At 43.9% G+C, this 1,153,433-nt stretch overlaps 7 protein-coding genes and 2 long non-coding RNA genes across 12 annotated transcripts; 4 read left to right on the top strand and 5 right to left on the bottom strand.

The window, feature by feature from the left end:
• Positions 1-71,939: 71,939 nt before the first annotated feature.
• On the bottom strand, positions 71,940-80,820 carry CHST12 (carbohydrate sulfotransferase 12). Its single transcript, XM_069734335.1, has 2 exons — positions 80,664-80,820; positions 71,940-73,595 (listed from the first exon to the last, which is right to left on the bottom strand). Exon 2 carries the CDS (start codon positions 73,509-73,511, stop codon positions 72,243-72,245), a length of 1,269 nt encoding a protein of 422 aa, XP_069590436.1. The 5' UTR covers positions 73,512-73,595; positions 80,664-80,820; the 3' UTR covers positions 71,940-72,242.
• Positions 80,821-86,537: 5,717 nt separating this feature from the next.
• On the bottom strand, positions 86,538-136,714 carry LOC138645954 (kinesin-like protein KIF19). The gene is made up of 20 exons (XM_069735430.1): positions 136,304-136,714; positions 135,796-135,876; positions 132,088-132,195; positions 131,866-131,953; positions 127,033-127,169; positions 124,833-124,958; positions 119,885-120,079; positions 119,101-119,253; positions 117,473-117,595; positions 116,543-116,705; positions 116,145-116,313; positions 113,030-113,204; positions 108,986-109,256; positions 104,291-104,412; positions 103,686-103,843; positions 102,020-102,122; positions 100,648-101,070; positions 98,483-98,702; positions 97,710-97,817; positions 86,538-86,727 (listed from the first exon to the last, which is right to left on the bottom strand). The coding sequence occupies exons 1-20, from the start codon at positions 136,343-136,345 to the stop codon at positions 86,618-86,620; spliced, it is 3,075 nt and encodes a 1,024-aa protein (XP_069591531.1). The 5' UTR covers positions 136,346-136,714; the 3' UTR covers positions 86,538-86,617.
• Positions 136,715-166,370: 29,656 nt separating this feature from the next.
• EIF3B (eukaryotic translation initiation factor 3 subunit B) lies at positions 166,371-189,114 on the bottom strand. Its single transcript, XM_069734334.1, has 19 exons — positions 188,828-189,114; positions 183,519-183,711; positions 182,989-183,108; positions 182,856-182,913; positions 182,544-182,672; positions 181,726-181,883; positions 181,213-181,344; positions 181,055-181,121; positions 179,248-179,294; positions 178,927-179,137; positions 178,778-178,850; positions 177,477-177,599; positions 177,286-177,364; positions 170,496-170,634; positions 169,986-170,111; positions 169,810-169,887; positions 168,773-168,881; positions 168,112-168,223; positions 166,371-166,855 (listed from the first exon to the last, which is right to left on the bottom strand). Exons 1-18 carry the CDS (start codon positions 188,949-188,951, stop codon positions 168,126-168,128), a joined length of 2,064 nt encoding a protein of 687 aa, XP_069590435.1. The 5' UTR covers positions 188,952-189,114; the 3' UTR covers positions 166,371-166,855; positions 168,112-168,125.
• A 6,951-nt stretch (positions 189,115-196,065) lies between these two features.
• On the top strand, positions 196,066-222,134 carry SNX8 (sorting nexin 8). 3 transcript variants are annotated; one of them, XM_069734332.1, is made up of 11 exons: positions 196,066-196,159; positions 201,549-201,718; positions 202,982-203,099; positions 207,663-207,784; positions 208,026-208,106; positions 208,664-208,824; positions 209,179-209,305; positions 220,549-220,617; positions 220,692-220,841; positions 221,387-221,536; positions 221,796-222,134. In XM_069734332.1, the coding sequence occupies exons 2-11, from the start codon at positions 201,578-201,580 to the stop codon at positions 221,907-221,909; spliced, it is 1,233 nt and encodes a 410-aa protein (XP_069590433.1). In that variant the 5' UTR covers positions 196,066-196,159; positions 201,549-201,577; the 3' UTR covers positions 221,910-222,134. The 3 variants fall into 3 exon arrangements, with proteins under 3 accessions (XP_069590433.1, XP_069590432.1, XP_069590431.1); XM_069734331.1 differs by having other exon boundaries at positions 196,085-196,175; positions 221,796-222,133; XM_069734330.1 differs by having other exon boundaries at positions 196,093-196,230; positions 221,796-222,133.
• A 4,201-nt stretch (positions 222,135-226,335) lies between these two features.
• NUDT1 (nudix hydrolase 1) lies at positions 226,336-232,050 on the bottom strand. The gene is made up of 4 exons (XM_069734329.1): positions 231,938-232,050; positions 227,979-228,135; positions 227,615-227,760; positions 226,336-227,426 (listed from the first exon to the last, which is right to left on the bottom strand). The coding sequence occupies exons 2-4, from the start codon at positions 228,128-228,130 to the stop codon at positions 227,254-227,256; spliced, it is 471 nt and encodes a 156-aa protein (XP_069590430.1). The 5' UTR covers positions 228,131-228,135; positions 231,938-232,050; the 3' UTR covers positions 226,336-227,253.
• Positions 232,051-232,245: 195 nt separating this feature from the next.
• Positions 232,246-245,486, top strand: MRM2 (mitochondrial rRNA methyltransferase 2). The gene is made up of 3 exons (XM_069734328.1): positions 232,246-232,298; positions 241,442-241,719; positions 244,968-245,486. Exons 1-3 carry the CDS (start codon positions 232,255-232,257, stop codon positions 245,402-245,404), a joined length of 759 nt encoding a protein of 252 aa, XP_069590429.1. The 5' UTR covers positions 232,246-232,254; the 3' UTR covers positions 245,405-245,486.
• An 11,536-nt stretch (positions 245,487-257,022) lies between these two features.
• Positions 257,023-260,848, top strand: LOC138645213 (uncharacterized). The gene is made up of 2 exons (XR_011314717.1): positions 257,023-257,134; positions 259,665-260,848. It is a non-coding gene; the product is annotated as an uncharacterized lncRNA (long non-coding RNA).
• Positions 260,849-267,341: 6,493 nt separating this feature from the next.
• Positions 267,342-1,007,565, top strand: MAD1L1 (mitotic arrest deficient 1 like 1). 2 transcript variants are annotated; one of them, XM_069734326.1, is made up of 18 exons: positions 267,342-267,443; positions 270,137-270,310; positions 272,238-272,378; positions 273,615-273,794; positions 274,322-274,446; positions 275,304-275,385; positions 276,260-276,390; positions 278,386-278,500; positions 279,455-279,516; positions 340,014-340,100; positions 444,314-444,458; positions 516,618-516,758; positions 567,436-567,492; positions 643,220-643,308; positions 655,370-655,460; positions 711,626-711,836; positions 811,139-811,329; positions 1,005,959-1,007,565. In XM_069734326.1, the coding sequence occupies exons 2-18, from the start codon at positions 270,158-270,160 to the stop codon at positions 1,006,115-1,006,117; spliced, it is 2,160 nt and encodes a 719-aa protein (XP_069590427.1). In that variant the 5' UTR covers positions 267,342-267,443; positions 270,137-270,157; the 3' UTR covers positions 1,006,118-1,007,565. The 2 variants fall into 2 exon arrangements, with proteins under 2 accessions (XP_069590427.1, XP_069590428.1); XM_069734327.1 differs by lacking the exons at positions 267,342-267,443; positions 270,137-270,310; positions 272,238-272,378; ... (10 more) ...; positions 643,220-643,308; positions 655,370-655,460 and adding an exon at positions 695,686-695,796 and having other exon boundaries at positions 1,005,959-1,006,276.
• On the bottom strand, positions 762,309-778,347 carry LOC138645953 (uncharacterized). Its single transcript, XR_011314814.1, has 6 exons — positions 778,156-778,347; positions 777,941-778,060; positions 773,514-773,610; positions 773,050-773,167; positions 762,844-763,016; positions 762,309-762,693 (listed from the first exon to the last, which is right to left on the bottom strand). It is a non-coding gene; the product is annotated as an uncharacterized lncRNA (long non-coding RNA).
• Positions 1,007,566-1,153,433: the final 145,868 nt, after the last annotated feature.

Here is a 1,153,433-nt window from a genome sequence, read left to right as displayed (position 1 = left end):
GAGCGTCTGCAGTGAGTACGGGTGTAAGGAGTGTGCGTCTGCAGTGTATATGGGTGTAAGGAGTGTGCGTCTGCAGTGAGTATGGGTGTAAGGAGTGAGCGTCTGCAGTGAGTATGGGTGTAAGGAGTGTGCGTCTGCAGTGTATATGGGTGTAAGGAGTGAGCGTCTGCAGTCAGTACGGGTGTAAGGAGTGAGCGTCTGCAGTGAGTACGAGTATAAGGATTGTGCGTTTGCAGTGAGTACGGGTGTAAGGAGTGTGCGTCTGCAGTGAGTATGGGTGTAAGGATTGTGTGTTTGCAGTGAGCATGGGTGTAAGGAGTGAGCGTCTGCAGTGAGTACGGGTGTAAGGAGTGTGCGTCTGCAGTGTATATGGGTGTAAGGAGTGAGCGTCTGCAGTGAGTACGGGTGTAAGGAGTGTGCATCTGCAGTGAGTATGGGTGTAAGGAGTGAGCGTCTGCAGTGAGTATGGGTGTAAGGAGTGTGCGTCTGCAGTGTATATGGGTGTAAGGAGTGAGCGTCTGCAGTCAGTACGGGTGTAAGGAGTGAGCGTCTGCAGTGAGTACGAGTATAAGGACTGTGCGTCTGCAGTGAGTACGGGTGTAAGGAGTGTGCGTCTCCAGTGAGTACGGGTGTAAGGATTGTGCAGCTGCAGTGAGTACAGGTGTAAGGAGTGTGCGTCTGCAGTGTATACGGGTGTAAGGAGTGTGCGTCAGCAGTGTATACGGGAGTAAGGAGTGTGCGTCAGCAGTGTATACTGGTGTAAGGAGTGTGTGTCTGCAGTGAGTACGGGTGTAAGGAGTGTGCGTCTGCAGTGAGTACGGGTGTAAGGAGTGTGCGTCAGCAGTGAGTACGGGTGTAAGGAGTGTGCGTCTGCAGTGAGTACGGGTGTAAGGAGTGTGCGTCTGCAGTGAGTACGGGTGTAAGGAGTGTGCGTCAGCAGTGAGTACGGGTGTAAGGAGTGTGCGTCTCAGTGTATACGGGTGTAAGGAGTGAGCGTCTGCAGTGTATACAGGTGTAAGGAGTGAACGTCTGCAGTGTATACGGGTGTAAGGAGTGTGTGTCCGCAGTGAGTACGGGTGTAAGGAGTGTGCGTCAGCAGTGTATACGGGTGTAAGGAGTGTGTGTCTGCAGTGAGTACGGGTGTAAGGAGTGTGCGTCTGCAGTGAGTACGGGTGTAAGGAGTGTGCGTCTGCAGTGAGTACGGGTGTAAGGAGTGTGCGTCAGCAGTGAGTACGGGTGTAAGGAGTGTGCGTCTCAGTGTATACGGGTGTAAGGAGTGAGCGTCTGCAGTGTATACAGGTGTAAGGAGTGAACGTCTGCAGTGTATACGGGTGTAAGGAGTGTGTGTCTGCAGTGAGTACGGGTGTAAGGAGTGTGCGTCTGCAGTGAGTACGGGTGTAAGGAATGTGTGTTTGCAGTGAGTATGGGTGTAAGGAGTGAGCGTCTGCAGTGAGTACGGGTGTAAGGAGTGAGCGTCTGCAGTGAGTACGGGTGTAAGGAGCGTGCATCTGCAGTGAGTATGGGTTTAAGGAGTGTGTGTCGGCAGTGAGTACGGGTGTAAGGAGCGTGCGTCTGCAGTGAGTACGGGTGTAAGGAGCGTGCGTCTCCAGTGAGTACGGGTGTAAGGAGCGTGCGTCTGCAGTGAGTATGGGTGTAAGGATTGTGCAGCTGCAGTGAGTATGGGTGTAAGGAGTGTGCGTCTGCAGTGAGTATGGGTTTAAGGAGTGTGCGTCTGTAGTGTGGGCAGTTTTTATGTAAGTGTGTACAGTTGTGCAGAATGTCTGTATATGGTTAATATATATTTGAACAAATGAAGATTGAATAGTTATCATCTCTTCGGCCGACTCTCATTTTCCTTTGTTGGTTTGTACATGAGAACAGTTAGAGGAAGTTTCATTGGTAATTGCTACATGAACTTTAAAGGTGTTATTAAAGGGACTCTGTCACCTGAATTTGGCGGGCTCTCTGTCCGGTCCGATGGGCGGTGATTTCTCTCCTTTCATTCACCCCTTCCTTTCTCGCTGGCCACAATATTATCTTGAATATGAGTCTGTTTCCTCCGTAGTTCATGCGTGCGCAATGCAATCTTGCCTAGCGCACGCGCAGTATGCTTTGCCCAACTGCGGGCAAAGCTGAAAAGAATTAGTGCGCATGCGCAGCCGCACTATGTCGAGGAACACAGCAAAATACTTCCGGGACATAGTGTGGCTGCGCATGCGCGATAATGCTTTTCAGCTTTGCCCGCAGTTGGGCAAAGCATACTGCGCGTGCGAAAGGCAAGATTGCATTGCGCACGCATGAACTACGGAGAAAACAGACTCATATTCAACATAATATTGTGGCAAGCGAGAAAGGAAGGGGTGAATGAAAGGAGAGAAAACACCGCCCATCGAACCGGACAGAGAGCCCGCCAAATTCAGGTGACAGAGTCCCTGTAACCGCTAAACACTTGCAAACCACAGCAATCTGTATGTCAGCGCCGAAGGAAACGTAAAGGGAGAAAGAACAAAGGAAATATACAGGACTAAAGAATTATGAAAACATAGAGAGATGAAGAATGAAGAAAAAGTAGAGAGATGAAGACTGAAAGAATAGTAGAGAGATGAAGAATGAAGGTAAAGAAAAGGGTTGAAGATTAAGAATAAAGAAAAGGTAGAGGAAAGAAGAAGGAATAATGAAGAAAATGTACAGGGATGAAAAATGAATGGAAACTTGAGGGACGAAGAATGAAAGAAAAGAAAAGGGATAAAGACTGAGGCAAAACAAGAGGGATGAAGACTGAAGGAAATTAAAAGGGGTGAAGACTAAAGGAAAAGATCAGGGATGAAGAATGAAGGAAAAGAAGAGGGATGAATAATGCAGGAAAAGCAGATAGATGAAGAATGAAAGAAATTAAAAGGAATGAAGAATGAAGGAAATGTAGAAGGAGGAAGGAAACATAAAGGGAGGAAGAATGAAGGAAATATACAGGGCTAAAGAATTATGAAAACATAGCGGGATGAAGAATAAAGAAAAAGTAGAGAGATGAAAACTGAAAGAAAAGTAGAGAAAAGAAGAATAAAGGTAAAGAAAAGGGTTGAAGATTAAGAATAAAGAAAAGGTAGAGGAAAGAAGAATGAATAATGAAGAAAATATACAGGGATGAAAAATGAATGAAAAGTAGAGGGACGAAGAATGAAGAAAAAGTAGAGTGATTACTAATGAAGGAAATGAAGAATGGATGAAAAATAAAGGAAAAGTAGCAGGTAACTTTGACATAGTGGGAATAACCGAGACATGGTTAGATGAAAGCTATGACTGGGCAGTTAACTTACAGGGTTACAGTCTGTTTAGAAAGGATCGTAAAAATCGGAGAGGAGGAGGGGTTTGTCTCTATGTAAAGTCTTGTCTAAAGTCCACTTTAAGGGAGGATATTAGCGAAGGAAATGAGGATGTCGAGTCCATATGGGTCGAAATTCATGGAGGGAAAAATGGTAACAAAATTCTCATTGGGGTCTGTTACAAACCCCCAAATATAACAGAAACCATGGAAAGTCTACTTCTAAAGCAGATAGATGAAGCTGCAACCCATAATGAGGTCCTGGTTATGGGGGACTTTAACTACCCGGATATTAACTGGGAAACAGAAACCTGTGAAACCCATAAAGGCAACAGGTTTCTGCTAATAACCAAGAAAAATTATCTTTCACAATTGGTGCAGAATCCAACCAGAGGAGCAGCACTTTTAGACCTAATACTATCTAATAGACCTGACAGAATAACAAATCTGCAGGTGGTCGGGCATCTAGGAAATAGCGACCACAATATTGTACAGTTTCACCTGTCTTTCACCAGGGGGACTTGTCAGGGAGTCACAAAAACACTGAACTTTAGGAAGGCAAAGTTTGACCAGCTTAGAGATGCCCTTAATCTGGTAGACTGGGACAATATCCTCAGAAATGAGAATACAGATAATAAATGGGAAATGTTTAAGAACATCCTAAATAGGCAGTGTAAGCGGTTTATACCTTGTGGGAATAAAAGGACTAGAAATAGGAAAAACCCAATGTGGCTAAACAAAGAAGTAAGACAGGCAATTAACAGTAAAAAGAAAGCATTTGCACTACTAAAGCAGGATGGCACCATTGAAGCTCTAAAAAACTATAGGGAGAAAAATACTTTATCTAAAAAACTAATTAAAGCTGCCAAAAAGGAAACAGAGAAGCACATTGCTAAGGAGAGTAAAACTAATCCCAAACTGTTCTTCAACTATATCAATAGTAAAAGAATAAAAACTGAAAATGTAGGCCCCTTAAAAAATAGTGAGGAAAGAATGGTTGTAGATGACGAGGAAAAAGCTAACATATTAAACACCTTCTTCTCCATGGTATTCACGGTGGAAAATGAAATGCTAGGTGAAATCCCAAGAAACAATGAAAACCCTATATTAAGGGTCACCAATCTAACCCAAGAAGAGGTGCGAAACCGGCTAAATAAGATTAAAACAGATAAATCTCCGGGTCCGGATGGCATACACCCACGAGTACTAAGAGAACTAAGTAATGTAATAGATAAACCATTATTTCTTATTTTTAGGGACTCTATAGCGACAGGGTCTGTTCCGCAGGATTGGCGCATAGCAAATGTGGTGCCAATATTCAAAAAGGGCTCTAAAAGTGAACCTGGAAATTATAGGCCAGTAAGTCTAACCTCTATTGTTGGTAAAATATTTGAAGGGTTTCTGAGGGATGTTATTCTGGATTATCTCAATGAGAATAACTGTTTAACTCCATATCAGCATGGGTTTATGAGAAATCGCTCCTGTCAAACCAATCTAATCAGTTTTTATGAAGAGGTAAGCTATAGGCTGGACCACGGTGAGTCATTGGACGTGGTATATCTCGATTTTTCCAAAGCGTTTGATACCGTGCCGCACAAGAGGTTGGTACACAAAATGAGAATGCTTGGTCTGGGGGAAAATGTGTGTAAATGGGTTAGTAACTGGCTTAGTGATAGAAAGCAGAGGGTGGCTATAAATGGTATAGTCTCTAACTGGGTCGCTGTGACCAGTGGGGTACCGCAGGGGTCAGTATTGGGACCTGTTCTCTTCAACATATTCATTAATGATCTGGTAGAAGGTTTACACAGTAAAATATCGATATTTGCAGATGATACAAAACTATGTAAAGCAGTTAATACAAGAGAAGATAGTATTCTGCTACAGATGGATCTGGATAAGTTGGAAACTTGGGCTGAAAGGTGGCAGATGAGGTTTAACAATGATAAATGTAAGGTTATACACATGGGAAGAAGGAATCAATGTCACCATTACACACTGAATGGGAAACCACTGGGTAAATCTGACAGGGAGAAGGACTTGGGGATCCTAGTTAATGATAAACTTACCTGGAACAGCCAGTGCCAGGCAGCAGCTGCCAAGGCAAACAGGATCATGGGGTGCATTAAAAGAGGTCTGGATACACATGATGAGAGCATTATACTGCCTCTGTACAAATCCCTAGTTAGACCGCACATGGAGCACTGTGTCCAGTTTTGGGCACCGGTGCTCAGGAAGGATATAATGGAACTAGAGAGAGTACAAAGGAGGGCAACAAAATTAATAAAGGGGATGGGAGAACTACAATACCCAGATAGATTAGCGAAATTAGGATTATTTAGTCTAGAAAAAAGACGACTGAGGGGCGATCTAATAACCATGTATAAGTATATAAGGGGACAATACAAATATCTCGCTGAGGATCTGTTTATACCAAGGAAGGTGACGGGCACAAGGGGGCATTCTTTGCGTCTGGAGGAGAGAAGGTTTTTCTACCAACATAGAAGAGGATTCTTTACTGTTAGGGCAGTGAGAATCTGGAATTGCTTGCCTGAGGAGGTGGTGATGGCGAACTCAGTCGAGGGGTTCAAGAGAGGCCTGGATGTCTTCCTGGAGCAGAACAATATTGTATCATACAATTATTAGGTTCTGTAGAAGGATGTAGATCTGGGGATTTATTATGATGGAATATAGGCTGAACTGGATGGACAAATGTCTTTTTTCGGCCTTACTAACTATGTTACTATGTTACTATGTTACTATGAAGGAAATATAGAGGGATGAAGAATGAAAGACCAGTAGATTAATCATGAATAAGGAAAAGTACAGGGATGAAAGAAACGTTAAGCGATGAAGAATGAAGGAAAAGTAGAAGGATAGAGGAAAAGTAGCAAGATGAAGGAAATGTAGAGAGAAGAAGAATGAAGGAAAAGTAGAAAGATAGAGGAAAAGTAGAGGAAAAAAGCAGGAAAGAAATATATAGGGCAGAAAACTTAGAGGAATGAAGAATGAAGGAACAGTAGAGAGATGAAGAATGATAAAAGGTAGAGGAGATGAAGAATGAAAGAAAAATATAACCGAGCTGTGGAAATAGAATAGAAGTAAAAAGCTCAGAAAATAATTTAGTTGTTTTCCAATTTTTCTTCAAAGTAATGAAAAAGATGATGGAGTGTCTAAAGTTCACACACATTGACATTCGTCTTTTAGCGCAATCGGAAGAATGCGACCTGGGTCCAACTCAATTTACAGGCACAGAAATCATTAAAACATAAGTTTCAAAACCATTCCCTGGACATGAGCTGAGCACTTGGCACAAACTTTTCGATCCCAGGTATAGTAGAGAAACGGAGGCTGCACCTTTGCATGACAATGATTTATTGCCATCTACCACATTACACTATAGGGGCGCATGTGGTGTTGGGGTAAAGTTCATAATACCTGGAAAACAAAAAATATCCAGGTAAAGGCTGTAATTCTGTCTGCAACCACTAGGGGAGCTCTCTACATATGATTTTCATTGATTTGATTGAAAGCTGTAAAAAATCTCTAAGCATTGAGCATTGGGAATTAAAATGAGGAAATCAGGGGCTTTGGACCACCCACCTTTTCTAAAAATGCTGGACCTCTTTATTAATTATAAATGTTTTGGCCAAAACTTCCACTAACTCCTTCACTGTCTTAAACAATATAAGAGTACGATACAAAAAAAAATAGAATTTGAATCAATATTTGTTAACTACTAACAGATCATGGTCCTCACAAGATATTAGATACAACACATAACCACTATATATAAAAATGAACCACTTCTTTATCCTTCTAAGAATAAAGTAGAGACGGTTAACCACAACATCACTCCAGAGTGGTCAATGGATCGCGAGGTCAGGGATCAACAATAACTGAAATTAGCAGGACTCATCAACAAGTAGCAAGCACCTAATGGTGAATAGACCAATCAAAAAAGTAACCAGATGGTATGTAGACTAATCATCAAACAATAGAAACTCAGAAACTGGGTAGACGTATGAACACACAACAGGAATCCAATTATTGACAGACCTATCAGCACTTAATAGTAAGTCTACTTGGCTGGGCTCATCAGAAAATACAAGTCATTCATGGGTGGACAAATCAACCCACAACAGGAGTCCAATGATGGGCAAATCAATCAATTCTTAAAAGTAAGTAAATTTGGCTGAACTCATCAACAAGTAGAATTAATTGGTGGCTAGACCAGTTGTCACGAGGATACAACAACAAAAAGGGGCCAGAACACCATAGTGTCAGTTTTCACATACTCTGCTCTGGTTAGAAGTACTTCACCATCGTATTAAACAGTGCAGTTTTTTCCCTTGCTAGCAATGCAAAGGTTAACCTGTTCAGTTGGAGCTCCTGGAGCTTTGCTACTTGGATTGTCTCAGCTGTTCTGTGTTGGCCATTCCCCTCTACTATATATGCTCGCCTCTGGCAATTAGGGATTGCCAGTGTTAGTTCTTACTGCCTGGTTCTGGAGTTTGAAGTGCAGTTTTTGGTTGGAGTTAGTGTCTTGGAGATTGGTCTGGAGATTGTTGCTTGGAGCTTTGTCTGTGTGCACATCTTCATCTTCTCCTATTTGGTTTCTCCTTCCTTTAACTCCCCTGTTTCCCACTTTGTTGTTTGGTGTGTGTATTTTGTATAGTTGCTTTTTTTCATTTATCCCTGTCCACCTTCCCTTGTTTATCTGGTTAGTGTTATCCTATACACTTCAGCTTTCATCTTCCCTGTGTGGGGGAGGGGACAGATCAGGGTGGAAATAGAGACCTAGCAAGGAACAAGAACCTGACGTCTCCACCTTTAGGAGTAATCCAGAGGACAGGGATAGACTAGGGAGTGCCTAGTTTTAAGTACCTGGTCAGTGCCCAAAGTCCCAACACCAACGTGACACCAGTCAAACAAAAGTAACATTATAGTAGGTAGATGAAACAATAGCAACTCAAACATGGGAGAATCCATCAACATGCAATAAGGAAGAGAATATTAAATGTAAAAGTAAGAAAAGTAACATAATATTTAGTATAGCCTTCACTAAGCATTACGAACTCAATAGTAAGTGAACCCATCAAAACGCAACAGTAATACTATGGGTAATTACAAATCAAATATAACTCAAAGCTGTTTGGACTCATCAGTAAGTGACAAGAACTGTCACTGTGATACCATGACAGAAAGGGGCCAGAAGACCACGATGTATGGTTTTACGGACTTCTACACTGGTTAAAAGTACTTCACCATGATATTAAACAAGCAGTGTTGGCTCTCCCTTCTGCTATATATGCTCACCTCTGGCACTTAGGGATTGCCAGTGTTAGTTCTTACTGCCTGGTTATGGAATTGGAGGTGTAGTTCGTGGTTGAAATAGGCGTTTGCAGATTGTTCAGGAGATTGTTGCTTGAAGTTTTGTCTGTGTGTACATTGTTATCCTCTCCTATTTGGTTTCTCCTTCCTTTAACTTCTGTGACTCAGTGTGCTGTTTGGTGTGTGAATTTTGTATAGTTGGTGTGACGACACAGCATTTTATCTTAATTAACCAGACAACTATTTTCAGCAAGCCAGGAGGAATAGACTGTTATCTATATGTTTACTTTTGAATTTATGTGTTTCTTTCTGGTTGGTCAAGAAAACACAGACTTTTGTTAGTGTAACCCTGTAATAATGACTTGTAAGTGGACAGTTTGATGTAACATATTGTTCTGTTATCCTGGATGACTAGAGATGCAGGATAATTAAACAATGATGTTTGCTGATATGTTGATTACACTGTCCAGGCCAGCTAGTCTGTTGACTGGCTAAACAGAGGAGGGAAAACTATGCAAATGGATTACATAATCAAACAAAGCAAGTTGATCTTGTCACCATTCTTCCCTTTTACCTGTGACTGCTGGCTTGCAGGACAGTTGTTAACTATAAGTAGGATATATGCCTCAGTAACATGAGACATGTATACAACCATACATGCAGAGATCCAAAGAACCAGAGACTCTTTACAAGACAGCAGCCAAGACATCATGGCTCCATCACGATGGACAGAGATTTGACATTCTATAGCCCCAGCTAAAAAGAATACAGATCTGCTCCATTGACCATCACTGAACCATGGTTACGTTTGGGGTAGTCAGGATTTGGACCCACTGGTCACCTGAGTCCCATGAATACGTTTGTGAAAGCCAGGAATGGGACCCACCGTTTACCTGACTCCCATGGATACGTTTGTCAAAGCCAGGAATGGGACCCACCGGTCACATGTCTTCATGGAGATGTTCTGAGAAACCAGGTTGTGACCCTCTGGTCAACTGGACTTGAAATTCAGTGGACTGTCATCTTCCTAAGCTTGTTGCTACCTCCTCTCTGTGTGTGTCACGGGTGGGGTAGTCGGCCCTGGAAGCTGTGAAGTAACAGATACTCTTATCCTGGTGAATCAGTGGAAGGGTGAGACTGTCATTTGCACCATCTTGGGCATCTTGTGTTATTTGCCTGTTTTGTGGTTCAATAAAGTATTGCTGTTTTTCTCTCACTCTATGTTGTCTGAGTAGTATTATGCACACAGTAAAAGGAGAGCGGACGTTCGGTGGGATGCTCCCTGGTCCAAGCGGTTTTGGCTGGCGGACTAGGGCACCCACTGACTCCTGTGTCTCTGCAGTTGGAATATTTAATTATCTCTGTCCGCCTTCCCTTGTTTGTCTTGTTAGAGTGTTCCTATACACCTCAGCTTCCCACTACACTGGGCTGGGGAGGGGACAGATAAGGGTTGATATAGGAGCATAACGAGGCACGTGAATCCAGCATCTCCACCTTCAGGAGTAATCCGTTGGACAGGGATAGACTACGGCACCCCTAATTTTAGGGACCTGGTTAGAACCCATAGTCCCAACATCATTGTGACATTAAAGGAGCATAGCAAGGCATGTGATCCCAGCATCTCCACCTTCAGGAGTAATCCGGGGACAGGGATAGACTAGGCTGTCTATTATTCTTAGTTTGTTTGCTGTAAGTGATATCTGTAGTTTGTATGTAACCCCTTCTCATGTACAGCACCATGGAATCAATGGTGATATACAAATGAATAATAATATATGGATGCGAAACATGGATGATAAATAAACAAGACAGAAGAATCAACGCTTTTGAAATGTGGTGCTGAACAAAGAGGTTGACAATTTCATGGATGGCAAGATCAAACAAATCAATTTTGGAATATTTTGACATATTACTCACATCAAAGATCATCAAGGTACGAATTGCCTACTTTGGACACATCAAACAACAAAAGCAATCACTGGAGAAGGAGATCATGGTAGGAAGAATACAAGGAGCCAGGCTGTTATGGATTGTCCTGGGTTGGAGTAGTGGTATTACAACCACTAGGGGCAGCATCGGCAGGTAGCATAGTCAGGAATAGCCAGAGGTCGGTACATGGGAGCAGCAGTATAGTTGAAGGATCAGCAGGTTGCGTAGTCAGGAATAGCCAAAGGTCAGTACACAGTAGCAGCAGTATAGTCTTGAGGATAAGCAGTAGGTGGAAAGAGAGCTTGACTAAAAGTTTGGAGCTCAATAATCTCACAAGGAAGGAAGTGCAATGCCAGGTTTAAGTAGGATGTTCAATCAGGAACAACACAGGTACTAGTATCTGGGTTAACAAGGAACTGTCCTGCAAGGTGAATAGCTCAGAGGGAAGAGCTGCCACCTGGTGCACAAGAGTCCTGACAAAGTCGAAGAGAAAGACCAGCAACCTGATTGCTTGGAACTACCAAAATAATGGTAGAGTTGACTCTGAAGGACTGATCTAGGCTTGCTCCATCTTCCTACAGAGCATTCATCCATCAAGTTGCCATGGTTCAAGGAGTCAAGATCAAGTTGAAGGCCGTTAAAAAATAAAATGCTACCCCTTTGTCCACTAGGTTAGTAGAGTAGTAATAAAAGTGCAGTTTTCCTGACTATGTGGGTCAGTGGCATTGTTAATTTACATATAGCTCATGGTACATTGTTCTAGGCAATAAATCAGTGTAATAAAAATAGTTCAAAAGTGTATATTTCTAGACGATATGATGCCACACACCAGGAGACTGGGAGAATGAGTTGGCACAGTCTCCATTGTACAAATGGCTCTTCGATTTACAAGCCACATTCTCACTATCAGCTTTCCCCACATTTCTTCACATCACAGGATGTAATCCAATAAAACCTCCCCACTCAGCCATAAACCTGCAGGAGATAAGTGATATAAAGGGGATAATAATGTGCTGGCACTTGAGAGACTCACTCATGATAAAAGCCTTGGAGAAAGTTTGCCGGTCTCAGCAAACCATACTGCCATAGAAGAGATTACGGACAACTCTTTGTAAAGAGCCTACTTTGATTTTGCCTTAAAACTTGACCCCATTCAAGTGCTGCCAACTTGCTTATTGAACATATGGTCCATTTTATTTCTTTAGTTGCTCCAAGTCTTACGGATTTAAGGATCATTTGTCACTGTTTAGCTTAGGTTTTATTATATTCGCATAAAAGATTTATATACTTTTGGAAGGGCATGAATTGTCCCAATTCAGATGGAAATATTAAAAAATCAACTTAATCTTGATTGCAATTATCTTGCCGTTTTGAGCATGCAGCTCATATGCACAGCTATGTTTCTCCGTTTCTCTGCAGTTGTTTCTCCTATCTCTCCCGCTTTGAGTGTCTGGAGATTTGCAAGAAGACACAACTGCAGGGGATGACTACACATCGTAGTCTGTAACCATGAGAGGACATAGGACTGCATAGGAGCTGTATTCACAAAACGATAGGCAATTTTTTTTTATTTGCAACGTTGCCACATTTTGACATGAACGTGTTCACGTAACATTATAGAGAAAACGTGGATAATTAAATTAATTGCAAATACTTTCTGTGCGGTGGTGACGTCAAAAGTAAGTAATATTCACATAGGTAAAAATATAGATCATTTATTGGGACCTCAGCACAAAGGGGATGATGAGTCTGACAAACAAACACATTTATGCTTTCTCTTTGTTGCGTTTCAATTAATATTAATAATTTCCAGCTGTCAGCATGTTGGTGGATGAAGCCTTAAGTAGCTGCGTCTAAGTGGGACCATATGGTTATGTTTAATGCAAATGCACATGTGCACCTGCGTCACTCACCTACTTATTAGCTAAACTTTCCTTCTTCAGAGTCGGGTTGTATCTCAGGATTAATAACAGATATCAAAACAGACACCATTTCCCATAGGTGACATTAAATCAATGTAAAGACATTGGCCTTTTTTATTCTTCCAAAATATGGGCCAAAAACATGATCTTAAAGATTTTAAGGTGATGATCATTCATAGACCAAAGGACAAGAATGAACATTTTTAATAAGTTCCATCTCATTTTCCATCATGTACGAGACAACGTGAGATAGAATAAAATGGAGGCATCATACTGTATTGGGGGCTTTGGGGGTCATTATACTAATTGTTGGGTGCTCCTGTGGCATCATACTGTGTGAAGGAAGACTGTGGGGGCATCACACCGTGTGGGGGGGGGGGGGGGGGGGCTATGGAGACATCATACTGTGGAGGGGTATGTGGGGGCATCATACTGTGTCAGTGTTTGGGGACATTATACTAAGTGTGGGTGTTGTTGGGGCATCATACTATGTGAAAGGGGCAGTGACGACATCATATTGTGTGGGCGGGAGCTATACTGGGCCATCATACTGTGAGGGGATTATACTGTGGGGGGGGGTTCACTGTGGGAACATCATACTATAAGGGGGTCACTGTAGGCAATTACAGTTTGGGGAAAACTGTAGGGACATCATACTATAAGGGCGTCACTGTAGGCAATTACAGTTTGGGGAAAACTGTAGGGACATCATACTATGATGGGGCTTTATATTTTGCGGGTAGCACTCTGGGGTCATCATACTGTGCGTGTGGGGGTACTGTGGGGGAAAATTGTGTAGGGGATTTCACCGAGGGGCATCATACTGCATTTTGGGCGTAATCATACTCTAAAAGGGCAATAAAAGGGGTATGGTAGTGAGTGAAAACACTAATGGGCTTGGGTACAGTCACAATTACTATGTACATCCTGCAACACATGTCCTTCTTTTTGTCTATAAAAAGTGTGAAGTATGTCCTTCAGTGACTGCACGTATGCACTGTGACCCCACCTACTCTATATTGCTGGCCAGCTCTGCCTTAGACTCTGTGACAAATGCAGCTCCGCTGTGTAACTGTGCCTTGTCTCTATAACAAACCCAGCTATGCTACAGCGCAGCTCAAATTTCCTACCACTGGTCAATTCTGCCTGAATTGTATGACAATCCTAGTTCTGTTATAGCACTGGTAACCATGCCTAATGTCTATACCATGGCTGGATTTTACTCTGTGACAAACTGAGCTTTCCTATTTCACCGAGTTGCCTCAGAATCTCCTGTGACAGCTCTCCTCCTCCGGTTCTCTGCCCCTGAATCTGCTACATTGCTTTCCAACGCTGCCCCATCAGACTTCTACTTTGCTTCATCATTTCCCGTGGTTCCAATTGAGCTTCTCCAGTTGCCGTTCTGCTGCATCAGCCTCCGAAGTTCTGGATTAACCTCCTGCACCAATACCACCTGTCTGTACTGCATTAGAACTGCGGATCCGGACTAAGGATGAGACATGACACTGATAACACAGTAGTAGAAATTACTCATAAGAACAGGTCCATCAAAGGTGAAGACACGTCTTGTAGATAAACCCCACACTCCTAGTCTTCCTATATCAATAATGCAGAGTAAATTGAAAGCGACGGTGCTTCCAGATTCAATTAGTAAGGATTGCTTAAATCCTTACTTTCGAACATTCCCTACCTTTTGATTACATTTGGTAAAATCCTAGCAACCCTCTTTAAGATCAGATGTCCCCCTTTAAAGGATCAATGCGCCAACATAATATCTATCTGTTTATATTTGGGTTATTGAAACGGGAAGACGGCAGCAATATCCATCTAATAGCTTCTTCTATAAATTTAGAGCATTCTGCTGCCAGTTTAATAAACTGCCATAATGAAAGTGACAATAATTTCTTTAGCCCCATGCCAAGAGAAACGTCTGCCAATTCCATCCTCTCGGGCAGAGGAAGAAAATATCAATCGACTCCTGCAGCCAACTAATAGATTTCAAATGTTATGTTATGCCTTCGTCAGGATTTATATGTCCTGCAGGTTAAGATGGAAAATAGATAACAATTTTGTCAAAAATAATGAAGTGTAAACTTTCCATTTGCAGCAATAAATAAAATTCAGAATGAGGGTCTGAAATGTGGCATTGGTCATCATAACATGAGGAGGAAGCAAATAATGGCAAATCACTAGGTCCCACCCTTACTGGAGTGAGTATGCGCGACTGATCCAAAAATAAAGTTTCAAGTCCAAAAAGTCGCAAGGGACCGGCTTCATTTGGTGAGCTCACAATAAAACTGATGGACTTGGTGCAAAACGCATTACAAATAGTGCACAACTTTTATAAATTTGTCTAAGGCCACGTTCAGTATTTTATCAGTATTTTACATCACTTATTTGTAAGGCTACTTTCACACTAGCGTTTTTTTTAAATCCGTCGCAATCTGCCGTTTGGGGCAAAAAAACGGAGCCTGCAAATGTGCTCGCAGGATGCGTTTTTTGCCCATAGACTTGTATTAGCGACGGAACGCGACGGGTGGCCACACGTTGCGTTCGTCGTGCAACGGATCCGTTGTCACAAAAAAATGTTCAATGTAACGTTTTTTCGTACGTCGCGTGCGCCATTTTCTACCGCGCATGCGCGGCCGGAATGAATCCCCTTCCTCCCCGGACTTCGGAATGGGCAGCGGATGCGTTGAAAAACTGCATCCGCTGCCCACATCGTGCATAAATTTCACAACGTGCGTCGGTACGTCGGCCCGACGCTTAGCGACGGACCCGTACTGACGCAAGTGTGAAAGTAGCCTTAGCTGAAATCAGGAAAGGAACAATCAGTGGAAAAGCATAATAGAAACACGTCACCACTTCTGTATTTATCACCCACCCCTGGTTTTGGCTTACAAATACTGATGTGATATGCTGACCAAATATTGAATGTGTGAATGTGGCTTTAAAGTAAAAATGACACAAAATATTGGGAAAAAAACATACACCAAACAAATCATTAATGCAAATGATTAGTTCATTAGTGCTCCCCCCATAGACTGTATGATGCCCCACAGCACCACACACACACACAGTATGATGCCCCCACAGCACCTCACACAGACAGTATGATGCCCCCACAGGCCCCCACACACAGTTTGATGCCACTACAACCCCCCACATACAGTATGAATCCCCATAACCCTTCAAATAGTATAATGCTCCCCAATCACTCACACACATTGTTATATACTGCACAGCCCCCCCCCCCCCCCGACACACAGAAAGATGCCCCACAGGCCTCCATACAGTATAATGTCCCCTTTGTCACTCACGCTCATTATTATAGACCACACAGGCTCCCCCATACATAGTATGATGCTCCCACTGACCCCCCCCAAACAGAATGATGTTCCTACAGGCCCCCACATACAATGTGATGTCCCCACAGAAACCCACATACTGTATGATCCCCCACAGTCCCCCACATAGTATAGTGATCCCCATTCACTCACACTGTGAAGAGGCGTCTAGGTCGTGTTAGGTACGCTCCACGGCTATTTCTAGTTGTGTGATAGGATTAGGGGTTGCGGTCAGCAGAGCTCCCACTTCCCAGAGCTTGTCCTGTGTGAATTTAACCATCAGGTTGTTCCGGGTGCTCCTAACCACCAGGTCCATAACACTGCGGTCTGCAGAATACAGAGTAGAACGAAAGCGAGAATACGTCCCCCTGCTCAACTCTAGAGTTTCACTGTATGGGCTGCTGTGCACACCGATACAATTAACAGTGGCGGTCGCTCTATTATCCCCCCTCTATCTATCGCTCCGCTACTGATGGGCACCATATTTTAAGGAATAAGAGTGGTCATTATCTGAACATACATACTATAGAGGACACTAACCAACCTGCAGGCGGACCTGCCTTCAGAAGATATAAGCATTGTCACCTATACAGCCGATCCAGCAAAAAATTCTATGAGGAAAAAGGGTGAAAAAAGTAGCCGTATGAAAAGTTATGGAAAAGTAGGACATTTTTAATGCTAGGATATGAAAAAATGTATCTAAACCACAGGGCCAGAGCCAAGTGTAATCACAAGACCTCCGCCTGGACTGAGACCCGAAGTAATTGTTCCAAATTTATTAGGTTCTGTGTCAGCAAATCCAAAGGCAATTAATCACTCCAAATGTACTAACGCTGCTGGCACCAGATCTTATATTAGAGCAAATGTCTAAGAAATAAAGAACCTCTCAGCCAGAGCAAATAACTGCGTGAATGTTTTATGAACAGGACCGTGTCCTGCTGACATAATATATATATAGATCTACGATTGCATTAATAGACACCGAGAAAGATGGATGGATGGATGGATGGATGGATGGACGGACAATGGGTAGATACTTTAATTTGCATTAAAGTGATATTATGTATAATGATGAAATAAAGAATATCAAACAGCACTTAAGGGAAACCTGACAGATGATACATGCTGCCCGATTCACGGGCAGCATGTATCAGACTGTGGCTGTATAATTTTAGCCAAATATGTTTAACTCCGAAACTTTCATTCTGTGAGGGGGCTACGGGGGCATCAAACTGTGTGTGAGGGGATTGTGGGGACATCATATTGTGAGATGGTTATGGGGACATCATACTGTGAGGGGACATAATATTGTGTGTGGGGGCTGTGGGGACATCATACTGTGAGGGGGCTGTGATGGCATCATACTGTGTGTGAGGGGGCTGTGGGGACATCATATTGTGAGATGGTTGAGGGGACATCATACTGTGAAGGGGCATCATATTGTGTGGGGGCTGTAGTGAAATCATACTGTGAGATGGGTGTGGGGGCATCATACTGTATGTGGGGGATTGTGAGGACATCATACTATGAGGGGGTTGTGGGGGCATTATACTGTGTGTGGGGGGATGTGGAGACATCATACTGTGAGGGGGCATCATATTGTGTGTGAGGGGGCTGTGGGGAAATCATATTGTGTGGGGGGGGATGTGGGGACATCATACTGTGAGGGGGCATCATACTGTGCGTGAGGGGGCTGTGGGGAAATCATACTGTGTAGGTGGCTGTGGAGACATCATACTGTGAGGGGTTGTAGGGGCATCATACTGTGTGTGGGGGGATGTGGGGACATCATACTGTGAGGGGGCTGTGGTGGCATCATACTGTGTGTGAGGGGGCTGTGGGACATCATACTGTGAGATGGCTGTGGGGGCATCATACGGTATGTGGGGGACTGTGGGGACATCATACTATGAGGGGGCTGTGGGGGCATCATACTGTGTGTGGGGGATGTGGGGACATCATACTGTGAGGGGACATCGTACTGTGTGTGAGGGGGCTGTGGGAACATATTGTGAGGACTATGGGGACATCATAACGTGAGTTGGCTTTGTTGAAATTATGTTCTGTGTGGGGAGCTGTGGAGATATCATAATGTGTGGGGCTGTGAGGACATTATACTGTGTGTGAGGGTAATGTGGGGACATCATACTGTAAGGGGGCTGTTGAGGCATCATATTGTCATATTGAGTGTGTGGGGGCTGTGGGGAATAATACTGTGTGGAGGCATTTTTCTGTGTCTGGGGGGCTGTGGGAGCATCATATTGTGTGTAAGGGGCTGTGAGGAATCATACTGTGTGGGGAGCTGTGGAAACATCATACTGTGTTGAGGGCTGTAGGGATATCTTACTGTGTGGGATGCTGTGGTGACGTCATACTGTGTGGGGGCTGTAGGTGCCATCATATTGTGTTATATAATTTTCCAAGGTCCATCTGTACTATTAAATTTAATTTAAATAGCAGGACCAGTTTGATTTATAAACTCTCTAAAAAGCAATAAATAATATCATTTTGATTAGCTGCGGCCTGCTACAGGTAAAAATACTTAATTCTGCTCAATATTAAGTGATTAAATTAATGTTAATATAAAATAATAATAAGTTAATAATAATATTTATATTGAGCCACTCTGGAAAATGAAATTCTCATCCCTGCTCTAGAGGAAGGAAAATAATTTGATTGTGCAAAAGTAAGGCAAGTATTTCTTGTTCACCACTTATTAAACTTTATGTTTGTTATATAAGGCACCTTGGATTGGATGCCCAGACTGTGGCTACAGTAATCTCTTCCCTTTTATGAGGCAGATACCTCACGGAGTTTATTTGATCCTCTCTTTTCTATCAATATTTCTGAGATATCCAAGGTTGTGCAGCGGAACAATGAAGTTTGTATTTGATTCCATATAAGAACACTTTGGTTAGTCTGTACCTTGTAAGTGCCCATTGTATGAGATGTGGAGCAGAGGTGCGCTGACAACTTGCCTGCAGCTATCACCCCTGATAATACATTAGTAATTAATACTCTGAATAGGTATCAAGTACTTTATTTTTCTTTTTGTGACCAAGACAAGACAACACAAAGAAAGGACCTCATGTCTGCCCCATTCTCCATAATGTGTATTGTAGACTGCGAGATGAGCAGAAAAAAGTTAAAGGAAGGCTAAGCCCCCACCATTAATACATTACAGTAGGGATGGGGAAAATTTTGCTGGTCCTCCTTTTACAATGCCACCTTTTGCAAAAGATGATGGACAATATTGCTCATCACTAAAGTCAGAAATGTTGTCTATCAAGCAGATTGCATTAGAAATGTAGACATCAACTGTCGGACTGGCCCACCGGTGTAGCAGGGTTTCTTCTGGTGGGCCCATGCTCAGACAGAATAATGGGCTCAAATACGCAACAGAGAGAAACAATAACCTTAAAAGACACACCTAAAGAAGATTTGCTCATGCTCTGTATTGGTGGCGGACAGCCTTTCAGAGTCCGATGCCGACTAGAGATTAGAAAATGACTCTATAAATAATTAAATTTGTGTCGAATTTTATGAAATTCACATGTCCCAGTGATTTTGAACAATTTCAGATTCAATTTGAGCTGCAAAATTAATTTTCGGGAAAAATTGTTGTTGTGGACCCTCAAAATCATTTCCTCTCATTGGACTTTATTTAACACTATATATACCCACCCTAACCTTACAAATGATGATGATCTGTTTTTTTTCAATGAGAGGCTGAGCTAAAACATGAGAAAGGCACGGTTCATTTGTAGCGAACTTTCGCTAATCCAAACTTATTTCAATGGAAAATGTTCACTTATTGATTACCATCTTGATTCTCAGGATTAGTAGGGGGCTACGACAGCCAGTACTCAACCAATACATATTCGTTGCCATCTCCTTACTAAAAAAAAATGGGGAATAAAACTTTTAAATCTCAGAATCAATGAGGTGCTACTACAGCTAGCATTCCTCCAATCATACTTTCATGATACTGATGAACAATCCCTTTAAATACTATAAAGAGCTGCATTGTATATGTATCTTGTTTTAAAAAGAACATGTCAGGAGCTTTTAGGTCATGAAACTATGGTAATTATATTACTTAGTGAGGTATTAAAAGTGTTACACGCCTGTCCCTAGCCTGGGCTCTGCTCCATCTTCCCCGGTCCATTGAACTCTCTTGTGCTCCACGTTGGGTTTTTCAGGTGGCCTGTGTGCTTCCATGTGATGGACTGCCTAGGCCTATTTCGGGGCTTCTAACATACACACCGGGGCTTTGGTATTGAATCTGAGTCTGGCTTGCAGATTGTATGTGCATAGTAGCCTGGCTGCGAGCTGCAGGACGTCACCTGTAGAACAGCAGCTTCTCGTTACTCTACCTACTTCTACCCTCATCTTGTGACTCCGGGGATCTGACCCTGGGTCTTCTGGACCTCTTCTCTGTGTCTGCCTGCAGTTTCCAAGACATCTTCCTTGCTGTGTAAAGACTCCTTGGTTGCTGACTTTCCCGTTACTCTGGAGTGTTTTTTGCTATCTACCTATGGTTTCCTGCATTCCATCTGCTCGCCTGCGGTTTCCTGATGTCCACCTGTCTATCTACAGTTTCCAGGCCCTCCACTTACCAACCTGCTGCACCGACGCCCGTGGTCCATGTGTCCATCTGGATCTTGGGTTTAGAGGATCCAACTCACCCGGTGAGCTGCTTGAACGTCTCGTAACAAAAAGCCAAGTTCTAACATTACTTCATGGCCACAAATGGATTTTCCATCACTGAGAAAAACAGTAACTGAGGGTGTAAGAGCACCAAGGTTGGTCTGGCTCCTGTTGTTGCCTGCGCAGTACACTACTTTCTGCTGGCAAAGGTGTTAGGAGAGAGGGTGTTGCAATGACCCAAGTCAGGAACCCACAGTACTTGTGTGAGATTTCACAAGTAATCTAAGTGATTGGGTAGCACAGGAGAAATGTCAATCAAGCACATGAGGCTGGCGGGAAACAATATGAAAGGTCGGCATATTAGCTGTGAATTGGCCCACCTTTGGTGCACACATTTAGTCTCATCTAAATAAAGTTGATTTTCTTGTTATGAAATATCCGCTTGATTGAACTTGGTTTGGTGACCCCAATGCTTCTGACGAGAGCCATTAAAAAAACACAGATAAGTCACAGAAAACCATGGAAGACGTCTAAGCTTGAAAGCTGTCCTTGTCATCCAGGCCCGAGAGGCTTGAACCTTGTGATCCATATATTATACAACTTAATTTATCTTTAATCGTAATGTCTAGTACTTTCCGTCTCGCTTCTACGGCCGGGAGATGGCGGCTCCGTCATTAATCTCGCACATAAAATCTGTTCAAGGTCAGATATTAGAATTTATTAGCGGTATTACTGTAACTGGGATTTGTTGCATAGGTCCTTTCATGTATTTGTCATCGTGAGGACTCCTGTGACAAATGATTTAAGGTCCTCTATGGTCACATTATTGCATCAGCATAAACGAATTTCTCATTGCTATACAATTTCTTTTACTGTGGGATGATTTACGGTGCAGAATGATCGCCCACACGTTCACTTAGGGTTTAAAGTGGACATTCATATTTATCTATCTTCTGAGACCGATGCAAAAAAAGAGCGGTCTGGGTATGTGGGCAATAAAGGTCATTGGCCCCTTACCAACTATTGTAAGAAAAATTTTGTTGTTTGTTTTTTGTTTTTAAAGTTTTGCATTTTTCAGCCCTGGGAAACTGTCAAAGCAAAGGCACTCACTGAGCATTCACCATAGTCTTTACCAAGCAGTAACCAAGTGAAGGAACTGACTTGCCATTCTCCATATTCTTTACCAAGCAGCAACCAATATCATTATGGCATGCCCCAGCTTTCATGGGACCCCATCGGCGCCTCTCAATCACGACATAGTGGGCGAATGGAACGATTAAAACCCCAAACTCCTTTAATGATGCAAAAGCTCAGCTCTATATTTGCGTATGCGCTGGGTGAGTCCCACTCCTGCTTAGTATCTGAGCAGAAGAGGATGCAGCTGGACCGCCACTGCCTTGCTTCTTAATGACGAGGCTACAGTGTCCGTCCAAAGTTTACCGATAGGCAACCAGGAGCCTTCTACTTCGCAGTTAAGGCGAAATATGGTCAGAAATATTAGAGTGTGGCACCCCAGGAGTCCGGTTGCCACAATGGCATTGCCTCCCTCACATGGGGTGATGCCATGCCTGGAAGCAAGAAGGAATCCCCTTAGCAGGTAACATTAGCATTTAACACTTTCCTGACTCCAGACCAGAAGGGGGAACTCTAAACCAAGTTTCAAGGGAGCTACCGTATAAGTTCTGGTCTGGAGGCGGGGTTAGTTAGTCTGAGTACGAGGGATGGAGAGTGAGGATGCAGACAGTGAAGGAAGAGGAAGCATGAGGGGAAAGCCTGGGACTGGAGCTGCGATTGATCTCACTCCAGGACTGAGTTCAAAAGGCCGGACACCGGAGTCTGTGGTTGTATGGGGACTGCAGGCCCTGCAACTGAATCCGGAGGACAGGAGATTGCAGGTCTCCTGGCCACAACTGAGACCTGATGGCACAGCAGCAAACTAGAGCCCGGAGTCACCACGAGAGAGAGTGACACCTGGAAAAGGCTCGAGCTGGCTGCCATGCGGGTAGTGTTCCACTTAGGATATGTGTCCACATTCAGGATTGCATCAGGATTTGGTCAGGATTTTATGCAGGTAAAATCTGCACCAAATCTGCACCTGAGGTCATTGGCAAGTCACCTGCGTTTTTCATGCATTGTTTGAGCATTGCAAGGACATGCTGCATTCTGAAAAGACGCGCCGCATGTCCGTTTACGCGGGTCTGCCACATGCGTCGTTTAATGCATAGTGGAGACAGGATTTCAGGAAATCCCCTCCACTATGCTGTAACATCTGGACGCTGCGTGTTTGACGCTGCGGCTCTACGCAGCATCAAACACGCAGCGTTTCCTGAACGTGGAAACATACCCTTAAAGGACAGAGAGAGAGAGGGACTTGAATAGAGCATAAAGCATCAAGAACCTTGAAAATAGCACAGTAAGGAAGGCCTCCAAATCTACCTGGCTAGGGGGATTCTGAATTGTTTCCAGGCTGCCCGGACCGCCAACACAACCTGTCACCAGTGCCCCGGACAGCACCTACAATTAAAGGTAAAGAAACTACAGTCCCTGTGTCTTCCGATTATTCCTGCAACCCAACATCCACAACCCCTCATAGACTGTACTGGTAGCCCTGGGGCCTCCGCTCCACCTGTGGGGAGCAAAACCATCTAAGCTGCATCACCATCAGCCCTAAGCGGATCTCTTTAAGCAGCGTCGACCATCCCTAGCCGAGTACCACAGGTGGCGTCACGAACAATCCCCTGTAACTATTTCCCTCATCCCTTTCATTGGACGCCCAGGGCCACGGACCGGGTCACTGCTGCCATGACACATTCCCTTTAAGAACCTGCCCGGTACCGAGTAACTCCATGGCCCTGGCGGGCGCTCCAAGATCCTTTAAGGAAACATTTTAATAAAGTGGTGAACCTCTTTATGCTCGACATACAGATATTTGCTTAGAACCCTCTTTTGTACATTGGTACTGGGATCACTGGGCGATGGGGTCACTAAATGGTAGGGCGCCTTTTTTGGTTATGGTATTATACAGCCTCCATGAAAAAAAGTGGCTTAAAACTAAAAACTAAAGGACCTGTTCATTATTGCATTTGTTCCTTTTTTTTTTTTACTAGTTTTTGGCGTTTTGCGCTTTTTTGTTATTTGCCCCATATTCATATTTCCATTTCATCTTGTTTTGTTTTTTGTTTACCCCTGTGCTCAAAGTTTAGGGTTTTACAAATGTTACCGCCTGATTCATTTTTCCAACTTTTCGAAAAGTCACAAAATTTGTCACAATACTCTGTTCCCCCCACCCTGGAATGATTTAATGCATAGTATTTTTTTGGGTGCAATTTGCGAAACGTGGAACTTTTGGTGTTGAAAAGTTGCAAAACAGACAAAAATAAAGACCATTTTTTACTTTGCACAAAGCTTATGAAGCGCATGCTCCATTTTGGCACAAAAAACAGTGACTATTTACATAAGATAAAAAAAGAAAATTAAGTTTAAAAAAAATGGTGGATCGGGGGTCTAAATTGTCACAAAATTTGAAGAACAAGCAAGAGCAAGATTGATTGCATGCATGACCAAACCCTACTGAGCACCATGCTGGGTCTATAATCATGTCATCAAGGCATACAACATGGTCGAGTAATCCATATACTGGCCTCATTAAACCCATATGTACACCTAATCACTATACGTATGCATATATATGTATATGCATAGCAATTCCCCTATTTGAATAGCGCTGATGATTGTGACTTTTCTTCTGCCTGCTAATCTCCCGTGGGGCTAAATAGCCAAAATCAGGCAAATTATATGCAGACTTGTCGTTTTCAACCTCCATGAAATAAAGATTAGGAGCATTTATATGGCGGAATCCAGAAATTGAGCTAATTTTTCTTTATTACGACCATCATGATCACTTTATAGGATTAACCTCTTTACTCTCTTATTTTACTGCTGCCATAAAGCAAGTTGCATAGAAGAAAGCTGAGAAATGTCTGAACATGGAGATGCGGAGACATTTCGGAAGCACTTAACCCCCTGTCCTCGAGATTTAGCCGCCATTTAATACCTGCCATTATAATTGTAGAAATGGGAAGTATACAATGATTAAAAAAAGTGAGTAGGGCAGGAGGTGTCACCCGGTCTCCTCTTCCATTATCGGAATCATTTCATCTGACAGATTCATAATTAAAAACAGAAATTCTAGCGGCTCCAGTTTACAACGCGAATTTTGCTCAAACTAAATGTATTTGACTTTGAAAAATAACTTTTGCATCTGCCTCGAGTCACATAACACTGATTTGGGCACAATCAAAGCTCCCGCCTGGCTTATCACTAGAACTGAGCGAATTTTTCAAAATTTGGTTCCGATTACGATCGTCGGCGAATATTGGTTTTGCAATATCCGCTGAACACAGCCAGACATCATTGAGGTCAATGGAGGTAGAAATGATCAAATATGTTCGGAATCGATCGTCAAACATAAATTTGGCACCAAAATGGCCCGAATATGGCAAATTCAGATTCGGTGACCGTATCCGAACATATTCGCTCAACTATAGTTATCACCCAACTTAGCCAAGGGCTAAGGACTGGTAGACAGCCAGTTTATAGAGACCCCAGGGTAAAATTCATACTTGACAATTTCAGCATGCTCGTGGAAAGAAAAGCGAGACTTTAAGAATTTTGCTCCTTATGTCCTCATTGTTGCAGATTTCAGCTTTCAGCAGAATGATTCAGCACACAGACAACATAGGAGAATGGACTGTGTTATTTGGGACTTACAGGAACAGTGATCTTCAGCATCACTACATGGACAATTACAGGGGAGAGCTGTAATTGTCCATGTAGTGATGCTGAATATAACAGAACAGAGAGGTCATGCAGTACAGTATTAGGAAACTCTACCAATTAATGGGGTTGTCCTCTACTCTGACGATCCGTTCTCAATCCGTATTTCCCCTTTTTAAAAGAACAATGCTTATACTCACTTCCGGTGCCGGCGCCATTCCTGTAGTTTTCGCACTGTCTCTTCCAGGGATCGTGTAACAATACGACATCACACGAAACCTTCAGCCAGTCAGTGGCATCTTCAATCTCCGTGTCTTCGGATGTATCACATACATCCAGAGGAAGAAGGATAGCAGGAGCCCTCAATTCTGCTGAAGGAGGGGAGAGTGAAGCGGCCGCCGATTGGCCACAGGGTTCGTGTGATGGCGTACTGCTATGTGATCGCCGGAAGAGAACATCGCTGTAATGGCGCTGGCACTGGAGATGAGTATAAGTAATGTTATTTTATAAGAGGGGAACATACAGTTTCAGAAGTTGTTGTCAGTGTAGTGGATAACCCATTTATTACAACAATTTGCTTAGCACAGTAAGCTTTAAAGAGGAAATAACCAAAACACAACATTTACCTTTTTTTGTCTTCAGAATAACACTAAAAAATGCAATTTGAGATTGAAACCTAGTATGTGCCCCAAAAATTATATTTAGTTTTGAACTTATGTTCAAAACTAGAACCTGTAGTGCAAAAAAATAAGCCCTCACGTGTCTGCGTCAGTGCAAAACAGAAAAAAAGTTACGTCTATTAGAAAAAAAATGGAGGCGAAGAAAATGAAAACGCAAAAATGAAAATTTGCAGCATAGGGAAGGGGTTAAATAACCGATATCTGGCAAACGTTGCATCGGCAAGTGTAAATGCACCTTTAGGCCTCATTCACATGACTGATTCTCTTGCACGAAGGCTATCTGTTTTTTTTCACGTATAACACTCGTACCTATGATATTCTATGGCGATGTGCACATGTCCAATTTTTTTCCTCGGATCGAGAGCTTCATGCAAAATATTGGAGACATGATCTAAGCGTCGGATCAAAATCAGCAATGCAAGTCTATGGGTCCATGAAAAAAATAGAAAAATCGGACAGGACTTGGATGACATCAAACTGTGGACCGATTTTCACAGACTGTCAGAAAGGAGAAGGTAGAGAAACTTTTTTATTTCCCCACCTACGAAAAAACTGAAACCAAACTCTGGCCAAAGTCTGATCAAAATAATCTGTCCGTTTTTCTTGTGAGAAAAATGGACGCCTGAATGAGGTCTTAGGCCTCCTTCACATGTCTGTGTTTCCAGATGCCACACGTACCTATTATAATATATTATGTTTTCACATGTCCGTGTTTTTCATTGCCTGTATGCCCATGAAAAACATACAGAGATATGTCCATTTTTTTCTGGCAGCATGGATGACAAGGACGGCTAAAAGTCTATGGCTCCTTGAAAAACACATAAAAAAAAATGAATAGCATCCGTGTGCCTTCCGCATGCCGTCCGTGTGCTGTCTGTGTACCATCCACGTGCCATCCATGTGCTCTCCGTGTGAAGTCCGCATGCCGTCTGTGCGCTGTACTTGTGCCATCCGTGTGCCACTAATATGCCATCCACGTGCCATCCGTGTGCTATCCGTGTTCCATTCTTGTGCCGTCCGTGTGCTATCCACATGCCGTCTGTGTGCTGTCCATGTGCCATCTGCATGCTATTCACGTGCTATCCGTGTTCCATCCTTGTGCCATCTGCATGTCATCCGTGTGCCATCTGTAGTGCCATCTGTGTTCCATCCATGTGCCATCCACATGCCGTCTGTGTGCTGCCCGTGTGCCATCCACGTGCCATCCGCATGCTATCCACGTGCTATCCGTGTTCCATCCTTGTGCCATCTGCATGTCATCTGTGTGCCATCTGTAGTGCCATCTGTGTCCTATCCGTGTGCCATCCACATGCCGTCTGTGTGCTGCCCGTGTGCCATCCACGTGCCATCCACATGCCATACGCATGCTATCCACATGCTATCTGTGTTCCATCCTTGTGCCATCTGCATGTCATCCGTGTGCCATCTGTGTCCCATCCGTGTGCCATCCACATGCCGTCTGTGGGCTATCCGTTTGCCGCTTGTGTGCCATCCACGTGCCATCCGCGTGCAATCCACGTGCTATCCGTGTTCCATCCTTGTGCCGTCTGTGTGTCACCTGCATGCTATCAATGTGCCGTCCTTGTGCCATCTTTGTGCTGTCAGTGTGCCATCCTCATGTCATCCGCGTGCAAGCTCAGGCTGGCCCATAGGTTAAAAGGGGAATCCTCCGGTGGGCTTCTGGGCAGATCTGGGCCCCCAGCCCCACTGTATGGGCAGTACTTGGCATAATTCACTTGATTCATTCTGTACAGAAAAAAGCAGCCTCTCATCATTCATTAACCACGCTACCCAGTTTATTATTATATAGCGATATAGGTAAATTTGTGAACAAAGGTAGTATAATATTTGCATGCAGGTAAAAAGTGGGGCCCCCCAAAGTCAATGTTATTGGTGGGCCCTTGTCATCCCAGTCCGACACTGTCCGCGTGCTATCAGTTTGCATCCATCTGCCATCCACGTGCCATCCTCATGCCATCCGTGTGCCACCCGTGTTTATCATTGCAAAGTATAAGAGAATCTTTGTAATTTCTTTTTCAATATCAGAAAAACACCGATATCACTAATGATAAAAACGGTCACACGGATGACACACTGGTGCCACACTGATGGAACACACTGATGACACCGGTACTGGTTTTTCACATACGTGTTTATATGATCTTGTGAAGGAGGCCTAAGGCCACGTTCACACATTCAGTATTCGTTTCAGTATCTATAAGCCAAAACCAGGAGTGGAACAAGCAGAGGAAAAGTCTAATAGAAACACGTCACCACTTCTGTATTTATCACCCACTCCTGGTTTTGGCTTTCAAATACTGACGTAAAATACTGACCAAATACTGACCGTGTGAACAGGGCCTTACACTGAGAGGATAAGGACGGAACTAGGAGCCGTCAGAACCAGGATCTGAGCTCTGCCGGATTTGTACCAGTTTTGCAGATCATTACGTAAAGGAAGAACATTTTTAATGAAGACTATTTAGAAAGTTGTCTAGTTTTGTATTTGAGAAGCAAATGAACAATAAAAATAAATTCTGTGTGAATGTGTTCACGACATTTCAGATAATTACTTTGTTTGATATGTGTCTCAGAGCTGCCAAAAAAATGAGAGACAGTGACTCATGGCAGAACGTCAGTACCGCGCCAGTTATAGGGGATGAAATCTCGCACGCTGCAGGCGGTAACACACAGAGGATCCTATCCAGCAGCTTATTCGTGATAATTATGCTCATTACCGCACACCTCCCATCAGCGGCTCCCAAAGAGCAAGGAAATATTTTCCTCCTTTTACTAAACAGTCCGTGTCAGAACAATTAGGGATTGCTACACAGCGGAGAATCACAGAGCCGCATCTACCGTTGTATGAATTATAATGACCAATTAAGAAAAGCAGCGGCTAATTCAGGAATGCAATTTATTGTTATGAATTAACTGCAATTTGATTAGTCTTCTATAATAGTGATATGTGAGATATTAATAAACAATGTTATCGAATGGTAAAGAGACGTATGGCTAAGAAAATGCTAGGTGTCAGGGGAAGGCACCGGCTACCGCTCTGCCGTGGCCAAGCTGTTTACACATAGCACTGAGGCAGAAAAGGGAATCTTTACCCAAAGTTAAAGGAAACCTGCCAGCAAGTTTTCTCCTGAACTATCGCCATCGTGCTGCAATTTTCTTCAAGCTGAAGCCCAGCGCATGTGGCTAGGACACTTTTCGTTGTGGGCATGGGCAGGGCTTCTGCTCAACAACGATAGGACAACTGATTACATCCACATCAGTCAGAAGCATAGGGGGTACAGAGGATGGTATTGGCTCACAGGAGGTGCAGAGGATGGCCTAGGCTCACAGGAGGTGCAGAGGATAGCCTGGGCTCCCAGGAGGTGCAGAGGATGGTCTGGAATCACAGGAGGTGCAGAGGATAGTCTGGAATCACAGGAGGTGCAGAGGATAGTCTGGAATCACAAGAGGTGCAGAGGATAGTCTGGAATCACAGGAGGCACAGAGGAAGGTCCAGACTCACAGGAGGCACAGAGGATGATCTGGACTTACAGGATGTGCAGAGGATGGTTTGAGCTTACATGAGGTGCAGAGGATGATCTGAACTTACACGAGGTGCAGAGGATGGTCTGGACTCATAAGAAGTGAAGAGGATGGTTTGAGCTCACAGGAGGCGCAGAGGGTGGTCTGGACTTTCTAGAAGTGCAGATGATGGTTTGTGAGCTCACAGAAGGTGCAGAGGATGATCTAGACTTACAGGAGGTGCAGAGGATGGTCTGGACTCTTAAGAGGTGCAGAAGATGGTTTGAGCTCACAGGAGACACAGAGGATGGTCTGGACTTTCTGGAAGTGCAGAGGATGGTTTGAGTTCACTCTAGGTGCAGAGGATGGTCTAGACTTTCAGGAGGTGCACAAGACGGTCTGCACTCACAGGAGGAGCAGAGGATGATCTGGACTTACAGTTAACTCCATATATATTTGGACAGAGACAACATTTTTCTAATTTTGGTTAAAGACATTACCACAATGAATTTTAAACATAACAATTCAGATGCAGTTGAAGTTCAGACTTTCAACTTTCATTTGAGGGTATCCACATTAAAATTGGATGAAGGGTTTAGGAGTTCCAGCTCCTTAACATGTGCCACCCTGTTTTTAAAGGGACTAAAAGTAATTGGACAGATTCAATCATTTAGATAAAATGTTCATTTTTAGTACTTGGTTAAAAACCGTTTGTTGCCAATGACTGCCTGAAGTCTTGAACTCATGGACATCACCAGACGCTGTGCTTCCTCCATTTTGATGCTCTGCCAGGCCTTCACTGCAGTGGTTTTCAGTTGCTGTCTGTTTGTGGGCCTTTCTGTCTGAAGTTTAGTCTTTAAAGGGAACCTGTCACCTGAATTTGGCGGGACTGGTTTTGGGTCATATGGGCGGAGTTTTCGGTTGTTTGATTCACCCTTTCCTTACCCGCTGGCTGCATGCTGGCTGCAATATTGGATTGAAGTTAATTCTCTGTCCTCCGTAGTACACGCCTGCGCAAAGTAATCTTACCTTGCGCAGGCGTGTACTATGGAACACAGAGAATGAACTTCAATCCAATATTTCGGCCAGTATGCAGCCAGCAGGTAAGGAAAGGGTGAATCAAACACCCGAAAACTCCGCCCATATGACCCAAAACTGGTCCCGCCAAATTCAGGTGACAGGTTCCCTTTAACAAGTGAAATGCATGGTCAATTGGGTTGAGATCAGGTGACTGACTTGGCCATTCAAGAATATTCCACTTCTTTGCTTTAATAAACTCCTGGGTTGCTTTGGCTTTATGTTTTGGGTCATTGTCCATCTGTAGTATGAAACGACGACCAATCAGTTTGGCTGCATTTGGCTGGATCTGAGCACACAGTATGTCTCTGAATACCTCAGAATTCATTCGGCTGCTTCTGTCCTGTGTCACATCATCAATAACCACTAGTGACCCAGTGCCACTGGCAGCCATGCATGCCCAAGTCATCACACTGCCTCCGCCGTGTTTTACAGATGATGTGGTATGCTTTGGATCATGAGCTGGACCACGCCTTCACCATACTTTTCTCTTTCCATCATTCTGGAAGAGGTTGATCTTGGTTTCATCTGTCCAAAGAATGTTCTTCCAGAACTGTGCTGGCTTTTTTAGATGTTTTTTAGCCTTCTTATTCTTGATGCTTATGAGTGGCTTGCACCGTGCAGTGAACCCTCTGTAGTTACTTTCATGCAGTCTTCTCTTTATGGTAGATTTGGATATAGATACGCCGACCTCCTGGAGAGTGTTGTTCACTTGGTCGGCTGTTGTGAAGGGGTTTCTCTTCACCCTGGAGATTATTCTGCGATCATCCACCACTGTTGTCTTCCGTGGGCGCCCAGGTCTTTTTGCATTGATGAGTTCACCAGTGCTTTCTTTCTTTCTCAGGATGTAACAAACTGTAGATTTTGCCACTCCTAATATTGTAGCAATTTCTCGGATGGGTTTTTTCTGTTTTCGCAGCTTTAGGATGGCTTGTTTCACCTGCATAGAGAGCTCCTTTGACCACATGTTTACTTCACAGCAAAACCTTCCAAATGAAAGCACCACACCTCAAATCAACTCCAGGCCTTTTATCTGCTTAATTGAGAATGACATAACGAAGGGATTGCCCACACCTGTCCATGAAATAGCCTTGGAGTCAATTGTCCAATTACTTTTGGTCCCTTTAAAAACAGGGTGGCACATGTTAAGGAGCTGAAACTCCTAAACCCTTCATCCAATTTTAATGTGGATACCCTCAAATGAAAGGTGAAAGTCTGAACTTCAACTGCATCTGAATTGTTTTGTTTAAAATTCATTGTGGTAATGTCTATAACTAAAATTAAAAAAATGTTGTCTCTGTCCAAATATATATGGACTTAACTGTATGTAGGATGCTCGCAGTTGTGAAGGATGCAGTGACACACAGGAGGCAGAGCAAGGGTTAACAGGTTCTATATATATAGGAACAGTAATGGTACAAGCAGGGGGGTGAAGGATGTGATTGGAGGATAGGGGGAAAGTCAAATGCAATAGAATATAACTGATTAACTTATCAGTCTCTGTGCGCTGGAGGAAGATGGCTGGAAGATCCCTCGGCAGCGCCGCACACAGCGCGAGATGTCTCCGATCCGGTCCCGCAGATGAGCAATGCATTTTCTCTTTGCAATGACGAATCCTCCGGATTTTTCATCACGTGATCTCCTGATCCCTGCACACGGTGGAGTAGAGGTGATGGTCGGCGGCACAGAAGAAGCAGAAAGTTCAGTAGGCAAGGCCGCAGTAGAAGCACACAGTCCAGCGGACACAGGCACGGGCCGGTCCTTAGCAGACACCGCAAGGATCGGACTAAGAGGTGCCTCCGCTGTGGTGAGCGGAGCCAAGGTCCGTACTCTATCCTGGTCACTACCCGGTGCGGAAGTCTCTCTGGGCTGAGGGTAGGATGTGTTGCAGTCTGGCTAGCTGGGGGTATAGGCACAGCTAGCGGGCATGGGTCCGTGGAGAGGGAGTTATCTGTCTCACTAATCACAAGCTCGTTCCCCGCCAAGTTGTAAGGGGGAGAAACTAACCAAATTTGCCTCATCCGTAGTGGGTCCAGAACCGTCGGGTCTGTCACCTAGGATACAGGGGGGAGAGCTTGGGGTGTCCCTGTGCTCGAGAGAAGGGGGCATGGCTAACCAGACAGTTAATGCGTGTGCAGAAATTAAAACAGTTCAGGCGGGAACGGTGTGCGCAGGAGTCCTGTCACAAAAGATCAGCCGTGAGGTGACGGCGGGGCTGTACTGGAGCCAGGGACGAGAGGATGCGCTGACAGGAAACGACCGACGGGGTCCCGCTGGCACACCACAGATAACGCTGTCCTCACTAACACCGCTGTCCCAGCTTACATCGCGGACCTTTAAGAGACTGCTGACTCAGCCGACGACACTGACAAGACCCCCCGGCCGGGAGTACTGACCGTGAGAGGCAAGGTCTGTGTATGGGATACAGGAGCTCATCGGTACGGCACAGAGGACCGAGCTGGCCATTATAGAGTGTGTCGGTACAGTGTCACAGGGTCCGGCAGTGTGGGGACTCTCACCGCTGAGGGAAGAGACTATTCCTCCTTCCTCCCTTCATCCATTGGGGCCAGTGCCCGTGATAATACCACAGACTATCACCGCCATCACCAGGTTCACCAGAGGACACCGCCATCATCAGGACCACAGGAGAACACGGTTAATGCCAGGGAGTTTCCCCCATTGTTTTCACAGAACTGTGACAGATCCTTTTTTTCGTCATGTAATCTAAACATCCTCAGTCATGGGCAGGAACAGACCCGTGGCTGATGCCCAAAGTTTAGGAGTATTATTTGTATTATTCTCCCCTGTTCGTTAAAAAGCCTTCCCCCCTATTAGTTCTCTCTGTATTAGGTATAACCTTGCTCCTTGTGTACATATCTCCCCTGCGAGGAGTAACTACTGTTTATTAAACCTCTTGTTAACCCTTGGTCTGCCTCTTGTCCGTCACTGCATCCCGCAACCTGCTTATAAAGCTTATAAAACTTCCCGCTCAAAGTGCTATTTATGTTGGACCCGACCCCATCAGTCAGGTGCCCTGAACTACTCCGGTCCACAATCTCTTCCCCCTGAAACACTGGTCACAGCCCCGTTGGTTCCGGCACAGATACGCAGGAGAGAACGCTAGCTTGTCTCTCCACCCTACACTTACAGTATGTGCAGAGGATGGTCTGGACTCACAGGAGGTGCAGAGAATGGTCCGGAGTCACAGGAGGTGCAGAGAATGGTCCGGACTCACAGGAGGTGCAGAGGATGGTCTGGACTCACAGGAGGTGCAGAGGATGGTCTAGACTCACAGGAGGTGCAGAGGATGGTCTAGACTCACAGGAGGTGCAGAGAATGGTCCGGAGTCACAGGAGGTGCAGAGGATAGTCTGGACTCACAGGAGGTGCAGAGGATGGTCTAGACTCACAGGAGGTGCAGAGGATGGTCTAGACTCACAGGAGGTGCAGAGAATGGTCCGGAGTCACAGGAGGTGCAGAGGATAGTCTGGACTCACAGGAGGTGCAGAGGATGGTCTGGACTCACAGGAGGTGCAGAGGATGGTCTAGACTCACAAGAGGTGCAGAGGATAGTCTGGACTCACAGGAGGTGCAGAGGATGGTCTGGACTGACAGGCGGTGCAGAGGATGGTCTGGACTCACAGGAGATGCAGAGGATGGTCTGGACTCACAGGAGGTGCAGAGGATGGTCCGGACTTACAGGAGGTGCAGAGGATGGTTTGGACTAACAGGAGGTGCAGAGGATGGTCTGGACTGACAGGAGGTGCAGAGGATGGTCTGGACTCACAGGAGGTGCAGAGGATGGTCTGGACTCACAGGAGGTGCAGAGGATGGTCCGGACTCACAGGAGGTGCAGAGGATGGTCTGGACTCACAGGAGGTGCAGAGGATGGTCTGGACTCACAGGAGGTGCAGAGGATGGTCTGGACTCACAGGAGGTGCAGATGATGGTCTAGACTCATAAGAGGTGCAGAGGATGGTCTGGACTGACAGGAGGTGCAGAGGATGGTCCGGACTCACAGGAGGTGCAGAGGATGGTCTGGATTCACAGGAGGTGCAGAGGATGGTCTAGACTCACAAGAGGTGCAGAGGATGGTCTGGACTGACAGGAGGTGCAGAGGATGGTCTGGACTGACAGGAGGTGCAGAGGATGGTCCGGACTCACAGGAGGTGCAGAGGATGGTCTGGACTCACAGGAGGTGCAGAGGATGGTCTACACTTTCAGGTGGTGCAGAGGATGGTCTAGACTTTCAGGAGGTGCAGAGGATGGTCTAGACTTTCAGGTGGTGCAGAGGATGGTCTAGACTTTCAGGAGGTGCAGAGGATGGTCTGGAGTCACACAATGTGCAGTGGATGGTTAGTGATCACAGGAGATGCAGATGACATTCTGAGCCAGCCCATCGGACCATTGGGCACTGATTTCCATTTCAGATATAGCAGCCTGCAGGTGTAAAATAGACACACAATTAGAAAGCTCTTTAGAGGACCATTTTCCCTTTGACAACAGCTTATAATGGAGCAACCTGAAGACCGGGCTCATATACTGATGATGTTCTGTATGAATTTTTTTAGGAAGAAAATCCTTAGAGCGTTACATTACCAGAAAAGTGGATGAAGTAGACTTGTGCAATCTGCTGGTCATTATGCAGATTACTACCAACCAGAAGTCCAAAAGAACATCCTTTTGGTCTCTATCTGTCGAATGTGGACCTATGGGAATATTAGCTTAAAGGGTCATTCCCAAAATATTAAGGTATCCATTGGACAGAGTGTAACTTACTGATTGATGGGGGTCCGACTGCTGAGTTCAAAGCTCTGGAACTTGGAGCTGCTTGAATGGCGTGAGGGTTTGCATCTTTGACCTATACTCCATTCATTGTCTATGGGACTGCCGAAGAAAGCTGCAGCAGTCCCATAGACAATGAATAGAGCGGAAGTTGAGCATACGAACTTTTGCTCCATTCAAGATGGTGCTCAGCACAGCCCAGGGTCTAGAGCCCCAATCTTGGCATTGCAGTGACTCCCATCAGTCAGACCCCCAGTAAGTTATCCCCCTTCCTATGAATAGGGAATAATTTACATTTATGGGAATAACCCTTTAAATGACAGCAAACAGTCCAGGAGTAGAGGCCGGCAGCATCAATTATAAGCTTATAAGCCATATGTGCTTGCCACTGCCAAAGAGCCTGTTTACCTTCATCATGTTGGTTAATTCTCTGTTATCAACCATTTCCGTTTTGGTAAAGGTGGATCAAATGTACAGCGACTGGGAAAATAAAAACCTTGGAAATCTCTGCTTCCATGACCGCTGCCTTATTTCTCCTGTGCTGAGACCCTCTGGCTGCATATGTGTGGCAGACCGCAGCGCTTACTACCAGCTGTGCTGTGTGAGGTTTGCACTGTGGGGTTAGTGGCCCTTTAAATTAGAGGAAAGAGAAGGAATAATTTATGGCTGAAATATCTGCAATGGATCTGTCCTTATAGATGTGGACACAGGAGGGAACATCAGAGATGTATGTTCTCCGGAGGAAGAAGAGCTGGCGGCCATACAAGAGTGACAGAGACAAAAATAAAAAATATCTCCTGGTGGATATCTTCACGGCGAAGAAAGAAGCAATGAAAAGGCCTTGAAAAGTGTCATAAAGGGAGATAAATATATTTTGACATTCATTTTTTGTTTCATGCCTGGGGCCACCAAAGGATATGTGATGACTTATTAATCATGAGGGTCTGACCTCCGGGGTCAGGCGCCCGCACTTCCTTTGCATTCTAGGGATAAAAATTCTCTGTTCTACCGATCACTGAGGGTCCCGGCAGCTGGACTTGGGTGATAACTTGTATTCACTAGAAAACATTATTTAATCTGATTAAAGGGAATCAGATGTATAAAAATCACAGCATACACATACACATTTTAACTGAATGTTTATAATTAGTGATGATGAGCGAATATACTCGTTACTCGAGATTTCCAGAGCACGCTCGGGTGTCCGAGTATTTTTTAGTGCTCGGAGATTTCGTTTTTCTTTGCCGCAGCTGAATGATTTACATCTGTTAGCCAGCATAAGTACATGTGGGGGTTGCCTGGTTGCTAGGGAATCCCCACATGTACTTATGCTGGCTAACAGATGTAAATCATTCAGCTGTGGCAAGAAAAGCTAAATTTCCAAGCACTAAAAAATACTCGGAGGTCTGAAAATCTCGAGTAACGAGTATATTCGCTCATCACTATTTATAATTAAATACTGCCATATAGTAAGAAAATAAAATCGTTATACAGTGCCCAAATAATATATCCATGCAATGCCCACACAATACTGCCATACAGTGCCCAAATAATATATCCATACAATGCCCACACAATACTGCCATACAGTGCCTAAATAATATATCCATGCAATGCCAACACAATACTGCCATACAGTGTCCAAATAATATATCCATGCAATGCCCACGCAATACTGCCATACAGTGCCCAAATAATATATCCATATAATGCACACACAATACTGCCATACAGTGCCCAAATAATATATCCATATAATGCACACACAATACTGCCATACAGTGTCCAAACAGCACTGCCATACAGTGCTCAAATAATAGAGCCATGCAATGCCCACACAATACTGTCATACAGTGCCTAAATAATATATCCATATAATGCCCACACAATACTGCCATACAATGCCCAAACAGCACTATCCTACAGTGCCCAAATAATATATCCATACAATGCCCAAACAATACTGCCATACAGTGCTCAAATAATATATCCATGCAATGCCCACACAATACTGCTATACAGTGCCCAAATAATATATCTCTATAATGCCCACACAATATTGCCATACAATGCCCAAACAGCACTGCCATACAGTGCTCAAATAATATATCCATACAATGCACACACAATACTGCCATACAGTGTCCAAACAGCACTGCCATACAGTGCTCAAATAATATATCCATATAATGCACATACAATACTGCCATACAGTGCTCAAATAATTTATCCATACAATGCACACACAATACTGCCATACAGTGTCCAAACAGCACTGCCATACAGTGCTCAAATAATTTATCCATATAATGCACATACAATACTGCCATACAGTGTCCAAACAGCACTGCCATACAGTGCTCAAATAATATATCCATATAATGCACATACAATACTGCCATACAGTGTCCAAACAGCACTGCCATACAGTGCTCAAATAATATATCCATATAATGCACATACAATACTGCCATACAGTGTCCAAACAGCACTGCCATACAGTGCTCAAATAATTTATCCATATAATGCACATACAATACTGCCATACAGTGTCCAAACAGCACTGCCATACAGTGCCCAAATAATATATCCATATAATGCACATACAATACTGCCATACAGTGTCCAAACAGCACTGCCATACAGTGCCCAAATAATATATCCATATAATGCACATACAATACTGCCATACAGTGTCCAAACAGCACTGCCATACAGTGCTCAAATAATATATCCATATAATGCACATACAATACTGCCATACAGTGTCCAAACAGCACTGCCATACAGTGCTCAAATAATTTATCCATATAATGCACATACAATACTGCCATACAGTGTCCAAACAGCACTGCCATACAGTGCCCAAATAATATATCCATATAATGCACATACAATACTGCCATACAGTGTCCAAACAGCACTGCCATACAGTGCCCAAATAATATATCCATATAATGCACACACAATACTGCCATACAGTGTCCAAACAGCACTGCAATACAGTGCCCAAATAATATATCCATATAATGCACACACAATACTGCCATACAGTGCTCAAATAATATATCCATATAATGCACACACAATACTGCCATACAGTGCTCAAATAATATATCCATATAATGCACACACAATACTGCCATACAGTGTCCAAACAGGACTGCCATACAGTGCTCAAATAATATATCCATATAATGCCCACACAATACTGCCATACAGTGCTCAAATAATTTATCCATATAATGCACACACAATACTGCCATACAGTGCTCAAATAATATATCCATATAATGCACACACAATACTGCCATACAGTGTCCAAACAGCACTGCCATACAGTGCCCAAATAATATATCCATATAATGCACACACAATACTGCCATACAGTGTCCAAACAGCACTGCCATACAGTGCCCAAATAATATATACATGCAATGCCCACACAATACTGCTATACAGTGCCAAATAATATATCCATGCAATGCCAAATAGTATATCCTTATAATGCCAATCCCAGCAGTTGGACTTGGGTGATATCTTTTCTTTGCTGTAGAACTCATTTTAATAAAAAGTACCATATATAAATCCATACACATGCACTTTTTGACTGAATGTTTATTATTAAATACTGCCATACAGAACCAAATAATATCCTTATACAGTCCCAACACAATACTGCCATGCAACACAAAATTGTATATGTAATGCCCACACAATAGTATATTGTACAAATACTATATGTATACAATGACTACACAATACAATGCTAAATAATAAATACATACCGTGGCCACACAATGCTGTAATAATATGGCAACTGATATCTTGGTATAATGCTCATAAAATATCGTCGAACAGTGGCAACTAATGTACCTGTTCAATGGTCCCGCAGAACTGCCACAAATGCCAAACAATATCTCCATACAATACATACACAATTTTGTTATACATGCTTATTGCCATGTTGTGTCAAATATTAATGCTCACACAATGCCGCCATACAGTGCCAAATAATATCTTGGTGTAATCCGACACAACACTGCTATTAAGTACCCAAATAAGATACAAACACAATAATGCCAACACACCACTGCTAGACATTTCCCACATTAGTAATATTTAACGCTCACATAAAACTGCAATTCAACATTAAAATAATCCTGCCATACAGTGTCGTGGCCAAACATTTTGAGACGGACACAAATTTGGGCTTTCACACACTTTGCTGCCTCAGCGTTTGTAGATCGGATGTTTCTGTGTTACTGATGTACAATAATCTGAGTTTCATAAGTTTTGAAACTTTTATTGACAAATGCCTGAAGTTTATGTAAACACTCAATATTTACAGTGTTGTCCCTTAGTTTACAAAACTTCTGCCCTTCACCCTCTGGCAGCTGGAAATCGACTTCTGGGCTCCTTATATGCTGGGGGAAATAAAACCGTCACTAGTCAAAGCAGCTAATGGTCAGGGAATTTCCATTTTACACTGATACATTTGCTATATGAATATGATTAGTAAAGCTGACAAGTCACCGACAGCCGCTATTCTTCGAGAAATATAAAGGACTGAATGAGAAAATCAGCCATTATTATAAGTAGCCATTTTTCCTAGTGAAGCACTGCCCCCTTGTGGCAGCTTTTAGATCACACTATAATAAGGCAGAAAATTCTGTTATTACATAGGGACTACTGGTCTATAATGCAGATGATAAACATTCACATACAGATAAGAGTAGTAATCCGTACATTCAAGAATATGCCTGTGAAGAAGCCTTGAATGTACGGATTACTACTCTCATCTGTATGTGAATGTTTATCATCTGCATTATAGACTAGTAGTCCCTATGTAATAACAGAATTTTGCAACAGCAAAGTGACAACCCCTTTAAGGCTGTTCCTATATCTAAGGGGGTAACAAATGAACATGACATGATATTAAAGAGAATTTTCTCACCCCCCTGCTTTACACTGCAGCTCTGCCTACATGCGAGTGCTGTCCGATTTTTAGGCGCCGGTGTCCTATGAGAAGCCGGCAATTCATGTGCCGCATACAGTAACATCACACTGACAGGTTAGAATAGAATAGATAGAGTACATATGGAGCGCCCCCATGGGGTACTCGGTACCGGGTCCTTCGGTTCATAGGGGGGATGTCACGGTGGCTGACCCGGTCCGTGGCCCTGGGACGTCCATATTAAAGGGAAAGGTCTTTAAGGGGAATGTTCGTGACGCCACCTGTGGTATTCGGTCAGGGTGACTGACGCTGCTTTAAGGATTCCGCTGGGGTGATGTTATGGCAGCTAGATGGTGTACCTTCCCACAGGTGAAGTGTGTCCCCAGGGCTTCCCAGTGTATAGATGGTGGATGGTGACAGGCACAGTGAAGAACGAGGACACAATGGGTGCAGTCTCTTTACCTTTACTGAAGACTTCAGCATCCACAGTCCAGGGCACCGGATCACAGGGCAGGCAGAGTCCGGTTGGTTTGGAGGCAAATCCAGAGTCCCCTTGTCCAGGTGGAAATCAGTAGCCTTCCTCTAGCACCGTGGTGTTGTAGTTCCTTACTGCCTAAGGCTTCACATAAGGTCCTCACAGATGTAATGTCTCTCTCTCTCTGTCCCCCAAATAGGATAGGACAAACCCGTATGACTGGTGGCTAGAGGCTGTTTATAGGGTCTCTATCATGCCCCAGCCTCTAAGGCAGAGGTCCCCAACTCCAGGCCTCGAGGGCCGCCAACAGTGCAGGTTTTCAGGATTTCTTTAGTATTGCATCGGTGGTAATGTGATCATCTGCACAGGTGATGATTCCAACCCCTGTGCAATACTAAGGAAATCCTGAAAACCTGCACTGTTGGCGGCCCTCGAGGCCTGGAGTTGGGGACCACTGCTCTAAGGGGTGCCACCGTGCCTCCTGCGTGTAGGGCGGACAGGTAACGTGAAATTAGCAAGATTGCCTTGCACAGGCGTGTACTACGGAGGACATAGAATGAACTTCAATCCAATATTGCGGCCAGCATGCAGCCAGCGGGTAAGGAAAGGGTGAATCAAACACCCGAAAACTCCGCCCATATGACCCAAAACCGCTCCCGCCAAATTCAGGTGACAGGTTCCCTTTAAGTATATAATTCTACATGTGTTAATTCATTGTTTTGATGCCTTCAGTGTGAATGTACAATTTTTATAGTCATGAAAATACAAGAAAATCTTTAAATGAGAAGGTGTGTCCAAACTTTTGGTCGGTACTGTATGTATTTATATTACATAGATAAATAGAAGAATAGCTGATAATTCATCTGCCATGTTCTGTAAAATCACTGCAGGAGCCGACAGGATAGAAGAGATGGATTACATACAGAAAATACATATAGAATATGTAGATATATAGATGTAGATATAGAATACAATTAGTGCAGTGTGTGCAGCTTACAGTACATGTATTTAATTAATAAAAGGTAATTGTTTTGAAAAAATGACATTTTCTTAACCAGTAGAGGGAAAGCCAACGGCTGGGGGCTGATGTTTATAGCCTTGGAAGGGGCCAACACCCATGGAGCTTCCCAGGCTATTAATATCTGCTCACAATTGTATACTTAGCCTTTGCTGGCTATTAAAATGGAGGACACTAAAAAAATGATGTAGGGTCCTCCTATAATTAACCAGCAAAGGCTATGCAGACAGCTGTGGGCTGATATTAATAGCCTAGGAAGGGGCCATGGATACAGCTCCCCCAGCTAAAAATATCAGCTCTCAGCCACCCCAGAAATGGTGCATCTTTAAGATGTGCCAATTCTGGCACTTTGCCCAGCTTTTCCCACTTGCCCTGTGGCGGTGACAAATGGTGTGATGGTTTGGGGAGTTGATGTCACCTTTGTATTGTCAGTTGACATCATGCCCAGAGGTTAGTAATGGAGAGGTGTCAATAAAACGCCCCCCTTACTAACCCCATTGTATGAAAACACAGACATCCAGAAAAAAGTTATTTGATTGAAAGGATGACACAGACTCCTTTAATTTATCTTAATGAAACCATACTTACGACCTCGCCGATTCCACCGACACCATTGTCTACTGCAAAAGAGTTAAAAAAAAGCAAACAACAATATTCCTCACCTTTCCGCAGAGATGATGATAATCCATTTGTCGCATGACAAGTCTAGCTCTGCTACATCTAGATGGGCAGGCTGCATGGTTGCACAATGCGACCATACAGCCTGACATCCAGTAGACACTGAGCACCACTGAGAACTGCTATTCCCTGTCTGAGGGCACCGCGAGCGTGAGAACGTTTTCCTGTTCGCGGTCCTTGGAGTTCACAGCCAATGAAAGCTGGAAAATGAAATGAAAAATGAAGCCAGCACCAGTATTACAGATTTAAGATAATTGTTCCACCCCCATGCTTTACACTGCAGCTCTGCTTACTCATATTATCCGCTGAATGTAATCACACCATTGCTGCATGTATTTTATTTACACGTAATGATAGAATAAAAGAACTAACAGTATCATAAAAAAATGATAATTGCTGCACATATTCCATGCCAAATAGGCTCACATATATTAAAGTGTCATATACGTCAGTGTTGCAAAGTGGCAATTTATGGGGGGGTCTCCGGGAGCACAGAGGACACATTAGTAAGTGAACCCTGTATTATTTTAGCCTGTCATCTCCAGTTTCCCCTAACGGGAATCATCTGATATAGGGCTAGAAGATAATCACAATTTATTTGACTTTCTTGCCAAGGCGAGCGTCTTCTGTAATATCTCATCATTAAGATATTTACAGCTGAAGTTTCCATCAGTGACATATTCTGTGTTCTATCCAGTCACGCACGCACGTAATAATGGCTTCTCTTAAAGTCACAACCTCATCTCAGAAATCTAATCTGCCTCAACTCGTGACTGTCCCTGGTGGCCAAAAATAGAAATGCAAGAGATCAAGGCCCATGCCATAATGATCGTGACTGCCCCTTGTGGCCAAAGACAGAAATGCAAGAGATCAAGGCCCGGGCCATAATGATCGTGACTGCCCCTGGTGGCCAATGACAGAAATGCAAGAGATCAAGGCCCGGGACATAATGATCGTGACTGCCCCTGGTGGCCAATGACAGAAATGCAAGAGATCAAGGCCCATGCCATAATGATCGTGACTGCCCCTGGTGGCCAATAACAGAAATGCAAGAGATCAAGGCCCATGCCATAATGATCGTGACTGCCCCTGGTGGCCAATGACAGAAATGCAAGAGATTAAGGCCCATGCCATAATGATCGTGACTGCCCCTGGTGGCAAATAATAGAAATGCAAGAGATCAAGGCCGGGGCCATAATGATCGTGACTGCCCCTGGTGGCAAATAATAGAAATGCAAGAGATCAAGGCCTGACCATAATGATCGTGACTGCCCTTGGTGGCTAATAAAAGAAATGCAAGAGATCAAGGTCCGGGCCATAATGATCGTGACTGCCCCTGGTGAAAAAATGACAAAAATGCAAGAGATCAAGGCCCGGGCCATAATGATCGTGACTGCCCCTGGTGGCCAATGACAGAAAGGCAAGAGATCAAGGCTTGGGCAATAATGATTGTGACTGCCCCTGGTGGCCAATGACAAAAAGGCAAGAGATCAAGGCCTGGGCCATAATGATCGTGACTGCCCCTGGTGGCCAAAGACAGAAATGCAAGAGATCAAGGCCCGGGCCATAATGATCGTGACTGCCCCTGGTGGCCAAAGACAGAAATGCAAGAGATCAAGGCCCGGGCCATAATGATCGTGACTGCCCCTGGTGGCCAATGACAGAAATGCAAGAGATCAAGGCCCATGCCATAATGATCGTGACTGCCCCTGGTGGCCAATGACAGAAATGCAAGAGATCAAGGCCCATGCCATAATGATCGTGACTGCCCCTGGTGGCCAATGACAGAAATGCAAGAGATCAAGGCCGGGGCCATAATGATCATGACTGCCCCTGGTGGCCAATGACAGAAATGCAAGAGATCAAGGCCCATGCCATAATGATCTTGACTGCCCCTGGTGGCAAATAATAGAAATGCAAGAGATCAAGGCCTGACCATAATGATCGTGACTGCCCCTGGTGGCTAATAAAAGAAATGCAAGAGATCAAGGTCCGGGCCATAATGATCGTGACTGCCCCTGGTGAAAAAAATGACAAAAATGCAAGAGATCAAGGCCCGGGCAATAATGATTGTGACTGCCCCTGGTGGCCAATGACAAAAATGCAAGAGATCAAGGCCCGGGCAATAATGATTGTGACTGCCCCTGGTGGCCAATGACAAAAAGGCAAGCAATCAAGGCCTGGGCCATAATGGTCGTGACTGCCCCTGGTGGCAAATAATAGAAATGCAAGAGATCAAGGCTTGGGCAATAATGATTGTGACTGCCCCTGGTGGCCAATGACAAAAAGGCAAGAGATCAAGGCCCATGCCATAATGATCTTGACTGCCCCTGGTGGCAAATAATAGAAATGCAAGAGATCAAGGCCGGGGCCATAATGATCGTGACTGCCCCTGGTGGCTAATAATAGAAATGCAAGAGATCAAGGTCCGGGCAGTAATGATTGTGACTGCCCCTGGTGGCCAATGACATAAACGCAAGGGATCAAGGCCTGACCATAATGATCGTGACTGCCCCTGGTGGCCAATGACAGAAAGGCAAGAGATCAAGACCCAGGCCATAATGATTGTGATTGCCCCTGGTGGAAAATAATAGAAATGCAAGAGATCAAGGCCGGGGCCATAATGATTATAAAAATGTAGATTTAAAGGATGTGCACAGATATAGTTTGTAGGTGGTGTAAACAGTTTACATACTGGACTAATGACCTAATGAGTACAATACCAGACCCCAATAGACTTTAACTTGCGCCCCTTTTATAGAGGTGCATGGAAGATCAGATATTAAAAAGGAATTACTATCGTAAAGTGATATTATACATGAAATACATATTATCACTTTTCCATTGAATATGATACAACTCTTAGATCCGTGAGGGTCTCACCAATCACTAGAACAGGGGACACTTCAAGACAGTGCCCAGGAGGAGCAGGACGGCACCACTTACCGTTGCACCCTTTAAGAAGGAAGAAAAAATGGATCGCCTATCCATTCCTTTCCAGTTCCCAATGCAGGGACCCCCCAGCAATTGCCTTTACGGGGGGGGGGACTTGTGTCTCCTGCGCTGGCCAGGAGACGTTGAATGGAGCAGAAGGTTGGGTGGTGCTTGGTTATCTTCATTGTCATAGACTTCAATGGAGCGGCGGTTGGTGGCCTTGGACTACTAACGTGGCCGCTGGTTCGAGGGTCCTATGAATGTTTTTGATCATCTGTAGTATGCATACTTGTGCAACCAATGTTTTCCATTGCTTCCAAATACCTCCAAATAAACCAACTTTGCTTAAGGACTTTAGTAAAAAATCTGCCGTTTTATGTTTACAGCTCTCATGCAGACCTATGGGGGTCACAAGATCCTAGGAACAAAGCTGCAGATTATAAATATAATCAATATAAATTGCATAGATGTTTTATTCAATGCTTTGGAGCAAAAAAAAAAGTCATAATAATGATTGCAAAAGTATACACAAAAATAAAAAAAAAAGTATGGCAGATGACGGCATTTCAGGTTTGCCTGCACAGAACCCCAGCGGGTGTAGGCGTGAGACACATATTTTAAGACTGTAATTCCAGTTTTATACCTGACCTCCAGGGGCTGCACGTCCCCACACCAAGGATTACACCCTGTGATCTCACATACAGGAGGATAATACTGGACTATTTAAGAGCACTCTGAGAAATTCGTCTTAAGGAGCTTGCACTGCACCGTGGGGTTTATTTATCCCATTACCTTCAAAGCAAAATGCACTATCCCTTTAAGAATGGAGGAAAAAAAAAATATTAAAACAGATGCACCCAGAAATCCTGCAAGAAAATAGAAGCAACATGTGCTGTGCGAATCCAAAGACAACAGAGTTTATATAAATATATTTTTAAAAAAAAAATGTGCCGCTGACGAGTTGATCCCGGAGTTCATTAACGTCTCTGGCGCGGAGCAGGAACACATGTTTTGGATGAATTACACACTGCAAAGAATAGAAGAGACTTTGGCTTTCAGAACTCAGGAAATGATGGGATGCCGATCCCTCCACATAGCACAATGCCTCCGGGAGGCGCGGGACGAGACTGTGCAGCGGTCGCCGTGACACGTCGCCATATCGTCGCAGGTTTCAACTCTTAACACCGCGTACCACATTTCCACAGCTAATATTATAGATAGCGGTGATTTTATCAGATGCCGATCAAAATAATAAATGAAATTTGGATTTAAAAAGTTTTGTACGAGAGGGAATGAGGAATATAATTCATGTTGCCCCGGACTAGTCCAACGTGGCAGCCCGTCCTCACTTCTAGTCCCTGCATCCCGGTCTCCGACAGAAGACAGGCTGCCATGGAAAACCAAAGGGCAAAGCGTATCGCTATAAAATAGCTTCCCCAATATAGTCTACTGCCATATGGTGCACGCACACCGTACAGTGCTTGTGACACTGTGCCCAAATAACAGCGCCGAGAACCAAGTACGAGCCAAGTATTGTGACGTTTGCGACCTACGTCCAAGGCCCTGTTCACACTGTGCTTCTGCTGGAGTACCATCAAGAACGGGAATCGGACGGACCCCCGAGAAGGCCACCGGCTCCGGTGACACTGGCCGAGTTCCAATAAACTCAGTTTGTGCTCTTTCTGAATGTGTCACTGAAACATAGTCTGCTACTCCGCATATACCATCACGTGTTTCTGCACATACATAAGTATGAATGCTATACTGATAAAACTCTTAATCACTGAATTCATTCAGTCCCATTGCCCACGGTGTATAACCTCCGGCACCTCGCTCCCAGTGTATAACCTCCAGCACTGTGCTCCCAGTATATAACCTCCAGCACTGTGCTCCCAGTATATAACCTCCAGCACCTCGCTCCCAGTATATAACCTCCAGCACCTCGCTCCCAGTATATAACCTCCAGCACTGTGCTCCCAGTATATAAACCCGACACCTCATCCCCAGTATATAACCTCCAGCACTGTGCTCCCAGTATATAACCTCCAGCACCTCGCTCCCAGTATATAACCTCCAGCACTGTGCTCCCAGTATATAAACCCGACACCTCATCCCCAGTATATAACCTCCAGCACTGTGCTCCCAGTATATAACCTCCAGCACCTCGCTCCCAGTATATAACCTCCAGCACTGTGCTCCCAGTATATAAACCCGACACCTCATCCCCAGTATATAACCTCCAGCACTGTGCTCCCAGTATATAACCTCCAGCACCTCGCTCCCAGTATATAAACCCGACACCTCATCCCCAGTATATAACCTCCAGCACTGTGCTCCCAGTGTATAAACCCGACACCTCATCCCCAGTATATAAACCCGACACCTCATCCCCAGTATATAACCTCCAGCACTGTGCTCCCAGTATATAACCTCCAGCACCTCGCTCCCAGTATATAACCTCCAGCACTGTGCTCCCAGTATATAACCTCCAGCACCTCGCTCCCAGTATATAACCTCCAGCACTGTGCTCCCAGTATATAACCTCCAGCACTGTGCTCCCAGTATATAAACCCGACACCTCATCCCCAGTATATAACCTCCAGCACTGTGCTCCCAGTATATAACCTCCAGCACTGTGCTCCCAGTATATAACCTCCAGCACCTCGCTCCCAGTATATAACCTCCAGCACTGTGCTCCCAGTATATAACCTCCAGCACCTCGCTCCCAGTATATAACCTCCAGCACCTCGCTCCCAGTATATAACCTCCAGCACTGTGCTCCCAGTATATAAACCCGACACCTCATCCCCAGTATATAACCTCCAGCACTGTGCTCCCAGTATATAACCTCCAGCACTGTGCTCCCAGTATATAAACCCGACACCTCATCCCCAGTATATAACCTCCAGCACTGTGCTCCCAGTATATAACCTCCAGCACCTCGCTCCCAGTATATAACCTCCAGCACTGTGCTCCCAGTATATAAACCCGACACCTCATCCCCAGTATATAACCTCCAGCACTGTGCTCCCAGTATATAACCTCCAGCACCTCGCTCCCAGTATATAAACCCGACACCTCATCCCCAGTATATAACCTCCAGCACTGTGCTCCCAGTGTATAAACCCGACACCTCATCCCCAGTATATAAACCCGACACCTCATCCCCAGTATATAACCTCCAGCACTGTGCTCCCAGTATATAACCTCCAGCACCTCGCTCCCAGTATATAACCTCCAGCACTGTGCTCCCAGTATATAACCTCCAGCACCTCGCTCCCAGTATATAACCTCCAGCACTGTGCTCCCAGTATATAACCTCCAGCACTGTGCTCCCAGTATATAAACCCGACACCTCATCCCCAGTATATAACCTCCAGCACTGTGCTCCCAGTATATAACCTCCAGCACTGTGCTCCCAGTATATAACCTCCAGCACCTCGCTCCCAGTATATAACCTCCAGCACTGTGCTCCCAGTATATAACCTCCAGCACCTCGCTCCCAGTATATAACCTCCAGCACCTCGCTCCCAGTATATAACCTCCAGCACTGTGCTCCCAGTATATAAACCCGACACCTCATCCCCAGTATATAACCTCCAGCACTGTGCTCCCAGTATATAACCTCCAGCACCTCGCTCCCAGTATATAACCTCCAGCACTGTGCTCCCAGTATATAACCTCCAGCACCTCGCTCCCAGTATATAAACCCGACACCTCATCCCCAGTATATAACCTCCAGCACTGTGCTCCCAGTATATAACCTCCAGCACCTCACTCCCAGTATATAAACCCGACACCTCATCCCCAGTATATAACCTCCAGCACTGTGCTCCCAGTATATAAACCCGACACCACATCCCCAGTGTATAACCTCCAGCACTGTGCTCCCAGTATATAAACCCGACACCACATCCCCAGTGTATAACCTCCAGCACTGTGCTCCCAGTATATAACCTCCAGCACCTCGCTCCCAGTATATAACCTCCAGCACCTCGCTCCCAGTATATAAACCCGACACCTCATCCCCAGTATATAACCTCCAGCACATCGCTCCCAGTATATAAACCCGACACCTCATCCCCAGTATATAACCTCCAGCACTGTGCTCCCAGTATATAACCTCCGGCACCTCGCTCCCAGTGTATAACCTCCAGCACTGTGCTCCCAGTATATAACCTCCAGCACTGTGCTCCCAGTATATAACCTCCAGCACCTCGCTCCCAGTATATAACCTCCAGCACTGTGCTCCCAGTATATAAACCCGACACCTCATCCCCAGTATATAACCTCCAGCACTGTGCTCCCAGTATATAACCTCCAGCACCTCGCTCCCAGTATATAAACCCGACACCTCATCCCCAGTATATAACCTCCAGCACTGTGCTCCCAGTATATAACCTCCAGCACCTCGCTCCCAGTATATAAACCCGACACCTCATCCCCAGTATATAACCTCCAGCACTGTGCTCCCAGTATATAACCTCCAGCACCTCGCTCCCAGTATATAACCTCCAGCACCTCGCTCCCAGTATATAAACCCGACACCTCATCCCCAGTATATAACCTCCAGCACTGTGCTCCCAGTATATAACCTCCAGCACCTCGCTCCCAGTATATAAACCCGACACCTCATCCCCAGTATATAACCTCCAGCACATCGCTCCCAGTATATAAACCCGACACCACATCCCCAGTGTATAACCTCCAGCACTGTGCTCCCAGTATATAACCTCCAGCACCTCGCTCCCAGTATATAAACCTGACACCTCATCCCCAGTATATAACCTTCGGCAACTCGCTCCCAGTGTATAACCTCCAGCACTGTGCTCCCATTATATAACCTCCAGCACTGTGCTCCCAGTATATAACCTCCAGCACCTCGCTCCCAGTATATAACCTCCAGCACCTCGCTCCCAGTATATAACCTCCAACACCTCGCTCCCAGTATATAAACCTGACACCTCATCCCCAGTATATAACCTCCAGCACCTCGCTTCCAGTATATAAACCCAACACCTCATTCTCAGTGTATAAACCCGACACCACATCCTCAGTGTATAAACTCCGGTACCTCGCTCCCAGTATATAAACACGACAGCTCATCCCCAGTGTATAAACTCCGGCACTGTGCTCCCAGTATATAACCTCCAGCACCTCGCTCCCAGTATATAAACCCGACACCTCATCCCCAGTGTATAACCTCTAGCACCTTGCCTTAGCACCAACAATCAGGTCCTTGCCACCAGCTGCCTGGTGCCATTTGTCACAGATACAGATAGCTTACAGACCGCTCCTGCCGGCGATTCAGCTGCCTCTGCTGACGTCACATTGACAGCAGTGGCTTCTTTTCCACCCTGCTCTGTTGCCATGGCAGGATTGCCAACATCATTCTGATTGACAGCTGGATTCCTGCTGCCTAACTGGGAAAGCCGACTGTCAATCTGTATGACGTCAGAAGTCACACCATATCATCATATCAGGGTGGAAAATAAGCCACCGCTCTGTTGACATGACATCACCAGAAGCAGCTGAATTGCTGGCAAGAGCAGTCTGTGACAGAACGGCGCCAGACATAACAGGCAGGTAGGTAGCAACTACCTGTCTGTTAGTGGTTAGGTACATGTTTTGCTTTTCACAAAATCCCAGATGTCCCCTTTAAGGTCTGCTTAGACACAACTGAAATCTCTTAGTCTTTTCAATTTTCATGTGTCTTGGACTAGCCATGATCCAGTTCCTTCAGCTGCATATTTTGAGACCTGCTGGTTAACCCATTGTTTACTGTAAGCATCACAAACGGTTAAGTAATGTTGCAATCTGCTGTGTATTCTACAACTTGCATCTACTGCTTCTTTGACCTGCTGGTTAACCCATTGTTTTCTCTAAGCATCACAAATGGTTTACAAAATGTTGCAATCTGCTGTGAATTCTACAACTTGCATCTAATGTTTCTCAGATTTGATTTACCTATCATTTGTTGTAGCAAAATGTTATTAGAAACTGGTCACATTTGGCTGCAAGATTCCTGTGCTTTCTACAACCTGCTTCAGATTTGCTATTTTCCTCATGTGTCCTCTTGGTTCTGCTGTTTCCGCTGTGCCGTGCTTGTTTGTCTACCATCCAGCATTGCCTTTTGTACAGGTCTTCGTTGTTCCATGTGATGTCCAGCTTGGTTAAAATAAAAAACTTATACTCGCCTCACGTGCCGGTGCCATTCCAGTAGTGTAAGTGGCGCGCCCACCAAGGCTGCGGGGTACTCGGTACCGGGTCCGGTCTTAAAGGGGATGTCACGGTGGTGCGACCCGGTCCCTTCCCCACCGTTGCAAAATAACATTAACATAACTTTTTCTTTTACAAGTACACACAGGTTAAAGTGCAAACTTTGAAATGAACAAGGCGCTTTGACCAATCCTGGTCTCTGCTGCGCCAGGTAGTTTGGCTCCAGCCCTGAATAGCAAAACAGGTACACATACATATTCAGTCCTGCTCACGCTACCAGCGTGCGGCTATATCAAAGAGAAAGGGCACCGGAACAGGGGCCAAACTATTTAGAAAACAGTTTCCAGGGAACATCTGTCCATATATACTGCAAAGAAAAATATCAAGATAACATATTTACAGTAGTTCTTTCACGAGGGTGAATATCTTTTACTTCTGCTTCTTCCAGGGCAGGTCCGGGCGTGTACAGCTTCCTGACTGGGGAAGTTCATTAACACAGAGGTCAGTAGGCGTCTCCGTAAGAAAGTGTTCATATTCCAACGTTTGTGTAGCCCGGGTTTGCTGTTCACTCACAATGGCTACATGGTCACAAGCATGTTGAATTGGGCACCTTTTTACATGTAGGGCATAATATCCCCTTTCTCCATGGTGCTGGGTATAGGTCACTTTGTCACCAGGGTACAAGTCACGGTCAGGGTGTCCCCTTAAGAGGTGCGATTCCACATCCTTGCGGTTGACAAACAGCTCTCTGTGTCCTAACAGTTTCTGTTCTATAGGTCCTCTGGCTACGGGTTTAGCTGTGCGGGACTGGGCTTTAGCTAGCAGGTTCTTTTACTCCATAGCTTCCCACCTAGTTTTGCGGGTTTTCTCTACCGCTGCTAATTTTAATATTTGTTGCTTGCAATAGTCCTCTTTATCAATCAATTGCACTCCATTAGCTGCTGCTAAGCCTCTATTGGGAATCCCATAAGGTCTGTCTGGGGATGCTTCCATTGAACAGTCTCTTTGGGCCTGCATGCCTTCAGGGGCGATGGCACAGGGGTCATTGGCTCAGTAAGTGTGTCACATGCATCAGTCATGCGATCCCAAGTTATGGCAGTAGTTATTTGTCTAAGCACTAAGGTTGGCGGGGGTGCTAATGGTCCCACTAAGGTGTCTTCAGCTACTGGGGCATTTAGCATACCTGTCTCGCCGGTGCCGGTATTCTGTTCCGTCTCCACTGGGGTCTGGATCACGGGTTGCTGCGCCTGGTCCGCGGGCTGCAGGGCGGGGACAGTGAAACCAGCACTGATTGGGCATAGAGCTCACATGACGTAACAACCTCATGTGAGCAATCGGAAAGCAAGTGCAGACACCGCTGGTCCTGCGCAGGTGCGGGAGGTTAGTATAGATGTTTTTATTTGAACATTTGCAAAGATTCAGATTGAGAAGGGGTTGTCCTAGAAGTGGATAAATCTTTAAGAATAGAGTAACGTGTAGTAAATTCTAATCCGGTAACCACTACCTTTTGGCTGGGTTGTTGTAATATACTGCTATTTTGCAGCATAATGCAAGTGAATGGGGTCACTTTGGGACCCGTAAGGTACCTCAACAAGCAAGTAGTAAAAAATTCAAATAGTTCTGATTTTTTGTGACCTGTCTAAGTACCTTGCGGGTTGCAGTACAAGCCCATTAATTTGGCCAAAATTGCTATGTTACACCAGCCTTGTTGCTACTCTCTCCCATGTGTGTCCTTTATACGGTATGGAGTACAGAGGTATCAGTTTCACCCAGGACCCCAGTGCCTTTCATACCAGTGCTTCACATATGGGTACGGGTTCAGCAGAGGTTATCCTACTCTTTTAAAATAAGCCCCAAGTATTTTTCTCTGCAAGCCCTCCAGAAAAAGAAGACATGGCATCTGTCGAAGTATTTGGGTGTCAGTACAAGCCTGGCTTTGTATGTCAATCATAATCTAGGTAACCGGTAAGCAGAGAGAAATGTCTAGGCAACGCAGAAAACTTTTCCATCTCATCGAGCTTTTTAAAAAAAATTTAAGGCAAAAACTGGAAGAAAAGAGTTAAACCCGCAGCGTGTTGATGCATATTACTCCGAGAACCTGACTGTAGTTTTCCATGAATTCCTGAGTTCGGTATCAAAGCCAGAGCAGTCTGCAGCATTACAAACACTAGACGCCTTTCACGGGGGATTTTCTCACAAGTTGTAACGAAGAGAGACATCCTTCGTGAATATCCAAAGGCTTTCATTGTGAGGCACGGCCCGCACAAGACATGTCAGCTTAAGACGTGGAAATAACTTATTCCTTGCCGGAGACTTAAAAACACACCGCTTCACGGCCTAGTGGTCATCAGAGGCCTCTATTCATTAAGTGGCTTAAAGGGGAACCACTCGAGGCCTCCAATCTTGGTTCACATGTGGTTCACCTTTAAGAGGGAATTAGTAGCAACACAGCAATTAGGATTAATTGCTTCTTAATAAGAGCCGGTCTCGTGAATACTTCGCCTGTCAGTAAGATAAACACATTTGTCAACTAGTCTTGAAGCCTCATTTACAGGCCAGCGCTCATTTGCAACCAAAGGATCCATTATCGTCTACTAGGTCTTGATATTCCACGATCAGGCCTGACTAATCAATGTCAAAAAGGTTATGATGTGCATTTGCATCTATTTTGTTTTCTACTTTTAAGAGCAAATTAATACAAGTATGATTGTCTAGATTGATTTTTTTTTTTGTCTGATGATCAACGATTACCGGCAGCAATAGCATGTGTTCAAGTAATGAAAGACCGGCAGGAAGCACTGGAGCTAAGGGATTAATAGGCAAGTAATATTTAATTATCTTATCACCCACTCTCATATTGGCTTATGGTTTTTTTCTTGATCCCAGACAACCCCTTTCATTTTATCAATTAATTACAGTAGTAAAGATTATTCCTCAAACCCCAGTTCAGACTTCTAGTAAGGTACACGTTTATTCATTTGCGCCAGTGTAACTCAATTTTACATTTTCCCACGTTTTGCACATATCACCTCCTAAAATAATGCCCGCCCATGCACTATTTACCATTGGAACCATCCTGCTGTAGCTCCAGTGCCCATTGTCTATCACGTGCGGCTCAGTTTCTTTCTGCCGGCTTCCTGACAGAACAGCTCTGCTCTGGATTTCAAATAGTTGTTTCTGTAAGGAATGATATCACAGGAAAGGGCAAAACCTACTTCATTACAGAGGATAAAGCTCATACCAGGAAGCAGAAGTATGCCGGTAACCAAGTGGAGCGATGTACTGCAGGATGGGGCTGTGTACAGAGGCTGTAAAGAGTAATATAATTGCAGGATGGAGCTATGGATAAAGGTGCTATGACAAGTGAGTGATATACTGCAGGATGGGGCTGTAAATACAGGGGCTGAGAGGAGGGATATACTGCAGGATGGGGCTGTGTACAGAGGCTGTAAAGAGTGATAATGCAGGAAGGGGCTGTGTATAAAGGTGCTGAGACAAGAGATATTCTGCAGGATTGGAATGGATATAGGGGACGGAGAGGAGTGATATACTGCTGGACAGGGCTGTAAATACAGGGGCTTAGAGAAGTGATATACTGCTGGACAGGGCGGTAAATACAGGGGTTGAGAAGAGTGATATACTGCAGGATAGGGCTGTAAATACAGGGGCTGAGAGTAATGTGATACTGCTGGACAGGGCTGTACATACAAGGGCTGAGTTTAGTGATTTGCTACAGGATAGAGCTGTATAGAGTGTCTGAGAGAAGTGTTCTAGATTGAAGGTTAAAATTTTTAGCAAATGGCCCAGACTTGAGATCTAATGAGATAAAAAATATAAGTAGCTAGGAATCGGGTAGAATGGTAAAAACAGAAAAATTATACAAACTGCTTTGACTGAATTTATTAGTGGGAATAAATTGTTTGGACAATTTTGAAGAGGTCTTCTCCTGAAGATTGACAGTCTTGTTCAGCGGCAGCTTTGGATCAATGCTTGCAGTGGTCTATTGAAAAAAGCTCGTAAGCACGGAGAATGCTCTGCCAAGCCAAAAGACTGCAGAGGTAGCCGGTAACCTAAGCAACCAGCTTTAACCAATAGAATTAAAAGTCCATCTGTTCTTGTAAACGGAGAGGTGTTTTAATAAGATTAAAATTGCAAAGTTGGTTGATTTCACATGCACTTTGCAATTTCAGCCAATTGTTGACTTGCATGGTTTGCGCTTAGAGAATAAACACAAGGTTAAGGAATCTTCACAATCCTTGCCTAAAGCTACCACAAATCGCTTGATCGCTTTCAGATCAGTTGTGAGGGCGTGAATAGGCGCACACAGGGATGCAGGTATAGGGGGTGCAAACTGAACCAAACGCCTGGGGAGGAAGAGGGAGACATAAGAAGACACCATTATTAACGCCACGTGTCATCAGAGGGACCCTGCACTAAGACCCTGGAACTGCAAATTACCCTTCTGGGAGCTCAGACATGTTCATTTTTTGGATTTTCTCAGATTATCAATATGTCATTTGGGACTGGTAAAAATCTACTCATGGAAATACAGCATATAAAGTGCAATGCGCCCGAGTCCCGGACAGAAAGCAATCAGAGCAAACTCATTGATTTACGGATCAATGCGTTCTGCACAAACATGACATTTCTCCCTGCAGCTGTACAGGACTGGTTTTAGTAGAAATCACGCACAAGAAGAAACATGAGCGGTCACATAAATGTCAGTGGAGTGTGAGAACAGGGGTGTGATAGACTATTCTGCATGGCCATGTTACTCCACACCGCCATCACCTAGTCGGCCGATGTGTACGCACAGAATGTCCGGGCCGCTCTCGGGGAAAAAAAGGGGAGACTTTCTGGATTCCCAAAAGAAATGGCGATTCTCCTGGTGGCTGTCAACACCTCCAGGAAGTTTTCAGCCAATCAGGAGTCGGGAATAAAGCCATAGAGGGGCAAAAAAAAAAAGAAATATAAAAGTATAAAGCAAAAATTGAGCATGGAAGACTACAATACATAGTAACATAGTTAGTAAGGCCGAAAAAAGACATTTGTCCATCCAGTTCAGCCTATATTCCATCATAATAAATCCCCAGATCTACGTCCTTCTACAGAACCTAATAATTGTATGATACAATATTGTTCTGCTCCAGGAAGACATCCAGGCCTCTCTTGAACCCCTCGACTGAGTTCGCCATCACCACCTCCTCAGGCAAGCAATTCCAGATTCTCACTGCCCTAACAGTAAAGAATCCTCTTCTATGTTGGTGGAAAAACCTTCTCTCCTCCAGACGCAAAGAATGCCCCCTTGTGCCCGTCACCTTCCTTGGTATAAACAGATCCTCAGCGAGATATTTGTATTGTCCCCTTATATACTTACACATGGTTATTAGATCGCCCCTCAGTCGTCTTTTTTCTAGACTAAATAATCCTAATTTCGCTAATCTATCTGGGTATTGTAGTTCTCCCATCCCCTTTATTAATTTTGTTGCCCTCCTTTGTACTCTCTCTAGTTCCATTATATCCTTCCTGAGCACCGGTGCCCAAAACTGGACACAGTACTCCATGTGCGGTCTAACTAGGGATTTGTACAGAGGCAGTATAATGCTCTCATCATGTGTATCCAGACCTCTTTTAATGCACCCCATGATCCTGTTTGCCTTGGCAGCTGCTGCCTGGCACTGGCTGCCCCAGGTAAGTTTATCATTAACTAGGATCCCCAAGTCCTTCAATACAAATGTCACCAACATGTTTCTCACGGCGCTCTAGCTTCAAAAGTTGGCAAGTGTGAGCCAATGGTTATAATCATTTACCAACTTTGAAGGAGTCCTTGGTGAAACCAAAAAAATAGACATTAGGAAACAGTTATAGCATTGTCACTATATGGGGGTGTAACATTTTTTGGGTCATCATGCAAAAATCAGTAACAAGTTTCAGCCAACATGTGAAGTTTCGGCTACCAATAGTATGAACCCACCTGTAAGGACCAGGTTTAGTTGCAGCCCTCTGTACTTACACCCCTCAAGTCCTGGAATGGTGAAGCATAATTTTTTTTTCAACCACCTTTGGCTCTATCTCGAGCCAAGGTGACTTGATGGATGAACTCCCTGTAGGAAGATCGATTTTGTGCAAGCCTAGATAGGTCCACCAGGGTCTTCACCATTATCTTGACTGTATCAAGCCATCAGCTTGCTGATCTTCCACTTCGCTTCGTTTCTTCTAGTCTTCCGACCATGATGTCCTTCTCCAGTGATCGCTCTCTTCGTATGTGTCCAAAGTAGACAAGTCGTAGTTTGGTGATCCTTGCTTCGAGTGACGGCTTGATTTAGGGAGCCGATACATGTGCTAAAATGATCACATTTGTCAGCAACTCCTGAAATTCCTCAGAATAGATCAGGTTCCCGCAGCAAGAACCTCACCCCAATACTATACCAGCTAAAGGGCGATGGATAATGGAAGAAGGTTATGATCGCCATCTCTTAGGCGAGAACGGTTACACAGGACGTAGCGGGTCTGAATTACACACGCAACACGTTTATCCATTCTAATTATGTGGGACGCTTGATTTTTTTTTCCTGTGGTGCTGCTGCAGGTAGAAGGAAAAAAATGCCAGGTTTTCCTGGTCAAGAAGATCGAGCAAGAAGATACTTTGACCCCGCTTCATCATTTGAAGAGGTTTTTATTTTTTTTACTTTTTCTTTTATGGTATTCGCTGTTTTTTTTTAGTTAAATTCTTGATCGCAGAATTTTGCTCAAAATTAGAAATGCTCTTTTGTTTTGTCTTTTTACCTTTTTTTTTGTTTTGCACTTTTCTGGAGCAAAAAAAGTCATATAATCCTATAAAATATCACAACGCAGACATTATCTGAGATTTTATAATCCACCTTTGTGACATTTCGAAAGGTCAAAAATTGGGATTAAAAAAAAATCTGGATAAGGAAAAGACAAAACCAAAGTAAAAGTTAACAAAAAAAAAAAGGCGCATATTTAATAATGAATTAAAAACGCAAATTAAAAAGAAAAAAAAAATCAGATTTAAACAATTTTCTGGAGTAAAAATGGTCCTAACGATGATGAATCGGGGCCACGGTGTCCCTTTAAATTTCACAAACCATTTACACAGTACTTTCTAGTTCCGCATTCTTTCCTCTTTTTTACCATTGTCACTTTCTAGTAGAAGCTTGGATTTCTGACTGTAATTAAATTTAACGAAGACCACAAACCCATGTTCTCCGCCCTAAGTTTGTCATTAGTACAACATTCTATGATTTACGGGAGCAAACAATGAAATAGCGTTCCCTATAATCATTGCTGTTAGATATTAAATGCAAGGCAAACTATTGTTATCTGTTATCAGCCACATACCCCTTTCCCAGGGTTAATCACATGAACTTCTCTCTTAGGATTCAGGGTTCACTGTTCCTTTAAATGCTTAACTTTTGTTTTTTTTCTATGATTTATTGGGAGCGGATTTAAGTCATCTTTTGGCCGCAATTTCAGAGCAGCCGTCCCATGTATGAGATTCCTGATGCTTTACAGATGCAGATTTTTGGCTCCGATCATTGCAGATTCTGGCTCTTATTACTTTTTGCTTTTTTTTTTTAGCCTTTCTACGCGTAAGGGCTACAATTTAATCTCTCCTACACAAAAACAATCCCAAAAAGTATTGTCTTCTTTAGTCAATTTTGAGCCCATTTTTATTTTTTATTGGGGTGGGGGGAACTTTAATGATTATATCCCTTTTTAAAAATTAAAACATCTCTATGGGAGGGAAAAACCACTTTCTGGACACTATATGATTTGCATCTTGCCCTTTTCAGCAGTTTTCCACCCCCATTTTTCTCTCGGGCTCCATCTCTAATTTTCAGCTGCCCCTGAGCTAGTTGGTGGCTCCATCTCTAATTTTCAGCTGCCCCTGAGCTAGTTGGTGGCTCCATCTCTAATTTTCAGCTGCCTCTGAGCTAGTTGGTGGCTCCATCTCTAATTTTCAGCTGCCTCTGAGCTAGTTGGTGGCTCCATCTCTAATTTTCAGCTGCCCCTGAGCTAGTTGGTGGCTCCATCTCTAATTTCCAGCTGCCCCTGAGCTAGTTGGTGGCTCCATCTCTAATTTCCAGCTGCCTCTGAGCTAGTTGGTGGCTCCATCTCTAATTTTCAGCTGCCCCTGAGCTAGTTGGTGGCTCCATCTCTAATTTCCAGCTGCCTCTGAGCTAGTTGGTGGCTCCATCTCTAATTTTCAGCTGCCCCTGAGCTAGTTGGTGGCTCCATCTCTAATTTTCAGCTGCCTCTGAGCTAGTGGGTGGAGACTAGCAACTGTGATTTTCTCCCATACCCTGCGCACACACAGACTTGAGGGATTCCTACTCTGCTGTGTCTATGCTCAGAAGCAGCAACTGCATGGTGGACATTATACATCAGCACTGAGCAGTGTAGCTGTGAATCTAGCAATGGAGTGAGGGGGAAAAAAAACCCACTAAGTTCATGCGTTACATTTTTGCTGCATTTTTTTTTTTTCTGCAGGCAAAACCTGCTCTGTTAGCAGTAAAGGAGCTGCTTGCAAACGCAGGTTTGCTGCAGATTGTGTGTGTCATTTGTCAACAGTAATAAAGTTATTTTAATTTTTTACAAAAAAAACAGCAAAAAACACAGGGCTGTGTTTTTTTGTGCTCTCACTGCTTTCTATGGTGAAAACAATGAAAGAATCGACATGCCGAACATTAAAAAGAAAAAAAAAATACAATTTTCCAATTCAGTCAGTAAAAAAAAAAAAAAATGTACATGAGATTTCTGAAAATCTCAGTTTTTCTTGTCCTTTAAAAAAAGCAGCTTTTAATTTGCATAAAAAATAAGCAAAAACACAACACGTGAACATGGCCTTAGGGTATATTCACACGTTCAGTATTTGCAGCAGAAAAATCTGCAAGTACTGATGTGTTTTCAGGAAAAAACAGCACAAAATACATGCTTTTTTTTTTTTTTTTTTTCCCACTCATTATTATGGGTGAAATCTGCAAAAAAAAAAAAAAAAAGTTAAAAGAATTGACATGCTGCAGATTTAAATCTGCAAGGAAAAAATAAGCATCGCGTTCACGAGACTTCAGGAATCTCTGAGCAGAAAAAGAATGGCGAAAAAATACACGTAAATAGACGTAAAAGCAACAGCACTGAGTTCGTCTCTCGGCCTTTCTCCCTCTCTACACTTCTATAGGCAGCTGTAAACTGACTCCTCAGTGACGGATCACTTGTCTCTTCTTTGAACAGGCCAGGTATATCAGAAGGGGGAGAAGTGGCTCATAAGTGGAGAAAGATGTAGATTTCTCCCATATATATTCATGATTTTGTTACAAGCAAGTGCTTGCATTAATGTAAAGTTTGTTGACCAGTTTATGCCATAATTTATGTCTTGTAGGTCCAGCTGCAAATAAAGTAGGCCACCTTCCATCACAGTCCTAGACAATGTCCTATTTTTTTTTTTTTTTTTTTCAAAAACAGCGCCACTCTTTTCTGCAGGTTGCATGTGTTATTGCAGGTCTTTTTTAACCCTATATATCTCCTATAAAAGTATTATTCCTGATTACCCAGGAGTAGATTAGGAGCAGCAGCTAATTTGTGTATGGAACACGTGATCAAATAATCGCATAAACAAGTCCCCAGATAAGAAAAAAAATATTATATAAAAATGTAATAAAACATTTTATAAATAAATGTATCCCTGAATTGTTGGTGGGGTATCCAATTGCAGTATTCCCCCTACGAAAAAAAAAAAAAAAAAAGTATGATCAAAATGTATGTACCCCAAAAAACTACCAATAAAAACTATAGCTCAGCACACAAAAAGTAAACCCTCGTACCTGTGGACAGGTGTGATGATTGAAAAATAAAACGATGATAAGTTTTGATTCTCAGAAATTGGAAACACAAAAAAATAATTGATCTGGACAGAGCGTCACGTTACAGGGTCAATTTGCCAACACACTATGTCGTAAAAACAAAACTAAAAAAAAAACAAAAAAAAAACGTAAAATTGTTTTATTCGCAAGCCACTTGGAATTTTGTCCCCCAAAAATTATCATATGATAAAGCGGGCGGCACCACTCAAAATTACAACTTGTGCTATAGAAAAACTCTTTCTAAGGCTAGGTTGTTGGTGAGAAAAAAAAATTATATGGCTCTAGGAAAAACAGGAGGAAAAAACAAAGATGCAAAAGTGATAATTTTTGGGCACAAAGGGTTTAATAACTAAATATTTCAATAGAATTTCATTACTACTGAAAAGCTTGAATGTAACATGCTCATTTATCATACTTAACAAGACATCAATATAATTAAAGGCGAGACCTATAGAGCGCCAATTTTATAGCTGTGTCTACGCGCCAAAGAATAATCAGTATCTGACCCACCCACCATGTATAAAGTGGAAAAAAAGGGTCTAAAAATTATACCAACAATTGGAAAGAAAAAATGTGCATTATTGTATAGAGAATAAAAGACTTGTCAGCAGGACAAGAGAGACATCTGGAAGCCGGGCTCTGAAAAGAGAGCGCGCCATCAGCCGCCATAGCTTCAGGCACAACCGTGCAGCTCTCTGCACCTCTGAGGATTGCGGAGCGGAAACATGGAAGTAGAGGCTTATGAAAACAGGGATAAGAGGATTTACTGAAGACGGTGGATACAAACCGCCAGATGTGTTACACGGCCCCAGAATATTAGGTTTTCTTCTAACAAAGACCTGCACCAGAAAGTACACATATGTATAACACAATAGACATATGGTGTGCATTTACCAAACTATCAAACCTATAATATAATGCACAACTCATGAAAATATAAAGAATATAATTTTATTAATCATACAAAATCACAAGACATATGATAAATAAAAGGGAAAAAACAAAATAAGTGGAAAAAAGGTACGGGGTAACACTAGGACCAAAGTAACATAAATAGTATAATCAAAATGAAGACAAAGAATATCCACATAAATGAGAATAATAATTACAACACTGGTATCCATGGGATGTAAAATTAGCAATATAGTCTATAACAGAAATACCAACTATCATAGGTCATATAGATGACAGTAATGTCACAGGGTATACCATTCAAAAAAAAAAAAAAAAAAACTCGGTAATACCAGAATATTAGTGCATATGGACAGAATTATAAGTAAAAAATCATATACCCATCATAGGCCATGTGCCCACATTATTATAGCAGCAAAATGCAAATTATTTAGGTAGCAGCATAGCATAGATATTGCACATTAAGTCCATCTGGCAATGAATAGAAAGCCCCCTGCACAGCAATAGTGGTACAGTGTAATCACTAATAGACTAACACAGTGTGCTCTCAATTTGTCTAAAGCCCGCAGCCCAGACAAAAAAGAAGATGTAAAAACAATGGAATACTCAACTGTCTAAGTGGTCCTGTGGTGGCCCGCACCCGCCCGACGCGCGTTTCGCCTGAGCTTTGACGAGGGGCGAAACGCGCGTCGGGCGGGTGCGGGCCACCACAGGACCACTTAGACAGTTGAGTATTCCATTGTTTTTACATCTTCTTTTTTGTCTGGGCTGCGGGCTTTAGACAAATTGAGAGCACACTGTGTTAGTCTATTAGTGATTACACTGTACCACTATTGCTGTGCAGGGGGCTTTCTATTCATTGCCAGATGGACTTAATGTGCAATATCTATGCTATGCTGCTACCTAAATAATTTGCATTTTGCTGCTATAATAATGTGGGCACATAGCCTATGATGGGTATATGATTTTTTACTTATAATTCTGTCCATATGCACTAATATTCTGGTATTACCGAGTTTTTTTTTTTTGTTTTTTTTGAATGGTATACCCTGTGACATTACTGTCATCTATATGACCTATGATAGTTGGTATTTCTGTTATAGACTATATTGCTAATTTTACATCCCGTGGATACCAGTGTTGTAATTATTATTCTCATTTATGTGGATATTCTTTGTCTTCATTTTGATTATACTATATATGTTACTTTGGTCCTAGTGTTACCCCGTACCTTTTTTCCACTTATTTTGTTTTTTCCCTTTTATTTATCATATGTCTTGTGATTTTGTATGATTAATAAAATTATATTCTTTATATTTTCATGAGTTGTGCATTATATTATAGGTTTGAAAGACCTGCACCAGGTCAAAAGCGACCGTCTTTCACGATTATTTTATTCCCACCGATCCCCTGAGAATTCCATTTTTGCTTTTTTTTTTTTTTTTTTTAAATCTGCCATACAGTTCTGGACTATTGGGCCTTTTTATTGTTCCCACCAATGGGGTGTGGTTTATAGCATAATACAATGCAGCCTAAAGACACGCCCCTGAGGATCCTGTGAGCCACACCCCATTGGTAAAGACTTTAAAAATTAGCATTAAATCAAATGTGGCCATCTCTCTGGCATCGTATGGCGGATTATCAAAAGAATGATTACTCAGGGACGCAGTGGGAATAAAAGAAAAGCATAAACTGCCCACTTTTGATCAGGTAACCGGACCTATTTCATCCTCTTCAAAGATGCATAGTCATACCATACGCCCATTCAACTCTGATGTGGTCTGTGGTCAGAAATTGGCTAAGTTGAGCTTCTAAGAGGGGGGAAAAAAGGCATAAAGGAGTAAGGAGACTCTTCCATTGGATTATCATATTGGGCTCACTGTTGGCTTCTCAGTTCACTCATTCCGCAGCCAGACGCTATAGAAAAAGGGGCAAAATGTTTCATTAAACCACTTGCAAAGATGATTTTTTTTTTTTATGCAAAAAAAAAAAAAATGCATGCACTTACATACCAAGAAAAAAAATAATAGCCATCAAAAGTGTGAGAGGCCCTATAAGAACAGGACGTAATGACTTCAGGTGGGTCCTGTGGACAGTGATGATACAGTGTCCTCGGAGCGACATGAACTGGTGAGGTTCATCTGTTGTGATGATTCTTGGATTTGGCCAGTTTGGGGTTTGGACAACGGCTGTTGTGAATTCTGTGGCTGAATTCACTCCTGTGGTCACAAGTGGTACTGCAGCTTCTGAGCTTCCTCCCTCAGGTGTTCTGGTGAGCTCGTTAACTGCTTCATTACTTAACTCCGCCTGATGCTGCTATCCTTGCTCCTTGTCAATGTTTCAGTGTTGGATCTGAGCTTCTCCTGATTGTTCCTGTGACCTGCTGCTCTGTATAGCTAAGTGCCTTTTGCTTTTTTGTTGCTTTTTTTCTGTCCAGCTTGTCTTTTGTTTTGCTGGAAGCTCTGAGACGCAAAGGGTGTACCGCCGTGCCGTTAGTTCGGCACGGTGGGTTTTTTTTGCCCCCTTTGCGTGGTTTTGCTTTAGGGTTTTTTGTAGACTGCAAAGTTCGCTTTACTGTCCTCGCTCTGTCCTAGAATATCGGGTCCCACTTTGCTGAATCTATTTCATCCCTACGTTTTGTCTTTTCATCTTACTCACAGTCATTATATGTGGGGGGCTGCCTTTTCCTTTGGGGAATTTCTCTGGGGCAAGTCAGGCCTATTTTTCTATCTTCAGGCTAGCTAGTTTCTTAGGCTGTGCCGAGTTGCCTAGGTAGTTGTTAGGCGCAATCCACAGCCGCTTTTAGTTGTGTTTAGGATAGGATCAGGTGTGCAGTCTACAGAGTTTCCACGTCTCAGAGCTCGTTCTTGTATTTTTGGGTATTTGTCAGATCACTGTGTGCGCTCTGATCGCTAAGCACACTGTGTTTCTGGATTGCCTTCATAACACCTGTCATTAGCAATCATAACAGTACAAGGAGCCCAAACTAATGATTCTCAATAGAGGGAAAGAAAAAGTTCTGACATCATTTTTTTTTTTTTTCTGCTCTGTGTTCACTTTTTTTTTTTCCCCTAGACATTTGGGTGATTCTGGACACAGGTGTGGACATGGATATTCAGGGTCTGTGCTCTTCAATGGATAATCTCGTTATAAATGTACAAAAAATTCAAGATACTATTGATCAGAAATCTATGTTAGAACCAAGAATTCCTATTCCTGATTTGTTTTTTGGAGATAGAACTAAGTTTCTAAGTTTCAAAAATAATTGTAAGCTATTTCTGGCCTTGAAACCTCATTCTTCTGGTAATCCTATTCAACAGGTTTTGATTATTATTTCTTTTTTGCGCGGCGACCCTCAAGACTGGGCATTTTCTCTTGCGCCAGGAGACCCTGCATTGAGTAGTGTCGATGCGTTTTTCCTGGCGCTCGGATTGCTGTACGATGAGCCTAATTCAGTGGATCAGGCTGAGAAAAATTTGCTGGCTTTGTGCCAGGGTCAGGATGATATAGAAGTATATTGTCAGAAATTTAGGAAATGGTCAGTACTCACTCAGTGGAATGAATCTGCGCTGGCAGCTTTGTTCAGAAAGGGTCTCTCTGAGGCTCTTAAGGATGTCATGGTGGGATTTCCTATGCCTGCTGGTTTGAATGAGTCTTTGTCTTTGGCCATTCAGATCGGTCGACGCTTGCGCGAGCGTAAATCTGTGCACCATTTGGCGGTACTGCCTGAGGTTAAACCTGAGCCTATGCAGTGCGATAGGACTATGACTAGAGTTGAACGGCAGGAATGCAGACGTCTGAATGGTCTGTGTTTCTACTGTGGTGATTCCACTCATGCTATTTCTGATTGTCCTAAGCGCACTAAGCGGTCCGCTAGGTCTGCCGTCATTGGTACTGTACAGTCCAAATTCCTTCTGTCAATTACCTTGATATGCTCTTTGTCGTCGTTTTCTGTCATGGCGTTTGTGGATTCGGGCGCTGCCCTGAATCTGATGGATTTGGTATATGCTAAACGTTGTGGGTTTTTCTTGGAGCCTTTGCGGTGTCCTATTCCATTGAGAGGAATTGATGCTACACCTTTGGCCAAGAATAAACCTCAATACTGGGCCCAGCTGACCATGTGCATGGCTCCTGCACATCAGGAAGTTATTCGCTTTCTGGTGCTACATAATCTGCATGATGTGGTCGTGTTGGGGTTGCCATGGCTACAAACCCATAATCCAGTATTGGATTGGAATTCCATGTCGGTATCCAGCTGGGGTTGTCAGGGGGTACATGGTGATGTTCCATTTTTGTCAATTTCGTCATCCACCCCTTCTGAGGTCCCAGAGTTCTTGTCTGATTATCAGGATGTATTTGAAGAGCCCAAGTCCGATGCTCTACCTCCGCATAGGGATTGTGATTGTGCTATCAATTTGATTCCTGGTAGTAAATTCCCTAAAGGTCGATTATTTAATTTATCCGTGCCCGAACACGCCGCTATGCGCAGTTATGTGAAGGAATCCCTGGAGAAGGGACATATTCGCCCATCGTCATCACCACTGGGAGCAGGGTTCTTCTTTGTAGCCAAGAAGGATGGTTCGCTGAGACCGTGTATTGATTACCGCCTTCTTAATAAGATCACTGTTAAATTTCAGTATCCCTTGCCATTGTTATCTGACTTGTTTGCTCGGATTAAGGGGGCTAGTTGGTTCACTAAGATAGATCTTCGTGGTGCGTATAATCTGGTGAGAATCAGGCAAGGAGATGAATGGAAAACTGCATTCAATACGCCCGAGGGTCATTTTGAGTATCTAGTGATGCCGTTCGGACTTGCCAATGCTCTGTGTTTCAGTCTTTTATGCATGACATCTTCCGTGAGTATCTGGATAAATTCCTGATTGTTTACTTGGATGACATTTTGATCTTCTCAGATGATTGGGAGTCTCATGTGAAGCAGGTCAGAATGGTTTTTCAGGTCCTGCGTGCTAACTCTTTGTTTGTGAAGGGATCAAAGTGTCTCTTCGGTGTGCAGAAAGTTTCATTTTTGGGGTTCATCTTTACCCCTTCTACTATCGAGATGGATCCAGTTAAAGGTCCAAGCCATCCAGGATTGGATTCAGCCGACATCTCTGAAAAGTCTGCAAAAGTTCCTGGGCTTTGCTAATTTTTATCGTCGCTTCATCTGTAATTTTTCTAGCATTGCCAAACCATTGACCGATTTGACCAAGAAGGGTGCTGATTTGGTTAATTGGTCTTCTGCTGCTGTGGAAGCTTTTCAGGAGTTGAAGCGTCGTTTTTGTTCTGCCCCTGTGTTGTGTCAGCCAGATGTTTCTCTTCCGTTCCAGGTCGAGGTTGATGCTTCTGAGATTGGAGCAGGGGCGGTTTTGTCACAGAGAGGTTCTGATTGCTCAGTGATGAAACCATGTGCTTTCTTTTCCAGGAAGTTTTCGCCCGCTGAGCGTAATTATGATGTGGGCAATCGAGAGTTGCTGGCCATGAAGTGGGCATTCGAGGAGTGGCGTCATTGGCTTGAAGGAGCTAAGCATCGCGTGGTGGTATTGACTGATCATAAGAACTTGACTTATCTCGAGTCTGCCAAGCGCTTGAATCCTAGACAGGCCCGTTGGTCGTTATTTTTTGCCCGCTTCGACTTTGTGATTTCGTACCTTCCGGGCTCTAAAAATGTGAAGGCGGATGCTCTGTCTAGGAGTTTTGTGCCCGACTCTCCGGGTTTATCTGAGCCAGCGGGTATCCTCAAGGAAGGAGTCATTGTGTCTGCCATCTCCCCTGATTTGCGGCGGGTGCTGCAAAAATTTCAGGCGAATAAACCTGATCGTTGTCCAGCAGAGAAACTGTTCGTCCCTGATAGGTGGACTAATAAACTTATCTCTGAACTTCATTGTTCGGTGTTGGCTGGTCATCCTGGAATCTTTGGTACCAGAGAGTTAGTGGCTAGATCCTTCTGGTGGCCATCTCTGTCATGGGATGTACGTACTTTTGTGCAGTCCTGTGGGATTTGTGCTAGGGCTAAGCCCTGCTGTTCTCGTGCCAGTGGGTTGCTTTTGCCCTTGCCTGTCCCAAAGAGGCCTTGGACACATATTTCGATGGATTTCATTTCTGACCTTCCCGTTTCTCAAAAGATGTCAGTCATTTGGGTGGTCTGTGATCGCTTTTCTAAAATGGTCCATCTGGAGCCCTTGGCTAAATTGCCTTCCTCCTCTGATTTGGTACCTTTGTTCTTTCAGCATGTGGTTCGGTTGCATGGCATTCCTGAGAATATTGTTTCTGACAGAGGTTCCCAGTTTGTTTCAAGGTTCTGGCGAGCCTTTTGTGGTAGGATGGGCATTGACCTATCCTTTTCCTCGGCTTTCCATCCTCAGACTAATGGCCAGACCGAACGAACCAATCAGACCTTGGAAACATATCTGAGATGTTTTGTTTCTGCAGACCAGGATGATTGGGTGTCCTTTTTGCCGTTGGCTGAGTTCGCCCTTAATAATCGGGCCAGCTCGGCTACCTTGGTTTCTCCATTTTTTTGCAATTCTGGGTTCCATCCTCGTTTCTCTTCAGGACAGGTTGAGTCTTCGGACTGTCCTGGTGTGGATTCTGTGGTGGATAGGTTGCAGCAGATCTGGACTCAGGTAGTGGACAATTTGATTTTGACCCTCCCAGACTCCTTTTCCATACATAATGTATTCCATAGGTCGTTGTTGCGGAGATACGTGGCACCTATGGTTCCATCTGTTGAGCCTCCTGCCCCGGTTTTGGTGGAGGGGGAATTGGAGTATATTGTGGAGAAGATTTTGGATTCTCGTGTTTCTAGACGGAAACTCCAGTATCTGGTTAAATGGAAGGGTTATGCTCAGGAAGATAATTCCTGGGTTTTTGCCTCTGATGTTCATGCTTCCGATCTTGTTCGTGCCTTTCATGCGGCTCATCCTGGTCGGCCTGGGGGCTCTGGTGAGGGTTCGGTGAACCCTCCTCAAGGGGGGGGTACTGTTGTGAATTCTGTGGCTGAATTCACTCCTGTGGTCACAAGTGGTACTGCAGCTTCTGAGCTTCCTCCCTCAGGTGTTCTGGTGAGCTCGTTAACTGCTTCATTACTTAACTCCGCCTGATGCTGCTATCCTTGCTCCTTGTCAATGTTTCAGTGTTATATCTGAGCTTCTCCTGATTGTTCCTGTGACCTGCTGCTCTGTATAGCTAAGTGCTTTTTGCTTTTTTGTTGCTTTTTTTCTGTCCAGCTTGTCTTTTGTTTTGCTGGAAGCTCTGAGACGCAAAGGGTGTACCGCCGTGCCGTTAGTTCGGGACGGTGGGTTTTTTTGCCCCCTTTGCGTGGTTTTGCTTTAGGGTTTTTTGTAGACTGCAAAGTTCGCTTTACTGTCCTCGCTCTGTCCTAGAATATCGGGTCCCACTTTGCTGAATCTATTTCATCCCTACGTTTTGTCTTTTCATCTTACTCACAGTCATTATATGTGGGGGGCTGCCTTTTCCTTTGGGGAATTTCTCTGGGGCAAGTCAGGCCTATTTTTCTATCTCCAGGCTAGCTAGTTTCTTAGGCTGTGCCGAGTTGCCTAGGTAGTTGTTAGGCGCAATCCACAGCCGCTTTTAGTTGTGTTTAGGATAGGATCAGGTGTGCAGTCTACAGAGTTTCCACGTCTCAGAGCTCGTTCTTGTATTTTTGGGTATTTGTCAGATCACTGTATGCGCTCTGATCGCTAAGCACACTGTTTCTGGATTGCCTTCATAACACCTGTCATTAGCAATCATAACAAACGGCCCTTTAAAAGCAGCAGATAATGAAAACTACATTGCAAAGATTAAATGTATCTCCGTTGAAAAACAAGTTATGAAAAAATTACACAGTTGTGACAAAACATAAGATCTGCAGATGATACAGAGGCTATGCTGAAACTTAACGGCTTCTGTGATCGCTCCTTAGGTAATCTTCTCTGGAAAACCTCAGATAACACTTCGCGCAATGAGCTGCAGCGCTGCTTCATCTACACACAACATTGCAAGACTACACTGTGGTATGTAAAGGGTTAACCCCTATCCACCCGATAGGACATTACTTGCTGATGCATTATCAGTGACACCAGTTCGAGGGCTCGGTTAAGTCCCTGCTCCACTGAGCATGTGCCAGTTTTCAATTCTGACACATGCTCAATATGAGCTACATGCTTACAGTGCTATAATTCCTTTGAATGCACAGTGACAGTGCGCTCCCTCTTCGACTCTTATGAGAAGTGAGGAGTCCGCAGGAGAGTGCACTGTCACTGTGCATTGAAAGGAGGGACCAGCCCCACCACAAAACAAACACCACTAATAACGCTTTGTTTCATGGTGGTTACACCAGTTGTGGCAGTGATGGCACCCACTGTTCCCTGATGACATTCATTTGAGCACCCCTCGTGCAAACAAAATGTCATCAAAACAGGAAAAAAAAACAAAAAAAAAACAGTAAGAAGATAGTGAATTTGTAATTAGACTATATTACATAGACATTTAGGATTAACTTGGTTTTCAGACCAGCCCTTAAGTTGCCTTCATGACTCATTAGTGAACGTGGAAATAAGTGAGCTGCACTGATTAGCTCACAAAATCCCCAAATTATGGGACAAATCTGTGATCAGTAAAGAGATTGTTACATTACTGATATATGAGACACAGTTGGTGCTTTTAAGATTCAATGGAGAGAGGAGGTGCTAGACGCAGAGGCATTCTGCAAAAATGTCTCCTTGCACAGTAACCGTTCTCCATCGAGCTTTATAAGCACCAACTGTCATCTAGAGAACTTTAACTGTGCAAAGAGAAGTTGCAGCCGAACGTCCACCTCCAGCTCTTCCTCTCTCCATAGAACCTTATAAGCACCAACTGTGATCTATCACAACAATGGGAAAGATCTGTCTTCACTGAACAGATGTTACCCATGAATTGAGAGTAAAAGACTAATCTAGGAGGAGAAAGTTCCTCCAATATAGATGACAAAATTTCTTATTTTCATGAAATAAATATTAAAACAACAGTGACTTTAAAATGTTAAACTCCTAGATTTCGGTAGTCCCCACTAGGGGGAGCTTTTTGTATACTGTTTACACATTAAAAGCTATAAGAAATCAGTGCGCAGCATGCTCCTTCTAGTGGTAGCTCCAGGAATTTATCACTTAAAAGGTCATTAAAAACACACATAAAAGCTTTTGAATGGGATAATATGTCTGAAGTGTTGATCGACAGGTAAGGAGGGGGGAATAAAAATAATTCAGTGTTTCAGGTGCATTCTTCTAAGAGTCGAAGGAGTAGTGTTCAGATTCACAGAACGTCTACCACCTTCATTTTAGTAAAAATGGAGGTACTATTCGATCAAAACGTCAGACACTGAATTTTTTGGCCTATAAAAAAAAGGTTGAATTAGCTTATGGGCACCATACAATGACTCATTTATCACAAGGGCACCCCCATTAACTCGGGGGATTGCCCAAGCTAGCCATATTATGATAAAAGCTAAAAAAACAAAAGAACACTTTAGAAGCCCAGCCTTCATTAGGTCAAGTTTTCAGACACTTTATTAAATAGTTAAATATATTAAATTATAAAATAACAGTAAAAAGCATTTCTGGGAACTCCTCCTGAGAAAGTAGAATTGGAAAGACTTTTTTCTTTTTTTTAAATTTACTCTTTAAAAATGGGATAAAAAACAAAAACAAAAAAAAAATTATCCCTCTCAATAGAACACATCCAACAAGAAATGGAATACAGAAAGGAGTAGAAAATGTGTACCATTCCGGGAAAGGCAGCAAATAAGGGATAATTTTTTGGTATTGTAAGTTAGTTTTTTTTTTTTTTTCAAACATTTAGAATGTTTTCGGGTTTGGGGTACCCAAATAGAACAAAATCGGGCTCGTATAATTTGTAGAGTTTTTGCCTCCATTCTAGAGGGATCTTGGAAAACCAGTCCTCCTCCCAGCTACTCCCAGTCCTGTTCCTGTAACTGGGAGGAAACTGGAAGAGTGAATCTAGATTTAATTGCCTTAGAAGCTCAGAGGTGTCCTCATCCAGGGTCTCCAACTTCCCTACAAAGTCGTAATCGATCTGACACGGGTGGCAGAGGCGATACACTTGACGCCAGTGCTCGTTGAAAGGTTTCTGTTCTTCGGTCCGGGCATCTAGAAGGTACTGTATAAATTGAGAAAACGATGGCTTTGGCCCAGACGAGAAGGCTTCTCCTGCAGATGGGGGAGCGTTTGTCCAGTTGGAATAACGGGTCAATATGGGTATAGCGAAAGTCTTATAAAAGTCTTCATTTTCCAGCTCAAACTTACTCCGGAAAGCAGAGATGAGACGGACGAAAGGATCTCGGACGAAGATGAATTTGGTGTACTTTTTTAACTTAATTTTCATCATGTGCCTGGAGAACTTTCCGTACCTTCTCCAGAACTTGTTAAAGGTGAGATGACTGCTCGTATTGTGAACGTCCTCACGGGGGATCTCCAGAGGGTCCTGATACGGGACACCTTTTTTATCCAAAAGGCTCTCGCTCAACACGATCATGACTCGTTTCCAATTGGTGCAAGCCACTTTCGGGACGTAGCAGTAAATGATTCCGTGCCGGTCGTCCACTATGAGATGATCCAGCTCCTTGTTTGGAATGTCATCGAAATCCAAGTCCTTGGTGGGAAAATTAAAACTGGAGTTGGCACAGAATTTACGTAAATTCAACCTTCTTTCCTCCTGGATTAATTCCTGATCGAAAAGACCTTCCTCCAATTTGGTCCTGGAGGACCAGTCGTAGCCTCGTACGTTTTCTTCGAAACTATTAGTTCCTCCTCGTTGGGCCAGTTTTGCCCCCTTTGTGCTCGGCACCTCATTCTTTGTGGTATCGACGTTAAGAAAACTATCTAAAAACCTGTCCACGTCTGAAACGTCATCGTTTTCTGAAGTTGAGAAGGAAGAAGGGCGCTCGGCATCTAAAAGATGAGTTGGAGAAGACTTGGAGAAGGATGTGTGGTGATTAAAATGTGCTGGGCCAACATTGTCCCAATAAACGATGATGTAAAGGACCATAAAAGCTGAGCCGAGGACCAACAGCAAGCAGAAGAGCCGTGACTTGGTCATTCTTCTCCGAATTATCTAAAAGCTTCTCAAAGACACCTTATACATTGGCTCCCCCAACGCCATGCTGACTCAGCTTGGACAATCCTAAAACAAAGCAAAAAAAACAATTGAGGAACTTAGGTTGGGTTTCGTCAAAGGGTTTTCTATACTGTAAATGGAGGTGAAATAACAAAACTCACTTCCTACAACAGGAAGCCATGGTTGGGAGGAGGTGTTCTTAAAGAATAACTATCACTATTTTTTTTTTCCATAAATCATAATAAAATAGGAAACTTTGTAATATACCTTATAAGAGAAATCTGCTTCTAATCAATACAAGGGTAACATGAGATGACAGTTGGTGCTTATAAGAGACGATGGTAAGGGGAGGATGAGGCAGACATAGGGACCCCTGATGTTACCCTTGTATTGATCACAATTCCCCTGAAATTAACAGTTGGTACCTATAAGATTCTATGGAGAAGGAAGTAGGCGGGGCTTGAGACAGTCATTCTGCTGCACTTTCCATTGAACGCACAGTTACAGTTGTTGGTAGAACTTTATGAGCACCGACACTGTGGTTTCGGGGGGGATTATTCAGTGAATATAGATTTTTCCCATTACTGAGATAGCAGATGGCACTTAGTGCTTTTAAAAGTCTATGGAGGGGGGGGAGCTCGAGGCACATACAGGCATCCCCTAAAACCACAAAGTTCTATGGACAACTAAATGTGGATTCAACGGAACATGCAGCAGAAGATCTGTATCGGCCTCCAGTCCCTTCCCTCTCCATAGAATCTTATACGCACCAACAGTCATCTATCTCCGTAATGGGAAAATCTGCATTTGCTCAAGCAGGATCAGTACAGGGGGAGAAAGAAAACTGTACATTTAAGTAAATCATCACCCTGCTAATGAGGCGAGTTCTAACACACAGATAATGTTCAATTAGTGCAAACAATGCCGGACTGAGGAAGGGGGCACAGTATTAACAGAGGCGAATGGTGCTGCCCCTCACGTACATTTCCAAGGGAGAAAAAAAAAATCAAAGTTCTAAGAAAATGTTTCCGAATACTTTTTCATTGGGATTCACTAGAAAGACATTACTTATTGTAATGCACGAAAAAGGCGGAAACAGAGCGATCAGGGCAAGAAAGATAAAAAGGAACTGTGGAGAGGGTGAAGCGGAACCAACGATTAGGTCACCGAGATAAGTCTACATGTTAAAAACGGATCATACAATAAGGGGCTATATCCTTAGGATATAATGTTAAGACCTCCAGAAGGGAAGTTGTAAGTTTTCCTTAGAAAAAAAAGAAAAAAAAAAAAAAAGTGTTCAAGAAGTTGAGGAATTAGAAGCACAGCCCCTCACGTGCACCCCCCGGGGATCCACACTCATTCATGTGAAATTGGTCCTAGCTGCAATACCAGGCACCGTCCAAGGAGGAGAGTGGCGCCATTTCTGGCAGAAAGCAGCCACCCTTCTCTTATTTCCCATAACCCCTGGGGAGCTTTCCCAAGTGACAATTCTAGTGAAGCGTCTTGTAAGATTCCTTGGATAATTAAACTGTTTGAGAAGAGGGAAAAGAAATTAAAATTCTCACGTAAACTTTCCAGATCAAGACCCCCCCATGAAGTAGAGGGGTCTCTATCCGGTGAAAGCGAAATTGCAGACATGCATTATATTTCTGGGGGGCTCGTGAGGATCTGAACCAGGGAGAGCAATCATGTCCGTGGAGGCGGGATGGAAAGACGTACAATTTTGGTTCCACGATTAGGCGCTTCCAGAGGCGCTTGGCTGTGCCCCACTCCCTTCTCCCCATGTAGATGGCAGCGGAGGCGTAGTTCGTGGGAGGAAAGGCTGATGGCCAAATTACCACTTCTTAGGCTATGTGCACACATTCAGGATTTCTCGCAGAAAATTCCTGAGAAAAACCTGAAATTTTCTGCAAGAAATCCGCAAGAAATGTGCATGCGTTTTTGCCGCGTTTTTTCCGGACATTTCCCAAGGCATTTTGTAGTGGGAAATCCGCAAAAAAAAAAAAAAAAAAAAATTCGCAAAATTAATGAACATGCTGCGGTTTTTTCGCGGAAAAAAAACGCATCATGTGCACAAAACATGCGGAATTCATTCTACATGATGGGATGCTTATTGTATGCGTTTTTTTTGGCGGTTTCATAGTGTTTTTATCGGGAAAACCTGCGAAAAAAACGCAACGTGTGCACACAGCCTAAGAGTTTGCAACTGGCGCCAAAGCTAATCCCCCATTATGTACTTGGGTATTTTTCAGTTGGGTACAGATGGGCGACAACAATAGATCCCTCCCTGAAGAAAAAAAAAAAAAAAGGCCCCCAGAACAAGAAGACACAGACGCTGTGATCTGCTATTGTTTCCACTTAACATCTGAAAAAGGAAGACTGACGTCAGAGGAACCGGGAAGGAGAACGCCAAGAGGCCGGGGGCTCGGACTTAAAACCGAAACACATGTCCACGGCTCGTGGCTTCTGCAGTTATTAGTAAGTTCACAGATAAACGGGAGCCACATGTTAGAGAGCGACAGCATTTCACACGTACAGAAGTCGGGGACCTCCAAAGATCTGCGAGCCATCCGGCCATATCACTAGCCAGCAACAAGGTCCAGGACCACAAAACTGAAGGTCTCCCTATTAGTCAAAACAGATCTCGCCTTAGTAAATGACGCAATGATCCCCCCTTTTCATCCAAAGTAGTAAAACCTGTGTCCTGCGCTCTCCTGCCAATTCTCCCAGACGTCAGAACGCAACCCCAACTCCTACTTCCCCAGTAGTCACAGCACCACATTCGCACCAGAAACTAATACCGTGTCCATCCCCCGAGGAGTCACACCGTAGCCCAGGCCTCTTCCCCACGTGTAGGCCAAACCCGTGGCCCAAGCCTCTTCCCCATGTGTTGGCCAAACCTGTGGATAAGTGCTGACCATGTCCTTCACTCAGTCACTTATCCACCAACTACAAGGCCTTATCTCTGCCAATCACAGCTTCAGACATACACTCACAGATAAGCCAACAAACAGAGGGTTAATGATTGACAGACATTCTATACACTATGTATATACCCTGTGTGTACAACAAGATAAAGCCTTTACAACCAGTAATCTCATCAGCCACTGGTGACAATGAGGAATTCAAGAGGTCACAGACATGATTCAACACTCTCTATAGTGCCCCATATACAGTCACTAGTACACAGCGCACCCCCCATATACAGTCACTAGTACACAGCGCACCCCCAATATACAGTCACTAGTACACAGCGCACCCCCCATATACAGTCACTAGTACACAGCGCACCCCCCATATACAGTCACTAGTACACAGCGCACCCCCCATATACAGTCACTAGTACACAGCGCACCCCCCATATACAGTCACTAGAACACAGCGCACCCCCCATATACAGTCACTAGTACACAGCGCACCCCCCATATACAGTCCCTAGGATACGCATTGCACCCCCCACACACAGTCACACGCCAGTATACACAGTGCCCCCACCCACAGTCACACGCCAGTATACACAGTGCCCCCACCCACAGTCACACGCCAGTATACACAGTGCCCCCCCACACAGTCACACGCCAGTATACAGTGCCCCCACCCACACAGTCACACGCCAGTATACACAGTGCCCCCACCCACAGTCACACGCCAGTATACACAGTGCCCCCCCACACAGTCACACGCCAGTATACAGTGCCCCCCCACAGTCACACGCCAGTATACACAGTGCCCCCCCACAGTCACACGCCAGTATACACAGTGCCCCCCCACAGTCACACGCCAGTATACACAGTGCCCCCCCCACACAGTCACACGCCAGTATACACAGTGCCCCCCACACAGTCCCACGCCAGTATACACAGTGCCCCCCCACAGTCACACGCCAGTATACACAGTGCCCCCCCCACACAGTCACACGCCAGTATACACAGTGCCCCCACCCACACAGTCACACGCCAGTATACACAGTGCCCCCACCCACACAGTCACACGCCAGTATACACAGTGCCCCCACCCACAGTCACACGCCAGTATACACAGTGCCCCCCCACACAGTCACACGCCAGTATACAGTGCCCCCCCACAGTCACACGCCAGTATACAGTGCCCCCCCACAGTCACACGCCAGTATACACAGTGCCCCCCCACAGTCACACGCCAGTATACACAGTGCCCCCCCACAGTCACACGCCAGTATACACAGTGCCCCCCCCACACAGTCACACGCCAGTATACACAGTGCCCCCCCACACAGTCACACGCCAGTATACACAGTGCCCCCCCCACACAGTCACACGCCAGTATACACAGTGCCCCCCACACAGTCACACGCCAGTATACACAGTGCCCCCCCACAGTCACACGCCAGTATACACAGTGCCCCCCCACAGTCACACGCCAGTATACACAGTGCCCCCCCACAGTCACACGCCAGTATACACAGTGCCCCCCCACAGTCACACGCCAGTATACACAGTGCCCCCCCACAGTCACACGCCAGTATACACAGTGCCCCCCCACAGTCACACGCCAGTATACACAGTGCCCCCCCACAGTCACACGCCAGTATACACAGTGCCCCCCCACAGTCACACGCCAGTATACACAGTGCCCCCCCACAGTCACACGCCAGTATACACAGTGCCCCCCCACAGTCACACGCCAGTATACACAGTGCCCCCCCCACAGTCACACGCCAGTATACACAGTGCCCCCCACACAGTCCCACGCCAGTATACACAGTGCCCCCCACACAGTCCCACGCCAGTATACACAGTGCCCCCCACACAGTCCCACGCCAGTATACACAGTGCCCCCCCACAGTCACACGCCAGTATACACAGTGCCCCCACCCACACAGTCACACGCCAGTATACACAGTGCCCCCACCCACAGTCACACGCCAGTATACACAGTGCCCCCCCACACAGTCACACGCCAGTATACAGTGCCCCCCCACAGTCACACGCCAGTATACACAGTGCCCCCACCCACAGTCACACGCCAGTATACACAGTGCCCCCACACACAGTCACACGCCAGTATACACAGTGCCCCCCACACACAGTCACACGCCAGTATACACAGTGCCCCCCCACACAGTCACACGCCAGTATACACAGTGCCCCCCCACACAGTCACACGCCAGTATACACAGTGCCCCTGGAATAAGGACCGCTAGCAATGAGCCAGCCTCCCCGTGCCCCTGGAATAAGGACCGCTAGCAATGAGCCAGCCTCTCCGTGCCCAGGCCCCTGGAATAAGGACCGCTAGCAATGAGCCAGCCTCCCCGTGCCCGGGCCCCTGGAATAAGGACCGCTAGCAATGAGCCAGCCTCCCCGTGCCCAGGCCCCTGGAATAAGGACCGCTAGCAATGAGCCAGCCTCCCCGTGCCCCTGGAATAAGGACCGCTAGCAATGAGCCAGCCTCCCCGGGCCCCTGGAATAAGGACCGCTAGCAATGAGCCAGCCTCCCCGGGCCCCTGGAATAAGGACCGCTAGCAATGAGCCAGCCTCCCCGTGCCCGGGCCCCTGGAATAAGGACCGCTAGCAATGAGCCAGCCTCCCCGTGCCCCTGGAATAAAGACCGCTAGCAATGAGCCAGCCTCCCCGGGCCCCTGGAATAAGGACCGCTAGCAATGAGCCAGCCTCCCCGTGCCCGGGCCCCTGGAATAAGGACCGCTAGCAATGAGCCAGCCTCCCCGGGCCCGGGCCCCTGGAATAAGGGCCGCTAGCAATGAGCCAGCCTCCCCGGGCCCCTGGAATAAGGACCGCTAGCAATGAGCCAGCCTCCCCGGGCCCCTGGAATAAGGACCGCTAGCAATGAGCCAGCCTCCCCGGGCCCCTGGAATAAGGACCGCTAGCAATGAGCCAGCCTCCCCGTGCCCCTGGAATAAGGACCGCTAGCAATGAGCCAGCCTCCCCGTGCCCCTGGAATAAGGACCGCTAGCAATGAGCCAGCCTCCCCGTGCCCCTGGAATAAGGACCGCTAGCAATGAGCCAGCCTCCCCGTGCCCCTGGAATAAGGACCGCTAGCAATGAGCCAGCCTCCCCGTGCCCCTGGAATAAGGACCGCTAGCAATGAGCCAGCCTCCCCGTGCCCCTGGAATAAGGACCGCTAGCAATGAGCCAGCCTCCCCGTGCCCCTGGAATAAGGACCGCTAGCAATGAGCCAGCCTCCCCGTGCCCCTGGAATAAGGACCGCTAGCAATGAGCCAGCCTCCCCGTGCCCCTGGAATAAGGACCGCTAGCAATGAGCCAGCCTCCCCGTGCCCGGGCCCCTGGAATAAGGACCGCTAGCAATGAGCCAGCCTCCCCGTGCCCCTGGAATAAGGACCGCTAGCAATGAGCCAGCCTCCCCGTGCCCCTGGAATAAGGACCGCTAGCAATGAGCCAGCCTCCCCGTGCCCCTGGAATAAGGACCGCTAGCAATGAGCCAGCCTCCCCGTGCCCCTGGAATAAGGACCGCTAGCAATGAGCCAGCCTCCCCGTGCCCCTGGAATAAGGACCGCTAGCAATGAGCCAGCCTCCCCGGGCCCCTGGAATAAGGACCGCTAGCAATGAGCCAGCCTCCCCGTGCCCCTGGAATAAGGACCGCTAGCAATGAGCCAGCCTCCCCGTGCCCCTGGAATAAGGACCGCTAGCAATGAGCCAGCCTCCCCGTGCCCCTGGAATAAGGACCGCTAGCAATGAGCCAGCCTCCCCGTGCCCCTGGAATAAGGACCGCTAGCAATGAGCCAGCCTCCCCGTGCCCCTGGAATAAGGACCGCTAGCAATGAGCCAGCCTCCCCGTGCCCCTAGAATAAGGACCGCTAGCAATGAGCCAGCCTCCCCGGGCCCCTGGAATAAGGACCGCTAGCAATGAGCCAGCCTCCCCGTGCCCCTGGAATAAGGACCGCTAGCAATGAGCCAGCCTCCCCGTGCCCCTGGAATAAGGACCGCTAGCAATGAGCCAGCCTCCCCGTGCCCCTGGAATAAGGACCGCTAGCAATGAGCCAGCCTCCCCGGGCCCCTGGAATAAGGACCGCTAGCAATGAGCCAGCCTCCCCGTGCCCGGGCCCCTGGAATAAGGACGGGGGGGGCTTTAATAGCAGCCATTGATAGAACAGCCGGCATCAGTCCCGTTATACCGCACCTAAGCGCCCAGTAGAATGTCCTTCTGTCGCGACACACGCTCCATGTTATCTTCCTGCCACACTTCGCTGCCGACAGGAGGCCACAAAACGAAACATCCAGCTGGACAGCCAGCTCAGCCCGGAGTCAGCCCCGGCCCTCTGCTCACAGCAGCCTCCCATCTGCGGATGGGGCCCCGCCCACAGCCCCGAGCAGGAGAAGAGGTGCTCACGTGACGCGGCAGGGGCCGCCATGATTCTTGTGGTCACTGAGGGCAAATCTTACACTGCTCAATAGTGAAGACGGCACCAAGATGGAAAAGCCAATATATGAATGATGAACAAATGGAAGCAACAGGTTCAAAACATCTCAGGTTATTTAGTATGGAGTATGAGCGCAACATGCACAAATCCCATTATTTACAGCCTTGGCGACTATCAATGGGTTCTTTTATGGTTATCTGAGGACTGCTCCATGGCGCTGAACGCATTTTATAAAATCATCAAGAGCCACTGCTGGCAGCTGCTTTGTAATTGCTGACAAGTGATGTCACAGCTGTGCTAAATGGGAGACAAGTCTGGACGCGCAGAGCCATGGGAGCACGCATTGGTCATGCGGGCGGCTCACAGTAGTACGAGCAATACACGGCCTGAGGGTATGTTAAAAAAAAGGCTACAGGGAGACTTTGGAGAAATAGCCATACCACTGGTCCCACCACCAAAACAACAACAACAAGCCGATCTGTCAGTGTAACTGGTGAGAAGGCTAGAGGGGGTCTGTTCACCGTACAGCGTAACACCCCCACCATAATCCTGGGAATGGGACTGGTGTGACGTTCCCTTTTTAATGGTGTTCCCCACGTGGTCTCCAGACCTCTCTCTGGCTACCATTGAGTCCGAGACAAAAGTCGGACTCATCACTGAAGAGGACAGACCTCCATTGCAGCCTTCCTCTGCACCATGATCGCTTTTGAGACTGATAGCGTGAGGTCAATGAAGGGGCCTTTACTGGGGAACGTCACTCCAGGGAACGTCACATGGGGGATCGTCACACCGTGGATCGTTACTCAGGGGAACGTCACACCAGGGAATGTCACTCAGGGAAACGTTACAACGGGGATCGTCACTCCGGAGAATGTCATATCAGAGAATGTCACTCTGGGGAACGTCACTTCGGGGAACATCACTCAGGGGAACGTCACTCCGGGGATCGTCACTCCGGAGATCGTCACTCAGGGGAACGTCACTCCGGGGATCATCACACCGGGGCACATCACTCCGGGGATTGTCACTCAGGGGAACATCACACCGGGGATCGTCACTCAGGGAACGTCACTCCGGGGAACGTCACTCAGGGGAACGTCACTCCGGGGAATGTCACTCAGGGAAACGTCACACCGGGGAACGTCAATCCGGGGAATGTCACTCAGGGAAACGTTACATCGGGGATCGTCACTCCGGAGAATGTCATATCAGAGAATGTTACTCTGGGGAACGTCACTTCGGGGAACATCACTCAGAGGAACGTCACTCCGGGGATCGTCACTCAAGGGAGCGTCACTCCGGGGATCATCACACCGGGGAACGTCACTCCAGGGATCGTCACTCAGGGGAACATCACACCGGGGATCGTCACTCAGGGGAACGTCACACCAGGGAACGTCACTCAGGGGAACATCACTCCGGGGAACGTCACTCAGGGAAACGTTACATCGGGGATCGTCACTCCGGAGAATGTCATATCAGAGAATGTCACTCTGGGGAACGTCACTTCGGGGAACATCACTCAGGTGAACGTCACTCCGGGGATCGTCACTCAGGGGAGCGTCACTCCGGGGATCATCACACCGGGGATCATCACACCGGGGAACGTCAGTCCGGGGATCGTCACTCGGGAACATCACACCAGGGATCGTCACTCAGGGGAACGTCACACCAGGGAACGTCACTCAGGGGAACGTCACTCCGGGGAACGTCACACCGGGGATCGTCACTCCGGGGAACGTCACTCCGGGGAACGTCACTCAGGGAAACGTTACATCGGGGATCGTCACTCCGGAGAATGTCATATCAGAGAATGTCACTCTGGGGAACGTCACTTCGGGGAACATCACTCAGCGGAACGTCACTCCGGGGATCGTCACTCAGGGGAGTGTCACTCCGGGGATCATCACACCGGGGATCATCACACCGGGGAACGTCACTCCGGGTATCGTCACTCAGGGGAACATCACACCGGGGATCGTCACTCAGGGGAACGTCACACCAGGGAACGTCACTCCGGGGAACGTCACTCAGGGGACCGTCACACCGGGGATCGTCACTCCGGGGAACGTCACTCCGGGGAACGTCACTCCGGGGAATGTCGCTCAGGGAAACGTTACATCGGGGATCGTCACTCCAGAGAATGTCATATCAGAGAATGTCACTCTGGGGAACGTCACTTCGGGGAACATCACTCAGGGGAACGTCACTCCGGGGATCGTCACTCAGGGGAACGTCACTCCGGGGATCGTCACTCCGGGGATCATCACACCGGGGATCATCACATCGGGGAACGTCACTCCGGGGATCGTCACTCAGGGGAACATCACACCGGGGATTGTCACTCAGGGGAACGTCACACCAGGGAACGTCACTCAGGGGAACATCACACCGGGGATCGTCACTCATGGGAACGTCACACCAGGGAACGTCACTCAGGGGAACGTCACTCCTGGGAACGTCACTCAGGGGAACGTCACACCGGGGATCGTCACTCCGGGGAACGTCACTCTGGGGAACGTCACTCTGGGGAATGTCACTCAGGGAAATGTTACATCGGGGATCGTCACTCCGGAGAATGTCATATCAGAGAATGTCACTCTGGGGAACGTCACTTCGGGGAACATCACTCAGGGGAACGTCACTCCAGGGATCGTCACTCAGGGGAACGTCACTCCGGGGATCGTCACTCAGGGGAACGTCACTCCGGGGATCATCACACCGGGGATCATCACACCGGGGAACGTCACTCCGGGGATCGTCACTCAGGGGAACGTCACACCGGGGATCGTCACTCCGGGGAACGTCACTCCGGGGAATGTCGCTCAGGGAAACGTTACATCGGGGATCGTCACTCCGGAGAATGTCATATCAGAGAATGTCACTCTGGGGAACGTCACTTCGGGGAACATCACTCAGGGGAACGTCACTCCGGGGATCGTCACTCATGGGAACGTCACTCCGGGGATCGTCACTCAGGGGAACGTCACTCCGGGGATCATCACACCGGGGATCATCACACCGGGGAACGTCACTCAGGGGAACATCACACCGGGGATCGTCACTCAGGGGAACGTCACACCAGGGAACGTCACTCAGGGGAACGTCACTCCGTGGAACGCCACTCCGGGGAACGTCACTCCGGGGAATGTCACTCAGGGAAATGTTACATCGGGGATCGTCACTCCGGAGAATGTCATATCAGAGAATGTCACTCTGGGGAACGTCACTCTGGGGAACGTCACTTCGGGGAACATCACTCCGGGGATCATCACACCGGGGATCATCACACCGGGGAACGTCACTCCGGGGATCGTCACTCAGGGGAACATCACACCGGGGATCGTCACTCAGGGGAACGTTACACCAGGGAACGTCACTCAGGGGAACGTCACTCCGGGGAACGTCACTCCGGGGAACGTCACTCAGGGGAACGTCACTCTGGGGAACGTCACTCCGGGGAATGTCACTCAGGGAAACGTTACATCGGGGATCGTCACTCCGGAGAATGTCATATCAGAGAATGTCACTCTGGGGAACGTCACACCGGGGATAGTCACTCAGGGGAACGTCACACCAGGGAACGTCACTCGGGAACGTCACACCGGGGATCGTCACTCAGGGGAACGTTACACCAGGGAACGTCACTCAGGGGAACGTCACTCCGGGGAACGTCACTCCGGGGAACGTCACTCAGGGGAACGTCACTCTGGGGAACGTCACTCCGGGGAATGTCACTCAGGGAAACGTTACATCGGGGATCGTCACTCCGGAGAATGTCATATCAGAGAATGTCACTCTGGGGAACGTCACACCGGGGATAGTCACTCCGGGGAACGTCACTCAGGGGAACGTCACTCTGGGGAACGTCACTCCGGGGAATGTCACTCAGGGAAACGTTACATCGGGGATCGTCACTCCGGAGAATGTCATATCAGAGAATGTCACTCTGGGGAACGTCACACCGGGGATAGTCACTCAGGGGAACGTCACACCAGGGAACGTCACTCAGGGGAACGTCACACCGGGGATCGTCACTCAGGGGAACGTCACTCCGGGGATCATCACACCGGGGAACGTCACTCCGGGGATCGTCACTCAGGGGAACATCACACCGGGGATCGTCACTCAGGGGAACGTCACTCCGGGGATCGTCACTCAGGGGAACGTCACTCCAGGGATCATCACACCGGGGAACGTCACTCCGGGGATCGTCACTCAGGGGAACATCACACCGGGGATCGTCACTCAGGGGAACGTCACACCAGGGAACGTCACTCAGGGGAACGTCACTCCGGGGAACGTCACTCAGGGGAACGTCACACCGGGGATCGTTACTCCGGGGAACGTCACTCCGGGGAACATCACTCCGGGGAATGTCACTCAGGGAAACGTTACATCGGGGATCATCACTCCGGAGAATGTCATATCAGAGAATGTCACTCAGGGGAACGTCACTTCGGGGAACATCACTCAGGGGAACGTCACTCCGGGGATCGTCACTCAGGGGAACGTCACTCCGGGGATCATCACACCGGGGATCATCACACCGGGGAACGTCACTCCGGGGATCGTCACTCAGGGGAACATCACACCGGGGATTGTCACTCAGGGGAACGTTACACCAGGGAACGTCACTCAGGTGAACGTCACTCCGGGGAACGTCACTCAGGGGAACGTCACACCGGGGATCGTCACTCCGGGAAACGTCACTCTGGGGAACGTCACTCCGGGGAATGTCACTCAGGGAAACGTTACATCGGGGATCGTCACTCCGGAGAATGTCATATCAGAGAATGTCACTCTGGGGAACGTCACACCGGGGATAGTCACTCAGGGGAACGTCACACCAGGGAACGTCACATCGGGGAACGTCACTCAGGGGAACGTTACTCCGAGAAACGTCACACCGGGGAACGTCACTCCAGGGAACGTCACTCCGGGGAACGTCACTCCGGGGAACGTCACTCCGGGACTACTCCCAAGATACAAGTTCAAAACATCTTATCTAACCCAAAATGGTATCAATAAAAACCACAGCTCACAACACAAGAAAAGCAAGTCCTCACACAACTCTACTCATAGAAAAATAAAAAAAAAGTCACAAGTCTTGGAAAATGGCAACACTAATCATTTATTTTTGTTTTTAAAAAGTAAAAAAAAAATTAGACACTAAGAAAAAAAAGCCTTATTTAATCAACGATACTGACCTGTAAAGTCATATTGGTAGGTCATTTTCACTGGACAATCAATGTCAAAAACAAAAACCCATAAGAATAATTGCAGAATGGTGGAGTTTTTTTTAACTTTTTAATCTGACTTGGGTTTTTATTTTCCTGTTTTTCAGTACATTATATGATAAAATGAATGGAGTCACCTAAAACTACAGCTTGTCCTGCAAAAAAAATGGCCTCATAAATAATAATAATAAAAATGTTAAAAAAACGTCATACAACAATATCAATGGAAAGTAATAATAATAATAATAATAATATTAAAATGTGATCCTGGGAAAAGTGAAGGGAAAGCATTGATAGCGAGCGGAGAGCTTGAAAATGTTGACAAAAAATTGGAGCACAGTGTTTAGGAAATTTCCCACATCATATCCAATGGTAAAATAGACTCTGTACATCTCATGTTTTTAGGTTTTATTTTATGAGACATTTCAGTTTTACATCATTCACAGATTCTTGGCGGTTTTGTTACAGTCCGGTCATTTTCTCCATTTCTCGGGTCTTGATGGGTTTTTACCGGCGGTGCTTGTGTGCTGGCGATTTCCAGGAAATGCTGTTCTAGTTTTGGCAGGTGTGATTTCTCCTGGACCTATGAAATGACGAAAAAAGCCTATATAAGTATAATGCAAGACATATTACAGACAACGGGGGGTTATCTGACAATCAGAACCCAATCTAAAGGTACCTTCACACTAGACGATATCGTTAACGATAACGTTGCTTTTTGTGACGTAGCAACGATATCGTTAAGGAAATCGTTCTGTGTGACAGCGACCAACGATCAGGCCCCTGCTGGGAGATCGTTGGTCGCTGAACAAAGTCCAGAACTTTATTTCGTCGCTGGATCTCCCGTGGACATCGCTGGATCGGCGTGTGTGACACCGATCCAGCGATGTCTTCACTGGTAACCAGGGTAAACATCGGGTTACTAAGCGCAGGGCCGCGCTTAGTAACCCGATGTTTACCCTGGTTACCAGCGTAAAAGTAAAAAAAAACAAACAGTACATACTTACCTACCGCTGTCTGTCCCCGGCGCTCTGCTCTGCACTCCTCCTGCACTGGCTGTGAGCGTCGGTCAGCCGGAAAGCAGAGCGGTGACGTCACCGCTCTGCTTTCCGGCCGCTGTGCTCACAGCCAGTACAGGAGGAGAGCAGAGAAGCAGAGCGCAGGGGACAGACAGCGGTAGGTAAGTATGTACTGTTTGTTTTTTTTTTACTTTTACGCTGGTAACCAGGGTAAACATCGGGTTACTAAGCGCGGCCCTGCCCTTAGTAACCCGATGTTTACTCTGGTTACCCGGGGACCTCGGGATCGTTGGTCGCTGGAGAGCTGTCTGTGTGACAGCTCTCCAGCGACCAAACAGCGACGCTGCAGAGATCCGGATCGTTGTCGGTATCGCTGCAGCGTCGCTTAATGTGAAGGGGCCTTTAGGTCCGAGGGTCTTGTGATCATTAAAGGCTTATTCCCGCCTCATGGTATAAATGTCTGATGAATGCGAGAGACCCCCCTATATAATATGTTCAGCACTGATATATTAGTGCAGCACTAAATAAGCGTAAATCAATCGCATGCAGGCGGCGCTAGATGTGGAATAATGCAGAGGATCGGTCCACCAGGGCTCGTTCACATGAGGAAGTAAGTACACCGGCCTCATGAGGACTAAGAGATCAATTTAACACCTTAGACCTCCATGACGGATATCCTTTATAGAATAGTTCGGGGAATACAACGCGGTCTCAGGAGGTGATAGTGGTTGTGATATACAGTCAACAACAGCAGCGATCAGACTCGGATCTGATTTCTGCCGTTAACCCCTTAGAGTGGAGCTGTCAATCACTGACAGCAGCATTTAAGCAATGCGATTCTGACCCACAGTCTCAATCCGGGCACCCATCACCTTCCTGCCATGGTGGCAGATGAAAGACCCCCATGGACACCATCTTGGTTCTCCTGTGATTAGGACTATATTAATACAATATTAAAGTTGTAGTATTTAAGCCAAGTGGTCAAACAATTGCAAGTTCAAGCCGCCTGTGAGGACTAAAAATATTTAAAAAAATGTAAAAAAAAAATAGAAAAAAAAAATCATATTCATTTGCCTTTTTTCCCTAGTTAAAAATAATAATAATGGGGAAAAAAATAAAGCATACTCGGCTTTACTGATCCATGAACATTAAAATGGTTTAGTGTAAAAAAAATGTTTATCGTAAAAACTTTTTTTTTTTACATTTTTTCAACCCATTTGGATTTTTTTCCCAATTTTACAGTAAATTGTATGGTACGGAGTCATTAAAATCTTCAAAACACAGGTCCGCATATGTTTATGGGAAGGAAAAAACTTAAGATTGAAGGTGGGGGAGGGAGATTGTCTTGTCGTTAAAGGGTTATAACGTATACAGTTTATATGGTGGAATAAAAATGAATGGTTTCTTGATCGTTTCCTAGGACTTTTTGCCCACGTCAGTTCTTCAGGAGTATATCGTATGCATTACATAATGATAATAGTCATGAGAAAGACTTTTAAGCCACTTAACGCTGGAAACATCTGTGAGCTTCATAATAACTCCTGGGACGGCTCTACCTGTGTTATAAAATATTCACAGCCCCAGTTGTTCTTTTCTGGGGTTTTTATATTGATTGACGTCACAGATCTATTAGGAGATTAACATTATAGAGAAAGCTTATGTGTTCTGTGCCGAGGCGGATTTACACGTCCGGTACCCATTGTGTCATGATCCTAATTAATATTTAAAGAGTATCCGTCGTTTTATATTTTTAAAAACAAATTAAGAATATAAATTTTATAATATAACTTATCAGAGAAATCCATCAACAGCAGAGAAGAAGAAAATATGCGGCACTCACCCCAGGATAACTGTGAAGATTGTGGTCTTTATTGGAGAAAAATGCAAGTTACATCCATCAGGACATCAGGTATATACGAGGGTGCGGTATAGGAGCTCGGACGACGGCCGTTTCGCACACACAGGTGCTTCGACAGGTCCGGACCTGTCGAAGCACCTGTGTGTGCGAAACGGCCGTCGTCCGAGCTCCTACACCGCACCCTCGTATATACCTGATGTCCTGATGGATGTAACTTGCATTTTTCTCCAATAAAGACCACAATCTTCACAGTTATCCTGGGGTGAGTGCCGCATATTTTCTTCTTCTCTGCTGTTGATGGATTTCTTGTTGGATATTTATGCAGAGCACCGGTTCCCATACTGATTGTGGCGCCTGTATACACAGCTGTCTGCTAATAGTCCTGACTGCTTGGAGACGTTCTACTCTAGTGCCGTTCTACTCTCTGTATTTTCATAACTTATCAGAGAAATCCACTTCTTTCTCCTGCTGGACTGATCATCCATTCTCAATTCATGGGTAACGTGTATTCAGTGAAACCAGATTTTCCCATTATTGAGATAGGAGATGGCAGTTGATTATAAGATTGAAGAATGGAGGAGCTAGAGGAACACAGACATTCTTCTGCAAGTTTTCTTGAAACTAGTCACACTTTAAATGAGTTGTCCCGCTTTAGGGATAATCTTCCAATCACTTTCTTTTCTTAGGGTACCGTCACACTATTCCATTTCGATCGCTACGACGGTACGATTCGTGACCTTCCAGCGATATCGTTACGATATCGCTGTGTCTGACACGCAGCAGCGATCAGGGATCCTGCTGAGAATCGTACGTCGTAGCAGATCGTTTAGAACTTTCTTTCATCGCTGGATCTCCCGCTGTCATCGCTAGATCGGTGTGTGTGACACCGATCTAGCGATCTAGCGATGCGATCCAGCGATGCGTTCGCTTGTAACCAGGGTAAACATTGGGTTACTAAGCGCAGGGCCGCGCTTAGTAACCCGATGTTTACCCTGGTTACAAGCGTAAAACTAAAAAAAAACAAACAGCACATACTTACATTCCGGTGTCCGTCAGGTCCCTTGCCGTCTGCTTCCCGCACTGTGACTGCCGGCCGTAAAGTGAAAGCAGAGCACAGCGGCTGTGCTTTCACTTTCACTTTACGGCCGGCAGTCAGTGAGTGCGGGAAGCAGACGGCAAGGGACCTGACGGACACCAGAATGTAAGTATGTGCTGGTTTTTTTTTTAGTTTTACGCTTGTAACCAGGGTAAACATCGGGTTACTAAGCGCGGTCCTGCGCTTAGTTACCCGATGTTTACCCTGGTTACCCAGGGACCTCGGCATCGTTGGTCGCTGGAGAGCTGTCTGTGTGACAGCTCCCCAGCGACCACACTACGATTTACCTACGATCACGGCCAGGTCATATCGCTGGTCGTGATCGTAGGTAAATCGTATAGTGTGACGGTACCCTTACTGAAATGGACGTGTGAAGATACCAGATTATATCTTATTTACCCAGACGACTATGTTTAGCAAACCAAGAAGAATTGACTTTTTATCTGTATGTTGGCTTTTGGATTTAACTGTACTTTTCTGGTTGGTCAAAAAAACAGACCATTGTTTGTGTAAGCCTGGAATATTGACTTGAAAGCTGATATTTGACATAACATACTGTGCTCTTATCCTTGAAGAATAGTGAGGTCACTGATACGCTAATTAAGCATTGTGTGAAGCAGTGACCCATGTCACAGGTAGGGGTCGCTGTTTGTGCTCCCCAGGATGAGCATGGAGGCGTATGAAGTCCATAGGTGTGTATGGCAGTCACGAGCGTAGCAGTGACTGCAATGCAGAGAAGAAATAATAGAAATAAATGTAGTCTTGGACATGCTATTGTTCAAGACAGATGTAGGGAAAACCGGCTCTGGCTTTTGTATTTTGAAACAGACTGCAGTATGTTAGTGGTGCAGTCCGTTTCATGTCTGGTCTGGGTTTTCCATGTGGCAGGAAGCCACAGGTTTGTTTGTTAAAAGCCCTGCAGTAGAGAGTTTGTGTGTGTCAGGGCCAGAGTGAGTTGGTGTTTGTTACTGTGCAGAGCAGTTGGTGTTGCGGAGCATGGCCTGTGAGTGGAGCTAACAGGACTGGCACCCGCAGCGTGCATGGTAACTGGTCGCGGAGGTGGATGTCCTGTGCCCGGAAGTGAACCGGAGGTGGCTGTCCTGTGCCCGGAGGTGGATGTCCTGTGCCTGAAGTAGGACTGGCGTGTGTAACGAGTGCAAAACAGGTGGATATGGTGCCTGGCTGCAATCCATAGGATATCCTGGACTGTGTACGGGTGTGAGTAAAGAGACTGTGATACAGAGGTGCAGAATATGCACAGGAACTAGTCAGGGGAGGACTGGCATGTGTAATGTCTGCAACATGTAAAGCTGTGTGTAAGAGACACGGTGTGCGGTCGCCCAGGGAAACTGGACAAAGGCAATCTTGCCTTGTGCAGGCATGTACTACGGAGTACAGAGAATGAACTTCAATCCAATATTGCAGCCAACATGTAGCCAGCGGGTAAGGAAAAGGTGAATCAAACACCCAAAAACCCCGCCCCTATGGCTGAAGATTGTTCCCTCCAAATTCAGGTGACAGAGTCCCTTTAAAGAGACTTTGTATTGGAACTTTGTGGGTCACTGCCTCTTCACTGCATACTGTGCTACCGCAGCACTACAATTGTCTAACCCAGATAGTTGTTGTTTTTTTGGACGTAGGAGGAAGATCTGTGCAAATAGATTGCGAAGTCAAACAAGGCAACTTGGTCATCACCATTCTTCCCCTTGTCTGTGGGGGTAGACTAAGGGACTCTGGGTAAATCTAGAGACAGGTGACAGGACTCTGTATAAAGAGACTCATAGACTGAAACTAAGGGTACCGTCACACTATACGATTTACCTACGATCACGACCAGCGATATGACCTGGCCGTGATCGTAGGTAAATCGTAGTGTGGTCGCTGGGGAGCTGTCACACAGACAGCTCTCCAGCAACCAACGATGCCGAGGTCCCTGGGTAACCAGGGTAAACATCGGGTAACTAAGCGCAGGACCGCGCTTAGTTACCCGATGTTTACCCTGGTTACAAGCGTTAAACTAAAAAAAAAAAAACAGCACATACTTACATTCTGGTGTCCGTCAGATCCCTTGCCGTCTGCTTCCCGCACTCACTGACTGCCGGCCGTAAAGTGAAAGTGAAAGCACAGCCGCTGTGCTCTGCTTTCACTTTACGGCCGGCAGTCACAGTGCGGGAAGCAGACGGCAAGGGACCTGACGGACCCCAGAATGTAAGTATGTGCTGTTTGGTTTTTTTTAGTTTAACGCTTGTAACCAGGGTAAACATCGGGTAACTAAGCGCGGTCCTGCGCTTAGTTACCCGATGTTTACCCTGGTTACAAGCGAACGCATCGCTGGATCGCATCGCTAGATCGCTAAATCGGTGTCACACACACCGATCTAGCGATGACAGCGGGAGATCCAGCGATGAAAGAAAGTTCTAAACGATCTGCTACGACGTACGATTCTCAGCAGGATCCCTGATCGCTGCTGCGTGTCAGACACAGCGATATCGTAACGATATCGCTGGAAGGTCACGAATCGTACCGTCGTAGCGATCAAAATGTTATAGTGTGACGGTACCCTAAGGGTATGTGCACACATTGCGGATTTACTGCGGATCCACAGCGTTTTTTCTGCACAGAATCGCTGCAGAACTGCAAGTAATTTACAGTACAATGTAAATCAATGGGAAAATAAAAATGCTGTGCTAAAGGTGCGGAAAATTCCGCCCAGAATCAGCAGCGGATTAAAAAAAGGACCATCTCAATTCTTTTTGCGGATCTGCAGGGTCTCTGCACCCTTTCCATTACAGGAAAACGCAGGGGTAAAAACGCATGAAATTTGCACAGAATCCGCAGTAAAAACGCACAAAATCCACATAAAAACGCACAGATTTTGACCTGCATTTTCTGCCAAGAGATGCAGAACCCGCACAGAAAATTCCACAGGCAAATCCGCAACGTGTGCACATTGCACTAGGCTGCTTTCACACATCATTTTTTTGCTATCAGTCACAATCCGTGGAATTAAAAAAAAAAAAGGATCCGGCGCAGATTGTGAAAAACTGATCCAACTAGCTGATCCTGCTAATTGGATCCTATAAAAATCGGAGCATGCTCAGTTAAAAAAAACAGATTCCTTCGCCGGATTCAGTCATTTGACGGATCCGGCGCCATAGGCTTCCATTCTAGCAAACGACAGACGGCGATGGATCTGTCGCTGTCCGTTTTTTCAATGGACACAAAAACCGTTACTATGTCCGTTTTTTCCAGCCGCCGGATAAACAATTTTCGACGGATCCGGGGAAAAACGGATGAAACGTGAGGCCATACGTCGCTAATACAAGTCTATGAGAAAAAAAACCTGATCCGGCAGCAACTTTTGCCGGATACATTTTTTTTTTCAATATTCGCCGGATTGTGACTGATGTGTGAAAGGGTCCTAAGAGAGAGCAACACAGCCGGACATTCTGCAAAACACCCAACGGACGAGAGACAGGACTGCAGCCAATCCATCATGGCACCATCATGAGGGACGCGGCTCTATCATTCTATAGGAAACAACCTAGGGGTTTTCGGCTCCAGTTGGAAGGACACAGATCTGCTCCATTGACCATCGCTGAACCATGGATATGTTTGGAGAAAGCCAGGTTTGGGACTCGCTGATCGCCTGGTTCCATGGAGATGGTCAGATAAGCCAAGTGGTGACTCTCGTATCAACCGGCTTTGGACCTTGTATGGACTCTATGCACTGTCATCTTCCTATGATTGTCGTTACCTCCTCTCTGCGTGCGTACCACAGGTGAGGTAGCCGACCCATGGGAGCTCTGACGTAACATCTGCCATTATCCCGGGGGGTCAATGGAAGGGTGAAGCTCTGTATGTATTATCTGCCTATTTTGTTCTTCAACAAAGCATTGCCACAGTTTTACCCTCACCCTGCGTTGTCTGAGTAGCGTTATAACCACGTTAACGGGAGAGCGGGAGTTAGGCAGGATGATCCCAGGTCCATGTGGTCCTGGCTAGCGGACTTGTTGCCCGCCGAACACCGAACCCCCCCCCCGTTTCCCCACAGCACGTAATTGAAGCCACAAGTCATTTTTGATATTGGTTTCACAAAATTTTTTGCACAATTTGATTTGTACGGGATGTTTGTTTTTCTGCACATTAAACTTTGATGTGGTGATGTAACTTTGATGTGGTGATGTGCTCTCCAGTGCTGCTGCTCTCCTCAGCTTTGTCTCTCCCACGATGCTCCTCTCCTGTGCTTTGTCTTTCCAATGCTACTGCTCTTCTCAGCTTTGCCTCTCCAGCACTGCTGCTCTCCTCAGCTTTGTCTCTCCAGCGCTGCTTCTCTCCTCAGCTTTGTCTCTCCAGTGCTGCTGCTCTCCTCAGCTTTGTCTCTTCAGCGCTTCTGCTCTCCTCAGCTTTGTCTCTCCAGCGCTGCTGCTCTCCTGTGCTTTGTCTCTTCAGCGCTGCTGCTTTCCTCAGCTTTGTCTCTCCAGCGCTGCTGCTCTCCTCAGCTTTGTCTCTCCAGCGCTGCTGCTCTCCTGTGCTTTGTCTTTCCAATGCTGCTGCTCTCCTCAGCTTTGTCTCTCCAGCGCTGCTGCTCTCCTCAGCTTTGTCTCTCCAGTGCTGCTGCTCTCCTCAGCTTTGTCTCTCCAGCATTGCTGCTCTCCTCAGCTTTGTCTCTCCAGCGCTGCTGCTCTCCTCAGCTTTGTCTCTCCACCGTTGCTACTCTCTTGTACCTTGTCTCTCTAGCGCTGCTGCCCTCCTCAGCTTTGTCTCTCCAGCGCTGCTGCTCTCCTCAGCTTTGTCTCTCCACCGCTGCTACTCTCTTGTACTTTGTCTCTCCACCGCTGCTACTCTCTTGTACTTTGTCTCTCCAGTGCTGTTGCTCTCCTCAGCTTTGTCTCTCCAGCGCTGCTGCTCTCTTGTACGTTGTCTCTCCAGCGCTGCTGCTCTCCTCAGCTTTGTCTCTCCAGCGCTGCTGCTCTCTTGTACTTTGTCTCTCCAGTGCTGATGCTTTCCTGTGCTCAGTGTCTCCTGTGCTGCTGCTCTCCTATGCTTTGTCTCTCCAGCGCTGCTGCTCTCCTTTGCTCTGTGTCTCCAGCGCTGCTGCTCTCCTGTGCTTTGTCTCTCCAGCGCTGCTGCTCTCCTCAGCTTTGTCTCTCCAGCGCTGCTGCTCTCCTCAGCTTTGTCTCTCCAGCGCTGCTGCTCTCCTCAGCTTTGTCTCTCCACCGCTGCTACTCTCTTGTACTTTGTCTCTCCACCGCTGCTACTCTCTTGTACTTTGTCTCTCCAGCGCTGTTGCTCTCCTCAGCTTTGTCTCTCCAGCGCTGCTGCTCTCTTGTACGTTGTCTCTCCAGCGCTGCTGCTCTCCTCAGCTTTGTCTCTCCAGCGCTGCTGCTCTCTTGTACTTTGTCTCTCCAGTGCTGATGCTTTCCTGTGCTCAGTGTCTCCTGTGCTGCTGCTCTCCTATGCTTTGTCTCTCCAGCGCTGCTGCTCTCCTTTGCTCTGTGTCTCCAGCGCTGCTGCTCTCCTGTGCTTTGTCTTACCAGCACTGCTGTTCTCATTACTCTGGCACTCCAGCGTTGCTGCTTTTCTGTGCACTGTTACTCTCCTGTCCTCAGACTCACCAGCGCTGCTGCTCTCCTGTGCTCTAGCTCTCCAGCAATACTCCTCTTCTGTGCTCTGGCTCTCCTGCACTGCTCCTCACCTGCACATCGGCTCTCCACCACTACTCCTCTCCTTTTCTCCGGCTCTCCGGCACTGCTCCCCTCCCTTGTTCAGACTCTCCAGCGCTATTGCTCTCCTATGCTCCGGCTCTCCAGCACTGCTCCCCTTCTGTGTTTAGACTCTCCAGCGCTGTTTCTCTCCTATGCTCCAACTCTCCAGCACTGCTAACCTCCTGTGTTCAGACTCTCCAGCACTGTTGCTCTCCTGTGCTCAGACTCGCTAGAGCTTCTGCTCTCCTGTGCTACAGCTCTCCAGCGCTGCTGCTCTCCTGTGCTCTAGCTCTCCAGCACTACTCATCTGTGCTCTGGCTCTCTAGTGGTGCTCCTCGCCTGTGCGCCGGCTTTCTACCACTACTCCTATCCTTTGCTCCGGCTCTCCAGCACTTTTCCCCTCCCATGTTCAGACTCTCCAGTACTATTCCTCTCCTATGCTCCGGCTCTTCAGCACTGCTCCTCTCCTGTGCTCCAGCTCTCCAGCACTACTCCTCTTCTGTGCTCTGGCTCTCTAGTGCTGCTCCTGGCCTGTGCGTCAGCTTTCTACCACTACTCCTATCCTTTGCTCCGGCTCTCCAGCACTTTTCCCCTCCCATGTTCAGACTCTCCAGTACTATTCCTCTCCTATGCTCTGGCTCTTCAGCACTGCTCCTCTCCTGTGCTCCAGCTCTCCAGCACTACTCCTCTTCTGTGCTCTGGCTCTCTAGTGCTGCTCCTGGCCTGTGCGTCAGCTTTCTACCACTACTCCTATCCTTTGCTCCGGCTCTTCAGCACTGCTCCTCTCCTGTGCTCCAGCTCTCCAGCACTACTCCTCTTCTGTGCTCTGGCTCTCTAGTGCTGCTCCTCGCCTGTGCGCCGGCTTTCTACCGCTACTCCTCTCGTTTGTTCCGGCTCTCCAGCACTGTTCCTCTCCCATGTTCAGACTCTCCAGTACTATTCCTCTCCTATGCTCCGGCTCTTCAGCACTGCTCCTCTCCTGTGCTCCAGCTCTCCAGCACTACTCCTCTTCTGTGCTCTGGCTCTCTAGTGCTGCTCCTGGCCTGTGCGTCAGCTTTCTACCACTACTCCTATCCTTTGCTCCGGCTCTTCAGCACTGCTCCTCTCCTGTGCTCCAGCTCTCCAGCACTACTCCTCTTCTGTGCTCTAGCTCTCTAGTGCTGCTCCTCGCCTGTACGCCGGCTTTCTACCGCTACTCCTCTCGTTTGTTCCGGCTCTCCAGCACTGTTCCTCTCCCATGTTCAGACTCTCCAGCGCTATTGCTCTCCTATGCTCCGGCTCTTCAGCACTGCTCCTCTCCTGTGCTCCAGCTCTCCAATGCTGTTACTCTCCTGCGTTCCGGCTTTCAACCGCTGCTGCTTTTCTGTGCTCCAGCACTCCAGTAGCAGGATGGGACGCGGCAACTACAGATTTTTCATCATGGGCCCACACAAATCTCACCTCTGGAGAACACGCTAAACATGGCTGCGGCTTTCTCCATAGGCGTTTACTTTTTCCCCTCTATGATGAGGCTGTGTTTTAATTGGCCAGCGTCATAGAGGAGTTCCTCTGGTAAACGCCTAGTTGATTGCTGGTTACATTTTCTAATTACCAGATGGCATAACTTTGGAACGGAGGGGCATATTAAAAAAAAAAAAGAAATCAGTGGTACCCAGTTTAAATGAGAAAAAAATGCTAGTGATGGGTCCTTCATACACTAAGAAGATCTACAAATTATATAACAGGTGATTTTTGTTTTTCTTATGTTTTCAGATCACATGCATGCTCGGGCAATCTGAGCGTCCATGTGTTTTCGGGAAAGATAGCTGCCGACCAAATGAGCAAATTTACTAGAAGCAAATACGGTCAATCAGAACATGTAGTGAAGGATAACGGCTCTCTGACCTTTCACTCTCTTGTGTAGCACTTGCCCTCTCTCTGGTCCGGCATTGATCTGCTGGATCATACTGGGAGGTGTCCGGCTGACCTGAAGAACTTGAATAGGGCCTTCCTCTGAGAAGATAAATAAATCATATATTTATGTATTTGTTCACAGTTTCTTGTAGAAATCTGATGAAATTACATCTACAGCATTTCTAGGAGCTAGTGGCTCATCCAAACCATACATTATCGCGACGTGCTAGAAAAACCCTCGACAGGCAGCAATTCACACCATAAACACTGGATGGCCACAGATAGACACATATAGCACAAACATCTCCCAACAGCTACTGCAAAATTATATTATTTATTTTATTTTTTTTTTTAAAGCCGATCATCTCAGGATATGAGGAGCTAAGAGGAAAGGTGGGGAATGACACATATGTAGATTTTTTTTTACTTAAATGCAAGTATCTGGGGCTAAAAATAAAAAGGTCCATAGAGCTGATTTAGAGGTAGTACTACGATGCACTTAAGTAGCAGCCAAGCACCGGAAGCAATAGAGATGTCACTAATGCTGTGACACATTGGGGCCCTATTCCACATTCTGCTGTGGGGCCCGGAGCTATATCCTATACCATTGGCCGCACCACACTATGTATGGCCAGCTCTATGTAACATAGGCATCGCAGGATGAAATAAAGACCCCTGGCTGGCTCACACAGCCCCCCTATAGCTACGCTCTTCATATACAGTCTATCATGTGCCTGATTACAGACCAGAAGGAATGAACAGACCGGACTGATGATCTCTGTTCTCCTGCATCCGGGTAGGTGGTGGCACCATGTCTGGAACACTCTTCTTCACCTTGGGCCTCACATAGGTCTTAGTACTTAGCACGGCCTTGTCTTTAGAGGTAGTCATTGTTGGTTTGGTTGGAAAACCAGAAGACGGCGATGTCCAGTGACTTCTATCAGGGTTTACTCTGCGTATACTGTGCGGCTGTACGTGCGTCATCTGAAAGAAAGTTTCAGAACTATGTATTCTGCAAGATCAAAACCCACAGAGAGGTGGTCACGAGAAGCGATCAGGCATTATATATGGGTCATTTCTAGAAAGTTCTTAGGGAAAAGCCCACCTCTGAAACCTGTAAGATCAACAGGACAAAGGGGCAGCAATGTTCATAGATAGATAGATAGATAGATAACAAATAGAAGATTGATAGATAGATAGATAGATAGATAGATAGATAGATAGATAGATAGATAGATAGATAGATAGATAGATAATAGATAGATGATGGATAACAGATATATGATAGATAGATAGATAATAGATAATAGATAGATAGATAGATAAATGATAGATAGATAGATAGATAAATGATAGATAGATAGATAATAGATGATAGATAATAGATAGATAGATAGATAGATAGATAATTGATAGATGATAGATAATAGATAGATAGATAGATAGATAGATAGAGATGATAAATAGATAAATAGATAGATAATAGATATATAATAGATAGATAATACATAGATGATAGATAAATAGATAGATAGAGGATAGATAGATAATAGATAGATCTTAGATAAATAATAAATAATAGATAAATAGATAGATAATAGATAGATTATAAAGAGATAATAGATAGATAGATACTGCCCTCGCGGGCAGGGTCCTCTCTCCTTCTGTACCAGTTGTGACTTGTATTGTTCAAGATTATTGTACCTGTTTTTATTATGTATACCCCTCCTCACATGTAAAGCGCCATGGAATAAATTGCGCTATAATAATAAATAATAATAATAATAGATAGATCTTAGATAATAGATAGATAGATAATAGGTAGATAATAGATAGATAATAGATAGATGATAGATAGATGATAGATAAATAGATATATAATAGATAGATGATTGATAGATAATAGATATATGATAGATAGATAGATAGATAGATAGATAGATAGATAGATAGATAGATAGATAATAGATAGATATATAATAGATAGATAATAAATAGATAGATAATAGATATATGATAGATGATAGGTAGATAGATAGATAGAAAAATGATAGATAGATAATAGATAGATGATAGATAGATAATAGATAGATGATAGATAGATAATAGATAGATAGATAATAGATAGATAGATAGATAATAGATAGATAGATAATAGATAGATAGATAGATAGATAGATAGATAGATAGATAGATAGATAGATGCAAGATACATAGAGTAAAGACTTAACAATAAAAATACAGATAATAAAATCCCTTACAAAAAAAACAACTCTTATAAAAAGAAGAACCTTCCTCCCTGATGGATGGATGGAAAGCTTTGTGGCAACGTTTGTCCTTGTGGAAAGTGCACATCAGTGTAGAGAGACCTATAGGCCATGCATGCTGCTCTGGGAATTTTTAATATGCAAATATCCTCTTTAGAGGGGAAGCGAACTGGTGACTTGGCACTCTCTACAAGAAGAAACTTCACCCCTTAGATCCTCTGTCAGTGGCTTCTCACCCAGCCTCAGACCTCCAGCTTTGCACTGATGAGGGACATAGGCCCCAAAACAGGAGTTTGAAAATGGGAGTTTCTGGTTTGGCTTGTTATCCAGATGAGAATTATAAATGGAGATCTTTACACCTTTGCTCCACTCTGGTGCCGCTTATCTAAGAGGAATAAATACATTTTCTAATGTTTTCTTGACAGTACCTGCGACCTCTTAGTGCGGGGTAAGTAATTAATAGGGCACTTCGGCTACAATGTTCCTAAACTGCTACCAGGAGTTTTTTTCCAAGGTTGACCCTATTATTAAAGGGGTTGTCTAGGAATTTGATAGCGATGGCCTATTCTTAGTATAGGTTATAAATATTAGATTGATGGGGGTCTGAAATTTCTGGACATCCCCTTTAAGCTCACAGTTGCTGTACACTTTAGTGTATTTACCTGTGAAGAGGCAGCTTCCAAGGAACGTGACCTTTTTCCCCAAAACCTTTTTTTGATATGGAGTCTCTTGGGGCTGGTTAATGAGAGAAGCTTGGAGTCCTCATCTTTCCTTGGAGCGATTGCGGTCAGGCTCTCGGTGCTCGCAGCCTTCCTGACCGGTGGGCGAAGCACAATCCTTGGGGTCTGAAGCACATTCAGCGAGGGGCGGGCGATCTCTTTCTTTAGGATGAATGAAGACTCGGTGCTGGCAACTTTTGATCGTCTTTTCGCCGCAACCAGAGAAATACTTTTAGTTCCGGCTGCAATTTCTTCGAGGGCGTCAGGGCTGAGGGGCAGGACTGACAGCGAGCGTCTACGCTCAGTTTCAAAGGGATTTGGGAACGCCATGGTCACTGGGCTTTCTTTAAAAGGATGGCTAACTGACTAATGGAAGAACAGGAAAAAAAATAGGAAAAATAATAGACCAGTATTTTGTCATCTGCAAAACCGTGCAATAAGGCAGAATTAATATATGCTGTTCCTGGGACCCCCAAAACAAATTAAAAAAAATGTTCCCCATCCTGGTGCTCAACCAGTTCATCAGTGGATAGGGAGATACTTGTCCAACTGTTCCTGCATCAGTTCTTCTCTTACCCCATTTGCTTATGTTGCATTGCTGCAATGCCATACCAGTGCTGGATTCACAGTTACATTGCTCATATAGACAAAAAGTGATCTCCGTGCTGCTGCTTCTCAACATTTATTACGTAAAGACAGTGAAGCGGAAATCTCTAACTAACATGGCAGATGGTTTTCACCCACAAACTCAAGAGACAAATAAGCTGTTTAGCTGACGCCAGTGCTGAATTCACAGTTACATTGCTCAGTACAGGCAAAAAGTGATCTCTCTGCAGCTGCATCTGAACTTGTACTACATAGAGATAGGAGAGCAGGAATCCCTCATGTCTGGGTGTGCTGACATGACGGCTAGTTTTTACCTTCAAGCTCAGAGACAAAATGTCTGTTTTGCTCACTCCAGTGCTGGATTCACAGTTACATTGCTCAGTACTGGCAAAAAGTGACCTCCATGTTGCTATAACTGATCATGTGCTACATAAAAACTGGAGAGAAGGAATCCCTCATGACTGTATGTGCTGACATGGCAGCAAGTCTTCACTCACAATCTCAGGGATAAATAAGTTGGTCATAATACACCTAAGTAATTGCTCATTTTCACAGGCTATAACACAGAAATGGTTACAGGGGTAACCTGCATGTCATCTATGACCTCGGATGCTCTCACCTAGCTCCTAGGCACTATATACACCAATATGGATCCCAACAAATACTTATTTCAACGTTCTTATCCAAGATAAACCGCCCTATAACTGACCGGATGTATTGGGGTCCTCAAATGGTGAAAAGGTGTCAGGCTCAAGGAAGAATTCTGTCTCGTGGGCTTTAATCCAGGTGTCGATTTTGACGTCCTACAGTCACTGGAGTAAAAATATAGACATGGTAACTTTTCATGTTGCTTTCCAGTAGAAGGGACTTCTGCACTTGGTCATCACCTAAAAACACTGCAGTTGTAGTTATCTTTCAAGATGATGAGGGATAAATATGTGATAAAGGGGCAATAATCTCCTGGTTATATTATGGCACTACAGACCTTCAAAAAGATCAAGATGATGTTTCTGATAGTTAAAGGAATTATCATGGATTGGAAACACATTTCTGCATTACTCCAAAAACAGCACCACTCTCACACACAGGTTGGATGTGGTATTACACTTCAAAATCATTGCACTGATCAGGACTGGACACATATGCTGCTTTTTTCCTTAAAAGAAAGCATCCATATACAACTAGATATCCAACATCTGCTAAATGGGGGACATGGATTGTACAGTAAATGGACACTGAAGACACAGTATGAAAAAACTATGACTTGATAAATTATTAAATTGAATGTGCTCATCTGAAATATGGTACAATACAGTATATGATCATAAGTATTGGCACCAACCACATTACACCTGACCTCCCATTCTACCATGATAGACATTAATATGGAGTCGGTCCATTCGCAGATATAACAGCTTTCGCTCTCCTGGAAGGATTTCTATAAGATTTTGGAGGTGTCTGTAGATATTATTGCCCATTCATCCAGACCCTGATAGTGGAGGAGAGGTCCCGCTCACAATCTCCTCTATTTCAACCCAAGGGTGTTGGATGGGGTCCGGGTTCTGTAGAGCCGGTCATGTTCTTCCACCACTGCCCCAACCATGTCTTTATGGACCATAGTCCTGGGGAGCAGTAAAGGGCCTTCTGCAAACTGTTCCCACAAAGTCGGAAACTACAGTTGTCCATAATGTCTTGTATTAAAATTTTATTTCACTGGATTTTACTAAGATGCCAAGGCCAACCCCTGAGGAACAACTCAAAGCATAATCCCTCCTCCACCAAACTGTACAATGGGCACAGTGCAGTCAGACAGGTAACGTTCTCCCGGAATCACCAAACTCAGACTCCTCCATCAGATGCAGACAGAGAAGCTTGATCTGTCACCCCATAGAACACATTTTTCCAGTGGAGCAGGCCTTACATCACTGCAGTCAATGCTTGGCATTGTGCTTGGCGGTGTAAGGCTGGCTTCCACCTCTCAATAATACCACTCACAAGTGATAGTGGAATATTTACATGTGCCAGTGAGATTTGTCATCTCTTCTGGGAGACTGCGAGACATCCCCTTTTTCCGGTAGCCATCTTGACATTTCAAAGCAGTTGGCAAGTATTGGTCCACCAGAGGATACTAAGCCACAAAGGTTCCACAGATGACCCGATTTTTGCAATTTTTGGAGACAATCAAATGCTACTAGGGTCTTCTCAGAACATTCACAAATAACCTATTAAACCTTACGGATGACATAAGCTGCTTACAGACTGCTCATTGGGACCAGTGGATTCACAGATCCACCTCGACAGGTGAGATAAAATGAAGCTATAACAGGTGGTGCACATGGTAAAATCCTAAACAAGGAGAATGATAAGTGTCTTACCTTTCTGAGTCCATGGTATAAGGAGACAGGTTGTATCTTGTGCGGTTATCGCCACTCTTCTTCTGGTCACTGACTGATCTTCCCGGCTGTTCTATATCCAGGTGCAGAAGTGACCCCCCATAAATCTCTGGGTCAACCCCATTTTGCATAGAATCATCCTGTAAAATAAAAACACAGCTATCGGATATGTTATCAATAGCCAGGGACTAGAGTTGGCATCAGGTGGCACAAGACGTGTCCCATTGGGCTTGTTGGGCGTAACTATAGTGGGTACAGGGATTGTGGTCGTACTCAGGATTCAGAGCCTTGGGGGACCCTAATGTCCCTTTTGCCCATAAGAGAAGACCAATATTATTAATGACCTAAGATGGTTTGGAGGACCTGTTGGTGATTTGTTCTTGCAGCCCAGAAGCTTCAAGTTACTCCACTACATGGACATCTACGAAAACTTGTCAAGCTGAGTGTATGATGTCAGGGGCCACAATCACCGGGAGGTGGCCCGAAACTGGGTGATTGATAGATCAGACACCCTAAAATGGGTAGGAATAATGGATAATAAAGAACCTGATACACAAGACACAGTGTTCGGGATGATAATGATATACCTCCAGTCTGCCTGATAACAGAGAGTGCAGCTGCTCCAGCCGGCTCATCGTCCCGTGCTCCATCTCCTTGGAGTATAAGTGATGAAGCTTCTCCAGCAGCTCCGGCCCATGAACCCTATCATCTATAGGTATGAAAAAGGTAAAAAAAAATCAGAGTTTTTTTTTTCATGTTACAGAGGAAAATCCATACAATGGGTCAAAGAAGATGAGATATTTGGAGTTGTTTGATGGGATTCCCTCAATGGGCTTGTCCATGTCCAGTGAAAACAAATTATCACCTAAGCAAGAACTTACTGATCGGTGGGGGCCGACAGGTGGGACTCGCACCAATTGGCAGATCGGGAACATTTTACCTCTCTTACAAAATAGAGGGACAGATCAGATGTCTAACTACTGTGACATTCATTACCTATAGACCTGCCGCAAAAAGCCGAGCACTGCAGTCAGCAGACCCATAGACAATGAGTGGAGTGGCGGTCTCGTATGTACTGTGCTGCTCCATTCTAATGAGGATTAAAGTGCACCGTTCTGCCAAAAGGTGCAGGTCTTGGACTCCCACCAATCAGTAAGATATCCCTATTCCACCCTGTGTCATCACCTATCCTGTGGTATCACCTATCCTGTGGTATCAGCTATCCTGTGGTATCAGCTATCCTGTGGCATCACCTATCCCGTGGCATCACCTACCCTGTGGTATCACTTATCCTGTGGTATCACCTATCCTGTGGTATCAGCTATCCTGTGGCATCACCTATCCTGTGGTATCACCTATCCCGTGGCATCACCTACCCTGTGGTATCACCTATCCTGTGGTATCACCTATCCCGTGGCATCACCTATCCTGTGGTATCACCTATCCCGTGGCATCACCTATCCTGTGGTATCACCTATCCTGTGTCATCACCAATCCTGTGGTATCACCTATCCTGTGGTATCAGCTATCCTGTGGTATCAGCTATCATGTGGCATCACCTATCCCGTGGCATCACCTACCCTGTGGTATCAACTATCCTGTGGTATCACCTATCCTGTGGTATCACCTATCCCGTGGCATCACCTATCCTGTGGTATCACCTATCCCGTGGCATCACCTATCCTGTGGTATCACCTATCCTGTGTCATCACCTATCCTGTGTCATCACCTATCCTGTGGTATCAGCTATCCTGTGGCATCAGCTATCCTGTGGTATCACCTATCCTGTGGTATCACCTATCCTGTGGTATCACCTATCCTGTGGTATCACCTATCCTGTGGCATCAGCTATCCTGTGGTTTCAGCCATCCTATGGCATCACATATCCTGTGGCATCAGCTATCCTGTGGTATCAGCTATCCTGTGATATCACCTATCCTGTGGTATCAGCTATCCTGTGGCATCACCTATCCTGTGGTATCACCTATCCCGTGGCATCACCTACCCTGTGGTATCACCTATCCTGTGGTATCACCTATCCCGTGGCATCACCTATCCTGTGGTATCACCTATCCCGTGGCATCACCTATCCTGTGGTATCACCTATCCTGTGTCATCACCAATCCTGTGGTATCACCTATCCTGTGGTATCAGCTATCCTGTGGTATCAGCTATCATGTGGCATCACCTATCCCGTGGCATCACCTACCCTGTGGTATCAACTATCCTGTGGTATCACCTATCCTGTGGTATCACCTATCCCGTGGCATCACCTATCCTGTGGTATCACCTATCCCGTGGCATCACCTATCCTGTGGTATCACGTATCCTGTGTCATCACCTATCCTGTGTCATCACCTATCCTGTGGATAGGAGTGGAGTGGCGGTCTCGTATGTACTGTGCTGCTCCATTCTAATGAGGATTAAAGTGCACCGTTCTGCCAAAAGGTGCAGGTCTTGGACTCCCACCAATCAGTAAGATATCCCTATTCCACCCTGTGTCATCACCTATCCTGTGGTATCACCTATCCTGTGGTATCAGCTATCCTGTGGTATCAGCTATCCTGTGGCATCACCTATCCCGTGGCATCACCTACCCTGTGGTATCACTTATCCTGTGGTATCACCTATCCTGTGGTATCAGCTATCCTGTGGCATCACCTATCCTGTGGTATCACCTATCCCGTGGCATCACCTACCCTGTGGTATCACCTATCCTGTGGTATCACCTATCCCGTGGCATCACCTATCCTGTGGTATCACCTATCCCGTGGCATCACCTATCCTGTGGTATCACCTATCCTGTGTCATCACCAATCCTGTGGTATCACCTATCCTGTGGTATCAGCTATCCTGTGGTATCAGTTATCATGTGGCATCACCTATCCCGTGGCATCACCTATCCTGTGGTATCACCTATCCCGTGGCATCACCTATCCTGTGATCACCTATCCTGTGTCATCACCTATCCTGTGTCATCACCTATCCTGTGGTATCAGCTATCCTGTGGCATCAGCTATCCTGTGGTATCAGCTATCCTGTGGTATCACCTATCCTGTGGTATCACCTATCCTGTGGTATCACCTATCCTGTGGCATCAGCTATCTTGTGGTTTCAGCCATCCTGTGGCATCACCTATCCTGTGGCATCAGCTATCCTGTGGTATCAGCTATCCTGTGGTATCACCTATCCTGTGGTATCAGCTATCCTGTGGTATCAGCTATCCTGTGGTATCACCTATCCTGTGGCATCAGCTATCCTGTGGCATCAGCTATCCTGTGGTATCAGCTATCCTGTGGTATCACCTATCCCGTGGTATCACCCATCCTGTGGCATCAGCTATCCTATGGTATCACCTATCCTGTGGCATCACCTATATTGTGGCATCACCTATCCCGTGGCATCACCTATCCTGTGGTATCACCTACCCTGTGGTATCAGCTATCCTGTGGCATCACCTATCCTGTGGTATCAGCTATCCTGTGGCATCACCTATCCTGTGGTATCAGCTATCCTGTGGTATCACCTATCCTGTGTCATCACCTATCTCGTGGCATCACCTATCCTGTGGTATCAGCTATCCCGTGGCATCAGCTATCCTGTGGTATCAGCTATCCTGTGGTATCACCTGTCCTGTGGTATCACCTGTCCTGTGGTATCAGCTATCCTGTGGTATCAGCTATCCTGTGGTATCATCTGTAATGTGTATCACCTATCCTGTGGCATCACCTATCCCGTGGCATCACCTATCCCGTGGCATCACCTATCCTGTGGTATCAGCTATCCCGTGGCATCACCTATCCTGTGGTATCACCTATCCTGTGGCATCACCTATCCGTGGCATCACCTATCCTGTGGTATCAGCTATCCTGTGGTATCACCTATCCTGTGTCATCACCTATCCTGTGGTATCAGCTATCCTGTGGTATCACCTATCCTGTGTCATCACCTATCTCGTGGCATCACCTATCCTGTGGTATCAGCTATCCCGTGGCATCAGCTATCCTGTGGTATCAGCTATCCTGTGGTATCACCTGTCCTGTGTATCACCTATCCTGTGGTATCAGCTATCCTGTGGCATCACCTATCCTGTGGTATCACCTATCCTGTGTCATCACCTATCTCGTGGCATCACCTATCCTGTGGTATCAGCTATCCCGTGGCATCAGCTATCCTGTGGTATCAGCTATCCCGTGGCATCAGCTATCCTGTGGTATCAGCTATCCTGTGGTATCAGCTATCCTGTGGTATCACCTGTCCTGTGGTATCAGCTATCCTGTGGTATCAGCTATCCTGTGGCATCACCTATCCTGTGGCATCACCTATCCTGTGGCATCACCTATCCTGTGGCATCACCTATCCCGTGGCATCACCTATCCTGTGGTATCAGCTATCCCGTGGCATCACCTATCCTGTGGTATCAGCTATCCCATGGCATCACCTATCCTGTGTCATCACCTATCTCGTGGCATCACCTATCCTGTGGTATCAGCTATCCCGTGGCATCAGCTATCCTGTGGTATCACCTGTCCTGTGGCATCACCTATCCCGTGGCATCACCTATCCCGTGGTATCAGCTATCCTGTGGTATCAGCTATCCTGTGGTATCACCTATCCTGTGTCATCACCTATCTCGTGGCATTCACTCTCCTGTGGTATCAGCTATCCCGTGGCATCAGCTATCCTGTGGTATCACATATCCTGTGGTATCACCTATCCTGTGTATCACCTATCCTGTGGCATCAGCTATCCTGTGGTATCACATATCCTGTGGTATCACCTATCCTGTGTATCACCTATCCTGTGGCATCAGCTATCCTGTGGTATCACATATCCTGTGGTATCACCTATCCTGTGTATCACCTATCCTGTGGCATCAGCTATCCCGTGGCATCACCTATCCCGTGGCATCACCTATCCTGTGGCATCAGCTATCCCGTGGCATCACCTATCCTGTGGTATCAGCTATCCTGTGGCATCACCTATCCCGTGGCATCACCTATCCTGTGGTATCAGCTATCCTGTGTATCACCTATCTTCCCCCTTTCAGTTGACCATTACAGTGTGTCCTATATTCTCGGGATCTGTGGAGTTCACACAGGTCGCTTTCCCTCTGATTGTAAAGTGATGGTATATCCTGGCGATATGAGCGAATCCCTGTAATTTTCTGTTATGTGGTCTGATCTCCCCATCATACCAGTGGCGTGTGGCCAGCATTAGCCGGTCTTCTCCTACCATTTATTATTGTATGTGGGTTTAAGTTCCTGATCATTAGTTATCACCTTCTATCAGCGCCTTTTGCAGATGGATGATTTTCTCACATAAGGACCTGTACTGCTGATAGCTCAGGATCACAAAGTTCTTCTGGTACAGGACGCTATTGTCCTTGCAGTCACTCTGGGCCCGAAGTTCTGTATTCGAGACCTGCAACTCATGAAGTTTGTGCAGCAACCTAAAGACCTCGCGCTGCTCAGTAGTAAGCTGATCCGGGATCATCTGCTCTAACTGAGACGTTCTCATCTTAGCTCTTGCCCAATGTTCTTCCAGTTTTTCCTAGGGATAGAGAATAGTCTACATCATGGCAATATCACAGTGATATCAATGGAAAATTATTTTATTGGTCTCCATTTTTGGCTTAAAAAAAAGATGCTCTCTCACACTAGTGTAAATTGCGCCTAACAACATTGGTAGCAGAAAGGGCCAAGCTTACATTTCCCAAAATCTGTTCTTCATGAGTTGTGTGAACCACAAGGCTCCAGATGGAAGGCAGAGACCAACATGAAGGTCAAGTCGGAAGGGAGGATGAGCCAGTGCTTTGATCTCCTGACAAGGGATGGAGGAGGGAAGAGGGTCCTGTCGTGATGAGGCCATCACACCTATAAGGTGGCCCTTTGGGCAGGTTTGCCAGGTCTATTACCTCATGGCATGGCACACATATGGCTATGACATTGGGAACCAGATAGTCCTCCTCTCTATGTAGACACAAGAGGTCTAAAATGCCATCATTCATGGTCATTACTTGACCAGTTCTTGGTGCTATGTGGAGTGCACCAGTTTAACCCCAATGTTATATCATCCATATCTTCTAAACCAGTGGTTCTCCCAACACACATACCACAGGGAATTTCATGCCACAGCTTTAAGCGGTACGTGCAGGAACTGAAAAAAAAACCTAAATCTCCTTTCTCTCCCTGGGAACCAGCAAGGTAAGAGTATTGAAGACAGATAAAGCACCGCCGCCGATTCAGCTCCAAAAGCCCATCCTCCTGTGGCACCGTACCTCTGCATTTTGGGGCACTGACTACACAGAGGGCATGTGTGCTGGGGTGAGATGGGCATTCAAGGCTGGTGGATACAGCCACTAGGGTGAGATGGAGGTGAGATGGGCTTTCAAGGCTGGTAGATATAGCCACTTGGGTGAGATGGAGGGGAGAAGGGAATTCCAGGCTGGTAGATACAGCCACTTGGGTGAGATGGAGGTGAGAGGGGCTTTCAAGGCTGGTAGATACAGCCACTTGGGTGAGATGGGCTTTCAAGGCTGGTAGATACAGCCCATTGGGTGAGATGGAGGTGAGAGGGGCATTCGAGGCTGGTAGATACAGCCACTTGGGTGAGATGGAGGGGAGAGGGGCATTTGAGGCTGGTAGATACAGCCCATTGGGTGAGATGGAGGTGAGAGGGGCTTTCAAGGCTGGTAGATACAGCCACTTGGGTGAGATGGAGGTGAGATGGGCTTTCAAGGCTGGTAGATACAGCCCATTGGGTGAGATGGAGGTGAGAGGGGCATTCGAGGCTGGTAGATACAGCCACTTGGGTGAGATGGAGGGGAGAGGGGAATTCGAGGCTGGTAGATACAGCCACTTGGGTGAGATGGAGGTGAGAGGGGCTTTCAAGGCTGGTAGATACAGCCACTAGGGTGAGATGGAGGTGAGAGGGGCATTCGAGGCTGGTAGATACAGCCACTTGGGTGAGAGGGAGGTGAGAGGGGCATTCGAGGCTGGTAGATACAGCCACTTGGGTGAGATGGAGGTGAGAGGGGCATTTGAGGCTGGTAGATACAGCCACTTGGGTGAGATGGAGGTGAGAGGGGCATTCGAAGCTGGTAGATACAGCCCGTCGGGTGAGATGGAGGTTAGAGGGGCATTCGAGGCTGGTAGATACAGCCCGTTGGGTGAGATGGAGGTGAGAGGGGCATTTGAGGCTGGTAGATACAGCCACTTGGGTGAGATGGAGGTGAGAGGGGCATTCGAGGCTGGTAGATACAGCCACTTGGGTGAGATGGAGGGGAGAGGGGAATTCGAGGCTGGTAGATACAGCCACTTGGGTGAGATGGAGGGGAGAGGGGAATTCGAGGCTGGTAGAGACAGCCACTTGGGTGCGATGGAGGTGAGAGGGGCTTTCAAGGCTGGTAGATACAGCCACTTGGGTGAGATGGAGGTGAGAGGGGCATTCGAGGCTGGTAGATACAGCCACTAGGGTGAGATGGAGGTGAGAGGGGCATTCGAGGCTGGTAGATATAGCCACTTAGGTGAGATGGAGGGGAGAGGGGCATTTGAGGCTGGTAGATACAGCCACTTGGGTGAGATGGAGGTGAGAGGGGCTTTCAAGGCTGGTAGATACAGCCACTTGGGTGAGATGGAGGTGAGATGGGCTTTCAAGGCTGGTAGATACAGCCCATTGGGTGAGATGGAGGTGAGAGGGGCATTCGAGGCTGGTAGATACAGCCACTTGGGTGAGATGGAGGGGAGAGGGGCATTTGAGGCTGGTAGATACAGCCCATTGGGTGAGATGGAGGTGAGAGGGGCTTTCAAGGCTGGTAGATACAGCCACTTGGGTGAGATGGAGGTGAGATGGGCTTTCAAGGCTGGTAGATACAGCCCATTGGGTGAGATGGAGGTGAGAGGGGCATTCGAGGCTGGTAGATACAGCCACTTGGGTGAGAGGGAGGTGAGAGGGGCATTCGAGGCTGGTAGATACAGCCACTTGGGTGAGATGGAGGTGAGAGGGGCATTTGAGGCTGGTAGATACAGCCACTTGGGTGAGATGGAGGTGAGAGGGGCATTCGAGGCTGGTAGATACAGCCACTTAGGTGAGATGGAGGGGAGAGGGGCATTTGAGGCTGGTAGATACAGCCACTTGGGTGAGATGGAGGTGAGAGGGGCTTTCAAGGCTGGTAGATACAGCCCGTTGGGTGAGATGGAGGTTAGAGGGGAATTCGAGGCTGGTAGATACAGCCACTTGGGTGACATGGAGGTGAGAGGGGCATTTGAGTCGAGACTGGTAGTTGCAGTCACTTTGGTGAGAAATTCTGTCCTGGGGAGAGGAGCAATTTGGATTTGCGGATATTGTAAACCCATGTAGGGCTGCTCAATATCGTTCATGTGACAAGGGCCTTGCACTGCTTGGGGGGGAAACAATGGGCAGTGGTTATACTGCGAGGGTCCATTTTCTTGGTGGAGAATTGGGGAAGGTGGTGGTTACAGTTAATGCAGTCAGGGCCTGTGCGGTGGAGGTCGGATGGCCATGGTGGTATCAGTATAAAGCGGAATCTGGCCTGGAGCTCATATTTATTTATGAGGTCAACTGAGAGGTCTCTATCCATTCTAGGGTCTACATGTACTGTGTGTGAACCAAAAACACATGGGCCACCTGCATAGCGAACAAGTCTATAGAAACCTGTTCACACCACCAAAGAACTTGAAAACACAAAAGCGCAGAGAGAGGTCAAAAAATACTCTGTTGTAAAAGGGTCACAGTAAATAAGCAAGTGACCCTTGCTTATACAAAAAAAAGTTGGTGGAGCAGCTTAACATACTTTTTTTTGCAAAAAAACGTATTAACTAAATACCCTGTATTTTTTCATTTCTTGACTAGCACTTGCTTATTTACTATGACCCTTTTACAACAGAGTATTTTTTTACCTCTCTGTGCGCTTTTGTGTTTTCATGTACTGTGTGTGAGAGTGTAATTTAGGGTCAAGTCCTAAATAAATGGTCAGAGTTCACAAAAAGATTTTCTGTGGGGTGCTACAAACTCCCCTTTTCTCAACAAAACCGTGACACACAACAGGTGCCAATGGCGCCCCCATATTTATAATGGGGCTTATTGAGGGGCCAATATGGTGTCCATAATTTTGATGGGAAGAATAATACTCCGTGCTGCACTCGGATCACAGCTCCCTGCTGACGGAGGAGTCAAACAACCTCTGATCTGAGCATTGCCTATATTTTGTTAACATTTATAGCCAATGGGAGGGGTGCTTGATTGGAATGTCACAACATTAGGGGGTACTTGGCTAAAAAAGGTTGAAGATCACTGTTTCATACCATCATAGATGAAGTTTTCTTCTGCTCAGCAAGAAGTGTATTAATTTCTTTTCTGGCCAGCATGATTTCGGGAGGCTCAGCTACATCCGCCTCACTATCATCCTCTTCATCCTCTGAACCTATCACTATGTCCCTTTTCCGTCTTGTAGATTCCAAAACTTTCTCCTTTTCCCAGCTGTATCATACAGGTACAAAAGAAGGGACAATATGTCTAATAAGGTATATACGGTATATCTACAGTGGGGCAAAAAAGTATTTAGTCAGTCAGCAATAGTGCAAGTTCCACCACTTAAAAAGATGAGAGGCGTCTGTAATTTACATCATAGGTAGACCTCAACTATGGGAGACAAACTGAGAAAAAAAATCCAGAAAATCACATTGTCTGTTTTTTTTAACAATTTATTTGCATATTATGGTGGAAAATAAGTATTTGGTCAGAAACAAACAATCAAGATTTCTGGCTCTCACAGACCTGTAACTTCTTCTTTAAGAGTCTCCTCTTTCCTCCACTCATTACCTGTAGTAATGGCACCTGTTTAAAATTGTTATCAGTATAAAAAGACACCTGTGCACACCCTCAAACAGTCTGACTCCAAACTCCACTATGGTGAAGACCAAAGAGCTGTCAAAGGACACCAGAAACAAAATTGTAGCCCTGCACCAGGCTGGGAAGACTGAATCTGCAATAGCCAACCAGCTTGGAGTGAAGAAATCAACAGTGGGAGCAATAATTAGAAAATGGAAGACATACAAGACCACTGATAATCTCCCTCGATCTGGGGCTCCACGCAAAATCCCACCCCGTGGGGTCAGAATGATCACAAGAACGGTGAGCAAAAATTCCAGAACCACGCGGGGGGACCTAGTGAATGAACTGCAGAGAGCTGGGACCAATGTAACAAGGCCTACCATAAGTAACACACTATGCCACCATGGACTCAGATCCTGCAGTGCCAGACGTGTCCCACTGCTTAAGCCAGTACATGTCCGGGCCCGTCTGAAGTTTGCTAGAGAGCATTTGGATGATCCAGAGGAGTTTTGGGAGAATGTCCTATGGTCTGATGAAACCAAACTGGAACTGTTTGGTAGAAACACAACTTGTCGTGTTTGGAGGAAAAAGAATACTGAGTTGCATCCATCAAACACCATACCTACTGTAAAGCATGGTGGTGGAAACATCATGCTTTGGGGCTGTTTCTCTGCAAAGGGGCCAGGACGACTAATCCGGGTACATGAAAGAATGAATGGGGCCATGTATCGTGAGATTTTCAGTGCAAACCTCCTTCCATCAGCAAGGGCATTGAAGATGAAACGTGGCTGGGTCTTTCAACATGACAATGATCCAAAGCACACCGCCAGGGCAACGAAGGAGTGGCTTCGTAAGAAGTATTTCAAGGTCCTGGAGTGGCCTAGCCAGTCTCCAGATCTCAACCCTATAGAAAACCTTTGGAGGGAGTTGAAAGTCCGTGTTGCCAAGCGAAAAGCCAAAAACATCACAGCTCTAGAGGAGATCTGCATGGAGGAATGGGCCAACATACCAACAACAGTGTGTGGCAACCTTGTGAAGACTTACAGAAAACGTTTGACCTCTGTCATTGCCAACAAAGGATATATTACAAAGTATTGAGATGAAATTTTGTTTCTGACCAAATACTTATTTTCCACCATAATATGCAAATAAATTGTTAAAAAAAAACAGACAATGATTTTCTGGATTTTTTTTTCTCAGTTTGTCTCCCATAGTTGAGGTCTACCTATGATGTAAATTACAGACGCCTCTCATCTTTTTAAGTGGTGGAACTTGCACTATTGCTGACTGACTAAATACTTTTTTGCCCCACTGTATATCTATCTATCTATCTATCTATCTATCTATCTATATATATATATCTATCGAGCACAAGAGTAAAAAAAAGCAAAAACCGAGGCAGCATTCCAGTGGACAAAGGTGAAGAACAGAGAATTTACTCACCAGAGATGCAACGTATTGGTAATTATACAATTAATGAATAAAGGGGTTATCCAAATACTCGGACAACCCTTCTTAAGTGCTAAGTTCCCCAGTAAAAATTTAAAAATAACAGATACCTCCGGCCCCTGCTCTCTCCCAGCGATGTGGGCACCGGGTCTGGGTGCTGCAGACAATTATCTATTATCACCTATCCTGATAATCTAAATTCCATAATCAAAGTGAAATGGGCAAAATAATCTTAAAAAATATGAAAGGTAGGGTGCTCATCAAAGAGTATAGAGACATGAGATCATGTGTAGATGGCGTCCTGTAGTAAAAAAAATAGGAGCAAACAACACTTCCTCTCTTTAGGAAGTATACAGTAGAAGGGAAAATAGACGAAAGGAAGGAGGGAGATTCTGCTGCAGTTTTCTTCTCTAGTTTATTGCACCTCTACTTTATTGCATGTCTACTTTATTGCACCTCTACTTTATTGCATGTCTACTTTATTGCACCTCTACTTTATTGCATGTCTACTTTATTGCACCTCTACTTTTTTGCACCTTTACTTTATAGCGCCTCTCATTTATTGCACCTTTACTTTATAGTGCCTCTCATTTATTGCACCTCTACTTTATTGCACCTCTACTTTATTGCATGTCTACTTTTTTCCACCTTTACTATATAGCGCCTCTCATTTATTGCACCTCTACTTTATTGCACCTTTACTTTATTGCACCTCTACTTTATTGCACTTCTACTTTATTGCACCTCTACTTTTTTACACCTCTACTTTATTGCATGACTACTTTTTTGCAGCTTTACTTTATAGCGCCTCTCATTTATTGCACCTCTACTTTATTGCACCTTTACTTTATTGCACCTCTTCCTTTATTGCACCTCTACTTTATTGCACTTCTACTTTATTGCACCTCTACTTTTTTGCACCTCTACTTTATTGCATGTCTACTTTTTTGCACCTTTACTATATAGCGCCTCTACTTTATAGCGCCTCTACTTTATAGCACCTCTACTTTATTGAACCTCAACTTTATTGCACTTCTACTTTACAGCGCCTCTACTTTATTGCACCTCTATTACCAGGCTCCTATATGTAACTATATGTGAACTGTATAATACCCACTAAAACAGAAAACTACTCACTCAGCAATTGTAGCCAGATGTCTGACAGCATCCATGCGCATCTCCATATCAGCATTGTTCAGCTGCAGGAGGCTGCGTCTCACTTCGATGTGCTCCTGAAAGGCATTGATGAGATGGTCTTCTAAACTGATATGATCTTGATCCGAGAAGTCATTCTGATGCCTATGCTCTGTGAAACATAGTAAATCACATGTATCTGGAATTGTTCCATACAATCTGTATATTTATGGCTCTAAAGCTTTTTCCCGTTATTTTTTTTTATCATTCCTGGGGAACTTATTCAAGGTAATATGAAGATGACACATAAGAGCATGTAAACAACACATTGTCAAATGGCGCACGGTGTAGAAAATACATCCCGTATGCCCAATAAAACTGAGTTTTACTGGTGAGAATACCTTGCCTATCTTGGATCTTTAGTCCTATGTCTTTGAGCTGTCTCAGCTCTCGCTCGTGTTGTCTGATGCTGCTCTGCATCTGATGAATCTCTCGGTGAAGGTTGGAGATTAATCCACCGTAGTGAGTAATGTGCTGTGTGACGCTCTCGTAGTTTCTCTTCATCTGGAGGATGGAGGTTTCAGCAAAGATTTATGTATAGGAAGGCATAAAAAAAACACGGTATAATGATGTCTAAGCCTACGGAATATATATAAGGTCATAACAATGTGATCTTACCCCGAGAAACCGGATTTTTGTCTTATTGCAGTCTCCAACAGGCAAGTGATAACTAGTGGCCGACTAGTAATATCCAATATCCCATAAAAAAATATTGAACTTTGGTCATATCACAGTAAAGTTATCCTTTTTATGCTTACAAGCTATGTGCAAATTTCCAACAATTTTTTTCACGCCTTGATTAAAAATCTATTTCGTGTACACAGCTCCTATGCAAAACTATGTCCACCCCGTTGATGCAACGATGCCTCGATTCCCTGGCTACAAATAATCCCTGTGTGTATACTGATCATACAATCATGTGTGACTCCCTTGCTTCTTGCAAATTTCCTCCTATGTATTGTAGAGGTTCCTGAGATCCCACCACATCAGAGTTTTTAACATGTGGCTTATTGCATATTCTTTTTTTCACAAAAATCATACTTTACACAGCCATGTCAGTGCAAAAGAGGGAAAAAGAAGAGAATATATGAGTTTATAGGTTTTAGCATTCAGAGAAGTGAAAAAGGAGAAAACCAACTGAGCCCTGAACTTGCAGCTCCACAAGCAGCTATGTCAAACAAGGCAGTAAAATATTTTTTTTTCCCATGAAAAAGGTGAACATACCCTTTAACATAAGATCCTCTATCCCTTCATTGGTCGATATGGCTTACCCTTGTCTTGATGTTCTTAGCCCTGCTGGCGTAGATCAGTGTGATGCGGGATTCCTCAAACGCGGCAGCTGCGGGGCTGATGTGCACGATCATGACTGTCCTGCTGTTCCCACCTAGCGCATCCTGTGACAGAGAAAGCATTCGCTGCCATTAGCATTTGTAATGAGAATTTTACAGATCTACATTGTATCTCCCATTTAATTAAAAATCCATAATTGTTATAAATTGGTCCCGGCTGGGAGATTTTCATGGATTATTAATAAAGATTTGTTTTACGGTCTTAATAGCATCAATGATCTGTAATGAGCCAACCGTGTGTTATAGGAACTTGTAGAAATGTATTCATGTGCATCTGCAGCTTGTGGGCCATCAATGGTTGGGAAACTACAACTCCCAGCAGGCCCTAATAGCCACAAGACATAAAGTAATAAAGTAATAATGGAAAAAGTCCTCTTAACATAAATGCTAGACAAGTGGGGATCTGACCACTGGGACTCCTCCTACTGCCAAAATAGGGGACACTGGTTCTCCTATTGGGGACACCACGGCTAGGAGAATGTGCTCGCCTATTGTTGTAAGTGGCACAGACTCAGAAGAGCACATGCTCTATCAGTGCACCATTCAAAGTCTCCCTAGCCTTGATCTGGAGGCCTGGGGATCTGGTGGACTCCCACAAATTTAGCATTTGGCTGATAGTGGGAGAGGCTCACTGAGCTCTGAACTTGCAGCTGCACAAGCTCCTCCACCATCATCGCTGAAACCCCCAAACCAGCCCCTTTGGTTCAAAAAATTTGCATAAACCATTCCCCTGGGTGATTGTTATGCAGTATGCCAATTTCCATAAGTGGCTGAGACTTAGAAGGGCAAATGTTCTATCAGTGCATCATTCAAAGTCTGGGGACCTGGAGGACTCCCACCAATTTAGCATTTGGCTGATAGTGGGAGCGGCTCACTGAGCTCTGAACTTGCAGCTTCACAAGCTCCTCCACCATCATCTCTGAAACCCCCAAACCAGCCCCTTTGGTTCAAAAATTTGCATAAACCATTCCCCTGGGTGATTGTTATCCAGTATGCCTATTTCTGTAAGTGGCAGAGACTTAGAAGGGCAAATGTTCTATCAGTGCACCATTCAAAGTCTGGGGACCTGGATGACTCCCACCAATTTAGCATTTGGCTGATAGTGGGAGAGGCTCACTGAGCTCTGAACTTGCAGCTGCACAAGCTCCTCCACCATCATCTCTGAAACCTGGAAACCAGCCCCTTTGGTACATAAATTTGCATAAACCATTACCCTGAGTGAGTTTTATTAAGTATGCCAAGTTTAGCGGTAAGACCAGCAATACTGGTTGGCATGCTTATTATCCGGAAAGAGATATGTTTAGAAACTTAAAGGGGTATTCTTGTCAAAAGCATTTATCATCTATTACTGGCATGAATGTCCCATGCTAAGTTCTCATGTAAGTTGTCACTTTTATTTCCTAGACACCCTAAATAACTAATGGTGGAATCAGGACTTCGGGAAAGCTAGTTGTCAATCAATGTGGGAAATATAATGTTGGTTACATAAGTTTATCAATATGTCGAGTAGACACGTTATTGGTAGACCCTCTGACACCAGAGAATTTTACCTTTAAGAGTCGAGTCAGTTTGCTATCTCGGTAGTTGATGTGATGAGTATGACTTCCGCCTCGCTCGCTCAGGGCCGTTATGCAATTTCCAAGTGCAAGCAGGGAGCGGTTAATGTGCGCCCCTTCCTTCATCCTCTGGCCTTTGTTTTGAGTCTGGGATGATAGTACCAAAAAAGAAAATAAGTAAGAAAGTAAAAATCCGGAAAAGAACTAATAGAAAATAATAGATACAATATATTATGGCCATTACAATGATTTAGGGTGATGATAAGTAATCATTCTGGGTTTTTTACAATTATATGACCAGTAGATGGCACTGTTTAATTGTGTGGGGATATTGTAATTTAAAAGGGGATCTACCGCCATGATTATTGCCACAATCAATTGTGTCGGTGTCCCCCACCTCCCCTTGTAATGAATGACGTCCCAGGTATCTTAAAGGGGTGATGGCATAGCCACAATTAACTACATTAGTGTTGACATATAGGGACGATTTAGCATGTCCCCACCTAAGCCACCCATTTCTTTTGGTAAAAGTTATCCATTTCTGTTCAGGACACCCCCCTCCCTAAAAAAATAATAGGATCTTTTACAAAAAAAGGTTCCCTGTGCAAGAACAGTACATGAACTCTTTGGGGTGGAGTGAACCCCTTACCACTGGATCCCTTGGTGGCACCAATGGCAGGTCCATGTGATGACAGCACTTGGACCAAAAATAATGTCTGTGTGAACGTAGCCATGATACAGTCCATTGGAGTCTTTTTCGAATACAATGTGCACATACCTGGGCTGCTCTCTCCGACCCGGCGAGATCTATCATAAACAGCTTTCCAGTTCTCAGTTCATCATGGACCTTTTGTGATTTACTCCTGTGTTTCACAATGACTTGCAACACTGCGTGGGATCGGGAGGACGTCTTGTTGGCGGCAGTAGGTTCTTGTGTCCGATGTCTATTTCCCTTTTTTAACAAGACTATGGCCTAGGAAAGAAAAAGTCATATCACGGTAAGTGCACGATCACAATGAAAGACAACACTCTGTAACAAAGCTGGAGGTCGATAGGGCCGGGATCTCACCAAAAACACTCAATGGTTAAAAAAATCTAAGACTGCATCATTTTAGGATGAATTCTGAGAAGTAACTTCTTGTATTACTAATACATTTTGCTAATATACCTAATTTAATTACCGTACTAATCCAATGAGAATGGTATGTCCGTCATTGATGGTATCACCAGTCTTACAGTTTGGCTCCCAATAATGGCACGTATATAGATAAGTGAGAATTATCCCATTGCAGCCCAGTGGTGCATTATGAAGATTTGGTACATTTTACAACCAAGGATTTTATTATCACGTTCCAGACAATGAGACAGTGAGGGTGATCAAGGTGGTGAGTTCTCCTCCAATGAAAGTCTTCAAACAGAGGCTGGACAGACATCTGTCGGAGATGGTTTAGTGACTCCTGCATTGAGCAGGGGGTTGGACACGGTGACCCTGGAGGTCCCTTCCAACTATAACATTCTATGATTCTATGATCTGTGTAGCTAATCATTAATCCTGAAATTATCCTAACATTGTGTTAGACCTTTAGAAGCGTATGATCACACTTGTACAACCTCAGATTTGTGGCCCCCATGCAAAAATCACCAATGTTTATATATTTTTTATGGGGCTCAAGTCAGTTAAGTGTGACAGCCTCACCACTATGCTTCACCAAAGACATCAACAAGTCAGGGCCATGCTTTACCAAAGACATCACAGAGCCACTGCCATGCTTCACCATAGGCATCACCGTGGCATCATGGACATACCACCCTACTTCACTCTAGGCATCACTGAACTACCGCCATGCCTTACTGTAGGCAGGGTGTTCTTTTTTATAATATGCTTCATTTTAACTCCTACAAATATACCACTGATCCATTGGCACAAAAAGCTTGATGGGCACAAATGTTCAATGGTCTTGAGGATATTGGAGCCAACTTTTCTTGTACTTTTTTTGTGACATCTGGGAGCTCATGCATGGAGACCTTGAATATGCTCTTTACTATGCAAACTGAAACCTCTGTTCTCCTGCTGCCACCAAATCTTTCTGCAAGTGTTTTTCAGTCAGTTGAGAGTTTTTGACCATCTGCTTCCTCAGGAATCTGTGGCAGTCGATGACCGCTTCCTCTTCCTGTCACATCCAGGTAGCTAAGGGTGTTCTCATAACTTTAAACTTGAGATCTCTTCCATTCGAATCTCTATGAGCATTCAATGCCTTTGTATATTTCATTGCCCTTTCCTTTGTTTGCGCAAGGCAGTGATCACTTAACTTTTTGGATAGAGAGTTGGATCATTCTGAGACTGCAGTAGCCATTAGTGTTATATGTGATGAATGGGAAGAAATGACTTAGTAGCTTGTAACATATTTAGAATTGAGAGTCTTCATTGGTTGATACCCTTTAAAGGCTAGCTGAAAAGATGGTAACAAACTGCAAGCTTTCCAGACTACTCAGGCCTCTTCGTCAGGCATAGACTAAAAGAAGTTCTGGAGAATCACATATTTATGCACAACGTATCACAGAAAAAAAAAAACACGGATAAGACATGTGACATGAAGCAGAACTACCATGAGTGATAAACAGTTATGTCCATAAATATTGGACCAGTTCTTAGATAAGGAATGTTTTATTGTCCACTGATTGGGGTCAATTAAGAGGACAAGAGGACAATAAAATATTCCCTATCTAAGCAATGGTCCAATATTAATGGACATAACTGTTTATCACTTATGGTAATTCTGCTTCATGTCACCTGTCTTATCCAAGTTTTTTTTCATTTTTTTTTTCTGTGCTATGTTGTGCATAAATATGTGATTCTCCAGAATTTCTTTTAGTCTTTGCCTGATGAAGAGACCTAAGTAGTCTCGAAAGCTTGCAATTTGTTACCATCTTTTCAGTTAGCCATTAAAAGGTATCAACCACCGAGGACTCTCAATTCTAAATATTTTTCTATCTACTGGCTAAGTACCAAGATATATATCTTTCCTGTAGCTTGTAACATACGTTTTCATCACAGGTCACTGCAGTGTGTGTATTACATCCGTCTGTAACACCAGACGCCGGAGTGAGATCCGATTATCCGAGCTGTAATACAATAACTGACAGCGGATTATTAAACTGACAGTAACTGACGAGGGAATTTAAACTGAAAATAACTGATGGTGGAATTTAAATTGTTAATAACTGACAGCGGAATTTTAACTGACGGCAGAATTTAAATTCACAATAACTGATAATAACTGACGGCGGAATTTAAACTGATAATAACTGACAGCGGAATTTAAACTGATAATAACTGATGGCGGAATTTAAACTGATAATAACTGATGGCAGAATTTAAACTGATAATAACTGACAGCGGAATTTAAACTGATAATAACTGATGGCGGAATTTAAACTCACAATAACTGACAGCGGAATTAAAAACTCACAATAACTGACAGCGGAATTTAAACTCACAATAACTGACAGCGGAATTTAAACTCACAATAACTGACGGCGGAATTTAAACTCACAATAACTGACAGCAGAATTTTAACTGATGGCAGAATTTAAACTCACAATAACTGACGGCAGAATTTAAACTGATAATAACTGACGGCAGAATTTAAACTGATAATAACTGATGGCGGAATTTAAACTGATAATAACTGATAGCGGAATTTAAACTCACAATAACTGACGGCAGAATTTAAACTGATAATAACTGATGGCAGAATTTAAACTGATAATAACTGATGGCAGAATTTAAACTGATAATAACTGACGGTAGAATTTAAACTGATAATAACTGAAGCCAGAATTTAAATAGTTAATAACTGACGGCGGAATTTAAACTCACAATAACTGACAGCGGAATTTAAACTCACAATAACTGACAGCGGAATTTAAACTCACAATAACTGACAGCGGAATTTAAACTCACAATAACTGACGGCGGAATTTAAACTCACAATAACTGACAGCGGAATTTTAACTGATGGCAGAATTTAAACTCACAATAACTGACGGCAGAATTTAAACTGATAATAACTGATGGCGGAATTTAAACTGATAATAACTGATGGCAGAATTTAAACTCACAATAACTAACGGCGGAATTTAAACTCACAATTACTGATGGCAGAATTTAAACTGATAATAACTGATGGCGGAATTTAACCTGATAATAACTAACAGCAGAATTTAAACTGATAATAACAGATGGCAGAATTTAAACTGATAATACCTGAAGGCAGAATTTAAATAGTTAATAACTGACGGCGGAATTTAAACTAACAACAACTGACAGCAGACTTTAAACTGACAATTACTGATGGTGAAATTTAAATTGTCAATAATGGAAAACGGAATTTAAACTGATAATATCTGACAGCAGAATTTAAGCTGACAATAACTGACGGCGGAATTTAAACTGACAGCAAAATTTAAATTGTTAACAACGGACGGTGAAATTTTAACTAACAATAACTGACGGCAGAATTTAAACAGAACAGGTGACAGTGAGTTGCACTTGCTCCCTTCAGCCCCACGACTGATTGCAGGGAGTCACCAGGTTACCATGGCAGGTGAGGTCCTGCTGAAGGCCCCATGGTTGCCATCTTAGTCCTACTGTGAAGCTCTGACAATTATTACACTACGTATAGTATAAGTGATCAAACGATCATAGGTTCAATTTCCCAAGAGGAACTAAAAAATAAGAAAAAATTGAAAAAAATTGAAAAAATATACCAAAGTTTAAATGGCTACTCTTTTTCTCATCCCCCTATCAATATGTCAGAAAAAGTCCAATCTAACAAAATATAACAATTTAAAACATACAATAAACACTGAAAAGGAAATAAAAAAAAGAAAAATAACAATATTTTCTTTTTGCAGTCATTGCACCAATATTTTATGTACCCCAAAATGGTGTTGATAAAAACTAAAGCTTTAGCACCCAAAAAAGCCAAACCCTCACGCAGCACCATGGAAAAATAAAAAATCAACATCTCTCAAAAAAATATATAACCACTATAAAAAAAAAATCCAATGAGTTTGGTATCGCAGTAATAGTGCTGACCTGAAAAATCATTTTGTCATGTCATTTTATCGCACAATGAATGCTGTATAAAAAACAATAATGGTGGAATTGTGAATTTTATTCATTTTGATATTTTTCCCATTTTTCAGTACATTGCACGATAACATGAAGCATGACGTGTGCTGTTCAAAACTACAATTTGTCCTCTGAAAAAAAGGCCCTAATATGTATGGCTATGTTGATTGAGAAAATACCAAAAAAAAGTTATGACTCTTGGAACAAAGGGAGAAAAAAAATCAAACTGCAAAAACAAAAAATGCCTGGGTCCTTAAAGTATTAAATTGTTCTTGTTTGATTTGTTCATTGCAAATATCAGAAAGTTTGTAAGTTTTGTGAATATGCCGAATTTGCAATTGAAGGGTGAGGGGAGTGTGAATAATTCTTATGCAGTTGTATATCAAGTACATGTTTTAGATCAATGATCGACTACCACTTTCAGAATGATGGGAGTTGTGCTTTGGGCAGCAGCTGGAGATACACAGGTAATAGACCACAGCTTCACATTCAGTACTCCTCACGTTTTCTTTGCACACAGCGCCAACTGCTGGATAAATATGAACATGAAATGCTTTTTCAGTAAATTTGCTTTTCTAGTGATACTCACATCCGCCGCACTGTAAGTGTAGAATTCAGTAATGCCGGCAATTTGTACATTTCCTTTCGCGTCTTCTCTAAGTTCCAAAAACCCAGAGGAAGGGTTTAACAGGTCACGGATTAATTCATTGTAGATCTGAAAATTAGAAGACGCTGCATCAGTCTAGTACCATCTACATGCTTTATGCTAATGACATCCAATTATACATCTCTTCTCCAGGTCACACCCTTGCTACACTAGAAAATACCCGTAACCTACCTATACCCGATATTGCCATTTCCATGTGTGGTTCTACTATAACATATCCAGAATCTGCCGTTTTCTCGCCTTCAAAACTGCAAAAACTCTTACTGTGGCTTTGATTCATTCTCAAACTGACTTCTGCAGCTCACTACTAATTGGTCTCCCACTTACTAAACTATCCTCTCTCCGATCTATCCTGAATGCAGCAGTCAGAGTCATATTTCTGTCCAGCCACTACACAGATGCCTCCTCCCTGTGCCAGTCATTGCACTGGTTGCTTGTCTGTCTACAGAGTACAAAATAAAAGACCAAACTCACCAACAAATCTCTCCACAGTGCTAAATCTCCTCCGCATCTCTGTCTACCACCTGACCCATGCTCTCTGCTCTGCTAATGATCTAAGACTAAAGGTACCGTCACACATAACGATATCGTTAACGATATCGTTGCTTTTTGTGACCTTGCAACGATATCGTTAAGGAAATCGTTATGTGTGACAGCGACCAACGATCAGGCCCCTGCTGGGAGATCGTTGGTCGCTGAGGAAAGTCCAGAACTTTGTTTCGTCGCTGGACTCCAGCTGACATCGCTGGATCGGCGTGTGTGACACCGATCCAGCGATGTCTTCACTGGTAACCAGGGTAAACATCGGGTTACTAAGCGCAGGGCCGCGCTTAGTAACCCGATGTTTACCCTGGTTACCAGCGTAAACGTTAAAAAAACAAACACTACATACTTACCTTCAGCTGTCTGTCCCCGGCGCTCTGCTTCTCTGCACTCCTCCTGCATCCTGTGTCAGCGTCGGCCAGCCGGAAAGCACAGCGGTGACGTCACCGCTCTGCTTTCCGGCTGACCAGCGCTGACAGTGCAGAGGAAAGCACAGCGCCGGTGACAGACAGATGAAGGTAAGTATGTAGTGTTTGTTTTTTTAACGTTTACGCTGGTAACCAGGGTAAACATCGGGTTACTAAGCGCGGCCCTGCGCTTAGTAACCCAATGTTTACCCTGGTTACCGGGGACCTCGGGATCGTTGGTCGCTGGAGAGCTGTCTGTGTGACAGCTCTCCAGCGACCAAACAGCGACGCTGCAGCGATCGACATCGTTGTCGGTATCGCTGCAGCGTCGCTTAGTGTGACGGTACCTTAACATCCTCAATAATCCCAAGACCCTCTTCTATCTCCAAGGCTTTTCTTGTGCTGCCTCAGTTCTCTGGAATGCGCTAGTCCTGACAAGCTGGTTAATTCCGAGGGTCTACAGTTTCAAACATGCCCTAAAAACAATTTTTTAGGAAGACCTATAAAATCACTTATCTAATTTAATTTTCATCAGATCTCCCTTTTGATCCCTTGTTTCATCTGATCCCGCACCCTCCCCTCCATGCACCCAGTAGCACCTTTTATCTGGACACATACAGATACTGGCTGGTGACCAAGTTCATGCAGATTTACATAAATACTTTTATTATAAAAATGGAATGGACCCTAGAAAACAAACACTTTTTACCTTTTCTGTCACCCCTATATCCTCATAGCTTGTAAGCTCTTGTGATCAGGGCCCTCACTCCTCTTGTGATATATGTCACTTTGTAATGTCTAATATTGTCTATACATGTCCTTCCTGTATTGTAAAGTGCTATGGAATATGTTGGTGCTATATAAATAAAATATATTATTGTGCTATTAGATTGTTACACCAGGACATTCCATTTTTATTTTGGGATTTCACCCCACTTGGATTTTTTTCCCCAGTTTCCAGTATATTATGTGACAAAATGAATGGTGTACTTCAAAACTAGAAATCGTCCGGCAAAGAAAAAGAAAAACCACCTATACGGCTATGTCGACTGAACATTCTAAAAGTTATGGCTCCTGGAAGAAAAGGAGGAAACAAAGAAAGAGCAAAAATTAAAAATCGCCGGTGATGAAGCCTCAAATTGGCGTATATATCAGGTAATGTGGTATATTACCTCAAGGTAGGACATTGATACAGAGTAGTCCGTGCTGTCGCTGATCTCCTCGATGGTCCTGAACAGATCATTCAGAGTCCGGATAAATATTCCCGGCTCGCCATCCATTCCCAGCATTGTGTATGTCTTACCTGTGCCTGATGTATACAGTATATAACAGGTATTACACGCATAGAAGAGGAAGGAACGTCCAAGAAGGTTACTGTGACTGCTCTTGAACAATGGAGCATACAAGGAGATAAAAAAAAAACCTGTTCACATCACATTTTTGCCCTACGGTTAGCGAGTAGAGAACAACCGACATATCCGCTAGTTGTGTCCATAAAGCTCGTGTTAGACAGCGGCCAAATATCTGTTCTCAAAGGCTAAGAAAAAGTCCAGCTTTTTGGCCTCCTTTTCACTTAGATATAGGAACAAGATAGGAACAAATAAAAGAATACAGCCACCTCTGTGAAAGCTATGATATGCAAGCAATGAATATATGAAATTTGGACGGAATTACTGCTATATACAGTTAGGTCCATATATATTTGGACAGAGACAACATTTTTCTAATTTTGGTTATAGACATTATCACAATGAATTTTAAACAAAACAATTCAGATGCAGTTGAAGTTCAGACTTTCAGCTTTCATTTGAGGGTATCCACATTAAAATTGGATGAAGGGTTTAGGAGTTTCAGCTCCTTAACATGTGCCACAATATTTTTAAAGGGACCAAAAGTAATTGGACAATTGACTCCAAGGCTATTTCATGGACAGGTGTGGGCAATCCCTTCGTTATGTCATTCTCAATTAAGCAGATAAAAGGCCTGGAGTTGATTTGAGGTGTGGTGCTTGCATTTGGAAGGTTTTGCTGTGAAGTAAACATGCAGTCAAAGGAGCTCTCCATGCAGGTGAAACAAGCCATCCTTAAGCTGCGAAAACAGAAAAAACCCATCCGAGAAATTGCTACAATATTAGGAGTGGCAAAATCTACAGTTTGGTACATCCTGAGAAAGAAAGAAAGCACTGGTGAACTCATCAATGCAAAAAGACCTGGGCCCCCACGGAAGACAACAGTGGTGGATGATCGCAGAATAATCTCCATGGTGAAGAGAAACCCCTTCACAACAGCCAACCAAGTGAACAACACTCTCCAGGAGGTCGGCGTATCAATATCCAAATCTACCATAAAGAGAAGACTGCATGAAAGTAACTACAGAGGGTTCACTGCACGGTGCAAGCCACTCATAAGCATCAAGAATAAGAAGGCTAAAAAACATCTAAAAAAGCCAGCACAGTTCTGGAAGAACATTCTATGGACAGATGAAACCAAGATCAACCTCTACCAGAATGATGGAAAGAGAAAAGTATGGCGAAGGCGTGGTATAGCTCATGATCCAAAGCATACCACATCATCTGTAAAACACGGCGGAGGCAGTGTGATGGCTTGGGCATGCATGGCTGCCAGTGGCACTGGTCACTAGTGTTTATTGATGATGTGACACAGGACAGAAGCAGCCGAATGAATTCTGAGGTATTCAGAGCCATACTGTGTGCTCAGATCCAGCCAAATGCAGCCAAACTGATTGGTCGTCGTCTCATACTACAGATGGACAATGACCCAAAACATAAAGCCAAAGCAACCCAGGAGTTTATTAAAGCAAAGAAGTGGAATATTCTTGAATGGCCAAGTCAGTCACCTGACCTCAACCCAATTGAGCATGCATTTCACTTGTTAAAGACTAAACTTCAGACAGAAAGGCCACAAACAAACAGCAACTGAAAACCACCGCAGTGAAGGCCTGGCCGAGCATCAAAATGGAGGAAACACAGCGTCTGGTGATGTCCATGAGGTCAAGACTTCAGGCAGTCATTGCCAACAAAGGGTTTTCAACCAAGCACTAAAAATGAACATTTTATTTAAAATTATTGAATCTGTCCAATTACTTTTAGTCCCTTTAAAAGCAGGGTGACACATGTTAAGGAGCTGAAACTCCTAAACCCTTCATCCAATTTTAATGTGGATACCCTCAAATGAAAGCTGAAAGTCTGAACTTCAACTGCATCTGATTTGATTTGTTTAAAATTCATTGTGGTAATGTCTGTAACCAAAATTAGAAAAATGTTGTCTCTGTCCAAATATATGTGGACCTAACTGTAGAATATACTATAAAAATTAAGGAACTTAATCACCAGCCGTGACAAGGCGTTCCTTTCTTTGCATACATCTTAATGCCTACAGAGGTGGCTGTCTTCTTGTTTGTATATTGTGCAGTCACAGCAGCTTGCACCTGTTCACACTTGCCTTATTCTGTTCGGAGGGGCTGGTCAGAGATTGGACCCTAAGGGTATGTTCACACGTTCCTGATTTCCATCCTTTTTTTTTCAGGACTGTTTTTTAAAAAACTGCAGCTCTTGGCAGAAAACGCAGGTCCTTTTTTTGTCCTTTTTTGATGCGTTTTTTTATCCTTTTTTTGATCCTTTTTTTTATGCAGTTTTCTATGCAGAGTCTGTGTGTTTTCTAGGAAGTTTTTTAGGGTTAAAATGGCTGAAAATACCCTAACCCTACCCCTAACCCTACCCCTAACCCTACCCCTAACCCTAACCCTATTCTAACCTTAGTGGAAAAAAGAAAAAAAAAATTCTTAATTTTTTTATTGTCCCTACCTATGGGGGTGACAAAGGGGGGGGGGGGTGTCATTTACTATTTTTTTATTTTGATCACTGAGATAGGTTATATCTCAGTGATCAAAATGCACTTTGGAACGAATCTGCCGGCCGGCAGATTCGGCGGGCGCACTGCGCATGCGCCCGCCATTTTGCAAGATGGCGGCGCCCAGGGAGAAGACGGCCGGACGGACACCGGGACGCCGGGTAAGTATAAGGGGGGGAGATTAGGGCACGGGGGGGGGCATCGGAGCACTGGGGGGGGCATCGGAGCACGGGGCGGTGGGATTGGAGCACGGGGGGGCGGGATCGGAGCACGGGGGGGCAGCCACACTCCGCCCACGCACTTCCGCCCGCTTCCCCGCACTTCCTGCTGCAGCGGTTCTGCACCACAATCCGCAGTAAAACCCGCAGATATTTTTTTCATCTGCGGGTTTTACTGCGGGTTTGACCTCACAATGGAGGTCAATGGGTGCAGAACCGCTGCGGCTCCGAAAAAAGAAGTGACATGGTACTTCTTTTTTCCCGCAGCTATTCAGCGCGGCTTTTTTTTTGATTTTCCGCATTGTGGGCACAGCAGTTCCTGTTTTCCATAGGGTACAATGTAATGTACCCTGCATGGAAAACAGCTGCGGACCCGCAGCGGGAAAATCGCGGCAATTCCGCATGAAAAAAAGGATCGTGTGAACATGGCCTAACACCTTTCAAATAAATCCAATGTGCAAGAATAGTTGTGTCCAGCGAGCACAGGAGATATGATTCCTAAAACTTGATGTTTATTTATCATCATGTTAAAAGCACAGATATGCAGATATGAACAATCCCAGTGCAAGGAATCCATGACTAAGACTGTGTAGGCTGAAACATGTAGGATTCATTCCTTGCACTGGGATTGCTCATATCTGCATATCTCTGCTTTTTAACATGATGATACATTTACGTCAAGTTTTAAGAATCATATCTCCTGTGGTCGCTGGAGACAACTTTTCTTGTGCATTGGATTTCCATACCGCTGGGACCAGGGCAGCTCCATGCGCCGATGACCAGCCAAGGAACCTGGACATAACAGGGTGAGCTGAATATTTTCCTTTTTATATAACACCTTTCAAATAAAGGTACATCTTGTTGTGACTGGTGGGCACATGCGAATTGGCCAATGTATGAGCTAAGTACCTTCATTTTCTAAACATATTCTATATAGCATTAATGCAGTTTATATTTCATATATTCAATGATTGCATATCTCCTGGTATGGGAGTGAAGGAGGGTAGGAAGCAAGGGATTAAAGAGAAGGGGAGGAAGGAAGGAAGGGAGGGAGAGAAGGAAGGGATGAAAGGGAAGAGGAGGAAGAAGGGGAGGAATAAAGGGAGGAAGGAAGGGAGGGAGGGAGGGAGGGAGAGAAGGAAGGGATGAAAGGGAAGGAGAGGAAGGAAGGAAGGGAAGGAGGGAAGGAAGGAAAGGAGGGAGAGGAGGGAGGGAGAGAAGGAAGGGATAAAAGGGAAGGGAAGGAAGAAGGGGAGGAAGAAAGGGAGGAAGGAAGGGAGGGAGGGAGAGAAGGAAGAGATGAAAGGGAAGGAGAAGAAGGAAGGAAGGGAAGGAGGGAAGGAAGGAAAGGAGGGAGAGGAGGGAGGGAGAGAAGGAAGGGATGAAAGAGAAGGGGAGGAAGAAGGGGAGGAAAAAGGGAGGAAGGGAGGGAGGGAGAGAAGGAAGGGATGAAAGGGAAGGGGAGGAAGGAAGGAAAGGAGGGAGAGAAGGGAGGGAAGGAAGGATGGATAACAGAATGGATGGAAGGAATGATGGATGGATGGATGAAAGATGGAAGGGAGTAAACAAGTAAGAAAGGAAGGAAGGGTGCATTGATGGGTGGATGGGAGAAAGGAAGGAAGGAAGGATAAAAAAATGGATGGAAGGAGGGGAGGATGAAAGGATGGAAGGAATGATGGATGGATGGAATAAAGGAAAGATAAAAGAATTGATGGAAGGAAGGGTGGAATGAAGGAAGGAAGGGTGGAATGAAGGGAACAAGGAAGGAAGGGCGGAAGGGAAAAGGGGGGAGAGAGGAAGGGAAATGGGGGGGGAGGAAGGATATAGTGGATAATAGATCGATTTTGCCTGGAATGCTGCTTATCTTGGAAGATTTAGATTGATCAAATAGATAAAAGTGAGATACACAGAAGATTACCTGTAGGACCATAAGCAAACACAGTGGCATTGTACCCAGATACAATTCCTTCCACCAGGCTTTTTGTAGTGGACTCATACACACAGTCCTGTAAAGGAGACCGGTTCATTAGCTCCATAGCACTAATTACATTGCACAGTTTTTGATGGAAGCAGCAGCGACATGAACATTGGGGATGTGGTGGTTGGATCGTTACATAGTGCAGGTCTCTTCTAAAGTTACCTGGGACGCGCACTGGTCCAACACCTCATCAAATATGAAGGTCCTCTGCCTGGCACGACTCGCTCTCCAGTCATCTGCGTCTTCATTTGGATCCTTCAGCAGTAACATCTGAAATAGAAAGACCCAGGTGACATCCGGCCATTTATACATTATTCCCATCCATCCTCAGCAGTACGATATACTCACCCAATCACAGCGATTTGTCACTAATTAGTAATATTATGACATATTAGGGATCACTTTAATTTCAGGTCAAGCTGAACACAGAAAAGAAATTAGAGAGTAAGGAGAACCAATGCAAAATGTAAGCGGGGCATGGACACAACCAAAGCCAAAGCAACTACGGCAGGGCCCTGAGGCTTCAAGGATCCGCTCAGGGAACAAAAACCCTGTGCAGCCAGGTCTCTGGATCTACTATGTTGGTTTACTCAGAATGCTTTGTTACATACAGTATGTTTCCTGATTTCTTTAGCTGCTGTGGTTAGTTCTCCAACGGCCTGTAGTCACAAAAATCTTCTGCAAGCACTCAACATGTGCACATAGCCATAATGTCTCCATACACATTGGGCTAATATTAGCTAAACCAGCTGATATCGACGGGTTCGGCCAACAGATGGTTGAGGGGAGGCGTCAATCAAACAAGTCCGATTTGAGACTGCTGATCACATTGTTCTCCTTGATTTTAAGCCACCAGTTGAGCGAGCGCTCCCGTATAGGGAAGAGCCAGTTGAGATGGCTGTCGATCGAATGATCAGTCGAAGCATCGTTTGGCCAAAAGCCAGATAATGTGTTTGGCCAGCCTAAGAGAGGTTATCCCGACCCATATAACCCCTTTAAAGGATTTATCCCACCCATAAAATGTATCACCTTTCCAAAGGATACATGATACATATAAAATTGATTGGGGTCTGATCTCAAGGACTCCTGCAGATAACCTGAAAAGAGGGTCCCATATTAACCAAGTAAATGGAGAGATAACCCACATGAGTAACCATTGCTTTATTCACTTCTATGGGTCTATGGAAATAGTAGTGCACAAATCCAACCCATGGGGCTGCAGGAGTGGTAGTGCACAAATCTGACCCCTCTATTTACTTCTATGGGGCTGCAGGAGTGGTAGTGCACAAATCCGACCCCTCCATTTACTTCTATGGGGCTGCAGGAGAGGTAGTTCACAAATCCGACCCCTCCATTTACTTCTATGGGACTGCAGGAGTGGTATCACAAATCCGACCCCTCCATTTACTTCTATGGGGCTCCAGGAGTGGTAGTGCACAAATCCGACCCCTCCATTTACTTCTATGGGGCTCCAGGAGTGGTAGGAGAGGTAGTTCACAAATCCGACCCCTCCATTTACTTCTATGGGGCTCCAGGAGTGGTAGTGCACAAATCCGACCCCTCCATTTACTTCTATGGGGCTGCAGGAGTGGTAGTGCACAAATCCGACCCCTCCATTTACTTCTATGGGGCTGCTGGAGAGGTAGTGCACAAATTCGATCCCTCCATTTACTTCTATGGGGCTGCAGGAGTGGTAGTGCACAAATCCGACCCCTCCATTTACTTCTATGGGGCTGCAGGAGTGGTAGTGCACAAATTCGACCCCTCCATTTACTTCTATGGGGCTGCAGGAGTGGTAGTGCACAAATCCAACCTCTCCATTTACTTCTATGGGGCTGCAGGAGTGGTAGTGCACAAATCCGACCCCTCCATTTACTTCTATTGGGTTGCAGGAGTGGTAGTGCACAAATCTGACTCCTCCATTTACTTCTATGGGGCTGCAGGAGAGGTAGTGCACAAATCCGACCCTTCCATTTACTTCCATGGGGCTGCAGGAGTGGTAGTGCACAAATCCGACACCTCCATTTACTTCTATGGGGCTGCAGGAGTGGTAGTGCACAAATCCGACCCCTTCATTTACTTCTATGGGGCTGCAGGAGAGGTAGTGCACAAATCCGACCCCTCCATTTACTTCTATGGGGCTGCAGGAGTGGTAGTGCACAAATCCGACCCCTCCATTTACTTCTATGGGGCTGCAGGAGAGGTAGTGCACAAATCCGACCCCTCCATTTACTTCTATGGGGTTGCAGGAGTGGTAGTGCACAAATCCGACCCCTCCATTTACTTATATGGGGCTGCAGGAGAGGTAGTGCACAAATCCAACCCCTCCATTTACTTATATGGGGCTGCAGGAGAGGTAGTGCACAAATCCAACCCCTCCATTTACTTATATGGGGCTGCAGGAGAGGTAGTGCACAAATCCAACCCCTCCATTTACTTATATGGGGCTGCAGGAGAGGTAGTGCACAAATCCGACCCCTCCATTTACTTATATGGGGCTGCAGGAGAGGTAGTGCACAAATCCAACCCCTCCATTTACTTATATGGGGCTGCAGGAGAGGTAGTGCACAAATCCAACCCCTCCATTTACTTTCTGGCTACAGTAGTGGTAATGCACATGTATGACCATCGCTCCCATGGACGTAAAGGAGATGGGGTCACTCATGTGCACTACTGCTCTGTTCTCATGGGGAACTGTCACTATCTTAACCATATATATCTAAGCTACTGCAATGCCCTGCACATGGGGTAAGCTACATAGTTTATCTGAAGAACTATACTACATTTCTAATTGGAGGTATTTGGTAATATTATTATTATTATTACATCTACTACATATTGGGATAGGATCTTGCAGATGGCAAAGTGATCCAATTCCCCAGCATGTAATTGACCTTGTGTCTTATGTGGGATGTAATATGTTACTTTCAGATAAGGAAAGTGACAAAACTAATGTGAGGACTAATCCGCTCCATAGGGAAGCAGCGAGCAGTACAGCACGAACGTTCTCTCCAGGGAATAGACACTTTTCAGAAATTGTCGCTGTCATTGGCTGGAGAAAGACACGTCTTATATTATCACTAGGAACAAACGAGCCCAAGGGGACTTTCATCAGTACACCATGCCTGAGTATGTGAGCGTCCCGGTGTCATGAACACAAGGCGCAAGAAGCAATTACATAAGAAATCGTCTGCTGTAATGAAATTGTACCCGCTCATTATAAAATGCATTAAAAAATAGCAACGTTTATGTCTAAAGGAAAACTAAACCTAAAAATAAGTGAACAATCACGCAAGAGTTTGATTTGCCCGATCCTTCAGGCGGTAGGATTGTTTTTGCATTTTCCCCAAATATAAAATCTCATAGAAATACTACAAAGAACACAAGGGAGGAGATCCGGGTGCGGCAATAGAAGCAGGGTGAGTGATAGCAGCGTCTCCCCACAGTTTCCATAATAAGCCCTCAAGCGAATTATTCATCAGAGGGCGGCAGAGTAATAGATGCTGCAGAGAAGTGAGTGCAGCCCCATGCTTTTTGATTGAATATTATGCAGCCAGAGAAGCTTGCACCTTTGCACACCTGCTTTATTCTGTTCAGACAGGCAGGGTCAGGTTTTTTTTTTAAGTTTCGGTAGATTAGATAGATATACAGTAGAAGAAGGTGTTATCTGAGCATGCTCGTGTACTAACCGAGTGACTTGCCTTTTTGTTAGTCAATCCCTGCATGTGTTGCAGCTGTCAAACATGCAACCGCGGGGACTCAAACATAGTTTTCGAGCACGCCGAAGACATTCGGTTAGCACATGAGCATGCTCAGATAACACCTTATCCCAGCACGCTCGCACATCACTAATAGACAGACTTTCCTTACTTGTTCTCCAAGTTTGTACGTTATACTTTGCATCCCCTCCTCCATTTCCGCCTGATTCAGCGGTCGAATACGCACAGCGACCTGTAAACGTACAGCAAAAACACTAACATCATACTCTGAAAAATGCACCAACCCCAAAAAAGGAATTAAAAAAAATGACGATAGTACTATTTAACCCCTTAATTTTATGCTTCACATTGGAAAATTTAATGGGGCCCATTATAACAAGGGGGTCTCAGTTGCAGATCGGTCATGGCTATAGTAGAAATGTGACCAGAGCCTAAACGAGGTGTAAAGTCTACATTCTGCAGACGATATGGCAGTAGATGACAGCCGACACTCGTAGATGGGGGATCTCATAACTAGAGATACTGACTACAGGGGTAAGGATTTTTCTGGACTTTCGATCAGCCATCGTATTAAAGAATGCTACATTTAGGTCAGCGTGGCTGATAACAGGGAACAGCAGCTTGCACCTAGAGCGCAGATCCTATGGGAATGCACTTACTGTGATCGGACGGTGCTGACACTCATCTTTTGCGTTCTTCATGGTCCCAAATTGTGCAGTGAGTGGTGCAGTGATCTGCGCTCGGAGCGGGGATCAGCTGCGGATCCTCCTACACGGCACAGTCAGGTAGCGACGCAGATGAAAGCAGAAGGTCCCATGGCGGCATGACATCAACACCTTAGTCCTCGGGGAAACTGACAGCGCGGCGCAGGCACGCGACAGCGGGATCACAGTTATGGGTTAATCCTGTGCAGCATTTCTCAGGGTTTCTTATTCCTCTATCTGGTGCCAGTAACAGCAGGATTTGAGAAGGTGAATGAAGAAATGATTATACCGTCGCCCAGAAACAGGGAGGCCGACACGCGGCACCTGCCGTCTGCCACCACGACAGTTGGCAGAGCAACTGCCACTACAGGCAAGAAAATGCAGCAGGACGTGGTGATCTGTTCAACCTCCTGCCATCATCATGTCGCATTAAAGTCCAAAATTCTGCATTTTTTGTTATATAACACTGGTCTACAAAAAAAAAATTCTGGCATGGACTTTAAGAACATTTTAAGACTAATTTAAGGGTGCTGAATTCAAATCTGATCTTATAATTTCTCTATCACATCACGTTTTGGCGCTATAGGTCTATAGCCCATTTTCATGAATTCCATGATAAATATACAGTTAGGGCCAGAAATATTTGGACAGTGACACAAGTTTTGTTATTTTAGCTGTTTACAAAAACATGTTCAGAAATACAATTATATATATAATATGGGCTGAAAGTGCACACTCCCAGCTGCAATATGATAGTTTCCACATCCAAATCGGAGAAAGGGTTTAGGAATCATAGCTCTGTAATGCATAGCGTCCTCTTTTTCAAGGGACCAAAAGTAATTGGACAATGGACTCTAAGGGCTGCAATTAACTCTGAAGGCGTCTCCCTCGTTAACCTGTAATCAATGAAGTAGTTAAAAGGTCAGGGGTGGATTCCAGGTGTGTGGTTTTGCATTTGGAAGCTGTTGCTGTGAGCAGACAACATGCGGTCAAAGGAACTCTCAATTGAGGTGAAGCAGAACATCCTGAGGCTGAAAAAATCCATCAGAGAGATAGCAGACATGCTTGGAGTAGCAAAATCAACAGTTGGGTACATTCTGAGAAAAAAGGAATTGACTGGTGAGCTTGGGAACTCAAAAAGGCCTGGGCGTCCACGGATGACAACAGTGGTGGATGATCGCCGCATACTTAATTTGGTGAAGAAGAACCCATTCACAACATCAACTGAAGTCCAGAACACTCTCAGTGAAGTAGGTGTATCTGTCTCTAAGTCAACAGTAAAGAGAAGACTCCATGACAGTAAATACAAAGGGTTCACATCTAGATGCAAACCATTCATCAATACCAAAAATAGACAGGCCAGAGTTAAATTTGCAGAAAAACACCTCAAGAAGCCAGCTCAGTTCTGGAAAAGTATTCTATGGACAGATGAGACAAAGATCAACCTGTATCAGAATGATGGGAAGAAAAAAGTTTGGAGAAGAAAGGGAACGGCACATGATCCAAGGCACACCACATCCTCTGTAAAACATGGTGGAGGCAACGTGATGGCATGGGCATGCATGGCTTTCAATGGCACTGGGTAACTTGTGTTTATTGATGACATAAGAGCAGACAAGAGTAGCCGGATGAATTCTGAAGTGTACCGGGATATACTTTCAGCCCAGATTCAGCCAAATGCTGCAAAGTTGATTGGACGGCGCTTCATAGTACAGATGGACAATGACCCCAAGCATACAGCCAAAGCTACCCAGGAGTTCATGAGTGCCAAAAAGTGGAACATTCTGCAATGGCCAAGTCAATCTCCAGATCTAAACCCAATTGAGCATGCATTTCACTTGCTCAAATCCAGACTTAAGACGCAAAGACTCACAAACAAGCAAGACCTGAAGGCTGCGGCTGTAAAGGCCTGGCAAAGCATTAAGAAGGAGGAAACCCAGCGTTTGGTGATGTCCATGGGTTCCAGACTTAAGGCAGTGATTGCCTCCAAAGGAATTGCAACAAAATATTGAAAATAAAAATATTTTGTTTGGGTTATGTTTATTTGTCCAATTACTTTTGACCTCCTAAAATGTGGAGTGTTTGTAAAGAAATGTGTACAATTCCTACATTTTCTTTCAGATATTTTTGTTCAACCCTTCAAATTAAACGTTACAATCTGCACTTGAATTCTGTTGTAGAGGTTTCATTTCAAATCCAATGTGGTGGCATGCAGAGCCCAACTCGCGAAAATTGTGTCACTGTCCAAATATTTCTGGCCCTAACTATAAGTAGTGTATGAAAAGTGCCGGTGTTACGGTTCACTAAGGTGAATTTAGTTTTCATTTAGTCTCCCAATAAATGTGAGAATATCTTTGTTTTCTTTGAACATGCATAATTCCCATTTGTTATGATAACACCCTTGTTTTCTGTGCTACTGGGACAGTAGAGCTACAGCAGAGCATTGGGTGAAAACTGAATCTCCTCAGCGACAGAGTTTGGCATCTGGCGATAAGAATGTCATCCATGATCCTCTAGTGGATAGGAAGGACATTGTCTTTCCTCCCTTACACAAAAAGCTTGGATTGATGAAGCAGTTCATCAGAGCTCTCAATCACAGTGGAGAATGCTTTAACTATATATGTTCAACTTTTCCTGGTCTAAGGCTAGTTTCACATTTGCGTTAAAAAACGCAGCGTTTTTAACGCAATCGCATGTGGTGCAAAAAACGCATGTAAACGCGTTCAAACGCTGCGTTTTTTAGACGCATGCGTTTTTGTATGTGGTAAAAAAAACACGGCGTTTTGACGTGTTTACATGCGTTTTTTTCCTGCGTTTGCGTTTTTGAAACGCATGATGAGAAGTGTATGACAGATGCCAATCATCAAAATCAACTAGAAAACCCACTATAAACAGAAATAGCTAGGGTTAGGGTTAGGATCCCTAGGGTTAGGGTTAAGGTTAGGTTTAGGATCCCTAGTAACCCCAGGGATCCTAACCCTAACCCTAGGGATCCTAACCCTTAGGGTTAGGATCCTAACCCTTAGGGTTAGGATCCCTAGGGTTACTAGGGATCCTAACCCTAACCCTAGGGTTAGGATCCCTAGGGTTAGGGTTGGGGGGTGGCTTATCAGTGTGTATTCTTGTGTTTTTCTATTGAAAAGAATGCATTTAAAAACGGATGCAAACGCATGTGCTTAAAAACGCATGCGTTTACATAGACAGCAATACGTTTTTTGCGGCAAAAAAACGCTGCTAGAAATTACTACAGGTTGCATTTCCGCAACAAAACGCAAGCATAGAAAAGACGCATGCATCGGCAAAACGCGGCAAAACGCATGCAAAAAAACGCAAATGTGAAACCAGCCTTAGTGAAGAGAAGAAATTTGGACTTTTTTCCAGAGAACCTTGGGGATGTGAGCGAGGAACAAGGGGAGCGTTTTCATCAGGACATTAAAACAATGGAAGAACGGTATCAAGGCCGGTGGGACTCACATATGATGGCCGACTATTGCTGGAGCTTGATGAGAGACAACCCAGAAGCCGTACATCACAGATCAGCCAAGAAAAGAAAGTTCCAATAACGGCCATTTGCCATTCATCTGTGTGCCGTATATATGTGTTTTATATTTTGTAGTTTAATTCTGTAAGCATATTTGATTTGCTGTACATAAACTTTGTAATCTTTGTTATTCCTTGATTAAAAATATACAAAATGTAGTACCGAAAATCATGTGTTTTTATCATAAAACATTAAGTCATTTTCATCAAAAATTGAAAATATCTCAAAATCCTGATGTGATAGCCAAAAACGGAGTTCATATTCATAATCAGCAGCCAAAATTGACTTAAAATGTTTTAAAACCTTTTGCCAGAAAAATTGCGTTGACCAGTGTAATAATAGATGTTGAGATTTTTTGGGGGTTCCAAATTTCCCTGGATAAACCTAAAATTACATGAAAAACCGCTACCTCCCTGCAGCCACCACTAGGTGGAGCTCATGAGCTTCTATTGTGCCAGCAGTAAGTAGCTTTGCTTCCCCTAGTGGTGGACAAAATATCACGAATTTAACCCCTTGATGATGCACCATAAATATACCGCAGATGTGCCCCATCACTGTATGGAGTGGCACACATTTCATACAGGCGACATCCAATTGCAATAGTTTAATCACTAATCAGTAGTGGCAGAAGCATATATTTTACATGAATTAAGACAGAACCTATGGAGGCGATCAGCCTGTGGTACTGCTGAGAGGTTATGGAAGCCCAGGTTGCTTTGATAGCAGCCTTCAGCTCGTCTGCATTGTTGGGTCTGGTGTCTCTCATCTTCCTCTTGACAATACTCCATAGATTCTCTATGGGGTTAAGGTCAGGCGAGTTTGCGGCCAATCAAGCCCAGTGATACTGTTGCATATAAACCAGGTATTGGTACTTTTGGCCGTGTGTACAGGTGCCAAGTCCTGCTGGAGAATGACATTTCCATCTCCAAAAAGCTTGTCGGCAGAGGGAAGCATGAAGTGCTCTACAGTTTCCTGGTAGACGGCTGCGCTGACTTTGGTCTTGATAAAACACAGTGGACCTACACCAGCAGATGACATGGCTCCCCAAACCATCACTGATTGTGGAGACTTCACACTGGACCTCCAGCAGCTTGGATTGTAGCATCTCCACTCTTCCTCCAGACTCTGGGACCTTGATTTCCAAATGAAATGCAAAATTTACTAATCTGAAAACAAAACCTTGGACCACTGACAACAGTCCGGTTCTTTTTCTCCTTGGCCCAGGTAAGATGCTTCTGGCGTTGTCTATTGCTCATGAGTGGCCTGACACAAGGAATGCGACACTTGTAGCCCATGTCCTGGATACGTCTGTGTGTGGTGACTCTTGAAGCAATGACTCCAGCAGCAGTCCACTCATCGTGAATCTCCCCCAAATTTTTGAATGGCCTTTTCATAACAATCCTTTCCAGGCTACGGTTATCACTGTTGCTTGTGCACCTTTTTCTACCACACTTTTTCCTTCCACTCAACTTTCCATTAATATTCGTGGATACAGCACTCTGTGAACAGCCGGCTTCTTTAGCAATGACCTTTTGTGGCTTACCTCCCTAGTGGAATGTGTCAATGACTGCAGTCTGGACATCTGACAAGTCAGCAGTCTTCCCCATGATTGTGAAACAGACTAAGGGACCTTTTTAAATGTTTAGGAAGCCTATGTAGGTGTTTTTATTAATTATTCTAATTTACTGAGATAATGACTTTTGGGTTTTCATTGGCTGTAAGCCATAATCATCAACATTAACAGAAATAAACACTTGAAATAGATCACTGTTTGTAATGACTCTATATATGAGTTTCACTTTTGCTATTGAAGAACTACATATATACATAACTACTGACATAATACCTGAAGAAGACTCATGACTAGTGTTGAGCGATACCTTCCGATATCGGAAAGTATCGGTATCGGTTTGGATCGGCCGATATTCAAAAAATATCGGATATCGCCGATACCGATACCCGATCCCAATGCAAGTCAATGGGACCAAAATATCGGAATTAAAATAAACCCTTTCTTTCCTTGTAGGTTCATTCTACCTGAAGGAAAACAACTAAGAATAATGTAGGATGTATGGGGGAGGTGGCGGAGACATTAAAGGCAATGAGGATTAGTCCAATCAAATAGAATAGCATGTTTTTTTTTTTTTTTTAAAGAAGTTCGGATTGAAAAAGATATTGAGTATGTAAATTTTTTTTATTTTGTCAGATATTGATGTTTCACTATTCCACGCCCTTCCCCTTCTTTTTTTTCTTTTTTTTTTTTTTCTTTTCCCACACTTTCATCTTCATCATCATCAGCATCCTTGACATCAACTTCTTCACCTTATTCATCTTCTTCTTCATCTTCTACCTATTTTTTTTTTTATTACATTCTTCATATTCATTTTCTTCAACTATTATTATTCTTCCTATTCTACATATTCTTTTTATTCCACTGTTATTATTCTTCCTATTCTACTTCTTCATCATATTCTCATTTGTGACAGGCATTCCCGTAGTTGTTATCTATAAAAGTTGGAAGATTACACCTTCCGTTCTGCCAGTCACAAAAGTTACATTTGTCCGCGTTCAGTTTGGCCTGCAGCATCAGGCTTTATCCAGGGGCACCACGAGGAGGAACGGACTCACCCCCATACACTGCTTAGTCTTCTTCTGCATATAATTTAGATAATATCTTTTGCTCTGATATTAAGTCTTATGCTTAATGTTCTTCTGCTCTTTGTTCTGCAGCCTCTTGTTCTTCTGCTTCTCGGTCTTCCATGTTGTCGTCTCCAGGGTCTTCGTCTCCAGTGTCGTCATCTCCGCCGTCGTCGTCTCAGCCGTCGTCGTCTCCGCCGTCGTCGTCGTCGTCGTCATCGGGGTGGTCTTCCGGGTCGTCGTCATCGGGGTGGTCTTCCGGGTTGTCGACGTTAGGGTCTTCAACTTGGAAATGTAGCAGAAGGTACAAGAAGGCTGAGAAAATGCCAAGAACCAGCTGATGGAACTGGAACTCGGATGGCTACCCGAAGGTTCAAGAGCCTATGGAACTACCGAGGACCAGCTGACGTTACTGGAACCCGGTTACTAAGCAGGAGGTACCCGTGCTAAAAAGCACTACCAAGGACCGCCTGACGTTGGCGGAACTCGGATACCCAGAAGGAGGCACCTAAGCCAAAGGCTCTGCCCGGAACCAGATGACGTTACTGGAACCAGGATGGGGAGCAGAAGGTACAAGAGCAAAAGACACTGCCGAGAACCAGCTGACGGTACTGGAACCCGGATGGGTAGCCGAATGTCCAAGAGCCAATGGAACTACCAAGGACCAGCTGACGTTACTGGAACCCGGTTACTAAGCAGGAGGTACCCGTGCCTGAAAGCACTACCAAGGACCACCTGACATTGGTGGAACTTGGATACCCAGAAGGAGGCACCTAAGCCAAAGGCTCTGCCCGGAACCAGCTGACGGTACTGGAACCAGGATGGGGAGCAGAAGGTACAAGAGCAAAAGACACTGCCGAGAACCAGCTGACGGTGCTGGAACCAGGTGGTGGACCCGAAGGCCCACAGGAGAGGAGAGAACAGCTAGGCCGCGAGGCAGCCGCAGTTACCGAACCCCAACAGTCCTACAGGGGGAGCTGGGCCTACTGGCACTACAGAACCAGCCTTGACTACCAGTTCACGCAGCCCACATAGGAAGCTCCTAAACTGGAGGAACCCTGGAGTTGGCTAACTCGACCGCCCCACGACGGGGCAAGCATAGGCGTCTCAGTGAAGTTGACACAACCCGGAAACAGCTGACGGTGCTGAAACCAGGCTTGGCACGAGGGAGTACCTGTGACAAGAACACTGCCGAGAACCAGCTGGCGGTGCTGGAACTCGGATGCGTTGCCCCAGTGTGCAAGAGCCAATGGCACGACCGAGGACCAGCTGACGGTGCTGGAACCCGGTTACTAAGCTGTAGGTGCCCGCGCTTAAAAGCACTACCAAGGACCGCCTGGCGTTGGCGGAACTCGGATACCCAGGAGGAGGCACCTTAGCCAAAGGCTCGGCCCGGAACCAGCTGACGGTGCTGGAACCAGGTGGTGGACCCGAAGGCCCACAGGAGAGGAGAGAACAGCTAGGCCGCGAGGCAGCCGCAGTTACCGAACCCCAACAGTCCTACAGGGGGAGCTGGGCCTACTGGCACTACAGAACCAGCCTTGACTACCAGTTCACGCAGCCCACATAGGAAGCTCCTAAACTGGAGGCACCCTGGAGTTGGCTAACTCGACCGCCCCACGACGGGGCAAGCATAGGCGTCTCAGTGAAGTTGACACAACCCGGAAACAGCTGACGGTGCTGAAACCAGGCTTGGCACGAGGGAGTACCTGTGACAAGAACACTGCCGAGAACCAGCTGGCGGTGCTGGAACCCGGATGCGTTGCCCCAGTGTGCAAGAGCCAATGGCACGACCGAGGACCAGCTGACGGTGCTGGAACCCGGTTACTAAGCTGTAGGTGCCCGCGCTTAAAAGCACTACCAAGGACCGCCTGGCGTTGGCGGAACTCGGATACCCAGGAGGAGGCACCTTAGCCAAAGGCTCGGCCCGGAACCAGCTGACGGTGCTGGAACCAGGTGGTGGACCCCAAGGCCCACAGGAGAGGAGAGAACAGCTAGGCCGCGAGGCAGCCGCAGTTACCGAACCCCAACAGTCCTACAGGGGGAGCTGGGCCTACTGGCACTACAGAACCAGCCTTGACTACCAGTTCACGCAGCCCACATAGGAAGCTCCTAAACTGGAGGCACCCTGGAGTTGGCTAACTCGACCGCCCCACGACGGGGCAAGCATAGGCGTCTCAGTGAAGTTGACACAACCCGGAAACAGCTGACGGTGCTGAAACCAGGCTTGGCACGAGGGAGTACCTGTGACAAGAACACTGCCGAGAACCAGCTGGCGGTGCTGGAACCCGGATGCGTTGCCCCAGTGTGCAAGAGCCAATGGCACGACCGAGGACCAGCTGACGGTGCTGGAACCCGGTTACTAAGCTGCAGGTGCCCGCGCTTAAAAGCACTACCAAGGACCGCCTGGCGTTGGCGGAACTCGGATACCCAGGAGGAGGCACCTTAGCCAAAGGCTCGGCCCGGAACCAGCTGACGGTGCTGGAACCAGGTGGTGGACCCCAAGGCCCACAGGAGAGGAGAGAACAGCTAGGCCGCGAGGCAGCCGCAGTTACCGAACCCCAACAGTCCTACAGGGGGAGCTGGGCCTACTGGCACTACAGAACCAGCCTTGACTACCAGTTCACGCAGCCCACATAGGAAGCTCCTAAACTGGAGGCACCCTGGAGTTGGCTAACTCGACCGCCCCACGACGGGGCAAGCATAGGCGTCTCAGTGAAGTTGACACAACCCGGAAACAGCTGACGGTGCTGAAACCAGGCTTGGCACGAGGGAGTACCTGTGACAAGAACACTGCCGAGAACCAGCTGGCGGTGCTGGAACCCGGATGCGTTGCCCCAGTGTGCAAGAGCCAATGGCACGACCGAGGACCAGCTGACGGTGCTGGAACCCGGTTACTAAGCTGTAGGTGCCCGCGCTTAAAAGCACTACCAAGGACCGCCTGGCGTTGGCGGAACTCGGATACCCAGGAGGAGGCACCTTAGCCAAAGGCTCGGCCCGGAACCAGCTGACGGTGCTGGAACCAGGTGGTGGACCCCAAGGCCCACAGGAGAGGAGAGAACAGCTAGGCCGCGAGGCAGCCGCAGTTACCGAACCCCAACAGTCCTACAGGGGGAGCTGGGCCTACTGGCACTACAGAACCAGCCTTGACTACCAGTTCACGCAGCCCACATAGGAAGCTCCTAAACTGGAGGCACCCTGGAGTTGGCTAACTCGACCGCCCCACGACGGGGCAAGCATAGGCGTCTCAGTGAAGTTGACACAACCCGGAAACAGCTGACGGTGCTGAAACCAGGCTTGGCACGAGGGAGTACCTGTGACAAGAACACTGCCGAGAACCAGCTGGCGGTGCTGGAACTCGGATGCGTTGCCCCAGTGTGCAAGAGCCAATGGCACGACCGAGGACCAGCTGACGGTGCTGGAACCCGGTTACTAAGCTGTAGGTGCCCGCGCTTAAAAGCACTACCAAGGACCGCCTGGCGTTGGCGGAACTCGGATACCCAGGAGGAGGCACCTTAGCCAAAGGCTCGGCCCGGAACCAGCTGACGGTGCTGGAACCAGGTGGTGGACCCGAAGGCCCACAGGAGAGGAGAGAACAGCTAGGCCGCGAGGCAGCCGCAGTTACCGAACCCCAACAGTCCTACAGGGGGAGCTGGGCCTACTGGCACTACAGAACCAGCCTTGACTACCAGTTCACGCAGCCCACATAGGAAGCTCCTAAACTGGAGGCACCCTGGAGTTGGCTAACTCGACCGCCCCACGACGGGGCAAGCATAGGCGTCTCAGTGAAGTTGACACAACCCGGAAACAGCTGACGGTGCTGAAACCAGGCTTGGCACGAGGGAGTACCTGTGACAAGAACACTGCCGAGAACCAGCTGGCGGTGCTGGAACTCGGATGCGTTGCCCCAGTGTGCAAGAGCCAATGGCACGACCGAGGACCAGCTGACGGTGCTGGAACCCGGTTACTAAGCTGTAGGTGCCCGCGCTTAAAAGCACTACCAAGGACCGCCTGGCGTTGGCGGAACTCGGATACCCAGGAGGAGGCACCTTAGCCAAAGGCTCGGCCCGGAACCAGCTGACGGTGCTGGAACCAGGTGGTGGACCCGAAGGCCCACAGGAGAGGAGAGAACAGCTAGGCCGCGAGGCAGCCGCAGTTACCGAACCCCAACAGTCCTACAGGGGGAGCTGGGCCTACTGGCACTACAGAACCAGCCTTGACTACCAGTTCACGCAGCCCACATAGGAAGCTCCTAAACTGGAGGCACCCTGGAGTTGGCTAACTCGACCGCCCCACGACGGGGCAAGCATAGGCGTCTCAGTGAAGTTGACACAACCCGGAAACAGCTGACGGTGCTGAAACCAGGCTTGGCACGAGGGAGTACCTGTGACAAGAACACTGCCGAGAACCAGCTGGCGGTGCTGGAACTCGGATGCGTTGCCCCAGTGTGCAAGAGCCAATGGCACGACCGAGGACCAGCTGACGGTGCTGGAACCCGGTTACTAAGCTGTAGGTGCCCGCGCTTAAAAGCACTACCAAGGACCGCCTGGCGTTGGCGGAACTCGGATACCCAGGAGGAGGCACCTTAGCCAAAGGCTCGGCCCGGAACCAGCTGACGGTGCTGGAACCAGGTGGTGGACCCGAAGGCCCACAGGAGAGGAGAGAACAGCTAGGCCGCGAGGCAGCCGCAGTTACCGAACCCCAACAGTCCTACAGGGGGAGCTGGGCCTACTGGCACTACAGAACCAGCCTTGACTACCAGTTCACGCAGCCCACATAGGAAGCTCCTAAACTGGAGGCACCCTGGAGTTGGCTAACTCGACCGCCCCACGACGGGGCAAGCATAGGCGTCTCAGTGAAGTTGACACAACCCGGAAACAGCTGACGGTGCTGAAACCAGGCTTGGCACGAGGGAGTACCTGTGACAAGAACACTGCCGAGAACCAGCTGGCGGTGCTGGAACTCGGATGCGTTGCCCCAGTGTGCAAGAGCCAATGGCACGACCGAGGACCAGCTGACGGTGCTGGAACCCGGTTACTAAGCTGTAGGTGCCCGCGCTTAAAAGCACTACCAAGGACCGCCTGGCGTTGGCGGAACTCGGATACCCAGGAGGAGGCACCTTAGCCAAAGGCTCGGCCCGGAACCAGCTGACGGTGCTGGAACCAGGTGGTGGACCCCAAGGCCCACAGGAGAGGAGAGAACAGCTAGGCCGCGAGGCAGCCGCAGTTACCGAACCCCAACAGTCCTACAGGGGGAGCTGGGCCTACTGGCACTACAGAACCAGCCTTGACTACCAGTTCACGCAGCCCACATGGGAAGCTCCTAAACTGGAGGCACCCTGGAGTTGGCTAACTCGACCGCCCCACGACGGGGCAAGCATAGGCGTCTCAGTGAAGTTGACACAACCCGGAAACAGCTGACGGTGCTGAAACCAGGCTTGGCACGAGGGAGTACCTGTGACAAGAACACTGCCGAGAACCAGCTGGCGGTGCTGGAACCCGGATGCGTTGCCTTGCCTATTAAAGATTGTCTTCCTAGAGCCCCAACTAGCGGTGTTGGAGCAAAGGGTAAGCAGGGGGAGATGAGTGTAGGCCGAAGCCTGCACTGGAGGCAGCTTTGTGTCTGCGTTGCGTTTGCAGGACACTTTGCCGGCTACACACTGGGGGAACAGCTGGCGTTGCTGAACCCCACTAACACAATGGCGTGTGTTTTTATCTGTGCAGCTAGCACTTGCGGGCAAAAACTTGCGATGTTAGAGCCCGTGTTGAAGCAGGAGGAGGAGGAGAGGAGCAGAGTGTAGGCCGAAGCCTAGTTGAACCAATTTCAAAGGAAACCTTTAACCCCCCCCTCAGGTGTTACAAAGTACAAGAGACACACCTTGTGCAGTATTAATGCTGCACAAGTGAAAGGTTGCTCTATTAATTTGTCTACTTGCACACGCTGAATGAAAGACATACACAATTTACCCCATTCTACAGTAAAACTGTAGTGGATGCGTGACTTGGTTTTTTGATGAGACGCAGCACAGGTGTCCAAAATAACGCCTTGGTGCTTGGCGCAGCTTCCTGAGCGTTGTTATTTGCTGTACAGGAGTCTGCGCTCTTGTGTTATCCCTTGGCAATGCCCTGTTAGCGCTGCCCATCTTATGACCTCATTTCATGTTGGCCGGTGCGGTTAACGATGGCCATAAATCCCAGACCCACAGTGTCTTTTCATAAAGCCACACTGCGGTGCTGGGATTCGTGGCCTTGAGCAGTAAATATTTTGGCCGCTCACACACGTCCTTACACCTGCTTCAGACTGGGCGGCCTCTGCTGATCCCTTCTCGCATGCCGCGGCCATGAGGCTGCACAGTCTGAAGAAGGCGGAAGGAGATGAGTTAAGACAGGCGAAGATATGCACTGCTCGTGCCCATCAATCACACCCTCGCAGTCAAAATAATTAAGACAACGAGGAGCATTTTATTCAGGCAGGGCGGACGAACAGGCGCAAGTAGCCAACCAATGATGTCAGAAGACGGGAAGCGCTACCAAGGGGGGTGCTGCGTATCATTAGAAAGGAAAGTCACACCTCAGGGACAGTGGAATGGTCTCAAAGAGACACATTTTGTACGTGTTGAGTTCCACGTGGGCAAGGAGAAAACGTCAGCCACCTTGTACAAATGCAGCAGTACTGCTGTACAAGGTGGCTGTTATACATAGAAACACCTGGGGGTGGTGGCCAGGCTCCCTTCAATTTCAGTTCATGTGCCTGCGTGGCGTTTGCAGGTCACGTTGCAAGCTACACAGCAGGGGAACAGCTGGCGTTGCTGAACCCCACTGACACATTGACTGGTGTTTTTCTCTGTGCAGCTAGCATGTCCGGGCAGAAACTGGCGTTGTTTGAGCCCAGGGTCAGCAGGAGGAGGAGAGGAGCAAAGTGTAGGCCGAAGCCTGCACTGGTGGCAGCTTTTGGTCGGTTGTGCCAGCGTGGCTTGTGCTGGACACGATGCCGGCTACACAGCGGGGGAACAGCTGGCGGTGCTGAACCACACTAACACATTGGCTGGTGTTTTTCTCTGTGCAGCTAGCATGTCCGGGCAGAAACTGGCGTTGTTTGAGCCCAGGGTCAGCAGGAGGAGGAGAGGAGCAAAGTGTAGGCCGAAGCCTGCACTGGTGGCAGCTTTTGTTCTGTTGTGCCAGCGTGGCTTGTGCTGGACACGTTGCCGACTACACAGCAGGGGAACAGCTGGCGGTGCTGAACCCCACTAACACATTGGCTGGTGTTTTTCTCTGTGCAGCTAGCATTTCCGGGCAAAAACTAGCGGTGTTTGAGCCCAGGGTCAGCAGGAGGAGTAGAGGAGCAGAGTGTAGGCCGAAGCCTAGTTGAACCAATTTCAAAGGTTACCTTTAACCCCCCCCTCAGGTGTTGCAAGGTACAAGAGCCACACCTTGAACAGCATTAATGATGCACAAGTCAAAGGTTGCTCTATTTAATTTTGCTCCTTGCACACGCTGAATTAAACACGTACACTATTTAGCCCATTATACTGTCAAACAGTTGTGGAGGCGTGACTTGTCTTTTTAACGAGACGCAGCACAGGTGTCAAAATTTGCACCTAGGTACTGGGCGCAGATTCCTGAGCGTTGTTATTTGCTGTACAGGAGTCTGCGCTCTTGTGTTATCCCTTGGCAATACCCTGTTAGTGCAGGCCGTCTCATGACCTCATTTCATGTCGGCCGGTGCGGTTAACGATGGCCATAAATCCCAGACCCACAGTGGCTTTTCCTAAAGTCACACTGCGGTGCTGGGATTCGTGGCCTTGTGCAGTAAATATGTTCGCCGCTCACACATGTCCTTACACCTGCTTCAGACTGGGCGGCCTCAGCTGATCCCTTATCGCATGCCGCGGCCATGAGGCCGCACAGTCAGAAGAAGGCGGAAGGAGGGGAGTGAAAACAGGGGAACATATGCACTGCTCGTGCCCATCAATCACACCCTCGCAGTCAAAATATATGAGACAACGGGGGGCGTTGTGTCGGGCAGGGGGGACGCACAGGCACAGCCAGCCAACCAATGATGTCAGGAGACGGGCAGCGCTAACAATGGGGGTGCTGCGTGTCATTACAAAGGAAAGTCACACCTCAGGGACATTGTAATGGTCTCTAATGAGACACATTTTGTACGTGTTGAGTTCCACGTGGGCAAGGAGAAAAAGTCAGCCACCTCGTACAAATGCAGCAGTACTGCTGTACAAGGTGGCTGATATACATAGAAACACCTGTGGGTGGGGGGCAGGCTCCCTTCAATTTCAGTTCATGTGCCTGCGTGGCGTTTGCAGGTCACGTTGCAAGCTACACAGCAGGGGAACAGCTGGCGTTGCTGAACCCCACTAACACATTGGCTGGTGTTTTTCTCTGTGCAGCTAGCATGTCCGGGCAGAAACTGGCGTTGTTTGAGCCCAGGGTCAGCAGGAGGAGGAGAGGAGCAAAGTGTAGGCCGAAGCCTGCACTGGTGGCAGCTTTTGGTCGGTTGTGCCAGCGTGGCTTGTGCTGGACACGATGCCGGCTACACAGCGGGGGAACAGCAGGCGGTGCTGAACCCCACTAACACATTGGCTGGTGTTTTTCTCTGTGCAGCTAGCATGTCCGGGCAGAAACTGGCGTTGTTTGAGCCCAGGGTCAGCAGGAGGAGGAGAGGAGCAAAGTGTAGGCCGAAGCCTGCACTGGTGGCAGCTTTTGGTCGGTTGTGCCAGCGTGGCTTGTGCTGGACACGTTGCCGACTACACAGCAGGGGAACAGCTGGCGGTGCTAAACCCCACTAACACATTGGCTGGTGTTTTTCTCTGTGCAGCTAGCATTTCCGGGCAAAAACTAGCGGTGTTTGAGCCCAGGGTCAGCAGGAGGAGTAGAGGAGCAGAGTGTAGGCCGAAGCCTAGTTGAACCAATTTCAAAGGTTACCTTTAACCCCCCCCTCAGGTGTTGCAAGGTACAAGAGCCACACCTTGTGCAGCATTAATGCTGCACAAGTAAAAGGTTGCTCTATTTGTTTTGCTCCTTGCACACGCTGACTAAAACACGTACACTATTTAGCCCATTATACTGTCAAACAGTTGTGGAGGCGTGACTTGTCTTTTTAACGAGACGCAGCACAGGTGTCAAAATTTGCACCTAGGTACTGGGCGCAGATTCCTGAGCGTTGTTATTTGCTGTACAGGAGTCTGCGCTATTGTGATCCCTTGGCCATGCGCTGTGAGCGCTTCCTGTCTTCTGACCTCATTTCATGTCGGCCGTTGCGGTTAGCGATGGACATGAATCCCAGACCCACAGTGTGTTTTTAAAAAATCACACTGCGGTGCTGGGATTCGTGCCCTGGTGCACTAAATATGTTTGCCGCTCACACATGTCCTTACACCTGCTTCAGACTGGGCGGCCTCATCTGATCCCTTATCGCCTGCCGCGGCCATGAGGACACCCAGTCTGAAGAAGGCGGAAGGAGATGAGTGAACACAGGCAAACATATGCACTGCACATGCCCATCAATCACACCCTCGCTGTCCAAAAAAATAAGACACCGAGGGCCGTTGTTTCGAGCAGGGGAGATGCACAGGCGCAGCCAGCTAACCAATGATGTCAAAAGACGGGCAGCGCTAACAAGGGTGGTGCTGCGTGTCATTACAAAGGAAAGTCACACCTCAGGGACATTGTAATGGTCTCTAATGAGACACATTTTGTACGTGTTGAGTTCCACGTGGGCAAGGAGAAAAAGTCAGCCACCTCGTACAAATGCAGCAGTACTGCTGTACAAGGTGGCTGATATACATAGAAACACCTGTGGGTGGGGGGCAGGCTCCCTTCAATTTCAGTTCATGTGCCTGCGTGGCGTTTGCAGGTCACGTTGCAAGCTACACAGCAGGGGAACAGCTGGCGTTGCTGAACCCCACTGACACATTGACTGGTGTTTTTCTCTGTGCAGATTGCATGTCCGGGCAAAAACTAGCGGTGTTAGAGCCCAGGGTCAGCAGGAGGAGGAGGAGAGGAGCAAAGTGTAGGCCGAAGCCTGCACTGGTGGCAGCTTTTGGTCGGTTGTGCCAGCGTGGCTTGTGCTGGACACGATGCCGGCTACACAGCGGGGGAACAGCAGGCGGTGCTGAACCCCACTAACACATTGGCTGGTGTTTTTCTCTGTGCAGCTAGCATGTCCGGGCAGAAACTGGCGTTGTTTGAGCCCAGGGTCAGCAGGAGGAGGAGAGGAGCAAAGTGTAGGCCGAAGCCTGCACTGGTGGCAGCTTTTGGTCGGTTGTGCCAGCGTGGCTTGTGCTGGACACGTTGCCGACTACACAGCAGGGGAACAGCTGGCGGTGCTGAACCCCACTAACACATTGGCTGGTGTTTTTCTCTGTGCAGCTAGCATTTCCGGGCAAAAACTAGCGGTGTTTGAGCCCAGGGTCAGCAGGAGGAGTAGAGGAGCAGAGTGTAGGCCGAAGCCTAGTTGAACCAATTTCAAAGGTTACCTTTAACCCCCCCCTCAGGTGTTGCAAGGTACAAGAGCCACACCTTGTGCAGCATTAATGCTGCACAAGTAAAAGGTTGCTCTATTTGTTTTGCTCCTTGCACACGCTGACTAAAACACGTACACTATTTAGCCCATTATACTGTCAAACAGTTGTGGAGGCGTGACTTGTCTTTTTAACGAGACGCAGCACAGGTGTCAAAATTTGCACCTAGGTACTGGGCGCAGATTCCTGAGCGTTGTTATTTGCTGTACAGGAGTCTGCGCTATTGTGATCCCTTGGCCATGCGCTGTGAGCGCTTCCTGTCTTCTGACCTCATTTCATGTCGGCCGTTGCGGTTAGCGATGGACATGAATCCCAGACCCACAGTGTGTTTTCAAAAAATCACACTGCGTGGCTGGGATTCGTGGCCTTGTGCAGTAAATAGGTTTGCCGCTTACACATGTCCTTACACCTGCTCCAGACTGGGCGGCCTCAGCTGATCCCTTATCGCCTACCACGGCCAGGAGGCCGCACAGTCTGAAGAAGGCGGAAGGAGATGAGTTAAGACAGGCGAACATATGCACTGCTCGTGCCCATAAACCACACCCTCGCTGACAAAATAAATATGACAACGAGGGGCGTTGTTTCTAGCAGGGCGGATGCACAGGCGCAGCCAGCTAACCATGATGACAAAAGACGGGAAACGCTACCAAGGGGGGTGCTGCGTATCATTACAAAGGAAAGTCACACCTCAGGGACAGTGGAATGGTCTCAATGAGACACATTTTGTACGTGTTGAGTTCCACGTGGGCAAGGAGAAAAAGTCAGCCACCTTGTACAAATGCAGCAGTACTGCTGTACTAGGTGGCTGTTATACATAGAAACACCTGGGGGGGTGGGGCCAGGTTCCCTTTTAATTTCAGTTCCTGTGCCTGCATGGCGTTTGCAGGTCACGTTGCCGGCTACACAGCAGGGGAACAGCTGGCGTTGCTGAACCCCACTAACACATTGGCTGGTGTTTTTCTCTGTGCAGCTAGCACTTCCGGGCAAAAACTAGCGGTGTTTGAGCCCAGGGTCAGCAGGAGGAGGAGAGGAGCAGAGTGTAGGCCGAAGCCTGCACTGGTGGCAGCTTTTGTTCTGTTGTGCCAGCGTGGCTTGTGCTGGACACGTTGCCGACTACACAGCAGGGGAACAGCTGGCGGTGCTGAACCCCACTGACACATCACCTAGTGTTTTTTTCTGTGTAGACAACACTTCCAGGTGGCAACTGACAGTGTTGAAACCCAGGGAATCAAAGAGGAGCAGAGTGTAGGCCGAAGCCTGCAGTGGAGCAAGTTGAAAGGGAACCTTTAACCCCCCACCCCAGGCATTTGTTGCTGAAAGAGCCATCTTGTACAGCAGTAATACTGCACATGGAAAATGGTGGCTCCGAAAATTATGCTCCTTGCAAACGCTGAAGTACACACTCATATAATGTGTCCCCTCACACCGTCAAACCATCCCGGAAGTGGGACTTTCCTTTGTAATGTGACACAGCACAGCCGTCATTCCAACCCCCTTGGTGCCGGGCACCACCTCCTCAACGTTGTTTGGTTCTGTCACGGAGCCCGCACTGTAATGTTATCCCTTGGCCATGCACAGTTAGCGGTGCCCGTCTTCTGACATCATGTAGGTGTCAGGCTGGCAGTGCCTGTGCGTCCAAGCGGCCCGAGATCCAACCTTGCAGTGTCATCTAATGTAGTCCCACTGCGGGCCAGGGATCCATGGGCATGCGCAGTGCATATCATCGCCTCTCACTCACCTCCTTCCTGCTTCTTCAGACTGTGCGGCGTCACGGCCGTGGCATGCTATTAGGGATCAGCTGACGCCGCCTAGTCTGAAGAAGCGTGAAGAAGGGGAGTGAGAGGCTAGTATATGCACTGCGCATGGCCATGGATACCAGGCCCACTGTGGGATCACATTAGACGACACTGCGAGGTGTGATTTCGGGCAGCGTGGACGCACAGGCGCAGCCAGGACGACAACAAATGATGTCAGAGGACGGGCAGCGCAAACTGTGCATGGCCAAGGGATAACATAACAGCGCAGGGTCCATGACGGAATCAAACAACGCTAAGGAGGCAGCGCACGGTGCCAAGGGGGTAGCAATGACGGCTGTGCTGCGTCACATTACAAAGGAAAGTCCCACCTCCAGGACGGTTGGACGGTGTGAGGGGACACATTACATGAGTGTGTAGTTCAGCGTTTGCAAGGAGCATAATTTCAAGAGCGACCTTTCCCTTGTGCAGTATTAGTGCTGCACATGGTGGCTCTTTCAGTAACAAACGCCTAGGGGGGGGGGGGGACAGGTCCCCTTACATTTTAGTTGTGCCAGCGTGGCGGTCGCATGACACGTTGCCGGATACACAACTGGGGATCAGCTGACGTTACTGAACCCCAATAACAGAGGAGCGACTGTTGACTGTGCACACAGCACTTCCAGGCACCAACTGGCGGTGTTAGAGCCCAGGGACAGCAGGAGGAGCACATTGGAGGTATTGCCGCACACACAGCTGGGGATCAGCTGACGTTACTGAACCCCAATAACAGAGGAGCGACTGTTGACTGTGCACACAGCACTTCCAGGCACCAACTGGCGGTGTTAGAGCCCAGGGACAGCAGGAGGAGCAGATTGGAGGTATTGCCGCACACACAGCTGGGGATCAGCTGACGTTACTGAACCCCAATAACAGAGGAGCGACTGTTGACTGTGCACACAGCACTTCCAGGCACCAACTGGCGGTGTTAGAGCCCAGGGACAGCAGGAGGAGCAGAGGAACAGAGTGTAGGCCGAAGCCTGATTGGAGCAAGTTGAAAGGAAACCTTTAACCCCCCCCCCAAGACGTTTGTAGCTGAAAGAGCCATGTTGTGCAGCACTAAGGATGCAAAAGGAAAAGGTTGCTCTTTTAATTATGCTCCTTGCAAACACCGAAGTAAACACTAAAAATGTGTCCCTTTATACCGTTAAACCGTTCCGGAGGTGCGAATTTCCTTCGTAATGGGACACAGCACAGCTGTCATTCCTATCCCCTTGATGCCGTGCGCTGCCTCCTCAGCGTTGTTTTAAGCTGCCACGGAGCCTGCGCTGTTCTGTTAGCCCTTGGCCATGCCCAATTAGCGCTGCCTGTCTTCTGACATAATTTGGTGTCAGGCTGTCAGTGCCTGTGCGTCCACGCTGCTCCAGATCCCACCTCGCAGTCTCATCTAACGTAATCCCACTGCGGGCCTTGGAACCATGGGCATGCACAGTGCATAACCTCGACTCTCACTCCCCTCCTTCCCTCTTCTTCAGACTGTGCGGTGTCACGGCCGTGGCATGCTAGGGATCAGCTGACGGCGCACAGTCTAAAGAAGGCGGAGGGAAATGAGCGAGAGCCCGAGGGGAAGATATGCACTGCGCATGCCCATGGATCCCAGGCCCGCAGTGTGACTCAATCAGAAGACACTGCGAGGCGGGATCTCGGGCACCGCGGCCGCACAGGCGCAGCCAGCCTGACACCAAATTATGTCAGAAGACAGGCAGCGCAAATAGGGCATGCCCAAGGGATAACAGAACAGCGCAGGCTCCGTGACAGCTTAAAACAACGCTGAGGAGGCAGCGCATGGCACCAAGGGGGTAGGAATGACGGCTGTGCTGCGTCACATTACGAAGGAAAGTCCCAGCTCCGGGACGGTATAACGGTATCAGTGAACACATTTTATAAGTGTTAAGTTCTGCGTGTGCAAAGAGCTAAAAAAAAAGAGCTACCTTTTCCTTGTGCAGCATTACTGCTGCACAAGATGGCTCTTTCAGTAACAAACGACGGGGGGGGGGGGGGACAGGTTCCCTTACATTTAGGTTGTTGTGCCAGCGTGGCGGTCGCAGGACACATTGCCGGCTACACAGCTGGGGATCAGCTGACGTTACTGAAACCCAATAACACTGGGTCGTATGTTTTTACTGTGCAGCCTGCACTTCTGAGCCGCAACTGGCGGTGTTGGAGCCCAGGAATAGCAGTTCAGGTGGTAGAAAGATGAACACAGCAGGAGACCTGGATGACACCCAATTACTTAATCAGGCAGAGGAGTGGCAAATTCCTGCGAGATCCAGGCCTGGTTCATTTTCAGGAAAGTAAGCCGGTCAACGTTATCGGAGGATAGTCGCATGCGACGGTCTGTTAGTACACCACCTGCGGCACTAAAGACACGTTCCGATAAGACACTAGCCGCAGGGCAAGCCAGCACCTCCAATGCATACTGGCTTAGCTCTGGCCATGTATCCAGCTTAGAGACCCAAAACTTGAACGGGGAAGAGCCGTCTGGGAGTACAGTAAGAGGGCAAGCCATGTAGTCTGTCACCATCTGACGGAACCGTTGCCTCCTGCTGACTGGAGCCGCCGGTGATGGTGTAGACATTTGGGGCGGGCACACAAAAGTGTGCCAGAGTTGTGCCATACTGGGCTTGCCTTGGGCAGAGGCACTGCTTCTGCTCCCTCTTTGGGCAGAGCCTCCCCCACTGCCTCGACGCACTGAGCTGCTTTGTAAAGCACTAGCAGCACTCCTCTCAGTTGGACAGGAGAAGATGATGGAATTCACCAGTGTGTCGTGGTACTCCCGCAATTTACGCTCCCGGGTCAACGCAGGGATGAGGTTTTGGACGTTGTCCCGGTAGCGAGGATCGAGGAGGGTGAACACCCAATAATCAGGCATGTTGAGAATGTGGTCGATGCGGCGGTCGTTTCTCAGGCACTGCAGCATGAAATCCACCATGTGCTGCAGAGTGCCAACCGGCCCAGAGACGCTGTCCCCTGCTTGAGACATGATCTCTGCCCGCTCGTCATCACCCCACCCTCGCTGTACACACTGACCACTGGACAATTGTGTCGCTCCCTCCTCTGGACGGAGCTCTTCCTCCTCCATTGACTCCTCCTCATCCTCCTCACAAATTGGCCCCTGCGTACCCCTTTGTGAGGAACCACGTGGCGCTGACTCTCCAGAAGCTGATGGAAAAGGTGACTCCTCATCCTCCACCTCTTCCACCACATCATCCCTTAACCCTTGCAAAGTTTGCTGAAGCAGGCAGATAAGGGGGACAGTCATGCTGACTAGTGCATCATCTGCACTTGCCATCCGCGTGGAATAATCAAAAGGACGCAAAACCTGGCAGACGTCCTTCATAGTGGCCCACTCTGTGGTTGTGAAGTCTGATCGGCGCTGACTGCGACTTCTTTGCGCCTGATGCAGCTGGTACTCCATAACTGCTTGCTGCTGCTCACACAACCGCTCCAACATATGTAACGTGGAATTCCACCGGGTAGGTAGGTCACATATGATGCGGTGTTCCGGAAGGCGGAATCGGCGCTGCAGAGCAGCAATGCGGGATCTGGCCAAGCTGGAACGCCGCAAGTGAGCACACTCTAGGCGGACCTTGTGCAGCAGGGCATCAAGATCCGGATAGTCCCTCAGAAAACTCTGCACAACCAAATTGAGCACATGTGCCAGACATGGGATGTGAGTGAGGTTGCCAAGGGCCAAAGCTGCCACCAGATTTCGGCCATTGTCACACACTACCATGCCTGGCTGGAGATTCGCTGGCAGTAACCACACATCGCTCTCCTGCTTTATAGCATTCCAGAGCTCCTGCGCTGTGTGGCTTCGATGCCCCAATGAAACTAGTTTCAAGACGGCCTGCTGACGTTTGGCCACGGCTGTGCTCATGTCGGTCATAGGTAAACGTTCACGGGTCCATGTGGGGGTGGACTGTGACGGATCCTGCAGAGAGGAATCAGAGGAACTGGTGTAAGAGGAGGAGTCGATGCGTACAGACTGGATTCCTGCAATCCTTGGAGTGGGCAGGACACGTCCTGCGCCACTCGCACGATCTGTACCTGGCTCAACAACATTAACCCAATGGGCAGTGAGGGAAACATATCGCCCCTGTCCATGCTGACTGGTCCACGCATCGGTGGTGAGGTGGACCTTGCTACTGACGGCGTTCAGTAGCGCATGTTTTATGTTTGCCTCAACATGCCTGTGCAGGGCAGGGACAGCCTGCCTGCTGAAGTAAAAGCGGCTGGGCACCTTGTACTGTGGGACTGCCAATGCCATCAAGTCACGGAAGCTGTCAGTCTCCACCAGCCTGAACGAGAGCATTTCCAGGGACAACAGTTTGGCAATGCCTGCATTCATAGCCTGTGCTCGGGGGTGGTTGGCCGAGAATGCCCGCCTTTTCTCCCATGCCTGTACTACCGATGGCTGTAGAGTAGACTGGGAGTGTGAGGATGACTGGGAAGGTGGTGCTGTGGGTGGAATTACACAAGGTCTCTGGGAGGAAGCCAAACCAGCTGTGCGTGAGCTGGAGGAAGAGGCAACACGAGCTGAAGAGGTGGTAGCTGCCGCTGTTGGTTGGCCTACATCTTCAGTGTGTTTCTGTAACTCCACCGCGTGCCTGGTCCGCACATGTTTCCACATATTTGTGGTATTGAGGTTGCTGACATTTTTCCCTCTTTTTACTTTATGATGACACAGCTTGCATTTGACAAAACAAATGTCATCTGCAACTGTGTCAAAAAAGGACCAGGCACTGCAAGTCTTGGGAGCGCCCTTTTTGGCTTTGGAAAGAGACAGGCTCCTAACGGGTGCCAAAGTGGAGGCTACAGGCTCCGCAGTCTTCCCCCTCCCTCTCCCTCTTTGGCCCGTAAGAGGAAGCTCTTCCTCTGAGCTGCTCCCACCACCTTCCTGTTCCTCACGCCACGATGGGTCAAGGACCTCATCATCTCCACTACCCTCTGCCACCAACTGCTCCTCCTGGGTAGTCTCAGCAGCACAGTACGCACGAGAAAGCGGCACCTGAGTTTCATCATCAGATGCGTACTGCGCTGTGGTCACCGGAGGCACTGGCCCACCTGCCTCTTCAGAGTCAGAGAGAAAAAGGTGTTGGGCATCACTGCACACTGCCTCTTCTTCCATTTCTCCAATGCTGCTTGGCTGGCCCCCTGTTTCCAAGCCAAGAGATTCAGAGAACAGAAGTAGAGACGGCTCCTGTCCTGGGCTCTCTGACTGCCTGGCCAATTTGGCAGGTGGTGAAGAGACAGATGGCTGCTCTCCAGTGCTCTGTGCCTGAGAGGATGTGGCACTAACTGAAGTCGATGCCGAGGCGTTAGCTGCCATCCACCCGACAACGGCTTCAATTTGGTCTTCACGCAGCAGCGGTGCACGGCGCTCTCCGACAAAGCTGCGCATGAAGGACTGTTCCCTGCTGAAACTGAGTGACGACGAGTCACCGGCGCCCGCAGCAGGCACAGAATCACCACGTCCTCTCCCTGCTCCTCTCCCTGCTCCGCGCCCACGCCCACGTGCCTTACTCCCTGCCCTCTTCATCTTGGTTGACAGATAAAGATAAGCAGAAAAGTACTAAGGCCTTAGTGTGCTTATTCCTGTAATGCTCCTCCTAACAGGTGTAAGAAACACTAATGTTGTAAATTGTGGACTAAACTTTATTATTTTTCAAATGTGGCCTACACAAGTGTAAGTTGTGTTTGGTGAACTTAACCTTTTTTTTGGTGCAGATCGGGCTACAGAGCTAGTTTAAATCACACGGAGACCGTGCAGACAGCCGTAAACGGCGCAGCAAGGCCAAGAAACCCTCCTCTCGGTTATCCTATATAGTGTTTTTCCACTATTTAGCTGGATACGAGTGGAAAGACACTAATAGGAATTTTTTTTTTCAAATTTTAAACTGGCTGCACTATTTGAAAAAAAGGAAATTGTTTTTCAAGGTATGAGGCAGTAACGCACCCTGAGCTGAATCCAACCGGCTATGGCTGCACACAGACTACAGGGCGAGCTGCGCTCACACAGAGACCGTGCAGACAGCCGTAAACGGCGCTGCAAGGCCAAAAAACCCTCCTCTAGGTTATCCTATATAGTGTTTTTCCACTATTTAGCTGGATACGAGTGGAAAGACACTAATAGGAATTTTTTTTTTCAAATTTTAAACAGGCTGCACTATTTGAAAAAAAGGAAAATTTTTCTCAAGGTATGAGCCAGTAACGAACCCTGAGCTGAATCCAACCGGCTATGGCTGCACACAGACTACAGGGCGAGCTGGGCTCACACGGAGACCGTGCAGACAGCCGTAAACGGCGCTGCAAGGCCAAAAAACCCTCCTCTCGGTTATCCTATATAGTGTTTTTCCACTATTTAGCTGGATACGAGTGGAAAGACACTAATAGGAATTTTTTTTTTCAGATTTTAAACAGGCTGCACTATTTGAAAAAAAGGAAAATTTTTCTCAAGGTATGAGCCAGTAACGAACCCTGAGCTGAATCCAACCGGCTATGGCTGCACACAGACTACAGGGCGAGCTGGGCTCACACGGAGACCGTGCAGACAGCCGTAAACGGCGCTGCAAGGCCAAAAAACCCTCCTCTCGGTTATCCTATATAGTGTTTTTCCACTATTTAGCTGGATACGAGTGGAAAGACACTAATAGGAATTTTTTTTTTCAAATTTTAAACAGGCTGCACTATTTGAAAAAAAGGAAAATTTTTCTCAAGGTATGAGCCAGTAACGAACCCTGAGCTGAATCCAACCGGCTATGGCTGCACACAGACTACAGGGCGAGCTGGGCTCACACGGAGACCGTGCAGACAGCCGTAAACGGCGCTGCAAGGCCAAAAAACCCTCCTCTCGGTTATCCTATATAGTGTTTTTCCACTATTTAGCTGGATACGAGTGGAAAGACACTAATAGGAATTTTTTTTTTCAAATTTTAAACAGGCTGCACTATTTGAAAAAAAGGAAAATTTTTCTCAAGGTATGAGCCAGTAACGAACCCTGAGCTGAATCCAACCGGCTATGGCTGCACACAGACTACAGGGCGAGCTGGGCTCACACGGAGACCGTGCAGACAGCCGTAAACGGCGCTGCAAGGCCAAAAAACCCTCCTCTCGGTTATCCTATATAGTGTTTTTCCACTATTTAGCTGGATACGAGTGGAAAGACACTAATAGGAATTTTTTTTTTCAAATTTTAAACAGGCTGCACTATTTGAAAAAAAGGAAAATTTTTCTCAAGGTATGAGCCAGTAACGAACCCTGAGCTGAATCCAACCGGCTATGGCTGCACACAGACTACAGGGCGAGCTGGGCTCACACGGAGACCGTGCAGACAGCCGTAAACGGCGCTGCAAGGCCCAAAAACCCCCCTCTAGGTTATCCTATGTAGTGTTTTTCCACAATAGAGCTGGAGACTGGTGGAAAAACACTAATAGGAAATTTGAGAAAAAATGTGCAGCAGGCTGCACTAAGAGCAAAAAAGAACAACTGTGTGAGGCAGTGTGAACCCCCCCTGAGCTGAATACAACCGGGTATATGGCTGCACACAGACTACAGAGTGAGCTGCACACACACACACACACAGAGACCTTGCAGAACGCTGTTAAAACAGCGCTGCAAGGCAAGAGCAAGGTGAACAGTGAAGAACACACAGCGTTTTGCTAAATTAGCCTTTGGAAAGGAAAATAAAGCAATTAGCTAGCTCGACTGGCCCTCAGTTAGAACACAGCGTCCTGTCCCTAACTGAAATCACAGCAGAGTGAGCGCAAAATGGCGGCAGCGCTTTTTTATAGTGCAGAGTGACATCATTTCAGCAGCCAATCCCAGCCTTGCCAGTACTTACATGCCCACCATGCTAAACAGGATGTGCCCACACTTTCATTCATTCCTCATTGGCTGCTGCGTTCAATTTGAATTCTGGGAACTTCCGATTCCGGTATCCGATACGCGGGAAGTATCGGAATTCAGTATCGGAATTCCGATACCGCAAATATCGGCCGATACCCGATACTTGCGGTATCGGAATGCTCAACACTACTCATGACCATGAGAGTTGAAACGTGTTGTATGCTGTACTAATAAAACTTGGTTTTGGAATATATCATCGTATCTCACCCACTGTGATCCGGGAGAGCACACTACCTGTAGAAGAACTACACATACAACTCTGCCCTTCACCTCTCCAAACAAACCTGTTTTAACACCCTCATCACCTCGCTGCTGTGCAATAACCCTAAACGTCGCTTTCACACTTTTCATTCCCTACTCCAGAGGTCCCCAACTCCAGTCCTCAAGGCCCACCAACAGGTCATGTTTTCAGGATTTCCTTTGCATTGCACAGGTGATGCAATTATTTCCTGGGCAAGACTAAGGAAATCCTGAAAACATGACCTGTTGGTGGGCCTTGAGGACTGGAGTTGGGGACCCCTGCCCTACTCAACCCAAGAGTGCAGGCCCCAACCACGGATCTCCGCGCTGACGATCTGGCCAATTACTTCAAAGAAAAAATTGACCATATCCGACAGGAAATTATCTCCCAATCCCTTCATACCATGCACTGTCCTCCCTCCCCCATTGCATCTAGTTCACGCTCTGACTTTGAACCAGTTACAGAAGAAGTAATCAGGCTCCTTGCATCTTTTCGCCCAACCGCTTGCACCAGTGACCCCATTACGTCACATCTCCTCCAGTCCCTTTCCCCGGCTGTCACCTCTCACCTAACAAAAATGTTCAACCTTTTTCTCTCTTCTGGTATCTTTCCCTCTTCATTTAAGCATGCCATCATACATCCATTACTTAAAAAACCATTCCTCGATCAAAACTGTGCTGCTAACTATAGACCTGTCTCTAATCTTCCCTTCATCTCTAAACTCTTCAAACGCCTGGTCCACTCCCATCTTACCCGCTCTCTCTCGGATAACTCTCTTCTCGATCCTCTTCTATCTGGTTTCCGCTCTTTACACTCTACTAAAACTGCCCTCACTAAAGTCTCTAATGACCTACTAACAGCTAAATCTAATGGTCACTACTCCATGCTAATTCTCTTGGATCTCTCCGCAGCATTCGACACTGTGGATCATCAGCTCCTCCTCACTATGCTCTGCTCCATTGGCCTCAAGGACACCGTTCTCTCTTGGTTCTCCTCCTATCTCTCTGACAGCTCCTTCACTGTATCCTTTGCTAGTTCCTCCTCCTCTCACCTTCCCCTTACTGTTGGGGTTCCTCAAGGATCAGTCCTAGGCCCCCCTCCTCTTCTCTTTGTATACCGCCCCTATTGGACAAACAATCAGTAGATTTGGTTTCCAGTACCATCTCTATGCTGACGACACCCAATTATACACCTCTTGTCCTGTTATCACGCCGACCTTTTTAGAAAACACCAGTGATTGTCTTACCGCTGTCTCTAACATCATGTCCTCCCTCTATCTGAAACTGAACCTGTCAAAAACTGAACTCATGTTCTCTCCCTCTATTAACCTTCCTTTGCCTGACATTACCATCACAGTGTGTGGTTCCACCATTACTCACAAGCAACATGCCCGCTGCCTTGGGGTCATACTTGATTCCGAGCTTTCATTTCACCCCCACATCCGATCACTGGCTCGCTCTTCTTATCTGCATCTCAAAAACATTTCTAGAATTCGCCTTTTTCTTACTTTCGACTCTGCAAAAACTCTCACTGTTTCACTCATTCATTCTTGTCTGGACTATTGTAACTCTACTAACCGGCCTCCCTCTTACCGAACTCCCAGCTCCAATCTGTCCAGAATACTGCAGCCAGGATCATATTCCTCACCAACCGTTACACCGATGCCTCTACCTTGTGCCAGTCATTACACTGGTTACCCATCCACTCCAGAATCCAGTACAAAACTACTACCCTCATCCACAAAGCAATCCATGGCTCAGCACCACCCTACATCTCCTCCCTGGTCTCAGTCTACCACCCTACCTATGCTCTCCGTTCTTCTAATGACCTCAGGTTAACATCCTCAATAATCAGAACCTCCCACTCCCGTCTCCAAGACTTTTCACGTGCTACGCCGATTCTTTGGAATGCACTATCCAGGTTAATACGATTAATCCCCACAGTTTTAAGCGTGCCCTAAAAACTCATTTGTTCAGAGTGGCCTACCGCCTCAACACATTAACCTAACTATCCCTGTGTGGCCCATTCAAAAACCTTAATCAGGTTCCTCACATCATGTTCTCACTTTATGCAGTTAATAACCCTCTGTGTCTGTACTGCTACATACTTAGGCAGTTAACTGGTTCATGCAGCTTTACATGAACACCTGAGCCTTACACTATGGCTGGTCCGAACAACGAAAGCAATTGTTACCATCCACCTCTCGTGTCTCCCCTTTTTCCTCATAGTCTGTAAGATTGCGAGCAGCAGGGCCCTCACTCCTCTTGGTATGTTTTGAACAGTGATTGTTATGCTGTATTGTCTATACAAATCCCCCCTATAATTTGTAAAGCGCTGCGGAATATGTTGGCGCTATATAAATAAAATGTTATTATTCCTATTGTGCTGCAAATCGTGAACAGGGGGAACAACAACTAATCCACCCAGTGGAATTATAGACAAGTTTATAGACATCAAAAAGGTGAGTGCAAAATAGCACTTGTTTAACATACATTGGAATATAGCTGCTGCACTTAGGGGAGACCGCGCAGATTCTCTTTCCATTGTTTTTTTTATATCCAATTGTATTGAAGAACTGAAATAAATTAACTTTTCATGATATTCTAATTTTGCGAGAAGCACCTGCATGCACACACACACAGTATGTATCTCCAGTCCAAACACCGTAGATTCAGACTAAAGGCAGCAAAAACACAAGGGAACACATGTGAAACAAACCAGAATGTTACACCTCATATCACTCAATTTGCTGTTTCTGAGGTAACTGATGAACTTATCCTCTGCAGCAGGGGTCACTCTTGATCTTCCGTTTCTGCGGCCATCCTCATGTGATCCAGTTTCATTGTAGGGACTGATGGTTTTTATGACTGCACTTGAAGATACCTTCAAGATTCTGAAATTACTGACCGTCAGGTTTTAATTTGATGATGAACTGAGGTTTCCATTTACTCAGTTGAGCCGTTCTTGCCATATTCTGTCTTAGGACATTGCAGAATTGGGCTGAGCACTGTATGGAGCAGTGTACCAACACTGTCTTTGCAAAACACACTTAATGGTGGCAAACCCTTTCTGAAGACCGGTCATTCCAAAAATGAGTTCTTGACGAGGCCTACCTGTGCATCGGAAGCCATTAAAGGTGACAACCTGATGATGCTTGCGCGTGTGTAAAGTAAGAGCGGGGTACTTTGAAGAATCCTAGGTTTAATACATTTGTACCCTTAACGTTTTGTTGCCTTCTGCTTAATCTACAATGTGCACATTTGAAAATGGGGTACTGTGACGGTCTATATACCAGAATTGTGAGCTTGAAATTGTCAAATATGAAACCGCTGTACAGACTAAACCAAAAATAAAACCAGAGACAATTTGTATTAAGGTTAAATTCCATCTTTAATCCCACAGCGTTGCAATCTGAATGGAGGAGGATACAGTCCACTGTAGTGCTGGTTCAGCACACTAAAACCTGGACCGAGTACAAGAGTATCTTTACTAATCATCCGCCAGTAGGAACTGCTGACTGTCCATTCAGTATGGAAGTAGAAAAGGCCCTTTGCGAGCTGAACCCACGTGCATTGAGGAGGCAAAGTCATGGCGAGGCAGAGAGGCTCTTGTCGTACAAGCAGCGGAGCAGGAGTTCCCTTTGCTTGGATAAGGATGGAATTGGTGGTACGGGAAATTAAGAGATTAAAAAGTAGCGCTCTTTAAAAGATCCTCCGGTGAAGGCTAAAGGCACAACTTCAGACAAGAATGATGTAATGTCCATTCACGGTCGCAGGAGGAGGATTAAGACAGAACTTTTGGAGTTTCGGATTTTGGTAGAGGAGAATTGTTGATGCTGGATAGGATAACGCTGTACAAAGAAAGAAGAAAACCTCGGTCAGCGGACTGAACCCCGACACATTTCACAGTGAAGATTTACCTTTGCAATTACGAAACGGTGGTCAACTTTTGCCATCCCAAACATTCTCTAAAAAGTAGGAATTCCTAGATTGATGTAAAGCCAAGTTCACATTATGTCAGGTCTTCTGTCTGAATCCCAGTAAGTTTACATTACAACAGGAAGCAGGCAGAACCTGTGGACATTGTCTGGCCTACGTCGGGACTGTATTTATGGTTTGCCAAGTCCATAAAAGATTAATACAGCCTGGGCAGATACCAGTGTCCTCTATAATTATGGGCTTCATTCAGGGGGCTGGCTCTGCTGTACACGGTTTCTTGCAGATTCCTTGATGTAGTGCTCTGCAGAAAGTGCAGTATTAATGTGAACTTAGCCTAAACCAAACCAAGAACACAGGTAACATCCACATTCCCATTAAGATGGCTAATTCATACAATCGCTTTGTGGCCTTAATTTCGGAAGCCCAATACACCAGACCACAGGTCTCGTGAGCCATACTAATGGCATCACAGGCATAGAAGATGCATTTAGCTTGAGCCACGAGATCCCAGGTCGACAAAGATTTGTTGCCATAAACTATGCCCCTTAAACGGTCGTACGGAGGAGCCTTTAGGCGAAGCTTCATTTCTAACAGTCGGACTATACTGACTAAAGAGGAATTCAATACAAGCTTTTGTAATATTTTTCACATACTTTGGGGGGGAAAATAACTCACAATACTAATACTACAGCATATTGATAAATAGACCCACACTGTGTAGTCTTTCTCCAAAATGCAGCAAACTGGGTATGGAGTTTATATTTTTTACTAAGACTTCATGGAACTTGGAAAATTCGGATTTACAAAAAAAAATATCATAAATTTCGATCTTGTTTTGACAAGTATTTAAAAGCCATCATCACAAAAGAGACCGGTTAGCATCCCAAAGACTGATGCATCCCAAGTCAGAGTGCAGTCTTGCATGCATATTTACCAAAGGAGAAGGACTGGACCCTAAAGAAATCGAAAAAATGTACTTTGGTGAACCAAGAATCGAACACGGCTCCCCCATCAGTCCCATTCATTCGAATACGAGCGTTGCCCGATGTACAAAGTAAGCAAGGAACAGAGCCATTACAGAAGAGAAGCGGTCTTTATTCATCTGATCTGTGGAAGTGCAAGGAATCAGACTCAGACTGACCATATTTTTAACCAAAATCCAACTCACACAATGCTAGCGGACTACTCCTCCAGTGGGATAATTTCTTCAGTGACAAAGAATTCAATTGTCTCCTCTTCCCAGTCCTCCACGTTGCTGTCGAGTTCATCTGTATCAACTCCTGGTACAAAAATAAGCCAAAAAATAAGCTGAAATTTAAGGAATGAACACTAAATGGAAATACATCTGTTATGTTTCTCGTCACTGTTAAGGTCCTATAAAACTAACATCTGGGAAGTCCCATGTAACAGGCCTAGAACTACATGTGGCTCCTGTACAGGAGGCTCAGTATCCGGGCTGATCTGTCTAAAGGGGGTCATAACTATTAACCAACCCCTTCTTACCAGAAGAGACCCTTCAAAATAAGATGATTAGAGTTAGAGTGGAGGGAATATGTTCGACTCGGTCGTTAAATCTGAATTTGCCATATTGGTACCCTATTCCTGGAGAATTCATGTTTGACGGTCAATTCCGAACATATTTGGTCATTTATACTCCAATCGATTCCAATGACGTTCGGCAAATATATTCGCCGGCGATCGTAATCGGAAAAGAAGTTTGAAAAATTTGCTCAACTCTATAGATGATCAGAGTGCTTCATGCTACTAGCTACTAATAAGGTTATGCAAAACTGGACAACCCCTTTAATGCCGCAGGTTATGTGACTTACCACCTCTAAGCTCCAAGCGAGCATTTTTCTGCTCCAAATACAGTTTCTGCGCCATCTCTCTGTATTTTTTGTATTCTTCCATCATGGTTCTTCTGCGCTCAACCAGTTCCTTTAAATATGAAAAAAAAACCCACACATTTAAGACATCTTGGCAACAAATAAATAAATCAAAATGGTATATGTATTGAGAAGCGTGTTCCCTTTCAATAAATCAGGTGAATATTTGCTCTAGAGAACCAAAACTATTGAAGCCATGAGCTGGCAAAGACACAATACAGTCTGTGTCATTTTCAGAGATAAACTTTTAGTAAATGCGTCAGAAACTGGGAAGCCCGAGACCCTTCTACTACACTCTGCCCCCACTTTGTCAAAAAGTGTCGTGAGAGTTGGAAAAAGTTAGAAGCTGATGACCCAAAGCCACAGCTTCATATATAGCTTTCTTGTAGGCGAGTTTGGGTCAGGAGACCCTCGGCCGGTCTAGAAATTATGGACCACCCAGACTGTGAAACTGGCTTTACTCAGAAAAGGCTTTATTCACAGAGTCTTACACAAATTTCAATATTTAAATATTATTTTCATCTTATTTCCCTTGTAACTGGGGTTGGTAGATTAGCTCAAGTTACAGGGGAAATGTAGCTTCCTGGTTGCATAGAAGAGTCGTCTGGGTCTCATTTTAGTAAGAGCCGGACCGCCGGGACGGATAAAACTTATTGGTGGTCCAGCAGCGATTAATTTACAATGGAACTCATAATCCATGACATTTACCTATACAGTGATATACAATGCTTTAAATTACGACACATATGCCAGACAATTTTTGGAAGGCTAAAAACAACATAAAAAAAAAAAATGAGGAAAAGTCATGACAAACAAATACACAAATGAGAATAATCTAATATGTAAAATAAAAATACTAATCTATATTTATATAATAATATGATATAAATATGTATATAATAAATACCAATATATAAATATGTATAAAATTATTAAATATTTGCATTATAACAAACACCACTGATCGTGTACATTTTTACCTTTGAAGCCTTGGATTGGCTTAAACGATCTTTCTGCTCAAATATTTTGGAGTACTTCTTCAGATCTTTCCTGATTTGCTATAATGAAGAAACAAAACAAAGGGTTTTACAGCTGTTCCTCCTAAAAAGACAAAAAAAAACCCCAAACAAATAACGAAAATACATTCTCCGCGGACCTTTATCTCATCTTGACTTAGCAACGTTGGCGGTCTTGGCCTCCACAACAGCTGGCAAAACCTGTCCTTGTTGTTCTTTTGGAGAAGTCGGCCTTGGAAAGTCCACAGCCAGTATGCATTGTCCACCTAGGAATAATAATAAAAAACAAATATATAATATGAAAATATCTAAAACATTGAGAAACAAAAGAAGAAAAAAAAAAAAAGTTTTCATCCGGGAATAAAAAATTAGATTTCATCATCAATTAAACTTGTGGGACTAGCAATGCGTTTTTCTACAGAGCTTGCAAGCGCTGCTCTGAAAATGACTGGATCTGACTACTCCAAGACCCCCTGTAATACTGCAGAGGCAAAGACGTGTCTGCTTGTGTCTATCTGACATTTGTACCATATACAATAAATGACTCAGGAATATTCCTTTATGGGATTTAATAGTTTTTAACACCGTCAGGGCACAAAGCCTAGCACGTGCACTGCACAAAGGAGAATAAGACGTGGTAAGCCTCTTACTTTGTGGCTCCACCAGGACACTGAAGTGACGACGTAACGGCCCGTCGGATCCCATTCCACGTCGGACGCTGTATAATGCTCGGCAATGTTCATTATGGTGCAATCTGAAGTGTCCACAAAGGCAAGGGCTCCGTTCATGCTGCAAGCACAAAGTCAATGAGAAAAAACCGCAGTCGGGAACCGTGCAAAACCTCATTCACACTACTCCATTTTGTGTCAAAAGAGGGAGAAAACAGGATTTTTGGTTGCTTACCGTAAAATCTGTTTCTTGGAGCCTCCATTGGGGGACACAGGAACCATGGGTGTATGCTGCTGCCACTAGGAGGCTGACACTATGCAAATAAAAAAATTAGCTCCTCCTCTGCAGTGTACACCCCACCGACTGGCATTAAACTCTTCAGTTAGTGAGAAAGCAGTAGGAGAAAGAACAAGGTTGAAAAACCATAACCACAAACTTGAGAACTGTAAACGTGAGAACAGTCAGAGAACATATAACAAAAACATTGGGAGGGTGCTGTGTCCCCCAATGGAGGCTCCAAGAAACAGATTTTACGGTAAGCAACCAAAAATCCTGTTTTCTTTATCGCCTCTCATTGGGGGACACAGGAACCATGGGACGTCCCAAAGCAGTCCCAAGGGCGGGAAAACAGACTTCCATCAGGTCAGAGGACTCACCACTGCCGTCTGCAGGATCCTTCTGCCTAGGCTGGCGTCCGCCGATGCGTAGGTATGGACCTTGTAAAATTTGGCGAACGTGTGGATGGAAGACCAAGTTGCCGCTTTGCAAAGCTGTAGGGCGGAAGCCCTGTGGTGCACCGCCCAGGAGGCGCCGACTGCCCGGGTAGAGTGAGCCTTAATCCCAGGAGGGGGCACTCTGTTCTTGACCCGGTAAGCCTCCAAAATTGCCGTTCTGATCCAGCGAGCAATAGTCGCTTTAGAAGCCGGCTGGCCTCTGCGCGTGCCATCAGGAATGACGAAAAATGAATCCGTCTTCCGGAAAGAGGATGTTCTATCCAGATAAATCCTCACTGCCCTGACTAGGTCCAGCTTGTTCAACGATCGCTCCAGAGGATGAGTCGGAGCTGGACAAAAGGAAGGTAGAACGATGTCCTCGTTGAGGTGGAAGGTGGAAACCACCTTAGGAAGAAAAGAAGGTGGAGGTCGGAAGACCACCTTGTCCTGGTGAATGACCAAAAACGGAGGGCGGCAAGACAGTGCCGCCAGCTCGGAAACGCGGCGAATGGACGTGATGGCCACAAGAAAGGCCACCTTCCAAGATAAAACTGATAGAGGAATCTCCCTAAGAGGTTCAAAGGGAGAAACCTTCAGAACGTCCAGTACCAGGTTTAGGTCCCATGCCTCCACAGGGGCCCTGTACGGCGGGACGGCGTGGGCTACCCCCTGAAAGAAGGTCTTAACCTGTGGCCGAGAGGCCAAGGTCTTCTGAAAGAGGATGGAAAGCGCAGAGACCTGACCCTTCAGGGAACTAAGAGCCAGGCCCGAATCCAGTCCTGCCTGAAGGAAGGCCAAAAGAGAAGGCAGGGAAAAAACCATAGGCGGCACGCGGTTGGACTCGCACCAACGGAAGTAGGCCTTCCAGGTGCGGTAGTAGATCCTGGAAGACGAAGGCTTCCGAGCCTGAATCATGGTGTGAATGACCCGGTCCGAAAGGCCGGACGCTCTTAGAACCGCGGTCTCAACAGCCACGCCGTTAAACTGAGCGACCGAGAATTCGGGTGGCAGATAGGACCCTGGGACAGCAGATCGGGCCTGTCTGGAAGGCGCCAGGGAGCGTCCGCGAGAAGGTTGACGAGCTCCGCGAACCAAGCTCTCCTGGGCCAATCCGGGGCGATCAGGATGACCGGCACCCCTTCCGCTTTGATCTTCTTCAACAGTTTGGGAAGTAATGGAAGGGGTGGGAACAGATAGGGCATCTCGAACTGTGACCAAGGAATGGCCAGAGCATCGACGCCCACTGCGAGAGGATCGCGTGACCTGGAGACGAATTGTGGAACCTTCCTGTTGATCCGAGACGCCGTGAGATCCACATCCGGAGTTCCCCATCGAAGACAAATCTGATGGAAGACCTCCGGATGCAGGGACCATTCCCCCGCCGCGAGACCCTCGCGGCTGAGGAAGTCGGCGGCCCAGTTTTCTACGCCGGGGATATGCACCGCGGATATCACCGGAACCGTTGCCTCTGCCCAAAGGAGGATCTTGGACACCTCGGCAAGGGCCAAGGAGCTCCGAGTCCCCCCCTGATGGTTGACATATGCCACAGCCGTGGCATTGTCCGTCTGGATCCGGACTGGAAGGCCCCTGAGAATCCTTTCCCAATGGCGGAGGGACAGAAAGATGGCCCGAATTTCGAGGACGTTGATCGGCAGCGCGGACTCCTGTAGCGACCAACGGCCCTGAACCGTCAGGTGGCGAAAAACCGCACCCCAGCCGATCAGGCTGGCATCCGTTGTCACCACCTGCCAGTGAACCGGAAGGAAGGACCTGCCCTGGGAGATGAGAGGAGACGTCAGCCACCAGTTGAGAGACCGCTTGACCCGAAAGGAGAGTCTGATCGGCCGATCCAGGGAGAAGACCGACCTGTCCCACTGAGACAGAATGGCTTGCTGAAGGGGTCGAGAATGGAATTGGGCGAAGGGAATCGCTTCCAAGGTAGCTACCATCCTCCCCAGAACCTTCATGGCCGATCGGAGGGAGGGAGGCCGAGGACCCTGGAGCAAGAGAATGTCCCGACAAAGGGTGGATCTCTTGTCCTTGGGAAGGAAGACTCTGGACTGACGAGTGTCGAAGAGCATGCCCAGAAAGATGATGCGCTGAGAAGGAATAAGGCAGGACTTCTTCCGGTTGACCAGCCATCCGAAACGGGATAAGGTGTCGAGAACAATGGACAAGCTTTCGTGGGCCTGAGCAAAGGACGGAGCCTTGATGAGGATGTCGTCGAGGTATGGAAACAGAACCAAGCCTCTGACTCTCAAAATGGCCATCAGCGCCGCCATGATTTTCGTGAACACCCTTGGCGCGGTTGCGAGACCGAACGGCAGGGCGACGAACTGAAAATGATCTTGTTGCACTGCGAAGCGCAGGAAACGGTGATGTCCGGGAAATATTGGAACATGTAGGTAGGCGTCCTGGATATCTATAGAGCATAGAAATTCCTGAGCCTCCATGGAAGCAATTACTGAACGAAGGGATTCCATCCTGAAGTGTCTCAGGCGAACCCTCCTGTTCAACAATTTTAGGTCCAGAATGGGACGAACCTTGCCGTCTTTTTTCGGTACCACAAAGAGGTTCGAGTAGAAACCCGTGTACCGTTCCTTTTCTGGGACGGGAACGATTACCCCGGATTTGAGCAGAGAAGCGATGGCTGCGAAGAAGCCCGGAACCAAAGCGGGATCTTTTGGAGGACGAGATTGGAAGAAATGATCTCTGGGTCGGGAGGCGAACTCTATTTTGTATCCCGAAGACACAACTTCCCTGACCCATGCATCCTCTACTGCGGAAATCCAGACGTCCCTGAAACGGAGAAGACGGCCCCCCAACCTGGGAGTTGGGCTGGAGTCTTGCCGAGAGTCATGCGGAAGTGGATCTTCCAGTCCTGGGCCTGGACGATCTACCCTGGGAATAGCGAGGACGCCAGGACGGAGTGGGCCTGAAGGACACCGCCTTCTTCTCTTGACGTGCCTGTGGCCTCTGTTGCTGCTGGGAAAAGGAGTTTGACGCAGCGAAGCGACGAAAAGGCCGGAACGAGCGAAACTGCCGTCTAGGAGGAGGGCGACGAGGTTTAGCCTGGGGGAGAAGGGAACTTGTGCCCCCAGTGGCGTCCTTAATGATCTGGTCCAGCTGGGAACCAAAGAGACGAGAGCCCTGGAAGGGCAGACTAGTGAGGGACTTTTTGGAGGACAAGTCCGCCTGCCAGGCCTTGAGCCAAACGGTCCGGCGGATGGCAACGGCATTGCTGGAAGCCTGAGCCGCACAAGACGCGACATCCAGGGAGGCGGAAACCAGGTATTCACCAGCGTGGGAAATCTGGTTGGCAAGTTCCGCTAATTGCGCGGAAGGAGCCCCGTCCAGGATACCTCGCCGCAGATCCTTGGCCCATTTTGAGATGGATTTTGAGGCCCAAGTGGAAGCAAAGGCCGGGCATAGCGCTGCTGAAGCCGCTTCGAAGGCAGATTTTGCGAAGGATTCTATAACTCTGTCGTTAGAGTCCTTCAGAGACGCTCCGCCGGACAGTGGGAGCACCGTGTTGGTGGACAGCCTGGACACAGGTGGATCCACCGAGGGAGAGACCGTCCAATTGGCGGTAAGATCTGGTGAAAAAGGATATAACACCCCCAGGCGTTTTCCCCTCTGAAAACGTCTGGTCGGATTCTCTCTCTCTCTAGTCAGGATTTCCTCGAATTCAGGATGAGGGGCAAAAAATCTTGAAGGTGGTTTGGCCCGTCTAAACGAAACCGCCTGATCTGCGGGTTCCGTAGAGGGATCCTTAATGCCGCAGGTTTGGTTTATAGCCCGAATGAGGTTCTGGACCGACTCACTCATGGTGGCGATTTGGCTAGGATCCAACTCCGACATCTCCTCTGAGGGCGCATCAGATAAAGCCTCGCCTGACTCAGGGGAGGAGGAACGGTGCGACACCAACCGCGGGGGAGGGCCGTGCGGCGAGATGGAACGCGAAGAGGACTCAGACCGACGTTGCTGTCTGGACCTTTTGTGGCTAATCAAGGAGGGCTCAGGCGGCGGTTCCTGCGACCCGCTGGCCACTGCAGGGGTCTGCAGGGGTAACCGATCCAGCGCGGACACCAGGGTTTGAGACACCCGTGTTAAATTGGCCACCGATTCTGACAGAGAAGCGGCCCAGCCTGGGATGGGGGGATCACTCTCGGGCGCAACAGCCGGGGGATCCTGGGCGGTGGGAACAATCGGGTTGCTGCAGGACTGACACAGCGGGGAGGACTGACCTGAGGGAAGTTTGCTGTTACAGGACGAACATGCAAAGTACGTGACTAAGGCAGAAGATGAAGAGGTAGGGGGACGAGAGCGGCCCCCTTTAGAGGTAGACATTTTTAGGGACCCTGAAGATGCCAGTGGGTTAGGGGACAGTGGGCAGAGGGGGGTGTCAGTCTGCAGTGCAGCTACTCACGGACCCGGTCCTGGAAGATGTCCCACTTGTCCTCGGCGGAGAACTTCCCTGAGGTGCTGATTCTGCGATGCTGAGCCACAGAAGATGCGAGTGCTGCTGCTGTGAGAAGCGGTGCACACCGGCCGAGGGACCCACGAGGAAGGGGGTGGAGCCAGACGCAGAGGCGCCGGTGGGCAGGGCGCAGTATGTCGGGCGGGAAAGAAGCCTGCCCGCAGAACCGGAAGTGAGGAGCCGAGAAACCGGAAGTAGGCCCCGGCGTAAGCCGGGACCTAAATTAGAGACCGGCGCCGCCGGAGAAGGGAACCGCGGCGCCGGAGCAGCGCGCCGCAGAGTCCGAGAAGAGCGGCAGTCCGCCAAGGCTGCCCGAACGGAACCGGCGGGGCCGCGGCGCCAGAGGCAGGCCCCGGCAGAAGCCGGGACCCAAACTAGAGGCCGGCGCCGGAGAATCGCGGCGCCGGAGCGTCGCCAGAGGATCGCGGCGCCGGAGCGCCGCCTGAGAATAGCGGCGCCGGAGCGCCGCTGGAGAGTGGCGGCGTCGGAGCGCCGCAGAAAGCAAGCGGCACGGCACCCTGCCAAGGACGCCGTGCAGACACAGGACACACCGCGGCCGCCGAGAAGCGAGACCGCAAGGGGGAGCGGCGCGGCAGCCCGCCAGGCCGAGACTCCACAAGGGAGACACCGTGGCTGTGCGGCCGCCAATGAAGGAGAGCCCCGGAGGAAAATGAGCCACAGCCCCCGTGGCAGTCCCTGGGATCCCCCCCAAAACAAACGCCATGAGGGAGGACCGGGGGACATCTGGAGAAAGGATCCCGGGGGAATGGAGAGCCCGCCAGGGGAAATACTCACCTAAACATCCCACGCCGTTACTAACCTGAGGGGAATGAGACGTCCACGGAGCTGTGATGGACGTCCTCGTCTCCTCCGACCGACAGGCTCTGGTAGGCGAGTGGGTGGGGGACGGAGCCAGGACCGGACTTCTGAGCACGCTTCTGTGCTAGGATCTTGGTCCTGGAGAGGGATCTATGAGGATACGGGGTGGCAGTACACGCCGTACTCATAGTCCGTATTGTGGGACTACAGGCGTGACTGCTCACCCTGTATCCCTCCGGAAAACCTGAAAAGAAACGACGCACATTGAGGTAGATAAGGGTCTAATGAAAGACCCGTGTCCACCTCCTACTGACACTAAGCTAAACTGAAGAGTTTAATGCCAGTCGGTGGGGTGTACACTGCAGAGGAGGAGCTAATTTTTTTATTTGCATAGTGTCAGCCTCCTAGTGGCAGCAGCATACACCCATGGTTCCTGTGTCCCCCAATGAGAGGCGATAAAGAAAGGTGATCTGTCCTTCAGACGAAAAGTTTTACAGTTTTCTCCAAAATGTTACACACACACACACACACACACACTACACAAAAAATATGGATCTTGCAAAGATGATGAATTCAGAGATGGTCACCATCAAGGGAATAAACTAGTGCTTTTATTATCAGCTTGGGCAGATTATACAATTTACTCATGACATGTGCTAATATGACAGCCTAAGTTTTTTCAAGAGACCGAGACCAGTTAAAGAAACCTTTAAACAAAAAAAATCAGAACACACAGCAATGAATTACACACATTCTCACCTTCGTAAACCTGCAAGGACCAAGAACTGACCCTGTGGACTCCAGAAGATCGTATTAGCTTGCTGCTTGTCATACATCTCTGAAAAGAAAAAATGAAGAATAAATAAGAATGTAGTACAGGTGATAAAAATCAGATAAAAAAATGTGTTTTATTTTATCAATAAACACTGCAAGTAATGATGTGAACTCACTTATCAATTCAATTTTTCCATTGTTCTTGACATGGTAGAATGAGACCGATATCCGAGGAACTTCTCCATGAAGCACAGCAAACTTGCTCCCATTGGGCTCCCAAGCAAAGGCGATGATTCCATCTGCAGAATAGAAGATGTGTACATTTATATGCACGAGATCACAGCTACTGCTGCACAAAGCCATAATGCTTATTTACAGCACTGCCCTCATATTGGGAAAACTCACAGTGACTATTAACAGACCAAACTCGGCCGAACCTGCAAATACAGGCCGTCGGTCTAATGTGTATTGGGACCTCCCGAATCTCCCCATATGACGGTGAGAGAGATTCGGCATTGCTGATTTCCAAGAGCCATCGACAGCGGGCCACCGATCAGTCATTTGGCCAACAGCTAACTAATGTTTATGGGGGCTCTACTATCGCCAGCTTTGGACAACTACTAAAAAAGCTACAAATCCATCCAGGTATAAAGGAGTGTTCATCTCGATCACGTATTGCACATCCACACAAGCGATACCTGAGGGCCGCACCAAGGGGACCTGAATCTAAAAATGGCAAAAGGGGTCCTGCCTGCCACGGTCATCTATGTAAAGAAGGAGCAACATGCCATTTCTACATGCGGTTCAATGGGAAATGCTATAAATATGAGAATACCCCGTGGACGCTGTCTTTGCAGCTTTTCAGTATTACTTTGCAGATGTCCAAAATTGGGCTCTGTTCATCGCCTACGTCGGAGGTATATCTTATTCCTTCGGTGGATGGCTGCACTGTATACCACTGTACGGGCATATAGTGGAATAAATCACCCATATATTACCATTGCAAAAAAGTCCTGCTATGCACGTTTATAATTTTCCTAATTAAGCCCAAAACTGGCACTGTTTTGACCTCTGTGCCCCGACACTTAACAACTCCCACGCAAGTGAATGGAGCTGGAGGAAGCAACATATTAGAAGCCTTTTCATCAGAGGTGTCAAACTGCATTCCTCGAGGGCTGCAAACAGGTCATGTTTTCAGGATTTCCTTAGTATTGCACAGGTGATGGAATCATTCTGTGCAGGTGATTAAATTATCACTTGTGCAACACAAGGAAATCCTGAAAACATGACCTGTTTGCGGCCCTCGAGGAATGCAGTTTGACACCTCTGCTTTTCATCATTCAAGTGGCCAAGACATGACAAATGTCTACGATGGGAATAGCCCTTTAAAGACTCTGGTCTGAGCCAATACAAGCAATAAAAACTCTCGTGACACCATTAGGCAGCACAAGAACTTATTTCCAAGGGGATGGCTTACCTTTCATTTCAACTACGTCGACTGGAACTTGCTTCTCTCTCATTCTGAAGATCTCAAAATTGGTCACAACACCCTATGTGCGAGATAAAGACTACTAAGCAGTGTCACAAAACTACTCGTTAGCAGCGCACGCCCAGACAGGAGCCTACCTGCGTGCCCTTAGGAGTCCGGTCCACCTTCACACACAGATAGTCGCCATTCTTCTGCCAATGCAACTTGCAGTCGACCACATTGAACAAGTTTCTGACTCGGATCTCCTGTCTGGATGGCAGCTGCATTAGCGTCACTCTGGCTGGGATGTCTTTATCTTCAGGGACCCAGAATGCTATGATGTTACCGCCCGGGGACCATGAGAAGTCTCTGAACAGAGAAAAGGAACTGTAAGGGCATGTACACATAACGCCTTTTTTTCAGGCCGATACATTCTGTAAACCCCACAAAGCTGACCGAAGTAACAGCTTTTCACTCACTTTATCCCTGTAATCTTCAGACTCTTCTTATCCAAAAGGCCCATGGACTAAAAGGAAGAAAGAAAAAAAGATGTCAAAGCATAAAAGACCCATTGAATTGGTCATCATTATCTTACTGGTGCAGATCCACCACCCCAAAGATCGGCATTGGCAGCACCGACGGTATCAGAACGGCTGCTGCCGGATACAGGAGATCAGCTATTATCCTCCATTAATTCAGTAATATCCAAAGCTGCTGTACTATCAAACCCCTCCTGCTGCTCCGCGCAAGTCACTGCTTACTTCCTACAGAGGTCACGTGATGTACCGCTGCAGCCAATCATTGCAGGAAATAGAGACTATATCTCTGTAGAAACAGGGGATTGAGTGAAGACCTAGCATTATCCTTTAGGCTTTTTGAAGTATGTTTAAAATATAAGCCCTACTCCAAAAATAAGCCGTAGTTGTGATTCAATAAGAATATGTCCAAGTAGCTAAAAAAAAAAAGTTAAAGCATGCAGGAGGATCCTTCAGAGAAAACAGACAGCCCCTAAAGAATCGCACTCACCAGACCCCAAACAATTTAGAGTTGACAAGTGCCCATGGTGGATGGACTCTCGCACAGAGATCTGCGTCACTGTCAGGTCCCTCACCGTTCCAGCTGATTGCACTACAGCTCCCATACACAGATCGGATACCAGTATGACTCCGCTCTGCTAACGCGCGTTGTTTGTGCATCCGGTCACTAGGGGGAGCCACCTGCTATCAGGGGGACCCGACAGTGACACTAACCCCTTTAAAACCCTACCATAAATGTTTGGGGTCTAGTGAGTGCGAGTCTTTTGGGGGGGGGGGGGGGGTAAATCGATTTTAGCAGTCAGTCCAAATACATAGAGCGTAATAATTGTAGATTTAAGTAGGTAATTTAATCCATAATAAATACGGTATGTACCCACCACTATGAGACTGGTATATGTGGTTTTGCACCACGAGAACAACAGAGCAGATAAGAAGATATACAACTGAATCAGTCATAGGATTAACACAAAATTTTGCTTAAATTACAATTTATGGAAAAATGCAAATTAAAATATAAATATATTAAGTAGATGGACCCACATAAATAATAAAGACCTACAGTTTCCAAAAGGAATTGATACCACATCTATTTGTCATATACATGTTAGGTAAAATTATTTCTCGAATTTGTAGGTCTCATTTGATGACTACTCCACTGTTACTACAGTCATTTATATTTCCATACTTTCCCTATTTATTTGTTATGTGGCGCCATCTACTGGCTAATTAATATATTTAGATTTTAAATTAGCATTTTTCAATAAATTGTATTTCAACTAAATTTTGTTAATATATTTCTTTTGGGGATCGTTGCTTGTGAAATACAAGCCATCCCCTGACAATAAGCCCTAGCGCATCTTTCAGAGCAAACAATAATTATATATGATCCAGTCTTGTTTTTGAAGAAACACTGTATGTAGTTTTTCTTTATATCCATCTTTCTTATTTGCAAAGGATATCTAACCTATGAGGGTTTGCAACACTTCATCATAAACATATATAGAAGTTAGGAATAGTGCAGTCTGTATGGAGACATCCAGCAAAAGAAGTATACATTTCCCCTTTCTTTAACATAAGAGTCAACCCCATGCCAACACAGAGGCATATTCGGGGGAAATCCTCCCAAAGTATATTGCAACACAGTGTGAATTGACCCTAAGTGAAGAAGCATTTTCCTAACACTCTCTACAGATCGCCTTCTATGCTCTAACAAATATATTAATGAATGAAAAATCACAGAAATACTTACAGGAGTTTCATAAATACTGAGCGTGTCTGGAGTCATTCTAGCGAAGAACTTGCCATCGTGACTCCACCTGCAGAAAGGTGAAAGATGCTCAGGAACGTGCAACAAGTCAATGGTAGGATAAAAAAAAAAAAAAAAACATATAGGATTACTTCACATACTTAAAGATTGGCCAGTGCGCTGAGCTCTCACAGTGGAATCCTCTCTTCTTCTGTCCAGTCAATGTGTCCCAGATGATAATGGCTTGAGGGTCGTCCTTAGTGTCCATAAGAGGGCTAAATGTAACAAGATACCTACGAGAAAATAAAGGAACATTTTAGCTATAAAAAAAATAAATAAAAAAACATGAACAGGACAATTCAATAGTTTGTGGAGCCGCAACATAAACAACGATGAGACTGCAATGTCATGGCCTTTCCAAACAGATCGGCTGAAGGCCAAACATCTAATATTTGGTTTCCTGTGTCCCCCAATAAAGAACCATTTTATAAAGCGAACCTGTCAGATGATGCAAGGATAAGACACTGGCTGCGCAATTGCAGCATAAGTTAATTTGCGCACAGCAATGTTTTAGAAAAATCAGACCTGATTGCAATCGCAAAGCCAATGTCCCATTTATGCTGCCCGTAGTTTAATGACAGGTTCCCCTTTAAACTAATACCAAACATACCTACCTTTCACATGGAGAAAAGTCAATGAGCTGTACTCCTTGATGGCTGAACCTCTGGATCTGCTTGAATTTCTCCCCACCCCAAAGGGCAATTCCTCTCTGATGGAAAGTGGCCAGGTAAGTGCCTCTTGGAGACCAACGCACATATGTTTCAGTCCATCGCTAAAAACAAAAGAAAAAAACAAAAGATCTCAACCTTAATTTTTATCTAAAAAGAATAAATAGCCAAACAGGAGACTAAATATTGTGCTTGGTGCACCCTCAGTGTGGCCAAACGGTTCAGCGCACCTTCCCACCTACTTGTTCTTCATCTATCTCTGTCCTTTTCAGTCTTAGAGCTGTTAAACAAAAGGATGGCAGAGATAATTAAGAAAACAAGTAGGTGGGGAGGTACACACTGAACTATATTGACTATACCAAAGGTGCAGAGTGCCTGTGCTTGGTTTGAACAGTTTGCGCTGACAGACTCCTCTCAAACTAACAAGAGCCGTCCGTGTCTGGTTTCAAAAAGTTGTCCGTCTGTTGAGATGGTTTACTAATACATATTAGGATGTAGATAAGACCAATAACAACGTATCTGTTGCAACTAAATTTGGGTTGAAAATTATGTAAATGAGTTTGTTTCTGTATCAAAAGCATGGACTTTTTTCCAAATCCCATCCAGATTAATAAAAAAAGTCACAAGTGTCTGCAACAAATCTGAATATACTGCAGAGAAAACAGGGGGCTACATGCAGAATTAAAAGGATGTGAGCGAGCCAGAGCACTACGGCTCCACTGCCAGAGCACTACGGCTCCCCATGATGCCACTGAACCACGTACAGCTCTCTCCTCCACTGGAACTGGCTCTTTCACATCGTTCCAGAAGATAGTCGTCCTATCACCTGACTCGAATATAACACTGAACTGATCCCTGCAGTCTGCATCTTCAAGCCAAGATCGGAGGTTACCCTAGAAGAGAAAAAAGAACAAGCTAGGCAAGACATGCAATTATAGTGGCGTAGACACACGCACAAAACTCAGCCCATATCATTCACGCTGCCAACGTCAAACTCTTACGTAATAACAGGCAGCGTTACACCCATAAAGAAAGCCATGTACTTGTCCCTCCAGGAAAACATGATATACACTTACAAAGTCTTTAAATGGCTGCTTTTCAGGGACTTCCCATTCATCACCAATGATCATATATCTGTAAAAGCGTAAACAGGTTAGTTATGTCTTCCTACTGCAAAGAAAGCGTCGTATCACATCTGATTGAACTTACTTGTCAAAATCTGTAAAGATGTTCACTCGAAAAGTGTGCTGTTTGTCCAGCTTGTATCCATCCGCGTTCTTCACGGCGTCCTGAGCGTGAGCTGGTAGTGCGTACTCCAGGAAAATGTACCTAGGGTGCAGCAAAAACAAAAGAGAAGATGAACTTCTGGAAGCTACTGATGTCTGGAAACCAAGCGCAACAACTTATCTTCAGGCACCGGACTGCAAAGAACATCTCCGTTAAAAGGAGTGACAGCACAAAATGACTGTTCAAACCAAGCATAGGCGCTCGGTGCACCACTAACAGCTCAGTGCAGCTTTCCATCTTCTTGATCTCCACACTTATTGCGCTCTTGTACGGCCAAAGCTGTCAATCAAGGAAAAGGCGAGTGGGAAGATGCACTTAACCGTTCAGCCACATCAAGGGTGAACCGAGTGTCTGAGCTTGGTTTGATCAGTTGTTTAGTTCTAACAGACTCCCATTATGTGGATTCCTCCAGCATGGCCATTTTTTTTTTTTTTTTGGACACCGATACGCACCCTTTAGTAGTCCCATCCACGTCTGGATAATACTCGTTGGTAATTTTCCCAAACTTGGAGAAAATTTTATTGATCACATTTTTCAGTTTCTCCAGGCGGTCGGGTCCAACCTGTGGTACGTTATCCACTACGACCACGGAGTCGATACCGTCTGCTTCCTGAGGGCGATCTTTTAGGATATCATCGAGTAATTCTAGGGAAATAACGATTAAAAAAAAACAAATTACTTCCATATGTCAGAAAGCGATTACCTAAAAGGATCCATCCCTCATCTCTATGTGCAACGGAAGAAAAAGGGACAGGCCTAGTCACTGACAGAGGTGGTAAAATGCAGCCTGTCCGAGCGATTCCTGCTCCCTTGACATAATGCAGACGAGGGTCTTACAGCCTCTTTGGTTATATAGAAAAACAACTACATTTATTTACCCCCCCCCCCCTTTTATGCATGGCACAGAAAATGCTCACTGCCAGTGAAATAAACAGTGTTGCAAAGCTTCATGGATTATTAATAGGAAATATCATAAGGTTATTCCGGAGTGGTCACACTGCAAAGTAAACAGCAGTGACCTCTCTGGCCTTTCTCCAGCACAGTGGCCTTTCTCCAGCACAGTAGCACTGCCAACCTGGCAGCCCATTCACATGAACATAGCAGAATTGCAATATCAGACTAACTGGTCATGAGGGGACGCAGCCCCCAGTGCCATCAGCTGATAATACTGAGTCACGCTGCCGGCAAACAGCCAGATAAAGGACATATCACATTACATGTCAGTCATGCAGAGGACGGCGGAGCCCAGCAGGACGGGACCCGGTACAGCCTGACATATACACAAACTCTGGAATTATAATGTCTCCCGGCATCAGACGTAACAGTCTCTGTATAGAACGAGCTGTATTTATATGGAGGGCATGTTACACCGCCTCTGTGCTGTAATCTGCACCCGCTGGGAACACGCACATATGTGCTGCGCTGGCAAACCAAGGTTATCATCAACACACAGCCCTCTCCGGTGGTCCCCGGCGGCAGCTGCAGGTCCTGAGGTACTACAAAGCCCATCATCCCTCAGTACATTGGAGGGAGAGAGGGTCGCGTTACAAGCCCTGGTGGATGATTAGCTTTGTAGTAGTTACTAGACTTCCGCAAGAGCCGGTTATCAGTATTCTCGGCTGTCCTTCAGGGTGTATCCACCATATGGCAAAGCCACAGAAGAACCGCCCGATCTACACATGTGGCTTTGTTTCAATCTACAGCTACTACTGCACGTATTGAAAAACTATTGACATGTCAGACATTCTGATCAATGGGAGTGTGTATGCAGAGAGCCCCAAAAACAAGGGGTAGACGCACTCCGCTCCCTCCATAATCTTCTACAACAGTAACATTTAGTGAAGAACAAAGGGAATCTCATATTGGGTCCATGAGGATCCATCTTTGCACATCTGCTTGGCAGTGTGACTGCAAATTTGTGAACTCTCGCACCGCATGCACTGCACACTGTCAGGATTCTCCTGTGTCCGCACTAGGAATGACAGTCACATGACCGTACACATGCAATATGCATACTCCCAGCCACAATCCAACTACATCGCATGGAGCGAGGCTGTATCCATCCAGCAGAGCGTATACATATCGATAACTGTGGTCACGTGACCTTTGCCCCTAGCACGGACAGAGGAGAATCCTGACAAGTGTGCAGTGCACGCGCTGTGAGAACTCACGAGTCTGCAGTCACTTAGGATATGCGACAAGTGATCACAGGTTCAAAGCTCCCCATGTGGACAAAAAAAAAAATAAAAAAGGAGAGAAAAAAAAGGGTATATAGATAGAATCAACCCTCTTCTCCCCATCCGTGAACCAACGCATCTCACAAAACAAACCTTCCCTTGGCTCCATTAATGTAGAAAAATATATATATGGGGACAAGATTTTTCTTCACTATTACGCCACGTTCGAACGTTGCAGTTTTTCACTGGCTGCTGCGAGTTGGATGCAGCACAATTACGCAGCGTCCAACCCGCTTCGTTTACCGACTGTCTGCACCTACTCTTGATGTTGTAGATTTTCTGTGTCTGTTAAGTAGATTAGGTTACGAGCATTTTCCAGGTTTTTTTTAACCCCTTAATGACCTGAGCTTTTTTCCAGTGTTGCGTTTTTCGCTCCCCTCCTTCCCAGAGCCATAACTTTTTTAGTTTTCCGTCAATATGGCCATGTGAGGGCTTATTTTTGGCGGGACGAGTTGTACTTCTGAACAACACCATTGGTTTTACCATGTCGTGTGGTCGAAAACGAGAGAAAAAAAATCCAAGTGCGGTGAAATTGCAAAAAAAGTGCAATCCCACAGTGTTGGGTGAGGGCTTATTTTTTGCGCGCCGAGCTGACGTTTTTAATGATACGACTTTTGTGCAGATGTGTTCTTTTGATCGCACGCTATTGCATTTTAATGCAATGTCGGCGGCCAAAAAAAAAGGTAATTCTGGCGTTTCTAATTTTTTTTTCTCGCTACGCCGTTTAGCGATCAGGTTAATCCACTTTTTTTATTGATAGATCGGGCGATTCTGAACACGGCAATACCAAATATCTGTATAAATGTGTGCAACCTGTAAAGCGCTGCGGAATATGTTGGCGCTATATAAAAATAAAGATTATTTTTATATTTTTTTTATTTGATTTTTTTTGCTTGTTTTATTTTGAACTAGATGGTGGCCCGATTCTAATGCATCGGGTATTCTAGAATATGCATGCCCACGCTGTATACTGCACAGCCCACGCTGTATACTGCACAGCCCACGCTGTATACTGCACAGCCCACGCTGTATACTGCACAGCCCACGCTGTATACTGCACAGCCCACGCTGTATACTGCACAGCCCACGCTGTATACTGCACAGCCCACGCTGTATACTGCACAGCCCACGCTGTATACTGCACAGCCCACGCTGTATACTGCACAGCCCACGCTGTATACTGCACAGCCCACGCTGTATACTGCACAGCCCACGCTGTATACTGCACAGCCCACGCTGTATACTGCACAGCCCACGCTGTATACTGCACAGCCCACGCTGTATACTGCACAGCCCACGCTGTATACTGCACAGCCCACGCTGTATACTGCACAGCCCACGCTGTATACTGCACAGCCCACGCAGTCTATAGCACTGTGGGCACCATATCCCTGTTAAAAAAAAGAATTAAAATTAAAAACAGTTATATACTCTCCCTCCGGTGGCCCCCCCGGATCGAAGCGGTTACCGATGCTCCTCGCGCGCTACGGTCTGAAGAGTGCATTGCGGTCTCGCGAGATGATGACGTAACGGTCTCACGAGACTGCAATGCATGGAGCGGTCACCGGGGCGTCACGAGGAGCGTCGGTAACCGCTTCGATCCGGGAGGCCACCGGAGGGAGAGTATATAACTATTTTTAATTTTTTTTAAATTATTTTTAACATTAGATCTTTTTACTATTCATGCTGCATAGGCAGCATGAATAGTAAAAAGTTGGTCACACAGGGTCAATAGCAGCGTTAACCGAGTGCGTAAGGCTACGTTCACATTAGCGTCGCGTCGCTGTTGCGTCGGCGACGCAGCGGCGACGCGCCCCTATGTTTAACATAGGGGACGCGTGCGTCTTTTTGCACGCGTTTTCCGACACGTGCGTCGTTTTAGACGCTAGCGTCGGACGCAAGTAAACGCTACAAGTTGCATTTTTCTTGCGTCCAATTTCGGCAAAAAACGACGCACGCGTCGCAAAACGCGCGCGTTTTTGCGCGCGTTTTTCCGTGCGTCGCGCGTTGCGTCGCCGACGCAGGGCAGCGCAACGCTAGTGTGAACGTAGCCTTACACCGCAGTCAACGCTGCCATTAACCCTGTGTGAGCGCTGACCGGAGGGGAGTATGCGGGCGCCGGGCACTGACTGCGGGTAGGAAGGAGCGGCCATTTTCTTCCAGACTCTGGCCGTCGCTGATTGGTCGTGGCAGCCATGACAGGCAGCTGGCGCGACTTGGATTCCATGACAGACAGAGGCCTCGACCAATGAATATCCGTGACAGAAAGAAGGACAGACGGAAGTGACCCTTAGACAATTATATAGTAGATTGGGCGAAAGGGGGGTGATTTAAACTTATATTCTTTAAAACATTTTTACTTGTGCCATGCTTCAATAGTCTCCATGAGAGGTTAGAAGCTGGCACAACTCGATCGCCTCTGCTACATAGAGGCGTTGCTCAGATCGCCCCTATGTAGTAGAATTACAGCATTGCTATGAGTGCGGACCACAGGGTGGTGCTCACAGCAATCCGGCATCAACAACCATAGAGGTCTGCAGGAGACCTCTAGTTGTTATGCCGACGCACCGATGACCCACAATCACGTGACAGGGGTCACCGGTGCGCACATTTCCAGCCACATGGCCGGAAGCACTTGTTAAATGCCGCTGTCAGTTTGTCAGCGGCATTAAACTAGTTAATAGGCGCGGGCGGATCGCGATTCCACCTGCGCCTATTGAGGGCACAAGCCAGCTGTTCAAAACAGCTGACATGTCCCGGCTTTGATGCGGGCTCACCGCCGGATTCTGCCCTCGGACGTACTATCCCGTCCTCCGTTGGCAGGAAGGGGTTAAACACGTTTTTTGCCATTGCTGTTTGGGTGCCTTGCTTTAAATAAAGCTGCTTTGTTTTTGATACTTTCTGATATTTGGCCTTGACAAAACTTTATTGATACAGTCAAAATCAGCAGACTTGTAAGAGAAATGGACACGCTGCGGATTTGAAACTCGCATCGCAGGTCAGTTTACGCTGCATAAAAAAAAAAAAAAGCGACTGCAAGATTTCTATAAATGCCGTCCATTGCGCTGGATCTGCAGAACTCCGTGTGCACACAGCCTTACAGGAGGGGGAAAAAAAATAAAAAACACACCGCAATCGTACAGACCTGGACACTCATATTTCCAGATCACAGCGACCCCCGTAAAAATCCTAAAAAAATAAAAACAAAAAAACAATGCCAGATTTTTATTATTATTTTTTTTTCCGTATTTTCCATATGGTGAAATGAATGGCGCCATTCACAACTACAACTCGTCTGGCAAAAAAATAAATAAAATAAAAAAAGTGTTACACCTGGGGGGGAGGGAGCAATAAATAAAAGTGCAAGACATAAGGGGTTAAACAATAGAAGACAGATTCCTATTGGTCTGTCTAGGCTGCAAGTGCATGCTGGGAATTGTAGTTCCCCAGTAGCTGGAGGGCCTAGCACAAAGAGGAGCGCCCCCAGCACACAGAGAGCCCCCCAGCCTCACTGCCCTCCTCACCCTCCTCCGTGATGTCGTCCACGAAGTCCTCCGGGTCACTGAACGACATCTCCTCCTCGGTGGCCTCCTCCTCCTCCTCCATGTCTGGCTCGGGCCCGTCTAGCGCGTTATCCGCCCGGTGCATTGCCCGCTCTCTCCGCTCTGCTGCTGCTCGGAGTCTCCGTGGTGCTGGACGAAGTGACCGGTGACCGCCTTCGGTGCTTTGCCGTCGTCTGGAAGAGAAGCTCCTGGCTTCGCGGTACTACCAGGCCATGTGCACAGGACCCGGCGCCGGGCGGAAAAGGAGCGAACCAACCCGGCGCAGAGGGGAGGACACCTCCCTAGTCATGGCGCACCTTCACCACCTAAACTGTGAAACTGATGGATATCACGGGTGTAATAAATAGTCATATGATTCAAACTCCTGATAATGTTCTAACCAGTCACTTATCTCTTAATTTAAAAATATTGTTAGCGCCACTGTAAGAAATGCCTCCCCCTACGAGCAAGAAGTGGGTTCATCCAAGATGGCGGCCGTTCGGTTGCGTTCTTGCTGACGCCTCAGTGCAGTGTGCGCGGGCGGTTCCGTGGTGTCGTCGCTGTCGCGTCTTGTTCGTGACTGATTAAAGTTTAATAAAATGCTATTAAAATCACTCGGTTAATAAAACTGATGTCAAACAACTCGCAATGAAGCGAAAAGTGTCATGTCCTGTTTCTGGGGGAAAGCTAGTCGGCTTCTAGCTCTTCAGTGCCTGTTACCCAGCTCTCCCATTATCCTGAGAGGAAATAAGTAATTATGTTCATTATATTGCAAAGTGGATGGCGTCATTCAAAATGGCCCAAAAAAAAATAGCTCCGTACGGCAATGGCGGCGGAAAACGAGCGCTGAAAAGTGACAAATTGACATAATTCTGCCAAACTGGATTATCGGACGTAGAAATGGTTGTCAAGGCGACAGCGGCGTAATACTGGGGGCATTTTTACGCCCCTTTTCTAACCGTGTGTATATAGACGCAGTCACTTCTGGTTATTACTCCTTTCTAGTGATGAGCAATTGTGCTGGGATGAGGCGTTATCTGAGCATGCTCGGGTGCTAACTGAGTGACTTCGGCGTGCTCGAAAATCATGTTCGAGCCAACATGGCTGCATGTCTCGCGGCTGTTCGACAGGTATAACACGTGCAGGGATTGTCTGTTTGTTAGGGAGTCCCTGCATATGTTTCAGCTGTTGAACAGCCGCGAGACGTGCAGCCACGGGGGTCTCATAGTATTCCAGCACGCCGAAGTCACTCGGCTAGCACCCGAGCATGCTCGGACTGAGACTGAGGTTCAGCCCTGGCATTTGGGAGCCCACAGGCCTGCTGTGCGGTTAATATGAAATATGTTGGTGCATTTGTGGTTATGACTGATCGTGGTGAAACTTCTGCAGCAAATGCCGAGGGCCCACCAGTAACATTGACTTTGGGGGGTCTCACTTTTCACTTGCATACAAATATTACACTACCCTCATTAACAAATTTACCTTTATCTCTATATAATAATAAACTGGGCAGTGTAGTTAATGAATGATGAGAGGTTGCTTTTTCCTGTACAGAGTGAATCAGGTGAATTATGCCAAGTACTGCCCATACAGTGGGGTTGGGGGCCCATACAGTGGGGTTGGGGGCCCAGATCAGGGGCCCAGTGGGGGATTCCCCTGTTCCCCTATGGACCAGCCGGAGCCTGCCCTTATAGGTTACTATGTTCACTGTGCATCTATTGCTTCTGATTAATATATACACCAGGAAATACAATATACAGGGTGGGCCATGTATATGGATACACCTAAATAAAATGGGAAACTTCCTGTTTGTGGCCCATTAGTATATGGGAGGGGGAAAACTTTTCAAGATGGGTGGTGACCATGGCGGCCATTTTGAAGTCGGCCATTTTGGATCCAACTTTATAAATGGCCCACCCAGGTGTATCCATATAAATGGCCCACCCTGTATATTAATAGATACCTGTAAGATACAGTGACAGGCATCATCCATAGGTTCCATTGTAAAAAAAGAAGAATATGTTTAACATGTACTGATGTATACTGCGATACAGTGGCCGCAGGACACACTTTTGGCTAAGTTCACACTAGCCATTTTTGCAGCGTTTTATTACGCTTTTTGCGTTGCGGATATTGCTGCGGATCTGCAGCTGTTTTCCATGCGTTGTAAGGTACCATGTAAACGTATGAAAAAAAAAATCCGCAGTGTACATGCTGCAGAAAAAAACGCGCGGAAACGCAGTGTTGTTTTTTCCGCAGCATGTCAATTCTTTGTGCGGATTCCGCAGCGGTTTACACCTGCTCCTCAATAGGAATCCGCAGGTGTAAAACCGCAGGTGGAATCCGCACAAAAACCGTGGTAAATCCGCAGTGCAGTTTACCTGCGGATTTTGCAAAAACAGTGCGGAAAAATCCTCACACCAATCCGCAATGTGTGCACATAGCCTTAGACCACCAGGTGATGATCTGGGGATGATTCAGCAAGGCTGGAATTGGGCAGGTTGTTCTTATGACGTATGAATCCAGCCGCATACAAGGTTATCCTGGAAAAACAGTTGATTCCGTCTGCTCAGGCCATGCTCCCCAACTCTGAGGACTGGTTTTTCCAGCAGGACAATGCGCCATGACACACAGCTAAGTCAACCAAGGTGTGGATGAAGGACCACCATATCAAATCCCTATCATGGCCGCCCAATCTCCAGACCTGAACCCCATTGGAAACCTCTGGAATGTAATCAAGAGAAAGATGGATAGTCACAAGCCATCAAAGAAGAACTGCTGACATTATTGTACCAGGAGCAGTGTGAAAGACTGGTGGAAAGCAAGACGCATGAAAGCTGTGATAACAAATCATGGTTATTCCACAAAATATTGATTTCTGAACTCTTCCTGAGTTAAAACATTAGCATTATTGTTTCTAAATGATTCTGAACTTGTTTTCTTTGCATTATTTGAGATCTAAAAGCACTGATTTTTTTTTTGTTATTTTGATCATTTCTCATTTTTTAAAAAAATAAATACAAAATGTATTGCTTGGAACTTCGGAGACATGTTGTCAGAAGTTTATAGAATAAAAGAACAATTTACATTTTACTCAAAAATATACCTATAAAAAGAAAAATCAGACAAACTGAACATTTTGCAGTGGTCTCTTAATTTTTGCTAGAGCTGTATATGGGCCCTTTTGTCAGCAGGACTCTGCATCACAGGGTTAATAGACTTAAAGGGAACCTGTCACCCCGTTTTTTTAGATTGAGCTATAAATACTGTTAAATAGGGCCTGCGCTGTGTGTTCCTATAGTGTATGTAGTGTACCCCGATTCCCCATGTATGCTGAGAAATAACTTACCAAAGTCGCCGTTTTCGCCTGTCAATCAGGCTGGTCAGGTCGGGAGGGCGTGGTGACATCGGTGGTTCTTCCTCAGCTTTACGTTGGTGGCGTAGTGGCGTAGTGGTGAACAAGCAGCGCGCGATCTGCGCTGTAATCCCTTGCATCGGTGGGGGCGGCCATCTTCCTGGGGCCGCGCATGCGCAGATCGAGTGCTCTGCTGCACAGGGCTTCAGGAAAATGGCCGCGGGATGCCGCGCGTGCGCATTAGAGATCGCGGCGGCCATTTTCCCAAAGCCGAGATGCAAACTCGGCTTTGGGAAAATGGCCGCCGCGATCTCTAATGCGCACGCGCGGCATCCCGCGGCCATTTTCCTGAAGCCCCGTGCAGCAGAGCACTCGATCTGCGCACGCGCGGCCCCAGGAAGATGGCCGCCCCCACCGACGAAAGGGATGACAGCGCAGATCGCGCGCTGTGTCTTCACCACTACGCCACTACGCCACCAACGTAAAGCTGAGGAAGAACCAGCGATGTCACCACGCCCTCCCGACCTGACCAGCCTGATTGACAGGCGAAAACGGCGACTTTGGTAAGTTATTTCTCAGCATACATAGGGAATCGGGGTACACTACATACACTATAGGAACACACAGCGCAGGCCCTATTTAACAGTATTTATAGCTCAATCTCAAAAAACGGGGTGACAGGTTCCCTTTAAAGGGGCTGTTCATCCTCTGATTTGTGGGAGGGACTGGTATTCTATATTTCTATCAGAGCGAAGCAAAGACAGTAAGTACAATCTGCTCCTCAGTCCTTAGAACTGCTATTTCCGGCCGGCTCTTGCTGGGCTGGCTTCATAGTTACTGATGATTCTGGCTGACGGTGTCAGTGAAGTCGCCGATGCTTCCTGCCTCCTTCATCACCACAAATGTGAATAAGAGGAAAAGGAGATCGAATGGTAGAGCAGATGGAGGTAGGACACAGTGATCGAGTCGATCTCTGTGCAACGGCACAGATCGAAATAAGAAATCACTTCAGAGACTTGTGGAGTGCTTCCCACTGCCAGTACAGGCCCACCTGGCACTTGCCAGAAATGTCAGCTGGCCAGTCCGGCCCTCATGCTCGGATAGCGCCTTATCCGACCACGTTTGCTCAACACTACTCCTTTCTCGCCATGGCCATGTTTAGTTTTTACATTTTGGTTTTTTACTCCTCCAGACCCATAACTTTTTTGATTTCCTCTCCATAGCCATATGTGAGTTTTATTTGTTTTTTTTTTTTTTGCAGGACGAGTTGCAGTTTTGAATGACACCATTCACTTTACCATAAAATGTACAGAAAATCAGGGACTGTGTATAATGATGGGGAAAAAAATCCATTACACCCTTTTTTTTACGGCATCAGTACTAATGAAGATGATATCTTATACTGTTTATATATATATATATATATATATATATATATATATATATATATATATATATATATATTGTGTTTGTGTCGCCATTTTTTGTACATTTGACTCTTCCACCAATGGCCCTGTGTGGCAGCTTGTTTGGCAAAAGCCAAGGATATACCAATAGTAGGTGCAGGAGTTGCACCGGGGCCCTGGAGCCTAGGAAGTGTCCAACGGTACCAAAGTCATAGTTCTGCTAATTACTGATATATTTTTTGCAGTTCATCACCATTTCTAATATCTCTGCATGCTGCCAGTGAATGGAAACATTTTTGGTTTATATCCCGACCTGTTTTGCCTGTCCCAGCTCCTATAACTAAAGTTGTGATTCATCATTCGTGATTTTTTTTTTTAACTCACTTTTCTTTTTTTTTTCTATTCACTGATGTTTTTGCCCCAATTTATTTGAAATAGCCCACATGGTTCATCAATTTGTTGCAGAATATTTTTTTGTGTGTGTGTTTGACTGTTCTAGTGACTTTTTAGGGTATGTGCACACGTATTTTGGAGCTCTGCGGATTTTTCCGCAGCTGAATTGAGAAATCCGCAGGTAAAAGGCACTGTGTTTTGCCTGCGGATTTACCACGGATTTTGAGCGGATTCCACCTGCGGTTTACACCTGCGGATTCCTATTGTGGAGCAGGTGTAAACCGCAGCGGAATCCGCGCAAAGAATTGACATCATATGTGAGCGATCACAGCAGGTCTCCCCCCCAGGTGTGGACCCCCGGCCGAGAGCGCTGATCCATAGTGTAACAGTCACAGAAAAGAAGAAGAGATCGAAACACAAAGTTACAGAACTTGTAGGTGTATATGCACATGGGCTGCATGAGGATTTTTCTACATGCTGGGGATATCCAGGTGGACAATATGTTGCTTAATACAGTGGCAGTATTGTCGAAAAGACTTCATAAAATCTCATCCCCAGGCTGCAAAAAAAATCTGCACCATAACCATGGCTATGAATATAAAATCCAAAGCAGGTAAATTTATGCTGTGGATAGATTGCACCTTTTGCCATGAAACTGGTGAAGTTTTCAATAATCTATACTGAATTTGCAGCAGACAATATTTTTGTTGACTGTGTAGTTGAAAAAAAAAAATGAAATGTTGCATTTATCTTACTGACCACTAGATGTCAGTATAACACTCCGTGATGATAGATAGATAGATAGATAGATAGATAGATAGATAGATAGATAGATAGATAATAGATAGATAGATAGGTAGGTAGATAGATAGATAGATAGATAGATAGATAGATAGATAATAGATAGATAGATAGATAGATAGATAGGTAGGTAGGTAATATCTTAGATGAGATAGATAATAGATAGGATACATAGATAGATAATAGATAGATAATAGATGCTAGATAATAGATACTAGATAGATAGATAATAGCTAGATAGATAATAGCTAGAGAGATAATAGTTGATAGATAATAGATAGATAATAAACATAGATTAAAATGGCAACACAAAGAAAGAAAAGTTGTGAAATTCTGGAAATCTCAGGATCTGATGAAAAATGGAAACAAAATAATCAAAACATCTGGATTTATTTGGTATGGAGTATGAGCCATGTGCGGAAATCCCGGCACCTCCAGCCTCGGCTGCTATCAATGAGGTTATTAATGGTCGTCTGAGCAGCGTTCTGTCACGTTTGCACTTGGGCAAATAATCAAGATCCGCTGCTGGCAGCTGCTTTGTAATTGGCAATCAGTGACACCCCAGATGTGAAGTTCGGGGACGCTGCTGCTGCACTGGGAGTCCGTGTAGGTCACGCAGGCTGCTCACAGTAACGCGCGGCGTGAGGTTGCCGGTTGTCGTGATGCTACACGTCTCCTGTTGATGAGAACAGTGAAGGGGCTGCTGTGATCTGCGCTCCCCCATTGTACATGTGCACACTGACTGCTGGGACACTGGAGAAATGGCCGCACCACGGACTCCGCGCTTTATCCGTGCTGCGCCTCATACGTCAGCGTCTACACTAAGCACCAGAAGCTGCCTGCAGCACATCTCGTGCCCCCTGCGTGCCCCCCTAGTGACGGAGCAGGAGCCGATAGATCAGAGGTTTTTGAAGCTGATCAGTTCCGAAATCATCATAAAAATCTGCTTCTAACCACAACCAAACACCAGGCGTCTTTTACAAGCGTTTTTAGAGGCGGATTTTCCAGCCTGAAAAATTTACATTGAAAAACTCTTTGTGAGCCCAAATTGTTAGAAATATACAGGACTTTCCTCAGTGTGACACATATACTCCACTTATTCATCCCAAACCACACACCCCTTCAAGGCGACGTCCACAACTACACTGCGCATGTGTACACGTACGTCATGACGTCACTGACGCCGATAACTCCTGGCAAAAAGCCTCTTCCGCCACATCTACGAGCCTGTTTGGGCCGTTACTAAGGAAAGGAAGTCACGCGGTACAGAGGGGGCGGGGCGACAGCGCATCACATGACGGGGCCCGGAGCGCGATGCCAGTACAGAGGGTCGAGCTGCGAGGGAGACACTGACTGCAGGTGAAGCCCCCCGAAGGTAGAAGGCGCCGGCCGTGACGTCACTCTGCGCATTAACCTCTTCATTGCCGGTTGTAAGTGTGCGATTAGATGGGGTTCTGTCTAGTAATATGTCACGTGATCCCGGGAAGGAGATCTATAGCAGTAATGGGGGTACGCGGCGATCTGACTGTGAAGGGGTCGTTCTGTCTGTGAGGAGGGGTCGGTTGTGATCGTTATTGATGACATTTAGTCTTTCTTGAGATATTCTTGAGCAGTAATGGCGGTGATTGATCCGTGCAATGTTGTGACGATCATCCATCTCTCCGGGTCACGGTAGGTACTGCGATGTGTATGTCCCTTTAAGGATCAGTGGACTCTGACTCATTTGCATGTTTTGATTAAATGGGACCGGGGTTCCCCAAATCTCCCTTTACTCACCCATGTACTGCTGCCACTCCTGTGCTTGGCCCATGACCGCTGCAGCCAATCACAGGCTGCTACAGTCACCTCCCCATGTCATTGCTGGAGCAAAGGATACAGACACCGGCGTGGGATCAAAGGGCCGCACTCCCCATGGCGCCATTAAAGGGGCTCTCCAGGAATAGAAAAATAGAATTAAGGATTTCTAAATCTGTTTAGTTAGCAAATCGTATTCTTCTTGTTCAGGGAGACGATCACTGTAATTATAATACATTAAATGGCCACCATCTTGTTATACTCAGAAACCATCCTAGACTGTTAGGTCTGGTGCAGTAGGGAGCTCCGAGGTATGACCTGGACAGAACCAGTACCTTTCAGATGGGGGGGGGGCAATAGTGTGAGCAGCCTCTTCTTACCTCAGCACTCCTGGTACCTCCAGTATTAGATCAGATAGACAGTGTGGACAGCAGTGTGAGCAGTCTCTTCTTACCTCATCACTCCTGGTATCTCCAGTACTAGATCAGATAGACAGTGTGGACAGCAGTGTGAGCAGCCTCTTCTTACCTCATCACTCCTGGTATCTCCAGTACTAGATCAGATAGACAGTGTGGACAGCAGTGTGAGCAGCCTCTTCTTACCTCATCACTCCTGGTATCTCCAGTACTAGATCAGATAGACATGGTGGACAGCAGTGTGAGCAGCCTCTTCTTTCCTCAGCACCCTAGTATCTCCAGTATTAGATCAGATAGAAAAGGTGGACAGCAGTGTGAGCAGCCTCTTCATTCCTCAGCACCCTAGTATCTCCAGTATTAGATCAGATAGACATGGTGGACAGCAGTGTGAGCAGTCTCTTCATTCCTCAGCACCCTAGTATCTCCAGTATTAGATCAGATACACAGGGTGGACAGCAGTGTGAGCAGTCTCTTCATTCCTCAGCACCCTAGTATCTCCAGTATTAGATCAGATACACAGGGTGGACAGCAGTGTGAGCAGCATCTTCTTACCTCAGCTCTCCTGGTACCTCCAGTATTAGATCAGATAGACAAGGTGGACAGCAGTGTGAGCAGCCTCTTCTTACCTCATCACTCCTGGTATCTCCAGTATTAGATCAGATAGACAGGGTGGACAGCAGTGTGAGCAGCCTCTTCTTACCTCAGCACCCTAGTAACTCCAGTATTAGATCAGATAGACATGGTGGACAGCAGTGTGAGCAGCATCTTCTTACCTCATCACTCCTGGTACCTCCAGTATTAGATCAGATAGACAGGGTGGACAGCAGTGTGAGCAGCCTCTTCTTACCTCAGCACCCTAGTAACTCCAGTATTAGATCAGATAGACATGGTGGACAGCAGTGTGAGCAGCATCTTCTTACCTCAGCACCCCTGGTACCTCCAGTATTAGATCAGATAGACAGGGTGGACAGCAGTGTGAGCAGCCTCATCTTACCTCAGCTCCCCTGGTATCTCCAGTATTAGATCAAATAGACAGGGTGGACAGCAGTGTGAGCAGCCTCTTCTTACCTCAGCACCCTGGTACCTCCAATATTAGATCAGATAAACAGGGTGGACAGCAGTGTGAGCAGGCTCTTCTTACCTCAGCACCCCTGGTATCTCCAGTATTAGATCAGATAGGGTGGACAGCAGTGTGAGCAGCCTCTTCTTACCTCATCACTCCTGGTATCTCCAGTATTAGATCAGATAGACATGGTGGACAGCAGTGTGAGCAGCCTCTTCTTACCTCAGCACCCTAGTATCTCCAGTATTAGATCAGATAAACAGGGTGGACAGCAGTATGAGCAGCCTCTTCTTACCTCATCACTCCTGGTATCTCCAGTATTAGATCAGATAGGGTGGACAGCAGTGTGAGCAGCCTCTTCTTACCTCAGCACCCTAGTATCTCCAGTATTAGATCAGATAGACAGGGTGGACAGCAGTGTGAGCAGCCTCTTCTTACCTCAGCACCCCTGGTATCTCCAGTATTAGATCAGATAGACAGGGTGGACAGCAGTGTGAGCAGCTTCTTCTTACCTCATCACTCCTGGTATCTCCAGTATTAGATCAGGTAGGGTGGACAGCAGTGTGAGCAGCCTCTTCTTACCTCAGCACCCTGGTACCTCCAGTATTAGATCAGATAAACAGGGTGGACAGCAGTGTGAGCAGCCTCTTCTTAACCACTTCGGAAAACCCCTACCTGCGATTTGCTAAATAAAACAAAAAAACTTTTCTTCACTCCCCCTCCCCAGGTCCATTGCTGAGTCTCTATTTCTCCGATGTCTGTTGGGGTATGTGCACACGTTCAGTAACCGGCAGCACATGTCTGCTGCCGGTTTTTGAACACAGGTGATTCCATATGTGTTCCGTGAACTGTGCGGGATCACTGTGTCCAATACATTGTACGGGTGAGATTTATTTTGCGGACACTCATGTCTCCGCAAGATTAATTGACATGCTGCGGTCTGCAAAGACGCGCCACCTGTCTGTCTCCGCTGGTGATCCATGGGCGTCTGTGCACACATAGAGGGCATCCACTATGCTGTAACATCTGGACGATGCCGGTTGGACGCTGCACAAGTACGCAGCGTCCAACCCGCAGCGTTTACTGATCGTCTGCACCTACCCTTATTGTCTGTAATCTGACGTCCCGTCGACCATGCAGCAGCAAATCGGTGAGTTCAGCATCTCTGCCCAAGTTTTTGGCACAGAGCGGGTGATCTCAGTTATTACTGGAATCCATATGACATCAGCGCCGCAGACAATCAGGCATTTGGAGCAGCGGTGGAGGGTGAGTAATGGCCAATTTGTCTTTTTTTTTTTTTAAATTTTTTTTAATTTTTTTAGCATGCAGGAGTTTTCCGAAACTATACAACCCCTTTAATTACACCCAAAATGTGATTGGGGAATCTAATCCCTCTTCTCACCCCAGTATTGCTCTATATCGGGGTCTCGCTTTTTCCTTCGGTATTTATAGATTTCTTGGTCTGCCGTGGAGATTTATGAGCTCGGCTCCTCGCTCCCTCCCTGACCCGCCTATATGAAAAGAAGCCTTGTTAGAGTGCGGCGGTAAAGTCTGTATAAATATAGAGCCGCGTTCTCGGGGGTCCTCCGCCCACGGTGGGGGGTCTGGCAGAGAGGAGTAAGACAGGTGAAGGATGTCGCTCCCATCACCCGCTGTGATTGAGGCTGGGGGGGACGTTATTTTCTGGACTGATGGAGAATCCAGCAGCTCGTACTGTTCGGCTGAAGCTGCTGCGATCTGCTGAGGACCATCGCCCCCTCTACTGTGACCTATTCGGAGGGCTCATGGCTCAGACCAGGGAGACTAGGAAGCCATTATTAGCCGATCAGTTTGTATTCGCCAACAATCGATCGAGCCGCCATCGGCGATCACCAACTGTCCATGTCGGTCACATTTCATCTACTTTATGTAACGTGAATGTCTAAGAATTTTTTGTTTCCTTGTTTTTATGAAAGGGAATCTGAGAGCAGCGTAATACAGGGGCAGGGACCCTGATTCCAGTGATGTGTCACTTACTAGGCTGCATGGTGTAGTTTTTGATCAAATCCTTGTTTTCTCTGCTGCAGATCTAGCAGTGCTCTGAATGCTGAGCTCTGTATAACCCACACCACTGATTGGCAGTGTACATAGAAAGCAGCCAATTAGTGCTGGTGGCGGGGTTGGACTACCTGGCTGCCAGTTCACTAGGCCTTTATTGATTATTTCCTGCTGCTAAAACCGTGATTTTTATCAAAAGTTCAGCAAGCAGCCCAGTAAGTGATGCATCACTGGAATCATGGTCTCTGGCTCTACATTCTGCTGCTCTCAGATTACATAGTAAATACCTGGTGGCAAACTCCCTGTAATCATCCCTTAAAGCCACGGTAATTTGTGCCTCATCCTCTTACACAATGTACAGGCTAGTCCTGTGGCGAGCAGGTCTGTAGGGTCTCGGTTAATAAATGTCTCCCACTGTAGAAGGTTTACTCATCCGTGTCTGCTCTCATCTGTGGACTCTGTCACCTCGGTGCACACTGGAGGGATCAGCGGGTGGGTGTGAATATGTCTGTAATCTGCGGAAGTTTCCGGCTTTCATGATGAGATTCTCGGTAATTTGGATGACAAGTCCCAACATTTACTTTCTTCTTACTCAGAGGTTTTAATTTAGGCCTGTAGCATTGAGGACCTCCATAACTGGACTCCACTGTGACTTTCTGGGGGCGTGGCAATAAGATATCATAGGGTTGAAAAATACGTAGCATTTAATGAGGGACCAAAGTGTAAGAAGTCCGGACCCCTAGATGGACAATCATTCTTGAGGCCCCTGTAATAAAAAAAAAAAAAAAAAAAAAAAAAGAAAATTAGACCTTTATGGTCTTTGATAAGATACTATAGTCCTGCACCTCCAGTATGGGGACCTTCTGCCTGGTGATGGCGACTGGTTGCGGGATATATGGGGGTCCGGGCGTCCATCGGGAGAGAGAGCCATCTACTGACCTCTATCTCATATATAAATGACTCTTGCAGAAACTTTCGCTTCCTTTTTACTTCTTTAAAAAAAAAAAAAAAAAAAGAAACTCCCTAAGATTCATGTAAATTTTTAATTCCAAATAACTTATGTTCATCCATTTTCTGACTTGTCAGCAGGAATCCAACCCTCCAATCTATTTATATGCTCAAGTCCAGCAGTCCGTTCCTCTGTTACTGAAAAAATCAGCATATGAATGAATATGCAAATGAGGCTGAAGAGCTCTGGCAGATCTGAAGCCTGTGTCACTCCAGCTCTATTCCTCTTTCCTGTGCCTGATGTCACACAGCATATAGGCTGTGAGTCAAGCAGGAGGCGGGGGATAGAGCTGGAGGGACGGAGGCTTCAGATCTACCATAGCTCTTCAGCCTCATTTGCATATTAATTTCTCTGGAACGGACTGGACCTGTCGGGTAATGACGGGATGCTGGAGAGGGTAACTGGACGGGTGTCTTTTTCGTCTTGCAGGTGTGAAGAGCGGTCCTGAATGCTGCACAATGGAGGCGACCCCCGGACGTCCTCTGATGCTGCCGCACACTTTACAGGAGCTGCTGGGACATGATACCGTGCAGGTGGAGCTCATCCCCGAGAAGAAAGGCTTGTTCCTTAAGCACGTGGAGTATGAGGTGTCCAGCCAGGTGAGGACGCTCCTGCTCCGCGCCCAGGAGGGGATTATATTTGCATCCAAATCCTCCAAAATATTTGATTTCAAACTTTCATATTCATCTCATTGTTGTAATGTTTAGTTTTCGTTTCACTTTACTGTAATTTAAAGGGGTATTCCAATCACTAAGAGTTGCCATCACTGGTTGGTGTCTGACCTTTAGTTCCACAATTATCTTAAAGGGAACCCGGCGGCTCCCAGCGCACTTTACAAGACTAGTTAGCTCCCCTAGTGGTGGATATGAGCAAGCGCACCGTGGTTTGTGTGGGCTTTGGTCGTTCTGAAAATCAGTGGTGGTCTCAGACTTAATCATTGGGGTCATCCCACGTATATCTATGACAAATGATGATGACTGGTGTTTATGGTCTGACTGGTAAAGGGATCACCCAAAATGAGGAAGCGTCATTGATCTAAATTTTCTACCTAAAACCGCGCTCCCTTATGTCGTAGAATGAGTTAGTCCCATTCATTTGAAGAGACCTGGACTGCAGTACTAAACATGGCCTATGGGCAAAAATGGCGCTGTTTTGGTATCCTAGAAACGCCTTTTTAAAGGGGGTTGTCCAAGATTAAGGTATTGATGAGCCATCGTTAGGAGAGGGTATCGATAACACATTGGTGGGGGTCTGACATCCACAACCCCCACCACTTAGCAGAAACTCGGAGCCGCGGTCGCCGGATGATCACAGTGTATGTAGCAGGAGCACCACAGTGCCACACACCGTGTAGTGGCCGCTCCCAGGTACTGCAGCTCAGCTCCTATGGAAGTGAATGGGAGCTGATCTGTAGTGCTTGCCCCACATGCCCCCAGCGTCTGCTTCTGACACCGTATATCGGTGTCAAGTAAACCGCACAAATTTTGTGTCGCTGTAGTCGCAATGACCTACGGAATCAAGTTCTTACGTCATTTTTACTGTACAATGAACGTCAAAATCCAATGGTGGAATTTCGTGACGATTGTTTTTCTTTTTTTCTACCATTTCACAACATGTAGATTCCCCCCCCTTCCGGTGCATTATATTGGTAAAGTGAATAGTGTCAATCAAAACTAAAATTAGTCCCGCAAAAAAAAAACAAAAAATCAAGCCCTCCTGCGGCCATGTGTGCATAAAAATAAAAAGTTGTGGGCCTTCAAAGAAAGGGAGGAAAAAAATGGACGTCTCCAAAATGAAACTTGTCTCCAGCAGGAAGGGGTTAAGCATTATTTTTGGATTATTTTTGTGCTTTGTTTTTGCAGTTCTTTAAATCCTCCGTGTACAGAAGATACAACGACTTTGTCGTGTTCCAGGAGATGTTGTTGCAGAAGTATCCGTACCGGGTGGTACCGGCGCTGCCGCCCAAAAGAATGATTGGAGGTATCGCTATTCTGCGTGTTTTCCTAGCCCCTCATTCAGTCAATTCTTGTTTTTCTTTTTGTCCCAAGGGGCCGGTGATATCCTGTATGTTCAGGCCTGGTTCCCAAAAAAAAAGCCCCTTATGCAAATATTGCTGTGGTTCACCGATACGCCACATTTTTTTTTTTTCCTTGCTAGGGGATTCCAAAAAAATGTTTAAGGCTTTGCAGGAAAAAAAAATAGAATTTCACAAGCACGGAAATGTGTTGCTTTCTTGTGGATGCCCGGGACACGCCGGACTGAGCATACGGCCCACTGACTATACCCCGCCATCATACACGGCACTATGTGTCGTCTGTATATGATAATGTGCAGATTTACCATAGGACGTGGATGGGTAGAGCTCAGTGTGGCAGCGCAGGGTCACCAGGTAGGTGTGTAGTGGTATGGGAGCAAGGGAGTGACTGTTAACCATTTACCCAATTACACATACAGCTGTAGGAGTAGATGGTGGTCTCAAAATGGGTTTTATCAGACGAAAACATGCTCTTAGATTTAGCAAAAAAATTAAAGGCAGCCAAGGGATAAAAGTGGCGCTGTAATGGACCTGAGCTGCAATACCAGACATAGCCCAGGGATAAAAGTGGCGCTGTAAGGGTATGTGCACACGTCAGGATTTTTTCCTGACAAAATCCTGAGATTTCTGCCAGAAATCCGCGTTTTTTTTGCGCGGATTTCTCGCGGAAATTGCGCGGATTTTTTGCGGAATTTTTGCGGTGTGTGTTTTTTTTTTTTTTTTTTTTTTTCTCCCCGAAATGTCATTTTGGCTTAGAAATCCGGAAAAAGATAGAGCATGTCCGGATTTTTAGCGGTAAGCGTTTTTTTTTGCTGAAAAAAACGCTTACATCTGCACAAAAAATCCAGAATGCATTCTAAATGATAGGATGCATAATTTTAGCGTTTTTAATGCAGAATTATAGCGTTTTTATAGCGAAATTCCGCAAAAAAAATGCTAAAAATCCTGACGTGTGCACATACCCTCATGGAGCTGAGCTGCAATACCAGACATAGCCCAGGGATAAAAGTGGCGCTGTAATGGAGCTGAGCTGCAATACTGGACATAGCCCAGGGATAAAAGTGCCGCTGAGCTGCAATACCAGACATAGCCCAGGGATAAAAGTGCCGCTGAGCTGCAATACCAGACATAGCCCAGGGATAAAAGTGGCGCTATAATGGTGCTGAGCTGCAATACCGGACATAGCCCAGGGATAAAAGTGGCGCTGTAATGGAGCTGAGCTGCAATACCAGACATAGCCCAGGGATAAAAGTGGCGCTGTAATGGAGCTGAGCTGCAATACTGGACATAGCCCAGGGGTAAAAGTGCAGCTGAGCTGCAATACCAGACATAGCCCAAGGATAAAAGTGCAGGTGAGCTGCAATACCGGACATAGCCTAGGGATAAAAGTGGCGCTGTAATGGAGCTGAGCTGCAATACCGGACATAGCCCGGGGATAAAAGTGGCGCTGTAATGGAGCTGAGCTGCAATACCGGACATAGCCCAGGGATAAAAGTGGCGCTGTAATGGAGCTGAGCTGCAATACCGGACATAGCCCGGGGATAAAAGTGGCGCTGTAATGGAGCTGAGCTGCAATACCGGACATAGCCCAGGGATTTTTGAAGCCGAACATAGACTTGTATATATTACTATGACTGTCAAAGATTTTGGTTTTGATAGTGGTTAAAAAAAAAAAAAGTCAATCGCAGACTAAAAATACTTATTTTTTTTCCCCCCCAATGGAGCGCGTGGAACGACATGGCGTCAAATCCGTGCAGATCTGCGTTCCTCTCAATGAGATGATGAGTTATTTTTGGTCCTTTTTATGAAACGGCATAGATTTTGTTAGGAAGGATGTGCGGCCGGTATTACCAGTCGGGTGACGGATGACGGGATTGTCACAGTCCCTGCTCCTCGTCCTTTGATCACGGCTGATGTGACGGCAGATAGTTGTAAAAATGCTAAATTACAGAGAACTGCCACTTCAAGGGAGAGAGGCAAATTCTTAGATGACTCCTTTTCTGAGGATCACAGAGCCTTTAATTAGCGGAAATGAGATTTAACCCTTTGCGCTGTCTTCAAACATCGCGGCGCAGTGTGATCTTTGGCTGCGGGACGCTTGTCAGACATGAGGATAAGGCCGTCTTCACGGTCAGACTATGGCCCGACCGCGGTGTATGGCCCGACCGCGGTGTATGGCCTGACCACAGGTATCCTGATGTCCGACACACATCCTGTAACCAAACATCACACGTCGTGGTGCAACGTAGAAGCCGCGGCAAAGTAAATGAACGCCGCCCACTGCACCGAGGGTTTGTGCTTGTATTACGTTGCGAGGTAGCTTCAGCCTTAGACACAACACTATATAATAATTGTTTTTCAAATTACATTTACACAACTTTTCTTGGTAAAATGATCAAAATGGGGGAAAAAATACCAAACTCTGAATTTGGGGGAAAAAAATGTTATTCTGCTGATGACTTCTGGGTTTTAGTTTTACGATCGTCACTTTGGGGTAAAAAAAATGATCTGGTAACTGTATTATATGACTCGGTACTGATAGTGACTCTTGTTTTTTTAATTTCCTTGTTTTTAATAATTTAAAAAAAAAATCTTTCATTAACAATATTTCTGAGAGCTATTTTTTTTTTTTTTTTACGTACAATACACATGTATGATAGTATCATTTGTGACGTGAGCTATAGATATTGTATCTTATTTATTTTTCCTTTTGGATAAATATTTTTGTCTTATACTTCATTAGTTTAAACAGTTCGGCACAGAGCATTAGCTTTATTTAAGGGAGAGGCTGTTTAAAAAATGTTTTATAAGGGGGATATATATATATCTCTCTCCAAAACAGAAGAGAAAAGAGGCAGCACTCACCGATCTTCGATCTTCCGAGACAGGTAAATTTATTACTCACAATAAAATCTTCACGGCCGGGGGTGCTCAAATACTGAGTGTGGCAAGCCTGACGACGGCCGTTTCGTGCCTGACAGGCGCTTCTACGGGTCAGGCGCGAAACGGCCGTCGTCAGGCTTGCCACATTCAGTATTTGAGCTCCCCCGGCCGTGAAGATTTTATTGTGAGTAATAAAATTACCTGTCTCCTCGGAAGATCGGTGAGTGCTGCCTCTTTTCTCTTCTGTTTTGGATTACTTCATTTGTCTATTCGGCTACAGCACCCGGAATCTGAGGACTACACCTCCACTGCAGGTGAGCAGTGCCAGCTAATTGACAGAGGCGTTGGTGCGGTCTAAAACTTTTGTTGTGTGTATATATATATATATATATATATATATATATATATATATATATATATATATATATATATCACATAAAAAATCTTTATAGATATATCAAGAATATACTGTATATTAAGAATATATAAAATTTGAGTTAGCATATATATTTATCATTATTTACTTTATTAGAAAATGCTCATCTGGAAATTCGATACACCGCAAAATTATGCAGTATTGCAGCGTATTAGTAAATCCTCCAATGTAGCCCCTGTATAATAACAGCTGGCAAATGCACAGTATGGAGGACACTAGGCAAAAATGATACTTGTATATTTAAATAAATAAACCTAGAAATCCCCCAAAACTACATCTTATAACCTCCAAGGGGGATTTTATAATTTTATATTCAGAAAAAGAAATTGACAAAAAGGGGAACTTCCTAAGTGGGTATTTTTGTGGTGAAGATCTAGACCTTTAATAAAGTCCTCAACATTAAAATGACAACTCCTAGAAGGAAAAGTTGTGGAATTCTGTAAATCACAGGATGGAGACATAATGAAATGCAAATTGAAATTCAATATTCTAAATGTCTGAAGTACGAGCACCACGTCCAGAAATCCCAGAACCTCCAGCCTCGGCTGCCATCAGTGAGATTATTAATGGTCGTCTGAAGAACGTTTTGCTGTTGAATTCACTTTAGCAAATCATCAAGATCCACTGCTGGCAGCTCCTGTGTAATCACCGACCAATGATGTCCTAGATGCCACAGTAGCACGTTAAGGCCACACAGGCAGAGGCTGTTCACGGTAACACGACCAACATGTGGCCTGGCGTTGTTGCCTTCAAAAACGGCTCCTGGGGGACTGTGGAGAAATGGCCGTGGCTTTGTGCTAGCATGAATATGCATTTTCTCTTTAGTGAATGTTGTTGTTACCGTCCGTTCTGATAGTGGATGTGGGTCACACCATATGGCTGATACCAATATGACTTGTAGAAAAAGAGAAGATTTTATACAACCAAAGTCACATGATGCTTCAAAATTGCCGGATTTCCAAAATTCACAACTTTCATTCCCGAGTACCCACCCAGTTAAAAATTAAAAGGTGCATGTATGAAAATATCCAAAGTATTAAAAACTGATTTAAAAATAATAATAATAATATATATACTCACTGTCTGGAATTATTATAATATAGGGCAGAAGTTAAACAAGAGACGAGTCCTCCTCAATTACCATTGATGCGTAGAATATTTATTAACATATATATTTTCTATTTTCCAGCTGACCGGGAATTTATTGAATCCCGAAGACGGGCATTAAAGAGGTTTATCAATTTAGTTGCCAGGCATCCTTCTTTCTGGGATGACATCCTTGTGAATATATTCCTGTCCTATAATGGTCAGGTGAGTACAATTACAATTTTGTTACAAAAAAAAAAAAAAGTATCAATGATTTGTATGAAGGGGGCTGGCTTCTTTCATTAGCAAAGGGTGGGGGGAAGATGAGATTTATTTTTCTTATATTGAGTAATCTTTTTTTTGTTTTTCAGCCAGAAAACCCCTGCCATATGGCAGCAATAAACTGTCCCACTGCTGCGACATTTGTGTATATTTCTTGGTAACATTAATTTGTTTATCTCATCAGGATGTCCAAAATAGAATGCGGGAATCCATCCGTGGGATTGGAGACGAATATATGACAACTACATTTGCTGCACAGGCCAAGGTACTTGTTTATCATTATTGGGGTATAGTCCGTGCCCATGGCAGTCCCATTTAGTGTCGGCATCTTTTAGAGGTGATATCTAGTTCAGTAAGTGGCTGTGTTCTGGATCATATAACAGTGCTGAAACAACTTCCTTTAGAGCTCTATTGTGCAGAAGACACCTACATGGGGTGTGCTCATCTGTCTTCCCGCTTGCCAGGGATGGTGGCCTCCTGAAGACTGACAGTTCAGGCTGGTGGCATGGAAAAGGCAAACCCATATGAAATTGGGTTTTCTGAAAATATCCAAGCCTCTCTTGTTTCACATTGACATGAGACATCCAATAGATGTGGATTCCACCTATTTTGATAATGGGGCCATAAATGGCCCCAATCTCCATTATGTGGCGGGCACCTGCAATGTGTGATTCATAAGGATTGGCCTTTCACCATCAATTTCCATTTTCAAACCAGACTTCAGCCATGTAGAGTATAACTTGCAGCAGAGGCCGTGAAACTGTGGATGTGTTTTTATGACTTGTACATCTCCTAGTTTCCTGTGTTTTCTGCTTCGCTCAGGATTTCCTCCCCGCTGATATCCAGGTTCAGTTTGCTGCCAGCAGAGAACTGATCAGGAATATCTTCAACAGCTTCTACAAACTGCGGGATCGTTTAGAGAGGATGGCCACACGGGCTATTGATAATGCTACCGATCTACTAGGCTTTGGAAAGGAGCTAAGGTAAGGCAGTGAAAAGTGTCACAATGTGCGGCTCAGGTCAGTGGCCAGAGGCAGGGAAGTGGGTGAGGACTGAGGCTAAACTACTGCTTCTTCATCAACTGCTGTCACCACTAGAGGGAGCTCACTGCATACAGATGTACAGAATGATCATCGGATACAACACTGTCCATTGATGTGTACTGAGCTCCCCCTAGTGGTGACTGCACACAGCCAGAATTATCATTTCTCATGATGAAAACCATATTCCTATATAGGAATATGATCAAAATGAATGATAGAAATAGCTGTTGTAAGAGGCATCTCTTGGTGTACTGTAATATCTGTGATAACTATCAGTCTTCTCCTCCTGTACAGTGCCTTGGGCTCGGACACTACTCCTCTGCCTCCCTGGGCGGCTCACAGCTCTTGGGGAGCATTAAAGCAGGCTCTTAAAGGGCTGTCTGTAGAGTTTACCATACTCGCGGATAAGGCGGCACAACAGGTAACTATAACCCATCTCTGTAAACTGTTGTGATAGGACCTAATTTAGTTAAAGGTAATGAGCCATCAGAAAATGGCCTTTTGTTAAAATTGGTGTTTTATTCTTAATGCAGGTTGTCAGATACATTTTTTGGTAAATTTTCACTATTCTGTTATTATGATTATAATAAAATATATATTAAAAATCTGAAATCATGCCATTTTCACATTAGCCACTAGGCTTATTACTAAATTCATACTTCCTGCTATTCATAGGTGACTGTCAGCACTATCATCACATACAGGATTACAATGAAAAACACCTCTATATACAGTAAACAGGATCCACCATTCACAATAGGTGATGTCACAGCTCACCTCCTCCTCCTGTACAATGACTGATAACACCTCTATATACCGTAGATAACACAGGATCCACCATTCACAATAGGTGATGTGATGGGACCTAATTTAGTTAAAGGTAATGAGCCATCAGAAAATGGCCTTTTGTTAAAATTGGTGTTTTATTCTTAATGCAGGTTGTCAGATACATTTTTTGGTAAATTTTCACTATTCTGTTATTATGATTATAATAAAATATATATTAAAAATCTGAAATCATGCCATTTTCACATTAGCCACTAGGCTTATTACTAAATTCATACTTCCTGCTATTCATAGGTGACTGTCAGCACTATCATCACATACAGGATTACAATGAAAAACACCTCTATATACAGTAAACAGGATCCACCATTCACAATAGGTGAGGTCACAGCTCACCTCCTCCTCCTGTACAATGACTGATAACACCTCTATATACCGTAGATAACACAGGATCCACCATTCACAATAGGTGATGTCACAGCTCACCTCCCCCTCCTGTACAATGGCTGATAACACCTCTATATACAGTAGATAACACATGATCCATCATTCACCATAGGTGATGTCACAGCTCACCTCCTCCTCCTGTACAATGACTGATAACACCTCTATATACAGTAGATAACACATGATCCATCATTCACCATAGGTGATGTCACAGCTCGCCTCCTCTATTATTTGCAATGACCTTTGCCCAGATTTCTGCATGCTCAAGATATCTGTTCTAATACAAGCAAATTGGGTCTGAGTCAATCCATTGCTGCTAATGTGCGTGTTACCAACAGGAAGTAGGAGGAGTCTAATATTGGGCTCAATGTTAATGTGAAAATTGGAATTTTTATATTTTTAATCTGATTTTTAGATGAACCTTTTTGTTTAAAAAAAAATAGAAGGGAAATTCCCTTCTAAGTACTTTGTGGCTACTAATATACTGCGCCTTGTGGCCATGCATCATAAGATCGTGATGTGCTGGTGCCATGATTCCTAGTAACAGTAGTGACTGTAGACAGAGATTCAGCACGGTTGGATCACCATCATTACGATCTGTAGTCTACACGGCGACTTTAGGTCAGGAGTAACAAGTGACAGCAAAAAGTATAGCCAAGAAGCAACGAAGAGTGGTGGTGGTGGGAGACTCACTGCTGAGAGGCACAGAAGCGGCCATCTGCAGACCGGACATAACCGCAAGAGAAGTATGCTGCCTTCCAGGTGCGATGATCAAGGATGTGACCGATAGGATACCAAAGCTCTTCAGCTCCAAGGACGTCCACCCATTTCTTCTGATACATGTTGGCACCAATGACACGGCAAGGAAGGACCTACCGACAATCTGCAAGGACTTTGAAGAGTTGGGAAAGAAAGTAAAGGAACTGGATGCACAGGTAGTTTTTTTTCTTCTGTCCTTCCAGTAGACGGGCATGGCACCAGGAGATGGAACAGGATCCTTGATGCAAACAACTGGCTAAGACGATGGTGCAGACAACAAGGATTCGGATTCCTGGACCACGGTGTGAATTACTGGTACGATGGACTCCTCGCCAGAGACGGACTACACCTCAACAAACCTGGGAAACACACATTCGCCAGAAGACTCGCTACACTCATCAGGAGGGCGTTAAACTAGAAGAAGAGGGGACGGGAAGAAAAACATTAGACTTGAACAAAGAAGATCCAGGAAAACATACTCAGAAGGGAGGTAAGAACATTTCTAAAACAATCCACAGCGAGGAGATTGGAACAAAACAAAATCCTCTAAACTGCATGCTCGCAAACGCCAGAAGCCTGACAAACAAGATGGAAGAACTAGAAGCAGAAATATCTACAGGTAACTTTGACATAGTGGGAATAACCGAGACATGGTTAGATGAAAGCTATGACTGGGCAGTTAACTTACAGGGTTACAGTCTGTTTAGAAAGGATCGTAAAAATCGGAGAGGAGGAGGGGTTTGTCTCTATGTAAAGTCTTGTCTAAAGTCCACTTTAAGGGAGGATATTAGCGAAGATAATGAGGATGTCGAGTCCATATGGGTCGAAATTCATGGAGGGAAAAATGGTAACAAAATTCTCATTGGGGTCTGTTACAAACCCCCAAATATAACAGAAACCATGGAAAGTCTACTTCTAAAGCAGATAGATGAAGCTGCAACCCATAATGAGGTCCTGGTTATGGAGGACTTTAACTACCCGGATATTAACTGGGAAACAGAAACCTGTGAAACCCATAAAGGCAACAGGTTTCTGCTAATAACCAAGAAAAATTATCTTTCACAATTGGTGCAGAATCCAACCAGAGGAGCAGCACTTTTAGACCTAATACTATCTAATAGACCTGACAGAATAACAAATCTGCAGGTGGTCGGGCATCTAGGAAATAGCGACCACAATATTGTACAGTTTCACCTGTCTTTCACTAGGGGGACTTGTCAGGGAGTCACAAAAACATTGAACTTTAGGAAGGCAAAGTTTGACCAGCTTAGAGATGCCCTTAATCTGGTAGACTGGGACAATATCCTCAGAAATAAGAATACAGATAATAAATGGGAAATGTTTAAGAACATCCTAAATAGGCAGTGTAAGCGGTTTATACCTTGTGGGAATAAAAGGACTAGAAATAGGAAAAACCCAATGTGGCTAAACAAAGAAGTAAGACAGGCAATTAACAGTAAAAAGAAAGCATTTGCACTACTAAAGCAGGATGGCACCATTGAAGCTCTAAAAAACTATAGGGAGAAAAATACTTTATCTAAAAAACTAATTAAAGCTGCCAAAAAGGAAACAGAGAAGCACATTGCTAAGGAGAGTAAAACTAATCCCAAACTGTTCTTCAACTATATCAATAGTAAAAGAATAAAAACCGAAAATGTAGGCCCCTTAAAAAATAGTGAGGAAAGAATGGTTGTAGATGACGAGGAAAAAGCTAACATATTAAACACCTTCTTCTCCACGGTATTCACGGTGGAAAATGAAATGCTAGGTGAAATCCCAAGAAACAATGAAAACCCTATATTAAGGGTCACCAATCTAACCCAAGAAGAGGTGCGAAACCGGCTAAATAAGATTAAAATAGATAAATCTCCGGGTCCGGATGGCATACACCCACGAGTACTAAGAGAACTAAGTAATGTAATAGATAAACCATTATTTCTTATTTTTAGGGACTCTATAGCGACAGGGTCTGTTCCGCAGGATTGGCGCATAGCAAATGTGGTGCCAATATTCAAAAAGGGCTCTAAAAGTGAACCTGGAAATTATAGGCCAGTAAGTCTAACCTCTATTGTTGGTAAAATATTTGAAGGGTTTCTGAGGGATGTTATTCTGGATTATCTCAATGAGAATAACTGTTTAACTCCATATCAGCATGGGTTTATGAGAAATCGCTCCTGTCAAACCAATCTAATCAGTTTTTATGAAGAGGTAAGCTATAGGCTGGACCACGGTGAGTCATTGGACGTGGTATATCTCGATTTTTCCAAAGCGTTTGATACCGTGCCGCACAAGAGGTTGGTACACAAAATGAGAATGCTTGGTCTGGGGGAAAATGTGTGTAAATGGGTTAGTAACTGGCTTAGTGATAGAAAGCAGAGGGTGGTTATAAATGGTATAGTCTCTAACTGGGTCGCTGTGACCAGTGGGGTACCGCAGGGGTCGGTATTGGGACCTGTTCTCTTCAACACATTCATTAATGATCTGGTAGAAGGTTTACACAGTAAAATATCGATATTTGCAGATGATACAAAACTATGTAAAGCAGTTAATACAAGAGAAGATAGTATTCTGCTACAGATGGATCTGGATAAGTTGGAAACTTGGGCTGAAAGGTGGCAGATGAGGTTTAACGATGATAAATGTAAGGTTATACACATGGGAAGAAGGAATCAATATCACCATTACACACTGAACGGGAAACCACTGGGTAAATCTGACAGGGAGAAGGACTTGGGGATCCTAGTTAATGATAAACTTACCTGGAGCAGCCAGTGCCAGGCAGCAGCTGCCAAGGCAAACAGGATCATGGGGGTGCATTAAAAGAGGTCTGGATACACATGATGAGAGCATTATACTGCCTCTGTACAAATCCCTAGTTAGACCGCACATGGAGTACTGTGTCCAGTTTTGGGCACCGGTGCTCAGGAAGGATATAATGGAACTAGAGAGAGTACAAAGGAGGGCAACAAAATTAATAAAGGGGATGGGAGAACTACAATACCCAGATAGATTAGCGAAATTAGGATTATTTAGTCTAGAAAAAAGACGACTGAGGGGCGATCTAATAACCATGTATAAGTATATAAGGGGACAATACAAATATCTCGCTGAGGATCTGTTTATACCAAGGAAGGTGACGGGCACAAGGGGGCATTCTTTGCGTCTGGAGGAGAGAAGGTTTTTCCACCAACATAGAAGAGGATTCTTTACTGTTAGGGCAGTGAGAATCTGGAATTGCTTGCCTGAGGAGGTGGTGATGGCGAACTCAGTCGAGGGGTTCAAGAGAGGCCTGGATGTCTTCCTGGAGCAGAACAATATTGTATCATACAATTAGGTTCTGTAGAAGGACGTAGATCTGGGGATTTATTATGATGGAATATAGGCTGAACTGGATGGACAAATGTCTTTTTTCGGCCTTACTAACTATGTTACTATGTTACTATGAGTATTAAAGGGGCGGCCTTCTACCAGCCTGGATGTGGCTTAACCCGGATAAAGCCATAAACTCCTGTAACCAGCAAAGAACCTGTTTAATTGTATTGGTTTGTTGTTGGGTGGTGGGGATATAACTTTCTCCTTCGCCTCATTGGGGGACACAGGACCATGGGTTATGCTGCTGTCACTAGGAGGCTGACACTAAGCTGAGACAAAAAAAAGGTTAGCTCCTCCCCTGCAGTATACACCCTCATGCTGGCTTCCAGAGACACCTAGTTCAAGCTTAGTGTCCGTAGGAGGCACACTGATTTTTGATCTCACGATTTTTTCCTTTTTAACTTTCCTATTCCGGACGAAGGGGGCGACGGATTCTTTCAAGGTCCGATCTCCCCCGAAACAGCAACAGGCGAGCACGGGAGTTTCACCTCACCGTATCCTCTCCTGCGACGCGGGAGCCACTGCCTGAGCTGACCTTTTTTTGGGCGACGGTCTTTTCCCTAAAAGGGCGCCGATCTCCCCACTTTATAAAGACGAGCACTGGGTTTTACCTCCAGTATCCTCCTCTCCAGCCAGGCTTTTTATTGCCGGACATCTGCCCTGTCCACCAGGTTTTACCCTCGGCTGTACAGAGGCTCTATTTCTGTGGCGTCCGTGCAGACCACACTGCATCACCAATGCTCTTTGTGATTCAGGTGGTGGACGGTTCCTCTCCACCCCCCTGTCTGGGGCTGGTGGATAGAGGCTTCCCAACCTCTGCACCGTCCCTGACATCCTAAGGCACCTCTCACCTCCATGGGGTAAGTGTCTCGTGGGGGATGGGGGGGGATCGCCGGTTTTTCGGTCGGAGGGCTCCTCCTGGGTAGCGCACATCGTGGGCTGAAGCATTCCCCTTTTTTTGGCACTTTGCGGCCGCGCACCGGACCGAAGCCGCAAATTTAGCCCCCGGCTTCGGCCTAGCGGCTGGACGCTGCCGATAGGCTCCGCCCCCCCCCGCGCGTCATCGGCGGCGCCGCCCCCCGGTCCTGGCGCTTCTCGCAGCCTCCGAGATCTCTCTCCTGATCTCGGCGGCCATCTTGGTCCCTCACTGCACGCCGCAGCTCAGCTCTGCCGCAGCGTCTAGGTGTCACAGCGCCCACGTGCAGCCGGTTTCATCTCAGGCAACACAGTTTGCCTTCTCAGGACAACGGGACACAGGACCAGGGTAAGGAGACCTCGTCAGCCTCTCCTCTGCAGCGTCGCCCTCTGCTTCCCTACATTATAGACCCTGTGATCTATTTTTTTGCATTAGAATCATGTCCCAGTCAAGGTCCAAAAAATCCTCTAAGGTGCACACGACCTTTTTTTCTGCGTGTACCACCTGCCAGGCCCCACTTCCTAGGCCTCAAAGTTCTCCCCTCTGCTCTGCCTGCGATGCTCCATGTGCCCAGGAGCCCTCCACCGCCACCGACTCCGGCGTACCTAGTCCCCCCCGTGGGTCGCCTCACTTTCATAGTCCGTGGATTTTTTAGCCAACGCCATCCCGGGGAACGGGGCAATCCGTTACAGGTGTTAAGAGATCCCTCCATAGCAGGGGAATCGTCGGCCAGCAGGGGCCGCTCTCCCCATAAAGAGGCACGGTCATCCAGAAAACGGATCCGCACTACCTCTCCTGAGCGCTCACCTCGCCACTCAGACTGTGGCAGCTCCACCTCTCGCTCACCCTCTTTGGGGGCTCGCAGCGTTCACGACTCTGAACATGAGTCCGAGGTATCATTGGACCCGGAGGCTCCGGAGTTCAGAGCCACGATTGACTCCCTCATTGTAGCAGTCAATCACGCGCTTAAGGTGGATGATGACTCTAATTCCGCTCCGGAACACGCGGTCTCTTTTACCAGAACTAAGCGTTCCCACAAATCTTTTGCCTCTCACCCAGCTTTTCTGGACATAGTCAGGCGACACAGGGAGCGTCCAGATAAGCGTTTCTCGGGTAAGAAGGACCTGGTATCAAAGTATCCCTTCTCAGCAGATCTCGTGAAAGACTGGACGGATCCCCCTATAGTAGATCCTCCGGTCTCGCGCCTGGCTTCTAAAATGCTTCTCTCAGTCCCGGACGGCGCTTCAATTAAGAGCCCCACTGAACGCCAGCTAGACTCTCTAGCTCGCTCAGTGTATGAGGCCTCAGGCTCTTCCCTGTCCCCCTCCTTCGCCGCGGCTTGGGTGACCAAGGCAATGGTTTCCTGAGCGGATGCTCTAGCGAAATCCATTCATGAACAGGACCTCCCGTCTGAGATGGCGGACCTGGCTAAGCAGTTAGCCATGGCTAGTGATTATGTGATGTACGCATCCCTCGACGCGGCGAATTGCGCAGCATCGGCGGCTTCTAACGCCATCGCTATCAGAAGGGCTCTTTGGCTCAGAGAGTGGCGCGCAGATTCCTCCTCTAAAAAATCTCTGATCTCTCTCTCTTTTCAAAGCGGGCGCCTTTTCGGCGAAAAGCTTGACCAGCTTATTTCCGACGCCACAGGGGGAAAGAGCAAGTTCCTTCCCAAACAGAGGCCCAAGGCGGCTTTCCAGCGCCAGCCTTACTTTCGCTTTCGGCCTTTTCGTACCAGCCCAGCCTGGTCCAATCCTACCGGTCTTCCCAGATCGGACCGATCCGCTCGCACAGACAGAGACGCTCGACCCTCCTTCAGGCCGAATCCTTCCTGGCGCGGAAAACCGAGGCAGTCCAGAACCCGAGGTTCCAGACCCCCCAGATTCCCGTCTCAATGACTCGGGAACGGCGCCAGTCGATACCATCAGAGTAGGCGGACGTCTACTCCTTTTTCAGCAAGCCTGGCTCTCCGTCGTTTCCGACGAATGGGTCAGGGATCTGGTATCGTCTGGCTACAAGATAGTTCTCCTCTCCTCCTCCAACTCGGTTTTTCCCCTCTCTTCTCCCCAGTTCGGGAGCTCAGTCTCACGCCCTTTGCGCCATTCACGCTCTCCGCCAGAGCGGGGTCATCATTCCGGTCCCGGAACACGAGAGGTTCAAAGGTTTCTACTCAAACCTCTTCGTCGTGCCAAAGAAGGACGGAAAAGTGCGCCCCATTTTGGATCTGAAACTTCTGAACAAGTGCGTAAGAGTCCGGCACTTCAGGATGGAATCGCTCAGATCGGTCATCTCTTCGATGGAAAGAGGGGAATTCTTGGCCTCGATAGACATCAAGGATGCCTATCTTCACATCCCGATTTTCCCGCCTCATCAAAGGTTTCTCCGCTTTGCCGTTCTGGAGGACCACTTCCAGTTCACGGCCTTACCCTTCGGTCTTGCCACGGCGCCCAGGGTATTCACCAAGGTCATGGCGGCTGTCATGGCCATCCTTCATTCTCGAGGAGTCGTCGTGTTACCTTACTTAGACGATCTCCTCATAAAGGGTCCGTCTTTTCAGGCCTGCGAGGCAAGCGTCCACATTACCCTGGATTCTCTTTCGCGCCTGGGCTGGTTGATCAACTTGGACAAGTCCTCTCCCGTTCCTGCCCGTCGGATCTCCTTTCTGGGAATGATCCTGGACACTTCGAGGGGGCTGGTCTTGCTTCCTCGGTCCAAGGCCCAAGCGCTTCAACAGGGAGTCCGAACGCTATGCCATCCTCGTCCGCGAACCATTCGGTTCGCCATGAAGATCCTGGGAAAAATGGTTGCAGCTATCGAAGCGGTTCCCTTTGCTCAACTCCATCTCCGTCCCTTGCAACAGGCTTTGCTGGACAACTGGGACAGGAGTCTCTCATCTCTCGACCGCCCTTGCCCCCTGTCCACGCGGGTCAGACAATCTCTCGTATGGTGGACCCTGGGCCCATCGCTTCTCCAGGGGAAGTCCTTCCTCCCGATCCGCTGGTTAGTGGTAACCACCGATGCCAGTCTTCTCGGCTGGGGGGCGGTGTTTCTTCACCACTCTGCCCAGGGCCGTTGGACAGTTCGGGAATCCAGACTCCCCATCAACATCCTGGAGATTCGTGCTATCAGACTGGCTCTGAGTCGTTTTCACGCCCTGCTCGCGGGTCACCCAATACGAGTCCAATCGGACAACGTCACGGCGGTGGCTTACATCAACCACCAGGGGGGTACCCGCAGCAGGGCGGCGATGCAGGAAGTCTCTCTCATCCTTCGTTGGGCCGAAACCAACCATTCCATTATCTCTGCGGTGCACATTCCGGGAGTCGAGAACTGGGCGGCGGACTTCCTGAGCCGCCAGGGCCTTGCCTCGGGGGAGTGGGAACTCCACCCAGAGGTATTTCATCAGATCTGTCTTCGCTGGGGGACCCCGGACGTGGATCTGATGGCGTCCAGATTGAACGCCAAGGTCCACAGCTTCATTGCACGTTCTCGGGATCCCCAGGCCATAGGAGTAGACGCGCTGATTTCTCCATGGCATCCGTTTCAGCTCTTACGTGTTTCCTCCCCTTCCCTTACTGCCGAAGGTGATCCGAAAGATCAAGACGGAGGGAGTTCCGGTCATTCTGGTCGCCCCAGACTGGCCTCGTCGCGCTTGGTACGCGGAACTCGTTCAGCTCGTAGCCGACGTTCCCTTGCGGTTACCAGACCGCCCAGACCTGCTTCGCCAAGGTCCGATCTACCACCAGAGCTCAGGGGCCCTACGTTTAACGGCGTGGCTGTTGAAACCTGGATTCTAACTCGTGCCGGTTTCTCTCAGCAGGTCATTCCCACCATGTTAAGTGCTCGCAAGGCGTCTTCCGCCCCTATTTACCACCGCGTCTGGAAAACTTTCTTCTCATGGTGCAGGCTACGAGGGCACCCTCCGCTCGCTTTCTCTATCCCGCGCATCCTGAATTTCCTTCAGTCTGGTCTGGACTCCGGCTTGGCCCTGAGTTCCCTCAAGGGTCAGATCTCAGCGTTATCCGTGCTGTTCCAGCGTAGGATCGCCGCCAACCTTCAGGTCAAGACCTTCATTCAGGGAGTCTCCCATGTGGTTCCTCCCTACAGGATGCCGTTAGAGACCTGGGATCTCAACTTGGTCTTGGGGGTTCTTTAGGAACCTCCGTTCGAACCCCTTCAAGACGTTCCGCTCTCTGTCCTCTCATGGAAGGTTGCCTTCCTGGTTGCGGTGACGTCCATCAGAAGGGTTTCAGAGCTCGCCGCCTTATCCTGCCGGGCACCTTTCCTTGCCTTTCATCAGGACAAAGTAGTCCTACGTCCTTCCACGGCGTTTCTTCCGAAGGTGGTCTCATCTTTCCACCTTAACGAGGACATCATTCTTCCCTCCTTTTGCCCGCAGCCCAAACATAGGGTCGAGAAGGCTCTCCATACTCTGGACGTGGTACGGGCTCTCAGGAGGTACATTTCCAGAACGGCTCATTTCAGAAAATCGGACGCCCTTTTCGTGCTTCCGGAGGGTCACAGAAAGGGTTTGGCTGCGTCTAAATCCACGATAGCCAGATGGATCCAATCCGCTATCCAGGAATCCTATCGGGTCAGGGGCAGTTCTATCCCGGCGGGGATTAGAGCTCATTCCACTCGGTCGATGGGTGCTTCCTGGGCCATCCGGCACCAGGCAACAGCGGAGCAGGTTTGCAAGGCCGCAACGTGGTCCAACCTGCATACTTTCACAAAGCATTACAATGTCCACATTCACTCCTCTGCGGACGCGGCCCTTGGCAGGCGTATCCTGCAGGCGGCCGTTGCGCATTTGTAGTCAGATGGTACACGGAGTTATTTGGTTGTGTTGTTTCCCACCCAGGGACTGCTTTGGGACGTCCCATGGTCCTGTGTCCCCCAATGAGGCGAAGGAGAAATAGGGATTTTTGTGTGTACTCACCGTAAAATCCTTTTCTCCGAGCCACTCATTGGGGGACACAGCACCCACCCTGGTAGCCTTACGGCTCGTTACCTTTTTTTGGTCTTTGACTGTTTGTTTGACATGTTATATTCTAATGTTACTTGATATATTGTTGTTATTATCCTACTGCTTTTGCACTGAACTGGGTGTCTCTGGAAGCCAGCATGAGGGTGTATACTGCAGGGGAGGAGCTAACCTTTTTTTTGTCTCAGCTTAGTGTCAGCCTCCTAGTGACAGCAGCATAACCCATGGTCCTGTGTCCCCCAATGAGTGGCTCGGAGAAAAGGATTTTACGGTGAGTACACACAAAAATCCCTATTTTTCATTATTTTTTTTTTTATTATATGAATGAGCGTTCTCATAAATCTCGAGCACCCCTTTAACTGACTTATTTAGTATTTTTTTTATTTATTTCCATTTCTAGGGTAAACTTGAAGAAATTGACGTGGTAGAAAAGTTGAATCTATTCCTGGATCTTCTTCAGTCCTACAAGGTTAGTGACCCCCCCGTGCAGGACAGGATTGCTGCGTTCCTCGTGGCGGTATATAACACGTGTGATGTGTGCAGGACCTGTGTGAGCGGCACGAGAAGGGCGTGCTGCACAAGCACCAGAAGGCCTTACACAAGTACAGTCTGATGAAGAGGCAGATGATCAGCGCCGCCGTGCAGAATAAGGAGGCCGAGTCCGTGGAGCAGCTGGAGTCGCGCATTGTGGAGGTCAGCGTCCAGAAAGCGACCCCTGTAACACATAGAAAGAGCTTCTCATTGTCGCCCCCTGCTGACTAATCCACTTGGTAACATTTGAATAACATGGAGCAAATATCCCAGCACTGATTACTCCATTACTGCCCCCTAGTGGCCAGAATATGGAATTGGTTTTTTTTTTTCACTTTAAGGGAATGTCTGCATAAACGATTTGGAATCTATATAGTCTTATCAGTCTATACATGCAGACATCATATTTTTCTATAGATGGCAAATTAAAACAAAAAAAAAATAGCAAAATAAAATCCTTAAACAATTGGTCAATTTCTGATTACATATTCCCTTTAATTGCAGCTTTCTGCATAATGATTGTTACATTTTTTTTTCCATGGGTCTTTTTACAGTTGCTTCTTTTACATCCAAACATGTGTATATTTGTGTGACTGATAGAGATCTTATAATTTGTATTAATATATACTATTATATTATTATTAATACTACTATTATTATTATATACGATTATAATTTGTATTACTATATACTTCTTTATCTTCCAGCAAGAGAACGCCATCATGGTCATGGAGTTAAGGAATTACTTTTCCTTGTTTTGTTTGCACCAAGAAACCCAGCTAATCCATATCTACCTGCCCCTCACCTCCCACATCCTGGGGGCTTTTGTCAATTCACAGATTCAGGGACACAAAGAGGTTCGTTTTATAGTAATATACCGTAATATTCATCAAAATAACAAAAAAAAAAAACACCATGGTTTCCTTCTTTCAGAACCTGCTCCACATCTGCCCACGTTGTGTCTGATATTGCAGCTCTGCTCCCTTGACGTGGGTGCAATACCACATGCAGCCTGTGGACAGCGATGGCGCTGTTATGAAATAAATCCGCTTTCCCCTAGTACATTACATTGCACAGTGAATATGTTGAACATTACTCACTTTTGCTTCTTTGCAGATGAACCAAGTCTGGAATGAACTGAAGCCGAAGCTGAATTGTCTGTTTGTGGGATCTTCCAGCCTGGCGACTCCACCATTGTCCCCAGACGAGAGGCATTTCTTCTCTCGCTAGGATCATTTCCTCTGTGATTCATGTATGAATGGGATTTTAAGCCCTGGATGAGTCTGTCCTAAGGCAACTCTATGGATTAGATGTTGCACGCACACATATTAGATATAGACCCCAGCAGAGTGTGAGGGCTTAGCAGTAGACCACCCCTTTCAGGGCAATGCTTGCCTCCAGGGGGAACAAATAGTTAAAATAATAAATTAGATATCCAAATGGTGCAAAATTGTTAAAAAAAAAAAAAAAAAAATAAATAAATATATATATATATATATATATATAATGGCCATTGTTAAGCTACATTTTTATATCGTTGAAGCAGTTGTTTTGGGGTCATTACCTGGTACACAGCTGCCTTCCTTATGGGGAGGGGACACCAAATATTGGTAATGACCAAATGTAATCCATTTCTGTTTGGCCACCAGGAATGGTTATGGGATTAGTACCAGGAGGGAGATGAGATCTTCCATGACTCCTGGGCAGAGGGCGATATAATGAATCTTAATGGGGGTTATTATCGGGCAGGGGGCCACATGCCAAAATTTGAGCGTGCCAAAGTGGCTGTATAGCCCCGGCCTTAATGGAGCTGTATAGCGCCAGCCTTAACGGGGTTATACAGGATTTGACAAACATGGCTTCAGTCTTTTAATAAAATGACACTAGTTTGTGTGTGGTACTGCAGCTCAGGCCCATTCACTTCAATGGGACGCTATTCTTTATCCTGTACATCCACGTTATATCTTAAAATCCAACATTTTCATCATGCCTTTTACTGCTTCAGTATTCGCTTGATGTGTGTCCTTCCGTAGGTTAAGCAGCTTCATTGAACAAATGCACAATCTAAAGGGTGTTTAAACTTCTGCAACTTTGTGTGTGTGATCAATTACTAAGTAGCCGCAAATCAAAACTATCTAACATTAGTTTACCTCTATATCTCAATGGGTAAACTGCTAAGAACGTGAATCTGAGCCTGCTACTCTCTCCCATCAGGACGACACTCCTTACCAATCTGACTACAAAAGGTTTGTTTGTAGTCTGTAACCATGGAGACATTGCTTTGCATAGGAGCTCTAGACACAATGTTGGTATTTTTTTATTTATTTCATACTGACTGCAAAATCTGTGCTGTATGTTATTATAGCAATAACTGTTACAAAAGTGTACACACCCTTCTGGTGATTGATCCTTTAAAATTCTTCTCTTGAACCTGATTTCTGTGTATCGTGGATATAAATATGCTAAAATTACCAGTGTAAAACTGACGAGAGGGCACGAAAGACTAAGTATTAAATAAATCAGTGTTAGTGTCTCTTTAAGAGACTGTAGCATAATAAGTAGTGTTATAGAGGCAGCGCTTCTTCCCAGCTAATGCCTTTTTTAGAATTATGGGTTTCATAAAGAAAAGAAAAAGTCAACCCTGTCTTTTGAAGCTTGCATGTATCCTCACGCATTACATGCTGCTTAGTCCTGATCAGTTAATTTGTGAGGTTTAACCCCTATACGGTCATCCTCAACTGGAATCTAAGCTGCAATCATAACAACTAAGGCTACTTTCACACTAGCGTCGGATTCGGCCCGTCGCATTGCGTCGGGCCGAGATTCCGACGCTAGCGTTTGATGCGCCGCACAACGGGTGCAGCGGATGCATTTCTCCGGCACATCCGCTACCCCATTGTGAGGTGCGGGTGGAGTTCCGGCCACGCATGCGCGGTCGGAAAAAGCGGTCCGTCGGCAGCAAAAATAGTTACATTTAACGTTTTATTGCTCCCGGCGGTCCGCCACAACCGTCGCGCGACGTGTGACAATACATCGCAATGCGTCGCTAATGTTACTCTATGGGGCAAAAACGCATCCTGCAAACAACTTTGCAGGATGCGTTTTTTTCCCCTAAACGACGCATTGCGACATATTAAAAAAAAAAAACCGCTAGTGTGAAAGTAGCCTAAACTAAGCGTAAATTACTAGCAATATCCACTATGTAATCGTTAAGGAGAGCAGAGAAAGCTGAGCAGCCTGCAATGTAAGAGAAAACTGCTGAAAATGTAACAAAACTCAATTACAAAAGTGATTAGTCACAAATCGCACTATTTTTTTTTTTACCTGTAGGCTGCTTCTCGTACTGCAGCTTATCCCCAGTGAAGCGACTACTGCAATACTAGACACGACCAAAGGCCAACAGTGGTGCTGTTCTTCGTAAAATAGATGTTTTAATGGGGGTTGTTCAATTTTTAGAATACTTCTGTTTGCTGACCAGGGATGGCAAGTAAAGGGCAGATCTTATTTTATAAAATATTGAGCCTGCAGGCAAGTTTTCTAAAAGAAAAAAAACCAAAAAAAAAAACAGAACTCTTCTGAAAAAAATAATTTTTTTTTTTTGGCTGGAAGATTTATAAATATTACATATTGAAGTAAACAAAATATGCACAAGGAGAACAAAATATTATGTTATCAGGGACTATATATAAAATAGAAAAATATATATATAATCTACAGTATTTCCATATTTAAAGAGACTTTCTATACCAGAAGTGTGCCTTTTTATAGTGCTATGACAAGCACACTGGCAGAGATTATTATAGGACGGATTCTAAGCATTTCCAGAAGTGGCAGAGGATCTGCCGACCGCTGCACAATATACGGAATGTTTTTTCCCTTCTTACATTTGCTAGATTCAGTTTGGTTGTTGCATTCCAAAGAGAGGGAAAAAAAAAATCTAAAACTGCCAGGCTTATATAAGCTAATGAAATATTCATGTGTATAAAATATTTGTAAGAAATGCATATATAAAGGATATTTAATAAAATATGAAAACTCTGAATTGTTTCGGTCTTTATTTTTCAGAAAGGTGAAATGTCCAGATTTATTCCTTTTTGATCCTATCTCAGAATGAATGCCTGATATATTCTGGTTAATACTGCACTATATGGTTAATAATTTAAAGGGGTATTCCAGCCAACAAACATTTATTTGATGGGTGATGTTTTAAACTGGCGTGGGTCCTACAATGATCGCCAGATCCAGGAGACTTGTGTCCTTCTGTGTCCCCGGCCTGGATGTGAACGCGCTCCATCCATTCAAAGTCTATGGACAAGGATGAAGACGCTGTAACTGAGCAATGTGATTGTTGTGGGTCATTATCTATGGGAGTGATAATAGCCAGCCAATGTCAAGTTTTTTTTTTTTTTTTTTTGTTTAAGACTAGAATACCCCTTTAATTCGTTCTTTATGCAGGTCAGGTCTTTCTTATAGTGAATTTAACACCATGGTTTTTAGTTTGGACCATTAAAAAAAATAAACGGATGCAATAGTATTTACGTAGAATTGAATAGGAAAAACATATTTGAAAAAATGTTTTTATTCTATTTTTACGGGATGCAAAAAACTGCTGTGCTTTTACATCCTTAGAAAATATATATATATATATATTTTTTTTTAATAAATGTGTGATGCATACATTCTGTTTTTTTTATTTTTATTTGCAACCGAAAAACAAACAAGTCATATAACCCTTCCCCCACCGCATGTCATTTTGGATTTTTTTTTTTTAAATAAAAAAAACCATGGTTGCTTACGTTTTAAAGCATCTATTAGAAAAAAATAAAAAGATAATCGAAACACAGGGAGAAACACACAGAGGGTGCTGGCAGTTGAAACCACAGACCAGGCTGTAAACTGACACAGATTTCAGCGATGTATCCCTTACTGGGCTGCTAGCTATAGTTTTGATAAAATCCGTGTTTTAATAGCAGGAGATTATCACTGGAGGACTAGTGAACCTGCTGTCATATAGTCCTCCATATTCATGAGCTCTGCCAATCCGTACTGGGGACGGGTTTATACAGCTTACTTTGTACACTGTGCATAGGCAATAAGTGGGGTGGCGGGGTTATTCAGGGCTCAGCAGTCAGAGAACTGAGAGATCTGTAGCAGAGTAAAATGATTTGATCAAAATTACAGTAAGCAGCCCAGTAAATGACATCGCTGGAATCGGGTTCCCTACCACTACATTGATTCTCTCATATGGGGGAGCAGGAGCCTGATGCCAAATCCCCTGTAATGTTATCTGAATGGTACAGATGCCCTGTGGATTTGTGCATATAAGGCTAGGCTTACAGGACTTCTTAGGAGGATCTGCTCTAAAAACGCCTGCAAATACTCGTTGTTGTGGATCTTTGAAGCAGATCTGCGACAAAATCCACGCTTTAAAAAAAAAACACACAAAAACTTGGTGTGAACACAGGCTTACAGAACCAGCAAAGTGACTGAGATGCAGCGCACGTGTGATCACTAGCGCTGCGGTCATGCATGCGCATTCCCACTTTCCCATTCATATGGGGGCAGCCTTGTCGCCATTGGTGGGGGTCCCATTAGTCTGACAGCAGGTCATAAATGTTATAGGATAATAGCCACAAGACAATAAGAGAACCACACAGAGAGATCACATCAGTTTATTGTAGTCAACCGTAGAACGGTAGACAGAAGCAGATTATACAGATGACTTATCTAAAATAAAAAACGGTAGAGGATTGTAATCAATCAGTGATCACGGCCTGATACAAAATGGGAGAATTCTCAAAAATGGTCTAAAGGGAAAAGAAGCCGGTTGCCCCTAGGAACCAATCAGATTACAGCTCTTATTTTTCAAGGGCTCTTTTGAAAATTAAAGGAGTAATCTGATTGGTTGCTATAGGCAAGTGCTTCACCACTAGGATTATCTAGTACAGAGCTACTCATAAAATGGATTCTAGACTATGGCCTGCTCCACGTGTAAAACGGGCACATTTTTTGGCTATTGGTTTATACTAAACGCCTTGTAGATCCCTACGGTGCTCTATAAGGGTTGTTCCATAGGGTAGGCAATGACTTATTGATCAGGAGGGATCCGACTGCTGGGACTCGCACCGATTGGCAGAATGAATGCACATGAATGACCGCTGCACTATTCATTCCCTATGGTGCTGCACTCGGCTTTTTTTTGGCAGGCCCATATGGGATGAGTGGAGCATGAGCATCTACACATTGCATCTCATATAGCCGCAATACTATGCACAGCCTGGAGACCGGAGTGGCGCTGTTTGTAGAAGAAGGCAATCACGGGATAAGGCGCTGATCCACGGAACTAGTCCGATTGCCATACGTGGCATTGGAATGTGTCCACTAATATGGGGCAATTAACAAAAAGACCCCATCAGGCAGATGCTTGAAAATAGGTTGAACACAATGGCCTTCAAAACTAAGAAACCATCTTGGACAACCTCCTTAAGCCGGTGGTCGGGCCAATAACGCGACCATATTACTCATCGAAACTAACCTAATAGTGCAAAAGAAAAAAGCCTACAAAACCTCCCGATCAAACCTCATCTACTTCCTCCAGGTTATAGTCCAGAATTTTATCATGTCCCTCAAACTTGAAATAAGCCAAGAATTTCTTCTTCTGCAACAACAGGGGCAACCATATGTAGTCATCTGGCCACATGCCGTCATAAGGGATCTGGTCTAACGAGAACCACTCGGGACGCATTTCTAAAAAACAAAATTTAGAGGGGTTATATACAATTATAGAAATGGCGCCACTCTTATTTATAGGCGGTGCCTGGTATTGCAATTCAGCCACTTTAACAGAAATTGGAGGGGGCAGGTATCCGAGGAACCCGCCAGATTGGAGTTGGCATTGGGAAGGGCGTATAATGCAGCCGACCTCTTGTATTCACCTTCACTTTCAGTTGGTTCTCCTCTAAACTCATCTGCTCGGAAGATATGGACGTCCAACAACTCGGTGCTGCCGACAAACTCAAATTTGATGTTGCCGATTTTCTGAAGGGTGTCTGTTGTCAGGCCGCTTTCTTCCCAGAGTTCCCTGCACAGAGAAATAAGATGAAAATCCATTATAACATGGAGTTTGCAATAGAGAATTATAAATTATCTCAGAAAAAAAAATAAAAATCTACCAGACCTTTATGACCCCTAATTCCACATGGATGAGCTACTCCCGACCCCCGGTTGTCCCATCCAACCCATTCATTTCAATTGACGCTGTAGATGGGCAAGTATTGGTTATCCAGACCCTAAATTCACCTTTTTGCAGCTTCTTCGATTGTTTCTCCTTGCTGTACTTTACCGCCAAACCCATTCCACCGACCGACACCAAAGCCTCGCTTCTTCATGCCCAGCAGGATTCTTTGCGGCTGGACCACCAGGACCAGAGTGAGCAGCTTAGATGAGAACATGGCTTCTGCTGAGACATGCAGAGGAGTTATGAACGAGACGAGATGGTGCACACCCTGCACAATTCACCAGGTTAGGCCTCATACACACCGTTAAATTAACGGACCTGTCCCCACGCTATACTTCCATACATGCAGCAGCACGATTAGATCGGATCGGCGTTAAATTCAGCTGCCTCTGCTGACGTCACGTCGACAGAGCAAAGGCTTATTTTCCGCCCTGCTCTGTTGACAGGCCATGACTGCCGATGTCATGCTGATTGACAGCAGGCTCCCCCAGTTAGGTAGCAGGGATCTGACTGTCAATCAGCATGACGTCAGCACTCTCGACCTGTCAACGCATGTCCAGCAGAACGGAAAAGAACCTGCTGCTCTGTCAACATGATGTCAGCAGAGACAGCGGAATCGCTGGCAGGAGCGGTTTGTGCCGGAGAAGAATGGGCAGGGGGATACCAACTACATGCCTAATAGTGTTTTGGCACTTTTTTTTTTTTTACGAAGTCCTGGAATCCCCTTTCATTTCTCCATCTTCTCCATTCTGTGTCCACGGTGATCAGACTGCACTCGTATGATAGACTTGTATGAGTGCACATGATTTGATTATCAGATGCACTAGCAGCAGCCTTAGAGACCGCAGCAGGGAGCGGTATGGGACTGCGCTCATGACAGCAACTGAGAGTGGATAAAGTATCTATAGTCTCAGAGAAGGTAGAGCAGACAAAATTAACACTGCAGATAAGGAGGAAAGCACATGAAGAGGAAATAAGTGCAGGATAGAAGATGTGCTGATATGTGAGCTAAAGAAGCCAGCAGCACTCTGGATACACAGAGACCTCACATCCAGCCTATATTAGGCTGCCGTCACACTAGCCGTATTTGGTCAGTATTTTACATCAGTATTTGTAAGCCAAAGCCAAGAGTGGAACAATTAGAGGAAAAGTATGATAGAAACATATGCACCACTTCAGCATTTATCACCCACTCCTGGTTTTGGCTTACAAATACTGACGTAAAATACTGACCAAATACTGCTAGCGTGACGGCAGCCTTACTGGGAGGGACAGTCCCACTAGAGAAAAATCTGAAACTTGGATCAGGCTGCACATTGCATATCAGGGGTTCTCAAAATGAAAAGGAAGGAAATTATGGACTGAAACTTAGTGCGATTTTTTTTTTTCAATGAAAGATAACCACTAACATATGTGAAAATGATTATTTCTATCACATCAGTGCCCATAGCATCCAAAGCCTCTTCATTTCCACATTAGAGACACAGAGACACCTCAGGAGGTATCGTGCACGCACATTGCACAGTCAGGATTCTCCGGTGTGACTGCAGACGGCACGCACATTGCACACTGTCAGGATTCTCCAGTGTGATGTGACTGCAGACGGCACGCACATTGTCGGGATTCTCCGGTGTGACTGCAGACTGCACATTGCGCACTGTCAGGATTCTTTGGTGTGACTGCAGACGGCACGCACATTGCACACTGTCAGGATTCTTTGGTGTGACTGCAGACGGCACGCACATTGCATACTGTGAGGATTCTCCAGTGTGACTGCAGGTATGCGATATGCACATTGCACAGTCAGGATTCTCTGGTGTGACTGCAGACGGCACACACATTGCACACGGTCAGGATTCTCCAGTGTGATGTGACTGCAGACGGCACGCACATTGTCGGGATTCTCCGGTGTGACTGCAGACGGCATGCACATTGCACACGGTCAGGATTCTCCGGTGTGACTGCAGACGGCACGCACATTGCACACGGTCAGGATTCTCCAGTGTGATGTGACTGCAGACGGCACGTACATTGTCGGGATTCTCCGGTGTGACTGCAGACGGCATGCACATTGCACACGGTCAGGATTCTCCGGTGTGACTGCAGACGGCACGCACATTGCACACTGTCAGGATTCTTTGGTGTGACTGCAGACGGCATGCACATTGCACACTGTCAGGATTCTCCAGTGTGATGTGACTGCAGACGGCACGCACATTGTCGGGATTCTCCGGTGTGACTGCAGACGGCACGCACATTGCACACTGTCAGGATTCTCCGGTGTGACTGCAGGCATATTGTCGGGATTCTCCGGTGTGACTGCAGACGGCACGCACATTGCACACTGTCAGGATTCTCCAGTGTGACTGCAGGTATGCGATATGCACATTGCACAGTCAGGATTCTCCAGTGTGACTGCAGACGGCATGCACATTGCACATGGTCAGGATTCTCCAGTGTGACTGCAGACGGCACGCACATTGCACTGTCAGGATTCTCTGGTGTGACTGCAGACGGCACGCACATTGCACACTGTCAGGATTCTCCAGTGTGATGTGACTGCAGACGGCACGCACATTGCACACTGTCAGGATTTTTTGGTGTGACTGCAGACGGCACGCACATTGCACACTGTCAGGATTCTCCGGTGTGACTGCAGACGGCACACACATTGCACACTGTCAGGATTCTCCAGTATGACTTCAGACGGCACGCACATTGTCAGGATTCTCCGGTGTGACTGCAGACGGCACGCACATTGTCGGGATTCTCCGGTGTGACTGCAGACGGCACGCACATTGCACAGTGTCAGGATTCTCCGGTGTGACTGCAGGTATGCGATATGCGCACTCCTAGCCACATTCAGACTAGACGTCATAGAGAGACCGCTATCGTGTCTACTGTTTAACCATTTAAATGCTGCCATGAATCCAACGGAGCATTTAATAGGCCAATTTATGTGGCACAATCATTCGGGCTCCCAGCACCGCCAGTATCTGGGCGTCAGAGGGAGAGCGGATATATATCTATATATAATTGTCTAAGGATTTTTCCGTCTGTCTGTCTGTCTGTCCTGGCGGCCTCGACAATCAGAGACCGGCACAGCATCGACGTAGAAATCCCGCGTCTCTGATTGGTCGAGGCCACCAGGCCTCGACCAATCAGCAACGGGCACAGCGACGACGATGTCATAAAGGACGTAGACATCTCACGTTTCTGATTCAGCGACGGGCACAGTATCGACGATGATGTCATAATGGTTGCCATGGCGACGATGATGTCATAAAGGTTGCCTCGACCAATCAGCGACGGGCACAGTCTGCCGCGAATTCTGGAATCATCATTGTCCATATACTACGGGGACATGCATATTCTAGAATACCCGATGCGTTAGAATCGGGCCACAATCTAGTATATATATATATATACTGCAGTACTACAGCAATGAAGGATCGCAGATTCACCTGGAGGGACTAAGATAGAAAGTAAAATGAAGACAAATATTTGTAAAAAAAAAAAAAATAGTAAAAAAGATAAATGTATAAAAGTAGATATCTCCCCCCTTACACCAGTTTTAAAAAATACTTATCTAGAAAAATGCGATTTATTAGACCCGTCCGCTAATTCTGGAGCTTTTTTTCTGCTACAGAATTTGTCAGTCGCCGCCGTCCATCTCCCCCAAAAATGCAATAAAAAGTGATCAAAATCTGATAAGCGCTAAAAAACCGCATCAATTAAAACAGATCGCGGCGCAAAAGTAAAAAGAAGAACGATGGCGGAATTACAATCTTTTTCCCCCAGTTTTCATTCAATCATTCAAAATTACAACTCATATAAAGAAACCCTCAAACTGCTGCGGGGCGAAAAAGGGAATGATAAAAAAAATGCAATAAAATAAAATAAAATAAAATCAGTAATTGCCCAGTTGTGAAGGGGTTAACCCAAAGCTGCCACACAGCGCGTGCCGTGGAGACAGGACTCCGTGCGACCCCCACATACCGCGCAGGACTGGACGTTTTACCTCTGCTGTATGTCCTGTGTGAACAGGTTCGGACCCTCACGTGAGCTTCACCGGCGGGAACTGAGAGGCCGCTCACGTGACCCGGCAGTCTTCATCCCCGGCCGCCATGTTAGGTGAGGGCAGCCGCTTCCCCCGTCTGAATTATTATATATACTAATCTAAATATAAACTATCTAACATTTATAGCGCGGAAATGCAAGAATAATTATATGTTACAACCTAGGACTGAGGTACGGCTTTTAGTGTGTTTTTAACTGTTTTCGTTTCCCTTTACAAATATGGCGGACGCGGCTTCAGCTAACGTTTGGCCCTGTAGAATGTATTGGGTAGTTAATATGGCGGCGGCGGCGGCGGCGGCCCGGTGAGTATAAGGAGCTGGGTGTTGCTAGACGGACACAGAGCTGTGGGAGTTTCTCAGGCACGTAACACAGTGTCCTAGTACCACCATTAGTCTCCAGATAAGGAGCATTCACACTGACCGTAACGTGCCAGTAGTAACATGGGTGCGTTTAATGCACAGATGGTACACACAATGCCCACAAAGGGCCGTCCATACCGTGACCATCCATACAGAACGACTGCAAAACCCAGAGTGCCAGACATTGCCCTCCTAGTGTTAAAAGCGAGTGCCACACTGTGCCAGGGCTAATGATGTACGGTGAGTGCCACAGTGTGCCCAGGGTAATGATGTACGGTGAGTGCCACACTGTGCTCAGGGCTAATGATGTACGGTGAGTGCCACACTGTGCCCAGGGCTAATGATGTATGGTGAGTGCCACACTGTGCCCAGGGCTAATGATGTACGGTGAGTGCCACAGTGTGCCCAGGGTAATGATGTACGGTGAGTGCCACAGTGTGCTCAGGGCTAATGATGTACGGTGAGTGCCTCACTGTGTCCAGGGCTAATGATGTACGGTGAGTGCCACACTGTGCCCAGGGCTAATGATGTACGGTGAGTGCCACAGTGTGCCCAGGGCTAATGATGTACAGTGAATGCCACACTGGGCCTAGGGTAATGATGTACGGTGAGTGTCACAGTGTGCCCAGGGCTAATGATGTGCGGTGAGTGCCACACTGTGCCTAGGGTAATGATGTACAGTGAGTGCCACAGTGTGCCCAGGGTAATGATGTACGGTGAGTGCCACACTGTGTCCAGGGCTAATGATGTACGGTGAGTGCTACACTGTGTCCAGGGCTAATGATGTACGGTGAGTGCCACACTGTGCCCAGGGCTAATGACGTACGGTGAGTGCCACAGTGTGCCCAGGGCTAATGACGTATGGTGTTCCACAGTGTGCCCAGGGTAATGATGTACGGTGAGTGCCACACTGTGCCCAGGGTAATGATGTACGGTGAGTGCCACACTGTGCCCAGGGCTAATGATGTACGGTGAGTGCCACACTGTGCCCAGGGCTGATGATGTACGGTGAGTGCCACAGTGTTCCCAGGGCTAATGATGTACGGTGAGTGCCACACTGTGCCCAGGGATAATGATGTACAGTGAGTGCCACACTGTGCCCAGGGCTAATGATGTGCGGTGAGTGCCACAGTGTGCCCAGGGCTAATGATGTACGGTGAGTGCCACAGTGTGCCCAGGGCTAATGATGTACGGTGTGAGTGCCACAGTGTGCCCAGGGTTAATGATGTACGGTGACTGCCACACTGTGCCCAGGACTAATGATGTACGGTGAGGGCCACACTGCCCAGGAGTAATGATGTTCGGTGAGTGCCACACTGCCCAGGGTAATGTTTGGTGAGTGCCACACTGCCCAGGGTAAAGATGTGCTGTGAGTGCCACACTGTACCAGGGCTAGTGATGTTCGGTGAGTGCCACACTGCCCAGGGGTAATGATGTTCGGTGAGTGCCACACTGCCCAGGGTAATGATGTTCAGCGAGTGCCACACTGCCCAGGGGTAATGATGTTCGGTGAGTGCCACACTGCCCAGGGTAAAGATGTGCTGTGAGTTCCACACTGTACCAGGGCTAATGATGTTCGGTGAGTGCCACACTGCCCAGGGGTAATGATGTTAGGTGAGTGCCACACTGCCCAGGGGTAATGATGTTTGGTGAGTGCCACACTGCCCAGGGTTATGATGTTCAGTGAGTGCCACACTGCCCAGGGTAATGTGCGGTGAGTGCCACACTGCCCAGCGTAATGATATGCTGTGAGTGCCACACTGTATCAGGGGTAATGATGTGCAGTAATTTTTTAAATTTATTTTATACCATTTTGGTTCCCATACGACATCCTGATCTTTTTTTTTAACTCCATTTTTGGGGAGATGAAGGGCCCCAAAAACCCACTGATTCTGCCATTTTTTTCTGTTTTGGTGTTAACTCTATGGGATACATATATTATTTTATTAGTCTGGACATTGATGCCCGAAGTGATATTAAATTGTTTTCTTTAGGTCATTTTTTTTAGATTTCAGTAACATTTTGGGAAAAGGATAGGAACATATATATATATATATTTTTTTTCATTGTTGTCATTATTATTATTTATTATTATAGCACCATTTATTCCATGGTGCTTTACATGTGAGGAGGGGTATACATAATAAAAACAAGTACAATAATGTTGAACAATACAAGTCACAACTGGTACAGGAGGAGAGAGGACCCTGCCCGCGAGGGCTCACAATCTACAAGGGATGGGTGAGGGTAGAGCTGGTCCTGCAGCGGTTTGGTCGATCGGTGGTCACTGCAGGTTGTAGGCTTGTCGGAAGAGGTGGGTCTTCAGGTTCTTTTTGAAGGTTTCCATGGTAGGCGAGAGTCTGATGTGTTGGGGTAGAGGGTTCCAGAGTAGGGGGGATGCGCAAGAGAAATCTTGTATACGATTGTGGGAAGAGGAGATAAGAGGGGAGTAAAGAAGGAGATCTTGTGAGAATCGGAGGTTGCGTGTAGGTAAGTACCGGGAGACGAGGTCACAGATGTATGGAGGAGACAGGTTGTAGATGGCTTTGTATGTCATGGTTAGGCTTTTTTACTGGAGTCTCTGGGTAATGGGGAGCCAGTGAAGGGATTGACAGAGGGGAGAGGCCGGGGAATAGCGGGGGGACAGGTGGGTTAGTCGGGCAGCAGAGTTTAGAATAGATTGGAGGGGTGCAAGAGTGTTAGAGGGGAGGCCACAGAGCAGGAGGTTACAGTAGTCCAGGCGGGAATTGATGAGGGCATGGACTAGGGTTTTTGCAGATTCTGGGTTTAGGAACGTACGGATCCGTGAAATATTTTTGAGTTGAAGTCGGCAGGAAGTGGAAAGGGCTTGGATATGAGATTTGAAGGAGAGATCAGTGTCAAGGATTACCCCGAGGCAGCGAGCTTGTGGGACTGGGGAGAGTGGGCAGCCATTTACTGCAATGGATAGCTTTGTTGGGGGGTCGCGTGAGATGGGGGAAAGATGATGAATTCTGTTTTGTCCACGTTAAGGTTTAGAAATCTAGCGGAGAGGAAGGATGAAATAGTGGACAGACATTGAGGGATTCTGGTTAGTAGGAAGGTGATATCTGGTCCAGAGATGTAGATCTGTGTCATCAGCATAGAGATGATACTGAGAACCATGAGATTCTATGAGCTGTCCCAGGCCAAAAGTGTAAATGGAGAAGAGCAGGGGCCCTAGGACTGAACCTTGCGGGACTCCGACAGATAGGGGTCGAGGTGAGGAGGTGGTGTGTGAGTGGGAGACGCTGAATGTCCGGTCTGCTAGGTATGATGAGATCCAGGATAGGGCCAAGTCTGTGATGCCAAGGGATGAGAGGGTCATCTGTAGTAATAGGGAATGGTCCACTGTGTCAGAGGCAGAGGACAGGTCCAGGAGGAGGAGGACAGAGTAGTGTCGCTTGCTCTTGGCGGTTAATAGGTTATTGGTGACCTTAGTTAGGGCAGTTTCAGTGGAGTGATGTGACCGGAAGCCAGATTGTAAGCGATCGAAGAAGGAGCAGGAAGATAGATGGGAGAACAGTTCAAGATGGACGTGTTGTTCCAGTAGTTTGGAAGCATAAGGGAGAAGTGATATAGGGCGATAGCTAGATACAGAGGATGGGTCAAGAGAGGGCTTTTTGAGGATAGGTGTGATGGAGGCATGTTTAAAGCTTGAGGGGAAAACACCAGTTGTTAGTGATAGGTTGAAGAGATGGGTTAGAGTTGGGATGAAGACTGTGGTGAGGTTTGGGATGAAGTGGGATGGGATCGGGTCAAGTGCACAGGTGGTGAGATGTGATCTTGAGAGTAGAGTGGAGAGTCGATCTTCTGTAATAGTGGAGAAGTTGGTTTTGGAGGTGGAGGGCTGGGAAGTCGGGAGGAAGGGCTCTGGGGGTTGTCGACTAAAATTGTCTCTGATGTTATCATTGACGTTGTCATTGTTTCATTACATTTTTTATTAGTGGAATCCCTGATACCCCGGACAGTACACTGTAATTTGGCAATCTTTTGTAAAATTGCCGTTCTATAAAGCCCAGGCGTAGATACACGCCAGGCGTCATAGGTGTACAGACATGGCAAGCACAAGAGAAAGGAGTCCATCACCCTGTCAATGGTGAAAGTTGCAATATTTTTATTTTTACAGTGCTAGAACACACGTGGGGTGTGAGATACGGACAGGGAACAGACAAACAAAAGGACGTTTTGACCGATCCCAGGTCTTTGTCGCTGAGTCCACACTACCAGCGCTGTTGCTGCAGCTGTTTATGCTCCTCTCCGTGTGTTCCCATCCATTCTCTTTCACTTTGCAGCAATATCGCGCTGCCCCCTGCTGGGAGCAGCTGGTAAAATTGGTAATATCTCGTTACTAATTTTACTGACTTTACGGTTCTTTCCAGCTGCTGAGATCATTCGGGATTGGGGAGAGGAAACCAGTAAAGTTGGGCAAACCTGTATCGTAAAGCATCGGGCTGAAAGTCTGCGCACTGTTTACACCGAATTTCCGCTTTATTTTTTTTCAGACGATTGTTCGTCAGTTAACAAGTTATGGTGCCTGCTATGCTTGTTTAAAAAAAAAAAAAAAAAAAACTGGTCTAATTGTGTTTGTAAATCTCCTGCAAATATTGGAGAATATTCATGGCATAAGATGAAATATTTGTGAGCGCAGACTGATCTGACAGCCACAATGGGGCCTCGGAGGCCGTTCGTCAGCACGTAAAGAGCTGCCGGCGCCTGGATTACCTGCGATTTAAAGCCGCCATAAATGTGCAATAATGTTTTTATGGGGAACTGTCCCAGTGGGAAAAAGAATAATTCTCGATTTTTCTCCTCTGGAAGTCCTCGTCTCATGACTACCCCGATGTTCAGCTGTGCAGCCGTAGTGCCGAGTCTCAGATCTAGGCCCTCACTGCTAGAACTTCTCTGATCCAAATCTGTCAGCGCTCCCCCTCCCTACGGTTCTTCTTGCCCTCCTTACTGCTCTCTGCTCGCCCTCCGTACGGCTCTCTGCTCCCCCTCCTTACGGCTCTCTGCTCCCCCTCCTTACGGCTCTCTGCTCGCCCTCCTTACGGCTCTCTGCTCCCCCTCCTTACGGCTCTCTCCTCCCCCTCCTTAGGGCTCTCTGCTCCCCTTCCTTACGGCTCTCTGCTCCCCCTCCTTACGGCTCTCTGCTCCCCCTCCTTACGGCTCTCTGCTCCCCCTCCTTACGGCTCTCTGCTCCCCCTCCTTACGGCTCTCTGATCCCCCTCCTTACGGCTCTCTGCTCCCCCTCCTTACGGCTCTCTGCTCCCCCTCCTTACGGCTCTCTGCTCCCCCTCCTTACGGCTCTCTGCTCCCCCTCCTTACGGCTCTCTGATCCCCCTCCTTACGGCTCTCTGCTCCCCCTCCTTACGGCTCTCTGCTCCCCCTCCTTACGGCTCTCTGCTCCCCCTCCTTACGGCTCTCTGCTCCCCCTCCTTACGGCTCTATGCTTCCCCTCCTTACGGCTCTCTGCTCCCCCTCCTTACGGCTCTCTGCTCCCCCTCCTTACGGCTCTCTGCTCCCCCTCCTTACGGCTCTCTGCTCCCCCTCCTTACGGCTCTCTGCTCCCCTTCCTTACGGCTCTCTGCTCCCCCTCCTTACGGCTCTCTGCTCCCCCTCCTTACGGCTCTCTGCTCCCCCTCCTTACGGCTCTCTGCTCCCCTTCCTTACGGCTGTCTCCTCCCCCTCCTTAGGGCTCTCTGCTCCCCCTCCTTACGGCTCTCTGCTCCCCCGCCTTACGGCTCTCTGCTCCCCCGCCTTACGGCTCTCTGCTCCCCCTCCTTACGGCTCTCTGCTCCCCTTCCTTACGGCTCTCTCCTCCCCCTCCTTAGGGCTCTCTGCTCCCCCTCCTTACGGCTCTCTGCTCCCCCTCCTTACGGCTCTCTGCTCCCCCTCCTTACGGCTCTCTGCTCCTCATCCTTACGGCTCTCTGCTCCTCATCCTTACGGCTCTCTGCTCCCCCTCCTTACGGCTCTCTGCTCCCCCTCCTTACGTCTCTCTCCTCTCCCTCCTTAGGGCTCTCTGCTCCCCCTCCTTACGGCTCTCTGCTCCCCCTCCTTACGGCTCTCTGCTCCCCCTCCTTACGGCTCTCTGCTCCCCCTCCTTACGGCTCTCTGCTCCCCCTCCTTACGGCTCTCTGCTCCCCCTCCTTACGGCTCTCTGCTCCCCCTCCTTACGGCTCTCTGCTCCCCCTCTTACGGCTCTCTGCTCCTCCTCCTTACGGCTCTCTGCTCCCCCTCATTACGGCTCTCTGCTCCTCCTCCTTACGGCTCTCTGCTCCCCCTCCTTACGGCTCTCTGCTCCTCCTCCTTACGGCTCTCTGCTCGCCCTTCTTATGGATCTCTGCTCCTCATCCTTACGGCTCTCTGCTCCCCCTTCTTACGGCTCTCTGCTTGCCCTTCTTACGGATCTCTGCTCCTCATCCTTACGGCTCTCTGCTCCCCCTCCTTACGGCTCTCTGCTCGCCCTTCTTACGGATCTCTGCTCCTCATCCTTACGGCTCTCTGCTCCTCATCCTTACGGCTCTCTGCTCCTCATCCTTACGGCTCTCTGCTCCTCATCCTTACGGCTCTCTGCTCCTCATCCTTACGGCTCTCTGCTCCTCATCCTTACGGCTCTCTGCTCCTCATCCTTACGGCTCTCTGCTCCTCATCCTTACGGCTCTCTTCATCCTTACGGCTCTCTGCTCCTCATCCTTACGGCTCTCTGCTCCTCATCCTTACGGCTCTCTGCTCGCCCTTCTTACGGCTCTCTGCTCCCCCTCCTTACGGCTCTCTGCTCGCCCTTCTTACGGATCTCTGCTCCTCATCCTTACGGCTCTCTGCTCCCCCTTCTTACGGCTCTCTGCTCCTCATTCTTACGGCTCTCTGCTCCTCATCCTTACGGCTCTCTGCTCCTCATCCTTACGGCTCTCTGCTCCTCATCCTTACGGCTCTCTGCTCCCCCTCCTTACGGCTCTCTGCTCCCCCTCCTTATGGCTCTCTGCTCGCCCTCCTTAGGGCTCTCTGCTCGCCCTCCTTAGGGCTCTCTGCTCCCCCTCCTTATGGCTCTCTGCTCCTCATCCTTACGGCTCTCTGCTCGCCCTCCTTACGGCTCTCTGCTCCTCATCCTTACGGCTCTCTGCTCCCCCTCCTTACGGCTCTCTGTTCCTCATCCTTACGGCTCTCTGCTCGCCCTCCTTACGGCTCTCTGCTCCTCATCCTTACGGCTCTCTGTTCCTCCTCCTTACGGCTCTCTGCTCCTCATCCTTACGGCTCTCTGTTCCTCCTCCTTACGGCTCTCTGCTCTCCCTCCTTACGGCTCTCTGCTCCTCATCCTTACGGCTCTCTGTTCCTCCTCCTTACGGCTCTCTGCTCCCCCTCCTTACGGCTCTCTGCTCCTCCATTTCATGGCTCTGCTCGCCCTCCTTACGGCTCTCTGCTCTCCCTCCTTATGGCTCTCTGCTCCTCCATTTCATGGCTCTGCTCGCCCTCCTTACGGCTCTCTGCTCTCCCTCCTTACAGCTCTCTGCGCCTCCATTTCATGGCTCTGCTCGCCCTCCTCATGGCTCTCTGCTCCTCATCCTTACTGCTCTCTGCTCGCCCTCCGTACAGCTCTCTGCTCCTCCATTTCATGGCTTTGCTCGCCCTCCGTACAGCTCTCTGCTCCTCCATTTCATGGCTTTGCTCGCCCTCCTCATGGCTCTCTGCGCCCTCATCCCTTCTCTCAGTGTTAGGCCTCATTCAGACGTCTGATTTCATGATCGAATGCTGTCTGTGGTTTTCACGGATAGCATTCGTACCTATGTTATTCTGTTGGTTCACTCACGTGTCTGTGATTTTGGGAAAAACGGTAAGACATGTCCAATTTTGATCCGAGGGTTGGATCAAAATTGCCAATGCAAGTATAAATGTCCATGAAAAAATGTGACTGCACTCTGCTGTCCAAATGTGGTCTGATTTTCACAGACTTTCATATAGGAGAAGGTGGATAAACTTTTTTTTTTCTCCACGGATGACGATAGGACCAAACTCTGATCAACCACTGATCAAAGTAATCGGTCCATTTTTCTTGTACATGAGAAAAACTGACGTGTGAATGAGACCCTAGGCTACACTGACACATCCCTGTGCCATGTCCTGGTGCGGTTTGTTTGTTTCTCGAGCAGCACATTGACCCATAAAGTTTACTTGATCAAAACTCACATCAGTTTTAAAAACTGGTCCGTGTCTGCAGATCCGGTCCTATTGTCATCTGTGTTGTGGATCAGACTCGGACATTAAAATCCATGGGGGTCCGTGAGACCCGGATGGAAGGAGGAAGACAGACTTTGTATTTCTGAGTTCCCTCAAAGCTTCATCTGTTTTTGAGTCATTGTTAACATTCAATGGATAAATGAAAGTTCAGACAATTAAAAACAAAAGCAACAAGGATGACGCCTGACAAACAAATCGGTCCATTTCTCGGATGGTAACACATGGATGTGTGAATGTAGCATCAGAGATAGCATTATGGAGGGGTATCTTAGGGAGGGCACAGAAAACATGCTATAGAGAAGGCTAGCACATGGAGAGTTAATAAGTGCAGGATAGAAGCAGTGCTGACATGAGCCAATGGAGAACGCAACGTCGTGGATACTTACAGATCTTACATACAGCCTATATTACTGTGAGAAACACTCCGACGTCTTGGATACTTACAGATCTTACATACAGCCTATATTACTGTGAGAAACACTCCCACGTCTTGGATACTTACAGATCTTACATACAGCCTATATTACTGGGAGAAACACTCCCACAAGAAAAACAATCAAACTGCAGTCAGGCTGCAAACTGCAATTCAAGGTCTGAAAATAAATGAATGGAGCTAAAGAGAATTCCTAATATGTAAAAGAAAAATGTTTTTTTTTCCATGTCAAAGGAAGTGCTAAATTTTGACTGTCACTTTTTTTGGGCACTTTGTCTGTCTCGTTAATAGGCGTCAATACGAGGCTTATTCTATCATGGCACGCTTTGGCGGTGACTGGCATTAGGGCACTTTGGCAATCTGCAATCTTATCACATACGGTACATTATATTTTCCAGCCTTTGGCGGATACCGCAGTGCCGCAGCCTGCACATCTCTCCAGGGATGCGGAAGGCCAAGACGGGGGCAGAGCAGATATGGCTTGCCAGGCAGCGGAGGGATCCCTATGTAAAGGCAGCACATGCCCAAAATTACCGTTGTCGCAGCGCCTTCAAGCTGCTGGAGATGGACAAGCAGCAGAAAATCCTGGAGCCGGGGCATCACGTTGTAGATTGCGGTGCGGCCCCAGGGGCCTGGAGTCAGGTGCTGGTGGACAAAGTAAATTCCTTGGGAAAAGGTAAGAACATATTACTTTCCCACTTTTTAATATTGTATTAGGGGATCGTTTAACCAGGTATTTCCCAGTATAATTTTATTATGGAAACTGATCTAATAATTGCCGACCATTGCCCACAGGTGCCCACAGGCTCCGATCACGGGCAGCGCAGCAGTCTCTTTTTTTTGTACTGCACCAATGGTGATGCCAACAGGGGAATTGCTTATTGGGTAATTCCCTAAAGTAATACTGAGGCTTGAAGACAAGGGTTTCTGGTGTATGGTATTGGAGAAAGGGTTCTTTTTTATATATATTCCTTTCCAAAAATAGCGTTGAGCCTCTATAGTGTCTGATTACAACTCAATCTCATTCACATGAATGGGGCTGAGCTGCAATACTAGAGTTGGCCAGCGGACATGAATGGCGCTGTTACTGAAAACAGTTTAGTTCATTAATATATGTTCATCTATACTATAACGGTAGGAGCGTCACTCTGTCCGAAGCCTTTATAGACTGCGCAAGCGCGACGCTCCAAGCATTAGATTATAGACACAGTGTCCGTAGTCAAGAAAAAATGGCGCCGGAAAACGCAGACTGCGCTGTCGCCGAAATCTGTGTCACAATCCCGCCCATATCACTTAGTTTCCACCCCCACTGTCCCCACGCCCCCTGATTCCGGCCCATAAATGTCCCCCTGCTTCCAGAATCAGGGGACGTGGGGACACGGTGGAAACGATCCCGCCATCATGACATTGCAGCAGATCATGCCACAGCAATTACTTACGCCCCCCGATTCCGGCGTATGAATGTCCCCCTGCTCCCGGAATCGGCGCCTGCGCAGTCCGCGCTTTCCGGCGCCATTTTCATGAATATATACTACACTGTGTCTTCACGAAATGGCGCCGGAAAGCGCGGACTGCGCATGCGCCGATTCCGGGAGCAGGGGGACATTTATGAGCCGGAATCAGGGGGCGTGGGGACACGGTGGACTCGATCCCGCCCTCATGACGTTGTGGCAGTTCATGCCACAGCAATTACTTACTTAGGCCCCCTGATTCCAGGGCATGAATGTCGCCCTGCTCCCGGAATCGGCGCCTGCGCAGTCCGCGCTTTCTGGCGCCATTTTCTTGGATACTGCACAGTGTGTCTTCAAGAAAATGGTGCCGGAAAGCACGGACTGCGCAGGCGCCGATTCAGGGAGCAGGGGGACATTTATGGGCTGAAATCAGGGGCCGTGGGGACTCGGTGGACACGATCCCGCCCTCATGACGTTACTTACATACATCTGAAGAGACACTGCAGCGCGGACTGCGCAGGCGCCGATTACTGCGTCACAATCCCGCCCTCTCATAATGTCGTGGCATTTCCGCCCACATTATTGATTTTGTTACAGATACCAGGAGCATGTGGAAGAATATCTACACTATACAATACGTCAGCAAAGCTACCAAGAATATATAACACACGTCTGTGGAGCAAGGCAGCCACTTTCGACTCAATACCGCCACAGTGTCTGTTGCCATCACTGATTAAAACGAGGGCCCAGGATGGGAGCAGCACATGACAGGATGGGGACCATATACCAATATAAATGCTCGCCACCTGGGCGTAGAACGGGTTCAATAGCTAGTTATTGCATAACAAGGCATGCAGGTGATGTACAGTCAGAATTATTCACCTCCCATTGCAAGAAATTTATTAACAAGATTGTTATTAGCAAACTTTCTAAAGTTTGCAATAACCCAGTGAAACAAGATCCATGGAAATAGGTCAATACAACTAATATAACAAGTGGTTCCTCCAGATTTAGCAGAAAATGTCTCTTTTACTGACTACTGCAGTCTCAGGATTATTCACCCCTTTATGACAAGTGTTTTTAATACTTAGTTGAGCCCTGCTGGCTGTTATGCTCTGCTTGCAAACATGATGCATAGCCAAACACAAGCTTTTGTCAGCGATCCTGAGGAATCTTAGCCCATTCCTCGTGGGCAATGGTCTCCAGTTTCACTAATAATCTGGGGTTGCCTAAAATATTGGTCCAGAAAGTTAGGAGAAGAAATCAGTGCCTTACGCAGACAAGGAAATGGATTGGGAAAAAATACAAAGGCATTGGATGTTCTCAGAGATACAGATGGAAGCAGGGTTCATAAGATCACAGTTATAGGAACACCAGCTACACTATCTGGACATGGCTGAGGGAGGAAGCTGACACCAGATTTCTGAGGAGGCAAAAACAACCCCTAGTGCGATTCCAAAAAGCCTTCAGCAAAATTAGGTGGTTTCAGACACTGACGCTAAAGGTCTCGATTCCCGAGTTCAAAGACAAACCCCTCTAATGATTCACAAAAGCACAAGAAAATGGGCCCCAGTACACTCAATACAGCATATGCTGTTCCGTGAATCATGGCTGTTGCTTGGTGATGCCTGCAGTAAAGCATGGCGGTGGCTCAGTGATGCCTGCGGTGAAGCATAGTGATGAGAGGTTGATGTCTATATTGAAGTATGGATGGGTATGGTTGTGAAAGCTTTATGCCTACAGTGAGACATGGTGGTGGCTCAGTGATGTCAACAGAGAAGCATGGCGGTGGCTCGGAGATGCCTACAATGAAGCATGGTGGTGGCTCACTGATGCCTACAGTGAAGCATGGTAGTGGCTCAGTGATGCATGACAGTGGCTCGGTGATGCCTACAGTAAAGCATAGTGGCCGCTCAGCGATGTCTACAGTGAAGCATGGTAGTGGCTCAGTGATGTTCTGGGGCTGCTTTGCTCCCCCTGGCACTGGAAACCTGCTGTATGTACAGGGCAAGATAGATTCAATTAAGTATCAAGAAGTCCTTGGAGAAGACATCATGCCATCTGTGAGGAAGATGAAGCTTTGGCGTCATTGGATCTTCCAACAGCGATCTCAAGCATACCTCAATATCCACTAAGGCCAACACTATCACCTGACATGAACCAAATAGAAAATCTTTAGTGGGGTTTGAATAAGATGGTTGCAGCACACAAAGCCAAGAATATTAGTTAACTGGAGGTCATTGTCCATGAGGTCTGGGCTAAGATTCCTCAAGAACTCTACAGAAGCTGGTATCTGGCTATGCATCAGGTTTGCAGCAGATCATAACAGCCAGAAGGGCTCTACTAAGTACTTACGATGCTTGTCAAAGTTTGTACATTTTAGCAACAAATCTAATTTGCAATGGGGGGGTTTTAATATATTTTCATGTATATCTGTTCCTCTTCCATTCATTTAATTCTGTTTTTGCTCTAGACCCTGCAGCCGGTGTCGGGTTTGTTCTGGGAGTTGATCTTCTTCACATAAATCCACTGGAAGGAGCAGTTTTCCTCCCTAAGTGTGACCTTACAGATCCTGCCACCCATAAGAAAATCACTGCGCTCCTCCCTTCTGGACAGGCAGATGTCATCTTAAGTGACATGGCCCCCAATGCAAGTGGCATAAGAGAACTGGATCACCAGAGACTTGTCATCATGTGTCTGTCCCTCCTGGACTTGTCCGATATGGTTCTGAGGCCTGGCGGGAGCTTCTTGTGTAAGATCTGGGATGGAGGAGAAAGCAACCTAATAAGAGACAAGCTACGGCAGAGATTTCAGAACGTAAAGACTGTGAAACCTAAGGCCAGCAGGATGGAGTCCACCGAGATATATCTGCTGGGAAAATCACACAAAAATAGCAAAGCTGCAAACTGATGCTACCTGTAGCCACTACTATTTATTACAGGCCTGCAGATGGACTCTGTATGATCCAAATTTTAATAAATATTGAAAGTTGTGTTGTGTATCTATTTTATTGTTCAGCTCATAGAGTTAAAGAGTAATTGAGATCATATTCCTAATTTTACCTGCAGATCATTGAGGGTCCGAGTCCTGAGCCACCACCTGTTGCAGAATAGACTCCTGAGAAGATCGCACCACAGCAGACAGGAGAGCGCACCACAGCAGACAGGAGAGCGCACCACAGCATACAGGAGAGCGCGCCTCAGCAGACAGGAGAGCGCGCCTCAGCAGACAGGAGAGCACACGTCAGCTCCCTCTCAGCCTTCCTATATACAGTCACAGTCCCTTTCCTACAGTATCTCTCCCTCTCAGCCTTCCTATATACAGTCACAGTCCCTCTCCTGCAATATATCTCCCTCTCAGCCTTCCTATATTATTATTTATTTATATAGCACCATTGATTCCATGGTGCTTTACATGAGGAGTTACATACAAGTTACAGATATCACTTACAGTACACAAACTAACAATGACAGACTGATACAGAAGGGCGAGGACCCTGCTTTTGCGTGCTTACATTCTTAAGGATTATGGGGAAGGAGACAGTAGGTTGAGGGTTGCAGGAGCTCCGGTGTTGGTGAGGCGGTAGCTTCGGTAGTGGTTAAGCGGCAGCGGGGTCAGTGCAGGCTGTAAGCTTTATACAGTCACAGTCCCTCTCCTGCAGTATCTCTCTCAGCCTTCCTATATACAGTCACAGTCCCTCTCCTGCAGTATCTCTCTCTCTCAGCCTTCCTATATACAGTCACAGTCCCTCTCCTGCAGTCTCTCTCTCTCTCTCAGCCTTCCTATATACAGTCACAGTCCCTCTCCTGCAGTATCTCTCTCTCTCAGCCTTCCTATATACAGTCACAGTCCCTCTCCTGCAGTATCTCTCCTTTGATCCTCCCTATATACAGTCACAGCCCTCCACCTGCAGAATCTCTCATCTCAGCCTCCCTATACAGTGGGGCAAAAAAGTATTTAGTCAGTCAGCAATAGTGCAAGTTCCAACACTTAAAAAGATGAGAGGCGTCTGTAATTTACATCATAGGTAGACCTCAACTATGGGAGACAAACTGAGAAAAAAAAATCCAGAAAATCACATTGTCTGTTTTTTTTAACATTTTATTTGCATATTATGGTGGAAAATAAGTATTTGGTCAGAAACAAAATTTCATCTCAATACTTTGTAATATATCCTTTGTTGGCAATGACAGAGGTCAAACGTTTTCTGCAAGTCTTCACAAGGTTGCCACACACTGTTGTTGGTATGTTGGCCCATTCCTCCATGCAGATCTCCTCTAGAGCAGTGATGTTTTTGGCTTTTCGCTTGGCAACACGGACTTTCAACTCCCTCCAAAGGTTTTCTATAGGGTTGAGATCTGGAGACTGGCTAGGCCACTCCAGGACCTTGAAATGCTTCTTACGAAGCCACTCCTTTGTTGCCCTGGCGGTGTGCTTTGGATCATTGTAATGTTGAAAGACCCAGCCACGTTTCATCTTCAATGCCCTTGCTGATGGAAGGAGGTTTGCACTCAAAATCTCACGATACATGGCCCCATTCATTCTTTCATGTACCCGGATCAGTCGTCCTGGCCCCTTTGCAGAGAAACAGCCCCAAAGCATGATGTTTCCACCACCATGCTTTACAGTAGGTATGGTGTTTGATGGATGCAACTCAGTATTCTTTTTCCTCCAAACACGACAAGTTGTGTTTCTACCAAACAGTTCCAGTTTGGTTTCATCAGACCATAGGACATTCTCCCAAAACTCCTCTGGATCATCCAAATGCTCTCTAGCAAACTTCAGACGGGCCCGGACATGTACTGGCTTAAGCAGTGGGACACGTCTGGCACTGCAGGATCTGAGTCCATGGTGGCGTAGTGTGTTACTTATGGTAGGCCTTGTTACATTGGTCCCAGCTCTCTGCAGTTCATTCACTAGGTCCCCCCGCGTGGTTCTGGGATTTTTGCTCACCGTTCTTGTGATCATTCTGACCCCACGGGGCGGGATTTTGCGTGGAGCCCCAGATCGAGGGAGATTATCAGTGGTCTTGTATGTCTTCCATTTTCTAATTATTGCTCCCACTGTTGATTTCTTCACTCCAAGCTGGTTGGCTATTGCAGATTCAGTCTTCCCAGCCTGGTGCAGGGCTACAATTTTGTTTCTGGTGTCCTTTGACAGCTCTTTGGTCTTCACCATAGTGGAGTTTGGAGTCAGACTGTTTGAGGGTGTGCACAGGTGTCTTTTTATACTGATAACAAGTTTAAACAGGTGCCATTACTACAGGTAATGAGTGGAGGAAAGAGGAGACTCTTAAAGAAGAAGTTACAGGTCTGTGAGAGCCAGAAATCTTGATTGTTTGTTTCTGACCAAATACTTATTTTCCACCATAATATGCAAATAAAATGTTAAAAAAACAGACAATGTGATTTTCTGGATTTTTTTTTCTCAGTTTGTCTCCCATAGTTGAGGTCTACCTATGATGTAAATTACAGACGCCTCTCATCTTTTTAAGTGTTGGAACTTGCACTATTGCTGACTGACTAAATACTTTTTTGCCCCACTGTATACAGTCACAGCCCTCCTCCTGCAGTATCTCTCAGCCTCCCTATATAATCACAGGCCTCCTGCAGTATTTCTCCTCTCAGCCTCCCTATCTACAATCACAGCCCCCCTCCTGCAGTACCTCTCCTCACTCTCCCTATCTACAATCACAGCCCCCCTCCTGCAGTATCTCTCCTCACAGCCTCCCTATATAGTCACAGCCCCCCTCCTGCAGTATCTCTCATCTCAGCCCCCCTATATATAGTCACAGCCCCCCTACTGCAGTATTTCTCCTCTCAGCCTCCATATATACAGTCACAGCCCCCCTCCTGCAGTATCTGTCCTCTCAGCCTCCCTATATACAGTCACAGCCCTTGTCCGGCAGTATCTCTCCTCTCAGCCTCCCTATACAGTTAAGTCCATATATATTTGGACAGAGACAACATTTTTATAATTTTGGTTATAGATATTCCCAGAATGAATTTTAAACAAAACAATTCAGATGCAGTTGAAGTTCAGACTCTCAGCTTTCATTTAAGGGTATCTGCATTAAAATTGGATGAAGGGTTTAGTAGTTTCAGCTCCTTAACAAGTGCCACCCTGTTTTGTTTTTAAAGGGACCAAAAGTAATTGGACAGATTAAATAATTTTAAATAAAATGTTCATTTCTAGTACTTGGTTGAAAACCCTTTGTTGGCAATGACTGCCTGAAGTCTTGAACTCATGGACATCACCAGACGCCGTTTCCTCCTTTTTGATGCTCTGCCAGGCCTTCACTGCGGTGGTTTTCAGTTGCTGTTTGTTTCTGGGCCTTTCTGTCTGAAGTTTAGTCTTTGACTAGTGAAATGCTGCTCAATTGGGTTGAGATCAGGTGACTGACTTGGCCATTCAAGAATATTCCACTTCTTTGCTTTAATAAACTCCTGGGTTGCTTTGGCTTTATGTTTTGGGACATTGGTCGTCGTCTCATACTACAGATGGACAATCAGTTTGGCTGCATTTGGCTGGATCTGAGCACACAGTATGGCGGCTCTGAATACCTCAGAATTCATTCGGCTGCTTCTGTCCTGTGTCACATCTACTATATAATTGTCTAAGGGTCACTTCCGTCTGTCTGTCACGGATATTCATTGGTCGCGGCCTCTGTCTGTTATGGAAATCCAAGTCGCTGATTGGTCGCGGCAAAACAGCCACGACCAATCAGCGACGGGTACAGTCCGGAAGAAAATGGCCGCTCCTTACTCCCCGCAGTCACTGCCCGGCGCCCGCATACTCCCCTCCGGTCACCGCTCACACAGGGTTAATGCCGGCGGTAACGGACCGCGTTATGCCACGGGTAACGCACTCCGTTACCGCCACTATTAACCCTGTGTCCCCAACTTTTTACTATTGATGCTGCCTATGCGACATCAATAGTAAAAAAATGTAATGTTAAAAATAATAAAAAAACAAAAAACCTGCTATACTCACCCTCAGTTTTCTGACGATCCGCTCACGCCTGCCGCCATCTTCCGTTCCCAGCGATGCATTTCGAAATTACTTGCAAGACCGCCAAGTCATCTGGGTAATTTCACAATGCATCCTGGGAACGGAAGATGGCGGCATCCGCGCACCTATCGCCGGAGCTTCCGTGGATCCTAGGGGGTGAGTATATAACTATTTTTTATTTTAATTATTTTTTTAACCCCTTTACCCCCAAGGGTGGTTTGCACGTTAATGACCGGGCCAATTTTTACAATTCTGACCACTGTCCCTTTATGAGGTTATAACTCTGGAACGCTTCAATGGATCCTGGTGATTCTGACATTGTTTTCTCGTGACATATTGTTCTTCATGACAATGGTAAAAATTATTTGATAGTACCTGCGTTTATTTGTGAAAAAAACGGAAATTTGGCGAAAATTATGAAAATTTCGCAATTTTCCAACTTTGAATTTTTATGCAATTAAATCACAGAGATATGTCACACAAAATACTTAATAAGTAACATTTCCCACATGTCTACTTTACATCAGCACAATTTTGGAACCAAAATTTTTTTTTGTTAGGGAGTTATAAGGGTTAAAAGTTGACCAGCAATTTCTCATTTCTACAACACCATTTTATTTTAGGGACCACATCTCATTTGAAGTCATTTTGAGGGGTCTATATGATAGAAAATACCCAAGTGTGACACCATTCTAAAAACTACACCCCTCAAGGTGCTCAAAACCATATTCAAGAAGTTTATTAACCCTTCTGGTGCTTCACAGGAATTTTTTGAATGTTTAAATAAAAATGAACATTTAACTTTTTTTCACAAAAAATGTAATTCAGCTCCAATTTGTTTTATTTTACCAAGGGTAACAGGAGAAAATGGACCCCAAACATTGTTGTACAATTTGTCCTGAGTATGCCAATACCCCACATGTGGGGGTAAACCACTGTTTGGGCGCATGGCAGAGCTCGGAAGCGAAGGAGTGCCATTTGACTTTTCAATGCAAAATTGACTGGAATTGAGATGGGACGCCATGTTTCGTTTGGAGAGCCCCTGATGTGGCTAAACATTGAAACCCCCCACAAGTGACACCATTTTGGAAAGTAGACCCCCTAAGGAACTTATCTAGAGGTGTGGTGAGCACTTTGACCCAACAAGTGCTTCACAGAAGTTTATAATGTAGAACCGTAAAAATAAAAAATCATATTTTTTCACAAAAATTATCTTTTCGCCCCCAATTTTTTATTTTCCCAAGGGTAAGAGAAGAAATTGGACCCCAAAAGTTGTTGTACAATTTGTCCTGAGTACGCTGATAGCCCATATGTGGGGGTAAACCACTGTTTGGGCGGATGGGAGAGCTCGGAAGGGAAGGAGCGCCGTTTGACTTTTCAATGCAAAATTGACAGGAATTGAGATGGGACGTCATGTTGCGTTTGAAGAGCCACTGATGTGCCTAAACATTGAAACCCCCCACAAGTGACACCATTTTGGAAAGTAGACCCCCTAAGGAATTTATCTAGAGGTGTGGTGAGCACTTTGACCCACCAAGTGCTTCACAGAAGTTTATAATGTAGAACCGTAAAAATAAAAAATCATATTTTTTCACAAAAATTATCTTTTCGCCCCCAATTTTTTATTTTCCCAAGGGTAAGAGAAGAAATTGGACCCCAAAAGTTGTTGTACAATTTGTCCTGAGTACGCGGATACCCCATATGTGGGGGTAAACCACTGTTTGGGTGGATGGGAGAGCTCGGAAGGGAAGGAGCGCCGTTTGACTGTTCAAAGCAAAATTGACAGGAATTGAGATGGGACGCCATGTTGCGTTTGAAGAGCCACTGATGTGCCTAAACATTGAAACCCCCCACAAATGACACCATTTTGGAAAGTAGACCCCCTAAGGAACTTATCTAGAGGTGTGGTGAGCACTTTGACCCACCAAGTGCTTCACAGAAGTTTATAATGCAGAGCCGTAAAAATAAAACAAAATTTTTTTCCCACAAAAATTATTTTTTTAGCCCCCAGTTTTGTATTTTCCTGAGGGTAACAGGAGAAATTGGACCCCAAAATTTGTTGCCCAATTTGTCCTGAGTGCGATGATACACCATATGTGGGGGGAACCACTGTTTGGGCACATGGGAGGGCTCAGAAGGGAAGGAGTGCCATTTGAATGCAGACTTAGATGGAATGGTCTGCAGGTGTCACATTGCGTTTGCAGAGCCCCTAATGTACCTAAACAGTAGAAACCCCCCACAAGTGACACCATTTTGGAAAGTAGACCCCCTTAGGAACTTATCTAGATGTGTGCTGAGCGCTTTGACCCACCAAGGGCTTCACAGAAGTTTATAATGGAGAGCCGTAAAAATAAAACAAAAATTTTTTCCCACAAAAATTATTTTTTAGCCCCCAGTTTTGTATTTTTCCGAGGGTAAAAGGAGAAATTCGACCCCACAATTTGTTGTCCAATTTGTCCTGAGTGCGCTGATACCCCATATGTGGGGGGGAACCACTGTTTGGGCGCATGGGAGGGCTCGGAAGGGAAGGAGCTCCATTTGGAATGAGGACTTAGATGGAATGGTCTGCAGGTGTCACATTGCATTTGCAGAGCCCCTAATGTACCTAAACAGTAGAAACCTCCCACAAGTGACACCATTTTGGAAACTAGACCCCCTAAGGAACTCATCTAGATGTGTTGTGATAGCTTTGAACCCCCAAGTGTTTCACTACAGTTTGTAACGCAGAGCCGTGAAAATTAAAAAAAAAAATCTTTCCCCCCAAAATTATTTTTTAGCCCCCAGTTTTGTATTTTCCCGAGGGTAAGAGGAGAAATTCGACCCCAAAAGTTGTTGTCCAATTTGTCCTGAGTACGCTGATACCCCGTATGTTGGGGGAAACCAACGTTTGAGCGCATGGCAGAGCTCGGAAGGGAAGGAGCGCCATTTGGAATGCAGACTTAGATGGAATGGTCTGCAGACGTCACATTGCGTTTGCAGAACCCCTAATGTACCTAAACAGTAGAAACCCCCCACAAGTGACCCCATATTGGAAACTAGACCCCCCAGGGAACTAATCTAGATGTGTTGTGAGAACTTTGAACCCCCAAGTGTTTCACTACAGTTTATAACGCAGAGCCGTGAAAATAAAAAATCTTTTTTTTTCCCACAAAAAATATGTTTTAGCCCCGAGTTTTGTATTTTCCCAAGGGTAGCAGGAGAAATTGGACCCCAAAAGTTGTTGTCCTATTTGTCCTGAGTACGCTGATACCCCATATGTTGGGGTAAACCCCTGCTTGGGCACACGGGAGAGCTCGGAAGGGAAGAAGCACTGTTTTACTTTTTCAACGCAGAATTGGCTGGAATTGAGATCGGACGCCATGTCGCGTTTGGAGAGCCCCTGATGTGCCTAAACAGTGGAAACCCCCCAATTATAACTGAAACCCTAATCCAAACACATCCCTAACCCTAATCCCAATGGTAACCCTAACCACACCTCTAACCCTGACACACCCCTAACCCTAATCCCAACCCTATTCCCAACCGTAAATGTAATCTAAACCCTAACTGTAACTTTAGCCCCAACCCAAACTGTAGCCCTAGCCCTAACCCTAGCCCTAACCCTAGCCCTAACCCTAACCCTAGCCCTAACCCTAGCCCTAACCCTAACCCTAGCCCTAACCCTAACCCTAGCCCTAACCCTAGCCCTAACCTTAGCCCTAACCCTAGCCCTAACCCTAGCCCTAACCCTAGCCCTAACCCTAGCCCTAACCCTAGCCCTAACCCTAGCCCTAGCCCTAATGGGAAAATGGAAATAAATACATTTTTTTAATTTTTCCCTAACTAAGGGGGTGATGAAGGGGGGTTTGATTTACTTTTATAGCGGGTTTTTTAGCGGATTTTTATGATTGGCAGCCGTCACACACTGAAAGACGCTTTTTATTGCAAAAAATATTTTTTGCGTTACCACATTTTGAGAGCTATAATTTTTCTATATTCTGGTCCACAGAGTCATGTGAGGTCTTGGTTTTTGCGGGACGAGTTGATGTTTTTATTGGTAACATTTTCGGGCACGAGACATTTTTTGATCGCTTTTTATTCCGATTTTTGTGAGGAAGAATGACCAAAAACCAGCTATTCATGAATTTCTTTTGGGGGAGGCGTTTATACCGTTCCGCGTTTGGTAAAATTGATGAAGCAGTTTTATTCTTCGGGTCAGTACGATTACAGCGACACCTCATTTATATCATTTTTTTATGTTTTGGCGCTTTTATACGATAAAAACTATTTTATAGAAAAAATAATTATTTTTGCATCGCTTTATTCTCAGGACTATAACTTTTTTATTTTTTTGCTGATGATGCTGTATGGCGGCTCGTTTTTTGCGGGACAAGATGACGTTTTCAGCGGTACCATGGTTAGTTATATCTGTCTTTTTGATCGCGTGTTATTCCACTTTTTGTTCGGCGGTATGATTATCAAGCGTTGTTTTTTGCCTCGTTTTTTTTTTTTTTTTCTTACGGTGTTTACTGAAGGGGTTAACTAGTGGGCCAGTTTTATAGGTCGGGCCGTTACGGACGCGGCGATACTAAATATGTGTACTTTTATTGTTTTGTTTTTTTTATTTAGATAAAGAAATGTATTTATGGGAATAATATTTTTATTTTTTTTTTCATTATTTTGGAATATTTTTTTTTATTTTTTTTTTACACATTTGAAATTTTTTTTTTTACTTTTTTACTTTGTCCCAGGGGGGGACATCACAGATCAGTGATCTGACAGTTTGCACAGCACTCTGTCAGATCACTGATCTGATAGGAGTGCAGGCTGCTTCACAGTGCCTGCTCTGAGCAGGCTCTGTGAAGCCACCTCCCTCCCTGCAGGACCCGGATCCGCGGCCATCTTGGATCCGGGGCTGGAGGGAGCAGGGAGGGAGGTGAGACCCTCGCAGCAACGCGATCACATCGCGTTGCTGCGGGGGGCTCAGGGAAGCCCGCAGGGAGCCCCCTCCCTGCGCGGTGCTTCCCTGTACCGCCGGCACATCGCGATCATCTTTGATCGCGGTGTGCCGGGGGTTAATGTGCCGGGGGCGGTCCGTGACCGCTCCTGGCACATAGTGCCGGATGTCAGCTGCGATAGGCAGCTGACACCCAGCCGCGATCGGCGGCACTTCCCCCGTGAGCGCTGCCGATCGCATATGACGTACTATTGCGTCCTTGGGAAGTAAAGCCCACCCCACATGGACGCAATAGTACGTCTAATGGCAGAAAGGGGTTAACAGGGATATGGTGCCCACACTGCTGTATACTACATGTGCTGTTAGATACCGCGTGGCTCTGTGCTGTATACTACATAGGCAGTGTTATATACTATGTGGGCTGTGTGATATACTCCGTGGGCTGTGCTAGATATTACTTGGCCACTGTTATATACTGTGTGGGCAGTGTTATATACTACGTGACTGGACAATATACTACGTGGCTCTGTGCTGTATACTACATCGCTGGGCAATATACTACGTGGCTCTGTGCTGTATACGTCGCTGGGCAATATACTACGTGGCTCTGTGCTGTATACCACGTCGCTGGGCAACATACTACGTGACTGGGCAATATACTACGTGTCTGTGCTGTATACTATGTGGCTGAACAATATACTACGTGGCTGGGCAATATACTACGTGGACATGCATATTCTAGAATACCCAATGCGTTAGAATCGGGCCACCATCTAGTCATAAATAAACACTAGTGACCCAGTATCACTGGCAGCCATGCATGCCCAAGCCATCACACTGCCTCCGCCGTGTTTTACAGATGATGTGGTATGCTTTGGATCATGAGCTGTACCACGCCTTCGCCATACTTTTCTCTTTCCATCATTCTGGTAGAGGTTGATCTTGGTTTCATCTGTCCAAAGAATGTTCTTCCAGAACTGTGCTGGCTTTTTTCTCAGCCTCCCTATATACAGACACAGCCTCCTCCTGCAGTATCTCTCCTCTCAGAAACCCTATATAGTCACAGCCCTCCTCCTGCAGTATCTCTCCTCTCAGCCTCCCTATATAGTCACAGCCCCCCTCCTGCATTATCTCTCCTCTCAATCCCTATATAGTCACAGCCCCCCTCCTGCATTACCTCTCCTCCTGCAGTATCTCTCCTCTCAGCCTCCCTATATAGTCACAGCCCCCCTCCTGCAGTACCTCTCCTCTCAGCCTCCTCCTGCAGTATCTCTCCTCTCAGCCTCCCTATATAGCAACAGCCCTCCTGCAGTATCTCTCCTCTCAGCCTCCCTATATAGTTACAGCCCCCTCCTGCAGTATCTCTCCTCTCAGCCTCCCTATATAGTCACAGCCCCCCTCCTGCAGTATCTCTCCTCTCAGCCTCCCTATATAGTCACAGCCCCCCTCCTGCAGTATCTCTCCTCTCAGCCTCCCTATATAGTCACAGCCCTCCTCCTGCAGTATCTCTCCTCTCAGCCTCCCTATATACAGTCACAGCCCCCCTCCTGCAGTATCTCTCCTCTCAGCCTCCGTGAGTCACAGCCCCCCTCCTGCAGTACCTCTCTTCTCACTCTCCCTATATACAGTCACAGCCCCCTTCCTGCAGTATCTCTCCTCTCAGCCTCCCTATATAGTCACAGCCCCCCTCCTGCAGTCTCTCCTCTCACTCTTCCTATATACAGTCACAGCCCCCCTCCTGCAGTATCTCTCCTCTGTCTCCCTATATAGTCACAGCCCCCCTCCTGCAGTATCTCTCCTCTCAGTCTCCCTATATACAATCACAGCCCCCCTCCTGCAGTATCTCTCTCAGCCTCCCTATATAGTCACAGCCCCCCTCCTGCAGTCTCTCCTCTCACTCTTCCTATATACAGTCACAGCCCCCCTCCTGCAGTATCTCTCCTCTGTCTCCCTATATAGTCACAGCCCCCCTCCTGCAGTATCTCTCTTCTCAGTCTCCCTATATACAGTCACAGCCCCCCTCCTGCAGTATCTCTCTCAGCCTCCCTATATAGTCACAGCCCCCCTCCTGCAGTCTCTCCTCTCACTCTTCCTATATACAGTCACAGCCCCCCTCCTGCAGTATCTCTCCTCTGTCTCCCTATATAGTCACAGCCCCCCTCCTGCAGTATCTCTCTCAGCCTCCCTATATAGTCACAGCCCTCCTCCTGCAGTATCTCTCCTCTCAGCCTCCCTATATACAGTCACAGCCCCCCTCCTGCAGTATCTCTCCTCTCAGCCTCCGTGAGCCACAGCCCCCCTCCTGCAGTACCTCTCTTCTCACTCTCCCTATATACAGTCACAGCCCCCCTCCTGCAGTACCTCTCCTCACTCTCCCTATATACAGTCACAGCCCCCTTCCTGCAGTATCTCTCCTCTCAGCCTCCCTATATAGTCACAGCCCCCCTCTTGCAGTATCTCTCCTCTCAGAATCCCTATATACAGTCACAACCCCCCTCCTGCAGTATCTCTCCTCCAAGTTGCCAGTTGCCACTTCCTGGTAGGTAAATGCTAGAGTGTATGGGCTCCTTCCATGTGTGACGTCATTTCCGGGGGGCGTGTCCTATTGGGAAGGGGCGTGTTTTCAGTCACATCATGAAGGCGGCAAAGCAAAGCAGCATGATTCTAGCTTGTGGACGCCATGGCACATGGAGGTTAGTGGTTTCAGGGTGAAAAAATGCTACTTGCTGCTCGCTATTGGGGGGAGGCTCTGTGGTGGGCGACCTGCTTGTCTGTGTGGGGGGCACCGCTGCTGCTGTGGGGGACCCCCGTGGTGGGCTTTGTGGGGGGGGCACCGCTGCTGCTGTGGGGGACCCCCGTGGTGGGCTTTGTGGGGGGGGGCACCGCTGCTGCTGTGGGGGACCCCCGTGGTGGGCTTTGTGGGGGGGGTACCGCTGCTGCTGTGGGGGACCCCCATGGTGGGCTTTGTGGGGGGGCACCGCTGCTGCTGTGGGGGACCCCTGTGGTGGGCTTTGTGGGGGGGCACCGCTGCTGCCGGCTGTTGTGGGGGACCCCCGTGGTGGTGGGGGGCACCGCTGCTGCTGTGGGGGACCCCCGTGGTGGTGGGGGGCACCGCTGCTGCTGTGGGGGACCCCCGTGGTGGGGGGGGCACCGCTGCTGCTGTGGGGGACCCCCGTGGTGGGGGGGCACCGCTGCTGCTGTGGGGGACCCCCGTGGTGGGCTTTGTGGGGGGGGGGGGGCACCGCTGCTGCTGTCGGGGACCCCTGTGGTGGGGGGGCACCGCTGCTGCTGTGGGGAATCCCCGTGGTGGGCTTTGTGGGGGGGGGCACCGCTGCTGCTGTGGGGGACCCCCATGGTGGGCTTTGTGGGGGGGCACCGCTGCTGCTTTGGGGGACCCCTGTGGTGGGCTTTGTGGGGGGGGGGCACCGCTGCTGCTGTGGGGGACCTCTGTGGTAGGCTTTGTGGGGGGGCACCGTTGCTGCTGTGGGGGACCCCCGTGGTGGGCTTTGTGGGGGGGGCACCGCTGCTGTTGTGGGGGATCCCCGTGGTGGGCTCTTGGGGGGGGCACCGCTGCTGCTGGCTGTTGTGGGGGACCCCCGTCGTGGGCTTTTTGGGGGGGCACCGCTGCTGCTGGATGTTGTGGGGGACCCCTGTGGTGGGATGTTGTGGGGGGACCCCTGTGGTGAGATTTGGGGGGGCACCTACTGCTGCTGGCTGTTGTGGGGGGCACCTGCTGCTGCTGGCTATTGTGGTGGGACCCCTGTGGTGGGATTTTGGGGGGCACCTGCTGCTGCTGACTATTGTGGGGGACCCCTGTGGTTGGATTTTGGGGGGCACCTGCTGGCTGTTGGGGGGGACCCCTGTGGTGGGGTTTGGAGGTGACCTGCTTACGGGGTGGACCCCTTTTAGTGGGGGACCCCTGTTGTGGGATTTGAGGGCTATCTGCTTGTGGGATGTGGGGGGAGACCTGCTGCAGGCTATTGGGGGACCCCTGTGGTGGGACGTGGGGAGGCGACCTGCCTGTGATGGGACGTGGGGAGGCGACCTGCCTGTGGTGGGACGTGGGGAGGCGACCTGCCTGTGGTGGGACGTGGGGAGGCGACCTGCCTGTGGTGGGACGTGGGGAGGCGACCTGCCTGTGGTGGGACGTGGGGAGGCGACCTGCCTGTGGTGGGACGTGGGGAGGCGACCTGCCTGTGGTGGGACGTGGGGAGGCGACCTGCCTGTGGTGGGACGTGGGGAGGCGACCTGCCTGTGGGGAGGCGACCTGCCTGTGGGGAGGCGACCTGCCTGTGGGGAGGCGACCTGCCTGTGGGGAGGCGACCTGCCTGTGGGGAGGCGACCTGCCTGTGGGGAGGCGACCTGCCTGTGGGGAGGCGACCTGCCTGTGGGGAGGCGACCTGCCTGTGGGGAGGCGACCTGCCTGTGGTGGGACGTGGGGAGGCGACCTGCCGCTTACGGAGGGATCCCCTTTATTGGGGGGCGACCTGCTTATTTATGGGTTGGGTTTGGGGGGCTGATGAGGGCTTAGGCTGGGTGGAGTGGACGTCCGATAAGAGTTTAGGCTGGGTCGGGGGTGGACGTCCGATGGGGGGTTTGTGCTGGGTGGGGTGTCCGCGTCTGATGGGGGTGTGTGCTGGATGGGGGGGTCCACATCCTGTGGGGGTTTGGCCGTCCGGTGGGGGTTTATTATTGGGTGGGCGTGGTGTGCGATGGGAGTAATGCTTGGAGGAGGGGTGGACGTCCGATGGGGGTTTATGCTGGGGGGTTAAGCTGGGGTGGCATCCGATTGGGGGGGTGTCTGATGGGATTTATGGTTGGGGGCAGGGGGCGTCATATGGGGATTTACGCTTGTGGGAGGGAATGTCTGGTGGGCTTTGGGTTTATCCTGTGGGGTCCGCTGGTTAATGTGAGGTGGAGGTTTCTGACTGGAGGAGTGAGGTTATGCTGTGTGGCCTTCTGGTTGATGTGGGGGAGCTAATGCTTCATTGGGGTACACAAAAAAAAAAATGGGTGTATGCTGCTTATGCTATGCAAAAAAAAAATTTAGGTATTTCCTGTAGAGGAGGGTACACCACCAACTAGCACGAAGCTAATCTGTTTTAACTTAATGTCAGTAGGAGGAAGACATGGGTCTGGACCGCCCAGCCCAGTTTAGGCCTTAGGTTTTGGGAGGTTTTTTTATTAACGATTTTTCTTTTTAATTTTTTTTTTTCTTCCCAGATATGGCTTTTGAGGGCGACAGTGGAATTGTCACTCTAATCTCCCACCTAGAATTGTCACTACCATATCATCTGTGGTCTACGAGGCAAGGCCCTAACACATCAAGAGTGCTTGGGGTTCCCCGGAGGACCGTTCATGCCACGAATCGCCCTACCCTCTCGCCTCTCTGCGTCCAGGTTATTCCATGCCCATCTTCATCATCGCCCTGCGAAAAAGGATTTGTGATCTTAAGGACTGGTATATCCTACGAGGCAGTAAGGGGGCTACTTTAAAAAAAAAAAAAAAACACAGGACAAATATGTCCTAGTTTTCCCCTGAGCAATGTGGACGTCTCCTGAGGAAACCTTCCTATTCATGCAGCCTCCACGTTTTCCAGAGGCTCCAGTGACCTTGCTCTTAAAATATCCAGGCTTTGGTCTAGGCCTTCTCTGGTGGCCGGTCCACACCGCCAGCGCCCTGAACAATCATGCACGCCAACTTTCTAGTGCGTCCTACTCTGCGCCTATCAGTTTAAGAGTACTTCGCTTCTGCAACAGAGGACTAAAGTCTGCCTCCCAAGAGATCTGTTCAAATTTGGTTGTTTTGGAAATGTTCTGTCCAAAAAAAAAAAAACGACGGGACAACTTCCTGACCCGCCAGGAAAAGACGAGACCTTCCTTTAGGCCAGCTCCCTCCTGGCATCCATGAACCCACCAGTACTGGTCTGCTAGGCCTGGATCTAGCAGACTCTCTTCGACATGATGGGGCATTCCCACCTTGGATGTTTCTCAGGATCGGCTGCCGTGTCCTTCACAATTCAAGGCCGGTATTATGATCTCAGGTCCGGGACACCGAAATCTCAGACACCGGAGGCAGGCCTGAGGGGGGGGGGGGGCTTCAGAGCCGCATACCCTACCGACAGTCCTGCCCGCATGCACCAACAGCATATTACATTTTTACAATACTTTAGAAATGCATAAAATGAAACAAGCAAAGGCATAAAATGAAACAAGGAAAGGCATAAAGTTTTTCTATGCAAAAAAAGGCAGTTTTATAAAATTAGAAATATTTCTATATCTATTGTTAAAATGATATTTATCCAGTATTTCTATAAGTAAAAGTCTGAGATTTCTGTGAGAAATGGTAATTGTTTACCTCTTAAACCAGTTCTGAATGTAAATAAAACATTGCTCTGATTAAGTCTCCACATTGTATTTGTCTTTCATTTCATGCGTAGGGCGGGACAAGCCCATGATGTATCTGTGTAAAGCTAGGTTCACATTGCGTTAATGGGTTAACGCTAACGGACTGCGTTGCACGGCGAAAATGTCGAAATTAACGCCGTGCAACGGGTCCGTTAGCGCACCCATGGACAGCAATGTTACTTTTAGCTGAAGCGCATCACTAGCGCATGCCATTTTCGGCACGCGCTAGCGATGTACCGTTCTTTTGAGGCCCGTTCCTCGCTACCGCAGATCAGGGATCTGCGCTAGCGGGGAGGGTGAACGCCGACCCTCTAGAAACATTGCGTTAGCGCAATCCGCTAGCGCTATGCGCTTAACGGATTGCACTAACGCAATGTGAACCTAGCGTAAGACGTAAGGTGCTATAATAACAGCCTTGGGCTGGTTTAACACCAGCATTCGGCAGGGCTGCGGATGGCAGCCTTCTTCCTCCGTTAAGCCCCGCCCAATGCCGCACCTCTTCCTTCAGTTCCGCCTACGTCTGCATGCGTCCTGCATCTGCATGCGTCCTGCATACCCTATCTTTAACATTGGGTACGCAGGCCAAGCGGATGCCTCTGCATGCGTTGTTTTAATGCTGCGCCGACCGCAACAAAATGCAACATGTTGCGTTCGACGCAGTTCAGTGCATCGTCAAAACGACACGTGCCTGTGTACCCAATGTTAAAGATAGGGGATGCATGCAGACGTAGGCGGAGCTTAAAGAGGTGTAGCAGTGGGTGGGGCTTAACGGAGGAAGAAGGCTGCCGAACGCTGGTGTGAAACCAGTCTTAGACAGGTAAACCACTTTTGAAACAATGTTCACTTGTACAAGCATTTAACCCCTCAGTGACGGGGCCAATTTTTTAAAATCTGACCAGTGTCACTTTATGTAGTAATAACTCTGGAATGCTTCAACATATTCCATTGATTTTGAGGTTGTTTTTTTTCCTGACATATTAGACTTTATGATAATGGTAAACTTGGGCTAATGATAAACTTGGGTTAATGTTTTGCTTTATTTTGTAAAAATATCAGAAATTTTAAAAAATTGAAATTTTCAAATTTTGAATGATTTTCCCTTTAAGGCCGGAGTCACACTAGAGAGGAATACGGACGAGTGCTATGCGAGAAAAAAAAATTGCATAGCACTCGGACCAATGTTAATCTGTTGGGCAGCTCCCATCACTTTTTTTTTTTCACGGTCGTATTATATGTGCGAGTGAAATTGCACTATGCTGCGATTTGCACCGTATATCAGCCGAGAATCCCCAATGAAAGTCTGTTTATGCAAGAAAAACTCATACTACACAGGCCATCAGTTTGACTTGCGAGAAATACGCAATGGTGTCCTTTTAAAGGCTTGCAATTCAGGTGCAGTGTACAGTAAAATCACACTGACAGCTTATAATATTTACAAATAGTTAATTTGTCGGCTTCTGTCAAATCATTGCAGGATAGGAGACATGGTTTACATACAGTAAACCATTGCAGAACGGTTACATTTATATAGGTCAGTGACTAATACGGTTAGTAGTGTGTGTGTGTGTAAAATTTGGGACCTGTATGTATTTAATAAAAATGTTTTCACTGAAAAAACTGGCATGGGCTCCCACACAATTTTCTGTGCCACAGAGGGAAAGTCAGTGACTGAGGACAGATATTATAGCCTAGAGAGGGACCATGGTTATTGCCACCCCAGAAAAGGTGCATCTGTAAGATGCGCCAATTCTGGCACTCAGCCTCTGTTCTCACTGCCCTGTAGCGGTGGCATATGGGGTAATAAGGGGTTAATGTCACCTTTTGTATTGTAAGGTGACAGTAGGCCAGCTTACTTATGGAGAGGTGTCTGATAGATGCCTCTCCATTACTTACCTGTGGGCTTGATGTTACTTGACAATAAAATGGTGACATCAACCCCACAAATCTGAGCCCCACTGCTACAGGGCAAGTGGGAAGAGCGAGGCTAAGTACCAGAATTGGCAGATCTATAAGATGCGCCATTTCTGGGATGGCTGAGAGCTGATGGTTTTTAGCCTCTGGGGCTGCCAATATCCATGGCCTCTTCACAGACTATTAATATCAGCCTACAGCTTTTATAGGGGGACCCCATGTCAATATTTTGTGTCCCACTGTAAAATAGCCAGTAAAGGCTAAGCAAACAGCTGTGAGCTGATATTAATAGCCTGGGAACCTTTATGGTTATTGGCTCCTTTCCAGAATATTAACATCAGCTGTCAGCTTTCCCTCTGCTGGTTATGAAAATTATGCCGTGCTAGATATAGACACTGACATTCACAGCAGCGCGTCCGCCCCGATGCTCTTTTCTGACTCCTTTCTCAGGCCCCCAAAAAAGTGTTAACTAAGTACCCTTTATTTTCTTGCACTGTAGCCGTTCACTTACTACAGGGTATTCAAACATTGTTTCTGCGCCGCCCCCCCCCCCCCCACATAAAGTACGACCACTATCTATATGCCTTTATATACAGCATTCTAGAATGCTGTGTATATATAGTAGGCCCACTGCCTGTATACCCTTATATACAGCATTTTATAAAGCACAACCACTATCTGTATGCCCTTAAGACTTGCCTAGCCCCATACAATGGGCTTTGCTAGTCTTAATCCAGGGCCTTCTCCTCTTCTATCACCGTCCTTCTTTCTTTGAGTCGATGACGCGTCCTATGTCATCCACACGGTGTCTTCCATCGTGCTCCTGTGCATCGCACTTCTTTCTGCCCGTTGCAGTACTTTGCTTTGTGCTCGGCAGAGAAGTGTTCCTGCACAGAAGCGTGATGAGGGAGGTTGTGTGGATGATGTAGAACACATCATCCACGGGAAGGACTGTGCCGGATGAAGACCAGCGCCAAACATAACACCGGACCGCCCCGTAGGTGAGTATAAGAAGTTATTTACATTATGCACGTTGGCTTAGGGACATACCGTATATACTCGAGTAGAAGCTGACCACCCCCCCCCCCCCCCCCTAATTTTGCCACAAAAAACTGGGAAAACTTAATGACTCGAGTATAAGCCTTAGGGTGGAAAATGCAGCAGCTACTGGTAAATGTCAAAAATAAAAATAGATACCAATAAAAGTAAAATTAATTGAGACATCAGTAGGTTAAGTGTTTTTGAATATCCATATTGAATGAGGAGCCCCATATAATGCTCCATAAAGTTTATGATGGCCCCATAAGATGCTCCATATTAAAATATGCCCCATATAATGCTGCACAAATGTTAATAATGGCCCCATAAGATGCTTCATAGAAACTTTTGCCCCATACAATGCTGCATAAAGGTTGATGGCCCCATAAGATGCTCCATAGATTTTACTCCATAGATTATGCCCCATGAGATGCTCCACACATTATGCCCCATTTGCTGTTGCTGCGAATAAAATAAAAAAAAAACACATACTCGCCTCTCTTCGCTCAGGCCCCCGGCACTTTCCACTGCTGCGCGCTGCTCTGTCTTCCATCCTCTGCACTGACTGTTCAGGCAGAGGGCAGCGCGCACACTAACTACGTCATCGTGCCCTCTGACCTAAACAGTCACAGCCAGAGGACAGAGCGGCCCGCAGCGGTGGAAAGGGGAGAGGTGAATATCGCGCAATGCTCACCTCCCCCGTCATACTCACCTGCCCCCGACGCGGTCCCTGGCAGCTTCTCACTGTCAGATGGTCTCCGGGAGTCGGCAGCGTCTTCCTATGTTCAGCTGTCACGGACAGCTCATTAAAGTAATGAATATGCATCCATATTCATTAATGAGCGGTTCCACGTGACCGTTGAACAAAGGAAGAGCTGCCCGGAGACCATCGGACATGCAGGGACCGCGCCGGGAGCAGGTGAGTATGTGACAGCCGCCGCTCCCCCTCCCTCGCCGACAATGACTTGAGTATAAGCCGAGAGGGTCACTTTCAGCCCAAAAAAGTGGGCTGAAAATCTCGGCTTATGCTCGAGTATATACGGTATGTACGGTACAGCACTGTAGAAGGGTGTGTATAAGGGCATATAGGTTCTGGTGGTACAATATATGGGGAAAACCTGGTGACAGGTTCCCTTTAAGAAACCTATGGAACTAGGTAAAAAATAGCATTTTTTGGATGGTGAAAAACTTGTAATTTAAATATTGATGAAGGCTGAGCTGCAGGTGGTCTGTGTCTTCATAAGTTTAAGGCCGGGGTCACACTAGCGTAGAATACGGACGAGCGCTATGTGAGAAAACATCGCATGGCACTCGGACCAGTGTTAATCTATGGGGCAGATCACATCTGTGATTATTTTTTCATGCCGAATCGGCATACGAGAACAATCGCAGCATATATGCCTGACAGGGGCCCATACATTCTGATATCATCAGTAATATATACCTGACAGGGGCCCATACATTCTGATATCATCACTAATATATACCTGACAGGGGCCCATACATTCTGATATCATCACTAATATATACCTGACAGGGGCCCATACATTCTGATATCATCACTAATATATACCTGACAGGAGTCCGTACAGTCTGTATCTACAATAATATATACCTGACAGGGGCCCGTACATTCTGATATCATCAGTAATATATACCTGACAGGGGCCCATACATTCTGATATCATCAGTAATATATACCTGACAGGGGCCCATACATTCTGATATCATCACTAATATATACCTGACAGGGGCCCATACATTCTGATATCATCAGTAATATATACCTGACAGTCTATATCTACAATAATACATACCTGACAGGAGCCCGTACAGTCTGTATCTACCATACTATATACCTGACAGGAGCCCGTACAGTCTGTATCTACCATACTATATACCTGACAGGAGCCCATACAGTCTAGTGTCTTCACCAGTGAGCTGACTAGACTGTATGGGCTGCAGTCAGGACCTGGCAGGAGCCCATATATTCTGCTGGTTTTAATAATTTATACCTTGAAGGAGCACATACAGTCTAGTGTCATGTATTTACTGCAGTCAGGGCCAGGCAGCCGCCCATAAAGTCTGCTATCTTCAGGAATATATACCTGACTGCAGCCCATACACTCTAGCATCTTCAGTAGTGAGCCTGCTACACTGTATGGGCTGCAGTCAGGCACCTGGAAGGAGCCCATACAGTTTAGCATCTTCAGTAGATCACAAGAGCCACCAGAATATCAAGGAATCACCTGCTACATTACAAAACTAAAGAAGAAAATAACCGGGTACCTCTAGTGGTTACCTACAACCCAAATCTGGAGGTGCTAAGGGGAGCTGCACGGAAATTACAACCTTTACTGCAAAAAGATGCCCGATTACAATCCATTTTTCCAGACCCCCCACTACTGTGTTTTAGGCAGCCCCCAAATCTAAGAAGCATCATTGTCAGGAGCTCCCTGTCCTCTCCAACAGCTGCAGGAACCTTTCCTTGCAACCAGAAAAAATGTAAAACCTGTCCATTTATAATGACCACAGACAAGATAAAGATCCCCAATTCACATCAGGACTACAAGATCCCAGGTACTTTCAGCTGCGTCACTTCTAATGTGGTGTACCTAATTATATGTACTAAATGTCCAACTGGGGGTCTGTATGTGGGGGAGACAGGGCAGAAGCTTAGAACAAGAATGAACTCCCATCGCCATACAATAAGAGAAAAAAGAATGGATCTACCGGTGGCAATACATTTCTGTCTCCCAAATCATAACATTATGGACATGAAATTACTTGTATTGAAAGGAAACTTCAAATCGCAGAAAGACAGGAGAGTCTGGGAATATAAACTGATGACGACCTTTGACACTCTTAATGCAGGAATGAATGTGTCACATGGATTTATGTCTTTTTACATCAACTAAGGAACTTGCCCCTCAGACCATGAAGGGTCATTAAAACAGAGACCCTAATCACAGGACAATAAAACAATCCTTATCTAAGAATTGGCCCAATATTTATGGACGTAACTGTTTATCACCCATGGTAATTCTGCTTCATGTCACCTGGCTTATCCATGGTTTTTTTTTTTTTTTTTTTTTTCCTATACTATGTTGTGCATAAATATGTGATTCTTCAGAATTTGTTTTAGTCTTTGCCTGATGAAGAGACCTGTGTAGTCTCGAAAGCTTGCAATTTGTTACCATCTTTTCAGTTAGCCATTAAAAGGTATCAACCACTGAGGACTCTCAATTCTAAATATTTTTTTGCATCTTCAGTACTGAGCCAGCTACAATGTATGGGCTGCAGTCAGGACCTGGAAGGAGCCCATACACTCTAGCATCTTCACAGTGAGCCGGCTAGAGTGTATGGGCTGCAGTCAGGAAACCAGGAAGGAGCCCATACACTCTAGCATCTTCACCAGTGAGCCGGCTAGAGTGTATGGGCTGCAGTCAGGACCTGGAAGGAGCCCATACACTCTAGGCTCAACCCTTCCTGGTTTGGTCTTTACAGTGTAGTGTTGAGGCTCCGCCCTTTCCGGTGACGTCACCTTCCTCAGGAGCAGCTCCGTTCTAGTCCCGACGTCTTCAGCGGCTGCTCGCTTTGGTTCCGGCTGCGGTTTCCCGCCGGGCAGTGTGAGGAGGAGGCGGTGGTGAGTGGCAGCGTTATGTCTACCTGCCTAATATTTCGGAATAACGGCAGAATGATGGCAGTAGTTGTTCCTTTGAGAGTGAGACACACGAGTGCGCAGTGTGTGATGTTAATGTGGAGCTGTAACGGTCAGCTGGTGATATAAGGCAAGGAATGCTGAGACTTGTAGTGCCACAGCTGGGTCACGTGTTCCAACACTGGTTGGCACTGCTATAGACAGACATTGTCTAGAGTGTGAGCTCTTGGGCCCAGGAGGAGCGCTGCTGCCCTCTCTGTGGGTCTAGTATGAGGGTAACGAATTACTATGGGTGCGGATTCCATAAATGACCAATAAAACCTGCCCTCGTTCTGTGTACGCAGCTCCACCGCCACGGCGTGAAATGTTCTGCCACTTTCATTTTGCAGAATTTCTAAGATTTCTTCTTGCTGTCTGTGAATGGAAGCACCTTCATCTACATAACAAGGCTGAGAATCTAAAGACCTGAGAATCGGAAACGATTGTATCCGGTGTCTGCTGTAACTGGAGAGGTCGCCTGCGCTGATACATTGTACCAAAACAGGAGATAAGGTTCTGCTGCTTATAGATAAGGTCTGTTTAGATGAGCTGTGAACGTGCGACCATTGATCACGTCAGCGATCGCTCGTCCATCCGGTGATTGGGTCATCCGTGCTGGCACGAAGTCGTCGTCCTGTGTGAGGCCTCATTCAGACGCCCGTTTTATTCTCATACATTAGCATTTTTTTTTTTTTTAATTTATTTAATCCCCTTTTCCATTTTTATCATAAGTGAATTTCATGGGGGGGGAATAAATAAATTCCTGGATTGACTGTGAGTCTCCGGACCTTAGTAGTATTGATCACTTGGTGTTCGGCTACGTTCACAAAGATACTCTCCTATGTATCTCTTCAGTAAACGTTTTCTATGGCTGACGACCGTGTGACATTTTAGAGGATCATGTGATTTGTAATGTGAAAAAAAGCAGATCTGAATTAGTGCAAAACTCATCAAGCAGGGCAAAAAAACAGGACACAAAAATAACCTTAAAAACGAAGACCTGATGAATCGGGGCCAAGAAATCCACTGAGGTTTAGTGGTGAAATTCACATCAGACCATAGCATGGTGTGACCAGGGGCTGTGAGCCTTGTGGGTTTACTATTCTGGACACGGAATAAAACTTTTGTTTCTGTATTGTTACATATTACCGACACATGGTGCATCTGGACTAAAACGTTGTGGTCAGCCGGATACTTACCGTGCTGTGCTCTAAATATGAAATGTTTCCTTTCACTGACAGCAAACGGAAAACGTTGAGAGTTTTTGTTCCTCTTACTGTTGTGATGAGCAGAGCGTGGTCGCCATGCCTGATACTTTGAGTTTTGGTCACTGACATATGTCTATTTTATGCAAAGCACACAGCAGCTGCTATCGAACCAGGTTTTGGGGGGGTCCAACATCTGGAACCCCTACTATTCTCGATGCTCTGTACTCAGTCTCCAGCAGATCCATAGAAAATGAATGGAATGGAGGGGCACATATTTGACTGTTCTCAGGATCAGTGGGGGTCTCAGCTTTCGGAACCCACAGGAACAGGGGATAATTAATATACTTTAAGGCCACGTTCACTTATTCAGTATTTGGTCAGTTTTTTACATTAGTATTTGTAAGCCAAAGCCAGGAGTGGGTGATAGAAACACATCACCACTTCTGTATTTATTAGGGTATATTCCCACTGTCAGTAAAAGACATCGACGCCCGCTGATCACCCGCAGAGACTGACATGTGGCGCGTCTTTCCAGACCGCAGCATGTCAATTTATCTTGCGGCAACGTGAGTCTCCGCAAGATAAACCTCACCCTTACAATATATTGGACACGATCATTCCGCCCGGTTCAATGAACATATGCGGAATCATCTGCGTTCAATAGCCGGCAGCGGATATGTGCTGCGTCTAAAGCACTGCCAATTACTGACCGTGTGCACTTACCTTTATACTTACCTTACCTCTGATTGGTTCACTCCTGGTTTTGGCTATCAAATACTGACCAAATACTGAACATGGGAACGTGGCCTAAAGCTTTGGTTCAGGTCAGGTTCCATGATGATGTTTTGTGAAATCCTGCGCCAAACAACTAGATTCTTACAGAGATGACAATGTCTATTATTGAGTATATTCGGCCTATCTACGTGATCTTTCCCCCCCAACAGTCAGACATCTGGAATTTCTTAGTGGTAAAAACTTAGGCTGCTCTATCAAGATGATTGTTGGGTTTTTCAAGTTATGGAGGATAGGAAATGCTAAGGCTGTGTTCACATTGGATTTTTTTGGTGGGTGTTTTTGGAGGTGTTATCTGAGCATGCTTGGGGTACTAATCAAGTGACTTCGGTGTGCTCTAAAAATGAGTCAACAAACACAATACATGCAGGGATTTCCGATTTTATTAGACAATCTCTGCCTGTGTTGCGGTTGTCTCACACTGTGAGACATTCAGCCTCACGGCCTCGAACATATTTTTCGAGCCCTCCGAAGTCACTAGGTTAGCACCCGAGCATGCTCAGATAACACCTTATCCCTGTACGCCCGCTGATCACTAGTAAGGATCTCCATTTAAGATGTATATGTATGTGTTATACATATATTCGTGTGTTTGTATGTACAATATATGTATATTTTTTGCCCTATTTCTATTTACAGGTATTTTTGGAAACCGTCAAGATGGATGAAATGGAAGATAACACCACTGTTCTTTCCACTCTCCGGTCTTTTAATAAATTCCTCTCCCAGCCATTTGAGAATACCCCCCCCAATGCCAACACCTCCGACTCCATCGGGGCTTCTTTACAGATGCAGTTTCAGCAAAGGTTTCTGGTAAATGTCTTGTACTTTATTTAGTGCTGGTTTGCTTCAGTGTTTCAGAAATCACACAGTATAATACCTAACTTCTTCCGCTCTCACATCCGCTTTTGGCACGTGCACTGTCCACCACTTTTGTGGATCGATCATGGACCCGTTACAACCATGTGAAAAAATGTGTACAATGTCCTGTATGTCTGCAATCTCTCTTGGAGCTAGGTGGGACCTCGTTTTTTGCATAGCGAGCTGAAGGTTTTATTGATAGTACCTTGCGTTACTTAAGATGTCTTGACCATTTATTATTGAATTTTTTTTTACTGAAAATCTGCTATTTTGTCATTTTGATTTATTTTCTCATCGCGACCTTCATTGTGCAGGTTAACTTATTTTATATTTTGGTAGGGCGGACTTTTAAATATGCGGTAATAGCAAATATGTTTCTTTTGTGGTGAGCGGCGATCCTTTCATATATTACATTTTTCTTCTTAACCTTTTTTTTTATCGCCATGGCGGACCTCTGATCGCTAATACGATATATATTGCAATTTGACAGTACTGCAGTATAAAGTGTAAATTATGGTCTCCTATGACGCTCTTCATGTGGCATGGCTTCACAGGAGTACCATGTTGGCATTCATGGTGACCTATAGCAGGTAATGGTGACCCATCAGTCCACCACAGTCCTGTCTTGGGGAGCTTATTGTTGGTGTGAGCGTTGACAGCCGCACCAGCGGTTTTTTGTTTTTGCCTCGCTGGGGTGGTGCTTCTAATGTAAGGTCCGTGTCCCCAGTCTTATACTCGTCCACCAACATCTTCATCTTTTTTCGGCGCTGCTCCAGTCACGTGTCTCCATCTTTTGACTGCAATTCCTGACTGGCCGGAAGTCGAGCTCTCGATGCAAGTCTGAGAGCCAGAACGATGCTGTCATACACTTACACTGAAGAGGGACCTCTGGAATACTCCATGGAGCGATCCGGTAGGCCACACACAACGACTGGAGCGGCGGTGATAAAAGATGAAGCTGGCGGCATGGGAGAGTAAGAGTACGAGATTAGAAGCTTCACTCAAGCGGTAAAGTGAAAAAAAAATCCAAAATGCTCGAGTGGCGGTGTAAATACCGCAGCATCTCTATGCTTTATGGCAGCGATCTTGAGCTCAACTCTGATCGCTGCTGTTAGAGCAGTGTTCCCCAACTCTGGTCCTCAAGAGCCACCAACAGGTCATGTTTTCAGGATTTCCTAAGGCTAGGTTCACATTGCGTTAGTGGGTGTCCGCTAACGGAATCCGTTACATGGCGCAATTGTCGCAATTAACGCTATGTAACGGATTCATTAGCGCACCCATTGACCGCAATGTGCTAACGGATCGCTAACGCATCGCTAACGTATGCCATTTTTTGCATGCGTCAGCGATGTCCCGTTATTTTCAGACGGCCCTCGAACGCTGCTTGCAGCGTTCAGGGTCCGTTCTTCGCTAGCGCAGATCGGGCATCTGTGCTAGCGGGATCGCCAAACGCGATCACTTTTTGGACATTGCGTTAGCGCAATCCATTTAGCGCATTCCCTAACGCAATGTGAACCTAGCCTTAGTATTGCACAGGTGATTGAATGCTTGCCTGTCCAGGTGATGCAATTCTCACCTGTGCAATGCTAAGGAAGTACTGAAAACATGACCTGTTGGTGGCTCTTGAGGACCGGAGTTGGGGAACACTGTGTTAGAGGCTTATACCGGCTTTGTAAAATATCCAGCATCTGCCCTGTGTGGAGCAAGCTGAGCTCCTGAGCCCTCTCCACACAACCTCACCCGCTGAATGACATGTATACCATCCTGTGGTTATAAGAATATTACTAATGCTACCTACATATGCACAATAAATACACATTTCACATAAGAAAAAAAAAAGCTTTTTTTTTTTTTAAATCTTTTACTTCTTTTCTTCCAGCTGGAGGACAAAGCTGCACAGATCCGCTCAAAATCGCACCTTATTCAGGTGGAACGAGAAAAGATCCAGATGGACCTGAGCCACAAGCGGGCTCGTATCGAGCTGGAAAAAGAAGCCAGTACCAATGCCTGGAACTATGAGGTGGGATATCTGCTGGGAAACAATCGGGGTCATGGCTTCTCTATGTGACCAATACCGTTGGGTGGGGATATTACTCAGAAATGCTTTCATCTTGGGAACATTTTTCAGAACGGAAACCTTTCTAGTAGTTTCAGGGGGTAGGTCGGTTCCCTAATTCGATGCTTATCCGTACACTGGTTGCACTCGGCTTTCTGCTGTATTCCGAGAGCAGAGCGCAAACGAGCACAACTCTCTCTGCAGAGCCGGACCCCCAGCGATCACAACATTATCCCTTATCCTGTGGAAAGGGGATTACTTAGAATCTTGGGAAAAACCGTATAAAGCGTTTATGGTGTATCCACATAATATGTCATAAATGTATAGGAGACTCGACCAATGGGATTTGCATCTGTCTTGGAGAATGAGGTGCCATCAAGTGCTGCTTTCAGTGGAGAGTTTGTCAGACTTCCCATACAAATAAATGTATATACCTGTATAGAATATAAATTCACACCATCCTTTACATGACCAGGAGAGTATATTGGAGATGTATTGATGCTGATACCAAGGCTATATTAGCACCAAGGCTATATTAGCGCCAAGTCATTTGCCTTCATCTTAACAGATAAAATTCATACAAAGGATATCTAAATAAAGAGCCTTTTCTTTGAGCTAGACTCTTTCCCTTTCTATTAGAATGGGGCTACAAGTTTTCTGGTCTGGCGCTCAGTGGTGTTACCGGCAGTGGGGCGTTCACCAATTTCGAAGTTAGTCTGTTAGCACAGATTGACTGTTCAAACCAAGCACAGGCGCTCAGTGCACCCAAGGTGTGGCCAAACAGTTCAGTTCACTTTCCCACCTATTTGGTTTTTTTTTTATCTATCTCCTCCCCCTGTCTCTTTTTTTTTATTGACAGCTCTGGCTTTATTGAGCCAGAGAAGTGCGGCATTAGATGGGAACCAGGTAGGTGAGAAGGTGCAATGAACTGCCTGGCCGCACCAAGGGTGCACCGAGCGCCTGTGTATTTTTTATTTTTTTTCAAAGCTCAATGTTAAATTCTTGTTGAACTCTCCTTCCTTTAGTCTATGTTGTAATATAGCATAATCAAACAATGTTTTCAGGCGGTCAGCACATAATCAGACAGTAATTACCCTCCATTTACTAATTACTTAGCCCCGGATTGCAAAATTAAAGGATTATGAACTTTTATTGGGGGGGAAAAAATGTTGTTATGGAAAGTGTCATTTTTCTTTCCAGCGGGAAGCAGACAAGAACCAAGAGCTTCTTACTCGCATCAAAACTTTAGAGGAGAAGGAAATGGATTTTCAGAGTAAACTCCAGGAACAGTTTGAAATGAACAAGTCCTATAAGAAGACGATGGAATCGCAGAGCAAGAGGCTGGTGGAAAAAGAGGACAAACTGGCGGAGGCTAACGAGGTAACAGGGAAATCCATAGTGGAGTTAGTGTTCCCCGATTTCTCGGAGCGAGGGTCACGGCTGTGCTCCGCGGCTTCATTCATTTTCTGTTGGGCTGTAAATAATCATTGTTGGACATATTGACATATTGACTTCATGTAGAAGAGAAGTAAATGAGCCTCGGCCATACTCCTCACATTTTGCTGCTATTTTGACCTGACGATTTCTGTAGGACTTGGCAACCATTTAATGCTCCTCAAGGGCAGAGGTTGGTAACATAAGGAACTGAATGGATTTCGGTTCTCCTATTCTTTCCATCCGATGTTTGGATCACACTCGACCGTGCAAATTACTGAGTCCATGGAAACGTCAGACTGCACTCCGATGTATGTTTTCTCTCGTATGCAAAAATAAAAAAACCTGACCTCTGAATAAGGCCATAGGGACCCTCCTGTATGGATAGATACTGCTGTCAATAATGAAGTCTTGTCCGTTGTCGCTTGCCCTCCAGTGTACTCCAATATATATATTTTAACATATTTATTTAGGCCATCTCGGTGTTAAAGGGGAAAATGTCTGAACTCCAGTTAAAGACCATGAATCTAGAAATGCAGCTAAAAACCCAGGAGTCCGAGAAGCAGGAGCTTAGCGAACACCTAGAAATTCAGCGCAAGTAAGTGTCGACTGCACGAGGGCTATACAATTGATGTATGTTTGTGTGTGAACACATCCCAAGCCTAAAATAAGCCGGACAAGGTGCTTCCACGTCTGGAAAGTTCTAGGAAGTTGAAACTCGCAACAAGAAAAAATTCCACTGCCATAGGATATAATCTCTACTACCATAGTGATATAGCAAGTTTAATATAGAACGTATATACCTTTAGCCGGGTGCTTACCCATTTTGTATAGGTTGATGTCCCAGAGGACCTGGCTTAGTCCCGACGTGCGTTTTTAGTTGAAAAACTTGCGCAGCCCCCTTTAAGGCTCATTCAGACTTTTGTATATCACATACATGTTATACCCGTGTTTTTCACATATAGAATACGTACACATTATGGAGATGTCCTCATGTCATTACAAGTCTATATATCCATGAAAATTAGACTGTACAAGGATGCCATCCGTGTACTGTCCGTTTTTATTTTTGTCTTTTTTTTTTTTTTTTTTATAACATGCGAGGAAATCATTGATGATAAAAATGCACACTGACATAAATGTCATCTGTTTTTATTTTCACATATGAGGGAAAAAGGCCTTATAGTTTTGCATAAAAATGCTTAGCATTGGGTTTGTAAAAAAAACAAAACACAAAATTGTGGCAAGGTAAGCGCAACAGAATGTAGGTAACCAGGGCTGTGAATGCACCTTCATACTTATTATTCCATTTTACTACTCTGCATTCATAATATAAATGGAAAACTTGCATAGATGTAATTGGGGAATAAATCTATGGCTGGATAAATGACTGATGATGATGATTATAATAATAATAATAATATCACTGTTCATGTGTACTTGTATGTATTGCAGGAAGCTGCAGGACGGCAGTCAGACCACACAGGCTTTGCAGGAACTTCAGGCGTTAAATGCAGACTATGAATTAAAGATAAAGGTAGGTAAATTACAGATAATTGTAAGGCCGAGGTCCAGACAGGTTTATGTAAAATCCTGCATTTTTCATCCACATTGTCTTCCTTACTCCTGTCCGTGATTTAATGCATCAACGTTTGAAACAATTTTTCAAGACCAAATACAGTTTCTTATGTGGAAGCACCACTCCAGCGAGTTTTTTTTATTTTACACTGGAGTGCTGCTTCAAATCTAAGTCCCCAGCCCTTACCTTCATACTTTCCTTCTGGCGTCTTCTCCTTCTATTGCCGCCTCTCCGGTCGGTCTCCAGTGTTTGCTGGAGCGAGCCGGGGGTCACTTTATAATGTAGGTCTATGAGGACCTCGTTCTGGCTCGCATAGACTTGCATTGAAAGCTTGTGATGTAACTTCTGACTTCCGGCCAGTCAGAAGCTGCTGTCAGAAGATGATGCCGGGGACTGAAGCTGCACCAAAAAATGGGGAAGAAGTCATAATGTGAGTATGAGACGGGGCAGGGGCTTAGATTTAAAGCGCCACTCCAACAGTGAAAAAAACCCAAAATACTGGAGTGGTGCTTTACTAACAAGAATTGGTTTGTTATACATTAAATTGACATAAGGGGTGGTGTCTGTATGTCGTTTTGTTTATTCTAGTGGTCAAGCCACATCCAAAAGATAGATTTGGGTAAAGCTTGCTGCATCTGGACTACTCCATTCTCTTGGATTGGTCTGTGTTCTGTGGGAATGGTCCATCTGATCAAAAATGACTTAACGGTTTACCCCATGTCATAGCACAAGTAGCTGTCCCAACGTAGGACACATGATTTCTTGAAGACATTGGGGTTTATCCAAAGATAAAAACAGGTTGACAATAACTTGCTCGTTTTACCATGCACAGACCTTGGAGCAGAAGCTGACATCTCAGGAGCAGGATGCCACCATTGTGAAGAGCATGAAGTCTGACCTGGACAAACTACCGAAGATGGAGAGGGAACTACAGCAGCTGAGGGAAGAGAATTCGTACCACAGGTAAATCATTGGGGGTTGTCTCTCTAACTGCGCCCCCTGGTGGCAGCGAGTCAATGACATTCTAATTAAGGGCAATGCCTAAGGATGGTGGATTTAATGGAATTGACTGGGTATCTGACAACTTGTACCTCCATAGATCAACTTTATTATTTTATTTTTCTTGGCTTCGGTGCCAGACAGATGAGCGCAGCTCCATTCACAGTGTAGCAGCCGCTGCGGCCATGTACTTTTGAATAGATGATGTGCTCCAGTACCTTGCAGCGTCCACTACGATTTAATTGGACCTGCGCTCAGCAGCTCCATCCAAAACATCTACATCTAAACGCCGTACACAAAAAAACCCAAACAAACAGCTGATCTGTGCTGGTTCTGGTTGACTGCCCTCCATCGATCTACTGTCTTGTAGATAGGTCATCAAATACCTGTGCACAGGCAACCGGCTTAATAAAAAAATAAATAAATACAAAAAGCAGCACAAAAATATTGTTAGTGTAAGGCCATGTTCACACAGTGCATTTTTTACTGCGGAACCGCAGCGTTTTTGCCGCTGCGGTTCCGCAGCTGTTTTCCATGCAGGGTACAGTACAATTTACCCTATGGAAAACAGGAACCGCTGTGCACATGATCCTGAATTAAAAAAAAAAAGCCGCGCTGAATAGCTGCGGGAAAAAAGGAGCATGTCACTTCTTTTTTCGGAGCCGCAGCGGTTCTGCACCCATAGACCTCCATTGTGAGGTCAAACCCGCAGTAAAACCCGCAGATCAAAAATATATCTGCGGGTTTTATTGCGGTTTGTGGTGCCGAACCGCTGCAGCAGGAAGTGCGGGGAAGCGGGCGGAAGTGCGTGGGCGGAGTGTGGCTGCCCCGATCCCACCCCCCCATGCTCCGATGCCCCCTCCCCGTGCTCCGATGCCCCCCCCCCGTGCCCTAATATCCCCCCCTTATACTTACCCGGCCTCCCGGTGTCCGTCCGGCCGTCTTCTCCCTGGGCGCCGCCATCTTGCAAAATGGCGGGCGCATGCGCAGTGCGCCCGCCGAATCTGCCGGCCGGCAGATTCGTTCCAAAGTGCATTTTGATCACTGAGATATAACCTATCTCAGTGATCAAAATAAAAAAATAGTAAATGACACCCCCCCCTTTGTCACCCCCATAGGTAGGGACAATAAAAAAATTAAGAATTTTTTTTTTTTTTTTTCCACTAGGGTTAGGGGTAGGGGTAGGGTTAGGGTATTTTCAGCCATTTTAACCCTAAAAAACTTCCTAGAAAACACACAGACTCTGCATAGAAAACTGCATAAAAAAAAGGATCAAAAAAGCACAAAAAAAGGACCAAAAAAAGGACCTGCGTTTTCTGCCAAGAGCTGCGGTTTCAGTCCTGAAAAAAAAAGGATGGAAATCAGGAACGTGTGAACATACCCTAATGGTTCATAAGAATTTAGCACAATTATGGTGCCTCATTTATTCAAGAACCCAGGGCTTCTCCTGCCTTCTCTCCACCAATGATTTACAGACACTAATATGTTTTCTCCTGTACTTATATTAGCTGGATAGAGTGTTGGGGGCTTTGGTGTAAGTACCCCATACCCATTTGCATAGGACTCCGTCAATGGAAGAAGCCAATCTTGCCGTTATCTAATTGTCCTGGCCCCACTGGCAAAAATATGGGGTGTCTGTGGGAAGCCATGGCCGCCTCGGGAAACGTTATATTACATGGAGGCCAGTGACTGGAGCAGATGTCTGTTCTGGCTCATAGCAGGACGTCCTGAGCAGGTCACAGCTCGTTTGTGTAGCAGACCAAAAACAGGAAAGTTCCCCATTATAATCAGATTCTGGGTCATTTTTTTTTCCTCACTAGTTTTGAGAAATCTGTAATTTTTTTTTTACCACCGTCGGGCTTTTAAAAAAGCTAACGAATATCACATTACTAGATGGAAAACTACTAACGATTATTGCTTTAGATGAGTATATATTTAATTTTCTTCCGCTTTATTCAGGGAAATGAGAGAAAATAATGCGCTGCTGAAAGAAGAGGTGGAGTCGCTGCGCAGAGCAGCTGAGCGCTATGACCAGATGAAGGAAAAGCTGGTGACCCTAGAGCTGGACAAAGAGGTAAGTAGTTGCCAAATAATCCTAACAATCCTTTTCAGTGTGCTCCATTTGCCATGTTGATAACATAAGGTGGAGACTCTCGATGAGCCCAGAGGGTAGAGCCTCTAATAAGCAGTGTCTAGTTTAGGCCTAGTTGTGCTACATTTCACTTGCTTTTCACTACTTTTCCAGGCCACCCATAGACAATAAACATCCTGGTGGTCCACAGTATACTTTGCAGTGACATTTTAAAACGTCACTACAAAGTATAGCAGCTCCTGGAGCAAGTAGATAATTGTCAGACACAGCCAGACTCTCCATATAGAAAGCAGGAAGGATTTATTATAGTCTCTGCCTTCCTGATCAGTGTATACAAAGGGCTGAACACTTTGTATACAGAATAGGAAGCACTGACAGTGCTTCCTCCTCAGGACTCGTCGGCCATTGGAAGGGAACAGGTGCTGCAGAGTCCTGGGAGACCCAGTCAGTCCCAATTATAGAGGTAGTTAAATGTTAAAATGCTTCCGAAAGGTCTTTTATGAATTTATGGATAGATGGCACACATATGAAATAAACACAAAAAAATAAAAAGGAGGGGAAAAATCCAAAAAATTCTTACGAATTTTGCCCTCGTAATAAAAAGTCTTGTATATAAATTAATTGACTGCAGGCAAGTTTCAGCGCTATAATTCAGCCAACGCCTTCTGTGTATGGAGCGTGCCCAGCTCCTGAGTCCGCTCCATTCACAGAAAGGATGTTCCATGTTTTTACGGGAAGGTGCTGTAGAAACATGTGGATTCAGAGTTTTCTTCTCAAAAATGCCTCAATGAAAGTGTTTGTGAATTCCGTTTTTATGTTAGTCAATAAATGCTTATTCCTATGTTATACATTCTACCGATTTAAAAAAAAAAAAAAAAAAGAAATCTGCTTGTCTGCGGAGAAATATTTTCTGAGTGTAATTTTTGTATTATATAGAAAATACTTAAGAAGTTAAAGGGCTGGGAAAGCATGGAGCAAATGACTGGTCTCAGCATCAAGTAAGTGCCTAATGTATGATCCTGTGGGGTATGACTCTGTACATAGGCCGAAATCTACACTGACGTCCGCGGGATAACCTGACCCGCTGTACTTTACTAATCGATTAACTCTGGATTGCTTCTTCCTATCCAAGTGATTCTCAGATTTTCTTTTTCGTGACCAATTGTACTTTGTCAGTTCCATATTTGTGGGGGGTTTTTTGTGTGAAAATTTCCAAAAATTTGAAAATTTTAAACTTTCTAATTTTTATGCCCTTAAATGAGATTGCCATATGATATAAAATAGTTAAATTGTATTTATTATGTCAGCATCATCTTTCCAAGAGGGATTAGCACGAACTGATGACCTGATGAGGTCCGGTCTATGTCCGAGGTCCTCTGTACCACAGTCTCTTCCAGACCAGGATTGAGACACTCTAAGCCTTGCCATCTCGGACTGCTGTCCATTTCTGCAGCCTCCCGAAAATAAATTTTTCAGCTTCCGGCTGTCTTTCCGAGGGTCTTCTCACAGAGATCTGCTTCATCATCCTGTGTCTCGGGATAGAGCCACTATGGAGCAAGATTGTGCCCCGTCCAAAGTCCTGGGGAACACCTGTCGGAGTCCGAGTGGATGCTAAGCTGGATTCGGACCTTTAATCACAAAGTCAAACACATCCTCCATGTTAAGGGCGAGTTTGTTTCCCTTACCAAAAGGACATGTCATTCGATGGCAAAAAGGGTGTTTTCATAATCATAGGAACTCTGATGATTTGGACCCCAAAGGAATGAGAGCTTCCCGACACTCATGCCTCCTTGATATAAGTGATATGCGGGGCCCGTACTCCGCTTGTATCTCTCTTCTCGCAGAGCAGATTTCTGTGGATCCGTGTGGGACACCCACCGATCTCATATTGATAATCTATCCCAAGGAAAGGTCATCAGTAGATCGGTCCCTGACAAACCCTGTAAGGTGAAACATTTACCTCCAGTATTTGTCATTCTGTAAGATCCAGGGGTGGTGCTTCCCGATAGGGTGGACCGTATTAAGGGGACTAAAGCTTGAGTAATTTTGGTATGCAAGTGTCTCCTAACAGAAGATGTTAGGAGGGGTCCTCCGCTGTAGACTTACCACTATAAACTAGACTGAGGCAGGTGATTGGCTGCAGTGGTCACATGAATGATGTAATTGACGCAGGACCAGCGGGGACCACCGTGGCAATACAGGATTGAACAGGTAAGTAATAGTTAACGCCTTTCCAGCTGTTCAAGCTTTTAGTAATCCCTTTCAGCACAAAATGACTGTTCAAACCAAGCACAAAGGCTTTGTGTGGCCAAACATTTCAGCGCATCTTCCCACCAGCTCGATTTCCATCTATCTCAGCCTTTCTCTTCTTTAATTTACGCCTTTGGCTCCACAGGAGCTAGAGGAGGGCACAGATGGATGGAAAGCACCCTAAACTGTTTGGCCACACTAAGGGTGCACTGAGCCTTTGTGCTTGGTTTGAACAGTCATTTTGTGTTGGCAAACTCTCTTTTCAATGGGGTTGTCCAGAATTTTTAAAAACAAGGTTAGAGCAATAAAATAACAAGGACGCACTGAGCGCTTGTGCTTGGTCTGAACAGTTTGTGCTGACAGATTACTTGTAAATGCATCGTGCACTTCCTCGAAATGTCACGAGATGGCAAAACCGAACGTGGTATCTGCTTGTTCAGTGTCTGCACAGACTTTGTGAGAATCGTCACCTTTACGCCACGCACTGTACAGGACGGCGTCGCTGCTTTACAAGAGCTTCGCTCTGATTTTAATGACGTGAATTTAAATGGCAACCAGCAGAATTGTGAATGCAGCTCTGGAGTATAATGTCAGTGATACAGATCGCAGCAGATGGGAACGTTCCCTAGAATGTAAGGTGCTAAACTGCTAACTGATCCGCAGTCATTTTACAGCCTATGAAGAATAAAGGAAGGGTTTTATTTTACGGGAATAATAGCATCTTTCCTCCATTACTTACTTCTTTCTAAATGGGGATATGAAGAGCCGGTGATTTACCAGTAAATTACTTTTTGCCTCCTTCTGCTCATAAAGAAATCCAATTATAATGGATCCATATGTGTTGACGATCGTCCTCGTAATCACCAGCATCTGTCACTCCAGCCCTCCCCCCGACCCTTCCTGCGTGCGGCGAGGCGCCCCTTCTGACGGATGCTGGCGCCAGTACGCCGCCCGTCCTCCCCTCGCCGCTGTCCTTCCCCTGGTATTCCACCTAAGTGACTTTCTGGTTGGTGGAAAGAAAAAAAAAAAAAGCTTTTACTTACTTCAAGCTGTTCGTGTTTAATGAAGTAATTTAGCAGCGGGAGACAAATGAAAATGAGTGACAAGGTTTTTAATTTTTAATTTTTTTTTTCTGTTGCTCCAGACTAATAACATCTTCATTTAAAATGAGACCATTCGGAGGAAGCGGCGCGATTCTGATTAAGCCACGTTACACCGAGAGCGAATATGTATTTATTAAGGAACGGTGGGGAAAGATATCGGGGGGAGGGGATATGATTGTGCCCAAGGAGATAATTTATGGCCACGCTTTAATAATTAGCTTTAGGCAGGTTTCATACTGTTTCCAATTAAAAAAAAATATATATAAAAAAAAATAATGGAAGGTTGGGGGGATGCAGTGATTGATGTGGTGTCTGTTGTGAATTCTGTGGCTGAATTCACTTCTGTGGTCACAGGTGGTATTGCAGTCTCTGGGCTTCCTCCCTCAGGTGTTTTGGTGAGCTCGTTGGCTGCCTTGCTATTTAGCTCCACCTGAGTCTGTCTTCCTTGCTCCTTGTCAATGTTCCAGTGTTGGATCTGAGCTACTGCATCTTTCCTTGGGCCTGCTGCTCTGCTAGATAAGTGCTTCTAGTTTGTTTTCTGTTTTTTCTGTCCAGCTTGCTATTAACTTTTGCTGGAAGCTCTGAGAAGCAAACGAGTGCACCGCCGTGCTGTTAGTTCGGCACGGTGGGTCTTTTTGCCCCTTTGCGTGGTTTTCGTTTTAGGGTTTTTTGTAGACTGCATAGTTCTCTTTGCTATCCTCGCTCTGTCTAGAATATCGGGCCTCACTTTGCTGAATCTATTTCATTCCTACGTTTGTCTTTTCATCTTGCTAACAGTCATTATATGTGGGGGGCTGCCTATTCCTTTGGGGTATTTCTCTGAGGTAAGTCAGGCTTGTATTTCTATCTTCAGGCTAGTCAGCTCCTCAGGCAGTGTCGAGTTGCATAGGTAGTGATAGGCGCAATCCACTGCTGCTTATAGTTGTGTGAGGATAGATCAGGTACTGCAGTCTACAGAGATTCCACGTCTCAGAGCTCGTCCTATTGTTTTTGGTTATTGCCAGATCTCTGTATGTGCGCTGATTACTGCACGCTGTGTTGCCTGATTGCCAGCCATAACAGTACAAGGAGCCAAACCAATGATTCCCAATAGAGGGAAAAAAGAAATCCTGACAGCATTTTTTTTTCTTAGCTCTGTCTTCAGTCTTTTTTTTCCCCTAGACATTAGAGTGCTTCAGGACACAGCTGTGGACATGGATATTCAGGCTCTGTGCTCCTCAATGGATAATCTCGTTGTAAATGTACAAAAGATTCAAGATACTATTGATCAGAAATCGATGCTAGAACCAAGAATTCCGATTCCTGATTTGTTTTTTGGTGACAGAACTAAGTTCCTGAGCTTCAGAAATAATTGTAAGCTATTTTTGGCCTTGAAACCTCATTCTTCTGGTAATCCTATTCAACAGGTTTTGATTATTATTTCTTTTTTGCGCGGCGACCCACAGGACTGGGCGTTTTCTCTTGCACCAGGAGATTCTGCATTGAGTAATGTTGATGCATTTTTCCAGGCGCTGGGATTGCTTTACGATGAGCCTAATTCAGTGGATCATGCTGAGAAAAATCTGCTGGCTTTATGCCAGGGTCAGGATGATGTAGAAGTATATTGTCAGAAATTTAGGAAGTGGTCAGTACTCACTCTGTGGAATGAATCTGCACTAGCGGCTTTGTTCAGAAAGGGTCTCTCTGAAGCTCTTAAGGATGTAATGGTGGGATTTCCTATGCCTGCTGGTTTGAATGAGTCTATGTCCTTGGCCATTCAGATCGGTCGTCGCTTGCGCGAGCGTAAATCTGTGCACCATCTGGCGGTATTGTCTGAGAGTAAACCTGAGCCTATGCAGTGCGACAGGACTATGACTAAAGTAGAACGGCAAGAATACAGACGTCTGAACAGACTGTGTTTCTATTGTGGTGATTCTACTCATGCTATTTCTAATTGTCCTAAACGCACTAGGCGGTTCGATAGCTCTGCCGTTATTGGTACTGTACAGTCCAAATTCCTTTTGTCCATTACCTTAATGTGCTCTTTGTCATCGTATTCTGTCATGGCGTTTGTGGATTCAGGCGCTGCCCTGAATCTGATGGATTTGGATTATGCTAAACGTTGTGGATTTTTCTTGGAGCCTTTGCGGTGTCCTATTCCGTTGAGAGGAATTGATGCTACACCTTTGGCCAAGAATAAGCCTCAGTACTGGGCCCAGCTGACCATGTGCATTGCTCCTGCACATCAGGAAGTTATTCGCTTTCTGGTACTGCATAATTTGCATGATGTGGTCGTGTTGGGGTTGCCATGGCTACAAACCCATAATCCAGTATTGGATTGGAACTCTATGTCGGTAACCAGCTGGGGTTGTCAGGGAGTACATGGTGATGTTCCATTTTTGTCTATTTCGTCATCCATTCCTTCTGACATCCCAGAGTTCTTGTCGGACTTTCAGGATGTATTTGAAGAGTCCAAGTCTGATGCCCTACCTCCGCATAGGAATTGTGATTGTGCTATCGATTTGATTCCTGGTAGTAAATTCCCTAAGGGTCGTTTATTTAATTTGTCCGTACCTGAACACACCGCTATGCGCAGTTATGTGAAGGAGTCCCTGGAGAAGGGACATATTCGCCCATCGTCGTCACCATTGGGAGCAGGGTTCTTCTTTGTAGCCAAGAAGGATGGTTCGCTAAGACCGTGTATTGATTACCGCCTTCTTAATAAGATCACTGTTAAGTTTCAGTATCCCTTGCCATTGATTTCTGACTTGTTTGCTCGGATTAAGGGGGCTAGTTGGTTTACTAAGATTGATCTTCGTGGTGCGTATAATCTGGTGAGAATCAGGCAGGGAGATGAATGGAAAACGGCATTTAATACGCCCGAGGGTCATTTTGAGTATCTGGTGATGCCGTTCGGACTTGCCAATGCTCCATCTGTTTTTCAGTCTTTTATGCATGACATTTTCCGTGAGTATCTGGATAAATTCTTGATTGTTTACTTGGATGACATTTTGATCTTCTCGGATGATTGGGAGTCTCATGTGAAGCAAGTCAGAATGGTTTTCCAGGTACTGCGTGCTAATTCCTTGTTCGTGAAGGGATCAAAGTGTCTCTTCGGTGTGCAGAAAGTTTCATTTTTGGGGTTCATCTTTTCCCCTTCTACTATCGAGATGGATCCGGTTAAGGTTCAGGCCATCCAGGATTGGACTCAGCCGACATCTCTAAAAAGTCTGCAGAAATTCCTGGGCTTTGCTAATTTTTATCGTCGCTTCATCTGTAATTTTTCTAGCATTGCCAGACCATTGACCGATTTGACCAAGAAGGGTGCTGATTTGGTTAATTGGTCTTCTGCTGCCGTGGAAGCTTTTCAGGAGTTGAAGCGTCGTTTTTGCTGTGCCCCTGTGTTGTGTCAACCTGATGTTTCTCTTCCGTTCCAGGTCGAGGTTGATGCTTCTGAGATTGGTGCAGGGGCGGTTTTGTCACAGAGAGGTTCTGGTTGCTCAGTGTTCAAACCATGTGCTTTCTTTTCCAGGAAATTTTCTGCTGCTGAGCGTAATTATGATGTGGGCAACCGAGAGTTGCTGGCCATGAAGTGGGCATTCGAGGAGTGGCGTCATTGGCTTGAGGGTGCTAAGCATCGCGTGGTGGTTTTGACTGATCATAAGAACCTTACTTATCTTGAGTCTGCCAAGCGCTTGAATCCTAGACAGGCCCGTTGGTCGTTATTTTTTGCTCGTTTTGATTTTGTGATTTCATACCTTCCGGGCTCTAAAAATGTGAAGGCGGATGCTCTGTCTAGGAGTTTTGTGCCCGACTCTCCGGGGTTATCTGAGCCGGCGAGTATCCTCAAGGAAGGAGTCATTGTGTCTGCCATCTCCCCTGATTTGCGGAGAGTGTTGCAGAAATTTCAGGCTAATAAACCTGATCGTTGTCCGGCCGAGAAACTGTTCGTCCCTGATAGGTGGACTAGTAAAGTTATCTCTGAACTTCATTGTTCGGTGCTGGCCGGTCATCCAGGAATCTTTGGTACCAGGGAGTTGGTTGCTAGATCCTTCTGGTGGCCATCTCTGTCGCGGGATGTGCGTGCTTTTGTGCAGTCCTGTGGAATTTGTGCTAGGGCTAAGCCCTGCTGTTCACGTGCCAGGGGGTTGCTTTTGCCCTTGCCGGTCCCGAAGAGGCCTTGGACACATATTTCGATGGATTTCATTTCTGACCTTCCCGTTTCTCAAAAAATGTCGGTCATTTGGGTGGTCTGTGATCGCTTTTCTAAAATGGTCCATCTGGTGCCCTTGGTTAAATTGCCTTCCTCCTCTGATTTGGTGCCTTTGTTCTTCCAGCATGTGGTTCGTTTACATGGCATTCCTGAGAATATTGTTTCTGACAGAGGTTCCCAGTTTGTCTCGAGGTTCTGGCGAGCCTTTTGTGGTAGGATGGGTATTGACCTGTCTTTCTCCTCGGCCTTCCATCCTCAGACTAATGGCCAGACCGAACGAACCAATCAGACCTTGGAAACATATCTGAGATGTTTTGTTTCCGCTGACCAGGATGATTGGGTGTCATTTTTGCCGTTGGCTGAGTTCGCCCTTAATAATCGGGCCAGCTCGGCTACCTTGGTCTCTCCATTTTTCTGCAATTCTGGGTTCCATCCTCGTTTCTCTTCAGGACAGGTTGAGTCTTCGGACTGTCCTGGTGTGGATTCTGTGGTGGACAGGTTGCAGCAGATCTGGACTCAGGTAGTGGACAATTTGACCTTGTCCCAGGAGAAGGCTCAGCTTTTCGCTAATCGCAGACGCCGTGTGGGACCCCGACTTCGTGTTGGGGATCTGGTTTGGTTATCTTCTCGTCATATTCCTATGAAGGTTTCCTCTCCTAAATTTAAACCTCGTTTTATTGGTCCGTATAGGATTTCTGAGATTCTCAATCCGGTGTCTTTTCGTCTGATCCTCCCAGACTCCTTTTCCATACATAATGTATTCCATAGGTCGTTGTTGAGGAGATACGTGGCACCTATGGTTCCATCTGTGGAGCCTCCTGCCCCTGTTTTGGTGGAGGGGGAATTGGAGTATATTGTGGAGAAGATTTTGGATTCTCGTGTCTCTAGACGGAAACTCCAGTATCTGGTCAAATGGAAGGGTTATGCTCAGGAAGATAATTCCTGGGTTTTTGCCTCTGATGTCCATGCCCCAGATCTTGTTCGTGCCTTTCATGTGGCTCATCCTGGTCGGCCTGGGGGTTCTGGTGAGGGTTCGGTGACCCCTCCTCAAGGGGGGGGTACTGTTGTGAATTCTGTGGCTGAATTCACTTCTGTGGTCACAGGTGGTATTGCAGTCTCTGGGCTTCCTCCCTCAGGTGTTTTGGTGAGCTCGTTGGCTGCCTTGCTATTTAGCTCCACCTGAGTCTGTCTTCCTTGCTCCTTGTCAATGTTCCAGTGTTGGATCTGAGCTACTGCATCTTTCCTTGGGCCTGCTGCTCTGCTAGATAAGTGCTTCTAGTTTGTTTTCTGTTTTTTCTGTCCAGCTTGCTATTAACTTTTGCTGGAAGCTCTGAGAAGCAAAGGAGTGCACCGCCGTGCTGTTAGTTCGGCACGGTGGGTCTTTTTGCCCCTTTGCGTGGTTTTCGTTTTAGGGTTTTTTGTAGACTGCATAGTTCTCTTTGCTATCCTCGCTCTGTCTAGAATATCGGGCCTCACTTTGCTGAATCTTTCATTCCTACGTTTGTCTTTTCATCTTGCTAACAGTCATTATATGTGGGGGGCTGCCTATTCCTTTGGGGTATTTCTCTGAGGTAAGTCAGGCTTGTATTTCTATCTTCAGGCTAGTCAGCTCCTCAGGCAGTGTCGAGTTGCATAGGTAGTGATAGGCGCAATCCACTGCTGCTTATAGTTGTGTGAGGATAGATCAGGTACTGCAGTCTACAGAGATTCCACGTCTCAGAGCTCGTCCTATTGTTTTTGGTTATTGCCAGATCTCTGTATGTGCGCTGATTACTGCACGCTGTGTTGCCTGATTGCCAGCCATAACAGGTGTCATCATCGGTGAAATGGAGGAATCGTTGTAGTGATCTACTATATAATATATACTAAGGGTCACTTCCGTCTTTCTGTCCTTCTGTCTGTCCTTCTGTCTTTCTGTCACGGATATTCATTGGTCGCGGCCTCTGTCTGTCATGGAAATCCAAGTCGCTGATTGGTCGTTGCAAAACACCCACGACCATTGCCAGGACCAATCAGCGACGGGCACAGTCCGGCGGCAACATGGCCGCTCCTTCCTCCCCGCAGTCAGTGCCCGCTCCATACTCCCCTCCAGTCAGCGCTCACACAGGGTTAATGGCAGCGCTAATGGATCGTGTTATGCCGCGGTGTAACGCTGCTATTAACCCTGTGTGACCAACTTTTTTACTATTGATGCTGTGTATGCAGCATCAATAGTAAGAAGATCTAATGGTAAAAATAATAAAAAAATCATCATATACTCAATAGTAAAAAGATCTAATGTTAAAAATAATAAAAAAAATAAAAAATCATCATATACTCACCCTCCGGCGCCTTTGCCGCTGCTCGCGACGCTCCGGTGACCGGTCCATGCATTGCGATCTCGCGAGAGGATGACGTAACGGTCTCACGAGACCGCTACGTCATCCTCTCGCGAGACCGCAATGCACTCTTGAGACCGGAGCGCGCGAGGAGCGTCGGTAAACGATTTCTGGATCCAAGGGCCAACGGAAGGTGAGTATATAACTATTTTTTATTTGAATTCTTTTTTTTTTTTTAACAGTGATATGATGCCCACATTGCTATATTCTACGTGGGCTGTGCAATGTACTACGCGGGCTGTGCAATGTACTACGCGGGCTGTGCAATGTACTACGCGGGCTGTGCAATGTACTACGCGGGCTGTGCAATGTACTACGCGGGCTGTGCAATGTACTACGCGGGCTGTGCAATGTACTACGCGGGCTGTGCAATGTACTACGCGGGCTGTGCAATGTACTACGCGGGCTGTGCAATGTACTACGCGGGCTGTGCAATGTACTACGCGGGCTGTGCAATGTACTACGCGGGCTGTGCAATATACTACGCGGGCTGTGCAATATACTACGTGGCTGGGCAATATACTACGTGGGCTGGGCAATATACTACGTGGGCTGTGCAATGTACTACGTGGGCTGTGCAATGTACTACGTGGGCTGTGCAATGTACTACGTGACTGGGCAATATACTGCGTAGCTGGGCAATATACTATGACTGGGCAATATACTACGTGGGCTGTGCAATATACTACGTGACTGGGCAATATTTAACGTGGGCTGGGCAATATACCACGTGGGCTGTGCAATGTACTACGTGGGCTGTGCAATATACTACGTGACTGGGCAATATACTACGTGGGCTGTGCAATGTACTACGTGGGCTGTGCAATATACTACGTCACTGGGCAATATAGTACGTGGGCTGTGCAATATACTACGTGACTGGGCAATATACTACGTGGGCTGTGCAATATACTACGTGACTAGGCAATATACTACGCGGGCTGTGCAATATACTACGCGGGCTGTGCAATATATTACGTGGGCTGTGCAATATACTACGTGACTGGGCAATATACTACGTGGGCTGTGCAATGTACTACGCGGGCTGTGCAATGTACTGCGCGGGCTGTGCAGTGTACTGCGCGGGCTGTGCAGTGTACTGCGCGGGCTGTGCAGTGTACTGCGCGGGCTGTGCAGTGTACTGCGCGGGCTGTGCAGTGTACTGCGCGGGCTGTGCAGTGTACTGCGCGGGCTGTGCAGTGTACTGCGCGGGCTGTGCAGTGTACTGCGCGGGCTGTGCAACCAAGCACAATGCCGAGTGTCGGATGGAGTGGTGTAAAGCCGACACTACTGGATTCTGAATTAAACATGTTCTGTTCAGTGATGGATCACACTTCTTTGGCGTCTGATGGAGGAGTCTGGGTTTGGTGATTCCAGGAGAACGTTGCCCCCTGACTGCATTGTGCCCGCCGTCCAGATGTGCTCAATATTACGTTGAGATGAGCAAAAAAAAAATAAGTCACCATTCTCATCCATTCACTTTCCGTAGCGGTCTTCATCAGTCCAATAGATTCCTAATAGAGCATGAACACCACTTCTTCATCCACATATGGGCCTTGAGGACCCCCATTCTCTTGATGCGTTAGAATCGGGCTACCATCTAGTCTACTAAATAATTGTCTAAGGGTCACTTCCGTCTTTCTGTCTGTCCTTCTGTCTGTCTGTCACGGAAATCCCAAGTCGCTGATTGGTCGCGGCAAAACAGCCACGACCAATCAGCGACCGACTATACTACGTGGCTGTGCAATATACTGCGTGGGATGGGCAATATACTACGTGGCTGTGCAATATACTACTTGGCTGTGTTATACACTACATGGGCTGTTATACACTACGTGGGCTGTGTTATATACTACGTGGGCTGTGTTATACACTACGTGGGCTGTGTTATACACTACGTGGGCTGTGTTATACACTACGTGGGCTGTGTGATATACTGCGTGCGTGGGCTGTGTGATATACTGCGTGCGTGAGCTGTCATACACTACGTGGGCTGCTATAAACAACGTGGCTGTGTTCTACGCTATGTAGGCTGTTATACACTCCGTGGGCTGTGTTATATACTCCGTGGGCTGTGCTATATACTCCGTGGGCTGTGCGATACACTACGTGGGCTGTGCGATATACTCCGTGGGCTGTGCTATATGTTAGGGCATGTTAGGTTAGGCTATGGGTTGAACTAGATGGACTTAAAGTCTTCCTTCAACCTTAATAACTATGTTATATACTATGTTATGTTATATACTACCTGGCTGTGCTATATACTACGTGTCTGTGCTATGTACTACGTGGCTGTGCTATTTACTACGTGGGCTTTTATACACTACGTGGCCGGCAGCAAACAATCAGCGACAGGCGCGGTCGGGCCGCGAATTGGCGCGGGATTTGAACCACGCTTCGCTAATTGGTCGCAGTTGGCCGAATCCTGTATATTCAATGTATTATTCTAAAATATTCATAAATAAACTACTTACATATTCTAGAATACCCTATGCGTTAGAATCAGTCTACCATCTAGTGTAGTATAGTTCTTCTGATTAGCCCACGTGCAGGGCTTTGCAGTAGCTTAGGTATCCATGGTTACAACCACTAACTGTCACTGAGTGATCATAACCATGGATACCTGAGCTACTGCAGTACCCTGCACATGGGGTAAGCAGCATTGTAAATCAGAGGAACTATGCTACATTTCTAATTGGAGGTGTTTGCTAATATTCTTTTTACATCTACTCCCTAATGGACATGGGGATACCCCGTTTTCCTTATGGAAAACAATTTTGATGACTTCTTTGTATGGTAAGACCCCAATTCATCAAATAGCTTGCTCCACAAAATAAAAATAGGTGGAAAAATGTTTGCGTAAATTGTAGTTGCACAAATAATGTTGACCCTTTTGATGATTTTCTTTTTTTTGCGTCTTTTTTTTTTTTTCTTGGATGGTGCTGACCTTTGTTCCCTTTGAGCTATGTCTGTTCCTTCATTTCGGATTATTAGTCTTGTTCTGGACTCAATCAATGTGTAAAAAGTCCAGCGTTCAGTGCAAGAAAAGTTCCTTAAATTATCCACCAGATGGCGCCAGCTCTTCTGATTAATACAGAATTTTGGGAGGTTCTGATGCTTCCATTTCATATTCTATTGATACTCCATTGATTTGTGATTATAGGGCGCCTGATTTCTTAAAGACGCAGCATTGATTCCGCACTTTCTCTTCTTTCCATGCAAAGCAGTGCCTGGTCCGCTTGGCTTTTTAGGGAATTTTCACTGAACCAGTACTGTGACTCCTTTATTCTAAAAATGGGTGGGTGTTCCAGTGATTTGACCCCTTGCTAATCATAAAGTGATCACATATCCTAATGATACAAGATTAATTTTTGTAACGTGACTGCCCCTTTAAGTAACCTTCCAAAATTTTGGGTGGCCCATTTGTCAAGGCATTTTACGACATAGTTAAATTGTCGCACTTTTTTGCACAACTCCTAAGTTTTGCATCTTTTTTTTTTTTTTTTTTTATCCAACTCTTTAAACTTTTTAAAAAGTTGGCATAGCTTAGCGCGGCCCGACAGATCTACCATGGTGTACACCACAAAAGTGGCGTCACTTTACAATAGAAACGTCCCCAGTCCGTTGCACAGGCAACTGAAAGGGGCGACAAATTAATCAAGAATTTGGTACAACTTACCCCAGCACAGTGTGGATGAAGACTAATGTATAAAATAACCATTTGTGACAAATTCCCAATGTGTGTCTGCTGCTCATTAGCACATTGTCTTGCTGTCTGTGAATAGAAACATTTCTTTTTTTACTTTCACGGGCTGAAATCCGCTGCCATTTAGGACGATCTTTCCGCCTCTGGGTATAAATCAGATAGTTTTCATTCACTGACAACAAGCAAAACTCCATTAAATTAGTATGATATTTTCAGCACAAAGTCTTTTTTCTCATACATGGATTAGACAGCGACAGTCGCACCTTTCTGTGATTAACCATGAGCCGGCGATGACGCCTCCTGTCCATTTGTCTCCATTAATGAGATGACACAGATTTGATGCGTCTATTCTGTTCATCAAGAGCAGGGCCAGACATACATCTCCGCAATGTCTTCTATGGCCGCCTGCACAGGCCATTGCCAGAGGCATCTGGCTTCTCGGAGGAGATTTGTGGATGATATCCAAATGTCTAACGCGGACTAACACTCGCCTCCTGCCAACTTTCCAGTAATGTGGCTTTCTCAGATAATTGCAGCGCAGCTCATTACAAGCCTTAGCTGAATTAAATCATCCTTCTCAAAAGAATATTTTCCTTTTCTGTTGATTGGCATCATTGTCTTTTTTTTTTTTTCTTCCCTTTTTAATGGGTAACATATAATGTAATAAGCCCCTGGTCTCCACCAAATTTACAGGCGATCGGGGCTATTTTTTTATAACCTAACTCGCTTTTACTCTTCTCCACAACTTTATCTCTGACCTGTCTGATGTGTTCATTGGCTTTACTCTTCTCCACAACTTTATCCCTGACCTGTCTGGTGTGTTCATTGTCTTTACTCTTCTCCACAACTTTATCCCTGACCTGTCTGGTGTGTTCCTTGTCTTTACTCTTCTCCACAACTTTATCCCTGACCTGTCTAGTGTGTTCCTTGGCTTTACTCTTCTCCATAACTTTATCCCTGACCAGTCTGGTGTGTTCCTTGGCTTTATTCTTCTCCACAACTTTATCCCTGACCTGTATGGTGTTTTCCTTGGTTTTCATGATGCGGTTTGATCCCTAATATTCTCAAACAAACCTCTGAGGCCTTCACAGAACAGCTGTAGTTATACTGAGAGTAAATTAAATCCAGGAGGACTCGATCCACTAATTATGTGACTTGTGAAGACAATTGGCCACTCGGGATTTTATTTAGGGGTATCATACTACGGTAGCTGAATACATATGCATGTTACAATTTTTAGTTTTATAGTTGTAAACAAAATGTACAAAACCTTCTATCATTTCCTTTACACTTCAGAAATACTTGCTGCTTATTTTTGTGACATATTTCAGAAAATCCAAATAAAACACATTTATGTTTTTGGGCGTAGCATGAAAAAATGTGGAAACGTTCACGGGGTATGAATACATTTTCAAGGTTGTGTGACTATAAAAAAGTTTACATCCAAGAGTTGCATAAAAAGTGTCCCCCCAAACTTCTCCACATGCACTATTACAGTACATGAGTATCATGGAAGGTGGCACCCGCTTGGGAACCACTTCTTGGGAATGGAGAGTTGCTGTGCATGACTTATGAATGGCCGCCCATGTACTAGACTTTTTCTGCAGCCGGTATTATGCTGGGACTGGCTGAAATTTCTCACTGGATTATCAGTTGTTTGCTGGGGTACCAGAAGTAGAACCTGGGATGATCATCTGATCACTGCCAAGGCTGTCTTCCAAAAACTGCGGTCTTTTAAGAGACAACTCCCTTTTTTTTTTTTACCGCGAGTCATGCACTCGAGTTTGCATCTGGAGCTCGGGTACGCACCGAGTATCGCGGGTGCTTGAGCAACACGCTCAAGTCCCTGCACCCGCATTTGTCGCCGCTTTTAGACAGCAAAAAAAAATGCGGGATTGCCAGTATATGGCAGACAATTCTTGCATGTTTTTGGCTAACAGCCGCAATGCATGCGGGGCGCGGACGTGAGCACCCGCGATACTAGGTGTGCGCCCGATGTAAACTCCAGTAATGATCATTTTCACTCATCACTAGACCTGTACCACATATCCACCCTAAATGGCCTGGTAGATGCTGGTCCTACCTCTAGATCTTGCGCCCACCTCTAGAATGTGGGTCCCTTTTAATGTTCTAATCTAGAAATGGGTGACTATGCGCACACCGTTAATTTTAGGATAAAGCAGTGTAGGAAGGGATTTCATTACTGCTGCCTCTTACTCTCTCTATGGAGAGGGGTAACGAGAAGGAGTGAGACAGAAATACAATAACTTGATTCTTCCATTAAAGAATGAAAACAATTGCAAACATTCTGTGTCGGTGGAAAGAACTTTTTTAGGTGTGCCACTGAGGATCATGCAGGCTTGGAGAGATGGCGGCTGAGAACAAGCTTCCACTCTCCTGTAACCTGTCAGACAACGGGTCTGAAGCATAAATGGCCGAGCTTTCACCTGGAAGGTGTGAGGATGGGAGAGCTGTGTCCGCGCTGTGTGACATACGTGTGTCGCTCGCATGGATCATCCTCTGGCTGCTCTGTCTTCTGGGGCTCTCCTTTTCTTACAAGATCCTTATATCTCCCTGGGATGGATTCTGTTCCCGTGTCTCTGATCCTCGCCAGATGACACTGTGCGACTGCCCTACTGCCTGCGGCTACGCAGATCAAGCTTGCGCCTGCTGATTTTGCTCGGCACAGTGAAGGCGAAACGGGGACAGGACCGGCCTATTCTTAGAATTGTCTCCCTCCTTTCCCTTCCTTCTTTTCACTAGCTGATGACCTAGGCGACCTGAAGATTACAGGCCGAAGGTTCGTTTAAAGGCTTCTCTCAGAAGAAAGCTGCGCTTAGGACAGTTTTTCTTTTACTCTTTTAAAGTACATATTTTTTTTGCATACTTTGAGTTAATGGAAAAATCTGATTATTATAAAAAAAATATATTCCCGCACGTTGTGCTTTCTAATGGGGTGTTTTCGTGGTGACCTCCACCCCACCAGACACTCGCTTAGATATTTTATGTCTAACCTGCATATTTTGGAACTTATAATATATACCCTTTTCAGAACTTGTGTAAATGTATTACTTTTCCTGGTGTGACGTTTGCCTTTGTACGGTGTAGTTACCTGCCACCCACACAGTCCACTCTGCTGTGTCTAACTCTCTGGGCCAATCGGATGCCCCCTAGTGTCTGCTCCACTTCCAGTCACTACATGCAGCCTCACCTCCTGCAGCTTCATCCCCCTCCTCCATATCTATTACTGTAGTGTGGCAGACTCAGCGGTTTACAATGCTAGCGGACATATATTCGTGTATTGTTCTATGTGGGTTTTTTTTTTTTATATGTGACGTATTCAGAACTTTTCCATTACAAGTGTTTAAAGGGAACCTAACCGGTAATGCATGCCGACCCAAGCCACTGTGAGACGCTGGCTGCATGATCTCAGCCGGGTACGTTCGAAACGCTGCAGAGTTCAGAGAAAATCATGATTTAATAACCACTGGTGACCAAGCCACGTGACAGGCCAGTCGGACAGGCAGGTCCTTACCGGGGACCGAGCCACATGACAGACCAGTCGGACAGGCGAGTCTCTGCTGGGGACCGAGCTACATGACGGACTAGTCGGACAGGCAGTTCCTTACCAGGGACCGAGCTACTTGACAGACCAGTCAGACAGGCGAGTCTCTGCCAGGGACCGAGCCATATGATAGACCAGTCGGACAGGCGAGTCTCTGCCAGGGACCAAGCCATATGATAGACCAGTCGGACAGGCGGGTCCTTACCGGGGACTGAGCCACATGACAGACCAGTCGGACAGGCGAGTCTCTGCTGGGGTCCGAGCCACATGATAGACCGGTCAGACAGGCGGGTCCTTACCGGGGACTGAGCCACATGACAGACCAGTCGGACAGGCGAGTCTCTGCCAGGGGCCGAGCCATATGATAGACCAGTCGGACAGGCGGGTCGTTACCAGGGACCGAGCCACATGATAGACCAGTTGGACAGGCGAGTCTCTGCTGGAGACCGAGCTACATGACAGACCAGTCGGACAGGCGGGTCCTTACCGGGGACCGAGCCACATGATAGACCAGTCGGACAGGCGGGTCCTTACCGGGGACCGAGCCACATGATAGACCAGTCGGACAGGCGAGTCTCTGCTGGGGACCGAGCTACATGACAGACCAGTCGGACAGGCGGGTCCTTACCGGGGACCGAGCCACATGATAGACCAGTTGGACAGGTGGGTCCTTACCAGGGACCAAGCCACATGATAGACCAGTCGGACAGGCGGGTCCTTACCCGGGACCGAGCCACATGATAGACCAGTTGGACAGGTGGGTCCTTACCAGGGACCGAGCCACATGATAGACCAGTCGGACAGGCGGGTCCTTACCCGGGACCGAGCCATATGGCAGACTAGTCGGACAGGCGAGTCTCTGCCGGGGACCGAGCCACATGACAGACCAGTTGGACAGGTGAGTCCTTACCGGGGACCGAGCCACATGATAGACCAGTCGGACAGGCGGGTCCTTACCGGGGACCGAGCCACATGACAGACCCGTCGGACAGGCGAGTCTCTGCTGGGGACCGAGCTACATGACAGACCAGTTGGACAGGCGGGTCCTTACCGACGACCGAGCCACATGATAGACCAGTCAGACAGGTGGGTCCTTACCGGGGACCGAGCCACATGATAGACCAGTCGGACAGGCGGGTCCTTACCCAGGACCGAACCATATGGCAGACTAGTCGGACAGGTGAGTCTCTGCCGGGGACCGAGCCACATGATAGACCAGTCAGACAGGAGGGTCCTCGACTGCTTGTCTGCACGCACTGCCCTGTATTGACTTATCAAGTTGTGTGCTGTTGTTTACTTACAGTGAAAGTTTTATCACCATAGTCTGGACTACAGCTCCTGTGACTTCTAGTCCAGCTCCGCCCCCTCCTTTGATAAGCAGCTCACTGTCAATAGACAATGTAAATACAGAGCCTGGTGTGGGCGGGGTTAGCTTTCTCAGCTCTGCTGCATGCTAAAATCTGTCAGAATAGCTGCACCCAGTAAACTAAGTGATGCATCGTTGGATTCAGGGTTTCTTTGACTACATCATGCTGCTTTCAGATCAGGTAGCAAAAACCTGCTGACAGATTCCCTTTAAAGATTTCCAGCACCATTTATGCCCTGAGTTGGTAGTTGGACAAATGGGTCCAAGAATGCGATATTGATGACCTGTTTATAGGATAGGTCCTCAATGTCCTGATCGGTGAGGATCTGACACCCTGCACCTCCACTGATCAGCTGTCGCCAGCTCTGGTGGCAGCCGATTGTCCACAGTACACAGTTGTGTAGTGGTCGCTGCCGAGAACTGCAGTTCAGGACATCGTCCAGGAGATGCTTCACTTTTACCATTCTGCTTAGATTCAGCAAATAAGAAAAAAAAAATGTAATCAAAGGCAGCAAATCTGCGGAACACAACGTAGAGTCTTCTGGGGTGGACAGGTATTCCAGTGCAGACGCTTCTGCCTTCAGGGTTGTGCTTTGCTAACGTCTTATCAATAGATGCGATCACGGCAATTTGCCGGCACTTTCTAGCCTTGATTGCTCGGTTAACAAAAGCGAGTTTAAGACATAAAAGGAGAGGAGAACCTGTGAAGATCGCGGGGAAGAGGGGTAATGATTTTTTTCTTCTATGGACTGTAGACGGAAAAGAAGTTGTTTAAGGTCAGCCGTGCCAGGAGATAAGGAAAATATATGCGAGTAATATAAAATTACCCTATTAATATCTTCTCTCCACACTTCAAAGAGTCGGCGTCTCACACCGGAAACCACCACGGCCACAATAATTACACATTGTTTACCGAGGGCTTTATTAATGAGAATTTTAATACTTTATGAAGCAGTTTAACCAATAATTTCTAAAGCCGGGTTCTATCCATTGTTTGATATTCACAAGGCAATGATTTTATCTTTCTCCTTTACGGAGACCTTTAGAAAATGGGTGAAGAGATGTGATCGTTTGTCTCCATATGTGTTATGCCCGCCTGCCCCCATCTAGGTTAGATTGTTATAATTAACGATGAGCGAATCTGCACGGATAAGGTGTTATCTGAGCATGCTCGTGTGTTAATAGACTGCCTGCAGCTTGCTCGATTACTATGTTCAAGTGCCTGCAGTTGTATGTCTCACTGCTGTTCGACAGCCGCAACACATGCAGGGATTGCCTGTTTGTAGATCAGGAGCAGACTGTCAGTCATTACATGTCTCACTGGTAACCAGGACTGTGGAGTCAGTAAGCCAAACCTCCGACTCCTCAATTTCCATGACACCGACTCTGACTTTGACTCCACAGCTCTGCTAGTAACGCCCCCTTTCATTTAAATTAATCTCTGGAGGCAGACTCTCGGGGAGATCTATGTCCGGCCCATAGATCTTAACAGCTCATTTACATATTAAGAAAAATGTGGATTTCTCAGGAATAAAACATCGAATCACCGATATATCAAGGTGTCATTTTATTCAACCTCCTATGTCCTACATGGCCATATAGGCTTAGAAGGGTTGATCCTACTGACCTATTCCCTTTAACTTGGAACCCTGATTCTAAATAATAGAATATGATACTTTCCCTTTAATAATTAAGTCCAAAAGGTACTCCAGCCCCAAACATTTGTCATCAGAGGTGGTAAACACTAGAACAGTGGGATCCGACTTCTGTAAACCCCACAGATAGTCGGAACATTTCTCAGTGGTAAATCGCAAGAGAAACTTGCTACGGTAAATAGATGGATTTTTCATATATACTTTTTTATTTTTTATTTATTTATTTTTTATAGAATTTCATTGTGAAGGGTAAAATGCACAATGAATGATTGGATTTTCAAATTTTAAAAAGTAAAAATCAATGCAAATCTGCAGCAATCCCAGCGCACGACGTCCTGTGCGCCAATCTAAGATGTCGGTGAAGCTTCTCCTATCATTCTGAAATCCATCCCGAGCAGCCGCACATTACGGGGCACATTACACACGCCACTTCTTCACTTAAAAATGTTTACACATTTCCAGATGCCGCTTCATTAGCTCATATTACCAGTATTAGATGTTAATGGAAAGTAACGTTGGCATATCGGATAACATTAAAAAAAATGCCCATGGTATGGAAAGACGAGGAAGGACCCGACAATGCTGCCAATGGGTTTAGTGCCGCAGTCTCCTAATTTACATATGCTAAATTGTGTCATAAACATCCAATGTCGTATCAAGGATGACAGCTCCGTTGCGTCTAATTTTTCGCACAACTGGTGACTAAAAACATTACATTAATTCTGCAAAACTGACCACGGAGCAAATTCCATCCTGTTAAAAAAATAAAATAAAATAAATAGTAATAATAACTAAATCCTCAGTTAAAAGCTGATCACAGGGTTTCCTTCTTCTATAAAGCCACTTCTTTCCCCAAATGATCAGCTTGTGACCTGTAAAGAAAACGATCACGAAGTGTTACATTCTGTTGCAGTGCCTCTGCAGGGGAAATTGGGTATTACACGCATCTTATTGAAAGGGGATCTGTCAGCAGGATTTTCCACCCCACAATATTTACAGTATATGCGCATGTAGCTCTTTCAAAGACCAGTCCAGCAATACCTTTACATGGCCTGTCTGTTCCTCCGATGCTGAGTAATCGGTGTTTGAATTGATATGCAGTATTTAATTGGTGGAGATAGGTTGAACTTGATGTACCCAGGTCTTTTTTTGTTTTTTCAACCTATGTAAATAAAGCTAAAGAGCTATTGGTAGATCTGAAGCTTCTGCCACTCCAGCTCTATTCCCCGCCTCCTGCTTGAGTGTCTGCTGCTTTGCCTGACGTCACTCTCAGAAAAAAATGTACCGTATATGGAGTAGAAACTGTAAATTGCTCACAGAAAAAAAAAAAAACCCTACTTGCTCTATAAAATCTAATTCTTTATTAAATGCAAAATACTGGTGCCCTAAACAATGCCATCACCAAAAAATACAACAATATTTAAAATAGAAAAGGCCCAGGATGGTGCCTTTACCCCTACTTCTAGGCCTTAGAACATCCCTGCCTGACAGCGGAGGTTGGCACACTATATCCTGCGCAGTGGCGCCCCCGCTCCACGTTGGCTCACCCTTCTCAACCCTATGTGCCCTGCAGGGAGTGGGGAGAAAGCACCTTAATAGAACGTGGGATTGTTAGGGAAGGGAACAGGATTGATAATTGTCAGAAATTGATAGCGGGCCTTAACCTATTAAAAAAAATCCCTAGCCTGTCCCTGCCTGACAGCGGAGGTTGGCACCCTAATAGATATAAACGCTAGTGGCGCCCCCGCTCCTCATCGTCTGTCCCAGACAAAACCCTAACACAGTAATGGGCAAATATGTGGATGAAGCAAAGAATTGAAAATGCTGGAAAAGTATGATCCCTCAAAAATATATATATACAGGTTCATCACAAAATCATTTATATACCATGTTGGAGCCCGACCCCAAGAGCTCCTTTTCATCAATGCGATTTGTCCAGAAAACAGTCTCTACAATAAGAGTATACTGGGGGATCATACTTTGCCAGCATTTTCAATTCTTTGCTTCATCCACATATTTGCCCATTGCTATGTTAGGGTTTTGTCTGGGACAGACGATGAGGAGCGGGGGCGCCACTAGCGTTTATATCTAATAGGGTGCCAACCTCCGCTGCCAGGCAGGGACAGGATAGGGATTTTTTTTAATAGATTAAGGCCCGCTATCAATTTCTGACAATTATCAATCCCGTTCCCTTCCCTAACAATCCCACGTTCTAATAAGGTGCTTTCTCCCCACTCCCTGCAGGGCACATAGGGTTGAGAAGGGTGAGCCAACGTGGAGCGGGGGCACCACTGTGCAGGATATAGGGTGCCAACCTCCGCTGTCAGGCAGGGATGTTTTGAGGCCTAGAAGTAAGGTAAGGCACCATCCTGGGCCTTTTCTATTTTAAATATTGTCGTATTTTTTGGTGATGGTATTGTTTAGTGCATTGGTATTTCGTATTTAATAAAGAATTAGATTTTATAGAGCAAGTAGGGTTTTTTTCTGTGAGCAATTTGCCTGAAGTCACACAGCATAGAGACAGTCGGTCAAGCAGGAGGCGGCACAGGGTTGGGAATAGAAGTGTAGTGACAGAGGCTTCAGATCTACACCTTCTTACGTATCAATTCAAAAGCTTTCTCAGTAATAGAGGAACTTCAGGCAAAGGAGCCATTAGTGAAGCAGTGGTAGTTGATACTGGGTGGGAATAGAGCTGGAGTGACAGAGGCTTCAGATCTATCATAGCTCTTCTGCTCATATATGTAGTTTGGGGTGTAAAATCCTGCTGACAGATTCCCTTTACGGATCTTAGCACTGATTTCACAGAGGTCATCCACTCTGGTAAACAGATAAGGGTCATAAAACAGACAAGCTTCATTTAAGTAAACTTTTTGCATTTTCCAAAAAAGAAGCCCAAAATATAGAACACTATAGTTTAACTTTCTTTTTCTTTCTGTTTGGGAAAAAAAAAAAAATAAAGTCCTAAATTAAAGGGACGCTGCGTCTTAGTTCTTCTCTTTTCCAGCTATCCGCCTAGTGTTTGGGGAAAACCAGTTGTGACTATGACAGGTGTAAGGCAGAATGTAGCGGTGGAGGCCTCTGAGCAATAATCAGACATCACTAGGACGCGGTTACAGAAGACCCGGTCAGCACTTTGTGAGCTGGGACTAATTGTCATCGGGCGTTTGCCTTTACATGTGTTAAGAGCCACCAGAGCCTCATCAGTAGCCGTCCTTTCTTTCCGGGAAGAAATCTTAGCTCAATATCTAAGGCTCATTTCCCCCAAATGGCCCAGTTCTGTCGACATTAATTTGAGCTGGTTACCCCAGGCAACGTTTCTTTCGCCTTCATCTGCTGCTCTTTTAAATAATCCTCGGAGAAGGTAAGGCACGCCGGCCCGACAATCTTTTTCTGAACATGAAGTTTCTAGACAGCTAATCAACTAAGACATGTTACTTCTATGTTTTTTTTTCTTTTTCCCCCGTTTTTAATATTCTTTCAAGTAAAGCTTCGCCAGAGGTGTATATAAAATTCTTCTACTTTCTCTAGAAGAAATTTAAAGGAACACTAAACCTAAAAATAAAACTAGTTTTTTATTATTTTCTTAAATCAATAGTACACCTGATGATAAGAAACTTCATAATATATCTCTTCAGAGATACCTGCTTCTTTCTTCTCCTGGAGTGATCGTTCATTCTCAATTCACATATAAAATCCGTCTTCTGCGAACAGACACTTCTCTATTACTGAGATAAGAGGTGACAGTTGGTGCTCGTAACGTTCTATGGAGGGGAAGAGGAGCTAGGGGAAGACAGACATTCTGCTGCAAGTTTTCCTGAAAATATATAAGGCGTTATCGTTTAGTACTAGTTTTAAAAGTAGTTTCCCTGTATCTTTAAAGGGAACCTGTCACCCCCAAAATTGATGATGACCTAAGCCCACCAGCATCAGGGGCTTATCTACAGCATTCTGGAATGCCCCCGATGTATCCTGAAAGATGAGAAAAAGAGATTAGATTATACTCACCCAGGGGCGGTCCCGCTGCGGTCCGGTCCGATGGGTGTCGCGGTCCGGTCCGATGGGTGTCGCGGTCCGGTCCGTGGCCTCCCATCTTCTTACGATGACGTCCTCTTCTTGTCTTCATGCTCCGGCGCAGGCGTACTTTGTCTGCAGTTATATTGCCAGTGGCTGATGGAGGGGAAATTATATATTATCCTTATCCTTGTGATACACGACCAAATGAATCTAACAGAACTGCAGGCTTTCCCTGTTTCGGTTTATAGATAGGGGTCCCGAGTTGAAGACCCCCAACTATGACGTACATATGCCTTAATAGGAAATGCTGAAACGCTTTTTACTGACATGAGAATATATGTATCACGGAGGAATGGAATTACCGTATATACTCGAGTATAAGCCGACCCCCCTAATTTTGCCCAAAAAAACTGGGAAAACTTAATGACTCGAGTATAAGCCTTAGGGTGGAAAATGCAGCAGCTACCGGTAAATGTCAAAAATAAAAATAGATACCAATAAAAGTAAAATTAATTGAGACATCAATAGGTTAAGTGTTTTTGAATATCCATATTGAATCAGGAGCCCAATATAATGCTCCATACAGTTCATGATGGGCACCATAAGATGCTCCATACTAAATACACCTCATATAATGCTCCATATTAAAATATGCCCCATATAATGCTGCACAAAGGTTAATAATGGCCCCATAAGTGCTCCATAGAAACATTTGCCCCATACAATGCTGCATAAAGGTTGATGGCCCCATAAGATGTTCCACACATTATGCCCCATAAGATGCTCCATACATTATTCCCCATATGATGCTCCATACATTGTGGCCCCATATGATGCTCCATACATTGTGGCCCCATACGATGCTCCATACATTGTGGCCCCATACGATGCTCCATACATTGTGGCCTCATACGATGCTCCATACATTGTGGCCCCATACGATGCTCCATAAATTGTGGCCCCATACGATGCTCCATACATTGTGGTCCCATACGATGCTCCATACATTGTGGCCCCATACGATGCTCCACACATTTGCCCCATTTACTGTTGCGATTAAAATAAAAAAAAAAACAACAGTGTCAAAAGCTGCAGAGAGGTCGAGAAGAATGAGCAGAGAGTGGTCACCTTTATGTTTTGCTGTCAGAAGGTCATTGGTTACTTTGATGGGTGCAGTTTCTGACGAATGTAGGGGGCGGAAGCAGGACTGTGAAGAGGTAACCGCTAAGGCTACTTTCACACTAGCGTCGGCACGTCGCAGTGCGTCGGTCTGACGTACCGACGCATCCTGTGTCAACGCAGCATAACGGGGGCAGCGGATGCATTATTACAACGCATCCGCTGCCCCATTGTAAGTTGCGGGGAGGAGGGGGCGGAGTTCCGGCCGCGCATGCACGGTCGGAAATGGCAGACACAACGCACCAAAAAATGTTACAAGCAACGTTTTTTGGTGCCGACGGTCCGCCACAAGACGACGCAACCGTCGCACGATGGTTGCGACGTGTGGCAAAGTGTCGCTAATACAAGCCTATGGAGAAAAAACGCATCCTGCAAACAACTTTGCAGGATGCGTTTTTTCTGCGAAGTGACGCATTGCGACGTGCGTCGTACGACGCTAGTGTGAAAGTAGCCTAAGGCGGGAGTAGATCAGACTTTCCAAGAGTTTAGAGATGAAGGAGAGATGAGACTGGAGACTGGTCTACTGTTTTGTGCAGTATGGATCGAGAGAGGGTTTTTTTTTTTTTTTAAATAATGGAGTAATGATAGTGTTTTCAGGAGAAGGGGAAAATACCAGAGGAGATGAAGAGATTAAAGATTGTAGTTAAGTGAGTGCTGATAACCGGAGAGAGAGACTGGAGAAGATGTGAGAGAATGGGGTCAGTACTGCATGTAGTCGGATAAGAAGGAGTGGAACCTGTAGACTTCTTCTGTGATGGGGTCAAATGTCTAAGTGTGAGGCCAGATCATCAGCACAGATGTCTGTGATAGGGGTTTCTGCTTTCGGACTGAGGAGGGAGTGAAAAGATGTCAGTTTTTTGGGTTGCTGGATAGTGAGGAGATCAGGATGGTGAAGTAGGTCTGTTTGAGGTGAAGGGCAGAGATATAGGTCATTTAAAGGGACACTGTCACCTGAATTTGGAGGGAACAATCTTCAGCCATGGAGGCGGGGTTTTGGGGTTTTTGATTCACCCTTTCCTTACCCGCTGGCTGCATGCTGGCTGCAATATTGGATTGAAGTTCATTCTCTGTCCTCCGTAGTACACGCCTGCACTAGGTGCAATCTTGCCTTGCGCAGGTGTGTACTATGGAGGACAGAGAATGAACTTCAATCCAATATTGCAGCCAGCATGCAGCCAGCGGGTAAGGAAAGGGTGAATCAAAAACCCCAAAACCCCACCTCCATGGCTGAAGATTGTTCCCTCCAAATTCAGGTGACAGTGTCCCTTTAACATAAATTTGTAGTGGATGAAGTTTTCCTCCATAGACGTTCAGCATCACCGGAGAAATCGAGTTTGTGATGTGAGCCAGCGCTGTCTTACTCTGTTTGGAGATTGAGAGGGTGAGGGGCGCTACTTGGTCCAGGGTGCTTTTTAGAGTGTCATTGTAGTGATTTACAGCCAGATAAGGACAGGAAAGAGAGGAGATTGGGGACAGTGATAAGTGTAGGGAGTCTGAAAGTGTATGAGGGTTAACGGCTTGTAGATTTCTGCATGTGTGGTAGGTAGGAGTGTGCTGGAGTGGGTGAGGATTTGTGAGCTTGAAGGAGAGGCTATTGTGGTCAGAGAGGGGAAGAGGTGAGTTATCAAGGTAGGAAATTGAACAGAGCCGAACCAAGACCAGATCAAGTGTGTTACCATCTGTGTGTCTCAGAGGTTGAGAGCTGTGAGAGGCCAATAAAGGAGATAGTTAGTGATATAATCTGGGATGTAGATGTGGAAGTGGGGCCGTTTATGGGGATGTTGAAGTCTCCCAGGATAAGGGTTGGTAATTCTAAGGACATAAAGTGTGGCAGCCAGGCAGAAAAATGGTCAAGGAACTGGGCGGGTGAGCCTGGGGACCGGTATATGACCCCTACTCTGAGGGAGAAGAGATGGAAAAGCCTGATGGTGTTAAACTCAAAAGATGGGAAAGAGAATGACGGAACTGGAGGGGGATGACCTGGAACGTGCACTGTGGCGACATGAGTATGCCTACTCCACCACCAAGTCTGTTTTCGGGTCTCGGGGAATGGGAGAATTGTAAGCCACCATGGAAAATGGCAGCAGGGGAGACAGGTATCAGAATCCTGAATCCAGGTTTCAGTGAGGGCCAACACATTGAGAGTTGTGAAGAAAGCAGTTGTGTAGGAAAGAAAGCTTATTGCATATAGACTGTGGATTCCAGAGTGCACAATTTAAAGGAGATGGAGTGCAACTAATATTAATAAGGTTAGTAAGGTTTCGCTGGGAGGTTGAACTTGGCGGAGGACCGGGGTTGGGAGAGAGATCCGCTGAAATAAGTAGCCGTAAAGAGACAGAGACCAAATGGTTCTTGGATTTGTGACATGGTTTATTGTGCAATAGCTTTGGACAAGATAAACGGAGATTTTTCAGGAATGTGAAAAGTGCATGGGAGCTGTACATAGGAGAGGGAAGGAGAGAGGGGCTGATGTGGATGAGTGGTGATGGAGGGGGGGGATGGGGCTGTGAATGTGGATGAGAAGGGCACACAGGAGGATAGAAATAAAGCTCATGGTTAAAGGGGAGTACAAAGTGTGGGTTCCCGAACTCCTGCCCTAACTACTGCCATTGAATTAACTTCCGCTTCTGGATACTTCGCAACGAGGATACTTTGTTGAAGGGAACACGTGCATACACCCCACATGCGTGCACCCCTCACTATGCCTGACTCCATCTACCAGGTTTAACACCTTTCACCTCTTGGAATGTGCCAAGGAGCATGACTTGGGCTATGTTCACACTTGCGTACCGAGGCTTTGCTGACGGCTGCGTACGTCCTCCCTGAAGCTCCGCCCACTTCTGCACTTCTTCCGTTTAGGTCCTCCTACTTCTGCATGAGTGCTGCATACCATCTTTAACATTGGGTATGCATGACATGCGGATACATCATTTTGACGCACCTGCCAACCGCACGGGACCACAACTTTCACAGAAGAAGTGGGCAAAGCCCCGGTATGCAAGTGTGAACATAGCCTTACACAGTTCCTTGGGGGCATGTCTCTAGGAAATTCTCCAGTATAATCCTGTGAGCCACGCCCCCTTGGCAAAGTCCAAAAATTACCATTTAATAAATAGGAACCGAATGGCGGATAGCCTTCTGTAAGTTGTAGGTATTTTGGATGTAACCTTGTGCTTGCGTTCTCCTCCATAACCCCGAGATTGCAGCTGCTGGGCTCGATCTTAAAGCATTATTTATTCCTTCACGCAGTGGTACAATACAGAGTTTAGTACTCATAAATATTATATATGTGTTCTTAAATCAGGGCCGTGTCTGAGGCACGTAAACCTAATTGTGCTCATTAATGTCTGTTCGCTAATCTTTTCATTATGAAATATTGTGGCTGCAATTTTTTTCCGCTGAGGCGCTCTGATTTAGGGCCTAGTGTGTGTGTGTGTTTATTTTTTTGCCTTTTGTATTACTGAGAATATTAACTGAATAATTTGGTAAATCTAATATATAAAGCTGAATGTGTGTGTGTATGTGTGTGTGTCTGGGATTGGCATCTGCACCGTCGCAGCTACAGCCACAAAATTTTGCACAGTCACACGTCTGGACCCCGTGAGCATCATAGGCTATGTTGTGAGGCGAAATTTAAACCCCGCGCGTTCCAATTCACCAAACAATTTTTCCCCTATCTACATAATGGGGAAAAAGGGAAAGGAAAAGTGTTGGACGCAAATTGACAGCTGCCAGATGTGAACAAGGGGGACTTAAAGAATGAGAGCGATGGCGTCAAAGAGTATATACCGTACAGTTGCTAAGGTGGGGCCCCAACATGGGATACTCGCCACACATGGGGATATGAACACACACACAAAATGCGCCACACACTACCACGTGCTTGAACATATATACCACCCTCAGCACACATACACCAACCTCACCACATAAAAGTCGAAACACAAAAGTCACCGCTCAAAACTCGCCACGTGCAAAACTCACCACACGTGCAAAACTCACCTCATGGAAAACTCGCCACACGCAAAACTTGCACACATGGAAAAATTGCCACATGCACAAAAGTTGCAACACGTGCAAAAGTTGCCTCACACAAAACTTGCACATACTCAAAACGCACCACACATAAAACTCGCCACGCGCAAAACTCGCCATGTGCAAAACTTGCTGCACACAACTTGCTACACTAACCTGTCACATGCAACTCAACACACAAAAAGTTGCTACACGCATGTCGCCACACAAAACTCATCTCACAAAAGTTGCTACATGCATGTCGCCACATGCAACTCAACACACACAACTTGACACATGAAACTCGCCCTAAAACACACACAAGTCTGGTATTATCCTTAAAAATTAAAAATCTGATTAATAAGCAGACAAACTACAAGAGCAACAAATGTACCATGTTGGAAATACGGCAGCTGTCAGTCACATGACCTGTTTATTATGTGTATGTGTGAGCTAATATATACTGCCAGGGGGAGGGCTTCCTGTTGGCTGGGGATTTATCAGGCTGCCAATTTAGCTTACAAATACTGAGGTAAAAATACTGAGCAAATAACATGTGAACGAGGTCTAATACAGGAGGAGATGACATACAGATATCTATATATATAATTGTCTAAGGGTTTTTCCGTCTGTCTGTCTTTCTGTCTGTCTGTCTGTCCTGGAAATCCCGCATCTCTGATTGGTCGAGGCCGCTAGGCCTCGACCAATCAGAGACCGGCACAGCATCGACGTAGAAATCCCGCGTCTCTGATTGGTCGAGGCCGCCAGGCCTCGACCAATCAGCAACGGGCACAGCGACGATGATGTCATAAAGGACGTAGACATCCCGCGTCTCTGATTCAGCGACGGGCACAGTATCGACGTAGATGTCATAATGGTTGCCATGGAGACGATGATGTCATAAAGGTTGCCTCGACCAATCAGCGACGAGCACAGTCTGCCGCGAATCCTGGAATCATCATTGTCCATATACTACGGGGACATGCATATTCTAGAATACCCGATGCTTTAGAATCGGGCCACAATCTAGTATACTATATACAGGGGAGATGACACACAGATATATACTATATACAGGGGAGATGACACATGCATATACTATATACAGGAGGAGATGACACACAGGTATATACTATATACAGGAGGAGATGACACACAGGTATATACTATATACAGGAGGAGATGACACACACATATATACTATATACAGGGGAGATGACATACAGGTATACACTATACACAGGAGGACATGACACACAGGTATATACTATATACAGGAGGAAATTACATACAGGTATATACTATATACAGGAGAGATGACACACAGGTATATACTATATACAGGAGATGACATCCAGATGTATACTATATATAAGGGAGATGACAAGCATGTATATACTGAGGGGAAAATGAGAGGTGTGAGGTGAAAATGAGGGGTGTGAGATGAAAATGAAAAAGTGTGAGTTCAAAATGAGAGGAGTGAGGGAAAATAGTGGAGTGATTAGAAAATGACAGATGTGAGGTCGAAATGACAAGTGTTAGGGGGGAATGAGAGGAGTGAGGGGGAAAATGAGAGGTGTGAGGGGGAAAATAAGAGAAGTGAGGTACCATAACTAACCACAGATTTTTACTATGCCCAGGCAACGCCGGGCTCTTCAGCTAGTAGAACTATAAAACTCTTTAGAGAATGAATGGACAAAACCCCTTTAGAGGGGGAGAACCTGCACTGATCGGTGTCCCCCGCATGGCTCTGCGGCCCCTGCACCACTCAGCCGCTTCTCTGAGTACCTGGAACTTGTAGTTCTCCAAATATCAAAGCACAGTTGTGTGTATCGAAGCCTCCTGGGCTTCTAACCTTGGCATGCACTGATATGCACAAGGGTCATTGTGAACACGGGGGGGGGGAGGGGGGAGGAATGAGCTGTGACATTACCTATTATTAATGTTGGATCCTGTGTTATCTGTAGTTATACAGGTGGGAGAAGAGGTGAGTTGTGACACCTCGTATAATTAATAGTGTAGCCTGTGACATTTACTGTATATAGAGGTGTTATTAGTCATTGTACAGGAGGAGGTGAGCTGTGATATCACCTATTGTGAATGGTGGATCCTGTGTTATCTACTGTATATAGAGGTGTCATCAGTCATTGTACAGGAGGAGGAGGTGAGCTGTGACATCACCTATTGTGAATGGTGGATCCTGTTATCTACTGTATATAGAGGTGTCATCAGTCATTGTACAGGAGGAGGAGGTGAGCTGTGACATCACCTATTGTGAATGGTGGATCCTGTTATCTACTGTATATAGAGGTGTCATCAGTCATTGTACAGGAGGAGGAGGTGAGCTGTGACATCGCCTATTGTGAATTGTGGATCCTGTATTAGCTACTGCATATAGAGGTGATAACTTTCATTATAATCCTTCCGAGACTGCTAAAAATGCTTCTGTACAGAACGTGTGTGTCTAGTATAAAGCCTAGAAACCAGTGTGCAAATTGCAAGATTTCCTTTTAAGTACTATCTGTGATATGGAAAAAGGAAAAACACTATCTGAAATAAAAGGAAAACAAAATACATGTAGCATTAAAACCTAATTAATACCATAGGTCATTTTTTCCGGTGACACGTTCCTTTTCAATGTCAAAGTTGCCGAAAGCACGAGCGCTGTCCATCTGATTAGCCACTGCTATATATATGATAATTATGCTACCAACAGACTGTGCAAACATCTACATTCATCCCTGTTACTTTATACAAACCCTTAAGTATGTGAACGTCCCTTTTTTTTTTTTTTTTTAAAGCAGAAATAAACAGGGCTTTTTGCGTATTTTCTTCTATTTATTAAAGTTTCCAACATCAATAAAAAGAGGGAATTAATGAACAAAATCCTAATTTATGAAATCTCTCATCTAAATTCCTCATTTTGGCTTTTCAAAAGTTTCAAGGACTTTTTTTTTTTTTTTTTTAATACAGTTTCTTAATAAAACCCACAAGTGTTGATCGGCGTGTGCTGATCGGAGGATTCTACGCTTTTTATTTTTTCTTTGCTATAATTTGTGATGTTTTTATTTATTTATTTTTTGACAATTACGTATTGAAAACAAATTGTGAAAATCCTGAGCAGTGAAGCATGAACAGACCTGTAGATTGATAATGCATTTTTTTTTCTCCCTTTCCAATTTGTGCAGGCCTTATTTCTTCTCTTCATTAGCGAGAAATATGCAGGATTTGGTGTAGTTATTTCTGAGCTGTGTAAATGAACATTTCTCTGTATTCCTCTGAGATTTCTGTAAAATAAAATAAAATAAATAAAATCTTTTTTTTTTGCTTTGGAAACTGAATGCCGTTCTTAGATTCACTACAAGTTACATCTAGGGCATTCTGAGTCAGATCTCAGCCCAGCTCTATGCAGGACATCCGGGGATCTCTACACTCGGTGTACAATATAAAGCTGGGAGAGTCTATACTATTCAGTGATAGTGTCGGTATCCATTCTAATACAGATTCCCACGTTTCATCCTCTTAACGACCCAGCTCTCCTTCCCATTTAGGCCTCGCGCCAATCAGATATTCTAATAGGTGAGTGTGAAGCAGATCCTTATATAAAGATGAAATGGCTCCCCTCGTTGTCCCCACTCCACAGATGTAGTCTAATACTAAGTTGTTTTGAATTTTGAAACAATCCCCCTCATTCTGGGCCACAAACGCATGCCGTACTTGTGCATATTGGAACCCCCCATATGCCTTAAAGACCATATTCCGACTGTAGGTGGAAAAACGATTTCAACTCCCGTCGCTCTAAAATCTGACGGGCATACCGGATCCCCCTGGCTTGCCATTCTGGTATTTGTCCCATCGCCAAAACTCCGGTAGATTATTATTAAACCACAGCGGAGAAAACCTGGTCAGACACCGATCTTTCGAATATATGTTCCGAACGGCATAATATGGCTTTCCGACCTGTTTTGCGTATTTTTGTTTTTATCCCAGAAATCATCACATATATTGTTGAGGTCTCCAATAATTAAAAGCGGCATCGGATCTCCCCGTCCAATCAATTCCAACATTTCTCTAAATTTTTGTTTTCGAATAAGGGGGAGGAATGTACATAGCCACCACACACATCAAAATACCAAGCATTCTGCATTTCACTTCCACATACTGTCCATCCACATCAGCATACACCTTCAGCTCTTCATAGCGCACCCCTGCTGGGACCAATACCGATACTCGAGTATTTAGAGAAGGTGGAATGATACGTTTTTTGCAGCCACCGCCTACGTAAGACGTCCACCCTCTCACGAACCAAGTGTGTCTCCAGCAGACATATCAGTGAGGCCTTCTGGTCTCGTGCGTATTGTAGCACCGCCGCTCGTCTAGTTTTGTCCGCCAGGCCTCTAACGTTCCAACTCCGTATTTTAATACGGTCCCCCAACCACATCTCTTTACATTAATTATTAACAGTACAGAACAAACAGTGAAGTAAAGAGAGTAAAAAAAAAAACCCCCCAAAAAGCAAAACACATCGTTTGCAGTGCACCCCATTAACAATCCCCACCCCTCATGTTCCAGCACAACTCTAACTGGCGTAATGGTTAAACCCGGCCATATTACCCTCCTTCAAAAGTGAGAGAGACACAAGTATTAGGGTATGTGTCCACAGGCCGTATTACATCCGGAATAGCTGCGGATTGAACGCTGCGTAGAGCCGCAGCATCCAGATGTTACAGCATAGTGGAGGGGATTTTATGAAATCCCGTCTCCACTATGCGTGCGAACACGCACCCGGCGGCCCTGCGTTTCCGGACATGCGGCACGTCTTGTTAGAACGCAGCATGTCCGTTTACCTTGCGGCGACGCTGCGCCGCCGCAAGGTAAAGCACAGGGCCCTATGTGTGGGGTGCGATGACTCCGGATGTGTGCAATGAACACATCCGGAATCATCACGTCTACAGAAGGGGGCGGCGCTTTGGGCGGAACGAGTTTTCCGCTCCGTCCAAAGCGCCGGCCATCCTGAAGACATACTCTTTAGGCCTCCTTCACACTTCAGTTGTTTGGCGTCAGTCTAAAACCGCCATTTTTCTCAAATAATGGATCCGTCTTTTTTTTTTTGACGGATCCGTTATTTTCCCATAGACTTGCATTAGCGACGGATTGTGACGGATGGCCGTCCGTTCCATCTGCCATGCGACGGATCCGTCGAAATTTGGCGGACGTCATCTAGACTTAGACGGACATTATAACGTTTTTTGTCAACGCCGAAATGGCGGATTGCGACGGATCCGTCGCGTCCGCCATTCCATAGAATGGCCGCCTATGGGCGACGGATCCGTCGCGACCGTCATTTCGGCGGATCCGTCGCCCCAATCCGCTTTTTCAATTACGCATGCTCAAAAAGTAGATTCTTTTCCCAGACAACCCCCAAGTAACGGATCCGTCAAAAAAACCGGATCCGTTAGAACCGTTTTCTCAACAATTGTGACGGAACCGTCGATCCGTCACTATGTCGGAAGTGACTGACGCCAAACAACTGAAGTGTGAAAGAGGCCTAAGTGGAAACAAGTAGCAACCCAGTTCTCTCAGTAAAAATTATTAAAAAAAATAAATAAATAAATAAATAAAAAGCTTAGTTAACCTTTAAAAAGGTTAAGCCCCGGCCAAATTTTTTTGTTAAATAACAATCACAAGTTAGTTTTCTAAAATTGTATTTTTTGTTAGTACATACAATTTGGAAATTTGTTTTTCTTTTTCTTTTCTTTTTTTTTTTCCATTTCATCAGATAATTTTGCATCTTTTTTTTTTCTATGATAAATTGGGCTGTATTTTTAAGTCATCCTGCCCCCCGCCCCCCCCCCCCCCCCCCCCCCCCCCCCAGCTATATAGTAGGACCAGAGAGGCAGAGGGCAGTCACTTTGGTGGATACTAGTGATGAGTGAGTGTGCTTGGATAAGGTGTTATCTGAGCATGCTCGGGTGCTAACCGAGTATCTTCGGTGTGCTCTAATAATATGTTTGAGTCCCCGCGGCTGCATGTCTCCCAGCTATTCGACAGGCGCAGCACAGACAGGGATTTCCTGACCAACAGGCATCCATCCCTGAGAATTTTGATGCCCCTTTTCCTTTTCTTAACCTTACATCTATCTTATCTCTTTGCTTACAGTCAAATGACTAGGCAAACAGGATTACTGGATTTCATCTACGCTCTTCCAAACTCATTGAAGTTAATAACCTGTGAGTTTATGTGAAAATAAACAGCATAATTACATGCAAAAATATGTCCACCAGACGCACGCTAAATCTAAAATGTGCACTCATACGCATGACGCCGCTGAGGCACGCCGCAGGGAGCCATTTACAGCCTCCCAATAACTAGCTGAGAGGTGCACAGCAGCAAGGTTACATCCAATGTCATTGTACCTGAAGGCTCCACTTTCTCAACTATCTTACAAGTTATGACGTCTGGACACATTCCTACTAGACATGTCAATTCGCTTGCATTGAGCCAGGTCAAGCACGTCTAGTCGGCATGTGACTGCATGTATGCTAATTGCATAATTGAGGTCACGCGTCTGGGCCGAAGAATCCTTACATCGTGTCCATTGTGCGCTGTGAGGATTCACAACTCTGCAGGCACATAGAGTAACTGCAGAACCTCATCCTGGACAACCCCTTTACCCTTCACTCAGCATCTTATATAATTTTTTATACAAACAGTGTCAGTTTCATGAGGGAACATAATACAGGTCCTACAGGATTACGGCAAGGAGTGGCATAATGTAGAGTAGCCATTCCCCTTTAGTCTTCATAGTCTGCACAGTGACACCATCTGCAGCAAGTTGATGCTGCAGCTCTCTGGAGGTGGTCTGAGGATTGTCCTTGACTGATCTCACCATTCTTCTTCTCTGCCTTTCTGATGTTTTTCTTGGCCTGCCACTTCTGGCCTTAACAAGAACTGTACCTGTGTTCTTCCCTTTCCTTACTATGTTCCTCACAGTGGAAATTGACAGGTTAAATCTCTGAGACAGCTTTTTGTATCCTTCCCCTGAACAACTATGTTGAATAATCTTTGTTTTCAGATCATTAGACAGTTTTTTTGAGGAGCCCATGATGCCACTCTTCAGAGGAGATTCAAACAGGAGAACAACTTGCAAGTGGCCACTTTAAGTAGCTTTTCTCATGATTACATACACCTGGCTATGAAGTTCAAAGCTCAATGAGGTTAGAAAACCAAAAAAAGTGCTTTATTAAGTCAGTAAAAAGTAGGTAGGAGTATTTAAAACAAGAAAATGATAAGGGTGCCCATACTTATGCACCTGTCAAATTTTGTTTGAATGCAGATTGCACATTTTCTGTTAGTACAATAAACCTCATTTCAAGGCAGAAACATTAGTGTCCAACAGTTATTAGATATATGAAACTGAAATAGCTGTTGCAAAAAAACCAATTTTTATAAAACATTAAGCTTAAGATTAATAGGGGTGCCCAAACTTTTTCATATAACTCTGCATACCCTCAAAAACAGGTAGATGTCAAGATTTCTGAACGGTGAACAGTGAAGGCCTGCATATGGGAGAAAATAGATCAGTCCAAGGAGTTATATCTGTAACAAGGGAGAGTGTTGGTAATTGGTGAAGGTCAGGAGGTTCCCGCACCCTGACGCATGTTTCGCCTCTAGCTTCCTTCAGGGGCTTCCTTGTTATTTGAATTGTAAAGCACTATTGAATATGTTGGCGCTATATAAATATAGATTATTATTATTGCTATTTACATACTTACATATGTATTCTCGTGCATTTACATTTAGGGTTGATGATTATGCTATCCATAACTGAGATAAACCTTTGGGTTTTCATTAGCTGTAAGCCATAATCCTCCACATTAACAGACATAACCACTTGAAATAGATCGCTCTGTTTGTAATGACTCTATGTGAGTTTCACTTTTTGATGATATTCTAATTTAGTGAGAAGCACTTGTAATTTTGAAAAAAATAGAATAAAGACCATTCTCTCTATCAAAACTTTTGTCTTTGAGGCTGTTCGTTTTTGTTGCGAGGTGTGCAGGTAGCATATCACAGACATCTGTGTGAATTAGCCCTAAGCAAGACTTGGCAAAACCAAAGATGTAGGTTATTGAAATGCAAAGTAAATGAGAAAGTTGCAAAATTGGCATAAATCGTGCCTTTTCTGTTACATTTGTACAATTCTTTTTTTTTGGGGAACGGACTCAAAAATCTAATTGGCTTCTACTATTCAGACCCCGTATTTCCCTTGCTGTATTTTACATCAGAAGGGTCAGTGATAGTCTTTTGTCTGTGATATTTTGGGCATTTATCCTCCATTGTCTCGCTTGACGTGAAATCCATCCCTGCCTTCTGTATCCATTCTTCGCCTTCTCCTTTCTGACCGCAGACCGGAGCTTGGCCGGGACTGAATAGCGCTAATTCCCTGCCCTCCTAACAATAAGCCTTCTATCTGTTTAGAAAATAATGAACACATTTTTTTTTTGCTCATCCTCGGCATTGCTCCGACTGGAGCTCTTCCATTTGCAGGCAAACCCCTTTGCCAAATTAATTTTATTTAATTATCTCCCAGGGCTAAGCTTGAATACATCTTGTGTTTAATTCGCCGTTCCCCCCCACCCCCATCTCCTCTACGAAGTGGACTTAATATCCTTGTTAAAATCTGATTAGAAGTAAAATTGAGTTTTTTGAAGTCTGATTATCCCATGAAATGGAATTTTTAAACCTAATTAGGAGCAGATTTGCATATATATTTTTCCCCCACTGCCATTGAAAAGAAAGTTTGAAATTTTATTAATGGAATCTTCTTACACGGCATTTGCTGGTGACAAATGAGACCCCATGATGCCACGTATTCCACACGTCACCTCCATCATACACCTGTACCACCGCCTCCACCGCCACGGTCCTCATTCATTCATTCATTCATTCTAGAATTAAGCTTTAAATTATCTCTGTCTCCTCTTCCCCTTTTTATTCCGCCGCTGAATCAATTTGGATAATTGATGTCTTTTCATATGCTTGCGGTATAGAGCCGAGCGCTTCCTCAGATATTCATAGTTTTCACACGTATATATCTGTATTCCTCCAGGAGGCTCTGGGAATTAATGGATATTTTGCCGATTGGAACAAGGAAAAAAAGTTTACGATTGTTCAGATTGCTGCTCTTTGTCTTCTCTTTTCCCAAGACCCAGCTAAAGCTTAAGTTTCCTGCAAGGTTATAGGAAAAAAGAAAAGAAATGCCAGGAAAGGCATTGGGAGGTCCATGCAATGCTCAGGCCTCAAGGTTAGGTGATGTAGGTAAAATGCCGGTGCGTTCAGTAATATTGGGAACTTCCATTGAAATTAATGGACAATATTGCGCATGCGCAGTCATCTTCCCCATTCTTGGTGCTGTAATAGGGCCCCATAAATGCACGTCCCTGTGGTGGATGTGCGGAAAATATCTAAAGGACTGTTCAAACCAAGCACCAGGCGCTCTGTAGCCAAACAGTTTAGCGCATCTTCCCATTTATTTGTTTTCCATATGTCTCAGAGCTGTCAATCAAGGATGTACGGTATGTATGTGTGTAAGCAGGGTGCGTGATGCAGTGACGGACAGCAGGCAGACCAAGGGATAGCAAGAGGTTTAATAAACAGTAGTTTCTCCTCACAGGGAGATGTATACACAAGGAGCAAGGTTATACCTAATACAGAGAGAACTAATGGGGGGAAGGTTTTTTAACCAACAGGGGAGAATAATACAAATAATAATCTTAACACTTTGGGCATCAGCCACGTGTGTGCTTCTGCCCGTGACTGAGGATGTTTAGATTACGTGACAAAAAAGGGATCTGTCACAGTTCTGTGAAAAAATGGGGGGAACTTCCCTGGCGTTAAGTGTCTTCTTGTGGTCTTGATGATGGCGGTGTCTTCTGGTGGTCCTGGCGGTGGCGATGTCCTTTGGTGAACCTGGTGATGCCAATGATAGTCTGTGGTATTATCACGGACACTGGCCCCAATGGATGAAGGGGGGGAGGAGGAATAGTCTCTTCCCTCAGCGGTCAGAGTCCCTACACTGCCGGACCTTGTGACACTGTCCCGACACACTCTATGATGGCCAGCTCGGTCCGATGTGCCGTACCGATGAGCGCCTGTATCCCATACACAGACTTTGCCTCTCACAGTCAGTACTCCCGGCCGGGGGGTCTTGTCAGCGTCATCGGCTGAGTCAGCAGTCTCTTAAAGGTCCGCGAGTTTAGCGATGTTAGCGAGGACAGCATTATCTTTGGTGTCAGCGGGAACCCGTCGGTCGTTTACTGTCAGCGCGTCCTCTCGTCCCCAGCTCTCGTCAGCGCCTCCCCGTCGCCTCACAGCTGATCTTCTCTGACAGGACTCTCGCACGCACTGTTCCCGCCTGAACTGTTTGAATTTCTTCACGCGCATTAACTGTCTGCTTAGCCATGCCCCCGACTCTTGAGCACAGGGACACCCCAAGCTCTCCCCCTGTATCCTAGGTGACAGACCCGACGGTTCCGGACCCGTTACGGATGAGGCAAACCTGGTTAGTTTCTCCCCCTTACATGGAGAGCAAGGAATCATTGGATCCCTCGTTCTTCATTCAGTCTAGGATAGGCCATCAATATGTGATCGGTGGGTGTGTGATACACGGCACTCTCTCTGATCAGCTGTTACCTCCCGTGGCTGGACGTTCTTGGATGCTTTTGGGCCATAGCAGCTCCTCAATTTCTATCGTGGCCGTGGCCACTAAATGGATAAGGGGCAGATGTGTAGCACCTGGCTGTAGCTACTTACGTTTTGACAGCACTCGAGAACATCTGGCTGGTGCCGGTAAAAGGTGATCTGCGGGAGTGCCTTTTGTCACACCCCCACTGATTAGATATTGATGGCCTATCCCAAAGGTTAAGCAATCCATTAAATAAAAAGTTGTGTCCAACCTCTTAAATATATAATACTATGCCAAATACAGTTTTCCATGTTAATAATTGAAGTGGATCCTTAAAAAAACATTACATAAGTAAGATAACTGCAGCAGGGACCTCTCCCCTCTGCTCTTTCTGTAGATCGACCCTTATATTTTCTTTATGCTCTTTTTAGGAATATGCCTAAATTTATACAGACTTTCAAGCAGAATACTTTTTAGAATTTCTCTTACGATTAGTGTAGCGCTGTAGGTCTCCATTAGATGCACCGGAATTGCTTTAACTAACCAGGGCCTGTGTTCAATTGAGATGTCGGTGTACTGGATGAAGATGAGTCAAGTGTGCTGCTGGTGAATGACCAGCCAACATGTGAGCTGTAACTGCGAGAGAGACGTGTCAGGGTCTATCTCTGAATGGAGACTGCATTGGTCAGCTAGGAAAGCTGAGCAGTTTGTGTGTTGGAGCTGCGAGCACCGTGTGGAAGCTCCAGCCTGTTCAGTGTGAACTATGCCTAGAGTTGAACACTTCTGTTTGGTGCAGGAGCACAAGCTAAAATTTGTAAAAAGTTTGCTCTGAAAGCAGGTGAGCCTGCACTGACATATGTGCTCTGCTAAATGAACTGCTGTGATACCTTTGTGCCCAGAAGAGACTGTTTTTGGTCTTGAATCCCTCAAAATTTTATGAAAGCAATAAAACTTCACTTGTTTAAACCAAACTGCTTTGATTGTGTGAACGCTACTTAATGCCTACCTAAGAGCGTGAAGCCATGCAGTATCTTGTAAAGCATTGATATTTCTCTTAGCACTAGGATATGGTAAAAGGATTGATGTCACTCTTTGCAGTATTTTAGTCTGAAGCAAATTGAATTTCAACACATTGTGATCTAATAACTACAAAACTGCATTATCTGGTCCTGCCGATATTCTCTAGTAGAACCCGAACTGATGGCCGGACAAGTAGCGGCAGTGCTGCCTTCTGGGCGTACATGTTATTGAGCGGTAAAATTGTCCCGACTCTGGAGATTACATCCGACGCCATTCCTCAGGCTCTCATCCTCCTATGTGAATTTATCAAACCATTCAGACCATGCATCTTCCCTTATCAAATGTGCCATCTCAAGGAAAAACATCTTTCCTTCACAGCTGAGTGAGCCGCCTCCGCATCGAGAAGCGTCTTTAAACAGCATGTTGTCCAAAGTTGTACATTTGCAATCGGAGATGTTTAATGTACAGATCTAATGTGCAATGAAGTTTGTTTTGTTCTTTTACATTTTTCTTTCCTTTTATCCCGCAGCTCAGTTTTTATTGCTCTTAAATTCAAGTTTGCTAGATTTTGAGAAAATTACATTTTAAGTTTTGGAGATGTAACAACAAAATTATTGCAGTTTTCACTTTTTTTTTTTTTTTTTACATAAAATGCATCTGTCTGTAGGAATATCCGGTTTACCAATAAAGATGTTCTGTATTTTTCGGACTATAAGACGCACCGGACCATAAGACGCACCCCAAATTTTGGGTGAAAATAGCAGAAAAAAAGATTTTTATAAGGTGTGGGTCCGTCTTATTGTCCGAATTTAAGGTATCTTACCTGAGGGCTGGCAGTGGTACAGCAGGGTCACAGGAGGCATGGTGGCGGCAGAGGTGCGGCGATGCTGAGGGGCGGTACGGCGTGCACCTGAGCAGGGTCCATTCCTCAGGTGAGGTGACGCCGCGGCCCGGTATCCAAGGCGAGCAGCAGAGCCGGGGTTAATCACCGGTTTCTGGGTGGCGGCTGCCATCTTCCTGAGGCCGCGTGTGCGATCAGCCTCCGCGATCTCAATCTATGCACGCGTGGCCTCCCGCGGCCATTTTCCTGAAGCCCCGGGAAGCAGAGAGCTCAATCTGCGCATGCTCGGCCTCAGGAAGATGGCGACCGCCACCGAGAAACCCGTGATTCACCCGGCTCTGCTGCTCACCTTGGATACCGGGCCGTGGCGTCACCTCACCTGTGGAAGGGACCCTGCTCAGGTCCACGCTATACCGCTCACCGTGCCTCAGTATCACCGCACCTCTGCCACCACCACACCACTGCCGCAACCAACCGGTAAGCCTGCGTTCAAACTATAAGATGCACCCCCCTCCCCCCATTTTCCTCACAATTTTTTGGGGAAAAAAGTGCTTCTTATAGTCCGAAAAATACAGTAGTTATAGCAGTATGTGTAGAGGGGCTGGCTACTGCAAAGTACTGGGCTCAGCAGGTTTGCCTACTTTGCATCACTGCTGTGATCAGTGATTGACTGCAGCGGTCATATGCTTCCAACCTAATGTAACTGTTGCAGCCATGTCGACAACAGTCATCTAAGAAGCAGAGAGTCAGCATCATAGCAGCAATGGGTAAGCAATCACTATTATTATTATTTTTTTAAACGATCAAGTTGGGTACATTTGCAATGAAGACACTTTATAATTTTCTTCTTACTTAAATTTTGCCCTGTTATCCTCAAATGTTTAATTTTTTAATTTTATTGATTATCGCTAATTTTCAAGGGGACAACTTCAGTTCTGTTGCGCTTCTGATACCGCAGACGCATTGTGAGCAAATTGTTTGGACCACTAGCGCGAATATGCTACTGACATGAACTGTCAATCAACCAGGAGCACCTTCCTTCCAGCAATCAGGAAGACAGGAGGCTAGGGAGTTATGTGCTCTTGAAAAGCGATGGGATACGTTTTTTAAAGGGATTGTCCACTACTCCGACAACCCTTCTCAATCATTATATTTTATCCAAGTAAAATAAGAACGCCTATACTCGCCTCCAGTGCCCACACCTTTCCAGTTGTGTGGAGAAACTGGCTCTCCGGGGCTCCCTTGACATTGTCACGTGATGCCTGTGGCTAATCAAGGAGCCTATTAACTCTCCCTTCCTTTTAACATTATTGACATCTTCAGAAAGTGAGAGAGCAGCTCTCCAGATGTCTGATTTGCCCGAAGGAGGGTAGAGTGAAGCAGCCACTCACTGCAAGGAAAAAATAAGCAACAAGTGCATGAGATGTCAGAAATCTAATGCTGTCAAACACTGTTTTTTCGTGGCAAAAAGGTCCTTTCCCGTACTGCAGTATCTAAACTATCTGGTGGTTTGCTGATCCAAACTCAACAGTCTCATAAGTATATATGGACTGGGAGAGTTTGCGTAAGTGGTTATGTGACCAGTCCGGATATTGCACTCCATTGTTAGGTTGTGAATGGTGAAAGTGTGAAACAGTCCCTTACACATGGACATTGGGTGAGCATGCATGCTCTCATAATAGAGGAGAATAAGCTGCTGTCAGACACCACTGGCGACTCCTCTGTTTAAATCAAAGGACCTGGCATGTTGAAATCTTTCTTGGCTAATTCATATATATTTTTCCCCCCAAAATCTGCAGTCTTAGGAAACCCACAATGACATTACGATGACTGTCAGGGCACAACAATATCAGCAGGCGTTGCTAACATTTGTCCGTGTATGGCCAGCTTAAAGCACTGGCATTCCACGTGATTTACACAGGCATGTTGGGCAAACTACGACGTGTCTTTAGAACCTTTTCTGACCCATGGTCGCTGCCACCAGTATGAATCAAGCCACAGTAGATCTGTCCAGGTTACGTTCTAGTTGTTCAAATTCTTTAGGTCCATATATTGGGGCACTGAGTTGAGAGACTGGGGAGATGATGTATGAAACTCCACAAATATTAAAGGGAATCTATCACCTCATTTTTTGCATATAAGCTGTGGCCACCACCATTAGGGGCTTAACTACAGCATTCTGTAATGCTGTAGTTAAGCTCCCGATGTAACCTGAAAGATTAAAAAAAACAAGTTAGATTATACTCACCCAGGGGCGGTCCGGGTCTGGCGCCTTCCATCTACATATGAGGTCGTCATCCTCCTCGCTTCGTGTCGCGGCTCCTGCGCAGTCGTACTGATTTGCCCTGTATAAAAAATATGGGGGGTATACTGTTAACTAAACTTTTAAATACTTTTTAGGAAGCCATTAAATCACATTCATTACCTAAAGCCATGCAAGAAGCCATTATGGTAGTGATACCTAAACAAAATAAGGATCCCCTACAACCAAATTCATATAGGCCCATTTCCCTTTTCAATATGGATGTAAAGATCATGGCTAAGGTTCTGGCCAATAGACTTAACAGGGTTATTTCTTCTGTTGTTCATCAAGATTAGTCGGGGTTTATGCCAGGAAGGTTGACGGCAACTAACATAAGACGTCTATAATTGAATCTGCAGATGCCGGTTGATAACTCAGGGGACAGAGTCATTTGCCCCTTAGACGCGGCCAAAGCTTTTGACAGCATGCAGTGGGGATTCCTTTGGTCAGTTTTACAAGAATTTGGATTGGGGGCAGAATTTATAAATTCTATAAATATCTTATACTGTATACCAATCCTACAGTCAGGATACGGGTGAATGGTTCCTTATCAGAAGCATTGGCATTGGGGAGAGGTAATAGACAAAGTTGTCCTTTGTCACCTCTGGTTTTCGCATTGGTGGTTGAGCCCTTGGTGATTCCTCTACGGAAACATTCTGGGGTTTAGAAGAGGGGGGTTGGATGATAAAATTGCAATTTACGCGGATTACATTTTATTCTTTCTAGCTAAAGAATCAAAGTCTCTGCCGACAGCAATGGAGGTGATCCAGTCTTTTAGGACCTACTCTGGGCTGGTAATAAACTGGTCTAAATAGGTGTTGATGCCATTAGATGATGGGGAGGGGGGGGTGTCAGGTTGTCAATCCACGTAGCTCTGGACTACAACAGGTATCAGTATAAATACTTGGGAGTGATGGTCTCACCTAGCCCGCTAGATTATGACAAACTAAATTTAGCCCCAATCTTCACTAAGTTTACGCGGAAAAGGGATGCATGGTCTAAACTTCCTTTATCAGTTGTGGGGAGAGTCAATTTAATTAAAATGATGCCCCAGCTGCTGTATCTTCTTCACAATTCACCGATATGGATCCCTTTTAGGTTCTTTCGAGCTATTGGAATGGTGTTTAGATCTCTGCTTTGGAGGGGTGAAACGGGTGGAACTAAATTGGAAACTCTGCAGAGAGACAAACACAAAGACAGACGTGGGGTTAGCGGTTCCTAACCCGTGGATCTATTTCTTGGCAACCCATGCTCAATATTTTAGAGGATTGGAGGATACAGGTAAACATTTGTTAAATGATCTCTTGCAGTGGGGGGTAAATAGTCCATCTTTATATGAAGCACTAGGGGTAACAAATTCAAATCTTCTCCCAAAAAAACCTTCCCACATTATCGTTAATGCATAAAATATGGTGGAAAATACGAGATCTGCAACAAATAGAGAGTTGCTCACAATTTACATCAATATGGGACACCCCACATGGTTAGTTAATCTGAGAAGTTTGGTGGGTTTTGGGAAGTGGAGGGAGAGGGGGTGGCAGGGTATCCCAGCTGCTATTAGATAATGTCCTCAAATGTTATTCACAATTACAGGAGGAGTTTGATCTCAATCCAAAGGACTTTTATAAGTACCTCCAGCTGCGTCATGCGTTCAATGAGGACTTTACGGAGAGTGGCTTGAAAGTCTATGTACCAAATTCTGTTATACAGTTAATTAGTAGATCAAATAGTTCATCTGGGATAATATCGCGGCTACATACACTGCTCAAAAAAATAAAGGGAACACTAAAATTCTACATCCTAGATATCACTGAATGAAATATTCCAGTTGTAAATCTTTATTCATTACATAGTGGAATGTGTTGAGAACAATAAATCCTAAAAATGATCAATGTAAATCACCACCAATATCCCACAGAGGTCTGGAGTTAGAATGATGCTCAAAATCAAAGTGGAAAATGAAGTTACAGGCTGATGCAACTTCAGTGGAAATGCCTCAAGACAAGGAATTGTAAGATGTCTTGCAGAGGGATGCAGCAGTCTTGAAATTGCCAAACTTTTGAAGCGTGATCACCGAACTATCAAGCGTTTCATGGCAAACAGCCAGCAGGGTTGCAAGAAGCGTGTTGGGCTAAAAAGGCGCAAAATAACCACCCATGAATTGAGGGAAATCAAGCATGAAGCTGCCAAGATGCCATTTGCCACCAGTTTTGCCATATTTCAGAGGTGCAACGTTACTGGAGTAACACAAAGCACAAGGTGTGCGATACTTGGGGACATGGCCAAGGTAAGGAAGGCTGAAAAACGACCACCTTTGAAAAAGAAACATAAGATAAAACGTCAAGACTGGGCCAAGAAATATCTTAAGACTGACTTTTCAAAGGTTTTATGGACTGATGAAATGAGAGCAACTCTTGATGGGCCAGATGGATGGGCCAGAGGCTGGATTCTCCATTCCAGAGGCAGAGAGCTCCATTCCGACTCAGACGCCAGCAAGGTGGAGGTGGGGTACTGGTATGGGCTGGTATCATCAAAGATGACCTTGTGGGACCTTTTTGGGTTGAGGATGGAGTGAAGCTCAACTCCCAAACCTACTGCCAGTTTCTGGAAGACAACTTCTTCAAGCAGTGGTGCAGGAAGAAGTCGGTATCGTTCAAGAAAAACCTGATTTTCATGCAGGACAATGCTCCATCACATGCCTCCAACTACTCCACAGCGTGGCTGGCCAGTAAAGGTCTCAAAGAAGAAAAAATAATGACATGGCCCCCTTGTTCACCTGATCTGAACCCCGTAGAGAACATGTGGTCCTTCATAAAATGTGAGATCTACAGGGAGGGAAGACAGTCCACCTCTCGGAACAGTGTCTGGAGGCTGTGGTGGCTGCTGCACGCAATGTTGGTCGTAAACAGATCAAGCAACTGACAGAATCTATGGATGGAGGCTGCTGAGTGTCATCATAAAGAAAGGGGGCTATATTGGTCACTAATTTTGGGGGGTTTTGTTTTTGCATGTCAGAAATGTTTATTTCTAAGTTTTGTGCAGTTATTTTGGTTTGGTGAAAATAAACAAGTCAGATGGGAATATATTTGGTTTTTATTAAGTTGCCTAATAATTTTGCACAGTGATAGTTACCTGCACAAACCGTTATCCTCCTAAGATGGCCAAATCTAAAAAAACCAACTCCAACTTCCAAAAATAATAAGCTTTGTTCATTATGAGTCCTTTGGGTTGATTGAGAACATAGTTGTTGATCAATAATAAAAAATAATCCTCTAAAATACAACGTGCCTAATAATTCTGCACACAGTGTATCTTTCCTGTATCTAAGTGGACAGTTTGATTTCACAGAAGTTTGATTTACTTGGAGTTACATTCTGTTGTTTGTGTTCCCTTTATTTTCTCCTTCGCCTCATTGGGGGACACATACCGTAGGTGTATGCTGCTGCCAATAGGAGGCTGACACTAAGTGATACAAAAAAAGTGATCTCCTCCCCTGCAGTATACACCCTCCTGCTGGCTCTCAGCTCCTCCCCTGCAGTATACACCCTCCTGCTGGCTCTCAGCTCCTCCCCTGCAGTATACACCCTCCTGCTGGCTCTCAGCTCCTCCCCTGCAGTATACACCCTCCTGCTGGCTCTCAGCTCCTCCCCTGCAGTATACACCCTCCTGCTGGCTCTCGGCTCCTCCCCTGCAGTATACACCCTCCTGCTGGCTCTCGGCTCCTCCCCTGCAGTATACACCCTCCTGCTGGCTCTCGGCTCCTCCCCTGCAGTATAAACCCTCCTGCTGGCTCTCGGCTCCTCCCCTGCAGTATAAACCCTCCTGCTGGCTCTCGGCTCCTCCCCTGCAGTATACACCCTCCTGCTGGCTCTCGGCTCCTCCCCTGCAGTATAAACCCTCCTGCTGGCTCTCGGCTCCTCCCCTGCAGTATACACCCTCCTGCTGGCTCTCGGCTCCTCCCCTGCAGTATACACCCTCCTGCTGGCTCTCGGCTCCTCCCCTGCAGTATACACCCTCCTGCTGGCTCTCGGCTCCTCCCCTGCAGTATACACCCTCCTGCTGGCTCTCGGCTCCTCCCCTGCAGTATACACCCTCCTGCTGGCTCTCGGCTCCTCCCCTGCAGTATAAACCCTCCTGCTGGCTCTCGGCTCCTCCCCTGCAGTATACACCCTCCTGCTGGCTCTCGGCTCCTCCCCTGCAGTATACACCCTCCTGCTGGCTCTCGGCTCCTCCCCTGCAGTATACACCCTCCTGCTGGCTCTCGGCTCCTCCCCTGCAGTATACACCCTCCTGCTGGCTCTCGGCTCCTCCCCTGCAGTACACACCCTCCTGCTGGCTCTCGGCTCCTCCCCTGCAGTATAAACCCTCCTGCTGGCTCTCGGCTCCTCCCCTGCAGTATAAACCCTCCTGCTGGCTCTCGGCTCCTCCCCTGCAGTATACACCCTCCTGCTGGCTCTCGGCTCCTCCCCTGCAGTATAAACCCTCCTGCTGGCTCTCGGCTCCTCCCCTGCAGTATACACCCTCCTGCTGGCTCTCGGCTCCTCCCCTGCAGTATACACCCTCCTGCTGGCTCTCGGCTCCTCCCCTGCAGTATACACCCTCCTGCTGGCTCTCGGCTCCTCCCCTGCAGTACACACCCTCCTGCTGGCTCTCGGCTCCTCCCCTGCAGTACACACCCTCCTGCTGGCTCTCGGCTCCTCCCCTGCAGTACACACCTTCCTGCTGGCTCTCGGCTCCTCCCCTGCAGTATACACCCTCCTGCTGGCTCTCGGCTCCTCCCCTGCAGTACACACCTTCCTGCTGGCTCTCGGCTCCTCCCCTGCAGTATACACCCTCCTGCTGGCTCTCGGCTCCTCCCCTGCAGTATACACCCTCCTGCTGGCTCTCGGCTCCTCCCCTGCAGTATACACCCTCCTGCTGGCTCTCAGCTCCTCCCCTGCAGTATACACCCTCTGCTGGCTCTCATCTCCTCCCCTGCAGTATACACCCTCCTGCTGGCTCTCATCTCCTCCCCTGCAGTATACACCCTCTGCTGGCTCTCATCTCCTCCCCTGCAGTATACACCCTCCTGCTGGCTCTCGGCTCCTCCCCTGCAGTATACACCCTCCTGCTGGCTCTCAGCTCCTCCCCTGCAGTATACACCCTCCTGCTGGCTCTCGGCTCCTCCCCTGCAGTATACACCCTCCTGCTGGCTCTCAGCTAACCAGTTCTTGCTTAGTGTCTGTAGGAGGCACATGGGTCTGTTTCAGACCCCAACGTTTTTATTTTATTGTTTACTTTTCTGTAAATTTTTATTTTTTAATTAACGGAGTGAAGGGGGCGACGGTTCCTTTCAAGGTTCCGATCTCCCCCGAACCATCAACAGGCGAGCACGGCGAGTATACCTCCCCGTACCCTCTCCAGCGATGTGGGAAGCCATGCCTGAGCTCACTTCAGGGGCGACGGTTCCTTCACGGTCCCGATCTCCCCACACCAGCAGCAGGCGACCACATGGAGTGTCGCCTCCATGTATCCTCTCCTGGAGCCAGGCCTAATGCCGGACAACTGGCCCTGTCCACCCGGACTGAGCTCCGTGGCTGTACAGAGGCCCCTCTCTATGGCGTCCGAGCAGCCCCCACTGTCCCACCACTGTGAAAGCGGATGGCACAAGGAGGCGGACGGTTCCTCTCCACCTCCCTAACAAACGGATGATGGATTGAGGTTTATCCCTGCACCGTCCACGCTGCACAGAACAGCGCTGAAACCCACATCCGCGGCGGCTCCATGCCGGGACGCGCATCAATGGTGAGTGGATCCATCTTCAGTGGGATATTCACATGCTGACAGGCAGCCTCAGCCACTTCCCTGTGGCCCACCTCTCTGAGGTAACGCTCTGGATGGCTGCAAAAATTTAGCCCCTGGCTTCAGCCGATTTGTAGGCCACATCCTGGAAGTCTTGCCTGGAACGACCCACTGGTGACTTCCGCCGGCTACAGAAATTTAGGCCCCGGCTTAGGCCTATTCAACATCGTGTCTGTGGCTCCGCCCCCCAAATTGGCGCTTCTCGCTCTCTGCGAGATTTTATCAACTCTGCAGCTCCCAGTGGCCACCTTGGTCCACCCGGCCAGCTCACACTGGGGTGACAGTATTTTTGCATTAAAGGGGCACATCGATTCTACATCAGTACCCGGGTAAGGAAATACCTGGTCTTAAAGGCACATGACCAGTATTTCCTGGTCTTAAAGGCACATGACCAGTATTCCCTGGTCTTAAAGGCACATGACCAGTATTCCCTGGTCTTAAAGGCATGTGGCCAGGATTCCCAGTCTTAAAGGCGCATGACCAGTATTCCCTGGTCTTAAAGGCGCATGACCAGTATTCCCTGGTCTTACAGGTGCATGACCAGTATTCCCTGGTCTTAAAGGCACATGACCAGTATTTCCTGGTCTTAAAGGCGCATGACCAGTATTTCCTGGTCTTAAAGGCGCATGACCAGTATTCCCTGGTCTTAAAGGCGCATAACCAGTATTCTCTGGTCTTAAAGGTGCATGACCAGTATTCTCTGGTCTTAAAGGCGCATGACCAGTATTCCCTGGTCTTAAAGGCGCATGACCAGTATTTCCTGGTCTTAAAGGCGCATGACCAGTATTCCCTGGTCTTAAAGGCGCTTGATCAGTCCGAGGAGCCCTCCGCCACCGACCTTAGCTTTATCCTCTAGTTCCCCTCAGTGGACTTCTTCACTGACCAATCCATGGTTCTCGGACCAAGAGATTGAATCCCTCTGTGTACCCTCTGTGTTTGGAGTGCTCGCAGGACCAATATACATGGTCCCTATCCTACATGGGAGCCGTCGGCTAGCAGGGGCCGCAAGTATTCTAGAAACCTGCAGGCGTCTAGAAACATACAGGCATCTAGAAAATGGAAGTTTTTCGTTTCCTGCTCCCTCACCAATGATTTGATGACAACAAGGCTCTGAATATGGATTGGATATTGCCTGAGCTTGCCAGAGCTTCAGAGACTAAACTTCGTCGAGAGCATTTGCCATTCAATTCGGATAAGCGATTTACTGGACAGAAGCCTCTACGTGGGATGCCATGCCTGGCCTGTTTTTTAAGGGCGACTGGTCCTTTAAAGGGCACCGATCTCCCCACACCATCAACAGACGAGCACACGGCGTGTCGTCTCCATGTTTCCTCTTCTGCATCCAGGCCTAACGCCAGACAACCTGTCCTGTCCACCTGGAGACCTGAACTCTGTGGACATATAGAGGCACCCTTTTTGGCGTACGAGCTCCCCCCTCTGCATCACCACTATTTAGTGGATGATGCAAGAGGGCGGACAATTCCTCTCCACTTCCCTGTTAAGAGGTTGATGGATCGAGGGTTCCTAATTTTTATCTCTGCACCGTGAAAAGAGGAGATGGCAAGAGACTATGACCTGCTGGATGCAGCCGCACATTCTGCCATTGGGCAGTTTAACCAGGTAGAATCTCCTGTGGTATACCTACCAGTATCCCTACCTGATGGGTCATCAATTAAAAATACCACGGACTGTCAGATAGCAAATCTGGTTCGTTCCGTCTTGCGGCTTCGGGTCCAGCGCTCTATCCTCCCTAGCGGCCGCATGGATTGCTAGAGCAATGGTCTCCTGGCTGGAGACCTTAACTGCCTTGATTCACACCAGCAACAACTGGCCAATCAAATCTTTTGAGCGGGAGACTGACAATGGATTGTATAAGGATTGTCCAACACAGTCTAGATCTAAGGGATCTTGGTTCCAAACAGGGGAACGAAAAGTAAGATCGACCCTGGACCTCAAACTTCTAACAACCTTTGACATGGTCCTCCTTCTTTGGATGGAGTCCCTCCGCTCAGCCATTACTTCAACAGAAAAAGGTGCAGTTTCCGGCATCCATCGACATTCGGGTTGCTTGCCATCTGCAAAAATTCCTTCGCCTTTCCATTCGTCAACAGCATTTTCAAGTCACAACCTTGTCCTTCGGCCTTGCTTCCGCACCCAGAGTGTTCGCTCGGGTCATGGCGGATGTCATGTTTCTCTTGCACTCTAGAGGCGTGCTCGTCCTGCCCTGTTTGGTCTGTCTAGCCGCCCTTCCAGGACTACGCTGAGTCGTCTATATCTCTTGCGATACCTTCTCTCCTGGGCTGGCAGCTACACTTAGACAAGTTCTCCTCATTTCCAGCCCAGCAGATATCCTTTTTGAGGATGATCCTGCACACTTCTAGAAGGATGGTAATTCTTCCTCGAGACAAGGTCATGGCCCTTCAACAGGGAGCTCGCGCAAGGAGAGTTCTGAGGACTTGATTACTCACCCCCTCATTTCATTCGATTTGCTAAGAGAGTTCTGAGCAAAAATGGTGACGACAATGGAAGCGGTTTCCTTCGCTCCGCTCGGTTTCAGCAAGTCAAGCAGACTTTCAGACAATAGTCTCTGAGCTCCTTCTTCATCCAGGGCCTTTCTCCCACTTCAATGGTTATTAGTAACTTCCAATGCCAGTCTTCTTCTCCCCATCATTGTTCTGGAGATCCGAACGGTAGTCTTACAGCAGGTCCACTGCCTTCTGGCGGGTCTCCCTATCCGAATTCAATTGGATAATGCCACGGCGGTGCCTTACGTCAGTCATCTAGCAGGTACCCACGGTCAGGCGCCATGACCGAGGTACCTCACTTTCTCTGATGGGCCGAAGTCTATTATTCGGTGATCTCGGCAGTATATATCCCAGAAGTAGAACTCCGAACGGCAAACAAATTCAGCCGTCAGAGTTCCACCTCAAGTCAGTGGGAACTTCACCCCGAAGTCTTCCATCAGATCTGTCCTTACTGGAGCTCTCCAGTTGTAGGTGGGATGACATCCAGACTGAATGCCAATGTACTTGAGTTCGTGGTTCGGCCTCGAGATCCAAGAGCCATCGCTCTCCATGCTCTGGTTCTGCCGTGGTACCAGTTTCCATAACTCCCCTTCCACTGCTTCCACTGCTGAGTGATCCTCAGAGATCCGCACTGACCACGTCCGTTTTTTTGTTTGCGGAGCTAGTATCTTCTCGCCTTATCGCAGCACAACCGCAAGTAGGGACTTTTTCACAGGGAGTTTTCACACGAAGTTCTTCCCTATCGCATACCGTTAGATCATTGGGACCTTATTATTCCTAGGAGCCGTACAGTAGGCTCCTTTTTCATCCGGGCAGACTTTACTATCAGGGAAAGTCGTCCCGTTCTCCTCTGCGATATTCTCACTCTGACGAGTCTTCGGAGCTAGCTTCTCTGCTCTTTCAGACTTTTTTCCCTTATTACCTTCGAGGCAAGGTTGTCCTCAGGCCATCTCCATCCCTTGTTACCAAGGTGGGTACTGTATTACCACTGTTATGAGGGCATAGTTCTTCCCTCATCTCTTTTGGCTCCAGTCCACAAAATGGAATAAGATCCCCCATATTCTGGACGAAGTGAGTGCTCTGAGTAGGTACGTCTTGAGGACGGCGTCCTTCTGAAGGTTAGACGTTTTATTTGGGCTTCCTGACGGTAGAGGAAGGCTTCCTGACATTTTCAGGAAGGGTTTAGCCGTTTCATCGACCATGATAACATGGTGAATTCTTTTCACCATCCAGGAGTCCTTCCGTGCTAGATGTCAGCCTATCTCCCTATCTATCAAGGGTTCTAGGCACCAGGCGTCAGCAAGGCACGCCTACAAGCTTGCGGATTCGTCCAGTCCGCATGCATTCTTGAAGCACTATAATTCCCACACTTCCACAGATGTGAGTCTGGGCAGGCGGACTCTGGAGGCCGCGGTGGCGCACTTGTAAGTAGCGGTTACACAGGGCCTGATCTGTTGTTGTCCCCACCCAGGGACTGCTTTGTGACGTCCCACGGTCTGTGTCCCCCAATGAGGCGAAGGAGAAATAGGGATTTTTGTGTACTCACCGTAAAATCCTTTTCTCCGAGCCATTCATTGGGGGACACAGCTCCCACCCTGTTATTAGCTTATGATTGTTTTTTTATAATCTGACATGCTATACTCTCATATATAATATGACATGCTATACGCTCATATATTGTTATTGATCTCCTACTGATTTTGCACCGAACTGGTTAGCTGAGAGCCAGCAGGAGGGTTTATACTGCAGGGGAGGAGCTAACTTTTTTTGTATCACTTATTGTCAGCCTCCTATTGGCAGCAGCATACACCCACGGTCTGTGTCCCCCAATGAATGGCTCGGAGAAAAGGATTTTACGGTGAGTACACAAAAATCCCTATGTTTTGAGCAGTGTAGATCTTTATTAACATTAGTGAAAAGCAAACACCCAATTCATAGTAAAGAGATGGGAGCCAGAGATCCAAATATAAATGAAATATACCATAGAGACGGTACTGTTGTAGGGTGCGGCCAGACAAAATCTTTTTGGATACTGGGAGCCAGAGATCGTCCCAATAGAAGAAGGTCAATGGATAGAGATATTGGAAAGGGTGCCTCAACTGGTTTATACGTTTTGAAAAAGGGCTGTACAAAAAAAGGGGCAATATTAATAAATGTGAACAGCATAGGGTTGCCTGGATGGATGAACCAGGGCTCCCGTCGAGGGAATTAGTGAGATATAGATTGGGCTTGATTTAATAAAGAGGGTTACGAGATTTATGATCCATGTTTATCCCATGAGCAATAATAATGATTGCACGGCTAGAAGCTCCAAAAGGAGATGTTTCCTTTCTAGGCATTACAGTGGTGATGACTGTTTTGTCCTTTTTTTTTTTTTTTTATTTGTTTGTAGAATGGGAATTTTTGTTTTTAATTTAATTTGGTATTTTCCTTTCCATGTCCCCTAGCCCCCCTTTCCAGTTGTTCTTAATTTTCTGTCTTTACCCGAAGCAGGTTGTATGTTCGTGTTAAAATTGTTGGAAAACTTCAATAAAGATACTTTATTAAAAAAATATCCTCCAGGTCCTTTGTAGCCCATATATACTTAGATGACAACTACGTACATGGTCCAGTTTGCTAGTTTTCTTATTTTACTCACGTATACACCCTGGAATCTGTGCACCGACCACAAGCCAACGTATTGGAGAGAAATTCTTCTTTTAATCTTGCTAAAAGTTCCTGGTGGTCTAATAATGGTTTCCTTGATGAGGGATCTGCGTCCAATTTTTTTTTTTTTTTTTTTTTTTTTAAAGGCGTAGCATGTACCATTTAATAAATGACTGCACTGGGCATTGGAAATGGAGGTATAGTAAGTCAGCTGCATCCAGAAGTGCTGCCCGGAAACACACACGGGACGCGCTCAATAAACCATCTGGTCCATTTGGTATATTTTCAGAAAACAGAGCCACAGAAATGATTTTCTTGTAGCAGGAGGGAGACATTTGTCAATCAAGGGGACATTTAGAAGACTAACTGCTTTATGTTCATGACTTTTATTTTGTGTTTGCTGCCTGTACAAGTATTAGGCGAAGAGTAGATTAATAGGATATCATAGGTTCTGAATAGTGATGAGCGAACGTGCTCGGATAAGGTGTTATCAGAGCATGCTCGGGTGCTAATCGCCTGTTTTCGGCGTGCTGTAAACATATGTTCGAGTCCCCGCGGCTGCATGTCTCGCGGCTGTTCAACAGCTGGACCACATGCAAGGATTGCCTAACAAACAGGAAATCGATGCATGTGTCGCGTCCGTCGAACTGTTGCGAGACATGCAGCCGCTTGGATTCGAACATATTTTTCGAGGATGTCGAGATTCGAACATATTTTTCGAGGATGTCGAAGACACTCGGTTAGCACATTATCCGAACACTTTCGCTCATCACTAGTTCTGAAGCAATATCTCACCGTGGACTGATTCCTGTAGGCAGCCCAACTATTTCCACAACTTGGACATGTCTTTTGAAGACGTAAAGTTTTAGGGAATCCATCATGTGGCCCATCACAAGACGAGGCTTGAGAAGCAGAGTTAACAATATGGCGCCCATGACCTAGATGGCATTACATCCTCTAATTCATATATATGCTCTAGTACTCTTCCAACGTTAGCCAAGATAGGACAGGATGAGACCAGCTGAATGGCACCAATTTTTTTTTTTTTAAAGGAGCATGGTGTATGAAATAAGTTGTATACATTTTTAGACACTCCATCATTCATTGGCCAAATTATTCTGAAACAAAGCCCAGATCCCCTGCATAGATATTGATTTAAATGGTTACTCTGATGCCCCTCACTTCCGCCTAGAGGGGTTTATCGGGTAGGTATTCGCTATATTGCTATTTTATTGTGCCCTCAATTTTTTAAAATTTCCTAGATAACCAATTTAACTTTATAATGGTGTAAAATGAGACTTAAGAATCATTAGGAAAGAAAAAATAGCACCATTGTAATTAGTTGAAGATGAGCATGGAATAATGAATGTATCAGATTGCTTATTAATATGGATTTCACACGAAATCTATTACAGGTAACCACAGGTGAGTTAACTCCATAAACCAAAGGGTTAGTCTCTTGATTAATCTTCTGAAATCGCTTTGTTGGCACTGGACTAAAATTCGAGATAAGTAGACTAATAATAACCAAATAAAATATACAAACAAAATAGGGAAATATAAAAAAATATATATATATATAGCAAATTAGTCCAGCTGTAGGAAGCTCGTTTTTATGTCTCTATTCCAAGTTTATGAAGTATAAAATTTCAAAGACTGGAAACGTTGGTTCCCTTGGGTCGTCACATTTTTCTAATTGGAGATATGATTTCTTTGATGTCATTTTTAATGTATGAGGTTTCAAGGCAGTGAGAAAGTGTGCGTGTATATTATTACTGTGCATATATGTATGTACAGTCAAATAACTTTCATCTGGAAGTAATGATACTTGATGTTGGATTATCAACTATTCTGATCTATCAGAATGGGGTTAAATGGGTTCTCCGGCCTGAGGCTACAAGTCTGTAGTCAGTCTATGTGACTGCAGACTTGTGAATCCTCACATCGTGCACAGTGCGCACTGTCGGGGTTCTCTGGTGCTTGGAACGGATGGTCATGTGACTGCAAGTAAGCAATTGGCATACTTCCAGCCACATTCAGACTATAATTGTCCGTCTTTGCTGAATTCACTTGTATTGAGGTTGCGCCCATCTAGTCAGCACGTAACCACGTGTATGCTAGACGCATACTTGCGTTCACTTATCGGAGAATCTGGAGAGGATTCACAAATTTGCAGACACATGGATTGACTGTAGACTTGTAGCCCACGGCTGGACAACCCCTTTAATTGCAAGGCTTAAGAAAGTAAGATATGATGTCTGTGTATCTCCCTTGCTCATGATATCTAGATATTGGGCCTTTCTCACAAGATTTCTGTTTAAGCATGCCATACACATGAGAAGGCTGTCAGCCGAAACATGCTTCGACCGGTCGTTCCATTGGCAGCCCTCTCTCCCATACACAGGAGCACTTGTTTGGCCGGTCTTTTCATCAGCAACCCTCTCTCCCATACACAGGAGCACTTATTTGGCCTGTCTTTTCATCAGCAGCCCTCTCCCATGCACAGGAGCACTTGTCCGGCCGGTCGTTCCATTGGCAGCCCTCCCTCCCATACACAGGAGCACTTATTCAGCCGGTCGTTTGGTGAGCAGCCCTCTCTCCCATACACAGGAGCACTTGTTTGGCAGGTGTTTTCATCGGCAGCCCTCTCTCCCATACACAGGAGAACTTGTTCGGCCGGTCTTTTCATTGGCAGCCTTCTCTCCCATACACAAGAGCACTTGTTTGGCTGTTTTTTTTCTTTGGCAGCCCTCTCTCCCATACACGAGCACTTGTTCTGCCGATTGTTCCGTCGGCAGCCTTCTCTCCCATACACAGGAGCACTTGTTCTGCCGGTTGTTCCGTCGGCAGCCTTCTCTCCCATACACAGGAGCACTTGTTCTGCCGGTTGTTCCATCGGCAGCCCTCTCTCCCATACACAGGAGCACTTGTTCTGCCGGTTGTTCCGTCGGCAGCCCTCTCTCCCATACACAGTAGCACTTGTTCGGCTGGTCGTTTTGTGAAGAGCCCTCTCTCCCATACAGAGGAGCACTTGTTTGGCTGGTTGTTCCGTTGGCAGCCCTCTCTCCCATACACAAGAGCACTTGTTTGGCTGGTTGTTCCGTCGGCAGCCCTCTCTCCCATACACAGGAGCACTTGTTCTGCCGGTTGTTCCGTCGGCAGCCCTCTCTCCCATACACAGGAGCACTTGTTCTGCCGGTTGTTCCGTCGGCAGCCCTCTCTCCCATACACAGTAGCACTTGTTCGGCTGGTCGTTTTGTGAACAGCCCTCTCTCCCATACAGAGGAGCACTTGTTTGGCTGGTTGTTCCGTTGGCAGCCCTCTCTCCCATACACAAGAGCACTAGTTTGGCTGGTTGTTCTGTCGGCAGCCCTCTCTCCCATACACAGGAGAACTTGTTCGTCCTGTGTTTTCGTCGGCAGCCCTCTCTCCCATACACAGGAGCACTTGTTCTGCCGGTTGTTCCGTCGGCAGCCCTCTCTCCCATACACAGGAGAACTTGTTCGTCCTGTGTTTTCGTCGGCAGACCTCTCTCCCATACACAGGAGCACTTGATCGGACAGTCTTTTTGTCGGCAGCCCTCTCTCCCATACACAGGAGCACTTGTTCGGCTGGTCGTCTTTTCATTGGCAGCCCTCTCTCCCATACAGAGGAGCACTTGTTCGTCCTGTGTTTTCGTCGGCAGACCTCTCTCCCGTACACATGAGAACTTGTTCGGCCGGTCTTTTTGTTGGTAGCCCTCTCTCCCATACACAGGATCACTTGTTCGGCTGGTCGTCTTTTCATCGGCAGCCCTCTCTCCCATACACAGGAGCACTTGTTCAGCCAAGCGCTCCTGTGTTGTCTGAGTAACCTCCAACGGTCATCTCTGCCATCTTGCTTCATTTTGGGATGTTGGATGCCAGCGCCGTAGTCGATCATTGGTCTTTAAATTGGGTCACAGACTAGTGAGAGACACTTTGGAACATCGGCGATTTTACTAAAAGAAAAATGTCCAGTTTACTATTTACAGCATCTATTATTGACTTAATTGGTCAACCATAATTGACAGTATTGGTATATCCCTTTTTGTTTTTTCACAATGGTGTGAGATTATCGAGAGGTGGGTTTCTCAGAGGCGGGACCCGCATCTATCAGACATCCTGTAGATACGACATAAATGCTTACCCCCTTTAAGTTTTATCTACTATAATTCTCAGATGGTCAAAAAACACATTGCACAAAGTGGAAAGAAATGAATAATACCTTCTTTTATTTCCACATCACGGCAATTCCCTAAAGAAGGTTTTTACACTGTCTTTTATTTATTCGTCGCTCGCAGATGGAGCATTCTCTTTATTTTGTGTCTATACAGAAGACCTCTCATTACAGGCTTTCCTGTATGGGAGCGAAGTAATTCAGATTTTCTGCACTGGTTTTTGTTTCTAATACTTTAGTGAAGTTAACATTTTGGTTTTGTAAAATATATCTCAACAAGTAGATCTCATATTCTCACTATTTGTATCAGTGATAAAATCCTCGAGAAACCTTTCTGCTCCAGTCGCAAAAGCAATATACGTAGAAGGTATATGGCCGAGGACCTAATGGTCACCATGAGACTCCCACTTCTAAAATCTAATTTTGAGGGAAATGACAATCAGTTGAGGTGGAGGGACATACACAAAAGTGAGTACACTCCTCACATTTTTGTAAATATTTTATTATATCTTTTCATGGGACAATGCTGAGGATCTGACACTGTGATACAATGTACAACAGTCATTGTACAGTTTGTATAACAGTGTAAATGTGGTGTGTCCTCTAAATAACTCAACACAAAACCATTAATGTCTAAACCGCTGGCAACAAAAGTGAGTACACCCCAAAGTGCAAATGGCCAAATTGGGCCCAATTAGCCATTTCCCCTCCCCGGTGTCATGTTGCTCATAAGCGTTGCAAGGTCTCAGGTGTGCGTGGGGAGGAGGTTTCGTAAATTTGGTGATATCGCTCTTACTGGTCACTGGAAGTTCAACATGACACCTCATGGCAATCAACTCTGAGGATCTGAAAAAAATAATTGTTGCTCTACATAAAATGCTTTAGGCTATAATAAGATTGCCAACACCTTGACACTGAGCTGCAGCACGGTGGCCAAGACCATACAGGGGTTTAACAAGACAGGTTCCACTCAGAACAGGCCTCGCCATGGTTGACCACAGAAGTTGAGTGTACGTACTCTGCGTCAGATCCAGAGATTGTCTATTCAAAATAAGAAGAATGAGGTTACAGGGGTAGTGGTGGTGTGGGGGTCATTTCTTTGGTCTGGAGATCTGATGAGATTCGTTCTCTTGGTTTTTTAAATTGACATCGGGCAAATTTATTTAAAAAAAAAAATCTGTTCTAAAGCCAAAAAATTAAACACCATGTAAATAATTTATGGGAACCTTCGCTACTTGGCTCATGTTTTAACAAATTAATTGCAAAATGAATTTCCCCCTGTTGCCTTTGTGGCAGGGAAACAATGATCTGTTGAAAAATTTAGGACAGAACATATGTTTTTGTCTCGTCCTCCCCATTGGCGCCTTAACGAGCCTCCTATTCTAATTACCCTTCATCTTATTCTTGTGTTCCGTGAATAATTTTCAATTCCAAGGTGTTCATTCTGGGATTTTCATTCATGGGATGTCGCTAAAGTGGGAAATATACCAATGCGACCCCTCTCTGATCACTAGAAGAAGGTGGTAGTAATGCTAGTTAGGTGCCGAGCCTCTACGTGTCTCTGTTGGCCATGCTTGGCTTTCTCTGGAGACTGCCTGGTTGGCGCTAACCATAGAAAACTTGGATAATCCACTAGGAATGTGCCATCGTCATATCAACATTTTTTTTTTTATTTCTACCCCATTTACAGGATATTTTTTTCTTTTTTTGGTCTATTACTTATAACCAAACCTCTTCTATATGAACCAGTGACCATCAGGCGTAGCATATCTCAGACAACATTCAGTTGATGGAAGAATCTATATTCATATTGTCTCTTAGCAAAGATCTCGTGTATTTGTGACCATCTGTCATTAATCCTAATAAATTTCCAATATCTAGACTGCTTACTGTAGCTGAGTGGTTACTTTCCTCTTATTCTCATCTTTTAATTAATTAAATATGTATTCTTTAACTGATGAAAATGGACATTTATAGAGTTTTCCATAATGTAATTTTCATTTTTTTCCCCCAGAACTCCAGATGATCTCTCTAGACAGATACTTTCCATACAGCAGCGGGAGATTAAGCTGAAAGAGGAGAACCTTTGCATCAGTAACAGGTAGGGGACTGCATATTTCAGTTTTATATTTTAACTCTCGTAATGTGATTATTGTCAAATATTCCAAAACTGTTGCCATAATTTAGTACCCCCCTCCTTTATGGATGGGTTTTATTTTTGACCATCTGTATCTATTTATATTCCCCATTGGCGATATAAATCAGATTTTGCAGATCTCAGACTCGCTTACATGCACACTCATTCGCACGCTTATGTGCTCATTCAACGGCCAGTTTAATAGGAAACCAAGTAAAATATCTCTGTTTTTAGATGAGTAAAAGGTTGGGGTCATATTTGCGCGCCAGTGCAGCACTCTTGGATGATATGCTGCCTCATCTTCTGGTCTTAGAGTATCTGCCCTTTTTTTTGGACTGCCCTTTGCAGGTTCTACAAGTTTTTGTACAAGCCTCATGTTAAGGATTTCATGGTGCTTGATATTTAACAGACCGAGTAGATACATGATGACAGAGAAACGTTGAAGCATACCTGTTGTTTTGGTCTAAAGCTGTAGAAAGTGTGGTGTTCCTGCCATCATCCCCCACAAGTTAATTCTTATACTCTGCCCTTTCTCTGGCCAAAAAATCCTACTTCACCACCCTCATTACCTCACTATCCAACAACCCAAAATGACTTTTTGAAACCTTAAACTCCCTCCTGAAACCTAAAGTACAGGCCCCCATCTCCAATCTCAGTGGTGAGGATCTGGCCACTTATTTCCTAGAAAAAAATCAACCACATCCATCAGGATATCTCAGCCCAATCTCCTCAGTGCCTGGATCCCCTTCCCTGCCGCACCTCAAGCTCACTAGACATCTTTGAGCCTGTTTCAGAAGAAGAAGTTTCCAAGCTCCTCGCTTCTGCTCGGCCTAAAACCTGCAATATTGACCCCATTCCTTCACCTCTCCTGCAGTGTCTCTCACCAGTGGTCACCACTCACCTGACTAAAATGTTTAACCTCTCTCTTTCTTCAGGTATCTTTCCCTCCTCATTTAAACATACCATCATAACCCCTTTACTTAAAAAGCCATCCCTGGACCAGAACTGCACGGCTAACTACAGACCTGTCTCTAACCTTTCCTTCATCTCTAAAGTCCTGGAACGCTTGGTCCACTCCCGTCTAATCCGCTATCTCTCGGATAACTCTCTTCTTGACCCCTTACAATCTGGTTTCCGCTCTTTACACTCCACTGAAACTGCCCTCACTAAAGTCTCTAATGATCTAATAACAGCTAAATCCAAAGGTAATTGCTCTCTGCTGATTCTCCTGGATCTATCTGCCGCATTGGATACTGTGGATCACCAGCTCCTTCTCACCATGCTCCGCTCCATAGGCCTCAAGGACACAGCCCTCTCCTGGTTCTCCTCCTACCTCTCTGACCGCTCCTTCACTGTATCTTTTGCCAGCTCCTCTTCCTCTCCTCGTCCCCTTACTATCGGGAATCCGCAGGGCTCAGTCCTGGGCCCCCTCCTCTTCTCTCTATACACTGCCCCTATTGGACAAACAATCAGCAGATTTGGGTTCCAGTACCATCTCTATGCTGACGACACCCAATTATACACTTCTTCCCCCGACATCACCCCTACCCTAATTCAAAATACCAAAGATTGTCTGTCTGCTGTTTCTAACATCATGTCCTCCCTCTATCTGAAACTAAATCTCTCCAAAACTGAACTACTTGTGTTTCTCCCTTCTACTAACCTCACTCTACCCAACATCAAAATTACCCTGGAGGGTTCAACCATAACTCCCAAACAGCATGCCCGCTGTCTTGGGGTCATATTCGACACCGAACTTTCCTTTACTCCCTATATCCGATCACTCATTCGCTCCTGTCACCTGCATCTTAAAAACATCTCCAGAATCCGACCTTTTCTCACCTTTGAAACTGCTAAGACTCTTACTGTCGCTCTTATTCATTCTCGTCTGGACTACTGCAACTCTCTTCTGATCGGTCTCCCTCTTTCCAAACTTTCTCCTCTCCAATCCATCTTGAATGCGGCAGCCAGGGTCATATTTCTGTCCAGCCGCTTCACCGATGCCTCCATCTTGTGCCAGTCATTACACTGGCTACCCATTCGCTACAGGGTCCAGTATAAACTCATCTCTCTCACCCACAAAGCTCTCCACAGTTCTGCACCGCCTTATATCTCCTCTCTCATCTCCGTCTATCGCCCTACACGTGCCCTCCGTTCTACAAATGACCTAAGACTAACATCCCCCGTAATCCGAACCTCGCACCTCCGTCTCCAAGACTTCTCTCGTGCTGCGCCAGCTCTCTGGAATGCACTTCCCCAGACGATCAGACTGATGCCTAGCCCCGACCTATTCAAGCGCGCTTTAAAAACCCAACTCTTCAAACAAGCCTACCACATCAACTACTCAGTAAACTAACTTTGTCCTGTTCCCTCCTTCCAAATATTATCTGCATGTGAATCTGCACCCTACTATTCATCTGTCTCCACACCCTCCATGCACATGATAACTGCACTTGATACTTGCACTTAAACACATGGGCTGATGACCGGATCATGCAGCTTTATATGAAAATCCCTATTTATTCTAATTGCCAGACCTGAAATAACAAGCACTTTTCACCTATTGTGTCCCCCCATTTCCTTGTAGATTGTAATCTTGCGAGCAGGGACCTCACCCCTAATGTCACTGTTTTAATTGTCTTAACTTGTACTGAATTTATTGTCTGTACATGTCCCCGCTTAATTGTAAAGTGCTGCGGAATTTGTTGGCGCTATATGAATAAAAATTATTATTATAATTATTATTCTCCATTTTCTAGTAGACTGTATGCCCTGACCTTAAAGCCTGTGCTCTCTGTTATCCTTTTGTGTAGTTTGACAGACAGGAGTGCAGGAGCTGAGAGTTTAAAGGCCACACCGCGCTTCAGGTTCAGGTTGAGAGACTGAGAATCGGACTTCCTGCGTCCTGTTGGGAAACTGAGGCCTGGCTTTCTGGCGAGAGACTTAAAGGCCCGCTGCCTCCGTTCCTTTCTAGAGACTGTGGCCCCCCTCCTTGCGTCTGGTAATGAGACTGAGGTCTGGCCCTCCTGCTTCCTGTCTAGAGACCGAGGCCATGCCCCCCTATACCTACCGAAAGACTGAGCCCTGGCCCCCCTGCTGTTTACCAAGGGACTGAGGCCCGACCTCCCCCTCGCTGTTCACAGAGAGACTGATTTACGGTCCTCTACACTGTTTACCGAAAGACTGAGGCCCAGCTCCCTGTCCTGCTACCGAGAGACTGAGGCCTGAACCCCGCTCTCCCTACTGTGAGACTGGGACCTGATACCTACTTTCCCTACCGAGAAATTGGGCCCCACCCCTGCCCTTCCTGTAGTCTGACTTGTGGTCTCTGGTGTTATAGAGAGGTGACACTTGATTAGTCAGTGAACACATGGAAGACGCCTAGTAGCCCTCACTCTGAAGTGTTTTTTTTTTTTCGAGAGTGTAAGACAACATTCTTATCTAGTGTTTTGCAGATTCTCGGGCAGCTCAGTGGTTAGCACAGCAGCCTTGCAGCGCTGGAGTCCTGGGTTAAAATCCCACCAAGGACAACATCTGCAAGAAGTTTGTATGTTCTCCCCGTGTTTGCATGGGTTTCCTCCAGGTTCTCCGGTTTCCTCCCACATTCTAAAGACATACCAATTTTTAGAATTTTAGATTGTGAGCCCCATTGGGGACAGCGATGATATGTGCAAACTGTAAACGCTGTGGAATAGCTTAGCACTATATAACATTAAAAGATCATTATTATTATTATTCTCTATCACAATATGTATCACATGAGATCAAGCTGTTATTACAGTGACCATTAAAATGGGAAAACTAATGCAAAGCGAGTGAAATCTGGTCACTTAGGGTTATTACACCATTTTTTTTCACCCTTTTTTTTTTTTATAAATTGTTCCTGAAACTATATAAATCCCACTCCTTATTTACCACTCAAAGGTTCCTTCCTAATCATTTATGTGATAATGTGGCATTCTGTAATGCTTTCTGTAGAGCTTTGTCCTCCATTCTCAGCGTGTGAAGACTCGTGTCTTACACCTCGGGGCTGAGTGGCGCAGTTGGTTAAACACTTGCTGCTTCTCTTGACATTTCAGTGACTTCTGAGCCCCTGAGAATTGCAAAAATAGTTTTTGGCATCGCCAATAGCTACAGTAAAGTGCACTCTAGTGCTAAAATGACTGATCTTTTACATACTTGAGTCATCTTCAGTGGTTAAGAATGAGGGGAAAAATCTATTTGATGAGCATTTGTTTGATTTGTAAATGTCAAGTGAAGCTTTCCCCTTCATCCATAGCGATGTCATTGCTGGAGCCTTTCAGATAGGTCATTTAAGGGTCGTGCTGATGAGAAATGTATGTTGTTGTTTTTCTTACTTTTGCTGTATGCACCGCTATATAGAAAAGTTACCTTGATCTTTTAAGGTAGGGGTGGGGAATCTTTTTTTTCTGCCAAGGGCCATTTGGATATTTACACCGTCCTTTGGGGGCCGTACAAACTCCACCCACAAAGTACATCCCGGCTCTGGCACTGCTTTCAGGATGTAATCTTTGATTGCATGCCCTTCAGTGTTCAGTAGTGAACACTGTGTTTGTGCGCTAACAGAGCAAGAAGAAATTAATGAGCTGCTTGTAATCAAAATACACCTCCCTGCCCAAGCACTGCGGTCCCTGAGAATCTGCTCGGGGGCCTGATGAAAGATCGAGGGCTGTAAATGGCCCTGAGGCCTAAGGTTCCCCGCCCCTGTTTCAAGGTGTTGTCCACTTTGGAAAATTGAAGGTGTTAACCCTCCAATTGAAAAAAGTTAAATACAATTCTGGAGTAATACACAATATTATTTTAACCATATCAATGGAAGAAAAAAAACAAAACAAAAAAACACCGTCTCTGTTCAGTGTAACTTTTACCACTTTTGGCCTCCTTGCTCGCTGTTTTGCTGCTTGGTCTCTTCATTTTTTGAGGCCAAATGGTTCATGTATCGTTTGTGCATGTGCCCTTCTCCCCTTCTTTGTCCTTTTCCCATCCCTTGTTTGAACTTGATGGACATATGTCAATTTTTTCCAAACGTATTAACAGTGTTAAGCCGGTCATACGCATTAGATGGCTGTTGGCCGAATGATGGCCACCTTCTCAGCCGACTCTCCCATACATAGGAGCACTTGTTTGGCCAAGCGCTCCTGCGTTCTCTATGCAAAGACCTCTGTCTGCCACGTCGGCCTGCTATTTATCTTCGGGAGAACTATTCGATCAACATATCTCTAGTTCAGATGACCTCTTACCCATCTGTTAGAGGGATCAGCCAACATTAGTCTGGTTATGAGGGCCTTTCCTTTCTGTGGGTGGGCAGCATCTTCTCCCATGTGCCCAATAAGCAGCAAAATCCCCAAAGATTGCATTGCAGCCCCCTTCCCCACAGAAAAAATAATCCCTTACACATGTTCCTACCAATCCCATGAATACTGAAGGTCCTGTCTATCTATCTATTTTAGGGGTTCACACTTTTTGTTTGCCGCTGAGGTCCACACAGGCACGAATTTACGTGTCGAACAGGATAAAGTTTTTTATTTTCTGACATAAACTTTCAGCATAAAGTAAGCCGCTTTTCTTCAGTCAAAATATTCAATAGCAAAAACAGTTGTTTCCCAGGGTAGGCACAATAATGTAGCGCGGTCTCATCCAAAAAGCAGTTGGGGGTTAACATTTATCCTTGGGCACAGTCTGTCCACTACTAAGGATATTTTCCTTTCCAGTACTGCAGACTACATCTGAGACAACCCGGCTGACTTTTATCAGACCTGCAAGCCATTGACTGGAATGCACGGGAGTGAACTTTCCCACTTAAACTCTTTTGGTCGCTCCTAAATCCTGGACCAAAAATCCAGTCCAATAAAATTTTTCTCATTAACTTATTGTTACCGGAGCATTCTTTTCTGGAGCCTGAATCAACAAGGCCAGTAACCTTTGTGACATATAACTTTCATCCAAGACCTTACCTCCTGCTCTTCTCGTCCTATCCATCCATCCATCCATCCATCCATCCATCCTTCTATATCCTCTCTTTCTCCTAATTCTATTATCCTCTTCACTGACAGATCCCTATGCTGCCGTAGTATGGAAGCTTCACTTCAGCCACTAGAGAAAATTGAGCGGGCACTATTACAAATGACAATGTAATCGACCCATAAAATTGTATACTATTTTTAATGGATGCGTATTCCATATACACTTCTTTTGACATGCTCTATCGAGTTTTGAACAATATTTTTCATTGGGATAACTCCTTTTAATGACTGTATTTTAGAACGTTTCCCCTTAGAGATGTAGGTAATCTGTGGCCATTAGATGGGAACCCTGTGAACCTCTTCTGCTAGGAGACCTGCTTGATCTTTTGATTTGTCAGCCTGGCACGATGTAACTTGTCTGTTCGGGAAATCAAAAGAAGAACTGGAGATACTGTCAGGTTAGGGGTGGATTGCAGGGCTGCCATCCAGTATCCACAAATTGCTGATGTGGTTGCTGGACCGAGTCCTGCAAATTGATTTTCTCAATCTCTAGTTCCTCTGACTATTTTTTTGATCACATTGTGACCTGTTTTTGGAGCTTTTTGCATAACCTGTAATCTTTAGGTAAACCCAGACAGAACTTGAATTTTCCTTCTCCGCCACCACATTAGACTTGACTCATAACACAATTTCCATTGAATCCATTTGCAAGGCACAAGCCAGTTCCTCCAGACTAACAGACACTCCTTGTATCTTCTCTTTACTTCGGCTATTTAATGAGGTTCCCGAAATGGGGTTCCCTCCCTATTTTTTAGGGATTATCTGGTTCTGTAAAATTAATGGCCTATCCTTAGGACAAACATCAGTATTGGATCAGTGAAGGTATAATTATTGATGCCTCCGACCATCGGCAGTTTAAAGGCTTCTGTTAGTATAACTCTGTCTCATATATTTTCTTTACACAGCTGATAGGATAGATGGGAAGTGTCAGCCATTCCATTAGTCTAATCTCGATTACCTACACATACATGACAATATTAAAAACATTTATATTCATTACATGACTTGTAGCCTGCATTTCTTTCCAGTTTTCTCCTCTGCTGGCTCTAATCTCTAATTTTCAGTTGTCTCTGAGCTAGTGGGTGGTGACTAGCTGCTAATGTCTCCCACAGGCAGCACACAGACATATAAGGTATTCTTGCTTTCCTGCCTTTAATTTGCATATGTGCATTAGCAGCTTGGAGTATATTATACAGCAGTACTGTATACAGGATTTTTGTGGATATTGTCCACGCTGCTGAACAAATGGAAATCCGGACGTATTAATGAAAAGGAATGGTGGTTTGAATAAAACCGCCATTCCTTTTAAACAATACGTCCGGATTTCCATTTGTTCAGCAGTGCGGACAATATCCACAAAAATCCTTTATGTGGTTCCTGATATGGTCAATCCTTGACTTGTGGATCTGCGGCAGCTGACGTTTATATGCCCTATCAAAGGGGCACCAGGTGATCAGTTTTCTGAATAACAGATTCTGAAATTGTTGGATAAGACCCTATATGCACTTTTTTTTTTCTCCTATAGTTTTTTTTTTTGTTTGATACAGCAGTACTGAGCATTGTAAGTTTGAATCCAGTTCTGGGGTTTCAGAAAACATTTACTAGAATGCAAGTGCATAAACTGTTTGTGACTGCCACTCTGCTCTCCCCACTCACCTTAAACTTTTAATGGTTATTCTCAAGTTATTAAATTAGGTTAATTAGTTAGACAGCATGACAATAAGCAAGTTTGCAATTTATTTGAGTCTGTCATTCTCCTGCGTGAGAGCTTTTATATTTCATAGTGTACAGCCTGTTTTACTGGAGCCCTGTCACTAGGTCCAGGAAAAGAGTTAACTCCTAACATACCAGTCATTTTCTGCAGCCCGCTGATTTTTTTTTTTATACAGTTATCGGCTCACCTCCCTCCCTTTTCCTCTGTGCTCATTCAGGGCTCTTATCACTCTTGTATAATTAAAAAAAAAAAAAAAAAAACTCACCTGGAACCCAGCACCACAGCTCACTGTCCTGAGTGTGTGTGCTTGTTCAGATGTCCTATTATTAGTGATGAGCGAATGTACTCGTTACTCGAGATTTCTCGAGCACGCTCGGGTGTCCTCCGAGCTGAATATTTTACATCTGTTAGCCAGCTTAAGTACATGTGGGGGTTGCCTGTTGCTAGGGAATCCCCACATGTAATCAAGCAGGCTAACGGTACGTTCACATTTGCGTTGTGCGCTGCTGCGTCGGCGATGCAATGCACAACACAAACAAGAACGCATGCAAAACGCATAGTTTTGCGACGCATGCGTCCTTTTTTCCCGGATTTTGGACGCAAAAAAAAATGCATGCATCGCGGCAAAAAAGATGCATGCATCGCAATACGCATGCAAACGCATGTCCATGCGCCCCCATGTTAAATATAGGGGCGCATGCGTCGCCGCGGCTGCGCCCGACGCAGCCCGGCAGAACGCAAATGTGAAAGTAGCCTAACAGATGTAAATAATTCAGCTGCTACTTGGAGGACACCCGAATGTGCTCGGGAAATCTCGAGTACCGAGTATATTCGCTCATCACTACCTATTATATCTGTGTAAATACAGTGATAACAGTATAGGCGTCAGAGCAAATTATTGATAGCCCAGTTTGTTACAACAGAACTTGTGTTGAGCTTTATACTGTAGTTCTACTAAGGCTACGTTCACATTTGCGTTGTGCGATGTTGCGTCGGAGACGCAACGCAAACAAAAACGCAACAAAACGCACGCTAAAACGCAGCGTTTTGCAACGCATGCGTCCTTTTTTGCCGAAATTTGGAAGCAAAAAAAAAATGCAACTTGGTGCGTTTTCTGCGCCCAACGCTTGCGGCAAAAAACCCCGCATGCGTCGCAAAACGTAGCACAACGCATGTCCATGCGCCCCCCATGTTAAATATAGGGGCGCATGACGCATGCGTCGCCGCTGCTGCGCCCGACGCAACCACGCAAAACGCTAATGTGAGCGTAGCCTTATACTACAGTTCTGCTACTTACCAGAACTGTCACTCATGGAGCAGAGCCCGCCCTGCCAGAAAGCGGGAAGTATGGAGACCACAGGTTTGTGAGCTGCTCAAGAGACAGCTTGAGAATAACCTTTCATAGGTGGCTACAATCTGATCTCTTGGAGAGCTGACTATCCTTCTTGTTTTGACCATATTTTATCTATAGAGTGAAGCATGATTTCAGGGGGCACGGGAAGGGTCAGAAGTGGAGAAAGAAGCAGATGTTTCTGATAAGATCTATAACAAAGTTAGAATGTTGGTTGAAATGACAGCAACCATTTTTGAAAAACTTTTATAATTACCGGTATGTGATTAAACTTTATTTACAAGACGTTTATCTGCCCCTTTAGTTACAAAAGCATTGACCGTAACAGAATATGACCCCTCCCTCCATAGTTTTACTTTAGCAAAGTTTTCTGAATTAGCGGCTAAGCGTCTCATGGCGGTAGATGGGAAGGATTAATTACATCTCTGAAATAGACAAGATTGGAATTGGCCCCAGTCAATTTGTTTTGCATGCTGCCTCGATGTGCTCCACTCCCAGGAACCAGCGATTCTGGCTGCAACATGATCAAGCTTCATTAATATGAATTCCCCTGCTTCATACAGCGCGGAGGAACTCTCTATGAATCCGATCTCAGATTGATTTCTATGAAATGTGAAAAGACACTTTGCCAAGTCTTTCTTGCAGCACACTCGAGAAAATCAAGAAGCTTTTGCTATTGTTTAATTACATTTCCCTGTACTTTTTTAATCTTATCCTCTTATGGAAAGTTCCATGTATGAGCCTGATGGCGACCTGCTGTTCAGTTCTGGATTAGGAAGAACCGATGTCGGAAGGGAAACTCTTTATGATGCAGTTTGCTAATATTTTATGCGCTGATTTAACACGGATTGTCCCCAGGGTAGGCCAGTGGTTTTTGAAGTCCTGGAAAATCATTTTCATTTTTCCTACCATTTGAAGAAACGCTGACCATGTTCGTTTTTTAAAAAAAAAAATTTTTAAGCCACTCTCCCATAGCCCACAATAAACTTTTTCAGCTCGTAAAGGGTTTTTTCGCTTCGTATAAATTTTGTTAGTAACATACTTTTACAAGAAGCGATTCACAAAGTTTCCACCTTCTAGAACCCAAATGATAAGGTGTGATCCTAAAAGGAACTTCTGTCCACAAAACAAGTGTGGGACTGAACTTTGTTTGCAATTTCACCACAATTGAAAATTTGTTCCCGTTTTCTAGTGCACAACATGGTAAAACCAATAGCGCGTTCAAAAATACAACTCGTCCCGCAAAAAACAAGCCCTCACATGGCCATATTGACAGAAAAATGAAAAAGTTATGGCTCTGGGAAAGAGGGGAGCGAAAAACGAAAACGCAAAACCGAAAAAAGCTCCGGGGGTTAAAAGTCAATTTGCATATTTAATATAAATGTGCATTACTCTGGAGTAAAACATCGGTTCGCGGAGATCAATATATCATTTTATTCAACTTTCTTTGACCTACATGCCCATATAGACGGCTCAGGAAGGTTGACCCTACTGGTAAATTGCCCTTTTAAGTGTACTCTTAATAAACCAGGTGATTAGGAGTAGTGACCTGTGCCCTGACAATGAGGCACGGGAAATGGTCACAGTCTGATTGAACTCAAAAATATATTAAAAATGGAAAAAAAATGTACCAAAAGCATACCGGTAAGTGGGGAAAAAAAAAAAAACGTTCAGTGGGTTCACAATGAGAAGGGTTGTCCTTGTTACAACTATTTGGTGGATTGCTATTGGAAACCTAAAGCTCGGAGTTCAGTGTTTTATACTTTGTCTAATGAGCGGTATTGGTACTATGGAGGTTCATCAATTATTTTATGGAGCGGAGAAAATATCACCGTGCTCCAAACATGTCACGTAGGAGAACCAAATCCTTACAGGGTTATGAGCCACAATTGGAACTGTGCAGAATACGATCACCATCAGTCATGTAATAACCTTCTTATCTCATGAGATGCTGACACTCCTGTTCCTCTTGAATTGTTCTCAATATTCCAGATGTATAAATATTATTACCCCAATGTCTATTTTAGTTTTGGGATTGCCATTTTCATTTTTAAGTATATACTCAGGAAGAGAAGAATATCTGTGTGATACACCGCCATAGGTAGTCAAGTCTTGTGAGCCAACAAAGTGTTTACAGCTTAAGTATAACAAGTCTGGATTTATATTTAATTTAAGAAAAAAAACCTTTCACTAAAAATTTGCCATAATTATGCTGCCAAGATTGTAAGATTCAAAGGCTGTTTACACACAAACAAGCTTTGAAATGTTGAAATATGATTTATTTTTCCCTTTAATCTTTCTTCCGTGCTGGCAGTTTTCGTGCTCACCTTAGTTTTTTTTCTTACTTGTAAGACTTTGTGCCAGTGAGCCTATGGGGAAAAAAAAAAACCTTCAGAAAGGAGGACAAGTATATTCTGGATGGGAGCAAAATTTTACAGATTTTATAAGCACAATGGGAAATGAGAAAAAAAAAACTTTGGGTTTTTGGAAAATAATGCAAGAATTGCTGTAATACACCCTGAGGAACCATGATTAAAGCTATTGGAATTGTGAGTGGTCAAATGTTGGAAAGTGGGGCCGTGCTAACATGAGCCCATGTTGGAACAGTGGCGCCACGGCAGCAGGTGCCCATGGTGGACCATTGGAGCCGTGGCTGCAGGTGCCGATGATGGAACAGAGGAGCCTTGGCAGCAGGTGCCCATGTTGGAACATTGGAGTCATGGCAGCAGGTGCTCATGATGGAACAGTGGAGCCATAGCGCAGATGCTCATGTTGGAACAGTGGAGCCGTGGCAGCAGGTGCCCACGTTGGAACAGTGCGACCGTCTCAACAGTGCTCATGTTAGAGCAGTTGGGCCATGGCAGCAGATGCCCATGTTGGAACAGTGGGGCCATGTCATCAGGTGCCCATGTTGGAACAGTGTGGCCCATGGCATCTGGTGCCTCTGTTGGAACAGTGGGGCCCATGGCATCTGTTGCCTCTGTTGGAACAGTGGGGCCATGTCATCAGGTGCCCATGTTGGAACAGTGGGGCCCATGGCATCTGGTGCCTCTGTTGGAACAGTGGGGCCATGGCATCAGGTGCCCATGTTGGAACAGTGGGGCCATGGCAGCAGGTGCCCATGTTGGAACAGCGGGGCCTTGGCAGCAGGTGCCCATGTTGGAACAGCGGGGCCTTGGCAGCAGGTGCCCATGTTGGAACAGCGGGACCTTGGCAGCAGGTGCCCATGTTAGGACAGCGGGGCCTTGGCAGCAGGTGCCCATGTTAGGACTTTGGGGCCATGGCCGCAGTGCCCATCATTGAACAGCACAGTGTTGCAGAAGTTGGTGCAATGATAGTTCAGTGGAGTCTTTGCTGCAGGTGCCCATGCTATAATTGTTGGGCCATGGGTGCAGGTGCCCATGAGGGGACAGTGGGTAAATTCTACAGTGGTGTATTAGTAGTAGCATGGCAGCAGATCTGCTTGCTGCAACAATTGGGCCATGACTGCAAATGGTCAAGGTGGAACTATGAGGCCACAGCAGCAGGTGTCTGTTTTAGAACAGTGGGGCCACTGCTGACATTACATGTGGTGGAACAGTGGAGCCATGGCTTCAGGTGACTATGGCAAAGCAAACATTGGAGCCATATCTTTTGAACATACTGATAACAAAGATGTTTTTTTTGCATATATTAAAGTGTGAGGGATAAAGTGAGATATTAATAGTTGTCTCATTAAAAGAGCTCCTGAAAATAGCAAGACTGGTTGGAGAAAGAACCAGAACAGAGGGCAGCCAAGTAACCACTTGTGCTCTAGCATGTGGATATCACAGCGATGGGGCTCTTTTATGTTGCCCATGTGTCCTAATAAGCTAGAAGGACAGGGGTTGCTTTGATGGGAAGATTCACAAATTTTGATGCAAATGTTCTGCTACCAGTCTTGGATTCTTATCCATCATGTCCAACCATTTGAGGCTCTGGTTCGTCAGAATAAACAGCCCAATCTGGAATAGAACTGTGCGTGACTGACTTTAAGACTGATGAGAACAGAATGGTTGTGCACCTTATTATTTTCTGTAGATATTTGAACTTTGTTGACGATCGATATAGGGAATTTCGTGTTGAATGAGATCCAGACCAGTAACGTTCGCCCTTCTCTGGTGCATCCTCTTACCTGGTGCATCCTCTTACCTGGTGCATCCTCTTACCTGGTGCATCCTCTTACCTGGTGCATCCTCTTACCTGGTGTATCCTCTTACCTGGCGTATCTTCTTACCTGGTGCATCCTCTTACCTGGCGTATCTTCTTTTTTAATGTCTGCGTCTTGTCCTTTGATTTCCGTCCTCTGACAGGTAGTGAAGAAACACTTGATGTTCCACTGGAGAGCTGACCACAGGGTTTCCACCATTTTCCTGTAGACCAATCTAATGGCAATAAAAAATGTTCTATTTCTATTACGTTATGTGAAAGAAAGCGGTTTCTTTATGGGGCAGGATGAAATTTTCTTACCAGCGTGCACTTTATCTTTGCAACTCGCTCAAAATAATAAATTGTGATTTGGATAAAGGCGAGGTGCAGAGCTAATTATGGGAAATTTTATAGAAAGCGCTGATATTGGAGGTGGCTTCATGATGGCTTTTATGGGAAGGGACCTACCTGCACGGCAGCGCTCAGGAAATTGGCCACACTTGAAAGCCACATGTAGGTAATGAAAGAATAAGCCTAATGACTAGTCCTTTCTAACTGCTGTTATTAGTCCCAGGCTTATTTTAATCTCCCTTCTAAATGCAGAGTTAATTTCCTCTAAACCTATTTTGCGTTCCTGGGTGTCCATTTCATCAGCCGAGCCTGGCATGTAGACTGACTGCTGCTTCTGCTCCGCACCGCTCTGTTTTTCAGAGATTGTGTCTTTTAGGATAATAACCCAGATTCATTTACCTCTGTGTTTAATACAGGCATGTACTATGGAAAAAGAGATCCTTCATTCTAGACATCTGTATGGAAAGTTGGCTTTGTTTTTTTCCGAGCTTTGGTTTGCATTGGCCACAGTAAGTCTATTAATACTTATTGCAAAACTGCAGTGAAACATTTTAATGGGGCATAGCCACACTCACTCCACACGCCAACAACCGTCCACAGGGCCCACGTTGTTAGCGCACACGGGCAAAGACACATTCACCTCGAATGCCACCCTGAAAAACCCACCGGCTGCCACGTCCCAGCCGCTGAGAGCTACAATCAGGGCCGCGGCCTTCAGAGTATCCGTGCGTGGCAGACACAGGCCACATCTAGCTCCGCCGTGTCTAGGATGGAGTTACTCCTGTGAGGCATGACGATAAGGAAACTGCCAATATCTGAGGTAATGTAATCTGATATATGAGGCAACATCCGATATATGAGGTAATACAAACCCATATATGGGGAAATAGCCAGTATATGAGGTAATATAATCTGATATATGAGGCAACATCCGATATATGAGGTAATATAAACCCATATATGGGGAAATAGCCAGTATATGAGGTAATATAGTCTGATGTATGAGGTGAGATTCAATATATGAGGTAATATCCCATATATGAGGAAAAAGCCAGTATATGAGGTAATATAATCTGATATATGAGGCAACATCCGATATATGAGGTAATATAAACCCATATATGGGGAAATAGCCAGTATATGAGGTAATATAGTCTGATGTATGAGGTGAGATTCAATATATGAGGTAATATCCCATATATGAGGAAAAAGCCAGTATATGAGGTAATATAATCTGATATATGAGGCAACATCCGATATATGAGGTAATATAAACCCATATATGGGGGAACAAGCCAGTATATGAGGTAATATAATCTGATATATGAGGCAACATCCGATATATGAGGTAATATAAACCCATATATGGGGAAATAGCCAGTATATGAGGTAATATAATCTGATGTATGAGGTGAGATCCAATATGAGGTAATATCCCATATATTAGGAAATAATCAATATATGAGGTAATATAATCCCATATATTGGGAAATAGTCAATATATGAGGTAATATAATCCCATATATTAGGAAATAGCCAATATATGAGGTAATATAATCTGATATATGATGTGAGAGCCAATATATGAGGTAATATAAACCCATATATGGGGAAATAGCCAATATATGAGGTAATATAATCTGATGTGAGAGGTGAGATTCGATATGAGGTAATATCCCATACATGAGGTAATATAATCTCAAAGATGAAGAAATTGCCAATATATGAGGTTATGTAATCTTATGAGGCGAGATCCCTTATATGAGGTAATATAACTCCATATATCAGGAAATAGTCAATATATGAGGTAATATAATCTGATATATACGATGTGATATCTGAGATAATATAATCCCATTTATGAGGCGATATATAAGGTAATATCCAATGTGAGGTAATATCTGTTGCACGGGGTAATATAATCTCCGTATATGAGGCAATATAAGTTTATATGAGATAATATTATCCAATATATTAGGTAATATCTGTTAAAAGAAGTACCGTAACATAATCCCCAAATGATGCAATGTAATCCGATGTACAAGGTAATATCCAATATATAAGGTAATACAATCCCATATATGAGGTAATATTATTCAATTCGAGGTAATATTCAATATATGATTTAATATCCAATATATGAGGTAATATAATCAGATATGTGAGGAACTATCCAATATATGAAGTAATATAATCCGAGATATGAGGTAATACAAACATATATAAAGTAATATTTGATATGAGGTGAAATAATCCTATGTTAAATAATATAATATGATGTGATATAATCCAATATGTGATGTAATATAATCTGCTATCTGATATGAGGTGGTATAATCCCATTTATGAGGCAATATCACATACATGAGGCAATATAATCTGATATATGACAAAATATCCAATATGAGGCAATATCTGTTGCATGAGGTAATATAATCCGAGATATGAGGTAATAAAAACATATATAAAGTAATATTTGATATGAGGTGAAATAATCCTATGTTAAATAATATAATATGATGTGTTATAATCCAATATGTGATGTAATATAATCTGCTATCTGATATGAGGTGGTTTAATCCCATTTATGAGGCAATATCACATACATGAGGCAATACAATCTGATATATGACAAAATATCCAATATGAGGCAATATCTGTTGCATGAGGTAATATAATCCCCATATATCAAGCAATATAACCCTATGTGATAAAATATAATACAATATATGAGGTAATATCTGGTAGGGCTCTTTCAGATGTCCATGTCACCGGTATGTGTGGTGACCCTTTTCACACGTACCGGAGACATTTGCACACTTAGACCCATTCAAGTGAATTGGTCTGTGCACACGTCCGTGTGTTTCCACAGACCGGGGCAGTAGGAACTATTGCACTGTAAAGAGCTCACATACACATTAGACACAAAATTAGCAAATAATCCTATGACTACTAATATGGAAAACCACATGTTAGTTTATTGAAATTCTAACTGTGTTTGTGGCATCTTTTTTCGTACGTGGAACATTGTTCATAGACTTGAGTTATTCTGGGATCTGAATGTGCCTATTAGGTGGACTTTGTCCAAATCTGCCACTTTCGCACATGACCCGCCTGACCATCTAATATGTATAGGGGTGTACTGACAATCCACCGACCGCCGTTCTCGGAGAAAGAAAATTTTGTCTTTATTTTAATTCAAGCAAACTCTGCATATTGTTGGGGGCGGCCGAGTTCCACACGAAGTAGTCATTCTGATCTCTGCTTGTGTTCATTTACTCTATTTGTATTAAAAAAAAAACTTGTATATGGGTTATGTCAGTGTTTCCTCTAGTAACTGCTACTGGGTAATTGTAGTATTGCATGCAGCCATAAATCACTGCCCATGTAATGCATGGATCTACAGAGTCCTCCAGGGCCTTGCTAACTATTCAAGCTAGCTCAAAGAGTCAGAGACCTTGTGCTGCCGCCTCCCTATATTATGCCAGCTGGGCTGCCATAATAGTAGTTGATCTGTATGACATATATATGTGCACAGGATGAATGAGCTCTGGGGGTCCCACATCTGGTCTGCTCACAAATCAGCAGGGGTCCCAAGCCTCCTTTACTTCTCGACTCTAGCTAAAAGTAGTTTGAATGGAACTGCAGTCGACCCCGCTCCCTGCCTCTCCTTCAAAGTCTGTAGTGGTGCTGGAAGCAGCTGGTCGGGTTGCTGGAAGCAGCTGGTCGGGTTGCTGGAAGCAGCTGGTCGGGTTGCTGGAAGCAGCTGGTCGGGTTGCTGGAAGCAGCTGGTCGGGTTGCTGGAAGCAGCTGGTCGGGTTGCTGGAAGCAGCTGGTCGGGTTGCTGGAAGCAGCTGGTTGGGGTGCTGGAAGCAGCTGGTCGGGTTGCTGGAAGCAGCTGGGCGGGTTGCTGGAAGCAGCTGGTCGGGTTGCTGGAAGCAGCTGGTCGGGTTGCTGGAAGCAGCTGGTGGGGTTGCTGGAAGCAGCTGGTGGGGTTGCTGGAAGCAGCTGGTGGGGTTGCTGGAAGCAGCTGGTGGGGTTGCTGGAAGCAGCTGGTGGGTTTGCTGGAAGCAGCTGGTGGGGTTGCTGGAAGCAGCTGGTGGGGTTGCTGGAAGCAGCTGGTGGGGTTGCTGGAAGCAGCTGGTGGGGTTGCTGGAAGCAGCTGGTGGGGTTGCTGGAAGCAGCTGGTGGGTTTGCTGGAAGCAGCTGGTGGGGTTGCTGGAAGCAGCTGGTGGGGTTGCTGGAAGCAGCTGGTGGGGTTGCTGGAAGCAGCTGGTGGGGTTGCTGGAAGCAGCTGGTGGGGTTGCTGGAAGCAGCTGGTGGGGTTGCTGGAAGCAGCTGGTGGGGTTGCTGGAAGCAGCTGGTGGGGTTGCTGGAAGCAGCTGGTGGGGTTGCTGGAAGCAGCTGGTGGGGTTGCTGGAAGCAGCTGGTGGGGTTGCTGGAAGCAGCTGGTGGGGTTGCTGGAAGCAGCTGGTGGGGTTGCTGGAAGCAGCTGGGCGGGGTGCTGGAAGCAGCTGGTCGGGGTGCTGGAAGCAGCTGGTCGTGGTGCTGGAAGCAGCTGGTCGGGTTGCTGGAAGCAGCTGGGCGGGTTGCTGGAAGCAGCTGGGCGCGGTGCTGGAAGCAGCTGGGCGCGGTGCTGGAAGCAGCTGGGCGCTGTATTTGACTTGTTTCCAACACCCAAAAAAGGTATTAGACTGAGAAGCAGGGCCCAGGCTACCATGCCGTTCCATTGACACTACTTTTGCTCAAGCAGTGAGAAGCAACCCTCCCTTCACAGTTGTAATTAGTTGGGGTCTTCCCGGAAGTGTCCTTTCTATCCATCCCCTCCAGCAATCCTCCTCATACAATAATTCCCCCTGTTCTTTGGTACAGATGATAAATGTCTATTGTGGGAAACAAATATCCCACTAAGTTCAAGCCATATACTTGTAGCGGAGCGTAGTTGCGTATCTTGGCACCTGTTGGTCCCATTAATTGCAGCATATGGTTGCCATTCTGGGCGCAGTGTAATTATATAATAGTGAATTGTGGTCTTTAAGAGTTACCGTAGTTGATGAAAGCAGTTTTTTCCCCCCTGTTTTTAATTCTTGTCTGCTTTTGACTGTAAGTGACGATCTCAGATTGCCATCAGTGATTCACCTACTTAATGCATATTAATTCCATTAATTGGAATAAAATGGAATCCCGCTGCCGATGCATCTATTGAAGTGAAGTCATTCACTGTAGGGGCTCTCACACACTTACAGGGGTTTTTGCTCCTAAACACGCATACAGTAACTCTTATTACGAGCTCGTCATCCTTCACGTCGGCCACATCTCAATATTCGCAGATGTGGGTTTCTCTTGCCAGAACGAACGTCTTGCATACCGAAGGGCCAGTCCATCCCAACGATTACTGTGATGCCAAGCCATGAGCGTCCCCTCGGGCTGGCGAGCGTGTCATCTGCATAATTATGTAACCAGACTCCGGCCAATGTTCATTTCTTGCCGCTTTCATGATTTGCAGCCCTCATCCCGCCGCCGGCTAATGGTGGGAATTTCACTGTGCACCTGACTCCCCCCTTCTTTTTTTTTTTTAATTGACTGTATGGGGGGTGATATTTTTTTTTCACCTCTTATTCGTATTACTTTATAGTACATGGAGGAAGCTGCTAATTGCTTTTTTAGCTCATGTTTTATATGTAGACATAAGCACACTGGTTTTCACAACTTTATATTAAAATTACTCTTTTATTCTTTTCTGTAAATCGTTTTCATAAGTAACAATTTTTTACATTGCTTTAGTAACACTGCAAAAATAAAAAACCTCGCCGGATGTCTCCCACAAAACTCCCTTCCCTTTTATTCATTTCAAAGTTGCAATTTTGCAGTAAAAAACAAACAAAAAAACTGAGGTTCTTTATCTGCGAGTCACAATTCATTTGCTTTTGCTTTGGGGTCCATGGGGGGGACTGTGCGTTACTAGCTATCCCCGAGTCCAGCGCTGAGTCTCTGCTGCTACCCCCAGTATATGCTGATTGGCTGCAGCGCTGCCGATGTGGCGTCACTACTGCAGAGAATAGTGGACCCCGTAGTAGTGACCCTCACCAAACACAGAATGGGGAAGACAAATATATACAAAAAATCACAGTCACATACCCCTATATGGAGATAGGGTAGACAAACCATTAAGGCTAATGGCAACCCTCAGTAACTGCAAGCAGTGGTGCTCATATATAGCCAATAAAGTAAGGTCTGTATGTATGACTTGGATCATAGAGCTAAAATAACCCAAAGTACTTTCTTAATATGTCATGAGTATGCTCTATATTGATCCAATGCCGCTAGATATAGGTCCTGTATATTATATATAATGGTGATTATCTCATTAATATACCATTAATAACAGAGCACATCAGCCAAAACAAACACGAAGGCTACAATGTGACCTAGAGCATGTACCAAGCTCATTCAAAGCGGCAGTGACACATATACTGTGCGTCATATGTGACTGTCAAATAACATGGCAGCGTATCGGAGGCATGTGAGCAAAAAATGACCATACAAAGTGTTTAGAAAACCAACATCAGAACGGGACCATGCTGCCCCATGAAACTGATCATGAGCATCCCTCTGTGTGTATCAATACACTTCTGGTTCTTATGGAGAAATAACCTTTGTTGTCCGACACATTAGTGTCAATCTCCATATGGCTCAAAAAATGATGGATGGATCTCACCCAATGTTGGAGAGCCTGATCCTAACTCTCAAAGGGTGAGAGTGCCTCCGCTAGACCGTCGCGTCTCCCGACGCGTTTCGTCCAGATGGACTCATCAGGGGAGTATAAAGAACTGTAGCTGCTGCTTACCGAGCTCCCCGCTACTGTGCCATACAAATACTCCAAGCGTGTAAGCGCTCCCAGGAGACTCCGCCCCTGGCGTGTGACGCGCTTCCCATGCTTCTTTCCATACTTTCCGGTATTACGGAGCTCCACAAAGCAGACAGCGCCGGGCGCCATGGAAACGGGACGCCAAGCCGTTCCCCTCCACGGACCACCCGGCATCATCCGAATTGAGACTCATGTAGCTGCGCACCGGAATGTGTATAGTGTAGGATCCAACAAGGGATCTTATATATTATATGCGAGTGAATTATATTCCATGTCAAGAAGGACAAATGGCCAGACAACATACACCGCATATAAAAAGATGGACAATATATTATCATAGCAGTCACATCTACCCTATGATATGGTCCAGTATTCTACAGGCTCCTTTATTTCAAACAGTATTTTAAAGGCCCACAGAGGCCAAACACGATCTCCAATACAAGAAACGATCCTAGTAAAGAAAAAGATGATGAAGGACTTAGTGAATATACCGAACTCGGTATGCTCAACCCAAGGCAAAGGTTACCGGGGGAGATAATGAACCAGACTAATTCGTCCCTGAGGGCCCAAAGGGCACATATACTTGAGAGATGAGGCAATAAGAAAGAGGAGAGAGACACCCCATATATAGACTGCAAAAAAGTAAAAAAATAAAGATAAGAAAAATGCGAGACACCACCGAACAATGAGCCAAAAAGAGATGAAGGAAGGCCCCCTATTGTACCCCTATATGACTCCTTATCTCACTGTACCCTACCTGTCGCGGAGGTTGGCACCCTAAAAAGACCCTGCGCAAATGGCGCCCCCACTCAACGTAGGCTGACCCTGCCTACCTGACCCTATTTACCCTAATACAGATAGACAGGGGTGAAAATAATGGCCATGTGCTCCTGGGATGTAAGTATATATATAATATACGGGGCAAAAAGGTAATGTGCCTAAGTAGTTGTAAACACGCTTATAAACCTGCCTATCGCGGGGGTTGGCACCCTAAAACCTGACGCCTTGGCGCCCCCACTCCTCGACGGCTCTCCCTCCCTAAATGTCCCTAAGGCATCATAAAAGACATAAAAAAATGTGTTGAAGGGGGAGCAAATAGGGTACTTGACAGAAACTCTATAAGAAGCAGCTGTAGGGTTGTAACTCATTAAGTCCTAATGGTTAGACCGTTTTTAAGTAGAAGATCCATCTGCTTTCTTTTTGCAAGATTAATTTGTCCCAGTCTCCTCCTCTCGCAGGTGGCTGAATTTTATCTATTCCCACAAACATGATTTTTTTGGTGTCGCCCTGATGGAAAGAGTTCATATGGGTTGCCACTGGGGTTTCTCTCTTATTAACAATGTCTCGGAGGTGCTCTCCCACCCTCTTACGAAACTCTCTTTTGGTTTTACCCACATACTCCAAACCACACTCGCACTTTGCTTTATAGATAACGCCTTTTGTGCGGCAATTAATTAAGTGCCTAATGGAGTATGTGGTGCCCGTTACATTACTCGAGAATTCCTTTGCATTCTGGATAGAGGAACAAGCCTTACAGCTGCCACATCTAAAACAGCCTATAGTATGGCCAAAGTATGGAGTCAAATTACTTTTAGGGTCGTAATGGCTGTGAACCAACCTATCCCCCAAAGATTTTCCTTTGCTGTAGGTAATTTGTGGATATGGGGCCACATGTTCCCTGATGTCCTTATCCATTAGGAGGATTGGCCAATGTTTCTGAAAAATGTCCCTGATGTCGCTTGCCCCATTACAATACCTCGTGATAAAACGAATAGTCGTATCATTATCCGATTTTACTCTAGTTGTTAAGAGATCTTTCCTGTCTTTTGCAATGGTATCATTGTAGGCTTTTTTTAATACTCCCTCGGGGTAACCCCTATTCAAGAATCTGCCTCGAAGATCCTTGGCCTGTTTATGAAAAGAGACCGGATCAGAGCAATTCCTCCGAATTCTCAAATATTGGCCTTTGGGAATCCCTCTTTTAAGTGGGGCCGGGTGATTACTTTCCCACCGAAGGAGGGAATTGGTCGCTGTATCTTTCCTATGTGTTTTAGTTGAAATAGCACCGTTCCTACCTCTTTCAATACAGATGTCCAGGAAAGCCAATTTTGTTGGACTGGCCTCGTAAGTAAAATGTAGGCCAATATTGTTCTTGTCCAAACACTTTACGAATGTACCAAAATCATCAAGGCACCCCCTCCAGATGACCAGCACATCATCAATGTACCTTAACCATAATATTATCCTCTCATCTGGACCGGAGGCATGTTCTCCAAAAACCACTGTTTCCTCCCTCCAGCCCAGGAGCAGATTTGCATACGAAGGTGCACAAGGGCTCCCCATCGCGGTGCCCCTGAGCTGGTGGAAGTACTTGCGGTCGAACAAGAACACATTCTTGGTGAGACAGAACTCCAGGGCCTGCAATACAAACTTGTTGTGTCTCTCATATTGTGTACCCCTTGTGCCAAGGTAATGGTTCACAGCCAACAGACCTTTGTCATGCGGTATTGAAGAGTATAACGCTTCTACATCTATGCTGGCTAGTATCATATCATCTTCCAGATAGATACCATCTAATTTGCCCTAAAGATCGGTGGTGTCTCGCACATAGGAGTTCAAAGCATTCACAAAGGGTTTTAAGATTTTGTCCACATATATTCCCAGTCTCTCTCTGAGGCTGTTGTTGCCTGAGACTATCGGTCTCCCTTTTAGGGGGGTTGTACCCTTATGTATCTTGGGGAGACAATAAAAAGTGGGGATGACCGGATTTTTTGGTATAAGAAAATCTCTCTCCTCCTTCCCCACCACCCCATCAATATGGCCCCCCTCAACAATGGCAATCAACTCCGATAGGAAGGAGCCTGTTGGATTTTGACCCAAGACTTTATATTCATCTTTCCTGTTCAGTAGTGAAAGGCACATGTCTCGGTAATCATTGGTGTTCATGATTACCACATTGCCCCCTTTGTCAGAGGGCTTTATTGTAATGCTGTGATCCTTTTCAAGTTTACACAGGCTCGCCATTTCACTCTTGGACAAGTTGAATTGTCTTTTTCTCCTATACTCCGGTAACTTCATAATTTCTTCAGTGACCAAATTCAAAAAAATATCGATGGATCCGAGATCGCCCATCGGTGGTGGCATCCTAGAGCTCTTATTCCTAAGATCTGTGAAAGGGCCCGTACCATCTTGATTGGGAATAGGGTCACTCAGATGAAACAGGAGTTGCACGTCTTGGAGCAATTCATCCGAAATGCCCAATTCCATACACTGTCGTCTGTCTTCTCTGAGAAAGAATTTTTTCCATTTCAGCCGTCTCACAAATAAATTAAGGTCTTTAATGACCTCAAAAGTGTCCATGTCCGAAGTGGGAACAAATGATAGACCCTTACTCAAAAGACACATTTCTTCTGTGTTAAGAGGCCTAGATGATAAATTAATAACTTGTAGGTTTACGTCGGGGGATTTGTACGGCTCCTGAGCGGGTAGCTTAGTTCTAAAAAACTGCTTTTTGGAGGAGATCTTTTGTGACTACCCCGCCCCCAACTGCTACCTCTACCTCTGCCTTTACCCCTTCCTCTTTGTACACTTGGACGTGTATCACTATCCGAAAACTCGGCCTCCGATGAAGAGACGTCTGTTTCTGCTCTTCGGGCAAATCTAGTTGTAGAAAAGGAATACGCTTTATTTTCCCTAAAGTCTTGGAGATCTCTAATGAAAAATTTATGTTTCTTATCTTTCAGACGGTACTGGAACCTTTCCAGTGAATTATGTAACGCTATCTCTTTTTTTTTGGGAACTCAGGTTCCGAAGCGAATTTTTTGGTGATTTCTATCTGTTCCTTTAAGGAGTTATTCAAGATATTCAGGTTTAATCTCTCCTCCTCTAATAATAATTTCATTAACCTCACCGAACTGTCAGTTGCCTCCTTTTCCCACTTTGTCAGAAAGGCTGGACTTTTATATCGATACCCCGGTGTTAGTGTAATTCTGAGGTGCCGAGGAACAATCCCAGATTTGATGTAATTGTCTAAACTCTGCACCTCCCACCAAGATGTTATCTGATCTTTATATGTTTTTGTCAATTCTTTAAATGCTCCATTCAAGGAGGGGACATACCTCCGGTCCAGATGAGAGGATAATATTATGGTTAAGGTACATTGATAATGTGCTGGTCATCTGGAGGGGGGTGCCTTGATGATTTTGGTACATTCGTAAAGGGTTTGAACAAGAACAATATTGGCCTACATTTTACTTACGAGGCCAGTCCAACAAAATTGGCTTTCCTGGACATCTGTATTGAAAGAGGTAGGAACGGTGCTATTTCAACTAAAACACATAGGAAAGATACAGCGACCAATTCCCTCCTTCGGTGGGAAAGTAATCACCCGGCCCCACTTAAAAGAGGGATTCCCAAAGGCCAATATTTGAGAATTCGGAGGGATTGCTCTGATCCGGTCTCTTTTCATAAACAGGCCAAGGATCTTCGAGGCAGATTCTTGAATAGGGGTTACCCCGAGGGAGTATTAAAAAAAGCCTACATTGATACCATTGCAAAAGACAGGAAAGATCTCTTAACAACTAGAGTAAAATCGGATAATGATACGACTATTCGTTTTATCACGAGGTATTGTAATGGGGCAAGCGACATCAGGGACATTTTTCAGAAACATTGGCCAATCCTCCTAATGGATAAGGACATCAGGGAACATGTGGCCCCATATCCACAAATTACCTACAGCAAAGGAAAATCTTTGGGGGATAGGTTGGTTCACAGCCATTACGACCCTAAAAGTAATTTGACTCCATACTTTGGCCATACTATAGGCTGTTTTAGATGTGGCCGCTGTAAGGCTTGTTCCTCTATCCAGACTGCAAAGGAATTCTCGAGTAATGTAACGGGCACCACATACTCCATTAGGCACTTAATTAATTGCCGCACAAAAGGCGTTATCTATAAAGCAAAGTGCGAGTGTGGTTTGGAGTATGTGGGTAAAACCAAAAGAGAGTTTCGTAAGAGGGTGGGAGAGCACCTCCGAGACATTGTTAATAAGAGAGAAACCCCAGTGGCAACCCATATGAACTCTTTCCATCAGGGTGACACCAAAAAAATCATGTTTGTGGGAATAGATAAAATTCAGCCACCTGCGAGAGGAGGAGACTGGGACAAATTAATCTTGCAAAAAGAAAGCAGATGGATCTTCTACTTAAAAACGGTCTAACCATTAGGACTTAATGAGTTACAACCCTACAGCTGCTTCTAAGGCCATGTTCACACAGTGCGTTTATTACTGCGGAACCGCAGCGGTATTGCCGCTGCGGTTCCGCAGCAGTTTTCCATGCAGGGTACTTAACAATGTAACCCTATGGAAAACAGTCACTGCTGTGCACATGGTCCGTAATTTCGTTTAAAAAGCCGCGCAGAATAGCTGCGGCAAAAAAGGAGCATGTCACTTCTTTTTCCTGAACCGCAGCGGTTCTGCACCCATAGACCGCCATTGTGAGGTCAAAATCGCAGTAAAACCCGCAGATCAAAAATATATCTGCGGGTTTTACTGCGATTTGATGTGCAGAACCGCTGCAGCAGGAAGTGCGGGGGAGCGGGCGGAAGTGCGTGGGCGGAGTGTGGCTGCCCCCCCGTGCTCCGATCCCGCCCCCGTGCTCCGATGCCCCCCCCCCCCCCGTGCTCCGATGCCCCCCCCCAGTGCTCCGATGCCCCCCCCGTGCCCTAATCTTCCCCCCTTATACTTACCCGGCGTCCCGGTGTCCGTCCGGCCGTCTTCTCCCTGGGCGCCGCCATCTTGCAAAATGGCGGGCGCATGCGCAGTGCGCCCGCCGAATCTGCCGGCCGGCAGATTCGCTCCAAAGTGCATTTTGATCACTGAGATATAACCTATCTCAGTGATCAAAATAAAAAAATAGTAAATGACACCCCCCCCACTTTGTCACCCCCATTGGTAGGGACAATAAAAAAATTAAGAATTTTTTTTTTTTTTTTTTCACTAAGGTTAGAATAGGGGTAGGGTTAGGGGTAGGGTTAGGGTATTTTCAGCCATTTTAGCCCTAAAAAGCTTCCTAGGAAACACACAGTCTCTGTATAGAAAACTGCATAAAAAAAGGATAAAAAAACGCATCAAAAAACGCATCAAAAAAGGACAAAAAAAGGACCTGCGTTTTCTGCCAAGAGCTGCAGTTTTTTAAAAAAACTGTCCTGAAAAAAAAAAGGATGGAAATCCTGAACGTGTGAACATACCCTTATAGAGTTTCTGTCAAGTACCCTATTTGCTCCCCCTTCAACACATTTTTTTATGTCTTTTATGATGCCTTAGGGACATTTAGGGAGGGAGAGCCGTCGAGGAGTGGGGGCGCCAAGGCGTCAGGTTTTAGGGTGCCAACCCCCGCGATAGGCAGGTTTATAAGCGTGTTTACAACTACTTAGGCACATTACCTTTTTGCCCCGTATATTATATATATACTTACATCCCAGGAGCACATGGCCATTTTTTTCACCCCTGTCTATCTGTATTAGGGTAAATAGGGTCAGGTAGGCAGGGTCAGCCTACGTTGAGTGGGGGCGCCATTTGCGCAGGGTCTTTTTAGGGTGCCAACCTCCGTGACAGGTAGGGTACAGTGAGATAAGGAGTCATATAGGGGTACAATAGGGGGCCTTCCTTCATCTCTTTTTGGCTCATTGTTCGGTGGTGTCTCGCATTTTTCTTATCTTTATTTTTTTACTTTTTTGCAGTCTATATATGGGGTGTCTCTCTCCTCTTTCTTATTGCCTCATCTCTCAAGTATATGTGCCCTTTGGGCCCTCAGGGACGAATTAGTCTGGTTCATTATCTCCCCCGGTAACCTTTGCCTTGGGTTGAGCATACCGAGTTCGGTATATTCACTAAGTCCTTCATCATCTTTTTCTTTACTAGGATCGTTTCTTGTATTGGAGATCGTGTTTGGCCTCTGTGGGCCTTTAAAATACTGTTTGAAATAAAGGAGCCTGTAGAATACTGGACCATATCATAGGGTAGATGTGACTGCTATGATAAGATATTGTCCATCTTTTTATATGCGGTGTATGTTGTCTGGCCATTTGTCCTTCTTGACATGGAATATAATTCACTCGCATATAATATATAAGATCCCTTGTTGGATCCTACACTGTACACATTCCGGTGCGCAGCTACATGAGTCTCAATTCGGATGATGCCGGGTGGTCCGTGGAGGGGAACGGCTTGGCGTCCCGTTTCCATGGCGCCCGGCGCTGTCTGCTTTGTGGAGCTCCGTAATACCGGAAGTATGGAACGAAGCATGGGAAGCGCGTCACACGCCAGGGGCGGAGTCTCCTGGGAGCGCTTACACGCTTGGAGTATTTGTATGGCACAGTAGCGGGGAGCTCGGTAAGCAGCAGCTACAGTTCTTTATACTCCCCTGATGAGTCCATCTGGACGAAACGCGTCGGGAGACGCGACGGTCTAGCGGAGGCACTCTCACCCTTTGAGAGTTAGGATCAGGCTCTCCAACATTGGGTGAGATCCATCCATCATTTTTTGAGCCATATGGAGATTGACACTAATGTGTCGGACAACAAAGGTTATTTCTCCATAAGAACCAGAAGTGTATTGATACACACAGAGGGATGCTCATGATCAGTTTCATGGGGCAGCATGGTCCCGTTCTGATGTTGGTTTTCTAAACACTTTGTATGGTCATTTTTTGCTCACATGCCTCCGATACGCTGCCATGTTATTTGACAGTCACATATGACGCACAGTATATGTGTCACTGCCGCTTTGAATGAGCTTGGTACATGCTCTAGGTCACATTGTAGCCTTCGTGTTTGTTTTGGCTGATGTGCTCTGTTATTAATGGTATATTAATGAGATAATCACCATTATATATAATATACAGGACCTATATCTAGCGGCATTGGATCAATATAGAGCATACTCATGACATATTAAGAAAGTACTTTGGGTTATTTTAGCTCTATGATCCAAGTCATACATACAGACCTTACTTTATTGGCTATATATGAGCACCACTGCTTGCAGTTACTGAGGGTTGCCATTAGCCTTAATGGTTTGTCTACCCTATCTCCATATAGGGGTATGTGACTGTGATTTTTTGTATATATTTGTCTTCCCCATTCTGTGTTTGGTGAGGGTCACATTGGCACTTGGTTTCTTTTCCCCATTGTTTTAGTTTATTTGATCTTCAGATTTTATATGTAAGACCTAATAAAGGTTACGTTTTATCCAATTGCTATTCTATATAATTTTCCTCTTGGATTTGGTACCCAGCTGCAATACACGACCCTGTAGTAGTGGTAGAGGCTCATCACTGGATCCGGGGAGGGTGAGTACAGCGCAGTTTCCTCATTTAAGTAGATACCACTAAACAAAACTTTCTTTTTGTGGGGCTCTTTGTAATCGTTTTTTTTTTTTTTTTTTGCAGAGTTTTGATTGGACAGTGCCCTGTTTGGAGCAGATTCCATCAGGATCACTTTCAAATAAGTGGCTTGCACAGTTTTCTTTTCTAACAGGTGTCTTTAAAAAAAAGAAAAAAAAAATCCTTCATGAAAAAAAAAACTTTCATACTGCTACACAGGCACATGACTTCTTTTTCAGGCTGAAACCGCCTGAAAAAAAAAGTATCAAAAAAGTTCAAAAGAATGAACCTATGCATCTCTGTATAAAACCCCTTGCTTTGCACATGTTTGCACGTCTTTTCATCCCTTTGAGGTTCTAAAAGCGGCAAGCGGTTGAAAGTGACCGATCTGTTCTTCTGGAAATTTGTGTCCAAAAAATGCTCTGCACATTACAATGCAAGTCAATGGGAAAACTCCGAAGTTGCCCGGAACACGACTGGACTTTTTTTGGAGTGTTTTGCCATAGCCTTTACTTTAAAAAAAAAAAAAAAAGAAATCAATTTAATGGAGTGAAAAAAATGGTGGAAAAACGATAGTGAAAAAGACTTCACATAAGCCTTCCAATTAATTCCAGAAAATCTCTCATGAAATGACCAAAAAAAGACACAAAAAATGCATCTGGGGAAAAAAACCTCCAGTTTCCCGATGCATCGTCCGCTTTAAAAACTTATTGAAAAGTCGTAATGTGTACATAGCCTTAGAAAAGCAAAGTGGATTTCTCTACATAAATGATTGGGAAAAGTTTTTCCAAGTGTTTTTAAATCTGTTTTTGATCTGAATTTGGAAGTGGATCGGTCTTCGGCGTGCTCGAAAAGTATATTTTAGTCCCCGCGGCTGTTCAGTCCCCGCGGCTGTTCAGTCCCCGCGGCTGTTCAGTCCCCGCGGCTGTTCAGTCCCCGCGGCTGTTCAGTCCCCGCCGCTATTCGACAGCCGCAACACATGCAGGGATTGTTTGCTAGACCTGTGGGCCGATGTTTTACAGCAGTCTTTAGCATAGACTCCAATTAAATAGCAGCCACTGCCTGACATTTTAATATCTTACTATATCACGTCCATTTAAAAAAAAAAAAAATCCGCTATTACTTGCTACTCTTCTGTTTTATGATTGCAAGCGTTTTCTCATTAGCCATTTACCTAATTAGTTTTTCATCCTAAACTGTTATCACCCCGTCTTTCATCAACTTGCATCCTCTCTTGTAGTACCTCTCTTACTCCAGAAGATGGCGCCTGCGGCATAGCTACATACAATCTTCACCTGTTTGGCGTTTTAGTAAACTGCGCAACACTTAAGATTTTTTTTTCCTGAAGTCCAATCGGCCATGTGTTAGTATAATATAGTGTGTCACCGTTCCTACAAGCTTCACTGTTGCATTCCTTAAAAACCGTGCATTCATCTTCCGTTATAAGATATTTTTTTTTAGTTTTTTTATTTCTTCAATCCTGCACTCTGGTTATTTCTGTTTTGTTTAGAAATGAATAAAATAATAGACTTTCCCTTGTGGATTTCTCTTGATTCTGTTTATACTATTAAAGTGTTCCAGAGATGGATTTCTTTCACTTGAGATACAGCAGAGCTGAGTTTTCATGAATCTAGTGAAATATCAGATGTTTTTCTAGATAAGAACTACCAGTCCTGTGACCATTACTAATTGCTAGTTTTAATTGTAATTAGTGTCTGACAGCTTCTGTCCTTACTGTCAAAATAGAGAACAATGCAACCGATCGGCGCAGTGTTCATGTGACATAATAATGTAGGAGAGGTCAGAGGAGCGACTCTGGTCCCAAGGTTAAATACCACCTGTCACTTACTAAAAAAAAATGTTGAATAACTTGTAAAAATCCCGGAGTTCTCCTGATTCTGCAGCTCTTTTCCATTTTGCGCTGTGTCGCTCTTTTTCAAAGATATTCACATTTGTTGCTTTCAGAGCACAGTGTGTGAAATCTCTGCTTGTAGTTCAACTGGACGATTCCTCTGGGATTCCTCCTTTTACTATCCACTCCCTGATGCTACCAATGCAATGCTATGATTTGCAGCATTTGGTAGGGAGAGATGAAAGCTCACGTTCCCAGAGAAGACTCTTAAAAAAGCCCAGTTGAACTCCAAGCAGAGATTTCACATACTGCGCTCCAGCAGAAACTGATCTGAATATTATGTGGCAGTTTCCCCTCGTAGACGTTGGCGCAGGAGGTACGCTATTATACAGCGAATCTTTCTTTGTGTTTAATGCTGTGATGATGCAAGGTCGTGGCGGGAGTGATTTTTAACATACGCGCCTTTTAAGAAGGGTTTTTCGAATGGCGCACAACTAGTTTGAGACAACCCCTTTAAATATGAATGTCTGCCCTGACACGGCTTCTTGCCTGGAAGCTACGCATCCTTTTTTTGGGGGGCTCTCTTGGGGATAATTGGACCCCCTGTGGGCGCACACTTTGTAGACCTAGCGCTTGTGGGATTTATATCCAAATCGTTTCCCTGTGGTCTACTTTGTCAGGAGCTAATTAGTCTGTCTTGGCGAATAAGCTTTAGTTCTACTGCGTTTACCTGATCAGCACTTGAACTATGTTTTTCCTAACCAGCTTCAATCAGAGGTACAGATGTGGGAAATGCCGTCTATAGAAGACTATAGTGATGTGTACTATAAAGACTTCACCCTGCAGTGATGTGCACTGGCTTCCCAAAAAGAATAGCAATTTATTATTGCCACATTTTTGCCATCTAATCTGAGAGCTGCATAATGTAGGGACAGAGACCCTGATTCCAACAATGTACTTTATAACTTACTGGGTTGCTTCTGCTGTTAAAAGTGATTTTATCACTAGAAAGCTTGTAATCCCGCCCCGACCACTGATTGGCCGCTTCCTGCCTGTGCGCAGGCTACACTGAAAGTAGCCAATCGATGGTGTGGGCGGGGTTATGCAGAGCTCAGGATTCATACAACTGGTCGCTCTGCAGCAGAGAAGCAAAACAGTCAGTTTATCAAAACTGCAGCAAGTAGCCTAGTAAGTGACACATCGCTGTAGTTAGGGTCTCTGCCCCTACATCATGCTGCTATCAGATCAGGCAGCTAAAACCCGATGACAACTTAACTTTAATTATATAGATGAGTTAGTGAAAAGTAGCTCATACCAGAGACCCATATGTAGACAGCTGTTTTGGGGTTCTTGCCCCTCATCAGTACAGAGCAGGGCACTGATTGGCTAAATGAAGCCTTTAGAGGCAGCTCTGATTGATGTGTCCCAACTCGGTATGCAGACTTCATTTTAATGCAATGCTTAATAGAAAAAAAAATATGCAAGGAGTTCATACCATCCAAGACAGTACTGTCTCTGGGTTCTTTTCCCCTCATTAGTACAGGACAGGAGACAATGAGAACCAGCAATAACCCCGAGCTATGATTTTAAGGGAATATGTCAGCAGGTTTTTGCTGTGTAATCTTATAGCAGCATGATAGAGTGGCAGAGACCCTGATTTCAGTGATGTATCACTTACTTTACTTGGTGTAAGAGTAATGATAAAATGTTAGTGTTCTCTGCTGGAGATCCAGCAGATCTCAGAATACTGAGCTCTGTATAACTCTGCCCACACCACTGATTGTCTGTCTGATTTCTGTGTATAATGTGTATTGGCATAAAGCTGCTAATCAGGGATGTGGTCGTTGTTGAACCAGGAGGCACAAGATGCCTAGTCCTCTAGTAATAATGTTCTGCTGATAAAACATTGATTGTATTGAAACAGCAAAACGTAGCGTAGTAAGTGAAACATTGCTGGAATCAGGGTATCTGCCCCCTACATCATTATGCTGCCAGATTACATAGTAAAACCAGCTCACGTATTCACTTTATTGCATAAAAAAGCTACGTTGTAAGGAGGTATCAAACCCATTTAACTACTGGGCCTCTATACTACTATTCACCTTGCACATGATGTTTAACCCCTGATTTTACCTATTCTATTATTGAAATGATTAATGGATTGATTAGTAACTTTTGGTCCATAAAGGGATTGTACAGGATTAAAAAACAAACAAACACGGCTTCTGTTTTCTAAAAACAGCGCCACACCTGTGTACAGGTTGTATGTGGTATTGCAGCCCAGCTCCACACAGATTAAGGCTTGGTTTACACAAGCATATATCACGGTCCGTATACAGTCCGCATTGCCTAGTCTGGCAACTTGAGCTCTGGTGTGGAGATCCGCCACCAGTTACGGTCCGTGAAATGCGTTAGTGTGAACCCTGCCTTATAGAAATAAACTGTAATACTACACACGACCTGTAGACAGATGTGGCGCTGTTTCCGGGATTAAAAAAATAGCTTAAGGGGGTATGTATAGGGCTTTTTCTAGCCCTATACATCCCCTTTAAACTCTGCTGATCAATTGTTTTCAATTTCCTGTTCTTCAAGAAAACTTTTGCGATCATTGAGCTGGTTCTGGTGAGTAAGTGTCGCTTCCTCTACTCATCTACACATAAGTGGTTTGTGAAGGAACCGCTGGATGATCTATGTTCCTTTTATTCTTCGTGTCTTCACCCACTTCTAAATGTATTCGACTGCAGTCGTCCAAGTTCTTTTTTTTTTTCTTTCTTTTTTCCCCAGTAATGACTTTTTATACAGGGATGCTACATCTGCTGGTACCACCTTATGGCACATAGTTATTATCTGGGCCGTGAGGTTTTCTGTTTTTGTTGTCTTTTAAAAGGAATGTAGCATTAGAAAATCATCTATTCTATTGTTTTTAAAACAGATTGTGTTTTTAAATGTATTTTTTTTTTTTTTTTTTTTTATATCACGATCTTTATAAAAAATATAATTAGTAACTGTAATTATCTCAGGTGATTTTAGACTTGTACTATATTCCCATAATGAGCTTTTTGGTGAGTTTTTATGCTGATTTTTTTGCAGCATTTCTGCACCCATTGGGTAAGAGAGATTACTTGCATGTTTAAAAAAAAAAATGCAGCGTCAAAAACTCATCATGGAAATGTAGCCTTATACGACCCGATTCATGAAGGTGAATTTTACCAGAATACTGGCCTAAAACACCTTCAAATGTTACATTTTAGCTTTGCGCAAGACAAAGTTGCTCAAAAAGTTCGGAGTTTTGCCATTTTTTAACCAGTTTCGACTGGTTTCACCAAAGTGGGCAGAGCTAGAATGCGATGTGACAAAGCCCCCCTGATTAATTCATCAAAAGTTGTGGTGTAACTTAAGCCTGAAGTCTAAGGGGTAATGTTTTTCGTTAGTCTAAGGGGTATCGTTACCCTTTAGACCCCAATCAGAGGCCTCTCCTATAGCCAGATCAGATCTAATGCTTTGCACGGAGGATGGGCATTACCTCCACACACGTGTCTGCAAATTGAGATTCTGCTTTGACTTTAAACTCAAGTCATGTGACAAGACTCGTTAAAGGGTCGATACTGACTTTTAGGATTGCTACTTCCTATAAGTGGCAATAGAGTTCAAGTGCTCTTTCTCTCTGAAAATGTAATTTTACATATGTAAGCCAGAAATATTACTCTAGCCCATGACCTGAGTAACATTTCTGGCAAGGCTCAACAAAGTTCATGTGTGTAATACAATGTGTCTAATTCATAAAGTGACATGTTTTTTCTTATGAATTAGAGTCATTTTACCTCTGTACGCCTCTCATTAAGATTGGTGTTCGAAATGCCAGTCTTAATGAATCAGGCTAATGCTTCCTGTAATTTCAGGAAGAGTTTTTAGCAGGCTCCTAAGGATCTCGGCTTTTAGTGGAGTTGAATCTGTGCTGCACTTTTTGTACATGCTCAGTAGCAAGGCAATGCTGTGAAGTCGTAGTTGAGATGCATCTGTGCTGCACTTTATGTATATTCTCAGTAGTGACCAGCGCTGTGGAGTCATAGTGGAGATGAATTTGTGCTGCTCTTTATGTACATGCCCAGTAGTGACCAGTGCTGTGGAGTCATAGTGGAGATGAATCTATGCTGCTCTTTATGTACATTCTCAGTAGTGACCAGCACCGTGGAGTCATAGTGGAGATGAATCTGTGCTGCACTTTATGTATATTCTCAGTAGTGACCAGCACTGTGGAGTCATAGTGGAGATGAATCTGTGCTGCTCTGTATGTACATGCTCAATAGTGACCAGCACAGTGGAGTCATAGTTGAGATGAATCTGTGCTGCACTTCATCTACATTCTCAATAGTGACCAGCACAGTGGAGTCATAGTGGAGATGAATCTGTGCTGCTCTTTATGTACATGCTCAGTAGTGACCAGCACAGTGGAGTCATAGTGGAGATGAATCTGTGCTGCACTTTATGTACATGCTCAGTAGTGACCAGCACTGTGGAGTCATAGTGGGGATGAATCTGTGCTGCTCTTTATGTACATGCTCAATAGTGACCAGCACAGTGGAGTCATAGTGGAGATGAATCTGTGCTGCACTTCATGTACATGCTCAGTAGTGATCAGCACAGTGGAGTCATAGTGGAGATGAATCTGTGCTGCACTTCATGTACATGCTCAGTAGCAAGACAGTGCTGTGAAGTCGTAGTTGAGATGAATCTGTGCTGCACTTCATGTATATTCTCAGTAGTGACCAGCACAGTGGAGTCATAGTGGAGATGAATCTGTGCTGCACTTTATGTATATTCTCAGTAGTGACCAGCACAGTGGCGTCATAGTGGAGATGAATCTGTGCTGCTCTTTATGTACATGCTCAGTAGTGACCAGCACAGTGGAGTCATAGTGGAGATGAATCTGTGCTGCTCTTTATGTACATGCTCAGTAGTGACCAGCGCTGTGGAGTCATAGTGGGGATGAATCTGTGCTGCACTTTATGTACATTCTCAATAGTGACCAGCACAGTGGAGTCATAGTTGAGATGAATCTGTGCTGCACTTCATCTACATTCTCAATAGTGACCAGCACAGTGGAGTCATAGTGGAGATGAATCTGTGCTGCTCTTTATGTACATGCTCAGTAGTGACCAGCACAGTGGAGTCATAGTGGAGATGAATCTGTGCTGCACTTTATGTATATTCTCAGTAGTGACCAGCACAGTGGAGTCATAGTGGAGATGAATCTGTGCTGCTCTTTATGTACATGCTCAATAGTGACCAGCACAGTGGAGTCATAGTGGAGATGAATCTGTGCTGCACTTCATGTACATGCTCAGTAGTGATCAGCACAGTGGAGTCATAGTGGAGATGAATCTGTGCTGCACTTCATGTACATGCTCAGTAGCAAGACAGTGCTGTGAAGTCGTAGTTGAGATGAATCTGTGCTGCACTTCATGTATATTCTCAGTAGTGACCAGCACAGTGGAGTCATAGTGGGGATGAATCTGTGCTGCACTTTATGTATATTCTCAGTAGTGACCAGCACAGTGGAGTCATAGTGGAGATGAATCTGTGCTGCTCTTTATGTACATGCTCAATAGTGACCAGCACAGTGGAGTCATAGTGGAGATGAATCTGTGCTGCACTTTATGTATATTCTCAGTAGTGACCAGCACAGTGGAGTCATAGTGGAGATGAATCTGTGCTGCTCTTTATGTACATGCTCAGTAGTGATCAGTGCTGTGGACTCTTAGTTTTGACTTACCGACTCCACAGCCCTTGATGCATGTAAAGAAGCTGCGGAGACACCATCACGTGTTTCTCGACGCAAGCAGTGAATAGCCAGGCCTTTCCCCGGGAAGGAACAACCACGGGAAGGGCAGCATCCTATGAAGGAAAGCCACCTATGCCAAGCATGGTATCCATCCACAGACAGCTGTTTCAGGGTTTTTGCCCCTCATCAGTGTGGAGTAGGAATCTGGCTATTAGGAGCAGTGCCTAGTGAAAAGGCTATAAAGGCACAGATGATTGGCCTCGGGGAGACCAAAACATCCAACACCGCGGAGACACCATCACGTGTTTCTCAACGCAGTGATTCCAGAACACTGCCCCCATCCCTTGTTTTGGTCTCCCCGAGGCCAATCATCTGTGCCTCCACAGCCCTTGATGTCATAGCTCTCCAGCCTCCCGCAATTTGTAATCACCTGTGCTCACGCACATAAAGCCTTAGCACATAAAATAGTGTCAGTTGTTCATTGATGCTAATGGATTTCCTGAAACAGGAAGTCATTGTCTAAAAAAAAAAAAATCCAATGTGAAATTCCTGTGTACAATCATTGGTGTGGGCGGTATTACACAGCGCTCAGCATTTATAGCACTGCTACATCTACATCAGAGAAAACAGGGATTTTAACAGCTGCATAAAGTATCTCAGTAAGTGATATATTGCCAGAATCAGGGTCTCTGTCCCTTCATCATGCTGCTATCAGATTACATAGCAAAAAATCTTCTGACAGATTCCCTTTAAAAAAAAGTTGTAGCCATTAGACTAGGGATTCTGACTTTTACAAATGTCTTGTAACTATGCTGGCAGATAAGAAGTGACACAGCTTAGCAGCCATCACATCATGCCGTTTCCAACCTCACCCTGCCACCATTTATCAGATTTGTCATAACCCAACTGATAAATGTATTTTTTTTTTCTTTTTTTAAAAACTGTAAAACTACTTTGACCTTCAGTAAAATTTCCATCAATGCGATTCCCGCGCTTTACAGGTATTAGGGCGGCTTTAGGCTAAATGACTCAAATGTGAAAACGAAGAGGTTATTTCTTTCCGCCGTATGATCCTAGAGTTTTAACAAGGCAGAACATCTCCAGAATAAAACATTATGCTTGGCAGAATACGCCACACAGATCTTGATGAGCCGAGGTCAAGATTACACAAAGAATATTACCATAATGTAAACAGTAATCGCTTACGAGGCGAGATTATGCTTCTGTCATTGACCATCAGAGTACATGACACACACGGCATTCTGTCCGGCCTCATGATGTTAAGGCCAGCAAGACAACTGATGTAGAAGGTGAGGCTGGTGGGGTGAACAATATGACCAATCTTAATACAGCCGTTCCCTGCTTCAATGATGATGTACATTCACTAAAAACAAAAGCCCCATACTGACTGCAGATGCTCTCTATATTCAGGCGTCCTAGGAACATGGCTATGTAGGCGAAGGTGAGGGGAGCTTCTGACTTTTTAATATTAGTTTGTGCCATAAGGGGAACCTAAATTGCCAAACATATGGAGTTGAATCCTAAAGAAACAAGACAGAAGAAGAATCTATGGATTGGAAATGTGGTGCTGGAGAAGGATGTTCTCGATACCATGGATGGCAAGAAGAACAAATAAATCAATTTTGGAACAAATAAAGCCAGACTTGTCACTCGAAGAAAGAATCATCAAGTTATGACTAATTTGGACACATCATACGAAGAGAGCGATCATTGGAGAAGGACATCATATTCGGAAGAATACAAGGCAATGAGGAAGATCAGCAACCCGATAGCTTCATACTATCAAGATAATGGCGGCGAAAGCCTTGGTGTATCCATCTAGACTTACACAAGATTGATCTTCCTACAAGAGCGTTCATCCATCAAGTCGCCATGGCTCAAAACCGAGCCAAAGGCAGATAATAATAATAATAATAATAATAATGATAGAAATTCGTGTAGCCGTCCTCCTGAAAGTAGAATGCTTATTTCTGGATGCCAAGAAGATAATGTTTGCAATGGAAGAATTGGAGAAAATATTACAGGTTAGTTGGTCTCAAAGGGGTTATCTCTTAAACAACTTTTCTTACATTTCCCTAGGATAGATATCAAATGTATGATTTCTGGAGGCCGAGCTGATGAGACCCACTAATATCAGCAGCCTGCAGCCGACCATAACAAGCGCATCTATTAGATGCTCCACTTCTGGCACTTTGCCCAGCTCTTCCCACTTGCCCTGTAGCTGTGTCAAGTGAGGTTCATATTTGTGGGCTTGATGTCACCTTTGTATTGTCCGGTGACATCAAGCCCGTGTCTTAGTAATGGAGAGACACCTAGACACCATTATCCCAGTAATGGATAAGACACCTATCCATTGCTAATCCTATAGTTATATTGTAAATAAACACACAGCAAAAATAAAGTCCTTTATTTGAAAGAATGATGGTCTCCTTTAATGATTCTAAATTGAACCATACTCACGTCCTCGCCCATTCCACTGAAGCCATAGTCTCCTGTAATAAAACAAAAATAAAAAACAACCATATCCCTCACCTGTCGATCGTTCTGTTCCACGCCGTAATCCATGTCTGGGGATAAACGATTTTCAACCTGGACGGTGCCAAGATGTGACTGTCCAGGCTGAGAACCACTGGTGAATGAGCTGCTACGAATGCATCATCGGTGACTAGTGGTGACGTCATCGAGGATACCGCCGGTCACTGAGACTGTGTTCCCAGCCGAGCCCCTGAATTGTGGTGACCTCGGAGAGATCACCGCTCGCTCAATGAGAAAATGCCTCATGGTGCAGCGGTGAATTCACTGCAGTTCACCAGGAGAGATTAGCAGCAGGCGAGACTGATGGGAGCAGTAATCTCATCAACCGACGCTAATGACCGGAGGTAAACTTTTTTCTTCTGATCACAGCTGCACGCTCGCGCTGTCATTTGACAGCTTCGGAATCGTTGTTTTCTGACCGGCGGTAATGACTTCACTGCCAATCACCTATTCAAGTGCTTGAGTCCAAGTACTGTTCTGATACCGAACCCAAACTTTTTTTTTTTAACGGTTTAGCCGAACCTGCTGGACCCGAACATCCAGGGGTCCATCCTCTAATTATGATTAAAACTTTTTTTCTTTGGATGAAGGGGGTATCCCCATATGCTATATGTATTGAAAGGCAGCAATATCTAAGTCTATCATTCTAAGGATACAAAGATCGACATACTCGGGCTGTGCTCGGCTACGGACTTTGGATGGAGAGTTAAAGTGCGTCATTTTACAATATATAGATACACATTCGCACTCTGTTTTTCTGAGCTTGTGTGCGTTAGTAAAAGGGATAGGAAATCAGCCGCTGCCAAAATCTTCTGGCAGTGGCTTATCTCCTGTGAGATCAAATGATCAAGCATGTTGAAATTGAACATGCACTATCATTCTATTACCCTTCATTTTTTTTTTTTTTTTTTAGACAACTGGGTGTGGTCATCAACTGTTGTATACGGGGGTTTTATTGATGATTAGCCCCAGTTGGTTAAATGGACTAGATTTATAAGCAGGGAAGAAGGGGCCATATCTAAGGATCGGAGAGGAGCAGGAAAAAAGAGAAATAGCACCAGAATCACGACAATAAAAGCATTTACCGCCAGGTTAAAAAAAAAAAAAGTACGTATTTATAAGACTTCAAAATCCTTTCTATCCGTATAGCATTGCCATCATGTAGCGTGACAACATGATTGCTGGTTTTGTTGGTTCGGCAGTGCGTTATCTGGGTTAGATTAAAAAATAAATAAAAAATCAGAAAAGATATGAGAATGATGGCAGAAACATTAAGCAGGAGGGGGACATAAATGTATCTGGAGCAGTTCTTGTACTCCGTAGTAGCCGGATTTGCCTCCGTCCACAGCGTGTAAGGCCAGGCATCATCTGTAGAGAGGAAGCCTCTGGGCGCTATTTCTTGGGAGCTGCGTGTCTGTACGTTGGCAGTGTCGTATATTTTGGCACCGTGGACACGCTGGACCAGGGGGTGAGAGTGGCCGTAAGACTCCATCTCTTTACATGGCCATTAGTGTGCATCCTGTCCATCACCGAACGCCAACATGTATACCAAGGGCTCGTGCACAGGCAGAACTATATTCAACCCCATTTCTCCCATTACTTGTTCTTCTGAGATCTGATTTTATGCCATGCAGCGACCTATGCCTCCATGCCATAGTACTGCTGTACGAGGGGACATCATTATGCATGGCCCCATGGATATAGATGAACTGTCTTTTGAGATTCTTTCCAAGCAAAAATAAACTGACCCCAGACAGAATGGTGTGCATCAGCCCTCACTATTACTGACGGAGAAATGGGAGAAATGTTTCATTAAACCCCACAAACTGGCCATCCAGTTGCAGATATAGGGTTAATCTGCAGTTAAATAGCGTTTATATGCTATGAGGCAGGGAGCCATTATACACATTGAGCGCGCTGTAATCACTCCCCTGTGCTCTGACTGACATCCTGCTCTGCACACCACTTCTGCGGAGCAGGCTGTCAGTCAAAGTGCCGGAGAGTAATTATGGCCACACTCACTGTATAGTAAGTGGTGACCGTAAGCGCTCCCTGCACCTCTCCAATGACTGAAAGCCAGCAGCTCTTGGTAAAATAAAACTTTTTCTCCCTGTACCTGATCTCCTGTAATCTGGAAAGACTGGATTTAAATGCCATTTACCTAGAGATTATTACTATATTTGCAAGTAAATGGCGTTCTTGGCCATGAGAGGTATCCTTTAAGATGGACGGCATCTTCTGAACTCCTCTAGTAAGAGCAGAATCGAGCAAGCTGAAATGTAACACTTACTGATCATGTCGATTGCAGAGGTACCGTTACTGTTTCCATGCAATAAGATTCAGGGTGAGCCCTGTAATGCTCCCACACTGAACGCAGAGACCTAAGAAAGCTCTGATTGCTGCTAATAAGTTGTGGACAGCTTTGACATGGAAAATGACCAATAAATATCAGCAATCTTCATTCATGATTTTTTCAGACACACTAGTATGCAATTTGCCTTCAGATCTAAGTTTCACTTTTTTTCTTATGGGAGTGTCTCTCCCAGTAATATATGCTGGATCGGAGATCTGTGTGTATCCAGGGTACTGAGGCCTTCACTTTCTGTAGTATATGTTAAAATACACTTGCTTTCATGTATCAGCACAGCTCGAATACTGCGCTTTCCTCTCCCTGTGATTCACTCCCAGTCGATGGCCTGTTTTCTGTTCCTCCCCTGAAATACTTCTTCCCCTCTCCATTGCAGATCTATATACAATCCCATCCTCTATTTTAAGGATATTATTTGCAGAGGTATACACATCCTTCAACAATCGTCACCATAAACGTGAACGCTTGGCTGTTTTTGCTCTGGCAACAGCATAGATTGAGCAGATCCTTTCTTGACATCTTCGTTTAGGAATCCATCATCAGTCCCCATTCACATTAGATTCTCGATCCCACCAATCGCAGCCGTTTTGGCTACTTTTCTCCCATGGGTATGGCCATCCTTAGAGAAGTCGGAAGACTGCCATGCCCATGCCTTTACTCATTTTCTTCAGTGCAAAGTGCACACAACGTCTTTGTTCCAAAGAAGGAGCCACCAAGTTATTTTATGTGCAGCTGGCATGATAACATCAAAATGCGTAAAATTGTGACTTTTCAAATCTAAGCCACTTTTTTGGTGTAAAAGCTTTGATGAATCTGCACCACTTTTTTTCCTTTTAGCTAAAGCCCAATAAAATGACCAAAACTTCCTTATGAATGTAAAAGTATCTTGCCAAGTAAGAAGCAACTTGTGCCTTATTATGTCCGGTCTAATGAGTCAGAGTATGATACCGTGGTAAGCGGATCCTCGGAAATCTCCCTCATTTTTCACTATAATTGCTTTACCACATGAGGAATGCTTCATAAATAGGAACCGCTGCTTTTAAAAAAGAACAGGATTTTTTTTCTTCTTCCCATACAGTGTGATCTTAAAAAAAAATTGGGTTATTCTGGTAAAAGTTGGGACATATTCACAAACAATAAATATATTGTGGATTTTCCTCCACAAAATTTCTCGTGTCAAAAACTGGAGTATACAGCCAAATCAGATCTCTTGCTTTGCACTGAGGAGAGGCAACAACCCGAAACACCATTTCTGAAAATAACAAATTTAATCTGGCTTTGATCCTAAAGGTACCTTCACACATAACGATATCGTCAACGATATCGTTGCTTTTTGTGACGTAGCAACAATATCGTTAAGGAAATTGTTCTGTGTGACAGCGACCAACGATCAGGCCCCTGCTGGGAGATCGTTGGTCGCTGAGGAAAGTCCAGAACTTTATTTCGTCGCTGGACTCCCTGCAGACATCGCTGAATCGGCGTGTGTGACACCGATCCAGCGATGTCTTCACTGGTAACCAGGGTAAACATCGGGTTACTAAGCGCAGGGCCGCGCTTAGTAACCCGATGTTTACCCTGGTTACCCGGGGACCTCGGGATCGTTGGTCGCTGGAGAGCTGTCTGTGTGACGGCTCTCCAGCGACCAAACAGCGACGCTGCAGCGATCGACATCGTTGTCGGTATCGCTGCAGCGTCGCTGAGTGTGAAGGTACCTTAAGCCGTGCGGCAAGGCTCGTCAGAGGGTTGATATTGACTTTTAGGATTGCTATTTACAATAGGTAGCAGTAGAGTACAAGTCCTCTTGCTTTCCGAAGCACAGAGGAGCCTTACGTGGCCTGTAGGTCTCCTTACATGATCACCCTCCACAAAGAGAGACGTTACCCCTTAGAACCCAATGCATAGAATGAAGTCAGAATCAAAATCTACCTGTGACGTCCGCAGATTTTGAAAGTTTGCAGCATGTTTGAGTCAGCCTTCAAAATTGAGAGCCACACGTTTATGGCTAGCCACCTATTTCCCCTTTCTGGTTGGACATATTATCTGTTAAGGGAGTACGGATGATGGCGATGGCCATTGTGTAAGAGTTGGAAGCGTTGGGGCGCACTCGTCTCGTTCACCCCCTGCTCCATCTCTCTCACCAAAGAGAGATACGTAAACCCCATAACCGTTTCATTGCCTTCTCCCGGGGCCGGGACGTGCGTGGCTGAATATTAGAGCCACTTTTGTCTACGGTGTTTACTCTATATTAAGCAAATTGATTATGTTCAGGTACAAGCGAGCTTTTAATTTCTGATCTTTAACTGCCCGTCGCAAATGGAAGAGCTCTGAAGAATCGGACTTCATTTTTTATTTTCCGCAAATGGTAAACATTGTTGATTGCCCAAGAGCAAGTAAATTGCTTGATTGATCGGCAACGTACAGAGTTATAGAACCAGGGATTTTCTAATTGATCTCTGGATCTACTAGTACCCCCGTTCCTAATATTCCTAATTGCCTTTTAGCAGATGATATTGAATCATTTACCGAACGGCTGAGCATTACTAACTTCACAGCCTTTCCCTAAACCAATTTGTCTTCTATTGAATTCATAGTTAATGTTACCATTGACATTGTCACAATCTATACAAAATCAAGGGCTTTGGATCTTAATTAAAACTCACAAATCTTTTCCAACTTTATATATTACTTCCTAGCGTAGATTGCTGTTGAATTGTTGCACACTTTCTGTGGATCGGATAAATAACCGTTTCCGCATGTATTTGACCTTTAATCCATCAGTGGTTCCATGGTCTTTTTCCTGCTGGTTTCGCCGTCATTGTTTGCGGCACCATCTTTTTTTCCTAAACAAAGCCGCCTGAAGAATGAACATGTTGGGGGTTTGGGCACACAGTGTCATTGTGACGCTGGTGCATCCACAGAAGTTTTCTTAGGCAAACCCTTCGGGAACGAAACGGGTGGTTTATCCTTTATTTTTGCCGAGGTTCTGCCTCCAGCATTCTCTTTTTTCTGTAATTTAATCTATAACTAGCCAGCAGAGTTTTAGAGGAAGGGTCTGTAAAATGAGCATGATAATTCTTTTAACCGCAATTTCCAAACCCTGAAACTGGTAAAAGCATTGATATGTGCACAATAATGTCGATTTTTACATTGCTGTGCCTTTATGTTAATTTTTTGTAGCGCTTTTTCAGGAGGGTTGCAGGCTGAATCCCCCTGAAAATGCCTTTGTCTATAATCCAAGCTTTACATGAGACTTTTCTTGGATATGTTAGTATGTTCTTACTTTTGTACTTCTGGAAGTGCTTTCATTTAGGCACTTGCATTGAGTCGCTTCTGTAAGGTTATTTCCCCATCTTTTGAACCCCTGCACTGGACGAATTGTAGAATCGTTTTGGTCTCTTCATGTAGTGTTATCTCTAAATCCCGAATATTAAAACTAACCTGGCCTTAGTGATGATGAAAATCACAACCATTGCTTGTTCTTACCATATACTTAAAACGTTGGTTTTAGGAAGTTCAGGAGACCAGATGGTCCTCAAGGGCGTAAAGGACTCAAGAAGCACCGACGCTGATGCTAAAGAGAATGGCATTGATCATAGTTTATAAAATATTTAATATCTACTACGAATATGAATGCTCGTGCTTTGGAGGCCTGAATGATGAGATCTACGTTCAAAGATGCCCAGAAGGCCTGAACTTTCAACAAGTTCCCGTTGGCCAAGATTTTTGGTATTTTAGACCTTCAGGTGCCACCCTATGAGATACTATGCTTGGCACTGTTCGTCATTGCGTTATAGACATTGGGAACAAGTATGATGAGCAAATATGTTATGTACGCTATGGATCGAATGAAAAACACTTGTTTTTCTGTATTTACTCATGTGTAGCGGTATTGACATTTATCTTTTTTTTTCTTTCCCTTCTTCTATCACTATTTTATTATTGCGCCCATGGGGTGCACACTTATTCCCCCCGAGAGAAGAGGGTTAAACAGTCATTTGACCTGTAGGCGGTAACTGTAATTGGAAATATCTTTGAGTTCTGGACCATTAAAGGTCGCCTAGGATTGAGTTCTGGCATCTTATTCGCTTCCCATGTATAAAATGTCATGCACAACATTTCTATATATTGTCAGATACTGTCAGACGCCCCGGAGAGCTTTCTTAAGATAAAATACATTACCCAGGCTCTGTGATTGTTTTTTTTTTTCCCCGCTACTGTCAATATATTTTTACGACCATGTTCAGTAAAATTGACTTTCCAAACTTGTGCCTCGACTTTCCAAGCTTATATTTAGCCTTTGATTTTCTGAGACTTTACACCGGATCGGTGTGGTTCACTCGGCTGAATCCCCATGATTTCCACATCGAGGATCTATCGGACTTATTAGACGTATGTATGCAGCACTAGGCTTGAAGGGCGGCTTCTGTCATTTTACCCAAAACATTTACCGTATATGGTTTTTGGTGCTTCAAACCCCAACAACAAGGTATAACTGCACTTGGTGCACAAACCAGTCTAATCTCCTGGAGCTGTCAAAATTATCATGTTTAGGTAACTTGCTTTATTTTTAAGTTAGCAGTTCATCTTTTATTGGCATTCTGCCAACACTATAGGAGCTAGAACTTTCTTTTCCACTCTTCCCATCATTTTCCCTGTACAGTTGCCTTCCGGCCACCTGGATGTGCCGTAAACTGTTACCAGTCTTAAGTAATCTAAAGGGTTAAAGTTTGCAGTCACTCTGTTATTGCAGACTTGTGACTCCTCACAACGTGCGCACTACACAGCGTGAGGATTCTCCGGAGCCTGCGCCGGGACCGGACGGTCATGTGACTACAAGTCTGTAATTTGCATACATCTGGCCATATTCCAACTAGACTTATCCAGCCTCGCTCAATACACTTGCATTGAGCGAGGCCGTTCTCGTCTATTCTGCATTTGATCACATGTATTTCACGTTCCTGGCACAAAAGACAAGGTCAGAAGAGTCCAGGTTTGGCTTTTTATATTCCTGATGTTCCCCGAAGTGTTTTTTTTATTTTTTTATTTTTGTAATTTGATTTTTTTTTTTTAAATATGCATTATGGTTTTGGAGATATGGACTAATTTTTATGGTATTTACATGGATCCTCTAGGGCGTGTTCTTAGGCTGCTCTGCAGCATTACCCATAAGCACCGACCCCTTGGTAAAGACCATAAAAATCAGCCCTAAATATAAGGGTCCATATTTCGGTAACCATATAGTGGATTTAAAAAACAAGATGGAGTATGAGTACTCTGGAGGCGCGGAAATAAAATAAAAGCAAAAACTGATCACTTTTTGACCTGTAGACGGGTTCTCTTTAAATTAACACATTTCACATTGAGTTGATTTTTTTCATGTAATTTTTGAAATGGCTGGCTGGTTTAGTAAAGCCATTTTCAAGTCAACTAATTCTCATGTCTTTGCTCTACAGGACCTGGCATGCCGGGTATTACATGGACAGCCCATTAATTTCAGTGAGAAGAGTGTAATGTTCTGTAGATTACAGGTGATCGCTGAGGGGTCTTAACAGCAAGACGCCCAGCGATAGTCTGATCACACATCGGGGGACCTGTTTATATGAGAACGGTGTCTCTCCAGCTACAGAAAGAGATGGCCGCGTAAATAAAGCATGTTCCATTCCCTGCCGATGACACTTTATAAGATTCTTCCATTTCTCCTTGAAAGGCGACAGGAGAAGTAAACATCCGGACTAAAATCTCCGTAAAAATGCGAACAAACTTTGGGGATTAAATCACGTCTGTTCCCGTGAGGATTTCTGACCACTTTAATCCCAACTTTCAAAGATGAGCTCATTAACATATTCCTCTTAATTGGCGTTTCATCCCTGCATTGTATCTCTGAAACTAACAAGGTATAATTATGTAAAAGAGACATGTTTTTATTTATTTTTTTTCCTGTCTCCTCCATCCTCCTCCCATCGGTCTCATTCACTTCCCACCAAAATAGACACAGATGTTCCTCCGCGCCAAGAACATAACGAGCCAACTTTATATTACGCTCGCCCCCATCCCGAACAAAACATCCAACAGGGAACAGACTTTTTTTTTTTCTTAACTTTACAGTACAGAGGATTTTTTTTTTTTTTTTTGCTTTTTCATCTGATGACAAATATTTCAGATCTCAAAGCCGGAATGGTTGATTTTGATCCCCCCTCAGTCCCTTTTACACTATAGTTTCCCTTTCAAATGAGCAGCTGTGTTGAATCCAACCGTCTTTGTTTAAGCCTACAGAGCCCGGAAGGGGATTGAACAAAGCGGCACTCTGTAAACACTTGATTACGAAGAGAACGATGGTGTTTCTGAAAGCGAGAAATGTAGAGGGGGCATCGGGGGTCTTAATTTTTTTCCCTCTATTTATATTACAGATAGAAAAAAAAAAAAAAAAGGAAAGTTGCAATAATAATAAAGTAAATCTGAATCTCGGCGATCAAAGAGCGTTTATATATCCAGCTGAACACGGTTTACTCTCTTCTGAGGAAGAGAACGTAAATTCAGGTCACACTTTGTGAATTAAAAGTGAGAGCGTCTCGCACTGAATAGTTACTAGGAAGTGCACTCATTGAAGAAAAAAACATCAATTCAGCTTTGTATCTGGCCGATAGATTATCTGAGTTCACCAAAATTATTTATCCGATTTCCTCACTCTCGGAGATCTGCAATTAAAAATATTTTTGCCGTATACATTAGATAGAGGCTGTGATCGATCAAAGTAAAGGGGTTGTCAGAGTAGTGGATTCCTTACTGTTTCACCCCTGTAAAATAATAACACCTGTGGTGCCTGCACCATTCCAGTGGTCAAGTCTTGTCAAAGATTCTCAATGCTATCTGGACTGTGCCTTTAACAGGTTTTCCTTCAGGATGTCCCTGTATTTAGCTGTATCTATCTTCCCATCAACTCTAAACAGCTTCCCTGGACACCTGCTTAAGAAAAGCCTCCCCACACCATGATACTGCCACCACCATGTTTCACAGTGGGGATGGTGTTTTCAGAGTGATGTCCAATGTTCGTTTTCCACCTCACATAGTGTTTTGCATTTAGCCCAAACAGTTCTAGTTTGGTCTCATCTGACCAGAGCACTTTCTTCCACATGGATTTTTGCAATTGCAAACAGGACTTCTTTTGGCTTGCTTTTAAAAAAGGCTTTCTTCTTGTCACTATTCCATAAAGGCCAGATTTGTGGAGTATACAACGAATAGTTGTCCTGTGGGCAGTTTCTCTCTTCTGAGTTTAGGATCTCTGCAGCTCCTCCAGAGTGACCACAGACGTCTTGGCTGCTTCTTTAGTTAGTGCTTCCCTTACTTACGATGCTAGATTGGGTGGACGGTCATGTCTTGGTAGGTTTGCAGTTGTTGCCACAGTCCATTCCACTTTTGGATGATAGGTTATACAGAGCTCATTGAGATGTCCAGAGCTTGGGCTATTTTTCTGCTTTCCTCTTCTCCACAACTTTATCTTTGACCTGTCTGGTGTGTTCCTTGATTCTGCCAATGCTGTTTGATCCGTAATGTTCTCGAACAAACCCCTTGAGACCGTCACGTAACAGCTGTAGTTATACTGAAAATAATCTACACACAGGTAGACTCCGTTTACTAATTATGTCTAATTATGTGACTACTGGGGGTAATTGGTCACTCAGAATTTTATTTAAGGGTATTAGACAACAGAAGGATTGAGTGCAAATGTACATCACAATTTTCAGATTATTTTTTTTAGATAGAAAATCATGTATCATTTCCTTTACACTTCACAAATGCTTTCTACTTTGTGTTGATATATCAAATAGAATAAATTTAAGTTTACAGGTGTAACGTGGAAAAAATGTTGAAAAGTTCATAGGGTATGAATACTTTTAAGGCACTGTATGGTGTGAAAATGTTAGGGGTATTAATGCTAGTTAGCGAGCTAGAGACTTCACCATGATCTTTATGTGTGGTTAAATACATGTAGGTCCAATGGCTGAGTGCCAAAGCTTCTGCTTTGGTCAGACCTTAAATATTGAGGGTCGAGTAATATTTAGATTTCAGTTAAACCTACTTTTTAATTGGCTCTATAGCAAAGTTGTTTCATTTTCCACATTAAATATATTCTGTCAATAACAATATTGCCTCTATATTAGGATTGCCTCTGTATTAGTTGGCCAACCCATTACATTTTTAGTGTATAATGCTTTATTTTACCTGTGGGGGCACTGTAGGGAAATATCAACGATTGCTTGCGGTGCCAACAATAGAACATCCTGTATCCAGCCCATATTTATGGGACACCTGCAAGAAACATGGGTTCTAATAAGTAGATAACCCCTTAAGGGTGCCTGATTTTTATTTTTTTTTCTCCTCCACGGACCTGTTAGTTAAAGAAGATCGCTTTGATGAGGCAGGAACATGTCTGTACGAACGCCTTAGAAAGTTGTTACGTTTCCTTCAAATGTCGTCTCGGGAAAGTTTTATCCCTTACATTTCAGCTGTTCTCTTTTTAGATCATGAAATAACTTTTCTTAAACGTATGTGACGGGAATAACGGAGCCACTGGAACAATTCGGAATCATCCGGTCATTTTCTGGCTTTTCAGAGTAATGGCTTCTGAAGGAAGAAATGATTGTCTTTTATTGTGGCAGAGGTTCTCTATTCCCCTGATCAAAGGTTGGGGGTAATTTTCACTTCTCCTTATGGGCCAGCATGTCCTTTCTTTCTTTTTTTTTTTTTGCTCATGTCACCCCTGAAGATTTCACTCCAGCCTCTCGGAACTTGTGATAAACTGTGTGGACACCGCTTGTAAGAGATCCCTCTCTTCGTTGACTTGATGAGATTGTTACATCTGAACGCGCTCCTATTCTTTCTCATCTTTTTATGCCGTTCGTGGCTCTTTTAATTTCTACTGTCAATAAATCTTTCAGCAACCCCCGAATATCAGAAGCTGGAGACGTCTCCGATGTCTCATCCAATTTAGAATTGTTGCCAGATCCTGTAGAATGAGTTTTCTTCAAGTGTTCCTTGTCCAATACCATTTCGAGAAACTTGATATTTGGAAAGGCGGTGTCGGAATGCCTTGGTTCTGTATCTATTGATCTTAGGCATTACTTTTGTCTGCTTTTTATCAAACTTTGTGTTACTTCTAGCTTGAGGTTAGACGTTGATGTGACCTATCAGCTCATTTTTCGTGCTTTAATTGGGCTGCTTATTACACAATTGCTATTGTATTTTTTTAATTTTGTGATCACCAACGTAGGACTTATTCACACACTCCTTGTTTTTCCCCTTTGGAAAAAAAACAGCTTTTTACAGTATCAGCAAAGTGAATAAGATTTCTTAAATATCATGCACACGCTGCTTATTTTCTTCTTGCGGATTTGAACTACCAAAGAGTTTTTTTTTTTTTTCCAGCATGTCAGTTCTTTCAGAGTTTTTTACTCCTTCGAATGAATGGAGGAAAAAACTAAAGTGAAAAAAATGTGTATTTTATGCAGCCTGATTTTTGCTGCAAAATACCGTAATCAGCGTGTGCACATAGCCATAATGTTACTATCGAGATATGTAAAAAACTTAAATCGATGGATCCGTGAGCCAAGACCCCGGCCAGCCGCTCAAACAAAGGATCAGAAGTGCTCCGTTCTTCTCCAAGACTTACTCAATAGAAATCTGGTGGTACAAGAGGAGTCGTCCAGCACAGTAATGTTTTTTGCAAAATTCTTAGTGTCTTTTCTTGCATTGAGACATGCACAGAAAACTTGTCTGACACAGTTAACTTTTGAGCTAACAGTTTTATTTTGCCATATACACATGTGGTGGACCAACCTCTTGGCCGAGTGCTTTACTCCTTTCTTTTTTTTATGATCAGAAGGGGTCTTGGCTCCTGGACTCCAAGCAGTCTAATTCCATTCCTCCTGGCTGTACTTTGATGCTTACCTCTAATTAATAACTAATTTTTCCACTTTTGCCTTAAGTTGTGATAACACTTGGGATTTTTGTTTATTTTCTTTATACATTTTTTCCCTTTTTTTTCCCCGTCCATTAAGCTGTCTTCAGTAAAAAGGCATTTACAGTCATGGCCAAAAGTATTGACACCCCTGCAATTCTGTCAGATAATACTCATTTTCTTCCTGAAAATGATTGCAAACACAAATTATTTGGTATTATCTTCATTTAATTTGTCTTAAATGAAAAAACACAAAAAGAATTGTCCTAAAGCCAAATTGGATATAATTCCACACCAAACATAAAAAAGGGGGTGGACAAAAGTATTGGCACTGTTCGAAAAATCATGTGATGCTTCTCTGATTTGTGTAATTAACAGCACCTGTAACTTACAGTGGGGCAAAAAAGTATTTATTTAGTCAGTCAGCAATAGTGCAAGTTCCACCACTTAAAAAGATGAGAGGCGTCTGTAATTTACATCATAGGTAGACCTCAACTATGGGAGACAAACTGAGAAAAAAAAATCCAGAAAATCACATTGTCTGTTTTTTTAACATTTTATTTGCATATTATGGTGGAAAATAAGTATTTGGTCAGAAACAAACAATCAAGATTTCTGGCTCTCACAGACCTGTAACTTCTTCTTTAAGAGTCTCCACTTTCCTCCACTCATTACCTGTAGTAATGGCACCTGTTTAAACTTGTTATCAGTATAAAAAGACACCTGTGCACACCCTCAAATAGTCTGACTCCAAACTCCACTATGGTGAAGACCAAAGAGCTGTCAAAGGACACCAGAAACAAAATTGTAGCCCTGCACCAGGCTGGGAAGACTGAATCTGCAATAGCCAACCAGCTTGGAGTGAAGAAATCAACAGTGGGAGCAATAATTAGAAAATGGAAGACATACAAGACCACTGATAATCTCCCTCGATCTGGGGCTCCACGCAAAATCCCACCCCGTGGGGTCAGAATGATCACAAGAACGGTGAGCAAAAATCCCAGAACCACGCGGGGGGACCTAGTGAATGAACTGCAGAGAGCTGGCACCAATGTAACAAGGCCTACCATAAGTAACACACTACGCCACCATGGACTCAGATCCTGCAGTGCCAGACGTGTCCCACTGCTTAAGCCAGTACATGTCCGGGCCCGTCTGAAGTTTGCTAGAGAGCATTTGGATGATCCAGAGGAGTTTTGGGAGAATGTCCTATGGTCTGATGAAACCAAACTGGAACTGTTTGGTAGAAACACAACTTGTCGTGTTTGGAGGAAAAAGAATACTGAGTTGCATCCATCAAACACCATACCTACTGTAAAGCATGGTGGTGGAAACATCATGCTTTGGGGCTGTTTCTCTGCAAAGGGGCCAGGACGACTGATCCGGGTGCATGAAAGAATGAATGGGGCCATGTATCGTGAGATTTTGAGTGCAAACCTCCTTCCATCAGCAAGGGCATTGAAGATGAAACGTGGCTGGGTCTTTCAACATGACAATGATCCAAAGCACACCGCCAGGGCAACGAAGGAGTGGCTTCGTAAGAAGCATTTCAAGGTCCTGGAGTGGCCTAGCCAGTCTCCAGATCTTAACCCTATAGAAAACCTTTGGAGGGAGTTGAATGTCCGTGTTGCCAAGCGAAAAGCCAAAAACATCACTGCTCTAGAGGAGATCTGCATGGAGGAATGGGCCAACATACCAACAACAGTGTGTGGCAACCTTGTGAAGACTTACAGAAAACGTTTGACCTCTGTCATTGCCAACAAAGGATATATGACAAAGTATTGAGATGAAATTTTGTTTCTGACCAAATACTTATTTTCCACCATAATATGCAAATAAAATGTTAAAAAACAGACAATGTGATTTTCTGGATTTTTTTTTCTCAGTTTGTCTCCCACAGTTGAGGTCTACCTATGATGTAAATTACAGACGCCTCTCATCTTTTTAAGTGGTGGAACTTGCACTATTGCTGACTGACTAAATACTTTTTTGCCCCACTGTACCTGTGGCACCTAACAGGTGTTGGCTGTTGGCAATAACTAAATCACACTTGCAGCCAGTTGACATGGATTAAAGTTGACTCAACCTCTGTCCTGTGTCCTTGTGTGTACCACATTGAGCATGGAGAAAAGAAAGAAGAACAAAGAACTGTCTGAGGACTTGAGAAACCAAATTGTGAGGAAGCATGAGCAGTCTCAAGGCTACAAGTCCATCTCCAAAAACCTGAATGTTCCTGTGTCTACCGTGCACAGTGTCATCAAATAGTTTAAAGCCCATGGCACTGTGGCTAACCTCGCTAGATGTGGATGGAAATGAAAAGTTGACAAGAGATTTCAACACAAGATTGTTCGGATGTTGGATAAAGAACCTCGACTAACATCCAAACAAGTTCAAGCTGCCCTGCAGTCCGAGGGTACAACAGTGTCAACCCGTACTATCCGTCGGCGTCTGAATGAAATGGGACTGTATGGTAGGAGACCCAGGAAGACCCCACTTCTTACCCCGAGACATAAAAAAGCCAGGCTGGAGTTTGCCAAAACTTACCTGAAAAAGCCTAAAACATTTTGGAAGAATGTTCTCTGGTCAGATGAGACAAAAGTAGAGCTTTTTGGGCAAAGGCATCAACATAGAGTTTAAAGGAGAAAAAAAAAGAGGCATTCAAAGAAAAGAACACGGTCCCTACAGTCAAACATGGCGGAGGTTCCCTGATGTTTTAGGGTTGCTTTGCTGCCTCTGGCACTGCACTGCTTGACCGTGTGCATGGCATTATGAAGTCTGAAGACTACCAACAAATTTTGCAGCATAATGTAGGGCCCAGTGTGAGAAAGCTGGGTCTCCCTCAGAGGTCATGGGTCTTCCAGCAGGACAATGACCCAAAACACACTTCAAAAAGCACTAGAAAATGGTTTGAGAGAAAGCACTGGAGACTTCTAAGGTGGCCAGCAATGAGTCCAGACCTGAATCCCATAGAACACCTGTGGAGAGATCTAGAAATGGCAGTTTGGAGAAGGCGCCCTTCAAATATCAGGGACCTGGAGCAGTTTGCCAAAGAAGAAAGGTCTAAAATTCCAGCAGAGCATTGTAAGAAACTCATTGATGGTTACCGGAAGCGGTTGCTCGCAGTTATTTTGGCTAAAGGTTGTGCAACCAAGTATTAGGCCGAGGGTGCCAATACTTTTGTCGGGCCCATTTTTGGAGTTTTGTGTGAAATGATCAATGTTTTGCTTTTTGCTTCATTCTCTTTTGTGTTTTTTTCATTTAAGACAAATTAAATGAAGATGATAATACCAAATAATTTGTGTTTGCAATCATTTTCAGGAAGAAAATGAGTATTATCTGACAGAATTGCAGGGGTGTCAATACTTTTGGCCATGACTGTACATGAGACCTTTTAGGTGAAGCCTTGTGTATGTAGCCCAGAATGTATCGGTTGGCTGCTCTTAACTTTTGCTCATGTGGGGTCCTGAGTGGATGAATCCTCCTTTACAACTTGCATATGTCAACATTCAAAAGGTTTTTTTTTCCCTAGTAATAACCCTTCCTTTACAAGGAATCAATGTTGAAGATTTTAAACTGATGATTAAACTGAAGTCCATTGCTTTTCTGCTTCTTTTATCTACAGTCCTACACTTAGGGTACCGTCACACAGTGGCACTTTGATCGCTAGGACGGCACGATCCGTGACGTTCCAGCGATATCGTTATGATCTCGCTGTGTCTGACACGCTACTGCGATTAGGGACCCCGCTGAGAATCGTACGTCGTAGCAGATCATTTGAAAATTTATTTCGTCGCTGGATCTCCCCCTGACATCGCTGAATCAGCGTGTGTGACGCCGATTCAGCGATGTCTTCGCTGGTAACCAGGGTAAACATCGGGTTACTAAGCGCAGGGCCGCGCTTAGTAACCCGATGTTTACCCTGGTTGCCAGCGTAAACGTAAAAAAACAAACACTACATACTTACCTTCCGTGTCTGTCCTCCGGCGCTGTGCTTCTCTGCACTGGCTGTGAGCACCGGGCAGCCGGAAAGCACAGCGGTGACGTCACTGCTCTGCTTTCCGGCTGACTGGCGCTGACAGTGCAGTGAAGCAGAGCGCCGGAGGACAGACACGGAATGTAAGTATGCAGTGTTTGTTTTTTTTACGTTTATGCTGGTAACCAGGGTAAACATCGGGTTACTAAGCGCGGCCCTGCGCTTAGTAACCCGATGTTTACCCTGGTTACTGGGGACCTCGGGATCGTTGGTCGCTGGAGAGCTGTCTGTGTGACAGCTCTCCAGCGACCAAACAGCGACGCTGCAGCGATCGACATCGTTGTCGTATCGCTGCAGCGTCGTTTCAGTGTGACGGTACCCTTAGACTGCTGACTTTTTGCCCCTTTAAAGCCATCTTGCCATTCTACTTTCTGGTCATTACTAAACTCGGACACATCTTTAAAATGGCTTGTGCCCCTCTCCCCTCCTCCATCCACAAAGTAGTTTCAATTGCATAATGCTGCTTATTTGTTTCAGCCCAGGACGGTGGTTACCAAACATCAGGGACTTTAATAACAGATATTGCCTGCTGAGCGGTGCATTTGTGCTGCGGTGCTATGATCATTACTTATCTAGCAGGACGCGCATAGCTGGAGGCGGCCGGCAAGATAGATTCCCATCTTTATCTTGTGCTTTCAAGATGCTGACTGCATAAGTCGCTGCCCTGCAATTATTTCCTAGAGGAGCGTCTCCCCAACACTTTTTGGGAGCATCTGTACTGACCCCGTCTGCATTAAATGTGTTTAAATTTAACTTTTCTATATATATATTTTTTTTAATATGCACAAACTATCAATATGTTACTTAAAAAGGTGGTTGCCAAGAGGTAGAAAAATGCAGAAACCGCACTATGCCTGTCCCCTCCTTTAAAGTGACTGTAGCTGAACTGCAATACCACATACAACCTGTGTACAGGGGTGGCGCTGATTCTTGTATAAAGTGTTAGTTTTGGTACTCTGTTCAATCCCGTTATGTCTTGCGTGTTGTCATATGGCTTCTATAACACAAAAGGAGCCACATGTTACATAGTTATTAAGGTTGAAGGAAGACTTTAAGTCCATCTAGTTCAACCCATAGCCTAACCTAACATGCCCTAACATGTTGATCCAGAGGAAGGCAAAAAAAACCCATGTGGCAAAGAGTAAGCTCCACATTGGGGAAAAAAATCCTTCCCGACTCCACATACAGCAATCAGACTAGTTCCCTGGATCAACGCCCTATCAAGGAATCTAGTGTATATACCCTGTAACATTATACTTTTCAAGAACGGTATCCAGTCCCCTCTTAAATTTAAGTAATGAATCACTCATTACAACATCATACGGCAGAGAGTTCCATAGTCTCACTGCTCTTACAGTAAAGAATCCGCGCCTGTTATTATGCTTAAACCTTCTTTCCTCCAGACGTAGAGGATGCCCCCTTGTCCCTGTCTCAGGTCTATGATTAAAAAGATCATCAGAAAGGTCTTTGTACTGTCCCCTCATATATTTATACATTAACATAAGATCACCCCTTAGCCTTCTTTTTTCCAAACTAAATAGCCCCAAGTGTAATAACCTATCTTGGTATTGCAGACCCCCCAGTCCTCTAATAACCTTGGTCGCTCTTCTCTGCACCCGCTCCAGTTCAGCTATGTCTTTCTTATACACCGGAGACCAGAACTGTGCACAGTATTCTAAGTGTGGTCGAACTAGTGACTTGTATAGAGGTAAAATTATGTTCTCCTCATGAGCATCTATGCCTCTTTTAATGCATTCCATAATTTTATTTGCTTTTGTAGCAGCTGCCTGACACTGGCCACTGAATATGAGTTTGTCATCCACCCATACACCCAGGTCTTTTTCATTGACTGTTTTGCCCAAAGTTTTAGAATTAAGCACATAATTATACATCTTATTACTTCTACCCAAGTGCATGACCTTACATTTATCCCCATTAAAGCTCATTTGCCATTTGTCAGCCCAAGCTTCTAGTTTACATAAATCATCCTGTAATATAAAATTGTCCTCCTCTGTATTGATTACCCTGCAGAGTTTAGTGTCATCTGCAAATATTGAAATTCTGCTCTGAATGCCCCCTACAAGGTCATTAATAAATATGTTAAAGTGAAGAGGGCCCAATACTGACCCCTGTGGTACCCCACTGCTAACCGCTACCCAGTCCGAGTGTGCTCCATTAATAACCACCCTTTGTTTCCTATCCCTGAGCCAGCTCTTAACCCACTTACACATATTTTCCCCTATCCATTATTTTCATTTTATGTATCAACCTTTTGTGTGGCACCGTATCAAAAGCTTTTGAAAAGTCCATATACACTACATCCACTGGGTTCCCTTGGTCCAATCCGGAACTTACCTCTTCATAGAAACTTATCAAATTAGTCTAACATGAACGGTCTCTAGTAAACCCGTGCTGATACTGGGTCATGAGGTTATTCCTCTTCAGATACGCCAGTATAGCATCCCTTAGAATGCCCTCCAGGATTTTACCCACAGTAGAGGTTAAGCTTACTGGCCTATAATTTCCGAGTTCAGTTTTTGTTGTAAAACATTTTTATTTTTTAGTTAATGATTGATTGTAATAGCCTCAGGGTTGCAGCATTTCTGCCCAGTGTGTCTTCTTAACTGCACTGTGTGCATCCAAGACCCCCTTTTACAACATTTAAAGGGGTTGTCCATATTGCTGTTCCAGTGATGTTTGTCCTGGTGTACCTGGAAAAGACACAACGCTGTTGTGTCTGTGCCGGCTGCAGCCGATGAACGGCCACTCATCAATTGCAGCTCATAAATATTCCATCACATTGACCATGGAAAATGGTTCCGACATCATTGGAATGGCGCCACTGCAGGACATAAGCATCCACTGCTTTTTTTTTTTTTTTCCTTTGGGTCCTGGGGTTGTCCAGTAGTGGACAACCCCTTTAAACCACAAAGAAAGGAATTAAGATAAGATCCACTTGAGTTTAAAGAGAAAATAAACCCTGCCCTTTGTGAATATAACTTAAAGGATTTATTTTGGCAGTCTACGGATAGAAAGCCAAATTACATGAACATCTTCCTGGATTGGTTATGTCTTGCCACTTCGTTGAATACCCTTGTAGATGCCAGAAGGTGAAGGGGTTTTCTCTGGCTGCCATTCTCCCTCTGGCTACCGCGCTCCCTCTGGCTGCAGTGCTCCGTGGCCGTTTTAGCTCCGTGGCCTTTTTTTTTTTTAGCTGTGTGGCCTTTTTAGCTACGTGGCCTTTTTAGCTGCGTGACCTTTGTAGGCAGTCATTCATCACTGGAATCTTGCCAATGAATACGCTTGTTAGCGTCCAGTAAAGGTCCCATTTTATACCGGGACAGCTCCCGTCTTCTTGATATTTAAACAGTTGACCAGACAGAGCTCTCCACATCCACCATAAACGGCCAGGACTGAGAGCTAAGCCCGACTAACATTACATAGTATTCATATAAATAACAATACAATAGTAGAAAATAAACATGAAATATTTTCAGATCTGGGAGATAAACATTGGTCAACTAAGTGACACGTGATTTCAAATGATCAGTAATTACGGCAATGTTACAATCACACCTTTGGGAAAAAGCTAAATTAAGTCATAAACATAAATATAAAGAATGGAAAGTGTAACGTATTGTTGGAGTCTTCTCAATTTTGCATGATTTCAGCAGGTTGGCAGCACGCTCTCTTTAAGTCAATAAGTCTTTTATTGACCAATTCTTCATGGTTGAAAAGTCAGCCATGGATTTTGCGTCTAAAAAGGTTATCCAGTTGTGTACATTGAACTGGTGATCTTCTTTCTATTACTATGGTTTCAGTTACACAGTGATATGCTTTTACCATGACTGATTGTGCAGCTGCAGGTTCAGAGCTCAGTGGGCCTTCCCTGTAAAGGATGATTTTCATCCTTGTCTTAGGCTACTTTCACACTAGTGTCGGGCCGACGTACCGACGCATCCTGTGCCAACGCAGCACAACGGGGGCAGCGGATGCATTATTACAATGTATCCGCTGCCCCATTGTGAGTTGCGTGGAGGAGGGGGCGGAGTTCCGGCCGCACATGCGCGGTCGGAAATGGCGGACACAACACACCAAAAAACCTTAGAAGCAACGTTTTTTGGTGCCGACGGTCCGCCACAACACGATGCAACCGTCGCACGACGGTTGCAAAGTCGCAATGCGTTGCTAATACAAGCCTATGGAGCAAAAAACGCATCCTGTAAACAACTTTGCAGGATGCGTTTTTTCTTGCGACGTGCGTCGTACGACGCTAGTGTGAAAGTAGCCTTACCGCTCCACCCTTTGTGTTTGTCTCCTTTTCCCTGATTTACAAATGGTGTGGTTTTATGATAAAAACAGACCTTAAGTCTTTTTTGTCTCAAAAACGGGAGAAAACGGGAGTTTTTATTTTCTACTTTACATGAATTGATGTGCTAACAAAAAATATGGCTAAAAGTGCATTTAAGGTTTTTGCCCTATGGGATGTGCTTCTTGCTATACCTACACATTGCTTTATAAAGTCAGATTTCACCGTCACAATGATATACCGTACGGGGAATCCTCCATTCCTGCATAGCAGAAGTAGAGGATTTATGAAAAGGGAGAACCCTAACTGAACGCCGATCTCGTAAAGAAGGCGCCTGAAGCTCCTACACTCCTTTGTAAAACAAAAAATTAAATTACACTATCAGAAGAACAATTTACTGCCGCTCACAATATAAGAACTTCTCTGGGCAGGGATCCTTCATCCTTGTATCATTCACCCCATTTTTTTTATATATACAGTGGGATGATGGTTATTTGGGAAGGTTATTGTGTTGATGGACATGGCTAAGTAATGTCTGTTCACACGCGTGGTTGCGGTATAAATAGTTTGACTGTTGTGTTTTGTATTCTTTTGTTGGATTCGGCTAGGAGCTTTGTTGTAAAATTGAGATTTATGGAGTGGGAGGGATATTCAGCTGCTGGATATTGTGGATTAGTTTCCCTTTTTTTTTTTTAAATGTTTTCAATGCATGCAGTTGGCTGCAATGTAAACTCTCATAAATACAAGCCTGGGTTGTTATGTCAGTGTTTTTGCCTAGGATGGCAGATGCCATCCTCTTCTATCCTATAGGCACTTGTGGAGCAGTCGGCTATGCAGGGGAAGGGATTTTATTTTAAATGTACCTTTTTAATTTATAGAAATTTTTAACTTTTAACTAATTTTAGTAGATGATTTAGTTGGGTTTAGTTGGGATTAAAAGCATTGGCAATGTACAAAGACATTGCTAGAAACAAAAAATTGTTATATAGAGCGCTATCATATTCCACAGCGCTTAACATGCATCACTGTCCCCATTGGGGCTCACAATCTAAATTCCCTATCAGTATGTCTTTGGAGTGTGGAAGGAGACTGGAGAACCTGGAGGAAATCCATGCAAGAACATACAGGAGAACATTACAAACTCCTTGCAGATGTTGTTCTTGATGGGGGTGGTTTTATACCCAGGACCCCAAAGTTGCAAAGCAACTTCTTTGTTTTGTTACCCTCCATAAATCTCTTTCAAGCATGTGACCACAATAGCTAAAGTTGGGCCAAAAGATTTGCAAGTCCCTTGTTCGTTGGCCATGTCAGTACCATGGTTTCCGGTACAGAGCCCTACAGTCTGCCTCCTAGCTATGGAACCCCCCTTCTGATTAGTAAGGGTGATTTTACCCCTTCACTTTGTTCCACATTTGTTGGTCCCACCAGGGACCCCCCACCCCAAAAAAAAAAAAACAAAAAAAAAAAAAAAGAAAAAAAAAACTAGTTTCGCATATGCGCCAACCTGGCCATTGACAACAAAGATGCAGACAGTCAATATGTGCTCTGCTGTGCATCATTTTCGGGCATATACACATACTGGAGGCAGAAACTCAGTCTGCTACATCTCCATTAGTCGTATACCCCGAAAATGATGCATGACAGAGCACACGCCTGTCAGGACAATTATCGTCAATAGCCTCCGGGTGGGGGTTACAAAGGCCCTGACGGGACCAACGAACGTGGGACAAAGTGCAGTGTAAAAGCTCCCTAAGCCTGCCTTGTATCATGACGCAGTTATGACGTATATGGCATTGGGCCTACTAATGAGAAAGGCAATAGGATTTCAAGAGACAGGAGGCGGCTCTGGCAACTACAGGCTACCAACGCAGCTGCCTCACCGTGTGTGTGTTTATATTGTATACCATGCATGTTTATGTATGTGTGTGTGTGTGTACGTACATGTGTGTGTGTATGTATAATGTGTGTGTGTGTGTGTATATCTATATATCTATATCTATATCCATATATATATATATATATATATATCTATATATATATATATATATATATATATATATATCTATATATATATATATAGATATATATATATATATATATATATCTATATATATATATAGATATATCTATATATATATATATCTATATATATATATATATATATATAGATATATATATATATATCTATATAGATATCTATATCTATATAGATATCTATATATATATAGATATCTATATATATATAGATATATATCTATATATATCTATATATATCTATATATATATATATATATATATATATAGATATAGATATAGATATAGATATAGATATAGATAGATATATATATATATATATATATATATATAGATAGATAGATATAGATATATATATATATATATATATATATATATATATATATATATATATAGATAGATAGATAGATAGATAGATAGATATATATAGATATATATATAGATATATATATAGATATATATATATATATATATATATATATATACACATCACATCTCACACACACACACACACACACACACACACACACACTGTATGCAGCACTCTGTGGGGCCATTATGCTGTATGGAGCACTATGTGGGCCGTTATGCTATATGGAGCACTATGTGGGGCTTTTATACTGCATGTAGCACTATCTGTGGCCATTATACTGCATGGAGCACTATGTGGGGCCATTATTCTGTATGGACACTGTGGAGCTATTATACAAAATGGAACACTATGTGGGGCCATAATACTATATGAAGCACTATGTGGGGCCATGACACTGTATGGAGCACTATGTGGGGCCATGGCACTGTATGGAGCACTGTGTGTGGCCATTATACTGTATATAACACGATGTGTGGCCATTATACTGTATAGAGGGCTGTGTAGGGATTACAGTTGGACAATCATACGTTGATGGGGTCACCATTCTTTGAGGGAGGAGGATACAGTACGGTCATCATACCGTGCTTTTTGAGGATACTGTGGAGGAATATACTGTGTTTAGGGGCACGTTTGTTTGCATCATACTTTATCTGTGTTAGGCTGGTTTCACACTTGCGTTGGGCAGAGCTGCGGAGTGCTGCATAGTTCCTCTGTTAAGCCCCGCCCACTGCCTCACCTCTTCATTCAGCTCCGCATGCGTCCTGTGTACCTTTCTTTAACATTGGGTAATCACATGTGTCGTTTTGACGTGCTGAACTGCGTCAAATGCAACATGTTGCATTTTGTTGAATTCGGCGCAGCGTCAAAACGACTCATGCGGAGGCATCCGTATAAATTCGCATGGCCTGCATGCCCAATGTTAAAGATAGGTACGCAGGACGCATGCTGACATAGGCGGAGCTGAATGGAAGACGTGTGGCAGCGGGCAGGGTTTAACGGAGGAACTACACAGCTCTGCCCAACGCAAGTGTGAAACAAACCTTATTCAAGTTTTTTTTTATTCTTTTGTTATTACTTTTTTAAATTAGGAAATTGGGTCACATGTGTGATGCTGAGTCACTTCTCACGAGCAAGTCGAGAGTCCGGGTAGTCAAAGAGACTTTGGCCATGTTATGGTCCGAGGTCAGAATACCAGGAGGAAAGCAGATCAGAGAAAAGGGAGCAGGCAAAACGGATTGTCAGAACAAGGTCAGGCAGCAAAAAAATCCACAAGCAGAACAAAAGGCACAGAGACAAACCATACAGAGCTGAATGTACGTTTGACAAGAGATCTGGGACTGACATCCCAGCTAAATAGCTGTGCAATCACCTGGGACAGGGGACACCTGAAGGCAGCCCAGAACCTCCCAGTCTCAGATTGGCCTGCCCAGTTGTCAATAAGAAAAAACAACATCTTTTCATGCCCCTGCGCCAGACTGGATGACTGAGCTGTCAGTCAAAGTAAATATCAAGGTTGGACGCGACTTTGTCCAAGCTTTTAATTTTGGCCCTGTGCGTATTTCAGTTTGACATTCCTGAATTATAATGGAAAGCGGATATTGTCTTTTAAGTCTTTCCCAGTGAGATTAAAGAGCTTTGTGCTGTACAGTGACTTGACTAATATGATTGGCACCGCTTGCTTTAATAGCGCGCTCCGCTGTATGCCAGTACATCCAGCCTGGTTTTCTGCGGCACAGTGGTGGCCCACATCAGCATCCTCGCTAGTGAGTGATTTGTGTCCTCTGGAAACTGCAACAGAAGGTTTAATGACGAGGCCATTTGTAGCATTAAGTAGTCGGCCCGTGTCAGCAGCCAAAGCCGCCCGCTCTATTATATCTCACATCAACCCAGTGGGCAAACTGCATTACCGCTAGAACAGGCTCTTCACGCTGCCTATAGCTGGTTTTATTATAATAGCGCATGGAAAAATGATGCCGAGCCCGACGTTCGAGCGAGCGAAAAGTTAAACTTTTTTTTTTCTTCTCCTTGAAGTCAGAATTAAACAGCTCAGTGCAAGGTGGCATATTCCAAGCCTCTGATTTGTAAGGCACAGAAAAAGACAAGCTAACCCGAGCACCATCAAACGCTTTGTGACTTCGTAATTTGCTGCATAATAACCACCACGCCACCTTTTGCGGTTCCCGTTTTAAGCGTCTAACAGCCTGTGTCAACCATCTGTTCTCACTTCACCCGAGATCCTCAATGTTTTCCGCCTGATGTGTCTTAAATTTTCACAGCACCTCTTCAATTAAAACGAAAACCTTTCCTCGCTCAGTCTGCTTATATGCAAAGAGGGGAGAAAAAAATGTTTATCTACATAAAACTCCCTGGAGGGCTGGGGGGGCTTTTAAATACGCCATGAAATTTCACACTGTTTTAATGCCTTCTACCTCTGGGTCTCTATTATGGTTTACTTGCTGACTAAATACCAATATGAATTTATATTTTCTGCCACTTGAAGGTAAATTGCATTTTTTTAAATATACTGTTTGCATAATTTCATACGTGCATGCATTCACAGTGATGGCCATTTATCCTTCGTTGGGTTGGAGGCGGGAAGCTGTTACTTGGATTGCGTGTCATATGAGTTCAGTTTGCGGGAATTAAAAATTGAGTAAAGCTTCACAGGGTGTGAATACTTTTTCAAGGTACTATGTATGTATCTTGCCTAGAGTTGAAAACACAAAAAAGCACAGTAAAACCAAAAACACACTGTTGCAAAAAAATCACAGTGGACAGCAAGTGCTAGTAAAAAGATGGAAAAAACAGGGTATTTGGTTGATACGTTTTTTGCAAAAAATGTATATTAAGCCGCTCTACCAAACGTCAAGGTATACCCATATCAGAGCAGTCCTAACTAATGTATGTAATCCCTATCTGATGTATTTAAAACCTGGTCATATGTACAATACCTGTATGAGCAGGATTCAGAAAAGGAATGTCCATGTGGACACGCTGGACAGAACAACTCCTTTTTTTGCAACAGTGTGTTTTTGGTTTTACTGTGCTTTTTTGTGTTTTCAAGTCTCTTGGTGGTGTGAACATGTCTCTACGGGCTTGTTCACTGTGCGCGCAGCTCATGTGTTCTGGTTTCATATAATTGTTTTCTTGTGTCCACAAGACTGGGGAGGCCTCCACCCCTCTTTTTTTGAGCTGTGCGCACAGGAGCCGTTCTGTCCAGCGTGTCCACATGGACATTCCTTTTCTGAATCCTGCTCATACAGGTATTGTACATATGACCAGGTTTTAAATACATCAGATAGGGATTACATACATTAGTTAGGACTGCTCTGATATGGGTATACCTTGACGTTTGGTAGAGCGGCTTAATATACATTTTTTGCAAAAAACGTATCAACCAAATACCCTGTTTTTTCCATCTTTTTACTAGCACTTGCTGTCCACTGTGATTTTTTTGCAACAGTGTGTTTTTGGTTTTACTGTGCTTTTTTGTGTTTTCAAGTCTCTTGGTGGTGTGAACATGTCTCTACGGGCTTGTTCACTGTGCGCGCAGCTCATGTGTTCTGGTTTCATAATCTTGCCTAGAGTGTAGACATACACCATGTTCCAGATTATTATGCAAATTACATTTTTCTCGGATTTTCCTAAATGGTCGGTGCAAATGACAGTCAGTCTAATAAGTCATCACCCGTTAGAGTATACATCAAATTTTATTGAAGAAACCTCCCAATGATAACAGTATGATCTCCCAAATGAATAAAAACTCACAATGCACTGTTCCAAATTGTTAGGCACAGTAGAATTTCTAAACATTTTATATGTTTTAATTAACTGAAAATGCTCATTTGTGGAATTTGCAGCATTAGGAGGTCACACTCACTGAACAAAAAAGCTATTTAACTCCAAAATATCCTAACGGGTCAAGTTACATGTTAACATAGGACCCTTCTCTGATATCACCTTCACAATTCTTGCATCCATTTAACTTGTGAGTTTTTGGAGAGTTTCTGATTGTATTTCTTTGCCTCCCAGAGCTGCTGTTTTGATGTGAACTGCCTCCCACCCTATAGGGTTGAGGTCAGGGGAACATGGTGGCCACACCATGAGTTTACCTCCTTTTATGCCCATAGCAGCCAATGACTCAGAGGTATTCTTTGCAACATGAGATGGTGCATTGTCATGCATGAAGATGATTTTGCTCCTGAAGGCACGTTTCTGCTTTTTAGACCACAGAAGAAACTTGTCAGTCAGAAACTCTATATACTTTGCAGAGTTCATTTTCACGCCTTCAGGAACCTTAAAGGGGCCTACCAACTGTTTCCCCATGATTCCGGCCAAAAACATGACTCCTCCACCTCCTTGCTGACGTTGCAGCCTTGTTGGGACATCGTGGCCATCCACCAACCATCCACTACTCCATCCATCTGGACCATCCAGGGTTGCTCGACACTCATCAGTAAACAAGACTTGTTTGAAAATTAGTCTTCATGTATGTCTGGGCCCACTGCAACTGTTTCTGCTTGTGAACACTGTTTAGGGTTGGCCGAATAGTAGGTTTATGAACCAGAGCAAGCCTTTGAAGGATCCTACACCTTGAGGTTCGAGGGACTCCAGAGGCACCAGCAGCTTCAAATATCTGTTTGCTGATTTGTAATGCTTTTCAGCAGTTGCTCTCTTAATCCAATGAACTTGCCTGGCAGAAACCTTCCTCATTATGCCTTTATCAGCACAAACACGTCTGTGCTCAGATTCAGACAGCCATAAATCTCTTAACATTACTTGACCAAGGCATTGCACTATTTGATGCAGAGACATCCTTTTTCTTTCCCATGTTACTTGAAACCTGTGGCCTGCTTCTTCTTTTAATTAGAATCACCTGAAAAACAAATGATCACGTGTTTAAGATGGATTTCAGTGATCCATTGAGCCCTGAGACACAATACCATCCACAAGTTTATTTCAAAAGCAAAACAATTAAATTTTTGACACTTAAATCCAATTTGCATTATAATTTGGAACACAGTGTATACAGTACCTTGAAAAATATTCATTTCCTGTGAGTTTTTCCACATTTTTTTCCCCCATGTTACGCCCACAATTTTTTTTTTTTTATTGGGATTTTTATGCAATATTCCAACATAAAGTAGCAAGTATTTGTGAAGTGTAAAGAAAATGATACAATCTGAAAATTGTGACATGCATTTGTATTCAGTTCCTCTGTAGTCTTGATACTTCTAAATAAAATGCTTAGTGACCAATTGCCCCCACAAGTCACATAATTAGTAAGTTGAATCCGCCTGGGTGTAGTTTAATCTTTGTATAACTACAGCTGTTCTGTTCTGTGACATCAGAGGTTTGTTATATAACATTAGGAATCAAACAGCATCGTGAAAGCCATGGAGCACACCAGACAGGTCAAGGATAAAGTTGTAGAGAAGAGTAAAGCAGGTTTAGATTATAAAAAAAATATAGCCCCAATCTCTGAAGATATCATGGAGCACTGTTCAATGAATCATCCTAAAATGGAAGTAGTATAGCACAACTACAAACCTACCAAGACATGGCCGTCCACCTAAACTGACATCCCAAGCAAGGAGAGCACTAATTAGAGGATCGGTCAAGAGGCTCATAGTCACTATGGAGGAGCTGCAGAGATCCAAGTAGGAGAATCTGTCCACAGGACAACTGTTAGTTGTACAATCTACAAATCTGGCCTTTTTGGAAGATTGGCAAGAAGACCTTTTTTGAAAGCAAGTTATAAGAAGTCTTGTTTGCAGTTTGCAAAAAACCATATAGATGACACAGCTAGCACGTGGAAGAAGGTGCTCTGGTCAGATGAGACCAAAGTAGAACTTTTCGTGCTAAATTCAATATGCTATGCGTGGTGGAAAATGAACACTGCACATCACCATGAAAACTGCATCCCCACTGTCAAACATGGTGGCAGCATCATGTTTTGGGGAGTCTTTACTTCAGCAGGGTTAAGGAATCTGGTTAGAGTTGATGGGAAGATGGATGTAGCTAAATACAGAGCAATCCTGGAGAAAAACCTGTTAAAGGCTGCAAAAGACTTGAGACTGGGGTGTAGGCTCACTTTCCAGCAGGACAACACCCCTAAACATACTGTCAGAGCTACAATGGATGGTTTAGATCAAAGCATATTCATTTGTGTGAATGGTCCAGTCACAGCACAGGCTTAAATCCCATTGCGAATCTGTGGCAAGACTGGAAAATTACTTTTCACAGACATCTCCATCCAAGATGGGGCAAAGATTTCAGCCTCCTAGATGATGTGCAAAGCTGGTATAGACAGACTACAGAAGACTTTCAGCAGTAATTTTAGCAAAAGGTGGTCCTACAAAGTATTGACTCGGGGGGCTGAATACAAATGCATGTCACGATTCCAGTTTTATATTTTTTAAATATTTAGAAAATAATGAATAATTTCCTTTACACTTCACACATTATAGCAACTCTGTTGGTATATCACATAATATCTCAATAAAATACATTTATGTTTGTAGGTGTAAGGTGGAAAAGTGATGGGTGTGAATACTTTTCAAGTCTCTGTATGTATGTGTGTAATGTCAGCCAAATCCATCAGTATCACTCTGACCTCCCTTTCTTTACCATCTGACCATCATGGCAGCGTGGTTTCCTTTTATCATGAGGTCTAGTCGTCTTCCATCATATTCTTCAAGACTGGAAGCAGAAATGCTGTCCTCAACCAAAAATAAGAAACACAAAAATGTTATGGAAGAAAAGTATGTGCCGACTCCAGGGTTAATGTACCCTCCGCCAAGCTGTGCCCGGCGCTGACCGAACAAATACTTGGAGAAGAAAAGAAGCCGCTCGATCCAGCAGCTGACACTCCGTTATCCCCCCATGACCTCTCTTTTTACCTCATCTTCTATAAATCATAATTATAGCGCATTATCTCCCATTCGTCTCCTGTTGAGACAAGTGTTAGCTGCTATTTAAAAATTGCAGGATATCAGAATTTCAGTCTATTGTACATGTACTAGATTCACAGCCATGCTGGAAGACGGCGGACATTGCTTGTTTTATTGGATTGTTAGGCTTCAGACGATTAGGAAATGTTGCCTGGTAACATGTTACATTGCTGAAAATCATAGAAGACAATAGAAATAAAAGTTTAGTACAAATTTAACAGTTTGTCCTGAGAGCTTCAGTCGCCTATTTTTTTTTTTTTTTAAAGTGGATCCAAGGAGCAGCACTTGTGCCTTCTCCAAGGTCCAAGGAGCAGCACTTGTGCCTTCTCCAAGGTCCAAGGAGCAGCACTTGTGCCTTCTCCAAGGTCCAAGGAGCAGCACTTGTGCCTTCTCCAAGGTCCAAGGAGCAGCGCTTGTGCCTTCTCCAAGGTCCAAGGAGCAGCGCTGGTGCCTTCTCCAAGGTCCAAGGAGCAGCACTGGTGCCTTCTCCAAGGTCCAAGGAGCTGCGCTTGTGCCTTCTCCAAGGTCCAAGGAGCAGCGCTGGTGCCTTCTCCAAGGTCCAAGGAGCAGCACTGGTGCCTTCTCCAAGGTCCAAGGAGCAGCACTGGTGCCTTCTCCAAGGTCCAAGGAGGGGCACTGGAGCCGTGTCCAAGGGGCTGCGATTGTGCCTTCTCCGAAGTCCAAGGAGCGGTGCTGGTGCTTTGTCCAAGGTCCATTGGGCTGCGCTGGTGCCTTGTGCAAGGGGCTACACTCTTGCCTTTTTCAAGGTCAAAGAGGCTGCGCTTGTGCCTTCTCCAAGGTCCAAGGAGCAGCGCTTGTGCCTTCTCCATGGTCCAACAGTAAAACAAACTCAATTGAATTTTGGATCCTTCAAGATAATTTTTGAGCTCTTCAGTTTCTTTTTGTCTGAATGATGGCTTTTAGATGCAACTATTGCCCTGATGAATTTAATATTACTGTGTTTTTAAAGGGGTCAGACACGTTCCAAATTCTCTGCTTCACTTACACAACCATAGAATTAAACGGAACATGTCAGCAGCAAAAACTTTTTAAATGGCTTTTTACTTATTCCTGGCTTGTTCCCTGGACAAATGGCTACCAGGAAAAATAAAGTTACATTCTCCCTGCAGCCACTTGCTTCTAATCATTTGGGCGGAGCACTGAAACGGTCATGGCTCCGTACACAGTGAGTGATCCGATGTCACTCCCCCTGCAGCTTTATTGACAGACTAAACTGAAGGCTGTCAAAGTGCCAGGGAGTGAATACAGCCGTTATTGTAGTGAGGGGTGACTGTATCTGTTCCTGTAACCCCCCTCCGATTACTAGACGCCAGCAGCAGGGAGGATATAATTTTGTTTTCTCCATGTAGCCGCACTTTAAGCAAACACACACACACAGAGACAATGCAGAAGATGGATAAATTAAATTTTTTCTTCTCAGCACTTGTACTGCTTTCGCACTAAGGAGACTCTTGTAACAGAGAGTTTGAGCGAAGCATGATTGAGACGATTCTCTTGCATGAGAGATTTGACGGCCGTGTGACCCCGGCCTGAAGATAAAAATTGTGACATTGACATTGTGCAGCTAACACTGGGGGATCTCATTGCATACAGATTGATAATTCTCTCACTTGTAAGCAGCATGATGTAAGGGCAAAGATCCTGATTCCAGCGATATTACACTTAGTTTACTGGGTGCAGCATTTATAATAGAATCACAGTTTTCTCTTCTGCGGATCTAGCAGAGCTCAGAATGCTGAGCTCTGTAGAACTCCGCCCACACCACTGATTGGCAGCTTTCTGTATACACTGTGCATTAATAGAAAGCTACCAATCAGTGGTGGTTGTGTGTTTGGACCAGGAGGCACAAGACACCTCGTTTTCTAGTAATTAATTCTCTTGCTGATAAAACACTGATATTATTGAAACAGCAACATACAACCTAGTAAGTGACACATCGTTGGAATCTGGTCTCTACCCCAATTGATAAAAGACCATAAGCGTTAGTCCTAAATAAAAATGTTTCTCTGGGACCGCAAAAAAACAAAACAAAAAAAAAATGTGAACTCAAGGGAGCAATGGTAATAAAATCTTTAAAGGGCAGATTCAGACATCCCATCCATGTGCCTGATCCAGACCCCCCTCTGTTAGCGGCTTTCTGCCCTAGTCATACACAGATCCGGATCCCCCTCTGTAGCCACTTTCTGCTCTGGTCATACACATCGGCTTGCTTTTTGGTGGACGGCTCTAGTCATCCACAAACCTCATGGTTGCCCATCCACCTGAATCACAATTCCTACTGGCGACGGTGGACTTGCGTAGAATATTTCTTGTTTTGTACACAGAGCGTTGGAGCGTGAATGGCGCATTGGTTGTGTTCGTCTTGTTTCCCCGTCTGCCGTGCCCGATGATTCTCTCCATTTCTGTTTAGTTTGTAACTAACCATGCGTCTCTTTTGGGACAGCCATGATGCCGCGAATGCTTCGGAGGGATGTTTCTACGCCACATATTCATTAAACCAAGCTTTGGATCATTTGATCAAACATGCAGCGTTGTCTGTGCGCTTTTTGTTTATTTGTGAATTTCCTACATTAAGGGTGAGGCTAACAAAAACGCTCGACAGCTGCTGCAAACACTGAACACCTGTCCCAACCTTCTGCTCAGTGTATAGTGGCCAGCCTCACGTTAGGACACGTTATCTGGCTGCAAGATTACAAAATCCACATAAATCAGTGTAAACCCAGTAATAAAGACCATCAGTTTATGTAAAACTGTCTCCAGAACGCTTGCGAACTCCCGAAATTCTTTGCTGTGCCTTTGATATTCTTTGTACATTTGAAAATGAACCATAAGTCGTTTGTGGTCGTTCACTCTTGAAACATATAATATGTGGGATAGTCAGATAGTAAAGGGATTGTCCACTTTGGAAAACCCATTTACAGAACTACTCACTTTTAGTAGAGAATATATATGGAATACAGCTCTGCTTGTTTCACCATATGGCGACACACAGTGTCTGCAGCTTTCAAGTAGGGAACCCCTTCAATTTTATGTGCCTCCTGGACACCGCTTCACCTATTGACACTATATTTTGCAGTGTAAGTCATAGGCTTCTTATTTTGACATCTGTTTTGCAACTAGGACCCTATAGAAATGTTTGACATAAGCGCCATCTAGAGTGCATAAAACCAAACTTCTGTGGTTTAAAAGGCTTTTCCAGTTTCAGAGTAGCATAACCGAAAGGCTAGAATTATTTTTCCTCTATCACTCCAGCACCGCCTCTATCTGCCTCCTGCTTGACTGATGGATTCTTTGCCTGAGGTCACACAACATAGAGGCTGTCAGTGACGAAGGAGGCGGTAGCATTGGAAAGGGAACAGAGCTAGAGTGACAGAGGCTTCAAATCTAGCATAACCGAAAGGCTAGTTCAGAATTATTCCTCCTCTACCACTCCAGCACCACCTCTATCTGCCTCCTGCTAGACTGATGGCTCCTTTGCCTGCAGTCACATAACATAGAGGCTGTCAGTGAAGGAGGCGGTGGCATTGGATGGGGAATAGAGCTTGAGTGACAGAGGCTTCGGATCTACCATAGCTCTTCATCCTCATTTGCATATCAAATAAAACGCTTAGCTCTCAGGAATAGAGGAATCGACAGACCATTTAAAGGTATAGCCGAACTTGTCTTTGAAAGAGCCACATGCATATAAATTGATGAGGGGTGAGATCCTGTTGACGGATCCCCTTTCAGGGTACAAGTAATGCTCATACTCTTGTTCTTTATCACTTAAAGACTTTTTTGGTTGTCCTTCAATGTTTAATTGTCAAAGGGTCTTCTTTATTAAAGCATATAGAGGCTTTTTTTTTGTTTTATTCTAAAAGCGCCGTCCATTGTTTTTTGTTTTTTTTTTATGTACGTTCTCCAACTTGTGCTGCTCCACTGAAACTGTTTTTCTTCTGCGCCACTCCGTTCCAAAGTTATGCCCTCTGGTAATAATGTTGCAAGTTTTCCTTTTAGCCAACTGGGCGTATATCACAGAATATCTTTGAAAGCGTTTGCTTGTTTTCTTCTGACACTAGCCAGTAAAAACACGGCCACGCCCACGAACGTTCTGTAGTATCCGCCCAGTTGGTTGAAGGGAAAATTTTCATCTTAATCAGAGGGCATAACTTTGGAATGGAGGGACACAGAAGAAAATGGAAAACTGTTTCAGAATCAGTGGAGCTACATCAATAAGATAAAGTACTGTTTAAAAAAAAAAATCCAATGAAAGGATCTCTTAAAATGCTTTTGTTTTTGGCTATAAATATGTTTTGAAATTGAGTTTCATTAAAAATTTTGCACCCTTTGGTTTTTACTGTCTTTTTTCCCTGCACATTTCTAGGTGCAGAATGAGTAAACAACGAACCTGTCAGTGAACTCTTTCTTTTCCAGAGAAAAATCATCAAGCCTCCAGTGAATAATCTTTCAGTGTAAATGCGACTTACGGTAATTTATTTTGCAGCCAGCAATGGGCAGGAAAGCAAAGAGCTGGTGAATTTTTCTTTTTAATGAAGCCTAATTGCAAAAAAAAAAAAAACAAACAATTATCCTACAATACATGCATTTAAAATAAAGATTTCCTAGGAGGATGTGTCCATATACTTTAAGGATAGATCATCAGTGTTTAAGCCCCGTAAACAAATACTGAAATGAGAAGGTAAATGGACGACAAGGGGTGAATTCTAGTTCAATGCAGAATAGTTTTTCTCTTCGGTTTTCTTTGTGTCCTTCAGTTTGCTCATCACACGTTCCTCCTTCTGGTGAGAACGGCTACAATTAAGAACTTGAGATTGATCTCTCATGAAAGATCCACCTGGGAGACTCATGAAAGGAATTGAAGTTTAGGCAGGAGGTTCAGTGGATTAGGCTGCCTCTCTCCCTCCTTATTTTCTGTAGTTTATCTGACGAAGGATTTATCTGGAGTTTAAACTAGGTTATTGAAATTATGTCTTTACTTTTATTCAAGTTATGTATTATGCCCTTCAATATGGTTCGCAGCCCATATGACAGTGGTGAGTATCACCAGCTGGGAAGTGAGATTTAAAGGGTTATTCTCAAGTCTGAAAGTTATACTCTATCTATCGGATACAAGTCCTGCCATGTTGCATCACTTGTGCGGCCAGGGTTGTTCTCTGTTTGCTCGATCCTTCCTTCCAGTGCGCACTGACAGTGCGCTCCCTTGCTAGCTCATCACTTCTCATGAGAGACGGCGAGGGAGTGCGCTGTCACTGTGCTTATTGCACAATGAGAAAATCATACTGAGCATATGTCGGAATTAACAAGCTTACAGTGTGCACTGACACTTTGCTATCCTGCTAGCACATTACTTCTCATCAGAGCTGGTGAGGGAGTGCACTGTCACTGTGCATGTTGCACAGTGAGAAAATCATACTGAGCATATGTCGGAATTGACAACCTTGCATTGCACGCTCATAGTTTGCGGTCTTGCTTGGCTCATCACTTCTCATCAGAGTCAGCTAGGGAGTGCACTGTCACTGTGCATATTGCAGTGAAAAAATACTGAGCATATGTTGGAATTGACAACCTTAAAGTGCACACTGACACTTTTTCTGTCTCGCTAGCACTTTACTTCTCATCAGAGCCAGCGAGCGAGTGCACTGTCACTGTGTGTATGGCACAGTGAGAAAATCATAGTGAGCTTATGTCGGAATTGACTATCAGCATTCTCAGTAGAGCAGAAACTAGCCCAGTCCCTGAAATGGACGTCACTGATGACACTTCGTTTCAGGTTGGGGACAGAGGCTTTGGCAGTGACTTGATGACTGCTCGTTTGAGTATCCCAGAATGCACTGGGTATTTTCAATCAAAGAGTCATCAAGCAGGAAGTAGGTAAAAAAAAATAAGCAGATCAGAGAGGGAGCGTTAGGGATTTTTTAATTAAAGTTTTTTAGAAAAGCGATTAGATTATTACAATTAATAGATTGGCATTTAGGATTAAAATCATTTGTTTCGGACCACCCCTTAAAGACCCAGTTTGGATGGCTAGATATGAGCTAGGTGATTAGATGGATCAATAGATATCCGTACATTAGATAGATGGGCAGACGTCTGTTCGCAGTGCGCTCCGCTCCACACCACTATTTCCTCTTGTTAGGTGTTTAAACAAACATCAGGTTTCAATAGAAAAAAAAAACACAAAAAGCCGCAGAAGATTGTTTTTGATTATGAAATAAATGATTCAGCCTCTCTTGTGTGTAACATAATAGGGGGCTGAATAAGCACAAATTGCCTCTTTGCGCCGCCCGTCCATAACCCCTGCCTTTTTAAAGGTCAGCCGTGTTGCAGCTAGTTTTTTTTAAAGTTCAGCTACACATAAACTACTCCCGAGTGACATTTCTCAAGTTATGTCAGCTCTTAAAAAGAAAACAAAAACCTTGGGCAACTGGAGCAATAAACTTGTAAACTTGTTTGTTTTTTTTTTCTCTAAAAATGTCTGTACGCAGTGCAAACTTTCTTTTCCCCAACTTCACTTTGTTCTGCATATTTAATTATTAGTTTTTGTCTCTCACAAGGAACTCTGAATTGTACAGTAGTCATTTTTGGAATTGTAGTGATTGTTTACCCACTATGGATCATTGCAAAGAGAAGTAACCCAAGAACAGCAGAGTATATGACAAATATATATATTTTTTTTTTTTTGGGGGGGGGGACCAATTTTTGTGATGGGTATTAGCAATGTAGTTGTTTAACCCCTTCAAGTCGCGGCCCTTTTTCATTTTTGCGTGTTCGTTTTTCGCTTCCCTCCTTCCCAGAGCCATAACTTTTTTATTTTTCCGTCAATATGGCCATGTGAGGGCTTATTTTTTGCGGGACAAGTTGTACTTTTGAACGACACCATTGGTTTTACCATGTCTTTTACTAGAAAACGGGAAAAAATTCCAAGTGCGGTGGAATTGCAAAAAAAGTGCAATCCCACACTTGTTTTTTGTTTGGCTTTTTTGCTAGGTTCACTAAATGCTAAAACTGACCTGCCAATTATGATTCTCTAGGTCATTACGAGTTCATAGACACCTAACATGACTACGTTATTTTTTATCTAAGTGGTGAAAAAAAATTCCAAACTTTGCTAAAAAAAAAAAAAGAAAAAAAAAAAGTGCCATTTTCCGATACCCGTAGCGTCTCCATTTTTCGTGATCTGGGGTCGGGTGAGGGCTTATTTTTTCCGTGCCGATCTGATGTTTTTAATGATACCATTTTTGTGCAGATACGTTCTTTTGATCGCCCGTTATTGCATTTTAATGCAATGTCGCGGCGACCAAAAAAAGTAATTCTGGCGTTTCGGATTTTTTTCTCGCTACGCCGTTTAGCGATCAGGTTAATGTTTTTTTTTAATTGATAGATCGGGCGATTCTGAACACGGCGATACCAAATACGTGTACGTTTGGTTTTTTTTTTTATTGTTTTATTTAGGATGGGGCGAAAGGGGGGTGATTTAAACTTTTTTATATTTTTTATATTTTTTTCATATTTTTAAAAACATTTTTTTTTTTTACTTGTGCCATGCTTCAATAGCCTCCATGGGAGGCTAGAAGCTGGCATAGCCTGATCGGCTCTGCTACATAGCAGCGATCATCAGATCGCTGCTATGTAGCAGAAATGCAGGTGTGCTGTGAGCGCCGACCACAGGGGGGCGCTCACAGCAGACCTGCATCAGTAACCATAGAGGTCTCAAGGACCTCTATGGTTACCTTCCTGATGCATCGCCGACCCCCGATCATGTGACGGGGGTCGGCGATGACGTCATATCCGGCCGCCCGGCCGGATGCGGTAGTTAAATGCCGCTGTCTGTGTTTGACAGCGGCATTTAACAGGTTAATAGCGGCGGGTGAATAGCAATTTCACCCGCCGCTATTGCGCGCACATGTCAGCTGTACAAAACAGCTGACATGTCGCGACTTTGATGTGAGCTCACCGCCGGAGCCCACATCAAAGTGGGATTCACGGCATGCGCAGTAGATGTACGGCGCATGTCGTGAAGGGGTTAAGGGAGTTGGTCAGCAGGTTTTTACTATGTATTCTGAGAGCAACATAATAAGAGCAAGAGAGCCTGTTTCCAGCGATGTGTCACTTACTGGGCTGCTTGGTGTAGTTTTGATAGAATCCATGTTTTATCTGATGTAAATATAGCTGTGCTCAGAATGCGGAGCTGTGTATAACCACGCCCACACCATTGATTGGCAGGTTCCTGTGTACATTGTCAGCAACCTGCCAATCAGTGATGGGGTGGGGTTACACAGATTATCCTGACTGCTGTGCAGGTGAGACCTAGTCCTCTAGTGATAATCTCCTGCTGATAAAACACTGATTATATTGAAACTACAACACACAGCTTAATAAGTGATACATTGCTGGAGTCAGGCTTTTTTTTTGCCTGATGATATGCTACTCTTGGATTAAATATCAAAGACCTGGGGACAGATACCTTTTAAATTTTAGCTTGGGGCATCTGAGTTTCAGACCTTCTCTACCACTTAGTAGATGTGTTTGCTCATCTTGATCTGCCATTCGATGTGCTCGTTAATGGGCTGTAATCGGTCCGCTCCAGATGGACCTTTTAAAAAGTTTTTGTTGCAAGTTCAGGACCTCAGTTCACACCGAAATTATACTGGAAACTCAAATGGGAAAGCTACACAAGTAATCCAAATAAAATAGTTTACTGGGATTTCCACCTTTTGAGGACACTTTTTTTTTGGTTACATTCATGTATTTTGGGCTAAAAAATAATTTTTTTGATTTCACTATAAATTCTGTTTTGCTTTTACAGACTTAGTTTCCCTGCCTGATCAACTTTGAAGTAGTCCGTGATCATAAACCAGCTAAAAGGAGCTCAGAAAAAGACCAATAACAGTTACAAACTCTCTTGTCAGATTAGAACAAGCTTACTGATGAATCCTCAGTTGGCTCAATCTGCAGTCAGCAACACAGAGTCTAAAGAAAGCAAAATTTTTTAAAGAAAACGCCTTCAAAAAAGTAATTTTAGCCCTAAATACTTGCATTTAGGTTACAGAAAAAAGGAAAATGTCCCCAAAGGTGGATAACCTCGTTAAGCAATTTCCTTTTTTTATTTGGTAAAGGGACTGCTGTATTGTTATCTACGGTCAGATGTTGGAGCACATTTGTGTTCAGAGATCTGATATACAGTACAGACCAAAAGTTTGGACACACCTTCTCATTTAACCCCTTAATGACAGCCAATACGCCTTTTAACTGACCTTACATATAAGAGAATAGCCTCCCCATACAGTTAACAATCAAGCATCTGTCGCTTGTGCACTATAGCTGACAACTTTCTGCATCCGCCACGATCAGTGTGTGCACCATCCAAATCTTCTTAACCCCTTAGATGCTGCTGTAAATAGTGATAACTTCATTATAAATGGTTATTATATCATATCAGGATCACAGGTGATAAACTGTGATCCAAGAAGTGCCATAAGGATATATTTAAAAACAGAGTACTTTTATTTATAAATCTTAAAATACAAATACACACATATAAACACAAAAAGGTGCCTCAAAACAACCAAAAATTGCGGTCAGCAGAAGTAGGACACTATAGCAATGGAGCAAGGTAAGTACATAAGGAGTGTGGTAATTAGAACATATATGGAGTCATACTCCTAATACCCTGGAATACAGTCAGACTATTGTGACAAATCAGGAACACAAATAGTTAAGTAAAGGGCATATTAACCATCATAACATCCTACTCTAAGAACTGCTGGAGACTAGGCTGCAACTACCGCCACATAACTGATACTTCCAATCTATGCTTTCCAACTATGGCATAATAAGCGGTGCGCCCCGTCCCCCACACATATTACCTGCTCTGTGCCTGTCTCTTAGCGTGCTAGGCCCAGTGGCGTGCTGTGTCCGCAAACCCCGACGCGCGTTTCGCGTGACACACCCCCAGGAAGAAGCATCACGCGAAACACGCGTCGGGGTTTGCAGACACAGCACGCCACTGGGCCTAGCACGCTAAGAAAAAATGAAAAATTGCTGCTATATTTTTAAACCTCCTAAAATGCTAAAAAAAATAAAATAACATTTTACAAATGATACTGATGTAAAGCAGACATGTGGGAAATGTTATTTATTAATGGTTTGCTGTGGTATGACCATCTGGATTAAAGGAATAATCATTCAAATCTTGAAAATTGCTAATTTTTTAACATTTTTCTAAAATTTTTTATATTTTTTTATAAATAAACACAAAACATATTGACCTAAATTTACCATTATCATAAAGTATAATGTGTCACGAAAAAACAGTCTCAATATCACTGGGATTTGTTGAAGCGTTGCAAAGTTACCACATAAAGTGACACTGGTCAGATTTCAAAAATTTGGCTCCGTCACTAAGAGGTTAAAGATTTTTCTGTATTTTCATGACTATGAAAATTGTACATTCACATTGAAGGCATCAAAACTATGAATTACCACATGTGAAATTATATACTTAACAAAAAAGTGTGAAACAACTGAAAATATGTCTTATATTCTAGGTTCTTCAAAGTAGCCACCTTTTGTTTTAATGACTGCTTTGCACACTCTTGGCATTCTCTTGATGAGCTTCAAGAGGTAGTCACCGGGAATGGTCTTCCAACAATCTTGAAGGAGTTCCCAGAGATGCTTAGCACTTGGCCCTTTTGCCTTCACTCTGCGGTCCAGCTCACCCCAAACCATCTCGATTGGGTTCAGGTCTGGTGACTGGAGGCCAGGTCATCTGGCGTATCACCCCATCACTCTCCTTCTTGGTCAAATAGCCCTTTCACAGCCTGGAGGTGTGTTTGAGGTCATTGTCCTGTTGAAAAATAAATGATGGTCCAACTAAATGCAAACCGGATGCAATAGCATGCCGCTGCAAGATGCTGTGGTAGCCATGCTGGTTCAGTATGCCTTCAATTTTGAATAAATCCCCAACAGTGTCACCAGTAAAGCACCCCCACACCATCACACCTCCTCCTCCATGCTTCACGGTGGGAACCAGGCATGTAGAGTCCATCCGTTCACCTTTTCTGCGTCGCACAAAGACACGGTGGTTGGAACCAAAGATCTAAAATTTGGACTCATCAGACCAAAGCACAGATTTCCAATGGTCTAATGTCCATTCCTTGTGTTCTTTTGCCCAAACAAGTCTCTTCTGCTTGTTGCCTGTCCTTAGCAGTGGTTTCCTAGCAGCTATTTTACCATGAAGGCCTGCTGCATAAAGTCTCCTCTTAACAGTTGTTGTAGAGATGTGTCTGATGCTAGAACTCCGTGTGGCATTGGCCTGGTCTCTAATCTGAGCTGCTGTTAAACTGCGATTTCTGAGGCTGGTGACTCGGATAAACTTATCCTCAGAAGCAGAGGTGACTCTTGGTCTTTCTTTCCTCGGGCTGTCCTCATGTGAGCCAGTTTCTTTGTAGCGCTTGATGGTTTTTGCTACTGCACTTGGGGACACTTTCAAAGTTTGCCCAATTTTTCGAACTAAATGACCTTCATTTCTTAAAGTAATGATGGCCTCTCATTTTTCTTAGCTGCTTTTTTCTTGCCATAATACACATTCTAGCAGTCTATTCAGTAGTACTATCAGCTGTGTATGCACCAGACTTCTGCTCAACACAACTGATGGTCCCAACCCCATTTATAAGGCAAGAAATCCCACTTATTAAACCTGACAGGGCACACCTGTGAAGCGAAAACCATTCCCGGTGACTACCTCTTGAAGCTCATCAAGAGAATGCCAAGAGTGTGCAAGCAGTCATCAAAGCAAAAGGTGGCTACTTTGAAGGACCTAGAATATAAGACATAATTTCAGTTGTTTCATACTTTTTTGTTAAGTATATAATTCCACATGTGTTAATTCATAGTTTTGATGCCTTCAGTGTGAATGTACAATTTTCATAGTCATGAAAATACAGAAAAATCTTTAAATGACAAGGTATGTTCAAACTTTTGGTCTGTACTGTACATCGCTGGCTTTCGAGTATAGTCAGTTTTTGGGCTATGTGCACACTTTGATCTTAGTTTTTATCTGCATTTTTCTGAAAATTCTGTCACTATGTAAGCACAAATCACAGCAAAAAAATTCTGAAATATAATAGCAACGTGCAAACTTACACTTAGAGGTGACTCATGTTGTGGTCATTTCTCAATTTTTTCCATAAATTCCACAAAAAATGATGGTAAAAATATGCAATATAGCCATGAAGTTTAAGTAGAGACTCGGGGGTAGTGATTCTGGGGGTTTTAAGTGTGCTATCGGGGCTATCTTTATGGCATTTTCTAAATTCTTGACCTGGTGGGACGAACTTGAGAGGTAGAGAAAACTTTGTAAAGGACTAAAAATAAAGGACCCAAAGGATTAAAGATAACGGACCTAAAGGATTACAGATCTGCCACCACTTTTTGGCATTGTACGACTCTCACAATTACATAGAGGTTTCCTCAGTGATGGGTAATTACAGACATCAGATGACCTTCCAGACCATCCAATGACTTCAATTTTCTGTTAGCCGTCTTTGCACATCTCTTTTTAATCAAATTTTTCCACTTGCGTTTTTTTTTTTCCCGCCACTTCTTCATTGTCAGGGAAACCTCCTCCAGCTTCTTCCTTATTGCCTTTTTATTATATTACTTTTTATCAGCAGTGTTTCACGGTAGCACAGCAGCACTACTCTGTATAATATATATATATATATATATATATATATATATATATATATATATATATATATATATATATATATATAATTTTTTTTATTTTTTTTTTGCTGGCAGAGAAAAATTCATTAGAAGATAGAAGAATAGAAAGCGTGCTGCTCCGGAAAATGTTCATTTCACGCCATGAACTGTAATGCAACTTTTGGAAATGACGTCTAATTGAGAAAGATCAATTGGGAGGCAGCACTGGTTGACTCAAAGGGATGTTAAATGGGGCAGCAACAATTCGCTGTACTATTTGTGGCTCTGGATTGCAAAAAGTGCAGGGAAACTTAGCAAGTGATGCAATGCTACACAAGTACTGCGTCCCCTTCATTTTCAGGTTCCCTAAGGTTGGATCGTGTCTCTCAGTAATATAGGTTATCTTAATTAGCTCATATATCAGCACAGCTTCTATTCTGCACTGATTTCCTATTTTTGTGCGTTCTTCATTTTTTTTAGTCTGTTTTCTTTGCCCATCCTGAGACTGTTGATGCTTTCCCCTTTCTCCACTGCAGATATTTGCACCTACTCTTCCCTGCTGCTATCTGGAACATTGATATGTGCATGACTTTTTTTGGAGGATGTTATTCACCTCCCTACAAAGATGAGTGTTTTTACCTGCATATGTCGGGAATAAATGTGACTGTTTGGGGTAGCGCAATATAGAGTACTAATGCAGCAAAAAAAAAAACTCTTAGAAATGCAAATGGCAGGTTGGAATTATATTGGTCATGTTAACGAAATTTGCCTGAAACCCTTGACAGAACGGATAGCATGTGTAGTGCCGTGATGTTGCTATGGTCAGGTAATCACAAGGGATACCATGTAAGTTCACACTGCCCTGGATCGGCTGCCCCAGGCTACTGACATAGATGCCAGACCGGGTTCCCGTTATTTTTTTTTTTTTTTCATCAACTCTAGAGATTAGGGTGGAGCATTACTATAGAGAGGTGCAAAAACCCTGAATGGACAACAAAGGTGCAAGTCCAAAATATTAGGGTAAATTTACTTTAAAGGGAATGTGTCAGTAGGATTAACCCTGCTAAGCAGTCTATATGGAAATGTCGGTCATTGGAAGCTGGAAAAATGATACCTTAAAGGGGTTGTCCAGTCCAAACCAATAAGTCTGCAGTCACTCCCACTGGCCGGGAGTATGTATACCGGTAACTCACACAGAGCCTCTGATCTCGACTCCGGCGAATCCCTGCAGCCCACAGTGCATGCGTTGGGGGGATGCATGAGTCTGCAGTCACCCTATGTGGATTCTGCCGGACAACTTCTTTAATATCTGCAATTCGATGTCTTATTCCTGAGAAGTTCATGTTTTTCTTAAAATATAAGTGAGCTAAGATCTATGGGCCTAACATAGATCTCCCCAAGAATCTGCCTCCAGAGCTGGTTTTAAATTAAAGCGTGATTTACCAGTGTGAGACGTGTAGATCAGGAGAGCAGACCGTCAGTCGTTAAATGTCTCACACTGATAGTGCCCCCTTTCATTTACCATAAGCTCTGGAGGCAGATTCGCAGGGATATATATATATATATATATATATATATATATATATATATATATATATATATATATATATATGTATATATATATATATGTATATATATATATATATGTATATATATATATATATATATATATATATATATATATCCTGCTCATAGATCTTAACAGCTCATTGACATACTATGATTTCTTTGGAATAAGACATCGGTTCGAAGGTATTAATGTGTCATTTTATTCATCTCCCTACGACCAACATGTCCATAAAGATAAAGATCCTACTGATTGTTTCTCTTCAATTGAATGGCTTCATCTATCTTGTGAGACCCCTTTGTAATGGTGTAATTACCGATGCGATATATGAACTTCATTCTTGTCTGGTCAGTAATGTGTCATTAGCTATATAAATCCATCGTTTTATCCGGGAAGATTACCTATTAGAATTGCCGCATAGGAGAAAGGACTTGGCGGCTGTGTGGGCACCTGTATATTTGGAGGCAGATAATCTTTAGTTTGCGCGTCCCCCTCCCTTCTCTTCCCTTCCCTCCGGAGCTGGAGGTGCCGGTGTCTTTCGAGCTGAGTTCTGGTGACAGGCCGGTAACCGCGAGGACAAATGTGACTCTTCATTACTACTCAGATTGAATTAAACTTGAGTGTAATTTTCTTCAAGGTCACAATGAAGTGTTTTACTGTTTGCCTTCTGTTTATTTGAGAATGCAAATTGAATTTGGTGATTCAAATTGAAGGAAAGGCTGGAAATATAAAACTCATCAAAGACGACGTGTAGAGAGATGGCTGGCTCCGCGTGGATGCCGCGCTTCAGCTGCCCGTGCCAGTCTTCTCCTGTGATTACTAATTATTTATGTCTATTGTTTTTCTCATTTGCGGCTTTAAAAATCAATATTATTTGTTTTGATGAACACTGAACTATAAGCAAGCAATTAGACCGTGTAAGATGGATTTCTTCCGCGACACCTGATTTTCAGCTTTATTTTTTTTATTTATTTATTTATTTATTTTTTTTTGGTTTGCTAATGTTTGTGTCATTGCCATTATAGCTAAGGTTTTGTTATCAGTAGAAGAAATTAAAGGAACGCTTCACACAAAAACTAATACTTTGTAGGGGATGAGGCATGACATTGCATCTATATTTAAGCGTCGCCACTCAGGGCCTCCATTAGCCATAACACTGGGATGTGGGGAGGTATTAAGTAAAATGTACGAGAATTCTGCGCATGTTGCCTCAAAGACAATCTGTTAGTAGGATCAACCTAACTCCCCTACCTGATCTTCCGAACTCCGCTACCTGATCTGCCAATCTCCCCTATCTGATCTATCACATTTAATGACACCAGGCTTTCTGCGGCCTTGGAGGTCCGCTGCCTCATGGTAACCCTTGAATCTGCCCTGTCCTTCAAACATCACTTCCACGCTTTTCCAAATCCGTCCTTTCCTCAACCCTAAATCTACTAAAATGTTATTGCATGTCCTCATCATCTCCCGCCTCAACTACTGCAATATCCTCCTCTGTGACTTTCCAGCTAACACTCTCGCACCTCTCTAGCCCGTCCTTAACTCTGCTGCCCGACTAATCCACCGCTCTTCTTGCTATGCCTCCACTTCTCCCCTCTGTAAATCCCTTCACTGGCTCCCAATTTCCCAACGTATCCAGTTCAAACTGCTCACACTGACCTATAAAGCCACTCATAAACTGTCTCTTCCATATATCTCCGAACTAATCTCCCAGTATCTCACAACACGCAACCTCCGGCCTTCCCAAGACCTCCTTCTCTCCTCCACATGTACACTCCTCATCCAATCATTTACCAAAACTTCTCCCAAATATCCCCCATTCTCTGGAATTCTGTGCCCCAACACATCCGATTATCTGTCACACTCGGAACTTTCAGACAGAACTTGAACATCCATCTCTTCACGAAAGCTTACAACCAACAATGACCCCCTTTGACCTGTGTGTTGAGCTCGCCATCCATGTGCTGTGACCATGACACAGCCATGACACATGCAGCTGCGACGCCGTTATAGCTTGCCGAATAAGCAGGGACCCGATCAAATTCGCTCAACTGTACTCACCACCACCGGCGCTACCACGACCGTCCAACCTACTGTTCCCTCTCCCATTATACTGTAGAATACAAGTCCGTAAAGGCAGGGCCCTCACCTTTCTGTACTAGTCTGTCATTGTTGGTTTGTTCACTGAATATTATCTTGTATGTAATCAATGGTGCTGTAGAAATAAATATTGATACTAAAAATTAACCCTCCTAAGCCGTGTATATGAAATGTAGGTAACAGAAAGCAGAATTAGATGACACCTTGATATCTACGATCCAGTGTCCTATTGCAGAATAATCCACATTTTCTTAGTATGCAAATAAACTATTAAGATCTATGGGCCGGACATAGATCTCCCTGAGAATCTGCCTCCAGGGCTTACTTTAAATGAAAAGGGGCATTACCAGTGTTAAGGTACCGTTACACATAACGATATCGTTAACAATATCGTTGCTTTTTGTGACGTAGCAACGATATCGTTAAATAAATCGTTGTGTGTGACAGCGACCAACGATCAGGCCCCTGTAGGGAGATCGTTGGTCGCTGGGGAAAGTCCAGAACTTTATTTTGTTGCTGGATCTCCCGCTGACATCGCTGGATCGGCGTGTGTGACGCCGATCCAGCGATGTCTTCACTGGTAACCAGGGTAAATATTGGGTTACTAAGCGCAGGGCCGCGCTTAGTAACCCGATGTTTACCCTGGTTACCGTTGTAAATGTAAAAAAAAAAAAACACTACATACTTACATTCTTGGTGTCTGGTCAGGTCCCTCGCCGTCAGCTTCCCGCACTGACTGGTGAGCGCCGGCCAGCCATAAAGCACAGCACAGCGGTGATGTCACCGCTGTACTTTACGGCCGGCGCTCAGTCAGTGCGGGAAGCTGAAGGCGAGGGACATGACCAGACACTGGGAATGTAAGTATGTAGTGTTTGTTTTTTTACATTTACAACGGTAACCAGGGTAAACATCGGGTTACTAAGCGCTGCCCTGCGCTTAGTAACCCGATGTTTACCCTGGTTACCCGGGGACCTTGGGATCGTTGGTCGCTGGAGAGCTGTCTGTGTGACAGCTCTCCAGCGACCAAACAGCAACGCTGCAGCGATCGACATCGTTGTCGGTATCGCTGCAGCGTCGCTTAGTGTGACGGTACCTTTAGACATGTAATGACTGACAGTCTGCTCTCCTCATCTACGTGTCTCACACTAGTAATGTTTCCTCTCATTTAAAATAAGCTCTGGAGGCAGATTCTCAGGGAGATTATGTCCGGCCCACAGCTCTTAAAGGGAACCTGTCACCCCGAAAATCGCGGGTGAGGTAATCCCACCGGCATCAGGGGCTTATCTGCAGCATTCTGTAATGCTGTAGATAAGCCCCCGATGTTACCTGAAAAAGGAGAAAAAGACGTTAGATTATACTCACCCAGGGGCGGTCCCGCTGCTGGTCAGGTCGGATGGGCGTCTCCGGTCCGCTGCGGCGCCTCACATCTTCATTACAAGACGTCCTCTTCTGATCTTCAGCCACGGCTCCGGTCTGTTGAGGGCAGACAAAGTACTGCAGTGCGCAGGCGCCGGGCCTCTGACCTTTCCGGCGCCTGCGCACTGCAGTACTATCCTCTGCCCTCAAGAGGGCAGAGCAAAGTACGCCTGCGCCGGAGCCGTGGCTGAAGATCAGACGAGGACGTCATGGAAAGAAGATAGGAGGCGCCGGAGCGGACCAAAGACGCCCATCCGACCTGACCAGCAGCGGGACCGCCCCTGGGTGAGTATAATATAACGTCTTTTTCTCCTTTTTCAGGTAACATCGGGGGCTTATCTACAGCATTACAGAATGCTGCAGATAAGCCCCTGATGCCGGTGGGATTACCTCACCCGCGATTTTCGGGGTGACAGGTTCCCTTTAACAGATAGTGTATATAGTGTAATCATAACGCCCAAACCCATAACCCCAAAGGGGGAGTGGGCAACACTTCATATAACTCTAAAACATACTAGGAGAACAGAAAATTAACTGTGATCCAAGAAGTGCAGCAAAAATATATTTAAAACACAATCTTTTTATTTACAAATTAATTAAAATACAAACATACATATACATAAACAATGAGGTGCCACTATACAACCAAAAAAGCGGTCAGCTAGAGCAAGACACTGATTTTAGGAGCAGAGACCTAGTAGTATAGCTATTTAAAGTAATGTCAAGTCATGTACATAATTCCCTCAATTCAACCACTACCATGTGTCCATAATACAAGAAACCGGTGTGACTGGATCCTAAATTATCGAGTCATGAATATAATCCATTATAGTTTGAACATTGCATGTGTCCCAGTCACATAAACCAGTTGCGGGTACATGACTTGCAAAGTATATAGCACACAACTCTCAGTACTTATCAGGGTTCACCTGCAACCACCGCCATTTAATAACTACTCTAATTTGTACTCCGATGCAATCCAGATATATTGCGTGGTGTGCCCCCTGCCCCACACATATTACCTGCTCCGTGTCTTCTCTCAAAAATGCTCAGCCAAAGTGGCGTGCTGTATCCGCCTGCCCCGACGCGCGTTTCGCGTGATGTTTCTTCCCAGAAGAAATTGCATCGGAGTACAAATTAGAGTAGTTATTACATGGCGGTGGTTGCAGGTGAACCCTGTGAATCAAAAATATTGGGGGACAATGGTAATACCGGATTTCCTTCCTTGTGATCGAAAAAAATCAAACCCGCTGTCAGAGAGGGAGATTGGGACTGCAAGATAATCCAGCATAAGTCTCACTGGATCTTCTGGTTGGAATCTCTTAGCCCTAAAGAGCTGAATGAACAGATGAGCTTCTCTAGCTTTATTTAACAATATGGCCTCCGACAGGTCCAGCATGCTTTGTTATATATAGGCTCAGTTTGAGCTATTATTATGGGAATCATTGTAACTATTATGCTTGGTGTATTAATTATTCTTGATTGATTGCACTTTACACACTTTCATATGGTTTATGCACTTTTTATGTCTTGGTGTTTCATGTTTATTGGGAGACTATTGTAATTTACCATAACTTCTTACTCGTTGTTATGTCACCTTTAGTCCGTTCATCAGATCACTCTTGGTACAGTGTTGTGTTTGATACTGTGGGGAAAAAAAAAAGAAAATATTCTGATAACCAAAGCTTCCATTATCAAATCAATATGCGCCCCATTATTTTCCCAATTATTAGAGGGGCTGTTATTATTTTTCGCCAGTATGTTGTCAGTACTTTAACCGAACATTTTGGACAAAATCGAAATACTGCGCATTATTATGTATTGTCCGAACTCGGGAACTCCACCGCTCCTGAGAATTAAGAGGTTGCCTTCCTTCACACCCTTCACTGTTTTCCTGTAGGCAGGGTATCCACTGTGCAGGGGACCTGCAACACAGTTGGGACAAAAGTGCTACACCACCCTTGATTCTCGGGGACCCAGAAATTAAACTTTCTGCTATCACTTGCTACACCTGCTATCACTTTATAGGATGGGAGTTAAGTGGTTTCCTCCCTACAAAAGCCTCACTGGTTTTTCCTGCACGCGGGGTATCCACTGTGCAGGGGACCTGCAACTCAGTTGGGCCAACAGTGCTACACCACCCCTGATTCTCGGGAATCAGTGGCGGACCCAGAAATTAAACTTTCTGCTATCAGTTGCGAAACCTGCTATCACTTTATAGGATGGAAATTAAGGGGTTGCCTCCCCACATAACCCTCGCTGATATTTCCTGCACACAAGGTATCCACTGTGCAGGGGACCTGCAACACCGTTCGGACAGCAGCTTAGAAGGGACATCAGTGCTACACCATCCTTGATTCTCGGAATCAGTGGCGGACCCAGGAATTAAACCTGCACTAATGCAATAAGCTATCGCTTTATAAAATGGGAATTACCCTTTAACATTCACCAGGTGTTTGCATGTGGAAGCGCTGGAAGGTTTATCTGCTTCTGCAAGCAATCAAGAGGTGACGGCTCCTGATATTACAGGCCGTCTGGTTCCTAGATTGGTCTAGAAGTAATTTAGCTTTTATAATGGGGTGTTGCTACATATTGATAGTTACACTTGGAGATCACCGGTCACGTCTTCTATAGGGTTGCGAAACGCAGGCAGCCAGTGGGTCGCAGGTAATCAATAGGACCAGAAACATCTCCGTCTATTTCTACCTCCATTACCTTGAATTGTAACTGTAATGTTTATAGTTAATCATATCTGAAATGTTTTTTTTTTTCTTTCTGAAATGGATACGCGTACCCCCTATTCCCCTCAAGGCATGCAAAAAGACGGCTTATTCGCAGCAAGCCTCTTTGTTCGCGCAATATCTAATCAATGGCGTAGCCCTATTATTTTGCCTCTGGCTGTTCCCAGTGATGCTTGCTGGAAAATAGTCTTCACTGGAGTCTGATAAATGACAACTATCACCGAGATTAAGGCCCAAAGCGGCAGTGGAAATTGTGTAATGTTTGAGATTCCAATCTCCAATCGAACGTTTTTTTTTTTTTTTAGTCCGGTCTCTTCGGAGAATGTCTTGAAACGCGATGTATCAGAAATGTAACCACTTAGAATATCTGTATGACACTACATGATTATCTGAATCATTGGAATATGTGGGGCTCAGACATCAGGAGATGGAAATATAGCAGGTTATTTGTTAACAGACTGCATAAATTGATGACAAGACACGTTTTAAGAGGGCTCGCGATTAAAATTCTAATTATGTTAAAAAAAACAAATGTATGTTTTGTTGTGAAACATAACTTAAACATATTTCTTCTGATGTGAAGCCTGTCTCCACGTCCCCCCGGCTTTACATTCTTTTTCATGTCTATAAACGGGGGGTCGAGTTTTCCCCACGTTGATCCTCTCCTTGGCATGTAAATAAAAAATGAACATGGCGTCCAGTCAGTTTGAGGAGCGATCAGTGGGACGGCACGGGGAATGGAACATAACATTTACTTCTGAGGATGATTTGTTTTGAAATATAAGAGCTTTGAAAATGCCACTGTGCTCGAGGAGCGAGCCGGCCCAGGTTTACTGCGCTGCGAGGGGAGACGGCGTAGTGGCTGCTATTTATATGCTCTGCCTTGTTTACTTCTGACTGTTATTTGTAAAAAACCCGGAATTTAGTAATATAGTAAAAAAAAAAAAAATGTTCTGCTCATCTGAAGCCGACCACATCTATAGTAGCGCAGTATGATCTCTTACATTGAAATGTAATGTACCGTATTTATTATAAGAAAAAAACCCATTATTCAAATTGGCAAACTCGTGTGTGCCCACCGGCCATGACAACCTTCTCCATCAGTTATTGTTCAACAGGGTTGACCTTGATTGGCTGATGGGCCCACACAAGATGGACAGTTTGCCCAATAGCTCAGTTGCATAAGTATTATCTGCATAGCAGTAATGCAGGTCAATAATCCTATATTCATAACGAACCCAAACGCACCTCCAAGACCACCACTGCCCTTACAAAAGAAGCTGAGGGTAAAGGTGCTGGAGCGGCCATACAGGTCGCAAGACCGAAACCCTATTGAGCATCTGTGAGGCGTCCTCAAGTGGAAGCGGGAGGAACGCAAGATGTCCACCAGCTCTGTGATGTTGTCATGGAGGAGGGAAGAGGATCCTAGTGGCCACCGGTGAAGTGTTGGTGACCTCCATGTCCAGCAGAGTTAAGGAGTGCTTGAAAATAATGGTGGCCACAAAAAATGTTCACACTTTGCACACAGTTTGGCCATTTTCACTTAGGGGTGTATTCACTTTTGTTACCAGTGGTTTAGACATTAAAGGGAACCTGTCACCCCCAAAATGGAAGGTGAGCTAAGCCCACCGGCATCAGGGGCTTATCTACAGCATTCTGTAATGCTGTAGATAAGCCCCCGAAGTATCCTGAAAGATGAGAAAAAGAGGTTAGATTATACTCACCCAGGGGCGGTCCGGTCCGATGGGCGTCGCAGTTCGGGGCCTCCCATCTTCTTACGATGACGTCCTCTTCTTGTCTTCACGCCGCAGCTCCGGCGCAGGTGTACTTTGTCTGCCCTGTTGAGGGTGGAGCAAAGTACTGCAGTGCGCAGGCGCCGGGAAAGGTCAGAGAGGCCCAGCGCCTGCGCACTGCAGTACTTTGCTCTGCCCTCAACAGGGCAGACAAAGTACACCTGCGCCGGAGCGTGAAGACAAGAAGAGGACGTCATCCTATGAAGATGGGAGTCCCCAGACTGGACCGCGACGCCTATCGGATCGGACCGCCCGCCCAGGTGAGTATAATATAACCTCTTTATCTCATCTTTCAGGATACATCGGGGGCTTATCTACAGCATTCCAGAATGCTGTAGATAATCCCCTGATGCTGGTGGGCTTAGCTCACCTTCGATTTTGGGGGTGACAGGTTCCCTTTAATGGCTGTGTTGTTATTTAGAGGACACACCACATTTACACTGTTACACAAGCTGCATACTGACTGTGTTACATTGTATCACAGTGTCAGATCCTCAGTGTTCTCCCATGAAAAGATATAATGGAATATTTACAGAAATGTGAGGGGTGTACTCAATTTTGTGATAAAGTGTATAGAAAGATATGGAGTAGATAAAGTAGATGATAGATAGATAGATAGATAGATAGATAGATAGATAGATAGATAGATAGATAGATAGATAGATAGATAGATAGATAGATAGATAAAAAAAACAAAAAAAAAAACAACCAGCACTCCTAATGTGAACACGTGCAAGCTGCATCATATAGATAAAGAAGAACACAGCAGCATATGTACATGAATCTAGGCCATGGGAAAACACAGACAAATATTCAATACAAATTATATTTCTCAAAAATATTTTTTCCTAAAAAAATTTTTTCAAAAAATTTTTTTCGTCATAAAACTTAGTTATAGATAAAATGAAGATTCTTAGCGCATAAATTGGCCAATTCATGTGTGCAAGGACCACCTGCAAGGTCAATGGGAGGAGTGCAAAGATCAGTCGGGATGCAGCCGCATCCATACATCAAATGGAGAAGGAAAAAAAAAACAACCAGAGCTCCAAACCTATTTCAACACCCTCATCACTTCACTGTCCAATAACCCTAAACGTCTCTTTGACACTTTTCATTCCCTACTCAACCCAAGAGAGCAGGCCCCAACCACGGATCTCCGCGCTGACAATTTGGCCGATTACATCAAAGAAAAAATTGACCACATTCAACAGAAAATCATCTCCCAATCTCTTCATACCGTGCACTGTCCTCCCTCCCTCACTGCATCTAGTTCACTCTCTGATTTTGAACCAGTTACAGAAGAAGTAATCAGGCTCCTTGCATCTTCTCGCCCAACCACTTGCACCAGTGACCCCATTCCGTCACATCTCCTCCAGTCCCTTTCCCCGGCTGTCACCTCTCACCTAACAAAAATATTCAACCTTTTTCTCACTTCCGGTATTTTTCCCTCCTCATTTAAGCATGCCATCATACATCCATTACTTAAAAAACCATCCCTCGATCAAAACTGTGCCGCTAATTATAGACCTGTCTCTAATCTTCCCTTCATCTCTAAACTCCTCGAACGCCTGGTCCACTCCTGTCTTACCCACTATCTCTCAGATAACTCTCTTCTCGACCCTCTTCAATCTGGTTTCCGCTCTTTACACTCTACTGAAACTGCCCTCACTAAAGTCTCTAATGACCTACTAACAGCTAAATCTAATGGTCACTACTCCATGCTAATTCTCTTGGATCTCTCTGCAGCATTCAATACTGTGGATCATCAGCTCCTCCTCACTATGCTCCGCTCCATCGGCCTCAAGGACACCGTTCTCTCCTGGTTCTCCTCCTATCTCTCTGACCACTCCTTCACTGTATCTTTTGCTGGTTCCTCCTCCTCTCACCTTCCCCTTACTGTTGGGGTTCCTCAAGGATCAGTCCTAGGCACCCTCCTCTTCTCTTTGTATTCTGCCCCTATTGGACAAACAATCAGTAGATTTGGTTTCCAGTACCATCTCTATGCTGACGACACCCAACTATACACTTCTTCTCCTGTAATCACGCCGACCTTTTTAGTAAACACCAGTGATTGTCTTACCGCTGTCTCTAACATCATGTCCTCCCTCTATCTGAAACTGAACCTGTCAAAAACTGAACTCCTCGTGTTCTCTCCCACTACTAACCTACCTTTGCCTGACATTGCCATCTCCGTGTGCGGTTCCACCATTACTCCCAAGCAACATGCCCGCTGCCTTGGGGTCATACTTGATTCCGAGCTTTCATTCACCCCCCACATCCTATCACTGGCTCGCTCTTCTTATCTGCATCTCAACAACATTTCTAGAATTCGCCCTTTTCTTACTTTCGACTCTGCAAAAACTCTTACTGTTTCACTTATTCATTCTCGTCTAGACTATTGTAACTCTCTACTAATCGGCCTCCCTCCTACAAAACTCTCCCCGCTCCAATCTGTCCTGAATGCTGCAGCCAGGATCATATTCCTCACCAACCGTTACACCGATGCCTCTACCTTGTGCCAGTCATTACACTGGTTACCCATCCACTCCAGAATCCAGTAAAAAAACTACTACCCTCATCCACAAAGCACTCCATGGCTCAGCACCACCCTACATCTCCTCTCTGGTCTCAGTCTACCACCCTACCCGTGCCCTCCGCTCATGACCTCAGGTTAGCATCCTCAATAATCAGAACCTCCCATTCCCGTCTCCAAGACTTTACACATGCTGCGCCGATTCTTTGGAATGCACTACCTAGGTTAATACGATTAATCCCCAATCCCCACAGTTTTAAGCGTGCCCTAAAAACTAATTTGTTCAGGTTGGCCTACCACATCAACGCATTAACCTAACTATCCCTATGTGGCCCATTCAAAAAAAAAAAAAACATAATCAGGTTCCTTGCAACATGTTCTCATACACTTTATGCAGTTAATAGCCCTCTGTGTCTGTACTGCTACATACTTAGGCAGTTAACTGGTTCATGCAGCTTTACATGCACACCTGAGCCTTACACTATGGCTGGTCCGAATAACTAAAGCAATTGTTACCATCCACCTCTCCTGTCTCCCCTTTTCCTCATAGTTTGTAAGCTTGCGAACAGCAGGGCCCTCACTCCTCTTGGTATCTATTTTGAACTGTGATTTCTGTTATGCTGTAATGTCTATTGTCTGTACAAGTCCCCTCTATAATTTGTAAAGCGCTGCGGAATATGTTGGCGCTATATAAATAAAATTATTATTATTAATGTGAACACATGCAAGCTGCATCAAATAGATAAAGAAGAACACATCAGCACATGTACATGAATCTAGGCCATGTGAAAACAGACAAATATTCAATACAAATTATATTTCTCAATATTTTTTAATAAAAATTTTTTTTTTCATAAAACTTAGTTGTAGATAAAATGAAGATTCTTAGTGCATAAATTGGCCAATTCATGTATGCCCATCAACCACGGCAAGGTGATCTCCCTCTGATGGGTCCTACACTACCATACTTGCCACTTTTGGGCCACCAGCCTACAACTCTAAACAAAACATGTCACTCTGGGCTAAATCCACAATTTATGGGCAGATAGTTTTTTTTTTTTCCTATTTGATGTATGGATTCGGCGGCATCCTGACTGATCTTTGCACGCCTCCCATTGACTTTGCAGGTGGTGGTAATCATCTCTACCTGCACCTAAATTGTGGGTTTAGCCCAGAGTGACATGTTTTGTCCAGAGTTGTAGGCTGATGGCCCAAAAGTGGCATGTATGGTAGTGTAGGACCCATCAGAGGGAGATCACCTTGCCATGGTTGATGGGCACACATGAATTGGCCAATTTATGCGCTAAGAATCTTCATTTTATCTATAACTGTAAATTTTATGAAATTTTTTTTTATGAAAAAATATTTTTGAGAAATATAATTTGTATTGAATATTTGTCTGTTTTCACATGGCCTAGATTGGTGTACATGTGCTGCTGTGTTCTTTAGATAGATAGATAATAGATACATAGATGCATGTGTTGCTGTGTTCTTCTTTAGATAGATAGATAATAGATACATAGATGATAGATAATCTATATATATATATACATACATATATATATATATATATATATATAATTGTTTAACCCCTTCATGACCCAGCCTATTTTGACCTTAAAGACCTTGCCGTTTTTTGCAATTCTGACCAGTGTCGCTTTATGAGGTAATAACTCAGGAACGCTTCAATGGATCCTAGCGGTTCTGAGATTGTTTTTTCGTGACATATTGGGCTTCATGTTAGTGGTAAATTTAGGTCAATAAATTCTGTGTGTGTTTGTGATAAAAACGGAAATTTGGCGAAAATTTTGAAAATTGCGCAATTTTCACATTTTGAATTTTTATTCTGTTAAACCAGAGAGGTATGTGACACAAAATAGTTAATAAATAACATTTCCCACACGTCTACTTTACATCAGCACAATTTTGGAAACAAATTTTTTTTTTTGCTAGGATGTTATAAGGGTTAAAATTTGACCAGCGATTTCTCATTTTTACAACGAAATTTACAAAACCATTTTTTTTAGGGACCACCTCACATTTGAAGTCAGTTTGAGGGGTCTATATGGCTGAAAATACCCAAAAGTGACACCATTCTAAAAACTGAACTCCTCAAGGTGCACAAAACCACATTCCAGAAGTTTATTAACCCTTCAGGTGCTTCACAGCAGCAGAAGCAACATGGAAGGAAAAAATTGGAGAGCCCCCGTGTGCCTAAAAATTGGAGCTCCCCCACAAGTGACCCCATTTTGGAAACTAGACGCCCCAAGGAACTTATCTAGATGCATAGTGAGCCCTTTAAACCCCCAGGTGCTTCACAAATTGATTCGTAAAAATGAAAAATTACTATTTTTTCACAACAAAAATTCTTTTAGCCTCAATTTTTTCATTTTCACATGGACAACAGGATAAAATGGATCCTAAAATTTGTTTGGCAATTTCTCCTGAGTACACCGATACCTCACATGTGGGGGTAAACCACTGTTTGGGCACATGGTAAGGCTCGGAAGGGAAGGAGCGCCATTTGACTTTTTGAATGAAAAATTGGCTGCACTCTTTAGCGGACACCATGTCGCGTTTGGAGAGACCCTGTGTGCTTAAACATTGGAGCTCCCCCACAAGTGACCCCATTTTGGAAACTGGACCACCCAAGGAACTTATCTAGATGCCTAGTGAGCACTTTAAACCCTCAGGTGCTTCACAAATTGATCCGTAAAAATGAAAAAGTACTTTTTTTTCACAAAAAATTTCTTTTCGCCTCAATATTTTCATTTTCACATGGGCAATAGGATAAAATGGATCCTAAATTTTGTTGAGCAATTTCTCCCGAGTACGCCGATACCTCATATGTGGGGGTAAACCACTGTTTGGGCACACGGCAGGGCTCGGAAGGGAAGGCGCGCCTTTTGACTTTTTGAATGGAAAATTTGCTCCAATTGTTAGCGGACACCATGTCGCATTTGGAGAGTCCCTGTGTGCCTAAACATTGGAGATCCCCCACAAATGACCCCATTTTGGAAACTAGACCCCCAAAGGAACTAATCTAGATGTGTGGTGAGGACTTTGAACCCCCAAGTGCTTCACAGAAGTTTATAACGCAGAGCCATGAAAAAAAAATAAAATTCTTTTCTCAAAAATGATTTTTTAGCCCGCAATTTTTTATTTTCCCAAGGGTAACAGGAGAAATTTGACCCCAAAAGTTGTTGTCCAGTTTCTCCTGAGTACGCTGATACCCCATATGTGGGGGTAAACCACTGTTTAGGCACATGCTGCGGCTCGGAAGTGAAGTAGTGACGTTTTGAAATGCAGACTTTGATGGAATGCTCTGCGGGCGTCACGTTGCGTTTGCAGAGCCCCTGGTGTGCCTAAACAGTAGAAACCCCCCACAAGTGACCCCATTTTGGAAACTAGACCCCCAAAGGAACTTATCTAGATATGTGGTGAGCACTTTCAACCCCCAAGTGCTTTACAGAAGTTTATAACGCAGAGCCGTGAAAATAATAAATATGTTTTCTTTCCTCAAAAATAATTTTTTAGCCCAGAATTTTTTATTTTCCCAAGGGTTACAGGAGAAATTGGACCCCAAAAGTTGTTGTCCAGTTTCTCCTGAGTACGCTGATACCCCATGTGTGGGGGTAAACCACTGTTTGGGCACACGTCGGGGCTCAGAAGGGAAGTAGTGACTTTTGAAATGCAGACTTTGATGGAATGGTCTGCGGACGTCATGTTGCGTTTGCAGAGCCCCTGGTGCGCTTAAACAGTAGAAACCCCTCACAAGTGACCCCATTTTGGAAACTAGACCCCCCAAGGAACTTATCTAGAGATGTGGTGAGCACTTTGAACCCCCAAGTGCTTCACAGTCGTTTACAACGCAGAGCCGTGAAAATAAAAAATCATTTTTCTTTCCTCAAAAGTGATGTTTTAGCAAGCAATTTTTTATTTTCCCAAGGGTAACAGGAGAAATTGGACCCCAGTAATTGTTGCGCAGTTTGTCCTGAGTATGCTGGTACCCCATATGTGGGGGTAAACCACTGTTTGGGCACACGTCGGGGCTCGGAAGTGAGGGAGCACCATTTGACTTTTTGAATACAAGATTGGCTGGAATCAATGGTGGCGCCATGTTGCGTTTGGAGACCCCCTGATGTGCCTAAACAGTGGTAACCCCTCAATTCTACCTCCAACACTAACCCCCCCACACCCCTAACCCTAATCCCAACTGTAGCCGTAACCCTAATTCCAACCCTAACCCTAAGGCTATGTGCCAACGTTGCGGATTCGTATGAGATTTTTCAGCACCATTTTTGAAAAATCCGCGGGTAAAAGGCACTGCGTTTTACCTGCGGATTTACCGCGGATTGCCAGTGTTTTTTGTGCGGATTTCACCTGCGGATTCCTATTGAGGAACAGGTGTAAAACGCTGCGGAATCCGCACAAAGAATTGACATGCTGCGGATAATACAACGCAGCGTTCCCGCGCGGTATTTTCCGCACCACGGGCACAGCGGATTTGGCTTTCCATATGTTTACATGGTACTGTAAACCTGATGGAACACTGCTGCGAATCCGCAGCGGCCAATCCGCTGCGGATCCGCAGCCAAATCCGCACCGTGTGCACATAGCCTAATTCTAAAGGTATGTGCACACGCTGCGGAAAACGCTGCGGATCCGCAGCAGTTACCCATGAGCTTACGGTTCAATGTAAACCTATGGGAAACAAAAATCGCTGTACACATGCTGCGGAAAAACTGCACGGAAACGCAGCGGTTTACATTCCGCAGCATGTCACTTCTTTCTGCGGATTCCGCAGCGGTTTTACAACTGCTCCAATAGAAAATCGCAGTTGTAAAACCGCTGTGAAATGCTCAGAAAAAACATGGTAAATCCGCCATAAATCCGCAGCGGTTTAGCACTGCGGATTTATCAAATCCTCTGCGTAAAAATCCGCATAGGACCAGAATACGTGTGCACATTCTGAACCCTAACCCTAACCCTAACACTACCCCTAACCCTACCCCTAACCCTAACCCTAGTTCTTACCCCAACCTTAGTGGAAAAAAAAAATATTTTCTTTTTTATTGTCCCTACCTATGGGGGTGACAAAGGGGGGGGGGGGGGGGGAGTCATTTACTTTTTCTTTTATTTTGATCACTGAGATAGGTTATATCTCAGTGATCAAAATTAACTCTGGAACGAATCTGCCGGCCGGCAGATTCGGCGGGCGCACTGCACATGCGCCCGCCATTTTGGAAGATGGCGGCGCCCAGGAAAGAAGACGGACGGACCCCGGGAGGCCGGGTAAGTATAAGGGGGGGGGGGGGAGAGATCAGGGCACGCGGGGGGGGGGGGGGGGGGGGGTCGGCGGAGCATGGGGGGGTGGATCGGAGCACGGGGGGATCGCTGTGCGGGGGGGAAGATCGGAGTGCGGGGGGGTTTGATTGGAGCACGGGGGTGTGATTGGAGCACGGGGGGAGCGGACAGGAGGACGGGGGAGCGGAGCACAGGACGGAGGGGAGCGGACCACAGATCGGGGGGCTGGGGGGGCGATCTGTGGGGTGGGGGCACATTAGTGTTTCCAGCCATGGCCGATGATATTGCAGCATCGGCCATGGCTGGATTGTAATATTTCACCATTTTTTTAGGTGAAATATTACAAATCGCTCTGATTGGCAGTTTCACTTTCAACAGCCAATCAGAGCGATCGTAGCCACGGGGGGTGAAGCCACCCCCCCTGGGCTAAACTACCACTCCCCCTGTCCCTGCAGATCGGGCGAAATGGAGTTAACCCTTTCACCCGATCTGCAGGGACGCGATCTTTCCATGACGCATATGCTGCGTCATGGGTCGGAATGGCACCGACTTTCATGACGCAGCGTATGCGTCAAAGGACGGGAAGGGGTTAAGGGGTACTTCCGTCTGTTTGTCTGTAACTGACTTCTGTAACGGAATTCCCTCGTCGCTGATTGGTCGCAGCCGGCTGGGCGCGACCAATCAGCGACAGGCTTAATCCGGCTGCGAATTGGCCCCTCCCTATTTTCATCAAGTCAGTGCCACTGTGTCGCCCCATTTCGGACCAACTTTTTACTATTGATGCTTCCTATGCAGCATCAATAGTAAAAAGACATAATGTTAAAAAAAAAAAAAAAAAAAAAAAAAGTGCTATTTTCACCTTCCGACATCCACCGATGCGTGCGATGCTGCCGCCAGCTTCCGTTCCCAGTGATGCATTGTGAAATTACCCAGATGACTTAGCGGTCTCACGAGTCATCTGGATAATTTCGCAATGCATCACTGGGAACGGAAGCTGGCGGCAGCATCACGCGCATCAGGTCAGCTTCGGTGGACGCTGGAGGGTGAGTATATAACTATTTTTTATTTTATTTTTTAATATGAATATGGTGCCCACACTGCTATATACTGCATGGGCTGTGTTATATACTGCGTGGGCTGTGTTATATACTGCGTGGGCTGTGTTATATACTGCATGACCTGTGTTATATACTGCGTGGGCTGTGTGTTATACTGCGTGGGCTGTGTTATATACTGCCTGGCTGCTATATACTACCTGGGCAGTGTTTTATACTGCGTGGGCTGTGCTATATATTACGTGGTCTGTGCTATATATTACGTGGGCTGTGCTATATATTATGTGGCTGCTCTATACTACGTGGCTGTGCTATATACTACGTGGCTGTGGTATATACTACGTGGCTGTGCTATATACTACGTGGCTGTGCTATATACTACGTGGCTGTGTTATATACTACGTTGCTGTGTTATATACTACGTTGCTGTGTTATATACTACGTGGCTGTGCTATATATTATGTGGCTGTGCTAAGCGCCACATGCGTACGTACATACATACATACATACATACATACATACATACATACATATTCTAGAATACCATATGCGTTAGAATCGGGCCACCATCTAGTAGATACGATGATGATAGATAATAGATTATAGATATATATGAAGTAGATATGAGAAAGGGAGATGAGATTGAAGATGTCGATTCCTTGTAATTTTTGTTTGTGTTTTTTTCCCATCAATGTGTGTGTGTGTGTGTGCGTATATATATATATATATATATATATATATATATATATATATATATATATATATATATATATATATATATATATATATATATACGCACACACACACACACACACACACACACACACAAACACACACACACATATATGTAAACCAGATAAGTTCAAAAAAATTACAGATAGAAAAAAAAGAGGAAGCTGCATAAACAAATACAGGAAACCGGTACACATGGGCTACTTGCACAGTGAACAAGTCTGTAGGAACATGCTCACACCACCAAGAAACTTGAAGACACAAAAGAGCATAGTAGAACCAAAAACACTCGGTTTCAAAACAATCACAGTAATCCGCAAGTGCTAGTAAAAAGATGTAAAAACATCAAACCAAAACGTTTGGTGGAGCAGCTTAGTATACATTTTTAGCAAAAAATATATCAACCAAATACCGTACACTGCACAGATTTTTGGAATATTTCCTCGTTAATATTTTATATTTGTGGGTGGGTAAATTATTTCAAATGGATTTTTGTATCCGGCACCCACAGAATTTCTCTGGGCTGCCTCAGCTTTTCTTTTTTTCCCTTCTTTAATTCTTTTGTTTTTCTTTTTTCATTTATTTTTTTCATTTTTTTTTCATCTTTTTTTTCTTTTTCTTTCTTCCCTTTTCTATTTCTTTTCTTCCCTTTTCTTTTGTTCTTTCTTTTGCTTTTTCCTTCTTTCCTTCTTTCTTTTTAACATTCCCTCTCTTTATTTCTCTCCTTTCTTTTTCATTCTTCTACCTTTTCTTTTTCTCTTTCTTTCTTTTTCATCCTTTCTTTTTCTTTCTATTCTTTCTTTCTTTCTATTCTTTCTTTCTTTCCTTTTCTTTCTCTCCTTTTATTTATTCTTTCCTTTTTTCTCTCCTCTTTCTCTCCTCTCTCTCTCCTCTCTTTCTCTCCTCTTTCCTCTCTTTCGCTCCTCTTTCTCTCCTCTCTCTCTTTCTGTCTTTCTAACCTTTCTTTCTCCTTTTTCTCTCCTCTGTTTTCTTTCCCTCCTTTTTCTCTTTCTCCCTTTCTCTCCTTTCTTTCTCTCCTTTCTTTCTCTCCTTTCTTTCTCTCCTTTCTTTCTCTCCTTTCTTTCTCTCCTTTCTTTCTCTCCTTTCTTTCTCTCCTTTCTTTCTCTCCTTTCTTTCTCTCCTTTCTTTCTCTCCTTTCTTTCTCTCCTTTCTTTCTCTCCTTTCTTTCTCTCCTTTCTTTCTCTCCTCTCTCTCTCCTCTTTCTCTCCTCTCTTTCTCTCCTCTTTCTCTCCTCTCTTTCTCCTCTCTTTCTCTCCTCTTTCTCTCCTCCCTCTCTCTCCTCCCTCTCTCTCCTCCCTTTCTCTCCTCCCTTTCTCTCCTTTCTTTCTCTCCTTTCTTTCTCTCCTTTCTTTCTCTCCTTTCTTTCTCTCCTTTCTTTCTCTCCTTTCTTTCTCTCCTTTCTTTCTCTCCTTTCTTTCTCTCCTTTCTTTCTCTCCTCTCTCTCCTTTCTTTCTCTCCTTTCTTTTTCTCTCCTTTCTTTCTCTCCTCTTTCTCTCCTCCCTTTCTCTCCTCCCTTTCTCTCCTTTCTTTCTCTCCTTTCTTTCTCTCCTCTTTCTCTCCTCTTTCTCACCTTTCTTTCTCTCCTCCCTTTCTCTCCTTTCTTTCTCTCCTTTCTTTCTCTCCTTTCTTTCTCTCCTTTCTTTCTCTCCTTTCTTTCTCTCCTTTCTTTCTCTCCTTTCTCTTCTTTCTTTCTCTCGCTCTCTCTCATTTTGAGGTGTTTCAGATTTCCAGCTTGGTGATATATAGGATGCAGGATGCTGACACAGTATTGAAGCGTCATCTGTGACTGTAACAAAACCTTCTTCTTGTTGATATCACTGTGGGTTCAGGTCCTTTCATGAGAAATTCATCTGAATGAATGTGTCTCTCACCTCTTATGTGTTCAATTTGCAAGTGAATGATGGAGCTCAGATTGATCTGCCTTTGTAAAATATGACCGTTCCACCAGGGATTTTTTTTTAATGTAAGCTAATTAAAGTCGTGAGCAGAAGCATTGATGGACCTTCTGCAATTAAATGACATGTTTTTGGCGGTAAGGTATAGAGCCAGAACAGTGAACCTTCCCTCCTGAATGTGCCGCAGAAAAGATTCGATTTCACAGCTGCTGATTATAACATTGAGCTATAGAGAGTTCGCCATTAACCTGTATCTCAAAAAAGCTTTTTAATTTCTATACAGTAACACGTTGTTGGTTTACCTTTGTACTTTTTAATCACTTTTACCCGGCGGTTGGGTCGGGCAGTAATGAATGCAGAAGTAGAATTGTGTTCTAAATTCCATATGAAGATGTCTTACAGCATCATTTAAAGAGGCGGTCAACTACCTGGACAACCCTTTTATAAATGAAGTAGTCCTTATTCTGCAATAAAAGTAATAATCTTTCCTCCCGTTCAGCCGGCATTCCAGCGATGTCCGCTGGGATTCACGTGGCATTATTATGTCACGTGAGCCCTGCAGCCAATCATCAGCCACAGTATTTGCGTTGCATGACAAACCTTGGCCGAGCAGGCAATGACATCACTGGAACTGCAACGGTGGACGGGTAGTTGACAACCCCTTTAAATTGGATCTGTCACTAGATTTTACAATACAAACTGCATACCTTATTAAGTAGATCCCTTAGACCCGATGAGGCTGGTGTACTTACTATACAAAGCCACGTCAGAATGACTCTGTACTATTAAAATGCAAAATGTATGGTAACATCGGCCAGGAAAACTTTCATAAAAGTTTTAATACAGCCGTTAAGATATGGATTTTTCAAAGAAAGTGCACAAGCCTCATCTGGTCCAATGTATGCCTGAGGTGTGGAATATGGTGACAGATCTGCTGTAAAGGTCTGTTCTGTATTCGTTTTGCTGGTAAGCAAAGCCTACATTGCAATATTAAACATCTTGGACCCAGTGAGTCTGGTGTACTTACGATGCAAAGCCTTGCTATATTATCTGTAATTTTTATCATGCTAATTTTCTTTTTACATTTCTTGTAAATAAAGCCTGCATTGTTTTTTTTTTTCCCTTCAATGTACGATTCTCACTTAGGTTTTTCAATGTAGTCAGCAACTGAATCACTTTGCTTTCTTCTAGCACCCGGATGCTGGAGAACGCCCGGCAGAAGCTGCAGGATGAGCTGCTGAAAACGCAGAACAATTACCTCGAGGAGAAGAAGAAGAGAGAGCAGATCGATGCGTTGGTGAGACGTCTGCAAAAGAGAGTACTGCTACTCAGCAAGGTAAAGTGCCATGCTCCAGGAGGCAGTGCGGGAAGCTGGGGGAATCGGTGACGTTTTATTTCTGTAACCAAAAGCTATTCAAATCTTTTTTTTTTTTTTTGTTGTTGAAGATCTTACTCTTGAAGTGAGTGATTAAAAGAAGCTGGAATTTTTTGTATATACCATATTTTTTGGACTATAAGATGCACTGGACCATAAGACTCACCCCAAGTTTAGAGGAGGAAAAAGGAGTGAAAAAGAAATTTTAGTGTGAAAATGGGTGTGAGTGATATAGTCCAAAATTGCCTATGCAGGCGGTGGAGCAGGGTCACTACTGCAGGAAGCCGGCGGCTGGATTGGGGCGATTCTGCGGGCCCTGGGCTGGGAGGAGAAGGCAGTGCGACGCAGGAGCCATTGATCTCTCATCGGTGGGTGTCAGATAAATGTTGGCTGTGGATGAAAGGGGCAGAGTTTCCACTGCGCACATTGATCGATGGGCCTCAGGAATACAGGGTGTATGCACAGATGGAAATCGTGACTCATCATTGAGCTGATACCTAAATTTGCGCATGCCTTGACACCATTTTCCTGAAGTCCACTACTGGGAGATCAAAACGCGCATCGGGGACTCGGCTTCTGCGTCACACTGCCAACATCTTCCTGAAGCCCACCACCGAGAGATCAATGACCCTGTGTTGCAACCCCCTCACCTCCCAGCCCAGGGCCCACTGCATCTCTCCACTCCTGCCGCCATCGGTTAGCTATATTTGGGAGTATAAGACTCATCATCCTATTTTTTCCCCCCAAATTTGGGAGGGAAGCAGTGCGTCTTATAGTCCGAAAAAGACGCACTTCTCACTTGCTAGTCTGTTTCCTATCATTTTCAAACGGTCACAGTTTTCTCTGCTGCAGATCTAGCAGTTCTCTGAATGCTGAGCTGTGTATATCCCCCCACACAGTACTAATTGGCAGCTTTCTGTGTACACTGTGTTACAGAAGAAGAAGTATGCAGGCTCCTTGCATCTTCTCGCCCGACCACTTGCACCAGTGACCCCATTCCATCACATCTCCTCCAGTCCCTTTCCCCGGCTGTCACCTCTCACCTAACAAAAATATTCAACCTTTCCCTCACTTCCGGTATTTTTCCCTCCTCATTTAAGCATGCCATCATACATCCATTACTTAAAAAACCATCCCTCGATCAAAACTGTTCCGCTAATTATAGACCTGTCTCTAATCTTCCCTTCATCTCTAAACTCCTCGAATGCCTGGTCCACTCCCGTCCTACCCGCTATCTCTCAGATAACTCTCTTCTCGACCCTCTTCAATCTGGCTTCCGCTCTTTACACTCTACTGAAACTGCCCTCACTAAAGTCTCCAATGACCTACTAACAGCTAAATCTAATGGTCACTACTCCATGCTAATTCTCTTGGATCTCTCTGCAGCATTCGACACTGTGGATCATCAGCTCCTCCTCACTATGCTCCGCTCCATCGGCCTCAAGGACACCGTTCTCTCCTGGTTCTCCTCCTATCTCTCTGACCGATCCTTCACTGTATGTTTTGCTGGTTCCTCCTCCTCTCACCTTCCCCTTACGGTTGGGGTTCCTCAAGGATCAGTCCTAGGCCCCCTCCTCTTCTCTTTGTATACTGCCCCTATTGGACAAACAATCAGTAGATTTGGTTTCCAGTACCATCTCTATGCTGACGACACCCAATTATACACTTCTGCTCCTGATATCACACCGACCTTTTTAGAAAACACCAGTGATTGTCTTACCGCTGTCTCTAACATCATGTCCTCCCTCTACCTGAAACTAAACCTGTCAAAAACTGAACTCCTCGTGTTCTCTCCCTCTACTAACCTACCTTTTCCTGACATTGCCATCTCCGTGTGCGGTTCCACCATTACTCCAAAGCAACATGCCCGCTGCCTTGGGGTCATCCTTGATTCTGACCTTTCATTCACCCCCTACATCCGATCACTGGCTCGCTCTTCTTACCTGCATCTCAAAAACATTTCTAGAATTCGCCCTTTTCTTACTTTCGACTCTGCAAAAACTCTGACTGTTTCACTTATTCATTCTCGTCTGGACTATTGTAACTCTCTATTAATCGGCCTCCCTCTTGCAAAACTCTCCCCGCTCCAATCTGTCCTGAATGCTGCAGCCAGGATCATATTCCTCACCAACCGTTACACCGATGCCTCTACCCTGTGCCAGTCATTACACTGGCTACCCATCCACTCCAGAATCCAGTACAAAACTACTACCCTCATCCACAAAGCACTCCATGGCTCAGCACCACCCTACATCTCCTCCCTGGTATCAGTCTACCACCCTACCCGTGCCCTCCGCTCCGCTAATGACCTCAGGTTAGCATCCTCAATAATCAGAACCTCCCACTCCCGTCTCCAAGACTTTACACGTGCTGCGCCGATTCTTTGGAATGCACTACCTAGGTTAATACGATTAATCCCCAATCCCCACAGTTTTAAGCGTGCCCTAAAAACTCATTTGTTCAGACTGGCCTACCGCCTCAATGCATTAACCTAACGATCCCTGTGTGGCCTATTTATAATAAAAAAAAAAAAAAAAAAAAAAAAAAAAAAAAAAGGTTCCTCGCATCATGTTCTCATACACTTTATGCAGTATTAGCCCTCTGTGTCTGTACTGCTACATACTTAGGCAGTGAACTGGTTCATGCAGCTTTACATGAACACCTGAGCCTTACACTATGGCTGGTCCGAATAACTAAAGCAATTGTTACCATCCACCTCTCGTGTCTCCCCTTTTCCCCATAGTTTGTAAGCTTGCGAGCAGGGCCCTCACTCCTCCTGGTATCTGTTTTGAACTGTATTTCTGTTATGCTGTAATGTCTATTGTCTGTACAAGTCCCCTCTATAATTTGTAAAGCGCTGCGGAATATGTTGGCGCTATATAAATAAAAATTATTATTATTATTACACTGTGCATAGGCAGAAAACTGCTAATCAGTGGTTAGTTATCCACAAGTTTTGCTCAATAATATCTACTACTACCCAAAAGGGGGACACTGTATCATAAACTTAATTATCTCACATAGGCGTGATCTAAGAATAAACTGACCTCGACCATGGTACAATATAAAACCAATATTTTATTAGAAAAAGTTTTTATCCTAAAAACAACATATGTCTACTTTTGCAAGAAAGGGTACTGGAACCACAAAAGAGGGACAACTCTGCCATAGGCTTATCCAAAACATTGGACTGACATACATATATGCATATTACTTATCAATATATAGCCTTGTGAATCCATAAATGTTATAATAACAGAGGGAAAAACATGTCTGCCAAAATACATACACATAAAAATAGCTTGTCGCTAATCCTCCTTATGGTATGGCAGTCAATCCACCCTCATGCAATGGCATATATATATAAATATATGTAAAAGTATACCTTGACGCCTCCTTAAGAAGCAGTGTGAAACGCGCGTCGGGGCAGAGGGACGCCGAGGGTCATCCCCATGTGGTTTGACCGTAAGGTATACTTTTACATATATTTATATATATGCCATTGCATGAGAGTGTTGTGAAAAAACTCCGGCACACTATTAGATACTCAGAAAGTCTCTTATTATTAATTTTATTTAAAAAATAACGGTGAATTTCCAACAAAGATATCATCATATTTCAAAATGGTGAATTTCCATATATCCTCATGCTTCAAAAAGGACGTGGGTTATATTTCCATCATCAGATATTCATCTCTTACACTCTGTATGGACACAATAATAAATCCTTTTAGTCTCTCAACTTTTCGGCTGTGAAGCCTTTTTCAAGAGAAAAAAAATCCTTTTGCACAATGTGGAGCGCCGGATAAAGAAAACCCACTTAATATATGGTGACTGCCATAGAGGTGCTGCTGCGACCGCAAGGAAAACCGCTGACGGGAGGCAGTGGACTGACTGCATGAGGGTGGACTGACTGCCATACCATAAGGAGGATTCTCTCTGTCTCTATCTAACTCTTTGTCTCTGTTCCCCTCTCTTTTTCTCCGTCTTTCTTTGTCTTTCTCCCTCTTTCTCTTTTTTTTCTATCTTTCTCTGTCGCTATCTCTCTTTCTCCCTCCCTCTTTAGCTGTCTTTTTTCTCTTTTGTCTTCTCTCTACTTTTCTCTGAATATATCTCCATTTTCAAATTCTTTTTTTCCCCCCTCTGTCTGTGTCTTTTTCATTTTGTCTCTCTCTATCTCTCTTTCCGTGTGTATCTCCCTTTCTCCCTTTTCTTTCTGTCACTCTTGCTTTCTCACTTTTCCTCTGTGTTTCTAATTCTCTCATAGTCTCTTTTTTTTAATGTGTCTTCTCTTTTCTTTCTCTCTTTTTGCCTGTCTTTGTCTCTCAGTCACTATCTTTTTCTATCCATCTCTCTCATTCCCTTTCTCAGTGTGTCTGTCTCTCCATCTTTACCTACAATCCTATATTTACATTCTTCAAAGATTTCTTTGGTCCGTAATGGGTGAGACCAAAAAATGCCTGACATGTCTGATCTCCGTCCCTGCGCCATGTAATCGGGAGTCTCTGGCTATCTCAACCGAGACGTTTTCTGCTCACGTAATCGTCCACATATCGCAGATATTCTGCTGATGGGAGAAAATAATGAATGATCAGACTTTCTTAGTTAGCTGCAGAGATTCATCACACATATGCTTCTCCGCGCTTCCTTTGTGTGCAGGTGTCAGAGCCGCCATAACAAATGATAACTTTTGTTTAGGGTTAAGAAGAATAGATCAGATCTAGAATCCCACGCCAGTGATTCTTCACAGTACGCACGGCCCCATGGATTTTAGGGGAAGCGAGGTTTACGAGCGAGACTCTTCCACCAAGGCCGACTGCGCCCGAGTGATGGATCTCCGATTATGGAGTGGGAAGTGTATTACATTTGTCATTCTCTTCCATGGACGAGGTCTGCTGTAAGATTGTCACTGCGGAGAGATTGTGGCTTGTCACTAGTTATTAGTGATATATGGGATAACGGACCCCCTGTGAATACGAGGCGGCTGGCAGTGACAGCCACAGGCGGTGATATCAGACACCTTTCTATAATGACTTTTCTTTGGGGTCGGTGGGGGACATATTTTACCATAATTGTTTCTCTTCTGCATTAGTAGCTTTATGGGAAATAAGTGAACGCACATCAGTGTATGGATGAACTCTACTGTCCTTACACAGTGTAATCGGGACATCTATTCTGGGGACCTGTAATCGTGCAATGTCGTAGGAAGGCTTGTGAAAGCCTACGTGCAGTGCTGTCATGGTACAATGGGGTCCCTTCCTACAAGGAAATTGGACTAATGTTCTCTTCTTCATCCCATGGGCCGATGTGAAACTAGAACTCACGGTGTACCCTGTTCAGGCACCCAAACCTGTCAATTTCAGCAGAATCAACCTACCATCTAATGTGTATGGTGGCTTCATGACTCTCCTTCGACAGACGTGTGGGAGAAGGTGAGGATCTGTTGAATTTCAACTCACAAAACGGAGGAGTCTGACAGCGGGTTTCTCACACAGAACCCAGGAGCGCTCTGCCGAGCCGGACATGCCTGTATATCGAAGAGTCAGGAGAGATGACTGTCAGCCGAATCATCGTTGACGGACACCTGTCTAATGTACATGAAAGCCTTTAGGGAACTGTAGCTTCCCAACAGCAAGAGAGATGTATGGAGCCTTATCAACTTCTAAAGTATAAAAGAGGGACTCGCGAACTTGCAAATGTTCCAGGTAGAGTCGAGTGAATATGTTCGGAATCTGTCTCCGAATATATGTTCGTGCCATATTGGTGCCCTGTTCCTGCCAAATGTATGTTTGACGATTGATTCCGAACAGATTCGGTCATTTCTACTCTAATTGACTCCAATGACGTTTGCAAATACAATATTCGCCGCTGATAGTCATCGTAACCAAATTTTGAAAAATTTGCTCAACTCTAGACCCAGGCACTGTACAATCCTCCTGGAAAGCACTCTCTTCTGTATATATTTTGGGTGTGATGGAGGACATGTACGGACAAATTCTGGAAGGCGAAAGAAAAGTTTGATAGCAGTTCATTTTGTACCTGTACAGCTTCCCACTGCCTAGAGTTTACGACAACTCTTCGTCCTTCTGGAGGAGAGCTAATTTGCATAATTTTTCCAATGCAAAATTACCTGTATGTAAAGGCTGGTCATCAGATAGCAGGAATCGTATTAATGATCACTGTGGGCATTATGGAGTGTTGTCGGTGTGTCTAACCAGGCTTTATTATAAGACCTCCAATTGGTGCTGACACTCTTAGTTCACATAGACCATTCGAGAGAAACGGACTGATCTTTTTCTCAGGTGTCACACTAGTTGCTTCCTTTTTGTTCTCTTCCTTTTTTCATTGAAATAATGAAAAAAATCCCATGGACACTAAACACAAGGGTGGATGGAGCTTTTCGGTCTCATTCAGACGTCCGCTACATTTTTGTACATATAAAATGGTCTTGAATTTCATCAGGTTGATCCATGTCTCAGTATTTAACAATGGAGTTTGGTCAGAATTTGATCAGTTTTTCTCAGATGAAAAATGAAAAAAGATTTCTCAATTTTCTCTTATGAAAAAGTCCAAGGAAAACAGACAGCACACAGATGACGTCCATGTGCTGTTCAGTTTTTTCACGGACACATAGATTTGCATGAGGGAGCTTTATCCAAGACTCCGTAGCCCAGGCTGTGTGTTGTCTTCACTCTGTATTACCATTTGATCTTGGAACACAAAAGCTCAAAATAATGCCCCTATTTTTCTTCCCTTCTCGTATTTTTTTGGATGAAGATCTTACAGTTATCTGTGATTTTGTGCCGACGACTCAGTCCACAAAGATACACGGAGGTGTAAACAGCCCCATAGACAATAATGGGTACAAGATTTATTTGTGAGAAACACAGAACAAGTACATGAAAAACTGATGTCTGGATGAACCCTTAGGTCTGCATGTACCAGCTAGATCTCTCCTAGAGAGCCAGTACCCCGCCGGGAGATTTGCTGCCCGTGTATTTGGCTCTCGGAGAATTGACATGTCTTACTTCAATGTAAATGTAGATTTGATTTCAGGTTGTACTGTCTCCTTTAAATCCTGGATTTAAATTTTTTTTTTTTCCTGCGGGGTCTTGAGATGGCGAATTAGGTGAACATTGATTAAAGTAGACTGATTGTTTGAAACGATTGTATTTCTAAGGTGTCTTTGAGACAATCAATACTAATCATATAAGTGACTTGCTGCGGCCCGAAGCGGCAGAGCTCCCTGCAAGGAAACGCTCCGTGATTAAACTGTTTTGTGAATGTCAGACACACACATCTCATGATGTCTCCTCCTCACACCGGGCTGACGAGCTCCGCAGCCTTCTGTCTCCTAATAAGCTGACACCTTCCCGTTTCCTCATTCACCGTATGATCAATATATGATGCCGGCTACTAGATTTCTGTGAAAGAGTGAAGATCTGGGTAAATTATCAGAGCCATAAATATCAGTTTATCTACTAATGACGAGATACTCGGTTATTTTTATAATCCCTCATACAGCCACTCTACGAATTTTGTTTATGGTGTCTGAAACTTTGGAAAACTAAACTTTATTTGTGATCTTAGGTTCACTTTGTTCTAGGGACTAGTGGGGTTCACAGCACTGATCCTACTGATAAGCCATCAATATCTTTAAGTAGACAACTTAGTTAAGGTTAACCTTAGGACAGGTCATCGATATCATTAAGTAGACAACCCAGTTAAGGTTAACCTTAGAACAAGTCATCGATATCATTAGGTAGACAATCCAGTTAAGGTTAACCTTAGGATAGGTCATCAATATTAAATCTGTGGAGATCCAACACTCGAGATCCCCACCGATCAGCTGTTGCCAGCTCCGGTAGCAGCCGGATGTAAATAGTTATACGGCGTGGAACACGACCTGGGTACCCCAGATCAGCATCTTATCTAAATTAAAAGCCGATCTGTGGGGGTGCTGTGTGTCGGACCCCCAACTATCTAATATTGATGACCTATCTTATCGGTGGTTTATCATTGACATAGTAGTGGATTACTAAAAAATAATGGTGACCTGCTGTGATCAGGTATTCAGTACTCCACCACTTTTTTTTCCAGTAGAAAACAAATATATAATATGAAATTACGGTCTACAAACTGCTTATTTGATTCAATAACTGTTTTGGGATTTTTGACACAAAAATCCATCTAGAGCACTGTCTGGTATATCGTAGCCCGTTGGGACACCCTTCTAAAGGGAATCTGTCAGCAGAATTCCCCCCCCCCCCCCACACACACACCAAACTATTTATATGCTCATATAGCTCTTTGAAAGACAAGCCCAGCAATACCTTCATGTGGCCAGTCCCTTCCTCAGTTACTGAGAAACTGTGGTTAAATCAATATTCAAATGAGGATGTCAATCTGAAGCCTCTGTCACTCCAGCTCTATTTTCCTCGTAATGTAGCCTTCTCCTTCTTGACTGACTGCCAGCCTCTATGCTGTGTGACGTCAAGAAGCAGAGCTGTGGATCATGCAAGATGAGGTAGTGTTGGGCAAGGAATAGAGCTGGAGTGACAGAGGCTTCGGATCTACCATTGCTTTTCAGTTTCATTTGCATATCAATTCAAACACTGATTTCTCAGTAATGGATAAACTTCAGGCAAAGGAGACAGTTAAGCAGGGGTATGCGGCACTGGGCAGGGAATAGAGCTGGAGCGGCAGAGGCTTCAGGTCTATCATAGCTCTTCAGCCTCGTTTGCATATTAATTCAATGCTGATTTCTCATGGACTGTCCATGAAAAGATATTGCTAGAATTTTCTTTGTAATACTTAAATGCACGTATAACTAGTTTGGGGTGTAAAATCCTGCTGATAATTTGTTTATGCGCAGTGGAGTTTGTGGCTGTCATGACTGTAATTAATGGAAGCCATGATGGTAGCATGAAGAAAGCTTTTGGTGAGATCGGACTATGCGGCTGAATTCACACAGATATATATGTGATGGAAAATGGCTATAGAAATTTTGCAGACAACCTTGTGACCATTGGCCATCACCAGTTAATATGGCTTGGCCGTCTACGTTCAGTGGCACTTAGGGCGAATGCTTATGGTGATGCTGGTGTTCATTCGAGTCACGAGCCCCAAGGTCAGGACAGAACTTGTGGACGTGAAATGAACGAGAAAATACAATTGTGTTTGGCCCTTAGAACACCAATCATAATATTAAAACCAATTTTGCTAATTTTGGGCTTTTCAGATGACTTTTTTTTGTTCACGGACTGAATATGCAAGTGAACAAAAATCACAGCAAGCGCTAGTTTCTTCCATGTTCTAATCTTTGGGCTCACAAAAATAAATTGGGTCCCATACGAATCATCTGTGTAGCATCTAGCTTTTACGGATACGTTGCCATTATTAACATAGTAAACTCTATTTGATCATGTACATGTTGATGCATAATAACTGGTATCACATTGACGTAAAAAAAACGATGACAATATGAATGAAAATCATCTGAGTTTTCGGGGTGAAAATTGGACAATTTTTTTTTTACAAACTTTTTTTTTTTTTTTTTTTTATAACGATGTCCAACTTAGACAAGGGCTAGCCCCTTTCATCAAGTCAGCGTTACCCAGAAAATCTTTGCCGTTATGGAACATCACAACTTACGGAAAAAGCTCCACTTTTAAAACCTCACGACGGGAACTGAAATTGAGCCTCCAGAATAAAAGAACTGATCTGTACTCGTACGTTTTATTAGTTTACATTTGTGAATCACTAAAGGACCATTTTCGAAAATCACAAACTCTTTTAAGCCTTTTTTTTTCCTTAAGACTCACAATAGGCAATAGCAGATCCTTAGATGATTAGGGGTATGACTTCTATGACTTTCTCCCCTTCTCCCCACTGTTTGCCAAAAACAAAGACCCGTTTCACTTTGTCTCTTTTTCGAATCCGCTAACTTTTCTCTAGCGGCTGCATGAAGACAAAACCTTTTAAATGCTCCACTTTTATTTTTACTTTCACCTATGACAGGGAAGCGTCTGCTTTTTTTTACCATTTCTTTTATGTATTGTTTAGAGATTACCGAATACAAATCTCAAATTTATCTTAATCTTATCAAGAAGAGAGACGAGATCTGAAATCAAACACTTTTTCTCTTAAAAGAATGGAAACTGTCTCACCGCGCACTCGGAGAGCCAAGACTTCCCGAGGAGCGATATTGTTTTTTTGAATGTGAATACCAGGGTAAAGAACAAAAGATTAATACAAAAATCGCTGTCTTTTTTTTACCCCCCCCCCCCTTCCGTTTGTGCTCAGAATGGAGCCGCTGCGCCTCTCCTCACACTTCTAATATTGGTTTTCTTTTCGTGACAGATAAAACCGTAGGTTTACAAAAGCAATTTTTACAGTAATAAGAAACTGGAATCATTATACATCACGGCTGACCCCGGAGTTAATAGTCTGTGTCAACTTTCAACAAGTTTGAAATTAGAATACCTTCTTGTCATTTCTTAATTTGACTTTTTTTTTTTTTCTTGAGAAAATGGTAAAAAGAAATGTCTTGTTGGTTACACTGAGCTAAGGGAGTGCTGCAGTCCTTCATCAATATCTAGCTAAGGAGAAGACAAAAGCACCAATGTGGGTGCAAAAATCCAGATACACCGACAATCAGATACCAAAATACAAGTAGCTAAAAGGGAAACAACACGTCCTTCAATAAAATCTTCAAAAAATTATTTGTTTTATGCCCAGGTTTCGGCTCTCACACTGAAGCTTTCTCCTTCTTCTTGAAGGATGTGCTGCCTCCATTTTTTGTGACTTGTGTCAATTCATCCATCTATCCCCAGTATTTGTCTACCTGTCCATTTATTCATCTAGCTCATGTCTGTCTGTCTGTCTACCCATTCATCTACAGCATCTTTTCATCCATTCGTCCACCTTTCGGCCCGTCCATCTTTATATGAACATCATATCTGTTATTCACTTTTAGAGCACCTTTGATTTCATCTTAGAAGCCACTCCGTTACTAAGCCGTGGGCTTGATGTCACTAGGCAATACAAAGGTGACATCAACCCCACTAATATGAACCCCACTTGCCACCACCACAGGGCAAGTGGGAAGAGTCGGGTAAAGTGCCAAAATTGGCACATCTAATAGATGGGCCTTTTGTAAGGTGGCTGTGGGCTGCCATTTTTATGCTGGGGAGAGCGAATATCAATGGCCTCTTACCAGCCTGAGAATACCTGCCCCAAGTTGTCTGATTTAGCTTAACTGGTTGTCAAAAATGTGGAGCACCCCACTCCAGTTTTTTAAATTATTTATTTAAATATATATTCTTTAAAATGGCTTAGGGGCCCCTCTATTCTTGATAACCAGCCTTGCTGAAGCTGACAGCTGAGGGTTCCAGCCCAGAGCGGTCAGTTTTGTTTGGCTGGCTATCAAAAATACAGTGGAACCCGCCCTGTGTTTTTTTTTAAATTATGTATTTACAGTGCAGGCGCCAGCAGATGAATACTCACATCAGCTGCCGCCTGCTTTCAGTGTAATTAGTGGCAGCAGGCGCAGGCTTATGGGAATAGTAGTCCCATCAACTGACACCAGTGACCGGAGGTAATTTTTTTTTTTTTTTTTACCTCTGATCACAGCTGCGGGCACACGCTGTCGTTTGACGGTGTGAGAACGGTGGCTCTCTGTCCCACGTTAATGATTTTACTTCCAATCAGAGGCAGTGTTTGCCACCCTGCACCTGATCGTGAATGGGGTTGGGGTACTGTTCTGGTACCCAAACCAAACTTTTTTTTAAACTGTTCGGTCTGATCCAAACATCCAGGGGTTCACCCATCACTAGTGACGAGGAGGTAATGGCTGATAGATATTCTGGGATTTTGGACAGCAGAGAGTTGATGTCTTGGAACAGAGAGGAAGATGAGTGTCATCAGCATGTTGGAGGCTCTGGAAGTCATAGGACTTGTCTCTGGCCACAGTTATAGATGGAGAAGAGTAGTGGTCTCCGGAATGAGACTTGAGGAACAATAGCAGAGAGGGTGGGATGAAGAGGTAGTTTGGGAATGGGAGATGCTAAATATGTAATTAAGGAAGTATGAGGAAATCCAGGAGAGAGCAAGGTCTTTGACGCTAAGGGAAGAGATAATTTGTAGTTTGGGGGAGTGGTTGACTCTGTCCCAGTCTACACAGTAAAGCTGACAAGTGAGCTGGAGAGAAATGGGAAATGTTAACCAATTGTGTGTTTGTTTAGTGACCATTGTGAAGATGAAATATTTAATGTTTTTAGTTTTGTATATTTAGTTTGACTTTGTAAGAAAGCGGAATGAAATAATCTTCTCTTTTTCTGATCATTCCTTGCCTCCAGTTTACTATTGGAATTTGCCTTTTGTCATACAGAACAATCCTCTGCTGTATTTGATCCATACATTCGATGACTGTAATATTTGCTTAATGAAGTAATTGTCTAAGAGCGCTCCACAGTCTGAAACGCACAACCTTAAATGCGCCTTCAATTGCATTGTGTCTCACGCTCTCAAAGAGGACAATTAAAAATATCGCGGTTATATTAAGCAAATGGAAATTGCTCGCTGTAACGGTTTCCTTGCTCTTATCCTCCAGTACAAATTGCAAGTAGTTTTTCTGGTTTTTCAAGTGTCTGAAATGCAAATATTGGAAAGAAAATGATAGCGCACTTTACAATCAAAGTGAATGGGATCTCCACTTGAGTTGTTTTTGTTGAGATGCATTGATCTCGTTTCGCCGAGTCGGGCACAAGTCGTGATTACATACATATCCTCGGGCTTCTGTAAAATAAACAAGACGTTTCTAGAAAGAAAAAAAAAAATCTTTCTTGTAAATTTATTATAACACAATGGAAAATGCTCAAGTGATTATTATTTTCTCTCTGCAAACTCATCACTTGGGGGAAGAAAAGGAGAGAACCGTCTCCGTGTGGAGAAATAGGAGATGGGCAATGCTGCAGCAACGATGCGAAACGCACCTGATAACTCAGGCTGTTATGGTCACGATAATGTAGGAAATGAAATTACAGGGGCTGTCTCATCTTTATTCAGATAGTCAAAATACTGCAAAAATAAGTCGGGTCAACCAACTGCAAATTACTGACTGTTTCCATGTACCTCGAATCGATTGATTTTAGCATTAATAAAAGGTAGTATGAGCATAATCAACAGACAATAATATATATATATATATATATATATATATATATATATATATATATATATATATATATATATATGTATATATATTGTAATTTTTTTTGTACATTTTTTTAAGATGTGAAGGACTCTGTCTTCGAGTTTTTGCATAGTGTAGGGACACAGACACTGATTCCAGGGATGTGTTGCAGTTTTTGATCAGCATGAGATTGTCACATGAGGAAACCTGCTGCCATCTAGTCCTCCATATTTGAGCTCTGTATAGCCCCGCCCCACCACTGATTCACAGCTTTCTGCCTATGCACAGTGCACAGAAAACTGCCAATAAGTGGTGTGGGTGGGGATATACAGGGCTCAGCATTCAGAGAACTGCTTATAAAACATGGATTTAAGCAAACTTACAGCAATCAGTCCAGGAAGTGATACATCGCTGGAATCGGGCTCCCTGCCCCTACACCATGCTGCTTTCAGATAAAGTAGCAAAGCCTGGTGACAAATTCACTTTAAAGGAGCTTATCAAGACGTTCCTTTTGATCACGTATCCTTAGAATAGGTCATCAATATGCGCATTGGAGTCGCCCTCCCCCCCATTAATTTGCTTATTGAAGGGGCCGGTAGTAGAACAGATCCAGTATATTGTGTAGTGTGTGTTGAATAGTTCTTTAGGTGTTCTCCCATATAAGTGAATAGTAGAGAGATTGCAGTACCAATCATGGCCACTGCACAGCCTGCGGTGCTGTTCCTCTTCCTCGCCCCTTTAATAAGCTATTGGGGTCTTATATTAGTTTTCATTATTAAAGTCCTGGTAACACCTATTAAGCATATTCAGTAAATTTCACTGTAACATGCCACATGTTGTCTTATCGCATTGACTAGTGTGTAACCAGAAGGTATAGGGACATACAGTTGCTGTTTTCCTTAAAGGAACAGTCCAGGCAAAGCTGATACATAGCATAGGACCTAGTGCAGGGACTCAGGGGAGTCAAATGCAAGAAAAAACAAAAAACAAAACTTAAAAAACTCCAAAGAGAGGATCCAAACCATCTGCCCCAAAGTAGTAAAGTGAGTGGTGGTCATTTTCGCCTCATTCATTGTCTATAGTACTGAAAAAAAAATCCCTGAATGAAATGGGAGGACACGTGACCATCCCTCATCTCAACTCCTTCTCACTACAATCATGCAATTGGGAGGAATGGAGCATTCGGGACCTCTGTCCAGTAAGGAGACAGTGAAAAATTCACATTACATCTGCCAATTAAATTATATTTTTTTCACCCTAAACTTGTTGCTTGACTTATGTGATTTAACACCCCATCCCCCACCTTGGGAGAATGGGGTTAACCCCCCCAACCTGTAGGTGATGTGTTCGCCCGATCAGGAGTCTGGCATTGGGTCTTCTGGTCTTCGCCTCTTACATTTCGCGAGGCTGACATTATTTTTGTGTCATGTTTTTCCCGGCTCAGGTTTCCACATACGGGGCGGAGAATTGACCTTTTTCTGAAATTATTAGCACGCTGACCTTGTCAGAGATATCAGTGCATTAACGGGAGTCTTGGCAGCGAGCGCCGTGCATGTATGAGCAGCAACATCTGAAAAAGCAATTTCAGAAAATGTAATGAAATCAAAACAAAAAAAAAATGTCTTTTTTTCTTTTCTGACAGGAAGATGTTTATTAAGATAGGCTTCATGTAAGTGTTCTGTGGAGTAAGTAACACATACTTATACTGGTGACGTTAGTAACCCCACTGATGCCCCCGCCGTTCTCCACATTAGATGATGGGGGCCTTTTAGGTCGCGTACGACCATTATGTAACTATGGAGTAAGGAATACTTTGCAAGTTTAGGATTACTGTTATTTACACTAGACAGCCGTAAAATTACAGTATCTGATGCTGGATGATACATTTGGGGCAATTTTGACCTTTATTTTACTTTTATACCAAAAATTAGCGAGTATGCACCTTATTCTCTGTTTTTCAGCACTTTTAAAGTTTTTGTAATTTTAATTTTTCCTGAAGAACTTTGCTAATCCAGATGTTTTTAACTTGTAATTTTTGCTAAATTTTGCAATCTTTTTTTTTTTTTTTGGTGAATCTAACTCCAGTCCCTGCCTGGAATAAGGTTTCTGGAGAAGTTTTCAAATTGGCAATTTTTTTTTTTTTTTCCAAAATGTAATGTTCTTTATGTAAATCTGGTCTTGTTACTAAGAAGATACTCATAGGAGCACACCCTTTTGGCTAATAAGTCCATAGAGTTATATATATATAGGGGAAAGTAGGCCATATCTCTGGAACGGAGGGGCGCAGAAGCAAAAGAAAAATAGCGCCGAATTCAGGAGAACAGCGCCATGTTAAACAAGTAACCAATGACATATTTATTGCAAGTGACAGATTCTTCTTTTTAGTAGAATCAATGTATCCTTGAGAAAATGAAGCTTCAATTCCAGTATTTTATACGAGGCCGGACGAGTCTCAATGTTTGGGATCTTATGTGTATCACTTCGTAGAAGGCATCTTGCCCCGTTTGCTATGTTTTACCTACTTGAATATGTAATCTGTAGTTACCGCAAAATTACTTTCCGCCCAGTGACTATATTTTGATTTAACAAGTGTTTTCTGTTTTTTTTTTTTTTTGTTTGTTTTTATGTCCGGCATAAATTATCCAGTCTGGTTACAACATGAGTTCAGTATTTTTCTGTTACCCTTTCTGTATGGCGGTCTATCCCTCCCACTCACCGTTCTGGTCTGGTGGGCAACCGGAGGCAGCATTTAGAGACCTCCTAAGAAGATCCTGTGTACCGTGCCATCCTAGCAGATGCCTCATGGATTTGCAAAGGATTAAAGTTAATTAAAGAACTGTTCTTTTTCTTTTATTTGCCACTATCTGTCAGCTATTTACATGCTAATGTTCGGCCTGCCATGGAGAACAAGAGAGGTGTCAGCTACGGGCATATTATCATACCAGGAGACAGCGGAAAATAATGAGATGAGCAATTTATATCAGGGTGGAAGAAATGGGAATATAAAAAAAAAAAAAAAAAAATCTCAATTGAAAGTCTGTTGCTCGGTAGTTTGTGTGTTTTTTGTTGTGTGTGATCCAAGTGAAAATAATTCACTCCATTAAGGCTGAGTAATAAACTGCGCGGAGTAATGCATTATACGCTGACAAATCACAGCCGAGCCCAGGAAGGCTGTATACACACAGGGTATGAAATAATAATGCACAGGGGACGGGAGAGCCGCTTCTGATTGTAATTCTGCAGTAAATAAAGTCACATCTCTTATTTATATGTGCACGGGTCACGACTGATCCAGTGCAGTGGACTAGCAGAGATACCCGCCGCTTATAATCTCATCCCGTGGTCAACTGATTGGACCTGTACCGTTCATGGAAGTTTCCATTACTATCCCAGTTATTTAAATACTTAAAGTTGTAAACATTTTTTTTTGTTTGTTTTTTGCATAAATTGATAGTACTCGTGAAAATAAATAACTTTGTAATATGTCTTATCAGAAAAACCTGCTTATTTTTCCCCCAGGACTGATTATTCACCATGAAAATTCCCAGTTTGCGTGTAAAATGTGTTCTCAGAGAAGACACATTCTTACATTCCTGAGATAGGAGATGACGGTTAGTGCTCATAAAGTTCTATGTAGATGGGAATGGGAGTAGCTCTGCCTCTAGCTCCTCCCTCTCCCTCTAGATAGAAGATGACCGTTGGTGCTCATAAAGTTCTGTCTAGAGGGAGGGGAGGGGCTAGTGGCAGAGCTCCTCCCCCTCACTGTAGATAGAACTTTATGAGCACCAACTGTCATCTATCCACAGTGAGGGGGAGGAGCTCTGCTTCTAGCTCCTCCCCTCCCTCTGGATAGAACTTTATGAGCATCAACTGTCATCTTCTATCTAGAGGGAGGGGGAGTAGCTCTGGGTCTAGCTCCTCCCCTCCTTCTAGATAGAAGATGACAGTTGGTGCTCATAATGTTCTATCTAGAGGGAGGGGAGAAGCTAGAGGCAGAGCTCCTCCCCATCACTGTAGATAGATGACAGTTGGTGCTCATAAAGTTCTATGTAGATGAGAAGGGGAAGAGTTCTGCCTTTAGCTCCTCCCTGTACATAGATCACTGTTGGTGCTCATAAAGTTCAAACTAGAGGTAAGGGAGGAGCTAGAGGCAAGGCCCCTCCGCCTCCCATCTACATACTTTATGAGCACCAACTGTTCTCTCCTATCTCAGTAATGTAAAAATGTGTCTTTACTGAAGACAAATATTATCTGTAAATTGAGTTTTTTTTAGAATGAATGATCACTGCTAATGGAAAAAGAAGCAAATTTAGATATTTTATAAAGTTTCTTTTGTACTATTGATTTATGAATCGATGGTTACTCTTTTTAACCAATCGTGTCATATGTTTTGTTTCTATTTGATAAAGTTGCTGATGGCCTAAACTTAAATGGGTTTACCAGTGAAAGCTTACTGATCACTGGAGGTCCGAAGGTCCGACAGTAGGGTCCATCACCGATCAGTAGAAAATAGAATGTTTATCTCCAGCTTGGTACTTTCATCCTTGTTACAAAATAGAGAAGCGGGTCAGATGCCACACCGCTGCTTCAATCATCTGCCGGAAAAAGCTGCTCAAGGCGCTAGTCTGCCTCTCCGTTCTAATGGGGATACAAATTCCCGTTCTGATCGGCGCGGATCCTAGTAATTGGACCTACTCTCCACTACACCTTGTTCTCACTGGCAAACATCTTTATACTTTAAGATCAATTTGTATACAGATTCTTGTCATTAATGAGCTATAATCTGTGCAAGACCCAATGCCCACTGAGGACAGAACAATCTTTAATACAAGTGTTCTGTCCCCATACAGTTTACAGATTTTCTCAGTACATGCCCTGTTTACCACGGGAAGATGTGCTGCTGACAACGATGATATAATGGTGTGTGTAAATCAACTGATGGCTCGTTCACCGATTATTGTCCCTTCTGAAAAGGCCATCAACATTACACCGTATTCCAAATTATTCTGCAAATTGGATTTAAGTGTCCTAAAGATGTAAGTTTTAGTTTTTCAACTAAACTCATGGATGGTATTCTGACTTTGGGCTCTTTGGATCACTAAAATCAATCGCTGAAAGTCAATTGGTTTGCCAAGTGATCCCAATGAAAAGAAAACTACTTTAGAAGGACATTCCACATTATTCAGCAACCACAGGTTCCAAGAAATATGTGAAAGAAAATGGATCTCTCCTTGCCGAAAAAGTCAGATATTGCAGTGCCTTGGACAAAGTATGAAAACACTAGCTATTTCATGAAAACTTAAGCGTGACCATCCTATTGTGAATAAATTTGTGTTTGATACAGAGCACAAGACTGGTTCGTGCAGATAAAGGCATAATGAGGAAGGTTTCTGATAGACAAGTTCATTGGATTAAGAGAGCAGCTAAAATACCATTACAATACTGCAAAGAGGTATTTGAAGCTGCTCGTGTTTCTGGAGACCCACGGACCTCAAGGTGTAGGATCCTCCAGAAACTTGCTGTTGTACAGAAACCTACTATTCAACCAGTTCACATCAAAATTGCACCTCTGGGAGGCTATCCTGACATCCTGCAAAGAAATTAAAGCAGAAAGTATCCAAAACCTCCCAAGGTCAATGGATGTAAGAATTGTGAAGATGATATCAAAGGAGGAGTCATATTTCATCATGTAACTTGGCCTGTTGAGATGTCTTTTGATTGAAAAAGCTTTTGATTTCGGGAAATGTGACTTCTTAATGCTGGAAATTCAGCAAATGACCATTTTCAGTTCCTTACAACTTATAAAATGTTTGGATCTGGGTCTATCTATTGGTTCTTCTCAATGATCAGCTTTTTAAAGGGGTTTCTTGGCGCTCATGCGACTCCTGTAGGAACCTTAAAATTTACATTATTGCCATGTTTTACTGCCTTGCATGGTATTATTGCAGCAATGTCATATTGAGGTGAATAGGACAATATTGCACCTTCCCTGCTAAGTAGTAAGACGTCGCACAAACCTCCCGGTCAGCATCGGTCTAGACATGCAAAGCATTTAGGCTGCACTGTTTGTAGCTTAGTTTCTTGTAGCTCTTTTATGTTAATATTTATTTTTTTTCCTATGTCCTCAGAAAAGTACATGAGCAACCTTTTTGCCCGCAGCCAAATCAGATCATGTCTAGAAGTTGAACACCGGATGGTTCACACATTGCAGGCCGTCGACTCGTCAAACAGCCAAACCGAGAGCAGTTTGGTGTCACTGACACAAATGTAATTAATTTTTCATGTTCCTGTAAAAAAAGAAAAAAAGAACCTCGACTAGTAATGGCTTCTCTATCCAGGAAGATCTAAATGATAGAACCTCATGTTTTCTTTTTTTTTTTTTTGTTATTGCGACAAGCTGAGAAGAAGAATAAGATGTTGGGTCACCAGACGCTGAAAGTTGATGAACGTTTCACTACGTTTTTTGGGTTGCGCTGAAATCCATGTCGTCCCTTCATTCTGTCAAATCGAGGACGGCTTGTAGAAGGTTATTGCGGTTTACTGCGGCACCACAAGAACCCTGGAGGGTATTTTCTGACCATGAAATGTGATGTTCGCGGGATCGGAGGGCAGGGCAGACAGCTTACCAAAGGTATTGTTACTGTGGGCCCGGAGTGAGTTGTGCGACGTCTGCACGGAGATTAATGGCTTGTTCTTTGCTGACCGACGGTAGTGATCTCCAAAGGGAATACTAACACTGCGTAGAACAATATCTGCCACCCATGATCACTACCTCACATTTGCTGTTTATTTTTTTTTTTTTTAAAGTGGATTAGCTCAAGTTTTGCCCTGGTAGGACCCCCTCTTACTGTGAGACGCTAAAAAAACTCAATCTAACAATGTATTCGGATTCACCATCCAGAAATATCTCTGCATGACACATTAATTTCACTTTTAAGTGCTCATTTAGTCTTTACCTACGATACAGTTTTTCAGAATTGCATTTGATGTTTTTTCTATTTTACTTTTTTTTTATTTAATCTTTGCATGAGTCATTTTATTTTTGCACTCAACGAATATTTCATTGTGCAATGTTTTTTTTTTCTTAGCGTTCCTATTGTTTTATCTTTTACTACTCTGATGGGATATTGACGGCTGCAGACGATCAGTTGAGTTGCCGCCGATTGACTGCAGTGATCCCGTGCCATTGTTTGTCACATGACTGCGGTGCACAGGCTCGATAAAAAGTCTACAAACCCCTGCTCCACTCTTTCTATTGAGCCTGTCCACTGGCCTGTGTGTGCACAGTGCCTACAAGCTCTTTTCTGTTGAGCTTGTAAGCACTGGACTGAAGCTGGACAGGATTGCTGGAGCAATTGCAGGATTGTCAATCAAGCAGTAGTTCCTTATTAAGGGCTTCTGAGTTAGTACATGTTACAGAACCCCCAGCACCAAGAATATGTTATGCAGTATATATTATGTATAATAGGTTCCATGTGAAATGCATCAGTCCACAGGCTGCGCCCCTGGTCAGAGGCGACAAGATATTCTCCTTCTGACATCCCCCACCTTTGTAATTCCCACAGTAAATATCAGCAGGCTCCGGCCCCCTGCGGCTATTGTAATGTATGTCTGGCCTGCTTTTTCTATTGGCCTGCCCTGTGTATCTGTGTTATATATTCTGTGTGCTGTGAATAAAGTGTGTTCTTTTAGACTGGAAATACGTGGAGTAGCAGTCAGCTTTTATATGCTCTCACGTAATCAAGGAATTCCAGCCAGGGTCCTTCATTCAGAATCCAGCAAAAGCAGAGTGGACCTCCTGAAACACGGAGTGGTACTGAAAGAGGTACTGCAGCACAGTAGACCCCGTTACAGTACAATTAGTCACTTGTAACTTGATTTCTCTGGACATCCTCTTTATCACTTAATCCTGGCCAGTGTAGGTCTGAACTCTAGGACCCGCACCGATCAGCCGAATCGGGAACTTTTAGCCCCATTATAAAGGAGCAGCAGTTAACCATTCATATCCTATGGGACTGCTGATGGCTGCACTTGGCTTTATGCTGCCGCCCCACGGAGAATAAATGGAGCGGTAGTCGGGGACCCGTCCTGCCGTTCCGTCTTGCAATGCTTTTTAAAGTTCCGTCAGGTATAAACATTCCCCAACCTGTCAATCACGGTGGGTCCTGTCAGTCGGACACCCACTGATCAGCAATTTATCACCTATCTTGTGTATAGGGAATGAAGGATTTTGGAAAGGAGTCACTTGCTGTCAACGTTCCCACAAATTACGGCGGACGTTTTCGGTGGTCCCAGCAGCAGGACATCCTATTACCAGCTTTTTTTGCTTGGGGAATTTTTATTTAATAAGAAGGTACATCCAAACTGGACTAAATAACCCTTTACATAACCTTTTTCTGTATCACGCACTATGTAAATGTTTGCAGGCCTTTTTTTTCTAAGCTACAGACTCTTCTGTCAGCTAAGATAGATTTGACGTAGAGTCTCAGTTCTTCTTTGCTGGGTCTATTACTCGTCTTTTTTTTTTTTTTTTTCTCTTTGCTCTTCACAAATAATTTTCCCTTGTACAAAAAAAAGTCCGCCACAATTCTCTTGCCTCAATCGGCATCTGTACCCTTCCGATTGCCTGCACAGAGGGGTAATGGACCTACGACCTTGTCAGGCCCCCGTCGGAGCCATGTTGGATCCAATTTCGTGCTGCTGATATTTGTCGGGATTCTTTAGCTATAATAGTAGGTTATCAGGACAGTCTGTCAGCCGTTTCCATCCATCACCCGCATATGACAATGTGCTTTGTGCGGACGATGTGAGAGGCGTTGAATGCCTCCTGATTGAATCCCATCACCTTTTTCAATAGCTTCTAGGAGCTGAAAATGGAGGCGAACACTGCCAACAAGTGCGGCGTGTCTGTTCTGCGGTAACCCTGTGACTTGTTCTCATTGACAGACTCGCTACAACACCTGGCAAGTTCTCTGCCAGCTTTCGGGAGCTAATGATACCTTTCCCTTTTATCTTCTCTTCTGCATATCCAATCCGGTCACGAATAATTCATTTTCTTCTGTACTTGGAGATATTTTCATACCCCATGCTCGAGCTCACAGGAGGTGCCGGCCTGTGATGGGCATCTTTTGTTTTATTTTTCACTTTTTTTTTTTTTTTTTTTTTTTTACAAATAATTGGAAATTTTCCAGTGCTGTAAAATGCAAATGACTGTAATACCAGGAATCAGGCTGCTGTTGACTTTATTTTATGTCAAATTGTTATACATGCCGGACATGTTCTCTTGCCTACTATGAAAGTTTTGCTTTTTGCTATTGTAGTAGAGCCGATTTAGCAAAATTTACACTAATGCTTCTACACTAGTAGCGCATCCTTACATGGGAATGTAGATAGGTCTGCTGCACAGAAGACTAAGCCTAGGCAAGTTATAGGACATCTGTCAGTAGGATCAACCCTCCTGAGCCATCTATATGGACATGAAGGTCATAGAAAGTTGAATAAAATGATACCTTGATATCTGTTATCCGAGGTCTTATGCCAGAGAAATCTGCATTTTTCTTAACATGTAAATAAGCTGTTAGGATCTATAGGCCGGACATTGATCTCCCCGAGAGTCTGCCTTATTATAAATGAAAAGGTAGTTACCAGTGTGAGACATGTAATGACTGACAGTCTGCTCGCCTGATCTACATGTCTCATACTGGTAATGTCCCCTTTCATTACAAATATGTTCTGGAGGTGGATTCTTCGTAACATCGTCTGGCCCATAGATCTTAACAGCTCATATCCAAAATATGGATTCCTCTAGAAGCTTCCTATGATCCTCATGTCCTTTTAGACGTGTTATTAGTATTGATCCTACTGACAGATTCACTATAATCTTTGATGAATTGAGATGTAAAACTGGTGTGATGCACGTGACTGTATTAGGTAATCGTTTTTCACATATCCAGAATAGCATGTAAAAGGGACAATCCCGAATATGTGCCTTGTGGCCCCCTACTGTGTGTGTATAAATATATATGTGTATGCATATCGTAGAGGCGCCAGACTGGAAAGCCCGACAACTGAAGCAGCTTTCACCCTGTCGGACTTGCACTATCCTTGTTTACATGGAAGATGGAAGTTACATCTCACATCTAACAAAATCATGTTTTGCAGAGGTCATAGAATCATAGAATGTTAGAGTTGGAAGAGCCCTCCAGGGTCATCGTATCCAACCCCCTGCTCAATGCAGGAGTCACTAAACTATCTCAGACAGATGTCTGTCCAACCTCTGGTTGAAGACTTCCATTGAAGGAGAACTCGCCACCTCTCAGGGCAGCTTGTTCCAGTCATTGGTCTTGGCAGCCAGGCCCACCATGACACATTGAATTGGACCATTCTAAAAAAAATATATTGATCTTTAGAGGTTTATAGCAAGTCTGTTGAAATACTTGCTTTGCTCAAAGCTATTCTTCTCGCACTACAGTGTTGGCAGTGTGGTTCCATATTAGGCGCCATATCTTCTCCCAAAATGCTCATTGCCTTACACATGATATTCCCTATTATTAAGGGTTTTTTTTCCCCACATTTGAGATTTATAACCTATCCACATGATGCATGCTAAAATGTCTGGCTGATTAGGTTCCCGAACTCTGGGTCCCTCACTCAGAACCTTTGAGGTCTTGAGATAGTTGAGAATACGCGGTGGCGCTCTATACTGTGTTTATGGGAATGACAAAAATAAGAGTAGAATGCGCAGATATTTCAGCCTGGTAGACATTGAATGCAGCGGCACTGTTCTTGCTCGACTGCCCCTTCATCCATGCTCATCCCCGTTGTGGTCATACAGCGACCAGAATCGGGTCTTAGGCCTCCTGTTCTACTGGAAGGTGGGTGCTCCACCAATCTGTCCGGTGACACCGCATTCTAAAAGACTTAGAATTTCTAAAGATGATCATGAGTTTGCCTCGCACTAAGCAGTTAAACGTCTTGTGTAGTCTCGCACAATGTCAGGTCTCCTTTTGTGCACTGGGATGATGCTTCCGCACTTATAAGGGATTAGTCAGTCATAGTGTGGTTTTTTTTTTGTACTCTTCCCCCTTAATCGTGTTTTAATGAGATGTTGGGAATTGCTCTGCCTGTGTAGTAAATTATCTGTTTAAATTGTGATTTTTAAATTAATGGAATTAAGTAAATCTACTGTATGCCAGTCACTTCAAATTGGATGTTTTCATCTGTGACAAAACTATCAAAGCAGATTTGCGTTTTCGTGTTCTTCTCACTCTTCTGTAAAGGATTTGTTTACTCGAGATATTCGGTAACGCCCTTGTCACCAAAGGATCTGGCACCAACTGCTTAAGTGACTGCAATGATCGTCATAACTCAAAAGGTGCTTCGTACTGCGCCAAGACAGTCTGTAAACTGTTTAAAGGGAAGCTGTCACTTGGTTCATGCTGTCCGCACCACTGGCGGCATGAATCATAGCCTGACCGCCCATTGCAGCAAGGCACTGCATCACTGAAATGCTGCAGAGTTTCAGAGAAAGCTTTTTAGGAAGGTTGCAGAAGACTATAGGGGGAGACCTTATTATTCAGATGACGTCACCTGCTGGCTTCTCCCCACCCCGCACCAGTTGATTGACAGGTCTCTCCTTGTACATCAAGTTGGAATGAACTGTCAATAAACTAGAGCGTGGTGTGAAGAAGCCGGCCAGGAGCGAAACAAACCAGTCAGGTCTCTTTGTATAGTTCCCAGCCAACCTTTCAAGCTATGTTTTCTCTGACTCATAAGACATACTTGGCTGCTATCACACAGCAGCCCTCTGATTAATGCTGCCCATGGTTCGTGCAGCATGAATTTTGTGACAGGTTCTCTTTAAGGAGTGTTATTGACATCTGTCTTGATCCTTAGAGGTTGAATTAGTTTTTCTGACATAAGACATTTGGGAAGAATCTTCCGGTCATGCATATACCCTGTCACTCATTGTCTATGGTGCTGAGATATCTGAGCTCAGTGTTGATACTTATTATTATTATTATTATTCATTTTTATAGCGCCATTTATTCCATGGCGCTTTACACGGTGAAGGGGCAATAATAGGCAAGTACAATAAACATGAGTAAAACAAGGCACACACAAGTACAGAGGGAGAGAGGACCCTGCCCGCGAGGGCTCACAGTCTATAGGGGATGGGCGAGGATACAGTAGGAGAGGGTAGAGCTGGTTGTGCGTCAGTTCAGCAGACTAAGGAGCACTGCAGGTTGTAGGCTTGTTGGAAAAGGTGGGCCTTGAGGTTCTTTTTGAAGGTTTCCGTGGTAGGCGAGAGTCTGATATGTTGTGGTAGAGAGTTCCAGAGTATGGGGGAAGCACGGGAGAAGTCTTGGATGCGGTTGTGGGAAAAAGGGATAAGAGAGGAGTAGAGAAGGAGATCTTGAGAGGATCGAAGGTTGCGTGAGGGTAAGTACCGGGAGACCATGTCACAGATGTGTGGAGGAGACAGGTTGTGGATGTCTTTGTATGTCATAGTTAGGGTTTTGTACTGGAGCCTCTGGACAATAGGAAGCCAGTTAAGGTCTTGGCAGAGAGGGGAGGCTGGGGAATAACGGGGAGACAGGTGGATTAATTGGGCAGCAGAGTGTAGGATGGATTGGAGTGTTGCCAGAGTTCTAGAGGGGAGGCCAGAGAGTAGGAGGTTGCAGCAGTCGAGGTGGGAGATAAGGGCATGCACTAGCGTTTTTGTGTTTTCATGCTCAAGGAATGCACGGATCCGGGCAATATTTTTGAGTTGGAGTCAGCAGGAGGAGGCAAGGGCTTGGATATGTGGCTTGAAAGAGAGGGCAGAGTCGACGATCAACCCGAGGCACCGAGCATGCAGGACTGGGGAAAGTGAGCAGCACTATACTATAAGGCCTTATTCAGACATCAGTATTTTTGTTCATTATGTCATCGGTATTTGTAAGCTAAAATCAGAAGTGGGTCAAAAACCCAGAAGAGCTTTGAATCTTTGATTACTTATACTACTCATTTTGGCTTAAAAATACTGATGACAAATACAGATGTGTGAATAAGTCCTAGGGCTGATGTGTGACTAACCACTCCATCCAATGATTCCTGAATCTTGTGTCATCAGAGAACAGCGGTAATAAGTCCATTGTTATGGTGATTGTTGGGGTCCTAGCAGTGAGACACACACCGATCTATCAGTTATGACCTATCCTGTGGCTTGGTGGTACGTTTTGGAGATTAGAACACCTTTTTACAGTATGGATTACACGTAGAGTTAATTAAAAAGATTTGGTCCTTTGTGACCCGATCAGGGTCCTGCGAACTTTCTCGGGCAGCAGCCAAATACTAACATCTTTGGGGCCTCTTGCGATGTCATGATGTGCGCGACACCACATCATTATGTCGCTGGGGCCTGGTAATCACAAGATTTGCCCAGGTTGCCGGCATTCGAATGTCCACCAGAGGTAAGTAGTAGGATCTTGGTCTAACCATCCCATTGTACTGATGTGAATGCCTGGGTCCTGCAAATCGTTTGCTCAACTCTACTTATGGAGTATTCTAATAGAAAACATCTTCTATTCCCTGGATCGGTGATAAATGGCAGATTGTTTTAGTCTGGTAGGATCCCCACCATTCGCAAGAATGGCTAAACCTGTCTCTCCAACCAATACAATCAGAGGAAGGTGGAGCTGCTATGGGGCGACGATCCTCACTCATATTTTTGCATAACTTCCATACAGTTGGTATGGTGCGAAGTTTCGCATGCTTGATCTGGTGCTCCATGCAAATTCTTCTGATCTTCCGTCCTACAAGTGGGAAATGGGACTCTGCTCTGGATATCAATTCTTCACTAAATTGTGGGGGAATAACATTTTATTGCAGTTTTTCTATCCTTTGGATATTTACATAGATGGTAGTTTTCCACAAACCTCTCCATATATTGAGCTATCAAGAAATTTTGGATTTCAGCAGGCAATAACATATCGTACCAACACTTTAGCATCAGTACAAAATAAAGTATTTATAGAGTTAAGTGGCTTTTGTTTTTCGATTCATAAACTAGTACAAAGGTAAATACGGTAGTTAATTTTTACATGGCAGAGATTGGCCCACATTTAGGCCTCTGCTCTAAGCCAGAGAAGAAACTACCAAGTGGCGACTCTGGTGACCTTTGTCCATCCGTGCAATGGGCAGTCTTTTTTTTTTGTATGGATGCATGTAATACCGCCTTTCTCCTGTAGTGGTCACTTCAGAGCAGATGAGCAGCAAGCAGCCAATGGCAACCTCCCTACTTTCTAATGATCGACCAATCATATTAAAGGATTTGTTCCTTTAAGAAACATCCGGTATGCAGACTATTCTTGGGAACTTATAATTACTTTTCTGACCGTGTAAGTCTGTTTTCCAATTCTCTGAATGCAGACACAGGTATATATACCTATTTTCATCACAGCTACAGCCTGTACAGCAATCTATAATCGTAACTTACCTCCGGACCAGTTTGAAAACTCTCGACTTCTTGAATCATACATCCCCCTCCCTTTTATTTTTTCTCTTTTTTTTATTTTTACAGTTTTTTACGTAATGAAGGCATTTTCACCCATAATCAAATTTTAATTTTTAATAAACTTTGCACCATGCCGGAGTTAAGTCTTATCTCGCAGGACAGATTTCATGCGGCACCATGGTGAACTGATTTAGAAGAATGCTAGAATGTGCTGCTGGAAATGGGATATTTCTGCTTGACTTGCTGCAGAGTCTGGAAAACTTGTCACCATAACAGTGGTTATTCGAGAATAGAATTAGCTCTTGCATTTTCTCATCTCCTTTGTGGACTTGCCAGGAAGAGCTGTCGTCATTTCTATTTTATTTATTTTTTTTTAGGCTGGGGTTGCAGACTTTTTTAGGTAGCTTAAAAGAAACTTGAGCAATAAACAGGAAAGTTTTACCTTTGCCTTAATGAAAATTGGCTGATCATCTCATGTAGGTCAGGCGGCGCTCACTTGATGACCTTGACTATAGTTGCCCACATAACAGCCGACCTTAGGGGAATCTTGCACTATGAAGCTTTAAGGCATGTGGCATTTGGGGGCCCCAGGATAATCATTGATGACTGTTTAGAAACTGTTATTGAGACACAGTTGTCCCAGAATATGTTTCTTAGACCCCAGAAAAAAACACAGTAAAACATGGAGATAGAGACCAGAACCACAGCCCATGCCTACATTGGTGCAAGGGGAGGATTTAGACAAAGGAGCTCATTTGCAGTCTTCTATAAAGTTCACTAAGTTGTCATGGAAGATGAATTAGACTTTTCTTTTTTTCTGGAGCTATTAATAATTATCTATCAAATTCAAGAATAATCTTTTCTCCTTTGGTGTAAGTTGGACATGATTAACATACTTTTGTTCATTTTCCACAAAGTAATAAATTCTCTTTTAATTTGGTCTATATAATTTAACTCTGGCGTGAATATATCTATGAATGCCTTTAAATAATGGCTTCATATAGGTTGGACATACATTATCGCTTTTGATAATTGGAGAGTTTTGTCACTTAATTATCACTTGTGAATTAGATAATCTTTATCTTTGCAAAATCCAAGGATATTACATGTGATATTTGGGTAATTTTTACAAGACCTTCATCAGCTGTCTCATTGGAGGTGGATTGGTGGTATGTCGGTGAAGAAGAATGGTGGGTATACCACCAGAGCGCCTGTACTCCTTGCCAGTATATACCTATCAGCCCACATGCCCAAATCCATCTATAATCTGACGTCTGATTTAAGGTCAGATAGGCAAAACATCATGTCATATCCTTGGATTGTGCTCAATAAACTGATAATTGAATGTCAAGATCTTTCTTTTGGGTTTGAATAGATTGGTGTTGAAAGTGATTGGGACCCTGCTCAACAGCAGAACTTTTTTACCAGAGTGCTTTGTCTTCTCTATTCGAAGAGTTTTTCCCCCAATGTCTACAATTCCCTACAATGTAACAATGGATCACCAGCCTGTCACTCAGCGTCCTCCTACCTCAATGGTGAGAAGGGGGTCACCAGGACTGCACCCCTGTTACAGCATGGGGCATACTGCAGTGTCCCTGGAAGAAGCACTGCAAAAAAAAAATCCTTCCTGTGTCTAATCATAGACTGAAGGGAGCGAGTAGGGAGTGATTATGTTCCATCCAGGGCTGTGGAGTCGTAGTCATGGAGTCGGAGCCCATTTTGATGGAGTCGGTGTCATGGAAATTGAGGAGTCGCAGTTGGAGGTTTGGCTTAGGCTACGTTCACATTAGCGTTCTGCCGGGCTGCGTCGGGCGCAGCCGCGGCGACGCATGCGCCATACGCCCCTATATTTAACATGGGGGGGCGCATGTACATGCGTTGTGCTGCATTTTGCGACGCATGCGTTTTTTTGCCGCAAGCGTAGGGCGCAGAGGACGCAGCAAGTTGCATTTTTTTTGCGTCCAAAATTCGGCAAAAAAGGACGCATGCGTCGCAAAACGCTGCGTTTTAGCGTGCGTTTTGTTGCGTTTTTGTTTGCGTTGTGCATTGCGTCTCCGACGCAACATCGCACAACGCAAATGTGAACGTAGCCTTACTACACAGCCCTGGTTCCATCACCCTTCACCGATGACCACCACCAATAATATCCTCAGTAGATGGTCCAGTACTTCCGACGAATGCCGCAAGTGACAAATAGTCCCCCCCCCAAAATATTGTTTTCCATTGAAACTTTCCATCCCTTAGTTTAAGAATGGCCGAGGCGTCCAGTTAATGGAAACGTTTAGTTTAGGAATGTCAGTGCCAGTGGCGTCAGATAATGGAAAAAGCGACAGGTTGGTTATACATTGTAACACGGAGAGGAACGCACAGGCATTAGTTCACGGATGGCAGTGACGTCCTGATAATGGAAGAGAACAAAAAAAATAAGCAAATCGTCAATTAAATGTCAGAAGCAGCAAAATGTCAACATAAAAGATGGCTAATCAGTTCTGCACTGAAAGAAAATAGCAACTAATTATCACTAATTAGGACTAATTATAGATACAGCCTTTTTTCACCCCACTGCTTCCCTCTTTAGGGACAAGTAAACCTGTTACCCTGAACAGACACCAGGATCTTCATCCAAGCGAAGTGACTAAGTGATGCAGATTCAACTTGTTTTATAAACTTTGCTTTTTGCAGAAACCAAGCTTCATTATCTTGTATCTCCCACTCATGGAGGTAAGAAATGTATCCCCGAGCTTCCAGGTGACTCTTGGAATTAATCATATTTGCGAGCGACAAGAGGGCTTCACAATGGAAATATACTCTTCAGAATCTTCTATTCACATTTTTCTTTTATCCAGGGAACAAGTCATTATTAATTATTTAATATAAAGTTTTTAAATGTTGCCGTTTCTAACTATCCAAGTGAATGTTATGAAACGTATATTTCATATTGGCCAGTAGATGTCACTATAGAGGGGGAAACCAGGTGGAAGATTCTTTTTACAACCTGCTGTGATTGTGTAATTTTTTTTAATGCACTTTTTATAGTTGTCACCGTTGCTTTGAATCAGGAGTTTAGTGCAATGAACATCATTATAAGCATTGCTTTATGCTGCACAAATCAGAGGAAGAGTGAACCTTCTATTTGTGTTATATCAAGATATTTCATTTTGTCCAAAGGCACAAAATTCCACTAAGAACCTTTCTTTGGATTGTCTGATTTCTTCTTTCTATTTCCTCATTCTCAGTCTATAATTTTATCTCTTTTTTGGGGGGGGGGGGGTGGGAGGCATCATACTACTTGGAGGGCTACTTGGCACCATCATACTATTTGGGGGTCTGCTTAGAGGGATCATAACACTTGGGAGACCTTCATACTATTTGTAATGCTACTTGGGAGACCATCATACTAGTTGGGGGTCATTATACTATTTAGATAGCTACTTGGAGGGGGGTCATCATACTGTGTGGAGGACTACGAGGGCCATTATATTATTTGTAGAGCTGTGAGAGCTAATTATACTATTTGGAGACCTACTGTATGTGGGGGACATTATATTTGCAGGACTATGTGGGTGACATTATATTTAGATGGGCGTGTGGAGACCACTATACTTTTCGGAGGACGGTGTGGGAGACAATTATACTGTTTACAATGGGTGATGTTACAATGTGTGTAGGCCATTATTCCGTGTAGAGGGTTGTGGGGGCCACCATAATGTATGGAGGGCTATGTAGGGACCATCATTATGTGGAGGGCTATATTGGGGCCATTTGTGCGTGTGGTATTCTATGGCTGTTGTCATACTGTGCGTGTGGAGGAATTCACTGTGCAAATTTGTTAGCATCATACTTTATAGGGGCCATGAGAGAGGTACCGTAGTGTGTGGGAACCCTAAGGGGAGTTCAATAGGGGCAAAATTACTTTGTAAGGACTGCAGAGTTGTGAGAGATGTTTTTTTATGATCTCCCAAAAATTATGTAGAGATTTTTTTTTTGCATGGGGGAGGGGCCAAATTAAACTTCTGCTATTGGGCCCCATGATTATTATGCATGTTCTTGCCTTTCTCTCTTTGCCTCTCTTTCTCCTCTCTGTGCCTCTTTCTCTATGCCACTCTCTTTCTCTGCACCTTTTTTTCTCTGTTCCTCTTTCTGTGCCTCTTTCTCATTGCCACTTTCTCTGTGCCTCTTTCTCTCTGTTACTCTGTCTCTCTCTGCCTCTTTCTCTCTGCCTCTTTCTCTCTGCCTCTTTCTCTCTGCCTCTTTCTCTCTGCCTCTTTCTGTGCCTTTCTTTCTCTGTGCCTCTTTTTCTCTCTCTGTGCCTCTTTTTCTCTCTGTGCCTCTTTTTCTCTCTCTGTGCCTCTTTCTCTGTGTGCCTCTTTCTCTCTGTGCCTTCTTCTGTGCCTGTGCCTTTCTTTCTCTGTGCCTCTTTCTCTGTGCTTCGTTTTTCTCTGTGCTTCGTTTTTCTCTGTGCCACTTTTTTCTCTGCCTCTTTTTCTCTCTGTGCCTCTTTTTCTCTCTCTGTGCCTCTTTCTCTGTGTGCCTCTTTTTCTCTGTGCCTTTTTCTCTCTGTGCCTTCTTCTGTGCCTTTCTTTCTCTGTGCCTCTTTCTCTGTGCTTCGTTTTTCTCTGTGCCACTTTTTTCTCTGCCTTTCTCTGTGCCTCTTTCTCTCTGCCTCTTTCTCTCTGTGCCTCTTTCTGTCTGTGCCTCTCTTTCTCTGTGCCTTTCACACCTCTCTCTCTGTGCCTCTCTCTGTACCTCTTTCTGTCTCTATGCCTCTTTCTCTCTGTGCCTTTTTCTCTTTGTGACTCTTTTTCTTTCCCTCTCTGTGCTCCTCTTTCTCTCTGTGCCTCTTTCTCTGTCTGTGCCTCTCTCTCTTTGTGCCTATCTCTCTCTGTGCCTATCTCTCTCTGTGCCTATCTCTCTCTGTGCCTCTTTCTCTGTGCCTCTTTCTCTGTGCCTCTCTTTTTCTGTGCCTCTTTCTTTTTTTTTTCGTCTGGTAGATACAGGGTCTCTTTAAATCTTCAACTGGTGCATTAAATATGTATATTGCATAAACCAGTGCAAAGTTCGCAAAAAAAAAAAAAAACACAGCCTTTCTGGCTTAACCAGAAAGCAAAACATAGCATATGGCACATCCTGTGTGACCATGGGGACCCACCCGCTCAGGAAACACAAGGATCAGCTCTGGAGATCTCATCTACAGAAACTTGGAACTCTGAATATTCTTTGTATTTACTTTCTGGACTCCACCCTGGGGTGGAGATATGGTGAACAGCCTCCCACCCACTTTTTAGCTGTTCTCTTAACCTATCCCTTAATATGGCCGATTAAACCTTCTCAGCACTTAGTGTGCTGGAGCATTTTCCTAGGTTCGTATCACTGAATCTACCTTAATTAGCTCAGTGACACACATCTCCCCTCCAGTACTTTGCCAGTGACATTTTCACAGTAAATACTGTAATTTTTCTGGATTTAGTTTTTGTCTTATGTGCATGGACCTGTTTTTTTAGAATATGAGGGTGTACTGTCTCTTAGCACAAGGCTTTCAGTAATTGTACGGTCTAATTTTTCAGGGCATGTGACTATATATTCAGCGGTATATGGCACTTAGTGTCACAGGATTCATAAAACTTGTCACAAAAATAAATTTTCTATTTAATTGGTGACATTCTCTAGTTGTGTATGCAAAATCTATGGCTCTGTAAGTAAATCCTCTGCCTACTTGTCTGTAATTTGCTGTGCTTGAGGTCTTTATAGTTCTTGGAAAAGGAAGTGCAAGAAAGAACATTTATTCCGTCAGGGTTACACCACTTACTCACAGTATGATATTCGGTTAATTTCTTCTCCGGCTATTTAGTCACAATTTGCGTGTTTTACAGTCGCACCTCCTGCCTGTTCCAATTTCTATTTAGAAATCTGCCTACAATGGTTTACATGTTAAAAATTCTGCGCGGGTCACCTCTCTCTCCATCTTTTTATTCTGCCTGTATTCAGAAAGGTGCATATTTGAAATCAGAGAAAATCACCTCTGATCCTGCCTGTCTGTGCGGAAGAAGGTAATTTATCAGGCAAAACTATCCTACAGTTCGTGCTAAATACATATGTCCTTATGATAAAAAAAAAAAAATGTTATCCGTACTTGCCACAATATTGTTTGATAAAATTGGTAGGATGAAAGAATTATCTGCTACTAAAAAAAAAACAACAAAAAAAAAAAACAATTTTAATTTTAATCAAAATATTCCCATGGTGCTTTAAAAAAAACAAGATAAAATATTCACCTATTAGATCCTCTCCAGTCCTCAATACAGCTGCTGGTTTTGCCTGTCCGCCTCCTGGTTGTCTCTGGTGGAGGCAACCACTTATTGCTGCAGACCTTCCATCTGAACGACATGAAACAGTCTCCGTGGCTCTGTGACCCCACTTCTGTGTGGACCTGGAAATGCCCTAATCTTCTAGTATTGTTTCTGATATTTCGGTAGAGACCTGGCAAATTTGGATTTGTCAGCAACTTTACCTTGTCCTGTATTCTGGTAAGAGAGGGGTGGGCGCGGAGAGGTAACCTCTGAGAGGTAGCCTCTGAGAGGGAGACTCTGAAAGGTAGACTTTGAGAGGTTGGCTCTGAGAGGTAGGCTCTGAGAGGTAGGTTCTGAGAGGTAGGCTCTGAGAGGTAGGCTCTGAGAGGTAGGCTCTGAGAGGTAGGCTCTGAGAGGGAGGCTCTGAGAGGTAGGCTCTGAGAGGTAGGCTCTGAGAGGTAGGCTCTGAGAGGTAGGCTCTGAGAGGTAGGCTCTGAGAGGGAGGCTCTGAGAGGTAGGCTCTGAGAGGTAGGCTCTGAGAGGGAGGCTCTGAGAGGGAGGCTCTGAGAGGGAGGCTCTGAGAGGGAGGCTCTGAGAGGTAGGCTCTGAGAGGGAGGCTCTGAGAGGGAGGCTCTGAGAGGGAGGCTCTGAGAGGGAGGCTCTGAGAGGGAGGCTCTGAGAGGGAGACTCTGAGAGGGAGGCTCTGAGAGGTAGGCTCTGAGAGGTAGGCTCTGAGAGGTAGGCTCTGAGAGGTAGGCTCTGAGAGGTAGGCTCTGAGAGGTAGGCTCTGAGAGGGAGGCTCTGAGAGGTAGGCTCTGAGAGGGAGGCTCTGAGAGGGAGGCTCTGAGAGGGAGGCTCTGAGAGGTAGGCTCTGAGAGGTAGGCTCTGAGAGGTAGGCTCTGAGAGGGAGACTCTGAGAGGGAGAGCTAGAGAGGCAGACTCAGAGAGGCAGGTGCAGAGGGGCAGACACAGGGGGAAAGATTATTATAAATTGGGCTGTAGCCAAGACACTATAACATACAAACTTGTATTTAAAGCAAGGCATCAGCCTTATTGGCCTAATGTTTCACAAGTATGGACATGTCTTGGAGGGCTGTATGAGAGTCCATTGACAATTCATGGACAATGGTATTGCTTTTTGTAAATGAAATCTAACAGCCCACTATCTGGTGTGTGTCCAGACGTCAGGTAATCGAGGCTCCTGGGATATAGTGCCATATGTATAGTAATCCCACCCATCTACTGTTTGCCATGTAGAATATTAATTTGGAGTGATGTAGTAGAGGGGCCTCAAGCACCGCCGTGGGATGCGACTACTATCTCACCAACCCCTATATCTGCATCCCAATAATGAAACCTTTGTATAATTTCGGCCCATATATTCAAAGAAACAAGGAGATATAAGACTTACAAGTAAAGGCAGCTGTTGCATCTCCTGTATAATTCATAGCTGCTACAAATCTCTCTCCGGGAAGTTTTTTTCAGGTCTGTTTCCTACTGCAGATCAATCTGGAGAACACAATACAGTACACCTGCTTCACTAGGTATGATCACAGAACATGAGAAGATGCACCGGGGTGCTCTCCGGATGAGGGGAGTCGTATCATGAGTGGAATAATGTGCTAATAATTAGCATTGCACTTTGGCGCTACAGAAGTTCAGTCTTTAATCATGTTGTTACCTACTTTAATTTGAGCAAGCCATCTGTCCTCGACGCCTCGCTCTTTTTTACAATGGCTGATCTCTTCTTTACGAACGTCTCTAGATCTGCATGGAAACATTACGAGGAATAGTAGCCCAGGTAATGTTTTTAGTCTAATGATATAGATATTTATGTTTTATGTGAAGGGATGAGTTTTGATTTTATATTTCAGTAGCCTAAAGAATTTACTTTTTTTTTTTTTAAATCCTCATTGTATGCTTCGGGCCAATCCAGCTCTGTCTCTGCGGCACCCCGCTGGTGCTTATTGACATACAGTAACTGCAGCACTGTCATCATCTCTACTGCATGTGACCGCTGCAGCCGATCACTGGGCTCATCCTTGTTTCGTGCTCCTGGGCATGGCCTCTGAGCCCAGTGATTAGCTGCAGCGGTCTTGTGGTTTAGAAGTGACCTCAAGGTTAGAATCCATGTCCGGAAGCAGCAGAGAGGCAGCGTTGGTGTGATAGCGGGTAAGTAATGATGATTTAGCTATTTTTAAAGTGTCAAATTCAATCACTAACAAAATTGCAAAATATTTAATGTAGTCAATGGTTTTAGCTTTAAACACACTCCAAATCGGTGGTCTCTTTTCTGTCTAACTTACTGTCCAGTGCAGGGAAACAATGGGCTAAAGTGAGTGATGTGCAGGAAAGTGTGTTCCAGCACTTATAGTGCTGGCAGAATGCTAATGAAAAGAAACCATCCAATCATAAACAGTGGATGACAAGTTACAGAAGATAGTTGAAGCAGTTTTTAGATATATTAGACTGAAATACGTTTAACTTAATAAAGGTGATGAGGGCAGCAAGACCGTGATTTTTCACAGGTTTTGTTGTAGTACAAGTAATTTATTTTCTTCCTAATTATGGACAACCCCCTTAAGATTTACTTTTACATAATATTTGCCCTTTAAAGTTAAGAAGTTGATTATTTGCACAGGAAACTTCCCATTCACCGTGAATAGATGTATAATTTTGTCTCCGTTAATTAACTACTCGCATAGATTGCTTCAGTCTCTAGTGGGTTTTCATTTCCACAGCGAAGTATTGATTACTCTAATATTTAAGTGCTTGTACTTTTTAAAAAGTCATTTTTTATTCTCCGTGGAACCAAGTTACCCGTTATTGCGCTGAGTAGAGCGCACCGGCACTGCTCTCTTAATGATTTCAAAGCCGGATTTCGGGGCACTTGCCAGAAAATTGTACTCTTTTATAACGTTTCTTTGTAGAGCCTAAAACTTGAGTTTTTCGTGAAATACATTAATCAGTGGTGATTAAAAGATTATGATTAGTGATGACTGATGAGCGATTGGGTGCTAACAGAGTGTCTTTTGCGTGCTTGAAAAATAGGTTCGGCTGTCGACCAGCCGCGAGACATGCAGTCACGGGGACTCTAATGTATTTTTCAAGCACGCCTAAGACTCTCTTGTTAGCACCCGGGGCATGATCTGGTAACGCCTTATCTGAGCACGTTCGCTCATCTCTATTGGAGAGGCAGCTGTGGGGACGTGACCATATTTTTCAAGCACGCCGAAGACACTCTGATAACATCTTTTCCCAGCACGTTCGCTCATCACTGCTGGAGATCTCCTCTCCAGACACACCAAGCACTGAATGACTCCAACGGCTCCACATTTACCTTCTGGACCACACCTTGGGGTGGAGATATAGTGAACGGCCTCCTACCCACTTTTCAGCTGTTCACCATATCTCCACCCCAACATGTGGTCCAGAAGGTAAATGTGGACCACACCTTGGGGTGGAGATATGGTGAACAGGCCAATTAACCCCTCTCGGCACTTATTATGCTGGAGCAATTTTTCCAGGATCATATCACTAAGGCTGGGGTCACACTAGCATATAATACGGATGAGTGCTATGCGAGAAAACATTAGATAGCACTCGGACCAGTGTTAATCTATGGGGCAGCTCACATCACCATATTTTTCCTCAGGCGAACAGGTGAAATGCTGCGATTTCACGTGCATATCGCCCCAGCCTATGGGTGTGAGAAAAACTCGAACACCACACAGCCCATCCGTGTGACTTGCGAGAAATACGCACACATTTTCCTCATTTCAGCCCATTGAGCCATTAAATTCAATGGGGAAAAGCAGCGAGAAATGTAAAGCCATACGTATGTTATATGTATGTCATATGGATACATAGGTGCGAGAAAATGGCATCATCGCATTGTAAACACATCACACATGGATGACCATACGGAGAACACTTGTGCGACTCTCGGCAGGGAGACTGGGACTGATTTTCCATACGGTAAGTGAGACCCCGGCCTAAGGCTAAAATCCTGAGAGACGCACATATCCCCACCAGTATTTTTTACTAGTGACTTTCTCAATATAATATATATATATATATATATATATATATATATATATATATATATATATATATATACATATATATATATATATATACAGTGGGGCAAAAAAGTATTTAGTCAGTCAGCAATAGTGCAAGTTCCTTCACTTAAAAAGATGAGGCGTCTGTAATTTACATCATAGGTAGACCTCAACTATGGGAGACAAACTGAGAAAAAAAAATCCAGAAAATCACATTGTCTGTTTTTTTATCATTTTATTTGCATATTATGGTGGAAAATAAGTATTTGGTCAGAAACAAACAGTCAAGATTTCTGGCTCTCACAGACCTGTAACTTCTTCTTTAAGAGTCTCCTCTTTCCTCCACTCATTACCTGTAGTAATGGCACCTGTTTAAACTTGTTATCAGTATAAAAAGACACCTGTGCACACCCTCAAACAGTCTGACTCCAAACTCCACTATGGTGAAGACCAAAGAGCTGTCAAAGGACACCAGAAACAAAATTGTAGCCCTGCACCAGGCTGGGAAGACTGAATTTGCAATAGCCAACCAGCTTGGAGTGAAGAAATCAACAGTGGGAGCAATAATTAGAAAATGGAAGACATACAAGACCACTGATAATCTCCCTCGATCTGGGGCTCCACGCAAAATCCCACCCTGTGGGTTCAGAATGATCACAAGAACGGTGAGCAAAAATCCCAGAACCACGCGGGGGGACGTAGTGAATGAACTGCAGAGAGCTGGGACCAATGTAACAAGGCCTACCATAGGTAACACACTACGCCACCATGGACTCAGATCCTGCAGTGCCAGACGTGTCCCACTGCTTAAGCCAGTACATGTCCGGGCCCGTCTGAAGTTTGCTAGAGAGCATTTGGATGATCCAGAGGAGTTTTGGGAGAATGTCCTATGGTCTGATGAAACCAAACTGGAACTGTTTGGTAGAAACACAACTTGTCGTGTTTGGAGGAAAAAGAATACTGAGTTGCGTCCATCAAACACCATACCTACTGTAAAGCATGGTGGTGGAAACATCATGCTTTGGGGCTGTTTCTCTGCAAAGGGGCCAGGACGACTGATCCGGGTACATGAAAGAATGAATGGGGCCATGTATCGTGAGATTTTGAGTGCAAACCTCCTTCCATCAGCAAGGGCATTGAAGAGGAAACTTGGCTGGGTCTTTCAACATGACAATGATCCAAAGCACACCGCCAGGGCAACGAAGGAGTGGCTTCGTAAGAAGCATTTCAAGGTCCTGGAGTGGCCTAGCCAGTCTCCAGATCTCAACCCTATAGAAAACCTTTGGAGGGAGTTGAAAGTCCGTGTTGCCAAGCGAAAAGCCAAAAACATCACTGCTCTAGAGGAGATCTGCATGGAGGAATGGGCCAACATACCAACAACAGTGTGTGGCAACCTTGTGAAGACTTACAGAAAACGTTTGACCTCTGTCATTGCCAACAAAGGATATATTACAAAGTATTGAGATGAAATTTTATTTCTGACCAAATACTTATTTTCCACCATAATATGCAAATAAAATGTTAAAAAAAACAGACAATGTGATTTTCTGGATTTTTTTTTCTCAGTTTGTCTCCCATAGTTGAGGTCTACCTATGATGTAAATTACAGATGCCTCTCATCTTTTTAAGTGGTGGAACTTGCACTATTGCTGACTGACTGAATACTTTTTTGCCCCACTGTGTATATATATATATATATATATATATATATATATATATATATATATATATATATATATATATATATATATATATTATGACATTCTTATAAAAAAATTATTGTATATAATTATGGAGGCTGCCATTTTGCAGCAGTTCTGGTTTATGGAGCTATTCATCAACTATTATAAGAAAGTGTTGTCTGTGTGCTCTCTGACCTGTGCAGAGGTATCTGTACAGAGGGTTAGGAAGGGAGTATAAATTCCTATTTGTTCTCCTTTCTTTCTTTGCTCTCTTAATTTCTATTATCTTTTTATTTCTTTCCCTCTGTTCGCTTCCATTTCTTTGTGCCTCTTATTTTGCTCACTTTTCTGTTTTTTTCCTTTTCTCTCTTCTTAATTCTTTCTATGCCTACCCCTTCATGTTTCATCCCCTTTTGTCATTTGCTTTCCTTTTTGTCCTTTGCCTTCCTTTTTGTCCTTTGCCTTCCTTTTGTTCTTTGCCTTCCTTTTGTTCTTTGCCTTCCTTTTGTTCTTTGCCTTCCTTTTGTTCTTTGCCTTCCTTTTGTTCTTTGCCTTCCCTTTGCCCCTCTGCCTTCCCTTTGCCCCTCTGCTTTCCCTTTGCCCCTCTGCCTTCCCTTTGCCCCTCTGCCTTCCCTTTGCCCCTCTGCCTTCCCTTTGCCCCTCTGCCTTCCCTTTGCCCCTCTGCCTTCCCTTTGCCCCTCTGCCTTCCCTTTGCCCCTCTGCCTTCCCTTTGCCCCTCTGCCTTCCCTTTGCCCCTCTGCCTTCCCTTTGCCCCTCTGCCTTCCCTTTGCCCCTCTGCCTTCCCTTTGCCCCTCTGCCTTCTCTTTGCCCCTCTGCCTTCCCTTTGCCCCTCTGCCTTCCTTTTGCCCCTCTGCCTTCCCTTTGCCCCTCTGCCTTCCCTTTGCCCCTCTGCCTTCACTTTGCCCCTCTGCCTTCCCTTTGCCCCTCTGCCTTCCCTTTGCCCCTCTGCCTTCCCTTTGCCCCTCTGCCTTCCCTTTGCCCCTCTGCCTTCCCTTTGCCCCTCTGCCTTCCCTTTGCCCCTCTGCCTTCCCTTTGCCCCTCTGCCTTCCCTTTGCCCCTCTGCCTTCCCTTTGCCCCTCTGCCTTCCCTTTGCCCCTCTGCCTTCCCTTTGCCCCTCTGCCTTCCCTTTGCCCCTCTGCCTTCCCTTTGCCCCTCTGCCTTCCCTTTGCCCCTCTGCCTTCCCTTTGCCCCTCAGCTTTCCATTTGCCGTACCTTTACCCTTTGACTCCGTTTACGTCCTTTTTCTTTTCACGCACTTTTTTTCTTTGCTCCCTACTTTTTCTTCACTTACTTTTTTCTTTACTCCCTTTTCTCCCTTTTTTTCCCTTGGCTCCCTTTTTTCCCTTGGCACCCTTTTTTCCCTTGGCTCCCTTTTTTTCCTTGGCTCCCTTTTTTCCCTTGGCTCCCTTTTTTTCCTTGGCTCCCTTTTTTTCCCTTGGCTCCCTTTTTTTCCCTTGGCTCCCTTTTTTTCCCCTTGGCTCCCTTTTTTTCCCCTTGACTCCCTTTTTTCCCTTGGCTCCCCTTTTTTCCCTTGGCTCCACTCCTCCCCATCTTTGCCTTCCTCCACCCTCCTCTCACTTTTGCTTTGTTAACCTGACTACCTCTCCACCACAAACTAACATCACTGGGGATTTTCTATAGTATTTTCTATTGAAGAAATATGTTAGGCAATGAGCAAGTCTGTCACTCTTCTCTGCCTTGTATTTGAGTCTAGCAAACTCAATTGTACTCCACTATAGAAGAATTGGTGGGTGTTAGAGTTGTGACTAAGAACTGACATTTTGTGGTCGGTTATTACATTTATTTAGAATCCTTTTTTGTTCAGTATTACAGAGACTGAAAATGATCAACGGCTGAGAGAGATGCTGCCAACGTCTCAGACATGATATGAATGTGTAGGAAGAGGATATTGACTTTGTTAGAGGCAAATTAGCAACATACATCCCACACATTCAAATGTTTTCACCAATTTTGGCAGTTGTCAATGTTGGCCGTGATGGTAGCAAATCATCAATTTTAGCACTCTCGTTTTCTTGTTTTAGCGACGCACTGACACCAGGATGTCTGGTGAAAGCATACATATATTTTTCCAAGAAATCAATAGTACACATGGTAATAATGTGTACTGTCATTGACTCTCTGTAAATGTTCAAAATACTCTTTTGTCTCCAACCAATGCATCTAGTTTACAACAGTAAATTAACTGGAAGAATGGGGAGGAAGGGGATGAAGCTGCAGTTTCTTAGGGTTTCTCATTAAGTTCTCTGGAGGAAAACATCTTTTTGGGTTAGAGCACCTAGCTCAGCTGAAATCGGAATAATCTCTGATCGTGTTACATTCCGATGGGTGTCTTCTGTATAACGCAGCTGGTAAACACTGTGTATGGAGCGGGCTCCGTTCCTGAGCCTGCGCATATACTACCTGTCCAGGTGTGTTACAGTATACGTCACTAGCATTTTGGCATTTCCCAGAAACAAATATAGATGTTTCCCAATGTTTTCTTTTGTTCATAGATGTTATTTATTTTTAAGGGAACCTACCTGCTTTTTTTTTTTTTGCCTCTTAGCCACCCATTTTCCATGCATCGTAAAGCAAATATGTTTTTAATCTTCCTTGGTAGGTAAAAAGGGTGGTAGTCACATGGTCCTTAAAATTGTATCTAAACAAACCAACCACAAGACAAAAATGAGGGGTCTCTTGATCCAAACAAGAGCGCCTCGTATATGCTTACGAGTTTATCAGGTTCAGGTCATGAGCTTGTGGCCGGTCCTTATATATGAATTGTGAAACCCAGATGTGAGAATCTGACCTAAGTCTAAATCTGGTGAAGCTCAACCTCAGAAATCACTTATTAAAATGCATCTCTCTGTATGTAAAGGAGTCATTTTAGGCTATGACTAGATCATGAAGTGCTATACGGTTTTCCTTTCAACACCATCCTCTTTGGCTTGATTGGCATCTTCCTGGTCTTTGGTCATTGCCAGCAGTCTCTACCAAATCTGGCAACAATGCCATTGACTTGTACTACTAATTCATTTCCAGTAGATCTGCTACTAACAGTGCACCTTGCGGCTTCACACATCCTCTGGTTGCTCATGGCTTCGCTCATCCTCTGGTTTCTCATGGTTTCGTGCATCCTTTGATTGCTCATGGCTTCGCGCATCCTCTGATTGCTCATGGCTTCACGCATCCTCTTATTGCTCATGGCTTCACGCATTCTCTGTTTACTCATGGCTTCACATATCCTCTGGTTGCTCATTTCTTCATGCATCCTCTGGTTGCTCATGGCTTAACGCATCTTCTGGTTGCTCATGGCTTCATGCATCCTCTGGTCACTCATGGCTTCAAACATCCTCAGGGGAGGCTCGTTTCTTGATGCATCCTTGGGGGTCGCTCGTAGCTTGATGCATCCTCGGGGGTTGCTAATGGCTTGATGCATCCTCGGGGGTCGCTCATGGAGTGACGCATCCTCGGGGTCGCCCATGGTTTGATGCATCCTCGGTGGTCGCTCATGGCTTGATGCATCCTCGGAGGTCGCTCATGGAGTGACAAATCCTTGGGGGTCGCTCATGGCTTTACGCATCCTTGGGGGTCGCTCATGGCTTGATGCATCCTTGGGGGTCACTCATAGCTTGATGCATCCTTGGGGGTCACTCATAGCTTGATGCATCCTCGGGGGTCGCTCATGGCTTGACGCATCCTCGGGGTCGCTCATGGCTTGACGCATCCTCAGGGGTCGCTCATGGCTTGACGCATCCTCGGGGGTCGCTCATGGCTTGACGCATCCTCGGGGGTCGCTCATGGCTTGACGCATCCTCGGGGGTCGCTCATGGCTTGACACATCCTCGAGGTTCGCTCATGACTTCACGCATCCTTGAGTCATAGCGCATGAGTGAGATTTGGTGGAGGCTGATGGTACAGCGACATGGGAATGACTGTTGGCAAACTGAAAGAAACAGCGCAAGATAGAACTCCCTGGCGGGCGAAGATCAATAGAACGACGGAGAGTAATTCTTGACTGAATGGATAGGAGGAGAGGAGGATGGTGGTCTACAGAGACTGGCAGGAGGGGGATTTCAATGAAGCAAACAGGAGCAGAGTTTGAGCTAGGATTTCATGACTTTTCATGATCTTGGACATTGCCCAGATGACTCTTTAATGGTAATTTACGTATAGTATTTTTTCTAATCTGTACCGTTTGGCTTCACTGAACATTGCATGAATATGCCATGTTTGAAAACATCAGCATGTCATGTAAATGAGCATGGTGACGATTCAGGAGGAAAGAAGGAGCTTACAAGCCACCTTTAAATACTTATCTATTTTGGAATGAAATGTGTAATTTTCAAATGAAGGTTTCAGTATTCTGAGGGGGCCACGAAAAGCCGAAATCATCCAGGCTTGAGCCTCTGTAGATTGGAGAGGAGATAGTGGGCTGCTTGTGCATTCCAGAGCAGACTGCTCTTCATCAGAAAGATTTCTACCGCTGTCCATAATGAAGCAATTATTATTGGAGCAGAACGCTTCGATAAATACTAATAAATATGTATTATATGCGAGGGTGCTTGTTTTAGCAGAGTTAACCAAGCAGCATAATTGAATGGAGAGTGCTTTTCTTCTTGGCGAGCCTATAAAGTTAGTGGCATGTTCTGGACAGCTGTATGGAGGATGGCTGATAAGCTGGATGTGTTATTATAGCATGGCGGAAGAGTGATCATTAATGCGGAGATGATGCTGCAGAAAGAACTCGTAGAAAAATTAATCTTCCAAACTCCTACCTGGTTTTAGAGGATTTCAGACTGCCCAAGGCCCCAGTGTTCTGTAATAGAAACGATTGGTGTAAACTAAAACCACCCATTTATTTAGTAGTGTTTTGTGTATGTGTAATGTATGTGCAATATATGTGTAATATATGTGTGAGCTACAGGTCAATGTTATGTGAGCTACAGGTCAGTGTTATGTGAGCTACAGGTCAGTGTTGTGTGTGAGCTACAGGTCAGTGTTGTGTGTGAGCTACAGGTCAGTGTTATGTGAGCTACAGGTCAGTGTTGTGTGAGCTACAGGTCAGTGTTGTGTGAGCTACAGGTCAGTGTTATGTGAGCTACAGGTCAGTGTTGTGTGAGCTTACAGGTCAGTGTTGTGTGTGAGCTACAGGTCAGTGTTGTGTGTGAGCTACAGGTCAGTGTTATGTGTGAGCTACAGGTCAGTGTTGTGTGTGAGCTACAGGTCAGTGTTGTGTGTGAGCTACAGGTCAGTGTTATGTGAGCTACAGGTCAGTGTTGTGTGTGAGCTACAGGTCAGTGTTATGTGAGCTACAGGTCAGTGTTGTGTGTGAGCTACAGGTCAGTGTTATGTGAGCTACAGGTCAGTGTTATGTGAGCTACAGGTCAGTGTTGTGTGTGAGCTACAGGTCAGTGTTGTGTGTGAGCTACAGGTCAGTGTTATGTGTGAGCTACAGGTCAGTGTTATGTGAGCTACAGGTCAGTGTTGTGTGTGAGCTACAGGTCAGTGTTGTGTGTGAGCTACAGGTCAGTGTTGTGTGTGAGCTACAGGTCAGTGTTGTGTGTGAGCTACAGGTCAGTGTTATGTGAGCTACAGGTCAGTGTTGTGTGTGAGCTACAGGTCAGTGTTATGTGAGCTACAGGTCAGTGTTGTGTGTGAGCTACAGGTCAGTGTTGTGTGTGAGCTACAGGTCAGTGTTGTGTGTGAGCTACAGGTCAGTGTTGTGTGTGAGCTACAGGTCAGTGTTGTGTGTGAGCTACAGGTCAGTGTTGTGTGTGAGCTACAGGTCAGTGTTGTGTGTGAGCTACAGGTCAGTGTTGTGTGTGAGCTACAGGTCAGTGTTGTGTGTGAGCTACAGGTCAGTGTTATGTGTGAGCTACAGGTCAGTGTTGTGTGTGAGCTACAGGTCAGTGTTGTGTGTGAGCTACAGGTCAGTGTTGTGTGTGAGCTGCATGTGTGTATTATGTATGAGCTACAGGTTAGTGTTATGGGGGATTAGGTTGCTTGATGTTTTATGGCATCTTAATAAATAATAATAATTTTTATTTTTACATAGCACCAACATATTCCGCAGCGCTTTACCATTTACCAGCGCCATTATCATCGCTGTCCCCGATAAGGAATTTAGATTGTGAACCCCATCATTATATATTTTTTGGAATGTGGGAGAAAACCAGAGAACCTGGAGGAAACCCACGCAAACACGGGGAGAACATACAAACTCCTTGCCGATGTTGTCCTTGGTGGGATTTGAACCCAGGACTCCAACGCTGCAAGGCTGCTGTGCTAACCACTGCGCCACCGTGCTGCACTTTAAAACTTAAAGTGGTTAAAAGGCGCACAAATAATAGACTAAAACCTATGAAGAGCAAGTTGTTTTTAAATAGAAATGCACATGTTTATCCTTTTTGAGGGCCTTTTCAAACATTTTTCGGAGTGGACTTGCCAGAAAAAGATTGTGTGCACATACCCCTAAAGGGGTTGTCCACTGGTTTATCAATGATGGCCTATCCATAGGATAGATCATTAATGTCTGATCGTTAGGGGGGTGCGACCACCAGCAGTCCTGCTGTTATCGGTGTTAGCGGCCCCCGGAGCTGCACAACTCTGTTTAACCCCTTTCTGCCATTAGACGTACTATTGCGTCCATGTGGGGTGGGCTTTACTTCCCAAGGACGCAATAGTACGTCATATGCGATCGGCAGCGCTCACGGGGGGAGCGCCGCCGATCGCGGCCGGGTGTCAGCTGCCTATCGCAGCTGACATCCGGCACTATGTGCCAGGAGCGGTCAAAGACCGCCCCCGGCACATTAACCCCCGGCACACCGCGATCAAAGATGATCGCGATGTGCCGGCGGTGCAGGGAAGCACCGCGCAGGGAGGGGGCTCCCTGCGGGCTTCCCTGAGCCCCCCGCAGCAACGCGATGTGATCGCGTTGCTGCGAGGGTCTTACCTCCCTCCCTCCCTGCTCCAGGCCCGGATCCAAGATGGCCGCGGATCCGGGTCCTGCAGGGAGGGAGGTGGCTTCACAGAGCCTGCTCAGAGCAGGCACTGTGAAGCAGCCTGCACTCCTATCAGATCGGTGATCTGACAGAGTGCTGTGCAAACTGTCAGATCACCGATCTGTGATGTCCCCCCCTGGGACAAAGTAAAAAAGTTAAAAAAAAATTTTTCAAATGTGTAAAAAAAAATTAAAAAAAATATTCCAAAATAATGAAAAAAAAAATATTATTCCCATAAATACATTTCTTTATCTAAATAAAAAAAAAAAAAAAACAATAAAAGTACACATATTTAGTATCGCCGCGTCCGTAACGGCCCGACCTATAAAACTGGCCCACTGGTTAACCCCTTCAGTAAACACCGTAAGAAAAAACGAGGCAAAAAACAACGCTTTATTATCATACCGCCAAACAAAAAGTGGAATAACACGCGATCAAAAAGATGGATATAAATAACCATGATACCGCTGAAAGCGTCATCTTGTCCCGCAAAAAACGAGCCGCCATACAGCATCATCAGCAAAAACATAAAAAAGTTATAGTCCTGAGAATAAAGCGATGCAAAAATAATTATTTTTTCCGTAAAATAGTTTTTATCGTATAAAAGCGCCAAAACATAAAAAAATGATATAAATGAGGTGTCGCTGTAATCGTACTGACCCGAAGAATAAAACTGCTTTATCAATTTTACCAAATGCGGAACGGTATAAACGCCTCCCCCAAAAGAAATTCATGAATAGCTGTTTTTTGGTCATTCTTCCTCACAAAAATCGGAGTAAAAAGCGATCAAAAAATGTCACGTGCCTGAAAATGTTACCAATAAAATCGTCAACTCGTCCCGCAAAAAACAAGACCTCACATGACTCTGTGGACCAAAATATGGAAAAATTATAGCTCTCAAAATGTGGTAACGCAAAAAATATTTTTTGCAATAAAAAGCGTCTTTCAGTGTGTGACGGCTGCCAATCATAAAAATCCGCTAAAAAACCCGCTATAAAAGTAAATCAAACCCCCCTTCATCACCCCCTTAGTTAGGGAAAAATTAAAAAAATGTATTTATATCCATTTTCCCGTTAGGGCTAGGGTTAGGGCTAGGGTTAGGGCTAGGGCTAGGGCTAGGGTTAGGGTTGGGGCTAGGGTTAGGGTTAGGGTTGGGGCTAGAGTTAGGGTTGGGGCTAGAGTTAGGGTTGGGGCTACAGTTAGGGTTGGGGCTAAAGTTAGGGTTAGGGTTTAGATTACATTTACAGTTGGGAATAGGGTTGGGATTAGGGGTGTGTCAGGGTTAGGGGTGTGGTTAGGGTTACCGTTGGAATTAGGGTTAGGGGTGTGTTTGGATTAGGGCTTCAGTTATAATTGGAGGGTTTCAACTGTTTAGGCACATCAGGGGCTCTCCAAACACGACATGGCGTCCGATCTCAATTCCAGCCAATTCTGCGTTGAAAAAGTAAAACAGTGCTCCTTCCCTTCCGAGCTCTCCCGTGTGCCCAAACAGGGGTTTGCCCCAACATATGGGGTATCAGCGTACTCAGGACAAATAGGACAACAACTTTTGGGGTCCAATTTCTCCTGTTACCCTTGGGAAAAAACAAACTAGGGGCTAAAAAATAATTTTTGTGGGAAAAAAAAAAAGATTTTTTATTTTCACGGCTCTGCGTTATAAACTGTAGTGAAACACTTGGGGGTTCAAAGTTCTCCAAACACATCTAGATGAGTTCCCTGGGGGGTCTAGTTTCCAATATGGGGTCACTTGTGGGGGGTTTCTACTGTTTAGGTACATTAGGGGCTCTGCAAACGCAATGTGACGCATGCAGACTATTCCATCTAAGTCTGCATTCCAAATGGCACTCCTTCCCTTCCGAGCCCTCCCATGCACCCAAACGGTGGTTCCCTCCACATATGGGGTATCAGCGTACTCAGGACAAATTGGACAACAACTTTTGGGGTCGAATTTCTCCTCTTAACCTCGGGAAAATACAAAACTGGGGGCTAAAAAATAATTTTTGTGGGAAAAAATTTTTGTTTTATTTTTACGGCTCTGCATTATAAACTTCTGTGAAGCCCTTGGTGGGTCAAAGCGCTCACCACACATCTAGATAAGTTCCTTAGGGGGTCTACTTTCCAAAATGGTGTCACTTGTGGGGGGTTTCTACTGTTTAGGTACATTAGGGGCTCTGCAAACGCAATGTGACACCTGCAGACCATTCCATCTAAGTCTGCATTCCAAATGGAGCTCCTTCCCTTCCGAGCCCTCCCATGCGCCCAAACAGTGGTTCCCCCCCACTTATGGGGTATCAGCGCACTCACGACAAATTGGACAACAAATTTTGGGGTCCAATTTCTCCTGTTACCCTCGGGAAAATACAAAACTGGGGGCTAAAAAATAATTTTTGTGGGAAAAAATGTTTTTTTTTTTTTACGGCTCTGCATTATAAACTTCTGTGAAGCCCTTGGTGGGTCAAAGCGCTCACCACACATCTAGATAAGTTCCTTAGGGGGTCTACTTTCCAAAATGGTGTCACTTGTGGGGGGTTTCAATGTTTAGGCACATCAGTGGCTCTCCAAACGCAACATGGCGTCCCATCTCAATTCCTGTCAATTTTGCATTGAAAAGTCAAACGGCGCTCCTTCCCTTCCGAGCTCTCCCATGCGCCCAAACAGTGGTTTACCCCCACATATGGGGTATCAGCGTACTCAGGACAAATTGTACAACAACTTTTGGGGTCCAATTTCTTCTCTTACCCTTGGGAAAATAAAAAATTGGGGGCGAAAAGATAATTTTTGTGAAAAAATATGATTTTTTATTTTTACGGTTCTGCATTATAAAGTTCTGTGAAGCACTTGGTGGGTCAAAGTGCTCACCACACCTCTAGATAAGTTCCTTAGGGGGTCTACTTTCCAAAATGTTGTCCCTTGTGGGGGGTTTCAATGTTTAGGCACATCAGGGGCTCTCCAAACGCAACATGGTGTCCCATCTCGATTCCAGTCAATTTTGCATTGAAATGTCAAATGGCGCTCCTTCGCTTCCGAGCTCTGTCATGCGCCCAAACAGTGGTTTACCCCCACATATGGGGTATCGGTGTACTCAGGACAAATTGTACAACAACTTTTGCGGTCCATTTTCTCCTGTTACCCTTGGTAAAATAAAACAAATTGGAGCTGAATTAAATTTTTTGTGAAAAAAAGTTAAATGTTCATTTTTATTTAAACATTCCAAAAATTCCTGTGAAGCACCAGAAGGGTTGATAAACTTCTTGAATATGGTTTTGAGCACCATGAGGGGTGCAGTTTTTAAAATGGTGTCACACTTGGGTATTTTCTATCATATAGACCCCTCAAAATGACTTCAAATGAGATGTGGTCCCTAAAAAAAAATGGTGTTGTAAAAATGAGAAATTGCTGGTCAATTTTTAACCCTTATAACTCCCTAACAAAAAAAAAATTTGGTTCCAAAATTGTGCTGATGTAAAGTAAACATGTGGGAAATGTTACTTATTAAGTATTTTGTGGGACATATATCTGTGATTTAATTGTATAAAAATTCAAAGTTGGAAAATTGCGAAATTTTCATAATTTTCGCCAAATTTCTGTTTTTTTCACAAATAAACGCAAGTACTATCAAAGAATTTTTACCATTGTCATGAAGTACAATATGTCACGAGAAAACAATGTCAGAATCACTGGAATCCATTGAAGCGTTCCAGAGTTATAACCTCATAAAGGGACAGTGGTCAGAATTGTAAAAATTGGCCCGGTCATTAACGTGCAAACCACCCTTGGGGGTAAAGGGGTTAATGGCCACTGCCGGGTACTGCACATCCGTCCCATAAATCAGTAGAAGGCCGATGTGCAGTACTCATCCGCCGCCACTATACAGTAGACGGAGCTGTGGAGCTCCATAACTGGTCAGTACTGGCCGCTGCCTACACTTAGACCCGTGATCGTCAGGTTTGCCAGGTGTCACCTCCAAACAGACATTGATGCCCTATCCTAAGGATAGGCCATCAGTGTTAGTAGTTGACAATCTCTGTAAGTTATGGGATTTTTTTTTCTGAAAATGCTGCAATATTTTAGAATAAAACATACATTTTTGCTCTTAGGGAGCCGTTCTCTGTTTCATGCCGCTTACGATTGGGACTATATTAGAGGTTCTCTCTAATCTGGGATCTATGATTCCAATCTAGTCTCTTCCATAGAAGGAAACGCAAAGTACAATAATAAAACTTCTTTTAAGTATTTGGCATGAAAGTGAAGTCGATGTTAGTTTTTTTTTTCTTCTTTCTTTACACCCAGTCTCATTGTCCAACATTTCTCCTCTCCCGTTTTTGGTCTCTACATAAGTAGCAGCGCCGGATAGCGGGTCTCTGAGATTAGATCAATTGGTTTCAATAAGGAAAGCGTTTCTCAGAAGAATATCGTGTTCACAAGTGCCGAGACGGCACCTTTTTATTTTTCTATTTTTATTTTTGGGCCTTTTCTATTGTGCTTTTTTTTTCTCTCCAAGTAATTATTGTAGTGGAGTAAGCACAGAATAGAGAATAATGGCTGATTGATATAAAAGTCACATCTGGTGCAAACACTTCCCGCACACCCTCCCTCTCTGCCATACAGCCTAATACGTCTATTTTCCTTTTATTAATTATCAGAGCTTTCGGAGCCTAATGAGAGAAAAAGTTGATATTTCAAGCATTGCGGAGAATTCATTAAAATTGACTGCCAGCATTGATTAATAATTTCTGACGCTCGTCATTGCCGGGGCATAAGAAAAGGTTTTTTTTTTAATGTTTCCCCCAAAAGTTTGAGACAAAGCTAAGATAGAGAGATATTTGATGGGTTCATCATATTTAAGATCAGCTTTAAGCTCGTTATGTATGGTCCCTATGCCTGCTCTGGGGGTCGTTAGTGATTTTCCTTCCTTATGTATGATCTTCGCAGGGTCGTGAACTAGAACGTATTGATTGGATGGGTTGACATTAACCTTTTTTCTCGTTTTGAGATGAGCTGGAACAACTTATCAACCTTCATAAGTGGAATCACGGAAAATAGAATGTTTCACGTGGTAAAATCACAATGATACACTATGAAGCTATTCAGACATGTGTACTGCAGGTACTGTGGTTGGAAAACACCTTTTAAATAAAGATCTTTATTATCTCAGCTAGACTATAAACTATAACTATAAATGAGGTATTGGAGAAGATACCTACTAACCCATTACAGAAAGAGGACTTCCATATGGTGACAGGACAGCACTATCTGCTGCTTGTTTTAGGAGGGAAGAAAGAGAACAACCTATTGAAATGTAAAGACGAATTGCTGTTCTCATTTATTTGCACCTTAAGTCATTGTAAATAGACTTGAGCTTCTGCAGCACAGCTTTTCAACCTCTAAAACTGTCCATAGACTTAAAAGGAATCTAAACTATAAGACCATCCACCAAAACTTTATATATGGCATGCAGGTCTTTGAAATGTAAATCCATTGACTCCTTTACATCTTCTAACTGTTGCTGCTCTCCTGAGGATTTAACATTTTAACTCCTAAGCAAATGAGGCATAGACTTAAAGGGAATCCGTCCATGTGATCAACCTCCCTTTGAATTGTAAACTAGAAATTGACTTCTTTACATCTTCTAACTCTTGTTGCATTTCGGAGAATTTATCATTTTTAATTAATTTGAAAAAGAGACACTGCTCATACTTCTGCCTCCCTCCCAACCCAAGCTTGTTCTACCGCCCATCATTAGCTTCTTTAGCTTTATTAAACGCTCACCCTCAGTGTGATGTCAGGTGCCGCAAAAGGATGTCCATGAGCTATCAATAATGCTAAAGAGAGGCAGTGTCTTGGGAAGTACTCTTTCACATCCACAGCACTTCACATTTCCTTAGCATATTAATTAAAATGCTGAATTCTGAAATGCAGCAACAGTTATAAGATGTAAAGGTGTCGATAGATTTACATTTTAAAGACATTCATGCCGTGTATTCAGTTTGGGTAGTTGATCTTACGAACGGATTCCCTTTAAGTCTATGACCAGTTTTTGATGTTGTAAGCTGTGCTGCAGTAGCTGAGGCTTATTTACAATCACTTTAGGAGCAAATAAATCAGAACGGCAACTTTTCTTTGCATTTAAACAGAAAATGTGCTTCCCTTCCCTCCTAAATAAACAAACCAAAAATCCATTACAAGAAGCAGATTGTGCTGTCCTGTCGCCATACGGACTAATCACAAAACAATTCTTTTGTGTTTTTTTTTTTTTTTTTCTCATTTATTTAGTCTTACCACCCCCACCCTACCTCCCCACCCCACCCTACCAGCCTTGAATACAGAGCAGTGGACTGAATGAAGCACAGTGCCTGTGAATGGAGGCACTTTGGAGATTTATTGATCAATAAAGCAGGCAATTACAGCTTGTTTAGAGGACTGGGTAGAGCGAAGCCCTCTTCCTCTTGTCCCTCAGAGCAGCATCCAGCCTCCAATAATGATAACCCTCGTATCTCGCTTGAAACCATAAAAGTCAATAGCAAGATATAGGATTTCAATAAAATTATGACACTAGATAAACTTTACCCCAGGAACGGATTCTCACCAGGGATCACGCCAGGCTTCACTTAGATTTGTAACTTTAATTTTTCCCTTATTGATTTTGCACGCTTTTCTCCGCTTTGCTGCTAATTAGCCGGATTCTTTAAGCAAAGGAAAGGGAGTCGTACGTCTCAGAAAGACACTTACGCAACAATTAAATACCCCATTGAAGCAGCTGTATTTCTGCAGACGGGCCTGGAGAATGGGAGCAGCCAACAATCCCCATTGTATGTAATTGCTTTTCAGGCACGTTTTCAAGAGTTTGTATTATTAAGATTGGACCGTGTGTAACCTTTAATCCGGCGCTGGTCTGCAGATCATCCCAGGGCTCCCCTTAAAGGAGAAACGAGTCTATGTTTAGCCTTATAGAAGGAGGGTAAATGTACTAAAGCAGAACTAAGTGTTCTATGTGGAACAGCGCTCCTTTATATAGTAGTCTGGACTCTTACAATTATTATTCTAACCCATTTAAATTATTGAAAAATTTGATTGTAGGAACCCAATGGTAGTTCACTTTAAGGCTTCATTCAGACGTCTGATTTTTGCATATAAGTGATATTTGTGGTTATCACCGATAGCATGTGATGGACATTTGGGCCATTTACATGTTAGTGATTTTTCACGGACTGAGCGGTTCGCGGAAAATTGCAGAGACGTGTCCCAATTTGATCTAAATTGGCAATCCAACTTCATGGGTCCATTAAAAAATCTTACCCCACTCGGATGCCAAGTTGGAGAAACTTTTTTTTTTTTTTCCACATGTTGACCACAGTTTGATCAGAATAATTAGTCTGTTTTTTTTCTCGTACATGAGAAATACTGACATCTGAGGCTGAAATCGTATCCGAATTGGATGAAACACTAAACCCTATTTGTTGCCAGGAAAAAATTAGGCACCGTCAATGTTGCCTTATATGTCTATCTCTAGTAGTGGATAATTTTTGGACTCCAAGTCAAATCCCATGAAAACATGTTTCCTTTAGAGCCAGAAGAACTGTGTCTGTTCACATTAACTCTGAGTCCACTGCATCTGTCCTACACGTACTCAGTATCAATACCCCTAGTGAAATATCTGTGCCGCCCGCCTGTTTGTCGAATACTGTTTTTAAGAAGTTTCGCTAGATCCTGTGCTTCCCTGTCTCAGCCGAGGCACAGTGAGAGGCGAGTCTTTCCCATTAGGGTCCCGTGCCCTTTATAGATGGCTCACATACCTTGTGGGAATAAAAGGACTAGAAATAGGAAAAACCCAATGTGGCTAAACAAAGAAGTAAGACAGGCAATTAACAGTAAAAAGAAAGCATTTGCACTACTAAAGCAGGATGGCACCATTGAAGCTCTAAAAAACTATAGGGAGAAAAATACTTTATCTAAAAAACTAATTAAAGCTGCCAAAAAGGAAACAGAGAAGCACATTGCTAAGGAGAGTAAAACTAATCCCAAACTGTTCTTCAACTATATCAATAGTAAAAGAATAAAAACTGAAAATGTAGGCCCCTTAAAAAATAGTGAGGAAAGAATGGTTGTAGATGACGAGGAAAAAGCTAACATATTAAACACCTTCTTCTCCACGGTATTCACGGTGGAAAATGAAATGCTAGGTGAAATCCCAAGAAACAATGAAAACCCTATATTAAGGGTCACCAATCTAACCCAAGAAGAGGTGCGAAACCGGCTAAATAAGATTAAAATAGATAAATCTCCGGGGCCGGATGGCATACACCCACGAGTACTAAGAGAACTAAGTAATGTACTAGATAAACCATTATTTCTTATTTTTAGGGACTCTATAGCGACAGGGTCTGTTCCGCAGGACTGGCGCATAGCAAATGTGGTGCCAATATTCAAAAAGGGCTCTAAAAGTGAACCTGGAAATTATAGGCCAGTAAGTCTAACCTCTATTGTTGGTAAAATATTTGAAGGGTTTCTGAGGGATGTTATTCTGGATTATCTCAATGAGAATAACTGTTTAACTCCATATCAGCATGGGTTTATGAGAAATCGCTCCTGTCAAACCAATCTAATCAGTTTTTATGAAGAGGTAAGCTATAGGCTGGACCACGGTGAGTCATTGGACGTGGTATATCTCGATTTTTCCAAAGCGTTTGATACCGTGCCGCACAAGAGGTTGGTACACAAAATGAGAATGCTTGGTCTGGGGGAAAATGTGTGTAAATGGGTTAGTAACTGGCTTAGTGATAGAAAGCAGAGGGTGGTTATAAATGGTATAGTCTCTAACTGGGTCGCTGTGACCAGTGGGGTACCACAGGGGTCAGTATTGGGACCTGTTCTCTTCAACATATTCATTAATGATCTGGTAGAAGGTTTACACAGTAAAATATCGATATTTGCAGATGATACAAAACTATGTAAAGCAGTTAATACAAGAGAAGATAGTATTCTGCTACAGATGGATCTGGATAAGTTGGAAACTTGGGCTGAAAGGTGGCAGATGAGGTTTAACAATGATAAATGTAAGGTTATACACATGGGAAGAGGGAATCAATATCACCATTACACACTGAACGGGAAACCACTGGGTAAATCTGACAGGGAGAAGGACTTGGGGATCCTAGTTAATGATAAACTTACCTGGAGCAGCCAGTGCCAGGCAGCAGCTGCCAAGGCAAACAGGATCATGGGGTGCATTAAAAGAGGTCTGGATACACATGATGAGAGCATTATACTGCCTCTGTACAAATCCCTAGTTAGACCGCACATGGAGTACTGTGTCCAGTTTTGGGCACCGGTGCTCAGGAAGGATATAATGGAACTAGAGAGAGTACAAAGGAGGGCAACAAAATTAATAAAGGGGATGGGAGAACTACAATACCCAGATAGATTAGCGAAATTAGGATTATTTAGTCTAGAAAAAAGACGACTGAGGGGCGATCTAATAACCATGTATAAGTATATAAGGGGACAATACAAATATCTCGCTGAGGATCTGTTTATACCAAGGAAGGTGACGGGCACAAGGGGGCATTCTTTGCGTCTGGAGGAGAGAAGGTTTTTCCACCAACATAGAAGAGGATTCTTTACTGTTAGGGCAGTGAGAATCTGGAATTGCTTGCCTGAGGAGGTGGTGATGGCGAACTCAGTCGAGGGGTTCAAGAGAGGCCTGGATGTCTTCCTGGAGCAGAACAATATTGTATCATACAATTATTAGGTTCTGTAGAAGGACGTAGATCTGGGTATTTATTATAATGGAATATAGGCTGAACTGGATGGACAAATGTCTTTTTTCGGCCTTACTAACTATGTTACTATGTTACTATGTTACATACTTTGATCAGTGTTGAGGAGTGTAGTGCTGTGACAGGTCATTCATCAGTGTACTCTTTTTTGGGAAAAAAAAAACAATCCAAATCTTCCCCTTTTTCAGCCACGTCTTTCACCAGCGTCCTGACATATAAGCCTGCCGTTTACGTATGTGAGATAATGGATTTTTGCATTTCGGGTTCAGTTTAATGTGGATTGGCAATTGGCGCGTTAGAACAGTCTGCTTTATATTCTCTATAGGCCGAGCTTCCCCTCCTTCTCCCACCCAAGTCCCTCTCTAAAGCCACTTCAATTAAAATACATCTATGATTTCCGTTCTCACTTTCATTACGCGCTGCCCCTTTGCTCTTGTTCGTGCTCACTCATTTTTTTTTGCTTTCTCCATCTCTGTCCTAATGCTGTACTTGCTATGCATTGTCCCTCACCCAGAGCCTGGAGTGTCACTACTGATTATTAGGGGACTTGGTGACCTCATTATAGTAAAGCAACGTCTTATAGCCGAGTCGTGCAGCTACAGATGCTGTTTTTCTGCCGTTATAATAATAATAATTTTTATTTCTGTGGCCCCAACATATTCCGCAGCACTTTACTTTTCAAGGGGACTTGTACAGACAATAAAGACAAAGCAGCGTAGCACATAACATAAATATTGTGAATTGTGGATCCTGTGTTATCTACTGGAGATAGAGGTGTTATCAGTCATTGTACAGGAGGAGGAGGTGAGCTGTGACATCACCTATTGTGAATGGTGGATCCTGTGTTATCTACTGTATATAGAGGTGTTATCAGTCATTGTACAGGAGGAGGAGGTGAGTTGTGACATCACCTATTGTGAATGGTGGATCCTGTGTTACCTACTGTATATAGCGGTGTTATAAGTCATTGTACAGGAGGAGGAGGTGAGCTGTGATATCACCTATTGTGAATGATGGATCCTGTGTTATCTACTGTATACAGAGGTGTTATCAGTCATTGTACAGGAGGAGGAGGTGAGTTGTGACATCACCTATTGTGAATGGTGGATCCTGTGTTATCTACTTTATATAGAGGTGTTATCAGTCATTGTACAGGAGGAGGAGGAGGTGAGCTGTGACATCACCTATTGTGAATGGTGGATCCTTTGTTATCTACTTTATATAGAGGTGTTATCAGTCATTGTACAGGAGGAGGAGGAGGTGAGCTGTGACATCACCTATTGTGAATGATGGATCCTGTGTTATCTACTGTATATGGAGGTATTATCAGTCATTGCACAGGAGGAGGAGGTGAGCTGTGACATCATCTATTGTGAATGATGGATCCTGTGTTATCTACTGTATATGGAGGTATTTTCAGTCATTGTACAGGAGGAGGTGAGTTGTGATATCACCTATTGTGAATGATGGATCCTGTGTTATCTACTGTATATAGAGGTGATATCAGTCATTGTACAGGAGGAGCTGAGCTGTGACTTGACCTATTGTGAATGATGGATCCTGTGTTATCTACTGTATATGGCGGTGTTATCAGTCATTGCACAGGAGGAGGAGGTGAGCTGTGACATCATCTATTGTGAATGATGGATCCTGTGTTATCTACTGTATATGGAGGTATTTTCAGTCATTGTACAGGAGGAGGTGAGTTGTGATATCACCTATTGTGAATGATGGATCCTGTGTTATCTACTGTATATAGAGGTATTATCAGTCATTGTACAGGAGGAGGAGGAGGTGAGCTGTGACATCACCTATTGTGAATGGTGGATCCTGTGTTATCTACTGTATATAGAGGTATTATCAGTCATTGTACAGGAGGAGGAGGAGGTGAGCTGTGACATCACCTATTGTGAATGATGGATCCTGTGTTATCTACTGTATATGGAGGTATTATCAGTCAGTGTACTGGAGGAGGAGGAGGTGAGCTGTGACATCACCTATTGTGAATGGTGGATCCTGTGTTATCTACTGTATGTAGAGGTGTTATCAGTCATTGTACAGGAGGAGGTGAGCTGTGATATGACCTATTGTGAATGGTGGATCCTGTGTTATCTACTGTATATAGAAGTGTTATCAGTCATTGTACAGGAGGAGGAGGTGAGCTGTGACAGCAGCTATTGTGAATGGTGGATCCTGTGTTATCTACTGTATATAGAAGTGTTATCAGTCATTGTACAGGAGGAGGAGGTGAGCTGTGACATCACCTATTGTGAATGATGGATCCTGTGTTATCTACTGTATATAGAGGTATTAGTCATTGTACAGGAGGAGGAGGAGGTGAGCTGTGACATCAACTATTGTGAATGATGGATCCTGTGTTATCTACTGTATATAGAGGTATTAGTCATTGTACAGGAGGAGGAGGAGGTGAGCTGTGACATCACCTATTGTGAATGATGGATCCTGTGTTATCTACTGTATATGGAGGTATTTTCAGTCATTGTACAGGAGGAGGTGAGTTGTGATATCACCTATTGTGGATGATGGATCCTGTGTTATCTACTGTATATAGAGGTATTAGTCATTGTACAGGAGGAGGAGGAGGTGAGCTGTGATATCACCTATTGTGAATGGTGGATCCTGTGTTATCCACTGTATATAGAGGTGTTATCAGTCATTGTACAGGAGGAGGAGGTGAGCTGTGATATGACCTATTTGAATGGTGGATCCTGTGTTATCTACTGCATATAGAGGTGTTATCAGTCATTGTAAAGGGAGGGGTGAGCTGTGACATCAAATATTGTGATTTGTGGATCCTGTGTTACCTACTGTATATAGAGATGTTATCAGTCATTGTACAGGAGGAGGAGGTGAGCTGTGACATCATCTATTGTGAATGGTGGATCCTGTGGTATTTACTGTATATAGGTGTGTTATCAGTCATTGTACAGGAGGAGGAGGTGAGCTGTGACATCATCTATTGTGAATGGTGGATCCTGTGGTATCTACTGTATATAGATGTGTTATCAGTCATTGTACAGGAGGAGGTGGTGAGCTGTGATATCACCTATTGTGAATGGTGGATCCTGTGTTATCCACTGTATATAGAGGTGTTATCAGTCATTGTACAGGAGGAGGAGGTGAGCTGTGATATGACCTATTTGAATGGTGGATCCTGTGTTATCTACTGCATATAGAGGTGTTATCAGTCATTGTACAGGAGGAGGAGGTGAGCTGTGATATGACCTATTTGAATGGTGGATCCTGTGTTATCTACTGCATATAGAGGTGTTATCAGTCATTGTAAAGGGAGGGGTGAGCTGTTACATCACCTATTGTGAGTCATGGATGCTGTGTTACCTACTGTATATAGAGATGTTATCAGTCATTGTACAGGAGGAACTGAGCGGTGACATCTATTGTGAATGATGGATCCTGTGTTATCTACTGTATATAGAGGTGTTATCAGTCATTGTACAGGAGGAGGAGGTGAGCTGTGACATCACCTACTGTGGATGGTGGATCCTGTGGTATCTACTGTATATAGAGGTGTTATCAGTCATTGTACAGGAGGAGGAGGTGAGCTGTGATATCACCTATTGTGAATGGTGGATCCTGTGTTATCCACTGTATATAGAGGTGTTATCAGTCATTGTATAGGAGGAGGAGGTGAGCTGTGATATGACCTATTTGAATGGTGGATCCTGTGTTATCTACTGCATATAGAGGTGTTATCAGTCATTGTAAAGGGAGGGGTGAGCTGTTACATCACCTATTGTGAGTCATGGATGCTGTGTTACCTACTGTATATGGAGGTGTTATCAGTCATTGTACAGGAGGAACTGAGCGGTGACATCTATTGTGAATGATGGATCCTGTGTTATCTACTGTATATAGAGGTGTTATCAGTCATTGTACAGGAGGAGGAGGTGAGCTGTGACATCACCTACTGTGGATGGTGGATCCTGTGGTATCTACTGTATATAGAGGTGTTATCAGTCATTGTACAGGAGGAGGAGGTGAGCTGTGATATCACCTATTGTGAATGGTGGATCTTGGAAAATTGTGGGGGAAAAAAATCAACAATTTTATACAATTGATTTAACATACGGTAGCTCCCTGATTTTAGCAGTAGGGCATCTTCTGATGACACATGCCCTGTAAGGGGACTAAACACTTTCGGCTGAGTTCTTTTTTCACCCAGCGTCTTTTTATAAAATATATATTTTATGTATTTATTATTTTATTATTGCCATTTCTATCCATTGGTAGAGAAAAGAACTCCCAGCTTCTCTACAGCTCATGTTGTCATCCAGATTTCCCCGTGTTCCTGGGGGCAAAGTTAGTTCAAGTTCCTGCTTAGTAGTATTGTCCACAGTCTAGCGCTGGGCAGCAATAATGGGGAGTTTTGTGATTTTTAGATGGAAATATTTTTCTGTCTCTTTAGACCAGATGCAGGAGAAATCTCTGCTTGGAATGATAATTTGTCCCTCGTAGCTCGGCGCACCAGTGTCGTAAACATCAAAGCCAACGCTCACTGTCCAAAATAACCATCCTCTCATCCCCTGAGCCTTTCCAAGCCAACAGATATTTCTGGAGAAATGTACAAAATGTTTACTACATTTGCCAGAGAAATATCATATTTGTAGAATGAAAAAATGTCCGATCCTAAATGTACAATGCTGCTGTCTTCCTGTTAGCTCTCAGGCTTTTATCTGCCTCTTGGCTCCTGCTGTGATACATTGTCGGATATTGGGGTATGTTGCATTTATACTGTGCAGATTAAGATTTTTCTATGATTATTTGGGATAGCAATGCAGAGTTGTCTATTAGTGATGATCATGCTCAGGTGCTAACCGAGTGTTTTCGGCGTGCTCGAATAATATGTTCTAGTCCCCGCAGTTGCATGTCTCGCACCTGTTTGGCGGCAAAACACATGCAGGGATCGCCTAACAAACCGGCGATCCATGCATGCGTTGCTGCTGTCGAACATCCGTGAGACATGCAGCCGCGGGGAATCGGACATATTATTCAAGCACGCTGAAGTCACTTGGTTAGAACCCGATCATGCTCAGATAACGCCTTATCTCGACACGTTCGCTCATCACTATTGTCTATCCCTCCATCCCATTTCTCATCTGTTTTCTATATACATACACGCCTCAATATTAAAATTACAACACCAGGAAGGAAAAGTCTTGGAATCAACCAGGATCACTAGGCATGTTAATGGTACGCAAGTGGTAAAAGAAAAATAGAAACACAATTTTCAATATAGGTTATTAATGGTCATGTGATGAATGTTCTGCCATGCTGAATGCACTTGGGTAAGTCTGTAAGATCCACTGCTGGCAGCTGCCTCTGCTTTTGCTGACCAATGCCATCCTAGATGTACTGATGGGAGTCTGGAGATGCTGTAGGTTACGGTAGCACATTTAGGTCACGCGGGCTGGTAATAGTCGCATGATAAACATGCAGCCTGGCATTGTCGTGCTGATAAATGGCTCCCAGGACACATTCATGTTCCCTTGTGAAGACCTCTTCATAGTCTCCAGACCAATCTTTAATCATCATTGGCCAATTCAAAAATAGGACTTATCTCTGATGAGAATAGGCCTCCTTTCCAGCCTCCATTACTGTCTTGCTGTGCACCATGGTTGTTTTTGAGAACGGAGTGAGGTCAGTGGAGCACCTGTATCGTACCTGGTACGGCTGTTTCTCCAAAGGGTCCCATGACCCATTTTTCAACATCACATCAACCCACATGTTGCTAGTGCTACTATGAGCAGCCTGCAGGTCTTAAATGTGCTCTCATAGCCTGCAGAGTCTCCAGACTGGTATCTCGTCTAGCAGGTCACTGGTTGCCAACTACACAGGAGCTGCCAGCAGTGGGTTTTGATTTGCTGAAGTGCTTTCAGCCGCAGAACATCCCTCAGACGACAATTAATAACTTCACTGATGGCAGCCAAGGCTGCAATTGCCGGGATTTCAGCATGTGGCGCTCATACTCGATGCTAAATAAATTGTGATGTTTTGATTTTTTTTTTCAGCATTTGCATATCAGTGACATGTCTCTCCATCCTGTCATTTCCATAATTCCACAGCTTTTCCTTCTTGTTCTGCTATTTCAATGTTAAGATGTGAAACCTGTGTATATGTATATACAGTATGTGTTGGTGTATGTACAGTGTGTGTATGTACAGTGTGTGTACAGTATGTGTATATGTATGTACAGTGTGTATAGTATGTGTACAGTGTATGTGCAGTATGTGTTTGTGTACAGCGTGCATGTATATAAATATATATACCTCGTGTGTGTGTGTGAGATACATGTATATATGTGTACTAGATGGTGGCCCGATTCTAACGCATCGGGTATTCTAGAATATGTATGTAGTTTATTTATGAAGTTTTCAGAATAATGCAATTTATACACAGGATTCGGCCGGCCGCGACCAATTAGCGAAGCGTGATTCAAATTCCGCGCCAATTCGCGGGCGGACTGTGCCTGTCGCTGATTGTTCGCGGCCGGGCGTGACCAATCAGTGAAGCCAGGGCTGGCTCCAGGTTTTTGAGGGTCCCGGGCAAAAGAAGTATGTGGGCCCCCCTCTCTAACACATACCAATCAGCGACGCAGGATTTCCGGGACAGACAGAAAGACAGACAGACAGAAAGACTGAAGTGACCCTTAGACAATTATATAGTAGATATTATATGTACGGTGTGTCTGTATGTACAGTATATGTGTATAGTGTGTGTACAGTGTGTGTATATAAATATATATACCGTAAATGTGTGTCTGAGATATATGTATAAATGTGTATATTATGTGGTGTCTGTATGTACAGTATGTGTGTACAGTGTGTAGTGTGTACAATGTGTATGTATATAAATATTTATACCGTAAATATGTGAAAAGTATGTATCTGTGTGTGTATATATAGTGTTTGCGTGTGTGTATATATGTATGTATGTGTATATATGTATGTATGTGTATATATATATATATATATATATATATATATATATATATATATATATATATATATATATAATATTTATCACTAAGTATTACAGGAAACTGTTATGTGTGTGTGTATTTAAGGTAGAATGATTGCTTGAGCAGCATTCCCGACCTTGCCCCGTTGGCGGTATGTTCTGAATGTAAAGTCATCGCCTCCCGTGCCCATTCCCCCGGCTGCCGTGCCTGTGTGTGAATAATGGCAGTCCACTTTATACATTCAGTTTATTTCTATGATACATTTGCTTTTTCTATGTTCCCTTTGCCTTGAAGGGGCGTTTTACCACACAGTAAATAATAACTATTTATTTTACGAGGTCTTAAGACTACGCTAACTGTGAATACTCCGGTAGCTCAGAGCCTCGGGATCCAGGAGATTAGACTCTACAGTAGGGTCAAGTCGTGTGTAAATGTGACCGCTTGACCCCTGCAGAATAATAGGAGCAATGCGTACAATGTGCCTGGTGGTTAAGAGCAGCACAGGCCATTGACTTTTTAGTACGGGCCATGTTCTGTGCACGGCTGGTTAACTTCCGCTACATTGTCCAAAGTATCTTGTTTTCTTTGCCCTTGTTATAAATTATTAGTTAATTCCAGCCTGGATGGTGTACAGTACGCGCAGTTGACTGATGCAATGATACACGTAGGGTCAGATTTATCTTTATGTTGAATTTATGTCATCCATGACTTCAGTTTTGAAGGGCAAGTCTATCTGCCCCTCTCTTGAAGCGGGTTTGATAATATGTCATAAGTTAAAGGGGTTCTATGGATTAAAAATAATTACAGAGGGGTGTTCCCTGTTCAAGACCCCTGTCTATCCACCAGTGCAGAAAACTCCTCCAGGATGAGGGTAAAACAGTGTGGCAATTTATTGAACCACCATCATACAATAGCATATCGAACAGTCCCACAGTCAGGATTAGAGCAGCTGCAACTGTGGGGCTCCCAGGGCCAACTACCCCCACCAGTTTTAGTATTTAATTAATCTGCATAGTTTGTGCTTCATTATTTTGCAGGCAAACAAGCTGTATGGACTTATAAAATACATAATCAACATATTAGCAAACATCTATTGTTCAATGACCTTCCGATCCTTTCTCCAAATATAGCAACACAATAAACTGTAGGAGCTGTTATAATAGGTTAACAGCAGCCATTCAGTAATTCACAAACATCTATTCAAGAGTCAACATTCAGACTCATATGAACAGTAGTGCATGTCTCTTGATCCACCAAAGAATAACACATCAATTTAAGAGTCAATGCTCAGACTCCTATGAACATTAGTCTGTCTCCTGGCCTTCTGAAAATATATGTCTGTCATAATTAAGATTAAATGCTGTGTTGTCACATTCCTCTAGAGATTACAACTGATGACTGGGATCCATTGGGACCACCAGTGAGCAGACACTTTTTTTTCTGTCTGAAGAATCCATCTAAAATATTGCTTCTAAAAAGAAGAAAAAAGCATTTTGCACATTTTTGTATGAACATTTGAGTTTTGATTCAGATTTGATGCACTTTTTTACATGTTTTTACTGCGTTGGTCCTGATGCATTTTATTTTTTATTTTTTTAGGTGTCACAATAGGATATGTTTTTGATTAATTTTACCAGCAAAATCTTGGCAAAAAGCATTAAAGGAAATCTATTATCAGGTCTTTGCCACATAATCTGAGTGTAGCATAATGTAGAGCGAGAGACCATCAATATGTTATTTACTAGGCTGCTTGCTGTAGATTTTATAAATTCACTGTTTTATCAGAAGGAGATTATCACTAGAAGACTAGTAAACCTGTTGCCATATAGTCCCCCATATTCATGAGCTCTTTATAACCCCGCCCCCAGCACTGATTGGCAGCTTTATACATATGCACAGAGTACCCAGAAAGTTGCCAATCAGTTGTGTGGCCAGGGTTATACAGAGCTCAGCATTCACAGAACTGGTAGATCTGCAGCAGATAAAACTGTGATGTTATTAAAACTGCTGAAACAGTTGAAAGAAATGATGAGACAGGAAGTGTCGGCTCACGCTTTCCCCCAACATTCTCCCTCAACATCTGACGTCGGCACCATGTAGTGACTTCATCGCACGCGCTACGCTGAGATGTGCTCGTGCTTCAGAATGCTTGCTGCAAAGACCGGAGAACTGGGGACACGAGGAGGAGAGGTGAGTATTGTATTTTTATTTTTTTTTAATCAGTGAGTGTTGTGGTGGCTATAATACTGTATGGAGGACTATGGGGAGTGCATTATACTATATGGAGGCCTGTGGGGAGTGCATTATACTATATGGAGTACTATGGGGAGTGCATTGTACTGTATGGAGGACTATGGGGGTGCATTATACTAAATGGAGGACTATGGGGAGTGCATTTTACTATATGGAGGCCTATGGGGTGTGCATTATACTATATGGAGGCCTATGGGGAGTGCATTATACTATATGGAGGACTATGGGGAGTGCATTGTACTGTATGGAGGACTATGGGGGGTGCATTATACTATATGGAGGACTATGGGGAGTGCATTATACTGTATGGAGGACTATGGAAAGTGCATTATACTATATGGAGTGCATTATACTGTATGGAGGACTATGGGGAGTACATTGTACTACATGGAGTACTATGTGAAGTGCATTATACTGTATGGTGTACTATGGAGAGTGCAATATAATATATGCAATACTATGGGGAGTGCATTATACTATATGGAATACTATTGGGAGTGCATTATACTGTATGGAGTACTATGGGGAGTACGTTATACTATATGGAATACTATGGGACGTACACTAAACTATATGGAGTACTATGGTGAGTGCATTATACTATATGAAAAACCATGGGGAGTGCAATATAATATATAGAGTACTATGGTGAGTGCATTATACTATATGAAAAACCATGGGGAGTGCAATATAATATATAGAGTACTATGGTGAGTGCATTATACTGTATGGAAAACTATGGGTACTGCATTACCCTATATGGAGGACTATAGGGAGTGCAGTGTACTGTGTGGAGGACTATGGGGGTGCATCATACTGTATGGAGGACTATGGGGAGTGCATTATTTATGGAGGACTATGGACCCTATTATACTATGTGGGGGGCTTTATAGTGTATGCAAGGTCCTTCATACTGTGTGTGGGGGCCATTATGCTGTTTGGACAGCCGTATAGGGGGCATTATACTGTTTGGAGGGCTAGTGGAAGCCATGATAGTGTGGTGAAGTCTTCGGCGAGTATACTGTATGTAAACCCATTATTCTGCATGGAGGGTTCTGTGTGGGTTACACTTGGGAGATCCTACTGTGTTGGGGCCACCATGCTTTGCTGGGGGAGTTGAGGTGGGGTATAGTAGGGTCCTCATACTATGCATGTAAGGCTACGTTCAGACTAGCGTTGTGCGCCGCTGCGTCGGCGACGCAACGCACAACGCATGCAAAAACGCAGCAAAACGCTGCGTTTTGCGACGCGTGCGTCGTTTTTTGCCGAAAATCGGACGCAAGAAAAATGCAACTTGTTGCGTTTTCTTGGTCCGACGCTTGCGGCAAAAAAGACGCATGCGTCGCAAAACGCAACAAACAAAAGCGCATGCGTCCCCCATGTTAAACATAGGGGCGCATGACGCGTGCGTCGCCGCTGCGTTGCCCGACGCTAACCCGACGCACACTAGCACAACGCTAGTCTGAACGTAGCCTAATGGGTACTGTGGAAGAATTCACATCATTCAGTGTTTGTGGGGCACTTTTGCTGGCAGTATACTTTATGGGTGCAATGAAAGCAGAATCTAGGGCTTCGGCAGGAAGAAAATTACTCTGAAAGGATTGCAAAGTTGTGACATACGGTATGTTCTTCTGTGATCCCGCCAAATATTTTTTTGTTCTTGTTTGTGGTACAGGCCCAATGATAACTTCTGCTATGGACCCCCTATGATTTCTATGTGCGCCCCTGACAGATTCCCTTTAAAAAATGCCGCAAAAACCTGAAACTTAAACACAGAATATGCACCTAAGAACAACCTTTTAAAAGGGGAAAAGTCAAATGATCAGGTAGGGGTTAAAGGTGGACATGATAAGGTTTTGAGAAATTGTAGTATTTTATTCCCCATCAGATATATTTTGGGGATGATCGGATGTGGAGTTAGAGGTCAATCGGAACTTTTCCTATAACACTTTTTTTTTTTTTTAAATTAAATTCTTCCACCCGACAGTAAATGATCACCCGTGAAAAATAAAAATCCTAAGCCCCTGTATTGGTAGCAGGAGATCCACCGGGAAAGAGGCGCCGCGACCGGGAGTGCAGCGCGACGCCTCGAAAGTGTAAACAGGTTTGATAATGTCTCTTATCTGACAGCTTTCTCCGAGCTTAGATCTTCCGAGTCATCACTAACCACAGACAGGCCGGAGCTATCTTTTTGGCAGTGTCTCCTACTTGGCAGCACATGGAGAATTTCCTTCAGCCCTGTTGATGCAGCAGAACCTGTACAATGTGTGTATTTTTTCTTTTTTTTTTGTAGTAGAAAGCTAAGCGCCCCATTTATCATGATGATAACTTGTTTAGATTACTGCTGTAGGCTCCTTTCCGTCCAGCATTCTGCTAAGATGGTTGATAGGGTCTCTGTCACGCCGGCTCTAAGTAGCGGCACAGGTGCCCAGTTTTTCACAGATTAAGTTGCGGAGATCTCATTTGGCAGCGGCCACGGTGCAGTGCAGATTAAAGGAATGCAGGAGACGTTTGGTGGAATTCCAGATCCGCAGCTTTAGCACATGACAGATTGTTAAAGCCAAGTAACGGTAAAATGTTAGTAGGGCTCATTTGTTAAATAGGCCCAATCTAGAGCTAATCTATTGCCAGCGTGATATTCGGGAGCTGTAAAACAGGCGGTGTCTGGACGGAGGCCAAGAAGTGTCTCATAATGTAGGACGAGGGCTGGAGGAATAATAGATCCTGCGCCTACGATCTCCGGGCTGAGTCCAAACAGCAACAAGGTTCGTACGTTGTGTCTGCGCTAAATTACAGTGACATTCTGCTCGGCACTTGGTGATGGCCATGTGTAACACCTGACAATGCAAATTTAAGGGCTTCGTACTGATTACGCTGAAAGCGATAGCCGGACGAACCAAGACTGGAGGGAATCGGTGACGGTATAACACATGGAACGGCGAAATTCTGCTCTGTGCCCACAGACGTTCATCAGGAGGGCAAGTGCAGCCTTGGGGAGCGAGGTACGCCCCTAGTTACGCCCCTGCATTGGGAGGGATAGTGTCCGCCTCAGAGGACCGGTTGGCTCTCCTGACTTGACTGTTTCAGTACGTGTTCTAAATAAAATATAATCTTGCTGCAGACCTCTGCATTGTGCTGTTCCTCAGCTATTCTTCCTGGAAATTGATAAATAAATTGGTAATTGGGTGTTAGACTTCCTATTGTGATTGAGTCGTCACAGATTGGAAAAGTGTCAGAATTTTTTTTTTTTCACATTAATATTTCCAAAAATATATTTAGCAGTTTTTCCAATTTCTACTAGGCCAAATACTTGACCCATACGTCCTGTTCTTCACATGGACATTGATAGATTTATTTATATAGAAGCAAAGATCATTGTGGATGGTGGATCCTGTGTTATTTGCTGTATATAGAGGTGTTATCAGTCATTGTACAGGAGGAGGAGGTGAGCTGTGACATCACCTATTGTGAATGGTGGATCCTGTGTTATCTACTGTATATAGAGGTGTTATCAGTCATTGTACAGGAGGAGGAGGTGAGCTGTGACATCACCTATTGTGAATGGTGGATCCTGTGTTATCTACTGTATATAGAGGTGTTATCAGTCATTGTACAGGAGGAGGAGGTGAGCTGTGACATCACCTATTGTGAATGGTGGATCCTGTGTTATCTACTGTATATAGAGGAGTTATCAGTCTTTGTACAGGAGGAGGAGGTGAGCTGTGACATCACCTATTGTGAATGGTGGATCCTGTGTTATCTACTGTATATAGAGGTGTTATCAGTCATTGTACAGGGGAGGGGTGAGCTGTGACATCACCTATTGTGAATAGTGGATCCTGTGTTATCTACTGCAGGGGTCCCCAACTCCAGTCCTCAAGGCCCACCAACAGGTCATGTTTTCAGGATTTCCTTTGCATTGCACAGGTGATGCAATTATTACCTGGGCAAGACTAAGGAGATCCTGAAAACATGACCTGTTGGTGGGCCTTGAGGACTGGAGTTGGGGACCCCTGATCTACTGTATATAGAGGTGTTATCAGTCATTGTACAGGAGGAGGAGGTGAGCTGTGACATCACCTATTGTGAATGGTGGATCCTGTGTTATCTATATAGAGGTGTTATCAGTCATTTTACAAGAGGGAGAGAAAGTGAGCTGTGACATCTACTGTGATGGATCCGACTATCTACTATATTATAGCTGTTACCTATAATTACAATCTTGTCTGTGGTGATAATGAAACTATTGAAAAGTCTTAAGTTAATAACGGGAATTATGAGTTGTGTGTGTGAAAATTGCAAGATTTCTGGGGGGTTTTATGATCGGGAAAACTGAATAACAGTTTGAAAAATTTGGAAAATTAAATGTTTTACATTTTAAATTTGATATAAGCAAATAATTTTTGTCATTTCTTAGTATAAAAAATAATATTTTTGTTAAGCATGAAACATGACTATCTGAATGATAAGGCGTTGACAAGTTTAGGATGGTAAGAGTGGGCAAATAAGTCACAATATTTCTGAACTACAGCTGGGAACTATACTGGCAGAAGTGCAGTATACGAGAACGAATGGCCCGAACAATAGGGGCGATGGTCCTGACTTTGGCGGCAGAGTCTGGTTGCGGTTCACCCTCCTGGGTAGCTACATCACCCCTCGGCAGCGCTCTCATGGTGATATCCATTACTGGTTACATGGGTAGCTACGTCACCCCTCGGCAGCGCTCTCATGGTGATATCCATTACTGGTTACATGGGTAGCTACATCACCCCTCGGCAGCGCTCTCATGGTGATATCCATTACTGGTTACATGGGTAGCTACGTCACCCCTCGGCAGCGCTCTCATGGTGATATCCATTACTGGTTACATGGGTAGCTACATCACCCCTCGGCAGCACTCTCATGGTGATATCCATTACTGGTTACATGGGTAGCTACATCACCCCTCGGCAGCGCTCTCATGGAGATATCCATTACTGGTTACATGGGTAGCTACATCACCCCTGGCAGCACTCTCATGGTGATATCCGTTACTGGTTACATGGGTAGCTACATCACCCCTCGGCAGCACTCTCATGGAGATATCCATTACTGGTTACATGGGTAGCTACATCACCCCTCGGCAGCACTCTCATGGTGATATCCATTATTGGTTACATGGGTAGCTACATCACCCCTCGGCAGCACTCTCATGGTGATATCCATTACAGGTTACATGGGTAGCTACATCACCCCTCGGCAGCACTCTCATGGAGATATCCATTACTGTTTACATGGGTAGCTACATCACCCCTCGGCAGCACTCTCATGGTGATATCCATTACTGGTTACATGGGTAGCTACATCACCCCTCGGCAGCGCTCTCATGGAGATATCCATTACTGGTTACATGGGTAGCTACATCACCCCTCGGCAGCACTCTCATGGAGATATCCATTACTGGTGACATGGGTAGCTACATCACCCCTCGGCAGCACTCTCATGGTGATATCCATTACTGGTTACATGGGTAGCTACATCACCCCTCGGCAGCGCTCTCATGGAGATATCCATTACTGGTTACATGGGTAGCTACATCACCCCTCGGCAGCGCTCTCATGGAGATATCCATTACTGGTTACATGAGTAGCTACATCACCCCTCGGCAGCACTCTCATGGTGATATCCATTATTGGTTACATGGGTAGCTACATCACCCCTCGGCAGCACTCTCATGGTGATATCCATTACTGGTTACATGGGTAGCTACATCACCCCTCGGCAGCACTCTCATGGTGATATCCATTACTGGTTACATGGGTAGCTACATCACCCCTCGGCAGCGCTCTCATGGAGATATCCATTACTGGTTACATGAGTAGCTACATCACCCCTCGGCAGCACTCTCATGGAGATATCCATTACTGGTTACATGGGTAGCTACATCACCCCTCGGCAGCACTCTCTTGTTGATACCCATTACTGGTTACATGGGTAGCTACATCACCCCTCGGCAGCACTCTCATGGTGATATCCATTACTGGTTACTTGTTCGCTGACTCCATCTCCCACCAGTGTAGATGAGCGGGTGCTGGTTCCGCCTCTTTACCGCTAACAGAGTAGTAAATACAGACCCCTTGCCGCCATAATGATAACGAGTGTTTCCTATCAAGCCATTTCATTGGTCGCTGAGGTGGAACACGAGTTACCGGAATCCCCAGCACTGACCTAAAGTCACAATCTGAGAAACATCTGTATTGAATCACATGATGGAAAACAATATTATTTTTGCTTTTTGACTATATGCATTATTTCATTTTTTTTTCCCTCTCCTTTTCTTTCTTTGCATGGTATTCCGGACAGGAGCGAGATGGAATGAGGGCGATCCTGGATTCATACGACAGTGAGCTGACCCCATCGGAGCACACTCCTCAGCTGACTCGCCGTCTTCGCGATGCCGAAGAGAATCTGCAGAAAATCCATGCGCAGAACGCGGAGATGGAGGTAATTCCTGGTGTACAGGCCGGGGTGGGGTGGGAATACAAGGACAGCCATGACCCCAGACAGACTGGATGATGTTGAGATCAGGGCTTTGTGGGGCCATTTCTTCACTTCCAGGACTCCTTGTTCTTCTTGACCCCGTAGATAGTTTTTGATGACATTGGCTGAATGTTTGGGGTCATTGTCAGCAGAATACATTTGGATCAAATCAGACGCCTACCTGATTCATGAAAGCTGAATGAAATCATGATTCATGAAATCGGCATGTATTTTCCAGAATTGAGGACATCATTCATCCTGACTTCAAATTTAATTTACAGAAATGCAGCCCAAATTTTTCAAGGAGCCTCCACCATGCTTCACTGTTCCTGCAGCTAACAAACTGCCTTCTTTTACAATCATACATTTCACATTTTGACTCATTAGTCCATAGCACCTGCTGCCATTTTTCTGCACCCCAGTTACTATGTTTTTGTGCGTAGTTCAGTTGCTTGGTGTTATTGCCATATCACAGGTATGGCTTTTTGGCTTCAGTTCTTTCATGAAGATCACTTCTGGCGAGACTTTACAAACAGTAAATGGGTGTAGCTGGTCCCACTGGTTGCTGCCAGTTCTGAGTAGATGGCACTGCAGGACACCTTCAGAGTTTTAAAGGGAAGTAACCATGATGTGTCTTTCACCTGTTGCAATTTTTCCTTGGCCGACCACTACAGCTATGGTCCTCTACATTGCTTTCTTGCTGCTGCTTCAAAGGAGCTTGAGCAGCACATCTCGAAACCCAAGTGCTTTGAAATCTTTGTCTTGGAGAGAGATTGTCTTGTTGTTGAGCTCAGTCTTTCCATGGTGTATGACCTGTGACATGAATGTCTTCCACAACCTCACCTGTATAGCAGAGTTTCTGTTCCTCACCCAGTTTTAACCCTCCAGCCACCGCTGGAAATGATGATCATTACCACCAGTTACTTACTGGTTACTTATACTCCTGACTGTAATCCTTCAAAATCCCTGACTTTGTGCAGGTGGACCTCTTAGACTTGATGCTGTGGATTTCTGCCTCCTATCATGCACTTATGTTCCTGGGCTTTGTCCTTTAATCTCCAGTTGTTTCCAACATGCCATGCACAGTGGCAGAGCGTTAATATTCGGTTTAGCCCCATCTGCGTGGATGGCGAAGCCTTCCTAAACAACAACATTAAAAGCCATTTTATTACAACTCATTTGGCTCCATGTAAAATGTTAATGAATGGAGAGACGCCGGGAGGACGCGCTGACACATTCACTATTTCCCGGCGTTTTTCAGTGATTTAGTGTGACGGAGATCACCATATGTATCCTAATCAGTTCATTCGGAGGCAGATGATGTTGGCACATCGGTGCCCATATGTTCTCACATTGTTTGCCAGTTAGACCAAAGGCTAAAATGGAAACCTGTTAACCCCTTGACCAACAATTATCACCTTACCCGATCAGCCATATTCTTCTTGTTTTCACAGATAATTGCAACTATTGGCCAAATACTCATTGAGAAAAGGTTTGTGTGCCCGGGAGTCTTGTGTGCCCGGGAGTCTTGTGTGCCCGGGAGTCTTGTGTGCCCGGTTGTCTTGTGTGCCCGGGAGTCTTGTGTGCCCGGTTGTCTTGTGTGCCCGGTTGTCTTGTGTGCCCGGGAGTCTTGTGTGCCCGGGAGTCTTGTGAGCCCGGGAGTCTTGTGGGCCCGGGAGTCTTGTGGGCCCGGGAGTCTTGTGGGCCCAGGAGTCTTGTGGGCCCCGGAGGCTCGTGCGCCCCGGAGGCTCGTGAGGAAAGCGGTGGTCTTCTCCAACTTTTGGCACCTTGCTGACACTTATATAGGAGTGTCACCACGTTGGCACAAAGAAGGGCACCACTTTGATGGTATAACTTTGTGATATTGAGAAATTCCTTTTCCTCTTGATTTCCCAGCGCGGTACCTTTTTTTTTCCGTCTGATCTTTTCTCTTTGGGTTCTTCCGGGCATATGGTCTTGTCTATCAGCGCTGCTTCTATGGGACGTTACTTCTACTTCTTCCATGCCAGATAGCTGCCAGTCTACAACGCTGGTTTCATTGTACTGTCACCCATGTCAGCGAGCCCGGCTGGTGTACAGGGAAGATAGATCGCTTAACCCCGGCTCTAGTCTGGGACGTAGAGAGCGCAGCACAAAAATAAGATTTTGTATTGTCAATACCGGTCACATCAGCTGAGTGTCACATCAAAGCGCTCCACCCCTGCTGATTTATCGCAGCCTGATGGAGTGCAGCATTTTATTATCCCCTTTTATCTCCTATTACTATTAAAAACTAATATATATATATATATATATATATATATATATATATATATATATATATATATATATATATATATATATAGTTTAGTTTCCTATTTGAAGAGGTTAGTAAAATATATATGTTTAGTGTAAACCTAACGTTACTTAACACAGGTAAGATGCAACTTCTGGTTGTTGCACCTGGACTGTCCACAAGGTGGCGGCAAATATTGAGTTTCAGCATCACGTAGCTTTATGTATTAACTGTTTCATATAAATCTACGGCCAAAAGTGATTTAAGACTTATCGGGGTGCACATTAGACATTCAGTATGAAAGGTCTTGTTCTTTTTACCTACTTAGCAGGTGGCAAATGACCTGATGGCATCCTGGATTGTAAGCTGCCAGCAGTTCTGAATTTGTACAGTACATGAGAATAATCAAGTTAGATAACGGGAATTCACAAAATAGCGATTATCGACGCAAACCGCATTAAGCAAAATGCTCATTGGTCATATTCCTGCATAGGAAGTTTACAACTTGGTCCACAGACTTCCCCCTAAAGTATCTTGATCTACCGTTTAGAGTCACAGGCAATGACTATCCAGTGTTTTTACGATTTATTTTAATAACCCACATCACAATATTTGTAATCCCCCATAACTAGGCAGCACGTTCAGTTTGGCAGTTTTACTTTCAAGCACTGGAAGCCGCCGGGGCATCTGTAATTAGGTTATATGTTCTCCCCATGCAGTCAATTATGACATACTGTTTGCATCTAACACTCGGCGTGTGCATCATGGAGGTGTAACCGCTCTGCTTGTGTGCCTCACAGAAGTGTAACCGCTCTGCTTGTGTGCCTCACAGAAGTGTAACCGCTCTGCTTGTGTGCCTCACAGAAGTGTAACCGCTCTGCTTGTGTGCCTCACAGAAGTGTAACCGCTCTGCTTGTGTGCCTCACAGAAGTGTAACCGCTCTGCTTGTGTGCCTCACAGAAGTGTAACCGCTCTGCTTGTGTGCCTCACAGAAGTGTAACCGCTCTGCTTGTGTGCCTCACGGAAGTGTAGCTGCTCTGCTTGTGTGCCTCACGGAAGTGTAGCTGCTCTGCTTGTGTGCCTCACAGCAGTGTAGCCGCTCTGCTTGTGTGCCTCACGGCAGTGTAGCCGCTCTGCTTGTGTGCCTCACAGCAGTGTAACCGCTCTGCTTGTGTGCCTCATGGAAGTGTAACCGTTCTGCTTGTGTGCCTCATGACAGTGTAACCACTCCGCTTGTGTGCCTCACGGCAGTGTAACCGCTCTGCTTGTGTGCCTCACGGCAGTGTAACCGCTCCGCTTGTGTGCCTCACGGCAGTGTAACCGCTCTGCTTGTGTGCCTCACGGCAGTGTAACCGCTCTGCTTGTGTGCCTCACGGCAGTGTAACTGCTCTGCTTGTGTGCCTCACGGCAGTGTAACCGCTCTGCTTGTGTGCCTCACGGCAGTGTAACCGTTCTGCTTGTTTGCCTCACTGCAGTGTAACCACTCTGCTTGTGTGCCTCACAGAAGTGTAACTGCTCTGCTTGTGTGCCTCACGGCAGTGTAACCGCTCTACTTGTGTGCCTCACGGCAGTGTAACCGCTCTGCTTGTGTGCCTCACGGCAGTGTAACCGCTCTGCTTGTGTGCCTCATGTAAGTGTAACCGCTGTGGTTGTCCGCCTCACGGCAGTGTAACCGCTCTGCTTGTGTGCCTCATGTAAGTGTAACCGCTCTGCTTGTGTGCCTCACGGCAGTGTAACCGCTCTGCTTGTGTGCCTTATGGAAGTGTAACCGCTCTGCTTGTGTGCCTCACGGCAGTGTAACCGCTCTGCTTGTGTGCCTCATGGCAGTGTAACCGCTCTGCTTGTGTGCCTCATGTAAGTGTAACCGCTCTGCTTGTGTGCCTCACGGCAGTGTAACCGCTCTGCTTGTGTGCCTTATGGAAGTGTAACCGCTCTGCTTGTGTGCCTCATGGCAGTGTAACCGCTCTGCTTGTGTGCCTCACGGCAGTGTAACCGCTCTGCTTGTGTGCCTCATGTAAGTGTAACCGCTCTGTTTGTGTGCCTCACGGCAGTGTAACCGCTCTGCTTGTGTGCCTCATGTAAGTGTAACCGCTCTGCTTGTGTGCCTCATGGCAGTGTAACCGCTCTGCTTGTGTGCCTCATGTAAGTGTAACCGCTCTGCTTGTGTGCCTCATGTAAGTGTAACCGCTCTGCTTGTGTGCCTCACGGCAGTGTAACCGCTCTGCTTGTGTGCCTCATGGCAGTGTAACCGCTCTGCTTGTGTGCCTCACGGCGGTGTAGCCGCTCTGCTTGTGTGCCTCACGGCGGTGTAGCCGCTCTGCTTGTGTGCCTCATGGCAGTGTAACCGCTCTGCTTGTGTGCCTCATGTAAGTGTAACCGCTCTGCTTGTGTGCCTCATGTAAGTGTAACCGCTCTGCTTGTGTGCCTCATGGCAGTGTAACCGCTCTGCTTGTGTGCCTCATGTAAGTGTAACCGCTCTGCTTGTGTGCCTCACGGCAGTGTAACCGCTCTGCTTGTGTGCCTCACGGCAGTGTAACCGCTCTGCTTGTGTGCCTCACGGCAGTGCAACCGCTCTGCTTGTGTGCCTCACGGCGGTGTAGCCGCTCTGCTTGTGTGCCTCACGGCGGTGTAGCCGCTCTGCTTGTGTGCCTCACGGCGTTGTAACCGCTGTCATAGTGAATACCCCCGACATATAAAGCTTTTCATGGTTCCCTATGGACGGCATGTTGCTGTCGCGGTGACAATCACACCTTGATGACTCTGATAACGTGCTGTTCTCTAGTCCCAGCTTCAGTCCCTTTACATTATAAATAAAATCCTCCAGCGTGAAACCTGCTGATGTCGGCCCTTCTGCCCACTCCTTGTTGTCTCTGCATCATCCCAGTGTACCGACTCCTCGCTGCCCGGCGGAGGACACAAGACGTGGGCTGTTGACATCAGCATAATGTTGCTGAATCTGGATCTTTTCTTGTACTGTGTCTACTTTGCGCTGGTGTTATATCTTATGGGCAGCGCGTGCCCTTTTGCACGACTCGTACTTCTGTGGGATAAGCCGTTACCTTTCTGTTCTGTTTATTTTTCTGCATGCCTTCTCTACGAGAACACCGTGTTTGCTGAGATTCCCCCGGATTCTGCCGTCTCCACCCTTATATTGATAGATTAGACTTCCTGGGCCATCTATTTGGCGTCGGCTTTAGTCGTGCATAGCGTTGCGCACGCCCTTTTATTTATCTCCGATAAAGCTCTCTCCCTCGGTCTGCTCCGAACCGACATCTTCCTCATTAATCTCCTTTGCAGCCATATTTTAATTGCCAAGATCGGGGACGGGTGGCAACTTTGCATCTCCGCTAGTGATCAGCGAGCCTATGGTGTTATCGGAGCATGCTCGTGTGCTAGCCGAGTGTCTTCGGCGTGCTCGAATGCTATGTTCGAGTCCCTGCGGCTGCATGTCTGGTGACTGTTCGACAGCAGGCAATACCCGCTTGTTAGGCAATCCCTGCATGTGTTGCAGTTCTCGAATAGCCAAGAGACATGCAGCTGCGGGGACTCGAACATGGTATTCAAGCACGCTGAAAATACTCTGTGAGCACCCGAGCATGCTCAGATAACACCTTACCCGAGGAGCTTGCTCATCACTAATCTCCGCCAGTTAGGATCCACGTCCGCTGCAGAGCGGTATTGCTCTCACATCCCTTCGGGGGTTAATACAAAGCAGAATATGGCAGCACTTGTCTCATACAGCGGACCTTGATTGCATTGCACTGGGTCTGTTTCCTACAAAGCAGCTGATTGGCACAAAACAAAATTGAAATTACACCTGTATTGATCAGTTGATATGTGATCCTGTTACCATGCGTCTGCTTCAGAAAAGATTGCACTTCTACTCTCCGTCCTGCCCTTTACTAATGCCGTAATGTCTCCTGACACGTGTGTGGGATTGATATAGGATGCAGGACTCTTGATCTGCAATGGACTGAATCCTTAAGGTGAGTGTAGGCCTGGGAACTCCGATATTAAGAAAAGTTTAGACTTATTTAAAAAAAAAAAAAAAAAGTCATTTAAAGCGGTGACCGGTCACTTGTTTTTTCCCGATAAAGCTTCAAATCCCCTGCATAGACATTGAGATATGTGATAGCGTTTGTTGTGCCTGTTGCCACCACCAGAGGGAGTTAACGACATCGTGTTATACATAATACTCAGTCTGCAGTAGGGTCCTAAGCGCCCTCTAGTGGTGGCAGCAGGAAGCCAAAATGTTATCCTGTAACTCTGTGGCTCACATTTATGGAAACTGCCATCAATTTAGCCGGTCTCTAAATTAAAGCTGTGCTAATGGATTGTGTAGTGTTGTAAAAAAATTATTGTCATTAATAGTGATGAGCGGAAGTGCTCGTTACTCAAGTTTGCCGAGGATGTTCGCTCATGAACCGAGTATCATGGGTGACATGTAAGAGTGCCAGCGCCCGCATGTTTCGTGGCTATCAGACAGCCACAAGACATGTGGAGACTGCCTGACATACACAAGTTAGCTTTGGGGGGTGGTCGGGTGTAAACATTTAAAGGATCTACACGGCTCTGTTCAATTTGAAGCAGCCGCTGCCTATTCAAGAAAATAGCTGATGTGACCGGACGACTATATTGAACAGACCAGAGAATAAACTAATTACACGATAGGTAAAAGGCAGCAAATGAGAGCGGCGCTGTGTGTGTCTTGATGTAGCTGAGCCGTGCGTGTATATACAGCAGTGCTGAGTTCTTGATGTAGCTGAGATGTGCGTGTATATACAGCAGTGCTGAGTTCTTGATGTAGCTGAGCCGTGCGTGTATATACAGCAGTGCTGAGTTCTTGATGTAGCTGAGATGTGCGTGTATATACAGCAGTGCTGAGTTCTTGATGTAGCTGAGATGTGCGTGTATATACAGCAGTGCTGAGTTCTTGATGTAGCTGAGATGTGCGTGTATATACAGCAGTGCTGAGTTCTTGATGTAGCTGAGCCGTGCGCGTATATACAGCAGTGCTGAGTTCTTGATGTAGCTGAGCCGTGCGCGTATATACAGCAGTGCTGAGTTCTTGATGTAGCTGAGCCGTGCGTGTATATACAGCAGTGCTGAGTTCTTGATGTAGCTGAGCCGTGCGTGTATATACAGCAGTGCTGAGTTCCTGATGTAGCTGAGCCGTGCGTGTATATACAGCAGTGCTGAGTTCTTGATGTAGCTGAGCCGTGCGTGTATATACAGCAGTGCTGAGTTCTTGATGTAGCTGAGCCGTGCGTGTATATACAGCAGTGCTGAGTTCTTGATGTAGCTGAGCCGTGCGTCTATGTACAGCAGTGCTGAGTTCTTGATGTAGCTGAGCCGTGCGCGTATATACAGCAGTGCTGAGTTCTTGATGTAGCTGAGCCGTGCGTGTATATACAGCAGTGCTGAGTTCTTGATGTAGCTGAGCCGTGCGTGTATATACAGCAGTGCTGAGTTCCTGATGTAGCTGAGCCGTGCGTGTATATACAGCAGTGCTGAGTTCTTGATGTAGCTGAGATGTGCGTGTATATACAGCAGTGCTGAGTTCTTGATGTAGCTGAGCCGTGCGTGTATATACAGCAGTGCTGAGTTCTTGATGTAGCTGAGCCGTGCGTCTATGTACAGCAGTGCTGAGTGTGCATGAACTGTGCAGTGTTGTGTATATACACTGTGTGCAAAATTATTAGGCAAGTTGTATTTTAGAGGATTATTTTTATTATTGATCAACAACTATGTTCTCAATCAACCCAAAAGACCCATAAATTACAAAGCTTAATATTTTTGGAAGTTGTAGTGTTTTTTTTTTTTTTTTTTTTTAGATTTGGCTATCTCAGGAGGATATCTGTTTGTTTTGTGCAGGTAACTATTACTGTGCAGAATTATTAGGCAACTTAATAAAAACCAAATACCGTATATTCCCATTTTACTTGTTTATTTTCACCAGGTAAACAAATATAACTGTACAAAATTTAGAAATAAACATTTGACATGCAAAAACAACCCCCCCCCCCAAAAAAAACCTAGTGACTAATATAGCCATTTCTTTATGATGACACTCAGCAGCCTCCATCCATAGATTCTGTCAGTTGCTTGAGCTGTTTATGACCAACATTGCGTGCAGCAGCCACCCTGTTTTCCCTCCCTGTAGATCTCACATTTTATGAGGGACCACAGGTTCTCTATGGGGTTCAGATCAGGTGGACAAGGCGGCCATGTCATTATTTGTTCTTCTTTGAGACCTTTACTGGCCAGCCACGCTGTGGAGTAGTTGGAGGCATGTGATGGAGCATTGTCCTGCATGAAAATCATGTTTTTCTTGAACGATCCTGACTTATTCCTGCACCACTGCTAGAAGAAGTTGTCTTCCAGAAACTGGCAGAAGGTCTGGGAGTTGATCCTCACTCCATCCTCAAACCGAAAAGGTCCCACAAGTTCATCTTTGATGATACCAGCCCATACCAGTCCCCCACCTCCACCTTGCTGGCGTCTGAGTCGGAGTGGAGCTCTCTGCCCTTTACTGATCCAGCCTCTGGCCCATCCATCTGGCCCATCAAGAGTCACTCTCATTTCATCAGTCCATAAAACCTTTAAAAAGTCAGTCTTAAGACATTTCTTGGCCCAGTCTTGACATTTTAGCTTATGTTTCTAGTTCAAAGGAGGTCGTTTTCAGCCTTCCTTACCTTGGCCATGTCCCTGAGTATCGCACACCTTGTGCTTTTTATTACCGTATTTTCTGGCGTATAAGACGACTGGGCGTATAAGACGACCCCCAACTTTCCCATATAGAATATGGAATTTGGGATATGCCCGCCGTATAAGACGGGGATCATCTTATACGCCCAGTCATCTTATACGGCGTGTGGTTCCCAGGGTCTGGATGAGAGGAGACTCTCCTTCAGGCCCTGGGATCCATATTCATGTAAAAAATTAAGAATAAAAATAAAAAACATGGATATACTCACCCTCGGACGGGCCCTGGATCAAAGCGCTGCAAGTGTCTCCCTCTGTTCCTTAGAATGCGGTGAGTGAAGGACCTTCGATGACGTCGCGGTCACATGACGTCGCGGTCACCTGACCGCTCATGTGACCGCGACGTCATCGAAGGTCCTTCACTCACCGCATTCTAAGGAACAGAGGGAGACGCTTGCAGCGCTGTGATCCAGGGCCCGTCCGAGGGTGAGTATATCCATGTTTTTTATTTTTATTCTTTATTTTTTACATGAATATGGATCCCAGGGCCTGAAGGAGAGTCTCCTCTCCTCCAGACCCTGGGAACCACACGCCAAAATGCTGGATCGCTCCCTGCACACGCCGTGCCTGGCGTATAAGACGACCCCCGACTTTTGGGACAATTTTTTGTGGTCAAAAAGTCATCTTATACGCCGGGAAATACGGTACTCCAGTAACATTGCAGCTCTGAAATGTGGCAAAACTGGTGGCAAATGGCATCTTGGTAGCTTCACGCTTGATTTTCCTCAATTCATGGGCAGTTATTTTGCGCCTTTTTTTCCCAACACGCTTCTTGCGACCCTATTGGCTATTTGCCATGAAACGCTTGATTGTTCGGTGATCACGCTTCAAAAGTTTGGCAATTTCAAGAGTGCTGCATCTCTCTGCAAGACATCTCACAATTTTGGACTTTTCAGAGCCCGTCAAATCTCTCTTCTGACCCATTTTGCCAAAGGAAAGGAAGTTGCCTAATAATTAAGCACACCTTCTAAAGGTTTTGATGTCATTAGACAACACCCCTCCTCATTACAGAGATGCAAATCACCTGATTTACTTAATTGGTAGTTGGCTCTCAAGCCTGAACAGCTTCGAGTAGGACAACAAGTATAAAAAATATCATGTGATCCAAAAAACAACTTGCCTAATAATTCTGCACGCAGTGTACAGGTGTGCTTCAGAGTGTACATAATGTGCGTGCTGTAGATCTATATGTGCATAATGTACACTACAGAGAAACTAACGATAGATCTATTACCGCCTTATTCTACCATAGGACATTAACGTCTCATTCCAGCAGGTTTCTTGTTGTTTTTTATTTTTTTTATTTTTATTTCATTAGTTCTCACCTATCTCTAATGTATACTCAGCGTGTGCACTGAAATACTCGTCGCTGTCTCCTGCCGTTTCCAGCGCTGCTCCGCTCCCTCTTCTGCGTCGTGTGACCTCAGCTCTTTCTTGCCGGTTCGTACTGTTGAGTTTTAGTTCCTCTTAATGTAAATCTTTGAGAGGCTTCTTCTTAGTGTCATAGATTTGCGTTGAGAAAACAAATTCCGGTCCGCAGAGAAGACGCTGTACTGAGCCAGCTAGTCACAACTGCGGTCACATTGTCCGGGAGAGGAGCGGAGCTGAGCAGGAAACGGCAGATGACAGTGAGCGGTAGTTGTTTGAATGCATGCACATAGCAGATAGCCAATGGATAGCGTAAAAAGGTAGATGTCCCACATGTGTAAGGAAGCCTCCATGTCCAACGTATTTATAGTCCATTTCGTCAGATTTCCATTGAGTTGCTGGATTAGATCGCACCTCCACCTGTCTTTAACCCGCATTTCTACCAACACGTCTCCGTTTCCATTTGCAAGGTAGCTGATGCCTAATGTCACTGTATACTTGTTACTAATGAGATTAAGAAAAATAGATTAGATCTGCAAATAAGCCAAGGCTTCTATGGTCTGTGACTTTTCTCTAATTATTGTTTGAACATCTGCTTAAATGGCCAGGAACAAGGCATTAGTTGCTTGGTTAATGAGACTTGCCCAGGTAACACAGCTCGTGTGCAAACTCCACTATAAGAACCAGGGAACTTTTACAAAGACATCAGTATTTGCAGCGTATTTCCATGTTAGATATTTACACACGGCTAATAGACAGGCCCCACTTTTCGTACCAACACTGAGATCGATCCCCACTGTGACTTGAGGGGTTGCTGCTCATGCCTGGATTCCAACATCTGCTCCTGTAGTTTGGAAAAAAATACAAAGCGAATACTGCTATTTTTTTGAAACTCCCATAGAAGTGAATGGACGGAGCAACACATGTTCAACCACCTTTCCATTCATAATTATCGCTAGGAAGGGTCAGAACCCAACTTTATACTGTAGATAAGGTGGCAACACGCATCTATGTTTCCGATGCACGGACCGGCCAAGGGTCTGTTGACATTGCATTCTACATCCTTACAGGCTGTCTGGTAAAGGGCAGGAGGCCAGGATCTACATGTGCTATCAGAGCCAGCATGGCAGAGAGATGTGTTGGATCTTCATGGAGATCAGTCCAGGTGTAGTTGGGACTTATCTGGCATTGTGTTGGACTTTACTCCCTTTGGCACATGGTATGGAAATAGACACCCATAGCATATTTGTCTCCCTGGGTTTCGGCACCATTTATTCATGCATCAAGTGCTGAACAGTGTCAAAGACGTTGCGTCCTCACCTACCCCCCTGGGACGTGTTCATGACTGGCAGGTACGTATCCTGTTAATTCAACCCTACCAATCGTGCACCCATCCTGGGCGGTGTGTGAGGACGTGATGTCACCGATGCATAACTTTACAGCTCCCTAATTGTTCTCTCTTTGTCTTTACCTAGGGATCTGCCCGTGTCTTCAGCAGGGTTCTTCAGACCATAATTAGAGTTACCTTAAAGGGAACCTGTCGTTGGGATTTTAAACCTTTAAATAAATCCATACCTTTATTGTAAATATCAGTGTTGTAGTTTATAAGAAATCTAGCATTGAAATTGTCTGCAAATAATCTGCAAGTGGTTAAGTGCTTCAGGGTGTGGCATTGCACTTGCAGCTCTCCCGCTGGCTGCCTCACTCCTGTTTCAGTGACTCTGTTTCCTTAACAAGACCTCTCGCCAGCACAGTCAGTGCCTGTAAGATCCACCTGTCATCACTACACCTATTGTGTTGATCCGCACATGCGCCGCCCCAGGCACTGACTCTCTGTCCTTCTGAATAACAAAGTGGGGGCAGGTCTACTTTTCTGTGTTCCTTCACTACAGGCAGACATAACAGAGAAGCAAGCTTTTATTTTGGGGCAGTCAAGCCATTAGCTGGAGCAGTGCATACGATTAAGTGACTGAAAGTTCCAGCACTTATTATGCTGGTAGATTGCTTAAGCCATTGAGCCATTCACTGACAAAAGATAGGATAGCAAGATAGAGCAGGGGAATCAAACTGCATTCCTCGAGGGCCGCAAACCATGCGTGTTTTCAAGATTTCCTTAGCATTGCACAAGTTGCTGCAATCATTATGTGTGTAGGTGATTAAATTATCGTCTGTGCAGTACAAGGAAATCCTGAAAACATGACCTGTTTGCAGCCCTCGAGGAATGCAGTTTGACACCCCTGAGATAGAGCATGAGAATCTGAACAGGTCTTGCACATATTGGATCGGTATGTGACCAAAAGCGGTTTTAACTTGTGCACGAGGACAGCTAGACCATGCTTTTCTTTAGGGTTTGTATAAAAGTACAGGTATGCTGTCAGTTCCTAAATATAATTGTGGTGGTGGCAATGGACCTTTAAAATACTGTAAGACATATTGTCTCTGTTGCATGACCCAGAGGCCGTAGCTGTGAGTTTCTCTCGATTTCCTTCCTCCAGTCGCCTCATTTACACTAAAGCTCCACTGAAATTTCTCCCATCATATCTGTTAAATTACTGCGTGTGATTTATAAGGGAATTATGGAGGCAGTTACCAGTTGCGCGGCCAGCTTACAAATGCTGCGTTCTTTAACATCCAGCTATGTAATATCACCTAAGGTAGACACCATCGTTTCCAGCATATTAAGAAGCGATTGAAAACCAAATGCTAAATGAAACCCTGGCGCGCGTTTCTGATCTCACCGTTTTGTTTTATAACCCCACTCTGTTTTGGAATCAACGCTTTTATGGATTTCAATACTACCGTCCTGCCAGTAATTCGGGAGATATACTCGTGTGATTTCTCCCATGTTAGGAGTAGGGAGGACTGTATGAACTTTTAAACTTTTAAGCCCATCCTTCTTTTTTTTCATTTTCGGATTCTTTTTCTTCTCCTTTTTTCTTTTCCAAGAGTCAAAACTATGTCGACATTGTTTTGTTTTTTTGTTTTTTTTTGCTGGATGGGATTTAATTTTTAATGACATCCTTCACTTCATGTACTTAAAAAATGGGAGAAAAAAAAATCATTAGTGTTTTGAAATGGCGGGAAAAAAAAAGTCCTGTCAAAAATGCCACTCCGGTCCTACTCCCAGGATTTTAATGTAGGGTAGCCAGCCCGCTTTAATCCTCTTTCCAGGTGCACTAACAGCTTAGTGTTAGATTGATTTAGTGCTGGAACCAGTGGTGCGGCCATTTCTCTAAGGTGGCCCAGTAGCTGTTTCCAACACGAAAATATGAGGTTGCTTGTGCTACTGAGAGTGGCCTACATGTGCTACCATGGCTGCAGCATCTCCAGACTTGTCTCCCATTGAGCAGATCTGTGGCGCCATCGGTCGTCAATTGTAAAAGGAGCTGCCAGCAGTGGATCTTGATGATTTTCCCAAAGCGCACAGACCATTACTAACCTCTCTGATAGCAGCCAATGCTGTAAGTATGGGGATTTCTGGATGCAGCACTCATACTGGATACTGAATAAATAGAGATGTTTTGAAAATTCAGTTTACAATTTTTTTTCTCATCATTTGCATAGCTGTAACATGTTTATCCATTCTGTGATTTCCATCATTCCACGACTTTTCCTTCTTGTTATTTTAATTGATTTCCATGACACAACGGTGGGAGGGGGGGGGGGGTCTTTATGGCAACCCATCAGAACTCTGCCATCACACCGCCGAGGGGCCAATGGGCACCCGAATTGGCATGTCACCAGGATCATGACAATTAAATGCTCAATCATAGGCCTCTTTTCCACTTGCGAGAAACACGTCCGTGTCTCGCATGTGGAAACGAAGCTCTAGCGCCGGCACTCTGGAGCGGAGCGTGCGGCTGCATGTGTTCCTATGCGGCCGCACGCTCCGCTCCGAAGTGCCGGCACCAGAGCTTCATTTCCACATGCGAGACACGGACGTGTTTCTCGCAAATGGAAACAAGCCCATAGATTGATTGGTTAAAAAGCAGTAATCGGAGCTCCATTCGCTTCTGTTAGCAGGTGCTGGCTGTACAACACAGCCATTGCGTGCCGTGTATGGTGCACACTCATTTCCATGCACCCGCACTTAGCACATGCCGTTCATATACAATGGATTTTTGTAAGGGGTTGAGGTTTTATTGTGAAAGTTGTTAATCCCACAGAAACACCCATAGCAAAGCGGTGCACAACATCTGAATGAAATGGGTTTCAGTGGTTGAGCAGCGACACAGAAAAACCATCATGTACAATGCCGAGCGTTGGATGCTGCGGTGTAGTCAGCCGGCAGCGGGAACTTGTTCTTTGGAGTGATGAATCGCCTCTCGCTATCTGGCAGGGTGATGGATCAATCAGATTTTGTCCGATGCCTGGAGATTTCTGCCTACTAGAGTGCATAGCCCCCATGTAAGAAGTGGTGAAGGAGGAGGCATAATCAGATGGGTCTTGAGCTTCCTTTAATTTGATGTCTCAGCCTCATATTTCTTTATTTACTTGCTAATTTAATTGATAAATAACAGATCCACCGCACTGTGGTCATTGTATAGTGACAGTCTGTTCCATCGGTCCTCCTGCAGTATGGCTGCTGTGGCCTACAATCATCTCTGGAGTGATGCGATCTTTTTTTTTTTCTTACGCGATGCAATGTCCTATGTAGCAGTCAACACTCTATAGGAAGTGAGAAACATTTCCTGTAGAGGATCTGTATCTGCATGCTTCATGAAATAGATTGCCTGGTCCTGAGGAGGATTGTGTACTTATTTGCAAATCCATCCGAGTTTGACTCCTATAAGTATTTTTTGGATGCTCAGCATTTTATGAGTCCGGCTATACGTTGCCAAGTGTATCCAGACTGTAACTCTATCTCCACCTACCTAGCTTTGATTGACCAACTCTGTTTTCTGTCCTCCTGTCCACTGCTGACTTCCTGCACACGCTCATAGGAAGCTGCTAACATCCTATGCATGCTCAGTGGAAGCTAATTACATCCTGCACATGCTCAGTGGAAGCTGCTGACATCCTGCACATGCTCATTGTAAGCTGACTACATCCTGCACATGCTCATTGGAAGCTGCTGACATCCTGCACATGCTCAGTGGAAGCTAATTACATCCTGCACATGCTCAACGGAAGCTGCTGACATCCTGCACATGCTCAACGGAAGCTGCTGACATCCTGCACATGCTCAACGGAAGCTGCTGACATCCTGCACATGCTCAGTGGAAGCTGCTGACATCCTGCACATGCTTATTGGAAGCTGCTGACATCCTGCACATGCTCAGTGGAAGCTGCTGACATCCTGTACATGCTCATTGGAAGCTGCTGACATCCTGCACATGCTCAGTGGAAGCTGCTGACATCCTGTACATGCTCATTGGAAGCTGCTGACATCCTGCTCATGCTCAATGGAAGCTGCTGACATCCTGCACTTGCTCAGTATAGAAGCTGCTAACATCCTGCACATGCTCATCAGAAGCTGCTGACGTCCTGCACATGCTCATCAGAAGCTGCTGAGATCCTGCACATGCTCAGCAGAAGCTGCTGACCTGCACATGCTAAGTTGCAGCTGCTGACATCCTGCACATGCTCAATGGAATCTGCTGACTTTCTGCACATGCTCAATGGAATCTGCTGACTTTCTGCACATGCTCAGGGGAAGCTGCCGATCCCCTCAGTAATGGCTCATTCACATGTCTAGTTTTTCCACATACGAGAAAAACTGACAGATGATTCTGATCAGAATGAGGACCAAGTGCCATCTGGTTTTGTCCTACGTTGAGAAATAAATCAAAAAGTTTCTACGTCTTCTCCATTCTACCAGTCTGTGAAAATTGGAATTCACTCTGATGTTATCTGAATGTGTCCGGTACTTTCGCCGACCCATTGACGTGCATTGCCAATTTTGATACAACTTTAATATCAAAATCTGACGTGTCTCCGATATTTTCCGCAGACTGCTCCGAAAAAAATCAGACATGCACTGCGCAATAGAATATCATAGGTATGATTGTGATCTGTGAAAATAGACATGTGAATGAGCCCTAACTCTGCATGTATGTCCATTATGTACTGTATATGGTTTAACATGGAAGATTTGCCTATACTTCAGGTAGGTCTTGGCTGTCAATCACAGGGCTGGAGGCGGGAGGGAGGAGATGAAACTGACCAGCGATGAAGCACCAACCTGCGAAACCTCCCCTGTAACACGATTGACATATTTGCAGGGAAAGCGAGAATAATTTTTTTTATTGCGCAGAGCGAGTCTAAAAACGCCCCAATAAGTGCTGTGAGTATTGTTATTTGGGGGATCTCCTAGAACATTTCCTCCAGATCGTACTGCCTGTGCTCGCTATATGGGAGAAAGTTGGTTGCTCGACAAAATAAAAAAGCTTTTTTTTTTTTTTTTCCAGATTTTATGTTTTCTCAGCTAAACTTTCTGATTAGTTTGTATGCAGTGAAATACCTGAAAGTTTTCTTCGGCAGTGACTTATTTTACCTTTAAGCCGCAGATGTTCCACAATAATAACATTTTCATGTGCAAGTATTAGTTTCAGATTTGTGCGGCTGTTGAAGAGAATAATAGATCCTTAGGAAACGTCTCGCTTTTACTCGCCAGCCATGTTTTGACGTTTTTGTTTTTTTCCTCTTCCCTCCCACACCCAATCAGACTTCACTTGTTTACTCTGTTCAGCTTCATAAAATTGGTCTGGATGTTGGAAGAAATGTACCAGACGGAAAATAAAATTGTCTGAATCTAGAGAGGTTTGTGTGGAGCGCTCCCCGTGCGAGATCTGCTCACATTGCAACCATGAGTTGTATTTTCTGTATTAACTCTTGATTGCACATCGTGCAGTCCCTTACAGGAGGGCCGTGCTTGTTCTCGGGCCATTTAATAACGTTATTTAGCATTTATTTGTCTAAACCATTTTACTATTTATACATGTTCCTCATATTCTATTCTATTAGAGCAGCATTCACTATTCTGCTAGTTGTCAGACTTTCCTCTTACGTTTGCTGAGCACCTATGTAACTTTGAGACTGGGTTATTTGGCTTTAGGAGATTAATCAAAATCTCCAGAGCAAATGTTGTGCATCTAGCATGCAGTGCTCTGAAGCCTGCCAAATTGGAATACCTACTTTCTAAAGATTTGGGTTTTGATGTTTCTATACAATCAGTGTTTTAACAGCAGGAGATTATGACTACAGAACTAGGTGTCTTGGCCTCCTGGTCAAACCATGCCTCCTCCACTGATTAACAGCTTTCTGTCAAACATACTATAGCCCCCCGCAATCCCTAAGATCGACTGAAGCCATGCAGTCCAGTCTTGGATGGATGGAAGATGCCAATGCTCAACCTCTAATCCATTCATTGTGTTTGCCAGTGCTGGAGAATGGCAAGCCCAGTACTCAACAATTTCTGACCGCCCCATAGACGATGAATGGAGCAGAGGTCAAGCAAGCCCACCCGTGCTCCATTCCCAAAGTGGCTGCAGCTCTGCATTATGAGATGTCCAGATCCCTGATCTCTGGATCAATGAGGGTCCCAGCGGTCTCACCACCAGTCAACTACAAGTTGTGATTTTAGGCCTTACCCTTTAATCCTTTACAGAACACCAATCATTGCTATATCATCTGCCCCCCCCTCCCACCATTCTCCCCCAGATATACATAGTGCTAGATGCAGTGCAATCAGCGTTCAAGTCTAACAGGTTTTGTATGCCTTGCCTTGTATAAATTCATACTCCTGTTTACCAAGATACTCCGGTACCAAGATATAATTCTTTCCTGTACTCCTGTTTAGTGAGACAGGTTCTTTGTGATGTGATACTAGCTCTGAGCTAACATTTCTCCTCACTGCAGCAGCATCTCCCTCCTGTTCCTCCTTGTCTTACAGTACTGGCAAACATTTAGACACACTTGTTCTTGCAATGGTTTTCCTTGATCATATTGGAATGTGCACATTTTAGATTCAGACTGAAGGCAGCAAAACAGAGTATAGAAACACGTGTGAATCCAGCCAGAACATGTACTCTTTTACTCTGAGAGAATATCAAGGGGGTGTAAAACTGTCAGCATTTGCTTCTTCCGGTCACCAACCGGAATGTCTTTGAACAGGAATGAACATCAAGAGCTCAAATGTTGACTTGCCTATTAGCAGCTATCAGTTGTGTTTTGTAGAGGCAGTGCTAGTACGCAGCTCCATACAGATATGAGCCCTATTCCACAATGATCCTCAGTTACAATATGGCAAGAACCACTCAGCTAAATAATGAGGCATGACTGTCCATCATTACTTTAAAATATGAAGGTCTGTCAGTTCAGAAAATTGGTAGAACCTTGAAGATATCCTTAAGTACATTCATGAAAATCATCAATCCCTATGATGAAACTGGCTCTCATGAAGACTGCCCCTGGAAAGGAAGACTGAGAATTACCTCTGCTGCAGAGGATAAGTTCATCAGAGTTGCCATCCTCACAAAAGCCACAAATTCACGGCACCTCCGATTACTGCCCTCATAAATGAACAAAAGCATATACGGTATGTAGCTGTTGAATTCAGGTCAGGAGACTCTGTTGATCCAGAAATTGAGGTCCATACACAGAACGCTAAACTCTGATATGAAACTGTCTTTCAAAGAGAGTCAACATCTACTGACTGCTTAAAGTTGCTACTCTTCCTGTGAAGATGGATCACAATGATTTACCGTATGTACCACTGATTTATGTATCACAAAATATGCTACATTATAAAATGATTGACCCATCTTATACCTCAAGTTTTGTAAATGGAGGCTACATTACAGGTAAACATTTCAGCCCTCACAATTTTCTGGCTTTTTCTATTTTTCCTTTTCCACCAGCTGCAAAATTCATTTTATCTGCAGGTGCACCTAGGTGCAAAGTTGATTGAGAATCCTTCCTAATTAGACAAGGATCCTTCTGCAGTTGGTGTGGTTTTTTTTTTCCTGTTATGCCGATGACTCTGCTTTGAAGAGTCAAACCACCGAAATATCATAAAACAAGTCGCAGTGAGCCGGATTTCCCTTGAGATGACCTTCAGCGCTGCTGGCGGGTTTTTTTATTTTATTTTTCCAAGTTGGAAATTGATAAGACCAATAAATGATCGTCTTATTTTTTCCATGAAATACCGGAGACATAAACCTCACTGCCGTGATGGAGAAGCCTTGTTCTGTTCAGATTCCATCTAAGGAACATGACACGCAGTAAATGCATGGTCAGTGAGGAAGTATAGGGTAGACGCTAAATTTCACTATTCCACATGACGTGACCGCCACGAGAATCCCAAATCTGCTGAAGTTGTTGTTGCAAGCTACGATTTAATAGATTTCCTATGGAATCCCTACATATGTTGCGGCTGTCGAACAGCTGTAAGACATTGAGCCGCTGCGACTCAAGCTTTTTTTTTTGAGTACTTAATTAGGACACGAGCATGCTCAGATAACATCTTATCCCAGCACGCTCGGTCATCACTAAGATTTGTTTTCTTGGTCTGTTATGTGTCACAAAACCGAAACTCCAAGCAATTTGCAATCACTTTTCACCCAAAATTAGTCGTGCAGCTCCAAGGGTTGACATCTCATAAACCCAAAGGAAATTTTCTTAGGCTTCATTCACACATCGATTTTTGTGTTGCATATATTATTTTTAAATGAATAGCACAGACACATTGTAGTTTTTGGTTTTGTTCATGTCTTGAGTTTGATCCAATTTGCGCCAATGCAAAAATATAGACACCATTGTACCGAATACGCCCAGACTTAAAGGGTTAGTTCAATGTTTTTATTCAGGAGCACACTACTCTCCAGCCCCCTGACTGCTCCCGATATAGTTCTCTCCATGAGGCAGCTTTGAAGGTGCAGCATTGGCACTGAAGTTGGCCAGGATCGGGAGAGAACAGCGCTCTCCTGAAATCTCGTCTCAGTGCAGCGCTTACAAGCTCTATGCAAGAACTTGTAAGCAATGAACATGTGCAGCCTCTTGTACTGAACACTTTTTACACTTCTTGCACTTTTTAGCACTTAGCATTGCATGGTGAAATGCAAAAATGTGGAGAACAGGGCAACATTTTAATAGCAAGTAAAGTTGCTTCTTTATGTCACTTATTTACCAATGTACCCTTCTTAGAGGATGGGCTTAAACACAAACGTTCCTATTTCCTTGCAAAGCAGAGATCTTTAGCATTTGGAATTGTAACACAACACAGTAAATTATAATGTTGCACATTTTGAAAAGCAAGAAAAAAGTAGTATGCAAATGCCGGAGGGTCACTTATAAAATATCTAATTTTACCCCTGAGGAAGCCACAGATTCAGTGGCGATACTCGTGAGGTCCTTTCTTCTCATCCTATTAATGCCTTACTTTACAGGCCCGTTCAGTTTCATACCTATTATGATTGTTTACTTTTCAGTCTAAGGATTATTGTGCAAATAATTTGGTTTAATTATCATTTTTGCCATTTATATTCATTTGTTCTAACATTATTCTTTGGATCTGTACAAGTTCCCCATTTCCATTTACGTATGTTAGTCTATAATATTAAGTAAACTGTAAACGTTCAATATTTAGGCGTATGAGGAGAGACCTGTTGTGAACAGGTAATTCAGAACCACAATGGACCTTGAAGTTCAGAGCACACAAAGTGACCTGACATTTACCAAAAACATAGGACAAGCTCTGAGACGTGGAAACTCTGCTGACCGCAATCCCTAATCCTATCACACCACACTAGAGGTAGCCGTGGATTGCGCCTAACGCTCCCTATGCAACTCGGCACAGCCTGAGAAACTAACTAGCCCTGAAGATAGAAAAACAAGCCTACCTTGCCTCAGAGAAATTCCCCAAAGGAAAAGGCAGCCCCCCACATATAATGACTGTGAGTAAAGATGAAAATACAAACACAGAGATGAAATAGATTTAGCAAAGTGAGGCCCGACTTACTGAATAGACCGAGGATAGGAAAGATAGCTTTGCGGTCAACACAAAAACCTACAAACAACCACGCAGAGGGGCAAAAAGACCCTCCGCACCGACTAACGGTACGGAGGTGCTCCCTCTGCGTCTCAGAGCTTCCAGCAAGCAAGAAAAACCAATAAAGTAAGCTGGACAGAAAATATAGCAAACAAAAATAACACAAGCAGAACTTAGCTTATGCAGGATAGAAAGGCCACAGGAACGATCCAGGAGGAAGCAAGACCAATACTAGAACATTGACTGGAGGCCAGGATCAAAGCACCAGGTGGAGTTAAATAGAGCAGCACCTAACGACTTAACCTCATCACCTAACGACTTAACCTCATCACCTGAAGAAGGAAACTCAGAAGCCGCAGTACCACTCTCATCCACCAAAGGAAGCTCATAGACAGAACCAGCCGAAGTACCACTCACGACCACAGGAGGGAGCTTGGCCACAGAATTCATAACAGTACCCCCCCCCCTTGAGGAGGGGTCACCGAACCCTCACAAGAGCCCCCAGGCCGACCAGAATGAGCCACATGAAAGGCACGAACCAGATCGGCAGCATGGACATCAGAGGCAAAGACCCAGGAATTATCTTCCTGACCATAACCTTTCCACTTAGCCAGATACTGGAGTTTCCGTCTCGAAACACGAGAATCCAAAATCTTCTCCACTATATACTCCAATTCCCCTTCAACCAAAACCGGAGCAGGAGGATCAATAGATGGAACCACAGGTGCCACGTATCTCCGCAACAATGACCTATGGAACACGTTATGAATGGAAAAAGAAGCCGAAAGAGTCAAACGAAAAGACACAGGATTAAGAACCTCAGAAATCCTATATGGACCAATGAAGCGAGGCTTAAATTTAGGAGAGGAAACCTTCATAGGAATATAACGAGATGACAACCAAACCAAATCCCCAACACGAAGTCGGGGACCCACACAGCGCCTGCGGTTAGCGAAACGTTGAGCCTTCTCCTGGGACAAAGTCAAATTGTCCACTACATGAGTCCAAATCTGCTGCAACCTATCCACCACAGTATCCACACCAGGACAGTCCGAAGACTCAACCTGCCCTGAAGAGAAACGAGGGTGGAACCCAGAATTGCAGAAAAACGGCGAAACCAAAGTAGCCGAGCTGGCCCGATTATTAAGGGCGAACTCAGCCAAAGGCAAAAAGGACACCCAATCATCCTGATCAGCGGAAACCAAACATCTAAGATATGTTTCCAAGGTCTGATTGGTTCGTTCAGTCTGGTCATTTGTCTGAGGATGGAAAGCCGAGGAAAAAGACAAATCAATGCCCATCCTAGCACAAAAGGCTCGCCAAAACCTCGAAACAAACTGGGAACCTCTGTCAGAAACGATGTTCTCTGGAATGCCATGTAAACGAACCACATGCTGGAAAAACAATGGCACCAAATCAGAGGAGGAAGGCAATTTAGACAAGGGCACCAAATGGACCATCTTAGAGAAGCAATCACAAACCAGCCAAATGACCGACATTCTTTGAGAGACGGGGAGATCCGAAATAAAATCCATAGAGATATGTGTCCAAGGCCTCTTCGGGACCGGCAAGGGCAAAAGCAACCCACTGGCACGAGAACAGCAGGGCTTAGCCCGAGCACAAATCCCACAGGACTGCACAAAAGAACGCACATCCCGCGACAGAGATGGCCACCAAAAGGATCTAGCCACTAACTCTCTGGTACCAAAGATTCCAGGATGACCGGCCAACACCGAACAATGAACCTCAGAGATAACTTTATTCGTCCACCTATCAGGGACAAACAGTTTCTCCGCTGGGCAACGGTCAGGTCTATTAGCCTGAAATTTTTGCAGCACCCGCCGCAAATCAGGGGAGATGGCAGACAAAATTACCCCCTCTTTGAGAATACCCGCCGGCTCAGGCAAACCCGGAGAATCGGGCACAAAACTCCTAGACAGGGCATCCGCCTTCACATTTTTAGAGCCCGGAAGGTACGAAACCACAAAGTCAAAACGGGAGAAAAACAGCGACCAACGAGCCTGTCTAGGATTCAACCGTTTGGCAGACTCGAGATAAGTCAAGTTCTTGTGATCAGTCAAGACCACCATGCGATGCTTAGCTCCTTCAAGCCAATGACGCCACTCCTCGAATGCCCACTTCATGGCTAGCAACTCTCGATTGCCAACATCATAATTTCGCTCAGCAGGCGAAAATTTCCTGGAAAAGAAGGCGCATGGTTTCATCACCGAGCAATCAGAACTTCTCTGCAACAAAACAGCCCCTGCTCCAATTTCAGAAGCATCAACCTCGACCTGGAATGGAAGCAAAACATCTGGTTGGCACAACACAGGGGCAGAAGAAAAACGACGCTTCAACTCCTGAAAAGCTTCCACAGCAGCAGAAGACCAATTGACCACATCAGCACCCTTCTTGGTTAAATCAGTCAACGGTTTAGCAATACTAGAAAAATTATTGATGAAGCGACGATAAAAATTAGCAAAGCCCAGGAACTTCTGCAGACTCTTCAGGGATGTTGGCTGAGTCCAATCATAAATGGCCTGAACTTTAACAGGGTCCATCTCAATAGTAGAAGGAGAAAAAATGAACCCCAAAAATGAAACCTTCTGAACACCAAAGAGACACTTTGACCCCTTCACAAACAAAGAATTAGCACGCAGGACCTGGAACACCATTCTGACCTGCTTCACATGAGACTCCCAATCATCCGAGAAGACCAAAATATCATCCAAGTATACAATCAGGAATTTATCCAGGTACTCTCGGAAGATGTCATGCATAAAGGATTGAAACACTGATGGAGCATTAGAAAGCCCGAATGGCATAACCAGATACTCAAAATGGCCTTCGGGCGTATTAAATGCTGTTTTCCATTCATCGCCCCGTTTAATACGCACAAGATTATACGCACCACAAAGATCTATCTTGGTGAACCAACTAGCCCCCTTAATCCGAGCAAACAAATCAGACAGCAGCGGCAAGGGGTACTGAAATTTGACCGTAATTTTATTTAGAAGGCGGTAATCAATACAAGGTCTCAGCGAACCATCCTTCTTGGCCACAAAAAAGAAACCCGCTCCCAATGGCGACGATGACGGGCGAATATGACCCTTCTCCAAAGACTCCCTCATGTAACTCCGCATAGCGGCGTGCTCAGGTACAGATAAATTAAACAGTCGACCCTTAGGAAACTTACTACCAGGAATCAAATCGATAGCACAATCACAATCCCTATGCGGAGGTAGGGCATTGGACTTGGGCTCATCGAATACATCCCGGTAATCAGACAAGAACTCTGGGACCTCAGAATGGGTGGATGATGAGATATACAAAAATGGAACATCACCATGTACCCCCTGACAACCCCAGCTGGACACAGACATTGATTTCCAATCTAATACTGGGTTATGGACTTGTAGCCATGGCAACCCCAACACGACCACATCATGCAGATTATGCAACACCAGAAAGCGAATATCCTCCTGGTGCGCAGGAGCCATGCACATGGTCAGTTGGGTCCAATACTGAGGCTTATTCTTGGCCAAAGGCGTAGCATCAATTCCTCTCAATGGAATAAGACACTGCAAGGGCTCCAAGACAAACCCACAGCGCCTAGCAAACTCCAAGTCCATCAAATTCAGGGCAGCGCCTGAATCCACAAATGCCATGACAGAATAGGAAGACAAAGAGCAGATCAAAGTAACGGACAAAAGAAATTTCGACTGTACCGTACCAATGGTGGCGGACCTAGCGAACCGCTTAGTTCGCTTAGGACAATCGGAGATAGCATGAGTGGAATCACCACAGTAGAAACACAGCCCATTCTGACGTCTGTGTTCTTGCCTTTCAGCTCTGGTCAAAGTCCTATCGCACTGCATAGGCTCAGGTTTATGCTCAGATAATACCGCCAAATGGTGCACAGATTTACGCTCACGCAAGTGTCGACCGATCTGAATGGCCAAAGACATAGACTCATTCAGACCAGCAGGCATAGCAAATCCCACCATGACATCCTTAAGGGCTTCAGAGAGACCCTTTCTGAAAATAGCTGCCAGCGCACATTCATTCCATTGAGTGAGCACGGACCACTTTCTAAACTTCTGACAATAAATCTCTATCTCATCCTGACCCTGACACAGAGCCAGCAAATTTTTCTCTGCCTGATCCACTGAATTAGGTTCGTCGTACAGCAATCCGAGCTCCAGAAAAAACGCATCAGTATTACATAATGCAGGATCTCCTGGCACAAGGGAAAATGCCCAGTCTTGAGGGTCGCCACGTAATAAAGAAATAATGATCTTAACTTGTTGAACTGGGTCACCAGAGGAGCGGGGTTTCAAAACCAGAAATAGTTTACAATTATTTTTAAAATTCAAAAACTTAGTTCTATCTCCAGAAAATAACTCAGGAATAGGAATTTTAGGTTCTAACATAGGATTCTGAACCACTAAATCTTGAATGTTCTGTACTCTTATAGTGAGATTATCCATCAAAGAGGACAGACCCTGAATGTCCATGTCCACACCTGTGTTCTGAACCACCCTGATGTAAAGGGGAAAAGAAAGACCGAACACAGTGCAAAGAAAAAAAAATGGTCTCAGAACTTCTCTTTTCCCTCTATTGAGAAGCATTAGTACTTTGGTCCTCCAGTACTGTTGTGAACAGGTAATTCAGAACCACAATGGACCTTGAAGTTCAGAGCACACAAAGTGACCTGACATTTACCAAAAAAATAGGACAAGATCTGAGACGTGGAAACTCTGCTGACCGCAATCCCTAATCCTATCACACCACACTAGAGGTAGCCGTGGATTGCGCCTAACGCTCCCTATGCAACTCGGCACAGCCTGAGAAACTAACTAGCCCTGAAGATAGAAAAACAAGCCTACCTTGCCTCAGAGAAATTCCCCAAAGGAAAAGGCAGCCCCCCACATATAATGACTGTGAGTAAAGATGAAAATACAAACACAGAGATGAAATAGATTTAGCAAAGTGAGGCCCGACTTACTGAATAGACCGAGGATAGGAAAGATAGCTTTGCGGTCAACACAAAAACCTACAAACAACCACGCAGAGGGGCAAAAAGACCCTCCGCACCGACTAACGGTACGGAGGTGCTCCCTCTGCGTCTCAGAGCTTCCAGCAAACAAGAAAAACCAATAAAGCAAGCTGGACAGAAAATATAGCAAACAAAAATAACACAAGCAGAACTTAGCTTATGCAGGATAGAAAGGCCACAGGAACGATCCAGGAGGAAGCAAGACCAATACTAGAACATTGACTGGAGGCCAGGATCAAAGCACCAGGTGGAGTTAAATAGAGCATCACCTAACGACTTAACCTCATCACCTGAAGAAGGAAACTCAGAAGCCGCAGTACCACTCTCATCCACCAAAGGAAGCTCATAGACAGAACCAGCCGAAGTACCACTCACGACCACAGGAGGGAGCTTGGCCACATAATTCACAACAGAGACCACTGTCTTATTGTGGACGCGCATAATGTGTGTATACAGCTTATTAATTATTTTCCATTTTTTTACTGTTTTCAGATCACCAATAAAAATAGATTTTATAGGTAATACCTATGCATTTGCATACTTAATTTCTCTTTTTTTTTTCCTTTGGAAGTATGTGCAAGGTTGATCCCAATTTATTTGGTTGTGATTCCATTTCTTTTTACTTGAATCTTGCACATTTGGGCAGCTCCATGATTGTGCAGTGATTTCACTATTTGGTATGTTAAAAACAAAAAACAAACCCCTTATGTTCTGTGTTATACCCTATGCATGGGCGGTTGATGACTCCTGCCTTTGGCCACTGAGACACCCTTTGCCCTGGCAGGGGGCGGTTCATGACTCCGGGTTTTCGTGGCCATTGAGTCACGCTCCACCCCTGCAGGAGGCGGTGAGTGCATGACTCCTGACTTTGATGGTCATTGAGTCACGCTTTAACCCTTTCAGGGGCAGTGCATGACTCCTGACTTTGGTGGCCACTGAGGCACTCTCTGCCCCTGCAGGGAGGCGGTGCATGACTCCTGATTTTCGTGGCCATTGAGTCACACTCCGCCCCGGCAGGCGGCGGTGCATGACTCCTTCCTTTGGTGGCCATTGAGTCACACTTCGCCCCTGCAGGGGGAGGTGCATGTCTCCTGCCTTTGGTGGCCATTGAGTCACGCTCTGCCCCTGCAGGGGGTGGTGCATGACTTCTTCCTTTGGTGGCCATTGATCCATGCTCCACTCTTGCAGGGGTGGTGCATAACTCCTTCCTTTGGTGGCCATTGATCCACGCTCCACTCTTGCAGGGGGCGGTGCATGACTCCTTCCTTTGGTGGCCATTGAGTTACACTCTGCCCCTGCAGGGGGTGGTGCATAACTCCTTCCTTTGGTGGCCATTGATCCACGCTCCACTCTTGCAGGGGGCGGTGCATGACTTCTTCCTTTGGTGGCCATTGAGTCACACTTCACCCCTGCAGGGGGAGGTGCATGTCTCCTGCCTTTGGTGGCCATTGAGTCACGCTCTGCCCCTGCAGGGGGTGGTGCATGACTTCTTCCTTTGGTGGCCATTGATCCATGCTCCACTCTTGCAGGGGTGGTGCATAACTCCTTCCTTTGGTGGCCATTGATCCACGCTCCACTCTTGCAGGGGGCGGTGCATGACTCCTTCCTTTGGTGGTCATTGAGTCACACTCTGCCCCTGCAGGGGGTGGTGCATAACTCCTTCCTTTGGTGGCCATTGATCCACGCTCCACTCTTGCAGGGGGCGGTGCATGACTCCTTCCTTTGGTGGCCATTGAGTCACACTCTGCCCCTGCAGGGGGTGGTGCATGACTCCTTCCTTTGGTGGCCATTGAGTCACACTCTGCCCCTGCAGGGGGTGGTGCATGACTCCTTCCTTTGGTGGCCATTGAGTCACTCTCTGCCCCTGCAGGGGATGGTGCATGACTCCTTCCTTTGGTGGCCATTGAGTCACACTCTGCCCCTGCAGGGGGTGGTGCATGACTCCTTCCTTTGGTGGCCATTGAGTCACTCTCTGCCCCTGCAGGGGATGGTGCATGACTTCTTCCTTTGGTGGCCATTGAGTCACACTTCGCCCCTGCAGGGGGAGGTGCATGTCTCCTGCCTTTGGTGGCCATTGAGTCACGCTCTGCCCCTGCAGGGGGTGGTGCATGACTTCTTCCTTTGGTGGCCATTGATCCACGCTCCACTCTTGCAGGGGGCGGTGCATGACTCCTTCCTTTGGTGGCCATTGAGTCACACTCTGCCCCTGCAGGGGGTGGTGCATGACTCCTTCCTTTGGTGGCCATTGAGTCACACTCTGCCCCTGCAGGGGGTGGTGCATGACTCCTTCCTTTGGTGGCCATTGAGTCACACTCTGCCCCTGCAGGGGATGGTGCATGACTCCTTCCTTTGGTGGCCATTGAGTCACACTCTGCCCCTGCAGGGAGTGGTGCATGACTCCTTCCTTTGGTGGCCATTGAGTCACTCTCTGCCCCTGCAGGGGGCGGTGCATGACTCCTTCCTTTGGTGGCCATTGAGTCACACTCTGCCCCTGCAGGGGGTGGTGCATGACTCCTTCCTTTGGTGGCCATTGAGTCACTCTCTGCCCCTGCAGGGGGTGGTGCATGACTCCTTCCTTTGGTGGCCATTGAGTCGCACTCTGCCCCTGCATAAAACATTACACTGTATAGTTTTTTCTCTCTACGTTGTTTCTTTAAGATTTCAGCTTGTTGGTTGTTAGTGGCCGCACATTTTCTAATGGGTGATAATCATCCTCACACCTCACGGGATGTATATACTGCCGTCATAAAGCGGTAGAAGCCGCGATATACCCTTCCGAATGATCACAGGGCTCCTTGATTAGCTCCGCTGTCAAGTCTCCACTGAACATCACATTGATTGGTGCGGAAACTTGAAAATGAAAAGTTTTGCGGTTTTGTTTGATCTGTGCACTCGTACGGCTGTAAGTGATGTTTTATGATTAAGACAATGTCTCTTGCTAATTATATCATAACCTTTTACTGTACGGCTGATTAATGAGATGCAAATGAATCATACCGGAGTCAGTAAATAGAAAATGTGCTGCTTTATGCTCTCCGAGATGCATTAAGTATCTCTCCCCCCTTTAAATATGAATTCATCTTCATTTATATGGATGTTTTGTAACTTCATCTTCCTACAAAGAGACAGAAGGGCATAAATCTTTACTGCACAAAGTGCCTGAATATGAATGGGACCACATAGTGCTGTGTGTGGACCTCAGTGGGGACAGCGCCCCTTGTGGCTATTCTGTAACTACACGTCGGATAATTAAAGGAGACTGGTGTTGGATTAAAGGGGATCTGCCACCAGGTTTTTGCCATCTCTTCTGAGAGCAGCGTGATGTAGGGGCTGAGATCCTGATTCCAGCGATGTGTCACTCTGTTTACTGGGTGTAGCAGTTGTGATACAACCAGAGTTATCTGTGATGTAGATGTAGCAGTGCTCTGAAAGCTACCCCTTGTATAACCCCACCCACACCATTGTTTTCTATGTACATTGAATATTGACGTAAGGTGCCAATCAGCGCTGGGGACAATGGTTGGACCAGTAGGCACGAGACACCTAGTCCTGCAGTAATAATATCCTGCTGATAAAACACTGATCGTACAGAAACTATAACACACAACTTAGTAAGTTATAGATTGCTGAAATCAATGTCTCAGCCTCATGGTACCCTCAGATTACATAGCAAGAACATGCTGACAGAAACGCTGAGATTATATGCAATTTTTACATACCGGTACTTTTGTTTTCAAGATGCGCTAAAAAGCCTAGAGTGAAAAAAAAAAAAAAGGGCACCGAAGAACGCAAAGTTGTCCAGCTTCCAGCATGGATTTCTGGGAACTGTAGTTCACATCTGCTGTTATCTAATGCGCAAAAGTGATTATTAAACTACAACTGACAGCAATCATTGCGAGAACTGTCGGCTTTCCTCAGATTCTGTAGTATTTCTAGGCGGGAAACGCTCCTGAGGGTGAATGATGACAGGCAGTTCTCTCCTTGTGGTGAATGGTGCTGATATTAATGGTTTCTGAGGTAAATGTCACCTTTATTGGTCTTTATTCGTGTAATCTGCCTTCAAATGTGAAAACACAACTGATATCATATGTTATACCTGTGCTGTGAAGTAAATGTCGGTTTCCCTGTCTGGTAGGTGGCTGAGTGTCATTTTTTCCCCCTATTTATGATGTTCATTCTGTGGTAAAAATGTCCTGGTGACACGAGTCTCTGGGTCAGTACAATTATGGCGATACCAAATGTTATTTTTTTGTGGTTAAAAAAAAAAAAAAAAAAAAAATTGCCATTTTCTGAGACCTGAAACATTATCTATCTATCTATCTATCTATCTATCTATCTATCTATCTATCTATCTATCTATCTATCTATCTGTCTATCTATCTGTCTATTATCTATTTTCTATCTGTCTGTTATCTATTTTCTATCTATCTATCATCTATCTATCTATCTATCTATCTATCTATCTATCTATCTATCTATCTATCTATCTATCTATCTATCTATCTATCTATATCAAGCAATTCCCACTCCACATAGCAGGCACAGGCCACATCTAGCTCCATCGTGTCTAGAATGGAGTTGCTCCTGTGAGGTATGGCATCAAGGGTAAGGTAGACGCCTCATGGATATAGATGTGAGGGGGGGAATGAGAGAATAATAATAATCTTTATTTATATAGCGCCAACATATTCCGTAGCGCTTTAGAGTTTCAAACACAACAGTCATAAGTAACAACTTTAACAATACAATAATTAAAGCAAAATAAGACGACTCTGTTCGTGAGAGCTTACAATCTACAATGAGGTGGGAGGGATACAAAGTACAGGTGTGTATTTACAATGATGTATTTACAATGATGGTCTAGCCATCTTCAAGGGGTGGGGGATAGATGGAGATAGTGAATGGGCTACACACACAAAACATAAAATGAGTTTGGTTAGGGAACGTGATAGGCCGCTCTGAACAAATGTGTTTTGAGCGAGCGCCTAAAACTATGCAAATTGTGGATGGTCCTAATATCTTCGGGTAGAGTATTCCAGAGGATTGGCGCAGCACTGGAGAAGTCTTGGAGTCAGGAATGGGCGGTACGGATTAGTGCAGAGGTTATTCGAAAGTCATTTTCAGAGCGCAGCGGTCGGTTAGGCCGATAGACAGAAATGAGGGAGGAGATGTAAGGGGGGCCGCACTGTGGAGAGCTTTGTGGGTGAGAACAAATACTTTGAATTGTATCCTGTAATGAATGGGCAGCCAGTGTAACGACTGGCGAAGAGCGGACGAGTCCGAGTAACGATTAGCTAGATGGACCCTGGCTGCTGCATTAAGGATGGACTGGAGAGGGAAAAGTCGCGTGAGGGGTAGGAGGGGGGCAATTAATAGAGAGTTGCAGTAGTCCAGGCGGGAGTGGATCAGGGCGACAGTGAGGGTTTTTGTTGTTTCCATGGTGAGAAAAAGGCGGATTCTATAGATGTTCTTTAGGTGTAAGCGGCACGAGCGGGCAAGAGATTGTATATGGGAGGTGAAGGAGAGATCGGAGTCAAAAGTAACACCCAGACAGCGCGCCTGCTTCCGGGGTGTTATGGTGCCACCCACTTAAAGGGAAACATCAGGTATAGGGAGGTTAGTGAACAGCGGGAGCAGAAGAAGTTCCGTTTTGGAGAGGTTGAGTTTCCGATAGAGAGCGGACATTATGTTGGAGACTGCGGACAGACAGTCACTGGCGTTCTGTAGTACAGCGGGGGTAAGGTCAGGGGATGACGTGTATAGTGGTGTGTCATCAGCATAAAGATGGTACTGAAAGCCAAATCTGCTGAGGGTCTGTCCAATTGGGGCCGTGTAGAGAGAGAAGAGAAGAGGGCCAAGGACTGAGCCCTGAGGGACCCCGACAGTGAGAAGTGAGGAGGAGCAGCTGCAGTATGAGGCTGTGTATAGAGGAGAGTGAGGTGCTGCAGTGGAAGCTGTGTATAAGGCCACATTCACACATTCAGTATTTTACCTCAGTATTTATAAGCCAAAACCACGAGCGGGAGAAAAATGCAGAAGTGGTGACATGTTTCTAATATACATTTCCTCTGATTGTTTTACTCCAAGTTTACTGAGGTAAAAATACTGACCAAATAACGTGTGAACGAGGTCTAAAGGAGAAAAGTGTGGTGCTGCAGAAGTAGGCTGTGTATCTGATACGCTTTATTGCAATTAGTGCAATTTCTCTCGGGATCAAGTGTTTCCAATTGTATATGGAAGAGGAGTGTGAGGTACTGCTGGAGGAGGCGACTATCAAGCAGAAAAGCTGTGCTGTAGATAAATGCTGTGTATAAAGGAGGAGTGTGAGGTGGAGGAGGAGGCTGTGTATAAAGGAGGAGTGTGAGGTGCAGGAGGAGGCTGTGTATAAAGGAGGAGCGTGAGGTGCAGGAAGAGGCTGTGTATAAAGGAGGAGCGTGAGGTGCAGGAGAAGGCTGTGCATAAAGGAGGAGCGTGAGGTGCAGGAGGAGGCTGTGTATAAAGGAGGAGTGTGAGGTGCAGGAGGAGGCTGTGTATAAAGGAGGAGTGTGAGGTGCAGGAGGAGGCTATGTATAAAGGAGGAGCGTGAGGTGCAGGAGGAGGCTGTGTATAAAGGAGGAGCGTGAGGTGCAGGAGGAGGCTGTGTATAAAGGAGGAGTGTGAGGTGCAGGAGAAGGCTGTGTATAAAGGAGGAGTGTGAGGTGCAGGAGGAGGCTGTGTATAAAGGAGGAGCGTGAGGTGCAGGAGGAGGCTGTGTATAAAGGAGGAGCGTGAGGTGCAGGAGGAGGCGGTGTATAAAGGAGGAGCGTGAGGTGCTGGAGGAGGCTGTGCATAAAGGAGGAGCGTGAGGTGCAGGAGGAGGCTGTGTATAAAGGAGGAGTGTGAGGTGCAGGAGAAGGCTGTGTATAAAGGAGGAGTGTGAGGTGCAGGAGGAGGCTGTGTATAAAAGGAGGAGCGTGAGGTGCAGGAGGAGGCTGTGCATAAAGGAGGAGTGTGAGGTGCAGGAGAAGGCTGTGTATAAAGGAGGAGTGTGAGGTGCAGGAGGAGGCGGTGTATAAAGGAGGAGCGTGAGGTGCAGGAGGAGGCTGTGTATAAAGGAGGAGCAGGATGAAGCTGTGCATAAAGGAGGAGCGTGAGGTGCAGGAGGAGGCTGTGTATAAAGGAGGAGCGTGAGGTGCAGGAGGAGGCTGTGTATAAAGGAGGAGCGTGAGGTGCAGGAGGAGGCTGTGTATAAAGGAGGAGCGTGAGGTGCAGGAGGACGCTGTGCATAAAGGAGGAGTGTGAGGTGCAGGAGGAGGCTGTGTATAAAGGAGGAGCGTGAGGTGCAGGAGGAGGCTGTGTATAAAGGAGGAGTGTGAGGTGCAGGAGGAGGCTGTGTATAAAGGAGGAGCGTGAGGTGCAGGAGAAGGCTGTGTATAAAGGAGGAGCGTGAGGTGCAGGAAGAGGCTGTGTATAAAGGAGGAGCGTGAGGTGCAGGAGGAGGCTGTGTATAAAGGAGGAGCGTGAGGTGCAGGAGGAGGCTGTGCATAAAGGAGGAGCGTGAGGTGCAGGAGGAGGCTGTGTATAAAGGAGGAGCAGGATGAAGCTGTGTATAAAGGAGGCGCGTGAGGTGCAGGAGAAGGCTGTGTATAAAGGAGGAGCGTGAGGTGCAGGAAGAGGCTGGGTATAAAGGAGGAGCGTGAGGTGCAGGAGGAGGCTGTGTATAAAGGAGGAGCGTGAGGTGCAGGAGGAGGCTGTGTATAAAGGAGGAGTGTGAGGTGCAGGAGGAGGCTGTGTATAAAGGAGGAGCGTGAGGTGCAGGAGGAGGCTGTGTATAAAGGAGGTGCAGGAGGAGACTGTGTATAAAGGAGGTGCAGGAGGAGGTTGTGTATAAAGGAGGAGCGTGAGGTGCAGGAGAAGGCTGTGTATAAAGGAGGAGCGTGAGGTGCAGGAAGAGGCTGTGTATAAAGGAGGAGCGTGAGGTGCAGGAGGAGGCTGTGTATAAAGAAGGAGCGTGAGGTGCAGGATGAGGCTGTGTATAAAGGAGGAGCGTGAGGTGCAGGAGAAGGCTGTGTATAAAGGAGGAGCGTGAGGTGCAGGAGGAGGCTGTGTTTAAAGGAGGCACGTGAGGTGGAGGAGGAGGCTGTGTATAAAGGAGGAGTGTGAGGCGCAGAAGGAGGCTGTGTATAAAAAAGGAGCATGAGGTGCAGGAGGAGGCTGTGCATAAAGGAGGAGTGTGAGGCGCAGAAGGAGGCTGTGTATAAAAAAGGAGCATGAGGTGCAGGAGGAGGCTGTGTATAAAGGAGGAGTGTGAGGTGCAGGAGGAGGCTGTGTATAAAGAAGGAGCGTGAGGTGCAGGATGAGGCTGTGTATAAAGGAGGAGCGTGAGGTGCAGGAGAAGGCTGTGTATAAAGGAGGAGCGTGAGGTGAAGGAGGAGGCTGTGTTTAAAGGAGGCACGTGAGGTGGAGGAGGAGGCTGTGTATAAAGGAGGAGTGTGAGGCGCAGAAGGAGGCTGTGTATAAAAAAGGAGCATGAGGTGCAGGAGGAGGCTGTGTATAAAGGAGGAGTGTGAGGTGCAGGAGGAATGAGGCCCCTTAACTGACGCTATTAAAAGTCGTATTGGCAGTCGTTAAGAGGTTAATATTGTGTTTAAAAAAAAAACAACTTTCACTTCAGCAAAATGGTGCCAGTAAACCTGCGAGACACGACACAGAGCAGGATATACTATATACGGGTGGAGATGACATACAGGTATATGCTATAAACAGGAGGAGATGACGTACAGGTATATACTATATACAGGGGAGATGACATACAGGTATATACTATATACAGGGGAGATGACATACAGGTATATACTATATACAGGGGGAGATGATATACAGGTATATAATATATACAGGAAGAGATGACATACATGTACTGTGTGTGTGTATGTGTATATATATATATATATATATATATATATATATATATATATATATATTATAGTGTGATTGCCGATGTCATGCTAATTGACAGTTGGCTCCCTGCAGTTAGGCAGCGGGGAGCAGCTGTCAAGCAGCATGACTTTGACAGTCAAGCCCTGTCAACACAGCAGAGAGGATGATAAGCTACTCTTCTTTCAGCATGACGTCAGCAGAAGCCACTGAATAACCGGCAGAAGTGGTCCGTGACCGGTCTGTTCTGGCAGACGTCGGAGTCGGTCACAACTTGCAGGTAGTTAGCAGCTATCTGCATGTAAGTTCTTAAACCCATAGGAAAAAAACTAATGGACTGGGGAGTTTGGCACTTACTTTTGATTAGCTAGAAGAGAATGGCAGCAAAGAGCATTCTCAGTATTGCACTATTTACCCTTTAAAAGGGTTGCGTCAAGTTATCACCTAACCCAGAAGGTCCCCATGATCCCGAGAATGAGGCTCCGCTGTATTCCACCTGAATGAAGCGTTGGTCCATTTATCGTCTATGAGACTGCTGGAGATAACTTCAGTCTCCAGCCAGTTCCATAAGCAATGACTGGAGTTGTATGGTTGTCTTTTAATCATGTGTCTTCTTTGTTATGCAACATTGTGGATCCTTATTTTTAACAAGTACTCTTGACCCCTCTCTTATGTCTTAGTTTGCATTCTTTATCTGATATTAAGTCACATTTCTACTTTGCAATCATTAACATACAAAATAATTAAGGGTTAAATCTTGATACAGGAAATATATATATATATATATATATATATATATATATATATATATATATATATATATATATATATATATATATATATATATATATATATATATATATATATATATATATATATATCTTGGTACCGTGTTAGCCAGTAGATAGAAAAATATTTAGAATTGAGAGTCCTCAGTGGTTGATACTTTTTAATGGCTAACTGAAAATATGGTAAACAATTGCAAGCTTTCGAGACTACTCAGGCCTCTTCATCAGGCAAAGACTAAAATAAATTCTGGAGAATTACATATTTATGCACAACACATCACAGAAAAAAAACAAACAAAAAAAAAAAACATAGATAAGACAGGTGACATGAAGCAGAATTACCATGAGTGATAAACAGTTATGTCCATAAATATTGGACCAGTTCTTAGAAAAGGAATGTTTTATTGTTCTGTGATTGGGGGCTGGGTCTGTTGTGATGACCCCAAATGGTCTGAGGGGCAAGTTCCTTAGTTGATGTAAAAAGACATAAATCCATGCGACACATTCATTCCTGCACTAAGAGTGTCAAAGATCATCATCAGCTTATATTCCCAAACTGTTATGTTAAATCTTGACATTCTTCATGTAACTGTAAAACCGGGTCATTGTTTTGTTGCAGTACATCTCGGCCAAGTACCTTTCCAGACTTCTATAATGAGAAGATATTTTCTCCCAAACACAGAATGTCCCATGTTTCCATTTATAAAAAGTAAAAAAAAAAAAAAAAAGTTTGACCGGCAAAGGCGATGGGTTAATAACGGCATCATTACAGCAGTATCACAGTTATGACTTGTAACCCAGTCTCCTCGCTCTCCACTTGAGCTGATGTGGACCCAGGCAGCCGTCCTGTAATTGCTATGTTTACTGGGGAATTGGGACAGAACACTTTATGCTAAGACCCAAGACTGCAATTTAGTTGGTTTCTCGAACACTTACTTTAATGATCTGCAACATTTATAGACGTGCTTAGAGATGTGATGGTTTTCGCTCTCCGTACGGTTCATGTGTGTGGATTAAACACATAAACTAGATAGAAACTCTTCCGTCTGATTGAGATCCTGATGAGATCACGTTTGTTTCATAGTTTTAGGGATGAAAGAAGACACAAGTCCAACAGTTCCAACCTATATCCTAACGTGTTGATCCATGGGAAGCCAAAACCCCCACAAGGCAGATGCTAATTACCCCATATTAGGGGAATAATTCCTTCCCCATTTAGACTAATTTCCTTGTTCAACATCCCATTTTTACGATCGAGTATCCATAAACTGTAATATTATTTTGTTTTAGGCCCTCCTTGTGTGAATCGATCATTACCTCATAACTAGACATAGAGCATTTTTTTCTTCATTGCTGTAGGGCGAAGTGTAACAAGATCATTAGAAATGGCATGGTACTATGTCCATCCATGATCTACTAACATGTATACCTGGAAAAGTTTATGGTGTATACTAAAACTCCATCCTGCTCATTAAACAGAGGCCAAAAGAGTATCTGTTTGGCTTCCATTGAGCTGGTATCACTGTTGCCTTCAAGCTGCGTCTCCATGGATGGTCCTTCCACTTCTGGAAAGTCTGCTTTTGTGTAGAGTTTGTGAGCTGTGCCCCAAATGATCAGGTAGAGTTCCCTAAAATGGTCAATCACAGAGAGACCGGAGCAGCTGTAGAAGTACAAGGGAAATTCATCGATGAGTGTTCAACCTTGTTTTCCAGCCAGGACAATGCCACCGCCTAGAAAGAGATGTTACCCATGCCTTTAAAAAGTAATCCCTATACTCCATTGTGATAGGAAGCTTGCCATTATTCATTTCACAACCCTAGACCACCAAGCGTCCTGACATTTCTCCTTCATTTCCTTGAACCACCAGGAGTTCTGATGTTAACGCCTTCACTGCCCAGAACCACATGGAATCCTTATAGTAATGCCTTCACAGCCCTGAACAATGCCAGAATCCGGTCAGCTTTGGTGCCCCTACGCTCCTCTGATTCTTCAGAGGCAAAGCCACCTTTCTTTGCAGCATTGAGAGAACATTGTTTGGGCCAGCAGTGCACCCGTTCTGCTGGTCCAAAACATCAATTAATCAGGAGCACACTGCCAGAAGATGGCATTCTGCTGCAGATGGATCTGAATAAGTTGGAAACTTGGGCCGAAAGGTGGCAGATGCAGTTTAACAATGATAAATGTAAGGTTATACACATGGGAAAAAGGAATTAATATCACCATTACACACTGAACGCGAAACCACTGGGTAAATCTGACAGGGAGAAGGACTTGGGAACCCTAGATAATGATAAACTTACCTGGAGCAGCCAGTGCCAGGCAGCAGCTGCCAAGGCAAACAGGATCATGGGGTGCATTAAAAGAGGTCTGGATACACATGATGAGAGCATTATACTGCCTCTGTACAAATCCCTAGTTAGACCGCACATGGAGTACTGTGTCCAGTTTTGGGCACCGGTGCTCAGGAAGGATATAATGGAACTAGAGTGAGTACAAAGGAGGGCAACACAATTAATAAAGGGTTTGGGGAACTACAATACCCAGAAAGATTAACAAAATTAGGATTATTTAGTCTAGAAAAAAAGACGACTGAGGAGCGTTCTAATAACCATGTACAAGTATATAAGGGGACAATCCAAATATCTCTCTGAGGATCTGTTTATACCAAGGAAGGTGACGGTGACAAGGGGGCATTGTCTGCGTCTGGAGAGAAGGTTTTACTATCAACATAGAAGAGGATTCTTTACTGTTGGGGAGAATCTGGAATTCCTTGCCTGAGGAGGTGGTGATGGCAAACTCGAGGGGTTGAAAAGATGCCTGGATGTCTTCCTGGAGCGTAACAATATTGTATCTTACAGTTATTAGGTTCTTTAGAAGGACATAGATCTGGGGATTTATTCTGAAGGAATATAGGCTGAACTGGAAGGAAAAATTTATTTTTTTCGGCCTTGCTAACTATGTTACTATGTAGATGAAAAGTTACTCACTGGTAACATCGGAATCAAAGGTAGAGATAACCAGCCTTTTTTTTTTTTTAGATAAAAAATTGAGAAATCTTTATTTCTAGTCTTGAATAAAGCAGAATTTTCCTAGTACTATAAAAAGAATGAGCAATTTTTTTTCCCTATGCGTTTCAGACTGAAACTCGGTCCTTATTCAGTCTCTATTTTCAGCTGCCAAAGAGGGAGACAATTAAGAGCAGCAGCACCACTATCTAAAAATGTTTTTTTTTATGCAGAGAAACACAAATTGCTCTAAAACCGTGATTAGCATCTTTTTAGTGGCTTTGACATCACTTATTAGAACCATTACAAATATGAATGATATAGTATAAGGCTCTTGGATCAAGTATGATTTTTAATAAGGGATAACTTGCAAAGTTTCTTGATTTTATGAACAGTTTGCGATTTTACCCATTTATCAATATTGATACTAAATCTTAAACATTAAATTTATAAAATAGTTTATGATTATTTTAGGTTGAAGGTAGATGTAAGTCCATCGAGTTCAACTTATAACCCAACATGTTGATCCAGAGGAAGGCAAAAATGCTATTGGACAGATGCTAAGAGCTCCGTATTAGGGACTCCGCATACGCCAATCAAACTAGTTTCCTGGATCAACACCCCATCACAGAATCTAATACCCATGGCTAGTGATTGGCGAACCCGAACAGTAAAGTTTGGGGTCTGTACCGAAAACCTACTGTTTGGGCACGGACCCCGAACACAGACTTCTCCAGGAAGTGACTCCGGTGTTGCTGTTCAGGTTTGGCACCACAAACATCGGGTGTTTCCCATGCTGTCGTCTGCATGACAGTGCGAGAAACACCGGTGGCTTTGATCAGCAGTAAGATTATTACCGCTGGTCAGAGCTCCAACAGCTGTGACCACTGGTAAAAAGTTTATCTCCGGCCACCAAGGAATCAGATGATGTGAGTACTAATACCATCAGCCTATGTCTGCTGCTGCCAATAATGGCAAAAGCAGGCATTGGCTGATGGGAGTATTTATCAGCCGGTGCTTTTGCGACAAATAAATAATAATAAAAAATGTCTTCTATTTTTGATAGCCAGCTTCATCTTGGCTGCTTATCAAGAATAAAGGGGTCCCCAGGACATGAGGAATCTGGGTGGGGCTCATGCAGTATATGGGGGGGCTTTGGGGCTCAAGCAGTATATGGGGGGCTGTGTGGGGCTCATGCTCTATGTAAGGCAGCTGTGTAGGGCTCATGCTGTGTATGGGGAGGCTGTATGGGACTCTTACAGTATATAAGGTGCTGTGGGGGGCTCATATGATATACAGAAGGGGCTGTACTTGGGTTCAATTGATATATAGGGGGATGTCAGCATATTTAATTCTGCTCAATATTAAGTGATACAATTAATAATATAATCAATAATATAATAATATATTGATTTTAATTTTGAGCAGAATTAATTCCAGTCTGTTGGGTCGGCCCTCCACAACCGTCACGGTCTCTCATGTGTCCCCTCGGGAAAATGAATTGCCCACCCCTGCTCTAGATGCAGTCGCAGGCCTAGGTGTAACAAGATCATTAGAAACATCTGTGTACTGTCCCTACATATACTTGTGCATTGTAATGAGATCGCCCCTAATCCTTCATTTTTCAAAAATAAATTATCCCAAATTTGATAACCTGTCCTAGTTTTGCAGTCAAATTTGGTCGCACTTTTCTGTACCTGCTCAAGTTCAGCTATGTCCTTCTTTTTCACTGTAGCCCAAAATTGCATTTTTCTGTTGCCATTTTTACAAAGAACACACAAAAAACAAACAAATATGGTTTAATTGCACAGTGTAAATATTGCCTAGTACAAAAAAATCTAGATATTAGCAACTAGATCAACAGAAAGAGAGATTGCAAAGTTGTCAAATGCCTCAATTAATTGACCATGCATTATTTTTTATTGTGGCAGTCAATTAGCAAATAGAATAATTAACTCTGTAATTGAGCACTAATTACATCTCCAGCATGAATGCAATCAGTTTCATTTAGTGCTGATGTCATATCCTGAACGCTCGCCGCACTTTGCCCAGTGCTGAGGGTAGCAGTATTTGTTCTGTCTTCTCCAAGTGATTCGTGACTTCCCACAACAAATGAAACTTTACTTAATGACTACAATACCCTCTATGAAATCAATTAAATGGTTCCCTTTCAGCCTCCACTAAATTAATACGTATTCAATTACCAAAGCAACTAATGGAGTGTAATGCAGAATTTATTACCATCAAGAAATCACTCCGGTGCAATTCCTTGTCATGCTCGGATTATTTTTACAGATTGTTGTGTCACAGATCATCTTTAGTGCATAGCATTACTTCAACGTCAGTTTTTTATAGCACTCGGTATCCGCATACCAGGATTACCTGTATTAAAGGGAATCTGTCAGCAGGTGTTGCGTAGTGACTGTGGACACCTACCTGATCCCTCGAACTAGGGGGCGCCCAGGGAGTTGTGAGGCTGAAGGTGTATAGGACTGCACTAATCAGACTGACAATGGAAGACAGACAGGGATGAAAGAAAATTACAGTCATAGAAATATACTCACAAAGAACAGGAACACAGGGTAGTAGAAACTATATAGAAGAGGATGATGATAAACATGCCAACAACCTCCACCCAGAAATCTCCTGAACAACTCTCAACCACCTACTTCAAACTGAATTTCTCCTACACCAAAACCTGGAAGTAAAAACTATCACTGGCAATTCCCAAGTGTCAGTGGCAAGCTTTTATAACAGAGGGAGAGTGGCCAACACAGAACACCTGAGCCAATTCAGGATGGAGAGCTCCATGAGATCAACTGAACTCCTTAACCTTTGCAATAACAGAAAAAGGAAAAACTGAACTGTTTAATAGGATGGTGAATCAGTTCTAATCAGTGCAAGATTTTGTGTGACCAGACTCTGCACTCTTCTTGCCCCTCTCTGTCACTGTATCCCCGTGACAGCAAGAGAGAGGCTGAAACACAGAATTCAGGGATGTGTCAAAGTGCGTGCTGCTGTTTACTAACTGCGAAGGATTTATCACTAAGAGATTAACATTGCTGGATTACACTAGTCCGGCAATGCCCCTTCCTGTGATAGCCACCTCACTGTCTATGGGCTTTGTAAACAGAGTCTGGGGTGGGCGGGATTAGCTTTCTCAGCTCTGCTTCATTCTAAGTCTAAAAACTCTTGATTGTGTCAGCACTGTTGGATTCAGCCTGTCATTACCTACATCATGCTGCTCTCAGATGAGGTATCAAAATCCTATTTCTATGAAAACAAGATAAGCAACTTTTTGATATACCGTATATACTCGAGTATAAGCTGAGATTTTCAGACCTTTTTTTGGGCTGAAAGTCCCCCTCTCGGCTTATACTCGAGTCATACCCGGGGGTCAGCAGGGGAGGGGGAGTGGGGGCTTTCTAATTATACTCACCTACTCCTGGTGTGGTCCCTGCAGGTCCCCGGCTCCCTGGCGCCCCAGCTTCTTCCTGTACTGAGCAGTCACATGGTACAGCTCATTACAGTAATGAATATGTGGCTCCACCTCTATGGGAGGTGGATCCGCATATTCATTACTATAATGAGCGGTAACTGTGACCGCTCAGTTCAGGATGAAGCTGCCGGCGTCGGGGAAGCAGGGTCTGCACCGCGCCAGGAGCAGGTAAGTATAATGGGGAGGGGGAGCGCAGCGCGGCGCGATATTCACCTGCTCCCCGTTCCGGCGCCGCTCCATCTTCAGCGTCTTCTGCAGTGATGCTCAGGTCAGAGGGTGCTGTGACGTGGTTAGTGTGCGCCCTCTGCCTGAACGTCAGTGCAGAAGATGCTGAAGATGGAGTGGCGCCTGCAACGAGGAGCAGGTGAATATTAAAAGTGACGGGAGCCTTAGCGACGGAGAGGTGAGTATGTGATTTTTTTTTTTTTTTTGTCGCAGCAACCGCAAATGGGGCAAGTGTTTGTATGGAGCATCTATGGGGCAAGTGTCTGGGCCATAACGTTTGTGCAGCACTATATGGGGCAAGTGTCTGTATGGGGCCATAACGTTTGTGCAGCACTATATGGGGCAAGTGTCTGTATGGGGCCACAATTAACGTTTGTGGAGCATTACGGTATATGGGGCAAATATCTTTATGGAACAATCTTATGGGGCCATAATCAGCATTTGTGCAGCATTATATTGGGTAAATATCTCTATGGAGCATCTTATGGAGCCATTATTAACCTTTACGCAGGATTATATGGGGCATATTTTAATATGGAGCATCTTATGGGGCCCATCATGAACTGTATGGAGCATTATATGGGGCTCCTGATTCAATATGGATATTCAAAAACACTTAACCTACTGATGTCTCAATTAATTTTACTTTTATTGGTATCTATTTTTACTTTTGACATTTACCGGTAGCTGCTGCATTTCCCATCCTAGGCTTATACTCGAGTCATTAAGTTTTCCCAGTTTTTTTGGTGCAATATTAGGGGGTCGGCTTATACTCGGGTCGGCTTATACTCGAGTATATACGGTACTTTATCTTTTTGTGCCCTTTTGTTTAAGGTCTCTGCTCTCAGTAAGTGAAGAAATACCTTTTTGCTTGAATTTAGAGTCTGAAATCCCACTCTTTCCTAGAGGATGTACGTGGTATTGCAGCTCAAGTCTATGAAAGTCAGTGTGTGTGAGAGCTGCAATCTGACCAATGTACTGGTGAGACAGGTAATGAAAACAGCCATAGGTTTCTAGGTTTCTCTTGTTCTTGTTATTTTTTTCAAATCAGCAGAAGGGCAAAAGTTGCTGTTAAACTCTTGTGCTTATCTCCATTAGTAACATCTGCCATTGCGAGACTATTGCGCTGCCACTATACAGCAAAATTTGGCAGGTTCGCCTCAGTGTCCCCTAATGTGTTTTGTTACCTTAAGGGGATTGTCCATACTGATGAAAATGATTAGGAATCGGTCAACAGCATCCGATCAATCTGTGTCTTGTCGATCAGCTCCGGCCGGTGTAAATGGTGAATGAAACTGAATCATCAAAGCTCAGTTCACTGTGCGATGGCTAATGACAAGAATTGCAGATGAGTTTTTCATTCAATTGAATACAGCTAATGGGTGGGCACCTGGATGTCGGACCCCCACCGATATGATGGGTCATCAATATCACAAGGCTGGGCAGTGTTTTTAATAAAGTCCTAAAACCATTAATGTTGACATCGCAGCTCCATGAGCTTCTGGAATGGAGAAGCGTATTTCTGATGGAGTCTAGACCGCGAACATTAATTTATAACGTCTCTCCGCCTCTTTATGTGAAAAACTTTGACGGCGCCCCCAGCAGTAAGAGGACAAATGTTTACAGTGTGTCTCAATTGTGGCCTCCTCTTCCCGCACTTATGTCTACTCCATAGACAATCAAACTTCTTTCCTCCCTGCCTCCAGGTTAGACACTAATTACCGATCAGTTTGTAAAGTCGCAGGTCACCGAGGTTTTCGAATTTCAAGCCCATAATTATAATCACTAATTGCCAATTCAGTCTGATGTTGACAGCTCCATCTTTGCCAGATCTGAATTTAAGATGTGTACCTGTGCGTAATGACAGAGTCATCTATAATACATGAAAATCAGTTCTTTAATCCTCAATTTCAATTATATATTCTGTTTAAAGCCCATAGTTTTTTCTTTCTTTTTTTTTTTTATAAAGCGGAAAATGTGAAGAGAGCTCTGCGAAAGGAAGAGTTTAACAAAACGACAGTCCATCCTGGAGTCCACAATTCATGTTTCATTCATGGTTATCCGTTTGCATGACATATTTTGTTTTTGTTTTTTTGTTATTGAATTTATCTATTTTTATAAGGTGGGTTTTCTCATGTTGTTTCTTCATGAGTGCACCCTGTAAAGAGTGACCGTTCTGACCAGCAGCATGGTTGCACCACTGGTCGAAACTGCGCTCTCCGATGCTGCAAGTTGAGGTTGCTTTGCCTCTGCAGCATCGGTGGAGCGCAGGGACATAGAAGTTCACTGGATTCAGGGATCTTGCCAGCTTTAGAGCAGTGCCTGCAAGCTCCGAAGAAGAGAGCTTCCAAGCGCTGCATTCCTTGGCAAAGAAACTATGCAGTTACATCTAAGCAATGAGCAGTAAGCCGTGGAAGTCAAAATCCCTCCATTCTTGAGTACAGAGGATTTTCAACAAGAATTAAATTGCAAAGTTACTTGTTTTTACATGTCACGCTCCACAAGGAGAAACATTACCCCTTACACCCCAGTCACAGGCCTCTACTACAGCCAAATCAGATCTCTTGCTTTGCACTGATGAAGGACAAACACCCCGAAACACGTTTCCGCAAATTGAGATTCTGCTTTGGCTTTTAAGGCTATGTTCACACCTTGCGTCGGGTCCCTGCGGGTTCTCCCGCAGCGGATTTGATAAATCTGCAGGGCAAAACAACTGCGGTTCTCCCTGCAGATTTATCGCGGTTTGTTCTGCGTTTTCCGCTGCGGGTTTCCGCCTATACTATTGATGCTGCATATGCAGCAATATGCAGCATCAATAGTAATGTTAAAAATAATAAAAATTGGTTATACTCACCCTCTGATGTCCGGATCTCCTGGGCGCTGCACCCGGCGGTCCGGTTCCTAAGATGCTGTGGGAGAAGGACCCTTCGTGACGTCACGGTAATGTGACCGCGACGTCACCGCAGGTCCTGGTCGCACAGCAACTCTGACCGGACAGCCGCGTGCAGCGCCCAGGAGCTCCGGACATCAGAGGGTGAGTATAACCAGATTTTTTATTTTTTAAACCCAAATATGGTTCCCAGGGCCTGGAGGAGAGTCTCCTCTCCTCCACCCCGGGTACCACCCGCACATTATCCGCTTACTTCCCGCAACGTGGGCACAGCCCCATGCGGGAAGTAAGCGGTTCAATGTATTCCTATGGGTGCAGAATCGCAGCGATTCTGCACAAAGAAGTGACATGCTGCGGGTTGTAAACCGCTGCGTTCCCGCGCGGTTTTTCCCGCAGCATGTGCACAGCGGTTTGCGGTTTCCATAGGGTTTACATGTTACTGTAAACGCTATGGAAACTGCTGCGGACCCGCAGCATCAAAATCGCGGCGGTTCCGCGGTAAAAACCGCTAAGTGTGAATATAGCCTAAGTCATATTTCAAAGCTCGTTATAGGGTCAATATTGACTTTTTGGATTGATACTCCCAATAGGTGGGCTAGAGTTCAAGTCATCTTTCTCTCTGAAGAGGCCATTTGCATACGTGAAAAACTGATGGTTGCAACATTTTCTGGGTTACTTTTCCCGGCCGATCACAATTGATTATCTATATTCGGGCAGGTCAATTAGCACGGTAATGTCGTTGAACATTAATGATCTAATGTGACAAGGAAAATTGTATCGTGCAACGCTTGTCCTAAATGTTCATCAATAGTCCGGCAGATCAGACCTGTCCGGGCTTTAATTGCTTACTAATTGCACATTTGCATCTGCTTTAAAATGGCCACGTTTCTAAGCAATCCTGCCGGCGTGTGCTAGACACGGACAGAATAGCCAAAACCTTATTATAAATCCCAATCACAAATCAGACCTGTTCTTCAGATTTACAGTGTACTAAATTCTTTATGATGGCTGCTGTGCTGACTTGTTTGACTGGTCCATTAAAAGCTATTGAATATCGGAATGATTCCTTTACATCCGAGCCCTGTAGGAATTGTGAATTTTAATGCCTCGGTGCTTTAGTTTTATTGCATTGTGTTCTTTATCATGCTGCTGCCTGTCCCTGTATGGTTTACCAATCTGCATGCCTTCCATGGTTTTTGGCTGATTTTGATCACTTTTGATCTTGGTCCGCTATGGCAATCTATTACAGATTCTTATACATGTTTTAAAGGGATGTTGTTAGCTCCAAAATCCATGTCTGTGTTCATGCCCTAGGGAGCACTGCGTTAAGAGGAGCCAAGTTTTGGAAAAAAAACATTCTATATTTTCATTTGTGGTTGAGCTGCTTCGAGCACATTGGATAGCTGAGTGGCGACCACCTCCTCGCTGCTGGGACCTCCCTTCCTCATTCAATTTAGTAACTATATCAAAAGGCACAGATAGTTTTAGTTGGGTTATGTGCCGAGCAATTTAGGTTAAGTGAAGTTGCCCAATGGCAAGTGCAGTATTCATGTTTTTTTTTTAGATCTGTTGCTTGTAGTTCTAATTTTTGTACCCCTTCACCACTAGTAACAGTAAAATTAACAGTGGGGAATAGAAGTATTTGATACACTACCAATTTTGCAAGTTTTCCCACCTATAAAGAACTAGATGGTGGCCCGATTCGAACGCATCGGGTATTCTAGAATATGCATGTCCCACGTACTATATTGCCCAGTCACGTTGTATATTGCCCAGCCACATAGTATATTGCCCAGCCACGTAGTATATTGCCCAGTCACGTAGTATGTTGCACAGCCCGCGTAGTACATTGCACAGCCCGCGTAGTATATTGTGCAGCCCGCGTAGTATATTGCGCAGCCCGCGTAGTATATTGCCCAGCTCGCGTAGTATATTGCCCAGCGCGCGTAGTACATTGCCCAGCCCACTTAGTACATTGCCCAGCCACGTAGTATATTGCACAGCCCGCGTAGTATATTGCCCAGCGCGCGTAGTACATTGCCCAGCCCGCGTAGTACATTGCCCAGCCCGCATAGTATATTGCCCAGCCACGTAGTATATTGCCCAGCCACGTAGTATATTGCACAGCCCGCATAGTATATAGCAATGTGGGCATCATATCCCTGTTAAAAAAAAAAAAAAAAAAAAAAAGAATTAAAATAAAAAATAGTTATATACTCACCCTCCGTTGGCCCATGGATCCAGGAAACGTTTACCGACGCTCCCTGCTCGCTCCGGTTTCGAGTGCATTGTGGTCTCGCGAGATGATGACGTAGTGGTGCGTTACACCGCAGCATAACGCGGTCCATTAGCGCTGCCATTAACCCTGTGTGAGCGCTGACTGCGGGGAGTAAGGAGCGGCCATGTTGCCGCCGGACTACGCCCGTCGCTGATTGGTAGTGGCAATGGTTGTGGGCGTTTTGCCACGACCAATCAGCGACTTGGATTCCATGACAGACAGAGGCCGCGACCAATGAATATCTGTGACAGAAAGAAAGATAGACAGAAGAACAGAAAGACGGAAGTGACCCTTAGACAATTATATAGTAGATAAAGAGGTCTGTAATTTTTATCATAGGTACGCTTCAACTTTGAGAGACAGAAACTTAAAAAAAAAAAAATCCAGAAAATCACATTGTATGATTTTTACATAATTCATTTGCATTTTATTGCATAAAATAAGTATTTGATACAATAGAAAAAGATAAATTAATATTTGGTACAGAAAGCTTTGTTTGCCATTACAGAGGTTAGACGTACCTGCCTTTCTTGACCAAGTTTGCACACACTGCAACAGGGATTTTGGCCCCCTCCTCCATACAAATCTTCTCCAGATCTTTCAGGTTTCGGGGCTGTCGCTGGCCGGGCAACATTTAGTTTCAGTTCTCTCCAAATATTTTCTATTGGGTTCGGGTTTAGAGACTGGCTAGGCCACTCCAGGACCTTTTAAATGTTTCTTACGGAACCATGCCTTAGTTGCCCTGGTTGTGTGTTTCAGGTCATTGTCACACTGGAAGACCGAGCCACAACTCATCTTCAATGCTCTCACTGAGGGAAGGAGGTTGTTGGCCAAAATCTTGCTATACATGACCCCACCCATCTTCCCTACAATACGTGCAGTACTCTTGTCCCCTTAGCAGAAAAGCTCCCCCAAAATATGATGGTTTCCCCACCATGCTTCACTGTTGGGACGGTGTTCTTGGGGTTTTTACTCATTCTCCTTCTTTTTCCAAATATGGCGAGTGGACTTGATACCAAAAAATTCTATTTTGGTCTCATCTGACCACATGACCTTCTCCCATGCCTCCTTTGGATCATCCAGATGGTAATTGGTAAACTTTAAATGGGCTTGGACATTATCTGGTGTGAGCAGGAGGACCTTGCGTGCCCCGTGGGATTTGAATATATGATAGCATAGTGTGCTTCTAACAGTAATGTTTGAGACTGTGGTCCCAGCTCTCTTCAGGCCATTGATGAGGTCCTCCTGTGTAGTTATGGGCTTATTCCTGACCTTTTTCAGAATCATCCTTACCCCACGAGACAAGATCTAGCATGGTGCCCTAGACCGAAGAAGATTGACAGTCAACTTGTGTTTCTCCAATTTTCTAATTATTGTGCCAACAGTTGTTACTTTCTCACCAAGCTACTTGCCTACTGTTGCCTGTTGTCCTGTAGCCCATATAAACCTTGTGAAGGTTTACAATTTTGTCACCGGTGTCATGTCCTTAGACAACTCTTTGGTCTTGACCATGGTGGAGAGGTTGGAGTGTGATTGAGTGTATGGACATGTGTCTTTTATACAGGTAACAAGTTTAAACGGGTGCGATTAATAGCGGTAATGATTACAGAGTAGGAGGCTTCTTAAAGAAAAACTTATGGGTCTGTGAGGGACAGAATTCTTGCTGGTCGGTAGGTGATCAAATACTTATTTCATGCAATTTACTTATGCAAAAAAAAAAATAAATGGTAAAATCAGTAGAGTATCAAATTCTTACTTTCCCCACTGTATATTCTGTATTTCAATCTAGCGTTTTATTTCACATGCCAACTATTGAATGCCTTAATTTCAAGTCTTCGGCTGCCAGTGGTCTTAGAAAAGACATGTATTACGTGGCCGTCGCCTTTCTCTGCTGCACTGCCATTTACTATAGGGGATAGTTTTTTTTTTTTTTTTTTTATAAACGGGGAATGCAGAATGGAAATATCCCCGTCTGAAAGTGATGATAAGGCTTTATTAGCGTCTATTGTCTGCCGCCAGAAATTAAACGTTCAAATGCAGCCAACTCAAAAGAGTATTTGTGACTATTTCAGAGAGTTGTTAATTGTCCCCAAACTGTTGTGTTTCTTTCCGTATCGATAGAAGCCTCTTCTTTTATGTGTAGTTCAAAATCCTCATTAGACTGAAATCTTCCCGCATTAGCAATCCTACTTAAAAGATAAATTGACTGTTTAAAAGCACGATAATGAAAATTCATTTGCAGAGGCTCTTATTTATATGCAAGGCTTACAATCTGTAAAAGAAAGCCTCAATTAGGCAGAAAATAAAGTCGGAAATACCTAAAGACGTCTGGAGAATGATTTTTCTGATATCAGCTGTTTTGTCTTCTCAAGTTTTCAACTTTTTTTTTTTCTTTTTTTTTATGTACTTTTGCTTGATATATTGTCAAAGATTGTGTCTTTTATGTGTTGGTTTAGCAAAAATAAGCCGGAGACCATCATTATTTCCTCCCCAACCTCTGTCCCATGTTCGATGTCTTTAGAGCCCACTCTGTTGTATCTTGATGACCGTCTTATATATTTTTTTTTTCTATAAATGTTTTAGGTCCAACTATCTCAGGCTCTGGAAGAAACTGGTTTGCAAAAGCAAAGGGCAGAACTGGTAAGTTTTATCAATCTTTTTTTTCTTTTTATCATTTCACATTTCTTAGCAGAATTTTGAGTTGCAAAATGTTCCTTTTTTATCTTTTTCTCAGCAATTCATGTCAATTTGGACTTACCATTAGCAGCACATCTGCATTATTCCCACTGATTTGTATGGCAATGTCATTAGGCGGGATAACTCTTTAAAGAGGACTTGCCATAAATATGTACGGTAATTTTTTTTCATATTGTTTTCTTGAATCTGGAATAGCTATTTTGTTTTTGTTCCTGCGTTTTGCCATTCTTAATGTACATTTAAATAAAATATATATTTTAAATAAAATATATATTATACAACTGGGCGTGGTTCCCAAGAAGATGCCCACAGGGATGCCATTGGCCCCTCCCATTTGGCTAACATGACTAGATTTATATACAGGGCGGAGGGGATCATATCTCCCCAATGGAGAGGAGCAAGAACAAAAGAAACATTTTGCCAGATTCCAGAGAACAGTGGAATTTATACCAGGTAGTAAAAAAAATAGTATATAATTGTGGCACGTGACAGGTCTTCTATAAAGGAATTTTCCTTTTTTTTTTTTTTTTTTTTTTTAATTCATAGTACACTTGATAGCGCTATTAAAAAAAATTGATGCAAAGTAGTGAGACTGCTTTAAGAATCATTATGCGTAATGGGGCATTAAAGGGGTTTTCTTGTATTGTGACAATTTCCAGTAAGGAGCCATGCTGATAAAAGAAAAACAATATGCTCTTGTTCTGACTTTCTCCGCTGGAGAAGAAGCCATTTTTTCCACCCTACCATTCTGCTGGCCTTAATCCAACCAGTCATCATGTGACGGGTGGACGAGACGCCATCGCTTCTGGTCTGGAGCAGGGAGTGGAGCAGGAGTTGAATGTATGTATGTATGTATATATATATATATATATATATATATATATATATATATACACAGTGGGGCAAAAAGTATTTAGTCAGTCAGCAATAGTGCAAGTTCCACCACTTAAAAAGATGAGAGGCGTCTGTAATTTACATCATAGGTAGACCTCAACTATGGGAGACAAACTGAGAAAAAAAAATCCAGAAAATCACATTGTCTGTTTTTTTAACATTTTATTTGCATATTATGGTGGAAAATAAGTATTTGGTCAGAAACAAAATTTCATCTCAATACTTTGTAATACATCCTTTGTTGGCAATGACAGAGGTCAAACGTTTTCTGTAAGTCTTCACAAGGGTGCCACACACTGTTGTTGGTATGTTGGCCCATTCCTCCATGCAGATCTCCTCTAGAGCAGTGATGTTTTTGGCTTTTCGCTTGGCAACACGGACTTTCAACTCCCTCCAAAGGTTTTCTATAGGGTTGAGATCTGGAGACTGGCTAGGCCACTCCAGGACCTTGAAATGCTTCTTACGAAGCCACTCCTTCGTTGCCCTGGCAGTGTGCTTTGGATCATTGTCATGTTGAAAGACCCAGCCACGTTTCATCTTCAATGCCCTTGCTGATGGAAGGAGGTTTGCACTCAAAATCTCACGATACATGGCCCCATTCATTCTTTCATGTACCCGGATCAGTCGTCCTGGCCCCTTTGCAGAGAAACAGCCCCAAAGCATGATGTTTCCACCACCATGCTTTACAGTAGGTATGGTGTTTGATGGATGCAACTCAGTATTCTTTTTCCTCCAAACACGACAAGTTGTGTTTCTACCAAACAGTTCCAGTTTGGTTTCATCAGACCATAGGACATTCTCCCAAAACTCCTCTGGATCATCCAAATGCTCTCTAGCAAACTTCAGACGGGCCCGGACATGTATTGGCTTAAGCAGTGGGACACGTCTGGCACTGCAGGATCTGAGTCCATGGTGGCGTAGTGTGTTACTTATGGTAGGCCTTGTTACATTGGTCCCAGCTCTCTGCAGTTCATTCACTAGGTCGCCCCGCGTGCTTCTGGGATTTTTGCTCACCTTTCTTGTGATCATTCTGACCCCACGGGGTGGGATTTTGCGTGGAGCCCCAGATCGAGGGAGATTATCAGTGGTCTTGTATGTCTTCCATTTTCTAATTATTGCTCCCACTGTTGATTTCTTCACTCCAAGCTGGTTGGCTATTGCAGATTCAGTCTTCCCAGCCTGGTGCAGGGCTACAATTTTGTTTCTGGTGTCCCTTGACAGCTCTTTGGTCTTCACCATAGTGGAGTTTGGAGTCAGACTGTTTGAGGGTGTGCACAGGTGTCTTTTTATACTGATAACAAGTTTAAACAGGTGCCATTACTACAGGTAATGAGTGGAGGAAAGAGGAGACTCTTAAAGAAGAAGTTACAGGTCTGTGAGAGCCAGAAATCTTGATTGTTTGTTTCTGACCAAATACTTATTTTCCACCATAATATGCAAATAAAATGTTAAAAAAACAGACAATGTGATTTTCTGGATTTTTTTTTCTCAGTTTGTCTCCCATAGTTGAGGTCTACCTATGATGTAAATTACAGACGCCTCTCATCTTTTCAAGTGGTGGAACTTGCACTATTGCTGACTGACTAAATACTTTTTTGCCCCACTGTATATATGTATATATATATATATATATATATATATATATATATATATATATATATATATATATATATATATATATATATATATATATATATATATATATTTCTGAATTATAAAGTGCTGTGTAATATATTGGTACATATATATATATATATATATATATATATATATATATATATATATATATATATATATATATATATATATATATCAAACAAAAGAGAAGGCAGCACTCCAATAGGTTGTAAGGGTGAAAAAGCTGTGAAGTTTATTTCAGACCCACATCTCGCGACGTTTCGGCTCGCACTGAGCCTTTCTCAAGCAATGGGTGGTAACAAATTGAGTGCTTATATACATATTTCCTTCATTCATTTACATAATAAATAGCCTTACATATGCTTACAGTTAGTGATAAATATACATTATACTTATAAAATGCTCTATGTGTTATCCTAGTGTATAAAGTGCAGTGTGCTAAGGTGCTTTAGACTTCTCTTAATTCCACATATCCACTGATATTTCTACTTTTAAGGCTATTTATGTTTCATTCTCTGATATATATATAATAATTTGTATCCTCTGATATTAATAAAGCATAACGCTTACCCTGCTGGACAGATGGAGTCACATGGAGGACTGTATAGCCGCTGAATTCGGCGTTCACTAAAGTTTACTGCGCATGACAGTGCCTCCCATACCCACGTGTTGTGAAACCAGCCAGTGACATTACACATGCTCCTTCCTTCTGCCTGCGCGTGCGTATAGGAGCTATGTCTCCCCCACACATCCATCTTACTTGTGGCAGCGCCGACCTCTATGTTATACAGCGGAGCTCTCTCATAAACATTCCTCCGCACTTTTCTGTTATGTTATTTTTTATGTATGCAGATACCAATTGGGTCATCACTCTAATCCACTTTCAGCTAGCAGGACGGCACCTTATTCAGGCTGTCTCCCGCTGCCAATGGGCTTCTACCTTGACCTGTGACCTTCTCAGATCACACAGTCTCCGTAGTAAGACCCACATAAGTGTACTCTTACTCTGCCCAGTATCTCTGATAGGAAGAAACTGACTTCCAATATGTACACAGGTAATTGCTAATTTCATGTTTATTAACACATATATAGACAATCTCAACTGGCCAGCAAATCAACAACAAGTAAATATGGGAAAAATATTTTGGGACTAAAATATGTATGAATATTAAAGTATATTGATAACTGTGTCCTCCTCTGTGAACTTCCAATCCATTGGTAGCAGGGCAAGAACCTTTTCATTGGGAGTGGAATTGTATCTAAAAAAAATACAAACATAACACTTATTAAAATAGGAGCAGTAGAACAGTCTTCATTCTGCATGATCCATAATAACAACCGGAGTGTATATACAACCAATTCAAATGAACATCTCCCTTTAGGAAAGGACCATTTGTGGATGGATTTTAAACTCTACATTTAAGCCTTTCGGCTTTAGTGTGTCTAACTCATAAATCCAACGTAGTTCCAATTTTTTTAAAAGACACATTCTGTCCCCCCCTCTTCTTTGGGCTGGAACTCTATCTATTATTCTGAACTTTAAATCTTTTTCCGTATGATTAAAATCTAGAAAATGTTTCGAGACCGGTAGATCTTGTCTTTTCTTCCTTATTGAGTGACGGTGGTTATTTATACGAGTTTTAAATTCACACGTCGTTTCCCCAACATACCACAATTTGCAGGGACATTCTAGTAAGTATATGACATGGTCCGAGTTACATGTAAGATAGTCCCGGATTACATATTGTTTGTTTGTACCTGGATGTTTAAAACTAGATCCCTTTAACATGTGTTTACAATTTACACATGATAAACATGGGAAACAGCCACGTTGTTTATTACCTGTAATCGTGGGTTGGACAATATTTTTAAAGGAACCAATATCTGATTTTACCATATGGTCTCCAAGATTCTTATTTCTGCGGTATGAGAAGAGTGGGGGTTCCCTAAATTCCTTGATATTCGGTAGGCATTTGCCCAGCATACCCCAATGTTTCCTAATCACCTCCGAGATTGGCCCGCTCTCTTCCGTATACGTCATTACACATGGGATTCTACTCAACGTTTTTTTCTCTGTGTTTTTCTCAATTAATTCCCTTCTATTTCTATTAAGGGTCCTATATTTCACTCTGTTAAGTAACTCCTTCGGGTATCCTCTCTGTAAAAAATTTTTTGCCAAATTATCCACCACTCCCTCTATTTCATTTTCTTGTTTTACTATTCTACGCATCCTCAGCATTTGGCTGAGGGGTATAGACCTCACCATAGTGCGGGGGTGTTGGCTGTTGAACATTAGGAGATTATTTTTATCCGTTTCCTTTACAAATAGAGTTGTATTAAGTTCCCCATTCTCCTGTCTTATCAAGACATCTAGGAACTGTATACTTGACTTTGAAGAAATTAACGTAAATTTAATGGTTCTATCTATTGTATTTAGGTACTCATGAAAATACTCGAGTTCTTTTTCTGTTCCTGTCCATAGGAGGAAGATGTCGTCTATGTATCGCCACCACACCAGCACATGCCGGAAGTGGTGGGACACATAGACGAGATCCTCCTCCAGGACGCTCATTACAAGATTTGCATAAGCGGGGGCCATACTGGCCCCCATTGCTGTACCGCGTTGTTGTGAATAGAACGTATCTCCAAAAAGAAAATAGCTCCGCCCCAAAATAATTTCCAATAATTTTAATACAAATTCTTTTCCTTCCATAGACACTTCTATAGTACCTAGCTTCTTTCCTATTGCTTTTAATCCAGTCTGATGTTCAATTGACGTATAAAGTGAAACGACATCATAAGATGCCAAAATCACCTCCCCCTCTAATTTTAAGTCTTCTAATTTTTTAAAAAAATGTGTTGTATCTTGGATATAGGATTTGCTTTTCTTGGCAATCGGGTTAAGGATCTTATCGAGGCATGTTCCCATCCTACTAAACACTGAGTCCACCCCTGACACTATAGGTCGTCCAGGGGGATCCATCAGTGTTTTGTGGATTTTTGGGGTTGTATATATTACAGGCGTTCTCGGAAATTCTATGTATAGATAGTTCATAAGCTCCTGATCTATTACATTGTTTTTTACTGCTTCTTCTAGACACTTCTTAATTTCAGTCATGATATTGAATTTGGGATCACATTCCAATTTGTGATATACTTTATCATCCCTTAGTTGGCTCTCAATCTCTGCAATATATTTCTGCCTGTCCATGATGACGACAGCACCCCCCTTATCCGCGGGTTTAATGATGATGTCGCCATCATGGACAAGCTCCTTCAATGCCCTAGATTCCTCCACTGTGATGTTCGGGTGTTTAAATTTACTTATAGCCCCATTCCTCAGTTCCTCTATCTCCCCTCTTACCGCCTTTTCAAAGGCATTAATGACCGCAGAATTTACCATCGGTGTAAACTCACTGTGTTTTCTAAGCCCCATGGATTTTGAATTGAACTCACTATTTTCTTCTATATTTAAGATGTTTTTATCTTGGAACCACTCCTTCAGTTTTATAGATCTAAAAAATCTCTCCAGGTCCATTTGTAAATTAAACCAATCGGTATGTGAGCATGGAGAAAATGATAGTCCTTTACTGAGGATAGAGATCTGTGCCGGAGTGAGTACCTTATCAGAGATGTTAACTACGAGGTCTGATCACGTTTCTTGTTGGCCGCCTGTCTCTGTGGCTGAAGTCTGTTTTTTTCCGGTTTTTTTCTGTTCCCGGTGGTGCCGCTTGCCTCCTCTCCTCTTGTGTTTGTTGGTCCTTCTGTTATTTTTTCCTGGTCTATAAGAAAAATCATCATTAAAAACATGTCCCACATTTTTATCATTATATCGGTTCTTTCCATGTCCACCTTTCTTCTTCCACATGGGTTTATTACTTTCTCTCTGCCATGGATAAATATGTCCCGCTTCATAGTCCTCCAGATCTCTATTCCATTTTTTTCTTTTGATCTCTTCCAATTCATTACGTAATTTTACACTTTCTTTCTCAACCTTTTCTTTAAAAATATCCCATTCTTCTATAGTTATTAATGCTTTAATTTTTTGTTCAACTCCTTCCGTGTTTTGTTGCAATTTCTTACTCTCTTCTTGTAAATACTCTATATTTAGCAAAATAGTGTCCATGGCATATTTATTAGATAGCATGACAAAGCGTGCACAATATATAGTGTTGCCTTGGAATAGGTTTGGGCGTATGTTTGACCTCAAACCCCTAGGAATTTTACCTTCTTTATAGTATTGACCCAAGGTAACCATATGCAGCTGTAGGTTAATCATACGTTTAGTGTCGCTCTCATACTTGCGTTTAAGTTCTGATATAGATGGTGTTTTAAGAAAAATTGCCTCTCCACCAAGTCCACCAAGGATACGCTCCTCATCCTCAGATGTATATTTAAACACTCCATGTTCCATGGCTCCTTCCTCCATAGAACAACAAAAATGGCTTCAGAGTAAATAATTGTTGTAAATACAGCAATATATCAATGCAATTGTGCACGCAACTCCGGACAAAAATAGATAAGAAAAAATGAGTGCAGCACACTGCTCACCGGTGTGCTGCACTCATTTTTTCATATATATATATATATATATATATATATATATATATATATATATATATATATATATATATATATATATATATATATATACATACACCAATATATTACACAGCACTTTATAATTCAAAAAAAAATAATATATATATATATATATATATATTTCTGAATTATAAAGTGCTGTGTAATATATTGGCGCTATAGAAATAAAAACAAATATTATTTTCTCTTATCAGCGACTACTGAATTATAAAGCTCCATTACACCTGATGATTACTAAAGTTGTCACATTACTTTGCATTGACTCTTATAGTAGCGCTATCAGGTGCAACAACCCTTTAACCCCTTCATGACCTTGGGATTTTTCGTTTTTCCGTGTTCGTTTTTCACTCCCCTCCTTCCCAGAGCCATAACTTTTTTATTTTTCTGTCAATTTGGCCATGTGAGGGCTTATTTTTTGCGGGACGAGTTGTACTTTTGAACAACATCATTGGTTTTAGCATGTCGTGTACTAGAAAACGGGAAAAAAATTCCAAGTGCGGTGAAATTGCAAAAAAAGTGCAATCCCACACTTGTTTTTTGTTTGGCTTTTTTGCTAGGTTCACTAAATGCTAAAACTGACCTGCCATTATGATTCTCCAGGTCAGTACGAGTTCATAGACACCTAACATGACTAGGTTATTTTTGATCTAAGTGGTGAAAAAAAATTCCAAACTTTGCTAAAAAAAAAAAAAATTGCGCCATTTTCCGATATCCGTAGCGTCTCCATTTTTCGTGATCTGGGGTCGGTTGAGGGCTTATTTTTTGCGTGCCGAGATGACGTTTTTAATGATAGCATTTCGGTGCAGATACGTTCTTTTGATCGCCCGTTATTGCATTTTAATGCAATGTCGCGGCGACCAAAAAAACGTAATTCTGGCGCTTTGAATTTTTTTCCCGCTACGCTGTTTAGCGATCAGGTTAATGCTTTTTTTAGTTGATAGATCGGGCGATTCTGAGCGCGGCGATACCAAATATGCGTAGATTTTATATGTTTTTTTATTGATTTATTTTGATTGGGGCGAAAGGGGGTGATTTAAACTTTTATATATTTTTTATTTTTTTAACATTTTTTTCAACTTTTTTTTTTTACTTTTGCAATGCTTCAATAGCCTCCATGGGAGGCTAGAAGCAGGCACAACTCGATCGCCTCTGCTACATAGCAGCGATCTGCTGATCGCTGCTATGTAGCAGAAATGGATGTGTGCTGTGAGCGCCGACCACAGGGTGGCGCTCACAGCCACCGGCGATCAGTAACCATAGAGGTCTCAAGGACCTCTATGGTTACAATGGAGATGCATCGCCGACCCCCGATCATGTGACGGGGGTCGGCAATGACGTCATTTCCGGCCGCCCGGCCGGATGCGGTAGTTAAATGCCGCTGTCTGCGTTTGACAGCGGCATTTAACTAGTTAATAGGTGCGGGCAGATCACGATTCTGCCCGCACCTATTACGGGCACATGTCAGCTGTTCAAAACAGCTGACATGTCCCGGCTTTGATGCAGGCTCACCGCGGAGCCCTGCATCAAAGCAGGGAATCTGACCTTGGACGTACTATCCCGTCTGAGGTCAGATAGGGGTTAAAGGGGTTGTTTGGATTTTCATGAATTTGGCTAATAAAAGAAATAGCCAGTGCTCACCTGTTGAATGATTGCAGCTCCAGCAGTGATGCTTTGGTGGTCACCTCTGATATTCATCCGTATCTCATGGATCAGTTGTTCAAAGGAAATCTGTCAGCAGGTGTTTATGTAATCTGAGAGCAGCATGGTGTAGGGCCTGAGATTGATTCCAGCAATGTATCGCTTACTAGACTGTTTGTTGTTGTTTCAATAAAATAAGTGTTTTATCAGCAGGAGATTATCACTACAGGACTAGGTGTCTCATGCTATGTAGTCCTCCTGCTCTCTATTTAAGTCTGCCCCCACCACTGATTAGCAGCTTTCTGTCTATGCACAGTGTACAGGGAAAGCAGCTAATCAGTAACGTGGGCGGGGCTATACAGGGCTCAGCATTCTGAGCACTGCTAGATCTGCAGCTGACCATACCTATTGTGCTGCCGATAATGTCTCATCGTCTTCACACTGGTCAGTTATTGTAAGGATTGACTAGAGATGAGTGAATAATCAAGATATCCGGTGTAGATAGGCCTTCATCTTCACTGAACTTATTACTATTTTATTTAACAAGGTTTTGTTGGAATTTATTTTTTTAATTTTTCTCCCTCGCTAAGTGCCAAAAATGGTGTTGATTTTATCCCAAATAATTCCATAGTTGTTAAGGTGTAATTTATTTCCCTGAATGTTGTAAGCATTAATGAAATTTTCTCTACTTTGTGCTTTGCCATTTAGTTCCAAGCCTCGAATCCCCCGTATTTGTAACAAGGATAAATTACCGACATGTAAAATCCCACCGTTCCAAATATAACCTAACCAATCTATCTCATATTTTTTGTGAAAGAACGAACCCTGTTAGTTTAGTGTAATTCACCGAGGTTTGATCAAGGGCTGCCCCAGGGGCTGTTCAGCTGTGCGGGGGACGAGATTGAGATGCAGAACCGTATAAATTGTACAGTCTGTCATGTTTTCATTGTCTCTCATTTAGCTAAAGGTTTGTGGGTATCCTCCGGGATCCACGTCTTTGCTAATGGCCCCATGTGCCCCAGGGGAAGAAGCAAAGATTCATTTTTCCTGAAATATAACTTTAATTTGTCAAGGAAAAAAAAAATCTGCCTTATAACCTAATGTAGATGGCATACAAAATGTGTTATTCAATTAGCCGTTCAGATGAGGAAGTGGTCCATCTTTTGTCAGGGTCAACATAATGACTAGAGCCACGCATCTTATTTCATCTCAACATATGTGGTGTCTTGTGTAGTGATTCTGAGAATCACATGTAAAAATAACTAAATTCATAAGATTATAAAGCTGGATTATTGCGGTCTTTTTCTTTTTTTACCTTGCTTACTTGTTTCCCCCATACCTCTCCACTACTTTTCAGCTTCTCCTCTCTTTCTCATCATCTCCTCTTGCTCTCGTCCTTCCCTCTCTCTCTCGTCTCTCATCTTTTCTTTTTTTGCTGTTGTCCCTCCCCCTCGTCTCTCGCTCTTGTTCGTCTCTCTCTTTCCCTCTCCCTCTTGCTCCCATCTTCCACTTTTTACCTTCCTCGCCCTCGTCCCTCCCTCTTCCCCTCGTCCCTTCCTCTCGCCCTCGTCCCTTCCTCTCGCCCTCGTCCCTTCCTCTCGCCCTCGTCCCTTCCTCTCGCCCTCGTCCCTTCTCCTCGCCCTCGTCCCTTCCCCTCGCCCTCGTCCCTCGCCCTCGTCCCTCCCCCTCGTCCCTTCCTCTCGCCCTCGTCCCTTCCTCTCGCCCTCGTCCCTTCCTCTCGCCCTCGTCCCTTCCCCTCGCCCTCGTCCCTTCCCCTCGCCCTCGTCCCTTCTCGTCCCTCCCTCTCGCCCTCGTCCCTCCCTCTCGCCCTCGTCCCTCCCTCTCGCCCTCGTCCCTCCCTCTCGCCCTCATCCCTTCCTCTCGCCCTCGTCACTTCCTTTCACCCTCGTCCCTCCCTCTCGCCCTCGTCCCTCCCTCTCGCCCTCGTCCCTTCCTCTCGTCCCTTCCTCTCGTCCCTCCCTCTCGCCCTCGTCCAGCCCTCGTCCCTCCCTCTTGCCCTCGTCCCTTCCTCTCGTCCCTCCCTCTCGCCCTCGTCCCTCCCTCTCGCCCTCGTCCCTCCCTCTCGCCCTCGTCCCTTCCTTTCACCCTTGTCTCTTCCCCTCGTCCCTCCCTCTCGTCCCTGCCTCTGTCCCTCAACCCTTCCCCTCGCCCTCGTCCCTCCCTCTCGCCTTGGCCCTCCCTCTCACCCTTCTCGCTCTCATCTTTCACCCTCTTCCTCTCCTTCTTCCTACCATCTCCAACTGTTATACTTTATCCTTTGCTTTCGTCCCTTACTCCTTCCCTTCAAACCCTCCCTCACATTTCTGGCCCTGCCTCTCGCCCCCTTCTCGTTTCGCCCCCTTCTCGTCCCGCCGTACATACCACTAATACGACCCATTTAGATGAATGGGACTAATTTATGATGTAAATAAGCCGTGTATCAGCACGTGGTACCGCAGTGGGCTTTGAGTGAGACAGTCGTATATAAATCATTCATTATCATTCTGCAGAAAGTGTTTTGTTTTTTTTTTCTTCTTATAAATATTTTGCATTAACAGCTCACGCCACCCAGTGCACATTACGAATGGAGTTTTGGTCGCCTGCGTTTGTTTTTGTGTAAAAGTTTTTCTCCTTTCATCAATTATGTTAGTGAGCGCTGCTTTTCTTGTATCATTACACAAGTATACAAACTATTATATTACAGAAATGTAGAGAAAATGTCATCACCATGTTTCAGCTATCAGCTTGGAGAATGGAAAGAAATCGTGGGAATTGAATATGGTGCAATAAGGGGGTTACTTGTATGTTCTACATTTTGTACCACGTAAGTGCCATCAAGTAGCGCCATTCCCTCAATGGAGGAAACAAATGACCGGCTCTTATAGTCACAATGTACCCAAACCGTTAGCTGAATTTTCGAGCCCGCACTTCATACTCACGCTGCCATCAAACAAATGAAGTGCTCTCACCGGCTAAATTGGCTGAAAATGTCTAATTTAGACCCGCTTCCAATTCCTGTTCTCTCACCTCTTCAGGTATCACGCAGGCAGCTGTACTTTTTCCCACAATGTTTTCTTGTAATTTCGCTAAGTTTGTCAGAAAATGTGTCACAGAATTCAACTTAATGTTTTTATGTGATAAATTGCAGCCGACGCTGAAATATATATATTTTTTCTGCTTTCATACAAGTCGATATGCATAACAGCGGAGAATGAGCCGTGAGGGGGTGAGCGAGCCATGAAAGGTGATCAAATGCGGAATAATTAGGCTCCATTACAGTACCTTGAATCTGATCTGCATAGTCACCACGACATTGGGGAAGAGTTATTAATTGTAGTCTTAAATTTAGTGTCAAAATGAAGGAAAAAAGGCTGAAGAAATGCTGAATTTTTCACCGTGAAAGTGTATTTTTGGTAATTAACCAAAAACAGATACCTTTTAAGGGATGGCAAATCAAGTATTTTTATGCAGGTTTTTATTTTATGTAAACCAAGAGCAGCATTATGTGGGGGAAGAGTTCCTGATTCCAGCGATGTATCACTCACTAGGCTGTGTGTTGCCGTCTTAGTAAAACCAGTGTTTTATCATCAGAGTATCACTAGAGGACTAGTTGTCTGGTGCCTCCTAGTCCAACCCCACCCCCACCACAGATTGGCTGCTTTCTGTGTACACTGTGCATTGACAGAGAGTTGTGAATTAGTGGTGTGGGTGGGGCTATATAGAGGTCCGCATTCTGAGCACTGCTAAATCTGCAGCTGAGAAGACGGATTGTATCAAAAGGACAGCAAGCGGCCCAGTATTTCACACATCACACAAATTTAGGGTATCAGCTGCTCTCACATTACATAGCAAAAAACGCCTGCTAAGAGATTCCCTTAAAGGGATAGCAATTCAAGTATTTATATTCAGAGTTATTTTTGGCCCAAAAATAATCCGACTTTTCAAGGATGTTTCTGAAAACCGGAAACAAAACTTTTTGACCACAGAGACATAACTTAATTGGATGTATGAAGCAATGGGTCCCAGATTAATGAGCGCTGTGTCATATTTTACATGTCGGCTATTGGTGTGGTATCTAGTCATTTTTGCTGTAAGATGGGGAAGAAAAACAAACATTTCTTTTTTTTTTTTGTCAACTTCTTTAGCTAATTACACCAGACAAGACAAAGGCAGTTTGACTTTCTGGTATTAATTAACAAATCCATCACTAATTACCTTGGATAAGCACAACTCATGCTTCTTTCCCCAAAACACAATTAATATGGCAACTCTAAGCGTCTGTAGGCAGCGCCGCTCTATCATTAACATACTTCACCCTAATTAGACACGGCCAAGAGTGGCTGTAAAATGAGTTTCTGATAGCAGCTACACAAAATCATCCAATGTTTGGAATCCTCGGTGGCATTAAGGGAAAAAAAGGATCCATTTTCTGATCTCCGTGAAATGACAGTGGCAATTATGCCGCAATTATAATTATCACGTTTTATTTTGCTAGGTGACCTTTTGCTTATTTATTTTTGATTCGTTTGTTCTGTAATTGATATGCCTGTGGTGTTAGTTAATGTTGGAGAGTCACCCCAAGGATTCACTTAGCGAGGGCATGAAGACGCATTCATCTCCAATTTGCAGAGACTTACAGCCAACATTCTTTAACGCGATCAGTTTCTGAAGGAATTCCTCCGGAGCCTGAGATCTTCTATATAAGCAAAGATGAATTTACTCGCAGGAGGGAAATGGATTGTGCTTGGAAAAGCATTAAGGTCTGATAATAAGTGGCAAACACATTGCAAACATTACCACCGCAACTAATCAGATTGCGTCCAATGCAGTTGTCTTCAGAAAATGCAACTTTGTTTAATAAAAGTTGAAGATGATGGAGTTGGAGATGACAATGATGATCGAGGGGATGGAAGTGATGAGCGATGATGATGGAGATGATGATGATGGAGATGATGATGATGATGATGATGATGGATGAGATGATGATTATGATGGATAAGATGATGGATAAGATGATGATGATGATGGAGGAGATGATGGAGATGATGATGGAGGAGATGATGGAGATGATGATGGAGGAGATGATGATGATGGAGGAGATGATGATGGAGGAGGAGATGATGATGAAGGAGATGATGATGATGGAGGAGATGATGATGATAATGATGGAGGAGATGATGACGGAAGAGATGATGAGGACGTGATGATAATGAGGACATGATGATGATGATGATGGAGGACATGATGATGGAGGACATGATGATGGAGGACATGATGATGATGATGGAGGACATGATGACGCTGGAGAACATGATGGAGGACATGAAGATGATGATGGAGGACATGAAGATGATGATGGACATGATAATGAAGGATACGACGATGATGGAGGGGATGATGATGATGGAGGAGATGATGGAAGTGATTATGATGATAAAGCATAGTGGCTTAGCGGTTTGCACTGTTACTTTGCAACTCCAGGATCTGGGGTTCAAATCCCATTGAAGACAACATCTGCATGGAGTTTGTATGTTCTTCCCATGTTTGCGTGGGTTTGCTCCGGGTTCTCAGTTTTTCTCCCACACTTTAGAGACATACTGATAGGGAATTTAGTTTGTGAACCCCATTGGCACTGCAATTATGTCTGTAAAGCGCTGTGGAATATAGTGACACTATATAAGTAAGTAAAATAAGATATTGAAGAAGAATGATATCTTAGTAGATGTTCACAAACCTTTTTTTTATACAAATGTTCCACTTAGTCAAGCCAAGCTGTCCACATATATGGTTTGGCAGAGCACGGTATTATTGATACTGTGCATGAAGGTGCAGATACTATTGGTAAAATCTATATTCAGTGGAGAGAGTTTTTCATTTTCCTGGAGATCAGAGATGACAGTCGGTGCTTTTAGAATCCCATGAATGGGAGAGAAGCTAGATACACAACATTAAAAGATTTACCGTCCATCACTGGTATTTGCGCCTTCATAGTGTCTTCGCTCCGTTCTGTCTTCTTCCATTTGCATAACACCACTTGCATCCCAGTGACATGCAGCAAACCCTACTGAGAGCACCAGCAGCGAGGCATCCAGGCTTTCACAACATGTCCTTAATGGAGAACAATCAAGCACCACAACTCCTCAAGATGAGCCTTCATCAGTTACATTTCTCTTTCCTTTTCCATGAATTTTAATCCTGTGAGAGCCTTTTTTTTTGCATTCTCGACATGGCTTTGGTTATTGCCTGTCCTCAAGGGTGTAAATCACGCAATATCACGTGTGAATAAGTCGTGCCCAGCTTGGCCTGAGCATCTCTACCTCTTTGATTAGAAATACTAATCCTATGCTTAGCAATTAGCAAACGGCACCAGTGGGTATGATTGGGGCTAAGTTCAGATAGGGATCACAGCTTTGGTGGGAAGAGCAAAAACCTTTTTTTGGGTTCTTCTTGATCTGTGTAAATTAAGGAGTTATATAATCTTCTTAAATAGGATAAATTGTGGTTAAATTGCTAATAAAGTCATCAGGAGCGCGTTGCCCCTGCCAAGCAGGAAGCCAGGAGGAAGGGGAGCAGTGCGCTCCCGAACATGGGGCAAACCCTATGAAACAACTTTAATCCGACTTCCAGTGGGACTTGATATATACTGGGCCATGAAGTATTGTAGATCATCAGATGCTTTTTGTCTGAGGAAGCAGTTTACAGATGGCATAGACTGTATTACATGTATCATATATATGTGTGTGTCATCTTTAGCATATGCTGTAGTGCATTAAAATGATGAATGTTGCACTTGCATATGGAAACCACAGGTTCGGCGCCGCGTACATTACTTATCATTGTTCTAATCAATCCACTTGACATAATCCAGTCGTACCAGGCATATACACACACCATGATATTATATAGATATTCACCCTCCAGTGCACGGCTAAATGTTATTTGTAGAAGCATCACATTCTGATGTCTATATGACGCTGATCATTGTATTATCCGATCATCAAGTTCTGACAGCTCTTCTCTCCCGCTCGGCGCTCTGTCACCGGTCACTTTTATAACCAGTGGTTGACATGTTGGTGGCAGTTCTGTTCTTCAGCTGCTGCAGAAAGGATAGACATTAGAACTAATGTTTTTCACATCAATCTGCTCCCCCTTAAGGTGACCGTAGACCCCAGATCAATGAACATTCACCATAGCTGATGTCTGTTTCTCCTAAGCCCCTATGGTCTGTCAAAGCGTTCATGTGTTCTTAATCGGGAGTAGATAGTAAGCCATTGTCAGACATCTCTATCCCATCTCCCCTGAGAACCAAAAAAATTTGGCATGTTAAAATCTAACATGCCTGACCTTGTTCATCCTAGCATCTGGTGCGGCGTTGGGACACTACCGTACACATACATGGTTGGCTGCTTTGACCAGCATTCAGTGGAGGACAAAAGGCCACTGTACTTCAGCTCAAGACTGATCCTTCCCCTGACATCTGCCATTGTGAAGATTGGGGCACCACCATACATGTTAGATCGTAATCTGGATTGGCTGACATACAGTGGTGGCCAAGAGTCTTCTCCTTAAGGTGGCCATACACCTTAGATAGATTTTAGCAGATGCTCATTTTGTGGACAACAATTTATTCTAACCTTTTATACAACATTCTGCTCATCCAAGCATGCGTGGGTTCTCCATGGGAAGAAAGCTTCTGCCAGTCATCTTTCTCATCTACCCCCAAATCAATAGTATTGGGCATATTGAAATCCAACATGCGTAACCTTTTTTCACCTGACATCTGGAACACCACCATAAACATTAGAAGGTCATCTAATTCGGCTAATATTCAGTGTTGGACAAGACACTCTTATTTAAAGGGACACTGTCAGCACAGACAGTTCAAACCAAGTTCATACGCTCGGGTGTATCACGACGGGGCCAATCTTTTAAATACACCTTCCCACCTGCTTGGTTTCCATCTTTTTCTGTTGTTCTCGGACTTTATGAAGCTAAAGATGTCAATTAACCAAGGGGTGATGGAGATATAAGGAAAAAAAGAAGGCGGAGAAGCTTATTTAAATGACTGGCTCAGCTATGAAGCACCACGCGACCGGACTTAGTTTGAACAGTCATTCCGTGCTGACTGTCCCTTTCAGATGGCTATACACCCTGAATATCTTTCGGCAAATGCTCAAGTAGCTGACTTCTAAATTCTCCCAACCTCTTACACCGTACTCTCAGTAAATCATGCATGTGTCCTCCATGGGGAGAAAGCTGATGCCAGATACGTCTCTTATCTACCCACTGAACAGTAGGATTGGGCATGTTGAAATCTAACATGCCTAACCTGCTTTCACCTGCCATCATGGAAGTGTCGGGACGCTATCACATTCATCAGATGGTCATCTAGTTTGGCCAACATTCATCCAATATGTATTAGCCTCCTTTACGCTTATAATAAAAAATAAAAAGGTTCTGCAGCAGCTGAGATTTCGAGAGTCTCTGAATATGTGTTATTTTTGGCAATATCTCATTGCTTCTTTACAACAGCTGCCATATGAAGATAATTTTAGTTTAATTTAATCCTTAGTGGTTAAAATCCCCCTCGATGGTTTCTACCGTGACATACCTCCATCGATACCAAACACCTGCTAAAGTTTGTGCAGCACAATGGGGGGAATCCTGAACCTTCAGACTATTTTAGGTGCATATGTGTTACTCCGAGGACAAGTTTGGGGAACGCAACCTCTGGAGCATGACTTCATTTAGAGCAATGAGAGGCGGTACACTGGGAAACGTAAATGCTACAGCTATTTTCTAATGCTAGTTGGACTCGTGGGATCCGGCGCTACATTCTCCTCAAATTAAAAAGAAATAAACTGTCTGTTTAAAAGTTCAATTACAGAAATGAGCTGCGGCTGTAACCACTCTTATTAAAGTTTCACTGAACTCTGGCTATGCCTTCCCCCATGACTGCAGGATGCCTTCTTCTTCATCTTCTCTTTTTTTTCCCTACCTACTTTATGAACTTCCAATCAGCCTGAAAGATTCATCAATGAGATTGGATAGATATCTCTTCCCTTAATATACTGCTACCTGCAGAGGATCTGCACACAGTTGCCTTAGGAAGGGTTGGCTATAGCAAATTGATAATACTCAAAAGCGTAGGTGCATTGCTTCCAGGGACAGTATTCTCATTACATGGTAAAAGGCGCCAGTCAAAAACAGTGGTGGGGTGGATTTCAAGAAGATGCAAATCGATGCCTACCACCAGCCTTGTTCCATATTACATACTCTTTTCATCATTGATTGGAAAACTATCTAAAGTTCTTCCAAAATTTACCCACTTGGGTAGAGTCCGTCCAAGAGGTGAGTTGTCTTGACCATGATGGACTCTATTCACACCAGTGTCTTTGTTTTATTTGCGAATAGGGCAGTATGATGCGTCCAGTCTTCATGAATCTGTTGGTCAAAGATGGACCTAATTGCCTTGGTATGTTTTGTCAAGGCTTTTTGAATTTTTCAAAAATGTTATAAAAAAAAATATTGGAAATCTTGATAGAACCTCCAGACCCAATATGAAAAAAAGTAATAGCCAAAGGCTGAAGGGACTATCCAGGGTTGGCAATATTTCGGCTTTCTCCCTCAGTCACAAAAGGGAAAACCAAGCACGCGCACCCAAGCTCCATTCAATACTCTGCACAGCCCAGTTCCTGGGTGCCTAATCCTTAATCTTGGGATCGTGAGTCGGACCCCTATCAATCAGTACGTTATCCCCTATGTTATAACCCTTTATAGGGAACCTTTCAGCAGGATTTAATTCCCCCAAACTACTTAGAAGTGCATGTAACTCTTTAAAAGTTAAGTCCAGCAATATCTTTACATGGTTGGTCCTTTTCTCCGTTACTGAGAAATCAGCACTTGAATTAATATGCAAATGAGGCTATGTCAGATCTGAAACCTCTCTCACTCCAGCTCTATTTCCCGTCCAGCTTCGCTTCCTCCCACTTGACTTGACAGTGTCAATATGCTGTGTGATTTCAAGAAAAGGAGACATCAGTCATGTAGGAGGAAGCTGCACTGGGAATAGAGCTGGAGTGACAGAGGCTTCAGATCTACACCCTCATTTGCATATTTAAGCGCTGATTTCTCAGGAACGAAGCAACGGACTGGCCATGCAAAGGTATTGCTGGACTTGTCTTTGAAAGAGCTACATGCACATATAAATACTTTGGGGGGGGGGGGGGGGGTGAATCCTGCCGACAGATTCCCTTTAAGGCTTGGAAACATTCTTTACTCTTTTCAGAGTATATCTAGTCTTTTTCCATACATTTTGGTTAAATCTACCAAATGGCCATATGTTGGGCAACAAGTTTCCCTTGCAGCCTGCGGGGAAAAAAAAGTCAACAGTTTTACATCTCGTCGTCTTACATTAGTACTCAAGAAAATTAACCTACACAATGTCCTTCACCCTGTTAGCGATTGACGTGGCGGTGTATATGTTTGTATAGGCACTTGCTGAATTCACGCTATACCATAACACACATTTTCCCATTTCATGACCCGGTAATGGCCTTTATAGCAAATACCAGGAGCTGGAACATTTCCACGAGAAGGAGGAAAGCGCTGTGTTCTTTTGTGTTCCCCAGTTTTACTGCTGAAATAAACCAGCTAATACGTCGTGTAGGCACAGCGGGCGCTGCGCTCACGACCCTTTAAGAGCTCAAGCAAACCGGCAAAGTCCAGGGCTATTTTTGTGTTGTGAGCGCGTGTTATTTTATTATTTTCTTCTCCTTCCTTTGGATTGTTACAGAACCCTTGGGGTCTGCGGACAGTTAATCAGTTTGATGAATCAGGTAGTGTTGGGCACTTTAATTGAACGATACTGATAGTACATGACCGATAACCCTTAATTTGTCGGCTGGGCTCAATGGCCACATTGTGGGAATAGCTCGGTGTCGGCATGTGGCCGTATTACCTTGATTGGGAAGGAATTGTGGATTAAAGGGAAAGTCTGATGCTCGATCCTTTTTGCTGTGGAGAAATTGAAATGGCTTCTCCAATTTTAGAGCGGCATTACAGTTTATGATATTGTTATTGCTGGCAGGTTACAATTCATCACCTCCTTATGGAGGACAGATATTCTCCTAAAAAAGATTGTTGCTTAAAATTAGATTCTTCTTTCTTATTATATGTCTTTCGGTCTACAGCAGGGGTGTCAAACTGCATTCCTCGAGGGCTGCAAACAGGTCATGTTTTCAGGATTTCCTTGTACTGCACAGGTGATAATTTGATCACCAACTCATTATTTGTGTAGGTGATTAAATTATCACCTGTGCAGTACAAGGAAATCCTGAAAACATGACCTGTTTGCAGCCCTCGAGGAATGCAGTTTGACACCCCTGGTCTACAGTGTACTAAGCATTAAAAAATTAATATGTTACAAAACATTAATTGGGTTATCCCTAGATAAAATTACCATTACCTGTCAATATCCAATTAGCTCATTTTATTCGCTTATTAGAAAATGTGTTTTTTTCTTTTTTTTCTTTGTGTTTCCTGCAGGTGTCTGCAGCAAAATAATAACAATATTCACTGTGTTTTTTGGTGAACATTGGACAGATTTTTTTTTTAAATGTATTTAATTTTTTTTTTTTTTTTTTGCATTTTTAGTGCAGTAACGCTGGGATTCTGCACTTAAAAACACAAATCCGCAGCTATAGCGCACTACATTTTACCTGCAGATTTACCGTGGATTTCCTGCGTTTTTTGTGCGGATTCCTATTGAGGAGCAGGTGTAAAACGCTGCAGAATCCGCACAAAGAATTGAAATGCTGCGGAAAATACAACACAGCGTTTCCGCACGGTATATTCATGAGCACAGCGGATTTGGTTTTCCATAGGTTCACATGGTAATGTAAACCTGATGGAAAACTGCTGCGAATCCACAGGCAAATCCGCACCGTGTGCACAATACCCTAAGGCCTTTGGTCAGTGGACCAGCAAGAAATGTTGGGGGATTTCAGGTCTAAAGCCAGCGGAATTATGAGCGCAGCTCTGAAGTATGAAACAGATTTTAACCTGGGATTGATTCAAGATAAAAATGCATTGAATTTACGAAGGGACTCAAGGGTGGACATAGCCTTTAATCGCTGTCTGTTGAAGTGATCTTTATTAAGTTGGCTAGGTAAAGCCAATTTTTTCTCCATTTCTTTAGCTGGAGGAAGAAGGCGGAGGTAGGTAATCATACATATATCACTGGCTGTGAATGATTAATAACTTGAACACATGACCTTTTATCATGAAGAACATTCATCTAAAGAGGACAGATTTTTCTGCTCTTCCTAAATGTGTTTTTTTTTTTTCCATTGTGTGTTATTTTTTCAATGGTGGTCGATCTGTGACTTCTTGGGAGTATCTACAGAAGGAAGATTGGGCTATATATATCCTTATACCTCCTTATCTAGATCTTTTGTTAGATTATTGTTGATGGTACTTTGGGGTGTTTTTAGTTTCATTCCACTTTTCTGCACTTTTTCAAGGGTTGTTGATATTCAAAGATTCATTGTAGACTGACCTTCCGCAAGGTTTCCATAATCCGTAGAGGGATCTTGAATTGGACTACCATGGAGGAGGAAACCAAACACTAGAGATGAACAATACGACTCCAGTTTCCCCATTTGAGTCCTCTTCATTCGCTCTTCATTTCTGTTCCTGGCGGCCTAGGTGCCTCTGGTGCCAAGGATGCCGGGCCTAATAAACATCAAAGGAGCCCAGGATGCCGGAATGGATACCGGCATCCACGGAGGGCTGGACCAGGGCAGCAAGAATCGAATTGGCTCTCTCTAACTTCCACCGAACCTTCTACCAAAACATTGTGGCCAAACAAGCTTTGATTGCTCTTGGTTCCCAGTGGGCCAACATGTAGTGCCATGTCATCAGAAGTGTGAAACGTGACGGCACTAGGGTATCATTATATATGTCATGAATGGGTGGCAGATGGTATTAAGCATCTCGTTGACGGTGTTGCAACAGTTGTTGGCAAGAGACCAAAGTCTGCAGTTTCCTGGCTGCTGTTCTTGTCTTCAGAATCTTCCCTAATAAATGCAGCCCCCGAACTGCTTATGTCAATGATTTGTACTCCCACTAATTGTTTTTCCCAAATAACTCCTGAAATGATCATTAGTGCCAACGAATAAAGGCAGGCGAGTAACTTAATCAGCAAGACAGACAATAATCCTCCAAAATGTCAATTTACAGTTTCTGAGCTGCTGCATGAGGCTGATAATGCATCGCAATTTCTTCTTCTTCTCCGGCCTTTGATGGTTTCAGTAGAATTTATGGAAAGCCACAATCCTTTAAATAAATAAGAAACCCATTAAAATAACATGAGCAATAATGTATCATTATATCTCTGTTATTTTTATTTATTTACTTTTCTTGTTGAATTAAAATGGCCAATATAGTAGTTCGGAGGTATAATTCCCTATTACACTAAATTGTTGCCAAGTTCAGTTAAGTTCAACACTTATCTTTTCATTGTGAAAAAGGGATAATCCGCTCAAGAATGTGGAATTTCCTGCAAAAATATCCGTACTAATAATCAACCTCACATATTTTTTCATGGCTTCCTGCATTGTGACTTATAGGGAACCTGTTTGTTGTGACCTGGTGGTTAGGAGCACCCGGAATGACCTGATAGTTAAAACTCACACAGGACAAGCTCTGGGATGTGGGAGCTCTGCTGACCGCAATCCCTAATCCTATCTCACACACTAGAAATAGCCGTGGAGCGTTCCTGACGCTCCCTAGGCGCCTCGTCACAGCCTAGCTAGCTAGCCCTAGAGATAGAAAATAAAGCCTACTTTGCCTCAGAGAAATTCCCCAAAGGAAAAGGCAGCCCCCCACATATATTGACTGTGAGTAAAGATGAAAGTCACAAACGCAGAAATGAAACAGGTTTCAGCAAAGGGAGGCCAGACTTACTAAATAGACAGAGGATAGGAAAGGTAGCTTTGCGATCAGCACAAAAAACTACAAAAGACCACGCAGAGTGTGCAAAAAGACCTCCGCACCGACTAACGGTGCGGAGATGCCACTCTGCATCCCAGAGCTTCCAGCTAGCAAGACAAAATCATGATATCCAGCTGGACAAGAAAACAATGAACAAATTAGATACTATCAGGAACTTAGCTTCTGCTGGAGTAGACAGGTCACCAGAAAGATCCAAGAGCGAACTGAACCAATGCTGAAACATTGACAGCTGGCATGGAGTAACGATCTAAGTGGAGTTAAATAGAGCAGCCAACCAAAGGATAAACCACGTCACCTGTGTAAGGAACCTCAGAAGCAGCAGCTCCACTCACAGCCACCAGAGGGAGCCCACGGACAGAACTCACCGAAGTACCATTCACGACCACAGGAGGGAGCTCGACAACAGAATTCACAACACCTGTTGTGTCGATAATGCTGTTTTTTTCGGCATGCATGTTGAAGAGCAAGTGAAGCTGAGCAGATAGTTTCATGGGAGTCAATATTACTTGTACGTTATCCATTTATACCCCCGGTAAAGTCTCTTTTAGACTTCTGTGTTTGACGTGTGTGTTCTATTCATGATTTTCGCATGTACTCATTTTAGTCTGTGGGACTGTTCACATGCCTTGTTTTTGTGGTCCGTCAAAACCAATAGAGACTTGTCTGATTTTGATCCGCGTCATCCTATACAAGGCAATGGGTCCTAGGTTTCGTGTTTCATCCAAGTACTGTCCATTTAATGAGTACATAGTTAAAAATATACATTTTTTTGATTAAGAAAACCAGATGCCAAATATAACATACTGATGAAAAATGGTTACTTTTTTTTCTAGTATGGCATATAAACAACCATCTATGGCCTAAGGGCAAATCAAGACGTCTGTGCAAATCGGTCCGATGTACAGACTGGGCACGGATCTTCCTACACGAGCGTCACAGCCTCATAGAAGCTCTCCTGCTCCTGTCGGAAAAGCTGTGGCCAGTCCGTGTATTGGTGTCCGAGATCGGACCAATTTGCCGAAATGTCTGTATGAACCCTAACTCTGGGGTTGGGAGTCAAGTGGGCGGTCTCAATTAATGATTGATAGATATTTCTTCTATAGGTGCACTCTTTCTGGTAAAGCTGTTGGTCATTTTTTCCAACCACTGGACTCATTACCCCACAATAAACAGGGGTCAAAATAAAAAAATGCATAAGAAGATCATTGAGGATCACCAATGATGCCAAGAAGTGTCCTCTTATGTTGCTGTGACCTGAACTTTGTCAGATGTATTTTTCTTTAGAAGATTTTTTTACTATTGGATTCATATGGAGAATAACAGAATAACACTTGTGTTGCTGCCTTTTCGAAATCAGTCATATAGAATCATATGGGAGCTCCATGCAAGCCAGAGGTTGTTTAGAGCCCTAATTGTCTTGTGTATTAGCCCTTATTGGAAATATTCCGCTCGGTTCTTATAGAGAGCAAGTTCTTCATAAAAGGTTCTTTTTTTAACATTTTATGTATTAACAATATCTGTCTGATGAAGGAACCTATTTTAGGACAAGGAAGACCAAGCTTTTCGTATGGCACATGCTTATTTTACCACCTGGGATAACTTTCCACATCCAGCTACTTACCTTATTTTTCGGATTATAAGATGCACTTTTGTTCCCCAAAATTTTTGGGGAAAGTGGGTGGTGCGTCTTATAATCCGAATCTGTGTGATGTGCTGTAGATGAGGGGGGCGGCTCTGAAGTGGTGTTTCAGTTTGTGGGGTGGACTGGCTGCAGAGACAGCAGGAGGTCCTGTGCTCCCGCTCATTAGCCACATGTAATATTCACTGCACCCGCTGTCCATCACCTCAAAGGTGTGCGAGATGATTCACAGGGGGGCAGCGAATATTACATGTGCCTGCATCTCCCCCCTCCCATCATGGATATGACCCCCTGGTCACTCTTATATGCCCCCCCCCCCCCCCTGCTGGCAGGCACATGCCCCCCGCCCCTCCCTGCAGGCACACACATGATAAAATAACAAACACTTAACTCACCTTCCGATGATGGCTCCCTGTTCACAGCTCCTCGGTTGCGCTTCCTGTGTCTGTGGCTGTGCTGTCATCCGATCATGTGATCGGCACAGCACAGTGATGACATCACTGTGTGCACAGGTCACATGATCCGATGCCTGGGAAACAGGAAGCACAACCGAGGAGCTGTGAGCACGGGGCCATCATCGGAAGGGCAGCACGGGGGGGGGGGGGGGGAGTGCATGTGTCTGCCAGCAGCACAGGGGGGGGGCATGTGTCTGCCAGCAGCACAGGGGGGGGGGGGGAGGGGCATGTGTCTGCCAGCAGCACAGGGGGGGGGGGGGCATGTGTCTGCCAGCAGCACGGGGGGGGGGCATGTGTCTGCGAGCAGCACAGGGGGGGCATGTGTCCGCCAGCAGCACGGGGGGGGGGGGGGCATGTGTCTGCCGGCAGCACAGGGGGGGATGTGCCTGCCAGCAGCACAGTGGGGCATATAGTGACCAGGGGGCATGTGCCTGACAGCAGCACAGGGGGGCATGTGCCAGCACAAGGATTGGGGTTATATAGATACCAGGAAGAGGAACATATGATTTGTAAGACGGACACTTGCACTATAAGACAGACCTCCATTTAACATAAAAAAATATTTTTTTCTCTTTTTCTTCACCAAATTTGGGGGTGTGTCTTATAAAGCGACAAATACGGTATTTCCATTTGGTTGTGAGGATGGAGTGGAGACAATCAGAGACCATTGATCATAAAGGAGCACTGAACACACCGCCACTAATGAAGAGTGATATTGTAGAGAATGTCATTTTTCCTCCATACTCCAGATGAGTTTTCTTTTTCTTTTTTTTGCTCATGTGCTTTGGTGTTTCCTTGTGCGCCAACGATTGATTAGCTGCATGTCAAATGTCTATCCTACTTCTATTCTGCTGTCATATAATCTCTTCCTTAAGGCTCTTGTTTATAGAGTACCTTCTTGTCATTTGCGGGTCAGTGAAGCTAAAACTTAGTTGGAGACTTCATTTATGGTCTCCTGAGTGTAATATAACATTGTAATAGTCAACTGAAGCTAGAAGCAAAAATGGTCAATTGTTCCTTGACCATTCCAGAGTACTTAGCAGATGCTTTCTCTTTAAGTCCCCTTCCACTGGCTACATTGACACTACAAGTCAAGGGACTAAGTCATTCCAAAGTTATTCATAATAAGATCACCAAAGTGATGAGAGAAAAAAATATATCTCATGGAATGCATAACCTACTCCATTTTTTCTCCAATTTTTAAGATGTTTGGCATTACTTATGTTCTTGAGTACTGTATTATTTCAGGTTAGGTTCACATTAATACTCCTATGAGCAATATGTTGGGGTTTCTGGTTGAATTCTCAAAAACTGTATTTTGAAGGGAATGCCAAAAGAGCAATAAATTTTGAATGAAGCCAATGGAGTCATTGTGGACACTGTCTGGTCTCCATCCTTTTTGTATTGTGTATTTTTTTTTTTTTTTTTTTTTTTTGCATGTCTGGGAAAAAAAACAATATTGCCAGGGCAATTGCGAGACAGTGTCCAAATTGACTCCATCGCCTTTACTCAAGTGAATGACTCTGCGGACGTTCTCATCAGGAAACAATTTTTCGTGATTTCATATAGAAATCAAAGTAGTGTTCGGTGGAGAGTGCTGTATTAATGTGAACCTCACCTTAAGGAGGTTTACACCTATGGACATCCCCTTCTTGCTAGGAGGGTCTCTTGACAAGAAACTAATTGCATCTCGTTCTGAAGGCCTAGTTAAAAGGACCTACTGCACTCTTCTTCTTGTAACTACTCTCTCCTTTGGCCAAGAAATAATGAATCTAAACTCAAAATTAGCCATGAATTTCTGAATGAGATGCCGTGTATGAAAATGGTTTTTAAACTGGGCATCCGTTGACAATAATCCTACATCCTTTTCTTGCTCAATTTGCCTAAAATGGAAACTTGTAGCTTGTGAGATTTACCTGAGGTTTGCTAGGTACCAGAATTGTCCTCCATCAATGTGATAACTGCGATTTCTTACATTCAAACTTTGCCATATGCAAACGTCATATTCTGTAGACCACAGTTCTCATCTTGGCTTGACTTGTCCTTTAGAAGGAAGTTTTCTTTGGCCTTATATTTTAATCGTACTGGGACCTGGCCCATCAGTGGAAACCTATATTGTCATTGCAAGAAAATTATACGCTTTGTTCTTGTGATACCTACACAGACAAGAGCACATCTCTACACTATACTACCCAATCCGGAATGACTTGCATAGTGTCGGTAATCTTTCTCTGTCTTATTGTCTTCCATATGAAGAGAGGCGTCATGAAGCAAGACCTTGAGCTTTCCAGGCTCGATAGGTTATACCATCCTCCTTAATTTATGGGTCTGTAGGTTAGATGCTGTGTACAATACTGCCATGGCCCCCATTGTGTGTAGATCTTTGTATGAAATTAAAGTGTCATCTTCTTTGAGTGATATCTCAGTCGGCGTGAGCAATGATGGCAGTGTTACTTGATAACAAGCTGAAAGTTCAGCAATCCTTGCACTCTAAATGTGAAAATGCATGATAACTTCTAGATTTATTCAGGATGAGTGTATAAAATTGCATTCAGGCGTTCATTTATTGTTGCATACTATGTTTAGGCCCTCGTACACGTTAGACTAATTTTGGCCGAATACGAACATATCGTTAAGTTTGGCAGATGGTCTAATATGTATGGGGTCGCCGGCCGACTGATAGTGGGGGAAGATGTCCAATTTCTTACTGCCGATCGTATTATTCCTCCCGAGATAGGTCGCTGTCAGCTTTCTTATAAAGAACAGAAGTACGCTAGGCCGAGCGAGTGTTCCTATGAATGGGAGACTCGCCTGAAAAGGCTGTTGGCCAAACGATCAGCAGAAGCATAGCTTGGCCGACAGCCATCTAATATGTATGACCTGCTTAACACGTTCATGGAGATGATCTTCAGTCTGAAGATGTAAGGAAGGTAAACCTTAAGGCCCCCTTGCATGATTGTTTAGCCGACGGCTAACTCTCCTGACTCCCTCATACCCATCAGAGCCACTGACAGTGGCTTATTTCTAGAGATAAAAGCCAATGAAGTACCAATGCCTAGTAGACAAAACTCCTGTTTTAGCTTGCAAGAGCAGAAGGCTGATGTGGATCCATCGAGGTAGATAAAATGTAGACAAATGGAAAGATGGATCTAAAATCTTGCTGAAAAACTCCCGCCAGACGATGCAAGAACAGTGAAAGGTATTTGGAAGCAGTTTTTATTTGTCAACGCGTTTAGAATAATACAATACTACTTCATCAGGACAGACCACTGTACAGTGCGATTTTAGATCCATCTTTCCATTTGTCTACATTTTATCTGCCTCGATGGATCCACATCAGCCTTCAACAAACTGGAGCAAGTTCAGAGAAAAGCGACCAGAATGGTGACCGGTCTGCAAACCATGTCCTATGAGGAACGGTTACAGGATTTCGGAATGTTTAGCTTGCAACAAAGAAGACTGAGAGGAGACTTAATAGCTGTCTACAAATATCTCAAGGGCTGTCACATTGTAGAAGGATCATCTTTATTCTCATTTGCACAAGGAAAGACTAGAAGAAATGGGATTAAACTGAATGGGAGGAGACAGATTAGATATTAGAAAAAACTTTTTGACAGGGTGATCAATGAGAGGAACAGGCGACCACGAGAGGTGGTGAGTTCTCCTTCAATGGAAGTCTTCAAATAGAGGCTGGACAGACATCTGTCTGGGATGATTTAGTGAATCCTGAGGGGGTTGGACCAGATGACCCAGGAGGTCCCTTCCAACTCTAATATTCTATGATTCTGCTATTGCAAGCTAAAACAGGAGTTGTGACTGTCACAACTCAACAAGGTGAGCATAAACCTTTTTCTGTATTCCCTTTTTTACACCGGATAAAACCCTATTTGTGCTTTGTCTCCCCAACCTGTGTTTATAAGATACTTCTTATGAGATCCCAAGAGATATTAAACTGTTGGCCAATCCTCTCAATATTGGCCTGTTTAGCCAAATTTTGTCTTAGTATGGGGGTCCTAAAACTCCTTTGTTGCAGACGACGGACTGCTGTATTTCCTTTATTTTCCATTTATTGACCAAAGTTTACTCAAAGACTACTAGACCACGATACCGGAGGTCGATGACTAGATTTTTGTGCAAACAATTGGCAGTGCCCTCTGCCATTAATTAAAAAATAAATAAATATATATATATATATATATATATATATATATATATATATATATATATATATATATATATATATATATATATATATATATACATATACATATATATATATATATATATATATATATATATATATATATATATATATATATATATATATATATATATATATATGTATATATAAAACACGATTGTTTATGATGACCTTAAGCAACTGGTTTGTTTGTGGTTCGCCTGAAACGCGTCAGTTTTTAATGTCACCATGGACGTTAGTATTTTCCTGCATTAAAAATCAAATTGAATGTTTTTTTTTTTTACATACTACTGAACCGATGTGCGATTTTCCTTTCCTCTCAAATTTCTATAACGAGAGCTGAGACTTGGCCTGCAGGCATCGCCCTGGAATATTTTGGGCTACCTTCCCTGAAGAGAAAATGGGTAAGCCTTGTTCAGGGCTGTGGAGTTGGAGCCCATTTTGGTGGAGTCAGTGTCATGGAAATTGAGGAGTCAGAGGTATGGCTTACCGACTCCACAGCCCTGCCCTTTTTAGAGCTCCCGTGGCCCGGTGCTCTGAGGGGGCGCACCCGGAGCTACGCTACTGTAACTGCAGCACGCCGATACAGTTACATTCTGCGGCAGAGCAGGGAGAATTGATCTCCCTGCTCTGCCGCCGGCTGCTATGGAGCCCCTGAGCAGGCGGGGGGGGGGGGATCCAACAGTGGGCCCCCCACCTGTCATCGCAGGGTCAGCTGTATCGGCATCTAGCGGATACAGCTGACCGCAATGATAAGGAAAGGAGCGCTGCACTGCTCTCCTTCCCCCATCATCCCCCTGTCACCGTCTGATGTCGGCGACGCTGACAGGGGGTGCGATAAGTCACTGCCTGGCGCCGAGACGAGCGGGAGCTCAGAGCAGCGCAGAAACCAGGAAGAAGAGAGGTGAGTATTTATTTTTTTAAGGGGTGCTGCCTAATACCATAGGGTCTGCCAATGGGAGGGTCTGCCAATGGGGAGGTCTGCCTAATACTACAGGGTCTGCCTAATACTACAGGTTCTGCCTATGGGGGGTCTGCCCTATACTACAGGATCTGCCTATGAGGGGTCTACCTTATACTACAGGGTCTGCTTATGGGGGTTCTGCCTAATACTACAGGGGTCTGCCTAATACTACAGGGTATGCCTATGGGGGGTCTGCCTAATACTACAGGGTCTGCCTAATACTACAGGGTCTGTCTATAGGGGTGCTGCTTTATAGTACAGGTTCTGCCTGCGGGTGTTACCTTATACTACAGGGTCTGCTTATGGGGTGCTGCCTTATACTACAGAGTCTGCCTATGGGTGCTGCCTTGTGCTATAGAGTCTGCCTATGGGGGTGCATTATACAATATAGAGTATGCCTATGGGAGTGTATTATACTATATTGAGGACTATCTGGTGCATTATACTATATGGAGGCTATCTAGAGGGGCATCATACAGTGTTGGGATTACAGTGCTGGAGCCATCAGTTTGGAGGCTACTAAGGGGTCAGTATACTGTATAAAAGAGCATCATGCTGTGTATAGGGGAGCTGTACAGGAGGCAGACTCGGGACATTATTAAATGTAAAGTTGGCATTTATTGTTATAGGGGAACTCAGGTTACTGTGACTATAAAAGGGGCACACAGGACAATACTACTTTCTAGGGGGCAAAATATGGGCACTGTTTTCTAGGGCACTTGCACCCGGCATTGTTATATTATAGAGGGGTGCCTTAGAATTTAGAGGGCACAGAGAATCACACAGCAGGGGCAGTAATAGGGACACATACGGCAGCAGCGGCTCAGTATTGGGGTATCAGGTTTAGTAATAGGGTTACATACGGCAGCAGCGGCTCAGTATTGGGGTATCAGGTTTAGTAATAGGGTTACATACGGCAGCAGCGGCTCAGTATTGGGGTATCAGGTGTAGTAATAGGGACACATACGGCAGCAGTGGCTCAGTATTGGGGTATCAGGGGCAGTAATATGGACACATACGGCTGCAGCGGCTCAGTATTGGGGTATCAGGTGTAGTAATAGGGATACATACGGCAGCAGCGGCTCAGTATTGGGGTATCAGGGGCAGTAATATGGACACTTATGGCTGCAGTGGCTCAGTATTGGGGTATCAGGTGTAGTAATAAGGACACATAGGGCAGCAGCGGCTCAGTATTGGGGTATCAGGGGCAGTAATATGGACACTTATGGCTGCAGTGGCTCAGTATTGGGGTATCAGGTGCAGTAATAAGGACACATAGGGCAGCAGCGGCTCAGTATTTGGGGTATCAGGTGCAGTAATAGGGTCACATACGGCAGCAGCGGCTCAGTATTGGGGTATCTGGGACATTAATAGGGACACATACGGCAGCAGTGGCTCAGTATTGGGGTATGAGGTGGAGTAATAGGGACACATACGGCAGCAGCGGCTCAGTATTGGGGTATCAGTGGCAGTAATAGGGACACATATGGCAACAGCGGCTCAGTATTGGGGTATCGGGCAGTAATAGGGACACACACGGCAGCAGCGGCTCAGTATTGGGGTATCAGGTGTAGAAATAGGGACATATACGGCAGCAGCGGCTCAATATTGGGGTATCAGGTGCAGTAATAGGGACACATACGGCAGCAGCGGCTCAGTATTGGGGTATCTGGGACATTAATAGGGACACATACGGCAGCAGCGGCTCAGTATTGGGGTATGAGGTGGAGTAATAGGGACACATACGGCAGCAGCGGCTCAATATTGGGGTATCAGGTGCAGTAATAGGGACACATACGGCAGCAGTGGCTCAGTATTGGGATATCAGCAGGATAAGGCGTCTGTGCAGGTTGGGAATAGATGGTGATGGCTGGAATATGAGGCGTGAAACGTGTCTGTGTTGTATTCTCTCCAGACGAGTCCTGGTTGGAAGAAGTTGTCATGTCGGTCTGGGCCAGATGGAAAAGACGGGAAAAGTGATGACTCCATCATAAAGGACGTCAGCGGTAAGACATCTGTAACTGTGCTGTGATCTATGTTGTGTAGGGCTGGTATCTACCACCGACCATATGGTGGTAATATCCATGTTGGTCTTTATTTAGAGATTATCTCCAGTAACATCTCGGTCATCTGCTGAGGTTCTTCTCCACTATTAGGGCACGTCACCCAGTTGTAATCAAAGTTACCTGGTTAGGGGCCCACTCAGAATCTTCACCCCACTGGGCAAAAACCCTAGCTACGACCTTTGCGTTGGAGGCAAGATCTAGTGATTTGCTCCATTTCCGTCTGTGTGTATGAGTGGGAAGAAGAGACCTGAATTGTGATTTTTACACCTTATTGTTGTAGAGTCTAAAATGCTTTGTTTGAAGAAAAGTATTTTGGAGATAATTCTCTCCAAGACTGAAGCCATGAGAGTTGAGAAGCAGTGAAAGAGGACACTAGACCGTGACTAAACAGGTGCAACTGTGAGGTTACACCGATGCCCTGTAAAACCCTAGAGGTACTGGGGAAATGTTGGAAAGCATATCAGAACCTTTAAGACCAGGCTCTGAATGTTGGAAGAAAATGTGTTTGGTGTGAGGACAAAGGGAAAGACAGTCCCTTATTTGATCTCATCTTGTGCCTGTTAAAGGGACAGTGCCTTAACGCATTGAGTATCACTGTATTTGCAGCAGTCTTTTAAATTAACTTGAATGATTTTCTTCTTTCTTGAAGCTCCTCCACACCTAGTGGCCTGTGTTACAAAGGGCTTCTATCAGTTTTCGATTCGTATCATGAAAGTTGGAGTAGCTGTTTTCACTCACTTTCCCTCAGATTGTCTGCATTTTTCCTTCTCTTGCTTTTTTTTCCTCTGTCTCCTAACCTTTAAGGATTTTTCTCCGCATCTCTAAGGCTATGTGCACATGTTCAGGATTTCTTGCAGAAAATTCCTGAGAATTCCGGACATTTTCTACAAGAAATCCGCAAGAAAACTGCATGTGTTTTGCCGCGATTTTGCCGCGGTTTTGATGCATTTTTGCCGCGGTTTTTTCCGGACACTTCCCAATGCATTTTGGAGTGGGAAATCCGCAAAAAAACCCGGAAAATTAATGAACATGCTGCGTTTTTTGCCACGATGCGGTTTTTTTTGCGGAAAAAAACGCATCATGTGCACAAAACATGCGGAATTCATTCTAAATGATGTTATGCTTATTGTATGCGTTTTTTTTGCGGTTTTATAGCGTTTTTATCGGGAAAAACCGCAAAAAAACCACAACGTGTGAACACAGCCTTACTCTGGCGTACTTTCTTCCACTCCATCACTGACTTTAAGGGGCTTTCTTTTTTGAACTCTCCATCTCTCTACTTCTCAGTTTATTACGCTCCCACAATTTTTCTTTCCATCTCTTTATGCTAGTGAATAGTGATGCGTGAACGTGCTCGGATTAGGCGTTATTTGAGCATGCTCATGTGCTAACCAAGTGTCTTCGATGTGCTCGAAAAATATGTTCGAGTCCCCGAGGCTGCATTTCCTGCAGTTGTTCAACAGACACAACATATGCAGGGATTCCCTGTTTGTTTTACAATCCCTACGTTTGTGGCGGCTATCGAACAGCCGCGAGGTTTAGAACATATTTTTTGAACACGCCAAAGACACTCGGGCAGCACCCGCGCATGCTCGTATAGCGCCTAATTTGAGCACACTCGCTCATCCTTACTAGTGATACCAACCTATTTTGATGTGCCCAGTAATTTTTGGCGAGTATACGTAGATCGTCCATGCTTTTGCATATACACCATGTCGATGGTCTCGTATGTAGTTTGGACATCGAATCCGTGAATTGGAGAGTATTAAACAATTAATCTGTTAAATGTTCTTATTATCTTGTAACTTATTAGGCGTGTGACACAACAACTTCTTGTGTCAGTGTTTCCCCACTTTGTTGGTTGTGTGCAGCCACTTTGGACTTCTGCTATTTTTTACCCGTTCTATGTGTGTACAGTTCTAAGGAGCGCATTACATTTTACTATATCTTGCATTCGAGATTTTGTTGCTTAGCTGGAAAAAGATGATTTTATAAACATTACATCCTACTGGGAGAGATAATTAAATTAGCCAAAACCCTTCATTCCCTCCCTATTTTCCTGTGGATTGTGCCTTTTGTTTTCTTTATGTTCTTGTTGGGTAGTGATTCCCCCGAGGTCCCGCACATTACTTCAGTGCATCAACGTTACCTCTGGTGGTTAAAGTAAACACCGATATCTACAGAAAAAAAAAAATCCACGGGCCGCTCTTGTGTTTGTGTTTATGATTATGTTTAGGAATCGCATTGATTTATTATGCGTACAACGGTTCAGGGATTTATGTCCTAAATTTGCTCTGCGGGAATTAACTTAACATCTAAGTGAATGTTATATTTGTACTTCAGTGTGTTCTTTCTTTTTTTTTTTGTCTCCACCATCAAGCTTGGCATTTTTTTAGGGTGTTTTTGTGCCTGTGTGGGATGATATATCGAAGTATAATTTATACACACTCATCTATCTTGCTTACAGAATTTGCCTCTTAACCCAATACACATTTATATTCAGACTCTGTATATCTGAAGGGGGAAAAAAAAGTTTCCTTAGCCGGTCTATGGAATTTTCTGCTCTAAAAGCAATGTTTGAACTATTGAGTCCTTCTGTGCACTGCCATATTATGGCTCCATAATATTGTTTGTAAGTCTATGGGCCGATAGTGTCCGTGTTCCATCAGAAAAAATACTATCAAGATATTCTACCTTTGATCCATGGCTTCTTGTGTAGAATTTCCCAGTAATACAGTAGTCGAATGGGGGCACCATAGGGGGTAGTCATCTGAGCTGTTCTTTAGGCTCCATTCCCATGACCATAAAGCATACTGTTTATAAGGTTAGTGCCTTTAATGGGGTTATTCGGGAAAAATATATTTATTTTTCATCATGTGCCTAAGTACTGACAGGCGGATCGTTGCTAACTACCCTACCTGCCTGTTGTGCCTGGAATGATCTCTGCCGGCACAGAACGGATACATACTGGTCCTGATAGCGATTCTGCGACTTCCAATAATGATACATTGATGGAGCAATGGCTTCTTTTCCACTCTGTTCTGTTGACAGGGCGTGACTGCTGAAGTCATGCTGATTGACAGCCGACTTCTCACTGCCTAACTACAGGGAGCCGGCTGTCAATCCGCTTGACGTCGGCAATTACGACCCTTCAGCAGAGCAGCCGGAGGAGGAAGAGCTGCTCTGTTGTCGTGGAGAAGCTGAATCGTCTACGCTGGGTAGAACAAGCAGATAGTTAATAACTATCTGACTGTTAGTTTCAGGTCCATAGTAAAAATGAACCCTTTAAAGATTGTCATGTGTATGTAAAAAAAAAAAAAGTTTTTAACTTCATTGGAGCTAAGCATTGTGACTGCAGTTACAAAGAGATCAGAACATCTGGATACGTAGCGGAGATGACATTGCAAAAAAAAAAATTATCTCCATCCTTTTGGAAAAAGAGTGCTTTGTAATACTGATTCAAGTGGAGAGTACCCCGCTACCCCCAATATTAAAATTAGCATATTATGAGTTCAGCTCCAACTGGACTCATAAAATGTTAATTTTAATATCAGGATTGCACAGCAATTCTAATGTGGATTTTCAGAGTGAGTGTACCAGTCTCATCAGGTCTAGTGGATATATTTTTAGAATGTGTACAGTTTGTGTTTTGCATTTTGGTGTCATATCCACATTAAATGCCAATAATTTTAATGAAATACTAGCAATGCCCATACTAAACCAACCATAATTGGAACTATTTTATGAATGGTCTGGTTTGGACTCTGCTTTGATTATGTGCAGTCTTTTACCCACTTGTGTGTTTTCATCTAGAGATTTCAGCTTTCTGCAGAATTGTCCAGTACTCATTGTGCAAGTATGAACTGTTTTAACTTGAGACATGGACGTTTTCTTTTTTTTTTTTTGCTCTTTTTGTTCCTCTTCCTGCTCTTCCTTTACCACTTTTTTCTTCTCCCTCCTCTTCCTCCTCTTCTTCTTTTTGCTCTTCCACTTTTTGCTCTTCCACTTTTTGCTCTTCCACTTTTTGCTCTTCCACTTTTTGCTCTTCCACTTTTTGCTCTTCCACTTTTTGCTCTTCCACTTTTTGCTCTTCCACTTTTTGCTCTTTCACTTTTTGCTCTTCCACTTTTTGCTCTTCCACTTTTTGCTCTTCCACTTTTTGCTCTTCCACATTTAGCTCTTCCACTTTTTGCTCTTCCACTTTTTGCTCTTCCACTTTTTGCTCTTCCACTTTTTGCTCTTCCACTTTTTGCTCTTCCACTTTCACTCTTCCACTTTCTGTTCTTCCACTTTCTGCTCTTCCACTTTCTGTTCTTCCACTTTCTGCTCTAATTCGTTCTACTCCTATTCGTTCTACTCTTCCTCATTCTACTCTTCCTCGTTCTACTCTTCCGCGTTGTACTTTTCCTCTTTTTCCTCTTTTTCCTTCTTCCCATATTTCCTCTTCTTCATCTTTTCCCTCTTCTTCCTCTTGTTCTTCTTCCTCTAAAACTGAGAGGTCATACAATACATTCTAGAGAGAAATTACTTGCACAATACCAAGCCATAACAGTTAAAACAGCCCCATCTGCTGTTTTCTTATAGTTCATCCAAAGCATAAGCCTGCAGCTGTTGTATGTGCTAAGATTTCATGCTTTTTATCCTTTACTACACAGCACTGTAGAAAACTTTGTCTAATGTCTCGCTGGAGACCACAAGTGGGAACTTGTAATCCAATCTTCAGCTTCCCACACCAGGGTTTACTGAAAAGAAGAGCAATCTCTATAAGAGTTGTTATCATCCTCTGCCCGCTTTTGTGAGTAGTAAGTTGCCCCTTGACAAATGTTTTAAGAGCTTTTCTCCAAATCCTTCTATATTTTTGCTTCTCTTCAGTTCTGGAGTGTGCTTTCCTGCAGTGTCGATTTGGTTAGCATTCGCTCTTGACATCCTCTGAATAAACTAGTTATAGTTTGATGATGTTTCAGCTCTCACCCACTTTCTTAATAATACAAACCTCTTTTCATTAATGTCCTATTTTCCATAAGATGCTGAGAACAGACTACACAATGATAAACACTACTGTATAACCTGAGACAAATAGGCGTCACTCCACAAGACCTCAAGAGCGCAGCTCATCGTATCTCACATCAGACAAGTGCGCTCTTATCTGCAATGATGGGAAGAATGGCTTGGTGCTTAGTTTTCCATTAACGTGTCGCTTACTGGTCTGTATTAACCCAAGCAATTGGTTAGATAACTGATACATAGAAAGGGAGTAGTAGTTTTGCTTTTTATGAATTATAATTGAGCAGTTCTTATTAATTCAGATCAATCAGTTTGAGACATAGTCCAAAAAACATTGTGATTGGCAGTGTCACTTAACTGGACCAGACTGTATGTACTTGGTGCTTATTGCTTAATTTTTTTTAAAGATTTTTTTTTCTAAATTTAGCCAATGAGTCAGATTTCTTTCATAGCTCCGCTAACCGCGACATTATGGTATATACGGTAGGTATCATATTCCGACTCAGTCCACCATTGTCCATGAGCCTTGTCATATGCCAGCTGAGTCCACATTTGTGCTTGAGCCATGTCATATTCCAGCATATCCCACCATTGTCCATAGGATGTCATATTTCAGTTTAGCACATGGTTGTCTGGGCTGTGTCATATTCCAGCTTAGCGCACTATTGTCCAAGGCCAGTGTCATACTCCAGTTTCAACCATCATTGTCCCTGGGCCGTGTCATATTCCAGGTAAGACCACTATTATCCATGTGCAATGTCATATTATAGCTTAGCCCACCATTGTCCAAGGCCTGTGTCCTATTGCAGCTTAGCCCACCATTGTCCAAGGCTTGTGTCCTATTGCAGCTTAGCCCACCATTGTCCAAGGCCTGTGTCCTATTGCAGCTTAGCCCACCATTGTCCAAGGCCTGTGTCCTATTGCAGCTTAGCCCACCATTGTCCAAGGCCTGTGTCCTATTGCAGCTTAGCCCACCATTGTCCAAGGCCTGTGTCCTATTGCAGCTTAGCCCACCATTGTCCAAGGCCTGTGTCCTATTGCAGCTTAGCCCACCATTGTCCAAGGCCTGTGTCCTATTGCAGCTTAGCCCACCATTGTCCAAGGCCTGTGTCCTATTGCATCTTAGCCCACCATTGTCCAAGGCCCGTGTCCTATTGCAGCTTAGCCCACCATTGTCCAAGGCCTGTGTCCTATTGCAGCTTAGCCCACCATTGTCCATGGGCCGTGTCATATTATAGCTTAGCCCACCATTGTCCAAGGCCTGTGTCCTATTGCATCTTAGCCCACCATTGTCCAAGGCCTGTGTCCTATTGCAGCTTAGCCCACCATTATCCAAGGCCTGTGTCATATTGCAGCTTAGCCCACCATTGTCCAAGGCCTGTGTCCTATTGCAGCTTAGCCCACCATTGTCCAAGGCCTGTGTCCTATTGCAGCTTAGCCCACCATTGTCCAAGGTCTGTGTCCTATTGCAGCTTAGCCCACCATTGTCCAAGGCCCGTGTCCTATTGCAGCTTAGCCCACCATTGTCCAAGGCCTGTGTCCTATTGCAGCTTAGCCCACCATTGTCCATGGGCCGTGTCATATTATAGCTTAGCCCACCATTGTCCAAGGGCCGTGTTCTATTACAGTTTAGCGCACCATTGTCCAAGCACCATGTCATACTCCAGTTTAGGCCACCATTGTCTGTGAGCTGTGTCATATTCCAGGTACTCCACTATTATCCATGATGAGCGTTATATTCCAGCTCAGCCGCAATTGTATGCCACTCTCGATGCATCCGTATGAGGCAGCAGTGGAGGAGCACAGTAGGATTGAAGCTGGCCAGAATCCAGAGACAACCGTGTTCTTCAGCGATCTGGAGAGCTCTTACAAGTTCAATGAAACAAACCTTGTAAACATTGCACTTGTTGCCTCTGAGGTTGGCCACTGCTTCAGTCTAGTGGCGGTGGCTGGTCTTCTAGGCAGGGAACAATAAACTATAAAAAAGAAAATGGTTTTATCTGACGAATGAAGCCAAATTATCAGAAGAAGTAAATTCCAAAGTTTCTTGTTTTTTGTTTTTTTGTTTTTTTTTCAATTACTTTCCTATTATACCCATCTTTGATGATGAGAATAAAAATAAATCCTTGTTTGGACTGCAATACCAGTCATAGTATATGCACAACAGTGGTGATGCATTTAGAGAAGAATCATAACTTTAAATTAAAACATCCGTCTTATAACTTAAAATGCGTGTATTCTTTGTAAATTACTTTTTTGGGGCCTGGATTTATGACTGTGGCCAGGAGGACACCTGTTAAGGGTGGTTTCTGGGGCTAATCTATTCATGACTTATTCTTGGGGTTGGTCAGCAGTATCAGATCGGTGAGGGGCTGAGACCCCCGAAGGTCTACCGCTCAGATGATACATGGAACAATGACTAACGTGTGTTCAGAGAATGCGGAGCAGGAACACCACAGCCATATCCACTGAGTAGTAACCGTTTTGGGGTACTGTAGCTCCAATCACATCAATGGGAACTGAGCTTTATTTCTTGGGATTAGGCACTAAACATTTTTGGAGCTGGTCTGTTTTGGTTCCTTGAGCTTTTGGCGATCACAGATCAAGGTCTCATCTCGGAGTGGTTGGATTCCCACCAATCTGATATTAATGACCTATCCTAAGGAGTCTCCACCACAACCTCGAGACACTGATGATATAATGGGAACAAAAGGTGTCCGATCCTTCATCATAGTTACCTCTTTTAAGTAAAGCACAGTTTTCTATGTCCCTGCCGTTACCTCTCTACATTGTTGGTTAAAATGCCAGCTGCTTCATAATAATGGAATTATAAAAAAAAAAAAAAAACACACTTATAAATCAACGTCACGATAATGGATCTGGCAATCTGGCCCACCACACATGGAGAAGAAGACTTGTGACATGCAACTAATGTTTATCTCGTGCTGATTAATCTTCTCAAATTTTATCACCATGGTCTGGTTTTCCTTTGGCCAGAAAAGGTCTCCATTTGGATTCTCTTGAGTAATTGTCCAGTCTGGTCATATGTCTTGTTGCTTCTTCGGGACCACACGTATGATCATTTCAATCAATTAAAGCTTTCCTAACCCAGATGATCGCCCTGGATGATTGACAGCCATCGTTTCCACTCCCTTCATTTGCAATGCAGATTATTTGTCAATTAACGGTGGCATCTGACATATCTAAAAACTGACAGGTTCTCATCCTTCAGCTTGATCAAGAGCATATGGTGCATTCATTTTTAAAGCCTTGAGAGTTATATTTACCATCCATAGTCGAGTAACCTAATTATAATACATTACTTCTCCGAGAATTGTAGAAATACAGCGAAATCTACATTTATGTGATTTCTCTCCTCTTATGGTCTGATCTTTACATAATGTAACTCTTCTACATTTTAATGCCTGCATTACGGTCAAAACACCTTCCTGGGATTAATGAATGGGCCTTAATCAGAGTAGGATGTTAAAATTATCAAAGTACAATTTTAATGAACCGCCTGTTGTTTGTGCTTTACAACTACAATACAGATGCTAAAGTTGTGGACATGTTATTACTTTAAGTCACAATGCAAAAAAAGTACCATGTTCACGAAAAGTTGCTAAAAGTAATCTAAAGGGAATCTGTCAGCAGGATTTCACAACTGAGACTTTTTATATGAACATGTAGCTCTTTCAAAGACGAGCCCAGCAATACCTTTACATGGCCAGCCCGTTCCTCCGTTACTGATATATCAGTGTTTGAATTGATATGCAAATGAGGCTGAAGAGCTATGGTAGGTCTGAAGACTGTCTCTCCAGCTCTGTTTGCCTCCTCCTTCTTGACCGACTGCTCCTTTGCCTCAACTCGCACAGCGTAGAGGCTGTCATGTAAGCAGCAGGAGGAAGCGGCCCTCGGCGGAAATAGACCTGGAGTGACCAGAGGCTTTAGATCTACAAACTCATTTGAATATCAATTCAGGGGCAGATTTCTCATGAACAGAGGAATGGACTGGCCATGAACAGAGGAATGGACTGGCCATGAACAGAGGAATGTCTAGACTTGTCTTTGAAGGAGGTACATGTGCATATAAATAGGGGGGAATCCTGCTGACAGGTTCCCTTTTAATACAAGGAACCATTTTGCTGCCTATGCAGAGTTTGATCTCCCATTTGTTTATTCTAATGTCCCCTGCTCTCTACTTCCCTCTGATAGGATCAGGACTGGTATAATTGGCAACAGTCCGATCAGAGGATTTTGAGAGCAAGCAGCATGTTTCAGACTTTTTAGAATGTTCTCTATGAAACTGTGGCGTCTATTTTGGAAAGTACAAGACAGAACCTTGATACTGCAGCACTTTTTCTCTGTAGGACGCCGAGTACACTGACTATATATTTTCATGTTTCTGAATAAGTTTTCTATTTAGAGTAACTTTAAGCTGCAGCAGGAAAAATACATCGCATTCATTTTCACGCAGAGCTGCAGCAAAATGTGTTTACGTACCATGTGGATTTTACAGTTGATTTTACAATTTGCTGCTTATGAAATTTACATAATTGTTTTAAAAGTTCCATTCACACGTGCAGAATCTGCGTGCTCAGATATCGTGTTATCCGGGTGTCTCCGGCGTGCTTGAATAATATGTTCGAGTCTCCCGGCTGCATGTCTCGTGGATGTTCAGTAGCCGCAACACATGCAGGGATTGTCTAACAGCGGCAAGACATGCGACCGCGGGGACTCGAACATAGTATTCAAGCACGCCGAAGATACTCTGCATGCACGCTCATTATTAGTCTGGAACAAACTGCGTATACATTGCCATGTAATTTAGTGTTAGGCTACTTTCACACTAGCGTTAACTGCAATCCGTCACAATGCGTCGTTTTGCAGAAAAAACGCATCCTGCAAAAGTGCTTGCAGGATGCGTTTTTTCCCCATAGACTTGAATTGACGACGCATTGCGACGGATTGCCACACGTCGCATCCGTCGTGCGACGGATGCGTCGTGCTTTGGCGGACCGTCTGAAGCAAAAAATGCTACATGTAACGTTTTTTGCTCCTGATGGACCGCTTTTTCCGACCGTGCATGTACGGCCGGAACTCCGCCCCCACCTCCCCGCACCTCACAATGGGGCAGCGGATGCGCCGGAGAAATGCATCCGCTGCCTCCGTTGTGCAGTGCGTTAAACGCTAGCGTCGGAATCTCTGCCCGACGCATTGCGACGGGGAGATTCCGACGCTAGTGTGAAAGAAGCCTTAGACTGTCCATTTTGTTAGAAGGATTCCCAGAAAATAGGTTAATCACATGTTGTTCCTCTCTTAAAAACCTCAGCAATCATCTGCAATCGGTAGGGAAACCTGGCCATGCAGTGTGCAGTTTCCCTGCAGTGCCACCACAGGGGAGATGAGGCATTACATGATGTCCATTAAATTTACTGTGCGGTGCTTGAAAATGTTTGAAGATGAGGGATCTGACAGAGCAAGGGACACTCTTTGTTGCAGCTTTCCACTTGAGGCTAAATTTTGTATGTGCCGAATGGAAAACTTTATGAACGTATAATTCTTTTAAATGGAATCTTTCAGCAGTTTTATGTAATGTGAGAGCAGCACAATGCAGTGTGTGGGCGGGGTTATAAACAGCTCAGTATTCTGAGCTCTGCTATATCTGCAGCAGAAAAAAATGATTGTATCACAACTGCTGCACCTTGTAAACTAAGTGATACACACATATGTGTATGTGGAGCGCCCCCAGTAGGGCAGTGGGGTACTCGGAGCCGGGCCCTTCGGTTCTCAAGGGGGATGTCACGGTGGCTGACCCGGTCCATGGCCCTAGGGGCGTCCAATGTAAAGGGGTGAAAGGTCTTTAAAGGGATAATGTTCGTGACACCACCTGTGGTATTCGGTCAGGGTGACCGACACTGCTTAGGGGTCCGCTGGGGTGGGGTTATGGCAGCTAGATGGTATACCTTCCCACAGGTGAAGTATGTCCCCAGGGCTTCCCAGTGTGTAGATGGCAGATGGTGTAAGGTGCAGTGAATAACGATGACATAAGGTTGCAGTTTCTTTACCTTTACTGAAGGCTTCAACGTCCACAGTCCAGAGCACCGGATCACAGGGCAGGCAGAGTCCGGCTGGTCTGAAGGCAAATCCAGAGTCCCCTTATCCAGGTGGAAATCAATAGCCTTCCTCTAGCACCTAGGTGTTGTAGTACCTTACTGCTGAGCTTCTCATAAGGTCCTCACAACTGATGTTGGTGTTCTAGATGTTATGTCTTTCTCTCTGTCCCCCAGATGGATAGGAAAAACCTGTATGACTGATGGCCTGGGGCTTTTTACAGGGACTCTAGCACGCCCCAGCCCCCACATGTTGCCACCGTGCCTCCTGGGTATAAGTGCGGATCAGCAATGTGCAATTATCTGTCTTGCCAGTCTCTGAAGTAAAGCGTAGAGATCCTTACTCCCTCAGTATTCTGGCTACCGGATTCTGTGCCTCAGAAGGAAGCAGCCTGCTCCTGGCTGATCTCCCTCTGATATTCATCTCCTGTGCTCTGCTTTCCTGCACACTCTCTGCAATATGTTCTGCTTTCTATGTCTCTTCCCAGGAGCTGTAGCGCTTCATGCCACAGTGCTCCTCTTCCTCTGTCTTCCTGACAGGAACTGAACTCTGAACTCCTTTTCCCTCCAGATGAGGATGTTTTGTAGGGGAGTTCACCTAAAACAGGCTTAGAGCTCCCCCTTCTGGTCTGGAGTGTGAACATGTTGCATGCATAGTGTTAACCTGGTAAGGAGATTTCCTTTACTGCCTTCAGACGTAACATCACTTCCCCTGGTGGAAGAATGACATTACTGCAATGACCAGGACCCTGGGGTGCTGCACTCCCCCTCCCCCTGTTAAATCCAGTACTCCGGAACTGGGAAAAGAAAACAACAATACATTAGCAAAAAGACATACATATTTTGAAAAACATTTGAACAATTGTAAAACTTTGGCTTCCCTTTATGGGAGGTGAGACCAAGTTTGTAAAAGTACATTGGTATTGCCGTTAGTCAGATGCAGCAAAGAAAGGCTCTACCCATGTCTGTAATGTGGGCAGAACCAGGGTGCACCTTGGAGGTGCCAAACTATTTACAAAGAAAGTCTTTGGGTAAGCATTGTCCATTACCGCAATGTCCATTTTTAATCCTGTAACAAATATGAGCAATTTAAACATATAACAGCAGTCATTAACATTTTTAATCTTTGTACCTGGCTGGAATTTGGCCTTTGGTACTATGTGTAGACCTGCCTGGTTCCTGATCTACTGTGTCTATTGTAGCGTACCCACTAGTGTATGTACTATGTGTAGGTATACTAGGTAAGCGTCTGTGTGGTCTCAGATTCAACATGGGTCTAACAGTTTCACCGATAGCAGAGGGTGGAGTCTCTGGTTCCACTGCTGGTGTGACAATTGCTGCTTGAACCTGTTGGTGTGGAGTCTCTTCAGGCTCTGGATGGTTCTGAGTCACATTTTATTCTGGTGTTCCCAGCTGGAAAAAAAGTCAAGACAGGTATCACAATGGCCTGATTTATTTGAGTCCAAGACTGGGGAAAATCTCCAAGAACAGTGTGTATCATCTTCTCTTGCATAGGTGGAGATGTTCCTGGGTCTGTTTCTCGATTCTTCAATTTGTCAGGGCATTTCTTGAGATGGTCTCTGAATACTGCCGTTGAAGTTTCTCCTCCATCTTTGCTGATGAGACACACTTTAGTATTGTCAAAGTTGGATGGCAAGATGGTATATGCTTCTGCTTCCCACTGATCATCGAGTTTGTTCATTCTTCTTTTACGCTTTAACACTTGCTCACCTGGTGACAAGGGGACTGCAGGAGCACGTTGGTTGTAGTCTCTCTCTTGTTTTTGTCTGGCTTTAGATAGACTTCTTTCAACACACTCTTGTACTTGGCGGTACTTTTGCTGTCTTTCTGTATCCCAATCTGCATCAGATGATGGATTTTCTGGGGTTAGGACTCCCATGTCTAGGTCAACAGGTAGTTTGCTGGATCTCCCTCTCATCAGGTATGCTGGAGTACAGTTGGTGGAGTTCACTGGAATGTGGTTGTACAAACCTACAAAGTCTGGCAACTTTTCTGGCCATAAGTCCCTTTCTTGTATTGGTAAGGTTTTCAGTAGGTCAATCACTACTTGGTTCATCTTCTCACACATTCCGTTGGTTTGCGGGTGATACGGAGTCATTCTGATCTTTTTGCATTCATACAGGTTGTAGAACTCCTGAAACACTTCCGCTTCAAAGGCTGGACCTTGATCAGTGAGGACTTTCTCTGTGTATCCGTGTGGTCTGCAAAAGTACCGTTGAAAGGCCCTAGCTGCTTTTCTTGCTGTCAAATCCTTGACAGGTACAACTACCAGGAATCTGGAGTAGTGGTCTACAATGGTCAGAGCGTAAACCTAGCCAGATCGGCTTGGTGTTAGCTTCACATGATCTAGGGCGACCAATTCAAGTGGTTGTTTGGTCACTATGAGCTGGAGGGGAGCCCTCTGACTGTCATGGTTCTTTCTGCGTAAGCTACACGGGCCACACTCTCGGCACCACTTTTTGATATTTTTTTTTTCATACCAATCCAGTAGAACCTTCCTACGAAGTAGACTTTCCAACTTTCTCCATCCGAAGTGTCCTGCTCCATCGTGGTACGTTTCCAGAACCATTGGCGCATCTTGCCTTAGGACCACTATCTGCCAAACCAACTCATGAGTGCGTGGGTTGATGTTTCTCCGGCACAGTTTACCATCATAGATGAATAGTTTGCCCTTCTCCTTCCACAGTTGTTGCGTCTCTTGTGGATCATCCAGACCAGGGCTTGCATCTGCCTGCATCAGGAGTCCTTTCGCCCGACGGACCACAGGGTCACTGTCCTGGGTCTCTGCTCATCCATGGTGGGGCAGGGGATTCAGCGTGGCGTCCTGCTTGTTCTTACGCCTGTTTCTCACATGATGGGAATACTGAGTGGCATTGGGGCGATGGAAAGCTGGCAACTCTATTTCTTCGAGGGTCTCCGAGTCTTCTCCGGTTTCTGGCAAGTTGGGCATTCTGGACAATGCATCGGCATTCACATTCTTGTGCCCTGCGTGGTACTTGATGGTGAAATCATAATTGGACATCCCACCGTCATCAAGGTGCCCTGATCTGGTCGGAACTTGCACTGTGTAATATTAAAAGCCTTACCATGAGTCAGAGTTGACCTCAGTGTGTGAATAAGGGCAGACAAAAGGATCGGGTCCCGACCTATGGACACCAGTCTGGGGAAGCCTATAAATGTAATTACTAGCTCAGGAAAGGGAGGCCACACCCTGGCTTGCACAAAATGCAAAAATACAAAGATAAAAAACACAAAAATTGAGCTTGGATTACGTTGGTATACCTGCAGCACATAAACACATGTTTACATTGGCCATAAAGCACAGAAAACCTACAAGAAACAAAATAAGCAAAAACCCTGCTGTAACTAAATAAGTAAAAGGCAAATGGCATTTAAATAACTCAGGATTCTTAGTAATACTGTTTTTGATCAAACATAGTGCAAAAGCCATCCCACCACCGACAAGTGTAGGTTCCGTCCCGATCAGGGTCACCTTGTCGACAGTGGGATGGCTTTTATGCTATTTTGTTTTTTATCAAAAACAGTATTGCTAAGAACCCTGAGTTATTTAAATGCACCTTTGCTTTTTACTTATTTCGTTACAGCAGGGTTTTTGCTCATTTTGTTTCTTGTAGGTTTTGTGTGCTTTATGGCCAATGGGAACATGCTCTCATGTGCTGCATGTATACCCACTTAATCCAAGCTCAGTTTTTGTGGGGGGTTTTTCACTAACTGACTAACAAACTTTTGATAATACAAACCCTGCTCTATCTGAGGTTAGATGTCAGCCCAGACTGCGGTTCTAGGCTGGTAGACATAAGATGGAATGATGTCTCAGAACGTGCCAGCGACGCCAGATCAGCGGTTGCTTCAGTTCATTAGAGGACGAGTAGACACATCTCGCCAGTAGACACATCTCGCCAGTAGACACATCTCGCCAGTAGACACATCTCGCCAGTAGACACATCTCGCCAGTAGACACATCTCGCCAGTAGACACATCTCGCCAGTCCCTTTTCAAGTTCTCTTTCACAAGTTCAGAATTATCACTCATTTTTGTTTTCCAAGTTCTAAATGAAAAAGATGTTTTCTCATGTAGCAGGAGGCCGTTTGTTTGGGGGTTCATAACATAGCAATCTGTCGCTTTCTCCCAGGCAAATTACGCTTGTGTTTCTCAGACTGTTGTTTCACTCTCATTATGTTCATTTATTTCCTCTGAATTACCTACCCACCTGCTCCTCAGGAGCCTTTCCAAACCCCCAAAGAAAGAAAAAATGGACTTGTGAAAACTTTATATGTCCAGAGAACATCACAAACCGACTGCCAGAGCTTAGTCTTAGGCTCCCGCTTATGGCTCCCGTGCTGCCAAATTTCGATGGTTTCACGATGAGATTATTGTCCATAAAGCTTTTGCTAAGTGAAAAATGTTAAAATTGACAAATTCCACCTAAACGCACAGCTACATATAAAGCAAAAATCTAGTGCAATAATGTCATAAAATATAATCCCACCACTTCAGTCATATGGGAAAATCACTAACTTGGTGAAGTTGTTCAACAGATGAGGACAACTCTACTGGGGGGCTGACAGCTGGGACCTACATCAGTTGGCAGAACGGGGCTCTTTTATACCTGTCTGCTTTTTTCCGGCGTCACATAAAGCATCCAATCCGTGACTCCCATTTTGCAATGGGGATAAAAGTTAGGGGAAACATTCCACCAAAATTGTACGTTTTTTTTTTTCTATTAAACACGTAACCAATTTCCTAACTAATATATTTCTAAAGGTGCAATTGACTTGAAATTCTCATTAGATGTCTGTAACAACTTATCCAATCCACACAGGCAAACAAATCAAACCATGGATGTCCATAAATTATGTGTAATAATGAGAAATGACACAGGAAAAAAGTATTGAACACATGAAGAAAAAGAGGTGAAAAAAGCCACGGAATGACATGGCATCAGCTGAAATCTATCAGTAATTAGAAAGCAGTTTTGCCACTTAATGAAAAATATTATCAGCTGGTTCAACTGTTGGCCTATAAAAAGGTGTCTCATTACCATGGTGCCACACAAGAAGCATCTCATAATGGGTAAAATCAGTGAGCTGTGTCAAGACCTTTGCAGCCTTATTGTTGCAAAACATACTGATGGCATTAGTTACAGAAGAATTTCAAAACAACTGAAGTCTCCAGTGAGCACTGTTGGGGCCATAATCCAGGAGTGGAAAGTACAGCATTTCACCAGAAACCAGCCATGACTAGGTTCTCCCCGCAAGATTTCAGACAGAGAAGGGAAATTAATTATCAGATGAGTTGTCCAAGATCCAAGGACAACCTATCGAAGGCTATAGAAAGACCTAGAATCAGCAGGTACAATTGTTTAAAATAAGGTGGGAACATCATGTTGTGGGGCTCTTTTTCAACATACGACAATGACAAACTTCATTAAATTAAAGGACGGTTGAATGGACAAATTTACTGATACATGCTTGATAAAAAAAAAAAAATAAAATATGCTATCTACCAGGATGATGAAGATGAAACGAGGGTGGACATTTCAACAAGACTTTGATCTCAAACACAAAGCTAAGTAAACTCTCAATTGGTTTCAGAGAAAGCAAGTAAAGCTGCTGGAATGGCCGAGCCAACCTGAATTCAGTTGAAAATTTATGGAAAAACTAAAGTTCAGAGAACATAGAAAGAGCCCATGGGACGTTCATGATATGAAGAGTGTTTGTGTGGAAGACTGGGCCAAAATCACATCTGAGCAATGCCTGCGACTAGTTACTCCATATAGAAGATGTCTTGAAGCTGTCATCGCCGACAAAGGCTTTGTACAAAATATTAATTAGATTTCAGTAAGTGTGTTCAATACTTTTTTCCTGTGTCATTTTTCATTATTGCACATGAACTAATTTATGGTCACCTATAAGTTGCTTTTTTTGACTGGATTGGAAGGGTTGTTACTGACATCTGGTGAGAATCCCATGTCAATGGCACCTTTAGAAATATATTTACTTAGAAAATTGGTGATATGTTCAATACTTATTTCACCCACTGTATATATGCATATTTAATATTTTAGTACTTGGAAAAGTTACTTTTTTGACTTCATTTTCTGAGGCCAGAATCTTTATTTGTAAAATTTTGCGATGATGGACCCGTGCGAGGATTTGTTTGCGAGTCAAGCTGCCATTTTTAATTAGCGGTATACCATTTTGGGATATATACAATGCTTTTTGCTTCCATTTTTTGGCCTTCATGCTATGGGATAAATATTTTCATATTTGTTCAGGTGATTACACATGCAGCAATACCAAATATGTTTTTTTTTTGTTTGTTTTTTTACCTTTTGCTATTTTCATTTGGAGAAAAGAGGAATGACTCATGCGGTGGATTATGTTATCTAACACTTCTGTGTCATTTTCTCCCAGCTAGAGCTTCCATGTCATCCTTCCCTCTGAGCAGTTTTGATAACGGGCAGGTGCGACCTTTACGTTAATCTGATAATTAAACATCTCCAAGGTCTTCATAGCATCCTGGAAACAGCGGGATCATGTAGGAAGTGCCACCTACTTCATCTCCGTGTGCTATGCATCTTGTGCCTTTCTCGAACAATTTTTTTTCCTCCTGATTAAGAACTGCATTTTAAGTTAGAATTTGTGTGCATTTTTTAATTTTCATTCCATCATGGAATTTTCCTTCAAGGCGCGATAGGTGATGACCCCTTTTGAACCGTATTTCCAAAATAATCTTTGTAGCATTGTTGTGACCTGTGGTTGACCACTCTTTTTAATGGTTGTCCCATATACCCAGCCCTTTACCATTTGCTCTATTAGGACCTAAAGATTTCATAGGGCATGGTCCCATTTTCATAACTCCCATCTCTGAGCCCAAGACTTGGTTGTGTTTTATAGATGACCATTTATTTGAGTCACTGCAGTTTATGCATTACATAACAAGCCCATTGATTCTACTTGGCATCGTGTAATACTTCATATCACCTGCGGAGGTGCTGCAGCCAAATCAAACACCTGATTCTCACAGATAACAGCTGATCGATGGGGATTAGAAGTAGGACATTTATCCCTTCAAAGTAAAAGGCATTATCCACAATGTACAACTTCAATTTTTGATTAAATTCTTATGTTTAAAGGGAATCTGTCACCAGGTTTTTGCTATGTTATCTGAGGGCATCATGATACAGGGACCAAGGCCCTGATTCCAGTGATGTCACTTAATATGTTGTATTTTGATGTTTCCATACAATCAGTGTGTTATCTGCAAAATGGTATCACCAGAGGACTAGCTGCCTCGTGCCGGATAGTCCAGTCCCGGCTCTGTCACTATATAAATGTATACAGAAAGATGTGGTGTGGGTGGGATTAACAACTTAGCCCCTCTAGATCTGCAGCAGAGAATATTGTGATGCTATTTTAACTACTGCACCCAGTAAACAAAGTGATACATCGCTGGAATCGAGGTCTCAAACCTTACATTATGCTGATCTTGGGGTACATAGCAAAAAAACTGCTGACTGATTCCCTTTAAATACATTTTTGCCTTTGCACTCACTAGTTTCAAGTCCTAGAAAAGGCCGTCTTCATCCAAGTGTAAAAAAAAAAATGTGTAGGAATGTGGTCTGTTGCAAGCCCACTTCGACAACAGAGGAGCTTCCCAACAAACCTCTTCCTTCCTGATGACCACACCAAGGGTGGAGATAGGCAGCCTCCCTCACCAAAGCTTATGGAGAGCCAGTCTTACTCCTGGTTTCCACCTCTGCTGCCAACCCAGTGTTGGTCGAGGACCTCAGTTGAGTTTGTCCTCCCCATGATTTCTGTACCTTGGGCTGAGGATCTGGGGTGACCTACTAGAAGCTTTAACTCCCCATGTATTTTATTGGACACTGGTCTTCGTTGGTGACCACCCAGTGGGTTTTTCAAGACGTATTAACCGGCATCGATCTTATTGGAAAAGAATGTTGCCAAATTCGCTCATATCTGCCAAACCGGAGACACCAATGAGTATACGGCACCGATGTGCTGCACCATCAGTTGTCAGAACACTTTATTTTGCGCCTCACGCTAAAAAGCGAAACATGCAGAGCCTACGGCCCGATGACGTGGTCTCCACGGCATGTGCTGTTCTGTAAAACGCCGGTTTTTCCAGTTCTGTACAGCCATACAATCCCCATTGTTGCATTTCTGCGGAATGTTGGCAGTTTTCGCTTGTTACAGATGAATTAAACTGAGGATATTTTCAAGACCTCAAACGAGGCAAAGAAAAAAAAAAAACAAGTTGGCAGGAAAGAATGGCATCTCTACCCACACCATTCTGTAAAAAATAGAAAAAGTTTATTTTTGTGTGTGGGTATGCGCGGCTCTCCACGCAGGCGTCTGGCTGGAGATTTTACTTGCAAACAATCGTTGCTAATGGAAAAGAAGATAGCAGCTGCCTCTGCACGCAGACCCCTCCAGCGAGAGGGATTTCAGCGAGGAGGGGGCGGAATGGTGCGTCTACGCCTGGCATTGACAGCCTCCTCTCCCTTGGTGTTTTATTCGTTTGCAGCAAGCGCTGCTGGTAATTACGCCTCTTAATTTAAGAGAGCATGGTAGGAGTGAAGAATATAAATCTCCTTATTAGCTTTAGAGATTGAAAACGGGGACAGTGAACCTTTTCCCTCTCTGAGATGATGTTTTAGAATGAAATAGTGACATTCCGCATAAACCTGAAAAATTGCTCTCGCTAACGAAAAATGGGAAAACGGGTCCAGCCTGAGAAAGAGCGGAGGAAGCCGAAATGTTTCATCGTCTACCGGCTTGACCTTAGATGTCAGATGCATTTTGTTTGCTCTTCCTTGAAATAAACCTTTTTTTTAATTATTTTATTTGGAAAGTGTTTGGTTTTACAAAACGAATTAGCCAAGGTGGAAGTTTTGGTTCTCATTTGACCCAATTTTTGTACACCTCGGGCTTTTCAGTAATGTGTCAGACGGACTGCTAACATCCCACTAATCTGACATTTATCACTTACTGTGGCTCGATGATCGATGGTTAAGAGTTTGGATGGAATGTGCAAAAATAGCTGCGTAGTTCAAGAAACAGCGCCACGCCTGTGCACGGGTTCTGTCTGGTACTGCGGCTCCTTTTTATTGAAGTGAAAATAGTTTTTATTTACTGTTATATTGGTGACCAATCCTAAGGTAAGGTCATCCACATCTGATCGGTGGACGTCCGACACCCCACTGATCAGCTGTTACCAAATCATCTATATAATAGTAGTGGAAAAAAACCTTAAATGAGGCTAAGATGTAGTACCACACAAAACCTGTGGACTGATGGGGCACTGCTTATGGAAGGAGGCAGCCAGGTTTATTTACTTTAATGAATGGATTACCTCTTTAGCAGATCTATTCAGTGTCCCTCGCTTCCATCGGACATGGAGAGATGAGGGTGCGCAACTGGCCGGACATTTGCCAGGCAAACATCTGATGTCTGTCGTTGTGGTCGTTTCCTATTAATCAGAATAAGGCACGTGCATATGTCCGATTCGGCAAAAGCGAGAAGCACTGTACAAATCGGGTGTCCACCCTCTGAGACCTGCAATGATGAGCAGAACAGAGACATTTGTATCCCCTATGGGAAACTTTTTTCTAGTTACAAAATCCATTCTCTATGGGGCTGTTAAAAAAATAAATAAAAAAATGTGAGTGCTGCGCTCGGCATCCTCATCGGGACTGATTGTTGCGGCAGGTGAGTATACTCACTATGGCTCCATTCTCAAGGGAATAATGGCTTCTTGTCCTGACAATGATCGGAGCTGGTCGGACCTCTAAAGATGAACAAGTTATCAACTGTCAGGTGTAAAACTGATAAACTGCTTCCCCATACAGCCTTTACTAGCCGCCTCTACAAGCCGACATCTGATTGGTCTGTCATTTAAGCTTTAATTGATGTCTGTGCCGCATTGAATTTCATTGGCTAAAGTAGTTAATGAAGCGCAAGACTTAAGACTAGAAATACAGTACCGCCTCTGAATCTGGCCATACAGATGAGCTGTCCGCATCTGTCACCGGATCCTTTTCGACACTCGCGGACACAGGAGCTCTCTGCTCCATCATCATTCAGGGAGAGAGGAGGCAGCTGCTGACCTGCCTCATCCTTCTGCCCCCCAATATCGTCAGGAGAGACTAGGGTGGCCCCCCAACACATCTGATGATCGGCCATTTTCTCACAGACAGCACTCACACCTATTACATGGAGCTGTTCACATGTCCATGTATTTTTCTACACAATCACATGCGGACGTCCAATTTTGACCCAATCACGCATCAAACTCGCCAATGCAAATTTATAGGTCCTTAAAATAATTGTGAGCACTCGAATGTTTGATGGGAGAAACCGCCATTGTTTTTTTTTTTTTTTTTTTGGGGGGGGGGGGGGGTGAGGGGGTGGAACTCTGATTGTTGTAACTGATGCAATGACCAAACTCTGATCAAAATCTGATCCAGAACACTGATGGAAGTCTCCCCATTTTTTACTGACTGACGTCTGAACTTTCCCTTCCAGTGAGTTGGGGACCTCATCCAGGACGTCTTAATAGGGACTTTACTATGTTGTAGAGATAGGAAAGGAAACGTTGCCATATTGACCTGTACAAAACATGGTCACCCTCACACGTAGAGGCAAGACCAGGACATGGCGCATCCTGACCCCTCTCTAAGGTGTCGGACCCCTTCATTTCTGCCAGCTGTGTGTCATGTATTCCATCATTTCATAAAGCCATCGGCTTGTATTAGGGAGGGCGGTTAAGCTGTACAATTTGGACGTTGTATAGGAGTATTATTTATATGCGGTCTGGCGGTATTATTTTCTGAACCCCTTTAGATATTGCTATGGGGCACTTATCACTACATGTTAATACACCCTTACGTGGATTTCAGTCTGATCATCTTTTTATTTTTCCCCAAACGCTTATTTTTAGTATGCCATGGCGAATTTCCATCTGTACAGAGAGTTTTGTGTATTTCACCTCCCAAATTTTCCAATTACACCTAAAGATACAGCAAGACAATCCTTCTGCTTAGGAGCCGTGCCTAATACATCATTTTTGTTCTGCTTTCCAGCCAATTGCCATTAATCTGCTCTGCCTCATACAATATCCTACCTCTGTCTCAAAGTATAAATGTGTCTGTGTATCCAAAAGATTTCCTTATTATTTGCCAGCCACATTTAATCTATCACTGTGTATCAATATGCTGTAATGGGCCCAGGGATGTCATTTGTCCGCTTTAATAGGGCGATTTTTTTTTCTTTCTTTTTTTTTTTCTTCCCCATTGTGTTGTTCCCCATATACGTTTTATGTGTTGAGTTTAAATGCTGTTCTCCATTTTTATATTGCTTTTAATATTGAGTTGCAAAACACATTTGGATCGTCGCTGTCCCTTCCCAATTTCCTCCAAGGTCACTGTATTGCTGAAGCATGTTATGACCGTACGTTTATTTTAAAGCTAATAAAAGAACAGATGGCATATTCGGCCGCAATCACTTCGCATGCTGGTGCTAGCGGTGCCCAATTTACACTCCTAAGGTATAGTCGGTGGCGGCAGGGCTGTAAATGGAAGGCGTTTTCAGATTTTCTATGTAAAGTTCGTTGGTGCCTTTGCGTTTTGTGCATCTCTCAGCCCTTTTGGTATTTTTGATTGGAATCATCATGTAGTTTGACATCAAAACGTAACATAAAACATAAAGTAGTATGCATGCGCCAGGGTTCTTTGACCTTCCCCGGCGCATGCACACTGCAGTACTTTGCTCTGCCTTGGTCAGGGCAGAGATGTACGCCTGCGCGGGAGTGCTATGCCGGAGAGACAGTTTGGACTGTGTGAATGACGTATGATGCCTCAGAACAACATTGAAAGAAGTAGGCGGGAGCCGGATGAAGACCAACGAAACCCGTCGGACCCTACCGCCCCGCAGGTGAGTATAATATGTAATCTGACAGTAGTTTTATGTAGGGACAGAGACCCTGATTCCAGTGATGTATCACTTACTGGGCTAGTCATTGTGATGCAATCACTTTTTTCTCTTCTTCTGCCGATCTAGCAGTGCTCAGAATGCTGGGCCCTTTGTAATCCCACCCACTCCACTGATTGGCAGTTTTCAGTGCCCATTCTGGATAGATAGAAATCTTCTAATCAGCGGTGGGGGGCGGGGTTAATCAGAGTAGTTGAGTAGGAGACACGAGGCAGCTAGTCCTGTAGTGATAATCTCCTGCTGATAAAACACTCATTTTATTGACTCTACAACACACAACCTTAGTAAGTGACACATAGCTGGAATCGGGATCTCAGAACCGACATCGTTTTGCTCTCAGATTTTATATAAAACCTGCAGATGGATTCCCTTTAAGGACTAAATACCCCAAACTTAAAGCTCCTCTATCATTAAACAATTGGTGTCACATGGCGCCAATGGTGTGTCTGAAAGTGGAAAGGTAATGTTCTGCCACAACATCAATCCTGGCATAAGAGGAGTGTGCGCAGAAGGTTGCTGTGACCGTTAGTGCTGCTCTCCTGATCGGGAATATTTCTATAGAAAGCTATGGAAGCACATGGGAAATGTTACTCTCCAGCACTGCACGGTCCGCTCCTGATGCCTATGGCGGCGTTACTTTGTAATCCTGAAAAAGTTCCTTGACTTTGTTGCTCCTTCTGACATTTTTTTCCACTTTTTTTTTGCTTGTCGGAGCGATGATCTTCATGATAATGACTTTTCTACCATAAATATTATATTGGTGCTGTAGAAACGAAGGTGTGGTATAAAGGTCTGGAGTCCCGTCCTTGCCTTCAGTGCCGCTGGCTGCCGCCTCTGTAGCTTTTTTTTTTCTCCCCTTCTTTTAAATATTTATGTATTTAAATTACTTTATTCTATTGCACAGAGATTTCTTCTCGACTTTCACCTTGTTTTATGTGCGTTCTCCTTACAATTCACATTGTATTTATCTCAGCCTTTTATGCCTGTCATGGGGCGGGTGAAGGAGTCCTGAAAAGAAACTTTCTTTTTTTTTTTTTTTCTTTTTTTCAAGACGCTTGTTCAATGAGCTTTGCAAAAATGTGTTAACCTGAACATTGAAAAGTTGGTGGCGTTTCAGCCTGTAATGGACCGGTGACCTTCGTGATAATGTGGCGGGAAGGTCCTGGCTGGGGGTGTCAAGTCGGGATGAAAAATCAGACTGTCCATTTCTAAGGTCTAGATTACCATTGAGGTCATCAATATCAGGTCAGTGGGGGTGTTGGGTGTTGGACCCCCAACAATCAGCTGCTGGCAATGTTTCATGGCTCCATCTTTTTAGTGTCTGCTCTCGGATGCCGCAGATTTGCTCACTCCATTCAAACGGGTTGATGTTCATATCAGAATATGTGGAGTACAGATGATGGTAGTGGAACAGCCACCATCTGTCTCTACCTCTGAGTTTTGTGCTTTTCATACCAATCTCCTGCAGCAGGTGAACCCTAGAGTTCAGTCTTCTGTGCCATTGTGTTTGGGCCCAAACCGCTAAAGCATGGACTTCCCGCGTCTCTCCCAACCTAAGCATGACTACTTTGTTTATTTCTATGGGGCTGTCATGCTTGGGTCAGGAGACCGGCATCCATTCCATGCATTGCAGTCCAAGATTGGACGTTTAATGACATGGATATCTGCCAGCACTGCCATCTTCTGTACTCCGTTCTGATGTCAGTGCAGCTGAAAGCCTGGCAAATAGACTGGGGGGGGGGGTGGGCTGGAAGCAAAATGCACTTTTTTTTTTTTCTTTTTATAGGAATGAAGACAAATCGCCTAATAAAGTGAGGATTTAATTCCAGGCACCCCCACAATGAACGCTCGCTCCGACGAGAGTCCCGACCTCTTCATTTTATTTATTGAGTCACTGATGTAGCGCCATTAATTCTACAGCACTTTACAGACATTATCATCACTGTCCCCATTGGGGCTCACAATCTACATTCCCTATTAGTAGGGCTTTGGAGTGTGGGAGAAAACCACAGAACCTATAGGAAACCCACACAAACAACGGGGAGAAGATGGAAACTCCTTGCAGATGTTGTCCTTGGTGGGATTTGAACTCAGGACCCCAGCGCTGCAAGGCTGCATTACTAACCACTGAGCCATCGTGCAGTGTTAACCACTGAGCCACCGTGCTGCATAAATCTTACAAACCAAAAAGTTTTGTTGCTCAGTTAAATTTTTATAAATTTTAAACATAAAAGTGTGGGTCAATTATTATTCAACCCCTAGGTTTAATATTTTGTGGCATAACCTTTGTTTGCAATTACAGCTAATAATCGTCTTTTATAAGACCTGATCAGGCCGGCACAGGTCTCTGGAGTTATCTTGGCCCACTCCTCCATGCAGATCTTCTCCAAGTTATCTAGGTTCTTTGGGTGTCTCATGTGGACTTTAATCTTGAGCTCCTTCCACAAGTTTTCAATTGGGTTAAGGTCAGGAGACTGACTAGGCCACTGCAACACCTTGATTTTTTGCCTCTTGAACCAGGCCTTGGTTTTCTTGGCTGTGTGCTTTGGGTCGTTGTCTTGTTGAAAGATGAAATGACGACCCATCTTAAGATCCTTGATGGAGGAGCGGAGGTTCTTGGCCAAAATCTCCAGGTAGGCCGTGCTATGCTATCCATCTTCCCATGGATGCGGACCAGATAGCCAGGCCCCTTGGCTTAGAAACAGCCCCACAGCATGATGCTGCCACCACCATGCTTGACTGTAGGGATGTTATTCTTGGGGTCGTATGCAGTGCCATCCAGTCTCCAAACGTCACGTGTGTGGTTGGCATGAAAGATCTCGATCTTGGTCTCATCAGACCAGAGAACCTTGAACCAGTCAGTCTCAGAGTCCTCCAAGTGATCATGAGCAAACTGTAGACGAGCCTTGACATAACGCTTTGAAAGTAAAGGTACCTTACGGGCTCTTCTGGAACGGAGACCATTGCGGTGGAGTACGTTACTTTTGGTATTGACTGAAACCAATGTCCCCACTGCCATGAGATCTTCCCGGAGCTCCTTCCTTGTTGTCCTTGGGATAGCCTTGACTCTTCGGACAAGCCTGGCCTCGGCACGGGAGGAAACTTTCAAAGGCTGTCCAGGCCGTGGAAGGCTAACAGTAGTTCCATAAGCCTTCCACTTCCGGATGATGCTCCCAACAGTGGAGACAGGTAGGCCCAACTCCTTGGAAAGGGTTTTGTACCCCTTGCCAGCCTTGTGACCCTCCACGATCTTGTCTCTGATGGCCTTGGAATGCTCCTTTGTCTTTCCCATGTTGACCAAGTATGAGTGCTGTTCACAAGTTTGGGGAGGGTCTTAAATAGTCAGAAAAGGCTGGAAAAAGAGATAATTAATCCAAACATGTGAAGCTCATTGTTCTTTGTGCCCGAACTACTTCTTAATACTTTAGGGGAACCAAACAGAATTCTGGTGGGTTGAGGGGTTGAATAATAAATGACCCTCTGAAAAGACTTTTCACAATTTAAAAAAAAAATAAACAAAGAAATAACATTCTTTTTTGCTGCAGTGCATTTCACACTTCCAGGCTGATCTACAGTCCAAATGTCCCAATGCCAAGTTAATTCCAAATGTGTAAACCTGCTAAATCTGCAGGGGGTTGAGTACTACTTGTAGGCACTGTAAATGTACTGATGGTGCAATGCAAATAATGAAGCCGCCATCATACTTCACCAGGGGTCTCAGGCTGAATTGATATTTATGATCTCTCCTAAGGCTGAGACATCAATTTTGTAGAATATGAAATCCCTAAATTTGGACAAATATGGATGAAAAATGGACAACTCGCGGTAAAATGCCCAGTTAAAGTGGATACAATATGAAAAAGTTAAGGAACTAATTGCAGAATGAAAAATCCATACTGCCCATCCATATTTGATCAGTATTTTTATGCACAAGTGTAAAGGAGCCCTAAAGCTGTTTTAATGTACAATAAATGATAATTATTTCCCATTACATGTTACCTACCGAGCTGTAAAAGGCTTCAGACTGCACAGGGAAATTTGTGATTTTTGCAAGGTATTCAATTTTCTTTTAAAGGGAATCTGTCAGCAACTTGTTGCTATTTATTCTGAGTGCATTATAATGTAGAGGCAGAGAGCCTGATTCCAGGGATATGTCAAATGCTTGGCAGCTTGCTGTTGCAGTCAGTGTTTTATCAGGAGGAGATTACCATTGCAGGACTAGGTTTTGTGTGCAAGACAGTCCAGCCAATCTGTGCAACCCCGCTCCCACCACTGATTGGCAGTTTGCTCATAGTCTACATAGATTGCTGCCAATCAGAGGTGGAGGCGGGGTTATACAAAGCACAGCATTCTGAGCTCTGCTACATCCACAGCAGAGAAAACAGGGATTTGATCAGAACTGCACCAGACAGCCCAGTAAGTGATACATCGCTGGAATCCGGGTACCTGACCCTACATAACGCTGCTCTCAGATTACATAAGAAAACCTCCTGACAGATTCCCCTTAGTAATAAAATCATTTGATGTTTTAGTTTAGAGAGCCATGAATGGACTTTTAAAGCACACCTTTTCTTGTAGAGAAAAATATGAAATAATGGGAAATCTTCCAAACTAGGCGCTGTACATCAGGTCTGTAATGGCAGGGTCTTTTACTGCATCCAACCTCTGGTCACCATCTTCCCACCCAGTCTATTATTTTCTGGTCCTGCCTACACGATGTAGCCGTTTCGGTGATGAATGCGTCGCCCCCGGGCAACCTCCGGTTTGTGTAATGTGCGGCGCAGAGTAATAGATGGTCCCTTGCTATCCATAAGAGCATCCTCAATAGCTCGCGCTGACGTTCCTCTCACATATGGGGTCACTGTAGAATAATGTGCGTCCAAGGAACAGTTATTAGAGCAAAGCTCTGGAGCTTGTATATTGACAGGCCACCAGTCATCGACATGCTAAGCTGCTGCAGAACAGCATCCGTTCCAGGCGATCGTCGTTTTAAGTGCTGTCAATCCTGTCATTTGTGCTTTTATTGTGATATTTGTTGTCATGCTTTGGGGATCTCTGCTTTGATTTCCTGTAGACTTCACACATCAATGATTAAGGACAACACTCCTGATACTCGGCTGAAGTGTCCTCCGCTTCCACTGTGCTTTGCCATGAATTGTAAACGAGTGTGGAAGCAATTACCCTTATTGTTTTTTTTAGCAGAAAGGTTACAATTTTTTCTAAATTGCAATTAAACCAAAGACACATATGTGCACCTGCTCTCCCCTTTTTTTAACCATATTTTTTTTTATTACATACCGGTTTTGCAGCGACAAAGCATCAGTGGTAATCTGTCACATCAGTTCTGTTATGGGGCTGACATTTTCCTTATTTCAGATATGCACCTGCAGGTTTCTCCTCTGCTCCCCTTTTCAATTTTTTCTCCATTTTCACACATACTCCCTTTCTTGCTCTTTTTCTTTTTTTCTTCTAGTTTGCTCCATCACTTGCACCCTTGTTTTCTCATTTTCTCCTCCATATTCTTTTTCCCCGCTCATCTACTTCCTTTCTTTCTAGGTGTCTTCCACCCATTCTTTTTTGCTTTCTCCCTCTTTATCATGCACTTTCACATTTTTCGAACAGTACCCCTTTCCTGTGGGCTCTCTCCTTTCATGTGGGCTCCTTCCCTCTTTCTTGCGGGCTCCTTCCCTCTTTCCTGTGGGCTCCCCTATTTCCTGTGGGCTCCTTTCCTATTTCCTGTGGTCTCTTCCCCTATTTCTTGTGGGCTTCCCCAGCTTTCCTGTGGGCTCCTCCCTGCTTTCCTGTAGGCTCCCCCGGCTTTCCTGTGGGCTCCCCCTGGCTTTCCTGTGGGCTCCCCCTGGCTTTCCTGTGGGCTTCCCCCGGCTTTCCTGTGGGCTTCACCCCGGCTTTCCTGTGGGCTCTCATGTGGGCTTCCTTGGCTTTCATGTGGGCTTCCCCCGGCTTTCCTGTGGGCTCCCCCTGGGTTTTGTGTGGGCTCCCATTTTTCCTGTGTCTGCTTTAGATTTTTTTATGTGAGTTCCCCCTCTCATTTTTCCTATGGGTGCCTTACCCCCGTTTTTCCTGTAGGTGCCCTCTCCCCGTTTTTCCTGTAGGTGCCCTCTCCCCATTTTTCCTGTGGGTGCCCCACTCCCCGTTTTTCCTGTGGGTTCCCCAATCCCTGTTTTTCCCGTGGGGCCTCCAGCCCTGTTTTTCCTGTGGGGCCTCTCTTTCCCCATTTTTCATGTGTTTGGGTGTCCTCATTTTTTCTGTGGGGGCTCCCCTGCCCTACATTTTTTTTTTCCTCATTAGCCATTTTCCTGTGTGGCCCCCACTACCCATTTTTCCCTGTGGGGGTCCCCCTTCCTTTTTTCTGTGGGCTCCCCTGCCCCCTAGTTTTTCCTGTGGCCCCACTCCTGTTTTTCCTCTGGGGGCCGCCCATTTTTCCTACGGGCTGCCCCCTTCTTTCCTGCGGGCTGCTTAAGCCTTTTCTGTGGACCCTCCTCTTTAACATGGGTTTTTCCTTCTTCTTTTGTTGGGCCCTTTCGCTGCTCCACCTCTGTGTTTCCTCTCTCTTTCCCGTGTATTCCACATTTTTCTCGTTTGCCACCCCTCTATTTTTTTACTTTCTCCCCCTCTTTTTGTTTACTTCACCGTGATCACTTTTGTTCTTATACTGTCCGTCTAGTTCTCTTGTTCATTACTCTCTCGCATCCTTTACCTTTTTCTCTCTTGTTTGTTTTCTCTCTATTGTTCTTTTTCTCTGTTGCTCAATCTGTAACTGTTCAAACTTTGTAGCATTAGTGGACGTTGGGACCTATCTGTGCTCGGTGCAGAATTGTGTGCAGCTCTGGATGATAGTTGCACAATATTGGTGTAAGCACTAGTGTTGAGCATTCCGATACCGCAAGTATCGGGTATCGGCCAATACTTGCGGTATCGGAATTCCGATACCGAGATCCGATACTTTTGTGGTATCGGGTATCGGTATCGGATCAATAGGGATGTGTAAAATAAAGAATTAAAATAAAAAATATTGATATGCATTGCTCACCTCTCCGGCGGCCCCTGGACATCACGCTGGTAACCGGCCGGCTTCTTTGTTTAAAATGAGCGCCTTCAGGACCTGCGAATGACGACGTGGCTTCTGATTGGTCGCGTGCCGCCCATGTGACCGGCACGCGACCAATCAGAAGCCGCGACGTCATTCTCATTCACAAAACTCCTAATTCTAGGAATTAAGGACCTGCGAATGACGTCGCGGCTTCTGATTGGTTGCGTGCCGGTCACATGGGCAGCACGCGACCAATCAGAAGCCGCGACGTCATTCGCAGGTCCTAAAGGTGCTCATTTTAAACAAAGAAGCCGGCCGGTTACCAGCGTGATGTCCAGGGGCCGCCGGAGAGGTGAGCAATGCATATCAATATTTTTTATTTTAATTCTTTATTTTACACATCCCTATTGATCCGATACCGATACCCGATACCACAAAAGTATCGGATCTCGGTATCGGAATTCCGATACCGCAAGTATCGGTCGATACCCGATACTTGCGGTATCGGAATGCTCAACACTAGTAAGCACTAATTCTTTATGGAAATTGTGAAATGATGTACTACATGCACCTTATAGAATTGGTGATTTGGTAATATCACTAAGTTTTTAAAAAATATGTCATGAATCCAATGTACTCTTACTTTGTAGAGAAGCTGAATGATGCCAAAAGTCGTCCAAAAACTGCTGATCTTGGAATCCTTACCTGCAGGGTTGTAATGATTTTACACATTCGCTTATCAATACTGTCTGTAGTTCTGAGATATTTCCAACCTTAGTGACAAGATGTATGAAACATATGGATCTGGATGAACTTTATATTCTGTTTTCAAAGTGTGTGTGTGATCTGTGATCTCTAACATATTGGGTGATATATGCTTGTCGTACCAGCAGGGGGCATCCTGCAAAACTAACAGTCCAGCAGAACACAGGAGAAAGCAGGTGGTGCAGTCTATATTCTCCATTAATATAGCACAGGCTAAGTGATATCACATTTTTATGTCAGCAGGAATATTTTAGTGCAATAGCTGCAAATACAATTAAAGGTGAGAAATGCATCTACCCTGATGAGATGATGAATTTCAAATATACCTTTTACAGTGGTCGAGAAAAGATGAAAAGTGTTTTCTCAGAATTGACTTCAATGTATGGTCCCATCATTAAAAGATATCGCCTATGCACGGGATTGGATGGGGTCTGACTGATGGGACCCCCACTGACCCCAAGAACGGGAATGGAACAGTGGCCGCACAGGAAACACGCAGGTCCATTTAGATGACAATTTTCATACAGGGCTCCACTTCCTTCTGGATCTGCTGCCCCCTTTTGTGCTCCACGTTGGATTTTGCAAGTTACTAAGGTGGATCAATGATCTCAACGTCCTAGACCTATTTAAGGTCCATCTGTGTCTTGGGATTGAGTCTGTAGACCTTTATGTTTAGTGTGCTCCACCTTTTGTGCATTCTGTGCTTTGTCTTAGTAATGACAGATGCATCTTTATCCTCTTATAAGCCACTTCTTTTCGTTCCTAGTACTGCACTTATCCTCCACTCGAAAAAAAAATAACTTTCAGAAGTGTCAAATTACAGTTGCCTATGAATATATCTGAGTAGAGGGAGAAGAACACAGAAACCCAAAACCAAGATTGTCTGTGAACTGGAGACCCAGGACGAATGGGCTGTGTTTTCACCTTAACGCTGCCAGAAGCTGGTGTCTGGTTATGCATCTCGTTTGTAGCCGGTCGTTAACAGCCAAATTTGCTCTACTAAGTTCTTAGTATGCTTGTCATGAAGGGAGTGAATATTTCTGAGACTGCAGTAGTGATTAAAAGTAGAATTTTGTACTGAAACTGGCAAAACCACTTGTTATATTAGTTGTGTTGAGCAATTTAAGGAGTTCGCTTGGTTTATTGTAAGCAGCAGAAAATATGTAAATTTTACTAATAAGCAAATTTTGGTAGTTAATTTTCCGAGGCTACATCTGCTTCAAGAGTGTTTTCTGGCTTGACTGGCTAATACAGAGATGATTTTTTCCCCTCCCTCAATCCACCCAACCTACCACCCATACACCCTCCCTCAATCCGCCCACCCTACCACCACCCTCCCTCAATGCACCCAATCCACCCACCCATACACCCTCCCTCAATCCACCCACCCTACCACCACCCTCCCTCAATCCACCCACCCTACCACCACCCTCCCTCAATGCACCCACCCTACCACCACCCTCCCTCAATCCACCCACCCTACCACCACCCTCCCTCAATGCACCCAATCCACCCACCCATACACCCTCCCTCAATCCACCCACCCATACACCCTCCCTCAATCCACCCACCCATACACCCTCCCTCAATCCACCCACCCATACACCCTCCCTCAATCCACCCACCCTACCACCACCCTCCCTCAATGCACCCAATCCACCCACCCATACACCCTCCCTCAATCCACCCACCCATACACCCTCCCTAAATTCATACACCCTCCCTCAATCCACCCACCCATACACCTACATTCCGTCAATACATACACCCACCTTCCCTCAATCCACCCACCGACCCTCCCTCAATCCAAAACCCCCCTCTTGCTTTCTCCAAAATTTTCCCGAATCACAGCCCCAGCAGTTCATCAGTGGGCCACATGGCATAAAGGATTAACCCAGCTATATTAAATAAGCTCTTATCACCAGAACGACGTATTTTGCAGCATTGCATCTTCATTTTTAAGTGTTTGATAAATGGTTGCATTAAACAAGCGTGACATACTAACTTTACACTCCCCATAAACTCTGGAAATTTCATTGACTTCCAGTGGGGCTCTGCTGAATTTAATAAGGGCTCCTGATGGTATCTCTCATGTATTAATCATGTTGTACTCAAACTCATTATGTTGTAGCATTAAAAGAAGAAAAATATCCGTTAGCTGGCAAACATTCTTTAATCCAAGGAGTAATTCAAGAAGCGCAACTTAAAAGGGTTGCCCGGCCTTGGTGTACAAGTCTGCAGTCACTCTATGGTCCTGCAGACTTGTGAATTCTCACAACATGCACTGTCTGGATTCTCTGGTGCAACTTACCACATATCTGACAGATAAGATGTTGGGAATAACCTTTTAAAGTGGTTGTCCAGGCTTGGGGTTTAAGCCTGCAGACTTGTGAACCTTCACAGTGCGCACTGCCAGAATTCTCTGGCTCTGAGAGTGGGCGGTCATGTGATTGTAAATCTGTGATCTGTATACTTCTTGCCACATTCCAACTAGATGTCTACGGTCATGCTCAATTCACTTGTATTGAGCAAGACCAGCATAGCTAGTCGGCATGTGACCACATATGCGAATCATGTGCTTGTGCTCACACGCCTGCCCGCTGCTGTTGCTGGCAATGGAGAATCCTGACAACTTACACACTGCGTGCTGTAAGGATTCACAAGTCTGCAGTCATATGGAGTGTGCTAACCAAGTGTCTTCACCTTGGTCAAAAAGTAGGTTGGGAGTCCTTGAGCCTGCATGTCTGCCGTCTGTTCCACAGCCGCAACACATGCAAGAATTACCTAACAAACATGCAATTCTTGCATCTGTTGTGGCTGTCGAACAGCTGCGAGACATGCAGGTGTGAGGACTCGAACATATTTTTCGAGCACGCCGAAGACACTCATGCTCTGTTAACGCCTTATCCCAGCATGTTCTCTCATCACTATCTGTGATCACTGCACAGTCAGCATGGCTTTAATCGCTCTGCAAACATTCCCTTTAAATAAACACTGACCAATCATAGATCAAGTGTTTTTAAATTTGACTGATCCCTATCATGTGTGGTGCATTGGGAAAGCCTATAGCTCAACAGCAAGATTTGTCATTTCACGTGACAGTTACTGCTAGTTCATGGGAGCACATGATAATTTGCGAGAGGATTAAAGACAGTGGGAGGAGAACAGCTTCTGTTCCGCTCTGCACTGTAGACAAGGTATCACTGCCGATGTCATGCTGATTGACAACCGTTTCCCCACTGCCGATGTCATGCTGATTGACAACCGTTTCCCCACTGCCGATGTCATGCTGATGGACAGTCTGCTTCCCATTCCCCAACTTCGGGGATCTGGCTGTCAATCAGCTTGACATCAGCAGTGACGCCCCATTGCCAGATCAGCCCGGAAGAGGAGCAGCTGCTCTGTTGAAGTAAGGTCAAATGAAGCAGCAGAATCGTCGGCAGGAGCGGTCTGTGACCACTTTGTGCTGGCAGGGATGGTCACCGGCCTGAACAGGCAGGTAGTTAACTACAGGTGCGTCTCACAAAATTTGAATATCATCAAAAAGTGAATTTATTTCAGTTCTTAAATATAAAAAGTGAAACTCATGTATTATATAGAGTCATTACAGAGTGATCTATTTCAAGTGTTTTCTTTTATGTTAATGTTGATGATTATGGCTTACAGCCAATGAAAAAGTCATTATCTCTGTAAAATAGAGTATTTTAGAACACCAGCTTGGAAAATGATTTTAAAATCTGAAATGTTGTCCTACTGAAATGTGTGTCCAAGAAATGCCAGTTCTTTTTGGATCAATTACTGCATCAGTGCGGCGTGGCATGGAAGCGACCAGCCTGCGGCACTGCTGAGGGGTTATGGAAGCCCAGGTTGCTTTGTTAGCAGTCTTCAGCTCGTCTGCATTGTTTGTTCTGGTGTCTCTCATCTTCCTCTTGACAATACTCCATAGATTCTATATGGGGTTAAAGTCAGGCAAGTTTGCTGCCAATCTAGCCCAGTGATACTGTTGTTTTTAAACGAGGTATTGGTACTTTTGGCAGTGTCGACAGGTGCTAAGTCCTGCTGGAGAATGACATTTCCATCTCCAAAAATCTTGTCGGCAGAGGGAAGCATGAAGTGCTCTAAAATTTCCTGGTAGACGGCTCTGCTGACTTTGTTCTTGATAAAACACAGTGGACCTACTCCAGCATATGACATGGCTCCCCAAACCATCACTGATTGTGGAAACTTCACACACTAGACCTCAAGCAACTTGGATTGTGGCCTCTTCACTCTTCCTCCAGACTCTGGAACCTTGATTTCCAAATGAAATCCAAAATTTACTTTCTCTTGAAAACAACACCTTGGACCATTGAGCAACAGTCCGGTTCTTTTTCTCCTTGGCCCAGGTAAGACGCTTCTGGTGTTGTCTATTGGTCATGAGTGGCTGACAGAAGGAATGTGACACTTGTAGCCCATGTCCTGGATACGTCTGTGTGTGATGGCTCTTGAAGCAATGACTCCAGCAGCAGTCCACTCCTTGTGAATCGCCCCCAAATTTTTGAATGGCCCTCTCTTAAAGGGAACCTGTCACCCCCAGAATCGAAGGTGAGCTAAGCCCACCGGCATCAGGGGCTTATATATGGCATTCTGTTATGCTGTAGATAAGATCTGATGTTTCCTGAAAGATGAGAAAAAGAGGTTAGATTATACTCACGCGGGCGGTCCGATCCGGGGCCTCCCATCTTCTTACAATGACGTCCTCTTCTTGTCTTCACGCTCCGGCGCAGGCGTACTTTGTCTGTCCTGTTGAGGGCAGAGCAAAGTACTGCAGTGCGCAGGCGCTGGGCCTCTGACCTTTCCCGGCGCCTGCGCACTGCAGTACTTTGCTCCGCCCTCAACAGGACAGACAAAGTACGCCTGCGCCAGAGCCGCAGCGTGAAGACAAGAGGACGTCATCGTAAGAAGATGGGAGGCGCTGGACCGGACTGCGACACCCATCAGACCCGGACCACAGCGGGACTACCCCTGGGTGAGTATAATCTAGCCTCTTTTTCTCATCTTTCAGGATACATCGTAGGCTTATCTACAGCATTACAGAATGCTGTAGATAAGCCCCTGATGCCGGTGGGCTTAGCTAACCTTTGATTTTGGGGTGACAGATTCCCTTTAACAATCCTCTCAGGGCTGCGGTTATCCTGTTTGCTTGTGCCCCTTTCCATTAATATGCTTGGATACAGCACTCTGTGGACAGCCGGCTTCTTTAGCAATGACCTTTTGTGTCTTACCCTCCTGTGGAGTATGTCAATGACTGTCTTCTGGACATCTGTCAAGTCAACAGTCTTCCCCATGATTGTGGAGCTACTGAAACAGACTTAAGGTATCGTCACATTTAGCGACGCTGCAGCGATATAGGCAACGATGCCGATCGCTGCAGCGTCGCTGTTTCATCGCTGTGTGGTCGCTGGAGAGCTGTCACACAGACAGCTCTCCAGCGACCAACGATGCCGAAGTCCCCTGGTAACCAGGGTAAACATCGGGTTACTAAGCGCATTGCCGCGCTTAGTAACCCGATGTTTACCCTGGTTACCATTGTAAATGTAAAAAAAAACCAAACACTACATGCTTACATTCCGGTGTCTGTCCCCCGGCCTCAGCTTCCCTGCACTGTCAGCGCCGGCCGGCCGTAAAGCAGAGTGGTGACGTCACTGCTGTGCTTTATGGCCGGCCAGCGCTCACAGTCAGTGCGGGAAGCTGACGGTGAGGGGACAGACACCGGAATGTAAGTATGTAGTGTTTGTTTTTTTTTTTTACATTTACACTGGTAACCAGGGTAAACATCGGGTTACTAAGCGCGGCCCTGCGCTTAGTAACCCGATGTTTACCCTGGTTACAAGTGAACACATCGCTGGATCGGAGTCACACACACCGATTCAGTGATGTCTGCGGGAGATCCAGCGACGAAATAAAGTGCTGGCCTTCTAGCTCCGACCAACGATGTCACAGCACGATCCAGATCGCTGCTGCGTGTCATACACAACGATATCGCTATCCAGGACGCTGCAACATCACGGATCGCTAGCAATATCGTTGTTAAGTTGTTCAGTGTGAAGGTACCTTAAGGGATCCTTTTTAAACGCATAGGAAGCCTTTGCAAGTGTTTTTTGTTAATTATTCTAATTTACTGAGATAATGACTTTTGGGTTTTCGTTGGCTTTAAGCCATAATCATCAACATTAACAGAAATAAACAAATGAAATACCGTAGATCACTCTTTTTGTAATGACTATATAATATGAGTTTCACTTTTTGTATTGAAGAGCTGAAATAAATAACGGTAACTTTTTGAGGATTTTCTAATTTTGTGAGATGCATCTGTATTTGCCTGCAAGATCTTATCCCCATAGAGTAAAAAAAAAAAGCAAAGTCCCAGATAACTCCTTTAAATTATTAATAATTCATAGGAACTGTCAAAAATAATGGACTTAATAATCTAATACACATTGTTAATATATAACTAATAATAAAGAAAAATTATTATAATACAAATTTGCAAAAAAATAAATAAAACATAAATAGTGACTGGAGGACAATGTTCCCCTGTATAAAGAAAAAAGTATTTGATTGTACAAATATGTATTTAATCACCTTTCGTTAGCAGCACATATTCCAAAATGAGAGGTGCGGGACGACCAACTCTGAATATACAGGATTTTCTGATACTCTGCCTAGAGTTGGCGCTGCTGTGTGTCTCTGTGGCCACACAGTGGTCGTGAAGGGAATTGCAGCCCGTTAAAGGGCTTTGCTCGCATGTCAAGATCATAGGTGCTGATAATTAGAGTTCTTTTGTGAAATTAGTGCACGGGGTAGGTGTAGATCTCCAGTACCCAATATTGCTGCAATATTGCTGGAGCGCTGCTATATTTGTTGTAATATCAGAAGTGCCATTTCCTTCTCTCCTGAGCCCGGTGTCTCTGTAGATCTGAAGACGGCTGCAGGAAGGAGAATAATGAATCTGTTTGCAGAAGCGAGGAGCCGCGTACCTTCCATTTGCAGTCCTGTACTTGTGTGAATGGCTCGCCTCTCCTCTCCTCCCCGCCGGCTTTGATAGACTCAGCCGAGCTGCCGATAAGAGGAGTCATCAGAAAATTGAGGGAAACATTTTTTGCTATGATAATCTTATCAGTTTCTGAATAAACAGTGGTGTTGAAAAGTACCGCAATATTGGCGCGCACCTTGGCTCCTCTCCGTCTGGCTGGGGTTATGTGATAGGATTGATCTGAAAGAATCTTCAGCATGTTTGGCTCGGTATTTATTTACTTTTCATAATTTATTTATTTTTTTATGTTTTGCTTTGGAATATTTGCTTTAATATCAGATTAATTGTTTTGAGAATTGTGGATTGGGAAGCAGAATGTTTCCTTTTTTTTTATTCATTGTAATTTCATGTATTTTTGTATAATTTTATTTTCCCATAATTGTTTTTTTTTTTTTTTCCCGAATACTGTGAAAAGTAGTTTTAAAAGATGGCATCTTGGCAGCCTATTCCTTGGCACAGTACACAAAATAAAGCTGCGTATAAAAGCTCTCAATTTCCCTATATAATAGACAGATCTTTGGGACGTGGACAGATCCACCAATACTGATTTCAAGTTTTTCCGGACTCTGATATTAAATTGATAATTCTTATGCTCCCAACACCCCACAATCAGCTGATTAAAGGGGTGGAAGGGGCTCCCTACTTTGGCGAGTAGTGCATCCTCTTCTCTGCTTACCAGGCGCCTTTAATTTGTAGTTTACAGCTCATTCCTATTCTCTTAAATGGAACTGAGCAGCAGAGAGTTGTAATACCAAACACGACCACTACATCATTTATGGCGCTGTTCCTGGGAAACAATATAAGTGACATGACCCCTTCAATCTGCTGATCAATTAAATGGTTTCTGTGCTTTTAGACAACTGCTTCTCAATGTGAGAGACAATTTGCAAATCACTTTATTTAAAAATTATCTGATCTTATCCTCAAAAACATCCCTCCAAATTGTCATTAGGTGTCTGTTTTGTCTAACTAGCACTCATCTGCCTGTTGTAAAGTATAATCCATCTTTAGCTGCAGATTTGCCGAGATGAATTACATGGAGTAGAGGTGGTTCTTTGTCTTTGTACAGAGGGTTGTTTTTTTGTTTTTTTTCCCTCTGTATGCTCCTGCTCTCCTGTTTGTCAAGCTGCATAAAGGCAACACAGAAAGGGGAACAGGAGCAGTGTATTTTAGGAAGTGTCTTAAATGAAGAAGCAGCACCTATAGTGCTGGTGGAATTCTGACTAAGAACTGCCCACTGTAAAAGAGTGGATGGCAAGTTACAGCTTGTTGTGGGAGATGAAGGTATTAAGACTATGCTTTTTTTACAGGATTTGTGTGAAATGATAAGTATGCTTTAAAGCAAATCAATCATAGGATTCGTGTGAAAGGATAGGTAAAGGAAATTTGTCAGCAGGTTTTTTCTATGTAATTTGACAGCATCATGATGTAGGTACAGAAACCCTGATTCTAGCTATGTGTCACTTAGTTTACTGGGTGCAACCAGTTGTGATAGAATCACATTTTTTCTCTGCTGAAGATCTAGCAGAGCTCTGAGTGCTGAGCCCTGTATAACTCCTCCTTCACCACTGACTGGCAGCATTCTGTTAATATACAGAGTACACAGAAATCTGCCAATCAGTGGTTGGACCAGCAGGCATGAGACATGTAGTCCTCTAGTGATCTCTTGCTGATAAAACACTGATTCTATTGAAACCGCAAAACGCACCCCAGTAAGTGACACATCGCTGGAGTCAGGGTCTCTGCCCCTACATCAGGCTGCTTTCAGATTTCATAGCAAAAACCTGCTGACAGATTCCCTTCAAGACTTTTTGTATGCAGCACAAGGATTTAAATTGGTTAACACGATCTCCCAGGAAAGTAACTCCTATAAAGTAACACAACTTCACATTTTTGCCAGGGTCTCTTCTGGTGATGGTGGAAAGACATATGGACCTTTGTTGCAATTGTTTCCCAGGGGTGCCAAGCCTGCCATAGCCATAGCATATGGATTGGGTTGTTTCTTCTTTAATTGGCATCAGCAGATGGCTGTCTCATTGTATGAATGAAGTGCGTATGACAATATTAATAGAATCTCCCCCTAGCACGCGTTTTATTACAACGTGGAGCTTATTTGTCAAAGCGCAATGGAGGAATTGACCCCAAGTGCAAATAAAGCAATTTTCTCCATTTACCATGTAACAATAACAGGAAGATAAACCACTTAATGTGTCATTACGATCAAGCTCTGACTATTAATTAAGGCCGCTCAGAAGCTACGAAACTGCAGTCTGAATTTTAGATAAAAGCGTCTGCATCCCTGCAGGAACAGTGCGGTATTCTGCAGTACTGACCGCCATTTCCGTGCCAGTGTTCCCACGTCAGCTCAGTGCCAGCACTGCTGCTCCCACCGCCCCTGCAGGAACAGTGCGGTATTCTGCAGTACTGACCGCCATTTCTGTGCCAGTGTTCCCACGTCAGCTCAGTGCCGGCACTGCTGCTCCCACCGCCCCTGCAGGAACAGTGCGGTATTCTGCAGTACTGACCGCCATGGCCTTGCCGGTGCTCCCACGTCAGCTCAGTGCCGGCACTGCTGCTCCCACCGCCCCTGCAGGAACAGTGCGGTATTCTGCAGTACTGACCGCCATGGCCTTGCCGGTGCTCCCACGTCAGCTCAGTGCCGGCACTGCTGCTCCCACCGCCCCTGCAGGAACAGTGCGGTATTCTGCAGTACTGACCGCCATTTCCGTGCCAGTGTTCCCACGTCAGCTCAGTGCCAGCACTGCTGCTCCCACCGCCCCTGCAGGAACAGTGCGGTATTACCGCCATTTCCGTGCCAGTGTTCCCACGTCAGCTCAGTGCCAGCACTGCTGCTCCCACCGCCCCTGCAGGAACAGTGCGGTATTCTGCAGTACTGACCGCCATTTCCGTGCCAGTGTTCCCACGTCAGCTCAGTGCCAGCACTGCTGCTCCCACTGCCCCTGCAGGAACAGTGCGGTATTCTGCAGTACTGACCGCCATTTCCGTGCCAGTGTTCCCACGTCAGCTCAGTGCCAGCACTGCTGCTCCCACCGCCCCTGCAGGAACAGTGCGGTATTCTGCAGTACTGACCGCCATTTCCGTGCCAGTGTTCCCACGTCAGCTCAGTGCCGGCACTGCTGCTCCCACCGCCCCTGCAGGAACAGTGCGGTATTCTGCAGTACTGACCGCCATGGCCTTGCCGGTGCTCCCACGTCAGCTCAGTGCCGGCACTGCTGCTCCCACCGCCCCTGCAGGAACAGTGCGGTATTCTGCAGTACTGACCGCCATGGCCTTGCCGATGCTCCCACGTCAGCTCAGTGCCGGCACTGCTTCTCCCACAGCACGTTACGCTTCTGCTCACAAGGGCTAAAAGTTTTGGCCTGTAAACAGGTGTTGTCAGACCCGTGCAGGGCGCAACGGGCTGTGGCGTCTCTGAAGGCTCCGACTGGGAATCTCATGAATTCATATTGGCTGTGGTTTCCAGGGTTAGTCGGGGGCCGTGAGCTTTGATTGAGACCTTGATTGACATCACTTACTAACAGGCCGGCTTCTGTCTTGTATCAGATAAAAGAGGAGGCATGGGCCAATCCGGCTGAAGATGAGGAGAGTACAGTAATTTCCGTAAATTGGAGGTAGAAAGCCTCTACTGTGTCATACACTGACTTAATTTGATTTTTGTCTATGTTGTGTTTATGTCCAAAATCTGTGCATTCATCTTAGTATAGCCATAGCATTACATTTATAAAATTAAAGGGGTTTTCCAGTTTCACAAAACAAACTGCACTTTACTTACACTGCCCCCATCGCTGCTCCCAGTATCTGTTCTTGTCTGCAGCGCTGATATATCGACAGCACTGCAGTCAGTCAGTGAGGTTAGCAGCTCAGGCAGAGGTCAGTGATTGCCTGCCATACTGTCGATGTGATGTCAGCTCTGCAGACAACAACACATTCCAGGAGCAGAGGTGGACACTCCACTCTGGACCTGGAAAAGGTGAGTAAATAACTTTTTTTTTTTTTTTTTGTAAAAGAAGCTGTGCTGGCGAAAAAGGTTTTTGAAAAATAACTGCAATAAGGTTACTGACAGTTGCCCCAAGACTATATTAATGGTCACATATTCTTAGAATGGGTTTATGCAAGATTGGTGAGGTCCAATTCATGGCACCTCTACCATTGAGCTGGTTGAAAGCTCCTCCATATAATAAATCATTTGCCAGACTCAGTGCCTCATTTGAGAGTGGCTGTGCTTGATATTACAACTCCGGCTTGTTAATATATATATATATATATATATATATATATATATATATATATATATATATATATATATATATATATATATATATATATATATATATATATATATATATATATATATTTAGAATAGGTCATCGATTTATAAGATCTTAGGGGTCCAACTCCTGACATCTCCACCCAACAGCTGTCTGGATTTATTCTATGTTGTTTACCAGGCACAGCCCCATATATTTGGCGATTGCTGTGCCTGGTACTGTAGCTCAGTCCCTTTTACAATTGCTGTGCCTGGTACTGTAGCTATGTCCCTTTTACAATTGATGTGCCTGGTACTGTAGCTATGCCCCTTTTACTTAAATGGAGCTGACCCGCAAGTCAAGCCCGGGATGGAGTCCTTTGATCATTTTAATCAGCTGATTTCTGGAAGGGCCCCACCGATCTGTTACTGGTTTCCTGAGAGGCTCAAATTACTTCATTCCCATGTACAAATTGCGATAAGCTCCTAATTTTCATAAATCCTCCCTGATTAGTATCTGCTTTGAATAACTTCATGGGATTGCTGGATTATGACAACCCTTGCTATGAAAACAGCACCCAGGAAACTCTGGTCCCGTGTCTGTCTGTAACCTGGTCAAAAGTGTCCATTTTATGCTCTTATTTTATTCCTGCAGCTCCTTTTGTTTGTTTTTCTAAAATCTACCATCTAATTTTGTATGCGCTGTACCAAAAAGGCAGTGCTTACAGGATCCTCGGGGGCGTGTCTTTAGACTGCTCTACATTACCATGTGGGCCACACCCCTTTTGTAAAGGTCATAAAAAGTAGCAATGACTATTAAGGCCCAAAACTGGATGGCAAATGTAAAAAAAAAAAATGGCATACTCAGGGGGCAGCGGGAATAACATAGGAGTGAAAACTTGACACTTTGACTTTGGTGACAAATCCCTTTTAAGAGAAAACTGCAAATGGAAAGCAGAGTGACTCCTTTTCCTAGTACCTTATTGCTGCCGTTCCATCTACCCACCTGTAGCTTTCTGTCGTGTTCATCTTCTCTGCCTCCTCCAATCAATACTTTGTAGCTTTTAATTACTTCAACTGTAAAAATCAGCGACCCTATAAGATTAGCAGTCACCTAGAATAAATTATTCCGAAGTTATTACCCTCAATCAAAAATGCTGTGTTGTTGTCCTTCCCAAGCCTCTGCGCTTGTATTAATACATCTTTGACTGTTTGTGTCCCTGCAGCTCACCGCAGAACTGAGTCTCTTAAAGTCGCAGATGGGCACGACAGAGCTGGGCTCCTCCATCACAAGTGAGGCCGTCAACTCTCTCAGGTCAGTGAAAAGAAAAGTTTGTCATCTCGTTGGTTGGTGCATTACACGGGTGCTGTTTATTTCGGTTTTTATATCCCCTTGTAATGTGAATGAATAGCTTCTTAAAGATGTCCGTCGATGTGTAATCAATATCTGCCTTGTGTCCTAGCGGAAAAGTATTGCTTCTCCTAGAAAGGCATCTTAGGAATAACCCTCCTAAGCCTTCTGTATGGGAATGCAGGTCATAAGAAGTCGAATCAAATAATACTCTGATATCCCTGATCCAATGATTGGTTCTGGAGAAATCCATGTTTTCGGATATGCAAATGAGCTGAAAAGTTCTCTGTGTCAGATTAATGGCATGATTGCCAGGGGTTCCAGCAATCTGACTCCCAGTGATAAGTGAGTTAACTTACTATTTTGTGAATATTCCTTTAACTTTTGTTGCTGCATGTATGGCTTTAGCATGATTCCTGTGCGAGTACACCTGTTCTCTCTGCGCATGCCAGCAAACTAGAAGACAACAGTGCATGCCTGAGAACTAGAAGACAAAGGCGCATGCCCGAGAACTGGAAGACCACGGCACATGCCTGAGAGCTAGAAGACAACGGCACATACACAAGAACTAGAAGACAATGGTGCATGCCCGAGAGCTAGAAGACAACGGCACATGCCCAAGAACTAGAAGACAAAGGTGCATGCCCGAGAATTGGAAGACAAAGGTGCATGCCCCGAGAGCTAGAAGACAACGGTGCATGCCTGAGAACTAGAAGACAAAGGTGCATGCCCGAGAACTGGAAGACCACGGCACATGCCTGAGAGCTAGAAGACAACGGCACATACACAAGAACTAGAAGACAATGGTGCATACCCGAGAGCTAGAAGACAACGGCACATTCCCAAGAACTAGAAGACAAAGGTGCATGCTCGAGAGCTAGAAGACAACGGCACATGCCCAAGAACTAGAAGACAAAGGTGCATGCCCGAGAACTGGAAGACAGACACATACCCAAGAGCTAGAAGACAACGGCACATACCCGAGAACTAGAAGACAATGGTGCATGCCCGAGAGCTAGAAGACAACGGCTCATACCTGAGCACTAGAAGACAATGGCTCATACCCGAAAGCTAGAAGACAACAGCGCATGCCCGAGAACTGGAAGACAACAGCGCATGCCCGAGAACTGGAAGACAAAGGCGAATACCTGAGAGCTAGAAGACAACGGCACATACACAAGAACTAGAAGACAATGGTGCATGCCCGAGAGCTAGAAGACAACGGCACATGCCCAAGAACTAGAAGACAAAGGTGCATGCCCGAGAATTGGAAGACAAAGGTGCATGCCCCGAGAGCTAGAAGACAACGGTGCATGCCTGAGAACTAGAAGACAATGGCGCATACCCGAGAGCTAGAATACAACGGTGCATGCCTGAGAACTAGAAGACAATGGCGAGGCACATTCCTGAGGACTAGAAGACAATGGTGTGGTGCATGCCTGAGAACTAGAAGGCAATGGTGTGGTGCATGTCCGAGAACTAGAAGACAATGGTGTGGCACATGCCCGAGAACAAGAAGACAATGGTGTTGTGCATGTCTGAGAACTAGAAGACATTGGCACACGTTCAGGATTTTGAAACGCTTGTAGTGTAAAACTAGAATGGGGCTTTTGTTTAAGTGCCTGGCACCTGTGACTATTCAGCTGAGTGACTCCACCCCGGTGACTCCAAGAAGCCAATTTGCATACAGCGCATACACTGATAAAAGTTCAGCCTTTAAATCATGCATATAAGGATTAAACATATGAAGACATGTTTACTAAGCTGCTTATCCAGAATGTAAGTCTGTGGTGGTGCCTTAGGCAGATAACTGCTACCGACAGGTTTCCTTTAAGTGTTCAAAATGCCGTTTGGCCCCCCTACTTTAGTTGATGTCCAACTGTAACCTGTGCACCCATCTCTCTGTAGTTAATTTGAATAGCAAGAAACCTTTTTTTAAAGAAAGATTGCAGTAAAAAAGTTGATGCATTATTCTACTTAGTGCAGGGTTTGACTGGGAGACATGCAGTTGTGGGGACTCGGACGTGTTTTTCTAGCACTCTGACCCTGTTAGCACTCGAGCATGCTCAGATAACACCTCATGCCAGCATGTTCACCCATCACTAGACTTTATCTGTAATGTTTTGGCTCTTTAGAGTCTCCCTGCTCCACTCATGGTGACTGATAAGTCTTTCCCAATGTACAAACGTGGGAGAGACCTGCCAATCATCTGAAGCAGAGCTGGGACAAGGCTGCTGGGGGCGGTTCTGTACTACTCAGATCTAGCCCTATGATTCTTAGTCACATCTTCTGTTTTTAGGAGTAAAACTTACCTGGTTGCAATTGTGCTGCCTTTGGTGGTTTGGGCAGCATGAATCAAGTGATCTTGTACGTAGAGTGACACGTTGTTCCCGCAAACCGAGCTGTGGCATCACGCAGTGCGTTAGTTTATCCTTGAGTGTTTCTTTAGCAATAAGATTATATTATTATTATATAGTGTTAATATATTGGGAAAAATGGTTCATAGGGAAAAACAAAATTTTATCTCTAATCACATTGCACATATTATCATCTTATAATTATAAATTGGAGCCATTAAGTTCATTTTCTTTCCCCGTATCCCGTCCATATTGCAGTTGGTTGGTGCGCTCATCATTATAGTGGCATCATCCTCCCCAAATTTAAGGCTCCAGCACTTGTCCCTTGACTGATGGAGATGGCACCTGTAGCAAGACCAGTCCTCAATTTTTTTTTCCCCTTTTAACTGTTAAATCATTAACCCTGCGTCAACATAAGCCTACTGTTGTACCTGAGAAAATGTGCGGTAATACTCCTGATAAGATAAAAAAAATCTACAAGACGATATCATGCATTTAATATTCTTTCCATTAATTATCCACATTTTTGACAATTGATCTGACTGAATGGAAAAAGGTGTTAAAAGTCTATAAACACACCACTTCTTTTACATCACTTCCACTTACCCCTTATTGTCACTTTCCTGCATTTGTTGTCTTTCATCTTAGGTTTAAAAGGGTTTTACAGTTTTGGAAAAAATACTGTATTGTCGATTGCAGTTGTTCCCGGATTCAGCTCTGTCTATAGTTCTCCTACTCAGTGTTGACATTACTGCAGCCAATAACTGAGCTCGGCAGCTCTGTCAATGGAGCTGCTGAGCTCACTGATTGTCTCCAGCGCTGTCAATGCTGCAGAGTGCAGACCGTAACAGACACCAAAAGTAGTGGTAGACACTCCATGCTTTAGCCATGAGGAAGGTGAATAAAGCACAGGGTTTTTTTGTGATTACAAACACTATGCTATAGAGCTTGTAAACGCTGCTCTTAAGCTCTCTGGATCACTAGATCTTCTGTGTCATCGTGCTCCTCTGAGGCTGCAGAAGGAAAGCTGCCTCATATAGTAGTATCAGGGAGCGCACAGGTCAGAGATGCAACCATGATGTGCCGGTCCGAACTGTCAATCAAGCAATAGTGCACATCCCCCTCAGAAAGCAAAAAGCTGGTAGGCAAGTCAGCCCCTCCTTCAAAAAAGGCATCAACCCCTTTAAAAACAAATGCCTTATCTGAAGGTAACCGGTGTTGGATTGTCCAACCTTTGGACAGAATTGGCAGTTTTGCTTCTTTACTGCATGAAAAAAAAACAAACAAAAAAAAACAATAAAGGAATATTCCAGTGAGATCAAGTTATAGCATATCCACTGGTTTGGTTTAGTGGAGCTCTCAGTGAAAACACCTCCATCTATCACCGGATAGATGGTCTTGTGTTCCCCGTTTAAATGAAGCTGTGGTCGAGCATGTGCCCTGCCGATATTTTCTTTCTGTTGTGAAGTGGTGATCTTAAGCAGATCGACAGTTATCTCTGTATGCACATTGACATAGGAGGCTTTGAAACACTGATTAGGTCCGCCCACTGGACTCCTAAGATTTTAATGAATATGATTGCTGGGTTTCTTACTAGTATATGCCTATATTGTGATTGGTAGGGGTCTTACTTCTGGGATGCTAACCTATTCTAAAAATAAAGACCCAAAATGTAGGTGTCATAGTATCGTTGCAGGATTTCTTGGACAAAGTGGCTTTTTCCCTATCAGTAATGCTGGGGAGGCCCTAATTTATCTCTGTACCCTGGAAAGTGGAGACACTGGGGTAACGTGCCTTTCTAAGCTTCTGAGTTACCCTTATCTGTTCTCTCCCTCACCCAGGATGGTGTGAGGCCAAAGTGTATAGGATTACAATAACCAGACAGGCAAGGGAAGACAAACAGAGATAAATGAAAACGGCAATCATACAAAATACACTTACCAAACAACAGAGTGGAACACAGGGCAGGCTACGTTACGTGAATCCGAATATGATAGGGTGAGGATGAACAGGTGAACAAACTCAATACAGAAATTGCCAGAACAACTCTCCAAACGCCAACTCCAAACCAAGCAGTAAGAACTAACACTGGCAATTCCACTGGCAAGCATATATAGCAGAGGGGAGTGTCCAACACAGAACAGCTGAGGCCAGCCATGATGGAGAGCTCCTGGACATCAACTGAACTGATTAACCGTAGCAATGCCAGATCTAAGAATCTACACTATCTAGTAAGATGGGGAATCCGTTCTAACCAGTGATGGGGTTCGGATAACCAGACTCCTTGATCTTCTTGGCCCTAGCTTTGGTGGTATCCTTGTGACAGTAGGTGAAGTTTCTGATACAGACCCCTTGGACGCCTTCGATGAGCCAGAACAGACTGCTGCTACTTATAGGCTATATATAATTGTACATTCCACCTGGAGGCAAACCCTCGCCATGTGGTGGAAGCTCCTAACGTTTCTACACCGTTCATCACACAATGTTTTTCTTACTTTTTATTAGCTGTTATACCTTCCATGCACAATGCAGCCTTACGTCCTGAATGTTTTTTTTTTCCATAGGTGTCTCTTCCAATTTACACTGATTTTCTTAGTAATTCTTCAGATCTGTCTTCTCTTTTTTTTTTGATGGCCACTTCCAGGAAGGTGATGGAACTTGATAATACTGCGTCCTTCTGTACATCTGTCACGCTGCCTCCCTACATGCACAAATTGGATTTCCTTCATTCTGTAGCTCACATAATGGAAAGCGCAGAGAAGACGGCTTACTCTGTTACCGCAGGGGTAAAAGTCCAGAAAACATCGGAGGCGAAGCTTGATTTTCTCTAATTGTGATTAATGATTGCAGGAAGCCCCATCGCCCCAATGACCATAGGTGGGCACTAAGATTTATAGTTGCCTACAGACACTCTATTAAAGGGCTGAGAGAAACCAAAGCTCCCTTTCAGTTCAATTAAAAAGTAGCGATAGGTGAAAAGTATAGTAAATAAACCGTATAGAGCCCACATGTTTGCAGTGTACTAAACTCACATGTCATGGTCATGCATACTGGCTTAACCCACAGGCCAAGTCCATGTAGGTGTAGCTTGATGTTTATTATCAGTGATTTGGCATAGTCTTAGTTATCTGTGCATTTCTTAAAGGGAATCTGTCTGCAAGTTTTTGTTATGTAATCTGGCAGCAGCATGATGTAGGGACAGAGACCCTGATTCCATTGATGTTTCACTTAGGCTACGTTCACATTAGCGTTTTGCGTGTTTGCGTCGGGCGACGCAGCGGCGACGCATGTGTCATGCGCCCCTATATTTAACATGGGGGACGCATGGACATGCGTTGTGCTGCGTTGTGCAACGCATGCATTTTTTTTGCCGCAAGCGTCGGGCGCAGAAAACGCAACAAGTTGCATTTTTCTTGCGTCCAAATTTCGGCAAAAATCGACGCATGCGTCGCAAAACGCAGCGTTTTTGGGTGCGTTTTGGTGCATTTTTATTTGCATTGTGCGTTGCGTCGCCAACGCAGCGGCGCACAACACAAATGTGAACGTAGCCTAAGTTTACTGGGTGAAGCAGTTGTGATAGAATCACAGTTTTCTGTGCTGCAGATCTAGCAGAGCTCAGAATGCTGAGCTGTGCATAACCCCACCCAGACTACTGATTGGCTAGTCAGTCTTGAGGGTGGTGATAATCTCCTGCTAATAAAACACTGCCTAGTAAGCACAGCCTAGTAAGTGACACATCGCTGAAATCGCGATCTAACAAATAGTCAATCCCTGTATGTGTTGCAGCTGTCTTTCCACAAAACATGCAGCTGCAGGGTCTCAAAAATATTATTTGAGCACAACCAAAATACTCTGATAACATCCGAGCATACCTGGATAAGACATTGTCTGAGCACATTCGTTCATCACTACCCAGCATCTAAGTGTGCTTACAAGGGCAATGGGTCTTGAAGGAGTGTGGCTTCCAAAAAAAAAGGGGCCTAACACTTGCAACTCTTGGAAAGCTAGCTCTTCAAGTTTTCAAAGTATGGTTATAATTTGCCCCACAACCATTTTCATGCTCTGTAGCATGCCATCCTTTTTGTCAGTGGGTGCTTCCTTTTAACCAGCATTTTGCCAGCACTATAGGCATTGGAACTTTCCCTTCCCAGCTTGCATAGAGCCTGTGAATGTAACATACAAGACATCTGTCCTGAATTCGTTAAGACTGTCCAGATTTTTTAGACACCATCACTGCAAATTTGCAGGGTTACTTGATAAAGGGGAGATTTACCCCAAAACAGACCACAAATGGATATTTTTGTACAGGATTGGGGCAGTCCTGGATGGGACTTAAGTGCTTCTAAATCACAAACACCAATGTTGGTAACTATTTTGTCTATTGACTTGTCTGCCCGAACTGAAGTGTCTTTACGAATTTTTCCAGACAGGATAGCCGGAGCAGAGAGTCAAAGTCCTGCCGCCACTTCTGTAATCCGCCTCTGCTTCTTTGCTGCTACAGATGGATTACACCTGACAGTAGGCAGCAGACAAGTTACACAGAAGGGAATGGCCTGCACTCTGGACTGATTTTTTTTTTTTTTTTTTTTTGGGGGGGGGGGGGGGGGATAGGACAACAATATTTTTATATACCGTAGATCAATGTGCACATTATCTATGTATCTCCTTGTCTATCAAATGAGTGTTTTCTGAATGTACATGGACTATTGAACCCTAGTGAAGCTTTGATCCAATCTGCAAAAAAACATGGCTGATTGATAATCCTGAAAGTGAAACGCGCTGGGTGTAGTAAATAACGGAGATCAGATTGTTGGCATATGCTTTAGAAGCAGAGCACAGCTTAAATACATCATACATTGGAAAAAAAAATATTTGATGCTGCAGATGGCATTTGGCACACTAATATAGAAGGCGCCCATCTGTTATTTGCTACTACTATTTTCTTTTTCCTTTTTTTTTTTTACGAAACAGTAAAGCAGTGCCAAGTATTAATAACAATTTTAACTAGTATTAGAGGTGAGAAACTGGAAGAGTCTTTTGTGATCTAACAAATCCTTGATTGCAGGGACTTGACCATTAGAGTCCACTACAAGTCCTACAGCTCTTCATCTCCATGCAGGGGTGGATTAAGGGTAGCCAGGGCCCCGGGCTGTTCAGACACTGTGCCCCCAACCCCCCCTCAGTCATGTGATGGGGTCATGCGACGGGATCATCATATACCTGAACCAGATTATCCCAGAAAAATAGTTGCTGTATGAAACTAAAACCTGTCAAACATCCATTGATCTAGTCCAGAGGTCCCCAACTCCAGTCCTCAAGGCCCACCAACAGGTCATGTTTTCAGGATTTCCTTAGTCTTGCCCAGGTAATAATTGCATCACCTGTGCAATGCAAAGGAAATCCTGAAAACATGACCTGTTGGTGGGCCTTGAGGACTGGAGTTGGGGACCTCTGATCTAGTCAATTTACCCTTCAGTTCAGTATACAGTGTATAGTGTCAGTGTATAGGTAACACTGCCTCACCAGTGACGTCTCTAGGTGAAGTCCTTCATCTTTCATCCAGCACAGACCGCCATCTCTTCATTCAGCCAGGACTCGTCTCTGCAGGAAATAACACAGTTATCTCGAGCTCCGCTTGCAGAACACATTACTTAATTTTCCCCAACTCCTACATTACACCACATGAAGAAAAAGAGGCCACATAGTGTCACTCTGCACAGTAATAGGACTGTCCTCCCCATTTAAAACAGTGTCCTCAAAAATAAAATAAATACATCACTGCAGTAATAATATCCCTTAATTAGCCCCTATGGTAATAATAATATCCCCCATCCTGGCCCCGTGTATCTCATTCCTGGCTCCAGCCATATGTTCTCCCATCCTGCCCTCATGAGTATCCATCCTGCCCCATATGATCTCTCCATCTGTCTCCATCATATCCATCCTGCCCCATGATCCAATCCTGCCCCATGTCTTTCATTCTACCCCGTGTCTCCAATCATGCCCCATATCTACATTCTGCCCATGTCTCCAGCCCTGCCCCATCTGTCTCCAGCATCTCTGCCCCCAGTGTCCAGCATCTCTGCCCCCAGTGTCCAGCATCTCTTCCTCAATGTGTCCAGCATCTCTGCCCCCAGTGTGTCCAGCATCCTGCCCCCAGTGTGTCCAGCATCTCTGCCCCCAGTGTCCAGCATCCTGCCCCCAGTGTGTCCAGCATCCTGCCCCCAGTGTGTCCAGCATCCTGCCCCCAGTGTGTCCAGCACCCTGCCCCCAGTTTGTCCAGCATCCGGCCCCCAGTTTGTCCAGCATCCGGCCCCCAGTTTGTCCAGCATCCGGCCCCCAGTTTGTCCAGCATCCGGACCCAGTTTGTCCAGCATCCGGCCCCCAGTTTGTCCAGCATCCGGCCCCCAGTTTGTCCAGCATCCGGCCCCCAGTTTGTCCAGCATCCGGCCCCCAGTTTGTCCAGCATCCGGCCCCCAGTTTGTCCAGCATCCGGCCCCCAGTTTGTCCAGCATATTGCTCCCAGTGTGTCCAGCATATTGCCCCTAGTGTGTCCAGCATATTGCCCCTAGTGTGTCCAGCATATTGGCCATAGTGTGTCCAGCATATTGCCCCCAGTGTGTCCAGCATATTGCCCCCAGTGTGTCCAGCATATTGCCCCCAGTGTGTCCAGCATATTGCCCCCAGTGTGTCCAGCATATTGCCCCCAGTGTGTCCAGCATATTGCCCCCAGTGTGTCCAGCATATTGCCCCCAGTGTGTCCTGCATATTGCCCCCAGTGTGTCCAGCATATTGCCCCCAGTGTGTCCAGCATATTGCCCCCAGTGTGTCCAGCATATTGCCCCCAGTGTGCCCAGCATATTGCCCCCATTGTGTCCAGCATATTGCCCCCAGTGTGTCCAGCATATTGCCCCCAGTGTGCCCAGCATATTGCCCCCATTGTGTCCAGCATATTGCCCCCAGTGTGTCCAGCATATTGCCCCAGTGTCCAGCATATTGCCCCAGTGTGTCCAGCATATTGCCCCCAGTGTGTCCAGCATATTGCCCCCATTGTGTCCAGCATATTGCCCCCCGTGTGTCCAGCATATTGCCCCCCGTGTGTCCAGCATATTGCCCCAGTGTGTCCAGCATATTGCCCCAGTGTGTCCAGCATATTGCCCCCAGTGTGTCCAGCATATTGCCCCAGTGTGTCCAGCATATTGCCCCAGTGTGTCCAGCATATTGCCCCAGTGTGTCCAGCATATTGCCCCCAGTGTGTCCAGCATATTGCCCCCAGTGTGTCCAGCATATTGCCCCAGTGTGTCCAGCATATTGCCCCAGTGTGTCCAGCATATTGCCCCAGTGTGTCCAGCATATTGCCCCAGTGTGTCCAGCATATTGCCCCCAGTGTGTCCAGCATATTGCTCCAGTGTGTCCAGCATATTGCCCCAGTGTGTCCAGCATATTGCCCCCAGTGTGTCCAGCATATTGCCCCCAGTGTCCAGCATATTGCCCCCAGTGTGTCCAGCATATTGCCCCAGTGTGTCCAGCATATTGCCCCAGTGTGTCCAGCATCTCTGCCCCCAGTGTCCAGCATATTGCCCCAGTGTGTCCAGCATATTGCCCCCAGTGTGTCCAGCATATTGCCCCAGTGTGTCCAGCATATTGCCCCCAGTGTGTCCAGCATATTGCCCCCAGTGTGTCCAGCATATTGCCCCCAGTGTGTCCAGCATATTGCCCCAGTGTGTCCAGCATATTGCCCCAGTGTGTCCAGCATATTGCCCCAGTGTGTCCAGCATATTGCCCCAGTGTGTCCAGCATATTGCCCCAGTGTGTCCAGCATATTGCCCCAGTGTGTCCAGCATATTGCCCCAGTGTGTCCAGCATATTGCCCCAGTGTGTCCAGCATATTGCCCCAGTGTGTCCAGCATATTGCCCCAGTGTGTCCAGCATCTCTGCCCCCAGTGTCCAGCATATTGCCCCAGTGTGTCCAGCATATTGCCCCCAGTGTGTCCAGCATATTGCCCCAGTGTGTCCAGCATATTGCCCCAGTGTGTCCAGCATATTGCCCCAGTGTGTCCAGCATATTGCCCCAGTGTGTCCAGCATCTCTGCCCCCAGTGTCCAGCATATTGCCCCCAGTGTGTCCAGCATATTGCCCCCAGTGTGTCCAGCATCTCTGCCCCCAGTGTGTCCAACATATTGCCCCTAGTGTGTCAGTATATTGCCCCCAGTGTGTCCAGCATCTCTGCCCCCAGTGTCCAGCATACTGGCCCGGGCCCCCCGGATTGCCGTTCGCAATTAAAAAAAAAAAAAAAAAGTTCTCCTCACCTGTCCGCTCTCCTTCGGCAAAGCTCTCTCCTCGCAGCTGAAGCGTGCACTCGCCAGCGACTGACAATGACATCAGACACCGGCGACGTGCGCGCTGCGGCTGACGTCAGCTTCCAGCCTCCGATTGGCTGGCGGCTGTTAACTATTGACGTGCGGGCGCGGTCCCTCACATCTATAGCGTTTAACTGCCGCAGCGCCGGTAGGGGCCCGATGAGCAGATAAGAGGGGGCCCGATGCGGGCCCATATGCCAGTCAGGGCAGTAATGCCCTGATGGCGGCGGGCAATCTTAGCGCTAGCCCCCCCACACTACTGGACCCTGGGCTACCTCCCAGATTGACCCCATTATAATCCGCCCCTGTCTCCATGCACTTTACTGGAGGTCATTAGTGACTATTGTAACACGTTTCGTGACCCATATGAGGTCAGATGAGGTCACACAAGACTCGATCGGCTTCCAGGAAAATTCAGCAGCAAACTTGGGCCATGTTCACATGTCCAGTAATGATCCGATATAACTGCACCTCATCAAAGTGTTTGGGATTAAAATAAGGTAATGAAATATATTACAAAACTTAATCACTTTGCAGTGCCTGGAGGATAAATAAAAAATGTTTAGTTATTCTTTGCGCAACTTGCCATATTTTAACTTCATGTCGGATTAAATGAACTTATGTACTGAACATGATAACGGGATTTGTACGTATGCTTTGGTGCGGTCATTGACTGTAAGGATGGAGACAGTCACTGTATGCTCTCTGTTGACATTTTCCGCCGTATACGTCAAGCAGCCTGTTTTTCAGGGCTTTAGATGTATACGCCCCGACGGAGCCACTAACTACAGGCTAAAACGCGATGTAAACCAGGCCTTGGAGCAATACTCATCTGATAGGGTTGCGTTCCTCCTGCATAGGTACCAATGGTACTTTTTTTTCAGGAACTACCATATGCTAAACTCAATTATCAGAAAAACAATTTCTGATTACTGTAAATTAAAAAGTAACTTTAATGTATAAAAAGAAACATAAACGTCTAGAAAAAAAAAATCACAAAGCGCAAAAAACATTGAGAACACTTTATAATTTTTTCTTTGTACACTTGTGTGGTCTTCCTCAATATCAGTGACTAATATTTAATTCTTTATTACAGCATTTAAACCAAATGTTCATTAGCTGCGATGATCAGAACAGCCCCGATCTGACAAGACAGTGGGATAAAGGGAGAATTTTCATTTCTAGTGTAGTAATGGCGGCAAACAGTCTTTAGGGAGAGGACTGCAGAAATGGAAATGCCCCGTAGTGTGTTATTATTCCAAACATGTCACTTCATATTGTATTTTCCATGCTCTGCTTGTCTTGCAGGTTGAAAATTGAGGAGCTCGAAGCCGAACGTGGCCGGTTAGAGGAGGCGAATAAAATCCTGGAGATGCGGCTGGAGAGACTGAGTCTTCAGGTAAGTAAGGCAGAGGCTTTTGTGCCTTTGTAATCAGATCCTCTTGACATTCGGGTCTTTGGCCATCAAACTCTGTCATTACTCCCGAAAATGGAGTAATGCTGACTGGCAGCTGTAGAAGGAGGTCATACACAAATAATGTTATAATATTCACGCTCTCCGGAGTCTTCTTACAGCAGCTTACAATGGTACCTGCTGTCACAAACGCTGATGCCTCTGGACTTGTGGTCTAAGGGAGAATGTTTATCCTTGTGGTTGTAAGGAGACTTATTGGCCATGCAATGCTTCTTTGGGAATTTAAATATACAAATGGCCACCTCGAACTCTGTCGACACACATTGGATGTAGCAATCCTAAAAGTCAATATCAACCCTTTAACAAGCCTTGCCATATGACTTGGGATAAGAAGCCAAATCGAAAACTCTAACACATGTTTCAGGGTGTTGCCCCTCCTCATTGCAAAGCAGTCTGATTTGGATGCCTCTGGACTTGCACCATGTTTCCTGCCTTGTGTTAATAGTTACAGCACCAAGCAAAGGTTGACTAGAAGCATTCATTTTCAAGGAACCTGTCGCCAGATTCATGCTGCTTGATCCACTGGAAGCATAGATCACAAACTCTGCACCAGTGGCAGACAAAGATGGTAAAGATCCCCTGTATAAGAAAAATATATGATCCCTTTAAAGTTCAATAGCTCATCAAAACACACAATTCCACCCACTTTGGAGGTGGTAGTGGCCCCCTTACTTTGGCCATTGGTGCATTAATGGTATGTCCACCCGTGGACTGTATGATTGCAGCCAGGTATGGCTATCTGGGGACTGTGTGTCTCCGCTGACTAGTTTGAACCCCAGTGGCTGCTCCGCTCCCCACAACAAGCTACTTTGGACTAGTCCGTGAAGACACTCATGCCCCCTGTTAACCTTTGCCATTTCTCATTTCTCCAGTTTTCTGGGCTAGTTTGCTCCATTTCTAGCCTTTTTTTATTTTGACACAGTTGAAGACTAATATGCCAATTTTTACTTTAAGTTGTAAAGTAGTGAAAGAGAAAAATATAAATTTTGCACCAAATTCATGAACTGCTGTCTCTATATTGATGATTTTTTTGCAAAAATATTATGAATACCACAGAATAGAAAAAGGGACTTCAAATGATTAATTGGAACCATAGTCGTCTACCATGTTCTCATAATATGAGAAAAATATTTGTCTTAATCAAACACATCATACCATGTATAAATGCAGTTTTGGGACCCTTATATCCCCTATCAGAGGCTTCCAATCCCCATTGCCAGTCTTCTGCTTTTCACTGATGAGGAGCAATAACCCCCAAACAGACTGCAAGTAGATGATTGTGTTCTTTTGGTTTATATCCTAAGTCATGGGCAAGATTCTTCAGAGTTATTATTTACCTACTAGATGGTGGCCCGATTCTAACGCATTGGGTATTCTAGAATATGTATGTAGTTTATTTATTAAGTTTTCAAAATAATGTAATTTATACACAGGATTCGGCCGGCCGGGAGCGACCAATTAGCAAAGCGTGGTTCAAATTCCGCGCTAATTCGCGGGCGGACTGTGACTGTCGCTGATTGTTCGCGGCCGGACGTGACCAATCAGTGAAGCCCGGGCCGGCTCCAGGTTTTTGAGGGCCCCGGGTGAAAGAGTCTCAGTGGGCCCCCCTCTTTAACACATACCACGATTCATGATGCACAAATACAGTAGAGAAATATAGCACAGCCAAGTAGCGTATAACACAGCCCACGTAGTATATAACACAGCCACGTAGTATATAGCACAGCCCACATAGTATATAGCATAGAGATGTAGTATATAACACAGCCACGCAGTATATAACACAGCCCACGCAGTATCTAACACAGCCCGTAGTATCTAACACACGTAGTATATAGCAATCTGGGCACCATATCCCTGTTAAAAAAAGAATTAAAATAAAAAATAGTTATATACTCACCTTCCGTCGGCCCCCGGATCCAGGCAAGGCGATGCTCCTTGCGACGCTCCGGTCCTAAGAGTGCATTGCGGTCTCGCGAGATAATGACATAGCGGTCTTGCCAGACCGCTATGTCATCATTTCGCGAGACCTCAATGCATGGACTGGACCATCGCGAGGAGTGGGGAAGGCGCCGGAAGGTGAGTATATAATGATTTTTTTTTTTTTTTATTATTATTAATTTTAACATTAGATCTTTTTACTATTGATGCTGCTTAGGCAGCATCAATAGTAAAAAGTTGGTCAAACAGTGTTAATATGCAGCGTTAATGGACTGCGTTACACCGCGGTGTAACGCAGCCATTAACCCTGTGTGAGCGCTGACTGGAGGGGAGTATGGAGCGGGCACTGACCGCAGGGGAGTAGGGAGCGACCATTTTGCAGCCGAATTGTTCCTGTCGCCGATTGGTCGTGGCCGTTTGACCGCGACCAATCAGCGACTTGGGATTTCCGTGACAGACAGAAAGACCGACAGACAGAAATACGGAAGTGACCCTTAGACAATTATATAGTAGATAGGATGGGGTTTTTTTTAGTGGAATTATGAGAACCATTTTTTTTTTCTTTTTCTGGATCACCAAAAAATAAAAAGGAGTAACGAGATGTGGGCGCAAAGCGATAGCCGCATCCACATATATGTTTGATATTATTATCTCTGAGTGCGCTTACTCTCCATTTCAGTAAGTCTGAATGCACTATATGCTAATGAGGCATTCAGGAGTCCGCTGTACTGTGCGTCAACACTTAGGAGTCCGGAGCGTTCATTACAATGTAGGATATAGAGTGTCTGGTAGCTTACTATAGGGGAACTCAGAATGACTTCGGAGATAATAATGACATCTTTGGAATCTGTGTTCCTGGAGTGATCAGAGTATAATAGTTGTGCAAGGAAGGGGTTAATTACAATAGATTATTTTTTAAGGGGTTTTCTTAACTTCTTAAATGGTTAAAATGACAAAGTGGATTTTTAAGTTCTTTAGTTTACTACTTGTTGCCTAGATTATTTGCCATGTCTGCAGTCTATCAGCAGTGACCGGTTTCCTAGGCAAGAAGTACAACTCTTGCAAGCACTTAAGCTCGCCAGATTGCCGTATTCGGCCTGCTTCGGTGTCACTCTGCTCCTTTGATGCTGCAGATACAAAGCCACCTCTGCTTGCATCTTCATAAGGCTACGTTCACACTGGCGTTGTGCGCCGCTGCGTCGGCAACGCAATGCACAACGCACGCAAAAACGCTGCGTTTTGCGACGCATGCGTCGTTTTTTGCCGAAAATCGGACTCAAGAAAAATGCAACTTGTTGCGTTTTCTTGGTCCGACGCTTGCGGCAAAAGAGACGCATGCATCGCACAATGCAACAAACAAAAACGCATGCGTCCCCCATGTTAAATATTGGGGCGCATGACGTGTGCGTCGCCGCTGCGTCGCCCGACGCTAACCCAACGCACACTAGCATAACGCTAGTGTGAACGTAGCCTTAATCAGACCAGCAAATCAACCATGCTGCTGTTCCAAACTGTTAATCATCAGGAGCAAGCATGAAGCCAGGACGAGAGGGAGCCATGTGCTCCTGAAGAGTCAACATGAGACTATCACTTTTAATTATTAAAATAAATATGGACAAAAACTGTAAATCGGTGAAAACCCGCAATTGTGTTGAGGAACATTGATGCCCCATGGGTGGGATAGTCAAACTCTTCTCATGATTACTTTATTATTTTAGTCATAGACATTTTGACAATGCATCTTCCTTTGACGTTTGCCTGTATCCAACTAAAAAGGAAATCAGGGAGGACACAACTCTCCTCAGGATGCTCCTCCCTCATGTCCTTTTCAGTTGGATACCGTCAGTGTGCAACTTTTCCTGACCGTGGCTCTTTAAACCACGGGGAATATGCGGATCTTTTTTCACTATATTGCAGGCATTGACATATTTTTGGCTTCAGTTGAAAGCCATCTATATCTATATTTATACATGTGAAGTAGAAGAACTACACAAAGGCTTTGTGTAGACAGAAAAAAAAAGAATCAATTTCAGACAGATAAACTTAAAGCGTTACCTTAGCAATTTTATAAATGGGTACCATTATCCCGCCAACCTCTGCCATACATTAAAGATGCCATAGGAATATTACAGTGATAAATTGCTTTTAATTGCTCATTTAAACACTCGGGAGGAGAGGTCATACTGCTTAATTTATTCAGGAGAGACGATCCTTTACTTTCCTGACCTGTCTCATTAATCTGTGCTTAAAATGATATTGTAATAAGCTGCACTGTTGAGTTCAATGGGATCTTGTTGACAGTCCTCGCCTTATAATAATTATGTGCTTGTAATCCAGGCTCTGTAGTTTTGAACCATGGGACACCATAATGTTTTACTTGGGATTAGCTAATATTTAATTAGGATATACCTCTATTTAATTTATCTTCCAGTTTTCTCTTTGGTTTGGACAATCACTTTTACTTAGAAAAGTCCCCCAAAATTGCTAGGGTGTTCTGATCCCGGCGATCAGATCTATGGGTGGACCTAACACCAAGTGTTGAGTTCTCCTGCAGTGCCACCGCTGGGGAAGTTAGGCATTACACTATTCCTCAATAATATCAAAGCATTGTTCAATGCATGTGCATGATAGATCCTCCTGTGTATGAGACTCTATAGCAGCTTACCTCTCCATCTAGTAGATGTGTCAGCATGGAAGGATTTTACCGCGTAGGTTTTCTAAACCATACAGCTGCTTTTAGAAGTGATTCAATTAAAACAGATTATTTTCCCTTAAAAATCAACTTTAAATCTACTTCCTAAAACAAAACTGGATGGGGTGGTCTGGGTGTAATGAAAATAGTTTCCATTTTTTTTTTTTCCTCCAGAGATGCTTTCTCTCATGCCCGTGGGCTGTAACTGGTATTGCAATTGTGTTTTATTCAATTGGGTGGGGTTGACCTGCAATATCAGAAATGGCTATGGACTAGAATGGCACTGTTTTTTTTCTCCATAATTTAGCTTTTGAGCATATCCTTTCCTTAGAGTTGGGGTAGGGTTCCTATCCCTTTTCCCTATCCGCTGAAAACATGTCCAATTTCTTCCAAAATTTGTGTTGTATTGAAGTTGAGCGTTTTTTTTTTAAAGGTAGTTTGTCAGCACCAAATGACTGTTCAAGCAAAGCACCAAAGTACCAAAGAGCTAACAGTCAAGGAAGAGAATTCACTCACGTGAATAACTTCATGTCATAGAAAATGCATGTTTTAAATAACTTTGATTTATGCCATGAATGTGGAATGCAACAATTATGATTAAGGATTTTTTTTCCCTTCTGGTATTGTTGGGTAACCATGGGCACATTGACTTAATATAGGTCTTGAGATCTCCTTTCATTTTATTCGGCTGCTCGATTGCAGATGCATGCTGTAGGAAAAGCTTATAGAAAGGTTGGATGTGGATAAGCATCTGAAGGACATGTGGCATGGATATATATTTTATTTACTAGATGGTGGCCCGATTGTAACACATCGGGTATTCTAGAATATGCATGTCTATGTAGTATATTGCCCAGCCACGTAGTACATTGCCCAGCCACGTAGTATATTGCCCAGCCACGTAGTATATTGCCCAGTCACGTAGTATATTGCCCAGCTATGTAGTATATTGCCCAACCACGTAATATATTGCCCAGCCACGTAGTATATTGCCCAGTCACGTAGTATATTGCCCAGCTACGTAGTATATTGCCCAGCCACGTAGTATATTGCCCAGCCACGTAGCATATTGCCCAGTCACGTAGTATATTGCCCAGCTACGTAGTATATTGCCCAGCTATGTAGTATATTGCCCAGCCACGTAGTATATTGCCCAGCCACGTAGTATATTGCCCAGCCACGTAGTATATTGCCCAGCCACGTAGTATATTGCCCAGCCACGTAGTATATTGCCCAGCCACGTAGTATATTGCCCAGCCACGTAGTATATTGCCCAGCCACGTAGTATATTGCCCAGCCACGTAGTATATTGCCCAGCCACGTAGTATATTGCCCAGCCACGAAATAGTATATTGCCCAGTCACGAAGTAGTATATTGCCCAGTCACGAAGTAGTATATTGCCCAGTCACGAAGTAGTATATTGCCCAGTCACGAAGTAGTATATTGCCCAGTCACGAAGTAGTATATTGCCCAGTCACGTAGTATATTGCCCAGTCACGTAGTATGTTGCCCAGTGACGTAGTATATTGCCCAGTCACGTAGTATATTGCCCAGTCACGTAGTATATTGCGCAGTCACGTAGTATATTGCCCAGCCACGTATGAAACAGGTTAAAAAAGACTTAAAATAAAAAATAAACACATACTCACCATCCGAGGGGCCCCTGTAGTCTTGGCGCTTGTTTGCGGTGCTCGCAGCAGCTTCCGGTCCCAGGGTTGGTATGAGCGCAGGACCTGTGATGACGTCGCGGTCATATGACCGTGACATCATGGAAGGTCCTTCTCGCATACCATCCTTGGCCCCGGAACCTGCCGCTTGCACTGCCGAGGAGAGGACGCGACGTCGGAGGGTGAGAATCACTTTTTTAATTATTAATAATAATAATAATAATAATAATTTTTATTTATATAGCGCCAACATATTCCGCAGCGCTTTACAAATTATAGAGGGGACTTGTACATACAATAGACATTACAGCATAACAGAAATACAGTTCAAAACAGATACCAAGAGGAGTGAGGGCCCTGCTCGTAAGCTTACAAACTATGAGGAAAAGGGGAGACACGAGAGGTGGATGGTAACAATTGCTATAGTTATTCGGACCAGCCATAGTGTAAGGCTTGGGTGTTCATGTAAAGCTGCATGAACCAGTTAATTAATTTTTTTTTTTTTTTTTAATATAGGCCACACAGGGATCGTTAGGTTAATGCATTGAGGCGGTAGGCCAGTCTGAACAAATGAGTTTTTAGGGCACGCTTAAAACTGTGGGGATTGGGGATTAATCGTATTATCCTAGGTAGTGCATTCCAAAGAATCGGCGCAGCACGTGTAAAGTCTTGGAGACGGGAGTGGGAGGTTCTGATTATTGAGGATGCTAACCTGAGGTCATCAGCGGAGCGGAGGGCACGGGTAGGGTGGTAGACTGAGACCAGAGAGGAGATGTAGGGTGGTGCTGAGCCATGGAGTGCTTTGTGGATGAGGGTAGTAGTTTTGTACTGGATTCTTGAGTGGATGGGTAACCAGTGTAATGACTGGCACAAGGTAGAGGCATCGGTGTAACGGTTGGTGAGGAATATGATCCTGGCAGCAGCATTCAGGACAGATTGGAGCGGGGAGAGTTTGGTAAGAGGGAGGCCGATTAGTAGAGAGTTACAATAGTCCAGACGAGAATGAATAAGTGAAACAGTAAGAGTTTTTGCAGAGTCGAAAGTAAGAAAAGGGCGAATTCTAGAAATGTTTTTGAGATGCAGGTAAGAAGAGCGAGCCAGTGATCGGATGTGGGGGGTGAATGAAAGGTCAGAATCAAGGATGACCCCAAGGCAGCGGGCATGTTGCTTTGGAGTAATGGTGGAACCGCAAACGGAGATGGCAATGTCAGGCAAAGGTAGGTTAGTAGAGGGAGAAAACACGAGGAGTTCAGTTTTTGACAGGTTTAGTTTCAGATAGAGGGAGGACATGATGCTAGAGACAGCGGTAAGACAATCACTGGTGTTTTCTAATAAGGCAGGCGTGAGATCAGGAGAAGAAGTGTATAGTTGGGTGTCGTCAGCATAGAGATGGTACTGGAAGCCAAATCTACTGATTGTTTGTCCAATAGGGGCAGTATACAAAGAGAAGAGGAGGGGGCCTAGGACTGATCCTTGAGGAACCCCAACAGTAAGGGGAAGGTGAGAGGAGGAGGAACCAGCAAAACATACAGTGAAGGATCGGTCAGAGAGATAGGAGGAGAACCAGGAGAGAACGGTGTCCTTGAGGCCGATGGAGCGGAGCATAGTGAGGAGGAGCTGATGATCCACAGTATCAAATGCTGCAGAGAGATCCAAGAGAATTAGCATGGAGTAGTGACCATTAGATTTAGCTGTTAGTAGGTCATTAGAGACTTTAGTGAGGGCAGTTTCAGTAGAGTGTAAAGAGCGGAATAATTATTATTATTATTATTATTATTATTATTTGTAACATTAGATCGTTTTACTATTGATGCTGCATATGCATCATCAATAGTAAAAAGTTGGTCACACAGGATTAATAGCTGTGTCAATGGAGTGTTACACCGTGGTCCATTAACGCTGGCATTAACCCTGTATGAGGGCTGACTGGAGGGGAGTATGGAGCGGGCACTGACTGCGGGGAGGAAGGAGCGGCCATTTTGCCGCCGGACTGTGCCCGTCGCTGATTGGTCGTGGCTGTTTTGCCGCGACCAATCAGCGTCTTGGATTTCCATGACACACAAAGGCCACGACCAATGAATATCTGTGACAGACAGAAAGACAGACAGACAGAAAGACGGAAGTGACCCTTAGACAATTATATAGGAGATTTGTGTTCCTAAGTTGTTAAATTGTAATTATTTTTCCAGAAATAAGATGCGATTATGTTCTTTCTCTAATCTCTTGTCAGAAAATTATATTTTAAAAAAAGCGTAAAAAAGTTTTGTAATTTTATTTCATTAGCCATCTCTACGTCAGGGACGTTTTTCTTTCTCTCCAAAGGACATAAGTGCAGGCCTTTGTCGTTCCACGGTAAGTGAGGGACCTGTCTGTCACTCAACAGGAAGTGTGAAAGCTGGTCATTGTCTCTACATGAAGTGGGAGAGTGGATTATTGTCTCTACAGGAAGTGGGAGACCGGGTCATTGTCTCTACAGGAAGTGGGAGAGCGGGTTATTGTCTCTACAGGAAGTGGGAGAGTGGGTCATTGTCTCTACTGGAAGTGGGAGAGCGGGTCATTGTCTTTAGAGGAAGTGGGAGAGCAGGTCATTGTTTCTACAGGAAGTGGGAGAGCGGGTTATTGTCTCTACTGGAAGTGGGAGAGCGGGTCATTGTCTTTAGAGGAAGTGGGAGAGCAGGTCATTGTTTCTACAGGAAGTGGGAGAGTGGGTCATTGTCTCTAATGGAAGTGGGAGAGCGGGTTATTGTCTTTAGAGGAAGTGGGAGAGCAGGTCATTGTTTCTACAGGAAGTGGGAGAGCGGGTTATTGTCTCTACAGGAAGTGGGAGAGTGGGTCATTGTCTCTACAAGAAGTAGCAGAGCGGGTCATTGTCTCTACAGGAAGTGGGAGAGCGGGTCATTGTCTACAGGAAGTGGGAGAGCAGGTCATTGTTTCTACAGGAAGTGGGAGAGCGGGTTATTGTCTCTACAGGAAGTGGGAGAGTGGGTCATTGTCTCTACAAGAAGTAGCAGAGCGGGTCATTGTCTCTACAGGAAGTGGGAGAGCGGGTCATTGTCTACAGGAAGTGGGAGAGCAGGTCATTGTCTCTACAGGAAGTGGGAGAGAAGGTCATTGTCTCTACAGAAAGTTGGAGTGTGGGTCATTGTCTCTAATGGAAGTTGGAGTGTGGGTCATTGTCTCTACAGGAAGTGGAAGTGTGGCTTATTGTCTCTACAGGAAGTGGGAGAGCAGGTCATTGTCTCTACAGGAAGTTGAAGTGTGGTTCATTGTCTCTACAAGAAATGGGACAGTGGGTCATTGTCTACAGGAAGTGGGAAAGCAGGTTATTGTCTCTACAGGATGTGGGAGAGCGGGTTATTGTCTCTACAGGAAGTGGGAGAGCGGGCCATTGTCTCTACAGGAAGTTGAAGTGTGGTTCATTGTCTCTACAGGAAGTTGAAGTGTGGTTCATTGTCTCTACAGGAAATGGGACAGTGGGTCATTGTCTATACAGGAAGTGGGAGAGTAGGTTATTGTTTCTACAGGAAGTGGGAGAGCAGGTCATTGTCTCTACAGGAAGTGGGAGAGCGGGTCATTGTCTCTACAGGAAGCTGAAGTGTAGTTCATTGTCTCTACAGGAAGTTGAAGTGTGGTTCATTGTCTCTACAGGAAATGGGACAGTGGGTCATTGTCTCTACAGGAAGTGAGAGCGGGTCTCCATGTCACTGCTCCTGCTCTCCTGTCTGTTAAACTTCAAATTAGCTTTATGTTCAGTACAGACAAGCCACTGAACAATAGCAGGAGCATGGCAGGCTGCAATGTGACTGCTAATAAACTTAAAGGGATTAACTAAATTTTTCTTAATAATAATGGGTCAATAGGGCGATTAACTCAACAAACGGATACTCACCTACCTGATCACCGCCATGCCATTCTCCTGGCTTTCTCTTTGGTGAGACGATGTCATGTGTCCTTTGCACCTAATAACCAGCCACTAATTGGTTGCAGTCTTCCCATTTTGTCCCAGCAAGATGAGAGATCGTTCTGAAGAAGACAAAGTTCAGGCTGCAACGATCTGTGGCCTCTGATTGGCTGCAGCAGTCATCTAATGTTTCCGCTGAAAGAAGAAGTTGAGAGACCAGCAGAAGATGTAGGCCCTTAAACTGCGGGTCGATTCTTGTAGCGTCTTTTTTTTCTCGTGTGAAGAAAAATAATACTTTACTGTTTAATAGGTAGAAGCAGTTCAGTATGGACGGTATATGGATGACATTTGAGCAAAAAGTTTTACAGGAACCTTTTTTTAATGGTCAAGCTGACGTAGCTGCCACTAATCAGAAGAGGCATCCATGATCCCGGTAGGATGGCAGAGGTTCGCCGTCTGGTCTGACGGTCACAGACTGCCGTGGTTGCTGGACCTGCGCATTTATTTGCTCAACTCCACATCTGTGCCCTATCTGTTTATTTTCTCATGACAGCATTGGTATCAAAATAAGTCATCTCTATCTTTAACTGTCACTATATGAGTGTATGTAACCTTAGATACCTAAGCTACTGCAGTGCCCTGCACATGTGGTAAGTGACACAGATAATCAGAAGAACTATATCTCATTTCTAATTGGAGGTATTTGCTCATATTATTAAATTATTATTAATAAACCTACTACATATTGGGATAGGATCTTGGAGATGGGAATACTCCTTTAATATAAGTCCTGTTATATTTAATCTTTTCTGTATTGGTTGACTTAAAGACAGAACAACATAATTGAGTTAATAAAACAATCTTCAAAAAAGCTTTATTTTTTTAGGTGTAGGGCTCTTTAAGAGCGGCTGCTCTTCCGTTAGTCATCATGGGCTCTTGCAGTGAATAGGGACAGATGAGTACCATTTCCAGCATAAGATCTGGGTGCCGTCGCCCTGATTTCCCCCCCTACATCGGTAAAAACCGCGGTTTTGCTTTTTTGCGGGTGCAGAACACAATAAATCACGGCACGATTTGCCATTTAGACAGCGCCACAGAATGAGAACATCTTGAAGCTGATACTTATAGTTTCCACTCTGCAGCACAGATCCCGAATTCAGCTCGAGGAAACAATGAAACCAACCACTTATTTTTCAATTATGGATAAGGTAATAATGCTGCCCACAACGGGTAATTATACATTTGTTTCATTTACTGTTCATGCTGGCAGAGAATGTAGGGAAATGCCACGCTCCTCTCAGACTTGAGAGCCTTTTCATTTAGGCCATCGTACTGCCGGCCCTTTATTATTGAAGAATTTTTTGTGTTTTTTTTAATCACAGAAATACTTTTATCTTTTATTTTTTTCTCATATTTTATTAGCACGGTAACTAAAAACTGCCTGATACCAAAATGGATTACAGCATATTTGTTTTATTTTTTTTTTTTACTAAGGTTTGCATTATTTAATTCCTCTTTCTTATGACTATAAGATGTTCTACCATCTGCTAATCATATATGTCATATATATGAATATAACATTATTATTAGAATAGTTGCAGAGGAGGTACTCTAGGTAAAAAAAAAAAAGTCAGGCCAAAAATGGCCCCTCTGCACCACTTTCCTGGATCGGTACTATAAACGCTTTGTGATAGATTTGGGCCACGGTATAAGTTTTGAATTAGATCCAAAGAAGTTTGGTATACCGTAATTTGTGTTTTTAATTTTTCTGACCATATATATTAGTGCTACTATCTGAGCACTACTATGCTGTGCATTCTATATTATGCAGTGTACTGAATTGGGGAACGACCCAGCAGGACGCTTTTTCCTTGAAGATCAGGCTGCTCTCACTTTGCTTTTTAAAGTGTCCACTTGCCATAGGCACATAGATTGAATGGAGTCTGTAAGTACAAAATGACTGTTCAAACCAAGCAGCGGCACCCTTGGCATGACCAGACTGTTCCATGCACCTTCCCACCTACTTGTTTTCCATCCATTTCTGCCCTCCTTTTCCTTGATTGACAGTTCTTACTTTATAAGAGCCAGAGAAGGGTAGAGGTAGATGCAAAACCAGTAGGTAAGAAGGTGCACTGGACTGCTGGGCCACAGTAAGGGTGAACCAAGTGGCTATGCTTGGTTTAATCAGTCATTTTGTGTTGACAGTCTCTCTAGAAAAGGAGATATGTCTTTCCGGATGTATACCTTTAAAGGGACTCTTGTCAGCACAGAATGATTGATCAAACCAAGCACAGGTGTTGGTGTAATGGTGTTGGGTGTAAACCCACTGTGCCACTGGCCAGGCTTACCCTGAAGGGTCATGACTAAATATCTAGCAGGTATTCACTAGAGCCTCTGATGGTGAGGATAGGCTGGGCTACCGGTAGACACCAGGTATCTCTCCAGGGTGGTCCCCAGGACTGCGGCAGCTCACCGGAGGGTCAGAGCCTCGGGTTCGTGGTACAGGTGGGCGAGACAAAAGTGAGGTCAGATGGGCCGAGGTCGGGGCAGGCAGCACAGGTTCAGTATTTGTAGCCGAGGTCAGGAGCGGAGAAGACGAGCTGGATCAATGACAGCAATGAGCCAATACAGGACCTACAGACAGAGCTACTAAGAACCAAACGTCCGGTGAGGATGGTACGTATGACGATAGGCATGACAAAGTAGGTAATGCTTCAAGATCCTTACGTTGGGAGATATGGGGAGGGGGAGGACTTGTCAAGAAGCCATGAAATTTTGTCCAAATCTAAGTGATGGGCCTGATTTAACAAAGATGTTGACCCCTTCCTCAACTGAGTATAAGTTAGATGTTTACTGAAAAACATTTTCAGGGTTTTCTATAGCTAAAAAAAATGTTGTCGGTTACAGGCAATCCAGGTCTGAAAAGATTTGCCAAGCTGTCTTTTTTCTTTTTCTTGTCAAACCTAGATGGGTTTGCTAAGGTACTAAGGTATTGTTGCAGTCTTTACATTAAGAGGGGAGGCGCTGTTGCATTGGTTTCTATGCTGTTGCTTTGCTTCCTCCGCTGTCCATAAATGGTACTGCATTCATTATTTTGAATTCAAGGGAAAAAAAACACCAAAATGTCAGATTATTTATTGTTTATAGGAGAAAATTCTCGTCACTAACAGATGAGGTTGTTAAATCAACTTTCTCCTTTGAAAAAGTGCATATGTTTAAAAGTACAATAGTTCAGAGAGAGATTTGGCAAATATAGAGTATATGTAAGGCGTTTTTTCCCCCTTTATCTTGATATGACAGAATTTAATTTGTGTTCAATCTGCTGATAGCGACAATATTATTTCTGTGTATTCCTGACTGTGCTCTGCCGAACAACACCCCGCTGACTTTTTCAAAAGCTTCCCATTGTTGGGCGCCACAGGGGGCGAAGACGTAGCTGGGAGGGGGTAAGAACGATCCCAGAGAGAAGAAGCCTAGATACAGAAAAATCTCCATCTTTGTGGCCTGTATTAGATATTCAGCGGCGACTGATGCGCTGCACGCTGTCCTGCAGGAGCCGGGTGTGAATTAATAATTGTAATTGCGGATCAAATATTTACTATGAGCGCTGTATGTTACCGCTGGGGCTCTAATTGCATCACAAAGACGGTGCGTGAATATAACCCCCAGGACCATCAGACAATGTGAACGCAAATGTGAGCTGGCATGGAAGAAAATGCTCTCTGTCCTTCTCCCGTTTTATGGGATTTCGCCTGTAAAAAATACATGCTAAAAATAATAGCTCAAATGTCATTAATATTTGTGTGTTTTGCAATAATTAAATTAAAGGACCAGATGCAGAACCAAGCACCCAACTTATAGAAACTGGCACGTCTAAGTCCGGCGTGTTTTGATTCCTGCGAGCGGCTTTTTACGCCTGTCGCACATTTGCGCCGCTATCATAAGGCTAAACTTGTAATTGCACCTCAGCCGTCCTCATATTTTATGCCCATTTTTATTATTGCAACAGGTGAGAAATTTGGTGCAATTTTTAATATATTTTTTTTTTCAAGAAATCCAACTGAAGAAAACAAATGAAATAAAAGCAGCTGCCAATTGTATAAAACCAAAAAAGAGACAATACTCGCATCATTTTCCCCCAACTATTCTACTCTCTCTCTGTCTTTATCTGTTTTTGGCCAACATGGGAGTGGCCACTTTTCGGCTTGGCACTCACTACGGGCATCATGTGAGATGACGTGATGGCTGCTGACAGCGGTAGGAGCACTGGAGTATTAGAGTGGCGCTTGTTTTGTTTTATAGCATTTACAGCTTTGTTTTTGTTTTGTTTGTTTTTTATAAACAAGGTTTAATGCGTTCATTAATTGGTAGCTATTCTCTCTTGTTGTTTTTTGTTTTCTTACCAAAAAAAATCCCTTTTTGCAACCCTTTTTCCAGAGACTTTGATAGATATTCTGGGTGCGACTCCATATTTAAAGTCTAAATTGGTCTTAATCTTGAGCTCCCATGATAACAACCTAGTGGGTTTTCACTATCACATCTCAGACCCCCAATATGAGTGACAAAGAGCCCTCATCTATCTAACCACTTACAAAAAAAAAAAAGCAATGGACAAAATAATTACCGTAGGTTTATAAACATAAAAGGGAAAAGTCATGCAATGGGAAACCAAATCTGTCCTTTTGCTGACTCTTACATATTTTTAGAATTTGTTGGTCGCTGTTCTCCAGCATTTAAGGGGTTAAACCGCTACACCCAGAGCTTGCTCCAATTGCGGCCATTACCGGCTGTTGTCTGCTGTGTGACATAGACAGCACCTGCTAGGTATGGAGTTGGCTTGGGACACGAACCCGCTCCATACGATTCCTCCCACCTTCTGCTGAGCAGGGGCCAGGCCTTTCAGTACCAGTCCCTCCCCTGCAACTCACGAGTCCTATAAAGGCTGTGTGGTCTGCGCCACTGCATATTTCTACCATTCAAATGCATTTTATAGAACATTAGGCCATTTTACATGTATTAATGTGTAATATTTATTGTAGGAAAGGCAGGTAGGACAAGGTTAAAACGTAACACTGGATGACCTGATTATGTGCACCTGGCTAGCTATGTCTAGAGCCAGGCCCTGTGTTGATTTTGAGTTTTGTCAGCTGGGGTAAGCTGAGCAGAGGGGTTGTGTTGGAGCTAGAGAGACGAGCCAGAATCTCCCTGAAAGTAGTCTGCACAGGGTCGTATTCACCAAACTGCAAGTGTCACTACAGTGATACAAAACAGTAGCTGTTTTGTTTGACCGGACTGGGACTAGCTGAGCCTTGTATGAGTAGCCAGGGTCTCTTTTATTTAGATAGCACCTGGACAAGGTTAGGGATCACATTGTTTTGACACAAGAATCCAGTGCCAATGTGAACTCTGCATTAATCCCTACAAAATATATAAATATTTACAGTACATTATACGTACAGTATCTGTGTGTATATGTGTCGTATATATATTTATATTTGTTTGTATCATCTCTTACCATTTGTGTGCTGCTTGTATTGTTTCAACGGTAGCATTTTGTTTTTGTCAAGTCACTTTTTTTTTGTCTTGCGTTATTCGTTGAGGATTTTGCATCAAATTCTACAAAACAACACACTTTGTGAATTTATCACTAAATCAAAAAGGCTCTTTATTCCATTATACTGTATGGAGCACCATGTGGGGCCAGTTATACTGTATGGAGCATTTTGTGGAGCCCATTATACTGTATGGACCACTTTGTGTAGCCCATTATACCGTATGGAGCACTTTGTGGGGCCATTATACTGTATGGAGTATTATGTGGGGCCATTATACTGTATGGAGCACTATGTGGGGCCCATTATACTGTACAGAGCACTATGTGGGGCCCATTATACTGTATGGAGAACTATGTTTGCCCATTATACTGTATGAAGCACTATAAGGGGCTCATTATACTGTTTGGAGAACTATGTGGGGCCCATTATACTGTATGGAGCACTATGTTGGGTCATTATACTGTATGGAGCACCTTGTGGGGCCATCATACTGTATGGAACATTATGTGGGGCCATTATACTGTATGGAGCACTATGTGGGGCCCATTATACTGTATGGAGCATTTTGTGGAGTCCATTATACTGTATGGACCACTTTGTGGAGCCCATTATACTGTATAGAACACTTTGTGTGGCCCATTATACTGTATGGAGAGCTATGTGGGGCTATTATACTGTATGGAGCACTATGTGGGGCCCATTATACTGTATGCAGCATTTTGTGGAGCCCATTATACTGTATGGACCACTTTGTGGAGCCCATTATACTGTATAGAGCACTTTGTGTGGCCCGTTATACTGTATGGAGCACTTTGTGGGGCCATTATACTGTATGGAGCATTATGTGGGCCATTATACTGTATAGAGCACTATGTGGGGCCATTATACTGTAAGGAGCACTATGTGGGGCCCATTATACTGTATGGAGAACTATGTTGGCCGATTATACTGTATGAAGGACTATGTGAGGTCATTATACTGCATGGAGCACTATGTGGGTCCATTATACAGTATGGAAGGCTGTGTGGGCCCTGTCATGGGTTTACCACGACAGAGAGGAGGCAGAAGATTTCTTATACCCCTGCACTGATTAGAAGCACTTCACCTTCATATTAAATGGTACAGGTTTCTTTAACCCCTATCTGACCTCGGACGAGATAGTACGTCCGAGGTCAGATCCCCTGCTTTGATGCAGGGCTCCGCGGTGAGCCCGCATCAAAGCCGGGACATGTCAGCTGTTTTGAACAGCTGACATGTGCCCGTAATAGGCGCGGGCAGAATCGCGATCTGCCCGCACCTATTAATTAGTTAAATGCCGCTGTCAATCGCAGACAGCGGCATTTAACTACCGCTTGCGGCCGGAAATGACGGCATCGCCGACCCCCGTCACATGATCGGGGGTCGGCGATGCGTCAGGATGGTAACCATAGAGGTCCTTGAGACCTCTATGGTTACTGATGACCGGTGGCTGTGAGCGCCACCCCGTGGTCGGCGCTCACAGCACACCTCCATTTCTGCTACATAGCAGCGATCAGCAGATCGCTGCTATGTAGCAGAGCCGATCGCGTTGTGCCTGCTTCTAGCCTCCCATGGAGGCTATTGAAGCATGGCAAAAGTAAAAAAAAAAAAAAAGTAAAAAAAAATGTGAAAAAAATAAAAAAAATATGAAAGTTTAAATCACCCCCCTTTCGCCCCAATCAAAATAAATCAATAGAAAAAAAAAATCAAATCTACACATATTTGGTATCGCCGCGCTCAGAATCGCCCGATCTATCAATTAAAAAAAAACATTAACCTGATCGCTAAACGGCGTAGCGAGAAAAAAATTCGAAACGGCAGAATTACGTTTTTTAGGTCGCTGCGACATTGCATTAAAATGCAATAACGGGCGATCAAAAGAACGTATCTGCACCAAAATGCTATGATTAAAAACGCCAGCTCGGCACGCAAAAAATAAGCCCTCAACCGACCCCAGATCACGAAAAATGGAGACGCTACGAGTATCGGAAAATGGCGCAATTTTTTTTTTTTTTTTTTTTTTTTTTTAGCAAAGTTTGGAATTTTTTTTCACCACTTAGATAAAAAATAACCTAGTCATGTTAGGTGTCTATGAACTCGTACTGACCTGGAGAATCATAATGGCAGGTCAGTTTTAGCATTTAGTGAACCTAGCAAAAAAGCCAAACAAAAAACAAGTGTGGGATTGCACTTTTTTTGCAATTTCACCGCACTTGGAATTTTTTTCCCGTTTTCTAGTACACGACATGCTAAAACCAATGATGTCATTCAAAAGTACAACTCGTCCCGCAAAAAATAAGCCCTCACATGGCCAAATTGACGGAAAAATAAAAAAGTTATGGCTCTGGGAAGGAGGGGAGTGAAAAACGAACACGGAAAAATGAAAAATCCCAAGGTCATGAAGGGGTTAAGCAGTGCAAGGGTTAATCTGCTCAGTTGAGAGCTCCTGGAAGCTTTCCTGCATTAATGCTCAGCTGTTCACTATTGACCACTCCCTTCTTTTATATAATATATTTATATATTATTCAAAGATCATTTAATTAAAATGTACTTTGTGAGACAACCCTTTTAAGTTTGTTTCCATTTTAAAAAGTTTATTATGTTTGATAAGGAAAAACTTCCTCAATTGTAGACTTTTTTAAAAATAAATATTGAGGTTGGCCCATGACTTTGTCCAAGCTGTTAATTTTGGCACTCTTCATAATTGAGTTTGACATCCCTGTTCTAGAGAGAGCCTATTAGTGGTGGTCATGCTTAGCGTCTCTTTTGCTAATCAAAAAGGCTTAGCCCTGATGAAGGGCAAATACCACAAAATTGGCCTTTTAGCTTAGCCAAAATCCTTAGTAATGATCCAAAGTTTGACTATTGACTTACAGAATAGCTTCCTCCAATAGGTGGCACTGGTGAGATGATTCCTTCCTTCGAGAAAGTAGTGTGCACTGGACCTTCCGGTCATTCCTCCCAACGTTCACTGTGCACTCCCCATGATGTTATTTGTATGTGATCACACAGTTCAGTCTTTGGCTGATTCTCCTGAGTGTGACTATACTTTGATCTCATCTGATTTACATACATTTTATTTGTGTAATACGAGTCTGCAGACCTTACCACGCGCCAGGCACAGCGGCTGGAATGAGCGTCTCCGTGGTGGTCTTCAGCAATGAGCAGATAATCAGATTCTTAAGAAGTGAACAGTCTAGCAATTGGCAACAAAATCTGTCCTTTTGTTGACTTCTGTAGTTTTAGATGCAACTTAGAAGGGTTTTTGTACCCCACAGGCGTTTTTACCGTACAGTCTTCTGAGCGTACGCTGAACATGAGCGTTAACAGCAAATTGTCCTACTCGCCATAATTTATGAACAAAGATCAGATTGCTCTCATTTGGCATTTTTGGTGCTTCATTACCTATTGACGTAATGGGATTTGTTTCTTTAAGAACCCATAATCCTGCTCCCCACCCGAGTGCTGTTAAAAAATGACAATAATGCTATAAAAACATATGTAGGGATGCGGTCTATCAGAGCTATCTCTAAAAAGGAAAGGCCCCCCAATAAACCTTTCTCCGGACTAGAAGGCCACATAAAGAGTCCGAGATCGGTGGCCTTTCAGCGCTGATGTTTAAGGAGGGGCAGTTGTGCTCCGAATACGTACTTGGGCTGCAACCCCAGTTGATCTAGAAGCTCAGTCTAGGTTGGCTCTCCTTTCTGAGAAGAGCCCGGTTCTGGTAGGGGAAGACAAACCGATGGCAGCCCCCAATGATTGCTATTTTTTTGCATATTAGAAAATCACAGATGAATCACTGGTGATAAAAAACTAATGAAACTCAGATCCAAAACACTGATGGAAATCGTTCTTTTTTTTCACGTTTAAGATAAAAAAAAATGTACATCTGAATGAGGCCTTATACTGTACATAGACCCCAGGTCTGATGACAGTCAATGGGGCTTTATTGTTTACCCTGTTTGGGAAAAAGTCTCTGTAATACGGTGTACATTGCCCCCACAAATTTTATAAAACTTTTGAGAACCATGGTCCAGCTATAGCCCATATAATACGAATGTTACACTCATGTCCCTGGTATGTCGGGCTCCGTTTCTTTTCCCTGGGTCCTCTGCCATCTGTTCCACTCCACGTCGGGTTTTGCAGGTTGCTATCATAGCATCTTATGCACTTGCCACCTTTTTATGGTTCTGTGCACACAAGGCCTAATGGGTCCTAAAAGCCTTAATGATTCCTCCACCGAGTCGAATGTTTGTAAATCCTCGGCTCACAGTTCGCGTGTCTCACTGTTACTTTAAGTTTTACGAAAGTCGAATTAGAAATCTCTGCTTGACGTTCCACAGGCTGCATCGGTGACTGATCTGCACACCTCCGCAGAGCCGGCATTTTCTTTCTTTAATTTACTGGCCAGTAGTGACTTTGTCTTTGTCCATGCTCCAGTCACCGCATTAGTAGAAGCATCTCCCAAGCTTAGTGCTCGAAGAAAGATTGATTAAAATCAGCAACAGTTTGCGCTAATTGGATCCATATGCTCTGAGAAGAAGCTTGACTGGTTAGAAGTTCTCGTAATTAGTTCACAGCCGGTTGGCGAGAGATGCAGAACGCTGTTTACTGCTCAGACAAGGGAACCTTATGTGGCGACCTTATTTTATCGGAGCGCCATTATGGTACGAATTCTGATGTTTGGTTGATTGGAATGTGCGCTTATATTTATAGTGAGGCTTTCAGTTTAAGGCTATGTTCCCGAAGTGAAAAAAAAAAAAAAAAAAAAAAGAAACACAGGTATTTTTGTTTGTCTGCTTTTTTTACGCAGGTTTCTGTACAATGTAAATCTGCTCTTATAGTATTTTTGCTACTTTTTTTGTGTGTTTTGACCTTTTCTGATTTATTTTTTGGTGCTCAATTGACCCTGCATATTTTTTTTAACTTGCATTTTTTAGGCTCTTTGTAGAAGTCTTTGGGAATAGAAAAAAAACTTCCAAAAAAAGAAAATTAAACATCTTGGAACGCACAGTGGATTTGATCTTTCATGAAATCCCATCCACTTTGCTTTAAGAGTTGGGGTACGTGTACATGACGTCTTTTTACGGTATATTCCTCCTGATACCCAACTGAAAAAGCAGTAAAAAATGGTGAACAGAATGAACATACGCACTGCAATGTCAAAATCTTTTGCAACTTCATTTGACCACTTCAGTCATTGAAAGCCGCGAAACCGCTAAAAGAAGTGACCGTTCCACTCTTCTAGCGGCTTCTGCTTGGAAATTGCCACTATGTTATAGAAATATTCGCTGCGCTCTCAAACAACATGTTTCAGACCTACATGGTCCTTTGTCAGGCCTCAGGTTGTCAGACCATGTAGGTCTGAAACATGTTGCCTGGGAGCAGAGTGGATATCTGTTTTCTGCCTCTTTAATTTTGTGTTCTCATGTGTTCGACCATTTTTTTTGTGCCTTTTATCCTACTGGATCAATAAAGATGTGAGTTTGGACTATTGCTGTTACTGGATATTTTATTGTTCACCCAGACGACAGGTGAGCTGATCGCTCCTTTTTCATATTCCTTTAGGGCCACTACTCTATGAACCACAATGGGAAGCCATTACTCCAAAAAAAAAAACCTTTTCATATTGCATTTGTGAAGATTCTAGCTGCTTTATAAGAGACTGCCTCTCTACTCTACACAGGCTTGTTTTAGGCCCCTCCTTCTCAGTGCTTGGGGAGATCCAACCAATACTCTGTCAGGGGGATGTGCTGATTGAAGAAAAACTGTTAGGTGCATGCTACAAATGTAGGTGATGTTGAACATTCTGTGCGTCATTGTGCTGTAACCTCTGTTTGTCTGTCGACAGGACGCCATTACATATGTTCTCTCTCTCTGTCCTTACTTTCTAGACTCAACATCCCTAACACCCTCCAGCATGGACTGTTCTCCTAAACACCAGGATCAGAACTTGACTTTTTGCAGAATCTTCATTGGAACTCTGCATGACCTTTTTTTTCCTTTTTTTCAAAGCTTCCGCTGCCCGGCTGTCGATATATCAGTGGCTGTATATTGGCAACATCAAAACGGCATGGAAACTCCGGGAAAGTAGAAATCTGAGCTCTGCCTTGTGCTTTTGGTCCATAATCAGGAGCCGTGCATTGCATCTATTACAACCCCCCAATGTAATGGATCTTAACCTTAGAACCCAGGTCACCGAGACGTATGCTTTTAAGTGGTGAAAATGCATTATTTATAAGTAATGTTTGTTATCTTAATTGGACGGTAAAAATTGAATCACTCGTGTGGAAGGAGAAATCACCCTTTTTTTTCTTTTATAATTTACTAACGTGTTTCGCAGTGCGGAAATTTGTCAAAGTAAAAATTAAGTATGACCAGAGGGCTCTGTTTACCAAAGATAATGTGGGTACATGGCTACGCTGTCGAATTTACTGCTTGTATGCACTTTTACACGGCTCCATTTTGTCTAAAAACACAAAGTTACTTTGTAAAGAGTAAAAATCCTCTGTTTTGTGTATGCAGCTTGCACGCAGATCTCAGTGCCTATCATTACATGTGATACTGAAGTTTTACCCACTTATATCTGACCTTTACGTCTTAAGAACACTTATCATGGAAGGGTTTGTTTATAAAATTACTATGGTGACACATAGTGTTGCAGGAGTGCTGCGTACACAAAATGGTAAAATATATTTAAGCAATTATAGGCCCGACTGTTGTTGTGTCATTTTTCAATCTACCATGTAGCAGAACGTATATTCACCCAGGTATGTATAACTACTTACCTGGGGTACACTTGTCTAACTGTATCACAAACTTAAGGACTGTCCAGGGAGAGAAAATATGTCTTATTTTCACCCAAATTTGTGTATAGTTGCTGTCCTGGCATTGTAGCTCAGCTGCCTTAAAGTGAGTGATGGTGAGCGGCAATACCACCTGTAACCCGTGGACCAGTATAATGCTGTTTTTGCAATAATTTAACTTTGTCTCTAATCCTGCACAACCCTTTAAAGGGAATCTGTCAGCAGGATTTCACTTTCCAAACTCTTTATTTGTGCTTCGAGCACTTTGAGGCAAGACCAGCCCTTTACATGACCAGTCCGTTGCCGAATCATTGAAAAATCAGTGTTGCAGTTTATATGCAAATGAGACTGAAGAGTTACAGTAGATCTGAATCCTCTGTCACTCCAGCTCTTTTCCCCGCTCAGCTCCGCCTCCTCTTGCTTGACTGACAGCTCTTTTGCCGGAAGTCACACAGCATAGAGTCAAGCAGCAGGAGTCGGCGATGTGCAGGGAATAGAGCTGGAGTGACAAACTTCCGATCTACCATAGCTCTTCAGTCTCATTTGTATATCAATTCAAATGCTGATTTCTCAGTAATGGAGCAAAGGACTGGCCTTGTATAAAGGTATTTGTGGACTAGTCTTTAATTGAACTACATACGCATATAAAAAGTAAAAGTTTGGGGTGAAATGCTGCTGACAGATTCCCTTTAATGTGTTCCTACAGATGAGTGTGCATCTAAGTCCTGACACCTGGTCGATTACATATTAGGCCTGCAAAAAGTCTACAGCTCCTGAGGCTTCTGCTTTCTGAAGAAATGGCCAACAAGGAAATGAACAACTCAAGAGCCCTTACAAAGTAACAAACAGAAAATTTAAACCCTAAAAAACAATACCTTTAATTAAATAGTGTAATAAAAGGTCACAACAAAACAAAAGTCAAAAGTGGGAAAAAAAAATCAACAGAGGCTAAAAAGTCAAATAAAAGGAAAGACAATGTACACTGCAAATAAACAGGAACAGTGGAGGTCAAGATAGTCTAGATGACCAAGCAAAATTTCAGTGAGAGCTGCTCGTAGGATTGCTATAGAGGCAAATTAGAACCCCCCAGCATGACCGCAAAAGACCTTCAGAAATATTTAGCGGGCACTGGAGTTGTGGTACATTGTTCTACTGTTCAGAGACACCCGTATAAATCTGACCTTCGTGGAAGAGTCATCTGAGGAAAACCTCTCTTGCGTCCTCACCATAAAATTCAAAAAAAGTCAAAAGTATGCAAAAGAGCATCTAAAGAACCTGATGCATTTTGGAAACAAGTCTTGTGGACCGATGAGGATAAAATAGAACTCTTTAGCCACAATAATCAAAAGTATGTGTGGAGAAAAAAGGGCAGAATTTCAGGAAAATAACATCCCACCAACCATTAAGCATGTGGTGGATCAATCATGCTTGGGCGTTGTGTTTCAGCCTATGTCGCAGGAAACATTTCACGGGTATAGGGAAGAATGCATTCAATTAAATATCAACAAATTCTTGATGCAAACATAAAACCATCTGTAAAAAATAAGCTGAAGTTGAAAAGAGGATGGCTTCTACAAATGAATAATGGACCTAAACGCACGTCAAAATCCACAATAGACTACTTAAAAAGGTGCAAGCTGAAGGTCTTACAATGGCCCTCACAGTCCCCTGATCTGAATATAGTCGAAAATCTGTGGCTAGACCTCACAGTAGCAGACGATGCAAGACGCCCCAGGAATCTCACAGAACTGGAATAATTTCTCAAGTAAGAATTGACGAAAATCCCTCAAACAAGAATTACAAGATTTTGTCTGGCTACAAAAAGCGTTTATAAGCTCTGATACTTTCAAAAGGGGGTGCTACTAGGTACTAACCATTCAGGGTGCCCAAACATTTGCATCAGCCCATTTTCCTTTTTGTAATTTTTAAAATGTAAAAGATTGAAATGTAATTTGTTTTGCCTAATATACAAAGGAAATGTGTCATCTTTAACTTTAGGCCTAAAGTTTAGAGATCATTTAATCTTCAGCTTGCTTAACGGATTACAATAACAGTAATTTTGACCAGGGGTGCCCAAACTTTACATGTCACTGTATATTGCATTCTTTCCCCTTCTTTTGCAGTCTTTCTACTTTCTCTCATCTCTTTGTTGTACTTATTTTCCCTTCTCTCCCTCTCCTGTCTTGTCCTGAGATTACTCTCCTCTTCCTTCTATCTTCTCTGAGCTTTCTATTTTCTCTCTCCATTCTTAGATCTTTTCTTTCATCATTTGTTCACTGTTTTCTATTCTCTTTTCCATCTCCTTTTTCATGCACTTTCTTTTTTTTGTATTGCATTTTCTCTGTCCTTCTATTTTTATATTTTTTCCTTTTTCCCTGTTCTCTTCTCTCTCTTCTTACTCTTTCCATCTCCTAACTATTTTTTTATGACCAGCATATGTATCGTACCCTTGTTATGTCGTACATCTATCGCATACAGTAAAAAAAAAAAGATATGAAATGAGAATAAATTCTAATGTAGCGATGAAAATATTTTTGTGCTGCAATGCAAATAAAAATTATGTAACCCATAACTGGGAATAGTGTACAACTGATGCAGATATTTTGTTTGCACTGATTTTTATTAGATACTTTAATTGAAAGTTATAGATTAGGTATTTAGACTGTGAGCCCCAATGGGGACAGCGATGGTAATGTCTGTAAAACACTGTTGAATTCATGGCAGTGTAAGTGTGTAAAAATAAATCGTCAGTTTGCAAATGGGCAATGGGGTCCTTTATAAAAAGAATAAATAAATGTATCAACATGTAACTTCTCATATTTTTCATTTGAAAGACTCGAGAGATCTGCTATATATTATATATATATATATATATATATATATATATATATATATATATATATATATATATATATAATATATACACTAGATGGTGGCCCGATTCGAACGCATCGGGCATTCTAGAATATGCATGTCCGCATAGTGTATTGCTCAGCCACTTAGTATATTGCCCGGCCACCTAGTATATTGCCCAGCCACGTATTATATTGCCCAGTCACGTAGTATATTGCCCAGCCACGTAGTATATTGCCCAGCCACGTAGTATATTGCCCAGCCACGTAGAATATTGCCCAGCCACGTAGAATATTGCCCAGCCCCATAGTATATTGCACAGCGATGTAGTATATTGCCCAGCTATGTAGTATATTGCCCGGCCACGTAGTGTATTGCCCAGTCACGTAGTATATTGCCCAGCTATGTAGTATATTGCCCGGCCACGTAGTATATTGCCCAGTCACATAGTATATTGCCCAGCTATGTAGTATATTGCCCAGCCACGTAGTATATTGCCCAGCCACGTAGTATATTGCCCAGCCACGTAGTATATTGCCCAGTCACGTAGTATATTGCCCAGCCACGTAGTATATTGCCCAGTCACGTAGTATATTGCCCAGCCACGTAGAATATTGCACAGCGACGTAGTATATTGCACAGCCACGTAGTATATTGCACAGCCACGTAGTATATTGCCCAGTCACGCAATATACAGCACATAGCCACATAGTATATTGCCCAGTCACGTAGTATACAGCACAGACACGTAGTATATTGCCCAGCCAGGTAGTATATTGCCCAGTCACGTATGTAACAGGTTAAAAAATAAAAAGAAACATACTCACCATCCGAAGAGCCCGTTGTAGTTCCGGCGCTTGTGTGCGGTGTCCGGTCCCAGGATTGGTATGAGCGCAGGACCTTCCATGACGTCGCGGTCACATGACCGAGGCATCGCGGTCACATGACCGTGACGTCATGGAAGGTCCTTCTCCCATAGCATCTTTGGAAGTGGAACCTGCCGCTTGCAGTGCCGAGGAGAGGACGCGACGGCGGAAGGTGAGAATAAGGTTTTTTTTTCTTTATTATTTTTAACATTAGATCATTTTACTATTGATGCTGCATACGCAGCATCAATAGTAAAAAGTTGGGGACACACAGGGTTAATAGCGGCGGTAACGGAGTGCGTTACCCGCGGCATAACGCGGTCCGTTACCGCCGGCATTAACCCTGTGTTAGCGGTGACCGGAGGGGAGTATGCGGGCGACAGGCACTGACTGCGGGGAGTAAGGAGCGGACATTTTCTTCCGGACTGTGGCCGTCCCTGATTGGTCGCGGCAGCCATGACAGGCAGCTGCCGAGACCAGTCAGCGAATGAATAACCGTGACAGAAGGACAGACAGACGGAAGTGACCCTTAGACAATTATATAGTAGATAGATAGATAGATATTCATTTTTTTGGCATATCCTTGCAAAATCAAAAGCTTTAGCCCTAAGCGATTGAAGGCCATCATGCAGCAAAACCCCCGAGGATTTATATCTGCTCATCACCCGTGCACCTTCTTAATGTTCCTGACCTCGGCTCAAAATTGAAAACGCAAATGAAATCTCCAAATGAGGAGAATTGAATCCTACGCAAATGAGGAGAATCTTTAAAAGCAATTAGTCAATCAATACAGTAATGAATAAAAAGGAGATGAAGACCTCAGTGGCGTAGATTAGAATGTGTAATACGTTTAATCTGTTACAGTGGATCTGGTTGTGTTTATTCATTGGACTGTCAGACGGAGTTAAATCGAAGCAGCCAGAACTTAACGTGACGCAGGAAATTTTATATTTGTGTATAATATATATTGTAGCTGAATGTTGGCGGGAGTGGCTGACCATCTAATGTGTGTGAATCAGTAATAATCAACTCCACTATGAGAAGTAGGTGAAACTATTCTTGTTTGATCCAAAATAGAATATATGTGACGGTTCGGCCGACAAACTTGGACCTTCTGACCAAATGGCTTGTGAGAGTAGCCAATTGCAGACAGCGGGTAGAAGACGCCATCAGATAGCAGCAGAGGTCGCCCTACCCACGACGCTTTTTTACAGTTCTACCCGCTGTCACAACCCATTTTTCAAAAAAAGTTACAAGATTGTGCACCGTACCCTCACGCATGTTCTGTTTTGGATCGCACAAGAAATGGTTTTATCTACGTATAGTGGAGAGGTCGTATTCCTCATTACTGATTTATATGATCCAATATGAAAATCATCTAATCTACAGTTATTTTCACTTATCCAGATTATTCTATAAATCTCCAGTGGGTGTGAGGACCACTTTTTGGACCACACAGAGACCTGTCATCCTCTGACCTCCTGTTCAGCTTCCTGCTGTATTTTCCTTAGAATTAGTTGAAGAGGTGGTCTACGGGATAACAGAAAATGCTGAAAGCTGGTTTCTTGGCACTTTTTTGGAGTCCTGTAGACCTTAGTGTCAACACTCACCTTTTTAATGGATATTATTTTTAAATACTAGAAAATCTTTAGATTATGTTGATTTGGTTCCAAGCAGGGAGAAAACAGGATAAAAAAGTGCCAGGAGGAACTTTAGGGGCTCACAGGACTATCAACCGGCTAGTGACGCTCAACCAAAATGCATAGGAACCACAAGTCCCCAAAGGAGTAAGGCTAATTTTATAGAAAGCGAGAGAGAAAACATGAATTCTGGAAATGCATGATTTCTTTTAAAAACTGGATCCTGTCTCCAGATTCAACCATGTACACCTGCGTTTCATACGTTTTTGGCCAGATCAGTCGTTGTGTGACATAAAAAATGTTGCTCTGGATGTTTTCTCCGTCTGCCAGAAAACTAATTTTTATGGATCCGGCAAACAACGGATGAAACGTTGGGACACAGGCGCAATCCGGCGCTAATACAACTCTATGAGAAAAAAACGGATCCGACGGAAAAAAAACTGATCCGTTTTTTTTTTTTTAAATTTGCCGGATTGTGCCTGATGCAAAAAACCTGATGTCTGAAAGTAGCCTAATATAACTTAGCGCGTGGACTCGATTGACACACTAGCAACGTTTCTACCTCAACTCAAGGTCTTCATCAGGCTATAATCTTGGATGTGTGCTTTTTAAAAATCATTTCTCTCTTGGACATCTATGTCCTCAATTAATGATAATTCTGGTATCGGTTCTCATTCATTTGGCACCAGCTCAATGTCCCTTTCTCTCGGTAACATGGATGGAAGAGGCTGTGCAGACGATCAGACAATTGTGAAACTTTGCTTTGAAGCATTCTTTACTCCAGGGAAAAGCCTGTATAATTTATCTTATCCTTATCTCTGAATCTCCCCTTTTTTTTTTTGCTTCTGTCTTTGAACTGTAAATGAAGATAGGACATTTCCTATTTAAGAAAAGCCTTTATTTTTTTTCCCTTTCCTCTCTGAACTCTCTCCCTCTTGCTGCCAGGCCTGTACTGTTCAGCCTCAGCACAAAGCATCAGAATTCCAAAAACGCAACATCAGATAAGAATCTGCCTTGGAGTTTCAGAGCTAACGCAGAATAAAATTATCATTAATGGTTTTCAGAGGCGACTGCCAGGTAATTGAATTTATGAACACAAGAAAAGTGTAGAGTTAGAGGTACGGGAAAAGTATCATATACGTTTTTTTTTTTTTTTTTTAAAGTTCACAAAGTACATTGCAAACTGAAATATTTCAATACCCCAGTCACTTCATGCATCTAACAGATGCTTTGGAATGATAGTCAAAGTAATTAAGCTTCTGTATACAGTATATTCAGTGTCTACAGAAAGGCAAGCTCTTCCTCTTTGTCCTGTACGGGTGTTAGGTGTCGAGTTCCCACCTCTGCACAGGGGGAATCTCGAACCTTCTCCGCTGCAGTCTCCCATTCTTCTCCAGCCGCAGTGGAGCCGGCTCAGCGGAGACGTCTGTCCCAGCGTCTGGCTCAGGCTGATACTGGGCGACTGGTTACTACTATTCTTCCAGGCTCTGCCTTTGTAGCCAGTACTGGTCAGCGGCGAGCAGACGTCTGCTTTTCCCCTTCTGAGCATGCCCAGGGAAAGACCTCATTGGCGGTCGGGGGTCACATGCTCAGATACTGCAGCAGCTCCCATTGGTCCTTTAGGAAGGTCCTGAAGTTGCTCAGGTACTGTAGCAGCTCCCATTGGTCCTCTAGGAAGGTCCTGAAGTTGCTGCAGCTATAAAAGGTTTGCATGGCGGCATAGCCATACGGTAGTATCAAACTGATGTCTGAGCTCAGCGCCAGTGTGGTCATGTCTGGATGCAGCTAGGGTTTGGCTGAAATAAGCCCCTAGAATACCGGCACCTCCAGTGAGGAGTTTTCTCTGACTGCATGACCACAGTTTGCTCTGGTTGGTAGCTGTGTACCTCTGTGAGGTTAACAGGGCACAGCATCTTGTTCCTAGCGACTCTGTGGAGTTAACAGAGTTCGCTTATACCGCCATATAGTGCCGCTATTTGCCAGCAGCAGGTTCCTCTCCTGCACGGTGGACCCCGGGTTGCGAACGCACCTAATTATATATATATATATATATATATATATATATATATATATATATATATATATATATATATATATGTATATATATATATATATGTTCACTCGTTGCCTACTCCTGGCCTAATGTATATTGATCAGGTGCACCAAAGAAATAAACAAATGACACACAGTCAGATGTAAACTCTCCTTGATCAATCTATGGCTCAGCTCCAAGGGCTTTATTCAGGCAAGTCACAAGGTTATATACCCCCTGTAAGGGGGGCTCGGTTAGCCCTAGAATGGGAGTGATAGGATGCATTCCATTGGTTAGTGGGTTGGGCAATGAGCAAGTCCATGGGTGGATCCATGAGGTCATCAGGGTGGGCTGGTCCATGAGGTCATCAAGGTGGGTGTCACTGTGGGTGGATCCATGAGGTCATCAGGGTGGGCTGGTCCATGAGGTCATCAAGGTGGGCGTCACTGTGGGTGGATCCATGAGGTCATCAGGGTGGGCTGGTCCATGAGGTCATCAAGGTGGGCGTCACTGTGGGTGGATCCATGAGGTCATCAGGGTGGGCGTCATCTTGGATACCAGCCAGGCAGCCGCATGGTATGCTGAGACAGGAAATGGCAGCCATCTTTAGGGTCTCACTTTTAATCTAAGAAAGCTTGTAAGGTTAAACAGTACACGTTATGGGTCGCTTCGCTCAACCTCTTATGTCTTGAGGTTAATCAAGTATTTGATCTTATGGCTCTCCTCAACAGTCCCCCCTAAATACTTTATTAACCTTTTTTTTTTTATCTTGATCCCACCGTGGTTTCCTAACCCACCAGTATTAAGTGTCACTATGACATCAGAGGCTTGAATCATGACAATATGGATGCTATAGACACCAGAGAATGTGTGACCAATTATGGATATATCAGGAGGTACATCGGAGCGCGCTACCCGTGTCCTCGGGACTTTCCTACCTGCTGGCTTTATTACTCTCCAATCTCCCATCACCATGGTTACATAAAATACACATGTCACTCACCCTGATGTAACACATCCTAGATCTGACCGTCTTGCCTGGGAGGGGGGAATTGGAGTTTTCACCAGTTTGAGACAAGTTTTCCCTTGTGGAAAACCTCCCTTTGTAGCTGGACTTTGAGAAGCAGGTCAGATCCTACTCTGTCCCTACCTGTCTAAGAAGTTTACAATGTGTGTGATGGATCCAGGAGGCGCTCAGCAATCCTGACTGAAGTAGGCACAAACTTGCATACAGCTGCTCTGACTGCCTAGTTGTGGACTATAAAAGACTGAAGAGGGCCTAGCTGTTCTATGTGTGCAGAATAACTCACCTCTTGAGCTAGGAAAATGGGCACTGATGTTTTTACTCCTTTCTCGATCATCTTCCTTACACAGGGAAGAACACAACAAACAATAATAGCTGCAATGATTAGGACGACAAGGATAACTATGCCTATCTGAGCTAGCCACCTCTGCCATCCCTTCATCCATGAAAAGTTCTGGTCCCAGGGATTTTCTACACCTGAATTTTTTTTAAATTCCTTCTGTAGGGAATTCAGCTTTTTTATGGCTACTGTAACCTTTCCTGTGGGACCTGTATTATCTGGAATATAGGTACAGCATGCAGATTTTACCATTTTGCAAACACCTCCCTTTTCTGCCAATATCATGTCAAGGGCCATTCTGTTTTGAAATGCCATTATTGATGTAGGGCCTAGTTGGTCTGCCAAACCTTGAAGAGCTTCTCTAGTGTAATTGACAAATCTCTGTTGATTATAATAGATGTAATTGATCCAGTCTACATTTTTATTTATAGTCACTAAGGGTAAGATAAATGATTCAAAACCTGCTTTGACTTGATCCCTGGCTTTAAATTCATCTGGTACCCCCCTTGGGACTCCTATAGCATCGATATAAATGTGAGGGTCAAAACTGCCTTTTGGTTCCACATTTGTTTCCCGTTTTGTTCTGTGGAGATTTTCTGAAGTTAGGGCTTCCTCACCTTCTGTTGCTATGTAGAAGGGCATTATGGCTTTGGCTAGTGTACATTCTCCTAACCACTCTCCTTCTAAATGAGTTCTGATCTTCATGTCTCCACATATCCAGAAAACATCAGAAATAGACTGGGTTTGGTTGATCAGGTCTCCTCTGGTTGCATTACTATATCTGCTGCAATATCCCTTTGTGAAATTACCCAAAAATATGCTCCCTTCAGTATTAGTGTAACAGGTGTATTTTCCTGGGTATATGGTAATGCCTTGACCTGGATTAGGTGTTTTTGTGACTATGGGGTACTTCTTTTTCCAGTTTTCACAATTTGTTTCATCAAGGGATTTGTTAGTAAACAGACTCAGAAAACATTTTTCCACATCTGGGGGTAAGTCTAAAGGGACCGATCCTAAGTGGGGTCTTGCTCCTGCACAGACAAAGCAATTGGATTTATTATATTGATTGGCTGTATATTTCATCCACTTCAACCATAAGTTGGTCTCAGTGTATCTTGTTTCAATGGCAAGAATATCTTCAAATGTGGGGTTTGCAATGGCTGTCATTTTGTTAAGTTTTTGGATACCTGACATTAGAGGGTTTGAAAGCTTCTTTTTATCTTTTGGCGACATTTCTTTTATATCTGCTAATATGAATTGACCTAGATGGGCACAACTGGCACACACACCATTTACATATGTACCCAGCAGATAGGTGCCACTATCGCCAGGTTGAGGGTTCTCCAGGTTGAGGACTAAAGGGTTGCATTGGCCAGTGGTATCACAGGGCTTGAGGACTTTTGTACGGGAGAGGGTCATCCTAGTGAGTAGGGATTTACCCTGTGAGTCCTGTTTTCTTAAGGCTGTGCTTGGTCTATACCCCCAATCTTCACCAGTGTTCCACCCGACTGCCCTCCATGAACTACAAGTTTGTCCCCATCCATCACCCGCAACACATATATATTGCTGTCCTGATCTCAGCTGTGCCGATTGACTCATTGTGGAAGGTGAGGAAACCCACTTAGTGTCACACTGTACTACATCACAATAATCAAATTTAAAAGAAGCAACGTGTGCAGTAGTATTATACCAGAATGTGATCACCCCCCCAGTTTGGGTGATTGCGACCTGTTGTGCTCCTACAAAGGAGTATAGAATGGCACAACACACAAAGTAAAGGATATGCAACATTATGCAGAAGGTTCTGATGCAGGCACAAACTTCTTGCAGTGAGAGGCGTGTATCCACGTCGGTCTTCCTTCAAGTTTGACCGAAGTAGGAGTTGTCAGAAGCACTTGGTAGGGACCCTCAAATCTCAACTCCAGGGATGTCTTTCTGATGAACTTCTTTACCAGCACGTAGTCACCGGGTTGGAAAGCATGGGTACCTTCACTGGAATCTGGATCTGGAATGGATGATAAAACTCGTGCATGTGCTACTGACAGTTCTTTAGTAAGGGCAATGACATATTTTACTAGAGTATCACTTCCTAAGGCTAGCTGTTGTGGAAAATATTGCCCCAACCTTGGAGGCCCCCCAAAAAGAATCTCGTATGGTGTAAGTTTAGTGGGACCCCTTGGAGTGTTTCTGACTGAGTATAAGGCAATGGCCAAAATGTCTGTCCAAGGAAGTCTGACCTCCTGACTGGCTTTCAGTATTTTATTTTTCAAGGTGCCGTTCAATCTTTCTACTTTCCCACTGCTTTGGGGGTGATATGGAGTATGTAAACCCAAATCCGCTCCCACCAATGTCCATAGTTCCTTAGTCAGTGCTGCAGTGAACGCAGGTCCTTGGTCACTCTCAATTACCTCTGGGACCCCATATCTGCATACTACTTCAGTCATCAGTCTCTTAACAGTCACTCTGGCAGTCATGTTTGTTACTGGATAGGCTTCGGGCCATCCTGAGAACATGTCAGTCACTACCAGTACATACTCGTACTTCCCTACTTTTGGCATTTGAATGTGATCGATCTGAATTCTCTGAAAGGGATAGAGTGGTTTAGCCAAATGTTTCTGCGTAACTTTCTGAGACGGTGCTGGATTGCATGTTGCACACACAAGGCAGGACTTGCAATATTTTTGGGTGACAGTAGAGATTCCAGGTGCCATATAAGTCTTCCAAATCAGGTCATTCATCTGATTCTTTCCTCTGTGGGTGATACCGTGTGCCCATTCTGTCACTGAGGGGTACAGATTACGGGGTAGACAGACCTTTTTGTTCATCCTCCAGACTCCATCTTCATCCTTTTTAGCTCCTCCTTCTTGCCATGACTTCTTTTCATCATCTGATGTCTTGTCTTGATGTAGTTGGATAATCCTCATAAGAGAGCCTTTAGTCCCTTCTTCAGTGTCTTGTGACACATACACCGCTGCTTTCTCTTTCCCAAATGGATCCGCAGCATAGGTTTTTGCTGTTTTGTCAGCAAAGAAGTTCCCCCTTGCTTCTGGAGAATCCAATCTCCCGTGAGCTTTGATCTTGATCACTGCAACCTCCAAAGGTAGATCTAGAGCGGCCACAAGTTCTTGTATGGTAGCAGCATGTTTTACAGGAGTTCCACTGGACGTTAGGTATCCTCGGGCTGCCCAGATACTGCCGAAATCAAGAGCCACTCCGAAAGCGTATCTTGAATCCGTATAGATGTTGACCACCTTCTCCGTCGCTTCCTGACAAGCCAACGCCAAAGCTTTAAGTTCCGCTTCTTGTGCAGACATGTGCGGTGGTAGTGATCCAGCTGAGATGACCTGGTCATGTGTAACCACTGCGTATCCCGTATGGAACCTTCCCGTTTCATCTGCAAATCTGGAACCATCAGTGAAGAACGTCAGGTCAGCATGTGGGAGTGGGTCTTCAGACACGTTTTTCTTGGAGGCTGCTTCTTCCTGCATTTGTTCGAGACAGTCATGATCCTCTGAGTGTGTAGAGGCATCTTCTTCAAGAGCATCAGTATCATCATCCACATCCCCCCTGGAAAGAGGAAGCAGCGTGGACGGGTTGAGGATGGTGCAGCGGACAAGAGTGACATTATCCGGAATCAAGAGGGAACATTGGAGTCTCATATGACGCTGTAGCGACAGGTGTTTAGGTTGAGTCTGGCCCAGAATAGCTGTTATGTCGTGTGGAGCCATTAAGAGAACCGGATGTCCTAAGATGATATCAGAAGTTTTGTCCAGAAGCATATGTGCAGCATGAACGGCTCTGAGGCAAGTCGGGGAAGCTTGAGACACCGAGTCCAGGCGGGCAGAGTAATAGCCGATTGGTCTTGTTCTTCCCCCATGTTTTTGTGCTAGGACTCCGGAAGCATGTCCTGCTACTTCACTGACAAACAAGTAAAAAGGTAGTTGATAATTTGGGATTCCAAGAGCTGGTGCAGACTGTATGGCCTGTTTAAGAGCATAGAAGGCTTCCACAGATTTGGGACGTAGTGGAAACGCTGACGTCTTAAGGTTATTGTACAATGGTTGCATCAGCTTGGAAGCATCCGGAATCCATTGGCGACAATATGTGATAAGTCCTAAAAAAGCTTGTAACTGCTTAGGTCCTTTTGGTAGAGGAACGTTCTTAATAGCAAGTTTCCTTTCATCCGTTAGGTGTTTCAATTTTGGAGAGAGACAGTGGCCTAAAAACGCGACTCTAGGCTGACACCACTGGACTTTATTGAGGGACACTTTACAGTTTTGTTTTGCAAGATGAAGAAGAAGACTGAGACTTGACTCTTCAGCGATCGCCTGATTAGGACAGCATAGTAGGAGATCATCCACATATTGAAGTAGGACAACTTGATGGTTAATTTCTCTCCACGGCTGTAGACAAGTGGCAAGGGCCTGAGAGAAATGACTTGGTGAGTTCTGTGCTCCTTGTGGTAAGACCGTCCAGGTATATTGTGATCCTCTGTAAGTGAAAGCAAACAGGTACCAATCTTCTGGATGCAGTGGTATGCTGAAGAAAGCATTGGCCAGGTCTATGACAGTGAAACGTTCTGCATCTGATGGTATTTCCGACAGCAATGTATGTGGATTGGGCATAATGGGACTTTCTAGTACAGTTGCTGCGTTAACAGCCCGGAGATCTTGAACCATACAATACTTTGGGGCTTCTCCTTTTAATGTCCTCTTCTTTACTGGAAACAAAGGTGTGTTACAGGGAGAGTTACATTTGACTAGTGCCCCGTTCTCCAAGAGAGTCTTGATTTGAATGGCCAAAGACTCTTCCTGGACAGATTTGAGTGGGTATTGGGGCACTCTAGGAAGCTGAGCTCCAGGTTTAAGAATGACCCGTACAGGGGGCACAGCAAGACGTCCAATATCTTCAGGGCCAGTAGACCATAGAGTAGATGGAACTTGTGACATCACTTCTGGCGGAACACTCGAGACTGTGTTAGCAGCTTCATCCATCATCATAAGCAGAGGTGCAGCTTGAAGTTGACACTCTTCGCTCGGATCGAGCGGGTCAGTGAGGGTGATGGTGAGACCATCTGATGAATAGTCAATAGTTGCTCTCAGCTTTTGGAGAAGGTCTGCTCCCAGAAGGTTGGTAGGACAAGTGGGGGACACCACTAGACGCATAAACACATCTTCGTATGGTCCAACCTGTATCTTACGGGTGAGCTTGTTAGAGGTAGGCTTGCCATCCACTCCCACGCATGTCACGACTTCAGAAGATATCAGATCGGGAAAAGGCAGGTCCTGTAATCTGATAACACTTCTGGCTGCACCTGTATCCACAAGAAACGGTAAGGGTTTGCCTTGAACGTTGATAGTTCCTTTGGCTATAGGACCAGACATAGAAGCCAAAGTAGTGGACACGGGCTTGCCATTGTCCTATCGGGTACTTAGATCCATCAGAGCTGCGGTGTGATTGACATCTGGATGCATCCGAGCTTGTAGTGGTCGTTCGTAGTATTGGTCATCGTAACGAGGATAGTCGAATCTGCGATTATCCTCGTTGTGATTCCCGTATCTGCGTCTTGGAAAAGGGGCCCTACAATCCCGTTTTCGGTGACCTGGGTTGCCACAATTGAAGCAGACATCTTTGCTACGAGGTGATTGAAGTTTCTGGTTTTGATATTGCACATCAGTCCATAGAATATGGGTCTTTTTGTTCGAGGTTATCGATTTCTCAGGGAGTGTTTTTTCGAATCCCTTAGCTATTGTTAAAACATCCTTAGGATCCAATGTAGCATATTCAGGTCTGATTGCTTGAAATTGCTTCCTCAGAGCTTCCCGAAGGCCTTCAACAAAAGAGGAGACGAGCAGTGTCCGTTGAACTTTTACTTGGTTACTGAAGCCAAGGTCACTAAACATTTGGGCTAAGCGAGCATGGTATCTCTCCACCGATTCCCCTGGTTCCTGCGTGATGTCCTTGAAAGATGTTGACTGATCAGCCAACTTATCTGAGGCCCATGTCTTAAGTTGTTGGCAGAACAAAATACCAGAGTCCCATGTGGTGTCACTGGCAAGTGAGGCATCATTGAACGTGATCTCCATAACTGGCCAATATGCATCGCCCGCTTTAAGATTTGCCAGGGAAATGAGATCTTGCCACGTGGCTGAGTAATTCCTTTGGATTTGAAGCATACTTCTGTAGAAAGGCATCGGCTGTTTTTCTGGATCGGGAAGTTGATTCAACAGAGTAGCAGCTTGCTGGGGGGTAAACTTGACGTAGAGGGTGGGCTCCTCAGACATGAGCATTGGCACTGTTGGTGGTGGCACCTGAGGCGGGAGTAGAGATGGCACCGGGAGTACAGATGTAATCCCTTGTGTATGAGGAGCAGGAGGAGGTAACAGTCCTGGAATGAGGGGCTCTATTTGGGCAGCTCCAGTATCATGGTGTGGGGTCCAGGTGACGCAGGCAGTCTTAAAAGCTTTAACAGTCCTGTCCTCATTACTAATTAACCTGATTTCAGACAGACAGCAAATGCTTGGGGGGCTACACTTGTTTATTATAATTCCAACAATTTCCCTTGTACATGCATGAACAGGGAAACCGTAAATGCCAACACCAATGGCGGGAATTGTCAAGGTCTCAATTTGCTCACTAATATTCGCATACTCTAAAATGTGAGTTATTGTTGCACGAAGTTGTTGAGCACTAACGTCTGGATGAATAGGGTCAAAAGTAGGGGTCACCGCATGTATGATCATTCTACACGGAAGATTGCCAGCTTTAGTAACCGCTATGTCCCCAACAGCTATCTGACCACGTGACTCAACAATGATTTGGCTGTCTGCTTGAATAGTCGCCCCTCCTGCTTCCACTATAGCTCTAGCTACACCTCCATTATGCTCTAACCGAGAATTGGCAGCATTAACAATAGCGTCTGTCTCCATTGTTGTTATGTCACCCTTTCCCACCACTAACAAGGGTCCATCAGGAAGTTCTTTTTCAAAAACAGGTTGCCAACATTCCCTCCCCTTTGTGCTTCCTGTGCTATTGGTACCCCCCTCCCAGATTGAGCCCCCCCTTGATACAGTTGCCACCGTCCCATACAGGTGTACACTTGGCTGCGAGAGAGCCTGTGAGGTACCGGGTATAGGGTTAGGTACACTGCGTGAGAGTGCTGTTGTAGTGGAAGCATTGGGAGGAGAGGCCGTTGCTTGGAGCATCTCGTGTGGGTGTGCGGCTAAATTGGTAGTGGAAGTGACAGTAGAAAGGGTCGGTGCCGGGGATGATCCAGGTGGGAGGATAACTGGATTCACGACAGGAGTGATAGGGGAAAGGGTCGGTGCCCCATTGGAAACCACTGAGACAGGAAACATGGGCAAAGCCTGTTCACTTCCCGAAGGAATATAGTATTGGCCATTAGTGGTCATTACTGGGTAACAAGGGTTTGGTGATGTGGTGTGTAGCCTTAGACTAAGATGTTCACCACCAGTAGCATCACTTTTGCCAACCACAGAATGACTGCTACTAGAACTAGTACCTTTGTCATTCGCAAAATGGCCGCCGTCAGCACTAACAAATTTGCCATTCACAAGATGGCCGCCGTCAGCACTAACAAATTTGCCATTCACAAGATGGCCGCCGTCAGCACTAACAAATTTGCCATTCACAAGATGGCCGCCGTCAGCACTAACAAATTTGCCATTCACAAGATGGCCGCCGTCAGCACTAACAAATTTGCCATTCACAAGATGGCCGCCATCAGCACTAACAAATTTGCCATTCACAAGATGGCCGCCGTCAGGGTTAGCACATGGCTCTGGGCCACTATTATAAGGTGGTGGCCCCTCACAGGATATATTTTTGTAATACACATAACTCAAAACTCTGCCCTTTTTATTCCTTTCCTCTTCTACCCAATTTTCTCTATACAGACTTTCAGAGACTCTCTCCCATGCCCTAGCAGTAGACAACAATCCATTATCTTCTAGGATACCTTTTCTTTCTTTCAAGACAATCTTCCATTCCAGGGGCTGTAACCTCCCCCCTTTTGGCATTCCACACAACTTCATAAGCTTTTTACATTGTTTAACATGACTCTTCCCTTCACGAGTCGCTACTAATGTACACGGGTCTAACTTGCCATCTGAATTTGGCTTAGTGCCAATACGGCAGAACTGCATTAATTTCTCCATCTTTCTATAGATATCTATATCTCTATCAAGATAACAAACACCAAACAAACAATAAGACGGGGGAGATGACTCAACCCTGAGATTCTAAAGAGAACTGAGTCTGCAGTACTCAGTTCATATTCTTTCTTGTCACGTGGTCCCTGTCTGACTTCCGTGTTCCGTACTTTACAAACCAATTATTCCCTACTTAGTCAAATTGCTCCCTAACTTACCAGTCCCCGTGCAGAGTCAACTCACTCGATGCCACGGGGCAAAAAAACTATAAATTTATTTATTTAGCTCGAACTGAGTCATCTCACTCCAAGTTGTAATGAGCCGCTACACAATTTATTAGGCGCCGAACTGAGTCATCTCACTCCAAGTTGTACCGGGCCCCCCTAGGCCGAGTCAATCACTCAAGGTCCTAGTCTCTCTTATACAGAACTGAAAATCTTATCACAGGCGACAACCATGTACTGTACCACAGACAAAAATATTTTTTTTTTCTTGCTTTTCTTTTCTAAAAACCTGTTTTTCCTGTTCTAACACTTGCTTCTCCTTCTCTAAAAAAAAAAAACTTGCTTTTCCTGTTCTAACTACCAGTCATCTCCCCTCCTCACAACACATAACAGGCAGTAGGCAACTAAAACATGTGACGGTTCTTGCAATTGAATGACCAGCAGCGGAGAGACCCTTCTGCCGTCTTACAGATACCAAGAAAACCGGACACGGTCAGGCAATCTGCACAGGATACCCCGAAGGACACAAGGTAAAGACTACAGATTATAAAAATCAGCAGACTTACCGTGTTCTGATAAGGAGGTGATCAGTCTCCACGTTCGGGGTATTCAGCGCGTTCTGCCGTTCCAGTCGCCGGTCCTCAGGGTTCAGGGCTCTTCCTCTGCTGGCCCCAGGTTGGGCAGCCAAATTGTTAGGTTGAACTATATATATATATATATATATATATATATATATATATATATATATATATATATATATATATATATATATTCACTCGTTGCCTACTCCTGGCCTAATGTATATTGATCAGGTGCACCAAAGAAATAAACAAATGACACACACACAGTCAGATGTAAACTCTCCTTGATCAATCTATGGCTCAGCTCCAAGGGCTTTATTCAGGCAAGTCACAAGGTTATATACCCCCTGTAAGGGGGGCTCGGTTAGCCCTAGAATGGGAGTGATAGGATGCATTCCATTGGTTAGTGGGTTGGGCAATGAGCAAGTCCATGGGTGGATCCATGAGGTCATCAGGGTGGGCTGGTCCATGAGGTCATCAAGGTGGGCGTCACTGTGGGTGGATCCATGAGGTCATCAGGGTGGGCTGGTCCATGAGGTCATCAAGGTGGGCGTCACTGTGGGTGGATCCATGAGGTCATCAGGGTGGGCTGGTCCATGAGGTCATCAAGGTGGGTGTCACTGTGGGTGGATCCATGAGGTCATCAGGGTGGGCGTCATCTTGGATACCAGCCAGGCAGCCGCATGGTATGCTGAGACAGGAAATGGCAGCCATCTTTAGGGTCTCACTTTTAATCTAAGAAAGCTTGTAAGGTTAAACAATACACGTTATGGGTCGCTTCGCTCAACCTCTTATGTCTTGAGGTTAATCAAGTATTTGATCTTATGGCTCTCCTCAACATATATACTCGGTGCGTTCCGCCAACCCTAACAACGGGTATTGTCGCTTCCGGCATCATATTGCCTGCCAAATCTGGAAGGAGAGGTCATCGAATGGTTGTCTTGAAGATCAGCACTATTGGGGAGATGGATATTGATATAGCGATGAACACTTACTAGGACAGAAATTGGAATCTTATAGGTTCTATTTTATTCCCGACCTGCGGAGACAACAGATAAATCATTACTTATCTTAAAATAAAGTCATTTCCAAGGTGTCAAAATATAAATCTGTTGTGGGAAGAAAATGGCTTAAAACCACCCAAAAATAAAAACCTAAAAAATGAATAAGTAAAACCATAAAAATCAGACAAGAATTGGCATTTGTTTGGGCCATCAGAGTTCTGTCTTTTTTTAATATTTTCTGAAGTCAAATATTGGGCAATAAAGGATTTTAATAGTAGTAACTTTTAGAAAGGTAGGACACCTGCACTAAATGGGCAAAAGTAGGACACCTGCACTAAATGGGCAAAAGTAGGACACTTGCACTAGATGGGCAAAAGCAGGGCACCTGCATTAAATGGGAAAAAGTAGGACATCTGCTCTAAATGGGCAAAAGTAGGACACAGGCACTAAATGGTCAAAAGTAGGACACCTGCACTAAATGGGCAAAAGTAGGAAACCTGCATTAAATGGGCAAAAGTAGGATTTTCTGTTGCTGGTCACAAGTCACACCACCGATTCACTTACCATAGTCTTCAATTCAAGTTGCACACAACATGCAACCTATATGCGACTTTGCTGTCTCATTTATGGCAAAATTGAAGCTTTAAAACAGTTGCACAACAGCAAGTGGCAGACAAGTTGCACAGATGTTTTTTTGTTGCGTTACTTTTCATACAACTGTTGTGGGGCGACACAGCCCAAAACTGAAAGGTCTAATATCCTGCAATGATGGCAGTGTGCCAAAACCACAGTTAATGTCTTGTTTTGTACTGCGTTGCTGCGGAGGAGAGAATCCACTTATAAGGGATCTACAGGACTTAACAATTGATGAGCTATCTGCTGGATTGGTTATTGGTATGAGATTGGTGGGATCCAACGCCCGGCCCACCTACCAATCAACTGAAAACTGCTCTGGCAGAGAGGCCGGGAGTAAGTGCTTTTTGGGGAAATGTGGCAGCCCAATTGCTCGGTGTTCGCAGTTGTAGTATGTACTACAATACGCAGCTTCAGCCACCTGGGGCTGCTGTATTCTTCCCATACATCGCTTCCTACTGGCCATTGCCAAAGCTGTTTTCAGCTGATTGTTGGGGTGTTAGACCTCATACTGAGATGAGTCATCACCTGTTCAGTTCTGCACAACCCACTTATAATATTGTTGGGGGAACATGTCTCTAGAAGCACAAAATAGGCATTATGAATTGGGCACTAAAATGACATGTTGGCAATTTTCATTGTGCACTAACTTATTGAAACAGCCGGATGAGTCAAAATATTCACTACACCTGAAGATTAAGATAATGTAAATTGTAAAATGGGGTCACTTTTTGGGGATTTCTGTTATCTTGACACCTTAAAGACCCGGTAAATGTCGCTCAAAAGCTGCTCCTGGAATATATGTGCCACAAAAGCTAAGTGATACTCCTTCTTCTGAGCACGTCCATGTACCCAAACAGTAGTTTATGACCACATATAGAATATTACTGCACTTGGGAGAAGTAGGGTAATAATTTACCGATTCCTTTTCTTCTTTGTAGCCTTCATAAAGATGAAAGATGTTACGATCAATCAACTTATTAATGTAACAGATGTAATTTTTCATTTTCACACAGCCCATGGTAAAGAAATCGATGCCATACCTACGGGACAAAAATGTTCATTATACCCCTAGATGGATTTCCAGAGGGAAGTTGTTTTCAAAATGGGATCTTCTTAGGGGATGGTTTCCATTGTTTTGGCACTTTGTGGGCTCTACAGCTGGATCCAACAAACTATTTCTGCCAAATTTGCTCTCCAAAAGCCAAATTACATTTCTGATTTTCCGAGCCCTGCCACGTACCTAAACAGTAGTTTCCGACCACATGTGGGATATTGCCGAATTCAGGAAAAAAAGTGTTACTAATTGTGGGGCCTAATTTCTCCCTGTATTAACCCTTGCGGAAATGAAAAATTTAGGGCTTAAAAAATTAAAGGATGTTTGAAAAAAATGAGTACAAAGTAAAGTTGATCTATAGGATGTGCTATTTTAACTATTTTGTTTTATGACTACTATAAGGGCATAGAAATTAAAAATGGTCGATTTTGTAAAAATTTTGTAAACTTCTTTTTTACGAATAAACACATCTTATCGACTTATATTTACCACTTTCATGGAGTGCAAAGAATGACGAAATATACATTGTCAGAATCACTGGGATATGCAGAAGCAATTCAAAGTTATCACCATTTACATTGACACACGTCACATCTGGAAAATGAGGCTCTTGTTGGGAATAGTAAAAAAGGGAAGAAAACTTGTTCTCACTCAATGCAAAATAAATGGATTTTTTTTTCAGAATTTTAAAAATAACAAGAATTTCAAAGAAAATCCTTCAGTTCTTTTTTTTTTTTTTTTTTTTTTGTACCTTACCGGAAATTTAGAATTTAAGATCTGAATTGTAACAATCTGTTATCTTGATTTTTCCTTGTGTCGAGAATATACCATTTCAGGTTAAAAAATTGTAATGACAGCAGAATAGTTTCCAAAATTAATGTTTTTATTTTGGGGGGAAAAAAAGGACAAAAATCCTAAAAATAAATACATCTTGACCCAGCCGTGGAGCTTTTCAGTGATCGTTCTGCATCAACGCTTCGGCGTGATTTAGAAACATTTTAATAATCTACTTCTTAATTACAAGAAGGCATCTCCTCATTACCAAACACGTAGTCTGTATCAGTTCTGCTATTCCAAAATGTGAGTCTATAGGATGCGCCCGGCTCGTCTGCCGTACCCAGATATATCTCGCCTCGGAATCGGAAGACCATTCAGGAACAGCTGCATGCATGGCTTCCTTGTCTGATTGCTTGCGCTATCTCGCTGAGCTTAGTGGCATCATTAATTGCTCCCAGGTAGGTCTACCATGGTCCTTGGAGGTTCTGTCTGCCATTCAGATCCTTACTTTCAGAGCTGAACATACTCATACAATTCAGAGGATTACATAGCATTCTTCCTGCGTAGTTTTGCATAGATTTCAGACTGCTCAAGAACCAGATTTGTGTCAAGGATGACTGGCAGACTCCCGAGGCACAAAGGATTTAAGGTTCCTCAATGGACCTTGCAGGACGTGGTTATCCCTTTGCTCCACATACGGTAAATTTCAAGATCCCTCAGCGTAAGGTTTTTTCCCCCCTTTTCATTGCACCACCTGAGGGCTTAAGATATGAAATCTATCATCTCCCAGGCTATAAGTAAGAGTCGGAGAGATGGCCATCGGTAGACTGTAAATGTTGGGGGAAGTAATCTTTCTATAGATGATGGATTTTTTTTGACTTGCATACAAATCTGATATTTAGTCTGGCCTTGTAAGCTTGATCTGTCACAGAAATACATAAAAATATAATCTCTCCGTACAAGGAATTATTGACCTATAGCGCTCAGACATGGAGTCTATTTTTCTTCTTCTGTGTCACTCACAACCCAATTTTTTTTTCTATTTGTATTCAGTTTTTCTATATTATTCTGTCTATACAGAGCAACATTGAGTAAAATATTAGCAGCCGATATCTTATTGGTTTTACCTTCGGAGGTCTTGAAAGGCTTTCGCGTTTATTGCCGGCTTCATATACATTACGATTTGGCAAACAAAGCTGAAATGTTTTCTAACATCAGAAAACCATTGTCCCATTTAAAAACATGTATCCGGATGTAGTAGCGTCGTAGATTTTTTTTTTTAAAGGTAATAAATGGGTAAAAGTGAGTCGCGGAGTGTTTGCACAATTAAAGGCCTTTTTTTTCTATGTTGGTGTTTATTACTTTTGACTATGAGGTTAGTAATGGGGGTGTTTTATTGAAGCCTCTCCATTACTAACCCCTGGGCTTGATGACCGAGGACATTACACAGCTAACCTAAACCCCAAAATATTATCCCCCTTGCCAAGGCACCAGGGCAAGCTGGAAGAGCCAGGCAAAGTGCAGAATTGAAGCAACTAATGGATGTGGCTTTCCTGGAGCATCTGTAGGCTGCTATTTATCCAAGGGAGTGCTAAATATCCATGGTCTTTCCCAGCTTTAGAATACCAACCCCTAGCTGTCTGCTTTACCTTGGCTGATTGCCAAAAATAGGGGGGGACCCTGTGCTGTTTTTTAAATAATATTTAACAGCTTTCTGTTTTACTTGCACCCATTATCAAAAACAGAGGCGACCCCACATTTATTATTTTTGTCACATATTGCATCGGCCAATACTTGGCATGGCTGTGATTGAGCCGGAAGTGCCCACACAGGAAAAGCAGACTTGTTCCTAAAGAAGACCTACAAATGAATAAGTGGGTAAATATGAGAGCGGAGTAATAGATGAGGGAACCTGTGAGATCATCGAAGAAAAAGGTAAGAGGAAAGAGCCCAGTCTGACAGCAGCATGATATAGGGGCAGAAGAGACCCTGATTCCAGTGATGTGTCACTTAGTGTACTGGGTACAGCACTTATGGTAAAATCATATTTATGTAATTTGATGGCAGCATGACAAAGGGGTTGAGACACTGACTTCAGTTGTGTGTCACATATTAGGCTGTGTGCTGCTGTTTCAATACGATGAGGGTTTTATCAGCAGAAGATTAACAATGCAGAACTACAGCTCACATGCCTCCTGGTCCAACCACTCTCCCAGCACTGATTAGTAGCTCACCGTCAATATACAGTGTACAGAGCTATTAATCAGGGATGTACATGGGGTTAGCTTTCATCACAACTGCTGCAACCAGTAATCAAAGTGATACATCCCTGGAATCAGGGTCTCTTTCCCTACATTATCCTGCTCTCAGATGAAGTAGCAAAAACCTGCTAATAGAATCCCTTTACAAATCCCATGTTTCATAATTTCCATTTTTTATTTCTAAAATGAAATACAGATGTGTTATTCCATTTTGAGATCTCCAAAGAAAAGTGAAATGGATTGAAGAGTTTAGGAAGAAAAAAAAAACTGTCGTCTTGCTGGGATTTTTTTTTCAATGCTATATGTGCCTACATGAGAAAGGGAAAGCTGCACACATTTGTACTTTCTGACCCAAAACTATATATTTAATTTTTCAGGATTTAACTTGCCTCTCCTCTCTAAAGGGGGACTTAGTGTGCTCCCCTTCCTCCACCACTACCGCAATGAGCTCTCGTGTTCCCAAACATTACCCCTTTATTAGACATGCACGTGCTGCTGCTATCATTCCCCCTGTTACCAGCATATGTACTTTATATCCAGAAGTGTTTCAATTTGATGCATGAAGCTTTGAAGCCTCTAAGCCGTAGATGGGAACACTCCAGACTTCCGCTCGTCAAGCACATAACTAATTAGAATTTTTAGTATGCAGAGAGAAGCTTACAAGGATCTGCCAAGACGTAGGTGAACCAATTGTAAGTTGCAAACTCATAGTTATTCAAGTCGTATACATTTAGTGAGGGAATATTGATTTATTTTTGTATGCCGTGTAGTTTATAAATATGCATTAGGATTTAGTCTTATCTGTGCTTTTTTTTTTTCTTCTTTTTTTTTTTCTCTCCTTCTTACAGTGCAAATTCATCTGGGAAATGAATTTGATATGCAGGGCAGTTCGTTCCTGCCGGCTGGGACTTTCTCCTACTATTAATCCTAAATGTGCTGAAACATGAACCTAAAGTTAAGGTTGAAGTCACTTTAATATTCAAAGGATTTTTCAAAAAAGTTTCAGCGCGGGATAGAATATATTTACAAAGTATCGCACAGCCGCAGCTTGTATCGGCATTACTGTAAATCATTTTTTCTCTCCCGGCTGATGTCCGACCATCTGGAAGAAATTGTCCCAATGCCAAATCGCTTAAAGGCATTACCCACTATCGTTAGTTTATGAATGTGCTATTGGGCCAGGGTAGAGGTAAAATAAAAAAATAACGTACACTCGCCTACTAGACTTGTGCTGCTCCTCCGTCTTCCATATTAAACTTGATTGGCTGCAGTGGTCATCTGATGCTGAAGAGACTGGCGGGGTACACTACACAGAAGAGTGACACCGGTCTGGGAGGTGAGTGTACAATGTTTTTTTTTATTTTACCACTACCCTGGGCACAATAGCAAATTCATGATGTGTTGTAACCAACCATTTTAATAATACAGGAGGAGTGTCATTGCCTATAGGAGGGTCCCAATAAGGTAGCAGTCATATGAGGACCCCCGGCACCTGACCTCTACCATATAGGACCACCACTACTATAGTTTATTTTTGTTGGGTAGAAAGTAGTGATGAGCGAATATACTCTTTACTCAAGATTTCTCGAGCATGCTCGGGGATCCTCTAAGTATTTTTTAGTGCTCGGAGATTTAGTTTTTCTTGCCGCATGTTATTGATTTACATCTGTTAGCCAGCATAAGTACATGTGGGGGTTGCCCGGTTACTAGGGAATCCCCACATGTACTTATGCCGGCTAACAGATGTAAATCATTCAGCTGCGGGAAGAAAAACTAAATCTCTCAGCGCTAAAAAATACTCTTAGGACCCCGAGCGTGCTCGGGAAATATCGAGTAACGAGTATATTCACTCATCAGTAGTAGAAAGGCTAAAGCATCCAACCTGGGACTGAAAAGTGCTTGTACATTTATCATACAGTCATGCTGGAAAGTTTATGAACCCTACAGAGTTTTCCATATGTCTGCATAAATGTGACCTAAATTACATCAGACTTTCACACAAGCCCTAAAAGTAGATAGAAAAAAAAAAGCAAATCAGTTATAAATGTTAGATTGCCTTCACGCATATGAGTCACAAAAATATGTGAACTTTTAGGATTAGTAGATATTTGAAGGTGAAATTAGAGATTGGTGTTTTCATTCAAAGGGATAACTATTAGGTGTGAGTGGGCAACCTGTTTTATTTAAAGAGCTGTGATCTATCAAAGTCTGATCTTTACAACACGTTTATGGACGTAAATCATGGCACAAGCAGAAGATTTCTGAGGACCTCAGAAGAAGAGTGGTTGATACTCAAAAGGCTGGAGAAGGTTATAAAATTATCTCGAAAGAGTTTGGACTCTTATCTACCAATTAATTGTCAGAAAGATTGGCCACAATTCAATAAGAATATTGTTTTCTGAAGTGCAGGAATAAGATGTTTTGAATTTATTAAGAGGCACACGTCACTTAATGAATTTGGTGTTCCTCGCCAGAAATATTACTTCAGTTCCAGTTGAGCAAAAGTTTTTCAACTTTTCAAAGTGTATTAAGCTAGAAACGTGAATATTTTGATGAACCCGGGGCTATTGTGTACAACCAGGTGCAAGTTCAAAAGCATTAATATGCTCCCAAGGAGTGGTCAACTATCACAGATCCATTCTAGAACAAGGCTGCCAGATCACTAAAGAACCCAAGGTATCCTCTAAACCAGTGTTCCCCAACTCCAGTCCTCAAGGCCCACCAACAGATCATGTTTTCAGGTTTTCCTTTGTTTTGCACAGGTAATGCAATTATCACCTGGGCAATACTAAGGAAATCCTGAAAACATGACCTGTTGGTGGGCCTTGAGGACTGGAGTTGGGGACCCCTGCTCTAAACAACTAATGGCCTCTGTCACATTAATGTTAATTGTCATGAGTAGACACTTAACAACATTGGAGTGCATGGCAGGATTGCAAGATCAAAGCCACTGCTCTCCATGTAGATCATTGCTGCCTGTCTGCATTTTGCTAAAGATCAGCTGGATAATCCAGAAGGCTATTGGAACAGTGTTTAATAGATGGAAAAAAATAAATAAAGCTTTTTGATTTAAATGAGATTTGTGCTGTATGGAGAAAGTAAAACACTTGCATTACAGCATAAAAACCCCATACCATCTGTGAAACACAGTGGTGGTATTATCATGGTTTGGGGCTGTTTTTCATTATCAGGGCCAGGACGGCTTATCATCATTGAAGGAACAATTATTTTAGAGTTTAAGCATCAAGTTAGGAAGAAAAATATCAGCACATCTGTCCTTGAGCTGAATCTCCAGAAAACATGGTTCATGCCTCCTGACAACAACTCCAAAGCCACAAATCATTATTCAAAAGAATGGTTGAAGAAGAATTAAGTTAAAGTTTTGTAATGGCCAAGTCAAAGCCCTAAACTTAGTCCTATGAAAATGTTGCGATGGGACCTGAAGCGAGTGGGTGATGGGAGAAGGCCCCCAACATAACACAGTTGACTCTGATTTCTAGCGAGCAATGGGCTAAAATTCCTCCAAACTGATGTGCAGGACTAATCTTCGTGGAAACTTTGAGGCAATTTTTTGTTGCACAAGGGGGTCACACCAGATCCAGAAAGCAAAGGTTCACATTCTTCTTCCGCTCACAGAAGTGCGATATTAAAGTTTTTCTCAATAAAAAAGTCTAATATTTTTGACACATTTGTTTGTTTTCTCTACTTTTATGACTTGTATGAAAAAGTGACTTTTTTGGCTCACCTTTAAGCAGAAGTATGGAAAATGTTGAAGGGTTCGCAAACTTTAACGTGACACTTTGTTTGGTCACTGTCCCTGGTGTCTTCAGTTCCCTTCCTGCTGTCTCCTCCGATCTGATTGGAATTCTGTCCCTCCTTTGTCGAATGCAATGGCATGGAGAGCGCAGCGGTAAATCTAAGACATGCCTCTCCTGCCTCTGCTAATTTTACCCATGAATTGACAATGAATGATAAGTCCAGTAGGAGAAAGAAGCGGAGTTCTCTGAAAATAAGCATTACAAAGTTTCTTATTTTCTTGCGTCCTATTCATTTATGAAAGAATTGAAACGATGGTTACAAGTCCAGCATGGTCAGAATTCATCTCCAACATTTCTACATCCGATGGACACATTGAGATTACGGTATTGCCGTAACTTTACCAATAGCGCCAAGTAGCGCTATCTGCAATGCTGCTACATTTTCACGATGAGTACTTCGTGCATTTTTGTTGCAGAGATTGTGGAGCTTCTAGGTAAACTTGGCTACTTACGCTTTTGAATTAGTTTTTTTTTTTCCCCATCCTTTTATTATCTCTGCGTGTTTTTTGCTTCTTTTTGGAATGTCGAACTTTACGTTAAGCTACTTTGCTTTTGATACTTCTTTGTATTTGGCTACTTTTTTGATCACGTGAGTATACCATGTGTTTTTGATCTGTTTCTTCAGCGGAAAAGCCCTAAAAACGCATGTACATTTTTTACCTGTGGATTTAGCGCATCTAACGCTATTCTATGGGGTAAATCGGCACATAAAACTCAACATAGCCGCAAGAGAAATTGAGCTGAGAAATTGTGATGTTGCAGATCTGAAACACGCACTGCAGGCCAGAATAATGGCACATGGGCAGGAGATTTCTATAAATCTCATCCACTTTTCTGAAGTTGTAAGACGGTGCGTTTTTGGTGCACTAAAATCATGCAGAGTCATAAATTTATCTTTGGAACTTAAATGTAGCAAATGTGCATCATTTTCTGCACCATTTGTGCTACAAGTATCCTGCACCATTATCCCAGGTATATTTCTTGGTCTTGTGTACAGTAATCAGTTTTCTCTGTATCTGGTAGATGGAGACTCCCTCGATGCCACTACGCAGGAAGCCAATTAGCTTCAGATTGTGTTTGGCGCGCGGGAAGACAACTTTGTATTGAACTGTTGCCACTTTCCTACTTTGGGGACAAAGGGAAGCGATGTTTTTTGTGCAGATAGTCCTCGAGGACGACCTTTACCTTCTATGTTATTAGCAGTTGATGTTTTGCTTTGTGACGGAACATATAAATCTTCCCCGTCTTGTAATCGCCTGCTCCACATTACACCGAGCTCCATTCTGCCGGAATTAGAGGTGGACGCCGAGGCCCTGTCATCGCCGTAGTATCCAGCCGAACTCAGCTTGTTACAGAGGTTTACGGTCCAATTTAGAGACCTGAAGTCCCGTCTCCTGGTAAGTTGTTCCCTATCAATCTCAATGTCTGCTCCCAACAAGTGGAAGATGGAAGCGCTCGGTGTCAACTGTGCATTTGGTTGCTGTGCAGTTGTAAAAATGACAAACTTTACCGGGCAATGTACTCAGGAAAGCAAGAGACCAAAGTAATAACATTTTATGTGGTCTGATGTTGTTAGAGTTGCTCACCGATGCGACAAGGAAAATGAAAAAAAAAAAACAGCTGAAGATGAAAATCTTATTGAGCCGCAGGGACTTCTGATGCCCACGAAAGGTGAGCGCCACTCCTCATGGCCTCCTTATCAGCAGTGAATGAGTTATCAATGCATTGTGTAATCCACTCACCAGTTTGCCGTCACTCGGCCCTAATGGCCGGTAATAATTAGTTGGTATTGGCTTGGAAGGGATGAGATATAATGTAATGGCTTAATAACAGTACATGGGGACTCAGGAATAGATGGAAATGTATATAGTGTTAAGTATGTGCCTTTTTTACTCTACTGTATACTTATCCGTGCCACAATTATATCTTTTCAGTGTAATGTACTCCGGCTGTACTTAGTGTTGGTAATAATGAAATTGGAGTCCTCAGTTTGGTCTTCAGGATTGGCACTTACCACTGCTTAGTGGCTCAGCATAGTGCCTTCTATTCTTTATTTTCCATGGCCTTCTCCATTGCACTTTCCTGCCTTTCCTTCATTCAAAACATACCTGTTCCTTACTCCATTCCCACTGTCCAATTTCTTGCCACCTTCCCGTCATTACAACTCTCCATTTTACCCTACCTCTATGATTCCTTATTTTTTACCCTGCTTTTTTTTCTTATTGTATAACCGTTTCTTTTTTATCTACTTCGTGTGAACCCTCATTTTTCCTTTCCTGTCACTTCTTCTTACTTTCATCCATACCCACCCTTCTTTCCATCACTCCTTCACATCCACACGTGTTTACTTTCTTCCTATCCTTTCTTTTTTGCTTCCTACCAACCCTCCTTTTTCCATTCTTACCATCCTCCCTTATTCAGCCAACTGCCTCTTTTCTTCAGTCTCCCTTCTTTTCTTGTTTCCCATTCTTCTTTCTTTTGTTACTTCCTGTTCTCTTTAATTCCTACCCTCTTATCTGCTTCCTCAGATCCCTGTTTTCTTTCTTTCTTGTAATTATCTCTTCTTTCCTTTCTTCCTAACCTCTCTTCTTTGCTTCCGATCAACCATTCTCTTTCCTTAACTACAATCGCACCATTCATTCCTTTCATCCCAACCTCCCTTCTTTCTTTCCTTCTCAGTCTCCCTACTTTATCTCCTTCTCAGTCTCCTTTCTTTCTTTTTTCTTTGTTTCTTACTTTTTCTTTTTTCTCCTCCTCCTTTCTCCTTCTTCCTCCTTCTTTTTCCTTTCTCCTTCTTTCTCCTTCTTTTTTTTCTTGGTCTCCCTTCTCTTTCTTCTTGGCGTCCCTCCCTTACATTCTTATGGGCCTCACTTCTTTACTTTCCTCCTCGTCTGACTCTATTATTATTTATTTTTTTAACTTTCGTCCTTGCCTCTCATTTTTATATTCTTCCTGGATTACCCTTCTTTTCTTGTGTGTCTTCTTTCTTTCTCATCCTGTTTTCTACCTTCACCCCTGCCCTCCTTTCTTCTCTACTTCCTTTCCTTCTTCCCTTCATTTGTTATTCCCCCTCCACCCCTTTCCTTTCCGGCTTCTCCCCATAGTAGGTCACACGCTCCCCATTCCTATGGTTTTATATAAAACTCTCATTTTACAAGGATGGTTACCACTTACCTGTAGTTATTAGGGTCGGATGCAGACAGAAGAGGACCCCTGTGCATGAACAGTAGATGGTCCCTCTGAAGTCCCAGTGCTCCTCATAATGCCCATTTCTTCCTGCTTTAGAGGTGGTTGTGGCCCCGACCCCTGTTCAGCCTATACGCGGCTGCACAATGGTGTGTCCGCCTCTGGTTATTATACCAGGTGCACTACCTGTACTCATTTAGACATTGGAAACCTTTTTTGGTTTTCATGCTCAGAGAGATTGATGTGTGTTGTGTTCCTGGGATGTTGTATATGGCGGTGTGCGAGATCAAGTTTTATACCCGAGCTATGCATTGCGTGGCGATTATTCTTTTATTAATGCCTGTGAACATTTACTGCTCTCTGGGTGTGAGATGATTCACTTTTCAGATTGTGTGTCTCGTCCTTTATACCATATCATATATTTAGTCGGCGCTCTTGTCTATGTATTTTATTTCCGAACGCTGGGTCATCACAATCCCGGAAGCTCCTATTAGCCCCAGATCTTTCTTCCCGTTTGTAGATGTTTATATGTAACTGAAAAATCTAAAATAAATCTTTGTAACTAAGATTGTATCTGATTTAAAGAAATACAATTAGTCCAGTCAGCCCTTGCGTCTTCCAGGATTCACATGTTTCCATCCTAGTAATCTGTAGTGCGGCCATATATAAGAAACTCTGTAAAATATAGTTTCAGAGAAATATGCTTTTTTTTCCTCCACTTTTCAGCCACTTCTCCTAAACACCCCACCGACTTTGAAAAACCGCGTAAATCCACATTACTCTTATCAAGATAGACTGTCAGCTCACTGAGAGATCACATTACACCTGTTTAATGAAGACTATAGAGAGGAGAAGCAGCAATGCACACAGGCTGTACTGCTGCTTTTAAGGGTTTTACAATATCTCACCCTAGCGCTGAATTCACAGCTACACTGCTCAGTAGTGTACAATGTCATCCAAGCTTCTTTTTTTTTAATCTGTCCTACACGGGGCAGGAATCCCTTATGTCTGCTTATGCTGTTTATAAAGAAATCATAGCAGTTGTATAAGGGCCAGTTATTCCTCATAGGCACAATTTAGTCCCTTCTAAAAATGTTTGGATGGTAATAAATGTAAATTTTAGATGGCAATTACCTTATGTTCTATTAAGGAAGAAGGTTTAGTAAAGCAGGGAGGTGAGGAGACCGTGGATGTCTGAACTCTGACACCACATTTTATAAAATATAGACTTGGGTTTACTCGAACATGAGTGACCCCTTCTCTCAGCATTTTCGTCAGGATGGCCCGGTTCGGTCTAAATTATATTGTCGTTCCTTGGAAAGCCAAGCAAGTTGCATTTCAATGAGGTGCATAATTTCAAGTGCAGGTTCACCTCTGACCAGAGAGGGGCAGCGAGCACAGTAGTGTGACCATTGAGATCTTCATCAATGTTTCCAATGAAGTGGCAGCAAAGGTTTTGTGTCACTTACGTCGTCTTCTTAACTCTGCTCTGCTTTCCCTGGAAGCCGAATGCATCTTGTTCTGATGATCACCGGAGTTCTCCAGAAAGGAGTTGGCCCCTTTAAAAGGCTTTTGTCATCTCAAACTTACATTACAATTAAAGGGGTTGTCCAGGACTTAAACATTGATGGCCTATTCTTAGGATGGATCATCAGTGTCTGTACGGTGGTGTTGCGACACTTGAGACGCCAGACGTTCTAATTGTTGGCAGACGCAACTGCTCAGTTATGGTGCAGAATAGTGGTCGAGTCTAGGTACTGCACATCCACTTCCTACTGATTTGAATAGGGGGTGAATGTGCGTTACCCAACCGTGACCACTATACAGTCGATGGAGCTGTGCAGCTGCCACTGGAACAGATGATTGGCGCACCCCCACTGATCAGAAATAGATGACCTATCCTAAGGAAAAACCATCACTTTTTAAGTCCCAGGCAACCCCTTTAAGCACACAGCCTTGTAGTGGACATAGCCTCGTTAGAAGTTGCACCTTTATCCATTAGAAATTGTAGTGTTATCAAATATGCTAATTAGGGTGCACCCTCAGGGTGCACAAGAGGCTCAGTGCATTGTTAAACTCACTGGTTTTGCATGTCTCCTTCTCTGATGATTAACAGTGTCTGCTTTCCTGAGCTATCTCATCAGTCATTTCTCACTCCGGGCAAGCCAGCGCTGTCCATCACTAGTCCAGGAGGCGGGGACTTGCACAACCAGTGGGTGGAACAGTATACCAAGCCTCTTGGGCACACTAAGGGTGCACCCTAATTAGCATATATGATTAGACATCAGTTTCTGAAGAATAAAGGTGCGATTCTTATAAGACTTATAGTCCCTAATAGTCTGTGTGCTTAGTTATACTATCAGTTTGGGCTCACAGACTCCCTCTAAGGATATGTTATTACTCAGCTCTAGTGATGAGCGAATATACTCGTTACTCGAGATTTCTCGAGCATGCTCGAGGGTCCTCTGAGTATTTTTTAGTGCTCGGAGATTTAGTTTTTTTGCCGCAGCTGAATGATTTACATATGTTAGCCAGCATAAGTACATGTGGGGATTCCCTAGCAACCAGGCAACCCCCACATGTACTTATGCTGGCTAATAGCTGTAAATCATTCAGCTGCAGCAAGAAAAACTAAATCTCCGAGCACTAAAAAATACTCGGAGGACCCCCGAGCGTGCTCGAGAAATCTCGATTAAGGAGTATATTCGCTCATCACTACTGAGCGCCAGTTAAAGTACCTGATATTTTTCATTGTCGTTTTAAAGGGGGTCTCCAGTATTGGAAAAGCATGACTGACTGCAAATCGCAGTCACGCTGTGAACACGGGAATCATGACAGTATGTACATTGCACACTGTCAGGATTCGGCAGTCGCATTGAGTGACTGCAGATTTTTTTATTCGCCTGCACATCCCGTTTAAAACATAAAACTTTTTTTCTCACCCGAAATAAGAAAAGCGATGAATGTTTGACCCCCATGGATTATACAGAACACTGTAGATGAACCGCAGGCAGTAGTAACACATTTCTCTCTTATTTTCAGGGTTCCTATGATCCAAGCAAAGTAAAAGTGATTCATTTTAGTATGAATCCTGCTACTAAGGCCCAACAGCAGCGCAAGGATGACATCCAGAACCTCCAGGACGAATGCATCAAACTGAGGGAACTTGTCCGTATTTTAGAGGGGGGCTCTACCGTTCCTGACAAACTGGAAGCAGCAGGGAGTATCCAGAGCCCCGTTCAGGAAGTTAGCGGTAAGTGTTAATTACATTTCATAGTGTAGCGGATAAATCTGAAAATTCAGCATCCAAAAGATTCTCTTTAAAAGGGGACATTGTGAATGTGGACATTGCTTTATATGTCTGTGATCTATGGTAGCATTATGGTTAATTACACAGTCGTTACCAAAAGTTTTGAGGCTGATACAAATTTGGGGTTTTGTTAGAGTTTTCTGCTTCAGTTATTAGTGTTGATTTGCATTAATTGTAGATAGATATGAAGAGAGATCAGATGATTTGCAAAGAATTCCCTATTTCCGCTGATTTTTTTTTTTTTTATCTCTGCTCGGTGGGTGTTCAGCTGATGCCACAAATGTGTTTTGAAGTCCCCCTATTATATGGAGGGATGGTGACCACTATTCTAGTCTTTGGTTACTGGGTGGACTGAGAAAGCCAAGCTCTGTTCTCGGTTCTCTCCATCAGTTGCAGGGAATGGAGCAGTGGTGCACATTCGTGGCCATTAGTCTTTGGAAGACATTTGCACCCCTGGTGATTGGACTCCTGAGCCCGCCATACACATGAGGATAATGTTGGTCATGCTCGACGTTTTCGACAGGTTTGGCCAACACTCTGTGTATGGGGGCACCAGCCAACTGATTGTTGGGGGTGGCATTGATCGGGTATGTCCGATTTCAGACTACCGATCACATTATTCTCCCGAGATAACCCACTGACAGAGTTGACTGGCAGTGGTTCTCTCATACAGAATATAGACGCGCTCCAGTGTATGAGTAAGACTGCCGAGATGGCCATGGAGCAAACAGTCAGCCGAAGCATCATTTGGACAACAGCCATCAAATGTGTATGGTCGGTTTTACCTCCTATCCCTCAGTTAGGTGTTAAGTTGCTATGAACAAACAATAGAGCGTCCATTCAGCTCACCACTTGTGGTAGAGATAAGTATCCCAGGAGACTTCCAGGGTAGACCGTCTGTGGTCTGGGTGTGGTCCACGGAGTTTGCACTGGTCTGACTTCCGGGTAAAATATCTCTCAGTGGTCCGAAGGGAGAAGTTCTCCAGCACCAAATGGAAATAGTTAGAATTAGAAAAAAAATTGGCAAAATATTGAAAAAAACATAATGCATATGCGTTTCGGGTATAAAAACCCATAGCTGTATAATAAGGGTTCTACCACCTGAAACGCATAAGCATTATGCTGGAAAACATCCCATTTTGGACCATTGAGAGCAATAAGTTATGGTGGACAAAAGTAATAAAATTGCACCTAAAGAGAGGAAAGCCTGAAACCCAGGTTCTGCTTACTTAGTGATTGGACTGATTGCACTGAATATCGGTGTCCTGTCCTGTTGGTTTTGCAGAAAGTCTCCGGAGTAATGGAGAAATCTCTTTACCTTGCGGAGACTTGGCATGGATGCGAATTTCATCACTAAGTTTCGGGTCACTGTTGTTAGTTTAGCAGAAGAGATTAATGTCTGTGATTCTAGAGCGGCGTTTACAAGGGCATTAATGTTCATTTGCTAATCCCCTGTTTTCTGGTGAATATATGCAGTAGCTGAACACCCATCTGTACAACAACTGTAAACAGGTTGAAAACCCAATATCAAATACCCTACAAAAAATATCTCGTCGCCTGAAGGGTCCACGATGTTCCTGCATTATATGGACTGTCAGTGGATTTTATGGGTTATTGCAAAAATAATCAAGTTATCTCCTGCTTAGCAGTGAGGAAATGGCAAGAACCACAACAAATGGGTGGAAACAGACACGTATAGCATATTCGTTTCCTGGCAGAATGTCAGTCATATTTCTCATAGATTGGTTACATGTGCCATTCATCTTGGATTTTTTTTTGTACCAAAAGGAAAGTTAAGAAAGGACAATTTCCAAGCTCAGATGCAGTTAAAGCTTTTTTACTTTTATGTGCAAGATTAAAGGAAGTCTGTCAACAAAAAATGACTGTTCAAACCAAGCACCGTCACTCAGTGCACCGTTGCAATGAAAGCAGTAAAATGCATTTTCCCACCTACCTTATTTTTCAGACTAATACGCACATTTTTCCTCCCAAAATGTGGAGGAAAATGGGGTGGGGGGGTACATCTTATAGTCCAGAGGTATGGGCTCTGGCTGAGGTGGGGGAGCGGTTTTGGCGGAGCATCGGGTCACAGGAGACTGTAGCTGGCAGCTACGGCTAACTCCTGTGCCCGCTGCTAAAGAGAAATGAATATGCACTGCATTCCACGCCCATGGGCATGGAGGGCAATGAATTTTCATTTCTTTCTGGCATCCTGGTATGATTGGTCCCATCAGAAAAGATTTTAAAAAAACATTACTCTTGCCTTCCTCCGCTCTCTCGCAGTGTCCTGCTCCGGTGCCAGCAGCTGCCTGAATACTCACCGGGAGCGTTTATCACAGAGAGCAGTGAGTATCCATTCCTCTTCAGCAGCGCGCAGTGTCAGCTGGAGCCTTCCTGCTGCTGCTGGCGGTCAGAATTTGCGGCAGACTGTGCCCGTCGCTGATTGGTCGAGGCAACCTTTATGACATCATCATCGCCATGGCAACTATTATGACATCTACGTCGATACTGTGCCCGTCGCTGATTGGTCGAGGCGAATTCGTGGCAGACTGTGCCCGTCGCTGATTGGTCGAGGCAACCTTTATGACATCGTCGCCATGCTGGCGGCCTCGACCAATCAGAGACGCGGGATTTCCAGGACAGACAGACAGAAAAACCCTTAGACAATTATATATATACTAGATTGTGGCCCGATTCTAATGCATCAGGTATTCTAGAATATGCATGTCCCCGTAGTATATGGACAATGATGATTCCAGAATTCGCGGCAGACTGTGCCCGTCGCTGATTGGTCGAGGCAACCTTTATGACATCATCGTCGCCATGGCAACCATTATGACATCTACGTCGATACTGTGCCGTCACTGAATCAGAAACGTGAGATGTCTACGTCCTTTGACATCATCGTCGCTGTGCCCGTTGCTGATTGGTCGAGGCCTGGCGGCCTTGAACAATCAGAGACGCGGGATGTCTACGTCCTTTATGACATCATCATCGCTGTGCCTGTTGCTGATTGGTCGAGGCCTGGCGGCCTCGACCAATCAGACGCGGGTTGTCTACTTCCATTATGACATCGTCGTCGCTGTGCCCGTCGCTGATTGGTCGAGGCCGCGGGATTTCCAGGACAGACAGACAGAAAGACAGACAGACGGAAAAACCCTTAGACAATTATATATATAGATAGATAAGGATGGGACCAATCAAACCAGGACCGGGATGGGGATAATCATACCAAAATAATGATGGGACCAATCAAACCAGGACCATGGTGGGGCCGTGCATACCAGGACTGGGATGGTGCCAATCATACCAGGATAAGGATGGGGCCATGCATACCAGGATAAGGATGGGGCCATGCATACCAGGATAAGGATGGAGCCATGCATACGAGGATAAGGATGGGGCCATGCATACCAGGATAAGGATGGAGCCATGCATACCAGGATAAGGATGGGGCCGTGCACATCAGGATAAGGATGGGGCCGTGCACATCAGGATAAGGATGGGGCTATGCATACCAGGATAAGGATGGGGCCATGCATACCAGGATAAGGATGGGGCCATGCATACCAGGACTGGGATGGTGCCAATCATACCAGGATAAGGATGGGGCCATGCATACGAAGATAAGGATGGGGCCATGCATACCAGGATAAGGATGGAGCCATGCATACGAGGATAAGGATGGGGCCATGCATACCAGGATAAGGATGGGGCCGTGCACATCAGGATAAGGATGGGGCCGTGCACATCAGGATAAGGATGGGGCCGTGCACATCAGGATAAGGATGGGGCCATGCATATCAGGATAAGGATGGGGCCATGCATACCAGGACTGGGATGGTGCCAATCATACCAGGATAAGGATGGGGCCGTGCATACCAGGATAAGGATGGGTCCGTGCACATCAGGATAAGGATGGGGCCATGCACATTAGGATAAGGATGGGGCCGTGCATACCAGGATAGGGATGGGGCCGTGCACACCAGGATAAGGATGGGGCCATTCATACCAGGATAAAGAATGGAGCCAATCATACCAGGATAATGATGGGGCCATGCACACCAGGATAAGGATGGGGCCGTGCACATCAGGATAAGGATGGGGCCGTGCACATCAGGATAAGGATGGGGCCATGCATACCAGGATAAGGATGGGGCCATGCACATCAGGATAAGGATGGGGCCGTGCACATCAGGATAAGGATGGGTCCGTGCACATCAGGATAAGGATGGGGCCATGCACATCAGGATAAGGATGGGGCCGTGCATACCAGGATAGGGATGGGGCCGTGCACACCAGGATAAGGATGGGGCCGTGCACACCAGGATAAGGATGGGGCCGTGCACATCAGGATAAGGATGGGGCCATGCACATCAGGATAAGGATGGGGCCATGCACATCAGGATAAGGATGGGGCCGTGCACATCAGGATAGGGATGGGGCCAATCATACCAGGATAAAGAATGGAGCCAATCATACCAGGATAATGATGGGGCCATGCATATCAGGATGAGGATGGGGCCATATATTCCAGGACTGGGATGGGGCCATGTATACCAGGATAAGGATGGGGCCATGTATACCAGGATAAGGATGGGGACATGCATACCAGGATAGGGAGGAGGGGCCATATATATCAGAATGGGGATGAGGTGACTATATATACCAGGATAGGGGATATTAAGTACAGAATTTTTTTGCTTCAATTTTTTTTCCTAATTTCCTTTTCTAAAACCTGGGTGTGTCTTATAGTCCAAAAAATACGGTACTTCATTTCCATCTATCTCCTCCATGGAAAACAAGTCAGTGGGAAGTTGTTCTGAGCTGTTTGGCCACTTCAAGGGTACACTGAGCGCCAGTGCATGGATTCAATAGTCATTTTGTGTTGATAGACTCCCTTTAATTATTTGTCCCTTTTAGAGTTGTTCCTTGTATCTGAAACAACCATTAACTGTCTCACTCCCCCCATCAGCCATGTTGGCTATAGAGAGACGGCTTTTTCTGGCATTTGGGGTCACCCAGACTGTTCTCCATTCAGTTAATGCAGCATCCCCTTCTTCATGGCTGTTTATTGACATGCAGCATGACTTGAGACCGTAAAAAAAAATGATATATTAGCAAATCTTGCAGATTTATTGCACCCCCAGATACAGACTTGCAGCAGGCTTCTGTAAGAACCTTGGTCTGAGTATTTCTAGAAAGCTTTACACGGCGTGGAAATATACTCTGCATACATCAAATATCTCACCAAACAAATAAATTCATTATTGATGCTTATGTTCTCGCTGTGTATCTTCTGGAGGATCATCCATCACGTCGGTGTCAGCAGCTGCGCAAACATCTGTATTAGCAACGTAAATGAAGCACAAATGTAATTCCTAAACATTTACTTAGCGGCACCTTCCACATAATATAATATAGTATGTGCTGTAGGTTCTGTATACAAGTGCCTCACTCCAATTTTTGGAAACTACTACTTTGATGTCTTAGGGCTGCGTCTGGTATTGTACCTCAGACCCATTCATGATTCCGAATTCAGAAGGAATTAAATGTCAAGGTGGCTTTCGTAATAGTGACTATCCACCTTTTAGCACCATGTTATTTCTTAGATTTCAAGGGAATGTTCACTACAGCACAACCTTGTATTAATGGCCCAGGGAGGTCAGTCTTGGACCAGCACCACTTTTCTGTACTCAGCGCTTTTTTTTTTCCTTCTGGTCTGCACTTTAGGCTGTTGATAAAATATGAAAGGAGGTGGACATCTCCCTTTAACGCATGTTATGGTATTCATAACATAGTATAAAGGAAGCTGCATCTGGACGAGACTGGGAGGAGCAACTAAAACCCTATCAAATAACATGGTCTATCCAGGACATTTTGGTGCAAATTTATCAAGAGTGGAATTTTTGAAGTCCGTTTTGCTTGTGACTGCAGACTTGTGAATCCTCACATTGTGCGCGCTGCATGCTGTTAGGATTTCCCATCACCAGCAGAGGCGGGCGCATGACTGTAAGTATTCAATTTACTTATTTGTGGTCACATGCTGACTAGACGTGCAGCTTTGCTCAATGCAAGTGCATTGAGCGAGGCCAGACACAGTCTAGTAGGAATGTGGCCGGAGTTTGAAAATAGCATATTTGTGGTTACATAACCACCCGTTCCTCCCACAGGCACCGTAGAATCCTCACAGTGCACACTATGTGGAGATTCACAAGTCTGCAGGTACATAGCCTACAAGTCTGTAATCACCAGACAACCATTGTTTCCTCTCTTTACCATTCCCCTCCCCCTTTTCTTATCGTCCTCTAGTTCCCCTTTTGATATAATTTTGCCTTCATCGGCACAATAGTTTATACTCTGCTTTAGGTTCCAACCACGTGGAATCAAAATGATCCAGAATTGACCCGTGGAATTGCAAAGGTAAAATCCTCAGTCGAATACATGAGTAGTCATGTGAACAAGGTTTCAACCTCAAAACTGGCCTGTGGTGAAGGCACAAAGCGGATTTTACGGTGGATTCGAGACTTAATTGCAGTGGAGAAATGTGGTTCTACCTTTAGGATGGGGTTACTTGTCAATTTTAACCATGAACAGTCTTTAGTGTAAAGAAGTTGTGGTCCTGGAAGTGATGATACGGCCCCACAGAGCCCTGATCTCATCATCATCATCCTCATCATCCAGTCTGTGTAGTATTACATGAAGAGAAAATAATTTGCACAAGCCTCATACACAGAAGATCTGTGGTTAGCTCTCCAAGATATTTGGGACAGCCTCTCTGCCAAGTTCCTTCAAAAACAGTGGACAAGTGTAGCTTGAAGAATTGATGAAGGCAAAAGGTGATCACCAAATAATGTGATTTAGTTTTCTCTTCAGTGCCTTCACTTTGCATTTTGAGAATTGATAGAAATAAAGTAATAACATTTCAGTTTTTGAAAGCATTCTTACTTTGCATCAATTTTTGAACACCTGTTTGGAACAGGTGGCCAATTTATTGGATCCTAGAGAAAACTGGAACTGTCTAGACTACTACATTACAAGATGAGTAAGACAGCGATGACTACAGCTCCATCGCTGTGCTAGGCACGTTCCTCGTTTGCCTTTATGATGAATGTCATGCTCACCACGTATGTATATATGTAATGAGCTAGAACTTATTTCTACTGTAATTCCCCTTCTATCCTGGCACACGTGACGTCAGCCGGGGTTTAGAGCAAATACTTGCTTTGTGTGCATCAAAGGATGCAAAAAAGGAGACTGTATTTTCGTCATACCCTCTGAGCGTATGTGCTGTCGGATCGCCTCCATTCATCATAGTCACATGAAGTCTACAGCCGCACAAAAGTAAAGGTTATATTGTAGCAGAAAGCACCTTCTTCTCCTGACTAGTGCTCTGTAATCGGTATGAGCGTCCTCTCATTATACCATTGTATTAATTAAAGCATGCCGAGTCTTTGAGAGAAACTCCTATATGAACTATAGCAACTTAGGGAGGGCTCATGTTGGCCCCTCAGCAAACCTGGGTGATCCTTAAAATATATATATATATATATATATATATATATATATATATATATATATATATATATATATATATATATATATATATCACTCTCCAATTATACCACTATAATAACAATGTCGTACCGTGCATAAATAATACCACCATGCAGAGCCAAATAACACTACTGCTCCACTCCAACATATTATTACTACCATATGTTGCTTTCCTAACATTGCTGTACAGTGAGCATCTGAAAAAATGCAATGTAATCCTCAAGTAGAGCTTTAATCACATGAGAGTAGAGGCACCATGATGGAAAAGACCAACTCTTTAAGAAGACCACATCCTTATCCAGACCAGACTTCCTCTAATAATTCCACAAAATAACTTACAGGCCATCGTCTTTGTATACCGACGAGTAATGACCTTGTGGATGGGATTGAGTGTCTTTGTTGATGACACAAAACTATGTAGGATACTAAAAACAGCGATCTGGATAAGATGTCTGCATGAGCAAACACATGGTAATGTGCCGTGGCCGTAGTAATCATATTGCTGCATATGTATGAACTAGAAATACCCCTGACTACAGAAGAGAAGGACTTGGGAATTCTGGTTACAATTAAGCTCAGCCGCAGTTTTCAATGTCAAGTAGAAGCTGCTAAAGCAAAGAAGATTTTAGGGTGTATAAAAAAGAGAAATTCCTATGATCCCATGGTATTGTTACTCCTCTATAATCCACTTGTAAGTCCACATCTAGAATATGGGATCCAGTTTTGGGCTCCACATTTTAAAAAGGATATTGGAAAGTTGGGCAGCTAGATTAGTACATGGGATGGAAGGCCTCTAATAGGATGAGAGGTTAGAAAAGTTGGGTTTGTTTAGATTAGAAAATAAGACGTTGCAGCGATCTAATTTATCTGTATAGATACATGTGTGCTCAATACAAAGGGACTTGACGTATTCCTTTCAAAGGACCAGGAGTCCTTGGGCCAATTGACCATTTTTTCTATTCCATGATCTAGCCCTACCGGTGATAACTTTGGCTGCTACTGTAACCATAATTAGCCTTTTCACTTTGGGTTCCCCATGTGCTGTATACTCATACTTGATTTGGGAGTCTTCCAGTGGATAACCATTGAAGAAGCTGGAAATGTAGTGGTCAAACCTGTGATTGCCTAACCTTCTGAGAAGGACGTGTGACGGAGATTCAGCAGAGTAATATTTTTGGTCATCTTTGCAGAATGTGAATGAGGAGGAGATTATATTTGCGGTAATAATTTCTTGGTGATGTTAAGAAATATTTTTAGTTTCCTTTCTAAATTCTTAGGAAGGACAAAAAGGTCTACCTCCTTGTAGTCCATTACATGCAGTTTCTCGTCTCCGACAGTTATCGGTGCTCTATAATATGTGCAGAGCTTCCGTTGTTCTGAGGGTTTACTTGGAGAGCTTGTCTGAAGTGCTTCTCTAATGGACTTAGGGAGGGATTGTTCTGCTCCAGGCATAATATTTAATAGTCTGTTACATCTCCACTTTGTGCTGAACCTCTTCTCCTCTCTAGCGAGGAGCCTGGAGTAAAAGATATTTTCTTTATACATTGTCTTCTTTGTTTTTCAAGTTTTAATCACATTATAATAACATAAACTATCCAAAACTTCAGGATTACCCGAGAGGTGTAATTCAAGGCTCCTGGACCCCAGTGTGAATTTTGTAACTATGGTGTTGTCTAATGTAGCACTTGCATATAAAGGGTCCGTCCGGTAACAGGGCCCATGTGCAAGCACCCTATAGATAGAGTCCTTCATACTTTTTATATTAAATCCCGTTAATGATGGAAACAGTAACTAAAATATCAGGGATTCATGCCGGATTCAGACGGCCATAGTAAAACTCTGACCACCCACGTCAGCAAATTGTGGACATAACTGGCTCCGTGTGTAGCTCCATGTGCTCGTCCACAAGCCTGCCTGCTGTTCACATGCAGTAGTGTGATCCACAAATTGGACCAGAACAGTGCATGTTACTCCCCTCCCCCCCTCGTGAAGAGGATTGGTCCATGTGTAAAATCGCCCATGTACACTGGCTGTATTGGGTTCGCGTGCACTACATGTTTGGTCTGTGGCACACTTGGACAGCATACGTACGTACGCTAATCTGAACAAGTCCTTATTCTCATTTTTCTCAGGCTTGATGGAAAGCTTAATCTGGTTAGGATAATATTTTTGTGCTACAAAGGGCAGTATAGTTTAATGTGTTGACGGTCAATGTACAATAAACCGGGCTCGTAATGTTTAGATATGTCCCTTTTGGCCAGTAAAAATTGGTCATCCCACCTGAAGAGCTCTGTCGAAATGATCTTTCTTTACCCTATGTCTTAACCTTGGCCATGGCATCTTGTTACCTCTCTGGCACTAGACACCTTTTTGTCTATGTGGATAGGTTTTTCCAGCCTAATTAGAGATTAAACCAACTGAGGAGCCAGTAAATGTTAGGAGGTCAACCTTATTAACCCCTGGGGAACATTTCCGGTTGGGTGTTAAGACAATCCCTAAGGCTGGCCATACACCATAAATGTCTGTCGGCTGAACTTTGCTTCGAACAACATCCAATCTCAACTGAGTCTCCCATGCACATGAGTGCTCGTTCGGCTGAGCATTGCTCTGTTCTTTGTGAGAAAGCCGCTGACTGACTCATTGGTTGGTGGCTTATCTCAAGGAGAATAATGCAATCGGCAGTCCTAAATTGAACATGTCCTATCAACATTTCCTCCTACCTTCAGTCTGCCAGCACTCCCATGCTCATTAGACACTTGGCCAAGCTCATCGATATTGTAAACTTCAGCCGACATTAGACTAATGTGTATGGAGACCTTAGTAGAGGGTTTTCCTAAGAATCATCTCCCCTGGTGGTCCAAAAATCCATAGTTTGACATGGTCTACCAACACCTTCCAAGTACGTCAGCGAATGCAGAGTATTGCGTGAACAAATTTTAGTTGAAAAATTGAAGTTTCCACATCAGATTGAACATGGTGGCATCAACATGATTAATATTCTACATATTACCAGTTGCCACTGCTACTACAAAATAATGAAAATTATATGTACACCGGATCATCGTGAATTAAAGTCCAATTTGCCGCCACTCGATTATGTATTTCTAATATTTGCAGGATAAGAGGATACGACGAATGCTGTGAACTACCATGTAACCAGTAGTCATCACGCACCTGTCATTACCGCGGCTTAATCGGCCCCGTTTAGAATGGTGGCCTGTGTTGTTTGCCCTCTCGCTCTGCCGACACGCATATGTTTAATGGACGCCACGCTTCACATTAGAGAAGCTGCGGGTGGCGAATAAGAGATGATAATTCAGCTTTGTGGCGAACAGCTGGCACCTCCGATATGAAAGCCGTAACACCTCTTTCATAATCCGCTGAGTTCAAATGGCTCAAAATGACATTAAAGGGTTTGATTTAGATGGATTTTGTATTAAAACGCTGCTGTTAATATATTATGCTCCGGGGCCGTTCATCTTGTCGACACGTAACGCTGTTTCTCTTCGAATATCTTCTTAGATACATTATTACTCCACGCACTAAAAATCATTTAGTGTGACTCCATTTAAAAAAAAAAAAAAGAAAGAATCAAGGTTACATCGGGCTTTAAATCTATTTGAGCAGAACCACGGGAGGCACGATAACATCTTGGCTTCTTGCCACTAGTTGCGGTGGTCTCATTTGTTTAATAATAACCTATTAAAGCGTATGGGAAATAAGCCCGGCGGACTGGACTGTTCATGGTCACAGTAGAGGTGAGCGTAATAGCCTTGTAATATTAATGGAGGCGAGGAATCATTTATAGGTTTTTGGATCTGGTGTGACGGCTACAGCTTCTCTCTCTATTAGTCGGAGTTTATTCGATCATAATGCTCAATAGTTACAGGGCATCCCACTTCGAAATAAAGTATAATCATGTAAATATGGGTCTTGGAATTATATTTTTATTTGTTGGAAAGGATTCAGTATAAGGCCCCATTCAGATGTTCGATTTTCACGTGTGAATACTATCCCTATTTTTCACAGATAGCACTTGTACCTGTGATAGTCTAAAGGGCCATTCACATGTCTCATTTTTCATGGAGACCTGTTCGACTTTGATCTTCGACTTTGATCAGAGTGTCAGATCAACATCGACAATGCAAGTCTATGGATCCAAGAAAAAATGTGGACCTCACTCGGACGAGACCCAATGGTTGTCCATTTTTCATGTACTGTCGGATAGGAGAAGGTATAGAACCTTTTTATTTTTCTTCAAGTTCAATAAAAACTGATGACACCCAAACCACAGTCTGATGAAAGTCTGATCAAAATAATCATACACGAGAAAAACTGACGTCTGAGGCTTAACTTCAATTTTATTCTTTGAAATCCTTGATGTTTGTATGTATAGGAGTTCAGTGGGCGGTACTACTAGTGCATACAGGGAAGACTGTCAATTAGTGAGCAGGACCACCCACTGGACTCATATACACACCAGGGATCACAATGGATAAAATTCAAGTTTTGTCTAATCTGATAGTCACCTCCTGCAGATCAGATGTCTTTTTCGACATGACAGGTTCCCTTTATGTGTCGGACCTGAATAGAGTAACATGGCACTTGTACACGTTTCTGCTCCTATGGCCAGGGAAAAGGGGGACAAATGTCCCTCATTCTTGTGATCTGTCACAGCAGCGGGATCCTCATCGATTTAACATTTAATACCGATCCAATGGATAGCTAATAACTTGTTTAGGTTGGAATACCCCTGTAATGAAACAACTTCTAAGGAAGCAAGAATATTAATGAATTACATAATCCATTGATTTTAATGGGAAGCTGTGTAATGCTCGATTTCCCCTGCCAAGGCTATTTTTGCAAAATTCAACTCTTGCTGCCAAGTAAGCATAGTACTGATTGTTGAGAGTTGCTGTGATCGAATTATAGTTGGGGTACTCTTTCTTAAAAAAAAGTATCTAAATCAGGCAAGCCCTATATAAGAATTGTATTTTGTAAGCAATTTCTTAATTATATCAGTTTAAATGGGAAAAAATGAGAAAATCCTTGTCTGTAGATGAGGAATAAAAGTGAGTGGAATTGGCCGTGACTGCAGGATTCTAGACTACGCAGCGTTTGTTTGTGGTCTGTAACCATGGAGACATATAGGTAAACAGTAGGTGTATAAGAAGATGTTTTTCAAAGTTTATCTTCTATTTTTCAGCCATCGGAGCAATGATACAATGACAAGAGTGGCCTTTATGCATAGATTTAATTAGGGCAGGTAAACGATGATCGCTACGATCACTGATGACGACTAATTTGAAGATAGCTGAGCACTACACTCGGCTGGACTTATGTACTCCCATAAGAGTGAACGGAGCAGCAGTGAGCATGACCGACTACTGCTCCATTCACATGGAACCCCTCAGAGCCCTGGTTCTCGGATCGTCGGTGGGGGGGAGGTCTCAGTGGTTGGACCCCCAGCAGTCAGAATTTTTCAAGTTCATGTGGTTAGTAGATAACTTACAAACTTGAGAATACCTCTTTAATAGATCACCCATACTTGAGAGGATAAAATAATTTGGGTAGAATCATTGTGGTTCAGTGTTGCCAAAGACTTCTTGCCGAATCCTTCTAAGCTCTATGTAAAAACAGGAGGTCAATTTTCCCTGTATGAGTCATCAGTCACTGCAAAAGTCCCTAGGGAAGAGGGAGCCTGTTATGACCTGGTGGTCAGGACAATAATGGACCTGGTGGTTAAGAGCACACGGAATGACCTGATAGTTACTGATAATATAGGACGAGCTCTGAAACGTGGGAACTCTGCTGACCGCAATCCCTAAACCTATCACACACACTAGAAATAGCCGTGGAGCGCTCCTGACGCTCCCTAGGCGCCTCGTCACAGCCTAAGGAACTAGCTAGCCCTAAAGATAGAAAAATTAAGCCTACCTTACCTCAGAGAAATTCCCCAAAGGAAAAGGCAGCCCCCCACAAATAATGACTGTGAGTAAAGATGAAAATTACAAACACAGAGATGAAATAGATTTAGCAAAGTGAGGCCCGACTTACTGAACAGACAGAGGATAGGAAAGGTAGCTTTGCGGTCAGTACAAAAAACTACAAAAAGACCACGCAGAGGGCGCAAAAAGACCCTCCGCACCGACTCACGGTGCGGAGGCGCTCCCTCTGCGTCCCAGAGCTTCCAGCAAGCAAGACAACAATCAAAATAGCAAGCTGGACAGAAAAATAGCAAACCAGAGAAAAACAAGCAGGAACTTAGCTTCTGCTGGGAAGACAGGTCACAAGAACGATCCAGGAGTGAACTAGACCAATACTGGAACATTGACAGGTGGCATGGAGCAATGATCTAGGTGGAGTTAAATAGAGCAGCCAGCTAACGAATTAACCTCGTCACCTGTGGAAGGAACCTCAGAATCCGCAGCCCCACTCACCACCACCAGAGGAAGCCCATGGACAGAACCAGCCGAAGTACCATTCATGACCACAGGAGGGAGCTTGACAACAGAATTCACAACAGGAGCCGCTGGGTCACAAGTTAAATAGGGGAATGATAAATGCAGGGACAAGAGACTTCCTGTTTCTACATAGAGCAGAGAAAATAAAAGAATTAGCGGAGTAGAAAAGCAAAGTGAGCAATTGTAAGTACACAGTGCTGTATAATATGATGATTGCAATATATTAAGATGATAAACCCTTTGATGGGAGAAGTACTTATTTAACCAATTCCTGAAACTCAAAGTCTTGTGTTTCTACTTTCATTTGTTTCCCATGGAGGGCTCAGTTTAAAGGGGTTGTCCAGGCTTGGAGTTCAAGTCTACAGTCACTCTGTATACTTCAGACTTGTGAATCTTCACCATATGCACACTGTTGGCAATCTCTGGTGCTGGCACCTGTAGCGGGCTGGTGTTTGACCAGAAGTATGCATTTTGCATACATACAGTCACGTGCCGACTAGAGGTGCGCGGCCTCGCAAAATACAAATAAATGAGCAAGGCTGCGCACGTCTAGTCAGAATGTGGCTGTAAATATGCAGATTGCAGTGCTCACTTCCTGCTCACCGCCATCAACACTGAAGAATCTTGAAAGCACGCACATTGTACACTGCAGAAGCCAGGACATCCCCTTTTAATGATCTAGTCTCATTCGCAAATTGGATGAGGAGTCTCATGGACCGAAGTCACAGACCCATTTTTAAAACTGATGTGTGTATGGGTGAGTGTGCTGTCCAAAAAAAAAACCATGGAAAGTGCATGGACATGTCACACCAAGGTGTGAATGTAGCCCGATTCAGAGCTTTCCACGCGTTTTGGGAATGCTGTCGGGTACGTGTAAATCCATGTATGATCTCCTCAGACTTTCATGTCTGTATAATCTGATCTAGAACATCAGTGTTCTTTACGTCAGATCCCCCCTGTGTAAGTTTCTCCCATGTAGTAAATGAGCCGACTCCCGTGCACGCATGTTAACATTTCATAGCTGGCCGGGATTTGATGCAAATAGACGCACACTGTCTGCCACACGTAACATGGCCCCGAGATGTTTTCTCTGCATCGATCACAGAGGCAGCAGCATCTAAAGGAGCACATCCTGTAGCTCGCGCACGAGATTCCTCTGCAGTTGCTCCCACACCTCTGCCGCCCCGGATCCTGGCACTCGGGCTGTCATCAGCAGCATCGTCCATACTCGGGCAATAAGGAGTCACATCAGGCTGGTGATATGACATCTAATATATAAAGCTGAATGTGTGTGTATGTGTGTGTGTCCGTGATTGGCATCTACATCGTCGCAGCTACAGCCACAAACTTTTGCACAGTCACACGTCTAGACCCCGAGAGCGTCATAGGCTATGTTGTGAGGTGAAATTTTAACCCCGCGCTTTCCAATTCACCAAACAATTTTGCCCCTATCTACATAATGGGGAAAAAGTGAAAGGAAAAGAGTTGGAGTCAAATTGACAGCTGCCAGATGTGAACAAGGGCGACTTAAAGAATGAGAGCGATGGCATCAAAGAGTATATACCGTACAGTTGCTAAGGTGGGGCCCCGACATGGGATACTCACCACACACGGGGATATGAACACACAGAAAATGCGCCACACACTACCACGTGCTTGAACACATATACCACCCTCAGCACACATTTCACCACACATACACCAGCCTCGTCACATAAAAGTCGAAACACAAAAGTCGCTGCTCAAAACTTGCCACGCGCAAAACTCGCCACATGTAAAACTAGGCTCACGCAAAACTCGCCACCGTGCAAAACTCACCTCATGGAAAACTCGCCACACGCAAAACTAGGCTCACACAAAACTCGCCACACGTGCAAAACTCACCTCATGGAAAACTCGCCACAGGCAAAACTTGCACACGTGGAAAAATTGCCACATGCACAACAGTTGCAACACATGCCAAAGTTGCCTCACACAAAACTTGCACATACTCAAAATGCACCACACATAAAACTCGCCATGCGCAAAACTTGCTGCACACCACTTGCTACACTAACCTGTCACATGCAACTCGACACACAAAATGTTGCTACATGCATGTCGTCACACAACTCATCTCACAAAAGTTGCTACATGCATGTCGCCACATGCAACTCAACACACACAACTTGACACATGAAACTCGCCCTAAAACACACACAAGTCTGGTATTATCCTTCAAAAATAAAAATCTGATTAATAAGCAGACAAACTACAAAAGCAACAAATGTGTCATATAGGAAATACGGCAGCTGTCAGTCACATGACCTGTCTATTATGTGTATGTGTGAGCTATTATATACTGCCAGGGGGGAGGGCTTCCTGTTGGCGGGGGATTTATCAGGCTGCCAATTTAGCTTACAAATACTGAGGTAAAAATACTGACCAATTAACTTGTGAACACGGTCTAATACAGGAAGAGAAGACATACATGTACATACTATGTATAGGAGGAGATGGCATACAGGTATATACTATATACAGGAGCAGATGACACACAGGTATATACTTATATACAGGAGGAGATGACTTACAGGTATATACTATATACAGGAGCAGATGACACACAGGTATATACTATATACAGGAGGAGATGACATACAAGTATATACTATATACAGGAGCAGATGACACACAGGTATATACTATATACAGGAGGAGATGACTTACAGGTATATACTATATACAGGAAGAAATGACATACAGGTATATACTATATATAGGAGGAGATGACATACAGGTATATACTATATACAGGACGGGAAGAAAAACATTAGACTCGAACAAAGAAGACCCAGGAAAACATACTCAGAAGGGAGGTAAGAACATTTCTAAAACAATGCACAGCAAGGAGATTGGAACAAAACAAAATCCTCTAAACTGTATGCTCGCATACGCCAGAAGCCTGACAAACAAGATGGAAGAACTAGAAGCAGAAATATGTACAGGTAACTTTGACATAGTGGGAATAACCGAGACATGGTTAGATGAAAGCTATGACTGGGCAGTTAACTTACAGAGTTACAGTCTGTTTAGAAAGGATCGTAAAAATCGGAGATGAGGAGGGGTTTGTCTCTATGTAAAGTCTTGTCTAAAGTCCACTTTAAGGGAGGATATTAGCAAAGGGAATGAGGATGTCGAGTCCATATGGGTCGAAATTCATGGAGGGAAAAATGGTAACAAAATTCTCATTGGGGTCTGTTACAAACCCCCAAATATAACAGAAACCATGGAAAGTCTACTTCTAAAGCAGATAGATGAAGCTGCAACCCATAATGAGGTCCTGGTTATGGGGGATTTTAACTACCCGGATATTAACTGGGAAACAGAAACCTGTGAAACCCATAAAGGCAACAGGTTTCTGCTAATAACCAAGAAAAATTATCTTTCACAATTGGTGCAGAATCCAACCAGAGGAGCAGCACTTTTAGACCTAATACTATCTAATAGACCTGACAGAATAACAAATCTGCAGGTGGTCGGGCATCTAGGAAATAGCGACCACAATATTGTACAGTTTCACCTGTCTTTCACTAGGGGGACTTGTCAGGGAGTCACAAAAACACTGAACTTTAGGAAGGGAAAGTTTGACCAGCTTAGAGATGCCCTTAATCTGGTAGACTGGGACAATATCCTCAGAAATAAGAATACAGATAAATGGAAAATGTCTAAGAACATCCTAAATAGGCAGTGTAAGCGGTTTATACCTTGTGGGAATGAAAGGACTAGAAATAGGAAAAACCCAATGTGGCTAAACAAAGAAGTAAGACAGGCAATTAACAGTAAAAAGAAAGCATTTGCACTACTAAAGCAGGATGGCACCATTGAAGCTCTAAAAAACTATAGGGAGAAAAATACTTTATCTAAAAAACTAATTAAAGCTGCCAAAGCTGCCAAAAAGGAAACAGAGAAGCACATTGCTAAGGAGAGTAAAACTAATCCCAAACTGTTCTTCAATTATATCAATAGTAAAAGAATAAAAACTGAAAATGTAGGCCCCTTAAAAAATAGTGAGGAAAGAATGGTTGTAGATGACGAGGAAAAAGCTAACATATTAAACACCTTCTTCTCCACGGTATTCACGGTGGAAAATGAAATGCTAGGTGAAATCCCAAGAAACAATGAAAACCCTATATTAAGGGTCACCAATCTAACCCAAGAAGAGGTGCGAAACCGGCTAAATAAGATTAAAATAGATAAATCTCCGGGGCCGGATGGCATACACCCACGAGTACTAAGAGAACTAAGTAATGTAATAGATAAACCATTATTTCTTATTTTTAGGGACTCTATAGCGACGGGGTCTGTTCCGCAGGACTGGCGCATAGCAAATGTGGTGCCAATATTCAAAAATGGCTCTAAAAGTGAACCTGGAAATTATAGGCCAGTAAGTCTAACCTCTATTGTTGGTAAAATATTTGAAGGGTTTCTGAGGGATGTTATTCTGGATTATCTCAATGAGAATAACTGTGTAACTCCATATCAGCATGGGTTTATGAGAAATCGCTCCTGTCAAACCAATCTAATCAGTTTTTATGAAGAGGTAAGCTATAGGCTGGACCATGGTGAGTCATTGGACGTGGTATATCTCGATTTTTCCAAAGCGTTTGATACCGTGCCGCACAAGAGGTTGGTGCACAAAATGAGAATGCTTGGTCTGGGGGAAAATGTGTGTAAATGGGTTAGTAACTGGCTTAGTGATAGAAAGCAGAGGGTGGTTATAAATGGTATAGTCTCTAACTGGGTCGCTGTGACCAGTGGGGTACCGCAGGGGTCGGTATTGGGACCTGTTCTCTTCAACATATTCATTAATGATCTGGTAGAAGGTTTACACAGTAAAATATCGATATTTGCAGATGATACAAAACTATGTAAAGCAGTTAATACAAGAGAAGATAGTATTCTGCTACAGATGGATCTGGATAAGTTGGAAACTTGGGCTTAAAGGTGGCAGATGAGGTTTAACAATGATAAATGTAAGGTTATACACATGGGAAGAAGGAATTAATATCACCATTACACACTGAACGGGAAACCACTGGGTAAATCTGACAGGGAGAAGGACTTGGGGATCCTAGTTAATGATAAACTTACCTGGAGCAGCCAGTGCCAGGCAGCAGCTGCCAAGGCGAACAGGATCATGGGGTGCATTAAAAGAGGTCTGGATACACATGATGAGAGCATTATACTGCCTCTGTACAAATCCCTAGTTAGACCGCACTTGGAGTACTGTGTTCAGTTTTGGGCACCGGTGCTCAGGAAGGATATAATGGAACTAGAGAGAGTACAAAGGAGGGCAACAAAATTAATAAAGGGGATGGGGGAACTACAAAACCCAGATAGATTAGCGAAATTAGGATTATTTAGTCTAGAAAAAAGACGACTGAGGGGCGATCTAATAACCATGTATAAGTATATAAGGGGACAATACAAATATCTCGCTGAGGATCTGTTTATACCAAGGAAGGTGATGGGCACAAGGGGGCATTCTTTGCGTCTGGAGGAGAGAAGGTTTTTCCACCAACATAGAAGAGGATTCTTTACTGTTAGGGCAGTGAGAATCTGGAATTGCTTGCCTGAGGAGGTGGTGATGGCGAACTCAGTCGAGGGGTTCAAGAGAGGCCTGGATGTCTTCCTGGAGCAGAACAATATTGTATCATATAATTATTAGGTTCTGTAGAAGGACATAGATCTCGGGATTTATTATGATGGAATATAGGCTGAACTGGATGGACAAATGTCTTTTTTCGGCCTTACTAACTATGTTACTATGAAACACATATATACTATATACAGGAGGAGATGACATACAGGTATATACTATATAAAAGAGGAGATGACACATATGTATATAGAGGAGGAGATGACATACAGCAGGTATATTCTGTATATAGGGGAGATGACATACAGGTATATCCTATATACAGGAGATGACATACAGGTATATACTATATATAGGAGGAGATGACTTGCAGGTATATACTATATACAGGAGGAGATGACATACAGCAGGCATATACTATTTATAGGGGAGATGACATACAGGTATATACTATACATGGGAGATGACATACAGGTATATACTATATACAGGAGATGACATACAGGTGTATACTATATATAAGGGAGATGACAATCATGTATATACTGAGGGAAAAATGAGAGGTGTGAGGTGAAAATGAGAGGTGTGAGGTGAAAACGAAAAAGTGTGAGTGCAAAATGAGAGGAGTGATCGGAAAATGACAGATGTGAAGTTGAAATGACAAGTGTTAGGGGGGAATGAGAGGTGTGAGGAAGAAAATGAGAGATGTGAGGGGGAAAATGAAAGCTGTGAGGGGGAAAATGAGAGGTGTGATGGGAAAATAAGAGAAGTGAGGTGCTATAACTAAGCACATATATTTACTATGCCCCGGCAAATCTGGGCTCTTCAGCTTAGCACACATTTCACCACACATAGACCAACCTCGCCACATAAAAGTCAAAACACAAAAGACGCCGCGCAAAATTCGCCACATGCAAAACTAGGCTCACGCCAAACTCGCCACACGTGCAAAACTCACCTCATGGAAAACTCACCACACGCAAAACTTGCACACGCCGAAAAATTGCCACATGCACAAAAGTTTCAGCACATGAAAAAGTTGCCTCACACAAAACTTGCACATACTCAAAACGCACCACACATGTAACTCGCCATGCGCAAAACTTGTTGCACACAACTTGCTACACTAAACTGTCACATGCAACTCGACACACAAAAAGTTGCTTCATGCATGTCGCCACACACAACTCAACACACACAACTTGACACATGAAACTCGCCCTAAAACACACACAAGTCTGGTGGTATTCTTCAAAAATAAATATCTGGAAAGGCTGATTTCAGTCACATTACCTCTATATGAGAGTACTAGCTGAAGAGCCCAGCGTTGCCTGGGCATAGTAAATATCTGTGGTTAGTTATAGCACGTCACTTCTCTTAGTTTCCCATCACTCCTCTCATTTTCCCAATCACATCTTTAATTTTCCCCCTCACATCTCTCATTTTCTCCCTCACACCTCTCATTTTCTTCCTCACTCCTCGTTCCCGCCTAACACTTGTCATTTCGACCTCACATCTGTCATTTTCCGATCACTACACTATTTTCCCTCACTCCTCTCATTTTGCACTCACACCTTTTCATTTTCACCTCACACCTCTCATTTTCACCTCAGTATATACATGTTTGTCATCTCCCTTATATATAGTATACACCTGTATGTCATCTCCTGTATATAGTATATACCTGTATGTCATCTCCCCTGTATATCGTATATACCTGCTGTGTGTCATCTCCCCTGTATATAGTATATACCTGTATGTCATCTCCTCCTATATATAGTAAATACCTGTATGTCATCTTCTCCTATATATAGTATATACCTGTATGTCATCTCCTTCTATATATAGTATATACCTGTAGGTAATCTGCTCCTGTATATAGTATATACCTGTGTGTCATCTCCTCCTGTATATAGTATGTACCTGTATGTCATCTCCTCCTTTATATAGTACATACCTGTGTGTCATCTCTCCTGTATATAGTATATATCTGTGTGTCATCTCCCCTGTATATAGTATATACCTGTGTGATCTCCTGTATTAGACCTCGTTAACACGTTATTTGCTCAGTATTTTTACCTCAGTATTTGTAAGATAAATTGGCAGCCTGATAAATCCCCAGCCAACAGGAAGCCCTCCCCCTGGCAGTATATATTAGCTCACACATACACATAATAGACAGGTTATGTGACTGACAGCTGCCGTATTTCCTATATGGTACATTTGTTGCTCTTGTAGTTTGTCTGCTTATTAATCAGAATTTTATTTTTGAAGGCTAATACCAGACTTGTGTGTGTTTTAGGGCGAGTTTCGTTTGTCAAGTTGTGTGTGTTGAGTTGTGTGTGGGGACATGCATGTAGTGTAGCAACTTTTTGTGTGTCGAGTTGCATGTGACAGGTTAGTGTAGCAAGTTGTGTGCAGCAAGTTTTGCGCGTTGTGAGTTTTATGTCTGGTGCCTTTTGAGTATGTGCAAGTTTTGTGTGAGGCAACTTTTGCATGTGTTGCAAATTTTGTGCATGTGGCAATTTTTCCGCATGTGCAAGTTTTGCATGTGGCGAGTTTTCCATGAGGTGAGTTTTGCACTTGTGGCGAGTTTTGCGTGAGCCTATTTTTTGTATGTGGTGAGTTTTGCGTGTGGTGAGTTTTGAGCGACGACTTTTGTGTTTCGACTTTTATGTGGCGAGGTTGGTGTATGTGTGGTGAAATGTGTGCTGAGGGTGGTATATGTGTTCAAGCACGTGGTAGTGTGTGGCGCATTTTGTGTGTGTGTTCATATCCCCGTGTGTGGTGAGTATCCCATGTCGGGGTCCCACCTTAGCAACTGTACGGTATATACTCTTTGGCGCCATCGCTCTCACTCTTTAAGTCCCCCTTGTTCACATCTGGCAGCTGTCAATTTGCCTCCAACACTTTTCCTTTCACTTTTCCCCATTATGTAGATAGGGGAAAAATAGTTTGGTGAATTGGAAAGCGCGGAGTTAAAATTTCACCTCACAACATAGCCTATGACGCTCTCAGGGTCCAGACGTGTGACTGTGCAAAATTGTGTGGCTGTAGCTGCGACGCCTCCAACACTTTTCCTTTCACTTTTTTCACCATTATGTAGATAGGGGTAAAATTGTTTGGTGAATTGGAACGCGCGGGGTTAAAATTTTGCCTCACAATATAGCCTATGACGCTCTTGGGGTCCAGACGTGTGACTGTGCAAAATTTTGTGGCTGTAGCTGCGACGGTGCAGATGCCAATCCCGGACATATACACACATACACACATTCAGCTATATATAGTAGATATAGAAACTGCCAGTTACAGACTATTTTTACAACAATAATGCCTCATAAGAAAATGAATTCCATGTCACGAATGTCAGCTGATGCAAAAAGAAAAGCTGCTTTGCGGGCCAATGGAAAATGTGAAGACTGAGAAAAAAGGCTCACACACATGAGAACAGCAGCTGCTTCCTCAAGAGCCATATCCAACTGAGTTCCTCAATTCCTTGGAGCCGCAAGGACTTTCTCCTCACAACCTCTTTCTGAAACCTGGAGCACCTATTCTGCTATTGAGAAATTTGGATCCACCAAAGCTGTGTAATGGAACAAGACTCCTGTTTCCACGTGTAATTGAGGCAACCATTTTGACAGGATGTGCCACAGGAGAAGATGTTTTCATTCCAACAATTCCTCCCATTCCATCTGATTTGCCTTTTGATTTTAAATGCCTCCAGTTTCCTGTTCGGCTGGCATTTGCTATGTCCATCAACAAGGCTCAGGGACAGTCCTTGAAAGTAGTTGGAATCGATTTACAATCTCCATGCTTTTCTCATGGTCAACTTTATGTGGCCTGTTCAAGAGTTGGAACAGCCAAAAATCTGTCTTTGCACCTGAAGGAAAAACTAAGAATGTCGTTTATCAAAAGGCTCTCGAACAGTAGTAGAAGATTACTTGGCCAATTTAGTTAAATCTGTCTGGAATATCTCTGGTGTTGAAATATATGTTGTGAAATGCTTCTATTAGCTTAGTTTTTGCCTTTTAATAATTACATATTATCTATTTGTTTTGTGGTTTTTGTGTGCTGAATACATTTTTGTTAACACATTCTATTTTGATAACAGCAGTTATTAACCCGGGCGAAGCCGGGTAGTACAGCTAGTGTCCTATAATTACCCGGCTGTCACGTCAGTCATCCTCCTGTGTGGCACGAAGGCATAAATTAGAGCTTTTCTTCCATTTCCAGAGAATGTTCTCATACCTAAATCCACTAATTTGGAGTTGTTGGGTTGAAAAGCAAATGACGCTTCAGTGCTGAAATCAAGATCACGAAAATACATACGCTGCATGCAGAATTATTAGGCAAGTTGTATTTTTGATCACATGATACTTTTTATACATGTTGTCCTACTCCAAACTGTTCAGGCTTGAGAGCCAACTACCAATTAAGTTAATCAGGTGATTTGCATCTCTGTAATGAGGACGGGTGTTGTCTAATACATCAACACCCTATAAAAGGTGTGCTTAATTATTAGGCAACTTCCTTTCCTTTGGCAAAATGGGTCAGAAGAGAGATTTGACTGGCTCTGAAAAGTACAAAATTGTGAGATGTCTTGCAGAGGGATGCAGCAGTCTTGAAATTGCCAAACTTTTGAAGTGTGATCACCGAACAATCAATCTTTTCATGGCCAATAGCCAACAGGGTCACAAGAAGCGTGTTGGGCAAAAAAGGCGCAAAGTAACTGCCCATGAATTGAGGAAAATCAAGCGTGAAGCTGCCAAGATGCCATTTGCCACCAGTTTTGCCATATTTCAGAGCTGCAACGCTACTGGAGTATCAAAAAGCACAAGGTGTGCGATACTCAGGGACATGGCCAAAGTAAGGAAGGCTGAAAAACGACCACCTTTGAACAAGAAACATAAGATAAAATGTCAAGACTGGGCCAAGAAATATCTTAAGACTGACTTTTTAAAGGTTTTATGGACTGATGAAATGAGAGTGACTCTTGATGGGTCAGATGGATGGGCCAGAGGCTGGATCAGTAAAGGGCAGAGAGCTCCACTCCGACTCAGACGCCAGCAAGGTGGAGGTGGGGTACTGGTATGGGCTGCTATCATCAAAGATGAACTTGTGGGACCTTTTCGGGTTGAGGATGGAGTGAAGATCAACTCCCAGACCTTCTGCCAGTTTCTGGAAGACAACTTCTTCAAGCAGTGGTACAGGAAGAAGTCGGTATCGTTCAAGAAAAACATTATTTTCATGCAGGACAATGCTCCATCACATGCCTCCAACTACTCCACAGCGTGGCTGGCCAGTAAAGGTCTCAAAGAAGAACAAATAATGACATGGCCGCCTTGTCCACCTGATCTGAACCCCATAGAGAACCTGTGGTCCCTCATAAAATGTGAGATCTACAGGGAGGGAAAACAGTCCACCTCTCGGAACAGTGTCTGGAGGCTGTGGTGGCTGCTGCACACAATGTTGGTTGTAAACAGATCAAGCAACTGACAGAATCTATGGATGGAGGCTGCTGAGTGCCATCATAAAGAAAGGTGGCTATATTGGTCACTCATTTTATTCTATATTTTGTGCAGTTATATTGGTTTACCTGGTGCAAATAAACAAGTGAGATGTTAATATATTTGTTTTTTATTAAGTTGCCTAATAATTCTGCACAGTGATAGTTACCTGCACAAACTGATATCCTCCTAAGATAGCCAAATCTAAAAAAAAAAAAAAAAAAAAAAAAACACTCCATCTTCCAAAAATATTAAGCTTTGATATTTCAGTCTTGTGGGTTGATTGAGAACATAGTTGTTGATCAATAATAAAAAGAATCCTCTAAAATACAACTTGCCTAATAATTCTGCACGCAGTGTATTTTTTTGGACTCCATTGGTTAGGGCACTGCACCTGGCTGCGTGCAGCAGACCTATAGACAATGAGGTGTTGCACATCTGCGGTGTTGCATGCTCGCGGCTCTCATCCCTTTTTAAATTGGGTGCTTCAGAGCCTTGTTCTTAGGATTTGTGGGGTTTGTGTGCCCCCCAGAGCTCAGCAATTTATCTAATCTGGATGGGTTTAACCCTTTTAAGGCTTAGTTGATGGACCATAATGCACTGCACAGCTGCAAGACCGCCCACAAATAGTGGTGATTTTGCTTAAAAAATCCAGGAGAAACACGTGAAAAGGATGTGCCTCATCTGTATTTGCCTTTGATATTCGGCAAGTACAAAGTAACAATCCATGAGCATCCTTTATCAGAACCCTATAATATCATCCCTCCCTTGTTCCTCTGGGAAACTGGGATTTACAATTCCCCTTCTCTAAGGGGTGGTTTACCTACACAGTCAGTAATGACAGTAGGGACACACATCCTATTGCTAACTGTTAACACCCAGTTGTGAATTTTTATTTCCAGGAGGAATAATAGAGGAACGGCACAATGCCGAATTTAACTATGATATTAATAGATAACAGCTCATAATAGTTGGCAAACATTAAAAACAGTAAGTTTTTGAGGACAGCTATGCCCCGGAGCCAAGAGAAGCCTCAGATGCCGCCGTCGATATAAAATTCACCTTTTATCGCAAAGTTCATGGTTTTAATCAGACGCTCATACGTCACGGGGGAACGAGAAGTGTCCTTTCAGCTGAACTTTAAGACCAAGAGGATTAATCAGCCTTGCTAAATGCATTGTGATCTACGCGTCCTTTTCTATCCGCAGAATGGCGAGACGTCTTATTAGGGGGAGACTCAATGTATAGGCTGCGGCGAAGTTGGAGGCTTGTGGATGGTAAATGGAACAGATCTCCAAAAGAGACGTCTGGTGTAATCAGGAGAGGAGAAACTAGCCCCTCCGGCGTATGGCTATGGAGGTTACGCTGCAGCCGATCCTTGTGTCTTCATTTAGCTGTAGGATAGTGTCTGCCCGGCCCGAAAACAATGCCAGGAGGCTCCTGTAAAGCAAGACTAATATTGCCCTCCAGCGAGCTTTTAGGAGGAGACATGGCCCACCAGGAGACACCAGGCTTTGGCCCAATTGGTCAGATATTAGTTTGATTACCTGCCAGCGGCTACAACCCTTAGTAAGAGAACGGCACAAATATTAACTGATCCTGTGCCATCAGAGGGATTTTTAGTTTTCCCGTCCTGGGTGTATTACAAATCCACTTGGCTATGAAGAATAGACTGGATGTAGTCGTACAACTTCACTTGTTAGGTTCCTTATAAATACCGTCTTCAGGCTTTCTGGATAATTGGGTGCCAGATAAAAGATTGAGAATGGGGGAGCAGTGCCTGTCTGGGAGGTAAATATTATGTTCGTTTTTATTTTATTATTCTTTTATTGTGCAGTGATGAACAATTAAGGGCCGATCCCTTAATAGACAGTATAGTAACCAGAGGCTAGAGCTACACGGCGGCGGCATGACAGCAATTCTCAGTCATGACCAAAAGGACATGTGCATCTTGTTTGCGTCTTGCTGTCGCGCGACTATTTTTTTTGGCAATTTGATTTGCGTTGAAATCTGCGTGACTTGAGCCCTGTGCAAATATATATATATATATATATATATATATATATATATATATATATATATTCCAACATATTTTATTGGAAAGCGGGTGACTAATCCTTAATGTTGACCTATTAGTCAGTGATTACATACACAGCACCTCTCTTCTCCATTGGTCAAGTTTTGAATTACATCCTATTTGCTTCATTAGTGTTGCAATACCACAGATAACCTGTGCACCAGGGTGGCGCTGTCTGTGGATGTCCGCACTTTTTTCTTTGCATTTTTTATTAATTCTATTGATCTCCTTTAATCTATTCTTACATATCAAGAAGTTGATTGAGTGGTATATATTTTTTACTGCAGACTGAAGACAAAGCATCTGTTCCCGCTTCCTCCTCAGATGCTATCAGTCGAGATGAAAGCTTTCTATTGCAGTTGTGTTGTAATTGTAAGACCTCGGTGGCTGTTTATGTTGTGTTTTACGCTACTTTTTATGTGTTATCCCTCCCTGTAATGTTTGCGTCCGCCCTGAGCTCTATTATTCCCTCCAGTACCTCTGGGCTTATGATCCTGACAATGTCCTTATTTTTTTTCCTACCCTGGGATACAGAAGCCTGTATCACTGCTAATCCAGACTTGCAGCTTTGACTGTACGTGCTGATTATAACACGATAGCCCATGGGCAGTGTCCTCCGATGAATAATACATTGCAGCCATCACTCAGTGATTGACTCCTGGACATTGGCCATGTCCTAGTTGCCAAAGCTCGGTGTCCTTGACCCTGAATCGTATGTATTGCTGGTTCATAAAAATTGTGCCTCTCCGAGTCCCGTGTAATTATCTCTAAATAAAAATGTCCGCTTTATTGCCAACCGGTTTATGCACTTCTGCCATTTTATTTTTCTTTACTAGTTTCTCATCTAATTGCGAGTTAATGAGCTGCTGTTGAAAATGTTTTTTAATGTACAGTTAAGTAAACTCATAAAGTTTATGTACGCGTTAACTCCGCCGAAGATGAACTTCTCTACAGCTTTCCATCACCACGGAGTAAAATGACGATAAATCATATTCGCCAGCAACAAAACGGGATTTATACGGCACATAAAGCGGAATATGCTGTTGGTGGGCGAGCCAACTTTTGAAAAAAAAATGCAATGAATGAGCTGCAGAGTCTTTTCCTATAATGTAAGTAATCTTCATGGTGACCCCATAAAGGCACATGAAGCTGAGCTAAAAGATCCAGGTTGTAGGAGTCCGTAATTTGGCTTATTGGCTGGTGATGTTTCCAGCTTGGTAATGACATCCCCACTGTAATGCTGATAAAATCTGTAAATCACTAACCCCCCAAACCTTGTTAACCTAAAGGCGGTCATACGCATTAGATGGCTGTTGGCCAAGCGATGCTGCAGCTTATCGATTGGCCGACAACATCTCAACAGATTCTCCCATGCACAGGACCGCATGTTCGACTGATCTCTCCTTTGTTCTCTATGAGAATGCAACCGGCTGACGTGTGGACCTGTGACTTACGTCTGGAATAACAATATAATCAGCAGTGCGAAATGAGACATTGCCAAATAACCTCACTCCCAACCATCAGTCGGATGGTGTTCCAAAAACATTAGACTATCGACCAAACCCGTCTACATGGGTGAGTTCAGCCGACATCTGTATGGGGACCTTAAGCTTGATGGAGTATATTGCATTAACAGTATGCAATAAGCTCATTAGCTCCCTCTACGGGTGAAGATGGACCGATTTTTTTATTTTTTTTTTGCTTATTTTTATGCAGAGGATTCTAGACTCTGATCAGAAAAGCAGAGCTTCAACCATTGTACAGATATATCTTCCCTGTTGGCCACAAGACAGCTCAATTAAAAGCCCCCGCCATTGACGAGATCAGGCTTTGAGTGAAATGGCAGGGAACATGCACAGTCAGGGGTAAACTGGTCACAGGTTCCCCGTTTTGACAATTGGTGTGAGTCCCAGTGTTTGTCTTATACCATTCTAATAACCCTTTTTAAAAATTTGGGGTCTTTTAACATTGGCAGAAATCCACTTTGTAGAACTTTTGCTCATCCTCTTCCCTAATGCCATATACAAAAATGCTGATTGCTTCCATATAAGTCTTTAAAGGGCATCTGTCACCAGGTGAGAAGTGCCCAGTTTTTGCTTTTATTCATTCATGCTGCTCTCCTTAATATACTGTTTTGTTTTTTTTTTTGTGTTTTTTGTTTTTTAGTTTTTAAAATCCCCCATACAGTTCCTGAGATATAGGCGCTTTTATGTAGTTGTAATTTGTATAGTCTTTACCTAGGGGGCGTGACTCACATGGTACTAATGACTAAAGACACGCCCCAGAGGATCCTGTGAGCCACGTCCAACTTAGTAAAGGCCATAATAATTAGCAATAAATAAAAAGAACCACATCTCTGGATCTATATGACGGATTTTAAAAAGTGTACTCTAGAGCAGCGGAAATAAAATAAGAGCAAAAACTGGACACTTTTGACCTGATGACAGGTTCTCTTTAACCTTCGTCAGGCTGCATAATTTTACAACGTTAACAGGCTGCAGAGGTACAATTGTGCCTTCATATATATTTTATTGAAATTTGGCCAATATATTCTGGACCAAAACTGCAGAGATGTCACGAAATTTCAGCCCTCTACGGCTTTTCGAAAAAAAAAAGTTATTGCAATTTTAAAACGGAATAGTTACAATTGTACCTACTCAGCCGGACGAAGGTTAAATGTCATTTTGGTTATCAAGTCATAACTAGTGGCAACTTGAACAATAATGTTCTGTGAATTCCAGCCGTGGCTATTGAAGAGCGCGTTATCTCGTGGCTCCTAAATCATTACAAACTAGAGAACGTGAACGGCGGTAATGGAAAGCGTTTTCCAGCGTTGTATTTACATATCAGTGATTCGGAAGCTACAGCTCAGCACTACAGCGAATGAGTCATCAGCCCCTGAATTGCGTCCCCTTCTCTGCAGAATCTATCAGGCACTCCGACCAACACAATGAAACCCCTGTCACTGCAAATTCTACTGCAATACTTGCAAATCAAGTCACAACAAAGGCGACAGGTATCCAGAGATGTGGGGGATGCAGCTGTTTATCTGAGCGCAAGGGTGTTCATCCCGGCGCGAGTCGTGTTAACAGGATACTTTATCCCTGAGCTTTATGAGAACTTCCACCTCCCAACATAGTAAAATGCAAAAACCTCTGGCTAAATATCATAGACTGAAGAGGAAATTTACAGAGAGTGGGAGTTGGCATTTAGGCAGAATAAGCGATCATGATGACCAGAGTCATAATAATATAATATGCCCAGGATTAGATGCCGATCATGTGTTCAAGATTCCTTTATCCTTCTCCAGACGGTTCTGAAGATGGAAAATCCATAGACGTTTAATTGTGTAATGTATTCTATTCATCCCGGAGAAGACTGGATAGTTCTCCTGTAGGAAGACTTACAAAAGATTGGCACCTTGAGGATGCACCTGTTTTGGACTTTTAGAAAGTGATGTTTTTGTGTGTTTTTATCATTTTTGTATTATTTTACTTCCAGTTATAGCAATATTTTTGATACCGTGAAAACACTTCGAATACAACCTTTATTTATTTTATTTTTTTCTGCATAGCCACTTTCTGAGGACTGGCGGTTTATGTGGGCTATTTTTTATTTTTTTTATTTTGTGACATGATATATGTAGTTTTCATTGGTAGCTGTTTTGGGTACATACTAGAGAGAAGTGTAAAAAGATTCACACTATCCTCTATGGCAGCTGGACCAATGTAGTGTAAACTTCCATTGCCAGTATTCGAATGTCTGCATCCTTGGTGCCTTTCATGATTATTAGGTTCTCAAGACACCGCGGGGTTCTCAAAACATCCTTGGTGCTTTTCAAGATTACTAGATTCTCAAGACATCCTTGGTGCCTTCCATGATTACTAGATTCTCAAGACATCCTTGGTGCCTTCCATGATTACTAGATTCTCAAGACATCCTTGGTGCCTTCCATGATTACTAGATTTTCAAGACATCCTTGGTGCCTTCCATGATTACTAGATTCTCAAGATATCCTTGGTGCCTTCCATGATTACTAGATTTTCAAGACATCCTTGGTGCCTTCCATGATTACTAGATTTTCAAGACCTCCTTGGTGCCTTTCATGATTAGTAGGTTCTCAAGACATCCTTGATGTCTTTTGTGATTACTAGGTTCTCGACATCGCAGGGTTCTCCAGGTGCCTTTCATGATTGGTCCTCATGGTTTTCAAGACATCGCGAGTGCTTAGTAATCACAAGGATAATTTTGTTTCCTAGCCAAGATAGTTTTCACTTATTTTGTCCGGCTGTCATGGTGTACTAACATGAATGCCGGACTAGGCTCCTGGAAATATTTTTGTTCAACTCTGGTACAGGGTACATAAGCTTTTCAGTTATGTTTTTTTTATTTTTAGGGAGGGGGGGGGAGAGAAATTCTGGTGTTTAAATTTTACTTTTTGAGGGTTTGATATTTTTTTTTTTTTGCATTCAGTGTATTGTGCCCAGTCAGTGCAACACTGGCATGGCAAAGAGTTTGGTGCAGCGTTGGAGCCCCTCATTTTGCATCTTGAGTGCCTTCCCCTTTTGATTGGCAGTGCTCGCTTTCCAGAGGGAGCACTGTCTGAACTTACCCATCATATGTGTACACATGAGCACTGACACTGCCTGGATACACAAACACGGTGCTAGCCTCCCTGGCTCCTCTCTGCAGATGTTGATCCCTACATTTCCAGGTATCTTAGTTTAGTGAGCTGCGCCCACAGAGAGGAACCGGGTGGGTAACGCACAAAGCCAGGCAGTGTCAGTGCTCATAGGTTTAGATCATGCTTGCTCTGGGAAGCGAGCACTGTCAATATGAAGCGAGGGAAGACCCTCAACAGCCAAAGGAGGAGTAACAGTACACCAAAGCCCCTTAGGCTACTTTCACACTTGCGTTGTGACGTATGTCGCAGTGTGTCGTTTTGGAGAAAAAACGCATCCTGCAAATGTGCCCGCAGGATGCGTTTTTTCTCCATAGACTTGCATTAGCGACGGATGGCCACACGTCGCATCCATCGTGCGACGGATGCGTCGTGTTTTGGCGGACCCTCGGCACAAAAAAAAAGTTACATGTAGCTTTTTTTGTGCGTCGAGTCCGCCATTTTCGACCGCGCATGTGCGGCCGAAACTCCGCCCCCCTTCCTCCCCGGACATTACAATGGGGCAGCGGATGCATTGAAAAACTGCATCCGCTGCCCCCGTTGTTCATCTCTTTCACAATGGGCGTCGGTACGTCAGGCCGAAGCATGGCGACGGCCCCGTACCGACGCAAGTGTGAAAGTAGCCTTAATTTGCATGTTAATTCATGTTTATCAGGCTCTGTAAACAACATCTACAGTAGTAATGTGTCTTTTTTTATGGAGGTTACAGACTCCCTTTCTGTAACAGAGCAAATTCATGGCAATTGATGCAGGTTTGGTTTCTCTCCAGAAATGAAGGTTCCCTGCCTCGGTGGAGGGTCTTGCATCCATCGCACATCAATATTGACCCAGGAAATCTCTCTTTACTAGCCTTTTCCTCTGGAAAATTACAGTTCTATTAGTAAAACCTTCTTGACCCAATGATAACTTTTCCTTTCTGGTTCTCTGGCCACTCAGTGTTATCAGAGGGGCACTGGGCCGATGGGGAAGTCCTAACCCGGTTAAATATATTCCTAGAAATGATCTGATCATAAGCAGCAGAGATGGAGAGCAGGGATTTGCACAGCAAAATTTAGCATCTGCTCCATAGCTTTTATAACCTGACTGGTAGCAGAGAACAGGCCGGATCACTCATTCCCAGGCTACTGCCTCGGCTCCGCACAAACGTTCTCAATCTTTCTTTCTGGATTTGCTGCACAAATAACTCACTAACTCTTCTAGCAGGAATATAAAAATCTATTTTCCCAGCTCATAAAACAGGCCTTTACAGGACGGAGCCTGTACACACTCAAATAAATGAAATCTTTCTTCCACTCTGAATTTTTTTGAAGCAAGTGACCTGTCACAAAAATAATATTTCCTAAGAGCGTGACCAAAAAAAAGTAAAGAACATTAAATGGAAAATGCACAAAAATGTAAAATAAAAAATATCAGCACTTTCTTTTTTCTCCCTCTCTACTAGATTCAATTTAGACTTCTATTACAATTAAAGAGGTGATCCAGGACTGTATTGATTTTTTTTTCTACTATGAGCATTGCTAATTACGTGTCCTGCGCCGATCCTCCGACACAAACGGTCACCGACTTCTGCAACAATATAGCGGCTTCCACTGACATCACATAGACAAAGTAGCGGATTCTCTTCCATTCTGTTCTGTTGATGGGGTGCGACTGCCGGCGTCATGCTGATTGACAGCTGACTTCCTGCTACCCAGCTGCAGGGAGCCGCCTGTCAATCAGCATGATGTCAGCAGTCACGCCCCGTCAACAGAGTAGACCAGAAGAAAAGGAGCTGCTGTGGAAGTGGAGCAGCTGAATCGCCTTCTAGAGCGGTCAGTGACCGCTCTGTTCTGATGACGGGTAGAACAAGCAGGTTGTTGTCTCTGTTAGCAATTACTTTTTAGTTTTTAGGTGCATAGTAAAAAAAATATAATAATAATTTTATTTATATAGCGCCAACATATTCCGCAGCACTTCACATTATAGAGGGTACTTGTACAGACAATAGACATTACAGCATAACAATAAACACAGACCAAAACCGATACCAAGAGGAATGAGGGCCCTGCTCGCATACTTACAATCTATGAAATCTAAAAATAAAATAAAATGTCTCATGTTGTTGAATGGCAGTGCACCGCTCCTGAGCTTCCTGCTTGCCGGGGTAGTGCCAGTGCACTCCTGATTCAGACTTGTAGTACGGTTGTACCGCTTGTCCCAGCTCGACGTTTTCAAATGTTACGGGACTCGAACATATTATCTGAGCAGGTTTGCTCATCACTAGTAAAGAGTTCTTAAGTCCTGTTCTCCTTGCCTATGAGACTGGCTGGCCACTGCTTAATAGAGCTGCAGCGGTGGTTGGTAACTTAGGCAACAATAAAAGTGGTCAATACAAAAAATTCCTCCATTCTTTAGAATAGGGAGGATTGTTAACGGCAAGTAAATTGCATAGATTCTTGTTTTTACCGTCACTTTGCAATTTTATCCATTTCAGATGATGAGACAGTAGACCCCCATAGACATTAGGCTAATGTTGGCTGATATTGGAAAGTTAAGCTGACACTCTGTGTATGGGGCGCTGACTGACTGATCGTCGGGGTGAGATGTCAGCTGGACATATCCCATTTCGGACTGCCAATTGTATTGTTCTCTCGGAGATATGCCGCTGGCCGACGTATAACAGGTGGCTTTCTCCTAGAGGACGTAGGAGCGCTCGGCTGACTGAGCGCTCCTGTGTTTGTGGGAGACGGCGGAGATGACTGTTGGCCCAATGATTGGCCTAAGCATTATTCAGCCGAAAGCCGTCTAATGTAAATGTCCGACGAAACACTTTAAAGGTAAGGAAATGATTCACCTCTTGCTTGTCCAACGAGATAAATCATTAATGTTCTCCCTTACCCATGTGGACGCATTGCACATTGTAAAAACACTATGTAGCATTTCCCTCTTGGAACTTTGCACCAAAGTATTACTTTCTTTGTTAAAAAATAGATTAAAAATTCTTCTCTGCAGCTAGAAATGGGACCCAAGCAGAGTCTGACATTTCCTAAAGTTAGAAGTTCTAGATAGATGAACTTTAGGTCCTCGGCAAATAACCAAGATTGAGGTGGCCTCAAATCTCTGTTACCTTTTTCTGGCCCTCGAGTCCTTTCAGCGGCTGCATGGTGACAGGCAGAATATCTGAATTTAACGTTCACTTATCAAATTACATTTTTGAAAGATTTTGCTTTCTTCTATACCTTTTGAGTAAAGTACCGGGCTCGTGGTTGTGCTCAGGTGAACGAGAGAGATTGAAAAAGTTAAAAAAATAAATAAAATAAATGAACCCCTGACCCATGGCTGAGAGACGAAGCCGCCACTAAGGTACATCACCGCTTGGAGAAATAAGCCTGCCTTTTTCCATGGAGTATTCCCGTCTGTCTGCATCAGTGTTTTTCTCTTTTTCAATCACAGTGAACATGTTTACCATCACCGGTCCGACTGCCTCGTCTATATAAATAAATGCTGGCGGTAAGAATTGGAATTCATCAGAGTGATGCATTTGTGATAATGTCCTTCGCTGCAGTTACTGTAGCTTTAGGAATAGAGGTCTGGGAAATAAGGATCTCCGCAGCTTGATGTCTCATTGTTTCTTTGACGCGTTGTTGGCTTTTATCAATAGCTAAAATTGCCACCTGCTTCTAAGTGTGGCGTCGGCAGAGTAGTGCGGCCATCTCCATTCATTTTTTCATCCAAATCAATTATCTGTTTAACTTTGATTGCTTTTCCTACCCAACAATTCCAATAATTTTACAAAGTACAACTTTTTTTTTTCAAAGTTTACTTTGTGGGTTTTTGAAGTTTTACAAATGTAACACTGATATATATATATATATATATATATATATATATATATATATATATATATATATATATATATATATATATATATATATCCTCATAATTAAAAAAAAAAATCTGTTACTGAGGGAAATGCATAGAAGGTTGTAGGGCTATGTGGGGCTGTTATAGTGTTTGGAGGACTATGTGTGGACCATTATAGTATTTGGAGGGCTATTATACTGCTTGGATGGCTACATGGGGGCTATTACACTGTTTGGAGGGATATGTGGTGCCCATTATACTGTTTGGAAGGCTGTGTGGAGGCCATTATACTATTTGAAGGTTTATTTGGGGAACATTATAGTCTTTGGAGGGCTATGTGTGTGCCATTATAGTGTTTGGAGGGCTATGTGTTGGCTATCACATTGTTTGGAGGGATATGTGATGCCCATTATACTGTTTGGAAGGCTGTGTGGGGGCCAATATACTATTTGGAGGTTTATTTGGGGAAAACTATAGTGTTTGGAGGGCATGTGGGGGCCATTATATAATGAGGGATTGTGTTAGGGCCATCATACTGCGTGTTTTAGAGAGTACTTTTGTTGAGATCATACTTTATAGGGGCCATGAAAGGACTATCTTAATGCATGAGAACACTATGGGGCTTCAGTAAGAGGAAAATTACTATGTAAGGGCTGAAAAGTTGTGACATGCACTTCTGTGGCCCCCTACAAATATTTTTTTTTTTTTTCTGGAGAAGGGCCTAATTAGGACTTGTGCTATAGTGCCCCATGGTTTCTCTGTATGTTCCTGTCCTTAACTATCAAAATAACAGAATGCTGGCTCATAGCTGCCAATAATCAAACTTGCCCGGACTGTCAGAAATTTTTCAAAATTTTGACTTACTTTTTTTCTGACAAAAAGCTGGTTTCATAAAGTGAAATTCAGAATTGGGGCATTCTCCAGTGGATCCGGGATGGGTTTTAGATCTGCCTGTTTTGCCAACCAAGATGTTGATAAGCATGCTACTTTCATTCTTGGCTCCATGTAGGCGCCAGGGTTATAGGTGTGACCACTCGCTTTGTGTCCCTTGCTTATTGTGATCCTCGGCACACCGTAAAGTTGGGCTGTCCAGTGGCTCTCAGAGAGCTCTGATTCTACTGGTGTCACCTAAAGGTGTCCTATCACTGAGCCATCCAGAACACAAGTCTGAACTGATGAGGAGGAAAGAACTCCATCACTATTGGGCGCAAATCTTCCCTTACTGTGCAGAAAATCATGAAATCTGTCCTGAAAACTATTGCTTGCCCGCTCTTTGACATAGGACAGAAGACTTAAAATTTCAGGTACTCACCTATAGGCATTTTTCCTCGTCCTGTATGTAAGATATTTATACAATTTTCTAGTAAGCGTTGCCCAAAATATTCCTTACATACTGACTCTGCCAGGACAATTGGCACCAAAGTCTGTGAAAATCAATGGAGCGAGCCTTCTCAGCACTTTGAGTAGCCAAGACTTGTGGGCCTGCTATCTCATTGTGGTGTGTGCCAAATTTTATTCCATTAAAGGGGTTTAACAAGAAAAGAAAAGTTGTAAAGTCCACAAGATAACAGATGCCTGTCAAAAAAAAAAAAAATTGAAAAAATGTTGATCTGATTTGCAGATAAGTGATCAATTCAAATAAATTGATCCATGAAAAAAAAATAGAAAGTACTTGGATGCCTAAAATGAATAGGAGGATCTTAGATTTTTTTTTTTTTTTTAATACAAGGAAAACGGATGTGACACTGATGGTAAAAAGTGACACCAAAATTGATGAAAATCAGTTCTAGCACACTAATGAAAAATTGTTTATTCTTTCTCATACCCCCCCAAAAAACAATCGTCTGAATGACACCATAGCTAAATTCAGCCTCCACAGGTCCTACACTACATCTCTGCCCCTCCCCCAATTTTTGGTCACAGGCGGTATTGGTGATGTCATGATTACCGCGCACCACTGCAGCCAGTCACTGGGCTCAGAATTGTTGTGCCAACAACCTCGACATAACTGCTGATCTCAGTGATCACTGCTGCAGAAATCACATGCATTGTAGCCATAACATCACTGCTGCAGCCTGTCAATGATGGACTGGTTGGCACTGGACTGATTATAGCCATGTTTTATATTATACATCTGCAAGCTAATGGACTAAAACAGTTTTTGGAAAACCCTTTGGAGCTCCATTTAGCGTTAGAACATTATTATTATTATTATTTATTTATATAGCACCATTGATTCCATGGTGCTGTACATGAGAAGGGGTTACATACAAGTTACAAATATCACATACAGTAAAAAAACTAACAATGACGGACTGATACAGAGGGGCGAGAACCCTGCCCTTGCGGGCTTACATTCTACAGGATTATGGGGAAGGAGACAGTAGGTTGAGGGTTGCAGGAGCTCCAGTGTTGGTAAGGCAGTAGCTCCGGTGTTGGTGAGGCGGTAGCTCCGGTGTTGGTGAGGCGGTAGCTGCGATAATGATGAGGCAGCAGCGGTGTCAGTGCAGGCTGTAGGCTTTCCTGAAGAGATGAGTTTTCAGGTTCTGTCTGAAGGATCCGACTGTGGTTGATAGTCGGACGTGTTGGGGCAGAGAGTTCCAGAGGATGGGGGATAGTCGGGAGAAGTCTTGGAGGCGATTGGATGAGGAGCGAATAAGTGTGGAGGAGAGAAGGAGGTCTTGGGAGGATCGGAGATCACGTGAGGGAAGATATCGAGAGATTAGTTCAGAGATATATGGAGGAGACAGGTTGTGGATGGCTTTGTAGGTCAGTATTAGCAATTTGAATTGGATACGCTGAGGGAATGGGAGCCAGTGAAGAGATTTGCAGAGGGGGGAAGCGGAGGAGTAGCGAGGAGAGGGATGGATTAGTCGGGCAGCAGAGTTAAGGATGGACTGGAGAGGTGCAAGGGTGTTAGCAGGGAGGCCACAGAAAAGGATGTTGCAGTAGTCGAGGCGGGAAATGATGAGGGCGTGCACAAGCATTTTAGTAGAGTGGGGGTTGAGGAAAGGACGGATCCTGGAGATATTTTTGAGCTGGAGGCGACAGGAGGTGGAAAGAGCTTGGATGTGTGGTTTGAAGGACAGGGCAGAGTCGAAGGTTACTCCGAGGCAGCGGACTTCGGGTACAGGGGAAAGCATGATGTCATTGACTGCGATAGATAGGTCAGGTAAGGAAGATTTGTGGGATGGAGGAAAGATGATGAGTTCAGATTTGTCCACATTGAGTTTGAGGAAGCGAGAGGAGAAGAAGGAGGATATGGCTGATAGGCACTCTGGGATTCTGGACAGCAGAGTGGTGACGTCTGGGCCAGAGAGGTAGATCTGAGTGTCATCAGCATAGAGGTGGTACTGGAATCCATGGGACTTTATGAGTTGTCCCAAGCCAAGTGTATAGATTGAGAAGAGTAGGGGTCCTAGAACAGAGCCTTGGGGGACTCCAACAGAGAGAGGGTGGGATGAGGAGGTAGTGTGGGAGTGGGAGACGCTGAATGTGCGGTTGAAAAGGTACGAGGCGATCCAGGATAGGGCGAGGTCTTTGATGCCAAAGGAGGAGAGCATCTGCAGTAGGAGGCAGTGGTCAACTGTGTCGAAAGCAGAGGACAGGTCTAGAAGGAGGAGTACAGAGTATTGTCCAGTAGCTTTGGCGGTAAGTAGGTCGTTAGTGATTTTGGTCAGGGCAGTCTCAGTTGAGTGATGGGGGCGGAAACCAGATTGTAGATTGTCGTACAACAAGTTAGTTGAGAGGTGGGAGGAGAGTTCAGCATGGACGTGCTGCTCCAGGAGTTTGGAAGCAAATGGGAGCAGCGATATTGGGCGATAGCTGGACATAGCAGTTGGATCGAGGGTTGGCTTTTTAAGGATAGGCGTGATTGTGGCATGTTTGAACGCAGAGGGGAAGGTGCCAGAAGTTAGTGATAGGTTGAAGAGGTGGGTTAGGGATGGGATAAGTGTGGTGGTGAGGTTGGGGAGGAGGTGGGATGGGATGGGGTCGAGCGCACAGGTGGTGAGGTGGGATTTGGAGAGGAGACAATTAAGTCCCCCTTCAGTGATGTTGGATAGGGAGGTTATGGGGTTTGGGCATTGGTCTGGTATACAAAGGGGTTGTGGTGGTTGAACAATAAAGACTTGCCTTGTCTGGTCGATCTTATTTTTAAAGTGTGTGGCAAAGTCCTCAGCAGAGATGAGGGAGGTTGGAGGGGGCAGTGGGGGGCGGAGGAGGGAGTTAAATGTTTTGAATAACTGTTTGGGGTTGTGGGATAGGGAAGATACAAGGGTTGTGAAGTAGGCCTGTTTAGCAGAGGTGAGTGCAGATTTAAAAGCAAGTGTTGCTTGTTTGAATACATTGAAGTCGTCTTGCGAGTGTGTTTTCTTCCAATGCCGCTCCACAACCCTGGACACTTGCCTTAGCTTTTTGGTGGTGTTATTATGCCAAGGTTGTCTATTGATACGTCGCGCTCTGCCATGAACGAGAGGGGCAACCGTGTCAATAGCTGATGCGAGAGTGGCATTGTAGAAAGCAGTGGCACTGTCTGTGTCGTGGAGTGAGGATATGGATGCCAGTGGTAGGATGGAGTCAGAGAGTGTGTGGGCGTCTAGGTGTGCAAGGTTTCTGCGTGGGTGCGCATGTTGCTGGATATGGATGATTGGTGAGGAGGATAGGGATGAGAAGGTGAGCAGATGGTGGTCGGATAGAGGAAGAGGGGAGGTGGTGAAGTTAGATAGAGAGCAGAGACGGGTGAATACCAGGTCTAGTGTATGCCCATCCGTGTGGGTGGCTGCGGAGGACCACTGAGTAAGTCCAAAGGATGAGGTAAGGGACAAAAGTTTGGAGGCTGTTGACTGAAGGGTATCAATGGGGATGTTAAAGTCACCCATGATGATGGTGGGAGTGTCAGCAGAGAGAAAGTGAAGAAGCCAAGTGGAGAATTGGTCAATAAAGGCAGTGGCCGGGCCCGGAGGTCGGTATATGACGGCCACTTGGAGGTTGGAGGGAGAGTAGATGCGGACAGAATGGACTTCAAAAGAGGGGAGGATAAGGGAGGGAAGAGGTTAAAGGTGAGGTGTCACGATTCCCCTGACCGCTGTCACCACTGGGTCAGGATTCACACCGTGACCGTCACCCCTACGTCACGGATCAGGGTGACTTTAGGCCAACAGACGGCTATCACATGTGCAGGGGGGCTTATCTTAGTTATCCCTCCACTGCTAACAATGTGATGAAGAACCACACACAAGGCTATTGACCTCTTAGTTTACAGCAGGAGCTTATTCTAGGTATCCCACTGCTTTCAATATACCACGAACTGCAGGGATTTATGTATATCCCGCTTACAGTTCCACTTAACACTTGCAGCTCTCTGGCGCCCCCTTACTCTCAGGTCAGATTAGGTACTGCACCCTGGGTAATTAGTCGCCAAAAAGGCTGCCTGCTATGTACTGGCTATTGGGCACGCTGCAGCGACGCGATAACTACTCCCACACCGGCAGGAACAATAATTATGAACCCCGCAGTCACTGCAGCAGCACTCAACAGTCTGCACACTTATCGCTGCCACCAGCTTCGATTAAACGGGTCCGAAGCTAACCCAACACAGTAGCGTAATTCTCTTCAAGAGACAGGGTACGGCTTTTAGAGCATGGAGAAGAACTAATATATAATAGTATATCCCATTAAAATTAATTAGGCAGTGCGTTATCAAAAATAGTTTATAAAGATGTTATACATGAGACAATTGCAAATATGTACAAGGGTAATTATAACATAAAGGGAATAAATGAGAAAAGATAACACTCACATATTAAAAGCATTGCAGGCATCCAGGCTAGTGCAGTTTCCATACATCCCAGTCCATGGGAGGTACTCAGCTCTTCCAGGACAATAGGACAAAACAGTCCAGAAGGAGAAATCAGCAGAAGACCGTGCCCTGGGCAGCCTGCTACAACTTAATACCTGGAGGCTGTGACATCACAGAAGGGCTGGCTTATCCAGACCCTCCTCTCTCTACATTCTGCCTAAACTTTAAACTATTCTCTCTAATTTCTATAACTTCACTACAAAACATGACAGAGTCATACCAAACCCATAATTCATCTCGGATTAACGTGAGCATTCTAATGAGATCAAATATGTCCTATCTGGGATACATATTTACAGAGAAAACCCTACTTCTTTACCAGATGGAGTTAGAAGCCCGAGATTCATGGGATGTGTAAATACACCGAGTGAGACTAAGAATATATATTTTCGTATTTCTAGCTTAAATCGTTTGCCTAATATCTAACAAAAACTAAACAAAGAATCTTTCATGAATTTTTTGGAGCCATTTTCCTGTTCTAGCTGGAGCGAGATTCTACCCTGGTCGTAAATTCCTCTCGGCCATAAAACTTCCCCCAGTGCAGTGGCAAAGCAGCTCTTGGCAGAGTGAAAGGGAAGGGGGGGCTTGTTAGCCCACAGCCTTGAGCAAGAGAACTACTTATGATATTTCATACCATATCGTGACATGAGGTTTTCTAGATGCCTTAGTTAAAGGGAATCTCTCAGTACCACCAAACCTCCAAAGTCGTATATATGGGCACGAAGGTCATAGAAAGTTGAATAAAATGATACCTTAATATATGCAATCTGTTGTGTTTTTCTTAATATGTAAATGAGCTGTTCAGATCTACTGGCCGGACAGAGATCTCCCTTGAGAATCTGCCTCCAGATGTGTTACCAGTGTGAGACATGTAGATCAGGAGTGCTGACTGTCACTCATTACATGTCTCAAACTGGTAATGCCACCTTTCATTTAATATAAGCCCTGGAGGCAGAGATCTGTGTCCTGCCCATAGATCTTAAAAGCTTATTTACATATAATAATAATAATAATAATAATCTTTATTTTTATATAGCGCTAACATATTCCGCAGCGCTTTACATCACATTATCATCACTGTCCCCGATTGGGCTCACAATCTAGAATTCCTATCAGTATGTCTTTGGAATGTGGGAGGAAACCGGAGTGCCCGGAGGAAACCCACGCAAACACGGAGAGAACATACAAACTCTTTGCAGATGTTGTCCTGGGTGGGATTAGAACCCAGGACCCCAGCGCTGCAAGGCTGCTGTGCTAACCACTGCGCCACCGTGTTAAGCAAAATGTGGATTTCTCTAGAATAAAACATTGGATCGCAGGTATCAAGGTATCGTTTTTTTCACCTTTTTTTCCCTAAATGCTCATATAGACTTCTTAGAAGGGTTGATCTTACTGACTGATTCCCTTTTAAGATTAGCCTGTGTAGTTGACAGCTCTCTATATCTCTAATATGAACGTTCCATAATAACCATCCCTAGTAATACATTGCCACAAAATTGTCCTGTTGTATTTTCTTCCTTGTTATGTAGGAAGGTCTCTAGTGTTTCCCTTATTTATTCATGAAACTGATTAATACCTGGTGGGTGAACAGTATCTGTGTAGTCTGTGATTAAGTGAAGCATTTCATCACATGTCAGAGCTTCGATCCTGTATTCCGATATGGTTCCAGGCTATGTAATGAAGCTGAGTAGAGCACTCGTCCGTACGGGACCATAACCGTCTGAAGATATTAATTTCACCTCCAAACTTCAGAAAAATTAAAGAGGTTACGGAAATCCGACTGACACTCTTGTTCCTAAAGAACAATCACAAATGAGGGCAGATTCTCAGGACTAAAAATGTTAATCAAAACTAATCAAATTTCACTAGTGTGTAGAAATGGCTTAAGCACCATCTGACACAAATCTTAAGTGATGATGATTAGAGTCTCTGATCCTTTTCGTTAATTAATTTGATGATCAGAACATGAGGCTGCTTAATACCCTCTGACGTGAGCTCTGCAGATCCTTATAGGTAGTGTCATCTCTCTTATTTAAGATGCAGAAGGTTTAACGTGAACCTTGCTCCTTGAAGTATTGTATGGCCTTTTAATAGGCGTTGTCCACTACTAGGACAACCCCGTATTTATCAAAATGTTTGTCCCCCATAAAATAATAAAGCTTATACTCGCCTCCTGTGCTGCCGCCATTATCACAGTGTCGACCGCCTCTCTCATGGCGTGTTGTGACGCCGGCGCTCAACGAGTGCTGACGTCCCAGTCTTCGGACAAATCGACCATGAAGAGGAAGCCCGGGCTGCAGCTGAAGTCCAAGTAGTGAACAACTATTTTGCAAAACATGTTTTAGTTTTGAATGAAATCCTTCATTTTACCATTCAGTGTACTGAGAAATGAGGAAAACCTAGTTGCATGTGGGATGGAATGGTGGAAAAAAAATTAGCCTTTTTTTATTTTTCTGTGGACAAGGTGTTGCGAGTGCTTGTATTTTGTATGTAGAGCTTACATTTTCACTTATGACATTTTTGTTCAATATGACCTCTATGATCACATTTTACTGGTTTTTGAGCCTTTTGTGTTTCTTTTACAGTGTCTACCGATTGAGTTAATTAATTTTATACTTTGGACTTTTATGGACATAATATATTCTAGATTTCTTTTCTTCTTTAAATGTTTTTATTTTTAATGGGAGAAGAAGGTGGTGAATTTTATTTTTTTGATTTTTTTTTTTACCTTTAATAGTCCCCTTAGGTGACTTTAACCTGCGATCATCCAATCTCTTATAGCAGGGGTCCCCAACCTGTAGCTCGGGAGCCACATGTGGCTCGCGGTCCCATGAATTGTGGCTCACGGCTGTCTGTCAGCTTGGTGCATTAACTCCAGTTGTAGCAAACCGTTATGAAGAGCACATCTGAAAACGGTGAGTTTTGTGAGCAGCCCTGAACAAAAGAGCATATCTGGATGCACATATACTGGTCTTAGGGGTTTTGAGATGATTTAGGTATGGTACGCTAGAGACAAGATGGCACCACCTGTCAGAGGGGGTGTTTGAAGCTGGATGTAACAGTGTCTTGGGAGTGCTTTATAGGAGAATACTGAATGGGGGTATTGTAGGAACCCATGGATCTTTGTATACTGCTTTAGGGTGATTGATTTTTGTGGAAAAGCTTTGGTTACCATTATTGTGAGGGGGGCGGGAGCTGAATGTGGCTCGCGACCCTCTCTGAAGTCTGGATGTGGCTCGCGACCCTCTCTCAGCTGAATGTGGCTCTCAAGGTCAGAAACGTTGAGGACCTCTGTCTTATAGTATAAACTCTAGGACCGCAGTATATAGTATATTTCAAAGCCTCCTTTGAAGCTCAGTCTACAGCTGAGCTTCAGAGGAGGACCAAGATGGCAGTGATTCATTCCCCACAATTGCATCCCAAGGGGCCGACAGGAGCCGGTGCGCTCATTGATAATTGTGTCTCTTAAATGTCGCTGTCAGCGATTGAAAGCAGCATGTAAATGGCTAATAGCCGTGGCCAGAACTCTGTTCCTTCCACCAATGACTGAGACATGCAGTTTGTGTAATACATCGGCTGTAGCAACGTATGGAGGGAGCTCAGCTCCTGACCCCCTCCATACACGGTAACCCCAGCTCAGTATGTACAGTTACACCGATGTGTGTGAAAGGTTCAGTTACAGTTTTGTTCCTCACCAGGTTAGACCGTTAAAGACCTACAAAGTCTCATTTCCAATTTCTTATTTTTCTACAATTTACTGTTTTTTCAGTATTAGACTTTTATTTTCGTTTTTCTTTTTTCATCCCTCTTAAAGTCCAGAAGAATTTTCCATGGCCTTCATGATGGATTTTGATCCAAATTCTACTAGCAGTGTGCATCCCATGCATCTGAATTGAGTTTTCGCAACTCTTGTTCATCTTCCCCATCCGTTTCCATCTGTGCCATTGACATAGAAATGAAAAAACACAAGAACGAGTTTCATGTTACTTATTTGTCCTGAAGATAACAGATAACTCCATTGGATGGAGCTAATCGTCTTGTGATCCACGGGGACATCAAACTGCACATGCACAGAAGAAATCCAACGATCGGCTTAGGATTTCTGCCACGGATTCTATAGTAAACATGTGTCGGGTTATGTGTGAACTTGCTCATATGTTTAGACTTTGAAAATCAATTCAGGAAATTGTAAGTGCAATACCACACTTCGTTCAACATTCCTTCACCGTAATATTATCCTGAAAGTTAAAGAGACTTCTTTCTGAAAGGTGAAAAAAAGAAAGTTTCTTTGGATTATTACATCTTCTAAAACTTGCATTTTTCTTCTCTCGGCTAATGTGCTTCCATTAAGAAGAATTCATTACGATTGGAACGGACATGCTTGCTGCATAGATTAGCAGCTTTTAATAGGCTGCCACCGCTCCAAAATAAAACGTCGGCTGTGGAAGCGGCGGAGAGATTTGTCTTGCAAACGACAGATTCGAGTCAGAAATTGACTAAGTCAATAAAGCATGAGTGTAGGAAAGGTTCCCCTACTGTCAAGCCGAGCTCGTGTCCCGGGGGTAGGGTTTCTGCGCTACCACTGTCGGGCATTAATAATTCATGCGACATGTAAAATTGATTTGCCTCCCTCTAACCTTACACAAACGTGAGTTTGACTTTTTAAATGTGACTCAACTTTCAGGCTGTTTGCTGTGAAGTTTGTATCAAGCAGATCGTCTGTCAAGGGGAACCCAATAGGATTATCACTGACAATTTGGGTTCTACACATCCTACTTTCGATTCCATTAGGGTCAAGCCTGCATAGAATTTTTCCAACTATCGTGACCCTTCTAATTTTGGTTGTCAAATGTTTTTCAGTGTGGGAACCGGTTGCTCGGAAAACGCAGGCATTTAACAGTCACAAGTCGTTTAATCTTTACTCCACGGAAGCTAGGTTATGAATAAAAAAAAAGACATTAGTGTAAAATCACACACGGAGTCCACACTTTGGTGAGGTTCACACATATTTAGTTGACTCCAGGGTTTTCAGGGTTTCCATTAGAGTTCGTAAAATACAGAATTCCGTCAGGAACCTTAATAGAACCATTAACTTCTTACACACCTGTCTCTGAAATCCTGAGCTTTGCTCCCTTCTCCTGGGTCTGCTGCCCTCTGTTGCGCTTCACATCAGATTTTGCAGGTTGCCCGCATGGAGCAGTGACCTCATCTCCATGATCCTATTATAAGTCCATTAGGACACACTCCTGTTTCTTCTGATTGTGATTCAGGACTCTAGTTTTGGGTATTCGAACTCATGTGCACAATGTGCTTAACCTGCTTCTATTCTTGCTGACTTCACTTCATCCGTCGTGCTGCTCCCAAGATTCTTGTGTGTCACATCCTCTCTCCACGTGAGCCATTCTGCCAGCTGCGTCAATATCCGGGGTTTGTGTACCCACCTGGACTTAGTGGGTTCACTTCTCAAGGTGAGCCTAGCTATTACAGTCATGGCTGAAAGTGTTGGCACCCTTGAAATTGTTCCAGAAAATGAAGTATTTCTCGTAGAAAATTATTGCAGTTACAGATGTTGTGTTATACACACGTTTATTTCCTTTGTGTGTATTGGAACATCACAAACAAAAAGGAGAAAAAATGCCAAATTGGCCATCATTTCACACAAAATGGGTTTGCGGATTCGTCCTTTCACCATGATGTAAAAAATGGTGTATTAAAGAGGACATTCAGTAAAACATTAATTTTCTGATGTTATAGGTACACATAAAAAGTCAATAGTGCAAAAAGTCCTAGAACATCACCGCTAATTCCCAGTCAAGTAGAAGGCTGTATAGAGCACTCAGACGCCTTTGCCCTGACTGGAAGCTTTCTATTACTGAAATTCTGACACCATTGTAAGAGACAATTCATATCAGTAGCTATGTGTTTGTGTTGTCAGATTTTCAGTAATAGAAATCTCTGAGCTGTACCGGAGTGGGTAGAATTCACTAGATCCTTTCTTGTTGGATATCCATGGTGTTTCAAGATCACCAACTTTACCAATATGACCACCTCACCTTCAGCTATCACATATCAAAAGATCATTTTGATTTGGGCTGTCCTTTAGATGGTACATGTGAGATGAATGATGGCAGGACCAGATGTTCAGCCAATTGTATGAGAACCTCCAGACATTCACCGTAGACTAAAGGTCAAGGGAGAAAAGGATTGAGCATTTTTGAGATCTAACATTCTGGATCCTTTTGTTGCCTGGGGACATAAGCAGCAACCAGAGGCTTCTGGCAGTGTCTTATAACCTTCTCTCCACACATTACACATGCATACTTAAGCTGGCCATATACATGAGATGGCTGTTGACTGAATGATGCTTTAACCGATTATTTTGCCAATAGCCGAATCTCAGATTGGAGTGCTCGCTCAGTCGAATGCTCCTGTCTTCTCTCTCTAAGAAAGCCACCTGCTGACATGTCGGCACATGGCTTAGCTATAGGAGAACTGCGACGGGTGGTCTGAAAGTGGACATGCCGATCAACATCTTCCCCGACGATCGGTTAGCTGTGGCCTCATACACGTTAGACTGTTTGCCGAACCCATCGATATTGACGGCTTCAACCAGCCATAGAATTTCCTTCCCATTACTTATGGTTTTCATGTCCATACTTTGCTCATCTTTGTTTCAAAAGATGGCATCATAGAACAATTGTCTGCTCTATGTAATGTTTTATTTATTTATTTTTTACATACCTTGCTTTTCCAACGATTCTTCTTTTCTTCATCCTCACATTTTCAGTGATTAGGCTAATCTCCAGTAGAACCTTACCAAACATATTCGCTTAAGATAAAAGTCAAAGATCTGCTCAGATGTTACCAGTTCTCCATGAAGGCGGCCATGAGCTAGAGAAGATCTCTTTAAGATGCAATGAACTTGAAGAGCAGAGCAATTGATGTCCTTAACAAGTTTTAATCTGTGATTAAAGATGGATTAGATAAAGTATCTGTCACGAGATAAGAGTTTATAGATAAATGTCCTGGAAGCTTCTCAGTATCTCCACTTCAGCCCTGGAGTGTATGACCTTTTTCACAAGGGAGTAAAAGCTAACTACCCTCACTTCTTATTGTGTGCAGCACATTAAAAACACAGGATACATGTAAAATAAGCTTTTTTTTCCTGAAACATGTACCATATCTGTGGCTCTTCTTTAGAGGTCTTTAGAGGCTACGTTTGCCTGAGGCCAAAAGTTTATCAAACTCTTCGTTTCTCTTTTCTCTTAGTCTTTACCCATCCACTCAGATTGCCTGGGGCTGATTATTTCATCGTAGAGCTTATAAAGGAAAGTTAACTCAGGCTCCTTGATAAAATTTTTGCATTCTTGGAAACTGGAGATGGTGAATACAGTAGATGAGTATTCATTGCCTGAGATCAGAGAGTAGGTGAACGTGCTCTGCCATAGCTCTCTGCCCCCTTACTATTAACACTATCTGCAATGGTATAGCAATTCAACCAATAATAGTATGAGATATACCCCTTAAAGTTATGCATCACGATCTAGAAAAGATATATCACTGAACTTGTAAATGGCGGCACTGGAACCAATAAAACTAATGTATTATACATCAACATAACATAGCGTAATAGGAACTCCCAAAATAACAAACAGGATCATATCGTGTCTGCCCTGATATGAGGGGGGCTATCTACAAGTTTGAATGTTCAATTGCAAACTGAGGTCTAAGGGGCAACATTTCTCCTTGTGGAGAATGACATACTAACTCTGGCATGCCAATGTAAGGAGACCCATTTGCCATGCAGTGTTCCTCAGGAATATTAAATATGCAAATTGTCTCTTCAGAGAGGAAGAGGACTAGAACTCTATAGCACCACCCATTGGAAGCAGCAATCCTACAAGTCCCTTATTGACCCTGCGCCGCTCACCTAGCCAAATCGGATCTCAAACTTTGCACTGACGAGGGGAAATATCCCGAAACACTGTGTCTTTAAATTGAGATTCTGATTTGGCTTTTATCCTAAGTCATATTGCAAGGCATGTTAAAGGGTCGATAGTGACTTATAGAATTGCTGCTTCCAACGAGTGGTGCGAAAGAGTTATAGTCCTCTTCCTTTCTGAAGAGGCAATTTGCATATTCTATTGCAAACTGAAACTCTTCAATAAGAAACTTTTCAGATTTCCCCCCCCATTCATGCAGTAAGTTGTTTAACTTTTGAACTATTAAGTTCCTTTAAAAGTATATTCAGTCCTACTATCCATGCAATAGGTGATAATTGTTAGTTTCATTTGTTTTTTTCTACCTTGAAAAAGTCAACATTCGGCAACGAAACATACTGATGTGAATTAAAGCCTTAATTGTATACCATTAAGGCTTCTTCATTCCCACAAGTGCAGCCCAGCTACCGTGATATCGCCACTTAAGTGAATCTTCCTTTACTTAGTACTATAGACATATGGACGACCAGTCATTCCTTTCAACTATTGCTGCCGTGGTATAATAGTAACACAAGTGCCCCATTCTGGAGATTGGTGGGGTTGCCACTGATGGCGAGGAAGTGTGGGACCCTTTGGAGTACAAGGCGTGTCCATATATTATACCAGTGGCTGATTGTTTTAGCTGGAAGCTGAGATTTCTCCTCTGTCGGAGCTGTTTGAAAGTTGAATATTTGCTGACTGATTTCTCCACAAATTGCCAATAATTACTGGGAATCCCATTAGCAGAACTCGTATAAATGAGTTTTTAGCAAAAATAGATATATTTATTAATGACTATGCTTATACATTAGGTTCATAAATGGTAACATTTGAGTATAAATGAACCATTCATGAGATTTTCTAGTGATGGGTAAAGTATCTCGGTTATTGTATAGTGACAATTTATGTAAACAAATATCCACAGTTTGTCTTTTCTCTATCAGCGGTCAGTAAATAAGTGATCACTCCTCCTTCCTGACTGAGAGTAAGGTCACATGGTTCTGTGGTCCAAAACCATATCCAGATGTGGGCTAATTGTCCATGCACTATATCCCTCATATGTTGCCATATTCTTTTAGCCACATCGACTGCTTTGCTGCTGCTTTTTGTCCAAAAGCTTGTTCTGATCACACATATACATGACTTATTTCAGAAGGCACTGTTTTGATGAAAAGGTTCGTAATCCAGTACCTAAAAATAGTTAAAAAGACCATCTTTAATAAACAATTGTCTCCATAAAATAGAATAGAAAATCCAGAGGAAAAATTATTAAATATAAGTCTTGCGCGTTTCAGACTATTGTAAGTCCTTAGACATAGATACAACAAATCCATTACGAACCTCTGTATTTCTGTTGTTGCTCGAGGATAACGGCCTGGAGTTCCCGTGATTCACTCACATCATTCATATACGGAATTTCTCATATTAGTGGAGTGCTGGAAAAGTTTTTTCTATTTACTGTTTCGTAGGGGTTGTCCATTATTGGACAACCTCTTACTGATGGCTCTAGGGTGCTGCGTAAATGAAAAAAAAGAAATATCAATGGCCCAGTCCGGCGACCTTCTCCACTATCTGTTCTGTGTCCCCTGCCAGTCTCTTAGACTGTTACGTGACCACTGCAGCCAATCAGTGTCCGTTGATCAGCTACAGTCTTCACAAAACTGTCCAAATGGAAGAACAATGTTTCTTGTGCGTAAATGAAAATATGAAGGCTGCAGCTCGTTTTATTTGATCCTGGTCAGTTTACAGCTCTGAATCTTTATCGTACACAAGGAAGCGAACTCCATCTCAAAATTAGAGCCCATGTTCTACGTCAGTCTGTTCACTTTGCTGAAATCCTTAGATAAGCAATCTTTTTGTGTTTTTGTTTTTTTTTTTTTTTCTTTCTGCATCTATAAATAATAGCGCAAAGCTCCTTTCCGTAAATTTGGCTTGGAGTAACGTATTATTTGTGTACTGCGTTAGACTCAGATTAGGAGTTCCTGCAAGAATTGTGATGTCTCTTGAGTTCTTGGCAATCACGCCAGAAATGACTCTAGCTAATAATCCGCTTGGAAATAATTGCTGGTGTCTTTTAATATCATTTTTGTAAAAAATGCCAACCTGTTTGTCAGAATGAAGCGATAATTATCCGGTGACGCCTCCTGTTTGAAAGATGCTATATAGAAGCTTCCCACTTGACTTATTGAGAAAACCGTTCTCTAATACAGAGAAGTGAGGGGGGGGGGGGGGGAGAATCTGCTAATTTCCATGTAATTCTAGTGCTGTGTTGTCGTCTTTTGGCTAAACCCTGCAATTTTCAGAACAGTGGGAGATATAGCTCAAAGAAGACAGACAAAGATGATACTGTAAATCATAGGCTTTGCCCTCTGCACCTTATCGGTAGCCTTACCGCCTTGGAAAGATGATTCCACCCGTATACTCTGATTTGGGTACTGGATACCGATCTGCCTCCATACTTGATCAGTTAATCTAGTTATAAACTTCGGTTGAGTATGTTACCTGGGGTTTTCATTACCTCTGTCTATTAGCCAGAGCAAAGAGCAGCTACAAAGATCAGTTCTCGTTCTGGAGAAACCAGCACATCCTTAGGTGGTTACATGGACAGCTATTGGTTTCGTTGGGCTGTCATGGTCAGCTCATACAATTTTAAGCTTTGGTTAATGTCAGAACTTCCGAACCCCAAGAGTGAGCCCACAGTACCGCGACAACGAACCTCCCAAGGGGGAGCTTACCAGATGGACCACCCCCTATACAGGGAGTGTTGGGGGCAGGCCCGAGGGAGATTATTGCCGCGGAAGCTGATACCGGGGAACAGGAAGTAGGAGAGGAAGGACGCGAAAGTGGCTAAGGCGGAGACACAGGACTGAGTGACAGTGACTGAAACACAGAGTAGACTGGATATGGTGGACGACCAGGACAGACAGGGAATGGCAGAGACACAGGACGGACTGGATATGGCGGACGACCAGGTCAGGCAGGGAATGGCGGAGACACAGGACGGACTGGATATGGCGAACGACCAGGGCAGGCAGGGAATGGCGGAGACACAGGACGGACTGGATATGGCGAACGCCCAGGACTGGCAGGGATTGGCAGAGACACAGGATGGAGCAAGGTATAGTATCTTTAAGTTTTGTATCACGTCACTCCTCCTTAATTAGGTGCTCAGAGAAGGGATGCCAACCCCTATTTCAATATAATAAGAAAAAATCCGGCACTCAAAGAATCATGAAAAAATGATATATTTATTCAATAATCCAACTATAAGTCATATATAACGTTTCGGCCTTTATGGCCTTCATCAGACTAGAATACAAAAGAGACAAAAAAGAAACATAATATAGAATAATTCATTACAAGCCAATATAAATCATAATCATTTTACAAATAAATCCGTCATTCCTCAGATCTGCTGGACCTTACATTGTGAATACACAGTCAAGAATTCATCCTAAGTTCACAGAAAAAAATGATTTATCCATATAGTTCATATCGTTCAAGAGAAAAAAATCTTTTTCAACAGAAAAAATCTTAGGTATCCATCGTATGGCTCATAAATCACGAGTCCATAATACATTTTCAAGACAAAAAAAATATAAATAAAAAAAATTAATGTACAGGCAAACATTACCATATACTATAATCTTTCATGATAATCCCGATATATAAAAAATTGCATAAGGTATAATGTCCGTACTTCATAACCATAACTAATCAGTCCCATATAATAGAGCCTCCTAACCAGGGTAAACAAGGAAGGGAACCATGGATTTACAATAAGAAAAAATGTGAACGCTTACCAGTGGATGCAGACACTAGTGAAATCACTGGTATAGCATAAAGGACCCCAATAGGAGTTCTAGAACCAGAAATAGAGATTTAGAAACTTAAATTTAAACACATTACGTCACATAAGGAATCCAACATGTGCGCACCCCACAGTCTCTTATAGTAAAAATACTGAGCAGGCTTACCCAATCAAAGAATGAAAAATCCCCGTGTGGCTAACCGCGAGGAGCGGCGTGTGTAATGTCCGATACCCAGCAGCTCTCAGGTCGGCGCTAAAATAGCCCTCAACCCGGAAGTGACAAGTCAAGAGGCGACTGGCACGCAAATGGAACGCAAGAAAGAAAGGCGGCGCAACCGGAAGTGCGTCACCATGGTGTTAGAAGTTAGTGCTCATCAATGGAAGCAGTGAAAAGAGCGAAACTCCTCCTCCACATAGAATCCGACAGCGCTGGAACGTACAAATAGGGTAAGTATGGTGTAAAACACAGAATCAATTTGTCGCCTATGGAAACAAAATATGAAAAATAGAAAATTAATAACTTAAAAAAGGATAGAAGGCAAAACTATATCAGAACTCCAAAGGAAAAATAAATACCACCTAAAAATATTGTATATCACTAATTGGGAATATCAACATAAGTACATAAATAAATACATTTACAGAACATATTATAAAAATGATATCTCCTAGCATGAGTCTCCGGTTGGGATGTTCACAATTGTCACATATTTAAAAGAGACCCGCAAGATTATAGTCCCTATTTAGACCCTTGGGTTCCAAACTTTGCAAAAAATGGATCCAGTAAGCTTCTCTATGTAATAATTTTTTCTTTAAATTACCTCCTCTTCTATTTAAAGAAATTTGCTCCAACACTAAAAAGCGTAATTGTGCTATTGAATGTCCCGCCTCGCGGAAGTGATATGGAATAGGAAGGTGGAATTTACCACAACGTATATCCGATTTATGGTGCGATATCCGATCTTTAATCGCTTGGCTTGTCTCACCCACATAAATTTTCCCACAAGGGCACTTTATAGCATAAACAACCTGTTTTGACTGGCATGTAAAAAAACCTCGAATAGGGATATCTGCCCCGGTTAGGGGGTGTGAGATTTTATGGCCCCTTAAAACATTTGCGCATTGTGCACATTGTAAACAAGGAAAGGTCCCTCTTAGTGGAGTCTGTAAAAATGTTTGACGTAAAGTGCTAGCGGGCGAACCCACATCAGCTCTGACAATTTTATTCTTCAAATTGTTCGGTCGTCTAAAACACGGTAAGAATGGAGCTTGGAATTCAGGTATTTTTGGAAAACTATCCTTCAATATGTGCCAATGTTTACGAATTTTATGATGCAATTTATACATATAAGGATGAAACGTATGTACTAAAGGAATTCTCACCGATGGTTCCAAACTCCTATCTCGATTTCCACTATTACGACACCGTCGTAAAACCTGTCGTGGATAACCCCTATCTAAAAATTTATTTTCCATCTCATCCAAGCGTTGTGAGCAAATATCTGGATCACTTACAATCCTACGGACTCTGTCAAATTGCGAGCAAGGGATTGCTTTTTTAACAGCTTTAGGATGACAACTCTGATAAGAAAGGAGATTATTGCGATCTGTATCTTTCACATATAAATCAACCATCAGTGTACCGGCAGACTTTTGGATTACCTTGGTGTCCAAAAAATTAATCACCTCACGATTGAAACTTAAAGTAAAAGAAAGTTCAGGCCAAATTGAATTGATATAATTAAAGAATTCATATAAACTCTCACATGTGCCTCTCCATAAACAAAACACATCGTCGATGTATCTACGCCATAATAAACAATGGGACTGATATAACTCATTACTATATATAAACTCTGTTTCAAAAGATGACATGAAACCATTAGCATATGGTGGGGCCACATTGGACCCCATCGCTGAGCCTTGCACTTGAACATAAAAGGTGTCCTCAAAAATAAAGAAGTTTTCTGTCAGAACCAGATGTAATAAGTCTAAAAGAAAGGAAATTACCCTAGAATCCATATGTGAATCATTCAGTAGTTGTTCTGTCGCCCTGATCCCTTTAGCATGTTGAATAGAAGTATATAAATTATTTACATCTAGAGTAACTAATAGTGTTCTCCGGTAATTTTCCTAATCCGTGAATAATCTCCAAGAAAGCCCCTGTATCTAGCAAAAAGGCCGGCGTCTTTTTAATTAGGGGTGTCAACACTTTTTCCAACAGAATTGAAAGTGGCGAAAGAATAGAGTCCGTGGAGGCAACTATTGGTCTACCTGGAGGTTTCTCTAAATTTTTATGTGTTTTTGGTAATACATAGAATACGGGAATTATTGGAAATTCATTTATAAGAAAATCCTTAGTTTTTTTTATCTATAACCTGTGTAAGTAAAGCTTCCTCCAATATACCAGCAATCTTATTTCTAATTCGGGGAGTAGGATCAGTAGTTAAAGGCAGGTATATATCTCTATTAGACAATTGTGATAAAATCTCAGCCCGATAATAAGAATAATCCATAACCACTATCCCACCCCCTTTATCTGCCCCTTTGATCACTATATCTTTATCCTCCACGAGCATTTTAAGGGCTGAATGTTCAGCCCGTGGTAGATTCGATCTAAAGGTAAAATCCCCTCTAAAAACCTGTTTACAGAAATTAGAAACCTCTCTATTTATCAATGTAATAAACGTTTCAACCGGCGCACTATTTCTAGGAGGCGAAAAATTACTTCGCAATCTCAAACCCAAATCTTTCAGATTAATAGGTGTAGTCTGAGTCACCAATGATGGAGAAATTGTAGGTGTTTGCTCATGAAAATAGGCTTTTAGTCGTAAATTCCTATAAAACCTCTCTAAATCAATATTTAACTGGAAAGAATTAAATCTATAAGTTGGACAAAACGATAAACCTTTCTCTAACAAACGTAATTGAGATGTATTAAGAGATTTTTTTGAAATATTTGTAACTAAGTTTGACCCATTACCTGAGACCGGGTGTTCATGGTGTGACGATTTGTCTCTGTAACATTGGCCCCCCCAATTCATTCATTACTGAAAGAAGAATTTGATTCAGTAAAAACACGTACTAAAGAAAATGTGGATAATTTCAAGAAAGAAACGGAGAAACGTAAACGACAGAAGTTCATACGGGACACTCAGGACTACTTACAGAAGAGAGTGTATAAGTGGCAAAACCCTTTTTTTCGTCCAAATTATCGTACCTATAGATATACAGATGGTTCCTCAGCTTCAAGCTCGGATAATGAGCGGATGGATTATAATCGTTCTTTTTTAGGATCAGGTCGGAGACAGAACACAAGAAAAGGACGAGGAGGGGGGGCCAATGTTACAGAGACAAATCGTCACACCATGAACACCCGGTCTCAGGTAACGGGGCAAACTTAGTTATAAATATTTCCAAAAAATCTCTTAATACATCTCAATTACGTTTGTTAGAGAAAGGTTTATCGTTTTGTCCAACTTATAGATTTAATTCTTTCCAGTTAAATATTGATTTAGAGAGGTTTTATAGGAATTTACGACTAAAAGCCTATTTTCATGAGCAAACACCTACAATTTCTCCATCATTGGTTACTCAGACTACACCTATTAATCTGAAAGATTTGGGTTTGAGATTGCGAAGTAATTTTTCGCCTCCTAGAAATAGTGCGCCGGTTGAAACGTTTATTACATTGATAAATAGAGAGGTTTCTAATTTCTGTAAACAGGTTGTTAGAGGGGATTTTACCTTTAGATCGAATCTACCACGGGCTGAACATTCAGCCCTTAAAATGCTCGTGGAGGATAAAGATATAGTGATCAAAGGGGCAGATAAAGGGGGTGGGATAGTGGTTATGGATTATTCTTATTATCGGGCTGAGATTTTATCACAATTGTCTAATAGAGATATATACCTGCCTTTAACTACTGATCCTACTCCCCGAATTAGAAATAAGATTGCTGGTATATTGGAGGAAGCTTTACTTACACAGGTCATAGATAAAAAAAACTAAGGATTTTCTTATAAATGAATTTCCAATAATTCCCGTATTCTATGTATTACCAAAAACACATAAAAATTTAGAGAAACCTCCAGGTAGACCAATAGTTGCCTCCACGGACTCTATTCTTTCGCCACTTTCAATTCTGTTGGAAAAAGTGTTGACACCCCTAATTAAAAAGACGCCGGCCTTTTTGCTAGATACAGGGGCTTTCTTGGAGATTATTCACGGATTAGGAAAATTACCGGAGAACACTTTATTAGTTACTCTAGATGTAAATAATTTATATACTTCTATTCAACATGCTAAAGGGATCAGGGCGACAGAACAACTACTGAATGATTCACATATGGATTCTAGGGTAATTTCCTTTCTTTTAGACTTATTACATCTGGTTCTGACAGAAAACTTCTTTATTTTTGAGGACACCTTTTATGTTCAAGTGCAAGGCTCAGCGATGGGGTCCAATGTGGCCCCGCCATATGCTAATGGTTTCATGTCATCTTTTGAAGCAGAGTTTATATATAGTAATGAGTTATATCAGTCCCATTGTTTATTATGGCGTAGATACATCGACGATGTGTTTTGTTTATGGAGAGGCACATGTGAGAGTTTATATGAATTCTTTAATTATATCAATTCAATTTGGCCTGAACTTTCTTTTACTTTAAGTTTCAATCGTGAGGTGATTAATTTTTTGGACACCAAAGTAATCCAAAAGTCTGACGGTACACTGATGGTTGATTTATATGTGAAAGATACAGATCGCAATAATCTCCTTTCTTATCAGAGTTGTCATCCTAAAGCTGTTAAAAAAGCAATCCCTTGCTCGCAATTTGACAGAGTCCGTAGGATTGTAAGTGATCCAGATATTTGCTCACAACGCTTGGATGAGATGGAAAATAAATTTTTAGATAGGGGTTATCCACGACAGGTTTTACGACGGTGTCGTAATAGTGGAAATCGAGATAGGAGTTTGGAACCATCGGTGAGAATTCCTTTAGTACATACGTTTCATCCTTATATGTATAAATTGCATCATAAAATTCGTAAACATTGGCACATATTGAAGGATAGTTTTCCAAAAATACCTGAATTCCAAGCTCCATTCTTACCGTGTTTTAGACGACCGAACAATTTGAAGAATAAAATTGTCAGAGCTGATGTGGGTTCGCCCGCTAGCACTTTACGTCAAACATTTTTACAGACTCCACGAAGAGGGACCTTTCCTTGTTTACAATGTGCACAATGCGCAAATGTTTTAAGGGGTCATAAAATCTCACACCCCATAACCGGGGCAGATATCCCTATTCGAGGTTTTTTTACATGCCAGTCAAAACAGGTTGTTTATGCTATAAAGTGCCCTTGTGGGAAAATGTATGTGGGTGAGACAAGCCAGGCGATTAAAGATCGGATATCGCACCATAAATCGGATATACGTTGTGGTAAATTCCACCTTCCTATTCCATATCACTTCCGCGAGGCGGGACATTCAATAGCACAATTACGCTTTTTAGTGTTGGAGCAAATTTCTTTAAATAGAAGAGGAGGTAATTTAAAGAAAAAATTATTACATAGAGAAGCTTACTGGATCCATTTTTTGCAAAGTTTGGAACCCAAGGGTCTAAATAGGGACTATAATCTTGCGGGTCTCTTTTAAATATGTGACAATTGTGAACATCCCAAGCGGAGACTCATGCTAGGAGATATCATTTTTATAATATGTTCTGTAAATGTATATATTTATGTACTTATGTTGATATTCCCAATTAGTGATATACAATATTTTTAGGTGGTATTTATTTTTCCTTTGGAGTTCTGATATAGTTTTGCCTTCTATCCTTTTTTAAGTTATTAATTTTCTATTTTTCATATTTTGTTTCCATAGGCGACAAATTGATTCTGTGTTTTACACCATACTTACCCTATTTGTACGTTCCAGCGCTGTCGGATTCTATGTGGAGGAGGAGTTTCGCTCTTTTCACTGCTTCCATTGATGAGCACTAACTTCTAACACCATGGTGACGCACTTCCGGTTGCGCCGCCTTTCTTTCTTGCGTTCCATTTGCGTGCCAGTCGCCTCTTGACTTGTCACTTCCGGGTTGAGGGCTATTTTAGCGCCGACCTGAGAGCTGCTGGGTATCGGACATTACACACGCCGCTCCTCGCGGTTAGCCACACGGGGATTTTTCATTCTTTGATTGGGTAAGCCTGCTCAGTATTTTTACTATAAGAGACTGTGGGGTGCGCACATGTTGGATTCCTTATGTGACGTAATGTGTTTAAATTTAAGTTTCTAAATCTCTATTTCTGGTTCTAGAACTCCTATTGGGGTCCTTTATGCTATACCAGTGATTTCACTAGTGTCTGCATCCACTGGTAAGCGTTCACATTTTTTCTTATTGTAAATCCATGGTTCCCTTCCTTGTTTACCCTGGTTAGGAGGCTCTATTATATGGGACTGATTAGTTATGGTTATGAAGTACGGACATTATACCTTATGCAATTTTTTATATATCGGGATTATCATGAAAGATTATAGTATATGGTAATGTTTGCCTGTACATTAATTTTTTTTTTTTTTATTTATATTTTTTTTGTCTTGAAAATGTATTATGGACTCGTGATTTATGAGCCATACGATGGATACCTAAGATTTTTTCTGTTGAAAAAGATTTTTTTCTCTTGAACGATATGAACTATATGGATAAATCATTTTTTTCTGTGAACTTAGGATGAATTCTTGACTGTGTATTCACAATGTAAGGTCCAGCAGATCTGAGGAATGACGGATTTATTTGTAAAATGATTATGATTTATATTGGCTTGTAATGAATTATTCTATATTATGTTTCTTTTTTGTCTCTTTTGTATTCTAGTCTGATGAAGGCCATAAAGGCCGAAACGTTATATATGACTTATAGTTGGATTATTGAATAAATATCATTTTTTCATGATTCTTTGAGTGCCGGATTTTCTCTTATTATATTGGAGCAAGGTATAGAGGACCTGGGTCAAATGAGGACAATTGACAAACAGGCAAAGAGCAGAGGAAGGAATTAGGCTGGGTTCCCATTGCGTTATGGGACCGCGTTAAACGGACAGCGTTGCACGGCGAAATTAACGCCGTGCAACGCGTCCGTTAACGCGCCCATTCACGCTAATGGGAACGCGCTACACTAGCTAGCGCTAAACGGATTGCACTAACGCAATGTGACCCTAGCCTTACCTTATATACCAGACGTGCTGAAGGACTTCCGCGTCAGAGTCCTCCCAGGATCATAGAGAAAAGGTATGGAGCGCCTGTAGTTCAGGAAAGCGACGTGCGCGTGCGCAGAGAGGTGCTGGAGCAAGGAGTGCGCATGCGCACCCGCCGAGAACCAGGAAGAGGACGTGTGCCTGCAGGAGGAGCACGCCGCCGTGGGTGAGAAGAAGGGGAGAAGACAGCGGTGGACCCGGCATCTGGAGGAACAGGAGGAGCACGCCGGAGCAGGTAAGTATGAGCTGAAGCAGCGGTGGACCCTGAAGCAGAGGCGGCCGTGACAGTTAAGTACATTACATTCAACATTTATGATCTCTATGAATCAGAAGAGAGATCAACTACAAAATCATCTCTCATTCTAAAGGAACCAATAAATCCATTGGTTACATGGACAACCCGGTGATTTCATTGACCCGTCATGGTCAGCCTATCTAATTTTAAGCTTTTAAGTACAATATGTGCAATATTTATTACCTGTATCTATTAGTTGAAACAAAGAATGGCTCCAAAAACATCTCTCGCTTTGGAGGACCCATCATGTCTGTGGGTTGCTGTCACGGGGTCCTTCTCCAATACCACACAATCAACAGAGCTAGAGTATAGTAAACAATTCCAAATATTACAGTCATTCATCAATTAGCAAATAACTCATCCTACAAGAGAACACCATGATAATCAGTAAAATAGAAATATACACAAAAATGATACCCACATAACATATCGCACCATCACAGTTGCATATATAGCCTATCGATTTTATTGGGCAACAAGCAATTGTTCAGTACATGTGTCGTGATATTGAACTGTTGTTGACTAGTTCTCAAGCACATTATAGCTGATCTTTGGGGATTTTAATCAGTAAGCCATTCTGTGATCAGCATATTTTAGAGTGTTGTTCTAACAGAAAGGGAATGTCCAAAAAAAACCAACCCATTTACCTGAACGGTCAGGGTCAGCAGAAGGGGGTATTCAGAACTGATCACTCCATGGAGGTACAAGGGTTGTAAAGAACTAGACGAAGGATGCCAAAGAGATCTGCAATGCAAGACCCAAAATAAAATGGCTATTTAAAAAAATACATATTTTTATTCTTTTTTTTTTTTTTACTTTTTATGAAAATTTAGTTTTGATCAGCACAAGACTTGCAATTATAGCCTAATGAGTGATTGTCAGATGTTGCCCTTTCTGCAAATATAAAACTAATAGATCTGTTCACATAGCATGACTCAGAATGAAGTGTTTGTTTAGCACCATGTGATTGGCATTTCTGGAAAAGGTCACCTTGACAAGACAACAAAAGCAGAAGGCTTGGATGTTTCCACTGATCAGTGAAGAGAAGCCACAGAATGTACATGTGAACAAATCTCTTGTGATTACACTAATAATGTCACTAAATGGCAACATTCTTTTATATTAATCTGCCCCCAGTGGGTTAAATTACCACATCTTTACTTTTGGTCTATAGATGGTTAGAATACTACTGAGGGCCAATACAAATGCCCATACTATGTCAACCAAACCCGGCAATTTTGGATGACCAGCTGATTATCTAATGAGCTTGGTGTTTTCTAAACTTTTCCCGCAATGGAAGATGTTGGTTGAAAGAACAATTGGGCTGTTTTATTTGTTTGTTTATTTGTTTTTTCCATGGGAGATGTAACTCCACTAGAGATTTCTAACAGCATCTTATACCCTTTTGCATGCTTCTCGAGCAAAGTATGGGGTGGTCGGGAGGAAAAGTTGTTGGCCATTCGACCATTTAGCCAACAGTTATCCATCGTATTATGACCTCAGAATACATATGACATGATGGTCTACTCTTAAATTCGCCATATATGAAGACCTACATACATGTAACATCTAACCAACTTCCTCAAGTTTCCAATCTTCCAATCTCGATCAGTTTATCTATTTTTAAACTTCGGTTGAGTATATGGGGCTTTTATTGCCTCTATTTATTAGCCAGAGCAAAGAGCATCTACAAAAATCAGTTCTCATTCTGGAGGAACCGGCACATCCATGGGTTGTTACATGGACAGCTCGTTGGTTGTGTTAGGTTGTCATGGTTCGCTCATATAATTTTAAGTTTTGGTTAATTACATTACATTCAACATGTATGACCTCTATCAATCGGAAGAGCGATTAACTACAACATCATCCCCTATTCTGAAGGAAGCGGCACGTCCATTGGTTACATGGACAACCCGTTGATTTGTTATGGTGGCTTTTTGATTTTTTTGATTTTTTTCATGGGAGATGAGACGCTACCGGAGATGTCTGACCGCATCCTATACCCTTTTGTCACTAGGGAGGCATGCTTCTCGAGCAAAGTGTCCTTTTTTATGGACATCAGTAGCACTGCATGTTTGGCATATAACGAGTAGGCGTGTTGTCCAATGGAACACGGATGGCTTTTTCTTGCTATAATATTGCTTTTATTGCTAGTGCACATTTTAGTGCCTGCTCTACTGGTCTCCAATCAAACATTTAGTGGTCTCAAGTCAGATGTTATGGTTTGGCTTTCTAATAAAATGAGCAAGGATCAGTGCTTAAATCCTAATTAGTTTCCCATGATAAACCTTAACAATTAAACCATACTGCCCAGCTTCCAAAATTTCTAATAAAATTGCATTCATATTTAATGTAAAACATGAATAATGTATCCTTACAAAACTGAAATAGTTTGGTAATTAGCAAGGTATGAATAATTTATTGATTTGGAGTATGTTTAGGCTTTTTTACAGAGGCTGGTTGCCTTCTGTGCCGTGGCTGTTTGGCAGTATATCACTGGTTTATCAGAATCAGGTTTGGTTTTTCATCATCATCTACTTTATTTTTATTGTATTCATTTTCTTTTATTAGCGTAACAATCTAAACTTAATCCCATTAAATGGTGACTTTCGAAAGAAAAAAAATCAGATTTTCAATGTAATGACCTATTAAAAAGTTGTTTAGACCATAAACACGAGATGGATTTTGGTCAAACTCAATAAGTTTGGCATTGTCAAGCAATCGGCTAATATATTGAGGGCACCATGACTCTTCCTCTAATGGAAAATGTTGAGAAAAAGAGGGTTTGAGTATGTCGAATTTCAATTTCTGATCCTTTGGTCTCACAGAAGATAAACCGACGTGTCTGGAAACGACATATTCTCAACTCTCTGAGAGAGCATCCATGTTTGTAGGGGAGTGAGTAGAATGGCATTTACCTACCATCTGTCTTAGGGATATTGTCATCTACCTGAAGGCTGTGTTCATATCTAAATTCTGTTTTATGTTACATTTTAGAAGCAGAAAAGCAAAATCAAAACGGTGATACTTCTGTCCCTTGATGGGCACCAACAGCTTCCAATGGAGCTCGTTGATTCAGAGTGGGATCCTTCTGGTTATGCCAAGGTGGCCATCATTTAGCCTGAGAAAATAGCTTTACTGTCCAATTTTTCCTTGAAAATGTGCCTCAAACGCCGAAGTGAAATAAAGCTACAGGAAAAAAATTCCTGCTTTAGACTGTTAATAGAGGTCTTAAAGGGACATTTCATAATTGTTATTCTTCTTTACCATGAAGAGCATGAAATCCACATGGAGTCTCTAATTACAGGGAACTTTATATTTTGTTACTCTTACACCGCAGGATTTCAAAGAAAGCATAGTTCTAAAATTGAACCATTGACTAGGAGAGGAGTCCACTAGATCACTCTGCTTGATTGCCAGATTTCTGCCTAATTTCTTATAAAGCAAAACCGGTCTGTCAAACTCATTTGAGTGGGAGAAGAACCACCCAGTGGACACCTCCTGGACTTCTGGTCCTTCTTTCTTGAACTGTTGAAATCAAGCCCAGCTCATAGTCCTTCATTACAGAGAGCTGTTATAATTTAATTATGTGCTTGATTCCTTTTAACATTGAAGGGATTGTCCACTACTAGGACAACCCCTTCTTGATCAAAATGTTTAACCGTTAGAAAATAATAAAGCTTATACTCCCCTCCCGTGCTGGCTTTGTCTCCGTGGTGTCGTCACTCGCTCTTCCCCGGGGCTCTCGTGCTGTTGTTGTGACATGTGATGCAGCCCCCAATGAGCGCTGGCATCACTGTCTCCGCCTTTGGACAAATCGAACATGAAGAGGAAGTCCGGGCTGTAGCTGATCTCGGACTTCATCTCCATGTTGAATTTGACAGGAGGTAGGGACAGTGACGCCAGCGCTGATTGGACGCCGGCATCACGTATCACAACAACTGCGGGAGGGCGAGTGCAGACACCGTGGGAATGGCACCAACACAGGAGGTGAGTATAACCTTTATTATTTTATGGGGACCAAGCGTGGGGTATGACGAGAAGTTGTCCAAGTGGTCTACAACTTCTTTAAGATGACCATTTATTAATTCTATATTCCTTAAATAGATATATAAAAATAAGTTTTAAAAATGTCAATCATGCAAGCAGTATAGTGGAGATGTTTTTTCATCATCTGGATATAAAGTAGAATGTGCCCATTCACTGACTGCAATCAGAGTTCTTGAAATTAAGCAGCTTGTCAATAAACAATTAGAATGATTCATATAATTAAAAATATATAATATATAGGCACATTTATCTAGACTGCAAACATTATTTCAGTTTTCCAAAAATACATAGTGCCTCGATTCAACAAGACTAGCGTTATTCACGTCGGTCGTGATGGCGAGTTATGCTGGCGTCAGACGCTCCTGATAGATGAAGAGGCGTATGCCTCTTCATGGATCAGGAACGTAAGATGAGTGACATGCGCCTCACCACAGATGCTACTCCAGCCCCTGCTAGAAACCGCCGCTCTACATGAATTTAACAACTAGCGGTCAGCATGTGCCTGTCCCACGCAGCTCTGCCCATTTTGTGAGCGCTGGATGAAACTGTCTTGAAAACACCAGAAGTTGCAAAATTTTAATGCAACTCGCCTTTGCACGTAAATTTTGCAACTTTTCAAAGTTTTTACACCAGTGTTCTGGCAGAAAAGCTTTTTATGAATCGGGCCCATTTTTGGACTATAATATGCACTCAGGGATAAGGTGGATCTCAAATTAGAGCATTTTGTTACAAATATGAGTGCTCCCCATTGAGGGTATTGGTGCTCTTTGAGCTGCTGCTTTGATTTCAACAATGTTTTCGGGGAAAATATATGTAAATTAGCTCTCCTCCAGAAGGAAGCAAATGCTCTGTAGTGCTCCCTCTGGGGTTGCTGCCCTCTAAGTAAACGTCCCCTCCTCTCGCACAGAATCGGAGTTGGAGAGCCACTTAATTGACGGAAATCTAAAAAATATTTATGTATTTTCTGATATATATATTTTCCACATACATGTGGATGGAGCTATTATTACATTTCATTACTTACCAGCAAATTAAAGTTTCTTAAATGAACCATTGCTGCTCCTTATTTGCGGGATTGATTGTAGCCTTGTGCTCGTGTGAGCCGCATTGGCCGCTGCTTCCGATACCATGGTATGCTCCTTGCCTGATTGAGAAAGTTGTAAGAAGCAGTCAGGATGTAGGATACTGTGACCCAGGAGCAATCTGTGCAAAGCTCTTTGTGCAGTAATGTGCGACTACCTGATGGGAGCAAAGAGCCGGTTTGCCGAGGAAAGGTTCACAGGAACACAAACTCTAAATCATCTTGTGCTTTCCGTTCACACTTCAGTACAGTTCCAGCAGCGGGCCTCCTCTCTATGAGCTGCCGTAACTATTGATGAGACATGTAGGCGTCAGAAGTCGGGAAAGAAAAGCAGGTCCCCACTGTGCCGTTGCTGTTTGCACACACAGACAGGAGCGCTTGTCCTTTCATTTCTCAGCGCCTCGGAGCTCCCCGTGGGGGTGACGCCATTAGTCCTGGTACTGAGTGAAAAGCAAATGTCAATGACGTTGCCACAGCCCCGAGTGCCTGGGATAGATATTTACTCAATTAAAGGTGCCGCTTACTCCAGGATATCCATCACATTTCATCTAATGTTCAATGTCATGGGATCTGATAATCCTATAGGACACTTTATCCAGTTTTTGTTCATTTAATATAGTTTATCGAATCATTTTGGAGTAATCTGTAGAGTTGTTATGTAGTCGGTTACTCATTTGAAGTTCCTAGACCCCATATCCTTAGTATATGTTTTTATGTTCAGGATTTGCCTCCAGTCTATTTCATAAAGAACTTGTGGTAGAAATCTGTTAAGGGCTTAAGTCCAAGCCACAGGTCAAGGTGAACAAGAGTGGGCAGTACTTGCTAGGCAGCTTTTGGATCAGTGAGGAGCAGGGTGGTAGACAGATCAGCAGAGAAGGAAACACTAGAAGACATAGAGCCAGGAATGTAGATATACACAGGATTTGTAGATGTATATTCCAATAATCAGTCCGGGACTTGCAGCAAACAAATGGTTAAAATAAAGCTGTAGAGATGAACAGGCAAACTAGATAATTTCTGGCAGAATTGATTAAATATTTTTGCAGCAGCATTGTAGTATAAAAAGCACCGGTGTAACAGAAAAAAAAATTGTTATGCTTACAGCAGTCAAATGGTTGACATGCAGGTCTGAGACAAAAATTAAATGCAGATAGATGATAAACTAGCAGGAGTTTGCTGAAAACATGATTAGGCAACTGAAGGATGAGGATGTTCAGCACATAGGTAAAGTGACCCATCGCAGACTTGCACAAAGAGAATTGGCCCTAGGGAAATTAACCAAAAGCCGGCACCTTAGCCAGGACAAGTGAGTAACAAAATGATAGGCCTCTCATGGATTTCTGCTGGAGGTTACACAGGTGATTTACACAATGGTTAATCCTATGGTTATTGTGGCTAATCCTCAACTCTATAGCTCATTATCCTCATGGGTCATTTTTTTTTAATTAACTTTATGGAGCAGGAAAATTACTGTTAACTTCCATTGAATGCTGAATATTTGTAGATATGGTGAGGATATTATGGTCATGTGAACATACTTAGTTTATTTTTAAATCTTCAACATTGATCATGGACTCTTGTTTAAAATAACAGGCGATATACCTTTTACCTTTCCAGCATAATATATATACATATATAAATACACCTAGCCAACTAATGTGCTGCTTCACCCACACTGTGTCTCGTGATACTATGGTGGGTCACTGAGGTATGGGTTAGCCGAAGACTATTGTGACTACTCGTATTTTGCCATTCCAATGTCTAAAGTCCACCATACACATTAGACTAAAGTCAACCAAACCTGCCAATATCAGTGGGCTTGGCAAACAGTTTAATGTGCATGTAGCCTCCCAACTCTCCTCTGATAGATGTTGTCAGGTGAGAAGGCTACGACAAGTCAGATTTCCAAAATCAGATCCTTTTGTTCTGTGTAAGTGCCGAGCAAAGTAATTTGGTGTATGGAGGAATCTGGGGAGATGGTTGTTGGTTGAACGATCTTGAGGGCTTTTTGATGCATGGTCTACAAACCTGCCATCTATATTCCCTGCAAAGATTTTATATTAGAAATAAACCTAATCATAGAACATACAGTAGATAGAAGACAGTGGCGTATGATGAATATAATCTATCATTATGCTCCCCTGAGAAAATCCGCACTGGAGGGATGTGGAACTGTTCATTGCTCCATCCCCATGAGGATTGACACGTTATAGGGCGAATTCTTGATTTTTGGTATTGGTTCAAAAATCTTTCAGCAAGCCATTGTCTCTGTACAATAGCCAGGTGTTTGCACAAAAATGCTCCAAACGTTGATGACAGAGATAGATTTGAGATTGTTAATAGTCTGATTTTAGATACCGAGAGAGAGATGCATAGGGAGACAGGTAGATATTTATAGTTGCAGTCAGAATTATTCAACCCCTTTACAACAAGTGATTTTAGTACTTTGAGCCCTTTTGCTCTAACAAAGTAATCACTTAAAACATATAACTTTATTTTATAAAGTTAAAAAAAACCTAGCCATAGGTGAACTCACAAATATATACTTCTGTATATATGATGATCCATAGTTGATTATAACCTAATACAATAAATTTGGAAGACAAGTGTCCATATTCTCTCCCTCTCTTTATTACTAATATTTCCTCTGCCTGACCACGGAGGTTGGCACCCTAATTAATACACAAGTGGCTCCCCTGCTCACCCTTCGTTTTCCTAGGTATTCTTATTTGGGACCTGTTGTCAAGAGACCTTAACAACCTTCCTAATAGGAGCTAATGTTTAATATATGTCAAACAGATAGTATGGGGAGTAACACAAATAGCCTATATCCTAGGTATACATCATGATTAGTGAATGTGTTCGGGTAAGGTGTTATCCGCTGTCACTAATCCACACCGCTGCCACCAATTTGTCACGATTCACACCGTGACCGTCACCCCTACTTCACGGATCGGGGTGACTTTAGGCCAACAGACGGCTATCACATGTGCAGGGGGGCTTATCTTAGTTATCCCTCCACTGCTACAATGTGATGAAAAACACACATAAGGCTATTGACCTCTTAGTTTACAGCAGAGGCTTATTTTAGGTATCCCACTGCTCTTCAATATACCACGAACTGCAGGGATTTATGTATATCCCGCTTACAGTTCCACTTGAAACTTGCAGCTCTCTGGCGCCCCCCCCCCCTCCTTACTCACAGGTCAGACTAGTTACTGCATCTGGGGTAATTAGTCACCAGAAAGGCTGCCTGCTATGTACTGGCTATTGGGCCCGCTGCAGCGAGGCGATTATAAATACTCCCACTCAGGCAGGAACAATAATTATCAACGCCACCAGCTTCGATTAAACGGGTCCGAAGCTAACCCAAAACAGTAGTGTAATTCCCTTCAGAAGACTTAGGGTACGTTTTAGAGCAGAAGAACGAATCTAGTATTAAATATTATACTCCATCAACGGTTTAAGGCAGTGTTTATAAAAAGTTATATAAAGATGTTACAATATGAGACAATTGAAAATATTTACAAAGGTAATTATAAAAAAAAACAGGGATTACATGAGAAATCAACACTGTTACATGTGTTCAGAGCATTGCAGGCAACCAGGCTAGTTCCCATATTTCCCAATGCATCAGGACTGGCAGTCAGGCTCCTCAGGTCAAACACTAAACTGCTGGGGCCTGGCAGAAACTTATAAACCGCAGCCCTTGACATCACCAACAGGGCTGGTTTATCAGTCTTAGTAAATTTCACACAAGTTTGTCTAATGCCTTTATCTCCGCTCCAGAACATGTCAGAATCATAACACACTCAGCATTCATCTTGTATTAAGATTTGCTCTCTATAGATACTAAATCCAGGCTAGTAGGGACACTCGGTTCCAGAGAAATCTGTACTCTGTCCCTGTTGGACTTGGAGGCTCCTGCTTACAGTGGCGGACAGATCCGCCGATGGACGTTAGCAATATGTATTTATTATTCTCCTAGACCAAGTCGGTGGCCCAGAATCTTATATTAGAACAAAGACCCTCATGGATTTTGGAGAACTTCTATACCAGTCCTAGCTAGTACAGATGGGAGGGGGACGAGTAAGTTGCTCCTTGCCTGGAATTTATGGCCAGAACAATAAAACCTTTTCTACACACACATCTCAGAAACACAGAGGGAAGGGAGGGTTTTTTAGCCCGCAGCATGCGTCTGACAGGCAAACTCCAAAATCATATTATATTTCATACAATCTCGTGACATCCGCATGCTCGCGTGCTAACCGAGTGACTTTGACGTGCTTGAAAAATATGTTCGAGTCCCCGCGGCTGCTCGAAAGCCACAACACATGCAGGAGTTGCTCAACAAAAAGGAAATCCCTGCATGTGTTGAGGCTGTCGAACAACCGCGAGACATGTGGTCGTGGGGACTTGAACATAATTTTCGAGCATGCCGAAGTCACTCAGTTAACACATGAGAATGCGCGCTTATCACTAGTCATGATAGATATATTGTTTTTATTATCACTATCATAAATCATGGAATTAATTTGATACTCATCTGAAGCTCCTCTTGTGCCTCTAAGCATTTCCTCTCATTTCAAAGGTTCATCAGGAGGCTCCTAAATAGGGTATAAAAGTGCCTAGATGTAAACTTAGGCAAACATTCCTGCAGGTTATGTCATATTATTCAACTAGATACTGGGGTGTGAGCAAAGGCAGTAGATTGTTTAGAGAATCGCGCATGTGCCGGCAATGTCTTTCACATCGGCACACTCGGACAGCCTCTGATTGGTCCACTACATACAGCCGAGTCCTGCAGAAGGTGTCGCCTGACGTCATCTTGCACAGAGTGAATTGGGACAATTTAGAGTACCCATGCTGCAGCTGCCTTTTTCACATCTCATTAAAGATTTTCTATGGGGTTTAAGTCATACGACTGTGATGGCCACTCCAGAATCTTCCAGGACTCCCACGAGATATGCTTGAGGTCACTGTCCTGTTGGAATGTCCAATGATGCCATATCTTCAACTTCTTCATGGAAGTCTTGATGTTTTCTTCTAGATTTCCCTGATACTTGAGTGAGTTGAATCCACTATATTGAATCAGTCTTTCCCTCCTCACACTGCATGTTTTAGTGCCAGATGGAGCAAAGCAGACGCAAAACATTACTGATTGACCGCTATGATTCACTGTAGGCATCACTGAGCCACCACCATGTATCACTTTAGGAATCACTAAGCTGCCACCATGCTTCACTGTAAGAATAAATGAGCTGCCACCATGCTTACCTGTAGGCTTCATTGAGCCACCATTATAATTCACTGTAAGCATTACTGAATCACGCCATGCATTACTCTAGAAATTACCAAACCACTGCCATTCTTCACTGTAGCAATCACTGAACCACCTCCATGCTTCCCTTTAGTCATCAGCAAACCACCTCCATGTTTAACTATAGGCAGGGTATTATTTTCCATATATGCTTCATTGTTCCTCCTCCAGATATATTGCTGATCCATTAAGATGATGAGTTCCTGTTTATTGTTTTGTTGCTCAGATGAGCAGAATCCCAAAACCTGTGTGACTTATTTATATGGTTCTTAACATAAGTGACTTTTGTTCTAATTTTGGGTCAGTAGACATGTACGTCTTTGAGTTCAGAAATGGAGACCTTCAGTATCTTCCTTTCCTTGCAGATGTCTTTCTCCATTTTTTTTTTGTAAGTCAATAATCTATTTTCTTCTTCTTTTCCAACATGCAATTAAACGTCAGTCAATACACCCCCAGCCAGTCCAGGTATTTGATGCTTTTTATCTTAAGAAGACCTGATGCAACAAATGAACGCCTTGGCTATTACATCAGGTCTGCTGGAGACAACATCTGGGAGAAGTTAGATATATTTGACACTGAAGTAGTCATTAAAGGTGGAGATGGCACTTTGTGTTGAATTAGGAGAACGCACTTCTTATATTTATTGTGTGAAATTGTCTAAATTGTTATTCGTCTGCAAACAGCAGAAAGTTTGTAGATTTTGCTAATTAATCTAATTTGGGGTTGAGTAATTATAATTTTGATTGCCACTGTAGATATTACTGTACATAGATATTATGTAGGCAGATGTGCAATAAATGTAGACGGGTGGACTGATAATCGAATGATAGACTAAAACAATAGATATAATGTATTTTAGTGTAAACTTGATATGTTAATTGTACGTTTGGCTATTTCTATATTTCAGCTATTTAGGATGCATACATGTAATCATTATTTTTGGAAGCAGTCAGAAAGCAGCTGTTAATAGAGCTGGGACATTTCCATTAAAGCATTAACTATTCTCTGAAAGGGAAGCCTTTTTTGCATTATGCAACTACCATGTCTGAGGACATGTCACCTACATTTTATGCCTGTTCAATCAAGGATGTCATCATTAGCAACTAATTTACCATTTCATGGATCATTGATGATATAAAGGTGGATTTATCATGCCTTGTATAGTCTTTCCATGACTTTGCCCTGGCAGGTGATATGAATGGTACTCTGCCAGTGCCAGGGCAGAGTTGCTTTTATTGGCTTGAGCCGCCACCTTTACCGGATGCCGGTCCACCAGAGAGACCAACAGCACAGCTGCCAACGACAGCGCCTAGGGAAGAGCTGTCAATCTGTGCTCCGGATCAGAGAGCAGGAGGTTATGAGGCAGAACTGTTGCTTGACAGCTCTGTTTCCCTGTGATCTGCTGCAGTGAAGGCCTTTTTTTTTCCCCATTTCACAGGTCACCTCCTGTTAAACTGCTCGCTTATTTCTGAGGAAGGAGATGAAAAAATTTGGGATCTCCAAAATAGTGTTTCCATTCTATTTCGAAAGTGCACAGATTTTGCAGGGTCTTCAATGTAAATTGCCCAGAAGTTCCTTCTTCTGTAGTCTATTAAAATCTATAACGTTATTAAAATTCCCAATCTGTCTGCCTTGCCGATCGCCCAGTCGTGGCCTCTCTGCTTTCAGCCCCCTGAGATGTTTTCTGTCGTAACAGACCTGGTCCTATCTGAGAGCTTTTTAGGAGGAACCCGGCCTCACATTGTTACTTGTGAATTGAGATAGTTAATTGTCTTTAAACCTTGGCTTCATTGTCTGGTAGTTGTAGTCCAACCCCCCAGTTTGATCCCTGGCCGAGCATCTGGTGGACTTCTTGCACAATGATGACCCCTAGTTTAGTTCTTTGATCAGTGTACTCACCTTCCAAATGTATCTGCACTGAGGACCATGACCTGTGAATTTGACCCGGTCCATCTTTTTGTCAATCCTGGGTCAAAGGTGTAGAACAGGGAAGTTTCTTATTCTATAAGCCTCAATTTGGCCAGCACGAAAACTAGAATAAATTCACAGGATCCTGATCCTGATCCAGCGGCCGCATCCATATTACGTGGCCTTTGGACGGATGTCCTGCAAATTACTTCCTACTTTGCCGACATTCCCAGTTTCTCTATATTATGGCCTGGCGCATCCTTATCATTGCAGCATGATGCACACATGGCGTCACGCCAGGCCGGGGATGCCGACAGGTAAAAGCTTGTTCACCAGGGTCCTGTCCTGTCCACCCTGGCCCTACAAATTGATTCACTCAAATCACGGTGTAAGGATTCTCTTCCCTGGTGAGAAATGTAACCTTACATTATTCCCTGACTTTTAACTTAGATCCAGTGGGTATATTTTATTGTCTGTATTTATTGTCCGTCTGCTTTTTTTATGTTTAATTTTCATGTATATTTTGTACATTTTAAGGGGAATCATTCGATAGGTTTTTCTATGTAATCTGACAGCAGCATGATGTAGGGGCAGAGCCCCGGATTAGACATTGGAGGCTAAAATGCTAGAATAGTCCAACCCTTTCCAAACAGTAAGATAAAGTAGCAGTGATGCAAGGAAACCTTTCTGCCATATATTTAGCTCATCTTATCCCACTTGTTGTCCCATTGACTTGACTACACTTACAAGTTGTAAGGAGCTTTCCACAATCTGTGGGGTCATAACCTACCTTTTGAAAGGGAATCTGTCAGTAGGTTGTTGCTATTTAATCTTACAGCAGCATAATGTAGGGTCAGAGAGCCTGATTCCAAGGATACGTCAGTTGCTCAGCAGCTTTCTGTAGTTTCAGTACAATCAGAGTTTCATCAGGAGGAGATTATCACTACATGACTAGGTGTTTTGTGCAAGGTAGTCCAGCTAATCTATGTAACCCCACCCCCACCACTGATTGGCAGCTTGCTGACCATATACAGAGTGCACAGAAAGCTGCCAATCAGTGATGTGGGCGGGGTTATACACAGCTCAGTATTTGAGCTCTGCATCATCTACAGCAGAGAAAATTGGGATTCTATCAAAACTACAGCAAGCAGCTCAGTAAGTGACATATCTCTGGAATCTGGGTCTCAGTTCCTACATCGTGCTGCTCTCATATTCCTAAGCAAAAGCCTGCTGATGAATTCACTTTAACTATTTTTGGGGAGTTTTGAAAGGAACAAAGCCAACTTTAGCACAGAAGGCAATGGCAGATTTTTATAGTGGTCCCCGATTCTTTAAGACAGCCATGCCAACCACTAAATCATAGGGCACGGTATCCCAGTCCATTTCCCTGGAGCACATATGAGCAGAGCACGACCTGTTTACAGAAGGCGATCTGCTGGTTATCAGCCGGATGGCCGCAAACTCTGCACTTTTTCCCTCCTTATGTCGCAAGCAATCAATATCCCTTTATGGCTGAAAACCGCCTTCCGTACACTGACATGATTGAGATCCGTAGCTTTGTGGAATAAGCTGAGGCGACATGGACAGTCAAGATAAATCTCTGTCCTCCTCACTATAAACAGAAGAAGCTGAAACGCAGCGGGAGAAAACACTGGGACATTATTCACCAGGAAACGGAGCTTGTTCTATATTTTATTTATATAAAATTGTGTGAATTATTCATTGACGTTAATGTACAGTAAGTGTTTCAGATTACAAGCCGGTGGGGGGAAGCGCCTGGATTTTCCTCTTTACAACCTCCATATTGCGGAGATATTGATTTTTGACACAGTCATTTTTCAGCCCGTGTTCCAGCTGAAACTTTCTTTCTGGAAGCTGAATTTTGAGTATATCATTTATCCCTTTGATGCTCTGAAGCAATACTTGAAGATTATTTTTCATGTGATTTTTTTTTTTTTTTTTTTTCTTTTTCCCCTTTCAGCTTTTTAGATTTCCGTTTGTTTTCCATATTTGTTCCTAAAGTAAGAGTTTTATTAAAGAATTTATCATTTTCCTATTATTGTGTAGTTTACAGAAAGTGCTTAGCACTAAATAAAATGGAACAGAAAGGCTTTTACTTCAGATCTGCACCCAAAATAGATAATCTATCATCCTCATCACGACATTATTGCAGGCGCTTTTCTTTTTTTAAGACATTTTTTTTAAGTCTTTTCTTATTTTACCAATAACCTTAAAGTGCTGCTTGAGATAAGAAACGTATGTGACAATTTGTGGTACATAGTTTTGGTAGTGGAGTAGGCACCAGATTAAGCCCAAATAGTGTCTATAGCCTATAAGGACATAAGTTTATATGTGGTTGGCCTTGTTGGTGGTGGATAGTTGAGGGGCATAGCGTGAGTTGGCAGCACGCGCCGGTGCAAGGCGATTACCACGTGCACAGCTACAGTAACACTCCATGAGTCCTTTCCACCAGTCCATTGTTGAATCCCTTGCTACCCAAGCACACAGGGACTTACCTTCCATAGCAGCAGGCCACAGGCTGCAGTCTCACCATCCATAGCAGCAGGCCACAGGGGGGAGTCTCACCATCCATAGCAGCAGGCCACAGGGGGGAGTCTCACCATCCATAGCAGCAGGCCACAGGGGGGAGTCTCACCATCCATAGCAGCAGGCCACAGGGGGGAGTCTCACCATCCATAGCAGCAGGCCACAGGGGGGAGTCTCACCATCCATAGCAGCAGGCCACAGGGGGGAGTCTCACCATCCATAGCAGCAGGCCACAGGGGGGAGTCTCACCATCCATAGCAGCAGGCCACAGGGGGGAGTCTCACCATCCATAGCAGCAGGCCACAGGGGGGAGTCTCACCATCCATAGCAGCAGGCCACAGGGGGGAGTCTCACCATCCATAGCAGCAGGCCACAGGGGGGAGTCTCACCATCCATAGCAGCAGGCCACAGGGGGGAGTCTCACCATCCATAGCAGCAGGCCACAGGGGGGAGTCTCACCATCCATAGCAGCAGGCCACAGGGGGGAGTCTCACCATCCATAGCAGCAGGCCACAGGGGGGAGTCTCACCATCCATAGCAGCAGGCCACAGGGGGGAGTCTCACCATCCATAGCTGAATATAGAGATCACTGCACACGTTCAAAGGTAAATATGCTTGAAAGTGGAAGTTTATTTATAGTGATATCAAGATAAAGCGACTGGTAAGTTTTGACGTTTCGGCCAATAAATAGCCTTGGTCACAACGTCGCTGCAAAAAAACATAAAGATACAACTATTTACAATTCGGTATATACAAAAAACAATAAAGATCTGTACTGTACAATATATACAAGATATACAACAGGTTTAAATAGTACTCATGTACAGAGTAATGACTCTGTGGGACCATGTAACGAGGTGTGCTAAAATAGGGATAAATGGTGATAACCAAGGGGTATATACAAAACAAGAAGGTCGAAGAAAGGTATATGTGATGACAAGGAGTATATGTAATAGTGCATGCAACTTAAATTCATGGGTAATCTAGAAATCAGTCTAAAGGGCCAAAAACGGCCTGGATGGCTATGTTTATATAAATCAATCATGCTATAAGAATCGCACGGCAATTGAGGGTAGCCCACCTAATATGCAGAGTAAGTCTCGGTTCAGGGTGTCGCAAATGTGATACTGACAAGAGTTTACGTCCTGGAGGATAACAAATGTGAGTATGATTATCCACTATGTATCTGTTATGGAGTGTAGGAAAACATGAAAGAGAGCATACACCTACCATATTGTTTTCAAAGGAACCCGCAATGTCTCTTTTGGAACAAATACAGTAAATAGTTATTCCCGTCGTGTGCCAGAAGCCTATAGGAAGGTAAAATAGTAAGGATATATCCTAGTAGTAATGTGCTGTTATAGCTAATGAAAAGCACCTAACCTTTGGAAATGTTTAGATGGCAAGCAAGCTCCGATATGGAATCCGAGAGTACACTTATGTGATTAGCACTCCATTAGGGTGAGAAGCTCGTGTATATGGCACTAGCTAAAGGTAAAATTAAAATTATATGTGGCGTTAGATGACGGGTAAGAGGACTGGAGAAAAAGAAAATACTTATCTGTAGGTTTAAACATACGTCCGGGTATAGTGTAATAGTGTACAGAAGACACAGCGGTGTCAGGAGCAGGAGATCCCAGGTAGAAGTAGCCCTCTAAGTTTGGCGTTCTTGGCGGTGAAGTTGGTGACACAGCCGTGTCTAGGTGGATGAGCGTCTGGGAACCCGGGCAGGACCGGTGCTGACACTCCCGTGTCTCAGCTGTGACCGGCGTATTGGGGGAATGAGCAATATCCATGACAAGCGCTCAGATATAGAGCGCTGCTGGAACATGTGGCCGGAAGTGGAATAGAAGCCGGCGCATGCGCATATGGGGTAGTAGGACGGAACAGCGTTCTATCAGACAAAAGGAGCGCCGTAAAGGTCGGCGCGTGCGCATATGGAGTAGCGTTCCCACTACCAAAGAGCGCACTGTGGATGCCGGCGCGTGCGCATATGGGGTGGCGTTTTATTAAACCAAGGGTTTAGGGTGATGGGCGAACAACGTAATCTACCATGGTCAGATGGTGTGAATTAATACTCTATAGTGTGAACCTGTGTGGTCCCTGCATAGTGTATGTGTGGAATATGAATGTAATTCTGTCCTATGGATCTGGGGGGAGAATAAAGAGTATGTGGGATGGTCGAGATGTATTGTAATATGGGGAATGTATATATTGAGTAGTAGAAAAGGAGATGGAAAGGGTACATCTCAATTACATACAGTGATATGGTGTATCAGTAGTAACAAGAAGACGATAATTACCCAATACATACGCCATGACATGAATGCTCATAGGAAAACATGATATATCAGGAATTGCAGGCAAAGTGTCAATAACACAAAGTCCATGTAATGATAATGCACGGTATTACTGAATATGAGTAGGAGTCCAAGCCATAGAAACAAAAGTAATTATAAAGGAAACTTAGAGGAAAAAGTTAGAAAAACGGAAGGAAACTTAGACAAAATCTGCACTAAGGTGGGGGATCTTACCAACTCCACAAAGAGGATTGCCGAGTGGTTGCGTGCAACTATTCAGTGGGTCTAGGGGAAAAAATGCATTATGTTAGCCAGTCAATTTCACGGTTAAGGCCTCTCGGACTAAGTGTGTCCAACGTATAGATCCAGTACGTTTCACGCTGTTTCAGTAGCTGGATATGGTTACCACCTCGTCTCGGTCTACGAACTTTTTCGAGGACCTGGAACCTTAGTTGGGATATGTTGTGTCTGGCCTCTTTAAAGTGTGCCGGCAGGGGCAACCAGGTTTTCTCGCATCTAATCGTAGATTTATGGCTTGTGATTCGGTCCCTGATAGCCTGGATAGTCTCGCCCACATACAGTAGGCCACATGGGCATTTGATAATATATACAACATAGTTTGATTCACAGGTATGATATTCCCGAATAGGGTATGATTTCCCCGTACGAGGATGGACCACTTCACTTCCTTTAATGATGTTGGAACAACATGTACAATTCAAACATGGAAATGTGCCCCTTCTCGTTTGTCCACTAAGTGTGCGGGTTACGGTTTGTTTAGAAGATCCAACGTCGGCCCTAACCAGTCTGTCTTTTATATTTGGTGGTCTGCATAAGCACATCAAAGGGGGATTTTTGAAGATCGCTATTCCGGGGTACGCTTTTGAAAGAAGGGGCCATTGTTTATGGATTAAGTTGTGAACCCTCTGCATGGATGGGTGGTGGCCGTGGACGAAGGGTAACCTAGATGGTTTAGGCAACGGAGTAAATGTGGGATCTGTTTCAGATAAGACTTTGGTCATCTCTGTATGCAGAAGTGTGCATGGATATTCTCTGTCCTCAAACTTTTTGGACATTTCGTGTAGTCTGGATTGTCTGACAGTGGGGTTCGACACAATTCTGGAGACTCTCTTAAATTGGGATCGGGGAAGACTGTTTCTGGTAGATTTGGGGTGGCAGCTATTGTACAGTAGAAGGTTATTACGGTCAGTAGGTTTGGTATAGATATCAGTGGTAAGGGAACCACCAACATCCTTACACACTTTCGTGTCCAGAAATGTGATGGCCTCCATGTGATGTGAGATAGAGAATTTGAGTTCTGGTTGGATTTCATTTATAGTATTATAGAAAGCAGTTAGGGAAGTGTGGTCGCCTTGCCAAATGCAGAAAATGTCGTCTATGTAACGATACCATAGAAGAGCGTACTGCTGAAACAGTGTATTGGGATAGATGAAATCTCTTTCAAAACGATCCATATATAGATTTGCATACGCGGGCGCTACATTTGAACCCATTGCGGTTCCGCATACTTGAACATAGAAGTGATCCTCAAAGAGAAAATAATTTTCTCTGAGTACCAAGTTGAGTAGCTCAAGACAAAAATCTTGTGAGCGTGTATCCACTCCTGCTTCTGATAGGGTTAGGGAGACAGCCTCTATCCCCGTGTCGTGTGTGATTGAGGTATATAGACTGTTGACATCTAAGGTACATAGGATGCTACTGGCTGGAACTATGTTGATGTCCTGAATTTTTCTGAGGAAATCGCTTGTGTCAAGGATAAATGATTTGGTTTTGTGAGTATACGGCGTGAGTATTTTTTCAAGATAAATAGATACAGGATTGAGAATGGAGTCTGTGGATGCCACAATGGGGCGTCCAGGGGGATTCTGTAAGTTTTTATGGATTTTTGGAAGAATGTATAAAACTGGAGTTACCGGGTGGTCGTTTATCAGGAATGTTTTGGTTTTAGCGTCAATGGTTTGTAGTTGTGAGTGTTTGGTCAGAATGGTGTCGATTTTTCTCCGAATATTGTAGACTGGGTCTGATTGGATTTTCTTATATGTGGTAGTGTCTGCTAGTTGTCTCTTAATCTCAGCTACATATTGATTTTTGTTCATCACTACGGTGGCCCCACCTTTATCCGCAGGTTTGATTACAATGTGGCTATTATCCTTAAGTGAAGCAAGTGCTTGTTTTTCAAGGGGTGTTAGATTATGTCGAACCGGGAGGAAGCCTAAACGTTAGTCACGGATAGTTTCTTTAATGTCTCTGTCTAGGAGAGTAATAAAGGTCTCTACGGCGTGATTTGTCTTGGGAGGCATAAACTTACTGGGGTTCCTTAACCCTAATTGATCTAATGTGATTAGTGGTCCTCCGTCTCTGTCTGGAACTGTTCCTAGTATGTTACTAGTGGAGTGTGGGTTGTCCTCAAAATGCACTTTAAGTCGTATATTACGGTAGAAGCTCTGTAGATCCTTTTCTAGTTGAAAGGAATCCCATCTGGGAGTTGGGCAGAATGACAGACCCTTATTCAACTCCCTAAGTTCAAGAGGGGAAAGAGAATAGTCAGAAATATTCACTACAAGGTTTGGACCCCTACCTGTGAACGAAGAGTCATCTGGCGTTCTCGATCCTTTCCTTCTCGACCTCCTGGATGGCGACCGCTTGGGCCTAAAAAAGCCACTCTTGTTGTTGAAGTTCCACCAACGTCGCTTCCGGAGCCAGGGGAGGATCCCCCAGCCGGTGAGGAGTCCCCGGAAGCTGCAAATCTGCCTGCTGGGCGGCGTGATCTCGGGTGAGGTCGCCTGTTGGTTGTTTCGTCCCATCGATAAACTCTGTTTGTCAAATAATCTTCGGTGTCTCTTTGAAATTTTGTCCGTTTTCTTTCTTCCAAGGTCTTTTGGTGTGTTGATAGGATGGAGTCAACCTTGTTCTTTAAGGTGTTGAATTCTGAGCTGGTGAGGGTAGAGGTGAGCTGTGTTTCGATGGTTACGATTTTTTCTTCTGTTTCTTTAATAGCTTCCTGTAAATGTTCAATTGTTAGTAAGATGATATCAAAAGAACACTTGTTCAGTATTTTTTGAAAGGTAGTGCAGTATTGGTCGTTGTCAGAAAATAAGGTTGGTCGGAGGTTACACCGTAGGCCTCGCGGAATCTTCCCTTGCCGATGGTATTCTCCAAGGGTGGCGCAATGTATGTCGTAGGCTATAAGTCTTTTTCTCTCCTTCTCCCAGTCTCTTGTTTTAATATCCCTATTTGGTATGTGTAGGAAGTCTGTTTTTGTTCTTATTTTAGACAGGATTGTTGATCCTGTAGCATCATCGTACATATAAGTCTCTGATGACATGTATTCTGTTGGTGCTGATAACCAAAATTCGTAAATCCAAAAGCTATGATGGCTAGCACTCAACTAAGGTAAAAGTGACGGTGCTAGTGAAGGGAACCGAAAGTTCCGAAATCACTGAATATAGAGATCACTGCACACGTTCAAAGGTAAATATGCTTGAAAGTGGAAGTTTATTTATAGTGATATCAAGATAAAGCGACTGGTAAGTTTTGACGTTTCGGCCAATAAATAGCCTTGGTCACAACGTCGCTGCAAAAAAACATAAAGATACAACTATTTACAATTCGGTATATACAAAAAACAATAAAGATCTGTACTGTACAATATATACAAGATATACAACAGGTTTAAATAGTACTCATGTACAGAGTAATGACTCTGTGGGACCATGTAACGAGGTGTGCTAAAATAGGGATAAATGGTGATAACCAAGGGGTATATACAAAACAAGAAGGTCGAAGAAAGGTATATGTGATGACAAGGAGTATATCCATCCATAGCAGCAGGCCACAGGGGGCCTCATAGACCATCTATAGCAGCAGGCCACAGGGGGCCTTATAGACCATCCATAGTGGCAGGTCATGGGGAGAAATCTCATAGACCATCCATAGCGGCAGGTCACAGGGGGCCTCATAGACCATCTATAGCAGCAGGCCACAGGGGGCCTCATAGACCATCCATAGTGGCAGGTCATGGGGAGAAATCTCATAGACCATCCAGAGCGGCAGGCCACAGGGGGCCTCATAGACCATCCATAGTGGCAGGTCACGGGTAGGAATCTTATAGACCATCCATAGCGGCAGACCACTGGGTGGCCTCATTGACAATCCATAGCGGCAGGCCATGGGGGCCTCATAGACCACCCATAGTGGCAAGCCATGGGGGGAGTCTCATAGACCATCCATAGTGGCAGGCCACAGGGGGCCTCATAGACCATCCATAGTGGCAGGTCATGGGGAGAAATCTCATAGACCATCCATAGCGGCAGGTCACAGGGGGCCGCATAGACCATCCATAGTGGCAGGTCACGGGTAGGAATCTCATAGACCATCCATAGCGGCAGACCATTGGGTGGCCTCATTGACGATCCATGGTGGCAGGCCATGGGGGCCTCATAGACCACCCATAGTGGCAAGCCACGGGGGGAGTCTAATAGACCATCCATAGCGGCAGGCCACAGGGGGGGAGTCTCATAGACCATCCATAGCGGCAGGCCACAGGGGGCCTCAGACCAGCCATAGCGGCAGGTCACGGGAGGGCCTCATAGTGTCCTATTAAATGCTATCAGTCTCACAGCGGTATTTATAGCGCTTGGCATAGTCTAAAAATGGGTTACTATTGCAGCATATAAAGAATATGAATCATGAAGACAACCCCTGTCCTTATGCCCTTTGGCGTATATGGACATCATTAAAGGGTGCTAGATTTGGTTGGATTTTGCCTTTGCTGCGGTGGACATTCTTGGCTGACTGCATTTGACCCCGCCTGATGTGGAGTGATCAACTGGTCGCCACCGCAGCTGAGATCTTATGTCTGATGAGTTGTCTTCAATAATTGTTGGAAACCATTCTGTCGTCAGCCATATCAAAACAACTTTTATTTCTGTCCAAAAAGTTTCTCAATGTTTTTGTGATTTTCGCTCCTCTCACCCATTAGACCGTTCACTTGTTTTCACCATATTCTGTTTTTCATGTGTTTATGTGCATTTTCTAATGAAAGATGCTCCATTTCCAAAACACTAGGTTCCAACATGTAATTAAACATCTGGCATTGCAAAACACAACCCAGGGTTGCGCAGAAGTGTGGGTAGCGTTCTAGAATATTAAATGAGGCATGAAACGCAACGATAAAACACGAGCAGCGAATTATATAGTTTAGTGAAGTGTAGAAATAAAAGAATAAGAACTGAGCCGATTCTTGGGGGGTTGTTTGTATACAGGTCTTGAATGGCGCGGTTGTATCTGATCACCGGGTAGTTTATGGTAAGGGGTATAATAGGTCTGACAATGGAGCTCCAAACATTCATCAAATACTGATTTACTTATTGGTTAGATATCGGTATATAAATCCTTTCCTGAAAATCAGTGATCGCCAGCGCTTATGAAATGACTTCCTTTTTTTTTTTTTCTTCATTCTTTTTATTAAAGAAAACGAGACAGAAATGTAAAATAGCGTCTGCTCTGCAAATTTTCTGGGTGCACAGTTCTATTTTTCTCCTGCCGCCATTTACTAGGCACCAGATCAGAGGACTCTGCGTTAAAACAGATAAAAGGGGGGAAAAAGTCTGCATTCAGTTTCTAATTTCTGTTCTGTGTCCATGAAGCCAGAGCTGCAGACAGAACAGTTTGCTGCAAGATTACATGGAGAAGAACGATTGCTGGTGGGCCGGGGCGAGGGCTGCGTGACCCAGACACAGTGACAGAACAGCGGGGCAGAGCGGCCTGTACACACTGCCTTGTGGGCGAGGGGTCACCAATGTGCCTGCTTACATCTTCGCTGGTGTTGGAGACGAATGTTCCATTACTTTTTTTTTATTTTTGCAGAAAGGAAAAACAAAAATTTGATTTTTTTTTTTTTTTTTTAATTTTGTTGTTGTGGTTGATACCAGAGGTGACCGTCAAGTTCAGCTTTTCATCCTTCAACGACGAAAAAAAAAGAACTTTGGGAAATTGTTTAAAGCAATGATTGTATTGTGCCCGGAAAGGTGAAGGTTCCCTGCGTACCCTGTGAATGCAATCAGACCCTTCTTTGGGTCAGCACGCTACTATGCAAGTTAACCGCTCTGCAAAATGTCCTGTCTGCGCAGCGAAAAGACTTAGAAGTCAAAAATGCGCCCATTTATTTCACAGTTCGCCCATATGACATGATTATTTATTAACACGCTTTACTTCAAGACTTTAAAGGTGGTTTCCGCAATTAGAGAAACAGCGCCCCCCGTGTCCATGGAGTATGTCTGGTATTGCAGTTTGTCTTCTTTGAAGAACGGGATTAAACTGTAAAATTAGCATTAAATCTTTGCGGAACTTTCACATTAAGTTTTATTTTATAAATCCGTAGTTCATATGAATGTTAGCTTTATTATATATCTTATCACAAAAATCTGCTTCGTTCTAGTTCTGGACTGATATCTCACTCTCAGTTCACAGGTAAAATATGGCCATGTTCACACGATCCTTTTTTTCATGCGGAATTGCCGCGATTTTCCCGCTGCGGGTCCGCAGCTGTTTTCCATGCAGGGTACATTACATTGTACCCTATGGAAAACGGGAACTGCTGTGCCCACAATGCGGAAAATAAAAAAAAAAAACCGCGCTGAATAGCTGCGGGAAAAAAGAAGTACCATGTCACTTCTTTTTTCGGAGCCGCAGCGGTTCTGCACCCATTGACCTCCATTGTGAGGTCAAACCCGCAGTAAAACCCGCAGATGAAAAAAATATCTGCGGGTTTTACTGCGGTTTGTGGTGCAGAACCGCTGCAGCAGGAAGTGCGGGGAAGCGGGCGGAAGTGCGTGGGCGGAGTGTGGCTGCCCCCCCGTGCTCCGATCCCGCCCCCCGTGCTCCAATCCCACCACCCCGTGCTCCGATGCCCTCCCCCCAGTGCTCCGATGCCCCCCCCCCCCGTGCCCTCATCTCCCCCCTTATACTTACCCGGTGTCCGTCCGGCCGTCTTCTCCCTGGGCGCCGCCATCTTGCAAAATGGCGGGCGCATGTGCAGTGCGCCCGCCGAATCTGCCGGCCGGCAGATTCGTTCCAAAGTGCATTTTGATCACTGAGATATAACCTATCTCAGTGATCAAAATAAAAAAAAATAGTAAATGACACCCCCCCCCCCCCCTTTGTCACCCCCATAGGTAGGGACAATAAAAAAAATTAAGATTTTTTTTTTTTCCACTAAGGTTAGAATAGGGTTAGGGGTAGGGGTAGGGTTAGGAGTAGGGTTAGGGGTACGGTTAGGGGTAGGGTTAGGGTATTTTCAGCCATTTTAACTGCATAGAAAACTGCATAAAAAAGGATCAAAAAACACATCAAAAAAGGACCTGCGTTTTCTGCCAAGAGCTGCAGTTTTTTAAAAAACAGTCCTGAAAAAAAAAGGATGGAAATCAGGAACGTGTGAACATACCCTAAGTCTTAAATGAAGACCGATATCCCCATGTATGGAAGATGACAATTGGTGCTTTTAAAATTCTATGTAGGGGGAGGAGCAAGAGACAAACAGAGACGGGTACAATTCTACATAGAACCTTATGAGCACCAACTGTCATCTTTTATCTCAGTAATGGGAAAAGCTGTATTCACTGAAGACTGAATTTAGAGATTTTTTGAGAATGAAAGATCAGTCCAACGATCCATTAATACTGGGCGTTGCAGAGTCCTGTGCTCAGAACATGTGGTATCCTAGGGTTGTAATTCCAACCATCAGCACTTTAAATTTTGCAACTTAGAAGCTGAAATACCAAACATAAGAGGAGCTGTGGCTGTTTTCAGAAAGAAGAGCAGCCTTTTTTCTAATCCGGGGGTTCCTCTAAATGTACTTACTGGACGTTGAATCCTATGTTCACCTTTGCAACTTTTGTTTTTGCTTCAAATTTGTGAAAAAAAGTTGTAAAACTCCTACTAGTGTTCTATGTGTACAGCACAAAAACTCACCTTCTTCATGGTTACAGACCACAGACAAGCCCTTCATGGTCTCCTCACCTGCAGTCCTGAACATTGGCAATAACTAAGAGGCAGGTAGAAGAGAAAAAGCTGGCTGGACACACGAGATAGCTAGTGTAATGAGCAAATATCTGACTCCCCCAGACATATTCATGCTCATATTGACTTTCATGTATTCTCGCTAAACAAGGTGTGACTTCCGGAAGGGAACTAAAAAAAACCGCCTCCTACAGTCACCACTTCTTTTGATTAGATGGCCTGGCGCAACGTCGCATGCACAACGATGATGTTGTGCCAACCTAGATGAGCCGCTGATGCTGTCAGTAGGAGGCGATTTCCTGAGCTCCCGTCCGGCACCCTTAACGTAGCTTCTGGGCTGGGTCACGCAAAACGATTTGCACCATCTCTACGTCTCAGTAGTTCGAGGCAAGTACGGTAAGCTGCTGCTGGTCACTTTTGACAGCAACTTAGCTCCCCGAGAACTGAAGGTAAGTGAAGCCCCTCTATAATATCCATGTGATGGAAAAGCCCAAATTGACAAGGATTGTACTATTACGCCCACCCCTTTAATTTATTTTTAAATAAAGGAAAAGCTGTTAAGACATTGGATAGATATTGTGGTTAATTTGGTCTATCAACCAACAAATCCCAGTAAACTATGCCAAGAGAAGTTCAACGTGTAACATCTCACCTTGTGTAGAGTGATATGCTAAAGTAAGGAGACTTATAGGCTATGCAATGCTCCTCTGGGATTTCCTCAGAGAGGAAGAGGGCTTGAACTCTAGTGCCACCTACTGGAAGTAGCCATCCTAAAAAAAAGGGTTAACATTGCCTTTTTGGATTGTTCCTTCCAAGAGGTGGCACCAGACATCAAGTCCTCTTCCTCCCTGAAGAGGCAATTTGCCCATGAAAGAAGTTGACACATGCGCTTGTGACATCAGGACCAGGCCGTGAACAATAATCATGTTTCCTTTGCATCATTTTTGGATGATCAGTTATCCTATCTTGTAAACGATCTACACATTTTCATTTGTGTAGAGAATCCCCTCTCTAGACGCACCCCCTCCATATACATTAATAATTACAATAGCTCAAAATGAATCAGTCTAATGAGGAAGACTCTGTTCTCAGAGCCGTCATCTAAGCTGTCAATATATTGATAACTGGTAATGATCAATTCTGCTACCAGCGCAGTAACTTACAAATGAAAAGATAATGAGCGTCTCATACACTTGACATGTTTTTAAGTGGAAGAAATAAAACCACTTCTTCATGTCTGAAGACTCACAGCTTTGCCTGAGTAAATGAGAAGGTTCATGTGCATATTGGTGTCTGATATTCTTCAATCCTCTTCCTTCATTGAGCGTATTTATAAGATCTGCAGTGACTTCCACTGTTCAATCTTAGAGAAGAAATCATTAGAAAATGGCCTATTTTTTAAAAAAAGTGGGCATTGTGTTAAATGTGTTTTATATATATATATATATATATTTTTTTTTTTTTATTATTTTTTTTACTGTGTTTTTTTCAATATCACAATCTATATTGAAAATAAAAATGAGAAATCTTCCAATTTTCACACTGGCCACTGGAGCTTTTTTTTTTTTTTTAGACTTCCTGTTGTTTCGGGAAACAACACATGTACATAGCAACAATGGTCAGATCTGACCCTTATTTTTTGTAATGAATAAATACATGTAATGCCAACACTTGATTTAAACCATACTGTAGATCATTTTCTGATACTCCTGATTACCTTTAAAGTGGTAGCGAAAATTAGACCCCCGATTTAATGGGATTGTCCTGTCAAGCTATATGGTACAAGTCTGCACTTACTCTATGATTTCAGAATTGTGAATCCTTACAGTACGCACAGTGCGGGCTGTCATACATAATCGCAAGTATGCAATACATGCAGTTACATGCCGACTAGATGTGCGCGGCCTAGCTCTACACACATGAATTGAGTGAGGTCAGATATGTCTAGTTGGAATATGGATCGAAGTATACAAATCGCATACTTGCGGTCACAAGGCTGCCCACTCTCAGCAGCGGTTAATCCTCACTCTGTGATGATTCACAAGTCTGCAGTCACATAGTGTGACTGCAGACTTTTACCCGGCGGCCAGTCAACCCCTTTAACATCCACTCAACCTTCCCTTCGCACAATGAGGTTAGTCTGGTTTCTTTAATTTCCCAGAGATCAACTTTTCAGCAGAGAAAGTGGTGTACAGCCACATGTTTTTGCTGCAGGGGAAATTTAGTAGTACAAGTTTCCCATTTTTGGTCAAGGGGTACTTTTTCAATTTGAAAAGAGCGCCTAGCTGACGTAGGAAATGCCCCTTTTTCCAAGAGAAGAAAGTGGTTTCTCTTTTTCCTTCTATTGGATGTAGCCATCCTATAGGTCAACGTTGACCCTATAATAAACCTTGTCAATTAACTTCATCCAAATCAGTCTTCTTTAAAAGGGAATGACTTTTAATAATTATAATTTATTTATATTTCGCCAACAAATTTTGCACACTTTACAGTTAGGGTACCGTCACACTGAAACGACGCTGCAGCGATACGACAACGATGTCGATCGCTGCAACGTCGCTGTTTGGTCGCTGGAGAGCTGTCAGGCCTCTTTCACACTTCCGTTTTTTACAATCAGTCACAATCCGTCAAAATGTTGAAAAGACGGATCCTGTGCAGATTGTAAAAAACTGATGCACTGGATCCATTTTTTTGACAGATCCGTCGAGGCAGTTGCCAGAATTTAAGGCTATGTGCACACGTTGTGTATGCGTTTTCACCACGTTTTTTCGCTGCTAAAACGCATACACAACATAATCCATGTTAAAAATAATTTAAAAATAAAAAATTGTGATATTCTTACCTTCCGGTGTCCCCGCAGCCTCCCCACGGCCCGCGCAGCCTTCCCGATGCTCCCGTTCCCAGTGATACCTTGTGAGACAATGACCTGTGATGACGTAGCGGTCTCGCGTCATCGGGTTATTGTCACAAAGCATCACTGGGAACAGGAGCTGCCGGGAGCATCGGGAAGGCTGTGGGAAGGTAAGAATATCACGATTTTTTTTTTTATTATTTTTAACATTATATCTTTTTACTATTGATGCTGCATCAATAGTAAAAAGAGAGAGAGCGAGAGAGAATTTCCCTCACTGGAAATTCTTCCACGCATGCTCAGTTTTTGAGTGACGGATCTGGGCTGTTTTCCAGCGTACAAAAAAAAAAGTTCCTCTGTGCTTTGTCCCTGCCCGATGGACAGCGATTTTACGACGGATCCGGCGCACGACGGATGAAACAGAAGGCCATCCGTCACAATCCATCGCTAATACAAGTCCATGAGAAAAAAACGGATCCAGCAGAGACATTTTTTTTTTTTTTTTTTTTACATTTTTTTTAAAATTAAACAGATATTGCGTTTAAGGCTGGGGTCATACTTGCTTGAAACTCACACGAGTCTTGCACCTCAATACCCGTCACTCGGGACCGGAGTGTGCGGCTGCATATATTTCTATGTAGCTGCCGGCGGCAGTGCCGGGTATTGAGGTGCGAGTTTCTCGCAAGTGTGACCACGGCTAACGCAGATTTTGTGTGTGTGTCTTTAACTACCATTTTATTATGTTTTTTTACTAAACATTGGGCTTGGTATTATCTATCTATAGATATACTGTATCTATCTATATATAGATACAGAAATAGATCTATAGATAGATGGATAGATATATCTATAGTAGACAAAAAAACGGAAAGCAGCACACCAAAAAATTGTTTTAAATAAGGTGGACTTTATTCGGTCCCCATGGCGTGGCGACGTTTCGGCTCCAAGCCTTTCTCAAGCCTAAGCTTTTCTAAATAGATATATCTATAGATAGATGGATAGATATATCTATAGATAGGTAGATGGATAGATCTATCTATAGATAGATAGATCTATCTCTAGTTCATCTATCTATAGATACATCCATTTATCTATAGATCTATCTATCTTTCTGTGTGTGTAAACATTACTCTTCAATGGCGTATGTAAAAGAAGAGATTGGACAAGAAATGACATCATGATTCTTTTTTTTTTTTTCAATAATAGATCTTTATTTAGCTTTCAAGAACGCATACAAATCTGCATAAAAATAACGCATCAAAAAACGCATGAAATCCGCACCTGCGTTTTCTGGCAAGAGTGGAAGAATCTGCACAGAAAATTCCACGGGCAATTCAGAAAAGAAGGACACGATGTTAGAGACAGCAGACAGCCAAACCCCCTGCCTTTTTATTTTATTTTTTTAAATTACGGTGGGGGTGATGTCAGGAGATGAGGTTTATAATTGACTGAGTGTAATCAGCATAGAGAAGATACTGGAAACCAAATCTACAGGCAGTGTATAGAGAGAAGAGCAGGGGGACTAGGACTGAGCCTTGAGGAACCTCGATTGTAAAGAGAAGATTAGAGGGGTAAGAGTCGGCAAAAGATCCAGTGAAGGAGAGATAGGAAGAGAGAGCAGGCGTCCTAGAGACCGAGAGAGCAGAGAATAGTGAGGAGGACTTCTAATTCTAGGCATGTGTTTTGAGCTTTTTGCCCCTCACCAATGCACTGGCGGACAGACAGAATAGGGCCCCTGTGCAAGAACAATATATGAGCCCTTTCCAGACCAGGAGTCCCTAAAAATGCATAATTGCACCTGCTTTTGGAGGTAGAAATGGGCCCGCTTACCTCTTGGGCCCCTGTGTGGCCGCACAAGTAGCACCAATGATATGTTTGCCCCTTAGTAAATGTGTGGAGTACATCATGGTAGGCATTTCATGTTGTCACTTTTTGACTGAGAATTGTAAGGGGGCCTGTAATAGTTAAATGGGCATTTGGTGAGAAATTTCCTGATTTTACATATTCTGGTTGACACCAACAGAGCCTGGTTAATCTATCTTCACAGTAATCTAAAGCCTAGTTTATATGTGTGCTCGTATTTCAGTTTTTCTGTTCCATGATAGGACCTGGAAACTGAAAATCAAGGTCGTCTGGGCCATTACGAGTTGCACCGAAAGGACTTAATGGACAACATCAACACAAACGTGAACCTTAGCTCTATGGTCCCCTATATGTAGGCATCCTCCGCTGAGGGCTCTATTGGCTGTCGTTTCCCAGTTTCTGTTGAAAAACTATTTCTACCCACTTTTATAGCCATAAAAAAATATAATTTTATGCCGTCAACTGTTTGAGATCTATTAAATCCAGTGCAGCCGATGACAGCTGTGAAATATTACTCACTCCTCCAATGTGGCCATCGTGTTTTACGGCATTCTTTTGCGTTTAATTCCCTTCTTTTGTTTTAAGATTACACAGCTTTAGCGTGGTCAGTAAAAAGTCCCTGGGAAGTTAGTAAAGCGTATAAATGTATTGATTAGCTTGGAGTTTGTACAGAAATAGGAATTTGCACAGTTGTATTGGAAGTTATGCAGCTTCTCGGAATGAAAGGAGATGTTTATGGCAGGTTTGGTTCCATTTGTGGAAGTTTACAGCTGGAAACGAAGAGATGTGGTTTTGAAATTATCTAATTCTCCTTAAGCATCTATGTTCCTAAGCAGTCTTGATGCCGAAGCCCCAAATTTTGGTCTGGAACAGAAGATTATTTGATATTATTCTTCCAGAGGTTCCTATTGATGCTTGGAATAAAGGGATAATTTATCTGCCCAAACCACCTTTAAAATCCTTGGCGGTGATGTATATATCATGGTACCGGGTAGGAAAACCAAATGATTTCCTTGGCGCCCTTTAATGTTGTTGTCAAAATTTGAATCCCACATTGCTGGATATTTTGATCCTCATTTCCCCCAAAATTGCTAACAAAAAAAAATAATAACCCTTTGTTGAGGCAGAAACTTCCTTATTTTTTTCTTTTTTGATTTACAGAAAACGTAACCAAACAGAGGTTCTACAGAACTAGACCTCGATTAGTCAAGTATTCGGTAGACTTGGAAAGGAGGGATACTTAAATAACATGCAATTTTTCAAAATATTCTCGGGTGTAGATTTAAAGTGAACCTACACGTGAATTATGTGCCTAGTCTTTAGTTTTAACCGCATGAGTGCCATTGGGTTGTTTACAACAGGAACCATGTGGCTGGTAAATGAGTCCTGAAGGAGTCCCTCAATGACCATAAAGTTTATGTAGGGTGTTTATTATTACTACTTGGTAGGACTAGTTAATTTTAAGCACGGCAATGAAAGGCACGACTAAATCTACATCTGCTATAAAATGACTGCCATTTTCGGAGCTCATCTGCTATTGTGACAAAAGCGTAGAATATTCCGATTTCTATGCTGCAATCAGGTGCCCATTGTCTGGGTAATCTTCGGTATCTTGGTGCTTTACCGCCGCCACCTAGTTTTTATCAGGGAGGTCACGTTACATGCTCACACATCTGTATAATAAAAAGAACTTCAATGAGACCAATTTCCAGGTGCGTAAAAGCTAATGAATATCCCTCAAATGTCAGTGATTTTCTGCCCATTGTATGACGAGATTGATTTCCAGGATTCCTGCTGGAGAGTAAGCGACACATGCTTTGGTCTAATGAACAATTAATTTCCATCTCCGGAAAGGAATCTTAATTATAGTGGGATGTTGCCTTCTGAATTGATTAAGTAAACACGGAAGAATTAATAGTGCATTCCTTACCAGCGGTGGTCCTTCATAATTATGTATTCAGAACCTCTAGAGTAGGGCTTCTTCTCTACTCTGAGCACCTCAGCTGCCAATCTATTGTGATGCCTTGGTTTTACCAACTTTGGACATCTATGCAAAAGCAGGAGCATGTAGATGTTGTGTAGTGAGAGTGCGGCAGCTAATATTTTAGGTCCTACACTGCCAACATCAAGTCACAATTTCCCTATAAAATTATTCTTGATACTAGCCACAATACCCCAGGTAAAAGCCAAAGCACATAGCTTTTTACCTTTCTGCCACTTTCTCAGTGCCTCTGTTGGGATAAAAGCATCATGTCCTGAAATTATGGAATTTTTCTTGTGAATTTGGGGCACATAAGACTTGGGGTGGCTTCACAATTTGACCAAGCACTGCTCTACAACATCTAACCCCGAGACAATATTCACTGTGAGATCAGAAGCAGACATAGGTAGGGGCCAGGACCTATGTAGCATAGAAAATGGGCTCCTCCTTATTCCCAACAAGCTCAGTATGGAGATCCCCCTTAGGTTTCTCGAAGAACCCACTCAGTAATTGTAAACTATGAAGCTCCACAACTCAGCACCTTGTATGCAGTCAAGGCAGCAATAAGCTATTTTTCAGGTAGCAGCGCCACCTCCTTATTTACTGGGCTCCTTTCCAAATGCACAAAAAGCTATGCAAATGGTTTCTGTCTCATCCCCACCACAGACTGTATTATATTTCCCTTGTCCTTTTTTTTTTCTTTATTAGCTCCAAAACAGTGTGTGCTGATTCGCAATCTAAGACCACATCAAAGTGCACCTGAACTTTGATATGGTCTTAAAACAGCTGAGAGAAGTGAAGAAAAGGACAGTTCGCAACGCCCTAGTCTCTAAACAGAACCAGCTCATTGACTGATCCTCGGTTAATTGGATTAAAGATACAAGTCTGCTATCACTCTGTGACTGCAGACTTGTGAATTCTCACATCGCTCGCACTGTGCGCTGTGAGATTTCTCCAGCGTCGGTGACTAAGTGACTGCGAGTATGTGATTTGCCTACATACAGTCACGTGCCGACTAGACATGGATTGAGCGAGGCAGGACATGACTAGTCGGAATGTGGCAGGATGTATGCAAATCACATACTTGCAGTCACATGATCACTTGCTCCCGGCGCTAGAGAATCCTCACCGACAGCAGAACCCACGATTTGAGGATTCACAAGTTTGCAGTCACATAGTGTAACTGCAGACTTGTAGTTTAATGCCAGACTACCCCTTTAAATCATTCTCTTGTAAGCACTTGGCTGAAAAACAAAGATCCTTTAATAGCCAAACATTGCAAAAATTACCATGGTTTTAGCCCAAAATGTTGATGCATCCAAAGACACAGTGATAGGGAATTCAGATTGTGAGTCCTAATGGTGACAGTAATGATGATGTCTGTAACGAGCTGCTGAATATGATAGCACTGTAGAAGAGCGTAAAATAAAAATAAAAAAAAAATAAGAAAAATTTTTAAAAGATTGAGATTCTGTAGGGATGAACTATCACTGAAGTGGTTTGTCGTACCAGCCGTGAAGTCATGCTATCTTTCTCTCCAATAAGTGGTCAGCATTAGTCTGAGGCTTAGACTTGGGTCATACCTCCTTTATTAATGCCATTTCTGTTGATGTCCCGTAGATCGGATGTGCGTGGCCGCTTCTCACCTCTTCTGTGTTTAGCGCCATCAAGTTGTTCATTAGTGTTGAGCGAGCATGCTCGAGTAAGGTGTTATCTGAGCACGCTCAAGTGCTAATAAAGTATCTTCGGCGAGCTCTAATGCTATGTTCCAGTCCCAGAGGCTGCATGTCTTGCGGCAGTTCGACAGCCACAACACATGCAGGGATTATCTGTTTGTTAGGCAATCCCTACATGTGTTGTGGCTCTCAAACACCTGCGAGACGTGCAACGGCAGGGACTGGAACATAGTATTAGAGCTCGCCAAAGATACTCTGTTAGCACTCGAGCATGCTCGCTCAGCACTAATTGGCACTTATCTACTGGGTCTAGCAAACACTAGTCGTAACTCCATGTGATAGAAACGCCATGTAATTGTTCCCTGCATCTATGATGATGTTCAATTGCTGCAAGGTTAGTTTAGTGACAGGCTGATGGTAATTATTCTGCATCCACTCCTAGAGCTGTGTATTACGATGGCGGATGTACATAAAGCCAATAGCGCAGATTAAAAGGAACTTGCTTGTTTTCTTCTAAGGTGTAAAAGTCACCAGATATCATTATCTGGCGCTGCTGTTCATCTTGCTTACTGTCACTGTAAGGCTCCTGCCAGGGAAGTGATTTGCAGATTGTCTAATTCACATTTTTTCTATTCATTTCTTTTCTTTTTTTTTCTTTTAGCCACGATGGCAATTCTATCACTTAATAATGAAAACTAGATTAGTTCACGTAGTGTCATAAACACACAGTTATATCATGTAAATACAGTAGCGTATACATCCTAAATCTACAAGCGGCCATATAAAATATCCATTATTGCGAAGACTTTACTACAATTGTTAGTATTATTTTTTCGATAATTGTACGGGAAAGCAATTCAATTTAAGGACTTATTAATCATTGTTGATAACATTTATTTTTAGGGGGTTGTTGTTGTTTTTTTGTATTTTTTAAGTCTAGAAAAAAAATAATCTAATTTCCATCTGGAAAGGGTCAATATGCTGCTGGTAAAGCCATATCGGCAATCAAAAACCACCTTTTCCCGCAACCTGCTTCCTTAGGCTATGGGCACACATTGAGTATTTGCTTGCAGAAATTTCTTCAAGGTTTCTACATCTCTTGGCAGGAAAAACGTTGCGGCAAAAACTCATGATTTTGTATGCATTTTTGCATGCGTTTTTGTACAGTAAGGCTATGTGCACACGTTCAGGAATTCATGCAGAAAATTCCTGAGGAAATCTGGACATTTCTGCCAGATTTCCGCATGCGTTATTTTGCGCGGTTTTGACGCGGTTTTTGTGCGTTTTTTGCACGGTTTTTCCCAGACACTTCCCAATGCATTAGACAGTGGGAAAACCGCGAAAAAAAACACAAAATTAATGAGCAGGTTCATTATTTTTCCGCAATGTGTTTTTCATGCGGAAAAACGCACATCATGTGCACAAAAATTGCGGATTTCATTAAAAATGATAGGATGCTTAATGTGTGCAGATTATTTGCGGTTTTATTGCGTTTTTATAGCGCAAAAACGCTAAAAAAAGCAAATAATCTGCAACGTGTGCACATAGCCTAATGAAGGCTTTTTTGAGCTAAATAAAGATATTTAAAAAATGTGATGTAATTTCTTGGTTCAGCACCACCTTTTTCATGCTGATGCAGTGGCATCAGGGTAATGGGATTAGGGCTTGGTGTTAGGGCTGTAATTGACACCAAGCCCTAGGATTAGTAATGAGAAGGTGTCAGCCAGACATCCTCATTACTAAGCCAATAAGTAAACAGACACACAGAAACCTACACACATTATCACCAGCCTATGTAGGAGCGTCAACAGAATGAATGTACATAGGCTGTAACCAAAGAGTAAAGGTACCTTCACACTAAACGACGCTGCAGCGATCCAGACAACGATCCGGATCGCTGCAGCGTCGCTGTTTGGTCGCTGGAGAGCTGTCACACAGACCGCTCTCCAGCGACCAACGATGCCGGTAACCAGGGTAAACATCGGGTTACTAAGCGCAGGGCCGCGCTTAGTAACCCGATGTTTACCCTGGTTACCATCCTAAAAGTAAAACAAACAAACGATACATACTTACCTACCGCTGTCTGTCCTCGGCGCTCTGCTTCTCTGGTCTGGCTGTGAGCACAGCGGCCGGAAAGCAGAGCGGTGACATCACCGCTCTGCTTTCCGGCCGCTGTGCTCACAGTCAGTTCAGAGAAGCAGAGCGCCGAGGACAGACAGCTGAAGGTAAGTATGTATCGTTTGTTTGTTTTACTTTTAGGATGGTAACCAGGGTAAACATCGGGTTACTAAGCGCGGCCCTGCGCTTAGTAACCCGATGTTTACCCTGGTTACCAGCGAAGACATCGCTGAATCGGTGTCACACACGCCGATTCAGCGATGTCAGCGGGAGAGCCAGCGACCAAAGAAAGGTCTGGCCCTCTAGCCCCGACCAACGACATCACAGCAGGATTCTGATCATTGCTGTGTGTCAAACTAAACGATATCGCTAGCGAGGACGCTGCAACGTCACGGATTGCTAGCGATATCGTTTAGTGTGAAGGTACCTTAAGGGTACCGTCACACAGTGCCATTTTGATCGCTACGACGGTACGATTCGTGACGTTCCAGCGATATCCATACGATATCGCTGTGTCTGACACGCAGCAGCGATCAGGGATCCTGCTGAGAATCGTACGTCGTAGCAGATCGTTTGGAACTTTCTTTCGTCGCTGGAGCTCCCGCTGTCATCGCTAGATCGGTGTGTGTGACACCGATCTAGCGATGCGTTCGCTTGTAACCAGGGTAAACATCGGGTTACTAAGCGCAGGACCGCGCTTTGTAACCCGATGTTTACCCTGGTTACCAGCGTAAATGTAAAAAAAAAAACACTACATACTTACATTCCGGTGTCCGTCAGGTCCCTTGCCGTCTGCTTCCCGCACTCACTGACTGCCGGCCGTAAAGTGAAAGCAGAGCACAGCGGTGACGTCACCGCTGTGCTGTGCTTTCACTTTACGGCCGGCAGTCAGTGAGTGCGGGAAGCAGACGGCAAGGGACAGACACCGGAATGTAAGTATGTACCGTTTGTTTTTTTTTACGTTGGTAACCAGGGTAAACATCGGGTTACTAAGCGCGGTCCTGCGCTTAGTAACCCGATGTTTACCCTGGTTACCCGGGGACCTCGGGATCGTTGGTCGCTGGAGAGCGGTCTGTGTGACAGCTCTCCAGCGACCACACTACGACTTACCAACGATCACGGCCAGGTCGTACCGCTGGTCATGATCGTAGGTAAATCGTATAGTGTGACGGTACCCTAACTGTTCATTTTAAAGAAAAAAAATGAGTGGACTCCCGCATAATTTTAATAACCAGCAGAGGGAAAGCTGAGGGCTGATGTTAATATTCTGGGAATGAGCCAATAGCCATAAAGGTCCATAGGCTATTAATATCAGCTCACAGTTGTTTGCTTAGCCTTTACTCACTAGTTTACAAGTGGACAAGTGGAAAAAAATTGACATAGGGTCCCCCTATAACATCTAACCAGCAAAGGCTGCGGGATGTTATTAATAGCCTAATCTTAATTAAACCATACTTACTGAACGCCTAATCCACAGAATCCAACGTCTCCTGCAACAAAAATTAAATAATAAACCACAATATTCCTCACTAGTCTTCATAGAAGATTATCCTTAATGTCACACGACGATTCTGATGTCTTTTAGACCAGTTACTGATGTGACTGCCCTCAAAGACAGCCGGCGTTACACTGACATCGCTCCCGCAGTGTATCACTGAACTGTCGTGAGAAAGTTCTCACGCAGCGGTGCCGCAAGTGAGAGCACCGGAGCTGATCAGCTGATGAACTCCGGTGACCTCTCTCACGGCAGCTCAGTGATAAGCTGCGAGAACAATTACCTCCTGTCAGTGTGTCAACGGCGGCCGGGAGGACAGTCACATCTCCCGATATGACTTTTCTACACTATCGCCATAAGACACTTGAGGTTACATTGATTACGGCGGACAGGTGAGTATATGGTGGTTTATGATTTTACATTTTTTTCTAAGAGACGAGGGCATCGGGGATTTGGTGTTAGGTCAGTATACTGGGACCCCGCAAGCGCTCTGACCGACGGTCTTATCGGCAGTAGTGCTACTGTCGATAAGAACCACCACACCGGTGTTTCCCACGCCGTCACACAGATGACAGCGTAGGAAACACCATAGGAAGTCGGTAAAAATGCAAACTGAGTTTTTACTCATCAAATCCGCAAACATTTTTATACCTGCATTTTTGCTGCGGATTTGACTGACTCAATTTAAGTCAATGTGTTAAAAACACTGCAGAAATGCACAAGGATTTGACATGCTGCGGAAAACACAGCACAACACTTCAGGAATATCATTGAATTAGCTTGCATAAGGATTCTATAGCGTTTTTCGCCCATTTTCGTGCCCAAAAAGCGCCGCAAAAACACACGGTGTGCACACAGCCTTATGCTTTCCAGCTAGAACCATGAAATGGTAGTGAAAAAAGTAATATATGTTACCTTATAGAGTTCTGTGTCCTAAATTTTATCTATGATGGAGCTTCACATTCCTTTTTTAGTTTGATTTAGAATTTGTCATACAACAGATTTCGTGAAATATCCTAATTAGACTTCCTTTTGGTCACAGAGTTAAAGAAGCAGGTTGAGAGCGCAGAACTGAAGAACCAGCGCCTCCGGGAAGTTTTTCAAACCAAAATCCATGAGTTCCGCACTGTGTGCTACATGCTGACCGGATACCGGATTGACATCACTACTGAGAACCAATACCGGCTTACCTCCATGTACGCTGAACACAAGGAAGATAACTTGCTTTTTAAGGTATGTCTCATCTTAGAATGTTAGAGTTGGAAGGGACCTCCAGGGTCGTCGTGTCCAACCCCCACTGCTCAATGCAGGATTCACTAAACCATCTCAGACAGATGTCTGCCCAGCCTCTGTTTGAAGACTTCCATTGAAGGAGAACTCACCACCTCTCGTGGTAGCCTGTTCCACTCATTGGTCACTCATCATTTTACCATATTACTCCCTTCCCAAGTAGAGTGGGAAGACATTTTAATCCAGTACTAACCAACTTTTTCTTTGTGGCTCAAAATATTGGTGCACACCATTGACATAAAGGAAACTGGATTATGTGCAGGAGATGTGTCATGAGATGAAATGCAGCTAGCCTCAAGATCCGATGATATCTCAAGGAGGTAATAGCTGGCCGTTAGAGATGGTGCAAATCATTTTGAAACCCCCAGTCTGGGTGACAGGAACCCTGAGAACTGCCCCCTACCTCACCACAGTATCCACGCTCTTCTTTAGATTAGCCATCCTGGTGCAACATCATCTTTGTGGCTTGACAGACTTGTCACGTTGCGTGTAGTAGGCCGGTTAATTAAAAGAAGAGCCGCGGATGCAGTGAAGGTATGAGATGGTCCTCAGGGCACCCATCTAACAGCTGAAATATCACAGACCTGGCTGCTGGACCCAGTATCTGTTAATTAATTTATTTTATTGTTCATACTCTTTGCCTCCAGTGTCAGTTACAGTAGAAATGTAGTATTACATGTTGGTCACCCAAATGAATGGCTGACAATGGTGTATAAAAAAGTCCAATAGGCTACCAAAGCGAGCACCACTCTTTGTTAGCAGTTATTTGATTTGGTTAATAAAAGGGGGTTCAAGCAGGGAACCCCCCTCTGTCATGGGGGTATGTCTTATTGTAAGAACCGGCGACCCCTCTCTGACATCTATTTGCTTTTTAGATGAGTGACTTATTATAACAAAGTGCACGATTTTATATTTTTGTAAAGTTTTTGCACAAACAATTTGACAGCTCACTAATTGGTTACATCTTTCCGTATTCCAGCGCAAGCGCAACTTACTTGCAGACAATGCATGATGTATACAGTACAGACCAAAAGTTTGGACACAACTTCTCATTTAAAGATTTTTCTGTATTTTCATGACTGAAAATTGTAAATTCACGCTGAAGGCATCAAAACTATGAATTAACACATGTGGAATTATATACTTAACAAAAAAGTGTGAAACAACTGAAATTATGTCTTATATTCTAGGTTCTTCAAAGTAGCCACCTTTTGCTTTGATGACTGCTTTGCACACTGTTGGCATTCTCTTGATGAGCTTCAAGAGGTAGTCACCGGAAATGGTTTTCCCTTCACAGGTGTGCCCTGTCAGGTTTATTGAGTGATATTTCTTGCCTTATAAATGGGGTTGGGACCAGCAGTTGTGTTGTGCAGAAGGCTGGTGGATACACAGCTGATAGTCCTACTGAATAGACTGTTAGAATTTGTATTATGGCAACAAAAAAGCAGCTAAGTAAAGAAAAATGAGTGGCCATAATTACTTTAAGAAATGAAGGTCAGTTAGTCTGAAAAATTGGGAAAACTTTGAAAGTGTCCCCAAGTGCAGTGGCAAAAACCATCAAGCGCTACAAAGAAACTGGCTCACATGAGGACCGCCCCAGGAAAGGAAGACCAAGAGTCACCTCTGCTTCTGAGGATAAGTTTATCCGAGTCGCCAGCCTCAGAAATCACAGGTTAACAGCAGCTCAGATTAGAGACCAGGTCAATGCCACACAGAGTCCTAGCAGCAGACACATCTCTACAACAACTGTTAAGAGGAGACTTTGTGCAGCAGGCCTTCATGATAAAAATAGCTGCTAGGAAACCACTGCTATGGACAGACAACAAGCAGAAGAGACTTGTTTGGGCTAAAGAACACAAGGAATGGACATTAGACCAGTGGAAATCTGTGCTTTGATCTGATGAGTCCAAATTTGAGATCTTTGATTCCAACCATTGTGTCTTTGTGCGACGCAGAAAAGGTGAACGGATGGACTCTACATGCCTGGTTGCCACCATGAAGCATGGAGGAGGAAGTGTGATGGTGTGGGGGTGCTTTGCTGGTGACACATTTGGGGATTTATTCAAAATTGAAGGCATACTGAACCAGCATGGCTACCACAGCATCTTGCAGCGGCATGCTATTGCATCCGGTTTGCGTTTAGGTGGACCATCATTTATTTTTCCACAGGACAATGACCTCAAACACACCTCCAGGCTGTGTAAGGGCTATTTGACCAAGAAGGAGAGTGATGGGGTGCTACGCCAGATGACCTGGCCTCCACAGTCACCAGACCTGAACCCAATCGAGATGGTTTGGGGTGAGCCGGACCGCAGAGTGAAGGCAAAAGGGCCAAGTGCTAGGCATCTCTGGGAACTCCTTCAAGATTGTTGGAAGACCATTCTCTGTGACTACCTCTTGAAGCTCATCAAGAGAATGCCAAGAGTGTGCAAAGCGGTCATCAAAACAAAAGGTGGCTACTTTGAAGAACCTAGAATATAAGACATATTTTCAGTTGTTTCACACTTTTTTGTTAATATAATTCCACATGTGCTAATTCATAGTTTTAATGCCTTCAGTGTGAATTTACAATCTTCATAGTCATGAAAATACAGAAAAATCTTTACATGAGAAAGTGTGTCCAAACTGTTAGTCTGTACTGTATATGTAGGCGCATATAGTCTCACACTAGAGTTGTTTGAGTACCGTTTTGCATTTAAATTTTCCTTAGCAGACCCTGCTTGTGTGGTATTGGTGAGCCGATGCAGTTGTTTGAGTAATGCTTTGCCTGGATATTCCAAGACATGGCTTTCAGACTTACAGTGCATATTTACTCACCATAAAGATCATGTATGTCACCTGGGGAATTAGTGGTAAGGATTGTGTGATTTGGCTCAGCACACTGGCATATAATACACTTTGATGATCTATTCCTTCCATGTTATAATTTAAAGGGAACCTGTCACCCCCAAAATGGAATGTGAGCTAAGCCCACCGGCATCAGGGGCTTATCTACAGCATTCTGTAATGCTGTGGATAAGCTCCCAATGTATCCTGAAAGATGAGAAAAAGAGGTTAGATTATACTCACCCAGGGGCGGTCCCCACTGCGGTATGGTCCAATGGGCGTCTCACGTTCAGTCCGGGGCCTCCCATCTTCTTACGATGACGTCCTCTTCTTGTCTTCTTGCTGCGGCTCCGGCGCAGGCGTACTTTGTCTGACCTGTTGAGGGCAGAGCAAAGTACTGCAGTGCGCAGGCACCAGGCCTCTCTGACCTTACTGCGCACTGCAGTACTTTGCTCTGCCCTCAACAGAGTAGACAAAGTACGCCTGCGCCGGAGCTGCGAGCTGAAGACCAGAAGAGGACGTGATCGTAAGAAGATAGGAGGCCCCAGACCGCGATGCCCACCGCAGCAGGACCGCCCCTGGGTGAGTATAATCTAACCTCTTTATCTCATCTTTCAGGTTACATCGGGGGCTTATCTACAGCATTCCAGCCCCTGATGCTGAGCTCATCTTCCATTTTGGGGGTGACAGGTTCCCTTTAATAATTATATCATAATTATGTCCATGCATTATAAAAGGCTTGATTCTCCAACATTCACTCCTTGAGGAAGCTGAAAGACTGGCGCAACACTTAAGAGCACTTTTTCCCAATCAGATTTTTAGAGGGGTGGCTCTTGCAATATCTTCTTGGCTTTTACTTTGTAGGATTTTTACCATTACTAGATATTGCTTTTTTTATCTCTGCTCCATTGCTGGTTATAGTGTTGCATTTTTTGCACACATTTGTATATATTAGCACTTTATGTCTCATCGAGGTTTATAGATTGGGCTTTACTTATTACCTCTTTGTGGTGTTCTTTCCATAAATCCTGTGGCTCCATGTGTGGGTGTTTTTGACCGTATGGAGGTCAGACACAAACGTGTTTTTATCACTTATATGTATTTTAACGCCATGTCTATCTTGTATAAATAATTATATATAACACAGACTTCTGATATTATCTATACACCTTAATGAGTTTTGGATGTGCTCTCTACACTGTTTTTTTTTTCTTGTGCCATTTTGCCTAATCTGTCACAACCAGTAAAATATGAATACGGCGGTCAACCTGGAAATTATTGCATTCTAATTTATCGAACTATGCAATGTTACTGATGGTGTAATGCTGATCCTATAGTAAGTGCAGTACTAGTCTCGTAGTTAATGGTGGAAGCCGATGATTTTTCATTCTTTTTATTTGTGACAAAGGCTAAAGATGTAGTGAAGTGGAGGAAAATCGCTTGTGGAGTAGAGGCGAGGGGGAGAAACAATGTCAAGCGCAGGTCACTAATTTGTAATCTAGGCAGCAGCATAATTTCAGTCCCAAGCAATGCGTGGCAGGGTCAGAGCCCAAGAAGGGCTGCAGCTTGGCTTGTCTTGATTTCCAAGAATTTTCATCGAACACGCTCAGGCAAACTCATAACATATATTTTTTCCGACACGCTGCCATTTACACTCACCCCGTTCCCCCACCAACAAATTGCAACCCTGGCGGTAGAATCAGAAGCTTTCGCCGCTGATTGAAGGATCTTAATGGGATAAATAAGGATCCTAAAGGAAACACATCGTTTAACCCAAGCGGAGTCTGCAAGATATGTGCTTTATTCTCATGGGTTACATAGAATTCAGCCTAGCGTAGGGCACAGCATGAGAGCCACTCGACGGGCGCAAATGGGAAATCGGACGTAACTTCAGCCATGCACTTTCACTTGCACACCGAGCGTTCATTGACCTACTGGTGTGTAACGCTGGAGATATGTAATGTTCTTCGCACCTTAAGACCATGAATTCTTAAAACTATACAACCATAAAGTGTTCCTCTCCACAGGACTCTGTAATCGACCAAGTGAAGCTCATGATTTACCCTGCCGCTTTTACAGTACATCTTCCATGTAAAATTCTGTCCGTTCTCGACACTATTATTTTCACAAAACTAATCCTCTTTCTATTCATTGAACGTACTGTCACCTTATCATCAGTCGCTTACAAGTTTTTGCAGAAATGGCAATAAATCTGGTTATACTTCCTGTTGTCACAAATTCAAAATGGCCGCCCACTCATCAAAATAGACAAAAATGATCATAGAAGTAACAAAGACATTAATACAAAGTCTCATTACTGCTCCAAAATCTGATTTATGTTAGGTTTAATCTAAATCTGCTCATTCAACGGTCATCTCTTTGTTTTCCAATCTTCTAATTAAAAGGGTTATTTCATCAAGACAACTTTTGTCCGTATGGTTTAGTAGGACATATATGGAATTTGTAGAAGTGGGTCAGGACCCCACTTTTTGAGCCAAAAATGGAGGGTTTCCCTTAATTCTCAAGAAGTCTTTGTGCGACCATTGATCTATATTGCAGCCATTTAATACATTTTCCCGCAGCAGAGGAAATGCTTGACAGCAGCTCTCCCCTGAAGAATCAGTTGATTAGGACAACCAGTTGATCCAATGATCAGTCGTCCTTTTTCCATGGTATAGGTGATACGTTTCCTATCCAAACTCCTGGGACCTTGACCAAATCTGACTTCTCAGGCTCTGAAGATTCCTGTGCAAATGGAGCGGAGGCGGATCATGTGCAGGGCCTATTCATTCTTATGAGAATGAAGACACAAAAGAGAATAGTAAAACCAAAAACACTCAGTTTGAAAAAATGTTGCAGTAATCCGCAAGTGCTAGTAAAAGATGTAAAAAACAGGGTATTTGGTTGATACGTTTTTTGCAAAAAATGTATACTAAGCTGCTCTACCAATCTTCACGGTATACCCTTATCAGAGCAGTCCTAACTAATGTATGCAATCCCTTTCTGATGTATTTAAAAACCTGATCATCTGTATATAACCTGTGTGAACATGGTTCAGAGAGGAAAAATCCATGTGTGCATACAGGGTAGAACAGCTTTTGTGCAGATAGCCTAAGAGGAGTGGTGGAACTCCCCAGTCTTGTAGACACAAGAGAACAATTATGGAAACAGGAACACATGGGCTACTTGCACAGTGAACAAGTCTGTATGATCATGTTCACACACCACCAAGAAACCTGAAGACACAAAAGAGAATAGTAAAACCAAAAACACTCAGTTTGAAAAAATGTTGCAGTAATCCGCAAGTGCTAGTAAAAGATGTAAAAAACAGGGTATTTGGTTGATACGTTTTTTGCAAAAAATGTATACTAAGCTGCTCTACCAATCTTCACGGTATACCCTTATCAGAGCTGTTCACACAGGTTATATACAGATGATCAGGTTTTTAAATACATCAGATAGGGATTGCATACATTAGTTAGGACTGCTCTGATAAGGGTATACCGTGAAGATTGGTAGAGCAGCTTAGTATACATTTTTTGCAAAAAACGTATCAACCAAATACCCTGTTTTTTACATCTTTTACTAGCACTTGCGGATTACTGCAACATTTTTTCAAACTGAGTGTTTTTGGTTTTACTATTCTCTTTTGTGTCTTCAGGTTTCTTGGTGGTGTGTGAACATGATCATACAGACTTGTTCACTGTGCAAGTAGCCCATGTGTTCCTGATTCTTATGAGAATGCGGAAGACCAGCTGAGTACAGCGCTCGGCAATCTCCGTCGATCTCATTAGGGATGAATGCCAAGAGCGACCACCGCTCCATTCACAAAGGCCCTGTTCTTGGGTTCGCAGGGGGTCCCAGCGGTTGAACACACAGCAATCAGGAAGTTATGCCATTATCCCCTATCCAATGGGTAAGTGATAACTTCCAAACTTGAGGAAATCCCTTTAATATGGTGTTAGAAAATGTTTTTTAAAAGTTATTAAGCTTACTTTTTATACCTTTTTGAAAATTTGTACAGGTTTCCAATTAATCCTTTCTATCTGAGTAGAGACCCTGTATTGGAAACCTTGTATTGTTGTGTCTTGGGTTTTGCATAGTACGGGAGTAATTATAATGTCCCGCCATAACCACGGCTCGGTATGCCATGCAGTACTAGTTCGCAGAGAAGCAGGTATAACACAACTTTTCTTTAATCTATGCTTTTGTGTGTTATTTGCTGCTATGTTAAATCTATATCTACAGAGCGGTTCTTTCCATTGTGCCGGCAGTGGCGGCCATTGCTCTATAGCTCATTGTCTGCAGTTATTTGTGATGCTCCTTCCAAATAACTTTCCATCTGAAGAGGTGAAGTTTTATTCTTTCGAATTGTTGTCAAAATTCAGAATTCAGCTTTTATGAGTTTGCTTTTGAAACTCGCACAGTGGGGAAGAAATGAATAAGAGTCGTAAAAACAGCGAAATATGCCCTTTACAGGCACGGAGCGAATTTGTCTAATAAACCTACACCGACTCCTTACTGAAACAACTTCATATGCCCTCAATAACACCACATTTATAATGGAAATGTACAAACTTTGAAGAATAAATCTCTCTCCTTCCGCAAAGAAGATTAGTCATTTCAGGAACAACCGTCCAAGTGATTGCAGCCTTCCTTTCAGAAACGCATAATAGATATAGAGATTGCTTGAATATATGAATGTCTTAGTTGTTCTCATTCCTGTGGTCGGCCTTCTTGGTTCAACAGCGCCTCCTTGGTCCATGAGTGAAGTCTTATACTCCAGCAAATGATCTGTGCTCCAATAACTAATGGCAGCCATTACGGTAGCCAAGAATGCCATCGGCTAGTTTTCCACAGCCATGAATGGCACATATACATCTGCCATGTAATGAAGTGTATCTTTGTCTAGGACACCGTTAGATGACACCTCTACTGTATGACCATTAGGACTATAATGGTACCGGTAGAACTGATTTGGTAAAGTTGAGCAAAAGTGTTTGTGATGTCGTTGTCTAGGATCCAGTCTGGTCCATTGGGCAGCCCGACATCCGGAATACCTTTGGCATTGACTAGGCCCTGCCAAGTCATGATATCTCATGGCCTAGTAAGTGAGTTTCAGCCAAAAAATCTTTTCTGCCTACTACAACTTCCCCCATACACGATACATGGGGAGAATGGGGTGTGTTCTCCAGTTTTCTCTATGAGAGCTGCCACCAGACTTCTCTGGTGGCGTCTGTTCTTCAAGCAGAACTAAAAGATTGGCTGTTGAAATTCAACAAACTGAATCCTCCCCTTCCTCGGATATCATCTGTCTGCTGTGAGTTGGGAAGCCACAATTCACATTAGAATTTCGGCTGATACCGATTTTGAGTGCTGCTTTTTTACGTCCCTCTGGAGACCAAAGAGCTGAAGAGGATCTTCATACAGAACCTTATCTCTGCGTATACTGTCTTGTCTTATCTAGGCCTCCATCAGTGCAGTAGAGCCGTCAATTGTCTTTGTCCATTAATAAGATTTCTCTTCTGACCATGTCCCAGTCTACACAGCAAAGCCGACAAGTGAGCTGCAGCAGAAACACCAAACATTTCTACTTATTATGTGCATGATAGTAGACTGTGTGGAAACTGGTAAGTTTCAGGAGTATTTCATCACACAAAGTAAACCACCAGATGTTTTTGTACATAATGTTTTTAATAAATCGTGACATTTTTATGGTAATTTCTTATGATGCATAAGACACAATAAACTTCACTGGGTTCAATTTTTTTATTTTTTTAAAACGTAAAAATAAAACAACCTCACCCTGTCTCGGTTATGTTTGCCTTCATTGGTTACCCAACATTTCTGCCTCGTCTCCTAGATTAACACAGATAGGGCTACGTGTAAGGTAGCTGCAGTTAGATAACAATGTGGAGGGGGTCCATATATAGGAACGGTGTTTAATTGCCCATCTCTTGTGGTTGGTCTATGTAACTTTGTAATTCAGGATATGTGAACTTGAGAAATTGATGTGAACTTCTCGCTGCCATGATCTGCAAAGTGGTAATAACACCGCTCATCCTGGGTCCATAATCTCGTCTTTTCCGAGCCTGCCTCCCGCCGGCTGGTCCTGCTGCTTTCTAACATTGGTTATGTACTTTAAATCACCTGAAGAATAAAGCAGCTGCATTCATCTTCCACATTATGTGGATTGAACCCTGTATTATGTGCAGGTTATTTTTAGAAGGTTTCATCCTCGGCTTTGTGAACATACAGAAAAGAAGACCACATTGGTATATGGAGAGCTTTTAGGACCGTCAAGGTAGACATCCCACCTACGACTTCCATAATTATCTTTTAGAAAAGCTGGAATAAATCAGGAATTTCATGCAGGTTATGGTATATGACTGGTCTATAAATTCAAGAGTCTACAGATCAAATGTTTAAAGGTTGTGAGCACATACTGGCGAGGTCGATGGAAACCACCAATCATGTGGCTTCCTGGCGTTCATAAAAGCCATTATGCACCATTTGCTACTTAATCGATTTTTCCACTTTCAGGAAGGTGTACCTTAAACGCTGTGAGATAATTAAAATAATAAACAGAGTAGGTACTCGCCCTTCCAGAGTCCAGCGATAGCTCCCCAAGGTCCTGCGACAGCTCTCCAACGCAGCTTGGGACTTGGTGTTTTTGAGTGTTGCTGTGAACACCACATATCACCGGCTAAGCCAATCGTTGACCTCAGCGGCTCATGCCATCCGCCTTGCGATGTGTAATGTCACTGCAACAGCCACAACACCAAGACCCAAACAGCAGCGAAGAGCCATCGCTAGACCCGAGGAGGGTGAGTATCTGCTCTGTTGTTGTAGGAATTTTACAGCAGTTTGGGTCCTGTTACCTGAAAGAGGAAAGTTTAACAATTCTGATGCCATTCTATATGCCTTCAAGTAGGCTCAGGGTCCTACAGACCATATTATTCATGTATATCTGGAAAGTTGTGTCACTTTTAGGTGTATAGGCTTTTAACTAGCACAGTCGTGACTTCTGTACATCCATCCATCTTGGATGCAGGTTCTCATTTTCCTTTGACAGAAAAATGAGTTTGGCCATCTTGTAATAAGATGGCGTCAATCTGGTCATTTATAATTGAAGACACTTGACCCAATCTATTTTTTTGCCTTACTCTTATTTTCTAGAGTTTTCACCCAAAACGTTAGAAAAGCCAAAAAGAAACTCATTGAAACACAGATGTTAAAGAGGGTGTAGCATTAACCCCTTCACCCCCTGGCCATTTTTAGTTTTTTCATTCCCTTGTTCCAAGAGCGATAACTTTTTTATTTTTCCGTCAATATGGCCATGTGAGGGTTTGCTTTTTTTGTGGGATGAGTTGTACTTTTGAATGACACCATTGATTTTACCATATATTGTACCGGAAAATGGAAATCAAATTTCCAAGTGCGGTGAAACAGGCATAGGCCGGGTCCAGCGCAGCTATAGCTCACAAGGGTTGTTCATCATAAATTTTTAAAATAAGCAGATCATTTTTCATTATCTGGCATGGCGGGTCACCTCTTCACTGACCTTATATACACCTATTTTTCCTTTTTCTGACTGTCCCCATGAATTTTAGTACTGTCTATAGGTCCCTTAATGGTATAAAAGTTGTGTATCGGTCACTTTTCATTAGGGCTGTCCAGGTCAGGAGGGTCAGTCGTTGAGCGGGGGCACCATTCTCATACAGATCTCTTTATAGGGTGCCAACCTCCGCATGTAGGTAGGTGCACAGGTCAGGGACTATCCATAGGGTGGACGCAGTGTGCACTGTTTTGTATGATGTGTGTTGCTTAATGTTGTTTGTCCCTTTTTTTAAATACATTTTTTTTATTAAAGATTGAAACTTTTATCAGTCTATATTGGGAGCTGTAAATGATGCTGATTATTCCTCGTATATTTTTGTACTATTCGGTTTATCTGTAATTTTATTTTTACAAACAATGCCATTTTAACAAACCCATAAGACTCTGCTGTTCTCCACCACTTTAATGGCCCAGTCCACTGACCTAATCAATATGGCTTAGTGGAAGACGCTCATTCTGCTCTGGTGGAAGGAATATTCATAAAATATATTTTTCTATTAAGAAGGGCTACTTGAAATTCCTTTCTATGGTGCCAAGCTCGCTTTCCTACTCTGTGTTTACTTGTGATAGCTTCTCGTCCCAGGGGCCTCATGTTCCCAAATGACATATAGGCAGGACCTTCCTTGTCCCCACTCTCAGCATTAAAGCTTGGCGGGACCGAACATTTCCTGCATTTCCTCTCTGCTCCACAGTAGAAAATTATTTCATTAAAAATGTATGGATTAATGCAGACCGTGGCTAATGTCCCAGATGCTGCCTGGAATTGCTGAGCAATAACGCCCCAGACTCTAGCTGCAAGAAAAGAACCTGATGTTAACTGTACATGTGGGAGCAGTTCAGCTCCTCGGTAAGGCAGGTTCAATTAGTACTTAAATCATCCCTTCTTTCTGCAAAGCCCACAGGAGCTATGCATGAAGACTTGTTTACCAGGGAGCGCATAATAGAAGTTCCTCACCCTTTTGGACTCGTAACAAAGAAGATCTGGATGTTCTGGTCTGGGTTCTGTGAATGGGAAACCTTTTCCGTTTTGGGTAAAACTCTATTCAAGAGGACTCTCGTCTATCCTGTCTATTTTAGTAAATACTTGTGTTCTCAATGAATATTGGAGCATTTTTTCTTAGAATTCTGTTCTGTACATTCCTAAATTATTCTTGCTGACTGTTGTTTAATAATTTGACAATGTAAGTTCTCGTGCAGACTTTGCCCAAGCTTGCACTGCAATGCACGGACTGTCCGCTGGTCCACTGGTCTTCCAATCCGAACTAGACCGCCTCATAGACAATGCTGAGTTTTGATCAGGAGTAGAGATGGGCGAATATTTCAATATTTGATTCGGATTACGGTTGCCGCATTTGCAATATTCACCGAATATAGCCTAACGCAATTGGAGTCAATGGGAGTAGAGATGAGCGAATATGTTCAGAAACCATTATCAAACATAAAATCGTCATGAATATGGTATGTATATTCCACGGATATGGCAAATTCGATTTGGCGTCTATTTTCCGAACATATTCACTCATCTCTACTCAGCTGACCCTGTGCTCTGCAGTCGATGGTCGGACCGAATTTCATGAACATTTATAAGGCTTCCTAGTTTGAGTTGGGAGACCCGCGGAGAAACTGTGCATTGTAGTCCTTGCTCATACCGAGTTTTACTGATGTATATGAGACTGTCTACTCTGGATCCGTAGACCAGCAGACAGTCTGCATGACGGTCATTGCTCGGACCAAGTTTCACGACCCTACCAGTAATAACCAATTGCCAACTTATTAATTCTTTTAAGATCTCCTGTATTTTTCACCCTAAAGTGAACCTGTCATATTGAACATGTTCCATAATCTACAGGCAGGATGCTATATAGCAGGAGGAGCCAATCCGATTTATAGACATTTTTGTAGGAAAAGTTTCTGTAAAACTTGCATTTCATTCAATGAAATCCCTGGCGTTTGTATGGTAATGAGTCTAGTGGGCAGTTCTATTCAATGATTGATGGTTTTTCCTGCATTACCGTGCGTGCAGCGATGTCAATCATCAGTAGGACCGTCCACTGGACTCCTATTCATGCAAATATCAGGAATTTCAATGAGTAAAATGCAAGTTATACTGAATCTTTTCCAACAAACCTGTATATCATTCTTCTCACAATACTGTACACCAATAGGACTACATGTACAACCTGACATCTTTCCTTTAAGATACTGTGTCCTTCTCCCCAGTAATAGTTTGACACCAGCTGCCTTTCCTTTATGTAATTTGTGCTTTCAGTTGTAATAGTGCTGGGGAATTTGGTCCCATCCTATGTAGTGTTTTAGGGGATTTGACCACAGAGGGATTTCATTAACCGAACAGGGCAGGGCATTCTTAAACTGCTCATATAGTTTGGATATTTAATAGTAGGGCCAATCAGTCCTTCATGATTGCTGTATGTGGAATCGGGAGCGATTAGTGTCTGTCCCATGGTGTTTTGCCATCTTCTGGATCATCATGTCAGGTTATAGGTGGACCTCGATGGATTTGTCTTCGTTTAAATTTAGAGGTATGAAATTAGATCCTCATGTAAACCTTATCTTCTGCACTCTTACAGGTTCCAGATTTGTTGTGTGGTTTGGATCAGGGGATAAAAAAACCTTAGTTCTTCTACCTTTTCGATCCCCTTGTGTAAATGCTGCAGTGTGTCGCTTTGATCCGCCTTCCCAGGATTTTAGCCAGAAAATAAAAGATGAAGCAGCAAAGCATCCATCATCAGACGATCCGGCGGCGGCATTTTGGCAGCCCGCCTTTTAACAATAATCAAACCATTTCGGTGTCCAGCCAGCCAACACATTGCAGAGTCATGAACGCCAAGTTTTGTTCTTTTCCCTTTTTGTTTTTTGCATCTGGTTTGTTAAACTAATTTATGTGCGCTGACACCCTCAGGTTCCTGCATTAAATAAAGTCCTAATTCTCTAATAATACTTATGTAGACCCTTGACATCTGGATAGGTAGTGAGATGATGTTGACACATATTTTAGATGTAAGCTTGTTACTATTGATCATCTGTTCTGTAGTTTTCACACCAAGTCATTTTTTGGCCCCAATGTTCTTCACTGATTTAATTTCATAATATATTTTTTATAATACTCCCAGCCCCATTTTTCTGAGAGCCTGAAATCCCCTGCATAGACATAGAGGTAATGATAGCATTTTGCCACCAGAAGGGGAGCGTACTGTGTTTATAATGAAGTTCAATGTATAAATTGTATACACTTAGAGGACCTGTTACCATGTCAAAAGTTACCAGTTTTTACTCTCATGTTACTCCCGTTACTCCCCTAAGTATGCCATTTAAAAAAAAAATTTCAAATCCGCCATATGGTTCCAAAGATATGGTCGTAATTTTTTAGTGGTCTTTGCAAAGTGGGTGTGGCTCACAGGATCCTCAGGGGCGTGTCCTTATGCTGCTCTGCATAATTACCCTGTGAGCCACGCCCCATTTAGTAAAGCTTATAATATCTAACACTAAATAAAAAGCCCCAGAACTCTGGAACCATATGGCGGATTTTAAAGAAACAAAAAGTGGAATACTCAGGGGAGTAGTGAGAATAAAATATCAAAACTTGGCTTCTTTTTGTCCTGGTCACAGGTCCTTTTTACACTCCCTCTATCGGTAATTACAGTCAGCCGGAACTTAATCATTTCACTTGGTCTGTGCAGAATCTTTGCAGCTCTGTAGAAAAAAAAAAAAAACTGAGCGTGGACACTTCATAAAATATAATAAAAAATATTGCAGTAGTTTATAAGAAAAAAATATCTTCCAAGGTGGTCACTCACTTTAGAGCAATGAACGTCTTTGAGAATAGCAAAGTGACATTAATTTAGCACTTACGGCATTTGTATAAAATATGTTGAGCACATCGAGACTGCAACGTCATTAACGGTCTTTCATTTGGAACCCATTGTGTTGGTTTGAAATATTCATCAAGAAAACAAAAATGTGAAAAAAAAAACTAATGAATCATGAGGCTCTAAAGTTATTCACAGACTTCAAAAAGGAAGATGGTTATCCAGATGTTACAGCATTAGTTAATGTTATTCGGTGCCATTTTTCTATTCCGTTTTATCCAAAAAGTGACATTAAGATCTGTCGCTATAAGTGGTTGTCACTAGTGATGAGCGAGTGTGCTGGGATAAGGCGGTATCTGAGCATGCTCTTGTGCTAACCGAGTGACTTTGACATGCTTGATAACATGTTCGAGTCCCAGCGCCTGCATGTGCTGTTCGACTGCCGCAACACATGCAGCCGCGGGGACTCGTACATATTATTCGAGCACGTCAGTCACTCGGTTAGCACAAGAGCATGCTCAAATAACACCTTATCCCAGCACGTTCGCTCATCTCTAGCCTTATCTTTTTTTTTTTTTTTCTTACATCAAACTAGTAATCCCAGTGGATTTTGAAAATGGCATTTTTCATGCAAAAGTTTTGCTTTGTCTTCAGTTGATTAAAAGCTACCAAAAAGTGACCGTTTTGGCAGCAAATGCCACAGTCACTTATTACATCCATCTTGGACTGTTCAGAGTATGTGCACATGGCGACTTATTCAAGCAGATTTCGCCATGAACCCACTTGAAAAAGCTTTCAAATGCCCAAAAGAGTGAAAATCTACACAGCAATATCAACATTACTTGTTGTACGCATGTCCGTCATTTGTAACTTCTTTTACCCGCTTCTGGCTTCAAAAGCCGTGAAGTGGCACAAAGAATTGACCGGTCCATTCTAGAATCTGAATTTATCTTATATAAAAAATGAAAAATTAAAATTGTCGGTGACAAAGTGAGGGCGAGGAAAACAATTTTTGACCTTGCGCTCCTATATAAAGTTGATTTTATAGTATTAACTGGATACTTAAGCCGGAAGCATTTATTACTTATCCTCTTCTCAGTCGGTGGGAGTTTGACCTCCCGGACCGGTGACTTAAGTGTCCTTTTAAACCTGACACCTTTAGCTCATGGGTACTGTAAAAATTACTACAACATCACGCTAGAAATATAGATATGAGAAGGTATTGTGGCTCCATACAAGTTTCGAGCTCCACGGAGCCTCGTTCTCAACCTCAACTATGAGATGTTGAACTGGAACCCTGGTCCCCCACCATGGAGATCCTATCTGTAGGATCCCCACTGACGTAGAATTTACTACATCGCCAATCCAGGTAGTCTGGCCGGCACACCCCGTAATGCAGTCATGACACGTGATGGAGCATGGCACATGTTTTCCTGTTCTTGTGGTGGGATACGGAGGGCACATGAAAGTATCTCCGGGCTAGCACGCCATAGGGTAGCATTACCACTACTATGTGGCCGCGTACAGCTGGAGACTTGTATGGAGCCATAATCCCTACATTTTTTTCCGTTTTCTCAATTTTTTTTTAGCTATTTTTATGTTTGTCATGAGCCGCAGGTAACAGATGACAAGGGCACTTGAGTCATCCAGTTCTTCGGATTTTCATTTTACTCTTTCATTACTGGAGATGCATACAGAACATTTGTATCAGACTCCAGGAATCATGGCCGTTGATCTTACCTGGCACAGCTCCGGCTAATTGCACGGTTTACATCTTCGAGGAGCGGAAAGCTCTTTCCTCGGCAGAGCGCCCGTGGCTTCAAAGATCTTGTAAGACTATAATTGGTACTTCATAGAGGAAAAAAGAAAAAAATTGCTGACCACCATTGTTTGCCTCTCTTGCATTACTGTAAGACAAGACTTGTGCGTAATTCCAGCTTAGGGAATGAGAGCGCCGGTGTAAGGGCTGGCTCTCAGACAGGTACAGATGTATTTGATTGTGCTCTGCATGTTGACAGAACCAATTATGTCCCTCAGAAGTATAAAGAGAGCCGCCTATTGCTAAAACACATTCACACATGTCGTTCGTTCTTGTTTTATTTCTCATCGTCCTTTCTCTCCTCGCTGCACGATACAACGAGGAATGAAAGCGCGAGTTAACTCCACTGCTACCTGCCTCCGTCTCCGGCACAGACGCAGGTTTTATTCAAGATCTCAATTGGAGGTGCACTTCTTTGCTTTCCCATCATGTTCTTCCTGTGAAGGCTCTGGATGAAGGTTGTGTTCTTATGGAGTCCAGCACACCATCCATAATTTAAGAAAGCAAAATCAAGAGAGGACTCAAGTAGCAAAACTGCACAAAATTACTAATAGGTGTTAATCCTGTATGCCAAAAATATTTCATGGATATGATCTGTAGACCTACATTCTACGTCCAAGACCACCAAAACATATCCGGTTGTTAATCTTGCATGTTAATATGTAACTGCACGTTCTTGTGACTTCTCAGAATAAGTCGTCAAGTGTATACATGAGAAATAACAACATTTCTGTCCACTGTGACTTTTATTCTCCATTTTTAGCAGTGTTCCCCTCTGTAGGCTGTAGTCACTGGAGGGTTCTCTTTTTCATTCTCCATATATGTATCCCTCTAGCTTCACACCTTTCCATGAACTTCTAGAGCTAGCAGGTGTAATTTAACCCATCACTGGAGACAGATTTGTAGACAAATTTGAGCAGTTTATGAGAATAAAGCTCCCTGCACACATGATGGCCTAATTCCGTTGCTATCTAGGTTCAGTCGACAGTTTGATGTGTCGCCAGGTTTTTCCGACCTTTTCTTAGAGCGGCATAATGGAGAGAGAGGATCTTATCCCAGTGATGTGTCACTTACTGGGCTGTTTGCTTTAGTTTTTATAAAATCACTGTTTTATCAGCAGGAGATTATCACTAGAGAGCTAGTAAACTTGAGTTATGTCATGCTCTGTATAACCTCCCTACTACAGATTGGCAGCTTTCTGCCTATGCACAGGACACATAGAAAGCTGCTATCATTGGTGTGGGCAGGGTTATACACATCTCTGCATTCAGAGATCTAGTAGTTTTACAGAAGGCAAAACTGATTTTATCAAAACTACAGGAAGAAGCCCAGTAAGTGACACATCACTGGAATCAGGGTCTTTGCCACTACATTATGCTGCTCTCAGATGGGATGAGGCAGCAGAAACCTGGTGACAGACTGTAAGTGAGGCATGCTGTAGGATATCTTTTGATGGCAGCTATGTTTTGGTGTGTTGCGGCATCCTTTCAATCCTCAGGTTGTTGCCACCTTCTCCCAATCCTCAGCTTTATAAATCCATAGATATAAAGGAACAAATGAATGAAATTGTGACTGTAATAACCATGGGGCACATAAACGTCTCTCCTCGACTATCAGTGCAATCATGTGCAATGAGACAAGTCTGTGCCGCTGCTGCTGCGCTCATGTTCATTCGTTAACATCTTGTTGTAAATACATGTTCTTCCCCTATTAAAGCAGCTAATTGGAGGCAATCGGCCAACCCATCTCCAAACACATTGTAGGGGTAACCATCGTGAAACATAAGCCCAACTCTGGAATAAAGTGCACCAAATTCATTCCTCTTGCAATTTTCCAGAAACTGCAACACGCCTGTCCATGACTGGTGCCTGATTTTGCACTTTAGCTTCCGTGACGGTGTCCTGCAATGCTGTCCCTCATGCAGACTATCGACACTTGTGGCACAGTTTTGGTAAGGAAGCGTACGTGCTTTTCCATTTCTGGACCAGCTCATTAAGAGCACTTTTACATTTTCTCATGACTTTGACGCCTCTCAGAGCCTTCAGGGACACCTTTAGTTGCCTGTAGTTTAGAATAAAAACTATTTTTTGTGCCTAGAGGTGCTGGTGATGGGCTTGTGTTCCTGCACAGCAGCCTGTTTGAAGAAGCAGAGTTTCTTACCTAACCAACAACATTTTTGACTACTTTACGTAATTTGTAGGCACTGTAGTGATGCCGTAGTTACAGACTTGGTAAACATGAGTCAAGCTTTGACTTAAAGGAACTTGTCAGGTCCCCTAGCGCATTTACACTATTTCCATTACATTTTATGTCTTTGAACACATCCGGCGAGGCGTTTACTCACTGGTTCTCCTGGCTGATCAGTTGCTGCCACGATCCCTCTTGGCATGGTTGGTTTTGAGGAGATGTAAGGCTACGTTCACATTAGCGTTGTGCGGGTCAGCGTCGGCGACGCAACGCACAATGCATGCATAAACGCATGCACAACGCAGCTTTTTGTGATGCATGCGTTCATTTTAGCATGATTTTTGGCGCAGAAAAAACTGCGTCATGCAGCGTCCTCTGCGCCCTGACAGTTGCACCAAAATGACGCATGCGTCACAAAACGCAAGACAACGCATGACCATGCGCCCCCCATGTTAAATATAGGGGTGCATGACGCATGCGTCGCCGCGGCTGCGCCCGACGCTGCCCCGCACAACGCTAATGTGAACGTAGCCTAAGCCGTGCAGTGACTGTCAATCGTGGCCATGGGATCGTTACTTCAGCTAGAGCCCCGGACTAGTATATCCATAGGTGTCCAAATCTCAGGTGTAAAAGTAAAACAACAATTTTTTCTGCCATATACAAAAAGTGACAACGTTTCGACTTTTCAAAAGGGCTTTATCAAGCGCAGCTAGAGCCATGTCTGTTCTCCGTGAGTAAACGCCTTCTTGGACTTTTCCAGGTTAATTTGCACACAGTGGGCTGCCGGATAAAACACATGATGGTAATGACAGAATTAGGTTCAGGCTACACGGCACTAATTCTTTTTGCTGTCGCTGCTACTTCACAGCTGGATACAGGTCAATGGGGTCACTTTGCGACCCCGAGGGGACTGCAACCATGACAAGCAGGTCAGAAAAAAGATCAGATGTGGATGGTCTTGCTTGTCACGGTTGCAGTACCCTCGGTGTAGCAAATGGTGATGTAGAGCGTGGTCAGATAAGGTGTTATCCGCATGCTCGGCTGCTAACCGAGTGTCTTCAGTGTGCTCGAAAAATATGTCCAAGTCCCCGCGGCTACGTGTCTCACGGCTGATCGACAGGCACAGCACATGCAGGGATTGCCTAACAAACAGGTCACGTTAATTAACACCTTGTCGAGCACCTTCGCTCATCACTAGTAGCAATCTTTGGCTGCTGGATTTGTGTCATCACCAAAGTCGCCACATAGCCGGAGACCAAGCTCAATATTTGGTCAGTGTTTTACATCAGTATTTTTAAGCCAAAAGCAGGAGTGGACGATAAATACAGAAGTGGTGACGTGTTTCTATTATACTTTTCCTCTGATTGTTCCACTCCTGGTTTTGGCAAAATACTGAGGTTAAGTACTGACTAAATACTGAACGTGTGAGCGTGGCCTAAAGATGTAAAACATAATGGGGTCAGTTTCATTTACTTTAGTTGAGGGACTTGACAGGTTTCCTTTAAATATCATTAAAAACTGGAAAAACCTTCTTTAATATAACATTCAAAAGTGGAGTTTTCCTAAATATCAGGTCGGATGGACTTTGCAAAAATCTTAGCTTACCTTGCATATTTCCCGGTTTTTCATCCTGTCTTATTTTCGTTTCACAAACCCATCAGTTCACTTTAATGATACATGAAATAAGGGTCCATAATCCTAAAGACGAGCTGTTGCCTAAACAGACGGCATGATGTATCACATTTCCCTTCCCGGCAGCAAGCCCCTTACATGTGGTGTGATATACTAGCATGTCACGTCCCAACACTTTATTGGCTGTTTACAAGAGTTATGACTGACACATCCTAAGTGGTAAAATTGAAAAATGTTTTCTAATGGTTAGTTCCTGCTTATTCTGAGCCACGTAATGTTTTCTCCGAAAGAGTATATACTCCTATTCCGATGCCCTATAATATTTCACTTCATGTCTTGACATCACTCTTTTATCCTCCTTTCGTTATGAAAAAGTATTCACCTCCTTGGCATGTGAAACAAAAAAAAATAGGGCAAAATTACTGAAAACTTCAATGTGCATAACTATTCACCCCTCTAAAGTCACTACTTTGTGGAGCCTTGTTTTGCAGCAATTACAGAAGCAAGTCACTTTGGATAAGTCTCTCTGAGCTTTCCACATCTTGCCAGTGGAATTTTTGCCCATTCTTCAAGGCAAGACTGTTCCAGCTCCTTTAAGTTAGATGGTTTCCTCTGGTGAACAACAATCTTCAAGTCAAATTATCAATTGGATTAAGGTCTGGGCTTTCACTAGGCCACGCCAAAACATTTTTGTGTTTCCCCTTAAACCACTAGAGTGTTGTTTCAACAGTATGCTTTGGGTCAATGTCTTGTTGGCAGATGAACCTCCATCCCAGTCTCAAATCACTTAGACTGAAAAGTTTTGCTCAAGAATATCCCTGTATTTCGCACCATCCATCTTCCCCTCTATGTATTCTGCTATCATGTACGGATTGCCTGTAGTCACTTAGCCTATAAATTAAACGGACACTCCAGAACTTGTTGGAGATTATTGGAAATGATGAACTGTGAATTTCTTATTCTCATACGGCAAACTGAATCCTTAACTTGGGGTTAGTGCTGGTCATATACAACCTATCGAGTGGATAAGGGGACAACTTTAGAAAATAATTTGTTTTAAGAATATCATCTGCCACATTCTTGATATTTTCAATTTTTATGTCGAACATATATGGTCTAATAGACATGTATCATTAGACTTGTTTCTTGTGTGACTATTTGCATTAGAAGTCGTATGGGGAATGGAGAGACGTACAGACTCCTCTGGTGGGATCTGAGCTTCATCCTCTGCTCCTTATGACATAGAGTACGTTTTCTATGTGACTCGTATCCTAAATACCATAGACTTTTCATTTTTCCTTTTTTTAATGTTAAGTCATCATTGTTCCGCTTTGCATTGATGTAAAAAGACGAGAGGCAAATTAGGGGGGAGCGCTTTAAGCGGTGTAAGGTACGTGGTGTGTAAACAGCCGTCATTCCGAATCTAATATGCCACATCCACGTGGAACATCTTTGTTTTTCCCACCGACGATGACAGCTGAATAGTAAAGTCTGATCACAACATGGGGGCGGAAAGTTTACTCTCTTAAGGGAAAAATGTGATATATTTCTGGAAGACATTTCATCTGTTGAATGTAGAACACCACTGACACGTTTACTGGGAGGGAGAGCTGCAGGAGGGCATTCGAGTAATCTGCTCAAGGGTTAAAACAAGGGATCGGCAACGATGAGACAAATATATAATGCTGCCCTGGAAGCATTTTTAGATTTAGATGACAATAGACATTTCTATTCAGCTAATATGTTCAGGAATGGTTTAAGAGTAAATTCACACCTACGTTAGTCGCATATCAATTTGTGGGTCCGAATTGCACCTACTGGTATTTCGAACAAAAAATTAGTTAAATGATGGCATATTCCATATGATGAGATTATCCAACCCTAGAAGCACACAGATCAGGAGGGTCTTCTCTCACAGCCAACCTATATGTGCCAGTTCGTAGACCCACTCTACTTTTATGCCAACTGTTTAGTTGGCCGCGGATATCGTCGGCAAAATCTGCCACCTTCTGGGAACTGGACTGGCTACTTGAAAACGTAGATCCAAACAATTAAGCCTTGCCTTGGGAACATCACAAAATGCCCATAAGGTCCCCAAAAGTTTTTGGGGCCCCTTTTTTGTTTACTTGCATCGCCGGATAGTCTCCACAAAATAAGGACTTTTGACCAGAATGTCTGATGACAACACAATCTCTTTAAAGAAGGTTTCTGAGACCACACAGCGATGGCCTATTTTAACATACATTGATATATCTTAGTCGGAGGTTTGATCCCAGTTGCCCCCAATGAGCTAGTATCAGAACTGAGGAGGAAGGTGCCCGCTGGTGCCCTAATGCTTCTTTACTGCTATGAAAGGGGTCTACACCCCACTGAGCGCTACTGGCCCCTTCTTTCTAATGATTAGTATGGGACCATAGGTTATTTTTTGCATTCTTACAGGTAATGGTTTGGGCAGTTTTCGGTGTTTTGTGCATCTGCAGAGGATGCATGATCCAGTGATGAGTAGTATTTCATCCATTGCCATTCACATACATGGCTGCACTTGGCTCACTTGGACGCACGATGGTGTATGAAGATATATTTTGCTTTAGTTTACAGTTTCTTTACTAGAACAGATTGCACGGATTCCCAGTTGGGGCTTTATATAGTACAATACTCTGTGGCCTTTCTAGTCCATGGGTGTGCTGGTCAAGAATGGCCATCTGTCCAAATGGAACATCAGCTGCAGCTGACACACTGTCCTTATTTTTATTTGTTACTTCTATAGCAACTATCATCTTCCATAGCATTTAACAGAAATTATCATTACTGTCCTCACAATCTAAACTCCATATCAGTATGTCTTTAGAGTGTCCGGAGGAAATCCACACAAACACGGGGAGAGCATAGAAATTCCTTCCAGATGTTGCCCTTTGCACCCCAACTCTGCAAAGTAACAGCCTTACTCTTAACCACTGAGCCAACTTGCTGTTCTTTGACATTTAAATAACCTGTCTGCATTGTCCTTATATGGGCATGCACAGATGTGATTAGTCGGGGACGATCCAGTCACGTGACTGCAGGAATGAGATGTCACATGGTAAACAGTTGTCAAACGCAGGCACACATTTCCTTTAGAGTTTATAGAAAAGGATCTTATTTCTTAGTGAGGTCACTGTAAAAAATATTAATGCAGTGATGTCAGAATGTAGAGATAATCAACATAGAGATGTCACCGTGCAGGAATAATGCACACAGTGATGACACACTATAGGAATAATAAACAGTGATGTCACAGCACAAGGATAATAAACACTGTTATATCACAGTACAGGGAGAAAGTACACGGTGATGTCACAGTACAGAGATAAAAAGCACAGTGATGTCACAGTACAGAGATAAAAAGCACAGTGATGTCACAGTACAGAGATGAGATAAAAAGCACAGAGATGTCACAGTACAGGGACAGTAAACCTAGTGATGTCACAGAACAGGGATAATAAACACAGTGATGTCACAGTACAGGGATAATAAACACAGTGATGTCACAGTACAGAGATAATAAACAGTGATGTCACAGTACAGGGATAATAAACACAGTGATGTCACAGTACAGGGATAATAAACACAGTGATGTCACAGTACAGAGATAATAAACAGTGATGTCACAGTACAGGGATAATAAACACAGTGATGTCACAGTACAGGGATAATACACACAGTGATGTCACAGTACAGGGATAATAAACCCAGTGATGTCACAGTACAGGGATAATAAACAGTGATGTCACAGTACAGGGATAATACAGTGATGTCACAGTACAGGGATAATACACACAGTGATGTCACAGTACAGGGATTATACACGCAGTGATGTCACAGTACAGGGATAATACACACAGTGATGTCACAGTACAGGGATAATACACACAGTGATGTCACAGTACAGGGATAATAAACACAGAGATGTCACAGTACAGGGATAATAAACACAGTGATGTCACAGTACAGGGATAATAAACCCAGTGATGTCACAGTACAGGGATAATAAACAGTGATGTCACAGTACAGGGATAATACAGTGATGTCACAGTACAGGGATAATACACACAGTGATGTCACAGTACAGGGATTATACACGCAGTGATGTCACAGTACAGGGATAATACACACAGTGATGTCACAGTACAGGGATAATACACACAGTGATGTCACAGTTCAGGGATAATAAACACAGTGATGTCACAGTACAGAGATAAAAAGCACAGTGATGTCACAGTACAGGGATAATAAGCACTGATGTCACAGTACAGGGATAAAGTATACTGTGATGTCACAGTACAGAGATTAAAAGCACAATGATGTCACAGTACAGGGATAGTAGACCTAGTGATGTCATGTGTAGCAGTTACTACATGTGGCTGAACAGTCACTGAGCCTTGTAGGTTGTTTCCCCCCTTGGTATATGGAGATACTTGTGAAATGTCATGCGTAGACCACAGTGTTTATATATATATATATATATATATAATGTATGTGTATATGAAGAAAAAAGAAAAGCAGCACAAAAAATAAAGAAAAATGTGGACTTTATTGCCTGGATGGCGTGGCGACGTTTCGGATACAAGATCCTTTTTCAAGATCCATATATATATATATATATATATATATATATATATATATATATATATATATATATATATATATACACTAGATGGTGGCCCGATTCTAACGCATTGGGTATTCTAGAATATTCATGTCGACGTAGTATATTGCCCAGTGATGTAGTATATTGCCCAGTGACGTAGTATATTGCCCAGTCACGTAGTATATTGCCCAGCCACGTAGTATATTGCCCAGCCACGTAGTATATTGCCCAGCCACGTAGTATATTGCCCAGCCACGTAGTATATTGCCCAGCTACGTAGTATATTGCGCAGCCACGTAGTATATTTGCCAGCCACGTAGTATATTGCCCAGCTACGTAGTATATTGCCCAACGACGTAGTATACAGCACAGAGCCACGTAGTATATTGCCCAGTGACATAGTATATTGCCCAGTGACGTAGTATATTGCACAGTGACGTAGTATATTGGCCAGCGACGTAGTATATTGCCCAGCCACGTAGTATATTGCCCAGCCACGTAGTATATTGCCCAGCCACGTAGTATATTGCCCAGCTACGTAGTATATTGCACAGTGACGTAGTATACAGCACAGAGCCACATAGTATATTGCACAGCGACGTAGTATATTGCACAGTGACGTAGTATACAGCACAGAGCCAGTATATTGCCCAGCCACGTAGTATATTGCCCAGCCACGTAGTATATTGCCCAGTGACGTAGTATATTGCCCTGCCACGTAGTATATTGCCCAGTGATGTAGTATATTGCCTAGCTACATAGTATACAGCACAGAGCCACGTAGTATATTGCACAGCGACGTAGTATATTGCACAGTGACGTAGTATACAGCACAGAGCCACGTAGTATATTGCACAGTGACGTAGTATATTGCACAGTGACGTATACAGCACAGAGCCACATAGTATATTGCACAACGACATAGTATATTGCACAGTGACGTAGTATACAGCACAGAGCCACGTAGTATATTGCCCAGCCACATAGTATATTGCCCAGCCACGTAGTATATTGCCCAGCCACGTAGTATATTGCCCAGCCACGTAGTATATTGACAAGCCACGTAGTATATTGACCAGCCACGTAGTATATTGACCAGCCACGTAGTATATTGACAAGCCACGTAGTATATTGACCAGCCACGTAGTATATTGACCAGCCACGTAGTATATTGACCAGCCACGTAGTATATTGCCCAGCCACGTAGTATATTGCACAGTGACGTAGTATATTGCCCAGCCACATAGTATATTGCCCAGCCACGTAGTATATTGCCCAGTGACGTAGTGTATTGCCCAGTGACATAGTAGATTGCACCGCCACGTAGTATATTGCCCAGCCACGTAGCATATTGCAAAGCTGTGTAGTATATTGCCCAGCCACGTATGTCACAGGTTAAAAAATAAAAAATAAACATACTCACCTTCGGATCCGAGGGCCCATTGTAGTTGTGACATACTCACCTTCGGATCTGGCGCAGGCGATGAGCGCGCGGCTGCCGCCATCTTCTGTTCCCAGGATGCATTGCGAAATTACCCAGATGCCTTAGCGTTCATGCGAGGCCGCTAAGTCTTCTGGGTAATTTCGCAATGCATCGCCGGGAACGGAAGATGGCGGCCAACACTGCCTATGTAGTATATAGCAGCCACACGGTATCTAACACAGCCCACGTAGTATACAGCAGAGTGGGCACCATATCCCTGTTAAAAAAAAAAAATTAAAATAAAAAATAATTATATACTCACCCCTGGGATCCAGCGAAGCTCCGGCGATACGCGCACGGCTGCTGCCATATTCCGTTCCCAGGATGCATTGCGAAATTACCCAGATGACTTAGTGGTCTCGCGAGACCGCTAAGTCTTCTGGGTAATTTCGCAATGCATCGCCGGGAACAGAAGATGGCGGCGGTCGGGAGCGGCTCGGCGGACAACGGAGGGTGAGTATAGCAGGTTTTTTGTTTTTTTATTATTTTTAACATTAGATTTTTTACTATTGATGCCACATAGGCAGCATCAGTAGTAAAAAGTTGAGGACACACAGGGTTAATAGCGGCGGTAACGGAGTGCGTTACCCGCTGCATAACGCGGTCCGTTACCGCCGGCATTAGCCCTGTGTTAGCGGTGGCCGGAGGGGAGTATGCGGGCGCCGGGCAGTGACTGCGGGGAGGAAGGAGCGGCCATTTTCTTCCGGACTGTGCCCGTCGCTGATTGGTCGTGGCTTTTTTTCCGCGACCAATCAGCGACTTGGGTTTCCTTGACAGACAGAGGCCGTGACCAATGAATATCCGTGACAGACAGACAGAAGGACAGACGGAAGTGACCCTTAGACAATTATATAGTAGATATATATATATATACCACATAGAATAAAGATGTAGCCGACCTTAATTTGTCAGAAGCCGAGAGCTGCTTGTCTTGTGGCACAATTCCATGGGACATTGCCATACTGGGATTTCTATGGCAGATATCCCTCTGCAGCTCCTGTAGGGGGACAGCCATGCATTCAGCCCCGTAGCTGTTCACTCTGAGATGGCTTCCTGGCATGGACTCGCACCCATCACGCTTTCTGATGACTTCTGGAGCAACTTCCAATAGTTCCTAAACAGTAGTTACCTTACAGGGAGGAACTTGACAATGTGCCGAAATCCCCCAAACCATAAGGACAGCCACAGATTGTTGGAGCTCACTGTGTCTCCAAGGGACTTAAATTTTAATCATTGAATTAATTTTACAGGAACCCGAGTAGATTTTTTTCCTGCCAACTGGCATTAATAATGGATGCTGTGAATAATAACATTACAGGAAGAAGGGGAAGGTTAGCAAATGTTTTTGGACACACTTTTAAAAAGATTGAGAAATGTTGTCACTCCTGGTAAAATTAAATATTTCACATTTTATACAAATGGTGTTACCGTTTAGGCGGATGTTTCTAGATAAATAATTTACCCAGTATAAAGATAAACATCCAAACTGGGTAAGGGGGACTTCTTACACTAAGCAAACCTAAATATTTCAACACTAGAAAAAAATGTGAAGGTAGTGAGAAATATGCGGAGTCGGTACTGACACCATTCTGCGCTGTCCTATGGTAGCTGTATGAGATGCACTCATCTGACTTAAAGGGGCTTGTTTCCTTTAGAAAACCCAAATTAGGAAATTCTGACCTTTATAGATGAGGGTTCCCAGATCTATTTACTAGCTACTAAGAAAGTCTTTCTCTCAGGAGGTCCCAGCGCATCCACACATTCCAGAAATTGATTATTGATTCCAATGCATACCATGTAATGGTTCTTTTCTCCAGTGGTGACACTGCAGAGAAATTCATCAGTTGCTGGTCGCTGGTGGTCCCAGCATTATTGCATGCTGTAATCAGCTTGTCTTTAACATTAAAGGGAATCTGTCAGTAGGACCAACCCTCCTGGACATACTAAATGATGTCTTGATATCTGCGATCTCATGTCTTATTCCAGAGAAATTCATATTTTTCTTAATATGTAAATGAGCTGCTAAGATCTCTGGGAGGGATGTAGATCTCCCGGAGAATCTGCTTCCAGGGCTTGTCTTAAATTAAAGGGAGCGTCACCAGTGTGAGACATGTAGATCAGGAGAGCAGACTGTCAGTCATCATTGTTTACCTGTTCTGATGGTCCTCCATGCCTCTCATTTTCATCTTCCCCTATTGTGCTCATCCTCTTCAGCTTACCTTAGTCTATGCAGGGTCTTTCGACACCCAATAGGACTCTTACGTCACTGTGTGCCTACTTTTCCGGTGCCAAGGGGACTTCAGAGGTCCAGAAGATGCAACATAGTCATGTAGTTTGAAGAGGATGTGTGCAACAGGGGAGGCTGAAAGTGTGGAGGACGGTTTGGCGAACTGCGTTGGCAGTGCTACAGATGCACGATGGCGTGATTATATTTTTAACCCTTTACCAGCATGTTGCTGAATTTGCATAAAGAGAATTGCAAAAAAAAAAATACAATCTGTATTCCGGAGGATAAACATTTTTGTAAAATTTGAGAAGAATTCAATTCTACTTGAATACAATTTCTCATCTCTACAAAGGACTGCAGATAATAATGCCATTCCAGGAATGTCAGTGATTTGTTCAGCACTGCTGCATCTGTAGGTAATAACAGATATTGGATAAATGCTTCATTGCCTGTGCCCCAAAACTGCCAGGTCCTTTCTCGAAGACTTCTGTATAAAGTAATTTCTTGCACTTCCATCCTCTTCCCACATTGGTATGTTATTCTGGGTGAATTTAATTTCCACGTGTTCTCCGCTCCTATCCACAAGCTGTTACTCACCCGCATTCCCCCCCCCCCCTCCCTCAGGCCCGGTTATTACTGTATGTGCCAATGCTGAATAGCGGAATGACTCTAACTCTGCAATACTACGGTTTGATTGCTGGAGGAATGTACCATGAAGATAAGACTAATAAAATTGAAGACCCGAAGATACTACAAGCCTCTTAATAGAAAACGCGACTGTAAGCCGGAATAAGCCGCGACTTGTCCGCATTTATCCTGTTGGTAAACACGGCCCCTAACTGTGGACTCGGCACAAAAGTCTGCTACGTGCCTAAGCCACTCACCCTGCACAAACTCGCTGCCTCACTGCAGGGACGAGCGCCCCTCCTTAAACGGAACCTGTCACCCCCAAAATCGATGGTGAGGTAAGCTCACCGTCATCAGGGGCTTATCTACAAAGAGGAGAAAAAGACGTTAGATTATACTCACCCAGGGGTGGTCCTGCTGCGGTCCGGGTCCGATGGGTGTCTCAGGTCCGCTCCAGGGCCTCCCGTCTTCATTCCATGACATCCTTTTCTGGTCTTCACACCGCGGCTCCGGCGCAGGCGTACTTTGTCTGCCCTGTTGAGGGCAGAGGAAAGTACTGCAGTGCGCAGGTGCCGGAAAGGTCAGAGAGGCCCGGCGCCTGCGCACTGCAGTACTTTTCTCTGCCCTCAACAGGGCAGACAAAGTACGCCTGCGCCGGAGCCGCGGCATGAAGACCAGAAGAGGATGTCATGGAATGAAGATGGGAGGTGCTGGAGCGGACCTGAGACACCCATTTGACCAGACCGCAGCGGGACCGCCCCTGGATGAGTATAATATAACGTCTTTTTCTCCTCTTTCAGGTAACATTGACGGCTTATCTACAGCATTCCAGAATGCTGTAGATAAGCCCCTGATGACGGTGAGCTTACCTCACCATCGATTTTGGGGGTGACTGGTTCCCTTTAATTGCTACTTGGAAGAACTTGTTATTCAAGATCGAAGCAAAATTAAAAGGGAGAAAAACTGCCACCTTTTATCAGAGATTCGCTTCTGCCTTCTTTGGGTGACTTTCCACTCTGGTTAACCTTTCAAATGGACCCAGAGCCTTTTAGAAACCTGCAGGATCACTGACATCGGGGAGATTCCCAAAAGTGATCTGTTAATGTCTTGTGCGCAGGGCAAAAGTTTGAGAACTTTTAAATTCGTTATATGGCCTCCTAATAAAAAAAGAAAATGGAAGAAATACAGTAGTAACCAAGTCTAAATTGAAAACCTAGACCTTTAAATAAATGACAGACCCACTAAATGAATATGAAGCCCACAGAACACATTAGGACAGACCTAAACAAATATGGACCACCCAAAAAAGTACAGTCCCTGCCCTCTGAATCAATAGACCCCAGACCATTCTCCCCAAGTTAATAAAAAGCCCAAAGACCTCTCTAGCATGGACACTAGAGCTAAAAATTCAGACCTCAGAGATCCTAAATAATGGCACAAGGCCAGATCCACTAAATACATAGACCCCTGATCAAAAGCCCTAAAACCAAGTACCAGAACCTTAAAAAAAATAGAGACCCCTAAATACATATTTCCCAGTGTCTAAATAAATTCCTTAATAAATCCAGACCACAGACAAGACTTTCTAAAAACTTCACCCACCAGACCCCTAATTTAGAGCATACTACCCTAAACTAATATGGATCACCCTAAAGAAGCAAAGCCTGCCTAGATCCCTGAAACAAGCACCAAAAAACTAATACAGACCCTTAGACTTATTAAAGAAATATAGGTCCCAGTTCAGGCCCCCGAGTCCAAAAATCCTAAATAGTCATTAGACCAGAAGCCTTAAACCCAAGTACAGACCCCAGACCAGATTCCCCAGATCAGACCCACTAATACAAAGCCCTTCAGACCACCAACATGACCTTCTGAAAAACACAGACCCCAGATGCACATACTTCTGCACATTGGCCTCTTCTCATTCTCGGCATATCTGTAACTCTGCGTCGGGGTAGTGGAAAGGGCTGTGAGCATCCTATTCTCCTCATCTCACCAGTTAAGCACCAGCTCGGTTCACTAGGTGCACCCTTGATATGAATAGAGTGCCAGGACTACCGTAAAGACTGAGACTGATACAGACGAGAGTTGGGATACAGCGGAGTGGATTTATATTCTACTCTGGGACTGTGTGAAAACTCAATGCAACTGAATAGAATTCAGGCACAGTGTGTAATCTGCACATTCAGGTCAGAATCTTTAGCCTTGTCCATTCTGAACCTCCTGGTTCTTGAACAGAATGCCAGAGATTCAGTGAAGACAGGCACAAGCATAAGCAACGGCTACAGACCTAGGCGAAAACCCCATGGGTGCTTGGCTGGCTTCTGCTTGTATCTGATGTCTCCAGAAGTCAATAGCCGTTATAATAAATCTCCTCTAAGGAGTTTGACAATGTCCTAACGATTTTGTGGTCAGCAGCTGAGAAGTGGCCACTGGAAATGTTCTTGTTACTATTGCTTTTCTGTAAATTCTAGCTCAGTCTGCAACTTTCTTCCAGTTAGCCTCCATTTCACAAATCACACTGGGTCATGAACTTTTGCAAACTGCCATGTTTCTGTATGTGCTCCAGTGTACATCAGTAACTGGGAAATTCATCCAAAAATTGCAACTCATGGGAATTCTGAGATGGCAGGAATAGTTAACGAAGCGGACGATGTTAGCATTACTTCTGTGCGCCGGCACGTAGAGCATGCCTATCTGGTAAGGAAGTGGTTGCAGAGTCCTTATAGCTACTCCCCTTTTTTCAGGCTACAAATTTACACACCACCTACAACCACTTCTACACCGTACTGATTTGTGTTTTGGTTGAATCAAAACTTTTTAGGCCCACTTAGGCAGCTCTCCTGAGCTTTGCCAACTGTTTTCAAAGTCCCCTTTTTCTGAGAGCTTCATGGAATTATCCCAGTGGATTTCACAGTCCTTAAAGGGATTGTCCACTGCTTTATAACAGTGGATTAATGAGAACCAGTGGTGGTTGGAAAAAATCCTAGAACTTCTGGATGGTTGTCGCAGTTCCATACCTGTGTTCCTTCTTCCCAAGCCGGCTTCCTCTTCTGCTGGGGGAATCAAGTGGCGGCTGCAGCTTTGACATTTTATTCAAGCGGAAGAAACAGTGTAAAGTAACCCATGTGCACTTTATTTCTCGGACAATCCAGATTTTCTGGAGGTAGATTTAGCTCATCAACTGCAAATTTTTTGACACGTGGTGAAGCGCTGTTGTACACTTTGCCAAAGCGGCATCTTTGCCACAAAGAGTAGAGTAGAGTGGTCATCACATCTAAAGCACACGGCCTACCCAATGCACTGGTCCTATGATTCCTGGCCAATGCATCCGGTAACGTTCATCTAACATGGCCACTCTGGGAAGCCCGTTCATTCTAGATTATCTCAAATCCTAAGTATGGTTTTGCTGTTGACCCTGTTTTCTGTATAGTTGAAAATAAGAGCTGAACCTGTAGATATTTCCATGGTTCCGATTATTGAGGTCAATGATCATCCCATCCAGGCACCTTCCTCACTTAGCTAACGCCTATCATAAGGGAGCCATTCAGGGAGGGTCACAACCTTCATTCCGACCATAGATTACTTGCAGCTTCTTCATTAACTATCACTGAAGAGCCCGAGCCAGTAATAAAATGCCAAATAATGATCACAACATCCTCAGAAGAGCCAAGGACGGCCAGGAACTGCCAGCTTCTTTAATCACCTGAGCTCACCCCTGGCTGGAACGAGGAATCAGGCTAATTATCGGTAATTTCTTATGTTATGGCTTTATTCTTTACTTATTGAGGATTGAGAAGAAGAAAGAGTTGAGGCAATGCGCTCTTTAATCTTGTATTCTGTACAGATCTAGCAGAGCTGGATTTTTTATTATCATTGTGGGGCTATGTAATGGCTGCAACAATAGAAGACATCTTCAAGCAACCCCCTTTTAATATCTTTTTAACACCTTTGTTACTTCAACCTCTGATGCAACTGAACATACAGTTGCAGCCAAAAGTTTTGAGTCTCTTTAGACGAACACAAGTTTTTCACAAATTTTGCTGCTTAATTTTTTTATAGTGGTAATTTGCATTAAATTGTTATGAAGACTGAAAAAGATGAAAAATTGCTGTCATTCCTTGCCATGAAAATAAACTTTATCACAAAAACATTTCTGCTGATTTTCAGACCAAAAAATGACCTACTTTAATAATTTCTGTGATCATCTTATTAGCTCAGGAGTAAGTGTCAACAAGGACAAGGCAGCTGATGTCACGCTTTCATGCTGATTGATTTATAAAAGCAGACTGGTTGCTTTAAAAAGGTGAGGTGGTGCTTGAAATCTTTGTCTTCTTTTGAGAATGGTTACCTCCAAGGAAACACATGTAGTTATCATTGCTTTGCTTCAAAAGGGCTTTAAAGGCAAGTATATTGCTGCTTGTAAGGTAGCCGCTAAATCAACCATATATTGGATCATCAAGAACTTCAAAGCGAGAGATTCAATTGTCGTGAAGACGGCTTCAGTAAGCTAAAGAAAGTCTAATGAGTGGCAGAACCGTTTCCTAAAGAGGATTCCGCTTTGGGTTTGGGTCAACACTAGTGATGAGCGAGTATACTCCTTGCTCAGGTTTTCCCAAGCACGCTCAGGTGGTCTCCGAGTATTTATGACTGCTAGGAGATTTAGTTTTCCTTGCCGCAGCTGGATGATTTGCGGCTGCTAGACAGCTTGGTTACATGTGGTGATTCCCTAGCAACCAGGCAACCACTACATGTACTCAGGCTGGCTAGTAGCCGTAAATCATCCAGCTGGGGCAAGGAAAACTAAATCTCCGAGCCGTCATAAAAACTCAGAGACCACCCGAGCGTACTCGGGAAAACCCGAGCAACGAGTACACTCGCTCATCACTAGTCAACACCACTGCAGAGCTTGCTCAGGAAAGGTAGCAGGCAGGTGACAGTGCATCTGAAGGCAAACGCTTTTGAAGTCTGACCTGGTGTCAAGCAGGGAAGTAAAGAAGCCACTTCTGCCCTAGAAAAACACTTAAAGACAGGCTGACATTTATAAAGTAAAAGACTGGAATAATGTACAAAATGTGAGGAAATTAAGTGTAAACTCCTGTAGTACAAATTTAGTTGACACATTGACATTTTGTTTTTGACGTGATGTGTGTCCTGACGACTGTGCCGAGTCAAAAAGCCAAGATAGAAAGCAAACATCAAAATAATGTTAATTATGTTCCCAAAATCTCTTCCGAGGCTTCAAGTTACAGCTAAATCAATCCAGAAGACAAAACTACATTTCAGGACATGGTCATATACTTCTAATCACCAAAGCTGTCTTTAAAGGGCCGGGATTCCTCGAAGGAGCTATACCAAGAGTATGTTATCATCTGTCCATTAAATTGATGTAAACTTGTTGAACGGATCACTCAGACACTCTTCGATCAGTGGGTCATCACCAGTCCTCTGGGCAGGATTATACCTTGTCATTCTAGTACAACCCCTTTGAAAGAGAATTGTGCAGGATTAGAAAAACATAACTACAAAGTTATAGTAGACTAGATGGTGGCCGATTCTAACGCATTGGGTATTCTAGAATATGCATGTCCACGTAGTATATTGCACAGCCCATGTAGTATATTGCCCAGCCACGTAGTATATTGCCCAGCCACATAGCATATTGCCCAGTTACGTAGTATATTGCCCAGTGACGTAGTATACAGCACAGAGCCACGTAGTATATTGCCCAGTCACGTAGTATATTGGCCAGTCACGTAGTATATTGCCAAGCTACGTAGTATATTGCCCAGCCACGTATGTCACAGGTTAAAAAATAAACACATACTCACCTTCCGAGGGAAGTGCGGTGCACTCGACAGCTTCCGGTCCCAGGGTTGGTAGCACAGAACCCGTGATGACGTCGTGGTCACATGACTGTGACGTCATGGCGGGTCCTTCTTGCGCAGGACCTGTGATTAGGTTGCGGTCACATGACCGTGATGTCATGGCAGGTCCTTGTCGCATACCATCCTTGCCACCGGAACCTGCCGCTTGCATGGAGCGGTTACCGGAGCGTCGCGAGGAGCCGGAAAGGCGGCAGAAGGTGAGTATATAATGATTTTTTTATTATTTTTAACATTAGATCCGTTTACTATTGACGCTGCATAGGCAGCATCAATAGTAAAAACTTGGTCACACAGGGTTAATAGCGGCGGTAACGGAGTGAGTTACCCGCGGCATAACGCGTCCATTACCGCTGGCAATTAACCCTGTGTGAGCGGTGACTGCGGGGAGTATGGAGTGGGCACTGACTGCGAAGAGGAAGGAGCGGCCATGTTTCCACCAGACTGCGCCCGTCGCTGATTGGTCGTGGCAATGGTCGTGGGCGTTTTGCCACGACCAATCAGTGACTTGGATTTCATGACAGAGGCCGCAACCAATGAATATCAGTGACAGACAGAAGGACAGACGGAAGTGACCCTTAGACAATTATATAGTAGACTAGATTGTGGCCCGATTCTAACGCATCCCCGTAGTATATGGACAATGATGATTCCAGAATTCGCGGCAGACTGTGCCCGTCGCTGATTGGTCGAGGCAACCTTTATGACATCATCGTCGCCATGGCAACCATTATGACATCATCGTCGCTGTGCCCGTTGCTGATTGGTCGAGGCAACCTTTATGACATCATCGTCGCCATGGCAACCATTATGACATAATCGTCACTGTGCCCGTTGCTGATTGGTCGAGGCCTGGCGGCCTCGACCAATCAGACGCGGGATTTCTACGTCCTTTATGACATCATCGTCGCTGTGCCTGGCGGCCTCGACCAATCAGAGACGCGGGATTTCTACGTCGATGCTGTGCCGGTCTCTGATTGGTCGAGGCCTGGCGGCCTCGACCAATCAGAGAGCCGGGATTTCCAGGACAGACAGACAGACAGACGGAAAAACCCTTAGACAATTATTATATAGTAGATGTGAGATTTTTTAAATTAAGGGGTTAAGGTAATCTGGTTCTGTATCGGTGCTTGGTCTTCAGCCAGTCCCTATAATTGGGTGGTTGGAGGAAGACAACGTCGTCCCGCTCTCCATAGAGGTTACTAAACAGATTATCATCTTATAAGCATTTCTCTCTTGTGCTCCAGGAGAGGCTGGGACATGGGTATTAAGCGCGGACAACGTGGGACAGTTTCAATAGTCATTCACCATATGGATACATTAGTTAGATGTTCGGAGAGCGGGTCTCTCTCTTAGCTTCCTTTTTTGCAAACTAAACATTCCAAGATCCTTAACTTTTCCTCGTAGGACATACTTTGCAGTCCACTCACCATCCTTGTAGCTCTTCTCTAAACTGTATTCATTCTTTGTATAAGGGCATAATCGTGGATACTCCACGCTGCTAGTGGGTAGAATGAAGATCCAATACATAACCACATCTGAGGAAGAAGTTTGAAAATTTCAAAAGTGGTTGACAAATAAAAACAGTAAAATTATCCTTGTGTGTCCTGGACCTTCATTCTACCTATCAGCAGTGCGGAATATCCACATTTTTGCCCTTCTGCACATTTTGACCTGTCAGCTGACCCATGGAATTCTGTGCCTTGACATTGTTGAGTGAACACAACCTTACCTGGTTAGCATAACCTTTATTAACTGCCTAATTTTACCCCGGATACAAATCGATTTGTGCTTTTTTCCTCTTGAGCTCCTTGTGTATTCATTCTTGGGCATATTTTTTTTCCCAAACAATAGACAAATCTTTGTTTTATATTTAGCATATTTGTCCTTTTCTGCCTAAGGATATTCCATATCGGAAACATACCTGATGCTGCTATTAATCTATAAATCCTGTCTTCATCTGCGGGTCGGCACGCCGGTGTCGGAACTAGGAAATTGATAGCATGCGATGGAAAGAAACGCTAGAAATGGCTGCTGGGATGTATGAAATTAAAACCGTATTAATTTGGAACTAGTGCCCTTGTGCCGTCTATCCTGTCCTCCCATCGACACTGTCCCGCTGCTTTATAGGCCTCCTGGGCCATCCAGGGCTCCAGATTAACTCATAACTCTCTTGTCCTTGACGCCCTGAAGAGAAATTTACACAGATACTGTTTTCTAAGCCCTCCTCCAGTGACAACCCTTCCGAGGATTTAACCCACTAATCTCTTTGTTCCGTCAGTGTGGTATTATTGAGTAGTAAGACTTAACTACAGACCCTTGCCACTAACTAGAAGTTGCTTATTTTCTATATATTAGATGTAGAAGAGCCGAATGTTGCCATACCTCACGCTGATATTGCAGTGTGATATCTGTGGTTTTACATGGGACTGCAGGTAATCCTTTCTTAACTCTGAAGCCGCAATGTGTGTGTATTAGGACAACTTGAAGGACTCATGTACTTTTGCAAATATTACCCAATGTTTTTGATCTGAAACAAAAGGGGGGGAAAGTAGTGGGGTAGCATCAACAAGGATCAGACTGCACAGTGGTTTATTTTGTAGTCTGTAACCATGGGAGACACATTGGTCTGCATGCACAAAACAGTAGGATTTTTTTTTTAAATGGTTGTTTGTATTTGTTTAACATTTTATATTAAAGAGGATTTTATGGACTTTTACCTTTTAGCGGAGAGTAGGGATTATTAAAAAATAGAAATGTGTTCTTCACAACTTGAATCCCCCACCACTCAATTTCAGTGATCTCTGCAGGAATCAGACGTCCCTTCCATCAGTCATCGGGTGGTAGGACTCGTCAATTGATTGATAGATGGTATGTGATCCCTTTTAGTGGCATGACGCCCTATTAATCAATTACATTGGCCTCTGAAACCACTAAGCAATCATAGGCTAGTCATTTGACCGCTGAGGCCAATGATTGGCTGTTGTGATGGCTTATTCCATCACTTTCTGGTTGGGATCCAAGGGGGTAACGTTCCGCCTTGCAGAGAGTGACATGTCAAACCCATGGTGTGGAGACTTTTAAGCTCTGCAATGCTTTTCTGGGAAATTAAATATGCAAATTGTCTCTTCATAGAGGAAGAAGACTAGAACTCTGGTGCCACCTATTGGAAGTAGCCATCCTAAAAGTCAATATCGACCCTTTTACAAGCCTTGCCACATGACTTGGAATAAAAGCCATATCATAATCTCAGTTTGCAGACACTGTTTCAAGGTACTGCCCCTCATCAGTGCAAAGTGTCAGTTCTGGTTTGGCTGGGTGAGAGGTGTCTGACTGGGATCCAAGGTCTAACGTTTCTCCTTGTGGAGAGTGACATGTCAAGCCTGCCATGCCATTTCTGGGTGGAGTATGGGTTCTGAAGTGATGTGGAATTTGATCCGTAAGTAACACTTTTTTCTTTATCTTGTAACAATCTCTATGCTCAAACTTTGAAAATTCATTGAAAACCCCTTTAAAGAGGACCTTTCACCAGATTTAGCATGTTCAACTGGCCAAGGAATAATGGCTGCAAAGCTGAGTAGAACTCATAGGAGTTAAGAGTCTGCATTATCCGTGTGATCTGGCAAGACTGATGTCTGTCAGCAATTATTGTGCATGGGGGGAAGCAGAGCTGTGTGTCATTAAAAACATGACTGGCAACTTTCATTTCTCTCTAAGCTTTCCTTTCACTGCTCTAAGCTCCTCCCCTTACCCCACACTGACAGTGCTGTGAGAGAAGAGCTGTAAATGATGTTTGTAATGACACACAGCTATGTTCTACTCACCTCGTAATAATAATTGATATCCAGAGTGAGAACAGTGGGGAGAACTGGACTGGGTGTCATTACAAACGCCTCTGCAAGCTCTTCTCTCACTGCACTGTCAGTGTGGGTTACGGGGAGTAGTGCAGAGCTGATAGTGCTGTGAGAGCAGAGCTGCAAGTGGTGTTTGTAATGACACATTTTTACTCCCCTTCTCGTGCACAGTAGCCTAGCCAGGGAGATTTGTGTGACTTGGTTAAATACATCAATCTTACTAGATCACATTCTCTTGTTTCAGTACCTGCACAATTTAAGATGTGCTCAGGTTGTGGCTCTCACCGCCTGAGAAAGGTTTGGATTTCCCCCATGAGCCGCCCTCATTGCTCTTCTCTTGTACAATGGATATTGATTTACTGTTTTACATTTGCCATGCACCTGAATTCCCTTTGTAAAGATCACAGATATTTTAATTCTTTACCTTGTCCAGAGGGATTCCCATTGCCTGGTGTAATTCATTTCAGAGTCGAAGGCGGAGAAGACCATTCTGCTTATTTTTCCTTCCGAGGCATGACCAGTATGACATGGTGTTATAGCCCTCTTGTTGTATAACCTTCATGAACCATATCTCTCTCCACATACGTGGCTGGAGCCAAGACAAGGTGCTTTCTTTTTTCTGGGAAAAAGGACCTTCAGAGTGATTCTGTTTTGGGCAAGGTTCCTTGCCCCCTACCCATTGGGAGTGGTTAGTACCATCCACCCTCCTTTTTGAGCACCTCAAAAAACATGTTCACTAGATGGCCCCATCCAGGAGCTACGCTTCCGCTATGTGGGTAAACAACTTGGTTGATCCTCCGCAGCTGTTAGACTCACACTTGGCTCTTGCAATGCTTTGTTCTCACTGTGGAGGCGCTGTAGAGAAAAACTTGCAAGTAGAAGAAAAAAACATTTCCTTAGCTAGAGCAGCCGATCGCAGGACCGTCCTGTAGACACTCTTTAAAAAAGCTGTTGCAATGGTCACTGAGATGGCCAATGATCTGAACCCAACTCGTGATGTTAGTTGACCAGAGTCCGTTTGCAAAGTTCTGTCTCTTCTAAAACTTTCATATTCATCTCCGAGAGTGCGATATGTTGGGTCTGACTGCTCGTATCTCACCTAATTATCACCAGAGAATGAGATATTCAGCATCTGCATGGAGGGGAGACTGCGCTGCGTAGGTGGTCCCTTCTAATTATTTATTGCTATAAGAGATCCATGGAAGTCAGGGAAGAAATCCAGGCTGCGGCTACTCTGCTTCTGATGGTTTCCAAATCTATAATTGTGATGTGACAAATAGCTTATCCGTCCAGCCAGGTGTGATAATTGTGCCGCAGCAGCCTTCAGTGCTTACAACGCAAACAGTCAGTTTCTACTTTTTTCCCCCTTCACAGCTGGTGTTTTTCTCAGTTGTATATTATACTGTTATAATGCTGCGTGATTTTATATTCAGAGCCATTGTCTATCGGATGCGTAAAGTGATTTTTGCTGGCATTAAAGAAGTTCTCTAACTTCATATCATTTTCAAGGGTCCTTTACTCTTAATGCCCTGAATATTGAGGCCACCTACTATTTGTATAGGCGGTCTTCTGACTTTGATCAGCCTTTTGTTGGCTACTAGCTTAGAAAGCTCCATGATACAGATGTTTCTTTCCTTACTTTTCCCCTTGTTTTGCATAACATAAAATGAGCGGTGTTCAATAAGCAGCTTGGTAAAAAAAAAAAAAAAAAGCCAATGTTTTTGGGATGTTTATGCTATATGTGTCTGTTTTTGTCTATCTACTTCAAAGAGATCACCAAAAAAGAATATCTTCACATACGGCAAATAAAATTAACATAATCTTTATTAAATATTTAAACACCAATATATCGGTACAACAAGTACATAACCACAGGTAACAGAAGGTGGGAAACCCCTGGTAATGACTCCAAAATTCACAAAAATATATAATAGCTCACAAAGGTGTTATATAACAGTTGACAAAACTGCCATGTCTAACAACTGTGTAGCCATGCACAATCAGGCACAAGACATAAGACAGTAAAAATACAAGTGTATAAAGAATCAGTGTTGTAGTATATTTACCAAGGAGCACTCCTGGGGACCCACCACACCCGACGCGCGTTTCGCATGGAAATGCTTTCTACTTCAAAGTCACAAGTGTGCGTGGACATTAGTGATGAGCGAGCGACAGTGCTGGGATAAGGTGTTTCCGAGTGTCTTCCACATGCTCGAATAATATGCTCAAGCCCCCACAGCTGCATGTCTCGTGGTCTGTCGAAAAGCCGCAGCACATGCAATGATTTCCTGTTGGTGAGCCCACCTCAAAGCCGGGACATGTCAGCTGTTTTGAACAGCTGACATGTGCCCGCAATAGGCGCTGATGGAATCACGATCCATCCGCGCTATTAACTAGTTAAATGTCGCTGTCAAACTCTGACAGCGACATTTAACAAGCGCATCCAGCTGGAAATGCGCGCATCAGTGACCCCCCCCGTCACATGATCGTCATGACAACCAGAGGTCTTCTTGAGACCTCTATGGTTGTTGATGCCGGATTGCTGTGAGCACCACCCTGTGGTGAGCGCTCATAGTAACTCAGCAATTCAGCTACATAAAGGCGATCTGATCATCGCCTCTATGTACTGTAGCTGAGCCGATGAAGCTGTGCCAGCTTCTAGACTCCCATGGAGGCTATTGAAGCATAGCAAAAGTTTTTCCAAAATATGTAAAAAGCAAAAAAAAAATATAAAAGTTTAAATCACCCCCCTTTCGCCCCATTCAAAATAAAACAATAAAAAAATCAAACCTACACATATTTATCGCAGCGTTCAAAATCGCCCGATCTATCAGTAAAAAAAAAAAAAATTTAACCTGATCGCTAAACGACGTAGCAATAAAAAAAAGTCAAAACGCCAGAATTACGTTTTTTTTGTCGCCGCGACATTGCATTAAAATGCAATAGCAGGCGATCAAAAGAATCTATCTGCACTAAAATGGTAGAATTAAAAATGTCAGCTCGGCACGCAAAAAATAAGCCCTCGCCCAACCCCAGATCACGAAAAATTGAGACGCTAAGGGTATCGGAAAATTGCACAATTTTTTTTTTTAAGCAAAGTTTGGAATTTTTTTTTTTACCACTTAGGTAAAAAAAAAAGAACCTAGACATGTTTGATGTCTATGAACTCGTAATGACCTGGATAATCATAATGGCAGGTCAGTTTTAGCATTTAGTGAACCTAGCAAAAAAGCCAAACAAAAAACAAGTGTGGGATTGCACTTGTTTTGCAATTTTACCGCACTTAGAAAAAAAAAAATTTCCCGTTTTCTAGTACACGACATGGTAAAACCAATGATGTTGTTCAATAGTACAACTCGTCCTGCAAAAAATAAGCCCTCACATGGCCATGTTGACGGAAAACTAAAAAAGTTATGGCTTTGAGAAGGAGGGAAACGAAAAACGAAAATGCAAAACCAAAAACGTTCTGCAGGTTTAGGGGTTAAAATGAGTGTAACAACTCTGCTGGCATCACGTCATGGCCTCACATCTCTCACACGATCTTACCCACTGCTCCAGGCCATGATGTGGTTTCTGTTTCATGCCAGCTCCATGTTCTGTCTCTCTGCTCTCTGCATTCTTCCTGGCTGTGTGCATAGGGGGCCGGCGCCTGACCTCTCTGGTTCTTATAGGAATCAGGTGCATCTGTCTAATCTGTTCCTGACCAATTGCCAGGAGGCCTCCAGTATTTAGTGCAGCTCCACCCTGTGGTCTGGGCCTGTGCAATGTGTTAGCTCAGTTTGTGTTTAGCTTCTGAGTTTGCCAGGCCTTGCTCTGTGTTACTCCCTCTCTGGAGGCTTTTCTTTGTGCTATTGCCTTGATCTTGTTGTCCGCCCGCCAGGAGCCAGAATATCCTGGTCCCTGTGTCTTTGTCCTTGTGTCTTGTTCCATTGCCTTGTCTGTACTTTGTCTTATCTCGGTCTCCTTGTCTGTGGCTTCCTTCCCTGCTGTGTCTTTCCTTGAGTTCTCAGTCTGCTTCTGCTCCACACTCTTGCGGCTCTGCCTGCTCTGTAGCTTTGTGGCTTGATCTCTACTCCGCACTCCTGCGGTTCCACTCTACCATTCCTATCCGCAGCCTTGCGGTTCTCTTCCTGTGTGAACAGATCCCAACCTGTTCCTTCATTCTCCTTTCCTTCTGGCTTGTTTCCATACCTGCATCTTCTGTGTGTACAGGTCCCTACCTGTTCCTTCATCACACTCACAATAGGACTGCACTCAGGTGTCATCTGAGTGCAGCCTGATTCATACACCATATCAACCAGTCCTGTGTTTCCTGCCGTCCTAGCCAGTCCTGTGTTTCCTGCCGTGTCTCTGCCAGCCCTGTGTTCTTTGCCGTGTCTGTGCCAGCCCTGTGTTCTCTGCCGTGCCTGCCTACTCGTCTGAGTTCCAGCCGTGCTCTTCTGCCAGTCCTGCCTGATGCCCGCACCAATCCTGGTGTTCCTGTCTCCAAAGTGGGATCAGCAGCCACAGCCAGACACCACCCTGGAGTAGCACCTGGCAGCTGCCTGCTGCACAAGCCTGACCTCACCATCAGAGGCTCCAGTGAAAACCCAGGCAGCTGTCATAGTCGCGCCCCTTCTAGGGTTGTCTGGTTTGTGGCACAGTGGGGCCGCAAACCCCTCGAGCTCACGCCTATCAGTCAGGGTGTGAGCGTGACAATGAGCTTTTGTCCAGGTAGACTTAAAGAGCTTCTGAATTTAAGTCTATTCAGTCTCTGCCTAGGAACCCTCAATGACATCTGCAGCTTGTACTGAGCAGTGTGAGATTTCTGCAGGGAGGAGGGACATTGAGGCTAGGTGGGCAGTGACTGAATACACTTGGATTTATGAGTACTCTCACTCTTTAGCTTGACTTGGAAAATGCTCATTTTAGTATCCACACTCCATAGCCATTCTGGATTTTCAAAGTAAATATGCCAGTGTCATCAGGTTTGAGATCTGTGTAATATTGCATGCAGTTTATATTGTGATACCTGCTGACAGATCCACTTTAAGAAGTACAGCTTCTTGTTTTTAGGTCATAAAAGTCTCATAACTGCTTCTCTGTTCTGATATTATGAAATGTTATATTATCTTTCTTTGCTTTGCTGGAAACAAGCTCCAGAAGCTGAGAATTTCTGACAGTGGGGAGGAAGAATATATTTGATTGTGGAAGTAAGATGTTAACACTTAGTGTCCCGGCCAGGGTGTCCATACATTCTGCTTGATCAGTAGCCATTTTAGTTTGTCGCACAGATGTTCCTAATGATCGGTATAATAAAAATTGAGGGGTACGCAGCTCATGCTGATAAATGTTCATTAATATACTGTGTCGGAGCCAGAGGGCACACACTGATAATAATGACTCTGTTCTCGTATTGACAAGTGGTGGGGCCTTCATGATGATGACTAGCATGAGGAACACGTAGATACCCCCGCAATGCCCGGTTGGTGTAGACTCTCTCATTTCGATCAATGAGTTTCATTGAAAAGCCATGACAATTGCCTAGCGCGTTTCAGTGTCAGTCTCCTGATACTAGCAGGTGCATAACATTAAAACGCGACTGCAGCCCTGCTGTGAGCCACTTTGTACCATTCATAAAGAGATGGAATCTCTGAAGCTATTTGTTAAGCAATTTATATGGATTATGGAGATCAGCGGTCGCTTTACAAGCCAGATCTGCTTTACCGAGACGTGTGCTTAGGTATACGTGTCTGTGCTATATGGTCAATTAGGGGTTAATCTTAAAAAAAAAAAAACTGTGCCTTGACCAAAATGGGGTGTAGATGCCATCTGCCACCATTTACTTAATAATAATAATTTTATTTATATAGCGCAACATATTCCGCAGCGCTTTACAAATTATAGAGGGGACTTGTACAGACAATAGACATTACAGCATAACAAAAATCACAGTTCAAAATAGATACCAAGAGGAATGAGGGCCCTGCTCGCAAGCTTACAAACTATGAGGAAAAGGGGAGACACGAAAGGTGGAAGGAGAGACACGAGAGGTGGAACAAGTGGTACATAACAAATTCAGTGGGTTGTCCGGAGAAAATATACTATCACATATCAACAGGAAGGGTGAAAACTTACTGATCATTGGGGTCTGGGTACTAAGACTCCCACTGATCAGCAGAACTGGACACTTTTACTTTCATCCCCTTTAGAATGGAGCATACGTGAACATGACCAGAGGTCGTATCTTTCATTATTTTTGGGGCTGCTGAAAAAAAGGTGAGCAGCCCCAAAGGGAATGACCGTAGAGGCAACGAGGGATGGTTTGTTTTGTTTTTTGCTTCATGGCAAGTTCCTCATTCTAATAACTGTATTTAGTACGTTGTCAATTTATTATGCATTGGACAGGGGTTCCTGTAGCCCACCAGGACTTGTGAGCAATAACGTTTAATAGAAAATGTTTAGCACACAAGAAAAAAAGTGTAATGGCAGATGATTGACTCCAAAGCCTGTCCCAAATCGATTTGTCGTTTTCTCTTGGACCTTTGGGTCACTGCTATATTAGAGTTCCATTATCAACTCTCTGGACTACCTGATGTTCTTTTGGTACTTTGTTTGACCAAGTCCACCCTAATGGAATGATCCGAACTGGTGAGTCCATATCTAAGGCCAGCCGTACATTAGATGGCTGTCAGACTAGCGATGTTTTAGCTGGTGGTTCGGCCGATAACCATCTCAGCTGACTCTCCCATGTACAGGAGCACTTGTTTGGTCCTCTATGACCGTATCTCTGTGAGAACAAGGCAATCTGCAGTCTGAAATTAGACATGCCTGATCTCGATCTCCCCTGACCATTAGTTGGCCGGCACCCACATGAAAATCAGAGTGTCGATATACCATCTATAATGGGTTACGCCTACAGTCTATTGTGTATGGAGACTTAAAGTTTTGGGGCCTCGAAACACATTAGACTAAAGTCAGCATCACCCGCCGATATCGATGAGTTCAGTTGACAATCTAATATTTACGGGATACCAATTTACTTATGATTGGAAGAGATTTTAATTTACACATGTCCGATTTAAGACTTCTGATTGCATTCTTTCTTTCTTTCTTTCTTTTTTTTTTTATTTTTTTTTTTTTTATATAGCACTAACATATTCCGCAGCGCTTTACAGACATTATCATCACTGTCCCCGATGGGGCTCACAATCTAAATTCCCTATCAGTATGTCTTTGGAACGTGGGAGGAAACCGGAGTGCCCGGAGGAAACGCACGCAAACACGGAGAGAACATACAAACTCTTTGCAGATGTTGTCCTGGGTGGGATTCGAACGCAGCACCCCAGTGCTGCAAGGCTGCTGTGCTAACCACTAAGCCACCGTGCTGCCCCTGCATTGTTTTTCTGGAGATAAGCCAATGGCTGACGTGTCAGGCTGTGGCTTTCTCATAGGTGACACAGGAGCGCTTGGTCATATAAGCACTCCTGTGTATAGGAGAGTCGGGTGACCTGTCTGTAGGCCGCCAAATGATTGACTAAAGTGTCATACGGCTGACAGACATCCAATGTGCATGGCTTGCCTGAGGCTATGTGCACACGTTGCGGATTTACTGCGGATCTGCAGCGGTTTTTTTTCGCCCAGAAACACTGCAGATCCGCAAAGTGATTTACAGTATAATGTAAATCAATAGGAAAAAAAAAATGCTGTGCTAATAGTGCGGAAAATTCGCATGGAAACGCAGTGGATTGAAAGAAGGAGCTTGTCACTTATTTTGTGTGGATCTGCAGCGTTTCTGCACCCTTCCATTATAGAAATCCGCAGGGGTAAAAACACATGAAATCCGCACAAAATTCGCAACAAAAATGCACAAAATCCACAATAAAAACGCATCAAATCTGCACCTGCGTTTTCTGCCAGGAGATGCAAATTTTGTGCAGAAAATTCTGCACCCCAAACCGCAACTTGTGCACATATCACGATAAAAACGCTTAAAAAATGCATATATATGCATCCCAACATTTATAATGCATTCCACAATTTTTGTGCATATGTTGCGTTTTTTTCCGTGAAAAAAACGCATCGCGGTAAAAAAAAATGCAGCAGGTTCATTAATTTTGCGGATTTTCATCTATATTATTGCATTGGGAACCTCCGGAAAAATCCGCAAAAAAAACGCATGCGGATTTCTTGCAGAAAATGTCTGGTTTTGTTCAGGAAATTTCTGCAAGAAATCCGCAACGTGTGCACATAGTCTCAAAACTGCATTCCTCAAGGGCTGCAAACAGGTTAGGTTTTCAGGATTTCCTTGTACTGCACAGGTGATAATTTAATCACACACATAATGATTACATCACCTTGTGCAATGGTAAGGAAATCTTGAAAACATGTATGGTTTGCGGCCCTTGAGGAATGCAGTTTGAGATCCCTGCCTTAAAGCTTCAGAGTTTTTCAGGGTCAAATTAGTTTACTAGGATCATGGTTTCTCCATATAATCCTAAAATATGCTTTATTATTTATTACTATAGCACCATTTATTTCATGATGCTTTATATGTGAATAGGGCTGTACATAATAAGAAAAACAAGCCAAAAAAAGTACAATCATCATGAATAATAAAAAGTCACCGACTGGCACAGGAGGAAAGAGGACCCTGCCCGCAAGGGTTCACAGTCTGCAAGGGATGGGTCACACAGTGGTATGTTGCAACGAGTGTTACTGTAGGTTGAAGACTTGTCTGAAAAGGTAGGTCTTCAGGTTCCTTTTGAAGGTCTCCACAGTATGCGAGTGTCTGCTTTGTTGGGCTAGAGAGTTCCAGAGTAGGGGGGATGCACCGGAAAAAATATTGTATGCGATTGTGGCAAGAGGAGATAAGTGGGGAGTAGAGAAGGAGATCTTGTGAGGATCGGTGGTTCTGTGCAGGTAAGTACTGGGAGACTAGGTCACAGATGTATGGAGGAGATAGGTTGTGAATGGTTTTGTATGCTATGGTTAGGGTTTTGAACTGGAGTCTCTGGGCAATGGGGAGCCAATGAAAGGATTGACAGAGCGGAGAGGTCAGGGAATTGCGGGGAGACAGATGGATTAGTCTGGCAGTAGAGTTAAGTATAGATTTTAGGGGTGTGAGAGTGTTAAAAGGGAGGCCATGGAGCAGAAGGTTGCAATAGTCAAGGCAAGCGATGATGTGGTCATGCACAGATTCTTGATTAAGGAATGTGCGGATCCGGGAAGTTTTTTTGAGTTGGAGTCGGCAGGAAGTGGAAAGGGCTTGGATATGTGGTTTGAAGGAGAGATTAGAGTCGAGGTTTACCCTGGGGCAACGAGCTTGCAAGACTGGGGATGGCGAGCAGGCATTGACTTTGATGGATAGGTCCATTGGGAGGTGTTGAGTGAGATGGGGTAAAGATGATAAATTTGGTTTTGTCCGTGTTAAGTTTTAGAAATTTAGCAGAGAAGAAGGATGCTGATATTGTGTGATTCTGGTTAGTAAGGGGGTGAAATCGGGTCCAGAGATGCAGATCTGTGTCATCAGCATAGATATGATACTGAAAGCCGTGGGACTCTATGAGATGTCCCAGGCCAAAGGTGTAGGAGGAGAAGAGCAGGGGGTCCTAGAGCTGAACCTTGGGGGACACTAACAGATAGGGGATGAGATGAGCAGGTGGTGTGAGTGGGAGATGCTGAATGTTAGGTATGAAGAAATCCAGGATAGGGCCAGGTCTATGATGTGAAGAGATGAGAGAATCTGTAGTAAGAGGGAATAGTCCACTGTGTCGAAGGCACAGGACCAGGTTCAGAAGGAGGAGGATAGAGTAGTGTCGCTTGGATTTAGCGGTTAGTAGGTCATTTGTGACTTTAGTCATGGCAGTTTCATTGGAATGATGCAGTCGGAAGACAGATTGCAAGCGGTCAATGAGGGAGAAGGTGGAGATCTGGGAGGACAGTTCAAGATGAACATGTTCCAGTAGTTTTGAGTCATAGGGGATAAGTGATATAGGGTGATAGTTAGACACAGAGGATGGGTCAAGGGAAGGCTTTTTGAGGGTGGGCGTAATCAAGGCATGTTTGAAGCAAAAGGGAAAGACACTAGTTGTTAGTGATAGGTTGAAGAGATGGGTTAGGGTTGGTATGAATACTGTGGTGAGGCTTAGGATGAGGTAGGATGGAATCGGGTCTAGTGCACAGGTGGGGAAATGTGATCTGGAGAGTTGAGTGGAAAGTTGATCTTCCATAATGACAAAGAAACTGGTTTTGGAGGAGGAGTGCTGAGTAGTTATGATGAGGGGCTGTGGGCCAAAGCGTTTTCTGATGTTATCAATCTTCTGCTTGAAGAATGAGGCAAGGTCTTCAGCTGAGATAAGAGAAGAGGGGGAGGAGGTGCTGTGGGACAGATGAGAGAATTCAGGTGCTTTTATGCTTGTAAAATATTTAGAATTGAGAGTCCTCAGTGGTTGATACCTTTTAATGGCTAACTGAAAAGATGGTAACAAATTGCAAGCTTTCGAGACTACACAGGTCTCTTCATCAGGCAAAGACTAAAGCAAATTTTGAAGAATCACATATTTATGCACAACATAGCACAGAAAAAAACATGAATAAGACAGGTGACATGAGGCAGAATTACCATGAGTGATAAACTGTTATGTCCATAAATATTGGACCAGTTCTTAGATAAGGAATGTTTTATTGTCCGCTGATTGGGGTCTGGTTCTGTTGTGATGATCCCACATGGTCTGAGGGGCAAGTTCCTTAGTTGATGTACAAAGACATAAATCCATGCGACACATTCATTCCTGCACTAAGACTGTCAAAGGTCGTCATCAGTTTATATTCCCATACTCTTCTGTCTCTCTTAGATTTGAAGCTACCTTTTAAAACAAGTAATTTCATGTCCATAATGTTATGATTTGGGAGACAAAAATGTATTGCCACAGGTAGATCCATTCTTTTTTCTCTTATTGTGTGGTGGTGAGACTTCATTCTTGTTCTAAGCTTTTGCCCTGTCTCCCCCACATACAGACCCCAAGTTGGACATGTAGTACAAATAATTAGGTACACCACATTAGAAGTGATGCAGCTGAAAGTACCTGGTATCTTGTCGTCCTGATGTGAATTGGCGATCTTTATCTTGTCTGCGGTCATTATAAATGGACAGGTTTTACATTTTTTCTGATTGCAAGGAAAGGTACCTGCAGCTGTTGGAGAGGACAGGGAGCTCTTGACAATGATGCGTCTTAGATTTAAGGGCTGCCTAAAACACAGTAGTGGGGGGGTCTGAAAAAATGGATTGTAATCGGGCATCTTTTTGTAGTAAAGGTTGTAATTTCCGAGCAGCTCTCCTTAGCACCTCCAGATTTGGATTGTAGGTAAATACTAGAGGTACCCGGTTATTTTCTTCTTTAGCTTTGTAATGTAGCAGGTGATTCCTTGATATTCTGGTGGCTCTTGTGATCTGGTTTTCAATTGTTCTTGGATGGTAGCCTTGATTCAAAAAGGTCTTTCTGAGGCGACCAAGGTGTTCATCCCTATCCATTGGGTTGGAATATATACAATTGTATCTGATGGCTTGGCTGTAGACAATAGAGTTTTTTATGTGTTTTGGATAGAAACTGTCCCATTTAAGGTATGTTGGACGGTCGATTGTCTTCTGATACAGGGATGTTTCTATTTCATTCTTCTGCAGCTTAATGATGGTGTACAAAAAGTTAATTTAAGTACAGAAGTAGTTGAGTGTCAAGTTGATGGTGGGATGAAAATGATTAAACTGTTCATGGAACGTCTTTAGCTGTGGCTCAGACTCCGTCCATATGATTAAAATATCATCAATGTAGCGGTATTAGGCCAGAGGCATGATGGGACATGAGGACAAAAAGTCGCTTTCAATCTTGGCCATGAAAAGATTTGCATACTGTGGGGCCATTTTACTTCCCATTGTTGTGCCATTCTTCTGTAGATAGATATTGTTGTCAAAATCAAAGTAATTGTGGGTGAGGATGAATTTTATAAGTTTCACCACAGAATCCGCATCAGTCCCTGTGTTTTCCAGGAAGAATTTGCAGGCATTTAATCCATCCTGGTCTGGGATATTGGAGTACAAAGATTCCACATCCATGGTGGTCAGGATGGTTCCTTCTGGTAGAGGACCTATTGCTGATAGTTTGTTCAATAGGTCAGTTGTGTCCTGAATGAAGCTGGGTGTATCCTTTACCAGGGGTTTAAGAATACCCTCTACCCATCCAGATACCTGCTCAGTAAGGGTACCCACGCATGAAATAATTGGTCTTCCTGGATTTCCAGATTTGTGGATTTTGGGAAGCATGTAGAATGTCCTTGTTCTTGGACTTTCTGGTATCAGGTCATCGGCTCTTATGGATTCATCGGGCAGAAAAGATACCAACTTGTTTAGTTCCTGGTAATTTATTATTATTATTATTATTATTATACATTTTTATAGCGCCATTTATTCCATGGCGCTTTACATGTGAATACGGGGCAAATATAGACAAATACATTAAACATGAGCAGATAACAAGGCACACGAGTACATAAGGAGGGAGGACCCTGCCCGCGAGGGCTCACAGTCTGCAGGGGGTGGGTGAGGATACACTAGGAGAGGGAAGAGCTGGCTGTGCGGCTGTTCAGTAGGTTGAGGATCACTGCAGGCTGTAGGCTTGTCGGAAGAGATGAGTCTTCAGGTTCTTTTTGAAGGTTTCTATGGTAGGCGCAAGTCTGATGTGTTGGGGTAGAGAGTTCCAGAGTATGGGGGAAGCACGGGAGAAGTCTTGGATGCGGTTATGGGAAGAAGAGATGAGAGGGGAGTAGAGAAGGAGGTCTTGGGAGGATCGGAGGTCGCGTGTAGGTAGGTACCGGGAGACCATGTCACAGATGTATGGAGGAGACAGGTTGTGGATGGCTTTGTATGTCAGTGTGAGGGTTTTGAACTGGAGTCTCTGGGCGATAGGAAGCCAGTGAAGGGCTTGACACAGGGGAGAGGCTGGGGAATAGCGGGGGGACAGGTGGATTAGTCGGGCAGCAGAGTGTAGGATGGATTGGAGTGGTGCCAGAGTGCTAGAGGGGAGTCCAGAGAGTAGGAGGTTGCAGTAGTCGAGGCGGGAGATGATAAGGGCATGCACTAGCGTTTTTGCAGTGTTGCGGTAATAGTCCTGTGTAGGATCTGACTCCAATTTTTTGTAGTAGCGTGTGTCCATAAGTTGTCTGTTTGCTTCTTTCATATAGTCTGATGTGTTCATCATGACTATTGCACCTCCCTTGTCAGCAGGTTTGATGATGATTTCTTTGTTGGTTTTCAGAGACTGTATGGCCTTTCTCTCCTGGGCACTGATGTTGGATGCTTGTCTCCTGTTAGTGTCTATGATGGTGGATTTTATCAAATGTCTGAAGGAGTCTATATATTTATCCAAATGAGGGTTGCGTCCAGGTGGAGGTGTCCAATCTGACCTCTTCTTGGTTGTTAGCATCCCTTTTCCTTCAATCCAGGTGGGTTCTGAATCTTCTGTATCATTGAAATATTCCCTCAGGCGCAGTCTCCTGAAAAAATGTTCCATATCACTGCAGAGTTCAGTTTTATCCAGGGCCTTAGTAGGACAAAATGAGAGTCCTCTGGAAAGCATGGCCAGCTCCACTTTGTTGGGTTTATAATCTGAGAGATTAATGACAGATGGATATTCTGTGAGACCAAAGTCTTATTTTTCTAAATGCCATTGGCATCTTCATTGAACCTCGTCCAACTAGTTCACTACAGTTAGTCAAATCATCCTGGTCTGAAAACAGTTTCACGTAAAAAAAAAAACATCCTTTATCGTTGCCATGATTGACTTTTTACATGTGTCCAATAGTTTCTGGTATGAATGAGCCCTAGAACCAGCTGCCAAAAATAGTCATATCCATTGTTCAAAAAGATTGCCGATGAGGATGGGAGATGGTGTCTGCTCTACACATAACCTCCCTGTTATCCGGCTGTAAATTCTCAGCGCTGACCCTTTGCTTTGGTGCAGCCATAAATAAATCACTCTACGGACCATCGATTTGTGACTGTTCCAAGGTTTAATAGCCGTTAGTTATGATGCAAGGAGGCTGGATTATGACTCCCCTTAGGCTGCAGTCTTCCAAGTCACTGAATGTTTCATGGCTGCAGCATCTATCGGTAGCCTATGGCTTAAAACACTGCCAAGAATAATGGAGTGGATAGAGGTCATGTCTCTAGTGGTTTTCCACTAATTAGGTGCATTTGCAGAATTTTTTGGCATATATCCTGTACTTTAAAAATAGTCATTATCTAGTCCCCAGAGAGATTTATAAAGGGGTTAACGCAACTGAACATGAACACGCTAGATGTATCTGATTATCTTTGCGCTACGCCTAATATTCTCCTCCTTCCAGCAGTGTCCTCTGATCCTTCGTCTCCTCGGGAAACCAAATCTTGCGTTTCCCCATCATTACATTTTTTTCCCTGCACTTGCAACTCTACTTAGATATGGAAATTTGTCTGCTGACTCACTGACAACCTTTACAGAGTACTTTCACTTAATAGCAGCAATTAGAATTTTGTACCAGCGAAAAAGTTGTAAAGTTACGGGAGAGGTGAGGCTTTATGTTGATGAATGCAGTATAATGAGAGTTTAGGTGTAATAAAGAGGTTTTGTTTAGTGATAGAGGAATGAACTCGCGTACATTCTGCAGGTGTGAACATTGCTGGGTCGTGGTGGTTTATGGGATCTTAATCTTTTATGAAAGTTGTAGATACGTCCTTCATACCACTGTCTTGTCTTGTATTGGAAATGCAGTATCACATTAGTGTCCAACTCTTAGATGCAGCTCATTGCGCTACTGACTCATTGCAGAGACCAAAAGAGTATATGGAGATCTATTTATGGAAAAAGTAAGCAAAAATAGTCTCCATAAACTCCTTGGGTCTCTTCAGAGCCAGGAGAGCACCCTGAGCTTCATCTAAGGCATCCTATGTATTGATGTCGAACACGAAACAGCTATCTACAAATGGGTGTCATTGGTTTGGTATGCTATTTTTTTTCCTATGATCTTCACCTACTCTCTGGGTCTTTTCAGTCAGACCCGCTACAACCATAAGCTTCATCTAAGGCATCCTAAGCAGCCATCTAGTACACTACATTGTTCTGTTGAGGATCAAGAACCTTGAAACAAGTGTCTACAGATAACCGTCTCTGTTTAGGCTAATACATTCCTTGGGTCTCTTCAATGGAAGCAAGTACGCCCGAAGCTGCATCTAAGGCATCCTATTCAGCTAATCAGTACCCCCTGCTTAGTACTGATGAGGATCAAGAACCCTGAAACAGCTGTCTACAGATGAGTGCCACGGACCCCCAAAACAGTGCTGGGTATATGTGGCTGTGTCTGGTTTGCTATGGGCTTTTTTTTTTTACCATGGACAAGTTATCCAGCTCCACTGATTTTTATGTCTGTAGAGTTGGACCTCTTCTCTTTGTTTTCATTTTCAAGTATTTTGGCAGAAACACTATTCGTGCTCCAGACAGGATTGGAATTGGGCATTACTGGTGAGCTGGACTTTTTTTTTTTTTTAGACCGAGGACCTTTTCCTACAAATAAATCTCAATACATTTATTGGGTCTCTTCAGCGAAAGTCATGACCACCCCAATCCTTATCTAAGACTAGATGGTGGCCCGATTCTAACGCATCGGGTATTCTAGAATATGTATTTATGTATGTATATAGCAGCCACATAGTATATAGCGCAGGCCACGTAGTATATAGGAGCCATGTAGTATATAGCAGACAAATACTACGTGGCCTGTGCTATATACTATGTGGCTGCTATATACATACATATTGTAGAATACCCGATGTAGTATATAACTCTGCCCACGCAGTATATAGCAGCCATGTAGTATATAACACAGCCCACGCAGTATATAGCAGCCACGTAGTATATAACACTGCCCACGCAGTATATAGCAGCCACGTAGTATATAACACTGCCCGTTCAGTATATATCAGCCACGTAGTATATAACACAGCCCACGCAGTATATAACACTGCCCACGCAGTATATAGCAGCCACGTAGTATATAACACTGCCCACGCAGTATATAGCAGCCACGCAGTATAGAACACAGCCCACATTGTATATAACACTGCCTATGTAGTATATAGCAGCCACGCGGTATCTAACACAGCCCACGTAGTATACAGCAGAGTGGGCACCATATCCCTGTTAAAAAAAATAATTAAAATAAAAAAGTTATATACTCACCCCTGGGATCCAGCCAAGCTCCGGCGATACACGCACGGCTGCTGCCATATTCCGTTCCCAGGATGCATTGCGAAATTACCCAGATGACTTAGTGGTCTCGCGAGACCGCTAAGTCTTCTGGGTAATTTCGCAATGCATCGCCGGGAACGGAAGATGGCCGGCACGAGCGGCTCGGCGGACAATGGAGGGTGAGTATAGCAGGTTTTTTGTATTTTTATTATTTTTAACATTACATTTTTTAACTATTGATGCCGCATAGGCAGCATCAATAGTAAAAAGTTGGGGACACACAGGGTTAATAGCAGCGGTAACGTTACCCACGGCATAACGCGGTCCATTACCGCCGGCATTAACCCTGTGTGAGCGGTGACCGGAGGGGAGTATGCGGGCGACGGGCACTGACTGCCGGGAGTAAGGAGTGGCCATTTTCCTCCGGACTGTGCCCGTCGCTGATTAATCGTGGCTGTTTTGCCGCAACCAATCAGCGACTTGGATTTCCATGACAGACAGAGGCCGCGACCAATGAATATCCGTGACAGAAAGACAGACAGTAGTGACCCTTAGACAATTTTATAGTACAGTAGATATCTTTTTCAGCCAACTATTTTGTACTGATGAGCGTCAAAAACCCTGAAACAGCTATCTACAGATTAGTGTGTCTGTTTTGGATAATCTAATTTGCATATTTTTCCAATGGAGCATTGTCTATGCACTTTCTGGGTTTCTCCAGTTAAATCCATTATTTCACCGAGTTTCATATAGGGCATATCACAACCAGTACCTTGATATGTACTGATGAGAGTCAAGAACCCTGAAACAGCGGTCTATGAATATGTGTCTCTGTTTTAGCTAATATAAACTAATTTTCATAATGTTTTCCCATGTATCATTGCCTGTGAAGAAACCGGTTTTTACGTACCGGTAATAGGATTTTACGGAGCCACGACAGCACCCCTATGAGAGAGGGGATCCGCCCACCTTCCGGACAGGAACCTACAGAATTTAAAGGGGCGGTCCCCCTCACCACTCCAGTTTGTGTTTCAGAGTATAAGGGACACCGCCATTGAGTTAGTACATAAACATATATACTTAAACATTACTAAATACCATCACCTACTAAAGAGTGATTTTTTAACAAGCACACTTTCCCCAAAGGGTGCAGAAACCAGTGAATAACTACGGGGGGGAATGTGCGGGTGCTGTCATGGCTCCGTAAAATCCTATTACCGGTACGTAAAAACCGGTTTTCCTATCGCCACGACAGCACCCCTACGAGAGATTTTCAAAGATCAATCACCTGGGAGGGACTACAGCACTAAGTACTGTACGGCCAAAAACTAAATTGGCCTCTGAAGATAAATCAAGGCGATAATGTCTATAAAAGGTGGAAGGAGATGACCAAGTTGCCGCCTTACATATTACGTCTATGGAGACGTCCGCTCTTTCCGCCCAGGATGAGGCCATGGCTCGAGTGGAGTGGGCCCTGATGCCATCTGGTGGTGTCTGGCCTTTAGCAGTATAAGCAAGATATATGGCATCTCTTATCCATCCTACTCTGCCTCCATGGTTCTGTTCTATGTAGGTACTCTAATAGAGTTCTTCTGACATCTAACATGTGATATTTCTGCTCGTCAGCTGAATTCGGACTGTCACAGAAAGATGGTAAAATTATTTCCTGACTTCTATGAAATTTGGAAGCTACTTTTGGTAGGTATGCTGGATCAGGTTTTAACACTACCCTATCCTGAAAGACCATTAAATAAGGAGGATCTATCGACAAAGCTTGTAAGTCACTCACTCTCCTAGCAGAGGTCAGGGCTACTAGGAAGGCTGTTTTTAAAGTTAAATTTTTAATGGAGACAGAATCTATTGGCTCAAAAGGGGCTTCTGTTAAGGCGTCTAAAACCAAATTTAGATCCCATGGTGGTAATCTAGGAATATACACTGGTTTACTACGTTCAGTGGCCCTGATAAATCGGGAAACCCATCTATTTCCCGCCACATCACTGTTATATAACGCTCCCAAAGCTGATACTTGGACTCTAAAGGGTATTTACCGCCAAGCCCAATTCTCGGCCTTTCTGTAAAAACTCCAGAATAGCCGGAATTGGAACCTTGCCAAAAAAGGGATTTTGGTAGAAGGCAAGGAACTTTTTCCAAGTTTTAGCATAGATTTTAGTGGTGACTTCTTTCCGACTATTTAAAAGGGTAGATATGAGAGCCTCTGAAAACCCTCTTCTCCTCAATAACTCCCTCTCAAATTCCACGCCGTCAGATGCAGGGATTCCACATTGGGGTAAAGGAATGGACCCTGAGAAAGAAGCTCCGGGCTGGTCGGCAGTACCCAGGGGTCGGACACAGACATTGCCCTGAGTAACGAGAACCATGCCCTCTTGGGCCAAAAGGGGGCAATCAGGATCACTCTCGCCCTGTCCTCCCTGATCTTCCTGAGGACTAACGGGATCAGACACATTGGAGGGAACGCGTAAGCTAGAGGAAAATTCCAGTGTATTTGAAGGGAGTCTATTATACAGGGCTTGTCCGCCACCTGAAGAGAAGCGAACTTCCTGGTCTGCCTGTTCTCTCTCGTTGCGAATAGATCGATTACGGGCAATCCCCACAGGTCCACTATTTGTCTGAACACCCGTCGATCTAGAACCCATTCTCCCTGACGTAGAGAATGACGGCTGAGGTAATCTGCCTCTGTGTTGAGCTCTCCCCGAATGTGCACAGCTGATAGAGAGCGAAAGTGGGCTTCGGCTATTTCGAGTATGTCTGTGGCGGTGTTCATTAGGGATCTTGACCTTGTACCCCCTTGATGGTTGAGATACGCCACTACTGTTGTATTGTCTGTCTGGACTCTTACATGTGAATCCTGCAGAGATGGAAGCAACCTGAGTAAGGCCTTCTTCACTGCCGTGAGCTCTTTACAGTTTGAGGACTCTTGAGCCTCTAAGAGAGACCATTGCCCTTGAGTCCAGACATCTCCTAAGTAAGCTCCCCAACCTATTGGACTGGCATCGGTTGTGACCGTGTTGTCTGGTACTACACTCCAGCGTACTCCTTTCCCTAAATGTCTTCTGTTTAACCACCATCTCAGACTGTGTAGAGTGGCGGTGGACAACCTGAGTCTTCCGCCTAATTGCCCTTGAAGACTTCTCTCTGTATCCAAGACTTGGGCCTGTAACACTCGAGTGTGGAATTGAGCCCACTGGACGGCTGGTATGCAGGACGTTAGGGATCCAAGAAGGGACATAGCGTCTCTTAAAGTCAGATCTGGCTTCCTTGTTACCGTACTGACTTTGTACACAATCCTCTGCTTTTTCTCTTCCGGAAGGAAACATTGTTGCACTTCCGAATCCAGCAGAATACCTAGGAAAGTCTGAGTTGTTGATGGGTCGAGTCTTGACTTCTCCATATTGACTATCCAACCCAAGTCCTGTAAGGAAGATATTACATGATTTAGGCGAGTACTGCACTGGCAAAAGGAATTCCCCACTACCAGGAAGTCATCCAAGTAGGGTATAATTAACGTATCCTGTTCTCTGATATAGGCCATTACTTCTGCCATGACTTTAGTAAACACCCTCGGTGCCATAGATAGACCAAAGGGCATTGCAGCAAACTGAAAGTGTCTGACCTGGTCGTTTAAGCGCACCGCCATTCTGAGGAATTGTTGATGATCCTGGTGAATGGGCAGATGGTAATACGCATCTTTTAAATCCAGGACTGTCATATAACACCTGGGAAAGAGAAGTTTAGTTGCCGTTTTAATCTATTCCATCTTAAAGGCATGATACTCTAGATGTTTGTTTAATCTCCGTAAGTTTATGATGGTTCTAAAGGATCCATCTGGCTTGGAGATTAAAAATAAAGGGGAATAGAACCTTTTCCCCTGTTGATGTTTTGGAACCTCTACTATGACTTTCTTCCGTCTTAACATTTGGACCTCTTTTTCAAGGGCCTTTTGTTGGTCTAAGGAATCAGGGGCAGTCAAGATATAAAATTCAGAAGGTCTTTCCCGGAACTCTAATTTTAACCCTGAATTGATTATACCCAGAACCCAATTGCTCGAAGTTATTTTGGCCCACTGAGAATAAAATAATTTTAACCTGCCCCCTACTGAAAGATCTCTATTAACGATAGTTTCTTCTTCTTCTTGAGGAAGATGACGAAGCATTAAAGTCCGAACCTTTCTTTTTTGGGTCTGATGGTTCCCAGTCTCGGTTGTGGTAAGGTCTTCGGTATTGGAAGCGTCTCCTGAAGGTATTCCTAAAGGTAGGATTGAAAGCTTTAGGAAAACCTTTCTTCCTATCCTCAGCCTTAGCTAGGATATCATCCAATACCGGGCCAAACAGGTACTCACCCCTACACGGTATTGTACACAGTTTAGCTTTCGCCTGGGCATCCCCTTTCCAGGTCTTAAGCCATAGGGCTCGGCGAGCAGCGTTTGAGAGGCCTGCTGATCTTGCCGCCAATTTTAAAGAGTCCACTGACGCGTCCGCTAAATACGCCACCCCTTCACGTATTTGCGACAGTGAGTTCAACATCTTGTCTCTGGGCACCTTGGACTTCAGCTGTTCTTCCATTTGGGATATCCACACCATGACGGATCTAGCCGTACACGTGCTAGAGATAGCAGGTTTAAACGCCCCTGCAGTTGATTCCCAAACTTTCCTCAAAAACATGTCCGCCTTCCTATCTGATGGATCTTTCAGAAGGCCCACGTCCTCCAGCGGCAAGGTACCGGCTTTAGATGTAGAAGCCACCGCTGCATCCACTTTCGGGACTTTCATCCACTCTGCCAGCTCATTATCTTCAAAGGGATACCTTCTTTTAGCTGATGATGGAAGGAAACCCTTATCCTGCTTATCCCATTCTCTTTTTATAAGAGTCTTAACCGTATCCACCACCGGGAACGCCTTACGACTCCTCTGGCACAAGCCCGCAAACATTATGTCCTGTGCGGACCTTGGTTCCTTGCTCTCTGCAACACCCATGGTAGCTCGGACTCCTTTAACTAACATGTCCATGTTGTCCACCGAGAAACAAGGCCTTCCCTCTTCATCTGAGGAGGATGGAGATGAGGAGCGGGAACATTCCCCTTCTTGCAGGGACAGACTAGATCCTGGCGATATGTCCCTGCCCGACCTTTCCTGGCGGCTGCCTCTAAGGGAATAGCTAATTTCCTCCCTGATGACCGCTCTGAGGTCTGATGACCGAAGGGGAGCTTCCTCTTCTAAGGTCTGAGATATGCAAGCCTGACACAGCCTTTTGGTATAACTGTCAGGCATTGGTGTCATGCATTGAGCACATTGCTTGTGCTTAGATTTTGTGGTCTTTTTTCCCTAAAACAAAGCACAAATAACAGACCATATCAGCACCAGGTGTCTGATTTAACACTCACCATAAGGCTGATCCTGTGAATACCGGTTCTGGAGGAGTAGGATCCAAATGTGACGCTGGGGCGCTCGCACGCTGCTGCCCCGTACCACGCTGCTGCTGCTTCTCCTTGAGTGGCCGCTACCGCTCTTACTGCGCTGTTCCGTTCCCTCTCCATGAGGGTGCTCGGCGTCCCCTACTGATGACATGGTTGCGCGCCTCCTACCCTAGGCGTCGCTCTTTTACAGCGCTGCAGCGCTCCTCCCCCGGCTTACCCCGGAAGCGTACCAACTACTTCCGGGTTCACCAGCGCCGGTGTGGACGCTGCACACCGCGCTCAACCGCGGACCAGGACGGCACTGCCCGACTCCTGGGACACGCTCCTCCCGGCCAGACGAGGGGGGGTCTGCACGCAGGACACCCCCGACGCTGCTTCCGAGCCCCCGATTCCGCCGTTCCTAACAGATACCGCGCGGAGGCATGGAGGCCCGGGTAAGACTGCTGCTGCAGGCTCCCGCCGTCCGGACAGGAACCCAAACTGGAGTGGTGAGGGGGACCGCCCCTTTAAATTCTGTAGGTTCCTGTCCGGAAGGTGGGCGGATCCCCTCTCTCGTAGGGGTGCTGTCGTGGCGATAGGAAAACTTTGATATACCCAACACTCATTTCTATGTGTTGACATTTTTTCCCCCCTTGGAACAGCACCACTCTTTTCCACAGGCTGTGTCTGGTATTACAGTTCAGTGGCATTCAAGTGAATAGGGCTGAGCTGCAACACCAGAATATAGCACTTTACAGCCCAATTATTGACTACAACTTAATTTCGGTACTGTTGTTCTAGTATCCATGTTCTCTTCTGGAACAGATGTAAAAATCAGCCGTGGTGGTACAGACTCGCTGTCAATTACAGCATGTTATAATGCTCTATTAAATATAAGAAAGACATTAACAAATTCACTTTGAGAAATTTGTACATGTCTACCACCTTTTGTAACATATCTTGATATATTTTTACTTAGTACGTAGAAACTACAAGCAAGCAGGTCAGTTGCTGTTAACGAATCCGATAATTGCTCTATATTTCGTTTGTGCAAATACTTGCAAAGGCCCAACTGATTAACATGAGTATTTAACCACGTATTCGGTATTTTTATCTTTCCGGAAGACACCCATGCACTCTCGAAGGAGCAACAGTAGGCGCCTAATAAGATCAACAGGTCCATCAACAGCAGCTTGTTGACTGTTTCCATGTGAGATTTTTTTTTTTACATTAAAAATAAACAAATCCCACAAAGCAATAATATTACAAAGATAGTGATATGAACTGTAACGCATCACTATTCAGCCATAATAATGAGATATTAAGTTTCTGACGATGTTTCTTGGGAGACAGAAAAGTGTCTAAAACACACAATAAATCTGAAGCATGGCGTAAAATCCAGACCGGTGTTCTAGCAGAGATTATAATGTATTTTATCTACCTTGGGAAAGTAATTAACCTACCAGCACGTTTTTTTGGCTCTGTGGGTAGATACTGAAGTTTCCAGAGGGAACCCCAGTGAGCTTTAGGGGTTTCTATGCCTCCGCGCCTCACTACATGCCGCATATTACCGCGGCGCACATTCCCCCAGGTCTTATATACATTTGGCTCACTTTAATTGCAATCTGTTAATTAGAAATTCAGAAACCCGAGGCAGGCATTATTTCGTACTTAGACCCAAGGAGAATATGCAGGTGTATGAATTGGCAAATAATCTGAAAATATGGAAAGAAAAGTAACTGCACACCAGTCTGTAATGATGCTGGAGGTTGTAGTTTTGCAATCATTGGAGATTGTCCTCCTAAAACATCAAAGTTGGAAGCTACAATTGTCTAAAATGTTTGTGATGCTGAAGCATTAAGGAAGCCCTCCTTCTATCAAAACTTGTATTATCTTAATGTATTGCAGTCATCATATTATATAGCACTGTGTACTGACAATTGCTCATTTTGCCTTTCTACCCAGCTAATTCTCCTCTTTTCCATTAGGTTTATGACATCACGTGATTAATAACGGACTAGCTGAATCTTTCTAAGCTCTATGTAGAAACAGGAGGTCAATTTCCCCTGTATGAGTCAGAAATCACTGCAAAAGTTCCTGGCAGGAGGGAAAGCGGGAGCAGCTGAGTAAGGAGTTGAAAAGGGGATGATAAATTAAGGGGAAATAGACTTCTTATTTCTACATAGAGCAGAGAAAAGAGAAGAATGAGCTGGATAGAAATGCAAAGTGAGCAATTGTAAGTACACAGTGCCAAATAACATGATGATTGAAGTATATTAATAGGATAAAAACTTTTGACGGAGTGCTTCTTTAAGACTTCCCTTCCTCGGAACTAAAGGGCCGAAGCCAACCTCTGAAAACAAGCTCATAGCGTTATCCCTCCTCCACCAAAGCTGTACAGCGATCAGGCAGGTAATGTTCTCCTGGTAGCCGCCAAACCCAGATTTATCCATCAGATGGCAGATTGAGAAGTGTGATCCATCACAGAACACGTTTCCACTACTCCAGAATTCAGTGGTTGTGACTTTACACCACTCCATCCGACACTACAGTATTGTGCTTGGTGATGTAAGGCTTGCCAAGCCAAAATCCATGCCAAGATGCTGTTGATGGGGGGCATAGTTTTTATGCTGATGTTAAATGGGTTGTCCATTTGCAAATGTCTGACTGGGGTTGTAGAGTCTAAGGCCACGTGCACACATTCAGTATTTGGTGAGTATCTTGCATCAGTATTTGTAAGCCAAAACCAGGAGTGGGTGATAAATATCTCAGAAGTGGTGACGTGTTTCTATTATACTTTCCCTTTGATTGTTCGACTCCTGATCCTGGCTTACAAATGTGGCCTAAGGAAGGGTGCATCACCTACTATAATATATATATATATATATATATATATATATATATATATATATATACTAGATGGTGGCCCGATTCTAACGCATCGGGTATTCTAGAATATGTATGTAGTTTATTTATGAAGTTTTCAGTATAATGCAATTTATACACAGGATTCGGCCGGCCGGGCGCAACTAATTAGCGAAGCGTGGTTCAAATTTCACGCCAATTTGCGGCCGGACTGCGCCTGCCACTGATTGTTCGCGACCGGTTGAGCGATCAGTGAAGCCAGGGCCTGCTCCAGGCTTTTGAGGGCCCTGGGTGAAAGAGTCTCAGTGGGCCCCCCTCTTTAACACATACCATGATTCATGATGCACAGATACAGCAGAGAATATAGCACAGCCCACGTAGCATATAACACAGCCCACGTAGCATATAACACAGCCCACGTAGCATATAACACAGCCCATGTAGCATATAGCACAGGCCACGTAGTATATAGCACAGGCCACGTAGTTTATAACACAGCCCACGTAGCATATAGCACAGCTACGTAGCATATAACACAACCACGTAGTATATAGCACAGCCCACGTAGTATATTGCACAGCCACGTAGTATATAGCACAGCCCACGTAGTATATAGCACAGAGACGTAGTATATAACATAGCTCACGCAGTATATAACATAGCCCATGCAGTATATAGCACAGAGACGTAGTATATCACTGCCCATGCAGTATATAACCCAGGCCACGTCGTATAGAGCACAGCAATGTAGTATATTGCCCAGCCACATAATATATACCACAGCCACGTAGTATATAGCACAACCCACATAGTATATAGCACAGAGATGTAGTAAAAAACACAGCCCACGTAATATCTAACAGCCCATGTAGTATATAGCAATGTGGGCACCATATCCCTGTTAAAAAAAGAATTAAAATAAAAAATAGTTATATACTCACCTTCCGGCGGTCCCCGGATCCAGGCCAGTGTTTAGCGATGCTCCTCGCGACGCTCCGGTCCCAAAAATGCATTGCGGTCTCGCGAGACCACTACATCATCATCTCGCGAGACCGCAATGCATGGACCGGAGCGTCGCGAGGAACGGGAAAGGCGCCTGAAGGTGAAAATATAATGATTTTTTATTTTTTTTAATTATTTTTAACATTAGATCTTTTCACTATTGATGCTGCATAGGCAGCATCAATAGTAAAAAGTTGGTCACATAGGGTTAATAGCAGCGTTAACGGACTGCATTACACCGCGGCATAACTCCATTAACCCTGTGTGAGCGATGACTGGAGGGGAGTATGGAGGGGGCACTGACGGAGAGTAGGAAGGGGCGAATTCGCTGCTGGCCGCAAGCAGTCAGCGACGTGGGATTTCCGTTACAGACAGACAAACAGACGGAAGTGACCCTTAGACGATTATATAGATAGATATATTTGGGTTGTTTCCCTATTTTATATGCAGCATCCAGTGAGCAGTCCTTAAATATAAGACACAGACGGATGCTATAACCTGTCCAATAGCCGTAGCTGTAAACTGCTGATATCAGAGAACAGTAGCCAGCACTCCAGTAAATATAGATCAGATTATGAATAGACGTGCGAATGTACATGAACTGTCACCATTTCTATGTATTCACGCCCGCTAATCTAATGCAGTATATGTCGCCTCCTGCACAGCCGCCACCACCGTTGCATGTTTATTCAGTAGTAGAACGCCGGCTCAGCAGTTTCCTATTCCGAGAGTCTGATATGAATTGGTTACTATGATAAAAAAGGGGGGGGAAATTGCTGCTTTTATTATCGAAGACAGAACATCTCACCAGTGAAGTGGCCTGCAGCGCGGACATTATCAAGGAGCTTTCTTCTACATTAATGCATTAACTGGGACACTGAAAACCCCACACGTGACTGTGTGTCAGCCCGGGAGGTGAGGACATGAAGGGAGGGAATTGTATGGACTCTTGTTCCAGATAACGATAAATGGTCGGATCTTTACTCTCCGCGAAATCTGAAAAGCTTATTTCCGGCCTCTTGTCATTGAATGACTTAATGCCTAATGAATCCCTGTGTGCAGGAATGAGATATGGAAAGGGAACGGCGTTCCCGCAAAGCCCTAAGTCTCATTGTCTTCCCCCTCTACAGTAAAATGTAGGATTGACGGTAACGGTAGAAGGCCACTTGGATGGATCATATCTCATGGGGGTTATAGTCGTTGATAAAGCAATCTCTTTACTGCGCTATTTTCAGCTTTGTGTATCGAACTTTAAAGGGTTTGTAGGAAGGCAGGACAGGATAGGGGATGACATATTGGTTTCTGGAGTCTGACCTCTGGTAACCCCTACAGAGTCTGAGATGAGATTCTGGAGAACACTGTCTGGATGGAGCGGAGGTCGAGCATGTGCACCTCCCTCCATTCATTCTCTATAGGACGGTTTAGCCGAGTGCAGCACTTGGCTATTTTTTTGAGTCTTGTATTAATGGAAGGGAGATGCACATGCTCAACCTCTGTTCCATTCATGACTGTTCTTGGGATTGGTAGGGGTACCAGCAATCATTGAATTCCTTGAATCCACCCTAAAGCAAGCAGAAACTCCGACCTTTGCAAAGTTTGCATAAATTCCATCCTTTCTGTGATTTTGTTCCCTTTATTGTCCTATCAAAATCATGACCATTTTCTACATCTGTACATGGAAGAATGTGCAGTAGGTTATTAATGCCTCCCTAACCTCCTTAAGTCTTGTTAAGAAGATTGAAGATGAGGGTTGGGCTCGACACAGACATATCAAGTCCTCCACAGCAACTCTGACATACCAGGTCCTCCGCAGCAACATCGACATACCAGATCCTCCGCAGCAACATCGACATGCCAGATCCTCCACAGCAACATCGACATACCAGGTCCTCCGCAGCAACATCGACATACCAGATCCTCCACATAAACATCGACATACCAGATCCTCCACATAAACATTGACACTCCAGATTCTCCACAGCAACATGGACATACCAGATCCTCCACAGCAACACTGACATACCAGGTCCTCCACAGTAACACTGACATACCAGGTTCTCCACAGCAACACTGACATACCAGGTCCTCCACAGCAACATTGACATACCAAGTCCTCCACAGCAACATTGAAATACCAAGTCCTCCACAGCAACATCAACATATCAGGTCCTCCACAGCATCATCGACATACCAGGTCCTCCACAGCAACTTTGAAATACCAAGTCCTCCACAGCAACATCAACATACCAGGTCCTCCACAGCAACTTTAACATACCAAGTCCTCCACAGCAACATTGACATACCAGATCCTCCACAGTAACATTAACATACCAGATTCTCCACAGCAACATCGACATACCAGATCCTCCATAGTAACACTGACATACCAGGTCCTCCACAGCAACATTGCCATACCAGATCCTCCACAGCAACATTAACATACCAGATCCTCCACAGCAACATCGACATACCAGATCCTCCACAGCAACATTAACATACCAGATCCTCCACAGCAACATCGACATAACCGGTCCTCCACAGTAACATCGACATACCAGGTCCTACACAGCAACATCGACATAACCGGTCCTCCACAGCAACATCGACATACCCGGTCCTCCACAGTAACACTGACATACCAGGTCCTCCACAGTAACACTGACATATACCAGATCTTCAACAACCACATTTGTTCTAGGTAGCCCCTCTAGCTAATAACATTTTCTAAAGCTTCATCACGAGTTGCATTTTTGGCTGCAATCACGGCGAAAACTAATTGTTTTGCTGTGATTTTTCTCAAATCGCGGCATACGGTAAATGTGGATTTTCCACCATCAGGGCACGAAAATGCAATGAGGTTGTTGTGACATGTTAACCCATACCAATAAGGTGTTTTTCAAACCTGACAGCTCTGTATTAGAACCTCCGCAGCCACGCTGATATTATCCTACAGGTTTTATTCCAGCATTGTATTTAACAGTTAACTCTAATGTTTTCATTGCCTTTCCCAATTCCTGACCTTGAAGCGTGCCGCCAGTCTGTCATTCGGAAGAGGCTTCCACCGTTCTCATTAATGAACTTCTGGTCCATGCTGTTGGGGCCATTGAGGAAAGTACCAAATGCTTGTGAAATCGAATAGAGAAAAGCAACAGATGCAGGAGCCTGAAATTCAAAAGCGATCAGTGCCTTTATCCTGACTGTGATGTTTTCTGTAGGCTGTTTTCAGACACCCGGATCTTATTAACTATGCACACTTAATTAGCTTCCAACAAAGTTTGGGAAAATATTCCTCCATGGATTCTATGTGCTGTTCCCCACGTGATCGCCGGCGGAGTTGGACCTGGTAAAGAGCAGCTTGTACAAATATTAGATCCTGCGGTCGTCGGATATGTCTGATGATGTAAAGCACGATGCAATAAAGCATTGCGGTATAAATGCTTGTTGGCAGGTGACGACACGGTGTTCCTGGAGAAGCAGGGTTAGCCACGGTGTCTAGTGCACGGAGAAGTCATGTGCAATCAGACTTCCTAGCTGGATGTGTACATGACTTAAACGGAGGAGTGCGTGGCTTTCCAACATTCACTACTTATTAGCAACATGGAAAATCTCAAGCTCAGGTACCCGATGCCAGCTGTCAAAAAAAATATGATCCACATGCTCAAGCCCAGCGTGGTCTGTCTCTGGTGCAATGTAGCAGGGGAGGAGAACCTGGGGCACAACGTCCGTCCTGGTCACACGCATACCATCAATCAGTACATGTACATATATTATTAGCCAGCGTCTTCCTGCGGCACAAGTTGTGCCAGCTTTAATGGATACAACATAATTACTTAGTTACAAAACTTTAATTGCCTTGAGGTAATTTTTACTTCATTTACATTGTTAGTCGTTTTTGCTTTGTGTTATATGTATTAAATTCATTTTACATATTTAGAAAAAGTTGCCCTTTTTGGGGATACTTGGAGATGTGCTGTATTTCGTTTTTTGTTCTATGATACAAATCACAAAGTATGAAGTATGACAAGGATATGGAAATGGAGCACAGCTGTAATACGAGACACAACCTGTGGACTAGTGTGGCGCAGTTCTAAGAAAGCAGCCATGTTTTTCTAACCATGCACAGGACATTTGGATTGTAATTGTCGAAGACTCTCCAGCTGCTGAACCCTCGCTCTTACATTGCAGATATGAAAGTCAGTTATAGAAAAGTCTCTTACTGAAAGAAATTGAGGGAAAGTACTGACTCAGTTTACATGCAATACTCCATGGGTAAGTATACAGATTAGCTCTCCTCCGGGACAAAAAAAGTCTCATGCCAACCAAATGAAAAAAAGAAACCCAACTTGAGACACCTGTTTCATGGTGATTGCTCCTCATCAGTGCAATACAAGGTACTGATTGAGTGCATGAGGTAGTCTAATAGTTTTTTTACGTTACATCTCTAGGATCTACTATATAATTGTCTAAGGGTCACTTCCGTCTGTCCTTCTGTCTGTCTGTCATGGATATTCATTGGTCGCGGCCTCTGTCTGTCATGGAAATCCAAGTCGCTGATTGGTCGCGGCAAAACAGCCACGACCAATCAGTGACGGGCACAGTCTGGAAGAAAGTGGCCGCTCCATACTCCCCGCAGTCAGTGCCCGGCGCCTGCATACTTCCCTCCAGTCACCGCTCACACAGGGTTAATGCCGGCGGTAACGAACTGCGTTACTCCGCGGGTAACGCACTCCGTTACCGCCGCTATTAACCCTGTGTGTCCCCAAAATGTAATGTTAAAAATAATTTAAAAAAAAAAAAACAAAAAACCTGCTATTCTCACCCTCCGCAGTCCGCCGAGCCGCACGTACCACCTATGGGAGGTGGAGCCGCATATTCATCACTGTAATGGGCGGCACCACGTGACCGCTCATACAGGAGAAGCTGCGGCGAGGAGAAGAAGCAGCGAGGAAGCCGGGTAAGTATTTTATTAACAGCGGGGGGCGCACAGGGGATGGGAGGGGGTTGGGGACAGGGATCTTTCTTTTAAACACCAAAAAAAAAAAAAAAAAAGATTTTTCATATCTTCTCTCCAGCTAACGCTGCTGGAGAGAAGAAATGAATGGCGGCTTCAGCACCACGCTGGGGGGACAGCGCTTACTGTAGCGCTGTCTCCTGCACTGCACACGGACAACATCCGTGTGCGGTACGTGTTTTACATGGACCCATTGACTTTAATGGGTCCGTGTAATACGTGCGCTCCCACGAACACTGACATGTCTCCGTGTTTTTCAAACGGACACACGGTCCGTGAAAACACGCTGACATCTGCAGAGACACATTGATTTTAATGTGTCTACGTGAATCGGTGTCTCCGGTACGTGAAGAAATTGTCACCTCACGTACCGGAGCCACTGATGTGTGAAACCGGCCTCAGGATGTTTTGGAGTTAAATAGCTTTTTTGTTCAGTGAATGTGACCTCCTAATGCTGCAAATTCCACAAATGAGCATTTTCAGTTCTTTAAAACATATCAAATGTTTAGAAATTCTACTGTGCCTAATAATTTGGAACAATGCATTTTGAGTTTTTATTCATTTTGGAGATTATACTGTTATCATTGGGAGGTTTCTTCAATAAAATTCGATGTATACTCTAACGGGTGATGACTTTACTGACTGTCATTTGCACTGACCATCTAGGAAAATCCGAGAAAAATATAATTTGCATAATAATTTGAAACACAGTGTATTACGTGGCCAGTGTTATATACTGCGTGGCCTGTGTTATATACTACGTCACCTGTGTTATATACTGCGTGGCTGCTATATACTGCGTGGGCTGTGTTATATACTGCGTGGCTACTGTTATATATTGTGTGGCCTGTATTAACGCATCGGGTATTCTACAATATGTATGTATATAGCAGCCACATAGTATATAGCACAGGCCACATAGTATTTGTCTGCTATATACTACATGGTTCCTATATAATACGTGGCCTGTGCTATATACTATGTGGCTGCTATATACATACATAAATACATATTCTAGAATACCCGATGCGTTAGAATCGGGCCACCATCTAGTATGCCATAAATATCTGATAGTGATCCCAGAGCTTTTTTTTTTTTAATTCATTAGTTATATAACATTTCATAAACCTCAAGAGGGGTATTACGTACCAACTACCACAGAAGCACAAATATGGGGAGCCGCCGAGAACTCAAGGGTGGTTCAGGTGGTAGGTGAGCCCGGCTTTAATTGCCCTGCTTTTGATGAGGACATCAGTCCTATGTTCCTCTTTGTGCTTTTGGACCAGGCAGATCCCATCTATAAAGTGGTGACGAGTAACTATAAAGTGGGGAAGAGTAACATTATGCCTTATTGTTGCTCATAAAGTAGTGAAATAATGGATATAATGTTTAACATCATAACACCTTATGTATAAAGGTATATTTACATAGAACAAAAAAAAGATTATGGAAAGTTCCCTAATATATGAATGTGGACAAATGGTCCATATGATAGAGTGGGCCTCAAAACGAAAAAAAAACAACTGATCACTCAAAATATATATATACATATATAGGACAGGACGGTCTAATGTTTGTTCGCCCTTTATGACCCTAGGTCTAACTTCCTCTCCATTCCCATTGCCTATAATGCAGGTTATCTAGGGAGAGGAGTCTATAAAAGTTCTACCAACCTTTGGACCAACTAGGGTTGGACATTGTCTCTCCAAGGACACAATAGGACTTGCAAAGGTCAGACTCTATGGTCCTCAAATTGACTCTCCTACAAAAGGAAGAATGTTGGCTTCCTAGGGACTTTGTGATGCACAAATTGACTCTCCTCCAAATGGGAGCATATTGGCTTACTATTAACACCCATTGGTGGTAGCACCCCTATAAAGCTAAGGTAAAATGGCTGGGTCATTGGCAGACTTGTGATTGTTTGCTAAGAAATCACTTGATTTTGTAGGAAACAATTGTTTAACCAACAAAACCATGCAACCATTTTGGACACATATTTTTGCGGGTGAAATGGCTGCCGCATAAGGGTAAGGCCGGACAGGCTAGCCAAGTCAATGTCCATCCTCTTAATTAATCTTGCCAAATGAGTTGGAATATTTAGCTAAACCACAGCCTTCTCCTAAAAGAAAAGACATCCATGGTCTCCAGGAGGAGAAACAGTATCCTGTACATTACATTGATTTCAGCAATTTCAGCTGCTTGACACTTTAAGAACTTATATTTCAGATTTTTCCTGTCTCATTCTTGCTGGAATGGTTTTCAGACAGTTTCCTTTATCTGATTTTATGAAATAAGAGAGGTGATTTGTATTTGTCACCAGTGAGATTTTTCATTTTTGCACATTGAAATATCAAATGAATATTTTATGCAAAATGCATGTTAAATCAGGAGACTGCCATTGTGGAGAGTTTTGTCTGGGCCGCGTTGTGTTGTTTATACAGTATATGTGTTAGCATCCATACATATTTATATTCGTCTTGGTTGGAGTTATGTTATCTTGTATCTGTAGAAATAAGACTTTATTGTAGGGTGCAGGCTCAGTACGCGATCACTAAAGCACAGATAGGCAATGGATGTTTTTATATATTGCCGTAAAATAAGAACGGAACAAAAGGGCGCACATGTTTCAGTTGCATTCGAGACATTAAAAAGTTTGTACCAAGAAATCAACTTATTGCTTATCTATACGATAGGTGATAACTTGCCTTTTTATTTCGACACGGCTCTACAGAGCCATGTTCTTAGCATCGGTGGGGGTCCCAAACGTTGGATCTCCAGCGATCAGCAGTGGAAAGGTAACATCTTTGCTCCAACTCTGTAGGGTTGCGATGTGGCATTGAGACATTGCACCTAATAATTGTCTGTGTGGTCACCTTGTTACGTGCAACCTCCTGTGACCATATCATGACCATCTCAAGATATCCATGTTTTTTTCTTTAGAAATTGCATCCCACTTTGCCGCCATAAACCGTAATCCACTCTACAACTTGTCAGCGAATTCTCTGCAATTTGACTGCTTTATTTTTATAGCCAAGGTTTTGAAATACTCATGTAACAGAAAGTCACAACAGTGATTTTTGACATATGATCAATGTCGCTCTGTAGCCCTACCCTTATCTTTGGCCTAGGTCCTTGAAACTCATTATCCAAGCAGAGCTTCAGAAGTTTATCCAAAAACTAAATAAATAAATCAGTACACAGTAGATAAAGATTGCAGAACCCATTTGATGTGTTTTTGGGGGGGCCTATTGATTTTTCTTTGACAGATGATGTTGGGAAGAGAAGAATCCTACATGTTGCGTTTCTGCCCCTGATCCTTTTGTTCTTCTTGAAGATAAGCCACCACCATGATTGACTGGTAGCATCCTTCTCCTCCCTTCCCATGGAAAACTGATGTAGACACGGATGGTCAAGCAACCACTATATGGGGGAGTCAGAAGAGAGAACATTGATTTATTCAACCTCTCTATTAGGCTTCTTTCACACTTCCGTCTTCCAAATCTGCACAGGATCCGTCAAGACGTTGAAATGACGGATCCTGTGCAGATTGTGGAAAACGTGTGCACTGGGCCCGTCTTTCTGATGGACCCGTCGAGGCTATGTGCACCTGTTGTGTGTTATCGCAGCGGCTTTCCGTTGCGAAAACGCATACACAACACAAACCAGGTAAAAAAAAATAAATTGCAGTATTCTCACCTACCAGCGTTCCCACGCAGCGATGCTCTCGGCAGCTAGCGTTCCTAGTACTACATTGCGAAATCTCGTGAGAAGTCGCGGTCTCGCAATGTAGTACTAGGAACGCTGGCTGCCGGGAGCATCGGTGACGCTGCGCGGGATTTCGGTAGGTGAGAATATTGCGATTTTTTATTTTTATTATTTATTAACATTATATCTTGGTACTATTGATGCTGCGTAGGCAGCATCAATAGTAAATAGAGAAAGAGAGCGAGCGAGAGAGAATTTCCCTGAAGGGAAATTCGTCCACGCATGCTCAGTTTGAAAAGATGGGAACTGTCGCAGGATTCCTGCTTTTCACAGTCAGCGACGCATCCTGCGCCCATAGACTTCCATTGTAGCCAGTGACGGGCAGCCAGGATGCGTCGCTGACCGATTTTCCGACGTGCAGAAAACACGTTCCTCTGAACGTTTTCTCTGCCCGACGGACCATTTTTTTATGCAGGATCCAGTGCACGACAGATGAAACGGATGGCCATCCGTCACAATCCGTCGCTAATACAAGTCTATGAGAAAATGCAGGATCCTGCAAATTTTTTTTGCAGGATCCTGCATTCTCAAAAATCGATGGATTGTGACGGGAGGTGAAAGACGGAAGCGTGAAAGAGGCCTACGACACCGTATTCATCTACCAGTCTGGATTAGTCTTCTTCCCAGCTAGTAGATCTCCCTCTTGGAGGAAACGGATCTCAGGATTGTGCCCAGGCTGTTTTTCAACAGACAGAGAAAGCCCTACTGACATATACTGCATTTGTGTGTAAGTGGACTTTTACAAAGAATTACGAGATTGACACCCAGATTTTCCTTTTTTTTTATCCTGATGTTTCAAAAGAGACACATTTTATAAATGAACTGAAATGGAATGAATTGTGTAATTCCATTAGTCAGATACAGTGAACCGCACAATCCTACATGCTGATACGTAGGTGGTTTCCATTTTCAGTGCTAAAATATGTTTTTCCTTTCCTTTTGTACCTTCCAGACTTTAACTCCTTCCAATCCGACAATTTCTTTTTTCCTTTAAATCTGCAAATAAGAACAGTGAGGGCTCACCATTAAAGGAGGCAGGTTCTGTAATGAAATGTAAATGGTGTAATTGGGCTTGCAGTGAAGGTATTTACTCTTCACCTGTGACCCAACGATGATTGCAGTTTGACAACACGAAGGAGCGGGCATCTCCTTGTTAATGACGGCTAATTTCCCCAGGAGTTAATGGAGCTGGTTTGCCAGCAGGCATGGTGGGTCGAGCCTAAGGCTTCACAGTGATTGGCACCAATCCAAGCGCAACGTGCCTTTAATTACAGTAATTCCAAATCAAAAGCAGCAATTTCTAGTGAGAGACGTTGCCTCTTCAGTTTGCAAATAGGTGGCAACTAATGGATTGACCTTTCATTAGACAAATACGATGCAGATTTTTTCTTTCTTGTTTTTCTTTTTTGTCCTGTAGTGGAAGAGGCAGGTGGGGACGTCAAATCCCATTAACTCAGTGAAAATCATGGGTTATTTATTTATTTATTTTTTTGCAGCCGCCCTGAGATTGCAAATTTGTTTTTTTTTGTGAGGGTGATATGAATGGTGTCTGTACACACAGCTTGAGTATCGTCTGCCGCTCTAACGTGATTTTTGTATTTCTACGTAGTTGTTTTGTTTACCACGTATGCATATATTTTATTGCTACGTCTGAAATACTGACTACAATACTTTTACCAAGCTTCCTTTAAAGAGCAGCGTAGTTTTAATGTAATAATTTAATTCATACATCAATCACGTACACCATAACGAGCAACTTTGTAATACATCTTATCAGAGAAATCTGCTTCTTTCTCCTCCTGAACTGATTTTTCACACTCAATTCATGGGTAAAATCTGTAATAACTGTATTCACTGAAGACAGAGTTTCTCATTACTAAGATAGGAGATGACAGTTGGTGCTTGTAAACTTCTATGAATGAAGGAGAAGCTAGAGGAACACACAGACATTCTGCTGCAAGTTTAGTGAAACAACAATTAGTTTCCTATAGAACTGTATGAGCACCAACTATCATCTAAGTAATGGGAAAATCTGTATTCACTAAGCACAGATTTTACCCTTGAATTTAGAATTTTGAGAATGAATGATCAATGATCAATTATCAATGATCACTGAATACAGTTATTACAGATTTTACCCATGAATTGAGTGTGAAAAATCAATCCAGGAGGAGAAAGAAGTGGATTTCTGTATTAAGATATATTACAAAGTTTATTATTTCCGCATGCACTTTTAATATCTAAATATATGTTTTATATATATATATATATATATATATATATATATATATAAATACGTGTGTGTGTATTTGTGTTCATAAATATATATTTATATATAGTATAAAGCAATAGTTGCTTTTTAAACATTTGATATGCCGTTTAACCTTATATTTCCAACCTTAGTTTATTTTTATTCTGATGTTGAGATTCTTTTAGATTTTTAAAACGTGCTAGGTATATATACCGTATAATATAATAAAAAAATATATATATTTATATACATATGGTAATTTTATTTTTTAATTATGTTTTAATACTAGAGGTTAGGACCGTCCCGAATAGGGTCACCTTGACATTGTAGGATTGCTTTTACTTTCTTTTTTTTTTATCAAAATTATGTTAGCTATGAACCCTATTTTATTGTAATGCACTATTGCTATTTATTTTCTGGAGAGTATTTGCTTATTTTGTTTTTATCTTAGGTTTTATATATATATATAAATATAGAATATATATGTGCGCGTACATTTATATTTTTTCTCTGTCCTTTTTTTGGTGTTGATTCGATATTGAAATATTCATATAACCTATGAAGATGCATACATATAAGCAATTGTCAACTATAAAAAAAACATTATATATATATATATATATATATATATATATATATATATATATATATATATATATATAAAGCCTTAATGGATTTCCATGTCCATAATTCATCCTTCTGTTCATTTTAATGTTCCGAAATGCCTCATTGCAGTCATCCGTAGCCCGGTACACATTTGCTCTCCCGGTGATGCCATGCATCGCTTATCACTCCTGCAAATATAAAAGCCAAAAATGACAATCCGTGGTTAAGTGGAAAGTGTGTGACATCCCTGATCCATCCCTCCTTTCATCTTTGTTCCACCCCATCTGCCGCGCTGCTACGACTCCTCGTTTGGTGCACTTGAGTAGCTGTCTTGTTAGGGCTATGAAGTTAAGTGTTCCACTGGGAGAACTTCGCAAATAGTTGAAGTAATGCTATTATCGCACATCTCCCCAGTGATAATGGGTGGAGAGGGCGAGCGAATATAGTTTTTCATTTGGTTGTCACTTTATTTAGGTCGGTAATCTAAGCAGCATAACTGACTAATAGACGCTGAAATACAACTGTACAATACAAGAACGAGAGGCAAAACATGGCAATGTTGATCCCTTCTGGAAACCAATGCTTATGGTGCTTAGTACTAAGCTCTAGTTATTCTAGACCTGATCATCAGCAACTTCTATTTTTTTTTTACTTAAACGGGTCTTGTAGCTCACCTATTAAGAATTAAGTGGTGGTGTGCATGATCGACCACTGCGCCATTCACACGGGCCAGTTTTCAGGGTCCCAACAGTCAGACCCCAACAATACTTACCTTATCCTGTGGCTAGAGGATATCTTCCAAACTTGATACAGCCAAAATTGCACAGTTGTCCAAGCACCCTTAAAGGCAACAAGGGTAGGACTGGCCAGCAATAATACCCGTGGCTCCTTTACTAGACCCAGACTCAAACACACTTATGGGCTGCAAATGTGTAGCAGAAAGCAACCCCATTTTGAGCAGTAGTAGAAGATCAGGTCGTCAGTATTGATGTTTGGTGGGGTACTGTGGTAGGATGCAGGTGTACAGAGAACCAGAGCACTTGGAAGATGATTTATTGATGCATCATTAGGTGTCATTTGCTATTCCACAAATTGTGGCAAACAGAAACGTTTTGGGCCATAGTCCCAGTCTGGTGCGATGTGAAGTAAAGTTCAGGATAATGGCTGATGGCGCAAACTCCATTTGAAGGTGACTTTTGCGCCAATTACTCAAGGGCCTTGGAATGAGTCCTAAATAAAATGTAGAATCTCTTATCCTTGATCACAATGGATTTCTAGTATAAAAGGGCTCTCTAGAGCTTAAAGGGGCATTCCATCCTAAACAAGTTATCACTTATCCACTAGATTGGTACCGTTAGATCGTTGTGGGCCTCACATCTGGGATGCAAATCCCTTGTTCTTTCCTGACTTCAAGACGGTGGCTTGGCTAGGAGGAGTTGATTAGTTTGTCAGTTTATTCTAGTCTTCTGCTACTCTATATGAATCTGTGACACTGACGAGACCTGAAGGTAGGTCAGCTCTCTTCTTGGCTATCAGTGTCCCAGATTTTGAGGGAGTCTGGACGCTCCAATCATCTCCACATAATGTTACAGCTTGCTGCGTCACTCCTTCCATTCTTCTCCAAAAAAAATCATGAGAACCCCACCATATTCCACAAAATGGAGGTCAAATTGGCCTCCACCTGGTAAATGGGTGTCTTAGTGATGAGTGAATTAATGTGCTGGGATAAGGTGTTATCCGACCAAGCTCATGTGCTAACAGAGTGTCTTTGGTGAGCTCAAAAAATATGTTTGAGTCCCCGTTTCTGTATGTCTCGCTGCTGTTCGACAGCCGCAACACATACAGGGATTGTCTGTTAGGCGATCCCTTCATAGACATGCAGCTGCGTGGACTCAAACATATTTTTCGAGCACGCCGAAGACAATCGGTTAGCCCACAAGCATGCTCGAATAACACCTTATCTCAACATGTTCGCTCATCACTAGTCTCTATATAATTATGGACATAAAAGGGACAATGTGAAAAGACCATTTACGACCACTTTTGATGCACAACTGTCACAGAGACTAGGTGTGGAAAACGTACACAAGTGCATCGTATGGTAGGGTCCTCTCCCAAAGATTGGTCTTCAGAAGGCCTCAGTACCATCCAATCATATAGCCGAGATCGATTTTGTTGAGCACTTTTTATCCAATGCTGCTCACTTCCGAATCGGAGTTGAACTTTGCTCATGACGATACACTGCCGCATGATCAGCTGTTGTTGTACAGGTGTCCTGTTCATTAGAAAAGGACATGTGAACGGAACTTACCGATCATGCTTTTGTCATGTGTGGAGTAGAATACCATCATCGGCACCACTCGCCTCCTATTCAGAAGTGAACGGCAACGGATAACCCCTACAGATGTTCTTTAGTTGTGTTGTCTACTCACATCTTTTATGTCCAGTCGGAGACCTTCGCACCTACCTATTTATTTAATAATTTATGTTGTTCCTTTTGTTATAGAGCGTTAAATCCTGGTGGTTTATCTGAGGCGTTCAGGACTATCCACCGTCTGCCTTTATTTAATCACGACTCGTTCTGGAAAAACGTAGAATCAGACGTAATTAAATAATGAGGCAGTTAATATAACTTCAATAGTAATGACAGATAATTATGCATAATTTAGGAAAGTGTATACTCTCCTGGCAAATATACACAACCCACAATGAGTCGATAAAAAGGTCATAGCTGCTCTTTTTTTAACATTCTTCTTCCTTTCTTGAGTGTTAAAAAGAGTGAGCCGCCGCTTTCCAGGTGAGAGCTGTAACTCTTTCCTGCCTGCTTTGCTCTGCGGGGAGTTTTGTGCTGCTCGCAGAAGCCTGTGATAATCAGCTGTGATATTTTTTGTGTTGCTGGCAATGTGCCATTGTATTTTACTTTAAACAGGGATGCTGCAATCTTTTTTGTAGCTGTGAATGGAATAATGGCAAAGCAAGCCGTCACAAGGATATAAGCAGAGACAAAGGAAATGCCTTAATTTTGGTGATGTGCCCAACAGTATAGTTGGTTTTTGATTAACTTACACTGTGCAGCTCAAGTTCAGAAAAGGGTCAATCACATCTTTGCCTAAATGTTATGGGACGTCTATGTCCAAGTCAAGTTTTTCTGTTCCTTCTATTGGAAATCAGTGGGATTCTTGCACGTGTTTGTCAATTCGAGAATTGTCACAATGTCAGATCGCACAAGTTTCCATCACTGTCAACAATTGTAAACTTTTATGTTGTTGGACACATTGAATTGTGATGTTTAGAAGAGAACTACACAACTAAGTTTATAGTACAGGCTACGTTGTTGCTTTCTGTAGCCATAGGAAATAATGTCAAGTTACTTCCGACAATTCGTCATCATGTTGGATGCATGATAGATTTGGGTAGTGCATGGCACCAGAACGTGTTATACAGTGCTTTACAATGGATGTCGACATACTTTGACATGAAACTAAATTGATGTTACCAGACTTGTTCAGTTTGGCTCAATACCCAAATGTTGATCTGAGGTTGTTTACCTTTCTGCAACCCACAGTGATCAATTGTCAACAGTAGACCATGACTTATGTCAATGTGCTACTCAACTAGTCTTATTTTAGACCTTTTTCCTCTTTCCTAACTCTTTTGGACCAGCTTGACCATGTACTGTATGACGTCTGTTATTTGAATGATTAAATTTTGCCATTAGAGGGTTCCTTAGCTACAACAGTTTCTGTAAGGAGATTCCTGAAGCTTGTCTTGGGGCAATCAGGAGGTAATAAAAAGGAGTTGTCAAGATGAGACCTTTATTGTGATCGGTGATGTGCCATATCCATCATCATCTGTCACACGTCTGACTACCAATGTTTGGCAACTGTCCTATATCCTATAGTTTCTACTTTCAGATCATTTGACACGGTGACCAAAAAGATCATCAGATGTTCAGTAGACCTACTGTATTTCAGAAGATCATCTTCTTCATGGTAAACATCTTAATACACATTTGTATATTTTCTGAAATGAATGTTATTACCCGGAAAGAAGGAATGAAACGGGAAATGATTTTTCTGATGCATTTTGCTTTTGTGTGGATCACCTACTCGCTCATCCATAAATCTGCCTTCCAGACACTTGATATTCTAATTGAAGAAGCCAGATGAATTTATAGTCTTGTATCTTTCTCATATCTGGGGCTTTTTTTACTCTTCTTCCAATAATGCCTTCCCCGGACACTTTCTCGCTGTCTTCATGCTGTCATGCCCGGCACACAAGTGTACCAAGATGACACAAACGTAATTACAATCATTTTTGATGTCTGGACCCACCATTACTAGTCAATTTAGAGCAAATCAAAATATGCCTGCAATTGCACTCTGTTCGTGAAGTGAAGAGAGATGATTAATGGTAAATGAATCTGGAGTGAGGAACTGGCTGCTTCAGTAGGCAGGGCACATATTCTCTAAGGCCGCCGAGAAGGAAGAATCCGGACTATAAAAACCCCAGTTTGTATATATAAAAGCGGCGCGTTAGTCCTTCTTTTCAAGGTTGAAAATAATAGATGCCCTGCCAAAGCTCCTTTCGGAAATCTCCAAGATTGTTCACACCCCTTTATCTCTAGTTGGAGACTGACAGGCCGCGAGTTTCTTGGATTTTAAGATTTTCGCTAAAATGAGTGTAGTTATGTTTCTAATATTATGATTAAATTTGGAGGTCTATGGTCTACTTCTGGTTTTTGTTTTTTTTGTAGCATCTTTAGAACTTTCATTTTCACTTGGAAAAAAATTTGAGCTAAATTAATTTTTATCAAAGATGCATCAATAATGCAGCTTTGAAGAATGGAATGACTTGACCACTGCCGATAAGTGTTTTTATTCTCCAGATTCTGCCTTCCAATTACCACCCTGAATTACAGTTTTAAGAAATCTGTGTCAGACAATACACCAGGCTTTCCATTACTCAGTCCTCACTTTTTTTTGCATCCATGCCTTGGTAATCATATTTTTGTTGTAACAGATGGCAGATTAAGTCATATTAAAGTGTTAAGAGCTATTTTGTCGGTACGGTGTAGGACTAATTAACATCAATTAGGTCAACCTAGGACATATTGCCCTTCTGCACAGTCAAAATCAATACTATATTACTAATACTTTTAGGATTCGGTTATATTATCCAGTATTGACTATTTTACAGTTTTCCAATTTTCACTCCTAACCACTGTGAAGTGAATTAAAAATTAGTTGGTAATATGCTAGAAAGCTAAGCTGAAATTCTATCAAATGGATGGTTTGGATTTTAAGGGGAAAAATATGCCAACTACCACCCATTTGCTAATGTGTTAGCTCAGCCTTCCATAATACGGGGCAAAGATTTGGTTTCCTACCCTGGCCCTGTATCTAAACAGTATGGTTAAGGCAGGGTAGTTTTTTTGCTAAAACTTCTGGCGCAGTCCGGAAGCAATGTGCCATCATAGTAACATAGTAACATAGTTAGTAAGGCCGAAAAAAGACATTTGTCCATCCAGTTCAGCCTATATTCCATCATAATAAATCCCCAGATCTACGTCCTTCTACAGAACCTAATAATTGTATGATACAATATTGTTCTGCCCCAGGAAGACATCCAGGCCTCTCTTGAACCCCTCGACTGAGTTCGCCATCACCACCTCCTCAGGCAAGCAATTCCAGATTCTCACTGCCCTAACAGTAAAGAATCCTCTTCTATGTTGGTGGAAAAACCTTCTCTCCTCCAGACGCAAAGAATGCCCCCTTGTGCCCGTCACCTTCCTTGGTATAAACAGATCCTCAGCGAGATATTTGTATTGTCCCCTTATATACTTATACATGGTTATTAGATCGCCCCTCAGTCGTCTTTTTTCTAGACTAAATAATCCTAATTTCGCTAATCTATCTGGGTATTGTAGTTCTCCCATCCCCTTTATTAATTTTGTTGCCCTCCTTTGTACTCTCTCTAGTTCCATTATATCCTTCATGAGCACCGGTGCCCAAAACTGGACACAGTACTCCATGTGCGGTCTAACTAGGGATTTGTACAGAGGCAGTATAATGCTCTCATCATGTGTATCCAGACCTCTTTTAATGCACCCCATGATCCTGTTTGCCTTGGCAGCTGCTGCCTGGCACTGGCTGCTCCAGGTAAGTTTATCATTAACTAGGATCCCCAAGTCCTTCTCCCTGTCAGATTTACCCAGTGGTTTCCCATTCAGTGTGTAATGGTGATAGTGATTCCTTCTTCCCATGTGTATAACCTTACATTTATCATTGTTAAACCTCATCTGCCACCTTTCAGCCCAAGTTTCCAACTTATCCAGATCCATCTGTAGCAGAATACTATCTTCTCTTGTATTAACTGCTTTACATAGTTTTGTATCATCTGCAAATATCGATATTTTACTGTGTAAACCTTCTACCAGATCATTAATGAATATGTTGAAGAGAACAGGTCCCAATACTGACCCCTGCGGTACCCCACTGGTCACAGCGACCCAGTTAGAGACTATACCATTTATAACCACCCTCTGCTTTCTATCACTAAGCCAGTTACTAACCCATTTACACACATTTTCCCCCAGACCAACCATCATCAATTTTTCCCCCACTACTAAGCACCCAAGTTTCTTTCCCATTGGCAATATGCAACTTAAGAATTTAAGGAAAGTCTGTGAGCACAAGATGACTGTGTAAAACAAGCACAGGCTCGCTTTGCTTCTATCTCAGCTCCTCTCTCCCTTAATAGGTAGCTCTGGCTTTACAGGAGCCAAAGTAGGGCAGAGATAAATGGACCGCAATACATTTACTGGCCATGGCTCTCCTGACCCAAGAATGGCGGCCTCATAGAAATGTATGAAGCGGTCATGCTCTGGTTGGGAGAACCGTGATTTGCGGTCTGAGATCGGACCAATTTACACAGACGTCTGCATGGTCCCTAAGGGTTATGCCGAGCTTTCTTCCTAAAATTGAAACTAAGGGAAAGACTATAAGTTCTTGACAGTTATTTCCGAAAATGAGGAATTGTGATGTGTGTTAGTAAAAAAAAGTTCTTTGATTGTCATCATAGTGTAAGCTTCTAGAGTCACTTCCAAAGAATCTATATTTTCAGCAATCTATAGAAATGTACTTTTGTTCTTATGGACCAACATCAGCCCTGCAGAACCAAAGTAAAATCCAACTTTAGAGGGAAAGTCCCTTTAAGTAATAGTCCTTGGAGATTCTACTTCTTTGTATCATACTTGCTGTCGAGCTAACTGTGTGGTGAAGAAAATCAAGAATAAATTGAATCAAGTTTTAAATGTTAAACTGTAAAAGCAATCAGAAGGAAACATGCATTTTTAAAAAGGTTTTGTTTAATTTGTCATAATTAATTTATTCAGCATACAGTCATTTATTTGTTCAGGGTGGTTGAGGATTTTTTTTCCTCTTTCCTTCTAAGTGCCAAGGCTTAATGTTGATGTGCTGCCTCTACAAAGTTTAAAGTTTTATTAGATTCCTATTAACCTCTTCAGTTAGATTGAAGTAATAACAATAATAGGATGATGGTTAGCAGGAGGACACAATCAAACAAACCCTTGCCTAGTAGACACGGGATACTATTGTAAAGTCACCTTGTTGACTTAGGGTGCATTCCTCCTATTAATGCCTGGTGTGGTAGATCGGCTCACTTGGAGGTAGATATGAGAACACTTTCTCTTTAAGATCTTCACTGGTTTATTATATATGTGGCATAAACCATAGTAAAGTAAAATTAAACTTGGCCCTTTGTACAAAAACAGGAAAACAAAAGAAAGGGGCAACACAAAGCACAGTCCTTGTAGTAGCGGGGATCCACCCGCTCTGGGTTTAGCAAAACACATGGTTCAGGTTAGCATAAACAGGAACACTTCTCTGGAGTTAGCCTCTCCAGACAAAATGAACACTGAATGCCTCAAGAGGCTGACTATTTAAACCCCAGACCACACCCTGAGGTGGAGAGAAGGTGTACAACCTCCCACCCGCTCTTTGGTTGTCCACAAAAAACCCAGACTTTAAATTGGCTGATTAACCATTCTCAACACGTAGTGTGCTGGAACAAATTTCCGAATTTTAAATCACCTAAGCTAATAGCCTCAGTGAAACGTATCTCCCCTCCAGCACTATGCTAGTGACTTTGTCACACTCTCCTGACCCTTTTGGGTTTCTTTACATCATCTGTGTGCAAATTACCTTCTTCCATAATTTTCTCATTTGCACTAAGCCCCCAAAACCTTCTGTATGTTGAAATTTCCAGTACGACACAGAACTATAGTAAATTGCTCTGTCACTTAAGTAATTCCGGAAACTACTAATACTAGAGGAGCCCATTCGGTCCTCCAGCAAAGGCTTCTCTGTGAACCAGAAACACATGGGCTACTTGCACATTGAACAAGTCTGTAGGAACATGTTCACACCACCAAGAAACTTGAAGACACAAAAGAGCAGAGTGAGGTCAAAAATGCTCTGTTGTAAAAAAAATCACAGTAATAAGCAAGTGGAAAAAACAGGGTATTTAGTTGATAAGTTTTATATATAGATATAGATATATATATATATATATATATATATATATATATATATATATATATATATATGGTATACCTTGACGATTGGTGGAGCAGCTTAGTATAGATTTTTTTGCAAAAAAACGTATCGACTAAATACCCTGTTTTTTTTCCATCTTTTGACTAGCACTTGCTTATTACTGTGATTTTTTTTTTACAGCAGATTATTTTTGACCTCACTGTGCTTTTTTGTGTCTTCAAGTTTCTTGGTGGTGTGAACATGTTCCTACAGACTTGTTCAATGTGCAAGTAGCCCATGTGTTTCTGGTTCTATAATTGTTCTCTTGTTTCTACAAGGCTGGGGAGTCCACCACTCCTTTGTGGGTCATTTGCACTAAAGCTGTTCCATCTAGCAGGTCCACATAGATATTCCCTCTCTGAACCCTGCTTATACAGGTAATATACAGATGATCAGGTTTTTCCATCTTTTGACTAGCACTTGCTTATTACTGTGATTTTTTTTTTACAACAGAGTATTTTTGACCTCACTGTGCTCTTTTGTGTCTCAAAGGCTTCTCTGTGTAGCCTTAAAAGGAACCTGTCATGTAGAACATCATGTCTGATCTGCAGGTAGTATGTTATAGAGCAGGAAGAGCTGAGAAGATTGATATGTAGCTTTGTTGGAAAAGATTCAGTATAGCTTGTATTCTATTACTCGAAATGCCTACATAGGAGATAGTTGGGCAGTCAGTGACAGACAGCCAGAGACAGCTGTAAGTTATCACTTAGGAGTGCCTACTAGGCTTCTGAGCATAATAATTAAATCAATAATGTATACTAAATAGTTTCTCACAAAACCATATATCAGTCTGCTCAGATCTTCCTGCTCAATAGCTTGATCCCCACAGACTAGCCTTAGTTTTTGGCATGGCAGGTTTCTTTTACAAGGCACATTTGAAAATGCCAACACTTAGTGATAAGTGTGAATATGACCACAGTAAACTCAAATAATTCTCAGAATTAAGGAGCAACTTCACAGCCGGCAAGAAATAATCTAAAGCAGGGGTGAGTATATTTATACCATCCTTCGAGGGCCGTAGAAATCGTGCGCTAACTTCGCATACAAAGTACATTCTGATGCTGGCACTTGTCAGGACGTAATCTTTCATTGCACGCGCCTTAGTGTTCAGCATGCGCATGCTCACAAAGCAAGAAGATAATGAAAGGCCAGTGGCCATCAAAATACAGCTGCTGGCCCAAGCACTGCGGTCCCCAGGAATCTGCCCGGGGGCTGGAGAAAAGGTCATCGCAGGCAATAAATGGCCCACGGGCCTGAGGTGTCCCGCTCCTGATCTAAGGGGTCCTGTTTCCTTCATACTTTGATGGGAGGAGAGAGTGTTGCAAAGGTCAGAATGTTGGTGTTGCTTTCAAGTTTGTCAACTTTTGAGAATTTTACATATTTTTATTTTCATAAATTTGGCCTAAAATTGAATCAGATTTTCCCTTCCCCCATGACGGCACACCTGAGAAAGGGGATCCACCCAGCCAGGACAGGAAACCCTACTGAAAATAAAAGGGCGGTACCTTTCCGTCGCTTCAGTTGGGTTTCCTGTCCTGACAGGGACCCTCGTGCTGAACACGGCGGGAAGATTTTCTCACTAACCTATTACCCATCTTGGCGTGGAAGAACAGGCAGGACCTGTGCGCTGTCCTCGGGTACTGGAAGCACCGGCTGCGGGTCCTCCGGGGCTTAGCGTACGAGCGGGCATTGGTGCAGCATGGTCAGATGTCCGGGCTCCTCCGTGGCTGCCGCGCAGCCTTCTCCTCTCTGCCAACGTCCCAGAAGCTCCAGGTCACAGCCGCTTCCTGGTTGCGCGTCTGTCGTCACGCGCAAGGCACGCTGGGAATGGGTGTGCCCGCGTGACGTTGGGGGTGGGTGCCGGATCTAAGATGGCGGCGCCCATGAAGAGAACGCCGGCCGGTGGAAAAAGACTCCGGCGGCGCTGCAGAGGAGGGGAAGGGCCACCATTGGGCACCGGAGGAGGCGGGGAGTGCAGTGGATCCCTCATAAAAGGGGGATGACCTCAGAAGATGCGCTCATGCCCCAAACTTCATCATGGAAGTGGGGCAACAGGAGCAGCAGCAGCCACCATCACAGCAACAGGAGCTCTCGCCAGATGCCTTGCCAAGCCACCAGCATACCAGGAGCATCCGCTCAAGTGGTAGGAGCAGCAGTCGTCCTGTCCAGCAAGACTCCTCAGCATCCAGAAGGGACGCTGCACGTGCATCTGTTCAGCCTCCGAAACCGGTACCCTTGACTGTCAGCAGTGGTGAGTGATCTACGTTTATGTCACCCTTATGGTAACAGGGTCCTTTTTTTCTGTTTGATCACTAGGGGTCGAGGAAGTCTAGCGGTAAAACAAAGAACCGAGAATGTGCCCTTTGTAAAGACCCGCTTGCAGTTCAGTGGCAGGAGGATCTCTGCGCTAACTGCATTAATAAGACTATACAGGAAGAAACCCCTAATGTCGCCACTAGCCTTAAAGCCATTATACAGGCCGAGATAAGACTCCTTAAAAATGGCCCTTAAAAAAACGAGGAAAAAAAGTCACAAGGCGTCTACAGATTCGGATGCCCCTCAGGGACAGGAAGGTCATAAAACATCCCAATCTCTCTCTTACCTCCTCCGCCTCTCTCCAGTTTTCAGATTCCTCCTCAAACAGTGACACCGGGGGTCGACCATGTTTTCCAACTGAGGATGTAGAAAATTTAGTAAAAGCAGTCAGGTCTGCAATGGGCCTAAAGGAGGAAAAGACACATAGGTCCCTAGAGGATGTCATGTTTGGTGGATTAGAAGAAAAAATAAACGGACGTTTCCGTTCAATGCAAAAATCAAAGCATTAATTGAAAAAGAATGGAAAAAACCTGAAAAGATGGGTACTTTGCATTCTTCATCTAAAAGGAGGTATCCCTTTGAGGAGAAAGACTCCAAATCTTGGGAAAAAATCCCTAAGATTGACGGTGCTGTGGCCAAATCTTTGAAAAAATCATCCCTCCCATTGGAAGATTCGGGCGATCTAGAAGACCCGCTTGATAAGAAAGCAGATAGTTTTTTGAGACACATTTGGGAAGCTTCGGCAGGAGGCCTGAAACCAACAATAGCTGGGACATATACGGCCCGTGCTCTCATGGTCTGGCTACAGCAGATAGAAGATCAGCTAAGGGATAAAGTACCTAAAAATGATATCTTTGCGAACATATCCTTAGTACAAGGAGCAGCAGCTTTTTTGGCAGATTCCTCTTCGGATTCTGCAATATTAACAGCTAGAGCAGCGAGCTTGTCCAATGCGGCAAGGAGAGCCCTATGGCTTAAAGGTTGTCCAGGAGATTTACCGTCTAAACATAAACTGTGCTCCATCCCATGTGACTTTAAATTCCTTTTTGGCAAAAAGCTAGAAGAAATCTTGGAACATGCAGGAGATAAAAAGAAAGCCTTTCCCAGTTTCTCTAGAGATCCCAAAAAACCTTTCACAGGAGAAGATTTAACAGAGGTCGCCCCCCAGGAGATAGGAGAAATTGGGACTTGAAATATAAAAGGGGGTTGGGCTACATGTTCAAAGGGCCCTCTACATCAGCAAAAAAAATCGCCCCAATGACATTACATCAGAGGTTGGAGGAAGGCTCTCCCTCTTCTTCCCGGCCTGGATAAACATCTACCCCAGCACCTGGGTTTTAAATATTATCAAAGACGGTCTAAAGATAAAATTCATCCGTCCACCCAGGCAAAATTTCGTAATAACACACCCGGAGGAAGTCCCAGCAGGAGCACAGAAGTCGTGGGACTTGTTCACAGGAATGTTTTGCAGGAAGTCCCTGCCCGGGAGGAAGGAAGGGGGTTTTACTCCCCCCTCTTTTTGATACAAAAACCAGATGGCTCCTGGAGAACCATAGTCAATCTAAGGAAGCTCAATCAATCGGTAGAGAACTATTCCTTCAAGGTGGAGTCTATCAACACAACCACAAAACTTTTGTTCCCACACTGCTTCATGGCAGTAATAGACATCAGGAATATCGGAAATACTTGAGTAGCACTCTACATACAAAACCAAATAAAACATTACCAATATACAGCCCTTCCAGGGTCTTCACCAAGGTGATGGTAGAGGTAATGTCATACCTCCGATCCCGGGATGTAGTGATTGTCCCATACCTGGACGACTTCCTTGTGGTAGGAGACCCACTGCGCCCATCAAGTAACAGTGGTAACGTCAACTCTAATAGAGCTGGGATGGATAATAAATACCCCCAAATCGAGATTAGTACCAGTGAAAGCGCAGTCCTTTTTAGGATTAATACTGGACTCCGAGCGTCAGCTCTGCCTCCTTCTGGAGAACAAAGTGGCAAAAATAATGAGCCTGACCGGTACAGCAATACATCAACCAGCAATGACCCTAAGAAAAGCAATGTCACTACTAGGCTCATTAACGTCATGCATTCTGGCTATAGGATGGACACAATTTCACCTGAGACAGCTGCAGTGGGAAGTTTTGTCAGCTCATAAACTGTTAAGAGGGCATTTAGAAGGAAATCTATGTTTTTCTCAGGGAGTAAGAGATTCCCTAATTTGGTGGACTGTGAAGGAACATCTCACAATGGGGGTCCAGTGGCAGAAACCAGTCAAAGACATCATCACGACCGACGCAAGCGGTATAGATTGGGGTGCTCATCGGAAGTCTCATTCAGTACAAGAAACCTGGGCCTTGCGAGAAAGGAATCATGGTTCAAACGAAAAAGAACTATGGGCAGTGGAAAAGGCCTTGAAACATTTTCTCACCTTGTTCCGGGGCCGCCATACTCTGATCATGTCGGACAATCGAGTGGTGGCTTATATCAATCACCAGGGGGGATGAGGTCCCGGGGCCTAATAGAGGTGTCAAATCTACTTTTCAGTTGGCAGAACAACACCTGTTGTCCCTGACGGCACTACACATAAGGGGCGTAGAAATCACACATGCAGACTTCCAGAGTCGCAGAGGCTTGAGACGAGGAATGGTCCTTAAACCCCCAGGTGTTCCAACAAATAGTACAAGCCTGGGGTACACCAGAAATAGACTGGTTTGCCACCTCACACAACAAAAAAGTCAAAAAATTCTGCTCCCTGAATCCAAGAGAACATCCTTTTGCAGTAGATGCCCTGCTAATACCATGGATGTTCTCTCTGGCCTACGCATTCTCCCCGATAGTGATGATTCCAACAGTAGTCCGGAAGATCAGAGAGGATCGAGCGAAAATAATACTCATAGCTCCATTCTGGCCAAGGAGGCCATAGTTCTCCCTGCTAAGGCAGATATCATTAACAGACCCATGGATTCTGCCAGAAGTTCTGGACCAGTTAATCCAGGGACCAGTGAGCCACTCTAAGGTAAAAGGCTTCCATATGGCAGCCTGGAATTTGAGAGGGAGTTACTGAGTCACCAGGGATTTTCACCAGGGTTAGTCTCCACCCTATTGAAACGCAGAAAGCCTATAACATCCAGAATCTACGGTAGGACATGGAAAAAGTTTCTTGACTACCTGGGTGAATCGTTGGGGGATGTTGCTCCAGTGGGACCCATCCTAGAGTTTCTGCAGACAGGGTTGCAACTCGGGTTAGCGACAAGCACCCTTAAGGTTCAAGTTTCAGCCTTGGGGGTCCTATACAACTGCAACCTAGCAATTAATAGGTGGGTTTCATGATTCATAAAATCCTGTGGCAGGTCTAGGCCTGTCATTATCCCAAAAATCCCTCCTTGGGATCTAAATTTAGTCTTAGAAGCCTTAACCAAAGACCCTTTTGAGCCTTTGCAGGAGTTGTCACCTAAATTACTCACCCTTAAAACAGTTCTACTGGTAGCCTTAACATCGGCCCGTAGGGTAGGTGATTTGCAGGCCCTGTCTATATGCCTTCCTTATACTCAGATTTCCAAAGACAGAATAGTTCAAAGACCAGATCCGGTGTATCTCCCGAAGGTCATCCTTAAATTTCATAGTAGTCAGGAGATTACTCTACCATCATTTTGTATCCTGGAGAACAAAAATTCCATACGTTAGACGTAAGAAGGTTCATGTTACAATATATCTCCATGACTAGCCAGTGGAGGAAAGACCAAACCCTATTCGTAGCCTTTCAGGGTAGCAAAAGAAGGTGCGGGGTAGCTAAAAGTACCATTTCCAGATGGATCAGATTGATCAAATTTGCAAGACCGCTACCTGGTCCTCACCCTTAACTTTTTTCAAACACTACCTGCTGGACCTTTCCTCCTCTGCCGACCTAACCTTTGGTAGAGGGGTACTGCAAGTGGTGTTCCCTCCCTAAGGTTTCATTCTACAAAAGTCTCTCAGGTGTGCCGTCATGGGGGAAGGGAAAACACCAAGGTTACTTACCGGTAGCCAGTTTTTCCAGAACTCATGACGGCACCTGTAAATTCTCCCCCGGTGTGCACTATAGTTTTGAGTGTTTTCAGTTAATATAATGTGGTGATGGATTTGCCATGTGTACTAACCAGGGGGGGCTTTCTCAGGCTCTGAAAACCAACTGAAGCGACGGAGTGGTACCGCCCTTTTATTTTCAGTAGGGTTTCCAGTCCTGGCTGGGCGGATCCCCTCTCTCAGGTGTGCCGTCATGGGTTCCGGAAAAACCAGCAACCAGTAAGTAACCTTGGTGTTTCACACCAGTCCTAAAAGTACATAGAGAGCCAAATCAAACAAATGAGTCAAAATATTAGACTTGGTTATTTTTAAATGAGGAAAATGATCCAATATCACATGGCTTTGAGAGGCAAAAGTATGTGAACTTTTTAAGATTAGTAAAATTATCAGATCATTTGAAGGTGAAATTAACATCAAATTGAGGAGCTTCAAGACCATTATTACCCTCCCCAGGAGTGGTTGGCCAGCAAGATCACTCAAAGATCAAGATGTTTAATGGTGCGCTAAGTCACAAAGGAGCTCAAGGTAACCTCTAAGCAACTAAAGGCCTCTCAGATTAGTTCATGTGAATGCTCATGAGTCCACCATTAGGAGGACAATGAATAATAATGATGTTCATAGCAGGTTTGCAAGGCAAAAGCTCCTGTTGTCCAAAAAGAACATTGCTTCCCAACTGCAGATCTCCTGGACAAGCCAGATGGCTATTGGATCAATGGTCTGTGAATAGATAAAACTGAAAGAGCTTTTTAGGTTAAATGGGAAGCATTCTGTTTGGAAAGAAGAAAACACTACAATGAAGCATATAAACCTCATACCATTTGTGAAACACAGTTGCTGAAGTATCATGGTTTCGGCCTGTTTGGCTGCATCGAGGCTAGGATGGCCTGCCATCATTAATGGAAAAATGAATTCTGAATTATACCAGCAAATTCTAAAGGAAATTGTTAAGACACCTGTCAACTAGATGAAACTTAAGCAGCAGAACAATGATCTAAAATCCAGAAATTGTTTTTTTCAAAAATGTGAAATTTTGGAATAGCCAAGTCAAAGTACTGAAAGTAATCCTATAGAAATGTTGTGGAAGGACCTGAATTGAGCATTTCATGGAAGAAAACCTATCAACATAACATACCTGAGCTGTTTTGTAGGTCAGAATGGGCTGAAATTCCTCGAAGTCAATGTGCAGGACGAATCAATAATTATCGGAAATGTTTCAATGCAGTTTTCGCTGCTCAAGAAGGTCACAACATACTGAAAGCAAAGGTTCACATACTTTTGCCAATCACTGACATGTTGCATGGGATCATTTTCATCAGCAAAACAATGAGTCTAATGTTTTTGACTCATTTGTTTAATTTTGGTTCTTTTTATCTACTTTTATGACTTGTATGAAAAACTGATGTAGTTTTAGTTCCAAGTTATACAGACATATGGAGAATTCAGAGTTCACAAACTTTCAAGCACCACCATATAACAATAAATACAAGTTAATAGAAATACCCTTTAAGAAAAGAACTTGCCCTGCATTTATCTCTTTTATTAAAATGAATGAATGAAGTCAACTTTCCACTGATAAAAGGAAGGAGTTCAATTTTATGTATGATTGGTGGAGGATCTAGCTGTCGGTCCCGGATTCTAGGAGTGCCAGACTAAAGTCCACCATTAATGTTAGATAGCCGTCGAGCAAACAACAATTCAGCTGGCTATCTTGCCAGACTCCCTCATACACTGGATCGCTCTGCTCTGGTATTCTCTATGACAAAGCCTTTTCCAGACAAGAAGAAAATCAGCCTATGTTATTCCAATGTGTCTTATCCCATCATTATATGTGGCGGGTCAATGAGGAGACGCCCATATACATTGGACTGTCTGCCGATCCCGCTGATAATGTGTATGGGGGCCTTTAGACTATGCACAATAGTGGCACAACTTATGGGAGGGCGGGAAGCTACTCTGCTTTTTCTAAAATAAGAAGTTTTACGACACGTCTGATTGACACATCGAACAACTTATTTCAAGGAAAAACCCTAATTTCACGTCTCATTTCTTGTTGATGTCCGCATGTATCAGCTGCGCTCCTACGATTGTCCTCTCAAAGACTTCACAGAGAGGCCTGCACTAATATTTGTATAGATAACAACACTCAACCAGTGGCCGAGCCGCGCGCGTGTGACGAGTGATTCTTAATCTGTGTGGCGCAGCTCTGTTTCTGGACTCTTGTCTCTTAATGAATTCCGCCTTCGTTCTCCCAATCATTCCCATATTCCGCAGACAGCAGAGTAATAAAACAGATCAAGCAGGCAGAGATGATAAAATGAGCTACTTAATAATTAACAAATTAGCCCCAACAGATGGATCCAAAACAAATCTTTCTATATATTTTAAGTCGACGTCTTATCATATCCCATTGTGTCAATTGTTCCGTATTCCCCGCAGGAAGTCCCGTGGAGAACTCGGGGCACGTCGTCAGACTTCTGAGCTGTCTGCTGGATGCTTTAGTGCAAACAGTTATGAGTTATGGCGCTCTGTCGATGGCACGGCAGAAGGAGATATGAGTCACTTGGGGGTTCGAGAATATTACTATGCTTAGCAAAGCTGGACTTGAGCGATGAATGCTATTTGCATGTTTTATATCGCGCTCTAATATGCAGCGATAAAACGTGTGTAATTATTCAGTATCTACATTGAAAAGATTCATTTAATCGAAGAGCAGATAAAAGAGCAAGTTATGTTCTTCCCATCCTCCCGAAAGCCAAGTAACTAACTGGTGCCGAGCGAAACGATTACAAAGGGCTGTAAAGTATGAAACATGAGAAATTCTTAAAAGCATGCAAATCTCCCAATAATTGAATTGCTTTAGTGTTGCTTATTGTGATTCGGAGGACTGACTCGATATTGTTTTGTTTTTATTGCATGCAGACTGTGGGAAATTATTGCCATGGTTAATGTTTTGTGCTTTGTTTTCTTTCTTTTATTATTTTTTTTGTATCTGTTATATACAGTACTTTGCATTTCACAATGGTAGCATAGTAGCCCGGTGGCTCCTGGGGTGTGTATGAGATTTAGGCCTGGCTTACATCACATTCAGGTTTTTGGTGTTTCCATCTGAAGCCCGGAAAAAAACGTTTAGAATGGAACAACCGATGGCGCTATTCACTATAATGATGCCGATAGTAACTTTGTCCTCTGTCTGGCCTCCTTTCCAATAGTCTCTGTCATTTTAAGTGGGCACAAAAGCACTGTCCACCACACTGTTCTCACCTTAAAAAGGGCACTTCTAGATCACAGGCCAGATGGAGCACACAGTGACTCCATCTGCCTCCTTGTAGTGATTGGCTCAATTGGGAGTTGAATTTGAATCCATTTTTCAGGGTTTTAGATGGAAGCCACAATGAAGCAACAAACAAGGCCAAAAGTTGATGAGAATATAGCCCTAGATCAGGGGTGTGAAACCTGTATGTGGCTATGAATGCAGCCTAACACAAAATCGTAAACTTAAACTATTATGAGATTTCTTGTGATTTTGTGCCGCAATGTCAAGTAAAAGCATACGTACTCTCGCTCTTTGTATGCATGTGGTTTTGTGTGGCATCTAGTGTTTTATCTTCCAAGCGCACACAGTAAAACTGACACTATTCCATGTGTTCATGGTGACTTGGCGAATAAGAGATTATCAATATTTCAAGCTACCATTGCACCATTAGGCGTTTACTGGCATTTTTATTTGATTATTAAGGGTACTTCTATCTCGGCAGAGCCTCATAAATATTCCGCTTGCCTTCACAATCCCTGGTTACTAGCTGGGCCACCAGTCTCTAAAAAAGAAAAAAACTTCACTGATAATGCCAGTTCTGCACTATCAGTACAGTTTCCAAGGGAAGAGTAACCTTTGTTGTCATCATGGTTATGCGACCAAAGCTCAAGCCAACTCTTCTTCCAATGTGGCCCAGAGACTCCAAAGGATTGGACACCTCTGCTGTAGATTCTGCGTGATGACCACATATAAGCTTTAAAAAATAATCAGTGGTCTTAAAAACCACACCCTACGATATTGTAGATACTACTATCCGTAGGAAACTCTTCTGCCAGAATGGCATTGTTGCTATCTACAGGAGATGTTGATTATGAGGGATCTATAATGATCGTGCAATCCACAGTGATTAGATCTACGAGACACCAATAGAGATGACACTAATACTAGTTTTATTGATGATCTCCTTCATCTATTGATACAATTGAATAAAAATTATTAAGTAGAGGGGAAAATTAGGCAGTATAAATAGACCCTTTACCGTCCACTTCCAATTATGCAACCACTATGCTGACGATGTCTGAGGCACTCTCCTTTCTGATTTTGTCATCGAGCTTGCAACACTCAATTCTCATCATGTGATTTTTTTTTTTGGACACATGGGGTGTAACGTGTAATGCCAGACCAGAAGGCACTGTTTCTGGAATCATTCACATCTCTTTGATGTGTCAGTAGCTCTCTTCCAGTTGGCTTTTTGTGTTTCGTTATGAATTCTAGTTCTACCATTTTGACACTGAACACAATAATGAATAATACAGAGGAGATACACGTATCTTCATGTTTCAACAACTTGTATTGCCTAGAGTTGTTTTCTTTATAGTTACACATTTCTATCATTTAGGTCCAGAATTAATGTACCTAAACATGAAAAGATGTAGTTTACATTTTTATTTGTATTAATTTCCAGGGCTTTGGATGAGCCATTGCCATGGTTACTACAATACATAATCCCATGAGTAGATATTCATTTTTCTTTCACAGGCCTGTAATAAAGGATATGATTTCCCTGGGATACTCCCTAGTTAGCACATGCATTTAATTATGTAATAAGTGGGCAGAAATAGCATTGAAAAAACCCTGAAACTTTAAGTTATGCTGCCTATGTATTAAAGAGAATTCGTAAATCTGCCCCAATGTGTACAAAGGGCACTTATATACAGTACAGACCAAAAGTTTTGACACACCTTCTCATTTAAAGATTTTTCTATGTTTTCATGACTATGAAAATTGTACATTCACACTGAAGGCATCAAAACTATGAATTAACACATGTGGAATTATATAATTAACAAAAAAGTGTGAAACAACTGAAATTATGTCTTATATTCTAGGTTCTTCAAAGTAGCCACCTTTTGCATTGATAGAACCTAGAATATAAGACATATTTTCAGTTGTTTCACACTTTTTTGTTAAGTATATAATTCCACATGTGTTAATTCATAGTTTTGATGCCTTCAGTGTGAATGTACAATTTTCATAGTCATGAAAATACTGAAAAATCTTTAAATGAGAAGGTGTGTCCAAACTTTTGTTTGTACGGTATGAACTGAATTATTTAATATAAAAATAATCTGTTTTGAAAATTGTAGGAAATAAAGTGAGTTAATTTATCATATAAAGGTATACGTGTTTCCAAATCACAGGAGGAGATTAACTGGTTTTCTAGTGTAAAAATTACGCAATTTATTTTCCTTTTCTTAAAGATTAAGTTCCTGTTGATGGGAGAAAATAATATAAAATGGGCAAACGTTGTCCTGTGTGGATCTTGCACAAAGTCATGGTGGAGCAAAAGAGAGTTCTCCCTAAACTCTTCACAAAAATGTTGGAAGAATACAATTGTCCAAAATGCCTTGCTATCCTGAAGCTGAAAATTGCTAATTTAATATTTCCCTTTTCTGCAACTAAAGAGCCTAGACCAACCCCTGAAAAATGCAATGATGATGTTAAACAGGCTTGGACTGGCGCACAGGTTTGCAGGTGATTCACAGGTGATTCACACTGATGATAAACATACTTCCGTGTACCAACCTGATGCCTATATTTATGATCCCAAAGGTTGATGTTACTTAAAGGGAACCTGTCACCCCTCTCAGGCGATTGTAACTAAAAGAGCCACTGTGCATGCCCGAAAAAAAAAAACTTAATGCACAGGCGCCGGGGACGATAAATCTGCAATAGGAGGCGGCGCCCAGCGCGCATAGGCCTGGAGTGACGGCTGTTCTGCGTCTGATTAGGAAGGAAAGACCCGCCTCCCTGGCGATTTCGGGGTATGAGGTGGCACATTTTATAAACATTTATTTCAGTGTGTGCAGGCAGCATAACTAAAAGAGCCACCTTGTCAGAATGCAGCATTTGTGCTGCACAAGGTGGCTCTTTTAGTTACAAACGCCTGAGGGGGTGACAGGTTCCCTTTAAGCTTACCTTGGAAAGTAGAACCCTGAAACCTTGGAGATATCCTTCTATTCTTCACGAGTCTAGTCCCCTGGTCACTCATAGACAGCAGGTGCAGCGGCGATGCTATCACACGGATGTAGATAGATGAAGCCATGGCTCAGACCCGAAAGATGTGTCAGAAACATATTCTGGAGGAGGACACTTAGGCATACAGTCATACTAAGAGTCAATGGTGACTAGATGGCAGAGAAGGTTTCAAAACCAAGTGCACAATTTGAAGACAATCTGGGTCAAACACAGGCTTGACTGGTAGCTATGAGAGGCTGGAGGCAGTAAATAAGGTATAGGGACTGCAACTCAGACAAAGATCAGGAGGCCCTCCTTGTTGAGTGTTTAATATCTAGTAGGTGTAGCATCCAGACGGCGTGACACATGACATCACTGTTGCGCTTCAGCCGCCAACTGAACACTGGAGGATGGCACAGGAGTTTGGTAACAATGGTGGCTTTGTTACATCTGCTGCTTTTCTTTGACATTGAGGCTGTCTGTAACATCTTTGGAGTTTTGTTGGAGCCACATGGGTATTTTGCAATATCACTGTCTATAGTTGTGACAGAATGTGTATTCTCTTTTAAAAACAAACAAGCAAACAACTTAAGTACATCCAAAGAAGCCAAACTTTTTGGTGGTCATGTTGCTTCGTCTATTCATCAAGAGGAGAATACCGTGAGTGACTCTCTGCTTCTTATCTGTAATACATGATTGGGAATATTTTATAGACTGATATTACGGTAAGTTTTTGACTTTTTTGCAAGTTATCATGGCATCCACAATTCACATGGGGTCTATAAGACCGTTCATTGAAATCTGGCAAGGTCATCATTTGGATAGCAGCATTTTATGCCTCCTTCTGGAGTTTAAAAGCACAATTGATGGCCTAATTCTTTAGGAAAATCTCTATAGTTTATTAATTCTTCACATGAGAAAACTTTCGAGTGACCCATACGTAGTTGGCAGCTTGTTGAATGATAGAGTTTGAAGTCAGCGAATGTTCTGCGTGGATAAAAGTGCCTGACGCGGCATGATAGAGACTGTAATTACTTCTCACAATGAGCCTTATTAATAGTGAGTGGAGGCATCCTACAATACTGAAGCTTCTGACTTTTGAAGGTCTCCAAGAGGCGTTTGATTAACTCGTTCATGGCAAGAGGGTGAACACGTGCTATAAGATTGTCATTTCTGTAACCTTTATCTCTGTATTCTTAAAGTAAACACCAGACGGCATAATAATTAGGCAGTAGTGTAGGAAGACTTTTCCATTGAGCTCATACATGTAGATGTTGTCCTATCATGATCGGTAAGGCAGAATTAAATGGTTATTTCTGCTAGATGAATCAGTTTATCAGTTCATAGAAAATCATAATGGAGGATATGGACTCTAGCAGTTTAATTATTTTTGTACTTTGCAAACATCAATATTCCCAAAAGTACATTCCCATTTGGCACTTTTGCTCCCATGTTTAGGCCCATAGAGAACCAATGGGTGTTCTTAATTATTTGTTAGCGAACATTGCTCACGTCTTTGTAAGATTCTTGGATCATGAATAGATGGAAAAATAAATAATTAAATATATTTCCAAATGCGGAAATGAAGGCAAGGTAATGGGCAAATGGGTGAACTTCAATGACACTGATATCCATTAATAGTTACCACCTCAAAAATGTTTTAGCCCACCCTAGAGGTGCAACAAGAATGAGAAGGAAAAATAAAAAAGGACAATAAACAAAAATACAATAAGTATATAAAGTACAGAAGGATATACTAGGTGATCCTGTATGCTATTTCTTCTACTTCCAATACCCATCCCATTGTTTCCATACTCGAGGGAAATTTCAGCCATTCCCTTTTTTCCTTGCTCTAGTATAATATGTTAATACTTCTATGGTACAAAATTACTATATAGACCCACTATTCTCAGTTCAGCAGCTGCACCATTCGCTATATGCCCCGTCTTGTGAATATTGATTAAACTGTAGTAAATTCTACTAAATCAACAGAATTTCCATCTTACTCACGTAAAGGCTTTTTGAGCTATTTTGCAGTTCAGAATTAATTCTCTTAATTAGCCTTGACCTTAAGCAATGTTGCTCTGTATGTAAATCAGGGCAATATGCATTTACTTGATGGTTATTGTACTACACTGTAATAAAAGATCTGGTCATCTAGGGTCATTTTTGAAAATCCGTCCTTAGAAAATAAAATAGTTTGGGCACCCTTGGTCAAAATTGTTATTGTGAACAGTTATGATCTCTAAAAGGTCTAAAGGTAAATATGACGCATTTCCTTTGTACTTTAGGCAAAAACAAAAATATATTGTCATGTTTTACATTTTAAAAATTACAAAAAGGATTATGCGTTGATGCAAAGGTTTGGGCACTCTTGGAGATTTGTGTGCTCAGATAACTTTGACTAAGGTTTCTGACCTTAATTAGGCTGTTCGGGTTATGGCTTCCTCACCATCATTGTTAGGAAAAGCCAGGTGATTCAAATTTCCTAGCTTTATAAAAACCCAGCCTCCTCTAACCTTGTGCCAAAAACAGCAGCCATGGGTTCTTCTAACTGCTGCCTAGCACTCTGAAAATGAAGAGGCCCACAAAACAGAAGAAGACTATAAGACGGCAAAGCGTTCTCAAGCTGCACTTTCCTTAGTTTAAAATGTAATTAAGAAATGGCAGTTAACAGCAACAGTGGAGGTCAACATAAGGTCTGGAAGACCAAGCAAAATTTCAGAGAGCTTTTCATAGGATTGCTAGAGAGGCAAATCAGAACTCTCTCTTGATTGCATAAGATCTTCAAAAAGATTTAGCAGACTCTGGAGTTGTGGTACATTGTGCTACTGTTTAGAGATGCCTCCATAAACAGAGCTACATGAAAGAGTCATCAGAAGAAAACCTCTCCTGCATCCTCACCATAAAACTCAGCATCAGAAGTATGCAAAAGAGCATCTTAACAAGCCTGATGCATTTTGAAATAGAACTCTTTGGCCACAATGATCAAATGTATGTGTAAAGAAAAAAGGGCACATAACGAGCGCCTAGTTCTTCATTGATATTATCATCCGGATTGGGCTCCTACTTGTGCACCTGCTGTCAGGAGTGACGTGCTTTACTACTACCTTTCACTGGGTAAAGCATAGTAAATCAAAACAGTCTTACCAACTTGGTATTACAGGAACCTCTCAGGATGCAGTACAGACTATCCACCAGCTGTGTCTTTCTCCAGTCCCAGCAAAACACACACTGCTATGCTAACTGGAGTATGGGAGTGACCTTTCACACCTAGGCCCTTTGGATCAGTCCAAAATCCAGTCGAATAAGAAACCCTGTCAGTAACGTAGTTCTATTGGTACATACTTTGTGGGACTTAAATTACCAAGGCCAGCCACCTCGGTGACACATACCTGCTATCCAAGACCTTACCTTCTGGCTTCTTACAATTTCTATGTATAAGGCTACTTTCACACATCAGGTTTTTTGTTTCAGGCTAAATCCGGCTCTTGAGAGAAAAACCGGAACCGGTAAAACTGAAAACCAGATCCGGCTTTTCCCCCATTGACTTGTAATAGCGCCGGATCGCACTGCATGGCCTTGCGTTTCTTCAGGTTTTCACAAATTACGCCGGCTCTGCGGCGTGACGCCGGAATCGGCATGGCGCCAAAAGACGGATGTGTGAAAGTAGCCTAAACGATTTGCTGTGCAAATGTTCATGTTTTTGAGGGTCTCATCAGAGTGGAAGCGTGGCCCCAGTGCCGGAGGGGAGCCTAAAAGATCCAGTATTAGAAATGGCACATGGTCGGTGGATGGCAAGATACCATTGTGAATTCGACTTATTTCACACTTGCATTTGGAACTTCTGCCTAGGTTTTCATTAGCTTTCTTCTAATTTTTGTCAAAAAGGCCTAAACGTGTGTCTGGCATAGTCGCTTTATGAAGATTATTTTACCCCTGGTTCCTAGGTATTTAGTCTACATATCATGTAGCTATACACATGTAGCATATTGTTTTCCCTTTCATGACATCAGCGCACAGATTACAGTAATTACAGTGACATTGCTCCGAAAAAGGGCTGCAAATGAAAAGTTGTAATGCGCCACATTAAAATTAATTGTGATTTCATGGTAATTTAGTACAATATTTTCTTGGGCATTTAAGCCGTCCCTGATTTATGTCACAATAATCCAGCAAAAACACACACCTAAGTCCTATCAGTAATTTTCTCTTGGATTTCATTCCGATGCACAAAATATGAGTTGGCGGCATAGATCTTTTATGCTTCTCGACTGTTAAATAGTATAATTGTCTTCTCTATCTTCGAGAAGCTTCATTTTAGATGCTAATTGCATTCAATTTATTACTGGCGAGCTTTCCTCCACAATGCCAGGTATTCTGGGTGCATGATGGATTGCATTGTAATGCCGGAATGGATGAGCGTGTTCTGCGGGGTCACTCTAAACAAATGAATATTAAAACCAGTTGCTTCCTCCTTCATTTTCAGGTGCAAAGTAGTTTTCTATTATGATTTCATATAGCCGCCATGCTTATTGAGCAGTAATTAAAAATGGAGCTGACATAAATTATAATTAGGCCAAATAGTGATGAAAAACTCCAAGTGATGAAAATAATTTAAAGGGGTATTACTAACATTCTGGCATATTCTCAGGATTCCCCCCTCAGGGGACTCCTGACCTCTGTCCTGCCACCACATTCAGGTGGAGAAAAATGGAAAGGTGGATGTGCCACTCTCTACAGTCACTTTTATGGACGTCTCTGGAACAGCCAAACACTCTCACTTATTTTGTGACTCCAAAAGATCAACAAGAGCAGTGATCCACATTCACAGTTGCCTGTTTATTCATTCTCTGCCTGAATGTTGCAGTTAAAAGCCAATTTACCAGGCAGGACAAGGAACTCCTTTTGTGGCCATTGATGTGGATCGCAGATTCTGATGAAAACAAATATTCCTCTTGATTGTCATCTCAAGAGTCAAAGTAAAGATCCTTTCCGTAAGAGCAGCCCCAGTTTCTAGAGCCTTTGTTTTATCACATGGACGGCCATTCATCTGAAGGGCGACAATGTATTACTTTTCCCCATGCAGTGGCATCTACTAGGAAACATCTTGCTGGTGTAAATCTTTTTGTTCATCTCCGCTGGTCTGGAATTTTGGTATCCCCATGTTTTGCGCCCGAGCCCGTAGGGTTTCTTCTTACTAAATATCCATTTCCTTCTAATTTTGTGAAAACTGTACAATGCAAATGAGCCGGCTCTCGTGAGCCTAGCAGTTTATCAGAATACAGGTGCCAGAACTGAACTGATTTAGAAGCAGGATTAGCTGGTAATATATCACTTGACAAGGATTTCTGTTCTTACCATTCGGATCCTTGGTCTCTCTTTGCCGAGCACTGTATGCAGCACACTATTGTGTAATAAACACCTGGGGCTGATAGACTTTATACCATTTGATTTAATTAACTTTTAAATCATTTAATGTTCTCTAGATCCCCATAACTCAAGTGCCTGCCTCGTAATAAGTAGCGTTTCGCTTTCCATTTTTAATTCCCCTTCACGGGCTCCTATGTTGGAGGGAGTGCCTTGCTGATGTGCTCTCCGGAGACAGATCTGCGACCCTGTCATTCCCCTCTGCAGTATAAAGTGCAATAAAACCCGACACAGTCTCTAACAATGGTATAAATGTCGAGAAATCAGAATGAATTGGAAGATGGATACAGTAGAGCAAAGCTCACGTTAGGTTATTTGCCTTGTGGCCATTTGCACACTGCTTTTCTACCCTTTGTACTTCTTCGGGCCACCAAGAAAAAAATATACCTGTGGTTAACTTTTTTTTTTTCCTTGTGAAGGGGTCCTATTATTAATAGAAGCCACTAGTATTATGAAAATCTGTATGTCATGAGGGTAAGTATGTCCACTCGTATCTATGCACAGTGTAGACAGAACTTCTACCCAGAAGGTTTTTTTCTTCGTTAGAAAAACTTGTGGCTTTGGTTAAAGGACAGCCTCCTCTCCACTGGAGTTGATGCAGTTGGCTGCTGCTTTCCTCAACAAATGTTACTTAGGAGACCCCTGTTTCATAAGAAGTAGGGTTACTACTTGTTAAATATTCATTGTCTTGCTAAGGATATTCAATGAATGCTTCAGCTGCGAAACCCCTTTAAACGGGATTGTACAGGATTAAAGAGTTACGCATTTGTTTGCTCAAGTGGAAAGAAAACTGTCTCTCTTGTACCACCTGTTAGAGGTGAACATAGTAACATAGTTAGTAAGGCCGAAAAAATACATTTGTCCATCCAGTTCAGCCTATATTCCATCATAATAAATCCCCAGATCTACGTCCTTCTAAAGAACCTAATAATTGTATGATACAATATTGTTCTGCTCCAGGAAGACATCCAGGCCTCTCTTGAACCCCTCGACTGAGTTCGCCATCACCACCTCCTCAGGCAAGCAATTCCAGATTCTCACTGCCCTAACAGTAAAGAATCCTCTTCTATGTTGGTGGAAAAACCTTCTCTCCTCCAGACGCAAAGAATGCCCCCTTGTGCCCGTCACCTTCCTTGGTATAAACAGATCCTCAGCGAGATATTTGTATTGTCCCCTTATATACTTATACATGGTTATTAGATCACCCCTCAGTCGTCTTTTTTCTAGACTAAATAATCCTAATTTCGCTAATCTATCTGGGTATTGTAGTTCTCCCATCCCCTTTATTAATTTTGTTGCCCTCCTTTGTACTCTCTCTAGTTCCATTATATCCTTCCTGAGCACCGGTGCCCAAAACTGGACACAGTACTCCATGTGCGGTCTAACTAGGGATTTGTACAGAGGCAGTATAATGCTCTCATCATGTGTATCCAGACCTCTTTTAATGCACCCCATGATCCTGTTTGCCTTGGCAGCTGCTGCCTGGCACTGGCTGCTCCAGGTAAGTTTATCATTAACTAGGATCCCCAAGTCCTTCTCCCTGTCAGATTTACCCAGTGGTTTCCCGTTCAGTGTGTAATGGTGATATTGATTCCTTCTTCCCATGTGTATAACCTTACATTTATCATTGTTAAACCTCATCTGCCACCTTTCAGCCCAAGTTTCCAACTTATCCAGATCCATCTGTAGCAGAATACTATCTTCTCTTGTATTAACTGCTTTACATAGTTTTGTATCATCTGCAAATATTGATATTTTACTGTGTAAACCTTCTACCAGATCATTAATGAATATGTTGAAGAGAACAGGTCCCAATACTGACCCCTGCGGTACCCCACTGGTCACAGCGACCCAGTTAGAGACTATACCATTTATAACCACCCTCTGCTTTCTATCACTAAGCCAGTTACTAACCCATTTACACACATTTTCCCCCAGACCAAGCATTCTCATTTTGTGTACCAACCTCTTGTGCGGCACGGTATCAAACGCTTTGGAAGAATCGAGATATACCACGTCCAATGACTCACCGTGGTCCAGCCTATAGCTTACCTCTTCATAAAAACTGATTAGATTGGTTTGACAGGAGCGATTTCTCATAAACCCATGCTGATATGGAGTTAAACAGTTATTCTCATTGAGATAATCCAGAATAACATCCCTCAGAAACCCTTCAAATATTTTACCAACAATAGAGGTTAGACTTACTGGCCTATAATTTCCAGGTTCACTTTTAGAGCCCTTTTTGAATATTGGCACCACATTTGCTATGCGCCAGTCCTGCGGAACAGACCCTGTCGCTATAGAGTCCCTAAAAATAAGAAATAATGGTTTATCTATTACATTACTTAGTTCTCTTAGTACTCGTGGGTGTATGCCATCCGGCCCCGGAGATTTATCTATTTTAATCTTATTTAGCTGGTTTCGCACCTCTTCTTGGGTTAGATTGGTGACCCTTAATATAGGGTTTTCATTGTTTCTTGGGATTTCACCTAGCATTTCCTTTTCCACCGTGAATACCGTGGAGAAGAAGGTGTTTAATATGTTAGCTTTTTCCTCGTCATCTACAACCATTCTTTCCTCACTATTTTTTAAGGGGCCTACATTTTCAGTTTTTATTCTTTTACTATTGATATAGTTGAAGAACAGTTTGGGATTAGTTTTACTCTCCTTAGCAATGTGCTTCTCTGTTTCCTTTTTGGCAGCTTTAATTAGTTTTTTAGATAAAGTATTTTTCTCCCTATAGTTTTTTAGAGCTTCAATGGTGCCATCCTGCTTTAGTAGTGCAAATGCTTTCTTTTTACTGTTAATTGCCTGTCTTACTTCTTTGTTTAGCCACATTGGGTTTTTCCTATTTCTAGTCCTTTTATTCCCACAAGGTATAAACCGCTTGCAGTGCCTATTTAGGATGTTCTTAAACATTTCCCATTTATTATCTGTATTCTTATTTCTGAGGATATTGTCCCAGTCTACCAGATTAAGGGCATCTCTAAGCTGGTCAAACTTTGCCTTCCTAAAGTTCAGTGTTTTTGTGACTCCCTGACAAGTCCCCCTAGTGAAAGACAGGTGAAACCGCACAATATTGTGGTCGCTATTTCCTAGATGCCCAACCACCTGCAGATTTGTTATTCTGTCAGGTCTATTAGATAGTATTAGGTCTAAAAGTGCTGCTCCTCTGGTTGGATTCTGCACCAATTGTGAAAGATAATTTTTCTTGGTTATTAGCAGAAACCTGTTGCCTTTATGGGTTTCACAGGTTTCTGTTTCCCAGTTAATATCCGGGTAGTTAAAGTCCCCCATAACCAGGACCTCATTATGGGTTGCAGCTTCATCTATCTGCTTTAGAAGTAGACTTTCCATGGTTTCTGTTATATTTGGGGGTTTGTAACAGACCCCAATGAGAATTTTGTTACCATTTTTCCCTCCATGAATTTCGACCCATATGGACTCGACATCCTCATTTCCTTCGCTAATATCCTCCCTTAAAGTGGACTTTAGACAAGACTTTACATAGAGACAAACCCCTCCTCCTCTCCGATTTTTACGATCCTTTCTAAACAGACTGTAACCCTGTAAGTTAACTGCCCAGTCATAGCTTTCATCTAACCATGTCTCGGTTATTCCCACTATGTCAAAGTTACCTGTAGATATTTCTGCTTCTAGTTCTTCCATCTTGTTTGTCAGGCTTCTGGCGTTTGCGAGCATGCAGTATAGAGGATTTTGTTTTGTTCCAATCTCCTCGCTGTGGATTGTTTTAGAAATGTTCTTACCTCCCATCTGAGTATGTTTTCCTGGGTCTTCTTTGTTCAAGTCTAATGTTTTTCTTCCCGTCCCCTCTTCTTCTAGTTTAACACCCTCCTGATGAGTGTAGCGAGTCTTCTGGCGAATGTGTGTTTCCCAGGTTTGTTGAGGTGTAGTCCGTCTCTGGCGAGGAGTCCATCGTACCAGTAACTCACACCGTGGTCCAGGAATCCGAATCCTTGTTGTCTGCACCATCGTCTTAGCCAGTTGTTCGCATCAAGGATCCTGTTCCATCTCCTGGTGCCATGCCCGTCTACTGGAAGGATAGAAGAAAAAACTACCTGTGCATCCAGTTCCTTTACTTTCTTCCCCAACTCTTCAAAGTCCTTGCAGATTGTCGGTAGGTCCTTCCTTGCCGTGTCATTGGTGCCAACATGTATCAGAAGAAATGGGTGGACGTCCTTGGAGCTGAAGAGCTTTGGTATCCTATCGGTCACATCCTTGATCATCGCACCTGGAAGGCAGCATACTTCTCTTGCAGTTATGTCCGGTCTGCAGATGGCTGCTTCTGTGCCTCTCAGTAGTGAGTCTCCCACCACCACCACTCTTCGTTGCTTCTTGGCTGTACTTTTTGCTGTCACTTGTTGCTGTGTGCCCTTTTCTTTTTTGCTTGCTGGTATTGCTTCATCCTTAGGTGTGCCATCTTCATCCTCTACAAAGATTTGATATCGGTTCTTCAGTTGTGTGGTTGGTGATTTCACCATGGTCTTCTTGCTTCTTTTGGTCACATGCTTCCACTCATCTGCTTTTGGAGGTTCTCTGACACTTTTTTCAACTTCTGTGACCAGTAGAGATGCTTCTGTTCTGTCTAGAAAGTCTTCATTCTCTTTGATGAGTTTCAAAGTTGCTATTCTTTCTTCCAGACCCCGCACCTTTTCTTCTAAAAGGGCCACTAGTCTACACTTCTGACAGGTGAAATTTGATTCTTCTTCTGGTCGATCTGTGAACATGTAGCACATGCTGCAGCTCACCATGTAGGTTGTCACATCTGCCATGTTGCTCCTAGATCCTGCTGACTTGCTGTGTGTTTTCCTTCTTGTGTAATCTACTCAGCAAAGCTCTCTTGCAATAATATCCTACAGGCAAAAATTTGCGCGCCGTAAGGCGCGAATATGCAAATTAGCCTCCTCAAGCTTGAATCCCTGGTTTGGTGATGCTTTCCAAGCAGCTGGTCCCGGCTGTACCCAACGATCTTCTAGCTTAGGGAGACTTCGCTTTTCCCAGAAGGCACCTGGAATATGCAAATTAGCCTCCTGAAGCTTGAATCCCTGGTTTGGTGATGCTTTCGAAGCAGCTGGTCCCGGCTGTACCCAACGATCTTCTAGCTTAGGGAGACTTCGCTTCTCCCAGAAGGCACCTGGAATATGCAAATTAGCCTCCTGAAGCTTGAATCCCTGGTTTGGTGATGCTTTCGAAGCAGCTGGTCCCGGCTGTACCCAACGATCTTCTAGCTTAGTGAGACTTTGCTTCTCCCAGAAGGCACCTGGAATATGCAAATTAGCCTCCTGAAGCTTGAATCCCTGGTTTGGTGATGCTTTCGAAGCAGCTGGTCCCGGCTGTACCCAACGATCTTCTAGCTTAGGGAGACTTCGCTTCTCCCAGAAGGCACCTGGAATATGCAAATTAGCCTCCTGAAGCTTGAATCCCTGGTTTGGTGATGCTTTCGAAGCAGCTGGTCCCGGCTGTACCCAACGATCTTCTAGCTTAGGGAGACTTCGCTTCTCCCAGAAGGCACCTGGAATATGCAAATTAGCCTCCTGAAGCTTGAATCCCTGGTTTGGTGATGCTTTCGAAGCAGCTGGTCCCGGCTGTACCCAACGATCTTCTAGCTTAGGGAGACTTCGCTTCTCCCAGAAGGCACCTGGAATATGCAAATTAGCCTCCTGAAGCTTGAATCCCTGGTTTGGTGATGCTTTCGAAGCAGCTGGTCCCGGCTGTACCCAACGATCTTCTAGCTTAGGGAGACTTCGCTTCTCCCAGAAGGCACCTGGAATATGCAAATTAGCCTCCTGAAGCTTGAATCCCTGGTTTGGTGATGCTTTCGAAGCAGCTGGTCCCGGCTGTACCCAACGATCTTCTAGCTTAGGGAGACTTCGCTTCTCCCAGAAGGCACCTGGAATATGCAAATTAGCCTCCTGAAGCTTGAATCCCTGGTTTGGTGATGCTTTCCAAGCAGCTGGTCCCGGCTGTACCCAACGATCTTCTAGCTTAGGGAGACTTCGCTTTTCCCAGAAGGCACCTGGAATATGCAAATTAGCCTCCTCAAGCTTGAATCCCTGGTTTGGTGATGCTTTCCAAGCAGCTGGTCCCGGCTGTACCCAACGATCTTCTAGCTTAGGGAGACTTCGCTTTTCCCAGAAGGCACCTGGAATATGCAAATTAGCCTCCTCAAGCTTGAATCCCTGGTTTAAATGGACACCATTTAAGTCAATGTTCTACATTAAGCCAAGCCAGTTTCCTCCAAAAGAAAAAACTTCCTTTCTTCAGACAGTTGTTTTGAGGTTCTTGCCTCTCATACCCTTATTTGGATTGTTTGGTTCATGTCCTTATTCATTTATTAAGACTTGTTAAAGGGTCAGTCATTGATTTATTGAATATCTGCCTCTTAATTGATGGCACTAAGGAGACCAATTTTTGGTTTTCAGGAGGAGATCTAATTTGCATACTATGTACAGATCTAGAAAGGGTTAACTTGACTACGCTCTAACACCGCTTTGCGATATCACGGCACAAAAATAGTATTATTCGACACCTAACCTGACATCGGTGAATGGCTTGTGCAATGTTAGGTTATCTTAAAGCGGGTGTCCTGGTTTATTACATTGGACTACCCTTTGGATAGGTCATCAATATCTGATCAGTGGAGGTGTGACACCCGGCACCCCTGCCAATCAGCAGGTACCGGTGGCCCCCAGATGTGCTCAGTTGAGGAGCTACATAGGAAAGCTTCTGTAGCGGCAAAGTGGCCCAGAGCAGGAACTGCGTATTAACCCCTCTGGATGAATCAGTAGGGGAGCGGATGTGTAGTACCCAGCCGTGGCCATTAAAGAAGTTGACTGAGCTCCGCAACTGAGCACTTATGGTCGCCACCGGTATCGGGAGCAGCTGATCGTCTGGGGTGCAAGGTGTGGAACCGCCACTGATAAGAGATTAATGACCTATACTAAGGATAGGCCATCAACGTTAAAGTCCCAGACAACCCCTTTAAATTTTGGATTACTTTCCTGACTATAATCGCTGATTTCTTGGTTTGGACAGCTCTTTTAATCCTCATAATTGGGATAGCATTCTATGTCCCTTTATTAACAGGGTACTTTGTGAGTCATGATAACTTTTTCTACCTCTTTGGGTCCTGTGCTTTGACTTCCCAAAGCTTTAGAGGACAGAGATCACAACCAAGTAAAATTACCAAAAAGTGAGTGAAGCTCTCTAACCGCTTTCGAACTTATGATATCTCACCGCTGAGACGGAGAAGATCTGAGACACTTGGCAGCTCTGCTCCCGCTCAGTAGAGAGGAAGTGACTGCTCTGCGCTTCTCCAGGTCTACAAATGCCATAGACTCACGAGTGGTTACCAGCAAAGAATAAGTCAGCCGCCAACACTTCTAGAAAGACAAACACTTTCTTGGCCCGCCGAAACCCTGCAACATGCTCGAGGAGATGTGAAGGTTTATGCATCACTGCCTGTGTCTGTGGAGTTTACATTAGAGGTCTAGTGGCAGTAGATTAACTGGAAGTCGCTTCCTACAATATGATTCATCCTAAGAGCCGGGAGATTATGTGCGTCGCCATATGATACTCAGTCCCTGCATTATCTGTGAAATTAGCCTGCATTTTACAGAGAAATAGCTTATCTCCCTCCGTTTCCTCCATTTCATCGTTCTTCGTAAATGCCGAATTTGCTTGTCACCCCATCTGTTTACGTGTTTTTTTTCCCTTTTGCAATGAATGCGGTACTTTTGAACAGAAATCTGGCAGGCATTTATCTTTTGAATTATACATATGTTTAGCTGCACCCAATATTCCCCAGGATTGTCGCTCCTGTTATAACAACAGGCTTGTGTTTTTTAATAGCGTGCCAGCACATTTGAACATGTTTTACAAGAAGAAAGCGGGTTTTGTACAGTGACCAATGGGCCTCATGTTTAAGATTTGACAATCTGTTTCCTTCGCTTGATTAGTGATATACATCTATATAAATGAGGTTCAGATCATTATTCACAGTCCTTGTTTGTTCGCTCCATAGTTCTGGCCTGGGACTCTTGGAAGGAATATTTCAAGGCTGAAGAAATAATATTTAGATTTTCTGTTTTTCATGGACCTGAAATTAAATTGTTTTTGCTGCAGACTATTTGGGGATATTGACTCCTTAAAATACCGTAGGTATTACTAGAATAAAATAGTATCCCATAGCCTTGGGATAAGGGAATAACTTTACTGATCACTGGATGGCCAACCATTGTTAATCCCAGCGATCCCGAAAATTGTGCACTGGATTTGGAGAATCTGGCTCTGCAGAACCCCATATAAAATGAATGTGAAGTATGTATGCTTGACTTTTGCGCCATTCATTGTCTATGGGACTGCTGGAAATAGGCAAGTTCATTTTTTTTTTACAGTAGCTCTATTGGTAATGAACTAAGTGAAGACTGAACATGTGCACCCCCGTACTGTTCTAAACGGGGCGATCACTCACAATCTATCCCAGCCATCATACGCCTCACCCTGGTGATCACTACATTTTCCCCTATCCTATGTATAAGGGATAACCTTTGATTTTAGGAATATACCCCTTTGCAGAATCAGTAGAACAGTGAAAACTGGAGAAGGTACTCTTTTTAAATACAAAATAATAATCCATTGAAGTGTCTTCTTTAAGGAGAATAGTGGAGTTCACAATCCTCCATAGGCATAACATGAAAATTAGCTCGCTCCCAAAAGAGAAGCTGTGCGGTACCCACATATTGGATAATAATTTCCTTTGTATTTTAGGAAATATAAATATATTTTCACATTTTAAATTTTAAAAATTACTAAAAGGAAAATGAGCCAATGCAAAAGTTTGGGCACACCTGCAGATTTGTGTGCTCAGATAACTTTGACCATGGTTTCAGACCTTAATTAGCATGTTAGGGTTATGGCTTGTTCACTATTATTGTTAGGAAAGACCGGGTGATGCAAATTTCCCAGATTTATACAAATCTTGCCTCCTCTAACCTTGTGCCAAAAACCAGCAGCCTTGGGTTCTTCTAAGCAGTTGCCTAGCACTCTGAAAATGGTGGAGGTCCACAAAGTAGGAAAAGGCTATAAGAAGATAGATAAGCGTTTTCAAATTGCCCTTTCCTCCGTTTGAAATGTAATTAAGAAATGGCAGATAACAGGAACAGTAGAGGTCAAGATAAGTTCTAGAAGACACAGGAAAATTTCAGTGAAAGCTGCTCGTTGGATTATTAGAGAGGCAAATTAGAACCCCTGCTTGATTGCAAAAGACTTTAAGAAATATTTAGCAGACTCTGGAATTGTGGTTCATTGTTCTACTAGTCAGAGACACCTGCACAAATATGGCCTTCATGGATGAGTCATCAGAAGAAAACCTCTCCTGCATCCTCACCATCAAATTCAGCTTCAGAAGTATACAAAATAACATCTAAACAACCGGACACATTTTGGAAACAAGTCTTGTGGGCCGTTGAGGTTAAAATAGAACTTTTTGGCCACAATGATCAAAGGTATGTGTGGAGGAAAAAAGAGAAAAGAATTTCAGGAAAAAAACATCCCACCAACTATTAAGCACTAGATGGAGGGCGATAATGTCACGATGGGGGCAGGCTTTGCAACGTTGAGAATCTCTCCCTCATGTGCTCACTCACCTATCCACTCTCTCTTTCCCCATGTGCTCTTTTCTCCTGTCTGCGCTCTCTTCTTTGACCTGTCTACCCCATATGCTATCCCCCTTGTCTGCTGTCTCTCTCCTTCCTGTGCTGTGTTCTCCCCTCATGTGCTGTCCCGTTTCAGCTGTAGATGGAAGAATGAATTCAATGAAATTTCATCAAATTCTGGATGAAAACATAACACCGTCGAAAACATAACACCATCTGTAAAAAAGCTGAAGCTGAGGAAAGGATGGCTTCTACAAATGAATAATGATCCTAAACACACATCAAGATCCACAATAAACTACCTGAAAAGGCGCAAGCTGCAGGTTTTACAATGGCCTTCACAGTACACTGATCTCAACATTATTGAAAATCTGTGACTAGACCTCACAATAGCAGACGATGCAAGACGGACCCAGGAAGCTCATAGAAGTGGAAGAATTTCTCAAGTAAGAATGGATGAAAATCCCTCAAACAAGAACTGAAAGACTCTTGTCTGACTACAAAGGGCATTTTACTTTCAAAAGGAGGAGCTATTGAGGACTAACCATGCAGGGTGCCCAAACTTTTGCACCTGTCTATTTTCCTTATGGTAATTTTTTAAATGTAAAATGTGAAAATATCTATATATTTTTTGCCTAAAATACAGAGGAAATCTGTCATCTTTTACTTTAGGCCTTTTAGAGATCATTTTATCTTCAACTTTCTTAACTGTTCATAATAACAGTAATTTTGACCAGGGGTGCCCACACTTTTACATGGCATTGTATAACAAGGGATATTAAAAAAGACCAAACTTCCATCTCCATCCAGACTTCTGTTTTGGGGCACAGTGCAAAACAGGATGTGGCTGGCTAAATAATATCACTTTAATGTGGTTTGGGGGCGTTTCTGGCTTTCATTAAAAAAAAGTCCAGAGGCAAGATGTTGACAATAGTTAAAGTCAGACACATCCTAACCTTCAATGCTCAGTTGATACCTGGAACAGCGCCAAACGCATTGTATAGTCTGCTCACGAGAATGGCCGCCACACAGTACATGGAGTTGTGGTGTTTCAGCTCTGTGTACTGTTACCTTCGGTAGTCCATAGCTTTAGTTATCAGCCGAACAGAGGGGGATTCTAGGTATCGGACCCCCACTGATTGATAACCTATTCTACGAATAGGCAAAATACAAGGAAAAGACTAACAAAAAAACAAGTAAGCATATACCTAAGTAAATACATTATTAAATGGTGATAGTACAAGTAAATAACATATGGTACTTAGTTAATGTTATATTGATCTAAAACGCATAAAAGCCATCCCACCACAACAAGGTGTACCCATCAGGACAGTCCTAAGCTGTCTAGAATTAGTTCAAACCTTACCCAGTGTCAGTGTGAAGGGCAGAGCAGGACAGGGCCTCAACTGAGACACCCATCCATGGGAAGCTATACAGGTGAAATGCTTAGCTCACAAAGGGGGCCGTTTGTGCAAGGTCATAAAATCTCAGTCCCAACCATCCCCTTTAAGGAGATCTGCTGGGTATTGGAGCCTTATCGCTCCATAGAAAAAAAAATATGAACATTTGCTCTCTACAATGTGGAAAGAGAGCCATTTCATTAGTGCCACCTATCGGAGGGAGCTAGACTGTAACCAGCATTGGCCCAAAGCCAAAATGTTTGGGCAGCAGCCAGTGTGGATTCACCTGTAGGTACAGTAGCCAGTGCCTTTAGGCAGCCCAAGAGCGAGGGCAACTGCTGGGGGGAAAATACACTAAACATTGTGTGTATATATACAGAAATTATGCAAATTTATGTCAATCACTCAGTGCTGTGGAGGAGAAGAGGACATCCATGGAGGGTCAAGAAGATGCTACAGAGGGGGCTAGATGTTGGGAGGAGAACACGATTTTAACTCCTTTAGGATCCTGATGAGTAATTTTGTCACTAGCTTTTTATAGGCCTCTTTATTATAGTTTTGTTTTTCATGGATTTTTCCACAATTTTTATAACTTTTTGCTAGAATTCATCATGTAACCTGATTATTGTGAAACAGACCATTCTTCTACAGCCTTGATCACCGACCGACATTATTATGCTGATAACTGAAGAAGGATGCTGGTTACTCAATGAACTACAAAAACACGGATTTTCGACATGTCAGATTAATTTCAATTACAATGGCAGTAATTATCTTCACTTTACTTAATCTACATAATTTCCCCTATTTACATGCAGCAGTTTTTGCTAGATGTCATTGGAATTAATTGAAACTCTTTCAACATCCCAAGAGATAGTCATTGAACATGGAGTCTACGAGTGAGAAGAAAACAGGCTAGAAAGTCTAAAAAATTGCCATAAACATAGGATTTATAGCTGGCAGATCTGTCGCCAGTGCACTAGGAGCTGCCAGACAATCCCGCAATGTCTGCAGTCAGGGACACAAGGAATGTTCAGGTTTTATTTTATGGATCGTTCACTAGTCAGCCATGGAAATAAGCGGCATCTGGGAGTCACTGCCAAAATGCCTACTAATACAGTAAATGCACATTTTGGTAGAACATGACCAGATTCATCCAGGAGCTATCCTACGTATACCCTTAAAGGAAATCTGTCAGCAGGATTTCATTACTCTAACTATTGATATGTGCATGTAGCTCTTTCAAAGACAAATCCAGTAATACCTTTTTATGGCCAGTCTTTACCTCCATTACTAAGAAATCTGTTTGAATTAATATGCAAATGGCTATGGTAGATGTGAAGCCTCTGTCACTCCAGCTCTATATCCTGTCCAGCACCACTTCCTCTTCCTGCTTGACTTACAGCATCAATGCTGAGTGACTTCAGGCAAAGCACCCACCAGGCAACAGAAGGAGATGGCGTTGGGTGGTTAATAGAGCTGCAGTGACTGATTTCGAACTTGTACTCTAGTTAGTTTTCCAGATTTAGAAATATATGGTAAATATTTAAGATTAAGAAAAGCGTTCATGGCCTGTTTGGTATTAACCTGACCTGAATATAACAGAACTGTAATACTGAACACAGCCCATGAAGAATGAAGATAGGTGGCACGATTTCAGGGAAAAAGCAGACTCTTGTAGGCCTGGACAACCCTTCTAATTTAACACCACAGCTCCTATTCAGACCTGTGTCTCCGTGGTTACAGACTACAAACAAACCCAGTATGTAGTCAGATCCCTGATCTCTTCTCCCTTTTTCTCCTGCTTTGACTGTTTGTACTGTAAGATAATACAAAGAGGAGGCAGTGGGAGCGTAATAACATAAGACGGCAGAACCAGACTACAAAAGCTAGTCTATAACCAATAGTCTGCATAGGCACTGTGTACATAAAAAATGGTAGACTGTTTATAACCAAGAAAGAAAAGTTGTGCTATTATTTGAGTAATAAAACGGTTGTGAAAAGTAAACACGCCCTTTACTTTTTGCCATATTTTTTCTAATTATGCTGAGATAGCCCAGAGACGTAGGTTCTGTGATAATTGCGGTTTCCTTTCCTCGCCGCCTTTTCCTGACCCTCTCCTCACAATGTCAGAGACGCGATGATTCATTATGATAAATCTGATTTACTCCGATGCCACTGACGTCCTGTAAAGAAATGTTGAACATCTGTCTGTTTTCACTGATCTTGACTTCAGCGCGTAATTCGTAAGGAGCTAAATCCCTTTTCCGAGCGACTTCCCACAGATGAATTGACTCTGATGTGCCCTTGCTATGAATGACTGCTGTTGTCTGTCATGAAACTTTTAGTTGGAACTTTCCGCAGGTCTGCGGAGCGAATCAATAGGTAGAAGATGAGCGCGTCCTGACCCTGCCACAATTACGCTGCATTCAGAACCCCCTCAGAGCCGTATGTGTGACCGGGGGTGACAGCAGGGTGGGTTTAATTGACTACAATTAGATCATCTGCTTATAATTCTTACATTAAAATTCCCCACTTCTCCCTTTATAACCTTGAGATGTGCGTCTGGAGATAATGGCAGCAGTTTATGCATTTTAACATCTTCAACGCTCAATTTTTATTTTTGGTGGTGGTGGGGTACCAGTTTTTCTCTTCTTTTACCGATGCATTTCTCTTAAGTCTGTAGCTCCTGAACAACAAAGGGCTTACACCTTTTTATTATGGGGCTCATTTTGGCCTGATTTTTTTCCATTTTTGAATCAATGCATTTTTTTTCACGTTGGCCTAGTTGTATGATGTTTTTTTATGTTGTATGAGTTACTTATTATTAATCCCATAGGGGACATCACAATGCGATCTGCTGATAATTCTTTAGTATAATCAGCAGTGACGGTCAACATGAGCCCTTGTTATACCTTCAACTTTCATGGTAACCCATCAAATCCCACAATCTCTTCAGGGAGCCGAAAAGAAGGATAGAGCGTGGAAATCCTAGAGACTGTGGTGGCTAGGGGGGGGTCAACAATGTACTACTGCTCTAGTAGCTCTTCAGTGTGAATAGTCACAGAGATTTGAAGTACGGCAGATGGTTAAAGCAGCTACTATATATGTATATCTATATGTGTATATACACATATATTCTCTGTACTTCTAGTTTACTCTCTGGAATTAGGTATTAGGAAACATTGTGTCTATACATTAATAAAAATAGAAAACAGCACTTTCTTTTAAATTGTCCCCCCTTACCAAGAAGACGTGTTGCTACTTCCAAAGACTGCTGGCTGATTGACCTGGATCTCCAGTTGAACGCCACTATGAACTGTATCAGCGTCAATGCACTGTCATGTGGTGTGGGCACACAGGGAACAAGAGATATCAGTTGCCCAAATTAGGTGAGAAGGCGAATTGCCCAAAGGTGGCTATTAGGGATGAGCGAACATGCTCGGTGATGCTTTGAAATCACTTGAGTATCTGGGCACTCGGATGTACTAACCGAGCATTAGTATCTGTGGTACATTTCGTTGGTATATAACATTCCATAAAAACGTTTTCTGGATTCAATTAGTCATCCATAGAGTATTACATACTCTGTGGTATATTTCGGCGGTATATAACACTCCAAAAAAAGTGTTCATAATTTTTTCTGTATTCAGTTGGTCATCCATACAGTATTGCGTGCTTTCTTTTACATTTTGGTAGTATAGAATACTCCAAAAAAAAGCATTGAAAAATGTTCCTGGATTCAATTACTCACCCATAGAGTATTATGTGCTTTGCGGTACATTTCAGGGTTATATAAAACTCAAACAAAAAAAAAAGTTCAATCAGTCATCCATACAGTGTAACGTGCTTAGTGGACGACAAAGATGGCAGAATCACGTGAGACTCACATGGGAGTGACAGGAGGAATATCAGAGCCAGACCAAGCTTCTGAGACAAAGGAGGTGGCAGGAGCCTGTGGTCCAGAAGCATCTGCTTTTCCAGGACCACCAAGGCTAAAACCCAGGCCGCAGCCTTCACCACTAGGGATCTTGCAGACTGGAGAGCCAGGATCTGGTCAGCGGACTGCGTGGCCTAGGCTGGTCGGAAAAGACAAGGAGGCAAGCCAAGACCAGGTCTGGAGAAATGCTAGTGGGCCCGCTAGCCCCTGACAGTTGGCATCCCTGGGGGAGGTTGTTTGGGACCAGTCAAAACATCTCGTTCAACCAGTGGGCAATAGAGACGGAGCACTTGCCTTGAAAGCTGCAAGAGCTGAAGGCTAGAAACAGTCACGTTCCTCAAAATGGAGGGGCAAGATCGCTGGTATGCGGCGAGTCTGATCTGAGAAGTAACCTCCAGTAATTTCTAGAATTAAATGCATGTGGTGCTCTATGTGTAAGTCATGGCATAGATTTGTGATATTGATGGTCTAATCTGTATTGTATTTCTGTAATTATACTAGAGAAGGAAAGAACGTAAGATTCTCATCACCATTGTAAGGATGTCACTATGATATACATTGCTCTGCACCATATACATTTGTAGCGATGGATAATGGGGTGGCACGTAATCTCTGCATAATATTACCATACAGCCTGCGCTAGACGTCATCAGCTCCTCAGTCCTTATTGACAGGACATCAACTCGACTTGTTATTGTGTGCCGGACTCCATGACACTCGGGCAGATTAAATAAATTGCTGCAACTTTTTCTTAGCTAATTGCCTTTTTAATCATAGAGAAATGCTCCTATTTGCATGAATATTCCAGACTCTAGGATTTGTTGGCCGTTGTAGCCGATATTCATTACGCTATTAATTTTTTTTCCAGTTCCATCGGCTTACAAAAGAAATTGTACCTAGGAATTTATATGAAATTGTCTCCAATGCCGGATAATTAACTGTTTATGTAGTCTTCAGTTACAACAGTTGGAAAATATGTGCTATAGTACTTGGTATAGCATAGGACTGTTCCCATATGTACAAATATGTCTCCCTTCCCCTCCTTTTTCTCTTGGCTTGACAAATCCCAAGATGTGTGACCGACCAGCTTTGAAATGAATATGATTTTGTAATACTCTGTCGGGAGATGTTTATATTGCGTGTCTATATAACCTCAGAAAATACCATAAATCACTCATAAACCTATAGGGCTTGTTTATGGTTAATTAATGTTTTCTTGGAGCTTGACCCATTGACATCCTCTTCAGTTCCAAAATCAAAGGCGTGGCTACTTGCCTCTATGGATCTTCTTGGGAATGCGTTGGGACTTTGGGTCAACCCAAAAGTCTATAAATCAACCAAGTGTCTCCCAAATAAAACCAAAGTAATTGGTGTCAAAGGGGCATGGTGATTTGAGACTGTCCTAGCCCCTTCTTTTTGGTCAATCACTGACATCCCCACTTATCTTCTTGACACGTCATTATGTATGTGATGGCAAAAAAACATCTACTTCATTCTATTATTTCTCTGTATGGACTGAATCTCATAGCCCTGATGTGACGAGGAAACGCGAACTTAAAGGGGAACTTGAAGGGATGGCTTTACTATTAAAAGTAGTGCTATGGCTGTAATGGAGGGAAAATGGCAATAAAATCGATGCCTGTTTTGTAGTAATCCAATTTTCCAGCGCTGAGAAATCAAACTTTAAAGTCACATGCAAATTAGCCTGGGAATGTATTGGGGGTGTGACTCCAAGTGCATTGACACACCCCTGCACTAATTTGCTCAATTTCTCACATATAGGACATCCGATTAATGAATAATTGGTATTATTTTTATCGTTGTTCTATAACCTATACAGCCATATCACTAGTTTCAGTAGTAAAATCGTTCCGACAAGGTCCCTCTAAAAAACAAATAATTTTTCATACATTTATCTTCTCTTTAGTTTTCGTCTTCTTCTGTAGAAATAGACAGTTATATTTTTTTTAGCAGCTAGAATTGAAGCTGACTGGGGATTGTCGAGGTAGACACGTAATGTTTACGTCTCCAAGGGCTCTAGTCTCCATTGTGGTCTGTATAGCACCGTGCCTTGTGGAACGCGTCATTAATAGCCCATGGATGGCACACTGACCTCTTAGCAGGATGTGCACTTGCATTCATCCATACTGTGCCTGCTGGTGTGGTTGACTCTACGGGAACCAAAGACTAAGTCAGTGCACACAAGAAGATGATCACGTACCTTGTCAAGGTCGCCTCTCACTGGAGTGTTTTCTATATAAATGAGCAGGTATTTTCAGTGTTTTGCATAATGTACTATGTCAGTTGCAGGGAATCCTGCTCACTGATATTTTGAGTTCATTTTGACAGAGGGCAAAAAGTGAAGAAGAGACTTGAGCTGATCTGTGTCAAATTTTTAGACAGTGCAAAGTTAGATTAGAAAGTTTTAAAATACACAAAATTTATCAATGGGGCCAATGTTGGACTGGCCCATCAGAGGACCGAAGGACTCCGGTGGGCTTGTGAGGATCTGGCCACGGAGAACTGGGTATGTTAATCTTATTGTTGGGTTTTATTAGATATTTGCTTGCTCATAAGTTTTGTTGGGTTTTATTAGAGGTTTGCTTGCTCATAAGTTTAAATCTTTCCTAGAAAGTGTTCAGCCTCATGACTCAATGTTTCCATTCAGTGACAGTAGGCAGAGGAAGACGTTTGGGCTGGATCTTATGTATACATAAGGCTGGACACGAGATTGGTAATCAGGTAAAGCAATCATTCCATTACTCGCGTTAGTGTCTCAGGGGCTGCAATTAAGCCAGCGTCGCTGTTTGGTCGCTGGAGAGCTGCCACACAGACAGCTCTCCAGCGACCAACGATCCCGAGGTCCCCGGTAACCAGGGTAAACATCGGGTTACTAAGCGCAGGGCCGCGCTTAGCAACCCGATGTTTACCCTGGTTACCAGCGTAAACGTTAAAAAAACAAACACAACATACTTACATTCCATGTCTATCCTCCGGCGCTGTGCTTCTCTGCACTGTCAGCGCCGGTCAGCCGGAAAGCAGAGCGGTGACGTCACCGCTCTGCTTTCCGGCTGGCTGGTGCTGACGCAGGATGCAGGAGGAGTGCAGAGAAGCAGAGCGCCGGGGACAGACAGCTGAAGGTAAGTATGTAGTGTTTGTTTTTTTAACGTTTACGCTGGTAACCAGGGTAAACATCGGGTTACTAAGCGCGGCCCTGCGCTTAGTAACCCGATGTTTACCCTGGTTACCAGTGAAGACATCGCTGGATCGGTGTCACACCCGCCGATCCAGCGATGTCAGCGGGAAGTCCAGCGACGAAATAAAGTTCTGGACTTTCCTCAGCGACCAACGATCTCCCAGCAGGGGCCTGATCGTTGGTCGCTGTCACACATAACAATTTCCTTAACGATATCGTTGCTACGTCACAAAAAGCAACGATATCGTTAACGATATCGTTATGTGTGACTGTACTTTTAGTTACTAGTCCCACTATGTGGATGGGGATAGTAGACCCAGCGGAGCCTTTACCTTAGAATGTCTCACATACAGTCCCCGGTGATGGTCTGGGCCTCAGGAAAATACCTTCATCAATGCACAATTAGCTTTGGTGGGTATTTCCCGAAATACAGGCTCAATTTCGGGGGGGGGGGGGGGGGAGGTTTGGGGTATCTAGAACACGGATGAGACAATGGAGGGGTTGTTGCCAGCTGGCACTGAATACATGTGCTATGGTCGTAGTATTAGTCGTCTGGAGGAGTGCAAGCTGTGACTGCAGGTTGTACTGGGGGGAGATGCAAAAGCTGTGGACCAACCAAAAGATGGGAGACAGTGGGCATCGCCTAATACAACCCACAACCTCATATCTTGACAGGGCTCCATGCTCTATCACTGCAGCTGAGATCACAGAGCCAGAGTAAGTGGTGTCAGCCTGTCTGATTACTACTGTCGGAGGACTCTTGAAAAACTCCCGCTACTATAGAACAGGTAATATGTGCAGGTCCATACGGTACTGTGCAAAAGTTTAAAGCAGGTGTGGAAATAATGCTGCGCTATGTTCACTTTATGGAGGGCTTTTTCGGGCTGAATCCTTAGAGTGTCTGAGTCAAGTAAAAAGCTGGCCCAGTGCTAAAATAAAGACCTCATATATTCACACTCTGTCCCAGCTCTCCTTCCTTAATATTCCCCACTTTACTTTGACTGCAGACCTCACAGCCCATACACCCCCCCCCCCCCCCAAATCCAGTGCATCCATGCATCTCTATATGTTCGAGGGAGCCAGAAGAGAGTGTCCTTTAGTGCGCTCCATTTTTTGTGATACAGAACAGTGCACTAGACTACGCTATTCCATAGACTGGTAAACTGTAAAAAATCTAGACTGTGCGGTATACATTTTTATTCTACAATGAGAACCTGTGGGCATCTGACATTATGCCTATCCAATGGGATTAATTGCACCAATCAACAGATACATACAGTAATTCCAGGTCTCTGTCTGATGAAGGACCAGAAGTAACGTAGCGCACAATGTAATAAAATTCACTCATTCATGTGCATGAGGCCTTAAAATAAACAGGTAATATCTCTGGGTAACTGTTGGGTGGGCCCCTAAAAAACAATTACACTGGTCGGCCCTAGAAATTCCAGTCTGACACTGAATGTGGCTCATGGTTCTTGATAAATTTGGCAACTTTGTAGACTGTTTAGTATAAGTTTCCACTACCTATGCATTGGCTTGATTTGGTAAACTAAAGGTACTTTCACACTAAGCGACGCTGCAGCGATACCGACAACGATGTCGATCGCTGCAGCGTCGCTGTTTGGTCGCTGGAGAGCTGTCACACAGACAGCTCTCCAACGATCCCGAGGTCCCCGGTAACCAGCGATGTCAGCGGGAAGTCCAGCAACGAAATAAAGTTCTGGACTTTCCTCAGCGACCAACGATCTCCCAGCAGGGGCCTGATCGTTGGTCGCTGTCACACATAACGATTTCCTTAACGATATCGTTGCTACGTCACAAAAAGCAACGATATCGTTAACGATATCGTCATGTGTGACGGTACCTTAAGTTACGCCAAATTTCAGTGCACTTATGTTTTGCGGGGTTGCTTTTAAGGCCACATGCTTTTTCCACAAAATTATACCTTTTTCAATAGGCTTTGTTTCCTTGTTAATCATGTCGAAAAACAAGTCTAAAACACGATAAATGTGGTGCAAGCCACGTAACACCATTTTCTCTCACAAATTAAGTCATAATTCTGGCACTTGTAACTCGATACACCATATATACTCGAGTGTAAGCCGACCCGAGTATAAGCCGACCCCCCTAATTTTGCCACAAAAAACTGAGAAAACTTAATGACTCGAGTGTAAGCCTCGGGTGGGAAATGCAGCAGCTACTGGTAAATTTCAAAACTAAAAATAGATACCAATAAAAGTAAAATTAATTGAGACATCAATAGGTGAAGTGTTTGAATCAGGAGCCCCATATAATGCTCCATACAGTTCATGATGGGCCCCATAAGATGCTCCATATTAAAATATGCCCCATATAAAGCTGCACAAAGGTTAATAATGGCCCCATAAGATGCTCCATAGAAACATTTGCCCCATACAATGCTGTATAAAGCTTGATTATGGCCCCATAAGATGCTCCATAGATTATGCCCCATACAATCCTGTATAAAGGTTGATGGCCCCATAAGATGCTCCATAGGTTATGCCCCATACAACGCTGTATAAACGTTGATGGCCCCATAAGATGCTCCATAGATTATGCCCCATTCATTGCTGCGTAAAGGTTGATGGCCCCTTAACATGCTTGTGATGAGGGAACAGCCGCCATCTTGGAACAGGCATGCTATCAGATTGGCGTGACTCCATTTTGTCTCCTGGTCACAGGAGTGCTCCTGGCCCCCACCTTTGCTAATGAATAGAGTTCCTATTAGTATGCCAACGGGCTGAGCTCAGTGTAAACTGTAGACGGTAGTTCAAAGCCCCATGAGGAAACCACGCCACCAGGGGGCTTGGAAATGCTTGGGGGCTTAATTAAAACACGCGTGCCAAGTGGCCACTGGATACACATCTATTATGGCAGCCCAGCCAAACCGTCTCCAACATGGAATTGTGAATTATGGACGCATCGTCCGAGGTACAGGCTCATAAAAAAAATTCTCCTTACCCTAAAGAAATTGTGCATCCAACAGTGTGACTCCCGTGACGGTGGAAGGTCTGAAACCCGAGATATAGGGATCAGCCTCCCACAGGGACCGAATGGGTCCAGGTTTGATCCCAGTACGACCGGCAGAACAAACCACAGGCGCTGGTACTGCCCGTGTGCTGATCCGATCATCCTGAGAGAAGTTATCCCATTTATTAGATATTGGAATAAATCTTGCAGGGAGACAGAGGGGGTGGAGATTGCTAAGCCCACCCAGCTGCAGGCAGGGGGGCTCAGCCAGGTATAAGAAGAAGCTGAGGTCACTGGGAGGCTCTCACTCCACAGAAGAACATGATGATGATTTCTTAAGGAACAGGATAAGCCAGCCAGAGGGGGGAGCAAGCACATGCTTTCTGGGGGCTGCCCGGCAACTAAGTTTTTGGACCTGCGGAATGCTATGCCCCCCCGGCTTCCACAAGCGACCTTCAACCTGGTAAATTGACCCCCAGCTTTATACTTTTAAGCCTTGTATTATTATTGTTATATTGTACTCTGACTGTAACTCTTGATATATTGTGATTGTATATTTCTTGTAATTATCTAGTGCGCCCTTAAGGCAATTAAATCATAAATTAATTTTGGGCTGATCCTTTTACTCTGATTGCGAATCTTAGAATACCCAGTGTGGGTAACAGGGCAGTCTCCCCGGCGGCCATTTGCTCTAGGTGCAGTTCCTTTACTGACCTGGAGAGACAAAGGGGGCATCGGAGAGCTGGGCCTGTGTAGTGACGTCACGGATTGGTGACGTGGGAGGAAGGGGTAATCCTTCACAGTGGTGGCAGCGTACGTGGGATCAGAGTAATAGTGTGCGTGGGACCCGTACTCCCAGACACTAAAGACTACCAGTGGTAACTTTCACTGCTGGGGTCTTAAGGTCAGCCCAGCACTAGACGGTCAGAGTGTAGATATAATAAGTTGTGTGCAAGGTCAGGGTTACAGCTGTGTCAGTAACCAGAGGTTCCAAAGATGGCGGAAGGCACCAGGAGTGCAGTGAGGGCGCAGGCCAGTGCTATGGTCAATGAGGAGGTGGTGGTGGACGGTACTGTTCCAGGCGAGGGGGAGTTCAGCCCAGACTCCCCAAGGAGCCAGCCACCTGTGCTTAGTCCGGCAAGGGACTACCCACCACCTACCCGCACCAGCCTGTCCACATCAGAGGCCCTTGTTGCAGCGGCAGTGGCACGTCTCGAGGCAGGTAATGAAGACGCCTATATGAGACTCATGGCAGCTGCAGAGAAAGTAGAGGAGCGAGAGCGGGCAGAACGCCGTGAGGCGGCGGAACGAGCAGAGAGAGCTGCTGAGCGGGCAGCGGAGCGCCAGCACCGACTGGAGATGGCTCAACGCGGGCTCCCGCTGGACGCCCCAGCACCACCAGAGTCCAGAGCTTCCAAAGTCCGGGCCGAGGACTTCCCTCTGCTTGAGAAGGATGGAGACCTGGATTCCTTCTTGCTGGCCTTTGAAAGGACCTGCCTTCAACACCATCTGGCCCCGGATCAGTGGGCAAGATACCTGACCCCCCGTTTGAGGGGTAAGTCCCTGGAAGTTTTGGGGGACTTACCTGCCGGGGCAGAGCAGGACTACAGCAGCATCAAGCGGGCCCTGATCCAGCACTACAACCTCACCCCAGAGTCTTACCGCAAGAAGTTCCGGAGCCTGCAGCGGGGCCCAAAGGACACCTGGACCGACCACATGCGGGCGTTGCTGAGAGCTGCAGAGCACTGGACTTCGGGTCTAGCGCTCACCACCCGCCAGGAGGTCCAGGAACTGTTCGTCATGGAGCAGTTCTTGTGGAACTGCCCAGAGGACCTCCAGCAGTTCCTCCGTGACCGGAAACCGAAGGGGGCTTCTGCTACAGCCGCCCTGGCAGATGAGTATGCCAATAACAGGGCGCCTGAGCTGAAGAAGCCTGCCAGCAGCACCTGGAGAGGGGGTAAGCCCAATCCTCCCCCTGTTCCCCCAGCCCCCAGAGTGCAAGGGGTGTACCCCCCTGCTGCCCTCTCCAGGCCAGACGCAGAACCCAGACGTTGTCATCACTGCAACCAGCTGGGACACTTCAAGACCGCATGTCCCCAGCGTCTTAAGGCCCCATCCATGTCCCCGAAACCGTCCACTGTTTTATGTGTGGGAGGGGGTGGTGGGAGGTCCCTGGACAATTACCAACCCGTCACTATCGGCCGCTCAGCGGTCATGGGACTGCGGGACACAGGCGCTGAACGAACCCTGGTACGTCCTGAGGTGGTGTCCCCTCAAGACTTGGTGCCAGGGAGAACCCTGTCCGTCTCCGGAATTGGAGGCGTGGAACCGGCGCTGCCTGTCGCAAAGGTGTTTTTGGACTGGGGTGCCGGGAGGGGAATGCGGGAGGTGGGAGTAACGTCGAATATTCCTGCTAATGTATTACTTAGGACCGATTTGGGGCGGCTAGTGTCTCAGTATGTGGCCACTGAACCCCCAAGTCCGGCTCCCCAAGAATGTCATGTCTCTACTGTGAATGTTGATGTGTTGAATGTGCCTCCAACAGTGGGGGAGGGAGTGAAACCTGAGGGTACTCCATACACTGACACCACACACACAGGGCTCACAGTGAGGACAGGTGAGGAGACTGTAGGGGAGAGCTCAGAGATGGAGGGAGGGGCTGCTACGGGCAGTGTAGGGCCCCTAGGTGAATCCAGCCTGCTGAGTCTAGGGCCCCTGCAGGAAGAGGAACAGGCCATGGGGGGAGGAGGCGTCCCGGGAGAGGAGCCACCAGGTAAGACCCCAGGGCGGGAGTTCCCCATACCCGGGATGTCAGGAGGGCCGGGAAGTCTGCCAGACCCGGCGACTTGGTCAGGAGCCGGGGGGAAGCAGGCGCTACCCATGGACACAGTGGTCGTGGCCGCTGTCACCAGGAATGGGAGCGCCGGAGCCCAAGGAGCCTTGCAGAGGTCCGACGGCTTCCCCCTCTCTGACCAAGTGGCTGCCGAGTCAGACAGCGGCCAGGAGACAGATCCCGGGGAGCTGATGGTGGATGTGGCAGTGTCGTCCATTCTTGCCACATCGAGTCAGGGATTTCAGGCAGCGCTGGAAGCTGATGCTAGCCTGAAAGCTCTTAAGGAGCAGGTGGCACAGCCTCCCGGGGAGTCAGACCGCGAGCGGGTGGTCTGGGACCAGGGACGGCTGTTCCGGGTATCGGTCCAGCAGGGCTCACCGGAGGCGTGGCCCAGGGACCGACAGTTAGAGGCAGCCTCCGAGAGAGAGAGAGAAGGAGGAGGGGGCAGAGACAGCCTCAGAGAGAGAGGGGAGGGGGCAGAGACAGCCTCAGAGAGAGAAGGAGGAGGGGGCAGAGACAGCCTCAGCGAGAGAGAGGAGGGGGCAGAGACGGCCTCAGAGAGAGACAGAGGAGGAGGCGGAGACCGCCTCAGGAAGAGAGGGGAGGAGGCAGAGACAGCCTCAGAGAGAGAAGGAGGAGGGGGCAGAGACCGCCTCAGAGAGAGAGAGAGATGGGAGGGGGCAGAGATGGCCTCAGAGAGAGATAAGGAGGAGGGGGCAGAGACAGCTTCAGAGAGAGACAGAGGAGGAGGCGGAGACCGCCTCAGGAAGAGAGGGGAGGAGGCAGAGACAGCCTCAGAGAGAGAAGGAGGAGGGGGCAGAGACAGCCTCAGAGAGAGAGAGAGATGGGAGGGGCAGAGACGGCCTCAGAGAGAGATAAGGAGGAGTGGCAGAGACAGCCTCAGAGAGAGAAGGAGGAGGGGGCAGAGACAGCCTCAGAGAGAGACAGAGGAGGAGGGGGCAGAGACGGCCTCAGAGAGAGAGAGAGGAGGGGGCAGAGACAGCCTCAGAGAGAGAAGGAGGAGGGGGCAGAGACCGCCTCAGAGAGAGAGAGAGATGGGAGGGGGCAGAGATGGCCTCAGAGAGAGATAAGGAGGAGGGGGCAGAGACAGCTTCAGAGAGAGACAGAGGAGGAGGCGGAGACCGCCTCAGGAAGAGAGGGGAGGAGGCAGAGACAGCCTCAGAGAGAGAAGGAGGAGGGGGCAGAGACAGCCTCAGAGAGAGAGAGAGATGGGAGGGGGCAGAGACGGCCTCAGAGAGAGATAAGGAGGAGGGGCAGAGACAGCCTCAGAGAGAGAAGGAGGAGGGGGCAGAGACAGCCTCAGAGAGAGACAGAGGAGGAGGGGGCAGAGACGGCCTCAGAGAGAGAGAGAGGAGGGGGCAGAGACAGCCTCAGAGAGAGAAGGAGGAGGGGGCAGAGACCGCCTCAGAGAGAGAGAGAGATGGGAGGGGGCAGAGATGGCCTCAGAGAGAGATAAGGAGGAGGGGGCAGAGACAGCTTCAGAGAGAGACAGAGGAGGAGGCGGAGACCGCCTCAGGAAGAGAGGGGAGGAGGCAGAGACAGCCTCAGAGAGAGAAGGAGGAGGGGGCAGAGACAGCCTCAGAGAGAGAGAGAGATGGGAGGGGGCAGAGACGGCCTCAGAGAGAGATAAGGAGGAGGGGCAGAGACAGCCTCAGAGAGAGAAGGAGGAGGGGGCAGAGACAGCCTCAGAGAGAGACAGAGGAGGAGGGGGCAGAGACGGCCTCAGAGAGAGAGAGGAGGGGGCAGAGACAGCCTCAGAGAGAGACAGAGGAGGAGGGGGCAGAGACAGCCTCAGAGAGAGAGAGGAGGGGGCAGAGACAGCCTCAGAGAGAGACAGAGGAGGAGGGGGCAGAGACAGCCTCAGCGAGAGAGAGAAGGAGGAGGGGGCAGAGACGGCCTCAGAGAGAGAGAGAGAGGAGGGACAGAGTCAGCCTCAGAGAGGAGTTGGCAGGGACAGGCTCAGGGAGAGAGAGGCCGAGACCATAGTAATGCTGATGGGTTGCCCCGGCAAGGAGAAGGTGGGGAAGGGCGCATGGGGGAACACAGGAATGTGATGCCCCCTAGCGCCCTCTAAAGCAGGGAGGTGTGATGAGGGAACAGCCGCCATCTTGGAACAGGCATGCTATCAGATTGGCGTGACTCCATTTTGTCTCCTGGTCACAGGAGTGCTCCTGGCCCCCACCTTTGCTAATGAATAGAGTTCCTATTAGTATGCTAATGGGCTGAGCTCAGTGTAAACTGTAGACGGTAGTTCAAAGCCCCATGAGGAAACCACGCCACCAGGGGGCTTGGAAATGCTTGGGGGCTTAATTAAAACACGCGTGCCAAGTGGCCACTGGATACACATCTATTATGGCAGCCCAGCCAAACCGTCTCCAACATGGAATTGTGAATTATGGACGCATCGTCCGAGGTACAGGCTCATAAAAAAATATTCTCCTTACCCTAAAGAAATTGTGCATCCAACAGTGTGACTCCCGTGACGGTGGAAGGTCTGAAACCCGAGATATAGGGATCAGCCTCCCACAGGGACCGAATGGGTCCAGGTTTGATCCCAGTACGACCGGCAGAACAAACCACAGGCGCTGGTACTGCCCGTGTGCTGATCCGATCATCCTGAGAGAAGTTATCCCATTTATTAGATATTGGAATAAATCTTGCAGGGAGACAGAGGGGGTGGAGATTGCTAAGCCCACCCAGCTGCAGGCAGAGGGGCTCAGCCAGGTATAAGAAGAAGCTGAGGTCACTGGGAGGCTCTCACTCCACAGAAGAACATGATGATGATTTCTTAAGGAACATGGTAAGCCAGCCAGAGGGGGGAGCAAGCACATGCTTTCTGGGGGCTGCCCGGCAACTAAGTTTTTTGACCTGCGGAATGCTATGCCCCCCCGGCTTCCACAAGTGACCTTCAACCTGGTAAATTGACCCCCAGCTTTATACTTTTAAGCCTTGTATTATTATTGTTATATTGTACTCTGACTGTAACTCTTGATATATTGTGATTGTATATTTCTTGTAATTATCTAGTGCGCCCTTAAGGCAATTAAATCATAAATTAATTTTGGGCTGATCCTTTTACTCTGATTGCGAATCTTAGAATACCCAGTGTGGGTAACAGGGCAGTCTCCCCGGCGGCCATTTGCTCTAGGTGCAGTTCCTTTACTGACCTGGAGAGACAAAGGGGGCGCCGGAGAGCTGGGCCTGTGTAGTGACGTCACGGATTGGTGACGTGGGAGGAAGGGGTAATCCTTCACAATGCTCCATAGATTATGCCCCATACAATGCTGCATAAAGGTTGATGGCCCCATAAAATGCACCATAGATTATGCCCCATATGCTGCTCCATAGATTATGCCCCATAAGATGCTCCATAGATTATGCCCCATATGCTGTTGCTGCGATTAAAATGAAAAAATCACATACTCACCTCTTGTCACTCAGGCCCCCGGCACTTGCGATATTCACCTGACCCCGTTCCACCACTGCAAGCCGCTCCGTCTTCCAGCTCTCTGACTGTTCAGGTAGAGGGCGCACACTAAACACGTCATTGCGCCGTCTGACCTGAACAGTCACAGGCAGAGGATGCGGAAGACAGAGCGGCGCCAGGCGGTGGAACGGGGTCAGGTGAATATCGCGCAATGCTCACCCTCCCCCGTTATACTCACCTGCTCCCGGCGCAGTCCCTTGCAGCTTCTCACGTCAGATGGTCTCGCTTCTTCCTAGGTTCAGCGGTCACGTACTGCTCATTAAAGTAATGAATATGTGTCCTTATTCATTACTTTAATGAGCAGTACCACGTGACCGCTGAACACAAGCTGCCAATACCCGGAGACCATCGGAGATGCAGGGACCGCGCCCGGAGTAGGTGAGTATGTGTCAGCCGCCACTCCCCTTCCCCTGCCGACCCCCTGGGACAACGACTCGAGTATAAGCTGAGAGGGGCACTTTCAGCCTAAAAAAATGGGCTGAAAATCTCAGCTTATCCTCGAGTATATACGGTATCTGCCCCGCTGTGTCCTGGTGCCAAAATGACCATATTTTTTTTATTTTGTAGAAAGTGGGAGTGCATAGATATACAGAATGGCAAAAATTAAGAAACCACTACAAAATGTTTCTGATCTTTCTCTTTATAGGTACCGTATATTTTTGAGTAAAATGTAAATAGTTATTTTATTCTATAAACTTCTGACAACATGACTCCGAATTTTCAAGCAATACATTTTTGTATTTTTTTCTGACAAAAAAAGTCAAAATAAAACAAAAAAAAAACAGGGCTTTCAGATCTCAAATAATGCAAAGAAAACAAGTTCATAATCACTTGGGGACAACAATACTAATGTTTTAACTCAGTAAGAGTTCAGAAATCAATATTTTGTGGAATAACCATGATTTTTAATCACAGCTTTCATGCATCTTGGCATGCTTTCCACCAGTCTTTCACACTGCTTCTGGCGCAAAAATGTAAGCAGTTCTTTGTTGGATGGCTTGTGACTATCCATCATCCTCTTGATTACATTCCAGAGGTTTTCAGTTGGGTTCAGGTCTGGAGATTGGGCTGCCCATGACAGGGTTTTGATGTGGTGGTCTCTTCATTTTTGCCAGAGCTGTATTTTAACACTGTAGCTGTAAGTGGTGCAGAGATCAGTCACTACCGAGTCCTGGTACATGGCAAGGTCTACAACATCCACTTCCAACTTTAAAGACATTAGTATTATAAATGACACATGGCATGATGGGACAATGTGACAGATTTTGAAGAATGGTTACTTGACCGCTAGTTGGCTTCCATGAAAAACGACCAACAGGGCTCCCAACTATCATGTGTCTTTAGTAGTAGACATGAGCAGATCGCTTTAGGCATCTCCACTCACCAGTCCAGGTCAGTGCTATCTTAGATCCCAGAGGGTAAGATAATCCATGAAGCTCCCAGTCTCAACTTATTATTATCAAGGTTGGTGAGAAATCACCTTTGCACCGTGCACAGATGTCATACCAGGCCGGCAAATAAAATGTAGTATCGGGGAGTCCAAAAGCTCAGGAAATTCACATAGCTCCTGTCCATAACCAGAGAGTACTTATCTGGACCATGGATTGGTGTTTCGCTATGCGATCTGCTCGTGTCTATTTAGTAGTATTGGTCTTCTCAAAAAGTCCAAAGGGACCTCTTGGTCTCACCAGTCTCCGAGCCGGGTGTGACTGGAACTGCAGCACCCACTGCAATCGCGCCCCTCATAGTACAATTTATGGTTTTTGTATTTCGATATTTCATCTATGAGAAATGGAGACTTGTATGTGTTTTTTTATTTTCTATTTTGTGTATAATGGCTTTACCCTCAGTATTTTAGCATTAATTCATATTCCGTTGATTATCGGAAGTCAACTTTAAGCATTGTCTGCATTTGTCCATCCACTGTTGAGCGCTGTGTCCCCGGTGGGGATGAAGGTGTTTATAAGTGATGATGTGTTTCGAAGAGACATGTTTAATCCTTTTATTAATGTAGGGTCAAGAACATTCTGTTCTGAAACAGCCTGCAGCATCTATCTGCTAAACTGTATCTTTATACATTGTTGTCAGACATTAGAAATAACCTACGGCTATACTGGATTAATGCAAGCATCTCAGAAAACAGCAGAGGCTTTGCATAGCTAAAGTAACCCAGATTATTTCAGAAACTAGCAACTTTCCTCAGTAGTTCCTTCAATAATGCGTTCCTCTTTTTTTGTAGCCTTGCTGTAGTGCGGTTTACGACCATCACAGAGAAGTTATTCTGGTGCTTTTACCAGGGCTCTGGAGTCGGCAAGCCAAATCTCCGAGTACTCAATTTTCCTGACTCCACGACTCCGACCCCACAGCGCTGGTCACTACTGAGCATGTACATAAAGTGCAGCACAGATTCATCTCCACCATGACTACACAGCGCTGGTCACTATTGAGCATGGACAATAAAGTGCAGCACAGATTTATTTTCACTATGACTCCGCAGCGCTGGTCCCTACTGAGCATTTACGTAAAGTGCAGCACAGATTCATCTCCACTACGACTCCACTGTGCTGGTCACTATTGAGCATGTACATAAAGTGCAGCACAGATTTATCTCCACTATGACTCCACAGTGCTGGTCACTATTGAGCAAGTACATAAAGTGCAGCACAGGTTCATCTCCACTACGACTCCACAGTGCTGGTCACTATTGAGCATGTACATAAAGTGCAGCACAGATTCATCTCAACTAAAAGCTGAGATCCTTAGATCAGGAACAGAACAGACATATTTAGGACACTTCATCACTTAACTCAATTCTTATGAAAAAATTTACAGCACATCCTGCACTGAACAACTGTGCCCAATTTATTATATATTTTAGGAATTGGAATCTGTCCATATTATACAGACACAGACTCCACAGCCCTGGTTTTAGGTGTTTTGTTTTTTATACATTAGAGAATCAAATAATTTGTATTTGTGCTGAGGTATCACCCTAATGACTCTATTTTGTGGTACGTTAACGGCTTTTGCTGATGTCAGCAGTGGCAAAGCCATAAGAATAGACCTTTAGTGGTTACTATCCTTATAGCTCTATTATATTACCTGCCTCTGTAATTAAAAATGTAATTATGCCAATACAGTATGCTTGGCTGATGAAGTAAATATACACGTGGTAAATAGGTTGAATATACACGCCTTCGATAAAACAGTGAAACCACCTGTGTCCAGGAAAGCGGTACCTGTTATCCTGCAGTTCCGTTAGAACACTGGTGTCTGTGCTGTCTTCGGAAAGTACTTCCGCCAATTGGAGTCACTTCCACCAATCCTATGAACGATGTACAGGTGGTCATCTCTGCATGACCATTAGCGCCGTAGTACTAGAGAAGGGGGATTTACCGGATGAATAATACTTATTTCTTTATTCTCTGACATTCCCTATGGCAGTTGCAGAAACAATTATCAATTTTCCTGTGCTTTATCAGTCACTTACAGACTCTAGCCTAAATCAAGTCATGGTTTGGGTATGATTGATGTTGGCCATAATGCTTTGATCTTTTAGACTTTAACTTTGTTTTCCCACCTCCTTCGTAATGCTAATTCTAGAAGTAGTAGTAGTATGTTCTCCCCGTGTTTGCGTGGGTTTCCTCCGGGTACTCCGGTTTCCTCCCACATTCCAAAGACATCAACTGATAGGGAATTTAGATTGTGAGCCCCAACGGGGACAGCGATGATAATGTATGCAACCTGTAAAGCGCTGCGGAATATGTTAGCGCTATATAAAAATAAAGATGTTTTTTATTATTATTATAAGTAGAGTTAATGAAGATTTTTTTTAATATTAGACCTTTTCAGGTCCAGATCCACGCGCTTTACAATCACTGCACATTGTGTAACTTAACTTTCAGTGAGTCACACTGTCAGAGTTGGATGCCGGGAGCAGTGTACGGACTTGATTTACAGTCATCGGGGAATATAAAGGTGTTATAAGAGACTTGCTTAAACAATCTCCCTGGTAAAGCTATAAATGCAGATTTGTGATGTGCAAGACAAGGCTTTATCAACAAATCATTTCCACCCAGCATAGTCGGAATATAATAAAAATGAGGTTTACTTACAAATAGCATCTAGTGAAAGTAGATTGACATAGGCATCAGAATTTATTATCTTTTTATTTCAAGGCCAGTTGACTTGCTTGAGTGCAAAAGTCTATGCCTTGAAAGGGGGAAGTACGTTCTGAATATAAACTTAGCTCAGGATGAGGCTCAATTCTGTTGAAAATTAAACACCATTCACTATTCTTGTAGCATGCTTAATGCTATAAACAAGAGCTAGATCTGTAGATATGCTTGACCGTTTGAGCTACAACCCACCAGTAGGCTAGAGACACTGTCGTTGCCATTAGAGGAGTTTTGGTCTTTTAAAACCACTCATTCATATAATGGTTGTGGGTATACCTATATGGGCATTTATACGAATTTATGTAGGTATGTGGTATGTGTGTGCCTTTTTGACTTACTCCTCTGGGCGACTAAACAGTACATCCTTGAATTGTCAACTGCCTTACCAGGTTCCTTTTTGCTCCATACCATTACCCAATACCATGACCTTGTTTGTGGGATGTTCCTTTAGAACTTAATTGATTATTTGGTATAAGAATTCCAGGCTTTAGATAGGGTATATGCTTTTCTGTAGTACAATGATATTTAGGGGGGTCAGGTTGATTGTTATCTGAGTACCTCTCATAACTTTAGCGTGCGTCGTTTAGCCCAACTTGCTCCTTTTGTAAAAGGGGAATGATATGAGAAATGCCGGTCTCTGTGTCCTGTTATTTTATACAACTATATATATGCTTATGTTCATAAAATTCTTTTATTACTACAGTATGTGTTCCTAGTTCCATCTGATCCTATATATTATAAGGGGGATTGGTATAAGAAAACTTGGTTTTGTGTCCTCAAATGATAGTGCAACACAGCCACGTCTGTATATATAATCGCATACATGCCTCTGTTCATTAGTATTCACTCTTCACCATTTTTTTCGACATGGGGAATCATTGTCAAATTTACAGTACCCTTGCCTTGGTGCTCAGTGGGATGTTCCCGCAACATCCACGTGTGAATTTTATGTATCTCCGCCGTTTAGTCTGTATTATGCGGACAGTTCTCGGGGCGATCTATCCTTATTGTGTGTGGAGGGGTGGAGCACCTTATTCGCGCATGCGCATTTGCATTTTCCGCAGCCATCTTGGTGCTCTGCAGCTTTTGGCTCTAGCTAGCCTCGTGTATGGGATCCGGGCATGCGCACTGAGTGCCCCCACGGCCATCTTGGCACTCCTGGAAGTACGTATGTGCGGCGAACGCCGATACTCCATGCCTCTGCTGTCTAACTGTTCGCCGCCGTATCACAGCTGATAGGAATGCGTTCATTAGGGTAAGCGTTCGTGGGTATATATAGTAGTCGGCCACACACTGTGGCACTTGCTCCTGACGAAGCCACTCTAGTGGCGACACGCGTTGGGCTGTTGCCCCCCTGGACCTCTGTATGGTTGGGTATATTGGTCATGCTCTGTGGACATAGCTATTTAAGTCTGTACGGAGATGGTAGCATTTTGCTCTATTGGAGTGGGCCCTGTTCTTCTATACGCTGTATACATTGTGCATCGGGGCTGTAACTTTGTATAGTGGGGCTCTGAACATTTTACCGGCTCCGCACAGTCCCTATGAACAGAATGAGTCTGTTGCTCCCAGGCTTATATATACTTTTATGAGGACCTTCTCTATATAGCTTCTGTGATATGGGACAAATGCCAATTCACCATTAATGTTCTCTAGCTTTAGAGCCTGATCACCTCTTAGCTGGTTATTTATCACAGGGGTATATTCGCCGTGTATATTTTCCTTTATTGGTTATAATTTGTCTTTAAGGGCATATTCGCGATACTTGGTACTTGGTGCTTGCCGGTCTTATAGCAGGCTAACCTTTTGGGTTTATATTGGTACATTATTATTGTTCTAGTATCATATATGTATAGTGGTTACATCGGATATATCTGCTATATTCATCCAGTTAGTGAGCACCCACTTTACCAACGGGACCACATATATATATATTTGTTCACTAGCACCTAGTACCTTGTATATCTGGGATACTCGCTATATTTATTACCTACTTTACCAACAGGACCATATATATATACTTTCTTATTAGCACCTAGTATCTTGTGCTGCGAGCTGGGCCAGATTTAATTATTTATTTCTCATTTCCATCCTCATTCTGTATTGATATGCTATGTATAATTGTATCATTTATTTGAATGTGTACTTAGAGCAGTTACACTGGTGACCCAACAACTATTGTGGTATTCACATCTCCTAACCATTACTACATGTCTAGGGGGAGGTTCCTCATAGGAATCTTTGATGTTATATTTGTCGTTTTTAAATGTTTTTAAATTATAGTGTGCTACTGTGTGTTCTTTTGGTCGATAAAATAAAGTACTTAAAGTTATCTATATCTTTTTGTTATTGTGTGGTGGCTCCCCTGTGTATAGCATGACATCTTTCTCTTTGTGTTTATGGGAACCCACCAGTAGGCAGGACAATCAAGTCTCAAGGCAACATCTAGCAATAGCTGTGCCCTAGTAAGCATCTCTAGGGCTCACAGTACAAATTGACTGCTTCGACAGACTGTTTCTGGTCCTTTTTTTATAGGAAGAGATTTACTTGAAAGCAAATGTCTCCCAGTAAATAAAAGGTTATTTATGAATAGTGATCACATATCCAAAGGACGTCTGTCTGCTGCGGCACTGTACCCCACAGTTCCCCACTTGGCCATCTCCGCTGGTGCTTTGGAAAGGTGATAGCTTGTACCTCTTTCTCTGAATTCCCAAATTACCGTAGATGACATCTGTTCATATGTAACTGAGGGCTCATGATGAGTTTTGTTTTTTTTTCCTAAGTGGGTTGAGTATTTTTTTTCCAAAGAACTGCAACACAATTATTTATAATGGTGTTGCAGCTTAGCCATATTCACATGAATGAAACAGAGCTGCATTGCCAGACACTACGTATGGACAGATGTGGCACTGTTCTTGGAAGAAAGCAGAGATATTTTTCTGATTCTGGACAACCCTTTTGTTTTTTTTGTACATGATCAAAGTTCTCTACTACTTTACAAAATAATTCTTCGGTGGTGCTGGATTGCAAGAAGAGCTAAAACCTCATATAAAGGTGTTCCTTTCTGACCACATGGCAAGGAAGTTTAAGATCCCATTTTGTATCTGAAAAAGCAAACCTAACATATGAGGAATGGATATTAGAATACCTCTCCATCATAAGGTTGGTCAACGTCGCCTCTGATTACACCACATGTAATTTGTATGCGTTATTTTAATCAACGTTGAATAGGATAGATGATGAGCCTCCAATTATATGCTCCCTAAACCTAAAGGGGTTGTCCAGGATTGTAAGATTGATGACGCATTAACTTCAATAAAAACTGAGTTGCGTACCTGGGAAAGAACACTTCCAGACTTTGCACTTTATACATCCCCAATCATGTGTCAGCTTTTCAGTGAAATGCGTGAGTTCTGGTACTAATGAGCAACCCTAAAGATAGGTAATCAGTATATCAGTCCCAAAAAATCTCCTTTAAGTGAACTGTGAATGAAGTTTCCCAAGCTGTGCAGCGTTGATCCAGTACATAATGGATGTTTTTTTTGTCAGTTCTTTGTGCATCTCCATCTTTTAAACACCCTGAGACTGAAAACGAGACGAGAAAATAGAATTCAATAAATTAAACTTTTTTTTCTGACCTAGAGACTCCAGTTGTCCTGGGGCATTACTTTTTTTCTTGTCTAAGAAGAAATTCTAGTTTATGTATGGGGCTACAACATCTTTTGATTTTTGTTGACTGTGGATGTTTATTCCCGCGGTTATATCTTCCTAATATAGACCGTTACTGACAAGCGCAATGAGCCAACAACACCTGATAGTTTTTTCTCCTTTTTTGGGGGATCTTTGAGTTGATGTCCTTGAGCTGGAGTAAAGGACATGGTCTTATTATATAATTGACTATGTCGAACAACTACAGTGAGCAGAAGCTGAAAGGTAGTTGACGCCTTGAGTTTTCACACCTTGGAACAGATGCTATCATGGGAACACAAGGTCTCCAGAGGCAGGCATGCAGAGCCTCAGGTGGTTGCTTCCATGTTTTCGATCAGCAGTAGGCAGTGATGACACATGCTGACAAAACACCATCTCCGAGCCGTCTCGTATTTTGATTGTACAGAACAAAATAAACCCCAGGCAAAGGGGCTGCTCAGCTTCACAGGTAGATACTTGTAAAGGAAAAAATACTTGTGTTCTAACCTGCAAGTGTAGCATCCCCATGACAGCCAAGACATGAAATCAGTGAGATGCCACCTAAGAGGATGCTAATACTGTTCTTATTAATACTACAAGTCATAACATTGACTTAAAAAAAAGTTTGTAACATTGCAGTGATGTTACCTAAAGACTGTAATGATGATTGCTCATTAGGTTTGATGCCCCAAACTTTTAGTAGAATGTCTCTTAACCACTTTCAACATTTGTCCCATATACAACATGTATAACCATTCCAAAGAGTAGATGATAAATGTATGATCACTGGGGATCCTACTGTTGAGACCTTCACCGATCCCGAAAATACGCGGTCCAAGGTCACCTAGGTGAATGGAGTGGTAGAAGGAGTGTGACTTTAACTTTTAGGGACAGTGAATGTAGCAGTGGTTGGACATGCTTACTATCACTCCATTCATGCAGTTGTCTTTAGGACCTCCATTATTTTGATCGATGAAAGTCTCAACTGTTGTACCTATAGCAATACATTACCTACTGTCGTTAGGGGATATATGTTATTTATGGGGCAAAAACAATTCCTTAAAACTTTGGGAGAGGTGGCATTTATTTTTATTGCAAAACTTTTAGTCCACACATAGTGTTTGTTTATTTGGTCATATACATAATTCAAATTACAGAAGATGGCATGAGCTAAAATTTGCTGGGTTTACATCAGTTGACTCTCGGCATTAAACAACTGCAGATCGGAACAAGTTTGCCTATCATTGATCGTTTAATATCCTGGTTAGACAGGACAAATGCCCTTAAGATGCTCGAAGGACAATCAGTGATATATCTTTCTAATAACATGGGCTGCCATAGTTCTCGACAGCGCAGGTTCTGTTCACACAGGACAATGTTCTGTCGAAAAGATGAACTTTTAAGCAAGCCAAGAGATCATTTCACCTGACGAATGCGCATTTTGGTCATTCTTTTGTTAGCCAATTTATACTGCTTTATTACCGGGAAACAAGGGTTCCTAGAAATACTCGCTCTGGTTAACTGGTCAATGTAAAACCACCCTTAAACTTTCAAAACCTGACCATGGCTTGAGGAAAAAGACACTATGTACAGCACCAAGAAAACTGTTCAAGTTCTTAAACTATAAATTTGGAATCAAATATGAGATTCTTCATTGTGCTTACAAAAAGTGAACCTCAAGTAAGGCCAGTTGATTAATTTGCTGTTATCTCAACCAGGGACATAACTCTAGAATACAAAGGAGCCCATAGCAAAGTGAGAGATGGGTGTACACCAACTAGTATAAGCAGCATAAATATTTTTTTTTCATAACCGATAAATAGTATTGCTACATGGTTTATCATCTCAACATAAAACTTTTCTTTCCAAGAAGAAAAGTTTTCATGTAACCATCATGGGCAACCTCTGGGCTCCATAGTAATTGCTGAGGCGGCTAGTCCTTTAGGTTCTCCCTTGACCTCAAACATGAAACTGTTGCGCCTATGACACTTCCTCTTCCTTGTAACCATTTTCCTCGTTCTTTTTGTAATTTGTGACTTGTGTTGGTTCATAAAACTTGTACTTTTTTGGCAATCAGAGCAGATGTCAACTGGCACTTCTACATGGCATGGCACTAAGTTTGCTTAGATCGTGATCAACTAACAGTGAGATTTTTTTAGTAGAAAAAAAATAAAATAAAAAGTTCTGAATGAAAAGATATCAACAAAGGCTATTTCACCATAAAGTGCCCAAAAAAATATTCATATCGTAACCGTACGTACTGTACAAACTGCTGATCAAAGCCGGACTGTCACTAGGAATTTACTAGGTTTTAAGTAGAAATGTTTAATTCCGATCCAAGCTGTATCCAGGAGCCGACACTGAAGTTATAGAAATATTTTATCTCTGAAATTTAACTCCTATGGGCAATAATTTTGGGAAGGAACAGCAATATTTTGATTCAGTGAGCTGAATAATGTATAATTGTATCCCTATAGTTCACTCTTAAAATGAAGTTCGTGAAATGTAACTTTTCTCATTTACAGTATTGTCAGCAATATGACAGAAACAAACAATTACATATAATTACACAAAGCCCTTTTATTAGAAAACAAAACATTAAAATGCATGAATTCCTTTTCTTTCTAAATTTTAAAGGGGTTGTTCAGCCAACCGTGTTTTTTTTTTTTTTTTTTTTTAAAGAGTGCTTTAAAAAAAAAAAAGAAGTTTGCTGCTCCATTTCAAATTCTTTCCTTATTCTCCATTGGTTCATTTTTCCAAACTCAACAATGTCATGGTGGCAGTGGATACGTCACATTTGCATGTCCCCGCTGGAGAAGTAAGAACAGAGACTGATGGGGACTGGGAGATCCATTTCTTACTCAGGTCAATATTTACTTAATGAGTTTTTAAGACTTTTTAGTTTTGTTCGGACAGCCATTTTTGGAAAAGGAAGTGCTGCTTTTTTGGTTTTCACTGATTGGGCTTCTCAGAAGCGAAGCATAAAACTATGGTGCCATTTTCACCAAGCTGCAACAAAGTAGGCTGAGCTGGATCATGATGGGGTGTGGTGACCTCCGCTCATCAAATTCATGACAAGCAGTGGCGTACCTTACTCCATGACAAGAGTAAGATTTGTGGCAAAGCAAATGCCACTTTGTGACTCACCTGATTAAGAGGCGCACAAATCACTCGACTCGTGCTTACCTCAAAATATCAATTTTGTTGAATCGGGGCCTATAACTTCATTATTAATTGGATGAATTTTGGCTGTTCATAGAAGCTGGCACAAAGTGTTGTTTCCCTATAGCACTTCCACAGGAGAAATAATGCATTACACCATTCATAGAATCATAGAATGTTACAGTTGGAAGGGACCTCCAGAGTCATTGTGTTCAACCCCCTGCTCAATGCAGGATTCACTAAACCATCTCAGACAGATTTCTGTCCAGCTTCTGTTTGAAGACTTCCATTGAAGGAGAATTCACCACCTCTTGTGGCCGCCTGGTCCACTCATTGATCATACTCACTGTCAAAACGTTTTTTTCTAATATCTAATCTGTATCTTCTCCCTTTCAGTTTCATTCCATTGCTTCTCGTGTTTCCATGTGAAAATGAGAATAATGATGATCCCTCTATCTACACTGTACCATCCCTTCAGATATTTGTAGACCGCTATTAAGTCTCCTCTTAGCCTTCTTTTTTGTAAGCTAAACATTCCCAGAACCTTTAGGCTATGTGCACACATTCAGGAAAGTTTGCAGAATTTCTGAGCAAATCCGGACTACTTTCACATGAAATCCGCTTATGTTTTTTGCACTTTTTTTGCGGATTTTTCCGGAGGTTCCCAATGCAATAATATAGCGGCAAATCCACAAAAAAATCTGCAAAATTAATTAACTTGCTGCGTTTTTTTCCGCGATGCGTTTTTTCGTCGAAAAAACCGCAACATGGGCACAAAAATTGCAGAATGCGTTAAATTGATGGGATGCTTAATGTAAGTGTTTTTAAGCGTTTTTGCAGCGGAAAACCACCGAAAAAACGCAACAAATCTGGAACGTATGCACATAGCTTTAACCGTTCCTCGTAGGACATACTTTGCAATCTGCTTACCATCCTGGTAGCTCTTCTCTGAACTTGCTCCAGTTTTTCAATGTCTTTGAGGTGCCTAGAACTAAACACAGTATTCTAGATGCGGCCTGACCACGGAGAAGTAGAAGGGGATAATTACTTCACGTGATCTAGACTCCATGCTTCTCTTAATACATCCTAGAACTGTTTGCCTTTTTTGCTGCTGTATTGTATGTTCACTCATGTGCAGTCTGTGATCTATTAGTATACCCAAGTCCTTTTCAGACGTGCTGTTGCTTAATTCTATTCCTCCCATTCTGTAGATGGAATTTTGGTTTTTCTTGCCCAGATGTAGAATCTTGCATTTCTCCCTGTTAAATAGCATTCTATTAGTCACTCCCGATTGTTCATTCTTATACAGATCATTCTGAATCCTTTCTCTGTCTCTAGTGTTAGCTATCCCTCCTAGCTTTGCATCCTCTGCAATTTTGATTAGTTTACCTACCATACCTTATCTAGATCATGTTTAAAAATGTTAAACAACACTGGAGCCTGAACAGAGCCTTACAAGTTGGATTGCATTGGGCACAACAGGGAGCGTAGATTTACCTGTCTGACTGTATTTCTCTGTATGCCCAATCCCATACTTGGTAATTTTTTTTCAATAAGGGTAATATGAGATACTTTATCAAATGCTTTGTTGATGTCAAGATGTACTATATCTACTGCATTTCCCTGATCCACCCAGTCAGGGATTCCATCATAGAAAGAAATTAGATTAGTCTGACATGACTTTTTTGCTACTGGATCATACTGTCTCTGATTAATTACTGTATTCTTAGCCAAGTACTTACATACATGCTGTTTAATAATTTGTTCAAATATCTTTCCTGGTACAGAAGTAAGTCTCACTGGCCTGTAATTTCCTGGCTCTATCTTTACTTTTTTTGAAAATAGGGACATTTGCCCTTTTCCAATCATCTGGGATTTCTCCTGTTTTCTGGGACTTTTCAAAGATTCTGGCTAGTGTTTCTGCAATTTCATCTGCTAACTCTTTCAGTACCCTAGGAGGTAATTCATCTGGAGCAGGAGATTTAAATTCTCACTAAAATCTATAATACTTTCTGCACACATTCATGAGCGTTTTGGAGAATTAGAGAAATGTTATGTAGCAGGACTGGATATAGATGATGGTCTTTAATGAGGAACTCCTGTCTGTTGACTCAGATATTTCATATTTGGTATTTGTATTGGGGGTTTTTTTAAGCCAGACAACCGCTTTAAAGTAGTTTTAGTATTCTTTTTAGTTATTTAAATGTCATATTTTTGTAATCATATGGTTCTGTTCATTTGGTTTAACCAAGTGGAGAACATCTTCTCATCATTTTTATGTGGAAAACTTTTTGAAAGTCTTAGGTATTTAGTAATACTTTTATTACTTTTTAATGTATACTTTTCTCTGAGTTTATAATAATAATAATAATAATGGCTGCTGGACTTTTTGGTGAGCTACAGAAGTGTTATCAGAAAATCAGCTCTTTTGGCGCAATGTGTGGAGGCAAGTAATGTTGCTGGAAGTCTTATTTATGAGACTGGAAGATTGATATGTTTCCGTACTCACTGTGAAAGCTTAGATTGTAATCAAAGAACTAATTAGACATCTTTCTGAAACCTTTGCAATTTATAGACCAAGTGTAAAATATATTAATGTCCTATTTCTCCGACTGCCAGCCTTTCTCATTTATACATCTTCCCTCTACTTGGTCATCACTAAAATAGATTTTTTCTGCTGGTTTCTCTATTTCCATGATACTGGCTTTTAGTGGGCTTAATTGCAAGCAGTGTAGCTTTGAAAACAACCATCATTATAATCGACTCAAGAAAAATATTGATTCTCCCCGGGTCTAGCGCACAAAATATCGGCAGCAGTATGTCAGCGCGGAGAACAGGCAGCAAGATCAAAACAAGGAAATAAATATTCTGTCCCTGGAATGGAAATAAAAGGAAAAGCAAATAAATAGCTCGACTTCATCTTCTTCCACTGCCTTCCAGAGAAGATGATCCATTGACCCACAGCTAATATGTCCAATCTCACCATGGCAGTGCTTGCTGTCGCTTCTGCAAACAATGGTGAAAATGTTGCAATTTAATGAAGAAAACTTTAGGAACGAATATTAGATTAAGAAAAAGCATAGCTGTTTCTTTTACCAATAACAGCGCCCCACCTGTTGATAGGTTTTGTAGCTGGGCTCCGTTGATGTATTGAAGATCAGCTGAAATACAGCACAGTTTGGATCCTCTTTTTGAAAGAAAGCAGCCGTGTTTTTACTAATTATTGACAAATCCTCTAAGACGATATGATATATAACATGAATGGTTGTGTGATTCAACCAGTCCTTCCTCAAAGATCTGTAGCTACTTGATTAGTCTCAGAATAGGAAAGATATTTTTCCAAAATGTAGATGAGCGCATTGGATCCCCTAAGCCATCATTAGAGATGAACTAACCCGAACTGTGAAGTTCGGGGTTCGTACCAGACAGCTAGTGCCTGGTACTGAACTCGAAACACGGACTTCTCCTGGAAGTCCATTTAACAGTTCGGGGGGGAAAATTTTCCAGCTTCAAAGTTCGGGTCCTTATTGATTTTAATGGGGTTCAGGTTCAAGCACAGTTCTGGTACCCGAACCGAACATTGGACTACTCATCCCTAGTTATCTTTGCAATGCTTTCTTCAAGACCCATTAGCATCAAGAAAACTGTTTTCTAGTCCATCCTTGTAGTATTGGAAGGAAATCCGATTGCCATTTAATTTCTAGAGTTGAACAAAACGAATCACAGGACCCTGATCCAGCAGCCATGTCTCTACTTCTTGGCAGCCAGACCAGAGCACTGCAAACGTCATACTAACTGGTGGCTTCTTGAGTGTATGTTCTGATTAGTTAACCCCCTGTGACATCATGATTATGTCATGATGGGATGATGTCGCCAGGCCTGTTAATCTGAAGAGACCCAGGATGTCGATAGGAACTTCGCAGTTCTCTCATCTGACTGCCATTGAACACTGATGTGGTCACTAGACCAGGGTCCTGTGAATCGTTCAACTCAATTCCATTTATTTCTCATGTTTTTCCCAATTTTTCAGATTTTTTTATGATCCTACCACAAACTTTATGCAGGTTTTGACATGGCACTGGTAGTATTAGGTGGGCATTCAGACAGAGCATTCAAAAAACACTTAAGGGGAGCCATAGCGGGGGTTATTATTATTATTATTATTTATTGTTATAGCGCCATTTGTTCCATGGCGCTTTACATGTGAGGAGGGATATACATAATGAAAACAAGTACAATGATCTTAAAGAATACAAGTCATAACTGGTACAGGAGGAATGAGGACCCTGCCCGCGAAGGCTCACAATCTACAAGGGATGGGTGAGAATACAGTAGGTGAGGGTAGAGATGGTCATGCAGCGGTTTGGTCGATCGATGGTAACTGCAGGTTGTAGGCTTGTCTGAAGAGGTGGGTCTTCAGGTTCTTTTTTGAAGGGTTCAATAACAATATTTAGATGTTTGTTTTAAATGATTTAACTTAAAATTAGTAAGGTGATATTAATTAAAGAACTCCTAAAGTGTAATGACCGTCAGAAAATTACAAACAGTTGACCAATTTCGTAAAGGCACAAGAAAGTGTTTTTATTGGGGGGACATTGGTAGGGTCCCAGCTACAGATGAGGGGATTGATTTGCAGAAGATTGCATTCCAGTCGAATTTCCTGAAATTCGCGATTTCACGCAAATTTGAACACTTTGAGATTTGATTCACAGTTCGCCCCAAAAAAACTTGCCCGGCACTATTTTCCACACTGCTAAAGTATCACGCAGCAGTCGAACTTCATTTTGCGTTACTGTGCAGGCTTCCCATAATGCCCTGCAGCTGTGACATCTAATGGATCACACCTTGTACATTAGTGGTCCATACCTGGGCCATTACAGATCAGCAGCTCCTAGTGGAGCATAGTTTATAGCGTAGAGTCATTTTCAATCTCAACAGTCACCGGGTAAGACTCTCTCTTCTGTAGAGGTTACAGGAGAGAGCAACGTTACCAATGACACTAGTGATTGAAAATGACTGTCGTACAAACTCTGCTCCACTGAGTCCTTTGTCTCTGACCTGTAGAGTGTACGCTCTTATGATCAGTGGGGTCCTATCTCTTGTATAGCGTATATTCCTATGGTCAGTGGGTCCTCTCGCTCTTTTCTGCAGAGTGTAAGTTCTTATGGTCAGCGGGGTCCTCTCTCTCCCACTAGTCTGTATAGCATAGGCTCCTATGGTTAGCGGGTCATCTACCTCCTCTTCCCCCACGTGAATCTTATGACTTATGACTATGATATGCTTTTCATTGTCGAGATTTGAAAACTTTGCCGCAAATCAAATTTTTGGAAAAAATTTGGCCAAGTCCAATTTCAAAAGATTCGCTCATCTCTAGTCCCAGTAACTTCTGACAAGACACTTTGGAATCTTGTCCAATGAAATCTCATGTAGGATTGTGGCCAAATTGTCCGGTGCGTAGTCAGTCATAGACTGCTTCCATGAGACATGAGAAGGTGACAGATTTGGGACATATGACGGATGCCCCCGAGACATCAAGAATCTTAAAGTCTTCATCGCTATATTAATCTGTCATTGTTTTATCTGTTACTCTAATATAAATCCCATTGTAGCTTTATGCTGATTTAGAATACAAAAAAAAGACATGTCCTGTCAGTCACAAAATGTCCAGATATCCTAATACTTTGCAAATTTGTGTGTAACCCTTGACAAGCCTGTCCATCACTTTTCAGATTCAGTGACTTGAACAGAAGATTGTGTGTCACAAAGTGAAATATATGGCTAGTTTCTACAAATCAGTCCCTGTCAAATAGATGACCTTTTGGTCTCTGGGAAAGATTACTTGAAGGCCCCCCTGTAGTCAGTGAGGGCATGTTTTAATCATCTGTCTGGGGACACCTATCTGAGCTGCAGGGCTGATCTGAGGCCACCCCTAATTAGCTGTCTAGTGTCAAAAGTCATAAACACTTAGATTAGGATTCATTCAGTCAGAGATGCAATTTTTTTTTTTGTTGAGAAGCAAAAAAAAAACTCAAAAAAAAAATAGGTGAAGCCTGGAAGCAAGGAGGAAAGAAGATTGTGATATATTCTTGAGAGCAACAAGTTTGTGTGCGAGGCTGACAGCTGTTACCCGACTGCACATGGGCCTACTGGCAAAATGCATCAATTTGTTTGATATCTGGGTGTTTCCTCCTCTGTTTTGATAATTGTGGAGATGGTGTCTGCATTAATCGTTTCTCTGCTGTACCTCAGGCAAAAACTGAATGCACCGAGAAGCAGACATTCAGCTGGGAGACACGACACTAAGGAAGAAAAGATGTCAAAATAACATGCTCTAAAAGGACTTTTCTCACATTATTAAATCTGGCAAAAAACACAATTCACTAATTGGAGTAATTTTTCAAACATACTGCTGTTCCATACTTTGTAAGACTCCCTCCCAGAACATCCACCTAATGTGTAATACAGTGATCATTTCAAAGACAGTCCCTTCACCCCTGGGCCCTTTTTCGTTTTTGTTTTTCTCTCCCCTTCTTCGAAGACCCATACCTTTTTAATTTTTCCGTCAATTGTTTTTTGCAGGGCGAGCGGTGCTTTTGAACAACACCTTTGGTTTTACCATATCGTGTATTCGAAAACGGGAAAAATAAAATTCCAAGTGCAGTGAAATTGCAAAAAAGTGCAATTCCACAACTGTATTTTGGATTTTTTTTTTTCTGCATGTTCACCAAATGCTAAAACTGACTTGCCATTATTATTCTCCTGGTCATTACGAGTTCATAAACACCAAATATGTATAGATTGTTTTTTATTTAAATGATGAAAAAAAATATCCAAGGTTTGTTAACCTTGATAGTGACAGAGTCAAAGTGACAGAGCCAATTTTGTACTTAATGACCAAGCCAATTTTTACAATTCTGTCCACTGTCAATTTAAGAGGTTATAGCGGTAGAACGCTTCAACGGATCCCAATGATTGAGTTTGGTTTTTCATGACATATTGTACTTCATGTTAGGGGTAAAATTTCTTCGATATGACTTACGTTTATTTAGGGGAAAAAACGGAAATTGGACAAAAATGTAGAAAATTTTTAACTTCTAGGATCTATCACAGTGATCAAAATTAACAAAAATGAACAAATAGGAGAAATCTCCTATTGTTGCCGGGTTTCGGCCAGCAGATCTTCCCAGTAGAAGCTACCGAGGGCCGGGGAAGATCCACGGGGGATACAGGAGGATCGCCTGTGTGCAGCAGAAATGGTCACTTGCTATGAGTGCCGACTGCTAGGGTGCGCTCTTAGCAATCCGACATTGACAACCACAAGGGTCTCCTGAGGGGTCTCATCGGCGATCTACGATCAAGTGACACGGGCGCCGATGGGCAGGATTAGTGACGCACTTCCGGATACGATCACATTAAATGCCGCTGTCAGAGATTGACAGCGGCATTTAACGGGTTAACAGCTGCAGGTGGATCACGAGTATGGATCAAAACAGCTGACATTTATCGGGAAAGATGTGGTCTCAGCGCCGTACAACATGTACAACGCTTGTCGTGAAGAGATAAAAAGAAACCAGTGTAAACAGGTATTTGATATATTTATGTATTCAAAAAACATGGCTGTTTTTTTCCAGAAAAGGAGCCACTCTTGTCTATCTGTTATGGAAATTTGGTTTGGATAAATCTATCCCTGTGTGTGCTGCGGCCATTCCCAATAAGACTGAGTATTTTGAGCGCTCATCAAGAATGGACTGTACACCATTGTGACAGGAAAACATTCCATCAAATACTGATGATTTATTGTACATAAATAGTTTAATAAATGCATATAGAAAGGAGGTGGTTAGGGGTGGTTAGTTAATTACCATATTGCCTAGCTCCTCTGTTATTGGTTATCTAAATATATATGGAATATTGTGATTAATGCACATATGAATGCTGATTAAGCAACTAAAGTGTAGCTCTCTGCATCTAGGACAAAGTTGAGACATCTGATCACCACTTAATACATCTGATATTGTTCCGCTTTTTGGGTGTCCGGAAAGTACCGAGGAACCATCTGGCCTAGCTCATGTGGTCAAGTCGAGAAATTGATTATAAACTAGCTGAGTATATATTAGCTGTGGATATATGAGTATATATGATTATAGTGGAGTATACATGCAAGTGAGATCTACATGATATATATATTTCTATCACACATCGGTTATGTGTGGTTTGATGACTTTTCTACAACTTCTGATAGTGTACACCACCCGGGAATTGCTGTTGCTCAATGGTGGGCCCTTGTGTCCTATAGTGTTCTTTGTGAATTTTGACTCTCTGGTTCCAATTCATTAAGTCTGTCATTTCATACTCCAGTCTCACTAAGGGGCATGCTGGAATAACATACATCAAAATTAATTAAGAGGCCACTAAATGAATTTGGCACATTTTATCAGTGATGTGTGCCTGGCCAGAAATATCACTCTAATCAGAGTCTGGAGTAATATTTCTGGTGTAAGAAACACCACCAACTCTTGGTGAATTTGACAGGCGGGCATAGCCAAGCTGGATCTGCAGAGCCAATCCAATCTGGATTGCCAGTGTTAGTCTTGTACTGCCTGGTGAGGAGTCGATTGTTGGTAGAGGAGTTTTTGAGTATTTATCTTTGACTGTTGCTAGGTGTTTTGTTTGTGTGAAATCCCTCATCTCCTAGTTTCCTTACCTTTTTGCCCTTTGTCCCCCTCTGTTGTTTGTGAGTGCATGTTTGCATAATTGGTATATTCATTTATCCCAGTACATCCATCCTTGTTTGTCTGGTTTATGTATATACACTTTTCCTCCCCACTCCCTTGGGTGGGAGAGGGGGCAGATAAAGGGCTGATTCAGGAGTTCAGCAATGTATGTGGCCCCAGCATCTTCACCATTAGAAGTAATCTGGGGAGCAGGGATAGCTAAGGTGCCCCTAGCGTTAGGGACAGGGAAGGAACCCCTTGGTCCCAGGTAATGTGACAATAGAATTGCAACAGTAACACTGGCCTATACTATTTTTTGATCCATCATGGATCTTATTACTGCTCTGGCTTGGCAACACCTCATTTTAGAGATGACAGATCTTCGCTTTGTTGTTTTGTGGCACCTGAACATGTCTGCTATGGGGACTCCTATTCCCAAACAACCCCTGGTGGAGCCCAATGTTGCTTTGCCTGACAGGTTCTCTGGCGTCGAGACAAGTTTGCTGCTTTCATGGAAGCCTGTAAACTTTACTTTAAGTTGCATCCTCACTCCTCTGGAACTGAAGAGCAACAAGTGGGGATAATAATAATTTTGCTCCTTCAAGGTGACTCTCAAACATGGGCAATTTCTCTTAAGGCCGACTCTGTTTCTACAGACAGTTGAGGAATTTCTTCAGGTGCTGGGTCACATATACGAGGTCACTGACCTTGTCTCCCTGGTTTAGTCTACAGTACGTCAGCTTCGGCAGGGTGACTGGCCGGCAGAGGAGTATGTTCCGAGTTTCGGAGGTGGTCCGTCGATACTATGTGAAATTACTCCGTACTCCATAGCCAGTTCTATCACGGGTTTTTGATAAGGGTAAAGGATGCCTTTTGCCCTGCATGAGACTCTGGTCTCTCTGGAAGTGGCCATGTCTCTGGCAATCCTTATGGGCCGCTGTCTTAGTCAGAGACGTACAGAGGCACTCCAATTTGCCTGGGGGCAGAGTCATGATTCGGGTTTGGCCGGACACCCTGATAGTAAAGCCACCACAGATTTCCTTACCAGGCGATGTTGGTTGTCTGGGGTGCATCAGGATGTTTGGGAGTATCCAGCTGTCTATAGTGTGTGCACGTTCTAAAACCCTTCATACTTGCCAGTCTGGATCTTTTCAACCATTGGTGATTCAATGTAGACCTTGGACTCATTTATCAGTAGATTTCATGTACTCTTGTAGTGATCAGAAGCACTTCCCCTTCATATTAAACGGTGCAGACTTCTGTTAGTGGTGCAGGGGTTAATCTCTTCAGCTTGGAATCTCTGTAGCTTCCCAGCTTGGATGATCTTAGCTGTTCAGTATTGGCTACTTCCCTCTCCTATATATACTTGCCTCTAGCAATATGGATTGCCAGTGTTATGTCTTGTGCTGCCTGGTGAGGAGCGGTAAAGTTGATTGTTGGTAGAGGCGTTTTGGAGTGTTTATCTTCAACTGTTGCTAGGTGTTTTGGCTGTGTGCAATCCCTTAAAGGGAAACTGTCACCTGAATTTGGCGGGACTGGTTTTGGGTCATATGGGCGGAGTTTTCGGGTGTTTGATTCACCCTTTCCTTACCCGCTGGCTGCATGCTGGCTGCAATATTGGATTGAAGTTCATTCTCCGTCCTCCATAGTACATGCCTGCACAAGGCAAGATTGCTTTGCGCAGGCATGTACTATGGAGGACAGAGAATGAACTTCAATCCAATATTGCAGCCAGCATGCAGCCAGCGGGTAAGGAAAGGGTGAATCAAACACCTGAAAACTCCGCCCATATGACCCAAAACCAGTCCCGCCAAATTCAGGTGACAGTCCCTTTAACCTCTCCTATTAAGTTTTCCTACCGTTTATACCCAGTGTTGTTCCCCTTTATTGTCTGTGGGTGCATATTTGTATGACTGGTATATTCATTTATCCCTGTATGTCCTTCCTTGTTTTTCTGGATTGTGTATATACATAGAGAAAAAAAAAGAATGTAGTCAGCCTACCGGTCTTCAGAGGAATCCCCAGACCTGCCAACACCCAGCACGGATCGGGGTAAGCGCCCACACCAAATAGAAACAAGAGGAGAAATGATCCAGCTGAAGGCGGAGGCGGTTGAAACTTTGTGAGACTTTATTGGACAACAAAAATGATATAGTGTTCTTCAAAACAGTCTTTGCATAGCAAACACCTGGCACACCAGTAAGGACGATCAACGCGTTTCAACTATGAAGTCTTACTCAAGATGTGTATATACATACACTATTCCTCCAGACTTCCCTGGGTGTGGGAGATGGATAGGGCTGATTCAAGAGTTCAGCAAGGTACGTTGCCCCAGCTTTTCACCATCAGAAGTAATCACTACATTTCTTTCTTGGCTAGAAAACTCCTTATCGAATATGATAAAAAGTTTGCATTGAAACTTTCTTCCTTAAATGTATTTCTCTAACTTTTTGTGCAACTTTTAAACATTGGAGTAAATAACATTAATCCTCGCTCTGTCGCCAGGGGCCTTTGCATCACAAATATTATAAAAACCATTAGTGCTCAGAATAATATAGGAAAATGAAGCTCCAAGACACGTCTTAATCCCTACTATCTTTAATGAGCCCAGCAAGTGTAATTGTTTGTTTTTTTTAAATACATATCGGCTATGTCTTTTTTCCGTTGGGTTTCTAAACAAAAATTGAAAGAATTAACTGCAATGTTTGCAAATTAAGCTATTTCCCCGGGAGTTTATGAAGAAAACATTCTTCTTTTTAATTGTTCCCTTTTTTTTTACCTTGAGATCTTTGGAGTCTCCGGTCTTGCATCCTTCACCCTCTCGAAATGTAAAGCAATTTCGAAAGGAAGACTTTTTTAAGTAAGACGAATGAGATTTGCAGGCTTAGTGAAAAGGGTGTGCGGCAGAATAATTTCAGTACGGCTGGTCTTGACCTGGAACGTCTTTCATGACATTTTAATTCATTAAATCCGTATTTTATTGTAAACACACAGTACGCCGAAAACACATTTTAGCACGGATAAAATAGAAAGATATAATTATATTATAATTATATTATATATATTAATCACATGGCGGTGTCTGTACAGTTGTAAAGTTACAATCATTCTCGCCGAGATATGCCTTGAAGGCATTTTTTTAGTAATTTCTTCAAGAAGCTTGTGGTCCACCCACCACCTTCCCATGCTCCTTCATATATTGTGTCTCTCCCTTTCAACATGTGGAATCCACCACATAAGAATCCGAATTATAAGAGAAAAATCTAATTTATAATATGAAGACGAGAAGCCACATATTCTTTATTCTTTGGCCTGCAGCTAGACAAACATTCACATCCATTAGGGACGGATACACATGACAGTGCAGCCTAGTGTGACCCAAATTCTTAAAATCCCTTCCCAGTTCTCAAGTAGTAAAGTCAAACTTAAATAAAATGAAAGCATGTTTTCCCAGCTTAATTACCTAATAAATCTTTGTAGTGTTCCGAGCTCAATTTTTCTGATAAACCTACAAATTACTGTCATCAACCAAGAGTGAAAGGGAACCTTCCACTGCTTCCGCCACCATTTGTGACCTGGAATGATATTTCTCTCGGGCAGATGCCAGCTGCATACCTTCTAAAAATTACTTTGCAAAACTCCTGCGCTGTATGCCAATGAAGGCTGAAGCAGATCCAGACAGTGTAATTGTCGTGGCCATCTTTTGTTAAGCTCATCCCTTTTTTGTTGAATGACACATCATCCAAAAGGTTCCAAGAAATGTGGTACTTTCGTGGTAAAGCTGAAAACGAGCAAGTGTTTGGCTATGTATGAGCAGTGGAATCGGTCTTGATCTGTGCATGCGCTTGTCTGGTTGGTCCACAAATAATGTCAGGCGTATGTCCTTGTGCCAGCTGAGCAATCAGCGTTAGGTCTCATTCAGATATCTGTCTTTCTTGCACAAGTGCGTTCTGTGTTTTTGATGAATAGCACTCTTTCTTATCTATGAAAGCCTGAGAATGGGCAGATGTGTCCGATATGGATCAAAATCCACTAGGCAAGTCTATGGGTCCATAAAAAAATCTGACAGCACTCCGATGCCAATTTTCACAGACCACTATCACTATATTCGAGAGCATGGAGAAACTTTTTTTTATCCTGTTTTCTCATCTGTGAAAAACTGATGACTCTCTGACCAAACTCTGATGGTAAAACTCAACCAGTGCCGGACAAGATGACCCAGAAGTTAGCTCAGATCAGGCACATGGGCAAACCATAAACGGTTATCTCTGCCCAAAAGTGTACAATGCAACAAAGTGAATAAATGCAGCCTTTGTATGTTTCTGTAGGCACCAACCATGTGAATCAATGGACGCGAGACAACTTTATGCTAAGAATGACCAGAATACATCAAGGTTTTTGGAGCTACATGTAACGAATGGATATAAGAAACATATTTTATCACATGGGATTTAGGGAATTGCTTTTAAGTGAAAAGCTCCACTTTTTCTGACTGCCTTCATTGCGTAACAGTTAGTAAACGCCTGTTCTATGTTTGATCTGTTCGTCTGCATTCATAAACTAGAATGTCATATGTCTAAACAAGTAACTAGGTAGCACACAGGTCTGTTGGTATTTCCACCAGTAGGGGGCAAGTAACACGTGTAAATATCGAAGCTGGAACATAGATTGAAACTTATTCAACTCAAAAGATGTAGAGCAAAGTGTTTCATGGTGGGAGCATCACTTTCCGACTCCTAGAGTATAGTGGAGAGAAAGGTGGAGTTTCCTTGGCTTCTTGACTGTTGTGGGCTGACTTATGTTCTAAAGAGGGACAGCCACTTCCCAAAAAAAGTCTGGGGTCTCCAAGTAAGAATGTCATCTTTCAGATATTTCTTACTTATAATCATTGTATTTCGTTCAAATACCCGTTTAAGGATGTGTCTGTTAGGGATATCAGCACCCTGGACAGCTCCACCATTAGTGATACTGCTACGGGAAGCACATTGATGTAGATGGACTATATAGTATCACTAAGTAATTCCAGCACTTTCTAGCCTACAGTATTTTACATTTTTTTAATAGGTACCATCCCAAAAATACTATGAAAACAAAAGCATCTGTAACACAGGTGAAGTCTACGGATGCAGGGAAATCATGGGTTAAATAAAGGTTTTCTTAAACTATGTAAATCTCCTAAGCCGCCGCACCTCAACCTGTTCAGATTATTTGTGTGTGCTGGGAAAGCATGGGAGAATTAAACACTAGTGAATGTTGTGACAGTTTCTGGGATAACGCTCAAGATACTTTGATTATTGGGGACTTTGCGTCTCATAAAAACAGCTTTTTTTTTGTCCTGCACAGACTATTAAACCGAACATGAAAAATGGTGTATATATAGATATAGGGATGTAACGGTACAGTGAATACAGAAAGAAAGCAGAATATATAGTATGATGAGTGCTGAAGCCAATGGATGGAGATGAAGGGATCAAGCAAAATTCATATTTGCCTGTTCTCACACATTTTCCTGAAAAAGTGAATTTGCTGTGAAATTTTTCTCTGCAAATTTACTGTCCCTTTATTTTGATCTGGGGTTTCTACAGACTCCAGACCATGATGAAAGATGTAAAAAAAACAATACATCCTTATACTCATGTTACTGTTCACTTATTTGGCCCCTCCGCTCCCCATCGTCACCCGTCAGGTCCTCACATTACTGTTCACTCCTTTGGCCCCTCCACTCCCCATCGTCACCCGTCAGGTCCTCACATTACTGTTCACTCCTTTGGCCCCTCCACTCCCCATCGTCACCCACCAGGCCCTCACCACATCATCAGATCGCTATTGCATGCAGTGAAATCCCAAGTCTCTCATACTGGGCAGCAAGGACTTCTGGCCTTCATTGGGCCCAAGAGGGTTTTGCACATACAAGGCCACAACGCACACTTTCACAAAATCCTCCAGGGCCTCATAAAAGTCAGAAGTCCCAGACCAGCGTGAAGATCCAAGAATTTCAGCATGAGCGGAGTCGATCTGAAAATGTGAAGACCGGGCAGGTGACGGTGTGCAGCAGATGGGTCAGAAGAGGTGAGTAACTAAGGCGAGTATAATTTTTAATTTTTTTTTTTACATTTTTATGTTATTTTGTTCGTAAAAATTGCAGCCAGTTCCCACTACATTGCTGAACCTGCACAAAAAAACAATTTTTTTTTAAAAAAATCAACATTTTGGCACGTAGATTTTTGTACATTTCAAGTAGAATTACATTTTACTCAAATTTATACACTCCTCTCTACCTGCCATTATGAGAAAAGATTCCTTTTATATTATGTGCTTCTCACTGCTGATTACATTGAGAACTTTTATGTTTTACTTCATCCAGTTTCATGTGACTTGTTTAAAGAACTTCAACCCCATTTACTTTTCATATTCAAACCTGACTGTTTGATGGTACAATGTTTTTGTTCTCTTTACCAGTGGTGGATTATAGCGACCTAATTGTCCCATTTGCCAGTCCACCATTACTGTTCATGTCACATCAGCTCCCTGTAGAACTATGTGTGTCATTGGCACTTTTCAGCTCCGAGTTTCCAGCTTTATGCAGATACTAAATAATGAGGAGCAACAATGGGAGACCAATTAAGTTCTTAGCAGATTGTAATGCCAGAGTCTTAGAGAAAAGGAACATTGGTGTCGTAGCTCGGTGTTCTTTATTTAGATCTTAGAAATCTCTTGTTCTGGTGTCAGTGACAACTTGTAAGGGAAAAAAAGGTTTTAATGACACTACAAAGTAATATTTTCCCATTGTGTCCTTGCTTTTGTGGTCTCTTTCAGCTGCAGTGACGGTCCACTCAAGTCTTTCCCTTTTCATGAGCTATTTTATCCATATCCTACAGAAATCTGTTTTGCTTTAATTTTTCCATAACTCCCACAGATTCTGCCGTTTCCTCCATCCTTTCTTCAGATTTAATGCCTAATAATCTTTTGGCTGTGGTCTACGTCACACTCACCATTTCAGTCTGTTTTAGCCATCTGGGTTGCCTCATAGGACACAAATACAAACCGTTCTCAAGTACAAAATCGTAGCACAACAAATCAAGCGTGTTCATAGCATGCATTGCTAACGTATTTTTCTCATAGCCCATGACTCGTAGGAGCTCATAATCTCCTGCTCAAGAGCAAACATTATTGGCCGATTTAAAAAAAAAAAAAGGTCTATTGTTTTTGGAGTGCAAACTAACCCCATTGGTCAAAAGAGCAGGTCCATTTTCCATCCTATCCTGAGTAATCTTGGAAAATCTTACTTATCAACCGCATACATATTAGACTAATGTTGGCTGAACTTGAAGATATCAACTGGTTCGGACGATGATCTAATGTGTATGGGGTCACAGGCCAATTGATTCATTTCAAAAAACCTGATCTGCACATCCAAACATAGACACAGTGTGAACAGGTGCTGAACCCAGAGTCGCCAACTCGTATATATTTAAGTAAATAGGGCAGCACACTGCAGCGCCAAAACATGCAAACTTGAAAACACAAAATTTGAACTGCATTACTGCACTGAAAATATGAAAAATGAGAGCTTTTAGCGCATAAAAATGGCCAATTTTATGTGCACCTCGTAGCCACGATAAGGCATCTCTCTTATACGAGGCCCTACGCTTGACCTACCTCTCTGAGAATAAACGTCTCCATCTGAATGGGTACATGTGAAACCTCTCCTTGGACTCAAATTCTCTCTCACTGTGGAGGGGTATTGGACCTATTATAATTAAAACACCTGAAGCTAGGAGGCGGGGAGTGCACGACCAGAAGGCTAGAGAATACATTTCAAAAAACCTGATCTGCACATCCAAACATAGACACAGTGTGAACAGGTGCTGAACCCAGAGTCGCCAACTCGTATATATTTAAGTAAATAGGGCAGCACACTGCAGCGCCAAAACATGCAAACTTGAAAACACAAAATTTGAACTGCATTACTGCACTGAAAATATGAAAAATGAGAGCTTTTAGCGCATAAAAATGGCCAATTTTATGTGTACCTCGTAGCCACGATAAGGCATCTCTCTTATACGAGGCCCTACGCTTGACCTACCTCTCTGAGAATAAACGTCTCCATCTGAATGGGTACATGTGAAACCTCTCCTTGGACTCAAATTCTCTCTCACTGTGGAGGGGTATTGGACCTATTATAATTAAAACACCTGAAGCTAGGAGGCGGGGAGTGCACGACCAGAAGGCTAGAGAATACATTTCAAATAACCTGATCTGCACATCCAAACATAGACACAGTGTGAACAGGTGCTGAACCCAGAGTCGCCAACTCGTATATATTTAAGTAAATAGGGCAGCACACTGCAGCGCCAAAACATGCAAACTTGAAAACACAAAATTTGAACTGCATTACTGCACTGAAAATATGAAAAATGAGAGCTTTTAGCGCATAAAAATGGCCAATTTTATGTGTACCTCGTAGCCACGATAAGGCATCTCTCTTATACGAGGCCCTACGCTTGACCTACCTCTCTGAGAATAAACGTCTCCATCTGAATGGGTACATGTGAAACCTCTCCTTGGACTCAAATTCTCTCTCACTGTGGAGGGGTATTGGACCTATTATAATTAAAACACCTGAAGCTAGGAGGCGGGGAGTGCACGACCAGAAGGCTAGAGAATACATTTCAAAAAACCTGATCTGCACATCCAAACATAGACACAGTGTGAACAGGTGCTGAACCCAGAGTCGCCAACTCGTATATATTTAAGTAAATAGGGCAGCACACTGCAGCGCCAAAACATGCAAACTTGAAAACACAAAATTTGAACTGCATTACTGCACTGAAAATATGAAAAATGAGAGCTTTTAGCGCATAAAAATGGCCAATTTTATGTGTACCTCGTAGCCAGATGGAGACGTTTATTCTCAGAGACTCTGGGTTCAGCACCTGTTCACACTGTGTCTATGTTTGGATGTGCAGATCAGGTTTTTTGAAATGTATTCTCTAGCCTTCTGGTCGTGCACTCCCCGCCTCCTAGCTTCAGGTGTTTTAATTATAATAGGTCCAATACCCCTCCACAGTGAGAGAGAATTTGAGTCCAAGGAGAGGTTTCACATGTACCCATTCAGATGGAGACGTTTATTCTCAGAGAGGTAGGTCAAGCGTAGGGCCTCGTATAAGAGAGATGCCTTATCGTGGCTACGAGGTACACATAAAATTGGCCATTTTTATGCGCTAAAAGCTCTCATTTTTCATATTTTCAGTGCAGTAATGCAGTTCAAATTTTGTGTTTTCAAGTTTGCATGTTTTGGCGCTGCAGTGTGCTGCCCTATTTACTTAAACAGGCCAATTGATTGTCTGGAGAGATGTCAATCACACATGCCCGATTTTCTGAGATAAAGCACTGGCCGACATGTCAGTCAAAGGCTTTCTAATAGAGAACACAGGAACACTCGGCCAAATAAATGCTCCTGTGTATGGGAGAGTCGGATGTGATTACTGGCAACCAAATGCTGCCATCTAAGATGTATGGCCAGCTTTAGACCTAAGAAGGCTGAGAGATCACAACCAAAGTTCATGGAAGACACAGTGCCTACAAGTAGTAATCAACCCCCTGCAGATTTAGCAGGTTTACACATTTGGAATTAACTTGGCATTGTGACATTTGGACTGTAGATCAGCCTGGAAGTGTGAAATGCACTGCAGCAAAAAAGAATGTTATTTCTTTGTTTATTTTTTTTTTAAAATTGTGAAAAGTCTTTTCAGAGGGTCATTTATTATTCAACCCCTCAACCCACCAGAATTCTGTTTGGTTCCCCTAAAGTATTAAGAAGTAGTTCAGGCACAAAGAACAATGAGCTTCACATGTTTGGATTAATTATCTCTTTTTCCAGCCTTTTCTGACTATTTAAGACCCTCCCCAAACTTGTGAACAGCACTCATACATGGTCAACATGGGAAAGTCAAAGGAGCATTCCAAGGCCATCAGAGACAAGATTGTGGAGGGTCACAAGGCTGGCAAGGGGTACAAAACCCTTTCCAAGGAGTTGGGCCTACCTGTCTCCACTGTTGGGAGCATCATCCGGAAGTGGAAGGCTTATGGAACTACTGTTAGCCTTCCACTGCCTGGACAGCCTTTGAAAGTTTCCTCCCGTGCCGAGGCCAGGCTTGTCCGAAGAGTCAAGGCTATCCCAAGGACAACAAGGAAGGAGCTTCGGGAAGATCTCATGGCAGTGGGAACATTGGTTTCAGTCAATACCAAAAGTAACGTACTCCACCGCAATGGTCTCCGTTCCAGACAAGCCCGTAAGGTACCTTTACTTTCAAAGCGTCATGTCAAGGCTCGTCTACAGTTTGCTCATGATCACTTGGAGGACTCTGAGACTGACTGGTTCAAGGTTCTCTGGTCTGATGAGACCAAGATCGAGATCTTTGGTGCCAACCACACACGTGACGTTTTGAGACTGGAAGGCACTACATACGACCCCAAGAATACCATCCCTACAGTCAAGCATGGTGGTGGCAGCATCATGCTGTGGGGCTGTTTCTCAGCCAAGGGGCCTGGCCATCTGGTCCGCATTCATGGAAAGATGGATAGCACGGCCTACCTGGAGATTTTGGCCAAGAACCTTCGCTCCTCCATCAAGGATCTTAAGATGGGTCGTTATTTCATCTTCCAACAAGACCACGACCCAAAGCACACAGCCAAGAAAACCAAGGCCTGGTTCAAGAGGCAAAAAATCAAGGTGTTGCAGTGGCCTAGTCAGTCTCCTGACCTTAACCCAATTGAAAACTTGTGGAAGGAGCTCAAGATTAAAGTCCACATGAGACACCCAAAGAACCTAGATAACTTGGAGAAGATCTGCATGGAGGAGTGGGCCAAGATAACTCCAGAGACCTGTGCCGGCCTGATCAGGTCTTATAAAAGACGATTATTAGCTGTAATTGCAAACAAAGGTTATTCCACAAAATATTAAACCTAGGGGTTGAATAATAATTGACCCACACTTTTATGATTTAAAATTTATAAAAATGTAACTGAGCAACAAAACTTTTTGGTTTGTAAGATTTATGCATCTGTTAATAAATCCTGCTCTTGTTTGATGTTTGAAGGCTCTAACTTATTTGCATCTTATTAAACCTGCTAAATCTGCAGGGGGTTGAATACTACTTGTAGGCACTGCAGCTAGTTACCTTTAACCCACAGATACTGGGTATCTCACAACCTAAAACCTTGCTTATAGTACTTGGGTTTCTCTGAAAGTTGAGATTGGAGGGTTCTCATGGTCTTCTTGTTTGGACCTCCACAGTACTTGGAAGTATCTGGTTGCTGTCAAACATTCGCTCATGTCCATTATTATCATTCGCCAGAAGAACTAAGATTCTACTGATTACTTTATCTATTACTGCACATGTTAGACCATATTCTTACTCAGTTGTCCCTCTATGGATCAGGGGTGTTTTCCTTTCTAAAATACCATAGCACATGCAACCGTTGTACTTTTTCCACCCATTTTGTCAGTGTTCCAATATTGGTGACGACCTCAGGACATATCTTGAATAGTCCACAAATGAACTAAATGTATGTATGAGAGTAAATTCTATTTTTCTATTTCACTAAATACAGCCCCATCACATATTATATTTGTTATTATCGAGCCCAGTAATAACCTATGTTACCCATCATTTTCCAGTTAACCTGATTTTACCTTTAGGTTGTTTGAGGTTTTTTACGTAGACAAGAGTATTTTTGGCACCTAATGAGCTCCTTAATTATAGCATTCACCCACGAAATTAAACAAAGACAGTCTGAAAAGAAAATCTCGACGCACAAATGAAGGTATAATTTCCTCCCAAACTACATCTTTGTCCTTTAATCATCAAATAGAGAGGCGTCTCGATGCGACGGAATAGCGGACTCCAGCTTGATGAGTTAATTTTTTTTTCATTCAAAGTCAATTATATAAGATTACAGGCATTAAATAGACAACAAACTTTGTGATTACCAGTTTAGTGACCTCTAATTGAGAAGAATCAACTTTTCCTAGGATTATAATTGTGTTAAATTTGCCCCTTCCCTATAAATTTATACATTAAGGTATGTGTTGGGGGAGCAGGAGATATACTGAGAGGCGGTGCTACTGAATGATTATCCCATTTATTTCATGTGTGGGCACCCTTACTGAGCAGGTATCTGGATGGTAGAGGGTGTTCTTAAACCACTGGTAAAGGATATACCCAGCTTCATTCAGGACACAACTGACCTATTGAATAAACTATTAGCAATAGGTCCTTGTACTCTAATATCCGACACCAGGATGGATTAAATGCCTGCAAATTCTTCCTGGCCAACACAGGGACATGCTGATTCTATGATAAAACTTATAAAATTCATCCTCACCCGCAATTACTTTGAATTTGACAACAAGATCTATCTACAGAAGACTGGCACAGCAATGGGAAGTAAAATAGCCCCACAGTATGCAAATCTTTTCATGGCCAAGATTGAAAGCGACTTTTTGTCCTCATGTCCCATCAGGCCTCTGGCCTACTACCGCTATATTTATGATATTTTAATCATCTGGACGGAGTCTGAGCCACAGCTAAAGACGTTCCATGAACAGTTTAATCAATTTCATCCTACCATCAACTTAACACTCAACTAGTCCTGCACTGAATTAGGGATTTTTTTGTACTTACCGTAAAATCCTTTTCTCCGAGTCATTCATTGAGGGATACAGACCGTGGGTGTATGCTGCTGCCACTAGGAGGCTGGCACTAAGTGGTACAAAGAAAGTTCGCTCCTCCCCTGCAGTATACACCCTCCTGCTGGCTCTGAGCTAACCAGTTCGGTGCAAAAGCAGTGGGAGATCAATAACAACATAAGCATGTCATATTATATATGAGAGTACAGCATATCAGATTGAGCTTACGGAATGTCATATTATATATGACAGTATACCATATCAGATTATAAAAACAAGCATAAGCTAATACCAGGGTGGGAGATGTGTCCCCCAATGAATGGCTCGGAGAAAAGGATTTTACAGTGAGTACACAAAAATCCCTACTTCTCCTTCGCCTCATTGGGGGACACAGACTGTGGGACGTCCCAAAGCAGTCCCTGGGTGGGGACAACATCAGATCAGGCCCTGTGTAACCGCTACTTACAAGTAACATAGTAACATATAGTAACATAGTTAGTAAGGCCGAAAAAAGACATTTGTCCATCCAGTTCAGCCTATATTCCATCATAATAAATACCCAGATCTACGTCCTTCTACAGAACCTAATAATTGTATGATACAATATTGTTCTGCTCCAGGAAGACATCCAGGCCTCTCTTGAACCCCTCGACTGAGTTCGCCATCACCACCTCCTCAGGCAAGCAATTCCAGATTCTCACTGCCCTAACAGTAAAGAATCCTCTTCTATGTTGGTGGAAAAACCTTCTCTCCTCCAGACGCAAAGAATGCCCCCTTGTGCCCGTCACCTTCCTTGGTATAAACAGATCCTCAGCGAGATGTTTGTATTGTCCCCTTATATACTTATACATGGTTATTAGATCGCCCCCTCAGTCGTCTTTTTTCTAGACTAAATAATCCTAATTTCGCTAATCTATCTGGGTATTGTAGTTCTCCCATCCCCTTTATTAATTTTGTTGCCCTCCTTTGTACTCTCTCTAGTTCCATTATATCCTTCCTGAGCACCGGTGCCCAAAACTGGACACAGTACTCCATGTGCGGTCTAACTAGGGATTTGTACAGAGGCAGTATAATGCCCTCATCATGTGTATCCAGACCTCTTTTAATGCACCCCATGATCCTGTTTGCCTTGGCAGCTGCTGCCTGGCACTGGCTGCTCCAGGTAAGTTTATCATTAACTAGGATCCCCAAGTCCTTCTCCCTGTCAGATTTACCCAGTGGTTTCCCGTTCAGTGTGTAATGGTGATATTGATTCCCTCTTCCCATGTGTATAACCTTACATTTATCATTGTTAAACCTCATCTGCCACCTTTCAGCCCAAGTTTCCAACTTATCCAGATCCATCTGTAGCAGAATACTATCTTCTCTTGTATTAACTGCTTTACATAGTTTTGTATCATCTGCAAATATCGATATTTTACTGTGTAAACCTTCTACCAGATCATTAATGAATATGTTGAAGAGAACAGGTCCCAATACTGACCCCTGCGGTACCCCACTGGTCACAGCGACCCAGTTAGAGACTATACCATTTATAACCACCCTCTGCTTTCTATCACTAAGCCAGTTACTAACCCATTTACACACATTTTCCCCCAGACCAAGCATTCTCATTTTGTGTACCAACCTCTTGTGCGGCACGGTATCAAACGCTTTGGAAAAATCGAGATATACCACGTCCAATGACTCACCGTGGTCCAGTCTATAGCTTACCTCTTCATAAAAACTGATTAGATTGGTTTGACAGGAGCGATTTCTCATAAACCCATGCTGATATGGAGTTAAACAGTTATTCTCATTGAGATAATCCAGAATAACATCCCTCAGAAACCCTTCAAATATTTTACCAACAATAGAGGTTAGACTTACTGGCCTATAATTTCCAGGTTCACTTTTAGAGCCCTTTTTGAATATTGGCACCACATTTGCTATGCGCCAATCCTGCGGAACAGACCCTGTCTCTATAGAGTCCCTAAAAATAAGAAATAATGGTTTATCTATTACATTACTTAGTTCTCTTAGTACTCGTGGGTGTATGCCATCCGGACCCGGAGATTTATCTATTTTAATCTTATTTAGCCGGTTTCGCACCTCTTCTTGGGTTAGATTGGTGACCCTTAATATAGGGTTTTCATTGTTTCTTGGGATTTCACCTAGCATTTCATTTTCCACCGTGAATACCGTGGAGAAGAAGGTGTTTAATATGTTAGCTTTTTCCTCGTCATCTACAACCATTCTTTCCTCACTATTTTTTAAGGGGCCTACATTTTCAGTTTTTATTCTTTTACTATTGATATAGTTGAAGAACAGTTTGGGATTAGTTTTACTCTCCTTAGCAATGTGCTTCTCTGTTTCCTTTTTGGCAGCTTTAATTAGTTTTTTAGATAAAGTATTTTTCTCCCTATAGTTTTTTAGAGCTACAGTGCACCACCGCAGCCTGTAGAGTCTGCCTGCCCAGACTCACATCTGTGGAAGTGTGGGAATTATAGTGCTTGAAGAATGCATGCGGACTGGATGAATCCGCAAGCTTGCAGGCGTGCCTTGCTGACGCCTGGTGCCTAGAACCCTTGGAGATAGGCTGACATCTAGCACGGAAGGACTCCTGGATGATGAAAAGAATCCACCATGCTATCATGGCCGATGAAACAGCTAAACCCTTCCTGAAAACATCAGGAAGCTTTCCTCTTACCGTCAGGAAGCCCAAATAAAGTGTCCAACCTTTGGAAGGATGCCGTCCTCGAGACGTACCTACTCAGAGCACTCACTTCGTCCAGAATATGGGGAACTCATTCCATTTTGTGGACTGGTGCCGAAAGAGATGAGGGAAGAACTATGCCCTCATAACAGTGGTAATACAATGCCACCTTGGTGACAAGGGATGGGGATGGCCTGAGGACAACCTTGCCTTGAAGGTAATAAGGGAAAAAAAGTCTGAAAGAGCAGGGAGCTAGCTCCAAAGACTCGTCAGAGTGAGGATATCGCAGAGAAAAAAGGGGCGAACTTCCCTGATAGTAAAGTCTGCCCGGATGAAAAGGAGTCTACTGTAAGACTCCTAGGACCATTAAGGTCCCAATGATCTAACGGCATGAAGAACTACATGTGAACACTCTCTGTGAGAAAGTCCCTAATTGCAGTTTTGCTGCAATAAGGCAGGAAGATACTAGCTCCGCAAACAAAAACTGACGTAGTCAGTGCGGATCTTGGAGGATCACTGGTGCCCTTTCTGCATCTGAGAGGCTCGTAAGTAGTGGAAGGGGAGTTATCGAAACTGGTACCAAGTCAGAACCAGAGCATGCACTGTGATGGCTCTTGGATCTCGAGGCCGAACCACAAACTCGAGTACATTGGCATTCAGTCTGGACGCCGTCCGATCTACAACTGGAGAGCTCCGGTGAAGGCAGATCTGATGGAAGACCTCGGGATGAAGTTCCCACTGACTTGAGGCGGAACCCTGATGGCTGAATTTGTTTGCCGTCCAGAGTTCTACTGCTGGGATATATACTGCGGAGATCACCGAATGATAGGTCTCGACCCATCAGAGAATGCGAGGTACCTCGGTCATTGAGCCTGACCGTGAGTACCTGCTAGATGATTGACGTATGGTATCGCCATGGCATCATTATCCAATTGAATTCGGATAGGGTGACCCGCCAGAAGGCAGTGGACCTGCTCTAGGACTACCGTTCAGATGTCCAGAGCAATGATAGGGAGAAGACTGGCATTGGTAGTTACGAATAACCATTGAACCAGGAGAAAGGCTCTGGATGAAGAAGGAGCTCAGAGACTATCGTCTGAAAGTCTGTCAGACTTGCTGAAAATGAGCGGAGCGAAGGAAACCGCTTCCATTGTCGTCACCATTTTTCCTCAGAACCCTCCTAGCAAATCGAATGAAAAGAGGGGATGAGTAATCAAGTGCGCGAGCTCCCTGTTGAAGGGCCGTGACCTTGTCACGAGGGGGAATTACCATCCTTCTGGAAGTGTGCAGGATCATCCTCATAAAGGATATCTGCTGGGCTGGAAATGATAACTTGTTTAAGTTTAGCTGCCAGCCCAGGTGGGAGGGTATCTCAAGTGATATAGATGACTCAGCGTAGTCCTGGAAGGGAGGCTAGACAGTCGACCAAACAGGGCAGGACGAGCACGCCTCAAGGATGCAAGAGAAACATGACATCCGCCATGACCCTTGCGAACACTCTGGGTGCGGAAGCAAGGCCGAAGGACAAGGTTGTGACTTGAAAATGCTGTTCACGAATGGAAAAGCGAAGGAATTTTTGAAGAGGGTAAGCATCCCGAATGTCGATGGATGCTGAAAACTGCACCTTTTTCTGTTGAAGTAATGGCTGAGCGGAGGAACTCCATCCGAAGAAGGGGAAACATGTCAAAGGTTGTTAGAAGTTTGAGGTCCAGGGTCTGTGTTTTTTTTCGTTCCCCTTCTTGGAACCAAGATTGCTTAGATCTTGTCAGTCTCCCGCTCAAAAGATTTGATTGGCCAGTTGTTACTGGTGTGAATCAAGGTAGTTAAGGTCTCCAGCCAGGAGACCATTGCTCTAGCAATCCATGCGGCGGCTAGGGAGAACGAGTGCTGAACCTAAAGCCGCAAGACGGAACGAACCAGATTTGCTATCTGACAGTCCGTGGTATTTTTAACTGATGATACATAGGGCGGGTATACTGGTAGGTATACCACAGGAGATTCTACCCGGTTAATCTGCCCAGTGGCAGAATGCATGGCTGCATCCAGCAGGTCATAGTCTCTTGCCATCGCTGCTCTCTTTTGACGGTGCAGAGATAAAAATTAGGAACGCTCGATCCATCAACCTCTTACCAGGGAAGTGGAGAGGAATTGTACGGCTTCTTGCATCATCCGCTAAATAGTGGTGATGCAGAGGAGGGTGCTCGTACGCCAAAAAGGGTGCATTTGTACATCTACAGAGTTCAGGTCTCCAGGTGGAGAGGACAGGTTGTCTGGCGTTAGGCCTGGGTGCAGAGAGGAAACATGGAGACGACACTCCGTGTGCTCGTCTGTTGATAGTGTGGGGAGATCGGTGCCCTTTTAAGGACCAGTCGCCCTTAAAAATCAGACCAGGCATGGCATCCCACGTAGAGGCTTCTGTCCAGTGAATCGCTTATCCGGACTGAGTGGCAAATGCTCTACGAGGGAGTTTAGTCACCTTATGAGGGACACTGTAGTCTAGAGCAGAGTCTTCGTCAATGTACCAAGATTGGATACTCTTCTCTGAAGCTGTGGCAAGTTCAGTCAATATCCGATCCATATTCAGAGCCTTGTTGTCATCAAATCATTGGTGAGGGAGCAGGAAACGAAAACTTCTGTATTCTAGATGCCTGTATGTTTCTAGACGCCTGTACATTTCTAAAATTCTTGCGGCGCCTGCTAGCCGACGGCTCCCATGTAGGATAGGAACCATGTATAACGGTCCTGCGAGCACCCCGAGCCACAGAGTGTACACGGAGGGATTCAATCTCTTGGTCAGAGAACCATGGATTGCGGTCAGTGACTAAGTCCACTGAGGGGAACTAGGTACTCTGGGATAAGCTGGGGTCGGCGGCGGAGGGCTCCTTGAATTGACCATGCGCCCTTAAGACCAGGGAATACTGGCCACGCGCCTTTAAGACAAGGGAATACTGGTCATTCGCTTTTAAGACCAGGGAATACTGGTCATGCGCCTTTAAGACCAGGGAATACTTTTCATGCCCTTTAAGACCAGGGATGCGCCTTTAAAACCAGGGAATACTGGTCATGCCCTTTAAGACCAGGGATGCGCCTTTAAGACCAGGTAATACTGATCATGCGCCTTTAAGACCAAGGAATACTGGTCATATGCCTTTAAGACCAGAGAATACTGGTCATGCGCCTTTAAGACCAGGGGATACTGGTCATTCGCCTTTAAGACCAGGGAATACTGGTCATGGGCCTTTAAGACCAGAGAATACTGGACATGCACCTTTAAGACCAAGGAATACTGGTCATACACCTTTAAGACCAGGCAATACTAGTCATATGTCTTTAAGACCAGGGAATACTGGTCATGTGCCTTTAGGACCAGGGAATACTGGTCGTGTGCGTTTGAGACCAGGGAATACTGGTCGTGTGCCTTTAAGACCAGAGAATACTGGACATGCACCTTTAAGACCAAGGAATACTGGACATGCATCTTTAAGACCAGGGAATACTGGTCGTGTGCTTTTAAGACCAGGGAATACTGGTCATTGTGCCTTTATACTTGTCAATGGACTGGTCAGGTACTGATGTAGAGTCGATATGCCCCTTTAATGCAGAAACCGTCGTCCCAGCGTGGGCTGGCCAGGTGGACCAAGATGGCCACCGGGAGTTGCAGAGTTGATAAAAATCTAGCAGAGAGCGAGAAGCACCAATTCGGGGGTGGAGCCACGGACACAATGTTGAATAGGCCCAAGCCGGGGCCTAAGTTTCTGTAGCTGGCAGGCGACACCAGCAGTAGAAGTGAGGGGCGTTCCAGGCGAGAAGTGCCAGAAAAGCGGGCGGAGCCGCCTTAGGGCGCCATAGTGCAGGCGAGGCTTCTGGGATGCGGCCTACACATCGGCCGGGGGCTAAATTTTTGCAGCCGGCCGCAGCTGTTACCTCAGTGAGGTGGGCCACAGGGAAGTGGCTGAGGCTGCCTGTCAGCATGTGAATATCCCACTGAAGATGGATCCACTCACCATCGGTGTGCGTCCCGGCATGGATCCGCCGCGGATGTGGGTTTCAGCGCGGTTCTGTGCAGCGTGGACGGTGCAGGGATAAACCTCAATCCATCATCCCTTTGTTAGGGAGGTGGAGAGGAACCGTCCGCCTCCTTGTGCCATCCGCTTTCATAGTGGTGGGACAGTGGGGGCTGCTCGGACGTCATAGAGAGGGGCCTCTGTACACCCACGGAGTTCAGTCCAGGTGGACAGGGCCAGTTGTCCGGCATTAGGCCTGGCTCCAGGAGAGGATACATGGAGGCGACACTCCATGTGATCGCCTGCTGCTGGTGTGGGGAAATCGGGACACGAAGGAACCGTCACCCCTGAAGTGAGCTCAGGCATGGCTTCCCACGTCGCAGGAAAGGGTACGGGGAGGTATACTTGCCGTGCTCGCCTGTTGATGGTTCGACGGAGATCGGAACCTTGAAAGGATCTGTCGCCCCTTCACTCTGTTAATTAAAAAATAAAAATTTACAGAAAAGTAAAAAGTAAAATAAAAAACGTTGGGGTCTGAAACAGACCCGTGTGCCTCCTACATACACTAAGCAAGAACTGGTTAGCTGAGAGCCAGCAGGAGGGTGTATACTGCAGGGGAGGAGAGAACTTTCTTTGTATCACTTAGTGTCAGCCTAATAGTGGCAGCAGCATACACCCACGGTCTGTGTCCCCCAATGAGGCGAAGGAGAAATTAACTTTTTGGACACCATCATTTAGCTGCAGAACAATAAAATAGAGACATCCCTGTATCAGAAGCCAATCGACCGTCCAACATACCTTAAATGGGACAGTTTCCATCCAAAACACATAAAAAAAAATTCTATTGACTACAGCCAAGCCATCAGATACAATCGTATATGTTCCAACCCCATGGATAGGGATGAATACCTTGGTCGCCTCAGAAAGACTTTTTTTGAATCAGGGCTACGATCCAAGAACAATTGAAAACCAGATTACAAGAGCCACCAGAATATCAAGGAATCACCTGCTACATTACAAAGCTAAAGAAGAAAACAACCGGGTACCTCTAGTGGTTACCTCCAATCCAAATCTGGAGGTGCTAAGGGGAGCTGCACGGAAATTACAACCTTTACTACAAAAAGATACCTGACTACAATCCATTTTTCCAGTCCCCCCACTACTGTAACATAGTAACATAGTTAGTAACATAGTAACATAGTTAGTAAGGCCGAAAAAAGACATTTGTCCATCCAGTTCAGCCTATATTCCATCATAATAAATCCCCAGATCTACGTCCTTCTACAGAACCTAATAATTGTATGATACAATATTGTTCTGCTCCAGGAAGACATCCAGGCCTCTCTTGAACCCCTCGACTGAGTTCGCCATCACCACCTCCTCAGGCAAGCAATTCCAGATTCTCACTGCCCTAACAGTAAAGAATCCTCTTCTATGTTGGTGGAAAAACCTTCTCTCCTCCAGACGCAAAGAATGCCCCCTTGTGCCCGTCACCTTCCTTGGTATAAACAGATCCTCAGCGAGATATTTGTATTGTCCCCTTATATACTTATACATGGTTATTAGATCGCCCCCTCAGTCGTCTTTTTTCTAGACTAAATAATCCTAATTTCGCTAATCTATCTGGGTATTGTAGTTCTCCCATCCCCTTTATTAATTTTGTTGCCCTCCTTTGTACTCTCTCTAGTTCCATTATATCCTGTGTTTTAGGCAACCCCCAAATCTAATAAGCATCATTGTCAGAAGCTCGCTGTCCTCTCCAACAGCTGCAGGAACCTTTCCTTGCAACCAGAAAAAATGTAAAACCTGTCCATTTATAGTGACCACGGACAAGATAAAGATCCCCAATTCACATCAGGACTACAAGATACCAGGTACTTTCAGCTGCATTACTTCTAATGTGGTGTACTAAATGTCCAACTGGGGGCCTAGGGGAGACAGGGCATGAACTGAGAACAAGGATGAACTCTCATCGCCATATAATAAGAGAAAAAAGAATGGATCTACCTGTGGCAATACATTTTTGTCTCCACAATCATAACATTATGGACATGAAATTACTTGTATTGAAAGGTAACTTCACATCTGAGAGACAGAAGAGTCTGGTAATATAAGCTGATGATGACCATTGACACTCTCAGTGCAGGAATGAATGTGTCGCATGGATTTATGTCTTTTTACATTAACTAAGGAATTTGCTCCTCAGACCATGTGGGGTCATCATAACGGAACCAGACCCCAATCAGAGGACATTCCTTATCTATGAACTCCTCCAATATTTATGGACATAACTTTATCACTCACATAATGGTAAATCTGCTTCACGTCACCTGTCTTGTCTATGGCATTTTTCTGTGATATGTTGTGCATAAATATGTGATTCTTCAGAATTTCTTTTAGTCTGTGCCTGATGAAGAGACCTGAGTAGTCTCGAAAGCTTGCAACTTACCATCTTTTCATTTAGCCATTAAAAGATATCAACCACTGAGGACTCTCAATTCTAAATATTTTTCTATCACATTTTGGTCATGTACAGTGTAAAGCCCGGTTTCCTATAAGGTGGACCAGTAGAAGGAAACTGGTGAAATGCAACGCTCAGTGCAATCTATACAGAAGGTTCACAATGGCTGGTCACTCAGTATTTGTCTTAAGTAGGAGGCTAAAATACCTGGCTAATATCATTGCAAGATTCTGCTACGCAATGAAAATTTTGGAAGATGGACTGATTCCCATCTAACGTTAATAGAATTGATGAAATGTCCTAGGGTTTTATTCTAAAAACTCCCTCTGAAAACTCCTAAAGCAAAAATGTGGACATCGTAGGGGTATTCCTCAACTCTGGCCCCCCATCTGTGAACAAGAACTAAGAGATGCACTATAGTACATGGAAAGCCATTCATCTTAAAGATTGTCAAGTAACAAGTAATACTATATGTCAAATGCAAGGAAATTGTCACATACTGTGACATTCTCATGCAAAATGGCACATGGAGCATCTTATCTCCACTGTGCATACTTTCTGAAGTAAGTGGTTGCCTCAAAATTATGAGTTGTTACTTTGGAGTTCTTTAATGTAAAAGCCTAACACATGGGTTCTCACCTCTGCTATCTGTATCTATCAAAAGAAAAAATGTTCTCCAACTGATATCCAGCTAGACTAGGTTGCTGGCCACGGCGACATATAGTAGAATTGAAAAAGAGTTACAGGAGTAGTCGAATGTGCCATGGCAGACGTGGGAGCACCCCATTAATATTCATACTGAAGGCATAGTGTCAATATATTATCTAGGATAATCGTATTGGAGATAATATTTTATTCATTACCCATCCCATATATAATTTTGGATTTAAGCCTATGAGTTCCAGAAATTTGGTTTAATATGTTGTGCTGAGCATGCTGGATCCTTTGGGAGGAATCGCTCAACATGAGTGACTTGACATATTGGCCATATAATAAATTCACAACTGGTCTGTTTTTATGGGATCTTCTCCCATTACAGCTAAAAAGTAAAGCAAATGAATCGCAGTGTCAGAAGTTGAAAGAAAAATATAAATCACTCAGTAGGGGCCTTTGCCGAAAACTGCTTTTCCAATATCGGATTGCTTCCAGCCCTGCTGTCCAATCCATGGGTATTTCCATATACTAGACAGGCGCTGAAGCCCTGTGCTATGCATCATAAATTCGCCTTCATGTACTGACATAGCAGCTTCCCTCTCTCACCTCTGTGATATGAGCATGTATTATGTTCCAAAAACGTGAACATAAAAATAAGCTGAATATCATAAAGAAACAGGACAAGAACTAGATGGAGAGCTATGAGACTGCAGTATAAGCTGGCCTATGGAATAACATAAATAATAAATTAATAGAGGACACGTATTTGGATAGAGATGAGTAATTGGATTCATGCTGTCCTAGCCTGGCACTCAGTCCAGTTCACCATGGCAGACAATCTTTACTTCTGCCCCAGAGTTGTGGGTTTACAAGGCTCACGACGTCATGACGTTGCATGAGGCCGATTCACTCGTCAAATAAATACTAAATATATTTTATCCCATGAATCATCCAACCAGCTAGATAACTCTAACCTGACCTCATCATAGGTGGCACCTCACCAAAGTGTGGGATTCTTGTTGTTTCTTTTGCTTGGCTGCATTTGATCACAGAGGCACTACAGATGACCTTGCAATACTGACCCAAAAACAACCCCACCCTAATGCATATGGTACTTTATCTGATCCCAAAATTTTATTTAGACCACTAAAAGTAATTCATACCCATGCTATAAAGCTAGATCTACTTGCACAAGCCAGAGGAAGAGTGGATAAAAGATGATGCAGAAAGCAATCCTGCAAGCCAAGGAGTCATGAAAACTTCTCTTCCCGGCAAGCCAAGGAGTGAAGAAAATTTCTCTTACAGCAAGCCAACGAGTTAAAACAACTTTTTTCTCCCCAGCCTTATGCCATTTGAGATGCAATCGTTGTGGTACAAAAGTCGGTCAACCGAACCCCAATTAATTTGACACCAACCTGTAGAGTTGTGCCAAATCCAATTTGAAAAACCATGCTACAAGTGTTAAGGTACCTTCACACTAAACGATATCGCTAGCGATCCATGACGTTGCAGCGTCCTGGCTAGCGATATCGTTCAGTTTGACACGCAGCAGCGATCAGAATCCTGCTGTGATGTCGTTGGTCGGGGCTAGAAGGCCAGACCTTTCTGTGGTCGCTGGCTCTCCCGCTGACATCGCTGAATCGGCGTGTGTGACACCGATTCAGCGATGTCTTCGCTGGTAACCAGGGTAAACATCGGGTTACTAAGCGCAGGGCCGCGCTTAGTAACCTGATGTTTACCCTGGTTGCCATCCTAAAAGTAAAAAAAACAAACACTTCATACTTACCTTCCGCTGTCTGTCCTCCGGCGCTGTGCTTTCCTGCACTCACTGTGAGCACAGCGGCCGGAAAGCAGAGCGGTGACGTCACTGCTCTGCTTTCCGGCCGCTGTGCTCACAGCCAGTACAGAGAAGCAGAGCGCCGGGGACAGACAGCGGAAGGTAAGTATGAAGCGTTTGTTTTTTTTACTTTTAGGATGGTAACCAGGGTAAACATCGGGTTACTAAGCGCGGCCCTGTGCTTAGTAACCCGATGTGTACCCTGGTTACCGGCATCGTTGGTCGCTGGAGAGCTGTCTGTGTGACAGCTCTCCAGCGACCAAACAGCGACGCTGCAGCGATCCGGATCGTTGTCTGGATCGCTGCAGCGTCGTTTAGTGTGAAGGTACCTTTAGACAGTTCTACCAAGTCCTCAATAAACAAATTCATTACCTGTGTGTACTCGTATGAATACAGATATTGGGATTGGGTAAATGTGACTTTTTTTTTTTTTTTTAAACACCTAGAGGTAAATATTCACAAATGTACGAGGAGCCATCGCCTCTGGGTTTAATATTTGCCTTAAGGTTTCTGAAAATTTTAATGGCGTTCTAGATCTCACTGCTTAATAATAAATTGCCTTTTTTGAGTGTTCCCCGGGGTATGGTGCGGAGATGGAGTTTTATTTCACACTTGGGTGCCAGTGGATTAGTTTGTTCTATTGATTATATAGATTGTAGCCTAAAGTGAAGCCTTCTTCAAGTTAACTCTGGGTTAAAATCCGAATGGTCTATGTCATTATTTATATCAGCACGGAAGCCTGGTACTGCAGTCTGTCCCTAAAAAGTGTACTGCCCTTACATTGTAAGGGGGTCCCCGAGGGTAAACCTAATCTGTTGTCCTATGAGCCATAGTAGCGACAACCACCATGGGCGTTTACCTTATGTGCGTTATTTTATTGGCGAAATATAAATCTTCTGCGTCACAAAACGTTCTGAGGGTGGTGGATCAATTTTCTCCAGTAGGAAACGATCACATAGCATTCATCTAAATTAAGTCTATTATGAAAATTGCACCCTAGTTGTCGGCGTGCACATTTCCCGTTAGGTCCCTAACGCTTGATTATACTGCGATGCTTCGGATTCTTGCTTTGATGAAAGGCGCCAATATATTTTTACCCATCTATATAACACATCCTTTACATTATGTAAATGCACCTGCTGGCTCCTCATTATTTCCTGCTCGCCTTTTCTACATTTCTCTCTCTCTCTGACTCTTTTCAGTAGTTTCCGAATTTATGCATGTCGAAAATTGGAATTCTGACATTTAGAAATTCAAGCAAAAAAAAAATTAGGAAAAAAACCAATAAAATCTGTAAAAAAAAAAAAAAACAATGAAAAATAATTGAGGAAAAATGCAAAAACATAATTGAAATGTTCAGATTATTTGTAAAGGCGTTGTCCACCCTTAGGCTGTGTGCAAACGTTGCGTTTTTTTCGCGGTTTTTCCCGATAAAAACGCTATAAAACAGCAAAAACGCATACAATAAGCATCCCATTATTTAGAATGAATTCTGCATGTTTTGTGCACATGATGCGGTTTTTTCCGCGAAAAAAACCGCATCGCTGTAAAAACCGCAGCATGTTCATTAATTTTGCGGGTTTTTTGCGGATTTCCCACTCCAAAATGCATTGGGAAGTGTCCGGAAAAAAACCGCGGCAAAACCGCAGCAAAAACGCATGCGGTTTTCTTGCGGATTTCTTGCAAAAAATGTCCGGAATTCTCAGGAATTTTCTGCGAGAAATCCTGAACGTCTGCACATAGCCTTAGTGACATTTTTTTCCATTTTTAATGGAAATATATGTTTTTGTGGCTAAAAATCATGTTTGCTATAGGGTGTCATTAAAAATTTGGCACCGTTCGGCTTTTATAGACTCTGTTTCCCTGCACATTCAACCTTGACCGTAATGAGCTGAGCTCAAAAAATGTCAGATGAAAGAGTTACAAACTCTCCCATCAGAACAAACTCACTACTGGATTCTTATTTAACTTATTCTTTAGCCAACACAGAAGCTTTACAAGAAAATGCAAACTATCTAATGAAACCCAGTTGAAAAAAGGATTTTTAGCCCCAAATACATGCAAGTGAAAAAAAAACTTCACATTGCCCCCGATGTATCCTGAAAGATGAGACAAAGAGGTTATATTATACTCACCCAGGGGCGGTCCGAGTCCGATGGGCAAAGTACTGCAGTGTGCAGGCGCTGGGCCTCTCTGACCTTTCCCAGAGCCTGCACACTGCAGTACTTTGCTCTGCCCTCAACAGGACAGACAAAGTGCGCCTGCGCCAGAGCTGCGGCGTGAAGACAAGAGGACGTCATCGTAAGAAGATGGGAGTCCCCAGATCGGACCCAGACCGCAGCGGGACCGCCCCTGGATGAGTATAATATAACCTTATTATCATCTTTCAGGATACATCGGGGGCTTATCTGCAGCATGCAGCCCATCTTCAATTTTTGGGGTGACAGGTTCCCTTTAAGGATGGACTGGAGAGGGGAAAATCGAGTGACAGGGAGGCCAATTAATAGAGCATTACAGTAGCCCAGGCGGGAGTGGATCAGGGCGAGTGAGGGTTTTTGTTGTTTCCATGGTGAGAAAAGGACGGATTCTAGAGATGTTCTTTAGGTGTAAGCGGCAAGAGATTATATATGGGAGGCGAAGGAAAGATTCGTGTCAAACAAAACACACAGACAAGCGCACACGCTGCCGGGGTGTTATTAGGGTGCCACCCATGAAGAGATGTCAGATTTGGAGAGGTTAGTAGAAGGTGGGAGCAGAAGAATTTCAGTTTTAGAAAGGTTGAGTTTCAGATAGAGAGCGGACATGATGTTGGAGACAGCGGACAGTCATTGGTGTTCTGTAGTACAGCGGGGGTAAGGTCAGGGGATGACGTGTATAGTTGTGTCATTGGCATAAAGATGGTACTGAAAGCCAAATCTGCTGATGGTCTGTCCAATTGGGGCCGTGTAGAGAGAGAAGAGAAGGGGCCAAGGACTGAGCCCTGAGGGACCCCAACAGTGAAAGGAAGCAGAGACGAAGTGGAGCCAGCGAACAAAACACTGAAGGAGCGGTCAGAAAAATAGAGAACCAGGAGAGAGCAGTGTCCTTAATGCCTGTTCACTGGAGCATAGAGAGTAGATGATGGTCAACAGTGTCGCAAGCTGCTGAGAGTTCGAGAAGAATGAGCAGAGTGGTCACTGTTACATTTTGCTGTCAGAAGGTCATTGGTCACTTTGGTGCAGTTTCTGTCGAATTTAGGGGGCGGAAGCTGGACTGTGAAGGATCTAGGAGGGAGTTAGTGGAGAGGTAATGGGTAAGGCGGGAGTAGACCAGGCGCTGGAAGAGTCTAGAGATGAAGGGGAGGTAGGAGACTGGTCTGCAGTTATTTGTGCAGGATGGGTCGAGAAAGGGTTTTTTTAAGTAATGGAGTAATGATAGTGTTTGAAGGAGGAGGGGAAAATGCCAGAGTAGAGAGATTAAAGATTGTAGTTAGGTGAGTAGTGACGACTGGAGATGTGAGGGAACAGGGTCGGTAGTGCATGTAGTTGAACGAGAAGAATAGAGTCTGGAGACTTCTGTGATAGGATCCAGAGTGGAAAGTGAGCCAGGAGAGATGCGGGGAGGAAAGTAAGTCACAGCACTTAGTGGCTGGGAGCTGCTTTCCTGACGAATATTATCTATTTTTTCTATAAACTGTTGCCTATGGTGGTGCTTCCTTTTTTCCACAATTGGCGTGTAGTGATAAGGGTGATGAGGAATATCTTACCTATGATTATAGGAGGAGTTTAATAAAAACAACTCTTCTATATTGTTTTTTAAGAGCACATATACATCCTAGGGCAGTGATGGCGAACCTTCTAGACACAGAGTACCCAAACTGCAATCTAAAACCCACTTATTTATCGAAAAGTGCCAATACGGCAATTTAACCGGAATACTGAGGTTTTAGATTACAAAAACAGCTCCTACATTAGCACCCTATAGCATCTATACTGTAGAATAATAAAGAATGATGACAATCAGAGTGTGATTCTCCAAAGGTCATAGAATGTTAGAGTTGGAAGGGACCTCCTGGGTCATCTGGTCCAACACCCTGCTCAAAGCAGGATTCACTAAATCCTCCCAGATAGATGTCTGTCCAGCCTCTGTTTGAAGACTTCTTTTGAAGGAGAACTCACCACCTCTTATGGTAGCCTGTTCCACTCATTGATCACCCTGTCAAAAAGTTTTTTTCTAATATCTAATCTGTCTCCCATTCAGTTTCATCCCATTGCTTCTAGTCTTTCCTTGTGCAACTAAGAATAAAGATTATCCTTCTACAATGTGACGGCCCTTGAGATATTTGTAGACTGCTATTAAGTCTCCTCTCAGTCTTCTTTTTTGCAAGCTAAACGTTCCTCAGAGGACATGGTTTACAGACCAGTCACCATTCTGGTCGCTTTTCCCTGAACTTGCTCCAGTTTGCTGATGTCTTTTTTTAAATATGGTGCCCAAAACTGGACACAGTATTCCAGATGAGGTCTAACCAAAGAGGAGTAGAGGGCAATAATGACTTCACGTGATCTAGAGTGTATGCTTCTACTAAAACATGCCAGAATTGTATTTGCCCTCTTTGCTGCTGCATCACACTGTTGACTCATGTTCAGTTTGTGATCTATTAGTATACCCAAATCTTTTTCACATGTGCTGTTGCTTAGCCCTATTCCTCCCATTCTATATATGCTTTTTTCATTTTTATTGCCCAGATGTAGTACTTTGCATTTTTCCCTGTTAAAAATCATTCTGTTAGTTGCTGCCCACTGCTCCATTTTATTTATATCTTTTTGAATCCTCTCTTCTCTAGTATTAGCTACCCCTCCTAGCTTTGTATCATCAGCACATTTAATCAGTTTACCCTCAATTCCTTCATCTAAATCAGTATTTCCCAAACTCCAGTCCTCACGGACCCCACGGGTCATGTTTTCAGGATTTCCATAGTGTTGCACAGGTGAGACAATTCCTGATGCCTTGATGATACTTCCACTACTTGGGCAATACTAAAGAAATCCTGAAAACATGACCTGTAGGGTCCGTGAGGACTGGAGTTTGGGAAACACTGATCTAAATCATTGATAAAGATGTTTAACAACACAGGGCCCAGGACAGAGGCCTGTGGTACCCCACTTGAGACATTCTTCCAACTGGATGTGCAGCCATTTACGACCACTCTTTGGGTCCGATCACTAAGCCAGTTATGAATCCACCTAACAGCTGCCTTGTCCATTCCATACTTAGTCATTTTTTTCAATAAGGATTGTGTGAGATACTTTGTCAAATGCTTTGCTGAAGTCAAGATATACTATATCTACAACATTTCCCTGATCCACCTAGTCAGTGATTCTGTTATAGAAGGAAAGTTAGTCTGACATGACTTATTAGTTTCAAACCATGCTGACTCTGTTTAATCACTTCATTCTTATCCAGGTACTTACATACATGTTGTTTAATAATTTGTTCAAAGATCTTTCCTGGTATAGACATCAGACTCACCGGCCTATAGTTCCCTGGGTCCACCTTCTTCCCCTTTTTGAAGATAGCAACATTTGCTCTTCTCCAGTCTTCTGGGACTTCTTGTTCTTAAGAATTTTCAAAGATTATGGAGAATGGTTAAAAAAATTTCTTCTGCTATCTCCTTCAGTACTCTGGGGTGTAATTCATCTGGACTTGAATTCATTTATGTTAGCTAAGTGTTTCCTCACTATCTTTCTCTTTATAGATATCCTGGATTTTTCTAATCCCCACACAGCTCTTTATACAGTATAATGTTCACAAAATGTCCTCCATACAGTACAATGGTTCCACATAGTCCTCCACACAGTGTAATGGGCCTCACATAGGACTCCATAAAGTGGTACACATAGTGCACTATACAGTATATCAGGGCCCTGCATTGCCTTCCATACAGTATTATGGCCCAACATAGTTCTTGATACAGTATTATGGTCCCACATGATGTTTCATTCTGTATAATGGCCCCACATAACGCTTCATACTGTATAATGGCCCACATGATGCTGCATACAGTATAATGGCCTCACACAAAAAACTACTCACCTCTGCCCGTTCCAACGCTGATCTGGTCTGTTCATATATCAGTCCTAACTGTGGGCATGCGCGCCATCTCGGCAATAGCTCTCAGCCAGTGCGCCATCCTCGTCCCACGCGAGATCCCCGTCCTCAGCACGTGCGCAGACTGATGGAACGGTGTGTGGCCTGTTGGGAGAGTTGGGAGCAGTGGCCGCGGCGCTGGTGCTTGAGGGAGATTACGAGCGGGCTGAGGAGAGTGGTGGCAGCGCTAGTTTTGAGGAGATGAAGCACGTGCCCACCGAGAGGGCTCTGCATGCCCCCTCTGGCACGTGTACCATAGGTTCGCCTCCACTGTCCTAGGGAATGTTCCCCATTCAGGATCACTCTCTATAAGCCTGAATAAAGAGCTGATGTGTATAAGCAGCCCATGTTCGGCCTGTCACAAGCTATCCTTGTACACGACTTTCTTTTTGCAAGACAAGAAATTAATCAGATATATGGAATCCAAAAATTTTCAGCAGTGGTGCCCCACAGCTCTTCTAAAAGTCTTCTCAGCCCCCAAAATGACTTCCTACACTTCACCTAGACATGGATTACCGTACTTAATGCAGTGCTCATTGCCATGCACGGCTTTACAGCTTAGTTGTCTTTATGTAAAAATCTATGCTTGTTCCTTCCCGCTGATTAAACACTTACATTTTTTTTTAGCTTCTGAAGTGATTAAAAATGTTAAAGCTTTGGAAAGAGACTGGAGTAATAACCAGTCATAAATAATTCAATAATTGTTCCTATAGTTGTCTGCAGCTGCTACGTGCTGATGATTGCAGATTGGTTTACAGTCAATGCTTAAGGCAAAAAGTGAGCAATGTTGACGTATGAGAAAAAAAAAAGATTGGGGGGGTTGACGGCAGTAATCGCATATATTCTCACAGCCCCCAAGCTTTCTTTTGGGAAGATTGTCTTCAGTGTCGAGAATAGCGATATTCCAGAATATATCTGTTAAACACTACTGATATAATTAATCCACTCTTATGATTACAACTTTGGATTTATTTTTTTGTGCCATCTTTTTCTATATCCCTCTTTTAAGCACAAATGTATCTTCTTATTGTTAAATAATGGAGATATAGTAACATACATAGTTAGCACGGCCGAAAAAAGACATTTGTCTTTCCAGTTCAGCCTATATTCCATCAGAATAAATCCCCAGATCTACGTCCTTCTAAAGATCCTAATAACTGTAAGATACAATATTGTTACGCTCCAGGAAGACATCCAGGCCTCTCTTCAACCCCTCGACTGAGTTCGCCATCACCACCTCCTCAGGCGTGGAATTCCAGATTCTCACTGCCCTAACAGTAAAGAATCCTCTTCTATGTTGGTGGAAAAACCTACTCTCCTCCAGACGCAGAGAAAGCCCCCTTGTGACCGTCACCTTCCTTGGTATAAACAGATCCTTGGAGAGATTTTTGTATTGTCCCATTATATAGTTATACATGGTTATTAGATCGCCCCTCAGTCGTCTTTTTCCTAGACTAAATAATCCTAATTTTGCTAATCTCTCTGGGTATTCTAGCTTCCCTATCCCCTTTATTAATTGTATTGCCCTCCTTTGAACTCTCTCTATCTAGTTCCATTATATATCTTTCCTGAGCACCGTTGCCCAGAACTGTACACAGTACTCCATGTGCGGTCTAAGCAGGGATTTGTACAGAGGCAGTATAATTATTATTTATTTATATAGCACCATTAATTCCATGGTGCTGTACATGAGACGGAGTTACATAAAAATACAAGTATCACAGTCAACAAACTAACAATGACAGACTGGTACAGAGGGAAGAGGACCCTGCACTTGCGGGCTTACATTCTCCAGGATTTTGGGGAAGAAGACAGTAGTTTGGGGGTTGCAGTAGTTCCGATGGTGTTGAGGTGGTCATTAGAGGTTGTAAGCTTTCTTGAAGAGATGGGTTTTCAGGTTCCGTTTGAAGGATCCAAATGTGGTGGATAACCAGACATATTGGGGCACAGAATTCCAGAGGATGGGGGATATTCAGGAGAATATGGAGGCGATTGGGTGAGGAGCAAATAAGCGTGGAGGAGAGGAGGTCGTCTTGGGAGGACCGGAGATTATGTGAGGGAAGATAGAGAAATTAGTTTGGAAATATACAGAGGAGAAAGGTTATGGATGGCTTTGTAGGTCAGTGTTAGTAGTTTAAACTGGATACACTGGGAAATTAGGAGCAAGTGAAGGGATTTGCAAAGAGGAGAAGCAGGAGAGTAGAGAGATTAATTAGTCGGGCAGCAGAGTTAAGGATGGACTGGAGGGGTGTGAGTGTTAGCAGGTAGCCCACAGAGGAGGATGTTGTAGTAGTCGAGGCGGGAGATGATTAGTGCATGCACAAGCATTTTGGTGAAGTGAGGGTTGAGGAAAGTACGGATATTTTTGAGCTGGAGGTGGCTAGAGCTTGGATGTGCGGTTTGAAGGACAGGGCAGAGTCGAGGGTTACTCCGAGGCAACAGATTACCGGGACAGGGGAAAGTGTAAAATCATTTATTGTGATAGATAGATCAGGTAGGGAAGGTCTTCGAGATGAAGGAAAGATAATTAGTTCAGGTTTGTTCACATTGAGTTTGAGGAAGCGAGAGGAGAAGGAGGATATAGCTAATAGATACTCTGGGACTCTGGAGAGCAGATGGGTGACTTCTGGGCCAGAGAGGTAGATCTGAGTGTCATCAGCATATAGATGGTACTGGAAGCCATAAAACTTTGAGTTGTCCCAGGTCAAGGGTATAGATTGAGAAGAGAAGGGATCCTAGGACAGAGCCTTGAGGGATACTAGAGAGTGGGCGGGATGAGGAGGTAGTGTGGGAGTAGGAAATGATAAATGTGCGGTTGATAAGGTATGAAGAGATCCAGGATAGGGCAAAGTCTTTGACACCAAAGGAGGAGTGGATCTGTAGTAGAAGGCACAGGACAGGTCTAGAAGGAGTTAGCTTTGGCTGTAAGACGTTAGTAATTTTGGTCAGGGCAGTCTCAGTGGAATGGTGGCGACAGAAGCTAGATTGTAGGTTGTTTGGAGGCAAATGGGAGCAAAGATATGTAGCAATAGCTGGACATAGCGATTGGGTCAAGGGATGGCTTTTTGAGGATAGTTGTGATTGTGGCATGTTTGAGAGCAGAGAGGAAGGTATGAGAAGTTAGTGATAGGTTGAAGAGATGGGTTAGGGATGGCATTAGTGTAGTGGTGAGGTGCTATTTGGAGAGAAGATGAGCAAGCTGTCCTTCAGTGATTTTGAAGAGGGAAGTTATAGGGTTAGGGCATTGGTGTCGCATACAAAGGGGTTGTGGTGGTCGGACAACAAAGTCTTGCCTTGTTTGGTCCATCTTATTTTTGAAGTAAGTTTCAAAGTCCTTGGCAGAGATTATGAGAGTTGGGGGGGGGGGGGGGGCAGTGGTGGGCGGAGGAGGAAGTTTGAATGTGAGTGTTGCTTGTTTGAGTGCAGTGAAATCATCTTTTGAATGCATTTTCCTCCAATGCCACTCTGCAATTCTGGATATTTGCCAAAGCTTTTTAGTGATGTTATTGTGCCAGGGTTGTCTATTGATTTGTCGCACTCTGCTATGCATAAAAAGATTGACTGAGTTGATGGCTGATGCAAGAGTGGCATTGTAGAAACTAGTGGCAGTGTCTGGGTCGTGGAGTGAGGATATACTGTAGATGCCAGTGGTAGGATAGAGTCAGAGAGCGTGTGGGTGTCTAGGTGTGCGAGGTTTCTCTGGGGGTGCGCATGTTGCTGGACATGTGACTGGTGAGGACAGGGATGAGAGAGTAGATGTTGGTCATAGAGTGAGAGGGGAGGTTGTGAAGTTAGATAGGGAGCAAAGATGGGTGAAGACTAGGTCTAATGTGTGTCTGTTTGTGTGGGTGGCTGTGGAGGACCACTGATTAAGTCCAAAAGATGAATTAAGGGACAGAAGTTTGGAGGCTGCTGACTGGTGGGTGTTAATGGGGATGTTGAAGTCACTCATGTTGATGATGGGAATGTCAGCAGAGAGAAAGTGAAGAAGCCAGGTGTATTGTTGGTCATTAAAGGCAGTGGTTGGTATACGATGGCCATTTTGAGTTTGGAGAGGGAGTAGATGCCGACAAAATGGATTTCAAAATAGGGAAGGATATGGGAGAGTAGAGGTGGTATTGGGGTAAAGGTACACTTTGAAGACAGGAGAAGGCCCACTCCTCCACCATGTCTGTTGCCAGGGTGAGGAGTGTGGGTGAAGTGGAGGTGGCTGTAACAAAGCGCAGCAGTGGAGGCTGTGTTGGAGGGTGTCAGCTATGTTTCGGTGAGGCCCCGGAAGGAAAGATTATGAGAGGTAAAGAGGTTGTGAATTACGTGGAGTCGGGCATTCCAGAGTGATTCAGAGAGAGGGAGCAGGGTGGTGGGCGTCAAGGGCACTGATTTGAAGTGGGAAAGAATTGGGGTTTATTAGTGAGTGTGCTCATTACCTAGGTTTTCTGAGCAGGCTTGGGTGGTCTCTGAGTATTTATGGTGTGCTCGGAGATTATGTTTGAGTCGCCGCCGCAGCTGCATGATTTGCGGCTGCTTGACAGCCTAAATACCTGTGGGGATTCCCTAACAAACAGGCATTCCCTGCATGTGTTCAGGCTGTCAAGCAGGCGCAAATCATGCAGCTGCGGCAGCGACTCAAACATAATCTCTGAGCACCCCATAAATACTCAGAGACCACCCAAACCTGCTCAGAAAACCCAAGTAATGAGCACACTCACTCATCACTAGTGTTTATATTGGTTTGGGAGCGATAGAAGGGGGTAATAATGGGAGGTTTGAGATGTGGGGATCCAGGATTGGGAGATATGTTGCCAGCAGAGAGAGGGAGAGCAGGTGGGAGGAGATTGGGTGGCTTGTGTTTTATTATGAGAGAGGTGAGGTTGAGGAGCAGGTGAGTGGATGAGGTCAAGTGTGGAGGTAATAGGGAAGGAGAAATTAGTACTTGGTTAGAAGGAGCTGGGGTGTTTGAATAGTGAATGAGAGGAGTATTGGTTGCAAAACTGTTCGAGTGTATGTCCGCATGATGAGAGTAAGTGTGTAGGAAAGGGAAACAAATGTAGTGCATTTACTTACGGTGTTTAGTGGTACCGTGTGTTCTCTTGTGGTTCCATTTCTGGTACTATTTCTGCTGCATCCTTATAGAGACATCCTTCTGGAGACAGACCTCAGTCACACAGACTTATGACTCCACATTTATAGCAAACTAAGTGCACAGGAAATGCAGGCCAGGTGGGAGGGCAAACAGGGAGACTAGTCACACCCAGGAGGGGAGAAGAAGGAAGTAGAAAGGAAATGCTAACAGAAGATGCAAAAAGGAAAATGGACACATAAAGCTAAATGTGTGTTAGCATCAAGGAATTAAGTAAAACAAGAGGGGATTATAGGGAGAGAAATGGGAAGCGCTGACTTCTGAGTGTACCAGTTAGTTTCCAAAGGTGTATGCTCAGTGTGAATCCACTCACCTTTTTGGTGTCTCCATATAGATCCAATCCCTGGATCACTCCATTCCTCTTTCCATGCAGTTTGCTGCAGTGATCTGGGAACTGATGAGTGCAATGAACAGTGCTTCCATAGGCAATAAAACTTTGTAAATATTTTTCAAAGCAATAAGCAATGATGATGATGAAATTCCATATTCTGACTCAGATGATTTTTATTTCAAACTAGAACACAAATGGTTTTGACGTCTTAGAGTCTTCCTCAGATATAATGTCAGGCATAGAAATCTATCTGAGCACATTTTATAGCAGATTTCCCTGCATGTTAATTTGGGGCTCTATTTTTCAGACACCCCCAGATACTCAGATATGCAGGTTTTGGCACTCTGAGGAATCTAACAAAACTCATATAACAAATAAATTTGACACACAAGGTTTTTCACACACACAAAAAAAAAAAATTTTTCAATCCAAAGTCTTTTTTCCTTTCAAAAAACACTATAAATTTACGGTAATTAGAATATATATAAAATTTCTTGAAAATGTTATTAAACATACTAAAGTGTGATTTCATAATAAAATGTAACATCCTACAAACATAGATATTATGGCAAAATTAAATTCTATTTGGCATTTGGAAATAGTCACAATATGAAAAAAAGAGTTTTAAATGTGTTGAGATAGATCTGTTTCTACGCCTGACATTATTATATCTGAGGAAGACTCCAAGAAGTCAAAACCAGTTGTGTTCTAGTTTGAAATAAAAATCCTCCTTGAATCAGAATATGGGATTCCATCATCATCCTTTAGGAGCGCATACTGGTGGGAAAAATATTTAAAAAAAAAAACAAGGAATTAAGGTGAGAAAGCATCCAGGGGAAGAAAAAACAAACAAAAACAAACCCAGTAATAGCAAACAGATACGTGGTGAGTGGGGGGCAGTATAATGCTCTCATCATGTGTGTCCAGACCTCTTTTAATGCGCCCCTTGATCCTTTTTGCCTTGGCAGCTGCTGCTGGGCACTGGCTGCTCCATTTATATTAGGTGCCCAAGTAATAATGATCTAAGGATACTTGCCCAATAAACTACCTACCAAGGTGCCAATAGGAGGCCTCTGTGGGACGCTTCCCACCTGTAACAGAGCCGCGCTGGTCTACGGGCTGTTTGGTATTGAGGTTCCTGTTATATAAGGCACAGGTCACATTTCAGACACAACCAATGGACTAGTTGCATGCACAGAGAAAAGGGCCCATAATGGTCATATTGCCTGCCTCTATGGTAATACACCCTGGTCGTGGACGATGGAGTTGTCTCAGGACAGATCACCATACTTTTCCTAGTCTCAAATCTCCCCCTTTAGCCAGCTTTCATGCGAGAGCGCTGTAGCCACATGCTGATTGCCACGGTTCCTGAAGGTCAGAACCTCATCATTCAAAACAAAAATAGTCGAAAATCTGTTTTAACCTCTTAGTAACGGAGCCAATTTGCAGCTTACTGACCCGGCCAGTTTTTACAATTCTGACCACTATCACTTTATGAGGTTATAACTCTGGAACGCTTGTATGGATCCCGCTGATTCAGAGATTGTTTTTTTTATGACATACTGTACTTCATGTTAGTGGTAACATTTCTTCAATATGACTTGCGTGTATTTATGAAAAAAAAATGGAAATATGGCAAAAATTTTGAAAGTTTTGCCATTTTCACACTTTGAATTTTTATGCCCTTAAATCAGACAGATATGTGACACAAAATACTTAATAAATAACATTTCTCATTACATCAGCACAATTTTGGAAACAAAATTTTTTAATGTTAGGAAGTTATAAGGGTTAAAAGTTGAACAGCGATTTCTCATTTTTACACCATTTTTTTTTTTATCGTTAGGGACCACATCACATTTGAAGTCACTTTGAGAAGTGTACATGACAGAATATACCCAAAAGTGACACCATTCTAAAAACTACACCCTTTAAGGTGCAAAACCAAATTCAAGAAGTTAATTAACCCTTTACGTGCTTCACAGGAACTGAAGCAATGTGGAAGGAAAAAATTAACACTGAACTTTTTTTCACAAACATTTTATTTTTTTTATTTTCACAAATGTAAAAAGAGAAAATGAACCATAAAATTTGTTGTGCAATTTCTCCTGAATACGCCAATACCCCATATGTGGGGGTAAACCACTGTTTGGGCACATGGGAGAGCTCGGAAGGGAAGGAGCGCCATTTTACTTTTTCAATGTAGAATTGGCTGGAATTGAGATCAGACGCCATGTCGCGTTTGGAGAGCCCCTGATGTGCCTAAACAGTGGAAACCCCCCAAATCTAACTCCGAGCCTAACCCTAACCACACCCCTAACACTAACACACCCCTAACCCTAATCCCAACTGTAAACATAAGCCTAACCCTAACTTTAGCCCATCACACTTTAGCCCAACTCTAACCCTAATGGCAAAAATGAAAAAATATATATATATTTTATTTTATTATTTTTCCCTAACTAAGGGGGTGATTCACTTTTCTTTTTTTCTTTTTTTTTTGATCATTGTGATAGGGTCCATCACAGTGATCAAAATAAACCAATATGAAAATCTATTGTTGCCGGCTGGCAGATCTCGGTGGGTGCACTGCGCATGCGCCCGCCATTTTCTTACCGGAAGAAGATGCCAGTGGCTGTGGGGAATCCAGGAGGACCCAGGGATACCTGGAGGTACCGGGGGCAGAGAATATCAGGGACCCTATTTCTCTCTCACATTAGAGGAGAGAAATTAAATGACAAATTGGACTTTTTTTTTTTTTTTTTGGTGGCCGCTGTTATATGGTTATAACGGTGATTGCAACTCCAGGGTCGAATCATGTTCTCTGGGGTCTCAGCTACCCAGGGTGGCTTACCTATAAAACTGAAGTTCTTCAATAAGCCTCTAGTTTTCTGTAGTCGCTTTTTCTTCGCAAGATTCTGATTGTTGGATTTTCTGTTTTACCTTGTACTGTCTGGCTGTTGCTCAAGGTATGAAGCTCATTACCGTAGCCGGTTCCGTCCCCACAGTGAGGACGCTCCTTTTTCTACCATTCACAGTTCTACGGCTTTGTGTCTCCTCTTTGATCTTCACGAGATGCCATTTCTATGCTAATTGTCTTCTTCTCACAAAGCGGTTATGTTGCACACTAGCATTTCTTTTGTCTCCTGTGTAATATCTTCCTGTATTGTCTTGTATTCATCGATGACCTTGCACACACATTCTAAAAAAAAAAGACAAAAGATGCAAAAGAAAGTATTGTGATTGACTTTCCTCTCACTGAATAGTGTAATACGTCAGGGTGACATCTAAAGGTTAGGAAGTTTCTGGCAGTCGTACCGTGTCCCTTAACCCCTTTACCCCCAAGGGTGGTTTGCACGTTAATGACCGGGCCAATTTTTACAATTCTGACCACTGTCCCTTTATGAGGTTATAACTCTGGAACGCTTCAATGGATCCTGGTGATTCTGACATTGTTTTCTCGTGACATATTGTACTTCATGACAATGGTAAAAATTATTTGATAGTACCTGCGTTTATTTGTGAAAAAAACGGAAATTTGGCGAAAATTATGAAAATTTCGCAATTTTCCAACTTTGAATTTTTATGCAATTAAATCACAGAGATATGTCACACAAAATACTTAATAAGTAACATTTCCCACATGTCTACTTTACATCAGCACAATTTTGGAACCAAAATTTTTTTTTGTTAGGGAGTTATAAGGGTTAAAAGTTGCCAGCAATTTCTCATTTCTACAACACCATTTTATTTTAGGGACCACATCTCATTTGAAGTCATTTTGAGGGGTCTATATGATAGAAAATACCAAAGTGTGACACCATTCTAAAAACTACACCCCTCAAGGTGCTCAAAACCATATTCAAGAAGTTTATTAACCCTTCTGGTGCTTCACAGGAATTTTTTGAATGTTTAAATAAAAATGAACTTTTAACTTTTTTTCACAAAAAATTAAATTCAGCTCCAATTTGTTTTATTTTACCAAGGGTAACAGGAGAAAATGGACCCCAAACATTGTTGTACAATTTGTCCTGAGTATGCCAATACCCCACATGAGGGGGTAAACCACTGTTTGGGCGCATGGCAGAGCTCGGAAGCGAAGGAGTGCCATTTGACTTTTCAATGCAAAATTGACTGGAATTGAGATGGGACGCCATGTTTCGTTTGGCGAGCCCCTGATGTGGCTAAACATTGAAACCCCCCACAAGTGACACCATTTTGGAAAGTAGACCCCCTAAGGAACTTATCTAGAGGTGTGTTGAGCACTTTGACCCAACAAGTGCTTCACAGAAGTTTATAATGTAGAACCGTAAAAATAAAAAATCATATTTTTTCACAAAAATTATCTTTTTGCCCCCAATTTTTTATTTTCCCAAGGGTAAGAGAAGAAATTGGACCCCAAAAGTTGTTGTACAATTTGTCCTGAGTACGCTGATACCCCATATGTGGGGGTAAACCACTGTTTGGGTGGATGGGAGAGCTCGGAAGGGAAGGAGCGCCGTTTGACTTTTCAAAGCAAAATTGACAGGAATTGAGATGGGACGCCATGTTGCGTTTGAAGAGCCACTGATGTGCCTAAACATTGAAACCCCCCACAAATGACACCATTTTGGAAAGTAGACCCCCTAAGGAACTTATCTAGAGGTGTGGTGAGCACTTTGACCCACCAAGTGCTTCACAGAAGTTTATAATGCAGAGCCGTAAAAATAAAACAAAATTTTTTTCCCACAAAAATTATTTTTTTAGCCCCCAGTTTTGTATTTTCCTGAGGGTAACAGGAGAAATTGGACCCCAAAATTTGTTGCCCAATTTGTCCTGAGTGCGATGATACACCATATGTGGGGGGAACCACTGTTTGGGCACATGGGAGGGCTCAGAAGGGAAGGAGTGCCATTTGAATGCAGACTTAGATGGAATGGTCTGCAGGTGTCACATTGCGTTTGCAGAGCCCCTAATGTACCTAAACAGTAGAAACCCCCCACAAGTGACACCATTTTGGAAAGTAGACCCTCTTAGGAACTTATCTAGATGTGTGCTGAGCGCTTTGACCCACCAAGGGCTTCACAGAAGTTTATAATGGAGAGCCGTAAAAATAAAACAAAAATTTTTTCCCACAAAAATTATTTTTTAGCCCCCAGTTGTGTATTTTCCCGAGGGTAACAGGAGAAATTCGACCCCACAATTTGTTGTCCAATTTGTCCTGAGTGCGCTGATACCCCATATGTGGGGGGGAACCACTGTTTGGGCGCATGGGAGGGCTCGGAAGGGAAGGAGCTCCATTTGGAATGAGGACTTAGATGGAATGGTCTGCAGGTGTCACATTGCATTTGCAGAGCCCCTAATGTACCTAAACAGTAGAAACCCCCCACAAGTGACACCATTTTGGAAACTAGACCCCCTAAGGAACTCATCTAGATGTGTTGTGATAGCTTTGAACCCCCAAGTGTTTCACTACAGTTTGTAACGCAGAGCCGTGAAAATTAAAAAAAAAAATCTTTCCCCCCAAAATTAATTTAGCCCCCAGTTTTGTATTTTCCCGAGGGTAAGAGGAGAAATTCGACCCCAAAAGTTGTTGTCCAATTTGTCCTGAGTACGCTGATACCCCGTATGTTGGGGGAAACCAACGTTTGAGCGCATGGCAGAGCTCGGAAGGGAAGGAGCGCCATTTGGAATGCAGACTTAGATGGAATGGTCTGCAGACGTCACATTGCGTTTGCAGAACCCCTAATGTACCTAAACAGTAGAAACCCCCCACAAGTGACCCCATATTGGAAACTAGACCCCCCAGGGAACTAATCTAGATGTGTTGTGAGAACTTTGAACCCCCAAGTGTTTCACTACAGTTTATAACGCAGAGCCGTGAAAATAAAAAATCTTTTTTTTTCCCACAAAAAATATGTTTTAGCCCCGAGTTTTGTATTTTCCCAAGGGTAGCAGGAGAAATTGGACCCCAAAAGTTGTTGTCCTATTTGTCCTGAGTACGCTGATACCCCATATGTTGGGGTAAACCCCTGTTTGGGCACACGGGAGAGCTCGGAAGGGAAGAAGCACTGTTTTACTTTTTCAACGCAGAATTGGCTGGAATTGAGATCGGACGCCATGTCGCGTTTGGAGAGCCCCTGATGTGCCTAAACAGTGGAAACTCCCCAATTATAACTGAAACCCTAATCCAAATACATCCCTAACCCTAATCCCAACAGTAACCCTAAACACACCTCTAACCCTGACACACCCCTAACCCTAATCCCAACCCTATTCCCAACCGTAAATGTAATCTAAACCCTAACTGTAACTTTAGCCCCAACCCAAACTGTAGCCCTAGCCCTAACCCTAATCCTAACCCTAACCCTAGCCCTAACCCTAACCCTAGCCCTAACCCTAGCCCTAATGGGAAAATGGAAATAAATACATTTTTTTAATTTTTCCCTAACTAAGGGGGTGATGAAGGGGGGTTTGATTTACTTTTATAGCGGGTTTTTTAGCGGATTTTTATGATTGGCAGCCGTCACACACTGAAAGACGCTTTTTATTGCAAAAAATATTTTTTGCGTTACCACATTTTGAGAGCTATAATTTTTCTATATTTTGGTCCACAGAGTCATGTGAGGTCTTGTTTTTTGCGGGACGAGTTGATGTTTTTATTGGTAACATTTTCGGGCACGTGACATTTTTTGATCGCTTTTTATTCCGATTTTTGTGAGGCAGAATGACCAAAAACCAGCTATTCATGAATTTCTTTTGGGGGAGGCGTTTATACCGTTCCGCGTTTGGTAAAATTGATAAAGCAGTTTTATTCTTCGGGTCAGTACGATTACAGCGACACCTCATTTATATCATTTTTTTATGTTTTGGCGCTTTTATACGATAAAAACTATTTTATAGAAAAAATAATTATTTTTGCATCGCTTTATTCTCAGGACTATAACTTTTTTATTTTTTTGCTGATGATGCTGTATGGCAGCTCGTTTTTTGCGGGACAAGATGACGTTTTCAGCGGTACCATGGTTAGTTATATCTGTCTTTTTGATCGCGTGTTATTCCACTTTTTGTTCGGCGGTATGATAATAAAGCGTTGTTTTTTGCCTCTTTTTTTTTTTTTTCTTACGGTGTTTACTGAAGGGGTTAACTTGTGGGCCAGTTTTATAGGTCGGGCCGTTACGGACGCGGCGATACTAAATATGTGTACTTTTATTGGTTTTTTTTTTTATTTAGATAAAGAAATGTATTTATGGGAATAATATTTTTATTTTTTTTCATTATTTTGGAATATTTTTTTTTATTTTATTTTACACATTTGAAATTTTTTTTTTTACTTTTTTACTTTGTCCCAGGGGGGGACATCACAGATCAGTGATCTGACAGTTTGCACAGCACTCTGTCAGATCACCGATCTGATAGGAGTGCAGGCTGCTTCACAGTGCCTGCTCTGAGCAGGCTCTATGAAGCCACCTCCCTCCCTGCAGGACCCGGATCCGCGGCCATCTTGGATCCGGGGCTGGAGGGAGCAGGGAGGGAGGTGAGACCCTCGCAGCAACGCGATCACATCGCGTTGCTGCGGGGGGCTCAGGGAAGCCCGCAGGGAGCCCCCTCCCTGCGCGGTGCTTCCCTGCACCGCCGGCACATCGCGATCATCTTTGATCGCGGTGTGCCAGGGGTTAATGTGCCGGGGGCGGTCCGTGACCGCTCCTGGCACATAGTGCCGGATGTCAGCTGCGATAAACAGCTGACACCCGGCCGCGATCGGCGGCGCTCCCCCCGTGAGCGCTGCCGATCGCATATGACGTACTATTGCGTCCTTGGGAAGTAAAGCCCACCCCACATGGACGCAATAGTACGTCTAATGGCAGAAAGGGGTTAAACTTCTACCTGAGCTTACAAAGAGTTGGACGAAAGAGAATAAGTCGTCCACCAAGAAAAGGAAGAAGTTTTGTAATGAAAGTTTTTGGAGTCTCCACTAGCTCCTCGAAAAGAGGCCACAATGCTGCCAAACTACAGCGGGTAATTGCACCCACTGATCAACCCCCCCAAGGCCAATTAGGGACTGGAAAGTAGTTTGAGACGTCCCTCGCCACATCTGACTCCGAGCAGCCATAGTGATCACTACAGTTTGGACTCCACGGTTCTTCTAGTCACTTGACTTGCACTTTGGAGGTTCTGTCCTTAGCTCAAGTGTTCTCTGTTACAGGTCGCTCCAGCCAAAATGTATAGTTCTCCTATTACTTTCTATTGTCCTTCATCTTCCAAAAGGCGAATAGATCATGGAAGACTTCACTCACCCATTTAAAAGATTTAACAGTCATTGATCACTCATTGTTAAAGGGAGTCTGTCAGCAGGTTTCTGCTCTATAATCTGAGAGCAGCATGAGGTAGGGGCAGACACCGATTCCAAAGATGTCACTTACTGGTCTGCTATTTGTAGATGACTAGGAGTCTTGTGTCATGGCGTCCCCACCACTGATTGGCAGCTTTGCTCCCATCTATGGTGTGGATGGGGTTGTACAGGGCTCAGCATTCAAAGAACTGCTAAATCTGCAGCAGCTAAAAGTGTGATTTGTATCAATACTGCAGCAAGCAGATCAGTAAGTGACACATTGCTGGAATTAGGATCTCTGTCTCTACCTGCTGCTGCTCTCAAACCTGGTGACAAATTCCCTTTAACATGCTCATACAGTGTATACTATGATTAAAGGGGTTGTTCTTTGATTCCCTGACACTACACCTACAAAGGACAGCAATTTGTGTTTTTTTTTTGCTATGCCCAATGCTATAGGTAGCTACAAACAAATACATAAGTATTTATGTATGTGGGATATATATGAAATCATTTAACCTCTTTGTTCCATTTTTTCATAGTCTACGAGTCCATCCGGAGGAAAGCTGCAGCTATTGGATACAGGTTTCTCAAGAACCTTGAAGGACTTCATTGATCTCCACCTGCACCACCAGAACAGTATCCCAGCCTTCCTGAGCGCAGTCACCCTTGACCTCTTCAGTCGTCAAACTTTCGCCTGAAAGAAAACTTCTCAAACCTGTCCCTTACCTTTCGTAGATGATTGTTGTCCTCAAACATACAGGAAAAATAGCACAGCTTCAACACAACACCAGCATTTCATAAAGACGTTGTGGGTACTGTCTGGGCAGTATAAATAAATAAATGATGATGTTGGCCAATTTTTGGTTAATTTACTTTTCCAAGGTCATATCACACACTTTTGTATAAAAAAAAATAAAATAAAAAAATGGTGGTGGTTGGGGTTTTTTTTTTGTTTCAAATAGAGTATGCTTCTGCAGTATGTCTCCCATTCAGTTTGGAGGTAGACAATCACTGAAGATACAAGAAGTCCATAGCAGTGACCCGCCTCTAGTCCAATAGGGTGTATGCAAATACATTAAAAAAAAAGGGGGGGGGGGGGGGAGTTAAATGGAAACTTTTTTTTTTAATAGCTCAAACTTAAGGCCATGTTCACACATTCAGTATTTGTAAGCCAAAACAAGAAATGGGTGATAGAAACATGTCGCCACTTCTGTATTTATTATACTTTTCCTCTGATTGTAGGCCAAAACCAGGAGTGGAACAAACACTGATGTAAAATACTGACCAAATACTGAACATGTGACCAAAGCCTAATGGTGACCATAAAATTTACTTTTTTGTTGGCAGATCCCAGACAGAAGTGAAGATGAAAGTCTGCCCCTTAATAATGTAATGTAATAATTCAATTAATAGTGATGAGCGAATATACTCGTTACTCGAGATTTCCCGAGCACGCTAGGGTGTCCGAGTATTTTTTAGTGCTCGGAGATTGTTTTCTTGCTGCAGCTGAATGATTTACAGCTATTAGCCAGCATAAGTACATGTGGGGGTTGCCTGGTTGCTAGGGAATCCCCACATGTACTTATGCTGGCTAACAGATGTAAATCATTCAGCTGCGGCAAGAAAAACCTCAATCTCCGAGCACTAAAAAAATACTCGGAGGACACCCGAACGTGCTCGGGAAATCTCGAGTAACGAGTATATTCGTTCACTAATTATTAACTTCATATCCACATATGTCACGTTAGAAGCATTGACATTGCCAGTGGAAGACTTTCTGACTTGGCTGGCGTGGACTTTGTAAAGTCAAAGCCTGGTCCCTCCGGTATGGAATAGACTTCATTTGACTGTAGCCTTTCACAGCATCAATAATTGAAAAGGTTATCGCGTACCCATTCATTATGGCATTTCAGCTGTATCTTATATTACCGAAGGCACATATACAACAGCTTGACTTCTTATCATGGTATTTCAATGTCACGTTGAGAAACTGACCCGCTGACTTCTTTCTTTAGTGTTGGCCGATAATGATGATTATTAAACTATCTATTCATCATTTCAGTTCTTTTGCCGTAACATTTCTGACCATTATTGAGCTGTTATGTCTGTTTTTTAAACCAATAAAAGCAATTTTCTATTATGACAATGGTCTGTACGTTTTTGTTTTTTATTAAGGGGTATATTAGAAAAACACTATTCCTAACTTATGACATGAGTCTACAACAGTTGGGTTTCAACCACTGATCGCTTCAACAAGGGACCATGGTCTTACAACGGCATACCGGGTAATGTAGGACAGGACAAGTGGTAACGTCTTTATCTCTGGTGATCTATGCAAATTGTCTCTTCAGAGAGGAAGAGGACTAGAACTCTAGTTCCACCTTTGGAAGTAGCAATCCTAAAAGTCAATGTTGACCCTTTAACGAGCCTTATCACATGACTTAGGATAAAAGCCAAACCAGAATCTCAATTTGCAGACACTGTGTTTCGGGGTATTGACCCTCGTCAGTGCAAAGTGCAGACCTGGTTTGGCTGAGTGAGAGGCGTCTGACCGCTATCCAAAAAGTATTGTTTCTCCTTGCGGAGATTGACGTGCTAAGCCAAGATGAGGCTTTGTCTCCTCATCTCGGCATGCTTAGCATGTCAATCTCCGCAAGGAGAAACGATTCTTCTTGGATCTCTGGTGATCTGTAACATAGAAGTGGGTTACTGCTAGAGTCCCTGTGGTGGTCTAGGGCTGACAGGGAGGTTATAATGAACATCTCTGGTGCTGTTATGCCAAGAAAGAGTTCAAGACCCCAGTCCTGGTGGTCTAGGACTGTCAAGAGATTTAATATTCATATTCCTGATGGTCCAGTGCAAAGAGAGGGGTAATGCTGAAATACCTAGTGGTCTAGTGCAAAGAAGCGTGAATGCCAGTATTCCGTTTAGGGAAGAAAAAGGGGTTAACCAACCCAGGTAATCTTGGACAGTACAGAGAGGGAATAGAGAGTACTGTGCATTCAACAGTTCGATCTATGATAAAGAGAAGTGTTTCATGATTAATCTGTCAAATCTATAGAGTGAGAGATTAGGGAATCTGTCCAGATTATGTATTAGCGATGCATGATGGGAAGCAAGGTAAATGAAGTTCCAACACTCATTGTGCTAGCAGAATACAAGTGAAGAAGAGCCACCCAGTGAAAGCATTTATTTGCAATTTATAGAGCACTAGATGGAGGCCCGATGCCCGATGCTATTGCATCGGGAGGGCGGTAATGTCACGAAGGGGGCAGGCTTTGCAGCGTTGAGAATCTCCCCCCATATGCTCACCCACCTATCCACTCTCTTTCCCCATGTGCTGACTTCTCCTGTCTGTGCTCTCTTCTTTGACCTGTCTACCCCATGCGCTATCCCCCCGTCTCTCTCCTTCCTGTGCTGTATTCTCCCTTCAAAAGACAATACTGACATTACATCAGGAGATCGCAGAGGATACATTTTGTGAGGTAAAATATTGTTTAAAAACAGTCAGTGAAATATTTTACCTCACAAAATGAATCCTCTGTGATCCCTTGTTGTAATGTCAGTATTGTCTTTTGCTTCCTCCCCTGCCCAGGAGATGTGCTATGCTCCCTACACGGTCAGACACAGACAATTTTTAAAATGAACTTTCGTTCGTGGGAAAACCCCTTTAATGTGACCGGCTTCCTCTGCCTGTAGACCCGTAGCACATCTGCCGCCGGGACCAGGTGAATGATTCACTGCGCCTGAGCGGAATTCGTGCAGGCGCAGTAAATCAGACCACCGCCATCTTTGTGCAGACAGATAGTGGCGGTCATATTAAAACTACACATGTGCTCCTCCTGTACAAAGATGGCGGCAGTCAGTGAATCATTCGGTTGATCCCGGCAGCAGTGTGATCGCAACGGTGTTCCGCTGGTGGAACCGCACAAGAGACTGCGTACAGTGTATACAGTGTGTGTGGTGCGTTTTTCAGGCTGGTAAGGATCCAATATCCATGAAACTTACCAACCTGATAACACCAGGCCGCATCCGTCAGCTTACCTTGGATAGTTATCAAAAATAGTGGGATCCCCGCCAAAAAAAATAGCATGGGGTTCCCCTATATTTGTTAACCAGCCATTCTCAGGCTGGCGAGGCCCGTGGATTTTGGCCCTCACCAACAGAGATGAGCGTGTTCGATTTGGATTACGTTCGCCGAATTTGCAATATTCACCGATTAATTAGTCGAATATTTGCAGAACCTCATTCACGTCAATAGGAGGCAGAAACAAACGCATTGCACACCACCTTAGAACGGCCCCAAATGCTGCCAAAAAACATCAAACAAGGGATAGACACCAGGAAAAGGCCTCAATTCACCCACAGTACAAACTGTAGCATAGAACTGCAGCAATCAGCCAGGCATGAGTTATCGGGGTCTGGGACTGCATTTAAAGCTTTCCAATGAACGTCAAAGATGAGGTGGGTGAGGGATTGGTGTAGGCCCCTTTGCTGGGAGTCCTGACACCACATGCAACACCTTTACCTGCTTTCATGCTGGGCCACACTCAGGTGGCACAAATATCAGTTTTCTAGACCACTATTGTCAGAAAAATTTAAGGATAGTAACATGGGTAGTTGAGTACAACATAGTAGCATAGTTAGTAAGGCCGAAAAAAGACATTTGTCCATCCAGTTCAGCCTATATTCCATCATAATAAATCCCCAGATCTACGTCCTTCTACAGAACCTAATAATTGTATGATACAATATTGTTCTGCTCCAGGAAGACATCCAGGCCTCTCTTGAACCCCCCGACTGAGTTCGCCATCACCACCTCCTCATGCAAGCAATTCCAGATTCTCACTGCCCTAACAGTAAAGAATCCTCTTCTATGTTGGTGGAAAAACCTTCTCTCCTCCAGACGCAAGCAAGTGGAGGCCTGATGGTCTCGGAGGCCAACTGCTACAGGGAACACACATGAAGGAGACCCAACAAGGAGTGTTCACATTTCCCAAAATTAATGGCAGACACCACCAAAGTGGCATCAATTTCACCACAGTAGCAATAGTAGAATAGGGACCAACAGGTCTTTCACTACACCCAATACAGCAGGTTGACACCCTAAATCAGCGGTTCTCAACCTGGGGGTCGCGACCCCGAGGGGGGTCGAACGACCAAACCACAGGGGTCGCCACCTCTCTCACCTCCCCATCCACCTTCCCAGTGGCGTAGGAAGGGGGATGCGGGGGGGGCGGGCCGCCCCGGGCGGCACACTGCGGGGGGCGGGTCGGCCGGCGCTGCAGAAGGAGGAGAAAAAAAAAAACCGTGGGCCCTTTAAGTCTTCGGGCGCCCGCGCCCTTCCCCCGGTGCCAGCGCTAATACTCACCTCTCCTGGTTCCTGCGGCTGCGCGGTAGCTGCAGCCAGCGTCTTCAGCGCCCTCTGACTCTGCGACGTCTCAGGGCAGAGGGTGCGATGACGTCATCACTGCGCGCTCTGCCTCTCTGTCCTGAGCGTTGCAGAGCCGGAGAGACGCTGACTGCACTGGACCTGCACTGGGAACGGGAGAGGTGAGGATTTTACTTTTTTTTTTTTTTTTCTTTATGTCTGTCTGGGGGCAATGCTGGAGACCCTGGGGCAGATTTCTGGACAGACTGGGGCAGATTTCTGGGCAGACTGGGGCAGATTTCTGGACAGACTAGGGCAGATTTCTGGACAGACTGGGGCAGATTTCTGGACACACTGGGCAATGCTGGACACTGGGGCAGATTTCTGGACAGACTGGGGCAGATTTCTGGACACACTGGGCAATGCTGGACACTGGGGCAGATTTCTGGACAGACTGGGGCAGATTTCTGGACAGACGGGCAGATTTCTGGACACACTGGGCAATGCTGGACACTGGGGCAGATTTCTGGACAGACTGGGGCAGATTTCTGGACACACTGGGCAATGCTGGACACTGGGGCAGATTTCTGGACAGACTGGGGCAGATTTCTGGACAGACGGGCAGATTTCTGGACACACTGGGCAATGCTGGACACTGGGGCAGATTTCTGGACACTGGGGCAATGCTGGACACTGGGGCAGATTGCTGGACACGCTGGGGCAATGCTGGACACAGGGGCAGATTGCTGGACACACTGGCGGCAATGCTGGACACACTGGGGCAATGCTGGAGACCCTGGGGCAGATTGCTGGGCACACTGGGGGCAGAGTGCTGGACACACTGGGCAATGCTGGAGACCCTGGGGCAGATTTCTGGACAGACTGGGGCAGATTTCTGGACAGACTGGGGCAGATTTCTGGACACACTGGGCAATGCTGGACACTGGGGCAGATTTCTGGACAGACTGGGGCAGATTTCTGGACACACTGGGCAATGCTGGACACTGGGGCAGATTTCTGGACAGACTGGGGCAGATTTCTGGACAGACGGGCAGATTTCTGGACACACTGGGGCAATGCTGGACATACTGGGGCAGATTGCTGGACACACTGGGGGTAATATGCTGGACACACTGGGGCAGATTGCTGGACAACCTGGGGGTAATATGCTGGACACACTGGGGCAGATTGCTGGACACACTGGGGCAGATTGCTGGACACACTGGGGGCAGGACTTGAGGCATGGGCAGAATGTAGATACGGGGCAGAATGAAAGACATGGAGCAGGATGGATACGATGGAGACTGATGGGGCAGGATGGGGAGATCATATGGGGTAGAATGGATACTCATAAGGGCAGGATGCGAGAACATATGGCTGGAGCCAGGAATGAGATAAACGGGGCCAGGGTGGGGAATATTATTACCATAGGGGCTAATTAAGGGATATTATTACTGCAGTGATGTATTTATTTTATTTTTTGAGTATACTGTTTTAAATGGGGGGCGGTCCTGTTACTGTGCAGAGTGACACTATATCGCCTTTTTTTCTTCGTGGTGTAATGTAGAAGTTGTTAAAAATTAAGTAATGTGTTCTACAAGGGGAGCTCGAGATAACTGTGTTATTTCCTGCAGAAACGAGTCCTGGCTAGAAGAAATGATGGCGGTCTGTGCTGGATGAAAGATGAAGGACTTCACCTAGAGACGTCACTGGTGAGTCAGTGTTACCTATACACTGACACTATACACTGTATACTATATAGAGGTCCTGTGTATAATGTCACCAGTGATCTCTGTATTACCTCTCTACACAGACACTGCATACTAAGTACAGATCTCCTGTGTATAATGGCACTTATGGTGATAGTATTGTGTTTTTTTTTATTACTGATCAGTATTGTAGTATTCAGTCACTATGTGGTGATAATATGTGGTCTGGAAATGGTGTTGTGGTATTTGTCCCTTGTATGTGCTATTTGGTCACCAAGTGGTGGTAATATGTGATCTGGTCATGGTGAGGCGGTATTTGTCCCTTGTATATAGTATTATTTGGTCCCTATGTGGTCTGGTCATGGTGTGGTGGTGTTTCTTCCTGTGTGATATTATTGGTCTTGGTATAGTGGTGCCGCAGCCTCCTCGAGTATATACGGTAATTGTTTTTGTGATTATTTATTATGTTTGATTTGTAGCAATGAGAATACAATACATAATGCATATCAGATATTTACATTCCGAATCATAACTAATAAAATTACAGTTTTAAAGTAGCCACCAAAATTATTTTTTGGGTTGGGGGTCACCGCAACATGAGGAACTGTATTGCGGGGTCACGGCCTTAGAAAGGTTGAGAACCACTGCCCTAAATGGAGTGCTCACATTTAAAGAAATGAGACCCTTACACCACAGAAGTAGCATCAATTTCACCACAGTAGAAATAGTCTAATAGGGACCGACAGGTCTTTCACTACACCCAATACAGTAGATGGACACCCAACCAGGAGTGTTCACATTTTAAAAAATGAGGGCCTGACACCACCAAAGTGGAATAACTTTCACGAGAATAGAAATAGTATAATTGGGACCGACACATCATCCACTACAGCTAAGGCCGGGTTCACATTCGTGTTGCAATCCGCAGTGTGGTGCTGTGGACTTCTTTCCTTAAGCTCCGCCTACTTCCCCATGCATCCTGCGTACCTATCATTAACATTGTGTACGCAGGGACATGCGTTGTATGCGGATGCGTCTGCATACGTCGTTTTGACGTTCCCGCCAAACGCAACATGTTGCATTTTCTTGCGTTCGGTGGGCACGTCAAAACGACACATGTGGAGGCATCCGCATACAATGCATGTCCTTGCGTACACAATGTTAAAGATAGGTACGCAGGATGCATGCAGAAGTAGGCGGAGCTTAAGGAAAAGTCGGCAGCACCAAACGCTAATGTGAACTTAGCCTAACACAGCAGATGAAGACCAACCAGGACTGTTCACATTTCCACAAATTTGTGTTATCAGCAGCAGCCACAAAGGCGACACTAAAGATATCACAGAGTGCAGTTACGTGACATTAATGCATCACACTAAAAAATGCAATATCACCTAGTCTGTACAGTCTGCGATTGGGGTGCAAAAGTCCTTGGGGATCCATGACTTGTTCATCTTAATGAAAGTTAGGTGGTCAACACTTTCAGGGGACAGCTAAATGTGCTTATCCGTCAGGACACCACCAGCAGAGCTGAAGACACGTTATGAGAGAACGCTGGCTGCCAGGCACAATAAAACCTCCAAGGCGTGTGAGACGAGCTCAGGCCACTTATCCATTTTGTAGACCAAAAGGTGAAAGGGTCCAATCCCTACCTGATGGTACTGATATTCAGTTGTAAATACTCCTGCACCAGCCTCTCCATTCATTCACCATATGTAAGACTTGGACTCTATTGTGCTGGTGCACTAGTTGGTCTAAAAAAAAGTGTCAAAGGACTCATAGAAATTGCTACTTCCACCACTGCTGCTAATGTTTTGGCATTGACGAATTGATGGGCCGGAGGTTGTAAGTCTACAGCTGCAATGCGAACTGTGTGCTTCACCGCTGTCTTGGGGAAAAGCTCAATTAAGGTTGTATAAAAGCGTGGTTCGATACTCCAGCATTTGCGAGTCCCTTTCTAGGGCAGGAATCATCTGCCAAAATCTGGTTTTATAACATGGATCTAACAAAGTGGCAACCCAGTAGTCAGCATTATTCGTAATCATTACTCTATGGGGATCATGTTGCAGATAGTGCAGCAAGAAGGCACTCATATGTCTGGCACTACCATGAGGCCCGAGCAAATACTTTGTTGGTGGCTGGGTATCAATGAGGCTCGTTTCCTCTGTCCCCTCCCACCAACCCCAAACAGAGAGGAGAGGGGAGGATTATCCTCTTCAACCGACAGTTGATCGCCCATCACCTCTTCCTCCATTTGTTCCTCGGATCTTGCACCTTCGATAAGTTTGTCTGTTATCATCAGCACCCCTCGATCGCAGTTATCCACCCTCCCTTGTCACTCGCCTGTGTGACGACAGTCTTGAACTTCGAGACAATGTTATTATCCCTTTCGCAGCCTGCTCTGTTTCCACCATCTCCTCCCGCAGGCTATTCAAAGTCTATTCCAGCATATAAATGACTGCAATAGTGATGCTGATGACGGCGTCGTCAGCGCTAATCATCTTAGTAGCCATTTCATAACTGTGCAGAAGGGTCCAGAGATTTTTAATCTGTGCCCACTCTGTAAACATGAAATGCGTCACCTCCGTACTGCATTGGCCCAGGCTATACGACATGACATACTGCGTCAGGGCTCGTTGCTGCTGCCACAGTCACTGCAACATGTGCAGAGTGGAATTCCAATGTGTCGGCACATCAACCTGTTAACTGGCATGGACAAAGACCTTTGCATCAATGCAAGTCGACGAACTGAGGGGTTCGAACAGTGGAAATAAGCACACAGCTTACATGCTTTCTGGAGCAGATCACCCAGGCCAGGATAGTGGCTGAGAAAATGTTGTACCACCAGGTTGAGAACTTGCCTTGTCATAGGACCGCCACCAGTTTCGCAATGTTATCGGATACGGCCTTCCCTGGATGCAGGTTCAGCTGAGACAGACATTGATCAAATTCAGCCTGGACAGCACTCCACAACTCTTCAGCATTATGTCTGAGATCTCCAAGGCATATCAATTTTAAGACTGCCTGATTGTGGTGAGCCCTGGCTGCGCGTACTGCAGGAGGTGGTAGAGGTTCGCTATGCACTGTTGGAACACGTGTCTCATGAAGGCAGAGGGTGCAGGTGAAGGCCCTAGAGGAGATAGAAGGCAGAAGCAGTGGAGGAAGTGTTAAAAGGTCTCCTGATTAGCCACCAAGCCTTGGGGAATGCAAAACTTGTTGAGCAGCGCCTGACCCCTCAGGCACCAGTCACCCAGTGCTCAGTCACCGAGATGCAACGCCCTAAGCCAATGTTACTCATCAAAGTGTCTGTGGTGAAATGCACCCTGGCAGACAGAGATTTTGTCAAGGAACGGGTGATGTCTGCTACATGCTGGTGTAGAGCAGGCACAGCTTTCTTAGAAACATAATGGTGACTGGGTAATCGGTACTGGTGAACTGCGACAGCCATCAGCTTTTGGAAATCGTCAGTATCTAGCAGGCGGAAACGCAGAATTTCCGTGGTCAACAAATTGGAGATGGTGGAGTTCAATCTCTTAGCTTTGTCATGCGTAGGAGGAAACAATCTTTTCCGTGACCACAATTTCAGAGCCTTGGGGCTGCAGTGCTGTGAGAGGGCGGAGCACGGTGAACTGGACAAACTGCTGGACCGTGAGAGAGCTGCGGGCGGAGATGTTACTGTGGATTGAGAACACCTGTGGTGTGATCGTTCTGAGATCGGTCAAAAACATGAGGCATGTCTGCGTCTGTTACAGTTAAAGGCGGCCTCTCAGTCAGCGTGACTCAATCCGGTAAAGAACTCGAGGTTCTGCAGTCAAAGACCTGCGCCTCAATGGTTTGCACGATAGCAGAGGAGGAAGAAGCAGCAGGTGCGATTGATGGGTCGGCTGATGGTGGTTGATGTCCTCTGGACCGCATTTTTGCGCAGTGGGATTCCCACACTAAAGCATGTTGATTGCGCATGTGAAGATTCATACACGTAGAAGTCAAATTATTGCACTTTTTACCTCGATTCAGTTTTTTTTTTTTGCAAAGTTGACAGATTACGTGAGTTGGCTCATCCTTTTCACTAAGTGTCTGCGATGGACGGTGCAACGTAACCTCGCCTTTCTCCTCAGATGATCTACTCATGCGTGCCTCTATGTTCACGTCAACTAGGATCTAACATATCATCATCATCCTCAGTGTTATCACATTCCTCGCCATTGGAGTCACTTTCCTCCTCTTCTTGCCCTGACAGCACAGTACAGTCTGCCTGAGCCTCAGATATCTCATCAGGATCGCCTCCCTCCAGGGGTTAACGTCTGATGACGAGGGTCAGGATGTTGTTCGGACCATACTTCTTCCTGCCCCGGATTCAAGCTAAAACAAATTTTGGACATCGGTGCAGATTTCCTCCTCTTGACTCTGTGAAGCTTTTTTGGACACTTCTGATGAACATTTTGTACACTTCTGATGAACATGGCATAGAATGTGTGAACGGCTCTTCAGACTCACCCATCTGTGGACCCGTACAGCGAGCTGAACATTTGGATAGTGGGGAAGCAAGGGGAATTTGGGTGCCACATCTGTGGACTGTACTGGGTGTGATGATGAGGTAGAGGAAGAGAAACCACTTGAAGCTGCACTTGCCATCCACTCAAGTACATGCTCTTTCTGGACATCATCGACAAGGCGTACTACTGTGCGCCTGCCAAAGAAAGGTAGCGGTATCCTGTCCAGTAACATGAGCTGTCAGTTGTCTTTGCATAGGAAGTGATGTTGCTTCACTAGTGCTTTCACAAACATTACCACCAGTGGTGTAACTACAAAGTTATGGGCCCTGATGCAAACTTTCAAATGGACCCCCCCACGCCAAAATATTTTCCACCTAAATTCACATTTTCCCTATTCATTTCGCACACTATAGTTTTGTGATAGTTAAGTGCAAAATTTAATAAATGGAGGCATAGTTAACAAATACAGAGAGAGAGAGAATTCTATTTGTAGGTGACTTGCCAGGCCATATATATATACATACATGCATACATGCATATACACACACACCGTATATACTCGTGTATAAGCAGAGAGGGAGGGGGAGCGGCGTAGCAGCGGCAGGAGGCGGCTATCAGAAGACATCATACTTACCTTCCGTCCCTGCATCTCCATTATCACGGCGCCGGCAGCTCTCCTTTCCTGAGCGGTCACGTGGTACCGCTCATTAAGGTAATGAATATGGACGCGTCTCCACTGCCATAGGCATGGAGCGCATATTCATGACCTTAATGAGCAGTACCACGTGACCGCTGAGCAGAGAGGAGAGCCGCCAGCACCATGACAATATAGATGCAGGGACGGAGTTGCAGGCGCAAGGAGGGTGAGTATGACAGGGAGGGAGGGGCGATGTGAGCCATGCATAAAACCAGGGGAAGGGGGGGCCGAGCCATGCGGGAGCGGGGGAGCCGAGCAATGCGGGAGCGGGGGAGCCGAGCAACGCGGGAGCAGGGGAGCCAAGCATACAACAGGAGGAGCCACAAATAACAGGACAGGGGCAGCCACATACAAGGACAGGGGTAAGCACAGGACAGGACAAGACAGGGGGAGCCACATACCAGGACAGGACAGGATGAGACACATACCAGGACAGGGGAAGACACATACCAAAACAGGACAGGGGGAGCCACATACCAGGACAAGACAGGGGGAGCCACATACCAGGACAAGACGGGGAGCCACAGGACAGGGTGAGCCACATGACAGGACAGAACAGGACAGGGGAAGACACATACCAAAACAGGACAGGGGGAGCCACATACCAGGACAGGACGATACACATACCAGGACAGGGGAAGACACATACCAAAACAGGACAGGGGAAGCCACATACCAGGACAGGACGAGACACATACCAGGACAGGGGAAGACACATACCAAAACAGGACAGGGGGAGCCACATACCAGGACAAGACAGGGGGAGCCACATACCAGGACAAGACGGGGAGCCACAGGACAGGGTGAGCCACATGACAGGACAGAACAGGACAGGGGAAGACACATACCAAAACAGGACAGGGGGAGCCACATACCAGGACAAGACAGGGGGAGCCACATACCAGGACAAGACGGGGAGCCACAGGACAGGGTGAGCCACATGACAGGACAGAACAGGACAGGGGAAGACACATACCAAAACAGGACAGGGGGAGCCACATACCAGGACAGGACGATACACATACCAGGACAGGGGAAGACACATACCAAAACAGGACAGGGGGAGCCACATACCAGGACAGGACAGGGGGAGCCACATACCAGGACAGGACAGGGGGAGCCACATACCAGGACAAGACAGGGGGAGCCACATACCAGGACAAGACGGGGAGCCACAGGACAGGGTGAGCCACATGACAGGACAGAACAGGACAGGGGAAGACACATACCAAAACAGGACAGGGGGAGCCACATACCAGGACAGGACGATACACATACCAGGACAGGGGAAGACACATACCAAAACAGGACAGGGGGAGCCACATACCAGGACAGGACAGGGGGAGCCACATACCAGGACAGGACAGGGGGAGCCACATACCAGGACAAGACAGGGATGAGGGGCACAATGCATACCCGGCTTATACTCGAATCAGTAAGCTTACCCAGTTTTCCGTGGCAAAAGTAGGTAAGTAGGTGACTCGCCTTATATTCGGGTTGGCTTATACTCGAGTATACACAGAGTATATTATAATAATAATCTTTATTTTTATATAGTGCTAACATATTCCGCAGCGCTTTACAGTTTTGCACACATTATCATCACTGTCCCCGATGGGGCTCACAATCTAGAATCCCTATCAGTAAGTCTTTGGAATGTGGGAGGAAACCGGAGTGCCCGGAGGAAACCCACGCAAACACGGAGAGAACATACAAACTCTTTGCAGATGTTGTCCTGGGTGGGATTAGAACCCAGGACTCCAGCGCTGCAAGGCTGCTGTGCTAACCACTGCGCCACCGTGCTGCCCTATATACACACACACATATATATATACATACAGTTAGGGCCAGAAATATTTGGACAGTGACACAAGTTTTGTTATTTTAGCTGTTTACAAAAACATGTTCAGAAATTCAATTATAATAATAATAATAATAATAATAATTTTATTTATATAGCGCCAACATATTCCGCAGCGCTTTACAAATTATATATGTAATATGGGCTGAAAGTGCACACTCCCAGCTGCAATATGATAGTTTCCACATCCAAATCGGAGAAAGGGTTTAGGAATCATAGCTCTGTAATGCATAGCGTCCTCTTTTTCAAGGGACCAAAAGTAATTGGACAATGGACTCTAAGGGCTGCAATTAACTCTAAAGGCGTCTCCCTCGTTAACCTGTAATCAATGAAGTAGTTAAAAGGTCAGGGGTGGATTCCAGGTGTGTGGTTTTGCATTTGGAAGCTGTTGCTGTGAGCAGACAACATGCGGTCAAAGGAACTCTCAATTGAGGTGAAGCAGAACATCCTGAGGCTGAAAAAAAAGAAAAAATCCATCAGAGAGATAGCAGACATGCTTGGAGTAGCAAAATCAACAGTTGGGTACATTCTGAGAAAAAAGGAATTGACTGGTGAGCTTGGGAACTCAAAAAGACCTGGGCGTCCACGGATGACAACAGTGGTGGATGATCGCCGCATACTTAATTTGGTGAAGAAGAACCCGTTCACAACATCAACTGAAGTCCAGAACACTCTCAGTGAAGTAGGTGTATCTGTCTCTAAGTCAACAGTAAAGAGAAGACTCCATGACAGTAAATACAAAGGGTTCACATCTAGATGCAAACCATTCATCAATACCAAAAATAGACAGGCCAGAATTAAATTTGCAGAAAAACACCTCAAGAAGCCAGCTCAGTTCTGGAAAAGTATTCTATGGACAGATGAGACAAAGATCAACCTGTACCAGAATGATGGGAAGAAAAAAGTTTGGAGAAGAAAGGGAACGGCACATGATCCAAGGCACACCACATCCTCTGTAAAACATGGTGGAGGCAACGTGATGGCATGGGCATGCATGGCTTTCAATGGCACTGGGTCACTTGTGTTTATTGATGACATAAGAGCAGACAAGAGTAGCCGGATGAATTCTGAAGTGTACCGGGATATACTTTCAGCCCAGATTCAGCCAAATGCTGCAAAGTTGATTGGACGGCGCTTCATAGTACAGATGGACAATGACCCCAAGCATACAGCCAAAGCTACCCAGGAGTTCATGAGTGCCAAAAAGTGGAACATTCTGCAATGGCCAAGTCAATCTCCAGATCTAAACCCAATTGAGCATGCATTTCACTTGCTCAAATCCAGACTTAAGACGGAAAGACCCACAAACAAGCAAGACCTGAAGGCTGCGGCTGTAAAGGCCTGGCAAAGCATTAAGAAGGAGGAAACCCAGCGTTTGGTGATGTCCATGGGTTCCAGACTTAAGGCAGTGATTGCCTCCAAAGGATTTGCAACAAAATATTGAAAATAAAAATATTTTGTTTGGGTTATGTTTATTTGTCCAATTACTTTTGACCTCCTAAAATGTGGAGTGTTTGTAAAGAAATGTGTACAATTCCTACATTTTCTTTCAGATATTTTTGTTCAACCCTTCAAATTAAACGTTACAATCTGCACTTGAATTCTGTTGTAGAGGTTTCATTTCAAATCCAATGTGGTGGCATGCAGAGCCCAACTCGCGAAAATTGTGTCACTGTCCAAATATTTCTGGCCCTAACTGTGTATATATATATATATATATATATATACACACACACATATATATATATACATATACATACATACATATACATACATATATACATATACATACACACACTCGAGTATAAGCCGACCCAAGTATAAGCCGAGGCCCCTAATTTTGCCACAAGAAACTGGGGAAACTTATTGACTGAAGTATAAGCCTAGGGTGGGAGATGCAGCAGCTACTGGTAAATTTAAAATATAATAGATACAAATAAAAGTAAAATTGAGACATCAGTAGGTTAAATGTCGAATATCCATATTGAATCAGGAGCCCCATATAATGCTGCATAAAAGGTTAATGATGGCCCCATAAGATGCTCCGTAGAATAATATGCCCCATATAATTCTCCATAACAGTTGATGGCCCCATAAGATGCTCCATAGAATAATATGCCCCATATAACGCTGCTTCTGCAATTAAAAAAAAAATGACATACTCACCTCTTGTTAATAGGGGCCAGGTGCCGGTGTCGCCGCTGGCTCAGGCCCCCAGCACTTGTGATATTCACTGTCCCCGTTCCCCCGATGCTGTGTCTGCCGCGTCCTCTGGCTGTGACTGTTCAGGCAGAGGGCGCGCACTACGCACGTCATCGCGCCCTCTGACCTGAACGTCACAGCCAGAGGAAGTGGAAGACACAGACCAGTGGTGGAACGGAAACAGGTGAATATCGCATGGCTCACCCTCCCCCGTCATACTCATCCTCCTGGCGCGGTCTCTGCACTTCCCTGTTTCTCCGATCGTCTCCAGCACCGGCAGCCTGTTCCTGTGTTCAGCGGTCACATGGTACCGCTCATTAAAGTAATGAATATGCACTCCAAACCTATGGGAGTGGAGTCGCATGCATATTAATTACTTTAATGAGTGGTACCATGTGACTGCTAAACACAAGAAGAGCTGCCGGCGCCAGAGACCATCTGAGAAGCAGGGACGTGCAGAGGCGGCGGCAGGAAGGGGTGAGTATGACAGCCGCCGGCTCCAGCCATTCCCCCTCCCTCGGCTGACCCCCTGGGCTGGGACAATGACTAGAGTATAAGCCGCAAGGGGGACTTGCAGCCTAAAAAATGGGCTTATACTCGAGTATATACGGCACTTTGATGCTAATGATCTAATCTTATGATAAGTCATCAATATTAATCTGAGGGGGTCCGAAACCGCCAAGGATCAGCTGTTACCATCAAACTGTGCATGGGGCCAGAAGAAAAAAGCTCTGTACACTGTGTAATGGCCACTTTCATTCACAGCAGATCAGTTCCATCTCAGAACACTGTTTACATCCGGTAGCCACTAGCTGTTCAGTTGTGGTGAAAGGTGTTGGACCGTCACCGATCTGATATTGACATAGGTCATCAATAGAGCAGCGAACAACCCCTTCAAAATTCTGCTTCAGTGGGAGTGAGTCGGATCCCCACTGATGTAATATTGATGACCTATCAATATTCCGAAGGGCATTTCTGATTTCCTCTGCAAATGTTGATCTCCCAAAAATATCTCATACCCATAGACAGGAGGAAACTACAGCTACAAATTCATGATGGTGGTGGCATACACATTCAGCCACAAAGGTCACCTCTATTCGACCATGATCGCCATGATTCTATTTGCCACGTACATCAGTTTCTATTTTCTTATTGCCGTTTCGGTCTTGTTTTGGATAATTTACGAGTTGGGGACCTCAGTTTGTTCTTCAATAAAATACATAAGGACGGGCGCAGAGATGGTTAGAATTCGGTTACCAAGGAGATAAAGAAACAGGGCCTAACGCATTTTGTGACCCATCGGTATTTGGTAGGTTTTTCTTATGTTGCCAGAGCAACATGAAGACCAAACGGGTTGTCCACTGCACTAGAAGCCAAATGAGGTCACAGCATTTAATTACTGGGAAGAATGGATTTGGCTCTCTGTACATTACTGTGTCTCCCTCGGAATACACCCCGGTAATGGGCAGTACAGGAAACCCGTATTATGTGATAAGATTTGGAGACAATCTTATACCTGACCACTAGATTCTACCTTCTCAATTGAGAGGGTTCTTGGAGACATTAAAGGGGTTGACCAGGCTTGGGACTACAAATTGCGCGAGCTGTCACAGTTCACTGGTAGTCCCGCTGCATCCCATTCTATGTGACTGAAAACTGTATAGTAGAAGATACACCATCAACGTTAACAAGTGAGATCCATCTCCTAATGATCAAGACCAAAAAGTATTTATATAGCCAGAGCAATGTGATCAGTTTCTCCTACAGCCTTGCCTGATAAGGATAAGCCGTCAATCTCAAAGTCCTAGTGAGCTCCTTTAAGGTGAATCTGTCATCAGGTTTCACAATACAAACTGCATTAATTTCTACATAAATACATTCTATTAGACCTGATAAGGCTGGTGTACTGACTGAACAATCCATGTGAGAACGGCAGTATGAATCCTGACATTAAAATAAGGTTATGAATTCAGGTAAACAGTGAAAAAGCTCATGAATCCAAGTGTATTTAGTCTCCGTCCACCCAGCCTCACTGATACAGCTTGTACTGAGCAGTGTGAGATCTCTGCCACAGTGGAAGGGAGGAGGGTCACTGAGGAGCCATCAATCAGGCTAGGTAGGCAGAAATTAAGTTAGAATTTCATAAAGAATTATACAGCCACTCTGAGCTAGATTTCCAAAGGTAAGTGCAGCAACCACATCAGGCCTAAGAAATCTGTAATAATGCATACATGTTACAATGTGAAATGTGTTGACAGATTCGCTAAAACTAAAAGAATACAGTCTCCAGCTTTTTATGTATTGAAAGTACAAGATACAGCTGGTTCCATGGAAAAAGACATTAGAAGACAATGAATAAAAGTTTTCATACACTGCCCAAAAATACATTGGGGTTTCACATGTTACTCTCTCCCTATCTGAAAAGCGTTATTATACCCAATGTGATGTAATGTTACTACGGTATGCAAATCAGCTCTTCTCCAGAACAAGGAAATATGTCTTTTCACTGCCCCTATTGGAGATAGCTGCCCTACAAGTCAAGGTCCAACTTGTCAACAAGACTTGCACTGACTTAAGGCCCCCATACTCAGTTGATGGCTATCTCTGGGAGAACAAAGCTATCTGCAATCAAACATGCCGATCAACATCTCTGACGATCACTTGGCCGGTGTCCCCATAAACATTACAGTGTCAGACAATAGACATTGCAGTGTCGGTCAAACCCATAGATATTGGTGGCTACGGCCAACATTAGTCTAATGTGTATGGATAGGCTCTAGAATAATAGTGTTTCTTTAAGAGGAGAGCTAATTTGCATAGCCTTTTCCCCAGGGAGAAACACTCCTTACTCTAGTTGGTGGTGGAGAAACCTTTCAACACTAGGTCATCAATCCTATTAGATGACTGAAAACGTTTTCTGGGACTACACTGTATACTGATGACCTATCGATGCATGATTTATTGGGGGTACAAACACTGGATTTGCCATAATCACAAGGAAGATGGTCTCATAGCTCCTTCATTGCTTACTCTGGCTGAGCGGTAGTACCATTCAAACTGATATGTATAGGAGAGCCAACTTGTCCGAAGAAATAATGGACTACTGCACTTCAGAGGGCCTTTTCTGCTATTGATCAATGGGGTTCTCAAGGGTCAAACACACTCTTGTAAGACATCAATGATCCAGTAAGGGACCTAGTGTACTCTTCTAAGCAGCTTCCACTACAGAGGGTCCTGAGAAGCCCTCCATCTATATGCCCTAGTAATATACTGCTCTAATGCAAATGTGGTCAGAAGATACCATGAATTAACCTGTGAATTCATCACAGTGCCTTCTAATTCTGATAAACCCATACCAGATTCATATTTGCCTTTATTTTTATGCAACTAATCCAATTCCACTTGGTGTCTACCACATTAGACAATACGTTTTTCTGCAGTCCAATTTACAACAACGCCAAAATGACTAACTTAGACCCTTTACATTCCTCAATGACCCATAATGGACTTCTCGATCAGTTGTGATCCCAGTTTGGTTCCTACTATCTTATATATTTGTTTCTTGTCGGTTATAGCATTGACCAGTATTTAGGGTACTTACTATGATGTAAACGAGCTCTGTATCAACTGTTCTTCTTGACTAAACAGGTTTGTTTTTTACTCCTCTCCGTGGGTTTTTGCTGTCTTATGCCATTTTCAAGGTAACTTTGAACCTCTTCAGACCTATGGCTCGGAAGGACAGCGAAAGGAGGGAAGGAGTATCAGCATTCGCAGCACACGAAACATTATCAACATGGTGGAAAATGAGGACACGGTTTCATTGAGCCACGGGAATTGAAATCCTAAATTGTTAGGCTTCTAAAGATTGTTATGCAGCTCAGTGCGGCAGAGAGGACATCAGGTAAAGTTGAGAAAGGTCATTACCTACGGTTTTCAGGAACGCGGAGAAGAAATACAGGGAATTGACTTTGGTGCCTTCAGACTTCTTTCTAGTTGTCACAAGAATATACGGTTTAGTAAGATTATTTCTCAGACTGCAGTGCTATATCTTCTCAGCTCTGTACATCTTATCTTTTCTTTGGAATCATATGCTGTAGTGTATAACATCACACTGATAATACAAATATTAAAATCAATGTTTATTTTAGAAGATATGACAAATAATTGCTAGAGAGTTGTATACAAAACTTACTATTGATGCATATTCATATGTTAAACGATCCAACCAGAATAATGGAGGCTCCTCTGATGGGGCCAGGCTTTGACATCATGAGTCATGAAAAAAAACAAAAACAAGACAACACCATTTGAAGTTCATCTTGAAGACGATCACTAACCTCCAGGGTCTATTTCTTACGGATGACTATTAGACCTTATTGATCATACGCCTTGTGGGTTTCCGTACAATTATAAGTGTATATGCACGTGCTTCTGTATAAATGATGGAAGGATCATGGAAGCCTATGCTGATGCATGTGACCTTAATAAATGAAACCACCGGTATTATTCCTGGTTCTTTAGATATGTCTTACATTGTTCCTCTGGAACAATCTCCTTTGTCTTTATTCCTGTGGTTCTGACCCGTTGTTATCCCATTCTTGGCTCAGTGACTATGACCATCATCTTTGACTTCTCCTGACCTGTGACTTATTTGCCTTTAGGTTGTACATTAAATGTGAAATGAATAAACGGTTGTCATTGATTATTTTATCTTTGATTTTGTAGAATTTACCCATCAAAGCTTCAAATGACAGCAACACAAACATACAATATTGGGACACAACTCTTAATAATTGAATTCAGGTTTTCTTATTAATCTTGTTGTATAATATCCGACTCCTCGCCCCCAGTGGCCCCTCGCCATGCCATCTGTCTTTACTAACATGTGACAATGGCTGGTGGCAAAGAGCTCACTTATGCCGATACAAAGATGATGATGAAATAAGGAACAGGGCATATGCCAGCCAGAGGGGAGCAAGCACATGCTTTTTGGGGGCTGCCCGGCCACTAGAAGTCTTGTATCTGTGGAACGCAGAGCTCCCCGGCCGCCACAAGCGACCTTCAACCTGGTAAATTGACCTCCAGCTTTATACCTCTAAGCCTTGCACTATTATTGTTATATTTTACTCTGACTGTAACTCTTGGTATATTTTTACTGTATATTTCTTGTAATTATCTAGTGCGCCCTTAAGGCAATTAAACCATAAATTCATTTTGGGCTGATCCTTTTATTCTGATTGCGAATCTTAGAATACCCAGTGTGGGTAACAGGGCAGTCTCCTCGGCCGCCCTTTGCTCTAGGTGCAGTTCCCTTATTGACCTGAGAGACGAAGGGGGCGCCGGAGAGCTGTGCCTGTGTAGTTACGTCACTGATTGGTGACGTGAGAGGAACCAGTTTACTTCACACCCGTCTACCTCCTATTTATTCCCCCATCATCTGTGAGTGATTATTGAGAAGTGGAAGGAACCGCAGCAACTCGGTCACGAAGTAAAGTTACGAAGAGGAGTCACCAAGTGCGGCGGAGCCGAAAAGTTACCAACCCTAAAACTGTGCACCGCGAGCAAGTTTTGGGAAGTTTGTGGAATGCCCTTTACTGTTCCCGGTGACTGTGCCCAGCGCACAAGGTCCATAAAGCTATGGTTGGGGAAGTTTGGCGTGAAAGAACAGGACTGGGCCTCAACCACATCCAACATCTTTGGGATGAACTAGAATGGAGAATGTGAGTCTGGCCTCTCCGCCAACAACAGGGTCTGACCTCACCAATGTTCTTCTGGGTGAAAGTACAAATATTCCCTGGGAACTGTTATAGCTGCATAGTGGGGCCCAAAGGCATATCAATGTCTATGGATGTAGAATAGGGTTATAAAACCTCCACTAGGTTTAATAAGTAGGTGACTAAGAAATTAGATTTTGAGCCCCATCAGGGACAGTCAAAAATGAACGTGAACGTCAATTATCTCCATATATTAGCATTACATACACAATTAGGATTAAATTAAAGGGGAAGCCTAGTCTACATTACATGCAACCTCATTACATGTCTAAGAGATCACTCTGGTTCCCACCTCTGGGACCTCACCAATCACCAGAATAGGGAACTTGTGTTCTTTAATCTCTCCTGGTCAAAACACAATGGCCAGGAGGACCTGAATGGATAGGTAGGGTGTGAATGAACATTGCCACTCCATTCGAAGCCTATTAAGGCGTTGAAAATACAATGAGAGCCGAGTGTTGCTCTATGCCCTGGTTTGCTAAACCATCTCAGACAGATGTCTGTCCAGCCTCAGTTTGAAGACTTCCATTGAATGAGAACTCACCACCTCTCGTGGCAGCCTGTTCCACTGTTTGATCACCCTCACTGTCAAAAAGTTTTTTCTAATATCTAATCCGTATCTTCTCCCATCTATCTTAACCGTCCTTTTCTTTGATTCAGAACTCTGGCTTGGATTGAACAGCCATTTTGTGATGGCAGAGTCCCTTAAATGATCACCTACGAAGTGTTTAGATCAGAATATCCATTTACCGTATATACTCCAGTATAAGCCAAGATTTTCAGCCCAAATTTTTGGGCTGAAAGTGTCCCTCTTGGCTTATACTCGAGTCACGGTCGGCGGCAGAGTCGGCGGGTGAGGGGGAGAGAGGATTGTCGCATACTCACCTGCTTCCGGCGCTCCTGACGCTGTCCCTGCCTGTCACACTGTCTTCGGGTGCCGCAGCTCTTCCTCTGTTCAGCGGTCACGTGGTACCGCTCATTAACCTTCGTCCGGCTGAGTAGGTACAACTGTAACTATTCCGTTTTAAAATTGCAATAAATTTTTTTTTTTCGAAAAGCCGTAGAGGGCTGAAATTTCGTGACATCTCTGCAGTTTTGGTCCAGAATATATTGGCCACATTTCAATAAAATATATATGAAGGTACAATTGTACCTCTGCAGCCTGTTAACGTTGTAAAATTATGCAGCCTGACAAAGGTTAAAGTTATGAATATGGACTCCACTCCCATAGGGGTGGAGTCGCATATTCATTCCTGTAATGAGCGGTGCCAGTGACCGCTGACAGAAGAAGAGGCTGCCGTTCCCGGAGACCATCTGTCCGGGAGAAGGAGCCAGGGACCGCGCAGGAGCAGGTGAGTATTTCATATTTACCTATCCACGTTCCACCCGCCGGGCGCCGCTCTGTCTTCCCGTCCTCTTGCAGTGACTGTGCAGGTCAGAGGGCGTGATGACGTACTAGTGTGCGCGCCACCCTCTGCCTGAACAGTCAGTGCGGAGAGACGGGACACTGAGGAGCTGCAGTTAGCAAGAGAGATGAGTATGTGTTTTGTTTTTTTTTATTGCAGCAGCAGCAGCAGCATTATATATGGCACAGCTTGAAATGGAGCATCTTATGGGGCAATAATGAACGCTATAGAGCAGGGGTCCCCAACCTGTAGCTCGGGAGCCACATGTGGCTCGCGGTCCCATGAATTGTGGCTCGTGGATGTCTGTCAGCTTGGTGAATTAGCTCTAGTTCTAGCAAACAGGTATGAAGAGCAAATCTGAAAATGATGAATTTTGTGAGCAGCCCTGCTCAGAAGAGCAGATCTGGATGCACATATACAGGTCTTGGGGGTTTTGAGATGATTTAAGTATGGTACGCTGGAGGCAAGATAATACCACCTGCCAGAGGAGATGTTTTAGTGTCTTGGGAGTACTTTATAGGAGAATACTGAATGGGGGTATTGTGGGAACCCCTGGATCTTAGTATACTGCTTTGGCGTGATTTTTATGGAAAAGCTTTGGTTAACCATTGTGCCTGTAATGGGGGCTTTGGTTGCCACTATCGTGAGGGGGGCGGGAGCTGAATGTGGCTCGCGACCCTCTCTGAAGGCTGGATGTGGCTCCCGACCCTCTCTCAGAGCTGAATGTGGCTCTCAAGGTCAGAAACGTTGGGGACCTCTGCTATAGAGCATTATATATGGCACAGCTTGAAATGGAGCATCTTATGGGGCAATAATGAACGCTATAGAGCATTATATATGGCACAGCTTTAAATGGAGCATCTATGGGGCAATAATGAACGGTATGGAGCATTATATGTGGCACAGCTTTATATGGAGCATCTTATGGGGCCATAATGAACTGTATGGAGCATTATATGTGGCACATTTTTATATGGAGCATCTTATGGGCCCATCATAAACTTTATGGAGCATTCTATGGGTCCATCATCAACTTTATGGAGCATTATATGGGCCCACCATCAACATTATGGAGCATTATATGGGCCCACCATCAACTTTATAGAGCATTAAATGGGCCATAATGAACTTTATGGAGCATTACGTGGTCTATGGTCTTGGATATACAGTATGTACAGTATTTTGAGAATTTAATCGCTATAGTATGGATTTTTTTCTAAAGTCTTTTTTTTATCCCGTTAGAAATGGATCCCAATACTTCTGATCCTGGACCAAAACAAAAACGCAGGTCATACGAAGCTAGTTTCAAACTTAAGCTCTGTTTGAAGATACAGATGACGAATCCAGTGAATTTGAGGGATTTTAACTTGTGTTTTAGCTTGGTTGCTGATTGATTTGTACTTTTAACCCCTTAACGACCGCCGATACGCCTTTTAACGGCGGCCGCTAAGGGTACTTAAACCACAGCGCCGTTAATTAACGGCGCTGTGTAAAAAGTAAATAGCACCCCCCAGAGTCGGATTTTCTCCGGGGTCTCGGCTGCCGGGGGTAGCCGAGACCCCAGAGAACACGATTCGGGGGTTTTTTTACCGACCCCGCATTTGCGATCGCCAGTAATTAACCGTTTACCGGCGATCGCAAGAGAAAAAAAGCGATTTCTTTTTAATTTCTCTGTCCTCCGATGTAATCGCACATCCGAAGACAGAGAAATGGGGTCCCAGGTAGCCCCCCGATACTCACCTGTCTCCCCCGGTGCTCCTCGTGGCTCCCGATGGGCGCCGCCATCTTCAAAATGGCGGGCGCATGCGCAGTGCGCCCGCCAGCAGCGGGAGAATCTTTGGGGTCTCGGCTGCCAGGGGTAGCCGAGACCCCAAAGAACATGATCGGGGTCGGTTTTACCGACCCCTGTTTTGCGATCGCCGGTAATTAACTGTTTACCGGCGACCGCAAAAAAAAAAAAAAAGCAAAGTGTAATTCTCTGTCCTCTGATGTGATCGCACATCAGAGGACAGAGAAATAGGGGGATTCGGGGACCCTATCATACTCACCGGTGTCCATGGGTCCTCCTGCTGCTCCTCCTGGCTGCCGGGGAAAAGAAAATGGCGGGCGCATGCGCAGTGCGCCTGCCATCCATCGCCATCTGCCGGCCGGCAGGAGAAGAGCAGTTGGGGCTAAAATTAGGGTTAGGGCTAGGGTTAGGGCTAGGGTTAGGGCTAGGGTTAGGGCTAGGGTTAGGGATAGGGCTAGGGTTAGGGTTAGGGCTAGGGTTAGGGCTAGGGATAGGGTTAGAGCTAGGGTTAGGGCTAGGGTTAGGGTTCGGGCTAAATTTAGGGTTAGGGTTGGGGCTAAATTCAGGGTTAGGGTTGGGGCTAAATTTAGGGTTAGGGTTGGGGCTAAATTTAGGGTTAGGGTTGGGGCTAAATTTAGGGTTAGGCTTCTTTCACACTTACGTCGGTACGGGGCCGTCGCAATGCGTCGGCCCGACATACCGACGCACGTTGTGAAAATTGTGCACAACGTGGGAAGCGGATGTAGTTTTTCAACGCATCCGCTGCCCAATCTATGTCCTGGGGAGGAGGGGGCGGAGTTACGGCCACGCATGCGTGGTCAGAAATGGCGGACGCGACATACAAAAAAAGTTACATTGAACGTTTTTTGTGCCGACGGTCCACCAAAACACAACTGATCCAGTGCACGACAGACGCGACGTGTGGCCATCCGTCACGATCCGTCGGCAATACAAGTCTATGGGCAAAAAACGCATCCTGCGGGCACATTTGCAGGATCCGTTTTTTGTCCAAAACGATGGATTGCGACGGATGCCAAACGACGCAAGTGTGAAAGTAGCCTTAGGGCTAGGGTTAGGGTTGGGGCTAAAGTTAGGGCTAGGGTTGGGTCTAAAGTTAGGGTTAGAGTTGGGATTAGGGTTAGGGTTTGGATTAGGGTTGGTATTAGGATTAGGGTTGGCATTAGGGTTACGCTTGGGATTAGGGTTAGGTTTGGGATTAGGGTTAAGGTTAGGGTTGTGATTAGGGGTGTATTGGGATTAGGGTTAGGTTTGAGGTTAGGGTTGAGATTAGGATTAGGGGTGTGTTGGATTTAGGGTTTTGATTAGGGTTATGGTTAGGGTTGACATTAGGGTTGTTTTGGGGTAAGGGTTGTGATTATCGTTAGGGTTAGTGATTAGGATTATGGATCGGGTTGGGATTAGGGTTAGGGGTGTGTTGGGGTTAGGGTTGGAGCTAGAATTGGGAGGTTTCCACTGTTTAGGTACATCAGGGGGTCTCCAAACACGACAGCCAATTTTGCGCTCATAAAGTCAAATGGTGCTCCCTCCCTTCTGAGCTCTGCCGTGCGCCCAAACAGTGGGTTACCCCCACATATGGGGCATCAGCGTACTCGGGATAAATTGGACAACAACTATTACAGTCCAATTTCTCCTGTTACCCTTGTGAAAATAAAAACTTGGGGGCTACAATATCTTTTTTGTAGAAAAAAAAATATTTTTTATTTTCACGACTCTGCATTCTAAACGTCTGTGAAGCACTTGGGCATTCAAAGTTCTCACCACACATCTAGATAAGTTCCTTGGGGGGGTCTAGTTTCCAAAATGGGGTCACTTGTGGAGGGTTTCTACTGTTTAGGTACATCAGGGGCTCTGCAAACGCAACATAACGCCCGCAGACCATTCTATCAAAGTCTGCATTCCAAAACGGCGCTCCTTCCTTCTGAGCTCTGCCGTGCGCCCCAACAGTGGTTTACCCCCACATATGGGGTACCAGCATACTCAGGAGAAATCGGACCCCAAAAGTTGTTGTCTAATTTGTCCTGTTACCCTTGTGAAAATAAAAACTTGGGGGCTACAATATCTTTTTTGTGGAAAAAAAAAATATTTTTTATTTTCACAACTCTGCATTCTAAACTTCTGTGAAGCACTTGGGCATTCAAAGTTCTCACCACACATCTAGATAAGTTCTATGGGGGGTCTAGTTTCCAAAATGGGGTCACTAGTGGGGGGTTTCCACTGTTTAGGCACATCAGGGGCTCTCCAAACGCGACATGGCGTCCGATCTCAATTCCAGACAATTCTACACTGAAAAAGTAAAACGGCACTCCTTCTCTTCCAAGCTCTGCGGTGCGCCCAAACAGTGGTTTACCCCCACATATTGGATATCGACGTACTCAGGAGAAATTGCACTACAACTTTTGTGGTCTAATTTTTCCTGTTAGCCTTGTGAAAATAAAAATGTGGGGGCAAAAATATCATTTTTGTAGAAAAAATGCGATTTTTTATTTTCACGGCTCAACGTTATAAACTTCTGTGAAGCACATGGGGGTTCAAAGTGCTCACCACACATCTAGATAAGTTCCTTAAGGGGTCTAGTTTCCAAAATGGGGTCACTTGTGGGGGGTTTCCACTGTTTAGGCACATCAGGGGCTCTCCAAATGCGACATGGCGTCCAATCTCAATTCCTGCCAATTCTACATTGAAAAAGTAAAACGGCGCTCCTTCACTTCCAAGCTCTGCGGTGCGCCCAAACAGTGGTTTACCCTCACATATGGGGTATTGGCGTATTCAGGAGAAATCGCATAACAAACTTTTGTGGTCTAATTTCTCCTGTTACCCTTGTGAAAATAAGAATTTGTGGGCGAAAAGATCATTTTTGTGTAAACAAGTGCGATTTTTTATTTTCACGGCTCTACGTTATAAACTTCTGTGAAGCTCTTGGGGGTTCAAAGTGCTCACCACTCATCTAGATAAGTTCCTTAAGGGGTCTAGTTTCCAAAATGGTGTCACTTGTGGGGGGTTTCCACTGTTTAGGCACATCAGGGGCTCTCTAAACGTGACATGGCGTCCGATCTCAATTCCAGCCAATTCTGCATTGAAAAAGTCAAACGGCGCTCCTTCACTTCCAAGTTCTGCGGTGCGCCCAAACAGTGGTTTACCCTCACATATGGGGTATTGGCGTATTCAGGAGAAGTTGCATAACAAAATTTATGGTTACATTTCTGTTTTTACACTTGTGAAAATAAAAAAAATGGTTCTGAATTAAAATGTTTGCAAAAAAAAGTTAAATGTTCATTTTTTCCTTCCACGTTGTTTCAGTTCCTGTGAAGCATGTAAAGGGTTAATAAACTTCTTGAATGTGGTTTTGAGAACCTTGAGGGGTGTAGTTTTTAGAATGGTGTCACACTTCATTATTTTCTATCATATAGACCCCTCAAAATGACTTCAAATGTGATGTGGTCCCTAAAAAAAAAGGTGTTGTAAAAATGAGAAATTGCTGGTCAACTTTTAACCCTTATAACTCCCTAACAAAAAAAATTTTTGTTTCCAAAATTGTGCTGATGTAGACATGTGGGAAATGTTATTTATTAACTATTTTTCGTGACATATCTCTCTGATTTAAGGGCATAAAAATACAAAGTTTGAAAATTGCAAAATTTTAAAAATTGTCGCCATATTTCCGTTTTTTTCATAAATAATCGCAAGTAATATCGAAGAAATGTTACCACTAACATGAAGTACAATATGTCACGAAAAAACAATCTCAGAATCAGCGGGATCCGTTGAAGCGTTCCAGAGTTATAACCTCAAAGTTACAGTGGTCAGAATTGCAAAAATTGGCTCGGTCATTAAGTACCAAACTGGCTCTGTCACTAAGGGGTTAAAGTTATTGTTGTTACCATATTGTTTTTGTTGACCCTTTTTTCCACTTACAGTGCTAATTTAATGTTTTCTTTTAAATATTCAAAAAAACACTTAACCTACTGATGTCTTAATTAATTTTACTTTTATTGGTATATATTTTTATTTTTGAAATTCACTGGTAGCTGCTGCATTTCCCACCCGAGGCTTATACTCGAGTCAATAAGTTTTCCCAGTTTTTTGTGGCAAAATTAGGGGGGTCGGCTTATACTCGGGTCAGCTTATACTCGAGTATATACGGTACATGTAATACAAACATATTCAGCAGACCTATACACAGATCGTAAAGCTCGCAAAAAAACTGATCTCACACGGTCACCACTCAGACCAATGTTATTCCGTAGGGCTGTTCGGATTCAATTTTTGTCCGTGTAAAAAAAAAAAAAATCAAACAGGCATTAGTCTCTTCCACATTTCGGATGAGACATCACCCATGCAAGACAGTGCGGAAAAAAAATTGGATCCTATATGGATCAACCACATTGTATTCAAATTTTACTGCAATTCTCAGAATACGAAACTGTACAGGTGATAATATAAATGAAAAATAGTCTGTTTTTCTGGATGAAAAGCAATTTTTTTTATACACTCATACAGCTAACAATCTAATTCCAGTCTCACACACAATATGATCAAACCCATAGAAAACCAATTAACCCTGATGTTTTTGTTTTTTTTTTGGAAATCTCATCTAAAGGTACCTTCACACATAACGATTTCGTTAACAATATCGTTGCTTTTGTGACGTAGCAACGATATCGTTAACTAAATCGTTAAGCGTGACAGCGACCAACGATCAGGCCCCTGCTGGGAGATCGTTGGTCGCTGGGAATGATCAGGACCTTTTTTTGGTCGCTGATCACCAGCTGTCATCGCTGGATCGGCGTGTGTGACGCCGATCCTGCGATGTGTTCACTGGTAACCAGGGTAAACATCGGGTTACTAAGGCTGGTTTCACACTTGCGTTTTAAAACGCAGCGTTTTAAACGCAAACGCATTTGGTGCAAAAACGCGTTTAAACGCGTTTAAACGCAGCGTTTTTTAAGCGGATGCGTTTTTTTGCGTTTAAACGCGTTTTGACGCGTTTAAACGCGTTTTTTCCTGCGTTTGCGTTTTTGAAACGCATGATGAGAAGTGTGTGACAGCTGCCAATCATCAAAATCAACTAGAAAACCCACTATAAACATAAATACTTAGGGTTAGGATCCCTAGTAACCCTAGGGATCCTAACCCCAACTCAAACTCTAACCCTAACCCTAGGGATCCTAACCCTAACACAAACCCTAACCCTAGGGATCCTAACCCTAACCCTAACACAAACCCTAACCCTAACCCTAGAGATACTAACCCTAACACAAACTCTAACCCTAACACAAACCCTAACCCTAGGGATCCTAACCCTAACACAAACCCTAACCCTAGGGATCCTAACCCTAACCCTAGGGATCCTAACCCTAACACAAACTCTAACCCTAACCCAAACCCTAACCCTAGGGATCCCAAACCTAACCCTAACACAAACTCTAACCCTAACACAAACCCTAACCCTAGGGATCCTAACCCTAACCCTAACACAAACTCTAACCCTAACCCTAACACAAACCCTAACCCTAAGGATCCTAACCCTAACCCTAACACAAACTCTAACCCTAACACAAACCCTAACCCTAGGGATCCTAACCCTAACACAAACCCTAACCCTAGGGATCCTAACCCTAACACAAACCCTAACCCTAACGATCCTAACCCTAACACAAACTCTAACCCTAACACAAACTCTAACCCTAACCCTAAAACACAAACTCTAACCCTAGGGATCCTAACCCTAACACAAACCCTAACTCTAACCGTAACCCTAACCCTAAGGGATCCTAACCCTAACCCTAAGGGTTAGGATCCCCAGGGTTAGGGTTAGGATCCCTAGGGTTAGGGTTAGGGCTAGGGTTAGGGTTACAGTTTGGGTTAAGGTTTGGGTTACAGTTTGGGTTAAGGTTTGTGTTACAGTTTGTGTTACAGTTTGTGTTACAGTTTGTGTTACAGTTTGTGTTACAGTTTGTGTTTTAGGGTTAGGGTTGGGGGATGGCTTATAAGTGTGTATTCTATAAAAACGCATGCAAACGCATGTGCTTAAAAACGCATGCGTTTACATAGACATCAATAGGTTTTTTTACCGCGAAAAAACGCATGCGTTTTTTTCGCGGCAAAAAAACGCCGCTAAACGCCGCTAAAATTACTACATGTTGCATTTCTGCAACAAAACGCATGCAGAGAAAAACCGCATGCGTTGCAACAACACGTCAAAACGCATGCAAAAAAACATGCGTTTTTAATGTTAAGTATAGTGATAAACGCATGCTTTTTTTGTGTTTTTTTACCGCAAAAACGCAAAAAAAAAAACGCAAATGTGAAACCACACTCGATGTTTACCCTGGTTACCATTGTAAAAGTTAAAAAAAACAAACAGTACATACTCACATTCCGGTGTCTGTCACGTCCCCCGGCGTCAGCTTCCCGCACTGACTGTGTCAGCGCCGGCCGGCCATAAAGCAGAGCACAGCGGTGACGTCACCGCTCTGCTTTACGGCTGGCCGGCGCTGACACAGTGCAGGGAAGCTGACGCCGGGGGACGTGACGGACACCGGAATGTGAGTATGTACTGTTTGTTTTTTTTTAACTTTTACAATGGTAACCAGGGTAAACATCGGGTTACTAAGCGCGGCCCTGCGCTTAGTAACCCGATGTTTACCCTGGTTACCCGGGGACTTCGGCATCGTTGGTCGCTGGAGAGCTGTCTGTGTGACAGCTCTGCAGCGACCACACAACGACCTAAACAGCGACGCTGCAGCGATCAGCATCGTTGTCTATATCGCTGCAGCGTCGCTAAATGTGACGGTACCTTAAGAGTTCTCGACCTGCAAACGTTCAAAGCTCTTCATATCGCTTCAAAAGCCCTCAGTAGGACAATTTTTGATATTTACCCTCATAAAACCTGCCTTTCCTGTTTACCTTTACAGATTAACCAGGGTAACTAGCTCCGAGCCTTCCCGAGCAGCACGAGAGAAAACCCACTGTGCTGGGAAATATCATGCTTCTTCCTTCCCCAAAGCATAATTAAAAACACAAGCTACTGTTATAAACTGTTAATTATGGTTTACAACGGCAGTAATCCCCTCAAATCAGTCATTAGCAGCAATTTTGTGCATCAAACAGTTTAATGAGTCGTCGTACTTAACGATTGTTTCGCCGAAAAGCTAATCCTTCTCAACATCACCTTGCAGCCGCTAACTAGCCAATGGCACATATAATTATCCAGAGATAAGCATGGCTGTGTTTACAGCAACTCGACTGCATAAAAACAACAAAAATACCGTAGGCCATGCATCCAAGTGTAAAGGCGGTATGTAAAAAAAAACAAACGGCAGCTTGTCAGCATTAGGCCGGAGACAAGCTTATGTTTATCAGCGTCAAGTTAAAACACTTCTGACATTTAAATCAAGTCATTGTTATCCCAACGAGCGCCTCGTACCTCTCCCCGCGCCCCTCATCCCATACCTCCCTCCAATCGTTTTATTTCCATTCACTTTGGCAAAGCAAACGAAAGGGAATTTGACAAAATAGAGCGGCAGGTTTATTAAATCAACCCAGAAGAGAGATGTTATCTGGGGAACTTTTATCAGCCTTCCCAGATACGGCGTTTCCGTCACTGGCTTTCTTTTAAAGTGAAGAGGGAGAAGGAGAAAACAAGAAAATGAGAGATTAAGTGAGTTTGGGTCTTTGTCGCTTCCCAGGCTGCCAATCAAAGACATCAGGGTTTTCGGCCTTATCAGACAGGGAGATCCTCAAAGAGGAGGGGGAGGTCATGTTGTCTAGACTTGATATGTAAGAAGCAACTGTAGTACAAGAATCCAAAAAGTGTTGTTTTTTACCTTTTCTTATGAATTTGGACAAGAACTCTAATGCTTGGGTCGGCCAAACGATTGTCGGACTGTGTATAGTCTGTTCACCTGTACAACAAGAATACTAGCCCAAGAAATCGGGGATAATAGTTATAAAATTAATCTGAAATTTTATATATCGTAGAAATTACTAATATACAGGACCAGTCAAACGTTTGGACACATCTTGTCAAGCAATGGTTCTCCTTATTCCTATTGAATGTGGACATTGCAGATTCAGACTGAAGGCAGCAAAACCACAAAGGAGCAAAAATGGAAACAAGAAGTAAAGAATCACGTGTTAAACCAGCATGTGTTACACCTTAGATTCCTCACAGTATCCCACATACATATGTATAAGCAGAGCACATACATACAGACAAAAGGTATACACAGAACACATAGACATATATTACAGTGCATACATAAATATTTAGAATTGAGAGTCCTCAGTGGTTGATGCATACATAGAGAAACATAGGTATACACAGAGTTCATATATGAATACACAGAGGACATGCATACATGTGTACACAGGACACATTCATACAGACATGTATACAAAGAGCACATACATACAGACATAAATGTATATGTGGCACCCCAGAGGTTTGGGTACCACAGTGGTATTGCCTTCCTCTCGGGGAGGGTGATGCCATGCCTGGAAGCGAGGAGGATCCCTTTTACATGCAACATGTTCTGATTCCAGGCCAGAAGGGGGAGCTCTAGACCCGGTTTCAGGGGAACTTCCCTATCTATGTTCTGGCTTGGAGGAGGAGTTAGATTAGTCTGCAGAGACTGTGAAGTAAGAAGGAGCAAAGGAGAAGTGAGGAGCTGGAGGGGAGCTGCGACTAGGTTCCCTCCATGCTGAAGCGCAGGAACCGAACATCGAGAGTCCGAGGCTGTATGGGACTGTATGCCCCACAGCAGAAACCGGAGGGCAGGAGATTAAAAGATGCCTGTCCACAACTACACTCAAAGGCACAGCAGCACACAGAGCCCGGAGTCACCGCAAGTAGGGACATCGGTAAAAAGGCTCACGCTGCCTGCCATGCGGGTACGGTCCTAGGACAGAGAGAGAGGGAGAGAGGACCTTGTGAGAAGCCTAAGGCAGCAAGGGACGCACATTACAGCGCAACAAGGAAGGCTCCCAATCCCACCTGGCTAAGGGGATTCCTAATCGTTTCCAGGCTGCCGGACCTCACCATCCTGTACCCTGGACTGCGGCTGTATACCACCAGAAAAAGGTAAAGAGACTGCAACCTTCTTTCCTCATTCTTTCTGGCACTACACCGGAAGCCCTGGGGATCAAGCTTCACCTGTAGGAAGCCGTACCATCCCTGCTGCAGTGCCATCATTCCCAGTGGACCCCTTTAAGCAGCGTCTGTCATCCCTGACCGAATACCACAGGTGGCGTTACGAACATTCTTTATTCAAAACAATTCCTTTAAAGACTTTCCCTTTAACTGGGACGCCCAGGGCCACGGACCGGGTCACTGCCACTGTGACTACCCCTTTAATGACCACCGGACCCGGTACAGAGTATCCCCTAGGCCCTAGCGGGCGTTCCATATACACAGAGCACAATAAAGACATATGTATAAATCGAGTACATACATACAGATATATGTATATACAATGCAAATACAAAAGGTATACACAGAACATACAAGTAATGCTACTTTCACACATCAGGTTTTCGCCGTCAGGCTCAATCCGGCTAATTTTGAAAAAAATGGATCTGGTGAAAAGATGCAGCCGGATCCGTTTTTTTCTCATAGACTTATATTAGTGCCGGATAGCCATACGTTTCATCTGTTTTTCGCCGGATCATGTGTTTTCCATCGTCTGGAAAAAACGTACACAGTAACTTTTTTTTGTCTGCGGCGAAAAACCAGACAGTGCCGGACCGGCGCTTCCGGCTTTTTGCTACAATGGAAGCCTATGGATGCTGGAAGGCACCAGATCCATCAAATGACGGATTCCGGCGCCGGATTCTGTTTTTTTTTAACTGATCATGCTCCAATTTTTTTTGGATCCAATTAGCTGGATCAGCTAGTCGGATCCGTCAAAAAAACGGATCCATCGCATCAGTTTTTCACAATCTGCGACGGATCTGTTTTTTTTTTCAAAATTAGCCGGATTGTGCCGATGGCAAAAAACTGGTGTGTGAAAGTAGCCTAAAGGTACCGTCACACTAGACGATATCGCTAGCGATCCGTGACGTTGCAGCGTCCTCGCTAGCGATATCGTCCAGTGTGACAGGCAGCAGCGATCAGGCCCCTGTTGGGAGATCGTTGGTCGGGGAAGAAAGTCCAGAACTTTATTTGGTCGCTGGACTCCCCGCAGACATCGCTGAATCGGCGTGTGTGACACCGATTCAGCGATGTCTTCACTGGTAACCAGGGTAAACATCGGGTAACTAAGCGCAGGGCCGCGCTTAGTAACCCGATGTTTACCCTGGTTACCATCCTAAAAGTAAAAAAAAAACAAACACTACATACTTACCTACAGCCGTCTGTCCTCCAGCGCTGTGCTCTGCTCTCCTCCTGTACTGGCTGTGAGCGTCGGTCAGCCGGAAAGCAGAGCGGTGACGTCACCGCTCTGCTTTCCGGCCGCTGTGCTTACAGACAGTACAGGAGGAGTGCAGAGCACAGCGCTGGAGGACAGACGGCTGTAGGTAAGTATGTAGTGTTTGTTTGTTTTTTACTTTTAGGATGGTAACCAGGGTAAACATCGGGTTACTAAGCGCGGCCCTGCGCTTAGTTACCCGATGTTTACCCTGGTTACCAGCATCGTTGGTCGCTGGAGAGCGGTCTGTGTGACAGCTCTCCAGCGACCAAACAGCGACGCTGCAGCGATCCGGATCGTTGTCGGTATCGCTGCAGCGTCGCTAAGTGTGACGGTACCTTAAGAATGGCGGAGGATCCCCAAATCCAGGTGTGATAAACTTGTAGCATCATTCCCAAGAAGAAGCATGGCCGTACTAGCTCAAAGGGAACATCTACTCAATACTGAGCAAAGGGGCTGAATACTTAGGACCATGTGATATTTAATATTTTTTTTAATAAATTTGCAAAAATTTATACATTTCTGGGTTTTTTTGTCTCAGATTACATAGAAGGAACCTGCTGACTGATTCCTTTTAAAGGGAACCTGTCACCCCCAAAATCGAAGGTGTGCTTAGCTCACCTTCCATTTTGGGGGTGAGAGGTTCCCTTTAATAATAAAGGAAGAGAAGCATATACTGAGACATATTTCTTTTTATTTTGTAGCAACACCATGGCTAAGTACTCGTATAGGGATGTCTTCTGCTACACTCTTGGGGCCCATTTTGGGGTCAGAGCCTGGCTGGAGACCACTGGCTTGTGGTAGAGCACTGGTTTGCATGGATGACCTATATGTGCACATTGGATCACAATGCCATTTACATCAATTTCATGCATCGCATATTGATTAAATCCACCCACATCGCGACTGCACGTCTTTCCCCGGATCCATTAAAAGAGACAAAGATGATAAATACCGTATGTAAAACTCACTTTTTTGTGTATGTTTTTGATTTGCGTGGCCTTTGCGTTGATTATTCCCAGCTTGTCAGCAGCCTGCAGACTGGGGGGAATTTCCATTTTTAAGTTGGAAAAACAAGTCTGCAGGTAATTGCAGCAATTATAACAGTATCATAATGAGCCAAAAAAAAAAAAGACCCTCTTGTGATGCCTGTCAGCGTTCGGTGACAGACAGTACAAGACAACAGGCAATGAGTGCCAGGGCGGGTGGTAAATGGCAACGGCCGCCTAGTCCACGGCGCTAAAACAGTACAATAGTCTGGAGAGGAGTCGTGGTTAATTAAATGTTATTAAATATTGTGCATCGATATAGATGATAGTGATTCGTGTCAGTGGGAACTAAAATGAAGCAATCTGGCTTTATTAAATATGTAAATCTACTTGTTCGCCAGTTTGTAGAGAACAAGAAGAGACATGAGGTGCTGATGGCAATTGACCTTCACTTATTACAGGGAGATCTTAAAGTAGCACTTGAGCTATTTTTTCTTCCTCTTCCTTCTAATAGCCTGTAATGTGCACAAATCGAGCGTGGAGTAGGCATACACTGCCGAAAAAAGTGCATGGCAGAGGGCAAGTTGACTCTGCCGTCACCACTGCAGTCTATTGGCCCCACTGACGCATGCATCTGGACGTTTTGAGGGGGATTTTTGGACGTATGCCCCCAACGGGAACACAGAACGTAATGCGAAAGCACTCTAACGGGACCAAATAAAGTGAAAAAAAGTTTTGAAAAAAAAAGTGTAAACTTAAAAAAGCAGATTTGGCATCATCGTGTCCATAAAAGTCCAAAATATAAAAAAAATATATTAAAACCATGAGTTAAAAAATTGAAAATCAACTTTTTCCATTTTTCAGTCACTAAACTTACTAAAAAAAATTCAATAAAAAAAAAATTCTAAATAATGCTTATACCCCCCCAAATGGCATCAATTACAGCAGTGTGCAAAAAAAAAGCCTTAATTTAGGTCTATTGGTGAATAAGCTTAGAAGTCTTAGAAAATGGAGACACTTTTTTTTTTACTGCACAATGAAAGTTGTAAAACCAAAATAAAGGAAACCAAAGGTAATTGCATTTTTTTCACCATAATCTCACTTCAAGTTAGCTTATATGGTATAGTAAAATGAATGGTGTAATTCAAAACCACAACTATCCACCCTGTCTATCTGATCTACTACTGGAGATAACAAGAGAGCTGAGGTAAGAAGAGGCTGCTCACACTGCTGTCCACCATGTCTATCTGATCTAATACTGGAGATACCAGGAGTGATGAGGTAAGAAGAGGCTGCTCACACTGCTGTCCACCATGTCTATCTGATCTAATACTGGAGATACCAGGGTGCTGAGGTAAGAAGAGGCTGCTCACACTGCTGTCCACCCTGTCTATCTGATCTAATACTGGAGATACCAGGAGAGCGGAGGTAAGAAGAGGCTGCTCACACTGCTGTCACTCCTATCTAATCTAATACTGGAGATACCAGGGGTGCTGAGGTAAGAAGAGGCTGCTCACACTGCTGTCACTCCTATCTAATCTAATACTGGAGATACCAGGGGTGCTGAGGTAAGAAGAGGCTGCTCACACTGCTGTACACCCTGAGTATCTGATCTAATACTGGAGATACCAGGAGTGCTGAGGTAAGAAGAGGCAGCTCACACTGCTGTCACCCCTATCTACTCTAATACTGGAGATACCAGGGGTGTTGAGGTAAGAAGAGGCTGCTCACACTGCTGTCCACCATGTCTATCTGATCTAATACTGGAGATACCAGGAGTGCTGAGGTAAGAAGAGGCTGCTCACACTGCTGTCCACCCTGTGTCTAGATGCAGAGTGACTGCTGGAGATACAGTAGCTTGATGGTTTGGGGTATAAATATCTTCACTTCAAAGTTTCCTACTGCACATGCTCACAGGCACTCGTTAACATTTAAGGGCAAGTTTCTGTCAATGTAACAAGTTGGTGGCCCTTTGAATTTGTGATTTAAACCCTAGAAAACAAACAAACATGATTTACTAATTAAGGCTATGTACACACTAGGCAATTATTTTAGCATTTTTTTCCTGCAGCAAAACCTGCTCTCTTTGCAGGAAAGAAGCTGCAGATAAAAGCAGGTTTTTCTTACGTTTTTTTCTGCATGCTGATAAAGATTAGTGCAAATGAGATACATATATATATAGATTATATATATATATATATATTTATATATACACTGCTCAAAAAAATAAAGGGAACACTTAAACAACAGAATATAACTCCAATTAAATCAAACTTCTATGAAATCAAACTGTCCACTTAGGAAGCAACACTGATTGACAATCAATTTCACATGCTGTTGTGCAAATGGAATAGACAACAGATGGAAATTATTGGCAATTATCAAGACACACTCAATAAAGGAGTGGTTCTGCAGGAGGGGACCACAGACCACATCTCAGTACCAATGCTTTCTGGCTGATGTTTTGGTCACTTTTGAATGTTGGTTGTGCTTTCACACTCGTGGTAGCATGAGACGGACTCTACAACCCACACAAGTGGCTCAGGTAGTGCAGCTCATCCAGGATGGCTCATCAATTCTAGCTGTGGCAAAAAGGTTTGCTGTGTCTGTCAGCTGTCCAGAAGTGCTACCAGGAGACAGGCCAGTACACCAGGAGACGTGAAGGGTGCCGCAGGAGGGCAACAACCCAGCAGCAGGACTGCTACCTCAGCCTTTGTACAAGGAGGAACAGGAGGAGCACTGCCAGAGCCCTGCAAAATGACCTCCAGCAGGCCACAAATGTGCATGTGTCTGAACAAACGGTTAGAAACCGACTTCATGAGGATGGTCTGAGTGCCCGACGTCCACAGATGGGGGCTGTGCTCACAGCCCAACACTGTGCAGGATGCTTGGCATTTGTCCCAGAACACCAGGATTGGCAAATTCGCCACTGGCACCCTGTGCTCTTCACAGATGAAAGCAGGCTCACACTGAGCACATGTGACAGACGTGACAAAGTCTGGAGACGCTGTGGAGAGCGATCTGCTGCCTGCAACATCCTTCAGCATGACCGGTTTGGCAGTGGGTCAGTAATTGTGTGGGGTGACATTTCTTTGGAGGGCCGCACAGCCCTCCATGTGCTCAAAAGAGGAAGCCTGACAGCCATTAGGTACCGAGATGAGATCCTCAGACCCCTTGTGAGACCATATGCTGGTGCGGTTGGCCCTGGGTTCCTCCTAATGCAGGACAATGCCAGACCTCATGTGGCTGGAGTGTGTCAGCAGTTCCTGCAAGATGAAGGCATTGAAGCTATGGACTGGCCCGCCCGTTCCCCAGACCTGAATCCGATTGAACACATCTGGGGCATCATGTCTCGCACCATCCACCAACGTCACACCACAGACCATTCAGGAGATGGCAGATGCTTTAGTCCAGGTCTGGGAGAAGATCCCTCAGGAGCCCATCCGCCGTCACGCCCCCAGAAGAAGAACTTATCGAAACGCACGTTGGGGTTGAAGGCAGGTCTTGTGTGGTCCCCTTGTGGTAATCATGTTTGGATAATCACGCTATTATGTCTACACAGTTGGTAATGATTATATGCACTTAAGCACTCTACTTGGGTTCCTCTATAGGTCACTTTGTCCTGGATATTACCCATGATTTTAATGGTGGTATTATTAGGAACATTACCTGAGGCATAATTGCCACTTGTCATATAATGTATGTCACTCGCCATTTTGGAACCACATCTGATCTGTTTTAGATAGGAGGCATCATTACAACAATTTTGTGTAATAATAATAATTTTTAACTTGTGATATAAATAAAATATATTTTTTTTAAAACAATACATTCTGTAGCCTGTCCATTATGGTGGGAGGTTTTTGGTTGTAGACATTGTTGAATGTGTTTTGAACTTGATTTCATGGACTAAAATGTATACACAGCTGAAAATTTGCATAAAAAAATTCAGAAAAAACGCCCAGTGTGAACATAGCCTAAAGGTATTTTGGCATTTATTTATAACGACAGGTCTGTTATTTATCGATTTTCTTGTATTCACAAAGATCTATATTCAGGTTGCCACACACATTCAATAGCAGCCGACCAAGTGCCCATTCAGCAATCAGTATCCCCCCTAACCTCCCAATACTTGCTGGGTTTGGTCAGGTGTACATTTGGGGAGAAAGGAGTCCTCGTTAGCTCCCTTGATAACAAAAGATTGGGTATATTGAAATTCAACATGCCTAAGGCTACTTTCACACTTCCGTCTTTTGTCCTCCGTCGCAATCCGTCGTTATGGGCAAAAAAAACGGATCCTGCAAATGTGCTCGCAGGATGAGTTTTTTGCCCATAGACTTGTATTAGCGACGGATCGCGACGGATGGGCACACGTCGCATCCTTCGCGCGACGAATCCGTCATGTTTTGATGGACGCGACACACAAAAAAAAGTTCAATGTAACGTTTTTTTGTGCAACGTGTCTGCCCCTTTCTCCCCGGACTGCAGAATGGGCAGCGGATGCGTTGAAAAACTGCATCCGCTGCCCACGTCTTGCAGTTATTTCACAACGTCCGTCGGTATGTCGGCCCAACGCTTTGCGACGGGCCCGTACAGACGGAAGTGTGAAAGTAGCCTAATCTTATTTTTTTTTTAATGAAACAGGCCAAAGAAATGTCAGCTGTTCCTATACACTTTAGGTGGATGACTGGTCCTGCCAAAATTGGCAAATGCAATCAACTATAGAATAACATTGTATGTATCTTTATTGAGAATATGTGCAGAGCTAAAAAAAAAAAATTGTATATGTACATGTTCTGTATAGATGGATAGGTTGATGATGGAATTCATGATCACATTCTCCGGAAGGACCACTGAGCTCCAGTCTATGTGAATAGATCTCTATGGTCAGATTCTTAAAGCCATCCGTACATGAAATAACGGACCACTAAATAATCATACCTAGCTCTCCTGATTTTGAGAGAGGAGAAAGCCTCTGCCAGTGTTTTCTGGCAGTGACTTATGCACCCTGCAAAGAACACAATCTGCCATTGAAGTTCTAACTGGCAAATCTTCTCTCCTTCTACATCATCTGTTGGGAGAGAGTTGGGAGACCGCCCATACACATTAGTTGGCTAGCCAGTCCCGACGAAATCAGTATTTTTGGACGACATTCATCTAATGTTGTATGGGAGTCATTATTTTTGGCAGAGACATAAACACTGGTCTCCATAACGCTGTATTGTGTCCAACTTGCAAAGCTACTGCTCCCAGCCTGTCCTGGCCATTTTACATAGCAGGCAGGCCCAAAATGTCCCATGTTTGTGTAGATAGATTTTGGGTGGAGCGGCTAAAGTCCGAAAAAAATGTAATTAATCTGAGAGGAACTCCGGAAGTAGATCTAATAATCTGCGTCTGGAGAGGAGATCCATCTTTGGGTAAGGCCACAATAGCCCACAGCGCTCCAGATTGTATTTGCAATCAGCATGACTTGATAAAAATTGATGGTATCCTGATTCACCAAATGTCATAATAGGACATTTACTTCCCTACGGCAGATGTGACAAAGGAAATGATTTATTTTGCCACGGGACAATAATTACAGTAACCCATCTGAATTGTGAGCACGTTACATGGGAAATAATGAATGAGAAGGCAGAGTCTCTTGATCTTTCAAATAATGAACCTTTGAAGAAAAATCAGTGCCGGACGCCTTACGACGAAAGTGAGATGTATTTCCTGCATTACAAGAAACAAAAGAATTTTATTTTTGCTGATAAATAAATCACATCTGATTTTCTAGAAGAATATAATCCAGATACAAGTGTGTATGGAGCATTGCCAAGGATGCCGGGTCGGAGGTGAAGAAGCATGGGGACGCTGCCGCAGGGGAAGTGGATATAAAAAGAACTGGGATTGGCACCACCGGGAGTTTGGGCAGAATCCGATGGGGGTCACCAGGGAGGTAGTAAATAGCAGGGCGAAACGGAAAAGCGAAAAAGCAGAAGCTCCCAGAGAGCAGGACTATGACAATCGCCCCGAGGTCTGCTATACAGCACAGGGTGGCAGCTGTGGGGGAACTGCAGAAAGCCTACACAGCTGAGCAGCGAGGATCGAAAGGGAGTTCAGAAGATCAGAAATAATGAGACCATGGTGGAGGAAGAAGTGTCATGTGTCCAGCCGAAAAGTCATACTGTCTGAGTACTAGCTGCTGGCTCTGCAACTGTGAGAGAGGAGCTTCAAGGAAAAAAGAGCAAAGCCTTCACATGTCACAAAGACTGTGCCAGACGGCCACCGTAAATCGTAACCATCATTTACTGTATTTTATTCCATAAAATATTAGTACATATGAAAATAAGAAACTTTGTAATATATTGTATTAGAGACATCCGCTTCTTTCATTCTCAAAATTCTCAATTCATGCATTAAATGTGTCTTCCATGAACACAGATTTCTCCCATTATTGAGATACGAGATGGCAGTTGGTGCTCATAAAGTTCTATGGAGAACTGTAACTGTTTACAGAACGGATATGTCTGTCGCTAGCTCCTTCTCCCTCCATAGAATATTTTAAGCACTGACTAGAAATGGGCGAATCAGAACAGTAATGTCCGGCGTCCGTACCGAACATCTATTGTTTGGACCAAACATCGAACACGAACTTCACCAGGAAGTCCATGTTACTGTTCGGGTTCAACCCCTTGAACTCCTGGTGTTTTTTGCGCTGTCATGTGAAATACTGCCTCTGATCGGAGGTAAAATCATTACCGCTGGTCAGAGAGCCACGGTTCCTATGCTGTCAAATGACAGCGTGTGCGTGCACCTGTGAACCTCTGGCTAATGGGACTACTACTTCCATCATCCGACGCCTGCTGCCGCTAATAACAGCGAGAGCAGGCGGAGGAAGGTGGGAGTATTCATTAGTTGGCGCCTGCGCTCTAAACAAATAATTTAAAAAAACGGCATGGTTCCCCTGTATTTTTGATAACCAGCCAGGCAAAACTGACAGATGGGGGGTGGGTTGGTAAGCAAGAATAAATAATTTAAAATACAGACATGGGGGTCCCCCCAGTTTTGACAACAAGCTAAACTAAAGAAGACCAACTGCGGGCTGATATTCTCAGGCTGGTAAGGGGCCATGGATTTTGGGCCCCCCAGCCTAAAAACAAGAGCCCGCAGCCACCCAAAAAAGGCACATCTATTAGCATCTATCAGATGGCCAATTCTGGCGCTTTTCCCGGCTCTTCCCACATGCCCTGTGGCAGTGGCAAGTGGGGTAATATTTCGGTGGTTAATGTCACCTTTGTATTGTTTGGTGACATCAAGCCCACGGATTAGTAATGGAGAGGCATCTATAAGACATCTATCCATTACTAATCCTATAGCTGTATTGTAAAAAAAAAAAAACACACATCCAGAATAAAGTCCTTTATTTGAAATAAAAACAAAACTCACTTTTCCATATTTATTTAAAAGTAACAAAGAGTTATTCTCACCTTACGCCCATACCATTGAAGCTATGGTCTCCTGTAATAAAACAAAAAATAACCATATCCATCACCTGTCCGTTGTTCTGTCCCACGCCGTAATCCATGTCTGGGGATAAACACTTTTCAACTTCCACGGTGCCAAGGGATGGCTGGATGAGGGATGATGGATGGATGAGGGATGGCTGGATGAGGGATGGGTGGAGGGATGGTTGGATGAGGGATGGATGGATGGATGAGGGATGGATGGAGGGATGGCTGAATGAGGGATGGATGAATGAGGGATGGATGAATGAGGAATAGATGAATGAGGGATAGATGAATGAGGGATGGATAAGGGATGAATGGAGGAGTGGGTGGCTGGATGGAGGGATGGCTGGAATCAATAGTGTTCCATGTCGTAATCCATTTGTGTGACATGTGCTCTTCAGCATCGTGCGACTGTTCATGCTGAGAAAGAATGAGCTGCAGTGAGTGGGCCCCTGAACTACAGTGAGCATCGCCACCACAATGAGAAAAAGTCTCACAGTGCAGCGGTGAGTTCACTCCGAGACTTTTTCTCACTGTGCGAGTGATGAACGCACCGAGGTCATCGCAGTTCATTGGCCTGGCTGGGAACACAGTCTCAATGACTGGCGGTAACCTCGATGATGTCACCGCTAGTCACTGACGCTGAGCTCGCAGCAGCTCATTCACCAGTGGTTCTCAGCCTGGACAGTCACATCTTGGCACTGTCCAGATTGAAAACTGTTTATCCCCAGACATGGATTACAGTGTGGGTCAGAACATAAGACAGGTGAGGGATATGGTTGTTTTTTATCTTTGATTTTTTACAAGAGATGTTGGCTTCAGTGTAATTGGGCGTTAGGTGAGTATTTTTGCTATTTATTATTTTATGTTTTTTTACAGAAGGTGATGGCTTCAATAGAATGGGTGTTAGGTGAATATAACTGTGTTTGTTATTTTGAAATAAAAAGTAAAAGTGTGTTTTTTTATTTCAAACAAAGGATTTTATTCTGGCTAAGCGTTTACAGGATTAGTAATGAATAGGCGTCTTACAGACGCTTCCCCATCACTAATCTGTGGGCTTGATGTCACTGGATACAAAAGTGACATCAACCTCACAAATATCAAACCCACTTGCCACAAGTGGCACGAGCCCGGGAAAAGCGCCAGAATTGGCGCATCTAATAGATGCGCCTTTTCTGGGTGGCTACAGGCTGATATTTTTAGGCTGAGGGGGCCAACATCCATGGTCCCTTACACGCCCGAGACTACTAGCCCCCTGCTGTCTGCTTTAGCTTTTCTGGGTTGTAAAAAATTGGGGGGAATAATTTAAAAAATAGCGTGGTGACCCCAGTATTTTTGATAACCAACCTGGCTGGTTATCAAAAATAAAGGGAACCCATGCCGTTTTTATTATTATTATTTATTTAGAGAGAAGGCACTGGCTGATGAATACTCCCATCAGTCGCCGCCTGTTAGCGGCAGCAGGCGTAGGCTGATGGCAGCAGTAGTCCCATCAGCCGATGCCAGTTACCAGAAGTAATTTTTTTTTACCTGCGGCTCATGCTGTCATGACAGCGTGGCAAACCATGGATGTTTGGGCCCCCATTCAAGTGAAATGGGTCCGGGTTCGGGTCCGGGTACTGTTCTGGTTCCCAAACATTTTTTTTAACTGTTAAATACAGATTTTCCTCATGAATTGAGAATAAAGAGAATCCAGGAGAAGGAAGAAACACATTTGTCAGATTAAATATATTACAAAGTTGGTTATTTTCCTGAAAACTATAAAGTAAAAACTGAAACAATGGTTACACTTTAAGCTGCTGCTGGAAGCCATGAGTAGAATATAAGACCGAGTAGAAAATACTGGCGTGTTGTGTGGGTGACCAGACATTGTTGCAGCCGACTACGCCTCTTAGAAACAGAAACTACATCATCACTCTCTGCAAAACAGAGTAATCTGATTACAGATGATGACCAAACTGTGTACAGGACAAGCAAATGGAGGTCTGAAGGGTCTCTGTGTTAAGAGTCTTAGCAGGCGGAGAGAAAAAAAAAAAGATTCCCTATGTAAGGGGGCATGCCGGATGTGGATAAACCCACCAATGGTCAGTACAGTGCACAATACTGGAAGTTCTACTGGCAAAACTCTGCAAAAATGGAAATCTACATCTCAGGCCCTGGTCCTAGCAGTATCTTTCTCCTCACGGGGTCGTCTCCTGGGGTACAATCTTCTTCACCTGGATTTGGCTCTCTGCTACTTCAGGCGGCAGACGCTCGTTGTTCACGCTATCTTTAACACTGCTCAACCAGGCGTTGGCTACTTCTTGTGCTTCTCCTCCTCTCCAGGACACTCTGTCAGGGAGGCCTCCTTCTCTTCTATCACCTGGGACAGTCGCGGAGACAATTTCCCCTCTGTAACTCCTGCTCACTCTACATGCTGTCTGAATCCGAACCCCGGAGGCAGGAAAATAGCCTCTGATAATCTATGCTGCACATTTACTGCCCAAACTCTGTAAATCCTACTCCAAAAATAATTAGTAAGATTTACATCAGAGTTTTTGCTTTTAAAAATGGAGTAAATATACTTTCCTAATAACGCAAAAAATAACAAAACAAAAAAAACCCACACTTGCTTTTTATACCTTGACAAAGGTGCTACTGCGGCACAGAAACACATTGGTATAATTAAAAAACAATTAAGACTCTCCCAAGCCTCTTCATTCCCACAGTGCGGTCTGCCTAAACTTTATACTTTCCATTTTTGCCAAAAACCACATGTAAACATACTGCAAGAAGGAGAGAGGCAGCGGTATGGAGCAAAGGTCACAACTTAATCATTCAGTAGACATAGCCATAAGAGGACTTGATATATATTTTTTTACAGATACAACTCGTTCTTTGTTTTTTTTCAATGGCATTTTGTTTTGTTTTTAAAAATTGTTAATTCTGCGGGGTAAGTGACATGTAACGGTATATTTACTGTTGTGTGAGTATGATTACAACCATAACAAATGTGAATATTTTAATGTTTACATTCTTGTGTGCGGGGTATAGCTATACGGTATATATATTCATATTTATTATATATTTTTAAATGTATATACCGTATATATATATATATATATATATATATAATTAGTATCAGTGATTTTTCTTTAATGTTTACATATCTTCAAACTTCTTTTTACTTTTTTCTTTCTCGTGTGTGGACATGAGCTTTAATAGTCTTGTCTAGCATAATACACTGCAATATTTTCGTGTCAGCATGCATGCTATGTATATCTCCTGCACCTGATCACAAGGGTATACAGGTAGTACCTGCCTAATTAGCGTGATGGATATATCCGTCGTGAAGCATTAATTTGCTAACATTCACGATGAATATATCCATCAAATAGTGTTAAGGGTTAATGATTAATGGCTTGTTTTTTGTGGCATGACCTCTAGTTTTTCTCGGTACCATCTTAGGATACATATGTCCTTCCGGTCTCTTTTTATTCTAATTTATTTGGGGGAAGGGGGGGGGGGTTGGGAAATGTCCAACAAAAACAGTGATCCTAGCATCTAAGTTTATCTCTTTTTTCTCTTTTTAATGTTCACATAATGGGATAAGTATGATATTTACAATTACAAATAAGGGGGAAACTGAATATAATATATATATACACACTCAAGCATAAGCCGAGATTTTCAGCCCACTTTTTTGGGCCCCTCTTGGCTTATACTCGAGTCATACCCAGGGGTCGGCAGGGAAGGGGGAGCAGGGGCTGTCTAATTATACTCACCTACTCCTGGCGTGGTCCCTGCAGGTCCCTGGCTTCCCCGGCAGCTTCTTCCTGTACTGAGCGGTCACATGGTACCGCTCATTACAGTAATGAATATGCGGCTCCACCCACTCTGTGGGGTCCAGACTGCGCCGGCGCAGTCTATAAAGGCTTCGGACAGAGTGGAGCTCCCAGCGTTATATATATATATATATATATATATATATATATATATATATATATATACACACACACACACGTGTAAAGAAGAGAATTAGAGCAGCACAAAGAAAAAAGTCCGGGTGCAGAGCCCCCCAGGCAAATGCCACACCTCAGTTATAAAAAAGAAAAGATGGAGGCAGCACACCGTTTGTAGTGAAAAAGAGCTTATTTAACCCCTTTACCCCCAAGGGTGGTTTGCATGTTAATGACCGGGCCAATTTTTACAATTCTGACCACTGTCCCTTTATGAGGTTATAACTCTGGAACGCTTCAACGGATCCCAGTGAATCTGACATTGTTTTCTCGTGACATATTGTACTTCATGACAATGGTAAAAATTCTTTGATAGTACCTGCGTTTATTTGTGAAAAAAACGGAAATTTGGCGAAAATTATGAAAATTTCGCAATTTTCCAACTTTGAATTTTTATGCAATTAAATCACAGAGATATGTCACACAAAATACTTAATAAGTAACATTTCCCACATGTCTACTTTACATCAGCACAATTTTGGAACCAAAATTTTTTTTTGTTAGGGAGTTATAAGGGTGAAAAGTTGACCAGCAATTTCTCATTTCTACAACACCATTTTTTTTTAGGGACCACATCTCATTTGAAGTCATTTTGAGGGGTCTATATGATAGAAAATACCCAAGTGTGACACCATTCTAAAAACTACACCCCTCAAGGTGCTTAAAACCACATTCAAGAAGTTTATTAACCCTTCTGGTGCTTCACAGGAATTTTTTGAATGTTTAAATAAAAATGAACATTTAACTTTTTTTCACAAAAAATTTAATTCAGCTCCAATTTGTTTTATTTTACCAAGGGTAACAGGAGAAAATGGACCGCAATCATTGTTGTACAATTTGTCCTGAGTACGCCAATACCCCACATGTGGGGGTAAACCACTGTTTGGGCGCATGGCACAGCTCGGAAGCGAAGGAGCGCCATTTGACTTTTCAATGCAAAATTGACTGGAATTGAGATGGGACGCCATGTTTCGTTTGGAGAGCCCCTGATGTGCCTAAACATTGAAACCCCCCACAAGTGACACCATTTTGGAAAGTAGACCCCCTAAGGAACTTATCTAGAGGTGTGGTGAGCTCTTTCACCCACCAAGTGCTTCACAGAAGTTTATAATGTAGAACCGCAAAAATAAAAAATCATATTTTTTCACAAAAATTATCTTTTCGCCCCCAATTTTTTATTTTTCCAAGGGTAAGAGAAGAAATTGGACCCCAATAGTTGTTGTACAATTTGTCCTGAGTAAGCTGATATCCCATATGTGGGGGTAAACCACTGTTTGGGCGGATGGGAGAGCTCGGAAGGGAAGGAGCGCCGTTTGACTTTTCAATGCAAAATTGACAGGAATTGAGATGGGATGCCATGTTGCGTTTGGAAAGCCACTGATGTGCCTAAACATTGAAACCCCCCACAAGTGACACCATTTTGGAAAGTAGACCCCCTAAGGAACTTATCTAGAGGTGTGGTGAGCACTTTGACCCACCCAGTGCTTCACAGAAGTTTATAATGCAGAACCGTAAAAATAAAAAAATCATATTTTTTCACAAAAATTATCTTTTTGCCCCCAATTTTTTATTTTTCCAAGGGTAAGAGAAGAAATTGGACCCCAAAAGTTGTTGTACAATTTGTCCTGAGTGCGCTGATACCCCATATGTGGGGGTAAACCACTGTTTGGGCGGATGGGAGAGCTCGGAAAGGAAGGAGCGCCGTTTGACTTTTCAATGCAAAATTGACAGGAATTGAGATGAGACGCCATGTTGCGTTTGCAGAGCCCCTAATGTAGCTAAATAGTAGAAACCACTCACAAGTGACACCATTTTGGAAAGTAGACCCCCTAAGGAACTTATCTAGATGTGTGGTGAGCGCTTTGACCCACCAAGGGCTTCACAGAGGTTTATAATGGAGAGCCGTAAAAATAAAACAAAAATTTTTTCCCACAAAAATTATTTTTTAGCCCCCAGTTTTGTATTTTCCCAAGGGTAACAGGAGAAATTGGACCCCAACAGTTGTTGTCCTATTTGTCCTGAGTACGCTGATACCCCATATGTTGGGGTAAACCCCTGTTTGGGCACACGGGTGAGCTCGGAAGGAAAGAAGCACTGTTTTACTTTTTCAACGCAGAATTGGCTGGAATTGAGATCGGACGCCATGTCGCTTTTGGAGAGCCCCTGATGTGCCTAAACAGTGGAAACCCCCCAATTATAACTGAAACCCTAATCCAAACACTCCCCTAACCCTAATTCCAACGGTAACCCTAACCACACCTCTAACCCTGACACACCCCTAACCCTAATCCCAACCCTATTCCCAACTGTAAATGTAATCTAAACCCTAACTGTAACTTTAGCCCCAACCCTAACTGTAGCCCTAACCCTAGCCCTAACCCTAGCCCTAACCCTAACCCTAACCCTAGCCCCAACCCTAGCCCTAACCCTAGCCCTAACCCTAGCCCTAACCCTAGCCCTAACCCTAGCCCTAACCCTAGCCCTAACCCTAGCCCTAACCCTAGCCCTAACCCTAGCCCTAACCCTAGCCCTAACCCTAACCCTAGCCCTAACCCTAGCCCTAACCCTAGCCCTAGCCCTAACCCTAGCCCTAACCCTAACACTAGCCCTAGCCCTAACCCTAGCCCTAATGGGAAAATGGAAATAAATACATTTTTTTATTTTTCCCTAACTAAGGGGGTGATGAAGGGGGGTTTGATTTACTTTTATAGCGGGTTTTTTAGCGGATTTTTATGATTGGCAGCCGTCACACACTGAAAGACGCTTTTTATTGCAAAAAATATTTTTTGCGTTACCACATTTTGAGAGCTATAATTTTTCCATATTTTGGTCCACACAGTCATGTGAGGTCTTGTTTTTTGCGCGACGAGTTGACGTTTTTATTGGTAACATTTTCGGGCACGTGACATTTTTTGATCGCTTTTTATTCCGATTTTTGTGAGACAGAATGACCAAAAACCAGCTATTCGTGAATTTCTTTTGGGGGAGGCGTTTATACCGTTCCGCGTTTGGTAAAATTGATAAAGCAGTTTTATTCTTCGGGTCAATACGATTACAGCGACATCTCATTTATATCATTTTTTTATGTTTTGGCGCTTTTATACGATAAAAACTATTTTATAGAAAAAATAATTATTTTGGCATCGCTTTATTCTCATGACTATAACTTTTTCATTTTTTTGCTGATGATGCTGTATGGTGGCTCGTTTTTTGTGGGACAAGATGACGCTTTCAGCGGTACCATGGTTATTTATATCTGTCTTTTTGATCACGTGTTATTCCACTTTTTGTTCGGCGGTATGATAATAAAGCGTCGTTTTTTGCCTCGTTTTTTTTTTTTTTCTTACGGTGTTTACTGAAGGGGTTAACTAGTGTGCCAGTTTTATAGGGCGAGTCGATACGGACGCGGCGATACTAAATATGTGTACTTTTATTGTTTTTTTTTTTTTTTTTTTTAGATGAAGAAATGTATTTATGGGAATATTTTTTTTTTGTTTTTCATTATTTAGGAAAATTTTTTTTTAATTTTTTTTACACATTTGGAAATTTTTTTTTTTACTTTTTTACTTTGTCCCAGGGGGGGACATCACAGATCAGTGATCTGACAGTTTGCACAGCACTCTGTCAGATCACTGATCTGACATGCAGCAGTGCAGGCTTCACAGTGCCTGCTCTGAGCAGGCTCTGTGAAGCCACCTCCCTCCCTGCAGGACCCGGATCCGCGGCCATCTTGGATCCGGGACCTGGAGCAGGGAGGGAGGGCGGCAAGACCCTCGCAGCAACGCGATTACATCGCGTTGCTGCGGGGGTCTCAGGGAAGCCCGCAGGGAGCCCCCCTCCCTGCGCGGTGCTTCCCTGCACCGTCGGCACATCGCGATCATCTTTGATCGCGGTGTGCCGGGGGTTAATGTGCCGGGGGCGGTCCGTGACCGCTCCTGGCACATAGTGCCGGATGTCAGCTGCGATAGGCAGCTGACACCCGGCCGCGATCGGCGCCGCTCCCCCCGTGAGCGCTGCCGATCGCATATGACGTACTATTGCGTCCTTGGGAAGTAGGGCCCACCCCCCATGGACGCAATAGTACGTCTGATGGCAGAAAGGGGTTAATCAGCCCAGAAAGCGACGTTTCGGTCCCAACAACAGGAATCTTTCTCAAGCATACTCACATACACACACTCCCATATTATATGGAGTCATTACAGACAGAGTGATCTATTTCAAGTGTTTATTTCTGTTAATGTTGATGATTATGACTTACAGCCAATGAAAATCCAAAAGTCATTATCTCAGTAAATTAGAATACTTTATAACATCAGGTTGGAAAATGATTTCAAAATCTGAAATGTTGGCCTACTGAAATGTATGTTCGGTAAATGCACTCAATACTTGGTCTGGGCTCCTTTTGCATCAATTACTGCATCAATGCGGCGTGGCATGGAGGCGATCAGCCTGCGGCACTGCTGAGGTGTTATGGAAGCCCAGGTTGCTTTGATAGCTGCCTTCAGCTCATCTGCATTGTTGGGTCTGGTGTCTCATCTTCCTCTTGACAATATCCCATAGATTCTCTATGGGGTTAAGGTCAGGTGAGTTTGCGGCCAATCAAGCGCAGTGATACTGTTGCATATAAACCAGGTATTGGTACTTTTGGCCTTGTGGACAGGGGCCAAGTCCTGCTGGAGAATGACAGAGGGAAGCAAGAAGTGCTCTAAAATTTCCTGGTAGATGGCTGCGCTGACTTTGGTCTTGATAGAACACAGTGGACCTACTCCAGCATATGACATGGCTCCCCAAACCATCACTGATTGTGGAAACTTCACACCAGACCTCAAGCAGCTTGGATTGTGGCCTCTCCACTCTTCCTCCAGACACTGGAACCTTGATTTCCAAATGAAATTCAAAATTTACTAATCTGAAAACAACACCTTGGACCACTGACAACAGTCCGGTTCTTTTTCTCCTTGGCCCAGGTAAGACGCTTCTGGCGTTGTCTATTGGTCATGAGTGGCTGACACAAGGAATGCGACGCTTGTAGCCCATGTCCTGGATACGTCTGTGTGTGGTGGCTCTTGAAGCAATGACTCCAGCAGCAGTCCACTCTTTGTGAATCGCCCCCAAATTTTTGAATGGCCTTTTCTTAACAATCCTTTCCAGGCTGCGGTTATCCCGGTGGCTTGTGCACTTTTTTCTACCACACAACTTTCCACTAATATGCTTGGATCCAGCACTCTGTGAACAGCCGGCTTCTTTAGCAATGACCTTCTGAGTCTTACCCTCCTTGTGGAGTATGTCACTGACTGTGTTCTGGACATCGTTCATGTCAGCAGTCTTCCCCATGATTGTGGAGCTACTGAAACATACTATGGGACCTTTTTAAATGCATAGGAAGTCTTTGCAGGTGTTTTTTGTTAATTATTTGAATTTAATGAGATAATTACTTTTGGGTTTTCATTGGCTGTAAGCCATAATGATCAACATTAACAGAAATAAACAACTGAAATAGATCACTCTGTTTGTAATGACTCTATATATGAGTTTCACTTTTTTGTATTGAAGAACTGAAATACAAAAAAAAATATTTAACTCTTTTTCACCTTTTTTATCAGTTCCTTAAGAGGACTTGAAGCTGTGACTGGGTGATGACCGTGGTCCACCCCTATATCCAACCCCTTAAAGTCCGGATGCACATTCACAAGACAGGAACAGGCAGCACAAAAGACGTTCTAGGTGCAAGGCCATTCTGCATCAAGACTCCATTGAAGCCTTGGTCCTGATGAAGGCTACGGCTATACCACCATCCTTAAAACTACATGTGCCTATTATGGCACTACTGATCACTACTGATCAATAAATTAATAAATCAATGGCAGTGACTGCCCCTTTAACATAAAATTAAATCTATGAAAAATGTATATAAAAATTAGCCTGTAAAACAGAATCACTGCACTCTTAATGATATTTTCCCTTTAACTATCAACTACATTTTTAGTTGAAAAGGAAGAGCCGATTACCAGGATTTTTATTTTTGAAACCTTAAGATCAGGTTAAAGTGTGAAAACGCTCCAGTAGAAAAAAGGTTTGTGTGTGACTGCCTGCGGGCCGGGTTGCTGCGTATTACTGTGAGGGCTCGCAGCGGGCAATCGGCTGTGTCTCCTCCTGGCTGCCAGCCACAGGCGAGGCTTAGTGCTGGAGAATGCACATAGCTCGGTGCCTTGCATGGGAGGATAGTCAGCTGCAGCAAAGTGCCGTCTCTTTGTCTTCAGGTAACACCTGGACTTCAGGCCTCATCCCGAGAGTGACTCTGTTTGCATCTCATTATCTTCATCAAAACCCAGGGAGGCGAGTGGTCAGCATATTTAATATTGACCTCTTTAGCGTTTGATGGCTCAGCAGTGCACTTAGGAAACCAGTCTGCTTAATTCACGCTTTAAACTGAGGCTGGCAAAATAATTTGTTGAGTATAGTGATCCAAATATATTTCACCGGCCTCACTAAGGAGCCCTTAATGTCTACAGTCATCTCACCTTCATTATTACTTCACAGTAGGAACTCCGCTACGAATTTTTATTGTAAACTACTCATGATGAACATTTACTCTGGCTTCTACCTTACCCTCTATAAACATTACCTAGTAAATGTTCAAATAAAACACAAACAAACAACACTTTTCTTCTTAAAGAGGAATTTTCACTAATCACTAGATTTTCTTAATTAAAATCAAGTACCTACTCCGATTGTTGCTGCTCCACTAATTCTCCACATATACCAGAGAACTTCTCAGCTGGAGTTTACTTTTCCTCCTCTATGACGCTAGCCAATCAAAACACAGATGCGTTAATAAAGGAGGGGGAAAAAAAGCAAGCGCCTAGAGAAGGTCACTGCTGCAGCCTGGCTCAGGGTGTTTCCTAAGGCAAGATTTAGCTCACATGACCACGCAGAGAACTTCAACTCCATAATAGTGTCCTTTCCTGCTAATGTAGTGCTGGAGCCCAGGATAGCAGCGGCAATTGAGAGCCAGAGCACGAGAGAATAGCGGCGCTTAAGATCCGGAGCATGGAAGAGCAGCGGCAATTGAGAGCCAGAGCACGAGAGAGTAGCGGCGCTTAAGAGCCGGAGCACTGAAGAGCGGCGACGCTTGAGAGCCGGAGTATGGGAGAGCAGTGGCGCTTGAGAGATGGACCACAGGAGAACAGCAGCAGCGTTGGAGGACAGCAGAGCAGCGGCACTGAAGGACAGGAGAGGAGCGGGCTGGATGACAGAAGAGCAGCAGCACTGGAGCACGGGAGAGCAGCAGTGCTTGAGGGCCAGAACAAGGGAATGCAATGGTGCTTGAGTGCCAGAGCACGAGATAGCAGCGGTGATTGAAAACCGGAGCACAAGAGAGAAGTGGCGCTTTAGAGTCAGAGCACGAGAGAGCAATGGCGCTTGAGAGCTGGAACACGAGAGCAGCTGCGCTTGAGATCCAGAGCATGGGAGAGCAATGGCGGTTGAGAGTCTGAGCACGTGAAAGGTAGAGCACAGGAGAGCAGCAGCGGTGCTGGAGGGCAGGAGAGCAGCAGCGGTGCTGGAGGACCGGAGAGCAACAGCGGCACTGGAGAGTCAGAGCACAAGCAGATGCAGAGCTGGACTTAAACGAGTTTCTGGCGATGCACCTTATTATTTTTGTCCTGTGCTCCAGCTCTCCAGTGCTGCTGCTCTCCTGTGTTTTGGCACTCCACTTGCACGAAGAGATGCGATGACTGCAGAGTTCTCATGATAACACCCTGAGCCAGGCTGCAGCTGTGACCTTCTCTGTGGACATTTGCTTTTCCCCCTCTATCACGCAGCTGTGTTTTCATCAGGGCTGTCAAGTCAGGAAGCCAAACCTCTGACTCCTCAATTTCCCTGACTCCGCCTCCACGACTCTGACTCCACAGCACTGATCACAACTGAGTATGTACATATAATGAAGCACAGATTCATCTCAACTAAAAGCCGAGATCCTTAGATCAGGAACAGAACAGACATAGGACATTCCATAACCTTCCCAAATTCTTATGAAAAAATTTACAGCACGTCTTGCACTGACCTACTGCACCCAATGTATTATGTACTGTATTTTAGAAGAAAAAAAAAAAAGGTACCATACCGAAACGCGCGTCGGGGTGGACGGGTGTCCCTGCGGTCCTCACCATCGATTGAGGTAATGTGCAGCCATGCACTGATGTCGATACTTGAGTTGCTGACACTACAGTCCTGATTGATTATCTATTGATTATTTGCTTGACTGCTGTAGGCTATACATACTGGTATTAACCATTAATTATTTATGCACTGCGCACCTTTGCATTTGAGGATTCTTTGGTATGCCATTACCTCTCCCTAGGGATACACCAGACCTTGGGTTTGCCTTGATGCTGACGGCATCTTGTGTCATCTTTTTAGCCCTACTGTTTCTGTCTGTGTGGTAGAATTTGTTTGATGTTATCCTGTATTGAATAAAGTATTTATAAATTTTGGATTTTATGACTGCTGTGTGGTTCTTAGATTTTGTGTATTTTAGAAGTCAGAGTTGGTCCATTTTATACTGACTCCAACACCAACTCTGACTCCATCAAATGGACACGGACTCCGACTTCACGGCCCTGGTTTTCATTTGCCAATGTCATAGAGGTGAAAAAGTAAATACACACAGAGAAGTTTTGTGGGTTTTGTGGTATATGCCCAGTTGGTTGGAGGGAAAACTTAGCATAGTTGGCGCTCTTTTTAACTTTGGAATTGAGGGACACAGGAAAAAAAAAAACACTGTTCTAGAATAAGTGGAGAAGTGACAATTGGAGGAGGTTCTCAATCTATATAAAAAATATCCCGCAATCTACATAATGTATCAGGTAATCCACCCCTCTATATCACTGCTCCAACAATATCCCAAGACAACATATATGGGTACAATTTAATATTGCCTCAAAATATAGTGCTAAACTGACCTGTAAATCTGCGCATAGTCCGAAAAGAGAGGAGGAGAGGTTTGTCAGTCGTGATGAAGGACTCCGGAGGTGGTAGAGGATGGACGTGTGGTCAAACACCATGGTGGGATCCAGTACTGAGAGTGAACCGGAAGGCGGTGTCTCTCGAAAACAATGTTTGCACTGCCTCAGTGATGTGACTGCAAAAATACAGAGGTCAGAAGAGACAAACAAATGTCCATGACCAGTAGATGACTCAAGTAATCATCATACATCCCTAGGGATCTACAATCATTGTGATTACCATGATGCCCAAGGGATCATTATAGAACCCTACTGATCTCTGATCGCCATAGAGCCTTAGTGATCTACAATCATCATACATTCCTAGATATCTACGATCATCGTGATCACCATAGAACCCTAGTGATCTACAATCATCATACAACCCTACTGATCTATGATCTTTGTGATCACCATAAAACCTTAGTGATCTATGATCACCGTGATCACTAAGTAATCCTGGTGATCTCAGTTCCGTTCACTTGAAGCTTGAGGGTATAGAACAAACACTGAACTGCATCTCAATATACCTGATGGACAAGATGAAAAAAGTCTGTCTACTTCCTTCCAGGAACCACAGCACATGTGTCTGCGGGTGGTGTCCGGTATGGCAGCTTAGCTTTCCTGACGTGATACTGAACTTGCACTACCAGACACATGGATCGGTGTGGCACTGATTTTGGAAGAAAGAAGCCAAGTTCTTCTAATACTAGACAACCAACTAAAGTGTGCTACCTATGAGAACTCATATAATTCTGGAGATTCTGGAAATGTGCTCCCTATTTCAGTTCCAGCCACATCAACTCTACATGTATATCACAAGCACAACTACTTTTTTTTTGGTTTTCGGCAGAGGGAGAGAGCCTGTGGGTGACCTGCAATTTGCTTTTGAGCATCTTCTTTCTTTAGATGTCTGCAAGTTCAGCGAATATCCTGTGAAGTAACGTACCCTTTGGACTCCCAAGGATAAATAGAGATACAAGCTGCTATGGTGACTTGTCACAGCTGTAGTCTATTTTAAAGCATGCACATTGTTTGGTTGAGGGCTACATATCACCTTCTTGTATAGGGTGGGCGACAAAAGTCAGCTCTCTGCTACCCTTGTGTGCTCTGTAAGGGATGACGCCGATTAGACCTCGTTCATCAAAACGGTCTTACAGTAAATCTGAGCTTTACTCTCATTTTACCAAAGTGGAGTAAGAAATGAGGCCCATCGTATTCATCCTACCAGATGGGCGGCTCCTTGTGGAGGACAGTCGAGTTGTGTGTGTCCAAAACACAAGTAGGTACAAGACAATAAAAACACACAAAATGTGTATTAAAAAGGGAGGCAGATCAGCATCAGCATCGTGAACCAGAAGAGGTAACAGGAGGCGAATGAATATATATATATCTGGTCACACACACTATATACAGTACACACTATATACAGTACACACACCCTCTGGTCACACACACTATATATAGTACACACTACACATAATATATACAGTACACACGCTATATACAGTGTATAACGTACTCTTGTCACACTATATACAGTGAATAACACCTTTTGGTCACAAACACTATACAGTATACACACTATATACAGTACACACACTATATACAGTGTATAACATCCTCTGGTCACACACAATATACACAGTACACACTATATACAGTGTATAACCCCCTATGATCACACAGTATATGCAGTACAGACAATATATACAGTACACACACTATATACAGTGTATAACACCCTGGCCACACTATATACAGTACACACAAAATATACAGTACACACTATATACAGTATATAACTCTGGCCACAGTATATACAGTACACACACTATATACAGTACACACTATATACAGTATATAACACCCTCTGGCCACACAGCATATACAGTATACACACTATATACAGTGCATAACACCCTCTCCCTCTGGTCACACACACTATATACAGTGTATAACACCCTCTGGTCACACAATACATACAGTACACACAATATAAACAGTATACACACTATATACAGAGTATAACCCCCTCTGGTCACACACACTATATACAGTACACAATATATACAGTACACACTATATACAGAGTATAACCCCCTCTGGTCACACACACTATATACAGTACACAATATATACAGTACACACTATATACAGAGTATAACCCCCTCTGGTCACACACACTATATACAGTACACAATATATACAGTACACACTATATACAGTGTATAACCCCCTCTGGTCACACATTATATGCAGTACACACAATATATACAGTATACACACTATATACAGTGTATAACATCCTCTGGTCACACACTATATACAGTGTATAACCCCCTCTGGTCACACAGTATATGCAGTACACACAATATATACCTTACACACAATATATGCAGTACAGACACTATATACAGTGTATAACCCCCTCTGGTCACACACACTATATACAGTACACACAATATAAACAGTATACACACTATATACAGAGTATAACCCCCTCTGGTCACACATTATATGCAGTACACACAATATATACAGTATACGCACTATATACAGTGTATAACCCCCTCTGGTCACACAGTATATGCAGTGCACACAATATATACTGTACACTACACACTATATACAGTACAGACAATATATACAGTACAAACACTATATACAGTGTATAACCCCCTCTGGTCACACAATATATACAGTACACACACTATATACAGTACAGACACTATATACAGTGTATAACCCCCTCTGGTCACACAATATATACAGTACACACAATATACGCAGTACAGACACTATATACAGTTTATAACCCCCTCTGGTCACACAATATATACAGTACACACACTATATGCAGCACAGACACTATATACAGTGTATAACTCCCTCTGGTCACACAGTATATGCAGTACACACAATATACACAGTACACACTATATACAGTGTATAACCCCCTTTGGTCACACAGTATATGCAGTACACACAATATATGCAGTACACACAATATACACAGTACACACTATATACAGTGTATAACCCCCTTTGGTCACACAGTATATACAGTACACACAATATATACAGTGTATAACCCCCTCTGCTCACACAGTATATACAGTACACACAATATATACAGTACACACTATATACAGTACAGACACTATATACAGTACAGACACTATATACAGTGTATAACCCCCTCTGGTCACACAATATATACAGTACACACACTATATACAGTACAGACACTATATACAGTGTATAACCCCCTCTGGTCACACAATATATACAGTACACACAATATATACAGTACACACTATATACAGTACAGACAATATATACAGTACACACTATATACAGTGTATAACACCCTCTGGCCACACAGCATATACAGTATACACACTATATACAGTGCATAACACCCTCTCCCTCTGGTCACACACACTATATACAGTGTATAACACCCTCTGGTCACACAATACATACAGTACACACAATATATACAGTACACACTATATACAGTGTATAACCCCCTCTAGTCACAATATATACAGTACACACTATATACAGTACACACTATATACAGTGTATAACCCCCTCTAGTCACAATATATACAGTACACACTATATACAGTACACACAATATATACAGTACAGACACTATATACAGTGTATAACCCCCTCTGGTCACACAATATATACAGTACACACAATATTTACAGAACACACTATATACAGTACAGACACTATATACAGTACAGACACTATATACAGTGTATAACCCCCTCTGGTCACACAGTATATACAGTACACACTATATACACAGTACACACTATATACAGTGTATAACCCCCTCCGGCCACACACTATATACAGTACACACTATATACACAGTACACACTATATACAGTGTATAACTCCCTCTGGTCACACACTATATACAGTACACAGTATATACACACTATATACACAGTACACACTATATACAGTGCATAACCCCCTCCGGTCACACACTATATACAGTACACACTATATACACAGTACAACCCCCTCCGGTCACACACTATATACAGTACACACTATATACAGTACACACTATATACACAGTACACACTATATACAGTGTATAACTCCCTCTGGTCACACACTATATACAGTACACACTATATACACAGTACACACTATATACAGTGTATAACCCCCTCCGGTCACACACTATATACAGTACACACTATATACAGTACACACTATATACACAGTACACACTATATACAGTGTATAACCCCCTCCGGTCACACACTATATACAGTACACACTATATACAGTGTATAACTCCCTCCGGTCACACACTATATACAGTACACACTATATACAGTACACACTATATAAACAGTACACACTATATATAGTGTTTAACCCCCTCCGGCCACACACTATATACAGTACACACTATATACACAGTACACACTATATACAGTGTATAACTCCCTCTGGTCACACACTATATACAGTACACACTATATACACAGTACACACTATATACAGTGTATAACCCCCTCTGGTCACACACTATATACAGTACACACTATATACAGTACACACTATATACAGTGTATAACCCCCTCCGGTCACACACTATATACAGTACACACTATATACACAGTACACACGTACACACTATATATAGTGTATAACCCCCTCTGGTCACACAGTATATACAGTACACACAATATATACAGTACACACTATATACAGTACACACTATATATAGTGTATAACCCCCTCTGGTCACACAGTATATACAGTACACACAATATATACAGTACACACTATATACAGTACACACTATATACAGTACACACTATATATACAGTACACACTATATATACAGTACACACTATATATACAGTACACACTATATATAGTGTATAACCCCCTCTGGTCACACAGTATATACAGTACACACAATATACACAGTACACACTATATATACAGTACACACTATATACAGTACACACTATATATACAGTACACACTATATACACAGTACACACTATATATAGTGTATAACCCCCTCTGGTCACACAGTATATACAGTACACACAATATACACAGTACACACTATATATACAGTACACACTATATACAGTACACACTATATACACAGTACACACTATATACACAGTACACACTATATATAGTGTATAACCCCCTCTGGTCACACAGTATATACAGTACACACAATATATACAGTACACACTATATACAGTACACACTATATACAGTACACACTATATACAGTACACACTATATACACAGTACACACTATATATACAGTACACACTATATACACAGTACACACTATATATACAGTACACACTATATACAGTACACACTATATACACAGTACACACTATATATAGTGTATAACCCCCTCTGGTCACACAGTATATACAGTACACACAATATATACAGTACACACAATATATACAGTACACACTATATACACAGTACACACTATATACAGTACACACTATATATACAGTACACACTATATACACAGTACACACTATATATACAGTACACACTATATACACAGTACACACTATATATAGTGTATAACCCCCTCTGGTCACACAGTATATACAGTACACACAATATATACAGTACACACTATATACAGTACACACTATATACAGTACACACTATATACAGTACACACTATATACACAGTACACACTATATACACAGTACACACTATATACAGTACACACTATATACAGTACACACTATATACACAGTACACACTATATATAGTGTATAACCCCCTCTGGTCACACAGTATATACAGTACACACAATATATACAGTACACACAATATATACAGTACACACTATATACACAGTACACACTATATATACAGTACACACTATATACACAGTACACACTATATACACAGTACACACTATATATAGTGTATAACCCCCTCTGGTCACACAATATATACAGTACACACAATATATACAGTACACACTATATACAGTACACACTATATACACAGTACACACTATATACACAGTACACACTATATATAGTGCATAACCCCCTCTGGTCACACAGTATATGCAGTACACACAATATATACAGTACACACAATATATACAGTACACACTATATATACAGTACACACTATATATAGTGTATAACCCCCTCTGATCACACAATATATACAGTACACACAATATACACAGTACACACTATATACAGTACACACTATATACACAGTACACACTATATACAGTACACATAATATACACAGTACACACTATATACAGTACAGACACTATATACACAGTACACAGTATATACAGTACACACTATATACACAGTACACAGTATATACAGTACACACTATATACACAGTACACAGTATATACAGTACACACTATATACACAGTACACACTATATACAGTACACACTATATACACAGTACACACTATATACAGTACACACTATATACAGTGTATAACCCCCTCCGGCCACACAATATATACAGTACACACACTATATACAGTACAGACACTATATACAGTACACACACTATATACAGTACACACACAATATACACAGTACACACTATATACAGTGTATAACCCCCTCCGGCCACACACAGGCCGCTCCCACCTCAGCCGTCCTGCACCGGCTCCTCCGCACTGTGGTGTTCAGGCTCCGCCCCTCATGAGCCCGCGGTGCCTCCGCTCCTGCTCCGCCCGCACGGCCCTCAGGATACAGGGGCCCAGAGAGAGAGCTGCCCGCCTCCATGGCTCCCGGCCCCGCGCCTCCATGGCTCCCGGCCCCGCGCCTCCATGGCTCCCGGCCCCGCGCCTCCATGGCTCCCGGCCCCGCGCCTCCATGGCTCCCGGCCCCGCGCCTCCATGGCTCCCCGCACGGTGGCTCCTGGTACATCTTCCTAGCACCTGAGAGGAGGACTGTGCAGCCGGGGGAGGAGCCACATGGGTGCGCAGGATGTCTGTGTCTGTGTTCACTTACTGCTTGAACAATAAAGTTCATTTTAAAAGAAAAAAAGTCACTGTAGCTTTGTATTGTGAGAGGCCTAGTTGGCATGTGACCACATGAATGTAAAGGCATTACCAGCGCCATAGACGAACGCTGGGCGTGTTGGGTGTACATGGCTATTGTGTCCCTGACACGAGTAGCACGCCCAGTGTTCGTCTATGACGCTGGTAATGCCTTTACATTCATGTGGTCACATGCCAACTAGACGTGCGCGGCCTCTCACAATACAAGCGAGGTTGGGCACGACTAGTTGGAATGTGACAAGGAATATGCAAATCGCGTACTTATGGTCACATAACCGCCTACTCCAGGCATTGGGGAATCCTGTCAGTGCACACATAGACTGACTGCAGACTTCCGCCCTAAGCCTGGACGACCCCTTTAACGATCCCATAATATATATTTTGTTATATGTGTTAGGCCGCCGTCACACATGCGAGTTTTACGGACGTAAGAGCGCAGAATCTACGTCCGTAAAACTCGCAAAAAATACGGCACAATTATTCTCTATGCCCCTGCTCCTATTTGCCGTATTTTACTGATCAGTATTATACGGTCTTCTCTACGGCCGTACAAAATCGCAGCATGCTGCGTTTGTCACCGTACTGCGCAAGAAATACGCCAATGAAAGTCTATGGAAGCGTGAAAAATACGGATCACACACGGACAAGCAGTGTGACTTGCGAGAAATACGCAGCGATGTTAGAGAGAAAAGCCGGTAATTCAGTGCGGTGTACAGTAAAATCACACTGACAGCTTACAGTAGAATAGGTAGAATAAATGTGTACACATAGAATAGGTATATATATATATATATATGTCAGTGAGACACATATATGTATATATATTAATATTTATTCCAGCGCTATACAGCTTGAAAGCCGGTAATTCAATTACCGGCTTTTTCTTTCTCCTTCCTAAAACCCGACATGATTTGAGACATGGTTTACATACAGTAAACCATGTCTTCTCTCCATTTCTTTTGCAGATTCCACACTACTAATGTCAGTAGTGTGTATCTGCAAAATTTGGCCGTTCTAGCTCTTAAAATAAAGGGTTAAATGGCGGAAAAAATTGGCGTGGGCTCCCGCGCAATTTTCTCCGCCAGAGTAGTAAAGCCAGTGACTGAGGGCAGATATTAATAGCCTGGAGAGGGTCCACGGGTATTGCCCACCCCCCGGCTAAAAATATCTGCCCCCAGCCACCCCAGAAAAGGCACATCTGGAAGATGCGCCTATTCTGGCACTTGGCCACTCTCTTCCCATTCCCGTGTAGCGGTGGGATATGGGGTAATGAAGGGTTAATGCCACCTTGCTATTGTAAGGTGACATTAAGCCTAATAAAAACTCCCAGGCTTTCTAGGTAATTTCCCACGATCTATGAACATCCAGCAGAGGGCGCCTCACCGCAAATGAAGCTAAATATAGATCATTGATCTATAGTTAGACTCATTCCCCGGGGTTTTGCAGCGAGGAGCAGCCTGCATTAGCACAGCTCCTTGCTGCAAAATGTTTTAACCCCTTCAGAAGGATTTACATCGTTGGACGTTACAGATCTGCGGAGGGTAAGTATATTGTTGGTTTATTATGTTATTTCTTTCACAGAACGAGGGTCTTCAGTGACTGGATTGGGCGTAGAATAAAATACTCAAACAACCATTGTTTTTATTTCATTAAAATAATTTTAAATAATGTGTTTGTGTTTTATTTAACCCTTTACTACAATTGGATTAATAATGGATAGGTGTCATAATTGACGCCTCTCCATTATTAATTAGGCTTAATGTCACCTTACAATAGCAAGGTGGCATTAACCCTTCATTACCCCATATCCCACCGCTACACGGGAATGGGAAGAGAGTGGCCAAGTGCCAGAATAGGCGCATCTTCCAGATGTGCCTGTTCTGGGGTGGCTGGGGGCAGATATTTTTAGCCAGGGGGGGCCAATAACCGTGGACCCTCTCCAGGCTATTAATATCTGCCCTCAGTCACTGGCTTTACTACTCTGGCGGAGAAAATTGCACGGGAGCCCACGCCAATTTTTTCCGCCATTTAACCCTTTATTTTAAGAGCTAGAACGGCCAAATTTTGCAGATACACTCTACTGACATTAGTAGTGTGGAATCTGCAAAAAAAATGGAGAGAAGACATGGTTTACTGTATGTAAACCATGTCTCAAATCATGTCGGGTTTTAGGAAGGAGAAGGAAAAAGCCGGTAATTGAATTACCGGCTTTCCAGCTGTATAGCGCTGGAAAAAATATTAATATATATACATATACAGTGGGGCAAAAAAGTATTTAGTCAGTCAGCAATAGTGCAAGTTCCACCACTTAAAAAGATGAGAGGCGTCTGTAATTTATATCATAGGTAGACCTCAACTATGGGAGACAAACTGAGAAGAAAAAATCCAGAAAATCACATTGTCTGTTTTTTTAACATTTTATTTGCATATTATGGTGGAAAATAAGTATTTGGTCGGAAACAAACAATCAAGATTTCTGGCTCTCACAGACCTGTAACTTCTTCTTTAAGAGTCTCCTCTTTCCTCCACTCATTACCTGTAGTAATGGCACCTGTTTAAACTTGTTATCAGTATAAAAAGACACCTGTGCACACCCTCAAACAGTCTGACTCCAAACTCCACTATGGTGAAGACCAAAGAGCTTTCAAAGGACACCAGAAACAAAATTGTAGCCCTGCACCAGGCTGGGAAGACTGAATCTGCAATAGCCAACCAGCTTGGAGTGAAGAAATCAACAGTGGGAGCAATAATTAGAAAATGGAAGACATATAAGACCACTGATAATCTCCCTCGATCTGGGGCTCCACGCAAAATCCCACCCCGTGGGGTCAGAATGATCACAAGAACGGTGAGCAAAAATCCCAGAACCAAGCAGGGGGACCTAGTGAATGAACTGCAGAGAGCTGGGACCAATGTAACAAGGCCTACCATAAGTAACACACTACGCCACCATGGACTCAGATCCTGCAGTGCCAGACGTGTCCCACTGCTTAAGCCAGTACATGTCCGGGCCCGTCTGAAGTTTGCTAGAGAGCATTTGGATGATCCAGAGGAGTTTTGGGAGAATGTCCTATGGTCTGATGAAACCAAACTGAAACTGTTTGGTAGAAACACAACTTGTCGTGTTTGGAGGAAAAAGAATACTGAGTTGCATCCATCAAACACCATACCTACTGTAAAGCATGGTGGTGGAAACATCATGCTTTGGGGCTGTTTCTCTGCAAAGGGGCCAGGACGACTGATCCGGGTACATGAAAGAATGAATGGGGCCATGTATCGTGAGATTTTGAGTGCAAACCTCCTTCCATCAGCAAGGGCATTGAAGATGAAACGTGGCTGGGTCTTTCAACATGACAATGATCCAAAGCACACCACCAGGGCAACAAGGAGTGGCTTCGTAAGAAGCATTTCAAGGTCCTGGAGTGGCCTAGCCAGTCTCCAGATCTCAACCCTATAGAAAACCTTTGGAGGGAGTTGAAAGTCCGTGTTGCCAAGCGAAAAGCCAAAAACATCACTGCTCTAGAGGAGATCTGCATGGAGGAATGGGCCAACATACCAACAACAGTGTGTGGCAACCTTGTTAAGACTTACAGAAAACGTTTGACCTCTGTCATTGCCAACAAAGGATATATTACAAAGTATTGAGATGAAATTTTGTTTCTGACCAAATACTTATTTTCCACCATAATATGCAAATAAATTGTTAAAAAAACAGACAATGTGATTTTCTGGATTTTTTTTTCTCAGTTTGTCTCCCATAGTTGAGGTCTACCTATGATGTAAATTACAGACACCTCTCATCTTTTTAAGTGGTGGAACTTGCACTATTGCTGACTGACTAAATACTTTTTTGCCCCACTGTATGTGTCTACTGACATATATATATATATATATATGTATATATATATATATATAGACAGTATATATATTTTTTTTTTTCTTTTTGGGACACATGGATCACTTCTATAGCGGTATGTTGGTTTTGCAAGCCTGCGAGAAAACCACGCAGTACGGATGCCATACGGATTACATACGGAGGATGCCATGCGCAAAAAACGCTGACACACCCTGCCTACGGAGGAGCTACGGACCACTTTTTTCGGGACTTTTCAGCGTATTACGGCCGTAATATACGGACCGTATTGTTTTACGCTGTGTGTGACGCCGGCCTAATACAAAGTTTAATCTGCGATACATTTTGTGAATTTATCAGAACAAAAACATGGATAAAAATCAATTACACATCCCAAAGCAAAGACGTTTCTCCACCAGCGATGGTGCGACTGGGAGTTGCTAAGTAACTGAGGACACCTGTAATATTCTGGCTAAATAGATAATAACATATTCCATTTCTACAGAGTAAACTCTGACAAAACCAAAAATATTTTATATCGTTTAGTTTTATTCTGTTTTTATTTTGTAACATAACCTCCCCTCGTCGTCTGCGCCTCTTCATGTCTTTGGCGAACGTCTTTCACTATTTAGGCCAGCGCTCTGTGCGTCAGTGCTGCTCTGCTTACACTGGGGGCGCGCGGCATTTTTTGGTCCAAGGGCCACATTACCATACTGAACCAATTCCAAGGTCCGCAAAAAAATGTAAGGGGGTACTTACATGAATATATCCTTAGAACCACGATTAATACATCACCAGAACCAATTAGGATTTGAGGAGGATTTGGAGAGATTCTGCTAAAAAAAAACCAGTATAAACACAGACTAACTTAAGCTGAATTTTTTGCAGAAACTTGCCAAATTCTCCTCATAATCTTGAATCTCTTAAGTTTTGAGGAATTTTACATTTTAATATAGCCACAAAGAACATTATGGATTGCTATATGCAATGCTGGGACAAGGGGTAGGCAGGGTAGGCACTTGCCTAGGGCGCTACCTCTTGCCCACCTGAGGGGGAGCACTTTGAAAAAAAATTGCTGAATGCCTGCTGCCGCCTGACGCCGCAGGCATTCAGCACAGTGACAGCTGGGACGTAGGCACACAGGGGAGCAGTGTCAGTCATTTGCACAGCTCACCCCTCTCTGTGCCTGCTCCCCGGCCATCGCTCCCTCCCTGCACTCAATTGTATTCTCGTCTGTCAGATGCGAATACAATTGATGTCAGCACCATCCTACATCCAGATCCTTCTCTACAAGTGACTCTCCTAGTTTTACTCCCCACTACACCCAGACCCTTCTCTACCAGTCGCTCTCCTAGTATTACTCCCCCTACATTCAGATCCTTCTCTACAAGTGACTCCTAGCTTTATTCCCCCTACACCCAGATCCTTCTCTACAAGTGTCTCTCATAGTTTTACTTCCCCCTACACTTAGATCCTTCTTTATCAGTAACTCATCTAGTTTTACTCCTCTTTACACCCAGACCCTTCTCTACCAGTGACACTCCTAGTTTTACTCCCCCCAAATCCTCTACCAGTGACTCTCCTAGTTTTACTCCCCCCTACACCCAGATCCTTCTCTGCCAGTGACTCTTCTAGCTTTACTCCCCATACACCCAGATCCTTCACTGCCAGTGACTCTCCTAGTTTTACTCCCCCTACACCCAGATCCTTCTCTGCCAGTGACTCTCCTAGTTTTACTCCCCCCTACACCCAGATCCTTCTCTGCCAGTGACTCTCCTAATTTTACTCCCCCTACACCCAGATCCTTCTCTGCCAGTGACTCTCCTAGTTTTCCTCCCACCTACACCCAGATCCTTCTCTACAAGTGACACTCCTAGTTTTACTCCCCCCTACACCCAGATCCCTCTCTACAAGTGACTCTCCTAGTTTTACTCCCCCTACACCCAGATCCTACTCTACCCATCTCTCTCCTAGTTTTACTCCCCCCTATACCCAGATCCTTGTCTACCAGTGACTCTCCTAGTTTTACTCCCACCTACATCCAGATCTTTCTCTACCAGTGACTCTCCTAGTTTTACTCCCCCTACACCCAGATCCTTCTCTACAAGTGACTCTCCTACTTTTACTCCTCTTACACCCAGATCCTACTCTACCAGTCTCTCTCCTAATTTTACTCCCCCCACACCCAGATCCTTCTCTACAAGTGACTCTCCTAGTTTTACTCCCCCCACACCCAGATCCTACTCTACCAGTCACTCTCCTAGTTTTACCCCCCCTACACCCAGATCCTTCTCTACAAGTGACTCTCCTAGTTTTACTTCCCCTATACCCAGATCCTACTCTACCAGTCACTCTCCTAGTTTTACTCCCCTCACACCCAGATCCTACTCTACCAGTCACTCTCCTAGTTTTACTCCCCTCACACCCAGATCCTACTCTACCAGTCACTCTCCTAGTTTTACTCCCCCTACACCCAGATCCTACTCTACCAGTCACTCTCCTAGTTTTACTCCCCCTACACCCAGATCCTACTCTACAGTCACTCTCCTAGTTTTACTCCCCCCTACACCCAGATCCTTCTCTGCAAGTGACTCCCCTAGTTTTACTCCCCCTACACCCAGATCCTTCTCTGCCAGTGACTCTCCTAGTTTTACTCCCTCCTACACCCAGATGCTTCTCTACAAGTGACTCTCCTAGTTTTACTCCTTTACTCCCCCCTACACCCAGATCCTTCTCTAGAAGTGACTCTCCTAGTTTTACTCCCCCTACACCCAGATCCTACTCTACCAGTCACTCTCCTAGTTTTACTCCCCCCACACCCAGATCCTTCTCTACAAGTGACTCTCCTAGTTTTACTCCCCCTACACCCAGATCCTACTCTAACAGTCACTCTCCCAATTTTACTCCCCCCTACACCCAGATCCTTCTCTACAAGTGTCTCTCCTAGTTTTACTCCCTCCTACACCCAGATCCTACTCTACCAGTCACTCTCCTAGTTTTACTCCCCCTACACCCAGATCCTACTCTACCAGTCACTCTCCTAGTTTTTCTCCCCCTACACCCAGATCCTACTCTACCAGTCACTCTCCTAGTTTTACTCCCCCCTACACCCAGATCCTTCTCTACAAGTGACTCTCCTAGTTTTACTCCCCCTACACCCAGATCCTACTCTACCAGTCACTCTCCCAATTTTACTCCCCCCTACACCCAGATCCTTCTCTACAAGTGTCTCTCCTAGTTTTACTCCCCCCTACACCCAGATCCTACTCTACCACTCACACTCATAGTTTTACTCCCCCCTACACCCAGATCCTTCTCTACAAGTGACTCTCCTAGTTTTACTCCCCCTACATCCAGATCCTTCTCTACCAGTGACTCCCCTAGTTTTACTTCCCTTTGAACATCTGGTGCCCTTGTATTTTTAGTGCCTGCGTATTATTAGTGCCCGACTTTACATTCATGTAATCACTAAAATAGAAATGTCGGCAGTGGTGTCAAATTGTCTAAGGTCAAAATACTGTAAGATTCACGCTTTCGTTGATCATCTAAAATTAGTAACGCTTGCACAGTAATGAAATCGGTCTTGCTGAAGGTTTTCTGGCATTTTGCTCATTTGTACAGTAGATAATGCAAAGTATAGGACACATCTGTGCAGAATTGGCAGTCATCCTGCTCTATACAGACACAGTTCAGCATGGCGGCTAAAAATAAAGTTTGCACCACAGGTCATCTAAAAATAGTCCGAGCTGAGCTGGCCATCTAATTAAATTGCACAGAATTAATGCAGCACTGAATATACATAGCCCCTTCTGTTAAAATGCCCTGCAATTAATGTCTCTCTCTGCAGTAATCCATTATGGGGCCATGTGACTTAGAAGGTATTTTACTAAAATCCTCATAAAGTCATATGTGAAAATCTAAAAAATAATGCAGATGTCATTGAAAAATTAAGTAGGTGTTGCGTGTTTTTAAAAAAAGGAATATATCTTCTTAATAAGAACCATACTAGCAGCATATCTGACCTCAGGGGAATAAATTACAGCTTGGGATCCATGCAGAATTCGTAACCGTGCCCCCATCTATCACGTACTATGGGATGTCCCCTTATGTGGCAGAGGAGCCTATGACCCCGGTTTGACAGCTACCTTTACGCTTAGTGTCAAACTTAATCTACAGCAGATAACGGTAGGTTGAGGTGGTGTCAGGAGAAGCCCTTCAGGATGAACAGGACTGAATATGATTATTTGTCTTTTGCAAACATCAAAACTAAAGTGACCATGTCAACCTAGAAGAGCCCTTTTTAGGGTGATATTCGAGCAGTGTGTTTTGGGAGTTGTTTTAAAGGGTTACAAACTTTACCACTACAGGCAGAAAAGGTGCAGGGGACAGCAAAGAAATGTAGACGAGGAGACCAGATGACCTGTAGTGGTGACTGGAGTGGAATCTGAAGAAGTGGGTGAAAAAGTAAAATGGTACTAAATTATAAATTGACAAAACCCAAGACGTAAACACAATATATGAATACCCTGCTGTAAGTCAATAAGTAAAATCAATACTTCATATAAATAAGATTGCGTGTTTAGTAAGACACCAGTTTTTATTTGAAAAAAAAGCATAAAAGCCATCCCACTAATGTCAAGGTGCATCTAAGTTCGGGATGGATCTAACCCCTAATATTAAAACCTTACCCTGCGTCATAGTGACGTCTTGTGTGAATAAGAGTTGAGCAGGACCGGGTCCCAAACATGGACACACAGCTTGCGATGAGCTTTTTAAATGTGATGTCCAGCTCAAACAAAAGGAGGGCACACCATTACCTGCATAATAACATTGGGTACTTAGTAAGCACCGGTTTTGATGCAGGGTAACATAGTAACATAGTAACATAGTTAGTAAGGCCGAAAAAAGACATTTGTCCATCCAGTTCAGCCTATATTCCATCATAATAAATCCCCAGATCTACATCCTTCTACAGAACCTAATAATTGTATGATACAATATTGTTCTGCTCCAGGAAGACATCCAGGCCTCTCTTGAACCCCTCGACTGAGTTCGCCATCACCACCTCCTCAGGCAAGCAATTCCAGATTCTCACTGCCCTAACAGTAAAGAATCCTCTTCTATGTTGGTGGAAAAACCTTCTCTCCTCCAGACGCAAAGAATGCCCCCTTGTGCCCGTCACCTTCCTTGGTATAAACAGATCCTCAGCGAGATATTTGTATTGTCCCCTTATATACTTATACATGGTTATTAGATCGCCCCTCAGTCGTCTTTTTTCTAGACTAAATAATCCTAATTTCGCTAATCTATCTGGGTATTGTAGTTCTCCCATCCCCTTTATTAATTTTGTTGCCCTCCTTTGTACTCTCTCTAGTTCCATTATATCCTTCCTGAGCACCGGTGCCCAAAACTGGACACAGTACTCCTTGTGCGGTCTAACTAGGGATTTGTACAGAGGCAGTATAATGCTCTCATCATGTGTATCTAGACCTCTTTTAATGCACCCCATGATCCTGTTTGCCTTGGCAGCTGCTGCCTGGCACTGGCTGCTCCAGGTAAGTTTATCATTAACTAGGATCCCCAAGTCCTTCTCCCTGTCAGATTTACCCAGTGGTTTCCCGTTCAGTGTGTAATGGTGACATTGATTCCTTGTTCCCATGTGTATAACCTTACATTTATCATTGTTAAACCTCATCTGCCACCTTTCAGCCCAAGTTTCCAACTTATCCAGATCCATCTGTAGCAGAATACTATCTTCTCTTGTATTAACTGCTTTACATAGTTTTGTATCATCTGCAAATATCGATATTTTACTGTGTAAACCTTCTACCAGATCATTAATGAATATGTTGAAGAGAACAGGTCCCAATACTGACCCCTGCGGTACCCCACTGGTCACAGCGACCCAGTTAGAGACTATACCATTTATAACCACCCTCTGCTTTCTATCACTAAGCCAGTTACTAACCCATTTACACACATTTTCCCCCAGACCAAGCATTCTCATTTTGTGTACCAACCTCTTGTGCGGCACGGTATCAAACGCTTTGGAAAAATCGAGATATACCACGTCCAATGACTCACCGTGGTCCAGCCTATAGCTTACCTCTTCATAAAAACTGATTAGATTGGTTTGACAGGAGCGATTTATCATAAACCCATGCTGATATGGAGTTAAACAGTTATTCTCATTGAGATAATCCAGAATAACATCCCTCAGAAACCCTTCAAATATTTTACCAACAATAGAGGTTAGACTTACTGGCCTATAATTTCCAGGTTCACTTTTAGAGCCCTTTTTGAATATTGGCACCACATTTGCTATGCGCCAGTCCTGCGGAACAGACCCTGTCGCTATAGAGTCCCTAAAAATAAGAAATAATGGTTTATCTATTACATTACTTAGTTCTCTTAGTACTCGTGGGTGTATGCCATCCGGACCCGGAGATTTATCTATTTTAATCTTATTTAGCTGGTTTCGCACCTCTTCTTGGGTTAGATTGGTGACCCTTAATATAGGGTTTTCATTGTTTCTTGGGATTTCACCTAGCATTTCATTTTCCACCGTGAATACCGTGGAGAAGAAGGTGTTTAATATGTTAGCTTTTTCCTCGTCATCTACAACCATTCTTTCCTCACTATTTTTTAAGGGGCCTACATTTTCAGTTTTTATTCTTTTACTATTGATATAGTTGAAGAACAGTTTGGGATTAGTTTTACTCTCCTTAGCAATGTGTTTCTCTGTTTCCTTTTTGGCAGCTTTAATTAGTTTTTTAGATAAAGTATTTTTCTCCCTATAGTTTTTTAGAGCTTCAATGGTGCCATCCTGCTTTAGTAGTGCAAATGCTTTCTTTTTACTGTTAATTGCCTGTCTTACTTCTTTGTTTAGCCACATTGGGTTTTTCCTATTTCTAGTCCTTTTATTCCCACAAGGTAAAAACCGCTTACACTGTCTATTTAGGATATTCTTAAACATTTCCCATTTATTATCTGTATTCTTATTTCTGAGGATATTGTCCCAGTCTACCAGATTAAGGGCATCTCTAAGCTGGTCGAACTTTGCCTTCCTAAAGTTCAGTGTTTTTGTGACTCCCTGACAAGTCCCCCTAGTGAAAGACAGGTGAAACTGCACAATATTGTGGTCGCTATTTCCTAGATGCCCGACCACCTGCAGATTTGTTATTCTGTCAGGTCTATTAGATAGTATTAGGTCTAAAAGTGCTGCTCCTCTGGTTGGATTCTGCACCAATTGTGAAAGATAATTTTTCTTGGTTATTAGCAGAAACCTGTTGCCTTTATGGGTTTCACAGGTTTCTGTTTCCCAGTTAATATCCGGGTAGTTAAAGTCCCCCATAACCAGGACCTCATTATGGGTTGCAGCTTCATCTATCTGCTTGGTTTATAACATGGTTTCTGTTATATTTGGGGGTTTGTAACAGACCCCAATGAGAATTTTGTTACCATTTTTCCCGCCATGAATTTCGACCCATATGGACTCGACATCCTCATTTCCTTCGCTAATATCCTCCCTTAAAGTGGACTTTAGACAAGACTTTACATAAAGACAAACCCCTCCTCCTCTCCGATTTTTACGATCCTTTCTAAACAGACTGTAACCCTGTAAGTTAACTGCCCAGTCATAGCTTTCATCTAACCATGTCTCGGTTATTCCCACTATGTCAAAGTTACCTGTAGATATTTCTGCTTCTAGTTCTTCCATCTTGTTTGTCAGGCTTCTGGCGTTTGCGAGCATGCAGTTTAGAGGATTTTGTTTTGTTCCAATCTCCTCGCTGTGGATTGTTTTAGAAATGTTCTTACCTCCCATCTGAGTATGTTTTCCTGGGTCTTCTTTGTTCAAGTCTAATGTTTTTCTTCCCGTCCCCTCTTCTTCTAGTTTAACGCCCTCCTGATGAGTGTAGCGAGTCTTCTGGCGAATGTGTGTTTCCCAGGTTTGTTGAGGTGTAGTCCATCTCTGGCGAGGAGTCCATCGTACCAGTAATTCACACCATGGTCCAGGAATCCGAATCCTTGTTGTCTGCACCATCGTCTTAGCCATCTTAGGGTAAGATTTTGATACTAGAGGTTAGGACCTGTTATGAAGGCAATCCAGTAACACAGTGTGCCAGTAATCAGAGCACATACAGTGATCTGACAAAAACCCAAAAACAATAGAACGAGCTCTGAGACGTGGAATCTCTGTAGACCGCAATACCTGAACCTATCCTACACACAACTAAAGGCAGCTGTGGATTGCGCCTGACACTACCTATGCAACTCGGCACAGCCTGAGGAACTGACTAGCCTGAAGATAGAAATACAAGCCTGACTTGCCTCAGAGAAATACCCCAAAGGAAAAGGCAGCCCCCCACATATAATGACTGTTAGCAAGATGAAAAGACAAAACGTAGGGATGAAATAGATTCAGCAAAGTGAGGCCCGATATTCTAGATAGAGCGAGGATAGCAAAGAGAACTTTGCAGTCTACAAAAAACCCTAAAGCAAAAAACCACGCAAAAGGGGCAAAAAGACCCACCGTGCCGAACTAACGGCACGGCGGTACACCCTTTGCGTCTCAGAGCTTCCAGCAAAAACGAATAGACAAGCTGGACAGAAAAAACAGCAACAAAAGCAAAGAAGCACTTATCTAAGCAGAGCAGCAGGCCACAGGAAAGATCCAGAAGCTCAGATCCAACACTGGAACATTGACAAGGAGCAAGGAAGACAGAATCAGGTGGAGTTAAATAACAAGGCAGCCAACGAGAACACCTGAGGGAGGAAGCCCAGAAGCTGCAGTACCACTTGTGACCACAGGAGTGAATTCAGCCACAGAATTCACAACAGTACCCCCCCCTTGAGGAGGGGTCACCGAACCCTCACCAGAGCCCCCAGGCCGACCAGGATGAGCCACATGAAAGGCACGAACAAGATCTGGAGCATGGACATCAGAGGCAAAAACCCAGGAATTATCTTCCTGAGCATAACCCTTCCATTTAACCAGATACTGGAGTTTCCGTCTAGAGACATGAGAATCCAAAATTTTCTCCACAATATACTCCAATTCCCCCTCCACCAAAACAGGGGCAGGAGGCTCCACAGATGGAACCATAGGTGCCACGTATCTCCTCAACAACGACCTATGGAATACATTATGTATGGAAAAGGAGTCCGGGAGGGTCAGACGAAAGGACACAGGATTGAGAATCTCAGAAATCCTATACGGACCAATAAAATGAGGTTTAAATTTAGGAGAGGAAACCTTAATAGGAATATGACGAGAAGATAACCAAACCAGATCCCCAACACGAAGTCGGGGACCCACACGGCGTCTGCGATTAGCGAAAAGTTGAGCCTTCTCCTGGGACAAGGTCAAATTGTCCACTACCTGAGTCCAGATCTGCTGCAACCTGTCCACCACAGAATCCACACCAGGACAGTCCGAAGACTCAACCTGTCCTGAAGAGAAACGAGGATGGAACACAGAATTGCAGAAAAATGGAGAGACCAAGGTAGCCGAGCTGGCCCGATTATTAAGAGCGAACTCAGCCAACGGCAAAAAGGACACCCAATCATCCTGGTCTGCAGAAACAAAACATCTCAGATATGTTTCCAAGGTCTGATTGGTTCGTTCGGTCTGGCCATTAGTCTGAGGATGGAAAGCCGAGGAAAAAGATAGGTCAATGCCCATCCTACCACAAAAGGCTCGCCAGAACCTTGAAACAAACTGGGAACCTCTGTCAGAAACAATATTCTCAGGAATGCCATGCAAACGAACCACATGCTGGAAGAACAAAGGCACCAAATCAGAGGAGGAAGGCAATTTAACCAAGGGCACCAGATGGACCATTTTAGAAAAGCGATCACAGACCACCCAAATGACTGACATCTTTTGAGAAACGGGAAGGTCAGAAATGAAATCCATCGAAATATGTGTCCAAGGCCTCTTCGTGACCGGCAAGGGCAAAAGCAACCCACTGGCACGTGAACAGCAGGGCTTAGCCCTAGCACAAATCCCACAGGACTGCACAAAAGTACGTACATCCCGTGACAGAGATGGCCACCAGAAGGATCTAGCCACTAACTCTCTGGTACCAAAGATTCCTGGATGACCAGCCAACACCGAACAATGAAGTTCAGAGATAACTTTACTAGTCCACCTATCAGGGACGAACAGTTTCTCGGCCGGACAACGATCAGGTTTATTAGCCTGAAATTTTTGCAACACTCGCCGCAAATCAGGGGAGATGGCAGACACAATGACTCCTTCCTTGAGGATACTCGCCGGCTCAGATAAACCCGGAGAGTCGGGCACAAAACTCCTAGACAGAGCATCCGCCTTCACATTTTTAGAGCCCGGAAGGTACGAAATCACAAAATCGAAGCGAGCAAAAAATAACGACCAACGGGCCTGTCTAGGATTCAAGCGCTTGGCAGACTCGAGATAAGTAAGGTTCTTATGATCAGTCAATACCACCACGCGATGCTTAGCTCCTTCAAGCCAATGACGCCACTCCTCGAATGCCCACTTCATGGCCAGCAACTCTCGGTTGCCCACATCATAATTACGCTCAGCAGCAGAAAACTTCCTGGAAAAGAACGCACATGGTTTCAACACTGAGCAACCAGAACCTCTCTGTGACAAAACCGCCCCTGCTCCAATCTCAGAAGCATCAACCTCGACCTGGAACGGAAGAGAAACATCTGGTTGACACAACACAGGGGCAGAACAAAAACGACGCTTCAATTCCTGAAAAGCTTCCACAGCAGCAGAAGACCAATTAACCAAATCAGCACCCTTCTTGGTCAAATCGGTCAATGGTTTGGCAATGCTAGAAAAATTACAGATGAAGCGACGATAAAAATTAGCAAAGCCCAGGAACTTCTGCAGACTTTTCAGAGATGTCGGCTGAGTCCAATCCTGGATGGCTTGGACCTTAACCGGATCCATCTCGATAGTAGAAGGGGAAAAGATGAACCCCAAAAATGAAACTTTCTGCACACCGAAGAGACACTTAGATCCCTTCACGAACAAAGAATTAGCACGCAGGACCTGGAAAACCATTCTGACCTGCTTCACATGACACTCCCAATCATCTGAGAAGATCAAAATGTCATCCAAGTAAACAATCAGGAATTTATCCAGATACTCACGGAAGATGTCATGCATAAAAGACTGAAAAACAGATGGAGCATTGGCAAGTCCGAACGGCATCACTAGATACTCAAAATGACCCTCAGGTGTATTAAATGCCGTTTTCCATTCATCTCCTTGCCTGATTCTCACCAGATTATACGCACCACGAAGATCTATCTTAGTGAACCAACTAGCCCCCTTAATCCGAGCAAACAAGTCAGATAACAATGGCAAGGGATACTGAAACTTAACAGTGATCTTATTAAGAAGGCGGTAATCAATACACGGTCTCAGCGAACCATCCTTCTTGGCTACAAAAAAGAGCCCTGCTCCCAGTGGTGATGACGATGGGCGAATATGTCCCTTCTCCAGGGATTCCTTCACATAACTGCGCATAGCGGTGTGTTCAGGCACGGATAAATTAAATAAATGACCTTTAGGGAATTTACTACCAGGAATCAAATTGATAGCACAATCACAATCCCTATGCGGAGGTAGGGCATCGGACTTGGGCTCTTCAAATACATCCTGATAATCAGACAAGAACTCTGGGACCTCAGAAGGAGTGGATGACGAAATAGACAAAAATGGAACATCACCATGTACCCCCTGACAACCCCAGCTGGATACCGACATAGAGTTCCAATCCAATACTGGATTATGGGTTTGTAGCCATGGCAACCCCAACACGACCACATCATGCAGATTATGTAGCACCAGAAAGCGAATAACTTCCTGATGTGCAGGAGCCATGCACATGGTCAGCTGGGCCCAGTACTGAGGTTTATTCTTGGCCAAAGGTGTAGCATCAATTCCTCTCAACGGAATAGGACACCGCAAAGGCTCCAAGAAAAACCCACAACGTTTAGCATAATCCAAATCCATCAGATTCAGGGCAGCGCCTGAATCCACAAACGCCATGACAGAATACGATGACAAAGAGCATAACAAGGTAATGGACAGAAGGAATTTGGATTGTACAGTACCAATGACGGCAGACCTATCGAACAGCTTAGTGCGCTTAGGACAATCAGAAATAGCATGAGTGGAATCACCACAGTAGAAACACAGACCATTCAGACGTCTGTGTTCTTGCCGTTCAACTCTGGTCATAGTCCTATCGCACTGCATAGGCTCAGGTTTAATCTTAGACAATACCGCCAAATGGTGCACAGATTTACGCTCGCGCAAGCGTCGACCAATCTGAATGGCCAAAGACATAGACTCATTCAAACCAGCAGGCATAGGAAAACCCACCATGACATCCTTAAGAGCCTCAGAGAGACCCTTTCTGAACAAAGCTGCCAGCGCAGATTCATTCCACAGAGTGAGTACTGACCACTTCCTAAATTTCTGACAATATACTTCTATATCATCCTGACCCTGGCACAAAGCCAGCAAATTTTTCTCAGCCTGATCCACTGAATTAGGCTCATCGTACAGCAATCCGAGCGCCAGGAAAAACGCATCGACACCACTCAATGCAGGGTCTCCTGGCGCAAGAGAAAATGCCCAGTCCTGAGCGTCGGCGCGCAAAAAAGAAATAATAATCAAAACCTGTTGAACTGAATTACCAGAAGAATGAGGTTTCAAGGCCAGAAATAGCTTACAATTTTTTTTGAAGCTCAGAAACTTAGTTCTATCACCAAAAAACAAATCAGGAATAGGAATTCTTGGTTCTAGCATAGATTTCTGATCAATTGTATCTTGAATCTTTTGTACACTTATAACGAGATTATCCATTGAAGAGCACAGAGCCTGAATATCCATGTCCACAGCTGTGTCCTGAAGCACCCTAATGTCTAGGGGAAAAAAAAGACCGAACACAGAGCTGAGAAAAAAAAATGATGTCAGAACTTCTTTTTTCCCTCTATTGAGAATCATTAGTTTTGGCTCCTTGTACTGTTATGAAGGCAATCCAGTAACACAGTGTGCCAGTAATCAGAGCACATACAGTGATCTGACAAAAACCCAAAAACAATAGAACGAGCTCTGAGACGTGGAATCTCTGTAGACCGCAATACCTGAACCTATCCTACACACAACTAAAGGCAGCTGTGGATTGCGCCTGACACTACCTATGCAACTCGGCACAGCCTGAGGAACTGACTAGCCTGAAGATAGAAATACAAGCCTGACTTGCCTCAGAGAAATACCCCAAAGGAAAAGGCAGCCCCCCCACATATAATGACTGTTAGCAAGATGAAAAGACAAAACGTAGGGATGAAATAGATTCAGCAAAGTGAGGCCCGATATTCTAGATAGAGCGAGGATAGCAAAGAGAACTTTGCAGTCTACAAAAAACCCTAAAGCAAAAAACCACGCAAAGGGGGCAAAAAGACCCACCGTGCCGAACTAACGGCACGGCGGTACACCCTTTGCGTCTCAGAGCTTCCAGCAAAAACGAATAGACAAACTGGACAGAAAAAACAGCAACAAAAGCAAAGAAGCACTTATCTAAGCAGAGCAGCAGGCCACAGGAAAGATCCAGAAGCTCAGATCCAACACTGGAACATTGACAAGGAGCAAGGAAGACAGAATCAGGTGGAGTTAAATAACAAGGCAGCCAACGAGCTCACCAGAACACCTGAGGGAGGAAGCCCAGAAGCTGCAGTACCACTTGTGACCACAGGAGTGAATTCAGCCACAGAATTCACAACAAGGACCATCCCGAACTTGAGTACAGATGTGCAGTACTCCATTAGAAATTTCTTAGGGTGAACTGCGGTGAACTCACTGAGCTCAGCGCCGCACCGTGAGACTTTTTTGCAGGGTCACTATTAGTGATGAGTGAACGTACCGGGATAAGGTGTTAACCGAGCATGCTCGGGTGCGAAACCGAGTGTCTTCAGCGTGCTCGAATAATATGTTTGAGTTCCCGCGCCTGCATGTCTCAAGGCTGTTCGACAGCAGTAACACATGCAGGGATTGCCTAACAAACAGGCATTTCATACATATATTGCGTCTGTCAAACAGCAGCGAGACATGCAGCCGCGGGGACAAGAACGTAATATTTGAGCACGCCCAAGACACTCGGATAGCACCCGAGCATGCTCAGATTACACCTTATCCGAGCACGTTCGCTCATCATTAGTCACTATACCAACTATCTCCCCTTGTTCAAGCCGTTGATTCATGTGAGACTGTTTGCAACCACCATGATTTTTAGCTCTGGAAAGACTTTGTCACCATCAAGCTTGTTGCCTCCTTGTTCCTTTTCTCGGTGATGTGCCAGCTTGCATGCCTTATGCCATCCTTGAGTGGGAAACCAATCTAGCGTCAAGAACCACTACATGCTATGAATTTAAAGGGGAACATCATCCCCATCTAACTATTCATTACATGTCAGTTGTGGCACAATTACCGTAATACCTTTTTTGGATGCATTTTCCTTTTTGAGCCTCAGGTGGTAGATGAAATATAAATTTCCCATGTATCCAAATTCAAAGTACCGTTGTATGTTGATTATCATAGTTTTAAATGCTTTATTCCTAAATTATATTTATTACTGTCCCCCGCTGACATCAGACTGCAGGAAGCACTGTGTTCTTTGTTAGTAGCGGAAAATATATGAACCTCGCAGTGTTTCTAAACATATTGGAAGATCTGAGAATGTAAATACAGCTTGATTTTTTTTTTATAACGACACCTTCTGAGATGTATAATTATTTTCTCTTCATTCGGTTTCTTTTATCGTTATCTGAGCCTGTGCATTGTTCCATATTAAGACTACTATGTTTTTAATGTATTGTTCTAGAGATGTGAATCGATATCAATGCTTTCTTCTTATTTTTTTTGCAAAAGATGTCTTCTGCCATATAATACCTGGTGTAAAAGAGTCACACAATGTCTGTCATGTAACTTTCATTCCTTGAGTTGAGATCTAGTAGAAATCAATGTAATCGCCAGGGAATCATCTTACAGTTAAAACTGCAGTATTTGTCTATAAGTGTCTTTCATATGCCATATGGTTTTCAAAAGACATTAAATGTGGGAAGTGTCTAATATTAAATGAAGATTTTAGATTTAATAAGAATAGTGTACTTACTTTAAAAATCCATATCAGAATAGTTGGGAGCCTGATGACTTGACATGAGCAAGATCAAAAGATAAATCTGGAACAGGAAGATGGAGAGGGGAAGACGGTCATGGTCATGGAACAGGGTCATGGTCATGGGACAGGAACATGGTGCATTGGACAGGGTCATGGTCATGGAACAGGGTCATGGACATGGAGCAGGAACATGGTGCATGTGACGTGGTCATGGAACAGGGTCATGGTCATGGAGGAGGAACATGGTACATGGGACAGGGTCATGGTCATGGAAGAGGGTCATGGTCATGGAGCAGGAACATGGTGCATGGGAAAGGGTCATAGTCATGGAACAGAGTCATCGTCATGGAGCAGGTGCATGGGTCAGAGTCATGGTCATGGAGCAGGAACATGGGTCAGGGTCATGGTCATGGAGCAGGAACATGGTTTATGGGACAGGGTCATGGTCATAGAACAGGGTAATGGTCATGGAGCAGGAATATGGTGCATGGGACACGGTCATGGAACAGGGTAATGGTCATGGAGCAGGAACATGGTGCATAGGGCACGGTCATGGAACAGGGTCATGGTCATGGAGCAGGAACATGGTGCATGGGACACGGTCATGGAACAGGGTCATGGTCATGGAGCAGGAACATGGTGCATGGGACACGGTCATGGAAGAGGTCATGGGATACGAACATGGTGCATGGGACAGGGTCATGGTCATGGAACAGGGTCATGGTCATTGGACAGGAACATGGTGCTTGGAATACTCAAAATTTCTCAATAAAGTACTGGATTTTTAAATCCTTTATCAACCATGTGAGTGGCCTTCTTTCCACCGAGAATCGTGTTGTTCCAAGTGACCAGACCCTACAATGAAGGTTGAAGTATTTTTAAACACAAGATATTCCACTTACTCCACAATTTTCTTTTTCTTTTTTTTCAAACATTGTCTTGGTTAACAAAAATGTTGACATAACACAGATGTTGTTATAAAAGTTCTCCATATTTCCATTGAAACGTTACTTTTACTTTTTTTCATCAGTCATCTGTTCACACTCTCTTTGGAAAATAACAGGAGCACTTTCAAGAGCTGCCTGACAAATTCTGATTCTCCGACTCCCACATGCAAATTAGTACCTGGTAGAAAAATTCCCTTTGCTCTCCCTTCGCATCATGCAACAAAACATATGGGCTATCTGGCTCTTTGTCTAGGAAAGTGAGGTATAGAATGGAGCTTGATGATAAATGATCCATTTTGCAAAATTGCGATATTGTGTGTTAGCAGGTGTCATGGATTAGATGGTAAAAAAATAACATATTCTAGGTTGAAAGAATCTTATAGATGATGTTCCTTAACTCTTACTGAACACATTCCCCTTGGTGAATGATCATTGGTAAAGTGTATGATTACATAACCCTGCTGTAGTTGTTCTTTCAGCCAGGTACTGGAGAACTCCTTTTAAGGTTCTTTTGTCTTTGATAATGTGACCCTTCGCTGTTGGCCAGACTAGGGTGTGGAGTCTACAGGATCTCCTGACTTTCACAGTTAACCTTTGCAAGGAGGTATGAACTTCTCCCTGGAGGATCTCAAGGTCACCATATAGGAGTCCGATTCAGTGGTAAGGTCAGGACAGAAACCAGATGAGAAAAGAGAGTGGAACAGGACCATGAAATTAGGACAGGAATGTGAAGCATGAAATGTGAATGTGGTCACAACACACTGTGATGAATACATGAACTCCAATTTCACTATTCACATTAAAAATATGAGCTACTTAGTTAACATTTTTTGATTAAACGTAAAAGACATCCAACCACAACCAGGTGCGCCACAATATTGACGGTCCCTAACACTATTGACACACTTCTCCTTGTGCCCAGAGGTGTACCTCAATATGGATGGTCTTCAACTATAATGACCCACTGTAGAGACATGAGGGTGAGTGGGTACTCTTGTCCGCTGGCCCGGCTGTCTTAAGATGGAGTGCATGAACTGAGGTTCATCCCACTGAAGGCCTGCACTCCTTTCCCGTGAGCAGAATACCACTCAGACAACACATTGTGAGGGTAAAACAGTGAGGCAATAATTTATTGAACCACCAACATACAATAACATATTGAACAGTCCCAGCAAATACCAAAGATGGTACAAATTACAGAGTCTCAACTTTCCGCTGGCTAGTCAGGATTAGAGCAACTTCGACTGCGGGGCTACCAGGGTCGACTACCCCCACCAGTGGCACCCAGCTTTTGGTGGGCATTCAGAGGAAAGAGGTAACAACAAGCTTGACTGAATGCAGTGTGGTATGTGGCCAGGTAACCTGATTGTCCCAACCTGGATTCTCCAAAGTCTTTGAGGGTTCAGTGATGGTTAATGGAGCAAATCTTTATTCCTCCAGCTATGGCCGTGGTCCCTTAAGCTGGCATCCTGTAGACTGTCCCTGGGAGGAGAGGAAGAACTCTCTTTTTTAGAGCACAACTGTCCTCTAGCCTATCATCCACAGGTCTGGGGGAAGGTGGGATGAGATTAACTCTCATTGTTTGAGTATATAATCAATCAGCATAGTTTTGCCCTGTGTGGAGGTCAACAAGCTACATGAACTTATACAATGGGTAATCAATGTATTACCAAACATCAATTGTTCATTTACCCTGCATCCCTGTCCTCCGAGGATAAAAACACAATAATCAATTCAGAGTTAAGATTTAGCCTAATATGAATAACGGTCTATATCGCTAGATCCACTGAAAAAAACACATCAATTCAAGAGTCAACGTTCAGACTCATATGAATAATATTTGAAGACACAAAAGAGCATAGTAGAACCAAAAACACTCAGTTTAAAAAAAAATCACAGTAACTTCATATGAATAATAGTCTATGTCTCCTGGCCTACTGAAAATATATGTCTGGCATAAGATTAAATCTTGTGTAGGTACACCCCTACCTTTCCATGTGTCCAGATAGGCCTCAAATGAAATGGGTAAGAGATAGGAACCAATCTTACTTTGTAAAAAAACTATTTTTGTAAAGATGGGAGGATAAAAGTAAACAGTCCAGGGGTGACCACACACCAAATGCAAAATAAAAAGAAAATAATAAAAACTATGCATTTGGGGATTTTATATCAAATGCTGTACCCAGGAAACTAAGTGAGTCACTGAAATCAGGGTCTCTAATGCTACATCCTGCTGTTCTCAGACAGGGTAGAAAAAACTGATGCTAGATTCCCTTTAAAGGAAACCTGCTACAGTGAATATTATGTCGCATCTGCATTTTATAGAATAGGAAGAGCTGAGCAGATAGATATATAGAGCACGATTCATCATTTTGTGATTTTTTTTTCAGTTACTTTTCTTTTGTTTGTCATGTGATATTCATGGATGTATTCTGTTTGGCAAATTGTATTTGTGCAAAGTCAAAAATGTATTTTTTGGTGAATTTTTTTTATTGCAAAATGTTGCATGCTGTGCTAAAATGTCACAATATTTGCGCAAAAATTTCAGGCATATATAAAATAAAATATACTTTAAAGAAGAAGCAAATAAAAAAAACCTGTTAAAACACCAAAAAGCAGACAGAAAAAATTGCAAATGCTATAATAAATCAGGCTCATAATTTTCTGGGAATATATTCAGTATAATTTCTGTTTTAACTTCAAGAAAAAGTCCTGCTTATTTTGGACTTTGGAGTCCAGTGGGTGGTCTTAATCACTCAGTCACTAATAAGGACCGCCTCCTGGACTTCTAAACCCAGAATAAGCAGGAATTTAGAAAGTTATACTGATTTTTATTCTTCCTAACACTTTAAATCAATTTGAACAGCATCTTCTGTTCTTTAGAGATCATACAACATGTTCAACATAGCAGGTTCCCTTTAAAGTAGTTGTCTCACCTATAGGGCATGTGAAGGTCATAGAAGCAGCAGCTCTTGATATAAGCCCATATTAAAATATATTCGTGATAAATCATATCAAAATAAAAGTTCTACCACAGTTTTTCTATAGTTTGCGGTCAAAAGTTATCTAAGTCATAAAGCAAAAGTCTCATGTTGTACAATGTCTATCCAGGTCATAAAGCAAAAGTCTCATGTTGTACAATGTCTATCCAAGTCATAAAGCAAAAGTCTCATGTTGTACAATGTCTATCTAGGTCATAAAGATGTCTATCCAAGTCATAAAGCAAAAGTCTCATGTTGTACAATGTCTATCTAGGTCATAAAGCAAAAGTCTCATGTTGTACAATGTCTATCTAGGTCATAAAGCAAAAGTCTCATGTTGTACAATGTCTATCCAGGTCATAAAGCAAAAGTCTCATGTTGTACAATGTCTATCCAAGTCGTAAAGCAAAAGTCTCATGTTGTACAATGTCTATCCAAGTCATAAAGCAAAAGTCTCATGTTGTACAATGTCTATCCAAGTCATAAAGCAAAAGTCTCATGTTGTACAATGTCTATCCAAGTCATAAAGCAAAAGTCTCATGTTGAACAATGTCTATCCAAGTCGTAAAGCAAAAGCCTCATGTTGTACAATGTCTATCCAAGTTATGAAGCAAAAGTCTCATGTTGTACAATGTCTATCCAAGTCATAAAGCAAAAGTCTCATGTTGAACAATGTCTATCCAAGTCGTAAAGCAAAAGTCTCATGTTGTACAATGTCTATCCAAGTCATGAAGCAAAAGTCTCATGTTGTACAATGTCTATCCAAGTCATAAAGCAAAAGTCTCATGTTGTACAATGTCTATCCAAGTCATAAAGCAAAAGTCTCATGTTGTACAATGTCTATCCAAGTCATAAAGCAAAAGTCTCATGTTGTACAATGTCTATCCAAGTCATGAAGCAAAAGTCTCATGTTGTACAATGTCTATCCAAGTCATAATGCAAAAGTCTCATGTTGTACAATGTCACATTTTGTTTGCTATGAAGCCGTAACGCAATGGATGCTCTAGTGAATAATGGAAAAAGAAAACATTGAGAGCAGCACTCAAGCTATAACAATCTCTACCTTAATATTACTTGAAAAAGAAATATAATAAAACATATTTTCTTTCCTAAATGTGTATCCATGTTTGATTAAGTAAGCAGCCGAGTTTCCATGTTCTGCCTGCCGCTGGCTCTTCCTACCTCTATCCTGCTTTCTCAGCGCCCAAGTGAAATAGAATTAATAATGTATACCCCGGGGACATAGCTTGGCTGTCACGGTTCTGGTCAGGGCTAAGGAAATTAAACTTTAAAAAGACAATCACACAATAACGAAGAATCTGCAAACCAGATGTAGAGATGCCGAATTTCCTAGCATTTGACTACCACAGGCGTCTTTTACATTACACTCGCTTTTCCATTTTTCACTTGACTTATTATAAGTCGAGTTGAATTCAGCCCCGACAGATGGGATAAGAGATTCATAGGCCACAAAAAAAAGTGAATCACTGATTCCTTTCATTGCCAGGCGACTGCTTTAAATGGATTTCAAATGAAACCTGACATTTAAGAAATAAAAGTTTTCCGGAGATGAATTTTGTTTTCTTCTGAATAAACAAACTTTTCCGACGACGGCGTGACTCAACCCTCGTTTTGTAATGGAGGCTTACGTAAATACATCAACATCAAAGAAGTCAATAGATCGCCGTATCTGCTGTACATGGTAGGAAGGTTTTAAAGAGGACCTTTCACTAGATTTTTTTAAATTAAGGCGGTAATAGATGATCGTAGCTCACGGACTGGCCCGTCACCTCTCCGGACCTGAGCTTGAGAGCGTGATGTATTTCTATGCAGCTGTCAAACTCAGGTCAGGAGAGCAGACAGCCAGTACGAGGAATGCGTTGCGATCCTTGCACGAGTTATACGGCCGTCTGTCTGCGCCGTTAAAGTATCTTCTCCAATTCCCGCTGATCCATCAATTCTGGAACAGTCTTTCATTTTTGGCATATCCCCTATGGAAATATTGATGCAAACTTTCCATTCAATTAACTGGGCGTATGACACAAAATTTATCTGTGGGAGGTTGCTTTTTCTCCATTATCACAGAAGTTCTGTGGTATACGCTCAGCTCAAAAGCAAAGAAAAGCTTCCAGAATTAGTTAAACATCAGCAGTTGAAGTATTTAATTTAAATAAAAAATCCATTGAAGGGTCCTCCTCACTTCAAAATCCACGAGCGTCCCCTGATTCTGCTACTATTTTCCATTTTGCACTGTACCGCTCCATTACAGAGATATTTACATTTGTTTATTTTGGAACACAATATGTGAAATCTCTAATTTTCCTCGTTTCCTCACAGTCTTCTCTGGGGGTGTGTACTTTCACCCCTCTTTTCCAGATGCTACCAATCACAGCTCTACATCTGATCCCGCAGTCTATCAATTTCAGACACTCCCGAGCTGTGATTGGCAGCGTCTGGTAGAGAGGGGTCAAAGCGCAAACCTCCAGAGAAGACTCTGAAGATACTGTACCTCCAGTTAGACTGCAAGGCAGAGATGCAATGGAGTGAAGCAGCGCAAAACCGCTCAGGGATTCTTTTTACAAGGTATTTAACTTAATTTTGTTTAGCAAGTGACAGGTTTCTTTTTCAAATATCTCTATGTCTCTACATATCAAATCCAGTTTGTACCATTAATTTACACTTTCAGAAATCTTATCATGGCCTACGGGAGACCTAATAAAGGGAAACAAAGCACCAAAGTACTGTTTCCCATGTGTTTATTTTAAAATGTACCTTCAGCTACACCAGAAAAACTAATATAGTGACCACAATCAGCTGCTCTACTCAAGCCTTACTCCTGAAATAATTATGAAATCATCAAAATTTCATTTTTCAGGTTCCCATTCCCCTCAATCCAGTGCAACATGATACCTCAGTTACCATTTATGACAGGTGCTATTCTGCTGTGTACCCCGGCAAAGATTAGCTTGCCCCTTAACTAGAACTTTTGTCTGCCGCCTGCCCTGACACATCTGCCTGAATTCCCCTAGGCAATCATGACAATAAGTTGAAGGTCGCACAATTGAAGCCAGTGTTTCTGCTTGAGTTCTTCACTAAAATATATTATCTTCTAGTTCTAATGCATTGATGTCATTTCATTATGGGAAGTTTCTAAAACCCTCATGGAAGTTTACCGCAGTTTGGAAAGAGGCGAGCGATCAATGACCCTTGTTCTGCTAAAGGTCTAGAAGTTGGAATCCATTATGGGATATTCGAAATATGGACATTTATAGAATACGCTTAGGATACATATCACAAATTTCTGATATATCTGGGTCCCATCTACAAACTGTGCTGGACTGTTACGGTAAATCTCCACCAAAATCAATGGAGATCTCTACATTCTCCAGGCCATCTAACTAGCATTAGAGGACACCTGTTCTCCATATAGGTGCACGATCCAGAGGTGAGACCCACATCTATCAGACACGTATTTTTTGGTATTCAATAATTGGCCATGTTGACTTTAAGACAACAGTACCGCTTGTTTCTTGCTCCTCTGGGTGGGTTGAGCAATTAGTATGGTCATAATAAATAATGATTGCTAACCTTCTCTATGGAATTGAGGAGGCATAATCACAGTTTCTGTCTCCACCAAGGACGTTTACCTTTGTGTTGAAATAATGGACAGTAGTTACGGTTAATAAACACTTTGGTATTTGCCTGCACGATGCAGCGTGCGCTTTACTTAATGTACGATCTAACCTTTTATAATATATCAGATTCATATTCATCTATTTTTTGATGCTTAGTTATACAAGTAGAACTTTTATTTCTTGGAAACTGACATCTGTTCAACTAAATGCGATCAGTCACCGTCACCATTCTGATGAGATACCTTGAGGGAGGCATAATCGGTATGAAGACCACAGCAAGGACTACAAAAGGTCCAGCACCTGGAAGTCATGGATCTGAATCAATGGCATAGAAATCAGTCAAGCTTTACTTTAGTAAATTGCATAATTACGAAGGACAAAATATGCAACATGTGACTCAGGTGGGTAAGAACAAAAAGCTACTATTGAACATAAACATGTAGAAGAGAAAGACTTGAAAATTTTTCTTGAGAGAAGCTCATTCTGCAATACTTTTATAGAACATGCGTGCCAACCATCTAAGATACCTTCAAAACCGTCCACTCTCAATTAATCTTTAGGACCCATAAGCATGACCATAGTAGGACTTCATGCATAGCATATGGAGCAATAATACATCAGCATTAGACTTCCATGGAGATCTATTGTAACTCTGTATGCCTCCAATTTCATAAGGATATTGTTGAATTCCCTTACATTTGTAAGAAAAAAAATGTTGTCTGCTCCATTGGATGCCATATTACAGATATACAGTACGTTACCACAGAAATTCTACTAAGAAGAATGCCTGCTTTAGAGTGGCCGTGTCCTTTCACACAAAACACTTAGGAAAACATGGTCTTGATGCCAATTTCCTTCACACAAAAAGTGAAAGCTATTTTAAGTGTACATATCCTTTTAATATTTACAGGAACTCACCCTTATGTTAATTGCCTTCCATTAATTTTGAGAGGTCGGTCCCTCTTTAACAGCATTCTTCTAATAGCACTATAGGAGTGGGATCTTCCTTGACCTCACTTCTCAGGATTCATTGCACCTACATTGCCTATTAGCTGGTTTTCCTGAATTAAAAGCCCTCCTTTCAATTATGGCTATATGCAGCTTGACAGACAGGGCAGATGGAGCAAGACTTCCTGTAGGCAGACAAAGACACCCCACTTCCTGTAGACAAATACACACCCCACTTCCTGTGGACAGACAAAGACACACCCCACTTCCTGTAGATGAACAAAGACGCACCCAACTTCCTGTAGACAGACAAAAACACCCCACTTTCTGTAGACAACGACACACCCCACTTCTTGTAGACATCCAAATACACACCTCACTTCCTGTAGACAGACAAAGACACACCCCACTTCCTGTAGACAGACAAGACACACCCCACTTTCTGTAGACAGACAAGACACCCAACTTCCTGTAGACAGACAAAGACACACCCCACTTTCTGTAGACAGACAAAGACACACCCCACTTCCTGTAGACAGAGAAGACACACCCCACTTCCTGTAGACAGACAAGACACACCCCACTTTCTGTAGACAGACAAGACACCCAACTTCCTGTAGACAGACAAAGACACACCCCACTTCCTGTAGACAGACAAAAACACCCCACTTTCTGTAGACAACGACACACCCCACTTCTTGTAGACAACCAAATACACACCTCACTTCCTGTAGACAGACAAAGACACACCCCACTTCCTGTAGACAGACAAAAACACCCCACTTTCTGTAGACAGACAAGACACCCAACTTCCTGTAGACAGACAAAGACACACCCCACTTTCTGTAGATGAACAAAGACACACCCCACTTCCTGTAGACAGAGAAGACACACCCCACTTCCTGTAGACAGACAAAAACACCCCACTTTCTGTACATGGACAAAGACACACCTCACTTCCTATAGACAGACAAAGACACACCTCACTGCTTGTGGACAGACAAAGATATGCCAAACTTCGTACAGACAGACAAAGACATGCTTCACTTCCTGTAATCTGTACCAATAGGAAGGCATTTAGAGGCTGACATTTTGGACTAATTTTTCAGGGATAACATAATTTTGATATAATCCATATAGTCTTTTTATCCACACTACTAGGTAAAAGTGCGGGGAGGAAGAGGAAGTAATGAGGCAGGAGGAGGGCTGGTAGCCAGGTGGTAGGTGTGCACTCAGGTACGAGGCAGTGAGAAGCCTTGGCGAGGAATGTCCACATCATATGTGCCTGGACAGGCAGGAAAACAGGAGTCTGTGCTGCACCGAGTAATACACAGCAGCGCCCCCTTTTGGCATGCAATAAATAGTACGGGAGAGGGGTCTGGCACACAGTCGCTCTATTTCTGGAATGTTTTTGAGAAAATGACACCAAAATCACATTGAGCTCGATTGTGTTTAAAATGAATATAAATATAATTTGTTATAACCGCAGTTAGTTACTATGTGTGGACAACGCCGGGCTCTTCAGCTAGTAATATATACGGTAATCGGAAAAAGTGCATCCTGAAAATGTCAGTGTGCATATGCATGTGTTATGTGTATGTTATATATGCTTGTGTGCATGTATGTACTACTGTATACATATACAGGAACACATAGATTGGTAGAGCAGCTTAGTATACATTTTTTGCAAAAAACGTATCAACCAAATACCCTGTTATTTACATCTTTTACTAGCACTTGCGGATTACTGCAAACATTTTTTCAAACTGAGTGTTTTTAGTTTTACCATTCTCTTTTGTTTCTTCTGTATACATATACAGTATATGTTAATGTAAGCAATGTGACTGTGCTATTTAATTTTTCGCTTTAGGCAGCAGAAAAGCTAAATTGTCCCTGATGGCTCTGCGTAGGCCTTAACAGCACAGTGCTGCCTTGTATTTGTTGCCAAAACCTGTGTTCTACCAAGAGTTTTAAGTGTTAATTTCTAATGTCCAATATGATCTTTTCCCATAGTTCTCTGTTCTATTCTTTCTTTATTTCCTTTTGTTCTGTCTGCTTTCCATTATATTGTCATCTTTGCATGTTGCACTCTCTATGTTAATGTTGTTGCTGTGCCTCACGCTTCTTTTGTATAAACCAGTTAATCTCTCATCTAAATTAGCAACATCAATTAAGCTGCAGTAAAATGAACATACTAAATCGTAGCACGGTTCTCGGTTCTTTCTTAAGGTTTTCACTGCAATTATAAATTTGTTGAATGCTTTTGAAAATATGCATTTCTACATTTGGCTAAGATTCTTCGTCTTTACCTCTTACATTAATTCATCTTTACATTCAATTTACATTTAAAAAAAAGTACCGTATTTAATTCTGAATTTCTCTGAGTTATCTATGAAAGAGCCCATGTGGCCATATTTGTAGAGCTCTAAGGCATCTGAAAAAAAATAGACAAAAAATTAAACAAATTTGCAGATATTCTTCATTAAAAACATTCTATTGTTTTACAGAAATATCACCTACCCAGCTCTATGTACCTTCATGGTTCATCCCTATGAAAGCAAGCTGTTAAAAGAAGTGACCAGACCATTATTCAGGTGTCTTCCTATCTGAAGACGCCCTATACTTTATTAAGAAGTTAATGGGAAGGCCTAAAAGATGATGCGTGTTTTGTCAGCGCTTTTGCTTTAAAATCAGCTAGCGGTTTCTTTAATGGTTGAATTCAATGTTTAAATACATTTTTTGCCATCCTCACTTTATATTTTGGTCATCTTATAGGACTTGAACAAGTTTATATTTGGTGAAAAATTTGGTGAAAAATACATTTTTTTTACATTATCTATCTGCTTTTCAATACACTTTGTCCATCTGTCAAGAAGCTTTTGTATTCACTGAGCTGCGAACCATGGATAATGGCAGCTGTTACTTCAGAGCTCCCAGATCGGCTACCCCACCTTTAGCATGCACACAGAGAGGAGGTAATGACAAGCGTAGGGAGATAACAGTCCATTCAGGTTTATACCGAGAGTCACAACCTGGCTTCTCTGAACATCTCCATGGAGCCAGGCGACCAGCGGGTCCAATCCTGGTTTTCTCCAAATATATCCATGGTTCAGCAATGGTCCATGGAGCAGATGTGTATTCTTCCAACCGGGGCCGAAGGGGCCTAGGTTGTTTCCTGTAGAATAATAGATCGGGGTCCCTTGTGATGGAGCCATAATATTGGCTGCTGTCCTGTCTCTGATCCTTTAGATGTATGGATGTCTTGGCAGAATCTCTGGCTGTCCCTCCCAGTCCCTCTGTCTCTGAGTCTCTTTATACAGAGGTATGTAACCTAGTTTTAGATTTAACAAGTGTCCTTCAGTCCAGCATCACAAATAAGGGGAAGAATGGTGATAAGATCAAGCAGCACTACTTGATTATTTATTCAATTTAAATAATTTTTCCCTCTCTGCTTTCGAAGTCAACAAACTGCTCCATAACACAATGCATAATTAGCATATGAGCAAACATCACTAGTCTTCAAAGATAAGAGCATACTATGCTTCATGAAATATCAGCTCACAAGTCACTATTACAGACTTACACAAGCAAAAGTATAGATAACAGCCTAGTCTTCTTGGTTTGCTAAAAATAGTCATCTGGGTGTTTAGGATACAATGCTGTGTCTTCACAGAGGCATGCAGAAATCCTGGCACTTCCAGCCTTGGCTGCTATCAGTGAGGTTATTGATGGTCATCTGAGGAATGGTCTGCTGCACTGAATGCACTTGAGATAATCATCAAGATCTGCTGCTGGCAGCTCCTGTGCAATTACAGACCAATTATCTGCACTCTGAAATGCTATAATATGCAAACATTGAATGTATGAAATGGGAACTGCATTACTGCTATAGAAAATATAGTAAAAATGAAGGTACGTAGCGCACAAATTGGTCAATCATGAGAGCCCAACAGCCAGTGCCAAGGCATGCCCTTTTGTTGGGACCCTTTGTTGATCGCTCAGCTTGCACCTGTTCACTCTTGTCTTGTTCTGTTTGGAGGTGCTGGTAAGTCTTTTTGATATTTTCAATTACAGACCAATGACATGCCAGATGTGCTCAATCAGAGACAAATCTGGAGATGCTGCAGTAATGGTAGCACATTTAGGTCATGCAAGCTGCTTTGATTAGCATGAGCAACATGCGAGATGGGATTATTGTGTTGAAAAACAGCTTCTGGGCAGAGACTTCTTGCACTCCATCAGGATTCCTCTTCAACCACGACATAAGGATCACCTTGACTCTGATGGTAAAACATGAAGAGTTTTTGTTCAAGTTTATTGTTTACTTAAATGGGAAACTATCCCGATAAGAAGCTAATACCTATTTTTGGTCGTTCTTGTTAATGTTACATGGGTATAAGTTCAACAACCAAGAAGGTGTTGCTTGGGAGCTAGTAACACGAACTTTTCCCCCAACAGGTGAAGTCAGGCTCACCGTAGTGGACCACTTCAAGTGGACATTACAGTTTATTGTTTATTGTTCTTACTCTTACTTAACGTATATTGATTACTTAATCCTCACAGGTTTGCTGCTACACAATGAGTTTAAAGATATTATCTTACAATGTTAGAGGCTTAAATAGTCCACACAAAAGACACACCCTTTGGAGAGAACTATCCAAAAGCCATGCCGATATAATTTGTTTACAGGAATCCAAATTTAAACACTCAGACAACCCAAAATTTTCGCATAAAAATTTCCCACATATTTACAAGTCGGACAACACAAAAAAGAAAGCCGGTGTGGTCACAATCGTTAAAGGAACTATCTCATTTGAATTTCTAGAGGAGATCAAAGATGCTAAAGGGAGGTTTCATATTCTTGTTTGTTCCTTGAATAACCAGATTTGCACAATCATCAATATTTACGCCCCCAACACAGGTCAAATAGGTTTTCTGAACAAAGTAAATAAAAAAGTAATGTCAATCAAGAGAGGTGCCATGATTTGGTTGGGAGACTTTAATTTGGTACCAAATGCAAATATGGATTCCTCCACCCCAAATAGATACCGACCACATACTTTAGACAATTGGATACACCAAAATGAATTATTTGACATCTTTCGGTGTCTAAACACCACTTCAATTGAATACACCCATTTCTCTGACCCTCATCAATCAGCGTCACGAATTGATTTAATCTTATCGGACATTTTTACGCTCCCTAAAATCTATAGAATCACAATAGAAAGGAAAACATTCTCGGACCACTCCCCAGTTTCAGCAGAAATCCAAATTGGCCACTCGGTTAATAAAAATTCACTATGGAAATGTGACGCTAACCTACTACACCACCCTGACCATAGATCAATATTAGAAAAATCACTAACAAATTATTTCACAGAGAATTCACCTACTGAAACATCCCCTTTCACCCATTGGTGTGCCCATAAGGCAGTCATGAGGGGTATCATGATCCAAATCTCTGCAAAAAGGAAAAGGTTGCTTAGAATTCAGATTGAAGACATTCAAAATAAAATAAAAGACAAAGAAAACGAACAACTAAGTTTAAACCCCCCGTCTACTCAAATTAAAATAGAGCTACTGAACCTCAGGCAGGAGCTTAAGAAAATCATATTTTCATCATTCCACACCATGGTCAAAATTTCCAAAATGAAGCAATATTCCTCAATTAATAAGCCAACGCGTTACATGATTAATAGAATGAAAAAAATAAGACAAGCAAACAGGATCACCAAAATACAAACAAAAAATGGTACAACGGTATCTCATCCCCAAGATATAGCCAACTCCTTCGCAGATTATTACAGCAAATTATATAATTTACATTCCCAGCCCTCCAACCCACTTCCAAATGTTTCTGACATTGAAAAATTCTTGACCTCAATTAGCCTTCCAAAATTGACCCTTGATGATTTAGAAAACCTAACCTCCCCTTTTTCCCTAGAAGAAATAGAAAGAACCATTCTTCAACTCAAGGACTTTAAATCGCCAGGCCCTGATGGTTTTGGAAACGAATATTATAAAACCTTCACCAAATTACTCTCCCCACATCTACAAAACCTTTTTAATATAGCTAGTTCCTCAGGTAAATTCCCAGCAGAAATGTTAGAATCGACAATTATTTTAATTCCCAAACACAATTCGGACTTAACCCTTGTTAATAATTACAGGCCAATTTCCTTAATCAATACAGATCTGAAAATTTACTCCAAGCTAATTGCAAATAGGCTCAAATCCTATTTGCCGTTATTGGTTCATGGGGACCAAATGGGTTTTATAACAGGTCGTCAAGCGTCAGATGGTACTAGAAGACTTATCAACTCAATTAAATTGATTCATTCCTCTAAAGTGCCATCTGTAATTATTACTCTAGACGCCGAAAAGGCTTTTGACCGATTAAACTGGCTTTATTTAACATCAGTACTTCAAAAATTTGGGTTTAATGAAAAATATATCAACAGCGTAATGGCACTCTATTCAAAACCAACAGCCAAAATTTATGCAAACAACTACTCCTCTACACCACTTAACATTTCAAATGGTACAAGACAAGGGTGCCCTTTATCTCCGCTGCTTTTTATTTTATCAATGGAACCACTAGCGCAATCAATTAGGCAAAATAATTCCATAAAAGGTCTACAAACGCGAACACGCCATTATAAGATAGGGCTCTTTGCCGACGACATGATGTTTACCCTGACGGACCCCTATGAATCAGTTTTGGAGCTACAAAAAACCCTTCAATTTTTTTCAACTATTACCCTTTTTAAGATAAAAGAAAATAAATCCAAAATATTGCCATTTTACTTGACGGAATTAGAAACAAAGAAAATAAAAGATATAGTTTCAGTCAGTTGGTCGGAAGGAGACCTAGACTATCTAGGTATAATCATTTCAAAAAACTTAGACACATTAATGAAGAAAAACTTGAACAAACTCTTGGAAAATATAAACAAAGACCTGGGTTTCCTCGGTACAAAAGACCTCTCATGGTGGGGCAGAGTATTGGCAACTAAAATTTTTATTGTCCCAAAAATCTCTTATATACTGAGAACACTTCCCCTAAAAATCAACACTTCCTACCTGACTAGCTTCCAATCAACAATAAATACGTTTATTTGGAATAAAAAAAGGGCCTGCATTTCCACAAACATTCTATATAAATGCAAGGAATTTGGGGGCATAGGCTTACCAAACATTACAGCTTTATATCTATCGAATTTAATAAAACAAAGCCAGTATTGGTTCATGAAAGAAGATCCTCCGAATTGGCTTGACCTTGAAATTGAACTTAACCATAGGAAATCTCCCAAAGAATTGGTTTTTGACCATATTCTCAACAGACCTTATAAGGCCTACGCCCATCACCCTATCTTTTCTCCCATTATATATGCCTGGAATAAATTGTCCAAACGAAAGAGAGGCTCCAACAGGAAAATCCTCCTCCAAAATACCCCTATAGAGATTATCATGCTTACCCAAAATATTAACCCCTCCCCCATATGGAGAGACAATGGGATTCAAAAATTAAATGATATTCATGATGGGGTTAAATTTCTCACCTTCAGCTCTATTAAACAAAAATTTAAAATACCCTCCTCAGCCTTTTTCCCTTACATGGTACTAAAGGACCAAGTTCAAAAATTCATTACAAACAAACCAAAAATATCTGAAGCAACTATTAATTTACTAAAAAATCCCACACACAATTTATTTTGGAATAACAAGCAAATATATCGGTGGTTTAACAATGACATACAATTCAATAAGTTAGCTCATATGATAAAATGGGAAGGGGATCTGAATGTAACGTTCACTCCAGAACAGTGGGAAAATGCAATCCACTTTACTTATGCATCAAACATCTGCATGACACTGAAAGAGGCCTATTATAAAATAATAACAAGATGGTACTATACTCCAGCTCGCCTTTCTCATCTGCCGTCAGGAGGATCTCCATTATGCTGGAGAGAATGTGGAGAGCGTGGACGTTTGCTACATGTGTTTTGGTCATGCCCCCGGGTAAAACCCTTATGGAGGCAAGCCATAAAATTAATTAACAAATTATTAACAGGTAATATTATAGTTACCCCTGCAATGGCCTTGTTGTCCCTGAACTGGGAAAAAATAGACACAAATGTGAGATCTCTTATCATCCACATCTGCCTTGTGGTCAAACAAATCATAGCTTTCCATTGGAGGAATCCGACTTTACCGGCTTTTACTGAAATTATAGACCAAATTAACTTACACAAGACATACGAAGAAAACTTTGCAATAGTAAATAATTACTATAGGAAATGGAAGAAATGGGTTGAGGTAAACTCCAATCTATCGCATTAAAGGAAAGATGATGGCTTCTACATACCTGTGAGGTTATTATGACTTATTATATGCTCTTTGCTATTATTATATGCTATTATATGTTACTATATGTTAATCTGTTAGAAATTGTTAATCATTATCAAATTTTGTTTAAAATGGACAGTGTGTCCACAATGTTGTTCTTACCTTTCCCCAAACCCCCCCACCTCCTTCCCTCTCCTTCCCCTATTCCCTTGTGAGCTGACTCCACATGCTAATATTAAATTTCAAAGATATAATAACATTATTTGAATAAGTATGATCCCAGGTTACCATTCCCCAAACCCATCTCCCCTACCTCCCTCCCTCTCCTTACCCTTATTCCCTTGCGAGCTGACTATATGATTATTTCCACATGCTAATATTAAATTTCAAAGTTATAATAAAAATTATTTGAACAGAAAAACAGCTTCTGGGACACTTTGGAGAAATTGCCATACCACTTTTGCTATAAACAAATCAATGTAACACAGATCTGTATGTGTACCTGCAATGAATGGTACAGGGGTCTAGCTACTGTATATTATGCCACCCCACACCATAATCATGGTAGTAAGACCGGTGTGACGTTCATGGTGTGGTCTCCACGTGGTTTCCATTTTTTCATAATTTGCTTATCATTAAGATGTGATTTCCATAATTCCACGACTTTTCCTTTTTGATGTTGCAATGTTAGTTAATGTTGAAGAGTGCACATATTTTGTGGTGACCTACAACAAGGAGTAGAAAATGTAACCTGACCTGACCATTCTTCAGGTGGTTGCCAATCTGAAGATGCTCTATACTTTACAGAGAAGTCAATGAGAAAGCCTAAAAGATGCCTAGTCATCTTCTTCAGAAAAAAAGGAGATACCAAGGACAATAGGGTCTTAACCTAGGAAGGCAAATCAACTGAGGAATCAAGCAGAACAACTGCTGCAGCACCCTCGAGCTGGAAAATCCCGTCATGTAGAGCAACCAGTAGGATTAACCTAGGAAGGCAAATCAAGGTGAGGGAGAGGGAACTTCTCTCCTCACTTGGTCACTTGACCCGCAACTGAGGACTCAAGTAGAACAGCTGCTGCAGCACCCTCAAGCTGGAAAATCCCATCATGTAGAACAACCAGTATGAGAACAGGGGCGGTAGTCTACACTGCTAATGTCAGACTCAAGAAACCAAAGGATGATAGGGAAATTTAACTATGCGATTTATTCTCTACGCGTTTCGAAGTTGGACCAACTTCTTCATCAGGAGAACCACGGTATTCAATATTGTGGTTCTCCTGGGCATCTTCTTGAGCATTTTGCCAGAATTTTTTCGCTCTGTAATGTTACATTTGCTAACTGCAAATCCTATGCAGTCAGATTTTGCAGTCATATACTACTTTCTTACACCTGCTTAATGCTTCTTTTATCCTCAATTGGTTACCAACAAGAGGTGGCAAATAACGCACTGGCGCTTCTCAGACAGAGGTCCTTCAGAAACAGGTCAAGGCTTTCTCAGAAGACTTGTCACATCTTTAATAGGGAAGATATGCCCACAGAAGTTTGGCAAGGAGGCAAGCAATGCACTAGGAATGGAACAAATTGAGAAGTCAATACATAAGTTTGTGAATCACTGAGGCTCAGAAAAAACAACTAGACTATCACACGACACCACCTATAGACTAGAGTGGTGCTGGGTTTTTTTTAAGCCCCCATGTATAAAAAGAAATTTTGGCTTCATATCATGTTTTCAAAGCTCAGACGTGAAATATATGTCTCATAGGTTATGCTAAACATTTGCCATCTCCTCTTTAACACATTAGCCCCTATGTATTTTACCTAATGGAATCATGATTTACCACTGTTCCCCTTTTATTGTAATTTTTAACTACTAAATATGTTTGGTTGGTCGCTGGCCATTTTATGGCTTCTGCGATCCATATTTCTGGCTTGTCTCACAACAGCTGGTGTACTCTGGAAACACGCTGTTTTTCTCAAGGCATTTTATGAATTCTGACATATCCTGATGTCACTATCAGCCGCCTGAAAGGCTTAGTATAAGTGACATTCGTGACCGACCAATCGGAAATACTCTTGGGGTTTTTAGCCTTTGGCCAATATAATGCGGATTGGAATACGATTTACCCTTCATACTATGACCTGGAAAGATTTTTAATCAATCAATGAAATTTTTAATTTACAAAATGAAATACAAAAAAACAAAGGAAAAGTAAAATTTAAAGAATATATAATAAAAAAATATTTGGAAACCTACCCTCTTTGAGGAATGAATATAGAGTACATCCGGGAGATGAACAAGTTATTCTTTATCATGTATGGCTAGGGCGTAACTTGATTTATTGGGAATTACCTTTTAAATGAGAACCCATTGGTAATCAGCTATATGTCATTAGCGTGACAGCTAAAAACAAAGTGGCTTCACATTTTTCCGGCAGTGAACTTTGCAATATTACAAGGCATCTTTTCAAATAAATTGAGGACCTATACTATAGTACGGTTGCATTAAGACCTTCAGAGCAATTTTTACAAAAGTTCCACTCTCCAAAAATAGAGTTGGGTCCCAATCAAGCTTATTTCGCTTTCTGATGTCAATAGTAGTGGAATTGTGGTAAATGACTGACACTACGTTCAGTGCACCCCATATAGACATGATGGTTCCTAATGAATTTCAGACACTTACTGTGAGCCTCTTTGCTTAGTTTTTTTTATACTGTAGTTTGCCACCACATACACAAATTCTCCAAGAGTCCCTTGACTAGAAAACACTTGGTCTTGGACTTATGTTTTGGATCTGTATTTTGAAGAATTATTTTAGCCAAATACATTAAACATATTTTTGGATTATTTTTAAATGTATTGGAATAATTCAGTTTTAGAAATACTCAGGCGTCAATGGACAAGTGAGTGGTTGTTGATACCGTTGATACAATAAAATAAAAAAAATCAGTCATCAGTGTTACTTTGCATCAGCCGTTCCTCTAGGAGGCAGAATCCAGAATCCAGCACAGTTCACAGTCCAACACAGTTCACAGTCCAACACAGTCCACAGTCTAACACAGTCCACAGTCCAACACAGTTCACAGTCCAACACAGTCTACAGTCCAAAAGACAACACAGTCCACAGTCCAACACAGTCCACAGTCTAACACAGTCCACAATCCAACACAGTCCACAATCCAACACAGTCCAACACAGTCAACAGTCCAACACAGTTCACAATACAAAACAGTCTGCAGTCCACAGTCCAACACAGTCCACAGTCCAACACAGTTCACAATACAACACAGTCCATGGTCCAAAATAGTCCACAGTCCAACACAGTCCACAGTCTAACACAGTCCACAATCCAACACAGTCCACAATCTAACACAGTCTAACATAGTCCACAGTCCAACACAGTTCACAATACAACACAGTCCGCAGTCCAACACAGTCCACAGTCCAACATAGGTCACAATACAACACAGTCTGCAGTCCAACACAGTCCAACACAGTCCACAGTCCAATACAGTTCACAATACAACACAGTCCACAATGCAACACAGTCCAACACAGTCCACAATCCAACACAGTCCACAATCCAACACAGTTCACAGTCCAACACAGTTCACAGTCCAACACAGTCTGCAATACAACACAGTCCACAGTCTAACACAGTCTACAGTCCAACACAGTCCACAGCATAACACAGTTAAACAGAGTCCAACACAGTCCACAATACAGCACAGTCCACTGTCCTACACAGTATACAGTCCAAAATACAACAAAGTCCACAGTCCAACACAGTTCACAATCCAAAACAGTCCACAGTCCAACACAGTCCACAGTCTAACACAGTCCACAATGCAACAAAGTCCACAATCTAACACAGTTCACAGTCCAACACAGTTTGCAATACAACACAGTCCACAGTCTAACACAGTCTACAGTCCAACACAGTCCATAACATAACACAGTTAAACAGAGTCCAACACAGTCCACAATCCAAAACAGTCCACAGTCCAACACAGTCCACAGTCTAACACAGTCCACAATGCAGCACGGTCCACAATCCAACACAGTCCACAGTCCAAAACAGTCCAAATGGGAATTCAATTTTAAAATCCACCTTAAGACAGAAATCAGTGTTGCAATACAGGCGTTAAGAGATACATAAAGTTAATTAACGATTAATTCTCTAATATCTGTACCATAGTAAGTATCATAACCTAAATTAAAGAAGTCATGTCACTTCCTTAAAATATTCAAGTTAAATATTTTAAAAATTCCTGAGATTCCTTGATCCTACCGCTCTATTCCATCTTGTGGTGCATCGCTCCTTTGCAGAGATATTCACATTTGTTTCTTTTGGAGCTCATAATGTGAAATCTCTGCTTTGCGGCCCAACTGGGCACTTCTTTATAGTCTTCTCTGTAGGCGTGTGCTTTCACTCCTCCCTTCCGGACATTGCCAATCACAGCTCACAGCATCAAGGCTTCTAAATCAGGTGCTGAGCTGTGATTGGCAACATCTAGGAGAAAGTGATGAAAGCACAAACCTCCAGAGGAGACTGAAAAAACGTCCAGTTTGGCTGAAATTTCCTATACTGCGCTCCAGAAGAAACAAATGTGAATATATCTGCAATGAAGCGACACAAGACAAAATGAAAAAGAGCTGCAGAATCAGGGGCTCTCAGGGATTTTTACAAGATATGCAACTTCATATTATTATGCTTTTTCTCTATGCCATTTCAATTTTGAGTTAAATGGTAAAATTTGAGGGAGTTTGGAATTGTAACAAAGACTAACCTGTTACTGAGTTCCATGGCAGCTGTTTAACTGCTCCATAATAGTGGCTGAAGGCGACTTTATTATTTGAACTTGTAGTCCCCAAAATTCATTTCCACAATATAGATGATAAGTATTAAGACCCCACACTGATCATGGAAACAGGAAGCCTATGTGTCCTATTTATATAGGGCTTGTGTATACAGGTGGTACTCAAGTGAAAGATTATGGGATGGATGATGATAGCCATTCACTACAATGTACTTAGCTATGTCTATCAGGCTCGTAATCTTTGATTAGACTGACACTGTGAATTTGAGTAAAATAGAGGACCCTGGTTCTTGTGATCAATGGGGTTCCCGGTGTTGGGTACCACCAGTTATGAGATAGTTATAACTGCATGGGGGTCTTTTACCTCCTAAAGAGAGATTCTGTAATGCACACGTGGTGCTACTCCATTCTACACCTGCTAGACTGATGAATATGGCTGACCTCTGTAGTTAACAATCTTTGCTAGTCCCATAGGCTCTGAATGGACTGGCATGGTCCATGCACATCTTCTATCTATGCTGTTACATTCATAAGGGGGGCAAAGGACCACTATTCTTCCAATCAATGAGGATTCCAGCAGCAGATCAGTCATAGTTTTAACATTCTCAAGAACTGTGGTCCTACAGCCCTTATGTAAATAGAGATGTACTTGTGCGTGCATTTTTGAAGTCTATGGAACTGTTAAAGAGTTGCTACGTTCTCTACTTTTATTGCGTTGTTGTCTGAGATGCTCATTTGTTCATTATTTTAATTTTTAAAAGGATTTTCAATAAAGATTTTGTGATTTTTTTAACTGTTCCAGTCTGTTGAGCTGGTTCCACCCTTATTTTCCTCGCGGTCCCTACTTGCCTATTTCCACCAGTTCTGTAATAGGACTGCTCTATTATGGGTATACCTTGGCGATTGGTGGAGCAGCTTAATATACATTTTTTTGCAAAAAAACGTATTAACTAAATACCATGTATTTTTTTCATTTTTTGACCATCACTTGCTCATTTACTGTGACTTCTTTACAACAGAGTATTTTTGACCTCGCTGTGCTCTTTTGGTGTCTTCAGGTTTCTTGGTGGTGTGAACAGGTGTCTACAGACTTGTTCACTATGCAAGTAGCCCACGTGTTTCAGTTCTATAAAACGTATGAATGCCTGATTCCCGGTTCATTCAAATGGGGGACATAGGACCTCAGTTCCTGTGATCAATATTGGATCCCACCTGTCAGACCTCTAGCGACCAGACACATTGATTTCCTATAGTTATCGATCTTGGGATAATCCTTTTAACTTTATGGGTGTTTTGTGAAAAACATAAAATCTGGAGCCTGTATCTAAGCAAAGAAGCTATTGAAAGACAGGCTAAAAATAATTAGCGGAAAATTTCGAGCATTCACTTTAACCATTCGTACTATATGGCTGCAAATGTTTCTATTATAGAACTCTCTCTTTGATTTCTGCTTCCGTAGGCAATTTAGTCATATGGTTCGATGACACCAAGAATTTACTTATAGAAATCTCCCCAGAGAGTCAAATCTTAATAATTCCTGGAAAATGCAAATCGTTTATGATCTCGAAAGGAAAAAACGCAGTATTGTGATTCGGCAAAAGCCGAATATATGATCATTAACTCTGTATCGGATGTTAATCTTGCTGTATTCCCTAGTCCATTTAGGGAAAAAAATGTCTAGATTAATTGCAAATAATTCAGTTTCTTCTCCTTGTAGAACGCGGCTCGCTTCAATCTGAAACACTCACAATTAATTTCAATAAAATTTAAGGCTGAAGTCGCCAGTGTTAATGGCATTTACTTCAGCTTGAAAGATTTTAATATGAATTTAAGGTTTTCCTCTCTCCACCATCTGCCCGTGGTAGGAAGTGAACTAGAGTTAATGGATGCGCAAGTTCAGTCGCTTTTTTTTTTTACAGAGTCAGAGAGTAAAGATGTCAGTGACTTATTACTCTTATTTTCTTGTGATATATGGAAAGTACATTAAAGTTCAGTGTTTTTCTTCCATTTTTCATCTGCTTGGTCCTCAGTTTTTTTAGTCGATGTTGGGAATAGGGTACATGGGCGGGCTGGGCTCTGTGGGCAAAAGGGCACATGATAGCCGTTCACAGCTGCACATTGGAAAGTGCAGCGTCGGTCATCGGCATCACAGTATAGCAGATGCATAAGTAGGAAGGATATCATGACAATCCAAGGTTCAAGTCCCCTAAGGGAATTAAAAAGTACAGTGAAAAGTGAAAAAAAAAACGTTTTTTTTTTAAATAAAAGTTAAAATCAACCCCCTTTTCTCCCATTAAAAATAAATAAATAAATAAAAATACACATATTTGGTATCTCTGTGTTTGTAAAAGTCAGTTCTATCAAAATATAAAATTAATTCCAAATCATCACACAATATAACTCCAAAAGTAAACTTTTAAACAGGATTGTTAGTAGACATTGGAACATCCTGAGGGAGGACAAAGTGATGGGAGAATCACTCCGCACGTCCAAGATTTATTTATAAAAAAGCTAACAATTTGGGCAACATAATAGCCCCTACTAGCGGCACGTCTGAGAAAATGCCTAACTCCACTCCATCTCATTGTTTCAATGGCTTTTTTAAGCAACTAAATTTAGCTGTCTGCATCTAGGACAAAGTTGAGACATCTGATCATCACTTAGTACATCTGGCGTTAATCTGCTTTTGCCTGGAAAACCCCATACAGTCTGTCTGGCTTATATCAGTTTATATCATCCATTTTAAGCCATTGATTATAATGTATATATTAGCTGTGAGTATATATGAGTATACATGCAAGTGAGATCTATATGATATATGTTTCTATCACAATCTTAGCAATCACATCTCTTCTTCCTCTGCTGTTTCTGAATCCTACTTGTTGTTCTGGCAGGTTTTTTATCAAAGTAAGGCTGCTTCAGATGACTTTATTAGCTCTATTGCAATATTGTCACAACCAGGTGCTTTGTTTTTAGGCAGAAACTTTATAGCAGCAATGATTTTGTCTTTCAAGATGTTTGGTTCTCTATCATTTCCAGTCTCATTTTTTTCCTGTATCACTGAGTCATTCTTGCAGAGGTTCTCTGTGTATTATTTCCATGTTTCCTTGATCTGTTCTGGCTCAGTTACTTTGTTCCTGTTGGCGTCTTTCAACATTCCCACTGTTGGCTGAAACTTTGGTTGTTTGATCTTTAGTTATGTATTCTTGGTCTTGCTCTTCAAATGTTCACTTTCTATCTCTGTACGTATCTTTTGGTAATAAAGTTCTTTGTCTGCCCAAATGGCTCTCTTTAGTCTTTTACTGACTTTGTCTGCATCCTGCTTGTTACCTTTTGCTTTTGCCAGTCGTCTTTCTTTGATGATCTTTGGGGTCTCTTCTGTTAACCATGGTTGCTGGGGTCTCTTCTGTTAACCATGGCTGCTAGGGTATCTTCTGTTAACCATGGCTGCTGGGGTCTCTTCTGTTAACCATGGCTGCTGGGGTCTCTTCTGTTAACCATGGCTGCTAGGGTCTCTTCTGTTAACCATGGCTGCTGAGGTCTCTTTTGTTAACCATGGCTGCTGGGGTGTCTTTTGTCAACCATGACTGCTAGGGTCTCTTCTGTTAACCATGGCTGCTGGGGTCTCTTCTGTTAACCATGGCTGCTGGGGTCTCTTCTGTTAACCATGGCTGCTAGGGTCTCTTCTGTTAATCATGGCAGCTGGGGTCTCTTCTGTTAACCATGGCTGTTGGGGTCTCTTCTGTTAACCATGGCAGCTGGGGTCTCTTCTGTTAACCATGGTAGCTGGGGTCTCTTCTGTTAACCATGGCTGCTAGGGTCTCTTCTGTTAACCATGGCTGCTGGGGTCTCTTCTGTTATCCATGGCTGCTGGGGTCTCTTCTGTTAACCATGGCTGCTAGGGTCTCTTCTGTTAACCATGGCTGCTGAGGTCTCTTTTGTTAACCATGGCTGCTGGGGTGTCTTTTGTCAACCATGACTGCTAGGGTCTCTTCTGTTAACCATGGCTGCTGGGGTCTCTTCTGTTAACCATGGCTGCTGGGGTCTCTTCTGTTAACCATGGCTGCTGGGGTCTCTTCTGTTAACCATGACTGCTAGGGTCTCTTCTGTTAACCATGGCTGCTAGGGTCTCTTCTGTTAACCATGGCTGTTGGGGTCTCTTCTGTTAACCATGGCAGCTGGGGTCTCTTCTGTTAACCATGGTAGCTGGGGTCTCTTCTGTTAACCATGGCTGCTAGGGTCTCTTCTGTTAACCATGGCTGCTGGGGTCTCTTCTGTTATCCATGGCTGCTGGGGTCTCTTCTGTTAACCATGGCTGCTGGGGTCTCTTCTGTTAACCATGGCTGCTGGGGTCTCTTCTGTTAACCATGGCTGTTGGGGTCTCTTCTGTTAACCATGGCTGCTGAGGTCTCTTCTGTTAACCATGGCTGCTGGGGTGTCTTTTGTCAACCATGACTGCTAGGGTCTCTTCTGTTAACCATGGCTGCTGGGGTCTCTTCTGTTATCCATGGCTGCTGGGGTCTCTTCTGTTAACCATGGCTGCTGGGGTCTCTTCTGTTAACCATGGCTGCTAGGGTCTCTTCTGTTAACCATGGTAGCTGGGGTCTCTTCTGTTAACCATGGCTGCTAAGGTCTCTTTTGTTAACCATGGCTGCTGGGGTCTCTTCTGTTAACCATGGTAGCTGGGGTCTCTTCTGTTAACCATGGCTGCTGGGGTCTCTTTTGTCAACCATGGCTGTTGGGGTCTCTTCTGTTAACCATGGCTGCTGGGGTCTCTTCTGTTAACCATGGCAGCTGGGGTCTCTTCTGTTAATCATGGCTGCTGGGGTCTCTTTTGTCAACCATGGCTGTTGGGGTCTCTTCTGTTATCCATGGCTGCTGAGGTCTCTTCTGTTAACCATGGCAGCTGGGGTCTCTTCTGTTAATCATGGCAGCTGGGGTCTCTTCTGTTAACCATGGCTGCTAAGGTCTCTTTTGTTAACCATGGCTGCTGGGGTCTCTTCTGTTAACCATGGTAGCTGGGGTCTCTTCTGTTAACCATGGCTGCTGGGGTCTCTTTTGTCAACCATGGCTGTTGGGGTCTCTTCTGTTAACCATGGCTGTTGGGGTCTCTTCTGTTAACCATGGCAGCTGGGGTCTCTTCTGTTAACCATGGCAGCTGGGGTCTCTTCTGTTAACCATGGCAGCTGGGGTCTCTTCTGTTAACCATGGCTGCTGAGGTCTCTTCTGTTAACCATGGCTGTTGGGGTCTCTTCTGTTAACCATGGCAGCTGGGGTCTCTTCTGTTAATCATGGCTGCTGGGGTCTCTTTTGTCAACCATGGCTGTTGGGGTCTCTTCTGTTATCCATGGCTGCTGAGGTCTCTTCTGTTAACCATGGCTGCTGGGGTGTCTTTTGTCAACCATGACTGCTAGGGTCTCTTCTGTTAACCATGGCTGCTGGGGTCACTTCTGTTATCCATGGCTGCTGGGGTCTCTTCTGTTAACCATGGCTGCTGGGGTCTCTTCTGTTAACCATGGCTGCTAGGGTCTCTTCTGTTAACCATGGCTGCTGGGGTCTCTTCTGTTATCCATGGCTGCTGGGGTCTCTTCTGTTAACCATGGCTGCTGGGGTCTCTTCTGTTAACCATGGCTGCTGGGGTCTCTTCTGTTAACCATGGCTGCTGGGGTCTCTTCTGTTAACCATGGCTGTTGGGGTCTCTTCTGTTATTTATGGCTGCTGAGGTCTCTTTTGTTAACCATGGCTGCTGGGGTGTCTTTTGTCAACCATGACTGCTAGGGTCTCTTCTGTTAACCATGGCTGCTGGGGTCTCTTCTGTTATCCATGGCTGCTGGGGTCTCTTCTGTTAACCATGGCTGCTGGGGTCTCTTCTGTTAACCATGGTAGCTGGGGTCTCTTCTGTTAACCATGGCTGCTAAGGTCTCTTTTGTTAACCATGGCTGCTGGGGTCTCTTCTGTTAACCATGGTAGCTGGGGTCTCTTCTGTTAACCATGGCTGCTGGGGTCTCTTCTGTTAACCATGGCTGCTAGGGTCTCTTTTGTCAACCATGGCTGTTGGGGTCTCTTCTGTTAACCATGGCTGCTGGGGTCTCTTCTGTTAACCATGGCTGCTAGGGTCTCTTTTGTCAACCATGGCTGTTGGGGTCTCTTCTGTTAACCATGGCTGCTGGGGTCTCTTCTGTTAACCATGGCTGTTGGGGTCTCTTCTGTTAACCATGGCAGCTGGGGTCTCTTCTGTTAATCATGGCTGCTGGGGTCTCTTTTGTCAACCATGACTGCTAGGGTCTCTTCTGTTAACCATGGCTGTTGGGGTCTCTTCTGTTATCCATGGCTGCTGAGGTCTCTTCTGTTAACCATGGCAGCTGGGGTCTCTTCTGTTAATCATGGCTGTTGGGGTCTCTTCTGTTAACCATGGCAGCTGGGATCTCTTCTGTTAACCATGGTAGCTGGGGTCTCTTCTATTAACCATGGCTGCTGAGGTCTCTTTTGTTAACCATGGCTGTTGGGGTCTCTTCTGTTATCCATGGCTGCTGAGGTCTCTTCTGTTAACCATGGCAGCTGGGGTCTCTTCTGTTAACCATGGCTGCTGGGGTCTCTTCTGTTAACCATGGCAGCTGGGGTCTCTTCTGTTAATCATGGCTGCTGGGGTCTCTTTTGTCAACCATGGCTGCTGAGGTCTCTTTTGTTAACCATGGCTGCTGGGGTGTCTTCTGCCTCTTGTTAATTGTCTTACTGATGCAAAATACTGATCAAATACCAATGTGGAATGAGACCTAAGACTCAGCATGTTCATGTAATACACAGAAAGCCCATTGATTTCTGTAGCAACCATGTAATGCTTTTTTTGCCCTGTGGTGGCGCTGCAGGAAAAAGGTATATTTCTAACAGCTGATTGCCCCATTCTGTAATCCATTCATTTTTGGCAGACTTTTTTAACAACTCATGGATAACTCCTTTAAAGAACCTTCTGTAAAACGAAGAATATATTCATCCTGGATCACCATGAGAAAAAAAAAATGTAATTCTAAACTTGCAAAGTTACGAAAACCTTTTCAATGTGAAAAAAAAATCTATACTTCAGTTTTCCATGTAAGTTGAGCAATTTGTCATAACACTGGCACAGGAAGGCTCTAGCTTTCGATTTTACCAATGACTACAGAGGACTTTCTGAAAATAAAGAGAAATACTATTTTTTTTAAAGCTATATACCTCCTTTTAAGTAATCTCCTTCTTTGTTCTTTCTTCCCTGTCCTTTTTTTTTCTTCTTTTGAGGGGTGAGCGATAAAAGGGTCCCTGCCTCTGATAACTGGAGCAGCAGCTGCCTCACACGCTTGAAATATTTACATGGAACCAAAATTCCCTTTGGACGGCAGAATACATACTACAGTGTCCTCAGGAATCTGGAACAAAATGGCAATAGAGCAGAATAATTGTCATTTTAACGAAAGTTTAACTCCATTTACTCTCCAAGGCTTCAATCCCTGGGTTCCATCTGTGTATTTGCAGATCTTCGGAGACGTGGTCCAAGTCTTAAAAGTAAACCTGCCAAAATAAGCAGGGGGTAAATAGTGCTTAAAAATATAATAAAGAAATAATGCTATTCCTAAAGACCATAAAGACAAAAAAAACGAGTCAGGGAATTGTATTTTTTTTAATTTTTTTTTAAATTCATAAATATAATAGAACAGCAGCAAATTGAAGATGTAGAATTTAAAGGCTTATTCCCATCATTAAAAGTTGTCACCTACTCAAAGGATTGGTGGAAATTTGTGGATTGACCTCAAGAATAAGGCTCGGAAATGTCCTGCTGGAATGGCCAAGTGACCGTCCATTCTACTCAGCTTTCTCCAGCAGTCCCATCACGGGTGAGTGGAGTGGTGGCATCCATGCATGGCCACCACTCTATTCCGAGTCCATTTCTAGCATTTCGGAGGTTTCAACGGTTGGACCCTCTCCAATCCGGAAGTTATTATCAATCCTCTGGATAAGTAATGCATTTTCATGATTGGAAAAAAAAATTATCGTAATGGTCATACCTTCATAAACTATTATGATAACAAGAATAGTGCTGTTTTCCATCCTCACGGTAGCTGTAGTTCTATGATGCTGGAGCTGCTCCTTGTTGCAACCCTTCCTTTCTGGGAGGTTACTATACACATCAGGGGGTGTTGCCTGCTCCTGTCTGCTACTAGTAGCCAGCTTCCTGATAACATTTGCTTGTATTCAGTCCGATATCATGGCCTCCTCCCTGGTAGTTGCTGCCAGTCCCCTTTAAAGGGAATCTATCAGCAGGATTTTGCTATGTAATCTAAGAGCAGAATGATGTAGAGATAGAGATTCTGATTCCAGCCATGTGTCACTTACTGGGCTATGGGTTGCTGTTTCAATAAAATCAGTGTTTTATCAGCTGGAGATTATCACTACAGGACTTGGTGTAACGTGCCTCCTAGTCAACTGCTATGTGTAACTCCGCCCCTACCACTGCCTGGCTGCTTTCTGTCAATATACAGTGTACTCAGAGCTGCCAGTCAGTCGTGTTGGTGGGGTTATACAGAGATCAACATTTTCAGATCTGCCAGACCTGAAGCAGACATAACAGTGATTGTATCAAAATGACAGCAAGCAGACCAGTAAGTGACACATCGTTGGAATGAGGGTCTCAGTCCCTACATCATTCTGCTCTCAGGTTACATAGTAAAAACCCAGTGTGACAGATTCCCTTTAAATCGTGCATATCAATGTCAGTGAGATCCTGTAGAAAGCTATATGGCAAAGCCTATGGGTATTACATTGGCATTAATTAGTAAACACCACCTGTCAAGTTGCCTAATAGAATATTGAAAAATTTCACAAAAGGTATCACAGACAAGCTGGTATATTATTGCCTTTTTTATTTCTTAAAGCATTTTTTAAATTTAGTATCTTTTCCCTTTGTTAGGAAATTCTATAAACCAACAATAACATAAATTATAATAATATTTTTTACACTAATTGAAAGAAAAATTAATAAAAACTACAAGTATTAAAAATACTATTTTTTGTAGCTTTTTTTTTTCTACTTACAGGTTAGGTTTTCTGTCAGGCTGTTGTTCCAAACATCTTGAAGAACTAACCACAGATCTTCTGTGTACGAGGCTTGTGCAAATCCTTTTGTCTCTTCATGTAATACCACACAGACTCAATGATGTTCACATTTGGACTCTTTGGGGGCTATATCCATATCCAAATAGTTATCCATCATACAATATAACCAGGAAGGGTTGTACCAGGTCAACGACCCCAAACATCCAGCCCATGTCATTAAGAACTATCTACAGTGTAAAGAAGGACAAGGAGCACTGAAAGTGATGATGTGACCCCCACAAAGCCTTGAGCTCAACATCATGGGATTAAATGAAGAGACGGATGGATTTGCATAAGCGACATGCACAGAAGATCTGTGGTTGGTTCTCCAAAATGTTTGGAAAAACCTCCCTGCTGAGTTCCTTCAAAAACAGTGTGCAAGAGTGCATAGAAGAACTGATATTTTGGTTTGCTCCTGATTCCTATTTCGTTCATTAACTTTTCATTTTGTTAACTGATAAAAACAAATTATTAACGCTTCAATTTTTGAAAGCATTCATATTTAGCAGCATTTTTTTTTCCCACATCTGCCTAAAACTTTTGCACAGTGCTGTATATGCACAGTGAAAAGCAAATATCAAAGTCATGAGTGACTGAATACTGCCCCAGCTGAAAGGTCATAAAGGAGGAGCATCGTGAGGAAAGGGTCATCACAGTCAATTGATTTCAGCCAATCAGCATTGATGGGATCATGCTAGGCGGGTGATCGGGACTTTCCTCACAATGCTCATCCCTGATGATGTTTTTAGCTGGAGTTTGAGTTTTTTGTATGTATGTATGAAAGTATGTGTTAGGGTTTAGGATTAATGTTCTATGTGTAATGTTCTGTATGTAGGACTCGTGAGAAGCATGAAAAAAGTTTATTCCTTGGTTCTATGTATATGTAAAGGGGCAGGTTAGACAATGAAGCTATAGGAAGATAGATCACGACTAGTGATGAGTATGTTCTTTGATAAGGTGTTATCCGAGCATGCTCGAGTGCTAATAGAGTATCTTCAGCATGCTCTAATACCATGTTCCAGTCCTCGCAGCTGCATGTCTCGTGGCTATTTGCATACAGTTTAGTCTTTTTTTTTCTTTCCTAAAGAAGATGTAAAAGCGCTCATGTTGTTCTTTGCAGACTCAGACTTTTAGCCACAGACATGGATTTGTATATTTTCCTCACAAAAACGTGCACTTTGATGCCAAAATGCATAATGGCATCCTTGATTTTAATGGTTATGTAACATCTTTTCATCTCCACTCCATTATCTGATTTAATTTATGCAGGTAAATGCTCCTTTCATGTAAAGTATAATACACAGTTCTGCAAATGGAGTAGTTGTAAAGTGAGAAAATTGATGTTATGTGTGGTGTGCTGGGTTGTCATGAGATAGATGAGGAGGTGAAAGCTCCTCAGGAGATGGCTGAGAATGTGCTCGGTTGTCACATGATTGAGGAGCTGCTAGCTACAAGGAGATGGCTAAAAAGCAGCTTATCGGGAGCCATTTGAAAAGGTGGTAGGCTGTCAGTAGATAGTTGAAAAACTGCAGGATTCTTTGGGGATTATTAAGAATATGCTTGGATTTCAGGCTGATCGAGAAGATGCTAGGCTACTAGGAAATGGTTGATGAGGTTCATCAGGAGATGGTTAGTATTTCATAAGATGGTTGAAAAGGTACAAGGCTATCGGTGTGGGGTTCTTCAGAGATGATTGAGAATGTGTTTGATTCTTAGCTGATTAGAAAGATGCTATGCTAATAGAAGATGGTTGAGGATGGGCTAGATTATCAGGCGATGGTTGATAAAATCCAAGCTTGGCTGGAGATGGTCGAGAAGTTGCTTTATTCTCAGGCGAGAAGATGATTGAGTAAGTGCTAGATTATCAGAAGATGTTTGAGGAGATTCTAGGTTCTTAGAAGATCGTTGAAAAGGTGCTAGACTATCAGAAGATTTGAGAAGGTGCTAGGCTCTCAGGAAACAATTGAGTAGGTGCGAGGTTCTCAGGAGGTGGTTGAGGAGGTACTTTATCTGGCTATGGTTGAGAAGCTTCTTCGTTGTCCGTAAATTATTGAGAAGGTACTAAGTTATCAACGGATTTAGGAGGAGATGCTAGGTTCTCAGGATATGGTTGAAAAGTTGCTGTGTTCTCAACAAGTCATACATTTTCCAGATAAAGGCCATTGGAGGTAAAGGCATTACAGTACAGTATGGTTTCTCTGAAGGGTGCTTTCCAATTTTAGCTCAAGTTTCCCAGCCTAAACAATCACGAAATGCTCTAAATTATTTAGACTGGTTAGGGGATTGCTTCCCCTTACACCAATTGAAATATACATCTGCCAAGTGTTTGAGGAACATACCTCAGCTGTGTCCCATGTAAGTTCAGATGATTCCAAAGCAGAAGTCACCAGGGATCCCCCTGTCTCCGAGCTCTCTCTGTAATAGCTGAAAGGAAACAACTGTTCTGTCTCTCTGTTTTGTCTCTCTGGCTGGATATTCTGTGGTTTGCTATCTCTGGAGATGTTCTCATAGTGAAGAAACATCTGTGCTCTCTTTTGCTACTTCTGTTCAGTTGGTCTAATTCTCTCTCGTGTAAGGAATCAGTATGGTAATATTTTAAGATTTACTCAAGTTTATATTTCATTTGTCTCATTTAAAATAGAATCTTGCAGTAACAGAAGTCTGTACGATAGGTCCCCGGGCAGGCATACTTACTAGGAATCCCATCCGACTATAGGTATTTGACTCAAGGGATAGTTGCTAGAGAAGTTGGGTATAGATTTGCAAAACAAAGGTCTATAGAGACACAGGTAAGAAATAGACTATTTATCGACTGAAGATGTGAATATATTTAGAACAGAAAACTTTTCAATGAATAGAAAGACAGTAAATACCATATGTCATCAAATATTTTGCGACTACATTTCATGTTTCCATCAACTCTCATTTACATTAACATTTTAGTATCCTGTCTGGAAGGTCTGGTCTTTAGTAATTGTCAAAGTTTCCACTGATTATCAAAGCGGCAACCATGGCAGATGGGACAAACTCTCCAAATTATGAGATCCTCTTGTTTTGCCTAAACTCTGACCCTATAACAGCCCTCAACGACCCAGCAGGAGACAACCCCTTTCAAAGTGTTTGAGTAATAATGGGGTAAATGTCTCCAATGTCTCAAAGGGTGTGGTAATTTTCACAAAACACACTGAAACAAAGACTTGCTGAGTCATGTGAGTAAGCTGGGTGAATACCGTGAGCGTCTTAACCTATTATGCAGTTATGCATTCTACTATTTGTTATCATGTTAGAAACAACTTAATATATGCACAATATGCCTACAGTGGCATGTAAAAGTGTGGCACCCCTGGTCAAAATTACTGTTATTGTGAATAGTTAAGTTGAAAATTAAATGATCTCTACCAGGCTTAAAGTTAAAGATGACACATTTCATTTGTATTTTAGGCAAACAAATCATATTTTACAACTAACAAAAGGGAAAATGGGCCGATTGAAAAGGTTTGGGACCCTTGGAGGTTTGTGTGCTCAAATAACTTTAACCATAGTTCAGACCTTAAATATTCTGTTAGGGTTATGGCTTGTTCACTATCATCATTAGGAAAGGCAGGTGATGCAAATTTTCCAGCTTTACAAAACCCAGCCTCCTCTAATCTTGTGCCAAAAAGATAGAAGCCATATGTTCTTCTAAGCAGCTGCCCAGCACTCTGAAAATGAAAATGGTGGAGGCCCACAAAGCAGGAGAAGGCTATAAGAAGATAGCAAAGCGTTTTCAAGTTGCCCTTTCCTCAGTTTAAAGCGTAATTAAGAAATGGCAGTTAACAGGAGCAGTGGAGGTCAAGATAAGGTCTAGAAGACTAAGGACAATTTCAGTGAGAACTGCTCATAGAATTATTAGAGAGGCAAATCAGAACCCCCATTTGATTGCAACAGACCTTCAGAAATATTTAGCAAACTCTGGAGTCACAACTCCAGTAAGACATTGTCTTACTGTTCAGAGACACCTGTACAAATATGGGCTTCATGAAAGAGTCATCAGAAGAAAACCTCTCCTGCATCCTCACCCCAAAATTCAGCATCCTAAGTATGCAAAGGTACATCTAAACAAGCCTGATGCATTTTGGTCCTGTGGACCGATGAGGTTAAAATAGAACTCTTTGGCCACTATGATTAAAAGTATGTGTGGAGGAAAAAGGGCACAGAATTTCAGGAAAAGAACATCTTGCCAACCATTAAGCATTATGTGCATCAACCATGCTTTGGGGTTGTATTGCAGCCAATGGCGAGGGGTACATTTCACGGGAAGAGGGAAGAATGGATTCAATGAAATTTCAACAAATTCTTAATGCGAACATAACACCATCTGTAAAAAAGCTGAAGTTCAAAAGAGGATGGCTTCTACAAATAGATAATGATCCTAAACGCACACCAAAATCCACAGTAGACGACCTCAAAAGGCACAAGCCGAAGATTTTACAATGGCCCTCACAGTCCCTTGATCTGAACATCATTGAAAATCTGTGGCTAGGCCGCAAAATAGCAGTGCATGTAAGATGAGGGAAGAATCCCACAGAACTGAAAGTGTTTTCCAAGGAAGATGGGATGAAAATCTCTAAAACAAGAATTGGAAGACTTTTGCCTGGCTACAAAAAATGTTTTCAAGCTGTGATACTTTCAGAAGAGGGTGCTATTAGGTACTTCATGCATGGTGCTCAATCTCTTGCATGGTCCCATTTTCCTTTTTAGAATTTTTAAAATGTAAGAGATGAAAATATATATATATTTTTTTCCCTAAAATACAGAGGTAATGTGTAATCTTTAACTTTAGGCCTTTTAGAAATCATTTGATTTGTACCTTGCTTAACTGTTCCAATAACAGCGATTTTGACCAAACTTTTACATGCCACTGTATGTTTATGAAGTTTATAAATAAGCAAGATATTCATTTTTCTTTGGAAACCTTTGGAAATCGCATACCTTTTTTTGGAATTCTGGAAAAAGTTGAGCAAGACATTAAGCTGAAAACCCTTCTAAATCACGATGGGACCTCAGCCAACGTTTTTTTTTTATTTCAGCTCTGAGGTCGCTCTTGTTCGGGCACCTTTATCAAAATAAAATTAGCTTTTGTTGGAGCACTCTTAACTCTAACTTAAACATTTCTGGGATTTAGTTTATGGCCGGTAAAAATAAAGAAATATACAGATATTTATTTATACTCACCGGCCAGAAACTAAATCCAAGAAACGTTTAAGTTAGAGGTAAGAGTGCTTCAAAAAAGCTAATTTTATCTTGATAAAAGTGCCTGGGCAAGAGCGACCTCAGAGCTGAAATAAAAAAAAAACGTTGGCTGAGGTCCCATCGTGATTTAGAAGGATTTTCAGCTTAATGTCTTGCTCAACTTTTTCCAGAATTCTAAAAAGAAAAGATAACATGTGTCAAGCTAATTCCCCTTTTCAAGGGTCTTAAAGTAGCCATGTGAGAAGCCCCAAAGGATATAGATCATTGAATACAAACACTACAGGGAACCTTCACATTTCTAATAATTGTACACATAATCATCAGTTTTTCAATGGGAGAGTCCAAAAAGTGTTATCCACAAATTTAGATGTATTAACACAAACTAGAGAGAATAGTCTGTAGACCGATGGACCCCAATATTTAAAAAACTGTCTCAATGGCTTTCAGCTCAATCCCAAGCCAATGGCGACTTGTTGGATGAATGATCTATAGGAAGATTGATTTTGTGCAAGTCTAGATAGGTCCACCAGGGTGTTCTCTGCTGTTACTTTGATTGTATCAAGTGTAAGATGGCCGCCAGACAGGTCTTTGAGGGGAGATATGTATTATCCAAGTTGGTAGCTTCAGTGATGCAAGCCCAAGAAAGCTGGCTTCAGCACATATATTGCTGACAGAGTTAATAGGGCATATCTGGGACAGGTTTACCAGCAGCCAAAGAGATGAGTGGGACTTGCTGGTCACATATCCCCACCCCAAGGGTGTGGTGTGGCAAATAAAATGGAGACCAGTTGTCTCATTCAGAGTCTGTGACTGGAGGTGTGTAGATCTCCAGTGTGTTGGTCTTTGCTAAGGACTCAAGAACTAGACCCTAATCCAAGCGGGCGAACACTCAATGCTGAATGGACTATTTACTTTGTGTTTTCAGTTTGTGCTGGAAAATGCTGTTTTTTGTTTGGTTTCCCGAGTGGTTTATGGAGCCTTAATAAACCAGCCTAGACATTTTACTGAAACTGCTTCCTGTGCCTACGTCCAACGCAACCGAGTGAGTAAAAACCCTACACAAGCCAATGAGTTGCTGGTCTTCCTCTTTGCATTGCTTCTTCTATTCTTCCAACGATGATGTCCTTCTCCATGTTGTCCTTCTCCAGTCATTGATCTCTTCGTATAATGTCTTTAAAGGTGGCAAGCCGTAGCTTGATGATCCTTGTTGGCATGTCTGACTTGCTTTGTTCCAAAATTGATTTGTTTGTTCTTCTGGCCACCTTTCTCCACAATAACATTTCACTCAGTGCCTTTAACATTTAAGAACCATCCTGTTCTTTATCTGTAGAAGATTACATAGGAGCCATTCCATTAAAAAGGGGTTGTTCAAGGAATAGAAAATCTTGGTTGCCTTCTTGCAGAAACCATAGCACATGTCCCCTGGTTACATCTAATATTGCAGCTTATTTCCAAGCTTGACGCTGACTTATACCTGTGGTTGGAAACCTAAAGACTATGTTAACATTGGGGAGGTTGGACAGCTCAAAGTTGGTTTGTATGCCCTGATCTTCTTTGGCCTTTATAGTCATATTAACTATCCTAATGCTCTGAAATGTAGGTTACAATGTTCTATTGGCTTCAACAGCTTTAATTTGTTCTTGGCTTAAAAGAAGTAAAACGTGTACAGAAGTAAAATCTTAGATATACAATTTAACAAGATTAGATGGAAACCTTAGCCGTGTCTATATTCTCATTGCATTTTACATTAGCGATTATTATATCAAGTAAGAAATCTAGTAATTCTAATAACGTCTGCTTATTATCCCACATGTACATCCAATTACATGATTTAGATATCCTATTTAGAAGAAGCTACTGTTGCAAGACAGATTATCACATCAAATAAAATATATAAGACATAATATTACAGTATAAGGGTATGTGCCCACAAGGTTTTTTTCAAGGGGGCAAAGCCATCAAGTTTTTCAGAGTCGTGTTTTTATGGTTTTTTTTTTTTTGCTCGCTATTATTTTTTAAATCATTTTTCCTGCACTATTTGCAGCATCCTTTTTACTGGCGTTTTCTGGACATTTTTTTTTTGTTACTTGATTAGACTATGAAGAAACTGTTAGCGTTTTTTCAAGCACAATGCTGGGTAAAACGATCAAAAGGATGCCCCAACATCTGTGGGCGTCTTTTGGGCCTTCCCATTGACTTGCATTGTAAAGTGTAGAGTGTCTTCAGAGTGGAAGCCGCCTGAAGAATGGACCAGTCACTTCCTGTAGCAGCTTGGCGTCTTTGGAAACCAGAAGTTGTTAAAAGACACTCAACATATGAACAGAAAGTCATTTTTTTTTTTACATAGGAATGCATATGTTCATTCTTTTGAGTGTTTCCTGAGATTTTTTTCAGGCAAGTTTTTGGAGCGGACCCACTTTAAAGAAAAGTAATGTGCACAACCCTAACAGTGCCATATTTTTTAGACTCAGGGTCTTGTCTCCAAGACATCAAAAACTCAGCTCGGAGGATAAGGACAATTTTCCAAAAAACATTGCCTGGGCAAGTTCCCTTCCCATTGTGGTACATATACAGTAGCATGGTTATGATTTGCCAAGATTACTGATCTAGAGATTTTTTTTCCAAGGTCGGTTTCCTTCTAGCTTGTGAAATCCAACTTACAACTAGAACTTCTATGTCGTAGAATAAATTGTAACTTTCTCTAGAGAAAGGCATATAAAGGGAATCTGTCAGCAGGTTTTTGCTATGTAACCCGAAGAAAGAATGAGGTAAGGGTTGAAACACCACAGATTTCAGTCACGCCTCTCTTATCAGGGGGTTTTGTTTTACTTGCAATGACTGTTTTAGGACTAGGAGCTTATCATTGCTGGGACAGAGCAGCACTTGCCTGGTAGTCTGACTCCGCCCCCTCCTGTGATAAGCAGCTCACTGTCTATAGACAATGAGCATAGAGAACCTGGTGTGGGCGGAGTTAGCTTCCTCAGCTCTGCTACATTGCTAAATCTAAAAATTCTGATTGTCCGAACTGCTGCACCCAGTAAATGAAGTAATACATCGTCAGATTCAGGATCTCTTTGCCTACATCATGCTGCTCTCAGGTGAGGTGGCAAAAACCTGCTGACAGATTACCTTTAAAACCCTAATCTACTAATGAAGTATGTTGTATAGTAGTATACAGTATTACATTGGACTGATTTGAGGCTGTGTTGAATCAGCCAGACTCAGATATGGTCACTTTAATATGTTTTACACACTCTCTAGAATCGGAGGATTACCATTAACATCTGCATATGCTCTAACAGACTATGGACAGACTTTAAGATCTTTGGGTAGATGATAAATGTTGTTTAAGGGACAACCCGGTTAGACTTCAAAATGGTAAAATGTCCCCAGTTTGCCCACAGTATTCCTGTTTTGCCTACCCATACAATAGTACAAGACTAGAACACCAGAGGATCTTACATTCGGTTCAGCAGAAGACTTGTGTCTTTGAAGTCAACCATTTTCCATGTGCCCATGTTCTTGATAGATGGAGGAGGGCCACCAGAATCATCTACTCTGGTGAGACCAAAGAACCTCAGTCCAACTCTCTAGTAGTAAGTCCTCCCTAAAGTACGCCATCTCATTCCTCCCAAAGTTGGACTTTCCTAAAACCACTTTTATTTTAACGCTACTTTTAACTTAGCCTCCCGTTGCCATGATTTTTGTTTTTTCATCGTGCAATACCACCTTGGATGTCAATTATGCAGAAAATATCTTGGTAATTTTGCAATTTGCAAAACATCCGCCACATTAGCATGCAAACTATTCCTCAGCAAATGTGTACTGTTCCCCCCCTCCTGACACAAGGAGCCATTGATTACAGCCAGAATATATTGGTATTCAAGTTACGGCAGGATAGAAGCTCCCATGACATGCATCAGACAGCCCATAATGACTTAATAGAATTAATATAAGGGGAAGTTAATTTATTTATTTTTTTCATTAAGCTTCCAAGCATTTGTTCAAATGTTTACCGCATTAGTGCCATTCCTGTCGCGTAATTCACTTTGTGACAATTAAAACCTGATTTATTCCCTCAGTAATAAAATAATGTTTCCGAAAATTCCGCAGCAACCGCTGTGTGATGTGAAATTCTGAGGTGCGTGTGTATGTCACTAAAGCGCCACAGCTGCGGAAGGACCCTTGACATTACTTTTACTTTATATCTTGTACTACATTGTTATAATTTATCATCTTCGCTCTTTGTAAGTGGGTGAGGATAGAAAACGTTATGAAACAATTGTACGAATGGAATAATTACAACAGCAGTAGACGAGTGTATTCATCTTGCAGCAAGGAGTGACCAACGCATTCCATTGATCAAGTAAGTGAAGAAGGAAAGGGACCTCATGCAATGTAGTCAGTGTCATAAAGTGCGTGAGGATGTAGTATGGAGGCCGTGCCATGAAATGGGTGAATTCTAGTATTTTTCTTAGACAATTAGAATATTGAAAGCAAAAGAAGAGTGTGTTGATCTTGCAGCAAGAAGTGACCAGTCCATTCTTTCAATTAGGTAAGTGAGGATAGAAGGTAGCATTACGCGATATAGGTCATGCCATGAAGTGAGAGAAGTTTAGTATTTTTTGGCAATGGAGAGATTTAATATTTTTAGGAAATTTTGATTATTGACAATAAAAGAAGAGTGTGTTGATCTTACAACAAGAAGTAACCAGTCCATTCTTTGGATTAGGTAAGTGAGGATAGAAGATAGCATTACGCATTATAGGCCATGCCATAAAGTGAGAGAAGTTTAATATTTTTAGGCAATCGAGATTATTGACAATGAAAAAAGAGTGTGTTGATCTTACAGCAAGAAGTGACCAGTCCATTCTTTGGATTAGGTAAGTGAGAATAGAAGGTAGCATTACGCGATATAGGTCATGCCATGAAGTGAGAGAAGTTTAGTATTTTTTGACAATGGAGAGATTTAATATTTTTAGGAAACTTTTGATTATTGACAATAAAGGAAGAGTGTGTTGATCTTACAGTAAGAAGTAACCAGTCCATTTTTTGGATTAGGTAAGTGAGGACAGAAGGTAGCATTACACGATATAGGCCATGCCATGAAGTGAGAGAGGTTTAATATTTTTAGGCAATCGAGATTATTGACAATGAAAAAAGAGTGTGTTGATCTTACAGCAAGAAGTGACCAGTCCATTCTTTGGATTAGGTGACGATAGAAAGTAGAATCATGTGAGAGAGGCAGTACTGTAAAGTAGGAGAGATTTAATATTTTTAGGAAATTTCGATTATTGACAATAAAAGAAGAGTGTGTTGAGCTGCAGCAAGAAGTGACCAGTTCATTCTCTTGATGAGGTAGGTCATGATGGAAATGAACACAATACAATAGAAACAGTCACATGTCAAATGGGGACATAAAGTATTTTTGAAGGCAACTGGGGTATTATCGAAAGCAAAGGGAAGAGTGTGCTGATCTTGTAAGAAGAAGTGACCAGTCTATTATTTTGATTAGGTGAGGGTAGAAAGATCCACCATGCAATACAGTAGAATCAATGCAATGAAGTGGAAAGGATAAAGTATTTTTAGGCAATTAGTTTATTGGATTATCGACAGCAAGAGAAGAGTGTTTTCATCTTGTAGGAAGAAGTGACCTGTCTATTAATCTCAATACATTATTGAGGACAAAATGCAGCACTATATACAATAACGGAAGCATAAACCATCATAAAGGTGTTGGGATACAGCACTTGGTAAGTAAATAAGAGGCTGTAGTAATAAGAGGTTTAAACAGATGTTCATTGTGTAACATCAATGACCTGATTACACTCTCCGTACAAAGTGAGGACATAGACAGGCAATTTCTATTTTTACTTATGAAATTATCTTAATGCATATAAGACTGCAAGTAACAGAAGGGCTGTCTCAAAGTGGCTTGATATAGAGATAAAGATGAGTGGATCCATTCACAGAGGATTGAGTACAAGTCGAATTTCCTGAAATTCAAGCAAATTCAAACATTTTGAGATTTGACTCCTGGTTTGCAAAAAAAAAAAAAACGTGTCCAGCACCATTTACCACACTGCTCAACAATCAGGCAGCGGGCTAACGATATTTTGCGTTTTTTTGCGCAAGCCTCCTCATAATGCCCTGCATATATGACATCTTACAGATTATCATACCATGGACAGTGGTGGTCATGGTCAGTACCTAGGTCACTATGGATCAGTGGTTTCCAGCAGGGTACGGTTTGTACCGCAGAGCTGTTTTCCATCTCCATAGTCACTGGGTAAGTCTATCTCCCCTGTAGAGTGTAAGCTCTTTTGGTCAGTGGGGTCCTCTCTCTCCTGTAGAGTGTAAGCTCTTATGGTCAGTGGGGTCCTCTCTCTCTCCTGTAGAGTGTAAGCTCTTATGGTCAGTGGGATCCTCGCTCTCTCCTGTAGAGTGTAAGCTCTTATGGTCAGTGGGATCCTCTCCTGTAGAGTATAAGCTCTTATGGTCAGTGGGATCCTCCCTCTCCTGTAGAGTGTAAGCTCTTATGGTCAGTGGGGTCCTCTCTCTCCTGTAGAGTGTAATCTCTTATGGTCAGTAGGGTCCTCTCTCTCTCCTGTAGAGTGTAATCTCTTATGGTCAGTAGGGTCCTCTCTCTCTCCTGTAGAGTGTAAGCTCTTATGGTCAGTGGGGTCCTCTCTCTCTCCTGTAGAGTGTAAGCTCTTATGGTCAGTGGGGTCCTCTCTCTCCTGTAGAGTGTAAGCTCTTATGGTCAGTGGGGTCCTCTCTCCCCTGTAGAGTGTAAGCTCTTATGGTTAGTGGGGTCCTCTCTCTCCTGTAGAGTGTAAGCTCTTATGGTCAGCAGGGTACTCTCTCTCCTGTAGAGTGTAAGCTCTTATGGTCAGTGGGGTCCTCTCTCTCTCCTGTAGAGTGTAAGCTCTTATGGTCAGTGGGGTCCTCTCTCTCTCTCCTGTAGAGTGTAATCTCTTATGGTCAGTGGACTCCTCTCTCTCTCCTGTAGAGTGTAAGCTCTTATGGTCAGTGGGATCCTCTCTCTCCTGTAGAGTATAAGCTCTTATGGTCAGTGGGATCCTCCCTCTCCTGTAGAGTGTAAGCTCTTATGGTCAGTGGGGTCCTCTCTCCCCTGTAGAGTGTAAGCTCTTATGGTCAGTGGGGTCTTCTCTCTCCTGTAGAGTGTAAGCTCTTATGGTCAGTGGGGTCTTCTCTCTCCTGTAGAGTGTAAGCTCTTATGGCCAGTGGGGTCCTCTCTCTCTCCTGTAGAGTGTAAGCTCTTATGGTCAGTGGGGTCCTTTCTCCCCTGTAGCCTGTAAGCTCTTATGGTCAGTGGTGTCCTCTCTCTCTCCTGTAGAGTGTAAGCTCTTATGGTCAGTGGGGTCCTTTCTCCCCTGTAGCCTGTAAGCTCTTATGGTCAGTGGGGTCCTCTCTCTCTTGTAGAGTGTAAGCTCTTATGGTCAATGGTGTCCTCTCTCTGTCCTGTAGAGTGTAAGCTCTTATGGTCAGTGGGGTCCTCTCTCTCTCCTGTAGGGTGTAAGCTCTTATGGTCAGTGGGGTCCTCTCTCCCCTGTAGAGTGCAAGCTCTTATGGTCAGTGGGGTCCTCTCTCTCCTGTAGAGTGTAAGCTCTTATGGTCAGTGGGGTCCTCTCTCCTGTAGAGTGTAAGCTCTTATGGTCAGTGGGGTCCTCTCTCTCCTGTAGAGTGTAAGCTCTTATGGTCAGTGGGGTCCTCTCTCTCCTGTAGAGTGTAAGCTCTTATGGTCAGTGGGGTCTTCTCTCTCCTGTAGAGTGTAAGCTCTTATGGTCAGTGGGGTCCTCTCTCCCCTGTAGAGTGTAATCTCTTATGGTCAGTGGGGTCCTCTCTCTCTCCTGTAGAGTGTAAGCTCTTATGGTCAGTGGGGTCTTCTCTCTCCTGTAGAGTGTAAGCTCTTATGGTCAGTGGGGTCCTCTCTCTCTCCTGTAGAGTATAAGCTCTTATGGTCAGTGGGATCCTCGCTCTCTCCTGTAGAGTGTAAGCTCTTATGGTCAGTGGGATCCTCTCTCTTTCCTGTAGAGTGTAATCTCTTATGGTCAGTAGGGTCCTCTCTCTCTCCTGTAGAGTGTAAGCTCTTATGGTCAGTGGGATCCTCCCTCTCCTGTAGAGTGTAAGCTCTTATGGTCAGTGGGGTCCTCTCTCTCCTGTAGAGTGTAATCTCTTATGGTCAGTAGGGTCCTCTCTCTTTCCTGTAGAGTGTAATCTCTTATGGTCAGTAGGGTCCTCTCTCTCTCCTGTAGAGTGTAAGCTCTTATGGTCAGTGGGATCCTCCCTCTCCTGTAGAGTGTAAGCTCTTATGGTCAGTGGGGTCCTCTCTCTCTCCTGTAGAGTGTAAGCTCTTATGGTCAGTGGGGTCCTCTCTCTCCTGTAGAGTGTAAGCTCTTATGGTCAGTGGGGTCCTCTCTCTCCTGTAGAGTGTAAGCTCTTATGGTCAGTGGGGTCCTCTCTCTCTCCTGTAGAGTGTAAGCTTTTATGGTCAGTGGGGTCTTCTCTCTCCTGTAGAGTGTAAGCTCTTATGGTCAGTGGGGTCCTCTCTCCCCTGTAGAGTGTAAGCTCTTATGGTTAGTGGGGTCCTCTCTCTCCTGTAGAGTGTAAGCTCTTATGGTCAGCAGGGTACTCTCTCTCCTGTAGAGTGTAAGCTCTTATGGTCAGTGGGGTCCTCTCTCTCTCCTGTAGAGTGTAAGCTCTTATGGTCAGTGGGGTCCTCTCTCTCTCTCCTGTAGAGTGTAATCTCTTATGGTCAGTGGACTCCTCTCTCTCTCCTGTAGAGTGTAAGCTCTTATGGTCAGTGGGATCCTCTCTCTCCTGTAGAGTATAAGCTCTTATGGTCAGTGGGATCCTCCCTCTCCTGTAGAGTGTAAGCTCTTATGGTCAGTGGGGTCCTCTCTCCCCTGTAGAGTGTAAGCTCTTATGGTCAGTGGGGTCTTCTCTCTCCTGTAGAGTGTAAGCTCTTATGGTCAGTGGGGTCTTCTCTCTCCTGTAGAGTGTAAGCTCTTATGGTCAGTGGGGTCCTCTCTCTCTCCTGTAGAGTGTAAGCTCTTATGGTCAGTGGGGTCCTTTCTCCCCTGTAGCCTGTAAGCTCTTATGGTCAGTGGTGTCCTCTCTCTCTCCTGTAGAGTGTAAGCTCTTATGGTCAGTGGGGTCCTTTCTCCCCTGTAGCCTGTAAGCTCTTATGGTCAGTGGGGTCCTCTCTCTCCTGTAGAGTGTAAGCTCTTATGGTCAGTGGTGTCCTCTCTCTGTCCTGTAGAGTGTAAGCTCTTATGGTCAGTGGGGTCCTCTCTCTCTCCTGTAGAGTGTAATCTCTTATGGTCAGTAGGGTCCTCTCTCTCTCCTGTAGGGTGTAAGCTCTTATGGTCAGTGGGGTCCTCTCTCCCCTGTAGAGTGTAAGCTCTTATGGTCAGTGGGGTCCTCTCTCTCCTGTAGAGTGTAAGCTCTTATGGTCAGTGGGGTCCTCTCTCCTGTAGAGTGTAAGCTCTTATGGTCAGTGGGGTCCTCTCTCTCCTGTAGAGTGTAAGCTCTTATGGTCAGTGGGGTCCTCTCTCTCCTGTAGAGTGTAAGCTCTTATGGTCAGTGGGGTCTTCTCTCTCCTGTAGAGTGTAAGCTCTTATGGTCAGTGGGGTCCTCTCTCCCCTGTAGAGTGTAATCTCTTATGGTCAGTGGGGTCCTCTCTCTCTCCTGTAGAGTGTAAGCTCTTATGGTCAGTGGGGTCTTCTCTCTCCTGTAGAGTGTAAGCTCTTATGGTCAGTGGGGTCCTCTCTCCCCTGTAGAGTGTAAGCTCTTATGGTTAGTGGGGTCCTCTCTCTCCTGTAGAGTGTAAGCTCTTATGGTCAGCAGGGTACTCTCTCTCCTGTAGAGTGTAAACTCTTATGGTCAGCAGGGTACTCTCTCTCCTGTAGAGTGTAAACTCTTATGGTCAGTGGGGTCCTCTCTCTCCTGTAGAGTATAAGCTCTTATGGTCAGTGGGATCCTCTCTCTCTCTCCTGTAGAGTGTAATCTCTTATGGTCAGTGGACTCCTCTCTCTCTCCTGTAGAGTGTAAGCTCTTATGCTCAGTGGGGTCCTCTCTCTCCTGTAGAGTATAAGCTCTTATGGTCAGTGGGATCCTCTTTCTCCTGTAGAGTGTAAGCTCTTATGGTCAGTGGGGTCCTCTCTCCCCTGTAGAGTGTAAGCTCTTATGGTCAGTGGGGTTTTCTCTCTCGTGTAGAGTGTAAGCTCTTATGGTCAGTGGGGTCCTCTCTCTCTCCTGTAGAGTGTAAGCTCTTATGGTCAGTGGGGTCCTCTCTCTCTCCTGTAGAGTGTAAGCTCTTATGGTCAGTGGGGTCCTTTCTCCCCTGTAGCCTGTAAGCTCTTATGGTCATTGGTGTCCTCTCTCTCTCCTGTAGAGTGTAAGCTCTTATGGTCAGTGGGGTCCTTTCTCCCCTGTGGCCTGTAAGCTCTTATGGTCAGTGGTGTCCTCTCTCTCTCCTGTAGAGTGTAAGCTCTTATGGTCAGTGGGGTCCTCCCTCTCCTGTAGAGTGTAAGCTCTTATGGTCAGTGGGATCCTCCCTCTCCTGTAGAGTGTAAGCTCTTATGGTCAGTGGAGTCCTCTCTCTCTCCTCTAGAGTGTAAGCTCTTATGGTCAGTGGGGTCCTCGCTTTCCTGTAGAGTGTAAGCTCTTATGGTCAGTGGGATCCTCCCTCTCCTGTAGAGTGTAAGCTCTTATGGTCAGCGGGGTCTTCTCTCTCCTGTAGAGTGTAAGCTCTTATGGTCAGTGGGGTCCTCTCTCTCTCCTGTAGAGTGTTAGCTCTTATGGTCAGTGGGGTCCTCTCTCTCTCCTGTAGAGTGTAAGCTCTTATGGTCAGTGTTGTCCTCTCTCTCCTGTAGAGTGTAAGCTCTTATGGTCAGTGGGGTCCTTTCTCCCCTGTAGCCTGTAAGCTCTTATGGTCAGTGGTGTCCTCTCTCTCTCCTGTAGAGTGTAAGCTCTTATGGTCAGTGGGGTCCTTTCTCCCCTGTAGCCTGTAAGCTCTTATGGTCAGTGGGGTCCTCTCTCTCTTGTAGAGTGTAAGCTCTTATGGTCAGTGGTGTCCTCTCTCTGTCCTGTAGAGTGTAAGCTCTTATGGTCAGTGGGGTCCTCTCTCTCTCCTGTAGAGTGTAATCTCTTATGGTCAGTAGGGTCCTCTCTCTCTCCTGTAGGGTGTAAGCTCTTATGGTCAGTGGGGTCCTCTCTCCCCTGTAGAGTGTAAGCTCTTATGGTCAGTGGGGTCCTCTCTCTCCTGTAGAGTGTAAGCTCTTATGGTCAGTGGGGTCCTCTCTCCTGTAGAGTGTAAGCTCTTATGGTCAGTGGGGTCCTCTCTCTCCTGTAGAGTGTAAGCTCTTATGGTCAGTGGGGTCCTCTCTCTCCTGTAGAGTGTAAGCTCTTATGGTCAGTGGGGTCTTCTCTCTCCTGTAGAGTGTAAGCTCTTATGGTCAGTGGGGTCCTCTCTCCCCTGTAGAGTGTAATCTCTTATGGTCAGTGGGGTCCTCTCTCTCTCCTGTAGAGTGTAAGCTCTTATGGTCAGTGGGGTCTTCTCTCTCCTGTAGAGTGTAAGCTCTTATGGTCAGTGGGGTCCTCTCTCCCCTGTAGAGTGTAAGCTCTTATGGTTAGTGGGGTCCTCTCTCTCCTGTAGAGTGTAAGCTCTTATGGTCAGCAGGGTACTCTCTCTCCTGTAGAGTGTAAACTCTTATGGTCAGCAGGGTACTCTCTCTCCTGTAGAGTGTAAACTCTTATGGTCAGTGGGGTCCTCTCTCTCCTGTAGAGTATAAGCTCTTATGGTCAGTGGGATCCTCTCTCTCTCTCCTGTAGAGTGTAATCTCTTATGGTCAGTGGACTCCTCTCTCTCTCCTGTAGAGTGTAAGCTCTTATGCTCAGTGGGGTCCTCTCTCTCCTGTAGAGTATAAGCTCTTATGGTCAGTGGGATCCTCTTTCTCCTGTAGAGTGTAAGCTCTTATGGTCAGTGGGGTCCTCTCTCCCCTGTAGAGTGTAAGCTCTTATGGTCAGTGGGGTTTTCTCTCTCGTGTAGAGTGTAAGCTCTTATGGTCAGTGGGGTCCTCTCTCTCTCCTGTAGAGTGTAAGCTCTTATGGTCAGTGGGGTCCTCTCTCTCTCCTGTAGAGTGTAAGCTCTTATGGTCAGTGGGGTCCTTTCTCCCCTGTAGCCTGTAAGCTCTTATGGTCATTGGTGTCCTCTCTCTCTCCTGTAGAGTGTAAGCTCTTATGGTCAGTGGGGTCCTTTCTCCCCTGTGGCCTGTAAGCTCTTATGGTCAGTGGTGTCCTCTCTCTCTCCTGTAGAGTGTAAGCTCTTATGGTCAGTGGGGTCCTCCCTCTCCTGTAGAGTGTAAGCTCTTATGGTCAGTGGGATCCTCCCTCTCCTGTAGAGTGTAAGCTCTTATGGTCAGTGGGGTCCTCCCTCTCCTGTAGAGTGTAAGCTCTTATGGTCAGTGGAGTCCTCTCTCTCTCCTCTAGAGTGTAAGCTCTTATGGTCAGTGGGGTCCTCGCTTTCCTGTAGAGTGTAAGCTCTTATGGTCAGTGGGATCCTCCCTCTCCTGTAGAGTGTAAGCTCTTATGGTCAGTGGGGTCTTCTCTCTCCTGTAGAGTGTAAGCTCTTATGGTCAGTGGGGTCCTCTCTCTCTCCTGTAGAGTGTTAGCTCTTATGGTCAGTGGGGTCCTCTCTCTCTCCTGTAGAGTGTAAGCTCTTATGGTCAGTGTTGTCCTCTCTCTCCTGTAGAGTGTAAGCTCTTATGGTCAGTGGGGTCCTCTCTCTCTCCTGTAGAGTGTAAGCTCTTATGGTCAGTGGGGTCTTCTCTCTCTTGTAGAGTGTAAGCTCTTATGGTCAGTGGGGTCCTCTCTCCTGTAGAGTGTAAGCTCTTATGGTCAGTGGGGTCCTCTCTCTCTCCTGTAGAGTGTAAGCTCTTATGATCAGTGGTGTCCTCTCTCTCCTGTAGAGTGTAAGCTCTTATGGTCAGTGGGGTCCTCTCTCTCTCCTGTAGAGTGTAAGCTCTTATGGTCAGTGGGGTCCTCTCTCTCCTGTAGTGTTTAGGCTCTTATGGTCAGTGGGGTCCTCTCTCTCTCCTGTAGAGTGTAAGCTCTTATGGTCAGTGGGGTCCTCTCTCTCCCCTGTAGAGTGTAAGCTCTTAGGGCATGTGCACACGTTGCGGATTCTCTGCAGATCCGCAGCATTTTTTGCAGGGCAGAAACGCTGCAGATCCGCAATTGATTTACAGTACACTGTAAATCAATGAAAACAAAAAATGCTGTGCACACTTTGATGAAAATCCGCTGCGGAAATGCTGAAGTTTAAAAGAAGTAGCATGTCACTTCTTTTTTGTGAATCTGCAGCGTTTTTGTACCCATTCCATTATAGAAAACCGCAGGGGTAAAAAACGCAGCAAATCCCCAAGAAAACCGCAGCAAAAACGCACAAAAAACGCTGCGGAACCGCACAAAAAACGCGACGAATCCGCAGGTGCGTTTTCTGCCAGGAATGGCAGAATCCGCACCAGAAATTCCTACGCCTAATCCGCAACGTGTGCACATAGCCTTATGGTCGCTTTGAGGTGCGCTGGATGATTGAAAGCAAACATCACTGCCTAGAAGCCAAGGCTTTCTTATTCAACAAAATAATTGTTTATATTGCATCGTGGGTCAACATAGCTGTTAAAGCTTTTCTGATGAAGTGGATTCTCTAAGCTGAAGGTCATGATGTGCAACACGGTCCAAAAGTGTTGCCACAGTGTAGATGTTACGGGTTACCACAACAGAGAGAAGCCAGAAGACCGTAGCATCTAATTACTCCTACTCCTGGGTTGAAAAGAATCACTCCACCTTCTTTTTAAATGGTGTTAATTTCTTTTGGCAGTACAGGGGTTAATTTGCCATGTTGGGAGCTCTGAGAGTCTGAGCTCTCAGCTGAGCTCAGTTAGCCACTCCTATCCCCTATATAACCTGGGTCCTGATTGAAACACATCATCAGAGCTAACTAATGCTGCATGGCTTGGAGGAGAGGTGTTTTGGTGGTTGTATGAGAAAGTGTTTGGAGGAATTATCTGTGACTGTTGCGTGGGTTTGCAAGAGTGATAATTCCCTTCCCTCCTCATACTTTGGTTTTCCCCGTCCTCCACTCCCCAGTGCATTCCTCTGTTATATGTGAGTGAATTATTATTATTTTTATTATTATTATACATTTTTATAGCGCCATTTATTCCATGGCGCTTTACATGTGAATACAGGGCAAATATAGACAAATACATTAAACATGAGCAAATAACAAGGCACACGGGTACATAAGAAGGGAGGACCCTGCCCGCGAGGGCTCACAGTCTGCAGGGGATGGGTGATGAAACACTAGGAGAGGGTAGGGCAGGTTGTGCGGCGGTTCAGTAACTTCAGGATCACTGCAGGCTGTAGGCTTGTCGGAAGAGGTGAGTCTTCAGGTTCTTTTTGAAGGTTTCTATGGTAGGCGAGAGTCTGATGTGTTGGGGTAGAGAGTTCCAGAGTATGGAGGAAGCACGGGAGAAGTATTGGATGCGGTTGTGGGAAGAAGAGATAAGAGGGGAGTAGAGAAGGAGGTCTTGAGAGGATCGGAGGTTGTGTGTAGGTAGGTACCGGGAGACCATGTCACAGATGTATGGAGGAGACAGGTTGTGGATGGCTTTGTATGTCATTGTGAGGGTTTTGAACTGGAGTCTCTGGGCGATAGGAAGCCAGTGAAGGGCTTGACATAGGGGAGAGGCTGGGGAATAGCAGGGAGACAGGTAGATTAGTGGGGCAGCAGAGTGTAGGATGGATTGGAGTGGTGCCAGAGTGCTAGAGGGGAGTCCAGAGAGTAGGAGGTTGCAGTAGTCGAGGCGGGAGATGATAAGGGCATACACTAGCGTTTTTGCGGTGCTGCGGTCAAGGAAAGCACGGATCCGGGAAATATTTTTGAGTTTGATACGGCAGGAGGAGGCAAGGGCTTGGATATGTGGCTTGAAAGAGAGGGCAGAGTCGAGGATCACCCCGAGGCATCGGGCGTGTGGGACTGGGGAAAGTGAGCAGCCATTGACATGGATGGATAGGTCTGGTGGAGGGGTAGAGTGAGATGGGGAAAAGATGATGAATTCTGTTTTGTCCATGTTCAGTTGTAGAAAGCGAACAGAAAAGAAGGCTGAAATAGCAGACAGACAGTGCGAGATTTTGGTAAGTAAGGAGGTGAGGTCAGGTCGGGATAGGTAGATCTGTGTGTCATCAGCGTAGAGGTGGTACTGCATACCGTGGGATTCTATGAGCTGTCCCAGGCCGAAAGTGTAGATGGAGAAGAGTAAGGGTCCTAGAACAGAGCCTTGAGGAACACCGACTGACAAGGGGCGGAGTGAGGAGGTGGTGTGGGGGAGGGAGACACTGAATGTTCGGTCTGTCAGATATGACGAGATCCAGGAAAGGGCCAAGTCTGTGATGCCAAGAGATGAGAGGATTTGTAGCAAAAGGGAGTGGTCCACAGTAGTGTCGCTTGCTACTGGCAGTTAGTAGGTCATTGGTGACTTTAGTTAGGGCAGTTTCAGTTGAGTGATGGGAATGGAAGCCTGATTGTAACCGATCAAAGAGGGAGCAGGAGGAGAGGTGGGAGGACAGTTCAAGATGGACGTGTTGCTCCAGCAATTTGGAGGCATAAGGGAGAAGAGATATCGGGCGATAGCTAGACACAGAGGATGGGTCGAGGGAGGGCTTTTTGAGGATGGGTGTGATCTTGGCATGCTTGAAGGATGAGGGGAAGACACCTGTTGTGAGTGACAGGTTGAAGAGGTGCATTAGGGTTGGGATGAAGACCGTGGAAAGGTTAAGGATGAGGTGGGACGGGAGCGGGTCAAGCGTGCAGGTGGTGAGGTGTGATCTTGACAGGAGGGTGAAGAGCTGATCTTCTATCATAGTGGAGAAGCTGGTTTTGGAGGAGCAGGGCTGAGCAGCTAAGAGGGGCAGTGGGCGCTGTGGGCCAAAGCTTTCTCCGATCGTATCGATCTGTTTAAAGAAAGAGGTGAAGCCATCAGCAGAAATGAGGGGGGGAGGGGGGAGGTGCTGGGGGACGGAGTAGAGAATTGAAAGTGTTGAAAAGCTGTTTAGGGTTGTGAGACAGGGAGGATATGAGAGATGAGAATATTGAATATGAATATTTGTATGCCTGGTATTTGGAGCTTTCCTTGTCCATGTTACCTTGTTCGTCAGGTTGGTGTGCTGCGGTGCATGGCGGCTCCCCTCTTCCTTTGGTGAGAGAAAGGAACAGATAGAGGGCAAATTCAGGAGATAAGGCAAGGGTAGAGGCCCAGGCATCTTCACTTTCATAAGTATCCCGGGGAATAGGGCGAGCTAGGCCACCCCCTAGTCTTAGGGACAGGGAAGAAGCCCCTGTTCTGGGTCACCTGACAGCCGAGCTTTGACAGTAGAACAGCAGAACAGGGTATGCTGGACAGCACCTGTAGAAACATGGAATAGGGGAATTGACAAAGTCGGAATGCATCTGGGACAATGAGGAACAGTAGAGCTGGATATTCTGGACAGTACCTGGAGCAAAGTGGAAAGCAGAGCTGGATATGCTGTAAGGCACCTGGAACAATGAGGAACAGTAGAGCTGGATATGCTGGAAGGCACATGGAACAATGGACAACAGTAGAGCTGGATATGCTGGACAGTACCTGGAGCAAAGTGGAAAACAAAGCTGGACATGCTGGAAGGCACCTGAAACAATGAGGAACAGTAGAGCTGGATATGCTGGACAGTACCAGTAGCAAAGTGGAAAGCAGAGCTGGATATGCTTGAAGGCACCTGGAACAATGAGGAACAGTAGAGCTGGATATGCTGGAAGGCACATGGTACAATAAGGAACAATAGAGCTGGATATGCTAGACAATACCTGGTGCAGAGTGGAAAGCAGAGCTGGATATGCTGGCCAAGTAAGAAGGATGGAAAACCCGGCACTGACGCCAGGACATAAACATTAGCCATTTTTTGTATTATTGTGAAAACTTTTTTAAGATATAAAATTCTAGCAGCCGGCGACCATCAGTAGTGGAAGCTAAGGGGCTTAATGCATACTGTTTTATACCTCAGCATCTAAGCTCCAAAGTGGTAGCTGCTGCCTGCCCAAATTTTATCTTTTAACTGGGGATTTTCCTAGACCTTTATTTGTAAGTTTTGCACTGTGTAATGCTATCACTAACTGCACAATTTCTTCTTACATTTCAAGAGCATGGCAAACATTTCAGATGGGGATATTCTTACAAAAAAAAATACTCTTTTCAAGTATTAATAGGTGAAGGAAATAGCATTAGTGCAGAATCATAGAACTGACAATATGACAATATTTATATCGTATATCAAAGGCTGGTTGTCCTTCTGCTGAAGCCTTAATGGATCAAAAGTGTACTTAATAGTCCTGTCAGAGGCCTCAGCGCACCTTATTCTATCACCGCCGATGCTACTGCTGTTATTAATCCAGTCTAGCTGCTCAATTTGTTCTCCGGGTGGGCTTCATTTTCCAAGACCTAACATGATGGCATGCCAAAATCGGAAAAACATATAATTTATTTATCTGTATGTTTTTAGCTTTTCTGATGTGCTAGCACTGAAGCTGAAAATGGACTTAAAGCAAATCCTTTCAGAATCCAGTGTTATAAAGTAAGGTATATACCTACAGTACTTGAAGTACATAACTGAGAATTTACATTTTATTCATATTTTTATATGTTGCTGCATCTATCTCCTATGTTGGGGAGAATATATGATAAAAAATATAGCAAATATTTTTTTTAACCGGTTAAGGCCCAGGCAACTTTACCTTGTTCCTGACCAGGCACATTTTTTTTTTACATGTAACTACTCTAAAATATTTTCTTGTTTGGATATTCAAATTGTTGCCTTTTTTCATGATACACACAACTTAATTTTTATTTATTTTTATTTTTTCTGCTGATATAAAATACAAAATACTTGTCTGTTTTTCACATTTTTTCTGTGATCACAAGAGACAGTTAACAACATTTTAAAATGCAATCACATGATCACTGGGCGAGGAAGAGGAAGCACTGTCAGTGCTTCCTAATCTGTCTACACTGTACTGGTTCAATGTTTTGTATGCGAGGATCGATAAGGAAAACATGGTAATGAGCCAAGGTTATGTGTGATATTAGCCAGCTCCCTGCCTACTCAGCTGCATGATCTTGTACAATCTGCCTGCTTACTCTGCCTTGACATTTTACAACGTCCGTTTCAACCACAGCGTTGACTTCCCAGATGTTCATAATCAATGGGCAGTCCACTAGTAGTTAATTATAGCTGCCTTTATATTATAACCAAAAGGTGGTAATAGAAGCCCCTCCTCCTTTGATAATAGAAACCCCTCCTCTTTTTAAGGGGATTGTTTTGTGAGATCCCGTGTATAGACGGCATATCATTTTTGTAGCCAAGTAAACAAAGATGAAGAGATAGGTCCAGAGGGGCGGTGCTGGTGCGGCATTTAGTATAATGAGTAAGTCAAGACAACTTCAGCTACACTTGTGTGAAAAAGTGTTTACCCCCTTCCTGATTTCCTTTTCTTTTGCATGTTTGTCACACTTAAATATTTCAGATCGCCAAACAAATGTAAATATTAGACAAAGATAACACAAGTAAACCGAAAATGCAGTTTTTAAATTAAGGTCTTTATCATTAAGGGAAAAAGAAATCCAAACCTAAGGGGCCATGTGTGAAAAAGTGATTGTCCCTAAGCCTAATAACTGGTTGGGCCACCCTTAGCAGCAACAACTGGAATCAAGCATTTGCAATAACTGACAATGAGTCTATTACGATGCTCTGGAGGATTTTGGCCCACTCATCTTTGCTAAAGTCTTGTAATTCACTGTTGCAATTGTAATTCATTGGAGGTTTTCCGAGCATGAGCAGCCTTTTTAAGGTCATGTCACAGCATCTTAATCGACTTAAGGTCACAACTTTGACTAGGCCACGCCAAAGTCTTAATTTTGTTTTTCTTAAGCCATTCAGAGTTGGGCTTGCTGGTGTGTTTTGGATCATTGTCCTACTGCATAACCCAAGTGCGCTTCACCTTGAGTTCAGGAACAGATGGCTGGACATACTCTTTTAGGATTTTTTGGTAGACTGCAGAGTTTATGGTTCCACTTACAGCAGGAATTCTTCCAGTTAATTTATGTTTGAAGGGGGGGGGGGCAATCACTTTTTCACACAGGACTCTGTAGGTTTGTATTTCCTTTTACCTGAATAATAATAAAGACATTCATTTAAAACTGCATTTCGTGATCTAAAACATTTAAGTGTGACAAACATGCAAAAGAATAGGAAATCAGGAAAGGGGCATACACTTTTTTACACAACTGTATTTCTGAATTTTTTATGATCTTTAAAAACCTCTGCAGCCTTCCAAGCTCTGTTTACAGTAGATTAAATGGGCCTTCACACTCCAAGGACATTAATAAACCCTGTGTTTATGGTTTTGGTAGGTACCAACCATTGCATATCGTGAACACCCCTCAAAATCCGCCATTTTGGAGATGCACTGAGCTAGTCACGTGTCATAGTTCAAAGTTCCTAATGCATGTCCATTTTTCCTGCCACTAACACCTCAAGAGCTGACTATCTGAAATATCCCACACCTTGACAAGAGCCATTGTTAGGTGATACTTAGTCGTTCTCGCTTCACCTGTTGTGGCTGATCAGTGCATATCATAGTGACCTATCTTCTGTGTGTTTCCCCGAATAGACAGGGCGCTGCCGCTCCCACATCTTAGTACAGTGGCATGCAAAAGTTTGGTTATATGGTTATAACCTAGTAGCATCCTCTTTTGCAAGTATCACAGCTTGTAAATGCTTTTTGCAGCCAGGCAAGAGTCTTTCAATTCTTGTTTGAGGGTTTTACATCCATTCTTCCTTGGAAAATTCTTCCAGTTCTGTGAGATTCCTGGGTCGTCTTGCATGCACTGCTATTTTGAAGTCTAGTCACAGATTTTCAATGATGTTCAGATCAGTGGACTGTGAGGGCCATTGTAAAACCTTCAGTTTGTGCCTTTTGAAGTTGCTTACTGTGGATTTTAAAGTGTGCTTAGGATCATTATCCATTTGTAGAAGCCATCCTCTTTTCAACTTCAGCTTTTTTTTACAGATGTTTTTATGTTTGCATCAAAAATTTGTTGAAATTTCATTGAATCCTTTCTTCCCTTCACCCGTGAAATTTTCCCTGTGCCATTGGCTGGAATACAACTCCAAAGCATGATTGATCTACCCCATGTTTAATGGTTGGTGAGATGTTCTTTTCATGAAGTTATGTGCCTTTTTTCTCCACACTTACCTTTGATCATTGTGGCCAAAGAGTTCTATTTTAACCTCATCGGTCCACAGGACTTCTTTCCAAAATGTATCATGCTTGTTTAGATATTCTTTTGCATGCTTCTGATACTGAATTTTATATGGTGAGGAAGCAGGAGAGGTTTTCTTCTGATGACTCTACCATGAAGGCCATATTTGTGCAGATGTCTCTGACCAGTAGAACAATGTACACAACGTACACAACTCCAGAGTCTGCTAAATCTTTCTGAAGGTCTTTTGTAATCAAGCAAGGGTTCTGATTTGCCTCTCTAGCAATCTTACGAGTAGCTCTCACTGTAATTTAGTTTGGTCTTCCAGACCTTATCTTGACCTCCACTGTTCCAGAAACTGCCATTTCTTAGTTACATTTTAAACTGAGGAAAGGGCAACTTGAAAATGCTTTGCTATCTTCTTATAGCCTTCCCCTTCTTTGTAGGCCTCCACCATTTTGCCAGGCAGCTGCTTTGAAGAACCCATGGCTGCTGTTTTTTGTCACAAGATTAGAGGAGGCCGGGTTTTTACAAAGCTGGGAAATTTGCATCACTGGGCCTTTTCTAACAATGATAGTGAACAAGCCATAACCCTAACAGGCTAATTAGGATCTGAAATCTTGGTCAAAGTTATCTGAGCACACAAATCTCCAAGGATGCCCAAACTTTTGCACCTGACCATTTTCCTTTTTTGTAATTTTTGAAATGTAAAATGTGAAAAAAAAAAAACTTTTACAAACTACTGTAGTTATAAGGATTGTTATATTTATAGAAGCATTAAATCCGGATACTTTTATTATTCTATGCATTGACTGTGCTGAGATCATGAAGCTCCTTGAAGTTTATAAGATTTTGGCTGTTTTTCCTTTCAATATTTTGGCAGTAAAAATATTCTCCAGCAATCACTCATAGCTAGAAGCAAAAAGCGAGTTCAGTGTGTCTGCATGATTAATGACTTGGTAAGACAGTGCTTTAAAATATTACTTTTGGCCTTCAGAGACTTTGAGAAGGACCGGGGTTGCTATGGAAAAAAACAAAAAAAAAGGTATTCTAGATTATCCTATAGATTCAACTCCGGCTCGGATTTTCCAGAGATGGACAATATGTAAATGATTATTATGTTGAAAAATGTATTAAGCGTTTAGATTGTATCAATATTTTCATCTGAAGTACTAATGAGAAGAGGATCCGTGGAGGAGATTTGCATGGCCCTGGTCTGCCAGTCACGAACTGTCGACATGGTTGTGGAGCCAGGCTCTTGCGAACATTTTTGCTCTACTTTAATATTAATTCTACTGAGTATAGACAGTGAAAAATGGCCATATAGATATAGTATCAACCTATCTTTATAGAAAATAAAAGTGCAAAACTAGGGTTTTAGGATTGGCCATTTGGCCCTCTGGTTGTCCCTTTTGCCCACTAAGTAGAATTTCTGCACTGTGAGATTCTTCCAAAAAATAAGTTGGTAAAGCCAGTAGGAGGTGACTGAAAGAGGATGAACCCTGAAGGGTCTGGTTCTGCCGACCAATGGTACAATTAGGGGGCAACACTTTGAGTTTGCTATTAGGTCTTCAGTGTTTCAGCCCGGCCACCTAAAATATCATTACTAAAAGGCCAGTCCAATTTGGTCGGGGAGATGGCTCTGGATCTGTCTCATATCTGCAATTTCATATCTGTGTTGTATTTGTAGGAACTATGGTGTAAACATGGTTGGATTAAATTTAGAGACCAAAGTGTACTAGTTTTGCCATACGTCTTACCGTTTGCTTTTTAGAGCTGCATTATACATATTTGTCTCCTCTCATTTGCTTGCTCGTTCAGATTCAGAGAAGTCTAAGGGAACCTATCCACAAGAGAAAGCTGTAGTGCTGACCTTCTTCTGACTACCCCAGATGAACACTCTGCTGCACCATATTTTCCTCTGTTTTTCAATGACGAAAGGGGAAACAGAATCAACTGTCAGACACCTTTCATGGCAGCTTATCTCCCCTGAGATCAAGAGGATCAGACATCTACATTTAAACTGTCTGGTCCTTCCCTTCCCTAATATAATCTCTCAGGGGATAGTTATGAAAACCCCACATACAGTACATCAGATGTTTATCGGGATTTTGATGACTTTTTCTTTCATTTTAATTGATTTATTTTATTATCTGTTACATACCTGTCCTAGTTATCCCAGGCTCTGCTTCCTTCATCTCGGTTCGCTGCTTTCTGTTGCGCTCCACGTCAAGTTTTCAGGTTGCCTGGCCTGGTTCAGTAACATCATCTCCATGATTGTCACGGGTTTCCGGGGACAGAGAGGAGCAAGAATATCACAGCGTCTGATTTCTCCTAGTCCTGCACTGATTAGAAGCACTTCACCTTCATATTAAACAGTGTAAATGTTTTTTTAATAGTGCAGGGGTTGATCTGCTCAGTTGAGAGCTCTTGGAAGCTTGGCTGCATGGCTGGGGGTTGTTATTGGAGAAGGCGTTTGGTGGATTTATCTGTGACAGTTGCTTGGTTTTGAGTGTGTGATAATTCTTTTTCTTCTCCAACTTTTGGTTTAATCCTATCCTCCACTCCCTAGTGCATACCACTGTTGTATGTGTGAGTATATCTGAATGTTTTGTATTTTTCGTTACCCCTGTTAGTCTGGTTGGTGTATTATGATACATTACTACTCCCCTCTTCGCTGGGTGGGGGAAGGGTACAGACTGAGGGCGGATTTAGGAGCTATGGCAAGGTAAGTGGCTCTGGCGTCTTCACCATCAGAAGTAATCAGGGGAACAAGGCGAGCTGGGGCGACCCTAGCGTTTGGTACAGGGAAGGAACCTCTGGTCCCGGGACACCCGAAAGCAGAGTAATGATAATGATTCTATTTAAGGCTCATTAGGACACACAACCTGTGTTTTAGGATTCAGATTCAAGACTTTAGTTTGGTATACTCCACCTTCTATTCATGTCATGCTTCAACTTGCTTCAATCCCTGCTGACTTACACTTCAGACTTACACTTGATCCTTTCTGCTGCTCCCAAGATTCCTGACTGTGCCACGTCTTCACTTTCCATGTGCCATATTGCCCGCTGTACCAACGTCCGTGGTCCATTTTCTCACCCAGACCTGGTGGTGAGTGGGTCCATTTCACAGGGTGAGCCTTACATTATCAATACAAACACCATCTAAAAAGGATTATTCAAAACAATGCAAAAAAAAACAAAAACAAGACCCCTCCACCACAAGCACTAAATAAAAGGATAAACAAACATCTAATTCAACATAGCAAGAAAACGTCTACAAATATCCTGAAATGCTATACTTTGATAAAAGAGATTTTTTTTTTAAGGATACAGATACAGATGACACAATCTCGCAAAATTCATTTTCCCCAAAAAATATATTTATTTTGCTCTGGGCTCACTATAGAACCCAAACACTAATAAATGAAGTGTTGTAGTTTTGCTAAAAATCATTGTTTTATCTATCAGCAGTAGATTATCACTAGAGGACTAGTTGTCTCATGCCAAGTAGTCCTTCATATTCATGAGCTCTGTGTAGCCCCGCCCCGCCACTGAATGGCAGCTTTCTGCCTATGCATAGTTTACACAGAATTCTGCCAATCAGTGGTATGGGCGGTATTATACAGAGCTCAGCATTCATAGAACTGGTAGAACTGCACTGATTTTATCGAAACTGCAGCACCCAGTAAGTGATATATTGCTGGAATCAGAGTCTCTGTCTCTACATTAGAGAGGGTAGAAAAAAAAAATCTGGCAAAAGATTCCCTTGAAGTGGTTCATGGTAGGCACGGAACCTAGTAAAGATTCTGTATTAGAGTCTTTATAATGTCTCCATAATAACTTTTTACTAACTTTTTGAAGGGATGACAAGCAAAAAATATGTGATATAAAATTCTGAAAATTAGCAGATCTTATTTAAAGGATGTAAAGTAATGAAAGCAACTTCCTCCAAACTCTTCTCTAAAACATCATATAGGTCATTTACCGAGGAATTAATTCTGCAATCTCTCGGAGGGTTGCAAGTGCCGAGCTGAGCACCTCTTATCTGTACTCCAGCCGCAATAATTCTGCTCCGGCGCTATAAAGACACTTCCCACTTTTTACATTATGCGGGAACTATGCTGTTATACGTAATATCAATCTTATATTTATTTCTTAATGCCAGCTATGTCTAGCCTGCAGATGAATCGTGCCTAATTGCATTTTCTAGATCTGGTATTGTATCTGGTAGTAACGTGGATAGGTCACTCCGACTATTACACGCAATTACATCTCTATTATTCATGGTTCGGGGACCATTATCCTTTGTATTAATGTAATAATGTCAATTACTGGCCTTATTAACATTACAAAAGAGTTTTAAAATAACTGCAGCGCTCGCAATCAGTCAAATTAACCCTTCAATTTGGGATAAGGAAGAGAAGTGTGCTTTTTCTATTCCGTCCTTTAAGGGGGGGACGCCATGACAGCGCCTTATTGTAAGAACGGATCACATATTAATAAGGTGATATTATTTGGGAATACAATGTAAATTTATGCTGTTTACAAAAACGCTAAAAAAAATTTTTTAGATCAGTTACATGTTGTCTTCAGTGGAGAAATTTCCCATATGGTCCACTGCTTTGACTTGAAATCTGACTGCCAAAAGTTTTAGTTGTTATGATCAAATTTTAACTTATTTTGATAGGGGGGGTTAGTTTTTATATATAAAACCCTAGGGAGCAGCATAATTTAAGTACAACTAGAAGGCAAAAGCGAGTGTAGTTTCCGACACAAACAACTGCCTGCTGAGTTAATTGCCGAATAGTACCAAATAATAACTAGCTCTTATAAAACGTAACCTTTAATACAATGATAAAATTACATAATGGCAAAATATTCAATAATAACCCCAACAAAACAACAAGGTCTGTATATTATTTTTATTTTATTCTCCTGATGAACCAGATTATGGTGAAACGCGTCGAGAATATGCATTCTGGGTCCTTTTGTAATGTGTGATATATGGTTCATTTAGGGGTATATGAATCCTAAAATAATTGTATTTGTGGATATGTGCAAGAGAAATATGTAATTTGGCTACTAATAAGCTGGTGGAGCAGCTTAGTATACATTTTTTTGCAAAAAAAGTATCAACTAAATACTCTGTTTTTTCCATCTTTTGACTAGCACTTGCTTATTACTGTGATTTTTTTTTACAACAGATTATTTTTTACCTCACTGTGCTCTTTTGTGCCTTCAAGTTTCTTGGTGGTATGTGAACAGGTTCCTACAGACTTGTTCAATGTGCAAGTAGCCCATGTGTTTCTGGTTCTATAATTGTTCTCTTGTTTCTACAAGACTGGGGAGTCCACCACTCCTTATGGGTCATTTTCATCAAAGCTGTTCCACTCAGCATGTCCACATAGATATTCCCTCTCTGAACCCTGCTTATACAGGTACTATACAGATGATCAGGTTTTTAAATACATCAGATAGGGATTATATACATTAGTTAGGACTGCTCTATATGGGTATACCTTGGCGATTGGTGGAGCAGCTTAGTATACATTTTTTTTTCAAAAAAGTATCAACTAAATACCCTGTTTTTTCCATCTTTTGACTAGCACTTGCTTATTAGTGTGATTTTTTTTTACAACAGAGTATTTTTGACCTCACTCTGCTCTTTTGTGTCTTCAAGTTTCTTGGTGGTGTGTGAACATTTTCCTACAGACTTGTTCAATGTGCAAGTAGCCCATGTGTTCCTGGTTCTATAATGTATATATATTGTGATGTAGCGATGTCCTTGCTGTGCAGTGAATAGGCAGTGACCCATATAAAGTTCAAACAAAGTCTTGTTTATTTCATAGCATACTCACAAACAGGGAAAGAAAGCAAATAAGTCCTTCGGTATGCAGCCGGGAAAAATAACAACAGTCCACAGTCCGCTGCCGTGAGCGTATTACACCCCCCCCCCAACCCCCCCCCCCCCCCCCCCCCCCCCCGTGTACGCTGGGGTGTCTGGTTTTTCAGGCTCTGCCTGGCCCGTGTTTCTCCACACGGATGGAGCTCTGCACAAGCCTCCTCCTAGGTCTGACTCCCAGACCAGACTGACACACCCAAACTCTCTTGCTGGGTTTTTTTTTCTATCCTCCAGATTCTATGGCTATGGGCCACTATAAGATCTGGGCTGGAGGAAACGGACCGGCCCCACCACCATCCTGCAGTCCGTTTCAAAATAAAAGCCCATACCAGGTTTTCCTGAATAAATTCTGGGACAAATGACTTGACCCAGTTCACACTTACTTTTATTCTTCCCTGTGTCTCACAGGCAACCTGCTGTGAGCACAGGGCACTCCAGCGGATCTAATATGCTTCCAAGCACATCCTGGGGGACACATAGCGACCCTCGCATATGACACCGGTCACTGTCTCACATACCCCCCCCCCCCCCTCTGTTCAGACTTGTGGGGTTGAACATTTGTCAGCATACATGGTGCCCGTGACAGGGCATCTGCATTTCCCTGTGATTTCCCAGCTCGATGTTCCACAGAGAAGCTGAAATTTTGTAGTGACAAGAACCATCTGGTGACTCGGGCATTCCTTTCCTTTGCATTTCTCATTCAGACAAGGGGTGAATGGTCTGTTACCAACCGAAACTGACGCCCGAGCAAATAGTAGCGTAGGGACTCCAAGGCCCATTTAATCGCCAAGCACTCCTTCTCCACTACGCTATAATTTTTCTCTGCCGGGGTCAGTTTCCTGCTTAAATAGGTGACTGGATGCTCATCCCCATTCACCTCTTGCGACAGCACCGCTCCTAAGCCTACCTCTGAGGCATCGGTTTGCACAATAAAGGTTTTCTTGAAGCCGGGGCTGATGAGGACCGGCTGTCCACACAACGCCGACTTCAGAGACTGGAACGCTTCCTCTGCTTGAGGATTCCACTTGACCATCACCGTTTTCTTCCCTTTTAACAGGTCCGTTAGGGAAGCCGATTTACCAGCAAAATTGGGTATAAACCGACGGTAATACCCAATGATGCCAAGGAATGCCCTCACTTGTTTGGAACTTAAGGGCTTGGGCCAGTTTTGAATGGCCTCAATTTTGTTCACTTGAGGTTTGATAACCCCCCGGCCGATCACATATCCCAAGTACCGGGCTTCCGTGAGACCTATCACACATTTCTTTGGGTTTGCTGTTAACCCTGCGGCTCTAAGAGACTCTAGCACTGCTTGTACCTGGGACAGATGGGTATCCCAGTCGGTACTAAAGATGACTATGTCATCCAAATAGGCCGATGCGTAATCTCTATGTGGTGCTAACACAATGTCCATCAGCCTCTGGAATGTGGCCGGAGCCCCATGTAACCCAAAAGGTAAGACAATGTATTGAAAGAGACCCTCTGGGGTTATAAAAGCAGTCTTTTCCTTCGCTGACTCTGTTAAGGGAACCTGCCAGTAACCTTTCGTGAGATCCAGCGTGGTGAAGTACTGGGCCTTCCCCAGTCTCTCAATTAGCTCGTCCACCCGTGGCATGGGATACAGGTCAAATTTTGACACTTCATTTAACTTCCTAAAGTCATTACAGAAGCGTAATGACCCATCAGGTTTTGGTATAAGTACAATGGGGCTAGCCCACTCACTTTGGGACTCAATGACTCCCAACTGAAGCATTTGCTTTACCTCGGCCGCGATGGCTTGCCTTCGGGCTTCTGGCACTCGGTACGGTTTCATCCGCACCTTTACCCGGGGCTCAGTGACAATGTCATGCTGAATCACTGAGGTTCGCCCCGGCAGCTCTGAGAATACATCCATATTCTGCTGTACCAAAGCTCGAGCCTCCCGCCGCTGCTGTTTTGTGAGGGCATCATTGACCTTTACCTCACACCTGGCTGTGTCCTTGGCCAGGGCTAGAGGGACCTCCGATTGTATGACCGTAGTTGCATCTGTGACCAAACATTCTTGGTCCTTCCAGGCCTTTAGCAGGTTGACATGGTACAACTGCTCGGGTTTTCTTCTCCCGGGTTGGTACACTTTGTAATTCACTTCCCCCACCTTTCCCCGTATCTCATACGGCCCTTGCCACTTGGCCATGAGTTTACTCTCTGGGGTGGGCACTAGTACCAACACCCGGTCTCCTTCTTTAAAGGACCTGACCGTGGCCCTTTTATTATAGGTACGGCTCTGAGCGGCCTGGGCATCCAACAGATAGTAACATAGTTAGTAAGGCCGAAAAAAGACATTTGTCCATCCAG

The sequence above is a fragment of the Ranitomeya imitator genome, chromosome 7 (assembly GCF_032444005.1).
Source record: "Ranitomeya imitator isolate aRanImi1 chromosome 7, aRanImi1.pri, whole genome shotgun sequence".
Classification (NCBI taxonomy): Eukaryota; Metazoa; Chordata; class Amphibia; order Anura; family Dendrobatidae; genus Ranitomeya; species Ranitomeya imitator.
This window is presented reverse-complemented; position numbering and strand designations above follow the sequence as displayed.

Bases quoted from the DNA above. Each gene is read 5' to 3' on its own strand.
- SNX8 (XM_069734332.1), top strand. From the start codon at position 201,578: ATGGAGGCGACCCCCGGACGTCCTCTGATGCTGCCGCACACTTTACAG. The intron at 203,100-207,662 runs GTATCGCTATTC...TCTATTTTCCAG, and splicing joins GCCCAAAAGAATGATTGGAG to CTGACCGGGAATTTATTGAA. The intron at 208,107-208,663 runs GTACTTGTTTAT...TGCTTCGCTCAG, and splicing joins CATTTGCTGCACAGGCCAAG to GATTTCCTCCCCGCTGATAT.
- NUDT1 (XM_069734329.1), bottom strand. From the start codon at position 228,130: ATGTTCTCATCTAAGCTGCTCACTCTGGTCCTGGTGGTCCAGCCGCAA. The intron at 227,761-227,978 runs GTGAATTTAGGG...TTCTCTGTGCAG, and splicing joins ATCGAAGAAGCTGCAAAAAG to GGAACTCTGGGAAGAAAGCG. The intron at 227,427-227,614 runs GTGAATACAAGA...TTTGTTTTTTAG, and splicing joins AGAACCAACTGAAAGTGAAG to AAATGCGTCCCGAGTGGTTC.
- LOC138645954 (XM_069735430.1), bottom strand. From the start codon at position 136,345: ATGAAGAACGCAAAAGATGAGTGTCAGCACCGTCCGATCACA. The intron at 131,954-132,087 runs GTAACTTTAGAA...TCTCCTTTACAG, and splicing joins TGGACCAGTGCGCGTCCCAG to GACTGTGTGTATGAGTCCAC. The intron at 97,818-98,482 runs GTCTGTTCATTC...TTATCTTCTCAG, and splicing joins GAACAGAGATCATCAGTCCG to AGGAAGGCCCTATTCAAGTT.
- MRM2 (XM_069734328.1), top strand. From the start codon at position 232,255: ATGTATTGGGTAGTTAATATGGCGGCGGCGGCGGCGGCGGCCCG. The intron at 232,299-241,441 runs GTGAGTATAAGG...TATATTTTCCAG, and splicing joins GCGGCGGCGGCGGCGGCCCG to CCTTTGGCGGATACCGCAGT. The intron at 241,720-244,967 runs GTAAGAACATAT...TTTTTGCTCTAG, and splicing joins AGTAAATTCCTTGGGAAAAG to ACCCTGCAGCCGGTGTCGGG.
- MAD1L1 (XM_069734326.1), top strand. From the start codon at position 270,158: ATGGATGAAATGGAAGATAACACCACTGTTCTTTCCACTCTCCGGTCT. The intron at 270,311-272,237 runs GTAAATGTCTTG...CTTTTCTTCCAG, and splicing joins AGTTTCAGCAAAGGTTTCTG to CTGGAGGACAAAGCTGCACA. The intron at 516,759-567,435 runs GTAATTCCTGGT...TAAATGTTTTAG, and splicing joins CGCAGAACGCGGAGATGGAG to GTCCAACTATCTCAGGCTCT.
- CHST12 (XM_069734335.1), bottom strand. From the start codon at position 73,511: ATGACCAAGTCACGGCTCTTCTGCTTGCTGTTGGTCCTCGGCTCAGCT.
- EIF3B (XM_069734334.1), bottom strand. From the start codon at position 188,951: ATGCACCGGGCGGATAACGCGCTAGACGGGCCCGAGCCAGACATGGAG. The intron at 181,345-181,725 runs GTAGGTATGTTT...ATTTTCTCGTAG, and splicing joins GACTTTTCTCCATGTGAAAG to GTATCTTGTTACATTTAGCC. The intron at 170,635-177,285 runs GTGAGAATGTGT...TTGTGCTTGCAG, and splicing joins GTCCTTGCAGGTTTACGAAG to CATGAACGGAGCCCTTGCCT.